The sequence below is a fragment of the Typopeltis vanoorti genome, chromosome 8 (genome assembly GCF_054136105.1).
Source record: "Typopeltis vanoorti isolate ZY-2024b chromosome 8, IOZ_Tvanoo_1.0, whole genome shotgun sequence".
Classification (NCBI taxonomy): Eukaryota; Metazoa; Arthropoda; class Arachnida; order Uropygi; family Thelyphonidae; genus Typopeltis; species Typopeltis vanoorti.
The window spans coordinates 68,864,430-69,815,000 of record NC_143556.1 but is presented as its reverse complement, the minus strand read 5'-3'; the positions used below and the strand labels follow the sequence as shown (position 1 = coordinate 69,815,000).

Below are 950,571 nucleotides of genomic sequence, written 5' to 3'. Positions count from 1 at the left end.
AGAAACTGCGATGAAAGAAAAAAAATGTGTGTGCATGTGTTTGATGGGGGGAGCGAGGGGATACCACTGATATCCAGTAATTAATTATTTTAGAAAATGTGAACATGAAAGGACAAAAACGTGTGCGTGTTTGATGGGGGATGAGGGGATTACCAGTGATAACCAGTAATTAATTATTTTAGAAAATGTGAACATGAAAGAAAAAAAAGTAACCAAGCTAAAGACCCCAACACTTGAAAAAATATCCTCCCAGAATTACAATCTGTTATCATTACCCATAATGCCTCACACGAACAAAAAGGTCATCTCACAACACTGACAAATACACCCACATCCCAGAATTCCACACTCTGACCATTACCAAGAAACGTGAATGTAAAGGGGAAAAAAGCATTGCTGTCGCCATCTCTTGACTCTAAACTAAAAATTCTGATAGTCAATAACAGAAATAAAATACCTCACACTTATACTGGAAAATTCATGCTGCCACCTATAGACAAATATTTTCCCACACTTCTACAATCGAACCAAAGACCCCCAACACCTGACCAAATATCCTCCCAGAATTCCAATCTCTAATCATTTCCCATAAGGCCATACACTAACAAAAAGCTCATCTCATATCAATGACAAACACACCCACATCCCAGAATTCCACCCTCAGACCATTACACAAAGTCCACACCCGAACCAAATACACAACATGATGTCACTTATCTAATTCTTATCTTATCTACATCTCAATCTTGTTAGAATTCCATACTCTAACCATCACCCAGAATTCCATACTCGAACCTTCACCCACAATTCCACACTCGAACCTATCACACAATGTGATGTCAGCAACAGATGTGTTACCCTGGGAAATTCCAAGGATTCCATACTCTATCTTATCTCTAACCATCACCCACAATTTCATACTTGAACAATTACCCAGAATTCCATACGTGAACCAAAACGCACGTGATGTCACTGACAAATGTGTCCCCCAGCAAAATTCCAAACATTCCATACTCATGATGTCACTGATCTTATCAAACAATGACGTCACGAAGCCTTATGTTATCTTGATCTTGGTGAAAGTGCCCACCCTACTACTATGTGTCACCCTCGGAAATTCAGTATTCTATACTCTATCTTATCTCTAACCATACCCACAATTCCATATGTGAACAATTACCCAGAATGCCATATGTAAACCAAAAGACACAACGTGATGTCACTGAATTCCATACTCATGACCTCACTTATCTAATCACACAATAACATCACTTATCAGTACCCAGAATTCCATACGCGAAAAATTTCCCACAATTCTATACGCGGACCAAAAGACACAACGTGACGTCACAGACAGCTGTTCCCCAAGGGAAATTCCAAATATTCCATACTCATGACATCACAAATCCCTATCTTATCTTGATCAACGTGCCCACCCTACTACTCACAACCATCAGAACTAAATATCCAGCCGTCAGAATTAAAAGTCCAGAAGTCATAAAAATGCAATAATAGCATCACCAAAGTTGACAAGGAGAATACCATTGTAGACTTAGATGCAAAATAATAAGGTCGAGAAATAAAATTACTTCTTCGTGATCGCCATACATACTCCCAGCTTAATACGGATCCTTAGAAGTTAACTCAAAAAAACTAGTTATTGGATAAAACAACATCTGTAAATCAAGAAACCATCAACAGACTCAGAACATACCATGCAACATCCCCTAGAATATATGGTCACTGAAATTACATAAAAGCAAATGGCAACTTAAACCTATTGTGGATTCTATAGGTAGTCCCACATATAAAATCTTAAGATTTTTGTGTAACCTTCTCAGCCTCCTCTTTGACCACTCGGCTTCTTCGATAAAAAAATTTCCACAGAATTTCTTATAGAATAAAAGACATAATATCTGTGTCTAGCAGACACAGATATGTTGGTAAGTTTTGACATTGTCTCTCTCTCTCTCTCTTCACAAATATCTCTCACAAAGAAACAATATAATTTCTACTCAAAAATTTCCTTCGGGCATAATGGACCTATTCAAATGATGATGATGATGATAATAATAATAATAATAATAATAATAATAATGCTCAAAAATGCTGCCTGATTGCTAAAAAGCATTCGAATGAGATTCGAGACGAAGTCTTCGCTACCAAATGTCGTCGCTACAAACGCATTATTGAGTAATGTAATGCATCCTGGTGATGTATAGTCCCTATATATGCGGTACACGAATATATAGGCGCTCTCCTCTATATATGCATGTACTAATTATAAGAACGTCCTGACACCCATCATTTAGTTAATGCAACAACGGAATTCGAACACGGTTGTGACAGTTTGGAATTACGGTCAAAGCAGCTGAAGCTATTAGTCCAGTATCTAATATCTGTAAACTGCGAGTGTCCTTATAGTCAGTTTGCCTCTTCCGAAGATAAAACTAAGTTTCCAGGAGTAAAAATCTTTCTACCTTCATATGTGACCGACTAACCCACCCTAAGTCGAAAAACTTATAGGGTTTCTTTGCATGCTAGATCGGATTCGAAACGAGGTCTTTCCAGTCAAAGAGTATCGTCGATACCGACTGAGCTACGGAGGCTCCTAAGCAATGGTAAAACAGATTCATTTAATGAAGTTAATTTAACGATAAACGTTTCAGGAAAAATGCAGTTATCCCCTGCATTAAATGATGGGTACCAGTATATTCTTTTAATAGTACATGCATATTACTGTCACTACGACTGCATTACATCACTCCGTAATAGAGTTGTAGTGACAACATCCTGTGGTAAGCAAAGACTTCGGGTCGAATCTTATCTAGGAAGCAAGAAAAATTTATAAAGGCTTTTCAGCTGAAGGTGAGTTGCCAGTCTCACACGAAAGGGATAAGTTTATCCCTCACAAACCAGACAAACCAACGGAGATTTTGCCTGAGCTATAGCAGACGGCGAGGATAAGATTAACTGCTACGTCTTTATAAATATGAGGTCAAAAGAACAAGCCGTTGGACCTAATAAGAATAGAAAGAAAGTGGGATGTACAGAATTACTGTATCAGCATTTCAAGATCTTCTGCCCGAAGAATAAGATATTGTTTCCTTCGAAATCCTACTTGTCAGGAATAAGATCCTGAAGAAATAATATTCCTGAAGAAAATCTCTTTCTGTCTCAAATCATATTGAGGTAGCCTCTTCCCTCTACATTAAAATCGGCTAACTCGCCATTTAAAAATAAAAACAAAAAACTTACAAATAATGTTTCTTTTTATTTCGAAAGGACGTTAAAAGTCAGGTCTTAGTAAATGAGTGATATCGTTGCTATCGCACCTTTTGATGGAACAGAAATCACAACCAGCGCAAAGCACATTCATACGCTATAAAATCTTACTCTCAAGTAACACAAACTAAAAATTTTAATAAACGACGAAATAAACTCTGCATTAATTGCAATAGTGTTGTCTAATGATTGGGCCAGAAACTTTTTTGATTACACCTCACTCTTCTTCAAATTAAAAGAAAACTTTTTGTCTTTCAACGCGATCTATGACTATTTTGCCTTATAAAGAAACTTTATTTTCAAATTAGGTTCGTAACACGTCCCATTTATCATATGCTATACTGCAGCGTAGTAATTTAAGTAAATATCGTACGCCACAAATGCTGGATGGCTACCTGTTATCAAGCGTAGATAATTCTATTATTCATGTCTTGAGGTTTATACTTCGGGCGAGGAAAGGTGTTTATAGAATTTAAAACAGTTTTAAAGCGAAATGGATTGTTTTTTTGCTTAGTTTTTGTGAATTATCTGATTTTTAGCCTAAAAGTCCGTACTCTTTTGTTTGAATAGAAAGCCCATTCGGATTTGACAAATTTCCTAAATTAAATCATCTAGCGTATTTTTTTTGTTTAAATTTCGCATTTAGGCTATCCATTTCTTTTTGTATTTTTTATTTATTTGTTTTCAAGGTCTCTTTTCACCATTTCTAAATAATATGAGAATGTTCAATGCATTATCATGGCATGCAAGGAAGTGGCAAAGTTCCTAATGCTACACTAGCGTTTATTGTATGTACTCGGTAGTTTACTTCCGGGAAGTTTAAAAAAAAAAAAAAAAGAAAGAAAGAAAGAAAAAAAACACTTGCCTGTGTCAAACATGGACTAATTTTGTAACTAATCGGATGAAAAATAAATAAAAAAAACCTAGAAAAAGTTCTTTAGTCGGTAATTAAAATCGAACCTATACGGTCTTTCTTGTGCCAAGTAAGATACGATATCATTAAAAAAAAAAAAAAAAAAAGTAACGTTTTGAGTCAAAACTATCGAAAAAAAGAAGGAATAGAAAAATTGTGGTAGTTTCTTTTCATTTTATAAGTTAAGTATGGTATAAGTCTATACAGACGCTTGGCAGCCAAAAATCAATATCCTATCCCACAAATGTGCAAACAAGAAGCTCTGCTGCAGCGCTTCCCAAACTGTGGGCCGCGGCCCCCTTGGGGGCAGTAGGTATTGTTGAGGGGGGGGCCGTGAAATAATGAAAACAAATTTTAAATGTTTTAAGACTAAGTAGATTTTTTTATTTTAAAAGAAACGTATTTAACTTTTATTATTTATTATTTCTTTTTTGTTATTTTTTATATTTTAATGCAAAAATTCCACACCTTGGTGTTGGTTCACAAACTTTGCTTCCTGCGTATTTCGGCGCTTAATGAATATTAGTAAATATTGTTTATTCATATGTTTCATTTCAAAGCAGTGGTTAATTGTATTTACTTCGAATGCTCTCAGGGAAGCTCCAAATCTTCCTGTCCCTTTCATCACGCGTTCGTAATCAGGGACTGTTGATATTGACTTTATATACATATCAAAACTCGTTTTATATTATCACTGTCATCCGAGCTAGTTTTCTGTTACCAATAAAAGTTACGCATATACTTCACACATGAAAAAAAAGCTTAAACAAGTTCATGTGGGGAGTTAGTAACTCGCTTGCAGTGGTAAACAACACCCCTCCCTAACAACCACTATACTGCAGAGGCAATAAAAACAAGTACTTTTATTATGCCAGTGAATAAGGTATGAGGAGTCTGTGTAATATATTTCTCAACAAATAGTGCAATTAGAGACAACTGGGATAAAAACGCACTAATTAATGAATCACATGTCCCCTCATACAGAAACTATGCTGTATAGACTGAAACAAAACCATATGTTGCATGGCAAACACAGTATCTAACTAAAAACTATCGTTATTAATTAGATGTGTGTGAGTTCGATTTCCCAAGGCAGCAATAAAATTCAACCGAACGTGTTAAAATTCGTAAAAGTGTTAAAACTAAGTAATATATATATATAATGAATGTTATGGCAGTTTCACATATGGAATTCGGTTGAAGAGAGTTAGCATTTCAACTCAATTGTCAGCTATGCTTTTATCTTTCGGTTGCGCGATCTTTTGTTAATACCTAACCAATCATATGCACGTTTTAATAACCTGCCTTTGCTGTCTGTTTCGCGTTAGGATTAATTACCTTAAAGGGAGAAAAGTCACAAAAGAGAAAAATGTTCCTGGTCCGGGGATTCCCTTATTCAATTAATATTCACTAATTTCATGTTATCAGTCTGTGGTGTGCCAGTATCGGTAAGTGGTAATATTATTTGATCTATTCTACGTTAAAAAATTTAACCCTGACATGGATAAGTGGCTGATAAAAAATAAAAAAAAAATCCCGCGAACAATCAGAAGCAGCAGATACAGATTCAAAAAAAAAAAAAAAAGGACAGTATTTCATATTTTACCAGAACAGCCCGCATCGTCTTCAGAACCAAACGTTAAGAGGCAAAAAATGTAATACATGCATTTGATTTTTGCAATATTCGCTGTGTATGTTTTGCATTGAATATAAATACAATAAATATTATAATAATATATCTCTCTATTACGATTTTTTTTTGCAAAGGGGGCCCTGACATCCAGAAGTTTGGGAAGCACTGCTCTGCTGCACTTCACCACATGATGAGATATGCTTTTTTCCATTTATTGTTATATATAATTTATTTCGTCACTTTAATATCGTAAATCATAAAGTTCCGAGTAGTCGTTATCATAACGTGCTCGCTAATAAATAAGAAGCGCTCACTATTTAGATGCAATAAAAAAAATTACTGTTATATAATTAGACAAAAGAATAAGTTCTTTTTCGTTGTTCCGTAAACTGTCCTTGAGGCAGACGTAATTAACTGTGCTAATTACGGAACACCATGCGAAGGAACCCATTTTATTTTTGCTACATAATAAGTAGCTTTGTTAGCTACGTTTCCGAAACATCAGGAAAGCAACGGTCTATTTCGAAAATTTCAAAGGAAAAAAAAAAAAAAAAATTTTGCTCACCATCCGAAAACAAGGTTATTCGGTTCGGTTCAGTTGAGGAATAGGTCTGCAAATTATACTGTACTTTTAAGCTAATTTTTTCATTTATTTCTTCACTAATGCACAACCATAGTGAAATTAGGGCAGCAACTTTCTCTAACCATCGTTTCAACGGAAAAATTGCACTTCTGTCAAAATCACATCCACTAAAGAAAACCTATCTTTTTTAAATATTATGCTTCCATTCTTAAGTCGAAGAATATATACAGAGACGTTAATAATATCATCGAAGTTCAGTTGCAATAAGTAGCGTTATCAACAGCTCATTTTATATTGCATAGGAGATCTCCTAACATCACGTTAAAAGTGTAAAATTTTCTGACTTCCAGTTGAAATTATGATACGAAACTAAAAGACTGTCATCACTTAGTCCAGAAAAACATTAAATTCTCCAAACAAAAAATACCATGGAGGTGCCGTAACAATGAGAACGCTGATTACAATGTAAAATAAAGGTACATCGTCGTGCATCTATAAGAAATGTAGTTATATGCTCAAAGTAACGTGTTATAGTAACGGATTTTTGATTTTTTTAAAGTAACTCCCACCCGCAAAAGGGTATACATAGTGACTAGTGCATTAGTAGTACCCTATGCGGGATAAAATTATTATCATTTATTTATTTTATCTTCAACATAAGGAAATCTTGCTTTAGACCAAAAATAAAAGGTTTTTCAAGGCGATTCAAGACCTCAATAAGTGGAACGGTGATCTGACCGTTCGAAGCAGAACGGCGTATTTGGAGGAATATATATATATATATATATATATATATATATATATATATATATATATATATATATATATATATATATATATATATATATTCCTCCAAGTATAAATTGGAGGAATATGATGCTCCCATGTCAGAGCAATGTGTCTGAATGAAATGGCTGCGAGAAAGGAACTGATGGAGTTTAAACGAAGCATTGTCATAGGATGCTATATTGCAAGCTTATCTGTTCGGCAAATTGTTGACGAATTGGGCCATCCCAAATCAACAATCAGTGATACCATACTGAGATGGAAGTGCAGGAAGTCAACTGCAAGTACTATCCGCAGTGGATGACCGGCCAAACGTGACCGTAGGGTGCTACGAAGGATAATATGTAAAAACCGCCATTTTTCGACCGACACGTTGAATGCGAGTTCCGGGCATCGACTGGAACACTAATCTGCACAAAAGCATTCAGAACCGAGGCTCACAACATGGGTTTCCATGATAGGACCGCAATATGGAAGCCCAACATTACGGTGGGGCTTGCATGTTGCGGTCCCTACACCCTCTACCAAGCATATGGACAGGTGTAGGTGTGGTGGATGCCTGGTGAACGTCTCTTACCAGAGTGCGCAACCCCAACTGTGAAATTCGGAGGTAGCGATATGATGATATGGTCATGTTTTTCCTGGTTTGGCCTCGGACCTCTGTTTGTGGTGCCAAGCACATTGAACTCATCTGAACATTCTGGGCAATTCTATGCTTCCTACTTAGTGGCGTTTCTACGGAACAGACTATTGTCTTTCAGCAAGACGATGTACCGTGTCATAAGACTGCTGCTGTAACTGGCCTCCACAGAGCCCTAATCTCAACTTTATCGTAAATATATGTGGGATGAACTGGAGCATCGGATGAGGTCAAGAGACGTCTACCCCACATCCGTTCGTCTAGGACCTCATTACATGCCTACAGGAAGAATGGTCCAAAATTCTCATTGATTGCTATCGTACGCTTGTGGAAAGAAGTCCCCGTAGGACTTCTGCAATCATCGCAACGAAAGGAGGTTCTACATCTTAATAAGGCGGACCATGGATGTTTGTTCCTCATACTATGGCGTCCGTTAACTTTTTTCCAAGCAGTGTGTATATATAGCTGCCAAACGTTAATAACAATAAAACAATACTTTTAACTATTGTCGGATAATAAAAATAATGCATTATTTATCTGTTTATTTCAAGGGGGGAAAAATGTCCACTTATTTCGTTCACCTTCCAGTGCATTATTGTTAAATGGCCATGCCTTATCAATGTTGTCAAATCATATTAAATACTTATTAAAGTTCTTTTTCATGTTCTTATTATTAATTATATTAGGCATGTTTTGTAATGAACGTTAAATAATAATCAGTAATACAGAGTAATTAGAGTAAATCATATTAACTCTAATAATAGCGTTACTTGTCTTGGACGTCTTCTTTACTATAGATATCAGTCATTCATTATTAATTCGTTTATGGCCTACATTGCTGCTACACGCTCTGACGTTTGGTCCCAATAAACACAGATTTCACAATGTAACCAAGAAGTGGAAAAATTCCATAATGTTTTTTTTTTCTTTCGTTTTGATAATATACCTACATCCGCTTTCTCTACTACTTCTCATAATAAAAATATACTACTTACTTCTCTATTATCTAGACGAGTTTGATAAACAGCAGTTCCCACAATTCTACTGCGGCCTATGACGGTTGACCATGTGATACTCCATTAGGGAAATTATTTAGTTTGCTTTCAAATACTTCACAAAATGTGAAGGCATTAACTGTAATTGAGAATAGAGGGTATTATCGGCTGATGTAGATTACCGTACCTCTCTTGGATTCACCATTACAACTAATACTTACACATAGTAACACTCGTGCGCCCGAACATACACATGCACATAGTAACGCACACGCGCGCGCGCGCGCACACACACGATTGCAAGTATAGCGAACTCCTCAAGCCGATCATTTTTTTTTTTTAAATCTTTTCTCGGTAATTACTAACAACACAATCTGATTACACTAGCACGCTCACAGTTTTAATCCCTGGTCAATTAAAATTTGCTTCTAAACCTGGATCAACAGAATATGTTCAAAAGCTCGATCAATCATATTTTATTATGACAACACGCACATTTAAATGTATACCTGATCGTTTTATACAATATACATAACTCATATTCAATATACACCAACAATAAAGAGAGAGAGAGAGAGAGAGAGAGAAAGAATGAACTAGGATATCACTTACGTCTGGGCAGTTACTTCTACTATATTTACTTAAAACATACCTTGTCTTCTAATTCCTCTGTGCTTGCACTTGCACAACAAGAGATGTTATGACAAAACATAATATCCAAATTTATAAGAGATGCAGTATTATTCTCTTTCTAGCAGACATCACCGTATCTCTACCATTTACCGCACTGTACTTTATTGAGCTATTCGAGCGCATGCTCAGAGTTACTCTCGCTGTCTAAGAATATACAGAGCCTAAAGCGCTATTACTTCTGATTCCACATTGTATATTTTACGCAAAAGCTTTAATAATGTTTTTTAGATAATATAAAAAAAAAGGAAAAAAACAAAAAAATGCTTACATAAAATAAACAGTACGTAACACATGCAAATTTTGCCTCTTTGTTTATTTAATTTATTATTCTTACTACCTGACAACATGAATCGATTTTATTTCTCGATTAACTCTTTCATTTGAGCCAGTCTGTATTATTATTATTATTATTATTATTATTATTATTATTATTATTATTAGACCTCTGTGGAGTCAAAAGATTCATCACAGATTCCCACTATCAAACCCATTAGTAGCTTCTCCATTCTTAAATTTAATTTATATAGCATTTAATTTAATCACAGGCTACTGTTGCGTGCTCGGCCATTTGGCCAATTGTGGTCTGTTTTAATTTAGACTGTATAATTCAGCAACTATACGTTGGCCTTTCACATCAACAAGCTGTCTCCAGCTGCCGTTGCTTGAATGTTTTCTACAGTACTTATCATTTTCGGGCAGCCTTATGTGCCAGTAGGTACGGAAAGATTTGATGATATCATTTTCGGCAGTACCGAAAGAAAGAAAGAGAAGGGGGGAATGTCATTACAACAGCAAAGTAAGGATGTAGTTGTTTATGTTAAAATACACGTGTGTGTCGGGGGGGGATGTTGTTATTCTACATATTATTTTTTTTGGGGGGGGGGAAGGGAAAAAAAGAAGGAAAGAAAGAAACTATAAATGAACATTAGGACGTATTATTCGATCCCACATAGTACCGTCAATAGCGACGATACTTTTTAGTTAAGATGGATGGGGAGGACCTAATGTACAGCTCACAGATCGGGCCAAATTCCAGGTTCACTTATCAGAATCTTCCGATATAGGAATCCGACATGTTATACCTTAAATCAGATATTTTCAACTTTCAACTCTCCTTCATACCATAAAGGGCCATTTTGGTTAATAGTACTCTATACTTCAGCTACTTATAGTGAATTGTATACTCGGATGTTAGTGGCTGAAGATGTTGAAAGTTTTTTTTATTTTTTTAAAGTTGGTTATACTATAAATTAAAGATGCCAAGAAATTATATTCTTGGTTTAATCCTTTATGCAAGCGTAAGCAAACAAAAAATTGCATTTGAAGTAACTTCACGACTGGGCAACTTGTATGTAGAGACTAATAACTTTACATCAATTGCCTTAGTATCCCATAATGCAATGCACATATCCTTACTGACGTGTATAATGCTATGCATTATAGGAAGAGCCACTAACCAGACCGGTTTCGACCTTTATTGAGGTCTCATCAGTGGGAGCCAGACCCAGAAGTGACACCAAGGTTGAAGTAATGAAAACTCATATTTGCATATACAAGTACCCAAAAGGTGTCACACCTTATTACTAAAATACTCCGGATTAGAGATAGATGTTGAAAGTTTATATATATATATATATATATATATATATATATATATATACCCAATAAAGGTCGAAACTGGTCTGGGTAGTGGTTGGTCCTTCCCATAATGCATAGCATTATATATGTCCGTAAGAATATGTGCGTTGCGTTATGGAATACTAGGGCAACTGATGTGAAGTCATTAGTCTCTATATACAAGTAACCCAGTCGTGAAGTTACTTCACACGCAATTTTTTGCTTGATTTACACTTGAATAAAAGATTAAATCAAGAATATAATTTCTTCCCATCTTTATTTTGTTAGTGCCTAAATTTCGTTGCATGTTCTCAGGACACAAAAAAAACTACTGTATCAGTTTATAAATAAATAAATAAATAAATAAATAAAATAATAATAAATAAATAAATAAATCAGCTAACGCCTTTTATTCCCTTATAGGGAAGTAGGCGAGGCCTATTAACCCTATCTAGCTTTTGGAGACTGAGTGGGCAGTTCAATCTCCACTGGTAGCCAATCAGAGATAGCTTGCCCATGTCTATCACTAATTATAGCAGCCACCGATGAAGAGGCTGGCAAACAAGTGCTGCCATCTCTTGGTACCTAACCCTAACAAGATATGTTACTGTCTGACATAATGTGGGTACTATGGTCGATTTTCTTGAGTTTACGGGAGGAAAAACTCGCTTGCCCGTGCCAGAGATCGACTAACTCGGGAATCGGTCAAAGAAAGGCTTAGAAAAGGTTCCTCCAGTCGGAGACTAGACTTGAACTCAAGTCTGACTTCAAGCGACCAAGCGCAGAGGATGCAAGCGCCACTTCCACTGAGCTACACAGGCCTTAATAATAATAATAATAATAATAATAATAATAATAATAATAATAATAATAATAATAATAATAATAATAATAATAATAAACTAGGTTAGCGGGTGTCGCAGGAATGTTTCTGTTTTTATTATTATTATTATTATTATTATTATTATTATTATTATTATTATTATTATTATTATTATTATTATTATTATTATTAATAAAAACAGAAACGTTCCTGCAACACCCGCTAACCTAGTTTCAAATTTGAAGTTTTGAAATTGAATTTCAAAGAAAGAGTCCTCACGTCTACGACGAAAACTGAACCTATGTCTTTTCCAACCAATGAGTGCATGTCAAGTCATGAGCTGTTTCTCCGTCGCTCTTTCAACTGAGATATGAAAATACTTGTCCCCTTAGATAGAAAGGCATGAGTGAGAAAAGCTTTTCTAGGTTCAGTTGTCATAACAATGGATGTTGTCACTATACAAGAATGAGATTCAGGGTGACCACTCAGCAAAAATATTTCGTACCAACTTATGCCAGAAAAAAGGTACTAAATCTGAAAAAAAAAAGTACTAGATTTTTTATTTGTTTTTCGTTTCACTCTGTTTTTGGTATTTTAAGATATCACCACCTTATTATCATAGATGAACTCAATGTAAAACCTCTAAATTAACACATGTACGACAAAAATGAAAAGAAAAAAAAGTCAAAACTCATCTCATTGTAGTCATCTATGAGTCCAAGAACTGCAGTTGTCATTCATCATAAAAGTCCCAGTACTAACCCTAGCACTTAATATGTGTATTAATTTAATATATAAATTTTAGCATTTAAAATAATGTAACATTATATTTTCAGTTATTTAATATGCTATTTACATATATACATATACAGGGGTGCCGGTTCACAAGAAAAACTGGAAGTATTTATTCATTATTTTTAGTATATTTTCCTAAATTAATTAACTCTTCAGAAATAGTAAAATCTGTAGCTGATGAAAGTTTCAATATTTCTTTTGTCAAAAGGAGTCCATTCATCAAGGGAGTTTGTAGTTGATTTCTTATTTTATTCTTATTTATTTTTATTGCTGAAAATAGTTTTTCAGTTGCTGCTGATGAATGAGGGAGGCACAATACAGCTATAATTAATGTTGCTAAATTAGGAAACATTTGTTCTCCTACAGCATTTTTCATTTCAAAACCTTTATTCTAAAAAAAAAGATATTTTTCATTTCAAAAATTTTATTCCAAAACAAACTTTTTTCAAATGCTTCTACAGTCTTCAATAGTTGCCATTCTCTATCAAGCTCTTCGTAACGTCCCTAGATATACATTTCTATGTCCAAAAACTGACCATTGTTGGCGGGATTTATCTTTTCAATGGGTCCAATTTACGCTGTGCATAAATAAAAGGTGGTTACTCATATTATACATACATACATCTTCAAGGCCCACCTTTCCTGAGTTGTGGGGGCAACAGCTGCAAGAGGAACTTCCAATGGTCACGATCCTCTGCCACCAAGCTCAGGTGTTCTGGTGGGATTCCCAAACGTGTCCACCCAAGTTTTGGATGTAATCTATCCAGCGAGTCCTTGGCCTTCCACGTGGTCTCCCGCCCTCTGGCTTGGCAAAGAGGGCCTGCTGAGGGAGCCTCTCTTGTGGCATTCTGACCTGGTGCCCGTACAACGTAACCGTGATCTCTCAACCCGGAGAAGCAGCGGTTGAGTATTGAGGGTTTCCCTAATTGCAGAGCTTCTGACCGTGTCGAGTCTTGTTAGCCCCGCAATCCCTCGAAGGATCCTCATTTCAGCCGGACACGAATCGCTTGGATTTGTGTCCGCATTCTTTCAGTCCTTACCCAACTCTCATGACCATAGGTGAGGATGGGGACATAGACTGTAATGAAGACAGTCAGCTTTGCCTTCTGGCTTAAATCCCGCTTCAATACTACCGAACGGCCAAGCTCCCGCAATATTGAGCTTGCTAAGCCAATTCGAGTATATAGCTCTACGCCCCATTTTCCATCATTCGTGAATATGAACCCACGGTATTTAAACTTCTCCACCTGCCTCATTGGGACTCCACTTACATGTAAAGTGCACTGGGATAGTTGTCTTGAGACCACAAATGTTTCAGTTTTGGCCACACTGATCTTCATTCCGGCGTCTGCACAAACAGCTACAAACCTATCTAGGGTCCGCTGGAGGTCATCTGTGGAAGAGCTAAGAAGAACTAGGTCATCTGCAAAAAGCAGACGTCCAATGCTACATCTTCCAATTCTGACACACTCACTGCCTCAGCTGTGCCTATCAATCCAGTCCATAAATATTATGAAAAGGAGGGGTGACAGAACAGACCCTTGGCGGAGGCCAATGGAAACTGTGAAAGGTTCAGACTTTGTGCTGTTTACCCTGACACAAAACTCTGGGTATTCATACAGGGACTTGATGGCAGCTAATAGTTGGCTATCCACACCATACTTCTGTACTCCTTGCCAAAGCTTATCCCGATGAACCCGGTCATATGCCTTCTCCAAGTCCACAAAACATTTGTAGACATTCTTAGCATATTCCCAAGATTTCTCAAAAACTTGCCTTAAAGTGAAGATTTGGTCAGTTGTGCTTCTACCAGGACGAAAGCGAAATTGTTCTTCCTGGAACTTTGACTCTACTATGCTCCCGCACCGTCTCTCCAAGCACCTAGCATACACTTTCCCAGTCAGGCTGAGCAGAGAGATGCCACGATAGTTACTGCAATCCTTCTAGTCTCCCTTCTTAAAGACTGGTATTATTATGCCTGTCTGCCATTGTTTTGGTGCTCTCCCAGATATCCAAGCAGCCTGACACACTCGAGTCAGACAGAGCACACCGTCTCTTAAGGCTTTTAGCATTTCGGGCCAAATTTCATTATCGCCAACAGCCTTGCCCGATTTTAGCGATTTTATAGCTAAATGGACCTCTTCTGCTGTGAGACTAGCCATTGCCCTGATCTGCACCTCTTAGATGTCCACAACTGCTGGGCCACACGGATTAAGAAGGCTCTCAAAGTATTCCCTCCATCTGTGGAGGATATCCTTCTCGGTTGTTAAATGTGCACCGTCAGAGGCCTTAATTGCCCTTGCTGTGCACGATTTCCTCTCTCGAAGGCGGCGGGTGGTCTGCCAGAATACTTTGTTTGGGATGCATACCTCAGCATACCGCAAACGCATCTCAGGTGACTTTACCCTAAGCCATGTTAGGTAGGACTCCTTTTTTGCCCGGACAGTTTTTTGGACTTCTTCGTTCCACCAAGGTGCCCTTTTCTCACTGCCCATTGCCACGCCAAGCCGCTTTCTGCCACGGCATGATAGTGCAGAGGCAGTGACAGCTGTTCTGAACAGTTTCCACTCCTCCTCAACATCTGCAGTATGCTTGGGAATCTCTTTGAACCTGGAGGAAATGTCATCTGCAAAATTCTTCCTCACAGCCTCATTTACGAATGCTTCCCATTCCACACGGTATAGCTGCTTAGGCCTACCAGCATTGATGGTAGCATCTGGTTTCTGAAACTGTAGAGTGCACACAACAAGGTGGTGGTCAGTTGACAGTTCTGCCCCTCTTCTTACACGAACGTCCAATACTGGGGGAAAATAGGTCTTCTGAGACTATAAAAAAGTCAATCAGAGACCTTTGTTCTAGTATATCCCTGTACCAGGTATACTTTTGTAGTTCTCGGTGCTGGAAGAAGGTATTCATTATGGAAAAACTGTTAGTACAGCAGAAGTTCAATAATTTCAACCCATTCGCGTTAAGGTCAGGGGCGCAGTTCCTCCCAACTACACCCCTCCATGTCTGGTCATGTGTTCCAACATGTGCATTGAAGTCATGCATTAGCAGGACTGATTCCATGTCTGCCATCCTGTCAAAAGCAGCATCCACTCCTCTAGGAAGGCAGAGTATTCTGACTCCCGATTAGGTGCGTAGGCTTGCACCACAGCCAAATCATGGTTTTTCATCTGAAGCCTTAACACCCCCCCCCCAATGGGATCCACTCAGCAACAGAGTCTGACAGATGGGGGCTTGTAAGCATCCCCACACCCGCCTGAGCAGATATTGTCGGGCTCACATCAGAGTAGTAGGGCTTCCACCCCTTATCCAGGTCGACAATTCCAGAGCCTCTCCTCTTGGTCGAAGAAAGCCCGACTAAGTTCTAGCCAGTGTTACGCATATTAAATATTTAATTTTTCCAGTTGTTTTCTTCATTGCTGTAGTGATCCTATAACGCGCGAGGGTGTTTGAATAGTAAAGAATATATTTTCATTAGCTAATACCAGTAGGAATGCGTGAGTATGAGTTCGGGAGGTGGGGGGAGAAGGTTAGCGAACAGTAATAAGAGGGGAAAAAGATATCATGCTGCGTCACCGAATGTGATATATGGGGAGGTGGGAGAAAAGAAATATATTAAACTCATATGGCTAACTCTCATATTGTTGTTATTATTATTATTCGGAAGGAAGAAAGTACTAGATCTGTTGGTGAACCTACTAGAACACTAAAAATTTATAAAAAGTACTAGATGTGGTCACCCTGGTGAGATTATGAAATGTACTTTTTTTTATAAATACCTCTGGTCATTTTTTTTAATAGCAAATTTTATTAACTTCTTTCCAGCCAGAGATGAGTTATTGCGTCGGAATTTCGATTAATTCGTCCAGATGGAGTCCAAGGATACCATTCACATGGACGGACGGACAGACAAAATGAATCTGTTTGTTGTTTACGTATTTTGCGAAACACACCTGTTTTCTTTTTTAATAGCTCAAATATTTGCATATATACGAATGAACTTGCATTCCAATATATTCATTCACAAAATTCTGCAATGAAGTGTGTACATATACTCTCTGGTTTCTACAATTACTGTAATTTTTCGTCTAATAATTAATTTGCTTTATTATTTATTTTTATTTATTTATTGAAATTAGTAATTAAGAAAACTTGATTAAGATACCTTAATCAAGGTATCTTAAAATAGTCATATAAAGAAGACTAATATAAAATATCATATAAAGAAGGGTAATTAAACAATGAAAACTGAACGTGGATAATTTCGCCCCCCCCCCCCCCCAGTTGCCGAGTGGTTAGCGTATCGGCTCTAAAACCAACAGGTCACTGCTTTGAATGAGCATGGATGGCTGTGATCGTAATTAAGTGGGAGATGAAGTTCATCACTCTTTCACTTACAGCATTACTTGGAACAGACCTTCTTTGGTCTGTATCACCAGCATGCCCCCCCCCCACCCCACATCCTGAAGCGGGACACCAGGTTAGGATTTTTGGTGGGCCTCCTACCTGTCGCTCAGGTTAAGGATATCGCATTGCTATACCGTCTACAGGGTTTAGGATCAATTAGTTTAAATGATAACACAAAAGTAATATTTATTTAAAAACTTACCAACATCTACATAATACAAACTAATAATAATATTCAAAATTACTTCAAAGTATATTTTCTAGCTTTTGTCGACGCAAATTTATTAATAATGTCAGTAAAATCAACTCGCTTAGTCAAATCATTTTCGATGCACAAAATTGCTAGGTGATTAAGTCCTTCTTGGCTACTTGTGCTTCTTTGCCACGTTTTCAATTAATTGGCCGGTGTGCTGAATGATCTCTCAGCTGAAGAAACAGTAACCGGTATTGTGCAAAATAGTTTAATGGTGAGACAGATGACAGATATTGGCAAATATACCTTGCAGGTTTTTGTCATAAATGCTTTCAGAAATCTCACCGGACTTGTTTCTGTGTCAAAAACTATCTTACGAATACTTTTAAGGTGAAGAATTTCATTCAGTAACTCTTCTGACAGACCTTTTTCATACATATTCACAAGTTTTGCTGCTTTTGCGATCAGTTGACCATCGTCCAAGTTGTAGAAATTTAAAATAGATGAGAATAATTCACATATATTATCTGCTGCTTCAAACCTTGTTTTTAAATAATTCATAATGAAATCCAATACCGGATAAATTATGAAAATTTTGAAATCTTGTTCAGGTTCTACGGTAGTTTCCCGATTTTCGCAAAATTGACGTTGCACACCGATTGCTTCAGCAACTACTTTTGCTTCTTGGACAACACCTTCCCACGAGTCATGTAAGTGTTGTATATCTTGCATTAATTCTCTTATAAGTGCCGTAATCGACCGCAAGAGATATTCCTTTACTTTGTATAATAATGTTCTTATTGTCAATATTTGCTAATATTTTTGTACCAAAACATTGTCATTAGCATACCTTTATAAGATCTGAAATATTTTTTCAAGCCTTTAATAGTGTTCCGTGTTGGAGAAGTTAATTCTGTGTCCATCTCTCCGAGAATGACATCTAGCACTGCAAGTACACCGGGATAATGTTTAATAATTGGGCGCACAGCTTGAATTCTTTCACTCCACCTTGTTTCTGAAAGACTTTGAAGAGATAGTGGTATGTGTTTTTTCAGTACTTCCCAGCGTGCAAGACTATGAGCAAAGAAAGAGTAGAAGCTCTCTATATTCCCAAAAAAACGTTATAACTCTGGATTGATTTTGGCAGCATTGACTCCTACGCGATTAAGTGAATGTGCTCCGCAGGGAGAGAATACGGCACATTTGTTCTTTTGTAAAATTAGAGTTTTTACGCCGCTTATTTTTCCACGCATATTTGCGCCATTGTCGTAACCTTGTGAATGGCAATCTTCGTGAGGTATACGGTTTTTTTTTTCAGAGTTGCAAGTATTTCTTCAGTTATTTTTTCTCCAGTTTTACCAGTAAAGTTCATGAATTCAATGAAACGTTCACTGATTTCAAATTCGCTTGAGTCTTGGTTTTGTGATATGCATCTGAGAATTAGGACGTTTTGTTCATTGTAGGAGATATCTGATGTTGTGTCTACTATTATTCCATAGAAAATTGCGTCTCTTCTTTGGTCTAGAATAGTTGGGAGAATTTTTCCGCGCAAAGGCAAATAAACTCATTTTACGAATTCCACGAGAAGTAATGTGCATATCCTTTCATACTTTTATCTCATCTGATTTTGTTGAACTTTGCCGAGATGTCGTGTCACTTCATCGTACTTTCCAATTAATTCTAATATACCTAAGAAATTCCCATTATGAACATCTACAATCTTCGTAATCTCTGCTTGAAATGCTGAAAAAAAAAATGCATTATTTTTATCTGAATGATAAAACTAACGTTACGTCTACAATACGTTGCAGAAGTGTTCTCCACTTATTTGTTTCATATTGAATTTGTAGTTGTAAGTCTTTATCGATTCCATGTCCTTTCAATGGATTTCCTACAAAAGGGATTTCCAAGCCAGATATTGTTCACTGTGTTCAGTACTATTTTCGTGAAGAGGCAACATATCATACAACTTTTTCCAAGGCTTATTTCTAGACGAACATCCTTATTGGGCTAAACTGCTTACGTTTTTGTTATTAGAGTCTCAAAAAATACGACATGGTAGACAATAAAGAGTTTCTTTCGATACACCCCATGTTAACCATTCTCTTGGAAAATGTTCTCTTGTTCTTTCATCTTTCGTTTTCATATAGAGCAAAGAATCTTGAAATATCTTACCATTAAGATCTCTTGGCAATTCCTTATAAATCTTTTGGAATTCTTGAAAGCTGATAGTTCGTACTATCTCTTGCCGCGTGTTGTTTGAGATTACTCTGATCATCATATTTTATATCAGAGTTTTTAAACAGGGCCTGCAACTAAAGCATCAATTGTATCATATTCTTCCATAGTCACTCCTTAAAGTTTTTCACTTGCGGCCTTTTCTTCAGTTGCAAGAGGTTCACATGTAACAGTCGCTTGACTTTCGACTGCCTTATGAGTTTCGATTTAACACTGACATTCTGTTTGGATTTCAATGTCGCAAACATTATCACCACCTTCACTATGATCAGTACTGGGAACTATATCCTTTTCGTTTTCAGATTTGAAAAATTTTGTTACCAGCTTGTCATGTGGCAATTTATCAAACGCCTTTGCAAAATCTAAATATATACCACTGTATATGCAACACCCTTATCCAACGCATTTGTCACTTCATTATAAAAATTAACCAGATTGCTAAAGCACGATCTTTCTTTAGTAAATCCGTGCTGGCCGCCAAAGAGTATTTTTCTGTTGTCCACCCAATTCTGAATCTTAGTCCTAACTAACTTCTCTAATACCTTAACCACAACTCCAGGCACACAGATTGGACTATAATCCAAAGCCTTACTCTTATGATTTGACGATCTCGCGATGCTTTCGATTCTCTCTCGGATTTAAGTTTCCTCTTCTAGGCAAAATAGGTTAAGAACATGAGGAATCGCAGGTAAAATTAATAGTCAACATTGGTTTAAAAAAATAAATGTAAGTATTAATTTACTCCAGCAATAATTTCCCACAGGAATGAAGAGTTCCAACCTAAACACACGATTTCTCACCTATATACAACAAAATTGGTGACCGGATAAGAGAGATATCTTTAAGAAAAGACTTAATGAGAAATCTACAGTGTTGGAAAATAAATTCACATACATTTTATTTATTAATTAATTTTGCTCAGTTATTCTGTTAGAATATGTAGTTAAACTGAATTTTAAAAGTAAAATACAGAAAATAACCAATTCATTAAAAAAAAAAAAAGAAAAAAAAATCATTTCACTGGTCAGAATTCCATACTCTAACAGCATTCGGAATTCGAAAAACCGGAAATAACATTTACACTAAACAAAACGGTGCATAGACTTTCCCACCAAGCTTGGAAAACATAGCATGAGCAACTCTGGGAAAGAATTAATACAGAAAACCAATCGGATAGTAATCTAAATTAAGTAGTCAACTAGCTTTTCTGGTTATTTACCAAAATATCTTTCAACTCCTATGTTTGTGTGTTTTTGTGGTGTAAATATATGTTAGCCCCAGTAACCTATAATGAAAACGTCAACTGCATTTTTAGACTTGTGTTTGTGTTCTGTGCTGTGAATATATTTTAAAAATCTACAATTTGGAATATTCAGAAAACCTAGATAGTACCAAGATGTTTCCATTCTGGAAAGAAATGTAAGTTATTTTTTTTTAATTTAAACATAACAATTGATAATTATAATTTCAATAATCACTGCTCGTATGTTTTTGGTATGCATAATTCTAATACTCAATAGGTTTTTTTTTTTTTCATAAGAATAATCATAGGGTATATATTAGAGTATCAACATGGATACATTAGCGACTTTTCATGTCTAATGCGTGTGTGTGTGTGTGTGTGTGTGTGTGTGTGTGTGTGTGTGTGTGTTTGGGGGGGGGGGGGGGGGAGGGACTCCAGCATATTAAATTATTCGGAAAAGCCTAATCACTGCTGCCATCACGACTCTAAGAATTCCCACCCTTTATCAGGAAAGAAATACCTCAAAATGTATTGGAAATTAGTACAGCCATCTATAGACAACCAAAGACAAAAACTTGATGACAATGAGGGATGTTTGTCACCCTGGGAAAATTCCAAGATATCTTATCTCAAAAACATCGCCCACAATTCCTTAGGCAAACCAAAACACCATGTGATATCACAGAGAGATATATGTTCTCCAGAAATTTCCAAACACAAAAACGTCACGATTCCCTACTCTCAACATCACACACAATGCTATAAGTGAAGCAAACACACCACGTGATGTCCCTGACAGATGAGGATCCCCAGCGAAATTCCAAACATTTCCAAACTTCATCTTATAACTATCCATCACCCATAATACCATACGCAAACCATTTACTTATCTACAATTAATAACAACACACACATCCAGGACACTGACATCGCTTCCCCTTTCACCCTACCCCTATTTGGTTCATAATATCCCACCAATGATGACACGAATGCTTATCCACTAATATATATGTCCCTTTTTTCCAAAATTCCAAAACAATAATTGTCACTTATTTACAACTAATAATTACGTCACTTATTTACAACTAACAAATTATGTCACTTATCTACATCTCATAACAACACACACCCACGTCACGATTCCTTATCTTATCATGATCTTGATCTTCTCAGAAGTGTCCCACCAATCACGACACCATTCCATATCCACTAATATATCTTCCTTTCCATTCAAAACAATAATGTCACTTATTTACAACTAACAAATGACGTCATTTATTTATAACTAACAAATTACATCACTTATCTACATCTCATAACAATACCCACCCACGTCACGATTCCTTCTCTTATCTTGATCTTGTTAGACGTGCACCACCAATCACAACACGAATCTTATCAGTAATCATCCATAATTCCATATGCAAACAAAACAAACAATGTGACATCACACACACAGATGCTCCCAGAAAAATTCCTAACATTCCAAACTCAGGACGTTACACACACAATGATGTCATCATCTCAACAATCAATCACATCACGATCCCTTTTCTTATCTTGATCTTGATCTTGTCAGAAGTGACCAGTATACTACTCACTCATTCACCACTCTCTCTCCAAGTAAAAACCCTAGCTCTAACACCCTTGCTAACCACACTCTTTCCCAGTTTCCATATATGGCCCCTAGTCCTCCCACCACTAGTCCTATTCTCAAAAATATCTTCTGAAATAATCTCATAGAAACCCTTCAGTAATTTGAATGTCTCAATCATATCCCCCCCTCTTCTGCCTATCAACCAATTTCTGCAACCTACAAATCTTCAACCTGTTCTCATAAGGTTGATTCCGTAGACCTGCTATCATCTTGGTCACTTGTCTCTGGATCCTCTTCACCTTTTCTCCATCAAGAAGAAACCCTGGCGTCCATATCTGGGCACAATAGTCTAGATGGGGTCTTATGAAGGCTCGATACAGAGCATTTGATGAGCAGAGACAAACAAGTTATTGTTTGTCTCTGCTCGTCAAAGTATTCTTCAATAACTACGAGAATTAATGGGCTGATTTAGCCACTTTTGCAATGTCCCCCCTAAACTTCAACTCCCTATCCACCAGCATTCTGAAATCCCCGGCCTCATCAATCTCCTGGAGTACAGTTCCACCAATGTGGTATACTGCTGCTAATCTTTTCACCCCAAAATGCATTACCTTACATTTTGCCACATTAAATTGACATCCATTCTCCATCCTCCAAACTATCCAAATCATCCTGCAAAATGTTCCTCCAATCGGCGACTAAACTTCAACTTAAATATATATTCGAGCGACAAGCGAAGTGGACGCAAGTGCCACTTCCACTTTTTTTGCATACATGGCAAATCAATTATTTTTGCCACTTGATCATAACGGTATTTATAATCAGTTTTGGACTATCTTGCTACAGGCACTGATCAGCTGTTCTACAGTTTCTTCTTTCTGATCGCATAATCTGCTTTGACTGTTATTATTGATGTTCGTAATTTTTAATTTGATTGCATTAGTTTGTAATGCCTGCTCTTGAGTGGCTAGAATAAATCCTTCTATATTTTTTTCTTTTTAATATATCCGTATTATAGCCATTGCCACGCTTTGGTCAAGTCAATTTTTCCCCAGTGTTTCAAAGATATTGGCATTGCAAAAGTTTATTTTTCCAGCGCACATATCGGTTATTTTGCTGTTCCTTCTTGTAATGAGATTTATTTCCTATTCATTTTACAAAGCCTTCTTGTAAAATGGCCTGAATGTTTTATACTGGTATCTTCTTCAACAGTCTGTCTCACTTGCAGAAAACCCCATCCACCTATTCTTCTCGGTAGACACAGAGTCAACTCACAGCTTTCTAAACCGCTGCAGACGAACTTTTCGGAATGAATTTCTGCAGAAATCAGTGGTTTCTGTATAGGGTGTGACTTCTAATGCCAGTCATCTTCAACTTCTTGTAAAGGTCGACGACATATGAGATATAGGTCGGAAACAGCTTTCAATAAATGCTTCAGTCAACTGTTGCACACATCAAGGAAGTGCTGTTTGTCCGTACATGCCTTCTCAGACGACGGTGATCTAGTTCCTTACACTGTCTTAGGACCACAGTTATGCCTCTTTTAGATATGCAATGTAGGTGTTATTTTCAGCTGATTAAAAACCGGGATATCTCACCTTTTGAGAAACCAGTCAGCTCTGCTGTTTTCAAAATCGTGCATCCAGCCAGATGGGCATCCACAATAAGCCCTTTATCGAACTTTGGATAATTCTTTGTATTTTCCCATTGTGATCAATACTATTGACGATTACTGAACAGCATCATTCTTAAATAGTTGCTTAGAACACGTGGTGCGCACGTGACCAAGTATTTTACATATATGCTGCGTGAGTGACGTTTCCGTATTTCTGCATAAAGGTTTTTTATTCAGCGGCCATATGTGTACTTAATTCTCCAAATAACATAGCAACACTAATATTATCAACGCCATCTACCGTCCACCATCATCAACAACAACAACAATTTGTAAATTGCGTGTGAAAAAAAACCCTTCTACTTCGGTACGAGATCGGCTAACTCACCTTCAATTAAGAAAGCCAAAGGTTGGTCGATTGGTAGAGCCTCTGCTACTAATGGCTCACGCAAAAAGTTAAGCAAGTTTGAGCTCGGTTAGTAGTTGGAAGGGATGTCAATCGTTTGATGCTGTCGGCACACTCTTCCTCGATGAGTCTTTGGACTCCCTGGAGGGGTCACATAATAATAATAATAATAAAGATTCCTCTCGTTACGACTAGAATAGAACTCAGGTCTTTTCTAATCGAAGGGCACAACAGCATTAGCGATAGTTTTGGATATCGATGATTTCATAGTTTTGATTTAGTTTCCGCGTCATGTGGAGTATTTATTTAACTGTATTTGCATTTCTGATCGATCATACAGAAAGCAAGTACAAGGCAAATTCAAAGTCGAATCACACACACACACACACACACACATACACACATACATACAGCATTCGCTTATATTAACTTTTTTTTGCTCTGTGATTGAGCAATATAAGATGAAAACTGGATCTAATAATAATAATAATAATAATAATAATAATAATAATAATAATAATAATAATAATAATAATAACAGCGGTAGCCCGAATCAACGATAGTGGACAGCCCATTTACGAGGGCTGTCCACTATAGTTGTACCAGTTTAGCACGATTTATACTTTTTTTAAAACTAGGTGAATAAAAACGTAAATCGCTGAGGACAAAAAAAAAATAATAAATAAAAACTCCATGGTACCGTTAACAACTACAGAAACATCAGATAATCGGTGTGCGTGTGGGAGGGAAGAAGGTGAAATGAGTGCACAGATAATTTTAAATATAATACGATAACGTACTTTCTAAAACAGCCTGTTTGGAGATTGATCTTGACTAGCGATCAATAATTAGAAATTAGGGAAAGTGAACTGAGATTATTCTTACAAGAAATAAGAGAGGACTGTGTTTTGACAGCACTGCGGTTAACACTAAACTGTTCCCGCCACATTGGAAAATGACAAGAAAATCAGTGCATAAGACATTGAAGATGTATCTTGGTACACGGTTTGTCAAATAAGAAGGAGAATGGAGAGTACTGTCATGAGCAAACCCATAAAAGCATTTGATATTAGCACGCAAAAATCAATTAAAAGAATGTTGGGAAAAGTACAGAATCATGAAATACTCCTGCATTATTAGAGAAATCTGAACTCATAATGTAGCGAATCGTAACGTCAAGTACCGAAACGGTACGTAGAGAACGACAGCCAGTCCTGTCAAAAGGGTGGAAGGCAGAGATCATCCAATGGACTCTCTCTCTCTCTCTCTCTCTCTCTCTCTCTCTGCTTTCCACCCTTGCTTTGGTAAGAAGGCCATTATGTCAGAGCCAGCGAAATACTTTGAAATTGTTAATAGGAAGATTGATGTTGTTTGTACCAGGAAAGGCTGAAGGTATAAATTAGCCCCAAAAAAGAGAAATCAGATTTTACTTGAAGATCTGAGTAAGTGAAGTGAAAGCTTTCTTACTTGCAAACTGTTACTTAAAATCAAAATGCAAGAAGATAGTGAGAAATTATGTCCAATAGGTGCCGCTGCTGTGTAATCACTAGCACAGCAATGTTATTGGAATCAATGACGCGATGAAAAATGTATTTTGGTGTTCATGTAAATTGGTAGTTAATAATGTTCAATTTTAACAAAAATTAAAAATTATAACTAAGATGAAAAGCCAAACGGCTATTTCTTAGATCGTAGTTTTCGATCTTAGAGTTTCGCATACTGGCTGTAAAATAAAATAATAAGGGATTTTTGATCCCCTTAATTTTAAAAATTAAAAATGTTCGACATTTCCCACCTCAAAGTTTTATTGAGTTTCTTTAAAATCGGATTATCCATTTTTAAGTTGCTTCGTACAGGAAAATGCAGAGAAGCTAATATGTGTTACTACTCTTGCAATGGAATCTAAATTGTTTACCAAATGTACTTGTATCTTGTTCAGATAAAGAGCTCATGGTAGCACCTTATTTAGTTTAAAGTTTGCGCTCATAGGTGGTGGTGTGGGGTGGGGGGGGGGGGAAGGTAGATCATTACCGTTCTCTTTATTTCAGTTATATTTTGTATGTAAATTTTATTTTTGTATTTTAGAAAATCCTTTGAAAATAATTCACACTTCCCGAAGTGATGCAAGCGAAAACCGCATGCTTTTCATAAGCTCGTTTTTCTTTTTTGAAATTGAACTTCTTAAGAGAAGCTCAGAAGCCAGCTGAACACTATGAATGGAAACATGTCTAAAATAAGTAGCTAGCATGTTCATTATCAGGTGGCTGTCAAAAACATTATTTTGAAGAAAAAGTCTGAAATAGCTTCTTTGGTACTAAATGAGAACGGAAAAAAAAAATGCATATTTCTTACATAAGAAACTTCAGATTGGTTTTAATTCGGAAACGGGCGTTTCTATAGTATATTTAGTGGAAATGGAAGCACCATTTCAAGGGTTATTTCAGTATCCAATCATTATGTTTTTGTATGAGTGTTTCGATATTTGATAGTTCATATTTTTACATAATATTCTTGGCATCTCAGAAACCATTTATTTTTCATAATACATACTATTGTTTAAATTAACTGACTAATATATATAAAAAAATAAAAAATAAATAAAATAAATCAACTAACGCCTTAATGTATTTATATTTATAAATATTCTTGGCTAATAAATATAAACTTCTTTATTTGTTGTTAGAATAAAGTATTAACGATCATTAATGTTGCATGTGAAAAAAAAAAAACTGACGTAATATTAACCATGGCATGTGACTCAGTCTGTATACAGTAATATACTTAATGAGAGAAGAAAAACATTGAATAGGAGAGTTACATAAAAAAGTTGTGTATGTAGAAAATTGCGTTGTCGCATATGACCCCCCCCCCCCAAAAAAAAAAAAAAACTGACGTAATATTAGTAACTCAGTCCGTGTACAGTAATATATTGTTGCTTAATGAGAGGAGAAGAACACTGATTAGAAGAGTTACATGAAAAAAGTGATATATACCGTATGTGTATGTAGAAAATTGCTCTGCTAAATGTACGAAGAGTATAATAGTTCAACGCTCTGAAGATTTGGCGCCGTGATTCTTCGCTAGCGAAAGGCTCAGGCTATTCCTCTCACACGATCGATACGTCTCTTGCTGGCTGGTGTGATAGGACTATCATGCATGTAATCAAATGTTTCTTCAACTGAAAAAAAAGAAAAAGAAATATCATTCTATATTCTTGCGAGTACGGAAATATTTTTACTATTATTACGGACAATACAACTTCCATTTGTGAGCAACATTTTCACGATATTATTGTTTACAATAAAACTCAGTGCCACATTATTGAAGGAAAAATATAACATATATTTGGGTCCTAATTATTCGGCAAATGGAAGCAATGTTTTAACGAGGGTTGCAACCTCGAGGTCGGGTGAAATTTTGGGGGTTCACACACGCACACAAGCACGCATACACACACACACATTGACCTCGATTTCTCCTGAGGTTAGTCGGTAACCATAATGCTTTTGGTTGGATAAAGGCTCAGTTCGAATTCTCTAGGACGCTAAGAATCTTTATAATACTTTTCAACTAAAGATCAGTTATCCACTGTTACATGTTTGTGAATGCATTTAGGCAGTAGGATTTTCATTGCCGATTGCGTGAGACCATCACCTTGATTATTGGAGGACTGTATTGGTATTAAAAAGTCCAATATTTGGCCCAAGTTTTCCGGACTATGTAACTCTTAGTCCACTCAAAGTAATAGGGACGGATTAACAAAATGAATCTATAGGTACACTACTTGTTTACTATAAGGAAAGTAGATTTACTTAATAAGTTTTGGTAACCCGAAGGCCGTTATACTATCAGCTTGTCCGTTGCAAGTCACGAATATCAAGACAGGGAAGATTTAATTAGGACTTATCACTTAAACCGATGACCGATCCATTTTAAAACCATTAACTATGATGTTGTCTACATTTCACAACGAGTTTGTTCTTTTTGGGGGAAGGATTTGAGTAAATAAACGTTAGACGTATCAAGCCTGCTAAGTACAATAATTTAAGTACAATTAACAATAATTTAAGTACAGTTAAAAATCAGTTACTTGTGTTTCTGGCTTCCTAGAAGAGATTCAAATAAGTCTTTCCAACTAACATATCATTCTGTGGAGGCGTCTGTTGCAAAGAGATCTTACCGCTATCGTGGAAATCAAAGTACCGGTAACTTAAACGGTAACTCTTAAACGAAATGCTATAGCAAATCATTAATTACTCTTATTAATTATTAAGATCCAAACTCAACCTGTTGTAATTCGGTTTTAAGTTAAATATTATCAGTACACTAGTTTTATTCTATAACAGTAATCAGCAAGACACAATCTCTGAATAAATTTTAAACCCAGTTATTGAAGGAATTAAAACAGTTTGAAAGTTTTTTCGTTGCCTTTATGCCTTCTAGACATATAATTTTATTTTGCTAAAATTTTCCACAAATAGTCTGATCAAAACCTTTTTTTTTTTTTTTTTTTTAATGAATGGACGAATTGTAATAGAGATTAAATTCCTTCCTTCCGTTATCGAATTCTTAATATTATTTTGCCAATAAATTATTCCAGTTGAAAGCGAAATTCATTTACGTGAACATATTTTGTATATCATAATCCCTAAAATCCTGTTTTATTTATTAATATTATTACTTAATATCAGAGCCCGAGCGTAGTTATCACGATATATAATTTGTTTTCCTGTAGTTGGACTTATTCAAATAAAAATTGGAATCGTCTGGTCCAATATATATCTGTTAAGCCTTGCGAGATCAGTTGCACGTAGGCGGATGCATTAACGAAATCCAACAGATACTCATACACTTCGCAAAATGTGAGCAGAGTAGCGAGAAGAAAAGAGTTCTCTTCTCATATACACAAATAACATTCCATTTGGATCAATATAATTGATGGGTTGATGGTATCAACTCACTAGTTAATTTCTTTTCTGACTATCTCGTTGGCCTGAAGTCACATTAGGAACTGTGACTCTTATATCTAACATTCGGTCCATTTCATTCAGAAACTCGAATGTTGATATATCACCAGTGGACATCGGTTACTAGACTGGACATAGTTTGTCTTTTTACTAACATTTCCAGGGCCGTACACTTTACACTTTCCCCGAGGCGCTAGAATGCTCCGGGGCCTCATCTCATTCTTTGGGGTACTTAAATTGGACCTAATCCCCCCCCCCCCCCAGCTAGGGCCTTGTACGCCTGTGCATAAGCACAGCCCTGAACATTTCAGTTGATGAATTTTTAGAGCTAACTAAAGATCTATTCTCACCAGAAGTCAGTAGACTATTCGAACATTGCCTTTAGTCTACTTCTTTCCCCCAAAACAATGTTCTTTACAGACCACACTCTAGATTGGTTATGGGTTGTCCAATATCTCTCCCTTCTGCTGATCTATTCATGGAAAACTTAAACCATAAAGCCTATCATTTAGTGGAAGTAATGTAGCCATTCCTTTTCTGCCTTGCAGCAATTTCTTCTTTCTCTTAATTTGTCTGCCCTAATAAAAATTTTCCATCAAAGGAACCACATCATGGTGTTTTCCGAAAGCCTACTTAGGGTATTCTGCCTTCATCTCTTTACCATCTTTGTCAAAATGATGATTAAGATATAAAGGGATATTTCGATAATCTGCACCCTATGACAAGGAAATCTCTGTTCTGAATAATGAAGAAAAACTTAAGATGAAATTTCAAACCTTTATTTTGTTTCATGGTTCTTAATAGATATGCCCAAAACACATTATTTGGATATGTTCTTCTCTAAAAGCAGAAGTAGTAGTCCGGTCACACTGAACAAGATCAAGATCAAGATAAGATAAGGAATCGTGTCGTGGATGTGTGTTGTTATCAGATGAAGATAAGTGATGTAATTTGTTAGTTGTAAATAAGTGATGTTATTGATTTGAATGGAAAAGGAAGATATATTAGTGGATAAGGATTCGTGTTGTGATTGGTGAGACTGAACAAAATAGGGGTAGGGTGAATGGGGGAAGCGACGTCACTGTCGTGGATGTGTGTTGTTATCAGATGTAGATAAGTGACATAATTTGTTAGTTGTAAATAAGTGACGTTATTGTTTTGAATTGAAAAGGAAGATATATTAGTGGTTAAGGATTCGTGCCTTGATTGATGGGACATTCTGAATAAAACAGGGGTAGGGTGAATGGGGGAGGCAATGCCAGTGTCGTGGACGTGTGTGTGTGTGTGTGTGTGTGTGTGTGTGTGTGTGTGTGTGTGTGTGTGTGTGTGTGTGTGTGTGTGTGTGTGTGTGTGTGTGTGTGTGTGTGTGTGTGTGTGTGTTATGAGATGTAAATAACTAAATAGTTTGTGTATGGATTATGGGTGATAAATAGGAATAAGATCGTGTTGGGAATGTTTGGAATTTCGCTGGGGGTCCCCTTTCTGTCAGGGACATCACGTGGTGTGTTTCGAGAACATATGTCTCTGTGATATCACATGGTATTTTAGTTTGCCTATGGAATTGTGGGCGCTGTTTTTGAGATAAGATATCTTGGAATTTTCCCAGGTTGACACACATCCGTCATTGTCGTGAAGTTTTGTCTTTGGATGTCTAGAGATGGCAGTACTAATTTTCCAATACAGTTTGGGGTATTTCTTTCCTGTTAAAAGACTATGGGAATTCTTAGAGTATAGTAGAGTCTGGTGGCAGCAACGTTTAGACTTTTCTGAATAATTTAATTATATGCTGGTGTCCCTCAAACACACACTTTTTTTTCCATAGCTCATCCATACTTTATTCTATATTCATATTAAAATTCATATTTTATTCATAATTCATCCGAATATTTTTATTTGTCTAAAATTAAGATCTTAAAGATCAATAAATAAATAAATAATTGAGTATGGGAATTTTAGTTTAGATCAGTGGGCGATATAGACCCCCAGGGGTCGATATAACATTGTTAGGGGTAGATTCGGGCTCAGGGGTCGATAGAAAATATAAGACATCATTATATGGGTAATATTTAATTCGGCTAACTTGGACTACCTCCACCCTGAATGACAACGCAATTAAGAGTGAATTGTGGGAACACGGACATGAATAGGACCTGTAAGATGGAGCGAGGTGATAAAAATAGTTATGGAGGCCAATCAAGTGGGCTAGAATGACGTATTTACCAATAAACGGATGTTTTGGTGCCCGCCTGGCCGGCGCGGCGGGAGCGAGATTGAATACGTGTAAGTATAAGTAAATAAGAACCACGCACGTGTTGATCATAGTCTCATTTTTGCGCATCGACATACAAGTGAGCATTAATGTTCTAAAATTCATCAACATACATATTATAATCCAATCGTTTTCCATTCACGAACTAAACTTCTCTATGCTGAAGAGTTCAGCAGGGCTGGTAGTAATACCAATGATATTAATACCAGTAGTTTATTAATATCACTAGTAATACCAGTGATGTTACTAGTGATAGTAATAGTAGTAGTAAAAGTAATATAATAATATATACTATATTACACATACAAGAAACACTGTAACAATAAAATAAACAATCTAAAAACTCACATAAACGTCTTTTTTGCTTGTCCTATTATAATTACGTAATAGTAAAATAGAGGGGGTTCGATAAAAAGTTAAGAGACTCTTGAAGGGATCGACGATCAAAGAAGTTTGGTGACCCCTGGTTTAGAGTGAAGAAGTGGCGGCAGCGTTTAGGTTTTTCTGAATAATTTAATTACAAATATAGCAGGTGTGGCCCTCCAACACACACACACACACACACACACACACACACACACACACACACACACACACACACACACACACACACACACACACACACACACACACACACACACACACACACACACACACACACACACACACACACACACACACACACACACACACACACACACAATTTTTCTTCTCAATAGATGAGTATGGGAATTCTTAGTTTAGAGTCAAGAATGGCGGCAGCCTTTAGAAATAAAATGAGTTCTTTTTTGAATGAAAACCAAAAGGCATTTTTTTAAAAAGAAATAAAAAATAAACGGAGGATTACAAGAACTTTTGTATGTAGTCTAGAAAAATTCTAATGATAATTTTTATTAACTTACATTCTTTCCAGAAAGGGTCTTCTGAATGCTGATAGGTTTTGCAAATAGTTGAATTATAACCTTATATCCACAGCACAACACAAACAAAAAAAAAGCGCAAAGAACGAAATTTCTGTAAATACTGTAACCTGAAATCTAGTTGAATACTTCTTCCTTTAGATTTTAGCCCTTGGGATCATGTTATGTTTTTTCCTGCAGTAGTCACCGTCGTGTGTTTTTATGAGTAATATCCGTGAGCGCAGCGAGTGATAACTTGAAATAGCAGTGTTCTTCAAAGGTGTCTTTTCTTGAAGATGACTGAGTCATATGCGCTAATTCGATCCTCTTTCAGACTACATGAACATTAGTTAAACAGTTTGTAAACAATTAATCACATCCATTTCATAAATATATCGCAACGGTTTCTGATGTGACTATATGTTTTTAGCATTCACATGATTCATTCATTGTGACAGAAATATCCTAATCTTCATTCCTAAACAATTCGTGCATCACGTCTTGTTTTCGAGGTGATGCACGATTTGTTTACACTAGTGTGGGTACCAAAGGTTTGGAATTTGACCTCGTGTGATCGATGAGAACTAAGTTTTTCCATGTCATGTGTTCTCGTTATTGGTTTTCCATTGGTTCTGATTTTTTATAAATAGACAGTAACAGGGTCGGACATTCCCATTGTTTTTCAAGTATTTGGAATATCTACTTGCAGTGGAGAATATGTAAGTTAATTTTTTTTATGTCTAAGTTTTAATATAAGGTTATAAGGTGTCTTTGCAGTGGAATTAAAAATATGTTCATGAAAATACTGTAATCCAAACTGTTTTTGTGTTAAGTAAACTACCATTATATATATATAAGTCATTATTTATATATATATATAAATATATTATATAAATATAATATATTGTATATATATATATATATATATATATATATAATATTGTATATATATATATATAATATTAATATAATATTGTAAGGTGGTTTTGCAATGGAATTAAAAACATATTCACGAAAATACTTCAAACTGTTTTTGTGTTAAGTGAAAAACCTATAAGGCATTATATATATATATATATATATATATATATATATATATATATATTTATTTTTTTTTTTTTTTTTTTTTTTGCTTGTTAGTGATTGGGAAAAGATATTGAAGGTGGTTATTTAGTAAAATTGTGTTAATGAAAGCATTGCATAGTATTGCAATTTCAAAATCACTTTATGATGATTAACATTTATTTATTTATTTCTAAAAGAGATTTCTGAATCTAGAAAGTAATTTTTTTAATAGCCATCATCTGTCATTCAGTTTGTTAGTGGCAGCATTGTGCATAATCATGCACCAGTTATTGTCGAAGTTGATTTGACAGATTCATCTGTAGGTGAAAATGAACAACAACACACAGGTCATGGCATTAATCCACGTGTTTCTCTTGCTGGTTTGGCAGGAATTAGCCATGACCCCCACAATTTTTACATTCTGAATATGAAACTAAAAGCTCTTCTATCACTACTGACCCCTCACTCTACAGGGATTTTTATTCTGTTTCGGTGGACCGATCACGTTTTTCTCTCAAATATCAAACACGTCAAATGGAGTATCACATTAGATTTCGTGACCTTGAACTCCTCTCACCAGAGTAGTTTTTCGGAATGTTTCAAGATATGCTTAATGAGATCATTCAGCGTTTATTGCGTTTAGGAACTTTTTCTCACGTTCAGTTGGGTATTAGTGCATCCAGTTTGGAAAGCAATATTAACCTACCATTCATGTTGCTTTCTGAATTAACTATCCAAAGGATAGTTGATGCATTTTATGCTGTCGCCCAATCAAAATGTGAGTTTCTTTTGGCAAATGATCTTTCTATAGATGTCATACTTATCAATATAAGTAATAATGGTCGTGGCAGAACCAATGTAAAAAGAAGAATGCTCGTTAGCCTGGATGACTTTGTGAAAAAAAAAACTTTTGTTGAAATTTATAACAAAGACAATTTTTGCATGGCAGGGGAACTTGTTCTGGGTGTTTCATGACACGATGATGGCAAAACATACAGACAAGTGCGATTAAATTGTAAAAATTTACAAAGGAAGAGAGCTTTAACTCTCCATAAAAATTGCAGGAGTTCTTCTCATTTCTTGTGATATTCAAGAGGCAGGTCGTTTTCAAAAGCATTTGACTCCAGAATACCAAATAGTAGTTTTTTTCGGCAGATGTTAATTTTTTCTGTGTTGTTTCAGGGACCAAATTCAAATAAACAGATCTGTCTCTTATTTTGCTCTTCTCATGCTTTTGTGTGTGTAGTGTGCCAGCTCTGTTTGGGGGTATCTATTATTGCCCCAGTTGTTTTTGAACATTCAAAAATCATCAAATTGCAAATGCATAAATCCTTAAATGTATGCATCTGCTGTTGCACAAACGCCAGTCATAGTATGCAGGATCTTCTTCTGTGTGAGCCATGCAGTAGATTTTTCTATGGCAATGAATGTCTGAATTTGCACATACAAAATAATATTTGTCCAAAAATCCATCGTTGCCAACAGCGTTTGGCTACTTTCTCTACAGATAAAAGCCACATCTGTCCACCTGTAAATTACTGCCGCCACTGCAAGTTAGTACACCCAAAACAGATGTGTTTTGTGCAAAAATCGGAGCTCTCAAATAAGCAAGTTTCTATGATCTTTTTTTGACACAATAACTATTGCTAAAAATCATCGTCATGTTCCAGTATTATGCATAGCTGATTTTGGTAGTCACGAACATAAGTTCTCGGGTGAAAACTGTGTGGGTCAGTTTCTAGACGAGTTGTTTACTGTCAAGAATCATGAAAAGGGGTCAAGATGGTAGGATCCTTCGGACTCTCAATCCAAAATACAAATATGTTCGTGTCTCTTCGTGGTTTTGATGGGTACTTTATTTTGGAATATCTTTTTGCTAAAAAATTCCAACCCCATTTTATGGATCAAAGATACTTGCTATCTATTATGACCCATTAAACATCATATTTCTTGACAGTTTTTTCTACATTAGTGTCCCTCTAAGGAAACTACCAGCTATGTTCGATCTCCCAGAAGTTCGTAACGGTTTCTTTCCTCATAAGTTTCACACATCTGATTCTCTGGATTATCGCAGAGTCATCCACGAAAAATCATATTTCCAACTGGTATTTATGAACAAGGAAACTCGTACAGAGTTCGAGACTTGGCACGAAAATCGGCTAGACAGTGAATACTGTTTGTAAGCAGAACTTTTAGCTTATATGAAAGATGACGTGCATGTTTTGCATGACATTTGCAATACTTTCACACTCTCTCCATACAGCTTGCTGAGATTGATCCCTTTCTCCATGACATTTCAATTGCAGGGGTATATTTGAGAGTATTTCTCCAAAACGTTTTGAAACCTAACATTTTGGCTATACTTCCTGCTCAGAATTACATAGGGGCAAATGTGCAGTGTCAAAAGGCTTTGGCTTGGCTTAAATGGCAAGAACAACATAACCATACAACATGCATGTTCTGTGGGGGGAAGTCTGCATTGGACCTTATTTATTTATTTTTTTCATCAGACCTAAATCAAGGATTTAGGCCTAGCATGGCCTGTTCCGGCCTTAGAAGTCATCATCGAATCGTTTAAGAGGATGTCGTGACTTCTTCCATCATGGTTGCCAAAAATGTTACAGACCAGGTACATTCCAACCATACAGAAAATCAGACATGATTTCCTTTTTTGAGCAAACAAAGGATTGCAAAAAATTTTTTCGTAGCAAAGGATTCGATGTGATCTCAATTTGGGAATGCCAATTTAATATAGAAATTTCGGAAAACACAGCGATTAAAAACTTTATTGCTGCTCTTAACATTCCAGATCCCATTTTACCTTGTATTGCTCTCCATGGTGGCAGAACCGTTTGTAGTGACTGCTACAAAATGTATCACACAATTCAGTAAGAAGGGGGAAGTTATTCACTATTTGGACTTCAATAGCCTTTATCCATGTGTAATGAAATACCAGGTATTTCCTATGGGACATCACGAAGTTATTCTCAATAATTTCGACTATTATCATGGGGTATACTTTGGTATTTGCCATGCAAAAGTGGAAGCACCTGCCGAACTCTTTTTGCCAGTTTTACCCATCACAGTGAACTAAAAATTAATCTCTCCCCCCTGTGTGGAATGTGTGCTTCTGAAATGGTCCCATTGTGCTCTCATACGGATCAATCTTTTACAGGTTTTTGCTGCACTCCAGAATTAGATTTAGCACGTGCTTGCGTTTATAAAGTTATTGAGTTTTACGAGGTGTGGCATTTTTCTCAAAAATTTGAAGGTGAAGAAACCTTCTTTGCTCACTACATTGATATCTTTCTGAAGCTGAAACATGAAGCATCTGGATGGCCTGAAGATAAAAACCGCAGTCTTATCTGGATGAGTTTTTGTTAAGGGAAGGTGTTATGTTAAATAGTGAACACATTAGTACATATTCTGGTAAACGTTCATTTGCCAAGTTTGTTTGAATTCCCTATGGGGAAGGCTTAGTATGAGAATGTTGAGAACTCAGACTCAGGTGATTTCCTCTTATGAAGACCTCGTAGACTATTTTTAGATAACAGTCAAATTATCCAAGATGCCAGGCTAGTTTCAGAAGAGCAGATGACGGTTGCCTACTCTCCTATTGAAGACACCCAGCCTGAAAATAGGAATGGGAATGCTGTCATCTTTTCATTTGTAGCTGCCTACGGTAGGATAAAGATATAGGAGGTCATGTCACCTAGCTCCCCAAGGTTTGTCACCTAGCTCCCCACCTTGGGGAGCTAGGTGACAAACACAACTCTAACTTTATAGTTGAATTTGTTACCACAGGCCCCAAATCATATTCCTACAGAACGCGGGGGATAAGATTGTGACCAAATGCAAAGGCATTACTTAAATAATAAAATTATTCAGAAAAGCCTAAACGGTGCCGCCATCTAGACGCTGCTCTACTCTATGAATTTTCAGTCTTTTCACAGGAAAGACACCCCAAACTGTATTGGAAAATTAGTACTGCCATCTACACACATCCAAAGACAAAACTTGATGACAATGATGGATGTGTGTCACCCTGGGAAAATTACAAGATATCTTATCTCAAAAACATCGCCCACAATTCCATAGGCAAACCAAAATACCACATGATGTCACAGAGACATATGTTCCTCAAACACACCATGTGATGTCCCTGACAAAAAGTGGCCCGCAGCAAAATTCCAAACATTCTCAACTCGATCTTATCACTATTCATCACCCATAATCCATATGCAAACCATTTAGCTATTTACATCTAATAAGACACACCCACACCCACACACATATCCACAACACTGACATCGCTTCCCTCATTCACCATACCCTGTTTTATTCAGAGTGTCCCACCAATCAAGGCACGAATCCTTATCCACTAATATATCTTCCTTTTCTATTCAAAACAATAACGTCACTTATTTACAACTAACAAATTACGTCACTTATCTACATCTGATAACAACACACATCCACGACACGATTCCTTATCTCTAACCATCACCCATAATTCTAAGCCACTTATCTTCATCTGATAACAACACACATCCACGACACAATACCTTATCTTATCTTGATCTTGTTCAGAGTGTCCCACCAACCCTGACACGATTCCTTATCTCTAATCATCACCGATAATTCCATACGCGAACAAAACAAACAACGTGACGTCACACACGCAGATGGTCCCCAGAACAATTCCAAAATTCCAAACTCATGACGTTACTCACAAAATGACGTCATCGTCTGAACAACCAATCACACCACGATTCCTTATCTTATCTTGATCTTGATCTTGTTCAGAGTGACCAGACTACTAGCAGAATATCTAGTACAGGGATTCAAGTTCCATCCCATAAATAATCTCTCCGTCACGATTGGTGCCCTACTCAAAAATTGTAACATTCGCATAGCTCAAACAAATTCCATTCATAACCTCTTCAGTTCTCTGAAGGACGGTATTCCTTCCTACAGTCACCCATGTTTATAGGATACCATGTTTCTGTGGCTTTGCTTATGCATGTCATATAACCCAATGTTTTGAGGTAAGAAAGAAAGAGAAAGTTAGTGATGTTGATCACAAAAGAGAAAGAAAGTGGGTTAGCTCACTATACTTTGACTCTTGACTAAGATAAATTCACCATGCTCTGTTTAGAAGAAACTTCTTTACTATGCAGATCAAGGAATCTATGGCAAGAATTCATTCAGATGGTTCCCTCAACAGAAACAGAAGGTTTATTCAAAATGATGTCTAGAAATCATTAATCAGATATCTTAACATATCAGACTTGAACTCTTCCAACAATTACCCACAAGCTTTACAGGGAGACAGCTGCCACATACTACACAAGTGGCATGTGGCAGCTGTCAAAAATCTCTGGATGAGAGAAAGATGTAGAAGGTTTTTTACCTTGGTTTTATTATACATTAAAGATACTAAGAAAATTTATACTTGGTTTTAATCATTTTCCCAAGTAAGCAAAAACAATGTTTCCTGCGTAAATTACAGTCGTCTCAGCTACTTGTATATAGAGGATAATGATTTCATTTCACTTGCATTAATATGTATCTCATAATGCAAAGCACCCCCCCCCCCCGTTTGGATGTGTATGATGCAATGCATAATGGCGATGGCAACTACCCAGACCGGTAATGCAGAAGTCATATATAACTGATATACAAGTAGCCAAAAGGTGCAGGATCTTATGAAGTCATTAGCCTCTATGTACAAGTATCTCAGACGTGAATATATTTCATGCGCAAAACATTTTTTTTGCTTCCTTGGGAAAAGGATTAAAACCAAGTATAAAATTTCTTCGTATCTTCATTCTATAATAAACCCAAGTTAAAAACTTTCTACATCTTTCTCTCATCCAGAGATTTTTATTAATGAGGTCATGCACCTTTTGGCTACTTGTATTTGAGTTATATATGGCTTATACATTGCTTACTTTACCCTTGATATCTCTCCCGGGGTCTGGCTCCCACTGATGAGACTTGATTAAAGGTCGAAACCGGTCTAGGTAGTGGCCCTTCCCATTATACATCGCATCATACACATCCGCAAAGGGGTGTGCTTTGCATTATCGGATACATACTATGGCAACTGAAATTAAGTCATTAGCTTCTACATACAAGTGGCTCAGACGTGAATATATTTCATATGCAAAACATTGTTTTTGCTTACTTGGGAAAAGGATTAAAACCAAGTATAGAATTTCTTGGTATCTTTAACATATAACAAACCCGAGGTAAAAAACATTCTACATATATTTATATGCACACACACACACACACACACACACACACACACACACACACACACACACACACACACACACACACACACACACACACACACACACACACACACACACACCCCACACCCCCCCCCCCACACACACACACGCACACAGCTTGAATCCAACCACCTATTTCCCAAACCTCCAAACATCTCTCCAGGAAATTATTCTCTCACTTTCAAAGGCCTTGATAAGACAATTATGGACTAATGTATTCAGATTTGGTCACTTTGGATTCCTAGCAGATGATGAAACGGAAAAGATCCAGCAACTGCCTAATCAAAGTCATATCTGCTTTGATGAAATTTTTATATAAAAATGGAACGGATGAGTTACCTGAAATTTGAGAAACAGAAGTTACAGGAGATGTGATAGAAATATGCACACCAGTGAAGAGTGCTTACAGAATAGATGAAATAGAAATTTAATTGCTCATGGCAAGTGAGTGGAGAACTCGGGTAATCCCTGATAACTAAGTAAGGGTGTGATCCAAAAGAATGTGCAATCTACGTCCTTTCATGTTATACAGTTGGTGAATGGAATAAGCTCCTATTTGGACATTCTGAGTACATCTTTGATCATGGAATTGTTTCCATGGAGGTACCTATATTATAATAATAATTATTATTATAAATTTATGGGGCAGTCTGACAAGCTATGTGTGTGTGTGTGTGTGTGTGTGTGTGTGTTCATATAGGGATAAATATTTATATTTGAATATCTTTAAAATTTCATCAGAAACACAAAAAGGAACACCTGCTTTATTAATCACCCCAAGGACAAAAATTGTGAATTAATAAATCATATCCTAAATAAATAAATAAATAAACAAAATCCACTAACCCCTTTTATTCCCAAAGGGAGTAGGCAAGGCCATAGAACCCTAACCAACTTTTTGGAAATGGGCAGCTAGGCTTCCCTTAGCCAATGAGAATTGCTCTCCCAAAACTGTTGGTGATATTTAATTGGCAGCAGGAGAGAAGAGTACAGCAGACAACTACCGCCATTTTGGTGTTCCTAACCATAACCCTATTTATCCACTAATGTCTTTTATCCCCCATAGAGAGTAGGTGAAGCCATTTTAGTCATATCTATTTTTTCATGAGGAGGAAGTCAACCTCCACTGTAGACAAACAAGGATACTTTTTTTGCCAAGACTATTACCAATTTAAATGGCATCCAGTAAAGAGAATGAGAAAAATACTGCCACCAATCCTAACGCAGTACATTATTGTCTGAAATAATCTGGGTTATTCGATCGATTTTTTGAGTTTACAGGAAGAACATTAATTTCCAGGAGAAAAAGTTCACTTGTCCGTGCAAGACATTGACTGATTTGAGAACCTGGCAAAAAAAGACTGAAAAAAAGTTTCACTAGTTGATGATGAGAATCAGCATATACAGAGCCATACTTATGCACATAGGCTCTAGCTGGGAACTCTGAAAAATTAGGGCCAATTTAAGGGCCACAAACAAAGAGGGAGGGGAGCCCAGAGAACTCTATTGCCTCAACCCATTCCTAGCTTGGGATAAGTGTATGGCACTAAATGTATAATGGTCATATTTGGGCAGCTTATCACTATGTATGCAAATACAATTTCTACAGGACAACACACACACACACACACACACACACACACACACACACACACACACACACACACACACACACACACACACACACACACACACACACACACACACACACACACACACACACACACACACACACACACACAATTTTTCTTCTCAATAGATGAGTATGGGAATTCTTAGTTTAGAGTCAAGAATGGCGGCAGCCTTTAGAAATAAAATGAGTTCTTTTTTGAATGAAAACCAAAAGGCATTTTTTTAAAAAGAAATAAAAAATAAACGGAGGATTACAAGAACTTTTGTATGTAGTCTAGAAAAATTCTAATGATAATTTTTATTAACTTACATTCTTTCCAGAAAGGGTCTTCTGAATGCTGATAGGTTTTGCAAATAGTTGAATTATAACCTTATATCCACAGTACAATTTTATGGGCATTCTTCTCCTTCTTTTCCGACAAATAAGAAATGGGCTGCCGAGGTTAATAAACGCTGCCGTACCAGTCTTGAAGGTGATTCATGTGAAGGACATCCAAAAAGTGTAACAACACCAGAAATCATTGATCAAGTGCACGATATGGTATTGGATGACCGGCGAGTCAAAGTGCGTAAAATTGCTGAGACTATAAGGATTTCAAAAGAGCGTGTATGATATATTTTGCATGAAGAATTGCAAATGAAAAAGCTTTGTGCAAGATAGGTGCCGAGCTTGCTCACAGCAGATCAAAAACTCACTCACATGAAAATCTCTGAACAGTGCTTGGAGCGTTTTAACAAGAATAAAACTGTCGATTTATTACTATGGATGAGACTTGGATTCATCATTCCACACCAGAATCCAAACAGCAGTCAAAACAGTGGACAGAAGCTGGTTGTTCGGAGCCAAAAAAGATAGTCAGTTCCATCAGCAGGAAAGTTCATGGCATCTGTGTTTTAGGATGCTAAAGGCATTTTGTTTATTAATTATCTTGAAAAGGGTAAAACAATAACCGGGGAATATTATTCCGACCTTTTAACAAGACTAGACAAAAAAATTCGTTTGAAAAGACCCGGTTTGCAGAAGAAAAAATTATCTTTCATCAGGACAATGCCCCTTCTCACAAAGGTGTTTCGGAAATGGAAAGTTAAGGGATCTGCAATATGAATTGTTGGAACATCCATCCTATTCCCCAGATTTGGCTCTCTCTAACTTCTATCTCTTCCCGAAACTAAAACTCTTTCTCGCTGGTCGAGGTGATTGCAGCTGTAAAGGGGTATTTGAAGATCTTGCTGAGAACCACTGCAGGGACGGGATAATGGCGATGAAGCATCGCTGGAATAAATTTATTAGTCTTAATGGAGATTATGTTGAAAAATGAAAAGAATTTTGAAATTATAAATTTGTTTTTTCATTGTTAGGCCGAAATCGTTTCAGACCTCGCACATGTACGTTATTCGTTTTTAATTCTTTTCATAAAAATATTATGTCCACTTTTTTTACTTTTTAAAATATAATGCTTCCATTATGTCTTTAAAAGGAAATATTGTACCTCCAAGCAAAAAAAATTATTCAAATGCCTTCCCCCTGATGATAATTTATTGCTACTGGTTTAATTAAACTTCTCTCATTTCTTGTACAAAAGGGAAGGAAAAGCCTAATGGATACTCTTTACCTCCAGTAGCTAGTCAAAAAAAAAAAAAAATAATATAAAATAAAATTATCAAAGTGAAATATAAATGTATTCTATATAGTTTAAAAAAAAACAAATAATAAATTGATTTCCATAAGGGGTTCATTTTAAATAACAAAATGAAACCATTTTGCAGAAAAGTAAAGAACCCGAACTTTTCATTTGTGTAAATGGGTCCTTTTAATTCTTAATTTTATGTATCATTTTTCATATTTGGATATTATTTTACTAATTAATTGAATAATACCTAATTCAAGAGTAGATGATTTTAGACTGACTGCCTGGAAGGATAAACGCCAAAGAATATAGGCTTCTGCATTCGTTAGCCATAGGGAGAAGGCCTCTCCCTATGGCTGACGAATCTCTCTCTCTCTCTCTCTCTCTCTCTCTCTCTGGCTAACTGTATGGCTACACTAACGTTATCGTTCCCTATGGCTTTCACGCCATGACAGTTTTACTGAGCATACCTATATCTTTTTAACCACAACAGTGTGTTCTCTCTTGTTTTAGATGGTACTGTGGTGTCGTTTGAGAAAAATAACACTGTTAACTTGATTGGTCTGCATATTGTTATAATTTCAAGCAAAAATAACACTTAAAAAAAAAAAACTGGAACATTAGGCCCGACCAGATTAGGGTCAATGGAGAACCTACAACACATTTCAGGTGTTTGAAATTTTAATTTCTTGGTGTGTGTGTGTGTGTGTGTGTGTGTGTGTGTGTGTGTGTGTGTGTGTTGTGTGTGTGTGTGTGTGTGTGTGTGTGTGTGTGTGTGTGTGTGTGTGTGTGTGTGTGTGTTGAATACGTATACTTTCTGTCTTAAAAGTATTAAAATACCGTCAATCTTTCGAGGCTTGAGTCCTTCTGCCACACACACGAAAGGCAGACGGGCCTATAGCAAAAGGTTATAAACCTATTGTAAACTTATGATGAGCTAAGTTAGATAATCTGGTTTCCCCAGTCTGGAGAACAAGCAAGGCAGTTTTTCAAACCATTTCGGGTGTCTAATAAGCAGTATATATTAACATTCAATAAGTAGAAATGTTACACTGGACAATGAACATCGTCTTCTACCTAAAGGCATTCAGCAACGATATCCACTCCACTAGGTTGGTAAATTGCAATTATCCTTGCGAAAGAAAGTTTAAAGAAATATGACAGATTGGTAACAATTGTACCAAAATTTGAAACGATGTGTCAGTTTTATCTTGCTCAGAAATATAAAGGCATCAACTGACTTATGAATCTCTATTCATTGAGACTTTTGTCGTTTAAAAATGCACGAAAACTTTATAATTTGTAGGTGATGAGCAAAAATGAGGGAGGAAAAGGAGTATTGCTGTGAAGATGAAATTTCATTCTAACTCTACTCTTCTATTTTTGTTATAAACGATGACAATTTTCAATATGAGCAATTTTTTATATCACAATCAGAAGGTTCTAAGATAGATGAGGGATATAGTAGGAACTATTTTTTAAAACAAACGCTAAATTCTTTGATTCCCTTACAGACAGTAGGGAATAGACTCTAACTCCAGACAGTTAGAGTCTAACTGTTTGGAGACTGGGGGGGAGGGACAGTTCAAACTCCAAGGGAGGCCAATTAGAGGTAAATGGCCCAAGGCTGTCACTAATTAAGCAGTACGCAGTGAGGAGCCGGCTAAAATGTGCCGCCATCTTGTGATCCGTTACCAATATTACCAATATACAAAAGCACAATATACTTTTGATGTCTAAAAATAGTGGGTTTAACAGTCGAATTCTTGAGTTTACAGGACGAAAAAAACCGAATGACTGGAAGCAGAAATCCGCTTGCCCACTCCATAGATCGACAAATTCGGGGACCGTCGAAAAAAGGCTTTGAAAAAGTTCCTCTAGTGGCCGAATAGATTTGCGCCTAAGTCTTTCTGCGTGCGGTCAAGCGTCTTAGAGTGCACATGCCACTTCTACTGAAATGCACAGGCTCATTAACTTTTTTTTTTGTTTTTAATGTGATTTACTCTTTAGTAATTTGGCCACTTGTTTTTAAAAACAAACAAACGCTTTTCTTTTCCTATTTTTTGTTCTTTTTTCTTTCATTTTTGTGGACATTCCTTTTATGATGTTCTTCTGAGAATAGTGTTTTGTTGACTGCATATTCAAGCAAACAGCTTAATCACATCTATTACAAAAAAAAAACTAGTTCTAATTCGAAATATTTTTCTTTACTTCCAAGAAGTTGCATTTATTTATGAACGTTAATCACACACCTGCTGTATTTCTTAGACCTTAGTCTTATCCCTCTCATTTCACAGTAATGAATTTAGATTACCATCATTGTTCTATCTTAACAATGATATCGTTTCACTGCAAATATTATAAAGTCCAATGGAAGCCCAGTTGCCAGCTTGATTGGCTGAGTGGTTAGTATATCCACTCTCCAACCAACAGGCTGTGGGTTCTAATCCTGATGTGGATATTGATGTGACTAATTGTCTTAAGTTGGAAGATGAATTTAATCATCTCCCCGCATACTTACTCTGAAGACCAAACATGAAACTTGAAAAAGTTTCATGTTTGGTCTTCAGAGCAATGTTTCCAGACTATGTAAAAAATAAATGAAAAAAATACAAAGAAGAAATAATAAATGATAAAAATTAAAAAATCCTTCGTCCATCTAGTACGAATGTATTATTTATACAAGCTTTTCATCGGTGGGAACCACATAACGAAAGTACTCTTGTATGGTGGTTGGAAGAAACGACACAACATATGATCTTCCCTGCTACAAGGAATCTTTATACGAATGTTTTCAATTTTCAAGTGAATTAGTCGATCACATTGGTTATAAGGTTTCTTCCTCCAAGAATTTGGGTTTTTTTCTACTTTTCAAAAATCAGGCAAACGAAATGCAATTAAGTAACAAAAATATATTTCTGATAGATTGTGTTAGTATGGCCACACAAGCTAGTTAGTGGAGTGGTTTCCTATACTTAATCATGGGACTTCACGGCAGTACAATATAATAATAAGAAGAAGAAGAAGAAGAGAAATAAATAAACAAATAAATTCGTTAACCAATTTTATTCCACAAAGAGAGTAAGTGAGGCAATTCAGGTGTAGCTAACTTTCTGAAGACAGCCAACTCCACCCTTAGCCATCACTGAGAGTTGACTCACGGACTTCAATGACTATCAAAGGCACCAAGAGAGAGGGGAGTGCAGCAACTGCTGTCACATGAGTCTAACCATAAGACTATATATTATTCTCTAAAATATTGTGAGTTCTATAGTCAATTTTCTTGAAATAAAGGGCTAAAAAATCCTAATTTCCTGGAAAAAATATTACTTTCTGACTTCTACGTGTGATTTATACTGCGTGATTTCTAAAAAATCACGCAGTATACGACATGTTAATGAAACATTAAAATGATATGTTTTATAAAATTCTTTGGAATAAGAGTTATTTGAATTACTATTATCGATAAGCAACCATAGCGTCATTTGTAATAACAATATCTTTTATTCGGAAACATATATTTGGAAAACACTGGGTTAGGATCTCTTCTATCGACCTAACCTATTTTCTCTTCTCAGTGGTGTCCAAATAATGAAGAAGGTAATCAGCAAACAACTTCTTATATCTGAAAAAAATTCACATTTGACGTCTGTAGACGCCATATTGTCCCTCCCACACCTCACATAGTTTTAGGTGTAAGGCCTTCTGCTAGAAGAAGTTGTAGGGTCGGATGCCCTTTCCACACAGACTTAGTAGGACAATCACAAACATCTATGCCATGGCAGCATTCAGATTTTCATGTTAATGGAGATGTGTTGCTCAGAATTCTGTTATTTTGACAGCCGTCTTCCCTTTATATACAAATGATCTGCTTTCAGTGATTCCCATGACTATTCGCAGGTTTTCCAATGAGAGCACTCTGCAATCATCATCATACTCTTACAGTAAACTTTGTACTTCTCTTGAATCTTGAGAACTACTCTAAATAACTCCTGCACTTGGACAAAAACAACCTAGTCATATTGAACACTTCCCAAATAGAGTTTAGTCAATTTCCTCACAAAGCCAAACCTAGTTCTTTTCCACTTATTTTTGATAATATCCAATTTAACAGTCAGTGTGAGACCACTCTTAGTGGGTTGATTCCCTTTTCTGCATAATCGTATCACTCAAAGTATCTCAAACAAAGTATCACTCAAACTGCAGCTTCCAGAAAATGTAATATATTTTTTCAAGATGTTAGTTCTCTTCTGCCCAGTTACTTACTCTATATAAATCTGCACAATCATGGACTACTGCTCTCACATTTGGGGTTGGTGCATGTAAAGCCTTTAAAATTTCTTGATTGCACCACAAAGGAAAGCGATTGGATTGATTGATGATCCCTTTCTCTCTCAGAAACTCTCTTCAGCCTGTTTCATAAACGGTCCGTTGTATTATCTCTTCTACAGATATTTCCATAGTCACTATTCAGCAGAACTAGTACCTATTATTATGCCCTCTCCTTTTTTTACAAAACCTACAGGAAAACGAGTAGAAACTTCCCAACATCCTTGCATAGTTGAATTGCAGACTCAGCAAACCTGTTTTTCTTAGTCCTTTTTATTCCACTCATTTCCGTTTTGTTAAAAAAATTGTCCTCATTAAGGATTTTCCAAGGGGTTATAACCTTCAGCTTTTCTAGAAGAATAAACAGGTGTTATTTTGCTAATCCCCAGCCTATACATACTATTTTTTTTCTATAGACTTTTAGGAGTATCATATATCAGACAAGAAAGAGTTCCATACAGACAATGGCTATGAAATATAGCCGAAATTCTACAAGCAAAATCGCAAGTTGGCATCCGTATTTAATTATTGTTATTCTCTCCTCTACTTCTGCAACATTGTGCACTGGACAAAGAAGAAGAAAGTGAAGGAGGCATCGGGCACCAAAGGGCAGTGAGCCCATCGCTCGTGATGATGATGATGATGATGATGATCTGTGTAGTCCTGAAAACAGGAGTACGCAGATTTGAAAACATAGCACTAGAAAGCCGTTCTAAGTTCGATTCTGTTTTCTGGTTACAGGAATTTTTCCCAAGCCTTTCTTCGACTTGTTCCTGGTTAGTAAATATTTGGAATGGACAAGTGTTTTTTTCTTCTGGAAACTCTGATTTTTCATCCTTTAAACTGAAGGAAATCGACCATAGAACTCATACTATTTCAGACAATAATATATAGGTTGTGACAATGAGATGATGGCAGTTGTTTGTGGCACTCGCCTTCCCCAGTATCAATAAAACCATTGATATTCTTGTGCTAACTATTCTGTGATTAGCTAAGGGGTGGAGCCTAGCTACCCACTAATTTTCAAAAGTTAGTTAAGGATGTATGGCCCATCCTATTCTTTGGGAAATAAAGGGCATTAGCAGATTTATTTATTTTATAATACCAGTCAAAATGATTATATAAGTAGAATTACAGTAGGTGGATTGCATATATTTTAGAGTGGAATACACAAAAATATGAATTTTTTTAAAGATTTTTAATTGCAAGTATGCCAAATCATGAGGTTATTAATGTATTCTAAAACGATTAGATATATACATGTAATAATAATAATAATAATAATAATAATAATAATAATAATAATAATAATAATAATAATAATAATAATAATAATAATAATAATAATAATAATAATAATAATAATAATAATAATAATAATAATAATAATAATAATAATAATAATAATAATAATAATAATAATAATAATAATAATAATAATAATAATAATAATAATAATAATAATAATAATAATAATAATAATTTAATGAATGATGCACAATGAATATAAAAGCCAAAATTCATCAATATGCGTTTTTTTTCTCTCTCACTTTATTTACAATAAGCGATATACGTATTTTACACATTACAATTATGTTACAATTATTTTTACCTGATCTTCAACCAACGGGCTACTGGTTTGCCGCCGTGGGCATTGAAGTTAGTAAATGTCTTTACCTGAGAGATTAATTTCATCCTAGATTTCAGATCTTTATTCCAGAGAATGTTCGTCGGTTTTGGTCTCTAGGTGCTCTAGTTATCATTGTCTAGTGTTTTATAACTGTCTATTTATTGTTTTTTTTTTCAGAAATTCCTCAAAAATATCTTTGAACGATTTACAGGCTTCTAATTCAATTTCAGAGAGACGCTTTTCGAATTTAATATTTTTAGTACTTATCTAATTCGAAATCCAACATGCATTAATTTCCTTAAATTTGGTATCTGATATTTCTAGAAATCTTGGAGTTAGATCGGTGTTTAGAGTGAAGCAGTCCATTTCTCTCCAATAGCTTTAACAAAGTTTTTCATGAAACTTATTTTAATATGTAAGTCTGTAGTGGCAGAATTTTTATTTCTTTAATTTTCTTTAATTTTATTAATTTATTTATTTTGGATCGACAAAGGGAAGCTTATGTTTTCTTGATATAATGTTCCCTCGGTGTCTTTCTGTCTCATAATTTCGGATTGAAAATCTTTTGTGCTTCGTTCCTTTTTTTTCCTGTCTTATGTGGCATTAACTGATATGAGAACTGAAGTTAATGAATCAGAGACCCTTAGTATATTGCAGAATTTAAATGCAAATGATGCTGTAGGTTTTGATGCGATATCAGCACGGGTATTACTTGAATGTGCAAAGGAATTGTCTCTTACTTCGCTATTTAACTTAAGTTTGAGCTCAGGTAAGGTCCCTAGGTAGTGGAAGGAAGGTAAAATAGTTCATTTGAATAAAGGAGGCTCCACAACTGCAGTAGAAAATTACAGACCAATCACCATCTCTGGTGTGTTGATAAAAGTATTGGAAAAGTTAGTTAAAGACAGAATTCAGGAACGGGTGGATAAGACTATGATATTCTATGGGGGCCAACATGGGTTTGTTAAGGGTTGGTCTTGCTTTAGTAATTTATTGACTTTTTATAATAGAGTGACATCTGAGTTGGACAAGGGCAATAGCTACACAGGTACTGTGTAACAATTCTGCTGGATGGCTGGATTTTGATAAGGCTTTTGACAGGATACCCTATGGAATACTCTTACGCAAATTAGAACAAATGGGGCAGATGGATATTAACTGGTGATATGGATAAGATAATAGCACATGAAGAGATAGTAGCAACAAGTAGTGTATGGAGGAACAGAGTCCAGGATGAGGCAGGTGACCAGTGATGTGCTGCAAGGCTCTGTGCTTGGACCGTTACTGTTTATTTTGTACATACATGATATAGGAAATGACTCGAAGGAGTTTTTCAGCAATGCATTCTGGGATTGAAATATTACAGCTATGTACCAAATTGATTGAACAGTACACCAAGAGATTGATAGTACTCCAAGAGTCCAAGATAGCCATAGGATTATTTGGCTATTGAAGAACACACTAACATGCAGAGATGTAGAAGTTATTATTCCTCTTTATAAGGCATTGATATCCACATCTGGATTACTGTGCTTAGGTCTGGTCGCTTGGATTCCTTAGAGATGAGGAAATTGTAGAAAAGATTCAGAGGCGAGTGATCAAGTTGGTGAGTGGTGTAAAGAATGCTCCCTACATTCATAGATTGAGTGTTTGTGGATTACAGAGGTTAGTTGATAAGTGGAGAAGAGGGGATATGATAGAAACATTTATTCTATCATATTCAAGTTCCTAAAAGGTTTTATAAGATTGATGCAGGGGAAATATTTCAGCAGTGAGACAGTGATGGAAGAACAAAAGGTCATCCCTGGAATGTGTTACCTGACTTAGTTGTAAGTGCTTTGTCTGTCAATGAGTTCAAGGAGCATTATGATAGATATTGTCTGTGTAGTTTGTCTGTATAGATGAGTCTACTGACTCCTTGGAGATGCCCATATAATAATAATAATATTATTATTATTAATAATATTTTCCTTACTCAGCAATAATGCAATTAATTTAAATTTGCCACAATTAATCCTGTGGTAGTAGTTCTTGCATCTTATTCTTTCCATTAGTTTGGATATATTTTTCAAAAGTCTCCGTCCGCATATTTAGTGTCTACTGACTCCTTGGAGATGGGTATGGGTATGCTTATATATATGGGTATGCTTAATTACTATTATACATTAAAACTGCTTTCAAAGTTGAGTTTGGAACATCCACAGACTTTCTCTAAAACAAGCATTCTGCATTGCAACAATATCAAATTATTTGTTTTATCTCAAATAAATTTTCTTTCAATGTCAGAAATTTTCTTTTCTGGTTAATATATATTCCATTTTTCGAAAACAAGAACTGAACGTTCAGACTGCTGCTTAAATACATTGAAATCTCAAAGCAGATAATTTAAATAGTTTAATTTCCTGTTAAATTAAATTTAATAATTTAATTTAAATAGGGACCACGAGATGGCGGCACTTGTTGAGCCGTCTCTCTTCACTGAATGCCTCTTAATCAGTGATAGCCATGGGACAGATATCTCTGATTGGGTACCAGTGGAGATTGTATTGCCCACTCAGTTTCCAAAAGTTAGACAGGGCTAAAACGGCCTGGCCTACTCCCTACACGGAAATGAAAAAGTATTAGCTGGGTTTTTTTCTTTGTTTTTTAATTTCCTGTTGAAAACTATAAACACTTTCATTTGATGACGATGACCTTCTATCCATCCCAGATGCAGAAAGTCAATCATCATAAGTTTATAATATCATGCAATGATGATGGATAAGATCTTGGAAGATCTAATGTATCAGGACTGGAGCAGAATCTGATATCAATTGCTTGTTTGTCTGATATCAATTGAGTATACGATATCAATTGCTTGTTTTTCATAGAAAATCGAGGAATTTTAGCTAAACAGAAGTAACAATCTATTACATGATCTTTCATTGTCTCCAGATCAATGGCACCCTGTGATTCACACTGCTCATTCCCAGAATCCATTGAAACTTCATTTTACAAGACGTGTTGCAATAATAACGAAGAGCCTACTTTTTATCCTTGTCCTCTATTTTTCACATTCAAAACAATGATAATATGCAGTCCTTAGCGCACAAGTGATATGTTGCTACACACTTGTAAACGAATCCGCACATAACAAACAAACATTGATAGATAAAGCGAACTATGCTTCTTTTATGGGTTCAATTTTTAAATGTGATGTAATAATGTATTTTAAAAGGAGAAATTCAAAGACATCAGAGTATAAATTCGAATTCCAGAGACTGAGTTAATAATACAGTAGTTCTTAATATATAACAGGTCTGATCGTGCTGAAACATATTAACTTATGCTTCTATTAATTTTCAGGATAAAGTGGCCAAATATATTTTAAATTTTACTATTATTAATAACTAACTCATGATGAAGTTTTACAAAAATCTATGCTAAGTGTCCATGTCTATAAAAATAAATAAATTAATTAAAACCTGTGTAGATCCGTGGACGTGACGTTTGCACACAACTGCACTTGACTGCACGAAGGAAGACTTCGTGTCAAATCATCTAGTCAGTGACTAGAGGAAATTCGTGTAAGCCTTTTTTCGACCAGTTCCCGAGTTAGTCGAAACTCGGGTTTTTCTTGAGCTTACGGGACGAAACTCGGGTTTTTCGTCCCGTAAGCTCAAGAAAATCGACCGTAGAACCCACATTATTTCACACATTAAATATATTGGTTAGGGTGAGGGACGCTTAATTAGTGGGCCAGCTATCTGTGATTGGGTACCAGTGGGTGGAGACTGAACTGCCCACTCAGTCTCCAAAAAGTTAGATAGGGCTAAAACGGCCTCGCCTACTCCCCATACAGGAATAAAAGGCGTTGGCTGAATTTTTTTTTTTTTGATTAATAAAAGTATTTGTTAATAGTAAATAATAAAAAACTTCAATTGAATTCAGATGGAATTTTCATTTGGAATTGAATTGAAGTATTGGATTCACCATCTGGAAATTAATACAAAAATATTTATCTAAAGAAGGGAGATTTGTCTGAAACATAGGTTTAATTATTTTATTACATGCGTTTTACGTAATTGTGTGATAAAATGTGTAAGCATCTATTAAATTTGTTCCTTTGGGACTCGGACAAATTAGATATTACTGAAGTTTCTTATTCGGAATCCTTACAAAAATTTGTTGCAACATCATTTTTTTTATTGTTTGTTTCAATACATTAAGAAGTGTATAAATACACAAAATGCATAGAAAGTGGTTACGATAACTTCGTTCTGGTTGGGTGGAACTTAATAAAAGTAGAACTTCCGGTAAAGTTAATTACTTGCGATTCAGTTTGCATTTCGATAATATCATTTTGATTGATAAAATGTTCCACACTACTTAGAGGATCCGCAAACACATTTTATTTCCCAAAAGAAGAAGGCAAACCAGTTTAGCCTTAACCTATGATGGCTGGATGGAGGAGCAACGAACTCCAACCTTATCCATCACAGATACCTGACATTATCTATCACTTTAATAGGTATCTGGAGAGGAGAGTATGGATGACAACTGCCACCATATCTCATGGTCCCTATTCCTGATATTATATATATATATATATATATATATATATATATATATATTATCGCCATTATTCCATCCCTGTAGTGGTTCTCAGTAAGATCTGCAAAATACCCCTCAACAGCTGCAATCACCTCTTGATTCGAAGAAAAACGCTGACCATCGAGGAAAGGTTTTAGTTTTGGGAAGAAATATAAGTCAGAAGGTGCAAAATCCGGGGAATAGGTTGAATGTGCCAACAGTTCATACTGCAGATCCCTTAATTTTCTCATTGTCAAAACACTTTTGTGGGCGGGTGCATATTGTCCTGATGAAAGATGATTTTTTCTTCTGCAAGCCGGGTCTTTTCTCACGAATGTTTTTCGTCTAGTCTGATTAAAAGTCGGAATAATATTCCCCGGTTATTGTTTTACCCTTTTCAAGATAATTAATAAACAAAATGCCTTTAACATTCCTGTTGATGGAACTGACTGTGTTTTTTGATGCTGAACAACCGGCTTCTGTCCACTGTTTTGACTGCTGTTTGGATTCCGGTGTGTAATGGTGAATCCGAGTCTCATCCATAGTAATAAATCGATAGTTTTGTTTTTGTTAAAACGCTCCAAGGACTGTTCAGAGATTTTCATGTGAGTGCGTTTTTGATTTGCTGTGAGCAAGCGCGCACCAATCTTGTGCAAAGCTTTTTCATTTTCAATTCTTCACGCAAAATATATTCTACACGTTCTTCTGAAATGCCTATGGTCTCAGCAATATTAGGCACTTTGACGCGCCAGTCATCCAATACCATATCATGCACATGATCAATGATTTCTGGCGTTATTACACTTTTTGAAGATCAGTGCAATAACTGACGTTATTACAATAAAGTCAATCAGTGTATCAATGTATAATTAAGAAAATTAATGTATAATTGAGAATATCAGTTTAATAACTGACGTTATTACACTGATATTCTTGTGCAAACTATTCTGTGATTAGCTAAGGGGTGGAGCCAAGCTACCAACTAATTTTCAAAAGTCAGTTAAGGATGTATGGCCCATCCTATTCTTTGGGAAATAAAGGGCATTAGCAGGTTTATTTATTTTATAATACCAGTCAAAAGGATTATATAAGTAGAATTAAAGTAGGTGGATTGCATATATTTTAGAGTGGAATACACAAAAACATGAAAATTTTTAAAGATTTTTAAAATTTTAAAAGTTTAAAAATTTTGAAAACATTTTTTTAAATTTAAAAAATCTATTGTGGCCATACAAGCTTTAAGGCTTGTACGGCCACGTTTAAGCTAGGCAGCCCATTTCTTAATTGTCGAAAACGAAGAAGACGGGTGCCCATAAACGTTTATGAACTTTGAATGAATTTCTTTTGGCGTTAAACCTTCTTTTACAAAGAATTTTATAACCGCACGATACTCAGTTTTATTCATTTCAAGGGATACAAGCAACACCTTTGCTTCAGACAGTTTCTTATAAAACAAGGTACTAGATGGAATGACTTGCAATTTCACATGGATGCGAATGACAGATGTACCAACATAGAAAAAAAATCTTGCCGATAGTGTTGCCACCTATGGTCTAGGCTTAGAACTTTTCAAACTAACCTCGTATATATACATATTCATATATATTATTGTCTGATATAGAGTGAATTCTACAGTCGATTGAATGAATATCGATGGTTATGATATCCATTAAAATCAGTCGAATTGTGTGATATGGATCTTTGTTGTGGTAAAAGGGTAAACAAAATTACATGTCTGGAGTACATAAGCCAAAAACTGGTCAAATTTTAATCAACATGCTATAACGTTTGACTCACTTAGATTTTACACAGGTATGATCGGTGGATTGATAATACTGTATTTCTAGAAGAAAACAAGGTGAATAATGACAATCGAAAATTTAAGTGAGAAAATATAACCAGTTAAGATTATAATGAGTGTTTAGGCACATTGGTTATGCTATTGTTTATTAAATTTCGCTTTCGAATCAGCCCCTCTATTGGTTAAAGAAACTGCCATTTCTTATGCTTTCTATTATTATTAGCAAAAACTGTTTTAAACCACCACCACCACAATAACAACAACAATAATAATGGAATACAATTTTACTAACGCGTTCAATTTTTTTTTTTTTTTTTTGGCACTGAACAGAAAAGAGCATGCATGTTCTGTTATTATTATTATTATTATTATTATTATTATTATTATTATTATTATTATTATTATTATTATTACGTGACACCTACCAGGAGTCCAAGGACTCGCTCATCAACTTTACAGTTCGGAATTTTTTTACCACTTTTTTTGATATAATTGAGCTGTTTTCATTTTTATTGGCAAAAAGGGTTCAAATTGATGAGATAAAGAATCTCTTCCTGGTTTGATGAAATTTGGTATTTAGAACAACTATGAAATTAATCATTTCAACTGGATCATTTTAACAATGAGATTAGAGGCGCCAATATTGTATCTACCGTGCGTATGATTTTCCGGCTTGGTTAACGTATCCAACTTAGTTCAAATGCCACTAAACGAATAGTTTGTGATTTAGGTAATATATGAATTTCATTTCCCGGTGTGATAAACCAGCGTCCCAACTTATTGGAGGCCTGAAGTGACTTGAAAAAGTTCAATCTTTTCTATAGCAGTGCTTTTGAATTTTGTAATTAATTTCATACAAAAATATATACAAAATCAAGAAGAAAACTAAAAAAAAATCCTCAGTCTACAAAACGATGCTAATGTAATATCGGTTCCTCGGTGGGAGTCACGTAAGAAACTCAAATAGTTGAGAACTTTAGAAGTAAAGCAACAAATCTACACATACTTAAGTCTTAACTGCAGATATCAAACTGCGAATCATAAAAAAAGTGCTTAATTATTTACTAAAAGGCCAAAGAATTTTTTAGAAGTATAAATTTTTAGAAATCTCACATTTCCCTTGTGATGAATAATAAAAAAAAAAAAATCCATTTTCCAAGAAGAAATTTCCTATCATCTTTATGAGTTTGGCTAACTTACCTTTAGTTGAAAAGGCCGTTATAAAAGTTCCTCGATTCCTAAACTACTTTAAAACGGTATCAAAAACTGAATTAGAAAAATTTCGAACTGTAAAGTTGATGAGTGAGTCCTTGGACTCCTTGTAGGTGTCATGTAATAATAATAATAATAATAATAATAATAATAATAATAATAATAATAATAATAATAATAATAAAATCAGCTAACGCCTTTTTATTCCCGTATACGGGGAGTAGGCGAGGCCATTTAGTCCTAACTTATAATAATAATAATAATAATAATAATAATAATAATAATAATAATAATAATAATAATAATAATAATTGTAACAGTAACTGAAAAGCGACTGCAAGGAACCAAACGTAAAAAATGGACTGTAGAAGAAAACAGAGAAATTATGAAATGTTTTTACAGATCACCAGAAAAACGAGGTTTCAGAAAGCGTATGCATTTAATTTGGAAACAAAAATTCCCAGAATCTGCAATAACAAAGCAAAGACTTATGGACCAAAAGAATTTCATTTTCCATAACAAAATATTTACTGAACTTGAGCTGCAAGAGTTACGTAATAAACCAACAACTCCAGTAACAGAAAATCATCAGGAGGTAGCTATATCAAACTTTGGAATTCAACTTAGTAAACATCAAGCTGACAACATAATCTCAGAATAGAATAGAATAGAGAGAGAGAGAGAGAGAGAGAGAGAGAGAGAGAGAGAGAGAGAGAGAGAGAGAGAGAGAGAGAGAGAGAGAGAGAGAGTAGGAGGGTGGGGAACAGTTTGCATGTTTCTATTTGCTTGATGCTTGTTCTGTCTGGATCTCAAATGTCTTCTTGCAATAGCTGTGATCACATCACAACTATTGCAAGAAAGTTCTGGTCATTAAGAATTTGCTCTCTCAAATCGTGGCAAAAATTCACTTTTTTTTTTTTTTTGATCCTCGCTGGCACGAACTCCATGATAAATTCGTCAATTCAGAAACTTACTCAATGGTCCTTCGACGATCTTCATCGATTGCCTGGCAAGCCTTTTCGATGTTTTCATCATTCCTGCTTGTTGAAGGTGTGCCATTGTTGTTGTCTTCAACTGAAATGTCCCATTTTTGAAATGGGAAAATCGCTCGTAGACCTGCTTTTTACCTAAAGCGTCATGCATAAAGGCTTGCCTATATATATATATATGAAAAATAAATTGGTTTGAATGACTATAATACCGAGAATAAAAAAGAATAAAGCTATTACTCCTGGATACTGTAAATGGAGATGTTTTACTTTAGGTCTACTTAGTATGGAGCGAAGTTTTGGAAATGTAGTGAAACAAGTTCTAATGTTGAATTTCTTAAGAATTTTTGCCAGTTTTGGGGGGAGAGAGAGAGCTGATGTATGGCAAAGATATAAATGCTCTTGGGGAAGAAGAATCTTCAATAGTGGGCGAACGACGGTGAGATATAAATTTATCAATCTCCTTAAGAGAGAAACCATTCTTGACAAAAGTCCTTTTTAGTAAATTAAGTTCATTTTTAATCTCTGTTTCGTCTGTTAATAAAGATCTGGTTCGATGTGCCAGGGTTGAAATAATACCAAATTTTTGCGGAGGGTAGTGATGGGAAGAAGCATGAAGGTATCTCTCTGTGTGTGTCGGTTTTCTAAAAATATCTAGGAATCTATAAGATCATGTGCGAATGTGGCGAACTATATTATGGTCAGACTCTAAATCTATCCTTTTACGTACTGAGGAACACAGAAGAGACATATCCTACAATAGGACCAGAGCCAGCGCTCTCTCAAGCTACGTTCTCTTCACTCGGATGAAGGCCACCAACACCTCGCAGACTAGTTCTAATTTACATAGGTGTTATGACGAGCTTGAAAGAAAGATAATTGAAGCTAAAGAAATATCCCTTGATTCATCCCATATAAACAACAGCCTTAGCTACAATCTGTCTGACGCACACATTGCCACTGTGCAGTATTGGCGCTCTCGTGATAACTAACGCGCGTAGTCAACTTCATTTGGAACTCCATACACTCCACACAAAGACCGTAATACATTGAGCTGTATTACGGTCTTTTATATTAGATCTGTTGATGTAATTTTATAATGTCTCTGTTATTTTTTATATTATTCTTTGTCTTTGATACCTGAAGAAGTTGATTTTTTTTTCAACGAAACTAGTAGTATCTCAGCATTAAACTTTCTTTTTTATTTTCGGTATTATAGTCATTCAAACTAATTAATTTTTCATATATATATATATATATATATATATATATATATACTTATTAAATAAAAATCTCAGGAGGAGATCTGAGATTTTTATTTAATAAGGTTAGAACACCTTATGGTAACTTGTTTTGGTAAAATACTTACAAGCTCTGTATTACTAAATCTTGGTATTTCTAGCCTAGCTCCCACTGATGAGACCTCAATAAAGGTCGAAACCGGTCTGGGTAGTGGCCCCTTGCCTTTAATACAAAACATCATACATCCTCTTATTGGAGATGTGTTTTGGCATTAAGGGTAAATATTAAGATTAGTGATCGGAGCTTGTTCCACGTCTACCACGAGTTTCCCTGGTCTTGCACTACCTGTAGGATCAGTTTGTCTTGCATCACTTGCAGGCGCAAACTTGACATTTTTGTCTGTTTGCTTACTTGGGAAAAATGGAGTAAAACCAAGTTTAAAATTGCTTGGTATCTTTAACATATAATAAACAGACCAAAGTCATTTCAATTGTTATCGTGCTTGGTACAAATTCAAAGAAGCTGTCCAACTATTTACAAGAATTAAACATCAGCGAGTTAACCACGTATCACTGCAAAAATGGCATTACTTGGAACAGCTCATATTTTACAGTGTTATCTGAGAGAGTATGCTTAGACTCTTGGGTAGAATCTGAATTGCGCTGTATTTATTATTATTATTAGACACCTCCAGGGAGTCCAAAGACTCATCGAGGACTGTATAATCAGTCAAATTGTTGTTTGAATAATATCTTGTTTTGTTTGTGTTTCAGTTGTGTGAATAAAGTAGTAGTAGTAGTAGTAGTAGTAGAAATAATAATAATAATAATAATAATAATAATAATAATAATAATAATAATAATAATAATAATAATAATAATAAATGTCCACCTATATCAGTATGCAGATGAATGGTCAAGGTCCGTACCAATCTTCAAAGAAAAGTAGAACAAGTATGAGAAGATATAAATCAACTCTCAAAGTGGTTCCACAATAATTCCATTCACCTTACCAGAGAAAGCGATTTGATTCAAATTGAAAGTCCCTCACTTTCATTACCATCTGATCGATTGAAAAGTCAAGAATACGTCACAGAACAGATTGCAGTAATTCGATAACGCCGTTTATTCTCCAAAAGGCTGATTTTCCCCAAATTAACTAATCTAAAGACTGAATGGCAGCCAAACTCCACCCTTAGTTTGGAGATTTCCGAAGACCTCAATGATGTTCATAGACATCCGGGATATACCGCCATGTCGTGGACCTAATCCTACTATATGTTATTATCTGAAATAGTGTTTGATGATATTTCTTGATTTGCAAGGTTAAAATCCAGAATTTCTGGGAGGAAAAACCCTACTTGGATAAGCCAACGATTAACTAACTCGGGAACAGGCTTGAAAAAGAAATTCCACTAGTTAGCGATTGTAATTCAATTTATAACATCTTTCTTTGGTGTACACTGGTTTTTATGTTATTAACAAACCTGGAATGTTCCATAACTTCAAATAACAGAGATATCTGGATAATTATTGGTAGAGAGTGTATATATAAACCTAACCTTGTTTAATTATATATTATTATTATTATTATTATTATTATTATTATTATTATTATTATTATTATTATTATTATTATTCCTGACACCTCCAAGGAGTTCGAAGACTCATCGCGGGAGGACACCTACAACTGTCTCAACCACTACACCGAACTTCCACTACGAATCATCTCCATCAACGCCATCTATCGCCCACCTCCACCACAACTGGTATTCTATGTCTGTAAATTGCATGTGTTCTGAAGGGCCGATTTGTCTGTATGCGGGATGAAAAACCCGAGTTTCCGGGAGAAAAAACTCTGCAACTTCTGTATGAGATCGGCTAACTTACCTTCCATTGAAAATCGTCCAGATAAAGATATGTAAAAAAATTCTAATGAAAAGCGTACGAAACTAGTAGAAAATTGTAACAAATTTTTACTTAAAAAATAAAGTAAAAGTGTTTTTACTTTATTTTTTAAGTTTTAGGTATTGCTGATCTTATATTTGGTGTTCTAAGGGGTTATTAACTGTTAATTGAGATCGTGATTTCCTCTGGGCCTTTTTCCTTGCCAGACATTAAACATCGCTTCTATTAACTTTTCCTTGTCCATTCTGCTTCAGTTACCATAACACTTTAGAGTAGTTCTGCTCGCACATTCTTGCGAAAAAGCGATGTCACTTTACTTTCTAATATGATTTTGCCACAATCACATTAGAATCACATTAGAAAGGACCACACCAGTGGTCCTTTGTGGTCATCCTTTGTGTAGAAAGGATCACAAAGACCTTGATCAGTTATTTCTATCCCAAATCTTAGATCCATATTGGTTTGAAAGCTATCTTATATACTGCTAGTTATATCTTTTCTGTTTTCTTCTTACATGTTATGGGGGGTTCTAGTTTAGGGTTATCCAGCATAAGGTTTTTGAACACTGAGCATAAGGTTTACAGAATTGCCAAGGCCACTTCATGTTTTCCTATATATTTCCACTCTTCCTTCTCTCTCTCTCTCTCTTACTATTGCTCTTTCCAGGAATCTCTGAATAGATTTTGTATGGTTCACAAGAACAAAGTAGTTCTTGTGAACCATTAAAGAAGCGTGATATAAGATCAATTTTTAAATTCTTTCTTTAACAAATTTCAATTGAAGTTGAAGTTGATATATATTTTTGGTTCTTCTCAATGTTTATATATTTTATGTTTTAAAGTAAGAATATTTTTTTCATTATATTTATAGAGGTGTCAGCGTTTATTTATTTACTACTTTATTTTTATGTAAATGAAAATAAAACTCGGATATAACAACATTAATGTTACCAAAATGATATACCAACGAAGCATTAATGTTAAAAATATTAACATTAATATTTTTTCATTATATTTATAGAAGTGTCAGCTTCTATTTATTTACTTATTTTTATTTTTATCTAAATGAAAATAAAACTCGGAATTACCAACATTAATAGGTGAAAACGTTTTGTTGATATATCAAAGGAAATTTAAAATCGACATCTGTTTTACTCCCACTATTTGAGTTATCCAGATACGGAAAACGAAAAACGCTTCCCCTAGTGACTTTTAACCGGTGCGGTAAACAAACTTTGTTTTTTTTTTATTCGTGGTGAGTCACGCTGTACGGTAATCTACGGTAATTGTTGTCAAGGACGCTTCTCTACAAAGCAGTAACTTCATTTGTAGCTTTAGTTATATCGTGTATGGTAGCTGCAAAGGAAAGTTTAATAATCAGATGCTAACTTATCATTTTGGATAATTGAACTTCAAAATGTTCACCTATTATGCTCTCTCTAGACAACTGTTCCAATCTTCTGCAATGATGTGTTTGTTTTGTGTTATTGGAATATTTCCAAATTGGTCATATTCATTTTCTAAAGATGCCTCATTAAACTCGGATATAAAAATATCAGGTAATAATTTTTTTCTGTATGAAATTTTTATAATTTGTATATAAATTACACTCTCAGGCAGCAGTGGAACGCTTTGTCTTTAAAAGATGGTGATCAGGCCAGTAATTTTTGACTCCAGCAGATATTACTCTTAAGTTATATCTGATATATATGTTATGTTTTTATCCACAAAAGAATTCTGCCAGTTAGTTATAGTTCCTTACATAATGCTTTATCAGAAGATTATACTAAATCAGTACTTGATTGTATATTAAATCAGTACTTGATTGTGTACTAAATCAATACTTGATTTTGTACTTTATTTATTTTTTTTTTTTAAGCAGGCAAATTGTTATTTTTATTACTCAGAAACTTCAGTTGATCCTTAGGCTTTATGTTGGGAGGCTAATCTAAATTGCACTACACTTATAATCACCTATTGTCTTTTCTTATATCATATGTATATATATCAAAAGTCTTTTCTCTAACACTAAAAAAAAAATGCAAAGTATTCCTCAACTGTAATTCACATCAAGTTTTATTATATTATTATTATTATCATTTAATTTTTTTTTTTTTTGATAATCTCACTCATAAAAATTATAAATCTTGAAAGTATTGTATCATGGAAGGATTGATTGGGAGCAGGACCAGACAAAATAAAAGTGCACTCCATTTGTAAACCAGTTTCAGTTAGAGTATATTTTCATTGTTTTATCTTTTATCCAACTCTTTTTCTGGGATGAAGAGAAATTTATTAACATTGCACTTAAACACATCTAGATCACAGTTTTCATTAGGCACATATAAACAAGAATGATTCTTACAAAGAATCAGAAGGTGAACCTTCAAAGCATATTGAAAGCATGTTGGCTGGTTGACACATCAGATTAAGAAATAATTTTCAAGCCATGCAGAATGGTTTGAACAGGCTAAAATATTATCAATATTAGTTAAGTAAAGCTATGCACCTTGGTCTGCTGAGGTATCCAATGACATATTATATTGGTGGGATTATGCTAGAAGAAACTGATCAGGCTAGGGATCTTGGGGTTTTGGTAGATAGGAAGTTGAAGTTAATGGGTTGTATAGCAAAGATTGCAAATACAACTCAGAAAATAATTTCAATGCTGAATTGAACATTGACATACAATGATAAGGAAGTTGTTTTGCCTTTTTTAAAGAAGGCAATTTTTTACAGAAGGAAGTTTTTTTCACCTTTTTCTGATAATCTCAGAGATTATGAGAATAGATTGAGAATACGTGGACTGCAGACACTGGTAAACAGAAGAAAGGGGTGATATGATAGAGACCTACAGACTACAGTTTTTGAGCTGAAGATGAATTAGTCATTCTCACAGGGAAGTGTAATTGTTTTTCCTATCAGAAACTCAAGTTTTTCATCCTGCAAAACAGGCAGATGGATTGGAAAATACATGCAGTTACTTGACATAATACACTAGCTTCATAGCATTGATTACTGTTTCATAGCACTAGTTACTTCATCCATAATTCCAACCATCCTAACTTAGTTTGTGTGAGAAAGCGATTTGAGGAATATGAAGAAGATCATCAGTTAATTGAATTGCCCTCTTTTGGAGAGTGTAAAGAAGCCTGAGGTAGAGTGTTTGTGTACTCCAATTGATCAAAGTATTCTACAGAGAAGCCAATTTGGAATCTGTAAATGATTAGGATACCAAGTTTTCTGGAGGCTGAGAAAGCTATACATGTGTTTGTGTTAGGAGAGGTTTGAAGTGTAAGCAAGTCCAGATAAGATCAGAGAAAATTGGGTATGTTCAGTATTAAAGGTAGGTGTAGTAAGATCTATCTTATATGAAATAAGACATTACTGTTTTATTACTCATGAAGTTCACAAGATTGATATTGTTAATCCTGTTAGCTCCTTGTGCAGTTGTGAGGATGGCATAATATTTGTTGGAAAAACCTGGAATTTTAATTCCATCTAGAGCTTGAGGAACTTTTATAAAGGGAGTCTTCCCCATTGGTTGTATAAGGGAATGAAAGTTAGACAGTCTCATGTGGAGGTGACATATTTTTTCCTCCCTGGTTCTTTTATTTCAAAGAACAGGAAAACCAGTTTGAAAAACATGCAATTAACAGATGTAATATACTGCAATATCCCTCCTCTTGTGGAGAGCAGTAAAGAGATCAAAACTGATTAAAAAAAATAAAAAGGTTAATGAGATAAATGAAATTGTTTCTGTTGGGAAGAAGTTACTTTGGAGAAATCCAGTTCTATATTTATTTTTAGCCGTAGATGGGGGCTCCATGTCAAAAAGAAAACTTGTGACATCGACATGATTAAACATATGGATGCTCGTATGGATGGTGAAACAGTCACTGAGAAAAGTTACAATTTTAGACTCAAATGATTTCTGAAATTTAGCAGAGAGTTCCGACTGTGTGATTTGTGCTATTTGCATTTAAACTTTCAAGTGCCTTCATAGCACAATTGGAAGAACAGTGAAATATTATGTCCTTCAGATGAAGGTGATTTAGTTGATCTTATATGTAGGTAGCTGGAATTTTTCTCCAAGAAACTCGGCATTTTTCATCTTGCATACGGTCAAATCAGCCGTGAAAACAAGCAATTTACAGACAAAACATACCTTTGTTGTTGTTGTTGTTGTTGTTGATGATGGTAGTTGTGCCAATCATGTAGTTGGAGAATTAAGTAGTAGTAGGGAAGACACTGAGATGTGTGTGTGTAGCAGAGTAGAGTGTCCTCTAATGATGAGTCCCTGGAATCTTTGGAGGGGTCACATAATAATAATAATAATAATAATAATGCAAACAGTTCGAGCTATGCTGTTGGAATGCAATTATGCTTTCCAACAGCACATCGACTGACATTGCCCTGATAATGGTCAGTCGATATGTGCCAAGATGCACATTTTGTTTAAAACGTTGTTTTGATTTGTTAATTATTGAAAAAGTAATTATAAAATAGACATGCTCTTATCTGTGACAGTACAGCGACAAAAATATAAAAGTAAAAACATACAAAATAAAAAAGATAATTAAAAAAGTTTCTCATACCCCTCTAAAGACTATTTATGCATCCCTGGAGCAATGCATACCACACTTTAGGAAACACTGCTCTAGAGCAAGGAAGGGATGTCACCCACATGCAACGTGCAGTGTAGATGACACCCCTAAAGGACAATGCAAACACTTGGATCTAGAACCTCCTCCTGTTCAAGGGTATAGCAGCATAGTGGTTCTGCAGTGATCACTAAATGATATTCCTGGCAAAACTGATAATAATGCATTAGGAGACTTCCAAATTCAGTCAGAAATAAAAAACTTGATCAAAGACTAGAGGCCACAGATATGTGAGTACTGAGAAAAATTAGGCTAGTGGACAGATGTCATCAGTGGCAGAATAATATTAAAAATGAAGACAATAGGAAGGGACCTTGGCATTGTTAGCATTCAAGAATGCGTGAGCAGGACTCTTGATGTCAGAAAAAAGACAGAGTAAGACCACGAAATTAATGGATTCATTCAGTCTGACGTGCCTTAGAAGACCGAAACGTTAGATATGACAGTATTGGAGTGAGGACAAGTAATAGGCTTGTTTGGAAGAAACTGCTGATAGAAGATTAATAATGTAAACTTAATCATGTAGTGCTGTTATAGTGGCTTGTACATTCTATTGAGGGTACATATCAGGAAATTGATGATGATGATGACACTGTGTTTAACTTTGTTTTGTATTTTTTGTTTTCTATTTTCTTATAATAGATTTTTTTATATCATATTTAAAATTTACCGCAAGATTTTCATTTATCCTGGAACACTTTAGATCCCAGTATCCAGTCCCTTATTGACATTACAGTTGTCAATCTAAAAACTCCTTTATGTTCACATTCAAAGACTTTGTTTATAAATGCAGAGGTAAAAAAGTTGCTAAAAATTTCAGTGTGCTTTATAATTTGTTGTTAAGTTGTGAAATTCTGCTGATTTCAAATGTTAAAAACACATATTGTTTATTTTCAGAATTGCTTCCTCCCCAAGAAGTAAAGGTTGATGATGAAACAGAGCACTCAGTTAGTCTTTCATGGAATCCACCATTACACTTGGATACTCAAATACCAAAGCTTGTTGCATATTCATTAGTGTTTATTCCCCTTGTGAATGGTGCAGGTATGATTAATTGACTTTTCTCTTCTTTTTAATTTTCAAAAAAATATTACATTAAACTTGTTTTTAGCAATACATCCCAAGCTTATTATCAAAACTTCCTTTTGGTCAGTTAACAGGAAATGCAAAAAAAAATGCTTAATGTAGCTCCCCAAGTTTTTAATTGTAGTGGGCTAAGCAACGCAAGGTGTAAGGGAGATTATGGGACGAAGGGATATTACAATTTATGCATACTAATGCCAGAAATATTCAGAATAAGAGTGAGGAGTTTTTTTGACATTGCTTAGCTGAACTTGGCCAAAACTTATAGGCATTAGTGAGACTTAGTTGACTGAGGATGATATAGGAACAGAATGCAAAAGATATAGTATCTTCAGAGAGGACAGAAGGAACAGGATGGGGTGCAGGGTTTTGCTAAATAACAGAAAAATTGAAACCAAAAAGAGTAGAAGCACATCAGTAGGACAGAGATGCAGAGTGCTGTTCATTTGAGGCTATCTGGTCTGGGATAGAGACCAACAGGAAAAATATATAATTAATTGCTGCTATAATTCAGGGCGGGAGGTATAAGGATGAATGTAGATGTCATGCATTCACAAGTTAGTATGGTAAGTGTGAGTTGAACAATTACTATGGGTAATTTCAACTATGGAAACATAGATTGGAGGAAGAATGGTTATGGGGGGGGAGAAAATGAAATTTATGCAGCTGCTAAGAGATAATTATCTGAGACAGCATGTAATGGAGGAGACATAAGGTTCAGAAGTGCTGGATCTGATCATAGCATCAGAAAACTTAACAGTAACCAATCTTGCTATGCTGCTCTGTGTGGGGGAAAGTGACCAATTAGTCTTGACCTGGGAGATTGTCAGACATGCAGAATTTTCTGTTAAGAAGGAATGTATGTGTAATTACAAAGCAGGTGATTATGACAAGCTGAGGAGTCAGCTTTCACCAGTGCCATGGCATAAGAAAGCAGCATCAGATTATATACCCAGAATGAGAAGGACAAATCAGATAGGAATTAGATGAATGAAAGTATCATTAAGCAGGAGTTGCACACAAAGAAAAAGTTGTGAAGAGAATATAAAAAAAAAAGTGATCAGCATGCCCATGAGCACAGGCAAGAAGGGCAACTTGTATTGTAAGGAAGAATTATGAAAGAAAGCTAGCTGATGAGGCCAAAAGAAATCGTAAAGAGTCCTGCTACTCATGCTACTCACTGATGAAGCCTCAAAAAAGGCTGAAACCGGTCTGGGTAGTGACCTCCCTCCATAATGTAATAACAGCATACATTTCCTAGGAAATGTGTTTTTACATTATGGAAAATACCTAAGAATAGCGATCTGAACTTCCCCCCACCTTTGCAACGAGTTGCGCGATATTGTACTACGTACTAGGATCACTTGCATTTGCTAACGCTAGTGCCGATACTTTATAGTTTACTATATTCAGCAAGAAACTCTCTGATTCCAATCTTTGAGTTTCTTATTCGGTTTTAAAACTATGTGGGATTTAATATCCGCTTAATTTAAGTAAAGAGTCCTTTTGCTATTGTGTCAAGTAAAAGGAGGAATGACTATGGAAGGACGACTTTAAAAAGTGCTAGTGGTGGTGAGGAGGTAACAGAAGCAAAGCAAATAGTTGAATTACTGAGTGATCATTTTTTAAGGCTGCACCATCTAAGTGATGAATATTGCAATGCTTGATTGACAGTGATTGATGGGAGAACATAGGTTGAAGAATTGGAGATACTTAGGATACTGCAGAACCTCAGGGTGAATATGGCCATGGGATAATATGGCATATCGGCCTGTGTGTTATGAGAGTGTGTGCAAAGGAATTATCAGCTCCTCTGACCAAGCTGCTTAATTTAAGCTTCAGTACTAGGAGGGTAACAATGGAGTGGAAAGAGGGCAACATAAAGGATACTCCAAGACAGAAATAGCAAATTATAGGCCAATCATTATCTCAGGAGTGGTGGGTAAAGTATTGAAGAAGTTGGTAAAAGACAGAATTCAGGACTGGATGAATAGGATTATGATACTTTGTACAAAGTTTTTCACTTGGTTATAAATTTAAATTAAGCTTACCACGAAATTCTTGTTTGATCCTTTATCCAAGTTTAAGCAAAAACTTTGTGTGTGGAGTATCTTCACAACTAGACTACTGGTATAATAGAAGCTAACGACTTAACTTTGATTGCCTTAGTATTCCATAATACTTTGCATTATGGGAAGGGCCACTACCTACACCAGTTTCAACCTTTATTGAGGTCTCATCACTACTAGTATATGAAATATATACTAGTAGTGATAATATATATAGAAATAGGAAATATATGACTGCTGCATTATGTCAGCTGATGAAACCCTACCAGATCGACATAATAGGGGTGACTGAAACAAAAAAGACAAAAACTGGAGAGATCTTTCTGAGCAATAAATACAATATGCTGTATTCAGGCAATGACAATCAAGGAAAAGAAGGAGTAGCCATAGTATTCAACACAAAATACGAGGCTAATCTCTTGAATGGCAGGCAGTCTCAAGTAGAGTGATGTGGGCAAATATCAGAATGGGGAATTGGACAATGAGACTTATTTGTGCCTATGGTCCCACAGAAGGTTCTACTAAGGTAGAAGTGGAGGAATTTTTTGAGGCTTTAGAGAAAGCAACTGACAGAATGAAAAAGAAAAAGTTGGTCCTTGTGGATCTAAATAGCAGAGTAGGAAATGATTGTCAGACATACAAAAATATTTTGGCAAAATTTGGAGAAAAGAGCAAAGCTAGTAATAATGGCAAATACCTGTTGGATTTCTGCTCAGGAAATGGACTGGTTATTACTAACACCATGTTCCAACATAAAAATGTGCACAAATTGACATGGAGAGAAGATGCTAGGAATAAGAAAGGTCTCATTGATTATGTTATTGTTGATAATGATGTTTTCTTCCTGGTGCAGGCACCAGAGTGTACAGAGGATTTGAAATTGGAAGTGATCACTATTTAGTCTTGAGCAGGATAAAATTGAATTTCATATTGAAAAGAATAACGTAAGAAAATTTTAAAGCGAATAAAAGTTGAGCAGCTCTCAGATGTGAACTGTAGACTAAAATACACAAAGATTATTGAAAAAAAAATGAAAGGGTTTGAGAACAGGAACCAAACCTTGGAGATTCAGTGGCAAGCCTTGTAGAAAACACTGATTGATTCAGCCAGAGAGGCATGCGGTGAGGTTGTCTGCAAGGATAGAAAAATCAGAACTCCATGGTGGACACAGGAAGTTAAAGAGGCAGTGAAGGAAAAGAAGAAAGCACATCAAAAGTTCCTAGCAAATAAGTCAACTTGTGCTCTTAGAGAATACAGAGACAAATGTAAGAAAGCTAAACAAAAGTCATGGGAGGACTTTGGCAATAACATAGAAAATAAATATCAAGAAGGTGGTAAGATATTCTGGAGGATGTTGAAGAAGCTTAATAATGGAGGAAAGAGTGCTGTAAAAGAAGTTAGAGATGATAAAGTGACATGAAAACGGAAGAAAAAGATATTCTTGAAGTATGGAGTAATTACTTCGAAAAATTGCTAAATTAAAAGAAACACGTATTAACCACAGTGAAAATTATTTAATTGTAAATATTTCATCCTAAGTATCTTAGGACATCATCAGTATAGCAGTTTAAACAATAATAGGAATAACATACAGTTAGGGTGCATGATTACAATAGAATCTCATTAAACGTGCATAAGGTGTTACAGAAGTTAAAAAAAATAAAAAATAATTATTTTACACAATTTCCCATACTTTAGGAATAGTAAGAATGTTGCTGCGGTTTAAATTTGGTCTGTGTAGTAGGGCTTCAGAACTTTCTTTATATAAACATTCATGTTTATATAAAGATCTATGTAAAAGTTTAGACTTTTCCCAATGGATCCTATGGCTTGGATTTTCAATTCTGTGTTGAGAGAGGCCAGATTTCTGCGGTTTAAAAAGACGAATGTGGTCTTGATGTTCCGAAATTTCAGACATACCTGAACAGGTAGGCCTGAACAGACCTACCTATCTGTTCTGTCCAAAGTAAGACAATTTTCATGAGTATGGAATCTCATAAATGCCAGGCAACATCAAAAGTGAGAGTTTGTCCTTAGGAGAATGTAACAAGTTGTAAATTTGGTTGATAGGTTTGTAAGTAGTGGCAAAATGTATTTCTTCATAATTTTAGAAAGACATTCGGAGATGCCTTTGACATAAGGTATGGGAATCCTATGGACTTCTTTTTGTCTGGTTTGATGTGTGGGAAAGTGACTGATGGGTTTTTGAGTTGTTTTAGGATTATATCCATTTAGGATGGCTGTATTTTTGATTACTTCTAATTCTTGGTTTAGAGATTCTTCAGAGGAGCAGAATTTGTGTGCTCTGGAAACTAGTGATTTAATAATGCCAGATTTCTGAGATCGATGATGAGGGGAAGAATTGTGAATGTAGCGACCTGAGAAGGTAGGCTTGCGAAAGACAGACATGGCGATGGAACCGTCTTCTTTTCTTTGAATGTGTAAATCCAAAAAGGAGATACCCTGTGGAGATTCTTTTTCTAACGTAAAGTTGATGCGATGATGAAGAAGGTTAATTTTATCTAGAAACAGTTGTAATTCATGTTCGGGATGATCCCAGACTGCAAATACGTCACCAACATATCTTAACCAAATTTTTTGGTTTGGGTTCAGAAGTGAATATTTTTTCCACAAGGTGCTCTAGAAACAAGTTTGCTAGGTTTGGTGATAAAGGAGATCCCATTGCTTTTCCTTCTTCTTGCTTGTAAATTTTACCTTTCCAGGTGAAGTAACCTGATGCAATAACAAACTTTAACAATTCAGCTATATCAGACGGAAATTTTTGAGTTAGTAATTCTATTGTTTCTTTATGAGGAATGTTCGTGAAGAGGGAGACAATGTCGAAGCTGATTAACAAGTCAGTTTTTGACAATTGAATGTCTTTCATTTTTGTGTGAAACTCTGTAGAATTTTTGATTGAAAAGACTGAGTGGCCTGTGTGAGGACGGAGAAGGTCAGATAAGAATCTTAATAACTTGTAAGTTGGACTGCTGATACAGTCTACGATGGGTCTGAGTGGAACATTAGTTTTGTAGCTTAGGTAAGCCGTAAATTCTAGGAGGTCTGGCATAGTATGTCTTTAGTTTTTTGATTGTTTCTTCATCTAAGGAGGAAGTTTCATTAAGTAGCTTATTTATTTATTTTTTGTTGATGTTTTGTAGGATCATAATCCAATTTGGCGTAAGTATTACGATCTCGACGAAGTAAATTCATTTTTCGGTCATATGAATTGGTATCAAGCTATTAAGGATATAATAGCTTTCAATTCTGATGGTGAGATATTTAATTCCGAAGGTTTGGCATTGTAGATCACTTTAGCTACCTCAAAAAATCACCAGTCACTTTCCCACACATCAAACCAGACAAGAAGTCCATAGGATTCCCATACCTTACGTCAAAGGCATCTCTGAACGTCTTTCTAAAATTATGAAGAAATACAATTTTGCCACTACTTACACACCTATCAACCAAATTTACAACTTGTTACCTTCTCCTAAGGACAAACTCTCACCTTTGATGTTGCCTGGTGTTTATGAGATTCCATGCTCATGCAAATTGTCTTACTTTGGACAGACAGGTAGGTCTGTTCAGAAACACATCTCGAAACATCAAGACCACATTCATCTTTTTAAACCGCAGAAATCTGGCCTCTCTCAACACGGAATTGAAAATCCAAGCCATAGGATCCATTGGGAAAAGTCTAAACTTTTACATAGATCTTTATATAAACATGAATGTTTATATAAAGAAAGTTCTGAAGCCCTACTACACAGATAAAATTTAAATCGCAACGACATTCTTACTATTCCTAAAGTATGGGAAATTGTCATAGAGAATTGTGTAAAATTATTATTATTAGTTTTTTTATTTTTTTTTTATTTTTTTATTTTTTACTTCTGTAACACCTTACGCACGTTTAATGAGATTCTATTGTAATCATGCGCCCTAACTGTATGTTATTCCTATTATTGTTTAAACTACTTAAGATACTTAGGATGAAATATTTACAATTAAATAATTTTCACTGTGGTTAGTACGTGTGTTTCTTTTAATTATGATCTCACCACAGGTTTCATTATTTAAAAAAAAATACTAAATGATAACACAGTGGTAAAAAAACACAACAGGCATACAGTGAGGAATACATATCCATTCTTGAAGTAGAAAAAGCCATCAAAGGCTTGAAATGTGGAAAGGCAGCAGGAGCAGATGATATTCGACCAGAAATGTTGAAGTATGGTGGTATAAAAGTCTTACATCAGAAGGCCTGGATAGAGGGGATGAATTGGAGTAGAGCTCTAATAGTACCCATATATAAAAAGGGAAATAAAACTGAATGTGAGAATTACAGAGGTATTTCCCTACTGAGTGTTCCTGACAAGACCTATGCAAGTATGCTTGAGAAACGGTTGAGAAGAATTGTGGAAGAAAAGCTTGGTGAAGAACAAGCTGGATTTAGGCCAAATAGAGGATGTCAGGATCAGATCTTCACTTTACGACAAATAGTTGAGAAAGCATGGGAATATAACAAAGATCTGTATTTAAGTTTTGTCGATTTGGAAAAGGCATATGACAAGGTGCCAAGAGAGAAGCTATTCAATATGCTACAGTTATATGGTGTCAATGGGGCATTATATTAAGCAATAGTTAGTCTTTATTTGAGTTGCAAGTCAGCAGTTAGAATTGAAGGAAGCACAGGAAGATAGTTTAATATTAAATCTGGTGTGAGACAAGGATGTACATTATCCCCACTGTTATTCATTATCGATATGGATCACATTATGAAGGAAAGTGGTATTAAACATGATATCAGAATTGGAGATGTTAATGTCAGCTCTTTGCTTTATGCGGACGATGTTATACTTCTAAAAAATCCGCTACAAGTTTGCAAGATTCCATGACTAAATTGAATAACTGTTGTAATAGATATGGAATGAAGGTCAGCAATAAAAAGACAAAGACAATGAAAATAGGTAGAATCGTTGAAAATGTCAACTGTGTTGTGAATGGAGAACCTGTGGAACAAGTAAAACATTTCACTACTTAGGCATGATTTTTAGTGAAGATGGTAAATTAAATATAGAAATAGACAACAGAATCAACAAAGCTGATATGGTAGGAAGTCAACTGAATAAATTCATATGGAATAAGAGAGAAATTAGTCGGAACACTAAATTAGCTGTATACAAGACACTGTTCAAACCAGTTTTAACTTATGGATGAGAGAGCTGGGTCAGAAGTAAAACACTTGACCAAAGACTAGAGACCACAGATATGAGAGTCCTGAGAAAGATTAGCAGCATGAACAGATGGCAACAATGGCAATATCATATTAAAAACAAGGATATTAGGAAAGAACTGGACATTATCAGCATCCAGGAATACGTTAGCAGAGCTAATCTCAGGTGGTATGGTCACTTAAACAGAATGGGTGAGGAAAGATTAGCAAAGCAAGTGTTCTCTGCCAGGTTGGCAGGAAAACGACCCAGAGGAAGACCAAGATATAGGTGGATTGATACGGTACAAAGTGCCTTAGACGATAGAAATATAAAATCTGATAATGTTGGAGTCTTGACAAGTAACAGACTGATTTGGAGTAAAATTGTAGATAGGAAGTTAGTAATGATGTAAATTTTTCATGTAGTACTATCATATCCTACACCCCTTGAGGGTACATGTCAGGAATTTGATGATGATGAAACCCTAGTAAAGGTCAAAACCGGTTTTGGGTAGTGGTTCCTACCATAATGCATAGCTTTATAGATGTCTGAAAGGATATGTGTGTGTGTGTTTTGTATTATGTGATACTAAGCCAATTAATGGTAAGTCACCTCTATATACAAGTAATCTGGTCATGAAGATACTTCATGTGCGAACTTTTGCTTGCATTGAGATAAAGGATTAAACAAGAATGTAATTTGTTTCAAGTTTCATTTAATTTATAATCAAGCGAAAAAATTTTCTATAGCTGTCTCTAATCCAGTTTTTTAATTATGAGGTGTTACACCTTTTCACTATTTGTATGTGGAAATATACGAGTTCTGCATTACTTCAATCTTGGTATCTTTTCTGGGTCTGACTCCCACTGATGGAAGCTTGCTTCCTGGCGAGTAGAGTCACTGCCGAGTTTCCTATCCTAGAGCAATGCAGATTAGGAGTGATGAGTTTAGTGATCCTTGATGGTTACACTGAAATTTAATGAGATCTTGTACATCACTCAGTTTTTGGAGAGGTAGACCCTGCTCTTTAACATTACCTCAATGAAGGTTAAAATCAGCCTTTGTTAAGACAGATAAAATGAAGTTATAAGTAACTTATGATTTAAAACCAGTTACTGAGATCTAGCACAATAGATCGGTGTGTATTTGTGTGTGCTTTCTCGACTGGTCTGAGTAGTAACCCTTTTCATAATGCATAGCATTATGCATGTCTGAGAGATGCATGCTTTGCATTATATAATACTAAGGCAATTGATGGTAAATCATTAACCTCTATATACAAGTAGCCTAGTCATGGAGATACTTCACCTCAAACTCTGTTTGCTTACACTTGCATAAAGGATTAAATAAGAATAATTTCTTAGCAAGCTTAATTTAATATGATAAAGGGCAACATGATTTTGTGAAGGGTAGGCCTTGTGTTAGTAATTTGTCCACTTTTTATAATAAAGTGACAATGGAGTTAGATAAGGGCAATGGGTACTCAGTGATACTGCTGGACTTTGCTAAGGCATTTGAAGTGATTCTACAGAACTCTATCAAAAAGTGGTTTATGGAGGAGTTGAGTCCAGGAAAAAGCATGTGACTAGTGGTATACCACAGGATTTAGTACTTGGTCCTCTGTTTATTTTGTACATCAGTGATATAAGAAATGGTTTGATGGGAAATATTCAGTCATTTGCTAATGATAAAACTTGAAAGAGCAACAGTAAATGAAGGTGATATAGAGATCCTGCAAGATGACATAAATAGACTAGCAGTATCTGCAAAGGTAAGTGACTGCCAGTTTAATGTGGCCAAGTGTAAGGTGATTCACTTTGAGAAGAGATCACAAGCAGTGTACTATATTGATGGAACTGAACTGCTGGAAACTAATAAGGCCAGGGACTAAGGGGTAGATTTTTATATAGGGAGTTGTAAGTTTATATTGCGAAGCTAGCCAAAACATCATCAGATTATGTAGTGTTGAAGGACTCAAATAATATGCAGAGATAGGGAAGTGAATAGTAAAACATGAGAAAAACCTTGATTCCATTCTCAATGGAATGAAAGAACAAGTAAAATATTTTAGCTACAATTTTTCACCACCCTCCAAGCAGAAAATATTTAGTTGATTTTAAGATTCTTTTGATGGTAATAGATCATAGGGAGTATGTAGTGCAGTTTCTGGTATGGTATGGTAGGAGATTTGATAATTGATAATTTATGCAGGAGCTGGGGAAGAAGAAGAATGATACACATATTATGGTTTAATGGAATGAAGGCAAAAAAATCTAGTCCTAATACCCTTGTACCAAAAAAAAAAAGTCTTCAGTGTCAATCCTATAAAGTCCACATTAGCCTTGTGGCTTTGCACTTCGCAACCATATGCCTGGGGAAGGAGTGTCCTAGGTTTGATTTCCGTCAACGACGTGAGGAGCTCAAGGATCTTCCTCAGCCATAGCCAAGTTAGCCGGTCTTGGGCACTGGCAGTAGGGTTTTTTTCTGCCAGTTTATCTGGCGTTTTTCATCCCACAAACAGGCAAACTGGCCTCGTGAACAAACGCCTGTACAGCCAAAAATATATCCCCCCAGCGGCAGAGTAGGTGACAGGTCGGTTGGGAGTGGTACTAACAAGTAGTCGCATCTAAGTAAGTAAGTAACACGTGGACCCTGTATAGGAAGCGGGAATAATGCACAGTGAAAGAAAGTGTCAATCCTATAAAATCTCTATAATAATTTATATGCTTCTATCATGTCTCCTGTTTTTTTGACTAGCAGCTAGTTTTTGAAGCCCAAGACTTTCAGTCTATTCCCACAGGAAACATTCCATGGGACTACCACAATCTTTTTCACTCGCCTCCAGATCCTCTCTACTACTTCATCCCTATGGATCTGGAGGCGAGTGAAAAAAGATTGTGGTAGGCTTTAATAGAGATTCACGGCCATGGCCATGAATCTCCACTGAACTTCCTAGAACATCTAAATAATCAACATCTGGACATAAAATTTATGGCTGAGTTTGAAGCTAATGGTGCTTTTCCTTTTTTGGACATCAGACTGACCTGTTCCTCAGAGAAATTAAAAATCTCGATTTACATAAAAGCTACTCACACCAACAGATATCTACACGGTCAATCCCATCATTATCCTCCTCAAAAGTTTGGAATCATTTCTACACTAGGACATCGTGCTCGCTCTCTTCTTGATGAGATAGAACTTAATAAAGAACTCAATTTTCTCAGGTCTACTTTTCAGTTAAATGGTTATTCACAAAAAACAATTGAAAAATTCCTATTAAATCCTCCCGCTCGTCATAACGAAGAGACCAATAGTGTGAAAGGTAATATTTCTATACCATACATAAGCTCTGTCTCACCCAAATTGGCCAAGGTTCTTAGGAAATACAACATAAGAACTTTATTTATTCCTCTTCCAAAAAATCCTTAGTGAGCCGTCCGAAACCTAGACATCACAACTTTAAATATCCCGGTGTTTACCAGATTTGGTGCTACTGTGATATACCTTACTTAGACCAAACCGAGAAATCGATCGAGTTACACATTGATGAACATAAGAGAGACGTCAGTTACAGGAGAACGCGGGCCAGTGCTTTGTCTAGTCATGTTCTGTTCTCGGCCAATTCTAATGAAGAAAACTTTAGCCGTACAGTCCTATGGGACAAGTCTAATATTTTCCATTGCCATGATGAATTAGAAAGGAAGATAATAGAATCAAAAGAAATCATTCTCAACCCCCCTACATCTCAACAACAACAACCTGAGTTACAACCTTTCAGACTGTCATTGTGCTACGATCAAATGCGGCATTTGCGAGATGCTATACGTATGCATATGCTCAACAATGAAGCCAACAAGAGAACAGTTTTGAATGCTCAGACTTCAACGTTGAAATATATACACTAACTTTCTGTGATGTTTACAGTTATTTCCTCTATGTTTTACTGGTTATTTATTTTTTAATGTGCACCTGAAGAAGGCTGATACAAGCTGAAACTAGTTGTACTAATAAACTTTGTTTTCATTTTTCTCGGTTTCTAGTCATTTAATTTTTTTAAAAAAATATATATATGTGTTAAAATTTGTTAAAAAAATTATCATTAGGACTGGAAAAGTACTTGAGACTGTGCCTCTCTCTGTCATTTATGCATAGCTGACACATTGTCATACATGGTTGTCTTTGTTTTGTTACTTATGCTTGTGTAATTTAAATTGTCAACACAATGTCCTTAAACTTGGGTGAAAATTATATAAAATAAAACACATCGCATATAAGTCTTCCATGGTTTATTATTGTGTTAATTATGGCTATTTGCATTCTGTTCTTCATGATATGTTATTGATGTGATGGATTTATGCCAGGAGAAGCTGGGGGGGGGTAAATGTCAGTCCAAGGTGGGAGGTCTGATCTAGTCTGGTGATAAGTGAGAGTAAAGATTGGTGAACTGAGATTGCTTTTGTGAGAGAAAAGGCATGGCTGATTTTGGTGGCATCAAAGATGACAGGTTATCCTTGTCTCATTGAAGGATGGTATGGAGAATCAGTGTTTAAGGCACTTGTTGCAGTTCATGGAAATTTTTTCACTTGGCTATGCTACCAATTATATATTTGGTTTAATCCTTAATCCAAGTGTAAGCAAACAAAGTTTGCACTGAAGTATTTTCAAGATTGGGGTAACTTGTGGCAAAGGTGGTATAAGTTCTCATCACTTGAATTAGTATCCCATAATGCAAAGCACATCTCCTTGCAGACATGTATAATGCTATGCATTAACCTCCCAACCAGCCGGTGTGGATGAAATATTCAACACTCCCTAGCTTTTTTCATGGATCAAAACTTCGTCGGCATTCTACCTTTTATCATGCCATTACCTTCCTCTGCCGTTAATCTCATTACGGCTATTCTATAGCCATTAGTGGATTAACTGTTGCTGAGTGACCTTTGTGTCCCCTCCCCCTGTCTTTACGTCTATTGTGTTGCTTAGAATTTCATTTACTCTCCTAAGTTATTTGACCTTTCTTGCCTCTAAAATGATTTATTGTCTCCTCCCAAAAATTGAAACGAATTTCACATATGCAAAAAAAATCAATCCTGAAATGACCACTGATCAGCTTTTGCAATGAATCCATTTAGTGATCTAGTAAATTTGGTGTATTTTATTCTACAAATCAGTGCACCGGAAGAGTTGCACTGATTGTTCTTTCACTTTACGTATAATAATTGAATAATTTTTTTCGAATTTTAGAATTTTCAAATGTTTGCTTTGAAAATATTATGTCAAATATTTATATTTTTAAATAATATTTTTTGAAATAAATATGTCCTTTTTCTTTCGTTTCTAGCGAAATAGCATTATATGGATCATCACATTTCAGATTTAGAAACGATTTTTTGTTATTCATAAAGACAAAATAAAAAAAAAATGTTAAAATGCTAAATTGCATTACTCGGTTTCCGATCGTGTCTTTTTGGTATCAAAAATTTATATCCAATGATATTTTAGCAGTGATTCTTCGCCTTCGTCATTTATTTATTTATTTGTATTATGCATATTACGATAATATCTAGTGCATAACCTCGTAGATATGTTGAAAATATAATGTGAAAAATATCATATATGGAATGATTTAACATTTTTGCTCATTTTGAAGATTTTCTAATGCTTCCCCCCCCCCTCCTTATTCTCTCCTGGAACTGAATTGCATAACTACTCTAAATTTCTATACAGGTTTGAAAGCTTTTCTAGACAGCATTCAAAATCAATTACTTCATTTTACCATTTTGACAAAAGATATACGGCAATCAGATTGTACCGTGAAGCTTCTAATTCTGTTCTATTTATTTGCAATCTAAAACCAGCTGTTCTACTGTCCGCTGAAATTATGTGAAATTTTAGAAATAATATGCTATATTTTCACCATGCAAAATTGTTTATAATGCATACCACACAAAAGAAAGTTCAGTAGTATTATTTTTGTTTGTTTTTCTTTAAATAAATCTAAATATTACTTCTGCTGCTGGAAGCTATTTCTGAAATAATCTGCGTCTTATAAATACTTGGTAATATCCTCTTAGCTGGAGGAAAAGTTGAAGGCTTATTACTCTCAGTGCTATTGAGAAGAAAGGGGAGAACACTAAAGTGCCTCAGGCTGTAGTGCAGAATATGTCAAGAATGTCTTGTTTCCTTTTCGATTGTTGATTACCTATATCCTAACAGAAATACTGATATTTCGTTTACATCCTTATACATTATTTATGTCAAAATAATTGCTTAATTTATAATAATCAGTTTCACTTTTATTATCAAAAATTAGAAATAAAATCATACAATTATCTTGAAAAAGAGGATTTGAATTATTTTCAAAAAAAAGGTGCATATGCGTTTCATAATCTTCTTTTTTTTGGGGGGGGGTATAGACGTAATCAATCTGCGGATATTTCAGATAATTTATTTCAAAAATCGTTCGCAAGACAGCTGTTACAAACGTAAATCACTTGGGGAACATACTCATTCATTTTAGTGTAAAATAGTAGCAAAGGTTCAGTTACTTTAGATATCTAATCTAGAAGAAAATGTTATGTCTGCTGAGATTAGAATCTTACGTGAATAATTTTTCTGACATGATTTCTCTATTCGTTATAATGTAACCAATTTCCAGATTTTTTTCCCTCCTGCAGACTTCATGATATATGCAGTGATTTTTTTTTTGTACTACAAGAAAAAAAAATCAGATAACAGGAGAAAAATATGTAGTATTTTCTTTTCCACTGGCTGAATTTACAATGTTCTTTCTTTGTGTTTTGAAGAGAAAGTGCAAATGACTTTTTTCTTACTATTTTTGCCATTATAACATCTCATATAATTATAAGAGTGACATTTTACCGTTTTTCTCCCACACGAGAAACAGAAATAAGGTAGTAATAATATTGTTGATTCTGCCAAACTTCATTGTAGCTGAAATTTTTATTACAAAACTTTGTAATATATATATATATATATATATATCTCCGAAACAAGAAATTTGGAACTCATATCACATCAATGTTGAGTGTTGGCAAGGTGAAATGTTCCCATTATTATTTAATGGGAACATGAAAAAAAATGTTCCCATTATTATTTATATATTTCATTTATTAACTATGGGGGCTATGCCCAACCCCCCGTGTTCTGGTATGGTAGACCAGTTCTCCTTCAATTGTGATAACTCGAAAGGGGGTTCCGCCCCTGAATTCTGATGACTCGAATTTTGAAGACTCGACACTCAGGGTAGCCCCTGAGTTTCAAAACGTTTCGATAAACATGACATCAAAAGGCTTATCATTTTATATATATATAGGGTAGGTTTTATTTCATTATTTTTTATTGTTTTGATGAAATACTTTACCTGGAATACTTTTTCCAGTTTCTCTGTGTCATAAAAAGAACTTAAAAATTAGCCTTCAAGATGAAAAAGAAACAGTGCATTCGGGTATCCCTCTATCAATATATGTAGTCCTGAAAAGGACTGTTTTGATGGTCTTGAAAACAAACATTTTTTATTTCATACTGTTCAGAATTTAAAATTCTTGAACAGCATGGAACACCTTGAAGCAAGGGTAAACACACAAAGCAGTTTTACACTCAGGGCACCAGATTTTTGTTTCCTTTCTGATATTTTTTTTATTACATACATAATATTTGCGTGCAGGTTTTTTTTTTTATTAGCTGTTGGTGGTAGATTTTCGGGATAATGGTTGGAGTTAGCAGTGTTCAACCTCAGATGTCTGGCAGGATTTCCTGTTTTTCTGCTTGCCGAAGAAGGTGCATGTGCATGCAGCAATGCTTTCGCAATTTCTATTCTGTATTCTAGATATGTTATGGTAGACAGACATTTTTTCTTGTACAGGAGGAAACTGTTCCAAATAACAAAATCCAAACACTTCAAAATTCAAATAACATGTCCAAACACTTTTTTGTAATATTTTTTATGCTGTTTCCTCATTACAGAGTAGAATGATAGCTGCTGATCGCACCTGTCGACTCAACCCATAGTGTCGTTGTATGCACACACAGCAATGGATTTTTCTTTCTTCAAACCATGCTTCTCCACGGATTCCGTTGATGGATTGTGCAGGGAAGATAGCAGAAAAACATCTTTTTTTGTCTTTCCAACGTAGTGCAAAGACTTTCCCTCGCTGATAAGTTCGGATTTCCCCCTTCGATAGCTTTCCTGAAGCCAGATCTGGAGGCATATCTCGCCTTTTTGCATTTACAGTACCATAACTATCTGTAAGATGCTGTAAAAGCAAATGCGAGTTCAGGACACATATATAGTAATTATCCATTATAATGCAGTAACCTTTCCCCAGTAAAGGGTCTAGTAACTGCATTACTGCACGCATCGATAAGGGGATATCCGAATATTTATCGTGCTCGATTACAGTTTGCTTTCCCGTATAAGGTTTTAAATCCCAAAGATATCCTCTCCGATTCGCAAAGCATAAAAAATTTTACTCCATACTTCGCTTTCTTTTTGGGAATATACTGCTTACATTTCAGTCCGTCTTTGAATGGCATAAGTCTTTCATCAAGTCTCTCTCAGGAATGTAGAGTGATCTACATTTCTGAAGGATTTTCATCAGAAAATCATAAATTTTGTCGAGGACTGGGCAAGGATGTGTTGCCTGATCGTATTCCTCATTATTCTTAAAATGCAAATACTTCATGATGAGACTGAATTGTTTTTCAGTCATAACATCACGAAACATTGGCGTGTTCAGAATCCAGTCTGTAGACCAATACATTTCGAGAGCGGGCTTTCGAAATGTATTTCGAAACTTCGGGTGTTTTTCACTTTCTTTATTCTGATATTGTATTTGAAGGATGACAGTGATTTTAAATATTAATTTCACCTATATCTGAATATCACATAATTTCCTGATTTATAATAATCAGGAAATAAGTCTGTAATATAAAAAAATATGTATATTGTCTGATTTATAATTTGCTAATTTATAATAATCACCACATAGTTTCAGTAAAAAATTGAAGTTATGTGGAACAATTACTAGAGAAAAATAAGGAATTAAATAAAAACTGTACCTATGTTTCATAACAGTTTTCGGGTGTGTGATAGTAATGCAACGGGGGGTTAACTATCAGAGGCGAAATAAAGTTCAATTCTATTGTAAAAATATGGAAATGAAATTTCACATTTGATATACATATTTTGAATGATAAAAATAAGCAAATGTATCGCTTACTTTAAAAATTGGAGAATAAAATATCTGAATTATGCAGAAAATATAAATTTAAATCATAACTGTTAATTTCATTTTGTAATGACCAATTATACAAGGAAACCAAGAAAGTGAAAGTACAGATTACTATACAACATGAAGAAAAAATTTAGTAATATGATTAAAGAATTTCATGTTATTCTCTATAAAGCAAAGTTGCTCAAGCGTGTCCTAAAGGAAATCTGTTAAGTATTATTCGATTTCGATGGTTTTGTACAAAAATAAAATTAATATAATCTGGAACGTCGGCAGCCGGTTTTCTTTTCTTTTTTTAAAAGAATATTTCAAATAATTATCATGAATTAATTTCTTCGAGAACAAAGAAAAATCTTTTGTCTAGTAAGCGATTAGAAAAAAATTAGCGCAAAAAAAAAAAAATTAAATTGGTTCTCCAAGGTAAGGCAATATTTAAGTGAAGAAATTATGCAAAACCTTTATTTTGTCCAGAAATTAAAATTGTATTGTACAATAAAAAGAGAAAACAAAAATATAAATAATTTCTCAATTTTTAGTCTATCATATATAACTAAAATCCAGTTCACCAGCATGAAACAAGAAAGTCCATTTCTTGTTATAGGCAACTGAGAGGCAGCTACGAATGGGAGATAATCCAATTAAACGTTCTCTTCAGCGTGGGGGTTTATCACACCTTCTAATGGCCATGACAGTCAAATTGCACTTCTTATCCAGGTTCTTTAAACAGGTGGGCTGAATCTTATCCAGATTTAGTTGGACGTCTATAGACGTCCTAGCTGGTAGGGAGGTTAAGGGAAGGGTTTAAGTTACACAAGCATAAGTAACAAAGGTCACTACTCAGACTGGTTTCAACCTTTATTGAGGTCTCATCAGTAGAAGCCAGACCCAGAAGTGGTAATACTAAGGTGGAAGTAATGAAGAAATCATATTTCCATATGCCAGTTGCCAAAAGGTGTCACACGAGTTGCCCCAATTCTGAAAATACTTAAGGTGCAAACTTTGTTTGCTTACACTTGGATAAAGGATTAAACCAAATACAGGTCTCCCTCGATTAACGCGGTTAATTAATCCCTCGATGTTACCGCGTATATCAAAATCGCGTTAATCAAATTTAATAATCAATGGTAAAAATTACAATTCGTCCATGATTGATTACTATATTAATAATTCGTTTTATATACTCTTTTAGAAAAGATAAAAAATTAATGCAAAGTAAATGTTTAATAAATACTTGTAACTACATTATTTACTGCAATTTTTTTTTTTTTATCAAAAGAAGTTGTCAAGAGTCGTTTGAACAGTTTTTTCTTGAACAGATGTGCTTTTTTCTTATCGGCATAAATTCTACGATAAAAAGCAAAATGACTCCCCAGACCTCGGCAAACAAGCAATGAAACATAAAGAAAAAAACACTGCAAATATAATACATAATGGTACAATTAAGTTAATATTGAATCCAACATTATTTCATAGCCGAATATAGAAACTACAAGAGTTTGATGCCGGATATATAGAAACTAAAAGTTTTGGCAGTTGGTAATGTGTTAAAGCAAACTGACAGCAAAAAACAGTGCGGAATATCATTCGTAACATATGAATGCACAGCTACTCATGACCTCCAAGCTATACACTGAATTATGTGAGAATATTTATATTAAACATTTTGCATGTATCTGTCAGATCAGCTGCAAGCTCCGCAGGGTTAAAGGCGCGTTAAGCAAAACCACTTTAAGCAAGAGATAACTGTATATAATTGGGAGCATAGCCAAGTGAAAAAATTTCCATCAACTGATCTCTAATCCAGAATATTTTAATAATAAGGTGTGACACCTTTTGGCAACTGGCATATGGAAATATGACTTCTCCATTACTTCCACCTTAGTATCACCACCTCTGGGTCTGGCTCCCACTGATGAGACCTCAATAAAGGTCGAAACCGGTCTGGGTAGTGACCCTTCTCTTGGTGCATAGCTTATGCATGTCTGCAAGGAGATGTGCTTTGCATTATGAGATACTAAGGCAAGTGATGAGAATTTGGCTCCTATGCCACGAGTTGCCCAGTCCTGAAAATACTTCAGGCACAAACTTTGTTTGCTTACACTTGGATAAAGGATTAAACCAAATATATAATTGCCACTGATTGGAGATCTTAATGCTTATGATGTTTGAGCCTACATGGTTTGTTGAATAAATAGGATGAATGGAGTGTACTATTATCAGAGTAGATAGGATTAGTTGTGATTGAGAGTAGGCCATTTATGTATAGGAGAAAGAGAATAGGTGATAAAACAGAGCCTGAGGCACTCCTGCATTGGTGGCAAAGCTTGAAGAGGGGAAGCCATCTACCATGGCGTGATGATTATAGAGAAAGCTTGCGACCCAATTACAGAGAATAGCAGGGAGACCAATGGGTGGTAATTTACTGGGCAGGCCTCCGTACCATTTCTCCAAATCTTTCCATAACACATGTCCAGTGGTGAGTGATATAGGCTAAGAGGTGCTGTTGATTGACCATGGAAAGATGAGTAGTTCTGAAGTTTATCCAAATTGGTACTATTTGTAGTTCTGAAAGACACAAAGTTGGGAGTGGCTGGATGGAAGACATTCTGTGAGAGAATAAATTTGTACAAGATTGTGATCTGAGTTACTGAGAGGGGATTTCAGCTCATCATGATATTGGATGGGTAGATCCATCTGTTCACTGGGCATCCACAGATGCCGTATAGTCATTCTGATGCTTGGTGATGTGCCACACTAGGCCTTGCCATGTAGTACTGTTGTATGCTTTTCTGGAGGTTTCACCTCTGAAGATCATTCTCTCCATACACACCATTCATCTCATTGGTCTACCCCCTTCCTCTTTTTCCAGAAACTTTACCTTCTAATAGTGTTCTGAGAAGTCCTCCTTCCATTCTTTCAATGTGTCCAAAATATTTTAACTTTCTTCTGTCAATTGTCAATATCCTTAAGGAGCCTTAAAGTTCTATTGGTCTTTTCTAACATCCATTCATTTGGTGATGTGCCACACCTTTCAGTATATGATATCCTCAACAGCCTTCTGTAACACCACATCTCAAAAGCAGCTATCGTTTTCTTATCTGACTTCTTTAGGTTCCAAGTCTCACATCCATAAGTTGCTGTTGGAAAAACACCTGCATTCAAAATCCTCATCTTTGCTACCATGGAGATAGATCCATCCTTCCAGATTTTAGACAAGTCTCTGACAGTTGTTTTAGCCATTCCTAATCTTCTTCTGACATCTGAACAGCAATCATTATGGGATCCATCATTAGTGTGAAGAATCCCAGGTACTCAAACTTGTTGACTTCCTCAATTCTTTCTCCATGAAGGTACACTTGTTTCTCAAGAGCTTCCCTATTTGTATTTCCTTTGAGAACCATAATCTTTGTCTTGCTAGGATTGAGTTGAAGTCCTCTGTTATTACTGATCTTGTTAACTTTATCAAGAATTTGTCCTAATTCTTACTTCCCATCCTTTCCAAAGTGAGGAGAAAGTAAGCATCCTTGCCTCACTTCTTTTCCAACCTGAAGCCAATCAGTTAATCCAACACCTGTTCTTAATGTGGCTTCTTATACAAGTTGTGGCTTACTATACAAGTTGGCTATCAACCTGATAGTGTGCTGAGGAAAACCAATTCTTTTCATTACTTCCCACAGTTTCACATGCTGAATACAGTCAGAAGCTTTAGAGTAGTCTAAGAAACACGTTACTAGAGGGAGTCTAAATTCTTTTAATTTTTCTGTGATCTGTTCTAAGGCAAAGGATCTGATCTCTGGTTCCCTTACCTTTTCTAAAACCTGCTTGTTCCTCAGGCATCTCTGCTTCAACTTTGGTATCAATCTTATTTAGCATGATATTCAATAAATTTTGCTTGCATAAGATATTAAACTAATAGTTCTATAATTCTTGCAAGCCTTCATATCTCGCTTCTTATGTAGTGGTATGAAAACCGACTTCTTCCAGTCTGTAGGGCATGATCCTGTCTCTCATATCCTTGTAATCAATCTATGAAACACTCTTATCCCCCCCATCCCCTGTGGCCTTAATTAAGACTGCTGGAATTCTATCTGCACCTTGGGGCCTTATTGCTGTTTAGCTGCTTAATTGCTCTTTCAACTTCATGTTTAATTGAAGGAGGTTCCAAAGCAGAATTTTCCTGGTGACAGGGCTCCTCCAAATTTTCTTTATCCACTTTGTTATACAGTTGCTCACAGTATTCTTTCCATCTGTTTTTGATTTCCAATTCTTCTGTTAGTAATGCTCCATTCCTGTCTTTGATGACATTCAATTTGAGCTTAAACTTGTGCTTTAGGTCACGAACTAAATAAAAGATCCTTTTATAATTGTGCCACCTCATCCGGAACTCTATCTCTTCACATTTATTATTATAAAACTTTTCCATGTCTTGTTTGATGGCTCTTCTGATTTCTCTATGTAATCTCTTATATTCTTCAGTTCCTGTGTCTCTTTGTTTTTCCAACCGCCTTCTTTTGATTAGTTTCCATGTTACCATGTTATCTTTGAATCTGATATCCATGGGTCTCTTTGTCTTCTTATTGGTTTGAGATTCTTCTTGGCTGTATCCTGTATTATCACCTTTATTCCTTTTCAAAACATTTCTGGTGAGTTCTGCTCATTAGTCTCCATAAATCCATCCAAGTTGATGTTTCTTCTGTGAATCCACTAGGAATTACTCTAACATTTAGTGAGATGTGCCTGACTTGGAAGTTTTCAGAGTCTTAGTCATTGTAGTCAAAAGCTAGGACACCACAATCTGCTCTAGGACAAGTATGCACATCAGAGATGGCTGTCTTCTACTGCTGGAGATAGACAGGATGTAATCAATCTGGTGCCTTGACCTATCAATGTTAGATATCCAAGTATAGGTCCATCATGGGTGTTTCTGGAAGCAGGTATTGGTAATAACTAATCTGTTAGCATGGACAAATTTCAACAGGCTTTAACCATGGGTGTTATGTTGCTCCGTGATGGGTGGGGAGCTCTGGCGCCGAATTAAAAATTCCTTCAATATGAATTCTTCATCCTCACATGTTTCAGGGACCCTAACAAAGTCCCAACCAAGTACTAATAATATAGAGACAGCATATGGAAACAGAAGTAAGAAACAAAAGATATCGGATACTAACATAAATGTACCAACCTTTTTAATCATTCATGCAACAGGTGAAAAACCAATTGGGAAAATGTAACCCTTCTTTATCCAAAAAAAGGTTTAGAAGGACTGGCAGGACCTCCCAAAACTGTTAAGAAATTGCTTTCTGGTGATATCCTTGTGGAAACAATGTGCAAACAACATTCTGAGAAACTACTGAGAGCAACGACAATGGGTGGAATACAAATTGCAGTAACACTTCACAGAACACTCAATTCCAGTAGAGGAGTGATATGATATCAGAATGGGATCTCCTTGAGGTTCCTGAGGAGATATGTTCAGAGCTTAAAGATCAGGGAGTGATGGGTGTGAGGCGCATCCTGATACACAGGGATGGTCGCCTGGTCTCAACCAAGAACATCATTCTTACTTTTGATACACTTAGGCCTCCGACATCTTTAAAAGCAGGGTATCTCAGCTGTCCTGTTAGAATGTACATCCCTAACCTGCTGAGATGCTTTAAATGTCAAAGATATGGACATGCCCAAACTGCCTGTCGTGGTTCTACTACCTGTGCCCAATGTGGTAGTAAAGAACATGAAAATAAATCTTGCTGTGAAAAAAAAGCTAAATGTGTCAACTGTCAGGGAGATCATCCAGCATACTCTTGTGCATGTCAGAAATGGAAAGATGAAAAAGAGATACAAAAAATTAAAACAGAACAAAACATAACATATCAGGTGCAAAAAGAATGCTAGCCACCATTACACCTGTTCTACGATCCTCTTATGCTGAAAAAGTAACAATTAAAAAAGTGCCAACAGCAACTCAAACATGTATGTCTATTCCACCATTTGATAATTTCACCATATCTGAACTTGACAATCGCAAGTGCTTCTCTGTTGAGCGCATTAATCACAGACCAATGGCCTTACTCCAGAGACAACTTCAAAAATGGTCCCATTCAATGAAAACTCATCTGTCAAAAAATTATGGTGGAGACTTCACTCAAAGATAAACCACCAGACACTCGCACAGAAAAAATGGATACCTCGATACCCACTGAAAGCAAACTAAGCATACCAACTGACCCTAACACATTTGATGTTTTGAACACTCTACCAGAGGATGAGATGCACACTGGCCATCCATACTTCCCTAAAACAGTGGATAAATATAAATCTGACAAAGGTAAGCCCTCAACCTCTCGAAAACCAGACGTCAATAAAATCAAAACAATAGGAAAATTTTTACAATGGAACTGTCGTGGGATCTGCCAGAATATTGACGATATCAAGATGTTGTTGCAGAAACACAAACCTTTCTGTTTCTGTCTACAGGAAACTTACTTAAGACCCAATGAGGACAGTACCTTTAGGAATTTCACTTGTACGTAAGGATAGAACTGAGATAGTCCTGCTCATGGAGGAGTAACTATCTTAGTGGGCAGTCATACTCCTTTCCATCAGGTCCAACTTAATACTTCTCTGGAAGCGGTAGCAATTCGCTTCTCTGTGGGATTCCTTATTACAGCATGTTCAATTTATTTACCACCAAATGCTGATTTAAATGAAATTGATCTTGATAACCTTATCTCGCAACTGCCTGAACCCATACTTTTGATGGGTGACTTTAATGGTCACAATACTCTATGGGGTAGTGCCAACACTAATAGACGAGGTCAAATCATTGAAAAAATTCTTGATAATAATAACCTTTCCCTTCTAAATAATAAACTCAATACTTTCTTCCATATGCCTACCCGCTCATATTCTGCAATTGATCTTACAATCTGTTCCCCTTCCATTCTTCCACTGCTCATGTGGGACGCTGAAGAGAACATATATGGAAGTGATCACTTTCCTGTTCTTTGTACAATGTCTTCACAGGAACCATGTTCACCCACACGGATACCTATATAGAAAATGGACCAGGCTGACTGGAACACTTTCCTCTCATCTTGCAAAATTTAATGCTGATGCCATCAGTCAAACACCTATCAATGAAGCTGTAAAATATATAACAGAATGCATTGTCCAGGCAGCAACAACCTCCATCTCCAAAACATCATCTCGATTTCCAGTCTATCTAAAGCCTTGGTGGAACCCAGAATGTCAGGCAGCCAAAAAAGATCAACACAGAGCATGGAGCATACTTCGTAGATACCCCACCACATCAAATTTAATAACTTTCAAGCGTGCTCGAGCCAAAGCACGCTTTGTAAGACTTCAGAGTCAAAAACAATCATGGATCCAATTTACTGCATCGATTAATCAAATGACCAGTTCAAAAATTGTATGGGATAAAATCTGGAAAATGAAAGGCAGATATAGTACACATTGTTTATCCACCTTAGACTATAATGGAAGTGTTCTTGCTGATCCCCAAAACTATTGCAGATAATTTGGGAGAAACTTTTGCTAAAATCTTAGCAACAGCTTCATATTCTCCAGAATTTTTAATACTGAAAGAGCAGAAGAGAAATAAAGGCTTAATTTTTCTACCAACATTCTTCAGCCATTTGTCAAGGAGCTCTCCTACAATCTCACCCTTGTGCAGTAGACCTGATGACATCCATTATGAAATGATAAAACATCTACCATCATCCTCTATGGATCTTCTTCTCTTATTATACAATAGAATACTTGCAGAGGAAGAGTTTCCAAATTCTTGGCATAAGTCGATTGTCATTGCTATCCCAAAACCAGGAAAAGATATAACACAAGCAAATAATTATCGACCCATTGCTCTGACCAGCTGTTTTTGTAAGATACTAGAGAAAATGGTTAATGCCAGACTTCTCTGGTATTTAGAAAGCAACAGTCTTCTTTCCAATACACAATGTGGTTTCCGTAGACATTGATCAACTTTAGACCATTTAGTTCGGTTAAAAACTTGTATAAGAGATGCATTTCTGAAGTGAGAACATCTTGTCTCTATTTTTTTTTTGACATGGAAAAAGTTTATGACACAACCTGAAGATATGGCATATTAAAAGACCTCTATAACCTAGGTCTCAAAGAACACCTCTCTATATTTATTAAAAACTTTCTGTCCAGGCAAACTTTCCAAGTCAGAGTGGGAAGTACGCTATCTCGACCATATCATCAAGTTCCCCAAGGCTCTGTCTTAAGTGTAACCCCCTTTTTGCTATTAAAATCAACTCAATCATTGAACAGCTTCCTCCAACTGTAAACAATGCTCTATATGTTGATGACTTCACAATTTACCATCACTCACGTAACATGAGGGTAATTGAAAGACAACTTCAGCAAGCAATTGATCATGTCTCTCTGTGGGCTCTTAATAATGGGTTTAGGTTTTCAACAGAAAAAAGTGTCTGTGTACACTTCTGTCGAAAACACACTCATCACCCAGATCCTGAAATAAGAATAGGACCTGATGTTATTTCAGTAACTACAGAAACCAAGTTCTTGGAACTCATTTTTGACAGAAAACTCACATTTCTAGCACACATTCGTCAACTAAGAGAAAAGTGTAAAAGAACTTTGAACCTCCATTGCACTCTATCTTCTACTGGGTGGGGTGCCGATCGAGCTTCATTGCTCCATCTTTATCGTGCACTTATACGTGCAAAGCTGGATTATAGGTCCCAAGTCTATGGTTCGGCAAGACAGAGTAACCTACAATGGTTGGATTCCATCCATCATCAGGGTATTATACAGATAGCTACTGGTGCCTTTCCCACCTCACCCACTCCAAGTCTTTTTATGTAGAAGCAAATGAACCGGCTCTATCACTTCGATGGAAACAGTTGTCTCTTAATTATGCCCTAAAAATAAAATCTCTCCCAGATCACCCTACATGGAATAGTATCTTCTCTCTGCATTGGGAAGCTCAATATCACACACATCAAACTGCTATACATCCTTTTGGTATGCGTATTAAAGAAACTGTGCAAGTTGTTAGTATAAATGTGCTGACAACATTAGCTACACTAAACATAACAGCATTCCTCCATGGCAGGTTTGCACACCATCCTGTAACCTCTCACTTTGTCAGCTACAGAAATTTTATACCCCCATCATCCATTTACCTGCAATTGTTTAATGCACACAGAGCAGCACACTGATTTCTTACCCATCTATACTGATGGTTCAAGAACTAACACCTCTGTTGGCTGTGCTGCTGTGTTTCCTGACATTATTATCTCAAATCAGATCCCACCAGACTGCAGTAATTATACAGCAGAGTTACATGTCATTCAGCTTGCACTTGTGCATATAAAAGAAAACTGCTACCAAAAGTGTATAATTTATACAGACTCGTTGAGCTCTTTACAGGCTATCTCCTCTCCTACGTATAATCCTCATCCAGTACTTTATGAAGTGCTACACCTGCTTCACAAAATGAAAATCCTTAATTTCAATGTTCAGTTCTGCTGGATTCCCACCCACATCGGAATCAAAGGAAATGATTCCGATGTGGGTGGCTGCTAAATCAGCCCATACCTTCTCATACTATTTGACAGTTCCATATATATACAGACTACAGACAACTTATAAGATCAAAGCTAATTGCTCAGTGGGAGTTGACATGGCAAGAAACATCAACATACAAATTATATAACATTAAACCTGAAATTAAACACTGGCATTCTAGTCAATGTACAAAGAGAAGGGAGGAGGTTGTCCTTGCTAGGCTCCGCATAGGTCACAGTCACCTTACACATTCTCATTTACTGAGAGCTGTATGTGAAAAATGCAACATACATCTCACTATTCATCATATTCTGGTAGATTGTCAAAAATTTACACGAGAGAGGAATGAAATTTTCACCTATCTAACCAAACCATATACACTCAGGGAAATGCTAGCAGACTCAGGCAAATTGCATGATGTTTTTAATTTTTTAGAAAGAATTAATTTGTACAAACACATTTGACCATAAATTTGTTTATATGTAAATACTTTTTTTTTTTGCTTAACTTAACTTTTATACATATATATTATTCATTAGGTTAAATCTGACCAATTATGTATTACCATGGGCCTTGATCTTGTATATTTGTATCAGCCTGCTGTAATTTTGTTAATATGTAAATACCATAATGCTAAACTTAAATTTTATGCATCAATGCTGTATAATAATTCCTTTCTGACTCTTTAAGTATTAGTATAATAATGTTTGTTGTAATCTTACTAGATGTAGACACTGCTTTCCTTGACTTGTTTTGTATATACATATGTTAACCTATAGTTATCTATTTATGTACTGCTGAAACCTCTGCAGTAAATTTGTTTATATGATATGTAGATACTGCATCACTTAACATGTATTTTGTGTATGCATCTTATTTACTACTTTATTTTTCGAATAATCATGTAGTGCTGTAGGACATCTTACCTATTTGTGTACTTTCTAGTAATTTTGTTTATATGTATTCTAAATTCTGTTTCTACTGCATTGCTAAATTTAATTTTCATCATGCATATTGTATAATATTTCCTTTTTGCCTATTTTTGTACTGTTATAAAGGCATCTATTATAATTTTACATATATGTACATACTGCATTCCTTGGCTTAGTGTTTTATATTATGTATTAACTTATATTGTTAACTATTTTTGCACTACTGTAATAACTTCTGACCTTGTGTGTTGCTGTGTCCTCTGCAGCAGTTCTGTTTACCTAGAGATGCTGCTTTGTGAAACTAGATTCTTGTACAGACATATTGTTTACAATTTTCTGTAAATGCTAATGTTGTAACCTTTAGTATGGCACAGTATGACCTTTGTAGTTTTTGTGCCAAATAAACTATAAACCAACCGAATCCTATACCTTCTGTGTTCCTCATTCGTCCGTGCGGTTAGCCTAGTGGCTATGCGCTTCACAACCATATGCCTTTGGAGAGTGTCCTAGGTTCGATTCCTATTGACGATGTAGGATCTCAATGATCTTCCTCAGCCATAGCCAAGTTAGCCCGTCTTGGGCATGGACAGCAGGGTTTTTCTCCCCAGTTTATCTGGGATTTTTCATCCTGCAAGCAGGCAAACCAGTCCTTTGAACACACACACACGGATTACAGTCATGAATATTGCCCTTAGGGGATGCAGCAGAGGAGTGTCGAACTAGCTGCATTAATACGCCAGTAACCCCTCATTAGGAGGGGGACTCAACCCGTCCTAGGATGGACGAGAGGGGATAGGTAGGTTCCTTATTCACAATATCACTGATTTTTGTTGGAGATTGTAATATACTTCTCAAACAGGACCCTCTGTCTAAGTCCTGAACGTGGCTCTGATTAATCTACGCAACAACTGATGCCGCATGAGATGTATTATAAGGCACAAATATATTAGCATTTTGGAATGAAATCACTGCAAGAAAAAAAGTGGTAGGTTTCAGAGGCACTTTCCACGTATCTGGGAAGTTTTGTCCCCCCCAATTCATCCCACATTGACCAGTTGGGTTGGGACTTCTGCCTACTAGATGAGGCAGACGTCCACTGCACAAGATGAAATGAAATAGCAAAATAGGATAGTTCACCCCTAGTCAGCATTGGGGGGGGGGAACAAGAAGAAAAGAAAGAAGGAAAGAGAAAAGGGGAGGGACCAGTCTACAGATAATATAACAGATGTATATTACATGAAGTAAGGCATGGTCCAGCATCTGGTACTTCAGGTTTGCCATGCCAATACTGACTAAAGTATGCCCTTGAGGGTATATATTTTGATTATATAACAGATGTATATTACATGAAGTAAGGCATGGTCCAGCATCTGGTACTTCAGGTTTGCCATGCCCATACTAACTAAAGTATGCCCTTGAGGGTATATATTTTGGATGGAGAACTGGTTAAAAAAGTTGAAAGATTTTTCACTTGGTGTTATACTATAAATTAAAGATGCCAAGAAATTATACTCTTGCTTTTATCCTTTAACCAAATGTAAGGCAACGAAGTTTGCATGAAGTAAACTTCATGTGCAAACTTTGTTTGTTTGCACTTGGATAAAGGATGAAACTAAGAATATAATTTTTGGCATCTTTAATTTATGGTTAAAAAAAGATCAAGGGTATTGAGAAATTGGAGAGGATTATCAGGAATTTGGAGGAAAATGGAAAGATCATTACTCGGTATTATTATTATTCTGGATAGAAAGTGCAACACTTGGGTTGGAGCTCAGACTAGAGCAAGAGACATTATAACAGCTGTTAAAAGATCCAAATGACAATGAGCATGTCATATTGCAAGAAGTAACACCCAAAAATGGACAAAGTTGATATCAGAACAGTATTCCATAGATGGAAAGAGAGCTACAGGATGACCAAAAGAGATGGAGGATGACATTAAAAAGACGGCTGGAAGTCAATGGCATAGCAAAGCTCAAGATAGCACTGAATGGAGGATATTGGGGGAGGCCTTCATCCAGAAGTAGACAGAAAATGGCTGATGAAGTAAGATGCATGATTTGTGTTAGGCCATTACTTACAGCAAAAACTTCATCTAGCTTGGTTGTGGTGTTTGGAAAAGGGAAACCAATTGGAGTTATGAACATTGAAGTCACTAGAAAGATTACTTCACTATTTGGATGGCTGGATTGTAGGAAGTCAAGCTTCAGGGATAGGAAGGTGAAAAGATAAGAATAGTTTTTGGAATTTGGAGAGAGTGGTAAATACAGCAGATGAATGTTACTAAATAGGCAGAGAAACCAGAAGATACTAAATTTGACATTCTCTGATCTCTAATCTTACAAAGTCAAAAAGAATCATGTAGCACTTAATTTGGAAAGTGAAAGCTGACTGTAGTTGATGTAGCTACGGTTTGCATTTCTGTTAAGAGGAGGTCTGTCTGGTCTAGATATTTGTAAGTGATGGGTACATCACGTATGTTAGTGAAGTGGATGTGAAACAGATTTTTTTTTTTAAGCTTCTTTTGTATATTTGGTTTGATTTGTCTTTTTCATTTAAATTGGTTTTTGAAGGAAGTTTATTTTAATTTCAGTGATACTATCACTGTTTGTTGTGTGTTTCATTACTGATTACGAATTTGATGAAAGGATAGAGTAAGTACATGAGTGAGAGGAGATAGATTCTTTGACATTCATGCAGAGTGACCAATTCCTTTCCTGTTGTGGCCTTGACAGTATCCCCCACATATCTCAGATTCTCTTCTAGGCACAACCTGGTATAGTATGTTGTGGAGGGATTATACACCAGCTGAATCGGAAGCCTCCTGATGTGTTACTGACAGGTTCAGGCCTGTGTGCTGTCTGGCAGCTGGTCTACAGTACCACAATTTATACTGCTGTACCTTCAAAATGAAGAAGGTTCTGAGTATGTTTGGCATGCCTTTGAACGGTATCACTCACACTGCATGGAGAAGGAAATGAGGGGGGGAGGGGAGAGACCAGAAACCCCTCTATTCTGGAGGCCAAACATATCATTCATCACTTCAGGTCTCCAATAAGTAAGGTGGTTACACTAAGTGATGAAGGTCATCTACCACCACTTAATGGTAGATGACCTTCATTGTAATATTTATCATGTTCTTCTGATGTGAGTTAATACTGTTAAATAGTTGAAATGAAAAAGTATTAGTTAAAAGGCACTAACTTGACCAAAGTTAGTGCCTTTTAACTAATGCAATGCTATAGCAGCTCATTACAAGGGTTTGTATTTTTTGTAGGTGCTCAATCACTTTCAAAACCCTTTACAGAGCTAGTTGTTGATTTTCCAGACTGTTTATTTAGTTCTCTTATTCACAAGGTACTTTTCTAAGTCACCTAGTGCTGTACTAATTTTAGATAAAAAGTATACTTTATGATATTCTATATTATTTACATATGTCCAAACACGAAAGATAGATTCATTACTTTTTTTTTTTTTATTTAGGCAAAGAAAAAGAATGGTCCTTTGCTTCCAGTGTCACATCCAAAACTGTTTCTAATCTTGAGAAACAAACAACATATGTGGTAATCCTTTCAGCTATTTATGAAGGATTCAGGAAGGCATCAGCTCCAAAATTCACTGTTTCAACATTAACATCAGTAATGAATGATGCACCAGTAGAAGATGGTGGATATCCTAAACATGAATTGTGTAAGGCTGTCAGTATATTTCAAGATTGTCTTAGAGCCAATTTAGATTTAGAAATGATCCATATAATTAATTTTTTTAAAAAAAATAAAATATATGCTTGCATAAATATGCAGTGTAGTAGAAAACATTAACCAGATATTAATTTACATAATTGCTTTTATGACATTATACAACATGTGATACTACACATTATGTGTTTCTGGGTTCTTGTAAAAGTGCATTTCATTAATCTGTATAATTGATGATGGGTGAAATCACTAATCATATATTGACATTCTCATGCATTTATGTAAGATTGAATTTTTTGAATTTGCAATGAAAAAATTCAATTCAGCTTACAGCTCTAATTTAGGATATTTGCCAACATGCAAGGTAATTAGCCAACAGTATACAAGACTGTTTTAGTGATCTCAACTCTTCAGTGAGTTTTTATGGACATGAGGTAATTGTTCAATATTATATGTCACTGTTCATCCTTCTTGACTTTTCAACAAAGGGAAGTTCTAGACTTTATTGTCATACAAAATGATGTATCTTATCATGTATGAGAATACATGGCTACCAAGGTCTCATGATCTCACTGCATGGATGTTTGGTTTCAATGCTACAAGAACATAACTTTAAACTTGTGTAATACGTGTAATGCATGCTTTGTAGAATGTTTCAAAGACATTAGCATAATAATCATCATCATCATCAAATTCCTGACATTCCAAGTTCTAATCGTTTTTTCTGTAGACGGAGATCCAAAATGTCTTTCAGCTTCCCTATTCCCGTGTTCTTCCGCATATTTTACAACCTGCAATTTGTAACTTGAAGTATATGAATGTCGCCTGTTTTTTTCCGTCACTAAAATCTACAGGGAAATATCAAACTGAACACAAAATATCTCAATACTGATAAACATCGGTAACTGATTACTCAGATAAGATATTATGAAACTTGAATAGGGACTCCCCGTTCTTAGCCAATGACGCACTAGAAGTCACGTGAAGGTCACGCATCAATTTGATTGCATCATTAACCGCCTACAAAGATCTTGGAACATAAAAGGGAGTGCGTATTACTTTGAAAAGAGGAAACAATCTTTACCTTCATTATATAAGACGCACCCCATTTTTAAGATAAAAAAGTGCGTCTTATACACCAGAAAATACGGTATATCACCACTAACTTCTTATGTACAATTTTCCTCCAAATCAATCTGTTACCTGTCAAAACTCCAACGTTATCAGATGTTATATTTCTGTCTTCTGAGGCATTTTTTACTGTATCAATCCACCTATATCTTCCTCTGGGTTTTTTTCCTGTTAACCTGACGAAGAACACTTATTTTGCTAATCTAACCTTTCCTTTTGCATTCCTGGATGCTGAAAATGTCAAGTTCTTTCCCATATCCTCATTTTTAATATGATATTGCCAGTGATATCATCTGCTCATGCCCTAATCTTTCTCAGGACTCTCATATCTGTGGTCTCTAGTCTTTAGTCAAGTGTTTTATTTCTAACCCAGCTCTCAGATCCATAAGTTAAAATTGGTTTGAACACTGTCTTGTATACAGCTACTTTAGTGTTTTTACTAATTTATCTCTTAGTCCATATAAATTTATTCAGTTAACTTCTTAACCATACCAGCTTTGTTGATTCTGGTGTTTATTTTCATATTTCATTTGGCATCTTCACTAAAAATTGTGCCCAAGTAGCTGAAATGTTTTACTTGTTCGATAGGTTCCCATATTTGGGATGAAAAACCGAAGCTCTCTCTCTCTAAGAATTCTTGATGATATTGAGAAGAGGGCAATCTGCTTAATACACAAGATCCTTCCCTCACAGACTTCCTTCAGTCAATTTATCTTAGGTGCTATATTTCAGTGGCGGTGCCTTTCTATGGGTACTTTACTTTCATGGGAATTGCTACCTCTGAATTGGTTGCTACAATTCCACTCTAACCATAGAACTAGAGCAACCACTAGCCAACACCCATACACTGTCCAGCTTCGAACACACTGAACTAACTTCTCATCAGCTTCCTTGATTCCATCCACCTCCATTCTTTGGAACAATCTCTCCCATACTGTTTTTCCCACTGAGTACAACCTCCCACTCTTTAAGAAATATACCAACAGGCTATATTTTCCTCCTTAATCACTTGCCCACGCAATGGCACTATAGTGGTTTAGGTTTTGTGACTTTCATGTGTGGGGTCAACATAAAAATAAAATAATTAAAAAAAAATTTGTTCTCCACGGTAATGTTCTTCAAACTACATGTGTGGTCTGCTTCATATTTGTAGAATATGCCCTGTGAATGTTGTGCTGCTTTGCATTCTCTTTCTGCTTGACTATGAAGACAACAATGGACCAAGAAAATTAGCAGCTTCAATTTAGGCAAACATTAAAGGAAGCATGAGAATTTGTTACAATGGAAAGTACACCCCTCTAATCAGCATATATTTTCCCCTCAGTTATAGTATATTTAAGAAGATTGCCATTCAGATTGGTTTTTGTCTTTATTGCAACTTTTTATCATTAGGTGGCCAGACCCTTTAAGATACCTTCAGTCAGTCTTTCTTGACAGATAAAACTGCCTTAGCAGTACTCACAAAGTAAAATAGCACAATCCTATATTTTAAAGAATTTCTGGATGAATTGTAGAAGATGCGTGTATGATTAGTATATATTCTTGGTTTCATCTCTGTCATACCATTGTATGTACACCAATCTTTGTGCATGAATAGGGATCCCAGATACATTGGAAAAAAATACGGGACACTTATGATTGAGGGACCCTCAGTCATAAGTGTCGCTAAGTCAATGATAAGTTCTAACGAACTTATCATTGTTGCAGTATTGCCATCACTCACCTTGAGAAAATAACAACACTTCTACACTTCCCTATAATGACGGAGAGCGGTGTTTGTAATAGAATAGAAATTGTAACTCATCGATTTTGTTATTCAGTCTTGAACTCTAAAATACAGGACAAAAAGCTGTCCCGAAGAGTTTTCTCGGGACAACGGGATGCATTAGCCAAAAACTGGATGATCCTGTATTTTACGGGACATCTGGGATCCCTATGCATGAATATCTACTTTTTTGTATACTGAGAGTAGTTAATTTCTCTACAAGTTGCCATCATCATCATCATCATCAAATACCTGACATGTACCTTCACGGGTGGTTGGTTGGTTGGTTTTTAGTTTATTGGTGCAAAAACAGCAAAGGTCATACTGCACCATAGTGAAGGTTACAGCAATACATAAACAGTCAAAGAAAAATTGTAAACGACATGCATACATGCATGTACGAAAACTAAGCTAACTTAAGACATAAGACATATGACTAAAATTACAACAAAGGTTACAGAAGTACATATATAATTAAACAGAAATCAGTAAACAACATGCATGCACAAAAATTAAATTTCACAATGAAATAATAAAATTACTGCAAAAGTTACAGCAGTACATAAATATTCAACAGTACAAACTAGTAAGCAAAATGCATGTACAAAATCCAAGCCAAGAAATTCAGTATCTACATAGAAATAAAATTACAGCAAATGTTATTACAGCAGTACATAAATAGTCAAAAAGAAATTATTATACAACATGCATAAAATTTAAGTTTAGCAATGCAGTATCTATATATAAATAAAATTACAACAAGGTTACACAAATACATAAGGTCAACGGCTACAGCAATACATAAATAGTCAAAAATAAACTAGTAAATAACATGTATGTACAAAAGTTAAGTTATGCAATATAGTATCTACATATAAACAAAATTACAGTCAAATGTGTTTGTACAAATTAATGTTTTGTAGAAAGTTAAAAATATCATTCAATCTGCCTGAGTCTCATAACATCTGCCTGAGTGTATATGGCCTGGCTAGATAAGTAAAAATTTCATTTCTCTCTCTCGTGTAAAGTGCTGACACTTTACACGAGACAATATGTCTCGCTATGACAAATAGTGAGATATGTATTGCATTTTTCACACATGGGAGAGTTCAGCCCTCAGTAAAAAAGACTGTAAGATGACTGGCCTATGCAGAGCCTAGCAAGAACAACTTCCTCTTTTCTCTTTATATGTTGACTAGAATGCCAATGCTTAATTTCAAGCTTAATGTCATATCATTTGTTTGTCAGTGCTTCCTGTCATGATGACTGCCATTGAGCAATTAGCTTTGATTTTATAAACTGTCTGTAGTCAGTATATGGTACTGTCAAGCAGTACGTGGAGAAAGTATGAGCTGATCTAAAGTATGTGTAACACCTCATACAGCACTGGATTTGGATTCTGTAAAGAGCTCAATGAGTCTGTATAAATTATACAATTTTGATAGCAGTTTTCTTTTATATGCACAAGTGCAAGCTAAATGGCATGCAACTCTGCTGTATAATTACTGTAATCAGGTGGGTTCTGGTTGGAGATAATAATATCAGGAAACACAGCAGCAGAGCCAACATAGGTATCAGTTCTTGAACCATCAATATAGATGGGCAAGAAATCAGAATGGACAGCTCTGTGTGCATTAAACAATTGCAGGTAGACCAATGATGGAGTATGAGACTTCTGTAGCTGACAGAGTGAGAGGTTGCAGAATGGAGTGCAAACCTGCCATGGAGGAATGCTGTTATGTTTGATGTAGGCAATGTTGTCAACATTCATACCAACAGCTTGCATTGTCTCTTTAACATGCATACCAAAAGGATGTATGGCAATATTGAGCTTTCCAATGCAGAGAAAAGAGACTAGTCCATGTAGGATAATCTGTGAGAGACTTTATCTTTAGGGCATAGTTAAGAGACAACTGTTTCCATCTAAAGACTGAGTGAGTGATATGTAAAAGGCAGTAGTAGCTCTCTGTATACCCTGATGATGGATGAGATCCAACCATCATAAGTTATTCTGTCTTGCAGAACTGGGCTTGAGACCCATAATCCAGCTTTTAACATATAAGTACATGATAAAGATGAAGCAATGAAGATCGATCAGTGCCTCACTCAGTAGAGGATAGAGTGCTAAGGAGGTTCATTGTTCTCTTGCACTTTGCTCTTAGTTGACGAATGTGTGCAAGAAATGCATGTTTTCTGTCAAAGATCAGTCCCAAGAACTTGGCTTCTGTAGCTACTGGAATAACAGTTCATTCCATTCTTAATTCAGGATCTGGGTGAAGAGTGCGTTTTCAATGCACTCTTCACCCAGATCTTCAACAGAAGTGTACAGACACTTTTTTCTCTTAAAAACCTGAAGCCATTACTAAGAGCCAACAGTGAGACTTGATCAATTGCTTGCTGAAGTTGTCTTTCACTTACCATCATGTTACAAGAGTGACAGTAAATTGTGAAGTCATCAACATATAGAACATTGTCTACAGTGGGAAGAAGCCATTCAGTGATTAAGTTAACTTTGATAGCAAAAAGTGTCACACTTAAGACAGAGCCTTGGGGAATTCCCTGTTCTTGATAATATGGCTGACTTTCCACTCTGACTTGGAAAGTTCGTCTGGACAGAAAGTTTTAAATAAATACAGGAAGGTGTCCTCTGAGACCCAAGTTATAGAGGTCCTTTAATATGCCATATCTCCAGGCTGTATTGTAAGCTTTTTCCATGTCAAAGAAAACTGAAACCAGATGTTCTTACTTCAGAAATGCATCTCTTTATACAAGTTTCTAAATGAACCAAATGGTCTGTTATGAACCATTGTGCAGTGGAGAGAAGATCTTTGCTTTCTAAATACTAGAGAAGTCTGGTATTAACCATTTTCTCTAGTATCTTACAAAGACAGCTGGTCAGAGCAATAGGTCGATAATTATTTGCTTATGTTGGATCCTTTCCTGGTTTTGGGATAGCTGTGACAACTGACTTATGCCAAAAATCCATAAACTCTTCCTCTGCAAGTATTCTATTGTATATTAAGAGAAGGAGATCGACAGAAGATGATGGTAGATGTTTTATCATTTCATAATGGATGTCATCAGGCCTACTGCACTAGTGTGAGACAGTAGAAGAGCTCTTTTTAGTTCCTCCTTAACAAATGGCTGATTGTTATGGCTCAAGATCATTGAAAGAAAAATTTAGCCTTTGTTTTTCTTGCTGCTCTTTCAGTATTAAAAATTCAGGCAGATATGAAGCTGTTCCTGAGATTCTGGCAAAATTTTCACCAAAAGTGTCTGCAATAGCTTTGGGATCAGCCATAACGCTTCTATTATGATTTAAGGTAGACTAATGGTATGTTCTATATCTATCTTTCATTTTCCTGATTTTTATCCCATACAGTTTTTGCACTGGTTAATTGATGAGGTAAATTGGATCCATGAATTGTTTGGACTGTGACATCTCACATAACTATTAAGTTTGATGTGGTGGGGTATCTACGAAATATACCCTGTTCCTTGTGTTGATCGTTTTTGGCTGTCTGGCCTTCTGGGTTCCACCAAGACTTGGGATAAAGTGGAAGAGTGGAAATTGAGATGATATTCTTGGGATGGAGGACCGTTGCTGCCTGGACCATGCACTCTGTTATATACTTTACTGCTTCATTGATAGGTGTTTGAATGATGGTATCAGCGTTAAATTTTGCAAGATGAGAAAAAGTATTCCAGTCAGCCTGGTCCATTTTCCATATGGGCATCCATGTAGGTGAACTTGGTTCCTGTGAAGACATTGTGCAAAGAACAGGAAAGTGATCACTTCCATATATATGTTCTCTTCAGCATCACACGTGAGCAGTGGAAGAATGGAAGGGGAGCAGATTGTAAGATCAATTGCAGAATATGAGTGGGTAGGCATATGGAAGAAAGTATTGAGTCTATTATTCAAAAGGGAGAGGTCATTATTGTCAAGGATTCTTTCAATGATTCGACCTCGTCTATTTGTGTTGGTGCTACCCCACATGTGTATTGTCAGCCATCAAAAGTATGGGTTCAGGCATTTGCAAGATAAGGTTATCTTGCAACGATTTAATTTAACTCAGCACTCGGTGGTGAATAAATTGAACATACTGTAATAAGAAATCCCGTGGAGAGGTGAATCTTTACTGCTTCCAGAGCAGTATTAAGTTGGACATGATGGAAAGGAGTAATGACCTACCCACTAGGATAGTTACTCCTCCATGAACAGGACCACCTCCAGTTCTGTCCTTGCATACAACGGTGAAATTCCTTAAGATAGGGTCCTTGTTGGTTCTTAAGTATGTTTCCTGTAGACAGAAACAGAAAGGTTTGTGTTTCTGCAAGAAAATTTTGATATCATCAATATTCTGGCAAAACCCACAACAGTTCCATTGTAAAACGTTTCCTATTGTTTTGGCTTTATAGACTTGTCTAGTTTTTGAGAGGTTGAGGACTTACTTACCTTTGTCAGGTTTATATTTATCAGTTATTTTTGGGAAGCATGGACAACCAGTGTCCATCTCTTCCTCTGGTAAAATATTCATTACATATGATGTGATAGGGTTAGTTGGCAAGTTTAATTTACTTTCCTTAGATACCGAAGTATCAATTTTTTCTGTGGTGTTGTCTGGCGGTTTATCTTTAAGTGATATCTTTGCCATAATTTTTTTGACAAGTGGGTTCTCATCAAATGGAACCATTTTTGGAGATGTCTCTGGAGTAAGGCCATAGATCATACGATTGATGAGCTCAACAGAGAAGCACTCACAATCATAAATTTCAGGTATGGTGGAATAGATATGAGTTTGAGTTGCTGTTAACATTTTCTTAATTGTTACCTTCGTAACATATGAGGATTTCAGAGTGGGTGCAGCTGTGGCTTTCTTTCTTTTTGCATCCTGATATGAAGTTTTGTTTTAATTTTTCGTATTTCTTTTTCATCTTTTCACTTTTGACATGCATGAGAGTAAGCAGGATGATCTCCCTGACACATTTAGCTTTTTATGCAGAGCAAGATATCATGCCCTTACTTCCACATCGAGCACAGGTGGTTAAACCATAATAGGTAAGTTTGGGCATGCCCATATTTCTAACATTTAAAGCATCATCTTGGATTAGGGATGTGCACTCTAATAGGACAGCTAAAATAATCTGCTTTAGCTTATCGTAGCTGTCCTGAGTGAAATCAGAATGGAGATCCCATTCTAATTTCACTCATCTACAGGAATTGAGTGTTTTATGACGTGTTAGTGTGATTGGTATTCCACCCATTGATGTTACTCCAAATGTTGCTGACACAATATTTCCACAAGGATATCACCAGAACATAATTTTTTAAGTTTTGGGAAGTCCTTCCGATCCTTCTAAATCCTTTTGAATAAAGAAGGATGACATTTCCCCTATTTGCTTTTCACCTGTTGCATGGATGATCAAAAACATTGGTACATTTATACTAGTGTCATATATCTTTGGTTACCAAATGCTGTATCTATGATATCACTACTTGGTTAAGACTTTGTTAGGACCCCTAAAATGTTCGAGGGTAAAGAATTCATGCTCAAGGAGTTTTTGGTTTAGCACCAGAGCTCCCCACCCACCACTGGTATAGCATACTGCTATGCTATACCAGTACTACAGCAAGCCTTGGATGATTCCGACCCCAGATTATGGGGTGAGAGAGAGACTTACTGCAACAACATTGACCCTTACCTGCAAGGGTCAACAACATTAACCCTTGCAGGTAAGCCCCACTACCTGATTGATCCTGGCTGGGCCATTCAGGACTACCTGTCTTTCCAAAGCAGAGGCCAAAGTAGTGCAAGCAAAGACTGCATCGAGAGTGGAATGCTAGAGCTATGCTGGATACTATACAAGTACTACAGCAAGCCTTGGATTTCGACCCGGATTTATGGGGTGAGCGAGATTTACGGCAACAACATTGACCCTTGCAGGTAAGACTACTGGCTGATTGATCCTGGATGGGCCATTCAGGACTGCACATCTTACTGAAGCAGATGCCAAAGTAGTGCAAGACTACCAGGATTCCTCCCCCCCCCCCCCTTCTGGATTTCCACAGGTTGCACCACACAACAAACACAGTGGCAGGGCGTTGGATCTCAGTGAAGGTGGTCTGTAAAAAAGACTCGGGAGAAGTTTAGGGATGGTACTGTATTGGTCTTTATGATAGCTACATGAAGGATTTCATCATTATTAATTTATGATTATCAATTTTCCTCCAAATTAATCTGTTATCCATCAAGACTCCAATTTTATCAGATCTTATATTTCTGTCTTCTAAGGCACTTTTTTATTCTATCAGTCTACATAGATTTTGGCCTTCTTCTGAGTCTTTTTCCTGCCAACTTGGCAAAGAATACTTGCTAATTCCTCTGCCATTCTGTTTAGGCGACCATAACACCTGAGGTTAGCTCTGCTAACACATTCCTGAATACTAATAATGGCAAGTACTTTCCTAATATCTTCATTTCTAATATGACACTGCCATTTGTTCATTGCCCTAATCATTCTGAGAACTCTCATGTTTGTAGTCTTCAATCTTTGATTAAGTGTTTTATTTCTAACTCGGCTCTTAGATCCATAAGTTAAAACGAGCTGATTTAGTGTTTTGGATAATTTCTTTCTTATTCCATATAAATTTATTCAGTTGAATTCCTACCATACTAGTTCTGTTTATTTTATTATTATTATTACATAACACCTCCAAGGAGTCCAAAGACTCATCGAGAGAGGGTACTTACTCTACAACTCTCCATCTCCACCAACCGCAACTACCTTCATCATCTACACCAATGCCATCTACTGCCTGACCACCACCACTAGTATTTTCACAGACAAACATCCATGCCCACAATGGGATTCGAACCCACAGCCTTTTGGCTGGAGAGCGGCTATGCTAACCACTCGGCCAACCAGGCTGGGTGGTTAGCATATTTCCATTTCCATATTTAATTTGCCATCTTCACTAAAATTGTGCCTAAAAGCCAAAATGCTTTAATTGTTCTGGTTCTTCCTTCTGGATGCAGTTGATGTTTTCATTGCTTTGTCTTTTTAATGTTGATTTTTATACCAAATTTATCAGCACATTTAGTCAGGGAATCTTTCAGACTTCATCTCATCTTTCTTTTACCTTGTGGTGTCAAGAGTTTATTAATCATCAGACCTCAAACCGTTCAGAGGATAAGGTGGTCAGCCCTATGCCTCGGTGTATCCTATGTCCTGTAGTGTTGAGTTCTAAAGGCCGGTTTGCCTGCTTTGCGGGATGAAAAACTCTACTATTCACGCCCAAAACCAGCTAACTTGGCTATGGCTGAGGAAGATTCTTTAGCTCCTCATGTTACCAACGGGAATCGAACCTAGGACACTCCTTCCCCAGGCATATGATTCACCCTCCCAAATACTAACTGGGCTAAGGTTTGCTTAACTTCAGTGATCAGCTGAGAACTGGTGCTTTCAAACTGATCCAGCCACTGACTTTCAGACTTGTACAATTTACCCTAATTGAATAATATGGTCATATGTGGATGAAATCCAGAATATACTTTTCTCTTTTACTGTTACAGATTAGCATTCATTTTGATAAATTATGGAGGCTACTACTATGTTAAGAATAACTTAGTGGTATCCTCCATAATTTTTTTCAATGTTTCAACTTTCATATTAATGTCATCATAGTTGTTCCACACTCAGTGAAGCACTGAATGACTTACATACAATTATCTTGCTGTCTCTTATGATGTCTCGCCACCTGAATTCATTGGTTAAATGATGTCTTGCAGTCATATCCAAGAATTTTGATATCACAAAATGTCTTGTTCTCACTCCAGACATGAAATGGAAAACCACTCTGAAACGTCCACATTTATGCTATGGTGCATTTGCATATACCACTGATGGTGCCACTTATTTGAATACTATAACCAGACTCTGCTTCACTTTATTACATGATCTACCTGTCTTTCATATGTTTTTTTTTCCTTTCTTTTTTTGCATTTGAGTTATTGGGATTTTTATCTTTATTCTTCAATGTTTGGAAACTTATATTTCTCCATTAAGTGAAAACACTATTCAGACACAATGTTTATAATAATCATTCCCTTGTCTTCCAGTGAGAATCACTATGAGATTTCATATTATTGACTTCATATCAAATATCTTAAGTTTCTTTTTATTGCCATATGTGCGATTAGTCTATGTTCAATTCAAAGGCTATGCACAGAACCTGTTTAACAGTGGATCTCTGTTTTTCTATTAATTTCAAATCTATATAGCACAGTGACCATGCACACACAAATGTGTACTCATCACATATGTATATTATGTATAATATATTATGTGTGTGAGAGAGTTAATGAGTGATAAAATGCTGATCATAATTTCAACAGGATCACCAATAATCTGGATATTTTTTGAAATTTGATATGTTCTTCAAGGAAAACACAAATGTTTCACATCCATCAGATAGATTTTGTCATCATTCTGCATATTGAATTAAAATTTGTTCAAATTTAAAATCAAAAAAGGCAAAATTGATATGTTCAAATAAGAGCCTCAGTAGCTTCTCATATTTGAGTTTAATGGAATATTTACAGCACTAGGAAAGGATTAAAACACATTTTAATGCTTCCTATATTTCTTCTCAGTCACAGACGTCTTCAGGGATTACAAATAACTTTTGTAACACACACACACACAAAGACAACACAATACTAAATGGGTGACTCTAAAGTCCTATTTAGTGGTGCACCCTCTATGGGCTTTTTTTAGATGGCCTTAGATGTAAAGTGGGACCTCTGATAACTATTATTTCTCAAATTTTGGGAAGTTTTATGCATCCATATTTATTTCAGTTTGGTTGATTTCTTAGTGCTGCAGCAGATTCTAAAACAGTTTTTCTTTTTTAAATTTACTATGGTGGAGCATGGTAGTTTTCTTCCAGAAATACATGGTCTACAAGCCAGATTAACCATAGTCATGATTGCAGATGTACAATTTGTGTTCTTCTAAATGGATGGTTGCTGATCTACCTGTCTATCTGAAGTAAGCCATCTTGCAGGAACTGGGTTCTTTATATACTCCAGGCACTGAGAGAGAGAGAGAGAGGAGGGAGCTGATTTTTGGTAGAACAGACAAGGGTAGCAAGTTTCCAGTGGGGCTTAAAAGATGTGTAGAGGTTGTACTTTTTTTAAAGACCTGGCTATTTTTTCTGATGTGCCATGGATTTAGGGAATGGTGATGGCATTTCTGAAATCCTTCTGAAACGATAGCTGATGGTGGAGGGACTGATTATTATTCTTTTATTTTATTTATTTATTTATTTTTAAATTCTGTAATCAAATAATCAAAAAATAATCAGTCCCTCCCCATTCCTCAGCCATTTAATATTCAATTAAACCTTCAGCATGATGTTCTGCCAGCATTTAAACCTTAATACACGACCTGTGTAGCTCAGTTGGTTTAGATGAGCCCTTTACTCGGAAAGACCTGGGCTGAAATCTCATCTATGATGTGAGAACCTTTATCAGGTGTTTTCAATCAAATGATGAGTTAGCCATTCTCATATGGCAGTGGAGCATTTTTTTCTCCTGGAAACTCAGATTTTTCATCTCTTAAAACAGGCAAACCATCCATAAAACATGCAATTTACAGACAAAAATACATTACAGCCATTAGCTAAATACCGGCTTTATGAGATGGTGTGCCATACCTCCCCATGAAGGGCCTCATGGCCATTGTATCATCATATGCCAATTAATTAAGTTGTTCAAATGAATTTTTAAAAATATCCATTTGAACACTTAATTCTGTAGAATGGATTTTGTGATTAATTTGAATATTTTTTCATGATTACTTATTTCGATAGTGATTTGTTTTTGTTTTGATATTGACTGGTGTTCTCATTAGATTGCATTAATTGTTTTACATTAATCTATACAAGTTGAATAAAGTGAAATAAATAATACAGGATATCAGTATGTGCTTATCATGGTTTATTAAAATATACATTTTGAATTTTATTTTATTTTGATTTCAACTTAAATATCATATTTTCTATTTTTAATCACAGCTTGTAACTGTAGTGAAACTGGCTTGATTGCATGTACAAGGACTCCTGGAAGTGTGGAATGTAAATGTTCCAATGAATATGCTGGTAAATGGTGTGAATTATGTGCCCCAGGCTATTTTCGTGTTGGAAAATTATGTGTGTCATGTCCTTGTAATAATTATACATCATCAGGAGAATGCATTATTGGTAGGTTTCTTTACTCTTGTCATTTCAGATTATATTTTCATTATATGGTATAACTTTTATATAATATGATCAACTCTAGCAAAGACTATTATAGCAACCTACTAAAAAGTTCTTGCCAGATCTGTAGTGAAGCTTCATAACCAGACATTCATGAAATTGTCTATGATGAAAAAATCAAGATATAAATTAAAGATATTACATTAATAACTGGTACAAGTTGAAAAATAGCTGAGTGATTTTTTTAAAATAAATACAAAATGTTCTGTCATGTTTCATGACCATTTTTGTAGATTTATGGTTAAAAGAAAACAGAATAACAGTTCAAAAACAAAAAAGTGTCTTACAATTATGAAATAAGCATGATGAGAACTGTCTATAATGCCAGTAGAGTCTGAAGTAAAAAAAAGTAATTATAATGCCAGTAGAGTCTGAAGTAAAAAAAAGTAATTAATCTGTTAAAAAAAAAAGAAACAAAAAAGAGAGTGTACTGAGATGTGTTTAATGACTACTTCCTAAAACTGAATGGGAAAGTTTGAGGCTGACATGCTTAACTAAATTTGACTGATGAATAAGAGTTTCTCAGCTCCTATTTATATAGCCTCTACTAAAAAGATGGCTTTTATGTAGTACTTTACTCTTTTCCAGTTGACCATATGTCTGATAGATATAGCATGATTTGCAAGACCTGATTTGTTAGACACAGGGAAAGGAATGCAATCTTTATGCTCTTCGAAGCCCACTGCTCAGTCTGTCAATCTGCTGGTAATGCAAAAGATCACACCAGCAAAGAATGTAATACAGTTTGCTCTCACTATTGTAGACACCATTATAACAAATTTACTCACTATAAAAAAAATTACTAAAAATTCCTAGACAAAGTTTGGCATAATGCTATGGTAAAAAAAAAAAAAAAATCACTACAATCAAGCTATTCGTTATAATAAACTGTTTGGTCTCTATGAATCTGTTATAGTGAGAATCTGTGGTATATATCCAAATGATATATAAAAAAAAGTTGATCTTTCAGAGAGAGCAGAAACATCACCGGTTTGTGAACAGGACAGAAAAAGACCTGGAGGTTTACAGTATGAAAAAAAAAAAAAAAGTAAGGCCTTCTGTAAGCCTTTACTAATTTTGAATAGATTAATTACTCTTTTTGCTGTGGACTTTTAATAGCATTACAAATTTACAAATTGAGCTCTCCTTATGCTTGTAAATCTCATATTATTATTATTATTCTGGGCAACTCCAAGGAGTCGACAGACTCATCGATAACATCATGTCAAGAACAACTATTCGACATTCACACAGTATCTATCATACCTCGCCTTGAACTCATTCACGGTCGTAGCACCCACAACAGACTCTGGCAGCTTATTCCACTCATTCACCACTCTCCAAGTAAAAAATCTTGCTCTAACACCCCTGCTAACCACATTCTTGCCCAGCTTCCATGTTTGGCCCATAGTCCTCCTGCCACCAGCCCTAGTCTCAAAAATATCTTCTGGATTAATCTTATAGAAACCCTTCAGTAATTTGAATGTCTCAATCATATCACTCCTTTTCTGCCTATCGACCAATTTTTGCAACCTACAAATCTTCAACCTGTTCTCATAAGGTTCATTCCGTAGACCTGCTGTCATCTTGGTCACTCGTCTCTGGATCCTCTCCACCTCCTCCCCATCAAGAAGACACCCTGGCACCCATATCTGGGCACAGTACTCTAGATGGGGTCTTATCAAGGCTCGATACAGAGGAACAATAACTTGTCTCTGCTTGTTAAAGTATTTTTCAGAAGCCAAGTGATTTGATGAGCTGATTTAGCCACTTTTGCAATGTGCCCCCTAAACTTCAATTCCCTATCCACCAACACTCCCAAATCCCTAACCTCATCAATCTCCTGGAGTATGGTTTCACCAATGTGATATACTGCTGGTATTCTTTTCACCCCAAAATGCATAACCTTACACTTTGCCACATTAAATTGATATCCATTTTCCCTAGCTCAGTCCTCCAAACTATCCAAATCATCCTATAAAATTTTGACATCCTGTGCACTCACAATTGCTCTACCCAACTTTGCATCATCAGCAAACAAGTGAACACCTCCTCTCAGATCCTTTCCTATATCATTGATGAACAAATTGAAAAGTAGTGGTACAAGAACAGAGCCCTGCAGCACACCATTAGTCACAAGCTCAATTCAGGAGTTGAGTCTTTTGGATTCAACTCCTGAATAAACTACTCTCTGGTATCTCTCCATCAACCACCCTCGTATCCATCTCACTAACCCTATATCCATCCCCATCTGCTCCAGTTTACTGATTAGAGTTCCATGTGATATCCTGTCAGAGGCCTTTGCAAGGTCCAGTAGAATCACTGTAAACCCATTACCGTTATCCAGTTCAGCTGTCACTGTGTTATAAAATGAATGAGCAAGTTATTGAGGCATGATCTACCCTTCACAAAACCATGTTGTCCCCTATACAATATCCCATTTTCATCTATGTAATCCTCTATTCTTTTCTTGACTAATTTCTCCAAGACCTTGACAACGATTCCTGATATGCTAATTGGTCGGTAATTTACAACAGCAGTCTTGGAACCTCCTTTATGCAGTGGAACTATTATTTCTCCCCCCCCCCCACCCCGGACTAACCCAGATCCGAGACACAAATTAAACAAAATGGTCAAGGGTACTGACAATTCTTTAGCTGCTTCACGTATGACATGAGCTGGTATACCATCCAATCCCACAGATGTATTGACATTGAGGTTATGTAATAGACTACTCACCTCCACTTCATTCACCACAATTCCCATATAATCTATTGGTTAATTCATTTCTGCAGTGTCACCACCTGGATGATATATTCTTGCAAAGTGCTCACTCAGTAACTCAACTATATCAACTGATTCAGTTACCTCCCTACCATTGGCATTCTTTAAGATCATTCTGCCATATACATTTTTTCTTTTACTTGCAGCATATCGAAAAAACTGTTTAGGATTCTCTTTAGCATGCATGGCCAGTGTTCTTTCGTTATCCTTTTTTGCTTTTCTTACCACACTTCTTATCTTACACACACTTTTCTTACCCCTTCTGGACTGCGCTTTATACCGTTCATGTGCCTGCCAGTCACCTTTCTCCTTAAATTCCCTCCATACTTGTTTCTTTTTTTGCAGCTCAAGCTTAATGGTGTTATTCATCCATTTAACCCCTACTTGATTTATTATTCGGACTCTAGGTATATCAGCCATTGCTTCATGCAAACACTTCTTAACTGCCTCCCATGCACTATCAACTTCTAGCCCTTGCAGTTGTACATGTCATGGCACTGAACCAATCAAACTCCTAAGCTTGTCATACTTACCAGCCCGATAATTCCACATGTATCCTGTCTTAATTGTAAATTCCACACCTTTAGCCACCTCTCAAGTCAAGACCCTATGATCACTCTCACCAATTGGTGGCAATGCGGTCATATTTGTTACAGCCAAGTCCTCAGATGCAATTACTAGGTCAAGCACTCTCTGACCCCTAGTATTTTCCATTACATGCTGTCGCAGATAGTTATCCCTTAATAACCGCATAAAATCCAATTCCTTCCTCCCTTGTGTCCTCTCCTCACTCCGATCAGTGCGACCATAGTTGAAATCTCCCATAATAATTACCCTCCTTCCACTCATTTCTTCTATTTGCTTGTGCATACTATCTCCACCATCTTTTCCATCACCTGGCTTATAGCAGCACCCAATTGTATATTTTGTTCTGCTAGTCACAATCTCACTCCAAATGGCCTCAAATGTGCTCTTTTCTCTATCCTGCAATTCAACTTCTATTCTCCTTGGCTGCAGCTCATCAGCTATCATCAACAATACTCCTCGCACTGTTTTATTCTCCCTGTCATTCCTGAACACACTATACCCATCACATTCAATCCCACTAGCTATATCATCTACAGTCAGCCATGTTTCACTAATGCCAATAACCTGTGGTCTGGAAGTGCCAATCATTGCCACCAATTCTTCCTTCTTGTTCCTAATACTCCTAGTATTAGTGTACATGAATTTCAGACCCCCCCATTAGCCCCATCTCTACCTTGATGCCTTATACTAACTATCCCATTCTGGTTTGTTTTCCTTATTTGCTCGGGCATATTATACTCATTCATACACTCAACTGCCTTCCTAAGGTCTGCATATCTACTCTCCCCCCCCCCCCTAATAAATCTAGTTTCCCTGATTCTGCACATCCACTTCATTCAACAACACTTTTTCAAGTCTCCTTACACCGAATCCATTCAAATGCAAGCCATCCATCTTATATAGATCCTTTCGCCAATCGAACTCACTCCACACGTCCACAAATTCCACACCACTTGTCATACATAACCCATGCATAAAGTCATTTGCAATTATGGCCCTCCTTTTAAACACTTCACTGTCATACCATGGCAAAAGACTAATCATCCTAACTCTCTCACTCTTTTCTTTTGCTACCTCAAACAATTCATTCAGGTCCTCTCTAATAGACTCATTTATGTCCTTGATGGTCGCACCAGGTTGGTACGATTTTTTCAAATCCTCTATTAACACACCTCGTACTAACGAATCGCCATACAGCACTCACTCCTTCATTTTGTTTACATTCACACTCATACTCTTATTTTTCCTATCATACTTTTTATAATTGGCTGGTACACTCAGTAGACTTTTGTTCATACGCTCTAGCTGCCGCTTTGCTCTTTGTATCGCTCCGCTCAACAACACGATCTCACTCATTGCATCTATCTCATCTTTTTTATTTTCTGTTATACCATTAATTTGTTCTATATTAATACCATCATTCACACTTTCTACATTCACGCCCTCACAGTTCTCTGGTACAACCTCGCCATTTCTTGTTATATCACTATTTTCTTCATTCTGAAGTTTGACAAAAATATCACACTCACAACCTGAAATACACTTTAATTCCTCATTTTCCTTACATTTTCTACACACATTCACTCCTGTATTCTCATTTAACCATATTCCAGCTGCACTCCGCCAAACGTACATTTTACAGATAGTACACTGAATAATCTCCTTTATATTACAGTTATTGAATAAAGATGCCAAACCATTATTACTACCCACCATTTTCCTTCTTACGGGAGCCATATTCACTTCTATCGTATTTTATCAAATTAATAATTGAAACACCAAAAACACACAAACAGACACACTAAGATATGCAAAGCAAACAAAACTATGTAATATTCAAGTAAATTTGTCAATGATAACTTAAAATAACACTTATCTTATCAGGAGCTCTCAACAAACACTACAGACTATGAATCCCTCTAATGGCAACTCCCGAAATGCAACTATTTTTATTGTTGTGTTTATAAATTGATATGGTGCCTATAGTTCATTTAAGATGAAACCTTGGTTTTCATTACATTGAGTAGGTCATATAATTTCACTCACTTCTTTAAATCAACATACATAGCTGTTGAATTCTATATATGGCAGTTAAGTGAGTTTGCTAGTTTTCTTAGTCGATACAAAATTAATAATGGAAAAAACTCATGTACAAAGATTATTTAATAGTATAATTTTTGCCTGTGTGTCACAGGCATCTTCAGTACATTTTAAGCTCAAATTAAACAATAACTGACAATTCCAAAACGTGCCACCTAAGTAGCTGGTGTAAGATAACTAAGAAGGTCAATAACTTTCCTAAAAAAAAAAAAAAAAATCATTACAATAAAAAGTTAGGAAAGATTAGCTGATTTGTAAAGTACTATCTCCCATAAAGGGGATAGACGTAAGCCGTCGGATCTGTTTAAGTTAGGAGAATGCAGTAGAGTTTCACATGTTTCTTTATAAAGGCATTCCATGAGAAACTGACTTAGGTGGCGCTTTTTGGAATTGTCAGTTATTGTTTAATTTGAGCTTAAAATGTACTGAAGATGCCTGTAACACACAGGCGAAAATTATACTATTAAATAATCTTTGTATGTGAGTTTTTTCCGTTATTAATTTTGTATCGATATGTCTACTCACGGTATACCTCTTTTAAAACTTAGTTTACTTAGTGTTTTCCTTTAGTGATGTGAAATGCTAGTCCTGATTTATGTGCCCATTTTTTTCTCCTGATTGATCCATCTAACTAACATAACAAATGTCACAGGTACAGAAGATTTTGTACACTCCTAGTTGTTAAAGATAACCAAAACAGCTTGCTACCGCTTAAACAACCAGGAGTGTACAAAATCTTATGTACTTGTGACATTTGTTATGTTGGACAGACGAGTAAGTCTAGAGAAATCCATTAATAAAAAAAAATAATAAAATAAGCTAAAATAAAAAAAACATGTCAAGGATGTGGAGGAAGAAAGCAGCACATAAATCAGGAATGGCAACACACTAAAATGATATACATAGAATTCAACTGTTATATATATAGATTTAAAGAAGTGAGCAAAATGATATGATGTCTTACTCATTGTAATAAAACCAAGGTGTCATTTTCAATCAACTATGGCCAGCATGTATAAATGACTAAATGACCTGCAATAATGAGTCACGTATCTGACATTTTATTATGATATCAATGTCTTTTTCAAGTTTAATTTGAATAATGACAGTTGTTAATTTAGAAATCTCTCTGTGAATACCTTTTTTTTTATTGTTTTTTTTAATCTGAAGAAGTATACAAAAATGTTGTACAAAACTAGTAATTTCTTAACAAAAGGATGCTTAAGGGTCAAACCTGTATAACTTAGAGGAGACCTCCACATAGCCTTTCAAGGAATCTTCACCTTCTCATGGTGCACCCTGTTGGGTATCTACCTGGATACTGAACGAACGAGGATGGATTGGCAATTTGGGATTAGCCGACCAAATTGTATTCTTATTGGCTTAAACCAATATACAAAATGATGGTACAACATGACAAAATTTCATGCCGGCTGGGGCTTCGCCCGGTTAAACAAGGTCCCCGTTGTTTTTGCCAGGGAAGAACCAGGGCGAACAGTGAAAAGTCAGCTACTGGAACAAATCTGAAAGCACTCCCCAACTCAACATCACCAGAGTTAAAGATCAGTACTATCAATGTAAGAAGCCTGAATGGCAAAGAAATGGAGCTAGCTGAGGAATTAGATAAGTACCAGATCGACATAATAGGGATGACGGGAACAAAAAAGACCAAAACTGGTGAGATCTTTCTGAGCAATAAATACAAAATGTTATATTCAGGCAATGACAATCAAGGAAAAGAAGGGGTAGCCATAGTATTCAACGCTAAATACGAGGCTAATTTTCTTGAATGTCAGGCAGTCTCAAGTAGAGTGATGTGGGCAAATATCAGAATGGGGAACTGGACAGTGAGACTTATTTGTGCCTATGGTCCCATAGAAGGCTCTACTAAGTTAGAAGTGGAGGAATTTTTTGAGGCTCTTGTTATATCTTGAATGAGGAATTTTCATTAAAATTATTTTATTCAAGATTTAACAAGAATAAAATAACAACTAAGAGATACTTGTACTATAGTAAGGAAACAAATTGTAAAAAGGGAACATAAATGAATAACTTTAATGTGAAGTAAAAAGGAAAAATGAATTTTGTTTGTCTAAATAGAAATTCTGTTTTGTAAGTTGTAGCGATTAAAATGTATTCTATATGAAATGTATATCAAGTGTAAACAAAAGTCCAAGGATCGCATGCTAGCCACCCAGTTTAGCGTAATGCCTGAGGTGAAGGCTTACGTGGAAGGCGAATTGAGCTCGCGTTCCCCAAAAAAAGAACGCTCCTCGAGGAGAAGAGTTATGATGAAACAGCTTAAGGGCACAAGGTAAAGTGCCGTGTGAAGATTTCTGCAGTGAAAAAGAGGGTGCAACAGAGATAGAATAAGTAAGGATTCACGCAAGCTTCAAGCTCTCTCGAGTTTTGTTCCTGTTCTCGCTTGGACCTGTGGTTGCTGACCAATAGAAGAAAGTGCTACGATGTCGGATGGCGCTCTCCCCCCATGAATGCTTGATGGGTACCGGACGGGCAGTACGCAAGATGTCGACGTCCACTGTTTTGGGCCATCAATAGAAGTCCTACGAGAATGAGGCAGCGGAAAGTTATTTCCCAAAGGCGGGAGCGCTAACCATAGTAACCCGCCAAAGATCGAGATGAATGCTAGCATCGCTAAGTGCAGAGAAAAGCCTTATCGGATGAACAACATGACCTCCACGTGGTCATGTTGGAAGTGCAGAGTCTTATCCAACAAAAGAAGACGGATCAGGCAGAGATGGTAATCAGACAAAGCGATGGTAACGTACAGAACTTTCTTACTTATTTTCTAATGGTATTAGAAGGAATGGCGAATCAGTTTCTAGCGGAAGGGAAATTATGTACAAATACTTAGGGAACTTTGAATAACTAATGTGCTTAGCAATTTGTTGGTGTTTTCATTAGACTGGTTGTCTGAAAACTTATACTCGTGTGTGTGACCAAACTAATGCGAGAAACTAGAATTGTAGATAGAATCTGATTTCAAATTTTGTATTGTGAATGCTATGTGTATCATTGATTAACTTAGAGGCTAGAGTTGTTGATTATTTATTAGAATGTTCACTTGTATTCGCCAGTTTGATTTAGTGTTTAATTAATTAATTTCTTGAATGTATTTGAATCTAATTGTAAGTACTCTAAGATCCTAATAAACATGTTTTGTTATGTAATCCCGAGTATTATCTGAGCATGAGCCCAACTTACCACTCATAAAATCTGAACCTATGCGAAAGGGAATAAGAAAGGGGAATTTAGAACGTTAGAGTCACGACTGCAAGCTAAGAATTCTACAAACGCTGTAGAACTTTAGTAAGATAAAATAGGCGTTAAGATTCTGGGAAGGTCTCTCTGAGCAAGGATTCTTCTGTCCTAGGACTCTGACTGGTGCAGCTTTAAAAACAAATTTGTCAGTATCTGAAAAGGAGATGGCCCCAGAAAGAAGGTCTAGTGAATTCACTCTTAGTTGGTGGCTAATTTTTACTTTCAGAGGGAAATTACAAAAGGGTGATTCGGAGTTTAAGGTTAGAAATTTCTGGAACGGATAGATCACAGTATAGGGAAGGAAATTACGTTAAGGAAAGCATTAATATTTTTGGAGAAAGCAACGTTGTAACACTCTAGAGAAAGCTACTGACACAATGAAAAAGGAAAAAAAAAGTTGGTCATTGTTGAGGATCGAAGTGGCAGATGGGATCTAAATAGTAGAAAGTGATTGTCAGACATACAAACATGTTTTAGGAAAATTTGGAGAAAAGAGCAAAGCTAATAATAATGGCAAATACCTGTTGGATTTCTGCTCAGGACATGGACTGGTTATTACTAACACCATGTTCCAACATAAAAATGTGCACCAATTCACATGGAGAGAAGAGGCAAGGAATAGAAAAAGTCTCATTGACTATGTTATTGTTGATAGTCAATGAGACTTTTTCTATTTCATATTGAAAAGAATAACATGTAAGAAAGTTTTAAAGCGAATAAAAGTTGTGCAGCTCTCAGATGTGAACTGTAGACTAAAATAGATTATTGAAAAAAAAATGAAAGAGTTTGAGAACAAGAACCAAACCTTGGAGATTCAGTGGCAAACCTTGAAGAAAACCCTGATTGATTCAGCCAGAGAGGCATGTGGTGAGGTTGTCTGCAAGGAAAGAAAAATCAGAACTGCATGGTGGACACAGGAAGTTAAAGAGGCATCATCAAATTCCTGACATGTACCCTCAGGGGATGTATGTACAGGATATGATAGTACTACATAAAAAAATTTACATCATTACTAACTTCCTATCTACAATTTTTCTCCAAATCAGTCTGTTATTTGTCAAGACTCCAACATCATCAGATCTGATATTTCTATCGTCTAAGGAACTTTGCACTGTATCAATCCACCTATATCTTGGTCTTCCTCTGGGTCGTATTCCTGCCAACCTGGCAAAGAACACTTGTTTTGCTAATCTTTCCTCACCCATTCTGTTCAAGTGACAATACCACCTGAAATTAGCTCTGCTAACGCATTTCTGGTACTGACAATGTCAAGCTCTTTCCTAATATTCTATTTTTTAATATAATATTGCCATTGATGCCATCTGTTCACGCCTCTAATCTTTCTCAGGACTCTCATATCTACGGTCTCTAGTCTTTGATCAAGTGTTTTACTTCTTACCCAGCTCTCAGATCCATAAGTTAAAACTGGTTTGAACACTGTCTTGTATACAGCTAATTTAGTGGTCCGACTAATTTCTTTCTTATTCCATATGAATTTATTCATTTGACTTCCTACCATACCAGCTTTGTTGATTCTGTTGTCTATTTCCATATTTAATTTACCATCTTCACTAAAAATCGTGCCTAAGTAGCTGAAATGTTTTACTTGTTCCACAGGTTCCCCGTTCACAACACAGTTGATATTTTCAACGATTCTACTTATTTTCATTGTCTTTGTCTTTTTATTGCTGACCTTCATACCATATGTATTACAACAGTTATTCAATTTAGTCAGATAACCTTGCAAACTTGTAGCGGATTTATTTAGAAGTATAACATCATCTGCATAAAGCAAACAGCTGACATTAACCTCGCCAATTCTAATATTTTGTTGATATTTTCAACGTTTCTACCTATTTTCATTATCTTTGTCTTTTTAATGCTGACCTTCATACCATATGTATTACAACAGTTATTCAATTTACTCAGGGAATCTTGCAAACTTGTAGCAGATTTATTTAGAAGTATAACACCGTCCGCATAAAGTAAACACCTGACATTAACCTCGCCAATTCTGATATCATGTTTAATACCACTTTCCTTCATAATGTGATCCATATAGATAATGAATAACAGAGGGGATAATGTACATCCTTGCTCACACCAGATTTAACATTACACCATCTTTCTGTACTTCCTTAAATTCTAACTGCTGACTTACAACTCAAATAAAGACTAAATATTGCTTCACATAATGCCCCATTGACACCATATAACTGTAGCTTATTGAATAGCTTCTCTCTCTCTCTCGGTATCTTTTCATATGCCTTTTCCAGATCGACAAAACTTAAATACAGATCTTTGTTATATTCCCATGCTTTCTCAACTATTTGTCGTAAAGTGAAGATCTGATCCTGACAGCTTCTATTTGGCCCGAATCCAGCTTGTTCTTCGCCAAGCTTTTCTTCCACAATTCTTCTCAACCGTTTCTCAAGTACACTTGCATAGATTTTGCCAGGAACACTCAGTAGGGAAATACCTCTGTAATTCTCGCATTCAGTTTTATTTCCCTTTTTATATATGGGTACTATTAGAGCTCTACTCCAATCATCGGGAATTCGTCCCTCTGTCCAGGCTTTCTGAAGTATGCAGTGCAGCCATTGTAAGACTCTTATTCCACCATACTTCAGCATTTCTGGTCGAATATCATCTACTCCTGCTGCCTTTCCAAATTTCAAGCCTTTGATGGCTTTTTCTACTTCAAGTATGGATATGTATTCCTGACTGCATGCATGGTTAGTATGTTTTACCACTGTGCTGTCATCACTGCTTGTTTCATTTAGCAGTTTTTCAAAGTAATTACTCCATACTTCAAAGATATCTTTTTCTACCGTTTTCATGTCACCTTTATCATCTCTAACTCCTTTTACAGCACTCTTTCCTTCATTCCTAAGCTTCGTCAACAACCTCCAGAATATTTTGCCACCTTTTTGATATTTATTTTCTATGTTCTTGCCAAAATCCTCCCATGACTTTTGTTTAGCTAGTTTTACACAGTGTTCAGCTTTCCTATATTTGTCTCTGTATTCTCTAAGAGCACAAGCTGACTTATTTGCCAGGAACTTTTGATATGCTTTCTTCTTTTCCTTCACTGCCTCTTTAACTTCCTGTGTCCACTAGGGAGTTCTGATTGTTTTATCCTTGCAGACAACCTCACCACATGCCTCTCTGAAAGAATCAATCAATGTTTTCTTCAGAGTTTGCCACTGAATCTCCAAGGTTTGATTTCTGTTCTCAAACTCTTTCATTTTTTTTTCAATAATCTTTGTGTATTTTAGTCTACAGTTCACATCTGAGAGCTGCTCAACTTTTATTCGCTTTAAAACTTTCTTACATGTTATTCTTTTCAATATGAAATTCAATTTTATCCTGCTCAAGACTAAATAGTGATCACTTCCAATTTCAAATCCTCTGTACACTCTGGTGCCTGCACCAGGAAGAAAACATCACTATCAACAATAACATAATCAATGAGACCTTTCTTATTCCTAGCATCTTCTCTTCATGTCAATTTGTGCACATTTTTATGTTGGAACACGGTGTTAGTAATAACCAGTCCATGTCCTGAGCAGAAATCCAACAGATATTTGCCATTGTTATTAGCTTTGCTCTTTTCTCCAAATTTTGCCAAAATATTTTTGTATGCCAGAAAATCATTTCCTACTCTGCTATTTAGATCCCCAACAAGGACCAACTTTTCCTTTTTCATTGTGTCAGTTGCTTTTTCTAAAGCTTCAAAAAATTCCTCCACTTCTACCTTAGTAGAACCTTCTGTGGGACCATAGACACAAATGAGTCTCATTGTTCAGTTTCCCATTCTCATATTTGCCCACATTACTCTACTTGAGACTGACTGCCATTCAAGAAGATTAGCCTCGTATTTTGTGTTGAATACTATGGCTACTCCTTCTTTTCCTTGATTGTCATTGCCTGAATATAACATTTTATATTTATTGCTCAGAAAGATCTCACCAGTTTTTGTATTTTTTGTTTCAGTCACCCCTATTATGTCGATCTGGTACTTATCTAATTCTTCAGCTAGCTCCATTTCTTTGCCGTTCAGGCTTCTTACGTTGATAGTACCGATCTTTAACTATGGTGATGTTGAGTTGGGGTTTGTTTTCAGATTTGTTCCAGTAGCTGACTTTTCGCTGTTCGCACTGGTTCCCTGGTGAAAACAACGGGGGCCTTGTTTATCCTGGCGACGCCCCAGCTGGCATGAAATTTTGTCATGTTGTACCATCATTTTTTATTTTGGTTTAACCAATAAGAATACAATTTGGTCGGCTAAATCCCAAATTGCCAGCCCATCCTCGTTCATTCAGTATCCAAGTAGATACCCAACAGGGTGCACTACGAGAAGGTGAGGATTGCACATTAGGTCAGAAACCCTGGTCGGTTCTCCGCATTCCTTTAAAGGCTATGTGGAGGTCTCCTCTCAGTTATACAGCTTTGACCCTTAAGCACCCCATCAGCAACCATTCTTGTCAAAATGGTATATCCATCTTACTATAATGTAAATGAGCAGCAGTACTTGCAGTATCCTTATTGGCAGAAATTTAGCAATGCCATTAAGTTTAATGACATCTTGTTAAAAAAAAAGTCATCAGTGGAAAACAGTTCAATATGGAGATTTAAGAAAAAGCAGTAAAGTCTACCTCATCACATTATTAGAACTCAAAAACACTTCTGGTTCTGCAGTGATATTAAAATGAAGTTAAGGAATGTTTGATGTAGTAAGTTTATATATATATATATATATATATATATATAAAAAGTTTTTTACCTTGGCTATACTATACATTAAAGATACCAAGAAATTTTAAAACTTGGTTTTAATAATATTTTCCCAAGTAAGCTAAGTTTGCGCCTGAAGTATTTTCAGATCTTAGGAAACTTGTGGTAAAGGTGGACTAAGCTGTGATCACTTGCTTTAGTAGATCCCATAATGCAATAGTGCTACTATAAATTAAGGGAAGGGCCACTACCCAGACCGGTTTCGATTTTTATTGAGATCTATTCAGTGGAAGCCAGACCCTGAGATGGATACCAAGGTTGAAGTAATGCAGAACTTATATTTACCTATACGAGTTGCCACAAGGTGCTTTGTTCTTATAAAATAAAAATCTCAGGATCAGAGAAAGATGTAGAAACTTGGGAAAATAGGATTAAAACCAAGTTTATAAAATTTCTTGGTATCTTTAATGTCTGGTATATAAAGGTAAAAAATTTTCAACATCTTTTTCTCTTCCTGAGATTTTTATTTAATAAGGTCAAAGCACCTTGTGGCAACTCGTATAGGTAAATATAAGTTCTGCATTACTTCAACCTTGGTATCCATCTCAGGGTCTGGCTCCCACTGAAGAGACCTCAATAAAGGTCGAAACCGGTCTGGGTAGCGGCCCTTCCCTTAATGCATAGCATCATACATGTCTGCAAGGAGATGTGCTTTGCATTATGGGAGATACTGAAGCAAGTGATCAGAGCTTAGTCCACCTTTATCACGAGTTGCCTCAGACCTGAAAATACATCAGGCGCAAACTTACCTTACTTGCTTGTTTGTTTACTTGGGAAAATAGGATTAAAACCAAGTTTATAAAATTTCTTGGTATCTTTAATATATATATTTTAAAAATAATAATATACTGACTAAATATATATATATATATAGCTTAATAAAATATAAAGCTATATATTTTTTATAATGAAATGGGGAAAAATATCTTGGTCTGATTTGACTTAGATACTTGAAAATTTGATTATGGCCTTCTTAATCATAAGAAACATCAAATATTAAAAGCTTATGAAAAAGGGAAAATACATACATATATTTGAGGAAAACTGGTGTTAAAAGTCATCATCATCAAATTCCTGACATGTACAGGATATGTTTGTAATACATGAAAAACTCACATAACCACTAACTTCCTATCCCTATACTTGAGCCTTTCTGGTCGAATATCATCTACTCCAACTGCCTTCTGCCTTTCGAGATTTCAGGCTTTTGATGGCTTTTTCTACTTCAAGTATGGATATGTATTCCTATTTGTATGCCTGTTAAGCATTTTTACCACTGTGCTGATTGTCTCTGTATTCTCTAAGAGCACAAACTGACTTATTTGCCAGGAACTTTTGATATACTTTCTTCTTTTCCTTCACTGCCTTTTTAACTTCCTGTGTCCACCATGGAGTTCTGATTTTTCTATCCTTGCAGGCAACCTCACTACATGCTCCTCTGGTTGAATCAATGTTTTTTTCAGGATTTGCCACTGTTAAACGTGAATGAAATTGTTTTGTATGCTTTTATTCTTCATTCACATTTAACATAATCTGCCATATACTAAGCAAGACTTGTTTAAATATTATTTGTTAGTCCCTTGCTTAAGATTTATTATTCATGTATTATCCTTGAATTTTATCAGCTATTATTTAATTATATAATTTTAATGTATATTATACTATTGAAAAGACTGTAGTAAATAACATTTATCTTATTACTTTATTCCTTCAATAATATTATGAGAAATTCTATGTATGTAACTTTTATGTGCCTTATATAAACTGTAACATATATTTTATTATTATTATTTGTAAATGAAATGAAAGAGAAAATTAAGTAACTATAATAATTTTATTATTATTTTTTATTACTCAGTGTAAAGGTATAACCTTATGTAACACTAGTGCTTATGTTTACGTTCTGTTTTGATCGTTGCCATGGAGATAGAAATAAAATAGAATGCACGAGCGTAGGGCGTGAACTTCGATAATTGGGAGAAGAGAAATTAATGAGTTGGACGGAGTGAACAAGTTTTAAGCGGGAAGAAGGAAGGCATATAAGCGAGAGGTAAAAGTAAACAAGAACACTGAAGGGCAGGAAATTCAAGGGAGTAGCATTCAGAAGTGTACGGAGACGAGGAGAAAACTTACAGACAGCTGAGAGTAAAGTCAACGGTGGCAGTAATAGGAATTTAGCCGTAATGAGATAACTAAAAGACCGGAAGATTAATAGAAGATTCAGAACAAATCCACTAAGTTTTAGAATTACTACGTATTCCGATATCGCTTTAGAGAAAGATTCTACAAGGATCATTTAGTTATACAGTAGTAAACATAGAATAATTATTCTGCCCTATAGTAAGCCCGTCAAGAATTGTGTAACGCGATAAATAATAATTCAGTTATCTCCTTGAAGAATTCTTTTGAATAGTGTTCCATCGGAGTAATAAGTGAATATAAGTTTGAAATGTGCTCACATTGAATCTGATGTGCTAAGGATTAATTCCGGTAAGAACAGTCCTATTTTATTTACTTCAATGTGAAGGTTTAAGTGATAGTTCCGTCTCGAATATCCTAACATTTACTGTGGCGTTTCACTGAATTTAGCCGAAGTTAGAAGTTGAAAATGATTCCCCTTGAAGCAATAACTGCCACGATTAATAATGTTATAAGTGCTTACCAAATGTTAAATATAGAGTGTAACTGAGTGATACCAGCAAATTTATTTAGCAAGAAATTCTGTAGTATTGATCAGCCTGAACAATCTTTGTTATTGAGAGAACTGTGAATTTTGTATCTGAAGATTTGAAATCTAATTTAATATGAATGTTTTGACCTGAAGAACTAAGTTAATTGTATTATCTTATTTTCAGAGTTAAATTTATGTATTTGTCATATAACCTTGTATTAAATGTTTTGTTTTGTTGATTTCAATATTGTGTGTGCCTGATTCTTTTTCATTGCACCGTTCATAAAAAGTTTGAACCTTGTGGGAGCCCTAAGTGAAAAATATTAAATTCGGCCTATATGAATAAGGAGACTGCTAAGTTAATTGAAAATTGATTCTACTATTTTACATAGACTAATCTAAATATAGGGTGGCGCAGTATAAATATAAATTTCCCTACATTTTGATTAGTAATCAATCAACAATTAATTGATTTATTTAAGAACAACATTATAACAAGATGGCGAACCATAGAGCCAAGAAGGACGTTCCAATACCACTGAATCTTCAAGGTTTGGTTCCTGTTCTCAAACTCATTTTCATTTTTTTTCAATAATGTTTGTGTATTTTAGTCTACAGTTCACATCAGAAAGCTGCTCAACTTTAATTCGCTTTAAAATTTTCTTACATGTTCCTCTTTTCAATATAAAATTCAATTTTATCCTGCTCAAGACTAAATAGTAATCACTTCCAATTTCAAATCCTCTGTACACTGTAGTGTCCTGCACCAGACAGAAAACATCACTATCAACAATAACATAGTCAATGAGACATTTCTTATTCTTTGCCTTTTCTCTCCATGTGAATTTGTGCACATTTTTATGTTGGAATATGGTGTTAGTAATAACCAGTCCATGTCCTGATCAGAAATCCAACAGGTATTTGCCATTATTATTAGCTTTGCTCTTTTCTTCAAATTTTCCCAAAATATTTTTGTATGTCTGACAATCAATTCCTACTCTGCTATTTAGATTTCCAACAAAGGCCAACTTTTCCCTTTTCTTTAGGTCAGTTGCTTTCTCTCAAGTCTCATAAAATTCCTCCACTTCTACATTAGTAGAACCTTCTGTGGGACCATAGGCACAAGTAAGTCGCATTGTCCATTTCATATTCTGATATTTGTCCACATCACTCTACTTGATATTGCCTGCCATTCTAGAAGATTAGCCTCGTATTTAATGTTGAATAATATAGCTACTCCTTCTTTTTCCTGATTGTTATTGCCTTCATATAACATTTTGTATTTATTGCTTAGAAAGATCTCACCAGTTTTTGTCTTTTTTGTTTCAGTCACTCCTCTCATGTAGATCTGGTACTTATCCAATTCCTCAGCTAGCTCTATTTCTTTGCCATTCAGGCTTCTTATGTTGATAGTACCAATCTTGAACTCTGGTGATGTCGAGTTGGGGATGTGTTTCAGGATTTGTTCCAGTAGCTGAATTTTTGCTGTTCGCCCTGGTGAAAACAACAGTGGCCTTGTTTAACCATGCGATACCCCAGCCAGTGTGAAATTTTGTCATGTTGTTCCATTATTTTATATTGTGGTTTAAGCCAATAAGAATACAATTTGGTCGGCTAAATCCCAGATTGCCAGCCCATCCTCATTTGTTCAGCATCCAGGTAGATACCTAACAGTGTGCACCACGAGAAGGCGAGGATTGGACATTAGGTCAGAAGCCCTGGTCGGTTCTATGCATTTCTTTAAAGGCTATGTGGAGGTCTCCTCTCAGTTATACATCTTTGGCTGCTTTCCAAATGCTCTATGAAGTAATTACCCAAAGCATGTGTGGTTTCTCTATTTTAGAAACATACCTCTCCAAGAAAGTCTTCAATTTTTACAAGACGATTTCTCTGAGGATGTTAAAATGTTTAAATTTACCAAATGCAGGATAATTCACTTGGCAGGATAAATTGTACAGGAAAACCTCGCTTAACGCGAATTCAAACTGCGTGATTATCAGTTAGCGCAATTGAGTGAAATGAAACTATTTCATGCTTTGAGTGAGTTATTAATCAGTTAACGTGATTTTTTACATTATGCGAAATTTTAAGTTATGCAAACTTTTTTGTCATCAATTTGCAGCGAGCGGCGGCACTTGTCAACGTAGCAGCCAGTCAACACTGGCAGTGCTACGGGTGGTGGCCGGCGACACTCGGCAGTTGACCCAAAGCTCTTATCGCAAGCGCATATGCGAACACTGTTCTCTTGCTCGATCACTTTTCTTTCATTTTGTTTTAATTTAGAAGAGGATGATTATGATGATCATCAAATATTCACTGTTGACGAAACTGGTGTCTTTTGGAAGTGTATGCCAACAAAAACTTTCCTAGCTAAAACTGAAGCATCTCAAACAGGACACAAAGTATCTAAAGATTGTCTTACGCTTTTATTAGAAGGCAATGCATAGGCTTTAAACTCAAGCCTATGCTAGGTTATCATGCTCAAAATCCAAGAGCTCACATTATTGAAGAAATTAGCACAATTGGAAAAGAACTTGTATTTAATGAACAGGATAATGAAGATGTGAGAAACTTACTTGATTCCCATTCATAATGGTTAAGCGAGAACGATCTCCTTAGAAGAACAGCATGCATATGAAGAAGAAGAAGATAAGGATTGCAAACAAGAAGAGAATATTACGAATGAGAAGCTAACTGCTAAAGAACTTGAGCTAGTTTTCAGTTACATTGAGCATGCTAAGGAAATTTTGTTTGATGCTTATCCTGATATGGAACGAAGATTCGAAGTCCCTAAATTTTGATAAAGCTATCGCAAATTGCACAACAAGATGAAAAAGCACTATTCAGATATTTTTGCTTATTTTTTTTGTAAAAAAGTAGCCCAATCAAATGTTTAGACATTAAGTAAAAATTTAAGCAATTGATTTTTATTAAAATAGTTAGGAAATTTTTATTAACTTTGATGATTTTATCCTCTAATATAGCTTGTACTGTTTTTTTTTTTTCACTAATTAATGGATAAATTATAATTATTCCTATTGTTTATTGTATTTGCTTATTTTTATTTTGGTTAATTGTGCATTAATTGATAGATAAATTAATCGTGTTAAGCAAGGTTTTCCCGTATAAGCAAATACCACTAGAGTCCTTTCTCACCAACTTTGGTTACTTTACAGAGCATTTATAAAGCCAACTTTTTAACACCATTTTTTCTCAGCCTCATATATTGCTACATTTTGTTGATGACATCTTTGCAGTTTGGTCCCACTCTGCAACAGAATTACTTAAATGTTTGGACAGAATTAACTTCTTATACACCTGCATCATCACCATTGAACATGAATCTAATAACAGTCTTCCCTGGCTGGGTACTTTAATAATCATAACTACAGTTCTACAGGCAATATTGAATTTTTCATCTACACGGAACTCTCCTTTACTGGCAGGTATATGCACCTAGCTTCACATAATCATTCTTCACAAAAGATGGATATTATCAAAAATCTTATACACCAAGCATGCACAATTTGTTTTTTGGATTCCCTTCCATTAGAAGAATTAAATAAAATAAGAATCATGTTGTCATCCAATGGATATAAAGAAACTACCATCCAGAAAATAATTTATAATTTTCATCCTTCAGCCAGACTACAGTCCATATCCTACCTTTAAGGGACTTCTGAACAAAAAGCGAGAATTCTCCAAAAATGCAATCTCTGCACTACTTTCAAACCACCATGGAAGTTATTGTTTCTTTCCTGCCATCTCCTAAAGATAAATTTCTTCCACCATCCTTACCTAGTATTTATCAAGTATCCTGTTCATGTTAAGCTTGTTATTTTGGGCAGACTGGCCATTCTGCTAAGATCAGAATCTAAGAACTTGAGCAGAGAAGAACAGAATCTAAGAACTAAGATTACGATTTCTAGAATCAGAGCGTTCAGGCCTTGCTTCTCATTCCATTGACACTAGACATAGATCAGACAAAGATGCTTCACCTTACAGTAAATGTAAATTTAATTGTCTTTACCTTGAAAAGTGAAACACCGTGTCATAGCTCAATTCTTAATCAAACAGACTGCATTCTTATCTCCAAGTTTTGGGAAATAATCACCATAAATTGTTAATATTGTTTTTTTTTTTTATTTATTTGAATTTTTCTTATTTTTTAAATTAACATGTATTATTACTGACTAGAACTAGTCCTTGTTCTGAATAGAAATCCAGCAGGTACTTACTGTTATTGTTAGCTATAGTCTTTCTCCAAATTTTCCTAGCATCATCATCATCATCATCAAATTCCTGCCATGTACCCTCAAGGGGTGTACAGGATATGATAGTACTACATGAAAAAAAAATTACATCATTATTAATTTCCTATCTACAATTTTCCTCCAAATCAGTCTGTTACTTGTCAAGACTCCAACATTATCAGATCTTATATTTCTATCATCTAAAGCACTTTGTACCGTATCAATCAACCTATATCTTGGTCTTCCTCTGGGTCGTTTTGCTGCCAACCTGGCAGAGAACACTTGTTTTGCTAATCTTTCCTCGCACATTCTGTTTAAGTGACCATACCACCTGAGATTAGCTCTGCTAACACATTCCTGGATGCTGACAATGTCAAGTTCTTTCCTAATATCCTCGTTTTTAATATGATATTGCCATTGATGCCATCTCTTCACGCCTATAATCTTTCTCAGGACTCTCATATCTGTGGTCTCTAGTCTTTGGTCAAGTGTTTTACTTCTGACCCAGCTCTCAGATCCATAAGTTAAAACTGGTTTGAACACTGTCTTGTATACAGCTAATTTAGTGTTCCGACTAATTTCTCTCTTATTCCATATGAATTTATTCAGTTGACTTCCCACCATACCAGCTTTGCTGATTCTGTTGTCTATTTCTATATTTAATTTACCATCTTCAGTAAAAATCGTGCCTAAATAGCTGAAATGTTTTACTTGTTCCACAGGTTCTCCATTCACAACACAGTTGACATTTTCAATGATTCTGCCTGTTTTCATTGTCTTTGTCTTTTTATTGCTGACCTTCATACCATATCTATTACAACAGCTATTCAATTTAGTCAGAGAATCTTGCAGACTTGTAGCAGATTTATTTAGAAGTATAACATCGTCTGCAATAAAACAAAGAGCTGACATTAACATCTCCAATTTTGATATCATGTTTAATACCACTTTCCTTCATAATGTGATCCATATAGATAATGAATAACAGAGGGGATAATGTACATCCTTGTCTCACACCAGATTTAACATTAAACCATCTTCCTGTACTTCCTTCAATTCTAACTGCTGACTTACAACTCAAATAAAGACTAAGTATTGCTTGATATAATGCCCCATTGACACCATATAACTGCAGCGTATTGAATAGCTTCTCTCTTGGCACCTTGTCATATGCCTTTTCCAAATCGACAAAACTTAAATACAAATCTTTGTTATATTCCCATGCTTTCTCGACTATTTGTCGTAAAGTGAAGATCTGATCCTGACAGCCTCTATTTGGCCTGAATCCAGCTTGTTCTTCACCAAGCTTTTCTTCCACAATTCTTCTCAACCGTTTCTCAAGTATACTGGCATAGATCTTGTCAGGAACACTCAGTAGGGAAATACCTCTCTAATTCTCACATGCAGTTTTATTTCCCTTTTTATATTTGGGTACTATTAGAGCTCTACTTTAATCATCGGGAATTCGTCCCTCTGTCCAGGCTTTCTGAAGTATGCAGTGCAGCCATTGTAAGACTCTTATTCCACCATACTTCAGCATTTCTGGTTGAATGTCATCTACTCCTGCTGCCTTTCCAAATTTCAAGCCTTTGATGGCTTTTTCTACTTCAAGTATGGATATGTATTCCTGACTGCATGCATGGTTAGTGTGTTTTACCACTGTGCTGTCATCACTGCTTGTTTCATTTAGCAGTTTTTCAAAGTAATTACTCCATACTTCAAGGATATCTTTTTCTCCCGTTTTCATGTCACCTTTATCATCTCTAATTCCTTTTACAGCACTCTTTCCTCCATTCTTAAGCTTCTTCAACAACCTCCAGAATATTTTGCCACCTTCTTGATATTTATTTTCTATATTCTTGCCAAAGTCCTCCCATGACTTTTCTTTAGCTAGTTTTACACAGTGTTTAGCATTCTTGCATTTGTCTCTATATTCTCTAAGAGCACAAGCTGACTTATTTGCCAGGAACTTTTGATATGCTTTCTTCTTTTCCTTCACTGCCTCTTTAACTTCCTGTGTCCACCAGGGAGTTCTGATTTTTTTATCCTTACAGACAACCTCACCACATGCCTCTCTGGCAGAATCAATCAATGTTTTATTCAGAGTTTGCCACTGAATCTCCAAGGTTTGATTCCTGTTCTCAAACTCTTTCATTTTTTCTTCAATAATCTTTGTGTATTTTAGTCTACAGTTCACATCTGAGAGCTGCTCAACTTTTATTCGCTTTAAAACTTTCTTACATGTTATTCTTTTCAATATTAAATTCAGTTTTATCCTGCTCAAGACTAAATAGTGATCACTTCCAATTTCAAATCCTCTGTACACTCTGGTGTCCTGCACCAGGGAGAAAACATCACTATCAACAATAACATAGTCAATGAGACTTTTCTTATTCCTATCCTCTTCTCTCCATGTGAATTTGTGCACATTTTTATGTTGGAACATGGTGTTAGTAATAACCAGTCCATGTCCTGAGCAGAAATCCAACAGATATTTGCCATTATTATTAGCTTTGCTCTTTTCTCCAAATTTTCCCAAAATATTTTTGTATGTCTCACAATCATTTCCTACTCTGCTATTTAGATCCCCAACAAGGACCAACTTTTCATTTTTCATTGTGTCAGTTGCTTTTTCTAAAGCCTCAAAAAAATTCCTCCACTTCTACCTTAGTAGAACCTTCTGTGGGACCATAGGCACAAATAAGTCTCATTGTCCAGTTCCCCATTCTCATATTTGCCCACATTACTCTATTTGAGACTGACTGCCATTCAAGAAGATTAGCGTCGTATTTTATGTTGAATACTATGGCTACTCCTTCTTTTCCTTGAATGTCATTGCCTGAATATAACATTTTGTATTTATTGCTCAGAAAGATCTCACCAGTTTTTGTATTTTTTGTTTCAGTCACCCCTATTATGTCGATCTGGTACTTATCTAATTCCTCAGCTAGCTCCATTTCTTTGCCATTCAGGCTTCTTACGTTGATAGTACTGATCTTTAACTCTGGTGATGTTGAGTTGGGGTTTGTTTTCAGATTTGTTCCAGTAGCTGACTTTTCGCTGTTCGCCCTGGTTCCCTGGCAAAAACAACGGGTGCCTTGTTTAACCGGGCGACGCCCCAGCCGGCATGAAATTCTGTCATGTTGTACAATCATTTTTTATTTTGGTTTAACCAATAAGAATACAATTTGGTCGGCTAAATCCCAAATTTTCTGCACATCTTTATAATCTTTATTATAAACCCACTCGCTCACTATAACTCGAAAGTTACCACAAAAGAATGTTTTGCTACAGGTCTATTTGGAAAAGAACTGCAGTGTAGAAACTAACCACTATAACAAACTATGCAATCCCTATAAGTTTGCTATAGTGGGAGTCAGTTGTATACTCAAGCATTATATATATATATATATATATATGCAAAAAATTATCATATAAACAAAGGTACCTTTTGAATTGTTTTCTTTGGAATTTTTTTTTTTTTAAATTGCTTTTATGTGTTTTTAGGTAATAACAATAAGCCATCATGTGCATCATGTCTTCCTGGTCATTGGGGTAATTTTTGTACCCAGTGTACTGCTGGCTATCATTGGAATGAAGATCATTGTGTTCCTGTAATTTGCTTGAGTTATAACCTTTGTAGAGAACAGAGAAATAGTCCAGGTTGTCAAGACTGTGTATTTTTGGAGACACATCTTCCTGCTAATGCTCATAAAGGCACTACTGGTATGTATGCTTAAATCTATTTTAAATTATTTAAACAAGTAACATATATGTATAAATTATTCTTAGGTTTCTCATATTCAGTGTGTTCCAGTTATGAAGCTAAATGTCATCATCATCAAATTCCTTCCATATACCCTCAAGGGGGGGGGGGGGTGCAGGATATGACAGTACTACATGAAAAATTTACATCATTACTAACTTCCTATCTACAATTTTCCTCCAAAACAGCCTGTTACTTGTCAAGACTCCAGCATTATCAGATCTTATATTTTTATCGGTACTGTGCACGTTGCACAGTATCAATCCACCTATATCTTGGTCTTCATCTGGGTCGTTTTCCTGCCAACTTGGCAGAAAACACTTGTTTTGCTAATCTTTCCTCGCCTATTCTGTTTAAGTGACCATACCACCTGAGATTAGCTCTGCTAACACATTCCTGGATGCTAGCAATGTCAAGTTCTTTCCTAATATCCTCATTTTTAATATGATATTGCCATTCACGGCATCTGTTCATGCCCCTAATCTTTCTAAGGACTCTCATATCTGCAGTCTCTGGTCTTTAGTCAAGAGTTTTACTTCTAACCCAGCTCTCCGATGCATAAGTTAAAACTGGTTTGAATGCTGTCTTGTATACAGCTAATTCAGTGTTTTGACTAATTTCTCTCTTATTCCATATAAATTTATTCAATTGACTTCCTACCATACAGGCTTTATTGATTCTGTTGTCTATTTCCATATTTAATTTACCATCTTCACTAAAAATTGTGCCTAAGTAGCTGAAATGTTTGACTTGTTCCACAGGTTCTCCGTTCACAATGCAGTTGACATTTTCAACGATTCTGCCTATTTTCATTGTCTTGATCTTTTTATTGCTGACCTTCATACCATATCTATTACAACAGTTATTCAATTTAGTCAGGGAATCTTGCAGACTCGTAGTGGATTTATTTAGAAGTATAACGTCGTCTGCATAAAGCAAAGAGCTGACATTAACATCTCCAATTTTGATATCATGTTTAATACCACTTTCCTTCATAATGTGATCCATATAGATAATGAATAACAGAGGGGATAATGTACATCCTTGTCTCACACCAGATTTAACATTAAACCATCTTCCTGTACTTCCTTCAATTCTAACTGTTGACTTACAACTCAAATACAGACTAAGTATTGCTTGATATAATGCCCCATTGACCCCATATAACTGCAGCGTATTGAATAGCTTCTCTCTTGGCACCTTGTCATATGCCTTTTCCAGATCGACAAAACTTAAATACAGATCTTTGTTATATTCCCATGATTTCTCAACTATTTATCATAAAGTGAAGATCTGATCCTGACAGCCTCTATTTGGCCTGAATCCAGCTTGTTCTTCTACAATTCTTCTCAACCGTTTCTCAAGTATACTGGCATAAATCTTACCAGGAACACTCAGTAGGGAAATACCTCTGTAATTCTCACATTCAGTTTTATTTTCCTTTTTATATATGGGTACAATGAGAGCTCCTACTCCAATCATCGGGAATTTGTCCTTCTGTCCAGGCCTTCTGAACGATGCAGTGCAACCACTGTAAGACTTTTATTCCACCATACTTCAGCATTTCTGGTCAAATATCATCTACTCCTGCTGCCTTTCCACATTTCAAGCCTTTGATGGCTTTTTCTACTTCTAGTATGGATATGTATTCCTGACTGTATGCCTGTTGAGTGTTTTTTACCACTATACTATCACTGCTTGTTTCATTTAGCAATTTTTCGAAGTAATTACTCCATACTTCAAGAATATATTTTTCTTTTGTTTTCATGTCACCTTTATCATATCTAACTCCTTTTACAGCAGTACTCACTTCCTATCTGCAATCTTTCCTCCATTTCTAAGCTTCTTCAACAACTTTCAGAATATTTTGCCACCTTCTTGATATTTATTTTCTATGTTTGCTAAAGTCCTCCCATGACTTTTGTTTAGCTAGTTTTACAAAGTGTTTAGCTTTCTTACATTTGTCTCTGTATTCTCTAAGAGCAAAGCTGATTTATTTGCCAGGAACTTTTGATATGCTTTCTTATTTTCCTTCACCGCCTCTTTAACTTCCTGTGTGCACCATGGAGTTCTGATTTTTCTATCCTTGCAGACTACTTCACCACATGCCTCTCTGGCTGAATCAATCAGGGTTTTCTTCATGGCTTGCCACTGAATCTCCAAGGTTTGGTTCCTGTTCTCAAACTCTTTCATTTTTTCTTCAATAATCTTTGTGTATTTTAGTCTACAGTTCACAGCTGAGAGCTGCTCAACTTTTATTCACTTTAAAACTTTCTTACATGTCCTTTCTTTTAGGCTTGCACGGTGATCCGAATGCATTTTTGAAAATTATGGAGACAACTACCGTGTTTGAATAAAAACTTTAGTTTAATATAACTAAAATCTACAATTCAACGTTTCGACCTTTATGTCAAGGTCATCTTGTGGAGCTTACAAATATACACAAGAAACAAGCTATACTACAACAAACTGGTTCGTTAAAGACACTGACCAACCGCTACCACAATTGCTGGCCTGACCTCAGGTGGGAAAAAAAAAAATATATAAATTAAAAATAAAAAATTATACATCAACGCTAGAGTCCTATTATTTGTGTTGTCTACTATATACATATATTAACATTATTCCAGACATTTGGAGTGGAATGGTTTCTAATACTAGCGGATTGGCTAGAGTCCTGACTTATGTTGAATCTTTCATATTAGGTTGGCTGAATGTGTGCCATCAAGATCCTTGGAATTTTCATACCATCTTTGTTATTGATATTTGGGTGGTTTATCAGGATTTCGCAGGATTCCTTAAATTTTCTTTCGTACCAGGTTTCTGTGCGGTGTAAGGAGCAGGTGCTTTTCCAGTTGATTTGGTGTAAGGTGTTAAGTGCATGGTCTGAGAGGCCTGCTTCACCATAATGGTTATATTTAATGTGTCTAATGTGTTCTTTCTTGTGTATAGGGATTGTCCATCCTGTTTCACCAATGTACGGTAAGTTACAGGTGCAGCAATTTTTTATTTTTATTTTTTTATTTTATTTTTTTATTTTTTTTCCCACCAGAGGTCAGGCCAACAATTGTGGTAGCGGTTGGTTAGTGTCTTTAACGAACCAGTTTGATTGTAGTATAGCTTGTTTCTTGTGTATATTTGTACGCTCCAGAAGATGACCTTGACATAAAGGTTGAAACGTCGAATTGTAGATTTTAGTTATATTAAACTAAAGTTTTTATTCAAACACGGTAGTTGTCTCCATAATTTTCAAAAATGCATTTCTTACATGTCATCCTTTTCAATATGAAATTCAATTTTATCATTCTCAAGACTAAATAGTTATCACTTCCAATTTCAAATCCTCTGTACACTCTGGTATCCTGCACCAGGGAGAAAACATCACTATCAACAATAACATAATTAATGAGACTTTTCTTATTCCTTGCCTCTTCTCTCCATGTGAGTTTGTGCACATTTTTATGTTGGAACATGGTGTTAGTAATAACCAATCCATATCCTGAGCAGAAACCCAACAGGTATTTACCATTATTATTAGCTTTGCTCTTTTCTCCAAATTTTGCCAAAATATTTTTGTATGTCTGACAATCATTTCCTACTCTGCTATTTAGATCCCCAACAAGGACCAACTTTTCCTTTTTCATTGTGTCAGTTGCTTTCTCTTCTTCTTCTTCTTCTGCAGCTTCTCCCACTTAATCTGTCAATGTTGATAATGAGTCTCCTCCACATCCTCCTGTCTTGGGCTGTCACCACATCCAAGTTCTTCATCCTCAAGTCCTCTTCTACCAGCTCCCTCCATCTCTTCTTTGGCTGCCCAAGCTTCCTCCTTCCTTGCACATCCATCTGCATCGCCCTTCTTCTCACATATTCGTCCTCCCTCCTCATCACATGATCAAACCATCTAACCTTGCCTCCTGTATCTTTGCTCCTAAGTTCGTAACTTTCACTGTTCCCCTCACAAGTCATTTCTCAAATGATCCTTTCTGGTCACACCGCACATCCACTTAAGCATTCTCATCTCTGCTACTTCCATCCTGCTGATGTTACTTTTTCCTCAGGGCCACAGTTTCTCTAGCATACGTAATAGCTGGCCTCACTACTGTCCTATAGATTTTGCCTTACAGATTGATCGGCACCCTCTTATCGCATAACACTCCAGCCATCTCCCTCCAGTTCCTCCAACCCACTTGTATCCTGCACCCCACTTCCTTCTCAGCTCCTCCATCTTCTTCCAATGTTGAACCTAAGTATCTAAAGTCCCTCATCTTCCTGATGACGTTTCCTTCCAGCTAAAGATCTGTCTCCTGGCTGCCACTCACTGTGCAACACATATACTCTGTCTTACTTCTGCTCAGTCTCATACCTCTCTCTTCCAGTACTCATACCTCCATCTTTCCAGTTTAGTTCCTGCTTCTTCTCTTGAATCTGCACACAGAAAGATGTCATCTGCATACAACATTGTCCAAGGCGCATCTTCTCTCACCTCCTCCTCCGTCACCACCTCCATCACAATGTTAAACAGAAAAGGACTTAATACTGACCCTTGATGCAAGCCAACTGTTACTTGAAAACTTTCTGTCTGTCCCAGACAGGTCCAAACACTTGTCTTCACATTTCTATACATCTCCCACACCAACCTGACATATTTCTCCGGACCTTTCTTCTCCCTCAGACACCTCCAGACTTCTTGTCTTGGCACTCTATCGTATGCTTTCATCAGATCAATAAATGCGAGATGTAGCTCCCGTTGTTTCTCTCAAAACTTTTCCATCATCTGCTGTAACCCAAAGATAGCATCTGTTGTTGATCTACCAGGCATGAAGCCAAATTGTTCCTTTGCAATCTCCTCCTTCCTCAATCTTCCATCGAGCCCTTTCTAGGATTTTCATTGTGTGGGACATCAACTTTATTCCTCTGTAATTTTTACAGTCTTGTGTATCCCCTTTACCCTTGTAGATGGGGACAAGAGTACTCTCCCTCCATTCCTCGGGAAATTTTGCATAAAAGTATTGCCCCAAGACCATAAGAACAGTTGCTTTCTCTAAAGACTCAAAAAATTCCTCCACTTCTACCTTCTCTGGGACCATAGGCATAAATATGTCTCGTTGTCCAGTTCCCAATTCTGATATTTGCCCACATCACTCTACTTGAGACTGCCTGCCATTCAAGAAGATTAGGCTCGTATTTAGTGTTGAATACTATGACTACTGCTTCTTTTCCTTGATTGTCATTGTCTGAATATAACATTTTGTATTTATTGCTCAGAAAGATCTCACCAGTTTTTGTCTTTTTTGTTTCAGTCACCCCTATTATGTCGATCTGGTACTTATCTAATTCCTCTGCTAGCTCCAATTCTTTGCCATTCAGGCTTCTTATGTTGATAGTACTGATCTTTAACTCTGGTTATGTTGAGTTGGGGGTGTGTTTTTAGATTTGTTCCAGTAGCTGACTTTTTGCTGTTCGCCTGGTTCCCTGGCAAAAACAATGGGGGCCTTGTTTAACTGGGTGACGCCCCAGCCGGCATGAATTTTGTCATGTCGTACCATCATTTTGTATTTTGGTTTAAGCCAATAAGAATACAATTTGGTTGGCTAAATCCCAAATTGCCAGCCCATCCTCGTTTGTTCAGTATCCAGTAGATACCCAACAGGGTGCACCACGAGAAGGTGGACATTATGTTAGAAGCCCTGGTCGGTTCTTCGCATTCCTTTAAAGGCTATATGGAGGTCTCCTCTCAGGTATACAGCTTCGACCCTTAAGCACCCCGAAGCTAAATGCCTACTAATAATTATTATAATTTTAAAAACAAAAATATCAGATTAAAGAAATTCTGATTGTTTTAATCTGATATTTTTCTGATATAGACTAGGAAAATATCAGGATCTCTGTTTTTATGGTCTTGGGGCAATACTTTCATGCAAAATTTCATCCTTCGGGCCTTTAGTTATGTGTATTATATATACACTGCTCAAAACAATTAGAGGATATTTTAGATTCTATCTGATAATTATAAATTTCAATAATTATAACTATTGGATACATTATACATGAATAAATTTCTTACTTATGGATAGGGTGTAATTGATGAGATATTGTTTAATTAATTGATATTTATTACAAATTTAACAAATTATACATTTTAGCATGAAATCATTTTAACAAGAATAACCAAAAACACTTTTGTTAATTTTTAATAGGGCATATGGCCTCCATTGCTAGCCAGAACAGCGGTACATCTTAATTGCATTGACTTGGATAAGATGATCAAACAGTTCTTGTGGGATATTTCTCCACTCTTCTGTGAGAGCAATTTCGAGCTCTTGAAGCAATCGTGGTGGCACCAGTCGAGCAGAAATGCACCATCCCCCAGCATGTTCGATGGAATACAATCCGGTGAACAAACATGCCAGTCCATTCGTTCAATACCTTCTTCCTCAAACCACTCGTACCAAATTGCACAGTGTGGATGAGCATTGTCATCCATAAAAATGAATTCTTGGCCAATTGCAGTAGCATATGGACGAATTATAGGTTCCAAAATCTCATTGCAATACCTTTTTGCTGTTAAGGAACTGTTTCTGATAAAATAGAGATCAGTATGGCCACCTATACTCAGGGCTGGTTTTATCATTAGGCGGACCTAGGCAATCGCCTAGGGGCTCCAAGACTTCGGGGCACCAGATTTTGCTACATAGTTCGGGGAAAAATTACAACCTTTTTGAAAAAAATTAGTAAAACCTTGATTAATAATAAAAAAACTGAAATAAGTCAACCCGTCCTGGTGCTCGCGCTGATGATCCTAAATTTTTTTTGCCTTTCTCTATTTCTTCCACTCCCCTGCTCTTTGTATACTTAACCTCAAGTGCAGAGATTTTTCCTCCTTCTGGCATCTATCCCAAGATGAGTGGGGAGTTCCGGGGTATCCATCAAACTAACAATCAGTGGTCGCAACTAACCGACTGTTCTCACTTCTTATCTTCATTCCCTATAGACTTAATTCTGTTGATTTTTAGATTATTTTAGATCGGAATAAATTTATGTAGCGAATTCCAGAAAATACTTCCTCATTAGATGTCCTGTCAAACATATGCAAAAATAATTTAGAAAATAGTGTTCCAAATGTGTTTATTGCTCTGAGAATTTTTTCAACATTGCTAGTATCGGTAGCAAGTTCAGAAAGGAGTTTCTCGAAATTAAAACTTACACTTGCTCTACGATGGCTCAGGAACGACTCACTGGTCTAGCAATAATATCTGTAGAGCATGAAATTGCATCTACAATCAATATAGATGAATTAATTCTAAACTTTGCCAAAGCAAAAGCCCGAAAGATTCATTTTTCACAATGTTTGTATTTAAGATGTAATACTTTTCTTGCTATACAGATATTAGGAATAATCATATATGTGTACAAATGTATTGGTTTTGATTAATAAATTTTTTTAATGTTCATAATGATATTATTTTTATAAATATCCCCATGTGTAGATATATGTGTGCTTGTGTGAGTATGACAAAATATATATAGGAGAGACAATGTATAAGGGCACCTAGGGGCATCAGATACTCTCGGACTGGCCCTTCATATACTTATTCCAGCCTATACCATCAAACTTCCACCTTGATGTTAGGATCTTTCACAAACAAACTGTGGATTATTTCTTGTTCCACTTTAACGCCATATCAAGATACGTTGGTTATCTGGTTGTAGAGTGAACCTGGACACACCACTAAAAAGTACACGAGCCCAATCCTGATTTTTCCAATTGCGGTGTTCCTGTGCCCATATTCTTCGTGCTCTTTTGTGATACTCAGTAAGTGGAATGCAAACCATTGGTCTTTGAGCATATAAACCTATGGCATGAAGATGATTTCGAACATTTCTCATCTCCAGAAAGCGATTCCACCACTTGCTGTATTTGTCCAGCTTCTAATCGACCAATGGCTCTCCAAGCCATGGATTCCGGAATATCATGTTACTCTGCCATTTTTAACAAAATGGCAGAGCAAAATTATGGGTGGTAATTGACACAAGTTTGCAATTGAAGTGATAATTATGCCCTGTGAAAGTGAGCGCAACAAGCCACGCTTTTATATCCCCCACATGCTAATATGGCTAAGACATGTTTCGACAAGTCTTAACATGATTTTGTACGAAGTTGCATGTTCTACACTGTTGTATATATATTAAGAATATTTTAAAATAAATGTGTTGCATTTGTAAATTACTTTTATGACTTTATAATTTACAAGAAAACCAAAATATCCCCTAATTGTTTTGAGCAGTATATGTGACATTTTAGTTTATCATATCCTGGTTACTGAAGTTGCAACATGTGCAAAGTTAAGAGCTTTTGTAATCTATAATTATAGTGTTATGGTAGGGTTCAACAACTATTCTTACCCACTCACCTGTGGTAAGTAAATTTTGTCAGCTGGCAAGTAGCTGCAGAACTGGGCAAAATAGAATATTTTTATTTAATAAAAAACTTTCTATTTTTTTTTAACTACTATCTTCTTCTGTCTTGCGCATGTTCTATATTCTGCGGTCTTCTAAGAAGAACACAGAAGATAGAACATGCATAATATAAAGGGCCAGTTCTGGTAACAAAGAAATTATATTTTCCAAGAATTCAATGTTGTTTTCACTGTTCTTCATATTATTTATTGACTTCTTAGAACGGATCTTAAACACTGGAAATGCTTTCCAAACAATGATGCATCTCCACTAATCACTTTGGAGCTCCTATTGACTTTTGGGACATATAATTAAAAAATGGGGATTAGGTCCTGGGTGAGTGCATTTTTTTTTCATTGCAAATGGGATTATGTATAATTTGTCGAGCCCTAGTTATAAATATTAAACTTATAACTTTGGACATATCTACAGGATGGATAACAATAGAAAGATCAAAACCTTGATGTTTGGTACAGTGGACAGTATAAACAGAAGAGCATGGCCAAGATGATGTGGAGAGGTGTGAAAAGGATTTGAGGCACCTAGTAATAGACAGAGGGAGAATGGCAAAGAATGGGGAAACTGCATCAGACACCAATGGCCATTAGAGTGCATGGACACTGACTGATGATGATACTGCCTTCAAAAAAAATGTTAATTTGAAGAAAAACTAGAGTAGATTTAATGCAGTAATGTATAAGCAAGTAGAGTGAGTGTATGGTATGACTGTGGCAAAAAATAGAAGAGCAAAAGAATAAAAATTGTAAGTCTTGCCACAGTATGAAGGTTGTGTAGGACAAATAGTATGCAGTATGGTAAGGTTTTGGAATGACTTATGGTTGACAGGATTTGTGCTGGGAAAGTGGAATGCAATTTTTTTTTTTTTTGAGTCAGATGCTTGGATAAATTGTTTAGTTACAGAAACTACCCAGACATATCCAGTTACCCTGGATATGTCTGGGTAGCTGTAAAAAAAAAAAAATTAGTCATACATAAAATGAAGTAGCAGAAATTATGAGCTTAAGTAATGACAAACAGAAAAAGAGAATTATAGTTCATTAGGGATGACCCCAGAAAATGCAGAGCTAGTTTTTCAAGAAATAAAAGGATATGCAATGAAAATATGAACAAATTGATAGAGGAATCATCTCTAATCACCTGTTTGAATTGAACATGTTTCAAGAGTTATCTGAACACTGATCAGTCTAGCAATTAACTCACATGCATATACCCTGATACATTTACCATTGGTAGATGTGACGTAGTGTGACTGAAATTATTAAAAAAATATTGGCATTGGTGAGACCTTTCACTAATTCAGGAGGGAGGACAGACAAGATAGGAAGGTTGGGAAGTTTTGCTAATAATTGCTGAAGACTTAAAATCAACAGAGCAGAAATCTCCAATAGCGGTATGAATAATATATGCACTGGGCTTGAGGCTATTTGGTATGAGCTGGAAATTAACAAGAAAGAATACACAATTGGGGTGCTGCTACAGACTGGAATCATCATAATCACTGTGAACTGTATAGACTTATGGATGCAAAGAGAACTATCATTATGGGTGATTTCAGCTATGGGGATATATACTGGAGTGATTAAAAAGCATCCAAGTTGATGGAAGAATAATTCTTATGTAACTATTTTATGCATGTGATCATGGTGCACAAACATTGGATCTGGTAATAGTATCTATAAATGAGTTGACCATTATGCTTCCAGTTAGTGAGAAAGTGATTATGCAATTCTTACTGGGAGATAATAATGTATATGTCAGCTGTGACCAAGAAGGGGGCTTAAGTGGAACTATAAGACAGGTGGTTACGATAAACTGAGCTGATCCCTGTACTGTGGTAGAATAATCAGTAAGGCATGTGAAGTAGTTGGGGGATATTTGAAGGAAGCAATATTTCACTGTATCCTCAAAGTTAGGAGAATATATTGCTTGGGAATTAAACTAATATAAATGAGACTTTAAAGCAAAGCTGCATTAAAAAAAAATATAATAAAATAAAAATATATGGAAGATGAGATGAGATGATAATAAATGTTGTGGATCTCATATCCTGAAAAGAGTGATGAATAGAGGCTTGGAGAAGTACAGTGAGCAGGCCAGAAGAGTGACATCCATGATGAAGAAGGCCAAATCAGGTATATCAAAGGAAATCTAAGAAAATTTTATTACTATGAAGCAAGTAAAAATAAGAATGATCAAGGAATATCCTTGGTGAATGCAGATAGTGGAAAAGAAGTGAGAGATCCACTAAAAATAACTGAACTGTTATGTGGTTATTTCAGTACGATCTACATTCCAGGCAGACCCATTGCTCTACAGATGTTGAAGGGAAAGCAGATTAAAAAATTGAGGTAGAAGAGGTATTAAACTATTTATAAGAATTTAGTTTGAATATTGTACTCAGATTGAATAGGATATCAGCATGGGTGCTGAATAAATATGCAAAAGAGAGAGAGAGAGAGAGAACAATGGACATTGCTCTCTTTCTCTCTCTTAATAAATACTATGATATGATTAAAAGAAAGATATTAGAATCCATGGAAATAATACTTAATTCTGGCCATCTTGAATACAAATCTTAACTACAACTTGTCTGATGGTTATTCAACTGCATTTCATCTATGGTGAACATGAGAACACATTGCATACATGTTCATCAGTTCTAATAGGTTAAGAATATTTTCAGATGACAGTAATTCATTTCTAATATAATGGTAATTTAATTTTAATGTTTATTGTGTATCTGTATCTTTTTTACTTGTGTGCATGCCCATGCACCAGATGAAGTCCTAAGCCCCCATAAATAGGATAAAACTAATCATGTTTTTTAAATAATAAATATAATACTTTACTGTATTTTTTGTTTCCTTCAGCTTAATTTGGTCATAAAAAATTATCTCATACATGCGTGCTATTAAGTGACCAATTTGATTCTTGATGCTATTGTTTAATTCCAGTTTGTAACAAAAATCACCCATAGTAATCACTCTTCTCATTTGCTACATCAGTTTGCCTATATATACGTTTCCAGTCCTAAAGCAGCATACCACTAAATATCTCATCCTGTCTGTCTCCATCCCACACCATACTGCCACAAAACTGCTATCACTATTTTCTCCCTGCATCTCCAGGAGAAAATTCTTTCACAGAAAACAGCACATATCTTCATCTCTGTTCCAATCCCACATCATCATGCTGCTTTGTTTCATTTATACCAGTGATTTTCAAAAAAATCCAAAATTCTTTGCACTTATTTCTATCACTCCTGGCATTCATAAATACATTTTAAATTCTGTAACTAATCCAATCTGTATGCATATCACCTGTGACCCTTTTCTACCAGACCTTGACTGCAAACTTAAATCAACCTATCTTATTATCCCATGACCCAGCTGATTCACATTCATGCCAAACTATTCCTTATTCATATCTACTACTGTCACAGAAATTTTACTATCATTTTCAGTGTTATTCCCTGTGCCATTTTTCTATTCATCTTGCATTTATGTTTTTTAATTATTCACATTGGTCTCACACTGCTTTCTTTTCCCTATCCATTCACAACTTTTTCAACCTCACCTCTCCTGCTCTTCTTCTCTTTCTTGTTTCCTCTTACTTTCTCAGATATTTAACAAGCCTCTCCAGGCAACTTACACTAACCACATTCAAGTACACTCCACTACTGTTATGCAGTTTCATCTGTGTTTCTCAAATTCATTCTATGTATTCATAAATTATATTTCCTTCTCCTTGCAGAGTTTGCACCTGAAGTATTTTCACGATTTAAGCAACTCGTATATAGAAGCTAGTGATTTCACATCACTTGCCTTAGTATCCCATAATACACTTGGTATTCCACAATAACACTTGGATAACGGATTAAACCAAGTATATAATTTCTTGAGGTATCACCTGTGGGTCTGACTCCCACTGATGAGATCTCAATAAAGGTTGAAACTAGTCTGAGTAGTGACCCTTCCCATAATGCTTAGCATTATACATGCCTGCAAGGATATGTGCTTTGCATTATGGGCAAGTGATATGAAATCATTAGCTTCTATATACGAGTAGCTCCAGTCCTGAAAATACTTCAGGCTCAAACTTTGTTTGCTTACACTTGGATAAAGGATTAAACCAAGTATATAATTTCTTGGTATCTTTAATTTATAGTATAACCAAGTGGAAAAACTTCCAACAACTATCAGTGTATGATAGGTTACCTGTATCACCCACGCAATAAATCAGTGCCACGTGTAGGTGTTTTATTGTTTACATTTATTCAGTGAGTTTTGTTAATTGATTTATAACATAAACTAAACGGCATTGAATTCATTAGTATGCTAAAATGTCTTGTAAAATAACTATTATTATCAGCCACTGCAAAATAAAGTAGATTTTGTTAAAATTACTTTGTTAGCATTTTCTGTGCATGCACACAGAAATTATTGCCACAAAATCAAAGAAAAACACATTAAAACAAATTCTTACATTTAACTTTTGAAATTACTTTTAGTAAAAGATGAATTTTGTTTCTATTTTTTAGATCGTACAATTGCAGATGGCACGGTACCTTTGATTGGAGTGGTTGTGTCTCTTGCTGTTCTTCTCTTGGTTGCAGGATTTGCAACTTGTTATCGCTATTGGACACACAGACGACATCAGCCACGCTTACCTTTTTGGAGTATTGAATTACAAGATGAAAGAGCAAATCTTCATTCTCAGTGTCAGTATCAGTATTTAGATACTACAACTAACAGAATTGCACATAATTCTATTGAAAAAGGGGAAATAGGTTGCTTGCGACCCCAGTCTTCTCCCCGGACCTATAATACTATAAATGTTTAAGAGCTGTTCGTAAATAAGATTTATATCTAGTCAGCAAGAGAATGATAAAACTGTCTTAACTCCATCTGAGGTTTGTTGAAAAATATTTTAATTTAAGAACCTTGTTGAGAATTTAGGCATACTTTGATGTGTATGTGTGATTATACAAGTTATGCAAAGAATTGAAGAGAGAGAAGACATGATCTTACATGATGGTTTGTCCAGAAGTATTTTGGTGCCTGATTGCCATTAGAAGTGCAAAAATGTCTTATTATTAATGCAGATTTTAATTTTTAGATCAAACAGGAAGAATCTTACTCTTTTTTTTCTTTTTGCATGTGATGATACCATAGATAAATTTAAATGCATATTCAGTTCCACTTAAATGAAAGTAGAATTTAAATTGGCATTAAAATTATATATGAAAATTTTAGAGGTATTTCCCAGATAGATTTGTATCTGGGAAATACCTCATATTCAATCAATGCATTCCAAAGTTTTTATTTTTTTTATAAAATACTGGAGATTCAGGCAGAAAATTCTTTTAAATGTGTGAGAAATTACTTAGTAATTTTACAATTACTGTATGATTTTACAGTTACTTAACAATTGTAAAATTATTCCTGTTATACAGGCAGTTCCCACTATATTTCAGAAGGTCCTGCCCAAAACACTGTAGCATTAGTACTAAAGAAAATTCATTATATCAAACTGTATAACAAACTATTTCCTTGGTTGTTAAAGTTCACCATAGTGAGAGTTAACGTATAAGGTTATATAGCTTGCCATGAAAATCGTCTAACAAAACTTTCTCACTTAAGCATGAAAAATAATTTCTGCAAGTAAGAACTCATACCTTTGAAGCTATGTGAGAGTACTTCATTGATGACTAGTTAGCTACATCAGTAAATTTCACCAAGCTAAAGTCAAACTACTGACAGCAGATGTAGAAATAATAAGAAAATTACCTCTTACTTTTTAACTGCTTGTGGATTCAGATAAGTTTGAATGCTTATTATAGCTGTAAAAAGTAGATATTATTTCTGGGCAAATTCCCATGTTACTCCTCTTAAAAACTATTCTTTTCATGGCTATTTTTGCCTGTTTTCGTTTAGGAGTGTCCCTTATTTTAAAAACATTGGCTTTTTACTCAAGAATTCTTAGGGCATTATAGGTGTATTTTAAAGATAAATACGATTGAAACGGCTTGCACCCCGTTAACGCTCTCCCTCACCCGTTTCCCATAAAACCCTTCCCCTTCCCCAAAGAAGTGCCCTTAAATATAATATATATATATATGTATGTTATTTAAAAAAAAAACCCGTGTTTTTAAATTAATTTCCCACCTTGCCTCCCCCCCCCTTTAACAGCCTAACAGCAGAAATATGCAGAACGAAGACAACCTAACATCCATACAAGGTATGTGCAAAATTTCTTCCTCTACTAGTCTGCATATATTTATCTTTAAAATACACCTATAATGCCCTAAGAATTCTTGAAAAAGCCAATGTAAAAAGCAAAGTAAAAAGCCAGTGTTTTTAAAATAAGGGATACTCCTAAACAAAAACAGGCAAAATTAGCCGTAAAAATAATAGCTTTTAAAAAGTGTTTATTTCAGATCTAACTTATACTGGTTGGCCATTCACTTCTCATTTTGAGTTTGCAATCAATGTTTGTTGCAGTGCATAAATTTTATGGACTAGTGAACTTCATTGACCAGTGTTTTCTGTTTCATGTAACATTCCATATAGAGTTTGTTGCTGTTTTCTGCAAGTAAGAAATAATATCTGATTACTTATTGCAGTGTTTAATAGGAAGAAATAACAGGCTTTTGATACAAGAAAAAAAGGCAAGATTAGGAATCTTTGGCTGTAGGCTGCCAAAGTAACTAGAATAATATGAAGTAAGAAAATATGTATTAGCTGAGCTGATGGTAATAATCTCAATTTGGTAGTCATTGCTGTTCTGTGATTAAAAAGGTAAAATAAAGTAGGTGTAAGCCACACAGATAATTACCATAATATGAGGTAAGAATGAATATTATATTTTTAGCTGATAATGCCAAACTTTTGTCATTAATAATAATTGACGCTATTTTCTTTGACCTACTTTGTGTATACATTTGTTCAAGTAAGAAAAGACAAATGCAGTATGAGATAATTTTGTTATAGTCATGTATTTTCACATAGAAAGTAAAACGTTTTATTGGTTATAGAGGTGTTTGCTTAGTAAAGCAGAACTATTTTTTTGATTGTTAGAGAATATAATAATTAAATCTTCACAGAATGGATATAAAATAAGAAAGTACTGTTCACTAAACTCATTGAAGTTCAATGGTCAGTGAACTTTCAGTGATATATCATAAACAGCAGTTGTATGAGAAATGAGTAGACAGCTATTGGCATCCTCTGTTTCTAAGACCACACAGCATTCATTGACTTGATTCAGTAGACATTAATATGAATTAACCTACTATCTTTATACAGGTATCCCTTGATTAATGCGGTTAATTAATTCCTCAATGTTACCGCGTTAATCAAATCTAATAATCAATGGTAAAAATTACAATTCGTCCATGATCGATTACTGTATTAATAATTTTTTTATATGGTATACTCTTTTAGGAAAGATAAAAAATGAATGCAAAGTAAATGTTTAATAGATGCTTGTGCCTACATTATTTACTGCAATTTTTTTTTTTATCAAAAGAAGAAGTCAAGAGTTGTTGGAACAGTTTTAGTTTTTTTCTTATCAGCATGAATTCTACGATAACAAGCAAAATGACTCTCCAGACCTCGGCAAACAAGCAATAAAACACAAAGAAAAAACACTGCAAATATAATACATGATGGTTCAAATTAAGTGGATATTGAATCCAACATTATTTCGTAGTCGAATATAGAAACTACAAGAGTTTCATGCCGAATATATAGAAACTAAAAGTTTCGGCAGATGCAAACATAAGCAACCTTATGGGCAACTTGTAGTAAACGTGGAGTAAGTTCCAGACCATTTTCCTTAGTATTTTCCATAATGTAAAGCACATCTCCTAAAGGACATGTATGATAAATAAGCCTTTGGCTCTCTATTTCAGTAATACATGAAGGTTTATTTATTTTCATTTACAATCTAGAAATTATTGAACAAAGAATATATATGTCGCAGGGAAATGATGAAAATAGGATTTGATCAAATCCCTAAGGGATATGATCAATTCACGGAAGATGTTAAAATAACAACTCTGTGGGGTGATTTCCCTGAAGAAAGTAAGTGATTTGATCAAATCCCTTAACTGTTTTAGTGAAAAGATGAAATAATATTGTTTAGATATTAAAAGTATTTATTTAGTAAACCATGCATTATTAAATGTAGAATAGTTAATACAACAATAGTCATTTAAGCTGATATTTTTAAAAATAAAAAGGATATTTTTAGTGAAATTTTAAAATCCCTAAGGGATATGATCAATTCACGGAAGATGTTAAAATAACAACTCTGTGGGGTGATTTCCCTGAAGAAAGTAAGTGATTTGATCAAATCCCTTAACTGTTTTAGTGAAAAGATGAAATAATATTGTTTAGATATTAAAAGTATTTATTTAGTAAACCATGCATTATTAAATGTAGAATAGTTAATACAACAATAGTCATTTAAGCTGATATTTTTAAAAATAAAAAGGATATTTTTAGTGAAATTTTAAACATTTTTCGTGGATACAAGCTCCCCTCTGGCGTCCATGCCGGCCAAACATTACGCGAGGAAGGTTGCGCACATTTCACATTTTTATTATTGTTTTCTATATTTCGAGTTTTATCAAGTACCTACCATAGAAAAATGAGTTCAGATATAGAAAAAAATCAAACTCTGACCGAATTTGTATCTGAAGAACAGTCAGGAACGTTTTTGAACAAGCGGCATGAAAAAGAAAAACCTTTGTGGACTTGCGAAAGGATAGAAGAAGCTGTCACAATCATTGAACAATTTAAATTGGCACCACTACTTAAACTGCAGCGGACACATAAACAGTACTATTATGGAAAAAAATACGATGTTATGGAAGTAGGTACTAAAGAATCTTTGATTTTGAAGAGAAAGTCTGAATTCAATCCAATTGTGAAAATAGTACCAACGGAAAATTTTTACCACATACTTCGGGAAACCCATCAGTCAACTGGCCACGGAGGAAGAGATAAAATGCTGTATAGTTTGAAATCGAAATACCTAATACCTACTTCAGTTGTACTGGAGTTTTTAAAGCTGTGCACGGTATGTCAGTCTAAAAAAAAAATTTCCAAACAAAGGAATCGTTGTTTGCCCAATTGTATCTAGCGACTTCAATCATCGTGGTCAAGTCGATTTAGTTGACTTACAGTCGACACCAGATAGAAATTACAAATGGCTATTAAACTACCAGGACCACGCGATGAAATTTAGCTTTCTTCGACCGTTGACTACAAAAAGAGCTGCTGAAGTAGCAATGGAGCTATTAAAAATATTTTTGGAAGTAGGTTGTCCTCATATACTACAAAGCGACAACGGCCGTGAGTTTACGGCTGCTGTCATACAAGAATTAACAAGCCTGTGGCCAACGTGCAAAATTGTAAATGGTAGGCCTAGACATCCAGCTAGTCAAGGATCTGTTGAGCGATCAAATCAAGATGTTGGAGCTATGTTACGTGCTTGGCTAATTGACAATGACACAAAAAATTGGGCTATAGGTTGTTACTTTGTTCAATTCCAAAAGAATTCCTCTTTTCATCGAACCATTAAACGATCACCTTACAAAGCTTTATTTGGAACAGAACCAAAAACAGGACTCCAATCTAGTCATATTTCTAAAGAGTTGCTTGAAAAACTTGTTACTGAAGAGGACTTGGATCTACTTCTTAATCAGCAGGATGACATTATTTTAACACCAGAAGACTTACCAGCATCTAATGGGCCTCTATCTACCTAAGGTAGATAGAGGCCCATTAGATGGAAATAACATCGTGGGGATCAAAATATTTATACCAAATTGGTACCTCAGTTGGAATTATAAAAGATTGGCTACCTAGAAACGCTCTTCAAATAGCCTACAACATTTACCGAAACAGTTCCACAGATTAACCTAAGTCTGCGCAGGAAAATTATCTGTATTTGGAGGTCAAGGATTTAAGAAGTGTTCCTGTGAGCAATCCAAATTACAATGTAAAACAAAAAGATGTGCCTGTAAAAAAAGTAACGTACTTTGTAACTTGAGATGCCACAAATCAACAACGTGTTTTAATAAAAATGAATAAACATTATTTATTAATTACATTCACGAAAAATGTTTAAAATTTCACTAAAAATATCCTTTTTGTTTTTAAAAATATCAGCTTAAGTACCTATTTCTTTTGTTAATTAGTTTCGAATAAATAATTTGTGTTTCAATGACTATTGTTGTATTAACTATTCTACATTTAATAATTATTTCATCTTTTCACTAAAACAGTTAAGGGATTTGATCAAATCACTTACTTTCTTCAGGGAAATCACCCCACAGAGTTGTTATTTTAACATCTTCCGTGAATTGATCATATCCCTTATTTTCATCATTTCCCTGCGATATATATATAAAAACTAAACCATACTGTACTGACATCGGAGGTCACAGTATCTCTCAGATACAATTTACTGTCAAATATCACAAACTTTACATAACGTGTTAAACCAAACTGACAGCAAAAAACAGTGCGGAATATCACTCGTAACATATGAATGCACAGCTACTCATGACCTCCAAGCTATACACTGAATTGTGTAAGAATATTTATATTAAACATTTTACATGTATCTGTCAGATCAGCTGCGAGCTCTGCAGGGTTAAAGGCGCGTAATCAAAATTCTTGCCACGTATATCGAGTGGTTGCCGCAATTAATTTCGGCGCGTTAATCAAATCCCGCGTTAAGCAAGAGATACCTGTATTTGCATTCATATTATCTATTTATTGTACAGATGAATTTGCTTTTGCAAGAAGAAAATTATGTGTTGTGTGTTCTACTAAGTATAGAAATAGAGAAATTCATTCTATGTTTCAAGTTGTGACATTTCATTCTATGTCGAGTGGTGGGTGCAGGGTACCAAATATGGTATTCTTATTATAGGTATATTTTATTGTATTGTCATTATGATTACCCTAACCTTTAATGATGAAACAGACTTGGGTTCCTTTTCTTATTTTATTTCTCATTTATGCCACATGAAACTTGAATCAGAAAAGGAAATCGCAGCATAAAAAAAATAGTTTAAAATAAATCATCAAATAATTGGTCATTTGATGAGTATAACTGGTATTTTGAGGAAACAAGAAGCTATGTTTTTGCTTTACTTTATTGATTAGCTTTTTTTTCTGTTTCCAAGCATAAGATATGTTAACCTTACAGCCTTTTGTCTATTTTATTTCATGCAATATTATGTTTGGAACATCGAAAATTCTTGAAATTTTGTTTCATTGCCATGATAGCAGACTCTTCTTTGAACACTTGTAATACATGATCACAAGTTGCTGATAGTGCTATAAAACTTCTAGGCTTAAATTAAAGATGCCAAGAAATTATATTCTTGGTTTAATATAGGCTTGCCAAAAAAAGAACATCTACAGAGGTTCAGGAGTTCCACAAATATCAGCATGTCTCATTTTGTAATACCTGAAAAGTTTCACTCTTCAAGAGTGTGGGATTATTGCTTACAGCAAGATATATATATATATATATACACAGGCAGTCCCTGGGTTACGAACAAGATTATGTTCCTGAGAACCGTCTTTAAGTCGGGTCTGTATGTAACTTGGATCCCTGATGAACAGTGCATATGGTAATAATACCCTGTACTGTAATAATAAGTTAGAGAAACTATTGTGTTCTTTCTTTTAATTCAAACAAACTCGTACAAAAAGTTTAGATAGGAGAAATTTCAAAAAAGAATGTTAAAGGTTCCATCAATGTCTTGCTTACCGGAATGGACATTTCTGAGGCAAGAAGGGAGGCTAACGTTAATTGGAAAATGATGATGGAGATAGAGAGGATGAACCTGGTGCTGGAGAATCAGGATTTGATTCTGTTTCTGGTGGAGGGGAGCTTTCCTGAAGTCTTCTTGAAAAAGGCATCTAGGGTTGTTTGTACAGCCTTTTTCCTTGTTTTTTTCATCATAAATGGCCTTGTAGCAGCTGATGTTCTCACTAACTGCACGGTAAATCACTCAATGTTAGGATCTTACCTCAAGCTTAGCAAATCCTGCTTCAATGAGACGAAAGGCTTCAGCTAATTCTTTTGTCGTTAACTTTCTTGGCTCTGGATCTTCTGATTCTTTGTGTTCTTGTGTTTCTATCAGCTGCTTCTCTATCCCCATAAGGTCTTCATTGGTTAATTCTTGTGAATGGGACTCTAAGTCAATGGCATCATTTTCATTGATGTCCAATTGCAGTGCATTGCCACTTCCACCACAGCTTTTCTGGCTTCGGCGATGTCTTCTGTGAAGCCACGAAAATCATCACAGAATTAAGGATACAGTTTATTACACACCTGTTTAATTGTTGATTGCTTCACTTCCTCCCAAGAATCAACAATATTTTTCAAGAATTATAACATCCATGATGCCAATGGTATCATGGATGTTATAATTCTTTCAGAACTCTCTCAAAGTCATCACATCATCTTCTGTAGCCCTGAATGCTTGCAGGAATGTATGTTGTAAGTAATAAGTCTTAAATGCAGAAATGACTTGCTGGTCCATTGGCTGTAGTAATGATGTAGTGTTTGGTGGTAAAAATATAACCTTTACATTAGGGTGAAGGCCACCTAAAGATGTTGGATGTCCAGGAGCATTGTCCAGCACAAGCTGAATTTTAAAGGGAATTTTCTTTTATGAACAATAACGTTCCACAGCAGGAATAAAACATTTCAAGAACCAATCTTCAAGCATAGCAAGTGTGACCAAGCCCTTAAATTTGACTTCCAAATAACAGGAAGAGCTGCTTTAATAATGCAGTGAAGTGCTGGTTTGTTTACATGTGTGAAAGAAATTAGTTCCCGAATTATTAATTATTCTTATGGGGGAGCCTGTTTGTAAGTACGGAATGGCATAAGTCGGGTCGTCTGTAACCTGGGGACCACCTGTGTGTGTGTGTGTGTGTGTGTTATAACTTCTATTCACTCGGCTTGTAGACATTTTAAAAAATAATTATACTGACTAGGAACACCGAGAAGGTATGATAAAAACTTTAATAAAACACGACTAATTTCGTCGGAATGCCAACTTCTTCAGGTGTGTAAATAATTACAAAAAACTGGAAAAAATAACAAGTTAAAAAAACAAACATAGACTTCTCATATAAAACAAATTGGAAATAGCAACCGTCAAATTGGAACTGGTGTCCTCGTGGCAGGTCTAGCATGAGGCATAAGTGAGTGGCCACTGACTCGAGAGCACCAGAACTGAATCGCTCTGCTGTGAGAGTCAGGTAAGCTATAGCTTAAATTATTGTTCATGTGTGATGGGTTCAGAACTATTTCTTTTGATTCTAAGATATGTCTCTCTAGTTCATCACCGCATTTATGGATAGTGGTCGTAAGATTCCAGTCTATCTGGTGTTGGCGCTCTTCTAAATTGGAGTTAGCAGAGAAAAGAAGTTATAATATCTATCTACCTTCTGATGAGGTTACTCTATTTACGCATTAAGGAATATCAAAAGATTGGACTTGTCATAAACAGGTTAGTCTTTTTGAAAAGATGCAAGTCCCACTCTATCATCCCAAAGTTCTTAAATTTTAAGGAATCTATTCGCACAAAATGTGCACATAATATTTATCTTAAAGCAAAACTGGATCTGTTAAATGAAAGGATCGCAGACATGCATTAGAAAATAGCCTGAGTTCTTCTTTAGACAATAGTTTTTGGAATGAGGTTAAAAACATCAGCTCTCACCGTGCTTCTAGATCCAAGACACCAATAAATTAACTCTCATTAGGAAATTTAATTGCCTCAAACAGGAACAAACTCATCAATCTCCTATTGGTTTACAAGACCTAAAAAATGTTGTCATAAACAAATCCTCACATACCCTTTCTTCAGCAGAAATTAGTGTACTGTCTAAAGTTTGTCCTGTCCCCCCACCGCCATTCCTAAGGAACTCTTTATAACCAAAGCAAAAAGGGTGCCTCACATCTACCAAAACAAACAGCAAACCTACTCAGAATGGAAGCTATTTTTACAATAAACAACAGTCATCGACCTGCAGATAATTTATTCTGTGCTGAAAGAAAAGCTATCCATCATCTTCGTAATAACAACGAAATCATTATTCTACCAGTGGATAAAGGTAATGCAACTGTAGTCCTAGACAGATCTGATTACCATACCAAGATCAACGATTTATTAATATCTGATACTTACTCTCTCTTACAACGTGACCCTACGAGAGAATTTCATAACCGAACCAACAACCTTCTCAAATCTACTTCAGAACTTCCTAGACACACCAGGCTATCTCTCCGCTCTCTTCATCCCCTAATTCCACGTTTGTACAGCCTCCCGAAGATTCACAAGGCAGACACTCCTTTAAGACCGATTGTTGAAGGCATTGACTCACCCACTTACAACCTGTCCAAATACCTTGCCTCTTCCTTAAAACATCTCATTGGTAATTCCTCCTCATATATCAAAAACTCTGAAGATTTCACATCTAAGATAAAAAATTTAAACCTCAAGGATTCTGATGGTTAGTTTTGATATTATCTCTCTCTTTACAAATGTGCCCACAGAAGAAGTTCTCAATCTACTGAAAAACAGTTTTCAAAAAAAACTTTTTGCCCTATTAATGCATTGCATAAACTCCGGCTATTTCTCATTTGTAAGAAAAATATATAAACAAACCAGCGGCCTAGCTATGGGCAGCCCATTGTCTCTGGTGTCAGCCAATATATTTCTAGAAGACTTTAAAGAAAGAGCTATTTCAAGCACAACATTAAAACCCAAACTGTGGCTACGATACATGGATGATATCTTCCTCATCTGGGAATATGGTCTAGAGGCATTACAAACCTTCCTAGATCATTTGAATAATCGCCACCAGAACATCAAATTCACCTTTTTGGATTTAAAGATCACTAGGTTGCCTGATTATCTCAAATTTTCAATTTTTTGTAAAACTACTCACACAGACAGATACTTACACCTCCTCTTATCATTTCCCTCTGCAGAAACTTGGTATTATTTCCACTCTGGCCCATCGGGCAAGATCTCTTATTTCAGAAGAAGATCTTCAAATAGAACTTAACCACCTCAAAAGCACATTCTTAAACAATGGCTATTCATCTTGAAGCATAACTAAACGTCTATATCCACGTCTTCAACCTCAGCAAGAAGATAACTCCAATCCTATTACACATTCAATTGCCGTTTGTAAGCTCTCTATCACCAAAACTGGCAAAAATTATGAAGAAATTTAACATTAAAACTTACTTCACCACCCTGCCAAAACTTCGTTCTTTCCTGAGTCAACCCAGACAAAAACACAACCAACTTCAGTTTCCAGGAGTTTACAAAATCATCTACAGCTGCAGTAAACCTTATTATGGACAAACCGATAAGTCTGTCTCATGTCCTGAGGAGCATCAACGTGACATCTCTTACAAGAGACCCCATGCAAGCGCCCTCTCCAGTCATGTTCTTTTCTCCGCTAACTCCAATCTAGAAGAGCACCAACACCAGATAGACTGGAATCTTACGACCACTATCCATAATTGCGGTGATGAACTAGAGAGACGTATCTTAGAATCAAAAGAAATAGTTCTGGACCCATCACACATGAACAATAATTTAAGCTACAGCTTACCTGACTCTCACAGCGCAGCGAATCAGTTCTGGCACTCTCGAGTCAGTGGCCACTCACTTATGCCTCATGCTAGATCTGCCACGAGGACACCAGTTCAAATTTGACTGTTGCTATTCCCAATTTGTTTCATAAGAGAAGTCCATGTTTTTTTAACTTATTTTTTCCAGTTTTTTTTAATTATTTACACACCTGAAGAAGTTGGCATTCCGACGAAATTAGTCGTGTTTTATTAAAGTTTTTATCATACCTTCTCAGTGTTCCTAGTCAGTATAATTATTTAAAAAATATATATATATATATTTATTTATTTTTTTTTTTTTTTTTCCACTTGTCATTTTATTTCTTCAATAGTCTCCATAAGAAAGTGGTATACATGAGTTTGGAACAAAAAATATCCAAAACTTACCATTATTATTTTCATATATAATTTTATATGCAGTACAACTGGATAATCCTTAATCTAGCTTCATTATTACATTAGGATACCTAATGTAATACCTTTTAGGCACTCTTTATTAAGGATAATATTTATTATTTAATAGAGATCATGTTTAGATATCAGCACTATGCAAATAAATTGTTCAAGATTATTTTCATGTAATTTTGAACAAAATTTCCTTCTTCAAGAATAACAAATAAGTGACTGACACACAAGACTTAATTTTATTCTTAACTCAGTTATATTTTTGTTTAGAAAAAATATATTTATGTATATTTTAATCGTGTATATTATCTTACTATTTTGTATCACCCTACAAGAGATATTTTCTAGAAATTAAAGCAATTGAACATAATATCTTCTGTTTAAAGAAAAAGAGAGAGAGAGAGAATATTTATGTGATGAAGTACTAATTGAGTTCATAGTTTAGTAATTTTTTAAATATTTTCAGTTTTATGCCTTATTATCTTAGAAATTTTATAATTAACTGAATCTCAGAAGAAATTTAACACTACTGAAATAGGTGCATGAGAGTAATGCATAATTCATCTTCTGATTACCAACCAAATGTTGCTCTTGTCTCAATACATAATTAGCTACTTTTTATGGATAATGTCTGCTTTTTTTTTTTTTAATTCTTCTTCTAATTATTATTATCAACACCTGACCTCCATGGAGTCAGAGACTCATCGTGAGAGGTACTCACTATTGCATACAATGCTCATCCAACTGCATCTTAAACTGATTCAATGTGTCCACATCCACAACACACTCGGGCAATGCATTCCACTCATCAACCACCCTCCATACAAAGAACCTGCTTCTCACTCCTTTGCTCACACCCTCCTTATACAGTTTCCAGCAATGGCCTCTTGTTCTACTTCCCTCTCCAATTCTATGAAAACTCTCTTCCATGTCTACCTGATAACAACTCCTGATCAGTTTATATGTCTCAATCATATCCCCCCCCCCTTCCTCCTATTCACAAGGCTCTGCAACTTACATTCCCTCAATCTGTCCGCTTACTCCACATTCCAAAGACCTGACTACCTTTATGAATCTTCTCTATACCCTTTCCAACATATCCTCGTCACCATGAAAACCCAGCAACCAAATCTGTGCACAATAATCTATGAGGCCTGATCAAGGCCTTATACAATGGAATCATAACCTTTCTATTTCTGCATGTCAGGGTTCTCTGCATCATTGCCATTATTCGATGTGATATCTTCACAACTTGTGCAATGTGGCCCCTGAATTTCAGGTCCTTGTCCACCATCACACCTAGATCTCTCATCTCCTCTACTTCTGATAAAGTTTCCCCACCAAGTGTATACTTGGCATCCCATCGTTGCTTACCAAATTTCAAAACCTTACACTTGGCAACATTGAACTGACAGTTCCACTTACCTGCCCATTCATGCAATCTATTCAAGTCCTTTTGTAAGGCATTAACATCAGCTTGACTGTGCATTGCTCTCCCTAGTTTTGCATTATCTGCAAACAGCTGGATATCACTAGTTAATTCCAACCCAATATCATTAACATACAAATTGAACAACAATGACCCCTGTAGCACACCACTGGTGACCTTTCTCTTTCGAGATACTGCATCCCCGTATACAACTTTCTGATACCTATCTGATAGCCAGTCACTGATCGAACACAGGTCTGTTATCCCATCTCTTTCAATCTAATTAAGAACTTGTCATGTGGCAGTCTATCAAAAGCCTTTACAAAATCCAAGTACACCACTGTATATGCATCTCCTCTATCCAAGGTATTTGTCACCTTGTTATAGTACATAAGTAAGTTAGTGAAACATATCCCTTAACAGATCCATGCTGATAACCACAGAGAATACTGCTGTTATCAACCCATTTCTGTATCCTACTTTTCACCATCCAGGACCTTCATCACAACTCCAGATATACAGACCAGCCTATAATTTGAAGTTACAGCCTTATCACTGCCTTTATAGTGGAACAATTTTACCCTCCTTCCACTCCCTTGGAACCTGTGCCGTTGCTCATTAAACAGGCATGCAAATGCTACTGCCAGTTCCCTGGAACATTCCTTTAAGATGCGTTGTGATATGTCATGAAATCCTATCGCCTTATTAACATCAAGGTTATTTATTTCCTCAAATACCTCCTGCTCACTCACAATTAAGCTATCCTCTCCTCTGTCATCTACACTTAAGTTCCTCATGATTCCACCCTGATCAGGATGAAACACACTTATAAATTGATCACTGAAACCTCAGCAAATTCTGAAAATTATTGAAAAAGCTTAGCAATGCAGAATGGAATACCGTAAAAGGGGATCACTGATGATAAAGGAAACATGAAAAATGAGGATAAAGATATTTTATATGTCTGGAGTAATTACTTTGCAACAGTGCTTAATGAAACAAGCAGTGACAGCACAGTGGTACTGCTAAAAGGTTATATTCTCAGCCAACCAAGCCAACAGGTGCTTATTTCTTGTTTATTTACCAGTTAGAGGGAGAGAAATAAAAGATATTTATACTCCCCCAAATGATATTTTTAAACGTATAATCAGGAATATATTTCTTGTTTATTTACCAGTTAGAGGGAGAGAAATAAAAGATACTTATACTCCCCCAAATGATATTTTTAAACGTATAATCAGGAATATTTATATTCCTGATTTGGTCTTTCTAGGTTTGTAAAATGTTCCCGGCCATCTTCCTTTGGAAAATCTGAAGTGTATTCTCTTATTTTTCTTTGGTGATAGTGTTTGCTATGAGATTAGGATGGGTAGCTATAATTTCTCTTTTTATTTTCATTGGGTAACTACAGTTAACTCTCTATAACAAAAAGTATTACATCATTACCTCATGATATTCATACTTGTCATAATTCCAATCGAAACTATTCGTTTGGTTGCTGTGGATTAATTGTTGTGAGAATTTGATCTATTCCTAGTTCGAAATGGTTTCAGGGATATTCTTTTAATAATTTTTTTCTTTAAGCCAGTGATATGATTCAGAGAAATCATCATTATATAGTAGTAAATGGGAAAACTTGCTGTGAGCTTGTCACGCAGTTAACAGAATAAAGGTGTTAAGTGGAACTGGGTCAGTTTGAGAGTAACAGAAAGTAATTTAAAATTGATTAAACACAGGTGTTTTACATCAGAGATGCTTGTTTTGGGGGGTTTTAAGAAACTATATACAAAATTAATGCAATGTAAAATTCTGAAAGGGACTAAAATTATACATGTGACTTTGATAACAGAAAATATTAAAACTAACATTCTCATTAAAAAAAAAAAAATTGAATTAAATTAAGATAGTGTTGGGTCTTAAGGGAACGCAATCTGCAAAACCGGATAGGAGGCGGAAGAAATAATAAGATTCATATATAAGTTGGTGAGAGATTTGTTCCAGATTAATGCAGAAAGGATTATTTTTTTTCTAAGAGCAGAGAAAGAGAGATAGAAATAGATAAGGGCAGAACAAAAGGCCATGCTTCCTAGAAGTTGTTGTGTAAAGAAGAATGTGAGCAAGGAATAAGGAGTTGATTTTGATGGAAATTTTGTGTGGAATGTTAGAAGATTTTTCTAACATTCCTGGAAAATGTAAGAGCAAAATTCAAATATTAAATTGCTTGCTTAAGGGTATTTTAGTTTGCATTGCAGTCACAGTGCATGGGATTCTCATTTTCATTGCTTATACAGCATGTTGATTGTTTTTATTTATTTATTTATTTTATCTTATTTTTTTTATTTATTTATTATTTTTTGCATGTTGTTGAACCAAAAGTTTAAATAAGATTAAATTTAAGCGTATTCAACAACTTTACTATTGAAAATAGTTTGGCGCTGTGAAGACTATTATTAAATGTTCCAGTTATCAGTGAAAGAAGCAAGCAAATTCAACCCAGCCAGCTAAAACAAATGTCCAGTGTTGTAAAGATTATCAGAAGAAAAGAAGGCTTTATTGGTACCATTGGATAGGAATAATAATAATATTGATTGTGAAGATAATATTTATGAGAATCCAATGGTGTCTTTATCTAATTTAAATGATACTTCTAAAAATCCATCTACATCATCAGCTTTGAATAATTCAACTGTCAAAAATCATCAGAATTAGTTGATAAATGTCCACATATTCAGCTACCCATTGCATTGATTATGACAAAAGATATTGTGCTAAAGTTATGAAGAGTTCATCAATAGTTTTCATCTCAATGAGTTTGGAGCTGTATGTTATTGTGAAATTGTGCTAATGTTCACCTTTTTTTTTTATTGTCTTTCCTGTTTATTTATGGATAATTTATGATATAAATAATTCACTCTTAATTATGGCAATAAATGAAAGGAAATGCAAACTACACTTTTTAGTTTTGTGAAATGTGCAAAACTGAAGGTGAAAGTAAGTCCAGAAAGCATTAAAAACACTGGAGAAAAGAGTTCTGTTGGTGACATCGACTAAAAACAGTCAAGACGTGTGCTTTCCAAGACAAATAGCTCAAGGAATTCAAGTGATTGTGCTGTGAAGATAATGTGTAATATAAAAAATATCCTAGGCAAGGCCTAGTTTACTACAAGATTTTTTGAGGCTCTTTCAAAGTGAAACATTCAAGGTTCATGAGGCATTCAGTTCTCTCTCTCTTACACACACACATATATACAATGGTTTGACATAGATTTTGTCAGAGGTCACTCAGGAAATAATTTCTAGCTGAAGAAAGATGGATTCTAAATTTTTGAACACCTAAAGTGCCTTTTTAATACAACCTATTAAAAGCTAAATTTAATAAACTGATTTACTGACTTCAAAGGCCAGTAATCAAATTATTGACCTAATTTAAATTTGGATGGTTTAAACAATACCAAAATGACATGAAATATAAAAAATTTGTCAATGATATTCTAGTTTCTGCTTCCAGAAGCTTATACAGATGCAAGAAACTCACCCATTTATATGAAATGCATACATAAAAATCAGAAGAGGCAAGTTGTTTACACACACACACCTTTTACCAGAATTCATACTATGTATGAGTAGATTTAAGTGGTATTTCTGGAGCCCTTTATGTGTGTATATATATATATTATTTTATTTATTTATTATTATTTTTTGGAAACAAATTGTTTAGTTTACGTTTACCCTTAAGTGAATTCTTAGCTAAATAAGTATACCATTATGCTATCGATCTGGTCTTAATTAAGCTATATGCTGGTGCACCATTGCAGAGTCTTATGTCCATATATAATGTCTAGTTTAAGTATAATCACTCTGCTCATCATCTAATTATACTAAATTTATATGGTGTATACTAATACACCATATTAGGTTTACCCTTAAGTGAATTCTTAGCTAAATAAGTATACCATTATGATATCGTTCTGGTCTTAATTAAGCTATATGCTGGTGCACCATTGCAGTGTCTTATGTCCATATATAATGTCTAGTTTAAGTATAATCACTCTGCTCATCATCTAAATATACTAAATTTATATGGTGTATACTAATACACCATATTAGGTTAGAGAGTAACTAAGTATATTTCAGCAGAGTAGGATTAAAATGTTATTTTCACGTTAAAGGTGTGAAAAATGCTTGGTGCGAAAAATTAGGATTTCCATCATATTTTGTTAATAGATTAACTTAGAGAAGTTATGTGATTTTAGAAAGCCTTTGAGCTAAGTTGGTTATTACAATGCTCTTTAGTTGGAAAGATCAATGTTCAGATTCCATTCGAGATGCAAAGAACTTTTTAAGGTGATGGTAACTGGTATCATACAAAGGTAACAGAGTTTTCATCGTGTAAAACATACAGATCAGTCTGAGAATGCACATAAATGACAAATCTGTTTATATTGTTAGTTAGATTTTTCTGAGAATGCACACAAATGACAAACCTAATTACAGATAGATGTTCCTATTAAGGCATTAATTTGGTTTATGTAATATCAAGTTACTTGGCCATGACAGACTATTCAGCCTAACATATTAAGAGGAAGGTAATTTTATGATATTAGCTTCTCCTTCTAAAAAGAATCTCTATACACTGACATGGTTAATATATTTGGAACTTTGTATACCATATATCCACCCATCTTTCCTTTTGTGTTAGCCTCAATGACCTGTCATGGCCAAATAACTTGGCTTCTTACCAAACTGTTTACTGTTATGATAGGGCAGTTAATCTTATCTGCACTCTATGTCCGTAAATTGCATGTTCTCCAGGTTAGTTTATAGGGTGAAAACCTGCATTTTTGGAAAACCTTCCACCTTTGTATGAGACAAGTTAACTCACTTTCAGTTGAGAAAGCCCTATCAAGGTTCTTCACATCCTAGACAGGATTCAAACCCAGGTCTTTCCAACTGAAGGGTATCATTGATACCAACTGAGCTATGGAAGCTCTATGTATTGTATAGAGAATTTATACTTAATTTTAATAATAGCTGCCTTATATGGTTTCAAAATAATAATAATTTTTTTTCTGATATCTTAATCCAATTTTGATGTACTCTGGTCAGCTGTGCCCAGATGCTACTTTTCAGACTCTTGCCAATTTTAAAGCTATTTTCATGGTTTGCTCATTTAATAAAGCTTTAAGAAATGGGATATAATACTATAGACAACTCCATTCCGGCTGAGGATCAATGTTTTGAGTTCCTCTGTTTCTGTTATATTGGTTTATGAACAGGTATTTTAATTTTCACAAAATCTTAAGTGAAAGAGGCACATAATTCTTTTTTTGTTTCAATTTTTCTGCTATCATCAACAATATTCCCCCCCACTGTGTTTGTCTGTCCTAGCTGAAAGGTCTCACTAATGCCAATTAATTTTGGCCAAGTAGAACTAATGAATGGGAAAAAAAAAAAAAAAAACCTAACCCATTCCTTGTAATTTAAAAAATCAAATCAAAATTAACTAACACCTTTTTATTCCCTTTCCTTGCAATTCATGCACGTGAATTGCAATATCCTGTTTGCATCTAGTAATGACTGTCTCATTCAAATTCAAAACCTGAGAAAGTACATTTAGCATTCTTTGATCATTCTTATTCTCACACATACTTTCCTGAAGGATGCTGGATGCACTCTCTCTTGCATCTCCTCTTTAATAGATCTAGTTCTACTTCATTCTTTAATGGAACAGTTTCTCTAGCTGGTATCAGTAGTATTCCATGATACTTGTACATTTATATAGATAGTATTATGGAATTTTTATTATATGAAATAGCTATCATGACACGTATTCACAATTACTTGCTTTTTTTATTCTGATTGTTATTTAAAATATTCTCTGAATTATTGTATTTCATGATAGATTTAAAATTACAGAAGATTCAAAATGCATTACTGATGTTTTTAAAGACTTTTTTTTTTTTAGCATTCCCGCAAAAAATCACTTTCTGGAATATTGATGAAATAAAATGCAATTTAACACTCACTGTAATAAACTTGCAAGAAAATAATTTTTGCAATATTTTGCAATAATGGTTTTTGCTATAGAATTGATTGTAATCAGGTTAAGTACATGCATGCATGTTTATTGCACTTAGCTATACACTGTAGTCAGTGGACAACAAACTATAAAATTTGTATGGTTTCCTGCCTGTACAGGAAACCATACATAAAATAGATGGACCAATCTGTCCTATATATGGAATTTGATCACTCAATGTGAGACCACTATTATCCTTATTAGAGACCTGAAGTGGCTTGGAAAAGTTCTGTGGTACCACGTGCAACAGGTTTATAGTCTTTTTGTATTTTTGAAAAAATCTCCAGAAATTAAGGATGAATAGGAAATGATATAGATATAATATAATAGATCAAAGAAAATTGGAAGATATGCCCTGTTAGCACACATCTCCATATTTGGTACAAGTAATGAGCTAATAATCACTATTGTCATGTCGATAATTACAAGAAAGAATTTTCAAATAGTGGGAGCAGTGATGAAAAAAGCATGGATCTTAACAAGAACCATCGCATGAAATTACATGATGAAAAAAACATGTTTGAAAGTTATTAATTTTAATTATTTAATGGTATTAACTCGCAGCATCACAAAAACAAAATAAATATGATACCAAGCTCTTAAGATGTTAAACTGCTGATATTTTACTGAGTTTTAAAACAGCATTCAGAGCACAAATAAACAAACAAAAAAAAAAAAAAGCCATCATACAAGGCATTAACAATCAAGTGATCGTAGAAACAATTCAAAATCATAAAAGACCAGTGAACTAATATCCTGTTATGGATGGATTTAAAGTAATTGTTAAAGTGAAGATGGTCTTAAAATGATCGTATTTTTTGTAAATTAATATAGTTATACTTTTTGAGAGGCTTAGGGAGCACTTCAATGCTCATATTGATGATAAAAGTCTCATGCTGTAACAGTCTCTGTATGGTATTGAGTTTTTTTTTTAAATGTTCAGTACTTGCTTGTGGGGAGGGGAGGGACAACAAATTATTATTATTATTGATGTTTTAAGGATACTTGTGACATAAAAACAAGAAAGATATTTAATTAACCAAATATTTCGGTCTGGAAATAGCAGACCATTTTCAGTGGCACTGCAAGAACAGTTTTAAAAAAAAATACAAGGTGGAATACTAACAATAGATCATTTAAAAATAGAACAATTTAAAAATCTGGATTGGCTCAGCATGGGATTGAAACTAACCACAGCATCCTTTGGTCAAAAACTCGCCTCTTACATAGATCCCGTTATAAATTTGAACGTTTATTCAAAGAAAGCGTAGAGGCCTTACTCCATCTGCCTAACCTGAATCGGAATGACTGTATATCTATATCAAAAATCTGGGAAAGTCTAATCAGGATAACTCATTAATTCATATTAATTGAATGTTATTTAATATTATTAATTAATATCTTTATTTCAATCATGTCTCTGCTTAAAAATATTCCCTTTAATACTTAGTGATATAACATCACGCGGCTTGTTCTATTTTTAAACGATCTATTGTTAGTATTCCACCTTGTATTTTTTTTTTTTAAACTGTTCTTGTAGTGCCACTGAAGATGGTCTGCTATTTCCAGACCGAAATATTTGGTTAATTAAATCTTTCTTGTGTTTACGTGCTTATATTATTCTATTATTATTATTATTATGGGCAACTCCAAGGAGTCCTAAAACTCATCGAGGGAGGCCCTAAACATCATGTCAAGAACTATTCAGCATTTGCACAGTATCTATCATACTTTGCTTTGAACTCATTCACAGTCACGGCATCCACAACAGACTAGCAGCTTATTCCATTCATTCACCACTCTCCAAGTAAAAAACCTAGTTCTAACACCCTTGTAACTACACTCTTGCTCAGTTTCCATGGATGTCCCCTAGTCTCCCACCACCAGACCTGCTCTGAAAAATTTCCTCTGAATTAATCTTATAAAAATCCCTCAGTAATTTGAATGCCTGAATCATATCACCCCTTTTCTGCCATTCAACCAATTTCTGTAACCCACAAATCTTCAACCTGTTCTTGTAAGGTTCATTCCATAGACCGGCTACCATCTTGGTCACTTGCCTTCTGGATCCTCTCTACCTCCTCCCCATCAAGAAGAAACCCTGCTGCCCAGATCTGGGTACAGTAGTCAAGATGGGGTCTTATCAAGGCTCGATAAAGAGGAACAGTAACCTGCTTGTCAATCAGGTGATCTGATTTAGCCACTTTTGCTATGTGCTCTCTAAACTTCAACTCCCTATCCACCAACACTCCCAAATCTTTGGCTTCATAAATTTCCTGGAGTACAGTTCCACCAATGTGGTATACTGCTGATAATCTTTTCACCCCAAAATGCATAACCTTAAACTGACACCCATTCTCCTTAGCCCAGTCTGCCATTCTATCGAAATCATCCTGCAAAATTTTGACATGTGTATTCACCATTGTTATATGCAACTTGGCATCATTGGCAAACAACCGAACAGTTCCTATCAGATACTTTTCTACCTCATTAATCTACAAATTAAATATTAGTAGCCCAAGAACAGAGCCCTGTGGCATTCCACTAGTTATACAGATCTTTTTCTGGACTCTATTCCTGAGTAAACTACTCTCTGATATCTCTCCATCAACCATCCTCCTATCCATGTCACCAACCTTATATCTATCCCCATGTGCTTCAGTTTACTGATTAGAATTCCATGTGGTATCCTGTCAAAGGCCTTTGCAAAGTCCAGTAGAATCACTGTAAACCCATTACCTTTATCCAATTCAGCCGTCACTGTATTATAAAACATGAGCAAGTTACTGAGGCATGATCTACCCTTCACAAAACCATGCTGTCCCCCATACAGTATCCCATTTCCATCTATCCATTCCTGTATTTTGCTCTTGACCAACTTCTCCAATACCTTCACGATGACTCCTGATATGCTGATCGGTCGGTAATTTGCAATAGCAGTCTTAGAGCCTCCTTTATGCAATGGAACTATTTCCCTCTCTTTCCACCCTCTCGGGATTAACCCAGAGCTGAGACTTAAATTAAACAATATGGTCCAGGGCACTGACAATTCCATTGCAGCTTCATGTGAGACTCGAGCTGGTATACTATCCAATCTCACAAATCATCTTGTACTTTGCCATCTGTCAGACATGTCATGAATCATTACATGCCTTTCTAGAGAAACCAAGATTATGTTAGAAAGGAGATGACTTTTTTGCTTTCTAGTTTTATTCTATAATGTTTTTTTATAAAATATTATATTTTTAAATTTCTAAAAGGGTAGCGTATATTGGTATATGAAGACTGAATTGTCTTCATACATGCATGACTATAAATAGTCATGCATGTATGAAGATACATGCATGACCAACATACTGAGATCATTCGTTTTATCTACTATCTATCTTTAAATATATATATATTTAATATATTTAAAAAAGATATTTAATGACTAACAAACTGAGAATAAGTTAGAAAACTTTAATGATACAACTAGTTTCGGCTTATTATGGCCTTCATCAGGTATCTTTGTAGGTAGAAGAAACAATAATAAAAGACTGGAGATATTAAGAAAACTGAGAAGCACAGGTTAATTGTATTAGATAATTAAAAATATATATTTAATATATATATATACACACACACACACACACACACACCTTATAAATGACTTTCTCAGTGCAGATGAATTGATTCTTTTGTAATCAACAAGTTACCTGTTTTTGTTGTTTTGTTTTTTCTGGGATGATGGAGAGATTTATCACGGCGATAGTGACTAAAAATGAATGTTTTCATATACTTGTAGAAGTCTAAAAAAAGATAATTAGGGTTGTTTTCAATATTGGTAGTAAATTTGATGAGGTGCACCAATCCACAATAATCCTAGGTGATACGAGTTCTTTACTTATTGTCAAAACAATTAGTCATGCCTCAAAAATTATGTTGGACATATTGATTCCTACATAAAAAATATGTAACATCAGGCTCAAAAGTTTTCAGTGTTAGAAATTTTACCTTTTAAATCTAGAAGATTTAAAAGGTAAAATTTGTTAAGCTGGATGCTGAACTATAGATATTGTCTTTAAATAAAGACAATACCTATATTAATAAAGATGAATGTCTTTCTTAAAATAGAAAGGTCAGATGTATAACCAATAGAAATACTGGTCTAACATTAATTATTTCTCTTGTGCAAATCTGTCTGGGGACAAATTTGAACAATCATCCCTGTCTCAGGCAGTCTTAAACCTTTTATTTGGTGGAGATACATTGATGATATTTCATCATTTGAGCACAAGGTTAATAAGAATACATAATTTCTCCCTCTTCCATGGCACTAGCCATCAAAAGATCACATATATATTTAACAGAGCAGCAATAAATTATCTTTTATTTAAATGCTATGATTAACAAAAAAAATCAGGCAGTGATCAATTATCAGTTTGCAGAGCATTATACATTTCTAGAGATGATAAAATGAGAGAACTTGACTTTTTATATAATCAATTTGTAATGGTTATCTTAAGAAAAACCATGTATAAGTTTTCCTATGCAGAAAAGCTAACACATTTAAATATTAACACTAGATATGAAGATTTTATTTCAGTACAATACCTTAGTGCTATTTCTAATTACACTGCTTTTCTACTGAAAGAAGTAAATGTGAAAATTTACTTCTTTCAGGAACATACAACCAGCCCAAAAATTGCATACCCTTCTAGGATACCCAGAAGATCCTAATCTTTTCCAAAACATCTAGGTTGACTTGATATTGGCAATCCACAAAGAAAATCATCCCAGTGATGTAACTCAAAAGAGAAGTCTAACTGTTTGACATCAACCAACCATTCCATGGACTAGTCTCCACAGTTATAATACCTTATTTAGAAAAAAACTGCTTGGTATACATCACTTCAGTGAATCAAAGCTTCACTGAAAATCAATGATATGTAGAAATTCATAATCATATTAGATCTGCTGTCCCTCTGATCTCAACTATATCAATAGTTGATATAGCTGATATCAACAAGCAGTACGAGAATATAAAAGAGAGCTGTTAGATATGATGTGGACGGAAGTCATTTATTGCTCCATTATCAATGGTTTATGTGTGTTGCATTTCTATATATATTAATTTTTTCCTTGAATTCATGTCTTAACTTTAAGCTATTAGGTATATGTAGTAAAACATGTCGGAATACAATCTGTATTAATGACAGTAAATTCCACTTATTCTAATTTTAGCTTATTTGTCTTGAAACTATTTACAAAATGGATTTGATAGTTCATCTTGTGAATTAATACAAGAAATCAAAGATCTGAGAATTCTGTTCTTATTGGTATATGCATTGGCCACTTTATTATGACTGTGAAGTAAGTAATCATGCTGGACTGCTTGCTGTGAATTACTGTGCTGAGAACATATCAAATGGAGTGTAATCTAAATGAGACCTTTATGCGATGCCTAACTACCAGATTTTAATCCAATTTCATTTTATATGTATAAAACAATGAACTCACATTTATAGTAAGGTAACAAAAGAAGAAATCCTAGCAGGATTTCAATCCAGTGCTTCTGTCATATCCTAGTTGGTGCTATCATTTACTATCAAAAAAAGTATGACCTGATGGATATCAACTTTCACTTACATTTGTTTTCAGTTCTCATGATTAATTCTTTGGTGTCAGGGGGCTGTAGTATTTCTAAACTGAATGCCACAGGTAAAAATGATTTGTTGCAAAATTCTCTCTGATCACTCTGTAATTCTCTCTCTTCCCCCCCATTAACTTGAAATTCAATAAGTTTTGCTTTAACTTAATACAGAACAAATAATTTCTTGGGCTGTTGTTAATTGCTTGTTAAAATACAATTAACATTCATTGTTTTATGATTATATACAGATTCATGTGTGATTAGAATATTACAGAATTTTCTTCTTGATATAGCCCACCCACTTATTATATTTTAAAAATTTGCAATTGACTGTCTCTTCAACCGAATTCTACTTAAATAAACATGAGGTGGTCTTATAAATTTATATGCTAAAAGTACAAAATTTGTAAATACTTTTTTGCAAATTATAACTATTCCAGTGGTACATAGTATGCCTTAGCTGCTTTGTTAATTGGCACTTAATTTTTTTTTTTTTTTTGATCAGTCTACTTTTCTTTAGTTATAGCTAAAGTTAATTCAAAATCTGTTCATATTCTTTTGACATTTTAAGTTTTCATTACAAGTTGAATTGATTTACAACACTAGAATAATAACAGCCAATTCTGTGGATACATAGCCTTAGTTTCTGTATATTTTTATCATAAATATGGTAATTTATTTTTAAAGTATTATTGTCTGCATTGTTCTCTGATTTCAGTTTAATATTTTAATTAGAATAAGCATAAGCCATGATAGTTAAAATGTTAAATGCTGCTGATTGTAAATACTTTTATTACTTTTCAGTAACATTTAAGGATTTGCTCTGCAGAAATTTAGTGTTTTCTTTGACTCTCCTGTAGTCCTTATATATATAACACTAAGAGATAGATAATGAAAACACTTAATGTGTACATTATTAAAATATGACGGGACCACCAATCATTCATCAAAATTCTTCTAGTTGCAAAATAATATATATATAGATATATATAGTGAATTGTATTTTGTATAGTGAAATGCTATTTTTATTTTTTTTTTTTGCCTGTTTTTATATACACACAAATATTTATATGTATAAATAAATGTATACACATATACAAAATCTGTATTTTTTTTTTTTTAATATGCTCTTTACAAGCACTGTGATGTAAATACTGTTTCACAAGGGTATTAGCAAGTGCCTATAAAATCCTTGTAAGGAATTCTTATTGCTGTATATTGTGAATCACTGTTTTTTGTTTGTTTTTTTGTGTACAATAAATTATGTTTAATTTATTGATAATTGTTGAGTATCAATGTGTAGTTGACATTCATAAGTGAAAAAAAAAATATTTTAAGTCTAAAACATATTTCTCAGTTTACACATTATCAAGTGAAAGAACACCGAAATTGTTTCTTACATAAAGAAAATCCATTGTCACTAATTTTCTGAATATTACAGGCCATCATAGTTGACATTCATAAGTGAAAAAAAAATTCTTTTAAGTCTAAAATATATTTCTCAGTTATATACACATTACCAACCTGTGTGTAGAGGCTTAATGGATTGTATACAGCACTCAGAAAGGATTAAAAACAGAATTTAATTCTTCCTATATTTCGTCTGTCAATGAGACATCTTCAGAGATTACAAAAAAACGAATGTAACATAAAAACAAATAACAAACAATACTAAGCCCAACCACGTGGGTGACACTAAATTTTTAAACCACCCTTAGAGGGCAGTTGTAGGTGGCCTGGAATGTAAAGTGGGACCTCTGGTGATAAGCGTTTCCCAAATCTTAGTGCAACCATATTTGTTAAGATTTGGTTAATTCCTGAGAGCTGCTGCTGATTCTAAGAATAGTTTTTCTCTTTTGAATTTGGTGTGGTGGAGCATGGTGTTTTTTTTCCATGAGATCCTGTGGGTTGTATCCAAGACATGGTCAGCCAGGCCTGACTGACCATAGTCATGGTTGCAGATGTATGATATGTTCCTCCAGGTGGATAGTAGCTGATCTGCCTTCTGTCCAAAATACACCAGTTTATAGGAACAGCATACTTTATAGACTCCAGGCACTGAGAGAGGAGGGAGCTGATCTTTTGTAGAGCAGATAAGGGTAACAAGTTTGCGGTGGGGCTTAAATGCTGTGTGTAGGTTGTACTTTTTTAAAATCTTGGCTATTTTTTCAGATGTGCCATGGATGTAGGGTATGGTGACGGCATTTCTAAACACTTTTTGAAGAGAAGACCGGGAAATGGGGGAGGACCCGATTATTTTTTTTAATGCTGATCGCTGTAGCCATTGGAGAGGAAAGTGTGTTGTGTATGTGGTCAAGCTCAGTTGTAAGGGAGGTTCCACTGGAACAAAGATTGTGGACTCTCTTGGTAAGAGTTTTAATAATGCCATATTGGTGAGCAGGGTGGTGGTGGGAGCGTTTGTGGATGTATCTGCCTGTGTGCGTGGGTTTTCTATATACCGTGAAGGAAAGTGTACTGTTGGGAAGATGTGTAACTAAGGAAGGGTAAGCAATTGTTCTTTTCCTTTTCCATCGTGAGCTGGATTCTTGGATGTAGGCTGTTGAGGTGACTGAGGAAGGCGTCTAATGTGTCTGGGCCATGAGGCCAAATAGAGAACACATCATCTACATATCTTAGCCTGATGGAAGGTTTGAGAGGGGCTGAGTCTATGGTTCGTTTTTCCAAATCTTCCATTTACAAATTGGCAAGGGGGGGGGGACCCATGGCGGTTCTTTCTATCTGCTTATAGATTTTGTTCTTCTAAGAAAAATAACCAGAATAGATGGCAAAGGAAAAGAGATCTAAGATGTCAGAAGGAAAAAGGTTTTTTAAGAGTGTTAAGGTATCATTCTTACTAAATAGCTCAAGGAAATTACAACGCACAATAGAATATACATTAAAATAAATTTTAATACACTTCCAATATTTCGGCAACATCACGTTGCCATTATCACAGGAACTTAAATGCAAGATACGTGCACGCAAGCATAACACACAGTAAATGAGGAATGAAGCAGGAAGCTATTTCTCCTAAAAGTCCTGATGGTGTCCCCTAGCAGGCAATGTTGGTATTCTTGGCCGATTGGGCTGAAGGTCTTCTGATGTAGGTTTCCCAAATTTGGGGCAGTCTCATGCAACCAAATTTGTTTAGGTTTGGATTGAGTCTTAGGGCTGAGGCTGATTCCATGAATAGCCTTTTGTATTTGAATTTACTACGGTGTATTATTGTGGCTTTCTTTTACCGTATTCTATGGCGGGAATCCAGCGCATGGTCTGCAAGACCAGAGTGGCTGTATTGGTGAAACTGGATGTAGTCCTTGTGTTCTGAAATTCTGATATTAGCTATCCTGTCTGTTTGGCCAAAGTAGGACAGCTTACAGCTGCAAGGGACTTGGTATACACCAGGAAAATATTTTGTAGGACAGCCAGCTGGAGTCTAACCAGCGTCTTTGGATATGCACGCAACTGCAAATCTTTCGAGTTATCACATTCCTGTGATAACTCGAACACTGACAACTTTAAAAAATTAATAGCTCAGTGCATCAGTGGATTCTGACTAAACATTGTAATAGAATTAATAACTATAAATCAATAATAGAGCCCACTATATAAACATAAAAAAATTAAGTTGTTTTTGGCCCCACCTGTTTCTATTGTCACCAGCCACCGCTGACTAACACCATGTTCCAACATAAAAATGTGCACAAATTCACATGGAGAGAAGATGCAAGGAATAAGAAAAGTCTCATTGACTATGTTATTGTTGATAATGATGTTTTCTGTCTGGTGTAGGATACTACAGTGTACAGAGGATTTGAAATTTGAAGCGATCACCATTTCTTCTTGAGCAGGATAAAATTGAATTTCATATTGAAAAGAAGAACATGTAAGAAAGTTTTAAAACGAATAAAAGTTGAGCAGCTCTCAGATGTGAAGATACAAACATTATTCAAGAAAAAAAAAACGAAAGAGTTTGAGAACAGGAATCAAACCTTGGAGATTCAGTGGCAAGCTCTGGAGAAAACATTGATTGATTCAGCCAGCAAGGGATGTGGTGAGGTTGTCTGCAAGGATAGAAAAATCAGAACTCTATGGTGGACACAGGAAGTTAAGGAGGCAGTGAAGGAAAAGCAGAAAGCATATCAAAAGTTCCTGGCAAATAAATCAGCTTGTGCTCTTAGAGAAAACTAGCTAAACAAAAGTCAAGGGAAGACTTTGGTAAGAACATAGAAAATAAATATCAAGAAGGTGGTAAGATATTCTGGAGGTTGTTGAAGAAGCTCAGAAATGGGAGGTGCTGTAAAAGGAATTAGAGATGATGAAGGTGATATGAAAACTGGAGAAAAAGATATCCTTGAAGTATGGAGTAATTACTTTGAAAAATTGCTAAATGAAACTAGCAGTGATGACAACACAGTGATAAAAACACTGGCAAGGCATGCAATCAGGAATACACATCCATACTTGAAGTAGAAAAAGCCATGAAAAGTCTGAAATGTGGAAAGGCAGCTGGAGTAGATGATATTCAACCAGAAATGCTCAAGTATGGTGGTATAAAAGTCTTACAGTGGCTGCACTGCATAGTTCAGAGGGACGAATTCCAGATGATCGGAGTAGAGCTCATAGTACCCATATATAAAAAGGGAAATAAAACTGAACGTGAGAATTATAGAGGTATTTCTCTGAGTGTTTCTGGTAAGATTTATGCCAGTATACTTGAGAAATGGTTGAGAAGGATTGTGGAAGAGAAGCTTGGTGAAGAACAAGTGGATTCAGGCCAAATAGAGGCTGTCAGGATCAGATTTTCACTTTGCAACAAACAGTTGAGAAATCATGGGAATATAACAAAGCTCTGTATTTAATTTTTGTAGATCTAGAAAAAACATATGACAAGGTGCCAAGAGAGAAGCTATTCAAAACGCTACAGTTATATGGTGTCAATGGGGCATTATATCAAGCAATACTTGGTCTTTATTTGAGTTGTAAGTCAGCAGTTAGAATTGCAAGATGGTTTAATGCTAAAGCTTGTGTCAGACAAGGATGTACATTATCCCCTCTGTTATCTATATGGATCACATGAAGGAAAGTGGTATTAAATCTGATATCAAAATTGGCGAGGTTTGCTTTATGCGAATGATGTTATACTTCTAAATAAATCCACTACATGTCTGCAAGATTCCTTGACTGAATTGAATAACTGTTATAATAGATATGGTATGAAGGTCAGCAATAACAAGACAAAGACAATAGGCAGAAGCATTGAAAATATCAACTGCATTGTGAATGGAGAACCTATAGAAGAAATAAAACATTTCAGCTACTCAGGCATGATTTTTAGTGAAGATGGTAAATTAAATATAGAAATAGACAACAGAATCAGCAGAGCTGGTATGGCGGGAAGTCAATTGAATAAATTCATATGGAATAAGAGAGAAATTAGTTGGAACACTAAATTAGCTGTATAAAAGACAGTGTTCAAACCACTTTTAACTTATGGATCTGAGAGCTGGGTCAGAAGTAAAACACTTGACCAAAGACTAGAGACCGCAGATATGAGAGTCCTGAGAAAGATTAGAGGCGTGAACAGATGGCATCAATGGCAATATCATATTAAAAATGAGAATATTAGGAAAGAACTTGACATTGTCAGCATCTAGGAATGCGTTAGCAGAGCTAATCTCAGGTAGTATGGCCACTTAAACAGAATGGGAGAGGAAAGATTAGGAAAACAAGCGTTCTCTGCCAAGTTGGGGAAAAAGACCCAGAGGAAGACCACGATACGGTGGATTAATACAATAAAAAGTGCCTTAGAAGATAGAAATATAAGATCTGACATTGTTGGAGCCTTGACAGGTAATAGATGATTTGGAGGAAAATTGTAGATAGGAAGTTAGTGATAATGTAAATTTTTCATGTAGTACTCTCATATCCTGTATACACCCCTTGTGGGTAAATGTCAGGAATTTGATGGAAGTTGTGTAAGAGTGTAGTTAGTAAGGGAGTAAATTTTTGCTTGGAGAGTGGTGAATGACTAGAATGAATTGCTGGAGATGTTAATTAAATTAGTTCTTGTTGAACTGCAGTATGCATTAATTTTGATTTATAAAAATGTACAGTTTCCTCTTTTACATATCAAACTATCTCTTCGTCTAAGTATAATCACTAGCTCTCTTAGTATAGAAGCACTTTTTTTTAATATATATATCTGGTCCACACATGAAAGGCCACATGACTTATAGTGCCATGGGTGGGCAAGAGAAATAGAAGAAAGGTGTCCTCACATTTTGCTTGAACGACCAGTGAGAAAGTTGGCGACCCAGTTGCAGGGAAGGCAGACAATAGGATGGCAATTTGGTGAGTAGGTCCCAGTGCCGAACCTGATCAAATGCCTTTGAAATGTTGAGGACAACCACATGGATTTATCCAAATTTCTCCATGGCTGGAGTCCATAGGTGGGTTGTGAAAGCAAGATCAGCTGTAGATCGTGAGTGACAGAATCCATACCTCTGGTCACTGATTAGTTGGTATGTCTCTAGATGGTTCAAGAATTGGTTGTTGATGACCTTCTCCATAATTTTTGAGAGAACAGAAGTTAGAGAAATTGGATAGTAGCTCGTTGGTTGACTTTAATCACCTTTCTTTGGGATGGGCTGGATGTGGACCTGTTTTCATGTTGTCAGGTAAATGGCAGTTGAATAGGATAGATTGAAGAGAGCTGTACACGATAGGTGTTAGTTCTGGGCCACAATTTTTTAACACAATAGGTGGGATACCATCAGGACCAGATGCCTTGTTCAGGTTTTAAAGGATTCTTCGGATTTCTTTTTGTTGGAAGATATGGGAGTCATTCGTGGAATGGAGGGAACTTTGCCCAGGTCATTAATGCAGGAATGGGAAGAGAAGAGCGATGCAAGTAAGTTGACTATGTCTTTTGGTGAGGAGACTAGTATCATCTGGATGTGCGAGTGGTGGAAACCTGGATAGGCAGAAGATGCACCCAATGGCCTTGGCAAGGGACTAGAAGGAGCGACTGACATTTGAGCAGGACGCAAGTTTGCAGCATTTGGCCCTTTCAAAGTCTAACTTGATTCTTTTACAACTGTAGTGGGCTGCAGTATAGGCAGTTGGAGTTTTGATCTTGAGCCAATTGTGGTATGCAAAGGTTTTTTTTCTTTTACAGCATTGGCACAGGTTTTTGAGAACCAAGCCTTGGATGGTGGCTGAGAATTTGGAGTGGAATAGGGGAGGAAAGCCTTCATTCCTGTGAGGATGATTTCTATCATTTAGTCTGAGCAGGTGTTTGGATCAGAAGAACTGAACCAGCAGTCGGACCATGGGAAGGAAGAATAGAAGTCACGGAGGTCCTCCCAATTGGTACCCTTTGTAGTGTCAAAGGACATGAGACTGTGAACTGGTGGGTGTAGGTTGTTCTGCAGCAAAAGAAACTTGGAAACTTGGACCACAACCATGAGGTTGTGGTCCAAGTTTCCAAGAGGAGAACTGACAACCACAGTATACCTGGAAGGGGAGCTTGTTAGGAAGAAGTGAAGTGTGCTGGAAAATTGGTGAGAGTTGTTTGGTAATCTGGTGGGAAGATTGATGATCTGCGATAGGTCATTGCTGATGGCAAACACCTCAGCATCCCTGCCTGCTTGATCAGTGAAACTGGAGAAGAGGAGTCAATATGAGGTGTGAACATTGAAGTCCTCAAGAAGGATGACCTTACTATTGGGGTACTTAGACTGCAGAAAATCAAGATTTAGAGATAGTTGAAGAGGTCAGAGTGATTGATGGAGTTTGGACAGATAGAGGGAGCATATGAAAAGCACAGGTTGATTTGGTAGAAAAATTTTGAGCCGAAGAAGAAGATCAAATAGTGGAGATTCCAGGATTTGCAGTCTCTGGCATGGTATGTCAGTTCTCACGAATGCACAAGTGCCACCCTTGTGCTGAAAGAGCTGTGTAATTTGGGTAGTTGGGGTTCTGAAAGGAATAGTAGTTTTGCTTTGTATGATGGTGGTGCACATAATTTATATTGTATGAATGTTGGTGAAGTGGATGTGGAATTTATTTATTTTTTTTGGTAAGAATTAGTGTTGGTGGGTTCACTACCATAAATATAATTATTTTCACAGACTCAAGTCCAAAGCAATTTGCTTATAACTGGTTTATACTAGGAAGTTGATTTGTCATCAAAGTTATGGTAAAAAAAAAGGCATCCTTCATTCAACAAATATAAATATACAGTATTCCCTGAATTATCCAACCAGATAACTGAACTGTTGGATAACTGAAAGTACAATTACATGGTGCCATAGCAGAAGGCCTCTTCATTTAAAGTTTGGATAATTGAGAGATCACTGTATATATTCTACCTCAGGGTACCCTCTCTCTGAAAAGTTGTGGATTTGAATCCCACTGTAGTTTGGTTATTTAGGTGGCAGATGAATCAGTACCCAGAAGAGATCATCATATTGCTTACTAGAGGCCTGAAGTGGGCAGAAAAAAGTTCATCGCTTGGTCTTTAGAGTAGGGTTACCTAATTATCTAAAACTCTGGCTTACCCATGGCATTAATGCACCAGTGGTTATCTTACAGGATTCACATAAAAAGTAAATAATTTGTGTTAAAACAAACAGGGTGTTATTATTCTGAAAATCAGTCCATACAGTATTTTATGGCAGCCATTTATTAATTTTTTCTTGATGTTATTAACAATCACTAACGATGTGATTATTAACTGTACACTTCTTTCATCTGTGGCAAATTTTTCCATTAATATTTATAAACAGTGAATTCTTTCACTTATGCTTCTTGAATATTTACAGATTAGGAATAAATAATAAAAACATTTCTATGTACATAATGAACATTTTTGTCACACTCCATTAATTCAGAATCCTTCTAGTCTAATAAGTAAACAATGTAATACTGTAGCTCCTTGTTCTTTGGTATGCCATTTCAAATCATTATTACTGAAGTGGTAATCAAAAGGTTCTCCATCGACTGGACAGTGGGGCTCAACTGTATAAGAACCTGGTCGGACAAACACTTGAAATGCCACCTGGGCCTGAAGCAGCTTCTTTGTTTCTGGATCAGAAAATCTGTAAAAAAATTGTACCATTAAAAAAAAATCTAAAGATAATCAATATAAAATCATTAAAACATTCACTACCAGTATTATCATTTGTCACTATAGGATATCTGTAGTTAAAATTCCACCTGATGTCATCAATCCATGCTCTTCTAGTGGATCAATATATCATCTGCTGACATATAGAAAGAGAAAGATATACTGTTATCAGAAAGGCTTCAAAATAGTAACTAGCAATGAAAGCATTAACAACTATTTCATTAATATAATTTGACGGAAATCATTACAATATTTCTATCTCATCGAAAATACTACTTTAAAAATCTGTCAGCAAGAAGAATTAAAAAAGAATGTGAGCAATCTAAAATTATGCAGATTGCCACAATTACAGTATCATAAAACTCTTAGGGTGCTTGAGTGTCAAATATGGAGAAATGTGAGGAGACCTTCACATAGCATTTCAAGGAATGTGGAGAACTCACCAGAGCTTCTAACATAATGTTCATTCCTTACCTTCTTGTTTTGCACCTCCTTAGTAGGTCTACTTCGATACTGAACAAATTTGGACTGGCAATTAGGATTTAGCCAGACAAACTATATTCTTACTGGCTTAACCAATATAACATGATGGTACAGCATTACAAAATTTTATGCCATCTGAGGGCATCATCTGATTAAACAAGGTCCCCCTCACACACACACACACACACACACACAGCAAAAAGTCAGCTACTGGAACCGATCCCAACTCAACATCAGTAGAGTCAGAGTCAGGATTGGCACCATCAACATAAGAAGCATCGACAGAAAATAAATGTAACTAGCACAAAAAATGTACCATATTAACTTAATATATGTTACAGAAACAAAAAAGACAAAAACAGGTGAGATTTTTCTAAACATCAAATACCAGATGTTATATTCAGGCAATAACAATCAGAGAAAAGAAGGAATAGTTATAGTATTCTACACTAAATATGAGGATAATTTCTTTGGATGACAAGCATTATGAAATAGAATGGTTTGGGCAAATATTAGAATTAGGAACTGGATGGGGAGACTTATTTGTGCCTATGGTCCCACAGAAGGTTTGCCTAAGGAAGAAGTGGAGGAATTTTTTGCAGCATTAGAGAAGGCATCTGATATAAAAAAAAAAAGAAGGAAAAGTTGGTCCTTGTTGGAGATCTAAACAGCAGAGTAGGAAATGATTACTGGACATACACAAATGTTTTGGTAAAATTTGGAGAAAAGAGAAAGCTAATAATAATGGTAAGTAACTGCTGGACTTCTGTTCAAAACATTGACCATATTTAGACATAAAAATGTACATAAACTAACATGGAGAGAAGATGCAAGAAATAAGAAAGGCTCACTGACTATGCTATTGGTGATGACAATGTTTTCCTACTTGATCAGGACATGATTTTACTACACAGAGAATCTGAAATTGGAAGTAATCACCATTTAGTTTTGAACAGGATAAAATTGAATTTCTTATTGAAAAGAAGTGTAAAAAAAGTTTTAAAACAAATCAAAGTTGAGCAGCTTTTAGAAGTTAACCTAGACTCAAATACACAATTATTCAAGAAAAAATGAAAAAGTTTGAAAACAAGCACTAAACCTTGAAGATTCAATGGCAGACCCTGAAGTAAACATCGAGATGTGTGATATCCCATTTAAATCGAATATGCTTCTTTGGTAAAGTTGTTAAAGATTTTAATAGTTCTGAACAATTTCAAATAAATTTTCTATACAAATTTAACAAATCAATACATCTAAAATTAACTGTTTTAAAGAGGTTTTCAAAATTAATATAGGTTCTACATCTAATAGAACGAGTAAGCATAATTCCTGATTTTGCAGTCTAATCAACTTCTTTCATAAAACTTTAAAGATTAACTTACTTCATCTGCTTTCTTTAAAACATTCTATCAGCTCTTATAATGGCTATCTAAGTCTTTACAATAAATTAGGAAATCATGTTGAAAACAGATTTCTCAGGTCTAGAATTAATTCCGTCATTCATTTGGTTTTTGTCTGCCTTGTATTTCTGCAATAAATTCTGAAAATGCTCTCTTGTACTTCAGAAGAATTCAATATTACTTCACATAAATAAAAGTCTGAGTAGTAGTGATTTGTACTGAATAAATACTGTATTAGCATGCAGCAGTGAAAGAATGTCCTCAGTGAAAAACCCAAGTAAAAAAGCAAAATTAAATGTCCATGTTACTCCTCTAAAATTTATATTAATATTTATGGCTATTTTGCCTATTTTCTTAAAGCGTACCCGTTGGAGGAGTATCCCAGATAACTACCTGATTTTATAAATTCAGTAAAACTAGCAGCTATTATAAATTTGTAATAATCCAAATTCTCCACTAAGTTCTCCTTTGTCTTTTCAGGGTTTTCTATGTTTGCCGTGTTATCATGTCCACTAATGCCAAGAGAATTGGGAATATGGGTGAGTTTTTGATAGATATTCGCTACTGGCATTAGTCGATCTTGACTGATAGAGGATGATGAAGTTATTGAAAAATAACTTCATCATCCTCTTTTTCTATACTGCTGAAGATAGAAAAAGAAACTGACTATAATAAGTTCAGCAGAAAGGTTTAAACAACATGGGAAACAGTGTACTGAAGCTATGAGATAGTAGCTAACTGGGTAAATTATAGCTGATTACATATAATTATATGCAATCAGCTACATAATAAGTCAGAGAGTGCAAGGAAGATGTAGACCTGAATTAGCAAATTAGCCTGATGAGTGCAGATAATTATTATGTAGAACTTTAATTGTGGAGACATAGACTCGAAGAACAAAAGGGCACATAGAGAAAAGGAAATTTAATTTATGCAGATGAAACGATGGAGGGGAATAGGATTTAAAAAGTGTTGGATCAAATCCCTTGATAACATGTGGATTTGGTCATAACCAAGGTAGTCTATTGGGGACAAGGGAACAACCGCCTTGCTTCTGACTAGGTGGATGTGATCCCATATTTTTGATTAGGGAGAAGTCTAAATGTGTGGAATTTTCAGTTAAAAGGGAGAGTATATGTGGAATTACAGAAGTAGTGATAACAATAAACATATAAGAGAATGGAGAAGTATCACAGCACAAGAAACTATAAGGAAAGGATATCAACAGTACATAAGAAATGGTCAAGGGAATGTTTGAAAAGAATAGTATCACATTGCATAGGTCAGGAAAATAAATCAGGTGGGAAAAAAAAAAGAAAATATTGTGGAGAGAATATAAAGAGAAAGGTGGTTAGTAAGCTCATGAGTACTGTACACCCACAGATGCAAGACCTTTGACACTTCTGCACATGCCAGAAGAAGGAGAATCCATTCTGATATTAGGGTAATCAATGCGTTTTGTGGGATGAGTGTTTATTATTATACGTCAGAAAATTAGCCTTTCTTTTATGAAAATTCTAGTTCTTAAAGTGGTAACTATTTTGCTTGTACAACAGTTTGAAAATTTACGTATAAAGCACATGATTTCGAGTGTTGGTGACCAATTCATACATCCTTTATTTCTTTCTCCCCTTCAGCACGAATTGACTATTCTTGGCACATTGCCAAGGTCGGTTCTATGAAGTTTTACATGTACAATAGTACATGTAACAGTATAAGCAAGAATGCTGAAGTTGTTTCAGCATGATAAGAATGGCAATCATAATCAATTATAAGCAAAACTAGCCAAAAGGAAATCTCTTTCACTACTGGCATGCAAAAGAAATTATTATGGCTGATAACTTTCAAGGATGCCGATGATGGGGAGGTTGCAGAAGGAATAGTGGGATTACTGAGTGAAACACCTTGCAGGGATATATCAACCAGGCAGAGACTGATGTGAGAACAAAGATGAATGTGATACTAAGTGGGTATTACAAGAAGGTGCAGAAGAAATGGCAACATCTCTGAGCAGACTATATAACTTAAGTCTCAGCTCTGGTGTAGTCCCAAAGGAGGTGCAAGACAATAAAATACTTCCATTACATAAAGGAGGATCTACAAGTGAGGTAAAAAAATTATCCCTTAACTAATTTTTCCAGTATGATAACATACTGGAAAAATTAGTTAAGGGTAGAATCTGAGGAGGTGGTTGAAGGAGTTGCTTAAGGATAAAAATTAGACTAATAGAAAGAGACCTCTGCATATCCTTTTAAGAAATGTAGAGAATCAAGTTGGGCTTCTGACCTAATGTCCAATCCTCACTTCATGGTGTACCTGTTAATAGCTTGGATACTGAACAAATGAGGATGGGCTAGCAATCTGGGTCTTAGCCTACCAAACTGTATTCTGTATAGACTTAATCCAAAAACAAAATGATGGCAAATGTGAAATGCTATGCTGGCTGAGGAGTGCCTAGTTAAACAAAGTATGCTGCTATTTTTGTCACAGAACAAGGGTAAACAACAAAAAGTCAACTAGTGAGACAAACTGAAGTTCAACATCAGAAGAATTAAAGAACAGGTACCATCAATATAAGTGTCAATGGAAAAAGAAGTGGAAGTAGAAGAATTAGAGAAATACCACATCAACATAACTGGTGTTGAAAGTTTATTTTTCCCAAGTGGAGATACCAGGCAGAAGCATTAGCAAGGTCATCTCTACCCATAGGAGTTGCCAAATGGTGTGCCACCTTTTTATTAAATTACTCTGGATTTAGAGAAAGATGTTGAAAGTTTATTTTTCACTTGGTTGGACTATAATAAATTTAGTTTAATCCTTTATCCAAGTGTGAGCAAACAAAGTTTGTGCCTGAAAGTATCTTCAGGACTGGGGTAAGGTGATACTATGGATAGAGATGACCTTGCTAATGGTTCTGCCTGGTATCTCCACTTGGGCCTGGCTCCCACTGAAGAGACCTCAATAAAAGTCGAAACTAGTCTAGGTAGTGGCCCTTCCATTAATGCATAACATTATACGTATCCGCAAGGAGATGTGTTTTGCATTATGGAAGATACTGAGATAGGAGTGATGTTAGCTTGCTCCACCTTTGCAACGAGTTGCCCGGTGTTGTACCACCTTACCCCAGTCCTGAAGATACTTTCAGGCACAAACTTTGTTTGCTCACACTTGGATAAAGGATTAAACTAAATTTATTATAAACATAACTTGTATTGCCAAAAGAAAAGCAGAAGATGAAATCAGGTGAGAGATTCTTATAAATAAAACTACAAAATGTTATATAAAGGCAACAGTGAAAGGAAGGATGGATTAGATATAATATTCAACATTAAACGTGAAGATAAACTTTTGAATGGTAGGTAATTTCAAGTATATGGGCAAATTAAAATGAGAAACTGGACAATGATGCATATGGTCACAGAAAATTTTACTAAGAAGTGAAGGAATTTTTTCAAGTCATTAGAGAAAGCATCTGACATTAAGAAAAAAAGAATAGTTGGTCCATGTTGCAGATCCAACTGCAGAGTAAGAAACAAATATCAAACATATAAAAATGTTATGGGAAAATTCAGATAAAAGAGCAAAATCTAATAATAACGGCACATACCTATTGGACTTCTGTTAGTGACTAGAACAGAAAGCCAGTACCATGTCCCAGCATAAAGATGTGCAAAAATTGACATAAAAGGAAGATACAATAAATAAGAAAGTCCCATTGACTACGTTACTATTTATACCAATATATTCATGCTGGTTCAGGACTCAAGAGTACATAGAGGACCTGAAATAAGTAGATCGCCATTTAGTTTCAAGCAAAATAAAAAGCAGAATATCATACTGCAAAGAAAAATATGTACAACAGTTTTAAAAGGATGAAAATTGAGCAGCTTTCAGGATTCAAGATGTTTCAAAACTGGAGATTTTGAAGAAAACATTGATTCAGCAAGAGAAGCATGTGGTAAAGGTGTTTGCAAAGGTAGAAAAATTAGAACTCTACAGTGGAATTCAGAAGTTAAAGTGATAGTCCTGAAAAAAAAAAGAGGAAGTGTACTGAAAGTTTCTAGCAAGTAAGTTATTATATGCTCTGAGAAAATTCAGTGATGTAAGAATGTGAAGCAATGTGTAAAAGTATATCTAGAAAAAGATCATGGAAGATTTTGGTAAGAATACAGAATATGAATATCAAGCAAAGTGGTAATATTCAAGTAACTCAGATTTAGAGACAGAAGTACTGTAAAAGGAATCCTAGATGATAGATGACATAAAAAGTGAACAAAAACCATTCTAGAAGTCAAATAATTACATTGAAAGACAGTCAAATGAGATGCAATAAGAGAACAAAGGTAAACATTTTTACCAAAATGCAGTCAGAAGTGCACAATGATATTTCAGGTAAAAAGTAAAAAAATACCAGAAATTTGAGCATTTCAACAAGAAATGCTCAAAGCACTACATAATTCAGAAGGCTTGCTTAGAAGGTTGAATATTAGATGATTGGAGTAGAGTTCTCATAATATCCATCTATCAAAAAAAGGGGAATAAAACAATGTGACAGTTACAGTGGGATTTCCCTCCTGAGTGTTTGTTCCAGGTGAGATTTATGCAAACATACTTGAAAGGAGGGTAAGAAAAAGTACACTGGAGAAGAACAGGCTGAGTTTTTGCAAATGTGTTGTCATGATCAGATTTTCACTTTCAGACAAATATTGAGAAGTCTTGAGAATATAACAAGGATCTATACGAGGTATGACAATTAAATTCCTGGAATGGCCTTGTACTATTGTGCATATGGTGAGTAGATACAACCATGTGACTGTACATGTTTGGACATGCCTGTGCTATTGCCTTAAGTTATATCACAATCAAGCCAGTAATTGACAAGCTGTGGTAGAGTGTCCACATGCATGTTTGTTGCTTTTGGTGAACAAAAATGAGTGAACGAAAAATTTAAAACAGCACATTAGCATCATTTTGTGCAAAATTAGCCAAAAGTGCAAGTGAAACTCTAGACTTGTTAAGAATGGTTTATGGTAATAATGCAAAGAAAAATTCCAGTGTGTTTGAGGTGACATAGGAGGTTTAACGAGGGATGAGAAGATATAAGAGATGACAAAAAAATTGGACAACCACATAATCATCACACATGTGAAAATGTGGAAAGAGTGCACAATTAGTTTGGTCTGACTATTAAGTATGGTTAGTAGCAGAAAAAGTAAATTTAGACAGAGAAAGAAAGGAAGATTATGATGGATGATTTGGGAACAAGAAAAATTTTTGCAAAGATGGTCTTACAAATTTTGAATGATTGTTAAAACAGTGGTGGCCTGATGTTTATTCTGATCTTTCTTTACATTTGGCTGTTTTTGAAGAGTTATTACTAGTGATGAAACTTGAGGCTTTCAGTATGATCCTGAAAAAAAAAAAACATCAAAGCTTATAATGAAAAACATCATCTATACAGAAAAAAAAAAAAAGTGTCATGATTGCAGATCACAACAATGCTTGTTTGTTTTTATTGGTTGTAAGGGCATAATTCATTCTAAACTCATTAAATAAGGACAAACAGTGAACCAACAATGTTATTTAGAAGTGCTGAATATTAAAATTAGTCATGACATAAGTGATAGCAGAGCCATCTAACTAGAAAAGAAGAAGATAATAAAATGACAAGATGGGACTCTGAATCAAAAACAAGGGGAAAGAAGCCTAGAAAGGTAACGTGAGGAGAGTGCTAGAGAAAGGTGGAAACAAGAAAGCACAATGGAGAGAAGTTGGTGGGAGAGACAGAGGTATGACAGAAGGAGAAGTCAGTCTTGGAAGCAACTGCTGACTGACAGACAGGTAATGAAATGTTCATATGTATGGCAATGGATTCTTTCAATGAGTATTATTATTTATTTCTTTTTTTATCTTTATTTTTTCATTTTTTTCTTCATTAAATTATTTTCTTTTTAGTATTTAGAAGTAAGATGAAAAGCCAAACAGCTATTTTTTCTGGCGAGGTTGATAAGTAAAGGGGATAAAAATCTCTTATTGTTTTTCAGCCAGTATGCGAAACTCTAAGATCAAAAACTACGATCTAAACGTTTCATGCCGACAAACTGTCGGCGGATCCAAGCTAAGTGACCACTTGGTAGTGCCACACCAAGGCAACTCGATGCAAAGGTGGAGCAAGCTCCCTCACTATTCTTGATATTTTCTCATAATGTAAAAACACACAGTTCCTAGGAGATGTAGTACTGCTTTACATTATGAGGAGAGGTCACTACCCAGACCGGTTTCAACCTTTTTTGAGGTCTCATCAGTGAGTAGCTAGACCTAGATAATATCAAAGTTTAAGTGAAAAGAACTTGCATACCTTCACTATACGAATGCCAGAAAGGTGTGCCACTATATTATATTATAACATATTATAACTAAGATGAAAAGCCAAACGGCTATTTTTTCTGGCGAGGTTGATAAGTAAAGGGGATAAAAATCCCTTATTGTTTTTCAGCCAGTATGTGAAACTCTAAGATCGAAAACTACAATCTAAACGTTTCATGCCGACGAACTGTTGGCGAATCCAAGCGTAAGTGACCACTTGGTAGTGCCACACCAAGACAACTCGATGCAAAGGTGGAGCAAGCTCCCTCACTAAAATGACTTTTGGCTGTTTCCAAAACTGAAGAATGCCTTGAACAAAGATTTTCTGACATCCAACATCATGTGGTGACAGTAATAAAAAGCATTCCAGAAGACAGTTCCAGAAATGTTTTGAATACCAGCAGTACTGTCTAACAAAGTGCCTCACAAGAGATTACTTCAAAGATGATGGTAGCTACTAATCAACAGGTAGGTAAATATACTTTCTAATTGGACATTCTGGTAATTTAATTGTCACACCTCATATTTAAGTTTTGTACATCTGGAAAAGGTATATGGTTAAATGCCAAGAGAAAAGGTGTTCAGCATGTTTCAATTATATGATGTAAATAGGACAGTATACAGCAATGGTTAATGTATATTTAAGTTGTAAATCAGGTAGTTTGAATTGAAGGGGATACAGGAAAATGGTCTGATGTAAATTTATTATTATTATTATAGGGGTATCTCAATGGAATCAGAAGATTCATCATGTGAGATCCACATCAACCTTCATTTCCAAAATAACTCATATCTCTCCTTAAACTCATTCAGTCAGAGCACTCACATTACTTCTGGCAATCCATTCCAGTCGTTTACCACTCCACTCTCCAAGCAAAAATCCAGTCCCCACTACCTTACTAACCAAATTCTTACACAACTTCCATGTGTGACTACCTAGTTCTTTCTTTCTACTCATCACATATTAAAAAATTTCTTTTGTGTCAATCATATAGAATCCCTTTAGTGGCTTATAAGCTTCTATAGTGTTCCTCCTATGCTAAACTTTGTAATCCACACGCACACATACACACACCTTCAATCTATCCTCAAATCTCTGCAGAGTAGTCAAGATGTAGTTTTATCATAGCCTTATAAAGAGAGATACTAACCATTCTTTCTCTATATGTTCTTCAATATCCAACTAATCCTTTGAGCTATTCTGCCAAATTTTGAATTTGCCTACTGAATTTCAATTGGGGAAGGGGTGACTGAAGGATTTGGGGATGATGGACTCTGTCCACTACTAAACTCAAAGCTCTAGCCTCATCAATTTCCTGCAATCCAGTACAATTAACATAATACATAGTAAGTAATCTTTTCATCCTGTAGTGCATAATCTTATATTTTGCAAATTAAATTCACAACGATTATTCTTTGCCCACATTGTCAGTTTGTTTAAATCATACTGCAGGATGCCTTAACCAGCTTTTATCAACTACTGTCCTCTTCTTTTGCATCATCAGCAAATAATATCCCCACTTAGATCATTCCCTCTATCATTATTACTGCACAAATTAAACGGCAATGGCCCAAGTACAAAACCTTGAGGTGCTTCACTAGTCACTCTCATTCTCCTAGATTCTACTCTGCTATATACTACTCTCTGTTGTCTCCTGTCAGCTGCCTCCCTATCTATACTACCAGATTCATATCCATTCCAATTTGATCCAACTTACGTAATAGTTTTCCATGTGGTATTCTGTCAAATGCCTTGGCAAAGTCCAGCAGTATCATGGTGCAGTAATTTTTCTTATCCAATTCTGCTGTCACTCTATTATACAACGTGATTAAATTACTAATGCACGACCATGCTGCCCACCATATCATCTTACTAGCCGCCCATTTCCAAATTCTACCTTTAACCAACTTTTCCAATACCTTAACTACTGATCCTGAGATATTAATTGGGCTGTAATTTGCTGCTGTCTTGGAGCCACCTTTATGTAACGGAACTATTTAGAACCTTGCCAGAGCTGAACTTAGATTAAACAGTTTAGTCAGGGGCACATTGTCCTAATGCACAAGCTGATATATCATCTAATCTCAACCTACTGCTGTATTCAAAATGATATTTCTCAGTATGCTCAGCATCTCCAGTTCCTCTATTTCAATTTTCACATCAGTCTCTGTTATATCAACAAATGCAAAATGTCCACATGGGATGATACAATTTTGCAAAAGTGATCACTTAGTAATTCAGCTATTTTTTCTACTTCTGCCAGTTTCCTACCATTGGTACTGATTAAAGTTATCCTTGCATAACCGTTCTTCCCTCTTAGTACGCACTGTTGTTATTCTTCAGGAATGCCTATTTAATTTTCTCTCATAATCTGCTTTCTTACATACTAGTTACCCTTCTTGGATTTGCTTTTTATTGCTTACAAAGTCAGAAAAAATTTTTCTTTATATACCATTCATAATATTTAATTTTATTTTTTGCAGCTCCTGCTTTTTATTGCTACTCATACATTTAATCCCCCTTGGTTTATCCTTTTAATCATGCATATGCAGTAACACACTCTTCCCATGCACTATTTATTCTTTGCTTGTAGCTTCTTATGCCATGGCAATGCTCCTAACTGTTTCCTAAAATTAACACTATTTCCACTGTTATTTGTCATCTATATGAATCACATTATGAAGAAAAGTGGCATTAAGCCTGATATCAAAATTGGAGATGATAATACAATCTTAGCTATTTACTTTATGCAGATGATGTTTTACTCTTAAATAAATTCACTACAAACCTGCAGGATTCTCTAATTAAACTGGATAACTGCTGCAGGAAAATAGCCAGGAGGCAGAACACTGAAAATATTAACTGAATACTCTAAATCGCAAAGTGGGTCCACAAATGTTTGAATGTTGACCATAAAAGAGAGAATGTGTGCTGTCCGCTCAAGGGATTTTGGGTCATTTTGAGAAATCAGGTGCAAATTTTTTGGCTCATATTGTGACTTTGATGACACATGGCTTCATTACTATGACCCAGAGACCGAACAATAGCCAATGAAGTGGACACACAAGGGTTCACCATAGCCAAAGAAGTTTCAAACCCAAAAGTTAGCAGGGAAGGTTCTTGTCATTGTCTTTTGGGATATGGATGTACAATCCTTACCAAGTACTTCAAAAAATGTGAAACTATTACAGCAGTTTATTTAACAGCTCTGAAGGAATTGAAGGAAAAACACCACAGGAAACTGAGCAGAGGCATGATGCTTTTGCAGGACAATGCAACTGCTCACACTGCTCTTGAAATTCAACAAACAATACACAACTTGGGCTTTCAATGTCTGCCTCACCCACCCTATTCACCAGACCTGGTCCCATCTGACTATTTCCAATTCCTAAATTCAAAGACAAAATGTATGCACATCCTCGTATGACCATACATTTTCTCGTTTGTATCACAAACTAAGGTTAGGAGTTGCTAAGATGGCAACGAGATGTCATCAAGTCACCAGATGGTAGAAATGACTGGCTTGTAGTTCATCATCATCATGCGTATCAAGGATTTAGGCCTGTTCCGGCCTTAGAAGTCATCGTTGAATCGTTTAAGAGGACATCCTGGTTTTCTTTTTCCTAATGGCTTGTACTTTAAAGGCTTGTTTTGGTAATCTTTCTGTTTTCATTCTTTGAACGTGTTCCATCCATTTATGTTTATATTTTTTAATTTTTTCTATTACTGGTTCTTGGTTTACTTCCTTCATAATTTCTTCGTTTCTTTTGTGATCAAATAGGGTATACTTTGCAGTTTTTCTCATAAACTTCATTTCTGATGTTATTAATCTTTGTTTGTCTTTTTGTTTTATTGTCCAGATTTCGCTTCCATACATTAAGACTGGTAGGGCTTTGTATTGTATACTTTTAGTCTGTATTGTATACTTTTTTTGTATAAAAATTTGTATACTGTATTGTATACAAATGTATTGTATACTTTTAGTCTGGTTTGTTTTTGAACTAGGTTTGGTTTAAATATAGAGTTAATTACACCTGTTATTTTTAAATATTTTGCAATTTTTACGTTTATATCTTTTTCATTTTCATATGTGATCATACATCCTAGGTAGTTAAATGAATTCATCTGTTCTAAGATCTTGTTATCTATTACTATTTTAGTTCTTGCTGGATCTTGTCCTTTAAAGGCCATAGTTTTTGATTTTTCTGTTGATATTATCATACCATAATCTTTGGCTATCTCATTTAGATCTAAAATAGTCATCAAGTCATCAGATGGTAGAAATGACTGGCTTGTAGTATGAATCAAAAAATATTTCCCTGTATATCATATCACATCAGTTAGTGCATTTGCCATTCAGAGTAGAGTAACCCTGGTCACATGACTTAGGCCATCTACTGATGTAATAAAAACACATCAACTTAATTCAAAACACTTAATCCTTTCCCCACATTCTTTGATCTTTTTCTGACTTTGCCATATTGTGTTGTATTCTGTTGATATGGTCATCTTTTGAGTGCTAGTTGTTTTCCACATGTTCTTTGCATTTCTTATGTAAAAACATGTATGTAGTAACAGAAGATGATTTTTATACAGAGTATCTTCAAAATGAGATAGTTTGATTTTGTGAATAGTGCTGAAAAACATTAGAAGTTGTCAGCCGCCTTTTAGCACTATATAATAAATTCTCTAAAGAAAAGAAAATCTGACAATATGGGTCATCCACATTTTCAGATTGCAGGACAACTACTTGGTAAACAAGATGATTGATCTGTAGGTATTAGGAAAATAGATATACCTTGAAATGTGATGGACTTAAAAGATGACCATAGCAACAGAATACAACACAATATGAAGTGGCTTACAGTAGTGATTATTTTATTGTCGTTGTCTGCTGTGCCATTGTAATATTTTTCTTACTTATATTATTGACTTGTGTCCTAAATTCAACTACGCCTTGATTAACCTTATATGTATTGCATTCCCAGTACCTTATGTTTTTGCTAACTCTATGCTACTTTACTCTTAATTTCACTTTACCTGCTTCAGATATATCTCACTGTTAATCCTACTTAATCTTATTCCCTGTTCCCACTGCTAGACTTTAAGTTATCAGTCTATCTACAATACACAGGTTACCAATTCTCGCACTAATCAATTAGAAAAATTTATGTAGTTTGAGAATTAAGGTAAGGAACACAGCCAAGATCATAGTTAATACACATAAATTCCTATAGCAAGTCATGGCAATTCTCAATATAAAGTGCATGCAAGGTTGCTAGTTTTTTAGAGATAGTGCATTGGCAATTGATCAGGCAAGGTAATTAAACAAAACATTTTATTTTAAGCTAGTAAGAAAGTACAATACACACATATATCTAAGGGGAGAAGAAGAACTCTCTCAGCCTATTCAAGTACTTATTAGGTACAACACACAATCGAGTAACTATACACATAACAATTACAGGCGAAAATTATACTATTAAAAAATCTTTTTATGTGAGATTTTCCGTCATTAATTTTGTATTTATATGTCTACTCATGGTATTCCCTTACTAAGAGTTAACAATTACATAGTCCCATCACAATGCTAACCTATCTATAATAAGCATGTAGCTATTCCCTAAGCTACATCTTAAATTAATTCCTCCCATTATATGTACAAATTTACAATTCATTTACCCATTTGTAACCATAACTCATTATTCAACATTTCCTGTAATTTCAACATTTCCATTTGCCTGTAAGCACTCTCATTACACATACTAATTGCAATTGTACCTTTCCAAAACATTAACAAAATGTGCTTATTTACAGTAGCCTTTTATATACCGTTCAGTCAATTGCACAAAACCTCAGTTATGTCTTCATTCTTCATCATAGGTTACGATCGCTGCTTGGACGTTGTGGTGGTTCATGCTCTGGAAATTGCTTTTTTTTTCACTATATAATTTAAGGAAATTACAACGTACTAGGATATACATTAAAATAAATTTTAATATACTTCAATATTTCGGCAACGTCACATTGCCATTTTCAAGAACTTAAGTACAAGACACGTGCACGCAGGCACAACAAAACAGTAAGTGAGGAAGAAGTAGGAAGATATTATTTCTCCTAAAGACCTGATGGTGCCCTCTAGCAGGCAATGTTAGTATTCTTGGGCAATTGGGCTGAAGGTCTTCTGATGTAGGTTTCCCAAATTTGAGGAAGTCTCATGCAGCCAAATTTGTTGAGGTTTGGATCGTTTCTTAGGGCTGAAGCTGATTCCATGAAAAGCCTTTCGTATTTGTATTTGCTATGGTGTATTATCCTGGCTTTCTTCCACCATATTCTATGCCAGGTATCCAGTGCATGGTCAGCAAGATCAGAGTGGCTGTATTGGTGAAAAGGGATGTAGTCCTTGTGTTCTGAAATTCTGATATTTGCTGTCCTGCCTGTTTGGCCAAAATAGGACAGCCTACAGCTGCAAGGGACCTGGTATACACCAGGTAGGTCTAGGTGGTGGTGGTGGTGGGGGGGGTTGGTCTTTAGTAGAGCGGATAAGGGATGCCAATTTTTTATATGGTCTGTAACAAGAAGTTATGCTTTTTTAGGATTTTTGTGATTTTTTCCAAGGTGCCTCGAATATAGGGTATGGTGATGGATTTAGAATAATCCTTATTGTGAGGGGGTTGTAGTTTACTGGTTTCAATATTTTTTGGATTTTTTTGGGAGGTAGCCATTGGCTGAGAAAGTGTTGAGAATGCGGTTTAATTCTGTGGTTAGGGCATTGTCATTCGAGCAGATAAGTTTAGTCCTGTTGTGCAGTGTCTTAATGACTCCATATTGTTGTGAGGATTGAGGTGGTGGGATTGTTGGTGAATTTATCTGCTTGTATGGGTAGGTTTTCTATAGACTGAGAAAACCAAGGTTACATCAGGCTGGCGGGTGACTAGTGTGTCTAAGAAAGGAAAGCAGTTGTTTTTTTCCTCTTCCAGGGTGAATTTTATTCTGGGGTGTTGATTGTTTAAGTGTATTAAGAAGGAGTGCATCAGAGCCATGTGGCCAAATAGCGAACGCATCATCAACATAGCAAAGCCAAACGGTTGGTTTTTGTGGGGCAGAGTTTAAGGCTTTCTCTTCAAATGTCTCTATATAAAAGTTGGCCAAGGGTGGGGAGAGTGGAGAACCCATGGCTGTCCCCTCTATTTGTTTGTAGAATTTTCCTTGCCAAAGACAATAGCCTGAGTTAATTGTGAACTGAAATAGGACTGTGATATCGGGAGGAAATTTAGCTTGGATTAGCTCTAAGGATTCTTTGAGTAGAACATTTGTGAATAAGGAATAGACATCAAAACTGACCATTATGTCAGTGTGTTTGAATGTAAGGTTTTCTATGCTGGCTTTGAAATGGGCTGAGTTTTTTATTTGTGAAGGTGTGTTGCCAGTATAGTGTGAGAAAGCTTTGGCCAAATGTTTAGCTAGTTTGTATGTGGGGGAATTAATGCCATCCACTATGGGACATAATGGCACATTTTCCTTGTGAATTTTTGGGAGTCCATACGGGGGGGGGGGGGGATATGGAGTTATATGGTTTTAATTTGTTAGTGATTTCCACAGGCCAAGAAGTGACCCTCTTAAGGAGACTGTGGAGTTTTCTCATTTGTGAGTTGGTGGGATTGTACATGATAGGGAGGTAAGTAGCACGATCTAACAATAGAGATTTCAGCTTACCTGTGTAATCTTTTTGGTTAAGCAATACTGTGGCATTCCCTTTATCAGCTTTGGTGATTATTATTTTCTTGTTTTTCTTTAATTTTAATAGAGATTTAATTTCTTTACTGGGCATGTTGGTTTTAGGTGGTTTAGCTTTGGTCAGAACACAAGCTACAGTCAGTCTAATATCGTTGGCGACGTGGTTTGGAAGGTGTCGAATCCCGCATTCAATTCGTATCATAATATCCTCAGCAGGTATTCTTCTGGGTGCAATGGCGAAGTTGTGGCCACGTGCGAGGGCATCTAGTGCTTCAGGTTTCACACTAAGTGACGAAAGGTTAACTACTGTTTCGGAAGGAAGTTGCGGTTTCAAGATCGAGTCCTTTTTTAAATTTTCAAATTCTTTGATGTGTCAATCTTATACTTTTTTAAATTCTTTCTCTGCTGCAGTGCACGAGATGTCGTATAAGATAGACCAAATTTCGTGGCTTAAGGTGCTTGAAAGGTCATCTTCGAGTGCTTGGATAGCTAAGTTAGCATCATTCAGAAAACGGTGAGTAGTAGCAATTTGTTCCCTGAGTAAAGCTTGGCTGGCACGGTTATAAATAAGGAGTGCCTCTTGCAAAGAGAAACGGTGCTTAAATTTGACACAGTTAGGGATTACCTGGTTATCCTGGCAGCGCTTCAGGAAGGTGAGACGGTTCAGTTGTCTTGATAGGTTTAACTTCATCTTACCGTAATGGCATGCTTTACGTTCGATATCATCTCCGTGGATTATGGTAATTCTCATGGAATTTAAAAAAGTACGAGATCGACACATCAAAAAATTTGAAAATTTAAAAAAGGACTCGATCTTGAAACCACAACTTCCTACCGAAACAGTAGTTAACCTTTCATCACTTAGTGTGAAACCTGAAGCACTAGACACCCTCGCACGTGGCCACAACTTCGCCATTGAGCCCAGAAGAATACCTGCTGAGGATATTACGATACGAATTGAACGCGGGATTCGACACCTTCCAAACCACGTCGCCAACGATATTAGACTGGATGTAGCTTGTGTTCTGACCAAAGCTAAACCACCTAAAACCAACATGCCTAGTAAAGAAATTAAATCTCTATTAGAATTAAAGAAAAACAAGAAAATAATAATCACCAAAGCTGATAAAGGGAATGCCACAGTATTGTTTAACCAAAAAGATTACACAGGTAAGCTGAAATCTCTATTGTTAGATCGTGCTACTTACCTCCCTATCATGTACAATCCCACCAACTCACAAATGAGAAAACTCCACAGGCTCCTTAAGAGGGTCACTTCTTGGCCTGTGGAAATCACTAACAAATTAAAACCATATAACTCCATATCCCCCCCGTATGGACTCCCAAAAATTCACAAGGAAAATGTGCCATTACGTCCCATAGTGGATGGCATTAATTCCCCCACATACAAACTAACTAAACATTTGACCAAAGCTCTCTCACACTATACTGGCAACACACCTTCACAAATAAAAAACTCAGCCCATTTCAAAGCCAGCATAGAAAACCTTACATTCAAACACACTGACATAATGGTCAGTTTTGATGTCTTCTCCTTATTCACAAATGTCCCACTCAAAGAATCCTTAGAGCTAATCCAAGCTAAATTTCCTCCCAATATCACAGCCCTATTTCAGTTCACAATGAACTTAGGCTATTTTCTTTGGCAAAGGAAAATTCTACAAACAAATAGAGGGGACAGCCATGGGTTCTCCACTCTCCCCACCCTTGGCCAACTTTTATATGGAGACATTTGAAGAGAAAGCCTTAAACTCTGCCCCACAAAAACCAACTGCTTGGCTTCGCTATGTTGATGATGCGTTCGCTATTTGGCCACATGGCTCCGATGCACTCCTCCCCTTCTTAACACACTTAAACAATCAACACCCCAGAATCAAATTCACCCTGGAAGAGGGAAAAAACAACTGCCTTCCTTTCTTAGACACACTAGTCACCTGCCAGCCTGATGGAACCTCGGTTTTCTCAGTCTATAGAAAACTCACCCATACAGGCAGATACATTCACCAACAATCCCACCACCCCTCCTCACAACAATATGGAGTCATTAAGACACTACACAACAGGACTAAACTTATCTGCTCAAATGACAATGCTCTAACCACAGAACTAAACCACATTCTCAACACTTTCTCAGCCAATGGCTACCCCCCAAAAAATCCGAAAAATATTGAAACCAGTAACCCCCCCCCCTCCCTCACAATAAGGATTATTCTAAATCCATCACCATATCCTATATTCGAGGCACCTTGGAAAAAATCACAAAAATCCTAAAAAAACATAACTTCTTGTTACAGATCATATAAAAAATTGGCATCCCTTATCCGCTCTACTAAAGACCAACCCCCCCCCCCCCCACACACACACCTAGACCTACCTGGTGTATACCAGGTCCCTTGCAGCTGTAGGCTGTCCTATTTTGGCCAAACAGGCAGGACAGCAAATATCAGAATTTCAGAACACAAGGACTACATCCGTTTTCACCAATACAGCCACTCTGGTCTTGCTGACCATGTGCTGGATACCTGTCATAGAATACGGTGGAAGAAAGCCAGGATAATACACTGTAGCAAATACAAATACGAAAGGCTTTTCATGGAATCAGCTTCAGCCCTAAGAAATGATCCAAACCTCAACAAATTTGGCTGCAAGAGACTTCCTCAAATTTGGGAAACCTACATCAGAAGACCTTCAGCCCAATCGCCCAAGAATACAAACAAAATCCCTGCTAGAGGGCACCATCAGGACTTTAGGAGAAATAATAGCTTCCTACTTCTTCTCACTTACTGTTTTGTTGTGTCTGCCTGCATGTGTTTTGTTCTTAACATTCTTGAAAATGGCAATGTGACGTTGCCGAAATATTGAAGTATATTAAAATTTATTTTAATGTATATCCTAGTTGATGTTGTAATTTCCTTAAATTATATAGTGAAAAAGCATAACCAACGTCTAAGCCTTTCCACGATAATCTGGGAATTGCTGGACAAGGTTGGAGTGATTCTTCTGTTGGTATTGCCGCTTCGATTTCCCATCAGTAACAAGGAACTGTCAAAGTCTCTGTTATGACCGTGGGTATTAGCACTCTCCTAGCACGTCCATGCGTTCAAGCAGTAGTTCCGCTGATCAAGGCCTCACCTTCACACACATGGACCTCCATCCTCCGAGAAAGGAAACGGCACCACAAGCAAAAAGTCCCCAAAAGACCTCGCTGGTCCATCTTAGTCCTTTTATATATCTTCTATAATCCTTTGTTACTACGTTATAGTTTCCAGGATTACCTGCCAGCATGATGATGTCACTTCAGCTCCCTCCGTTCGAGTGCCTCTATCGTGGGTGCATATTTTTATGTTCGTAAGACTTTGTGTACATTTGTTTTTGCTTAGTCATCATTCTAATCTGTTAATGCCCTCTTTTTTGTTTTACATACAATTTAATGGAATTTATTTTATGCATTTCACAGAAAGATTATTGCATTTACTCAATTACTACATAAATTCTATTTTATACATGTTTGCAAACCTCTGTAAAATCGAACTCGATGAGTTAATTAATTTAACAAATCGCGAGAGATTTTACAGTAGCATGATGCAACAGTTCTAAAGAGATGAATTTGGCATAAGAAACTGTTTGATCTTGTCATATCACTGTAACCACCGAATATATATGTGAATTATCTGGCATTCAAAGCTTTCATATAAATTGAGTGCAGATTGAAAATTTGATTCACTCAAGAAATTTTAATTAAAAATATGATTGATCTTAGTTAAAACATACATAAAGATAGATAAATAGACCAATTTTACTGCATGCAGAGACAGCATTTGTTGGATAACAGCTAAGAAATATGAAAAAATTAAAGGAAAAATTACATACTCATAACGTGGAGAAAATATGTTAGTTCCAGCATATCGAAGGGTGGGAGAGAGATAAACTTGGCAACTTTCAAAGTCCTTTGAATTCCCTTTTCTAACAGCTTTCTTTACAGATTGTCCATTAAGTCCAACTCTGTCTATAATAAAAATCATAACATTTTAATTTTAAAAATATATAGTAACTGTGTTAAGTCTGGCAGGGAAATGCATTATAGTGATTATTTGCTACATACATACATAGCTCATTTCTTATAAGCAAAGGTAACTAATTCCCATTTAAAGTAGTATGCGGTATCTTAGTTATAGGTTTATGACTGCATTAAAAATATTTCAGGTAAAATATTCTTACTTGTACTCAGTAATCTCCATGGAGTCTAGGAATCATTGCAGAAGATCCATTCTAACCACTGTTCACACTATTATCTCTTCTTGAACTCAACCATCGAAAAAGCACTCACAACCACCTATAGCAAACCATTCCACCTATTCACCACTCTCCATGCAAAAAATCTAATCCACAATATTTGTACATAATTTTCAGGGATAATTCCTTTTTTCTTTCCTTTCCAGACTATTTTGAAAAGTCTTTTGGTGTCAGTCCTATAAGACTCCTTAAGGGTGGGGAGGGGGGTATTATAGAATTGATACCAAATGACAATTTATATGATTCTATTATGTATCCTCTTTTATACCTATTGACTAATCTTTGAAGCCCAGAAATCTTCAGTCTATTTCACAGACCAGCCACAAATTATGTTACTCATCTGTGGATCTTCTCCACCATTTCTTTCCTCCATGGAATCCAGGCAACACCATCTGCACATGGTGTAATATTATTAAAATCTTATAAAGAAAATAATAACCTCCCTATGGCTACTTGTTGTGTTCTTTGTTCATGGTAAATCAAGTATCCCCCCCTCAAATCCCTGGCCTCATTAATTTCTTGCAAATCATTCCACTAATGTAGTATACAACTTGTGATCTTTTCATTCCAAAGAGCACAACCTTACACTGGCAGCCATTTACCTTTGCTATCTTTAAATAATTTCCTATATCCCTGATTTCTTGCGATTCAGTTGCACTAATGTGGTATAAAGCTTGACATCTTTTCATCCCCACCTACACTTGGCTGATGTTACACTGGCAGCCATTTATCTTTGCTTATACTGCCAGTCTATTTAAGTCATTCAGTATGTATCACAAGATCATATTCATTTGCTATCTCTCTTCTTGCATTGCATTATTGACTAACATTAAATCATGGAATGCAGAGAAACAACCACGGCTTCTGACCTAATGTCCAATCCTCACCTTCTCGTGGTGCACCCTGTTGGGTATCTACTTGGATACTGAACGAACGAGGATAGGCTGGCAATTTGGGATTTAGTCGACCAAATTGAATTCTTATTGGTTAAACCAAAATAAAAAATGATGGTACAACATGACAAAATTTCATGCCGGCTGGGGCGTCGCCCGGTTAAACAAGGCCCCCGTTGTTTTTGCCAGGGAACCAGGGCGAACAGCAAAAAGTCAGCTACTGGAATAAATCTGAAAACAAACCCCAACTCAACATCACCAGAGTTAAAGATCGGTACTATCAACGTAAGAAGCCTGAATGGCAAAGAAATGGAGCTAGCTGAGGAATTAGATAAGTACCAGATCGACATAATAGGGGTGACTGAAACAAAAAAGACAAAAACTGGTGAGATCTTTCTGAGCAATAAATACAAAATGTTATATTCAGGCAATGACAATCAAGGAAAAGGAGGAGTAGCCATAGTATTCAACACAAAATACGAGGCTAATCTTCTTGAATGGCAGTTATTCTCAAGTAGAGTAATGTGAGCAAATATGAAAATGGGAAACTGGACAATGAGACTTATTTGTGCCTATGGTCCCATCCCAGAGAAGGTTCTACTAAGGCAGAAGTGGAGGAATTTTTTGAGGCTTTAGAAAAAGCAACTGACACAATGAAAAAGGAAAAGTTGGTCTTGTTGGGGATCTAAATAGCAGAGTAGGAAATGATTATGAGACATACAAAAATATTTTGGAAAAATTTGGAGAAAAGAGCAAAGCTAATAATAATGGCAAATATCTGTTGGATTTCTGCTCAGGACATGGACTGGTTATTACTAACACCATGTTCCAACATAAAAATGTGCATAAATTCACATGGAGAGAAGACGCTAGGAATAAGAAAAGTCTCACTGACTATGTTATTGTTGATGGTGATGTTTTCTCCCCGGTGCAGGACACCAGAGTGTACAGAGGATTTGAAATTGGAAGTGATCACTATTTAGTCTTGAGCAGGATAAAATTGAATTTCATATTCAAAAGAGTAACATCTAAGAAAGTTTTAAAGCGAATAAAAGTTGAGCAGCTCTCAGATGTGAACTATAGACTTAAATACACAAAGGTTATTGAAAAAAAAATGAAAGAGTTTGAGAACAGGAATCAAATCTTGGAGATTCAGTGGCAAAACTCTGAAGAAAACATTGATTGATTCTGCCATAGAGGCATGTGGTGAGGTTGTCTGCAAGGATAGAAAAATCAGAACTCCATGGTGGACACAGGAAGTCAAAAAGGCAGTGAAGGAAAAGAAGAAAGCATATCAAAAGTTCCTGTCAAATAAGTCAGTTTGTGCTCTTAGAGAATATAGAGACAAATGCAAGAATGCTAAACACTGTGTAAAACTAGCTAAACAAAAGTCATGGGAGGACTTTGGCAAGAATATAGAAAATAAATATCAAGAAGGTAAATATTCTGGAGGTTGTTGAAGAAGCTTAGGAATGGAGGAAAGAGTGCTGTAAAAGGAGTTAGAGATGATAAAGGTGACATGAAAATGGGAGAAAAAGATATCCTTGAGGTATGGAGTAATTACTTTGAAAAACTGCTAAATGAAACAAGCAGTGATGACAGCACAGTGGTAAAAAACACTGACCAGGCATGTAGTCAGGAATACATATCCATACTTGAAGTAGAAAGAGCCATCAAAGGCTTGAAATATGGAAAGGCAGCAGGAGTAGATATTATTCAACCAGAAATGCTCAAGTATGGTGGTATAAAAGTCTTACAGTGGCTGCACTGCATAGTTCAGAGGGACAAATTCCAGATGATTGGAGTAGAGCTCTCATAGTACCCATATATAAAAAGGGAAATAAAACTGAATGTGAGAATTACAGAGGTATTTCCCTACTGAGTGTTCCTGGCAAGATCTATGCAAGTATACTTGAGAAACGGTTGAGAAGAATTGTGGAAGAAAAGCTTGGTGAATAACAAGCTGGGTTCAGGCCAAATAGAGGCTGTCAGGATCAGATCTTCACTTTACGACAAATAGTTGAGAAAGCATGGGAATATAACAAAGATCTGTATTTAAGTTTTGTCGATTTGGAAAAGGCATATGACAAGGTGCCAAGGGAGAAGCTATTCAATACGCTGCAGTTATATGGTGTCAATGGGGCATTATATCAAGCAATACTTAGTCTTTATTTGAGTTGTAAGTCAGCAGTTAGAATTGAAGGAAGTACAGGAGATCGTTTAATGTTAAATCTGGTGTGAGACAAGGATGTACACTATCCCCTCTGTTATTCATTATCTATATGGATCACATTATGAAGGAAAGTGGTATTAAACATGATATCAAAATTGGAGATGTTAATGTCAGCTCTTTGCTTTATGCGGATGATGTTATACTTCTAAATATATCTGCTACAAGTCTGCAAGATTCTCTGACTAAATTGAATAGCTGTTGTAATAGATATGGTATGAAGGTCAGCAATAAAAAGACAAAGACAATGAAAACAGGCAGAATCATTGAAAATGTCAACTGTGTTGTGAATGGAGAACCTGTGGAACAAGTAAAACATTTCAACTACTTAGGCACGATTTTTACTGAAGATGGTAAATTAAATATAGAAATAGACAACAGAATCAGCAAAGCTGGTAGGGTGGGAAATCAATTGAATAAATTCATATGGAATAAGAGAGAAATTAGTTGGAACACTAAATTAGCTGTATACAAGACAGTGTTCAAACCAGTTTTAACTTACGGATCTGAGAAGTGGGTCAGAAGTAAAACACTTGACCATAGACTAGAGACCGCAGATATGAGAGTCATGAGAAAGATTATAGGCATGAACAGATGGCATCAATGGTAATATCATATTAAAAACGAGGATATTAGGAAAGAACTTGACATTGTCAGCATCCAGGAATGCATTAGCAGAGCTAATCTCAGGTGGTATGGTCACTTAAACAGAATGGGCGAGGAAAGATTAGCAAAGCAAGTGTTCTCTGCCAGGTTGGCAGCAAAACGACCCAGAGGAAGACCAAGATATAGGTGGATTGATACAGTACAAAGTGCCTTAGATGATAGAAATATAAGATCTGATAATGTTGAAGTCTTGACAAGTAACAGACTGATTTGGAAGAAAATTGTAGATAGGAAGTTAATAATGATGTAATTTTTTTCATGTAGTTACACACCCCTTGAGGGTACATGGCAGGAATTTGATGATGATGATGAGTTCTATGTGATAGTATGTCAAATGCCTTTACAAAGTCCAGCAGTATCATTCTGTAGCCATTTCCTTTATTCAACTAAATTGTCATTTTATTATAAAATATAAGCAGATTACTAAGGCAAGACCTACCCTTCACTAAACCATGCTACTCCCCCCCTGCCCCCCTTCCGATAAATAATCATATTTCCAGTTCATCCAGTTTTGAATTTTGTCGTTTACTAACTTCTCTAATACCTTAACCATCATCACTCCTCAGATACCAATTGGCCCATAATTTGATAACTTGGCTATTTGGATTTATGGTTAAAGAAACTAAATCTATAAGGCCAGTGTATTATGTTTGTTAATTGCATGTGTTCTTCTGGCCAGTTTGTTTTTTGCTGGATAAAAACATTCAGAATTTGGAAGGAAAATCCTGCCAGCTTCATATAAGACAACAAAGTCACTTGCAACTGAAAAGTGATTATAAAGGTTCTTCACATTATAGATGGGATTCAAACCAAGGTCTTTCCAAACAAAGTGCATCACTGATACCAACTAAGTTATGGAAGCTCTTCTCTATCTTGGTGCCTCCACAATGCAGTGGAGTTATTTTGCTCCCTGTCCACTCCAAGGCACCTTCCCGAACCGAGACTTCAATTAAACAGCTTAGTAAGAATAGTTACCAATTCCCTTGCACATTTGTGTTATACAAGGACTGATATCCCATCTAATCTAATGGCCATATTTATATTAAGGTTCAAAGTCACTGCAATATCTCCAAATGAATGGTTTAGCCTTGCAAAATGATCACTCAGTAACTCAACTGTTTTATTTGCTTCTGGTTACTTCCCTACCATCAGCACTTGTTAAAGTCATCCTTCCATAGTCATTCTTCCTTTTACTCACCACATAACAAAATAATTCTTTGAGATTTCTTTTGGCTTTATTAGCTGGCTTTCTTTCATAATCAGCTTTGGACTTTCTTACAATATGGGTCACCCTTCTTGTCTGTGCCTTGACTTGGTCATGCTGATCACTTTCTCTTTAATATATCCTCAACAACTTTCTGCTTAATGATGCTGCTCATCTAATTCTTGCCTGATTTATCTTCTTAATTCTGAGTTTACAGTTTGATAATACTTTCTTCAAACACTCCTTAACCTCTCCCATGCACTGCTAAATCTTTTTCCTCGAAATTCTTGTCATGGCACTGCTTTAAGCTGACTCCTAAGTTTATCATAATCACCTGCTTTAATTCCACACCATTTTTCACAGAAAATTGCACATATTTAGCAATCTCCCAGTTTAAGATAACATGATCACATTTCTGAAGTGGCTACCTTGGTTGCTGCTAAGTTCTGTAACGTTGTCACAAGATCCAGCACTCTTAAACCTCGAGTACCCTCCCTCACATGCCATCTCAGGTAATTATTTCTTAGCACCTGTATAAATTCTATTTCCTCTCTCACAATGACTGTTCCTCCTTCCAGTCCATATCCCCCATAGTTGAAGTTCCCCATAATAATTACTCATCATACACTCATTATGCTAATTTGCCAATGAACACTACATTCTCCCTTGTATCACCATCCCACACCAGATAGCATCAAATGAACTACCCCTCTGCATCTCTGTCCTCCTGATGTACTTACTTCTACTCCTTTTGGCTTCAGTTCTTCTACTAAAGGAGAGAAGTTTTAATAACTCCTCCCCATCATTCTGATCCCCTCTGTCTCAATAATGCCTATAATTTTTTGGCCAAGCTGAACTAGCTAATGCCAAAAACTCCTCCCTTATTCTGAATACTTCTGGCTTTAGTATACATAAATTGCAATACCTCTTTATTTTGCAACCTTCCTCACACTTTAAAGCTTATGAACCTAGGGTGCTATATTCAATATCATGTGATCACCCCCCCCCCCCCACACACACACACCACTCTTCACCCATGATGAGTGGATTTTGCCAGCTGGTGAGCAGCTGTAGACTGGATGAAATATTTTATTAAATAAAAAATATGTTCCTGAACAAAATATATATTTTTTCAACTTTAAGAAAACACATAAGAATATATCGTACACTCATCATGTACGACATTGTGTAATATAAATGGCCATTCTAGCAACAAAAATTAATGTAAGAATTATATTTTCCAAAAAAAATCAATTGTTTTTATTGTTATTCTTGTTCTTATTATTTACTAACCTCTCCTTCTTGGAATGGTTCTCACACAAAGGAATTCATCAAACAACAACACAACACTACTAATCATTTTATAGAACTCCTATTGACTTATTGAGACATATCATTAAAAAAAAATGTGGGGGAGGGGTAGCAGTCTTGGGCGAGTAAATTTTTTTCATGGTGAGTAGGATCTTGCATAATCATAACATGGTAGCAGACTCACAATCTTTCACTCACTCTCTCTCTTCTTATTCATTTGTACCAGAAATATACCTTGCATCACTTGCCAGCTCATTTGAACCCACCAAAATAGTAATTTCGTTCACTTTTCCTCTCTGCATCCCTACAGAATTCTAATAGCCTTAATGTTTGTCACAAGAAAACACGATTCCATATTACACTCGCTTCAATCAGGTAATTCTCTTACCGTGGAGTCTCCATACAACACTATCCTTATCCTTGCTCGTTCATATATTACTTTTTTCTTCCTTTGCATCTCTTCAGTCTTTTGATTCTCTACCATACCACTCCTCAGATTTCTTCAACCATTCTATCTTCCATTCTGTTCTGTGAAGAACTCTATGTAGGCACATAGAGTTTGCTGTTATCTGATCATTCTCTTCATTTTCTACCATTTCATTCTTGCTATCAACTGTAAGAATGATATAATATGCTTGAAGAAAGCATGATAATGAAAGCAATCAGTTTTCTTGAGACAAAGATTAAGGATATTACGATACTTGCTTCCAGCACTTTACTTACAACAACAACAATCTCACTGAATATACACTCGCTTTTTTTTTTTTTTGTCTTCAACTCTCTGATTCTTCTTACTCTCCCCACACTTGCTGGCACTCACTCTCAAAACACTTCTGACACATGTGATCATCACTTTCACTCTCCTTCCACAAATCTTTTACCCTACAAAGTGAATACATTTATGGAGAAAATGTATAGGCACCATGTATATACAGGTCTACTGTATCGACAGTACATATACATAGTACATTTGATTTATTAACGATACTTGTGACATAATGATTAGAAAATTTGGGAAAGTTTAATCAGGATAACACATTAATTTTTTTTTGTTGTAAATTTCCTATATTAGTCTAATGTTATTTAAGATTATTATATGAATTTCTGAATTAATATCTTTAATTATGACTTTAAAATGTTTACTCTTCTAATACTTAACGATATGACATCACGCGGCTGGTTCTATGTGTGAATGATCAATTGTTCATATTCCACTTTGTTTTTTAAAACTATTCCTATGTAGCCACTGAAGATGGTCTGTAATATTCAGACCGAAATATTTGGCAAATTAAACATTATTCTTGTGCAAACGTGTATATATATTTCTACATAGTACATGTATATATATAGAGTGTCTATAAAGTCCTTGTGCAATTTTAATTTTTTTTTATAACTTCACTTCTAGAATATATAAACAATCTGTAAAATGCAACAGAGAAGGAATTTATTCAAGATTGATATAAAATTGTTAATTATTCATTTGTTCAAATTTCTTCATTTTCCATGCACTTTACACTATAATAAATGGCTTCAAATGAAGAAAAGATAAATTGCATTTGAAGGAGAACTTTCAACCAATAAATGGTTAATGGCAAGAGATCTCTGAAAATGGTTTCACATTAGATGCTTACTGCAAAGCCCACTCATACCAGATGTACTTCCATTCATTATCTCTTCACCATTCTCCCAAAAAATAGGAATCATTCATACTCTGAAAAAAACATGCTATCTTCATTTATATTGAAAGATGAAAACAAGAAAAATGACGAATTATGACTTCTACTCAACCAGTTTATTCTCAATGGCTAAGGAAATTGGTTCAAAATATACTTTTCTCCAGTCCAAGCCAAATCTTGACATGCACTAGGGTAACTCAATTTCCATCACTTATATCTGCAGTCTTTCAACCAAAATTGCTAATCTTCTCAAATCTCATAAGCAAAGTGACATTCAAACCTATTCTCACCATACATAGAAGCTAAGTATGGTGAGAATCTTCACTCTCCCAAAGACAGCAACCACTTCTATAAACATCCTGGGGTTTAAAGAATTCCATGTTCCTGTAGCCTTTCATATATTGGTCAGACTTCTAGAAATTTTGAGATAAGAAAAAAGGAACATCTCAGCAATGTGGCTCATAAGAACGGAAGAAAGATTGGGTTTAGCTTATCACACATTTGAACATACACATGCCATTGATTGGAACTAGACCTCCAAAACTAACTAGAAGAAAACTTATGTTCTCGTTACATAAAAGAATCCACCACATTCATTTTTTCTCATGGCATACTCAACAAGAATCAAGGAACTGATTCTAAGTGACATTTGGAAATCCTTCATTAGATCTCTCCATATGCTGCATTTCAACTTTTTAGCTAATCATCTCCATACAATACTGGAAAGCAGATAACTTGTGCCACCTTTCACTGTTGCCATGTTGTCTCTATTATTTATACTAGAACAGTTCTTGTCGGCTTAGCTTGTTAATTTATATTTTGTATTTGCCAAGCATACATTTATATATTTTACCCTGAAGAAGCCACAAGTAATCTGTGGTAAAACTAGTTGGTTTCTTTTAATCTTAACCAAATAAATATCCAGTTCCTTGTTAAAAATCAACCCTGTGTTCCTTGCTAGCTGAGCTGAAGTCTGTATCAGCCATCAGAAGAAAGTTTAAAACTCATTACAACAAGGAAGCACTCACAGAAATTCAATTAGAAACTGGATGAAAAAAATTTTAAAGAGACCCATTCCATTAATGAATAATTTTACCAATAAATTATTTTTCTTTTAATTTATTTTGAACTTTGGTTGATTTCTGTAATTTTTTTCCCTGCAAAGCTTTAAAGAATAATGTCTATTCCAAATGGTACCGGTTTCTTTACCATGTTCATTTATAATTAACAGTATCTGCATTTTTAAATATAAAGATCTGAAAATACAATTTTAGTTACATATGGCACAAAAAACAGTACTGAATAACTACAATGATATGTATAGTATAGGCTAAAGTTTAGTACTCTCTTCTTTTTTTTTTTGCACTACCATACCTTTTTTTTTGGGAGGGGGGGGGGGGATTATCAGATTATCACTATCAGGGATGATTACAGGAAAACTTTGAAATAATACATATTAAACTTTTTACCTGATGGGAGTAGTTCTCCACTATCAAGGATTCTTCGTACTGCACCTACTTGTGTGCCATGAAATGCCACATGCCATTTATCATGTATACTAGCATTTTCAATTTTGCGAGGTTGCCTTAAAAAAAAAAACGTGTGTTTGTATGTATATATATATATATATATATATATATATATTCAATAATTTTAATGACTTAAACATGTTCATAAACCGAGTCAATCTGCATACAAATATATATATGCTCACCCATGCACACATACATGTACGTATGCACACATGCCAGTAACATAAGACAAACAACAACAAAAAAAATCATGAAAGTTTAATGAATTAGATGCCAGATACCTAAGAAGAAATGATAAATTGTTTAATTTACTTTGTATGATACATCATACACACTAAGTCACTGTTTTGATTTGAAACAATAAACTGCAAAACCTGATGTCTTACAAGCATTCCTCTGGAAGTATATTTCAATAGCATCAGAGTCATGAATAGATTAATAATCATTATTAATCTATTCATTATTATTATACCAGGTCTCCATAGCAGTCCCAGGACTCATCGCGAAAGATCGCTACGTACTAAATGGTTTTGTGTATTTATAGTCATCACAATGTCAATCCCCCCCACACACACACCTTCCATTTGAGACATTTGTATTATTTAAGTTCAACATTTTTTTATTTTTTATTTTTAGGGTAACAGCTAATTAAATTCCTGAAGGAATTTTTTCCCCTCAAACAAATAAAATTTGTTTTCAATGCATATAAATGCAAATATTTTAATTTTTATATTGATGTCAAGTTATGTACAACACTGTGCATAATATACAAGCATTTATTATTATTATTATGTGACACATCTAGGGAGTCCAAGGGGACTCATTGTAGGAGGGCACTCTACTTTACTAAACACATCTTACCCTCTCCACTACTACTACTTAATTCTCAAACTATGACACTACTACCACAATGCCATCTATTTCCCACCATCATCATCAACAACAGTATTTTTTTGTCTGTAAATTGCATGTCTTCTGAAGGCCAATTTGTCTGTATGCAGGATGAAAGACCCTGCTACCCCTGTATGAGGTCGGTTAACTCACCTTTAATTGAAAAAGTCCATATAAGGATTCCCCTTATTGACAAGAATCGAACCTGGGTCTTTTCCAATCGAAGGGCACAATGTTCTGCTGTTTTTCCAACTGCGTTATAGCAGCACATTTCCAGACTTACAGTGATCTGGGATTATAGACAGGAAAGCTTCCAATTAAACTTCATGCCATTCAGGAGTAACTGACAATCGAAGTGAAACAGTAAGTGAAATTGTGTGTTTCGGAGATAGCTTGTTGGAAGCATATTGTCCAACTAACTCATTCATTTGATGCAGTCACCATGAACATGAGTGAATAGCTAAGGTATTCCTGTATCTTTTTTATAGTTAAATAAAAATATGGCTGTAATTTAAGGGTTAAATGATGAAGTAAAAGATAAATGATGTGAACAGTGCACTCACTCATAAATGTAATAAGACTGATCAGATAAAATTGAATATCATTAAGAATTATTAAGGTGATCAAGGCAATGCAAGCCTATCCATGTGACTTTAAACTGGATACATATGCTGTGAATATACAACCATTAAGGATGAGTGTGCATTAAAGAACATTTTAAATTATCTGAATCATTGAAATCTACTATTATAAATGTTTTAAATTAATTTAAAATTATCTTCTTAAATTTATGATTTTCTTAATTCATTATGCAATTTACTACAAACAATTTATTTTAAATTTTCCTTTTTTAGCACTTTACATTACCTTATAAGCATTTCTACCTTACATAGCAAACTTCTATCAGATATCAGTTTTGGAGGCTGATCCCACAGAATGCAACAAATCTATAAGTAAGGACTGACTGTATTTAATACTGCAAATATTAGTCAGCATGAAAACAATTTGCTATCAAACAATTAATGAGGATTATTTTTACTTGCTAAATTAAGAAATTTTCTAACAGAAATCCAATCACTCATATTTTTAAAGAGACTGTAAATTCACTGGATCAATAAACGGAAATGAAATTTAATCACAGTAATTAATTATCATCTGCTCCAACATATAAATCTACATTTAAAACTAAATAACTACTTGTATATTGAGGTAGATAACTTCATCTGCCTTTATATATCAGTAGCCTAGTTGTGAAGATACTTCAGATGCAAACTTTTGATTTCTCGTGATTGACTAAATGATTACCCCCCCCCCCCCCAACCAGCCATGATGTCTATAGACATCCAGCTAAATCTGGATACAATTCTGTAACACCCGTTGAATAACATGGATAAGAAGTGCAATCTGGTCTCACTATTTCATCCACCTCGGCCAATAGGGAGGTTAAAACAAGAATATAAATTATACGACAGAAATTGTAAACTTACAATCCCTTTTATGATTATGTGAATTATTTTCCTATCTTTATTTTAACAGGAAATCCAGCTCTAAAAGCAATTCTAGAGCTGTTGAAGAAAACTGTTGCCCTAACAAATAGTTTTCTCAACTTAAGACAAGTATAGATGTTTTGGAATCAGGTTATTCTATAAGCAGTTGGTGTGCTTATCAACAGTTTATTAATTCAATGAATGTGATTTCATTCATTTCAATCCCTAGCAAGAGTATGTTTGTATTCTCTCTTATGCAGCAGTACTATTTTCCCTTCTTTCCACTCTTCTGGGACTATTCCTGTTGCCAGACTCCTGTTGAACAACCAAGTCAAGGACACTGCCAATTCTTTTGCACATTCCCATAATACATGTCATGATAACCTATCCAGTTCCACAACCATATTAACATCAAGGTTACTTAAAATTCTAACCATTTCTCATTCTTGAATTGCCAGTCTTCTGTCCTCCTTCCCATTGTTATTCAACGCTACTCCTAACATCCTACATTTTTGTAGATAAGCTTATACGTTGGTTAGACATACTTCTAATTTTTTAGGAAATGACAACATAAATGTCAGTTTCAATGTCTCCTCGTTATTCACCAATGATCCATTCAAAGATACCTTAGACCTCATCCAAGCCAAATTTCTTCCTGATATCTCAGCCCTATTTCAGTTCACCATGAACTCAGGCTATTTTGTTTGGCAATGAAAATTCTACAAACAGACAGAAGGGACAGCCATGGGTTCTCCACCCCTGGCCAACTTCTTTATGGAGACAAAACCCTGCCCCACATAAGCCACTGTTTGGCTACGCTATATGGATGATGTGTTCGCCATTTGGCTGCATGGCCTTGATATGCTCCACAATTTCTCAACACACTTAAACAATCAATACCCCAGGATTCAGTTTACCTTGGAAAGGAAAACAGCAATAGTTCCTAGACACTGTGATTACATGGCAGCATGATGGATCCCTGGCTTTCTCTGTTTACAGTAAACCTACACATACAGGTAGATACATTCACCAGCAATCACATCACACCACCTTCCCTCACAACAATATGGGATTATAAAAACCCTATATAGCAGGGCAAAATTAATCAGTTCAGATAACAATGCCCTAACTACTGAACTTAACCATATCAACACCTTCTTAGGCAATGGCTACAACCCCCAAAAAATCCAGAAAATATTAAAACCAGACCACACCCTACCCCTTTCATAACAGAGATTATACTAAATCTATCACCATTCCTTATATCCAGGGCATGTCTGAAAAGCTAACAAAAATCCTAAAAAAATATGACCTGACTACCTGTTACAAACCATATAAGAAATTGGCATCCCTTATCCATGCCACTAAAGACCATCCACTTCCCCTAGACCTACCTGGAGTATGCCAGGTCCCTTGCAATCGTAAACTGTCCAACTATGCCCAAACAGGCAGGACAGCTAATATCAAGATATCCGAACACAAAGACTACATTTGGTTTCACCAATACAGCCACTCAGGACTTGCTGACTATGCACTAGATACCACCACAGAATACACCGGAAGAAAGCACTTTACTATACCGCAGCAAATGTAAATATGAAACCTGGAATCAACCTCAGCTCTAAAAAATATCCTAAACCTCAACAAATTTGGGTGCATGAGACTGCCCCAAATTTGGGAAGCTTGAATCCTAAGAACATCAGCCCAACAGCCAAGACAACCCAATTTAGCCTGCTAGGAGCACCCTTAGGACTCTAGGACCAACTTCAGTTGCCTTCTTCAGCCTCATTTGCATGTTATTAGTGCTTGTGTGCACATATCATAGTTTTATGTTTCCAGAAGATGGTAATATAACATTGCCAAACTATAGGAAGGTATTGATTAAAGTTTTTTAATTAATATTTTAGTATATGTTGTCATTTCCTGAAAAATTCAAAGTCATGTGTAACCAACATATAAGTTTATCTACAAGAATAACTATGAACATGGAAACCTCAACTCAAAACTGATACTTTTTGTGTGATGGTCTGTAACTTCAGTCCAACAAATGCATCATTGATCATTCAAGTTCCTCAAATGCATCTTTTACTTTCAGCAATGAAGTATCCTCTTTCTTATTCTAGAAGATGAAAATCTAATTTGTCCTCTTTAATATACAGAATAATAAACTTGTGTCACTAGTGTTGTCCCCTGAAGCAGCAGAATTGCATGAGCTATTCAGATGTCTTTAATTTTAGTAAATATTTGCAATATCGCTAATCATTATTTTCCTCATTTTAGACTGTGCAATTGAGTGTGTTTGTCTGTGAATCTCATTAGGCAATATTGTTTAAAAAAGAGTTCTACAAATAGCACCAATACATACAAGAAAAATGGCAGCTGACATTTCTCTGTTCAATGTACTCATTGCCAAATGCAAATGGTGTATGGTATGAAAGAGGAGCATGGTTTGTTGAGTGAATCCAAGAAATGTGAGGAGTGTCAAAAGCAGGAGAATGAAGTAATTAATATTCACAGTGTCAGGCAAGATTGAAGGTGTTGTAGGGAATGTATTTGAAGGGAGTGAGCAATAGTAGACAAAATATGAAAGAGAGCATGAAAGATCTGCCTGAAGGAAATGTGGATGATGAGATGGCAATGAAGAGAGAAATAGCACGCTTACGCAAAATACTCCCCAGGATAATATGTGCACTTGAATGGCATAGAAAAGGAAAGAATGAAACCAAAAGTGAATGAGACTAGTGTGAAAGAGCAAGAAAACGAAAAGCAGCAGACTTAATGACAATGTGGCAATAGCATTTATCCAAGCACAAAGATCAAGGATGTTAGTGAAGCTGTTAGTTTGCAGAAAGAAGAGGTTGAAAGAGCTGATAGTTTTGGAAGGTACAACTGATTTGAAAAGGTGAGATATATGCAATGAAAGAAGTAATAAAAGATATGCTGAAAGAAGTGAAAATGAAGAGAGAGAGAGTAAAAATTGTCTGCTGCAATTTTCTTGGCATGAAAAGACTGAATTGAAAAGAATGGCCATGATTGTTAATGAGTCAATGAGAAGATTGTGCAGAGGAATGGTGTGCAGTTTATAGATGTATGGAGTAAATCTGATGGACAAAAGGACTTGTATGGTATGGTGCAAAAAATAAGTGCTGAACTTCAACCCCCCCTTCAGTACACGTACTATGAGCTATGCAGTTCAACTGCATGCATATTAGTAGAAGAACATGTGTAGAGTCTATGCCATTACATTTAGCTGTAGCAATGGTGTTGACGTTGGAAGAAAAGACATTTATTGTTCAGCATTATTTTCACTTATACACAGTTGGTAGAGCAAATGATCCAAGCCTATGACATGGTTGCGAACAGTTTGTTTGTCGTTTCTGTAAGCATGCCCCAAGCAATAGTGTCATCATTGCCAATGTCCATGAAGATCTGTCCTTATTCCATAATTCTGGTTCTCAGATGAAGCACATTTCCATCTAAGTGGTCATGTAAACAGATGAACCTACAGGTTTCTTGGTTTCTCAAGACCTGAATTTGTCTAAGAGAAACCTCTTCACAGCGAGAAGATCACCGTATATGGTGTGTGTTTTCAGGCTATGGCATAATTGCCAGAAAACTTCATCAAAGAGGGTAGTGTAACTGTGAACAGTGCACAAAATCGTGCAAAAACATTCCATTTCATGCACAGGTATTTCAACTGGATGGAGCAACCTGTCACACATCATGTGGTTCTAGAGGATATTTATCAGAACACTTCCCCAGGAGGCTCATTTTGAGGTTCACAGAATTTCCGTATTCTCCTGATCTCACATCACTTGAAATTTTTGTTTGAGGAGTGTTGAAGGAATGAATATTCCACCATGAAATGCTTTCAAACTTTGATGAGCTATGGGATAAAATTACACAATATGTCCAGCAGATGTCCCAACCCTAGTTCTCCAAGATGACTGAGAACCTTCTCATGCACTACAAAAGCTGTCTTGAAAGACAAGGCGCCCATTTCGAGCATGTAACCTACCATTGTTAATGTTTTATTCGATCAACATTCCACTGATAGTTATGGATGTGCATATCATCATGTGCAAACATATATTTTTTTGTTAACAAACCCGTTTACTCCATAAAATGTATTGTTGTAGTTATTCAGTACTGTTTTTTTTTTGTGTCACTCTGTATATGCCTGATGTTGCATTTGAATAGTTTTGGACTTAAATAGTTGCAAAAAGTGTTGTTCAATGTGACGCTGGAGTGTAAATTCAGGAAAACTAGAGGTATTATGGAAGATGCAGTCAAACATGTGTGCCTAGCAATACCTGGGAAAAACAAGTGTTAGTGAAAAAAAAAAAAAAAAAAAAAAAAGAATGGTTCAATACAGTTTGCTAGATTTTAATCTGGGAAACTGTATTGAGTTGAATTGTACTGATTCGAATCTGAATTGGTTTGTAAAGATATTATGCAAGGATAACTGAGAGGAGACTTCCACACAGCCTTTAAAGGAATGCAGAGAACCCGACCAGGGCTTCTGATCTAATTCTCACCTTCTCGTGGTGCACCCTGTTAGGTATCTACCTGGATACTAAATGAATGAGGACAGGCTGGCAAATTGGGATTTAGCTGACCAAACTGTATTCTTATTGGCTTAAACCACAATATTAAATGATGATACAACATGACAGAATTTCATGCCGCCTGGGGCATCGCCTGGTTAAATAAGGTTCCCATTGTTTTCGCCAGGGAACCAAGGCAAACAGAGAAAAGTCAGCTACTGGAACAAATCTGAAAGCACACCCCAACTCAACATAACCAGACTTCAAGATCGGTACTATCAAAATAAGAAGCCTGAATGGCAAAGAAATAGAGCTAGCTGAAGAATTGGATAAGCACCAGATCAACATAATAGGGGTGACTGAAACAAAAAAGGCAAAAACTGGTGAGATCTTTCTGAGCAATAAATACCAAAGATTATATTCAGGCAATGACAATCAAGGAAAAGAAGGAGTAGCCACAGTATTCAACACTAAAACGTGGTTAAACATCTTGAATGGCAGGCAATTTCAAGTAGAGTGATGTGAGCAAATATCAGAATGGAGAACTGGACAATAAGAATTATTTGTGCCTATGGTCTCACAGAACTTTGCTAAGTAGAAGTGGAGGAATTTTTTGAGGCTTTAGAGAAAGCAACTGATACAATGAAAAATGAAAAGCTGGTCCTTGTTGGGGATCTAAATAGTTGAGTAGGAAATAATTGTACTTTTTTGAGGCTTTAGAGAAAGCAACTGATACAATGAAAAATGAAAAGTTGGTCCTTGTTGGGGATCTAAATGATTGTCAGATATACAAAACTATTTTGGCAAAATTTGGAGAAAAGAGCAAAGCTAATAATAATGGCCAATACTTGTTGGATTTCTGCTCAGGACATGGACTGGTTATTACTAACACAATGCTCCAACATAAAAATGTGCACAAATTCACATGGAGAGAAGACACAAGGAATCAGAAGAGTCAAACTGACTATTTTTTTGTTGATAGTGATGTTTTTCTCTTGTGCAAGACACTAGAGTGTATCAGAGGATTTGAAATTGGAAGTGATCACCATTTAGTCTTGAGGAGGATAAAATTGAATTTCATATTGAAAAGAAGAACATGCATGAAAGTTTTAAAGCAATAAAAGTTGAGCAGCTCTCAGATGTGACTGTAGACTAAAATATACAAACATTATTCAAGAAAAGATGAAACAGTTTGAGAACAGGAATCAAACCTTAGAGATTCAATGGCAAGCTCTGAAGAAACAAAACATTGATTGATTCAGTCAGAGAGGCATGTGGTGAGATTGTTTACAAGGATAGAAAAATCAGAGCTCCATGGTGGACACAGGAAGTTAAAGAGGCAGTGAAAGAAAAGAAGAAAGCATATCAAAAGTTCCTGGCAAATAAGTCAGCTTGTGCTCTTAAAGAATACAGAGAATAATGTAAGACAGCAAACACTGTAAAACTAGCTAAATAAAAGTCATGGGAAGACTTTGGTAAGACCATAGAAAATAAATATCAAGAAGGTGACAAGATATTACGGAGGTTATTGAAGAAGCCCAAAAATGAAGGAAAGAGTGCTGTAAAAGGAATTAGAGATGATAAAGGTAACATGAAAACAGGAGAAAAATACACTCTTGAAGAATGAAGTAATTATTTCAAAAAATTGCTAAATGAAACTAGCAGTGATGACAGTACAGGGATAAAAAACACTGACCAGGCACGCAATCAGGAATACATATTCATACTTGAAGTAGAAAAAGCGATCAAAGGTATAAAATGTGGAAAGGCAGCAGGAGTAGATGATATTCGACCAGAAATGCTCAAGTATGGAGGTATAAAAGTCTTACAGTGGCTGCACTGTATAGTTCAGAAAGCCTGGACAGAGGGACGAATTCCCGATGATTGGAGTAGAGCTCTCATAGTACCCATATATAAAAAGGGAAATAAAACTGAATGTGAGAATTACAGAGGTATTTCTCTACTGAGTTTTCCTTGGTAAGATTTATGCCAGTATACCTGAGAAACGGTTGAGAAGGATTGTGGAAGAGAAGCTTGGTGAAGAACAAGTGGATTCAGGCCAAATAGAGGCTGTAAGGATCAGATTTTCACTTTACGACAAATAGTTAAGAAGTTATGGGAATATAACAAAGATCTGTATTTAAGTTTTGTAGATCTGGAAAAAGCATGTAAGAAGAAGCCAAGAGAGAAGATATCAAAAAGCTACAATTGTATGGTGTCAGTGGGGCATTATATCAAGCAGTACTTATTCTTTATTTCAGTTGTAAATCAGCAGTTAGAATTGAAGGAAGTACATTATCTCCTCTGTTATTCATTATCTACACGGATCGCATTATGAAGGAAAGTGGTATTAAACCTGATATCAAAATTGGAGATGTTAATGTCAGCTCTTTGCTTTATGCAAATGAAGTTATACTTCTAAATAAATCTGCTACAAGTCTGCAAGATTCCCTGACTAAATTGAATAACTGTTGTAATAGATATGGTAAGGTGGTCAGCAATATCAAGACAAAGATAATGAAAATAGGCAGAAGCATTGAAATATCAACTGTATTTTGAATGAAGAACCTATAGAACAAGTAAGACATTTCAGCTACTTAGGTACGATTTTTAGTGAAGATGGTAAATTATATATGGAAATAGACAACAGAATTAACAAAGCTGGTATGGTAGGAAGTCAACTGAATAAATTTACATGGAATAAGAGAGAAATTAGCCAAAACACTAAATTAGCTGTATACAAGACGCTGTTCAAACCAATTTTATGGATCTGAGAGCTGGGTCAGAAGTAAAACACTTGACAAAAGACTAGAGACTGCAGATATGAGAATCCTGAGAAAGATTAGGGGCATGAACAGATGGCATCAATGACAATATCATATTAAAAATGAGGATATTAGGAGAGAACTTGTTAGCATCCAGGAATGTGTTAGCAGAGCTAATCTCAAGTGGTATGGTCACTTAAACTGAATGGGGAGAGCAAAGATTAGCAAAACAAGTGTTCTCTGCCAGGTTGGCAGGAAAAAGACCCAGAGGAAGACCAAGATATAGGTGGACTGATACGGTAAAAATGTGCCTTAGCACAGCGTTTCCCAAACTGTGTGCTGCGGCCCCCTTGGGGGGGGGGGGCTGTAGGTTTTGTTGAGGGGGGGCCGTGAAATAATGAAAACAAATTTAAAATCTTTTAAGACTAAGTAGATTTTTTTATCTTAAAAGAAACGTATTTAATTTTTATTATTTCTTTTTTATATTTTAATGGAAAAAAATCACACATTGGTGCTGGTTCACAAATTTTGTTTCCTGCATATTTTGGCGATTAATGAATATTAGTAAATATATGCTTATTCATATAAGTTTCCTTTCAAAGCAGAAATCTAAGAATTACAGTTTCAAATAAACAATTTCAAATTACAGTTTCACCTGATATTGGTGTAGCAGTATCAAAACACATCATCACATTAAATTGTGATTAAACTTCTTTTATGTTTTTAATTTTTTCTTTATTAATAATCGTTTTACGTTTCATGTGCTTGTACTGCAAGCACATTAAACGTAAGATGCTAAAAATATAATATTTGCATTTGATTTTTGCAATATTCGCTGTGCATGTTTTGTATTGAATATAAATACAATAAATATTATAATAATATGTCTATATTACGATTTTTTTTCGAGGGGGGCCGTGAAATATTTTAATTTTTCCAAAGGGGGCCCTGACATCCAGAAGTTTGGGAAGCACTGCCTTAGAAGATAGAAATATAAGATCTGACAGTGTTGGAGCCTTGACAGGTAACAGATTGATTTGGAGGAAAATTGCAGATAGGAAGTTAGTAATGATGTAAATTTTTTATGTAGTACTATCATATCCTGTACACCCCCTTAAGGGTAAATGTCAGGAATTTGATGATGACGAACTGTGGGCCAAAGGAAAGGTTGAAATGCATATACACTGCTTTGAAAGAAGTTAATGGACCCCCCCCCCCCCCCATGGGCAAGGCATATCATGCCATGTAATGAGTCAAGTGTCTGTAGTAGCCAGTATAAATTGAAGAATATGATGCTCACAAGTCAGTGAAACTGTATCTGGGTTAAATGGCTGTGAGAAGGGAACTGATGAAGTTTGAAAGAAGTGTCGTGATAGGATGCCATGTTGCAAGCCTATCTGTTCAGCAAATTGTTGACAAATTGGGCCATCCCAGGACAACAATCAGCAATACCATACTGAGATGGAAGGAATCAACTGCAAGTGCTACCTGCAGTGGATGACTCACCACACTCACCAAACATGGCCGTAGGGTGCTATGAAGGATAATATTTAAAAACCACCATTCGTTGACCAACATATTAAATGTGGGGTTCTGGACATTGGCTGGACATGAATCTGCACAAAAAAAAAAAAAAAAAAAAAAAAAAATTCAGATCCAAGGCTCATGACATAGATTTCCATGCTGGGCCTGCAATATGCAAGCCCCACATTACACAAACCAACATGCAGTGTCATCTTCAGTGGTGCAAAGAGCATGTGCAGTAGATTGTGGAAGCTTGGAAAGTGTTATGTAATGACAAATTATGCTACACTCTCTAATTGATCTAAGCATATTGACTGGTGTGGGTGTAGCAGATGCCTGCTGAACGTCTCTTACTAGAGTCATCATCATCATCATTGTCATGAACCATGGGCTCACTGCCCATTGGTGTCTTACTAGAGTGCGTAACCTCAAATATGATATTCAGAGTAAGTGGTGTGATGGTATCATCCTAATATAAAAATCTCCAATTTTGATATTAGGAATTGGCATTGTTTTTCCTGGTTTGGCCTCAGACTTCTCTTTATGATGCTATGAACACTAAATTCTCTGAGATATCTGAACATTCTGGACAATGCAATGCTTCCTACTTTGTAGCATTTCTATGGAACTGACCATTGTCTCTTTCAACAAGACAATGTACCATGTCATAAGGGTGCTGCTGTAACTGCATAGTTTATGGACATGAATGTCACGACACTTGACTGGCCTCCACAGAGTCCTGATCTCAATACTACTGAACATTTGTGGGATGAAATGGAGCATCAGGTGAGAACAGGGGATGTCCACTTCACAACAGTCCTGAATCTCATTACATGCTTACAGGAAGAATAGTCCAAAATTCCTATTGATGTTATTGTACACTTAAGGAAAGTATGCTCCAAGGATTGCTAGGATTACAAAAAGAGGTCCTACATCTCATTAAGGTGGTGCCTTGGCTGTTGTAGATGATCAGGTAATAATATCAGATAAGAAAGACAATTTACAAAGAGCAATATATAATTTAAATGTTATAGTAGAACAGTTCAGAATGAAAATATCCATAGATAAAACTAAAACAATGGCATTTTGTGGACAAACTCCAGTTAGAAGTAAAATAGTTATTAATAATAAAATAATAGAACATTTAAATACTTTTAGTTATCTTGGATGTGAAATATCATATGAAGAGAAAAAAAACACAAAATTAAAAACTTCAACATTTTTACAGATTATAGGCCTGATAAATAGAACACTCAATCCAAATATAGTACAAAAAGAAACACATTTGAAAATATACACTACTTTAGCAGTGCCCACATTATTAAATGGCAGTTCAATTTGGGCAATAACAAATGAGATAAACAAAGAATAAAAACAAGTGAAATGAGATTTATGAGAAGAACTGCAAAATACACATTATTAGACCAAAAAAGGAACAAAGATATTTTAAAATAACTAAAAACAAAATTAATAGAAGAAAAACAAAACAATTATAAACAAAAATGGATAGAACATGTAAACTGAATGGCAACACACAATATCCTAAACAAATAATAAAATATAAACCAATTGGAAAGAGAAGGCCAGGTAGATCTCAAAAAAGGATATTAGATGGATAATGAGATCGGAACAGACCAATATGGTCTATATCCATAATTAGCGTTATGATGATGATACAGCAAATGAACGTAAGAGGTTATTACTAACGATAGTGGAAGAACTTCAACCAACAAAAATAGAAGTTAAGGAGAGTTTTAGATCTGAGGGAGATGGTTCATTTAAGGCTATCTGGTGTCAGATAGAGGCCAAAGGAAGAAATACATCCATGGTTGCTGCTAGAGACCAAGGGGAAAGGGGGAGATCCAGAGGAAGATGTGAGTGCCAGCAAATTAGCATGAGTGTAGATTGAGTAATTATTATTGGCAGGATGGAAATAGAATTTATTCTTTACTTGATTACTAAGTGGTAATTACCTGAAACAGCATGTCACAGAAGTAGCCAGGGGTTCGAGAGTGTTGGATGTGGTAACAGTGTCAGCAGATCTATCCATAACCACTGTAGCAACTCAGCCTCCAATTGGGATAAGTAACAATGCAGTCTTGTTCTGGAAGGCAGGTTGCTCAACATGTGGAATTTAGTCAAGAAACGATTTATGTGGAACTACAAAACTGGTGATTATCACAAAACTTAGATGACAGCCTGGAGCAGTGCCATGGCTTGAAAAGCTACAAGGGAAGAATGCCAACAGTGCATGGGAAGTGATTAGGGATTGTTTAAGAGAAGCAGTATTGGACCGCATACTTAGGGTCAGAAGGATAAACTGAGTAGAGGTTAAATAGATGAGTAATGATATAAGGCAGGAATTGCAAAAAAAAATAATAATAAAATAAATAAATAACATTTTGGAGGGAACATAAAGAAAAGGTGATCAGCAAAGCAAACTCATGAGCAGTACAAAGTGCAAGCAAAAAGAGTGACTAGTATGGTAAGAAAAGCCAAATCAGATTATGAGAGAAAATTATCTAAGTAGGCCAAAGTAAAGCCAAAAGTGTTTAAGAGAAAGCATGATTACAGAAGAATAACTTCAATCAATATGGCAAGAATATTTATCTCAAAGATACTTTAACTCTATTCAATATATATATATATATATATATATATATATTGGTCAAATTCTTCAAATATGGAAAACAACAATAAAACAAGGTATCCAGTTAACCAGAACTGTTATCAATATAATGCTATAAGCATATGACCAGATCATATTACAAAACAATTGAGATGATGTTCAAAAATCAATTTATGAATTAACACGTTGACCGCCGTATGAATCAAATACGATTCACACTACATTTGTTCAATGCGTTGCGTGAATCATATTTGATTCGCATAAAGATTTTTCTTTCAGGCCGTGTAGTTCACCCGTGATTCGTATCTAAATGAAATGCTTATGGGTAATGGAAATGTGGGGCCTGGTAAACAGGTTTATATGGTTAGCACAGTAGAATTTCAACTACACGACCTATTATAGGGGTTTTATTTTTACCTGATTTAGGCCAATTTCTAATGTTGAATAAAACAATAACAATGGTGCTAAATATTTATTTATAATATATGTCATTAGAAATGTTACAAATCATAAATTTTTCTTCTAAACAATTGAAAAACTAATAAACAAAAAAATGTCAAATAATAGACAAATTGATATGAAAAAAATAATTAGGTGAAATTATTACAATTACAAACTACAGTTATGCACAATAGTAAAACAACGAACACAGTAAAATTTTTTGCACTGAACACATTTCCACCGTGTTTGTGTCGCCTTAGATGTTGCATATTTTCTATTATGTTCTTCGGTTAACTTTTTGTAGCAAGATGTACATCTTCTCCTATTACTGGTACCAACCTCTTCTAAAATATGTTTTTCCTTGTCTGAAGTCGAAGCGACATTATTTTCCTTTGGTGTAATTCCTAATAACTCTTTTGCGATTTTTTCTCTAAATTCTGTGATGCTAATGTTTTTATTAGTAACTCGCTTATATACTATAAAAGCGTTCACCACAGCAGAACCTAAAAGAATTTCAACTGCGAGTTTTCGATACCATTTCACACTTCTTCGAAGACAAGAAGCATAGGCTTTTATCTGATCAGATAGATCAATAAAACTTTTGCTTTTGTTATAGTCCATAATAGCTTCCGGCTTTTGCACTACCATTTCTTGCTGTAAGGGATTTCATTTTGTTTGTGTGTTTTGTTGATAACATAAGCACTTCACGTTTATCGCACCATTTTATTACCACCACCCCTGTGTCACTTTCTTTACCAATTATTTCACCCTTTTTCAATTTCTTCTGGGTAACATCCTGTGGAATTCCCTTTCGATTTTTTCTCAAAGTGCCTACAAGGTGTGTTTGTCTATTCAAAAGTTTGTGCGCTAATTCAATACTGGTATAATAATTATCTACAAATATTGTGCGTCCATGGTCAAGAAGATTCTCACAAAGTCCCATAACAATTGAAGTTGGAACACTATTAGTAGCATTGGTCTTTTCTGCGCCGCAGTATATCTTGAAATCATATGTATATCCATCTTCAATACACAATTTGAATAGTTTTATGCCAAATTTGTGTCGTTTATTCTTGATGTACTGTCGAAAGGCAATACGACCTCGGAAAGGAACTAAAGTTTCATCAACGCAAATATTACTCGAAGGCGTCATTATTTTCTGGAAATTTTTTCTTATATGATTTATGAGAGGTGTAATTTTATAAAGTCTTTCAGAAGTATTTCCACCCTCGTTGTCTGTGAAGTGCCAGTTACCGAGAAGAAGATCGAACCGATTCCTTGACATAACTTGTTTGATTTCTGTAGAATAGAGGATGTTATTCGACCAATAACACTCTAATTTTGGCATCTGCACTAAACCGAACCAAATTTGCAGACCCAAAAATATCTTCATTTCGGTATTACCAGTTGTAGATACTTTTATTCTCTTCCTAGCAATGAGAGAATCAGAATCTGAAGACACAGAACTAAGATCACTTCCGTAGTAACTTTCCGTAGAATATTCATATGGTTCGTCATCAGATAGAACTTCATTTATCAAGGCTTCTAAATGACGTTGCTCTTTTTCGTAGTCTCCCATATTAGGGCAATTTATAACAATATTTATCACTATAACAAATTTATTCCACCGGACAAAACACTCAACACATATAACTGTTCGTAAGCGTCATATATATCCAAGTTTGACCTTGTGTGAAGTGCGAATCACGTGTGCACCGCTCGGCCCAGCAGTAAAAAAATTCTTCTCAGGCCGCGCGGTGCACACGTGATTCGCACTTAAAAAATCTATTTAGCTGCATGAAATAAATAAAAAATCATAAAATATGATTATTTTATGTTACTTTAAGCAAATTGTAAAACAAAAAGAAGTTGGCCTGGGGATCAAAAAATTTTTTAACATTACGGCAGTCAACGTGTTAAACAAAATAAGGCAACTATACCATGTAAAAATTTCACAAAATTAAAAAAATAAAATACAAAAAATTCATGGCATTTAAGGGTCAAGATCATATATACAACATATATATGATAAAATAATACAACAGGTGACACACTTTAGTTATTAAGGTTGCATAATAACTTATCTAAAAGACAAAGATTTGGTTAAAAAAATAAAGAAATTTCAGAAAATCTGTGGAAAAATTAAATGGACAGTGAATAAAAAAACACGATGAGAAACCCAACTTAAATTTTACAAAGTGATGTCTGCTCCTACTCTGTTATATAGTTCAGAAACATGAACTGTTACAAAGAAAGATGAAAGTAAAATACAGGTTAGCAGAAATGAGATTTTTAAGAACAATTAAAGGATGCATGAAATTAGACCACATAAAAAATGAAGACATATAAAAGAGCTAGATATTTACAAGGTAAATGAAACACAGAGAAAAATGGAAAGGAAAGATACTGACCACCAAAAGAAGTGGAAAAATGTAGACTAAAGGGGGAAGAGTGCTGGAAACATGCATCTTTAGTGGTGTACTGTATGGATCTAAAACGTGGGTAATAAATAAGAAATCAAGAAAAAAAATTTTGGCATTTGAAAGAACTTGTTACAGAAAGATTCTAAGAATAGGATGGGTATACAGAAAATTACAAATGAAGAGCTCTATTGGAAGATACAACCAAAGGAGAATATAATGCATAAGATTTTAAAATGGAAGCTGCAATTATTTGGACACATCTGCAGAATGAGTGAGGACTGGAAGATAAAGACATTCATGTTTGGTATTATGGATGGTGTAAACAGGAGATGTAGGCCATACAGAGAATGGATAGATGACATAAAGGACTAGTGTGGAATGGATGTACAGAAACTGTGACACTGTGCATGGACAAAGAAAGGTGGAAGAAGATAGTGAAGGAGGCATAGAACACCAATGGGCAGTGAGCCCATACTTCGTGATGATGAAGATGAAAGGGGAGAGAGAGACCAGCTGCAAGATGGAATGACCAGTGAAGCTGAAACAGACAAATGCTTACTCTTTGATAAGAAGATGAACTTTAATTACTGTTGATAGTAGGAAAGTGACAGAAGCAGAAGAAATACTTGAACTACTAAATGATCACTTTGTAAGTGTATATCATCTTGTAAAGACTGGAGTTTCTGATGTGACAGAGACTGATGTGAGAATTGAGGGAAATGAGCTGAAAGTGCTAAGCATATTGAAAAATATCAATATAAATACAGCCATGGGATTGGATGGCAATGTCAGTCCATGTGCTATGAGAATGTGCAAGAGAACTGGCATTGCCTCTGATGAAGTTCTTTAATCTAAGACTTAGCTCTGGCAAGGTTCCAAGAGAGTGGACACAGAATAGGATAGTTCTATTACATAAAGGTGTCTCCAAGACAGAAGTAGCAAATTATAGACCAATTAGTATCTATCTTAGGAGTGGTGGTTAAAGGTAAAATTCAGAAATGAGTGGATAGTAATATGATAATCTATGGTAGGGAGCATGGGTCTATTAAAGGTAGGTCCTACCTTAGTAATTTGTTCACATTTTATAATAAAGTGACAGCAGAAGTGGATAAAGGAGATAACATGATACTACTGAACTTTGCAAAGTCATTTAGCAGAATATTATATGGAAAACTATTACACAAGTTGGAACAAATGGGAATAGATCTGAAGATGGTGGCATGGATGGGAAAGGAAGTTGACTGCAGAGAGTGAATATGGTGGAGTGGAATCAAGGCAAATGAGTGTAGTAGTAGTAGTAGTATGGCCACTACTCTTATAAAATTAGTATAAGAGTATCCTCTAAGTTATATATTAATGATATGGGAATGATTTAAGCAGGAAGGGGTGGGGGGTATTCAGTTGTTTGCTGATGATACGAAAGTGGGGAAGACGATAGAGATGATGTAGACAATAAAGATGATGTACATATCCTGTGGGATGATTCAAATAAATTGGCAGTATGGGCAAAGGATAATGGTTGTCAATTTAGTGTTGCAAAATGTAAGGGCATGCACTTTGAAATGAAATGATTACACACTTGTTATCATGGTACAATGGTATTTATCATAACATAATTTCTCTCTCTCTCTCTTTTTTTAAACCACAAAGTTCTTTCTTTCTGAGAGTGGATTGATAGACTAATCTTTAAAAGTACCTGTGGCATGACAATAAATAATAAATCACACGATAACCACAGTAATTAACTTTAATAAAATGAAAGTACAGATTTTTGTACTGAAAATAACAGTACATCATCAGTGTGTAGAAACAAGCAAATCAAAGGAACATGAATACAAAGTACATACCACAGTCGGTAGTTTACCAATTAATGAAAGTACAGATTTTTGTACTGAAAATAACAGTACATCATCAGTGTGTAGAAACAAGCAAATCAAAGGAACATGAATACAAAATACATACCACAGTCGGTAGTTTACCAATTAAAAACTGTTGCTGCGTGCTAGAAATTAATATTAAGTAAGGCTTACCAAGGCAACTCCAACGGCGAAGGTTATATTATCATAAGCTCTCCGGTAAAATTTCAAAACTTTTAATTTCATTATCTGGTTATAACATGAATGAGTACATATATTCTTTATAAGTTATACATCAAACTTTTTTTGTACGAATTCCATGCAAAGAAATTTTATGATGCAAAACATGAATTCTATGCATGGATTTTTATAATTTCTCCACTCATATGACAAACCATTCACTATACAAATGAACCAACCTTTCAGAATATCAACTTCTACAACTTTAGTTGCCTTATAACCTTGTTAATTCCCATGCTAATAAAACTCAATTCTGTCTTATTTCTTACCAAAATTCTGTCTTACTTTTTACTTCTTTTTGTTTATAATTTTTGATAATACTCACATTTCTTTAAAACAAGATGAAATTTCTTTTCTTAACATAAGTAACCTGCAATGCTTCTTGGCAAAAATATTACAAATATTGCCTCCATAGCATTTAAAAAATTAGGTTTCATCTCTTGCTTTACCACTGAACAGCTATTAACACTACAGATGGCATGCCTATTCAACCACTGAATACTGTTTTCTTATTCTGGACTCTGTTCAGAATGTTCAGAGTTCTTTACCTAATTTTTGAGTAGGTACAGAAGAGAGCAATCAGGCTTACCCCCCCCCCATCTCTTAGCAATTCACTTCACTCTCTCTCTCTCTCTCTTTCATACAAATGTTCACTTTCTGCTACTTACAATTTTGACAAATGCATATCAAAAGGCTTGGGTGTTGTTGATTATTCATAATAGTGCTTCACAGTATAAACAACACTAAAAGAGGAAAAAATAAATTTATTTATTTAACTGACTAATATTTTGCTGGTTTTCTATCCAGCAACTCAGAGCATAAATTATAATTGTGACACATTTTGACAAATACTTCTAAGGCTATTGTTTATTAGAATTCCCAATTTCCCTTCCATGCTGGCTTAATGCTCTGTCATAGCAAAGTAACTTAACATCTTTGAAACCTGATTAAATGCTCTGACAGGGAGATAATCCTGTTTGCATCATATATTATGGCTATCAAATCACGTGTTCTAAACAGTCTGCCTGTTTTACATGAGTAAAAACTGAGTTTCCAGGAAGAGAAACCCTGCCACTTTCATACGAGACTGGCTAACTCACTTTCAATGGAAAAGCCATCATAAAGGTTCTTTGCATCCTTCAAAGGATTCAAACTCAGGTTTTGAATCTTTCCAACCAAAGGGTACTGTCAAAACCAGCTGGGCTAGGGAGGCTAGCATTTATCAGAACTAGCATCAATAATTACACTCTCTCTCTCTCTCTCTTCTAGATTGTTAAAAGATGTGCAGCAACCTTTCAACATTTATTCACATTTCAACTCCAAGCTCAAAGAAGAAAATTTTCTTCTTCATTCATCCCTTTTTATTTATTATTATTTAGTGTATGATATATTACACATCACAAAGCATAAAATTTATGACAATCGATAAAAAATTACCAGTTAACATCTAGATTACAAATAAAATCAATTGATTCTTTGGTTGCAAACAGGAATTCACTAAAATTTCCTTTAGGCTCTTAAGGGACAGTCTTGTATAAGCTGTCGCACTGATTGTTTTGCAGCACCACAATCACAGTTTGGGGGAACTGCATTGTCCCATTTGTGAAAAGCATCAGCACATCTACCATGTTCTGTTCTGTTCTGATTCTATTGAGATGACCAAATTCTATGCAGTAATTCAAAACCAGGGAGTTTCCACGTGATACATGGCAAAGTGTGGCACTCTGTTTGTGATTCATCAAACCACCTTGATGATCAGGCATTGTTCATGCAGAAGTTGTTTGAGAAAAGCACCTCTGCAGTACTTAGTGGATGTTTTCTAGAACGAAGTCTGTTGTTATTAAAGTCTTCAAGGTCAGAGTGGATAGGGAGCTGTTGAATGAACATGATCTTCTTGTATTCTTGAAGTACATTTGATCTGCGTAGGTTTGACGGTGAGATATGGCTCAGAATTGGGAGCCAATAAGTAGGAGTTGATTTAATCGTACCTGAGATTAGGCACATGGTGTTATTCAGTTGTGCAGCTACAAGTTTCACATAGGCACTATTCATCCAAACTGGAGTGCAGTATTCTGTGGCAGAGTAGACAAGACCAAGGGATGAGCACCTCAATGTGTAAGCTGTAGCACCCGAATAGGTGCTGCAGCTCACACATTGAGGTGCTCAGCTACAGAGTTTTATATTATATTACAGCTACAGAGTTTTTATATTATATTATTTCTCATTTTCAGTTTTTAGCTGTTTTAGACAGGTGAGATAGACTTCCAAAGGTCTATTCGTCAATTTGTTTTTAAGGTGAAAGCATAAGGTTTCTGTTTTGTTTACATTAGACTTGAATCTCCATTTGCAAAAATATTTTCCAAGGGAGTTCACATTGGTAGTTAGGATTTCTTCATTCGTTTCGACAGATTTTATGTCTAACTGCTATAGCCCAGTTGTCAGCATAACCCGAACCATTTGGAGTATGTATTGGGTATATCAGCCACATATAAGGAGAATAATAGCAGAACTAGCACCAAGTCTTGTGACAGGTCATTGTTTAGCTTCCTTTGTTTGCTGGTAGAATTTCCCATAATAACTTGGAGTGTTCTGTTGGTAAGCATGTTTACCATTGGGTGAGTAGTGATCTGGCAGGGAATTTCATGAAGAAGTTTACAGATTAGGGTTACAGATTATTCATTCCTTCTATTGTTGTCTTTTAGAACAGTCTCGCTTCTCATGTATTTTTTAGAGTATGCAATCTACAGGTTTTCAAATCCAATGTCAACAAATTTTTTCTTTGTTCACAACGTGTCCATCCATGTACTAATGACTTGTCCATCCATGTACTAATGACTTGTCCATCCATGTACTAAAATACATTATAGGTAAAACAATCTCTCATGAGGGAGGGAGGGAGGGAGGGAAGAGCAAGCTTCTTTACTAACCAACAACATTCTACATATATGTATATATATATATATATATTTTTTTTCACACTCCACATTGGAGTTCTTATTTTTCCATCATTGCAGCAAACTTTGCTACATAATTACTCTGTTTCTAGGGGCAGTGTTTCCCAAACTTTTTTAGTTATTGAGCACTTTTCATCTCGCACCATTTTCCTTACCACTAGTACTGCGTAAACATGCAAGAGAATGTCAGTGGAAAGCTAGTTTGTTTCATCTACTCAAATGGTGCATGATATCGGTTCACTCCCCCCCCCCTCCTCAACTTCAGTAGTCCAGGCTAAATCACATATGAATGGCATGTTAGATCAGCACATTGCTACTTTTTTGCAGTATGTCATTACCTCTACATGCACTTCCCCATGCAAAGACCACCAAAATAGTGTTCCACAGTCTATTTCATTATTGTTTTTTTATTTTTTGATTATTAATTACAATTTTTCACAGAAGGCTACTGATATGTGGCATATTAGACCAGTACATTGCTACTTTTTTAGCAGTATGCCATTACCTCTACACACTTCTCTAAGCAAAGCCCACCAAAAGAGTGTTCCACATTCTATTTCATTATTAGTCTATGCGAGTATATAGTATAACAAAACAAAAAAAAAAAAAGTTAAAGATTATAATGATATACTGGAAAAATAAAGATCTGCTCAGAAGTTCTGTGGGTATCAAGACAAAGAAAAGAATAATAAGAACATTAGAGCAGTTTTCACATATGAAAATGAGACCTGGATATTCAAGAAGAAAGTAAGACAACAGATAATGGCCTTTGAAATGTGGTACTATAGGAGTGCTCTGAAAATCTCATGGACAGAACATGTGACAAACACAAATGTCCTACAGAGAATGAGAATACAGAGATCTTTATTAAAGGAAATGATCCAGAGAAAGATGAGACTGGCAGGACATATACTCAGAGGTTCAGCAGGACAGAGGATACTAACAGTTTTAGAAGGAAAAATTATGGGGAAAAGGATCAAGAGGAAAAAACGAAGGATATGGCTTGAAGATATAAGATCATGGACAGGATCACATATAATTATTTTGGGAAACGCTGTTCTAGAGTTTGATTCTTATTTTCAAACTCTTTAATCCTCCCCCCCCCCCCCACACACACTAATATTTGAATTCACGCTTATCATCAGTTGCATCAGTCTTGGGACTGGTAGCTCAGCAGCAATTTCCTCCATTCTGCTCTGTCATTGGCTTTCTTCTTAACCTCCTGGTAACTCCTCAAACCTGTGCTGTCTTTGACTTGGTCAAGAAAGCTTTTCCTTAGTCTGCCTCTTCTTCTTTTCCCCTCTATTTTGCCTTCAGTTATTGTTTTCACAAGTCCATCATGTCGAAGTATATGTCCAAACCACCTATCCCTTCTAATTTTGATCGATTTAATTAGAGTTCTTGTTTCGTTTATCTCTCTCAGGACTTGTTCGTTTGATTTTTTTTCTGTCCATTTTATTTTGTTCATGCAGCGACAGCACCACATTTCAAAAGCCTCCAATCTTCTTACATCTTCTCTGCCTAGAATCCGGGCTTCACGCTTAACATACAGAATTGCTTACCTTTGATTCTTTGTAAAACTTTAAAACACAGTTTTATTCACAATGGTTGTTCGTTTGATTTTTTTTCTGTCCATTTTATTTTGTTCATGCAGCGACAGCACCACATTTCAAAAGCCTCCAATCTTCTTACATCTTCTCTGCCTAGAATCCGGGCTTCACGCTTAACATACAGAATTGCTTACCTTTGATTCTTTGTAAAACTTTAAAACACAGTTTTATTCACAATGGTATGTGTGTTTTTATTCTGTTCAAAAATAGGTGGGCGTCACTTTCGATTTTAAATCCTCTGTATAACTTCTCTGCCAGTCTGGTTGGTCGAATGGTTAGCGTATCCGCTCTCCAGCCAAAAGGCTGTGGGTTCTAATCCCACTGTGGGCATGGATGTTTGTAACTCTGTCTGTGAAAATACTAGTGGTGGTGGTGGGAAGTAGATGACGTTAGTGTTGTTGCAGCTCGTTGTAGCTGGTGAATTGAGTGGTGGAGTTGTAGAGTAGATGCCCTCCCTCGATGAGGCTTTGCTCCCTGGAGGTGTCATGTAATAATAATAATAATAATCTTGGATACTCTGAAGATATCACTCTCAACAACAGGCTCTCCCCTAACATTTGCAACCCACATGCCACATATCTAAATATTTAAATTTAAAAGTTATAAATCAAGATAACAAATTGTTAAAGAAAATAAGTCCTAGCATCCAACCTAGACATATGTACCTTCATAATGAACAAAAATTGAAAAAGATGTATAACTCTATGGTTTTTATATGACTGAAATTTGGCAAAATATCAAAGATTACAAAATTTGAGCAAACAAAGTTTGCGCCTGAAAGTATCTTCAGGACTGGGGTAAGGTGGTACAACACTGGCAACTCATTGCAAAGGGAGCAAGCTAACATCACTCCTATCTCAGCATCTCCCATAATGCAAAACACATCTCCTTGCGGATATGTATAATGTTATTCATTAAGGGAAGGGCCACTACCCAGACTAGTTTTGACCTTTATTGAGGTCTCTTCAGTGGGAGCCAGGCCCAAGTGGAGATACCAGGCAGAAGCATTAGCAAGGTCATCTCTACCTATAGGAGTTGCCAAACGGTGTGCCACCTTTTTATTAAATTACTCTGGATTTAGAGAAAGATGTTGAAAGTTTATTTTTCACTTGGTTAGACTATAATAAATTTAGTTTAATCCTTTATCCAAGTGTGAGCAAACAAAGTTTGTACCTGAAAGTATCTTCAGGACTGTGATAAGGTGGTACAACACCAGGGCACTCCTTGCAAAGGTGGAGCAAGCTACCAACACTCCTATCTCAGTATCTTCCATAATGCAAAACACATCTCCTTGTGGATATGTATAATGTTGTGCATTAAGGGAAGGGCCACTACTCAGACTAGTTTTGACCTTTATTGAGGTCTCTTCAGTGGGAGCCAGGCCCAAGTGGAGATACCAGGCAGAAGCATTAGCAAGGTCATCTCTACCTATAGGAGTTGCCAAATGGTGTGCCACCTTTTTATTACTTTCAGGTGCAAACTTTGTTTGCTCACACTTGGATAAAGGATTAAACTAAATTTATTATAGTCTAACCAAGTGAAAAATAAACTTTCAACATCTTTCTCTAAATCACGAGTAATTTAATAAAAAATTTAATAACAAATGGTGTTTTTATTAAAGTAATTTAATAAAAACACCATTTGGCAACTCCTATAGGTAGAGATGACCTTGCTAATGCTTCTACCTGGTATCTCCACTTGGCCCTGGCTCCCACTGAAGAAACCTCAATGAAGGTCGAAACTAGTCTGGGTAGTGGCCCTTCCCTTAATGCATAACATTATATATATCTGCAAAGAGATGTGTTTTGCATTATGGGAGATACTGAGATAGGAGTGATGTTAGCTTGCTCCACCTTTGCAATGAGTTGCCTGGTGTTGTACCACCTTACCCCAGTCCTGAAGATACTTTCAGGTGCAAACTTTGTTTGCTCACACTTGGATAAAGGATTAAACTAAATTTATTATAGTCTAACCAAGAAAAATAAACTTTCAACAAAGATTACTGAATTTAATTATTATTGTGCATGTGTGGGCTTTCTGATATTGGGTCAGCAATGTTTGCATGTGTAATAAAATAGAGATAATACATAACTCTTAAATTATTATATATTTATTCCATAAAATTTATTTTTCCATAACAATGATTCTTAATCTTTCCTTTTTTACCTTTTAACAAATGAATTTTTCTGTGTTTCTGATATGCAGGGCCCATACCAGTGCCCTTCCTGCCTAGGTCTAAGAGTGGCACTGCAAAACAATAATGTAACTGATAATTTTTTTTCTTGTTTTGTGTGTTCTCATCACATGCATAAATTCATGTGGTGAGAACACATGGTGTTATAGTATGCCTATGCTTTAGAGATCTTCACTTGGAGACTTGCCAAGAATAGCCGATTCAAGCTGAAGGGGAGAAAGAAATGAAGATCGTATGAATTGATCGCCAACACGCGAAATCACGTGCATTATAGGTAAAATTTTCCAACTGTTATACAAGCAACATAGTTAACTACAATGATCATAAAAGATAAGTTAATTTTCCGATGTGTAATAATAAACAACTCATCCCACAATACGGATTGATTACCCTATTATCGGAACGGATTCTCCTTCTGTTGACATGCGCACAAGTGTCGAAGGGTCTCTAATCTGTGCGCATACTATAGTAATGATTACCTGTTTCCAGAGCAGATAACTAATCAGTATCTATTATTCTTAGTCCTACCCTTTTATCCAAATTTTCTCAATGCATTTCTGTAAGTCGGATTCATTTTCTATTCTATTATTACAGTCTCCAATGAGAAACACTGCTTTTGCTTTATTTTTAAACTAACTGCCTCTCTAATGTACATTAACTGCCTCTCTCAAACATTTCTCTACTTCCTTAATTGTGCAAACCATAAGCAGAAAATAATTCTCTTTGTCCAATTTCCAATTTTGAAATTTGCTCATATCACTCTACTTGAACCTGACTCTCATTCAAGAAATTTATCATCATATTTAATTTTGAATAATATTATAGCTATTTCCTTCTTTCCGTGATCAATAGCACTTTAATAAATCACCATATTGTTCTTTTGAAGGATCTAAACTATTATTATTATTATTTGTATGGGTACTCCATGGAGTCAAACAACTCATCACAGGAGACCAACTTCATCCATTAGCACAATACCTATCATACATCTCCTTAAACTTATTCACCATCGTGGCACTCACAACCACCTCTGGCAATTCATTCCACTCATTTACCACTCTCCATATGAAGAACCTAGTCCACACAAACTTACTAACCATGCTCTTAGTCCCAAGTGTGACCCCTTGTGTTCTGCCTACTCCCCATGTATTGAAAAATTTCTTCTGTGTCAATCTTATAGAATCCCTTTAGTAATTATAAGTTTCTATTATATCCCCCCCCCTCTTCCTGCCAACTAAACTCTGCAACCCACACACCCTCAATCTATCCTCATAGGGAACATTCCACAGAACTGTCACCAGTTTGGTCACTCGTCTCTGAATCCTCTCCACCACCTCCCAATCCCTAACAAATGCAGGTGACCAAATATGTGCACAGTAGTCAAAATGTGGCCGAATTATAGCCTTATAAAGAGGGATAATAACTTCTCTGTCTTTACTTGTCATGTGTTTTTCAGCATCCATGTAATCCTCTTAGCTATTTTGTCAACTATTTGCAATATGTCCTCTGAATTTCAATTCTCTATCCACCATCACCCCCAGATCACTAGGCTCGTCAATTTCTTGTAAACTAGTAACATCAATATGATACAAAGTGTGTAATCTTTTCATCCTGAAGTGCACTACCTTACATTTCACAACACTGATTTGATAACCATTGTCCTTTGCCCCATGCTACTAATTTATTTAAATCATCCTGTAAGATATTTACATCACCTTTATCAACTACTGCCCTCACTAGTGCATCATCAGCAAACAACTCAATATCCCAGTTCAAATCTTCTGCTATACACCCTCTGTCCAAAAAGAAACTGAACTTTTCAAAAATAGAAGAAACTAGTGGCGCCACCTGTTGTATCTTTTTGTTGTCAAAAGCGGCAAACTTCATTAGTGTTGTGTCAACTGTTTATGACATTTGTTTCATTAGAAGCCAAGTTATAGTGCCAAGAGTGACAGTGTGTTTTGACGAACGGTCAGTCATCACGATATTCATGCCATAAGTGAGGAATTCTCGCTATCAATTGCTTCAAAACTTCGAGACAGAACTCGCCATTGACCGTTTGGCCAGGCAGAATTCTTTGTGGATAATGCCCTTGGAATCATAGAAACAAATCAGCACTGTCTTTACTTTTGACTTCTCCAAGCGACCTTTTTTTTAATGCCCCTCTTCTGGTGGTCTCTACTCAACACTCTGGTGCTTTGTTTCAGGCTCATACTCAAAACACCACGTTTTGTCACCAGTAATGATCATTTCAAGGAAGTTTGAGTCCTTACCAGCAATTTTAATGTGATCCTTGCAGTGTTCAATTTGACACATTTTTTGGTCGTCAGTCAACTTCTGGGGAACAAATTGCGAATTCAATTTACGAACTCTCGGTCAAACTGTTGTGCACAGTTGATTTTGGAATCCCCAATTCATCTTCAATCAATCTCACAGACGATTTCAGTTTTTTTTGATGAAATCACGCACATTTTGGATGTTAACTTCAATCAGTCCAGTTTTTGGATGGCCCGGCTTTTCGTCGTCCTCAAGCATCTCATGACCACTTTGAAATCACTTAAACCACTCGTAAACTTGAGTACGGGATAAGCATTCATCACCGTATGCTTTTTGAAGCATTTGATGCATTTCTGTAACACTTTTACAAAGTTTAACACAAAAGTCAATTGCAGCTCTCTATTTGAAACTATTTTCCAAAACTTCTTCGTCCAAACACACACTGTCACTCTTGGCTTCTAATGAAACAAATATCATAAACAGTTGACACAACACTAATGAAGGCTGCCGCTTTCAACAAGAAAAAGATACAACAGGTGATGCCACTAGTTTCTTCTATTTTCGAAAAGTTCAGTTCTTTTTGGAAAGAGGGTGTATCATTAATGTACAAATTAAAGAGTAGTGGTCCTAGTACACAGCCCTGGGGCACTCCACTAGTCAGTCGCCTTGATTCCACCCCACCATATACCATCTTCTGATGCCTGTTTATCAGCCAATCTCCTATTATTATTATTAAGAGAGATCTGCAGGGAGTCAGAGACTCATCGAGGCAGGCCGCATACTACACACACAACAGCTATCATACTTATTCTTGAATTCATTCACACTGCTTGCACTCACAACATCCAATGGCAATCCATTCCAATCACGCACCACCCTCTGAGAGAAAAATCTAGCCCTCACACTCTTCTTGGTGGCCTTCATTCTCAGCTTCCAAGGATGCCCTCTTGTCCTTTCCCCACCCTCCATAAATTGAAAAATTCCATCAATTGAAATCCTGTATGACCCTATCCATGCCACCAACCTCATATCCATTTCCATTTGCTCCAACTTCTGTTTTCCATATAGTATTCTGTCAAATGACTTTGCAAAGTCCAGCAGTATCATGGTATCTCCTTTATCCACTTCTGCTGTCACTTTATTATAAAATGTGAACAAATTACTAAGGTAGGACCTATCTTTTATAGACCCATGCTGCCTACCATAGATTATCATATTACTATCCACTCATTCCTGAATTTTATCTTTAACCAACTTTTCTCCAATACTTTAACTACTACTCCCGAGATACTAATTGGTCTATAATTTAATTTGCTACTTCTGTCTTGGAGACACTTGTAATGGAACTATCTTATTCTGTATCCACTCTCTTGGAACCTTGCCAGAGCTAAGTCTTAGATTAAAGAACTTCATCAGAGGCAATGCCAGTTCTCTTGCTCATTCTCATAGCACATGGGCTGACATTGCCATCCAATCCCACCACTGTATTCACATTGATATTTTTCAATATGCTTTAATGCTTGATTGCTCCCATCTGTTTTCCTGGTTTTGCACTTCCAAACTCTCACTGAATAACACTTTCTCCAGGTCTAACTCCAAAACCATTTAAGTGCAGTCCGTCAGGCATATATATATATATATACAGGTCCTTACATCTGTCAAATTCACTCCACACAGCTATAAACTGCACACTATTCCTCCTGCACAATCTATTCATTCACTCATTGCAATCATGGCCCTTCTCATGCCCTATCATACCGAGGCAGTAGACTCCCAATCTTTTGCTTTCTTACTCTTCGTTTTTGCTTCTTCTAACAAGCTCTTTCATATCTTCTCTCATTGCATATTTCTCACCTTTCAAATAATTTTTGCCTGCCAAAACAATTAACCCATTCACTTCTTTCTTCTGCAAATTTAAAGCTTCACTAACATCCTTTATTTTCACACATGGAAAACATGCCTTTCAACACTTTCTCATTAAGTATACTTCTTATCATCAAATCCTCATACAATACTATCTCTTTTAACCCTGTTTCTTGCACTTTTAAGCTTTTTCCATTCACTCTCCATCCTTCTATACCACATGCCAATTGTTTTTCCAGTTACTTGAGCTCACATTTTGTCATCACATGAAGGAGTCTGCATAAGAATGCAATTTCTTTCCACGCTGGCATCTCATCATCCAACATTATTACTTTCAACCATTTCCTTCAAACTCTCATTTGTATTTTGTGCACTATCATTCACTGCTTCTGCTACATTTTCCACAACACTTTCACAATCCTGCCTTGTATCCATAATATCAATTACTTCATTCTTTCACTCTTGACACTTCTCGCATTTCTTACACTTATTTACGAAACATTTCCGACAAATAATCTCTCCATTTTTGCTCTCACACTGCAAACCATTCACTCTTAGCAACAAATACATTAAACACATACTGCATTTTGTTAAATCCTGCACACTGATATCAGATAACAGCAATGTCTTGGTCGCCATTTTTCTTGTATGCATTGATGACATAACAAAGAACATTTTTGAAAGAATATTGTGTAATAATAGTCAAGACTAAACAACATCATTTTGTGTCATCAGCAAACAACTGAATATCCCAGTTCAAACCTTCTGCTATATCATTAATGTACAAATTAAAGAGCAGTGGTCCTAGCATAGAGCTGTGGGGCACTCTACAAGTCACCTTCATTCACCTTGATTCCACTCCACCATACACCAATCTCTGATACCTGTCTCTCAGCCAATCCCCTATTCATGCGCGCCAACCTCATATCCATTTTCATTTGCTCCAACTTCTGTTTTTCATATAGTATTCTGTCATATGACTTTGCAAAGTCCTGAACACCACTGAACAACACAGTCAAAAATAAACAAAATTCCACCAATTATGTTTAACAATATCACCAATATCTACTAAAAAATAATTACTTATCTGAGCAAATATGTGTATGTCAGCCATGCCAAAAATTAATGATAATTATGATCATAATTAATCAAAAATTAATCATAATCATAACTACCATAATGACATGGTATTTTTGTAATCCATTTCTTTTCCATTAACTGACACGCTGCCCATCATCAGTTCTTATAGTTTATTTTAGCAGGTGTCTTTCCCCAAGTTTCCTGACAAAAATAGCAATGAACCTTTTATAACCCAGCAGTGCTGAAGATGATATAATATTTGATTATGCTGTAACATCTTAATGTACATGAAGTTTCAGCTGATATGAAATACTATATGGCTAGCTAAGTCCCAAACTGCCCATATTTGTTCATTTAGTATCCAAATGGAACATCATAGAAGGTAAGAATTGGATAGTGTGTCAAAAGCCCAGTGTGTCCACACATTCCTTATAAGCTACATGTTGGTCTTCTCTTCCTACCTACCTTAACACACACATACACACAAAAAAAAAAGTATATGATGTATTTAATGTCATCAGTTGCTTTATTTTTAAAAATAATAAGTGATTATGAAAGTGTTCAGATCTATTCTATGTTTTCTACTGATTTTCCTGACTATGCTATCAATAAATTAATAGTGAAACATGTCAAAGTTTGTCAAATTAAAAAAAAAAAAAAATATATATATATATATATATATATATATATATATATATATATATATAAATCTGCAAGCCTTACCATTATTTACTTTAACTTTAGACCCCATAGTTAGTGCATAAAAAGTGGTTACATATATGACAAAGGTTTGATTTTAAACATACATCACACTTAATACTTTAACGATTCTAAATGTTTAATAAATTTATCAAATTGTTGCTAATGTTGTTAAAATATTAGTTCGTTTTAAGTTGGAAGTTTTTTTCTTCAATTGGTTAGACTATAAATTATATATTTAATCCTTTATCCAAGTGTAAGCAAACAAAGGTTGCACCTGAAGTAACTTCAGGACTGGGGCAACTCGTGGTAAAAGTGGATCAAGCTTCACATCACTTGCCTTAGTATGCCATAATGCAAAGCAAATCTCCTTGCAGACATGTATAATGCTATGCATTATAGGATGGGTCACTACCCAGACTGGTTTCGACCTTTATTGAGGTCTCTTCGGTGGGAGCCAGACCCAGAGGTGATACCATGGTTGAAGTAATGCAGAAGTCATATTTACCTATGTGAGTTGCCAAAAGGTGTCACACCTTATTAATAAATTACTCTGGATTAGAGAATGATGTTGGATTTTTTTTTTCACTTGGTTAGACTATAAAATTATATATTTAGTTTAATCCTTTATCTAAGTGTAAGCAAACAAAGTTTGCACCTGAAGTATCTTCAGGACTAAAATGTAAATGATGTAATTTACATTTTACGTTATAGTAATGTTTAAATTTGTTTAAAAGTCTTCTTTCTTAAGGAATCTCTAATTCAAACTGTTCATATTTATAAAAAAGTTTGATTTTACACAAGTTCTATTAGACAATTAAACTTTTTAAATCTAAGTTCTGACTTGTTGAGTTCTCTGTAGATGTGAATATTTTACTACATCACTTGTGGATAAACCTGAGTGATTTATTTCATTTAAAAAAAATTAATATTTAGGGTTTTAAGTATAAATGATAAATTTATACTTAAATTTATGAATAAAGTTTATATTACTATTCTGTGGAAATAAGAAATTTCACTTTTAATTATCTTTTTCTTTTATTTCTTTAAAGTAATTCACTATTTAATGCAAAGTTTATGTGAGACAGCAAAATTGCATTACACAATAATTTCTATACATTGTAGGTAGTATAGATTGCCGTGATTGTCAGAGCATGATACTGCTGTATTACTGGGAATTGTTAAGTAGTTTTTCCCCTATAATAACATGTTGGCTGTCACCTTTAGTCTCTAGGTCAATATTTGTATACATTTTGGTTTTATACACTACAAAGTTTAAACAAAGGAATAAATGTCATGAAATGGGATGAAAGTAGTAAAAATATGCTACTTGATTATCTTTCCTTTTATATGGTATAATAGAGTGCATCTATCCTAAAACACTTTCTTTATCATTATGTACAATAATGAAATATTTGCAATATAAAAAAAAGTTTAAAAATTGGAATTAGATACCTTAAGGCAAAACGACACCAGCCAAATGGAAGTGCAAAATCCTTCGGTGGTTCTCCTTTTATATAATATGGTTCATCTCCTCGCAATTTATAACAAGTTTCACAATAACAGATATTAAGATCAGTTGCAAAAAATCCTTCTGTAAAAACAAAACATAAGACTAAAGTTTAATTTGCAAATATAAATATAAATGAAAGATATATAAATAAATTATATGCAACTTTTAAGCCTATCTTCTCCGCTTGCATTCATAGATACTATTTCCCAGTAACAATCTAACAATAGGTGAGAATTCAGTAAGCAGAACACAATAATTACATGAAAATAAACTATTATTTAGATATTAGTCAAGTGTAGGTGAATAACTATTTTAACACTTTCATTGCCAAGCTGAAAATTGGAATTTCGTGTGGTGGCCAAATTTTTTTTATTTTTATTTTATTTAGTTAGCGACGTCCACGCGATAACGCGTGATCGGCCGTTTGGCGAGAACTCGCATCGCGCGATATCATTCATTGCCAAGCTGAAAATTGGAATTTCGTGTGGTGGCCAAATTTTTAACATTTTTTTATTTAGTTAGCGACGTCCACGCGATAAGACGTGATCGGCTATTTGGTGAGATATCGCGTGATTGGCAATGAACGTGTTAATTACCGACTAGTTTCGCCGGCTTCATCAGGTAAAATCAGGAAAACAAAAATTACAAGCTAAACGTTAACTGGATTCTATTTCAATTACAAAATAGTGCGCATGAAACAATAAGATGAACATAAACAATAAGCGTGTTGCAGATATATAATTTACATCACATGGCGTATTCTGGTAATTGGATTCTATTTTTTTATATAATAAGCTATATAAAACACAATGAATTGATAAAAGACCCGACAAGTTTCATAAATCGTTTGACTTACACCTTCTGGGGAAAGAGGTAACTTAAAGTTAAAACACAAAGAAAAGAGAAATTATTAGTAATAGTTCATCCTAAACAGTTGTGGCCATCTGATTATTCATAAAATTAAAAATCAGAGTGAAGATTCAAAGTAATGATGAGTTACTTGTTGAGATGCATTTTGTAGTTTACACTGAAGTTCATTTCTTGTGTGTTTATTGGTCTAATTAAAGTCTTCCAAATGTCTGGTAGGATTAATCCTTGGTTCCTGTTGAGGTTATTTGTGGAACGGGCAACTGTACCAGCTTCTTTGAAGATCCTGGAATGGTAGTTTTCTTCTATATATGGCATAAGACTTATTCCATTCAATAATGTGGTTGGTTGTAGAGAAGTGGGAAGAAAGGCCAGAAATATCTTTTCTGTTGTTTCTAACATAGCTGATGTGTTCCTTTTGTCTCACTTCGAAGCTTCTAGACGTCTGACCAAGACTTAGACCACAGGAACAAGGGATGTTATAAACTCCTGCATGTTTGTAGAAAGGATTGGAATCTTTTGGTGATCTTAGAAATTTCTGGATAGTTTCAACTGAAACTATCTAGTGATTTGAAGGTCACTCTAATATTGTGTGGTTTTATAAGGCGAGCTATTTTTTTGGAGATGGTAACAACATATGGAATACTTATAGTAGATATATATTGGGTGTCATCATGTTGTCTTTGTGGTATATCGGAAAAGAGAATCTTGTTAACAAGTCTTCTAGGGTTAGTCATTTAGGAGTAGATCGTTCGATATTTTATTTAATTCTTGTAAATCATTATGGTCTGTGGTGAATTGTATAGCTCTTTTCGTTAGCATGTGAATGATGCTGAGTTTTTGGGAGATGTGGTGTGATGAGCTAAAGTTTGGATACGTCCAGTATTTGTTGGTTTTCTATAAACTGATAAGTTGACACTGTTATTTTCTTTTTTCTTAATTATGATGTCTAGGAATGGTAGTTGTTTCTCCTTTTCAAGATCTAGTGTGAATTTGACAGTATGGTGGAACATACTGATTTTGTTTAGGTAATCTAATAGCTCTTCCTTTTTGTGGTTCCAAATGATAAAGATGTCGTCAACAAATCTGAACCATGGCTTCGGTTTTGGAGTAATTTGAGATAAGATTTTACTTTCAAGATCTTCCATAAATAAGTCAGCACAAGAGGGTGAGAGGGGGCTGCCCATTGCCAATCCGGTTAATTGTTAGTAAAATGTTTTCTTCCATATGAAATAGTTAGAAGATAGACAGTGGCTAAACAAGGAAGAGACGTCTTGTGGGAATAAATTGTCTAAGATGTTGATAACTTCAACCACTAGAATATTGGTAAACAGGGAAGTGGCATCAAGGCTGGCAAGTATATCATTTTCAGAGATACAGATGTTTTTTAATTTTTCTATAAAACGTGTAGAGTTTTTGATATAAGTATCTGAATTATGGATGTGTTGTTGTAGAATTTTAGCTAGATATTTTGAGTAAATACGTTGGAGAGTTGATTCCATGCACTATTGGGCACAGTGGGGAGCCATACTTATGCACTTTTGGAACGCCGTATAGTCTAGGAGTTAGAAGATGCATAGATTTTAACTTTTTAATTAGATCTGCAGGCCAGTTTGTCATCTGACATATTAATTCATTGGTATCGTTATGGTTTTTTAACGTAGGATCTGTGTTCAGTACATTATAGACAGATGTATCCGATAAAAGATTGTTGAGTTTGTCTTCATAATCTTTTGTGTTTAAGATGACAGTGCTGTTCCTTTTGTCCGACTTAAGTATGATGATGTCTTTGTTGTTCTTTAAGTTGAGTAGCGTTCTTTTTTCATAGGGGTGACATTGGTGTGAGGAGATGAGAGGATTATGCTGCTTTGCAATCTAAAGTCATTAGCTGTAAGTTGTGGTAGTAGTGATATTGCCTTCTCTACATTGCAGATGAAATCTATTTTAAGTATTACAGTGGGTGTTAAGGCGAAATTGAAGCCTTTTTTGAGAATAGTGGTCTCGGATTTAGTTAGTATGTGCTTAGATTGGTTAACGATCACTTTGTTGTCTGGTATAAAAGGTTTTGACTCAATAAGATTATTATACAAATGATTAAATTTCTCGATTTGTGTTCGATTGCTATTTCTGAAGGTTTTATCATAACTTGTGTAAATCATATTATCTAGGACTTGCCAAATATCTTCATTCACGGTATTAGAGATGTCTGTGAAGTTCTCATAGCATTTTGAGTCTATTTGGCTTAAAGTAAGTCTTGTATGACGTATTCTTTCATGTAAAAGAGAGAGAGAGAGAGAGAGAGAGGTTTTTTGATAAATGCGTTTAGCTTGTCTAAGAATTAAAAAGCTGTCTGAGACATAGGAACTTTGTGATGACAGTGTTGTCTCGACATCTCTTTAAAAAGGTTAGGTGATTTAAGAACTGTGTTTTTTTACACTTTAAAAGTTCAAGATGGCGTACCTTCCGTTTAGTGATCTTGTCGATCCTGTTCACATTCAAAATTGATGATTCTTGACCACAAGGATTAATGAGAATAAACTATTATTTAGATATTGGACAAGTGTAGGTGAATAACTAGTTTAATTACCAACTAGTTTTGCCAGCTTATGCTGTCGGCTTCATCAGGGTACAATCAGGAAAGCAAAGGAAATGAAAATTACAAGCTAAACGTTAACTGGCAATTCTATTTCAATAACAAAATAGCGCGTATGAAACAATACGCGTATCGCGGATATATGATTTACTTCACATGGTGTATTCCGTTAATTGGATTGTATTTTTTTATATAATAAGCTATATAAAACACAATGAATTGAATTGCCAGTTAACGTTTAATGAATTAACGTTCAATTGCTAATGAATTGCCAGTTAACATTTAGCATGTAATTTTCATTTCCATTGCTTTCCTGATTGTACCCTGATGAAGCTGACAGCAAAAGACAGCAAAACTAGTTGGTAATTAAAATAGTTATTCACCTACGCTTGACCAATATCTAAATAATAGTGTATTCTCATTAATCCTTGTGGTCAAGTATCAACAATTTTGAATATAAACAGGATCGACGAGATCACTAAACGGAAGGTATGCCATCTTGAACTTTTAAAGTGTAAAAAAGCAAAGTTCTTAAATCACCTAACCTTTTTAAAGAGATGTCGAGACAAACGTCATCACAAAGTTCCTGTGTCTCAGACAGCTTTTTAATTCTAGACAAGCTAAACACATTTATCAAAACATATCTCCCTCTATTTTACGTGAAAGAATACATCATACAAGACTTACTTTAAGCCAAATAGACTCAAAATGCTATGAGTACTTCACAGACATCTCTAATACCGTGAATGAAGATATTTGGCAAGTCCTAGATAATATGATTTACACAAGTTATGATAAAACCTTCAGAAATCGCAAACGAACACAAATCGAGAAATTTAATCATTTACCTATACCGGACAACAAAGTGATCGTTAACCAATCTAAGCACACACTAACTAAATCCGAGATCGCTATTCTCAAAAAAAGGCTTCAATTTCGCTTTAACACCCACTGTAATACCAAAAATAGATTTCATCTGCAATATAGAGAAGGCAATATCACTACTACCACAACTTACAGCTAATGACCTGAGATTGCAAAGCAGCATAATCCTCTGATCTCCTTCAAGATCTCCTCACACCAATGTCACCCCTATGAAAAAAGAACGCTACTCAACTTAAAGAACAACAAAGACATCATCATACTTAAGGCAGACAAAGGGAACAGCACTGTCATCTTAAACACAAAAGATTATGAAGACAAACTCAACAATCTTTTATCGGATACATCTGTCTATAATGTACTGAACACAGATCCTACGTTAAAAAACCATAACGATACCAATGAATTAATATGTCAGATGACAAACTGGCCTGCAGATCTAATTAAAAAGTTAAAATCTATGCATCTTCTAACTCCTAGACTATACGGCGTTCCAAAAGTGCATAAGTATGGCTCCCCACTGTGCCCAATAGTGCATGGAATCAACTCTCCAACGTATTTACTGTCAAAATATCTAGCTAAAATTCTACAACAACACATCCATTATTCAGATACTTATATCAAAAACTCTACACATTTTATAAAAAAATTAAAAAACATCTGTATCTCTGAAAACGATATACTTGCCAGCCTTGATGTCACTTCCCTGTTTACCAATATTCTAGTGGTTGAAGTTATCAACATCTTAGACAATTTATTCCCACAAGACGTCTCTTCCTTGTTTAGCCACTGTCTATCCTCTAACTATTTCATATGGAAGAAAACATTTTACAAACAATTAACCGGATTGGCAGTGGGCAGCCCTCTCTCACCCTCTTGTGCTGACTTATTTATGGAAGATCTTGAAAGTAAAATCTTATCTCAGATTACTCCAAAACCTAAGGCATGGTTCAGATTTGTTGATGACATCTTTATCATTTGGAACCACAAAAAGGAAGAGCTATTAGATTACCTAAACAAAATCAATATGTTCCACCATACTATCAAATTCACACTAGATCTTGAAAAGGACAAACAACTATCATTCCTAGACATCATAATTAAGAAAAAAGAAAATAACAGTGTCAACTTATCAGTTTATAGAAAACCAACAAATACTGGACATTATCTAAACTTTAGCTCATCACACCACATCTCCCAAAAACTCAGCATCATTCACATGCTAAAGAAAAGAGCTATACAATTCACCACAGACCATAATGATTTACAAGAATTAAATAAAATATCGAACGATCTACTCCTAAATGGCTACCCTAGAAGACTTGTTAACAAGATTCTCTTCTCTGATATACCACAAAGACAACATGATGACACCCAATATATATCTACTATAAGTATTCCATATGTTGGTACCACATCTCCAAAAAAATAGCTCACCTCATAAAACCACACAATATTAGAGTGACCTTCAAACACCAGTTGAAACTATCCAGAAATTTCTAAGATCACCAAAAGATTCCAATCCTTTCTACAAACATGCAGGAGTTTATAACATCCCTTGTTCCTGTGGTCTAAGTCTTGGTCAGACGTCTAGAAGCTTCGAAGTGAGACAAAAGGAACACATCAGCTATGTTAGAAACAACAGAAAAGATATTTCTGGCCTTTCTTCCCACTTCTCTACAACCAACCACATTATTGAATGGAATAAGTCTTATGCCATATATAGAAGAAAACTACCATTCCAGGATCTTCAAAGAAGCTGGTACAGTTGCCCGTTCCACAAATAACCTCAATAGGAACCAAGGATTAATCCTACCAGACATTTGGAAGACTTTAATTAGAACAATAAACACACAAGAAAAGAACTTCAGTGCAAACTACAAAATGCATCTCAACAAGTAACTCATCATTACTTTGAATCTGCACTCTGAATTTTAATTTTATGAATAGTCAGATGTCCACAACTGTTTAGTATTTACTATTACTAATAATTTCTCTTTTCTTTATGTTTTAACTTTAAATTACCTCTTTCCCCGGAAGATGTAAGTCAAACGATTTACAAAACTTGTCGGGTCTTTTATCAATTCATTGTGTTTTATATAGCTTATTATATAAAAAAATAGAATCCAATTACCAGAATACACCATGTGAAGTAAATCATATATCCGCGACACGCTTATTGTTTCACGCGCACTATTTTGTTATTGAAATAAAATTGCCAGTTAACGTTTAACTTGTAATTTTCATTTTCTTTGCTTTCCTGATTGTACCCTAATGAAGCCGACAGCGTACGTCAGCGAAACTAGTTGGTAATTAAACTAGTTATTCACCTACACTTCACGAATATCTAAATATTAGTTTATTCTCATTAATCCTTGTGGTCAAGAATCAACAATTTTGAACAATAATTACATTTTCTTAGATTTTTTCCAGTAACAAACTCAACATTAAGTGAAAATTCAATAAATGTTTATTTTATTATATCTTCACCCCTACCCCAGAAAAAAAAATTCCAGAATTTTTATTCCATATGTTAAGGGACTTTCAGAAAAAACAGAAGATTACTTTGACAGATTAACGCACAAGTCACTTTCCATCCAGTTCGCAAACTCAATACATTCCCCCTCTATTTTATCCTGGAATTTATAGAATCCCCTGCTCTTGTGATTTATGTTATTATGGACAAACTAGTCGACTTGCACAAATTCATCTTGAAGGACATAATGAAATGAAATTATTTTTATTATTATGTGACACCTCCAAGGAGTCCATGACTCATCGAGGGAGGACATTTGCTCTACATCTCTCTGTCTCCACCATATACAACGAACTCAGCTACACCGAAACTCCACCTACTCCACCACCACCACTAGTATTTTCACAGACAATCACAAACATCCATGCCCATCGTGGGATTCGAACCCACAGCCTTTTGGCTGGAGAGCAGATATGCTAACCACTCAGCCAACCAGGCCGGCAACATCAAGAATACATTTCTCTTAAAGAACCCAACAAATCTGGTTTAGCAAGCTATGCTTTATCTACAAAACAAAAGATTCAGTGGAACAAAACCAAAATATTACACAAAAGTTATTTTCTTTTGGAAAGACTCTACAAAGAAAGCTGTGAAACACAGATTCATAATCTGAACCTGAACAAAAGTGATTGCCTAAAACTTTGTAAATTTTGGGAAGTTATATTATCTAATACTCACCATTCATGTGTTCCTTAATTAAAATTCAATTTTGCTTATATTTAAAAATAATTAACTAAATTAATTTATTTTGAATATTTATTAATGCTGATGGAGCTATTCTTCTGTGGCCTATAGCGCACATAATATCACGTGCTTTCAATTAAATTATTGTTCTTTTTAGAGTTTTCCTATAACCATATTGACAATGGTTATGAAACTTATGCAAAAATTTTACAAATAAAAATATTAAACATAAGGGTTTCTGGTATTAATATTTTTTTATGATGAATTCTTCCAATTACATCTCGATTTTTAGATGAATGAAATGCATTTAAATGTTTATAAATGTCTTTAGCTAAGTCTCCCTAGCTCAATCAATAATGACAATACCAAAGGGATAGAAAGATCTGAGTTTAAATCCCATCTAGGATGCAAAGAACTACAATATTATAAGATGTTTATTACTATTATTAAGAGAGACCTCCAGGGAGTCAGGATCTGACTGAGGGAGGCCACATACTACATGCACCAGCCATCATACTTATTCTTGAATTCTTTCACACTGCTTGCACACACAACATCCAATGGCAATCCATTCCAATCACGCACCACCCTATGAGAGAAAACCATAGCTCTCATCCCTTTCTTAGCAGCATTCATTCTCAACGTCCAAGGATGCCCTCTTGTCCTTTTCCCCATCCTCCATAAAATAAAAAATTCCATCAACTGAAATCCTGTATGACCTTACAGAAAGTTTGTAATTCTCCATCATATCACCTCTCTTTCTCCTGTTTGCTAGTGTCTGCAGTCTACAAATTCTTAATCTGTCTACATAATCAGTATTCCACAATCCTGATATCATTTTTAACACTCTTCTTTGCACACTCTCTCTCTCTCTCTCTTTTTCTCTCCACTGTATCAGAATCACAATGGAAACCAGGAGACCAGACCTGCGCACAATAGTCCAAGTGAGGTCTTATCAAGGCCTTGTAAAGAGGCAAACTGACACCCTTATCTTTAAATGTGAAAATTTGTTTCAGCATTGCAATTATCTTTTGAATTGTATTTGCAATCTTTGCTATAGGGCCCTTGAACTTCAACTTCCTATCTGCTAACACTCCAAGATCCCTAGCCTGATCAGTTTCTTCTAGCATAGTCCCATCAATATAATATGACATTGGATATGTAATCATGCTAAAGTGCAAGACTACATTTAGTGACATTGAACTGACATCCATTTTCCCATTCCACAATTCCAGCCTATTCAAATCATTCTGCAAGTACTGCATATCAGCTACATTTCTGATTACCCTGCCTATCTTTACATCATCATCAGCAAAGAGTGTATGTTGCCTGTCAAATCCTTCCAAATATCATTAATGTACAGATTCAAAAACAGTGGATAAAGAGCTATTGTATTTAAGGTAACTAGTGGTGTGGTACACCATTAGTTACCTTAAATCTTGCAGACTCACATCCCCCGTATACCACTTTTTGACATCTGTCAGTCAACCATCCTCTTATCCATGCTAATATTTTATAATCCAAACCCATATCGTCCAATTTTTGCAACATTCTTCCATGCTGTAGTCTGTCAAAAGCCTTAGCAAAATCCAAAAGTATCATGATGTATCCTTTCCCCTTGTCTAGATCATGTAACATTATTATAGAATGTGAGTAAGTTGCTAAAATATGACCTTCCCTTAGTAAACCCATGCTGTTCATTGCAAAGTAGAGATTCTCCGTCAACCCATTTCTGAATGTGAGGCTTAACCAACTTTTCTAAAATCTTCACCACTTCTGAGATACTGATTGGTTGATAGCTGGATACATTGGTATTTGCACCACCCTTGTGCAATGGGGAGTACCATACATTTCTTTCCACTATTCCTAATTAATGGAACAGCCAGTTCAACTGAACATTCTTTTAGCACCCATGCTGATATCCCATCAGTCCCTATTGCTGAATTGTTATTCAGTTTGTGCAACAGCTCTAAAGCCTCCTTTTCATACACATATACATTAACCACTGCAATCAACACAGAGATTACACTGGTGAAGAATTACAATGGTGAAGAATTATTGTAGTGAATGCCTGGAGCTATTTCTCTAAGTAGAGCCCTTTGATTATGGCTGGAATTCTAAACAGCAATGTATATGCAATACTTCTTGATAATGCAATGATTCCTAAATACTGGAAGTTTCACAGAATAGATACATTTCTTTCTATACAATAACTTAGTAGATTCTATTACTACTACTACTGCAACCTGGTTTGAGGAAAATGATGTGAGGAAAACGAATATTCTGAACAGAGTCCCAATCTGAACAGGTACTCAACAGAGTACCTACTGTGACTAGCACATTCAATGGTTGTTCAAAGATTAGTCATCATGTACTAGGAATAATGTTCTAAAATACTTGATTCTTATTACACACTGGTAGATGGTATGCCTAGAAAGATGAAAAGTGTGATTAGGACTAAAGAAGCATCTACACTAATCAGGTGTGTGTGTGCCTTTCAGGATTATCATCAGAAATCTTGTGCTGACCCAATATTTATTTCAACATAATGCATATTACTTTCTATTATTACAGCATATATTTAAGAGAGTTATCATCGAAACTGGTTTATCTGTTCTCATAAAAATCATCATCAGCGGGCAGCAAAACATTCAACAATATTCTGGCTAATCAAAGGTATCCTTGAGAGTTTTCCATTGCTTGGTGCAAGGTTATAATATAATAATGTGATGTGAAATAATGTAATGGTTTAATAATGGTATCAATGCACTTAGCTGAAGACCTGAAGTAGCATGATAAGAGTTAATCTAATTTGGTCTACCTAGTGTACTAAATTGCTACAGTTTTTCACAAAAGGAGAACGCCTATTGTATATAATACAGTACAGCATAATGTATATTAGCATAGCCAAATTATGTACAAATTCCAGTTTTTTAAAACAAAAAAGTAAAAACAAAATATGCTTTAACAAATCAATATATTCTATTTTTTTTTTTTTTTTTTTTTTTTTTTTACAAGTACAGGCATATCCTGGTCATATGATATGTTAGGTTCCAGACCACCAACCACCATCATATAGTGAATCACTGTCTCCCCCCCCCCACTTGTAGATGAACATAATGATTTAATAATGTTTAAAAGCTGTCATATATGCATGTAAATGACATAGATAAAGCATTAATTTACAGCAGCTTTGCAAACAAAAATTTCAGAATAATTTTTGCAAATATAAAAGTTTTTCTGAATAGCTTGATTTAAGAGAACATACCAACCAGTTTAGTCATCAGTCTACACCAGTGGTTCTTAACCTTTTCGAAGTCATGGAACACTTTTGATTATAAGAAAAATTTGGGGAACACCAAAAGCATTAGGGTCATAAAATTACCAATAAAAATATGCATGGACTTGCCTTTTATAAAAATGGAACTTATTTTAATATGATACTTGAACTTTTCTAGAGCTTGAGCTAGAGCTTGAATTCGGCTTGGACAAAAATCCAAAATTCCTCAATAACATGTGATATAGCTACTCTCATTTCTTTATTTATATTAGTAAGTCTTTCACGCTTTTTACTTTTTATATTGGTTAATATTGAGAAACCAAGCTCACACAAATATGATGTTGAAAACTGTAACAAAAGTTTCAGTGCCCTTGTGAAAAGAGCTGGGTATTTGGCTTGGACAAAAATCTAAAATTCCTCAAATTATTTCAGAGAATTTCATTTGTAGAGTATGATCCTTTGACAAGGTAACTAATTTTTCTTCTTCTTGTAATGAAAATTCACAACTTGATGTGCTAATTGTGCCAAATGGATTTCATATCCAATCATAATTGTGTGTATTTAGGGAAGGAAAGTAACTTGAAATGTTTTCTTCCAATATTGTTAAATGTTCTGTTATAATGGAAATAATTCCCTCGACATTTTTATTATGGAGTGAAGGAAACTTATCTACTGTATTTTTTTCTGATATGCGGTTTTTCCAAAGAGATACTTTTTTCTAAAAAGCTGACAATTTGACAGTGGATGTCAAAATATTTTCATTTTTGCCTTGGATATTTGTATTAACGCTATTTAAGTAATTAAAAATATCGGCTAAATATGCCATTTTACCACACCAAATATCATTTTGAAGACATTTTACAAAAGCATCTGTACCTTCATTTTGAAAAAAGGCCAATAATACATTCTTAAGTGCAAAAATTTGGAATAGCACTTTACTCCTAGATAACCATCTTATTTCAGTGTGCAAAAGCAAAGATTTGTACTTGGCTTCCATAGATATGCAAAGTCTTTAAAAAAGGTGTGCTTTTAAAGTTGACTTGATGTAATTTACCATATTTACAACTTGGTCTAGCACAGGTTTTAATATTGTCAGTAATGTTTTTGAAACTAGAGATTCTCTGTGCAAAAATCAGTGCATAGATATAATATTTGGGTTTATTTTCTTTGCAAGAGTATCAAATCCTTTAATAGAGCCTACCATTGATGGAGCACCATCCATACAAATTCCTACACATTGTTCCCGTGAAATTAAAAATTTTTTTAAATATGACGTAATAGAGTCTAAAATGTCCCTCCTGAAAACAGATGACCTATGAACGATATTCTATTGATTTAGAAGTCAACGTGCATAGCGGTCTTCAGTTGTTAGGATCAGAGTAGCCAATTACACTCAGAAATGTGTCATGTGACATCTTTCACCGGCGAAACCCTTGTAACCAGCTAGCAGAACACCAGTTAAAAACCACTGCTCTACACCATTAAAATTTTGACAATATGATTGTCACGTTTATGGAAAACTGTGGTATTAACCAGTAGCACTTTTCACTTTATCTTTGTTTTAACAACTGTGAAGTAAGATTTTAGCCACTGGCCTATCTCAGTGTTCAATACATCATCTTCACTATATTGTAATAATTTTAATCTTTCATCATCATCATCATCAAATTCCTGATATCTATCCTCAAGGGGTGTACAAGACATGATAATACTACATGAAAAATTTGAATCATTAATAACTTCCTATCTATAATTTTCCTCCAAATTAGTCTGTTACCTGTCAAGACTCCAACATTATCAGATCTTATATTTCTATCTTCTAAGGCACTTTTTACTTTATAAATCCACCCATATCTCGGTCTTCCTCTGGATCTTTTTCCTGCCAACCTGGCAGAGAACACATGTTTTGCTAATCTTTCCTTTCCCATTCTGTTTAAGTGACTATACCACCTGAGATTAGTTCTGGTAACAAATTCCTTGATGCTGACAATATCAAGTTCTTTCCTAATATCCTCAATTTTAATATGATATTGCCATTGATGCCATCTGTTCATGCCCCTAATCTTTCTCAGGACTCTCATATCTGTGGTCTCTAGTCTTTGGTCAAGTGTTTTACTTCTGACCTAGCTCTCAGATCCATAAGTTAAAATTGGTTTGAACACTGTCTTGTATACAGCTAATTTACTGTTTTGATTAATTTCTCTTTTATTCCATATACATTTGTTCATTTGACTTCCTACCATTCCAGTTTTGTTGATTCTGTTGTCTATTTCCATATTTAATTTACCATCTTCACTAAAAATCATGCCTAAGTAGCTGAAATGTTTTACTTGTTCTATAGGATCTCCATTCACAATGCAGTTGATATTTTCAATGCTTCTGCCTATTTTCATTGTCTTTGTCTTGTTATTGCTAACCTTCATACCATATCTATTAAAACAATTATTCAATTTAAGTCAGGGAATCTTGCAGACTTATAGCAGATTTATTTAGAAGTATAACATCATCTGCATAAAGCAAATATCTGAAATGAACATCTAGAATTTTGATATCAGGTTTAATACCACTTTCATAATGTGATCCATATAGATAATGTACATCCTTGTCTGACACCAGATTTAACATTAAACCATCTTCCTGTACTTCCTTCAATTCTAACTGTTGACTTACAACTCAAATAAAGACTAAGTATTGCTTGATATAATGCCCCATTGACACCATATAACTGTAGCAATTTCAACAGCTTCTCTCATAGCACCTTGTCATATGCCTTTTTCAGATCTACAAAACTTAAATACAGATCTTTGTTATATTCCCGTGATTTCTCAACTATTTGTTGTAAAGTGAAAATCTGATCCTGATAGCCTCCATTTGGCCTGAATCCAGCTTGTTCTTCACAAGCTTCTCTTCCACAATCCTTCTCAACCATTTCTCAAGTATACTTGCATATATCTTAACAGGAATACTCAGTAGAGAAATACTTCTGTAATTCTCTCATTCAGTTTTATTTCCCTTTTTATATATGGGTACTATGAGAGCTCTGCTCAAATCATCCAGAATTCATCCCTCTATCCAAGACTTCTGAACTATGCAGAGTGCAGCCACTGTAAGACTTTTATACCTCCGTACTTGAGCATTTCTGGTCGAATATCATCTACTCCTGCTGTACTCTGCATAGTTCAGAAGTCTTGGATAGAGGGATGAATTCTGGATGATTTGAGCAGAGCTCTCATAGTACTACATTTCAGGCTTTTGATTGCTTTTTCTACTTCAAGTATAGATATTCTGATTACAAGTCTGTTGAGTGTTTTTTTAATTGCTATGCTCTCATCACTACTTGTTTCATTTAGAATTAATTCAAGGATATCTATTTCTCTAGTTTTCATGTCACCTTTATCATGTCTAATTCCTTTTACAACACTCTTTCCTCCATTTCTGAGCTTCTTCAACAACGTCCAGAATATTTTGCCACCTTCTTGATATTTATTTTCTATGGTCTTACCAAAGTCTTCCCATGACTTTTATTTAGCTAGTTTTACAGTGTTTGCTGTCTTACATTATTCTCTGTATTCTTTAAGAGCACAAGCTGACTTATTTGCCAGGAACTTTTGATATGCTTTCTTCTTTTCTTTCACTGCCTCATTAACTTCCTGTGTCTACCATGGAGTTCTGATTTTTCTATCCTTGCAGACAACCTTACCATATGCCTCTGTGGCTGAATCAATCAGCGTTTTCTTCAGAGCTTGCCACTAAATCTCCAAGGTTTGGTTCCTGTTCTCAAACTCTTTCATTTTTTCTTGAATGATGTTTGTGTATTTTAGTCTACAGTTCACATCAGAGCACTGCTCAACTTTTATTTTCTTTAAAACTTTCTTACGTGTTCTTCTTTTCAATATGAAATTCAATTTTATCCTGCTCAAGACTAAATGGTGATCACTTCCAATTTCTAATCCTCTGTACATTCTTGGTGTCCTGCACCAGTGAGAAAACATCACTATCAACAATAATATAGTCAATGAGACATTTCTTATTCCTTGCCTCTTCTCTCCATGTGAATTTGTGCATTTTTATGTTGGAACATTGCATTAGTAATAACCAGTCCATGTCCTGAGCAGAAATCCATCAGGTATTTGCCATTATTATTAGCTTTGCTCTTCTTCAAATTTTACCAAAATATTTTTATATGTCTGAAAATCATTTCCTACTCTGCTATTTAGATCCCCAACAAGGACAAACTTTTCCTTTTTTCATTGTATCATGCTTTCTCTAAAGCCTCAAAAAATTCCTTACCTTAGTAGAACCTTCTGTGGGACCATAGACACAAATAAGTCTCATTGTCCAGTTCCCCATTCTGACATTTGCCCACATCACTCCACATGAGACTGCCTGCCATTCAAGAATAGTAGCGTCGTATTTAGTGTTGAATACTATGGTTACTCCTTCTTTTCCTTGATTGTCATTGCCTGAATGTAACCTTTTGTATTTATTGTTCAGAAAAATCTCACCAGTTTTTGCCTTTTTTGTTTCAGTGACCCCTATTATGTCGATCTGGTACTTATCCAATTCCACAGCTAGTTCCATTTCTTTGCCATTCAGGCCTCTTATGTTGATAGTACCAATCTTGAACTCTGGTGATGTTGAGTTGGTGGTGCATTTTAGGATTTGTTCCAGTAGCTGACTTTTTGCTGTTTGCCCTGGTTCCCTGGCGAAAACAAAGTGGGCCTTGTTTAACCAGGTGACGACCCAGCCAGCATGAAATTCTTCATGCTGTACCCTCATTCTATATTTTGGTTTAACCCTCATGCATAAGGGCTTCATATTATAATATGAAGCCCTTATGCACGAGGGCTTCATATTATCATATGAAGCCCATAAAAATGATGTCCTCATATGAGCACATAAAAATTATGTCCTCAGATGAGGACATCATTTTTAACATATACAGGACACAAATTTAGCAAAATTAATGAATTCATGGTAATACTGTAAGATTAAATGGTACTGTATCATCATAATTTTTTATAAATGAATATAAAAATTCATGCATGAAGGTTAAGCCAATAAGAATACAATTTTGTTGGCTAAATCCCAAATTGCCAGCCCTTCTTCATCAATTCAGTATCTAGGTAGATACCCAACAGGGTGCTCCATGAGAAGGTGAGGATTGGACACTAGGTTAGAAGCCCTGATCGGTTCTCTGCATTTCTTTAAAGGCTATGTGGAGGTTTCTCAGTCATACAGCTTTGACCCTTAAGCACTCCTCCCCCATTTTAATCTTTGTATCTAGTAATAGGTTTATGCATCTTCTTCTTTTTAGTGGAAGCAACAGCACCTTACTTTTAATTTTATCTACCATTATTAACAACAATAAAATAAAATAATAGTTATAAATAGCTTATAATTCACACTGAAACACTAAAACACAGAGTGCAGTAAGCAACGACATCGTAAACAAATACTTCACAAAAACTGTTCATCAGTTGATTCATGGGAGTGTCACGTTGCTAAACCTGTCATATGAACAAATATAGCATCATAAAAATGGACACTGGTCATAATTGAAAAAACATCATAGGAATGAATATAGCATTGTATAAATGAGTACTGGTCATAATCGAAAAGCATCGTATGAGGAGATCATCATAAAGTGAAGTGCCATAAGGTGAAGTATTATTGTTTATAATATAGATCTGGAAATGATTTTAAAAGAGTTTAATACATGTGAAATTGGAAACAATTTTAATGACTTAAAATACTAATATGAGCCTACATAGCTCAACTAGTATCAACAATGCCATTGGGCTGGAGAGCCTTTACCAAGGCTTTTCAAGTGAAGTTGAGTTAGTTGGTCTCATACAGAGGTGGCAGGGTTTTTTCTCCCATAAATTGGGTTTTATAAAGCAGGCACACTCATTAGCCAGAAGAAGATATACACAATATATTGACGTTGCAGACAGAATTGACCATCCTATCAGTTGGTTTCTAGGAAACCAAGTTACCTGGCCATGATAGGCTATCAAGCTTAATATGAAAAGGGAAGTTGGGATGAAAAATACTAATATCTGAATTCAGTTAACATACTGTTAAGCATCTTTAAAGTAGAAAGAGATGGTAATTATATATTTCAACCAAACAAGATTAACATTAATGTATATGTTTAGAAATCAATTATTTCAGTTGATATGCTGTATATGCAAGAGAATAGAGCACACTATAAAAGTCCATATGATACATAACAGTACAGCTTTCATGTATATTGCTTCTTAAAAATATAATTTGAATTGAAGTTTCTATGGTGTAAAATGCCCATTGTTATTTATTTGAACAAGAACATTTTCATTGTTCTTAGTTTTTTTGAACAAGCACATTCATATCTGAGATTATACTTCAAATACGAAAGCATTTCATCACAGTGGTGAGAAGGATGCTCTTCTTCACAATAATCTATCTATTATTTAAAATACTTTTAAACAGAATATGAATTACTCATATAAGACATTCAGAAAAAGAACAGTTTAATGACTAGTTTTGTATATTCTGTTGCATATATCCTCAGATTAAATTAAAAAATTAAGGGAAAAAAAAAAGAGTATTAATGCAGAAATTTCTAAACTAACAACTATTTATACATCGATTGAACTTAAACTAGATGATGAATAGCATCGAGATGTCAGATGGATGGCTCACTGTTGTGATGTGCTGTGTAACATCTGTCATAGCTAAGCTGGTCTTTGAAATATTGTGACTAAAGGTGGTTCAAGATGAGACCTTGGTTTTTGTTACATTGGGTTGAACAACCTAACATTTTGGCAACTTCTTTAAATCTGTGAATGTAGTTGTTGAATTCCAACAACTTGACATTCCTATGAACTTTCAATATACTTGATGTTTTTCTCTAGTGGTATGAAACACCAATCCTGATATATGCTCACATTTTCCTCTACATCTCTGATATGTACTTTGACGCAGATTTCTCCAATGACCTGACTGTCCAACATAACGGATGCCACATGCTACAAAAAAAGTTTGTACATTGCTCGAGAAAAGCATGAGGCCGTTTTAGTGATCTTACTATCATGGATACTTTTCATCGTGGTGTGAAGACAACTTTTAAGTTGTACTGCATGAGTATTTGGCTATTTTATCTGTAACATTTCAAACGATTAAATTAAACTGATAAAGCAAATATAATAATTTGCTTTATCAGTTTAAACCTTCTTGCATTTTTGGAACAGTCCTGCATTCACTTGTATTAAGAGTGTAAGTTATGGAGAGCTTCACAGTTTCTTTGGACAAGCATATTCATATCTGAGATTGTACTTCAAATACAAAAGCATTTCATCAAAGTGGTGAGAAGGATGCTCTTCTTCACAATAATTTATCTATCATGTTAAAAAAAAAAAAAAAAAAAACAGTATGAATTACTCATATTTGGCGGTATTCCTATTGGAATACTTCCAGATAGGTGTATTCCTATTGGAATACACCTATCTAGAAGTTTGACATTACAAACTTTTGAATTTATGTAGTGGCACAAACTGACATAGCTATTTTGATTATTACTGCCATATTTTATTTTATTTTCAGTTTCTATGTTGAGCCCATACATGAGAGATGGGATGATCGACTGACAGTACATTAGTTCATGTATGTATATGGGTAATAAGAAGTTAGGAATTTCTTCTCTTTCCCCATCATAGTTAATAAAAAAAAAAAAAAAAACTGTCACACATCAATTCCCATACCCCAAAATGTAACTGTACATAGTATTTATCACTGATAAAAAAAAACATAAACTACACAAACCTGGCAGTCCAAGCATATCTTTAAAGCGGCAACATATATTCTGATATTCACAGTTTCTTGTAGGATAAATTTCTGTTTTATGCATCTTCTCTTTTTTCCCTACAATTAAAGAAAAGAAATTACATGTAACAGTTTAAAATTATGAGTGATTATTATTTGAGTAATTTTTATTTTTTGAGTATAATAATTTGAGTAATTTTAAATATATATATAGGGTAAAGACAGTATTTTTTTCACCTTGTATTTCTCAATACAAGAAGTACAACCTCAAACTATTAAATATATATATATATATATAGGTTCCTTTTCTTTTAAATTGGATAAAAGGGTGACTGATGGAAAGATACCAAACAGTACTATATGGAGAAGAAGAATACAGGAGAAATTAATGTGTCACAAGACTGTGCTTGGATCACTGCTATTTAATTTGTACATAAATGATACAGGAAATATTTGAAGGGAAATATTGAGTTGTTTGCTGATATTGCAAAATTGGGTAGGGTAATAATATCAAGGTGATGTACAGAGCTTGCAAGATGATTTAAATAGGCTGACAGGGATGAGCAGAATAGATTGCCAGAGTCAAATGTGAGTTCAAAGAGATACAATAGATACTGGGTGGATTGTTTGGGACTCCCACAATGATTCTTCTTACTCCATGGAGATTGGATCTTGGGAAGTGAAGAATACATTCCCCAAGATCCAAAATATCTCAATTATCTTCACCAGTCTGGCTGGCCAAGTAGTTAGCATATCCGCTCTCCAGGCAAAAGGCTGCGGGTTCGAATCCCTGTGGGCATGGATGTTTGTGATTGTCTGTAAAAAAAACTAGTGGTGGTGGTCGGCAGTAGATGGCATGTGTAGTTGTGGTTAGTTGCAGTTGGTGGATTGAGTGGTGGAGAGAGCTGTAGAGCAGGTGCCCTCCCCTCGACGAGTCTATGGACTCCCTGGAGGTGTCGAATAATAATAATAATAATAAAACATAATGGATAGGCATCAGTTTAATGCGGAAAAGTGTAAAATTATGCATTTTGGGATAAAAAGATTATAAGCTGTGTACCATTATTGAGAGAACTGTACTTCAGGAAATTGATGAAGCCAGGGAGTTGGGAGAGGGAACAGTAGATAGAGAGTTGAAGTTTAAAGGGCATATTGCAAAGGTTGCCAAGGTAGCTCACAGGATTACTTGTTATTGAAGAATATACTAACATGTAGAGATAAGGAAGTTATCCTTCTTCTTTATAAGACCTTGATATGTCCACATCTAGATTATGGTGTTCAGATCTGGTCATCTGGGTTTCTTTCAGATTAGAAAGTTGTGAAGAGAATTTAGTGCCAAGTGACTAAGATGGTGAATGATCTGTGGAATGTTTCCTATGATGATAGATTGCAGATGGATTGCAAATGTAAGTTAATAGATGAAAAGGAGGAGAATATGATAGAAACATTTAAGTCACTAAAAGTGTTTTACAGAACTGAGGTAGAGGAAATATTTCAATATACTTGGCTAAAAGGAGAAGAACAAGAGGTTATCTCTAGAAACTGAGTAAGAGCATGTTAGCAGAGGTGTAAGGACTAGGTTTTTCACTTTGAGACTGATGGATGAGCAGAATAGATTGCCACAGTCAAATGTGAGTTCAAAGAGAGGTACAATAGATACTGGGTTGATTGTTTGGGACTCCCACAATGAGTCTTCTTACTCCATAGAGATGCCCATGCAATGATAATAATATATTAAATTATAGAAGATGGGCTAGATGTGAGGATCCTCGAGAAATTATTCTTCAGTGAAAGAATAACTATAAATAGGGAAACCAGGTATGTTGGGATGGTTGCATGAGAGCTTGCATGCACATTTCAAGGTGAGTGATCAACATTATGATTATGAAGACAAGGAGAGTGAAAAAGAGATCAGCAGTAAGGAAGGGCCCCATAGAATAGGACTAGTTTTGTCAGATAAGGGTAGAAGAAATAGTGATTACAGCAGTGGGGAAAGGAACTTGGTTCAGGAATCATCTCAAGCTACTTATTTAAATCAGTCATGTTTTAAGAATTACTTGAATATGTATTAGCCTGGCAGTCATTATCATGAATGTTCACTTAATGTCAGAAATAAAGAGGATGTATTTTTAGTATTAGTAAATGAAAAGGGACAAAAAAATTCTGACATTAGTGAGACATGCTTGACCTTCTATTCTGTATGCCAGGAGGATAGAGAGGATGGCAAAGGCGGAGACCCCTGATAATGACTGCAGAGGAATTAAATCCAACAAGAGCAAAGATTCCAAAAAGTAGTGGCAGTAGGAGTAATATAATCAATGGATCAGAAGAAGTTTAGTCTGAAATAGAGGTTAGCAGAACAAAATACACAGTTATATGCCTACATGGCAGGGTCATCATAAGAGGACTAGGAACCATATAAGCAGATTAACCTTATAGACATAAGGTTAATCTCTATATATAAGGATCCAGTTATCTATAATGATATCACTTCTTATAGATATAAGAAGTGATATCATTATAGGTAACTTCAACTTTGAATATAGACGAGAGGTGGAGAAAGCATGCTAAAAGATAAAAGAAAGTTGTCAAATGCCAGTATTCTTGCTATAACTGCTATCCCACCAACTAGTAATGTAATCACACAGTTTTAACTTGGGCAGGATCAATTATGTAGGAGTTTTGTTTAAAACAGGGCATATGTGAAACTGTTAGTTGAATGATTACAATAAATGGAGAAGGTGGCTTGAAGCTGTTCTTTGGTATGATATCTGCATGTTAGAGAAAGAATCAGTGCACTGGCTGGAAGTGATCAAGACATGGCTCAAAGAAGTTCTTACTGACTGCAATCCCAGATTTAGAAGAATAAATCAAGGGGGAGTTAATGGATTAATAAAATTTTAAACCAAGAGTTGCATAAAAAAAGAAAAGCTTATGGAACCATTGTCAGGCATTAATCACTTTATTAAGGCATGCATTCAGACAGAAAAACCTATTAACTGGAAGCCAAGGTGGAAGAAAATATATTAATCAACTATAACTAATGCCTTTTATTCCCTTATAGGGAGTAGGCGAGGCCTTTATATCCTATCTAGCTTTTGTGATAGAGTGGGCAGTTCAATCTCCACCAGTAGCCAATCAGAGATAGCTGGCCCATGTCTATCACTAATTATAGCAGCCACCGATGAAGAGGCTGGCAAACAAGTGCTGCCATCTCTTGGTACCTAACCCTAACAAGATATGTTACTGTTTGAAATAATGGTTGGATTGAAATAAAGATTGGATGGGATATCGGCACAAGTGCTAAAGGAATGTTCAAGAGAATAAGCAAGGCCCCTTAACTTGATTGTCAGTGTTGTCTGAGTCCTAATGAGTGGAAGGGAAACAAGATAATTTCATTATACAAGGGTGGATGCAGGACTGATGCAGCCAGTTATAGACCAATCTTTATTTTTGTAGTAGTTATTAAATAGAGATGCTATTATATCTGAATGCGAGTTAGGAGACTCGCGTCTGGAGATGGGTAGATACACTTGCTCCCTTCTCACAATGGAGTAATAGCATAGCCAAAGGAGAATGGATATAAAATGACAGGTATCAGAGAGTAAGGCACAGAGGTGATGAGTCTAAGAAATGGAAGTAGACCAGCAGAATACCACAGAGATCTGTGCTAGTTATCTGTGCAGATAACTCAATCTGTTAAGCTGTATATTAACAACATTTGGGATGGTATGGAAGGGAATATCCAATTATATGCTGATAATGCAAAGTTGGGATGGATGACAAGGGATATCTCAACAACTTCCTCACTCCTACAAGTAACTTTGATAAGACAACATCTGGACTACTGTGCTCAGATGTGGTTGCTTGCATTCAATGGAGATGAGAAAGTTGAAAAGATCCAGCGGAAGGTAACTAAGATGATATCTTGCCTGTGGAATTTTTTGTATGAAGACAGACTGAAGAAGTTTAGTCTTAAAGGTTTGAAAAAGAGGAGAAGGGAATATGACAAAAACATACAAGTTGGTATGGAGATCTTTATAAGAATGGATATAGAGGAAAATTTTGCAAGGTAGGTGGTGGAGATGTCTGCAAGGATAGACACAAGATGTTAAAGAAGCAGTTAAGGAAAAGAAGAAAGCATATTAAAAGTCATGGGAAGACATCAGTAAGAATACAGAAGGCGAATATCAGGAAAGTGGCAAAAAGTTCTAGAGGCTATCGAAAAAGCTTAGAAATGAAGAAAAGAATAGTGTAAAAGGAATCAAAGAGGATAAAAGTGACATGAAAGCAAAGGATAACGATATCCTAAATGACTGGAATCATCATCATCATCAACAACCATGGGTCCAATGCCCATAGGTGTCTGTGCTGCCATCTTGATATGATTCTTCCATTGCATTCTATTTTGTGCAAGATGACTCAGTTTGTGTATAGAGTTTCCGCACCATTTGAAGATGTCATCGCCCCATTCTCTGTTTGGTCTTCCTCTTTTGTTCTTTCCTTCAATTATTCCAAACAGCAACGTTTTTAGTTTTCTCTCATCATTCATTCTACATATATGGCCAAATAGATGTAGTTTCCTTTTGATTATTTTCTGGATCAGGTTTTCTTTTGGTTGTATTCATCTGTAGATTTCCTCATTGTTCACTTTCTGTATCCAGCTTATTCTCAAGATCTTTCTATAGCACTTCCTCTCAAATGCCAATATCCTCCTTTCAGATTCTCTCAGGAGTACCCAGGCCTCTCATCCATACAGCATGCTGCTGAAGATACAGGTTTCTACAATGCGCAGTTTAGTTTGCATCTTTATAGCTCGGCTCTTCCATATTTTGTCCATGCTTTTAAAATAGTTGTTGCTCTGGCTATTCTAATTTTTATCTCTTTTTTGGTGTCCAAGTCATGTGTCATGTGGCATCCAAGATATGTGAAGTGTTCCACATTTTCCAGTTGAAATCTGTCTATCGTAACTCTATTCAGTAACTCCTGTTGTCCGAATATCATTGTTTTAGTTTTTTCAAAGTTGACATTTAGTCCATATCTTTTTCCTTCTGTGTATAGTGTTTGCAATGTCTGTTCCAGCCTTGCTGCGTCTTCTTCAATCAGGACGATGTCATCTGCAAAGCAGAGGTAGTTTATTCTCATGCCATTTATTGAAATGCCTCCGCCTTCTTCTTTAATCTTATCTAGTGTTCTTCCCAGATGTGTGATGAAGATGATTGGTGATATTGGGTCCCCCTTGTCTTGTGCCTTGACTAGTGGTAAACCAATCTCCAGTCTTACCTGCTATTCTGATTTTTGCTTGTGCTTGGCTGTTTATATCTTTCAGCAGGCGGATCAATTTATTGTCCACACCATAGGATTCCAAGACAGCCCATGTTATATTTTGGTCAATATTATCAAATGCTTTTTGGAAGTCCACGAAACAGCAATATATCATTTTGTTCTTTCTTCGAGCTTTCTCTGCTATTAGTCTCAGTGCGAGTATTTGTTGCACTGTGCTTCGATCTTGTCGAAATCTGGCTTGCTCGTCCAGAAGATGTGCCTCCATATGCCCCTTCAGGCGTTCCATTAGTATTTTCATCAGAACTTTGCCAAGATGACTCGTTAATGTAATAATTCTGTAATTGGTGCATTCTAAAGCACTGCCTTTCTTATGAAGAACAACCAAGACTGATTTTTTCCACTCTTCGGGGGCATATCCTGATCTCCATATTTCATTACATAGCTGATATATTTCTTGTACAACTGATTCTCCCCCATATTTTAGCATCTTGCCTATTATGTTGTCATTTCCAGGACTCTTGTTGTTCTTGAGATGTTTTATAGCCTTATTCACCTCTTCCAAGATGTCATTTTCAAAGATCTCTGCTGGTGGAGAGATTGCTTTTAGTTCTTTGATTACTTCTGTTGCAGTATCATTTAGTTGATTTTTATATAGTTCGCTGCAATATCTTGTCCATCAATACTTGACCATTTTCATCTTTGACTGCTACTGATCTTGTTTGCCACTTCCTATTGACATTTCTTATAAGTTTGTAGACCTCTCTAGTTTTGTGTTCTCCACAGTACTGTTCAATATCTTTGCACTGGTCCTCCAACCATTTAGCTTTATCAGATCTTGCTGCTTTCTGTACTTCATTGCATTTTTGACGGTATAACTCATCTGCTGCCTCCGAATTATCTCTTTTAAGTTTCAGTTCTCTTTTCTCTTGTACCAATTTTAGGGTTTCCTGAGTTATCCATTTCTTGTTGATCTTTTCTCTTTCAGAAATTACTTCCTCTACTGCTTTTTCAGCACTGTAATCAGTCGTTCTGCTCTTGTATTTATATTTTGTTTTTCACTTGCGGTCTTAAGCTTAGTTTCCAATATGTTCTGATATGCTGTTCTTAGCCTGTTTTCATTTAGTTTTGAGATGTCTCTAGCTTTTTGGAACTTTCCTCTGTACTTCTGTTTCAGTTTTAGTCTTATATTCGCAATCACCAAACTGTGGTCCGAATCAATATCAGCTCCTTGGAATGATCTGCACTGTTGAACTGAGGTTCTCCATTTCTGGTCTATTAATATCAGGTTGATCATATTCCTGTGTTTGCCATCGAAGGAGCGCCACGTCCATTTACGACAATCTTTTTGTTGGAATTTGGTATTGCAAATCGTCAGATTGTTATCTGTGGCAAATTCCAGAAACATCTCTCCACGTTTATGACTGAAATAATTACTTTGAAAGACTTGGAGGAAAATTGTAGATAGAAAGTTAGTAACGATGTAAATTTTCATGTTATTTTTATTTAGCGTATGATGTACAGGTGTCAGGATAATACATACAAATTACATAAAACAGCATAAAAACAATTGTAAAAATCATATTAAAAGGGTTACACTAGTTGAAATAATTAAACATCAAAATTAAGAATCAGGAGTCAGAGCTTAATCCTTAAATCCCAGGTCCACTCCAGGGATTCTGGGGGTCAGTTTAAAAAAGTCCTCTTTAGAACCTGAAATTGAGTAGATAGGGCACTCAAGCACAATGTGATTGATAGTCTGGATCCCTCTTTCACATTCACAGTTTGGAGTATGGGACCAGCTCCATTTATGCAAGAGATGCTTACATCTCCTATTTCCTGTTCTGATTTGATTTAAAGTGGTCCAGACATGTCTAGGGAGATTGAAGCCCTCCAGACAAGATGTGGAATTTGAAATGGGAATTTGAAGATTGGAGGTACATTGAAACCAATACTCTCCCCATGACTCGCATAGGTCGAAGTTCTGGTCGTTTATTTGTATTGCACTCCTCCAGGCAGAGTGCCTGGATTTCAGTCTTTGTGAAGTATGGAAGGAAATGTCTTGGTGGATAGGCAAGGAACTGTTTCCAATTATTTTTGTCCATAATTTGCTGAAGGCTTGGGTCCTGCAGAGTGAGGGAGGCGCTATATTACTGAGAGTTGGGAGCCAGTAGCAGATCTTAAAGCTCCAGAGATTATCCTCATAGTTTGAGTCAGCTGGACATCGACTAAAGAAGCATGTGTGCTGTTCAGCCATACAGGAGCACAATACTCTGCTGTAGAATAAACCAAAGACAGTGCGGTAGTATGCAGTGCATTGGCATCAGCACCCCAAGAAGTACCAGCGAGTTTATGCATTATATTATTATGAGTTTTTAATTTTACAGCAATATTTTCTAGATGATATTTAAATGTCAAACTTCTGTCTAGGGCAGGCCTGCACAACTTGATTGTCTTTGAGGGCCAAACCCAACTTGGACCACCTGACCAAGGGCCAATCACTTCGAACCTAGAATGGTAGACTAGTCCACTGCAGCTGCCACTGCATAAGTAAATTTGTTAGTAGGTCTACAGTAAATACTAATTAATATACATATTTAAATTTTTAGACAGTTACAATTAAAATTATAATCAAAATTATTTACAAACAGATATAGCTGCAAAATATCTCAATAAAAACCACTTAAACATAAACATGGTTTACTAATAATTTCACTGAGAATATCACACTTATTCTCAGTGAAATGTCAGAATGTGACACATTTCATTTCTTTGTTGCCACTATTTTATCAAGGTTTGGTGTCATGTTTGAAGTGGCCGTTCTTAATATGGCCTCTAAATTGATATCACTTAAAGATGAACGCTGTTTGGTTTTGTTCAAGTTCATGACCAAAAATGTTTGTTCACAAGTTGTTGATATTTTCAAAATTATTTTTCTTATCAGGACACAATTCAGAAATGGCAATCATCAGACACTTTTTTATCAACTCTTCCTCAGTAAATGATTTGCCAGCACAAACTATTTCTTGTGATATTTTTAAGCTTATCTTTGTGGCAACTTCATTCGCAGATGTCACTTTTTTAAAGGCTTGTTGCTCACCACTAAGGACTTTCAATAACTTTGCTGCTTTTATTTGCTTTTCACTTGCATCCAACTTGTCAAGGTTGGAATGTTTAGATTCAAAATGACGTCTCAGATTGTACTCTTTCGGCACAGTGATAGATTCCTGGCAAATAATGCACACACTATTTTGTCCTTAAACAACGTAAAAAAATATTTGTTTGTCCACTCAGGGTTAAAAGCTCGATGTTCCGAATCAATTTTATGCTTTTTACTTAAGCTCATTGTGTCGAAATTGATAATATTAATTACAAAAAACTAATGATGAAAAACTCACAATAATGTATGATAACAGTTATGTAATGTATTGCTTCAGCTACAACCAACCACTACACTGCCAAAGCCAGTAAAGGCACGACCAACTTTGTGTAATACGATTCATTCTCGTTTGTAGACATCAAGTCGTTATCACGGAGATGTAACTTTGAATTTCCCTGCAGCAACACTAGCGCTAACAAAACCTTGAAGCGATTGTAATAATTTGTTATTAAATATGACAGTGGGAATAACTCCGAATGCAATTTATTGTCGAGCTGAAAGAAACACGATTGTGACATTAATCGCATGAACGTAAACAAGCAGAGTCTTCGTAAAAATTTAATTCAATGCTAGGAAAAAATCATTTAATTTCATATTCCCCCATATGATTAAATAATTCAATCAGGCAGATAGGCCAAAATAAATAGCATTGTGGACCGTATGTTGTGAAGGCCTGGTCTAGGGTAACTCCTAGGTATTTTGGATGATTGTTAAATTTCACCTGTTTATTTCTGAAGTAAACTTTTGGGATATAGTTGGCCTGGATATTACTTAAATGAAAGGATGCTACTTCAGTTTTGTTCAGGTTAGGTTGTAATCGCCATCGTCTAAAGTATTTATCAAGTACAGCCAGATCTTCAGTTAAGGTGTTCTCAGTTTTTTGGAATGTTGAATTGCAATGGCAGTATCGTCAGCATACATAAATCTCCGTGATGCTGTCTGTGGGATATCATTAATATATGTTAAAGAGCAATGGGGCAAGAACTGATCCCTGAGGTAGGCCTTTTTTAATCTTAAAGAATTTACTTTTGGATTCATTGATAGATACTTGTATCCATCTGTCTGCTAGTATTTGATTAATTAGGTTGGCTAGTTTTGGTGATGGGATAGTTTCTAAGAATTTTAAGATAAGACCCTCTCTCCACACTATGTCATAGGCAGCAGAGAGGTCTACAAATGTCGCTATTGTTTTCAATTGTTTTTTCATAACCGTTCTCTATAAAGGTTGTCAAGACCAACTTCTGTCAGGTTTCAAGTTTCAGGCATGTGAAACTTCTCAAAAACAAGGCAATAGGAAAGTAGTTGGAAGCAATTGTAGGGTCTTTGCCAGGTTTTAAGACAGCAATGATTTTAGATCTTTTAAAAATTGATGGAAGTATGCCAGAGTCCAGGATATTATTGTACATAGCAGTAAGCCATTTAATAGTTTTTGGTCCACAGTTCTTAATGAATTCGGAGTAGGTGTTATCGAGTCCAGCTGCCTTCTCAGTCCTCAACGAGTTAACTGCCTGGGTAAGTTTCTGGGAAGTGAAAGCCTGAGATAGTGATGATCGTGGAAGATCTGTTTTAAGATTTTTTAGTTTTTGTTTCAACTCTCTCGTAGCTACTCTATCTTGAGGATATTTAGTCATCGAGACTATATGCTTTGCAATGTGTTTTGGATCTATGGCGGGCAGTTTACCAGAAGTCCTTGTATTAGGGTCAAGCTTCCTAATCAGGGACCAAGCTTTTCAACTGGAATGAGTAAAATTAAAACTGTTCATTGTTTTAATCCATTTGTCTTTTCTAGCCCTGCCAAGAGACTTCAGTAGCTACTGTAGGATTATTATTAGTAGAGAATTCTTTATACAGTTTTTCACTGTCACTATTCCAGCCTGGGATATAATCTCTCCTAAAACCACTTGGAATGGTTCATTTGGCATTAGCATTATTATTGGTGCTGTAATTGTAATTGTTTACAGTGGGCTTTATAAATCTTATTGCAGTGTCAACCTAACCTGTTTCTTAAAAGAATCCCAGTCAGCTTTGAGAAAGTTCCACCTAGGCTTTAATACTGTTTTTATGATTGAAATATTTAGGCCTACGTTACAGATTATAGGTCAATGTTGGCTGTTTGGAAAACTGTCTAATACTTTCCTAGAGATGAGAATTTGACTGCCATTATTGTCTGCAGTACAGAAGCACAAATTTTTCATGTAGCACTTTGATATTCTGTACACCCCTTGAGGGTATATCAGGAATATGATGATGATGATGAAAGACTGTTAAACAAAACAAGCAACGACAGAACAGTAATAGAAAATTTTCAAGAGGAATGCAAACAGGAGAACATATCAATACTTCATGTAGAAACTTGAAATGTGGAAAGGCAGCTGGAATAGATGATATTCAACCATAAATGATCAAATATGGAGGTATAAAAGTTTTGCAGTGGCTAGACTGTATACTTCAGAGGGCCTGGTCAGAAGGCTGAATTCCAGATGATCAGAGTTCTCATAGTTTCCCTCTATAAAATAAATCAGGAGGGGGGGGGGGATAAAGATGAAAGTGAGAATTATAGTGGAATTCCAGGTAAGATTTATGCAAGCATTCATGAAAAGAGGCTAAGAAAAATTGTGAAAGAGAAATTTGGAGTAGAATAACCTGGTTTCAGGCCAAATAAAGGTTATCAAGATCAAATTTTTACTGCATGACATACAGTTGAGAAATCATGAAAATATAACAAGGATTTGTACTTAGGTTTTGCAGATCTGAAGAAAGGCATATGACAACGCGCCTACAGAAAAGCTTTTCAAAACACTACAGTTATATGGAATAAATGGAACCTTATACAAAGCAGTACACAGTCTATATTTAAGTTGTAACAGTTAGAATTGAAAGAAATATAGGAAGATGGTTTAATGTAAAATCAGGGGTAAGACAAAGATGCATTATCTCCACTCTTAATTATCTTGTTGTCAAGTATAATGTACTTTAATAACCAAGTTAAAAAAAAAAAACTTCCTACATTAATACAGTTATATCAATTATTTTATAAATATTTATAATGAATAATATTAGACTATTAGAATAACATTTTTATGATATAAGTGGTTACTCAGATGACACATTACATTTTTCTTCTGGTGTCAATAATGAGACAATTATGAGCAATTAAAAAAGTTTGCTATTTCAACTGCAGTTTCACATTATGCTAGTTCATATGCACACGATTTCAGGGTGCATTTGAAACCACTAGTTGAATGCATATGAACCTTACTGGCTGAGTGGATAGCATACTTATTCTTCAACATGCAGCCTATGGTTTCGAATCCCAGTATGGAATGAATGTTTTGGAATGTCTTTGGGTGTCAGTGATGTTCATCTCCAGGTGTAAGATTACCATTCCTTGTGTAAGATTACCATTGAAAAACCACCATGTTTAGTCTCTAGAGCAGGACTTCTGGAATATCTAACTTAGTCACCTATACTAAATGAGTAACAGGTTAACAGTCATTTATGGGTGGAACTGATATAAAATAAAATGTAGTAGGGAATTATTACCATTGTCAACCTCAGCTTTTTCTCTATAATCTCTCTCTTTTTCTGAATTATTTTCCTGAAGGTTATCCTCTTGCATAATAGACACCTAAAAATAAGGAAATATTAATGCCTTTAAATGAGATATAAATAAATTTATTCAGAGCAGTCTGAAATATTGAAACAATTTTACACAGACTAGTAAACGATTTTTGATTGTTTACTAGATAACACTGAACCTGATAAAAGTAACCCTCGTATAATGCGGTACTTATACAATGCGGTTTCAATATAACGCAGACTACAAATTGTACTAGCCCTTGTTCAATGCAATACTTATACAACACGGTTTCAAAAAAAACATGGTCCGCAAATTGTAGTAACCCTTTATCTTTTCATATATTTTTCACTGCACGACTTAAAAATCAAATTTTATCTCTGTTAAATTTGCGTTCTGCCCATATCACACATGTAGTTATAAGCAGTGAATTTATATTAGGGGAAATACTCTTTAGCATATATACGTCAATTTTTTTACCGTATGAAGTGTTTATTGTTGAAAATTGTCTTCGTTTTCTGCCAGGAAAGCACATTAAAAATCACAAGTGTGTTAAGCTCAAACTGAGCACTTTATTTTCTGGTGAGTTACATACAATATGTAATGCTTTTTTAAGTAAGCATTTTATTTTTATAGTAATGGCCACTTAGAGGGATTTTGCAATATGGTGGAAAACAAAATTAGTGAATTAATTGATGGGGAAATAGATTTAAATAAGGAGGAACTGGTACAATTAATAGATGACATTGAACCAAATGGTGGGGAAAGTTCTGCCAAAGATTCTGATTGTGATGAATCCATTAAAGAATACAGTTTAAAGAGATTAACAGAAGGATTGGACTTGGCAAGAAAGTTAGGAGGTTATTTTACGGATAATGATCCCTCAATGGAGCGCTCCGGAAAATTCACGAGACAATTGGATATTTGTTTAGCTCCAATTTATGAACTCGATAAAAAATTGCAGCATAGTGGTAAGCAAGGTCTTATTACTGACTTCTTGATAACTAAACCCGCCGATGCATGCAATGAGAATTATATAAATAATGTCCAAAAGATTTCAAGTGATGATGACGTCCGGCTACTTGTAAATAAAGAACATTACAAAATGTTCGTTCTGAAGACAGTCATCATCATCATCACGAATCATGGGCTCACTGCCCGTTGATGTTTGAGGCCTGTTTCACTATCTTCTTCCACCTTTCTTTGTCCAGTGCACAGTGTCGCAGTTTTTGTACACCAATTCCACACCAGTCTTTTATATCATCTATCCATTCTCTGTATGGTCTACCTCTTCTATTTAAACCATCCAAAATATCAAACATAAATGTCTTTATCTTCCGGTCCTCACTCATTCTACAGATGTGTTGAAAGTTTATTTTTCACTTGGTTAGAATATAATAAATTTAGTTTAATCCTTTATCCAAGTGTGAGCAAACAAAGTTTGCGCCTGAAAGTATCTTCAGGACTGGGGGTAAGGTGGTGCAACACCAGGACGACTCCTTGCAAAGGTGGAGCAAGCTACTAACACTCCTATCTCAGTATCTCTTATTGAGGTCTCTTCAGTGGGAGCCAGGCCCAAGTGGGAGTGGGAGCTAGGTCCAATAAAGGTCGAAACTAGTCTGGGTAGTGGCCTTTCCCTTAATGCATAACATTAGACATATCTGCAAGGAGATGTGTTTTGCATTATGGGAGACACTGAGATAGGAGTGTTAGTAGCTTGCTCCACCTTTGCAAGGAGTCCGCCTGGTGTTGCACCACCTTACCCCAGTCCTGAAGATACTTTCAGGCACAAACTTTGTTTGCTCACACTTGGATAAAGGATTAAACTAAATTTATTATATTCTAACCAAGTGAAAAATAAACTTTCAACATCTTTCTCTAAATCCAGAGTAATTTATTAAAAAGGTGGCACACCGTTTGGCAACTCCTATAGGTAGAGATGACCTTGCTAATGCTTCTGGCTGGTATCTCCACTTGGGCCTGGCTTCCACTGAAGAGACCTCAATAAAGGTCCAAACTAGTCTGGGTAGTGGCCCTTCCCTTAATGCATAACATTAGACATATCCACAAGGAGATGTGTTTTGCATTATGGGAGATACTGAGATAGTAGTGTTAGTAGCTTGCTCCACCTTTGCAAGGAGTCGGCCTGGTGTTGCACCACCTTACCCCAGTCCTGAAGATGCTTTCAGGTGCAAACTGTTTGCTCACACTTGGATAAAGGATTAAACTAAATTTATTATATTATATTCTACAGATGTGTCCAAATAATTGCAGCTTCTGTTTTATAATCTTCTGCATTAGATTCTGTTTTGGTTGTATCTTCTGATAGAGCTCTTCACTGGTGATTTTCTGTACCCATCCTATTCTTAGAATCTTCCTGTAATAAGTTCTTTCAAATGACAAAATTCTTTTTCTTGATTCCTTATTTATTACCCACGTTTCAGATCCGTACAGTACACCGCTGAAGATCCATGTTTCCAATACTCTTAGTTTTGTTTGCAGACTGATCACTTTACTTTTCCAGATGTTATCCATGGCCTTCAGATTTGTTCTTCCCTTTGTAATCCTGATCTTTATTTCTATTTTACAGTCCAAGGCATATGTCAGTTTACTTCCCAAATATGTGAATTGTTCTACATTTTCTATATCAATTCCATCCACTTGTATCTTTTGTTTCATGTTCTTCTCACCAAATACCATTATCTTTGTTTTTTCAAAGTTCATAACAAGTCCAAATCTCTTCCCTTCCTCATTTAACAGTTTCAGTGTTTTTTGTAGTTCTCTTTCGTCTTCTTCAATAATAACAATGTCATCTGCAAATCTCAGATTGTTAATTCTCATTCCGTGTACAGATATTCTTTTGGCATCTTCTTTCATTTTATCCATTGCTGTTTCTAAATGTGCGATGAAAATGCTTGGTGATATTGGGTCTTCCTGTCTAGTACCTCTGCTTGTTTTAAACCATTTCCCCAAATCATCACCTATTCTAACTGCTGCAACTGCATTCTAGTAAACATCTTTTAATATAGCTATTAGTTTTTTATCAATTCCATAGGATTCCAGAACTGCTAATGTCACTTTCTGGTCAATACTGTCAAATGCTTTCTGAAAGTCAACAAAGCAAGTATATATGTTTTTGTTTTTCCTCCTAGCTTTCTCTGCTATTAACCTCATTGTCAAAATCTGTTGAATTGTAGTTCTATCCTTCCTAAATCCTGCTTGCTCGTCTGCAAGGTATGCTTCCAATTGTGTTCTCAATATTTCTGTCAATATGATCATCATCACTTTACCAAGGTGACTTATCAAGGCAATTGTTCTATAATTTTTACATTCTAGCTTATTTCCTTTCTTGTATAATGTTACTAATATTGATTTCACCGACTCCTCTGGCATTTTCCCTTCTTTCCATACCATATTGCATAGTTGGTGCATTTCTGTAACCATACTTTCACCACTATATTTAATCATTTCTCCAGTAATGTTATCGTTACCAGGACTCTTGTTGTGTTTTAGCCATCCTATTGCTTTTTCTACCTCTCCTCTTAAAATGTCCATATCATGCTCATTACCTGGTGGTGATATCTGCTTCAATTCTTCAGTGAGTTCCCCAATGCTCAGAATCTAGTTTTTCTTCATATAACTCACTACAGTATCTTGTCCACTGCTGTACAATTTTTTCTTTATTCATCAATACTTTGCCCTTTTCATCTTTAATTGTGGTCTGTTTTGGTTGCCACTTTCTATTAATGGTTCTGATCATTTTGTATACCTCCCTTGTTGTATGCTCTCCATAGTACTGTTCTATATTGTTGCATTGGGCTTCTAACCATTTCATTTTATCCATTCTGACTGCTTTTTTCACCTCATTACACTTTCTTCTATATTGCTCTTCTATTTGTTCTGATGTATCCCTTCTTATCTTCAACATTCTTTTCTTCTGTACTAACTTCAGTGTTTCTTGTGTAATCCATTTCTTCTTGATCTTCTCTTCTTCTGGTAGTGTTTCTTCAACTGCATTTTCTATTGCTTTCATTACTCTTTTCACTCTTAAATTCGAGTTTTTTTCTTTCTCCACACTTTTAAGTTTCTCTGCTAACACTGTTCTGTACCTTCTTCCTATTTCTGCTTCACTTATTCGTGCTGTATCTCTTCTATTCTGATGTTGGGGTTTACATTTCTTTTTCAATTTCATCTTGATGTTTGCAATCACTAAACTATGGTCCGAGTCTATATCCGCTTCTTGAAAAGTTCGACATTGCTGTACTGATGTTATCCATCTTCTTTTAATCATAATCATATCAATCATGTTTTTGGTTTTCCCATCATTTGATCGCCACGTCCATTTTCTACACTCCTTTTGTTGGAATCTTGTGTTACAGATCATCATCTCGTGGTCCACAGCAAATTCTAACAATTTTTCACCCTCGTTCATTTCTTTCTCCGAAACCATATTTTCCCAACCATCATCTGAAGACAGTGATGATGATTAAATATGCATTTTATTTTATTTTGCCTAAAACATTTATGCATTACGGGCAATGAAGTTTACATACAATTTGCATTTTTATAAGTTTATACTATGTATTTTGTTTCATAGTTTATGTTTTCTTAGCTTACGTGAATTACCTGAATTAAATAAAAATATTTTTTGTTGGATATGTCATTGTTGTTTATATAATTAAAAAAAAAAATTTCAGAACATAACCCTATTTTTTCTGTGATCTGAGTCTCGCATAGCGTGATTTATATAATGCGGCATTTCTGTGGAACCTAACATCCGCATTATGCGAGGATTACCTGTATTCATTTGGACTAACAAGAAAAATAAAACATAGCATATATGGACTTAAAAAAAAAAAATTCATAATTCCTGGTTGATGTTAGTATTTTTTTTTCTCTTTACAGCACTCACCAGTGGTCAACGTTGCTTTGTGAAATTTTATGATGACATTTGAGTGGCCAAAAGAGAATAACTGCAGGAGAGTGTTGTAGAACAGCTTAAGTAAAAATGTATCATTTTAAATAATAATTGGTGATATTGTTTGCATTTCAGTACAATTTTGTTTCTTTTTGATAGTTTAGTCTGAATGCATAGTGTTTGTGAAGCTCAGTGGGTTGTTTACATTTTTTGTATAATTTGTAGCTTGCAATGAATGAGAACAAAAGAATTTATGTCATACAGTGCAAAAATCAAATGTGATTAACAGCACAGATTTTTCAAGAAGTTTATTGTCATAAATGTGGTGTGTGTGTGTGTGTGTGTGTGTATGTGTGTGTGTGTGTTTAGAGAAATGTGGAGAGACTGGACAAGAGAAGTGAGAAGGTATAGTTCTGCAGAAAGTGCAATATGTTGAACTGTGAGATATAAATAAGAGTAGGGAATGAAGAGTTAGAGAAAGGATAAGGATGGAAAACAGTGAATAGCATAAGGCTGCTGGTAGTATTAAGTAATAAGGATGAGTGAGAAAATAAGTGTTGAGAATGCAATTATGACAGCAAAAGCATGAATGATTCCAAGATGAAAGAGAATACAAATGATGGATCAAAAGCAATTATGACTGTGGAGATGAAAGGGAGTGTAACTGCTGGAATGCAAGAGAGTAAATGAATGCAGAGTGAAAGGAATGCCAGATTTGAATAATGAGTTGATAAGGATGAGAAATGAGATGAATTATATATCCACAGTGAGATTGTTTGGTGGATATGAATGAAAAGGCGAAAAAGAATAGAATGAAAGAAAGTAGAAGAAAACAAGAGACCAATGACTCAAGAGTGGCAATGTATGGAGATTCCATTATTAAAGGGGGGGGATGCAATGGCATACAAGGTCTGTTTTTCCAGGAGAGAGGATGAACAGAATGACTGATACTTTGGGTAGAAAAAGTAAACAAGCAAAAGAGAGCGAGTGGTGATTGTGGGTACAAATGATTTGTTTGATAAAAAGAGAATGAGAGGATGAATATCAAGGATTATTGAAAAGGATGAAAGATAGGAGCATGGTTGGAAAGGTTTTAGTGTATGACAATGATGAGCAAAAATCACGAATGGATTGGCAGAGTTGTGTAAGGAGAAAGGGGGGAAAGTAGAGTTTGTTAATGTGTGGAATGCATTCGAGAGAAGGATGGAATTGTACGAGTGTGATTCTGTTTACATGGATTCAGTGTAAGTCAACTGGCGAGGGCTGCTGCTTGAAGGAAGGATGTGAAACACGGGGGGGGGGGGGGGGTTGGAATGAGGCTGAAATTGCTTGCAAATGGTAAGAATACTAGCATGAGAGATGAAGGTCAGAGAAGAGAATGCAAGATGGATAAGGTGAAACCTTGCTATATCACCCAAATTTATGGGAAATGGTTCTTCAAACAACCTTCCGCTTACATTTTTTTAAAAATATATATAACATACATGTAAAAATGTTATTAGTACTTCCGATGAGTCTGGACCATAATAATCTATTTTATTCACATGTGATTGACAGGTTCTCATTATTGAGTCTTTGTTATGCTACTTATATAGGCTGAAATTTGAAATTCTGTCAGGAAAATCAGGTGAAAGTTTGCAGACTGGGATGAAAGTGGACACTGTTGAAGTTGGAACTGAGATCAAGTAGATTTGTGAAATGGATTTGGAAAGCTCTGAGGAATTTTGTTGGCTGCATCAGTCACAAGCTTTCACTATGCACTACTTATACTCTGGTTTACCAAGATGGTTGCATTTGATTTCTGCGCTGGTACTCCTCTTTTCTAATTGATGATCCATTCTTTTTCACCACTTAGTTTTTTTTTTTTTTTTTTTTTTTTTTTTTTTGAGTTGTTGATGAAGTTGATAGCTTTGTTCCCACTGACTGAAGGTTAGGTCACATCAGGCCAGACAAAGAAGTGCCTTGGAGGTTGTTCTCAGCCACTATTAATTCTGATGTGCTTGATGAGGTGTTACAGGTCACTTATCAGCCTTGGCCAGTTTGTTCGATCTTTTTTGTTGTTTGTGGAACTGACAGTGCCTGATAATTTTTATTTGGCATGATGGCACTGTACTTTTTATTTTCAGCCTTGATCGAGTTATGTACTGTCAAAGCAGTGAGGTTAGAGTTTTGTGATTTAATTTAATTAGCTTGCTCCACCTTTGCTACGAGTTGCCTGGTGTTGTACTACTTACCCAGGTAAGATAGTACAACACCATATTCAGTCCTGAAGATATTTTCAGGACTGAATATGGTCTCACTTGGATAAAGGATTAAACTAAATTTATTATAGTCTAACCAAGTGAAAAATAAACTTTCAACATCTTTCTCTAAATCCAGAGTAATTTAATAAAAAGAAAAGGTGGCAAACCTTTTGGCAACTCCTATAGGTAAAGATGACCTTGCTATTGCTTCTGCCTGGTATCTCCAACTCTGGGCCTGGCTCCCACTGAAGAAACCTCAATAAAGGTCAAAACTAGTCTGGGTAGTTGCCAATCCCTTAATGCATAACATTATACATATCCACAAGGAGATGTGTTTTGGATTATGGGAGATACTGGGATAGGAGTGTTGGTAGCTTGCTCCACCTTTGCTACGAGTTGCCTGGTGTTGTACTACTTACCAAGGTAAGATAGTACAACACCATATTCAGTCCTGAAGATATTTTCAGGTGTGCAAACTTTGTTTGCTCTCACTTGGATAAAGGATTAAACTAAATTTATTATAGTCTAACCAAGTGAAAAATAGACTTTCAACATGATATCAATTGTCGGATGGGAAGAATATCAACAGTGCATGGGAAGCATTTAAAAAATACTTAAATGATGCAATATCAGAATGATTCCAAGAATAAATAGGGCAGGAGTCAAATTGATGTGTAATGTTATTGGGCAAGAGATTTGTAAGAAAAGGATGATGTGGAAGAAATACCATGTAGATAAGGATGATGTCCATTATGAAAATTATAAGCAGCAGGCTAGAAGAGTCACAACTGTTGTACAGAAATCTAAGTCTGAGTACAAAACGAAACTGGCTTGCAAATTAAAAACAACCCACAAGAATTCTAGGATGGCAACAGATGAAGTGGTTGTTCAACAAATGAGTGCCCATTTAGCTAAAAGCTATCAGCCTGGTATATGCAATACTGAGTTCACTGCTACATCTTCACTGGATTTAGAAACTTTGGTATACGAGGAAGAGATATTAAAGCTGTTGAACAAGTTGAATAAAAATTCAGCAATAGAGACTGATGGGATATCAGTAAGGGTGCTAAATGAGTGTTCAGCTGAACTGGCTATTCCTTTAACTAGGATATATAATTTGAGTCTCAGAACAGAGAAGATTCCACAGGAGTGGAAAGAAATGTATGGTACTTCCACTGCACAAGGTGGTGCAAATACCAATGTATCCAGCTATCAACCAATCAGTAATCTCAGAAGTGGTGAAGATTTTAGAAAAGTTGTTTAAGCCTCACATTCAGAAATGGGTTGACAGAGAATCTCTACTTTGAAATGAACAGCATGGGTTTATTATGCACTAAACATAGGAAGGTCATGTTTTAGCAACTGCTCACATTCTGTAATAATGTTACTACTAAATTAGACAAGGGGAATGGACCATGATACTTTTAGATTTTGCTATGGCTTTTGACAGACTACAGCATGGAAGAATGTTGAATAAATTGAAGATTATGGATTTGGATTATAAAATATTAGCATGGACAAGAGGATGGCTGACTGACTGACAGATATCAAAAAAGTGGTATATGGGAGATGTGAATCTGCAAGATTTAAGCAGATTTAAGGGAATCCGAAGTGTTGTTGTCTTGGCTTGCACATCCCCTGAGACACTTCACAAGTGCAGCAGTAGGCAGTCTCCTAGGAGCGATTTCTGGACACCTTCAGGTGACTGACTGGCCTGCTACGCTATTCCTCCCTTCCAGGGTTAGCAGCCCTTGTAGGGTTAAGTTTCCTCACTTTCAATAACTCATCAGATGAAGGCTCCGACTCTTATATGCCGGAGCCAGGAAACTCGTCAAGTGTGAATCCAGATGTCTGTTTCTTGTTTGGTGGTGATCTTGCCACCCATCCCAGCGGCGTCCTCAGGAAGAAAGTTAAAAGAAAGCTCTGCAAAGACTGTCATCAACTCATTTATTCAAGTTCTCATCATGCTTGTTCTGACGATCAAGGAGTTCCCAATCTCAGACACTTCATATGTCAGGTGTGTGCTCGTGCATTCTCTACCGCAATTGGCCTTGGCATGCATCGCACCTCGAAACATCCAGCCGAAGCCAATGCTGCAATAAGAACAGAGTGCGTCAAAGCACATTGGACTGCCGAAGAAGAAGAAAAGATCCCCGCCACTCATGAGATCGAGTTGATGGCTCGAGGGATAAAGAAAATCGATGAGGCTTTATTTAAGGCGTTCCCATTAAGATCCTTGGATGCCATCAAGTGTGATAGACGGAAAGCCAGTTACAAAGCCTTACTTCAAGAATTGGCAGCCCATCCGCCACAGGTAGGGACAGATAATATCTCTGTATCTCCTGTCTCTGCCTCTCCATCTTCCAGCCACTATCCTGCTGTTGAAGAAGAGGTTTTGATTCTCAGGCTGACATCATCTCTAGATGATCCTCCTCTTCCAGAATATAACCATCAAATTCTTAAATATCTCATCCAGACTCACCTTTTGGGAATGGATAATACAGATCAGTTGAATGACTACCTCCATGCTGAATTCTCTGAACACTTCATGCCTCGTCAACATCAGCCTACGTCTCATTCTACAATGACTTTGTCAAATAGGAAGCAGAGGTAGAGGAGCTGCATAGGCCATCTTCCTCTGCTTGTGCCATTTGGGCAATGTGCCAAAACCATCCTTGATGGTGCTTCTCCCTCCACCTCTAGCAGACTTACATGATGATTTTGTCAAATTCTGGAGTACAGTCTTTTCTGCTCCACCTTCACACTTCCCTGATTATGATGACCAACCTACGATATTGAAGTCCATTCCTGCCCTTCAAATATACCAGCCTGTCTCCATCCAGGAGATTAAAGCAGCTCTTCCATCCAATTTCTCTGCCTCTGGACCTGATGGCTTTCCTGCGTCTAGACTTCGGAAGGTGCCGTTGAAGATTCTTCAAGACTTAGTGGACATTCTCCTTTCCAGTAAAGTAATACCACCATACTTACTATCTTCATTCAGAAGAAAGAAAGTTCAAGCTGTGCATCAGACTTTAGACCTATTACCATCTCTCCCTGTGTTACTTAGACTCTAGCATAAAATATTAGTTAAACGACTTCAGCAACATATACAGCATGATTATAGACAGAGAGCTTTTCTCTCTTCGGACAGCTGTGCCGAGAATATATATCTTCTTTCTTCTCTTCTCTCTGATTCCCGGTGCCACCTTAAGCCTCTATATATGGCGTCACTGGACCTCCAAAAGGCTTTTGATAGCGTCTCCCTTCCTAACCTCCTTAGAGCGCTGTCTATTGCTGAATGTCCAGGACCCTTTCTTTCCTATGTTATGGAGCTATACTTGGGTAGCTCAATCACTATCACTACAGGGTCCCGGTGCAACTTCTATTCCCACAGTGCAGGGCGTTTGCCAGGGTGATCCTCTATCTCCCCTTTTGTTTACCTGTGTCATAGATGAGGTTCTTCATTCTCTTCCTAGCCATATCGGCTACTTTCTAGGCGCTTCTTCCTTTAATGCTATGGCCTTTGCGGACGATATTATTCTCGTAGCCTCTACTAAGATAGGCTTGCAGGAACTCCTTGACTAGGAAGTTGACTTCTCTATTCGAGGTCTTTCTATTATAGAGGAATCCTGCTCTTTGGCTCTTGACCCCTCTGGTCATGACAAGAAGCTTAAGGTCGAGACTATAGAGTTTTACCTGCACGGGAAGCAGTTGCATGCTTTGACCATCTTGGAAGAGTGGAAATACCTTGGTATCATGTTCACCCCCAAAGGGAAGGTCTTCTGTCCCTTCTATCCTAGAAGCTGGGATTGCATCTTTGAGGAAAGCTCCTCTCAAGCCCCAGCAAAGCATGTTTCTCCTCTCCCACTATCTCCTACCTCACTTTTACCACGTTGGTGCTTGGTAGGACATATATCTCGGTACTGTCCCGAATGGACAGGGCTATCTGCTCAGCCATGAGATTATGGCTCCGACTGCATATTTCCATGCGAGGGTGAAGGATGGTGGGCTTGGGGTTCCATCACTTAGATGGCTGATCCCATGCCTGTGCTGTCAAGAATTGCGCAGTTAGAACTATCTTCTTCCCCCATCTGCAGAGAGGCTTTCTATAGCCTATTAATACAAGAAGACTTTAGGTGGGCTAAAGGCTGATCCCATTATCAAGGTACTTTAATCGAGTCAGCACCAGCAGAACACAAGAGGTGGGCATCTCTGTTGCACTGTTCTGTAGATGGTGCTCCTTTAAAAGAGCCATATCTGGTGCCTCCCCAGCATGATTGGGTAAGGGATGGCACCAGACTCCTCCCTGGGTTCGAGTATATTGACCTTATCAGGATGAGGATCAATGCCCTGCCTACTCGAGTCCGCAGCGCTCGATAGGGTAGTGATGACTCCAACTGTAGGGCTGGCTGCCACTACAGTAAGACATTGTCTCATATAGCCCAGTGTTGCTTCTGCACCCATGGGGGTCCGCGTGAGGAGGCATGATGCCGTGGTCTCCATTCTGAACAACCGCTTTAAGAACAAAGGTTGGGAGACTGTGGTGGAACCACATTATAGGACCTCCGTGGGTTTGCATAAGCCAGGCTTAGTGATTAAAAGAGATTGTGACGTTTGAGTAGTTGATGCCCAGGCGGTGGGAACAGGGCACCCACTAGCCTATAGCCATAATAATAAAGTAAATTATTATAAATGTAACTAAGATCTAGTTAGTAAGATAAGGGAGGAGCATGGGGCAACTCCGAGGTTTACCAGCACCACCATCTCTTTACATGGAGTATGGAGTGCAAATAGTTATAAGGACTTAAAACAGCTTGGGCTTACGCCGAAGGATATAAAAATTCTTTCCTTAAGGGCCCTACAGGGCACACTGGTAGCATGGCATTGCCACCAGAGAATGACTACAATGATAACTAAAACAGGCATAGGGTAAAACACTTGTAAAGTCATATCTCCTAAGGACAAGCTTCCTCCTCTTGGTTTCCTTGTAGCTTATTTTATTGTGAATAATCTGGAAGATTTGCTTTTGTTCATCATCAAGTGTTATATCAAATACCATAAGCTTAAACATCCCAGACTTGCTAAACATGCTATCTCCTACAAGCAGATAGTTTTCTGGAATAAGACAGGAATCATTCATAAAAGCCAATTCCTTATGGAATGTAATAAAATTAGTTTAATCCTTTATCCAAGTGTGAGCAAACAAAGTTTGCGCCTGAAGTATCTTCAGGACTAGGGTAAAGTGATACAACACCAGGGCAACTCGTTGCAAAGGTGGAGAAAGCTACCAACACTCCTAACTCCGTATCTCCTATAATGCAAAACACATCTCCTTGCAGATATGTCTAATGTTATGCATTAAAGGAAGGGCCACTACCCAGACTAGTTTTGACCTTTATTGAGGTCTCTTCAGTGGGAGCCAGGCCCTAGTGGAAATACCAGGCAGAAGCATTAGCAGGTCATCTCTACCTATAGGAGTTGCCAAATGGTGTGCCACCCTTTTTTAATAAATTACTCTGGATTTAGAGAAAGATGTTGAAAGTTTATTTTTTCACTTGGTTAGAGTATAATAAAATTAGTTTAATCCTTTATCCAAGTGTGAGCAAACAAAGTTTGCGCCTGAAGTATCTTCAGGACTAGGGTAAAGTGATACAACACCAGGGCAACTCGTTGCAAAGGTGGAGAAAGCTACCAACACTCCTAACTCCATATCTCCTATAATGCAAAACCTGCTAATGCTTCTGCCTGGTATTTCCACTAGGGCCTGGCTCCCACTGAAGAGACCTCAATAAAGGTCGAAACTAGTCTGGGTAGTGGCCCTTCCTTTAATGCATAACATTAGACATATCCGCAAGGAGATGTGTTTTGCATTATAGGAGATACGGAGTTAGGAGTGTTGGTAGCTTTCTCCACCTTTGCAACGAGTTGCCCTGGTGTTGTATCACTTTACCCTAGTCCTGAAGATACTTCAGGCGCAAACTTTGTTTGCTCACACTTGGATAAAGGATTAAACTAATTTTATTATACTCTAACCAAGTGAAAAAATAGGAATGTCTTTATAAAGAAACTTGTGAAATTGTCTCCACTGTCCTAATTTAAACAGATCTGATGATTTACATTTATCTCCTTTATGGAACACAGTAATTTTTCAATCCATTAATCTTTCCTAACTTTACTTATATAATTAGATTTTTTTTTTTTTTTTTTTTTTTTGCAGTTAGGAAAATATTGACCATTTTTTTTTGTTATTGTACATTATCTGCCAGGGTAGCAATTTTTGGAATTTTCTATTATTGTTGTTCCATTTATGTACTGAAGATGCCTATGAAACATAGGTGAAAATTTTACAAATAAACATCAAGATTTTCCACATGAGTTTTCCAGTCTTGCATTTTATTCAAATTAAAGATTAATGGCTTGCTGAATTTTTCCACACTTGGATGTACCAAGGAAACTTATGCAGATTTTGACTTTAAAAAAAAAAATGTGAATACTGAATTTAATCTATTGCATCCTCATCACAATTTAAAATACTTCTAGTCTCCAATTACAGTTACTGATGTCAAGCAAAAGTGGTGCAGACTTTATCACTCATAAGAGCCTCCGTAGCACAATTGGAAGAACGACAGTAAGTTGTACCCTTTGATTAGAAAAGGCCTAAGTTCGATTCCCGTCGTGATGGGAGGAATCTTTACATGGACTTTTTCAATCGAAGGTGAGTTAACTGATCTCATAACACTTCGTAGTGCAATGCTAGGGTGACTCGTAGTAAAGGTGGAGCAAACTCCGATCACTGTTCTTAGTATTTTCCCATAATGTGAAACACAGCTCCTAGGAGATGTAGTACTGTTCTACATTATGAGAGAAGGTCACCACCCAGACCGGTTTCCCTTTGTTTAAGCGCTCATAATGTAGAACAGTAATACATCTCCTAGGAGCTGTGTTTTACATTATGGGAAAATACTAAGAACAGTGATCAGACCTTGTGCCACCTTTACTGTAAGTCGCCCTAGCATTGCACTACCAAATGTTGACTTACGCTTGGACTCGCCAAACTTTATATAGTTTTCTGCATTCGGCATGAAACTCTTGGATTAGATTTCCTATCTTTGAGTTTCTTATTCGGCTAAGAAATAATGTGGTATTCAATATCCACTTAATTTTGAATAACATTATTGTTATTATTATTATAATCCCAAGACCCCATGAAATCAAAGACTCATCTAGGAGGTCCTTTTATCATACACACAGCTCATTATACCCTTTCACAAATCCATGTTGACTCTCACAGATAACATTACCCTCATCTGCCCAATGCTGCATATGGTCCATCACTACTTTCTCCGAGATCTTAACAACTACTGATGACACACAAACCTGGCCTATAATTAGACACTTCCAGTCTATTACCACCCTTATGCAATGGCATTATCTTACCTTCCTTCCATTCCCTGGGCACCTTTCCCCCAGCCAGACTTTCATGAAAAGCCGGGTTAAAGGCACTGTCAGTTCCCTAGCACATTCTCTCAAAACTCGTGGTGAAATACCATCCAGTCCCAAAGTTTTACTGACATCCAGAGTACTCAGTATCTGAAACATACTCTCCTCCTGTACCTCTAAACCTGCCCTATCCCTCAAACATTAAAACTGACTCCTCTAGAATGAAATACTCCAATAAAGTGTTCATTGAACAATTCCACTATGTCCTCTGCATCAGTCACTCTATTCCCATTTTTATCCCACAATATCATTCTTCCACAGTCATTTCTCCTCTTACTGGCCACATAGCTAAAAAATTCCCTAGGATTTTCTTTGGATCTTAGGGCCAATCTCCTCTCATATTCCAGTTTCGCTTTCTTTACTACACTAGTCACTCTTCTGGCCTGTGTCTTATATTCTTCATGCATCTTCTCTTCACCTGTCTCCTTACATCTCTTTCATAGCCTCTTTTTCACATGCAATTCCTCTTTAATATTGTTTGTCATCCACTTTACTCCAAATTGTGTCCTCTTCTTCACTCGTGCTATACAACTTACCATTGCTGCTAACAAATATTCTTTCACAATTTCCCATGCACTAATGATATCCCAGCCTTCCAATTCCTCCCTCCATGAAACTTCCCAAAGTTGACGTCTAAGACTATTATAATCACCTGCTTTATAATTCCACATAAGTTCCTGTCTCTTTGATACTCCTGCATGTCTATTCATTTTCCAAGTCAAAACCATATGGTCACTCTCTCTCCAACTGGTGGAAGAGATGTCATCTCAGTTATTATCAACTCTTCTGATGCTATAACCAAATCCAAAACTCTTGAACCTCTTGTTCCCTCTGTTACATGTTGCGTAAGACGTTTGTCCTTCAAGAATTCTAGAAATTCCATTCCCCTATTGCTGCATGCATCTTCCTCTCTCCAATTTATACTACTATAGTTAAAATCTCCCATAACAATCATTCTTCTTGCACTTGCCAAACTTAACTGTCTAAACATCTCCTGGTCCCCATCCTCTGTGCTCCTACGTCTGTAGCAGCACCCCACTAAATATCTTGTCTTGCCCACCTCTACCTCACACCATATGCTCTCAAAATCATTTGTCTCACTGCCTTCCAAAGCCTCCACTCTTAGAGGACATAGGTCGTCACTTATCATAAGCAGTACCCCACCACCACGCTTTCCCCTCCTATCCTGACGAAAAATGCTGTACCCAGCGACTTCTATTCCTGTTATTATATCCTCTTCTGTCAACCACGTCTCAGGGATCCCAATAATTTTTGGCCAGGCTGATGCTATCTGCACCACCAATTCCTCTCCCTCATTCCGGATACTCCTGGCATTAGTATAAAGCATATAAATGCCACTGTTTCTATACCCAGCATTATCCCTTCTAGACTCCACTGCTCAGTGTTACCTGATGTCGTCTCCCTTCTCCCAAGTATCCATTCCCACAAGAGGCCATCCCTGCTATCATCCTCCCTGGGACACACTGACTCGTTCAGAACAGCAATCTCTGCAGATGGTTACGTCCTTCCTCATTCAAAATGTGAGCGGTCTCTCGCATACAATTCCTCTCTTTCCTCAAATGCACTCCAAGCATCCACATATACCAGTCCTCTCTGGTCACACATTCTAGCTATTATGTCATTCAATATTACTGCTCTTCTACTCAACTCGTCAATATCATACCTAGGCAACATGTACACTATTTTTCCTCTCTCCGTCTTCTTCCATACAGCCTCAAGCAAAAATCTCATATCTCTAACTGCCCGACTTACATTACCACTCAAGTCATTTGTTCCTACCATCACAATCATCTCATCCACCCTTTCACCTCTCTTAATTGCCATAGCCACCCTTTCTATGTTCCTCCTGGCAAACACTCCTCACGCATCCTATTTTGAACACCACGGATCATCGAGTTGCCATACATTATACCTCTTACCATTCCCTCTCTCCTATTGTTTCCATTCTCTCCTCTTCTTTCATTCCCATAGGTCTCTCTCATTCCCTCTCCTTTACTGCTATTCTCTCTTCTAGCATTCTCATACCTCTCTCTCCTACTACTGTTTCCATTCTCTTCTCTTCTAGCACTCCCATACATCTCTCTCATTCCCTCTCTCTTACTGTTTCCATTTTCTCCACTTCTAGCACTTCCATATCCCTCTCTCATTCGGTCTCTTCTACTGTTTCCATCCTCTCGTTTTCTAGCATTCCCATACCTCTCTCTCTCTCTCATTCCATCTCTCCTACCGTTTCCATTCTCTCCTCTTCTAGCACTTCCATATTTCTCTCTCATTCCATCTCTCCTACTGTTTCCATCCTCTCATCTGCTAGCATTCCCATACCTCTCACTCATTCCCTCTCTTCTACTGTTTCCATTCTCTCCTCTTCTAGCACCCCCATACCTCTCACTCATTCCCTCTCTTCTACTGTTTCCTTTCTCTCCTCTTCTAACACTCCCAAAATTCTCTCTCTCTCCTACTCTGATTCGCCTTGCATTTATCTCTTCCATTTTCCTAATCTTATCTTTCATACTTCTGCTCTCATTCACAAGACATTCCATCTCCTCTTTCAGCTCATCTATCTCCCTCTGCAGGTCAGTCACTCTTAATCTAAATTCACTCTCCCAAACAAAACCATCTCCTAAACTTTCACAGTCACTCACACCTTCCACACTATCAACTATTATTTTCTCATTCATATATATATATATTTTTCATTCTCTCCTATCACACTACCTGTCTTCCTACATTCATTCCCCGTTCCTGGAGCAACAAGGTCGGATATTGATATTTCTAATGCACTTATTTCCTCCAACTGCCTGCATTTTGTGCACATACGCTCTCCACTCTCTTTCACAAGCCACATATCCAATTCCCTAGACGCAGACATGCCGCAAGTACTGCATGCCACAAAGTCCCTTATGATATTGCTTATAACAGAGTTCTTAAATGGCGGAGGACTCGGCGATATGCCACTTGCGACTGTTGAATCCGCCATCATTCCTTACTCAACTAGGCAGAGTCTAAAGGAATACGTCTGATCACAACTACAGCATAAACACTCAATCTCTTCCTTAAATAATAAAAAAATATGTCAAAGCAGATGTCAACTCCCTGGAACATTCCTTTAGAATACGTGGTGGTGATATATTATAAAGTCGCAGAGCCTTGTTAACATTGCATTTGCTCAATTCCCCACACACCTCTTGCTCACTTACAGTCAGTTTCTCCTCTCCCCCATCATCAACTGCTCTCAAATTCTCTATGATGTCACATTCACAAGTATGAAAGACCTTTATGAACTACTCATTAAGTATTTCCACTATATCTTCTGCAGTAGTTGTCCTTATACCTTTTTCTCCAATCAGTGTCATCCTTCCATAATCATTCTTTTTTTTTTAAATATAAAATTTTATAAAATTCTTTCTAAAAGAAGGTTTAACGCCAAAAGAAATTCATTCGAAGTTCATAAAAGTTTATGGGCACTCTTCTCCTTCATTTTTGACAATTAAGAAATGGGCTGCTGAGTTTAAATGTGGCCATACCAGCCTTGAAGATGATCCACGTGAAGGACGTCCAAAAAGTGTAACAACACCAGAAATCGTCGATCAAGTGCACGATATGGTATTGGATAACCGGCGAGTCAAAGTGCATGAAATTGCTGAGACTATAGGCACTGCAAAAGAACAGGTAGGATATATTTTGCATGAAGATTTGCAAACGAAAAAGCTTTGTGCAAGATGGGTGCTGCACTTGTTCACAGCAGATCAAACATGCACTCACATGAAAATCTCCAAACAGTGCTTGGAGCGTTTTAACAAGAATAAAACTGATTTTGTGCATCGATTTATTACTACGGATGAGACTTGGATTCACCATTATACACCAGAATCCAAACATCAGTCAAAACAATGGACAGAAGCCAGTTGTTCAGTGCCAAAGAAGACCAAGTCTGTTCCATCAGCAGGAAAGGTCATGGCATCGGTGTTTTGGGATGCTAAAGGCATTTTGTTTATTATCTTGAAAAGGGTGAAACAATAACTTGGGAATATTATTCCGATCTTTTAACCAGACTAGACAAAAAAATTCGTGAGAAAAGATCCGGTTTGTAGAAGAAAAAAATCATCTTTCATCAGGACAATGCACCTGCCCACAAAGATATTTTGGCAATGGGAAAATTAAGGGATCTGCACTATGAATTGTTGGAACAGCCACCCTATTCCTCAGATTTCGCTCCCTCTGACTTCTATCTCTTCCCAAAATTAAAACTCTTCCTCGCTGGTTAGAGTTTTTCTTCAAATCAAGAGGTGATTGCAGCTGTAGAGGAGTATTTTGCAGATCTTACTGAGAACCACTACAGGGATGGATAATGGCACTAGAGCATCGCTGGAATAAATGTATTAGTCTTAAGGGATATTATGTTGAAAAATAAAAATAATTTTGAAATTATATATTCGTTTTTTCATTGTTAGGCCGAGAACTTTTCAGACCACCCTCGTAGTTAGGATTAGACCAGTAGTGCTAACGTTAACAGTTGAGCAAATTCTTGTGACTTTAATGTTTCTTTGTATATAGCTCTAGATGACTTTAAAGGGTGAAATGTCAGATGATTATTTTATATTTATTTAAATATAAATAAATATATTATATTAAATTGAAGTTAGTACTTGGTAGTTATCTCCATAATTTATTAAAATGAATGCTGGTCACTGTGTAACTATAAAAGAAAGGGTAACTCACCTTTTATTGAAATGCTTATATAAAGATTCTTCATATCCTTGATGAGATTCAAACTAAGGTCTTTCTAACAAAGGCCTGCTGATGATTGAGCTATTACAACATAATCAGACTATACACATTTATCTGGGAAAAACATAAAGTATATTAATAGAAACATTTATTGTGCTTACCTGTTCACACTGTCCATAAATATCTACAAGACCAAAACATGGTACTGCTATATCTTCAGCAGCTACTCCTTGATCAACACCATTGACATACAAATGTAGCTTACTGTCTGCATCTATTTTAATTCCTATTAGGTGTCCTACCTGCAGTTTCGAGAGATTTGGACCATATCGTCCTCGAATCTTTTTTTATTTTATTTAAAAATAAGAAATTTATTATAACATGCATGAAAATATAATTCTCATTTTAAGTACAGAATATAACCAAAATATTTTATAATGCAGAAATAAGATGTAACAAAATTATTAAATTTTGTTACATCTTTTATATTAAATATAAAATTATTAAATGAAACTATCTTAATTATAGAAATCAATAATCAAATAAGATATGTTCAAATTCACAGTAGTGACACTACATCTTGATATATTTTATAAGCTGTTGGTTGCATTTGGTAGTGCTACCATGTTATGCTTTTATAATCTAGAATTCATTATTCTAACTGTTTTTTAAATTTGGAATAATAAGCACAACATAATAACATCATTGGAAACACATAGGGACATAGGATTAATGATAATAATATATGAATGTGGATATTTCAGCCCGAATCTAACAGGCTATTATAAGTGCAGAAGTATATTCAAAGGTGGTATGCAAAACAATGGATTATTATTCCCTTTCACAGATATGAGCCATGTGCTGGAGTGACATCATACAACAAATGGTAAATGAATAAAAATAAACTAAAATAATAAAATAAAAAAATAAAATAAATAAAAATAAAATAAATCACAATAAAATAACAGGGGAGGGGAAGGGGGATATTACTACTTGCCATTTATCAGGATATTTTTGTTATAGACAGACAGACAGTCATTCTGATTCTGCCCCCTCTCTGAGCATGCAGAAGTACTTTTAAGCTGCCCAAACTTAAATCAAAATGACTGTCTACCCATATCACAAATTTGGGAGAGTTGCATTCTGATAAATAGTAAACATTATCTATCATTCCCTTTCCTTTTTTTTTTTTTTTGTATTTTATTTTATTTATTTATTTATCATCTGTTGTACGGCATCACCCCCGCACAAGGGAATAACAATCCATTGTTCACATTCCACCTTGTGAATTTGCTTGTGTACCGATGATGGCCTGGTTCAGGCCAAAATATCTGCATTAATAAATTAGTATTATTATTAATTCTTTTGCCTATATGCTTATAATTATCTTTTGTTTCATCAAAAGTGCCATTAAGAGCATGTATAACCTAATAACATAGCAACAATATATATTTAAAACTTATAATTAAAAAATATTAATATTTTTCATGTTTACTTTATGAGAATGGATTTTTGTTCTTCCAGGTACATGTCAATGGCATAAGACATTAATTTATACAGTACAAGAGTTAAAAAGTCAAAGTGATCTGAATTCCTACCATATGAAGGTGGTCTGAAAAGTTCTCAGCCTAACAATGAAAAAACGAATTTATAATTTCAAAATTATTTTTATTTTTCAACATAATTTCCCTTAAGGCTAATACATTTATTCCAGTGATGCTACAGCCCCATTATCCCATCCCTGTAGTGGTTCTCAGTAAGATCTGCAAAACACCCCTCTACAGCTGCAATCACCTCTTGATTCGAAGAAAAACGCTGACCAGCGAGGAAGAGTTTTAGTTTTGGGAAGAGATAGAAGAGAAGTCAGAGGGAGTAAAATCTGAGGAATAGGGTGGATGTTCCAACAATTCGTAGTGCATTGTCCTGATGAAATATGATTTTTTTTCTTATGCAAACCAGGTCTTTGGTCAGGAATTTTTTTATCTAGTCTGGTTAAAAGATCAGAATAATATTCCCAAGTTATTGTTTCACCCTTTTCAAGATAATTAATAAACAAAATGCCTTTAGCATCCCAAAACACCGATGCCATGCCCTTTCCTGCTGATTGAACAGACTTGGTCTTCTTTGGTGCTGAACAACTGGCTTCTGTCCACTGTTTTGACTGCTGTTTGGATTCTGGTGTGTAATGGTGAATCCAAGTCTCATCCGTAGTAATAAATTGATGCACAAAATCAGTTTTATTCTTGTTAAAATGCTCCAAGCACTGTTCAGAGATTTTCATGCGAGTGCATGTTTGATCTGCTGTGAACAAGCGCAGCACCCATCTTGCACAAAGCTTTTTCGTTTGCAAATCTTCATGCAAAATATATCCTACCTGTTCTTTTGCAATGCCTATAGTCTCAGCAATTTCAAGCACTTTGACTCGCCAGTTATCCAATACCATATCGTGCACTTGATCGATGATTTCTGGTGTTGTTACACTTTTTGGACGTCCTTCATGTGGATCATCTTCAAGGCTGATATGGCCACATTTAAACTCGGCATTTCTTAATTGTCGAAAATGAAGTTGAAGAGTCCCCATAAACTTTTATGAACTTCGAATGAATTTCTTTTGGCGTTAAACCTTCTTTTACAAGAAATTTTATAGCCACACGATACTCAATTTTATCCATTTCAAGGGATACAGACAACACTTTTGCTTCAGATAGCTGTATAAAACAAACTACTCGATAGAATGACTTGCAATTTCACATGGATGCTTATGACAGATGTACCAACTTAGAAAAAAAAAAATCTTGCCAATGATGTTGCCATCTACATTAAAGGCTGAGAATGTTTCAGACCACCCTCGTATTTCTAAGAAAGGTATTGATAATATATACAAGTATATACACCTTTCAATGAAAGATGAATACAAAAAATAATATGTTCTCTATATTAAACAGAAATAACAAAAGTTATTTTTGGTAATGGAGCAGTCCCCTTAATCCAACTATGCTAAAAAGGTATTAATTAATTAACTGGGATAGATAATTAAAGAAGGATCATTATTTTACATACCTGTGTGCATTTTTTGAAGATAAGGACAACACATACTTTTTTTTTTTTATCAGATGGCCCAAAAAACATGTATAATCCAATAAAAAAATAAATCAAACAAACCATGAATTTAAGAGAACTGAAAATAAAGAACAAAGAGAAGAGAAAACTTGTTATACACATAGCAAGGCAGCAACATGATGGTGGTGTGCTCGCTGTTTCATTTAAAACATCATCAGATGTGCAAGAGAGATAATTAACCGTGAACTTTCTACATGATTTAATAAGAATGTATTAAGAGGAGTTAGGCTGGTTCAAGAGTACCGGGGGTTTAACTAGTTAGAGAGTTGTGGAGAGTAATTTATATGATTTAGTTGTCACAAGGCCAGAGTAAATAGGATCTTTTTATGTTTACAACATATTGGGTGGTTCTTAGCAGTAGAGATACAGAGTAAAGTAATTTGGTTTAATTTTCTTGGAAATTGATAATGGTGACCTTCTCGATCTTAGGTGTGTTTGGATCGTAGAGCATGTAAAGATATCTCAGTAGTGGGATTTTTGTTGTTTCTGTTATGTAGATAGAATTATGTTTGTGTTTTTTCTTTTTCTTACTTTCTTGGTAAGTAAGTCTGGCATGGGAATATCACAATCTTGATAATGTTCAATCAGGTGTGACTTAATGGAACAAATGGTACATCCAATGTAACAGGTACTGCATCATGACTGGCAATTAAACTTATAAACAAGATCATGCCATAATAATACATTGGTTTAAGCCAGGGTTTCTCAAACTTTTTCTACGACGGAACACTTCACAAATCCTGAAATTTTCACGGAACACCCTGGTTATTTTGTAATGTATTAATTAATAATTAATTGGTAATTTAGCTGATTTTTATTATTAATTAATATTTGATAATTAATAATCAATTAATAAATTAAACATCAATTAAAGTTTAATTTGATTGGTGTTTTAGTTGATTTAATTAAAGCGTTAATAAACCATCATTAAATTAATTTGTGCTGATTTTCATTGACATTCTATTCTGATCACCAAACATATTTATAATATTATTATAAGTACTTATGAGTGAATGCAGACTTTTTCTTCTGTGTGCTGGAAGTTTTCCCCTCCTTTTGTACATACTGGAGATCGCTTTGTAGGCTGGAGGTGGATGAATCACTATCTGTTCCGTCAAAACACCTTCAATAAGAGATTTCTTAATACCAAAATTAAACAAAGTGCCTTGTCTCTTATTCATATTAGATTTTAACTCTGTATTCCTATTACTTTTAAAAAAATCACGGCACTCCGGTTTCAGAACAAGCACTTACACACTGCAATACGAAATTGGGAAGAAAGTATTCAGTAGTAATAGATTTGAGAACCGGATACAAACTACCTTGATCTTCAATTTCAGTGGAAAAATTTTCTTTATACTTCCTTGCTGATTGGTCACTGACATTTGCAACACAGATGTTATTTTGTTCAATTTTGAGAACACGTCGCCCATTGTTGTAATTGGCTTGCAGGCAATTTTTATGATCGGTCATAAACAGCAGTATTCTCTTTCCCGATTGTTGAAAGATTTTGATGTGTGAAAATTAATGATACACAGATGTTATTAGGTGTTCTGGGTCTAAGCTTTTCGACATATTCACGAATATTATTCTCCTCGGAATATTTCTACTATAAAATATTTATAGTAGATTTTTTTTTCACCCTAAAGCATGAAAAATGCTTAGAAAACTAAAATGACAAATTCCAGAACTTCTCACGGAACACCTATTCACTTTCCTCGGAACACAGTTTGAGAAACCCTGGTCTAAGCTATTGTGGTTCTTTGTTTTAGTAAATTTTGATGATGGTGAAGACAATTTTATAATTTGAATATGAACAAGATACTTCATCTTCAGCACCTAATTACATCCCATCTCATCTCAGATCAAGTCTCATTCCAAGTACTATGTTACCCTTATTTTCAAAAAATACATTCAGGTACATCAAATTAATAATCCTTCTTTAATATAATTCCAATTAATTAAGAAATATCTCTTTAACCTAGTTGGATAAAAAAACTGATGCTCCATTACCAAAAATAGCTTTGGTTTTTTTCTGTTTGATATGAAATTTTGAAGCATAATGATCTAATCAGATTATTTTTGAGTATTAGTTTCTCAATGATATTTTGACAAATTTAGTTATTGAACTGATGGCAGTTAATAGCATATTGATAAAATAGAAATGATAATAATAGAAAAAATGTTTAAAATATCTGATCCCATCTTCCCTACAGATTTCACCTTAGGAAAATTTTTCTAGCTCAGTTTTGGTTTCACACAATGTGTAATCACTTTATGGAGTCGTTTTTTTTTTTTCTTTGGTCAAACTATGTATATAGGATCAAAAATTAAGTAAAACACAATTATGAGTATAGAGTACATAAGTCAAAAATTGACTGACTTATTTATAAATGTGCTATCCTGTTAACACATATCATTGCCAATCTGAACTCTACCCATGTAAATTTATCACATATATAATAATAGTTCTCATAATAAACAGAAATACTGACAACTGAAAATGTAACTATAGCTGTACTGCACAGAAACAATTAAAAGAGCCTACTGGCATGAAGCACATGTTGTCACATGAGAAATGTTACACTGCTATCTATGTGATGTTGTTGTTAATGTCATTTTTGTTGATGACAACCAACCATTACAAGGTTCACTTCACCAAACATCCATTCCCTTCACCCGCTGTAATTCTATTTTGGCAAAACAATTTGAAATGATAGGGAGAGGATAAGAGAGCATCCATGAAAGTTAAGAATGAATGAAGACAAGAAAGGGAGCTAGATTTTTCTCTCACGGCATGACATGTGACTTGACTTTAGAGGTGGTCAATGCAGATAGTATGAATGAATTCAAGAAAACATATGGAGATGTGTCCCTTTCTTAATAATAACAATATATATATTTGTAGGCATAGGTTTCTGTAGTTTTAGCAGTTCATAAGAAAGATTCCGGTAATTGGCAATAAAAAACAAACCCGCCAAGTTTCATAAGTGTTTAAACTTTTAGTTACCTTTGACCCCTGAAGATGTAAATCAAACGACTTACGAAACTTGTTGGGTTTGTTTTTTTATTATTATTTATCTTAATAAACATGTGGTCCAATTACCGGAATCTTTCTTATGAATATATATATTTATTTTTCTCCTTGTGATGACTGGATCAATTTCATTGGAAAAAGTGATAATTTTTCTCTGGTATAATATAATTTGATGACATTCAGTATTAAGGATCACTATTTTCTGAGTCATTTACAAACCTAACGTTTCACAGTGTATACACAAATTTATAAGAAAAGCAAGTTTAGGTCTGATTGCTGTGATAATGAATGGTGCTGTAATATAGGAAGGCTGTTTCTGAAATGCGTCTTTCTCAAATAATATAGATAAATTGATAGACCTCCACATAACAATTAAGAAATGCAGAGAACTGACTAAATGGCCAATCCTCACCTTCATATGGCATGCTCCATTAGTATGTACCTCCTTTATTGAATGAAAAAGGATGAGCTGGAAATTTGGGACATAACTGATCAAACTATATTCTGTCTTGGCTTAAACCAGAAAAAAATATGATAGTACAACATGCCAGATGGGACATCACCTGGTTAAACAATGAAACTCAGTTATGGAATAAACTGAACATTAGAAGAATTGAAGAGAGCCAGAAACATAAGAACTATCAACAAAAATAAATCAAACTAAAAAAGTACTACATGGACATAATTAGTGTTAATAAGACAAAGAAGACTAGAACAGGTACAGGTAAGATCCTCCTAAATAATATATACAAGATGTTATATTTGGGCAACAGTAATCAAGGACAGGAAGGAATAGTGACATCATTCAATACCAAACATGAAGATAAACGTTTTGATTGGCTGGCAATTTCAAACAGAGTTATGTGGGAAAATTTCAAAATAAGAAACTGAACAGCAAAACTTATTTGTGCCTACAGTCCCACAGAAGGTTTTCCTAAGGAAGAAGTGGAAGAATTTTTTGCATCATTACAGAAGACAGTTGACTTAAAGAAAATAGAAAACTAGTCCTTGGGGAAATAAACAATAGGACTGAAAATGAATCTCAGGAATGTAGAAATGCTTTGGGAAAATTTTGAAAGCTAATATTAATGGTAAGTACTTGCTGAATTTCTGTTCAGGATATAGATTCGCCATCACTGATACTATGTTCCAAGAAAAAAAAAAAAGTGTACAAATTTACATTGAGAGAAGAGAAGAAAAATAAAGTCTTATTGACTATATTATGGTTGGTAGTTATACCTTCACATTGTTTCAGAATACAAGTTATATAAGGGAATAGAAACTGGAAGTGATCATCATTTAGTTTTAAGCAGAATAAAAATGAATGCCACACTGAAAAGTAAAATATGTAAGAAACTCAACTCAACTATACTATTCAAGAAAAAATGAAAGAATTCAAAAACAAGAACCAAATCTTGCAGTCTCAGGTGGCAAACTCTGAACAAGATACTGAGTGATTTTTACTAGGGAGGCATGTAGTGAAGCAGTCTGTTTGGATAGAAAAATCAGAACTCTATGGTGGATGCAAGAAATTAAAGAGACAGTCCTGGAAAAGAAGAAAACACATTGAAAGCTCCTAGTGATACAGAGAAAAAACATATAAGAGAGCTCAACTGTGTGTAAAAGTAGCTAAACAAAAGTCATGAGAAGACCTGAGTTAGAATATACAATATAAACAACAGGAAAAATTGTGGGAAGATGGCAAAATGTTCTGAAGAGCATTTTCCCACCTTCCAAGATATTTTCACTTTAGTTTAGAAATTAACCTCCATTTTTCAATAAGTCTGGAGGCTATTGAAAATTAAATGAAAACAAGAGTTTAGAAATGGATGAAAGAATACTGTAAAAGGAATCAGAGATGATAAGGGTAACATGAAAATTGAAATTAAAGATGTGGATATCTAGAATAATTACTTTGAAAGACTGTTAAATGAAAGAAATAGTGACAGATCACTGCTGGAACATATTCAAGAAGAATTCAGTCAGCAGTGCATAATAATACTTGAGGTAGAAAAATGTCATCTAGAGCCTAAAGCCTGAAATGTGGAAAGTCAGCTGGAGTAGATGATATATGACAGGAAGTAAGTGGCCATACTACATAATTCAGAAGGTTGCTAGAAGGCTGAATTCTAGATGATTGGAATAGCGCTTTCATAGTTTCTATCTATAAAATGGAAAATAAAACTGAATGTAAGAATTAGGAATTTCTCTAAGTGTTCCACGCAAGCATATTTGAGAAGAGGTTAAGAAAAATTGTTGAAGAAACACTTCGAGAAGTGTTTCTTAGAGAAGAAACTGTATAAAGTAAAAATCTGAATTCATGGCAAATTTAGGTTGTCAGGATCAGATTTTCATTTTAACAAGGATCTACATTTAATAAAATAAAGAGCCAAAAGGCTTCACTTGGGCGATGCAAAATTATATAAATTAAGTGGATACGAAATCCAACATCATTTCAAAGCCAAATACAGAAACTATAAAAGTTTTGTGCGAAAATTGACCAGAGGGCTAGCAGGAATATGCACCGACCGAGAGTTCGCTTATGAAAATACAACTCTCCGACGCTTCGAGTCGCTCTCTTAGGTTTCTGCCTGATCTCTGATGAAAACCAATATTTTTTCCTCTTCCTGTACAAACGATTCCAAAGGAAAAATGATCGAACACTTAAAAATTGATTCGCAGAAAAAGTAATTAAATCATTACTGCACTAATGGAACTATTAATATTCGATAAACATTTCTCTTCCCATATCAGAAACTTAATTTATCAAATTCCAAAGTTTTTATAACTTTCTTCCACAATTTTTATTCCAGTTACTCTTGTAACATAACAGCTTAATAACTTTCAAAAATATCTATCGTTCTGAAAGATGGCTACTAACGGAACTTTTTCTTACTAATTCAAAAACTTCCTCTCTCACACAGCTCTATCTAGCTGTTTATTAGTTACTGTGTCCCCTTCACTTGCTCCAGTGTGCATGATACTTCTGATTCTGTCTCAGTCATGAAGTAAGGAAAACTGCAGCCATTACGTGTTATCTTCATGGCGTTTTGTTTGAAAACTCATAGTGTCAGTCAAGTCTTTTTAAATTATGTATTTTAAACATATTCAAAATTAAAGTATAATTTTGTCTGATTTTATAAAATATTAATGCTACATGTAAACAACTATATACTGTATATTATATTATTATTAAGAAACCTACTTCCAGAAAGTCAGGAATTCATCGAAGGAGGCCATGTTATTGGCACCAGCTGTCATACCTGTTCTTGAATTCATTCATGCTACTTGCACACAGAAAATAAATGGCAATCCATTCCAATTACGCACTACTCTATGAGAGAAAAATCTAGCTCTAATCCCCTTCTTGACAACATTCATTCTCAACTTCCAAGGATGCCCTCCCGTTCTTTCCCCACCCTCCATAAAATGAAAAATTCCATCTACTGAAATTCTGTATAATCCTTTCAGAAGTTTGCAAGTCTCAATCATATTACCCCTCTTTCGCCTGTTTGCTAGTGTCTGCAGTCTACAAATTGTCAATCAGTCTTCATAATCTGTATACCATAATCCTGATATGATTTTTGACACTCTCCTTTGCACTCTCTCCACTGTATCAGAATCAACAATGGAAACCAGGAGACCAGACCTGCACGCAATAGTCCAAGTGAGGTCTTATTAAGGCCTTGTAAAGAGGCAAAATGATTTAATTATCTTTACATGTAAAGGATTGTTTCAGCATTGCCATTATTCTCTGAGTTGTATTTACAATTTTTGCTATATGACTCTTGAACTTACACTTCCTGTCTACTAAAACTCCAAGATCGTTAGCCTGATCAGATTCTTCAAGCATTATCCCATCAATATAATACAACACTGGATATCTAATTACACCAAAAGTGCATGACTTTACATTCATTAACATTGAAATCACAGCCTTTGTCACACACCCTAAATTCCAGCCTATTTAAATCATTCTGCAAGTATTGCATATCAGCAGCACTCCTGATTACCATACCTATCTTTGCATCAGCAAGATGTCACATGTCAAATTCTTCCTAATATCATTAATGTACAGACTGAATAACAATCAGACTAAGGACTGATTCTTGAGGCACGCCACTGGTTACCTTGAATCTTGCAAATTCACACCCACCGCATAGTACTTTTTCATATCTGACAGTCAGCCATCCTCTTATCCATGCCAATTATATTTTCACTATATTATTTAAGGAAATTACAACGTACTAGGATATACATTAAAATAAATTTTAATATATTTCTATATTTCGGCAACGTCACGTTGCCATTTTCAAGAACTTAAGTACAAGACACGTGCATGTAGGCACAACAAAACAATAAATGAGGAAGAAGTATGAAGCTGTTATTTCTCCTAAAGTCCTGATGGTGCCCTCTAGCAGGCAATGTTGGTATTCTTGGGCGATTGGGCTGATGGTCTTCTGATGTAGGTTTCCCAAATTTGAGGAAGTCTCATGCAGCCAAATTTGTTGAGGTTTGGATCGTTTCTTAGGGCTGAAGCTGATTCTATGAAAAGCCTTTCATATTTGTATTTGCTACAGTGTATTATCCTGGCTTTCTTCCACCGTATTCTATGGCATATATCCAGCACATGGTCAGCAAGACCAGAGTGGCTGTATTGGTGAAACCGGATGTAGTCCTTGTGTTCTGAAATTCTGATATTTGCTGTCCTGCTTGTTTGGCCAAAGTAGGACAGCTTACAGCTGCAAGGGACCTGGTATACACCAGGTAGGTCTGGGGGAGGGTCTTTAGTTGAGCGGATAAGGGATGCCAATTTTTTATATGGTTTGTAACAAGAAGTTAAGTTATGTTTTTTTAGGATTTTTGTGATTTTTTCTGAGGTGCCTCGGATATAGGGTATGGTGATGGATTTAGAGTAACCCTTGTTGTGAGGGGGGGGGGGGTTGTGGTTTACTGGTTTCAATATTTTTTGGGTTTTTTTTTTTTTTTTTTTTTTTTGGGGGGGGGGTAGCCATTGGCTGAGAAAGTGTTGAGAATGTGGTTTAGTTCTGTGATTAGGGCATTGTCATTAGAGCAGATAAGTTTAGCCCTGTTGTGTAGTGTCTTCTACAAACAAATAGAGGGGACAGCCATGGGTTCTCCACTCTCCCCACCCTTGGCCAACTTTTATATGGAGACTTTTGAAGAGAAAGCCTTAACCTTTGCCCCACAAAAACCAACCATTTGGCTTCGCTATGTAGATGATGTATTCACTATTTGGCCACATGGCTCCAATGCACTCCTCTCCTTCTTAACACACTCAAACAACCAACACCCCAGAATCAAATTCACCCTGGAAGAAGGAAAAAAACAACTGCATTCCTTTCTTAGACACACTAGTCACCCGCCAGCCTGATGGAAGTGAAGAGGTAGCAGTGAGTTGAATGTTGCATATACCAGATTGATAGCTTTTATCAAAATGGTTGCTCATTAGCTGAACTTCTGCATCAGTTGCCCATGTACCATCCGAATTCAGTAGAGTTATTCTTTCAAATTCATTCTTTTTTTTACTTGCAGCATAACGATAAAATTCTTTTAGGTTGTCTTTAACTTGCAGAGCCAGTTTCTTTTCATTCCCGGAATTAGCTTTCCGTACAACACTTGTGACTCTTCTGGCCTGCTGCTTATAATTGTAGTAACCGACACCATCTTTATGCAAACAATATTCCTTCCACATCATCTTTTTCTTATGAATCTCTTGCTTAATTAGATTACACATTCCATTTTACTCCTACTGTATTTATTCTTTGAACTTAGAGGACACATTCTGATATCGTATCATTTAAGTATTTTTAAACACTTTCCATGCACTGTCAATATCCTTCCAATCCAATAACTGATACCATGGCACAGAACCCAGCATACTCCTCAGGTGGAGTATGCTGGGTTCATAATTTCCTGCTTTGTAGTTCAGCACGTAACCTTTTTTTTGAATGGAACATTCATAAACTTAGCCACTTCCCAAGTGAGTACTGCATGATCGATGTTACCAACCGGAGTCAGAATAATTACATCTTTAACTGAAACCACCCCCCTCCCCTGACACTCTTTGATCTCAAGTTCCTTCTGTCCCATGCTGCTTGAGGAAGTTGTCTCGCAATGGCTCAATAAATTCAGTTTCATTCTTCTCATTTGATTTAATAGCTACCCAATCAATGTTCGGATTGTTACAGTTCCCCCCCGTTATGATTACTTTTTTTCGCACCCTTCATATTTATATGTTGATGCATTTCTTCGTCACTAGCAACCAATTCACCAGGTCTGTAACAACCCCACAATGTATTTAATCTTGTTAGACTCACCTCACACCAGATGGCTACAAATTGACTGCTACATGAAAAATTGCTACTAGTATTGCAGTCATAGGTCTCAACTCTAATTGGATTCAAGACATTTGATATCATTATCAGCAGGCCCCTTCTCTCCTATCCTGTCTATCCTTCTTAAAAATACTGTACTCTTTGCACTAGATACCAGTTAGTACATCTGTTTCTGATAGCCAAGTCTCACTAATGCGTATTAGGTTCCAATATATTAACCAAATCAACAAACTCTACTCCTTTGTTTCTGATACTACTAGCATTTGTGTACAGCCATAATAAATTACCTGCATGCTCTTTTGCATATATTTGTTTTTGGTCTGCATGACACAGTTCGACAACTTGCAGATGTCCGTTCTTATCTAGTTCCTTTACTTATGCAGACATTGTTATGTCTGCTTGATAGTTCTGAAATGGATGAACACAGAATCGTTCTCTCTTCATAACCATTTCTATAATAATAATAACCATTCCCATCATTAATACAGTTACTTAATATTGTCACTCTTACACACTGATTCTCATGATTCCTCCATCAGAATTCAGTTTTGCTGACTCTCTGTGTTAGGTCTTGTATCAATTAATAATTTTCCAAGACTACTGCTGCCAAACACATTCAAGTGTAGGCTGTCCCTCTTATACAAATCCAATCTTCCCTCAAACTCACTCAAAAACATCCAAAAACTCGCATCCATTCCTTCTACACAGCCTGTCAAATCATCTGCCATCATAGATAGCCCATCTTCAAAATTCATTTTTATCATATTGAGGTAATATACGTACTATTTTCACTTTCTCACTCTTTGCACATTTTCACTTTCCCACCTCTTCCAACAACCCATGTCCTCTCTCATACTGAACTTATTGCTAGTTAAGTCGTTAGTACCTACTACAATTACAATCTTGTTTATTTTTCTTCTCTGTTTTTGAATTACTTGTGTTATATTTTTAATTTTTGCAACAGGAAAACATGATGTTATAACTCGCTCATCAATGGCATGTTTTATGATAGTCACCATAACAAATAATATCCTTCTTTTTATAATCAACTTTACTCAACAGATTTTTGAATAATATAAATACATAAACACAAGAATGATATTTAATTAGCCAAATATTTTGGTCTGAAAATTGCAGACCATCTTCAGTGGCACTACAAGAACAGTTTTAAAAAATACAAGGTGGAATACTAACAATAGATCATTTAAAAATAGAACAAGCTGCATGATATTATATCACTAAGTATTAAAGGGAATATTATTAAGCAGAGACATGATTGAAATAAAGATATTAATTAATAATATTAAATAACATAAAATTAATATGAATTAATGAGTTATCCTCATTAGACTTTCCAAGATTTTTGATACAGATATACAGTCATTCCGATTCAGGTTAGGACGATGGAGTAATGCCTCTACACTTTCTTTGAATAAACAAAATTTCTTTCAAATTTATAGCGGGATCTATGTAAGAGGCGAGTTTTTGACCAAAGGATGTTGTGGTTAGTTTCAATCCCATGCTGAGCCAATCCAGATTTTTCAGGTTTGTTGTGATGAATGGAGGATTGATGTTCTTGGATTCTTTTTTCAAGAGAGCGTCCAGTTTGTCCAAAATAGGAGAGATCACAGTTGCAGGGAATTTGATAAACTCCAGGAAGAGACATAGTTGAGCGTTTGTCTTTAGGAGAAGGAAAATGGGAAGATAATTTGTTAATAGGTGAATACGTAGCTGTTAACTCATATTTCTTCAGAATTCTTGAGATAGGTTCTGAAATCCCAGAGATGTATGGAATTGGAACTTGACATATTGAATCTTTGTTGTTTAGTGGTTGATTATATGAATTGGGAAGATGTTTTGTACTCTTTTCGGAAAAGCCATTAAGTTTCATTGTTGTTGGATAGTAGAAAGTTCTTTCTGCAGAAAATTAGAAGTAGAACAATTAGTTTTGGTTCTTCTGATTAGACATCTTATGATTCCTGTTTTTTGACAAGGATCATGGGCTGATTCTTTAAGAATATACCAACCTGTGAACGTTGGTTTCCTGTAAACTGTAGTTGTAAGAGTATTTGAAGGTGACCGGATGAGGAGAATGTCTAAAAATAATAACTGTTTTTTTTTTTTCCCATTTTTTTTATTTTGGACAAACTGGATGCTCTCTTGAAAAAAGAATCCAAGAATATCAATCCTCCATTCATCAAAACAAACCTGAAAAATCTGGATTGGCTCAGCACGGGACTGAAACTAACCACAACATCCTTTGGTCAAAAACTCGCCTCTTACACAGATCCCGCTATAAATTTGAACATTTATTCAAAGAAAGTGTAGAGGCATTACTCCATTGTAACCTATTCCTAACCTGAATAGGAATGACTGTATATCTGTATCAAAAATCTGGGAAAGTCTAATCAGGATAACTCATTAATTCATATTAATTTTATGTTATTTAATATTATTAATTAATATCTTTATTTCAATCATGTCTCTGCTTAATAATATTCCCTTTAATACTTAGTGATATAATATCACGCAGCTTGTTCTATTTTTAAATGATCTATTGTTAGTATTCCACCTTGTATTTTTTAAAACTGTTCTTGTAGTGCCACTGAAGATGGTCTGCAATTTTCAGACCGAAATATTTGGCTAATTAAATATCTTTCTTGTGTTTACGTGCTTATATTATTCAATCTTTATGTTACAAATATCTTTAAAATATCAAATTTTAATCCTTCAAGGGGGGGGGAAATGCCACCAAAATAACCGGTAAGTTAGGAAAACTTTCAGTTATACAAGGTAGGTTACGAGCTAAAATCAATTTTTTAAAAAAATGCTGCGACAACAAGATTATTCCCAATTTCGCTAAGATTAAAGAAACTATAAAATCTCCTGGAAGTCATAATATTTACCGGAACACCAGCTTATCTTAATCCACAACCAACTTAAAGCTGCTAAACGTGATCTTGCTAATAACAGTCATCATATTTCTGATCTTCGCACCTATATTTCCACAAACTTCGATCCACATCTTTCACACATAGTTCTAAATGTGGCTAAACGTTCTACTCAACGAGCATATAATAAACTAAGTCAACATCTAAACCGCAAATATGAAGCTCTTTCTTCTAAACAATTCAAGCCCTTCAAAACTCCAGATAATTGGATTATCAATATATCCGGACGTCCTCTAACTGATAGAGAAACCCTCATCCTGTCAAAAGGACATAATTTTTCTATTGTTCCTAATAAGATACCATATCTAGATTTCCTAGTTAACACTGAACGGAATCTCAATCATCTAACTAGTGATAAAGCTAATGCTCTTCACCTAGAAGTCGCTTCTTCTCTACTTATTTCACCTTGTATTTTTTAAAACTGTTCTTGTAGTGCCACTGAAGATGGTCTGCAATTTTCAGACCAAAATATTTGGCTAATTAAATATCTTTCTTGTGTTTACGTATTTATATTATTCAATCTTTATGTCACAAGTATCCTAAAAATATCAAATTTTAACAGATTTTTGTTATTATGCACTAACCTACCTGATTCCGTGCTTTGTTTTCAATTTTGCTGCTGAACTTTTTTTATTTTCCCTGTGTTCCTCTAAATGCCGGTCAACTTTCTGTAGTTCCCTCATTGTCTGTCTAATAATCTGTTTTAGCCTAGCAATATCAGAGGTTAAATTGTTTTCAATATAATCTTTAATATCATCTTTAGTGGAGAAAACCTTGTAGTTCACTACTTCACTCTTTTTGTTAGTGTTTCATTTCTTATCCATTTTTATTGCCATTTTACACCTTTATTTAATATTAAAATATTACAATAAAAATGTTATAAAAACGCTAAATACTCCAAAAACACGAAAATCTACTCTAATATACTATGAAACTCTAATTTTCTAAGGTAAAAACATAATAATACAGATAAAAATCAACAATTTTACACAAATACTAAATTACACTGACCACTCACAACATAAACTCAAATCAAAATCCAATATATATGGTTGTGCATATATATAAAAGCAACTAATCATGCGGTTCTCACAATATAAATGCACTAACAACTGAAAATGGTAATTTGGAAAAGAATATTTAAGTTTATACAAACAAAATTTTGTATGTATGGATATACTTGGGTGGTCTGAAAAGTTCTCAGCCTCGACCATAAATGGCAATACAAAGTGCCTTGAAGATGATCCACATGAAGGACGTCCATAAAGTGTAACAACATCAGAAATCATTGATCAGTACACGATATGGTACTGTATTTCACGCACTTTGGGAATCAAAGTGTGTGAAATTGCTGAGACTATAGGCATTTCAAAAGAACATGTAGGATATATTTTGCATGAAGAATTGCAAATGAAAAAGCTTTGCGAAAGATGAGTGCCGCAGTGATCAAAAATGCACTCACATGAAAATCCCTGAACAGTTCTTGGAGTTAACAAGAATAAAACTGATTTTGTGCATCAATTTATTACTATGGATGAGACTTCGATTCACCAACACATCAGAATCCAAACAGCAGTCAAAACAGTGAACAGAAGCTGGTTGTTCAGTGCCAAAGAAGTCAAGGTCATGGCATCGGTGTTTTAGGATTAATTATCTTGAAAAGATTAAAACAATAACCGGGGAATATTACTCTGATCTTTTAGCTAGACTAGATGAAAAAATTAGTGAGAAAAGACCCGGTTTGCAGAAGAAAAAAAATCATCCTTTCATCAGGACAATGCACCTGCCCACAAAGATATTTTGGCAATGGGAAAATTAAGGGATCTGCACTATGAATTGTTGGAGCATCCACCCTATTCCTCAGATTTCGCTCCCTCTGACTTCTATCTCTTCCCTAAGCTAAAACTCTTCCTTGTTGGTCAGCGTTTTTCTTCAAATCAAGAGGTAATTGCAGCTGTAGAGGAGTATTTTGCAGATCTTACTGAGAACCACTACAGGGACAGGATAATGGCACTGGAGCATCGCTGGAATAAATGTATTAGTCTAAAGGGAGATTATGCTGAAAAATAAAAATAATTTTGAAATTATAAATTTGTTTTTTCATTGTTAGGCCAAAAACTTTTCAGAGCACCCACGTACTGATGGTCCATAATGGCTCACCCTAAGAACAAAATAACATAAAATTATTTATTAGTTACAAAAGATACAAGTTTTGTCATGATTGGAACGTATTCTCAAAGAATAACTACTCATTGTGGATCTACACTGATGTTCAGTGTAAGCGCTTTCGTTATCACATTTTGAAGATTACAGTCATCTTCACTTAAAATCTGATCTAAGTCTATCCAAGAATTTGATAATGATATGTCTAAAACAGAGACACATCAACATCATTTCCAAAATTTTGATCGGGGATATCCACAACAGTGTGTGAGCTCAAGTTATCTTCAGTAATCTAAGATGCTATTTGATAAAATGATTTTTTAGTTATTCTCCAATGTCAAATTCAGAATCCTCTAATAATTTTCATTACATTCTTTATTAAAATGAGAAAATTTCTCTCTCTCTCTTTTCAGAAGGAGCAGATCTTTTATTTATTCTTTCGTCAGAGATAAGTTTCCCCTGGTACTATAATAGTATTTTTATCAAAACAGTATTTCTTTAATCTATCACTATGTGCTATAAAAAATCTAGTAGGGGTGTTTAATGTCTACTATTTTATATGTCACAAGAGAAAGTTTCTTCAATATTCTATATGGACCTCATGCTCCCACACCCAGCTTACCCTTTTTCCTTAAATTACTTTTGTCTTTTGAGTAAAACAAGGTCACCAACTTGTAACTCTTTACTTCTTCCAAATTTATTTATGCTGACTATTCTTTTCTGGAAAATTAACTAACACACTTAACTGAAGACAATGTAGTGTCAAATGTTTGCCATATACAAGACAAATATTCATCTATATCAGCAAAACCAGAATTTACAGACACTAAATGTAGATCACTACAAAAGATTGGATCAAATCCAAAGTGTGCAAAAAGTGGCTTTTCTTTAATACTAGAATGCAGAACAGAATGAATGGCAAATAAAAGCCTGAGGCAGAAAAGATCCCAGTCATTAATTCTGTCATAAGTCAATGCTGAGTACTAGTTTTAATGTCTTATTTATTCTTTCACAAAGACCATTACACTGAAGTCTATAAGCTGTTGTAAACAATTTCTTTATATGCAACATCTCACAAATTTGAAGTAACAATTCTGAGGTAAAGTTTGGTCCTCTGTCTGGCAACAGTGTTTCTGGATAACCATGATGAGTCTCTTGACTCCATGGAGGTCTGTTGATAATCATATACCTACATATATTCCATCAGTCAGGCATTTTGTTGAAGTTCCTTATTTCTTTTCTTCTTGCTCCTTTCCCCCAGTGCTATTATAGTATTCGAGGTCTAGGGGTGAATCTTTCCTATTTTGCTATTTCATTTCTGCTTCATCTCGTAAGCAGAAGTTCAAACCCACCTGGTCAACGTGGGATGAATTGGGGAACGAAACTTCCCAGATATGTGGAAAGGGCCTCTGCAACCCTACCACTTTTTTCTTGCAGTGACTTCACTTCAAAATGGTAATATGGTTGTGGCTTATGGTGCATCTCATGGTGCATTGGTTGTTGCACAGAATAATCAGAGCCCTGTTCAGGGCTTAAGCAGCAGGTCCTGTTCGAGAAATATGTTACAGTCCCCCAACAAAAGTTGGGAATATTGTGAATGAGGAACATAGAAGGTATAGGATTAATCTTAGAAGGGAATTTTACATAGGCACATGGAATGTTTGAGATCTGCAGATGGGTATGCTTGAGATTGTCTGCAAAGAGATGGAGAGGTATAAAATTGACATACTAGGATTTACAGAGACCAGGTGGAATGGAGAAGGTCACATCAAAAGACAGGATGGTAAGCTAGTTTTTACTCAGGAAGTAACATGGGGAAAGCATCATGGGGTAGCTGTGATACTGAAGACAGTTCAGCAAGAACCCTTCTTCGTTATAACCCTGTTAAGACAGGATATTTTGTATTAGACTAAAGGCTCATCCTACCAATGCATCAATCATGGTAGTTTATGCACCCCATATGGATAGGCCTGATGAAGAGAGAGAGAGAGGAATTCTATGAAAACTTAGATTATTTTGGACTGCCTACCAAGGAGAGACGTACTTTACATCTTAGGGGACTTAAATGCAAAAGTGGGAAAGAGTCTGAGAGTTAGACTTCGGTACGGCATGTTTGGTCTGGGTGAACATAACACCAGTGGTGAAAGACTGTTGGAATTTGTCCATGCTAACAGATTAGTTATTACCAATTACCAATACTTGCTTCTAGAAACACCCACGATGAACCTATACTTGGACATCTAACACTGACAGGTCAAAGCACCAGATTGATTACATATTGGAGCAGACTGTGGTACAGACCATCAGCTAGTAAGAGATAAAGTAAGACTAAGACTCTGAAAACTTCCAAGTCAGGCACATCCCACTAGACTGGATGTTAAAGTAATTCCTAGTGAGTTCACAGAAGAAACATCAACTCAGCGGGATGATTTTTTTGGAGACCAATGAAGAGAACTCACCAGAAATACTTCGGGAAGAAGATAATAGAGGATACAGCCAAGAAGTATTTCGGTCCAATAAGAAGACCAAGAGACCCATGGATATCAGGTTCAACACGGGAACTAATTGAAAGAAGGCGGTCAGAAAAACAAAGAGACACAGAGACTGAAGAATATAAGAGATTATATAGAGAAATTAGAAGAGCCATCAAGCAGGCCAAAGAAAATTTTATACTAATAAATGTGAAGAGATTGAGTTCCAGATGAGGAGGCATAATTATAAAAGGATGGTTCATTTAGTTCATGACCTAAAGCAGACGTTTAACACTTCAAACTGTCCGAACACTCCAAACCGAATGTCATCGAAGATAGGAATGGAGCATTACTAACAGAAGAATTGGAAATCAAAAGCAGATGGAAGGAATACTGTGAGGAACCATACAACAGAGTGGATAAAGAAAATTTGGAAGAGCCCTCTCACCAGGAAAATTCCGATTTCGAACCTTCTTCACTTAGACACGAAGCTGAAAGAGCAGTTAAGCAGCTTAACAGCAATAAGGCCCCCAGGTGCAGATGGAATTCCAGCAGTGTTAATTAAGGCCACAGGGGATGAAGGGATAAGAGTGTTTCATAGATTGATTACAAGGATATGAGAGACAGGATCATGGCCTAGAGACCGGAAGAAGTTGGTTTTCATACCACTACATAAGTAGTAAGATATGAAGGCTTGCAAGAACTATAGAACTATTAGTTTAATCTCTCATGCAAGCAAGATTTTATTGAAGATCATATTGAATAGGATTGAGGCCAAATTTGAGACAGAGATGCCTGAGAAACAAGCAGATTTTAGAAAAGGTAGCGGTACCAGAGATTAGATCCTTTACCTTAAACAGATCATAGAAAAGTATAAGGAATTCAGACTCCCTATGGTAATGTGTTTCTTAGACTAATCTAAAGATTTTGACTGTGTTCAGTATGTGAAACTGTGAGAAGTAATGAAAAGAATGGATTTTTTCAACAGACTATCAGGTTAATAGCTAACTTGTACAGGGAGCAAGATGCCATGGTACGAACAGGTGTTTGATTAACTGATTGGTTTCAGATTTGAAAGGAAGTTGGGCAAGGATGTTTACTTTCTCCTCACCTATTTAGTATCTATGCTGAGGACATCATGTGTGAAGCATTGGATGAGCTTAAGACAGGAATTAGGATAGGTGGTAGATTGATCAGTAATCTGAGGTATCCTCATGATACAGTACTCCTGTGTAATGACAAGGAAGAACTAGGACAAATTCTTGATACAGTTAATGAGATCAATAATAACAGAGGACTTCAGTTCAATCCTAGCAAGAAAAAGATTATGGTTCTCAAAGGAAATACAGACAATGCAGCTCTTGAGAAACAAGTGTACCTTAATGGAGAAAGAATTGAGGAAGTCAGCAAGTTTGAGTACCGGGGATCCATTATTAATGTGAAGAATTGCTGTTCAGAAGAAGATTAGGAATGGCTAAAACAACAGTCAGAGACTTGTCTAAAATCTGGAAGGGTGGATCTATCTCCATGAGAGCAAAGTTGAGGATTTTGAATGCAGTTGTTTTTCCAACAGCGACTTATGGATGTGAGACTTGGAACCTAAAGAAGTCAGATAAAAAAAAAGGATAGCTGCTTTTGAAATGTGGTGTTACAGAAGGCTGTTGAGGATATCATATACTGAAAGGTGTACAAATGAATGGGTGTTAGAAAAGATCAGTAGAACTTTAAGACTCCTTAAGGATATTGACAGAAGAAAGTTAAAATATTTTGGACACATTAAAAGGATGGAAGGAGGACTTCTCAGAACAGTAATAGAAGGTAAAGTTCCTGGAAAAAGAGGAAGGGGTAGACCGTCAATGAGATGCATGGATGGTCTGTGTGGAGTGACTGATCTTCAGAGAGTTGAATGCTTCAGAAAAGTATACAACAGGATTACATGGTGAGGACTGGTGTGGCACATCACTGAGCATTTAAATGACTATACAGCATCTGTGGATGTCCAATGAACAGAAGATGAAGATGAAAGAATGGCATCCATGAAGTTCTAGCCAAAAATAATAATCTTTAATATCTTGAAAGGTTTTGATAAAACCTACATGCCCTGCTAAACTAGACAAATGATACTGACTCATTATCCATAGAATCATTTTAGGAGCAGCTAAAATGGCTGGATTAAAATGTACAAAATCATTGGATATCAATCCTTCCTGGTCGTGCTATATATATATAGGTCTCTAAAATGGGTCTTCCTGCTGAGCAATCTTTATGGAATTAGTATCCCAAATTTTATCTATGAACTTCCTTGCCATTGCTAATGATTTTTTGGTTCTTATCTTTGATGTTATTTAAAAAAGACAAAGGCTTATGATCTGATTTCAACTCTATATCTTGTCCATAGCATCTAAGGTTTGTAAGTGGAAAAATAAGAGCTAATGCCTCCTTTTCAATTGTTGAATAATTTCTCTCGGCTATACTAAGCTTTCTACTAAGGAATGCTACTGGCTTCAATTTATCTTCATCATATTGCTCTACAATTGCAGCTATGCAATTTTGGGAAGCATCTGTTGAAACAAAAAATGTTTTACCCAAGTTTGGATGAATCAGAACAGGTGTATTTGTCAATGCAGACTTTAGACCACCAAAACCCTATTGTCTAAACTTCCCCATGTGAATTTTTTCCTTCCTTTGTAAGATCAGTAAGAAGGATTGAGATACTTAAAACAATTTGGTATGAATCTTCTATAACAGTTATACCAACTAGTTTTCTAATGTGGCTCACATTTCTGGAGCATCTAGATAAAGTATAGCTTGGATTGGCCTAATTCCATATTCATCAATGATATGTCCCAGATAATTAACTCTTATTAGAAATAATTCACACTTAGAAATCTTTAATTTTAAATTAGCTTCATGCAACTTCTGAATAACTACCAGTGAAGCATAATTTTGTATCAAACCTGAAACACAAGTACTCCATTATCTAAGAAGTTAGAAAGAACCATGTTCATTAATGCTTGAAATAATTGTGCAGAATTCTTTGTGCTTAGGGCACATGAATTAATTCATATTTAGACTAAGGAGTGGAGAATGCAATTTTTTTTTTTCTAAATGGTATTTTATATAGATATAGAGTTGAAATAACAATTATTGAGATTTAATTTAGAAAAAAATCTTAGCACCATTAAGGGTAGCTAACAGCACTTCAAATATTATGCAGCAGATAGTTTGATTCAGTCACTTTGTTTATAGCATGCAAATCAAGAACAAACCTTAGATCTCCATTTGAATTTTCTAATAGCAGGAAAGGGGAATTCCACTATGACTAGGAATACTGAATTATCCCTGCCTCTAAATACTGTTGAAGTAAAGTTTTAAGTCTCTCAGTGTACTTGAGAGGTATCTGATATTGTCTCATGAAAACAGGTTTATATGACTTAATTACAACAAAATACTCCACTGCATTTGTACCAGTCAGATCCAATACAGGGTGTTCGGGATAAATTTGACAGTTTCGTAAGGAAAAAGAAAATCTTCTTTGTATCTATTAAATTTAATGAATTGACAAAAAAACATTACAGGCAGAGTTAATTACAATACTATCAACAAGATTTACTCAAAATAACCACCATTAGCATCGATCACAGCTTCAATTCTGCTTCGGAACCTCGAACAAGCTGATGCTACAGTCTCCCTGGGAAGGGCCGCAAAAACTGTTTTAATTTTATCCATTAACTGGGCTTTTGTATTACTGGAAGTGCGATTGGTGTCTTTTTCAACTGCGCCCCATACAAAATAATCCATGGGGTTAAGGTCTGGGGAGTTTGGAGGCCAAACATTTGGACTGGTGAAGTCGTAGAAATTTTCAGACAACCATTTTTGACTTTTCCCAGAGGTGTGGCAAGGGGCCGAATCCTGCTGCCATACATACGGCCTACCATTGGCTACCCTTGTTATCCAGGGCTTGACTACAGTTAGCAACTCCACGAACAAAGCCCGAATTCCAATGCCAGGGTTCTTCAACACCTGTTCCTGCAGATTTGCGAGGAATTCTGCTGTACGAACGCAATCAGATCGTCTGCTAGGGATCTTTCTTCTTGCTACATCCTCGTAGTCACCATTGCAAGTCTCTAGTTCATGCCTGATTGTTTTTACTGTATTCAGGGAGCATTGGGCAGCAGTCGTAATATCCTTATTTTGATGGCGGGCACGAATCATCATGATACAAGTTATTCTCTTCCATGATTCAGGTGGGTTCCAGCTATCCATCCTTTCTGACATCTTGTATATGAATGAAGAAGGGTCCAAACTTTTAAATGAAGAGAAGTGTGTGTTAATACATGTAACTTACGGAAAAATATAATTAATTATAAATATGTCAAATTTATCCCGAACACCCTGTATGCTTTCAGAGAAGGAATTTTGAAATTGTTTAAATTCTCTTAAACTTTCAGAAATTATTCTCTTATCTTCAAATGAATAATCTCTATTGAAAGTTCTATTAATACAGGAGTCAAAAGTCATAGGCTCTTGTTCTGTATGCAACCCTTTATCATTAGGTGACAAACACCAGTTTCATTGCAGCAGGAAGACAGTATGCTGATGTTTCAGTAGAAAACTTAGAGGACTCCTTACAAAATTCAATTCCATGTAATGAAATTATTCCAGAAGAATAATTACAGAATATAATTCATAAAAACTAATAATTCATGTGTCACAGTGAGAGAAAAATCAGGAAAGAATATAACTACAGAGATACTCTGAGTAATAGGCTACTCCTGATTAAAAATACTCCTTAAATTGACCTGTGTATCTAACTGCTGTAAGTCTTCTTGTAACTTATTCTTCAAAAGCAAAAAGAATTCCCATGTGATTGCTAAAAAATGAGCATTAGTGTTTAACAATACTTGCAGAGAATTCCTGCAATCTTTGCTTTAATTAAATTTAATGATTCTCTATCAATTGCATCTGATGTACTCATGGATCCTTATTTTTTTATAAAAATGGGCTTTCTTATCAAATGATTTATGTGATTCTAGATAAATTTCTAGGACAATTTTTAGCAATATTATTATTATTTTCCTGATCTCCATGGAGTCATAAGACTCATCGTGGGAGTTTAACACAAGTGAACACAAAGTTAATCATACACTTAAAATCATCCGCAGTCTGCCTGTTCCCCATCCTCTCAGGCAATGCATTCCATGCTCACTCTCCATGCAAAAAACTTACTTCTTGCCCTTTTACTCATCATCGCCTACTGCAACTTTCAGGGATGGCCTCTTGTCCTTGTTCCTTTCCTTCGTTCTACCATATGAAAAAATCTCCTTAATGTTAATATAATAATCCTTCAACAGCTTAAATATCTCAATTACATCCCCCTCCCCCATGCCTTCTATCCACCAAACTCTGCAGTTTCAATGCCCTCAGTCTGTTCTCATAATCAACGTTCTACAGTGCTGACATCATTTTTGTTATCCATCTTTACACCCTCTCTAAGGTTACTTCATCCCCTTCAAATCCTGGTGACCAGTTCTGAGCACAGAAATCCAGATGTGACCTGATCAAAGCTTTATACAATGGGGAAATCATACTTTTATCTCTCATGGTCAATGTTCTCCTTAATGTTTCTACAATTCTCTGAGATGTCTTCATAACTTTTGTAATATGTCCTCGGAACTTTAAATCTCTATCCACAATCACCCCATGATCCTTGGCTTCCTCTACTTCTTCCAGTTAACTTCACCAAGTGAGTATAAACCATCTGTGGATCCCAAATTTTAAGTTGCAGTTAGTTGCATTAAACTGATATCCCCATTCGTTTTCCTGCTCTTCCAGCTAATTCAAATTCTCTTGAAGAGCCAAAACATCAACAGAGAATTACTAATAACCCTCTAAGCTTCACATCATGTGCAAACAACTAAACATCTTCCTGTAGTCCTGTGACAATATCATTAATATAAAGATTGAACAGTAACGGTCCCAGGACTGAACAGTGTGGAACTCCACTCTCAACTTGTCACATGGCATTCTGTCAAATGCCTTGGAAAAATAAAAAAAAATAAAAAAACGACAGAGTATGCCTTATCTTCATCCACTGCTCTTGTTACTCTATTGAAAAAAAGGTAACCAGATTACTAAAACAAAAGCACCCTTTAACAAATCCACGATGCCCTGCATAAATAATGTTACCCTCATCTGCCCAATTCTGTATACGAGTTCTTACCAATTTCTCCAAACTCATAACAACTAACAAGAAATACAAACAGGCCTATATTTTGAAACCTCCACTCTACCACTACCCTTATTAAACAGCCAAGTTAATGGCAGTCAGTTCCATAGCACATTCCCTTAAAACATGTGGTAAAATTCCATCTAGTCGCACCTACCTTATTTGGAATACATCCTCTTTATTCACTTCAAACACTTCACCACTCATCATCCTTCTAGAAATAAAATCTGCAATATACCAGGATCGAACACTCTAATAAAGTGATCATTAAACAGCTCAACTATGTCACTCAATTCCCATCTCCAACCAGCAAGATCTCCTACTTGCTACATAGTGAAAAAAACTCCTTAGATTCTCCTTGGATTGCAGTGCTAGTCGCCTCTCATATTCTAATTTTTCTCTCTTTACAATACTAGTCACTTTCCTAGTCTTATATTCCTCATGCAACTGCTCTCCACCTCTCTCTTTATATGCCTTCCATAATCTCTTTTTCTTCTGCAATTCCCCTTTTATTCCTTATGTCATCCAAATTAACAAAGCAATTTGACTCCAAATTTCTTTGTCTTCTTCACTTGAAGTATACAATCTGTCATTGCTATCAACATTTTTTTCTTAAGTATCTCCCATGCACTAACATTCTCTCTTACTTTAAATTCTTTCATCTATTGTATTGCTTCAAGCTAGTTTCTAGGTCTATGATAGTCACCTGTCTTATAATTCCACATAACTTCCTTCTGTTTTGATACCACCCCCCAAATGCCTATTTATCCTCAAAGTCAGGACTACATGGTCACTCTCACCAACAGAGGAGAAAGTATATTTCAGTCAAAATCAGACTTCTGATGATATGACCAAACCAGAACTCTCAATGCTCGTGTTCCCTCCACCACATGCTGCCTAAGACAGTTGTCCCTCAAGAAACCCAAAAATTCAGTTTCCTTATTACTGCATCCTGCCTCTTCTGCCCAGTTTATATCAGTATAGTGTAGTCCCCCATAACAGGGAACTTCAACTATATTGATATAAATTGGGCAGAATTGATATAATCTTTGGCAGGTGATCATTTTGCACTTGCCAAATTAATTTGCCTAAACATTTCTAGCTCATCACCATCTATATTCCCTGGTCTCTAGCAACATCCCACTAAATATCTTGTTCTATAAACATCCATCTCACACCATATACTCTCAAAGCCATTAGTGTTATTTCTACTGAGGTTCTCCACCTTGAGAACGCACAATTCATCTCTTATCATGAGTAACATTCCAACACCATGTTTACCTTCTCTATCCTGCCAAAATACCCTTCGATATCTATCCCTATTAGAACATCCTCCTCAGTTAACCAAGTTTCATTGTTGGTATCAGTGAAACTTGGTTAACTGAGATAGTGAGTGAATCAATGCCACAAACTCATTCCCTTTATTCCTAATGCTCTTAGCATTTAACATATTCTGACATATTCCAGAAATGAGATTGAAGGAGAATCTTCAGTGACATTCTGTTTCATGGAACTTTTATAATTTAATCAAAAAACTATATCATCATCTCATCTTCCTTTTACCCTCTTTTACCTTGCAGTGTCGAGGGTTTATTAATCTTTGGACCTCAAACCGTTCACAGGATAAGGTAGTCAGCCCTACGCCCCGGTATATCTTATGTCCTGTAGCGTTGAGTTCTCAAGGCCAGTGTGCCTGCTTTGCGAGATAAAAAACCCCAGGATAAACTGGGGGAAAAACCCTACTGTCCATGCCCAAGACTGGCTAACTTGGCTATGGCCGAGGAAGATCCTTCAGCTCCTCACATCACCGACAGGAATTGAACCTAGGACACTCCTTCCCCAAGCATATGGTTGCGAAGCGCACAGCCACTAGGCTAACAGCGCGGACCAAAAACTATAATCTTAAAAAAAATATTGGGTTGGCAAATAAGTTCGTTCGGTTTTTCAGAGGGGAATGAAGCACATTTTATTTAATATATATAATACATACTAGTCAGTTATATATCGACCCTCTTTATCAATGATCTCTTACCATCTGTCCACCAACTTCATTATGCCGCATTCATAAAACTCCTGAGGTTTACAGGCAAAAAACTGATCCAAGTGTCTTTTGACAGCCTCCTCATTAGTGAAGGTTTTCCTGTTCAGAGAATTCTGCAATGATCGGAATAAGTGGTAATCGGAAGGTATACCAGGTCCGGTGAATACGGAGGATGCGGCAAAACATCCCAGCCAAGACGTAACAATTTACTCCAGATTGTTAATGATGTGTGGGGTCTGGCATTGTCATGGTGAAAGACAACTCCTTTCCAATTTGCCAGTTCAGGACGTTTTGTGCTAATTGCACGGGCCAGTCACGTTAACTGTGAGCAACAGACAGTTGAATCAATCGTTCTGCCTGATGGTAACACCTCATAGTGGACAACACCTTTATAATCCTACCACACAGAGAGCATGTTCTTCTTTGAGTGCAATCCTGCTTTCGAGGATGTTTGCAGCGGTTTGCTCATTATTGTACACAACCCATTTTCATCTCCTGTAATCATTCCACTTCAAAAATGGGTCATTTTCTTGACAATGTCGCAGCAAATCACAGATGGATATGCAAGCAGTCATATTGGCCTCAGTCAATTCATGCGGCACCCAAACATTGAGTTTTGAAACATATCCCAGTTTGTGCAAATGGTTTTCAATGCTTGTATGAGATATGTTCAGTATCACAGCAATCTCCTGCACTGTTTGTCACAGATTTTTGTCGACGATATTCTTCACAACACTCGAATCAACCTCGGATGGTTAATCGGTGCGATGCGCATCACTGACGTCGAAATCTCCAGAATTGAATTTGGCAAACCACTTTTGGCATACGCACTCTGTTAAGGCACATCCCCATATACGCTGCATATTTTTTTATGGGCCTCCGCAGCTCGTTTGCCTTTTTTTTGAAATAATAAAGCAAAATATGCCGTTAACGTATGTTATTTCCTTCCATTTCTAAAAATATGTTATACACACGCAACTGAAGTCGGCAGAACGAAAATTCACTGAAAGGTTATGTGAAATGTCACCTTTGAACTGTGCAATAGCTTTGCATGGTAGCACAACAATAGCGACAGGTGAAGCGGCGTAAACTTGTACTAACGCATAAACCGAACAAACTTATTTGCCAAACCCAATAATAATAATAATAATAATAACTCTTTTATTGTAATTTCCTAACAGCAATTTCAAGTTTTTACCAGCATAAACAATAACAAAAACTGTTTTTCTTTGTTGTTTATGCTGGTAAAAGCATATAAAAATAAAAAGGAAATTTTCTGTTTAAACACACACAGCTTGGAAAGATTCAACAGATACTTCCATCGGCAAGGTGCATCATGCCATGTAACAAGGCACGTGTTTGAAATTGGAGGAATATGATGCTCCCAAGTCAGTGCAACTATGTCTGAGTGAAATTGCAGGGAGAAGGGAACTGAGAGAGTTTGAAAGAGGCATTGTGATGGGATGCCATGTTGCAGGCCTGTCTGTTCGGCAAATTGTTACAAATTGGACCATCCCAATTCAACAATCAATACCATACTGAGATGGAAGTACAGGGAGTGTCACCTGCAAGTGCAACCCACAGTAGATGACACACCACACCCACTGAACGACCATAGAGTGCTACATATATAAATATGTAGCACTCTATGTAAAAACCACCATTTGACGGCTGACACGTTGAAAGCAGAGTTCTGGGCATTGGCTGGAACATGAATTTGCACAAAAACATTCAGACAGAGGCTCACAACATGGGTTTCCATAGTAGAATGGCAATATGCAAGTCCCACATTACCCGAAACAACATGCAGCATCATCTTCAGTGGTGCAAAGAGTGTGTATTATGGGATGTGAAGCTTGGAAAACTGTGTTATGGAACGAAGAATCATGCTGCACTCTCTACCAAGCAGATGGATGGATGTGGCAGATGCCCAGTGAATGTGTCTCACCAGAGTGCATAACCTCCCTCTATGAAATTAACATGTGACGATGTGATGGTATGATCTTATTTTTCCTGGTTTGGCCTCAGACCTCTGTTTGTGGTGCCATGAACACTGAACTCCAAGTGGTATCTGAATGTTCTAGACAGTGCAATGCTTCCTACTTTGTCGAATTTCTATGGAAATGACCATTGTCTCTTTTGGCAAGACAATGTACCATGTCATAAAGCTGCAGCTGTAACTGCATAGTTTGTGGACATGAATGTCACCACACTTCACTGGCCTCCACAGAGCCCTCAACCCTACTGAACAACTGTGGAATGTACTACAGTGTCAGATGAGGTCAAGTGACATCCATCCCACAACAGACCAGGACCTCATTACGTGACAACGGGAAGAATGGTCTAAAATTCCCACTGATCGTTATCATATGCTTGTGGAAAGTAGGTCTCATCGGATTGCTGCAGTCATCACAGTGAGAGGAAATCCTACACCTTATTAAGGTAGGTGCCATGGTTGTTTGTTCCTCACACTGTGATGTCCATTGACTTCTTTCCAAGCAGTGTATAATGTTTCAAATTTTCAACCTCCTTCTCATTCATTATTATTATAATACAGGATGTCTCTATGGAGTCAAAAGACTCATAGCAGGAGACCCACACTAACGATCGTTCACATAATACCTGTCATATTTTGCCTTAAATTCATTCACCATCAGGCACATACAACTACTTCTGCCAATTAATCCCACTCATTCATCACTCTCAAAGAAAAAAATATAGTCTACATACCGTTACTAACGTTACTTGTTTTATTCCTACTTGTCATGTACTGAAATATTGAAAAATTTCTTTTGTGTCAAGCTTATAGAATCTCTTTAGTAACTTATAAGTTTCTGTCATGTCCCCTCTCCTTTGCAACCTACACACTTTCAATCTATTTTCATAGGGAACATTCCACAGACCTTTCACCACCTTGGTTACTCAGCTCTCAATATTCTCCACAATGTACAGAACCCCAAGAAATGCAGGTGACCAAATCTGAGCAGAGTAGTCAAGATGTGGATTAATAAAAACCTTCTAAAGAGGGATAAATAATGAAGTTTCTGAACTTCAAATCTCTGTCCACCAGAGAATTTTTAGAGTTCCTGTGTGCCCCACTCCCAATTATGTATGCAGTAATCTAAAGATGAGTGGATTTGAGATTTGTATAGCATAAATAGCTGGGTGAGTGTGGGTGATAAATATTACCATGAGGAGAAGAGTATGCATATATGCTTAGTTTTTAGAGGCTGAGGAAGAGAGAGAGAGAGAGAGAGGGTGGGGAGAGTAAATGTCAGTGCGTGCACACACACACACACACACAGAGAGAAATCTAATCCTTTCTGTTGATGTGTATTACTGAGGGAAAGGATAAATGAGTTGAGATTGGTTTTATGAGAGAAAAGGCAAGACTGCTTTTGGTGACATTGAAGGATAGCATGGAGATCAGTGTTATCTGAGCATTGATGGAGTGTATTATTATCAGCATAGCTGTGAATAAGATTAATGGTGATTCAGAGTAGATTGTTATGTATAGGAGAAAGACGGTAGGCGATAGAACAAAGCACTGAGACACTTCTGCATTTGTAGCAAAGCTAGAAGAGATGGAGTAATCCACATGACAAACAGTGAATGAACAGAGAGAAATCTGGCCCTAATTACAATGGGTGGCAGAGAGACTGAAGGATGGCAAATTACTTAGTAGGCTTTGATGCCAGACATGATTTGAAGCTCTGAAAATATAAGCGCGAAAGCACATGTTTCTCTGAACCATTCCATGACAAATGTCTAGTGGTGGGTGATGTAGGCTAAGAGGCCAGCCATGGATCTTGATTGGTGGAATTCATAGTGGTGTTGACTGTTGATGACTTTCTCCATTAGTTTGGAGAAGATTGGAGTGATGGCAATTGGTCAGTAGTTTGATGGTAGAATATTATCTTTCTTTTTTGGAACAGGCTGGATATATGCTTGTTTCTGTGTTGGGATAAATGTCAGCTAAGTACAGAAGACTGTAGATAAGACAGAGGAATGAATTAGCTCAGGAGCACAATGTTTGAGTACAACTAAAGAGATGCCATCTGGACCAGAAGACTTTTTAGTGTCTAAGTTGTTTAGTATTTTTCTTCTATAAGTATTCTGATCTTTTAGTTAACTAACATTTAAGTGACTTATCACTCAGCTTAAAGAGAAATACCATAAAATAAAAATAGGCTTTAATTTTATATCTTAATTTTTGAATAAAATAATAAATTTTTATAATCAATCCATACTATATTATGTAATAAATATGGTTACTCACCTTAATACCATTATGAAAAATAGAATCTCCACAGATTATCCACGATGATTTTTTTATTGATAAAGCTGATACGGGAAGATGTAATTTTTCTGGAGACTGGTATATAACACCTATTTGTAGAGAAGAACTCCATTTTGGATGTAGGCTATCTATTCTCACCTTGAAAAAAAAAATTGCTACTATTGTCTTATTAAGTTTTCATTATTATGTGTAAAAGATTATTTTTATATTTATTACAATACTCCTGTTATCATATGTTGCTGTTCTTATTATAAGCAACTAACACCATGGCTGTGTTACGTCGTTACTTTCTCTATATTTTACCTTGTTCTACCTCTAAATAGCCAGCTTTCTAATCTACTGTTGTGCCCTTAAAATAATAATTCAGTACTATTTCCTTTTCGGATATTGGCAAAATTTATTTTTATGCTGCGAGAGCCAATATCCTATAACAAAAGAGACTCTTGTTCAGGGAAATAATTCTAAATTCTAAAGGGATACACACACAGTTATTAATCTTACGCTAGCGCTGTGCAGATTCAGTTGGCAGTCGTGACCTGAATCTCACTTAAGCAATAATATCTAATTCCTTCCTGCCAAAAGGTTCTATTTCATAAGTGGTGGTTTGAATTCGTAATCAGGCATAAACTCAGGCATAAGGTACAAAATATGTTTATTGGAAAAGCACAAACCATTTACAGTTAAGAAAATTCAAATAGAACAAAACTCACTCTAAGTTAAGGTTCATACTAAATCACAACAATATGAATTTGAGTAAGCTAAATCCTTCAATTACAAAAGGATAAGATTAAGTGTAAGCATAACACTACTAGGATATAATTCCTTTCACAAGTTATTCACAGAACACGCATTCAACATTTTCATTAATACTCTATCAATAACCATCTTAATTCTAAATTTCATTAGGCAAACCTAGCCATTCTCAATCAAAGTACTGCCTATCAACAATTCTTCTTTGTTCCATGGGGTCTTAACTAATTAAATCAAATTCTCACTTAAAAGTCCTCTATTAGTGTCCTTAGTTTACAGTATACACAAATTTCTTATTCTTTTAAGCGATTTTTTACACAGAATGAAATTCTTCACATTACCGGATCCTTTCTGATTTCATGCTGCCATCTCATGTAGATCTGGATTACCTTACTGTATAGTTATTGGCTGTCTTTGTGCTTGGCGATGCACTACGCTTTTCTTTGGCTCATTTCCTGACTGTGGTGTGCTGTCTACCGCTCTATAAAGGAAATTTTCTCTGTTCTCCTCGATGGGACTTTATTTGAAGGCTCGATTCTGCACAGGCCACATAACATGATCAGCTTCGCTTGGAAATCCTCAAGCGTTCTCCTCAAGAATAGGCCTCATCATCCGACATCACAGTAGTCAACCCACCACTCTCTCTCTCTCTCACGAATCCTCTGACAAACTTCCTGAAACTGGAATCCAGGAACCAAAGAAGAAAAAGCCCCTTAATATGGCGCGCATCGTCTTTTATTCACCCTTTCAGGGCCCTCTGTTCGATGTGTTTTTTACCCACAAACCCCATCGTTCATGCCCCTTGGGTGATCCTACACTCTCCCTAATCTGTTAGGTTACCCTATTCCAGGTAGTCATTCTGACATCACTTTCCACGTAGGTACAGCCTCCATCGCTACGCTCGACTTGTACAGATTATACACGATTATTCCGGATTACTACATATTATCTTTCTGGAAATTTCATAATGTACTAGACAGCTTAATGGGAGATTTACAAATAACTTAACAATTCTCTTACATAATTCTTACTATTCTGACACAAAATTCTCTGCTTCTCATTTCAGTTATACAGAAATAAAGTTCAATACATGGCACATATGGACTACACATTATCACATACCATAAAGAAATTTCTCATAATTATTAGCTGATGTGCAGGCATCTCCTTAATTAGTAATATTTATCATGTTAAATCCTGAATAAAGAATTTACTTGTAAAGTTCTCCATTCAGGATCTAACAGCTGGACCCCCCCCCCTTTGTTTTTTTTTTGTTTTTTTTTGTTCAATATCAATCCCACACACAAGAAGCTGCAGACTTGTGTAGGCCAGACATAAAAAAGAAAGAACCTATTGATATTTTTCTTGAAAACTTGGAAGTTTTCAGTTGGGGAAATTTTCCAAGGAAGGCTATTCTAGAGAACAGGGGCAGATGATATGAAAAAGGAAGAAGAGAAACAGGTTTGGTGGGTATGCAAATTGTTATTGATATGTAGTTGAAGTGCAAAAAGATGCTGGGCAACTGTTGCTCATGTTATAACTGGTTTAGTGGAAAACATGAATAATTGATGCTAGTTCAGCATAGCGGTATCCATGGAAGTAACTGTAAAGGAGATATCACATTGAAACTGTGAGAAAGTGGTTGAAGCAAGTCAGTGTGTGTGTGTGCGAGAGAGAGGTATCATTAATTAATCAGACTGTCCTTTTCTACACAGCATCAAAAATTTTAGAGAAGTGTTGGTGTATTGCCCCATATATTAAAATAGTATTCTAAGAATAAACATTATTTCTGGAAATTTTCCATGCTCCTCTAAAATTGATATTAATATATAACCCCACACCTGATAAAACTACCATTCTAAATAAAGATCCCTCCCCGCCAATTTAGCTGACAAAATACGGATGGAAACTGCCTGTTTACTAAATTCAACCAAAAAATTAAGCAGCAACCTAAACAAAGCTGAAAAACTGGCCCTCAAATCCCTAAAAAATAACCGTGACATTATTATCACAAAAGCAGATAAAGGGAATGCCACTGTTGTTTTAAATCGGACAACATACATAGAAAAAATGAACCATTTGGTATTGTACCACAACACCTACCAAATGGTAAATTACAACCACATGCAACGCAACAAAAAGAAAACCACTGAACTACTTAAATCAGTCTTGGCCGGAAGAAACAATTAAAAAATTAATACTGCAGTATGCCTGCGTGCCCAGAATTTATGGCCTGCCAAAAGTACACAAAACCGACACATCTTTACGTCCAATTGTGGAAGGAATCAACAGCCCAAATTACCACTTAGCCAAAAAATTAGCGGCCACACTCAAGGAATTGGTTGGTCATTCCCCTTCCTACATAAAAAATACGCAACATTTCATAAACAAAATTAAAAACATTACACTCAATGAACAAGATCTATTAGTCAGCTTTGACATAACTTTCCTTTTCACCAATGTCCCAATCAATGATACTATCTTGCTCTTACAGAACATATTTCCACACGACATCACAGCTCTCTTTGCCCACATACTCCGCTCTGGATATTTCGTGTGGCAAAATAATTTTTACCTTCAAAAAGAGGGTACAGCCATGGGCTCACCACTTTTCCCCCCCAATAGCGAACTTTTATATGGAAGACTTTGAGCAATGAGCTCTAGAGTCGGCTTGCCTAAAACCCAAAATTTGGCTCAGATACGTCGAAGATATTTTCGCCATTTGGCCCCACGGCCGCAAAGCACTAAATACATTCCTTAGCCACCTGAACAAACAACACAAACGCATCCAATTCACCACTGAAATAGAAAAAAATAACTCTCTTCCGTTCCTAGACATACTTGTCACACGTCTTCCTTCAGGCTGTCTCTCCTTCTCAGTTTACCGCAAACCTACACACACAGGCCAGTACATACACAAAACTTCTTATCACTACCCAACACAAAAACTAGGAGTCATAAGCACCCTTAAACACAGCACTCAAACTATTTGTTCAAATGAACAAGCTCTTAACCATGAATATGAGACCATCAAACATACCTTTATAAAAAATGGATACAGTATAAAAACCATTCACAAGATCCTCCACAAAGATACCACTAATAACAAAAAAGATTTCAAGAATGCTATTGCTATACCATATGTTAGAGGCATTTCCGAGAAAATAGACAGAACATTACACAAATACAACATCAAAACCACCTTTAAACCCCCGACAAAATTAAGACACCTACACAGTTCTTCCAAGGATCCTCTGCCACACCTAGCCCACCCAGGGGTTTACAAAATACAATGCATATGTAACATACCATACATAGGGGGAAACAGGGCGAACCATCCCAATCAGGAAGGATGAACACAAACAACACATAAAATACCTCCATTTTTAAAAAACCAGCCTTTCTGACCACACACTCCAAACATACTACAGAATTAATTGGAAAGGTACCAAATCCCTACACCGCACCAAAACCTGGTTCGAGTGGAAATTCAAGGAAGCATGTGAAATGCTCAAACATGATCCGAATCTGAATAAAAGTGATGGTCTAACCATTACCATTCCAAGAATCTGGAGGACCCATCTGCAACCTTCATAGCAACCACAAAGAAAAATCTCAATACAAGAAGTCTTGAAGTTTTTTTTTTCTCCCCCCCCGAACATTCAATAGCATCCTTACTGTACAAATCCAGAAGATAATCGTAACATAACAATATGAACTCTATAATTCCAGAAGAATCCTAGTACGTGAGGACTTTAGCAGAGTTTAATGTATTATTATTTTTATTTTTTTTTATCACTAGAGGGCAGGCTAAGAAAAAAATATTAGTTAACAACGTAGATGTAATTTACCTGTATAGAGGGCAACAGCATGTAGCTTGGTTCTTATACACACATATCCTTCTGATGATGACCTCAATACAGGGGTCGAAACGTAAAGTTATTATTTTATTATTAATCAGTAAAATAATCTTTTCAACACATGTGTTTTGTGTCCTTAAATTCATAAAGATGAATGCTGATCGCTGTGTAACCTTAAAAGAAAGATTCTAAATAAAGGTGTCTAAACTTTGAAATATCCCCAATATACATGCCAAATGAAGACATTATTATTGAAATCCAGGTTAAACTAGAAACAGACCTCAACAAAGAAATAATATTTCATAAAATAAATAACATCATAAATAGCAAAATAAAAATACAATCCAACATTGCTTCTTTCTTCACGTGCGATGAAAGTTCTCTTAGGCATCTTTTTTCAGAACAAGCCGGTCTCGTCTACATTAAATATGGTTTGACTGCTATAGCTACCTTCCTCGATGATAGCCTTAAGTGTCGCAGGAAAAGCAGACGAAGCCTCTTTATCAGCGCTTGCCACCTCTCCACTCTCCGCGATGCTGTGCCAGTTACAGCGATTTTTAAATTGGTTGAACCAACCATTACTGGCCACGAAATTTTCTTCTTTGGCAGCTTCTCCAGCTTCTACTTTTAGCCTCTCAAAAATCAGCTTGGCTTGGCTACATATCATCGTTTGATCAACTGGGCAATTTTTTACTCTCACTTGATTATCACACCATAATTTAAGCATCGTTTCCATCTCACCAATAATCCCATGACGTTTACGAATTATGCTTGAATTCAATGATTGGGCATTTTTCACAGCAGCGAGAATTCTTTCTTTATCTTTCATGATTGTTCTTACTGTGGATTCCTGTAGATCGAACTTCTTTGATAGCTCACAAATTTTCATTCTGCCTTCAAAATCCTTAATAATGTTGAGTTTTATTTCCAAAGTCAATGTTTTTCTTTTCTTGCTAGCTGTAGAAGAATCAGACTTGCTTCTTTTGGACGACATTATTATTTTTTATGTGATTTTGTAGACTATAAAAATCGTGTATGAATGGAGACCGCGCGAAACAAGTCAGTGCTTGTTCACAGCATGTGCGACACTGGTGAATGCGGCCGGCGGTGGTGAGGCATGAAGGGAATACGTACATATAAGAAACCGCATAACTCCGGATTCACGTAAGTCGGGGTATTACTGTATACTACACGAATTAAAAAATCAAAATAAGATAGATAAAATAACAATGAAAAATACAATACCCCACACCACATGTACTCCATACATATTTGGACAAATTAAAATCCATAAAGAAGGCTAACCATACACCCAATAATCTCATATAAAAGCACTACCACATCACCTTTATCAAAATTCTTAGTAAAACTACTCAACCCATTACTAGACAACCCATTACCAGGTCTAAATTAAAAACACAGATGACCTATTTCAAAAAATATCAACCCTAACTCTTTCCCACGAAGAAGTCCTCACTTCATTGGCTGCAACAGCTACATCAACAGAACGCTAGACAACATTCATACATTACTCCTAGAAGACCACACCTTAGGATCACAAACAAAATTAACAACATTAATAATTTCAGCAATTTTTTTTAACAATGACATCTATATCCAAATGTTCAGACTCCCAATGGGCCAAAATATTAGTAAACAATTAGCCGAACTGTTTCTATCACATTTAACCCCCCCCCCCCCCCCCACCACCACCATTACTTTTTATGGCTGATATGTGGAGGACAATGGTCTATACATTGGAGAACCAATGCATTATCTCTTTACAAGCATCCCTTAATGACTTCAGCGATAGACTAAAGACTAAACAGAACATGAAAAATCCACAAATTTCCTAAATTTAATATTAATTAGAACCTACAACAAAACAGCCACAAAAATATTCCACAAACCTACACATATCGGTAATTAACCTCCACTTTAACTCATATCATCCTTATTCTGTTAAAAAATCGGTCATTCTAGTACAATTTATAAATGCATACACATTTTTGACTACATATAATTATCTTAACACAGAAATTAAGAAATTAACACAGACATTTAGAAACTGAAATTATCCAAAACAACTAATAAATTATGCTAACCAAACAGAAAACCATCAAAATAGTCAAATAATCAAAGCAACCTTCCCAACACAAAAAATCATTAGACTGCCATATATCCAAAACACATACAAAGCCTATAAATATATTTTTAAGCACACTGACTATAAATTGGAGTTTACAATGAATCAAAAATTGACAAAACTCTTAAAACCTACCAAATTTCACACATACAATAAAACATCAGAATGCCACAACAAAGTACACAAATTTCCTTGCCAGTACAACTGCAATATCACCACAAGTTCCATGATTAGATCATTATGGGCAAGACTACAGGAACACTTCTGTGAATGCAATATACCAATCCCAGAATATTTAAGTAATAAGAAGTGTAAAAACAAAATAAAACCAAAAAACAAAACTCTTGAACAAACACATAAAGCAAATTGAAAAAGCCATAATATTAGACATACAGAAAAGCAAATTGAAAGTTTATTTTTCACTTGGTTAGAGTATAATAAATTTAGTTTAATCCTTTATCCAAGTGTGAGCAAACAAAGTTTGCGCCTGAAAGTATCTTCAGGACGTGGATAAGGTAGTACAACACTAGGGCAACTCCTTGCAAAGGTGGAGCAAGCTACCAATACTCTTATCTCAGTATCTCCCATAATGCAAAACACATCTCCTTGCGGATATGTCTAATGTTATGCATTAAGGGAAGGGCCACTACCCAGACTACTTTCGACCTTTATTGAGGTAGAATGGGAGTTCATGTCTCTCATCATTGGCCTTTGGAGAATAAAGCATGCTGAGGATCAGCAGACAGTAAAAGAGGAGTATGATATAAGATAGAGTAGGATAGTAGGAGGTAAAAAGAGGCCTCAGTCAACCTGTTTAGCCTTATTGGCTAATTGGTCTGTAACATATAATCTCAATTTATCTGTTCAGAAAAAAGGTTAAACATAGACTTTTGTCTATAGTTCACATATTATTTTATCTAAAGTAATGATTTACTCCAATGTTAATGGAGGTTCTTTTTATGTTACTAGATATAATATCCTTATTTTTATTCCAGGTAAATAATTTTTTTTTTTTTTTAAAGACAAGATGTAAATAATAGGACTTATTTAAATATTTATTTTAAATCTAAAATAACAGGACTTAAGGTCCGGTAAGTAGGAATGAATAGGAACTTACTGAGGAACTTGTATACCTGGTACCACTGGGACTTAGAATGGGGAAGAGACTGGCCTGGGAGATGCCGCTCACGAGGAGCGGCACCGCCTCGCAGTAAGCCTTCGCTGCCCGGGTTCTCAGCTCTCCCCCCCTTGTTTGGAGTAAAGAAACCGTGCCAGCTAAAGCTTTGTGGCTAGGGGAGACAGAGTGGTTATTCGTTTTCCTGGGGTGGGGGGGGGATAGTGGGTTTTTTGGGTTCTAAAGAGATATACAGGGCTTGATGCGTCCCTGTATAAGAAAGCATATTGTCGGTGGTTTGCAGTATTGATTCACAAATTTAAAGTCTCCTAGTAAGTGCCTTTCTTGTGCAAGAAATTTGGGTAAGTAGAAAAAGAAACCTTTTCTTATTCTTGCATATATTAAATTTGCGTCTCGTACCTGGGATTTTTTCTGTACTTTCCAGATGTGATATTTTAGTACATTGATTAGGAAGATAGCGAACTTTTGGGTTTTTTGGACTGGTGGCGGGAATTGTAGTCGTACGACCTCTTCTACTGTCAGCATGGGGATTCCCAATGCTGTGCTGAGTCTCAGCCAGATGCGTTGGGCTGGTGGGCAAAAATAAAAGAAGTGGTCCACCGTTTCCACGTCCCTGCAGACATCGCAGAATGGGTCGCACGGGTTAGGTACATACTGGGATTTCACCTGTTTCACCGGGAGCCACCCGTAGGCTATTCTCCAGGCTAGATCCCGATGAAAAGGCTGTCCCCAGCTATTTTTGATGTTTCTGAAGAGAATTTCATTATTTGTACTAAGATTAGGTGTATCACACCTGGAAAGCTGGAAGAAATCCCAGTATACTGCTTTGGGTTTGTGTGTGAGGATTGCTATTCCTCTGTCTCTGAGTGTTGTGATCGATTTCACTACTGTACGGTACCACTTGGGCACCCCCCTTGCGCGGGGTCCAGCATAGTCCGTGATCCCAAAGAGGGGGAGGAAAAGTCCTATAAAATATCTAATTAGTAGGCCAGAAATGTGGTTGGAGTTTAAGGCCTTCCGTACGGTTTTGAACGTGTTTGCTTGTAGCAAGCTTTTGTGATCGGGCAGAGCATAACCCCCTTCTTCCTGTTTGAGTTGTCGGTATTCTTTCTTTACTTCGCGTTTTCTCCCATTCCAGAAGAAATCCAGGAGTTCTTTTGATAACTTATTTTCTTGTGCCAGTGTGATGCCTGTGATATTGACAGTGTGCATCAGCATTGGGGTGACGATTGTTTTTATTACTGTCGCTCTGCCATAAAAGGAGAAGAAGGTTGGTTTGAACATCCTTATCCTTTCCCTGCTTGTCTCCTGCAATTTTTGGATTGGTAGTGCTAGGGTGTCTGAAAAGGGCATGCCTAGTATAGTTAGGGGCTGTGTCTGTAGCGTTAAACCGTAGGGAAGTCCAGTGCTATGGAAATTTCCGAAACTTTTGATTTTGGTTTTTTGTGCATTAACGCGAAGACCACTGACTATGCTGAATTTTTTCAGCGTGTGCAGATAGATATAGATGGACTCAGAGTCTCTGAGTGTAGCCACTACATCGTCCACATATGCCACTATTTTGCATTGTCTGGAGCTTTGGAGCAGTGGAATACCGTTAATTGCGGGGGTGTTATCAATTCTTTTGATTAGGGGTTCTAATACTAGGGAGAAGAGGAGGGGGCTTAGCGGGCAGCCTTGCCTAACCCCTCTCTTTATGCGGATTGGTTCTGTTAGAAAACGATTAATAGATAGTTGGGTCGTGGCTTCCGCATACATGTTTTTAATTGTACGCCGAAGTCTCAGGCCCACGCCTGTTTTTTGTAGGATGTTCTGCAAGTACCCGTGGTTGACGCTGTCAAACGCTTTCTCCAGGTCGGTGGAGAGAAGTGCCAGGGGGTATTTTTTCTCTTTGGCCAGTTTGATCAAGTCTCTTAACAAAAAGAGATTGAATTCCATAGATCTACCAGGGATCCCGTAGACCTGTGAGCTTGTTATTATTTTTTCGATACCGCCCTTAAGGCGCGTGCAGATAATTTTTGCAAAAATCTTGTAGTCTACGTTGGTTAGGAAGATTGGACGCCAGTTATTCAACAAAGTCCGATCTCGGTTTTTCTTGGGGATAAAGATGGTGTGGCTCTTAACGAATTCCTCGGGGATGTTTCCCGAAGTGAGGAATTCGTTAAAGATGTTTATTAACGCTGCCAATGCAAATTCCCAGATAGATCTATAGAATTCTATCCCCAGTCCGTCTGACCCTGGGGTCTTCTTTGTTTTCATCATTCTGCACGTGGCCTTTAATTCAGCTGCAGTTATCGGCCTGTCCTGCAGGGCACTAAGATGATCGAGAAAACGTGTTGCGTCCCACTCATTGAAGTCATCCGTGCCCTGCCGGTCAGAGAAGATACCGATATACTGCTGATGAAAGTGACGGAGTATTTCGTGGGTTGAGCGTAAAATCTGGCCCTTCTCCTCGATCTGGTGAATCATTTTCTAATCATTAGCCACCACCCGTTGTTGGTTGTAGAATGCGGCGGAAGGTGTTTCCAAATGTCTGAGATAGAGTCTCGTTCGAAAGTCGAGGTCCTCGACTCTACTCTGCCGCTCTTGCTGCAGTTCTATTTCTACTTGTCTGATGAGATCTCCGCAGGAAACTCCGCTCCGTTCGTTTGTCCGGTACCAGCCGAGTTCCCTGTAGAGATCCCTCAGCCTTTTGCGTTGTTGGTAGGCCCTTTCACATCTGCATTTTTGGAACAGTTCCCTAGCCTGCCTCTTGAAGGTCAGCCAGTTTTCCCAGTCCCAGTTGGTGTTTGTCCATCTGTCACAGAGGTTCTGTAGCTGGTTGCTGAAAAGACTGGGGAAGGTGGGAGGGAGCCTCCAAGGACCTCTGGCTGTTTCCATCACCTCTGGGAGCGTGATTTTTAGTATGACCATCTTGTGGTCGGTTGTCAAGTAATGCACTGCGGTGTGACGTATCCTCTGAACATATTGTTCCAAGTTTTGGGACACGTACACCCTGTCTAGTCTTGTCGATATCTGGCCGCGGCCCCACGTAGTTTCTACTTTGGCGGGGTTATTCCGCCTCCAGATATCGACGAGGTCAAAATTTATTGAGGTCTCTTCAGTGGGAGCCAGGCCCAAGTGGAGATACCAGGCAGAAGCATTAGCATGTCATCTCTACCTATAGGAGTTGCCAAATGGTGTGCCACCGTTTTTTTAATAAATTACTCTGGATTTAGAGAAAGATGTTTAAAGTTTATTTTTCACTTGGTTAGAGTATAATAAATTTAGTTTAATCCTTTATCCAAGTGTGAGCAAACAAAGTTTGCACCTGAAAGTATCTTCAGGACTGGGGTAAGGTGGTACAACACCACAGCAACTCCTTGCAAAGGCGGAGCAAGCTACCAACACTCCTATCTCAGTATCTCCTATAATGCAAAACACATCTCCTTGCAGATATGTCTAATGTTATGCATTAAGGGAAGGGCCACTATCCAGACTAGTTTTGACCTTTATTGAGGTCTCTTCAGTGGGAGCCAGGCCCAAGTGGATAGCTTGCTCCACCTTTGCAAGGAGTTGCCCTGGTGTTGTACCACCTTACCCCAGTCCTGAAGATACTTTCAGGCGCAAACTTTGTTTGCTCACACTTGGATAAAGGATTAAACTAAATTTATTATACAGAAAAGCAAAATAATGCTAAGGATGCAACCACAGCCATTTAAATGTGACAAAAAATCCATAAACATCCACCACCCCCTATGTAATCTTAGAGAGTTGGAAGCTCCACAAAATGAAAATTAGGTCAAGATCCCTACCAATGGAAAGCAACACAGATAAACCTGAGGCAAAAGCACTAAACCAACAGGATATAGCCTCCACTTTGTCCATGAGCTCCAAAGATGACACTCAGTCGAAATGGCTAACTCCCACCTCTAATCTTCATTTATGATATTTTATCTTTCTCCTTTCTAAAAAAAAAAAAAAAAAATCATAGTCCATCTTTGATAATTTGGCTTTTAATTCACATATCTTTGTTTTTCCACATTTTTAGTTCCCACATATACGCTAACCAACCACTTGGCCAACCAGGCTGAGCGGTTAGCGTATCCGTATCCGTTCTCTAGCCAAAAGGCTGCGGGTTTGAATCCTGCCATAGGCATGAATGTTTGTGATTGTCTGTGAAAATACTAGTGGTGGTGGGCAGTAGATGCGTTGGTATAGTTGCAGTTTGTTGTAGTTGGTGGAATGAGTGATTGATGGAGACGCAGTTGTAAAGTAGGTTAACCTCCCTCGATCAGTCTTTGGACTTCCTGGAGGCGTCATGTAATAATAATAATAATATTTCCATCTCCACATTTCCCCCATCCCCTTCTTCCTTTGTTATATTTCAGTTCAGTTATATAATTTTTATCATTATACTCCTGATGCTGCTCCAAAAGAAGACAACCATGAGCATTCTACAAAAGGTATGCCAAAAATTTCCTTCCATATTTTTCATTCATCTTTTTATTTATATTTTTTGTTTATGTCTTCAAAATATCATTAATGTCTTAATGGGATACTAAAGCAATTGATGTGAAGTCATCAACCTCTATATACAAGTGGTCTAATCATGAGGATAAGTCGCATGATAATGTCTTAATGGGATACTAAAGCAATTGATGTGAGGTCATCAACCTCTATATAAAAGAAGTCTAATCATGAGAATAATTCCCATGCAAACTTTGTTTGCTTACATTTGGAAAAAAAATTAAACAAGAATATAATTTCTTTACAAGTTTAATTTAGTTATTACTTAGGTGGATGAAAAGAAGTGTATTGAGCAGAAAATGATGCTGTAGTTTGTAGACACTGAAAAAACGATAGATATAATGTGTTTGGGACAGGAAAGATTAGATGCAAATGTCAGTCTGAGAGAGAGAGAGATCTGATCCTGTCTGGTGATTTTTATATTATCACAGATAATGGAAGTTGAACTGAGATTTTTTTCACAATTAAAGTAAAATGGCAGTACTTTGTTTTGGGAGAAATTAAGATAGCTAGGTTATCCTCACCCCCATCATGGCATGAAGGTCTGTTGTAGAAGAATTTTGATGCTGTGGATGTCTGGCCTTGGAACTGTCAAATGAGTAGGAAGACCAGAGTGTATTATCATCAGGAAAAACTAAGATGGGGTTACTATACAGTGAGAGAAGATCACTCAGTTATAAAAGAGGGTAGGCAACAGAACAATGTCTTAAAGCACCCCTATCTTGTAAAAGATATTGGACAATGAGAGAATATCATTTATATACAAACAAAATATAGTCCTGGGACACTCCTGCAATGATCAGAAAGTCCAAAAAGAGGAGGCATTCAATATAATATATAGCGATCAATCAGAGAGCTGGCTATCCAATCACAGAGTATGGGAGGCAGCGTCAATGCCAAATCTATTGAAATATTCGGCGAATGTCATTCAGGTTTTTCCCAACCTTCCATGCCCAGAGGTTAGGAGGTCTATAGTAGATCTGGAGTGGTAGAATCCATATTGGTGGTAACTGATTAACTGTGGTTCCTTCAAGCAGTGAAAAGTTGATTGTTGATGACTTGTTTCAGAGGACAGGTGAGAGCAATAGGTCGGTAGCTGATGGCAAACTTTTCTCTACCTTTCTTGGAAGGAACTAAATATAGGCTTGGTTCAGGTAGTGGGGTAGATGGAAGCACAGTATTAAGGAGCATAAGGTTGATATAACACAAGTGTTAGTTCTGGAGCAAGCTTTTGAGTACAATTGGAATACCAATGGATCCAAAAAAAAAGTTTTTGGAATTTAGTTAATTTTAAGATTATTTAAAATTCTTCTTCCAAACAATATGGTATCATAAAAACTCTTGTTAACAGAACCATCAATCCCTGTTCCGACCAGGCTTCCTGCACAGCTGAACTCTCCTTTATTCATCACAATGATGACAATGCTGAAAAAAATTAATAGAATACTTCTCTCTCCTTATGTCTAATCCTTCTCGAATGCTGATTACAGTAATGTGATTATTATTCCCTATATCCAGGTTCCTCAGAAAAAATAGCTAGAACTTTAAAGGAATATAGTCTCTGTACCACTTTCAAACTTCTTTGAAGCTAGATGCTCTCATTTGCTCTTTCTCTCTTTCAGTTACAAGGAACAAGTTTTGCTTGTAACTTGTATTATGGTCAGAGTGGAAAATCTGCCAAAATTCATCTTTAAGAACACAAAAAATATCTTCTGCTGCAGTTATGGTCAGTCAGGTGTATCTGAACCATAACCTTGGATACTTTGCACAGAATCAAATGAAAAAAAATTCTATGCTTCACTGCAGCAAATACAAACATCATGACAGACTTTTTTTTAAGTTAGCAGCAGATTTAAAAAACTTTAAAAAAATTTAAGACCTTTAAACCATTTAAAAAATTTAAATATTAATAAATATGGTTTTGTGAAACTTTCCAAGATTTAGGAAACAGTAATTCTTAGGCCTTCCTTGCCAACAACTAAGGCTGCTTACCAAGCATCCACAGTGGACACTCCTCTTAGTACTTTAGGCTTCATCTAACATCTTCCACTTATTTTTCATGTAATTTGTGTGTTATTGCAATATACTTATTTTATATCCCAGATTATGTCTCTGTGGCAGAGACGTAACATTGGAATCAGTAAACCTTTGTTTAATATATTCTTTGTGCTGTCTTCATTCCATTAAATCATAATATGCACATCATTCTTCTTCCCCAACTCCTACATAAAAGACCAAGGCACATTACCATACCATACCAGGTACTGTACTACATACTTCTTGTGATCTATTACCATCAATAATCTATTGCCATTAATAATTTACTAAATTATCATCACCCAACTTGAGAATGACTAGAAGACTGATGTTTAAGTCACTGGCTATAGAAGATCTTGAAGCTTTGGAGCATGACAAGGTTATAATTGACAATGAAAAATTGAACACATCATCATCAGCAAAGCTATGAATAGGATTGGAAATTAGTGAGATCACTGATATACAGGCAGAGGAGTGCAAGAAAAAGCACAGAGCCCTGGGATATTCCAGAATTGATGGAGAAATCAAATGAGAACAAACCAGCCACCATGATATGCAATAAACAAACAGAGAGGAACCAGACAATGCATTCTCAAAGGACTGGAGGGAGACCATAAACTGGCAACTTGGTAAGAAGGCTGTGATACCAGACTCAATCAAATACCTTAAAAATATTAAGAGCATCCACATGCATTTCTCCAGATCCTTCATAGCCTGTGTCCAATGGGCACTGGGTAAAGTTATTGAGGTCTGCTGTAGAACAAGAATGGTGAAATTATATTTGCCTCAAGTTTTTTTTCAAAACCCAGACCTGTTTTGAAATCTGCACTGATTTGATTCAATCCTGGTATCTTTCTCTGGATCTGGTTCCTGCTGATGAGACCTCAATAAAGGTTGAAATCAGTCTGGGTAGTGACCATTTCCCAAAATGCATAGCAATATACATGACTAAAAGGAAGTGTGTTTTGCACTGTAGGCTACTGGGGAAATTGATGTGAAGTCCACAGCCTCTACATACAAGCAGATTAGTCATGAAGATATTTCACACATAAATACATTTGGAAAAAGGATTAAACAAGAATATCATTTCTTGGCAAGCATAATTTACATTGTAACCAAGTGAAAAAACTTTCTAAAAATAAAATAATGGTGAAATCCATATTGGTGACCACTAATTAACTGATGCATCTCTAAGGTAGTGAAAAAGCTTTTAGTTGATGACCTCCTCCACCACTTTTTTTGAGAATATTGAGGTAAGGGTAATGGAAAGATAGCTTTTATTTCCCTTTTTAGAAACAGACTAAATAAAAGCAAGCTTTTATTTAGTCTGAGTTCCATGCTGTTTGATAGATGCCAGAGTATAACAGCTGGTAAAGGTAATAAAGGATGGGTGTTAATTCTCCAGCACAAGCTTTTACAACTGGAAGGATACTTTGGAGCAAGAGATTTATTTAGTATCAAGGATGGTGAGTATTTTTCTGATGTTCTTCTGGTGAAAGATCAGAGGAAGGATACTGCTGGTAGTTTGTAGTATAGGGAAAGAAGATTTTCTGTGGCTGTCTAAACAAGATTTGAGGAAAGACTGATGCAAAGAGGTTTGCCTTATTTTTAGGAGATGTTATCATTGTACCATCAGGATGAGAGAGAGAGAGAGAGAGAGGTTGGAAACATGGAAGGGCAGAAGTTGTCCCCAACAGTCTTGCCAAGGAACCCAAAAGTTCAACTGCCATTTGAGCAGGAGGTATATTTAGTGCACTTGGCCCATAAAAAAGTATACTTTGTATTTGTTGATTGTTATATGTGATTTTTTTTTTTATTCGTTGAATGCTAGTGTACTTATCTTGAGCCACACAGTTGTATGTTACATTTTTAGTTTGGAATGTCTTGACACATTTGTTGGAGAAGAATGCTTGGATATTTTGAGTGGAGTGAGTAATAAAGACACTTATTTCAGCAAAGAATAATTTCAGTTCTCTGATCAGAACAGGTGATTAGATCATAAGAGAAGAAACAACAACCAAACCATGGAAAAGAGGCATAGAAATCCTGAAGGTCATCCCAGTTAGCATTTGGAGTGGCATAGGACACGAAGTTGAGATTAGTTGGGAGAAGGTGGTGATACTTACCTTGTCAGAGAGGCTATATATTGCTATATATTATAGGGGGTGGCTATATGTTACATGTCGCCAGCCCATTAATGGTCCTAGTGATACAGCAATTATATCTATGTTTATGCTATGAATGGTGGTGAAGTGGATGTAGCACTGACTATTTTCAGCAGAATGTTTGTGGCTTTTTTTTTTTCTTTAATAATTTTTGTATTATATTATGCTGTTTGTTTGGAAAAGATCTGAGTTCAATTTTTATTGCTGAATCAAGGAATATATATATATATATATTTTTCCCCCCTTTTAAATAAAGGTGAGTTAGCTGGTCTCATACAAAGTGGAAGGGTTTCCTCTCCAGGATAACTTTTTTTTTTATCCTTGCAGAATGAACAACAGAAACGTTTAGTCAAGAATGCAGAAAGTTTAAAATTGTCCTGATGCTTGAGTACAGGGTGTCTATAGGATTGAATACCCAGATCTGGGTGGGGAGCAAATTTTGATGAAAAATTCAAGTTCTCAAAATTATTGAGAACTTGGATTTTTTTGGTGCACTAAAATATGTCTCTTAAACAAGAAGGTATCCAGAAAGTGAACTTGGAACTGGGGAACAACTTGAGAGATATGCATTATGACCAGTAATCTACATTGTAAACCAACCAACTATATACACATTTAGCATAATGTGACACAATGGATTCACAATTAACTAAATGAGAACAGTTAATTTTATATGTTCTGCCAGCTTATCTCTTTTGTATGATTAAAAACTTTTGTTTCTTGGAGAAAATTATCTCAGTATAAGGGCAGCTAACTTTATTAGGTGAAAGATCCTTAAAAAGGTTCTTCATGTGTCCTAGCTGAGATTTGAAACTACCGTATTTTTTCCATGTATAAGATGATACTTTTTTCTAAAATTTTAGACAAAAATTTGGGGGTCGTCTTATACATGGGGGATAACCAGTTGAGAGATCCCATAGTTGCCATGGCAAAACTGCTGGTACCTTGTCTCCGTGAACAGGCTTCTGCCAATCACCAGCCTTTGTTAACTCTGTCGGTTGACATCATTAACAGCTGATTCTGAATAAACCAATCAGAACTCTGAAAGCATTCATAAGTCTGCAACTCATTGGCGGGGTAAATTAATGCATTAACAATATTTTGAGCACTAGCCTATAAAAATGTCCAAAAATAAAAAACAATTGTCATATTCTTCAAAATTCAAGTTAAAAGTCATCAATTACGCATAAGAACATAGAAAAAAAGCTTCAGAGAGACAATTTGGACCTCCTCCTCCCACTGAGTGTATGATTAAACAGTGGAGATGTTGATTTCTTAATTTTGGGTTCAAAAAACTAGGGTTTGTCTTATACATGGGGGGCATCTTATACACGGAAAAATACGGTAAGTCCTTCCAACAAAAGAAGTTAACTACTCATAGATACAGTCATGTTTTTTTAACAGCACTATGGACACATACATATACACACACACACACACACACATACAGAGAGAGAGAGAGAGAGAAAAACAGCAGAAATATTTATTATTATTACATGACACCTCCAAGGAGTCCAAAGATTCATCGAAGGAGGGCACCTACTCTACAGCTCTCCATCTCCACCACTCAATCCACCAACTACAGCGAACCACAACTACCATCATCATCTAAACCAGGGTTTCTCAAACTGTTCCGTGAGAAGTTCTGGAATTTGTCATTTTAGTTTTCTAAGCATTTTTCATGAATAAATATTTTAATAGTAAAAATATTCTGAGGAGAATAATATTCGTGAATATGTTGAAAAGCTCAGATCCAGAACACCTAATAGCATCTGTGTATCATTAATTTTCACACATCGAAACCTTTCAACATTTGGGAAAGGGAATGCCGCTGTTTATGATGGGTCATAAAAATTGCCTGCAAGCCCATTACAACAATTGGTGTCGTATCCTCTGTTCTCAAAACTGAAGGAAATGACATCTGTGTAGCAAATGTCAGTGACCAAGCAGCATATTTTTAAACATGGAAATATCCATGAATTATTGTTAATTTTCACACATTGAAATCTTTCAACAATCGGGAAAGAGAATACCGCCATTTATGACCAATAATAAAAATTGCCTGCAAGCCAATTACAACAATGGTCGGCGTGTTCTCAAAACTGAACGAAATAACATCTGCGTTGCAAATGTCAGTGACCGATCAGCAAGGAAGTATAAAGAAAATTTTTCCACTGAAATTGAAGATCAAGGTAGTCTGTATCCGGTTCTCAAATCTATTACTACTGAATACTTTTTTCGCAAGTTCGTATTGCAGTGTGTAAGTGCTTGTTCTGAAACCGGAGTGCCGTGATTTTTTTAAAAGTAAAAGAATACAGAGCTAAAATCTAATATGAATAAGAGTAAGGCACTTTGTTTAATTTTGGTATTAAGAAATCTCTTATTGAAGGTATTTGTGATGGAACAGATAGTGAGTCATCTGCCTCAAGCCTACAAAGATCTCCAGGATGTACAAAAGGAGGGGAAAACTACTAGCACACAGGAGAAAAAGTCTGCATTCACTTGTAATTGTAAGTACTTATTATAATATTATAAATATATTTGGTGATCAGAATGGGTTATGTCAATGAAAATCAGCACAAATTAATTTAATGATGCCTGAAGAAACTACGACATACTACAAGATTTCATTAGTCCAGTGATTGATAACTAATTTAAATGTAATTTATATTTGTCAACATGCCACACTGTATACATAAGTGTACTAATACTCTTTATGATTATGCCATAATTAATAATTAATACTTATGTTAATGTATGAACTTTAAAAAATTTTGGAAAGGTATTTACGAGTAAATTTGTTGGGACCAGGCCCTCAGAAAAAAAAAATCAGCTAACGCCTTTTTATTCCCATATGTAGGTAGTAGGCAAGGTGGCTTTTTAAAAAATAATTCTTCTTACTCTTTTAACTAATTTTATAATTAATATCTGATTTATTTCGAACTGTTTAATTTTTGTTACTGAACATTTTATCAAATCATTCTTATTACAATTGCTTTTACATTATTTGATATGGTTTAGTACTTTTCTTACAAGTATTGTTACAATTCATATTTACTTTCGTGTGTTGCAGTCTTTTTTTACTATTTTGCATTATTCGTTTACTTTTATATTATTCGACATTTCTTATTTATAATCTTATTGTTTTTCATACTAAAGTTACCTTTACAGCACAATTCTATTTGTTTTTATTATAGCTCTGACAAATATTGGAATTTGAATATTATTGAAAAAATACCCATGGATTCTTGTTTAAAGATGGAACTTTAACACAAGGAGGAGCAAGTACTTCTGCTGACACATCTACTCGTATGATTGGAGAAGATATGGAATTGCAAACTGCGGTTTCTTCAAAAGCTAATATTAAAGAACAAGAGTCATCTAAGAACAGACCAAAACGGAAGTACCATGAAAGTTATTTAAATTATGGATTTACGTGTATTGGCAATACACATACTCCTGATGCAATGTGTGTTTTACGTAATAAAATACTAGTAACCAGTTCTTTGGCTCCAGCTAAATTTCGTAGTCACTTTGAAACGAAACACACTGATTACTAAGGAAAAGATATACATTTTTTTAAGAGACGACGTGACCCGCTAGAAAAATCTAAACTTCAAATGGCTACAATTGCTACAACTGAAAATGCAACAGAGGCGTCTTTTCGCGTGCGTTACCACATTGCACTTCATTGTGAAGCTCATACAATAGTGAGATGCTCATTAAGCCTTGTGTGAAAGACACTGTATCATGCATGTTAAACGAGCAGGTTGCTAAAAAATAGATGCAGTACAATTATCAAATGATACTGTTTCACGCCGCATCAAAGATCTTTCTGCTGACATAGAAAAAGAGCTAATTCATCGACTTAGACTTTGCAGTGAATATTCATTGCAAATATTATTATTATTATTATTATTGTTATTGTTCCGGGAAACTCCAAGGAGTCAACAGACTCTTCGAGGGAGGCCCTAACATCATGTCTGGAACAACTATTCAACATTCACACAGTATCTATCATATCTTGCCTTGAACTCATTCACGGTTGTAGCACCCACGACAGGCTCTGGAAGCTTATTCCACTCATTCACCACTCTCCAAGTAAAAAACCTAGCTCTAACACCCTTGTCAACCACGCTCTTGCCCAGCTTCCATGCATGGCCCCTAGTCCTCCCACCACCAGTCATATTTTCAAAAATATCTTCTGGATCAATCTTATAAAAGCCCTTCAGTAATTTGAATGTCTCAATCATATCACCCCTCCTTCGCCTATTGTCCAATTTCTGCAACCCACAAATCCTCAACCTATTCTCATAAGGTTCATTCCACAGACCTGCTATCATCTTGGTCACTCGTCTCTGGACCCTCTCCACTTCCTCCCCATCACGAAGAAACCCTGGTGCCCATAACTGGTCACAGAAGTCCAGATGGGGTCTTATCAAAGCTCGATACAGGGGAACAACAACTTGTTTGTCTCTGCATGTTAAAGTATTTTTCATAAGCCAAGTGATTTGGTGAGCTGTTTTAGTCACTTTTGCAATGTGCCCCCTAAACTTCCACTCCCTATCCACCAGCACTCCCAAATCCCTGGCCTCATCAATCTCCTGGAGTACGGTTCCACCAATGAAATATACTGCTGCTATTCTTTTCACCACGAAGTGCATAACCTTACACTTTGCCACATTAAACTGACATCCATTTTTCCTAGCCCAGTCCTCCAAACTATCCAAATCATCCTGTAAAATTTTGACATCCTGTGCACTCACAATTGCTCTACCCAACTTTGCATCATCAGCAAACAAGTGAACACTTCCTCTCAAATCCTTTCCAATATCATTGATGAACAAATTGAAAAGCAGTGGTCCAAGAACAGAGACCTGCGGCACTCCACTAGTCACAAGACGTCTTTTTGACTCCACTCCTGAATAAACCACTCTCTGGTATCTCTCCTTCAACCACCCTCCTATCCATCTTACCAACCCTATATCTATCCCCATCTGCTACAGTTTACTGATTAGGGTTCCATGTGGTATCCTGTCAAAGGCTTTGGCAAGGTCCAGTAGTATCACTGTAAACCCATTACCCCTATCCAGTTCAGCCGTCACTGTGTTATAAAACGTGAGCAAGTTACTGAGGCATGATCTACCCTTCACAAAACCATGTTGTCCCCCATACAATATCCCATTTTCATCTATCCAATCCTGTATTCTTTTCTTGACTAATTTCTCTAAGACCTTGACAATGATTCCTGATATGCTAATCGGTCGGTAATTTACAACAGCAGTCTTCGAACCACCTTTATGCAGTGGGACTATTTTCCTCTCCTTCCACCCGCTCGGGACTAACCCAGACCCGAGACTCAAATTAAACAAAATGGTCAAGGGTACTGACAAATTCTTTAGCTGCTTCTCATACTACATGAGCTTGTATACCATCCAATCCCACAGATGTATTGACATTGAGGTTATGCAATAGACTACTCACCTCCTCTTCATTCACCACAATTCCCGTATAATCTACTGGTTTATTCGTTTCTTCAATGTCACCACCTGAATGATATATTCTTGCAAAGTGCTCACTCAGTAACTCAACTATCTCAACTGATTCAGTTACCTCCCTACCATCGGCATTCTTTAAAATCAATCTGCCATGTACATTTTTCCTTTCACTTGCTACATATCTAAAAAACTGTTTAGGATTCTCTTTAGCCTGCATGGCCAATGTTCTTTCATAATCCTTTTTTGCTTTTCTTACCACACTCGTCACCCTTCTGGCCTGCGCTTTATACCGTTCATGTGCCTGCCGGTCACCTTTCTCCTTAAATTCCCTCCATAGTTGTTTCTTTTTTTGCAGCTCAAGCTTAATGGTGTTATTCATCCATTTAACCCCTACTTGATTTATTATTCGGACTCTAGGTATACAGTCAGCCATTGCTTCATGCAAGCACTTCTTAACTACCTCCCATGCATTATCAACTTCTAGTCCTTGCAGTTGTACATGCCATGGCACTGAGCCAATCAAACGCCTAAGCTTGTCATACTTTCCAGCCCGATAATTCCAAATGTAACCTGTCTTAATTGAAAATTCTACACCTTTAGCCACCTCCCAAGTCAAGACCCTATGATCATTCTCAGCGATTGGTGGCAATGTGGTCATATTTGTTACAGCCAAATCCTCAGATGTAATTACTAGGTCAAGCACTCTCTGACCGCTAGTATTTTCCATTACATGCTGTCGCAGATAGTTATCCCTTAATAACCGCATAAAATCCAATTCCTTCCTCCCATGTGTCCTCTCCTCACTCCAATCAATGCGACCATAGTTGAAATCTCCCATAATAATCACCCTCCTTCCACCCATTTCTTCTATTTGCTTGTGCATACTGTCACCACCATCTTTTCCATCACCTGGTCTATAGCAGCACCCAATTGTATATTTAGTTCTGCTCGCCACAATCTCACACCAAATGGCCTCAAATGTGCTCTTTTCTCTATCTTGCAATTCAACTTCTATTCTCCTTGGCTGTAGCTCATCAGCTATCATCAACAATACTCCTCCCCCCATTTTATTCTCCCTGTCATTCCTGAACACACTATACCCATCACATTCAATCCCACTAGCTATATCATCTACAGTCAGCCATGTTTCACTAATACCAATAACCTGTGGTCTGGAAGTGCCAACCATGGCCAAAAACTCTTCCTTCTTGTTCCTAATACTCCTAGTATTAGTGTACATGAATTTAAGATCCCCATTAGCCCCAACCCTACCTTGATGCCTTATATTAACTATCCCACTCTGGTTTGTTGTCCTTATTTGCTCTAGCATATTATATTCATTCTTACATTCAACTGCCTCCCTAAGGACTGTATATCTACTTCCCCTCCCTTAACAAATCTAGTTTCCCTGAATTTGCACATCCACTACATTCAGCAACACTTTCTCAAGTCTTCTTACACCATAACCATTCAAATGTAAGCCATCCATCTTATATAGATCCTTTCGCCCATCAAACTCACTCCACACGTCCACAAATTCCACACCACTCATCATACATAACCCACGCATAAAGTCATTCGCAATTATAGCCCTCCTTTTAAACATTTCACTGTCATACCGTGGCAAAAGACTAATCATTCTAACTCTCTCACTCTTTTCTTTTGCTACCTCAAACAATTCATTCAGGTCTTCTATCATTTCCATTTTATCTCCTTTCAAATCATTCGTACCTGCCACAACAATCATTTCTTTCACCCTTTCCTTTTGCTCTCTAATAGACTCAGTTACATCCTTTATGGTCGCACCAGGTTGGTACGATTTTGTCAAATCCTCTACTAACACACCTCGTACTAATGAGTCTCCATACAGCACTCTATCCTTCATTTTGTTCATGTTCACATTCATACGCCTATTTTTCCTGTCATACCTTTTATTATTGGTTGGTTCATTCAGTCGACTTTTGTTCATGCACTCTAGCTGCTGTTTTGCCCTTTCTATCGCACCATTCAACCGCGATCTCACTCAATGCATCTATCTCATCTTTTTTATTCACTGAGAAACCATTAATACTATCATTCACACTTTCTACATTCACACTCTCATAATTCTCATGTACAACCTTGCCGTTTCTTGTCATATCGCTATTTTCTTCATTCTGAAGTTTGACAAAAATATCACACTCACAATCCGAAATACACTTTGATTCCTCATTCTCCCTACATTTTCTACACACATGCAATCCTTTATTATCATCTATCCACACTCCGACTGCACTCTGCAAAGCTTACATTTCACAGCTAGTACACTGACTCATTTCTTTTATACTGCCATTTTTTGATAAAGATGGCGAACCATCATTACTGGCCGCCATTTTCCTTTGTACAGGTGCCATAATTATTGCAACGTGTTTTATCAAATAATAAGTTATAACACACCAAAAACACACAAACAGACGCACTAAAATACTTAAGGCAAACAAAACTACGTAATATTAAGTAATTTTATCAACGATAACTGAAAATAATACTTATCTTATCAGGAGCTTGCACGAACACTCAATGATATATGAATGAATGAACAAAATAAATTAATCTACAGATGTCGCAGGACTCGCTGTATTACCAGTGTTTGTTCGTTGCATATTTGATAAAAGTATTGAAGAAGATTTACTCATGTATGAATATCTACAAGAAAAAACTACCGGAGAAGATATATTCAACTGTATTAATAATTATATTACAAAACAGGAAATCGGTTGGGAGAAGTGTATTGATATTTGTACAGATGGTGCTTAAGCAATGGTAGGAAAGATGAAGGGAGTTGTAACACGTAGCAAGTAGCTACAAGAGCCACCAAAAGTCATTGTGTTTTGCATAGACAAGCACTAGTAACAAAAAGAATTCCTACATATTTAAAAACTATTTTGGATAAAGCCATAAAAATGATCAACTATGTAAAATCTCGACCACTTCAATCCAGATTATTTAAAATTTTGTGCGATGAAATGGGTAGTGCACATAACGCACTTTTATTACATACTGAAGTGAGATGGCTATCCAGAGGAAAAGCATTACTGAGGCTTTTTGAACTTCGTAGTGAGTTAATGGTCTTCTTGATGTCACATAATTTAGGACAAAATTTTATAGAATTATTAAGAAATTTTAGATGGTTGATAAGTCTTGCATATCTGGCAGATATATTTACAAAGTGCAATGAAATTAACTTATCATTACAAGGAAAGAATATTATAATTTTTAATACAAGAGATAAAATTGCATCTTTTGATAGGAAGTTGCAATTCTGGATTTCTACAGTTGAACAGAATAATTTTGATTGTTTTTCCCACCTTGCATGAATTTTTGACTGAAATAAATTCTAAAGTAAATGAAGAAGTATCTAACGTAATTTTAGAACACTTGCATGACTTGCAATCAACCCTTTTGCAATATTTTCCAAAATCCAGTGAGGACAATTCCTGGGTTCTGAATTCATTTACAGTGACAGCTAAGCCAGCAGGCTTCAGCGCAAGTGACTATGAAAATCTAATTGACTTAATTAGTGACTCTGATTTAAAACAAAAATACAAGGAACTGCCAATAAATGATTTCTGGACAAATTTAACAGAAGAGTACCCCAGCATGTCAAAACTAGCTATTCTTGTTTTACTTACTTTTACAACGACATATTTATGCGAGGCAGGATTTTCATATTATGCTGCAACCAAATAAGTCCAGGAACAGACTCGACGCTACACCAAATATGAGAATTCAACTTTCTAATATTTTGCCTGATATCAAAAGAATTTGTAATTCAAAGACCCAAAAACATCGGAGTCGTTTAAGAACTTAATTTGCAATATACGTGTTTTACTATTTTTATGTGTTTTGTTTTTACTAATTAACGTTTGACAATAAATGAATGTTTTTTCTTAACGCTTAGATTTACTCATTTGTTTTATTTATATTTACCTACCCTACAAAATCAGAAGACAGGAGAAAAGTCTGCATGCACTTGTAAGTACTTATAATAATATTATAAATTTTTGGTGATCAGAATGGGATATGTCAATGAAAACCAGCACATATTAATTAATGATGGTTTAATTAATTATTAATTAATAATTATTTATCAATTATTAATTACCAATATAATAAGTTAAATTACCGATTACTTATTAATTAATACATTAGAAAATAACCAAGGTGTTTCGTGAAAATTTCAGGATTTGTGAAGTGTTCCGTCATAGAAAAAGTTTGAGAAACTCTGATCTACACCAATATCATCTGGTGCTTTGCATTATGGGATATATACTAAAACAAGTGATATGAAGTCATTAGCCTCTATATACAAGTAGCTCAGACGTCAATATATTTCATGCGCAAAACATTGTTTTGCTTTCTTGGGAAAAAGGATTAAAACCAAGTACACTTTCTTGGTATCTTTAACAAATATTAGAATGTTAACAGATAACAGGCTTATCTGGAGGAAAATTGCTTATAGGAAGTTAGTAATGATGTAACTTTTTATGTATTACTATCACTCCCCCTGAGAGTATATGTCAGTAATTTAATGATGATGATGATGTGTGTGTGTGTGTGTGTGGTTCCTGCATAACAGGTTTTTTGTAAATCTAGAGTGGGCTATGGATTATTTATTTTTTTTTTATTAATTTAATATTTGTTTTTGTACTTTTAAATTATTTTTACCTAGTCCATAAATCTTGTTGGAAGTTTTTTTCCCACTTGGCTAGACTATAATAAATTTAGTTTAAATCTTTATCCAAGTGTAAGCAAACAAAGTTTGTGCCTGAAGTATCTTCAGGACTGAGGCAACTATTGGTAAAGGTGGACCAATCTCTCATCACTACTTGTCTTAGTATCTCCCATAATGCAAAACACATCTCCTTGCGTACATGTATAATACTATGCATTAAGGGAATGGCCACTACCCAGACTGGTTTTGGCCTTTATTGAAGTCTCGTTAGTGGGAGCCAGAGTATAGGTAAATATGACTTCCTCATTACTTCCACCTTAGTATCACCACCTCTGGGTCTGGCTCACACTGACGAGACCTCAATAAAGATCAAAACCAGTCTGGGTAGTGGCCCTTCCCTTAATGCATAGCATTATACATGTCTGCAAGGAGATGTGCTTCGCATTATGGGAGATACTAAGACAAGTAGTGATGACAGCTTGGTCCACCTTTACGAGTTGCCTCAGTCCTGAAGATACTTCAGGTGCAAACTTTGTTTGCTACACTTGGATAAAGGATTAAACTAAATTTATTATGTGTGTGGACAGACATGTGTTCGTCGTACTACATGTTGTTTATTTTTTAACAGTATATATTAGAACACAGAATAATAAGTAAATAATTATTTATTAACTTATTGATGATATTTTGCTGGTGTTATAATCAGCATCTTCAGAGCACAACAACACAGTTTGTCACTAACTGCGTTGTTGTGCTCTGAAGATGTTGGTTATAACACCAGCGAAATATCAGCAATAAGTTAATAAATAATTATTTACTTATTATTCTGTGTTCTAATATATACCGTTAAAAAATAAACAACAAATAAATTTATTATAGTAAATCCTGCTCTACAGACCAAACACAGAACTTTTTAAAGTCATTTCAGGCCTTCAATAAACAGACAGTGGGTTCACACCAGGTATTGAAATTTATCTACCACCTAAAAATAATCACAAACATCCTGATGGTTGCATTTGGATCCATAGCTTATTGACTGGAGAGTGGGTGGCTAACCACTCGGCCAACAAGGTTGGTGATAATCTATTCTTCTAAGAGTAATTACTGGAATCGATATAAACAAATTGAAACATCAAACAAAAACAAATAAATAGAACTATCTTGAAATGAAAATATTTTCAGTTAACTGAAGCACAATGGATCCCATTTGTATACATGTAAGAGAAATACAATAAAGGTTTTTTTTTTATATATATATAATTAATTTTAATTCTAAATTACCTGAAAAAGTTGCTGTTTCCATAATGGTTTACTGGTAAGTACAACTCCTTGATTGTAACTTGCTATTCGCCTTGCAGTTAAACTACCATTTAACAGCTGAATATTTCTTCCATGGTTTTCATGGAACATGTACGTGGAATTCTCTTTGGAATGCTTTTCACTTGGCTGCAAAACCAAAATATGAATTTTTAAAAAATTAAAAAAAAAAAAGAGATTGGTGCTAATCAGAATTAAATGCAACTATATCAAAAGTAATCAACTAGAAAAAGTGGATGTAAGAAGCCTAATATTCCCAATATACTTTGTTAAGCTTTTAATAATTTTTTAAAATTTTTTTGAGAAATTAAAGAATATTTTCCTGGAGCAAGATTTGATGTGTACCTGAAGGAATATGCAATGCAAGTGTAAAAAAGTGAATACATTTTTTAATTAAACTAATATATATGTGTAATTTTTTTTTATTTGCAATAAACTCTTTCACACTAAAAATACATAAAAATATATGTAATAAATACTTCATTATACAGCCTATACTAAACAAATTTGTAGCTATAGAAAGCAATTAGAAGTGCATGTTGAGAACTGAACATGCACTGAAATGCAGCTATTAAAAAATTTGATTACTGTTGGAACCTTATTTCGAAGGATACCAAATACAGTAATCTGTCAATTATCCAACCACAGCAGGAGATCAATATGCCAGATAACTAAAAGGTTGAAAAGCTAAGATAAAATTACTCCATGCTGTAGAAGTCAGCTGACACACACAAACCCATTTAAGGTTGGTTAACTGAGGGTCAAATAACTGCAAAATCACTGTAATTTGACTTTACTAAGTCTTCATTTACTTGCTATACAGCAACTACTTAATATATGATTTTAGCATGTTGGGTACTAGGATGTCAGGCAATTTACAGCTTTAAAAAGTTTGAAGGTGATTAAAACGGTTATCATAAAATGAATAGAACTAAGATCTAGTCTGGTTAAACAAGAATCTGCTATTTATGGCAGATAAAGTTGGGTGGAAAGGGGGAGGAATCATACTTGATGGACATTCTTGAAGATTTACTTCCTTCTTTCTGATCTACAAACTTGATGTGAGAAGAGTAGACTTTCGCCAGAACATCATAGTAATGAAGCAACAATACAAAGGAAAATGAAACAGTACTGCAATGGGAATCTACTATACTTGAATTTTGGCTGTTTATATTCATTTCACAAAATGCAATTTAAAAAAAAAAATGATAAATATTTTTTTTTGCAGCTGACAACTATGCTCCCCCAATCACTAAACAACACTTACCAAGATTATTTTTGCAAAGTTACAACAAAGACTCCTAATATGCTGTAGAAAAAATATGTTACATTTTTAAATGCTTGTTCCAGAATACATAGAATCTAAATGTTCCAATCCTAGTCACAAAAACCTTGATGACAAATATAATTAGTATCATGCCTCCATGTAGATACCCCCCCCGCCCCAGGAAACATGGTGTCATAATGAGCCATGGCAAAGTTGATACTGAGCAAAGAGCTGGCAGAAAACTATAAAATGCATATCCCAAGACATTATGTGGCCAGCGTGGGAGATTAGGCCATAACCCCTCCACTATAATGCCAAGAAGAAGAAAGAAAGGCCGTAAAGTCCATGGCCAGAATGGGCAAAACACTGGATGTGACTAAATTTCCCCAACTATATGACTACTCTGATCGAAACCATTTATGGAGACCAGAGCATGATGCAGTGGGGAAGCTTTCCCAAATAATAAGTAATACTGGAATAGCCCAAAGAATTCATAAACATAACAGTAACCAATACAATCCACTTTTCCTCTATATAGGAACATTTAATTGTTGAACACTTAAAGAAGAGGAAGACCTTACCATCTTACAGCAAGAACTAAAACATATTAAATGGGACATCATAGGTTTAAGTGAAGTTTGCAGGCAAGATGAACATTTAATAAAACTAAAAAATGGAGACTACTTATACTATTATGGGAAAACTAAAGGACAATACGGAGTTGGATTTCTAATTAAGAAAACAATTGCACACCTTATAGAAGAATTTAATTATACAGATGAAAGAATAATAGAAATCACACTTAAAATAAACTCCAAACTTAAAAGCAGGATCATCCAAATATATGCTCCCACCTCATCCCCCATTGATGAAGCGATATAAGCATTTTATGACTCACTGCAGCACACTGTAGACAAAAAAAGAAATAGCAATCAAAACTTTACTATAGTAATGGGTGATTTTAACACCAAAGTATGTCATCCCATTCACCAAATAGACACAATAGGACCATACGTATATGGTACAAGCAGCAACTCAGGAATGGCTCTTACAGAATTCTCTATCAGTAACAAGCTTTATATTATGAATACATTTTTTAAGAAAGCCCTCAAAAGAAAATGAACATGGAGAAGTCCAAATGGAGAAATAAAAATGAAATAATTATATACCGTGTAACAATAAAGAAATAGTTCAAGATACGTCAGTACTAAATCAAGTAAAAACAGGAAGTGACCACCGACTGGTGAGAGCCAAAATTAAAATAAACCCCAAATTGGAAAGAATAAAATGACTAAACAACAAAAAATCAAGAAGTTTTGACTTAAAACCTATTGAAAACAAGGATTATGAAGAAAAACTCAATCAAAAACTAGACTTGAAAAATATATTTGAAGAAGACAAAAATAAAATAAGCAGTAACCTAACGGAAGTAATAATCTCAGCAGCCAATGAATTCAAAACCAACAAACAACAAAAAGATCATAAACTTTCAGAGGAAACCTTACAACTACTAAAAAAAAAAAAGAGACGAAATATTAAACAAGACAAAAACTTAATTTCTAAAATAGAATATGCAGAACTATGCAAAGGGAAAAGATAAGAAATGAAATAAGATCTTATAACACTAAAAAAATAAAAGAAACAATTGAAAACAATAAAAATATGAAAACAATAAGAAAACATTTATCAGTTGGCAAAAGTCAAATAACTGCAATAAAAGACAATAATGGAGCTATAATAAGGAACCAAGAACAAATCCTAAGCAGGCTAGAAGACTTCTAAAAATAAACTCTATAGTGATCCTTCAATAGATAAATCAAATATAAATAACTCTTCTCCATCGCATATAGAATTCATCCCCCCCATTCACTTCAGATGAAATAAAACAAGCATTGAAACAAATGAAAAATGGAAAATGTCCCAGTGAAGGCCTAATTCACACAGAATTAATTAAATGGGAAGGAAATAATATCATTCACCATGTCACAAACTTACTAAATCTATGCCTAGAAGAGGGGAAAATACCAGAAAACTGGAAAAATGCTACTCTGATACTGTTATTTAAAAAAGGAGGACAAAGAAGAAGTAAAGAACTATAGACCAATTAGTATTCTCTCCAATCTATATAAAATTCTCACAAAAGTATTAACAAACAGGTTAACCCCTCTTCTAGACTCAAATCAACCAGTAGAACAAGCAGGATATTGTAAAGGCTTTAACACAATTGATCATATTCATGCAGTAAAATAAATAATAGAAAAAGCAGAAGAAAACCAATTGCCTCTTTGTTTAGCCTTTATTGATCATGATAAAGCATTCGATTCCATCAAAACTAAAGCAATAATCAAAGCACTCCAGAATCAGGGAGTACCTGGAGAATATATGGACCTCCTCCAGGAAATATACCACACTGCAACAGCAACTTCACACAAGTAGCAATAAAATATTAATTGAAAAAGGTGTCTGACAAGGAGACTCTCTATCACCCAAAATCTTTACAGCAGTCCTTCAAGAAATATTTATTAATATAAACTGGACAAACCTTGGCATAAAAATTAATAACAGAAACTTAACACATCTAAGATATGCAGATGATATCATAATTTTTCCAAACACTTCAGAAAACCTTAATATAATGATAGAAGACCTATATCATGAAAGCAGAAAAGTCGGTCTAAAAATAAACAGAAAAAAAACTAAAATCATGTTTAATCATTTTGTAACACCAAAAAACATAATAATAGAAAACAATTTCTTGGAAAGAGTCTCTTTGTATACATACTTACGTGTCGTTTTTAATAATTATACTTAGGTCATCTCATTGATCTAAACTGTGGACTCCAAAAGGAAATAAATAGGAGAGTTCAACTTGCCTAGGGTGCATTCAGAAAATTGAAAAGCATTTTTCAAAACAATATGTCCGACTCTGTGTAAAAAGGAAGGCATTTAACCAGTGTATACTTCCAGTCATCACATACGGTTGTGAAACTTGGTCGCTAACAAAAGCACTGGCAAATAAACTAACAACAACTCAAAGAAAAATGGAGAGGTTCATAGTAGGCATCACATTAAAAGATAAGAAGCAAAACACCTGGATAAGAAGCCAGACTCACATCACTGACATCATTCTTCACCACAAGCGACTAAAATGGAAATGGGCCAGACATCTATCCAGGAGAGAAGATGAGTGATGGACCACTATACTAATGAACTGGATTCCAAAAGAAGGGAAATGTGGCAAGGATGTCCTAAAAGAAGATGGAGTGATGAACTGTCAAAATTTGTTGGGAAAAATTGGTCAACCATTGCCAAGAACAAAGAAAGGTGGAAAGAACTGGAGGAAGCCTTCGTCCAGCAGTGGACAGAAAATGGCTGAAAAGAAGTAGTAGTAGTCACAAAAACCTTGATGACAAGTACAAGTAGTTTGATGATTGCTTCTAATCACCTCATCACTTCTCGCATTGAGTATTGGTTTTCTATTTCATTGAGTACTGTTTCTCTTTCTATCATTCCTATGTAGGAGTTGGAGGGAATAGAAAACTGCTCGGCAAATATTAGGAAAGGAGACAAAACATATGAAAAAGTAAATGAATTTTAAAGAAATCAGAAATGAACAAAAAAGGATATGGTGATTCCAGAATTAGTGCAATATTTGATGACTAAGAAATGAAAGCATGTTTTCCTGGAGCAAGATCTGCCACGTCCCCAAAAGGTATATACAAGCAGGTGCAAAGAGTGGATAATATAACTGTGTTGATCAGAATGAATGATAAGAAAACAGGTAAGTATGGTATGGTATGATATGGTATGGTATGAGAGAGGATATGAAGTTGAGCAGGAAGGGGGGGGGGGGAAGCAACAGTCAAAATGTATGAAAGGAGTGAGATGCAAATGATCCTGTAAGTTCAGTATGTGGGAAAAATGGAGTATGCTATGTTGATGAACGAGATGACTGATTGAAAAAAAGGATTTGTACTTGAAAGATGTGTCACATTTGAATGCTCCTGGGTTCAGGAACATTCAAAGTGCTTGTAGAAATTACTGTTCAGTACAAGAGTGAATATGAATAGTCATGGAAACAAAATATATCTGAAAGCAGGGATGAGTGCATTAAATTACATGGTAGAAATTGTAAGTATAATGACAAAGAGTGAATGACAAAAGAATGAGGTGCAGGACTAGGTTCGTCAATAAAAAAAAAGTGTAAACTGTGAAAATATGGTGTGGGATTTGGTTTGTGTTTTTCAGAGTTCCATGAACAATCTTCAGCCTAGCAGTCGGTTATCATGAATATACCCTAATGCCAGAAGCAATGGGAATAAAAGTCAGATGTTCTCAGAAATGACAGATAGAGCAAGACAAAACATTATAGGCATTAGTGAAACCTGGCTGACTGAAGTAGAATTTTTTACAAGAAAAAATATGTGACGAGTTCAGTTTATTCAGGGAGGAAAGACAAGATAAGAAGGGCAGGAGAATACCACCAATGATTGCCGAGAAATTAAATCCAACCATCATATAAATCTCCAGCTGTGGTGATAGGAGTAGTATCCTACCACCACCAGTATGTAGGAGAAATGGAGTGCAATATGTTGATTTATGAGATGACTATGATTAAAAAAAAAGGATTTGTATGTACTTGAAAGGTCACATTTGAATGTTTCTGGGATAAGTGCTTGGAGAAATTACTGTTCAGTACTCAAACTAGTTTGGGGCTGATTGGTGTGAAACAGAAATTAACAGGATAAGATATACAAGTGCATACTGCTACAAGCTAGGTTCATCTGAAGATGACTATGAACTGCATAAACAGATAAATCTTATGAATACAAGGAGGATTATCATTATGAGGGATTTCAACGAGAAGATAAATTTCAGTAAGGAGAAAGTATACACAACAAGAGAAAGTGAATGTCTAGAATTACTTAGGAATAAGTGCCTTAAACAGAACACGGTGGAAGGGACTCACAGCAAGAGCAGTGGATATAGCAGCAGTATCTGAGTTTTTGAATCTGAGGATGTATCCATAAATGAGTTGACATATGCCAGCAGCTGGTGAGAACCACCATGCAATTTTGACTTGGGAGGTGATGATGCATATAAGAGCTTTGATTAAGAAGGGACATATGTAAAACTAATATGCAGGTGATTATAACAAATGGAGAAAACAGCATGAGGCAGTGCCTTGGCATGATCCTTCTCCATGGCAGAAGAATCAGCAGTACATAAGAATTAGTCAAAAGGCAACTGAAAGAAGCCATATTTGACTGCATCCCCTGAATTAGAAGAATTAATTGCATGAGAATTAAATGGATGAATAACACTTGAAAGCAAGAACTGCATATCAAGAGGATTTTGTGGACCTGAACAGGCTAAAGGAAATCCAAGAGAATTTTACTGTTATGAAGACAGTAAAAGGAAGAATGATCTGAGCTTAAATACGTTGAGCTGTTCACGTTTCCACTTTAGTAAGTAATGTATTCCAGGAAAATGCATTACTCACTCTGAACCAGGTAGCTGATGGATGAAAGAACAGAGATAGATGAGATAACAGCACTTGGACTCGTATATAGCTTGGATACCAACAGAATGTGCAAAAGAGGTATCTGACAATGTATCTGACCTGCTTGTTTTGCTTAAATTTCAGCAGATGCAAGATTAATAATGGTTAGGAGGAGTTAATTCTATTATACAAAAGTGGAATGTTAGGACTGATGCAATAAATTACACCTTGTCACCAATATCAGTATTTCTGGTGTGGTGGTCATCAGTGTATTGGAAAGACCAGCTAGGAGAAGAATAATGTTCCCCATTGAAAGGTGGATAGACAACATCAGCAACATCTATAGAGGAGAGATGATCTGTTAAAGATAGGTATTACTTTAGCAATCTGTTCTATAACAGAGTGACAGCAGAAGTGGATAAGGAAAATGGATATACTATACCTCGATGCTTATGGATTTTGTCAGGGCATTTGATAGGATTCGACTTGTTATACAAGCTCCAAGGGAGGAGGTGTGGAAAAAAACATGACATAGATTGAAGAGCAGCTGACATGTTGGGTAAGCCACTAGTATCAAAAACTGATACAAGTTGGTTATATACACTATGTGGAAAAAAGTGTCCAGACACCCCATTCTGCAACAAAAATGGCTGCAATAGATCACATATGCCATCTGAGGTATGACATCCAAGGAGCTCACCTTTAAAACTGCAGGTGAGCTCCTTGGATGTCATACAGTATTGTATATCGTCTACTTGTGAGACATGGCCATGTGTGTTGAGCTTACTGACTTCCAATGAGGTGTTATTATAGGGTGCCATATCAGCAACCTGTCCGTGAGTGCCACAGCAGAAAAACTGCAACACCAAAAGTCAACTGTTCAAGACGTTATTTAGTAAATGAAAACATGAGGGACTTACAAATACCAAGAAACGTTCAGGAAGGCCACGTAAATTGACAGAAAGGGGACAAGAGAGCTATGAAACATGTCGTCCATGAGTGCTGTCATTCCTCTGCACAAATAATCACCAAGGAATTGCAAGAGTCAACGGGGGGAGTGTGTGCATGAAGACCATTCATAAGGAACTGCACAAGTTAAATTTCCATGGCTGAGCTGCTGCATACAAGCTGTTAATAATTTGTACAAATGTGAGTGACTTGCTTGGTTCAAAGAACATTGTCAATAGACCCTAGACCAGTGGAAATTAGTGGTATGGAGTGACGGATCACGCTAGACTGTTTTTAAATCCGATGATCGTTAGTGGGTGTGGCGTATGCCAAATGAACGGTATCAGCCAGCATGTGTCATGCCAACTGTTAAATTTGGTGGTGGTGGCGTCATGGTCTGGGGATGTTTCTCATGGTATGGACTCAGACTGTTGGTGATTGTGGATGAAAACATGAATGCCATGAACAACTGGGATATTCTAGAAAACATCACACTGCCTACACATTACTAGTTTTACAGAGATGGACCATTCTTGTTTCAGCATGACAATGCACTATGCCATAAAGCACATTCCATTTCAACATGGTTTGAAGATATGGGTGTACAGAATTTGGAGTGGCCAGCTCAAAGCTTCAACCTCAATCCTATAGAGCCCTCTGGGATGAACTTGAAGAACATCGGATTTGGATTAGAATGACACATCCAACTTCTGTGTCTGAACTGACCACTGCTTTGCAGGAGGAATGAAAAAATATACCTGCAACTAGTTACCAGCATCTAATTGAAAGTGCCAAGGAGAGTGCACAATGTAATTGTAGCAAAAGGTCAGCCAACTCCTTATTGATTTTGCAATAAATGCAGTATTGTTTAAACAGCACCGGTGTCTGGACACTTTTTTCCACATAGGATAATGTCTCAATATATAATGTCCCCCATTTATACCACATCGAGAGCATTTCTCTTGCCACCTTGTTTTATGCCCACACCAGAAATACTTAATTACACATTCCTTTTAGAGTACAAACAGCTGGAATAGATGATATTCGACTAGAAGTGCTCAAATACAGATATAGAAAAATTTTACAGTAGCTGAATTTCATAATTCAGAATGCCTGGTCAGAATATCAAATTTCCAATGACTGGAATAAAGCTGTCATAGTATAGGAAAAAAAATAGGAAACAAAACAGAATTACCAAGTAACTGCAAAAGAATATCCCTACTAAGCATTCCAGATAAGATTTATGCTAGCATATACATGAGAAAAGTATGCTTGTTTTGTTAAAAATATTGCAGATAAGGAACCTGGAGAAAAATAATCAAGGTTTAGGCCAAACATAGGCTGTTTTCACTGTAAGACAAAGAGGTGAGAAATCATCGGAATAATAAAAAAGATCTTGTATAAAAGATCTGTTTTGCAGATCTGGTAAAGGCAAATGAAAAGGTTCCAGGAGAAAAGATGTTCAAAGTACTACAATTATAATTATGTAGTAGAAAAGAACAAATAGCAAGTTGGAATATATTAAGTCTATATTTAAGTCGTAAGTCAGCAATTAGAATTGAAGGAAACATATGAAGATGTAAAATAAAGTGAGAGACAAGAGTGTGTAGCATCTCCTGTTATTCATTAGCTATATGGATCACCTTATGAATGAAAGTGGCATTAATCTTGATATTCAAATTGGAAATATTAACTCGGCTCTTTCCTTTATGCAGGTGATGTTATACTCTTAAATAAATATAGTACACACTTGCAGGATTCTTAATTAAATTGAAACTTTGCTGCAACAGATTTTTTATTATTATTATTACTACTATTATTAACACCAAACTTCCATGGAGTCAAAAGACTCATTGCAGGAGGCAATCACTGTTACACACAAAGCCCATCAAACTGTGCTTTAAGCTCATTCAACTTATCTGCATTTGCCACAATGTCAAGCAACACATTCCATTCTCCAATCACTCTCTATGCAAAGAACCTGCTACTTATTCTCTTGCTCACATCCTCCTTATACAGCTTCCAATTATGTCCCCTTATTCTAACTCCTTTTCCCATTCTACAAAAAAATTTCTTCCACATCAACCTGGTAGGAACCCTGTACCAACTTAAACGTCTCAATCATATTCTTTCTCTTCCTCCTATTCACAAGGCTTTGCAAACTGCATTCCCTCAATCTGTCCTCATATACCACATCCCAATCTGTAGGATAATTAGCAATAAGAAGACTATGAAAATGAGCAGGAACATTGAAACATCAGTTGCATTCAGTAATAAGAACCTACAGAACAAATAAAACATTTCAGCTAGATATTTAGGAACTTTTTTGTGAAGATACAGCAATTATATATGGAAATAGACAACAGAACAGGCAATGTTGGTATGGCTGGGAGTGTCAACTCAATAAAATTGTTATTATTCTGCTAAAATAAAGAGCCAAAAGGCTTCAATTTGGCAATGCAATTATAATATTGCATCACCAAATTGAAGCCTTTTGGCTCTTTATTTTAGTAAATACTTTACACACTGACCAAAAAATACACCTCTCCGATGCTCCGAGTTCCTTAGTACTGAGAGTTTTTGTTCTCTTAGGTTTCTGCCTGATCTCTGATGAAAACCAAAGAGTTTAAAAACAGCTGTCAGATCAGTGAAACCTTATTAAAATGGACCAATAGTAGGCGAATATATGGGTGCTTCGGTGTGCGTACTTGCTATTAGCTTCGGCTAGGGCAATTCCTACTATGGCAGCAAGTGTATTCCTGCAAGCTCTCTGGTCAACTTTCAAATACGAAACTTTTATAGTTTCTGCATTCAGCTCTGAAATTATGTTGGATTTAATATCCACTTAATTTATATAATGTTATTATTCTTATTATTAAGAGAGATCTTAAGTGAATCTGGGACCTACTGAGGAAGGCTACATATCACCCACATTAGTTGTCCTTGAATTCATTCACACTACTTGAATACTTACACCTCCAAAGGCAATCCATTCCAATCATGCACCACTATATGAGAGAAAAACCTAGCTCTCACTCCTTGACTGCATTAATTCTCAACTTCTAAGGATGCTCTTTTCCTCCCCATCCTCCACAAAATGAAAAATTCCATCTACTCGTATCCTATATGACTCATTCAGAAGTTTGTAAGTCTCAATCATACCACCCTCCTTTTTTTCACCTGTTTGCAAGTTTCTTCAGTAAACAAATTCTCAATCTGTCTGCATAATTTGTATTCAACAATCCTGATACCATTTTTAACATTGTACTCTTTCCACTGTATCAGCATCACCAGGAAAACTGGGAGGCCGAACCTATGTGAATTAGTTTAAGTGAGGTCATATCAAGACCTTGTAAAGAGGCAAAAATGATGTCCTTATCCTTACACTTCAGGGTTCATTTCAGTATTGCAATCATCCTCTGAGTTGTATTTGCAATCTTTGCTATACAGCCCTTGAACTTCAACTTCCTATCTACTAATATTGCTGACCAGTTTCTTCTAGCATAATCCTACTAATATAATATGACACTGGATATCTCATTACATCAAAGTGAATAATTTTAAATTTACTAATACTGAACTGATAGCCATTTTCACCAGTCCACAATTCCAGTCTATTCAAATCATTCTGTAAATACTGCATGTCTCCTGTGAAATCCTTCCTAATGTCATTAATGTGAAGTCTAAATGAAAATGAACCAAGAATTGATCCTTGTATGAACAACTAATCACCTTAAATCTTGCAGACTCATGCCTCCATGCATATACCCCCCCCCCTGATATCTATCAGTTAGCATCCTGTAATCCATGCTAATATTTTATAATCCAATCCCATATTCTCAATTTATGCAAGTCTTCCATGTTGTATCATGTCAAAAGCCTTAGTAAAATCCAAAAGTATCATGTGTATCCATTCCTCTTATCTAACTCAGTGGTAACATTATTGCAAAATGTGAGCAAGTTGCTAAAACATGACCCTTCCTTAGTAAAATCATTCTGTTTAATAGCCAAGTATAGATGCTCTGTCAACCCATTTCTGTACATGAGCTCTTACCACATTTTCCAAAACATCACTGCTTCATTTTGATGCAGATTAAATAATAATAAAAATAAATTGCTAATATAATTTAACTATTCTTTGACATGTATGTTCAAAGTGAAATTCATTTAAGTGAAGTGGTCTCATAATTTGCATCTCTATTTCAGTTAATCCACTAATAGTTTTGCCATTACAAGATTAAAAGCAGGGTATAATGTAAATCGTTTTGTATAAGTGATCACTTTGGTTAATATGGATGACAAAACAATGCTGCCTGTTAGTGGATCCTAAAAATGAAGACCAATAAAATGCAAATAATGAGAACTTCAGTGGTCATATGTTCCATTAGTTCAGCATTATGACTGCCCCAGCCAAGAGTCATAAGCATCTGCAACCACAAGATTTCACAGCTAATATCACAATCCTGTTTTATGCTTTGGCATTTAAAGTAAAAATGCTGGATATTTCATAAATGATTTTAAGATATATGGAATACAGTCATCCCTCAACTTACATCCGGGTTCCGTTCCATCCGGCAGGACATAAGTCAATACATTAAATCAACAGAGTATAGGGGTAAGGGACTTAACAGTAATAAGTATACTGTCATTTTAATTTTTAAACCTTATTATAAAACTGTACTGTGTGTTAATGCCATTATAAAACAGGAGAATAATCACCCAAAATCTTCCTCCACAATCGACTTTCTCTGTGTGAAAGATCAGTCTGTGGCTCTTCTGGTGTAACCTTTGTTTTTTTGATGAAAATGTCTAATGTGCTTTTGCTTATAAATTTGTTCACGGCAAGCAAATGCATCATGTACTTTCGTTTCTATTATTAAGTAGCGTTCAACATTGGGGTCCATGTCTTCAGCTATTTTGAGAACATCGCTAACTGCAAAGAACATTTCTTTAAGACCCTTCACTGTAAATTGTTTAACTACCTCTTCCTGTTTCTCTTTTTCCTCTTCCTTTTCTCGTTTTTCCTCTTCTGCAACAGGTATAGAGCTTTGAAACTAGGTATAAACAGTTGTTCCTCAAGTTTGACCAATTCTTCGTTGGTCAACTTTTCAGGGGAACTTTCTATGAGGTGAATTATGTCATCATCATCATCATCATCATTCACTTTGAGATTTAGATTGTTTGCTAGGCCCATTATTACAAACTTCCAAAATCATGCACAAACCTTTTTAATGCTTTTTTCCATATGCCACTCATATACTCAGAGGTCACTTTGTTCTAAGCCACAGCAATATTTTTAATAGCATGATAAATATTGAATGTTTTCCAGAATTGCATGAGTGTCTGGTCATTTCCTTCAGTAGCAGAAATGGCTTGTGAAAAAGTTCTCCGTAGATAATAAGCCTTAAACACTGCAAAAACTCCCTGATCCATCGGTTGGATCAATGAATTAGTGTTTGGAGGGAGAAACATGATCTTGAACTTGGTGAAGATCACCCCTATAAGACATATAACCTGGAGCATTATCTAGAATTAATAAAATTTTAAATTCTACATTTTCTTTTACACAATAGCTTTTTATTTCACTCGCATAACAGTTGATTAAGGCCTCCTCAAGCAATTTTTGAGTCAAACACGACTTCTTATTGCTCCAATAATGAACTGGGAGTATGCTTCCTAATGTTTTTGAAGATTCGTGGATTCTCACTGTGCCATATCACATATGGTTTCAGTTTATATCCAGCTACATTACCAGTAACAGTACCAAATGCAGTACCAGCTACATTACCAAAAAGCTAAAAGCATAGATTTTAGCTTTTTGTTGATGAACGTCCGCTCAGGCATTTTTTTTCCGAAACAAGGACGTCTCATCCATATTAAATATTTGCTGTGGCAAATAATTTTCCTCCGTAATAATTTTATCCAATTTTTCCACAAACTCCTTGGCAGCCTTCTCAGCACTTGCAAATTCCCATACATTTTCACATTATGCAGCGCAAAACGTTGCTTGAATCTCATGAACCAACTGGAAGAAGCATTTAATTCGTAATCTTAATTCAACTGAAGAGACTTAGCAGTTATGGTCACAGTGCTAAGGGGCATGCGCTTTTGGTTCAGGTCCTCTATCCATGATGCAAATAGCTTTTCCATATCACTGATAGGACCTTGTCGTTGCTTCGTCACTACATCGATTTAACGGAAGCATATCCTTTCACAACCTCTACGATTTTATTCTTATTTTTCAAAATGGTCATCACTGTAGAATGAGACCATCTGAAGTCATGTGCGATCATAGTGACGGACTTACCAGCTTCATGTTGCTTTATAACTTGCAACTTCGTTTCAAGATCAATTGCTCGCCCCTTTTTCTGTGATTCTTCACTAGGCTTTTTGATTGATTTTGTGTGTGTGTGTGTGTGTGTGTGTGTGTGTGTAGGGGCCATGTTGCATAAAACATTGTGAAATATTTAATGATAAATACGCAAATAACCCATTTCTCAATCACAAAATTAACAGAGGAACTGTTGAAGACATGTGCCAACTGCTGAGGGAGGTTGCCACTGTGCATGCTTTACCTTATGCTAGCTTGCATCTTGTTTGAAAGTATAGCCGAAAATGTTATTTATTCCCTTATGGAATCACAGATGTATCTTCGAGAGGACGTAACTCGAGGGATGATACTTAAACATCAGTTTAAGTATATTCCATATACTTAACTACTTTTAATTATATATAACAAGAATTTTTAAATTAGCAGCAGTACAAAAAAAGTCTATAAATAATTCATTCTGTTTAAACAGAATCTGATCTAATGATGTAGGATAACACAACACTTACTTCAGAGTTTTCATCCTTTTCTAAATTTTTTGAATGAAACTGAGGAACAGTGGTTGAATATGGTGATGAATGTAAAAGCTTTATGACACTTACAGATCCTTGTAAATCAATAACTGCATATAGTTTCTAGAAAAGTTAAATCAAATCTTGCATAAATAGTCAATCAAACTAAGAAAGATAAAAAGTTATTTAAATGAAATTTATTCTTCATGCTCTCAGGTGGTGCAATGTTGTAATGACATGAATTTGTACTCCTTTTTTAAGTATTTGTTTGTTTTTTCTTGGGGATAAATATGTACTTAACTTAAAAGACACTCTCAGTTGGTTAGCATAGTTTTCCAATTCAGAATTTCGTTTCATGCATCATTGCAGATATTGCGATTTTGATTTTTTACATTAATGAATATCAAACTATCTGCCAATCTGTCTGTCACTGATTCATTAACATGAAATGTACAGGTGACTACAAGGGCTGTTTAATGAATCATGACTGACACAAGACATTTCCTTAAACTCTAAGTTGATTTGGTCCTGTGAAAATGAACTTCATTCACTAAGGACATAGAGTATATAGCTACTCTTTGTCTACTTCACAGATGCAAGATTCCTCACTACAATAACATATTACCTCTAAAATCAGAACTCTGGAAGGTGAAAAATGCCATAAAACTAAGGTGGCCCATCATTCAATGCACAAGAAAAATTCAAGCTTACAATATCCTATGTGACCTCAGAAATGATACTTCTATTGAACAGTTAATTATTCTATACTAGTAAACTGAACCAGCTAGAAATTAAAAGTTATTCATTCTAAGGAATTTCTCTTAAGAAAGGAAAGTTTAAACTAGATAAAGATAATTCCATGCAGCGTTAGTTTTTTTTTTTTAATCGGTAATGATCCTACCTTAGCTTAGTGGAACTTCTATAAGCTGCTTAAAAAGGAGCTTGAGCAAAGGAAATAAGTGGACATGTCATTATAATAATGAAGTACAGGTAACCCTCGTATAATGCGGTACTTATACAACGCAGTTTCGATATAATGCAGTCTACAAATTATAGCAACCCTTGTTGAACGCGGTTTCGATATATGTTGCACCAAAACACAGTATCTTACTGTTGAAACACAGTAAAAACTACTGTCCAATTTTTCAATTATGAAATAAGTGTCTTTTTTTTTGCATTTGAAATTCTCGATATCATTATGACAGATCACAAAGGCTAACTTAAAATAAAAGACTACCAAGAATTGAAACATGCCATATAATGAATGTGTGATTTGCCTGCCACCTCAAACGCAAACAAGAAGCCATAAAATTCGACCAAGGGTTGAAACGTTTGTGCGAGTTGTGCCAGTCAGTAATGAGAAGTTACATCGGAATGATAAATGACATCCTGTTGTAAATGTGTTAAAACTAATAGTGAATGTTGTTATGACAGTTTCGGATGTTATGGAATTCGATTGAAGAGAATTAGCATTCAACTCAACACTTGTCGGTTGCTTTTGTCTTTGAGTCACGCGATCTTTTGTTAATACCGCACCAATTATATGAATGTCTTTATAGCTGCTGTCTTGTGAAAAACAAAATTCAGCTTGTACGTATTGTAACAATTAAAAAAAAACTTGAATAATTTATAAACGTATAAAAGGATATCACCTGTAAATCGGTGACGTGACAGCAAAATTCTCAGATGTGCCACCTCTGGCACGAGTGCCATAGGTTCGCCATCTAGGGTTTACTGAATAAAGTGTTCATTGTTGAAAATTGTCTTCGTTTCTGCCAGGAAAACACATTTAAAATCATAAGTCTGTGTTATTCTCAAGCAGAGCAGTTTATTTTCTGGTGAGTTATTTTTTTAATGTAAAAGTTTATATTTATTGTAATGGCCACTAAAACTGCAACGAAAGGGAAAAAACCAACATTGAAGAGGAAATTCATTTCTCTCAAAGAAAAAATTTAAATCTTGGATCAGGTGAAAATTGGAGAAAAACCAGGAGTTGTTGCAAGGACTCTGAATTTTAATGAATCAACAATTCGAACAATCAAACAAAATGAACATAAAATCCGAGAAAGTGTTATTGCTGGGTCAATGGTAAGTACAAAGCGTGTTGCTCGTGTTCGTGATATTCTAATAGAAAAAATGGAGAAATCTCTAATGATTTGGATAGAAGATTGCACTCAAAAGAAAATTCCTTTAGATGGACACCTTATTAAGCAAAAAGCTCTCAAAGTTTATAACATTTAAAAGAACTTGATCAAGATTCTTCAGAAGACATCTCTCAGCATGGATTTTCTGCCAGTAAGGGTTGGTTTCAAAAACTTAATAAAAAGCGGTTTTCTTTGTATAATCTTAAAATCCAGGGAGAATCAGCATCAGCAGATGTTGAAGCTGCCCGGAAATACCCAGCAGAACTTTTAAAAATCATTATAGAATTACTCTACTGTTTTGTAGTAATGCATCGGGTGATTACATGACAAAACCAATGTTTATTAACTGTTCTGCAAATTCTCGTGTGATGAAAGGGCTTGACAAGTCCATCCTACCTGTTTATTGGCAGGCCAACAAAAAGGCATGGGTTACAGTTAGCATGTTTGAAAATTAGTTTTTCAAGTGTTTTTTACCCGATGTAGAGAGTTACACAAAAAAAAAGAATATGAACTTCAAAATTCTTCTAATTTCAGATAATGCACCAGGCCGCCCAACAAATTTAAGCCATCCGAATATTAAAATAACCTTTTTGCCACCTAATACTACTTAATTTATTCAACCACTCGACCAAGAAATAATATCAATATTTAAGTCATATTATATTCGGTGAACATTTCAATTAATTTTGGAAAAAATGGAATCTAATCCAAACACGCCATTGCCTCAAGCATGGAAAAAGTTTTCAATATTGAATTGTGTAAAAATTATTTCTCTGTCTATTAAGGAATTACAACCCTCTACGCTGAATGCTTGCTGGAAAAAAACATGGCCTGAAGCCATAATGGAACAAAATTTCGTACCTCCAGTGGATGCCGAGCTATGTCGTATAATAAACATCGCACACATTTTTGGTGGAGAGGGCTTTTGCGATATGGTCGAAAACGAAATATTGAAGTAATTGATGGAGAAACATATTTAAATGAGGAGGAACTGGTACAATTAATAGATGGCATCGAACCAAATGGCGGGGAAAGTTCTGCTGAAGATTCTGATTGTGATGAATCTGTTAAAGAATTCAGTTTAAAAGAAATTAGCAGAAAGATTGGACTTGGCAAGAAAGTTAGGGAGTTATTTTACGGATAATTATTCTTTAATGGAGCACTCGGGAAAATTCACGAGACAATCAGATATTTGTTTAGCGCCATATTATGAACTTAATAAAAAATTGCAACATAGCGGAAAGCAAAGTCTTATTACTGACTTCTTGATGACTAAACCAGCAGAAGTATGCAATGAGAATTATACAAATGACGTCCAAGAGATTTCAAGTGGTGACGACCTCCGGCCACTTAAAGAACATCTACAAAATGTTATTTCTGAAGACAGTGATGACGATTAAAATATGCGCTTTATTTTATTGTGTCTAAAACATTTATGCATCATGTGCAATGAAATTTATGTACAATTTGTAATTTTTATAATTTTATACTATGCATTTGTCATAGTTTATGTTTTCTTAACTTACATCAATTACCTGAATTAAATAAAAATATTGTTTTTGTTGGATATGTCATTGTTGTTTATATAATTAAATAAAAAACGAGTTTGGAACCTAACCCTACTTTTTCTATGTGATCTATGTCTCGTATAATGTTATTTATATAACACAGCATTTCTATGGAACCTAACATCCACGTTATACGAGGGTTACCTGTACTGTATTTAGTTTCTCGCTTGCCATTTTGAAGGAGTGTGCATGATCGCCGAGAAGTTTGATGTGTGATTGACAGCTGACAAGGAAAGCGTTCGGTATCTGAGTAACAGAAATAAACAAGATCGCGTTCGGAAGGAATTTAGAACACAGGCCGGCAGATATTTAAATTCAGAGGAACTTGAGTTTTTTTTATGCGACAGTCGGAGGAAAATTAATAGCATATTCCAAAAAAGGAATCGTGGAACTATTAAGTTTCAAAGTGGAATAAGTATTGATAAATAATAGGGAAATATTGCTATAGGCGTTTTAAAAGGAATATTGGAGGAAACGCTAATTGGAAGATTTATAGGAGATTCTGAAAAGGAAATCGTAGAACTGTAAGTTTTTTTTTAATTGGAAGAGTTAAGACTGTCGATAAGCATTTAGTGAATAAAAGAAGAATTTGCTATTCGCATTCTAAAGGAATGTTCGAGAAAACTCTGATTAGGAAGTTTCATCTGTATTACGGACGCCGGATCTATTATTTCTACTGGAAAAGAGACAGAATTAAGTCAGGAAGAATTAATGCGTGTTACATAAGTGATGGTAAAGGATCCTGTGAAAATGAAAAATAAAGTCATATATCTTCGGAAAAGGGCCTTGACGGAGAGAGAAACTGGCTATGAACATTTTGTCATTGTACAAACAAAGTGTTTAGTCTAGTCTTAAGTTTATTTTTAAAAGGCCTTGGATCCAATTAATTTAGTTAGTTATGTGATATTTGTTTGAAGTGTATATATATATATTGTTTTTGTTATATTAAATGTGTTTATTTTGTATTTTGGTCTTGAGTCAGTAATTTATTTGGATTCTGAAAGAAATAGTAAAAAAGAGGTCATTGCACTAATCAGAGTGAACCCTTGTGCATATATAGGTACACTCGGAAATAAATTAAAAATAATTGTTGAACAGAGATAATTTCTATATAAACATCCTTTTTTTAACAAGCACATTAAAAATCATAAGGATGTTAATCTCAATCTGAGCACTTTATTTTCTGGTGAGTTATATACAATATGTAATGCTTTTTTTATGTAAAAAAAAATATTTTTATAGTAATGGCCACTTAGAGCGCTTTTGCAATATGGTTGAAAACAAAATTAGTGAATTAATTGATGGGGAAGTAATTTAAATGAGGAGGAACTGGTACAATTAATAGATGACGTCGAACCAAATGGCAGGGAAAATTCTGCAGAAGATTCTGATTGCGATGAATCCGTTAAATAATTCAGTTTAAAGAAATTAGCAGAAGGATTGGACTTTGCAAGAATGTTATTTTATGGATAATGATCTCTCAATGGAGCGCTCCGGAAAATTCACGAGACAATTGGATATTTGTTTAGCTCCGTATTATGAACTTAATAAAAAATTGCAGTATAGTGGTAAGCAAGGTCTTATTACTGACTTGTTGATAACTAAACCAGCCAAAGTATACAAAGAGATTTATACTAATGATGTCCAAGAGATTTCAAGTGAGGCCGACGTCCATCCACTCATAAATAAAGAACATCTATGAAATGTTAGTTTTGAAGAGAGTGATGACGATTAAAATATACACTTTATTTTATTTTGCCTAAAAATTTATGTATTATGTGCAAAGAAGTTTACGTACAATTTATAATTTTTTATAATTTTATACTATGCATTTGTTTCATAGTTTATATGTTTATTAACTTACATGAATTACATGAAAAAAAAAAAAGAACGAATTCAGAACCTAACCCTATTTTTTCTATGTGATCTGAGTCTCGCATAAGGAGATTTATATAATGCGGCATTTCTATGGAACCTAACATCCGCGTTATATGAGAGTTACCTGTACTTTAATGGCTGTCCATAGATTGTGCATCTTTTGTGAAAAAATGGATTAATTTTCAGGTTACTGATTTATTACCAGAATGTAATCTGCAAATCATGCTCCGTGATCTCCAACTGGCTTTATCCAGTATTAATGATGATCATGAACTTAACAGAAACTTGGGTTAATATTGTTATCTTGTTTAGTGAATTTGGCTTTCATGGTTATAAAGTGAAAAAATGTAACAGAGGTTACATTTTTTCACTTTATAACCATGAAAGCCATGAACCCTAGCTAGTTCACTTTAGGGTTGGAAGAGCATTCATTCCGGTTGAAATAACTTCACAAGTTATGAAGCAGATGTAATATTTATGAGGGTGGCCTGAAAAGTTCTTGGCCTCCTCGACCATAGATGGCAACACCATTGGCAAGATTTTTTTTTTTATAAATTGATACATCTGTCATAAGCATCCATGTGAAATTGCAAGTCATTCTATCAAGTAGTTTGTTTTATACAGCTGAAGTTTTATTCACTGAAGCAAAAGTGTTGTCTGAATCTCTTGAAATTGATAAAATTCAGTATCATGTGGTTATAAAATTCTTTGTAATAGAAGGTTTAATGCCAAAAGAAGTTCATTCGAAGTTCATAAAAGTTTATGGGCACTGTTCTCCTTCGTTTTCAACAATTAAGAAATAGGCTGCCGAGTTTAAACGTGCCCGTATCAGCCTTGAAGATAATCCACATGAAGGACGTCCAAAAAGTGTAACACAAGAAATCATTGATCAAGTGCACAACATGGTATTAGATAACTGGCGAGTCAAAATGCGTGAAATTACTGAGACTATAGGCATTTCAAAAGAACGTGTAGGATATATTTTCCATGAAGATTTGCAAACGAAAAAACTTTGCACAAGATGGGTGGCGTGCTTGCTCACATCAGGTCAAAAATGCACTCGCATGAAAATTTCTGAACAGTGCTTGGAGCGTTTTAACAAGAATAAAAGTGATTTTGTGTGTCGATTTATTACTATGGATGAGACTTGGATTCACCATTACGCACTAGAATCCAAACAGCAGTCAAAACAGTGGACAGAAACCAGTTGTTCAGCACCACTAAAAAAACACACACAAAAAAAAAAAGTTAAATGTTATCTACACCATCCATTCTGAAATGCTATTGAAAATGCCAGAGTCACATTTGTAACCTAATTTTAATATTTCAATCAAGTTGGAGAGCACTTAGGAATCTATTTTGGCAATCTTCTTTTGCCTCAGGATTTCTTCCTGCTACTGCTGTCATTATTACTCAGCTGGCTGTAAACTATGCCATTTTTTTTTGTTCTATCCATCATTTATATATAATAATTCATCACTGTATTAAATGTTCCCAAGTTTTAGTTCCAATCTCTTCTCACTTCACTTAAGTTGATTTTATTTTTGCCATTCTTTTCAGAAGCATCACTACCACAATCAGTCAAATCTTGATATAAGAAGAATTTTAAAGATGAAATAAGTTTTCAAATATAACTGATATTTTTTATAATAAGCTACACTCTTTCAGAACACTGCTTAAAAGATTTCTCTGTGATCCATTGCTGTAATACAATTCTGAATATTATACCTTACTATGGCTATTGGTTGGGTGTTTAGATTATTCAAAAGCAACTAAAGCAACTAAAGCAATGAGCAAGTGCATTAAGCCTGTACATTTTGCATAGTATGTGGGATGGAAAACCTGAGAATCCAGGAGGAAAACAAATACTACCACTGTACGAGACTGATCCACCCATTCAGTTGAAAAGGTCTCAAATGTTCCTCTAAGGACAGGAAATGAAACCAGCATTTTCAACCAAAATCTTAAGTTCAACTTCTTGATAGATCTGTGATGAGTAGCCATAGTGGCACTAGGACCATTCCTGCCAGTGTCACTACAGTTACTTATATATAATATAAGAAAACTAATTATGAATTGTTAACTGTACAAAATATTTATTGTCCCTGTAGTAGTTTTCAGTAAGATAAATACCCTTCTACAGCTGCAATCACCTCTTGAATCGAAGAAAAAGGCTGACAAGCAAGGAAGAGATAGAAGTCAGAGGGAGCCAATCTGGGGAATAGGGTGGATGTTCCAACAATTCATAGTGCAGATCCCTTAATTTTTCCATTGACAAAACACCTTTTGTGGGCAGGTACAATTGTCCTGATGAAAGATGATTTTTTTTCTTCTGCAGACCAGGTCTTTTCTCACTAATTTGTTCATCTAGTCTGGTTAAAAGATCGGAATAATATTCCCCAGTCATTGTTTTACCCTTTTCAAGATAATTAATAAACAAAATGCCTTTAGCATCCCAAAACACCAATGCCATGACTATTGGCGAACCCAGGGAGGGGGCTGGGGAATTTTTATGAATTTTTAAATGAATTTTTTATGAATTTTAAAATGAATTTTTAAAATGAATTTTAAAATTCTTTTTTTTTTTTTTAAATTTATGTTGTGCCGTGTCTTTTATTTCTATGCTACTTATGAATTAGCAGTCACATAATGTGGGAATACCCTATAGCGGTCAGGAATCCTGACCGCTGTGAATGCAAGGCAAATGAAGTAGTGCTCAGGCGCTACTTTGTTTGCCCTAGCCAGGCCACAGGAGATTACAGGTATCATGTATTGGCGATCACTGCAGATGCTCAGTGATAGCTCGTATGCAATGCGTAGTGTGTATTCTCAAATCATCTATTCAATTCGCTCCCCCCCTCCTCTCCAAGATTAAATGTTGAATGCTCGGCCCCCTCCAAGATTAAATCCTGAGTGCGCCACTGGCCATGACCTTTCCTGATGATGGAACGTACTTTGTCTTCTTTGGTGCTGAACAATCAGCTTGTGAATCCAAGTCTCATCCATAGTAATAAATCAATGCACAAAATCAGTTTTATCCATGAAAGTTTATTTTTCACTTGGTTAGACTATAATAAATTTAGCTTAGTCCTTTATCCAAGTGTGAGCAAACAAGGTTTGCACCTGAAAGTATCTTCAGGACTGGAGATACTACCTGAAGTACCTGTGTTGTACTACCTGACCTGAGTCCTGAAGATACTTTCAGGTGCAAACCTTGTTTGCTCACATTTGGATAAAGGATTAAACTAAATTTATTATAGTTTTATTCTTGTTAAAACACTCCAAGCACTGTTCAGAGATGTTCATGCTAGTGCGTTTTTGATCTGCTATGAGCAAGAGTGGCACTCATCTTGTGTGAAGCTTTTTCATTTGCAATTCTTCATGCAAAATATATCTCACCTGTTCTTTTGAAATGCTTATAGTCTCATCAATTTCATGCACTTTGACTCGCCAGTCATCCAATATCATATCGTGTTCTTGATGAGTGATTTCTGGTGGTGTTACACTTTTTGGACGTCCTTCATGTGGATCATCTTCAAGGCTGGTACGGGCACGTTTAAACTTGGCAACCCATTTCTTAATTGGTGAAAATGAAGGAGAAGAGTGCCCGTAAACTTTTTATGAACTTCAAATGAATTTCTTTTGGAATTAAACCTTCTTTTACAAAGAATTTTATAGCTGCATGATACTCAATTTTATCCTTCAAGGGATACAGACACACTTTTGCTTTAGACAGCTGTATAAAACAAACTACTTGATAGAATGACTTGCAATTTCACATGGATGCTTATGACAGATGTACCAACTTATAAAAAAATCATGACGATAATGTTGCCATCTATTGTCGAGACCAAAAACTTTTCAGATATATATATAAAATTAATAAAATTCAAAAAAAAAAAATCCTTAGCCCACCCATGGTATAAATGTACTATAGGTTTATTAATAACCTTTTGTGGGTGTGAAACACATAAAAAAAAAAAAAAACTTTTGTCCTACAATTTTGTAAAAAAAACAAAATATAATAATAATAAACCAGTTGTGTTTTTAAAGAAAGATATTAGCTTGAACTCAGTTTAAGGTAAAAAAAATGATAAGTTTCAGATATAGTCTGTCGCGTCCTGGAATATATTAACGTGTCTTTAGGAATAAATATGCAAAAATGGATAAAACAAAACACCTATAAAAAATGCTTTTTCAGGTAATCTTGGAAGTAGCAGAATAAACTACATTTCTAGCTTTTCTTACCATTCGTACTATAGGCTCACTTTCACTGTTGCCATAGTAACAGCGAACTAATATCCCGCTACCTTTGGAGCGGTACGGTCTGTAGTATATTTCTTTACTTCTGAGATAACCTGAAAAAGAATATAGTAAGCATGATGTTCTTCTTTAAATCAAGCCAGGCCATTGTGCTGAGAGTGTTATAATTCTGAAAAGTTTAATATCGTCATATCTGATTTGTATCTGCTTCTATTATTATTATGGATGCAACTTAAAGGAGTCCAAGGACTCATTAAGGGAAGTCTCATTTAGAAAGTCGTATTTAAATACTTATTATATCCACTTCAACACATTTACTGGAGATATCTAATAACAGCTCAATCTCTGAACTCACTATACACAATGAGAAAAACCTGGAGCTTCTATGTAGCTTAAGTAGTTTTATTCCACTCATTTTGCTCTTTGTGATATGTCCCGTGTATGGATTGTAAGGCCAAACTTAAAACAGTAATTATAGCTGACATATTTTTTTGTTTGTCCAATTGAATGCTCACTGTGTTCTTCGTTAAAGAAATATTATTATTATTATAATACGAGTATCTCCATGGAGTCAGAAGACTCATCGTGGAAGCCACGCTAATCTTTATACACACAACACCTATCATAACTCTCCTTGAACTAATTCACTGTGAGGGTGCATAACTAATTCTGGTAATCCATTCCACTCATTCACCACTCTCCAAGAAAAAAAATGCAGTCCACACATATTTACTAACCACATCTTTACACAACTTCCATGACCTCTAGTTCTCCCTCTATTTGTCATGTATTGAATTTTTTTTTTTTTTGTCACTGTTATAAAACCCCTTTAATAATTTATAAGTTTCTATCATATCCCCTCTTTTCTGCATATCACACACTTTCAACCTGTCCTCATAGACAGCATTCTGCAGACCTGTCTCCAGCTTGGTCACTTATCTGGGGAACCCTCTCCACTACCTTCTGATCCCCAAGAAATATAGAAAAACACTTTTTATTTATGTTAATCCTAAGCACAAAATCTGGTTCGTCATCCAAGAACCAGACATTATAGAGGAAGGATGAATTTCATACACATTGGTTAGCATGCATGCATAGCATTCCCGCCATTCAGCTTAATCCATTGCTGTTAAACACTGACCCACCTGAATGACGTATATGAAAAGGCATCCAGCACCTTAAGGATTCACTGCCTTAGTATCCCAAGTTTTATTAGTTTGCTGCATTTCGGGTACTGTAATACCTTGCTTCAGCACATGCCTGTGATTCATTTATGTTAACAGTTCATGGTCTCCCCAAATGCCCTTTGCATGCCAACAGAACATTCCATGTATATTGGAATCTCTCAATTAAGGCAATGATGACTATTGCTTGGGGCATGCTTACAGAAATGACAACTGCTCAAAAGCATGTTGTAGGCTTTGACCATTTGCCCTATCAACTCCATATGAATGAAAATAATGCTTAGCAATTTTTTCTTCAAAACATCTTTTCTTCCAATGTCAACACCATTGCTACAACTAAATATAAACACAGACTCTACATGTGCTCTTCTATTAACGTGAGTGCAGTCGAATGACATACCTCATAGTGCACGTACTGAAAGGAGTGTCGAAGTTCAGTACTGTTTTTCTGCGCCATACCATACTTTTTTTTCCCAAGCCACTTTTGATCTCCAGTAAGTAGGGAAGTGGTCTTGCACTGGGAGAAGGTTTATCTACCACCAAGACATTGGCAGACATCCATGCACATGGTGCAATTATAACTCACAGCCAGTTCAATAGGCCAACCAACTGGCAAACACTTGAAAGCATGACAGTTTCATACAGAACTGATATGACTGAAACTTATAAATGGATGACAGCAGATGGATTAGTTGGAATTGGACAGAAGTTACTAAGGCTATGAGGTAAGTATATCACATCCATTAATTGTGTTCTCTTGTTGGTTTGTAAAATGAAAAACTTTCCAGGAGATGTAAAATGAAAAACAAAAAAAAAACAGGGAGTTCTTTTCATAAACAGATAACAGAAAAAAGAATGCTTATGGAAGGATGATAGTGGTTGGTGAAATTAGCAGAATGATAACTGCTGAAGTGGATATAGTTGCAAAATTAAATGAGCAATTATTCATAAATTTATTTCATTCTTGTGAATGTGACATTGTATAGAGCTTAAGTTATGACAGTAAGATGAGTTATATGGGTAATAGAGCATTATCCAATGATGAATCTTTTGACTCCGTGGAGAGCTGATGTTTGTCATAATAATGAAAATAATAATCTTCAGATGGGAGGTATATAGAAACTAAATAACACAGTTGGAGCCCCCCCCCACCCCCCAACACACACACACACACACACACTTTTGATGAATCCTTACACTCCATGGAGGAGCCTGAATAACAATAATAATGCCTGCTGGAAATGATTGGTCTAATATTTGAGATTCCTGTAGCTATATATTTGGATACTTTCCAGGACTCACTGTTTAGTGGTAGGAAGCTTACACTTCCTACCACTTTAGCTTTCGTTTTAGCTTTCACATTCATGCTTAGCCAACATGCCTTATACTGAAAAAAAATCTGTCCTGCATCTATTGTATAAATCCCTTACTTAGCTGTTTCTCTTGTACCTTCTCTTTTCCATCTATTTATAAACTCTGTAATACATATTCTCATAATCTGGCACTGTCAAGGATATGCTGTGTCGAGGCTATGTTATTAACAGTCTCCTTGCCATAATGTATCCTATTATCCTGGCTACTAGAGGGGATAAGGTCACCTCCTCAACACCCTAATTATTCTTTATGTTGTCTTTGCCATGGTTGCAATTAGGGTTTCCGTTCTCGGGAATTTTTTTCATTTTCCCGTTCCTAAATCTTGAGAAAATTTGGCCAGGAAATCGGGAAAATTTTTAATAAATTATTTTTTATTAAATCATAAATCATATTTTAATATTTTTTTATAGATTGCCATCACAATGAGTAAATAGTATAAAGAATGTTGGGAATATTTTAGAAAAGATAAAGATAACGAATCAGCTCATTGCCAGATATGCTCCAAAACTTTGCAATGCAAAGCATCATCAACCAGCGGTCTACATAGACACCTAGTATACATTCATGGAATGAAACGGAAAAAAACAGTCTGAATTGAATAATGATGAGCCAATGCCTTCATCTTCTAAGAGACAAACGACAATTTTACATTATGTCAAGGGACTGGATTTAGAAGAAACCTAAGCAAATTAGCAGCCTTGGATGGGATATCAGTCAACACCATCACAAAAAGTGAGTTTATTGTGGAAAGTTTCACAAGCAAAGGAATGCAGTTGCCAAGAAGTCCATCTTCAGTTATGACACTAATACATAATTATTATAGTAAAGTAAAACAACGTACATCCAGAAATTGGAAGTATTCAAATGTGATAATAAAAAACTGAGTATTTCAATAGACGAGTGGACCAGTTGCAAGAATTGCAGATACATGAATGTTCACATATACTGCAATGAGACCTCTATGAACCTTGGTTTAATAAGAATACATGGGAACTGTCCTGTGGAAAAAGTGTTATCCTTGCTTCAGGAAAGATTAGAAAACTTTCAGTTAAAACTTGAAAGTGATGCAGTTGCAATTACAAGTGATGGTGCAGCTGTTATGGAAAAATTTGGAAAATTATCACCGACTAATCAACAGTACTGCTACAACCATGCGCTACATCTAGCTGTAACAAAAGTATTTTATGTTAAAAAGATGAAGCATCAGTGACTTGTAGCAGTGATAGTGAATTCAATACAGATTCTGAATATGATAAAGATGATAACAGTGATTCTGAGTTAGATGGTGTGGCCCGAGCTGATCAGTATGATTTGTGAGATGATCTATCTTCGGCAATTAGCAGCGTACGAAGAATTATGAAAATATTTAAATATTCTCCAGTAAAAAATTCTCTTTTGCAGCAAGAAATAACCAAGTGTGAAAAGAGGGAACTAAAAGTCATTTTGGACTGTAAAACATGCTGGAACACACTGGAGAGAATGATAGAGAGATTTTTAAAGATTGTAAATCCAATTAAGACTGTTTTACGAGAGCTGAAACTCGATCGCTTATGGAAAGAAGAGTATTATGAAATATTGAGAGGTATGTTGAATTGCTTACAACCTGTAAGATTAGCAGTTGAAGCCTTAAGCAATAGAGAAGCTAATATTCTCACAAGTGAAGGAATTTTTTTAAGTTCCTGTTCAGTAATTTAGAAAAAACAGAATTCTTCAATGAGCCAAATGCTTTTAAAGGAAATAAAATTTGAATTGGTTAAACATAGAAATAGAGATCTTGTGTCTCTCACAGAGTACTTGAGCAACATTAGTTGTTTATGTGAGATGGAAGAGGATGAATTTTTTGCCTTGTCAAGTAAGAATGAAATTGCACGATTGGCGAAGTCATTAATGGAAAGACTTTTTAAAGGAACATATACAGCAGAAGAAGTACCAATAAAAGAAATAAAGGATGTCCTTACAGAGAGTTCTGACATTAAATCAGAATCTGATCTGAAGAGTGAATTGACTAAAGCAATATCAATTTCGACATCAAAGCCTAGCCCTATGCATGCAGACAAAATATTTGCTTCTTTAAGGAAGGAAATGAGCTTATATGAAGCAATGCATTCTCTCACTCCCAACTTGAAGATGCTTTTAGATGCACTCTTAACAATTCGACTGTCTACAGAAAATGAAAGAAATTTTTCCACATCAAGTATATTTGTTACAAAGCGTAGATCATGATTGGCTGATCGGGCAATTAATGCTCTATGTTTCTTAAAGTTTCATTTGAACTATTTTTTAATTTTCAAATGAATATTATTTGCATTTGTTTTCTATTAATGTTTAATTTAATAAATAAAATATTTAAATGAGATCAGGAATGTTAATACATTGTGTGATATATGTAAAAACTCACTGTATACTATAAGGTTTGGTTAAATAAAGTTTGCATTAATTACATTGTTTATATTTTGAGAAAACCTGAAATATAACAGAAATTTAGCTAAAATGATACTGTAGTGATCCCTGTTTAGCACTCAGGGCAAGAGAGATGCACTAGTCACAAATTTCCAGTTGACCTCCATTTAGGAAATTTCATTTACTCATTTTTTGCTTCGACCTTTTACATACAGGAGTGTCTCGAAACCTCTGAAAGACTGCACCGGGGCCACGAACCCCGGTTGCCCCACCTTCTCTATGGCTTTTCTGTTTATTAACATTTACTGTTATAGCTATTATTACAGATGATCAACGAAAATTAAATAAAAAAGATTATTTTGGGAATTCTCGAGAAATACAATTTCCTGTTCTCGATTCCCAAAGGTTCCAAAATGTCGGGAATTTGGAAACACTAGTTGCAACATGTTCTCTGAATTTCAATTCCTTGTGGTCATACTTAAATCCTTTGTTTTTTCAATTGCTAGAATAGAAATAATTTAAGAATGCAGCATGGTTTGTTAAGGGTTCTTGATTTAGTAATTTGGTTGCAATTTCATAATAGCATGAAAAGTGTATTCAGACAGATGAGATGCTTATATAGTGATTTTTGTGGATTTTATTAAAGCATATAAAGTACCATGATAAACTGCTGTTGAAACTGAAAAGGATAGGAACTAAGTAACTTGATTACAGAGATGGTTGGCTGATAGGGCCAGTGAATTGTGTATGGAGATGTACTGCCCCCCCCCCCCCAAAAAAAAGAAAGGTGACAAGTGGGGGTGCCACAAGATTCTGTTCTAGGACCACTATGGTTTAATTCAATGTTGTTCGAGGTTTGAGAGGAGATATTCACGTGTTTTGCTGATAATGCTAAATTAGGAAGAGTGAGGAATGTGAGAAGCTCTGACGTAGTGTTGTTGATTTGATGTTGACAAGACAATTTGAATACTTTAGGCTAAGGAATCAGAATGTCACTTCAATGTAGTTAAGTGATAGATGATCTTTATCACTTGGTGAATGCCATGTTTGGTCTCCAGAGTAAGGGGTTCTGGTTTCTGTTTCCCCAGGTTTGGATTGCATTCTCCATGTAGCATGAGTGATACCCTTCAAGGGGCATCACCCATGCTACATAGAGAATGCAATTCAAACTTGTCAGTAACAAGTCAGGAGGCTAAGCCTCCTAGTCAAGTGGCACATAATCCTGCTGCTACATAATCTGCCAGGTCCTATTACATACCTCCACCCTATCCTTCCATTTAACCATAAATAAACCTATAATTAATCATATAAATATTGACAGCGATACTGTAACACAAATAAATCTCCTTCAGAAACCAATCTCAAAAAAAAAAAAAAAAAGACAGACCAAGCACAACACACAAATCATGCCAAAGTGGAGGTGAAAGCCGTCATTCTATCCAAAATTCTCATCCACTTTCCAGATCATGGTTCAACAGAAAGTGTATCAGAGCAGTTGAAGGGAAAAAACTCAGCTTAGCACAGGTGGCTTGCATCAAGAACCCTAGCTTCATAATCTATGCTAAAACATAAAATAAATACAAAGTATTCATCAGCAGATCTAACTCTCACTTCAACTGCAGAAAAAACTGCACTTCAACTGCCTCATGTCCAAACAAAGCCATAACCTTCTGGTTTCTTGAAAAGGACAGTGAACACAACTTCTGCTTACCAGGAGTTTTCACACCTCTCTCATCCAGATGGAACCATTGTTTTAGCACCCAAAAATATAGCTGACCTCTTTTCCTAACTCCTGAACTAATGACCAAGGAAAACTGTCTCAACCATGCAAGAATCTGAGCACTGAATGCCTCCTGTGGTTTAGAGTAGGAATCCCGGCCCAAGGGATTCCCACTCTCATATCATATCTCCATGGAGATCATCAGACCTCCATGGCGATATGACATGTTGTAGAAATTAAGTAGGAAGCTCTCTCTAAGAGCATTTATACGGAGTTTTCTGGAAGAAAAATAATGTGGAAAATGGAATGAAATAAATATTTGAATAAAGCTAAATATTTAGACAACAATATTTTGCTTTCTCAACCTAACATGATCTAGAACTTGAAAGACATCCACACTCAACAAAAGACAGCACGAAAGAATCTAAAGAACAAGAAAACTCATGTCTGATTGCTAGATATGCAAAAAGTTGTAAGTGGTAAGAATCATCTGAGTTTTTAGTAACTATGGTACTGTCTAGCCCCAGTAGCTCAGTCAGTATAGACAGAGCCCTTTGGTTGGAAAGACCTGGGTTCGACTCCTGTCAGTGACTTGAGTAACCTTTATCTGGTCTCTTTTGACTAAAAGTTAAGTTACCCAGTCTCATACGGAGGTAGAGGGATTTTTTCCTTCCTGGAAACTCGGGATTTTTTGTCCCTCAAAACAGACAAACTGGCCAGTAGAACACAAGCAATTTACAGACAAGAATACTTAGAGGCACAGGGGTTATCCTTGTATTATGGTTGGGAAGTCCAAGAATACTTGGAAGACCATGGATGCTTAAGTGCTTGTCAAAAGTCACTAATGGATGGTACTGTCTAAACCAGCTGAATAATCATGACTGGCTAAAAAGAGCATTTTCTATTAATACATCATTAAGTAATGTCAGTTTACTAAGCATGTCCAAGATATTATCTGATAAATAAAATTTTAAAAAAAAATTATCTGCACATTTGGTGAGGATTATAGCCTGCTTAAAGAATTGTAGCATACTACAACTATCATATGCAGGTTCAAGATCAAGAAGAAAGATGAAAATTTTAACATTTGATATGAACATCTGTAGCATATAAAGTAGGAAATTATAAACGACAGTGAGAATAAAAGAAGAGACAAAAAAGTTGCAATTTGCATTTAAAATTTTGAATAGTGGAAATATTTAACTAATCATATTAAATGATTGGTGATTATTATGTGTATGATTACTGTATTATATCTGTTAATTGCATGTGCTCTCTGGCTAGTTTACCAGTTTTTGTAGGTAGGATGAAAAACTCAATTTCTGAAAGGAAACATCCTGCTGTCTATGCTGACTAATCATCTTTTGATGAAAAGTCCTCATGAAGGTTCTTTGCATTCTAGATATGATCTAAATCCAGATCTTCCAAACTAATAGATGCATGTTAAAATGTCTTTGAAAATGTGCTATGGAAGTGGTCCCATGAAAGAATCAGCAAAACAAGCATGCAGCATAAGTTGTAAGAGATGATAAGATATTATTATTATTATTATTATTCGTGACACCTCCAAGGAGTCCGAAGACTCATCACAGGAGGACACCTACAACTGTCTCAACCACTACACCGAACCTCTACTACGAATCATCACCATCTACCGCCCACCACCACCACTACCACAACTAGTATTCTTTGTCTGTAAATTGCGTGTGTTCTGAAGGGCCGATTTGTCTGTATATAGGATATAGAGGAAACCATATCAGGCAGAGAGAGAGAGAGAGAGAGTAGAGTGAATCAATTAACCTAAACTGCTTTCAGTTAGAGTAAATACTTTTTAAGATTATAAAGGGAAGTCTTCCAAATGTGAGAACACTAATCCATAAAATGACAGATCTAAGATTTCTCATGAGCAAAATAATTGTTTAGGAGAGGAAAGGGAAGGAGATTTAATATGTGACATAAAAAATGCTTAGGTTTTTGGATGCAAATTTATGCCAAATCATAATGGTTAATTAAAAAGATGGAGTAAATAAACAAAAAACTTTTTATCAATGCAATGAAAAAATCATGAAATTAACTTCATTTTCCCCCCCCAGAATCTATAATATACCTTTGGCAAGTTAACAGCAGCAATACCAAGATCCATTCCATTATGAAGACAATGTAAGTTTCCATCAGCACTCCGTTTCACTCCGATTCTGTCTCCAACCTTCAAAAATAAAAAATATGTTGCATGATGTAGCATTAAACTTTTGCGTGTTGAGAAAAAGAAAGGTGTTAGTTATTTAACATTACAAATTTAAATGACCACACATCAGATTACAACATATAGTAAGTAACAGCAAACTCTGTGGATGCTAAGTTGTAACAACTTTGAGTAGATTCTTAGACTGAGAATCTACTCAAGGTTCCTTTGATATAATGAATGAGAGATTTTGATTCCACTCTTAAGGTCAGTAGATCCAGTAAGAGTACTACAAGGATATCTATGGTCAAAGGTTTTGGTATTTGTCTTTTATTATGCCATAATGAATATCAAAGAGAAGGGGGGGGGGGGGGTCTGGAAAGTTGTGATAAACACCTAGAACAAAAATGATTAAAGCAACTGATATAACCAAAAGAAGGAAAAAGAACAAATTATTACAATTTGATGATACATAGCAGTTAGAGTTTTAAGATATGCTCTTTCTTGTGGTTATATCATTTTTGTTCTAGGTGTTTATCAGAACTTTCCAGCCACCCTCGTATTCTACATAATCAATTAAAGAACACATTCTTGTGAGTATAATGTTATTTGAATAAGATTATTTCATTTTATTTATTTATTTATTTATTTATTTAATTGTTGACAATGAGCAGCTAAAATCATGTAATTCAAGAACTCATATTTTATGAATTCACTCTTGGACAAACCAAAGTCAAAGCAGTCTGAAGCATTTCCAAAGGAAAAGGCCAGAATTCTGGGAGAGTACTGCATATAACTCTTGAAGACCATCATTTCAGACAGACAGACACTCTCACCTAATACCACAAGACAATGTGTCAGGTTATTAAAGTAAAGTAGATTGTCAGCCATATTCAAAACCTCAATGTGTGCTGTGTCATCCTCATTAACAGAAACTGCCAAAATATCACATTAACTGAACAACTTCAGTATCAACAGAACACTGATGTCTGTAGCTTATCAAATCCCCAGGAGAACATTTCATTAAACAAATTGTAATTGTGATAAAAAGTGGGTCAAATTCAGCAAGCCATAAACACAAGATTAATGGATCAATCTAGGTAAAGCAGCACTTCTATTAATAACATTTGTTATAAATTTAACAAACTTATCAAAAGATATGGGGTGCTTAAGGGTCAAAGCTGTATAACTGAGAGGAGACCTCCACACAGCCTTTAAAGGAATGCGGAGAACCGGCCAGGGCTTCTGACCTAATGTCCAATCCTCACCTTCTCGTGGTGCACCCTGTTGGGTATCTACTTTGATACTGAACAAAACGAGGATGGGCTGGCAATTTGGGATTTAGCCGACCAAATTGTATTCTTATTGGTTAAACCAAAATAAAAAATGACGGTACAACATGACAAAATTTCATGCCGGCTGGGGTGTCACCCGGTTAAACAAGGCCCCCATTGTTTTCGCCAGGGAACCAGGGCGAACAGCGAAAAGTCAGCTACTGGAACAAATCTGAAAACAAACCCCAACTCAACATCACCAGAGTTAAAGATCGATACTAACAACGTAAGAAGCCTGAATGGCAAAGAAATGGAGCTAGCTGAGGAATTAGATAAGTACCAGATCGACATAATAGGGGTGACTGAAACAAAAAAGACCAAAACTGGTGAGATCTTTCTGAGCAATAAATACAAAATGTTATATTCAGGCAATGACAATCAAGGAAAAGAAGGAGTAGCCATAGTATTCAACACAAAACACGAGGCTAATCTTCTTGAATGGCAGTCAGTCTCAAGTAGAGTGATTTGGGCAAATATCAGAATGGGGAACTGGACAATGAGACTTATTTGTGCCTATGGTCCCACAGAAGGTTCTACTAAGGTAGAAGTGGAGGAATTTTTTGAGGCTTTAGAAAAAGCAACTGACACAATTAAAAAGGAAAAGTTGGTCCTTGTTATGGATCTAAATAGCAGAGTAGGAAATGATTGTGAGACATACAAAAATATTTGGGGTAAATTGGGAGAAAAGAGCAAAGCTAATAATAATGGCAAATATCTGTTGGATTTCTGCTCAGGACATGGACTGGTTATTACTAACACCATGTTCCAACATAAAAATGTGCACAAATTCACATGGAGAGAAGAGACTAGGAATAAGAAAAGTCTCATTGACTATGTTATTGTTGATAGTGATGTTTTCTCCCTGGTGCAGGACACCAGAGTGTACAGAGGATTTGAAATTGGAAGTGATCACTATTTAGTCTTGAGCAGGATAAAATTGAATTTCATATTGAAAATAATAACATGTAAGAAAGTTTTAAAGCAAATAAAAGTTGAGCAGCTCTCAGATGTGAACTGTAGACTAAAATACAGAAAGATTATTGAAAAGAAAATGAAAGAGAGTGAGAACAGGAATCAAACCTTGGAGATTCAGTGGCAAACTCTGAAGAAAACATTGATTGATTCTGCCAGAGAGGCATGTGGTGAGGTTGTGTGTGTGTGCAAGGATAAAAAAATCAGAACTCCCTGGTGGACACAGGAAGTTAAAGAGGCAGTGAAGGAAAAGAAAAAAGCATATCAAAAGTTCCAGGCAAATAAGTCAGCTTTTACTCTTAAAGAATACAGAGATAAATGTAAGAAAGCTAAACAGTGTGTAAAACTAGCTAAACAAAAGTCATGGGAGGACTTTGGCAAGAATATAGAAAATAAATATCAAGAAGGTGGCAAAATATTCTGGAGGTTGTTGAAGAAGCTTAGGAATGGAGGAAAGAGTGCTGTAAAAGGAGTTAGAGATGATAAAGGTGACATGAAAACAGGAGAAAAAGATATCCTTGAAGTATGGAGTAATTACTTTGAAAAACTGCTAAATAAAACAAGCAGTGATGACAGCACAGTGATAAAAAACACTGACCAGGCATGCAGTCAGGAATACATATCCATACTTGAAGTAGAAAAAGCCATCAAAGGCTTGAAACGTGGAAAGGCAGCAGGAGTAGATGATATTCGACCAGAAATGCTGAAGTATGGTGGTATAAAAGTCTTACAGTGGCTGCACTGCATAGTTCAGAAAGCCTGGAGAGATGACAGATGATTGGAGTGGAGTTATCATAGTACCATATATAAAAAGTTAAATAAAACTGAATGTGAGAATTACAGAGGTATTTCTCTACTGAGTGTTACTGGCAAGATCTATGCAAGTATACTTGAGAAATGGTTTAGAAGAATTGTGGAAGAAAAGCTTGGTGAAGAACAAGCTGGATTCAGGCCAAATAGAGGCTGTCAGGATCAGATCTTCACTTTACGACAAATAGTCGAGAAAGCATGGGAATATAACAAAGATCTGTATTTAAGTTTTGTCGATTTGGAAAAGGCATATAACAAGGTGCCAAGAGAGAAGCTATTCAATACGCTGCAGTTATATTTCGTCAATGGGGCATTATATCAAGCAATACTTAGTCTTTATTTGATTTGTAAGTCAGCAGTTAGAATTGAAGGAAGTACAGGAAGATGGTTTAATGTTAAATCTGGTGTGAGACAAGGATGTACATTATCCCCTCTGTTATTCATTATCTATATGGATCACATTATGAAGGAAAGTGCTATTAAACCTGATATCAAAATTGGAGATGTTAATGTCAGCTCTTTGCTTTATGCGGATGATGTTATACTTCTAAATAAATCTGCTAGAAGTCTGCAAGATTCTCTGACTAAATTGGATAACTGTTGTATTAGATATGGTATGAAGGTCAGCAATAAAAAGACAAAGACAATGAAAATAGGCAGAATCATTGAAAATGTCAACTGTGTTGTGAATGGAGAACCTGTGGAACAAGTAAAACATTTCAACTACTTAGGCACTGAAGATGGTAAATTAAATATAGAAATAGACAACAGAATTAGCAAATCTGGTATGGTGGGACGTCAATTGAATAAATTCATATGCAATAAGAGAGAAATTAGTCTGAACACTAAATTAACTGTATACAAGACAGTGTTCAAACCAGTTTTAACTTATGGATCTGAGAGCTGGGTCAGAAGTAAAACACTTGACCAAAGACTAGAGACCGCAGATATGAGAGTCCTGAGAAAGATTATAGGCGTGAACAGATGGCATCAATGGCAATATCATATTAAAAATGAGAATATTAGGAAAGAACTTGACATTGTCAGCATCCAGGAATGCGTTAGCAGAGCTAATCTCAGGTGGTATGGTCACTTAAATAAAATGGGAGAGGAAAGATTAGCAAAACAAGTGTTCTCTGCCAGGTTGGCAGGAAAACGATCCAGAGGAAGACCAAGATATAGGTGGATTGATACGGTACAAAGTGCCTTAAACGATAGAAATATAAGATCTGATAATGTTGGAGTCTTGACAAGTAACAGACTGATTTGGAGGAAAATTGTAGATAGGAAGTTAGTAATGATGTAATTTTTTCATGTAGTACTGTCATATCCTGTACACCCCTTTAGGGTACATGGGAGGAATTTGATGATGATCAAAAGATATCTCCTTACTTAGAAATTATGGCAGGTGTGAAAAAAAGGTAACAGACAAAACAAACAACTTCAAGTTTGAAGCTGCCCAGATTGTACACAAAGCAGAACCATCCTTCTCCTTTGAATATATCTTTGTCAGAAGTACAAGCTCTGCATTCCTTACGCCATAATGCTAATACTGTCTCACTAGAGCTGATAAAGGTTATGCTACTGCTGACGGATACTGCATGGTAACTGTAAACTTAATATTTTACTCACGGACAGATCGACCCATAGTAATTAGCACAGACTTCATACAGAGCCCAATAAACAAATTAAATAAATTAATAGACGAGGTACATTCATGAAATGTTACTACTATTGAAAAACTGTGGATTCATCATGCTTCTATGTATCTATGGTCCTCCCAAGGTTCATAAAATGGTTATCCATTATTATAGTTTACTGTATTGGTTCTCCCACAATCTTGCTAAATATGTTTCTACTCTTCTTCAAAACTCATTGGTCACATTAGTTCTTATATTAAAAAGAGCATTCATTTCATGGAAAAAATTACAGGTCTGTGTTTGCTGGATGATGAAATAATAGTTTCCTTTGATGTAGTTTCCCTATTCACCAACATATCACTTAATGAAATTGTTTCCCAGAGGACACTGTTAACTCGTTTAAATTCACCATCAATGTAAGCCATTTTATGTGGCAGAATAAATTGTACAAGCAGATTGCCATGAGCAGTCCTATCTCACCAGCTTTAGCTGACTATTTTATGGAACATATGAAAAGTTAACTTTCTGGTACTATTTTTTTTTATCAACCTCATGCCTGGCTTCGATTTGTAGATGTTATATTCGCAGCTTGGTCCCATTCAGAAACAGATTTACATTTACCACAATTTCTGGATTTAAAAATAAATAAATAATTAAATCTACTTTTTTTTTTTTTTTTTTTTTTTTATCAAGTTCATTACTTGAATGTGAATTAAACAAAAGAGTTTCCTTTCTGGATACTTCAATAATCCATACTTCTACAAGCAGTATTAGCTTTTCTGTGTATAGAAAACCTTCCTTCACTGGCAGATACATTCATCTGTCTTTGCACCATCACAGAAGACAGATATTATTAAAACTCTTATATACAGAGCTCAAGCAATCTTTATTCTGATTCCCTTCTGCTGGAAGAACTAAATAAAATTAAAATCACATTAATTATTAAAAAAAAAAAAGCCATACAGCTTCATTTCGACAATGTAAAATTACACAGGCGAAGTGGATATTAGATCCAATATTATTTCAAAGACAAATGTTTGTAGAAGAGGCAGATTCTATGAATAATGTCACTCTGGTCTTGCAAACCATGCTCTGGATACCCGCCACAGAATACGCTGGAAGAAGCCAAAGTAATATACCGCAGCAAGTTTAAGTAAGAAAGATTATTCATAGAATCTGCCTCGGCTCAAAACTTCCATCAGTTCTTCTCGCGCCCATTTCACCTGGACACAGTGTTGTCCTGATCATATTCATCCAATTTATATCAGCTGCAAACATTACATGGCACAATGTACCTTGCTGATAGAAGTGTCCATTGACTTCTTTCCAAGCAGTGTGTGTACACACACACACACACGGTTTTTTTTTTTTTTTTTTTTTTTTTTTTGAAGCATGTTTGATATATTTACTATTTTTGGTCATTTTTGTGGCAGTTATTTTTTAACCATAGTGACTGGAATTAACTGATAACTGTTCTTGCATCACTAGTTGATTGGACCTGTGGTCTCTTATCTCTTTACATGATTTGCAGAAAATGTTAGATTAAGGATGACTATTGGACATGGCTCATGCACTATGGGATAATGGCAGTAAAAGTAGGGTTGCTGGATGTTTGCCATGAGATATTTGTTTGTTATAGTCTACTGCCAGGTTCCAAGACACAATCACTGGAGATATTATGAGCTTACCCAAGTTGGTCTTCTAGCAGTGAGTTTTAAAAAAAACATATGTTCAGCATGGTTTTGCAATGTCTGTGTTTTGCAGGATCATACTCGCTGCTGTCTACCACTTGGCAGATTAATGTTTTAGGGTGGCATCAGCATTTGCAAAGAATTTTTCTGCCTTTTCATGTAGGAAAGTTTTAATTACAGGAATACATGTTTCTCAAGAAATTGTAAGTTTCTTATGAACCATGGTGAGTTGAACGCTATTCATACGAATCTGTTTTGGATTATCAGTAGTTTGTATGGTTGCAAGTAAAATAATTGGAAATTTAAAGAGCAAGGGCATGAAGCACACGTTAAGGATTTGCAGGAGGAAGGGAGGGGACAGGTGGTCATAACTCCTATAGGAAACATCCAAATTCCAATCCAAGTGTGGCCATGGATTGGAATCTGGGTGCTTCAGTTCCTCATGCAAGCTGTTGTACTTGAACTTCCTCATTCACAACCCAGCAAAGTAAGCAGCAGCAGCATTATTCATCAATTGATCAGGAAGCCGTCTGAAGAGTTACCAACAGGTTTGGACACCTTGCATTATTTAGCAGACTGCAGAAACACTTTAATGCTGCACTCTTGAATGGAGGAGGTACTGGCTCCCTAGTTAAAAAATTAAGATGTGGAGAGTATGACCACAGAGGCCTTCACCTGCACTGCACGCAAGAAGAAATGATGAGAGAGGAAACCCTACTCTAGAGATGAAACATGGCAAGGGCAACTTCCTACCTTTGATAAGCAGGGTGGTGGTGGTGTTTCACTGGGCAAGGAAAAACATTTACCACCTAGAGGTCTAGTTGACACACGCATGTGCCAGTCCCTCAATTAACTGATCACACAGGGAAATCAAATGCTATTTACATGAGGGTACAGTTACACAATGGTGTTTCAGAAGTCAGGTAAGATGCTAACCAATTCAAGTATTTGTTAACTGAGGGTTTTTGAAGTTTAGATATTGAGAGATCACTGCTATATATAGTTTACTTTTCTTTGGAATTACATTGAGCGTCATCATTTTCTAATATGCCTAATGGCACACAGAGGATACTATGACAAGTCTCCAATGTCGTCATTTGTTATATTTCAGCCTTCTAAGTCTCTACTCCTACATCAATCCATTTATCTTCCTCTAGGTCTTTTTTGTTTCCTATGATCCTGGCAATGAACACTTGTTATTGTTAACATTTCCTATCCCATTTTGTTTACATGACCATTGGACCACAAATTGGCTCCACTCACAAAGTATTGAATGGTGATGATGTCAAAGTTCCTTTCAAATATCTTCATTTTTTTCGTATGATTCTGCAACAGATGCCAATTATGAGTTGAACTAACCTTACTCTAAAAGCAAAAAAGATCAAATTCATATGAATACAATTTTTTTTGTGCAATTTTGATATTTCGCATAATTTTTCTCTTAATCTACATAAAATTTGGTACTCCCAACACTCCATATTTGTTTACTTTATTATATCAATATTTAATTTGTCATTTGTGAATTGCTTTTTTCTTGGTTACAAAGCAAATTATATTTACCTTATTAGTTACTACTTATAAAATTTATTAGTTATTATATTAGTTATTATTAACCATATTAGTTATAAAATTTATAACTTTATAAATTATATAACTTAAAAGATATAGGCACTACCCAGGCATCTATATATTCGCCATTGATTAAGGTTTCACATATAGATGCCTGGGCAGCGCCTATGTCTTTTAAGTAGTCCATACTAAAGCAACTCGAGGATGCCAAAGAATGTATTCCATTTGGTTTTGAAATAATGCCGGATCTAATATCCACTTTGCTTATGTAACTTTACATTACCAAACTGAAGCCTTTTGGCTTTTTATTTTAATAATTACTTTTAGACTAACTGAGAGTTTGCTTACAAAAAACACATTTCTCTGACATTTCAAGTTCCTTAGTGCTGAACAAGAGTTTTGCTCTCTTAAGGTTTCTGCCTGGTCTCTGAAGAGAACCAACCAGTTCAAAACAGCTGTCAGGCCAGTGAAACCATATCAAAAATGGACTAATAAAAGGCAAATACATATAGACACCTGAGCAACATCTATGTCTTTTAAGTAGTCCACACTAAGACAACTCTGGGATGCTGAGGAATGTATTCCTGCAAGCTCTCTGGTTAACTTACGAAACTATCATAGTTTCTACATTCAGCTTTGAAACAGTGCTGGATCTAATATCCACTTTGCTTATGTAATTTTACATCGATGAACTGAAGCCTTTTGGCTCATTATTTTAATAACTAATTTTGTTTTAACCTCCCTACCGGCCAAGGTGGATGAAATAGAGAGAGATCAAATTGCACTTCTTATCCATGTTATTCAATGGGTGTTACAGAATCGTATCCAGATTTAGCTGGACATCTATAGACATCATGGCCAGTTGGGAGGGGGGGGGGTTAATTTTGTTAAGTGGTGGTCCTTACATAAAACTCACAAGAAGTTCATTATTATTATTTCTTTCATTGGTCCCTTAGAGTATTAAAAATAAAAATAAAATATCTAATTGGCATATCAATAAATAAATAACAAACCAATTTAAAAATTCAGAATTACCATGATTCTTAAGAAGGATGGTCCATAATTATCTTTCAACATGTGTCCATTTTTTCTAACATGGTTTCCAGTAATTAGCCATGTGTCACTACCTCCAAATTCTGAAGCATTTGCAGGTAATGCCATTTGATTTATGGGAATGAATGTTGTTAATCCAATTTGTACAGAACCAGCCCATGGAAGACCAAGATCTGTTATTTTAATCTGAAAATATTTTTAAAGAATGTCATTTATGAAGTTGATTTAGTTAACATGTTCTGAAGATAAAGAATTTGCAATTAAAAAAAAATTACAATCTAAAGGTTGTAAAATTTTAATTGGATGCAGTGAGATATAATTAAAGTAATCCCATTGTATTGCTAATTGGGGAAATTTTTCCAACTGTGCTTTATATCAATAAGTTATTCAGAGGAAAAAAAAAAAAGCAATTAAAAAACCATAGTTATTTTGAAAATATACTAGGTACTAAATGATCTTTAAAGGTGCAAATGTAAGTTTCTGTGGTTTAACAGTTCTGTGGTTTATGATATTGAGACCACATTATGATGTAAATAAAAGAGTTTAATAAAAATAAGCAATTAAAACCCAACCAGTTTCATAAGTCATAAGACTTACATCATCACTGGTATGGTACAGAAAAGTTTTACACAACAAAAGCTTATTAACAATTAATTACACATATTAGATGTTTTGACAACTTAACAACTGTTACATATAATTGATAAACCAGAATACAAATGGTAAATTCCTTACTGTATGTGTGTTGGAACATTACTAGTTGTTGCTATCATGTTCTGTGGAATCACACGTTATATCCTGGGTCAGTGACAGTCAAATTTTTGAAGAAAGGAAAGCAGACCATATGTGATGTAAAATTAAGCCTTGGTTTTTATTGCATTGTGTAAATATTTGTGTAGGTTTTTTTTTTTTTTGCTTGTTTACCTCCCTGTATGTGTGGGTTTTCTATAAACCCACTTTCACTATGGCAAGTCAGGTCTGGCAGACGATGGTTTGGATACCCCCTACACAAAGGATCATTTGGAAGAAAACATAAGTACTGCACAGAAGCTTTTACAAGTCAGAGAGGTTGTTCCTGGAATCAACAGAAGCCCTGAAACATACTCCAAACCTCAACAAGTATGCGTGTATAAATCTATCAAAGATTTGGGAGACAGTCATCCTAAGACCAAATTAATCTTTTTTTTTTTTTTTTTAAACTTAGATGGTGCCTAATTAGGACAACACAAAGACTAACAAAAATAGTCTTTGTGCTGCATGCTACAATTATTCATACTAGTCCCACTGTTACTCTGGATTGTGGTTGTCTTGCGACTGTAGCAAACTTTGTTTGTATGCTCTGAAGATGCTGGATATAATACCAGCAAAATATTAGCATTTAAGTTAATATATAGTTATTTTCTTATCAATCTGTATTCTCATCTATACCGTGAAAATCCAATCAACATGTATGATGAACACATAAGCCTTTCCACACAATTAAGATGTTTCTCTTGTTTTTCTTTGCCTTGATGAAGCAAGTTAAATCTGAACAACTTACATCCCAATATAAAATTCACTCTTGAACTAGAACAACACAAAAAATTACTGTTCCTTGATATCCTTGTCAAAGTAAATGAAGAGGAAAAAACAGTTACCCTTTACCATATACAGAAAATCTATCACAACGGGAAGATTTGTGGCCAGATCCACATGTGTGAGCCATAAAAGATGTCAAAAAAAAAAGAGAAGAGAACATAAATCAGGCCTAGCATTCTACACACTACTACAAGCCATCAAAGTACTTTGGTAACAAACAAAAATGTCATATATTGATCGTAACTGTTTTACAAGAAAACTTAGAGCAGCCTCACAAATGATTAGGATTCCTACACAATGCAATAAAAATCAAGGCTTAATTTTACATCAAGTATATATGGTCTGCTTTCAAGTAAGGGCTGGATTAACCATTAAGCAAAATAAGCACGTGCTTAGGGCATCATGGAAAGGGGGGCACCACAGAATTTCTGCTTTAGTTAGATGACGAATTTAATTTAAATTAACTTTTATTAGTTTTTCATTGTTTTATCTTTTCTTACTGTTACCTACTTTGTTTCAATAAATAATGACGTGTAGAAGACCTAATAAAACTCTAACCACGTGCATGACGGTTCGTTTACACCGTATTATCGCTCATGACGCTTTCTGGCACTACCATTGCGTCAAATGAGGTAATTTTTTATAATTAACGTAACCATTTTATTTTTTATTTTCCTGTCTGTTTTAGGTCTTGTTTTAATAAATTGTGTCTTATAAAAGGCTCCAGAAGCAAATATAAAACAAATCACGTAGTTGTCTCAGACACACGCCTCCGGTAAAAGGCCTAGCTGTCGCAGAAGGGCGACATTTTATTATACTCGTGCGACTTGTATTTTACCAGAGGGTAAAATACGAGTTAATTAAAGCACGAAAGCACAAGATTCAGCTCTAAGCCAAAAATTAAATTGTTCGTATGATTTTGCCTGCGATATGTGTAACTGTGTTGATTCCCACCTAATATTCAACAAAATAATCTTTTTATTTCTGTATTTAACAGATCCCAAGAACCAAGATGAAACGTGTTCAGTTAAGTGGTGCACAAAAGCGAAAACTATCAAAAAAGAAACAAGAGGAGACTTTGAAATTAGATTCCAAGACTGCAAAGCTGACTGATTTCTTCACACAAGTTCCACAACCTTATATACCAATTCCTGATTAGAGCCAATCTCCGTCATCAGAAGTGGACACAAATACCACTTTGATCACTTCAAAATCAAAATATGATGTTGAAATCATCAAGGTGTCACAAGCAGGTTCATCTAGCACATGTCTCACTACTGACCTCACTTTGTCTGTAAATTCTCTTGATATCTCTACTGCAAATGTTGATGCAAGTTGCTTTACAAAACATTGAGGTTGAAATAATTGCTGAAAATGAAAGTTTAGTGGGCCATGGTGATGGTGCTGAAATGATTCAGTCTGCAAAAGATGAAGTAAATATAGCAAAAGATCCAGGGTTGTGGCTTGATTTCTCTGCTGATGACGTGGCTTATTGGACTGCTTGTGGACCCAGTGACTGTCAACACCACAATGGGCCGTTTGACAAGTCTTACTGAACATTTCAGTAGTGGCAAACTAGTACTGTTCACAGAAACTTTTTGTTGGGACAAAAGCCAATGGTGAGGAATACAAGAGAGAGTGGTTATTGTATTCACCATCAACGGGATCAGTTTATTGTTTTGTTTGTAAACTGTTTGCTCCTAAAAATTTCTCACATTTTGTTACAAGAGAAAGGTTCAGTGACTGGTGAAATACTATTGTAATTGATCAACATGAAAAAAAGCACTACTCACCGAGACTCTATGCTAACATACTTAAGTCGCAGACAAGGTGTAGGGTTGGGACAACAGTTGGAAAAACAAATTCAGGAAGAGTGTGATTACTGGGAACATGTCCTGAACATGGCTTGGCTTTTCGAGGAACAGAAGAAAGATTTGGAGCATTGCAAAATGGGAACTTTTTAGGGCTGCTTGAGCTCATAAGTCAGTTTGATCCATTTTTTGCAGGTCACATTGCAAAATATCGAAATTGTGACAAAGGAAATCCTTCTTATCTGTCCAAAGCCACCTGTGAGGAACTCATTCAACTGATGGCTCAAAAGGTCCACATGCTTATTATTGATGAAATAAAATCTTCTGGTTATTTTAGTTTGTCAGTTGATTCAACACCAGATCTGTCGCATATCGACCAGTTAAGTGTTGTACTTAGGTACTTAAAAGATGGACAGCCTATTGAACGCTTTTTAACCTTTCTGGAAATGAAAAGCCATGCCGGTGAGGAAATGGCAAATCAGGTGTTGCAGTACTTACGTAAAGTTTGTCAGCTAAACTTTTCAAAATGTAACGGTCAGTCTTATGACAACGCCACTAACATGTCTGGGCGTTATAAGGGTATGCAGCAAAAATTTTTGAAACAAACAAGTTTGCTATATATATGCCCTGTGCAGCTCATTCACTAAATTCGGTAGGCCGAAGTGCTGTTAACTGCTATCGAGAGGCAGTTAATTTTTTCTCTACAGTGTGGTTACTCTATACCTTTTTTTTCAGCCTCAACCAGCCTGTAGACAATTCTTAAAGGTTGTGTTGGAAATGAAAATGTCTTAAAATCCCTCTCTGATACCAGATGGGAGGCACATGCTATGGCAACAGCAGCAATTTTGAAATCTTTTCTTCAAATTTTAGAAGCATTAGACTGTATAGCCGAAGACCAGTCACAAAAGGGAGCCACTAGAAGAGAAGCAGATAATATTGCAAATAAGATAGAATTCGTTTTTATGTTGAATTTTTGGGATGAGATTTTGCAAATTTTCATAGAGTAAGCCAAGTTCTACAGAATGAGGATGTCAACTTAAAAACATGTGCAGATCTGTATGGATCATTAGCTGGCTGACCAATCGTGCACTTCACGAAATGAATTTGAAAGATTTGAAGCAGCTACAAAGGAAGTGCTACCAGATGTTGATTACAAGGTAGCTCAAACTCGCAAAAGTATCAGAAAGAAGGTACCCAATGACGGAGATGCTCTAGAAGTATATCTCAATGCCAGAGATAAATTTCGTATCACCACCTATTACACAATTGTTGGCAAACTTGAAACTGAGATGAGAAGAAGAGGAGAGATATACAAAGAAATATCAGAGAGAGATTTTCTTTTCTAAGTGATGTGCCACATAATACTACTTCAGTGACTTCATCATCTACTGAAATTGAAAGGTATTCTCAGTGTTGTCAAAAGCTGATTGATGCTTACCCAGAGGACTTGAACACTCATTTCTCAGCTGAGCTTCAGCAGTTTCACTCATATGTGTGCCATAAGTTCAGTGCAACAAAAAATGTAAAAACAAGATTCAGTCATGCTGAACTTTATAAAATAATTGTAGAAGACAATATTGAGTGTGCCTTTCCAAATGTAGACATTGCCTTTCGTATATTTTTAACATTAATGGTCACAAATTGCTCAGCTGAGCGTTCATTTTCTCAGTTGAAGTATATTAAAAATCCCATCAGAACAACTATGCAACAAGGCAGGTTGAATGCCTTATCTCTACTAAGTATAGAAGCAGATGTGTTAGGCAAGATTAATTTTGAGGATCTGATCAAAGACTTTGAATTAAAAAAAGTTGGAGAAAACTTTTCAAATCTAAATAAAGTTGAAGTATACAAAATTAAACATTATTTTCCATCTTACTATAAGTTTTGTTTCATTTTGAAAAATAAAAATTTATTTTATGGTTTATTATTGTTTATATTTTGGATTACATATATATGGGGCACCAAAATCTTTTAAGTGCTTAGGGCCTCTATGAGTCTTAATTAAGTCCTGCGTGTGATACCACAGAACGTGATAGCAACAACTATCAATGATCCGACACATATACAGTAAGGAATTTACCATTTGTATTCTGGTTTATCAATTATATGTAACAGCTGTGAAGTTATCAAAACATCTAATATGTGTAATTAATTGTTAATAGGCTTTTGTTGTGTAAAACTCTTCTGTACCAGTATCGCTGATGATGCAAGTCTTACAACTTACGAAACTTGTCGGGTTTTAATTGCTTATTTTTATTAAACTCTTTATTTACATCATAATGTGGTCTCAATGTCAAAAACCATCCACAATCTTTAAAGGTATCTGTGGCATAAGTACAAACCACAAAAATTACATGATAACCACAGTAATATTGATAGTGAGCACAGTATCCTGTGGGATGAAGATAATCTTCTTCACAGAAGAATTTATAATTCCAAAATTATTTTTATTTTTCAACATAATCTCCTTTAAGACTAATACATTTATTCCAGTGATGCCCCAGTGTCATTATCCCATCCCTGTAGTGGTTCTCAGTAAGATCTGCAAAATATCCCTCTACAGCTGCAATCACCTCTTGATTCGAAGAAAAATGCTGACCAGCAAGGAAGAGTTTTAGTTTTTGGAAGAGATAGAAGTCAGAAAGAGCCAAATCTGGGGAATAGGGTGTTTGTTGCAACAATTCATAATGCAGATCCCTTAATTTTACCATTGCCAAAACACCTTTGTAGGCAGGTGCATTGTCCTGATGAAAGATGATTTTTTTCTTCTGCAAACTGGGTTTTTTCTCACAAATTTTTTCATCTAGTCTGGTTAAAAGATCGGAATAATATTCTTTGGTTATTTGTTTTACTCTTTGCAAGATAATTAATAAACGAAATGTCTTTAGCATCCCAAAACACTGATGCCATGACCTTTCTTGTTGATGGAACTGACTCTGTCTTCTTTGGCACTGAACAACCAGCTTCTGATCCACTGTTCTGACTGCTGTTTGGATTCTGGTGTGTAATGGTGAATCCAAGTCTCATTCATAGTAATAAATCGATGTACAAAATCAGTTTTATTCTTGTTAAAACACTCCAAGCACTGTTCAGAGATTTTCATGTGAGTGTGTGTTTGATCTGCTGTGCACAAGCGTGGCACCTATCTTGTGAAAAGCTTTTTCATTTGCAATTCTTCATGCAAAATATATCCTACACGTTCTTTTGAAATGCCTATATTCTCAGCAATTTCATGCACTTTGACTCACCGGTTATCCAATACCATATCGTGCACTTGATCAATGATTTCTGGTGTTGTTACACTTTTTGGACATCCTTCACGTGGATCATCTGCAAGGCTGGTACGGCCAAGTTTAAACTCGGCAATCCATTTCTTAATTGTTGAAAATGAAAGAGAAGCATGCCCATAAACTTTTATGAATTTCAAATGAATTTCTTTTGGTGTTAACCCTTCTTTTATAAAGAATTTTATAACTGCACGATACTCAATTTTATCCGTTTCAAGGGATACAGAAAACACTTTTGCTTCAAACAGCTGTATAATACAAACTACTTGACAGAATGACTTGCAATTTCGCATGGATGTTTATGACAGATGTACCAACTTAGAAAAATAAAAAATCTTGCTGATAGTGTTGCCATCTATGTTCGAAGCCAAGAACCTTTCAGACCACCCGTTTACATTAGCATAACTTGAATCAGAATGATTCTTTCTTTCTCTCTCTCAAAAGTCAGAGAGATCCTTATCTTATGTAAATAACAAAAATAGTTTTTAATATTATTTTTTTTAATATTAATTTCTAGCACATGACAACCATTTTTAATTGGTCAACTGATTGTTGTATGTCCTTGTATTCCTTTGATATGCTTGTTATTTCCATACTCTGAATGATGTACTGTTATTTTCAGTAAAAAATATTTGTACTTTTCATTAAAGTTTATTTCATTAACCATAATAATTATTACTATGGTTAGCATGTAATTTTTGCTGTTTTTTAAGTTTCAGACAGATATTAATAATTTCTATTAATAACTGTTTTAGACAGTTATTAATAGAAATTAATATTTAACCACATAAGTAGATGTGGTTAAATTAACAAATAATAAAAATTAATATTTTAAATTAATAAATTAATATTAAAATTAATGCAGGTAAATCAGAGTGAATAAAGTCCTTGAACTCCTTGGAGGTGTCAAATAATATTAGTAATAAATTAATTATTTATTGGCATAAAATTTTGGCTATATTTCATAGCATCCTCTATATAAAAATATAGAATGGTATGACATACATATATTACAAAAACATTAATGAGACACTAACTCTTTAGTATGAAAACAATTATCAATGATTTCTAGAGCCAAAATTAAAAAAATAGGAAAGATGAACAAAAGTTTCCTTTTCCATAAGAAATCTAACCTTGTGTAAGACTTAAGTTTTCTTCAAAAAGGACTCTGTGTTTAGAGGAGGTAAAATGTTGCACAAGGTAGACTGATAATGATCAGTTTGGATATAGTTTTCCTATTTACCAATATACCTTGAACAAATACTATAGATTTACTTAAACAAAACTTTTCTGATGAAATCATCTAACTGATTGTCATACATTCAGGATATTTTAACTGTTTGGGGTAAGTTATATCAGCAAATAGAGGGAAATGCCTTAAGATGTCCTCTCTCCATCAAACTTGCAAATTATTTTATGGTACATTATGAACAACATCTCTGTGCTCTTCCCAAACTTACTGTCTGGTTTAGACATACTAATAATATCTTTACTATTTGGACTATTCTTTATGAGAGATAAAAATATTCATTACAAAGATCGGTTTTTACACATTAGAAATGGAGGAAAATGGTCAATCACTGTTTTAACTATGTTGATTCTTTGTAGAGCTGATGAAAGTCAAATTTTTTGTCTTCTTCATCTCTCCTTTTTTTTTTTTTTTTTTGGACGGAGGAGGAAGAATGATACATCCAAGATCAATTCATCACCTTTGTCAAAAAAAAAAAAAAAAAAAAAAAAAAAAAAAAAAAAAAAAAACTACTTCATCATACTCATGCTCTGTGCACCATTGGGGTCATATTACCTCAATTACATCACATTATTATTACTTTTATTATTATCATAGGACATTCAACCAGTCGATCGCGGAGCGATTTTTGGTCAATCTCTTGTGTATTCCTCCTTACTTACAAATTTAATTAAAACTGAAAACATAATATTTTATTTATCATTATTTTGTATTATTTTTAATTCGCTTTAAGTGTATTGCTATTGTTTATTTATTTTTCGTTAAAATTGTCAAATCAGTAATTTTCTTATAAGTCCAGGTAAATAAATTAATTTGGATCAGTGGAAGTCAAACAGCGAGCCAAGTGAATACGATTATAAGCAAAGTGCAAAAACTCGATTGTAGCTTAAATATTAAATATGCATGAGACTGCCTCAAATTTGGGAAACCTACATCAGAAGACCTTCAGCCCAATCGCCCAAGAATACCAACATTGCCAGCTAGGGTCACCATCAGGACTTTAAGAGAAATAATAGCTTCCTGCTTCTTCCTCACTTACTGTTTGTTGTGTGCCTGCGTGCATGTGTCTTGTTCTTTGCACGTGTCTTGTTCTTAAGTTTCTTGAAAATGGCAATGTGACATTGCCGAAATATTGAAGTATATTAAAATTTATTTTAATGTATATCCTAGTTGACGTAATTTCCTTAAATTAGTTAGTAAAAAAATGCATAACCAACGTCTAAGCTTTTCCATGAGGATTATATGGAAAAGAAATAAAACCTTTCATATCATTATTATCTTGAGATGTTGTGCAGGTGGATTAAACAGGAGTTTAGAAATAGTCTGTTTACAATAACCATTCTTTTGAAAAATTGATAAAAGCAACTTTAATGGTGATGATCTTCTGGTGATCACCAAACATCATAGACATTTGGTGATCTCTTCTTTATCACTAATGAGGGTACCCGAAGTATAAATGATACCAAGCTTTTGGGATGGGTAATGTTGAGATTGAGCATGAAAACATCTGGTAGTATGTATAAGTTTTCTGTAAATAGAGATCTTCAGTTTTTCTGAAAAACAAGTTAGTTTACATCCAGAAAAGGAAGAAAACCATTAACTTCTAGCTCCACGGTAAATTTTATTTTTAGGTGTTGGTTATTTCTCTTCCATAGTCTTGGTTTTAATGAAAAGTATTTATGGCTTTTGCTTCAAAGGCTTCTAAGCACATATTTGCAGTACAGACAACAGAAGATTATCCATGACGAAGCCAAAGTTCTGTTTGTAGATAGCGTTTCTAAATAGGGAGTAACCTGAATTTATACAATGAATTAGAAGAATGGTTATCATAAAGACACTATTTCTGAACTCCTTTGTAATGCACTTGCATACTATGTTTAATGATGAAAGGTTTTATTTGTCTCATATATCAGCTCCATTTCAACTAACTTGGCAAAAATTCTCAAGAAATATAAGATCTATACCTTCACTGCCCTAACCCAACTTTGAACACAGCATCACCTGGAAAAGCAACAACTTAAAATATCAGTATATATCATCCTTGAATAGAGAAATCAAGTGACTTCATACAGAAGGGAATGTTAGAGATATCACCTATGGTAGAACCATGCCTTGGCTCTATTCAGTTATGTTAATTCTGCTTATCCCAATGATGACTAATACACTAGAAACATTTAAGATGAAATAACCAGTTGTTTGCCAATGACAAAACTGGGAAGAGCAAAAGTCAATGAAGATTATACAGAGATACTGCGGGATGAAATGAATGAAGAATAACGGATGCTAGTTTAATGTAGCCAAGTGTAAGGTCATGCACTTTAGCAAGAAGAGATCATAAGCTGCTTACTAGATTGATGGTAATAGACTACCGGAAAATGACGAGGTAAGAGATTTGGGAATAATTGCAGAACGGGAATTGAAGTTTGGAAAGCATATTACAAAAGTGGACAAAACAAGCTCATCAGATTACGTCGATATTCAACTGACAAACATGGATAGGAAATGGAAATGTTTTCCATTTGGTTATACTATAAATTAAAGATGCCAAGAAATTATATTTTTGGTTTAGTCCTTTATCCAAGTAAGCAAACAAAGCTTGCATGTGAAGTAGCTTCACAACTGGGCAACTTGTATATAGAGGCTAATGACTTCACATCAGTTGCCTTAGTATCCCATAATGCAAAGCACATGTCCATACAGACATGTATAATGCTATGCATTATTGGAACGGGCACTATTGCTTACTATTAGATCGATGCAGACCAGTTTCGACCTTTATTAAGGTTCTCATTAGTGGGAGCCAGACCCAGACGTGATACTAAGGTTATCAAGAATATAATTTCTTGACATCTTGAATTTATAGTATAACCAAGTGGAGAAGCTTTCAACATCTATCTCTAATCCAGAGTATTTCAGTATTAAGGTGCGATACTTTTTGCTACTTGTATATAGAAATATGACTTATGCATTACTTCAACCTTAGTATGACTTCTGGGTTTGGTCCCATTGATGAGATCTTGGTTTTCGGCAAGATGAGTACTTTGGTTTTCTTTCATTTATTTTTCACTTTGATTTTATTTTACTGATTTTACTGGTGCTAGTGGTGGTTTTTCCCTCAATAAAACGTTTTTTTTTTCCATATATTTTTATTTGCCAAATATTTTTATTCTGAAAACCATTGTTTTTTTTTTAATTTTTTAAAGCAAATATTAAGATTGCTGGTAGTGCAGTTAATATCTGCATTACAGGATTACTTTTGGTAGTATCACGGCCAGCATATGCCTGAAAATATCTCTAGAGCATTTGCTGGTGGTGTAGAATTATTTCTATATCATGGGATTATTTAATTCTCAATCTTATGGCTGAAAGTTTTTTTTTTTTCCTCTCTCTTACAATCAAATGCAGAGGTTTTAGTCTTTTCCCCGACTTGAGATAATGGAACCAATTCCTCCAAGGATGCGAACTCTAGGGATTGAAATTCCAGGATGTGAAGAAGTAAAAAGGGTGACTAAGGTTTTAAAAGAGATAGTTGGTACAAATAAGATTTATTCTTTCACCCTGTACAGCAAAGAGAAATATTTAATTGTAGTTAAAGATGTGGAAACAAGGGCCGAACTATTACAGGATTTTACTTTCGAAGGCAGCACCTGACCATTACAGTTATTCCTGTAATAGTCAGGAGCCAGGTAAAAAACAGTAAAAATTGAAAGGAGTATATTTCCAATGGAATATAAAGAGAACAATAATGAAATTCTTATACAGACATTCTCAAAATGGGGTAAGATTAATAACATACAAAAGAGTTTATCAGGTGAAGATTAAGCAAGACTGGTTTTCTGGTGATGGCATCTTTACAATGGACCAAAATTTGTCAACATTGGTACAACCCGAGTTATGGTAAACTATCCTGGAATACAAATCAGTGCCTGCAATGTGGTTCATATGATCACTTGGGTGGTAACTGCCCCAAAACTAAATGTTTCAACTGCATGGAGATCGGACATATCACTAATTGGTGACTCAAACCCTGTCAAAAATGCGAAAGTTCTGAAAACCGTGTTAACACTTGTCCTTTTAGAACTTTTGCTGAAAGAGTGGAAGCACTCTTTCAGCGGTAGAGCCAATTAGAACACTGTATATATCAGAGAGTCATAATGAAGAGTTCCCGGATTTTCCAATTCAATACACTTGGATACATAGTGGCCAGTCGGCGAATTTAATGCTCCTGTATAAAGTTGGTGATTTCTGTCTGTTTTTATTGTGTTTTCCCTTAGAAAATTAGTGTTTTGTAGTATACTAGTGTAGATTTTCGTGTTTTATGGTGTATTTTATCATATATTTTTATTAAGATATTTCAATATTTAGTATACATTTAAAATGGCACCAAAAAAGGGCAAGAAATGTAATGCTAAAAAAAGCACTGCAGGAGAGAACAAGAAGGTTAGCTCTACTAACGAGGTTATTGTGCACATGGAGGAGGTTAACTAAAATGAATTAACTGCCAAAATAACAAAGTTGAAGCAGATCATAAGAGAGACAGCATGGGAATTGCAAAAAGTTGAGAAACATTTAAATGAGCATAGGGAGAAAAAGAAAAATGAACAGGAAAATAAGAAACAACAAAGCACGGAAACAGGTAAGTGACATTTTCAGTAAAAAGAAAGAAGTTATTTGGTATGGTGACTATAATAAAACATGCTATAGATGAGCAAGTTATAACATCGAGTTTTCCTGGAGTAAAAATTAAAAATATAAAGAAAGCAATTCATAAACAGAAAAAGAAAAGTAAAAGAATTTAGTTTAATCCTTTATCCAAGTGTAAGCAAACAATGTTTGCACCTGAAAATATCTTCAGGACTGAGGTAAGGTGGTACATCCCTTGGCAACTTGTAGCAAAGGTGGACCACGCTCTCATCACTCCTTGTCTCAGTATCTCCCATAATGCAAAGCACCTCTCCTTGCAGACATGTATACTGCTATTCATTCAAGGGAAGGGGGCCACTATCCAGACCGGTTTCAACCTTCATTGAGGTCTCGTCAGTGGGAGGCAGACCCAGAGTGGTGATACTAGGGCAGAAGCAATGGAGAGATCATATTTACCTATACAAGTTGCTTTGCCACCTTTGCTACGAGTTGCCATGGATGTACCACCTTACCTCAGTCCTGAAGATATTTTCAGGCATAAATATTGTTTGCTTACACTTGGATAAAGGATTAAACTAAATTTATTATAGTCTAACCAAGTAAAAAATAAACTTCCAACATCTTTCTCTAAATCCAGAGTAATTTAATAATAAGGTGGTACACTGGTTGGCAACTCGTATAGGTAAACATGACTTCTCCATTGCTTCTGTCCTAGTATCATCACTCTGGGTCTGCCTCCCACTGACGAGACCTCAATAAAGGTCGAAACCGGTCTGGGTAGTGGCCCTTCCCTTAATGAATAGCAGTATACATGTCGGCAAGGAGATGTGATTTTGCATTATGGGAGATACTGAGACAAGGAGTGATGAGAGCTTGGTCCACCTTTGCTATGAGTTGCCAAGGGATGTACCACCTTACTTCAGTCCTGAAGATATTTTCAGGCAAACATTGTTTGCTTATACTTGGATAAAGGATTAAACTAAATTTATTATAAAAGTAAATGAAATAGTAGTTGTAGCAGGTACTAACGACTTAACTGGCAATAAGTTCAGTATGAGAGAAAACATGAAAGGGTTATTGGAAGAGGCAAGAGTGAAGAGTAAGAAAGTAAAAATCATTAGTATTTTACCTCACTATGATAAAAATGAATTAAAAAGAAGGGCTATGATGGCAAATGATTCGATGAGTAGGCTATGTAGAAGGAATGGATGTGAGTTTTTGGATGTGTGGAGTGAGTTTTGAGGAAAGGTTGAATTTGTATAAAAGGGATGGCCTACATCTGAATGCGTTTGGTATCAAGAGTCTTGAAAAATTAATAACTGATATGAGACCTAACACAGAGAGTCAGGGAAACTAAATAATAAAGGGAGGAATGGTGTGAATGTGAGTGTAAGAGTGACAATGTTATATAACTGTGTTAATGATGGGAATGGGCTTTGTCATGGAAATGTTGACGAGGCGAGAATGATTTTGGGTTTGTGTTCATCAGGTTCGGACCCATCATATGTATGCAAAGATGTCGACATGTGTAAGGCATTAGAGAATAAGAGAGATCTGCAAGTTGTCCAACTGTGTCAGGCAGACTGTAGACAATACAAAAGAACAAACAGGTAGATAATTATGTCTGTACACGAATGCTAGGATTATCAGAAACAAAGGGATTAAGTTTGTTGCTTTAGTCAATATGTTGACACATGAGATTGTAGGTATTAGTGAGACCTGACTATCAGAATCAGACCTACTAGCTGGTATTGACTAAAGTCCTACTAACCGGCATTGAGTGTCAAGGGCACAGTATTTTTAGGAAGGATAGAGAGGATAGGAGAGGAGGGGCAGTGCTGCTAATGATATCGAATAACTTAAAAATCCAGTTAGAGTTAAGACCTATGATTGTAGTAATACTACTAACAATATTTCATGTGGCAGTGAGTTTGAAGCCATCTGGTGTGAGGTGGAATCTAACAAGACTAATTACATAGTGGGGTGTTGTTACAGACCTGGTGGATCGTATCCTCACGCAGCATGTGACAGAAAGAACTCGAGATCAAAGAGTGTTAGATTTGATTATAGTTTCAGAGGGCGTTTCAGTTAAAGATGTCACTATTCTGCCTACAGTTGGTGACATTGATTATGTGGTACTCACTTGGGAAGTGACTAAGTTTATGAATGTTCCATGCTTAACTACAAAGCAGAAAATTATTACTAACTGAGGAGTATACTGAGTTCCGTGTAATGTGATCGGTTGCTGGATGGAAAGAATATCGACAGTGCATGGGAAGCATTTAAAGAATACTTAAATGATGTGATATCAGAATGTGTCCAGAGAGTTCGAAGAATAAATAGAGTAGGAGTGAAATGGATGTGTAATCTTATTAAGCAAGAGATTCGTAAGAAAAGGATGATGTGGAAGGAACACCGTTTACATACGTATGATGTCCGTTATGAACTTTATAAACAACAGGATAGAATAATCACAACTGTTGTATGGAAAGCAAAGTCTGAGTATGAAAAGAAACTGGCTCTCTGTGCTAAAAACAACCCACAAGAATTCTATCGATATGCTGCAAGTAAAAGAAAGAATGAATATGAAAGAATAACTCTTCTAAATCCAGATCGCATGAGGGTTACAGATGCAGAAGAGGTTGTTCGGTTAATGAGTGCCCATTTCCTTAAAAGCTATCAACCTGGTGAACGCAACATTGAGCTCACTGTTACCTCTTCACTAGATGAAGAAAAGCAGGTGTGTGAGGCCAAGGTTGCACAAATTGAATAAGAATTCAGCAATAGGGACTGATGGAATATCAGCACATGTGCTAAAAGAGTGATCAACTGAACTGGCCATTACTTTGACCAGGATGTTTAATATGAGTCTCAGAATAGGGAAGATTCTGCAGGAATGGAAGGAACATATGGTAATTCCATTGCACAAAAGTGGCGCAAAGACAAATGTACCCAACTATCGACCAATTAGTATCTCAGGAGTGGTGGTGAAGATTTTGGAAAAATTGATTAGGACCCTGCATTCAGAAATGGGTTGACAGTGAATCTCTACTTTGCAGTGAACAACATGGGTTTACTAAGGGAAGGTCATGTTTTAGCAAGATGCTCACATTCGATAACAATGTTACCATTGAACTAGACAAGGGGAATGGATACACCATGCAACTTTTAGATTTTGCTAAGGCTTTTGACAGAATACAGCATGGTAGACTGTTGCATAAATTGGATAAAATGGCTTTGGGTTATGCAATATTAGCATGGATAAGAGGATGGCTGAGTGACAGATAAGCAAAAGGTGGTATACGGGAGGTCTCAGTCTGTTTAAGGTAACCAGTGGTGTACCACAAGGGTCAGTGCTTGGCCCACTGTTATTCAATCTGTACATTAATGATATTGGGAAGGATTTGACAAGCGACATACAGCTATTTGCTGATGATGTAAAAATAGGTAGGGTGTTCAGGAATGCTGCTGATATGCAGTACTTGCAAAATGATTTGAATAGGCTGGAATTGTGGGCACGGGAAAATGGGTATCAGTTCAATGTCAGTAAATGTTAAGTCATTCGCTTCGGCATGATTGGATATCCAATGTCATATTATATTGGTGGGATTAGGCTAGAAGAAACTGATGATGCTAGGGATCTTGGAGTGTTAATAGATAGGAAGTTGAAGTTCAGGGACCATGTGGCAAAGATTGCAAATTCAACTCAAAAGATAATTGCAATGCCGAAATGAACGTTCACATGTAAAGATAAGGACGTTATTTTGCCTCTTTACAAGGCCTTGATAAGACCTCACTTGGACTATTGTGCATAGGTCTGGTCAGTTCAATCAGTTCAATGTCAGTAAATGTTAAGTCATTCGCTTCGGCATGATTGGATATCCAATGTCATATTATATTGGTGGGATTAGGCTAGAAGAAACTGATGATGCTAGGGATCTTGGAGTGTTAATAGATAGGAAGTTGAAGTTCAGGGACCATGTGGCAAAGATTGCAAATTCAACTCAAAAGATAATTGCAATGCCGAAATGAACGTTCACATGTAAAGATAAGGACGTTATTTTGCCTCTTTACAAGGCCTTGATAAGACCTCACTTGGACTATTGTGCATAGGTCTGGTCTGGTCTCCTGGTTTCCATTGTGATTCTGATATATTGGAGAGAGAGAGTACAAAGGAGAGTGTCAAAAATGATATCAGGGTTGTGGAATACTGATTATGAAGACAGATTGAGAATTTGTAGAATGCAGACACTAGCAAACAGGAAAAAGAGGGGTGATATGATTGAGACTTACAAACTTCTGAAAGGGTCATACAGGATTTCAATTGATGGAACTTCTCAGTTTATGGAGGGTGGGGAATGGACAAGAGGGCATCTTTAGAAGCTGAGAATGAAGGCTGCCAAGAAGGGCAGCCTTCATTCTCAGCTGGACTGCCTTTTGAATGTTGTGAGTGCAAGCAACGTGAATGAATTCAAGAATAAATATGATAGCTGGTGTATGAGTATGTGGCCTCCTTCGATGAGTCTCTGATTCCCTGGAGGTCTCTCTTAATAATAATAATAAAAATCAGAAAAAAATGCCCGAACAAATTGGCTAGAAATTAGCCCCAAAATTCGACATCTGCAGGAACCACTTTCCCAGTCAAATATACATGGAACAACATCAGTTGAAATTACCAATAATGAACCTAGTATAACAACTGAACAGATACAGATGAAATGCAAAAACATGAAACTGTTCTACAAGGAGAAACTGGAGAAGAAACAGAAAAGCAAGTAAGACCACTGAAAGAACTTAATATGTAGACAAGATCATCAAAAATGAAAAATGAATTAATGAAAAATTTGAGGATAAATATAAAAAATTAAAAACGGAACTACACCTAAAAGAAAAAGAAGTAATAAAAAATTTAAAGATGGAGAAGGTTGTGGATCATCAAATGAAAACTCTTCAGGCTCAGCAAAGTTTATGGACTATGAAGAACCATCTCATGCTAATAAAGAGAAAGCGAGAGATACACGTGGATAGGCTTATGTGTTTGTCAGACATGTTGTAATAGATTTAACGGTATTGATATGAACACAGATGGATAAGAAAATAACTATTTATTAACTTAAAATTAATATATATTAACTATTTATTTATTACTGGCTACACTATGTTGATGATGTATTTGCTATTTGGCCACATGGCCCAGACACACTGAATACATTTTTAGTGCATCTAAATAGCCAGCATCCTAAAATCCACTTTACAATGGAACTAGAAGCCAATGACTGCCTGCCCATTCTGGACAGTGATCACATGTTTTCCAGAAGGTTCCTTATCATTTTCGGTTTATAGAAAACCCACACATACAGGGAGATACTTACACAAACAATCACACTATCACCCTTCTCAACAATATGGTATCTTAAAAACACTAACCCATAGAGCTAGAGCAATCTGTTCCAATGACATTGCTCTCACTGCTGAACTTTCTCACCTACGTCACACCTTCCTAACCAATGGTTATAATCCCCATAAGATAACATACTAAATGCTACCCAGAAATCCCCTCTATCTACCACAGAAGACTACAACAAAACTATCACCGTCCCATACATTAAAGGCACATCTGAAAAGATATCTAGGGTGCTTAACAAACACCAACTATGCACAGTATTTAAACCTTATGTAAAATTAGCAACTCTCATCCATTCACCTAAGGACACATGCACACCTTTATCACATCCAGGAGTCTATGAAGTGCCCTGTTCTTGCCATCAAGTCTACTACGGACAGACAGGAAGAACTGTGGACATCCGCCTCAGTGAACACAAAAAATATATCCGACACTTTTGCTATGGCAAGTCGGGTCTGGCAGACCATGCTTTGGATATCCCTGCCGGCAGGATCAATTGGAAAGAAACAAAAGTAATGCACAGACGCTTCTATATGTCAGAGAGGTTTTTCCTGGAATCAACAGAGGCCTTAAAACATACTCCAAATCTTAACAAGTATGGTTGTATAAATCTACCAAAGATTTGGGGTGGTTAAGGGTCAAAGCTGTATAACTGAGTGGAGACCTCCACATAGCCTTTAAAGTAATGCGGGGAACCGACCAGGGCTTCTGACCTAATGTCCAGTCCACACCTTCTCGTGGTGCACCCTGTTGGGTATCTACCTGGATAATGAACAAACGAGGATGGGGTGGCAATTTGGGATTTAGCCGACCAAATTGTATCCCTATTGGATAAACCAAAATATAAAATGATGGTACAACATAACAAAATTTCATGCCAGCTAGGGCGTCGTCACCCGGTTAAACAAGGCCCCGTTGCTTTCGCCAGGGAACCAGAGTGAACAGCGAAAAGTCAGCTAATGGGACAAATCTGAAAACACCCCAACTCAACATCACCAGAGTAAAAGATCAGTACTATCAACATAAGAAGCCTGAATTGCAAAGAAATGGAGCTAGCTGAGGAATTAGATAAGTACCAGATCGACATATTAGGGGTGACTGAAACAAAAAAGACCAAAACTGGTGAGATCTTTCTGAGCAATAAATACAAAATGTTATATTCAGGCAATGACAATCAAGGAAAAGAAGGAGTAGTCATAGTATTCAACACAAATTACGAGGCTCATCTTCTTGAATGGTAGGCAGTGTCAAGTAGAGTGATTTGGGCAAATATCGGAATGGGGAACTGGACAATGAGACTTATTTGTGCCTATGGTCCCACAGAAGGTTCTACTAAGGTAGAAGTGGAGGAATTTTTTGAAGCTCTAGAGAAAGCTACTGACACAATAAAAAAGGAACAGTTGGTCCTTGTTGGGGATCTAAATAGCAGAGTAGGAAGTGATTGTCAGACATACAAAAATGTTTTGGGAAAATTTGGAGAAAAGAGCAAAGCTAAAAATAATGGCAAATACCTGTTAGATTTCTGCTCAGGACATGGACTGGTTATTACTAACACCATGTTCCAACATACAAATGTGCACAAATTCACATGGAGAGAAGAGACTAGGAATAAGAAAAGTCTCATTGACTATGTTATTGTTGATAGTGATGTTTTCTCCCTGGTGCAGGACACCAGAGTGTACAGAGGATTTGAAATTGGAAGTGATCACTATTTAGTCTTGAGCAGGATAAAATTGAATTTCATATTGAAAAGAATGACATGTAAGAAAGTTTTAAAGCAAATAAAAGTTGAGCTACTCTCAGATGTGAACTGTAGACTAAAATACAGAAAGATTATTGAAGGAAAAATGAAAGAGTTTGAGAACAGGAACCAAACCTTGGAGATCCAGTGGTGGCAAGCCTTGAAGAAAACCCTGACTGATTCAGCTAGAGAGGCATGTGGTAAAGTTGTCTGCAAGGATAGAAAAATTAGAACTCCATGCTGAACACAGGAAGTTAAAGAGGCAGTGAAGGAAAAGAAGAAAGCATATCAAAAGTTCCTGGCAAATAAGTCAGCTTTTACTCTTACAGAATACAGAGACAAATGTAAGAAAGCTAAACAGTGTGTAAAACTAGGTAAACAAAAGTCATGGGAGAACTTTGGCAATAACATAGAAAATAAATATCAAGAAGGTGGCAAAATATTCTGGAGGTTGTTGAAGAAGCTTAGGAATGGAGACTGTAAAAGGAGTTAAAGATGATAAAGGTGACATGAAAACGGGAGAAAAAGATATTCGTGAAGTATGGAGTAATTACTTTGAAAAACTGCTAAATGAAACAAGCAGCGATGACAGCACAGTGGTAAAAAACACTGACCAGGCATGCAGTCAGGAATACATATCCATACTTGAAGTAGAAAAAGCCATCAAAGGCTTGAAATGTGGAAAGGCAGCAGGAGTAGATGATATTCGACCATAAATGCTGAAGTATAGTGGTATAACAGTCTTACAGTGGCTGCACTGCATAGTTCAGAAAGCCTGGACAAGGGGACGAATTCCCGATGATTGGAGTAGAGCTCTCATAGTACCCATATATAAAAAGGGAAATAAAACTGAATGTGAGAATTACAGAGGTATATCCCTACTGAGTGTTCATGGTAAGATATATGCAAGTATACTTGAGAAACGGTTGAGAAGAATTGTGGAAGAAAAGCTTGGTGAAGAACAAGCTGGATTCAGGTCAAATAGAAGCTGTCAGGATCAGACCTTCACTTTACGAGAAATAGTGGAGAAATCATGGGAATATAACAAAGATCTGTATTTAAGTTTTGTCGATTTGGAAAAAGGCATATGACAAGGTGCCAAGAGAGAAGCTATTCAATACGCTACAGTTATATGGTGTCAATGGGGCATTATATCAAGCAATACTTAGTCTTTATTTGAGTAGTAAGTCAGCAGTTAGAATTGAAGGAAGTACAGGAAGATGGTTTAATGTTAAATCTGGTGTGAGACAAGGATGTACATTATCCCCTCTGTTATTCATTATCTATATGGATCACATCATGAAGGAAAGTGGTATTAAAAATATCAGAATTGGAGATGTTAATGTCAGCTCTTTGCTTTATGTGGACGATGTTATTCTTCTAAATAAATCCGCTACAAGTTTGCAAGATTCCCTGACTAAATTGAATAACTGTTGTAATAGATATGGTATGAAGGTCAGAAATAAAAAGACAAAGACAATGAAAATAGGCAGAATCATTGAAAATGTCAACTGTGTTGAGAATGGAGAACCTGTGGAACAAGTAAAACATTTCAGCTACTTAGGCACGATTTTTACTGAAGATGGTAAATTAAATATGGAAATCGACAACAGAATCAACAAAGCTGGTATGGTAGGAAGTCAACTGAATAAATTCATATGGAATAAGAGAGAAATTAGTCGAAACATTAAATTAGCTGTATACAAGACACTGTTCAAACTGATTTTAACTTATGGATCTGAGAGCTGGGTCAGAAGTAATAACACTTGACCAAAGACTAGAGACCGCAGATATGAGAGTCCTGAGAAAGATTATAGGCATGAACAGATGGCATCAATGGCAATATCATATTAAAATGAGAATATTAGGAGAGAACTTGACAATGTCGGCATCCAGGAATGCATTAGCAGAGCTAATCTCAGATGGTATGGTCACTTAAACAGAATGGGCGAGGAAAGATTAGCAAAACAAGGTGTTCTCTGTCGGGTTGACAGGAAAATGACCCAGATGAAGACCAAGATATGGGTGGATTGATACGGTACAAAGTGATTTAGACCAGCGCTTCCGAAACTGGGGGCCGTAGGTTTTGTTGAGGGGGGGCTGTGAAATAATGAAAACAAATTTAAAATGTTTTAATACTAAGTAGATTTTTTTTATTTTAAAAGAAACGTATTTAACTTTTATTATTTATTATTTTTTATATTTTAATGGAAAAATTCACACACTGGTGTTGGTTCACAAACTTTGCTTCCCGCTTATTTCGGCACTTAATGAATATTAGTAAATATTGCTTATTCATATGTTTCATTTCAAAGCAGTGTTTAATTGTATTTACTTCGAATGCTCCCCAGGGAAGCTCCAAATCTTCCTGTCCCTTTCATCACGCGTTCGTAATCAGGAACTGTTGATACTGACTTTATACATATATCAAAACTCGTTTTATATTATCACTGTCATCCGAGCTAGTTTTCTGTTACCAATAAAAGTTTCGCATATACTTCACACATGAAAAAAAGCTTAAACAAGTTCATGTGGGAAGATAATAACTCGCTTGCAGTGGTAAACAACACGCCCGCCCTAAAAGCCACTATACTCCACAGGCAATAAAAACAAGTACTTTTATTATGCCAGTGAATAAGGTATGAGGAGTCTGTGTAATATATTTCTCAACAAATAGTGCAATTAGAGACAACTGGGATAAAAAGACACTAATTATTGAATCACATGTCCCCTCATACAGAAACTATGCTGTATAGACCGAAACAGAACTATATGTTGCATAGGCAAACACAGTATCTAACTAAAAACTATTGTTATTAATTAGATGTGTGTGAGTTCGATTTCCCAAGGCAGCAATAAAATTCAACCGAACATGTTAAAATTCGTAAAAGTGTTAAAACTAAGTAATATATATATATAATGAATGTTACATATGGAATTCGGTTGAAGAGAGTTAGCATTTCAACTGAATTGTCAGCTATGCTTTTATCTTTCGGTTGCACGATCTTTTGTTAATACCGCACCAATCATATGCACATTTTAATAACCTGCTTTTGCTGTCTGTTTCGTGTTAGGCTTAATTACCGTAAAGGGAGAAAAAAAGTCACAAAAGATAAAAATGTTCCTAGTCCGGGGATTCCCTTATTCAGGTAATATTCACTAATTTCATGTTATCAGTCTGTGGTGTGCCAGTATAGGTAAGTGGTGATATTATTTGATCTATTCTACGTTAAAAAATTTAACCCTGAGATGGATAAGTGGCTGATAAAAAATAAATAAAAAAATTCCGCAAACAATCAGGAGAAGCAGAAACAGACTCAAAAAAAAGGACAGTATTTCATATTTTACCAGAACAGCCCACATCGTCTTCAGAACCAAACGGTAAGAGGCAAAAAATGTAATATATGCATTTGATTTTTGCAATATTCCCTGTGTATGTTATGAATTGAATATAAATACAGTCTGGGTAGTGGCCCTTCCCTTAATGCATAACATTAGACATATCCGCAAGGAGATGTGTTTTGCATTATAGGAGATACTGAGACAGGAGTGTTGGTAGCTTGCTCCACCTTTGCAACGAGTTGCCCTCTGTTGTACCACCTTACCCCAGTCCTGAAGATACTTTCAGGCGCAAACTTTGTTTGCTCACACTTGGATAAAGGATTAAACTAAATTTATTATACTCTAACCAAGTGAAAAATAAACTTTCAACTTTCAATACATCTCTCTATCACGATTTTTTTTCAAGGGGGGGGGGGGGGGGGGGGCGTGAAATATTTTAATTTTTGCAAAGGGGGCCCTGACATCCAGAAGTTTGGGAAGCACTGCCTTAGACGATAGAAATATAAGATCTGGTAATGTTGGAGTCTTGACAAGTAACAGACTGATTTGGAGAAAAATTGTATATAGCAAGTTAGTAATGATGTAAATTTTTCATGTAGTACTGTCATATCCTGTACACGGCAGGAATTTGATGATGATGAGATTTTGGAGACAGTCATCTTAAGACCAAATTAATATTTATTACTTTTATTTTATTTTTTTCAAACTTTCTAAGACTATTATTTGGACTACTATTTCAAAACTTTGAACTTTTTTTTTTATAACCTAGATGGCGCCCTATAAGGACTTTAGTCTTGTGTTGCACGCTGCAATTACTTATACAAGCCCCACTGTTACACCGGATTGTGGTTGTCTTGCATTTGTAACAAACTTTGTGTTGTGTGCTCTGAAGATGCCAGATATAATACCAGCGAAATATCAGCTTTTAAGTCAATAAATAGTTATTTTCTTATCTATCTGTGTTCATTTCAATATCGTTAAATCTATTACAACATGCGAGAGACACAATTAAAGAAAATAAAGTTTATTGATTCAAAGTTTTCACAGTAGAATTATCATCTGAATTAAAAGAAAATAACTAGCTTCCAAATCAAGAATGATAGGCATGAAATTGAAATAATGGAAAGCAACAGTAAAAACTGGAATAACAGTTCGCAAGAAGCATGCTACACAATTGCTCCTTCACAGATTGAAGAACTTATCAGGTTCATCCAAAATTTAGAAGTTAAAGACTTACCAGTGACACTTCATTAATCATAGCATCTCCTTTCTGCATTGCTTCATTAGATGTATGAGGATTCCACAGGCAAATTAAATAAGAAACTATATGGAAACTTATGCTACACCATAACATCAGGTTTTTGTTTCTCCAAGAAACATATTTTTGCACATATAAAGATTGGAATAATGTTACCTGGAATTGGGATATGTGGTTAAAATTCAAACAAGCAGTAAAACAGAATATGATGGAATATGGAAAGGAACAGGCTTTCCTCAAAAGAAAAAAAGTTGAAAGACCTGTATAAAGACAGAAGCTGGTTTGTAACAAACCAATGCAATAGTATAGAATGTAGCAACATCATTAGAAACATTAACATAGAGATAGAACTGGAAAGGCAAAAACAAGTAGAAAAAATAAATTTTGAGATAAGAATATAGCAGTGCTTAGCAGATTGCCCTTCAGCAGTATTCTTGCTCAATTCCGCAAAGAAATGACTATCACTCAAATCTGCATTGATGGTGAAGACATGTCCACCACTCAAGACATCCTTGACTCCTTTCAAAAACACTACAAAAATCTGTTTGAAGACAATAGTACTGTTGGAAATTATAACTCTTGGAACATTAATGGGTTTCTGTTTATATCCAAGATGGGATTGAATTTCATGTTACATGACCTATTACAGCATCTGAAGTTACCACAGCCTATAAAGAATGGCAGACAGAAAATCCCGAGGACATGATGGTCTAAGGATAGGACTTTACTGCGAGGCCTGGGATTTTATTCTTCCCAAGAAAGTTATACTATTTAATTATTTTTTCCATCAGGACACAAATTACATACCAAGTGAATTTGTAGAAAGCCATACCATCCTCATTCCAAAACCTAATAGAGATCACATCTTAATCAGCAGCTGAAGACCTATTTCTGTATCTAATACTGATTACAAGATATTTTTCTGCATTATCAATAACAGGCTGAAAGTGCGAATGAGATACATAATTAAAAGCACATAGGTGTACGGATTTCCAGGCTGAGCAGTAGAATTTAATCTATTTCTGGTATGTGATCTAATCCGCTTAGTTAATATGAAAAAGCAGTCGATGGCAGTGAAACATTAGAAACATTTTAATTAAAGAAAATAATTAAATTTAATTTAAAAAAAAAGAGATAGAAGTGGAAAGGCAGAAACAAGTAGAAAAAATAAATTTTAAGATAAAAATATAGCCGCACTTAGCAGATCGCCCTTCAGCAGCATTCTTCAATAGACAATTTGCTAAATTCCGCAAAGAAATGAGTATCACTCAAATCTGCACTGATGGTGAGCATAGCTCTATCAGTAGAGCTATACTCAATCATTTGATAATCTGGCATTCCTTTCTGTTCCACATTCTTCAACAAATTGGTCTAGGTAAAAAGCTGCTATATGTTATCAAAGGAGCCTATGCAAATTCAACTACCTGCCTCCTAGTTAATGGGTTCCTGTCAGACCTGGTCAAAATTCAAAAAGGAGAAAGAAAAGTTGCCCACTTAGTCCACTGCTCTTTGCATTGGTTCTTTAACCTTTCTTGGAGGAAGTTGACAATACACATGTGTGAGGAATAACAGTTCCTTCAACTATGAAGGAAAATAAGATATTAAAATATGCCAATGATGTAGTGGGCAGGCACGTTGAAGGATAATGATTCCACATATATATATTTTGGTATTTTGGAAAAATTCAGCAAAATCAGTGGATTAACTACTAATGCAGACAAGACAAAATTAAAAGTTTTTGGAAAGTGGGATCCTGGAGGCATTCCTTTGGAATAACCCCTAAGAGAGAACTCCTGTCCCTCATTACCCCTTGGAATTCCCTTCTCCACTTTCCCAATATTACCAGTTCAAGAACTTATACACAAGAACTTTGAAACTTTAGAATACTGGAAAATAGGGCCAATTTCCTTTTCTTCTAAAGCTACAGTACTCAAAACCATAATCACAAGCTGAAGAAAAGCAATTATATAGTAAGCCTGTGCAATTTTTTTGGTCCAGTCGATACCAAAGAATTTCTTCAACTATCAAAGAAGCATGGAGGATTTGGGCTTCCAGTCTTAAAATTCTGCTATTTAAGCAATACAGCTTCAAAAATCGATAAAATATTGCAGACCAATCACATGTGCAGACCTTCTCCTATACTATCTGGGTTTTCATCTTCCCCTGTTTGGGGTAAATGATTATAAAGGTCCAAAAACTGAGATTGTTCCTGAATACTACAACACAATGGCATTGACTGACATTTTTTCCATTAAAAAAAAGTAAAATTTGGTATAAAGAAATCTTTAATCTCTTTTGCCACAAACTTTCAAACTAAACTTGGGTAGTGACAACAAAGTATTGCTGTCACTACCCAACTTTAGCTGGGTACTGACAATAATACTTTGTTTCATAACTTATTGAAGTTCCAAGGATACCATAAAAGGAGGGATCTTGCTTGGAGAATTGCATATGGCCGCTTTCCAGTCAATACCATCAAATGAAGGTACTTAAACATTGAAGATCCAATCTATGACATCTCTTACCTTGCACACAGCCATGTCATCATTCCAAATAGGAAGAAGTGTCTAAGATCACAGACCTATGCAGAGCTGAGCAAGTACAACATCCTCTGTTCAAACACTGCAGACTAGATTGCCATAATTTAATAATGGGCTTAATTTGGTAGAGAGCTTATTATTAGTCTCTCTATTCCAAGATGACTGCCACTAGGATAGAAGTTTGCATCTGATAATCTGCCAGTAATCACTGTTATGGTACAAAGAGATGGTGGATATTTGAGAAACAAGTTGACCAGCTGCGGTATCTGCAGCCTTGTTTCCCTTGATCCCAATGTGGCTTGGAATCCAACAAGAGCATACATCTAAGTGTAGCTTCCATAGTTCAAAGAGGTGGTTCTGGATTCAAGAGAGAACTGGATGTTTTTGTAGCTCTCTTTTTATTTTTATTTCCTGAAGAGAAATTTGTGAGTCTGAATATATTATGCACTTTTGGTAGTGATACAATCTGATATAATTCAGTGCAAGCTCTATTGCATACAGATCAGCTGCAATGTTATGACACTCTAGTGGGATTTTGGCAGATATAATGCCATCTGGAAAAATGGCAGAGGATTCTACTAGGTTTTCCAATTTCCCACTGTCTGTATAAAGAGTATTTAATTCTATAAGCTACAAAAAAGCTGCTGGTAGATAACTGGAGGGATGGAAAATTTCAGTAACCTGCTAAAGCTACATGTGGAAGCATGTTTAGTGGAGTCTGATTGTTGTCTACCACAATCCCACAGCTTGTAAAAGAGCTTTTATCTCAAACCAAAAGGTCTTATGGCAGCCTGTTGACTATTGTACAGGTTCTTCCATCATGGATGACAAATAATTGGCCATGTAGGGTGGTCTGGCAAGGATTTCATTTCAATTGCAATATAACAGAGACAGCTACTGACATCAATGCGAAAAAGATGGTTCACTTGCTTTGACATCCAGACTACAAATAGTTAACATTTAAAATGTTGCAATTCTGATGGCTTGATAGGGTCTAACCATTGCAGGGTACTCTCCCTAGTAGATGCATAGACTTGGGACTCATAATCAAGTTTTGATCTTATAAGTGTGCAATATTAATAGAGCAAAAAACGTTTGCCAGAACTGCAAGAGGTGGAAGATAGGTACAAAAGATGTTTTGGTTTAGTGTAATTGTCTTGTAACTGATGTATGTGATGAAGGAAACAAAATTTGTTGTCAAATATGAGTCCCAAGAACTTGGTTCCTGGTGGAACTGGGATTAATATATGACCTAGTTCGAATTTTCCAGCAAAAGTGCATACAAACCGTCTTCTGTTGTGAAAATCTGAACCCATTTGCAAGTGCCCATTTTGAGAGATGGTCAATGAGTTGCTGCAGCTGCCTTTTCATGATCTTCATATTACATGAATGAGTACAGGGGACATTGCTTACTGTTAGAGAAAGTTGTTCTATTATCAAGCAACCTTGAGTGCAAAAAGTGTGAGACTTAAGACTGAGCCTTGTGAGACTCCTCTTGGGTATACAGTTGTGAGAGAGCAGTTCCACTCAGACTCAGAAGATTTGGTTAGATAAGAAATTCTCAATAAAAAGAGGGAGATTCCCTCTAAGACCAAAATTGTTTAAGTCTTTCGGTTCCAGATCTCCAAGCAGTGTCATATGCTTTTTCCATATCAAAGAAAATTGATGATAGATGTTCATGTTTTAGGAAGATATCTCTAATGGATACCTCCAGCCAGACATGATGATCAGTAGTAGAATGATATTTTAGGAAGCAAGATTGTGTTCTGGAAAAAAAAAAGATTGTTTCTCTCCAGAAATCATAAAATATGAGCGTTAACCATTTTTTCCAGTATCTTGAACACACAGCTGGTCAGAGTTAGTTACGTAGGGATTTTGTATCCTTCCCTAGCTTAGGAAAGGCAATAATAATTACCTTTTGCCAGCTATCTCTGGAAATATGTTATTGCAGAACATTCTATTGTAAAGTTGCAGCAGTTGGTCCATGGACAATGGTGACAGATATTTTGCCATCATATAATGGATATTATCTGGCCCAACAGCAGTGGCGGCTTTTAAGTCAAGCAACTTTCACTTGTTCTTTAGTGAACATCCTGTTATATTCTTTCATGCTTTCAAATAAAACTGGATTTGTTGTTTATCTGTTCTACTTTTTTTTTATTTTTTTGATATAAGAAGATGTTGCTAATGTTTTAGCAAAAATCTCCCCGAATGTGTTGGCAATTACTGTTTAATCAGCAACTGTGCAACCATTTTGTTGAAGGACAGAACTGGTAGGTAGTAATCTGCCCTTCATTTTCTGGATTTTGTTCAGGCTTGTTGATTGTTCTTGTTATGAAGCATGTACAATGGATGCAGGATGCCATCTGACTCTGATGTCGAGATGTGTCTTTGCCTGATTATCTTTGAAAGCAATTAAATCTGTGGTTGTGGAGTATTTTTCAAAAATACCCCAAGCTTTCCTTCTGAGTTTCTTTAGCTACCGTGCAACAATCATTACACTATGGCTTAGGGACACTGACTAAATGTTTTAGGATTTGCAGTTGTGGCAGCTTGTGTAATGCACTCTGTCACATGATTCACTGCATGACTGGTGGAAGAAAAGCTGACTGTTGCAGAATCCAATTCTGCTACAAGTCAGCTTGCTCAATCTTCCATCATGATATCCATGATGGTGTGCACGGTTACCTAAGGAAAATGATTATTCCCAAATATATTCTCATCAATTTCCCACTTAAAGAGTGCAAAAAGAATGTCCAAGTAATCACATGGAAGATGATAACCCAAACTTCTTAAACACAGTATTGCTTCCTGTTTTCAGGAGGGAGAGATTATTGTTGTTAAGCCTATCAAATTCTTCCTCTGATGTTTGTTAGAGCACCATCCCACAGGGAGTTATATCCATTTAGAACCCTGTTAAAAGTAAAGGGGTGGTAACTGCAGTAGGAGGAATGCAGATGTAGTGTACTGTTAATAGAGTTCAGACCAAGAGTCAGATAGCAAATGCTTCTACATTTGTAATGAGTGAGATTTGCTGGAAAGGGAGTATGATTGTCCCAATGATGACCCTCCACGAGCAGGTCCATCTCCTGTCCTATCCTGTCATTACAAATGATGGTAGTATTTTGTAATATTGGATCGTTTCTTGGCTTTAGGTATTTTTCCTGCAGACAGATATATTTTATACTTGTGCAAAAGGGTCTTGATATTATTAATGTTTTGACAGACCCTCATGACAATTCCATCATAAGCATGGATTCATTATTTCTTCTGGTGATATCATCTGGCATCCTGAGTTGAGTAGTTTTGTTTTCATTAGCCTTGGATTTTATTTATTTTCAGAGAATTGAAGTTGTCAGTATCAATAATTTCTTCTTCATTGCAAAATGGTATGAATGAAGATGGTACATCTATAAGAGGGTCTCAAGGCATGTTTTTGATCCTCTGCATTCTGCTATCTTTTTTATTAGTGAATTTTTGTTGGGTGGGACCATCTTTGGTATGTCCTCAGGAATGAGTACCTACCAACTCTCCTTCATTCGCTCAAAGAGATGGCAAGCAAATCATATATCATTCAGGGATGTAATAATTGTGAGAGGGCAGGATTGACATAAGGGTCAGTTCCTGCTGACCTGTATGTCAATCCTACAGACACTTTTTTTACAGTTGTCTTCTCAGCATAAGCAGGCTTTGCCACATGAAGACAATGTACCACAAAAGTGGTACACTGCCTCTTTGCCTCCTAATAAGTGGTGCATTGCTTTGTTTTTATTTTTTGGATTTGCTCCTCATCCTTTCACTTTTGGCATTCTCAGGAGTAAGCTGGATGGTCTTCCTCACAATTAGGGCATTTTAGTGTTTTGCTCTTGCAATCTTTGTTTTCATGGTCTTCATTGCTCTATCAGGCACAGATGACAGAGTCACAACAGGCAGTTTGAGAATGACATACTTCTGACTTTAAAAACTTAGAGTCTTACTGGACAGTTGAGATAGTAAATTTTGATAGATGTTGGAGGTTTGGGTGTGTTGAATGTAAGGGTGATGTTCTGGTGGGTATAGTTCGCCCACCGTTTGTAGATCTCTCCTTGGCATTTTGCCAAGAATAGTTTCCCCGACTATTCTTGGCAAAAAACTTCATGCTGAAGGGGAGAAAGAAATAAAGGATGTACGAATTGGTCGCCAACATGCGAAATCATGTGCTTTCTTGTCTGTCGCTGTACTAGTACTAGCTTGATTTTTGTTGTCGCTTTTTTGCATTATTTTTTATTATTAATTTGTATGATGGATCCAGTATAGTCAACAAGTTCTGTTGTTAAATGTTTCAGTAGCTCTTGCAAAAGAATATTGAATAATGTGCTGACATTCTGTGAAAAAGAATCGCCTCCTTGTTCCCCTTTCTCAAGTCATAAAACATGCAAGTGCAATTGCGGGCGGCGTATCAGGGTCGACTGTTAAAAGAATTCGTAGGGAATCAAAAGGTGAAAGTAAGCCGAAATTTAAATCTCCTAAAAACAGCGCCAGAGTAAAGAAAACCATCGAAACCGTAGCTTTGAACGATTTTGATGTAGACGTTATAAGAAGAACTATTCACGAACTTTACGTGGTCGAGAAAAGAGTGCCAACTGTTCCGAAATTGATTCCTGTGCTTAAAGAAAAAATTAATTTTCCTTGGAAAAGAGAAACTTTAAGGAAAATACTTAATGAAATCGGAATTTGTTTTAAAAAGTCCCAGAATAAAAGGAAACTTATCATGGAGCGAATTGACATTGTTTTATCTAGAACGCAGTATTTGAGAGCAATAAGACGTTTCAGGGAGGAGAAAAGACCGACTGTGTATCTAGATGAAACTTGGATCGATAGTAATTTAACTTATGGAAAATGTTGGCAGTCTAAAGAAGAATGTGGAGTGCTACAAACCAGAAATGCCTCGCGGCGCATAATAATTTTGTGTGCGGGTGGAGAAATGGGTTTTTTACCGAATTCTTACTATACAAAGCCAATTACCATAAGCAAATGAATTCTAGGATCTTCGAAAAGTGGGCAGAAGAAAAACTGATTCCAAACCTTCCTAAAAATGTTGTTGTTATAATTGATAATGCTTCATATCACTCTATTCGATCAAACAAAGTTCCAAATTGGTCTAATAAGAAGCAAATTCTTATGGATTATCTCTCTGCAAATAACATTTCTCATTCCCCAGATATGCGAAAAATTGAATTGCTTAATTTGGTCAAAAGAAACTCACCCACAACTAAACTATTTAAATTCGACACGATGCTAAAAGAGCATGGATTTCTAGCTTTGAGGTTACCACCATATCACTGCGATATTAATGCTATTGAGTATGTTTGGGCAGAAGTGAAAAGTTTCATTCGCCATCGCAACGTAACTGGAGATATTGACATGTCTAAACTTTTTAAGCTTTCAGAACAGGCGATTGAAAGTATTACAGTTCAAAACTGGGGAAAATATTGCTTTCATGTCATCCCATTGGAAAATATGTATTGGGACAGAGACGGAATCATCGAAGAATTATGCGAACCTTTGGTGATCAGTTTAAGTGAAAGTGATGGTGATTCGAACACCGATTCAGATGACTATGAAGATTAAAAGGATTTGACAATGGTATTTTTTTCCAACCGTTTTTCGCATGGGTTTGTTAAAAGAGTCACAACAAGTCATAAATAATTAATCGGTTTAGGACATTAAAGTGTCTCAGTTCTCAAAACTTTCTTAAAAATAAACTTAGTTAAATTTTTGTTTTATGCTATACCTTTTTTAATTTTGTTAATACTCTACGTACATTTTTCCAACTGTTATACAAGCAAAATAGTTACACTTTAAAAACTACAATGTTCGTAAAAGAAAAGCTAAATTTTCCGACTTGTAATAATAAACAAACACATCCCAGAAGACAGATTAATTACCCTATTATCAGAATGGATTCTCCTTTTTCTGACATGCGCAGAAGTGTTGAAGGACCTCTAATCGGTGGGCGAACTATACCATGTGACCATCCATACATATGAGTATTCACTGCATGGCTCTTACTCACTGATCTTTCATTTTAAAGCACATCTCATTGCTAAGTCAAGGAGTTCTCACTCTGATGTTATGCTTCTGGAAAAGTTTAAAATTTTGTGTGTGTATGTAAGTAACTGTAATTGGTATTCCCCTGATAGATGTTGCATGAAGTAACTTTTCATTGTGCCTTAGTTATTATTATTATGCGACACTTCCAGGAAGGCCAAAGACTCATCGAGGGAGGGCACCTACTCTATAATTCTCCATCGCCACAAACTACAACGAACTGCAACTACCATCATCTATACCAACACCATCTACTGACCATTCACAGACAATCACAAACATCCATGTCCACGGTGGGATTCAAATCCACATTCTTTTAGCTGGAGAGCAGATTTTAGCTAACCACTTGGCTAACCAGGCATTTGTTAATGGTTCAATAAGTATACCTCCTGAACAGAGCATCTTTGTGGACTTTGGAGATCCTGCAAGTCTTTCCAAACCCTTCTGGATGAAGAAAGGTGACATTTTTCCAAGAGGACATTCCCCTATTCAATGTATTATCAAGAAATGCAGTGTACTGATTGCAACTTCTGATGTTTTCTGCTTCTTATTCTAATTTTCTGTAGGTATTTCTATGGTTTCATGGTTGAGACTTGTCAAGGATCTCAGATACAAAAAAGAAACCACATTCTCAGAAGGAGTTTAGTTCATTGCCATAGCTTTCTACCCACCATGGAGTCCACTCTGCAATGGCTGTGCTCAGCAGTGAAACACCAGGGCTACCCTGGATGCTATAAGAGCACCACAGCAAGCCTTGGGTCCTGTTCTCGGACCATGGGGAAGGAGACTTACTGCAACGCCCATGACCCTTGCAGGTGATCCCACCAGCCAACTGATCCTGATTGGGTGATCCAGGCCCACCCATCTTGCCAAAACAGAAGCTAAATTAATGCAAGACTATCAGGATCCTCTCCTTTCTGGATGTCCATGGGTTTTATCCCATAGCAAACATAGCAACCAGGCATTGGATCCCAGTGATGGTGATCTGGAAGACAGTACAGTAAAAAAAGACTCAGGAGAAGTAGAGCGAATAATATGGAAAGAAATGCATAGAAATAAAACAAGAACAAAAAAAGGGTGATCCAGGACCGCTTGGATACTTTAGCCTCTGCTTCTCCTTTTCCAGATGTCCATGGATACCTCATGGCAAATACAGCAGCAAAGTAGTGGATCTAGTGATGGTGATCTGGAAGACAGGATAGTGAAAAACACTCAGGAGAGGTACAGCAAATAATATGGGAAGAAAAGCCCAGAAACAGAATAAGAACAAAAAGAGCCAGCACCATCAGGGAGGTCCCCTCCACCATGAACTTCTTCTTAAAGTGTCATCCCCTAGAAGGAGGTTGGCAACCATGTCCTGGAACTTTTCTTACTTTCTTTTGCTGCTCTGGAACATTTATGGTAATTCAAGCCAGTCCAATTCACAATGTCTTCAAACCACATTCTCCTGGGTCTACCTTCCACTCATTTTCCATCAAGTTTCCCTACTAATATTAATTTCTGAATGCCTTCTTGTCTAGTTAGATGTCCAAAATATTTAAGTTTTTGTTCTTTAATTATTTTCATGAATGTTCTTTTCATTTTTACTTCCTTTAAAACATCTTCATTTTTCATTTTCTCTCTCCATGATGCTTTCAACATTCTTCTGATAGTCCACATTTCGAAAGCTTCTAATTTTTGATCTTTATTTAGAGTCCAAGTTTCACTGTTGTCGAGAAGGCTTGACCAGATATAGCATTCTATTAATCTTTTTCTTGTGTCTATGTTAATGTCTCTGGATGTCAGAACAGTTTTCATATCAATAAAGGCTTTTCTTGCTATCTCTATTCTTCTTATTTCTTTAAGGGAATTTCCTCCATCTGTAAACATTTGTCCCAAATAAATAAAAGACTGAACCTGTCCAATTTTCTTTGTTAATCCCATGTCTAAGCTTCTATTGTAAATTTCTGTGACTAAGTTTTGAAGATCATCTTCGGATTCAGTTATAAGGACTGTGTCATCTGCATACCTGAAGTTGTTGAAGTTCCTACCCCCAATTTTACACCAGTGTTTCCCAATGTGACACCCCACAGGGGGGGAGCAATTTAAATATTTTAGGGGGCAATTAGAAAATGATGTTGCATTCGTCACCTCATCACTGATGTACTCAAAAAAATCACCATTCTCGGCGATAAATTATCGATGTTGCAATCTTGACTTTCCGAGAAAAAAAGCTGGCAACACTAATATAGCAATCAACATAAATACTTGGTAGCGTAAGTGTGTTGTTAGATCATAGCATCTGTCACTTCTGATAATAAACGGTACCAATTTAACTTGAAGAAATGCAAAATGATGAGTCTATTAGAACTTTATTCAACATAAAAGGAACAATGGCACATGGCATTTTGACGAGACAGAAATGAAATACCTAAATTCAACTAGTTTTGCAAGACAATTACTGTTGCCCTTCCCGTTGTCATATTTAGTTGAATGTGGCTTTAGCACTGTAAATGACATGTTACTAAAAAAGAAATCATCTGGATATCACAAACCATGTGCAGATGTTTTATAATATACAAAGTGTAATATAAAATTTATATTCATTGAAGAAAGTCGAATTAAAAACAGTTCACCTATGTTCCTTTTTTATTTAAAGTACTTATTTATATTATATATACCTTTTTTTCACAATTTGGTTGACAGGGTGGCATCAATCTGAGGTGGGGCATGATCCAAAAAAAGTTGAGAAACACTGTTTTACACCCTTCAATTCTGAAATATTTTTAAAAACTTGCTCACTATATATATATATATTATGCAGTAACGATGATAAGACACATCCTTGTCTTACCCCTTTTTTTGATTTCAAAGTTATCAGAATATGCATTTTTATATCTTATTGAGGCCACCATTTGATTCCAGTATATATTTGTAATTATACGTAGATCTTTTCCTTTTAACCCATTAATACATTATAGGATATGTATTAATTTCTTGTGATCTATTGAATCATATGCTTTGATGTAATCAATAAAACAAAGATATATGCTTTTCTGGTTATCGAAGTCTTTCACATAATGTTTACAAATTGAAAATTCCTTTTCCTGAACCTTTGTCTTTTTGAAAACCTGATTGAGTGTCTTCTATTTCCATTGACAAAGTGCCTTTTATTCTTTCTAGGATTATTCTCAGTAGTAATTTTGTAACATGACTTGTTAAACTTATTAGTCTATATTCTGATGAACATTCAAAAGTTCTTGGAATTTTGGAAATAGTGACAAAGATGGATTTCCTTAGATCATCAGGGATGTATCCTGTATCATAGATGTTATTAAAAATAACCTTTAAGTCATTAATTGTGCTTTCATTTAATTTCTTTAATAATTCGATAGGGATCTGATCAGGGCCTGGTGTTTTATGCCTGGTTTCATTTGACTTAGAGCATATTCTATTTCTTCATATGTAATTGGTTCACCATCCACATTTTGTATATCTGGTACGTCTGTGCAATCAGAGTCAAACAGTTTTTTTTCCATATTCTTTCCATCTTTTTAAGATATCTTGTGTCTCCAGTAGCATTTTTCCATTTTGATCTTTTATACAAAGATTATGGTTGAAAATTTTCTTTTTATTTATCAGAGCTTGGATTAACTTATGCATTTCTTTACTAGTGTGTTTGTTGTCCAATTCCTCTATTTCTTTACATTTTTCATTTAGCCACTTGTCTTTAGCCTTCCTGCATTTATAATTTTACTGAGTATTCTACACTGTTGTGTGCTTTTCTTTTTTTCGTCTTTCATTCATAAGTTCTAATATTGATTCTGTCATCCAGGGTTTTTTCTTATTGTATTTAATTTTTGGAATCTTGTTAGCTGTCTCATATATTGCACTTCTAAAATTTGACCATCTGTTTTCAATTTCCTCTGTGTTGCAAAGTATATTGTCTTCTGTTTTATATCCTACATGATCTAATTTCTTCCTAATTTCTGAGTTATACACCATTATGTTGTCAGGTATATTCAGAGATGTTAAGTCTTTCAGTATAATTGTTTTTAGAAGTGTTTTTTGGTTTAATTTTTGAAGTAGATACAACAGGGTTATAGTCTGAACCTATATCAGCACCTGGGTATGTTTTAATGTTGGTTATATTATTTTTGTATCTATCATTTATCATTATGAAATCTATTTGGTTTCTTATAGAGTTATCTGGGTTTGTCCAAGTATATAGTCTGCGCTTTGGATATTGAAAGAAAGTATTCATTATACGTAGGTTGTTTTGAATGCAGAATTGTATCAATCTCTTGCCTCTTTCGTTTCTTTTGCCTAATCCAAATTTTCCAACAAATGGATTTTCTTCCCCTTCTCCAACCTTTGCATTCAGGTCACCCATCACTATGAGTATCTCATTTGATTTTACATATTCTATAGATTTTTGTAAGTTATTATAAAAATCTTCTATTTCTTCATCATTGTGAGTCATTGTAGGGGCATAAACCTGGATAATTATTATGTTAAAAGGCTTTGCGGCTAATTTAATAAGCATTATTCTTTCATTTATGGGCCACAGCACCCCCCCCATCACAGATTTAAAGATGTCTTTCTTAATCATGAAAAAATACTCCATATTCATGCTTCTCTCCACCAGAATATACAAATGTAAAGTAATCTTTTTCTAGTTTTCGTGTGTTAGGCCATCTTGTTTCACTAATTCCCATGACATCAACTTTAAGTTATTTTCATTTCCTGTATAAGGGTGTCAAAATTCCCTAGTTTATATAATGTTCTCACATTCCAAGTTCCAATTTTCAAGACACAGTTTCTTGTTTTCAAATGAGGAATATCAGATGCCAACCTTCCTTTTGGATTTAAGTTCACATCATTATGGAGTGCATTTGCAGCACTCGTTTTGCTCACAGTTTCAGTGTCTTCTTCTTCCCCGTAACTATTTACAGCTTGGGACATTAAAGAGGTTCCAACTTCCAAAGCATAGCTTGTAAGATATTTCAGTTTCTCCATGGTTGACAATAGGATAGTAATGTGGTGAGGTCCCTGATCTCTTCCACGTCTGCAAGAGCCGGCTAACTTGGCTCACATTGCCAGCCATTGATCAGTATTTCATATTGCCATTCTTATCTGAATTCTTCCGCAAATGATGAAACAGCAGATGTCATTGCAGTCCTAACATCTTTGCCAGAGCTCCTTCAGTCAGCCATTTTTCAAGATTCTCTGTAAGCCTTCACTGCTACCGTATTGGCCCGATGCACATGAAGTCCCCTACAAAGCAATCCTCTACTTTATGCTGCTTCCACCCTCCATGACGTGGAGTTGGATTTTGGAGGGTCCACCACGAACAGGTGCATTAAATGGAGTGGAAATATTGAAGGTCTGTGGATTACAAAAGCTGGTTGATAGGTGGAAAAGGGAGAGATATGACAGAAGCATATAGATTCTATAAGATTGACATGAACAGTTTTTCGATGACAGGAAGTGAGAGAACGAGGAGAGAATTCCTGGAAATTATGTGAGAATGTAGTTAGCAAGTGCATGAATAACAGATTTTTCTTTCTTTTTTTTTTTTTGGAGGGTAGTGAATGGGTTGCCAGATACAGTATGAATGCATCATCAGTGAATAAATTCAAGGAGAGATATGACTGGTATTATGCAAATGATGATTAGTACAGGCCTCCCATGATGAGTGTTTGCCTTCATGGCGATGCACAGGAAAATAACAATACCAGTCCACTGCATGTCTTCTTTGTTCTTTAGTGGAAAGGGCATCAGAAGAATCCTGAAAAGTTTGGATACCAACATTCCTTTGGACTCTCTATGTATGCATTCTCGCCTCCCCCGTCTCTCTCTCTCTAGTGATGCTTAAAACGTGTGTTAAATTAAATAATGTAAAATTTGTGTTAAAATGAATTAACACAAATTATACATTATAACAATCCTTTATACTCATCTAGGTACATATTAAACAGCATGGGAAAAAAAAGCATAACTAGCCTATTCCAAAAGAAGATAAAAAAACACTCATCAAGCTATTGTCCAATTGCCCTCACCTGAGTTCATTCAGAAAAAATAGAGAATCCTATCACTGGCTAACTTCTTCACTACACGAAAGCCAACCAATATAATTAGTAATCATCAATATGAATTTTCTACTCTCATTACACGCACACACACACACAATCACCTTGCTTTTGCCACTCACCTTGACACGTCATGCAAAGATTCGGAGAAATTCAGTGTTCCTTACGTTTCCAGGACAATTGATTGGGTCTTGTATAAAAACCTATTTATTTAGCTACCATCTTATGGTTTATCTTCTGCTGTTTGTAATTCATTTTTATTTTTAAAAATGATTTGCAGACAGCAATTCATTTTCAGAGATGTCCACAGACATCCGTTTAAAGACTTCCACAAATCTTCATGTCACGATGGAATTAGAATCCATCACCTGTTTATTGCTGAGTGAATGTGTTTCCACTCTCCAACTAGGCATACTATGTAAGTACCAGCTTTCTTTCTGAGCATTGGTGGATGGTTATCTCTCTTTACTTTCTCAGGATTTTGAACTTTCACTCCACACTCTTCCTCCTTTACATTATTGATGCTCACACTAACCTCAAATCCTTTCTAAAGTTTTGTGATGAGGTACAGTCCATTCTCTTCTTCTTCATTTGACACTCCATGTAGTACTAAAATGATCCAAACTTCAAAATCCTCCATAAGCAATATTTTAAATACTAGATATTCTTGCCATTCTTCAGTATGGTGACGACAACAACAACATAGTGAATTTCAACGTTGAAAGTTTTTTACCTTGACTCTACTATACATTAAAGATACCAAGAAATTATATACTTGGTTTTAATCCTTTACCCAAGGAAGCATAACAATGTTTTGTGTGTTAAATATATTCACGTCTGAGCTACTTGTATATAGAGACTAATGACTTCACATCACTTGCCTTAGTATGAATCCCATAATGCAAAGCATACACCCTTTCAGATGTGTAAAATGCTATGCATAATAAGAAGGTTCACTACCCAGGCTGGTTTCAACCTCTATTGAGGTGGGAGCCAGATCTGAGAGAGAGATACCAAGGTTGAAATAATGAATTATATATATATATATATATATATATATATATATATATATATATCATATACAAGTAGCCAAAAGGTGCTAGACCCTATTAATAAACATTTCTGGATGAGAGAAATTTTTTATTTTTATTAATAAGGTCTAGCACCTTTTGGCTACTTGTATATGAGATATATATAACTTCTTCATTACTTCAACCTTGGTATCTGTTCCCGGGTCTGGCTCCCACATGAGACCTCAATAAAGGTCGAAACCATCCGGGTAGTGGTCCTTCCCATTATGCATAGTATTTTACATGTCCGAAATGGTGTGTGTGTGTGCTTTGCATTATGGGATTCATACTAAGTGAAGTGATGTGAAGTCATTAGCCTCAAAATAAGTAACTCAGACATGAATACATTTTACATGCAAAACATTGTTTTGCTTGCTTGGGTAAAGGATTAAAAACAAGTATATAATTTCTTGTATCTTTTAGTGAATTTCAATGCTATGAAAACAAAGTCCTGGCTTATTTCCTGCAAAAAAATAAGACAGGAGTTTTGATATGAAAGAATATTTTTAATTTTCAGATACTTAGTCAGGATCAGACTTCTGACTTGCATTTCTTGCAGAAACACACCATATCCATAACCTCTTTGGCCTCCCAAAAGTTACTTTTTTTCTCACCTGTACAAATCAAAAATTATTATCTACTTATCTTATGATTCTGCTCTCCAATCTCTCGCTGCCTCACCCCAGCTACTTTCTATTAGATGTTTCATTCCTCTTGATCCTGCATTATGCCATTTCTGCAGGTATTATCGTGGTTGCTGAATTGGTCACCAATGTTTCTGCAGCATTTTTCAAGATTATAAATGAGTAGGCTGCTAGCCAACATCAACACAGAGCTCAACATCCAAACCTACCACATCATCTTCTCATTCTCTTCTTTCATTCCATTTACCTCTTGTTGTTTGGGAGAGTGTTCCTCATACTGTTTTCCTCAAGAACAACAATCTCCAGCTATTTGAGGAACACACTGGCATGTTTGTTTTTTTTCTTAACCACTTGCCTATACATGGTACCACTGTAATATTGGTTTTGTGATTTTTTTTTTTTTAATGTAATCCCATCTACATGAGGTTGTTCAATGTATAGTACATTAGCTGTCGGTAAGAGGAAAGATGAGGAGAAAGAAGAAATTTGTTAACACTGTATTTGAAGACCTGTTGATTGCACTTGTTAGGAAATACCTAAGCTTGTGTGCTAAAAGACTGCCAACCTTTGGAACAATCATAAGTTCCAAAAGTTTAAAGATGATGAAAAAAATTTTCTAGAAGTTTGGAGTTGAACTGTGAAAGGATGTTAAATAGCTGCTGCATGCATTTTAACAATTTTACAAGAGAGTGACAGAATTATTATTGCCAATTCTAATAAACATGGGTCCATAGAAATATTTCTAGAAAATGCAAATACCAGAAACTGAATATCTGTGTAAAAGAGTGTAAACAAATTAGCAAGAGATGGGTTGCTAGTCAACCTAATCACTCTTTTCTATCTGTTCTGAGTGTGTAGGGAAACAAATGATATATTTAAAAAATTACTTGATCTCATCAAATACCAGATTTGATGAAATCCTAACTTAAACTTAACTTTATAAACATTAGAGATAAGATTTTACTAAAATAAAGAGCCAAAAGGCTTCAGTTCAGCGATGCAAAATTATATAAGTAAAGTGGGTATTAGATCCAGCATTATTTCAAAGCCGAATGGAATGTAGAAATTATGAAAGTTTCATAAAAATAAGTTGACCAGAGAGCTTACGGGAATACATTCACCGGCATTCACGAGTTGACTTAGTGCAGACTACTTAGAAAAAATAAATGCTGCCCAAGCATCTATATATTCGCTTTCTATTAATCCATTTTGATAAGGTTTCACTGGCCTGACAGCTGTTTCGAACTAGTTGGTTCTCCTCAGAGACCAGGCAGAAACCTTAAGAGAGCAAAAACTCTCGTTCAATACTAAGGAACTTGAAATGTTGGAGAGGTGTATTTTTTGTAAGCAAAATCTCGGTCTGTACATAAAGTATTTACTAAAATAAAGAGCCAAAAAGCTTCAGTTTAGTGATGTAAAATTAAATAATTGGATATTAGATCCAGTATTATTTCAAAGCCGAATGTAGAAGCTATGAAAGTTTTGTAAAAATAAGTTGACCAGAGAGCTTATGGGAATATGCTCACTGGCATTCACAAGTTGCCTTAGCACAGACTGCTTAGAAAACATAAACACTGCTCAAGTGTTTATATACAAAACTTTCATAGTTCACATTTCACTTTTTACAAAACTTTCATAGTTTCTACATTCGGCTTTGAAATAATGCTGGATCTAATATCCACTTTACTTATATAATTAGAGATAAGATTTTTGTTTTTGAAGAGCCCAAGAAAGAAACCTTTCTTGGGTGGGAGCACTATAAACCTATAAACTTTCAGTTCAATAATTACAGTGGGTGGGCTAAGGATTTTTTTTTGTTCAATTTTTATTAATATTATATTTTTTTGTGTTTTTTCATATTTCTCTAGAGACCAAACATGGAACTCTTTCAAGCCACTTCAGCCCTTCAATATGTGGAGTAATGGTCACACTGGCAGATTCATTTCCCACTTAAAGACAATCATGAACATCTGTAAAATTTCGTGTGGTAAATTAAAATAATCAATTTATCAAACTCAATTTTACAGGGAGTTTCAGACCAAAATAACATAGGAAAAATAATGTAAGATTCCCTTGTCTGAATATAAATTAACTATATTGAAATTTGTGTTAAATATTTGTCTGTTTAAATATTGTACAAAAAATTAGAGAAAATGGATTAAGTGATATTAACATTGTAAGTAAGCAATAAGAATAGTGTCTCAGAAAAGTTTGCAACAACTTGTGAACAAATTGATCGCCTAAGGCACAGACCTTCAACGAGAAGACCAGAGTGATGTCATCGTGCTGATGGCTAATTACGAACATTCAAAGGTTGGGAACAAAAAGCATTCACAAGTTGTTTAAGGGGCACGTATTTAAGGGGACGATTACTACAGGCTACTGGAGGAGCACTTGAACTTGGACCTTTTACTACTACTACTGCTGGTGTTTTGGTCCCCTGATCAACCAAGTAGAAGAAGGGAGAAGAGGAAATGGCACGGAGTATGAACCAGGAGGTTTGGTGCCTATCGTCGGCAATTCCTCTAGAATATTCTGGGAGGCTTCCAAGGAGTGACTGACAACATACGTCCCATCAAACAGCTGGCTGCGATTTCCCACAAACGGCTTGACATCAGGTCAATGAATTAGCCAACAGTGGAACAAGAGAGATAGAGTACAGAAATGCCAGAGTCAATAATGTGTCCTGTGTAATGGAAAGGATTCAAGATATCCTGACTGAGGTACAGTTCATGAAAGAGGACTGTGAGCTTACTGAAAGAACTGTGAGTAAACAAGTGATACTGTTATTGTTTTCCTTGTAACTTAGATAAATGAGAATTGTATGTAGGTGTTACAAAAGGTCATTGGTATAGTGTTGTAAGGTATTGTATATGTATTGCTGGTGCAAGGAATATCTTCCTTCAAGTCTTCCTTCAATATCTTTCTTCAAGTCCAAGTCTTCCTTCGTGCGCTTGGCCACACGAAGGAAGACTTGGTTTCGAGTCTAGTCGGCGACTAGAGGAAATTTTTCTAAGCCTTTTTTCGACCGGTTCCCGAGTTAGTCGATCTCTGGCATGGACAAGCAGGTTTTTCCTCCCGGAAACTCGGGTTTTTCGTCCTGTAAACTCAAGAAAATCGACCGTAGAACCCACATTATTTCAGACATTAAATATATTGTGTTAGGGTTAGGGACCACGAGATGGCGGCAATTTGAGCCGTCTCTCTTCACTGCATACCGCTTAATTAGTGATAGCCTTGGGCCATCTGTCTCTGATTGGGTACCAGTGGAGATTGAACTGCCCACTCAGTCTCCAAAAGTTAGATAGGGCTAAATGGCCTCGCCTACTCCCGTATACGGGAATAAAACGGCGTTAGCTGATTTTTTTTTTTTTTTTTGAAGTAGTCATGTTAGAGGGAACAGTTATTTATACCTATTGTAAAGAATGTGTGTTTCATAGTGCCAAGTTGAGAATAAGTGTAAAGTGAACGTAAAATGTATATATTTCAATGGTATAATTATTTTGCTGAAGTTAGAAATGTTAAGAGAGTTAGTCATTCCCACTGTGTTGTAATTTCAACTGTTAAGTTGGAATAAAATGTTTTGTTTAAGCAACAATTGATCTGACCATTTGCCAATGCACTATCTCAAATAAAATTCATACTTGTGTGCATGAGTAGTTAAGAGAGTCAATAAAATCCTCCTAACAATACTTGATGTATAGTTAGAAGGATTTTAGCTGAGACCTTACCATTGTTCATACTCCTACTATTCTTGGACCATATTAATTTTTCTCGACTGGTGAAGTTGTAAATAAAAATAAATTTGTCTGGAAGAAGGGCCTGAGAAAATAAGTGTACTGCAATCACTTAGCCAGTGATAGTTGAACAAACAGGCAGCTTAGCGAGCAGTAGGAGCAAAGGGTAGAGGAAAGAAAGAAAAGGGGGAATAAAACTTTAAGACATAAGGGCTTAGCAACAGAGAAAGTAACGAAGGTTAGGGATTAACGAGTATAGGAGAAACTTTGTGAGTAGTATAAATTTTGCATAAGGCCACAGCCCGACAGGAATGAAAATAAAATATGTAATAATAGAAAACAGCATATTTTTACAATGGCACAGTCAACATATTTTTACACATCCATGCCACAGTGGGATCTGAAACCGCAACCTGTTGGTTGGAGAATGGACTCATTAACCACTCAGCCAACCAGGCTGGCAATAGATGGAAACAGTAATTCACTGCAGCATTATACCATAAGTCCTGAGACAATATTGCAACCGAATAAATAATGATTATCAGCTGCATATCTGCTGAACATACAGATATATGTCAGTGGATTATTTGTCAAGCTATAAACAGTGTGTTGCTGTTTTTTTTTTAAGTCATTAATTTGTGTACTGAATTTACAACACTTATGCTCATGTAATTACAAAATTACTTAAACCGTAGATAATTCTGGGAAAATTCTTTTCTGATAATAATATGAAAGAAAGGGAAAGAGAAAACTATTACCATTCTAGAAATGAAGCACATAAATATATCAGAAACTGATATGGTTCATATTAATATTAAAACAATAGTCATTACTTTGTAATCAAGTATAGTTACCTCAAATAATTCTTCATTTTCCAATGGTCGGGTGCTAAAAACAAGGCCATGGTTGAAGCTTCTAATTCTACATGCTGTTGTCATATTATTTTTCAAAACAATATTTCTTCCACAAACTGCATTAAAAAGCTGACCTAATTTTTAAGAAATGGAAATTTTAATTAATTTCACATTAAAGAAAATGACAATCAATTATATCACGACTCTAAACAGCAATGTATAAAACTTAAACAAGATGACTAGCATAAATATTTATGCTAACCATGTCATTTATAGTTTTAACAAGAGATTCTTAATGTTTATTAATTTGTGTAATATCTTTACAATACAATTTGAAATATTTTATCTTATAATTATGTACCCAATACTCTGGACTTATGAGTCCAGAGTATTGGGTACATAATTATACATTCTTAGGACTTATATAAGTCCTAAGAACTTGCTTCTACTGCTATGGAGATTCATCCTTAATTCTGGCACTAGGTGAAAATTGCAACTGCAGCAAAATATATACATACACTTTTTTTTCTGAATATGAAACTGAATATAAACACACAAAAGCAATAGCAAAAAGAGAAACATGCAAAAGATATAAGAGTTCAATGGAACAAATTCTTTACCAATATAGAAAACAATATTGATAAACCTCAAACACAAACATATAAATTTATAAGACACATGAATAATAACCTTAAAGAATCGATCAAGATCAATACCATACCTTTGGAGGACTGGCTTAAATACTCTAAAGAATTATGAACAATTGATGCCAACCCACTCTCAGAACCATTATCTGCAAATAATTCAAGAGACTCCTTTATCCTTGAAGAACAACACTTAAACAATGCAAGAACCATAGAAGTCCAGGAGAAGATAGTATCAATATGGAACTTCTGGAGACAGCTTCAGATACAGACTATTAGAATTCATGAATAAGATCCTAAATGGCCAATTACCCAGAAAACAGCAAAATGCTATGGTCATCCCATCTTCAAAATCGGCAATATTAATGAATGTCAAACTATAGAGGCATTAGCCTTTTAAACACTGGATATAAAATATATTCAAGTCTCTTAAAGACTAAATTAACCAAATATTATCAAAATATTTTTGGAGAGGGACAAAATGGTTTCCGTAAAGGCAGATCCTGCACTGATGCCTTTTTCACTCTCAAGCTCCTGATAGAAAAAAAAAAAGAGAATTCAATTTAGAGACCCATATATTATTCATAGATTATAAAATGGCTTTTGATAAAGTCAATCATAATAAGCTATTGGAAATTTTAAGAGATGACAACATCCCTAGCCAGTTAATTAAAGCAATTTTCAATATATATATATATATATATATAACCAAATTACAAGAAAGATAGCTGCACAAAAATCTGAATTACAGAACCTAAATGCAGGTGTCCGACAAAGATGTAGTCTATCGCCACTTCTCTTTAATATCAATATGAACAATATTATAAGAGAGTGGAAGGAAAAACCAGTTTCATTCATAAATGATTACACCAACATCGATACAATTTTATCTGCCGATGATCAGGTTCTAATGGAAGATAACAAAGATTCACTACAGCAACCAGCCTTTTCATTAAATGAAATAGCAAAAACATACAATATGGAAATCTCCACTTCCAAAACCAAAGTCATAGCATTTAATGGTCAAGACCCAATTTGCATCAACAATGATATTAGAGAACAGGTTAATAAATTCAAATATCTAAGCTACCACTTATCTTATGAAAGAGAGAAAGGCACGGAACATAAAATAACTAATTATATTCGAATAACAAGAACTATCAATCAGATATTCAATCCAAATTTAATAAGCAAGAAAACAAGAATAAGAATCCATAATTCAATAGCAAGACCTATCCTAACATATGGTTCAGAAGCCTGGACCATAACTCAAGCAGATAGAAAAAGACTGACAAGCTCTGAAATAAGGTTCATGCACAAAACTGCTGGATATAATAGCCTAGACTTCAAGAGAAATAGCGATATCTTAAAGGAACTTGAGGTGATATCTGTTTTAGACTACATTGATCTTTATAGAGTGAGATGGAGACAACATACAAAAAAGAATGACTGAAGGAAGACTCCCCAGAGAGATACAGAGATATCAACCTCAAGGGAGAAGAAATAGAGGATGGCCTTTGTAAAGATGGGAAGAGACCGTAACAGACCTCTAAGCCTATTATTGGAAAGGAAGAAGAGAAGAAGACTTTTTTCTGCTGAAAACCTCAACCTATTATTAAGAGTCCATGATCAATTGCTCGTTCAAGTTGCCTTTCAAGAATCTGATGTTACAAGAAGGATAGAAAATTGGAAAGTCATTGAAAGTCACTGAACAACTGTCGGAAGGTGTTCAAACTAGAGAGAGAGAGAAAATGTTTTTAATAAAAACAGGAACCCTGAAGCCGAGATTATTATTATCGTACCCTCCTGGAGTCAGCAGACACATTGTGGGAGGTTCATTCAACTGACTATATGTTTATCATACTAAACTTTAAAGTCCTTAGCACTTCCTGCATTCACAATGTATTCTGGTAATGTGTTCAAGTCACTCATAATTCTCAATGTAAAAAACTACTCTTCACATACTCCACTCCTCCTTTGCCACACTCTTACATAGCTTCCAGGATGATGTCTGGTTCTTCCCTGTTACTTTCCACTCTTTTTTATAATACCCTCTGTATTGATCCAATAAAATCCTCTCACTAACTTAAATGTTCCTAACACATCACCTGTTTTTCTTCCTATCCACTAAACTCTGCATCTTTTGACAGATGTTTCTAAAAGATCACGTGATCAAATGTTGATCACTGTCTATGAAAACTGTGTAGTGTTTCAGAATAGAGATCACTGCTTTCTACATACCTCACAAATTGTGCATTATCCATTTTCTCCAAAATTTTACAAAGATAGCTGGTCAAAGTGATGGGGCAGTGATTATTTTGCCAGCTTCAGATCTTTTTCTGGATTTTGGAATGCCATCGCAACTGACATATGATATAAATCTGGAAACTGTTACTTAGTAATAATTCTGATGTATAATAAAAGTATGAGATCCATGGAGGATGGTAGGAGATTTTATCATCTCATAATGGATGTCATCAGGTCAATAGCACTGATACGAGAGTCAACGTGCTTATTATTTTAGTACCACCTTAAGGAAAATGACATTGTATGACTCTAGCTGATTTGAGAGTTAAGTGGTTTCTCAAATTGTTCTTTCAACATCAAAAATTTGGGAGGATATGAATCTCAGCAGTTCAAATCCAAAGCAATTGAAGCACAATGGCTTTGGATTTTAGCAACTAATTCACTATATTCCACAGCAGATTAATGGTGTATTTTATATCTACCCTTCATTTTTTAGATTTTATCCTAAACATAACTTTTAGACTAGTTTGGGATAATTCTATGTATTATTCACAGATGATGTAAACTGGATCCAAGCCTTTGACTAAGATGTGTAATGTAATATGTTTTGACATGAGCATGTTATGTTAGACATCCTGACTGATCATAACCTATTTTCATGCCTACCAAAATATGGATGTTAAGTATATGATAGATGAAGTAATATGAGTATATGCACATCAATTATCTCCATTAAGAGGTGTGATAAACCTTCACAGTTAAGAAATACTTAATGGGATTAACTTATACTTATAGCAGTGTATCAGACCCAGCACTACTGAAAGCATAAAATGCATGGTTGCTCACAGTACGCAGAGCAGCTCTAATAGATGTTATTAAATAGCATGCAACCTATTTTTATATTTCTAGTGCTTTTATCATATAATTAGTTTGCTTTAATGGCAGAGCAAAATAAGCGAAACTACCAACCATGTAATATAATTTTTTTTTTTTTATCATTGAAAGAAAAAAAAAAAGGTCATTAATGGGTATGAGGAGTTGTAATCATTTACTGCACATAAATAATCTATATGGTAGAAAAAGCAATGTTGGAATCAAATTACCTTTCATTAATTTTCCTTCATTATGCTTAACTGATAGTGAATTTTTTGTTCTCGAAAAATCACATATGTTTAAATATTAAAAAATTTGTGGGTTTGTTCTAATTTTTTTTTAGTTTTATCAGGCAGAATTAATTCTGACAAAAATATATCAGCTTATAAAAGAAATATCAACATATTTTTTTATAATGAATGAAACAAATAGAAATGTAGCAAATATTTCTGATATATACTGGACTGTTACTTGGAGCTCTTTAGTGTACCTTCTGGGGAGTGTTTTTTTTTTTGTTTTGTTTCTCAACAATGATGAGTAATCTGAGTTTTCAGCATAGAAGCTGCTAGGACAGAAAGGATAATTAGCTGGTATATCTAAAATATAGCTGATTTCAGAAATGGCCACTAGCAGTTGTAGTTACATTCAGGAATTCTTTTCGAGGGGGGGAGTAGCGTTAAACCAACTATTCATAGCACAAATGTATATGCTTTCTTTTATATAGGGAAATATATATATATATATATATATATGGCATCTCCAGGGAGTCCAAAGACTCATTAAGAGAGGGCACCTGCTCTACAACTCTGTCTCCACCACTCAATCCACCAATTGATTGCAACTACACCAACGCCATCTACTGCCAACCACCACCACTAGTATTTCCACATACAATCACAAACATCCATGCCCGCGACTAAATTTGAACCTGCAGCCTTTTGGCTGGAGAGCAGATACGCTAACCACTCGGCCAGCAGGCTGGCATATATATATATATATATATATAAAAAATTAGAATAATTCGAGCAGTTTGCTCTCTCTTAAAACAACTGATGCCAGACCGAGAGGGAGTAGCTAGAATAATCAAATTGAAAAGAAATAGCCCAATTCCAGAAGTGCCTCCTGCAACAGACATCACATTATTATTATTTTATTTCTTTTCTCAAAAGAGCAAAATTAAACAGTAAGCAAGTGGTTTAATTTACTGAAAATAAACAAATTTTATGTTAATCTGCATATGACATCTTCAGATGCTTTCAAACAAATATATTTATAGCACTTAAGATTGGACACTATTCTAAAATAACACATATGTAACATTTTTTAAAAGGTTCAGGTCCTGAAATATTACTGTATATAAATATTTGGGATATTTAAAAAAAAAATAAAGAGTCTTATAATTGGAAAGCAAGTACTACAATTTAACATAATTTGTTGTTTTTAAAAGAGGAACAACAATATATCTTAAATATGACAACCACACTCCCAAATTTAGAATTTTGCAAGGAAATTGAAAAAAGATTGTTCAAATCACAATTACTCCAATAATGTTATTTGAAAACATTATTTTAACAAATACTTAAGAAAATTACTAAAGTATAGAGCTGGTGTATACAACATTACCTCTTCAATGAATGAAGAAACACAGGTGTATGAAGAAGAAGTACTAGAGCTGTTGCACAAAGTGAATAACAATTCAGCAAATAGGGACTAATGGGATATCAGAAAGAGTGCTAAAAATGTATTCAGCTGAAATGGCTATTCCTTTGACTAGGCTATGTAATTTGAGTCTCAGACCAGAGAAGATTCTGCAGGAATGGAAAAAATGTATGATAGTCCCATTGCACAAGGGTGGTGCAAAGACCAATGTATCCAACTATTAACTAATCAGTATCTCAGGAGCGGTGGTGAAAATTTTGGAAAAATTGGTTAGGTCTCACATTCAGAAATGGGTGGACAGTGAATCTCTACTTTGCAATGAACAGCATGGGTTTACTATGGGAAGGTCATGCATTAGCAACTTGCTCACATTTTATAATGTTACCACTGAGCTAGACTAGTGGAATGGATACACCATGATACTTTTGGATTTTGCTATGGCTTTTCACAGAATGCAGCATGGAAGACTATTGCATAAATTGGAAAATATGGGTTTGGATTAAAAAATATTAGCATGGATAAGAGTATGACTGACTGACAGATATCAAAAAGTGGTATACGGGGGATGTGAGTCTGCAAGATTTAAGGTAACCAGTGCTGTACCCCCAAGGATCAGTCCTTGGTCCACTGTTATTCAATCTGCAATTAGTAATTACATTACTAATACTGGGAAGGTTTCAACATGTGACATACAGCTATTTGCCGATAATGTAAAGATAGGTAGGGTAATCAGGAATGCTGCTGATATGCAGTACTTGCTGAATGATTTGAATAGGCTGGAATTGTGGGCATGGGAAAATGGATGTCAGTTCAACACCAGTAAATGCAAAGTCACGCACTTTAGGTGATGAGACATCCAATGCTGTATTATATTGGTGGGATTATGCTAGAAAAAACTGATCAGCTAGGGATCTTGGAGTGTTAGTAGATTAGCAAGTTGAAGTTCAGGGGCCATGTAGCAAAGATTGCAAATACAACTCAAAAGATAATTGCAATGTTGAAAGAAATTTTCATATAGGGGTGACAGAAACAAAAAAGACCAAAACCGGTGAGATCTTTCTGAGCAATAAATACAAAATGTTATATTCAGGCAATGACAATCAAGGAAAAGAAGAAGCAGCCATAGTATTCAACACAAAATACGAGGCTCATCTTCTTGAATGGCAGTCAGTCTCAAGTAGAGTAATGTGGGCAAATATGAGAATGGGGAACTGGACAATGAGACTTATTTGTGCCTATGGTCCCACAGAAGGTTCTACTAAAGTAGAAGTGGAGGAATTTTTTGACGCTTTAGAAAAAGCATCTGACACAATGAAAAAGAAAAGTTGGTCCTTGTTGGGGATCTAAATAGCAGAGTAGGAAATGATTACGAGACATACAAAAATATTTTGGGAAAATTTGGAGAAAAGAGCAAAGCTAATAATAATGGCAAATATCTGTTGGATTTCTGCTCAGGACATGGACTGGTTATTACTAGCACCATGTTCCAACATAAAAATGTGCACAAATTCACATGGAGAGAAGAGGCTAGGAATAAGAAAAGTCTCATTGACTATGTTATTGTTGATCGTGATGTTTCTCCCTCGTGCAGGACACCAGAGTGTACAGAGGATTTGAAATTGGAAGTGATCACTATTTAGTCTTGAGCAGGATAAAATTGAATTTCATTTTGAAAAGAATAACATGTAAGAAAATTTTAAAGCGAATAAAAGTTGAGCAGCTCTCAGATGTGAACTGTAGACTAAAATACACAAATATTATTGAAGAAAAAATGAAAGAGTTTGAGAACAGGAACCAAACCTTGGAGATTCAGTGGCAAGCCTTGAAGAAAACTTTGATTGATTCAGCCAGGGAGGCATATGGTGAGGTTGTCTGCAAGGATAAAAAAAATCAGAACTCCCTGGTGGACACAGGAAGTTAAAGAGTCAGTGAGGGAAAAGAAGAAAGCATATCAAAAGTTCCTGTCAAATAAGTCAGTTTGTGCTCTTAGAGAATACAGAGACAAATGCAGAATGCTAAACACTGCGTAAAATTAGCTAAACAAAAGTCATGGGAGGACTTTGGCAAGAATATAGAAAATAAATATCAAGAAGGTGGCAAAATATTCTGGAGGTGTTGAAGAAGCTTAGGAATGGAGGAAAGAGTGCTGTAAAAGGAGGAAAGAGTGCTGTAAAAGGAGTTAGAGATGATAAAGGTAACATGAAAACTGGAGAAAAAGATATCCTTCAAGTATGGAGTAATTACTTTGAAAAACTGCTAAATGAAACAAGCAGTGATGACAGCACAGTGGTAAAAAACACTGACCAGGCATGCAGTCAGGAATACATATCCATACTTGAAGTAGAAAAAGCCATCAAAGGCTAGAAATGTGGAAAGGCAGCAGGAGAAGATGATATTCGACCAGAAATGCTGAAGTATGGTGGTATAAGAGTCTTACAGTGGCTGCACTGCATAGTTCAGAAAGCCTGGCAGGGGGGCGAATTCCTGATGATTGGAGTAGAGCTCTCATAGTACCCATATATAAAAAGGGAAATAAAACTGAATGTGAGAATTACAGAGGTATTTACCTACTGAGTGCTGAGTGTTCCTGGCAAGATCTATGCAAGCATACTTGAGAAACAGTTAAGAATTGTGGAAGAAAAGCTTGGTGAAGAACAAGCTGGATTCAGGCCAAATAGAGGCTGTCAGGATCAGATCTTCACTTTACGACAAATAGTCGAGAAAGCATGGGAATATAACAAAGATCTGTATTTAAGTTTTGTCAATTTGGAGAAGGCTTATGACAAGGTGCCAAGAGAGAAGCTACTCAATACGCTGCAGTTATATGGTGTCAATGGGGCATTATATCAAGCAATACTTAGTCTTTATTTGATTTGTAGGTCAGCAGTTAGAATTGAAGGTAGTACAGGAAGATGGTTTAATGTTAAATCTGGTGTGAGACAAGGATGTACATTATCTCCTCTGTTATTCATTATCTATATGGATCACATTATGAAGGAAAGTGTATTAAAAATGATATCAAAATTGGAGATGTTAATGTCAGCTCTTTGCTTTATGAAGACGATGTTATACTTCTAAATAAATCCGCTACAAGTCTGCAAGATTCTCTGAATAAATTGAATAGCTGTTGTAATAGATATGGTATGAAGGTGAGCAATAAAAAGACAAAGGCAATGAAAATAGGCAGAATCATTGAAAATGTCAACTGTGTTGTGAATGGAGAACCTGTGGAACAAATAAAACATTTCAGCTACTTAGGCACGATTTTTACTGAAGATGGTAAATTAAATATAGAAATAGACAACAGAATCAGCAAAGCTGGTATGGTGGGAAGTCAATTGAATAAATTCATATGGAATAAGAGAGAAATTAGTCGGAACACTAAATTAGCTGTATACAAGACAGTGTTCAAACCAGTTTTAACTTATGGCTCTGAGAGATATGGGTCAGAAGTAAAACACTTGACCAAAGACTAGAGACTGCAGATATGAGAGTCCTGAGAAAGATTATAGGCATGAACAGATGGCATCGATGGCAATATCATATTAAAAATGAGGATATTAGGAAAGAACTTGACATTGTCAGCATCCAGGAATGCATTAGCAGAGCTAATCTCAGGTAGTATGGTCACTTAAACAGAATCGGCGAGGAAAGACTAGGAAAACAGGTGTTCTCTGCCAGGTTGGCAGCAAAACAACCCAGAGGAAGACCAAGATATGGGTGGATTGATATGGTACAAAGTGCCTTAGACGATAGAAATATAAGATCTGATAATGTTGGAGTCTTGACAAGTAACAGACTGATTTGGAGGAAAATTGTAGATAGGAAGTTAGTAATGATGTAATTTTTTTCATGTAGTACTATCATATCCTGTACACCCCTTGAGGGTACATGGCAGGAATATGATGATGATGATGATAAGACCTTACTTGGACTATTGTGCACAAATCTGGTCTCTGTTATGATTCTGATACAGTGGAGAGAGTGCAAAGGAGAGTGTTAAAAATATCAGAATTGTGGAATACCGATTATGAAGACAGATTGAGAATTTGTAGACACGTATACAGGAGAAAGAGAGGCAATATGATTGAGATGTACAAATTTCTGAAAGGATCATACAAGATTTCAGTTGATGGAATTTTTCATTTTATGGAGGGGTGAGGAAAGGACAAGAGGGCATCCTTGGAAGTTGAGAATGAATGCCACTAAGAAGGGGTGAGGCCAGGTTTTTCTCTTAAGGTGGTGTATGATTGGAATGGGTTGCCATTGGATGTTGTGTGTGTGTGTGTGTGCAACCAGTGTGAATGAATTCAAGAAGAATAAGTATGATAGCTGATGTATGCAGTATCCCTCCCTCCCTATGTGGTTTCTAACTCCCTGGAGGTCTCTCATAATAATAATAGGGCCAAAAGACTGCAATTTGGCATAACTAAGATATTAAAATGGGGGATATTATGAATCCAGGAATATTTTATAGTCAAATATAGAAAGAAAAGTTTCAAAAATTTACCTGAGAGCTTATAAAGCAAAATGCTTTACATTTTTATTTTGGAGGTGCAACCTGCTCTCAAAGGTTGTACCTCCAATCTGTTAATGATTCTAATCTCACAATAAGAGATTAATGGTGAAGTAGGATAAATACAAGATGAAAAACAGTAAATTGCTCATGTTTTCATCAGTGAAAATCTGTGAGGTAATTCAGGTATCTGAAATGCTTCAGCCAGTAGATTAGCTATGAGATTTAATGTATCTTCTTCTTCTTTTCAGCCATTTTCTGTCCACTGCTGGACGAAGTCCTCCAGTATTTTCCACCTTTCTCTGTTCATGGCAATAGTTGACCAATTTTTCGGAACAAAATTTGACACTTTATTACTCCACCTTCTTTTAGGATGTCCTCAGCCTCATTTCTCTTCTTTTGGAATCCAGTTCGTTAGTATAGTGGTCCATCGCTCATCTTCTCTCCTGGATAGATGTTCGGCCCATTTCCATTTTAGTCGCTTATGGAGAAGAATGATGTCAGTGATGCGAGTCTGGCTTCTTATCCAGGTGTTTTGCTTCTTATCTTTTAATGTGATGCCTAGCATTAACCTCTCCATTTTTCTTTGAGTTGTTGTTGTTAGTTTATTTGCAAGTGCTTTTGTTAGCGACCAAGTTTCACAACCATATGTGATGACTGGAAGTATACACCAGTTAAATGTCTTCCTTTAAAAACAGAGTGGGACATCATTGTTTTGAAAAATGCTTTTCAATTTTCTGAAAGCAAGTTGAACTCTCCTATTTATTTCCTTTTGGAGTCTACAGTTTAGATCAATGAGATGACTTCGATAAAGAGCCAAGAGGCTATTGTTTTCCGGCGGCGTAAATTAAGTTAAGGGGATAATAAATCCCTCATTATTTTAAAGCCGGATAGGAAACTCGGAGATCGAAATCTAAGAGTTTCATGCTGAAGAACTATCGGCGAGTCCAAGCATAAGTCAACACCTGGGTAGTACAACACTAGGGCAACTCGGAGCAAAGGTGAAGCAAGCTCCATCACTATCCTTAATAATTTCTCATAATGTAAAACGCAACTCCTAGGAGATGTATTACTGTTTTACATTATGAGGAGAGGTCACTACCCAGACCGGTTTCGACCTTTATTGAGGTCTCATCAGTGCATAGGTAGACCTGGATAATACCAAGGTTAAGTGAACCGAACTTACATATACCCTTACTATACGAATTGCCAGACCAGTGTACCCATATATTATTATTATTACGATAAAGAGCCAAGAAGCTATTTTTTTCCGGCAGCATAAAATAAGTTAAGGTGATAATAAATCGCTAGTGATGGATCTTGCTCCACCTTTGCTCCGAGTTACCCTAGTGTTGTACTACCCAGGTGTTGACTTACGCTTGGACTCGCCAATAGTTCTTCGGCATGAAACTTTTAGATTTCGATCTCCGAGTTTCCTATCCGGCTTAAAAAATAATGAGGGATTTATTATCCCCTTAACTCAATGAGATGACATTGTATAGTATTGTATGGTTGCTTGGCACTCAGGATTCCAAGCAAGGTTTTAGATAGAGTTAAAACTGAGATTATGCCTTAGAACTGTAGTTGTTGGTACCTGGATAATACAGATTGTATTATTCAGGTACTTAAGAAAATTAAATACATGAATGCCTTCATCAACAGGTGTTTGCCCAACTGTCTTGCCATTAAATTTTGCATGACAGAAAAAAGTATTCCAGTAAGCTTGGTTATTTTTTCACATGGATGCCTGTCCATGAAGGAGAACATGATTCCCATTAGTATAGTGCAAAGCACAAGAAATTATCACTTCTGTATATGTTCTGTTCAACATCCCACATAAGAGGGAGAATTGTAACTGTGTGGCCTTTTATATATACGTGTATATATATATATACACACATGCGCACACACACACACACCAGAATTGCCAGCATATAAGATGCACTTTTTTCTTTGAAAAAAGGTCTGAAAAACAGGATGTGTCTTATATGCCAATACACAGTTTTTTATTACTTTCATTTCTGGAAATTTTCTCTGTTCCGAGTTATGTGATTTCTATCTTGCTTCTTTGCAGTGTGCAAGAGCATTCTAGTTACATAGGGTTCAGTGGATGCGCATGTGCAGTCATCGATGATCACAGCTGTCATCCTGTTCATTTAAACTTTCCAATTGTTGTCGTGGTTGTTGTGAACGGTGATAAATTTCTGCCGTTAAATTTTCTTTAAATTTCTTGGCAAATTATGGCTGAAAAACATCGGCATTGCTACAATATTGCATACAAGCCACGTGTGATTGCATATGCTAAAGAACATGGAAAGAGGGCTGCAGAGAGGCATTTCGGGCCACCCTTAACGGAGAAAATGATAAGAACTTGGATAAATTTTTTTTCCTAAAAAATGTGTACAAAAACGGGGGTGCATCTTATATGCTGGCAAATACGGTATATATAAATTAACAGCATATTTTTCACCCTTCACCCTGCAGTGGAAAGTGAAGAGGCCTTCACCCTCCACTGCAGGGTGAAGGCCTCTCCCTTTGCAGGAGGTTTTGGGTCTACTATTCCCATGGTGACCCAGTCCATATTGGGAGAGGGCAATCACAAACATCCATACCTACGTGGGATTCGAACCCGCAGCCTCTTGGCTGGAGAGCAAATACGCTAACCACTCGGCCAACTATATACATACATATATATATGAGGAGAAGGGAGTTTCATCTGTTTGCAGTTGCACAGTAAAGGGATGCTGGGCAGCTACTGCTCTTGTATTAACAGGTGCAACAGAAAGTGGAGGAATGATGGTTGCCAATTCACTGGAGCATTAACAATGGAAGTACCTGTAGAACAGACACAGTTCTGAAACATTGCATCTGTGAGATAGAAGTTAAAGTGAAGTAAGTAAGTAAGTGAACTAAAGCAAGGGGGGGGGGGTCATCAATGAGCTTAATTGCTTGCCTCTGGACAGCATCAAGGATTTTAAGGAAAGTTTTAGGTGCACCATTCCAAACATGTGAGAAATATTCCAAGTATGTGTGGATTTGGGATTTTATACAGTTAAGAGGGTGGCTAGGTGTAAAATAGCCTCTTGAACAAAAGAAAGTGCCTAATTTTTTGGATGTAAGGAGGCTATTGACATAGCCTCCTTGCATCCTGAAATAAACACATCACTGACATGATGTGTTTATGTCAGGAGACAATGGAGGTAAACTTAGTCCAAGCAGAAAGATCTGATCTTGTCTGGTGATTTGTGTATTACTGAGGGTAAGGGTAGGTGAGCTTTCTTTTGTGAAAGAAAAGGCAAGATTGTATTTTGGTGGCATTGAACATGACAAGGCTGTCTTCGCTCCACTGAAGAATAGTTGAAGATCAATGTTTAAGACACTGGCTATAGATGATCTTGTAGCCTGTGATGTCACAGTACTGCATGGTTTGTCAAATAAGTAGGATCGGTGGAGAACACTAGTACAAAAGTATGGATAGGATTAGTAGTGATTGTGAGTAGGTCATTTATGAGCAGGAGAAAGAGTGTAGGTGATAGGACAGAGCCTAGAGGAACTCAAGCATTAATAGTGAAGTTTAAAGAGAGAGCAATCTACCATGACTCACAGAGAACAACCAGTGAGAAAGTTGGCAGGGAGACCAAACAATGGCAACTTGTTTAGCAGGTCTCTCATACAGTCAAAAGCTTTGAAAACGTCAACACTGAGAGCACACGTTTCTCCAAACATTTCCATGGCACGTGTCCAGTGGTGGGTGATGTAAGCTATGAGGTCAGCTGTTGATCTTGAATGGAAGAATCCATAGTGGTGGTCACTGATTAATTGCCGGGGCTTTAAGTAGTTGAGAAGTTGGCTATTGATGACTTTCTCTATCATTTTTGAGAGAAATGAGGAGGTGGTGGAAATTGACCGGAAGTTTGACAGTAGACTTCTATCACCCGTTTTTAGAATAGGATCGATATGAGACTGCTTTAGTGCATTGGGATAAGTTCCAAATATGTATATAGATTGCAGAGACGATATAGGATGGGTGTTAACTCTGGAGCATAATGTTTGAGAATTGGAGAGGTGCCATCAGGACCAGAAGACTTTTTTTCATGTTTGGAAACAGACAGTAGTCCGAGGGAGCCAAATCTGGAGCGTAGGGAATGCGAAAGGACTTCGTAGCATAGATCAAACAATTTTGCAGTCACAATTGCAGAAGAGTGAGCGGGTGAGTTGTTGTAGTGAAAAAGAACCTTCTTTTTCACCAAGTGTGGTCGTTTTTCCTTTATTTCATTATTTAAAAACAGAGTGGGACATCATTGTTTTGAAAAATGCTTTTCAATTTTCTGAAAGCAACCCAGCAAGTTGAACTCTCCTATTTATTTCCTTTTGGAGTCTACAGTTTAGATCAATGAGATGACTTTGATAAAGAGCCAAGAGGCTATTTTTTTCCAGCGGTGTAAATTAAGTTAAGGGGATAATAAATCCCTCATTATTTTAAAGCCGGAGATAGGAAACTCGGAAATCGAAATCTAAGAGTTTCATGCTGAAGAACTATCGGCGAGTCCAAGCGTAAGTCAACACCTGGGTAGTACAACACTACCCAGGTGTTGACTTACGCCAGGTGTGTGATCCAGCAAAGACGCATAATACACTCCGGTAATTGTTTTGCCCTTTTCCAAGAAGTCTATGAAGATTATGCTACGAGCATCCCAGAAGATGGTGGCCATAACCTTTCCTGCTGAAGGAAGTTTTTGCTTTGTATGGTGCAGATTGCCTGCTTGCAACCCATTCTTTTGATTGTTCCTTGATCTCAAGCTGGTAGCAATGAATCCATGTTTCATCCAGTGTTACGAAACGACAAAAATTCCTCTGGATTCCATTGAAATAGCTTCAAGCTGTCCTTGCAACAGTTTACATGTTGACACTTTTGATCCAGTGTGAGCAACGCGGCACCCATCTTGCGGATAGTTTTCTCATATGTAAATGTTCATGTAAAATATTATGTATGTGGTCATTTGAGATGCCCACAGCCTTAGTAATTTCACTCTGATATCATCCATCACATTTTTTTATGGATTTTTTTCAATAATTTCTGGAGTAGCAACCTCAACATGGTATCCAGAACATTCAGCGTCACTTGTGCTAATATGGCCACTTCGAAAGTTACTAAATCACTTATAAACCGTTCTAATCGAAGGTGCAGACTCACCATAATGTTTATCAAGCTTAGCTTTGGTTTCCTGAGCCGTTTTGCTTTTCAAAAAGTAATGTTTAATCACTACACAAAATTCTTTCTCATCCATTTTTCACAAATCATGGTACTTGATCGATTCAAATGAATGCCAAACACAGAGTAATAGATTTATCTGAATGAAACTTAGTGTGTGATCCTCCAACAGTTTGCCAGCAACTAAAAATAACCTCGATATGTACTGGTGATGCTATCTCTTAGAATTTGCAGGACTTATCGAACAGCCCTTGTACATAACTGAGATATTTCTTTTTTCTTATTTCAAAGCATCTGCTTGTCTAACTTGCATAAGGCAGGCCACAAGAATAAAGAATTCTATAACCTAGATGTTTGCAGCAGGGGGGGGGCTGAAGTCTTTTCGAGATCTAAGGGAACTAAGCACAGCTTGAATAGACTTGTAAGGGATTCTGATATTATGATTCTTGAATAGAGCAGTGATGTTGATAGGGAGATTTCAAATGTAAGGATGGATAGAAACTGAGACTCTGTACTAGATGTTAAGATTTTGGTGGAGGGCTTCTTCTTCTCCTCCTCCTCCTCTCAACCTTATGTTGGTGGGATATGCTACTTTACAAGGGAATAATGATTATTACTATTACTTGACACCTCCACGGAGTCCAAAGACTCACCGAGGGAGGGCACATGCTCTACAACTCTCTGTCTCCATCACTCAATCCACCAACTACAACGAACTACATCTACCATCATCTACTGCCCACCAACATTAGTATTTTTCACAGACAATCACAAACATCCATGCCCACAGCAGGATTCGAACTCACAGCCTTTTGGCTGGAGAGCGGATATGCTAACCACTCAGCCCTGCCAAGTGGTTAGCGTATCCGGGCCGGCACCTGGAACAAGGTGGTAGAGTTTTAGAAAACAGTATCTTCTGGATGGTGTTCCTAGAATATTTTTTAAAGATGAACTGGTAGAGAAGAGGCTACAGTTTCTCTTTTAGCTTGTCTTCATCTTTTAAAATAGTAATTCTTGTAGAAAGACTTATACGCTGGTAACATGATAACTAAATACTTAAGGAATTGACATCGTACACTAGAAATATAAATTAAATCAACTTTAATATATACTTTCCAATATTGTTAGAGACCATATAGAAAACTGGCATCCCTTATCCGCTCCACTAAAGACCAACCACTTCCCCTAGACCTACCTGGCATATACCAGGTCCCTTGCAGCTGTAAATTGTCCTACTATGGCCAAACAGGCAGGACAGCAAATATCAGAATCTCAGAACACAAGGACTACATCCGATTTCACCAGTACAGCCACTCTGGGCTTGTAAACCATGCTCTGGATACTCGCCACAGTAATACACCACAGCAAATTCAAATATGAAAGACTATTCATGGAATCAGCCTCAGCCCTTAGGAACATGCCAAACCTTAACAAATTTCGATACATGAGACTGCCCCAAATTTGGGAAACATATATCAGAGGAACTTCAGCCCAAAGACCAAGAATACCTAATATAGCCCGGCAGGGGGGCACCATCAGGACTTTAGGAAACCGATAGCTTCATCGCTTTGTTTCTCGTTTGCTGTTATGTAATACTTGCGTGCACATGTCTTTATCTTAAGTTCCCATGAAGATGGCAACTTTAGGTGATGCCGAAATATCGGAAAGCATATATTAAAGTTGATTTAATTTATATTTCTAGTGTACGCTGTCAATTCCTTAAGTATTTAGTTTTAAAATAGTGATTGCTTATTCTTTTTTTAGAGTTTGAATTATGTCTGATTTTTGAGAGGGATCATGAAGAGATGAAACATGAACCATTCAGTTATGGGTAGGCTTATAGAAGATGTCCAAAAACATTCATATATTTTATTTCATTAGGATAGCCCATCAGAAAACATCATATACAAGAGCAATTGAAAGTTAGATGGTGTTCTAAGGTTTCACACAGTCATGCTATTTTTTTCACTTCTAATAACGCTTTCATATCCTCTCTCATTCCATACTTGCCACCCTTCATATCATTTGTACACACCAAAACAATTACCTCTTTCACTTCATTGCATTCTAACAGCTTCAATGACATCCCTCATCTGTGCACAAGGAAAATTATTCTCATTGACACCTTTTACCATGGAATCACCCAACAACATTCTCTCCTTATTCTCCTTCTCACACTTTGTCATACTTTCCTTTTTTTTTATCTCTTTGCTACCATTCACACATTTCCTGAAGCAGTAAAGCTAAGGTGAAATATTCTGAAAGTCTTGTAAGAGATTCTGCACAAGCCCACTATCTCTCTCTCTCTCTCATTACAACCATCTTGTCATTCTTCAGATCTTCTATGCAATCATTCTTATTTTGGTCACTTTTGTCCGATCTCTCTTATTCTTATCCATACATTCTCCATTCTCATATGTTTGTGTTTATTGTCTGTCACATGTACCATTTCATTCTCTCTCACACTTTTGACACAATCTGCACTTCTGGGACCCGTTTTCAAAACATTTCCTATACAAAACTTTCAAATAACAAACTATTCACCCTTGGTAAAATCAGCTGGATGATGCATTCTACAAAGGTATCTGAGGGAGAAGTCAGCCTCCACTTCTGCCATGTTAGTCTGATTATACTGAATTTGCTAGGGAACATGTTAGTCCACTGAAAAAAAATTCATATATTGCTGAAGCAATAAGAAACAGCTATATTCCAAATCTGAATCCAAAGTTGTGACATCAGCTGAATAATATGAGCTATAGATGTTCAAGGAGGAAAAGAAGAAAAACACTTCTTTAGAAGGCAGAGTAGGAGAAAAAGAAAACAGTTTTTTAGAAGAGGAAGAGGATTTCAAAACATTTCAAAAACTTTTTGAAATGTTTAGAAATGGATTTAAAACATTAAATCCATTTTGTATTTTAAAAAAATGGATTTAATGTTTTAATGTCATGTAGAATACAAGAGGCAGAACTTAGAACTCATGTTACATCAGGTTGAATTTTGGTCCTAATGATATTGTAATAAGACATATAGTATTTTTTTTTTAATTTGAATTGCATCTCCCACACACAAAGATCATTAACTTAGAACATCAGTATTAGCACTTGGTAGAATAAGGGTTAAATAATCTAGAAAACCTGCTTCAGGGATCCAACATACAATATTTTTCAAGCCACTTCAGTTCTATAATAAACAGGGTAGTGATATTGCAAAAGGCTAAAATTCACCTACCACCTAAGGACATTCACAAACGTCCATATGTGAAATGGCATTCAAACCCATAGGCTATTGTGTTGGTTGCAGAGTAGATACCCTATTCACTCGGTCAACCAGACATATGAGGGTGGTCTGAAAAGTTCTCGGCCTCAACCACAGATGACAACACTATCGGCAAGATTTTTTTTTCTAAGTTGGTACATCTGTCATAAGCATCCAAGTGAAATTGCAAGTCATTCTATCAAGTAGTTTGTTTTATACAGCTGTCCGAAGCAAAAATGTTGTCTGTATCCCTTTTGAAATGGATAAAATTGAGTATTGTGCGGTCATAAAATTCTTTGTAAAAGAAGGTTTAACACCAAAAGAAAGCCAATCGAAGTTCATACAGGTTTATGGGCACTCTTCTCCTTCATTTTTGACAATTAAAAAATCGGCAGCTGAGTTTCAATGTGGCCGTATCAGCCTTGAAGATGATCCATATGAAGGAAGTCCAAAAAGTGTAACAACATCAGAAATCACTGATCAATACACGACATGGTATTGGATGACCGGCGAGTCAAAAAGCTTTGTGAAAGATGGATGCCGTGCTTGCTCACAGCAGATCAAACACACACTCGCATGAAAATCTCTGAACAGTGCTTGAAGTAACAAGAATAAAACTGTTTTTGTGCATCAATTTATTACTATGGATGAGACTTGAATTCACCATTACACACCAGAATCCAAACAGCAGTCAAAACAGTGAACAGAAGCCAAAGAAGACCAAATCGGTTCTATCAGCAGGAAAGGTCATGGCATCGGTGTTTTGGGATGCTAAAGGCATTTTGTTTATTCTTGAAAAGGGTAAAACAATAACTGGGGAATATTATTCTGATATTTTAACTAGAATAAATAAAAAAATTTGTGAGAAAAGAACCGGTTTGCAGAAAAAAAAAATCCTCTTCAGGACAATGCACCTGCCCACTTTTGGCAATGGGAAAATTAAGGGATCTGCACAATGAATTGTTGGAACAGTCACCCTATTCCCCAGATTTGGCTCCCTCTGACTTCTATCTCTTCCCAAAACTAAAACTCTTCTCGCTGGTCAGAGTTTTTCTTCGAATCAAAAGGTGATTACAGCTGTAAAGGAATATTTTGCAGATATTACTGAGAACCACTACAGGGACAGGATAAATAAATGGTGCTGGAGATTCGCTGGAATAAACGTATTAGTCTTAAGGGCAATTATGTTGATAAATAAAAATAATTTTGAAATTTTAATTTGGTTTTTCATTGTTAGGCCGAGAACCTTTCAGACCACAATAATAAATTTAGTTTAATCCTTTATCCAAGCAAACAAAGTTTGTGCCTGAAAATATCTTCAGGACTGAGGTAAGGTAGTGCAACATCAGGCAACTCCGAGCAAAGGTGGACCAAGCTCTCATCACTCCTTGTCTCATATCTCCCATAATGCAAAGCACATCTCCTTGTGGTGATGTATACTGCTATGCATTAAGGGAAGGGCCACTACCCAAACTGGTTTCAACCTTTATTCAGGTCTCGTCAGTAGGAGGCAGACCCAAACGTGGAGACACTAAGGCAGAAGCAATAGGAGAGGTCATATTTACTTATAGGAGTTGCCAACAGGTGTACCAGCTTATTATTGAATTACTCTGGATTTAGAGAAAGATGTTGGAAGTTTATTTTGCACTTGGTTAGACTATAATAAATTTAGTTTAATCCTTTATCCAAGTATAAGCAAACGAAGTTTGCAAACAAAGATACTGAGACAAGGAGTGATGAGAGCTGGTCCACCTTTGCTCGGAGTTGCCTGGTGTTGCACTACCTTACCTCAGTCCTGAAGATATTTTCAAGCGCAAACAAAGTTTGCCCTTGAACATATCCACTACCAAAGCACTCCTGCATTGGTAGTGGAGCTCACAGAGCAGGAGCCATCCACCATGACATGCAGTGAACAATTAAAAAGTCAGCTAGCTACCCAATTGCAAAGGGTGGCAAGTAGACCAAAGGATAGCAATTTAATGAGCAGGCTTTGAAGGCAGACATGATCAAAAGGTGTTGGAAGTTTTTTTACACTTGGTTAGACTATAAATTATATATTTAGTTTAATCTTTTATCCAAGTGTAAGCAAACAAAGTTTTGCACCTGAATTATCTTCAGGACTAGGGCAACTCTTGCAAAGGTGGACTAAGTTCTCATCTCTTTCATTAGTATCCCATAATGCAAAACACATCTCCTTGCGGACATGTATAATGCTATGCATTATGGGAAGGGTCACTATCCAATACATAGCATTATACATGTCTGCAAGGAGATGTGCTTTGCATTATGGGATACTAAGGAAAGTGATGAGAACTTAGTCCACCTTTGCCACGAGTTCCCCAATCCTGAAGATACTTCAGGCGCAAACTTTGTTTGCTTACACTTGGATAAAGGATTAAACTAAATATATAATTTATGATCAAAAGGTGTAGAAATGTTAAGAGCAACAGCACGTTTCCCTAAATCATTCCATGGTATGTATGCAGTGATGTGTCATATAGTTTTGCTTAGTAATTTCTTGTATTTTTACCCATATGCTACATAGAACAGATATCCTATTTCTGTATGTGAGTTCTTACCAAGTTTTATAAAATCTTCACCACCACTCTAGAGATAGTGATAGGTCAGTAGTTAGACACACCAGTTTTTATACTCCTTGTACAATCAGTCATACATTCTTTCCATTCCTAGGGAATCTATCTTGAGCTGAGACTCAAGTTATACAAACATGTCATGGGCCTAGCCACTTTGGCTAAATGTTCCTTAAGCACACATGCTGATATCGCATCAGTCCATATTGTAGAATTCTTATCTAGGTTAAGCAACAGTTCTAGAATCTCCTCATGCACCTCTATCTCTTCATCTGATGTAGTGATAGCATTGTGTGACATGTCGCACATGCCAGGTTAACAGGTCTTAATGAAGTGATGACGTGAGCAATCATTATTTGAACAATTGCATCTATATTCAGCAAAGTTATTTACCACATTTACGCTTTCTTTTACTTGCAGCATAACAATAAAATTCTTTTGGGTTAGCTTTAGCTTGTACAGACAATTTCTTTGCTTACTTTGACATCTTTCCATAAAATACTTGTAAATTTTCTGTATGCAGTTTACATATTTCATAACTCCTCTCATCCTTATTCTCATGATGTTCCTTCCACATTGCCTTACACTTATGATCTCTTACATTCGGATACTCTATCTTTGTAGGCTTCCCGTGCACTACTGATATCCCTTCCATTCATCATGCCAGCAAAGGTTAGTCGATTGGTAGAGCCTCTGCTACTAATGGCTCAGTTAAGTACGTTTGAGTGTGGTTAGTACTTGGAAGGGGACCAATCGTTCGATGCTGTTGGCACACTCTCCCTCGATGAGTCTTTGGACTCCCTGGAGGTGTCAAATAATAATAATAATAATTCAGTAACTGACACCATCAGTGTCAGTTTAATTTCTTTCCAGCTTTGTAGTTCAGCATGTAACCTATTTTAGCTGGAACATTCATAAACTTAGCTACTATCCATGTCATTACAGCCAGCACATGATCACTACCACGAACTATTGGCAAAACAGTTACACCCTTATCTGAAGCCCCTTCTGATGATGTGATCAAATCTTTGACCTTGAATTTCTTCTTTCACATGCTGGTTACGAAAGTTGTCTCGTCACTGTTCAATAAATTCTTTTTCATTTTTATCATATTTCTGCCTACATAATCAATATTCAGATAACTTAAGTCACCCATAATGATTACTTATTTAGTAGCCACCAGGATAATTTAGTGACACATTTCATTTTCAGCAACTTAGCTGCCAAATCTGCAGCAACATCCAAATCATCCATTTCATCCTATTAAGTTTATAAAAAGTGGTTTAATTCACAAGACACTAATAAGAAAATAAATAATATATTTGTGTACTTAGTTGCTGACAGTTTGCTTCCTCTTTTACTCCAATTGCATTTGTCCTTGAAGAATCCTCTACCTCTCTTGTATGTGAATGATATAAAATTTTTAAAAATATATAAAAAAGAATATTCCTCAACATAAAGATTCTGATAATTCTGATAATGATAGCTGATGAACTGCAGCCAAGGAGAATAGAAGTTGTATCGCAGGATAGTGAAAAGAGCTCATTTGAGGCTATTTGGTGTGAGATTGAGACTAGCAGAACAAAATATACAGTTGGGTGCTGCTATAGACCAGGTGATGGAATAGCTGGTGGAGATAGTATGCATAAACAAATTAATGAAATGAGTGGAAGGAGGGTAATTTTTATGGGGGATTTCAACTATGGTAACATTAACTGGAAGGAGAAGAGAACACATGTGAGGAAGGAACTGGATTTTATTCAGTTACTAAGGGATAACTATCTGAGACAGCATGTAATATAAAATACTAGAGGTTTGAGAGTGCTTGACCTGGTAATAGCATCTGAGAATTTGACTGTAATGAATATGACCATGTTGCCACCTATTGGTGAGAGTGATCACCTGGGAGGTGGCTAAAGGTGTGGAATTTTCGATTAAGACAGGGTAAATGTGGAATTACCGTGCTCTGGCAAGTATGACAAGCTTAGGAGATTGCTTGGTTCAGTGCCATGGCATGTAAAACTGCAAGGGCTGGATGTCGATAGAGCATGGGAAGTGGTCAAGGAGCATTTGCAGGAGGTTATGGTGATTGTATACCTATGGTCCGAACAGTAAAACAAGTAGGGGTTAAATGGATGAATAACACCATTAAGTTTGAGCTGCAAAAAAAGAAACAACTGCAGAGGGAATTTAAAGAGAAAGGTGACCTGCAGGCACACGAACGGTATAAAGCACAGGCCAGAAGGGTAACGGGTGTGGTAAGAAAAGCAAAAGCGGATTATGAAAGGAAACTAGCTATGCAAACTAAAGAGAATCCCAAATAGTTCTTTCAATATGCTGCAAGTAAAAGAAAAACTGTACACGGCAGAATGATTTTAAGGAATGCCGATGGCAAGGAGGTCACTGAATCAGTTGATATAGTGGAATTATATCAACTAGTGAGTGAGCACTTTGCAAGAGTATATCATTCAGGTGGTGATATTGAAAGAATAAAGGAACCATTAGTTTATACGGGAATTGTAGTGAATGAAGTGGAGGTGAATAATCTATTACAGAACCTTAATGTGAATACATCTGTGCGATTGGATGGTATACCGGCACGGGTCTTACGTGAAGTGGCTAAAGAATTATCAGTGTCCTTGACCATGTTGTTTAATCTGAGTCTCAGGTCTGGTTTAGTCCTGAAGGTGTGGAAAGAGGGAAAAATAGTTCCACTGCATAAAGGAGGTTCAAAGACTACTGTTGCAAATTACCGACCGATCAGCATATCAGGAGTTGTTGTCAAGGTCTTGGAGAAAGTAGTCAAGGGAAAAATACAGGAATGGATTGATGAAAATGAGATAGTGTATGGGGGACAGCATGGCTTTGTGATCATGCCTGAGTAACTTGCTCAAGTTTTATAACACAGTGATGTCTGAACTGGATAAGGGTAATGGGTTTATGGTGATACCGCTAGACCTGGCTAAGGCCTTTGACAGGATACCACATGGAATTTTAATCCGTAAACTGCAACATATGGGAATGGATAAAGGGTTGGTGAGATGGATGGGTGGGTGGTTGATGGAGAGATATCAGGGAGTAGTTTATTCAGGAGTAGAGTCCAAAAAGATGGCCTGTAACTAGTGGTGTGCTGCAGGGTTCTGCTCTTGGACCAATGCTGTTTAATTTGTTCATTAACGATATAGGGAAGGATCTAAGAGGAACGGTTCATTTGTTTGCTGATGAAGCAAAGTTGGGTAGGGCAATAGTGAATGCAGATGATGTCAAAATCTTGCAGGATGATTTGGATAGATTGGAGGTCTGGGCTAAGGAGAATGGATGTCAATTTAATGTGACAAAATGTAAGATTATGCATTTTGGGGTGAAAAGATTAGCAGCAGTATACCACATTGGTGGAACTGTACTCTAGGAGATTGATGAGGCCAGGGACTTGGGAGTGTTGATGGATAGGGAGATGAAGTTTAGGGGGCACACTGCAACAGTGGCTAAATCAGCTCATCAAATCACTTGGTTGCTGAAGAATACTTTGACGAGCCGAGATAAGCAAGTTATTGTTCCTCTGTACAGAGCCTTGATAAGACCTTATCTTGACTACTATGCCCAGATTTGGTCACCTAGGTTTCTTCTTGATGGGGAGGAGGATGAAAGGATCTAGAGGTGAGTGGCCAAGATGATAGCAGGTCTATAGAATGAACCTTATGAGAACAGGTTGAAGATTTGTGGGTTGCAGAAATTGGTTGATAGGTGGAAAAGAGGAGATATGATTGAGACATTCAAATTGCTGAAGGGTTTCTAAAGGATTAATTCAGAGGATATTTTTGAGATCAGGACTGGTGGTGGAAGGACTAGGGGACATCTATGGAAGCTGGGCAAGAGTGTGGTTAGTAAGGGTGTTAGAGCTGGGTTCTTTACTTTTAGAGTGGTAAATGAGTGGAATAAGCTGCCAGAGTCTGTTGTGGGTGCTATGACAGTGAATGAGTTCAAGGCAAGGTATGATAAATACTGTGAGAATGTCAAATAGTTGTGTGGACATGATATTTAGGACTTCCCTCGATGAGTCTAAGGACTCCTTGGAGTCGCCCGTAGTAGTAGTAGTAGTAATAATAATAATAATAACCTTAGCACACTGTTCTCATCTTCATAGTACAAACAATTTGTCAAGCTTTCAAAACAGCACAATTAGTGAATGGTGGAAACAGTTTAAAGTTCTTATAGACAACACAAAGGACTATAGTTCTAATTGGAGAAATCTATTGCTGGATAAGGAGAGAGAGATTGACAAATATTAATTCGATCTTAAAATGACTGTCTTCCAGATTTTTGGTAATTGTTGAGGTTTTGATGTAGTAAAACTGCTGCTGCTGGGAAGGGCCACTACCAGTTTAGACTTTTATTTAGATGTCATCAGCAGGCACTAGATCCAGAACAGATACCAAGGTTGAAGTAATGCAGATAGAATATATTTTCCATGTGCAAACTTTGTTTGCTTACACTTGGATAAAGGATTAAACAAGAATATAATTTCTTGGCATCTTTAATTTAATTTATAACCAAGTGAAAAAACCTTTTAACAACTAACTATAACCCAAGTATTTTAATAATAGGTGTTACACATTTTCACTACTTGTACATGGGAAATATATGACTTCTGCATTACTTAAACCTCAGTATCTCTTCTAGGTCTGGCTCTGCTTGCTGATATGTTTTTGTCTGCCACTGAGTAGAGCCTCTGATGCTATTTTGATGAGTTTAAGAGTGATCCTTTTGTGTCACTCAGTGAGACGTAAAGTTTTTGGAGAGAGAACCCCCCCGCCTCAAAAAAAAAAAAAAACTGTTACAGTGCTGGACCTTAACAGTACTTGAATAAAGGTCAAAACCAGTCTGGGAATGGCCCTTCCCATAATATAGCATTATACACCTTTATGTAGATGTAGGATATGTGCACTGCTTTGCATTATGGGATACTAAGGCAATTAATGCGAAGTCATTAACTTATATATATATATACAAGTGGCCTAGTTGTGAAGATACTTCATGTGCAAACTTTGTTCACTTGCACCTGATAAAGGATTAAACAAGAATATAATTTCTTGGCATTTTTAATGTGAATTAAACTGTTATTTGCACAATATTAAAAAACTCAACATGAACTGCCAACACATAAGCTTCTCCACTTGTTTCATCCTGTAATCTCCACTTTACACAAGATAGCTTCAAACTTACTGCTCCACAGAACATTATTGCTTTTGTGAGTTTCTCCTAATTGGCCTCAAATCATCGTATATCATTAGTAGTACCTCCCTTCTTTACTATCTTTTCTGTCCTTCCTAAAAATAATGCTTGATCCCAGTTACTATATCTGACTCTGAGTATCAGGTTTCACTAATGCTAACTATCTTAGGCCATAATGTATTCTCCAAGGCAAACAAACTCGACCCCTTAGTTCCTGTGGCATTTGTGTATAGACGTAATATTACCTCTAAATTTTTCATGTATTTATATCCATAGTCTACTTTGCACAATTGAGCAACTTTTTCTTGTCAGCATACACTCAGAAAGTCCAAATCCAAAGAGCACAGGTCCATCCCTTTACCAGTTTCATAAACCATGCTTACTGATGTTTATATCGTTATCACATTTGCACATTCTCACTGTTCCTCATACGATGATCTAACTTTTCTGACTCTCCGAATTACCATACTTATTTGAATCTAACTCATCCTCGCTTGCACCCTTAATTTTACTTTACGAAAAAAGAAATTAAAAAGTTTCGCATATACCTCGCACACGAAAAATGTTTAAAACTTTAAGATAGTGAATATTATTATGAAAGTTTCAGATATTTTGGAATTTGGCTGAAGAGAATCAGCATTTCAACTCAACAACTGTCGGCTTGACTTTGTTGTTGAGTCGTGTGATCTTTTGCTAATACCGCACCAATCTTATGTGAGACCGGAAGTAGTGATAGTGAATAGCAGATTCTTGTTAAGTCATACCCATTTTCGGTTTTTCTTAAATCATGGTGATCTTATGATTCCTAAATGATAAAAGGACAAGCAGTAACGAAACTGTTTGTTTTAATTTAATTATAGACGCATAGTCGCTAAAGATTCAAATACGTCGCATGATGAAGGTGAGCGGTTAATCACCATAAATAACATTGATAATTAAAATTTAAATACATTCATTTTATAAATAATGTGAACAGTTATAAATTTTAATGAATACCGAGGGTTTAATTATAAACATCAATTTAGTTTTTTCCTGAAAAATCTTAAGTTTCCAAAAAGCCCTGCATATATCTCACACCATGATTTTTTAACTTTTATTTTTGGGAAAAAAGTGTGTTATATTCAAGTAAATATGGTAGGTCTCAACTTTCCCTAGTAAATAATTTTTCTGGCTCCCGATGCTAAATCCATTAAAGTGCACATCCAAAAAAATATCATACCCATTTCTTCTACATCACTAATGTGCAATCAAACCTGTTAGCATTTAGAACTATAAAATGGCTGCACTTGTCTAGTGTAATCTCTCTCTCTCTCTCTGAAAGCAGTGAATCATTGCTAGCTTCGAGATCGCTAGTGGTGATGGCTGAAATTGGAGATAGGCTAGCCACCAATCTTCAAAAAATTAGTTAGGGGTGAAGGAGCTCACCTGCTCCTCTCTTTGGGAATAAAAGGCACTATCAGATTTTTTTTCTTTGGTTGTACAGAGCTACTGAATTTATGTCTTTAGGTTTTCTTTAAGCTAACTGTTCTGCTACAATTTGGGTTCATAGATAGTGGTCTATAATTTCTTCATCTACAGTTGAAGATAAACTAATTAGGCTTTGCAGATACAGCAGTTAAGTGACTTTTGTTTATCTTGAGATATTTTTCTTCCCAATCAAGAAGTTTAAATATTTCTTCAAAACACGCTGTGAATAGGTTTAAAGAGACTTTGTCACTCTGTCCCACACCCCTCTCTCTGTATACCCACAGTGAAGATGTTTCCATTAAAATGAACTGTTACTGTTGCATTATTGTATGTTGATTTGATGATCCTTACATGACTTCTGCATTATGATTTTGCAAAAGTTGTTTCTCACAATCATACATTCAAGACAGGAGTTGGTATTATCTGGATCATCAATAATCTGTTATATAATCTGAATATGGTCCTATGAGATTAAGCCACTTTTGAAATCTGCTAGTGCTTTTGGCTACACAAGGTCTAGAGATGCATAAGCCTATGCACTGATTTTTTGATAGTTTTATAATGCTAGCATTTTTTCACGCTCTTGCTAAATCACTCTTCTCTCAGCCATAGGGTAAAATGTTTTGGACAAGATTTTGTAGATCACTCTTTGCTTGCTGATAGAAGTTCAGCTTTTGATTCCATTCTCTTCTGCAATAAAAATTGCAGAAGAAGATGGAATCACTTTCTCTTGTAATAAAAGTTATAGGAAATGTTTTTTATTCCCTTATTCCCATTTTGTATGCTTTGGATTCTTTACATAACTTCTTCTGGTAGGCTTACTGGCACTTCAGTTGTCTTTTCCAATTGTTTTGTCCTTATATAATACTGAGTAAATATCCTTCAATTCTTTTTGATATACAACACTTGTAGCAAACGTCTGAGCATAGTTTTAGTTGCAACTATTTATTTTTTGCCATTCATCAACTATTGTTTGGCTTTTACTATTATCTTCAGTCAATGAGAGTATGAATTTACAATTGCATTTCCATATTTCTTCTTTGATGCATTTTTTGATCATTTTGCAGAGCATATTATTAATTTCATTCAGTATACTTCCAGTTTTTGATTTCACTTTGTTTCCTGATAAATTTTGTCTTGTTTTGTGTTTTGATCAGCTATTTCAGTGAGCATTGTAAAACTGGGTAAGACTGTAATGACATTATTGTCTGAAATCAGCTGTAATCTATATTAAGATTCATAAATCTGCTGTTGAATTCTAATTTGAAGTGTTTAATTCAAGTTGATATTTTTTTTTTTTTAATTCATCATCATCAAATTCCTGCCATGTACCCTCAAGGGGTGTACAGGATATGATAGTACTACATGAAAAAAATTACATCATTACTAACTTCCTATCTACAATTTTCCTCCAAATCAGTCTGTTACTTGTCAAGACTCCAACATTATCAGATCTTATATTTCTATCGTCTAAGACACTTTGTACCGTATCAATCCACCTATATCTTGGTCTTCCTCTGGGTCATTTTGCTGCCAACCTTGCAGAGAACACTTGTTTTGCTAATCTTTCCTTTCCCATTCTATTTTAAGTGACCATACCACCTGAGATTAGCTCTGCTAACACATTCCAGGATGCTAGCAATGTCAAGTTCTTTCCTAATATCCTCATTTTTAATATGATATTGCAATTCACGGCATCTGTTCATGCCCCTAATCTTTCTAAGGACTCTCATATCTGCAGTCTCTAGTCTTTAGTCAAGAGTTTTACTTCTAACCCAGCTCTCAGATGCATAAGTTAAAACTGGTTTGAATGCTGTCTTGTATGCAGCTAATTCAGTGTTTTGACTAATTTCTCTCTTATTCCATATGAATTTATTCAATTAACTTCCCACCATACCAGCTTTGCTGATTCTGTTGTCTATTTCTATATTTAATTTACCATCTTCAGTAAAAATCGTGCCTAAGTAGCTGAAATGTTTTACTTGTTCCACAGGTTCTCCATTCACAACATAGTTGACATTTTCAATGATTCCGCCTATTTTCATTGTCTTTGTCATTTTATTGCACACCTTCATACCACATCTATTACAACAGCTATTCAATTTATTCAGAGAATCTTGCAGACTTGTAGCGTATTTATTTAGAAGTATAACATCAGCCTCATAAAGCAAAGAGCTGACATTAACATCTCCAATTTTGATATAATTTTTAATACCACTTTCCTTCATAATGTGATCCATATAGATAATGAATAACAGAGCAGATAATGTACATCCTTGTCTCACACCAGATTTAACATTAAACCATCTTCCTGTACTTCCTTCAATTCTAACTGCTGACTTACAAAGACTAAGTATTGCTTGATATAACGCCCCATTGACACCATATAACTGCAGCGTATTGAATAGCTTCTCTCTTGGCACCTTGTCATATGCCTTCTCCAAATCGACAAAACTTAAATACAGATCTCTGTTATATTCCCATGCTTTCTCAACTATTTGTGGAAAAGTGAAGATCTGATCCTGACAGCCTCTATTTGGCCTGAATCCAACTTGTTCTTCACCAAGCTTTTCTTCCACAATTCTTCTCAACCGTTTCTCAAGTATACTTGAATAGATTTTGCCAGGAACACTCAGCACTCAGTAGGTAAATACCTCTGTAATTCTCACATGCAGTTTTATTTCCCTTTTTATATATGGGTACTATGAGAGCTCTACTCCTATCTTCGGGAATTCGTCCCTCTGTCCAGGTTTTCTGAACTATGCAGTGCAGCCACTGTAAGACTCTTATACCACCATACTTCAGCATTTCTGGTCGAACATCATCTACTCCAGCTGCCATTTCAAGCTATTGATGGCTTTTTCTACTTCAAGTATGGATATGTATTCCTGACTGCATGCCTGGACAGTGTTTTTTACCACTGTGCTGTCATCACTGCTTGTTTCATTTAGCAGTTTTTCAAAGTAATTACTCCATACTTCAAGGATATCTTTTTCTCCTGTTTTCATGTCACCTTTATCATCTCTAACTCCTTTTACAACACTCTTTCCTCCATTCCTAAGCTTCTTCAACAACCTCCAGAATATTTTGCCACCTCCTTGATATTTATTTTCTATATTCTTGCCAAAGTCCTCCCATGACTTTTGTTTAGCTAGTTTTACACAGTGTTTAGCATTCTTGCATTTGTCTCTATATTCTCTAAGAGCACAAGCTGACTTATTTGACAGGAACTTTTGATATGCTTTCTTCTTTTCCCTCACTGCCTCTTTAACTTCCTGTGTCCACCAGGGAGTTCTGATTTTGTTTATCCTTGCACACAACCTCACCACATGCCTCTCTGGCAAAATCAATAAATGTTTTCTTCAGAGTTTGCCACTGAATCTCCAAGGTTTGATTCCTGTTCTCAAACTCTTTCATTTTTTCTTCAATAATATTTGTGTATTTTAGTCTACAGTTCACATCTGAGAGCTGCTCAACTTTTATTCGCTTTAAAACTTTCTTACATGTTATTCTTTTCAATATGAAATTCAATTTTATCCTGCTCAAGACTAAATAGTGATCGCTTCCAATTTCAAATACTCTGGTGTCCTGCACCAGGGAGAAAACATCACTATCAACAATAACATAGTCAATGAGACTTTTCTTATTCCTAGTCTCTTCTCTCCATGTGAATTTGTGCACATTTTTATGTTGGAACATGGTGTTAGTAATAACCAGTCCATGTCCTGAGCAGAAATCCAACAGATATTTGCCATTATTATTAGCTTTGCTCTTTTCTCCCAATTTACCCCAAATATTTTTGTATGTCTCACAATCATTTCCTACTCTGCTATTTAGATCCATAACAAGGACCAACTTTTCCTTTTTAATTGTGTCAGTTGCTTTTTCTAAAGCCTCAAAAAATTCCTCGACTTCTACCTTAGTAGAACCTTCTGTGGGACCATAGGCACAAATAAGTCTCATTGTCCAGTTCCCCATTCTCATATTTGCCCACATTACTCTACTTGCGACTGGGCGCCATTCAAGAAGATTAGCCTCGTATTTTGTGTTGAATACTATGGCTGCTCCTCCTTTTTCTTGATTGTCATTGCCTGAAATATAACAATTTGTATTTATTACTCAGAAAGATCTAACCAGTTTTTGTCTTTTTTGTTTCAGTCACCCCTATTATGTCAATCTGGTACTTATCTAATTCCTCAGCTAGCTCCATTTCTTTGCCATTCAGGCTTCTTACGTTGATAGTACCGATCTTGAACTCTGGTGATGTTGAGTTGGGGTTTGTTTTCAGATTTGTTCCAGTAGCTGACTTTTCGCTGTTCACCCTGGTTCCCTGGCGAAAACAACGGGGTCCTTGTCATGTTGTACCATCATTTTTTATTTTGGTTTAACCAATAAGAATACAATTTGGTCGGCTAAATCCCAAATTGCCAGCCCATCCTCGTTCATTCAGTATCCAAGTAGATACCCAACAGGGTTCACTACGAGAAGGTGAGGCATGGACATTAGGTCAGAAGCCCTGGTCGGTTCTCCGCATTCCTTTAAAGGCTATGTGGAGGTCTCCTCTCGGTTATATAGCTTTGACCCTTAAGCTCCCTTACCCTTTTTTTTAATTATTAATGTTATTTAATTATATATAATTATTAATGTTTTTAATTATATTAAGTTTATAGATATAAGTTTTGTTTTGGTCTTCAAATAATTTTTCTTCTTTTTTTTTTTTTTGAAAGTTTATTTGAATCTTACTGTGTGCCATATCATAGACACTTGCAATGCTGATAATAGAATAGGCAAGAAATACGTTTTTCTGTTACTAGGAACAAAGTCAATTTCACTAGTTCTCTTATTTGGACTTTTCCACGTCCAAATTCTATGTAGTTTTTCCTAAAAAAACTACATAAAAACTACAACAAAAAAAATCATTATACATTTTTTTTTTTTTCAGTGAATTCTGTTAGTCTTGCTGTTCTATCATCTCTTGTGCCATATCTAAAATTTCCCATAAGCTTTCACTTTCATCTGATTCTTGTGTATCAAGTTTGGCATTAAAGTTCCCAATAATGATTTTGAAATGGTAATTTCTTTTATTTGTAGAGTTGTGATACATTATTATTGAAGCATTCAATTTCTTTATCAGTTATGACTTGCTGTTGGTGCACACACATGGATGATCTTGAGATCAGGATAACAACCCTTGCTATTTGATCAGATATATATCAAATTCCATAATACTATGCTTCAATTTTTTGTTGATCAAGAACCAAACTCTTCTGCTGTTCTTTTCTAATCTTTGTCTCTATAGTTAGTATGTTTCCATTCTTTAATTGAAGAATTTCTTTTCCATTATGTCTATCTTCACACTATCGAAGAATGTTCTATTTTAGTTCTTCTGTTGGTTCAGTTAACTGTATTACATTGCTGAGTGCCTTACAGTTTAATGTTCCAGGATCTAGTTTCCAGTGGCAGCATGGCATAGTTACACAGGGATTCTTAGCACCTTCTGCCATCATGTTCAACTGTCTGCTACAGTAGTAACAATCGCCTTTGGGAGAATGAGGGCCATTTTATTCTTGTCTGATTCATCTTGGAAGTTTGGGCCATAATTCATAACGCTGGCCTAATGAAGATTGGTGAATGGCAACAGTTTATATGGAGTTGCTAGTCCCACAACCACTAGTTCATGGCCCTTTATTTATTGTACTTAGAGCTGCCTTGATATCCAATGGATAGTAGTCTGGATTTTTTTCCTATCCATCACCTGGTTACATACTCAGCAGACAGGAGATACTCTCACTTCAATATTTGGTTTAATACCACTTTCTTTAATTAAGTGGTCTATATATATATATATATGGGGTGCTTAAGGGTCAAAGCTGTATAACTGAGAGGAGACCTCCACATAGCCTTTAAAGGAATGCAGAGAACCGACCAGGGCTTCTGACCTAATGTCCAATCCTCACCTTCTCGTGGTACACCCTGTTGGGTATCTACTTTGATACTGAACGAACAAGGATGGGCTGGCAATTTGGGATTTAGCCGACCAAATTGTATTCTTATTGGTTAAACCAAAATAAAAAAAATGATGGTACAACATGACAAAATTTCATGCCGGCTGGGGCGTCGCCCGGTTAAACAAGGCCCCCGTTGTTTTCGCCAGGGAACCAGGGCGAACAGCGAAAAGTCAGCTACTGGAACAAATCTGAAAACAAACCCCAACTCAACATCACCAGAGTTAAAGATTGGTATTATCAACATAAGAAGCCTGAATGGCAAAGAAATGGAGCTAGCTGAGGAATTAGATAAGTACCAGATCGGCATTATTGGAGTGACTGAAACAAAAAAGACCAAAACTGGTGACGTCTTTCTGAGCAATAAATACAAAATGTTATATTCAGGCAATGACAATCAAGGAAAAGAAGGAGTAGTCATAATATTCAACACAAAATACGATGCTAATCTTCTTGAATGGCAGTCAGTCTCAAGTAGAGTGATTTGGGCAAATATCAGAATGGGGAACTGGACAATGAGACTTATTTGTGCCTATGGTCCCACAGAAGGTTCTACTAAGGTAGAAGTGGAGGAATTTTTTGACGCTTTAGAAAAAGCAGCTGACACAATGAAAAAGGAAAAGTTGGTCCTTGTTGGGGATCTAAATAGCAGAGTAGGAAATGATTGTGAGACATACAAAAATATTTGGGGAAAATTTGGAGAAAAGAGCAAAGCTAATAATAATGGCAAATATCTGTTGGATTTCTGCTCAGGACATGGACTGGTTATTACTAACACCATGTTCCAACATAAAAATGTGCACAAATTCACATGGAGAGAAGAGACTAGGAATAAGAAAAGTCTCATTGACTATGTTATTGTTGATAGTGATGTTTTCTCCCTGGTGCAGGACACCAGAGTGTACAGAGATTTGAAATTGGAAGTGATCACTATTTAGTCTTGAGCAGGATAAAATTGAATTTCATATTGAAAAGAATAACATGTAAGAAAGTTTTAAAGCGAATAAAAGTTGAGCAGCTCTCAGATGTGAACTGTAGACTAAAATACAGAAAGATTATTGAAAAGAAAATGAAAGAGTTTGAGAACAGGAATCAAACCTTGGAGATTCAGTGGCAAACTCTGAAGAAAACATTGATTGATTCTGCCAGAGAGGCTGTGGTGAGGTTGTGTGCAAGGATAAAAAAATCAGAACTCCCTGGTGGACACAGGAAGTTAAAGAGGCAGTGAAGGAAAAGAAGAAAGCATATCAAAAGTTCCTGGCAAATAAGTCAGCTTTTACTCTTACAGAATACAGAGACAAATGTAAAAAAGCTAAACACTGTGTAAAACTAGATAAACAAAAGTCATGGGAGGACTTTGGCAAGAATATAGAAAATAAATATCAAGAAGGTGGCAAAATATTCTGGAGGTTGTTGAAGAAACTTAGGAATGGAGGAAAGAGTGCTGTAAAAGGAGTTAGAGATGATAAAGGTGACATGAAAACAGGAGAAAAAGATATCCTTGAAGTATGGAGTAATTACTTTGAAAAAGTGCTAAATGAAACAAGCAGTGATGACAGCACAGTGATAAAAAACACTGACCAGGCATGCAGTCAGGAATAAATATCCATACTTGAAGTAGAAAAAGCCATCAAAGGCTTGAAATGTGGAAAGGCAGCAGAAGTAGATGATATTCGACCAGAAATGCTGAAGTATGGTGGTATAAGAGTCTTACAGTGGCTGCACTGCATAGTTCAGAAAGCCTGGACAGGGACGAATTCCCGATGATTGGAGTAGAGCTCTCATAGTACCCATATATAAAAAGGGAAATAAAACTGCATGTGAGAATTACAGAGGTATTTCCCTACTGAGTGTTCCTGGCAAGATCTATGCAAGTATACTTGAGAAACGGTTGAGAAGAATTGTGGAAGAAAAGCTTGGTGAAGAACAAGCTGGATTCAGGCCAAATAGAGGCTGTCAGGATCAGATCTTCACTTTACGACAAATAGTCGAGAAAGCATGGGAATAGAACAAAGATCTGTATTTAAGTTTTGTCGATTTGGAAAAGGCATATGACAAGGTACCAAGAGAGCAGCTATTCAATACGCTGCAGTTATATGGTGTCAATGGGGCATTATATCAAGCAATACTTAGTCTTTGTTTGAGTTGTAAGTCTGCAGTTAGAATTGAAGGAAGTACAGGAAGATGGTTTAATGTTAAATCTGGTGTGAGACAAGGATGTACATTATCCCCTCTGTTATTTATTATCTATATGGATCAAATTATGAAGGAAAGTGGTATTAAACCTGATATCAAAATTGGAGATGTTAATGTCAGCTCTTTGCTTTATGAGGATGATGTTATACTTCTAAATAAATCTGCTACAAGTCTGCAAGATTCTCTGACTAAATTGAATAGCTGTTGTAATAGATATGGTATGAAGGTCAGCAATAAAAAGACAAAGACAATGAAAATAGGCAGAATCATTGAAAATGTCAACTGTGTTGAGAATGGAGAACCTGTGGAACAAGTAAAACATTTCAGCTACTTAGGCACGATTTTTACTGAAGATGGTAAATTAAATATAGAAATAGACAACAGAATCAGCAAAGCTGGTATGGTGGGAAGTCAATTGAATAAATTCATATGCAATAAGAGAGAAATTAGTCGGAACACTAAATTAGCTGTATACAAGACAGTGTTCAAACCAGTTTTAACTTATGGATCTGAGAGCTGGGTCAGAAGTAAAACACTTGACCAAAGACTAGAGACCGCAGATATGAGAGTCCTGAGAAAGATTAGAGGCATGAACAGATGGCATCAATGGCAATATCACATTAAAAATGAGGATATTAGGAAAGAACTTGGCATTGTCAGCATCCAGGAATGCATTAGCAGAGCTAATCTCAGGTGGTATGGTCACTTAAAATAGAATGGGAGAGGAAAGATTAGCAAAACAAGTGTTCTCTGCCAGGTTGGCAGCAAAACGACCCAGAGGAAGACCAAGATATAGGTGGATTGATACAGTACAAAATGCCTTAGACGATAGAAATATAAGATCTGATAATGTTGGAGTCTTGACAAGTAACAGACTGATTTGGAGGAAAATTGTAGATAGGAAGTTAGTAATGATGTAAATTTTTCATGTAGTACTGTCATATCCTGTACACCCCTTGAGGGTACATGGCAGGATTTTGATGATGATTATATATATATATATATTAGAAATAACAGGAGGATAGCACACAACCCTACCTTAACCTGATTTAACATGAAACTACCTTTCAATTCAAATTAGAAACAATAACCTATAAATAAGCTATATATTCACTTAGTAAATAGAAGTAAACTTCTACAGAGACTATAAAAATGCAGAAAAATTGTGGGGACTTCACTAACATCTCATCCTCCCCTTTTTATGGTGTACCTTGTTGCTAAGTGTTCATTTAGATGTTTAGAAATGGTGTGAGCTGGTTAATTCAACTTAATCAATCAAAGTGCATTCTACATTGGCTGAAACTATGTATACATTATGATGGAACAACATTAGCAGATGGTATGTTATAATATACATATCACTGAAAAACATTATATATTGAAAAATGATCATAGGTATAAGCAGCATTATTCACAAGTCATTCAAATCGGTGCTAATGATAGATGAACTTGAATTTTTCATCATAATAACAATGAATTTTAATAATACAGCTAAACACGGACATATAATTAGTTAATAACCAAAAAAAAAAATAATAATAATAATAAAGCATGGCTATAGGAATAAATATAAAATGTAGCCAGAAGCAAAAATATTCAAGTTTGAATATAATGAGATCCTCTGAAGAAAAACAAAATGAAATAAGCACAATAAAAATAATAAATAAAAACATATAAAAATTAATAAATAAAATAAAAAGAATGAATAAATAAAAACATAAAAATAAATAAACTCATAAATGAAAAAAAAAAAAATAAATAAAAATGAGTTAGGCAAAAAATTTAATATAATATATAGTATCATTATAAAGTCCTTATAGAGTTTTACATTTTCTTAACTTTCATTCTACACGATAAAATCAACCTGAAAAATGGGTAAGTGAAAGAATTTATTATGGTTTTACATACATTTATTCTTGGGATTGTTAAGTTGCAACATGTCCGCTGTTATTATGTATACAAACTGAGATACGATTCTGAAGTTCTACAAATATGTTCTGCAGTTGATTTTCAGTAATACCCTGAATCACGTTAGTTATCTTAATCTACAAATCATCTAAAGAGACAGGTTTTGTTGATTAAATGAGTCTTAACATGTACCCATAGAAAAAAAATCCAGTGCACTCAAAACTTGTGAATGCGGTGGCCAAGTGATCGGTCCACCTCTTCCAGTCCATCCATTAAGAAAATTTTCATTCCAAGATTGCTAAACACTGAGAGCCAAGTAACAAGGTGCACCATCTTGCTGAAACACTGTATCACCTATAATTCCAAAACTTGTTAGTTCAGAAATAAAGTACTTCTGCAGCATGTCCAAACAACCCTCACTATTAACAACCCATCCTTCAAAAAAGAATGGCATGACCCAATTATGCAGTCCTTTCCTAATGCACACCAGACATTGACCTTAGGAGAATCTCTTTCATGTTCCTAAACTTCTTGTAGCTTTTCTCATATATGGCAGTTATGTCTGTTGACCTTACCACTAATTTGAAATGTTGCTTCATCAGAAAACGCTAAATGGTCTATAAATGAAGCATTACTGTCAAGTTTTTCATTAAATTGGTGACAGAAAATCAATCTTATGTTGCAATCCTCTTCTAGCCACATTTGGTAGACTTAAATATTGTAGGCTTTCATGTGAAAATTAAAGATGCCAAGAAATTCTTGGTTTAATCCTTTATTCAAGTGTAAGCAAACAAAGTTTGCGTCTGAAGTAATTTCAGGACTGCGAAACTCGTATATAGAAGCTAATGACTTCACATCACTTGCCTTGGTATCCCGTAATGCAAAGCACATATCCTTATGGACATGTATAATGCTACACATTATGGGAAGGGTCACTACCCAGACCAGATCTAATCTGATCTGATTTTCCCTTTCAGTCATTTCTGACGTAACCCCCCCCCCCCCCGGTATGAGCCCGGCTAACTCACCTTTAGTCAAAAGAGACCAGATAAAGGTTCCTACGTCACTGACAGGAATTGAACCCAGGTCTTTCCAATCAAAGGGCTTCGTCTATGCTGACTGAGCTACAAAGGCTCACCCAGACAAGTTGACCTTTATTGAGGTCTCATCAGTGGGAGCCAGATCCAGAAGTGATACCAAAGTTGAAGTAATATTTCCATATACGAGTAGCCAAAAGGTGTCACTCCTTATTATTAGAATGCTCTGGATCAGAGATAGATTTCGGAAGTGAGTTGCCCAATGATGAAATTACTTCAGGCACAAACTTTGTTTGCTTACACTTGGATAAAAGATTAAACCAAGAATATAATTTCTTGGCGTCTTTAATTCGTAGTACACCCTCTGTCCAAAAAAGAAACCGAACTTTTCGAAAATAGAAGAAACTAGTGGCACCACCTGTTGTATCTTTTTGTAGTCGAAAGCGGCAACCTTCATTAGTGTTGTGTCAACTGTTTATAACATTTGTTTCATTAAAAGCCGAGTTATAGTGCCAAGGATGAAGTGTGTTTTGATAAACGGTCAGAAAATGAGTTTCAAACAGAGAGCCGCAATTGATTTTTGTGTTAAACTTGGTAAAAGTTTTACCGAAATGCATCAAATGCTTCAAAAAAGCATACAGTGATGAATGCTTATCCTGTACTCAAGTTTACGAGTGGTTTAAGCGATTTCAAAGTGGTCGTGAGACGCTTGAGGACGCTCGATCCAAAAACTGGATTGAGCAAAGTTAACATTCAAAAAGTGAGTGATTTCATCAAAGAAAACCCGAAATCGTTCATGAGACTGATTGAAGATGAACTGGGGATTCCAAAATCAACTGTGCACAACATTTTGACCGAGAGTTTGAGCCTTCATAAATTGAATTCGCGATCTGTTCCCCACAAGTTGACCGACGATGAAAAAATGTATCGAATTGAACACTGCAATGACCTCATTAAAACCACTCATAAGGACTCAAACTTCCTTGAAACAATCGTTACTGGTGACGAAACGTGATGTTTTGAGTATGTGCCCAAAACAAAGTGCCAGAGTACTGAGTGGAGACCACCAGAAGAGGGGCATCCAAAAAAAAAGTTGTTTGGAGAGGTCAAATATTATGTCGGAGGTTTAATGGATTTTTTACAACACTCAAAAAGAATTAAAATAGAATTTAATACTTCCTATATTTCATCGTAGATGGCCTGGAATGTAATTTCATTCCAGGCCACCTACGACCGCCCTTAGAGGGCGCTCCACCTAGATAGGACTTTAGTGTCACCCACGTGGTTGGGCTTATTATTGTAAGTTTTTGTGTGCATGTTACAGTAATTGTTTTTGTAATCCCCGTAGATGTCCTAGTGACTAGGACGAAATATAGGAAGTATTAAATTCTATTTTAATTCTTTTTGAGTGTTGTAAAAAATCCATTAAACCTCCAACATAATGTCCTCACAGCACTTAAGCCTCTACACAAGGAGAGGTCAAAAGTAAAGACAATGCCAATTTGTTTCTACGATTCCAAGGGCATTATCCACAAAGAATTCATTCCGCCTGGCCAAACGGTCAATGGTGAGTTTTATCTCGAAGTTTTGAAGCGATCGATAGTGAGAATTCGTTGCATATGGCATGAATATTGTGATGCAAGCAGCTGGTCACTTTTGCACGATAATGCACCATCTCATCGTTCAAACATTGTGAACGATGTTTTTTCAAAGACAGTTTTTGAGCAAAAACCAAGTTTGTGTGTTGGATCACTCACCGTATTCACCTGATTTAGCACCCTGTGACTTCTTTCTCTCCCCCCCCCCCCCGACTTCATTTGCCGATAAAAGGAAAGCGATATGACACTATTGAAAACGTTCAGGCGGCAGTAACTACGATCCTCAACAGTATCCCAAGAACGGATATAAAAAACTCATTTAACGAATTAATCGATTGTGCCAAAAGCTGTATCGAAGCTGAGGGAGAGTATATTGATTGAAAGAAATGACTTGAATAATCATAATTGGCCTGTTTTATTTTCTACCAAAAGTTCAGTTTCTTTTTGGACAGAGGGTGTATAACCAAGTGGAAAAATGACCAACAGCTTTCTTGTGAAGTTTCATTCTGAGAATTTTATGCTGCTGAGTCAAGAATATCCAGTTCCAAAGATTCCCATTGTATTGATTTCCATTGATTTGTAATAAAGGATTGTTCTATAGATGCCACATACATTTTCCTCACACTTGTCCTTCCTAATTGTAATTTATTATTGAATAAACCTGTTTCTTTAAACTTATTCATCCAGTTATAGTCACAGAATTATCTGTGTAGTGCATATTTGTTGTAATGAATTATAAATTTTCTTTCTACTGTGACTATAGACCTGAATTTGGCCAATCACTGCACATAATTTACTTTCTCTTCTAATTGAAGCCATTTCATCAAACTTAATTCTGCAAAAAAAAAAAAGTTTCGCTCTGACAGCTAAAAAAAAAAGGATGCAAGATATGAAAGCTGAGTTGGTGAAGATTAGGCAAGAGATGAGGCAGATGTGGAGTAAAATGAAGAGAATTGTAGATATGTATGAAAGAATAAAGAAGACTAAAAAATGATGCCAGTATGAAAATGGTAAGGAAAAACCCGCAACTGGAATTGTATGGTGATTTGATTACTAGAGTTATGGTAAATGAGAAGATACACAGGGTTTGTTTTCCTGGAGGTAAAATGAATACAGTGATTGAGGTGCTGGATACGAGGACTAAGCAAGCAAAGGAGTTGGTAGTAGTAGTAGGGACAAATGACTTAGTTGGGAACAAGGAAAATGAAGGATTGGATATTAGGAGGTTGTGTTGAGAAGGATAAAAGATAACAGTGTGATAGGAAAGGTAGTTTGTGTGTTGCCCAAGTATGACAGTGATGAGATGAGGTGGAGAGTAAGAATTATGAATGATATGTTAGCAGAAATGGGCGAAGAGAAAGGAGTGTAGTTTGTTAATGTGTGGAATGAGTTTGAAGGGAGAAATGAAATGCATAAGAGTGATGGACTGCATTTGAACGGTTTTGTTGTGGGTCATTTGGAGAGACTGCTGCTGGAAGGGGGAGTAACGAATGCAGAAAATGAATCTGAGTAAGTAAGTAGTGATGTGAAGAGCGAGAAAGTAAGGAAGGAGAGAATGAAGTAGTGCTTATGAATGAAAAGTGGGTAGCATCAGTGTAGAGAATGAAAAAACAGGTGTGCAAGATGCATTTGTATACAAATGCTAGAAATGTAAGAAACAAGGCAGATGAAATGGTTGCATTAATTGAGTCTTCACCCAAAAATTGTTGGAATAAGTGAGACATGGTTAGATGAGGACGACATCCTGACAGGAATAGAGATGGAAGGGTATGATGTGTTTCATGTGGATAGAAAGGGTAGAGGGTGCTATTGATGATAGAGAAAGAGTTATGTCCATAAGTAGAGATGCAAGAGGGAAATAGTGCCAGTGGTTTTGAGGCAGGTTGGTGTGAGATAGAGTTGAATAAAATGAAATACTTGTTTGGATGTTGTTATAGACCTGGTAATGTGGATAATAGTGACTATGAAATGTATAATCAAATTAGCCAAACAAATAAGAACAAGGTGATCATTATGGGTGAATTTAATTATGGCAATATATACTGGAATGATGAGATAGGAACTGGAAGTAAAGAAAATGAGTTTCTTGAGTTTTTGCCCTCAAAAAAGGGACAACTACCTCAGACAGTATGTAACAGAGTGTACATAAGGATTGAGGGTCTTGGATTTGATCATCTCATCAGAGGATGTAATTATAAATGAGATGTCCAAACACCCAACAACTGGTGAGAGTGACCATGAAGTGATTACCTGGGTGGTTGACAGCAGCGTGGGGACCTCTGTGAGAAAAGGGTACATAAGTGGAACTAAAAAAAAAAAAGGGGGGGGGGATGATTATGAAAGAGCTCAGGAGACAGCTTGCAAGTGTAGCATGGAAGGAGGAGTTAGCTGGAAAAGAGATCAATGCAGCTTGGGGGATATTGAAGAGCTCTAGTAGAATCAATGTCTAAATGTATTCCAAGAATCAGAAGGTTAAATAAGGTAGGCGTGAAATGGATGAATAAAGAGATTAAGCATGCGATACAGAGAAAAAGAGCATTATGGAGACAGCATAAGAGAAGTGGTAATAACCAATTCCATGAGGATTACAAAGATCAGGCCAGGTAGGTGACTTGGTTGGTAAGGGTAGCAAAAGTAGTATGAGTAACAGTTAGCTAATGAAACCAGAAAGAATCCTACGGTGTTCTTTCGATATGTAGCAAGCAAAAAAAAAAATTATTATGGAAGGATGACACTGATGGGAGAAAATGGTATAAGGACAGCTGTTGCAGAAGATATAGTGGAGATACTTAGTGAACATTTCATAAAGGTCTTTCATTCTTGTGAATGTGACTTCATGGAGAGAGTGAGAGCAGTTGATGATTGGGGAGAGACTGACTGTAAGTGAGCAAGAGGTGTATGGAGAGTTGAGCAAACTTGATGTTAATAAGTCTGTGAGACTTGATAATATATCACAAAGAATACTGAAGGAATGTGCCCGGGAGTTGACATCTGCCTTGACATATTTTTTTAATATGAGTCTTGCACTGGTTCAAGTTCCCAAGGAGTAGAAGGAGGGCAACATTGTACTGTTTCATAAGGGAGGTGATAGAACTCAAGCATCAAATTATAGGCCTATCTGTGTGTCAGATTTTGTGGTTAAGTTGTTGGAGAAGCTGGTGAGAACTAGGATCCAGAATTGGGATGACAGCAATGGTATCATCTTTGATAGACAGCATGGATTTGCAAAAGGGAGGTCATGTTTTAGTAATCTACTTACTTATTACAATAAGGTGACAGCTTCCTTGGACAAAGGAGAGGGATACACAGTAGTATACTTAGATTTTGCAAAGGCTTTTGATAGATTACCGCACGATAAGTTGATAGTCAATCTAGAGAGAATGAGATTGGATGTTAGAATGTGCATTGGATTGGAGAACTGGCTATCTGATAGGTATCAGCAAGTTGTGTATGGGGAGCAATATCCAGGAAAAGGAAAGTCACTAGTGATGTGCCTCGGGGGCCTGTTTTAGGGCCGTTACTGTTTAACATGTATATTAATGATACTGGCAAAGATTTGGATGGAGATATTCAGTTGTTTGCAGATGATGCAAGTTGGGATGAACCATGAAGAGTAAGGAAGATGTTGTGGCCTTACAAGAAAACTTGAATAAATTGAATGACTGGGCACGGAATGGGGATGCGAGTTCAATGTTGCAAAATGTAAAGTTTAAAATTTGAGAAACAAAGATGGGATGCAGAATTTATGCTTGGTGAGGATATATTGTTGGAGGTGAAGGAAATAAGAGATGTTGGTGATAGTGGATAATTTTCTGAAATTTAGGGGACATATAGCCAAAATTTATTAGACAACACAAAGACTTCTGGGAATGATGTGGAGGACACTGATTTGTAGAAGCAGGGAGATTCTTGTTCCATTGTATAAGCCTTTGATTAGCCCCCCCCCCCCCACCAACACTACCACCACGCACAGACTACTGTTGCCAGATTTGGTCACCTAGTTTTCAAAAGGATGAAGAGATGTTGGAGAGGGTCCAGAGGCAACTGACTAAGGTTGCCTCTGGAATATCAGATTATGATGAAAGATGAGAAGATGCAATTTACAGTCTGGTGGATAGAAGATCGAGGAGAGATATGATAGAGACCTACAAGTTAGTAAGGGGTTGTTATAGGATCAATGTTGGAGAGGTTCTACAGAAAACAGTGAGAGATCAGGGGAGAACTAGGGGTCATCCCTGGAAACTATATAAAGATGTGAGAAGGACTTTTGTGTGCAGAGTTGTGAATGATTGGAATGCCTTACCCAAGAGTATGGTGTATGCAGAGAATATGAATGTATTTTTGGAAATTATGGAGACAACTACCGTGTTTGAATAAAAACTTTAGTTTAATATTACTAAAATTTTTTAAATTCGACGTTTCGACTTTTATGTCAAGGTCATCTTCTGGAGCGTACAAATATACACAAGAAAAAAGCTATACTACAATCATACTGGTTCGTTAAAGACACTGACTAACCGCTACCACAATTGTTGGCCTGACCTCTGGTGGGGGGGGAAAAAAAATTATACATCAACGCTAGAGTCCTATTATTTGTGTTGTCTACTATATACATATATTAACATCATTCCAGCCAGTTGGAGTGGAATGGTTTCTAATACTAGCAGATTGGCTAGAGTCCTGACTTATGTTGAATCTTTCATATTAGGTTGGCTGAATGTGTGCCATCCAGATCCTTGGAATTTTCATACCATCTTTATTGTTGATATTTGGGTGGTTTATCAGGATTTTGCAGGATGCTTTAAATTTTCTTTCGTATCATGTTTTTGTGCGGTGTAAAGAAAAGGTGCTTTTCCAGTTGATTTGGTGTAAGGTGTTAAGTGCATGGCCTGAGAGGCCTGCTTCACCATAATGGTTATATTTAATGTGTCTAATGTGTTCTTTCTTGCGTATAGGGATTGTCCGTCCTGTTTCACCAATGTATGGTTAGTTACAGGTGCAGCGGATGCAATAGACTCCAGGATGTGCTAATGGGAGGAGAGGAGCTGAATATGGTTTTAAGTTTAGTGGGTGGTTTAAAGGTGGCATTGAGGTTATAATGTTGTAGGATTCTGTTGATTTTTTTCTGATAACCCTTTAATGTATGGGATGGCTATGGTTTTACTGTAATCTAGATTCGTTTTTGTTGTGGTTTTATAGAGTATTTTATTGACAGTATTTTTGTTATAGCCATTGTTTATGAATGTGTCACTAATGATTTTTAGTTCTTGTTTCAGGGCTTGCTGGTTAGAGCAAATAGTTGTGGCTCTGTTTTTAAGGGTGTTTATGACTCCATATTTTTGTGCTGGGCAGTGGTATGAATTCGCATGTATTGGCCCGTGTGTGTCAGTTTTCGGTAGACTGTGAAGGATAGACTGCCTGAAGGAAGACATGTAACTAGTGTGTCTAGGAACGGGAGCGAATTTTGGTTTTCGATTTCGATGGTAAATTGTATGCGTTTGTGTTGTTTGTTTAGGTGGCTGAGGAATGTGTTTAGCGTTTGTCGCCCGTGCGGCCAGATCGCGAACACGTCGTCAACGTATCTGAGCCAGATTGTCGGTCGAAGCGTGGCGGAATGAAGAGCCCTTTGCTCAAAGGTTTCCATGTAGAAGTTCGCGATTGGGGGGGGATAATGGTGAGCCCATGGCTGTACCTTCCTTTTGTAGGTAGAATTTGATTTGCCACACGAAGTAACCGGACTTTAGTACGTGGGCAAAGAGGGCCGTAATGTCTGGCGGAAATTTGTTCTGTAGTAGGAGAATTGTCATTGATGGGGACATTAGTGAAAAGGGCAGAAACGTCAAAACTGACTAATAAGTCGTCTTTGTCGAGTGTTATGTTTTTGAGTTTGTTTATAAAGTGTTGTGTGTTTTTTATGTAGGAGGGGGAATGACCTACCAACTCCTTGAGTGTTGCCGCTAATTTCTTGGCTAGGTGGTAATTGGGACTGTCTATTCCTTCTACTATTGGTCGAAGGGGCACATTTTGTTTGTGTATTTTCGGAACCCCATATATTCTGGAGGGTGGCGTAGTGGGGTTTGAGTTTTTTAACTGTGTCTGGTGGCCAAGAAGTGACGGACTTTAGTAGTTTTTCTGTTTTGTCCTTTATCCTTTTTGTTGGGTTATAATTTACCATTTTATATGTGTTGTTATCGGCTACTAGTTGGTTCATTTGCAGTATGTATGTTGACCTGTCAAGGACAACAGTGGCACTGCCTTTATCAGCTTTCGTTATTATTATGTTTTGTTTGGCTTTTAATGATTTAATTGCTGCTAATTCTGTTTTAGTCAGGTTGTTCTGTATGGTTTTCTTGGTATTTAGGACATTACTGGTTTCTAGTCGTATTTTGTCTGCTATGTTGTTAGGTAGGGATCTGATGCCTCTTTCAATGTGGTAGATAAAATCCAATTTGTTTACCTTTTTAGGTGCTATTGCATAGTTCAGTTCCTTTATTCAGCAGCGTGAGTTCGCCGTTGTTCAGGGTGTGGCTTGATATGTTAATCACATGGTTATTGCTTGTCGGTGGTTGGTCGCTACTTGTCTCCCTTGTTTGTTGTTCATTGTTGTTTCTCGGGGAGGAAGTCCTCTGATTGGCCGCCATATTTTGCCGTTGTTTCAACCTGTGGAATTTTTTCTTGAGTTTTTCTTTATTCTTTTCCAGGGTATGCTTGGCCGAATTGTCAGTAATTCTTTCAAGTGTTTGTAGAATGTCTGGATTAACATAGTTCGACACAAACGAAATGTGCCCCTTCGACCAATAGTAGAAGGAATAGACAGTCCCAATTACCACCTAGCCAAGAAATTAGCAGCAACACTCAAGGAGTTGGTAGGTCATTCCCCCTCCTACATAAAAAACACACAATACTTTATAAACAAAATCAAAAACATAACACTCGACAAAGACGACTTATTAGTCAGTTTTGACGTTTCTGCCCTTTTCACTAATGTCCCCATCAATGACACAATTCTCTTACTACAGAACAAATTTCCGCCCGACATTACGGCCCTCTTTGCCCACGTACTAAAGTCCGGTTACTTCGTGTGGCAAAACAAATTCTATCTACAAAAGGAAGGTACAGCCATGGGCTCACCATTATCCCCCCCAATCGCGAACTTCTACATGGAAACCTTTGAGCAAAGGGCTCTTGATTCCGCCACGCTTCGACCGACAATCTGGCTCAGATACGTTGACGACGTGTTCGCGATCTGGCCGCACGGGCGACAAACGCTAAACACATTCCTCAGCCACCTAAACAAACAACACGAACGCATACAATTTACCATCGAAATCGAAAACCAAAATTCGCTCCTGTTCCTAGACACACTAGTTACACGTCTTCCTTCAGGCAGTCTATCCTTCACGGTCTACCGAAAACCGACACACACGGGCCAATACATACATGCGAATTCATACCACCACCCAGCACAAAAATATGGAGTCATAAACACCCTTAAAAACAGAGCCACAACTATTTGCTCTAACCAGCAAGCCCTGAAACAAGAACTAAAAATCATTAGTGACACATTCATAAACAATGGCTATAACAAAAATACTGTCAATAAAATACTCTATAAAACCACAACAAAAACGAATCTAGATTACAGTAAAACCATAGCCATCCCATACATTAAAGGGTTATCAGAAAAAATCAACAGAATCCTACAACATTATAACCTCAATGCCACCTTTAAACCACCCACTAAACTTAAAACCATATTCAGCTCCTCTCCTCCCATTAGCACATCCTGGAGTCTATTGCATCCGTTGCACCTGTAACTTACCATACATTGGTGAAACAGGACGGACAATCCCTATACGCAAGAAAGAACACATTAGACACATTAAATATAACCATTATGGTGAAGCAGGCCTCTCAGGCCATGCACTTAACACCTTACACCAAATCAACTGGAAAAGCACCTGCTCTTTACACCGCACAAAAACATGATACGAAAGAAAATGTAAAGCATCCTGCAAAATCCTGATAAACCACCCAAATATCAACAATAAAGATGGTATGAAAATTCCAAGGATCTGGATGGCACACATTCAGCCAACCTAATATGAAAGATTCAACATAAGTCAGGACTCTAGCCAATCTGCTAGTGTTAGAAACCATTCCACTCCAACTGGCTGGAATGATGTTAATATATGTATATAGTAGACAACACAAATAATAGGACTCTAGCGTTGATGTATAATTTTTTTTTTTCCCCACCAGAGGTCAGGCCAACAATTGTGGTAGCGGTTAGTCAGTGTCTTTAACGAACCAGTATGATTGTAGTATAGCTTGTTTCTTGTGTATATTTGTACGCTCCAGAAGATGACCTTGACATAAAAGTCAAAACGTCGAATTGTAAAAAATTTTAGTAATATTAAACTAAAGTTTTTATTCAAACACGGTAGTTGTCTCCATAATTTCCAAAAATGCTTTCGGATCACCATGCAAGCCTAAAAGAAAGGAAAAAAGAATATGAATGTATTTAAAGCATGATATGATGAGCTGTGTGTGTGTGTGTGTGTGTGTGTGTATGATAAAAGGACCTCCTAGATGAGTCTTTGACTCGAATGGGTCTTGGGTAATAATAATAATAATTTGCTTATACATTTCCTGGTCACTGCCCTTCACATTACTAGGTCCATAGCAACTTCCAGCAAAGTATTTCATTCTATTCACCTCTCTCTCACACCATGCTACCTCAAAACCATTACCACTATTTCCCCCTTGCACCTTGTATGGACATTCTATTATCAATAGCACTCTACCTCCCTTTTTACCCTTTCTATCTTCATGAAATACATCATACCATTCAATCTCTATTCCTGTCAGGATGTCATCCTCATCCAAAAATGTCTCACTTATTCAAATAATTTTTGGGCAAACAAACTCAATCAATGCAGCCATTTAATTTCCCTTGTTTCTTACACTTCTAGCATTTGTATACAAACACAACTGCTCATTCCTGGATCTACAACTAGTTCCACTGATACCACCCATTCGATGTGAATTCTCTATGCTCAACTGAAGCCATTTCCCTTTCTGCTTATTCATTTTAGAACTCTCTTCAAGTCCAACTGTTTCCTCTTGATTCCAGGTCATCCAATTCCTTTCCTGTCTACACATGCATTCACAGCATGAGAAAGGTGTAGATGCTCCAAGAGGATGTGAAAGTGTGAGAAAGGTGGATACGCAGCATCCATCTTTCTCACACTGTGTTTTCCCTGTCCACCCAGAGCCTCCCCATTTCCCTGTTTGTCTTGCACACTTTGTTTTTTCATTCTCTAGATTCATGCTACCCACTTTTCATTCATAAGCACTACTTCATTCTCTCCTTCCTTACTTTCTTGAGCTTTCACATCACCACCTACTTGCTCAGATTCATTCTCTGCATTCATTACTCTCCCTTCCAGCAACAGTCTCTCCAAATGACTCACAACAAAACCGTTCAAATGCAGTCCATCACTCTTGCCATTCATTTCTTCCTTCAAATTCATTCCACACATTAACAAACTACACTCCTTTCTCTTTGCACATTTCTGCTAACATATCATTCATAATTCTTACTCTCTACCTCATCTCATCACTCTCAATACCTGGGTAACATGCTTACTACCCTTCCTATCACACTGTTCTCTTTTATCCATCTACGCAACCTCCTGATATCCAACTGATGTGCTCTTTGTTCTTAGTGAAGTTATTCGTATCTATTAAAACTACCATTAGCCAAGCAATATAGACTGAGATGACAAGATAGCAACTGGAAGTAAAGAAAATGAGTTTCTGAGGGACAACTATCTCAGGCAGTATGTAACAGAGGGCACACGGGGATTGAGGGTTTTGGATTTGATCATTTCCTCAGAGGATGTTATTATAAATGAGGTGTCAAATCTCCCTCCTTTTGGTGAGTGACCATGAAGTGATCACCTGGGTGGTTGCCAGCTATGTGAAGACTTCTGTGAGGAAAGGATATGTAGAACTACAAAGCTGGTGATTATCAGAAGCCCAAGAGACAGCTTAGAGCTGTAGAATGGAATGAGAAGTTGGGTGGAAAGGAGATCAATGCTTTTGAACTTGGGTGATATTCAAGAACTATCTAGTAGAAGAAATGTCTAAATATATTCCAAATGTCAGAAGGTTAAATAAGGTAGGTGTGAAATGGATGAATGAAGAGATTAAGATGCAATACAGAGAAAAAAAGACACATTATGGAAGCAACATAAGAGAAGTGGTAATAATCAATTCCACGAGGAATACAAAGAACAGGCAAGGAGGGTAACTTGGTGGGTAAGATAAAAGCTCAGTATGAGCAGCAATTAGCTAATGAAGCCAAAAATATCCTAGAGAGTTGTTTCGCTATTTAGCCAGTAAAAATATGGTAAGATGGCACTGATCGGAGGGAAATGGTATAAGGTCAACTGCTGTGGAGGATATACACACTGTGTGCCCATTAAGTAATGAGATTGATTTTTTGCAGGACAGCCCTTTGAATAAAAGTAACCAATGTGTTTACCGTTTTGACCACTAGTGTGGTCAAATCTGTAAACAGGTGAAACTTTTGAGTCAGGTGATGCAGCAGTTTTTCTGCATCACCTGACTCAAAACACATACACACACTATTACTTCAGTGGCAACCACTGAAGTAAGAGTGTGAGTATGTGGGGCATATCAGAAGTTGTGTCATGGAGCAAGAGCTGTGATAAAAGTTTACTGTAAATTAGGAAAAACTGCTACAGAAGTGTACCAAGAACTAAAAATAGTTTATAGCAATGACTGTCTATGCCATGCACAGGTGTTCTGCTGGTTTTCAACATTTAAAGAGGGGAGTCCCTGAAAGATAAACCATGCTGTGGATGGCCAGTTTCTGCACAGATGAATAAAAATGTGGTAAAAGCTAGGAAAATTATTGTCTGTGACAGGTGAATAACCACCAGGCTTCTCGCTGTACAGCTTGATGTTGGTAAGGAAATGGCCAGATTAATCTTAGAAAGAGATTTACACAAGAGGAAGATTTGTGCCGCACATGACCAAAGGGTTACAAGATGTCAAAATTTCATCCATGCAGTTGATCAAGATCATCATGTATTGCAAAGAATTGTCAAAACTGAAAAAATTTTAGTTTGATCTGGAAATAAAATGCCTGATCACACAGAATGGTGCGGAACATCTCCCTGGCAGAAGAAAGTCAGGTTGCAAAAATTACGTGTTAAGACAATGGTTATTGTTTTTTTCAGAGCGGGTGGAATTATCCACTCTGAAAAATCTTACCTCCCAGATGAGTCTTTGACTCCATGAGGTCTTGGGGTGGTGGTAATAATAATAATAATAATAATAATAAAAATTGTTCCTGAGGGAACCACAATGAACGGTCAATATTATTTAGGAGTAATGCAATGTCTGTGTGCCTACATGCAACATGTCAGGAAAGAACTGTTCCACAACAACAACAATTGCTTTCTGTTGCACAACAACATGCCTGCAAACTAGCACTGCCTATGAAGTAGTTTCTGTCTTCAAAGTCGTTCTGTGTGATCGAACATTTCCCTCCCCCATTCACCAGATATGGCTCCAGCAGACATTTTCCTCTTCCCAAAGATGAAGTGTGCCTTGAAAGGAGAGCGACAATGAGGACATCCAACATGGTGTGACCCAGAGACTGAAGGAAGTTCCGGTTCAGGACTTCCACCATGCCATTGAACACCTGTGTAGGGGAGATTATTTTTAATCTGCATAATTGACAATTCCAAATCTAGTTCTTTGTTTTGATATAATAATTGTTGTTTCATTACTTAATGGGCACGCTGTGTAGTTGAGATATTTAGTGAGCAGTTCATAAAAGTCTTTCACCCTTGTGAATGTGACATCATGGAGAGTTGAGAGTAGTGGACGAGGAGGAGGACAGACTGACTGTGGTTGAGGAAGAGGTATACGAGGAATTAAGCAAACTTGATATTAATAAGGCTGTGGGACTTCATGATATATCACTGTGTATTTTGAAGGAATGTGCCAGGGAGTTGACATCAGCCTTGACATATTTGTTTAATATGAGTCTTGCATTGGTCAATTTCCAAAGGAGTGGAAGGAAGGCAAGATTGTACTACTTCATAAAGGAGGTGACAGAATTCAAGCATCAAATTATAGGCCAATCTGCAGGTCAGGTGTTGTAGTTAAAATGTTGGGAAGACTGGTGACAATAAGGATCCAGATTTAGGTTGACCACAATGGTATTATCTTTGATGGACAGCATGGATTTGATAAAGGGAGTTCATGTTTAAGTAATCTACTTACTTATTATAATAAGGCGACAGCAGCATTGGATGTGGGAGATGGATACACAGATGTAGTCACTAAATTCCTGATAAGGAGATTTTATCAGTTCCTTTTCATGCCACAAATCAGTGACAAGATAGCTATATGTCTGTTGAATTGCTGGATAAGTTGCTTTAGCAAAATTTCCAAGATTTCAAGTGGAACCACTTACAGATGTGTAGCAGTCTTCAATTCCAGCCATAGTTAACAACTTTTTAGGGGCTGGAGCAGAAACAATACTTGCACCTCTAGATATAAGTCTCGTCAAAACACTTCCCAGTTATCTTACAGGGTAAGCGGTTTCCCAATACTGTTTCCCCAGTATTCTCTGTGCACAGGTATTACTGATAGTTTAGTCAAAATCATTGCTCATCGAATAGCTGCAGCTATTCGATGAGTTAACTTTAAGACCTAAATGGCCATTTGACTCTTCTATTGCTACAAAAGACGAGTTTGTTTCTGAACAGGCATAATCTTGAGAACTTCATCTTTTAATGAGGAACCCAAGAAAAAATCTATATCTTCAATTGTCTTTATTTTTCCATCCTTAACAAATCTTCCTAGCTTTGTCACTTCTTTATCCTTCTCACTTTCCTTTCCTTGTCCATGATCCCCCCCCCCCTCAAATTCACCACTGTGTCTGCCATTGAGTGTACTTTTAGCTTATTAAAAGTACTACAGAAGTTATTATTATTATGTGACACCTCCAGGGAGTCCAAGGACTGATCGCAGGAGGGCATTCTACTCTACTCTACTAAATACATCTCACCTTCTCCACTACTAGTTAATTCTCCTACTATAACACTACTACCATCAAAGGCATCTACCACCCATCATCAACAATAGCAGCATTTTCTGTCTGTAAATGAAGGCCGATTTGTCTGTATGCAGGATGAAAAACTCAAGTTTCTGGGAAAAACCCTGCTACCTCCGTATGAGATCAGCTATCTCACCTTCAATTAAAAAATCCAGGCACAACACCAGGCAACTCGTAGCAAAGGTGGAGCAATTATAGTCTAACCGAGTGAAAAATAAACTTTCAACATCTTTCTCTAAATCCAGAGTGATTTAATAAAAAGGTGACACACTGTTTGGCAACTCCTATAGGATGACCTCGCCATTGCTTCTGACTGGTATCTTCACTTCTGGGCCTGGCTCCCACTGAAGAGACCTCAATAAAGGTCGAAACTAGTCTGGGTAGTGGCCCTTCCCTTAATGCATAACATTATACATATCCGCAAGGAGATGTGTTTTGCATTATGGGAGATACTGAGATAAGAGTGATGTTAGCTTGGTCCACCTTTGCTACGAGTTGTATCACCTTACCCTAGTCCTGAAGATATTTTCAGGCGCAAACTTTGTTTGCTTACACTTGGATAAAGGATTAAACTAAATTTATTATAATGAAGAATAGAACTGGATATGTTAAACTGAATTTTACCAATAAGAATATTATTCACTAATATCAGAACTTTTCATGTAAAGAAAGACATGTAACACTAAAATATACATGAATGGGTTGTGATAATTTTTGTTTTCTCAGCATCATCATCATTAGATCTACTATACAAAAACAAAATTATCAGAAAATAAATCATGTATTGCTTAATATATATTGCACATATAAAGCAAGTGAATTACATAGATATAGTTCTTCTTCGAGACTTTTTCCAAAACTGTTGTGCAATTTATATTTTCTTGGACTAAGTTGCTTAGTCAATGAAAAATCACATTTTATTTCCTTGATCTGATTTTTTCCTATCATATACCCTCAAGGGATGTTAGGTTACTAAGAAAGCATGATATGATTAAGTTTACATCATTATTAATCTCCTATCAACAGTTTTCCTCAAATTAGTCTATTATTTGTCAGAACTCCAATACTGTCGTATCTAACATTTTGTTCTTCTAAAGCATTTCTGACTGAGTCAATCTACCGAGACCTTGGATCTTCCTCTAGGTCTTTTTCATGCCATCTTGGCATCACACATTTGTTCCTGCTAACCTTTTTTTCTCCCATTCTATTTAAGTGACCATACCACCTTAGATTAGAGGAAGACAAGGACTGGAGTGGATGAAAATATTTCATCCACTCCAGGAGAGTCTTCTCCCTTCAGGAGATTGAATACCATGTGTCTCCACCATGTCTTATTCTGCACTTCTCGACTACATTCCTCATATGAGAGATAGGTCAGTAGAGAAGCGCAGAATAGGACATGGTGGAGACACATGGTAGTCAATCTCCTGGAGGGAGAAGACACCTGAGAGGATAGGACCACCTTAGATTAGTTCTGCTCACACATTCTTGAATGCAAACAATGTCAAGTTCTCCCTAATGTCTTCATTTTTAATATGATTCTGCCACTGATGCCATCTGTTCAGGTCCGTAATTTTTCTTAGAACTCTCATATCTGTGTCTCTAACCTCTGATCAAGTGCTTCATTTTTAACTCAGCTATTAGATCCATAGGTTTGAACTGTCTTGTATACTGCTGGTTCCACTAATTTCTCTCTTATTCAATATAAATTGATTTAACTGGTTTCCCACCATACTAGCTTTTCTTATTCTGTTGTCTATACCATCTTCACTAAAAACTATGTATAAAGAGTTGAAAACATTTCACTTGTTCTATAGGTTCAACACTGAAAATGCACTGAAGTTTTCTGTTTCTGCCTATTTTCATAGTTTTGGCCCTTTTTGTTACTGATTTTCATGCCAAATTTGTTACAGTTGTAATTCAATTTAGTTAAGAGAATCTGGGAACCTGCAATAGACGTGTCTAGAAGTACATCATCATCATCATCTACGAAGCAAAGAGTTAATTATGACATCTTCTATTCTAAGTTTAATGCCACTTTCTTTTATTACGCAATTTATATAGATGATGAATGAGGATGGAGATAATGTTCATCCTTGTCTCATCCATCAAAAAATCTTCCACTAAATACAGACTAAGTATTGCATGATATAAAGTCACATTTACACCATATAACTGTAGTGTTTTTCTCAGCTTTTCTCTTGGCATCTTGTCAAGTTAAATACAGATCCTTGTTATATTCACATGATTTCTCAACTATTTGTCTTAAAGTAAAAATCTGATCCTCACTATCTCTATTTGGCCTGAATCTAGTTTGTTCTTCTCCAAGTTTCTCTTTCACAATTTTTCTCGGCCTCTTTTCAAGCATGCTTGCATAAATCTTATGCAGTTAGTAGGAAATTCTTCTGTAATTCTTACATTCAGTTTTATTCCCCTGTTTATAGATGAGACATATAAGTGTTCTACTCCAATCAGGTGCAATTTGAATTTATGGAAAGGTCCTCTGAATTACAGTGTAGTCACTGCAAAAATTATACCTCTATATTTGAGCATTTCTGGTCTAATATCATCTACTCCAAGCTTTTTTCTACCTCAAGTATTGATATGTACTCCTCTTTGTGTATCTCTTGAACATTTTCTACTACTCTGTTATTACTCTTGTTTCATTTTAACAGTTTTTCAAAGTAATTACTCCAGAATATCTAGGATATCCTTATCTTCAGTTTTCATGTCACCTTTATTATCTTTCATCCAGTTTACAGTATTCTCGCACCTATTTCTAAGTGTTTTTTTAATAGCTTCTAGAACATCTTGCTACCTCTATATTCTTGCCAAAGTCATCCCATTACTTGTATTTAGCTATTTTTATGCATAACTTAGCTTGCTTACATTTTTATCTGTATTCTTTTAGGACAAATACCAGCTTATTTGCTAAGAACTTTTGGTATGCTTTTTTCTTTTCCACAACTGTTTCTTTAGCTTCTTGTGTCCACCATATTCTGAATTTTCTTTTTAAAATCTTCATTACCATGTGATGATATCATATCTCAAGTCTAAGTCAGTTGTAATTTTTGATAACAATTCTTGTATTTTTATATTCTTGTCTTTGGTGTTATCAATGACCATGCAATTCTATATATTATTCTTTAGAACATACAAGATATCCTTGGTTTTTAAGGGTTTTGAGGGTCATCCTCTTCATATTTTTGAGATTTTTCTTGGACGGTTTTGCTTTTTGCGATTCACAAAATTATTTAAAAAAAAAAACCTAACAAACAGTGATTTCGTTGCACTTTCATGTTGACTTGAATATGAAAAAATTTCAGAACAAAATTATCTTTGTACTTTGTAATAAAATAGCAAGCTATTTAATATTACTCTTGTTACTTGTAATATCTGTATATCCTTTGCTTTTAGAGCTTTTAATCACGCTTTGAACAAATATATATATATATATATATGAACAATTATGGACTGACAATCAGTCCCATTCCTTCTGCCATGCAAACCTATACATGCAGTGATTTGAAAAGCCAGATTTGGATGACCTCATGCCCCACTGTATATGATGCCATCCTTACAGTTTGGCTACATATCATAGAAAAATCCAGAAAAGCTTCTTTCATATTTTAATCAATGAAACAAAAATAAAGTTTCCTCAAGCGTGCAGAAAGGCTTATATGTTCGTCATACATGTTGATTAATTTTGACAGTATATACTAGAACACAGACCAATAAGTAAATTAATTTATTGACTTATTGTGGATGAAATACCCCACTGCCCACCACGGAGAACTACAGTAAAACACCATCCCATACATTAAAGGCACATCGGAAAAGATATCTAGAGTGGTCAATAAACATCAACTACACACTGTATTTAGACTATATGTCAAATTGGCTACTCTCATTCGTTCACATAAGGACAGCATCTCTCTCTTATCACATCCAGGAGTCTAAGAGATACCCTGTTCATGTGGTCTATGGTCTAAAAGGAAGAACTGTGGACATCTGTCTAAGTGAACATAGACAATACATCCGGCACTATCGCTATGGCAAGTCGGATCTAGCAGACCATGCTTTGGATACCCCTGCACACAGGATCAACTGGAAGAAAACTAAAGTACTGCACAGAAGCTTTTACCATCAGAGAGATTGTTCTTAGAATCAACAGAAGCCTTGAAACATACTCTGAACTTCAACAAGTATGGCTGTATAAATTTGCCTAAGATTTGGGAGACAGTCATCTTAAGACATAACTAATACCTGTTATCTTTGCATTTTTTTTAAACATAGAGGGCGCCTAATTAGGACTTTGTGTTGTAGCTACAATTGTTCTAACTAGTCCCATTGTTACACCAGGTTGTTGTTGTCTCATGCACTGTGACAAACTTTTTTTTTGTCTCTGAAGATGCTGGTTAGAATACCAGGGAAATATCAGCAATAAGTCAATAAATTAATTATTTACTTATCAGTCTGTGTTCTAATATATACCATCAAAATTAATCAACAAAAATAAAGTTTCCCAGTTAACTTGAAAAAGAAGGCATCTCATTTTATCTATATGTCTTATATAAAAAAAAGGACAAAGCTCACATTTTTTTAGAAAGGTAAAGAAAGCCACCATATACTGAATGACACATACCTATATGCAACTTTCCACGTCAACCTATGAAAAAGATGTTCATTCAAAACAATGCATCATTGTGCTTTAACCTTCTTGTAAGATGAAGAAAAGTGAAAATGTTGAATTGAACTAATTCTCTTTATACGGCAATTACAACAAAATGACATTAAAAAAAATATTATGACCTGATTTAAATAAGGGATCTACAGAAACCCAATACAGTGGTGCTATCTAACACCACATTACAAAAATATTCAAGAATATGCAATAAAAGTCATCTTAAGCTTATCCCAAAAAATGCAGTCATTGCTATGATCTCAAAACGATGAATATATAAATTAAAACCAATTTGGAGTATGTAAAATAAGCTGTAATGAATGCATGATATGCACATAAAAATGGCTGAACTGTAGAAATACTTATAAAGAAGTGTGTGTGTGTGTGTCAATGATGTCATTCAGCATTAACAGGGGAGACCTCGCAGATCATCTATAGAAGACCATGAAATGAACTGCAAAAATATCATCATCATGCCTTCAGAGAAGAGATTACTATTAGTAGAGAGTATTTAATACTGTTTTTAATTTAATAAAGAATCCACCAGTTCAACCTCAGATCACCTGTAAGTGATACCTAACTAATCACACAATGCAAAAATATAATTTTTCTATTATGTTAATAGTTATTTAATTAAACTTAATAAAAAGTTAATCTAATCTTTAAAGGTACCTGTGGCATAACTATAAACAGCAAATTACACAATAACCACAGTAATTAACTTTAATTAAATGAACATGCATGTCTATATAATTCAGTTGTTCTTTAATGTTCTTTGGACTTTTTTAAGTGAAGGTGAGTTAGCCAATCTCATACAGAGGTAGCGGGGATTTTCCTCCCTGAAACTTGGGATTTTCATCCCATGTACAGACAAACTGGCATTCGGCACACACAATACAGACAAAAAAATACTGTTGTTGGTGATGATGGGCAATAGATAGTGTTAATGGTACTAGTGTTGTAGTAGGAGAATTAAGTAGTAGTGGAGAAGGTGAGATGTATTTAACGAAGTAAAGTGCCCTTCCACGATGAGTCCTTCGACTTCATAATAATAATAATGTATGTTTCCTGATATTTTTTTTTAAATAGCAGTACTGAACAAGAAATTAGTATTATTTTCATGCCTCCATGGAGTCAGAAGACTTATTGCAGGATGCCAACTATACACCAAAATATACCTTGAAAATATTTGGTATTGAAGCATTCACCACCTGCTCCAGCAATTTAATTACCACAGACCTATCTCACAGGTACCTTTAAAGATTAGATTACATGACTCTCCAAGCAAAAAATCATCTCCTTTTCTTACAACATATTATTATTATGATTATTATTATACAGACATCCAATGGTTAGCATATCCACTCTCCAACCAACAAGATGTGAATTTGAAAACTCACTGCTTGTAAGCATTTCAAAAACATCTTTAGGTTGTAGATGAATTACATCATCTAGTATGAAACTATTATCCTGCTTCTTGGAAATCTAAAGTGGCTTGAAGAAATTCAATGTTTGGTCTCTAGAAGCAGGATTTCCAGATGAGCTAACTTTTAGCCCATCCACAGTGCTAATGCACTACATGCTATAAGCCTTTAGTTGGTGAAATTAACATAAAAAAAAAAAAAAACCAGACTGAAGACTCATCACAGGAAGTGAGGCCCATTACTAACTAATCATTATTAAAAATATCTAACACAACTCTCCTTAAACTCATTCATTTTAAAAGCACTCATAACTGCCTCTGGCAATCTATTTGGTTCATTCACTACTCTCTCAAAGCTAATGCTCACATCCTTCATAACTATTCTTAGTCACCATCCACAGGTGACTCCCTGCTCCCTCCCAATCTCCATGCAAAATGAATTTTTCGCTACATGATAATACAAATACTGATGCATTGTCATGTATTTGAAAAAAATTTCTTCTGCATTAATTTCTATAAAATCCCTTTAGTAAACAATTTTGTGACCCCATAAACAATTTTGTGACCAAAAATCAATCTATCTTAACAGGAAGAATTTCACAGACCTATCTCATTATCTTAGTCACTCACCTCAGGATACTCTTCATCACTTCCTCATCCCCCAAGAAACCTAGGTGACCAAACCTATGCACAGCAGACTTTAATGTGGAGGATATCAAAAATTTATAGAGATTATGATCCATTTTTTAACATTCAAGTAATCCTTTAAGCTTTTTAACCACTTTTGAAAATATACCATCTAAACTTCAGCTCCCTGTCTACATTACAAGTCCTATCACAATTTCCCAATCAGTTCCATCACTGTAATATTAATTTTACACGTTGTGATATTAAAATTAAAACCAATATCTTTTGCCCAAACCACTGGCTATTTAAATCTTCCTGTGGGCCTTATACATTAAAGTTATATATCAGAGAATGTACCACATTCTCTGATTTTGCATCATCAGCAAAGAACTAAATATTTCTATTCAAATCATTCCCAATAATATACAAATCAAATAACAGTAGCTCCAGTACAGACTACAGCAAGTTATGTGCTCCTGGATGCCACTTATATGTAATGCATGTAAGCATTGATGTCTGCCTGTCACCATCTTCTTATCCATACCATACCCATTTGTTCCAATTTACATAACACAGTTCTGTGTGGTATTCTATCAAATGCTTCTGCAAAGTAAAGCAGTATCATGGTGTGGTCATTTCCTTTATCCGTCTCAAACATTACTTTATTAATAATGCTGCTCCTCATAAGATATGGAAAGCAGCACATAGCCGTGCTGCTCCCCCATATCATATTTTTATCTCCCCATTCCTGAATTCTGTCTTTAACGAACTTTTCTGTCTCCGCATTCCTGAATTCTGTCTTTAACAAACTTTTCTGACACCATCCACCATGCCTGAGATAATGATCAATCTATAATTTGCTACACCTCTGTCTTGAAGTCTCCTTTATATAACATAACTATTTTGTCCTCTTTGAATTAAGCAATTTGGTCAGAGGTAATATCAATTCTTTTGTATATTCTCATAAAATATGAGAATATACTGATATAGTATATTCTCATATTTAGGAGTTCTTGCTCATCTACCTCTCCATTTCTCACATCAAACCTCTTGAAATCTGTCATTACATGAAACATCTTCATAAAGTAATCAGTAATTAATTCAACTATTTCTTCAGCAACTGTCAACTCCCTGCCATCTGCATTCATTAAATTTACCTTACCATAATCACTCTTCCTTTAACTCCCCACATTGCAAAAGAACTATTTGGTTTTATCTTTGCCCTACTTGACTAATTTTTTCTCACAATCTGATTCTGTCTTCCTACTATACTGGTCACTCTTCTTGTATGAGCTTTGTATTGCTCATCACATTTTTTCTTTATATCATTTTATTGTCATTTGTATTTATTTATTTATTTTTTTCACAGCTTCTGCTTAATGATGTGATGGAACTGCTGCATGCCCATGCTGCCTCCTAAAATTGTCTGTCTTCCTTCTGAAACGAAAATTCCACGTGTTTAGCAACCTCCCATGTCAAGAATACCTTGGTTGTGGATAAACTCTGATATTATCATCAGATCCAGTACTTTAAAATTCTAGGGCTCCATCATATGTAGCTTTAGTAATTAACTCCTATTAGCAGCATAAATTCCACTTTCATTCTCTTACAGTATGCAATGAAATAAGTCTACTGATAGGCTCATTCAATTGCATAAGATAAAGAATCCATTTCATTCCTAATATTAGCTGAAGCTAATTTTAAGAATGAGACGATATAATAACTAAAATAACTTAATTATTTCCTGTATTTCACTAAAGTCAAATTGGCATCATCAGGGAACAAATACACAAGTAAAGTATGTGTATACCAGCATTAAATGAGTATGAAAATTAGCATAAAGAAACAAGTCCATATGGTGAAATATACAGGAAATAATAATTAAATTAATTTAGTTATTATATCACTTATGTTTGCATCTCATTTCTAAAATTACTATCAGGAGTTGCAATCTAGTTAACAATGAAGTCTGAATACCAGAAAATAATTCATGTGAAGCAGCTTTATGATTAGGCTACTTGTATATGGAAGCAGATTATTTCATAGCAAACTTCTGTTGTATCCCATACTGCACAACAAACATCCTTTCAGAGGTATGAAATTTACCATGATGGAAGGATCATGGTTACTACTCAGACCAATTTCAATTTTTTTTTTAGGTCTCATCAGTGGGAGCTAGACAGATGGGATTTACTAAAAACTAAATCAGTGACAGAAGTCATATTTCCATATATAAATAAGAAAATGGCATGAAAAAAAAAAAAAAAAAAAAACCAAAGCTGGTCTCTTTCAATAATTCATGCCAACATACAGTCCAAAATGAAGTGCACTGTGAATTATAATATACAGTCATTTGATTCCATATACAAACATTATATTTGTTTGTATTTGCATACGAAGCTACTTAATATGTAAATTTTGTTTACTCATGCTTAGATAAAGGATAAAAAGAAGAATATGATTTCTTGTCAATTAAAATTTACTTTGTAACCAAGCAAAAAAATAACTTGCTACATCTTATCGGTAAGGTGCCATTGACATTATGCTTAATATGGATAACTTTTATAATGTGTCCCCTGAAACTGAGCTCTCAATCAACCAATACACCATATTCTCTACCTCCTTAACTTCTTGGGGCAAAGTTCCACCATGCATCTCAATCCATTTCATCTGGAAAAAGTGCATCCTGGATAACTTTTATAATGTGTCCCCTGAGACTGAGCTCTCAATCAACCAATACATCATATTCTCTACCTCCTTAACTTCTTGGAGCAAAGTTCCACCCCGCATCTCAATCCATCTCGTCTGAAAAAAGTGCATGACTTTTCCACTTGGTAACACTGAATATAGCCATTCATTTGTCCAAACCATCAACTGCTCTTGTACCAACAACACGTCAGTGTTGGCTGACGTTATTCTCCCCAGTAGTATTATTAGCATACAACTGAACACCACCATGATATATAAATTAAATAACAGCAGTCCCAGAACTGAACCTGGTATCAACTTGTTACCTGTCTCTTTTAAGACATCAAATCCCTTTACACAAGTTTGTATTCTATCTCAAACCAGTCTGTTTAACATCATCATCATCACCACAAATGAACATAAAGTTATAGCAAAACATGCAGACTTATATTTAGGGTTACGTGTCCTTCTTTATATGAGCCAAAGCTCAGCTACATATTTAAATTAATGATGCATGATAGCTATTCAACCTTAAAAAGAATCATCGTCATCTCCAGCAGTAGGGCTAGTAGCCTGCTATGGTCTCAAGCATCTCTGGGTTGACTGCTGGATATATTGTATCATATTCTTATTTCACCATATTCATTCATTATAATCTTTATTTTTCATCTGTTCCAGAACATATATATCCTGCTGCTCTTCTCATAAATTTCATTGCAATTGTTCATTCTTGTTTTCTGATGGTCCGCACTTCACTTCTCTAGAATTTAAGCATATAAGATGTTGGTCTTGCCAATATCCTGTATGCCTGAATTCTGTCATGCTTCTGTAGTTCTAAAAATCTGATTGATTGTTCTCAGCACTCTTTCTTCTGTACCTTTTAATTTTATTATTATCATTTTTTTCTTTGCAAGTCAAACTATAACCAAGACAGTCAAAGCAGTTTATCTGCTCAAGAATTGTATTTCCAATGATATTTTTGAAAAAAAAAAAAAAAAATTATATATACATATATATATTAAAAAAAGGGAATATTTATGCAAATAGGATGGATTGATGTGTGTGAGAGGGATGTGTGGTCTCCCATGTTTCCAAACATTTAAGAGAAGTTTAGAAGATGTGAAACTCAAGCTTTGTCTATGTGCTTACATGTTAACAAGGTTTTTATGATCACAAAAAAAGTGCTCTACTACTCTGCTATACAAAAATGTTAGTTTTTTTTTACAGACCATTCAATTTTTTTTTTTTTTTCAAGAAAGTTAGCCCAGATGAAAATGAATGCTGTCTTCTAATAATGTTTCCTCTACCTCAATAATTATAAGCTTTTAAAATTTGCTTCTATACTGATTGTCTATCTTTTAACATGATATATTATTCAGGAGCTTTTTTTACTACAAATTTTTTTAATAATTACAAAAATCAGAGCTGGAAGACTTCAGAGTTTAGTAAATTATATAGTCTATTTAAAGGTAAAGAGTCAATTTAAAAAATGTAAAATATTAAATAGTTTAACACGACAAATGAAAATACTTCATGTTTTACTTTTTCACAACATAAGAATGCTTCCCCCCAATGGTGGAATTAACAGAAAAAAAAAAAAAAAAAGATAAGGAGAAAGAAAGGAAAGAAGATGCACTCATTATTGAATTTCAAGCCCTAAGAAATTTTTAATAGCATGAAAATCTCATATACTGAAATTTGACTAATTTAAAATTTTAAATCAAATTCAATAGGAAAGTGGACAGAAATAAAATACCTGTTTTAGGAAATGAAATGAAGAATATGAGTAATCATTGCTCAAGATAATAATCTTTCACGTATATTATTCTAAAATCAACAATACTGGAATAATGATTTTCATAGCACTTCTCATATATGTTAATCCTATTTCAAGGACTATTTTAATGGAATATAATCTGAATATGCATATGTGAGGAGGGGGAAGAAACATTGATAGAAAAAAAGAGAGAGAGAGACAATCAAACAAACAGATAAATACTGGTAGAAAGAATCAACCATTATTGCTTGCAGAAGCTGGAGCAACAACTTGTGAGCTTGGATGCAAGTAGGATTCAGGTGATATGGTGGAGGTGGTGATGGTGGCATGATTTGAAGGACGAACAATGGAAACTTGTGAGCATCTTCCATAAAGGTCAATTACAGCATATACACCTGAAAATTAGCCAAAAATAACAATAATGCAACAAAATATGCTAATAAAAGGCACTGACTACTTATACTGTGCAGTGTACTATTAATGCCTATGCAAAACCTATATAACTCATAAAAAGTGCAATGCGTATTTTGAAATAAAGGTATTAAAACGAAACAAAAAAATCTCTTTTGCATTATTTGTGGATATGTTCAGATCAATAAAAACAATTTCATGGCAAATAAAACTTTCAGCATTATTATTGTTATATAAAAAAAAAAAAAAATTTATATCTTTCTTCTCTTTACATCGTTTAAATCTTTCTTCAAATCTCTCAAAAATACTGTTACTCTTACTTCCTATATTTCTAATTAAGCTAATAAAGATCATTTTGAGTTAAATATATGTTCAAAATCATTCATCTGACTGAATTCATAGCTAAACTATATGCTACATATTATTATAACATCACCTGTATTTAAGGTCAAAATAATGCTGAAATATTTATAAGAGGGACAAGTGACACCTTGTTGCTACAACAAACAAAATGGAAGGAAAAAAATTAGCTTAGCATACCTCTCTCTTTCTTAGTATTATATTACAGAATTTATTCATTAATAAAAATATAAAATCCATTTGCTTATACTACAAAATATTAAACTACTGCTAGATATACTCAAAAGCACTCTTATGGAATATTAACTTAGATAATTTGCAATGTCACTCATAGATATTTCAGCAGAAGAGCAATTATGATAATGGATACTTGTAAGAAGAATATATATCATTGAGCTTCAAGGATAACCTCAAACTATTTTTAATTTATGAAATCATATTCAATAAACATTAAATGATTTAATGTTAAATGAATTAATCATTAATAATCATCAGTTGTTCAAGTCGGGAATCTTTTAATGCTTTTGCCAACTAAAAAATAGGAAATACTCATTAACCAATAAAACTATCCTAATCAATAAAACATCTGATTTCTGCAGCCAGTATGAGTTTCTATGCACACTATATCTAACCCCAAGTGTTTGTGCACTTTCATATTTCATAAACAAGTAAAATTCCATGAATTACATCCCAAATAAAATTATTTATTAGAAATAAAAATTAATTATATTTATTTTTAAAATGTTGGTGAGAACATAAAATTTAATAGGGGATTGTTACATTTAAACCATAATCATGGTACTACACACATATACACAAGTTAGAGAGATGATGGCTTTGTGTAATGGCTAATATGATGAGATCACAAAACATTTCTAATTTTAAAATGGATCAAGGAGGTCTACTGCTCAAATGGTCCATCTCATCATCCAAGTCTTAGTAATAATCAAAAAACTTAACAAACAAAAAATGACAAGATAAAAACACTTCAAAATTACTACTATAAATTTAAGCAAATAAACACCTGTACTACTCAAGCACAGATGTTTCAGTTACTACCATGGTAGCAATACTTTTTAGATAACCAAAGTACATTGGAAACAATGATTGCAGCCAAATTCTATAACTTAAAAATCTGTATGCTCATGAAACTCTGCAGAGTTAAATGTTATTAAAATTTCATATTAATAACATTTAACTTGGGTTCAATTTTTATTATTATTTCGTGACACCTCCAAGGAGTCCAAAGACTCATCGAGGGAGGACACCTATTCTACAGCTCCATCTCCACCACCACTACCCTGAACCACTACTACCATCATGATCTACATCAACGCCATCTACTGCCCACCACCACCACCACCACCACCACTAATATTTTTTTGTCTGTAAATTGCATGTGTTCTGAAGGGCCAATTTGTCTGTATGTGGGATGAAAAACCCGAGTTTCCAGGAGAAAAAACCCTCCTACCTCCATATGAGATCAGCTAACTCACCTTCAGTTGAAACAATCCATATAAAGATTTATTATTATTATTATTAAGTGACACCTCCAAGGAATCCAAAGACTCATCGAGGAAGGACACCTACTCTACAACTCTATGTCTCCACCACTCAATCCACCAACTACAGCGAATTGCATCATCTACACCAATGCCATCTACTGCCCACCACCACCAATAACACTAGCATTTTCACAAACAATCACAAACATCCATGCCCACAGCAGGATTCGAACCTGCAACCTTTTGGCTGGAGAGCAGATACACTAACCACTCGGCCAACCAGGCCAGCATGACAGGCTGCCGTTCCTCCTGTCACCACAGAATCAAACTTAGGCATTTTCCAATCAAAGGGTACAATGTACTGTTGTTCTTCCAATTGTGCTATGGAGGTGCTTGTGTAATGGCTAATATGGCTAATTTTTAAGTAAAGTTTTTCCCCCACTCAGGAGGAGTTGGATTTGCTTATAGGATAAGCAATTTCAATGATTCTTTGTTTCTGTTTATTTCTGTTTATACTGTTTCTGCTTTTTGATACATGATTTACTAAACTTAATAGATAGTAGTATGTATAATATGCAGTTTCCCCCCCCCCCCCCCCTTCAACCAAAATATAAACAATTCAGTATGACATTGTGCCCAGCAACTCAAAAATGTAGGTCAAGCTTTGATCAGAAGAAAAGAATGCACTTTTTGGTGTCACTTGGGTGAATATTTTTAAAAATTTTCTTCAACTCAAAAAATTCCCCAAGATATGTGACTAAGTAACAAGCAGCTCACTGGATTTAAAAAAAAAAAAATTCTTTGGGTATTTTGAAGTAAACCAAATGAAAAGTAGAGGAACAATGTCTTAAAATGCCTATTAGATTTGCATTAATACAATATTTATACTATATATCTTGGAAGAAAATTTGGCAAAAATGCAGTTTATATCCAGAGATTTTGGAACTGAAAAATTTCACTTGTATACTTCATGTTCAATTGGAGATATAAGGATAGAAAACAGAACACTTGCATATAATTCTATTAATTTTTGTTCTGTCTAATTTGCAACATTTCCAATTTAAAAATGAATGATTACTAAAATACAGTTTATTTTAATTGTAGCTAAAATGAAATTTAGAAATTCTGACTTCAATTAGTTCTAATTTCTGAGGAATCTTAGAAAGTAATCAATCAGCATTAGTCTATCAACAAATGCAAGGAAGAACCAATTTACTATTGTAAATTAACTGAATTCACATTCAAGTCATTCTCAGTGTGGAGTAAAACCAAAACTATCTTATAATAACATGTGATATGATGAACGTCTCAAACAGGTGAACATGTTCTTTGTGAAATAAGTAAGGAAAGGACTACAGACAATCATAAAGAAGATGCATTTCATAATGGCATTCTTCATAGTGACACCATTATTATCCCAACAACTGAACCTAGAGCCTTTTAAAGCACAAGCACTGCAGACAACTTTATTCTTTTGCTTAATGTTGCATGAAAATAATCCAATGGAAATGACTCGGCAAATTTTAATAGTCATCCTAAATACCAAAGTTTATTAAATTGCGTTAATTCAGAGAAGAATTATAACTACTATTAATATTATTGTTTCAAATTTTCTGACCTCGATGGCCAACTGGTTACCACAGCTACCCTCCAACCAACAGACTGCAGGTTCATATTTCATGATGTTTATGGCTGCTGTTATTATTATTATTATCTCAAGACCCCATGGAGTCAAAGACTCATCTAGGAAGTCCTTTTGTCATACACACAGCTCATCATACTGCACCTTAAACACACTCAAATTCTCTGCAGACACCACATTTTCAGGCATGGCATTCCAATTATTCACAACTCTGCATGCAAAAACCAGTTTCTTACTTCCCTGCTCACACCCTCCCCCATATACAGCTTCCAGGGATGACCTCTGGTTCTCCCCTGATCTCCCACTGTTTTCTGTAAACCACATCAACACTGATCCTATAACAACCCCCCCTTACTAAATTGCAGGTCTCTATCATATTACCACCCCCTTCCTCCTATCCATTCGACTCTGTAAATTGCATCTTCTCAACCTTTCCTCATATTCGACATTCCAGAGATCAGAAAATACATTAGTCAGTCGCCTCTGGAGCCTTTCCAACATCTCTCCATCCTTTTGAAAGCCAGGTGACCAAATCTGTGCACAGTAGCCCATGTATGGCCCAATCAAAGCCCTATACAATGGAACAAGAATTTCCTTACTTCTACAAGTCAGTGTCCTCCACATCATTCCCAGAATCCTTTGTGTTATCCTCACAATTTTGGCAATGTGTCCCCTAAATTTTAGATCCTTATCCACTATCACCCCAAGATATCTTATTACCTCTGCCTCCAACAATATATCCCCACCAAGCATAAATTCTACATCTTATCTTTGTTTCCCAAATTTTAAAATCTTACATTTTGCAACAATGAACTTGCATCCCCATTCCCATACCCATTCACTCAATTTATTCAAGTCTTCTTGTAAGGCCTCAACATCTTCTCTACTCTTCATAGTTCGTACCAACATTGAATCATCTGCAAACAACTGAATATCCCCATCCAAATCCTCGTCAATATCATTAACATGCAGGTTAAACAGTAGTGGCCCTAAAACAGACCTCTCAGGCATATCTAGTGATATGCCTCTCAGTAACCATCAGATAGCCAGTCTCTGATCCAATGCACTAATCTAATATCCAACCCCCATCCACTCTAGTTTGACTATCTACTTATCATGCGATAATCTATCAAAAGCCTTTGCAAAATCTAAGTATACTACTCTGACCCTCTCCTTTGCCCAAGGAAGCTGTCAACTTATTGTAATAAGTAAGTAGATTACTAAAACATGCCCTCCCTTTAGCAAATCCATGCTGTCCATCAAAGATAATACCATTGTTGTCAACCCAATTTTGGATTGTACTGCTTCTCCAACAACTTAACCACAACACCTGACACACAGATAGGCCTATAATTTGATGCTTGACTTCTATCATCTCCCTTATGAAGCAGTACAATCTTTCCCCTCCTTCCACTCCTTTGGAACATGACCCATTGCAAGACACCAAAAAAATATGTCAAAGCAGATGTCAACTCCCGGGCAAATTCCTTCAGTATTCTTTGTGATATATTATCAAGTCCCACAGCCTTATTAACATAAAGTTTGCTCAATTCTCCATACACCTCTTGCTCACTTACAGTCTCTCTCTCTCTCTCTTCTCCCCTCCCCCATCATTAACTGCTCTCAATCTCTCCATGATGTCACATTTATAAGAATGAAAGACCTTTATGAACTGCTAATTAGTATCTCCACTATATCATCCACAGCAGTTATAGGGAGATGAAATTCATAGCCCAGTGTAAGACCACTGCTTTCAATGACACACGTTCAATGGAGCATTCATGACCCTTTTGGACTATTCCATTTATTCATCACTCCAAGCAAAAAATCTAGGCCTCATGCCCTTTCTAATTAGACTTTTACATAATTACCAGCAAATGACCCACTGTTCTATGCCCTCTTCTCATATATTGAAAAATTTATTCTGCATCTATCCTATAAAACTGCTTTATTAATTCAATGGTTTCATTCAATCTAGCATTTGTAACCCACAAAATCTACAAACCTGAAGTCTATTCTCATAGGGAGCATTCTACAAACTTGTCACCATCTTGGTCACTCAAATTCCATATCTTCTCAACTTTCCTCATTCCTAGAATAGGAATGTGGCCATATCAAGGCTTATAAAGAGGGATAATAACCTCTTATCTCTGTTTGTTACTTGTTCTTTAACAACAAAGTGTCTTTTGGTACACTTTTGCAACATATCATCAGAACTTAAATTTGCTGTCCACCATCACTCTTAAATCTCTAGCCTTATCTATTTTGGGCAGTCCAGTTCTGTCAATGCGGTATACAGTCTGTAATCTTTTCAACCTGAAGTATAACCTCACACTTTAATACATCATCTTTATTAAATATCACCCTGCCCAGTTGCATCAACAAAAAACAACTGAAGATTTCCCCTCACATTATTTCAATATCATCAATGTGCAAATTAAACAGAACCAGCCCAGGTACAGAATCCTACAGCATTTCACTGGTCACTCTCCTGTTCCTGCAAATTCTACTCTTCCTATTACACTACTCATTGATGTCTAGCTGCCAGCCACCCTTTTAATTATCCATGTCACTAGATTCATATACATGTACCTTTTCTCCAATTTATGTAATGGAGTTCCACACATTATCATATGGCTTTTCAACCATCATTCCTTTATCTAAATCATCACTTTATTATGGAAAGCATGTAGATTACTGTGACAAGACCCACCTTTTACAAAGCTGTTACTGCTTTGTAACACCCCCATAGAGTATCATATTCACTGATTTCTGAATTCTACTGTTGAGCAATTTCTCTAATATCTTAATGACCACTTCTGAGATATTGATTTATCTATAATTTCTACTTGTTTTGGAACCTCTTTTATGCATTGAAATTATATTGCCCTTTGTCCACTACTTTTATACTTACCACAGCTGAAACTTACAGCCTGGTAAGAGGCAATTCCCTTGCACATTCTAATAATAAAGAGCCATTTTCCCCATTGAATCCTATGACTGTATTTGCAGTAAGCATTAGAGGTGCTTAGGATATCTGCAATATTAGAGAAGGCAGCTGATATAGAGAAAAAAAAGGAAAAGGGAGTATTTATCAGTGATCTGGGCAAGATGTACTAGAGAATCAAATATACAAATATTATTCAAGAAAGAGTGAAAGTTTGAAAATTAAAACCAAACCTTGGAGATTCAGTAGCAGAGCCTAAAGTAAACATGTATTATGGAAAGCATGTAGATTACTGTGACAAGACCCACCTTTTACAAAGCTGTTACTGCTTTGTAACACCCCCATAGAGTATCATATTCACTGATTTCTGAATTCTACTGTTGAGCAATTTCTCTAATATCTTAATGACCACTTCTGAGATATTGATTTGTCTATAATTTCTACTTGTTTTGGAACCTCTTTTATGCATTGAAATTATATTGCCCTTTGTCCACTACTTTTATACTTACCACAGCTGAAACTTACAGCCTGGTAAGAGGCAATTCCCTTGCACATTCTAATAATAAAGAGCCATTTTCCCCATTGAATCCTATGACTGTATTTGCAGTAAGCATTAGAGGTGCTTAGGATATCTGCAATATTAGAGAAGGCAGCTGATATAGAGAAAAAAAAGGAAAAGGGAGTATTTATCAGTGATCTGGGCAAGATGTACTAGAGAATCAAATATACAAATATTATTCAAGAAAGAGTGAAAGTTTGAAAATTAAAACCAAACCTTGGAGATTCAGTAGCAGAGCCTAAAGTAAACATTGATTCATTCAAGAAGAGAAGCAGGTAGTGAAATTGTCTGAAAGAAGAGAAAAATCAGAACTCTCTGGAGGATGATGACTCAGGAAGTTAAATAGGCAATCATGGAAAAAAGTTCCTAGCAACTAAATCAGCACAGATGACAATAGAAGAAAGTGAAGCAATGTGCAAACTAACAAAACAAATGCCTTGGGAAGATTTTAGTAAGAATATAGAAGATAAATATCAGGAAGGTGGCAAAATATTCTGGAAGCTATGGAAATAGCTTAGAAATGGAGGAAAGAGTAAGGTAAAAGGAATCAAAAATGACAAAAAGACACGGAAAGTGAAGATAAAGATATCCTAGATTGTCTGAAGTAATTATTTTGAAAGAGTGCTACATGAAAGAGTCAGTGATAGAAGTCATTGAAAATTAAATTAAAAGATGCCAATAAATTATATTCTTGTTTAATTCTTTATTGAAGCGTAAGCATGTGAAATTTCTTCATGAGTAGGACATTTATATAAAGATGTTAATTACTTCACATTAATTGCCTTAGTATCCTATAATGCAAAGCACACATCATTTCAGGTGTGAATAATGCTATACTTAATTGAAAGGGAAACTACCCAAACAGTCTCGAACTTTAGTAAAGGATCACCTCCATAAACTAGGTAATTCCTTGGATCACTAACCTTAATGAGTGACATAAAGGTCATTTTAACTCATTAACACTTGATCACTCAAAGATACTCAACAGTGGTTCCACTCAGTGACAGGCAAACCCAATCACTGAGCAGAACCACTCATCTCCCAGGGAAAAGCATCCACCAAAGGTTACCAATAAAGGCCACATCAGTAGGAGCAAAGGTTACCAATAAAGGCCACATCAGTAGGAGCTATACCATAGGCAGACATCTAATGGAATGCAGTGAGCAAGACCACATGAGTAAATTTCTCCACATCCATGGATAAACCACATCAATTGAAGCCAGACCCAGAAGCATTGGTCGAAGTAATGCAGACCCTTCTGCATTACTGCAACCTTTATATACCAGAAGGTATATAAAAGTTGAAGTAATGCAGAAGTCATATATTTCCCATATACAAGTTGTGAAAAGGTGTCAAGAAATTTTATTATGTTTAATCTTTTATCTAAGTATAAGTGAACAAAGCTCATGCACAAAGTATCTTCATGATTAGGCTGCTTGTATAAAGAGGCTAATGACTTCACATTAACCAAGTGAAAAAAAAAGGTCATAGAAAATATTCAAGAGAAATGCAGTCAGGAGTATTTATTAATACATGAAATGAAACATCAAAAACCTGAAACATTGAAAGGCAGATGAAATATATGATACTTGATGAGAAATGCTCAAATTTGGAAATATAAAAGCTTTCAATGGCTGCAATGCATAATTCAGAAAGCGTAGTCAAAAATTCAAATTCCAGATGCCCAAAGTAGTAATGTCATATAAATCTATAAAAAAAGGAAATAAATTGAATGAGAGAATTACAGTGGAATTTCTCTACTGAGTGTTTCTGGTAAGATTTAAGTAAGCATACATGAAAAGAGGTTGTGGAACAGAAACTTGGAGAAAAAACAAGCTGGGTTCAGGCCAAATAGAGGTTGTCAGGATCTGATTTTCACTTTAGGACAAATAGTAAAAAAATCATACTACAATTCTATGGTGTAAGTGAATATCTGATTGCATTGAGCAATACATGGTCTATATTTGAGTTGTGAGTAGTTAGAACTGAAGGAAGTAGGTACAGGTAGATGGTTTGATGCTAAATTAGGTGTAAGACAAAGGTGCATATTATCTCCACTCTTATTCATCATCTATATGGATCCCATTATGAAGGAGAGAGACATTAAACCTCAGATCAAAATTGAAGATGTTAATCTCAGCTCTATACTTTATGCAGATGATATCAGTGGCATTATATAAATCCAATACAAATTTGAAAGATTCCCTAAAAATTTTATTTAATTCCCTAAATTAAATAAAACTGCTTTAATAAATTTGTTATGAAAATCAACAATTAAAAGACAAAGTCTAAGCAGGAACATTGAAAACATCAACTGCACCTGAATGGACAATCTAGAAAATAAGTGAAACATTTCAGCTATCTAGGTATAATATTTAGTGAAGATGACAAATTAAATAAGGAACTAGACAACAGATTTATTTCTCGTAGACATTCTACGAGAAATAAATAAGGAACTGGACAACAGAATTAGCAAAGCTGGTATAGTAGGACACATCAGTTGAATAGAATAAGAGAGAAATTAGTCAAAACACTAAACTAGCTATATAGAAGACAGTTTTGTATACTGGACAGTGTTGACACCAATTCTGACTTATGATCATAGAAGTTTTTAGGAATAAAACAGTTAATCAAAGACTAGAGGCTATAGATATGTGGATTCTCAGAAAGGGAGCGGAGAGATTGTAATAATGGCAGAATCACATAAAAAATGAAGACATTAGAAAAATAACTTGATATTATTAGCATTCGGACATGTGGAGAGAGCTGATCAAACATGGTGTAGTTTTGCAAACAGAACAATAGACAAATGATCAAGATTTAGTGAACTGATGCAGTTAAAAGTGTATTAGAAGAATAAAATAAAAAATACAACAATACTAGAGTCCTAAAAAATAACAAACTAATTTTAAGGAAAATGAGAATAGAAATTTAATAATAATGTAAATTTATATAGTACTATCTCATTATCCTGTATGTCCCCTTAAGAGTACATAATCAGCAGATGATAAATTCCATCCTAAATTATGAAAATGTTGTCTACATGCTGGAGACAAATTGTTGGTATTTTGTGGTAATCTTCTAAAGCCTATCTATCAAAGGATTCCATAAATAAGTTTGCCAGTTGTGGGGAAAATGAAAGCCCATTACTAACTCGTTCTTCTATTCATAATATTTATTGTGAAATTGAAAAAAAATAAAATAAAGTAAAATATGCTTTTAGGCAGTTTCAAGTGATGGTATAAGGTTAGAGAAGATTCTTTTAATAAAAGTTATATGGTCATCTCTGCAAACAATTGTGAATAAACTAATAATATCAAGGCTAGAAAAAAAAATTCAGCTTGGTACAGTATCAAATCCTTTGTCTTCTCAATGAAATGTAAGGAATTTGTAACACATGGCTCCATTCTTGTCAGTATGTCAGAGTTCATAATATGGATATATATACAGACAGATTAGAAGTGGGCAAGTATCATCCAGAATGGGATATAATGTAATCAGCCTTTGTGAACTTTGGATGTAAGCCAATCTGACAACTTCCTTGAGCCAGATGCAGAGACTTTTCACAAGATCATTGGTTTTGTTGTGGGTAGGCCACATAGGGTTGTTATTCAACAATCAATACAAGTCATAGTCACTAAGCAGAGCTTTGATTTTTTTTTTTTTTTCTAAATGCATGTCAGAAAGAATATTTTGTTCAAATTGTGTAAGAGGAGGTTAAAGTGTAAAGATAAGTAAATGACCCATGTGAGGAGAAGTTAATGACTATCTTACCTTGGGATAAGCATCTATTATGGTAGCTTTCTTTCCCAAACAACCTGTCAAAATCTGCTTCTTCAGGACTGTCATATTAGTTTCCAAGAGAGAGAGAGAGAGAGCATGTTTTACTAGTAAATGTATCTCACAATGTCTTATAGATTTTAATCCTTTACCCAAACATAAGCAAACAAAGCTTGCATGCAAGGTATCTTCACCACTTGTCTATTTGTATGTCTCAGTATCCAATAATGCAAAGGCATTATGAGAAGGGCAACTATCATTAGCAGAGACCCAATTTAAATCAATGTATAAATCATATATTTTCTATATACAAGTAGTAAAGTGGTGTATCACAATAGTATTAATTATTCTGGATAAGAGATACTTGTAAGAAAGTTTTACAATTGTGTTACAAAGTATATTATACTTGATAAGAAATTGTATTCTCATTTTAATCCTTTACCTAAGTGTAGCTAAGAGATCTGCTGTAGAATGAGAGTGGTGGAATCCATACTGGCTCTCCTAATTAATTAATTAGATTGGTAATTAAATAGTGAAACTTCAGGTAGTAAAAGAGTTAACTGTTGATTAACCATTAGAGAAATATTTAAAAGTTGAGCATAAGGGAATAAATAGTTCCATGGCTGATTGTCACCCTCCTTTTTTTAGGGATGGGTCAAATGTAGGCTTGTTTCCATGCTGTTGAATTGATGCTAGATGAGTATGATGGCTTGTATAGGCAATATAAAGGATGGCTGTTACTTATAGTGTGGCAAATTTGTTCTCTACTCATGAAATAAACATATTATTTCTACTTCATTCAATTTTAAAAATAAAATTTATTATCTAGTATACAAAGCATTACTTCCTTAAATAAAATGACTAGCTGAATACCTGATGGTATTCCTGAACATGCAGCACCTTGATCTTCTCCATTTACATAATAATGAAGTGTTCCATCAGGATGTCTCATCATTCCAATTCTAGTACCAACAGGTAAGTGATCAAGATCACATTTATATCCATTAAAAATTGTTGTCCCATCCTGCATTACAGATGAACCACTAAAAGAGAAGTTTGTAATTTTTTAAAAATCAAAAGCAGTAAATTAAACCATATTCTATCAGACTTAACTCAAGCTTTTATTATTATTTATTTAAAATAATTATTCTGTAAATGTATAAATATATTAACATCAAACTTTTTTTAATTAAATGATTATCCAGTTAAGCTAATTTAAGAAAAATTTGTTGTAAGACAGAACTTCTCCCAAATAATAGCAGATTGTAAAAAAATTTTGTAACGAATTAGAAAGGTTCTAGTTAGTCTTTTAAAAAAAAACTGTAGAAATTGCATAAAATTTTTAAAACAAATCAGGTAAGTTCTATGTTTTTTAACTGTAATTTTTTTTTAATAAATTGGAGATGTTCTAAGTTTTCTAAAAAAAACAAAATTCACAGCATTCATTTCAAACAGTGGGTTTCATATACTGTGGAGAATAACAGGAGTCAATAGTGAATGTAATAAAGTAGTATTAGTGCAGGTATTAAAAAAAAAAAAAAAACATGAAATGCAAGGAAAAAGGCTGAGAGACAGGATGGGAAATATGGGGTTGAGGGAAGTAATCATGAAAGTGGGAGTGAAGACTTTCCTACAGTGAAAGAGGATCATTATTTATTTTGTTTTTGTTTGTTTTCATAGTATTTTTTTTTCATGATAAAAAATGAGAAAAGTGAAAACATTTGCCAATGTAGCTTGCTACCACTCATTTTTTTGTGTCCTAATTGGCATCTTCTATGAGCATGGTGAGGAGATCCTGAGTGCTCCACTGTTAGTCTCATGTTGATAGTCTCCCAGATTTTTTGTAGAGGCAGTTGATTTATTCAAGTTAGGAGAATGTTGTTGAGTTGTGGCAAATTCTAAAAACAGTCTCTTATAAATATTATTTCTGGAAAATTTTCCATGTTGATATTAATATTTATGGCTATTTTGCGTATTTTCTTAAGGAGTACCCCTTGTATAATGTCATTGGCTTTTTTTTACTCAATTTATTTAAGGCATTAATAAATTTTAAAGACATAGGTAAACGAAAAATATTGAAGGCATAATTTTAGACATACCTTTGTAGCATGCTCAAGGTTATCTTCTTTTGGAGCAACATCACATGTATAATGATAAAGAATTTATAATTGAACTACAAAAATATGACTGAAAGGAACGAAGGGGGTGGGGGGAAGAAAATGTGAAAAAAAAAAAGATGTGAATTAAAAGCCGAATTTCCAAGAATGCACTATAAATTTTTTGGGGAAAAGGAGAAAGAATATAATGAATAAAGATTAGGAGTGGAAGTTATGGGGGTGGGAGCCGTTTCGATTGAATGCCGTCTTCAGAGTTTGTGAGCAAAGTGGAGGCTACAAGGTAGGTTCCAAAAGTTTCCAGCCTGACATACAAAATTCGCCCCAATTTTGAAATGCCATGCGTGACAGATAGCACCATCTACGGAGAGGTTAGTGTACCAGTTTCAACTCTCTAACTACATCATTCAGTTGGAAGCATTTGTTTGATTAACATGGCATGCTAAGTGGCTATACTGTTAAAAATTGAGTACAGTGCTGTGAAGAATTGAGTACTGTGCTATAGGGAAGCGTCTCCTTCATATTCCACCATGAAAGAATGGGTTAAACATTTCACCTAGGAAGAGGGGAGAGCACCAAATATGATACTTGTGATGATCGACCTGTGGACATCATAACTGAGAAAAATGTCTCTCTTGTTGAGGAGGAACGGCTCAATGACAGACGGCTGAAGCTCAAAGAAATCTAAAGCAGGGCTGGTGCTTTCTATAACAACAGTCTTTCACATCATTTATGAGAAACTTCACATGGCGAAGGCCAGTGCAAGGTGGGTGCCCCGACTTCTCTCTTCAATTCAGAAGGAGCATCATGTGACCTGTTACCCGCAAGTTTTTAGGGCTTTGCCAAGGGAATCAGAGAGAAGTGCCGGAATCCATTATCACTGGGATGAAACGCCATCATCATCATCAAATTCCTGACATTTACTCTCAAGGGGTGTACAGGATATGATAGTACTACATGAAAAATTTACATCATTACTAACTTCCTATCTACAATTTTCCTCCAAATCAATCTGTTACCTGTCAAGCTTCAACATTGTCAGATCTTATATTTCTATATTCTAAGGCACTTTTTACCATATCAATCCACCCATATCTTGGTCTTCCTCTGGGTCTTTTTCCTGCCAACCTGGCAGAGAACACTACTTTTGCTAATCTTCCCTCTCCCATTCTGTTTAAGTGGCCATACCACCTGAGATTAGCTCTACTAACATAATGACAAGTTCTTTCCTAATATCCTCGTTTTTAATATGATATTGCCATTAATGCCATCTATTCACGCCCCTAATCTTTCTCAGGACTCTCATATCTGCGTTCTCTGGTATTTGGTCAAGTGTTTTACTTCTAACCCAGCTCTCAGATCCATAAGTTAAAACAGGTTTGAACACTGTCTTGTACACAGCTAATTTAGTGTTCTGACTAATTTCTCTCTTATTCCATATAAATTTATTCAGTTGACTTCCTACCATAACAGCTTTGTTGATCCTGTTGTCTATTTAATTTACCATCTTCACTAAAAATCGTGCCTAAGTGTCTGAAAAGTTTTACTTGTTCTATAGGTTCTCCATTCACAATGCAGTTGATATTTTCAATGCTTCTGCCTATTTTCATTGTCTTTGTCTTGTTATTGCTGACCTTCATACCATATCTATTACAACAGTTATTCAATTTAGTCGGGTAATCTTGCAGACTTGTAGCAGATTTATTGAAAAGTATAACATCATCCCATAAAGCAATGAGTTGACATTAGCATCTCCAATTTTAATATCAGATTTAATACCACTTTCCTTCATAATGTGATCCAAATAGATAATAAATAACAGAGGGGATAATGTACATCCTTGTCTGTCACCAGATTTAACATTAAACCATCTTCCTGTACTTCCTTCAATTCTAACTGCTGACTTACAACTTAAATAAAGACCAAGTACTGCTTGATATAATGCCCCACTGACACCATACAACTGCAGCATTTTGACTAGCTTCTCTCTTGGCACCTTGTCATATGCTTTTACCAGATCTACAAAACTTAAATACATATCTTTATTATATTCCAATGATTTCTCAATTATTTGTCATAAAGTGAAAATCTGATCCTGACAGCCTCTATTTGGCCTGAATCCAACTTGTTCTTCACCAAGCTTCTCTTCCACAATCCTTCTCAACCATTTCTCAAGTATACTGGCATAAATCTTACCAGGAACAATCAGTAGAGAAAAATAGCTCTGTAATTCTCACATTCAGTTTTATTTCCCTTTTTATATATGGGTACTATGAGAGCTCTACTCCAATCATCTGAAATTCGTCCCTCTGAACTATGAAGTGCAGTCAGCCACTGTAAGACTTTTATATCCCCATACTTGAGCATTTCTGGTCGAATATCATCTACTCCAGCTACCTTTCCACATTTCATACTTTTGATGGCTTTTTCTACTTCAAGTATGGATATGTATTCTTGATTGCATGCTAGGTCAGTGTTTTTTTTATCAGAGTGCGGTCATTACTGCTAGTTTCATTTAAAAGATTTTCAAAGTAATTACTCCATACATCAAGGATATCTTTTTCTCCAGTTTTCATATTACCTTTATCATCTCTAATTCATTTTACAGCACTCTTTCCTCCATTTCTGAGCTTCTTCAACAACCTCCAGAATATCTTGCCACCTTCTTGATATTTATTTTCTATATTCTTGCCAAAGTCTTTCCATGGCTTTTGTTTTACACAGTGTTTAGCTTTCTTACATTTGTCTCTGTATTCTTTAAGAGCACAAGCTCAGATAGAAAAAGATAGAAAAATCAGAAGGAGTTCTGATTTTTCTATCCTTGCAGACAACCTCACCACATGCCTCTCTAGCTGAATCAATCAATGTTTCCTTCAGAGCTTGCCACTGACTACCCAAGGTTTGATTCTTGTTCTCAAACTCTTTCATTTTTTCTTCAATAATGTTTGTATATTTCAGTCTACAGTTCACATCTGAGAGTTGCTCAACTTTTATTTGCTTTAAAACTTTCTTACATTTTCTTCTTTTCAATCTGAAATTCAGTTTTATCCTGCCCAAGACTAAATGGTGATCACTTCCAATTTCAAATCCTCTGTACATGCTAGTGTCCTGCACCAGAGAGAAAACATCACTATCAACAATAACATAGTCAATGAGACTTTTCTTATTCCTTGCATCTTCTCTCCATGTGAATTTGTGCACATTTTTGTTGGAACATGGTGTTAGTATAATAACTAGTCCATGTTCTGAGCAGAAATCCAACAAGTATTTGCTATTATTATTAGCTTTGCTCTTTTCTTCAAATTTTCCCAAAATATTTTTGTATGTCTGACAATCAATTCCTACTCTGCTATTTAGATCCCCAACAAGGAACATCTTTTCATTGTGTCAGTTGCTTTCTCTAAAGAATCAAAAATTTCCTCCAATTCTACCTTAGCAGAACCTTCTGTGGGACCATAGGCACAAATAAGTCTCATTGTCCAGTTCCCCATTCTGATATTTGCCCACATCACTCTACTTGAAATTGCCTGCCATTCAAAAAGATTAGCCTCATATTTAGTGTTGAATACTATCGCTACTCCTTCTTTTCCATGTTTGTCATTGCCTGAATATAACATTTTGTATTTATTGCTCAGAAATATCTCATCAGTTTTTGCCGTTTTTGTTTCAGTCACTCCCTATTATGTCGATGTCGTACTTATCCAATTCCTCAGCTAGCTCCATTTCTTTGCCATTCATGCTTCTTATGTTGATAGTACCGATCTTGAACTCTGGTGATGTTAAGTTGGGGCGTGTTTTAGGGTTTGTTCCAGTAGCTGACTTTTCACTGTTTGCCCTGGTTCCATGGCAAAAACAACGGGGACCTTGTTTAACTGGGTGATGCCCCAGCCGGCATGAAATTCTGTCATGTTGTACCATCATTTAATATTTTGGTTTAACCAATAAGGATAGAATTTGATCAGCTGCCAGACCATCCTCATGCATTCAGTATGCAGGTAGATACCTAACAGGGTGCACCACGAGAAGGTGAGGATTGGACATTAGGTCAGAAACCCTGGTCGGTTCTCCGCATTCCTTTAAAGGCTATGTGGAGGTCTCCTCTCAATTATACAGCTCTGGCCCTTAAGCACCCCATGGATGAAACCATGGTCCTTTATTATGATCCTCTTTTCAAAAGGGAATCCATGGCATGGCACAAACCAGACGAAACACTGCTGAGAAAAGCCAAGGTCACTCAGTCCACCAAGAAGATCATAGCAACAATCTTTTGGGATTGTAGGGGAATTCACTTGATTGACTTCAAGGAAAGGAATACCATCATGAGTGCAGAATATTATGCTTCACTCCTGCACAAACTGCATGGTGCCATAAAAGAGAAAAGATGAGGAATGCTGAGTCATGGCATTCGACTGCTTCATGACAATGCTCCAGTCCATACGGCTGTGAAGACTGCAATGGACTGTGACTTCTAAGAGATTGAACACCCACACTACAGCCCAGATCTAGCATCCAGTGACTATTACCTCTTCTCAAAGCTGAAGAAAGGTCTTCAAGGAAGAAAAATTTACAAAAGTACAGCCTATTTTTCCAAGGGCATAGAAATGTTAATTCAAATATGTCAAAAGTGTGTTGAAGTAAAGGGAGATAATGTTGAAAAGTGATACAATTGTTTTCTTTCTATCACCTCTAAAAGTTAGTTAGGCCAGAAACTTATGGAATGTCGGTTTAGTGTTTTTTTTCCCACCAATGGAAAGCAACACAGATCAACTTAAGACAAAAAAATGCTAAGCCAGCATGACACAGCCTTTACTTTGCCCACAAGCTCCGAAGATGACACTCAGTTGAAATGGCTCACACCCTGTAACTCCCACCCCTTCATTCATTATATCTTACTCCTTTTCCCAAAAAAATTTTACAGTCCATCTTAGGAAATTTGGCTTTCAATTCACATATCTATGTTTTTCCTCATTTTTAGCTCCCACATATTTCTATCTCTACATTTTCCACCCTACCCCCCATTCCTTTCAGTCATATTTTGCAGTTCAGTTATATAAATTTTTTATCGTTATACACCTGATGCTGCTACAAAAGAAGATAACCTTGAGCATCCTACAAAGGTATGTAAAAAATTATCCTTCCATATTTTTCGTTTATCTATGTCATTAATGTCTTAAATAAATTGAGTAAAAAAAGCCAATGATGTTATACAAGGGGTACTCCTTAAGAAAATAAGCAAAATAGTCATAAATATTAATAACAGTCTCCTATTTTTATATTTACATCTCTATAATAGAGTAGTTTTCCCGCTGGATCTGATGGGCTGTGTCATTATAGTATGGTCTGCAACTCCAGAGTGGCTGTAGTGTAGACAGTGGATCTAGTGGAATATAGGCAGTTCTAGTTAAACTAAAATATTTCAATCTAAAGAGCAAAGAGAGATTGCAGTGGTGAAGAGGATCTTCTGGAGAATGGATAAGGATAGCTAATAACTGATAAGGCTATTTGAATATTATATCTTTTGAGAAAACATGAAATACTTTCTGAGATGCCCAGGATGTAAAGGATGACAATGAAAAACTACAGCTATCTCGATCTACTAAAAATGTGGGAGACAGTAGAATGATCAAGATTCCCTCACCATACCTATTAGAGGGCATTATTTAGGATTATAGAGTTTACACCATTTTGCACTCGGTGTGTTTATCTTCCAACAGATGCATATCTCATATCTTATGCTTATAAAAATGCTTTGGTAGCTAAGGTTTAATTAGCTAATATTAACTTAATAAAAAAAGTTGGTCATTATCCCTAGATATCTATTTCTTCCATTAAGGATAAACATGAGTCCCAGTCAATGTGTAACTATCCATACCAAGTTTGTAGTCTGCTATGTTTAAAGATTGATGTCTATACACATGCGGCAAGAAGAAGAAAATAAAGAACGTGGAAGAAGGGTGAAACACTGACAACTTGAGCCTGTGTTTTACAGAAGCTATACAGTGAAGAAATCCCTGAGAGATGGACTATACTATCAGAGTCATCCTACACTGATTTTTTTTGTTACTGCTAAAGCCAAATTTAAGGTGCCTATTTCTAAAATGCAATATTTCTTTATGCACTGCTATATGCTTTGTGATATGTGCAGATGAGTTTATATTCTTTGATTGTATGGACTTTGATGAGTTTATATTCTTTGACTCTAAACAGAATGCTTTCTTGAAGTAAGATGCATTTCATTTAAAGTCAAAGACACTGTTCTGTGTCGATCAGATAGATATACAATGTCTTCAAGTAAAGAGCCACTATAACTGGAGATGAAGCCATTCTGAGATTTTTAGCAAGGTTAGTTGTTGCTACACAGCAGCAGCAGCACATATTGAAGTGTTACTTCTTTGGATGGAAAATATCACTATGGTAGCCTTTTTAAACAGAACTTCGCACATTTCACTGCATAATGTTATATACTAAAACAAATAGTTATTGGTCTGCAATTCTGGCAGTAACTTATTTACTATGTTTCATGGAGGGAAGGGGTGGGTTATTACATTAAAATGAAGAACTACACACATATAAAAAAAAATACTAGGTTGATGTTATACAAATATGCAAGCAATACTAAAATTCTAAGATTCAACAAATTGGCTAAGCACAGCATGTTTTGCTAGCATTCCTATATATTGTATTCTTCATTCCTCCTAAATCCAAGGTTGAGAACCGAATAAAACTAAAACTTAAGATGCTGCAGTTAAGAAACTGTGGCATTCATTTTATTTGCTATGGTGTTTTTTATATATTTCAAATGACCAACTAGTCTGAACAAAGTAAGATGCTGCAAAAACATCTAATGTCACATATTCCGGTGTGTTTTAAAACTTAGAGTTCTCAATGAACAGAGCTACACTCAAGAGACTGAAGAGTCTGTATGCAAAAGAATTTAGATGATAGATGATTTACAACTTGTGTAAGACTACTGCTCTACTTACTGGAAGTCTAAATGGTTTGAAAATGTTATGATTTGTCTCTCTCTATATATATATATAGAGAGAGAGTATTTTGTCTCTATAATATGTATATATATATATATATATATACATATATATACATATATATATATATACAGAGAGAGCGAGAGCGAGATGAAACATAACATTTTCAAACCATTTAGATTTCCAGTAAGTAGAGAAGTAGTCTCACACAAGTTGTAAATCATCTATCATCTAAATTCTTTTGCATACAGACTCTTCAATGTCATGAGTTTAGCTCTGTTCATTGAGAACTCCAAGTTTTAGTACACACACTGGAATATATGACACTAGATGTTTTTGCAGCATCTTGTACTTTGTTCAGACTAGTTCGTCATTTGAAATATATAAAAAAGCACCACAGCAAATAAAATGAATGCCACAGTTTCTTAACTGCAGCATCTTAAGTTCTATTCAGTTCTCAACCTTGGATTTAGGAGGAATGAAGAATACAATATAGGAATGCTAGCAAAACATGCTGTGCTTAGCCAGTTTGTTGGATCTTAGAATTTTAGTATTGCTTGCATGTTTGTATAACATCAACCTAGTATTTTTTTTTATATGTGTGTAGTTCTCTTCATTTTAATGTAATAACCAACCCCTTCCCTCCATGAAACATAGTAAATAAGTTACTGCCAGAATTGCAGACCAATAACTATTTGTTTTAGTATATAACATTATGCAGTGAAATGTGTGAAGTTCTGTTTAAAAAGGCTACCATAGTGATATTTTCCATCCAAAGAACTAACACTTCATTATGTGCTGCTTAAGATGCTGCAGTTAAGAAACTGTGGCATTCATTTTATTTGCTATGGTGCTTTTTTATATATTTCAAATGACCAACTAGTCTGAACAAAGTACAAGATGCTGCAAAAACATCTAATGTCACATATTCCAGTGTGTGTGTACTAAAACTTAGAGTTCTCAATGAACAGAGCTACACTCTGAGATTGAAGAGTCTGTATGCAAAAGAATATATATATATAGACTGAAACGATCTCGGCCTAACAATTAAAATATTCATAATTTCAAAATTATTTATATTTTTTAACATAATTTCCCTAAAGATTAATAAATTCATTCCAGTGATGCTCCAGTGCCATTATCCCATCCCTGTAGAGGTTCTCAGTAAGATCTGCTAAAAACAGGTCTACAGCTGCAATCATCTCTTGATTCGAAGAAAAACGCTGACCAGCAAGTAAGAGTTGTAGTTTTGGGAAGAGATAGAAGTCAGAGAGAGCCAAATTTGGGGAATAGGGTGGATGCAATTCATAGTGCAGATCTCTTAATTTTCCTGCTGCCAAAACACCTTTGTGGGCAGGTGCATTGTCCTGATGAAAGATGATTTTTTTCTTCTGCAAACCGGGTCTTTTCTCAAGAATTGTTTCATCTAGTCTGGTTAAAATATCGGAATATTCTTCAGTTATTGTTTTACCCTATTCAAGATAATTAATAAACAAAATGCATTTAGCATCCCAAAACACTGATGCCAAGACCTTTCCTGCTGATGGAACTGACTTTGACTTCTTTGGTGCTGAATAACCAGCTTCTGTCCACTGTTTTGACTGCTGTTTGGATTCTGGTGTGTAATGGTGAATCCAAGTCTCATCCATAGTTATAAATCGATGCACAAAATCAGTTTTATTCTTGTTAAAATGCTCCAAGCACTGTTCAGATATTTTCATGCAAGTGCATTTTTTGATCTGCTGTGAGCAAGCGCAGCAACCATCTTGTCCAAAACTTTTTCATTTGCAATTCTTCATGCAAAATATTTCCTACACATTCTTTTGAAATGCCTATAGTCTCAGCAATTTCATGTACTTTCACTCGCTAGTCATCCAATGCCATATCGTGCACTTGATCGATGATTTCTGGTGTTGTTACACTTTTTGGACATCCTTCACGTGGATCATCTTCAAGGCTGGTATGGCCAAGTTTAAACTCGGCAGTCCATTTCTTAATTGTCAAAAATGAAGAAGAAGAGTGCCCATAAACTTTTATGAACTTCGAGTGAATTTCTTTTGGTGTTAACACTTCTTTTACAAAGAATTTTATAACGGCACGATACTCAATTTTAAGCACGATTTAAGCAACTATTTAAGAATGCTGCTGGTCAGTAATCATCAGTAGCATTAATCAGAATGGAAAAAACAAAGGATTTTCCGGAGTTTGATAAAGGGCTTATTGTGGATGCCCGTCTCGCTGGAGCATGATTTTAAAAACAGCAGAACTAACTGGTTTCTCAAAAGCTGAGATATCCTGGGTGTTTATTATAGATGACATTTTATCAATATGGCTTTGTTCCTTAAAGAAAAACCAAATCCACTTTCAAGTGCAAACTGTATTCTAGGGTGAATGGCATTAATATTGTGTACAAATTCTTGGATTTTTCCTTTAAGGAACAAAGCCATACATAAAATGAAATCTATAATCTGTAAAAGTTTTGAGCAACATCTCTGCAACCATCCTAAGCCTTTGGTGTAGTACAGATTATAGATGACATTTTATCAGTATGGATTTGTTCCTTAAAGGAAAACTCCAAGAATTTGTAAACAATATTAATGCCATTCACCCTAGAATACAGTTTGCACTTAAAACTGAAGGTGGATTCAGTTGACTTGAAACTGAGAAAACAATCATTCTGTCCTGTTGAGAATGCTTTCTTCACTTTTAGGTTCTACAAGGCTTCCTTTGCTGGCATTTCTGGATGTTCACCAGATTCCTTTTACCTTGGTTTATCACATTTTGATCATTTTGGAGAATCAGTAGCTCTTCATCAGGAGGATAATAAGAAATATATCATGTACCAAGAACCAAAACAATCTGAGTTTGCATATTATGCTATCAACTTAACACACACACACACACACACACACACACACACACACACACACACACACACACACACACACACACACACACACACACACTGAATGCAGAGAAAACACTGAAGTCCTACAGAAGAGCAAGTTCTTTACTTCTAGATAATATAAGAAACTTGTGAAGCATTACGACATCATTTGAAAAGGTCCAATGGATTATGTTTATCATTGTTGCAGAATGCATCATTACCTAACACTGCTCTTTGGTGTTTTTTTTTTTTTCAGTATACCTCTAATGAATCTTGCTACTGTTGTTCTGCCACTACTCATTAATTTATATCTGCATTTTTAATCCTTTTGTTATGAAGTTTGTAATACTGTTACATCTTTCAACTCATACTAGAGGCATGTTGAACAAAAATTCTGTGAATAAAAGTATTTTTTTAACTTATATTAACCCTCCCTTTTTTTTAAATTTACACTTGGGTTTATTAAAAAAACACAAATCTGAGGGGGGGGGGGAGTGTTACATATCTTTTGATAACACATTGTATATATGAGGGTGGTCTGAAAAGTTCTCGGCCTAACAATGAAAAAACGAATTTATATTTTTATTTTTCAACATAATCTCCCTTATACTCCAGTGCCATTATCCCATCCCTGTAGTGGTTCTCAGTAAGATCTGCTAAATATACAGGTCTACGGCTGCAATCACCTCTTGATTCGAAGAAAAACGCAGACCAGCGAGTAAGAGTTGTAGTTTTGGGAAGAGACAGAAGTCAGAGAGAGAACCAAATTTGGGGAATAGGGTGGATGTTCCAACAATTCATAGTGCAGATCCCTTGATTTTCCCATTGCCAAAACACCTTTGAGGGCAGGTGCATTGTCCTGATGAAAGATGATTTTTTTCTTCTGCAAACCATGTCTTTTCTCATGAATTGTTTCATTTAGTCTGGTTAAAATATCAGAATAATATTCTTCAGTTATTGTTTTACCCTTTTCAAGATAATTAATAAACAAAATGTCTTTAGCATCCCAAAACACCGATGTCATGACCTTTCCTGTTGTGGAACTGGCACTGTCTTTTTTTGGCGCTGAACAACCGGCTTCTGTCCACTGTTTTGACTGCTGTTTGGATTCTGATTTGTAATGGTGAATCCAAGTCTAATCCATAGTAATAAATCGATGCACAAAATCAGTTTTATTCTTGTTAAAATGCTCCAAGCACTGTTCAGAGATTTTTATGCAACTGCTTTTTTGATCTGCTGTGAGCAAGCATGGCACCCATTTGCACTTCATGCAAAATATATCCTACACGTTCTTTTGAAATGCCTATAGTCTCAGCAATTTCATGCACTTTCACTTGTCAGTCATCCAATACCATATTGTGCGCTTGATCAATGATTTCTGGTGTGGTTACACTTTTTGAACATCCTTCATGTGGATCATCTTCAAGGATGGTACCGCTACATTTAAACTCGGCAGCCCATTTCTTAATTGTCGAAAACAAAGGAGAAGAGTGCCCATAAACTTTTATGAACTTCGAATGAATTTCTTTTGCCGTTAACCCTTTTTTTTACAAAGAATTTTATAACCGCATGTACTCAATTTTATCCATTTCAAGGGATACAGACAACACTTTTGCTTCAGACAGCTGTATAAAACTAACTACTTGATACAATGACTTGCAATTTCACATGGTAGCCTATGACAAATATACCAACTAAGAAAAAAAAAAAAATCGTGCCGATAGTGTTATCATCTATGGTCGAGGCCGAGAACTTTTCAGACCACACTCGTAACTTGCTTGACTATATAAGCTAACCTCAATATCCAGGTATCATGATCAATATCTGTCATTGTTCCAGGAAAATTAAGCTCATCTGGAGGTATTGCTGTTATACCTAAAACATCAAAACAGCTGAATTATTATATAAAAATATTAAAATAAATAAATAAAAGGTAAAAAAAAGTAACACATCCACCCTTCTCATAAATCCTTTTTTATGTAATTATGAGTCAATGTTAATGCAAACAATGAATAGAAGCTGCTGAAATAAACCTATATTTATGAAGCAATTCTGGAAAAAAAGGCAACTGTTTTATAAATTTAGCAGAACCATTCTGCCAAGGCAATTATTTGCTACTAATTTCTTCTTTAACAATAAATTACATCTGTATAATACAAATAATTATATTACTAAAATTACAACTTATGTTTATAAAAATTAACAGAATCAGTCTAGCAAGGCAATTAATTGACATTACATATTATTATTAACATCAAGCCATCCTGGAGGCAAAAGAATCATTGCAGAAAATCCACATACTCATACAAAAAAGATCCGAACTGTGCACTCACAAAGGATTGCATTCCACTCACCAACTACTGTCCATGCAAAGAATATTCTCTTCACCCCTCCTTGCTGACAACCTCCTTATAAAAATTCCTGTGATGGTCTCTTATTCTGTCACTGTCTCCCTCTACTGTACGAAAAACTTCCTCCACATTAATCAGGTAATAACCCCCTCACTAACTTACGTCTCAATCATATCCCCACTCCTCCTCCTGTTAACAAGGAATGTGGGATATGACTGCACTCCATTAGTCTGTCTTCATATTCCACATTCCAGAGAGACTGGACAATACCTTGGTAAATCTTTTGTGAACCTTCCCTAAGATATTCTCATTCTATAAGGTCTACTATAAGGAAACCATAACCTCTTTGCTTCCACATGTTAAGGAATTTTAACAGGGTGACCTCCTAACCTTCTAGCTTGTGTCCACCACTACCTCCAGATCTCTTGTATGTCTCCTTTACAGATATATCTTCTCCCAGTATCACTGACATATAAGTTAAACAATAATGGTCTCAAAACAGACCCCCCCCCCTACACAGACATACAGCTCTGCAGAAATTTACATTCTGTTACATTCTAGTAGAATTGTAGCAGATATCATGCTGTCTGGAAATACAGCAGAAGATCCCACTGGGCTTCCGAATTTGAACAGTCAGTGGAGGAAATGCTGCATGGTAGTATATATATATATATATATATATATATGTGAATGACATGGTGATAGTATATTTGATCGTATCTATGCAATGTTGTTTACTCTAATATTCAGAGCATCTAAGAGTGCTTTTGTTCACAAACCAGAGGGCTGTAATGGCAGTCTGATGAGTGCTGTACAGATTCTGCCACTGTAGACAAAATATAATTGGCCATATGGAATGGTCTGGCAGGGATTTAATTTTAGAAGCACATAGCAGAGACAGCTGGTGACATTAAAGCAACAAGGGTGATTTGTTTGCTTCAACATACAGACGAGGGATCAGTCAGGTTCGAAACACTCTAGCTGTGATTCTTATTGCTTGATGGTAGATAAGGTCCAGTCATCACCAATTTCTCTCTCTCTCTGGCAGAAGCATAAACTTGGGAAACCCATAATGAAGTTCTGATTTTATCAGTGCATGATACAGATGGAGCAAAGAATATCTGTCTGCACACCAAGAAGTGAAAAATAGGGTGCAAAGGATGTTCATAACTTTGCAGCTTATCTCACAACTGTCATATGTAAAGGGAAAAAAAAACGAAGTTTTTTTTGTCAAATATAAACCATAAGAACTTGGCTTCTGGTACAATTGGGATTAAGATTTGTCCTAGTCTGAGTTCTGGTTTGGAGTGAAGACCACATCCAAAGCAAAATTGCAAACAAACTGTCTTTTGCTGGGAAAATCTGAGCCCATTTGCAAGCACCCATTATGAAAGTTGCTTAACGGCTTGCTGCAGCTGTCTTTCTATGACCCTCGTGTTACACGAATGGCAAAAAATGGTAAAGTCATCCACAAAGAGAGCATTACTTATTAAAAGTTGTTCAGTTATTGAGTTGACCTTGATTGCAAAAAATGTGACACTTAGAACTGAACCTTGTAGGATTCCTTCCTTTTGTGCATGCAGTTGGGAGAGTGTAGTTAACACTCAGACTTGGAAATTTTGGTTGGATAAAAAGTTCTTTATAAAAAGAACAAAAATCAGGTTCCATCTGAGACCAAAGTTGTGTAGGATTTGGAATAGTGAAAATATTTCAAATTTCAAGCAGTTTCATATGCTTTTCCATATTAAAGAAGACTGATACTAAGTGCTCACGTGTTAGGAAGTCAATTCTAATGGATACTTCAAGACTAGATGATCTCTTGTAGAATGATATATTATGGAAGTCAGATTGTGTTCTTGAAAACATGTTCTCTCTCTCCAAAAACCATAAAAGATGAGAGTTAACCATTGGAATTTTTTTATCCTTTCCTGGCTTAGGAAAGCCAATAATAATAGCATTTCGCTAAGTATCTGGAAACCCATTCTCACAAAAAATTCTAGTGATAAAGTGCGGCAGCAGTTGATCCATGGCTGATAGTAACAGGTGTGTGACCATCTCATAACAAATGTTATTTAGTGCAACAGCAGCTCTGTGATATTTAAGCAGAATTTGATGATGACAAAGCAGCTTTTGTCATCATCAAATTCCTGACATACCCCGAGGGAGTGTACAGGATATTATGACAGTACTACGTGAAAACTTACATCATTACTAACTTCCTATCAACAATTTGCCTCCAAATTAGCCTGTTATCTGTCAACATTCCAATATTATCATGTCTTATATGAGAGTGGTCTGAAAAGTTCTCGGCCTAACAATGAAAAAAACGAATTTATAATTTCAAAATTATTTTTATTTTTCAACATAATCTCCCGTAAGACTAATACATTTATTCCAGCAATGCTCCAGCACCATTATCTCGTCCCTGTAGTGGTTCTCAGTAAGATCTACAAAATACCCCTCTACAGCTGCAATCACATCTTGATTAGAAGAAAAACACTGACAAGTGAGGAAGAGTTTTAGTTTTGGGTAGAGATAGAAGTCAGAGAGAGCCAAATCTGGAGAATAGGATGGATGTTCCAACAATTCATAGTGCAGATCCCTTAATTTAACCATTGCCAAAACACCTTTGTGTGCAGGTGCATTGTCCTAATGAAAAATGATTTTTTTCTTCTGCAAACCGGGTCTTTTCTCATGAATTTTTTCATCTAGTTTGGTTAAAAGATCGGAATAATATTCCTCAATTATTGTTTTACCCTTTTCAAGATAATTAATAAACAAAATGCCTTTAGCATCCTAAAACACCGATGCCATGACCCTTCCTGCTGATGGAACTGACTTTGTCTTCTTTGGCGCTGAACAACCAGCTTCTGTCCACTGTTTTGACTGCTGTTTGGATTCTGGTGTGTAATGGTGAATCCAAGTTCTCATCCATAGTAATAAATTGATGCACAAAATCAGTTTTATTCTTGTTACTCCAAGCACTGTTCAGAAAATTTCATGCAGTGCATTTTTGATCTGCTGTGAGCAAGCGCAGCACCCATCTTGTGCAAAACTTTCTCAATTGTAATTCCTCATGCAAAATATATCCTACATGTTCTTTTGAAATGCCTATAGTCTCAGCAATTTCACACACTTTGACTCACTGGTCATCCAATACCACATCGTGCTTGATCGATGATTTCTGGAGTTGTTACACTTTGGATGTCCTTCATGTGGATCATCTTCAAGGCTGGTGCGGCCACGTTTAAACTTGGCAGCTAATTTCTTAATTGTCGAAAATGAAGGAGAAGAGTGCCTATAAACTTTTATGAACTTTGAATGAATTTCTTTTGGCATTAAACCTTCTTTTACAAAGAATTTTATATCCAGACGATACTCAATTTTATCTATTTCAAGGGATACAGACAACACTTTTGCTTCAGACAGCTGTATAAAACAATCTACTTGATAGAATGACTTGCAATTTCACATGGATGCTTATGGCAGATGTACTAACTTAGAAAAAAAAAATTGTTCTGATAGTGTTGCTATCTATGGTCGAGGTCAAAAACTTTTCAGACCACCCTCATATTTCTGTCTTCTAAGGCACTTTCTTTACTGTATCATCCACCTACATCTTGGTGTTCCTCTGGATCTCTTTTCTGCTATGTTAGCGAAGAACACTTGTTTTGCTAATCTTTCCTCTCTCATTCTATTTAAGTGGCCATGCCACCTGAGATTACCTCTGCTAACACATTCCTGAATGTTAACAATATCAAGTTCCTTCCTAATAGCCTCATTATTAATATGATACTGCCATTGATGACATCTGTTTACTCCTCTAATCTTTCTCAGGACTATCATATCTGCAGTCTTTAATCAAGAGTTTTATTTTGATCCATGTTCTCAGATCCATAACTTAAAATTTGTTTGAACACTGTCTTGTATACAGCTAGTGTTTTGACTAATCTCTCTCTTATTCAATATAAATGTATTCAGTTAACTTCCTACCAGATCAGCTTTGCTAATTCTGCTGTTTATTTTCAAATTTTATTTGCTATCTTCACTAAAATTTGTGCCTAAATAGCCGAAATATTTTACTTGTTCTATTGGTTCACCATTCAGTTTGCAGTCGATGTTTCTGCCTATTTTCATTGTGTTTGTCTTTTAAAATGCTGATTTCCATGCCAAATTTATTACAGAAATTATTCATTTTGGTCAGGGAATCATACAGACCTTGTTCTGGATTAATTTAGGAATATAATGCATGTAATAGAAAACACTAGGGGTCAGAGAGTGCTTGACCTAGTAATTACATCTGAGGATTTGGCTGTAACAAATATGACCACATTGCCACCAATTGGTAAGAGTGATCATAGGGCCTTGACTTGATAGGTGGCTAAAGGTGTGGAATTTTCAATTAAGACAGGGTACATGTGGAATTATCGGGCTGGAAAGTATGACAAGCTTAGGAGTTTGATTGGTTCAGTGCCATGGCATGTACAACTGCAAGGACTAGAAGTTGATAGTGCATGGGAGGCAGTTAAGAAGTGTTTGCATGAAGCAATGGCTGACTGTATACCTAGAGTCCGAATAATAAATCAAGTAGGGGTTAAATGGATGAATAACACCATTAAGCTTGAGCTGCAAAAAAAGAAACAACTATGGAGGGAATTTAAGGAGAAAGGTGACCAGCAGGCACATGAACAGTATAAAGCGCAGGCCAGAAGGGTCACGAGTGTAGTAAGAAAAGCAAAAAAGGATTATGAAAGAACATTGGCCATGCAGGCTAAAGAGAATCCTAAACAGTTTTTTAGATATATAGCAAGTAAAAGGAAAAATGTACATGGCAGAATGATTTTAAAGAATGCCGATGGTAGGGAGATAACTGAATCAGTTGATATAGTTGAGTTACTGAGTGAGCACTTTGCAAGTATATATCATCCAGGTAGTGACATTGCAGAAAAGAATAAACCAGTAGATTATACAGGAATTGTGAATGAAGTGGAGGTGAGTAGTCTATTGCATAACCTCAATGTCAATACATCCATGGGATTGGATGGTATACCAGCTCGTATCGTACGAGAAGCAGCTAAAGAATTGTCAGTACCCTTGACCATTTTGTTTAATTTGAGTCTCGGGTCTGGGTTAGTCCCGAAGGGGTGGAAAGAGGGGAAAATAGTTCCACTGCATAAAGGTGGTTCCAAGATTGCTGTTGTAAATTACCGACCGATTAGCATATCAGGAATCATTGTCAAGGTCTTAGAGAAATTAGTCAAGAAAAGAATACAGGATTGGATAGATGAAAATGGGATATTGTATGGGGGACAACATGGTTTTGTGAAGGGTAGATCATGCCTCTGTAACTTGCTCATGTTTTATAACACAGTGACGGCTGAACTAGATAGGGGTAATGGGTTTACAGTGATACTACTGGACCTTGCCAAGGCCTTTGACAGGATACCACATGGAACCCTAATCAGTAAACTGGAGCAGATGCGGATAGATATAGGGTTGGTAAGATGGATAGGAGGGTGGTTGAAGGAGAGATACCAGAGAGTGGTTTATGCAGGAGTAGAGTCTAAAAGACGGCTTTTGACTAGTGGTGTGCCGCAGGACTCTGTTCTTGGACCACTGCTTTTCAATTTGTTCATCAATGATATAGGAAAGGATTTGAGAGGAAGTGTTCACTTGTTTGCTGATGATGCAAAGTTGGGTAGAGCAATTGTGAGTGCACAGGATGTCAAAATTTTACAGAATGATTTGGATAGTTTGGAGGACTGGACTAGGAAAAATGGATGTCAATTTAATGTGACAAAGTGTAAGGTTATGCACTTTGGGGTGAAAAGAATAGCAGCAGTATATCGCATTGGTGGAACCGTACTCCAGGAGATTGATGAGGCCAGTGATTTGGGAGTGTTGGTGGATAGGGAATTGAAGTTTAGGGGGCACATTGCAAAAGTGACTAAATCAGTTCATCAGATCACTTGGCTTCTGAAAAATACTTTAACATGCAGAGACAAACAAGTTGTTGTTCCTCTGTATCGAGCCTTGATAAGACCCCATCTGGATTACTGTGCCCAGTTATGGGCACCAGGGTTTCTTCGTGATGGGGAGGAAGTGGAGAGGATCCAGAGACGAGTGACCAAGATGATAGAAGGTCTGTGGAATGAACCTTATGAGAATAGGTTGAAGATTTGTGGGTTGCAGAGATTGGACGATAGGCGAAGGAGGGGTGATATGATTGAGACATTCAAATTACCGAAGGGTTTCTATAAGATTGATCCAGAAGATATTTTTGAAAATATGACTGGTGGTGGGAGGACTAGGGGGGCCATGCATGGAAGCTGGGCAAGAGCGTGGTTGACAAGGGAGTTAGAGCTAGGTTTTTTACTTGGAGAGTGGTGAATGAGTGGAATAAGCTTCCAGAGTCTGTTGTGGGTGCTACGACCATGAATGAGTTCAAGGCAATGTATGATAGATACTGTGTCAATATCGAATAGTTGTTCTTGACATGATGTTAGGGCCTCCCTCGATGAGTCTGTCGACTCCTTGGAGTTGCCCTTAACAATAATAATAATAATAATAACATCATCTGCATAAAGTAAAGAGCAGAGACCAACATCTCCAATCTTCATATCAAGTTTTAATATCACTTTATATCTATAGATGACGATTAACAGTGAATAACAAGTATACGCTTGTTGCACACGGCTGACTCAACATCAAACCATTTTTCTGTACCTCCTTCAATTGTAACTGCTGATTTACAACTCAAACAGAGACTGTGTATTGCTTGATATAATGTCCCATTTACACCATATAACTGGAACAATTTGAACAGCTTTCCTTTTGACACCTTGTTCATATGCCTTTTCCAAACTCAAATACAGATCCCTGACATTCCACTGATTTCTCAACTATTTGTCTTAAGGTGAAAATCTGATACTAAATTCACAATTTCTCCACAATTTTTCTTATCCATTTCTCAAGAATACTTACATAAATCGTACCAGGAACACTCAGTAGAAAAACTCCTCTGTAAATCTCACATTCAGCTTTATTCTCTATTTTATATATGGGTACTATGAGCACTTTACTCCAATCATCTGGAATTCACCCCTCTGACCAGATCTTCTGTTTAATGCAGTTCAGGCACTGTAAAATGTTTATACCTCCATATCTACTCCAGCTGCCTTTCCACAATTCAGGTTTATGACAGCTTTTTCTACTTCAAGTACAGATAAATATTCCAGATGGCATTCCTGTTGAATGTTTTCTACCACCATGCTGTCACTGCTTGTTTCGTTTAGCAATCTTTCAAAGTACATCAAGAATATCTTTATTCTCAGTTTTCATGTCCCCATTATCATCCCTGATTCCTTTTATAGTACTCTTCCCTCCATTTCTGAGCTTTTCCAATAGCTTTCAGGATATCTTGTCACCTTCCTGATATTCATTTTCAATGTTCTTACCAAAGTCTTCCCATGAGTTTTGTTTAGCTAATTTTACACAATGCTTTACATTCTTACATTTTATTCTGTATTCCCTAAGAGCACAAGGTGACTTACTTGCCAATAACTTTTGATATGCTTTCTTGTTTTCTTTGACTGCCTCTTTAACTTCCTGAGTCCACCACAGAGTTCTAATTTTGCTATTCTTGCAGATTATCTCACCACATGCCTCTCTGGGTTAAATTAGTCAAAGTTTTCTTCAAGGGTTTACCACTGAATCTCCACGGTCTGGTTCTTGTTTTCAAACTCCTTCTGATAGCTGTTCAACTTTGATTCATTTCAAAACTTTCTTGCACACCCTTCTTTTTAATGTGAACTTCACATTAAAAAGAAGTGATCACACTAAAGGGTGATCACTTCCTATTTCAAATTGTCTGTATACTCTTGTGCCTTGAACCAGTGGGAAAACATCACTATCGATGATAACATAGTCAATGAGACTTTTCTTATTCCTAGCCTCTTCTCTCCATGTGAATTTGTGCACATTTTTATGTTGGAACATGGCGTTAGTAATAACCAGTCCATGTCCTGAGCAGAAATCCAACAGATATTTGCCATTATTATTAGCTTTGCTCTTTTCTCCAAATTTTCACAAAATATTTTTGTATGTCTGACAATCATTTCCTACTCTGCTATTTAGATCCCTAACAAGGACCAACTTTTCCTTTTTCATTGAGCCAGCTTCTTTCTCTAATGATTCAAAAAATTCATCCATTTCTTCCTTGGTAAAACCTTCTGTGGGACCATAAGCACAAATAAGTCTCATTGTCCAGTTCCCCATTCCAATACTTGCCCACATCACTGTACTTGATATTGCCTGCCATTCAAGAAAATTATTCTCCTATTTACTGTTGAATAATATAACTACTCCCTCTTTTCTCTGATTATTATTGCTTGAATATAACATCTTGTATTTGTTGCTTAGATAGATCTCACCTGTTTTTGTCTTCGTTTCGGTAACACTTATTATGTCAACCTGATACTTATCTAATTATTTTGCTAGTTCCATTTCTTTTCCACTGATGCTTCTTACGTTGATAGTACCAATATTTAGCTCTACTGATGTTGAGTTGGGAGTTTGTTCCAGTAGCTGACTTTTTGCTGTTCATCCTGGTTCCCTGAGAAAAATAACAGGGACCTTAAGTATAGTTTCTGGGAAAATTCCCATGTTACTCCTCTTAAACACTATTAATATAATTACGGCTATTATAGCCTGTTTTTGTTTAGGAGTGTCCCTTATTTTAATACATTGGCTAACATTACTAAAAAAAAGGGGGGGGTGTATATATATATATATATATATATATTTTTTTTTTAGGGCATTATGGGTGAGTATAGAAGGCAATATGGCAGAATAAAGAGGTGGAAAAAATTTTGTACATACCTTGTTTTTGGTTCTATGATGCCTTCCAATTCCAAGATCTTGCTGAAGGTTGTTTATAAACAGGGAGGAAGAGAGAGGGAGGGGGGAAAAACATTGGGGTGCATTTTGATGTGGGAAATAAGATTGGAAACCTGGGTTACTATTAATAATATATATATAAATATATATATATATTATTTTGTTTATGGCCGCATTTTTTTGTGGGAGGGGGAACGAAGGGGAAGAATATCCTTATGTGGAATAGGGACCTTGTTTAACTGAATGACATCCCAGTTGGCATGAAATTCCATCATTTTGTACCATGATTTTGAGCTGTGGTTAAATCAGGGTTTTGTTTAACCAGGTTACCCCCCCCCCCTCATTCCCAACCGGTATGAAATTCTGTCATGTTGTACTATAATTTTACATTGTGGTTTAAGCCAATAAGAATACAATTTGGTCAGCTAAATTCCAAATTGCAAGTAGATACCCAACAGGGTGCACTACAAGAAGGTAAGGATTGGACATCAGGTCAGAAGCCCTGGTCAGTTCTCGTATTCCCCAGAAGGCCATGTGGAGGTCTCCTCCCAGTTATCCAACCTTGACCCTTAAGCACCCCCCCCCCCAGCAGCTTTTGTTTCTTTGATAAATAAATGTCTTGTTGTAATCTTACATGCTGCTCAAAGAGAACATAATTTGTTGATTTTGCTTTGCATTTTTGTGCAAGGAATTCTGGGAGATAAGATGTTGGTGATGTTTTAGCAAAAATCTCTCCAAGAGTTTTGGCTATTGTGCATCCATTATGTTCAAGGATGGTGAATGTGTGTGTCTGCCTTTCATTTTTCTGGATTTTATCCCATACTTTATTTGCCCGTGGTTGCTCTTGTTATAGAAGATATATGCTTGATCCAGGATTCCTTCTGGCTCTGATGATGGATGTGTTTTGCTTGGGATCAAACACACTTGAAGGCAATGAGGTTTGTTGTTGCTGTGGGATATCTGCAGAACATAATACTCCATACTCTGAGTTTCCCTGGCTGTTGTGCAATCATCATTCCACCATGGCTTAGGGAAATATGAAACTGATTAATGTTTTAGGAATTGCAGAAGTTACAGCATGTATAATGCACTCTTGTCACATGATTCACTGCATCACTAACAGGAGATGAGCTGATTATTGTAGAATCGAATTTTGCTGAAGTACAGAAGGTATGTCAATCAGCCTACTCAGTTTTCCATCGTCTTATATGTCATGTGGTATATGGCTGCCCATGTAAAAATGTGGATATAATGGTGAAATGATTACTCCCAAAATAAGCTGTTTTTGGTTTCTCAATTGAGCAGTGAGAAGAAAGAGAAGGGTAAGCAAACAGTTAAGTCAATGGGGCAGTTAAGTCAGTAGGCATGTGGAAGAAGATGTTGCTTCCAGTTTTCAAGAGGGAGAGACTCTTGTTGTTGAGCATATGCTTAACAACTCTTCCTCTGAAGTTTGTTTGAGCACCACCCCACATAATGTTATCTAAACATGGTTGGGGCTTGTTGGGGACCTCTGATAAACAAGAGGATGAAAAATTATTTATTTTCAGGAGAAAGTTGGTTCAGCACCAGAGCTCTCCCACCCACCATGGATATCCACTCTCAGACAAGCAATGAATGTGCCCAGGAGTGGAAAATCCATGCTATCCTGGACATTATACCAGCACCAAAGCAAGCCTTGGCCCAAAGCTTGCTGGCAACCCTCTAGCCAAATGATTCTAACTAGCATATCCAGGACCGCCCATCTTACTGAAGCAGAGGTCAAAGTAGTGTGGGACTTCAAGGATCCTCCCCCTGCTTTCCAGATGTTGGATTCCACTGATGTTGGTCTAGAAGAAAAAGACAGGAGAAGTAGAGTGAAGAATGCACAAGAAAAGCATAGAAAAGAATAAGAATGAAAAAATCCAGAACCACCACTGATAGGTGCCCTCCGCCATGACAAGTGCATCACATGTCGTCATGAAAGAGGAATCTTTGTTCTGACTTTGTCAAATGAAAGTGGATTAGTTAATCTCATACAGAGATAGCAGGGTTTTTTCTCCTTGAAACTCAGGTTTTCCATCTCACATACAGACAAATCCGCCAGAGAACATACACAATTTATAGATACAATAAACATCACAACATCAAGCAGCTTTATATTGGCTTGATAAGATGTGTGACATATCATAACATGCTAAATAAATGAATAAGTACATAAACAGACTGTGAATATGTGACCAACCCCTTTTTACAAACTAATACTGACCATCCTAATTTTGAATTCTAGCCCCCCCCCCCAACATCTTAACCACAATTTCATACACACAAATTTGCCTATAATTTGTAGCCTTGGTATTATCACCCCTTCCCTTCCACCTTTGTGACTCAGAACATTTTTCCCCTCTTTCTGCTCCTACTGCCTTATTATTATTAAGAGAGACCATACTATTCACACTAGCTGTCATAGCCTATTCTTGAATCCATTCACACTACTTGCACAAGCACATCATCCAATGCCAATCCATTCCAATCATACACCACTCTATGAGAGAAAAATCTAGCCCTCACCCCTTTTTGACAGCATTCATTCTCAACTTCCAAGAATGACCTCGAGTCCTTTCCCTATCCTCTATAAAATTAAAAATTCCATCTACTGAAATTCTGTATAATCCTTTCAGAAGTTTGTAAGTCTCATTCATATCACCCCTATTTCTCCCTGTTTGCTAGTGTCTACAGCCTACAAATTATCAATTTATCTTCATCATCATCGTGCATATCAAGGCCTAGCATGGCCCATTCCGGCCTTAGAAGTCATCGCTGAATCTTTTAAGAGGACGTCCTGGTTTTCTTTTTCTTAATGGCTTGTACTTTAAGGCTTGTTTCGGTAATCTTTCTATTTTCATTCTTTGAACATGTTCCATCCATTTATGTTTAGATTTTTTAATTTTTTCTATTACTGATTCTTGGTTTAATTCTTTCATAATTTCTTCATTTCTTTTGTGATCGAATAGAGTATACTTTGCAGTTTTTCTCATAAACTTCATTTCTGCTGTTATTAATCTCTATTTGTCTTTTTATTTTATTGTCCAGATTTCACTTCCATACATTAAGACTGGTAGGGCTAATGTATTGTATACTTTTAGTCTGGTTTGTTTTTGAACTAGGTTTGGTTTAAATATAGGGTTAATTACACCTGTTATTTTTAAATATTTTGCAATTTTTAGTTTATAACTTTTTCATTTTCATATGTGATCATACATCCTAGGTAGTTAAATGAATTCACCTGTTCTAAGATCTTGTTATCTACTGGATCTTGTCCTTTAAAGGCCATAGTTTTTGATTTTTCTGTTGATATTATCATACCATAATCTTTGGCTATCTCGTTTAGATCTAAAATAGCTTTCTGTAAGTTATTTTCAGAATTAGTAATTATTATTTGGTCATCGGCAAAAAGGAGAGTGTTTGAGTTCACAGTAGGAGAAAGTTTAATACCTTGATGGAAATTTTTATTCCATTTTATAATTATTTCATTTAGGTAAATATTAAAGAGAGTTGCTGAAAGGGACTCCTTGGTTTATCTCTCTTGTATATGATAGCTCATGATTTTTAAGCTGACAGAAATCAATTTATCTTCATAATCAGTATTCCACAATTCTGATATCATTTTTGATACTCTCACTCTCATTTGCACTTTCTCCACTGTATCAGAATTACCACGGAAACCAGAAGACCAGACCTGCGTGCAATAGTCCAGGTGAGGGCTTATCAAGGACTTGTAAAGAGGCAAAATGACTTCCTTATCTTTACATGTCAAGGTTGTTTCAGAATTGCAAATATTCTCAGAGTTGTAATTACAATTTTTGCTATATGACCCTTAAACTTCAACTTCCTGTCTACTAAAACTCCAAGATCCCTAGCCTGATCAGTTTCTTCCAGCATAATCCCACCAATATAATAAAACAAATGTAAATGTAAAGTCATGCCAAAGTGCATGACTTTACATTTATTAACATTGAACTGACAGCCATTATTATTATAAAAACTTTACTTAATTCCTTATATATCTCCTGCTCACTCACCTGAAGCAGAGCAGGATGTCTAGGAAAGCTAGTTTGTATATCTTTTCTATTTATACAGTGAAGTTTATCAGGAAATGTAGACTGTTTATTTTTGCCAGAAAGCTCGATGAGTCTTTGGACACCCTGGAGGTGTCTAATAATAATAATAAAACATCTAATATCTTCTTTGTGGGGCCAGATGGTAAAGATATCATCAATGTAATGTACCCAAAAGGAAGGCTGAGGTTTCATGAATGAGAAAAAGACTTCTTTTAGGTGCTCTAGATAAAAGTTTGATAGAGCTGGAGAGAGTGGGTTTTCCATAGAAGTCCCTTCACAACTTGTCTGTAAAATCTGTTTTGAAAAATAAAATAACCTAAGTGGATGATAAAGTCAAACAGTTTCACTACATCTGGAGGAAAGGTTTATGAGATCAGATAAAGGCAATCTTCCAGAGGCATGTTGATGAATAAGGATTCAGGAAAACTGAAGAATTTTTTTATGAAAGAATGGGAGTTATCAATTTTGAAATTTCATAAATGGGATAAAACTTAGCTATGCAATAAGTAGGAGAATCTATGCAATCCACGATGTGTTCTTTTTTGTGGGTCTTAGGCATACCCGCGAAATGGAGGAAGTCTTGGCAAAATAGGTTTTAAGTTTGTCTATGGTATCTTCATCAAGACTAGTGACCTCATCTAGTAGTGAGTAGCTTTCTGAGTTGGCAGTTAGTAGAATTGTGGCCAAATTCCTAGTAAGTGGATCTGTCACATAGTAAGAAAGATATTTTTCTTTTGTATTCTGAAGAATCCACAACAACAGTAGCTTCCCTGTCTTGGCCTCTGTAATAATGAGATGGCTACTACATTTCAGAGTCTAATTTTGGCTGGACATATGTTTGAAGAAGGAAGTTTGTCTTTCAATAGTATGGAGGAGACATTCAGATGAAGTTTTTTTAACTATAGTAAACTCATGTCCTCTAGAAAAAACAAGAATTTCATTTTCAGTTAAAGGATGTCCTGAGATGTTGACTACTTAATTATCTGGTACAGTATAAGGTGGAATCTACTTAGTGACCATCATCCATCTTCACTGGGCATCCACAGATGCTATATACTCCGATGCTCAGTGATGTGCCACACCAAGCCTCACCATTAATTCCAAAATAATGCTTTACAGCTTGAAGTTAATTACAGACGAGAGATCTAATGCTTCTTCTGTCAACTATTTACATTGTTTTATTTATACCATTATGTGGCTTCTATTATTTTAAATAATCTATTGTTCATGTTCTACTTTGTACTCCACTAGCCTTATGCCACTGATGATGACCTGTAATTTTCAGGCTAAAATATCTGCTATTAAATTTTAATACTTTTTAATAGTGGTGTTGTACGGAGATTCCATAATTAAAGATAAACAACAAATTACATGATAACCCCCATTATCTTTACAGTAATTAACTTTTAATTAGTTAGTAAATTAGTTATTAATATTAATAAATAATATTATTAAAAACTATTTTTGATGGTTACATAAAATAAGAATACATGAATAAATAAGAGACAATCATTCCAATTCAGATTTGGTTGATGTAAAAGGGCTTCGCAACTTTCTTTGAAAAGGCGTTCATATTTAAACCTACTTCCATGGAGAATACGAGCTTCTTCCCACCAGATACTGTGTTTAGTGTCAATACTATGTTGTGCCAGACCAGATTGTTTCATGTATTCAATATAATAATGACGTTCATTAATTCTAATTGTTTCTATGTACTGATGATGTACAGTTATTTTCGGTGTGAAATATCTGTACTTTCATTTCATTAAAACTATTTTTGATGGTTACATAAAATAAGAATACATGAATAAATAAGAGACAATCATTCCAATTCAGATTTGGTTGATGTAAAAGGGCTTCGCAACTTTCTTTGAAAAGGCGTTCATATTTAAACCTACTTCCATGGAGAATACGAGCTTCTTCCCACCAGATACTGTGTTTAGTGTCAATACTATGTTGTGCCAGACCAGATTGTTTCATGTATTCAATATAATAATGACGTTCATTAATTCTAATTGTTTCTATGTACTGATGATGTACAGTTATTTTCGGTGCGAAATATCTGTACTTTCATTTCATTAAAGTTAATTACTGTGGTTATTGTGTAATTTGTTATTTATAGTCATGCCACAGATACCTTTAAAGATAATTAAAGATGTGATGTATGAGACAGATTATACAAGGTTTGTTTTCAAGGAGGAAAACTGAATGGGGTGACTTTTCATATCCATTATTTTGGATATGAAAAGAAATGTGCAAGGAAGATTATGTGAACAAATGTAAGACAAAATAACACTTGAACACAAGGATAAGGATGAATAAAGTATTAACATTTACCATCTGGCTATTAAATTTAATGCTTTAATATTTTAATACTTGCTTGTGTGGATAGAGAAATGGAGATCCAATACTTTCCATTTCTCTTGTTCAATCTCTCCATTTCTCAGCATTTCCTTACGCATACATACTACACTCACCACATTTGATTCTGCACTGTGCTGTGCTATGTATGACATGGGACTTGTTCTCACCACCATTTTGCCTTTGTTTATATGAACTGCAATTACACAAAAATTGAGACCAAACCTACCAACAATCATAATGCCTTTATACTCAACTATTGGGAATAAATAAAATTTTGCTGAAATGGATAGAATTTTGTCAAATATTACTGAAAATAAAATTTATCTCACCTTGAGCAGTTATACTGACAGTATTCCTCCAATCACCCCTTGATGTCAAATATATATATATATATATATATATATATGATTTGCTTCTTGTTATATATATATAGGATTTGCTTCTTGTTATATATATATAGGATTTGCTTCTTGTTATATATATATAGGATTTGCTTCTTGTTATATATATATAGGATTTGCTTCTTATTCTCTATAGCCTTTTTCTCACTAGAAAAAGGCTACAGAGAATTATATTAGAAACAGAAAATTATATTAGAGAACTAGTCTGTTTAGGTACGTATCTTTTATAGAAGTTATTTATACAGAAAACTCTATTGAAATCAAAATTAATATTCAGTAAAATATATGTCCACATAAACGATAATAGTTTAAATCTAAGTTTAATCAGTCCTACAATGCACATTTGTAGAAAGTTCTTCTGCTTGGATTAAAAGTAAATTATACTAGACAAGAAATTATATTCTTGTTTTAATCTTTACCCAAAGTGTAAACATAAACAAATGCATGTGAAGTATCTTCACGACTAGGCTACTTGTATATAGAAGACTGTTGACTGCTCATCAATTGCCTCAGTATTCTATAGTACTCTGCACATTTCCTTTCAGACATGTATACTACTATGTATTAGAGGAAGAGTCACTAACAGAACCAGTTTCAAATTTCATTGAAGTTGTCTCATTAGTGGGAGCTACATCCATGAAGACAATGAAATCATATATTTTCCACATGTGAACAGTAAAAAGGTGTATCAAAATATAATTACTCTGGATCTGAGATAGTTGTAAAATATTTTTCCACTTGGTTAGAAAGCAAATTATGTTAGAATTTTACTAAATTATACTAGTTGTTACTAGTATAATTTAGTAAAACTACTAGTTGTGTACTCCTTGCACATGTGAAGTGAAGTACAGTCACAACTTTTAGGCTTGAGTAAAGAATTAAAACAAGAATATAATTTCTTACCAAGTGTAATTTACTTTCTAGCTCAGTGGAAAAAACTTCCTACAACTATCTTTGATCCAGAATACTTTAATAATATTGTGATACATTATTTTACTACTTACATATTGATAATATATGACTTCTTCATTGAAAGCAGTTTGTGTAGTGTTATCTTCCCTTAATGAATAACAACATACACATCCAAAGTGTGCTGTGCATTATGGATACTAAGGCAACTGATGGGTCCACATCAATCACCCCCTATATACAAGTAGCTTATTCATGAAGATATTTCATCTGTAAATCTTTCCTTGCTTATTATTATTATTATTATTATTTGACACCTCCAGGGAGTCCAAAGACTCATCGAGGGAGAGTGTGCCAACAGCATCGAACGATTGATCCCCTTCCAACTACTAACCGCGCTCAAACTTACTTAACTGAGCCATTAGTAGCGGAGGCTCTACCAATCGACCAACCTTTGCCAGCAATGCTTGGTAAAGAATTAAACAACATTATAATATCTTGTCTGGTATAATTTACTTTAATGCACATATCTAAAATAATGCCTGCATATTTAAATTTATGTGTACAGGATAGAACAAACATTTATTGTAATAAAAACCTGGTTTTAATATCAAATGATAAGAAAGTAGTTCTTTGAGCTTTGTGTGTGTGCATGCATTCGCGCACATGTGCTTACATACATACATCAACCCCATACATGAGAGGTCTCAAGACCAATAACAGGACAGCACCATGCTTGGACAAGTGATTAGAAAAAAGAAAAGATTCTGATCATGTTTTTCTTCAAGAGTTAGAAGTTGTATGCATTGGCAAAAATTATCTGGGGAAGGACTGTTCCAAAGAACACAGGTATACAGAATGAAGGAAAAGTTGGGAAGTTGTTTGATAAGCATGGAGCTGAATGGTATATGGATGTTCTCCAGCAGTTACTATGTTCATACATGGTTAGAAACTAGTGGAGGAAGAGCAGAGTCAAGGAGCAGCAACCATTGAAATGCTACAGAAAAGACAATGCAGAAACATGGCATCTAGAAGAAAGCAACTGGAAGGAGTAAGTGAAAGAAGATTATCAATTAAGCTAATAGCTCTCTTCTGGATACAATCAAGTATTATGTGAGAGGTCTTTGGAGCACCATCCCAAATGTGAGGATGATATTCTAAGATTGGGCAGATTTGGGATTTATAAAGCATTAGTGAATGATAAATGCACGTAAACACAAGAAAGATATTTAATTAACCAAATATTTCAGTCTGGAAATAGCAGACCATCTTCAGTGGTATTACAAGAACAGTTTTAAAAAATACAAGCTAGAATACTAACAATAGATCGTTAAAAATAGAACACGCCACGTGATGTTATATCACTAAGTATTAAGTATAAAACAGAACATTTTGAAGTAGAGACATGATTGATTTATACTTAATTTATAATATTTATACTTAATACTTAGTGATATAACATCATGCGGCTTGTTCTATTTTTAACGATCTATTGTTAGTATTCTAGCTTGTATTTTTTAAAACTGTTCTTGTAATACCACTGAAGATGGTCTGCTATTTCCAGACCGAAATATTTGGTTAATTAAATATCTTTCTTGTGTTTACGTGCATTTATCATTCAGTCTTATGTCACAAGTATCCTTAAAACAGCAAAATAAAGCATTAGTGTTTAGAGGGGAAAAAAAAACAAGCAAGATTTTTGTAGGCTGAAGAGGCTATGACATGATGTGCTAGATGTGAAAGCCAGCCCAAGAAGGGAAAACCGATCTTGGTTAGTAAGTAGTGTGTTATCAAAAAGGAAAGGAGAGTGAAACATGGTCTTTCTTCTGGGAAATAAGGAACATTGTATTCTGGTGGCGTTAAAATTTGCTACATTATCGGTACACAATAAATAACGGAAAAAACTCACGTAGAAAGATTATTTATTAGTATAATTTTCGCCTGTGTGTCACAGGTATCTTCAGTAAATAAATAAATAATCTTTCTACGTGAGTTTTTTCCGTTATTTATTGTGTACCGATATGTCTACTCACGGTTTACCTCTTTTAAAACTTATTGCTATATTATCTTCACTCAACTTCAGAATGACTAAGATCAGTGTTTAAGGTACTGATCATAGGAGATGTTGAAGCTTGAATCATCTAAGTACTATAAGGTTTTGTGAATAACTAAGAGAAATTAAATGGTGTGTGCTGTCCTCAGGAAAACTATGAATAAGAGAGGACATTAGTGAGATCATTCATGTACAGGAAAAAGAGTAAGGAAAAGCATATAGCCTTAGGATACTCCAGCATTAAAGTAAAAATCTTGAGAGGGAACTAACCATGCAGTGGCACACAATGAATGACTGGACAGGAAGTTGGCAATCCAGTCACAAAGAAGAGAAGGGGGGTACATAAGATAACTTGAAAAGAGGGTCATGATGCCAGACTTGATCAAAATGCCTTCAAATTATCTTGAAGGCATTTGATTCAATCACTCTTGAAATTACACATAATGATAATCTCCCTATTATCCATAAGATTTATCCATTTATGCAGCTAACAGTTCTCTTCATGTGATTATGATCAATAGTAGCAGCATCAAATTGTGTATTTTTTTCTGTTAACCTCCATCTCACACCAAAGAGCCTCAAACCCATTTCTTGTGCTACTCATGATAACACCAGCATTGAAAATTTTTACTCCTGTTGGATAAATCCTGAATAAATTCATCACGTTCTAGTCCTGTAATGATCTCCTCCTTTGTCATCCAAGTTTCACTAATGTCAATTTTTGGCACACCACTACATCTTTATTTTATTTATTTATTTATTTTATTTCCTTTCTTAAATATCAATCCCACACATGAGAGGTCTCGACATATAACATGATAGTGCCATATCTGGGCAATGAATTGGAGAGAATAAAGGAATCGGTTAATGTGTTTCTATAAGAATTGGGGATTGCACTTGTATTCACTGCAAAAAAAAATGGTATAGAGAAGACACAGATATAAACAGGATATAGAAATAAGACTATTACACTTTTTTTATAATCTTTGTCAAGTAGCTTTATTTTATCCTCCTACATGTTTCGCCAATCTTTTTCTATTGGCATCCTCAGGGAATACAAACTAGTAAGCTAAAATGAAGGTTACAGACTAGGTTATAACTGATAGTTCTAATTCATACAAAAAATTGGTATTGTGCGTGACAATGTGCGTGTCTCGTTAACGTGATTTATTCATTATCGCTCATTACGTAATTGTTATGAAAGTTCATTTCTTTGATGTTTGATGATCTGATAAGTTTTCCAAATTTCTGGTAAAATTAGACCTTGATTCTTGTTTAGGTTTTCAGTTTTACGGGCAACTGTAGCTGCTTCTTTAAAGGTTCTTGAATGGTAGTTATCTTCTATGTATGGCATAAGGCTCTTATCCCACTCAATGTGATGGTTAGTAGAGGCAAAGTGGCATGAAAGGCCTGAAATGTCTGATTTGAGGATAAAATAAAGCTACTTGACAAAGATTATAAAAAAAGTGTAATAGTCTTATGAATAATTGTCAAGAAAAAAATTCAACATAATGAACAGGATCAACGAGTTCACCAAACAAAAGGTACACAATCTCGAAGGTTTAAAATGCAAAAAAGCTAGGTATTTAAACCATCTGACTTTTTTAAAAAGATGTAGAGACAATAGCGTGATCCCAAAATTTCTTCGTTTGAAACAATATTATAAAACTAGACAAGCCAACTTGATTTACCAACGAACTTCGTATGCTCTTCTTAGAGAAAGAAGAGCATATGTCTGCAAGAGATGTACTTTACATTATGGGAGATACTAAGACAAGGAGAGATGAGAGCTTGGTCCACCTTTACCACGAGTTGCCTCAGTCCTAAAGATACTTCAGGTGCAAACTTTGCTTGCTTACACTTTGATAAAGGATTAAACTAAATTTATTATAGTCTAACCAAATGGAAAAAACTTCCAACATCTTTCTCTAAATCCAGAGTAATTTAATAATAAGGTGAGACACCTTTTGGCAACTTGTATAGGTAAAGATGACTTCTCCTTTGCTTCCACCTTGGTATCACCACCTCTGGGTCTGGCTCCCACTGACAAGACCTCAATAAAGGTTGAAACTGGTCTGGGTAGTGGCCCTTCCCTTAATGCATAGCATTATACATGTCTGCAAGGAGATATGCTTTGCATTATGGGAGATACTAAAACAAGGAGTGATGAGAGCTTGGTTCACCTTTACCACGAGTTGCCTCAGTCCTGAAGATACTTCAGGCGCAAACTTTGTTTGCTTACACTTGGAAAAAGGATTAAACTAAATTTATTATTAGGAATCTAATTTCTCAGGCAGTGTTAACAAATGGGGTCGTCAATTCAGAATGTAAAGGTGGTTGGAGGCCTAAGGGGATGCTACAGTTTCTATATACTAATGATAGAAAACATCAGGAATAAGAGGAAGGAATTCTTGGCATTGGTTAGTGCAACCTTACCAAAAGTTATATGCATTAGAGAATATGATGTTAGTTACAATATAGAATATGATGGATTTAGCATTTTCAGGGAGGATAGAGTAGAGAGCACTCTAGGGGTACTGCTAACGATAGCATATGAATTGCAGCCAACAAGAGTAGGAGTCAGTAGGGCAGATAGCAGTTCTTTGGAGTCAATTTGGTGTAAGATTGAAGCCAATAGGACAAAATATAAAATCAGTTGCTGCTACACGCCAAGGGGGGGGGGGTGCTAGGGATGATGTGGAAGATATGCTGAATGCAAGTTGGGTAATTATTGGGACTTGAAGCAGAATGTGATGGAGGGGACTCAGGGTATGAGAGTGCCGGATCTGGTTACAGGATCAGTAGACTTCTATTGATCCTATAACCTATAATTTTAGGTTACATTGCCTCCAATTGGGGAAAGTGATCATGTTGAGAGGTAGCAAAACGTGAAAATGCCAGTCAAGAAGAGATATATGTGGATATACAAGGCAGATGATTATAATATGCTTAGGAAACAGCTTGATGCAGTACCATGACATAAAGATGTTCAGGATGTTCAAAGTGGAGGATAGTTAAGAAGTACATGGAGGAAGCAATATCATACTATATACCCAAGGTCAGGAGAATAAATTGAGTAGGAGTTAGATGGATGAGTAGTATCATTAAGCATGAACTACAATAAAAGAATAAAAGAAAAAACTGATAAGGAACAGGCAAAAAGGTGATCAGTATGGTAAGAAAGGCAAAATCAGATTGTAAGAAGAAATTAGCTGAGCAGGCAAAAGGAAATCCCAAAGAGTTTTTTTTGTTATGTGGCAGTAGGAGAAAGAATGACTATGGAAGAATAATTTTAATGAGTGCAGATGACAGAGAGGTGACAGATGCATAAAAAATTGTTGAGTTACTCAGTGACCACTTTGCATCATCCAAGTGAAGATACTGTTATGATAGATCTGACAGGGACAGGGTTCATGAATTGGAGGTACTTAGGATATTACAGAATCTGAATGCTAATCTAGCAATGGTAATGGATGGAATATTGTCTTGTGTTTTACGAGAATGTAGAGGGGAAAGTGGTGATGCCTTTGATTAAGCTGTTTAATTTAAGTCTCAGTTCTGATATAGTACCGAGAGAGTGGAAGGAAGGCAAAATTGTTCCTTTGCATAAAGGAGGATCTAAGTCTGTGGTAGGAATCTTATCAAATGCTGTCTTGGCAAACTCCAGCAGTACCACTGAATAACGACATCGATTATCCAACTTAATTGTCACTTTCTTATATAAAAAACAAAAAGTAACCAAATTACTAAGGCAAGACCTACCCTTGAGACCACCCAGTCTCTAATCCTGTCTTGTACTAACTTCTCCAATACCCTACCATCATTCCTGAGATACTGATTAGCAAAGAATTTGTGCTGGAACCTCTTTTATGTCATTGGCATCTTCCCAGAATTGAGACTTAAATTAAACAATTTGATCAGAGGAGGTGCTAATTCCCTTCCACATTCTCATAACACACAGGCTGATACACTGCCTAAACTATGGCTGTGATCACATTAATGTTCTGCAGTATCCTAAACATCTCTAATTCATTTTACATATTGTTTTATATCCTAATCAAAGAGATAAATAATTAGAGATCAATAACTAGTACTAAGAACTGCTTGCTCTTATTCCTGTAAATCTACTGACTGAAACTGATAATTTTGGTCAGTAGGTATGTAGGTAGTGTGTGTATGTTGCAATTTTTTAAGAATTTTGCTTTACTTTTTTTCCTACTGTGCCTCTAGAATCATAAGTGGCCTCTTATAATGATTGCTATATCTTTTTTTTTTATTAGATTTGAGTTTTACAATTAATTTAATCTGTTTGATCTGTAAAAAAACAAATGTAGTGACTGATGAGAAAGTTAATTATTTTTGACCAAAAAATTAATGTAACAAAAAATAACTAACACTGGGTTTACAGGTTGTAATAATTATTTAACAAACCTACTAGTTTTGCCATTTAAGCTAGTGGCTTTGTCTGGGTTAGGATAAAAACACAAATAAATATAAAACAAGAGTTAAATATGAACCATTACATAACTAAAAACACTGAATGTGTAGGTCCCATTACACAAAAATACACAAGTAAAACAGAAACACGTGGAGCATGGAAGCTGGCACATGATCAGTGATTGTTCAGCAGGTACGCCCAGAAAAATTAAAGTCCGATGTGTTTAAAGATCTAATGAGTGACTCCCAAATGTCACAAAAAATCATCCCTTGGTTTCTGTTGAGTGGATTACCATTGTAGCCTCTTTGATGTTGCAGATGTTGAAGTTGTCTTCTATGTATGGCATGGAGTTCTTGTCCCAATCAATGTTGTGGTGAGTGTGGGAGAAATGAAATAATCTGTTGTTATTGACATTTTCAATATGCTCCTTTTATCTTATTTCGAAACTTCTTGATGTTTGCCCTATGTGATTGAGGCTACAAGAACATGGAACATTGTAAACTCGAGGATGTTTGTTGAAAGGGTTGTGGTCCTTGGGCGAGCGAAACAGATTTCATACTATCAAAAAGGTTTGAAGGCAACTCTAATGTCATGAGATTTCAAGAGATTTGTGATTTTTAGCAAAAGTTCAGCAATAAAAGGGATGGAAACCAAGGTTCTGTAATGAATGTCATTAATCTGTTGTGAAGAGAAATTAGAGAATAGTATTCTTTGTGCTATTTTTTTAGAATATCCATTGCTGATCAATAGTTAGAGAATAGAATATAATTCTTCTGTTAGTGTTCCTTCATCTCTTATAATAGAGATCGCTCTCTTTTTCAGGGTACGTACAATGTCTAATTTTTGTGAAATATGGTGCAACAAGGAGAAATGTAGATAACACCTGTATGGGTCAGCTTACAAGATACACCAAGAGAAAAGTCTCTGTCTACTTTTATCGAAATTCATGGGAAAACTTTGAAAAAGATGTCTTGTTATTTAAAAATCCTAAACCGTCACTTTGGTGGAGATATATAGATGACATATTCATAATATGGAAACACAGTGTAATTGAACTACATGATTTTCTGACATCTATTAACTTCTTTCACCATAAAATCAAATTCACTTTAGAACTTGAAAATGAAGGAAAATTACCTTTTGTAGGTCTAATTAGAGTTGGAAGTTTATTTTTCACTTGGTTAGACTATAACAAATTTAGTTTAATCCTTTATCCAAGTGTAAGCAAACAAAGTTGCACTTGAAAATATCTTCAGGACTGAGGTAAGGTAGTGCAACACCAGACAACTCCAAGAAAAGGTGGACCAAGCTCTCATCACTCCTTGTCTCAGTGCAAATGCAAAGCACATCTCCTTGTGGACATGTATACTGCTATGCATTAAGGGAAGGGCCACTACCCAGACCGGTTTCAACCTTTATTGAAGTCTTGTCAGTGGGAGGCAGACCCAAAAGTGGAGATACCAAGGCAAAAGCAATAGGAGAGGTCATATTTACCTATCCTATTGGTAAATAGGACTTCTCCTATTACTTCTAAATCCAGAGTAATTCAATAATAAGGTGGTACACCTGTTGTACAACAGGTGTACCACCTTATTATTGAATTACTCTGGATTTAGAGAAAGATTATAGTCTAATTAGAGTGGCCTTCAAACCCATTATGACGGTATGAAATCTGTTATACTCACCCAAGGACCACAACCCTTTCAACAAATATCCTGGAGTTTACAATATTCCATGTTCTTGTGGCCTTAATTACACAGGGCAAACATCGAATACTTTAGAAATAAGACAAAAAGAGCATATTGGAGACATCAATAACAACAGAGAAGGCAGCTCAGATCTGGCATTCCCTTTCTCCCACACTCACCACAACAGTGAATGGAACAAGAGCTCCATGCTGTACACAGAAAAAACTTCAGCGACCACAACATCAAAGAGGCTACAATCGTAATCCACTCACAAGGCACTCTCAACAGAAACCAAGGGATGATTTGGTATGACATTAGATCTTTAAACACATTCGACTTTAATTTTTCTGCAAACTATCTGGTGCACCTGCTGAACAATGATTGACAATATGCCAGTTTCCATGCTCCATGTGTTTCTGTTTTTGTGTAACGGTTCCCACACATTCAGTGTTTTTAGTTATGTAATGATTCATATTTAACAGTTGTTGTATATTTATTTGTGTTTATCCTAATCCAGACGAAGCCACTAGCAGCTTAAGTGATGAAACTAGTAGGTTTATTAAATAATTATTACAACCAATAAACCCAGTGTTAACTATTTTTTATTAAATTATTATCATTATTATTATTTAGGCCTCCAAGGACTCAAAAGACTCATCGTGGGAGGTCCCGCCTTGGAAACACAAAGTCTATCATACCACTCCTTAAACTCATTGACCATTCTCGCTCTCTCTCCACTCTATCAGGCAATGCATTCCACGGTTCAACACCCTTCATGCAAAGAAACCACTCCTCACCCTCTTGCTCACAGTTTCCTTTCATAACTTCCAGGGATGACTCCCTGTCATCAATCCTTCCTGCTGTTCAACCAAGCAAGAGAACGTCCCAGTGTCAACCCTGTAACCACCTCTCAACAGTTAAAAAATCTCAATCATATCACCTCTTCTATCCACCAAACTCTGCAGCCCACATTCCCTCAGCCGATCCTCATAACTAACATTGTACAGTCCTGAAACCATCTTTGTTATCTGCCTTTGTACCCTTTCCACAGTTAAGTTATCTCCTTCAAATCCTGGGGACAAAATCTGAGAACAATAGTCTAAGAGTGGTCTGATCAGGGTCTTATACAACGGAATAACTCTTTTATCTGTGCAGGTCAGCGTCCTTCTCATTATTGCAGCAATCATCTGCGTTATCTTCACCACCTTTGCAATATGTCCCCTGAATTTCAGGTTTCTATCAATCATCAACCTCAGATCTCGTCTCCCCTATTTCCTCCAGTATAACTCCTCCAATAGAGTATGCAGCATCCGATCGATGTCCCAAACCTCAAGACATTATATTTCATCATCACCATCATCAAATTCCTGCCATGTACCCTCAAGGGGTGTACAGGATATGACAGTACTACATGAAAAAATTACATCATTACTAACTTCCTATCTACAATTTTCCTCCAAATCAGTCTGTTACTTGTCAAGACTCCAACATTATCAGATCTTATATTTCTATCGTTTAAGGCACTTTGTACCGTATCAATCCACCTACATCTTGGTCTTGCTCTGGGTTTTTTGCTGCCAACCTGGCAGAGAACACTTGTTTTGCTAATCTTTCTTCGCCCATTCTGTTTAAGTGACCATACCACCTGAGATTAGATCTGCTAATGCATTTCTGGATGCTGACAACGTCAAGTTATTTCCTAATATCCTCGTTTTTAATATGATATTGCCATTGATGCCATCTGTTCATGCCTATAATCTTTTTCAGGACTCTCATATCTGCGGTCTCTAGTCTTTGGTGAAGTGTTTTACTTCTGACCCAGCTCTCAGATCCATAAGTTAAAACTGGTTTGAACACTGTCTTGTATACAGCTAATTTATTGTTCCAACTAATTTCTCTCTTATTCCATATGAATTTATTCAATTGACTTCCTACCATACCAGCTTTGCTGATTCTGCTGTTTATTTCTATATTTAATTTACCATCTTCAGTAAAAATCGTGCCTAAGTAGCTGAAATGTTTCACTTGTTCCACAGGTTCTCCATTCACAACACAGTTGACATTTTCAATGATTCTGCCTATTTTCATTGTCTTTGTCTTTTTATTGCTGACCTTCATACAATATCTATTACAACAGTTATTCAATTTAGTCAGAGAATCTTGCAAACTTGTAGCGGATTTATTTAGAAGTATAACATCATCCGCATTAAGCAAAGACCTGACATTAACATCTCCAATTTTGATATCATGTTTAATACCACTTTCCTTCATAATGTGATCCATATAGATAATGAATAACAGAGGGGATAATGTACATCCTTGTCTCACACCAGATTTAACATTAAACCATCTTCCTGTACTTCCTTCAATTCTAACTGCTGACTTACAACTCAAATAAAGACTAAGTATTGATATAATGCCCCATTGGCACCATATAACTGCAGCGTATTGAATAGCTTCTCTCTCGGCACCTTGTCATATGCCTTTTCCAAATCGACAAAACTTAAATACAGATCTCTATTATATTCCCATGCTTTCTCGACTATTTGTCGTAAAGTGAAGAGCTGATCCTGACAGCCTCTGTTTGGCCTGAATCCAGCTTGTTCTTCACCAAGCTTTTCTTCCACAATTCTTCTCAACCGTTTCTCAAGTATACTTGCATAGATTTTGCCAGGAACACTCAGTAGGTAAATACCTCTGTAATTCTCAGATTCAGTTTTATTTTCCTTTTTATATATGGGTACTATGAGAGCTCTACTCCAATCATCGGGAATTCGTCCCTCTGTCCAGGCTTTCTGAACTATGCAGTGCAGTCACTGTAAGACTCGATTACCACCATACTCCAGCATTTCTGGTCAAATATCATCTACCCCTGCTGCCTTTCCACATTTCAATCCTTTGATGGCTTTTTCTACTTTAAGTATGGATATGTATTCCTGACTGCATGCCTGGTCAATGTTTTTTACCACTGTGCTGTCATCACTGCTTGTTTCATTTAGCAGTTTTTCAGAGTAATTACTCCATACTTCAAGGATATCTTTTTCTCTCATATTCATGTCACCTTTATCATCTATAACTCCTTTTACAGCACTCTTTCCTCCATTCCTAAGCTTCTTCAACAACCTCCATAATATTTTGCCACCTCCTTGATATTTATTTTCTATATTCTTGCCAAAGTCCTCCCATGACTTTTGTTTAGCTAGTTTTACACAGTGTTTAGCATTCTGCATTTGTCTCTGTATTCTCTAAGAGCACAAGCTGACTTATTTGCCAGGAACTTTTGATATGCTTTCTTCTTTTCCTTCACTGCCTCTTTAACTTCCTGTGTCCACCAGGGAGTTCTGATTTATTTTTATCCTTGTAGATAACCTCACCACATGCCTCTGTGGCAGAATCAATCAATGCTTTCTTCAGAGTTTGCCACTGAATCTCCAAGGTTTGATTCCTGTTCTCAAACTCTTTCATTTTTTCTTCAATAATCTTTGTGTATTTCAGTCTACAGTTCACATCTGAGAGCTGCTCAACTTTTATTCGCTTTAAAACTTTCTTACATGTTATTCTTTTCAATATGAAATTCAATTTTATCCTGCTCAAGACTAAATAGTGATCACTTCCAATTTCACATCCTCTGTACACTCTGGTGTCCTGCACCAGGGAGAAAACATCACTATCAACAATAACATAGTCAATGAGACTTTTCTTATTCCTAGCCTCTTCTCTCCATGTGAATTTATGCACATTTTTATGTTGGAACATGGTGTTAGTAATAACCAGTCCATGTCCTGAGCAGAAATCCAACAGATATTTGCCATTATTATTAGCTTTGCTCTTTTCTCAAAATTTTCCCAAAATATTTTTGTATGTCTCACAATCATTTCCTACTCTGCTATTTAGATCCCCAACAAGGACCAACTTTTCCTTTTTCATTGTGTCAGTTGCTTTTTCTAAAGCCTCAAAAAATTCCTCCAATTCTACCTTAGCAGAACCTTCTGTGGGACCATAGGCACAAATAAGTCTCATTGTCCAGTTCCCCATTCTCATATTTGCCCACATTACTCTACTTGAGACTGGCTGCCATTCAAGAAGATTAGCCTCATATTTTGTGTTGAATACTATGGCTACTCCTTCTTTTCCTTGATTGTCATTGCCTGAATATAACATTTTGTATTTATTGCTCAGAAAGATCTCACCAGTTTTTGTCTTTTTTGTTTCAGTCACCCCTATTATGTCGATCTAGTACTTATCTAATTCCTCAGCTAGCTCCATTTCTTTGCCATTCAGGCTTCTTATGTTGATAGTACCAATCTTTAACTCTGGTGATGTTGAGCTGGGGTTTGTTTTCAGATTTGTTCCAGTAGCTGACTTTTCGCTGTTTGCCCTGGTTCCCTGGCGAAAACAACAGGGGCCTTGTTTAACCGGGCGATGCCCCAGCCGGCATGAAATTTTTTGCTGCCTTAAATCGACACCCCCATTCATTTGCCTATCTGTCTAGCTTATTCAAATCCTCCTGCAGGACTACCACATCTGCAATATTACTAATAACCCTTCCCAGCTTCACATCATCTGCAAACAACTGAATATCACCCTGCAATCCACACAATGTCATTGATATAGAGATTAAATAATATGGGTCCCAGTAGTGAGCCATGTGGGATCCCACTTGTAACCCTCTGCCTCCTTGAAACTGTCTCACCATACACAACTCTCTGATACTTATCGGACAGCCAATCCTGAACCCAGATGACCAACCTGAAATCGAAACCCACGTGCTGTAACTTAAATATCAGCTTATCATGTGGCACCCTGTCAAATGCCTTCGCTAAATCCAAGAAAATGGTATATGCCTTTCCCTCATCTACTGCTCTTGCAACTTTATTATAAAAGGCTAGCATATTACTAAAACAAGAGCATCCCTTCACAAATCCATGTTGACTCTCAAAGATAACATTATCCTCATCTGCCCAATGTTGTATACGGTCGCTAACTACTTTCTCCAAGATCTTAACAAACTGGCCTATAATTAGACACTTCCAGTCTGTTACCGCTCTTATGCAATGGCACTATCTTACTTTCCTTCAATTCCCTGGGCACCTTTCCCACAGCCAGAATTTCATTGAAAAGCCAGGTCAAGGGAGCTGTCAGTTCTTTAACACATCCTCTCAAAACTCGTGGTGAAATACTTCCTATTTGAAACTCGAAACCTTGAAATACCTTGAAACTCACACAGCTTTACTGACATCCAGAGTACACAGTATTTGGAACACGCTCTCCTCCTGCACCTCTAAACCTCGAACCTGCCCTATCTCTCTAGTATTAAAATTTACTCTTCCAGTAAATTTTAATACTAGAGGGATAATAAAAACATAAGGTGTTCATTGAACAATTCCACTATGTCCTCTGCATCAATCACTCTATTCCCATTTTTATCCCACAATGTCATTCTTCCACAATCATTTCTCCTCCTACTGGCAACATAGCTAAAAAATTCCCTAGGATTTTCTTTGGATCTTAGGGCCAATCTCTTCTCATATTCCAGTTTCACTTTCCTTACCATACTAGTCACTCAACTGGTGTGGGTGTTATATTCTTCATGCATCTGCTCTTCACCTGTCTCCTTATATCTCTTCCATAGCCTCTTTTTCACATGCAATTCCTGTTTAATATTGTTTGTCATCCACTTTACACCAAATCGCATCCTCTTCTTCACTTGTGGAATATAGCTTACTATTGCTGCTAACAAATATTCCTTCACAATTTCCCAAGCATTAATGATATCCTGGCCTTCCAATTCCTCCCTCCATGAAACTTCCCCAAGTTGATGTCTAAGACTATTATAATCACCTACCTTATAATTCCACATACGTTCCCATCTCTTTGATACTCTTGCATGTCTATTCATCTTCCAAGTCAAAACCACATGGTCACTCTCTCCAATTGGTGGGAAGAGATGTCATTTCAATTATTATCAACTCTTCTGATGCTATGACCAAATCCAAAACTATTGAACCTCTTGTTCCCTCTATTACATGTTGCCTAAGACAAGAATTCTAGACATTCCATTCCCTTATTGCTACGTGCATCTTCCTCTCCCCAATTTATACTGCTGTAGTTAAAATCTCCCATAACAATCATTCTTCTTCACTTGCCAAGCTCAACTGGCTAAACATCTCCTAGTCCCCACCGTCTGTGCTCCTTGGTTTGTAGCAACACCCTACTAAATATCCTTCTTTCCCTTCCTATCCTTCCAAAAAATGCTGTACCCTGCTACTTCTATCCTGTTATTATATCCTCTTCTGTCAACCACATCTCAGTGATCCCAATAATCTTTGGCCAGGCTGATGCTATCAGCACCACCAATTCCTCTCCTTTATTCTGGATACTCCTGACATTAGTATAAAGCATCAAAATGGCACTGTTTCTATACCCAGCATTATCCCCTCTAGACTCCACTGGGCTCAGTGTTACTTGATGTCATCCCTTTCTCCTAAGTATCCATTTCCACAAGAGGCCACCCCCTCCTACCATCCACCTTGGGCATTCTAGTTTCCCTGCATTGACACACTCACTTGTTCAGAACAGTAATCTCTCTAGATGCCTACGTCCTTCCTCATTCAAATGCAAGCAGTCTCTCGCATACAATTCCTCTCTGTCCTCAAATGCCCTCCAAGCATCCACATATTCCAATCCTCTCTTCTGACACATTCCAGCTATTATGTTATTCAATATTACTGCTCTTCTACTCAGCTCGTCACTATCATACCTAGGCAACACGCACACTATCTTTCCTCTCTCTGTCTTCTTTTGTACTACCTCAAGCAAGAATCTCATATCTCTCGCTGCCCAATTTACGTTACCTCTCAAGTCATGCAGTGACTGTTTTTGAAGGTCAATTCGAGTGACTAAAATTTCGCAATGCAGGACCTTCTCAGTAAACTGACTTAACTTTATACTCTAATGTCTAGTTTTTTCCGGTGGTAGTGGTTGGAGTGAATTAGCAATTATGTGTAAGTCATGCGGTTGAGCTTTCTGTAAAAACTGGAAATGTTAAATGGTTTGAAGTCAGTCTTGTTATTAGGATGATCCAAGAATGAATGTTAATGTGCTGTTTTGTTCCAACTTGAAAATAAGATTATGCATATAAATGACTTTTTAATGGCAAAGAGAAGATTACAAAAACATGCACAAGAGCAAACTAGCCTGATAATCACCAAGAAATCTCATCCAGACTTCTGGTTTTAAAGTGAAGCCCTTTAAAGCTTTCTACTCAAAACATTTCATTTGGTACTTAGCTGTGGGAGGAATTAAGTGAAAATGAGCACGGCTGGCCGAGGTTAGCATATCTACTCTCTTTGAATCCCACCTACAGCAGGAATTGAACCAACAGGCTAAGTGTTTGAATTTATTTTGCTGTGGGCATGGGTGTTTGTGACTATCTTATGGAGGGAGATGAATTACATTGCCTGGTGTGAGTTCACCCACTTAATGGAGGCATGAAGTGGCTTGAAAAATTCCATTTGGTCTCTAGAGTAGGGTTTCTGGATTATTTAAAGAATGAAGCATATCAAAAGTTCCTGGCAAATAAGTCAGCTTTTACTTTTACAGAATACAGAGACAAATGTAAGAAAGCTAAACAGTGTGTAAAACTAGCTAAACAAAAGTCATGGGAGGACTTTGGCAAGAATATAGAAAATAAATATCAAGAAGGTGGCAGAATATTCTGGAGGTTGTTGAAGAAGCTTAGGAATGGAGGAAAGAGTGCTGTAAAAGGAATTAGAGATGATAAAGGTGAAATGAAAACAGGAGAAAAAGATATCCTTGAAGTATGGAGTAATTACTTTGAAAAACTGCTAAATAAAACAAGCAGTGATGACAGCACAGTGATAAAAAACACTGACCAGGCATGCAGTCAGGAATACATATCCATACTTGAAGTAGAAAAAGCCATCAAAGGCTTGAAATGTGGAAAGGCAACAAGAGTAGATGATATTCGACCAGAAATGCTGAAGTATGGTGGTATAAGAGTCTTACAGTGGCTGCACTGCATAGTTCAGAAAGCCTGGACAGAGGGACGAATTCCCGATGATTGGAGTAGAGCTCTCATAGTACCCATATATAAAAAGGGAAATAAAACTGAATGTGAGAATTACAGAGGTATTTCCCTACTGAGTGTTCCTGGCAAGATCTATGCAAGTATACTTGAGAAACGGTTGAGAAGAATTGTGGAAGAAAAGCTTGGTGAAAAACAAGCTGGATTCAGGCCAAATAGAGGCTGTCAGGATCAGATCTTCACTTTACGACAAATAGTCGAGAAAGCATGGGAATATAACAAAGATCTGTATTTAAGTTTTGTCGATTTGGAAAAGGCATATGACAAGGTGGCAAGAGAGAAGCTATTCAATACGCTGCAGTTATATGGTGTCAATGGGGCATCATATCAAGCAATACTTAGTCTTTATTTGAGTTGTGAGTCAGCAGTTAGAATTGAAGGAAGTACAGGAAGATGGTTTAATGTTAAATCTGGTGTGAGACAAGGATGTACATTATCCCCTCTGTTATTCATTATCTATATGGATCACATTATGAAGGAATGTGGTATTAAACCTGATATCAAAATTGGAGATGTTAATGTCAGCTCTTTGCTTTATGCGGATGATGTTATACTTCTAAATAAATCCGCTACAAGTCTGCAAGATTCTCTGACTAAATTGAATAGCTGTTGTAATAGATATGGTATGAAGGTCAGCAATAAAAAGACAAAGACAATGAAAATAGGCAGAATCATTGAAAATGTCAACTGTGTTGTGAATGGAGAACCTGTGGAACAAGTAAAACATTTCAGCTACTTAGGCACAATTTTTACTGAAGATGGTAAACTAAATATAGAAATAGACAACAGAATCAGCAAAGCTGGTATCGTGGGAAGTCAATTGAATAAATTCATATGGAATAAGAAAGAAATTAGTCGGAACACTAAATTAGCTGTATACAAGACTGTGTTCAAACCAATTTTAACTTATGGATCTGAGAGCTGGGTCAGAAGTAAAACACTTGACCAAAGACTAGAGACCGCAGATATGAGAGTCCTGAGAAAGATTAGAGGCATGAACAGATGGCATCAATGGCAATATCATATTAAAAATGAGGATATTAGGAAAGAACTTGACATTGTCAGCATCCAGGAATGTGTTAGCAGAGCTAATCTCAGATGATATGGTCATTTAAACAGAATGGGCGAGGAAAGATTAGCAAAACAAGTGTTCTCTGCCAGGTTGGCAGGAAAACGACCCAGAGGAAGACCAAGATATAGGTGGATTGATACGGTACAAAGTGCCTTAGACGATAGAAATATAAGATCTGATAATGTTGGAGTCTTGACAAGTAACAGACTGATTTGGAGGAAAATTGTAGATAGGAAGTTAGTAATGATGTAATTTTTTCATGTAGTACTGTCATATCCTGTACACCCCTTGAGGGTACATGGCAGGAATTTGATGATGATGATGATGATTAAAGAATGAATTAAAAACTACAATAAATAAATAAATAAAAAATACTTAGCCTACCCATTACTTAGGTATCATAGGTATACACCCTGATGTGAGAGAGAGTCACATAAAAAAAAAGTAAATATATGGTTGTAGCCTCAATTTTATAGCAAGAATTCACCTTGCCTTCAAAATATGTAGACTGCAAGACAGAAATGGTACTAAAATATTGAGCAGAAATGGATTTTGTATTGTTGATGAGAAAGAGGGAGTCTTTGACTGGGATGTTCATGAAAAAGAAAAATTGACAAACATGTTGAACATTCTGGAGCCAGTTGGGTAGTGGCCCCTCCCTTAATGCATAACATTATACATATCTGCAAGGAGATGTGTTTTGCATTATGGGAGATACTGAGATAGGAGTATTGGTAGCTTGCTCCACCTTTGCAAGGGGTTGCCTGGTGTTGTACCACTTTACCCCAGTCCTGAAGATATTTTCAGGTGCAAACTTTGTTTGCACACACTTGGATAAAGGATTAAACTAAATTTATTATGGACTATTAGGCGCTAAGAGTTGTCCGTAAAATCAAAAGTCCGTTAAATCGCGAATCTTAGGAATAGTATTGAAAATAAAGCACTTTCAGTGATACGGTATTAATATATTTTAATGAGAACATGACAAGCTATATTACATTTCAAACAGTATGCCAAAAAGACAATAATTTCATCAATGGTTATTCTACTGGCTTGACCTCTAGTGAAAAAAAAAAAATAATAATAGTAAAAATAATAGTAAAATAAAAAAAGCAAACTAACTACATCAAAGCAATATTCTATTTATAACATCAGAGAATGATTTCATATATAGTTTTATTACAGCAAAAGTGGTGTCCTAATTTAACAGGAGAGTTGTTATATTACAGTTAAGATCCTGGATTACGTCCTATACAGGAATATATACTATACTATATACAGTCCTATTTATCACTAAAAATACATGTAATAACCACAGTAATGACTATTTAATTTGTAAATATTTCAAAAAAAAAAAAGTCCTATTTATAATTAACTCTTAGACAGAAAGGACATCCAGTAAGTCTTCTTTCTGATTATTATTTTTTCCTTTATGTGGGTAGATTACGTGCCTTCCATATTCTTGGGATTTTCTATATAGGTGAAGCATGACACGCAATTTCTATCCAAAAAAAAAAAAGGAACATAAATGGCACATTAAATTTAATAACTATGGTAAATTCGGCCTTTCTGATCATGCCCTGAATACTCTACACAGAATTGACTGGAAAGGCACCTTTGTTTACATCACACCAAAACATGGTATGAACATGAATTTAAGGAGACCTCTGAAATTCTTATCAACCACCCTAATCTTAACAATAATGGTCTAAAAAAATCCCAAGAATATGGAAGGCACATATTCTACCCATATAACCTTTTCATCTAAGAGTTAATTATAAATAGGACTGTACATAATCTGGGATCTTAACTTTAATATAATAACTCTCATGTTAAATTAGGACATCACTTTTGCTGTATGAAATTGTTCTCCGATTTAGAAACAAAATATAGTTTTGATGTAGTTATTTTACTTTATTTATTTTTTCACTAGAGGTCAGGCCAGTACAATAACTGTTGATCAAATCATTGTCTCTTTGGCATACTGTTTGAAATGTAATACAGCTTGTCTCTGTGTGTGTACATATATATGTGTGTGTGTGTGTGTGCGCGCGCGCTCCAGATGATGACTTTAATATGAAGGTCGAAACGTCGGGAAATTAAAGTGATTATTTCTAACAGTTGTAGGCTCCACAATTCCTGAAATGAATGCTGATTACCATGTAACACTAAAGGAAAAAATAATAAACAAAAAGACAGTACTGGATGTTCAAATTTTATAAATAGTGGAGAACTTGAATTACCTAAGATCAATAAATAAACAGGAAGGAGTAGAGGAAGATATAAAATCTAAGATAGAGAACACAGATAATTTTTAACATGTTAGGGAAAATATGGAGATCAAAGCGAATAGGCTTAAAAAATAAAATCATGTTATTTAACACAAATATCAAATCAGTTCTACTCTATGCATCAGAAACATGGACAACAATAAAAGCAATTAGGAAAAAACTGCAAAGCTTTGTAAATAAATGTTTAAGAAGAATTTTACAAAAAGATTTATGACAAAAAATTAAACAAAAACCGATAATGCATGACATCAATCAGAGAAAATGGAGATGGATAGGGCATGTACTAAATAAACCTCAAAAAAGACAAAGTCAAACACGCATTAGAGTGGAATCTGCAAGGAAAAAGGAAGAGAGGAAAAGTAGACCAAAGATGAGCTGGTGGAGAGGAGCAGAAGATGACCTCAGAAAGACTGGAAAGATCTGGACACAAACGGAGAAACACAAAACAGAGTCGGATGGAGATGCATAAGTGAAGAGGAATAAGTAAGTAAGTAATCAATAATTTAACATAAGTGTTTGTTATATTAAAGCTAAGATCCTAAATTACTACAGTGCTAATTATAATTAACTCTTAGAATGAAAGGTTAAGTGGGCAGAATATGTGTCATCCATATTCTTGGGATTTTTAGACCACCATTATTGTTAAGATTAGGGTGGTTAATAGATGATTGTTAAGATTAGGGTGGTTAATAGATGATTGTTAAGATTAGGGTGGTTTCACAGGTCTTTTTTAATTGAGCTCATACCATGTTTTTGGTATGAGCTCAAATTTAAAGAGAGCTCATACCAGCTTTTGAGCTCATGTTTTTGGTGTGATGTAAAGAACAGGTGCTTTCCAGTCAATTCTACATAGAGTATTCAGGGCATAACCGGAAAGGGCAGATTTACCATGGTTATTCAATTTTATGTGCCATTTATGTTCCTTTTTCCAGATAGAAATTGTGCATCCTATTTTATCTATGTAAGGCAAATTATATGTGAATATGGTATGCAATGAATACAGGGTGGGCCAATGGAGAAAGTGGATCCTTAGAGGAGTTGAATAAGTTCTTCAATTTTACAGGAGGTTTTAAAGGTGGCATTAAGGGTGTATTTCTGTAGTATTCCATTTATTTTATTTGATATTCCTTTAATGTATGGAATGGTTACAATTTTATTGTAATCCAGTTTATTTTTAAGTAGAGTTTTGTGAAGAATTTTGTAGATAGTATGAGGGTAGTAAATTAAGTAGTGGCAATATGTGCACAAAATATAAAACAGTTTATTCATCAAGTCTATACAATAACATCCCTTCAATGTAATCTCCTGCCATGTTCTGCAACTGTTTCCAAATTTGTGGGAGTCACTGAATACCATCAGCACAGTATTACCAAGTGCCATTTTATAATTTTCAACTAGAATATGCATTAAAGACCAAAGGTCCTTGTTGAGGGTCATTAGGCTATTTTCCTATGATTGATTTTTCTTGACTGGCTTTTTTAAAGAAGAAATCAAGGATCATTTGCTTCTTTCCATGGAGCTTTTCACATATTATCTGATAAGGTGAAAAGTAAATCCAATCGTATTCCATGCTGAAATTTTAATGCTCTATCATAAAAAAGATCATTAATCTTCAAAATAATCAACAGCCAGCTTTTAAAACTTCTCATAAGTCATTCAATGTTAATTGGCTCCCTGTACGATACCAGCAGGTTGTGTATGATGAAACATCGTACTCAAAAAAGAAGGGTAACCAGTGGCGTGCCCCAGGGTTCTGTTCTTGAGCCCCTGCCATTTAGCTTGTTTGTAAACGATATATCCTGTGGACTGACTGGGGATCTTCAGTTATTTGCTGATGATGCAAAGTTGGGAAGAATTATAAGTAGCACTGCTGATGTTGAATCCCTTCAGGAAGATTTTAATAGACTTTTTACTTGGACAAAAGAATGAGGGTTGTAGTTTTAATATCAATAAGTGCAAGGTGTTGCATTTTAGAGGTGCAGAAATATAAGGCTGTGTACTATATCGATTATGTACTGCAGATTAGAGATTTGGAAGTGATGGTTGACAGTAGACTGAAGTTTAGAGGGCATATTGCTAGTGCTGCAATATGATATAAGATAAGAAGTACTCTAACATGCAAGGATAAGGAAGTAGTTGTGCAACTGTATAAGGCACTGGTCAGACAACACTTGGTCTATTGTGTTCAGATCTGGTCACCTGGTTTTCAATGTGATGTGGAGACATTGGAGAGATGAGTAACTAAAACAATATCAGGAGTTTCGAATGCTGGCTATGGAGAGAGATTGAAGAAATGTGGATTGCAGTTTGGTGGATAGGAGGAAAAGAGGCGATATGATAGAGACATTTAAGTTATTGAGAGCATTTTATCAGATTAATCCAGAGGTGATTATAAAAAGAGTAGAAGGTGAGAGGGGGAAGAACCAGAGGTCATTCCTAGAAGTTATGTAAAAGTGATGAAGAAGGGTGTTAGGAGTAGATTTTTTACATGGAGAACTGTCAGTGAATGGAATGCATTACCAGAATGTGTTGTTAATGCAAGGAGTGTTATGGCTTTTAAGATTTGGTTCGATAAATATGTTGTCAGTTGAATGAACCTCCCATGATCAGTTTGTTGACTCCATGGAGGGTTAGTAATAAGAATAATAATCATTATTATTATTGGGTTTATGCTAAGTCCTCATTATTAATTGCTGGGGGTGAGAATCCATTAAATCTATAACATCATTCACCTCATTAAAACTAACAGTTTAACAAGATCTGCCAATTCTTTAAGCCCTGCATTTTATAAACTCTTCAAATGCATGTTGTATGGAATATGGGCATAAATTCTTCCAGTTCATGTTGAAATACTGTTCCAAGAATTAGCCTGACCAATCATGCAGTGCAAAATACTTCCCAAAATTTCTGTATGTCATTTTAAGTTTCTATGTTATTAACTGCAATCAATTTAGTTTGTTGGTTACAAAACTGAAGAAATACTACATGAAAGTTGCCTGGCACAAGGAAACAAAATGAAAATCATGGGGTGAGAGTCTAAAGTGAAAAGCACTTTAAAAACAAGATTTTCATTACAGTACTTTTTTATTTCTGGAACAAAATAGGACAAGCTAAAGGGCCAGATAGAAATGAAGTGAATTCAGAAAGGACAAGCTAAAGAAATCATGTGCAAATTAATGTCACATACCTATTGAGATTAGGAGTTTAGAATCAATTTAAGATTTCTTAGCCTACTTGAACAGACCAGTAGAACTATTAACATCTGCATGAGGAATGTAAAAACATAACCTATTACAGAGCATTAAGTCAAAGCCATCTGTATTACATTGAAGTCACTGTAGGTTTGTTTTATAGAATTTTTAGAAGACCATTTTGAGAATAATCAGCATCAGCTATGAAACACTTCCCTAACCTCAATAAGTATGACTGCATTAATTTGCCTAAGATTTGGAAGAAATAGTTATTCTGAGACAACATTTAGCTTAACTTCTCTGAATTAACTTTTTTATCTGACCCCTAGTTCTTTTTTCAGTTACATATTTTGAAAGGTTTCAGCAACAATCCAATTAAATTGTGGTGTGTTTTATTCCAATTGTAATTTGTGCAATGAAAATGCTGTTCTGAAATCCAGTAAAATATTGGTAACTCAATAAATTATTTATTATTTTGTAATGGTGTTGTTTTTACCATGAAGCACTATTATGAATAACTACCAATACCTAATCTATCATTACATTTACTTTGAAACATTTTTAATGCATTTTCACTTTGGTACACACAAGTTGCTCATAACTTCTTGCCACCATTCTCCCCACCACACACACACACACACACACACACACCAATAAACAATTCTAATGTTGCTCCTAGCATAAAAGATTGTAAACTATACTATTTAAGTATTGTGGGTGTATTAAGGAATATTTTAACAAACAAAAAAAAAAAAAGTGTTTTTTTTTTATTTCATTCACATATCATAACCCTTATTTTTACAACAATTTACCTGGTCGTAAAAATGAATTACTGAGATTAAATTAATTGAAATGTCTCAAAACTCACCTGCTTCTATGGAACCAGACCATCGATCAACCATCTGTTCTATCACAACTTCAAACATTTCTCCATCTTTTAGTTGCCTATTGCTAATAACGATAGCATCATTAAATTCTCCATCAGCATTTGGACGAAGGGCAGTATATCCATTAGTAAGAACACGGGCATTCCGTCCATGCAAACTATGAAATTGCAAACTATTTGTGGATGTCTGATTTATAGTCTGCTGACATGGCTCATTAACATTACTAAGTATTCCATTTTCTGCAAATTAAAAGATGTGTATTTTATAAATCTACTAGAATCGGTCTAATCCAAGGCCTGAAACTAATTTTATTCTTACCCTAAAAGACTAATAGAACTATAAGTAATATGCTTTCCTTGTGTGTGTGCTTGAACTGCATAAAAAGACTACAGTAAAATACAAAGTATTTATTTTAACAGTTTAAAGAATGTATGATCTCAGAATTTAGAATTACATCACTTGATTAGAGAAATTACCCAACTGCTATACTACTGTAAATAGCTTAGAGCAGGGGTTCTCAACCTTTTCCAGTGGTGTACCACTATATTTAATTCAAGATATTAGATGTATCAGTAAGGCAGTGGCTCACGTACCACAGGTTGAGAATCCCTGGCTTAGAGTATAATAGTTGAATAGTTTAAATGAACAGTTCCATGAAGAGTTTATAGTGGGTGTATGATCTCAAAATTTAGGATTACATCACTTGATTAAAGAGATCATCTGCTATAATACTGTGAACTAAACATGGTGCATAGTTTTAAGCCTAAGGAGTGAATCCTGCAAGGAAGCTGATTTTTTTATTCACAAAGAATTTTCTGAATATCATTGATTTTAGCCTTCAGCCAGATACAAACTTATAACTGTTTCTATAATCAAAATTTTCATCCATGGAAATTCATTATCAAGAATTCATGAAGTCTATCTTCATAAATTCTGGAAAAAGCATTATGCCACAGTCTATCCCAAGAATATGTAAAATACATTTAACTTAAGCATGGTATTTAATTTTTTGCTATGAAGTACAATCGATGAATAAGAGAAAGATGATGTACAGTTATAAATGGAATCAAGAGGCAAATTTTTTACAGTGGAAAGTTTGCTATAATGGATTTCCTTCAGAATGCAATTGAAGCTATGTTACTTTTCAGTTGTTTATTATGATAAATGGCTCAATATAACAATTTCTTATAGTAAGAAGAGGTGACTATTTTCAGTATCCAACTATTTGGTGAAATGTGTAAGTTCTAAATGTAGCTGATTTTGGATTTGATTTTGGTTTCAGCTGGAATAATGGCTAAAGCAACTTTCTTTTATTTATGTTGCAGTGTTTGATAACAAATTTAGAGGATTACAAGGAAATTACCAATGCAAATCTGATGTACAACAATCATAGAAACAGAGAAAATACAAATAGCAAATGTAGATGTTTGGAATTATAGAGGGAAAAAATGAGGTTTTATATATATATATATTGACCTTATATATATATATATATAAGGTCAATAGCCTGTTTTGCAGGATGAAAAATCTACCATCTCGGTATGACACTAGCTACTCACCTTCAGTTACAAAAACCCTTATAAAGGTTCTCACATCCTAGATAGGATTTTAATCTGGTTCTTTGCACCTAAGGGGCATCATTGATACAGATAAGATATAGAGGCTTTGCAAGCTTCAAAAACCAGAATATTGGAGTGAATCTTATTGACAATATCCAAATTGTGAACATTCAAAGGTTGGAAGGATTTGTGATCTGCATAGTTGATAGCTATTATTATTAAGAGAGACCTCCAGGGAGTCAGAGACTTATCGAGGGAGGCCACATACTACACACACACACACACACACACACACACACACACACACACACACACACACACACACACACACACACACACACACAGCTTTCATACTTATTCTTGAATTCATTCACACTGCTTGCACTCACAACATCTAACGGCAATCCACTCCAATCACGCACCACCCTCTGAGAGAAAAATCTATCCCTCAAACCCTTCATTCTCAGCTTCCAAGGATGCCCTCTCGTCCTTTCCCCCACCATCCATAAATTGAAAATTTCCATCAACTGAAATCTTGTAAGACCCTTTCAGAAGTTTGTAAGTCTCAATCATATCACCCCCCTCTTTCTCCTGTTTGCTAGTGTCCGCAGTCTACAAATTCTCAATCTGTCTTCATAATCAGTATTCCACAATCATCCTGATATCATTTCTAACACTCTCCTTTGTACTCGCTCCAATATATCAGAATCACAACAGAAACCAGAAGACCAGACCTGTACAGTCCAAGTGAAGTCTTATTAAGGCCTTGTAAAGAGGCAAAATAACATCCTTATCTTTACATGTGAACGTTCATTTCAGCATTGCAATCATATTTTGAGTTGTATTTGCAATCTTTGCCACATGGTCCCAGAACTTCAACTCTCTATCTATTAACACTTCAAGATTCCTAGCCTCATCAGTTTCTTCTAGCCTAATCCCACCAATATAATACAACATTGGATATCTAATCATGCCGAAGTGAATGCCTTTACATTTACTGACATTGAACTGACACCCATTTTCCCATGTCCACAATTCCAGCCTATTCAAATCATTCTGCAAGTACTGCATATCAGCAGCATTCCTGATTACCCTACCTATCTATGCATTATCAGCAAATAGCTGTATCGCTTGTCAAATCCTTCCCAATATCATTAATGTACAGATTGAATAACAGTGGACCAAGCACTGATCCTTGTGGTACACCACTTGTTACCTTCAACCTTGCAGACTCAGATCCCTCATATACCACTTTTTGATATGTCAGTCTGCCATCCTCTTATCCCTGCTAATATTGTATAACCCAAATTCATTTTCTCCAATTTATGCAACAGTCTACCATGCTGTATTCTGTCAAAACCTTAGCAAAAATCCAAAAGTATCATGGTGTATCCATTCCCCTTGTATAGTTCAATGGTAACATTGTTATTAAATGTGAGCAAGTTGCTAAAACATGACCTTCCCTTAGTAAACCCATGTTGTTCATTGCAAAGTAGTGATTCACTGTTAACCCATTTCTGAATGTGGGCCCTAACCAATTTTTCCAAAATCTTCATCACCACCACTCCTGAGATACTAATTGGTCGATAGTTGGATACATCGATCTTTGCACCACCCTTGTGCAATGGAATTACCATACATTCCTGCAAAATCTTCCCTGTTCTGACTCATATTAAACATCCAGGTCAAAGGAATGGTCAGTTCAGCTGAACACTCTTTTAGCACACATGCTGATATTCCATCAGTGCCTACTGATGCTATACCCTTGCTGAATACTTATTCAATTTGTGCAACAGCTCTAATACCTCGGCCTCACACACCTGTGTTTCTTCATCTAGTGAAGAGGTAACAGTAAGCTCAATGTTGCATTCACCAGGTTGATAGCTTTTAACAAAATGGGCACTCATTAACTGAACAACCTTTTCTGCATCTGTAACCCTCAGGCCATCTGGATTTAGAATAGTTATTCTTTAATATTCATTCTTTCTTTTACTTGCAGCATATTGATAGAATTCTTGTGGGTTATCTTTATCACAGAGAGCCAATTTCTTTTCATACTCAGACTTTGCTTTCCATTCAATAGTTATGACTATTCTAGCCTGCTACTTATAAAGTTCATAAAGGATGTCATCCTTATGCAAACGGTATTTCTTCCACATTGTCCTTTTCTTATGAATCTCTTGCTTAATAAGATTACACATCCATTTGGCTCCTACTCTATTTATTCTTCAAAATCTTGGGACACATTCTGATATAGCATCATTTAAGTATTGTTTAAATTCTTCCCATGCACTGTCAATATTCTTTCCATCCAGTAACCGATCCCATTCCACTGACCTCAGTATACTCCTCAGTTGGTCATAATTTCCTGCTTTGTAGTTCAGCATGTAATCTTTTCTGAACGGAACATTCATAAACTTAGTCACTTCCCAAGTGAGTACCGCATGATCACTGTCACCAACTGGAGGCAGAATAGTTATGTCTTTAATTGAAACTCCCACTGACACTATAATCAAATCTATCATTCTTTGCTCTTGAGTTCCTTCTGTCACATGCTGCTTGAGGAAGTTGTCCTGCAACAGCTCAATAAATGCATTTTCATTCTTCTCATGAGATTCTACTGCTACCCAATCATTGGATAATTAAAGTCTCCCATTATGATTTTTTTTTTTCATGCTTATCTTTTCTATTTGGTGATGCATTTCTTCTTCACTAGCAATCGATCCACCAGGTCTGTAACAACATCCCAATATGTAACTGATCTTGTTAGATTCCAACTCACACCAGATGGCTTCAAACTCATTGCCATACGAAATACTGTTAGCAGTAGTACTACAATAATAGATCTCAACTCTAACTGGATTCAAGTCATCTGATATCATTAGCAGCACCCCCCCCCTCCTCTCCTCTCTATCCTTCCTAAAAATACTGTACCCATGACACTCGATACCAGTTAGTAGGTCTGATTCTAGCCAGATCTCACTAATACCTACAATCTGAGGTAGGTCGCAACATACTGACCAAGGTAACAAACTCTACCGCTTTGTTTCTGATACTCCTAGCATTCATGTACAGACATAATAATCTACCTGTTTGTTCTTTTGTATTGTCTCCTCTGCAGTCTGCCTGACACAACTGGACAACTTGCAGATTTCTATTCTCTAATAGAGATAAGAAATTTCTATTCTCTAATATTAAAAGAGGTCTGAAATCCCTTCCAGCAAATATAGCCAAAGAAAATAAATAAATAAAAAATTGGAAATGTGCAGTATCCTAAACAATAATAAATTACTGACAGAAATCATTAAAAAGTTACATCATGAGTCTGTCTGTCCTTCACTGTTTATCATAAACCTACTCAAAGACTCTTACCACTGTTATGAACCTATCCTTTATATGGTTTGCACATTCTTTAACTATATTACCTTTATATCTTTAACTTATCTTGTTAGTTATGTATACCCTACTCACTCATACAAATTTTCCTTTTTCTTTAAACAAGCTAAATTTAGGCCGCTCTTAAGTTTAGTCACATGTAATTTATTTAATGATTAGGGCTTTATCCAAGTATGGGATGCTGCCATTAATCATATCCTCTGAGACAGTTCACCCGGTAATATTGACAAATTTATATTTTAACTGCGCCAGCCAATACTGAGGATAGACGAGACTCTTATCCAAGGTGACTCTTTCAGGGTGATACACAGTACTAAACTTCCAACAATAAATAAACTAATTCCTATTCTCTTTATCTTTGCATGCTGTCGTGGTTCGAAATATTAACTTATACTCGTGGGTCCCTCCCGCTAAGTTTGATGGTAATTTTATGAGTGGCTATTTGAATTCATATAACAAGCTGGACTCGGGCAAGTGCTATGAAACAGATTTATTAAATCAAGAAATTATACATGAGAAAATATAAATGCTTGGTTAACTATATCGCGTTGCTAGCAAGATCTCAATTTCAATATTAACATTACAATACAAGAACAAATTACTTGGACCACTTCTATATATAATTTAACAAACTTCAAGCTTATGTAGCCTATCTTTTATCACTCACGTGGTCACTAGTTATATCTCACAACATATCACAATCATCTCTTATACAAATCCCTTCTAGGGAGACATTTCTCAAACAGGGACAAGTCAATACCAAAATAGGGATAGTTCCTAAAGTTCTTTACAATATGTCCATTACACAAAATATCCTATAGAATTCACACACAAATCTTCAACTGGAAATCAGAATATGACAATCTACATTACCGTTCCTGGAATGACTTTCAGTTCTTTCTTCAGCCTTGTCTGGACATCAAGGCTCCTTTAAGGTCTACAATTCTCCAGGTCACATACAATAGCTGCACGGCCAGGTTCTCACGAATTGGAAAGGCAATGTGCCACTCAGGACTTTCACCAGTATCGCAGGCACACATCTGGATTACCGTTGCACGATATAGCATAGCTATCCTGATCTGAGGAAATAGCTAGCCCTAACTCGCACGCTACGGCAGACGACTCATAACTTCTACGGCCAGCCTAGAATCTTCTCCGCTGGCGGAGACCGAGAGCCAACGTCCACGAGGTCAGGAAACAGGAAAAAAAAGCCCTGTGTGCGTGTGTGTGGGGGGGGGGGGGATTGGCGTTTATATTGCCTGCTTCAATCTCGGAGATTCATGCACTTCGCCACATTGTTTATCGCGTTCCGCGAACTCCTCCACGTGTGTGTGGCATGTTTTCCTAGAAAGCATTCTAGCTTCCTTTTCGTATAACTTCACTTTCCCTCCGGCCATACGTTATTCTGGACGGCTAAAGTGTGACCCTTGGACCTTAACTTATACACTTTGCTTTCTTATAATACATGAAATGGGATACTTTAAATAAATTAATACCTTAAATAAATTTCTCTATTAGACTTCCTACAAAACAGGTTAAGTCTCACATATTTTTCATAATAATTATTTCTTCACTTCTATCTTAGTGTTATTATTTATATATATATATATATATATACACACACACACACACAGCGTTCATTGTCAAAACACAACATTCTCTACCTACAATCAAGGTTAGTTGTTCCTGAATAAATTAATGTTTTGTCCCACTTATAATATGATTATTCAGGACACAACACCACCTTGCACAAAACCTAGGTGTAATTAACACCTGCAACAAAGCCCTAACAATTTACTCTGATGAGCAGGCTCTGACAAATGAATTTAAAATAATAAACATAACATTTATAAAAAAAATTTCAAAAAATGTCCACAACAAGAAAACAATCCATAGAAATTTTCACGAAAATGCATCAAAAAAAAAATTACAATAAGGTCACAGACATCCCTTATATATGAGAAATATCTGAAAGAATAGACAATATACTGCAATTCTACAATGTTAAGGCCACTTTTAAACCACCAATGAAAATAAAAAGTATACTCAGCTTTTCTAAAGATTCCCTCCTTCCTTTCTTCCCTTGCCCACAGGTGTATATCAGATTTGTTACTCTAACCTACCCTACACAGAAAAAATAGGACATACAATCCCAAAACAAAAAACACAAATAATACATCAGGCTCCTTCATTGTGAAAATATAAGCCTTTCTAACCACACACCTACACACTTCAAATTTGCTATGGGATTGATTGGAAAGGAACCTAGTCCTTACATCTGACCAAAACATGGTATGAATGGAAATTTAAGGAAGCCTGTGAAAAGCTTATTCACCAAACAAATCTCAACAAAAATGATGGCCTAAAAGTCTCAAGGTTTTGTATGGTTCATCTAAAACTACACAGTATCTAGAAAAAGAACTCCAACAATTGTTAAAGCAGGAATAATTCATATATTGGATAATGGAAATTTAATTTGATATGAATCCAGTGACTCTCGGACAACAAGAAGAACTTTAAAACAAGAGGACCACAGAAAACTAGTAACTGCTGATGCAGTTTTACTAATGTATATGTGTTATTTATATTTTTTTATTAATTTTTTTTCCCACCAGGGGTCAGGCTATGGTCAATGGCTGACCAAAGCAGCTGGTGATCCAGTGTGTGTGTGTATACATACATACCTGAGAATGTTATACATAAAAGTAGAAATCGAATTTGGTTTTTCTCTACTTAAAGAATTTCTATATCATGGTAGAGTGTTTTCTATAATTATTTATATAATGACTATTGATCACTGTGTAACACTGAAAGAAAGAATTATAACACCCAAGAATTGTTACTCACCAGAATGTTGTAACACAGATGCCTGTGCAGCTTGGCCATAAAGATCAATTACACCATATATTTTATCAGGGACATTAGTAGCAGCAACTCCTTGATCAATGCCATTTATATAGAAGTGTAAGTTGCCATTTGGCTTTCTCATAACCCCAACATGCTCACCAACCTAAAATAAATATGGGGAGAAATTATGTACAATTCTACATGTATAGTTCTATATATAGAAAACTTATTTTAAAGAAATTATACTTAAATAACTTAAATGCTCTAGCCCTGTAGTAACAATTTATCCATATCTGTTTACATATGTTCTAAAGTAATTTCTTTTGTCTCACAGGAAATCTGCTGAAAAGAAGATGAAGTCAGCAATGCAGAATAAGTACAGCATATGTACTAGTGAACTTTCCTTTGTTGTTTTAAGAGAGAGAGCCTTTTGATCAAAGCAAAAGCTTGAGACATGGTCTTCGGTCTTTTGCTTTGATATGAGATCTGTTAGACTCAACTTACTTAGGGGTCAACTGCAAATGTTTTGCTGCTGATATTGACCTAAGCCAAAAAAAAAAAAAAAATGTAACCCCCCCATCTGATTCTGTGCAGTTTTTTCAAGGCATGGTCTGCTAGACCTGACTGACCATAATTGTAGCACCAGATATATTTCTCACATTCTTCCAGACAGATGGTTCAGTAGATAGTAGATAAGGAACACCAGATTTACTGGGGTTTGAAAGTAGTACAGAGATTATATATTTTTTACCTCAGAAAAAATTCTACCTATTTTTTCTGAGGTAAACCAGATATAGGGAACAATAAGATCATTGTTATAATCTATATGTGGAGGAGACTGTGGGAAGGATAGAGGAACAAGTAGTTGTTCTGTATTCATTAAATAAGGTGTGACAAATTAAGATAAGTTCAGCTGTGAGGGAAGATTGGTGGTATAGGGATTGATGCTCTGTTAAGAAATATACCTCTCACCACAATTATGGTCAGTCAGATCTAGCAGACCATACCTTGGACACCTTGCAAAGAATTAAATGAGGGGGGGGGAGGGGTTCTACTATGTTTCAGTTTGTTTGTTTTTTTCTTGAATCAGCAGTGGATCTGAAAATTAACTGAACAGCAATAAATATCATTGTGTAAAAATTCCCAAGACATGGGAAACAATAACCCTTGAATGTTCTACCCAAAAGTAGCCTGCATCTACAAAGGGTTTTTGGGACTTCACGTTTTCAGTATACTATTCTTTTACTGCATGTTGCAATTCTCATACTGTATCTTTGATAATCTCTGTGATAGAGATGAAATATTGGAATCATTACGCCTTTAATTCATTGCTGCTTGCTGTCATCATTCCATTAAACAATCTTATGAACTTCAACCAGCACTCAAACCTAAATACATAAGGTGGGGGGGGGGGAATTATTGCTGTACTCTTCCTGCAAATTTAACAACCATCCCATATTTTCTATCAGTTCTCCAACCTGTTGGGTCCTGTTCACAGCTTTCTTCATGCTCTTAAAATTGTTTCTATGGTGTTGCCTATAATATAAGGAGAAGAGTGTATGTCCAGAAAGAAGGGGAAAAAAATTAGGTGGGGATGTAAATGTAAATCATCAGTTTAGGAGTGAACTGAATGACAAGGGTAAGGGAAAGGGAATCACGGACAGCCTCAATGGGAGCAGTAAATTCAATCACTTGTGAAATGATAAGGTGAGGAATTGTGAGAAGTAAGGAAAAAGGGAAGGAAAACTAGGAACAAGATGCCCTATTTATATACAATGTGAAGAACAAAGTTTGCAGCATATATTAATTAGTCCCAAAACCACTAAGGGTCAGTTGAGATGTGACTGACCTAAGATGGTATAATGGGGTAATACTAGTGATCCTCCAAAGGACTCTATATTTAGAGTGGCTAATTCTGCAAGGGCAAAACATGCTATCCTTTAAACACAGTGTTTTAAGTTTGTCAGAAAGTCAGAATTGTCAGAAAGTTCTGAGTGGCAGTATTGATAGAACCAGATGTAGTCTTTGTGTTTGGATATCCTGATATTGGCTGTCCTGCCTGTTTGGCTTTAGTAGGACAGCTTGCAACTGCAAGGGACCTAGTGTACTCCAGGTAGGTCTAGTGGTTAGTCTTTAGTGGAGTGGATAAGAGATACCAATTTTCTTATGTGTTTGTATCTAGTTGTGAGGTCATATTTTTTTAGGATTTTTGTTAGTTATTTTTTTTAGTTTGTTATTTGGACATACTCTGGATATATGGGATGGTGATAGATTAGAGTAATCTCTGCTATGAATGGGGAAGGGGGGGAGGCAGGGTATGGTTAATTGGTTTTAATATTTTTCAGGGGATTGTAGCCATTGGCTAAGAAGTAGTTAGGGCACTGTTAGTTGAACTCATTAATTTTTGCCCTGTTATATAGAGAAGGAGTTGCATTATTAATCGAGAAGAAACTTACACACTCAGTAATTGAAATAAAACCAGTGTCTCCTAGAATAATCACAGCCGAATTTCAAGCAAAAGAAAAAGGTCAAATAATTAAAATAATCCAAATATATGCATCAGACAGTAACCATTCAGAGGAACAAATAGAAAATTTCTATGAAGAACTACAACAGGAAATAGATAATTCCAAAAATAGAGAACTCATGATAGTGATGGGAGATTTTAACGCTAAAATAGGACAGTTCACAGCAGACAAAAAAGATGTGATGGGGAAATTTAGATACGGAGAGCTTAATGACAGAGGAGAACAATTACTCCACTTCTGTAAAGTAAATGATCTAACGCCCTAATAATAAATATATATGGATATCCCCAGATGGTAATATAAAGAACTGCATAGACTATATCACCATAAACAAACAATGGAAAAGATCAGTAAATAATGTACGAACATTAAGAAGCTTCGATTTTGATACTGACCACGAAATATTAACTGCCAAAGTGAAGAACAAGAAAAACAATATCAGAAAAGAAGAAAACATCAACCTATCAAAACTAAAAGATAACTCAAGCAGAAATCAATTTTTAGAACAGATGTGCTTGAAATTAAAACTTTCCATCTTCCAAGAACAGTGGAAAATACTGGGAAGAAGGAAAAGAAACAGTGTTATCAATTGCAAAAGACACTCTAGATACCAAACCCAAAAGAAACAAACAGTGGATAACCCAAGAAATCCTAGCTACAATAGATGAAAAAAGAGAGGCCAAGCTACTTGTAAACCAACAAAACAATGAAGAGAATACAGAAAAATACAGAGCACTAAAATATAAAGTTGATAACCTCTGCAAAAACGCCAAACAAAAATGATTAGAAAACAAAACTACAATGCCAACAATAGAAGAAAATAACAACCACCCAAAAATTTTACAAGAAGAAGAAGTTAGATACACAATAAAACAGATGAAAAACAATAAGGCACCAAGCATTGATACTATCCCCACTGAACTGTGGTCATATGGAGACAGCACATCAATAGAATATTTAACAATCCTATTCAATAAAATACTACAAACAGGAGAGATCCCAGATGACTGGAGAACTGGAAAGATCATCCCAACATACAAGAAAGGAGACAAAAGAGACTGCAGAAATTACAGACTAATCAATTTACTCTCCCACACCATAAAATATTCCTAAGAATTATACAAAACAGATTCAAAAACACCTATGAAGAACTGATAGGAATAGAACAAGCTGGTTTCTGATGAAACTATTCAACAATAGACCAGATTTTCACATTGCACCAACTAGCAGAGCTCAGCTGGGAAGACCATAAAGAACTATATTGTTGTTTTGTAGACTTTAAACAAGCTTTCAATAGTATCAATAGAGAAATCCTTCTTTGAGTTCTACTAGAAAAAGCAATAGATAAATATATAATACAGTTTCTGATAAAATATTACTCTAAGACAAATGCAATAATTAAAAAGGACACACTCACAACAGAACCCACAGAGATCCAAAAAGGAGTAATGCAAGGATGCCCATTATCCCCATGCCTATTCAACATATATCTAGACAAAGTTGTAAAGAAGGCAATAGACAATGAGCCTGGAATCAATGTCAATGATTTAAACATAAATAATATCAAATATGCAGATGATCCAGTCCTTATTGCAAGAACCCCAAACGAACTATATAGGTTGGTAAACAAGCTAAACGAAAGCTGTAATACATATGACATGACAATAAATATACAAAAGACAAAAGTGATGAAAATAGGGAGGAACAGAACTACCATCTCAGCCACCCTAAATGGAGAACAAATACAACAAGTAGGCAACTTCATATATCTTGGATTAAAACTAACAGAAACAATAGATGAACTCGAAACAATCAAACACAGAATAGCGATAGGATGGACCAACATGGGAAAATTACAGAAAATATGGAAAACAAACAAGATATCTAAGCAAGCCAAAATCAAATTATATGAATCAATAATTATACCAACAGTCATCTATGGAGCAGAAGCGTGGGTAGTTAAGAAAAGAAAGGAGAAAAAAACTGCTGGCATTTGAAATGAAATGCTTAAGAAAAATAAATAGAACAAGTTGGATAGAAAAGAAAACAAACAGCACAGTCAGACAAGAATTATTGTATAAAAAGACAATAATAGAAAAAATTAGAAAACAACAACTGAGATGGTTTGGCCACACTGTACATGTGGACGCAGACAGACTTCCTAACATCCTAATCAATACTTTTCCAACTGAAAAAAGAAGACGAAGAATTACCTGGCTGAAATTAATAAAGAACATTTCGGGATGCAGAACATATAAGAAACTTTTTCGAACAGCAAGGAATAGAGAAGACTGGAAAATCCTGCTCAAGAGAAGACTCAACCTGTCTTAGACAGAAGAGAAGATATAGGATTTTTATAATCCCATGCTGTCGGGTTGGGGGGGGGGGGGTGACTGCTGGTGAATGTATCTACCTGTATGTGTAGGTTTTCTGTAAACAGAAAAAGCCAGGGATTCATCAGGCTGGCATGTAATCAGAATGTCTAGGAAAGGGAGACTGTTGTTGTTTTTCTTTTCAAAGGTAATCTGGATCCTGGGCTGTTGATTGTTTAAGTGTGTTGAGAAATTGTGGAGCGTATCTGCCCATGTGGCCAAATGGCGAACACATCATCCACATAGCATAGCAAAAAACAGTGGATTTATGTGGGGCAGAGTTTAAGGCTGTCTCTTCAAAGGTCTCCATAAAGAAGTTGGCTAGGGTGGACTTAAACACACACGTAAGCAATCAACATCCTGGGATCCAGTTTACCTTGGAAAAGGAAAACAACAACATGATTACATGCCAGCCTGATGAATGGTGGAGTGAAGATTGGTTACAAATCTGAATTTAGACAAACAAATTATATTCTTTGACAAACAGGATATTCTTTTGAAAAACAACCACAAGAACACTGGCCTTGTATCAACAACAATAAACCTGGAAAATATGGCCTTGCACAGCACGGAGTGGATACTAAGCACCATATGCTCTGGTCCGATACTCGCCTTTTACATCGGTGCTGGTTTAGGTTTCAGAGGGGGTGCTGAAACACATCCACACAACCCGAACTTAAATCAGAATGATTGTCAACCATTACCAAGACTTGGGGAGTCTCGTCCTTGTCAATGGCAAGCAATAGTTTGCTTCCCTTCCTTCTCTCCTCCTGGTTACCATCCATGAAAGAAAAACAGTCCCTTCTGTACCTCTCTGGTGTTTACCTGGTTCAATGTGATTACCTCCACGTGTATACTTTGGACAAACAGGATACTCTGTTGAAAAACAATTACAAGAACACCAACCTTATATCAACAGGTTGATAATAGTTGCAATAATAAAATTACTATTCTTTATTCTTGTGAATATGTATTGACTAATATTGTTAGATCTCCACATTATCTTTTAAAGAATGCAGAGAACTGACCAGGGCTTCTGACCTAATATCCAATTCTCACCTTCTCATGATGCACCATTAGTAGGTAACATTTAATAACAACAGAAAAGACAGCTCAGGCCTGGTTTTCCACTTCTTTTGCACTCACCATAATACTGAATGGATTAAGCGCTCCATGCCTTACATAGAAGACAACTTGAGTGATAGTAACATCAGTCTATGATAGTTATCTACTCATAAGGCACACTCAACAGAAACCAGGGAATGACTTTATGTGATACTGAAGAATGACTGACCCGTGCCAGCTTCCATGCTCCGTGTGTTTCACGTTTGTGTAATGGTTCCTAGATGTTCGATTTTAGTTATGTTACAGTTCATGTTTACCCCTTATTGTATTTTTTTGTTCTTCCTAACCCAGAAGAAGCCTCTAGCATATGTGGTGAAACTAGTTGGTTTAATTATCTATATTATCATGACGTATTAAACCTCGTAACACTTATCTTTTGTAACATTCATTTTTTGGTCAAAAAATCTACATGTTCATCAAATTGTATTCTTACTGGCTTATACCAAAATCATGGTACAACATGACAGAATTTCATGCTGGCTGGGGCATCACCTGGTTAAACAATTTGAAGCTTGCTACTAATCTTTTCTTAGCTAAATTTTGAAACAACAAAAAGTGGTCATATTGCAATTTTTGAAGAAAAAAAAAAAAAAAATTCACAGCTTCATGATTGTAAAAAAAAAAAAATAATAATGAAATAATATGGTTCAATATTTTTCAATTTTATTTACTAAGGCAGTACAAAAACTGCAACATGTAATAACAAAACAAAGTAGACAGATTTCTCAAAATATTAAAAAAAGTATTATATAAATGTAAAATATTATGAATCTCAGATATTCTAAAATTAGCTACACATTAATAGAATAATGCAAAATGTCTGTGCGGTTAGCCTAGCGGCTTTGCGCTTCGCAACTATATGACTGGGGAAGGAGTGTCCCAGGTTCGATTCCCGTCGAAGACGTGAGGAATTTGAGGATCTTCCTCAGCCACAGCCAAGTTAGCCAGTCTTGGGCGCAGGCAGTAGGGTTTTTTCCGCCAGTTTATCTGGCATTTTTCATCCCACAAGCAGGCAAACTGGCCCCGTGAACACACGCTGCTACAGTCAAGAATATATCCCACCCCCCAGCGGCAGGCTAGGCGACAGGTCGGTTAGGAGTGGTACTAAAAAGAAGTCACATCTAAGTAACACGCGGATCCTGCACAGGAAGCGGGAATAATGCGTAGTGAAAGAAGAAGAATAGAATAATGCAAAATAAAAACCTTATTTTATTGGTAATTTATTTTATTAATCATAGAAATATGGAAACATTTTTATGATTTGATCAACACACATATTGAACAGAGTTGGAGAAAAAGTACGTCCCTGTCTTGCACTTTATTATTACATGACACCTTCAAGGAGTACAAGGACACATCACACACACACACCTCATAGGATGGCACTCTGTCCATTACGTAATTCTCCATCTACACACAACAGCAATATCCATCATTATGAAACACACAATGCCATTTACCCTCCCACCATCAGTCTGTAAATTGTCTCTCTGTTTTCTCCGCCAAACTGCACGTATACAAGGTGAAAAAAAACACCAGTTTCCAGAAGGGAATGCTGTGACTTCTGTATGAGATGGGCTAATCCACTTTCAATTGAAAAAAGCTTGAATTCAACTGAAACCTGGAAAAATAAAAAAGTTTGAGGAGAGCATGATGAAATTGTATTTCCTAAAATCAAAGATCAAGGATTTTAGTGATGCTGCCATGCACAGAAGGAAAGTGAAATACGAATTTTTTTGACAAGTACAAATAATCTGGAATGTGACAAGTGCAGTATGCAAGAAGATATGAAAGAGCTGCTAGACAAGTGAATAAGAAGAGTGAAAGAGTAAAGGTTGAGAAGAAGGGCAATGTTTGCAAATATATATATATATATATATATATATATATATATATATATATATATATATTGTTGAAATTAGGATTGATTCGCGATGTATACATTTATAAGATTAAAATTTAAAATTTAACTGACTAGAACCTGAGAAAGTATAACAAAAACCTTTAATAAATCACGACTAGTTTCATCGGTATTCTGACTTCTTCGGGTGAGTAAGAAATAACATAAGACTTATAAAAATAACAAGGTAAAAAACATGGACTTTCTAGCTTAATAAAAAGAAACAGAATAGTAACAGTCATATTTGAATAGGTGACCGCGTGTTACTGTTGGCATGAGTAGAATGTGTGTGATGCTAATTTTACAGTGCCGGTATTGGATTACTGCACTATGTGAATCAGGCAAATTGTAGCTTAGATTGTTGTTCAAGTGTGAAGGGTTCAGAACTATTTCTTTTGATTCTATAATACATCTTTCAAATTCATCCTTACATATATATATAAATTAGTTGTGCGGTCCCAATAAACTTGGTGTTGCCGTTCTTCGAGGTTAGATTTTGCGGGGAAGAGCACATGACTAGAAAGGGTGCTCACTCGTGTTCTACTGTAGGAGATGTCACGTCTATGTTCCTCAAGACGAAGTGAAACAGATTTATCTCTGGCCAAAATAAGGTCGACCACAGTCGCACAAAACTTTATAAACACCAGGAAAATGCAGTTGGTTGTGTTTTGTTTTGGTCGACTCAGAAAAGAACGAAGTTTTGGCAGAGTAGTATAGTCGGTCTTTATGTTGAATTTCTTCAATATCTTAGCTAGTTTTGGGGTAAGAGAGCTGATAAATGGTAACTGTATATGAGTGATAGGGGTTGGATTCATCTTCTTGTCGAGGTTGTTGGCGTGGTCTCAAACGTTTAGTGATGTTACGAGATGAATATCCATTATTTAAAAAGGTGTTTTCAGGAAGTTAAGCTCTGTTTGTAGGTTTTCTTCTGTGAAAGTGAGACATCGTGTTCGATGGGCAAGGGTGGAGATGATGCCCAGTTTCTGAGGAGGGAAGTGATGAGAAGAGCCATGCATATATCTATCATGCAAATATCTATCAGCGTGGGTGGTTTTCCGAAAAATTGAAAATTTAAGACAGTCAGGTGATCTACTGATCTTTAGATCTAAGTAGGGGAGAACGCCATTAATCTCTAGTTCTGAAGTGAATTTAATGTTCTGATGTTGATTATTTAAATAGTTTAGGAATCAAAACCATGTTCCCAGATAAGGAACATGGTTTGGAGGACGGGGGGGAGGGGGGTGAAAGGAGAAAACAGTGGTATTTTAGGCTATCTGGTGTAAGATAGCCTAAAATACCACAGAGGCCAACAGCATAAAACATACAGTTGCAGATATAATATACAGTTGACTGTTTCTTACACCAGGAGGCTGTGGTTTATGTGCATTACCAAAGTAATGGATGTAAGAGTGACCTTTGACCTGGGAAATTGCAGAGAAGGAATTTTAAGATAAAAAGAGGTATGTGTGGACTTTAAGGGAGTGGAAAGAAAGACTTTAAGGGAGTAGAAAGGGGACAAAATAGTGGAACTATTTTGCCCTCTCTCTATTTCAGGAGAAGAAAGAATTAAGGTATTGGAGAAGTTGATAAAAGGTAAAATTCAAGAATAGATGGTTCAAGAATATGATACTCTATACGGTCAGTAGGGTTTTGTGAAACGGGAGGTTTGGCTTTAATAATTTTCTCACCTTCTATTCATGGGCAAAATGAATCCAGGAGAAGGCAGGTACTTGGTCCACTAATTTAATTTGTACATCAATGATACAAGAAATGATTTAACTGGAAATATCTAGTTGTTTGCTGATGATGCAAAACTGGAAAGAGCAACAATCATGTAGATGATATAGCAATCCTCTGCAGGATGACTGTCACTATGAACAAGGATACATCTACCAGTTTAATGTGGCTATGTGTAAGATCATAAACTTTGGGGAAAAAGAGGTCACAAACTGTGTACAACACTGATGGAACTGAACGGCAAGAAAATGATAAGGTTAGGAATTTAGGGGTGCCTGTGGAGTTGAAGTTTAGAGAACATATTTCAAAGGTGGCCAAAGTAGCTATCTCATTACTTGAATGTTGAAGAACACATGACAAGCAGAGACAGATAGGTTATTATTCCTCTTTATAAGGCTTTAATATGACCAGATTAAATTTTTATAATGGTGACCCAAGTTCAGATAAACAGTATTTATGTAATTCCAAAATATTTCATCATATATTACAAGAATAAAATATAGTTGAATTAAATAACTTCTATTTTTCTGAATGTGGCAGCTGTTATAAAAATTTGTCTACTATACATGTTCCTTTAAAACATCAATTAAATAAAACCACACACATCTGGACTGCTGTGTACAGATCTGGTTACCTGAATTCCTTGGTGATAAGGAGAGGAACCACAAGTTAGTTGCAAGGATTGTGAGAGGTTTATGGAATGATCCCTATGAGAAAACATTGAAGGTTTGTAGTTTACAAACAATAGTCACAATATGCAGAAATTGGGGATGTGATAAAAACACACAAGTTATTAAAGGTGTGCTATAAGATTGATAGAGAAGACTTCTTTTTTTTTTTCCCAATACACAGCAGAAGTGAGAGGGAAAAGGTAGTCACCACTGGAAATTCAGTAGAGGTAGCAAGGAGGTGTAAAGACTAGATTTTTTTTCCTTGAATAGTGGTGAAGGAATGGAATGAATTGCCAGAGGTAGATGGAAATGTTTCTTCAGTGCATAAGTTCAAGAAGTATGATAGGTATTGTGTGAATAATGGTTAGCATGTGTCTTTCATGAGCCTCTGTAGCTCAGTCAGTATAGACGAAGCCCTTTGGTCAAGAGTTCGATTCCCATCCAAGACATAAGGAACCTTTATCTAGTCTCTTTCGACTAGATAGTCAATACCCTCTACACACACACACACACACACACACACTTCTTCAGTCATAAAAACTGTTTACCTCCCTCCCAACACCAGACTCTACGACGATCTGGTTGGGGTTTCCCACAGTCACATAATCATAGTGGACCCTGCACCAAGCGGGATAAAAGCACTATAAAGAGGAAGAAAATGTGTCTTTCATGACAAGTCTTTGACTGCAGGTATATGCCCAAGAAAATAATACTTATAACAATAAGGTTAGTCTTTTCTGTTAGTTTATTATTTAATTGTAACTTTATTTTGTATCATTGTATAAACCGCATACAGCTTGAACTAAATGTAATGGATACTTTTTTTTTTGTCTCTCATCACACTCAAAATATTTCTCTCTATATTTTTGTCTAAAAGTTTCCCATAATCTGTAAAGAATAAATGATCTCCAAATTATTATTTATTATTATTTACTATTATTATCATTTGACCTCCACGGAGTCAAAGGACTCATTGCAGGAGGTTTATACACTCTTCTGTCAAAAGATCAAGCCCTGAATCAAGAACTAAATGTAATGGATATTCTTTTTTTCTCTCTCATCACACTCAAAATTTTTCTCTCTATATTTTTGTCTAAAAGTTTCTCATAATCTGTAAAGAATAAATGATCTCCAAATTATTATTTAATATTATTTACTATTATTATCATTTAACCTCCATGCAGTCAAAGGACTCATTTCAGGAGGTCTATACTCTCTTCTGTCAAAAGATCAAGACCTGCCTTAGCCATTTACAGTTTCCAAACTCACTACACTTCCAGGCAATGCAATTCACTTGCCAATTACTCTCCATGCGAAGAATCTGCTTCTCACTCCCCTGCTCACATACTCCTTATAGGATGGTTTCTAGTTCTACTCTTGCCTCCCTCTGCTCTATGAAATATTTTCTCCACATTAATCTGGCAACAACCCTTCACCAACTTATGTCTCAATCATATTCCCTCTTCTTCTATTCACAAGACTTTGTATGTTGCAGTCCCTCAATCTCTCCTCATATCTAGCATTTGATAGACTTGACACTAACTTAGTAAACCTTCTCCAATGCATCCTCATCCCCCCTTAAAACCATGTGACCAAATCTGTGCACAATAGTCCATATGTGGCCTGATCAAAGCCTTATACAGGAAAACCATAAGGTCTTTGCTTCTGCATGTCAATGTCCAGCTCATTATTGCCATAATCCATTGGGATGTTCTTATAATTTTAGCAATGTGACCCCAAAACTTCAAGTCTCTATCCATCATCACTCCCAGATATCCTCCACGTCCTTTAAAATTTCTCCATTAATTGTATTCTGCATCCCAATCTTGCCTACCAAATTTCAAGACCTTGCACTATGCAACATTAAACTGATAGCTCCAATCATTTGCCCACTCACATAGTCTATTCAGATAATCCTGTAAGGCCACAACATCAGATCTACTTCTCATAGCCCTTCCCAACTTGGCATCATCGACAAACAGTTGCACATTTCTAGTTAAGCTGGTTCCAATGTCATTAACGTACAAGTTAAACAACAATGATCCTAAAACAGATCCCCGTGGCATTCAACTAGTGACCTTTATCTTCTGGGATACCACTCATCTATATACAACCTACTGATACCTGTCTGACAGCCAATCAGTATTCCAACTTACTAGTCAGTTATCTAATCCCATTTATTTCAGTTTAGTTACTAGCTTGTCATGTGGCAGTCTACAAAGGCCTTTGAGAAATCTAAGTACACTACCGTGCTTTCTCTTTTATCAAGTGAGTTTGTCACCTTGTTGGAATACATAAGCAGACTGCTGAAACATGATCCCCCCCCCAATAAACCCATGCTGATCATCATAAAGAATGCTGCTATTATCAACTCATTTCTGAATCCTAGTCCTCACCAATCTCTCCAGCACCTTAGCAACAACCTCAGACACACTGATTGGCCTATAATTTGTAACCTTGGTCTTATTCCCCCCCCCTCCTTTGTGAAGTGGAACAATTTTTCCCATCTTCCACTTCCTCGGGACTTGCCCTGTTGCAGGACTCATGTTAAATAGTTACACCAAAGGTGCCGTTAATTCCATAGGGCATTTCCTCAAGACAGGTTGGTGATATACTGTCAGATCCCACTGCCTTATTACATCAAGTTTGCTCAACTCTTCATACGCTTTCTGCGCATCCACCATCAGTCCCTACTCTGCCACATTCTACACTCCAGCTTCTCCTGATGTTGCCTTCATGACGATGAAATACAAACCGATCATTAAATAATTCAACTATATCCTCTGCACTGGTTACCAATCTGCATGTCATCAACTAGCATCCTCCTCCTATTGTTATTTTCCCTTCTACTTGGGACATTGAAGAAACTCCCTAGGATTTTTCTTAGCTTGATTCGCTAACTTCTGATACTGCATTTTAGCTGCCTTTACTAACTGTGTTACCTTCCTGGCTTGCTCTTTGTACTCTTCATGCAAATGATAATTATCAACATTCATCTAGTTACCTCTACAGTGCTTTCTTCTTCCAGATTTCACACTTAACCTCCCTACCAGCTCAAATGTGTATATATATATATATATATATATATATATATATATATATATATACATCCAGCAAAACCTGGATGTGATTCATACCACCTAGAAAGAACATGGATAAGAAGGACAATTTGGCTATCATGTCTATTAGAATGTGTGATAATCCTTCATGCTGAGAACACTTAACCAGATTACCTCATGTACACAGCTACGTTCAGTTACCTATAGCAAGAAATGTAGTTGCTTGGTAACTGGAATCTTAATTATATTGACTAAATACCTACCTTTTATCATATAATTATAGTTTTTAATGCCAGTGCAAAATAAGAGATCCTTTCATATTTTCTTCATCTAAATATTATATCACCTTGGAAGACCAATGTCATTATCAATTTTTTTGCTACTTATCTTAGTCGCCAATACATTTTATTCTCCCAGAATTTGATTCAAGATTTCTGTCATTCAAGATTTTTGTCAAACAGTTATTTTATAAATTACTGAAAATCCGAATCTTAAAACAAAATACAGCCTCCATCTGTTCCAAATTAAGTTTTCTTTATTTTATATTCATAATCTTAGTTCGAAGATTAGTTCACAGATTGCATGAAGGTTTTGCACTTTTACAATTTTGCTTTAGAGAGAACTACACATAAATCTTGAATCATATCGTGTAATGTATAATCTTTATAACATAATCAGTGGTTCTTTGCACTTCAACTTTCCAAATCGCTCATTACAAGCTGAAATAAATGGCTGTTATGAAGTAAACTGTTATGTATATTTCTGCTAGTTTAGATATGCAGCAGATTTGAAGTAGCAATACTTTCTCAATAGTTTATCATTCAAAGCATGTATAGGTGCCCGCATCAAAAGTGCAATTTTCATTTCCAAATTTTCCAAAATATAATTAAAATTGTATTTCTCCTTTGATAGCTAAACCCTCCATCCCAAACTATCACACACACACAGGTGTACTTTCTTTTTGTTTGAATTCGTTATTTTTCCAAAGTAACTGTACCAGATAACTTTTTAATTTTCTGATACCGATATTAAATTGTGATTATTATAAATTAGCAAATGTTGTATATTTTCTCATTTATATTATTTCTTGGTTATTATAAATCAGGAAATTAAGTGATATTGGGTAATTGGGAAACTAACGTTTAAAAAACAGTATCATCCCACAAAAGCAATATCAGAATAAAATGTTTCGAATATTTGCTAATCAATCAGAAAGTTGAAAAACAAAACAACAAATTTCTGTGTGTATTCAGCTATTGCTTAGTGTGTCAACTGGGATGTGTTCTTTCCTCTCTTTCTCAGCATTCTTCATTAGTATACAGCCTGTTACTCAAGCAGAAGGAATATCAATAAGTATATCTAAGACACAATTCATTTCTGAGATGGCTTTTCAAGTAGCTCTTACTCTACTGATGATGAGGAGGAGGAGGAGGAAAATTTTGCCTGTAGTTTAGACATGTCTTCATGCAGAAGACGGGTGATTGTCACTAAATACACACCAGCTTACCACAAGTAAGCTGGTGTGTATTTAGTGTATTTACCTATGTATTTACTATACATAGGTAAGCCAGGAATTACTGAAGACTTTGACACAGCAACATTTTAGGCTTCTTCCATCTATTTCTAGGTGATGGTATGCTTTCCTTCATAGTGGAACAGACTTACCTTTATGCTTGCCAACAGCATCAACACGTTAAGTACACTCCACATTCTCACAGTTAATTAACTCTGGAGCTGAACAGATATCAACATGCTACTTACATTTATACTGCTCTTGATTGTGGAAAATATCGTGAAAAAGTGCATGCTTGAAATATTTTTGGTCTACAGAATGGATTCTAAAGATGTGAATGTTTCATGATGTTATGACTGAAAAACAATTCAGTCTCATCATGAAGTATTTATATTTTCAGAATAATGAGGAATATTATCAGGCAACACATCCTTGCCAAGTCCTCAACAAAATTTATGATTTTCAGATGAAAATTCAGACATTTAGATTTCTGCACCTTTCTGAGAGAGAGACTTAGTATCAATGCCATTCAAAAGCAGACTGAAGTGTAAGCAGTATATTCCCCAAAAGAAAGCAAAGTATGGGATAAATTTATGCTTTGTGAAGGGAAAAGTGGATATCTTCGTGATTTCAAACCTTATATCGAGCATGATAAATATTCAGATCGCCTCTTACTGATGTGAGTAATAATGCAGTTATTAGATCCCTTAATGGGGAAAAGTTACTGAGTTACAATGGATAACTACTATATGTGCCCTGTACTTGCTGATTACAGAGCAGAAATTGCAAAAGCATTGCCTCAAGTTTATGCTTCTTCTTCTTCTTCAGCAAGCAGGAACACAGGCAATTATTCCAGATTATTGAGATTGAGTGCTGCTAACTCTATTTCCCGGAAACTTTACCACTCACAGCTTAAAAAAAAAAAAAAAGGTAATCTAGTATCCCTAATGTAAAACTGCTTTGTGCACTCACCCTTGTTTTAGGGTGTTCCATACTGTTCAATATATATAAATTTCGAACAGTATGAAAACAAAAATGTTCCCTTTCAATGCCATCAAACACAGTGCTTTTTCAGATTACAAATATTGACAGAGAAATGTCTGACCGTACTGATTTCAGTTTTCCTTGAAGAGGAATTTGTTTAAGTTGTTTTTATAACACACAGAATAATATATTGTTCCTCTCAAAGTGTTTAATGGTGCTTTTTTTGAGGGAATAAAATAAAAATAGGGAGGACAATCAGGACACATGACTTCTAGGTGTAAATACTTTTTTTTTAATGTCCAAAACCACAAAAGTTTGGAAATCTATAATACATTAATGCTGCATGTGGGATAATTAATATCAGTGATAAGACTACACATTAATTATCAAAAAAAGAGCATACGGCTTCATTTCGGCAATGTAAAATTACATAGGCAAAGTGGATATTAGATACAAGATTATTTCAAAGCTGAATATTTGTAGAAACTATAAAAGTTTTGTAAAATTCACCAGAGCTTATGAGAATACAATCCTCGGCATCACAGTTGCCTTAGCTTGCATTACTTAAAAGACATGAGCACTGCCCAAGAGTCCATATATTTGCCTTTTATTATTGCATTTTTTAAGATTTCACTGGCCTGACAGCTGTTTTGAACTGGTTAGTTCTCTTCAGAGATCAGGCAGAAACCTTAAGAGATCAAAAACTCTCATTCGGTACTAAGGAAATAATATGTCAGAGAAATGTATTTTTTGTAAGTGAACTCTCAGTCAGTGAGAAAAAGAGCTATACAGCTTCATTGCAGCAATGTAAAATTACATAGGCAAAGGGGATATTTAGATCCAACATCATTTCAAAGCCAAATGTTTGTGGAAACTATAAAATTTTCATAAAATTGACCGTGTTTTTTTTCAAGCCTCCAAAAAATTGGGTGTCATGGCCTTGCACTATGCTATTTACAGAACCAACTTTATCTATCACCTAAATATTTTCTTAAGCATTCATGTTTGGGGGGGGGGGGGGATTGGAATACTTCAAAACGAACATAAAATTTAAATCATTTTTGTACAGAACATTTCACAGTTAATTTCATCCTATATTTAACAACGGTTAAGAAATAGAATTATTATTATTGAAATGCACACTCTATAAATAATAATAATAATCTGCTTCATTTTCCGTTTTCAATGTTTTTCAAGTAAAGAGGTCATAAAGATTGCAACTCCACTACAGTTAAGTTTGACAGATTCAACAATATTATTGCCTTATTTCTTTTTCTCGTGTTGCAGAAAAATGATAAAATGTCACTCTTATAATTATATCAGATGTTCTGTTTGCAAAAATAACAAGAAAATAATCGTGCACTTTCTTTTCAAAAAACAAAGAACGAACACTGTAAATTTACCCAATGAAAAAGAAAATACTAAATATTTTTCTTCTTACTATTATTATTATTATTACCCCAAGACCCCAATGAAGACTCATCTCGGAGGTCCTTTTATCATACACACAGCTCATCGTACTGTGCCATAAACACACTCAAATTCTCTGCAGACACCACACCCTCACAGGCAAGGCATTCCAGTCATCCACAGCTCTGCATGCAAAAAACACCTGCTTCTCACTCCCCTGCTCACATCCTCTTTATATAGTTTCCAGTGATGACCCCTCCTGATCTCCCACTGTTTTCTGCAGAGCCTCTCTAACATTGATCCTATAACAACCCCTTACTAACTTGTAGATCTCTATCATATCTCCTCTCTTCCACCTATCCACTTCCTCATAATTGACATTCCAGAGGTCAGAAACTACCTCAGTTATTTGCCTCTGGACCCTCTCCAACATCTCTTTGTCCTTTTGAAAACCAGGTAACCAAATCTGGGCACAGTAGTCCATGTATGGCCTAATCAAAGCCTTATACAATGGAACAAGAATCTCCCTACTTCTACAAGTCAGTATCCTCCTTATCATTCCCAGAAGTCTTCGTGTTGTCTTCACAATTTCGGTAATGTTTCCCCTAAATTTCAGAAAATTATCCACTATCATCCCAAGATCTCTTATTTCCTCCACCTCCAACAACATATCCCCACCAAGCATAAATTCCACATCCCAAATTTTAAAACCTTACATTTTGCAACATTGAACCCATTTTTGTGCCCAATCACTCAATTTATTCAAGTCTTCTTGTAAGGCCACAACATTTTCTCTACTCTTCATAGTTCGTCTCAACTTTGCATCATCTGCAAACAACTGAATATCTCCATCAAAATCTTCACCAATATCATTAACATACAAGTTAAATAGTAAGCCCTAAAACAGACCCCTGAGGTACACCATTAGTATAAGTTTAATCCTTTATCCAAGTGTGAGCAATGAAAATATCTTCAGGACTGAATATGGTGTTGTACTACCTTAATGGGGTAGGTAGTACAATACTAGGCAACTCGTAGCAAAGGTGGAGCAACCTACCAACACTCCTATCCCAGTATCTCCCATAATGCAAAACATATCTCCTTGCGGATATATATATAATGTTATGCATTAAGGGATTGGCCACTATCCAGACTAGTTTTGACCTTTATTGAGGTCTCTTCAGCGGGAGCCAGAACCAGAGTTGGAGATACCAGGCAGAAGCAATAGCGGGGTCATCTCTACCTATAGGATAAGGCGCAAACTTTGTTTGCTCACACTTGGATAAAGGATTAAACTAAATTTATTATAGTCTAACCAAGTGAAAAATAAACTTTCAACATCTTTCTCTAAATCCAGAGTAATTTAATAAAAAAAGGTGGCACACCTTTTGGCAATTCCTATAGGTAAAGATGACCCCACTATTGCTTCTGCCTGGTATCTCCAAATTTGGGACTGGCTCCCACTGAAGAGACCTCAATAAAGGTCGAAACTAGTCTGGGTAGTGGCCAATCCCTTAATGCATAACATTATATATATATCCGCAAGGAGATGTGTTTTGCATTATGGGAGATACTGGGATAGGAGTGTTGGTAGCTTCTCCACTTTTGCTACGAGTTGCCCGGTGTTGTACTACCTACCCCGGTAAGGTAGTAACAACACCATATTCAGTCCTGAAGATATTTTCAGGTGCAAACTTTGTTTGCTCACACTTGGATAAAGGATTAAACTAAATTTATTATAGTCTAACCAAGTGAAAAATAAACTTTCTACACCATTAGTGACTTTCCTTTTCCAGGAAATCTCTCCCATACACAACTTGCTGATACTTATCAGATAGCCAGTCTCTGATCCAATGCACTAATCTAATATCTAGCCCCATCTGCTCTAGTTTGACTATCAACTTATCACGTGGTAATCTATCAAAAGCCTTTGCAAAATCTAAGTATATATTACAGTATATCCCTCTCCTCAGTCCAAGGAAGCAGTCACCTTATTGTAATAAATAAGTAAGTAGATTATCTGTTATTTATTATTATTATTTATCTGTTTATTATATGACACTGTCTGTATAAAGCTGAGATGAACATCACTAATTTTTATATCAGATTTAATACCACTTTCCTTCGTAATGTGATCAATGTAGATGACGAATAATAGCTGGGATTGTGTGCATTCTTCTCTTTAGCTTATGGTTTAACCATTCTACTGTACTGCCTTCATTTCTGACTAATGACTTACAACTCAAATATACAGGCTATATATTGTTCAATATAGTGTAAATCTTATTCACACCATCTAATTGAAGTGCTTTGAACAGTTGTTTTCCTGGTGCTTTGTTATGTGCCTTTTCCAATTTTACAAAACTGAAAAACAGAACCTTGTTGTATTCCAATAATTCTGTCACTATCTGTCTTAAACTGAAAATATGATTCTTACAATCTCTACTTGGCCTGAACCCAGCATGTTCTTTTCCAAGTTTCCCTTACACAATTCTGTTTAACGATTTCTCAAGTATGCTTGTATAAACTTTATCTGGAACACTCAGAAAAGAAATTGCTCTCTTAGTTCACATTAATGTGAACTAAGAGAATTCTACTCCAATCATCTGGAATTTGACCTCCTCACCAGGACTTCTTAATAATGCAGACAGTCAAAATTTCATACCTCTCGATTTCTGTAATTTTGGTAGAACATCATCTATTTCAGCTGCTTTTCCACATGTTAGGTTTGATGTCTTTTTCTACTTCTTATTGCATCTCTTAATATTTTCTATCACTGTTCTGTCAATGCTTCTTTCATTGAGCAATCTTTCAAAGAAAGATTGCTCAATGAAAGAAGAATTGCTCCAGACATCTAGAACAGTTTCATCTTTAAATTTCATATCCTTTATCATGGATGATTTCTTTTAGAATACTCTTTCCACCATTTCCATGGTGGAAACTCATGAAAATATTAAAATAAGCCATTTTCATTTGTAAATTGCTTAACATTTGCAAATTTGTTTTGCATATCTTTCAGGAAAACAATGCACAATAAACAGTCTCCACTTTATATTTCTTAAACAATATAAAGTGATCTTAAATAAAAGTACTTAAACAAAATAAGTACTTTTATTTAAAAGATATTCTGCCTAATACATTGCTATCACATGATACAAAAATTGCACCAATGAATATCTTTTCATACACATACAATAAAGATTTTTAAAGTTTCAGTTTTATATGCAGATATTTGTTTCATGCAGTTTTGAATAACTTTCACACTAATATGATTTATCAGAGAAAAACTTTCTCCAATTACATGTAACTGGAGAAAGTTTTATTATGCTTCTTTTTTTTTTTGTTTTTTTATTGGAAATAATGGAAAGCTTTGTTATTCTTATAATTTGTATATAAAAATAATGCTGGAATTAAAATCAAAAACATTTGTAGAATAATAATTCAAAAATACCTTCAGTTTATCCAGATTTGGCCTATATTCATCACTAATTGTTATACCATTGTACATTATGCCACTGCTTGTCATCATCCATGTTCCAGAACGTAGATTAGTCATTGTAGATGGAAACTCAAGATCCAGAGGAGAATGTGTAGTAACACCAATTTCTATGGAACCAGCCCATTTGGTAACAACATGTTCTAAGGCCACTTCAAATAATTCTCCACAACGTAGAGTACGTGATGTAAGCACAACTGCATTATTACATAAGTCAAAGGCACTAAAATATATAAAATTTTAAACATTATAACTGCCATTCCATATTTTCAACTAGTTACTTTATAGAAAAATACAAGGCTTTATATTTCCAAAGAAATCAATTTGTTTAACCAATTTGTGGAGGAAAACCATAAATCATATGGTGAAGGAAACAGTAAACTATGGTAAACCATTGTTTAATATTATATTTCGCCATTTCACTTGCAGTTACCCTCGAAATGCCTGATAGATCTATGAATAACTTTTTGCTATATATAATATATATATGTCCGTGCAGTTAGCCTAGTAGTTATGCGCTTCACAACCGTATGCCTGGGAAAGAAGTGGCCTGGGTTTGATTCACATCGCCGACATGAGGAGCTTTAGGATCTTTCTCAGACATAGCCAAGTTAGCCAGTCTTGGGGCATGGACAGCAGGGTTTTTCTCCCCAGTTTATCTGGGGGTTTTTCCTCCTGCAAGCAGGTAAACCAGCCCATAAACACACATGGATTATAGTCATGAATACTGCACTTAGAGGATACAGCAGAGTTGAGCCCCCCCCCACCTAATTTCACTGTAAATTATGGGGAGGGGGGGGACTCAACCCGTCCTAGGACAGATGAGAAAAGGATAGGATAGGAATATATATATTTAAACATATATATACATATATGTATATGATTATCCATTGTATTTATTCAGTATGAAGATATGTTCATATTTTTTACTGACTGAATTCCGAGAATTAGACAATTAATTTTATTTAACACACATCATGTTTCGTCGGAAAGCCGACTTCTTCAGGCATGAGAACATTAAAAGCAAACATAAAAAACACCATAAAGAAACATTGTACCATTATAAAACCGACTATGAACTACAGTTAAGTTTGAACTGAAGCTACAGTCCGGGGCTAAAGTTCTAGTGTTAGGCATCTGTGAGCGTGTGACTTCATGAGTGCACCAGTATCTGATAGCAGAGCTAAATTATAACTATGGTTACTGTTTATGTGATATGAAGGTTTGATGTTATGGTCCAGTTTATCTCATGTTGGCGGCCTTTACTATTTGTGTTCACTGAGAACAGGACATGGCTTGAGAGGCATGTTCCTCGAGACGTAGGAGGATGGACTTTTCAGTTTAGCCATAATATGGCTTCCCACAGTCACATGTGATTTTATACACCCCTGGAAACTGAAGATGGTTGTGAACCTGTTTTGGTTTACTTAGAATTGATCTGAGTTTCGGAAGAATGGAAAAGCACATTTTTATGTTAATTTTTTTCAAAATTCTTCTTAGTTTCTAGGAGAGCAAGCTGATTAGCATTTAGCTCTGCTATCAGATACTGGCGCACTCGTGAAGTCACACACTCGCAGATGTCTAACAATAGAACTTTAGCCCGGACTGTAGCTTCAGTTCAAACTTAATTGTAGTTCATAGTCGGTTTTATAGTGGTACAATGTTTCTTTATGGTGTTTTTTATGTTTGCTTTTAATGTTTTCACACCTGAAGAAGTCGGCTTTCCGATGAAACATGTTGTGTGTTAAATAAAATTAATTGTTTGTCTAATTCTTGGAATTCAGTCAGTAAAAAATATGAACATATATGTGTGTGTGTGTGTGTGTGTGTGTGTGTGTGTGTGTGTGTGTGTGTGTGTGTGTGTGTGTGTGTGTGTGTATGCTTAAAAGTGTAACACCAATTCTCCTGCTGATGCAATATTATTATTAGTCCTGAGCTGAAGTTATTTAAATATAAGTGGATTCAAATGGGCAGGAGTGAGTTTAAACATATTTATGTGCATTACGAATTATATAAATTAATTAGTATTAATTAAAGTCTTCAATATTAATTTACAAGAGTGCTAGTGATAGAAGCCACTGGTCATATATTTTCATTACAATAAATGAAATGAATCTGTAATATCAAACACCGGATTAAATACCAAATATCACACACTGGAGAAACAAGAAACAAATAATAATACAATGTTATAAAGCATTGGTATGTCATGTTGTCTCTTCCTCAACAGCTTAATGAAAAGTTCAGGTCTAATGCTGCCATCGCCAGGTTTCTCCATCTGTCTTTGTCAGAGGCTGCATTTCGATTAAATGTCCATCCAGCTATCTTAGGTCTTTCTTTACCACATGGACCCATTTATCACGCTCGAAGTTATCTGTTCTCCAAACACAATCATACCACTCAATTCTCTTACTTCTTATGAATGATGAAACACTTGAAAAATATTTCATAGTTCATTATTATGTCTTTATTCATACTCCAGTATTTTGATTGTAAGATTATTCAAAAATTTTACTCAGTACTTTTCTTTCAAACGTGATAAGTTTTCTATTGTCTTCCTTTGATGCTGACCATGTTTCACAACCATAGGTTAATATCGGTCATAAATAGGTTATATAGTTTTTCCTTTGGATTTTCTTGATAACATTCTAGATTTTAGGAGCTGTAAGACTGCAAAATATCAACAAATTGGCCATCTCAATTCTTCCCTCCATCTCTTGATGCATATCATAATTATGCTGTTACTGTTGACTGCAATACAGTTAAAATTATCTACTTGCTCAAAGATAATGTAAAACTACAAGGGCCAGATGTTGATAGTGCATGGGAAGTGGTTGTGAAAAGGAGTGTTTCACAAGATGACAAAAATGACAAGATGGCTGAATTGTGTCTCTGACAAAGCATATTCAATTTGTGAACATATGGAATGAATTTGAAGGGAAGTCAGAATGGTTCAAAGTTGATGGAATGCATTTGAATGAGTTTGGTGTTGTCATTTGGAGCAATTATTGTTCAGTGAGAGTACATAGGGTTCATAGGAAATTAGTATCACTAAAGGGCAGAGAGAGAGAGAGAGAGTTTGAGAAGCAGGCTGTGGAAGAACAGGCAGAAGAGGGATACAAACGTGAAGAAGTGATCATGGCAGGGCAGAGTGTTGCAGTGCAAAACGGTGAGGATGATAAGGATACGAATGAAAACCAGAATCATTGGATCAGGACACGGTGATGGTCAGAATAAAGAGGGAGGTGTATTATAGCAGAGAGCGTACAGAGTGATGGTGTTGGTGGAATAGATCAAAGAGTGCAGAATTGTTATGCTTGTATATTAATGTAAGGAGTATCAGAAATAAAGCAACTGAGTTTGTAGCAATGATTGAATAAGTATGCCCAAAGATGATTAGTATAAGTAAAACTAGGTTGACTGAGAATGATATACTGTCAGGACTAAAAATGGTAGGAATTTTCCAAAAGGATAGGAAGATGAAGAGGGGATGGGGAGTATGTAATGACAGCAGAGGAACTGTATCCTTCAAGAGTAGAGGTGGAAAATAGTAGTATGAGTGAAGATTTTGAAGCTATTTGGTGAGAAGTTGAGATTAACAGGATAGCATATCTAACAGGAAGTTGTTATTGGCCAGGGAATGTGGAGAGCACTGATTGTTGAACAAGTAAAAGGAAGATGATCCTAATGGGAGATTTTAATTATAGGAATGTGGAGTGGAAAGAAGAGATAATGTATGGTAATGAGGAAAGTGAATCTTGAGTTTCTGTGGGATAACTATCTAAAGGAGCATGTGATGGAAGCAACAAGAGGTTTATCAGTGTTGGATTTGGTGATATCCTACAGGATGTGGTTGTGAATGAGGTATTAATATGAGACCTGTTGGTGAGATTGATCATGAGGTATTGGTTTGGAAGGTAGTCATGTAGGAAAACTTATCAAGAAGGTCTATATATGAAACAATAAGATGAGTGATTATCAGAAGCTCCATAGTCAACTAGTATTAATAAATTGAGTTGATGAATTGTGTAGAAAAGATGTTGACAGTACATCATCATCATCATCATCATCAAATTCCTGCCATGTACCCTCAAGGGGTGTACAGGATATGACAGTACTACATGAAAATATTACATCATTACTAACTTCCTATCTACAATTTTCCTCCAAATCAGTCTGTTACTTGTCAAGACTCCAACATTATCAGATCTTATATTTCTATCGTCTAAGGCACTTTGTACCGTATCAATCCACCTATATCTTGGTCTTCCTCTGGGTCGTTTTCCTGCCAACCTGGCAGAGAACACTTGTTTTGCTAATCTTTCCTCTCCCATTCTATTTAAGTGACCATACCATCTGAGATTAGCTCTGCTAACGCATTCCTGGATGCTGACAATGTCAAGTTCTTTCCTAATATCCTCATTTTTAATATGATATTGCCATGGGAAATGATAATACAGTATCTAACATAAGCAATGCATAACTGTATACCAAGATTTAAGCGAATAAATAGAGTAGGAGTGACATGGATAAATGATGAAATCAAACAAGCAGTGTTACAAAAGAAGTTATGGAAGAAGTGAACAGATGCATGAAGAATATAAAGTGCAGCCCAGAAAAGTGACAAGCATGGTTCAAAAAGAAAGTACATTATGAGAGGAGATTGGCCAGTCAGGTCAATGCTAATCCAAGGGAATTTTTCTGTTATGTGGTAAGTTACCAGAGTAGTTTAGTAATGTTGGCAAATGATATAGTGGATTATTTAACGAACACTTCAGTGTATATCATAGAGGTATGAATGATGGTGTGCAATATGTACAAGGGAGGCAAGAATTAGAAGAATTAAAGATAAAACAATCCAAGGTGTATCAAGTTTTGCTTAAATTAGATGTTAATAAGGCTATGGGAATTGACAACATATCACCACATATTTTCAAATGTGCAAAAGAGTTAGCCATGCCCTTGACCTGGTTATTTAATGAAAGTCTTGCAGTGGAGAAGGTTCCTAAGGAGTGGAAAGAAAGCAAAATAATACCTCTACACCAGCATGGTTCTAAGACAGAAGTTTCCAATTATAGACCGGTCTGTCCATCTGCAATTGTGGTCAAAGTGTTAGAAAAACTGAAATGGAATAGAATGCAGAATTGGGTTGAAGGACATAAGATTCATATACAGGAAGTGTTTGAAAAGGCATTTGATAGATTACCAGATGACAGAAAAGGAAGATGACCAGTGGTGTACCTCAGGGTTCTGTTCTTTGACCCTTACTGTTTAACTTATTTGCTAATGATATTTCATGTGGATTGACTGGGGATCTTCAATTGTTTGCAGATGATGATGATGCAAAGTTAGGTAGAATTATCAAGAGTAGTGCAATGTTAACTCTCTACAGGAAGATTTAAGTAGACTTTTAGTTTGCACAGATGAGTGGGGGTTGCAGTTTTAATATTAATAAATGCAAGGTGTTACACTTGGGATACAGAGATATAAGGCTATGTACTGTATTGGTGGACTGTACTTCCAAGAAATGGATGAGATTTCCTTATGGGTATGTATAATGCTATGCATTATGGGAAGGGTCACTTCCCAGACTGATTTTGGCCTTTATTGAGGTCTCATCAGTGAGAGTCAGACCCAGAGGTGATACCAAGGTTGAAGTAATGCAGAAGTCATATTTTCATATACGATTTGCCAAAAGGTGTCACACTTATTATTAAAATACTCTGGATTAGAGATAGTTGGTTATACTATAAATTAAAGACTCCAGATGCAAGCTTGTTTGCTTACACTTGGATAAAGGATTAAACCAAGTATATAATTTCTTGGAATCTTTAATTTATAGAATAAACAGGTGGAAAAACTTCCAACAACTATCTCTAATCCAGAGTATTTTAATAATAAGGTGTAACACCTTTTGGCAACTTGTATATGAAAATATGACTTCTGCATTACTTCAACCTTGGTATTACCTCTGGGTCTGGCTCCCACTGATGAGACCTCAGGACCAAAAGGCCAAAACCAGTCTGGGTGGTGACCCTTCCCATAATGCATAGCATTATACATATCAATAACGATATGTGCTTTGCATATATCGTTATTGATATGTTATTGAGCGAGTTGCTCCAGTCCTGAAAATAGTTCAGATTACACTTGGATAAAGGATTAAACCAAGTATATAATTTCTTGGTATCTTTAATTTATAGGAGAAAAGACTATTAAAATTTCATGGAACAAGTAATTCATGGTTAATTAAATAATAATAAACTATGAACAATTTATGGTGATTATGTCACAAAATTCTGAGATAAGCATGCACAGTCTGATTGGTTAGGATTAGGACAACGATGCAGAGTTTCAAAGAACAGACAATCGAATTTAAATCTACTATTGTGCAAATTCATTCCTGATTTGATTCAAGTGAACTTTATGTCCAGTATCCATGGCACAAGAAGCAAGGCCAGAAACGCTCTGATTCTAAAAATCTTATGTAGTCTTAGTGTTCTTGGATTCTTAACTCAGCCAAAAAAAAAAAACCAGTTTGTGTTGAAAGTAGCAAAATCAACAGGTACAAGGCACTTGAATCCAATATGCTATTTACAGTTGTATCCCTACCATGATGTATTGTACAGTTCCTTGAATCTGATGCACTGTGCTATGACTGCAACAGAATCTGAACTGTTCATTAGGTATGATGTTTTGATGTGTTATTTCCTGGAGACTTGCTATTAGAACTTCTTTTTTTTTAGTTATTTTCTGTAGGAAGAGAGGAGAATAATTAGGTGGTAATTTTGAGGAAATTGTGGTGCTTTCTTCCCAGGTTTGGGATAACTGTTTCCAAGGCTAACTGTATTTGCTTTTCTAGCTTCTCTATTGTGGTATTAAACTCTTCTGTGAAACTTATGATAGAATTGTGCGAATGGTATGGTAGAAAGCAGTGGAAATTTCTGTCCAGTTGATATTTCTCTAAAGTGATTTTTTTTTTGAGAGAGATATTTCATGGAGTGAAGCTCATAATCTGAGCCCAGTTGCAATAAGACCAAATTATTATCTGAGCTGAGGTCTATCATTTATAGTTGCTATTGGTACCTCATGTTTGCTGAATGGCAGCAGTGCCTGAGACATCTAGTCAGTCCATAGTGAGTGAGCTCAGGTACCAGAATTCACATTTCTCATAGTGGTATAATCACTGAGTGATCTGCCATTGCCCTCTGCAGTTTTCTTGTACTGGGCAAGTGTTTGGTAAGTTGCCAGCCACTAGTATGCATCTTTGTCAAGAATTAGGGCAAAACCTGATTTCTGTAGATGTTTGCTGAAGGAGTTATAGGTGGAGTAGTTAGTTTATCCACACTGGTAGTTTAGATCTTGATCCCAGTAATCTCATGTTCTTGGTTATGAGATTTGCAATTTCATTATGTTTTATTTGGATAACAATGCTTTTGCCTCTAATGACAGTCTGCATTCCAGTAACCAATCTATGCGCAGTTGGACCAGTAACCAATCTACGCACATTTAATTTTGCAGGAGGTTTAAAGGTTGTATTTTTGTAGTATTCTGTTTATTTTATCTGATGTCCCTTTAATGTAAGGAAGAATGGTAATAGTTTTATTGTAGTCTGGTTTGTCTTTGTTTTTTTACTGAGGTCTTGTAGAGAATTTTGTTAATAGTGTTTTGGCTGTACCCATTTTTTTGAAAAGTATTGCTGATAACTTTAAATTTGTCTTTCAGTGCCTGTTCCCTGGAGCATATCTTCAGAGCACTGTTTTTTTTAGAGTGTTAATGATATCTAATTTTTGTGTTGGGTGGAGGCAGGAGTTTATATGTATATATATTGGCCAGTATGTGTTGGTTTCCGGTAAACAGTGAAGGAAAGATTGCCAGAAGTAAGACATGTGACAAGTGTATCTAGAAACGGAAGTGTGTTCTGTTTTTCGATCTCAATTGTGAACTGTAGGCGTTTGTGTTGTTTGTTTAGGTGGCTGAGGAATGTGTCTAGTGTCTGGCGGCCAAGGGACCAGATCGCAAAAACATCGTCAACGTATCTAAGCCAGACTTTGGGTTTTAAAGGGGAGGAACCTAAAGCAAGTTGCTCAAATGTTCCATATAAAAGTTAGCAATGGGGGGGAGGGGGGGATAATGGCGAGTCCATAGCTGTGCCTTCTTTTTGTAGGTCGAAAGCATTTTGCCATACAAAATAACCAGAATGCAACACATGTGCAAAGAGCACCATGATATCTGGAGAGAATTTATTCTGTAAAAGAAGGATTGTGTCATTGATGGGGACATTCGTAAAGAGGGCAGAGACGTCAAAACTGACTGATAAATCATCTTTTTCTAATGTAATGTCTTTGATGATGTTTATGAAGTGTTGTGTGTTTTTGATATAGCAGGGGGGAATGATCAACAATTTTTTTTTTCACTAGAGGTCATGCAAGTAGAATAACTTGTGATCAATTCATTGTTTCTCTAGCTTACTGTATGTAATGTAACTTAGCTTGTCCTGTATATGCTCCATATAATGATCTTAATATGAAAATCGAAACGTCGGGATATTAAAAGAGTTATTTATAACATGGTTGCAAAGTCCATAATTTCTAAAATGAATGCTGATCACGTAGCACTAAAAGAAAGGAAAGCAAAAAACTAATCCTTAACACTTTTGCTAACCACATACAATTTTCAGGAATGACTTCTTGTTCTCTCCTTTTCCATCATGTACTGGAAAAAAGTCTTTCATGTCAATCCTATAAAACCTCTTTAATAACTTATATGCTTCTATCATGTCCCATTTTATACACCTATCATTTAGTTTTTTTAAGCCCATACACCTTCAATCTACTTACATAAAGAGAACTCCACAGACCTACCACAATCTTGGCCACTTGCTTCTGGATTCTCTCCAGAGCTGCTTCATTTCCATAGAATCCAGGGGACCAGAACTGTGGGCAGATGAGGTCTTATTAATGCCTTATAAAGGAGTATAATAACCTAGTGTTTATGCTTGGGTGCTGGTTTAAACTCATGTTACACTTAATGGAATAGTTATAGCATAAAGAGAAACAGTTTCAATATTTCTTCTCAGTCACAGACATCTTCAGGAAAACAATCTTAAAATTGTAATAACACACACACAAAAACACACAAGAAACAATAAGTGGAAGAAATGAAATTAGAAAAATGAAGACTAAAGTCCTATGAGGGGCACTCTATATGGGTGCTGTCAGCTAGCCTTAGATGTTAGCAGGAGGCCTAAGAATTAAAGTTTCTCAAATCTTGAGAAACTTAAATTCTAAAAAGTCTTTCAAGTTTGTATTTACTGCTATGAAGCATGACAGTTTTCTGCAATCTGATTCTGTGCAAGGTATCCAAGGTATGGTCTGATAGATATGACTAACCATAGCTGTGGTGGTGGCAGATGTAGGATGTCATCAGATCTCCCAGTCGGACCATAATATAATAAGATGCAAGAATAAGGAACCTTGTAAACCCTGGAATAGAGAGGAAAGGAAGTGGATCCATAGGAGAGCAGAGAAGGGAAACCAGCTTCAAATGAGATTTGAAGGCAGTGCAAAGATTATTTCTTTAAAGTTCTGGCTATTTTTTTCTGAAGTGCTCCAGATATAGGAAATGGTAATGGCATTACTGTAGTCTATATTGAAAGGGATGCGAGGAAGTAGAAGAGATAGATAATTTGTAGACATTTTGGCATTGTAACTATTGGACAAGAAGATTTGGTGAATAAAGGCAAGTTCTGCTGTAAGGGAAGCTTGGGTGGAACAGAAGTTGGGAGCTCTGCTGACAAGGGTTTTGATGACCCCATATTGTTGACAAGGGGCATGGTGGGAAAGTTTATGTATTATGTATGCATCTACCAGTGTGGAAGGGTTTTCTGAAAACCAGGAAAGAAAGGATACCATTGGGCAGACATGTGATTAGAGTACCTAAAAAAGGCAAGCTGTTGTTGTTTTCTTTTTCAATAATGAACTGGATTCTGGGGTGCTGACTGTTGAGCAGAAGCAAAAGGAGTTTAATGTGTCTGAGCCATGTTGCAAATAGAAAACACATTATCAGTATATCTTAATCAAACAGAAGGTTTGAGACTGGCAGTATCAAGAGCATGTTTTTAAAAAATCCTCCATATAAAAACTGGCCAGAGAGGGGAGCCCACTGAAGTACTTTCTGTTTATATAAGGTATCCTTCTAATAGAAGTAATCAGTATGGATAGCAAAATTAAAAAGATCGATACTGTTGGGTTGGGGGGGGGGGGGGCATTTTTCAGTAAATTTAGAGTGTCAGAAAGGGGAATATTTCTGAATAAGGTGGTGATATCAATAATGATATCACTACCATGATATCATTATTGTTTAAAACTAAATTCTGGATTAAGGATTTGAAATACATTGAATTTTTTTATATAAGAAGTGTGGCCAGTAAGTGGATTTAAAGATTTTGCTAACTGTTTTGCTAATTTAAAGGAGGAAGAGTCAATAGCATCTACTATGGGACAGAGAGGTTTATATGAATATTTGGCAATCCATAATATCTGGGGGGAAAGAGTAACTAAAAGGTTTGAGTTTTATAACAATTTCAGAAGACCAAAATGTCAAATTTTTTAGAAGTCCTTTTAATGTTTTTTTTTTTTTTTTTTCCCCTGAGACTTAATAGGATCATAATCTACCAGTTTATAAGTTGTGGGTCTTTGAGCAGAACATTCATTTTCCAATTATAATAATTGGAAATAAGGGCAACAGTAGCATCATCTTCGTCAGCTCTAGTCACAATTATGTTATTGTCTTTGCAGAGTTTACGTAATATGTGGGGTTAGCTATTGGAGAGATTTCTTTTTTGGTGATGACGTTTGTGATAAGATGTTAGCTACATCGAGACTGATGTTGCTGCCAACATTAGGAGGTAAATTGCACATGCCACATGATTTCTAAACTAGGAACATGCTGAGGTGCTACTGCAAATCTTATCCTTGTAACCAAGGATAAGCATATTGGCAGCTGTTTCATTGAGTCTTTTTGATGACAGTTAACAACTTGTAGCAGCTGAGAAGAACTACAAAGGTTAAATTTTTTAATATGTTTATCTTTTATCTTCTGAAATTCTTTACAGGCAGATTTTTCAGAAATATCAAACAGAATACTCCATAGCTCAGGGTTGAGAACAGAGGAGAGTTCAATCAAAGAGAGCTAATAGCTCTATTAATAGAAGATAATTTAGCACGAGTAACAGTGATTTGTTTATGAAGCAAAGCAAAGCTGATGCATCTGTAGATGAGATGGGAAATTTACTTTAAACTTAACACAGCTAGGTATAATTCCATTGTTCCTACAGTTGTCTGTTTAGCTTTGTTTGCTACATCATCTCCATGCTGAATTAGTAAACAAGTATTTAGGCTTAGGTGCTGGTTTATACTCATGCTGCACTTTAATGGAATAATTACAGTACAAAGAGAAATAATTAAAAATGCTTCTCCCTCAATATTATTGATCTTTTTAATTTTGATATCAATACTGGTTACTTCTCTTGGAAGGGCACTTATATAAACAGAGAAGGTCTCCCCTCTCCCCCAACTGGTCAATTTCTATATGGAGTAATGCAGAAGACCAAGAATATCATTTTTGGGCATCTTTAACTTATTGTATAACCAAGTGCAAAAATTTCAACAACTAACTCTAATCCAGAGCATTTTAGTAATAAGATGTGTCTGGCTCCCACTGATGACATCTTGGATTTCAGCAAGATAAGTACTTTGGTTTTCTTTCCTTTGTTTTTCACTTTGATTTTATTTTACTGGTGCTAGTGGTTGTTTTGCCTAGCCCCACTAGCATTTTTTAAGTAAATATTAAAATTGCTGGTAGTGCAATTAATATCTGCATTATGGGATTACTTTTGGCTGCATTACAGCCACCTTTTTATAGTAGTTCAAATATAGTATTTGTTGGTGGTGTAGAATTGTCTCTATATCATGGGATTATTTAATTTTCATTCTTATGACTGAAAGGTTTTTCTCTTACAATCAAATGCAGAGGTTTTAGTCCCCCCTGCCGAAATGATGGTACCAATTCCTCCCAGGGTGCAAACTCTAGGAATTGAAATTCCAGGATGTGAAGAAGCAAGACAGGTGAGTAAGGTTTTAAAAGAGATAGCTGGAGTAAATAAGATTTATTCTTTCACACCATAAGGCAGAGAGAAATATATAATTGTAGTTAAAGATGTGGAAACAAGTGATAAACTATTACAGTTTTACATTTGAAGGTAGCACGGTAATTCCTGTAATGGTGGGATGCCAGGTTATAACACTAAAAATCAAGAGATTTCCAATGAAATATATAGAGAAAGTAATGAAATTCTTATCCAGACACTCTTGAAATGGGGTAAAATCAGTAGCATACAAAAGGGTATCAGGTAAAGATCCAAACTGGTTTTCTGGTTTTCCTGCACAACTGATATGAAGATGTCCGTACCAAATTTTGTCAACATTGGTACAAGTCGAGTTATGGTGAAATATCCTGGACCAATTAGCACACCGTATATATCAGAGAGGCATAAAGAAGAGTTCAGGATCTTCCAATTCAGTCTAGTAAACATGGCACTTTCAAACAAACTATACTTGGCAAAATCACAAAAAAGCGTACAACCAAATCAGCCAGCAATTAGCCCCAAAATACCAGAACTGCAGGAGCCAGTTTCCTGGTGAAATATGAATGGAACATTAGTGAAATTAACAACAATGAATCTAGTATAACAACTGAACAGATACAAGACAAAATGCAAACAAATAAAACTATCATACAAAGAGAAACCAGAGAAAAAACAGAAAGGCAAGTAAGACAACTGAAAGAACTTAATAGACAGATAAGATCATCAGAAAGGAAAGATGAATTAATAAAAAAAAATTGAGGATAAACAAACAAAAAAAAATTAAAAGGTGCATTAACAAAAGAAACTAAATCTAAAAGAAGAAGAAATAACAAAAAAATGGAAAATGTTGTGGATTGTCAAATGAAGACTCCTCAGACTCAGAAGAGTTTATGGACTATAAGGAACAACCATCTCATGCTAATAAAGGGAAAGCAAGAGATACAATTAAAGAAAAAATAATAAAGTTTACTGATTCAAAGTTTTCTCAGTACAATTATTATCTACATGAAAAGAAAATAACTAGCTTCCAAATCAAGAATGATAGGCATGAAATTGAAATATCTGTTCTGTTGTAAGTAATGGAATGCCCAACACATTACATAATCTGTTATGCAGAGCAAGACGAGCAGCTATAGAATTAATGTTGTACTGTTTCCAATTGGTATAGATGTCACAGATTGGATCTCTGGTGTTAAAGTACCTCCATTTGATGCTATTGACTGGAAGGTGACCATATACAATTCTCCAGTCAATACCATCAAATGGAGGTACTTTAACACCAGAGATCTCTGTGACATCTATACCAATTGGAAACAGTACAACATACATTCTATAGCTGCTGCTGTTAGGGTTTATTGAATATGTTTCATGATTTATTGAAGTTCCAAGGTTCTTTGTTCTTGCAGTATCCACTACATGCCAGCAATGGAAAGAGAATTTTGATTCTCATAATTAATGAATTAAATTACCATTTATGGAAGGTTAGAAAGAAACATGGATTGGAAAACCAACAATATGACATCCAAATGCTTTATAATATTGTATTGTGGAAATTTTATTGTTTTCATTCAGACGTCAGTCAGACGATTTTTGTAGTTACAAAGAAGCATTCTAGGAGATATCAAAAATTTGGACTATGTGGTGCAGACCACCTACATTATGAAATATTCACCAGGGGGAGATAAAATTCTGTCTATTCTAGCTATGAGAGGTTTTTTAAATAGTTCCAACCTCTTAATTCAATGTGGTCTTATAGTCATTGCTGGGATGACTGAAGAACAATCCAAGGCAGAGAAGGCCAACTCAATAACCAGGTGGTTAGTCAGATAAGACAAACCAGCTGGGTAGCAGTCATCTTTGTGCTTTAGTTTCAATTGGTTTGTTGGTTGTTTATCTGCATGAGACTAGTGGGGGAAAAAAATGATGGCCTTTGGATATATGATGGTATAAAAGAGTATATAAAATGATGAACACCTCTTTACATTTTCACCTCAATAAAGGTTGAAATCAGTCAGAGTAGTGGCCCTTCCCATAATGCATAGCATTATACATGTCTATAAAGATGTGCCTTGCATTATGGGAAACTAAAGCAACTAATGTGAAGTCATTAACCTCTATATACAAGTAGCTCGGTCATGAAGTTACTTCGTGTACAAACTGTGTTTGCTTACAGTTGGATAAAGAATGAAAGAAACCAAGAATATAATTTCTTGGAATCTTTAACTTATAGTATAACAAAGTGAAAAAACTTTTAACAACTAGCTCTAATCCAGAGTATTTTAGTAATAAGATGTCACACCTTTTGACTACTTGTATATGCAAAATATATGACTTCTGCATTATTCAATCTTTGCTGGGTCTGGCTTCTATACTGATGCTATTTATTAATGCTTGTCATTGGTTATGACATGATGAGATTTCCAACAGCATAATATGCCATGAGAAACTATTTTAGTTTCTCATGCCTATGCCATGAGAAACTAATGAGGACAGGGATCTTGGAGTTTTGTTGGATAGGAATTTGAAGTTCAAAAGTTATACTGCAAAAACAGCAAATACAACTAAGAGGATAATTACAATATTGAAAAGAACACTGACATGTAAGGATAAGGAAATCATTTTGCCTCTTTGATATGACTGAAACTGGATGTGAGAAGATTCGGTCTCCTAGGTTCAGAGGAGATAAAGAAACTATGGAAAATGTGCAAAGAGTCATTACAAAGATTATATCTGGTTTATGGAATTCAGATTATGAGGATAGACTGAGAGTATGTGGACTGCAGACACTGGTAAACAGGAGAAAGAGGGATGATATGATAATGGTTCGTGACATTTTTCATATACAAAAGAGGGGGGACAAGGGGGGATGGCATCTGTGAAAGTTAAGTTTGTGCGCAGTTAAGAAAAGGATGGGAGTGAGATATTTCTCTCACAGAACAGTAATTATGTAGAACAGTTTGCCTGTTGAAGTAGTGAGTGCACACACTGTGAATTAAGTTTAAGAGAAAGTATGACAGCTGGTGTGGGTAAGCTTCCCTTGATGGATCCTTGTCTCCCTGGAGGTCTGATAATAATAGTATGTAGTACCATAAGGCAGGTGATTATTAATTGAGAAGGCAGCTTGAAGCAGTGCTATAACATGAGAATCAATAGTGCATGGGAAATGGTCAAAGGATGCTACATCTGACTACATTCCCAGATCAACAGAATTAAATGCATGAAAGTTAGATGAATGAATAACATATTAATGCAAGAACTATGTATAAAGAATTTGCTCTGGATTTGATATCATCAGAAAAGTGACAAAGAGAATGATAAATGAAAAATGACAAAGAGCCATATAATAAAGTAGTATAAAGAGCAGGTTAACAGAGACATTGGCATGGTAGAGAATACAAAATCAAATTATGAAAACAAGTTAGCTGAAAAGGAAATTCAAGAAAGAAAGAATTTCATTGCTGTGTAGCAAGTAAAAGGAATAATAATCATGAAAGAGCAACCTTAGTGAATACAGGTAATAGAAACATCAGATACACAAGAAATAGCTCCTTTAAGCAAGGTATATATATTCTGGACAGACTGGTTACCTTGAGACCAAAGAGGAACTGGACCAAAGAGTAGAGGTAATGCTGTTAAACGAGTTCTACTCTCTCTCTCTCTCTCTCGCTCACACAGTAGTTGAACTGGATGGGCTATCAGCATGAGTGCTGAAGGAATGTACAAAAGAGTTAGCAATGCTCTCAAGCTGGTTGTTCAACTTGACTTTGCAGCACATGCAAGATTCTTAATGAGTGAAAGCAGAGCAAGATAATTCCATTATATAAGGGCAGAGCTAAGACTGATGCAGAAAATTATAGACCAATTGTTACACCTGATATCTTGAGAATATAGTATTCTCAGTTATCGTGGTGTAACATGAAAAATAAATAACACAAATAAAACCCCCTGCATAATAAGGATAATTTAATTAATAAAATATTCTTGCATCCAGTATAAATTGAGTGAAATGTAAAGGTCTATTGTTTAGTTAAGATAACAAAAGAAAGGAATGTATTAAGATGTATTATAACTAAACAAGGAATTTGTATTAAATAAGTAGCTAACTAAGAATTAATATAGTAATGCGATTAAGAATGAAAGAGTTAAGTGTATAAGTATAAAAGAATGAGTCCTAAAATGCGCTATGTAAGAGGCTACAGATTAAGCATTAAGTAGAATTCTGAGAAAAGGTTTGAAAAGGGGTTAAGATAGAGGCTAACAAGGGAAATAACGGAATAACGCTTAGGGCCTATACCCGGATAGAAACTTCGTTACGAGTTGCCGATCAAAATGACGTATGGCGGCAAAATGCTATCCAATTGGTAGACAGACGGAAAACAAGTAGGAGGTGGGAGAAAGAAGTAAGAAAGGGCACCGTTAGGGGAGCAGCTATAAAAAGGTTGGTAAACCCCCCCCCCTCGGGGGGGAATTTTGTTTCGAAGAGTAGGCTCTCTTGGTTTTGGGGGAGGACGTTTAGATGGCCAAGGAGGCTTGAGGCATTTTTGCCTTTTTTGCCAGAGGAGAAGAAACGTTTGGATAGTCGCGGTGGTTTTCGTTTGTTTTTCTAGTGGATTTCACGGTGTTCCTGAGTGGAGAGATATGGCTTATATCCTCATGCCACAACAAGGAATCGAAGGTGAGCGGGAAAGCTATTCCCGTATTCCTATGTAGAAAGCGAAATATACCATAAAGTCATAGGAAACTATGAAGATATCGATGTCCTCGTTTCGGATAGTACAGCCGACGGCGCAAATTGTTCATAAAGCCCTGAATTGCAAGAAGTAAGCAAGCAAGTTTGTTCAGTAGGAGGTAAAGGCCCGTAAGTGAAGTTAAAGAAAGGTAATGTGAATTTTGTCTTATGTTAACCAGAAGTTGTTTGTGATAGGTGCCATTGTCATAATACGGAACTGTTAAAGTGATTAGGGAGAAAATATAATAGGACTTTAGAATTTGATAAAGAGTGTTATAAATAAGCTAGCTAGTGTTGATAACTTGTGAATAATTAATTATCCTAAGAATCATGAGTGCCTACTATATTGTAAAGGGAAAGTTAATGACATAGTTGTGTGTTAATGAAGTAAATGGTTTTGTTAATATTGAGTTTGATTAGTGTAAATTGAGTAATCAAGTAGACTGAGGAATTTGAATGCCTAGTGTGATGTGTAGAGAATCGGAATTGTCATAAGTATGTGCTAGAGTAGTTAATGACTTTGTTAGTGCACTTGAAGTTGAATAATCTATTAATGTGTGGTGATCTAATCTTTCCATGTTAAGTGAGTTCATGTTTTGTATGAAATTTTGTGGCGGCATGATCGTAGTAACTTTTGTCGAATCATAGCCCAACAATTTGTATTGAAAGATAATTTTAGTGTATAAGTAATATAGTTGAGTAATTTGATATGTACCATGCTTAGAGAAATAATAAACCTTTTGTTTAATGGAAAAGAAAGTTGTCTGATATTGCTAATCCAATGCACCGCTTAGAAACATTCGAGCCTAACCACGCGGGGAACTAATGTTAAGAAACGGGAAGTTTAAGGAGTTAATGTTGAGTAACAAGAAATAGTGTCACGACTGCAATAGTTACACTTTCAGATATTTGAGTTCCTTTCTCTGTTTATGTATAAAATATCTTAAACTAAATATCCCAAAGGGTGCAGTTAAAATACAAATACTAGGGATATTACGGGGAACAATAACTCAGATATTAATAGAATCCTAGGTAGTGTCTTGAAAGTAGAAGTTAGGAGAATATAGACGAAGACAGTTTGTAAGTCAAACAAAATCATGAGATAGGGACATAACACAATTAGTAACTCTGGTGTGGACTTCAAAGCACTGGAAAGGATGGTTAAGAACAAAGATGGGAAAGCAACACTGAAATCTTCTATATAGAAGAGAATCATTTTGTTAAGGTAGGCCTTGTTGGAACAATCTGTTATATAATAGAGTGAGAGCAGAAATGGAAAGGGGGAATGGATATTCGAATGCTTTTGGATTTTGCTAAGGCATTTGATATGGTTCTGCTAAGGGAGAGTGATAAGAAACACACAGCTGATACAAAAACTCTGCAGACCAATTTGAATATGTTTGAAGATTTGTTATGTAGGCAAAAAAAAGTGAAAGGTTATGCATTTTGGATAGAGGACAATAGTAGGCTGAGTTTTATATTAATGGGAATTTGCTGGAAATTGTCAATGAAGTTAGAAATTTGGGGGTTATTGTGGATTGTGAGTTAAAGTTGATCAGCTAAATTCTAAGGTGGGTAAGTCATAGCATCAGATAACAGCACTGTTAAAGAGAATATTAACTTGTAGGAATAGGAAAGTCATTTTATTGCTTTACAAGGTTTTAAGACCATATTTAGACTACTGTGCTCAGAAAAGGTCACTTGAATTCAGATGAGATGAGGAGACAACTGAAAAGATCCAGCAGAGAATAATCAAGATGATAACTGTCTATGGAGTCATGCTTATAAGGAGACAAACTGAAGAAATGCAATCTTTAGTTTGGGGAATAGATGGAGGAGAAAAAAAAAAATATAAACATACAAATTAGTAAGATCTTTTAGTATAGATATAAGTGAGGTTTTATAGCTTATGGATGGTGTAAGTAGAACTCAGGGTTATCCCTGGAAACTGGCTAGGGGCATAGTTAGGAAGAGAGCATGCGAGTACAAGGTTACTATTAGATGTTATAAAGCCTCCATAGCTCAGTTGGTATAGATGAAGTCCTTTTGGTCAGAAAGACCTGGGTTCAATTCCTGTCCATGATATGAGGAACCTTCATCTGGTCTCTTTTGACTAAAGGTGAGTTAGCCAGTCTCATACGGAGGTAGAGGATTTGTCACCTGGAAACTAGGGTTTTATGTCCCTCAGAACAGGCAAACCAGCCCATATAAACACACGGATCTAGAATCAAAAATACATACTTAATCCCTCATTAGGAGGACTCAACTAGTCCTAAGGGACAGTAGAGGAATGGGGGAACCCCATATGAATAAATAAATTAGATGCTATGAGTGCATCTCCAGTAAGTGTGATTAAAGAGAGATATGTTAGGTATTTAATTATGAATGTCTACATCAGTCCTCCCTAAAATGAGTCCTTAAGACTTCCTGGAGTAGCAATCATAATATTAATAACAAACAGATTAAAAAGTAATGAAAGAATCAATCAATCTTGATCTGTATGCAATGGCTTTTTATCATCACATCACAAAAATTGAAGTGATGTGATGATAAAGTGATAAAACTTTATCATCATAAATGATAAATTTAATGATAAAACTTGCTACAGTGAGAGTTTCCAACTCTCACTATAGCAAGCTTGGGAACATTATTATTATTATTATTATTATACAGTATCTTCATGAAGTCTGGAGACTCATCGTGGGAGACCCAAACTTTTATACACAAAATCTATCATATCTCTCCTTAAACTCATTCGCTGTCAGGGAACTCATAACTAATTCTGGCAATCCATTCCACTCATTCACCACTCTCCATTCAAAAAATGTAGTCCACATACTCCTACTAACTTACATAGATGGCCCGTAGTTCTCTGACTGCTTGTAATATATTGAAAAATTTGCATCTTTGTAACCTGTGACCCACAAACCTTTAACCCATCCTCATAGGGAGCATTCTACAGACCTGTCACCAGCTTAGTCACTCGTCTCTGAATCTTCTCTACCAGCTCCTGGTTCCTAAGAAACCCAGGTAACCAAATCTGTGCACAGTAGTCAAGATGTGGCCGAATTATAGCCTTATAAAGAGGGATAATAACTTCCCATTCTTTACTTGTTAGTGTGTTTTTCAACATCCGAGTAATCCTTTGAGCCATTTTTAACAACTTTTACAATACATCCTTTGAACTTTGAGTCTCTGTCCGTGATTATTCCTAAGTCCCTAGCCTCATCAATTTCCTGCATTCCAATATGATACACCGTATGCAACCTTTTCGACCTGAAATGCATAACCTTACATTTTGCAATATTAAAGTGACAATTATTAACCTTTGCCCACAATGTCAAATTATTTAAATCATCTTGCAGAGTATCTACATCACCTCTATCAACTAGTGCTCTCCCTGGTTTTGCATCATCAGCAAACAATGAATATTCCCTCTTAAATCTTTCCCTATATATCACTGATATACAAACTAAGTAGTACAGTGAGCTACTGTACTATGAAGTACTTAGATTCCACTCTACCATATACTACTCTCCCGTGTGTGTGTCAGTCATTCCCCACCCACCCACTCACACACATATCCATGCTACTTCATATTCATTCCCATTTGCTTCAACTTTTGTAATAGTTTTCTATCAAATGCCTTTGAAAAATCCAGCATGTAGCCATTTCCTTTATCCAATTCTGCTGTCACTGTATTATAAAATGTGAATAAATTATTATTATTACCTGACACCTCCAGGGAGTCCAACGACTCATTGAGGGAGGGTATCTACTCTAGAACTCTCCATCTCCACCACTCAATCCACCAACTACAGTGAACCACATCATCTACATCAATGCCATCTACTGCCCCCACCACCACTAGTATTTTCAGAGACAATCACAAACATCCTTGCCCACAGCAGGATTCAAACCTGCAGCCTTTGGCTAGAGAGCAGATATGCTAACCACTCAGCCAACCAAGCTGGCTGCCCATTATAGAATATCACATTCCTATCTGCTCACTGTTGGATTTCACCTTTATCCAAATTTTCCAATACTTGAAAAATCACTACTGATATATTATTAACTGGTCTGTAGTTTGCTACCAATGTCTCAAAGCCACCTTTATACAATGGTGCTATCTTTTCCACTTCTTCGCATTTTCCACTCCCCTGGAACCCTGCCAGAGCTGAAACTTAGATTGATCAACTCTTCGTCAGAGGCGATGCCAATTCTCTTGCACATTCACGCAGTACAAGAGCTTACATGCCATTCAGACCAACTGCTGTGTTCACATTCATATTTTTCAATATGTTGAACACCACTACCTCTTCATTTACCTCAATTTTGATATGCGTCTGTCACATCAACAACTGCAAAATCTCTACCTGGATGATACACCTTTGCAAAATGATCACTCAACAACTCAACTATTTCTTTTGCCTCTATCTCCATCTTACCATAGTCATTTTTACTCTTACTTGCCACATAACAAAAAAATGCTTTTGGGTTTACTTTGGCCTACTTAGCTAATTTTCTCCATTAATCTGATTTGGCCTTTGATTGTGTGTGTGTGTGTGTGTGTGTGTGTGTGTGTGTGTGTGTGTGTGTGTGTGTGTGTGTGTGTGTGTATATATATATATTCCCTCCATAGTGTTTTCTTTTTTTGCAGCTCTTGCTTTATATCTCTACTCATCCACTTAATTCCCACTTGGTTTATCCTCCTGACCTTGGGTATGCAGTCTGATACTGCTTCTCTCAATCTCTGACTGCATTCCCATGCACTATTGATATTCTTTCCTTGTAGCCTCTCAAGCCATGGCACTGCTCCAAGATGACTCCTAAATCTATCACAATTATCAGCTTTGTTCAGAATAAACCCTTTCTTGACAGAGAATTCCAGTTTGGCAACTTCCTGATCATGTATGCTATTATGTTTATGAGAACTGGAGATCTGTTTTCCAACATTCCTATGTCGATCGGATGTCCACACTAAGCACGGTGTCAATATGGTGACTCCGAGGGAGCTTAGAGCTACCAGGTTGCATAACGAGAAGCGAATTGGCCCAGGGCGAAAACGCAGCAGGCAAAAGCTTTCTTTTAAGTCGGCCTGGTTGGCCGAGTGGTTAGCATATCTGCTCTCCAGCCAAAAGGCAGCGGGTTTGAATCCAGCCATGGGCATATTATTATTTGACACCTCCCTGGAGGTGTCAAATAATAATAATAATAATGTTGTGATAACAGACTATATTATCATATATTCTATTCTATTGTGTTGGATCTGATGCTATTATCAGACCAACACTCTCAAAACCCTTGTTGCCTCTGTAACATGTTATTTCATGTAATTATACCTTAGCAACTGTACAAATTCCACTTCCATCTTGCCATATCCCCTTTCCTCCCTCCAATCTATGCCTCCTTAATTAAAGTCTCCCATCTGCATCTTCCTGCGATCCTCCCCCCCTGTGGACCAGCCAGTCTCAAATGAATCATCTCCCCATAAAATCCTCTTTAACTTCTAATTTTGTTTGTTGTAATTTTTCAGCTATCATTAGCAATACCCCAACTCCTGTCCTATTCCCTCTATCCTCCTTGAAAATACAATACCCTTTTCTACTGCTGTAACTATATCCTTTTTTGTCAACCAGGTCTCACTGGTGCCTATAATTTTTGGCCAAGTTGAGCTAACCAATCCCAAAAATCCTCTCTCTTATTTCTAATACTTCTTGCATTTGTATACATGCATTTCAACATTGCCTTGTACCCAAAATTACCTGTGTGTAATGTCATTACCAACCCATTCAAATCGGAACCCTGTGAAACTGCACTTCCGCATTGCATAATCGTTTCTGTATACACACTCATTTATCACAGAGGTGGCCAGACACATGCTTGATTGCATCCTCTATGAATAGTTTTTTTATAGTGGAGAATTTTCTATAATTTTCTTTGGAAATAGCATTGTGTTTGTAATAATGGTATTTGCTATAGTGGGAGTTGAGAGTATATGGAATAATATTATTTCTAACAAAAATATCAACTTAAACAGAATAAAATTACCAGGGTCTATGAGCTGTTCGACCACCATTAATTACACATACATTGCTTCCACAACGTTGGTGAAACAGAAGTTTATCTTCACTCATATGAGAACCTGGAATAAAAACAAATACTGAGTTCACTTCAAAGAGAGAGAGAGAGAGAGAGAGAGGGGTGGGGATTTGACAAATATGCTCACCCACTCACCTGTGACAAGAAGATTTTGCCAGCTGGCAAGTAGGTGCAGACTAGACAAAATAGAATTTTTTTTAAATTTAATAAAAATTAAATTTATAAACAAAATCTTTTTAACTTAAAAAATACATGCAGTATTCTTACTGACTTATAAAACATATTATTAAAAAAAAATTAAAAAAAAAAAATGGGAATCTTAGGTGAGTACATCTTTTGTGCAGAAAGTAGGATTTTACATAATTTGTCAAAGATATTTTAATGCAACCAATGTAATCATAAAATTTAAATACAGCTAATTCTCTTTCTACATGGCCTTTTTTTACATGATTTCAAAATAACACAGTTTAGAAAACAAAAGCAATTCTATTGTTACAAGATATACAGATATCCCTTAATGTGGTTTTGCTTAACGTGGCGAAATTAATTGCGGCAATCCCATTATATATGCGGCAAGAGTTTTGATTAATGCGCCTTTAACCCTGCAGAGCTCGCAGCTGATCTGACAGATACATGCAAAATGTTTAATATAAATATTCTTACACAATTCAGTGTATAGCTAGCTTGGAGGTCATAAGTAGCTGTGGATTCATACGAGTGATATTCCGCACTGTTTTTTGCTGTCAGTTTGGTTTAACACGTTACATAAAAGTTTGTGATATTTGACAGTAAATTGTATCTGAGAGATACCGCGATCTCCAATGTCAGTATAGTATGGTTTAGTTTTTTTTTTTAATTCTTTGTTCAATAATTTCTAGATTGTAACTGAAAATAAACAAACCATAATGTATTACTGAAATAGAGAGCCAAAGGCTTATTTATCATACATGTCCTCTAGGAGATGTGCTTTACGTTATGGAAAATACTAAGGATAGTGATCTGGAGCTTACTCCACCTTTACTACGAGTTGCCCAAAAGGTTGCTTATGCTTGCATCCACCGAAACTTTTAGTTTCTATATATTCGGCACGGAACTCTTGTAGTTTCTATATTCGGCTATGAAATAATGTTGGATTTAATTTGTACCATCATGTATTATATTCGCAGTGTTTTTTCTTTATGTTTTATTGTTTGTTCGCTGAGGTCTGGAGAGTCATTTTGCTTGTTATCATAGAATTTATACCAATAAGAAAAAAACCGAAACTGTTCAAATGACTCTTGATAACTTCTTTTGATAAAAAATTTGCAGTAAATAATGTAGGTACAAGTATTTATTAAACATTTACTTTGCATTCATTTTTTATCTTTCCTAAAAGAGTACCATATAAAACGAATTATTAATACAGTAATCGATCATGGATGAATTGTAATTTTTACCATTGATTATTAGATTTGATTAACCCGATTTTGATATACGCGGTAACATTGAGGGATTAATTAACTGCGTTAATCGAGGGATACCTGTATTTTGATTTAACATGGTTCAAATGGTGCTTATTTTTAAAATTTCTGTTTGAATTCATTCTGTTATAAAGGGTATTTCCACTATAATTATCATTTCCTAGAACAGTACACATGTACTTAAACTCGAATTTTGGGGAACCCCCATCGATTTTTTAAATATCAGGGATTACTCTATGCTACAGAATGTAGACAATTGTGACGACAACTAAAAAATCAGTTTTTGTAATTACAATTCCCAAAGTTAAGCCGACAAGATGATCCATTATATTCACTTGCTGTTGGTTCCTGGAAGCAGAAGGGTGCTATGCTGATTCCTAGAAGTTAAGTTGGTCCGTTACGGGAGGCCTGCCTATATAAAGCTGCTTGGAAGGAGTTAAGCTGTTTGTTAAACAATCATTTCTTGTTTACAATTCACAATATTTACACATTTTGTGTTTTGTTCATGAAAGTTTTGTTTGTGCAATAAAGTTATACAGGCATGTATTAAATTTTGAAGTTTTGTATGCATGATATCAAATTAGTAAAATTAATTATTGATTATTTTCAGATATTTTCATATCATTATAACATTAATCACAATGTCAGATAATTAAGTTAGACAGAAGAAGAAAAGAAAATTATTTCTTTAGAAACTAAGATCCAAATTTTAGATCATTTAGCAGCTGGAGAAGGTTCAACATCCTTTGGGAAATATTTTGGATTGAACGAAGCTACCTTGAGAATAATTAAGAAAAATGAAGAGGTCATTAGAAAATCTGTTCCTTATGGAACAAATTTAGGTGCCAAGTCTTCATCGTATATGAGAGACAATACATAAGTGAAGATGGAAAAGGCCCTAGTGATGTAGATAGAAGGTTGCTCACAAAAAGGAATACCTTTAGAAATGTGAAATGTCATCAAACAGAAAGCATTATGGTTGTACAAACAGATTCAAGAAAAGGAGTCAACAAAATCAAACAACAATTGTGATTTTTCTGCAAGCACAGGTTGGCTTACAAAATTTCTCAAAAGATGTGTGCTTCATAATGTAAAAATAAAAGGAGAAGCCGCATCTGAGATGAGCTTGTAGCTAGGGAATTTCTTTCAAAACTGTCCAAAATTATTGAAAATGGTGGCTATACTCCTAATCAAGTTTGGAATGCAGATGAGACCGGCCTTTTTTGGAAAAAAAATGCCAAGTAGAACTTATACAGCAAAATCGCAAAAAAGTATTGGTGGCTTTAAAGCAGCTAAGGATCGTGTGACTCTATTATTTTACAGCAATGCTTCAGGAAATCATATATTAAAACCATTACTCATTAATCGATCCCTAAGACTGTGGGCAATGAAAGGTGTGGATTTTAACACGTTACAAGTGCATTGAAAGGCAAATAAAAAAGATTGGTTACAAAAGAAATTTTAATAAATGGTTCCATCTACTTAAATTAAGGGGATATTAAATCCCGCATAGTTTGAAATGAAGCTTATTAGCTCTTTATACTTAAGTGGTTCCATCTATTTTTTTTCCAGAAGTTAAATGTTATTTGATGAAAAAAAATCTGGACTTTAAAAGTTTTATTGATTATAGACAATGTGCCTGTCAATCCTGTTTTAGAACACCTGAATGTGGAATTTTGTTTTCTGCCACCTAATACAACATCCTTAATACAACCACTAGACCAAGGTGTGATCGCTACCTTCAAAACTGACTACATAAGAAGACCATTCCAATACATTTTGGATAAACTAGATAAGGATAATTTTCTGACAGTTACTGATGTGAGGAAGAAATTTTCTATCTTGGATTGCATCAAACTTGCTAAGTTGGCATTATCAGAATTGAAACAATCAACTTCAAATACATGCTGAAAAGCTACTGGGCCAGAATGTGTAAAAAGTGAAAAAGAATCCTTCTCCACCAACTGCATGTGTTAATCATCAGATTAACACATGCAGTTGGTGGAGAAGGATTTGATGATTTTTCGTCTGCAGATATTAAAGAATTGATGGATGACAAGGCTGTTAGTGATGACAAAATAATAGAAGCTTTGCCTTGAGAATCTCGATAAAAAAGAAAAAAGTGATCATGATGAAGGGATTCTACTCACTGCAGGATTAATTATAGAAGGGCTTCAAAAGGCTAGTAAATTGCTAAGTCATTTTCTTATAGATGATCCAAATACTGAATGAGCTGAACAGTTTAAATGTGAACTGAACTCATGTATGGTGCAATATAAAGAATTATGCAAAGATCTGGTCAAAACAGGATCTCAACGATTAATTACAGAGTCCACGGTAAAAAAAAATCAACCTTCAGAATTATTGGAAATTTGTGCTAATTTAGTTCCTTTTACTGAAGAAAACGTTTCACCATTGCAGTATGAACAGGACAGCCAAAGTGTTTCAAGTGATGGAACTGATTTAATTCCAGTCTCACACAAAAGAATATGGCTACTACAATAAAGAGCCAAGAGGCAATTTTTATTTATTTATATTTTAATTTTTTTTTTCTGGCAGCGTAAATTAAGTTAAGGGGATAACAAATCCCTCATTATTTTAAAGATGGATACGAAACTCGGAGATCGAAATCTAAGAGTTTCATGATGAAGAACTATCGGCGAGTCCAAGCGTAAGTCATCACCTGGGTAGTACAACACTAGGGCAACTCATTGCAAAGGTGGAGCAAGCTCTAATGAATCTGGGTAGTGACCTCTCCTCGTAATGTAAAACAGTAACATCTCCTAGGAGCTGCGTTTTACATTATGAGAAAATATTAAGGATAGTGATGGAACTTGCTCCACCTTTGCAACGAGTTGCCCTAGTGTTGTACTACCCAGGTGATGACTTACACTTGGACTCGCCGATAGTTCTTTGGCATGAAACTCTTAGATTTCGATAGATTTTGATCTCCAAGTTTCATATCCGACTTTAAAATAATGAGGGATTTATTATCCCCTTAACTTAATTTACGCCAGCGAAAAAAAAAATAATAAAATAAAATAAAAAATAGCCTCTTGGGCTCTTTATCGTAGTAATAATAATATATGGGTACACCAGTCAGGCAATTCATTAGTAGGGGTATATGTAAGTTCGGTTCACTTAAACCTTGGTATTCCAGGTCTACCTACTCACTGATGAGACCTCAACAAAGGTCGAAACCGGTCTGGGTAGTGACCTCTCCTCATAATGTAAAACAGTAATACATCTCTTAGGAGCTGCATTTCACATTATGAGAAAATATTAAGGATAGTGATAGATCTTGCTCCACCTTTGCAACAAGTTGCCCTAGTGTTGTACTACCCAGGTGATGACTTACACTTGGACTCGGTGATAGTTCTTCGGCATGAAACTCTTAGATTTCGATCTCTGAGTTTCGTATCCGGCTTTAAAATAATGAGAGATTTATTATCCCCTTTAAGAAAGATATATATGTATATACTTTAAATAAGTATTTAAAATAAAAAAATATTCCATTGAAATTAAATAGAGTTTTATTCAATGATTTTCATATGTTTTGTTTGAAAATAACTTATTTTTTGTATCAGGTTTTCACATCTGGAACCATTCTTCTATTTTTTCATATGCACTGCATTCTTTTCACATGGTTTTCATTTACCCGTTTTTTTCTGGAACTGATTTACCATGTAAATGGAGAATTAGGTGTATATTATTATCATTAGACCTCCAGGATGTCAAGGACTCATTGAGGGAGGGCAAAAGTCACATACATCAGCTGTCTTAATTTCTCTTAAACTCATTCACACTAGATGCATTCACTACTTCAACAGGCAAACTATTCCACTTGCTCACAGTTCTATGAGATTTCTCTCATACCCCTTTCTTACATCCAGCTCTTACTCCTTTCTTAACTGCACACAAACTTAACTTCCATGGATGTCTTCCCCTTGTCCACTTTCCACCTTCCATATAATGAAAAATTTTATCAACCGTTCTTTTATAATATCCTCTCAAAAGTTTATCCAGCTCTATCATATCAGCTCGCTTTCTCCTACATCTGAAGCCCAAATACTCTCAATCTATCCTTGTACAAGGGTGGTCTGAAAAGTTCTCGGTCTCGACCATAGATGGCAACGCTATCGGCAAGATTTTTTTCCCTAAGTTGGTATGTCTGTCATAAGCATTTATGTAAAATTGCAAGTCATTCTATCAAGTAGTTTGTTTTATACAGCTGTCTGAAACAAAAGTTTGTCTATATTACTTGAAATGGATAAAATTGATATCATGTGTTATAAAATTCTTTGTAAAAGAAGGTTAAATACCAAAAGAAATTCATTCGAAGTTCAAAAAAGCTTATGGGCACTCTTCTCCTTCGTTATCGATAATTAAGAAATGGGCTGCCGAGTTTAAACGTGGCCGTACTAGCCTTGAAGAAGATTCACTTGAAGGACATCCAAAAAGTGTAACAACACAGGAAATCATTAATCAAGAGCATGATATGGTATTGGATGACTGGCGAGTCAAAGTGCGTGAAATTGCTGAGACTATAGGAATTTCAAAAGAACGTGTAGGATATATTTTGCATGAAGAATTGCAAATGAAAAAGCTTTGAACAAGATGGGTGGTGCGCTTGCTCACAGCAGATCAAAAATGTACTCGGATGAAAATCTCTGAACAGTGCTTAGAGCAGTTTAACAAGAATAAAACTGATTTTGTGCATTAATTTATTACTATGGATGAGACTTGGATTCACCATTACGCACCAGAATCCAAACAGCAGTCAAAAAAGTGGACAGAAGCCAGTTGTTTAGTGCCAAAAAAGACAAAGTTGGTTCCATCAGCAGGAAAGGTCATGAAATCGGTGTTTTGGGATGCTAGAAGGCATTTTGTTTAATAATTATCTTGAAAAGGGTAAAACAATAACTGGGCAATATTATTCCAAAAATTTAAACAGACTAGATGAAAAAATTCATGAGAAAAGACCCGGTTTGCAGAAGAAAAAAATCATCTTTCATCAGGACAATGCACCTGCCCACAAAGGTGTTTTGGCAATGAGAAAATTAAGGGATCTGCACTATGAATTGTTGGAACATCCACCCTATTTCCCATTTATGACTGGAATATTTGTCATGGGGAATAGGAACTCCCTCTGACTTCTATCCCTTTCCAAAACTAAAAATCTTCCTTGCTGGTCAGTGCTTTTCTTCAAATCAAGAGGTGATTGATTGCAGCTGTAGAGGGATATTTTACAGATCTTACTGAGAACCACCACAGGGATGGGATAATGGTGCTGGAACATCGCTTGAATAAATGTATTAGTCTTAAGGGAGATTATGTTGAAAAATAAAAATAATTTTGAAATTATAAATTTGTTTTATCACTATTAGGCTGAGAACTTTTCAGACCACCCTCGTAATCTGCATTCTATAATCTTTGCACCATTTCCACAACTTCTTTATCCCCTCCCAACCCAGGAGATCAAATGTGTGCGCAGTAGTCCAAGTTTGGTCATATCAAGACCTTGTGAAGAGGCAAAATGACTTCTATATTTTTACCTGTCAATGGTCATTTCAACATCACAAATATCCTCCAATTGAATTTGCAATTTTTGCTATGCGACCTCTGAAATTCAAATGTCTGTCCACCATAACTCCAAGATCTCTAGCCTTATCAGTTATTCCAAGCATAATTCTGCCAATATAATATACCTTTGAATATCTCATCATGCCCAAGTGCATACTGAATTGATTGATTGAATTCAAAATTTTCAAAACAAATTTTAAATATATTTTTACAGATAAAATCAATATTGAGTATTGAGAAGAAAAAAAAAATAATAAAACATAAAGCATGATGCAACGTAATGTAACAAAGAACACAAAAATTAAGCAAATATGAAAAAAAAAATACGAGCTCAAGTTGTCCATTAGCGTTTTCATTATCTAAATATTATAATAAAAATGCTATAGACTGGTCGCAAACTTCTAATATCCATGTGTGTTATGAACTCGAAAAAAAAGATTATCGAATCTAGAGAAATATCCCTCGATTTATCCCATATTAACAACAGCCTTAGCTGCAATCTTTCTGACGCACACATTGCCACTGTCCAGTATTGGTGCACTCGTGACAGCTCATGCACGTAGTCAACTTCAATTGGAACTTCAGCACGCATTCCTGTTTTAAAATGTACTATTGTCTTTTATACTAGATCTGTTGATGTAATTTTATCACATCTCTGTTATTTTATATAATTCTTTGCCTGTGATACCTGAAGAAGGTGATTTATTCAATGAAACTAGTAATATCTTAACATTAAACCTTATTCTTTTTCATTCTCGGTATATAGCAACAAAAATTATTTTAATAAACCTTATAGATGCTGAGATATGTGTATTTTTAGATACCTCGAGCCTGGACACTGTGTGTGCATGCACGTGCGTGCAGTTGACCCTTGTTGGGGTTAAGGGAACAGACCCCTCAGGTTGTTCAAAAATCCATGTATAATTTTTCACTTCCCAAAATCTTAAGTACTAATAGCCTACTGTTGACTGGAAGCCTTACTGATAACATAAACATGTATTTTGTATGGTACTATATTCTTACAACAAAATAATCTAGAGAAAGGAAAATGCTATTAAATTAAATCATAAGTGAAAATACATTTACAGTGCTGTACTGCATTTGTCAATACCGTGAGTTTATGATGTCTGTTTACAAGATGAATTATGCTGCCCTGGTTGGCCGAGTAAATTTGGCTGCGGATTTGAACCCGCATCCAAAAAGGCTGCAGGTTCAAATCCCACCATGGGCATGGATGTTTGTGATTGTCTGTGGAAATACCAGTGGTGATCGGCGGTAGATGGCATTGGTGTAGTTGCGGTCAGTTGGTGATTGAATGGTGGAGACGGAGTTGTAGAGCAAGTGCCTTCCCTCGATGAGTTCTTTGACACCCTGGAGGTGTCAAATAATAATAACGTATGTCTGTCAGTACCTACATCAATATTGTCTTATATAATACAAAACGCTGTAGATGTTATATATGTATTGCTAATACTAGACATCAAAAATGAAAAGATAATGTGAAAAAGAAATTCATATTTATTTACAGGTATAACAATTCATGCACTGATAACGAAGAAGTAGCAATACGATTGCTTTATGGTAGCCTAGTGTAATCGATACGATTGTTTCACAGTAGCCTAGGTTATACACTAATGAATCAATTGTTATAAAAATTTTATTTTATTCTAATTAATTAAATAAATTTAGCTAATTAATTAATAACAGTTAATTTTATGCAGTGATGATTTAAAACGGCATCTTTATATTTGATTACATTTCTCTCAACTGCGAATAATGATATGTACAGTCTGTAAGTGTTTGTGTGCGTAAGTTTTGATAAATCTTAATTTTTTATAATAGATCTGTGTATATTGTAAGGTAGTAAATCATAAAATAGACTAGTATCTATATATATTTTATGAATTCATGACATACTTAGCTCTTTCTTAAATTTTTTGATATTTCTAGGCTACGCAGTTCATCTGCGAGTTTTTTAAATTGTCTCAAATCTCAAAAAATATTCCAGTATATTTATTGAAAAAAATCTGCATATAAGTAGACTCATGCAGTCCAAACCCGTGTTGTTCATTGTTCAACTTTATATATATATATATATATATATATATAAAGCAAAATCCGTTTTCTATGTTCACTTATAAATCAAGAATGAATTGACCGATTTTGATGACATCTTCACCAGTAGATGGAGGATGTTCCAAAGATGGTTTATGTGCATTTTCATTGAAGTACACCTCCCGATTATGGGGCAGTGATTAATTTTTACCCCTCCCCCCCATCCACAGCCTGTACTGCAGTTTAACAATATATTGTTAAACTCCAGATATTGTTAAATTCTATTGAGATATTGTGATATTAAGTTCTGTCATTGTTACCATTATTATGTTTCTTAGTAGTTTTTATAATTATTAGTTCCTTCATATGGTGGCTGAATTGCTAGTATACATAATAGCAAAGAAACTTTTGAAATTGATAACTGCCATATGGTGCCTTATAATCCAGTTTTGTTGCAAACCTTTAATGCATACATAAATGTTGAAATTTGCAGTTCTATGAAATCCATCAAATATGTAAGCAAGTACATCAACAGGGCTCAGAGCTATGTTTTGTTTGCAAAATGATCATAGCGAAGAAGATCTATACCAAACTGCATGATACATCAGTACCTCTGAAGCTGTTTAGTGGATTTTATCTTTTGAAATTGATGGGCACCATCCAACCATAGTTCATCTTGAAAATGGTCAAACAATATATACCTCACAGAAAGTAACGCACTTAACATGGTAGAGTCATCAAGGAACACAACATTAACAGCACTTTTTAAGATGTGCATCGAAGACAATTTTGCTCAAACACTGACCTATAAAGAAGTACCTACATACTACACCTGGAATCAAAACAAATTTCAGTGAAGACGGTGCCAACTTGGATGATTATCCTGGTGTGAAAAATAGCGATGCTCTAGGTTGTGTTTATAGTACATCCTAATAATGCTGAATGCTTTTATTTATGAATGTTCTTGATGAGTGTGAAAAGACCAAAATCATTCAGTGACCTCAGAACAGTAAATGGTGTAATACATCCAACATACCGGGATGCATATAAGGCTTTGAATTTGATAAAAGACAATTCTCACTGGTCCCATTCTTTCAGCCATGAAATAATTTCAAACTCACATCATCTTTGCATCTTTCATTCACTGTAATGTTGCTTCACTGCAATGTGACTGACCCTGTATCGCTATGGTCAACTTACAAAAATCAATTTTTGTAAGTTGCATCATCTGCAAACAGCTGCATATCACTAGTTAAACCCATCCCAATATCATTAATATACAAATTGAACAACAACGGTCCCAAAACTGATCCCTGCAGCACACCACTAGTGACAATCCTCTTTCGGGATACTGCACTGCCATATACAACTTTCAGATACCTATCTGACAGCCAGTTACCGATCCAACTCAGAAGTCTGTTATCCAGTCCCATCTGCTTCAATTTATTTAACAGCTTGTCATGTGGCAGTCAATCAAAAGCTTCTGCAAAATCTAAGTATACCACTGTATATACATCTCCATTGTCCAAGACATTTGTCATCTTGTTATAGTACATAAGTTAGTAAAAACTTGATCTCCCTTTAACAAACTCATGCTAGACAACCACAGAGAATACTGCTGTTATAAATCCATTTCTGTATCCTAGTTATCAATCTCTCTCTCTCTCTCTCTCGTACCTTCACCACAACTTCAGATATACAGATTGGCCTATAATTTGTAGCCACAGCCTTATCACCACCTTTATGAAGTGGAACAATTTTACCTTCTTTCCACTCTCTTGGAACCTGTGCTGCTGTAATACTCTTATTAAACAGGCATGCCAATGCTGCCACCAATTCCCTGGAATATTTCCAGGGAAATGGCTTATGAAAACGGTAGAATGGTAACTGCTGCAAAAGACATTGTTGAGGTATTCAATCATCAATTTATAAGGATGTTTCATCCTAATCAGGGTGAAACCATGAGAAACTCAAGTGTAGAGGCCATAGGAGAGGATGGCTTAATTGTGAGTGAGCAGGAGGTATATAAGAAAATAAATAATCTTGATGTCAATAAGGCAATAGGATTTGATGACATATAACCACATTGACATCAAGATTATTTATTTCCTTATATACCTCCTGCTCACTCACAATTAAGCCATCCTCTCCTATGGCCTCTACACTTGAGTTTCTCATGATTTCACCCTGATGAGGATGAAACATCCTTATAAATTGATCACTGAATTCCTCAACAATGTCTTCTGTAGCAGTTACCATTTTACCGTTTTCATCCATTAACATCATCTGACCATAATTATTCTTCTTTCTATTTGCCACATATCTAAAAAACTCTTTAGGGTTTTTCTTTGCCTGATTTGCTCATTTCTGCTCATACTTAACTTTTGTTGTCCTTATTAAATGAGTCACCCTCCTGGCTTGCTCTTTATAATCTTCATGTAACTGATTATCACCAATATTCATCTTGTATTGCCTCCAAAGTGCCTTCTTCCTCCAAATTTCATGCTTAATCTCCCCCTCATTCATCTACTGTATACCTACCTTATTCAGCCTTTTGACCTTCAGAATACATTCCCATATTGATGCTGTTATGTATTTCTTTGTTGGTTCCCAATGGCATTTATTTCCGTACTGCTCAACTCCTCGTTCCATGCTGTAACTTCAAGTTGCCTTTTAAGCTTGTCATAATCACCAGCCTTATACTTCCATATATATATATATACTTTTCTCACAGAAATGTGCATATGGCTAGCCACAACCCAGATGATCATTTCATAATCACCAACTGGAGGAAAGTGTGAAAACCCATTCACAATTATATCCTCGGATGAAATGATTGGATCAAAAACTCAATCATCATGCACCCACTTTTTATATGCTGCCTGAGATAGCTGTCTCTCAAGAACTCAAGAAATTCATTTTCCTTATTCCCAAATGCTATCTCTTCATTCCAATGTATACTGCCAATTAAAATCATCCAGAATAACCATCCTTCCTTTTTTTGTAATCCAGTGATTAAATTCTAAACGAATAAGTTCTGGGGCCCTATATAAAATAACCAATTATACAGGGTGTTCGGGATAAATTTGACAGTTTCGTAAGGAAAAAGAAAATCTTCTTTGTATCTATTAAATTTAATGAATTGACAAAAAAACATTACAGGCAGAGTTAATTACAATACTATCAACAAGATTTACTCAAAATAACCACCATTAGCATCGATCACAGCTTCAATTCTGCTTCGGAACCTCGAACAAGCTGATGCTACAGTCTCCCTGGGAAGGGCCGCAAAAACTGTTTTAATTTTATCCATTAACTGGGCTTTTGTATTACTGGAAGTGCGATTGGTGTCTTTTTCAACTGCGCCCCATACAAAATAATCCATGGGGTTAGGGTCTGGGGAGTTTGGAGGCCAAACATTTGGACTGGTGAAGTCGTAGAAATTTTCAGACAACCATTTTTGACTTTTCCCAGAGGTGTGGCAAGGGGCCGAATCCTGCTGCCATACATACGGCCTACCATTGGCTACCCTTGTTATCCAGGGCTTGACTACAGTTAGCAACTCCACGAACAAAGCCCGAATTCCAATGCCAGGGTTCTTCAACACCTGTTCCTGCAGATTTGCGAGGAATTCTGCTGTACGAACGCAATCAGATCGTCTGCTAGGGATCTTTCTTCTTGCTACATCCTCGTAGTCACCATTGCAAGTCTCTAGTTCATGCCTGATTGTTTTTACTGTATTCAGGGAGCATTGGGCAGCAGTCGTAATATCCTTATTTTGATGGCGGGCACGAATCATCATGATACAAGTTATTCTCTTCCATGATTCAGGTGGGTTCCAGCTATCCATCCTTTCTGACATCTTGTATATGAATGAAGAAGGGTCCAAACTTTTAAATGAAGAGAAGTGTGTGTTAATACATGTAACTTACGGAAAAATATAATTAATTATAAATATGTCAAATTTATCCCGAACACCCTGTATTTACCTATGCTATCCAGGGAAGCTCCAAATCTCCACGTCCCTTTCATCACACGTTCGTAATCAGGCGACTGTTGATACTGACTTTATATACACATTTAATGTAAACAATTGTTGAATAATAACACAATAATGTAGACATAATTACCGTAAAGGGAGAAAAGTCACAAAACAAGAAAATGTTCCTACAAAACAACCAATTGTATTTACCTTTGAATGCGATCCACTGGTCGAGTGTCCAGGAAGTCAGCAAATCTTTCCTTTCGTTCAGCGTATTAATATTATCGCATTACAACTAATGGGAATTTTGTGTTTCTGTGGATTCGTTACCTCTTTCTCTTCAGAAACTACACACAAACTGTCATTACAAACTTGTTTTGTATTATCACTGTCATCCAAGCTATTTTTCCATTTAAAGAAGGTACCAATGTACTTATCCATAGTTGAAATACCGTACTTACTTGAATATAACTCGCAACCCTGATTTTACTTTTAGAAAAAATAAATTCAAAAGTTTCAGATATACCTCACACGTGAAAAAATGCTTAAACATGTTCACATGGGGGCAATAGTAACTTGCTCCCACAATAAACAACATGCCCTACCCAATAGCCACTATACTGCAGAGGCAAGAAAAACAAGTACTTTTATTATGTCAGTGAATATGGTACAAGCACTCTGTGTAATATATTTCTCAACAAATAGTGTAAAAACAACACTAATTAATGAATCACATGTCCAATCATACAGAAACTATGCTGTATAGACTCAAGCAAAACCATGTGTTGCACGAGCAAACACAGTATCTAACTAAAAACTATTGTTATTAATTAGATGTTTGTGAGTTCACTCGCCACAAAGCAGCAATAAGATTCAACCGAACGTGTTAAAATTCGTAAATGCATTAAAACTAATATATATATATATATATATATATATGATTAGTACTATTAACTCGGGTTTGGGATATGTTCATTTTTCTAAATTAACTGACTTAAAACCCGAGAATTATAACACAATGACATTTATTTGAAAAAAACGCAACATGTTTCGTCAAGAATGACTTCATCAGGCAATAAGAACATAGAAAGATATTAAAAGACACGAAATTAACATTGACACACTCTAAAGCTATACAATTATAAAGCCATAATATTCGACTGTAAATTACAGTTATTATGAGCTTGAACTACAGTCCGAGTTAAAGTTCTATTGTTGTACACCTGTGCGTGTGTGGAATCACGCGATCTTCCCATAGCTAATCCTTTGACCTGAATTCGAAGGTAAACTATACAAACAGGTCAAAGGATTAGCTATGGGAAGCCCCCTCTCTCCTGTGTTAGCCAACATTTTTTTCGAGGAATTTGAACAAAAAGCAATCTCCTCTTTTACTTTAAAACCGAAAATATGGCTTAGATACGTGGATGATATATTCCTCATAGGGGAGCATGGTACTGAAAATCTTCACAAGTTTCTCGACCACTTAAACAACCGCCATCAAGATGTAAAATTGACTATGGAGATTGAAGAAAATAGTTCCATCTGTTTCCTAGATGTTAAACTCACTAAGACGCCTGAATCAATTAAAGTCTCTATATTTAGAAAGCCAACTCATACAGACAGATATTTGCATGCGTCATCCCATCACCATCCAGCGCAAAAGTTGGGTATTATATCAACTCTAGCGAATCGTGCAAGATCTGTACTCTCAGATGAAGAAGAACTGAAAAAGGAACTACAACATCTTAAATGGACCTTTAAAAACAATGGCTACTCTCTAAAAAATATTAACAACCAATTATCCCACCGTCAACGTAGCAACGTAGAGACACAGGACGACTCCAAAGGTCATATCGTCTTGCCATATATCAGCACACTATCCAAAAAGCTGAGTAGAATTCTAAAGAAGTTTAACATAAAAACGTGCTTCTCAACTATGCCAAAAATAAGATCATGCTTCGACAACTATAAACAACCTCACAACCTTCTACAATTCCCAGGTGTATACAAGGTCACTTGTGAATGCGGAAAGTCTTACTATGGGCAGACGAGAAATCTATCTTACTACGTCTCGAAGAGTACCAGCATGACATTGCTTATAAGAGAACCAGAGCAACTGCTCTGTCAAGCCATGTCCTGTTTTCAATAAACACGAACAACGAAAGCCACCAACATGAAATAAACTGGCCATCAACTTCAAACCTACACATCTCCCATGATGAAGTAGAGCGCCGCATTGTCGAGTCAAAAGAAATCACCTTGGACCCTTTTCACATGAATAACAATCTTAGCTATAATTTGGCTGACTCTTTCAACTCTACTATTAGATACTGGAGATCGCGTGATTCCACACACGCACAGGTGTACAACAATAGAACTTTAACTCGGACTGTAGTTCAAGTTCATAATAACTGTAATTTACAGTCGAATATTATGGCTTTATAATTGTATAGCTTTAGAGTGTGTCAATGTTAATTTCGTGTCTTTTAATATCTTTCTATGTTCTTATTGCCTGATGAAGTCATTCTTGACGAAACATGTTGCGTTTTTTTCAAATAAATGTCATTGTGTTATAATTCTCGGGTTTTAAGTCAGTTAATTTAGAAAAATGAATATATATATATATATATATATATATATATATATATATATATATATTAGTTTTATATATATTAGTTTTAAATTTTTTTATTTTTATATTATTTACTATATATATATATTCATAAAAATAAATTTAACTGACTAGAACCCTAGAAAGTATAATAAAAACCCTTAATACATCACGACTAGTTTCATCAGTGCTCCGACTTCTTCAGGTGAGAAATAAAAAACATAAGACATAAAAATAACAAGGTAAAAAACATGGACTTTCCAGCTTAATAAAAAGTAGAATAGTAACAGTCATATTTGAATAGGTGACCGTGTGCTACCATTGGCATGAGTTGAATGTGTGCGATAGCTAATTTTAGAGTGCCAGTACTGGATGACTGTGCTATGGGAATCAGGCAATTGTAGCTTAGATTGTTGTTCTAATGTGAAGGGCCGAGAACTATTTCTTTTGATTCGATAATTCTTCTTTCGAATTCATCCTTGCATATATATAAATTAGTAGTGCGTTCCCAGTCAACTTGAAGTGGCTGTTCTTCAAGGTTAGAGTTTGCCAAGAAGAGGACATGACTGGAAAGGGTGCTCGTTCATGTTCTACTGTAAGAGATGTCACGTCTATGTTCCTCAAGACGAAGTGAAACAGATTTATCCGTCTGGCCAAAATAAGGTCGACCACAGTCGCACAAAACTTTATAAACACCAGGAAAATGCAGTTGGTTGTGTTTTGGTTTTGGTCGACTCAGAAAAGAACAAAGTTTTGGCAGAGTAGTATAGTCGGTCTTTATGTTGAATTTCTTCAATATCTTAGCTAGATTTGGGGTAAGAGAGCTGATAAATGGTAACTGTATATGAGTGATAGGGTTGGAATCATCTTCTTGTCAAGGATGTTGGTGTGGTCTCAAACGTTTAGTAATGTTACGAGACGAATATCCATTATTTAAGAAGGCGTTTTTCAGGAAGTTAAGCTCTGTTTGAAGGTCTTCTTCTGTGGAAGTGAGACATCTTGCTCGATGGGCAAGGGTGGAGATGATGCCCAGTTTCTGAGGAGAGGAGAGAAGTGATGAGAAGAACCATGTAAATATCTATCAGTGTGGGTGGTTTTTCGAAAAATTGAAAATTGAAAATTCACTATATATATATATATATATATATATATATAGTGAATTCAACTCATTTTATAATATATATATATAGTGAATGTTATTATGGCAGTTTCACATATTATTGGAATTCGGTTGAGAGTTAGCATTTCAATTCAATTGTCAGCTTGCTTTTATCTTTCAGTCGCGCGATCTTTTGTTAATACGCATCAATCATATGCATGTCTTAATAACCTGCCATTGCTGTCTGTTTCACGTTAGGCTTAATTACCGTAAAGGGAGAAAAGTCACAAAACAGAAAAATGTTCCGGATTCAGTCCAAGTGCATAAAAAAGTTCCGGGGCTGGGCCCCAGATGAATTTAACTACTGTTGTAATCCAAACTGTTTATACATTTCTTCATCACCACCCTCCATATTTCCTGGCCTATAGCAACATCCAACTAAATATGTCTTCCTGCCAACCTCCATCTCACACCACACTGCCTCATAACCATTGCCATCTTTCATATCTACCTTATGTGGACATAATTTCCTTGCTATCATCATCAGCAGCAGCACTCACCCGTGCTTCTTGTCCTATCCTTGTGAAAAACAGTGTACCCTTCCATTTTTATTCATGTTAGGATAGCATTTTCATTCAACCAGTTTCGCTAATTCCAATGATTTTTGGGGAAAATAAACTCAATCAGTGAACCCATTCTATCTCCCTTATTTCTGATACTCCTGTCATTTGTAAATAAACACAGCAGTTTACTTTTATGTCTATAACCAGTCCTACCCACCATGTAGTGGGTGGGTCTGATTTCCCAACCACACATGTCCATGTCCAATAACCTTTATAACCACTTACCACATATATCTGCTCAGTCTCCACTTACCCAGTCAACATCCTGATCTATTCCATTTCTATGCTAATCATCCCCATACATACACACACTCTTCCTATGCCATGTCTCCCTGTCCACCCTGGCTCACCATTCCCATTCTCTCTCTCTCTCTCTTCATCTATCACACTACTACTGTTTCCATTGCCAAGCACTTCTGTCTCTTCAATACCACTCTTTCCTGATCTTTCACCTCATCTTTTACTTCTAATCTCTTGCTTGCATCATACACTGCACTTCCATTTAGCAACAATTTCTTCAGTTTTCTCACTCCAAAGCCATTCAAATTATTATCATTATTATTTTGGTAACCTCCATGGAGTCAACAGACTCATTGTGGGAAGCCCATTCAACCAGCAAACATGTCTATCAAATGAACTTTGAAGTTATTTACACTCCCTGCATTCACAATACACTCCGACAAGGTATTCCATTCCCCAACAACTCTCCACATAAAAAAAAATCTACTCCTCATACCCTTCTTCACCACATCTTTATACAACTTCCAGGGATGGCCTCTTGTTCTTCCCATCTTAACATCCACTCTTTTTTATAATTCCTTCTGAATGAATTGGTTGAATCCTTAACTAACTTGAAGGTCTCTATCATACCTCCTCTTTTCATCCTATCTACCAAACTCTGTAATCCACATTCCCTCAACTGCTCTGCATAACTGACACTCCAGAGTCCCGATATCACTTTGGTTATACATCATTGAATCCTCTTTAGTGTTTCCACATCACAATGAAAATTAGGTGACCAAATATTAGCACAATAGTCCATGTGTGGTCTGACCAGAAGAGATAGTGCCTTATATAGAGGCACTATCTCTTCATGGAATGAAGAAATGGTGCCTCAACCTTGAACAACCACCTCCTTATTCCTACATGTAAATGTACTTTTGATCATAGTAGCAATACGATGTTGCAGTCTTTGCAGCATTGCAATGGAGCAGTCTCTCAGAAAAGGAAGGTGACAGTAGCATGCCTCTGTACTAATGATACAAAAATGCTTAAAGTAAACAACTTAAAAAAAAGTAAAATAAATACGGTGATCATACTCTGTTCAAGAATATTCAAATACATTTTTTCAGTAAGTATTCTTTTTAATAAGAAAATTTAAAGTTAAACATTTAATTTGTACCCTTATGGGTAGATCACAGGAATCATCTCCTTGTCCATGAAACATATGCTTTTTTTCTTATAGAAAAAAATATTTTTTGAAATAAACAACTATTTAATTATAAAATGAGTTAGGAAATGCAAAATTCAATTCATTGTGGGTATAAGAAAAAACATTATAAGAATAAACATTATGCAATTAACCAGACAAATATGAAACAGAAACATAAGAAATAGTTTGTAATTTTTACTTTTAATGCAAATAAGTGTTATCTTTAAAGGTTCCTGTGGCATGACAATAAACTACACGATAATCACAGTGATTAACTTTAATGAAATGAAAGTACAGATATTTCATATTGAAAATAACAGTACATCATCGGTGCATAGAAAGAAACAGGAATACAAGGTACATACAACAGTCATTGTTGCTGTATGTACCTTGTTGCTGCATGCTAGAAACTTTTAAAAACTGTTGCTGCATGCTAGAAATGAATATTAATAAATATTATAAAAATATTACTAAAAACTATTTTTGATAGTTACATAAAATAAGAATCTCCCAAAAGTTTGGGAGAGAAAAACAATCGTTCCGATTCAGATTTGGCCAATATAAAAGGGCTTTGCAACATTCTTTGAAAAGGTGTTCATATTTAAACCTGCTTCTATGGAGAAGACGAGCGTCATCCCACTGGACACTGTGCTTAGTGTCAATACTATGTTGTGCCAGACCAGACTTTTGAGGTTTCATGTATTTGATATAATACTGATGTTCATTAATTATATTTTCTACAGAACAGCCTGTCTGTCCAAAGTATGTTAGATTACATTCACAAGGTATCTGGTAATTGCCAGCTAATGTTACAGGTGAGTTTGTCTTTTGTAGATGGCAACAGATGAGAAATTTTGTTGATAGAAAAATATGTGGGAACGAGATGATACTTCTTCAAAATTCTACCAATCAGTTCAGAGATGCCAGAAATAAAAGGGATTGGAACCCTGACGTCTGTTGAAGAATCCTGAGGTGTTAGAACATAGGAGTCAATTATTTGCTGGATTTGATTAGGGCTGTAACCATTTCTAGCAACAGTCTTTAATTGGTAAACCACAAAATGCTGTACGTACCTTGTATTCCCATTTCTTTGACTTGCTTGTTTCTACGCATTGTTGATGTACCGTTATTTTCAGTACGAAATATCTGTACTTTCATTTCATTAAAGTTAATTACTGTGGTTATCATGTAATGTATTGTTGGCAAATAAGTGTTATGTGAAAAAACATTATGCAATTAAATGTTATAGTCTTATATACAGACTATAACATTATGCAATTAAATGTTATAGTCTGTATATAAGAGTTTATAAATTATATAATTTTTTTATAAGTGCTAACCGTTACTTAATTTGTAACAATGTTCGCTACATATATCTTAAAACATAGTTAGAATGAACTCACTCCATATAAAAAATTAATGAATGATTCAAATAAAACCACATGCATCAATGCGGAAACGAAAATGAAATTCACTATAATTTTTTTTTAACAACATTACCATAGCAAACTATTAATTTGGCAATCAGTTTGCTATAGTGAGAGTAGAATATAATTATACAAGGTGTCCCAAAATTCACGCAAGATTTAAATTTAGCACCATTTGTGCGGTAAAGTGTTGCCAACGAGAAAAAAAGACAGCGTGACAGCTGACAGTTCAGGGTTATTAAAAATGACCACACACAGTGAAGAGAGTTCGTTGAATGGATTATGGAACAACAACAAGTGGATGCTTATTTTTCGAACAAAATCATCTTCAGCGATGAGGCTCATTTTCATCTTGATGGCTTCGTTAATCGACAAAATTGTCGCATTTGGAGTTCAGAAAATCCACGAGTGATTGTTGAGAAACAAATGCATCCACAAAGTGTCACTGTTTGGTGCGGATTTTGGGCTGGAGGCATCATCGGTCCATTCTTCTTCGAAAATGTGGCTGGTAAGGCAATAGCAGTTAATGGTGCTTGCTATTGCGACATGATAATCCAGTTTTTTGTGCCTAAATTGCAAGATATGGATGTGGACGACATGTGGTTTCAACAAGACGGTGCCACATGCCATACAGCCCGAGAAACAATTCAATTACTGCATGAGTCATTTCCTGGTCGTGTAATTTCCCGTTTTGGTGATCAGAATTGGCTGCCCAGATCATGTGACTTAACGGCGTTGGACTTTTTTCTTTGGGGTTTTTTGAAGTCTAAGGTTTATACCAACAAGCCCACGACCACCCACGCTTTGAAGGAGGAAACTAAGCGCTGTATCACCGAAATTCAGCCACATTTATGCAAAACGGTCATGGAAAATTTTGACAAAAGAGTGCGTATGCGCCAGCAAAGCCGTGGAGGACATTTACCCGATATGCTATTCCATGCAGAACCCTATACTGTATAACTTTATGAATCAATAAGAAATTACAATTTTTAATTAAAAACCTGTGTTTTCTATCAAAATTACTTCTTGCATGAATTTTGAGACACCCTATAAATGCATACACACAGGCAACAGAAATTTATTTTTTTACCAGATTCATTGTTATTAATATTCTCCAGAGGGTCATCCTGTAAGATATGTGCTTCAGATAGTTTAGACAACAAACCATCCATAATAGTAACTTTCACAGTCATTCCATAAAGATCTACAACTCCATATACTGTAGATGGAACACTATTGGCTGCTATTCCTTGATCTAACCCATTAATATAATAATGTAGATTGCCATTAGATTTCCTTATAAGTCCAATTCTGTCACCTTCCTGCAAACAATATATATAAAAATACATTAGTTTAACAAGTTGCCACACTGAAATCAAATTTTCTGATTTCACTTATTCATCTAATAAGTATAATAATATACAGTGAGAAATTTTTAAGAGAATATTTACAAAGTTACTTGTTTTTCCTAATCAATATTTGTAACTAAGTACAATATGACTTATTTTAAAAACTGGACTCTAACAAGACTATCATATGGAAAATTAAAATTTGCTTTTAAGAAAAATCTTGTAGCAAATTTAATTTTACTACAAGATATTTCTATAGGAGATTGCATAAGGATCGAAACTAGATAACTTGGGGCAGACTTCCACATGGGCTTTTTACAGAATGCAGAGAACCTACTAGGTCTTCTGACTTAATGTTTTAATCCTCACAGTAGTGGTTCTCAGTAAGATCTGCAAAATACCCCTCTACAGCTGCAATCACCTCTTGATTTGAAGAAAAATGCTGACAAGCGAGGAAGATTTTTAGTTTTGAAAAGAGAAAGAAGTCAGAGGGAGCTGAATCTGGGGAATAGGGTGGATGTTCCAACAATTCATAGTGCAGATCCCTTAATTTTCCCATTGCCAAAACACCTTTATGGGCAGGTGCATTGTCCTGATGAAAGATGATTTTTTTCTTCTGCAAACCAGATCTTTTCTCACAAATTTTTTTGTCTAGTCTGGTTAAAAAATCGGAATAATATTCCCCAATTATTGTTTTATCCTTTTCAAGATAATTAATAAACAAAATGCCTTTAGCATCCCAAAACACTGATGCCATGACCTAGTCTTCTTTGGAGCTGAACAACTGGCTTCTGTCCACTGTTTTGACTGCTGTTTGCATTCTGGTGTGTACTTAAATCCAAGTCTCATCCATAGTAATAAATTGATGCACAAAATCAGTTTTATTTTTGTTAAAACACTCCAAGCACTGTTCAGAGATTTTCATGAGACTGTGTTTTTAATCTGCGTGGCACCCATCTTGCACAAAGCTTTTTCATTTGCAATTCTTCCTGCAAAATGTATCCTACACATTCTTTTGAAATGCCTATAGTCTCAGCAATTTCATGACCTTTGACTCGCCAGTCATCCAATACCATATCATGCACTGATCAATGTTTTCTGGTGTTGTTACACTTTTTGGACGTCCTTCATGTGAATCATCTTCAAGACTGGTACGGCTGCATTTAAACTCAACAGCCCATTTCTTAATTGTCAAAAACAAAGAAGAAGAAGAGTGCCAATAAACTTTTATGAACTTTGGATGAATTTCTTTTGCCATTAAACCTTCTTTCACAAAGAATTTTATAACCACATGATACTCAATTTTATCCATTTCAAGGAATACAGACAACACTTTGGCTTCCAGCAGCTGTATAAAAAAAAAAAAAACTACTTGATAGAATGCTTGTAATTTCACACTGATGTTTATGACAGATGTACCAACTTAGCAAAAAAAAAAAAAATCTTGCCGATAGCATTGCCATTTATGGTTGAGGCCGAGAACTTTTCAGACCACCAACTTACATACCTATGATAAAGTTTAATTTATAAATTAGGCCCAGAAGAGATTAACAATAATTAATAATAAAACAGAACAATTATAAAAATATACTGTAATAAAAGTTATGTGAATGGAATATTAGTGACCTCAGCATATGTTCTCCCCCCCCACCTTATGAAGTTGAGAACTTTCACCTATCACAACTTGCATATCCAAATTGCCAGCATCACCGCTCGTGCTTTGTTCCATTATTACATTACTTGAACACAAGCACTGCAATACTGCAACAGTTGATCTAATAACCAAGATGGTTACTAAGTGACTACAGGTCGGTTATGCATACAGTACATCATGGATACGCTGGGCAAAGGGATGATTCCTTCTCAAGCAGTATGCTGTGAGATTTCATCACGCTACTTAGAATGACGCGCGATTTAAAATTTATGAATTGTTTATTTCTCAAATTTTCCATTTAATATTTTGGACAGGGGATGACCACAGGTAACTGCAACTGCAGAAAGTGGACACAGGAATAATGGAAGACAACTGTACTTTGCAACATTGAACTGACAACCATTATCCACTGCCCACATAGTCAATTTAAACCATCCTGAACAATATTATTATTATTATATGGGCAGCTCATTGGAGTCCAAAGACTCGTCGGATGAGACTCAATCTACCACGCAATCTATTATATCTCTCCTTGAAACCATTAACAGAAAAAGCACTCATATCTGACTCTGGTAACCCATTGTTCATTTGCCATTCCAACATCATTCACTACTCTCCAAGCAAAAAATCTAGTCCTCACTCTCCTACTGACCACACTTTTATTCAACTACCAGGGATGACCCTTGTTCTGGTTCTTCAAGCCAAATGCTGAAACATTTCCCCCTGCATCTATCATATAAAATCCTTTAAGCAACTTCAATGTTTCTATCATATCTTTTTCTCCTATTAACCAACTAATGCAATCCACACACCTTCAGTCTATCCTCACAGAGAACATTCCATAGGCCACTCGCCATCTTAGTCACTTGTCTCTGAATCATTTCCACCACTTCCTCATCCCCAAGAAACCCAGGGTACCAGACTAGAGCACAGTAATTCAGATGTGGGCATATCAAGGCCATATAAAGAGGAATTATAACTGCCTTATCTCTACTTGTTAATGTGTTCTTCACTAGCCTAGTAATCTTATGGGCAACCTTTGCAATATGTCCTCTAAACTTTAATTCTCTGTCTACCACTACCACTAAATCTCTAGCTTCATCTATTTCCGGCAGTACTGTGCCATCAATGTGATACACAGCTTGTAATCTATTTATCCCAAAATGCACAAGTTTACATTTCTTGACATTAAACTGATACTCATTAACTTTTCCCCATACTGACAGCTTATTTAAATCGTCCTGCAAAACTCTCCATATCATCACTCACCTTATTTTCCACAGAACTCTCGTATCTGTGATCCTTCTCTAGTTTTTCGCAAACTTTTTGTTCTAATTCCTCTATCAGATTCATAAGTTAAAATTGTTTTTGATACTGTCTTGTATACAGCTAGTTTATGTTTTAATTAATTTTTCTCTTATTCGATATAAAGAAGTAATTCGTTTGACTTCATATCATACCATCTTAGCTTATTTGGTCCATTTCCATGTTTATTTTGCCATCTTCAGTAAAAATTGTAACTAAACAACTGAATATTTCCTTTCAGGTTATTTCTTACATTATTTAGGTGAATATTATGAATGAAGTAAATGAGAGAGTGGAGATACAACACGAACAGGGAAACAGGGAATGGGGGGGAGGAACTTTATGAAACATGCAGGTGCTGAATTCAGAGGTGAATGTGTAAGCGGACAAACACAGATTGAGATGGCCTGGGATGGGTGGGAAGAGTTTAGGTGTGAGGAAAGTTGTAGAATTGGGGAGGGTATTGAAGAGTCACATCGTAAGAGTGACATTCGTAGGACTTGTAGAAGCAGTAATGATTTCTTATGTTTATTCACTAATGCTAGAAGTATTCGAAATAAGGGGAATGAAATTGTTGCTTTGCTCGAGTCTATTCACCCCAAAATTGTTGGTATAAGTGAGACGTGGTGAGATGACGATGACATCCTGACAGGAATAGAAATGAACGGATATGATATTTTTTGTGAAGATAGACAGGGAAGAAAAGGAGGAGGAGTACTGTTAATGGTAGCAGATGAGTTGTGCCCATCTAAGGTGGAATTGCAAGGTGCAAATAGCAGTCACAGTTTTGAGGCAGTGTGAGGTAGAAATAAACAGGATGAAATATTTAGTTGGGTGTTGCTATAGACCTGGTAATATGGAGGGTAATGAGAAGGAGATGTATAGGCAAATTGGCCTAGCTAGCAAGAAACGAGTTATCATTATGGCTGACTTTAATTATGGTAATATAGACTGAAAGCAAGAGACTGCATCTGGGGGTAAAGAAAATGAATTTTTGGAGTTTTTGAAAGATAATTACCTTAGTCAGCACATAATGGAGGATACACGAGGATCAAGAGTATTGGATTTGATCATCTCATCAGATGATGTTATTATAAATGAGGTGTCAAATCTTCCACCAGTTGGTGAGAGTGACCACGAGGCGATCACGTGCAGGGTGACCAGTCATTCGAGGACGTCTGTTAGAAAGGGATATATGTGGAATTATAAGACTGATAATTACGAAAAGCTCCAGAAACAGCTTGCGATAATAAATTGGAAAGAGGAACTGGATGGAAAGGATATCAATGCTGCTTGGGCCATACTCAAGAACTATTTGGTGGAGGCAATACAAGAGTGTATTCCAAGAGTCAAGAGGGTAAATAGAGTGGGTGTAAAATGGATGAATCAAGAGATAAAGTATGCAATCTGGAAGAAGAAGGTATTATGGAAGAAACACAAAATGAATATTTATAACCAGTTGCATGAGAAGTACAAAGAGCAAAACTGCAGTATGAGCAGCAGTTAGCTAAAGCAGCCAAAAAAAATCCTAAGAAGTTTTTTTAATATGTCGCCAGTAGAAGAAAGAATGATTATGGTAGAATGGGATTGATTGGTGAAAACGGAGGAATGATAACTACTGCGGAGGATATACAGGGTGTTTGGGATAAATTTGACAGTTTCGTAAGGAAAAAGAAAATCTTCTTTGTATCTATTAAATTTAATGAATTGACAAAAAAACATTACAGGCAGAGTTAATTACAATACTATCAACAAGATTTACTCAAAATAACCACCATTAGCATCGATCACAGCTTCAATTCTCCTTCGGAACCTCGAACAAGCTGATGCTACAGTCTCCCTGGGAAGGGCCGCAAAAACTGTTTTAATTTTATCCATTAACTGGGCTTTTGTATTACTGGAAGTGCGATTGGTGTCTTTTTCAACTGCGCCCCATACAAAATAATCCATGGGGTTAAGGTCTGGGGAGTTTGGAGGCCAAACATTTGGACTGGTGAAGTCGTAGAAATTTTCAGACAACCATTTTTGACTTTTCCCAGAGGTGTGGCAAGGGGCCGAATCCTGCTGCCATACATACGGCCTACCATTGGCTACCCTTGTTATCCAGGGCTTGACTACAGTTAGCAACTCCACGAACAAAGCCCGAATTCCAATGCCAGGGTTCTTCAACACCTGTTCCTGCAGATTTGCGAGGAATTCTGCTGTACGAACGCAATCAGATCGTCTGCTAGGGATCTTTCTTCTTGCTACATCCTCGTGGTCACCATTGCAAGTCTCTAGTTCATGCCTGATTGTTTTTACTGTATTCAGGGAGCATTGGGCAGCAGTCGTAATATCCTTATTTTGATGGCGGGCACGAATCATCATGATACAAGTTATTCTCTTCCATGATTCAGGTGGGTTCCAGCTATCCATCCTTTCTGACATCTTGTATATGAATGAAGAAGAGTCCAAACTTTTAAATGAAGAGAAGTGTGTGTTAATACATGTAACTTACGGAAAAATATAATTAATTATAAATATGTCAAATTTATCCCGAACACCCTGTAGTTGAGATATTTAGTGAGCAATTTCTAAAGGTATTTCATTCTTGTGAATGTGGCATCATGCAGAACTTGAAAGCAATGGGAAAGGACGAGGAGGAACTGTTAGTAAGTGAACAGGAGGTATATGAGGAATTGAAGAGACTTGATGTAAATAAGGCTGTGGGACTTGATGCTATTTCACCACGTGTCTAGAGGGAATGTTCCAGAGAGTTAACAACAGCTTTTGTATATCTTTTCAACGTGAGTCTGTCACTGAGTCAAGTTCCAAAAGAGTGGAAAGAGGGTAAAATTGTTCCAATTCATAAGGGAGGTGATAAGAGTAAGGCTTTGAATTATAGACCAGTCTGTGTGTCTGGAGTTGTGGTTAAGGTATTAGAGAAGTTAGTTAGGAATAAGATTCAGAATTGGGTTGACAACGGAAAAATACTCTTTGGCAGCCAGCATGGATTTACGAAAGGAAGATCATGCTTTAGCAACCTGCTTACTTTTTATAATAAAGTGACAAATGCGTTGGATAAGGGTGTTGCATATACAGTGGTATATTTAGATTTTGCAAAGGCATTTGATAAATTGCCACATGACAAGCTGGTGATTAAATTGGAACAGATGGGGCTGAACAGTAGATTGGTTCACAGGATTGGAGATAGGCTGTCTGATAGGTATCAGCGAGTTGTCTATGGAGGAGCGATATCCCAGGGTCGGTTTTGGGTCCATTGCTGTTTAATTCGTATGTAAATGATATCTGGAGAGGTCTGAATGGTGATGTGCAGTTGTTTGCAGATGATGCAAAGTTGGAGAGAGCTATCAGGAGTAGTGTGGATGCTGTAGCTTTGCAAGAGGACTTGAATACACTGGCTGAATGGGTAAATAAGTGGGGATGTCAATTCAATGTTTCAAAGTGTAAGGTTTTGAAATTTGGGAAGCAGAGATGGGATGTAAAGTACACAATCAGTGCAAATATCTTGGAAAAGGTAGAGGAAATGAGAGCTCTGGGAGTGATTGTAGACAAGGACCTAAAATTTCGGGGACATGTTACTAAAATAGTGAAGACAACACAGCGGATAATGGGAATGATGCGGAGGATGCTGACTTGTAGAAGGATGTTATGGTTCCTTTGTATAAGGCTTTGATCAGGCCACATATGGATTACTGTACACAGATCTGGTCACCTGGTTTTTTTCAAAAAGATGAAATCGCGTTGGAAAAAGTTCAGAGACGATTGACTGAGGTGGTTTCTGGTCTCTGGAATGTAGAGTATGAAGACAGATTGACAAAATGCAATTTGCAGAAATTGGCAAACAGAAGGGGGGGGGGGATATGACTGAGACATATAAGCTGTTAAGAGGTTATTACCTGATTAATGTCGGGGAAGTTTTGCACAGAATGGGTGAGGATAGCAGGAGAACAAGAGGTCATTCCTGGAAGCTGTATAAGAAGGGTGTGAGCAAGGTAGTGAGGAGCAGGTTTTTTGCATGGAGAGTGGTGAGTGATTGGAATGCTTTGCACAAGAGCGTGGTGTGTGCAGAGACAGTGAATATATTTAAGGCACAGTATGATAAACTGTGTGTATAACAGTGGACCTCCAACGATGAGTCTTTGACTCCATGGAGTTTTTTATATAATTATTACTATTATTATATAGGCCTCCATGAAGTCAAAAGACTCATTGTGGGAGGTCCTTCCTAAGAACATAAAGTCTGCCAAGATTCATCGAGGGGGAGGTCCTGCTTAAGAAACACAGTCTATCATACCACTCCTTAAACTCATTGACCGTTCTCACTCTCACCACTCCATCAGGCAATGCATTCCATGGTTCAACCACCCTCCACGCAAAGAAACCACTCCTCACCCTCTTGCTCCCAGTTTCCTTTCGTAACTTTCAGGGATGGCCTCTTGTCATCACTCCTTTCCACTGTTCAACCAAGCGAAACAACTCCCCAGTGTCAACCCTGTAACCACCTCTCAACAGTTTAAAAGTCTCAATCATATCACCTCTCCTTCTATCCACCAAACTCTACAGTCCACATTCCCTCAGCCGATCCTCATTACTATCCTTGTACAGTCCTGAAACTATCTTTGTCATCCGTCTTTGTATTCTTTCCACAGTTAATATATCCCCTTCAAATCCTGGGGACCAAATCTGAGAACAATAGTCTAAGTGTGGTCTGATCAGAGACTTATACAACAGAATGATAACCCTTTTATCTCTGCAGGTCAGTGTCCTTCTTATAATTGCAGTAATCCTCTGTGTTACCTTCACCACCTTTGCAATATGTCCCCTGAATTTCAGGTTTCTATCAATCATCAACCCCAGATCTCTTGTCTCCCCTACTTCCTCCAGTATAACTCCTCCCATAAAGAATGCAGCATCCCATCGATGTTTCCCAAACCTCAAGACCTTACATTTTGCCATTAAACTGATACCCCCATTCATTTGCCCATCTATCTAGCTTATTCAAATCCTCTTGCAGGGCTACCACATCTGCACTATTACTAATAACCTTTCCTAGCTTCACATCATCTGCAAACTGAATATCCTTCTGCAATCCACTGGCAATATCATTGATATAAAGATTAAATAATATAGGTCCCAATAGTGAGCCATGTGGGATCCCACTTGTAACCCTCTGCCTCACCATACACAACTCTCTGATACTCATCGGACAGCCAATCCTGAACCCAGATGACCAATCTGACATCCAAACCCATGTGCTGTAACTTAAATATCAGCTTATCATGTGGCACCCTGTCAAATGCCTTCGCTAAATCCAAGAAAATGGCAGTATATGCCTTTCCCTCATCTACTGCTCTTGTAACTTTATTATAAAACGCTAGCATGTTACTAAAATAAGAGTGCCCCTTCACAAATCCATGATGACTCTCACAGATAACATTACCCTCATCTGCCCAATGCTGTATACTTTCGCTCACTACTTTCTCCAAGATCTTAACAACTACTGATGACACACAGACTGGCCTATAATTAGACACTTTCAGTCTGTTACCACCCTTATGCAATGGCACTATCTTACCTTCCTTCCATTCCCTGGGCACCTGGCACCTTTCCCACAGCCAGACTTTCATTGAAAAGCCTGGTTAAAGGCACTAATAATAATAATAATAATAATAATAATAATAATTTATGTACAAATTAAACAGAAATGGTCCCAGCACTGAAACATGATGTGTGTCAGCTGTTTTATGTCGATTCTGATCCCTCGATATACCACTTTTTTGATATCTGTCCAGCAACCACCCTCTTATCCAGCTAACCAGTGTCATATCCATCCCCATTTGTTCTAATTTGTGTAACAGTGTTTCATGTGGTATTTTGTCAAATGTCTTTGCAAAATACAGCAAAATCATCATGTAGCTTTTCCTTTATCCAACTCAGCTGTTACTCTATTATTATTATTAGGAATTATTATTATTATTATTAGACACCTCCAGGGAGTCCAAAGACTCATCGAGGGAGAGTGTGCCAACAGCACTGAACGACTGTATTATAAAAAGTTAGAAAATTACAAAGCATGATCGACCCTTCACAATGCTATGTCGACCCTCATACAGCATCATATTTTTATCTACCCATTCTCGAATTCTCTCTCTCTTTTTCTAGTACTTCTACCACCACACCTGAGATAGTGATAAGTCTATAATTTGCTACTGTAGTCTTAGAACGTCCTTTATGCAAAGGAATAATTTTGCCCTCTTTCCACTCCCTTGGAACTCTACCATAGCTGAGACAAACAGCTTAGCCAAAGGCATTGCTAGTTCCCTTGCATTCTCGCAAAACCCTAGCTGATATCATATCTAATCCCATATTTACACTGAGATTTTGCAATATCCTAAGAGCCTCCAATTCATCCACCTCTCTCTTCCCACATTACTGTCTGTCACATAGGTTAAAGCAGTTACCTCACTAGTAAGATATATGCATGCAAAGTAGTCACTCAGTAACTCAACTATTTTATCTGCTTCTGTCTCCTCGTGACCATCATCACACATTAAGGTTAATCTTCCATATTCATTCTTCCTCTTACTTGCCACCTAATGAAAGAACTCTCTGAGATTCACTTTGGCCTGCTCGGCTAATTCTTCTCATAATCTGATTTTGCCTTCCTTGCCATGCGGATCACCTTTCTTGCCTTGTACCGTTCATAAGTTTGCTGGTCACCTTTCTCTTTATATACCCTCCGCAGCATTTTCTTCTTCTGTAGCTCGTGTTTATTGATATTACTCATCCATCTAACTCCTACCCAATTAACCCTCCTTACCCTAGGTATACAATTTAAAACTACTTCCTCTAGATGACCCTTAATTATATTCCATGCACTACTAACATCCTTTATATTTATATTTATATAAATATATTATATTATTAGTACAATGTATGTCAAAAGTAAGGAGGCACTATCATCAGCAAAACTGTGTATTTTAGTCTACTTGAGAGGTCACTGATATATAGAATGAATAGAGCAGGACACACTATACATGTGTCCAGAGATAAAGTCATCATTCCAGTTACACAGGTCAGAAGACAGACTACAACATGATGGAAACTTACTTAATAGGCATTTTTTTGCCCACTATAAAATGCCTTAGAGATACCAAAAGTAATCAGCAATATTCCGTATAATTTTTGCCCAGCCCATGGACACATGAAAAACATTTTGTGCACAAGTTTCCAGTTTTAGACTCGATGTGTGCAATAGCCTGTGCTCACAATAGTATAAGCCACAAACTCTTAATTTGATGGCAACATTGGCATTTCAACACATTTGTGAATTCTTTTTCACTTTAACTTCAACAGTGACACTTTGAGAATTTAATGCACTAAACCTCTAATGTAATACTTCTCATATTAATGTTACCCTTTTTTCATATAGGTATAACCTGTAAAATTGCAAGCATTAAATTGATTTGCTTAAATCCATATAGCTAAAAAAATCCATCATTGTTTGCATGAGTTTAAGTGACTACTGTCTAGACAGTAGATGTTCTAAACAAACACACCTCTGCAACTTGCTGGCATCAATGCCAGTTTCCCCCACATGGCACAGGAAGAATGGGTTAGAGCAAAATCTATAGCCTTATCAGTTTCTTCCAGTTCAGTACGGTACCGTCAGTTTAATATATGGCTGTTCTTTTCAGCCTAGTGTATAACATTATACATTAGTCCTCCCCACCCACCCCTCATCAGCAGGGGATACATTCCAAAATCCCCCAGTGGATACCTGACAAGCATGATTTATCATATTATTACTATTTTGATATCCTCCATTGAATGAACAGACTCATTGTGGGAGGCCCACTCAACCAGCAATGTCTATCATAATGAACTTTGATGTTATTTACACTCCTACATTCACAATACACTCTGAAAATTCATTCCTCACCAACAACTCTTCACATTAAAAAAAAGGAAAAAAAAAAAAAATCTACTCCTCATACCTTTCTTCACCACATCTTTATACAACTTCCAGGGATGGCCTCTTATTATTCTTTCCATCTTAACATACACTCTTCTTATAATTCCTTCTGTATTAATCTGGTTCAATGCTTTAACTAACTTGAAGACCTCTATCATATCTCCTCTTTTCATCCTATCCACCAGACTCTGTAATCCACATTCCCTCAACTGCTCTGCCCAACACTCCAGAGTCTCAATATCACTTTGGTCATTCATCCTTGGATCCTCTTTAATGTTTCCACATCACAATGTAAACTGGGTGACCAAATATGAACACAATAATCCATGTGTGGTCTGACCAATGCCTTATGTAGATACAACACTACCACTTTCTTATCCCTACATATCAATGTACTTTTTTATCACAGCAGCAATGGGATGTGCAGTCTTTGCAACATTTGTGATATGTCCTCGGAACTGCAGTCCACTGTGTACCATTACTCCAAGATCCCGAATCTCATCCACTTCCTGAAGTATAGCTACACTAATACAGTATGGAATAGTCTTATATCTCTGTATCCCAAAGTGTAACACCTTGCATTTATTAATATTAAAACTGCAGCCTCCACTCATCTGTGCAAGCTAAACATCTATTCAAATCTTCCTGTAGAGAATTAACATTGCACTACTCTTGAAAATTCTACCTAACTTTGCATCATCAGCAAACATCTGAAGATTCCAGTCAATCTGCATGAAATTTCATAAACAAATATGTTAAACAGTAGGGATCAAAGAACAGAAGCCTGAGGCACATCACTGGTCACTTTCCTTTTCTGAGACATTGCTCCATCATACACAATTTGCTGGTATCTTTCAGAAAGCCAATCTTCATCTAACCAATCTATAATACTATCTTCTGCAGCTTATACAGAAATCTGTCATGTGGTAATCTATCAAATGGTTTTGAAAAGTCTAAGAAAATCACTGTATATAAATCTCCCTTCTTCAACACATTCATCACCTTAATATAAAATGTAAGGAGATTGTTACACCTGATATCTTGAGAATATAGTATTCTCAGTTATCATGGTGTAACATGAAAAATAAATAACATAAATTAAAACCCCTGCATAAAAGTATGAATTAATAAAAGAAAAATCCTTGCATCCAGTATAAAATGAATAAAATGTAAGGTTTATTGTTTAGTTAAAATAGCAAAAGAAAAGAATGTATTAACATGTATTATGACTAAACAAGGAATTTATATTAAATAAGTAGCTAACTAAGAATTAATATAGTAATGTGATTAAGAATGAAAGAGTTAAGTGCATAAGAATAAAAGAATGAGTCATAAAATGTGCTATGTAAGAGGCTACAGATTAAGCATTAAGTAGAATTCTGAGAAAAGGTTTGAAAAGGGGTTAAGATAGAGGCTAACAAGGGAAATAACGGAATAACGCTTAGGGCCTATACCCGGATAGAAACTTCGTTACGAGTTGCCGATCAAAATGATGTATGGCGGCAAAATGCTATCCAATTGGTAGACAGACGGAAAACAAGTAGGAGGTGGGAGAAAGAAGTAAGAAAGGGCGCCGTTAGGAGAGCAGCTATAAAAAGGTTGGTAAACCCCCCCCCCTCGGGGGGGAATTTTGTTTCGAAGAGTAGGCTCTCTTGGTTTTGGGGGAGGACGTTTAGATGGCCAAGGAGGCTTGAGGCATTTTTGCCTTTTTTGCCAGAGGAGAAGAAACGTTTGGATAGTCGCGGTGGTTTTCGTTTGTTTTTCTAGTGGATTTCACGGTGTTCCTGAGTGGAGAGATATGGCTTATATCCTCATGCCACAACAAGGAATCGAAGGTGAGCGGGAAAGCTATTCCCGTATTCCTATGTAGAAAGCGAAATATACCATAAAGTCATAGGAAACTATGAAGATATCGATGTCCTCGTTTCGGATAGTACAGCCGACGGCGCAAATTGTTCATAAAGCCCTGAATTGCAAGAAGTAAGCAAGCAAGTTTGTTCAGTAGGAGGTAAAGGCCCGTAAGTGAAGTTAAAGAAAGGTAATGTGAATTTTGTCTTATGTTAACCAGAAGTTGTTTGTGATAGGTGCCATTGTCATAATACGGAACTGTTAAAGTGATTAGGGAGAAAATATAATAGGACTTTAGAATTTGATAAAGAGTGTTATAAATAAGCTAGCTAGTGTTGATAACTTGTGAATAATTAATTATCCTAAGAATCATGAGTGCCTACTATATTGTAAAGGGAAAGTTAATGACATAGTTGTGTGTTAACGAAGTAAATGGTTTTGTTAATATTGAGTTTGATTAGTGTAAATTGAGTAATCAAGTAGACTGAGGAATTTGAATGCCTAGTGTGATGTGTAGAGAATCGGAATTGTCATAAGTATGTGCTAGAGTAGTTAATGACTTTGTTAGTGCACTTGAAGTTGAATAATCTATTAATGTGTGGTGATCTAATCTTTCCATGTTAAGTGAGTTCATGTTTTGTATGAAATTTTGTGGCGGCATGATCGTAGTAACTTTTGTCGAATCATAGCCCAACAATTTGTATTGAAAGATAATTTTAGTGTATAAGTAATATAGTTGAGTAATTTGATATGTACCATGCTTAGAGAAATAATAAACCTTTTGTTTAATGGAAAAGAAAGTTGTCTGATATTGCTAATCCAATGCACCGCTTAGAAACATTCGAGCCTAACCACGCGGGGAACTAATGTTAAGAAACGGGAAGTTTAAGGAGTTAATGTTGAGTAACAAGAAATAGTGTCACGACTGCAATAGTTACACTTTCAGATATTTGAGTTCCTTTCTCTGTTTATGTATAAAATATCTTAAACTAAATATCCCAAAGGGCGCAGTTAAAATACAAATACTAGGGATATTACGGGGAACAATAACTCAGATTTTAATAGAAACCTAGGTAGTGTCTTGAAAGTAGAAGTTAGGAGAATATAGGCGAAGACAGTTTGTAAGTCAAACAAAAAATCGTAAGATAGGGACATAACAAGATTGCTAAAACAAGACCTGCTGTTCAACCCCATACTGACAATCATAGAAAATCGTATGTCCATCAACCCAATCCTGTATTAGATATCAAACCAATTTTTCCAACACTTTGATCACAACTGCAGATATACTGACCGGTCTATAATTGGGAATTTCTGTTCTAGAACCATGCTTGTGGAGAGGTATTATTTTGTCTTTTTCCACTCCTTATGAACCTTCCCTATTGCAATTTGTTATTATAACAAGTTCAAAATTATTGACTGTAAATTAGAAATTTTGAAAACAAAAATTTTGTGTGCACAGTTGCTAGGCATTAGTCAACAAGTGGATGGTATCATATGCAAAAAAAGATCCCCTGTTGAACAGAAGTGGAGAAATCCATACTGGCAATTATTTATTAGATGAGAGATTATTAAGTAGCATAGATGATTATTCTGATGGTTCTCTATTACCTCAGGAAGAAGTGGACAATAATCTGATGATAAAGATTTTGTTGCCCTTCTTAGAAATAGGTTGAATATGGGCTAATTTCCAGGTTGCAGGATAGCTTTAAGTAGAACAGAAGTTAATAAAAAGGTGATGTAGATGACAGGGAGAGATCAACTCTAGGGCACAAACCTTCAGAACAATCAATGAAAGAATATTATCAAAAGACTTTTTTGGTATCCAGTTAATAAAAGTTCTTTAGATTTCTTTCCAGCATAAAAAAAATCAATAGTACATTTAATGTTGTGTAGGAGAAAATATGTTAAGATTCAATGGAAGAAAAGTAAGAAGCAGAAAATTGGTTTTTCTGTGGGTAAAGATGCAACAGAATGCAAAAAAGAAGGAAGAAGAGTTGAACAAAAATTATAGTCAACAACACTGGCAAGAGAGAGACCATCATGACATGAGGTAAGTTTCCTGCTTTTAGCCATTTCAAAATCAGTTTTGGATATCATGATAATTTTTACTGCTATTTCAGTCTTATAAACAGAAAAGACAGAGATTTCAATGTAAGACAAGTGCGATATGCCCAGTGCTTCTCATGTACAGCCACAGCACACTTCTTGGAGAACCATGACTTAGATAATGGAAGACAATTTAAAAAAATGAACTGGGAAATGTTTCCACACTAATAAGAATTGTTTTGATGATACATTCAAGTGCAAATATTGGATCAGGGCCTGAAAACAAGAAACTAATCAAGGAAATGAGGTACAGAGATTATGAAGGTAGCTCCTACTAATGATAGCTCGAAAGGTAAAAAATGCTGTATGAAAGAAGATATGAAAGAGTGGAAGAAGCAAAGAAGAAGAGTGAGAGAGAGAGTAAAGCTTTTAAGATGGACTTACAATCTTTACTCTCTCTCTCACTCTATTTAAATGCTGGGTCAGAGGAAAGTTAAGGAGGCGAGCAATGATTGTACATGAATCAATTTGTAAGCTGTGCAGAAGGAATGTTTGCAGACCTATGAACCAAATTTGATGGACAGAAAAATATAAAGCCAATGTGCTGCACTTAAATGGATTTGGAGTTAAGTGTCTAAAGAAAGCTTTGTTCACTGAAAGTGTGGAAGTGCAAAGTTAAAAAAAACAAACCATCAGGGTGGATGCAGGCACCCACATGACCAAAAAAATGCAGAATCTAGCTTCTCAAGCAGCAAAATTGACTGAGGTAGTTGTTACAAGGTATGAAGTGCTCAGGGGCCTAAGGGAATTCTACAGTTTATATACACTAATGCTAGACGTATCAGAAATAAGGTGGAGGAACTGGCATTGGATGGTGCAACCTTGTCAAAAGGTATATGTCAAAAGCCAATTCTCCCAAAAGGCATTTGGGAGAATTGGCTGACAGTAGATGTTGCTGCTACAGGGATAAAACAAACAGGATGGGTACCAAAGCCAACAAGTTAAAATATACAGCTGGCTTCTATCATAGTACAGAGATGCTAGGGATGATGTGGAAGATATGCATCAGTAAATTAGCACAATGAATGCAGATCAAGTAATTATTATAGGATACTTCAACTATGGAGACACAGATTGGAAGGAGTAAAGATCACATGGCAGGAAGGAAATGGAATTTATACATCTATTAAGAGAAAATTACTTGAAACAGTGTGTGTGTGATGCAGAGGATTCAGGATATGAGAGAGTGTTGGATCTGGTAATAGGATCAGAATCAGATCTGGCCATAACCATGGTTGCCACACTGCCTCCACTTAAAAAGAGTAATCATACGGCCTTGACTTGGAAGACTGCAAAGCATGAAATTTTTAATTAATAAAGGTTATATGTAGAACTACAAGGAATGTGATTATGACAAGCTTAAAATGCAGTCTGAAGCAGTGCCTCATAAGCTGGGAGATAGTCATGGAGTATCTGAAGAAAACAATAAAATCAAGTTGGAGTTAGTGGAAAATATTATCATTAAGCAGGAGTTGCAAAAAAAAAAAAAAAAAATGTTGTGGAAGGTATGCAAGTAGAAAAGTGATTAGCAAGCTTATGAGTAGTACAAGGTTCAAGCAAGAAAGGTAACCAGCATGGTTTGAAAGGCAAAATCAAACTATTATTACTGGCAACTCCAAGGAGTCCTTACACTCATCGAGGGAAGCCCTAACATCATGTCAAGAACAACTATTCAACATTCACACAGTATCTATCATACTTCACCTTGAACTCATTCACAGTCATGGTACCCACTTATTCCACTCATTCACCCCTCTCCAAGTAAAAAACCTAGCTCTAACATCCTTGCTAACCACACTCTTGCCCAGTTTCAATGCATGGCCCCTAGTCCTCCCACCACTAGTCCTGTTCTCAAAAATATCTTCTGAATTAATCTTATAGAAACCCTTCAGTAATTTGAATGTCTCAATCATATCACCCCTCTTCCGCCTATCAACCAATTTCTGCAGCCCACAAATCTTCAACCTGCTTAAAGGTTCTCATAAGGTTCATTCCACAGACCTACTATCATCTTGGTCACTCGTCTCTGGATCCTCTCCACCTCCTCCCCATCAAGAAGAAACCTTGGCAACCAAATCTGGGCACAATAGTCTAGATGGGGTCTTATCAAGGCTCGATACAGAGAAACAATAACGTGCTTGTCTCTGCTCGTGAAAGTATTCTTCAGTAACCAAGTGATTTGATGAGCTGATTTAGCCACTTTTGCAATGTGCCCCGTAAACTTCAATTCCCTATCCACCAACACTCCCAAATCCCTGGCCTCGTCAATCTCCTAGAGTACAGTTCCACCAACGTGGTATACTGCTGCTAATCTTTTCACCCCGAAATGCATAACCTTACATTTTGCCACATTAAATTGACATCCATTCTCCTTAGCCCAATCCTCCAAACTATCCAAAATCATCCTGCAAAATTTTGCAGAGCAAAACTTTTTGACATCCTGTCAAAAAGAGCAATAGTGAATGCTCTACCTAACTTTGCATCATCAGCAAACAAATGAACAGTTCCTCTCAGATCCTTTCCTATATCGTTAATGAACAAATTAAACAGTAGTGGTTCAAGAACAGAACCCTGCAGCACACCACTAGTCACAGGCCATCTTTTGGACTCTACTCCTGAATAAACTACTCTCTGATATCTCTCCATCAACCACCCTCCTATCCATTCCCATATGCTGCAGTTTACTGATTAGAATTCCATGTGGTATCCTGTCAAAAGCCTTAGCAAGTTCCAGCAAAATTACTGTAAACCCATTACTCTTATCCAGTTTAGCCGTAACTGTGTTATAAAACGTGAGCAAGTAACTGAGGCATGATCTACCCTTCACAAAACCATGCTGTCTCCCATGCAGTATCCCATTTTCATCTATCCAATCCTGTATTTTCCTCTTGACTATTTTCTCTAAGACCTTGACAACGATTCCTGATATGCTGATCAGTCAGTAATTTACAACAGCAGTCTTGGAATCTCCTTTATGTAGTGGAATTATTTTCCCCCTCTTTCCACCCCCTCGGGACTAACCCAGACCCGAGACTCAAATTAAACAAAATGGTCAAGAGCACTGACAATTCTTTAGCCGCTTCACGTATGACATGTAAACTATGAAAAAAAGTTAGTCAAGTAGGCCAATGGAAATACCATCAAATCCCACTATGATGCAAGTAAATAGAAGAATGATAACTTTAACAATTGCTGATGGTAGCAAGGTGACAGAAGCAGGCAAAATAGATGAGTAAACAAGTGACCACTTTGCAAGGATCTATCATCGAAGTGAGGATATTGGTGTGACAGAAACTGATGTAGAAACAGAAGTTAATTGGAGATATTTAGGATACTGCAGAATATCAATGTAAATGCAGCCATTTGATTAGACAGGGTATCACCTCATCTACATGAGGTGATACCCAGGAGTAGTGGTAAAAATACTGGAAAAGTTGGTCAAAAACAGAATTCAGAAATGGATGGATAAGAATAATATATTCTATTGGGTATAATATGGTTATGTGAAGGGTGGGTGATGCCTAAGTAATTTACTAACTTCTTTGTAATATAGTGACATCTGAGTTGGATAAAGGTAACAGCTATATGATGACAGCCACTACCTTTATTGTCAGCTGAATTTTGCTGGCAGGATACTACATGGAACTCTGTTTACATAATCTGGGGTGGAGATGGACATGAAACTGGTTATGTCGATACAAGGGTGGCTAACGGGCATATACCAAAGAGCTGTATATAGAAGAATAGCATCCAAGAAAAAGCAGGTGACTAGCACTGTGCTTGGACAAATACTGTTTAATTTGTACATAAAAGATATAGGAAGAGATCTGAAGAGAAAAATCCTATGTTTGCTGATGCAAAATTAGATGGATAACAGTTAATCAAGGCAATGTACAGAACTTGCAGTATGATTTAAATAGACAGAGTATAAGCAAAAAATAATGGATACCAAAATGAATTTAATGTGGAAAAGTGTCAAGTTATGCATTTTGCAATAAAAAGTGTACAAGCCGAGTGCCACACTGATGAAAGCGTACTCCAGAAAATTGATGAAGCTAGGGATTTGGGGGTGATGGTAGATAGAGAATTGAAGTTCAGAGAACATATTGCTAAGGTGACCAGGATAGCTCAAAGGATTGCTTAGTTACTGAAAACACTAACAGAGATAATAATACAAGCAGAAATAATAATGAATGTATTTTTTATGTTCTCCAAGGCTGATGTTAATTAATAGATCTTCCTGTGTGTCCATAGCAGGCTAAGTCACAGTTAAAGAGAACTTCGTTCACTACAGGATATGCTAAAGGAGGAGTCCTAAATAGGTTGCTAATTTGATATGCAGTTTGACCGCAGTGTGAAGGTTATATTAGTACTTTGGCTATCTTTTCATTATCGCTCTATGAATCCTCGATTCATGATAACTGTAGTGTTACTCTTATCAGCTTTAGTAATCCCAGTATTTTTATTCTTACAAAACTTTTTCTTGAATCAAGAGGATTGCATCAAAAAAAATGCAGGATCTCCTAGGAGACAATTCTACTTACCTAATCATCAATCGAGACCTTACTGTGTCTCAAAAGAAAAGCTTTTCATAAATTATTGAAAAAATTGACTTATTGGCCCAAAGAAATCATCGACAAAATAAAATCTGTTCATGTTAAACCACCCCGTATTTATGAGGTACCTAAAATCCACAAATTTAATATTCCCCTATGTCCAATACTTGATGGCACAGACAGTCCACTTATAAACTGGTTCAACAGTTAGCTATGTCACTTGTCCCCTTTACTGGTAACTCCTCTACTTTTATAAAAAAAATAAAAAAATAAAAAAAATCTATCCATTTCAAATCACTAGTTAAAAATCACATTCTTAAAAATTCAGACATAAGACCAATATCTCCTTTGAGACCTAGAGTTCATGGAATAAACTCTTGCTGACATGGTTGGCCAAGTGGTGATCATATCCACTCTCCAACCTGTGGGTTTGAATCCCACCATAGGGATGGATATTTGTGATTGTCTTTAGGTGAGAGATGAATTTCAATGCCCAGTGTGAGACCATCGTCCCACTCATTGGAGGCCTGAAGCAGACTGAAAAAGGTTCCATGTTTGGTCTCTAGAGTACAGTTTCTAGACCAATGAAAAAAAAAATCTTTACCCCACCCATAGATTCCTTCATCAAAAATTCAATGGATTTTGTAAGGAAATAGCTAATATTTCTATCTTGTCACTAGACATCACTGCAAGGTTTGATATAGTCTCACTCTACACAAATATTTTAGTGGATGAAATTTTGAGCTTCACTGAAAATCTCTTCTTACCAGATGTTACAAGACTTTTTAAGCACTGCCTTCAGTTAATTACTTTGAATGGCATGATTATTTCTATAAAGAACTTTCTGGTTCCACTATGGAAAGTTTCTCATCTCCCCCTCACTGATACACACACACAAATTGCTCTGTAGATCTTTTTTTATGGAGAATTTTGAAAAAAAAAAGTTTCTTTTATCAGCCAACTCTAAGCCTGTCATTGGTAAAAATATGTGGACAGCATTTTTATTGCCTGAAAGCATGAAATTGCTGACTTAAATTACTTTTAATTTTGCAACTTCCACCCAAAAATCAAATTTGCCCTATAATTGGAAAATGAAGGCAAGTTACCTTTTTCCAGGGATTGAATGTAAAGGGTTTAGTATTTTCAGGGAAGATAGAGAAGATAGGATATGGGGAGGAGTACTGCTGATGATAGCAGATGAATTGCAACCCAAAAGAATAGGACACGGGCGGGAGGTTGGCTGTTCATTTGAAGCAATCTGATGCGAGATTAAGACCAATAAGACAAAATATACAGTTGGTTGTTGCTGAAGGCCAGAGAGTTGCATAGATGATCTGGAAGACATGCATCACCAAATTAATTAGTACAATGAGTACAGGTCGAGTGATTATTATGGGAGATTTCAACTACAGAGATACAGACTGGAAGGAAGAAAGGTCACATTGCAGGAAGGAAATAAAATTTATACACCTGCTGAGAAATAATTACTTAAGGCAGCATGTGATGGAGAGGGGACATGGTGGGAGAGTATTGGACATGGTCATAGGTGGGAGAGTATTGGACATGGTCATAGGATCAGAACAGCTATCCATAACCAAGGTGACAACATTGCCTCCAATTGTTGAAAGTGACCATGTAGTCTTGACTTGGGAGATTGTATAACATGAGGAATATTCTATCAAGAAGGGGTATTTGTGCTACAAGGCAGGTGATTATGACATGCTTAGGAAAAAGCTTAAATCTGTACCATGGCATGAAACACTGCAGGGTAAGAATGTTAGCAGTGCATGGGATATAGTTAAGGGTCATCTAGAACAGTGCTTCCCAAACTGTGGGCCAGGGCCCCTTGGGGGCCATTAGTTTTGTTGAGGGGGGGGGGGGAATAATGAAAACAAATTTAAAATGTTTTAAGACTAGGTGTGCCATGTCAAATGTGTATGTAAGATGCTAAAAATGTAATATTTGCATTTATTTTTTGCAATATTTGCTGTGTATGTTTTGCATTGAATATAAATACAATAAATATTATAATAATATATTGCTGTATTATGATTTTTTTTTTCAATGGGAGCCATGAAATATTTTAATTTTTCCAAGGGGGCCTTTACATTCATAAATTTGGGAAGCACTGATCTAGAGGATGCAGTATTAAATTGTATGCTTGGGTGAAGAGGGCTAATCAGGTAGGAGTTAGATGGATGAGTAATATCATTAAGCATGAGCTGCAGAAGAAGAAAATGCTGTGGAGGGTATATAAAGAGAAAGGTGACCAGCATGGTAAGGAAGGCAAAGGAGATAAAAGCGGATAAAATAGTTGAGTTGCTCAGTGACCACTTTGCATGCATATATCTTACTAGTGAAGTTACTGCTTTAACCTATGTGACAGACAGTAATGTGGAAACAGAGGTGATTGAATTGGAGTTTCTTAGGATATTGCAGAATCTCGATGTAAATACAAATGTGGGATTAGATGGGATATCAGCTAGGGTTTTGTGAGAACAGCTTAGCCAAAGGCAATGCCTTTTAGCTAAGCTGTTTGTCTCAGCTATGGTAGAGTTTCAAGGGAGTGGAGAGCGGGCAAAATTATTCCTTTGCATAAAGGAGGTTCTAAAACTACAGTAGCAAATTATAGACTAATCAGTATCTCAGGTGTGTGGACAGTTGAAGGCTGGACAATTGAAATAATTACTCGAAAAGTTGGTAAAAAAGAGAATTCAAGAATGGATAGATAAAAATATGATGCTGTATGAGGGTCAACATGGCTTTGTGAAGGGTTGTTCATGCCTTAGTAATTTACTAACTTTTTGTAATAAGAGTAACAGCTGAGTTGAATAAAGGAAATAGCTACATGATGATTTCGCTGGATTTTGGCAATATACCACATGGAACACTGTTACACAAATTAGAACAAATGGGTATGGATATGACAATGGCTAACTGGATAAGAGGGTGGCTGCTGAAAGATATCAAAAAGTAGTATATCGAGGGGCAGAATTGACATAAACAGGTGACTAGTGATGTGCCAAAAGGGTTAGTACTGGGACCACTGATGTTTAATTTGTATATAAATTATGTAGAAAATAACTTGAAAGGAAATATTCAGTTGCTCATCATCATCAGCAAATAATTTTGTTGATGATGCAAAATTAGGTAGAGTAATAGTTATAGAGTAATATACGATAGTAAAGAATACCAAGGCAATGTAGAGAGCTTGCAGGAGAATTTAAATTGGCTGTAAGTATGGGCAAAAGTTAATGGGTGTCAGTTAATGTCGAGAAATGTAAACATGCACATTTTGGGATAAATAGATTACAAGCTGTGAATCAATTGATGGCACTGTACTGCAAGAAATAAATGAAGCTATAGATTTAGGGGTGGGGATGGTAGATAGACGGAGAGTTAAAGTTTAGAGGACATATTGCTAAGGTCGCCCATAATATTACTTGGCTAGTGAAGAATACATTAACAAGTAGAGATAAGGGAGTTGTAATTCCTCATTATAAGGTCGTGATATGCCCACATCTGGATTACTGTGCTCAATCTGGTCCCCTGAGTTTCTTCGGGAGAAGGAAGTTGTGGAAAGGATTCAAAGGCAAGTGACCAAGATGGTGAGTGGCCTGTGGAATGTTCCCTATGAGAATAGATTGAAGGTGTGTAGATTGCAGAAGTTGGCTGATAGGAGAAAAAGAGTGGATATGATAGAAACATTTAAGTTGCTTAAGGATTTTATATGATAGATGCAGGGGAAATGTTTCAGCACTTGGCTAGAGGAACCAGAACAAGGAGTCATCCCTGGAAGTTGAATAAAGGTGTAGTCAGTAGAGGTGTGAGGACTAGATTTTTGCTTGGAGAGTGGTGAATGAGTGGAATGGGTTGCCAGAGTCAGTTGTGAGTGCTTTTTCTGTTATTGGGTTCAAGGACAGGTATGATAGATTGTGTGGATAGATTGGGTCTCTTGCGATAAGTCTTCAGACTCCATGGAGGTGCTCATATAATAATAATAACAACAATAAATATCTATCATAATTTGCTTTGAACTCATTCATAGTCATGGCATGGCACCTGCAACAGACTCTAGCAACCTATTCCACTAATTCACTACTCTCCAAGCAAAAAAACCTAATTCTAACAGCCTTGCTAGTTAGAATTAGGTTACTCAGTTTCCTTGGATGGCCCCCTAGTTCTCCCACCAACACACCTCTTCTGAAAAATTTCCTCTGAATTAATCTTGTAAAAATCCCTCAGTAATTTGTATGTCTCAATCATTCAATACTTTCTGCCTATCAACCAGTTTCTGTAATAACCACACAAATCTTCAACCTGCTCTCATAAGATTTATTTCATAGACCTGCTACCATCTTGGTCACTCACTTCTGGATCCTCTCCACCTCTTCCTCATCAATAAGAAACCCTGGTGCTTAGCTCTGCATGCAGTAGTCAAGATGGGATCTTATCAAGGCTCAATAAAGAAGAACAATAATCTGCTTGTTTCTGCTTGTCAAAATATTCTTCCATAACCAAGAGATCTGATGAGTTGCTTTAGCTACTTTTTGATATGTGCCCCTACACTTTAACTCCCTATGTACTAACACACCCAAGTAAATTTCCACCAATGTGGTATACAACTGGTAATATTTTAACCCTAAAATGATATCCATTCTCCTTTGCCCAGTTTGCCAATGTATCCAAATCATCCTGCAAAATTTTGACATCATCTGTATTAACCATTGCTCTACCCAATTCTGCATCATCAGCAAATAACTGAACGGTTCCTCTCAGATCTATTCCTATATCATTAATGAACAAATTAAACAGTAGCAGTCTAAGAACAGAACCCTGCATCACAATAGTCGTTGCAGGCCTTCTTTTGGACTGTACCCTTAATAAACTAGTCTCTCTCTCTGATATTTCTCCATCAACAATCCTCCTTCCATCTCACTAACCCTATATCCTCATGTGCTGCAGTTTACTGATTAGAATTCTATGTGGCATCCCGTTAAAGGCCTATGCAAAGTCCAGCAATATCACTGTAAACTCATTACCTTTATACAACTCAGTTGTCACTGCATTATAAAATGTGAGCAAGATACTGAGGCATGACCTACCCTTTACAAAACCATGCTGCCCACCATATAGTATCCAATTTCTATCTACCCATTCCTTTATTTTGCTCTTGACTAACTCCAATACATTGACAACAACTCCTGATATGTTGATCGGTTGGTAATTTGCTACATCAGTCTTGTACCCTCCTGTATTCAATGGAACTATTTTCCTCTCTTTCCACTCAGAGCTGAGACTTAGATTAAACAATATGGCCAAAGGCACTTACAATTCCATCATTGCTTTACATAAAACTCAAACTAGTATACCATCCAATCCCACAGCCGTATTCACATTACGGTTTTGTGATATGCTATGCACCCATTTCATTTACCTCACTTCTCGTATAAGCCACTGGCTCTCTCATTCCTGCAATATCATCACATGGATGATATACCCTTGCAAAGTGTTCACACTTAGTAATTCTACTATTTTGGCTGACTAAGTTACTCCACTACCATCGGCATTCCTTAAAATCATTTTGCCATATACATTCTTTCTTTTACTTGCAGCATATCGAAAGAACTGTTTGGATTCTCTAGCCTGCATTGCTAATTTCCTTTCATGAACTGGTTTTGCATTTCTTACCACACTAGTTATCCTTTTTGCCTGTGCCTTGTACTGTTCATGTACCTGCAGGTCACCTTTCTCCTTAAATTCCCTCCACAACTGTTTCTTTTTTGTAGCCGCAGGTTGATGACGATATTCATCCATTTAACTCCCATTTGATTTACTCTCCTGACTCTAGGTATGCAGTCTGCCATTACCTCCCTCAAACACTCCTTTACTACTTCCCGTGCACTATCAACATTGCAGTTTTACATGCCATGGCACTGATCCAAGCAATCTCCTAAGCTTGTCATACTAAACAGCCCTGTAATTCCACATATACCCCACATTAGCTGAAAATTACACAAATTTAGCCACCTCCCAGGTCAAGACAATATGATCCCTTTAACCAATTGGTGGCAACATGGTCATATTCGTTACAGACAAATTCTCAGATACAATTACTAGATCGAGCATCTCAAACTCCTAGTATATTCCATCACATGCTGTCTCAGGTAATTATCCCTTAGTAACTGCATAAATTCCATTTCCTTCCCCCCCCCAATGTGTCCTCTCCTTCTTCCAATCTATGTTCCTAGTTGAAATCCCCCAAAATAATTACCTGTCCTTCACCCATTGAGTCTATTTGCTGATGCATACTACTTCCATTGTCTTTTCCATCCCCACTTGTCTACAGCAGCATCCAACTGTATATTCTTTTCTGCTGGCCTCAATCTCACACCAAAGAGTCTCAAATGTGCTATTTTCACTGGCCACAGTTGAACTTCTACTCTCTTTGGTTGCAGTTCATTGGCTATCATCAATAACACTTCTCTCCCCATTCTTTTCTCTCTATCCCACCTGAACACACTGTACCCTTCACATTCTATCCCACTAACTATATCATCTTCTGTTAGCCATGTCTGACTAATACCAATAACCTTTGGCCAGGATGAGCCAACCACTGCCGAAAATTCCTTCTGCTTGTTCTGAATGCTCCCGACATTAGCATACATAAAGAACAAAAGCCTTTTAGACCCACTACTATCATGGCGCTTTATAATAACTATCCCATTCTGGTTTGTTACCAGTGGTACTAACTTAGACATATTATAGACATTCTTACACTCAAATGCCTCATTGATGTCTGCATATCCACTCAACAGCTTACCTTCCCTCCTAAAAGCTCGATTCCTTGCTTCTGGAACTCCACTTTCACTTCATTCAGCAACACTTTTTCCAGTCTCCAAACACCAAATCCATTCAAATGCAAGCCATCCTTCTTGTATAACTTCTTTTACCCATCAAAACTTACTCCATAAACTCCACACCACTCCTCCTACATAATCTACACATCAAGTCATTCGCTATTTTAGCCCTCCTTCTCAGCTGTACTCTGTCATACCATGGCAACAGACCCACTATCTTAACTCTCTCTCGCTGTTTTCTTTTGCTATTTCCAGTAATTGTTTCATATCCTCTCTACATAGCTTATCATATGGCTCACTCAACTAAAAACCAACGACTCATCCTAAGTGATATTTGGAAATTTGATTACACTGCTGCACATAACTGACTTCAATTTTTCAGCTAATAATCTCCAAACATAATAGAAAATGGATGACTTGTGTAACTCTTCACTGTCTCCTCCTGTATCTTGTTGAGAGGCTTAAATGTTGGATGTTATTTATATTTTATTTTAATGGTATGACAATGCCAAATTCAAATATAAATTATAAATTTGTTTTATCTTGGTGTTGCAGTATGATTAAAACAAGTTATGAATGTCCCTGGTGTAGTGATTGTTCGTGCTAGAACAGTTTCTTTCAGCTTTTTACATTAATTTGTTTTTTTCACTTGTCATTTTTGTGTGTAAGACTATAGGCAAATTTGCTATATTGTATTGATTTGTATTTTAGAGAAGCAACATGAAAAATTTTCAGAAAGATAGCATCTATTTTTGTGAGTATTTCACCTGAAGAAGCCACAAGTTTCCTGTGGTGAAACTAGTTAATACTACTTCTATAAAGAAGTACTAACTTTGTATGTTTATTGTTTTAATCACCAAATAAACCAGGTTTTTTATAACTATTTGTGAGTAAAGTCTACTTTATTATCACAGATATGTATAGTGAATCAGAAGGACAAGAAGCTTGTGACATTGATAAGAGAACAACTGACTGACAGATATCAAAGATTATTATATGGTAGAATAGAATTGAGGAGGAGGGAGGTGACCAACTGTATGCTGGTCTTGGGCAGGGCTCTGTATTTGAACCACTGATATTTAACTTGTGCATTAATGACAAAGGGAATGATTTGAAAGGAATATGGGAACATCTGGTTGTTTGCTGATGCTGAACTCGAGGAAGGCAATAGTTAGTACAAGTGATGCAGAATCCTTTGGGATGATTTGTGTAAGGTTAAGCATTATGGAATGAAAAGATTACCTGCTTTCTAGGACATTTACAGAATTGGATAGCAGAATTTTTCTTTTTAATCCAACACATGAAAGGTTGGTAACTTACAGTACAACTTTCTATAATAAAGTGACAGTTGAGTTGGATCAAAGAAATAGCAACTACAACATGATACTGTTAACTTTTCAAAGATATATGACATAATAATGCAAGAACTATAAGATGTAAAGTGGAAGAAATGGGGAAGGAGATGAAACTGATAATTATGAAAACAAGGATAGGAGACCAGTATGCTGGTCTTGGGCAGGGTTCTGTATTTGGACCACAGCTATTTAATTTGTATATTAATGATACAGTGAATTATTTGAATGGAAATAATTAGTTATCTGCTTATGAAATTGAAGAGGGAAATAGCTGGTAAAGGTGATGTAGAATCCTGCAAGATGATCTGTGTAAGGTTATGCACTATAAGGGATGAAAAGATTAAATGCTGTGTATGACACTGACAGAAACAAATTTTTTCTATGTGAATCACATACATCAAAGGTTGTTAGCCTATCATATGTTAGTACTAGGTAGGCAAAGAGTCAGACAATCTGAAAATCCTGATCTTGAGGAAAAACATGGTACTTTTATAAGCAACTTCAGGCCACCAGTAAGCGAAATAGTGGTTTTTTAACTGAATGATGAAATTCATCTATCAGCTATAAATATACCTACAAACATATATATATATATATATATATATATATATAAACATATCTACAACTAGTGCCTTAAGCGCTGATCTACATATTATCCTTTAATGGAGTGAGGACAACCTTGTCATATTCAATGCCACCAAAAGTCTCTTGCATAACACAAATCACTTGACAATCTCTGCTTGGACTAATATTCACAGCTAGTCTTTCCTGACACAAACACAGTATATCAACAGCTTCCTCAGCATCCAAAAAAACTAAGCATTCTTTTTCATTCAAGATGCTATTGGGTGTAAACCCAAGCAACTCTTAACTATATACAAATCTCAAATCCATCCATGCTTAGAATACTGCTCATGTTTGTGGTGGAGCACCTAAAATTTTCTAAAAATTCTTAATGCTGGCCAGAGGAGAGCAATTTGGCTCAGATACAATCCCTCTCTTATAGATTCACTTCAGTCTCTATCCTACAGATGTATTGTTTCAGCTCTGTCCATCCTAAAAGTACTTCAATGATCATTCCTGTACTTTCTGTTGCACCTGTTAATACAAGTGCAGCACCTGCCCAGTACTCCTTTACTATGCAACTGCAAACACACTGAACTTGCCTTTCTTCTTCCTCTCGTAATCCATCTACTTATGTTCTCTGGAACAACCTATTATTGCAGTGTGTTTGCAGTTGCATAGTATATTCCAAACATATACAACCTGCAACTCCATAGTGCACCCATACATGGCACTGATGTGTTTATAAGTCCTTCAACTTTTCATGGATGGAATCAACACACACATGCACAAACGCACACCCACACACCACCCATGCCCACCATGTGATTTTAACTGACAGCATGTTGGTTGGAAAACAAGTGCACTATACATCAAAAAACTTGGGTAGCAAAATGATGAGGCTAAAAATTTGAAGGTGATGAGATACAGAACATTAAAATTAGAGGCATATTGCAAAAAGGGAGCAAAATAGCTCAAATGCTCACTTGGATGTTTAAGAGCACACTAACAAGTAGAGAGAGAGAGAGAGAAAGAGATTATTATAATTCTTTATATGGCCTTGATATCTGGACTACTGTGCACAGATTTGTTTTTCCTAGATTTCTGGGAAATTAAAAAAGTGGTGGTAAGGCTCCAGAGATGAGTGACAAAGATGACAACAGGTCTGTAAATGCTGAAGCCTCCAGTAACTCTTTGCCCAACCATAGTGCTAATCACAGTACTCTCTGTGATTACTGTTTATGGATTATAAAATTTGGTTGACAAGTGAAAAAGAGAATAAAATAAAAACATTAGTTACTAAAGGAGAGTGATGAAGAAATATTTAAATATATGACAAAAGAAGAAAAAACAAGGGTCTTTTTTAGCTTGGGGAATAGTCGATGAGTGGAATCAGTTGCTGGAGACAGTTACGAATAAGTCTTGAATAAGTCAGTTCAAGGAGAGGTGTGATAGGTATTGTGCGAGTCTACATCACATATGGGCAACCCCCGGCCCTAATCTATTTCAGCAAAGTTGTCTGATTCATGGTGGGAGAAAACATGATGTGTTCTACTAATTCACATTAAGCTGACGTCATATGACTTGTGCAAAACATACTATGTTTTCTCCAACCAATGTCTCTTTCTCACTTTGACTAGCGGCATGTGTGAACGTGTTACAGCATGTCAGTTTGGTACTTGCGTTGGTGTTGTGCTTTGTTCAGTGCCTGCATTGATATTATGTTCTGTTCAGTGCCTGCACTGATGTTGTGTTCTGTTCAGTGCCTGCAGTGTAGAAGACAGTTTTGTTTGACAGGTCTGAATATCGCTTAAAAATTTGGGACAATGTCAGGGGTTATTGCAACAAAAAGAAAAGTAGATGCAGAGAATCGTCAATTTCAAGACAACTGGATGGAGGATTATTATTTTATTCTGAATAAAGGTTTGCCTGTATGTCTGCTGTGCAACGAATCCGTCAACAAAAAAATACAACTTGAAGAGACACTTTACTTCGAGACATGCGGATCACCCAAAAATTGATGAACAACTACGAAAAGATGAAATACAGAAGTTGAAGAAGAACTTGGATACCCAGCAGCAAATGTTCAACAAGCAAAGAATGCATCACCACAGCATTGTCAAACCCAGCTTTGTGGTAAGTGAAAAAATCGCTAAGCATTCTATGTCATTTGGTGAAGGAGAATTTATCCAAGAATGTCTGCTGGATGTTGCAAGTATAATATGTCCTGAAAAGAAAAAAGACTTTGAGAATATTCGTTTGTCAAGACGTACTGTTGTCCGACGGATAGAAATTATGGCTGATGATATCAAAAAAAGTTTAAAAGAGAAGATTGCTAGATTGGAAGCATTTTCAATTGCTTTGGATGACAGCACCAATGCCTCCGATACAGCACAACTAGCAATATCTATTCGAGGAGTTGATGGGGATTTCAACATCACAGAAGAATTATTGGTGTTTCAGCCGTTAAAAGGAACAACTACCGGTGAAGATATATTTGAAACAGTCAATACGGTCTTTGAGAGATTTGGGCTTAAATGGAGTTCACTATCTGACATATGCACTGATGGAGCCCCCTGCAATGGTTTGGTGCACAGAAGGGATTTATTGGAATAGTTCATGAAAGAGCAATAGAACTACAGATCCATCCGGAAAATTTAACAAATTTTCACTGCATTATCCACCAACAAAATCTGTGTGCAAAATCGATTAAATTCACAAATGTTATGGAAGTTGTAGTAGCCAGTATTAACTTTATTACGTCACGTGCACTTAATCACCGCCAATTTAAGGAGTATTTGGCAGACCTATTTTCGGTTTATGAAGATGTGTCTTATTATTGTGAAGTGAGGTGGTTGAGTAAAGGTAAAATGTTAAAACGATTTTATGATCTGAGACAAGACATTGCAGATTTTATGGACATATAAGGACACAATTAACCAAGTAAAAGATGATGAGTGGGTGTGTGATTTAGCATTCCTTGTAGATGTCACTGGATACCTAAGCAAACTGAATCTTAAATTTCAAAAACAAGACAATTGGTTCATGAACTGCATGGCCATGTCAAAGCTTTTTGTAATAAACTAAGATTGTTGGAAAGTCAGATAAGAGCTAAAAATTGTTATAATTTTCCTACTCTAGCAACTCATAAAAATATCCCTTATAATTGTCATGGAGATGAACTGAAGGCACTAATAGAGCAATTTGATACAAGGTTTGCCAACTTCAAAAACAAAGACTCCACATTCACTATATTTGCTCATCCGATGGATGCTGATGTAAATAATGTGCCAGAAAACTTACAGATGGAACTTATTGAGCTTCAGGCGGATTTAGTGCTAAAATCACAATTTAACAACATTGCTTTGATGGATTTTTATAAATTTCATTTGGTGGAAGAAAAATATATAAATTTACGTGCCTTTTCAAGAAAAATCATTTGTCTTTTCGGCAGCACATATATGTGTGAACAGTTTTTTCAAGGATGAAATACAATAAATCAAAAATTCGGACAAGAATAACAGACGAAAACCTCGAAAATTCTATGCGATTATCCTTAAGTAATATTAACGTCAATATTGATAGAATCGTAGTTGAAATACAAGGCCAATCTTCACATTAAATTGTTATGTCGTTCATTATATTATAAAATTTATGTAGAGCTTTATACCAAAGCATTATATTATAAATAAATGAAATATGAAGTAGCAACTTGTTTTAATTTATTTAATATTAATTTATTTTATTTAATAATTTGGTCCGGCCCTTGACTCGGAGACAGAATGATAATTTGGCCCCCGAACTAGGAAAGGTTGCCCATGCCTGGTCTACATGATCAAAACATTTTAGCCAGTTTTGATATACTCAACATATTTACTAATGTTCTGAATGAAGAACTTTTCATACTACTACAAGATAAATTTTCCAAGAAAATCAAGGCACTCTTTAATTTTTTGAAAATTTGAAATTCCTAAATTTTTTTAAAAGGTATGCCAATGAAATCTTCTTAATATGAAACCATGGAAAACCTTCACTTTTTGAATTTTTTTGGGTACCACAATAGCCAACATCCTAAGATAAAATTTACCTATGAATTGGAATCTAATAATTCACTTCCTTTTTCTGGATCTACAACTAACCAAATAATCTGATAAACTAAAATTCTTCATCTTTGGAAAACTAATGCATATTGACAGATATCTACATGCCTCTTCCTACCATTACAGATCTCAAAAATTGGCCACTTCATTAGCAACAAGTATAAACTAGCTAAAGAACTCCAGTTTACAAAAAACACCTTTCTACAAAATGGCTACAATGAACACATTGTCTCGAGTTTTCTCAGCCAGCATGCCATTCAAACCAATGATGAGAAAACAAAGGTTTTATTTCTCTATCCTATATTAGTTGCATTTCTGTAAAACTTGAATCTCTAAAGAACATAAAATCAAAAAAGCATTCATTCCCTTTATTAAGATGAGATCATTACTCCAATCCATAAAATCTTGACATGGGTCTCTAAAATATCCAGGTGCATATCAACTATGGTGTGAATGCATGAAACCATACTATGGACAAACAGAGAAATCTACTGAACAACACACTGAAGAATACATCGAAATACTGAATACTAAAGAAATGAGACCCTCAGCTCTGTCTTAACATGTGCTCTTTTCAGCTTACCCAGAAGACGGCTCAACAGAGACAGAGCCTAATGGAATAAGTATGAACTGCTATATCATTGTTATAAAATAACTGAGGGAAGAATTTGGAAATCTTCAGAATAACATTAGATCTCATACACATAAATATAAACCCTAGTATCAACTTAATGAAGTGTATCTGACTATAGCTAGACAAACATGCAAATATGAAAGTGAACATACAACACATCAGACTATTATCAACACATCAGCAAATTATCAGATTCCTGTATATACTCTATAATGATTGCCATCTTGTTAATCTTTTACTTTCTTTTTAATGTTTTTCTTTTATTTTTAAAACACCTGAAGTCTTATGTAAGTGAGTCACTTTTACCCTACTCAAGACTAAACGGTGATCAGTTCTGATTTCAAATCCCCTGCATACTCTTGAATCCTGAACAAGTCTGAAGATACAGAAGTGGTACAAGATGAGGAGTAATAATTAGTTGCATGAGAAGAAGAAAGAGCACGCACGAAAAGTGACTTGCTTGGTAAGGGTAGCAAAAGTTCTTCCGAATGAGCAACAGTTAGCTAATGAGGCCAAATCCCAGGGAGTTCTGGAACAAAGTGTCTGTAATAACTAGTTCATATTGTGAACATAAATCCAGCTGATACTTAACATTATTATTACGTTGCTCTCTTCTACAATTTTTCCCAAACCATTTCAATTTGGTTGGGATTCATTTTCTACTCCTCTGTTTAGGTCTCCAACAAGAATGAGCTTTTCCTGGTGTCGAATGCTGAAAAGAGATGCTGTTTTGATATGGCCAATCTCTTTTGGTATTTGAGTTTGGAGTGGAAGGAATGCGAAAGCAGACGACTCTTTATAAGGGTCGCTCAGAGAGTTGTGCTGATTCTGAAGTGGATATTTTTCTGACATCTACTTGCAGCTGACTCTCTATAAGCATCTCTCATACAGTTTTGCTGAATGAAAGTGTAGGTGTTTATGACGCTTACTTGCAGACGACTGACTATACATACAGTTTCGCTGGAACTGAAGTAAGTGTTATTTCTAACTTGCTTTCTTTAAAACATCATACCATCTTTATTTCTACCCAAACTGCACCCACTACAAGTTTGCAAACGAATGGTTTCTTATTTTCAATATTTTAATGAAAGGTGGGATTGTTATTATGGGGCCGCCATGATTACTTTCTCGTTAGTGCAAGACGGTTATGGTTCCATTGGCCAGTTGGTCACCCGGTGGCCAACCTGTCCTCACTGTTGCAGTAGAAGTTAGAGTGACAGGACGGTTGGCAGTTGGTTTGCTCAGTGGAGAAGGGAGAATTAGGTTGTCGAGGTCTAATAAGAAGGTGCAGTTGAAGTCAGTGTAGTGCCGGGCTATCTTTGCACTTCACTTTGGCCTTTTTCAGTCTATTTCAGAAGAGTCGACGCTTTGATGCAGAATGATAATCTCGTATGCCCATAAAAATAATAGCATTTATTATTAATTGCTGAAGCAAACAGAACAACACCAGCTGTTCATTCAGAGGAGGAATATGGCAATATGAGCTTTTCCTTAGCACACACAAATATGATGGTACACTATTATCTAAGACAATACAGTCATTAAACAGAATGAGAAATGAATGCTACAAAAAAGAAATGTCTGAAACAAAATGCCATGGAAAAAAGCACACCCACAAGTAACTAGGATCAAAATATGTGGATTCTATGTATTTCAGGATGTAAAATTAAAAAATAAATATTGTTTTTTGTTTTGTTTTTTTCTAGAACATTAGGGCTAGTTGTTACAAGTATGCAAATATATAAGCATGGTTAAGTATTGTTCAGTGATAAAAATTAAAACAGAAAAGTAATCACATTTGTCAATTAAACAAAAAAAAAAAAGAGAAGCAGCAGCTCTATTCTACAAAATGAATATAGACATAAAAATTAAAGTACTTGCATAATTTAATATATTTACAATAAGAAAGAAACAAACTAGAAATACCTAGAAATTTAAAAGTGCTTATAAGTACATTAGCAAGGTGCTTCTCACATAAGCACCTTCATATGTCTCTCTTTGAAGAATAGGCTATTTGTATACAGAACAGCTGACTTCACATCAAGTTGTCCTCTGTATCCCATATTGTATAGATGAATGTATTGTTTATGGTGATGAAGGGAAAATATCTATATTACACAGAAGTCATAAGTCTAAGAGACTATTTTTAGAATCAGCATCAGATATGAAGTACTCTCCCAACCTCAACAAGTATGGCTGTATTAATTTATCAAAGATCTGGGAGACTTGATAATATCACCTGACTTCTCTAAATTAACTTTATGGTTATTTGACCTAATGAGGACATCATGTAAGGACATTAGTTCTGTTGTCAGTTACAATTTAAACTGTTTTCCACAATTACTTAGTTTAGTGCTGTGTGCCTATCAGTTATAAATGAGCAGAATATTAGTGAGTTTAATAAATGCATTTTTTTCTCTCTTGGTGTTGTTTATACCATAAAGCATTATTATCCTATCAGTGGCTTTAACAGGCACTTAAGTGCCCACAATCTTCCAAGTATCCTTGGATTTCATTTCCTAACTGCAATACGAGGATAAGGCAGTTACCCCTATGCCTCTAAGTATTCTTGTCTGTAAATTGCATATGTTCTACTGGCCAGTTTGCCTGTTTTGAGGGATGAAAAACCCGAGTTCCTGGGAGGAAAAAACCGTCTACCTCCATATGAGACCAGCTAACTCACTTTTAGTCAAAAGAGATAAAGCATTATTGTAAAGTAGTAAAACTTTAAGGTGATGATACCAGGGTAGGGTATCATCACCCCAATGTAATGGAGAATCTAGAAAATGAGACTGGCATTATGGAAGTTTGAGTTTCAATTAAATATCAAAGAGTTTTTTTGGGTGTTTTTTTTTTTTTTCCCAGATAAAATTCAGATGTATCTGTTAAACAGTATCATTTCCTAATCTGTGGATTTGAATCTTACAGTGGCAATGATGATCACTAAGAATGTCTCAAGGTGTAGATGAATTTCATCCCCTAGTGTCAGGCTACCATCCTGGTTATTAGAGACCTAAAGTGGCTTTGTGATTTACATGATTTGTCTCTATAGCAGGGTTATCAGATGATCTAACCCTTAGTCCACCCAGTACTAATACTAATGTACCATAGGTTCGTGGCATTTTGTGGATATAATTCTCAAACAGACACATATAAAAAGAAGTAATAATCTGTTGCATGAGCTTTTGGTTCTCACCAAATGTGGAGAGAACCAAATTCCCAAATATTTATAAACTAACCTTTTCCTCACAAGTGGGCGAGTTAAATTAACTTTACAAAATGTGCAGCAATAATGAGGAAAACCATTAATGCTGCACATTTTTACCCTGGATATGAAATTGGTCCCATATTTCATACTTAAGGTAATAATACAAGGGTGGTCTCTGAAAAGTTCTCGACTTCAACCATAGATGGCAACACTATCAGCACGATTTTTTTTTCTAAGTTGATACATCTGTCATAAGCATCCATGTGAAAATGCAAGTCATTCCAGCAAGTAGTTTGGTTTTATACAGCTATCTGAAGCAAAAGTGTTGTCTGTATCCCTTGAAATGGATAAAATTGAGTATCGTGCGGTTATAAAATTCTTTTGTAAAAGAAGGTTCAACACCAAAAGAAATTCATTCGAAGTTCATAAAAGCTTATGGGCACTCTTCTCCTTTGTTATCGACAATTAAGAAATGGGCTGCCGAGTTTAAACATGGCCATACCAGCCTTGAAGATGATCCACGTGAAGGACATCCAAAAAGTGTAACAACACAAGAAATCATTGATCAAGTGCATGATATGATATTGGATGACCGGCGAGTCAAAGTGCGTGAAATTGCTGAGACTATAGGCATTTCAAAAGAATGTGTAGGATATATTTTGCATGGAGAACTGCAAATGAAAAAGCTTTGTGCAAGATGGGTGCCATGCTTACTCACAGCAGATCCAAAACGCACTCACATGAAAATCTCTGAACGGTGATTGGAACATTTTAACAAGAATAAAACTGATTTTGTGCATCAATTTATTACTATGGATGAGACTTGGATTCATCATTACAAATCAGAATCCAAACAGCAGTCAAAACAGTGGACAGAAGCCAGTTGTTCAGCGCAAAGAAGACAAAGTCGGTTCCATCAGCAGAAAAGGTTATGGCATCGGTGTTTTGGGGATGCTAAAGGCATTTTGTTTATTAATTATCTTGAAAAGGGTAAAACAATAACTGGGGAATGTTATTCTGATCTTTTAACCAGAGACTAGGCTAAAAAATTCGTGAGAAAAGACCTGGTTTCCAAAAGAAAAAATCATTCTTCATCAGGGCAATGCAACTGCCCACAAAGGGTTTTGGCAATGGGAAAATTAAGGGATCTACACTATAAATTGTTGAAACATCCACCCTATTCCCCAGATTTGGCTCCCCCTGACTTCCATCTCTTCCCAAAACTAAAACTCTTCCTCGCTGGTCAGCGCTTTTCTTAGAATCAAGAGGTGATTGCAGCTGTAGAGGGGTATTTTGCAGATCTTACTGAGAACCACTATAGGGCTGGGATAATGGCACTGGAGCAGTGCTGGAATAAATGTATTAGTGTTACAGGAGATTATGTTGAAAAATGAAACTAATTTTGAAATTATAAATTGGTTTTTTTCATTGGTAGACCGAGAACTTTTCACACCACCCTCGTAAAACAAATGCATTCTTTACTGCACAAATGCTGTTACAAGTATTCAGTAGCTAAATATAACTACAAAAAACTTGTAACTGAACCATATAACAGAAGCTGTTCATCTTTTTTTTTTTATCTTTTGAATGTGACAAAAAAATTTGTTGACTAGTGCAACAGCCCAATTTGAAAGAAAGACAAGACCGCCATAATATCTGGTTACATTCCGTAAAGCTATATACCAAAAAATCATGATGATAGCACTTGAGTTAAAAAACATAGATGTCAAGAGATGAAAATTATGCTTATAATATACTTCCTGCTATAGAAAATTATCCTTGGCTGACAATGTAGTGTTGTTATGGTGGGTGGGTGTTATATAATTCATACAATTTCTATTTCAATTTAATATGTAAATTCGATAATTCAGTATCAAACTGAATTGTAGCTGTAATAGTAGATAAAGAAATCAATAAATCAGTAATAAATTGGATTCCATTTTCTGAAAGGATAATGCTGTTACAACTTAAGGGAAACCCCTTTAACATAAATATCATCCAAGCTTATACACCCACAGCTGACAAAAGTGAAGAAGATGTTGAAGAGTTTAATGAACACCTAAAAGAGATTAAAAACCTAACAAAGAAACATGATATAAACATAGTGATGGGTGACTTCAATGCAAAAGTGGGAAGAGGGGGGGGGCGTGATGGCGAACATGGCTTGTTGGCGAACATGGCTTAGGCACCAGAAACGACAGAGGCGATCGCCTAGTATGAAAGTGATGAATTTCCATCAGATTGGCTCAAATCTACATTTATCACTGTCCCAAAGAAACCCAAAGCGAATTCCTGTGGTGACTTCCGACTTATTAGTCTAATGAGCCAAACATTAAAAATATTTTTGAAAGTAATTCAGAATCGTATTTATAGAAAAAGTGAAGAAACTCTAAGTGAAACACAATTCGGCTTTCGGAATGGTTTTGGTACTAGAGAGGCCCTTTTCTGTACCCAAATATTGATGCAAAAATGCATAGAAAAACAGAAATCTGTCTTTGTGTGTTTCATAGATTTTGAAAAAGCATTCGACAAAGTCAGACACACTAACTTAATAGAAGTCCTTCAACAAATAAGGCTAGACGAACAAGACATAAGACTAATAACAAATTCAATTAGACAACATTACCACCAGTGATATTAACATCAAAAGAGGAGTGAGACAAGGATGTGTGCTCTCACCACTCCTGTTCAACATATATGCAGAGGCAATCTTTAAAAAAGCATTGGAAGAATGTTCAGAGAGAATCACAATAAATGGAAAGATTGTTAACAACCTTCAATATGCAGATGACACCGTGCTAATTGCAGATAATATTATGGATCTCCAAAAACTCATTGACAGAGTATACATAGAAAGCCAAAGAATGGGAATAAATATAAACATCAACAAGACAAAATACATGATCATCAGCAAACATCCAGCCTCATCAATGAAACTGACACTCAATGGGAAAAATATTGATCAAGTGTCAAGATATAAATATCTTGGTTGCTGGCTTAATGAACGGTGGGATCCAGAAATAGATATAAAGACAAGGATTGAAGTTGCACGGCAGTCCTTCATGAAAATGAGAACACTATTCTGCAATAAAGACCTAAACATGGAAGTCAGATGCCGAATGCTGAAATGCTACGTGTGGTCTATTCTGCTCTATGGAGTTGAAACATGGACATTGAAGGTGACAACCATCAAGAAAATCGAAGCCTTTGAGATGTGGCTATACAGAAGAATGCTGAAGATATCATGGACAGAAAAAATTAACAATGAATATGTCTTAAAATCCATTGGCAAAGCTAAACATCTTGTACAAATAATCAAGAAACGAAAAACATCATATCTTGGCCACATCATGAGAAACAGCAAATACCAACTTCTACAAACTATTTTGATAGGAAGAATTAGTGGCAAAGGAACTAGAGGAAGAAAAAGAATATCATGGTTTGACAACATCAAGACGTGGACAGGAAAGAGCAGTGCACAACTGCTCAAATTAGCACAAGAGCGCAGTTTGTTCGCCAAGACGGTCGCTGACCTTCGATAGAAGATAGCACAATAAGAAGAAGAAGTATCAAACTGAATTTAATTAGCATATAACTCTGTTTTTACCAAAGAATTTATTCAAAAATATGTTATTATCATTATTATTATCATTAATGGGGGTGCTTGAGGGTCAAAGCTGTATAACTGGGAGTAGACCTCCACATAGCCTTTTAAGGAATGGGGAGAACCAACTGGGGCTTCTGACCAAATGTCCAATCCTCACCTTCTCGTGGTGCACACTGTTAGATATCTACCTGAATATCTAATAAATGAGGATGGGCTGGAAATTTTGGATTTAACTGACAAATTGTATTCTTATTGGCTTAAACCACAAAGTAAAATTATGGTACAACATGACAGAATTTCATCGCGGTTGGGAGTGGGGATAATCTGGTTAAACAAGGACCTGCTGATTTCATCAGGGAACTCAACATCAACAGAGAGTTCAAGATAGGTACTATCACAATAAGAGGCATCAATGAAAAAGAAATGAAACTAGCAGAAGAATTGAATAAGTACCAAATAGACATAATAGGTAATTCTAGTGGAAAGGCTTACACACTGGTTATGCATTATTGCTAAATAGTTTAAGGCAATAACAACGTAGACTAGGATATACATTAAAATAACTTTTTAATACAAATCCAATATTTCGGCAACGTCACGTTGCCATTTTCAACAGGAACTTGTGAGCAAGACATGTGCATGCAGGCACAGCAAACAGTAAATGAGGACGAAGCAGGAAGCTATTCTTTCTCCTAAAGTCCTATTGGTGCCCCCTAGTGGGCAATGTTGGTAATAAGACATAATAGGCGTGACTGAAACAAAGAAGACAAAAACAGGAGAGATCTTTCTAAGCGACAAATATAAAATGTTATATTCAGACAATAACAATCAGGGAAGAAAGGGAGTAGCTATAGTATTCAACACTAAATATGAGGATAATCTTCTTGAATGGCAGGCAATATCAGAATGGGGAACTGGAGACTTATTTGTGCTTATGGTCCCACAGAAGGCTCTACCAAGGAAGAAATAGAGGAATTTTTTGAGGCATAAGAGAAGGCAGCTGGCTCAATGAAAAATGAAACGTTGCTCCTTGTTGGAGATCTAACAGCTGATAATAACGACAAATACCTGTTGGATTTCTGCTTAGGACATGGCTGGTTATTACTAGCACAATGTTCCAACATAAAAATGTGCACAAATTCACACGAAGAGAACAGCAAGGAATAAGAAAAGTTTCATTGACTTATATTATTGTTGATGGTGATGTTTTTTCATTGGTGCAGGACACTAGAGTGTAGAGGATTTGAAACTGGAAGTGATCACCATTTAGTGTTGAGCAGGATAAAATTGAATTTCATATTGAAAAGAAGAACATGTAAGAAAGTTTAAAGTGAATAAAAGTTGAGAGGCTCTCAGATATGAACTGTAGACTAAAATACACAAACATTATTCAAGAAAAAATGAAAGAGTTTGAAAACAATAACAAAACCTTGGAGATTCAGTGGAAAGCCCTGAAGAAAAAACACTGATTCAGCAAGAGAGGCATGCGGTGAGGTTGTCTGCAAGGATAGAAAAATCAGAACTCCATGGTGGACACAGGAAGTTAAAAAGGCAGTGAAGGAAAAGAAAAAAGTATATCAAAAGTTCCTGCCAAGTAAGTCTGCCTGTGCTCTTAGAGAATACAGAGAAAAATGTAAGAAAGAAAACTGTGTAAAACTAGCTAAACAAAAGTCATGGAAAGACTTTATTAAGGACATGAAAATAAATATTAGAAAGTTTTTTTAACTTGGGTATATTATGTATTCAAGATACCAAGTAAATTTATATAAACTTGGTTTTTAATCCTATTTCCCAAGTGAGCAAACAGACAAGTAAGTCAAGTTTGCACCTGCATGTAGTGCAAATCTAGGCAACTCATGGTAGTGCATAGCATCATATATCTCTGCAAGGGGATGTGCTTTACATTAAAGGAAAAATACTAAGGAAAGTGATCAGAGCTTAATCCACTTTTACCACGAGTTGCACTACCATGAGTTGCCTAGACTTGCTCACTTGGGAAATAGGATTAAAAACCAAGTTTATATAAAATTATTTGGTATCTTGAATACAAAATAAATATTTGGAAGGTGACAAAATATTCTGGAGACTATTGAAAAAGCTTAGAAATGGAGGAAAAAGTACTGTAAAAGGAAACAGATGATAAAGGTGGCATGAAAACTATAGATAGATAAAGATGACATGAAAACTGTAGATGGATAAAGATATTCCAGATGTATGGAGCAGTGGCTAAATTCTAAACAAATAAGTTCTGGGGCCCTATACAAAATAACCAATTGTATTTACCTTTGAATGCTATCTGGGGAAGCTCCAAATCTCCCCATCCCTTATATCATGTGTTTATAATCAGGCGACTGTTGATATTAATTTTATATACACATTCAAAACTGTAAACAATTGTGGAATAATAACACAATAATGTAGGCATAATTACCGTAAAGGAAGAAAAGTCACAAAACAGAAAAATGTTCCTACAAAATAACCAATTGCATTTACCTTTCAATGCAATCCACTGGTCGAGTGTCCAGCAAGTCAACAAATTTTTCCTTTCGTTCAGCATATTAATATTATCGTATTGCAACTGATAGGAATTCTGATACAGACCTCTTTCTCTTCAGAAACTGCACACAAACTATCAATTACAAACTTGTTTTGTATTATCACTTTCATCCGAGCTATTTTTCCATTTAAAGAAGGTACCAATGTACTTATCCATAGTTGAAATACATACATACTCGAATATAACTCCCCTTCACATATAACTCGCACCCGTGTTAAACCTTGATAAATGGGAATCCTAAAGAATTCCACATCTATCATCGTTTAACAGATAGAAAAATAAGCTACAAATTTTTATGTAGGAAAATGCTTGCTTCTAAGTATGTGCTATATACATGTGATATAATATAAAATTATGTTAGCATAAAGAAAAGAGATTGTAAGTTGTTAGAGGAAATAATTTTTCGATTGTGCAAGGCCGTTAATACTGTATAAATTGAACAAAGATTTACTAAAATTTGTAATACTTGTCTGAGGAATGATTTGCATAAAATATTGTGAACAAAGGTTCAAAGACACGCCAACAGAAGGAGAAGTGGTCTCAGGCAGTCGCGTGCTCACAGCACGTGGCGGAGCGTGGTCAGAAGAAAATCGGAAACAAACAGTATGAAGCGAGACCCATGTGGGTGAAGTGCTATGCACTGGGTGAGTTACAAAGGTTAGAGTGATTACTGGTAGGGGAGATAGAAATAAAAGGGTTAGGAACCCCCCTCCCCTCTCTCTCTCTCTCGTAAATTTTTTCTTCCCTTGGCTGGTGGTCGGAGGTCGTCTGGCAGATAGAAAGTTGCATGGAGGAGCGGCTCTGTCCCGAAGTGCTTGGACTAGGAACAGCTGTAAGCTATGTTCAGAGTATGGTGAGCGATAGCAGAAAATGCCGTCAAGTGCTGGCAATGTTATAATCTCCTGATCGTATGATGAAGGAGTACATCTCCGCTCGTGTATCCGCAGTCCTTGGAAACACTCAGCATCTAGGTAGCAGACATCGTGAAGGAGAAATCGCCCAATCCCACAGTTATGCCTGGAACAAGTCAGTCATGCCAGAATCGTGTGAAATCACAGAATGATCAGAGAAAAAATTTCCTTTGTCTATGCTATGTGTGTAATTTACTTTAGTTAAGTGAAACTAAGAGATATTAAGGTTCGAGGACTTTGATTTATTTAGAGCAAGACTGTAGCATGTTAACATTAGAAAGTACAGTGAGTTAGCTCATATACAGGTTAATTTAATGTGTATGCTTTAGAGAAAGCTGAGAAGAATTAGCCTGAGTAGCGAGATATATAATGAATGTTTAATGAAAAAATATTACTCTAGAATAACCATCTTTGTGTATGATTTATTAGGAATGCTGTTTTTGATACTCTTGTTTCATTAAGGATACATGCAATCTTATCTGATTAGTATTGGAATTTAGTATGAATGTTAATTGTATTGTAAATGTGTTAATATGCTTAATAAACCTTTGCTATTTTTAAACCTAAGTGTCTGAATTCTAGAATTCCATGCACCACTTGTAAAGGGTTCGAAAATGAGCAAGGAAGAATAGGTTACATTGTGGTCATGACTGCAAATCAATAGTCACTTGTTGTGTATGTCTTGAAATCACTTCTTGGTTAAGATAGCTTTACTTAATCTAACTGTTTTAGGTGGCACAGCAAAAAATAAATATTCCTAGAGCTCTATGAGAAGATTAGATTTCAAGAACTTTGCTACTTAGGTTTTGGCTCGCTCCTGAGGCAATCCCTTTGTGTCTTGGAGGTACCACGTGACTCTGTAGGGAAGATCGGAAGTATAAAACACAAAATTAACAGTCTAAGAGATTGGGACACAACACCCGATTTTACTTTTAGAAAAAATAAATTAAAAATTTCGCATATGCCTTGCACATGGAAAAAAAGCTTAAGTACATTCATGTCGGGCGATAGTAACTCGTTTGCAGCGGTAAACAACACGCCCTCCCCAAAAGCCACTATACTGCAGAGGCAAGAAAAACAAGTACTTTTATTATGTCAGTAAATAAGGTAAGCGTAGTCTGTGTAATAATATATTTCTTAACAAATAGTGCAATTAGAGACAACTGGGATAAAAACGATACTAATTAATGAATCACGTCCCCTGATACAGAAACTATGCTGTATAGACTCAATACTGCACCAATCATATGCACGTCTCAATAACATGCCGTTGCTGTCTGTTTCGCATTAGGCTTAATTACCGTAAAAGGAGAAAGGTCACAAAACAGAAAAATATTCCGGGTCCGGTGCATAAAAAAGTTCCGGGGCTAGGCCCCGGGAGAGCCCCGACTGAATTTAACCACTGGTATGGGTAATTACTTTGAAAGATTGCTAAATGAAACATGAAGCATCAGCATAACGGTAGAAAAATCCCAACAGGAATGCATATCTATAATTGATATAGAAAAAGTTATCAAAAACTTGAAATGTGGAAAGGTAGCTGGAGTAGATGAAATTTCGCTAGAAATGCTCAAATATGGAGGTATAATAGTTTTAAAGTGGCTGCATTGCAATTCAGAAGGCCTAGTCAGAGGGTCAAATTCCAGATGATTGGAGCAGAGCTCTCATAGTACCCATCTATAAAAAAAGGAAACAAAACTGAACATGCAAATTACAAAGATATCTCCCTATTGAGTGTTCCTGGTAAGATTTACTTGCAAGTATACTTGAAAAATGGCTAAGAAAAATTGTGGGAGGGAAGTCTGGTGAAGGACAAGCTGGATTCAGGCCAAATACAGATTGTCAGGATCAGATTTATCTTGGGAATATAACAAGGATATGTATTTTAAGTTTTTTCGTTGATCTGGGAAAGGCACATGACAAGGTGCTGAGAGGATAGCTTCTCAAAAACGCTCCTGTTATGTGGTGTAAATATGACATTATATCACACAATACATAGTTTCCATCATAGTCAGAACTGAAGGAGGTACAGGAAAATGGTTTCAGGTAAAGTCAGTTGTCTGACAAGGGTGCTTATCTCCACTGTTATTCATTATCTATATGGATCACATTATGAAAGAAAGTGGTATTAAATCTGATATCAAAATTGGTGATGTTAATCTTACCTCTTTACTTTTATGCAGATGATGTTATACTTCTGAATAAATCCAGCACAAGTCTGCAAGATTCCATGACTAAACTGAATAACTGTTGTAATAAATTTGGCATGAAAATCAGCAGTAAAAAGACAAAGACAATGAAAATAGAAAGAAACATTGAAAACATCAACTGTATCCTGAATGGTGAACCTATAGAACAAGTAAAACATTTCAGCTATTTAGGTACAACGTTTAGTGAAGGTGGTAAATTAAATATGGAAATAGACAATAAATTAGTAAAGTTTATGGTAAGAAGTCATCTGAATAAATTTATATGGAATAAGAAACAAATTAGTCAAAACAATAAATTAGATGTATACAAGATAGTATTCAAACTCATTTTAACTTATGGATCTGAGAGCTGGATTAGAAATAAAAGACTCAATCAAAGACTGGAGACTTCTGATAAAGATTAGTGAACATGGCATCAATGGAGGTATCACATTAAAAATGAGGATATTCAGAAAGAATTTGCCATTGTTAGAATTCAGAAATGTGTTAGTAGAGCTAACCTTAGGTGGTATAGTCACTTATGGGTGACTATAAGTGACTATAGTGAATGGGTGAGGAAAGATTAGCAAAACAAGTGTTCTTTGCCAGGTTGGCAAGCAAAAGACTCGGATTAAGACCAAGTTGTATATGGATTGATACAGTAAAAAGTGCCTTAAAAGACAGAAATATATAAGCTGATAATATTGGAGTTCTGACAGATAACAGATTAATTTGAAAGAAAATTGTTGATTGGAAGTTAGTAATGGTATAACTTTTTCATGTAGTACTATCATAATTATCCTCTACACCTCCTGAGAGTACATATCAGGAATTTGATGATTATAATCCTTAGCAAAGGACCTCCACTGAGTTGAGAGAGGGGTGAGAGACATAACAAGAGGTCCAACTTTAGGTGCCATAAAAGTCTATCACATACCACTCTTCACTCATTCAATGTCTGCACTTTTGCTATCTTTTCACCTATCATCTTCTGTATGCACTTCTCACTTATTTGTGTTATTCTAATCACATCCCATTACTCTGTTATCTGTGTCCCTTCCCCTTATTCTACTAAAAAAATTTTAAAAAATCTCCACTGTTCATCTGATAAATACCTCTCAACCATGAAAAAAAACACTAGCAAGACTGATTGACTGCAGAGATAGTGTAACCACTCTCAAACCTACCGAGTCTGAGTTCAGATCCCATCATAAGCATGAATATTTTAAATGTCTGAAGACGGTAGATGAATTTCATCACCCAATGGATGATCGCCCAAGAATACCAACATTGCCCGCTAGGCAGCACCATCAGGACTTCAGGAGAAATAATAGCTTCCTGCTTCTTCCTCATTTACTGTTTGTTGTGCCTGCATGCACGTGTCTTGTTCTTAAATTTCTTGAAAGTGGCAATGTGACGTTGCCGAAATATTGAAGTATATTAAAATTTATTTTAATGTATATCCTAGTTGACATTGTAATTTCCTTAAATTATTTAGTAAAAAATGCATAACCAACGTCTAAGCCTTTCCACGAGAATTACAATAATCCACAGAGATGATATCACACGTAAAGCACACCATTACGGTAAAATGAAGTTAAAGCTATCAAGACAACTGAATCGTCTCGCCTTACTAAAACGCTGCAGGATAACCAGGTAATTCCTAACTGTGTGAAATTCAAGCACCGTTTCTCTTTGCAAAAGGCTCTTCATATTTATAACCGTGTCAGCCAAGCCTTACTCAGGGAACAAATCGCCACAACTTGCCGTTTCCTGAATGATGCTAACTTAGCTATCCAGGCACTCAAAGATGACCTTTCAAACACCTTAAGCCATGAAATTTGGTCTATTTTATACGACATCTCGTGCACTGCAGCAGAGAAAGAATTTAAAAAAGTACGAGATCGACACATCAAAAAATTTGAAAATTTAAAAAAGAACTCGATCTCGAAATCACAACTTCCTACCAAAACAGTAGTCAACCTTTCGTCATTTAGTGTGAAACCTGAAGCACTTGACACCCTTGCACGTGGCCACAACTTCACCATTGCACCCAGAAGAAGAATACCTGCTGAAGATATTATGATACAAATTGAACGCGGGATACGACACCTTCCAAACCACGTCGCCAACGATATTAGACTGGATGTGGCTTATGTTCTGACCAAAGCTAAACCACCAAAAGCCAACATGCCCAGTAAGGAAATTAAATCTCTACTAGAATTAAAGAAAAACAAGAAAATAATAATCACCAAAGCTGATAAAGGGAATGCCACAGTATTGCTTAACCAAAAGGATTACACAGGAAAGCTGAAAGCTCTATTGTTAGATCGGGCTACTTACCTTCCTATCGGGTACAATCCCTCACAGATTAGAAAACTCCACAGGTTCCTTAAGAAGGTCACTTCTTGGCCTGTGGAAATCACTAACAAATTAAAACCATTTAACTCCATACACCTCCCTCCCCCCCCCGTATTTATGGACTCCCAAAAATACATAAGGAAAATGTGCTATTACGTCCCATAGTGGATGGCATTGATTCCCCCACGTACAAACTAGCTAAGCATTTGGTCAAAGCTCTCTCACACTATACTGGCAACACACCTTCATACATAAAAAACTCAGCCCACTTCAACACCAGCATAGCAAAACTTACACTCAAACACACTGACATAATGGTCAGTTTTGATGTCTCCTCCTTATTCACAAATGTCCCACTCAAAGAATCTTTAGAGCTAATCCAAGCTAAATTTCTTCCCGATATCACAGCCCTATTTCAGTTCACAATGAACTCAGGCTATTTTCTTTGGCAAAAGAAAATTCTACAAACAAATAGAGGGGACAGCCATGGGTTCTCCACTGTCCCCACCCTTGGCCAACTTTTATATGGAGACTTTTGAAGAGAAAGCCTTAAACTCTGCCCGACAAAAACCAACCATTTGGCTTCGCTATGTTGATGATGTGTTCGCTATTTGGCCACATGGCTCCGATGCACTCCTCTCCTTCCTAACACACTTAAACAACCAACACCCAGAATCAAATTCACTCTGGAAGAAGAAAAAAACAACCGCCTTCCTTTCTTGGACACACTAGTCACCCATCAGCCTGATGGAACCTTGGTTTTCTCAGTCTATAGAAAACCCACCCATACAGGCAGATACATTTCCAACAATCCCACCACCCCTCCTCGCAACAATATGGAGTCATTAAGACACTACACAACAGGGCTAAACTTATCTGTTCAAATGACAATGCCTTAACCACAGAACTAAACCACATTCTCAACACTTTCTCAGCAAATGGCTACCCCCCCCCCCTAAAAAAAATCCAAAAAATATTGAAACTAGTAAACCACAACGTCCCCTCACAACAAGGATTACTCTAAATCCATCACCATACTCCATATCCAAGGCACCTTGGAAAAAATTACAAAAATCCTAAAAAAACATGACTTAACTTCTTGTTACAGACCATATAAAAAATTGGCATCCTTTATCTGCTCTACTAAAGACCAACCTTCCCCCCACCCCCTAGACCTACCTGGTGTATACCAGGTCCCTTGCAGCTGTAAGCTGTCCTACTTTGGCCAAACAGGCAGGACAGCAAATATTTAAATTTCAGAACACAAGGACTACATCCGGTTTCACCAATACAGCCACTCTGGTCTTGCTGACCATGCGCTGGATACCTGCCATAGAATACGGTGGAAGAAAGCCACGATAATACACCGTAGTAAATACAAATATGAAAGGCTTTTCATGGAATCAGCTTCAGCCCTAAGAAACAATCCAAACCTCAACAAATTTAGCTGCATGAGACCTCCTCAAATTTGTGAAACCTACATCAGAAGACCTTCAGCCCAATCACCCAAGAATACCAACATTGCCCACTAGGGGACACCATCAGGACTTTAGGAGAAATAATAGCTTCCTGCTTCTTCCTCATTTACTGTTTGTTGTGCCTGCATGCACGTATCTTGTTCTTAAGTTTCTTGAAAATGGCAATGTGACGTTGCCGAAATATTGAAGTATATTAAAATTTATTTTAATGTATATCCTAGTTGATGTTGTAATTTCCTTAAATTATTTAGTAAAAAAACCAATGGATGACCATTACTTAGTTACTCGACACCTGAAATGGTTTGAAAAGGTTACACGTTTAGTCTTTTGAGCACGGTTTTAGTTAGTGACAGAGTACCATGTACTATGTGTTTACATTATTACTTATAATGTAATAAGATGGGATGCAGACATATATCAAAGTCCGCACACTCATCGTGGGAGACCCAAAGTAACTATTATACACACAAAACTCTATGGTACCTCTCCCTAAATTCATTCAATATGAGGGAATTTTCAACTAATTCTAGCAATCCATTCCACTCAATCACCATTCTGCAAACAAAAAAATTTGGTCTGCACACCCCTACTAACCACACTCTTACACATCTTCTATGGATGAAACCCTAGTTCTCTGACTATTTGTCGTATATTGAAAATTTTCCTTTGCATCAATTTTATAAAACTCCGGGGTCAAATCCTAGCTCGCCTCCTCGTGGTGCACCCTGCATAACGCTAAAGAGCTAGAGCGATTTGGCAACCAGACTATCTTCTCGATCTCGTGGTTACAGCACACATGAACTCAAACACACGAATTAACTCTCTTAAGATGACTAGAAATATTGGACCTGTTGTCCAAATTTGCCAAATTAACATTGAGGGTATATGTAGAGCAAAATGTGAATACCTCTCAAAAATTTTATATGACAACAATGTCGACATTGTTCTTATTCAAGAGACGCACTGTAAGGATGAGGATCAGCTCCACCACAGGGGCCGAATTCCTGGTTACAGTACCATTGGAGCCACTTACCATCATGCACATGGCCTTGCCACCTATGTACGTAGTACCTTAGAAGATTTCCACCTCGTTACAACCAGCATTGTTGGCAGCATGCATCTGATAACAACCATGATAGGGAACATAACCATTACCACTGTGTATAAACCCCCTGCCCTCCTGTGGCCTCCACAAGTTCTACCAGTGCACAACCACCCCGTGATGCATATAAGTGACTTTAACAGCCACCACACACTATGGAAATAAGCTTCCAACGAATGCAGAGAGAGAGACTTTGACTGAATGGGCAGAAATTCACAACATGCACCTAATTTTCGATGCAAAAGATAGATCCTCCTTCAGGTCAGCAGCTTGGAACAGGGAGTACAACCCTGACCTCTGCTTCGTCACTAAGACAACAATGGACGACCATTACCTATGTCGAGAAGAGTTCTCTCCAACTTTCCTTGAAGCCACCATAGACCAATTATATTACACGTAGGTATGCAGGTACCCCATGTCAGATCAATCCAACATCCCTGCTGAAACTACCAGAAAGCCGAATGGGATACATTTGCCGCCTGTCTTGACAAATATGTCCGTTGGATCCCTCCAACAAGCATAATTACAAGAGATTCGTGGGAGCTGTCTTAGCTGTAGGTAAGAAGACCATACCAAGAGGCTTCCAGAAGGAGTATATCCCTGGATGGGACGATGATAGTAATAAACTGTATCAAGAATATCTAGAGTGTGACGATCCTGACATTGCAGATGAACTCATTCACCTTGACACCAGCCGACAGAAGAAATGGACTGAAACAGTAGAAAGACTCGATTTTTGGCACTCCAGTAAAAAAGCATGGAGCCTTCTAAGAAAAACCAGGAACAATCAGCTATTTCTCCTAACCAATATGCATCACATATTGTCAACACGTCAAGATATATCACCAAGGACAAACAACACACTCTTCAAATAAAAAGAGAACTTACATATTTGAAAAATAACAGACCATCAGACCTCTATATTCACGACCCTTCACTCTTGAAGATATTAAACCTGCTCTAATGGATATGAAACTAGGCAAGGCTCCAGGTTTCGATGGAATTCATCCTGATTTCCTGTTGAAGACAGGCCAAAAAGCTCGACAGTGGTTGGCTTGCTTTTTCTCTGATATCCTCCAGACTGGTAGACTTCCAAAAGAGTTTAAGAGGACAAAAATTATCCCCATCTTAAGACCAGGAAAAACCAACAACAAACCAGAAAACTACCGAACCCATCGCCCTGCTTACTACTTATTATAAGCTCCTAGAAAGGCTCATCCTGAATAGAATTGCCCCCTAAGATAATAGAACAAGTTCCAGTGGAACAGACCGGATTCAGACATAAACGAAGCTGCCGTGATCAGGTTATGTCACTCACCACACATATAGAGGCAGGCTACCAACAATGCCGGAAAACAGCTGTAGCTTTTGTAGATCTTACCGCAGCTTATGATATAGTCTGGAAGCATGGCGCGGTCTGCAAGTTGCTCTGTGCAGTCCCATGGAACAATAGCAAAACTAATCAATAAAATGCTAAGCAACCACCTGTTCCAGTGTGTATGGACAAGAACAAAAGTAAACAAAGAACACTGGATAATGGACTACCACAAGGGTCAGTTCTGGCTCCCCTCCTTTTTAACTAATACATCGCAGATTTGCCTAATATAGCCTTCATGAAGTTTTGCTACGCTGATGACATTGCTCTAGCCACCAGACACACCAATTTTACTACAATGGAAGATACACTAACAAACGACCTTGTAGTCCTAGATGAATACTTCAACAAATAGAGATTATGTCCAAATCCTAGCAAAACAGAAGTTTCATGCTTCCACCTAACAAAGAACTCGTGGTCTACTTCAATCACAAAACTGCTAACTACAACAGATTCCCGAAATATCTGGGCATCACTCTGGATAAAACACTATCTTTTAAACCACATCTCATTAACACAGCATCCAAGCTAAAAACAAAAAACAGTATACTGCAAAAACTATGTGGAACAACTTGGGATGCCTCAGCAACAACAATTCGCTGCACTGCTCTTGGCCTCATTTATTCTACAGGTGAATAACTGCTCACCCGCATGGCTGAACAGCACCCATGTGTATTTGGTTGATGCCCAGCTTAACATCACTATGCACCTTATTTCTGGAACTGTAAAATCAACCCCAGCCTATTGGCTCCCAGTGGTAAGTAACATCCTGTCTCCACACATCCAACTTTGTTCTACATGAATACAGCAAAATCATGGAAATCCAAAATCTTGCAATTCATGAAGACATTCCACCTCTAGAAATAAAAACAGGCTAAAGTCAAGGCACCCTCCAATCTTAACAGCAAAAAATCTTGCAGAGACAAGTTTCAACATGAAGGAGAAGTGAAAAGAGTCCTGGTGTAGCACTTCAAGAGGGATCTTCCATGAATTAGTGGATCCAACACAGTTCGGGTTTTGACCTACCTCGGAAAACTTGGTCTGCCCTTAACCAAATCCGCACCAACCATGACAGATGTGCAGACCACCTTTACAAATGGGCATGATTGCCTCACCTAGGTGCGACTGTAGATCACCCTGTCAGACAATTAATTATATTACAGCAGAATGTGTCCAACGTGCATACAGCGGAAACTGTTAGACTTCATCCATGTGCAGTTGACTGGATAATCAACCTAGACATTCAGTTGTAGCCTATTCTTGAGTGTCTCTTTTATGACTGTATTATGTCTTATTATTGTACATATGTCTATTATGTCCATATATATTACTATGTCCATATATATTAAGGATTAATGTAATGTAATTTTTCATGTGTGAGCCATACGCTAAATAAATAAATATAAAACTCCTTTAATATCTTAAGAGTTTCTATCATGTCCTTTCTTTTCTGCCTATCAACTACGCTTTGTAACCCACAAACCTTCAATCTATCCTCATATGGAGCATTCCACAGACTTGTCACCAGCTTAGTCACTGAATTCTCTACCAATTCTATGCACAGAAGCAAGTGCGAGATAAGAAAAATGAGAACATGATCAGGAGTGAAAGAAAAATTAAGGAGCAAGTGTTATATGGCAATTCAGTAGTAAAAGGTATAATAGATAAGAGTTTGACAAAATGGTGCTTTCCTGGTGCGAAAATTAATAATGTAAGTGAGGCTCTTAGAGCACAGAAGCATAGGGTGAAAGAAATTATTGTAGTGGCTCGAACGAATAATTTAAAAGGTTTAAATCATTCATTTCAGTTAGTTAAATGATTTAACTAACAAAAGAAAATAGTGAGAGAGTTAAGATAGTGAGTCTCTTGCTGCAGTATGACAGAGTAGAGTTGAAAGGGAGGGGCCCTAATTGTGAATGATTCTATGCGTAGGTTATGTAGGAGGAGTGGTGTGGAGTTTGTGGATGTGTGGAGTGAGTTTGATGGGGAAAAAAGGACTTATACAAGAATGATGTTTGCATCTGAATGGATTTATTGTTTGGAGACTGGAAAAATTGTTGCTGAATGAAGTGAAAGTAGATTTCAGAATCAGGGAAACTACAGCTTTTGGGTGGGGGGAGCTGTTGAGTGGATATGCAGATATCAGTGAGGCAGTTCAGTTTAAAAATGTGTATAATATGCCTGAGTTCGTACGAAGAATAACAAACCATAATGGGATAGTTAGTATAAGGTATGCTAATGCAGGGAGCATTCAGAACAAGCAGGAGGAATTTTTGGCCTTGGCTGTTCCTGACACAGGTTATTGGCATTAGTGAGACATGGCTAACAGAAGATATATATATAGATAGTGAGATAGAATGTGAAGGGTATAGTGTGTTCAGGAAACACAGAGAGAAAATGATGGGGGGGGGAGTGTTATTGATGATAGCTGATGAACTGCAGCCAAAGAGAATACACGTTTCAACTGCAGGATATTGAAAATAGCACATTTGAGGCTATCTGGTGTGAGATTGAGGCCAGCAGAACAAAATATACAGTTGGGTGTTGCTATAGACCAGGCAATGGAATAGATGATGGAGATAGTATGCATAGGCAAATAGACTCAACAAGTGGAGGACAGGTAATTATTATGAGAGATTTCAACTATGTAACATTGGAAAGAGGAGAGGACACATGAGAGGAAGGAAATGAATTTTATGCAGTTATTAAGGGATAACTACCTGAGTGGCAAGTAATGGAATATACTAGGGGTTCGAGAGCGCTCGATCTAGTAATTGCATCTGAGAATTTGACTATAACGAATATGACCACGTTACCACCAATTGGCAAGGGTGATCATAAGGTTTTGACCTGGGAGGTGACAAAATGTGTGAAATTTTCAAATAAAAGACAGGGTACATGTGGAATTACCAGGCTGGTTAGTATAACAGGCTTAGGAGATTGCTTGGACAGTGCAATGACATGTAAAACTGCAAGGGCTGGATGCTGGTAGTTCATGGGAAGTGGTAAAGGAGTATTTGAGGGATATAATGGCTGACTGCATACCTAGAGTCCGGATAGTAAATCAAGTAGAAGTTAAATGGATGAATAACACCATTAAGCTTGAGCTGCAAAAAAAAGAAACAATTGTGGAGGGAATTTAAGGAGGAAAGGTGACCTGTAGGCACATAAACAGTACAAACCACAAACCAGAAGGATAACTAGTGTGGTAAGAAAAGCAAAAGCAGATTATGAAAGGAAATTAGCAATGCAAGATAAAGAGAATCCCAAACAGTTTTTCCAATATGCTGCAAGTAAAAGAAAAAATGTATATGGCAGAATGATTTTAAGGAATGCCGATGGCAGAATGATTTTAAGGAATGCCGATGGCAGAGGTAACTGAAACAGTCGAAATAGTAGAATTACTAAGCAAACATTTTGCAAGAGTATACCATCCAGGCAGTGATATTGCAGGATATCACTGCCTGGATGGTGACACCATATGCAATCTTTTCACCCCAAAGTGCATAACCTTAAATTTTGCAACATTAAATTGACAATCATTATCCTTTGCCAAATCCTTATCCTTAAACTCATCAATTGTCTGCAGTCCAGTTCCAACAACATATGATCTTGCTTATGATCTCTTCATCCCAAAATACTCGACCTTGCAGTTGAAAATATTAAACTGGCAGCAGTTTACCTTTTCCCATATTATCAGACTATTTACATCATTCTGCAGGATCTCTAAATCATTATATTTCCCGGCTTTGCATAATCAGCAAACAAACAAATGAATATTTCCCCTTAAATCATTTCATTTCCTATATCATTGGCAACTTCTCTCGTCGTGTCTCATTTATACAGTTTAACTATTTTGCTCTTGCCACTCCCTTTGCACCTTTCCTGAACCAAGGCTTAAATTAAACAGATTGGTCAGAGGATGCACCAATTTCTTTGCACCTTCTTATTTGTTTGTTATTCTTATTCATTTGTACCAGCATCTTTTTGATATCTTCATGCATACCATACTTGTCATCCACTAGATCATTGGCTAGATAGGCTAAGACAATCATCTCCTTCATTTTCCCTCTCTGCATCTCTAATCTTGGACCAAGTGAAATACAATTTTAATATAATCTCCTCAAGTATTCCTCTATTATCCATATTGTCCTTCTTTTGTTCTTTTATATTCTGCTTTCTGTCCCCTCGCATCTCTCCCTGTTCTTTTGCTTCTATGCCATTCCACCCACCAGGCATTTCTCCAATCATTCAATTTCACATTTTGCTCTGTGGAGAACTCCACATTATCTTCAAGACAGAGAAATAATTTGTTAAATATCTCTCTCTCTCTGTCATTATCATCTGGTCATTCTCTTCATCTCCTACCATTTCGTTTTTGCTATCACTCGTATATCACATGCACCTTTGCTCACAATAACCTTGCCAAAATTCGCACTCGCATTAGTTAGCATTCATACAAGTAGTCAAGAAGTCATACAAGAAGTCAAGCTGTCAGATTATTCCACATGCAAATTTGTTTGCTCAGACCTGAGTAAAGGATAAAAACAAGAATATAATTCGGCAAGCAAAATTTACTTCAGAATTAAGCCAAAAATCTGCTATAACTCTGTCATGTAGAATATTTTAATAATATGCCATTTTCCTACTTGTATATGGAATATGATATCTGCCAATGATTTAGCTGTTAGAATCTCTGTAGATTTTTTTTAAATTTTTTAAATTTTTATTTATTTATTTATTTATTTTTATTTTTTGTACACAGAATTTGTACTCATGAAATCCTAATCAACCACCATAATCTCAATGATACTGATAACTGTAGTACTTCAGGATCTTAATCATAATTTGTTAATAACAAACCTTGGTCCTCATTTTAAATATCAATTAGGCTACTGCTATTGCTGTATCATTAAAGGTTAATAAGAATTTAATATGTGGCCATGTGAAACAGACTGTACTTTTTTTTAACCAAAGGTTAGACCAGTATAGTTAGTCGACTGAATTAGTAATGCTTTAGCCTATAAAAATGGCACATAAGAAAATTCCCAAGACCAGACATTTAAGAACAGAATTTTACTGTGAGTCCTGAGGTTTTCCATTCTCTCTCTCTCCAAGCAAATCTGCAGCCAGTCATGCCATTTTCATTTTCCAAAATACAATAAAAATGATATTTTAATTGGCAAATGGAGGACTATTTCTTTATCGAAGACTGACTTACAAGAGCCTTTTTTTATACGACTCCCACCCAAGGAAGGCTGTTGCATATTAGTACATTATTACCAACAGTACATTGATAGAGTCAGTACACTAAGAATTTTTTCATATTTTTTATTATTATTTATTTATTTACTGGCAGAAATCCTGCTATAAAGACCAAATATGGAACTGTAAAAACTATAAGCCTCCAATTTTTCACACCATCTTCAAAAGCTCAAAACAAGAACAAGATATAACACAATCAAAAATGTGCAAGTGTATTGAGTTCCAAGCTGATCAATTTTAAATCTGTTTTGACTAAATAATCTACTCTACTAGTATACACAAAAACCATCCAATGGCACTACTACTTTAGCTTTGACAATATTTGGCATCCCTTTCTATTTGACATTTCCAGACAGACTGGAACAGGAAAAAGGTTGTAACCCAACATCAAAGGAGTATATAGTCAACAGGTTTCTATTAAATCTGGTCAAAAAAGTCAAACAAGGTCTTGTGCTTGTTCATTATGCTGCTTTCAGAACCTTTTTTTTACAGGAAGTTGACAATTCTTAAGAGGATTACAATTTCCTTAGCCATGAAGGGCAATAAAGCGCTAGTGCTTTATTTTCCTTCATGGCTAAGGAGGGAAAATAAAGCACTAGTGTATACCGACACTATGATGACATAATTAGTATACAGACAAATGACATAATGCACACCTTGAGGCATAATGGCATACATCTTTTTGGCATTCTGGAAAAATTCAGCAGTCACTAAACTAACTACCAATGCTGACAGATGAAACTAAAAATTTACAGGATCCTGAAAGCATACCCTTTGGAATAATCCACAGGAAGAACCTTTTACAATACATGGAATTTTGGTTTCTATCCAACCAATACTACTAATTTAAGAACTTACAAACAAAAGCATCAAAATTCTAGAAGAATGGAAAATATCATCTTTTTCTTCCAAAATTAACCATAATCTTCCCTGCTCAACTAAATATAATTGACATTACAGATATCACTCAAGACAAAGAAAACCAAGTATATAGTAAACCCTACAATCTGCCTAGTCAATACAAAGCAGTTCCAACTATCAGATTCTGGTATTAAATTCTGCTGCTTAAACAACACAGCCTCAAAAATCTCTAAAATATTACAAACTAATCACATATGAAGATCTTCTCCAATACTATCTAGGGATTCATCTTCCATTACTTGGAATAGATATCTAGAATGGTCCAAGAGCTGAGTTTTTTCCTGAATGCTACAATATTCTACTATATAATGTAATCTTGAAATTTCTCCATCATTCTGATTATACAATATCTGTCGATAACAAAACTTGAAATAGGAAAACATCCAACCTTTTCCTTGATTAACTTCAAAAGTTGGGCTCAAACAATGACACCATTCAACAAAATAGTTCCAAGGATATCGGGGCAGGAGGAATCTGTGTATAGAAATGTGTATAATCACTTCTAGTAAATACTATCAAGTGTATTTAAAACATGGCTATCCCCTCATTTTAGCTGCCTAGATGCAATCTTTGACTTCTGTTACAGACCGGAAGCAGTAGCATCAAAATCCTAGAAGAATCAAAGTGCCCTCGCCTATGTATTTGGAACAGACTATGTAATGTGCTGAGCATTCCATTTATCCAAGGCATTAACTCATGGTAGAACGTTATTTTTTCTCTTCCCAGTATCCTTCACTAATGTTAGCAGCGTAAAAAGAATTTTGATATTTACAACTATTGAATAAAAATATAATTTTATTTTGTGTATACTCAGTATCTTACAACAACTGCACCATTTATATACACCTAAACCTCTTTTCACGTGATAGATATGTTCCTAAAAATTACGCGTAAATAGAATTCGCATAAAAAGAACTACTGACTCCATAGAAAAAGTGAAGATTGGTTCCAAACCTGAAATATAAGCAAAATAATGAAAAAAAAAACATTAAATTCATTAGGATCATAAGATTTTTATTTACATTTCATGGAGAACACACATACATATAATGAATTTTAATAACTTAAAAAAAAAACATATTCATTTCAGTTGTTTGCTAAGGATTCTATAAAAAAATTATGTTATTCGCTATCAGTTTCTGACAATAAACGCGAAAGCTTTCATTTTTGTGAGACTGTAATATCACTAGAACTACTAGATATGGTATTATCGTCATCGACTTCTGCCTCAACTTGTGGAATTCTTGTCATGCCTTGAATAAAAGTACCACTGGTTGTTTCAGTAGTTTTAGGCATGAACTCAGTTATTAATCGCTGTGTTGATGCTTTAGATAAGTCGCGATATAATTCTCTGTATGAAGACATTAACAACTTAAGCTCACGGGAAAACTTCCCAGCACGTTCTTCATTTGGATCATGTCAGGCAAAATAATTGCCTAAATTACTGGCCAGTTTAAGACCTTCTTTAATTATATCAGTAGTAAAAGTAGGATTATCTTGATCATTATCATTAACTTCTTCACTTTCAGGTGTCTCAGAAACAATCTCCATTATTTCGTCTTCGCTAAGAAGTTTATCAATTAACAATTCTTCGATATCTGCCGACGTACGATCATCGAATCCTTCTCCACCAATTTCACATGCCAAACTTATTATATTGGGGAATTCTGCAGTATGATTGAAGTGAACAGGAGCATTCTCTTTAACACATGCGAGACAAATAGCTTTCCAGCATGCATTCATAGTTTCTGGTCTCAATTCAGATAACGATAATCAAACCTGATCAATACAATTGAAAATTTTTACCATACATCCATAACTGACAGTGTTTCATCATCATTTAGCTTGTTCAAATGTACTGAAATGTTCGTCTGACATAATATGTTTTAAAAGTCGCAATTATACCCTGATCTAGAGGTTGTAGCAATGATGTGGTATTGGGCGGCAGGAAAAAAAATTGCACATTTGGGTGTTCTATGGCAGGATGACCATGTGCATTATCAAGAATCAAAAGCACTTTAAATTCGAGACCCTTGTCATTCAAATAGCGTCTAACTTCTGGCACAAAATGTTTGTGGAACCACTCAGTGAAAATATCAATGGTCACCCAAACTTTTTTTGTTGGCCAGCCAATGAACTGGCAATTTTTGAAAATCTATGCCTTTCGTTGGCCGTGGTCTTAATGATCAATTTATGAGCAGTGGTTTTAACATCCGATCTCCTAAAGCGTTTGAACGAAACAGGAGTGTTATGCGATCCTTTGCTGCTTTGAACCCACCAACAGTTTTTTGCATTTTTGATACGTAAGTTCTGTTTGGCATTTTTTTCCAGAAAAGGCCGGTTTCATCCATATTCCAAACTTGTTCATGAGCGTAACCTCAATCTTCAATTATTTTAGTGAGTTTTTGTGGAAATGCTTTAGCAGCTGTTTCATCAGCAGAAGCCGTTTCATCTTTAATTTTTATATTATTATGAAGATCATGTCTTTTAATAAACTTAGCCAACCAACCATTGCTTGCATGAAATTCATATTTTTTCCTCGATTAAGATGAAGTATCTGGCTGCAGATTTTTAATCTGTTCATAAAATCTCAATGCTGACTGCTTGATGGAATTTCCGTCAACTGGCATTCTTTTTTGTACATTATCTTCTATCCACATCACTAAAGCTTTTTTGGCCTTTTCTAGAACAACATCTCTTGTGTTCTAGAAATTTGTGGAAAAAAAAGGAGATCAATTGGTGGGCTGATGCTATCAGCGCCACCAATTGATCTCCTTTATTTCGGATACTCCTGGTATTAATATAAAGCATAAAAATGTCACTGCTTCTATACTGAAGACCCCACTGAACTCAGTGTTACCTGATGTAGTCCCCCCTTCTCTCAAGCATCCATTCTCACCAGAGGCCACCTCTGCTACCATCCACCCTGGGAATTCTAATTTCCCTGCACTGACACACATAAAAAAAAAAAATTATTTCCGTATGAGACTTATCGCCTTTCATCGAAGATGAAAGGCGATAAGTCTCATATGGAAGATGAAAAATGGATCCGAAGAAGTCTCATACGGAAGATGAAAAGATGAAAAAGGCGAAAGAGACCAGATAAAGGTTCCTCGTGTCTTGGATGGGAATCAAACCCAGGTCTTTCTGACCAAAGGGTTTTGTCTATAACGAGCGAGTTATGGAGGCTCTAAAATGAATTACGATGTAACATTGCCGAAACCTGGTAACTGAACCAGGGACCTTTAGATCTTCAGTCTAACACTCTCTCTCTCAGATGGGAGAGTGTTAGACTGAAGATCTAACACTCTCCCAACTGAGCTATTTCGGCTTAAATTTTGGCTATATATATTTAGGTTAGGAGAATTCTTCAAAGCCATGGCAGACTCAAAAAATAATCTTTCAGATCTATAATGGCTTCTAAATAGCACATTCATTTTTTTCCATCTAATCCTGTGTGAAGGGATATCCAACACATCGTCTGCTAGTCCTGACTTGCCATAGTAATAGTAGCGAATGTATTTTTTATGCTCTTCTAGGCAGATGTTAACTGATCTTCCTGTTTGCCCATAGTAGGCCAAGTCACAGTCACATGGAACTTCATACACTCCAGGGTGTGCTAAAGAGTGAAGTTTATCCTTAGGTGAGCAGATCAGAGTTGCTAGTTTAACATGAGGTTTGAATGTGGTGCAAAGGCCATGTTTCATCAGTACTTTGGCTATCTTTTCTGATATACCTCTGACATAGGGAATACAAATGTCAGAGGTATATCAGAAAAGATAGCCATAGGGAATACAACTGTTAGGGAAAGGGGGGGGGGGGGGGGGGGGGTAATGGGGCTATGGAGTATTTTATCTATTTTGTAGGGACTGTAGCTGTTGGCCAAGAACGTATGGTGCAGATATCTGAGTTCTGTGGACAGAGATGTATTATTATTATTATTATTAGACACCTCCAGGGAGTCCAAAGACTCATCGAGGGAGAGTGTGCCAACAGCATAGAACAATTGTCCCCTTCCAACTACTAACCGCGCTTAAACTTGCTTAAGTTTTTTTGTGAGCCATTAGTAGCAGAGCTCTACCAATTGACCAGTATCGCTAGAACAAATGGCTCTGGCTCTGTGTGTAAGTGTTTTTAAAATGCAATACTGTTGAACTGGATGATGATGTGATTGTTTATGTAGGCATCTTCCTGTATTTCATATAACTGTTTACCATTTCTTAACACATTAGTCATCTGTATTTCAGATGGATTTTCCATTTACAGAAAGCTAACACATGCAGAAAGATGCCTACATAAACAATCACCTCCCATCCAGTTCAATAATATGGCATTTTAAAAATACTTACAGAGCCAGAGCCATTTGTTCTAACGATACAGCTGTCTACAGAACTCAAATTTTATTCACCAATGTACCACTGATAGACACCCTTGATTTGATCAAGTCTAAATTTCCCTCTGATATCTCTGAATTGTTCAAATTTACTATGCATGCAGGCTACTTTACATGGGGAGAAAAAATCTACAAATAGATTAATGCTACTGCTATGGGTTCTCCCCCCCCCCTTTTACCAAACTTTTACATGGAACACTTTAAAAATGAAGTACTTACCAGAGCTACATACAAGCCACTAGTGTGGATACGCTATGTAGATGATGTGTTTGCCATTTGGCCCCCATGAACAAACACTTTGGATGCGTTTGTCACCTACCTACCTAAACAGCCAACACCCCAAAATCCACTTCACAATAGGAAAAAGAATCAAATAACTGTTTACCATTTCTTGACACATTAGTCACCCACCTTTCAGATGGATCACTATCTTTTTTCATTTACAGAAAGCCAACACATACAGGAAGATACCTACATAAACAATCACATCATCATCCAGTTCAACAGCATGGCATTTTAAAAACACACATAGAGCCAGAGCCATTTGTTCTAACAATACAACTCTGTCCACAGAACTCAAATATCTGTGCCATACGTTCTTGGCCAACGGCTACAATCCGTAGAAAATAGATAAAATACTCCTTAGCCCCATTACCCCTCCCTCCCCTAATACACAGGAACACAACATTACCATTTGTATTCCTTATTCCAAGGAAACATGGCCTTTGCACCACATTCAAACCTCATGTTAAACTAGCAACTCTGATCTGCTCACCTAAGGATCAACTTCACCCTCTAGCACACCCTGAAGTGTATGAAGTTCCCTGTGACTTGGCATACTATGGGCAAACAGGAAGATCAGTTAGCATCTGCCTGGAAGAACATAAAAAATACATTTGCTACTATTACTATGGCAAGTCAGGACTAGCAGACCATACATTGGACACCCTTCAACACAGGATTAGATGGAAAAAAAAAACGAATGTGCTATTTAGAAGCTGTTATAGATCTGAAAGATTATTTTTTGAGTCAGCCATGGCTTTGACGAATTCTCCTAACCTAAACAAATATGGTTTATTATTATTATTTGACACCACAAGGGAGTCCAAAGACTCATTGAGGTAGAACTTACTCTACAACTCTCTGTCTCCACCACTCAATCCACCAACTACAACTAACCACAATGCCATCTACTGCTCACCACCACCATTAGTATTTCCACAAAAATTCAAACATCCATGCCCACAGCAGGATTCGAACCTGCAGCCTTTTTGCTGGAGAGCAGATACGCTGACCACTCGGGCCAACGGCCAGCGATGATTGCATTAATTTGCCAAAAATTTGGGAAACTTATTGTAAGAGCAATGCCACATAGCTGTAATGTTTTTTTCTGTTTTTTTTTTTTTTACAACATTAGAGGGCACCAAAATAAGACTTCATATCTTTTGTCCATTACAATTGTATTGTTAATTCACTTACTCACTGCCGCATATACTAGCTGTGTTGTGCTCTGATGATACCGATTTGAAATTCAGCAAAATATAAGCAGTTAATAAAACACCTTTTGATAAAATTGTTTGGTGTTGTTAATACCGTTAAAAATAAGTCATGAATTACTACTTGTAAAAAATAATATTGTATTATTCATTTCTTAACTTTAAATTCAATTCTTTTTTAATGATGTTAATTTGTAAGATATCGAATTTTAATGAAGATCCTACAATATCACTCTGTCTCTCTCTCTCTCTCTCTCTTTGTGTGTGTGTGTGTGTGTGATTTTCATGTTTTTTAGCAGAGTGTAGGCTGTGTAGTAATAACAATCATTTTCAGAACATATTTTTGAGATACTGCAATATTACATCCTTTCTTTCAGGCTTACATGGTGATCCGAATACATTTTGGAAAATTATGGAGACAACTACCGTGTTTGAGTAAAACTTTAGTTTAATAAAAACCAAAATCCACACTCGATGTTTCGACCTTTATATCAAGGTCATCTTCTGGAGCATATATAAGCTGCACTACAATCTACATGGTTTGCTAAAGTTACTGACCAACCGTTACAACAATTATTGGCCTGACCTCTGCTGAAAAAAAAAAAACTACATCAACGCTAGAGTCCTATTATCAATATTATCTATTGGTTGTAAATTTACATTGGGAGCAACAACAAATCTATATATATATTAACACCATGATTATACATATAAATTCCAACCAGTTGGTATGGAATGGTTCCCAATGCTAGCTGCAGGTTGCTAGAGTCCTGAAGTATGCTGGATACTAAATATTAGGTGGGCCATCCAGATTCTTGGAATTTTCATGCCACCATTATTGTTGATATTTGGGTGGTTTATCAGGATTTCGCAGGCTTTCTTAAATTTTCTTTCATACCAGGTTTTTGTATGGCGTAAAGAGCAGGTACTTTTCCAGTCGATTTGGTTTAAGGTGTTGAGAGCGTGATCTGAGAGGCCTGCTTCACCAAAATGGTTATATTTAATGTGTCTTATGTGTTCTTTCTTACATATAGGGATCGTATGTCCTGTTTCACCAATGCACGGTAAGTTACAGGTGCAGTGGATGCAATAACTTCCAGGATGTGCAAATGGGAGGAGAGGATCCTTAGAGGAGTTGAATATGTTAAGTTTTGCAGGTGGTTTAAAGGTGGCATTGGATTATAATGGTGTAGGATTCTGTTGATTTTTTCCGATAATCCTTTAATGTATCGGACGGCTATGGTTTTACTGTAATCTATATTCTTTTTTGATGATGTTTTATGAAGTACTTTATTGATAGTATTTTTGTTATAGCCATTATTTATATATGTGTCACTGATGATTTTCAGTTCCTGTTTCAGAGCTTGCTGGTTAGAGCAAATTGTTATAGCACTGTTTTTAAAGGTGTTAATGACTCCATATTTTTGTGCTGGGTGGTGGTGGTGGTGGTATGAATTAGCATGTCTGTATTGGCCAGTGTGTGTCGGTTTGTGGCAGACCGTGAAGGAAGACGTGTGACCAGTGTATCCAGGAATGGGAGCGAGTTCTGATTTTCAATTTCGATAGTAAATTGTATGCATTCATGTTGTTTGTTCAGGTGGCTAAGGAATGTGTTTAGCGTTTGTCGCCCATGTGGTCAGATAACGAACACATCGTCGATGTATCTAAGCCACACTGTAGGTTTTAGAGTGGAGGAATCAAGGGCATTTGGCCCAAAAGTTTCCATATAGAAGTTAGCAATTGGGGGGGGGGGGGGGTGAATAGTGGTGAGCCCATGGCAGTACCTTCTTTTTGTGGGTAAAATTTGGTAAAATTTATTTTGCCACACGAAATAACCAGAACATAGTATGTGGACAAAAAGGGCCATAATGTAGGGCAGAAATTTGTTTCGTAGGAGAAGAATTGTGTCATTGATTGGGACATTTGTGAAAAGGGCAGAGACGTCAAAATTGACTAATTAGTCATCTTTGTCGAGTGTTATGTTTTTAATTTTGTTTATAAAGCGTTGTGTGTTCTTTATGTAGGAGGGGGGGGAATGACCTACCAACTCCTTGAGTGTTGACGCTAATTTCTTCCTTCTACATTTGGCATTTCGAAGCGGCACATTTTGTTTGTGTACTTTTGGGACACCATATATTCTGGGAGAGCGGGCGTAATGGGGGATAAGTTTTTTAACTGTGTCTGATGGCCATGAAGTGATGGACTTAAGTAATTTCTGTTTTATTCTTTATCCTGTTTGTTGGGTTATAGTCGGAGACTAGTTGATTCATCTGATGGATGGATGTTGCCCTGTCAAGGACGACAGTGGCATTGCCTTTATCCAATTTCGTTATAATTATGTCTTGATTAGCTTTCAATGACTTAATTGCTACTGTTTTTGTAAGATTGTTATGCATATGGTTTTCTTATTATTCAGAGCACTGCTGGTTTCTAATCATATTTTATCAGCTATTTTATTGGGTAGGGACCTAATACCTCTTTTTATGTGGTAAATAAAATCCGATTTATTGACCGTTTTAGGAGCTATTGCATAGTTAAGGCTTTTATCAAGTAGCGCAAGTTGGCCACCATTTAAGGTGTGGCTTGATAAGTTGATCACATCGTTCTTGCTTGCCGGTGGTTGGTCACTCCTTATCTCCCTTGTTTGTTGTTCACTGTTGGAGCTGTTTACTAGGGAGGAGATCTCAATGCCACCTTTAAACTCCTCGAGGATCCTCCTCTCCTCCCATTGGCACATCCTGGAGTTTATAGCATCCACTGCACCTGTAACTTACCGTACATCGGTGAAACAGGGCGTACAATCCCTGCTTCACCATTTTGGTGAAGCAGGCCTCTCAGATCATGCTCTCAACACCTTACACCAAATCGACTGGAAAAGTACCTGCTCTTTACACCATACAAAAACCTGGTATGAAAGAAAATTTAAGAAAGCCTGCGAAATCCTGATAAACCACCCAAATATCAACAATAATGGTGGCATGAAAATTCCAAGAATCTGGATGGCACATATTCAGCCCACCTAATATTTAGTATCCAGCATACTTCAGGACTCTAGCAACCTGCAGCTAGCATTGGGAACCCTTCCATACCAACTGGTTGGAATTTATATGTATAATCATGGTGTTAATATATATATAGATTTGTTGTTGCTCCCAATGTAAATTTACAACCAATAGATAATATTAATAATAGGACTCTAGCGTTGATGTAGTTTTTTTTTTTTTTTCAGCAGAGGTCAGGCCAATAATTGTTGTAACCATTGGTCAGTAACTTTAGCAAACCATGTAGATTGTAGTGCAGCTTGTTTCTCTGTATGTGCTCCAGATGATGATCTTGATATGAAGGTCAAAACGTCGAGTGTTCATTTTGGTTTATATTAAACTAAAGTTTTGCTCTAACACGGTAGTTGTCTCCATAATTTTCCAAAATGCAATATTACATAGTGGTGTAAAATGCACTGAAAATGCACAAGAATGGAATAACAAATTTGAGAATGAGGAGACTTGCCCTGCTGAAGACAAGCATGATATTAAAAATGAATTAACAAACAAAATTGCAAAATTAAAACAAATTGTTAGACAGTGATGTGAGAATTACAAAAAGGTGAAAGGCATTTAAAAAAATATAGGAAGGACAAAAAAGTTGAGCAACAAAATGAGAAAACAAAAAGAATGGAATCAGGTAAGATATTGTGTAACGAAAATCAGGCAAAGTTGATCATAAAAAGAAGGATATTATTTGGTATGGCAATTCCTTCATAAAACATGCCAGTGATGAAAATGTTATTACTTCAAGTTTTCCTAGTAAAGATGAAAAATATAACAAATGCAATCGTAAAACAGAAAAGTGATCATAGTTCTTGTGGGGACAAATGATTAACTAGCAATAAATTTAATATATGAGAGAGGATATTAAAGAATTGTTGAAAGAAGTGAGAATGAGAATGAGAATGAAAAGTGAGAAAGTGAAAATAGTTAGTATATTACAAAGATATGATAGAAACAAATTAAGAGGGGCTATGGTGGCAACAATTTGATGTGTAGGCTGTGTAGTAATAATGGATGTAATTGTTTGGATGAGCGGAGTTAGTTTGAGGGAAGAATTGATTTATATAAGAGGAATAGCATGCAACTGAATGTGTTTGGTATCAGGAGTCTGGAGAAATTATTTACTTATAGAAAATCTAACATGGAGAGTCAGGGGAAACTACATTATGATGGGAGGAATAGTGAGAATCTATGCATAAGAATGACCAAATTATGAATCTGTGTTAATGATATAAATGTGCACTGTAACAAAGGTGACTATGAGGAGAGGAGTATAATAAATCTAAAATATTCATCCAGTTTAGATTTATTAAATACATGAAGTGTGTGTCATAAGTAAGGCATTAGATATGAACAGAAATGTGCAAGTTGTTCAACTGAGCTATGTGCACACTACAGAGGTGAGTAAATAAAAAAGCCTGGAGACAACTTATTATGTATGCACACAAATGGCAAGAGTATCAGGAACAAAGGGGTGTTGCAATGGTGTAGTGGGACCTCAAATTGCATGCAGACATTAGTGAGACCTAACTCTCAAAGACAGATATAATAACCTGGTACTGAGTGTGAAGAATATTATATTTTTAGGAAGAATAGGCAAGATAGGAGAGGAGGAGGAGGAGGAGAGGGGGGGGAAGGTGCTAATGATATCGAATTAATAGAGTCCAGTTGGGGTAGAAAGCCATGAATTCAATATTAGTAACAATTTTCCATGTAGCAGCGAGTTTGAAGCTAGATAGTGTGAGGTAGAGTCTCAAATTATTAAATACACTGTGGGGTGCTGTTACAAACCAAATGGATCGGCTGCTGGTGACGACAAAATGCATTACCAAATAAACTGTTTGGGAGGTAAACAAGTAATCATCAATGTGACTTTAATTATTCAAATATCGATTGGGTAGAAGTGAAATCTCATGAAGAGAATGAAACTGAATTTACTGAGCTGTTGGGAGATAAATTCCTCAATCAGAATGCAACAGAAAGAACTCGAGATCAAAGTGAGTTAGACCAGATTATAGTGTTGGGGGGGGGGGGTTCAGTTAAAGAGAAGGCTGTTCTGTCCCTGGTTGGTGATAGAGATCAGTGCCAGCCTGTGAAGTTTTAAGTGGGGGTGCTGCCTATATAAAATTTTTAAAAAATCATTATTTTTTTCCTAATTAGTAACCAATTTATTAATAAATAAATCTGTAATTTATTTATTAATAAATTGGTTACTGATTACAAAAAAAAATAATTCTTTTTATATTATTTTGTATAGGCAGCACCCCCAATTAAAACTTCATGGGCCACCACTGGTTCTGACATAGGAATTTGGTAAGTATATTGATGTTCCACTCAGAAATAGTTATATACTGAACTATATGCATAAAATTATGACCAGCTAAGAAATACACTAGGTTCTGTTCCATGGTATCAGTTGCTAGATGGGGAGGATATCAGCAATGCAAAGCATTTAAAAATACAGGAATACCTTGATCATCGCGATTATTGTTACCACGAAAAATACCGCAATAATCGGGATAAATAATGCGTGTAAAATGGGTGATCACTGCCAAGGATTTTTCAAATCTATTAATTAAATTTTATATATGAAGTAAAAAAGGAAATGTGTTAAACGTGTTAAGTAAAACATGAAAGTTCATTTAGAAAAACAAGATTATTCTTTAATCTTTATTTATATATATAAGGAATACATACAGTACATACAATTATTCTTTCTTGGATAAAAATTGGTGTAGAGTTGTCTGGTGGAATTTTTTCTTTCTTTTTTCTTCGTATAAAAGTCGGTAGCAACGGATGGAATTTTCAATTTCCTGATGAACTTTCATTGATCGCTCGAGTTAGGATTGGCATTCAAGATTTTTTCTTTAAAATTTTCTTTGAGGGTAAATTCCTTTGGTGCCACATCAATTTATTCTTCATTATCATCGATTTGAGCATCGTAAGCACGCTCTCTCTCGGGGTTAATTAGGTCTTCATCATCCAGCTCCTTATCATGTGACCGAAGCAGGTCCTGAAACATCATCTTTTTCAATTTCTTTTAGTCCTAGATCGAAGCCAAGCTTAGTTATGTCATTGATAACAAGGGTTACTTCATTTTCAAATCCTTTAAAATTATTTGCACAATGAGGAATAATCTTTTGCCATGCCGCTCTCAGGTTGCTAGACGTTACTTCACTCCATGCTTCCTTGACATTCTCAATGCAATTTTTGATATTAAATGCCTTCCAGAATTCTGTCAAAGTCATAGCTTCATCTCCTGTAGTCTTTTCTATTGCTTGTGAAAAAGTTCTTCGTAGGTAATATGCCTTAAAGGATGCGATTATACCTTGATCCATTGGCTGGATGATGTAAGTGGTATTAGGTGGTAAATAAATAACTTTTAGATTTTTGCACAAATCATTCAGTGCTGTTGGATAACTAGGTACATGACAAAATAGTTTTTGTCATCCAAGCTTTTCTATTGAATCTCCAATGAACAGGGAGAAAATTTTTATCTAAACTTCTAAGCGGGCAAGGATTTTTGAATGATAAATAAAGAGAGGCTTCATCTTGTAATCACCAGAAGCATTGTCACATAGTAAAAGTGTTACACACTCCTTTGAAACCTTGTAGCCAGGCTGTGATTTTTCATTTTTTGATAAAAATGTTTTAGCAGGCATTTTTTTCCATAATAAGCCTGTTTCATCAGCATTAAATATCTGATCATCAGTATAATATCCTTCTTCAAAGATCTGTTGCAATTCACCAGGAAAACTAGCTGCTGCTTTTTCATCAGCACTTGCAATTTCACTTTGTACACGAACACTATGAATGCTCGATCGCTTTTTGAACCGATCAAACCACCCTGAACTTGCAGAGAAAGTTTCTTCCACTACTGATGCCGAATCATTTTCGCTTTCTAATTGTTTTCTTTTTAAAGTTTCAAACAAATTCAATGCTTTTGTTTTTATAGTCATTTGGCTAAGAGGAATTCTCTTTTGGTTACAATCTTCTATCCATACTGACAATAGCATTTCCATTTCAATCATATGTTTATAGTAATTTGGGACCCAGACGAGGTCGATGCACTTTGTCCTAGTTGCTTATAGTTTGCAGTGATGTCATAGCTAAAATGGTCTAAAATATGGCAAACAGTTGATTCATTTAGACCGTACCCTCTTGCAATTTTGGCTTTGGTTATGCCTGCTTCATACTTATTTATCATATGCAACTTATCTTCTAAGCTGATCACTCTACGTTTCTTCTTGATAGCTGTAGACTTGATATCATCCTTGTTTCTTTTAGCATTCATTGTAGGGGTAAATAAGAAGAGAAATAAATATCCACATGTACTTCAGGCAAAGGCGGACAGTTGCTGGTGAGTGGCAAGTAGGTGCTGTCGGATAAAAACGAAGCGCTACAAGAGAGCGATACCTGGAGAGTGGCGACTCAAACTGGTTGCATTATGTAGTGGGCTACATCTCACGGCTATGATAATTTGAATTTGGAGCATAATAATTGGAATTTTTGTATCAAATTATAAACCACGATAAATCGAGAATCGTGATAATCGAAACTGCGATAATCGAGGTATTCCTGTAGTTAAATCATGCAATACTGGAATGAGTCTCTACAGTTTGAAGAATAAATATGGTATGAGTGAAATGGATGGGAAATTTTATTAAGCAAGAGATTCTTAAGAAAAAGATGTGGAAAAAATGTGCATAAGAACAATAACAGTTATGAAAATTATAAGGCACAGGCCAGAAGAGTTATAAGAATTGAATGGAAAGCTAAGTCTGAATATTAAAGAAATTGGCTCTGCAAGTTAAAAACAACCCAGAAGAATTCTATCGTATAACTCTGCCGAATGCAGATAGTATGCGAGTGACAGATGTAGAAGAAACTGTTTAATCAATAAGTACCCATTCTGCTAAAAGCTATCAACAAGGAGTGTACACAACACTGAGCTCAATGCCACCTGTTCAATGGATGAAGAAATCTCAGATGTATAAGGAAATTCCAGAGCTGTTACACAATTCAGGTGTATGAGGAGGAGGAGGACATATGAGATATCTAACAAACTGAATAAGAATTCAGCAATGATAGTTGATGGAATATCAGCACAGATACTTAAAGTGGATACATCTGAACTCGCTGTGCCTTTGACCAGACTGAATAATTAGTATTCAAACAGGAAAGATTCTACAGGACTGGAAAGAATGTATGATAATTCCACAGCAAAGATAATGCAAAGACTATGTCCAACTATCAATATATTGGTATCTCTGGAGTAGTTGTGAAGATTTTGGAAAAGTTGGTAACAGTTTGCATATAGAAATGGGTTGACGGTGAATCTATACCTTGCAAAAAAGAGCACAGGTATACTAAGGGAAAGTCGTGTTTGAGCAATTGCTCACATTTCGTAATAATGTTATGTTTAAGTTAGATAAGGAGAATTGACCGAAGGGGCTGATGGTTGAGTTGGAGGATATTGGATTGGATCATAAACTATAAACTTGAATAAAAGATAGCTGACTGACCATTATCAAAAATGTAGTGTGTGTATGTGTGTGGGGGGGGAGCAACATTTAAGATGAGTAGTAAGGTTCTACATGATCAATTCTTGGTCCTTTGTTATTCAATCTTTATATTAATAATACTAAGAAAGGCTATTTGATATGCGACATTATAGTTGTCTGCTGAAGATTATGATGCAAAAATAGGCAGGATAATGCAAAATGTGATAGACATGCAACACTTTTATTTTTTTTAATATGGCTCCCACCCACGATTTATTTGTAAACCTATAGTTTGTACTGTGCGTGGACTAAGGATTTGTTTTCTATTTTTATTGATTGTATATTTTTTGTATATATTTTTATTTTTAGTTATAAATTAGATATATAAAATATAAAAATTTTTATACATAACACATGCATACAAAAAATACATACATACTTGTGGAATAGTAAGCATGTGAAAATAGCTATCAGTTCAACATTAATAAATGCAAAGTTATGCACTCTAGTGTAATGAGATATCCTATGCTGTATTATATTGGTAGATGCTAGAACAAACTGATCAAGCCAGGATTATTGGCGCTTTAGTATAAACATTTTCATTGTGAAGAATGTATGGAGACAATATGCAAAATATTTCAAAACCTGGTTTGAAAGAAAGTTCAAGAAAGCTTGTGAGATGCTGAAACATCATCTAAATCTCAATACAGTATATAGCATCTAGAACATGATGGCAGGACCCCAACATAAGAAAATCAATATAAGAAGACTGTAGAGATGTGTTTAATGTAGTTCCACTATAAAACTTTTTTATTTTTATTTTTTTATCATTGGTATATTATTATATGTATAAAAATTATTTTATTTTCTTAATTAATTTATATTTATGTATAATTTTTTTATTTATTATTATTGTGTTTTTTCTTTTCACCAGAGGTCAGGGTAAAATAATTAATAAAGCATGTAGATTTATCTCACTTTTGTGTAGTGTCATGTAGCTTGTGCCCTGTGCATATGTATGTTTTTCTGATGATGACCTCAATACAGAGGTCGAAACGTCGAGTGCTATTTTCATAATTATAAGTAAAATAATTACTCTAACATGTGTGGTGTCTCCAAAAATTCTTCACAATGAATGCTGACACCATGTAACCTTGAAAGAAAGGATTAGTAGATACAAAGTTAAAGTTAAAGAACCATATAGCAAAAATTGCAAACACAACTAAGAAGATAACTACAATGTTGAAGTGAACATAGCATAATGATAAGGAAGTAATTTTTGCTTCTTTACAAGGCTTTCATATGACCTCATCTGGACTACTCGTGGGTTTGGTCTCCTAGTTTCCAACATGATGTAGTGGAAAGAGAGAATGTGTGTGTGTGTGTGTGTGTGTGTGTGTGTGTGTGTGTGTGTGTGTGTGCGCGCGCGCAAAGAAGGGTGTTTAAGATGATATTGTGACTGCAGAATGTAGATTATGAGGACAGAGTGAGAATTTGCGGAACTGCAAATACTAGTGAATAGAAGAAAGATGGAGTAATATGAAAGTTATCTACAAAATTCTGTAAGGATTAAAAATCTCCATAAAATTAAAATCCCCAAGTAGATGGAATTTTTAATTTTATGGAGGGTGAGAGGAGAACATCCATGGTAATTGAGAATTAATGCAGTCAAGAAAGAGATGAGAACTAAATTTTTTTTCTTTCATAAAATGGTGTGTGATTGGAATGAATTACCTTTGAAGGTGGCAAGTGCAAGTAGTGTAAAATAATTTAAGAAGATGTATGACAAGCTGGAGGTATTAATACGTGCCTCCCTTGATGAATCACTGATCTCCTGGAAATCTCTATTAACAATAATAATAATATTATTATTATTATTACTCTAGGCCTATGACGAACATCATTTCTTTACTTTTCAACTTAAAGATTGAAAATGGATTGGGCTAAGACTCTTTTCATAATGTAAGATATCCAAAGTAAAATGTGCTGTGCTATGCATTATGGGATACTGAAGCAATTTCATGTGAAATCTACATACTAGGATCCTATTGTTTACTCATAGTTGGGTAAAGGATTAAAACAAGAATACAATTTGTCCATTATAATTTACTTTCTAACCAAGTGAAAAAAACTTGTTGTAACATGATAACCAGTACTGAAGACTGCAGGACTGATCACTGTCTTAAACGTTCCACCAGGGGGGCCATCAAGATTGCAGAAGGGATTGAGATGCCAACCCTGAAGACAGAGACTTAATGTTGATGCACATAAAATATCTCCAATTTCAACAATATCTCAACAAAAAACTGTCCATTAACCATCCAAAGAATGGTGAATAGTATTAGTTGGCTTATATGGAATGCAGACTTATTGCAAAATAAGTCTGCATTCCAGTTACCTGTGAAAGAATTATTGGCTGCCAATCTAAAAAATACCAAGACTGGTGTTAATTAAAAGAGTGCTTAAGGTTCAAAGCTGTATAACTGAGAGGAGACCTCCACATAGCCTTTAAAGGAATGCAGAGAACCGACCAGGGCTTCTGACCTAACGTCCAATCCTCACCTTCTCGTGGTGCACCCTGTTGGGTATCTACTTTGATACTGAACGAACGAGGATGGGCTGGCAATTTAGGATTTAGCCGACCAAATTGTATTCTTATTGGTTAAACCAAAATAAAAAATGATGGTGCAACATGACAAAATTTCATGCCAGCTGGGGCGTCGCCCGGTTAAACAAGGCCCCTGTTGTTTTCGCAACGGAACCAGGGCGAACAGCGAAAAGTCAGCTACTGGAACAAATCTGAAAACAAACCCCAACTCAACATCACCAGAGTTAAAGATCGGTACTATCAACATAAGAAGCCTGAATGGCAAAGAAATGGAGCTAGCTGAGGAATTAGACAAGTACCAGATCGACATAATAGGGGTGACTGAAACAAAAAAGACAAAAACTGGTGAGATCTTTCTGAGCAATAAATACAAAATGTTATATTCAGGCCCACATTACTCTACTTGAGACTGCCTGCCATTCAAGAAGGAGTAGCCATATTATTCAACACAAAATACGAGGCTAATCTTCTTGAATGGCAGGCAGTCTCAAGTAGAGTAATGTGGGCAAATATGAGAATGGGGAACTGGACAATGAGACTTATTTGTGCCTATGGTCGTACAGAAGGTTCTACTAAGGTAGAACCTTCTGTACGAGGAGGAAGTGGAGGAATTTTTTGAGGCTTTAGAAAAAGCAACTAACACAATGAAAAAGGAAAAGTTGGTCCTTGTTGGGGATCTAAATAGCAGAGTAGGAAATGATTGTGAGACATACAAAAATATTTTGGGAAAATTTGGAGAAAAGAGCAAAGCTAATAATAATGGCAAATATCTGTTGGATTTCTGCTCAGGACATGGACTGGTTATTACTAGCACCATGTTCCAACATAAAAATGTGCACAAATTCACATGGAGAGAAGAGGCTAGGAATAAGAAAAGTCTCATTGACTATGTTATTGTTGATAGTGATGTTTTCTCCCTGGTGCAGGACACCAGAGTGTACAGAGGATTTGAAATTGGAAGTGATCACTATTTAGTCTTGAGCAGGATAAAATTGAATTTCATATTGAAAAGAATAACATGTAAGAAAGTTTTAAAGCGAATAAAAGTTGAGCAGCTCTCAGATGTGAACTGTAGACTAAAATACAAAAAGATTATTGAAAAGAAAATGAAAGAGTTTGAGAACAGGAATCAAACCTTGGAGATTCAGTGGCAAACTCTGAAGAAAACATTGATTGATTCTGCCAGAGAGGCATGTGGTGAGGTTGTGTGCAAGGATAAAAAAATCAGAACTCCATGGTGGACACCGGAAGTTAAAGAGGCAGTGAAGGAAAAGAAGAAAGCATATCAAAAGTTCCTGGCAAATAAGTCAGCTTTTACTCTTACAGAATACAGAGACAAATGTAAGAAAGCTAAACAGTGTGTAAAACTAGCTAAACAAAAGTCATGGGAAGACTTTGGCAAGAATATAGAAAATAAATATCAAGAAGGTGGCAAAATATTCTGGAGGTTGTTGAAGAAGCTTAGGAATGGAGGAAAGAGTGCTGTAAAAGGAATTAGAGATGATAAAGGTGACATGAAAACTGGAGAAAAAGATATCCTTGAAGTACGGAGTAATTACTTTGAAAAACTGCTAAATGAAAGAAGCAGTGATGACAGCACAGTGATAAAAAACACTGACTAGGCATGCAGTCAGGAATACATATCCATACTTGAAGTAGAAAAAGCCATCAAAGGCTTGAAATGTGGAAAGGCAGCAGGAGTAGATGATATTCGACCAGAAATGCTGAAGTATGGTGGTATAAGAGTCTTACAGTGGCTGCACTGCATAGTTCAGAAAGCCTGGACAGGGACGAATTCCCGATGATTGGAGTAGAGCTCTCATAGTACCCATATATAAAAAGGGAAATAAAACTGAATGTGAGAATTACAGAGGTATTTCCCTACTGAGTGTTCCTGGCAAGATCTATGCAAGTATACTTGAGAAACGGTTGAGAAGAATTGTGGAAGAAAAGCTTGGTGAAGAACAAGCTGGATTCAGGCCAAATAGAGGCTGTCAGGATCAGATCTTCACTTTACGACAAATAGTCGAGAAAGCATGGAAATATAACAAAGATCTGTATTTAAGTTTTGTCGATTTGGAAAAGGCATATGACAAGGTGCCAAGAGAGAAGCTATTCAATACGCTGCAGTTATATGGTGTCAATGGGGCATTATATCATACTTAGTTTTTATTTGAGTTGTAAATCAGCAGTTAGAATTGAAGGAAGTACAGGAAGATGGTTTAATGTTAAATCTAGTGTGAGACAAGGATGTACATTATCCTCTCTGTTATTCGTTATCTATATGGATCACATTATGAAGGAATGTGGTATTAAACCTGATATCAAAATTGGAGATGTTAATGTCAGCTCTTTGCTTTATGTGGATGATGTTATACTTCTAAATAAATCCGCTACAAGTCTGCAAGATTCTCTGACTATATTGAATAGCTGTTGTAATAGATATGGTATGAAGGTCAGCAATAAAAAGACAAAGACAATGAAAATAGGCAGAATCATTGAAAATGTAAACTGTGTTGTGAATGGAGAACCTGTGAAACAAGTAAAACATTTCAGCTACTTAGGCACGATTTTTACTGAAGATGGTAAATTAAATATAGAAATTCTCGTAGACAGGCTTATACGTTGGTTATGCATTATTAAAACACTTAAGGAATTGAACAACGTAGTTAAGGATATAAATTAAATTATACTTTAATAAATATTTTCCGATATTTCGGCAATGTCACGTTGCCATCTTCTAAAGGAACTTACAAAAAAAGCACGTGCACGTAGGCACCACAAACATAGTAACTGGGAATGAAGAGATGAAGCTATTGTTCTCCTAAAAGTCCTGATGGTGCCCTCTAGCAGGCTAAGTAGGTGTTCTTGGCTGTTGAGCTGAAGGTGTGCTGATGTAAGCCTCCCAAATTTGGGGCAGTCGCATACAACCAAATTTGTTGAGGTTTGGATAATTTCTTAGGGCTGAGGCTGATTCCATAAATTTATGGATTTATGGACATATTTATGGAATCAACCTCAGCCCTAAGAAATTCTCCAAACCTCAACAAATTTGGTTGTATGTGATTGCCCCAAATTTGGGAGGCTTACATCAGCAGACCTTCAGCCCAATGGCCAAGAACACCTACTTAGCCCGCTAGAGGGCACCATCAGGACTTTTAGCAGAACAATAGCTTCATCTCTTCATTCCCAGTTACTGTGTTTGTGGTGCCTACGTGCACGTGCTTTTTTTGTAAGTTCCTTTAGAAGATGGCAATGTGACATTGCCGAAATATCGGAAAATATTTATTAAAGTATAATTTAATTTATATCCTTAACTACGTTGTTCAATTCCTTAAGTGTTTTAATAATAAATATAGAAATAGACAACAGAATCAGCAAAGCTGGTATGGTGGGAAGTCAATTGAATAAATTCATATGGAATAAGAAAGAAATTAGTCGGAACACTAAATTAGCTGTATACAAGACAGTGTTCAAACCAGTTTTAACTTATGGATCTGAGAGCTAGGTCAGAAGTAAAACACTTGACCAAAGACTAGAGACCGCAGATATGAGAGTCCTGAGAAAAATTAGAGGCGTGAACAGTTGGCATCAATGGCAATATCATATTAAAAATGAGGATATTAGGAAAGAACTTGACATTGTCAGCATCCAGGAATGCGTTAGCAGAGCTAATCTCAGGTGGTATGGTCACTTAAATAGAATGGGAGAGGAAAGATTAGCAAAACAAGTGTTCTCTGCCAGGTTGGCAGGAAAACGACCCAGAGGAAGACCAAGATATAGGTGGATTGATACGGTACAAAGTGCCTTAGACGATAGAAATATAAGATCTGATAATGTTGGAGTCTTGACAAGTAACAGACTGATTTGGAGGAAAATTGTAGATAGGAAATTAGTAATGATGTAATTTTTTCATGTAGTACTGTCATATCCTGTACACCCCTTGAGGGTACATGGCAGGAATTTGATGATGATGATCTTTTTATTCATGTAATTTTATTCATGTAAAACTGCTCTAAGTCAAAGTTCATAAAGGTTTATGGAAGGCTTACTGGAGGCTAAAACAGCACCTGTACATATTATAATTTAGCTCTTGTTGGTAGCTAAAGTTGTATTGTATGGTACACTTACATGAAGTTCATCTAAGTTGAATTCTCCATATTCTCTTCTACTTCCTTTACCATTTGTTAATATACCACATCCACTCATCATGACAGTTCCTGAAACAAAAAGAGAATAAAATGTCTTCATAGCTATAAAAGAATTAAAAATAATAAGTATTTATTTAACCCTTAATTGAAATGCACATCTGACTGTTACTTTAATTAAAATTATTATTAAACTAGGTCAATTCCAGTTTTACAACATTTTGGCATAGCAGCTGTATCCCACTTGTAGATGTGCTATTGTTAGAAATAATAAACTAGCTTTCTCCCAGTGTATGTTTCTAGTTTATTCACTAATCATTTTTTAATTCTAATTAAAAAATGTAAATAAAATTCTAATTTATTTACAATTCTTCTCGGTGACAGGGTAAGCCTGTTACTGAGGGGAACAATGCTGAGTTTTTGGAGTTTGACCTGTACTTGAACATTCAATAAAGGTCAAACCGGTCTTGGTAGTGGCCCTTCTTTTAATGCATAGCATTATACATGTCCGCAAGGAGATGTGCTTTGCATTATGGGAGATACTAAGACAAGCAGTGATGAGAGAGCTTGGTCCACCTTTACCACAAGTTGCCTCAAAGTGCAAACTTTATTTGCTTACACTTGGATAAAAGATTAAACTAAATTTATTACACTATAACCAAGTGGGAAAAAACTTCCAAGATATGACCGCTGCTTTTGACTGTGTTTGGATCAAAAATTAATACAAATAGCACATAAGATCGGAATGAGAGGAAATGCCTTAATCTGGATCACTGACTTCGTGAGAGGAAGAAAGATCAAGGTTAGAATCAATGCAGTAATATCCAAAGAGCGGAGAACCTGGGCTGGTGTTCCCCAGGGCTCAGTACTCAGTCTCTTACTATTCCTTTACTATAATGCTCATCCATACCTCACAGAAGACACAAATATAGTTTGTTATGCAGATGATATAGCCGTCTGGCACACTAGTGACAAAATTAAAGAATCGGAAGACATTCTAAACAAATCCATGAGAGGATTAGAAAAATGGTCAGATGAACTTAAACTCAAAATCAACCCAGATAAAACAAAACTAATTAACTTTTGTACAGAAAGGAAAAAAAGACATTCGTACAATCTCAACATTATGATCAACAACAGGCTAATTGAAATAGTCAAAAATCCAAAATACCTTGGTATTACACTTGATGAAGAATTACATTTTGCTCGACACATTTCTGACACTTCCAACAGGGCTCTCAAAAAAACTAAATATAAAAGGCTTTGCAGAACAAACTGGGGCACAAAACCAAAAATTCTCAAAACTACTTACACTACATTACACTAATAAGGCCAATAATGGAATATGCATACCTATCTGGTCACTTTCTGCTTCATCAGTAAAGGAAAAATTAGATGAAGTAGAAGCAAAAGCACCCAAGATTATCATTGGTGCAGTCTCATCCACTAACAACATCAGAGCCCAACAGGAACATGGGCTTAACCAGCTGGAGGGCAGATGGAAATTTTCCACCATAAAATTCATTAATAATATCAGAAGCTACCAAAGCGAGCATATCTTCCTAAAAACTTATAAACATTGGAATCAAATATGCAGACTTAACAGATCATCAACTTTACAATATGATGACACTATCAGGAAAGAAATAGGTCTTGATTATCTAAATGCCCACATAAGCAGAGAATCTCTATTTTCCAAACCTTTACTTTCAAATACCTCCATAAATCTAAACCTTACCAAACCCTGTACAAAAAACAAATCAAAAGAAACACCTCAAGAAAAAAGCCTAAATACTATCAACCTTCTTTCATCCTCCAAACAAGTTACTTCTTATACCAGTGGATCGTCAGACACCAATATGATTAATGGGGGCACTGGTGCTCTCCTTCTACTCCTGAAAATCAAAAAAACTTTCAATAAAAGTTGGATCTGGGAGAATTGCTTCCAATTTTACCAGTGAACTCTATTCAGTAAATAAAGCACTCAAAGCATACTTAAAATTATCATCATCTCAACAATCAGAGGGAATTACAGTTTACAGTGACTCAAGATCAGCTATGGAGGTAATCAAAAATGGCAATACCTAGCTCACCCAAGATATTCATAACCTCTTAAACCAACTAAAGTGTTTGGGAAAAAGTTGCATTTTACAATGGATTTCTGCTCATATAGACATTGATTATAATGAAGCAGTTGATAAATAGCAAAAGAGGTCAGAGAATTCAACCAAGAAACTGATATTATAACTCTTGCTGATGCAAATGCACTAGCAAAATCTAAACTAATTCCACACTAAAATCAGGGCTACAACACCAAATTCCCAAAATCAATGTTGACAGAAAGACCTCCACCACGATAGCAAGACTCTGAAAAGAACATCTTACAGGAACAAAGATCAATATGGATGGCATGAAAACATATAGAAACTACAATAACTACTCTAATATCGAACTGACACCCACTCACATTTTTACCTGTCTAGCAATCACAGCAGCCTTGCAAGCAATAGACCCTAATCCTGAACAACTCTATATGAACAAAATCATCAACATAGCCAAAGCATTAAAGAGCACATGGAATTATTATTATTACGGGCAACTCCAAGCAGTCCATAGACTCATCGAGGGACGCCCTAAACATTATGTCCAAAACAGGATCCAGAACAAGATTAAGCATCCACACGGTATCTATCATACTTTGCCTTGAACTCACTCACAGTCATCGCACCCACAACAGACATGGCAGCCACTCATTCACCACTCTCCAAGCAAAAAACCTAGTTCTAACACTTTCTAACCACACTCTTCCCCAGTTTCCATGGATGGCCACTAGTTCTCCCACCACCAAACCTGTTCTGAAAAATTTCCTCTGAATTAATCTTGTAAAAATCCTTCAGTAATTTGAATGTCTCAATCATATCACCTATGATTGAGACATTTCTGCAACTTAGATAATTTCTGCAACCCATAGATCTTCAACCTGTTCTCATAAGGTTCATTCCATAGACCAGCTATCATCTTGGTCACTCGCCTCTGGATTAGCTCTACCTCCTCCCCATCAAGAAGAAACCATGGCGCCCAGATCTGGGCACAGTAGTCAAGATGGGGTCTTATCAAGGCTTGATAAAGAGGAACAATAACTTGCTTGTCTCTGCTCGTCAAAGTATTCTTCAGTAAGCAAGTGATCTGATGAGCTGATTTAGCCACTTTTGCAATGTGCCCCGTAAACTTCAACTCCCTGTCCACCAAAACTCCCAAATCCCTGGTCTCGTCAATCTCCTGGAGTACAGTCCCACCAATGTGGTATACTGCTGCTATTCTTTTCACTGCAAAATGCATAACCTTATACTTTGCCACATTAAACTGGCATCCATTTTCCTTAGCCCAGTCTTCCAATCTATCCAAATCATCCTGCAAAATTTCGACATCTTGTGGATTCACTATTGCTCTACCCAACTTTGCATCATCAGCAAACAAATGAACAGTTCCTCTCAGATCCTTTCCTATATCGTTAATGAACAAATTAAACAGCAGTGGTCCAAGAACAGAACCCTGCGGCACACCACTAGTCACAGGCCTTCTTTTGGACCTACTCCTGATATCTCTTCATCAACCACCTTCCTATCCATCTCACCAACCCTATATCTATCCCCATCTGCCACAGTTTACTGATTAGAATTCTATGTGGTATCCTGTCAAAGGCCTTAGCAAGGTCCAGCAGTATCACTGTAAACCCATTATCCTTATCCAGTTCAGCCGTCACTGTGTTATAAAACGTGAGCAAGTTACTGAGGTATGATCTACCCTTCACAAAACCATGCTGTCCCCCCCCATACAGTATCCCATTATCATCTATCCATTCCTGTATTTTTCTCTTGACTACTTTCTCCAAAACCTTGACAACAACTCCAGATATGCTGATCGGTAATTAATTTGCAACAGAAGTCTTGGAGCCTCCTTTATGCAATGGAACTATTTTTCCCTCTTCCCCCACCCCAGGACTAACCTAGACCTGAGACTCAAATTAAACAAAATGGTCAAGGGCACTGACAATTCTTTTGCCGCTTCACGTAAGACTAGGAGTGCCACCTTTTGTAAGTCCAAAGAGGGACACACTTATCGAATATGAAAGTCTTCCTCTCCTCTAAATGTATAAAATGAAAAAGCCAAAGTTGAATATGTAATTCTAACCTTATAAAAAATTAAAAGATTGAATACATTGGTATCAGTATTAGTGATTTAATAATATTTCTATTTTAAATATATAAGTTGTTCCGCTTAGGTGTAATTCGGGATGCTGAAAATTTTCTTAAAATTCGGGATGTCCCGCTTAATTCGGGACAGGTGGGAACCCTATGTAAGACCCGAGCTGGTATACCATCCAATCCCACAGATGTATTCACATTAAGGTTTTGTAATATACTATTCACTCCATTTCATTCACCTCAATTCCTGTATAAGCTATTGGTTCCTTAATTCCTGCAATATCACCACCTGGATGATAGACTCTTGCAAAGTGCTCGCTCAGTAATTCCACTATTTCAATTGATTCAGTTACCTCCCTATCATCGCCATTCCTTAAAATCACTCTGCCATATACATTTTTTCTTTTACTTGCAGCATATCGAAAAAACTGTTTGGGATTCTCTTTAGCTTGCGTTGATAATTTCTTTCATAATCTGCTTTTGCTTTTCTTACCACTAGTTAACCTTCTGGCCTGTGCTTTATATTTGTGTGCCTGCAGGTCACCCTTCTCCTTTAAATTCCCTCCACAGTTGTTTCTTTCTTTGCAGCTCAAGTTTAATGGTGTTATTCACCCATTTAACCCCCACTTGATTTACTATCCGAACTCTAGGTATGCAGTCAGCCATTGCCTCCTGTAAATGCTCCTTAAACATTTCCCATGCACTATCAACATCCAGCCCTTGCAGTTTTACATGCCATGGCACTGAACCAAGCAATCTCCTAAACTTGTCATACTTACCAGTCTGCTAATTCCACATGTACCCTGTCTTAATTGAAAATTCCACACATTTAGCCACCTCCCAGGTCAAGACCTTATGATCACTCTCACCAATTGGTGGCAACATGGTCATATTCATTCAGTCAAATTCTCAGATGCAATTACTAGGTTAAACGTTCTTGGACCCCTAGTATATTCAATTACATGCTGTCTCAGGTAGTTATCCCTTAGTAACTGCATAAAATCCATTTCCTTCCTCCCATGTGTCCTCTCTTCTTTCCAATCAATGTTACCATAGTTGAAATCCTCCATAATAATTACCTGTCCTCCACTCGTTGAGTCTATTTGCCTATGCATACTATCTCCATCATCTATTCCATCACCTGGTCTATAGCAGCACCCAACTGTATATTTTGTTCTGCTGGCCTCAATCTCACACCAAATAGCCTCAAATGTGCTCTTTCCACTAACCTGCGGTTCAACTTCTATTCTCCTAAGCGGCAGTTCATCAGCTATCATCAATAACACTCCTCACTCCATTCTTTTCTCTCTGTCCCTCCTGAACACACTATACCCTTTACATTCTATCCCACTAGCTATATCATCTTCTGTCAGCCATGTCTCACTAATGCCAATAACCTGTGGCCAGGAAGAGTCTACCAAGGCCAAAAATTCCTCCTTCTTGTTCCTAATACTCCTGACATTAGTGATACATAAAGTGCAGAAGCCCGTTAGTCCCACCCTTATCTTGATGTATTCTACTAACTATCCCATTCTGGTTTGTTGTCCTACATACTAGCTCAGGCATATTATATACATTCTTACACTCAACTGCCTCACTGATGTCTGCATATGGAAATATCTAAGACTCCTCAAAGTACAAGACAATAACAACAGCAGGTAAATCTGAGTAAAATGTACAAATTTATGATAGTTTTTATTAACTATATTGTGCTTATTCTGAATAAAATTTCTTGATATGAGATAAATTTCATTTTCTAAAATATTTTGCTTTTATTATATATACAGTCAACTCTTCCTATAGCAAAAACTATTATGGTGAACTCACTCATCATAACAAACCACCAAAGTATCTCTCTCTCATCCATACGTTCACTGCAGCAAACAGAATTTCTGATACATTTTCTTCTACTATAACAAATCACTGTTCCAAAGAGAATGCCATAGCAAAAGTCAACTGTACAACAACCATGAAGAACTAGTTGTAAAACTAGTTCTTCATGGTTGGGTTTGGTGTGGTTTATAGTTTATTTGGAACATGGGTTGCTTTATTTATTTAAACTGGTTCCATTGCATTTAACATATCTAGCATATCTGCTCTATCTACATATCTTATTTATTTATTTATAAACAATTGTGTGGCAGTCTAAGAGAACTTATGTTTCTAGTTATGGCTGAAAGTTCAAAGTTTCAGTTTAAGGATTAATTACTGTTCTCTTCAAGTGCAGGTTTTTTCCTTTATCTTTGTTAAAGAAAATACTAACATGATAATTAACACTGCATGTTAATTAACATTGTACATTAATTTTCAAAATATACAGGGGAATATTTGACTGGACAGGCATAGGACTGGACAGCGAGTCCAGTCCTATGCCTATAATCTTATGTATATCAATTGCATAAGTGGTCAAGACCAACCTGTACTGTTGGCATAAATAATGCCATGAAGAATCATTAATATTATGTAGGTCGACAGCATGTGTTCTTAAGCCAATTTACCTATTTTGAAGGAGGAGAAAAACTGTTACCATGCCTTAAACTAACTGATTCAACCACATTCTTCTCATCCTCAACAGAGTTTAAACTACTCCCTCTGCATGAGAAGAGTTTAAAAAGTTGCATTTCTAAAAAAAAAAAAAAAAAGAATAGCTTTCAGAAATGAGCACATTATTTAAAATAATTATTGACAACCTGGTTATATTTCACAATGTAGGAAAGAAAAGGGTTTTTCCAGGGTATGGCTTAATAATGAAGTAAACTTCTGAAAGGCTATATATTGAAGAGCTTGCTTAATGCGGGATTTGATTAATGCAGCGAAATTAATTGTGACAATCCCTTTATACATGCGGCAAGTTTTAATTAACTTTATATTTATCATGCAAAAACATGCAAGCCTCGAGGAGTGTTTCCTGGCCGAGAGAAAAAAAAAGTCGTGAGCATGACGACGTCATTTCTCCCATTAAGCATTAAGATTGGATGTATTACAAGCTCCAATTGTTCTGCTGTATCTACAAATTATGTTCTTCATAAATATTTTCATTCAAAAAAGAATTTCATCCAAATTCTCCTAATGATCTGTGGAAGAATGTGAAAGTTTCATTTTTTTCTACCAAATATGACATCATTACTACAACCCATGGACATGGGCGTCATTGTAAGTTTCAAAACCTATTTTCTTAAAAAGACATTCTCAAAGGGTAGAAACAACAACAGGAGAAAATGTGATTACCCTCCAAGAATTTTGGAAAAATTTTAACATTAAACACGGAATTGAAAACATTCATGACTCATGGGAGCAAGTGTCTTCTAGCTGCATGAGAGCTGTTTGGAAAAACCTTTTGCCAGAATGCGCTAATGATTTTCAAAATCCTGTGAACAACGTGGTTTGAAGAAATCGTTGCAATTGGTGAAGACCTTGGTTTTGATGGTGTTGATGCAGAAAATCTTAAAGAATTATTGGATTCAAACTGAAAAGATTTCAGCGACAACTATCTTCTTAAAATTGAACAACAACGTGCATATGAAGATAACGAACAAATGGAATGTAAAGATGAGGTTCCAAAGGAGATAACAATCAAAGAACTGGATGGAATATTTCGCAGTTTAGAATCACTTAAGCAGCAAGTAATGGATATGAATTCAGATGTTAATCGAAGAATGCTCGTTTCTTTCGAGATCTAGAGAGTCATTTTGTTTGTTATTGTAGAATTTATGCTGATAGGAAAAAAACTAAAATGTTCAAATGACTCTTAACAACTTTTTTTGATAAAAAAATTGGAATAACTAACATAGGTACAAGCATTTATTTAACATTTATTTGGCATTCATTTTTTATCTTTCCTAAAAGAGTACCATATAAAACTAATCATTAATACAGTAATTAATCATGGATGAATTGTAATTTTTACCACTGATTATTATATTTGATTAACGCGATTTTGACATACGCGGTAACATTGAGGGATTAATTAATCGCGTTAATCAAGGGATACCTGTATGTATTTTAAAACAAATTTGGATTAAGTCTCTAAAGTGTGTATTTAATATCTATCTAACTATATAAAAGTCAATGTTTTGGTATGCATACTGCAATATTTCCACCAAATTTTGAATGGCCTTTCTACTTGACTAACTGAAAATTAAAGGCCTTGTTTGGATCCAATATTTTTAACCATTAGTGTAAGACTTGTCCCACACTTGATAACAAATAGCAAACTCCTGATTTAACTCCTCCCCTTTCTTTTATGACTGGTAAAAGTTTGCTGTTAAGAATATATGAAATGTCAAACAGAGTCAAAATCAGGATGTGTATTCTTATACCCAAGGTTGCTGACTGACTGAGCAAAACTTTATCCAAACAAAACATCTTAATTAGTATGTATAATTTCTAATAACTGAATCAACATGTTTTATCTCGATTCTAGTAGCAAGGCTTATACGTTGGTCAGACATAACTGGTAATTAGTTTACGGAATTAACAACGCATATAAAGTATATTAATTAAAGGTAACTTTAATGAATAACTTCTATATTTCGGCAACGTCACATTGCCATCTTCAGGAACATAAAGATATGGTATGTGCACGCAGGCACTAACACAAAGCAAATGAGGAAGAAAGCAAGAAACTAATATTGTTCCTAAAGTCCTAATGGTGCCCTCTTGTGGGCTAATTTGGTAGTCTTGGCAGTAGGGCTGAAGTTCTCATAATGTAAGTCTCCCAAATTCGGGGTAGTTTCATGCACCCAAATTTGTTGAGGTTAGGAACGATTTTTAGAGCTGCTGAAGATTCTTTGAATAATCTTTCGTATTTAAACTTGCTGCGATGAATTATTTTTGTTTTCTTCCAACGAATTTTATGGTGGGTATCTAAGGCATGGTCTGCCAGCCCAGAGCAGCAGTACTGGTGAAACCGGATGTAGTCTTGGTGTTCTGAAATCCTGATATTTGTTGTTCTGCCTGTTTGGCCAAAGTAGGACAATTTGCAGCTGCAAGGGACCTGGTACACACCAAGTAGGTCTAGGGGAAGTGGTTGGTCTTTGGTAGAGCGGATAAGGGATGCCAACTTTTTATATGGTCTGTAACAGGAAGGTCATATTTTTTGAGGATATTGGTTATTTTCTCAGAGGTGCCCTGGATGTAGGGGATGGTGATAGACTTGGTGTAATCTTTATTGTGGAGGGGGGTTGTGGTTTACTGGTTTTAGTATTTTTTGAATTTTTTTGGGGTTATAGCCATTGGCTAAGAAAGTGTTGAGGATGTGGTTTAGTTCAGTAGTTAGGGCCTTGTCATCTGCAGCAGTCTCCAGCAGTCCCACCCCCCCTCCTCACAACAATATGGGGTTATAAAAACACTATATAATAGGGCAAAATTAATCTGCTCAGATGACAAGGCCCTAACTACTGTCCTACTTTGGCCAAACAGGCAGAACAACAAACATCAGGATTTCAGAACACCAAGACTACATCCGGTTTCACCAGTACTGCCGCTCTGGGCTGGCAGACCATGCCTTAGATATCCACCATAAAATTCGTTGGAAGAAAACAAAAATAATTCATCGCAGCAAGTTTAAATACGAAAGATTATTCAAAGAATCTTCAGCAGCTCTAAAAAACGTTCCTAACCTCAACAAATTTGGGTGCATGAAACTACCCCAAATTTGGGAGACTTACATTATGAGAACTTCAGCCCAACAGCCAAGACTACCAAATTAGCCCGCAAGAGGGCACCATTAGGACTTTAGGAACAATATTAGTTTCTTGCTTTCTTCCTCATTTGCTTTGTGTTAGTGCCTGCGTGCACATACCATATCTTTATGTTCCTGAAGATGGCAATGTGACGTTGCCGAAATATAGAAGTTATTCATTAAAGTTACCTTTAATTAATATACTTTATATGCGTTGTTAATTCCGTAAACTAATTACCAGTTATGGTTTATCTCTTATCCAATGGATGAACATTATGTTCATTATGTCACAAAATCCTTTCTTTAATACTTTATTATAATAAATTTTAGAGCCAAGTATAGCATTAGAGTAATAATTTCAATTTAATACAAACGAAAAAGGCAAAATGGCAGTAAAAATTATGACAACCAAATGCGCAAACAAAATCAAGTTGAGCAGCGTGGATTTTACTTGGATGGTTCACTGTCGGGAGTGTAATATGTATGCATGGGCAAATGTGGTATATTTGTTTGTGTTGAGAGATTAAAAAAGAGAAGTGAAAGAATAATGGGCTTGGAGACAGAAGGTGAAGAATATCAGACAAAAGGCTATGATGGGTGTGATCAAGAATGATAGCCAGAATGGAGAATGTAATTATGAATACAGAAATAACTGAAAAAGGAAAAGCGAGTGTAAATGCAGAAAACAGATGCAAGCCTGACTGATGGAGCAAATCTGATGTAATAGAGAATGGAATAAAGCCTGCCAGGCAGAGCAATATTGGGAATGATTGCTGGAATGCAAGAATTGAAGAATACAATAATTAAAATAAGAAATGAGAATAAGCATTATATAAAATAAATTAGATGTATGGTGGATATGAATGGAAGAGTATGAAAGAATAAAAAAAGATAGTGGAGAAAAAGAAAAATAGACTCAAGAGTAGCACTATATGGAAATTCTATTATTAAAGGTGTGGCAGTACATGAGATATGTTTTCCAGACAGGAGAGAAGATGAATAAGGTGATTGAGGCACTAGATATGAGAAGTAGGCATGCAATAGAGTTAGTGGTTGTAATTGGGAGGAATGATTTGATTGGACATAGGAAGAATGTGAGATTGGATATTAGCAAAATATATCATCAGAGGAGTGTAAAAGACAACAGTGTAGTAATAAGAGTAGTTTGTGTATGTTACCTGGGTATGTCAATGATGAGTTGCAGTGTAGAATAAAGATCTTGAATGAAATGTTAGTTTGTAAATGTGTGGGATGAGTTTGAGGACAAATGGAACTATATAAGAGCAATGGACTGCATCTGAATGGTTTTGAGTGAGTTATTTAGAAATGTTGCTGCTGCTGAAGAAAGCAGAATAAGTGATGTGAACAAGGTATCAGTGGAAGTCAGAGATGATGTAAATGTAAATGAGCAAGAGAGTGGACCAGGTGAGACCGATGTGATTGTGAATGAAGATGGGAAAGTGAGAAAACGAATGCAAGTTAGACAGGAAAAAGAGGGAGTGAGGGAGACAGTGTAATTAGAGTACACTGAAAGCAGTAATGAATGCAGTACTGTATGGGAATGGTCAGGAATAGAAAGGCTGGAATACATGAGAAGTAGTTGGATCTGACGGGGGGGGGGGGATATATGAGACAAAGAGTAAGTGTAAACAGATACAAGCAAGTGTGGAGAAGTCACAGGTGGGGTGGCATGGGCAGAACTGAAATAAGTTATGCTTATTTATGAAAGCCAGGAATATCAGAAATAAGAAAGATGAAATTGTTGCACTGATTAAGTTTATTTCCCAGAAAATAGTTGGAATAAGTGAAACATGGTTGGATGAGAATGATATCTTAATGGTAATAGAAATGGAAGTATATGATGTTTTTTGTAAGGATAGGAGGGTCAAGAAGGGAGGTGAGTATACTGCTGATGAGGGCAGGGAGAACTTATCAAAGCATAAGTTTGTGGTTTAGCAGTTCTGTAGATAGCTTTTGGTATTGAGACCACATATTTTAAGTTAAATAAGGAGTTGAATAAAACATAATCCTACAAGTTTTGACAAAAGGGGTATTAGGGGTAATTAGCAAAAGAAACGAGACAAGAAACAACTAATTATACATATTAAATGTTATCAGAACTTCACAATTCGTACATATAAATAAATAACTGAAATAAAATTGCTAAATTAATTACTGTATATGTATTGGAACACTGTTAATTGCTGCTGTCACGTTCTGTGACAATGCATGCATCATATCCTAGGTCTGTGGCAGTTAGATTTTAATGAAAGAATGGCCAAACTTGGTTTAGGATTAAGCCTTGATTTTTGTTACATTGTGTGGGAATCAAAAGCATTTCAGAGTCTTTCTTGTTAAACAATCATGATCACCATAATGCATTTTTGTTTGCTGCCAAACTGTTTGACTCTGCAATAGTTGTATGGGATGTCAAACCTGATTTATGCTGTCTTCTTTTTTCGACATCTCATCAGTGTAGGCTATTGATTTTGGTAAAAAAAAAAAAAAAAGGTAAGTAAAGATTCTTCTGAGTCCAGCCAGATGGAAAAACACATCATCAGAAGAATCTCTGCTTATCATTTTAACCAAAATCAACAGTTTGCACCCATGCATCTACTTTACTATGGAAAAAGAAAAGGATGGACAATTGGCCTTCCTGGACCCCTTTCCTGCACCCTTCTGAAATACTTGCTACTTCTATTCACTGTAAACTTACCTTCACAGGTTACTACATACAGCAAAGATTCAGCACATTACCCATCTCAAAAAACAAGCATCTTCAAATCTTTGCTTAACAGAGCATGTGTGTTATCTGTTCCAATTCCCAAGCTCTCCAACAAGAACTCAACACCATCCACTGAATTTTCCTACAGAATGGTTTCACCTCAAGGAAGCTTAAATGCATCAGCAAAAACTCTGAACCTGTATGGTGAGTTCCTATCACATATATTGCAGGCAGCTCAGAAATGATTGCTTTCTTTCTTTTTTAATCCTCCTCTTTTACCATTTATGGTGTCGAGGTAAGTTCTTGTAACCGCAACCACACTTGAGGATAAGGTGGTTAGTAGATGCATGTGTTCATGGAGCTGGTTTGTCTGTTCTGGCAGACAAAAAAAAAACAAGTTCCCAGGTGGAAAAAACCCCAAACCTATGTATGAGACCAGCTAACTCACCATTCATCAAAAGAGACCAGATAAAGGTTCCTGATTTCACTGACAAGGAATAAAAGTCAGGTCTTTCTGACTAAACGGCTTGTCTATACCAACTGAGCTACAGAGACTCTGAAATGATTGCTAAGATTCTAAAAGATATAATTTAGTTCCTACTAAGAGGATATAATTTTTTTCCCCATCAACAAACTCCTGTTGGCTACCACCCACAAAAGATTTTTTGTTCATCTGGCTCGGACTCATCAAACGTGTGCAAATATGTCTACATGTATAAGGCACTAGAGAAGAATAGAGATCTGCAAGTTGTCCAACTCTGTCATGCAGACTGCAGACAAGAGTATACAAAAGAACATGAAGATAGATTATTATGTCTATACACGAATGCTAGGAATATCAGAAACAAAGGGATAGTTTGCTGCCTTGGTCATTATGTTGGGGCCTCAGATTGTAGGCATTAGTAAGACTGGCTATCAGACTTAGACATACTAATTGGTACTGAGTGTAAAGGGTACAGTACTTTTAGGAGGAATAGAAAGGATATAAGAGGATGGGAGTGTGCTGCTAACGATATCAGATGACTTGAATCCAGTTAGTGTTGAGACCTATAATTGTGGTACTAGTAACAGTATTTCATGTGGCAGTGAATTGCAAGCCATCTGGTGTCAGGTAGAATTTACAAGATCAATTGCATTGTAGGGTGTTGTTACAGACCTGGTGGATGGACTGCTAGTGATGAAGAAATGCATCAACGAATAGAGATTATGGGCATGAAGAGAGTAATCATAATGGGAGACTTTATCCAAATATTGATTGGGTAGCAGTAAAATCTCATGAGAAGAATGAAACTAAATTTATTGAGTTGTTGCAAGACAACGTCCTCAAGCAGCATGTGACAGATGGAACTTGAAATCAAAGAGTGTTAAATTTGATTATAGTGTCAGCGGGTGTTTCAGTTAAAGACATAACTATTCTGCATCTGGTTTGTGACTTAGTCACTTGGGAAGTGACTAAGTTTATGAATGTTCCATTCAGAAAAGGTTACATGCTGAACTACAAAGCAGGGAAGTATGATTCACTGAGGAGTATACTGAGTTCAACAGAATGTATCAGTTGCTGGATGGGAAGAATATCGACAGTGCATGGGAAGCATTTAAAAAATACTTAAATGATGTAATATCAGAATGTGTCCCAAGAGTTCAAAAAATAAATACGGAGTCAAATGGATGTGTAATCTTATTAAGCAAGATTCGTAAGAAACAGATCATGTGGAAGTAATACTGTGTGCATAAGGATGATGTTTGTCATGAAAATTATAAGCAGCAGGTTAGAAGAAGAGCCACAACTGTTGTACACAAACCTAAGTCTGAATATATAAAGAAACTGGCTCTGCGTGCTAAAGACAACCCAAGAATTCTATCAATATTCTGCAAGTAAAAGAAAGAATGAATATGAAAGAATAATTCTTCTAAATGCAGATGGATGCAGAGAATAACAGATGCAGAAGAGGTTGTTCAACTAATGAGTGCCCATTTTGCTAAAAGTATCAACCTGGTGCATGCAACATTGAGTTCACTACTGCTTCACTGAATGAAGAAACTCAGTTGTATAAAGAGGAGGTAGTAGAGCTGTTGCACAAACTGAATAAGAATTTGGCAATAGGAACTGATGGGATATCAGCACAGGAGCTAAATGAGTGTTCAGCTGAACTGGCTATTCCTTTGACCAGGCTATATAATTTGAGTCTCAGAACATAGAAGATTCTGCAGGAATGGAAACAATGTATGATAATCCCTTAGCACAAGGATGGTGCAAAGACCTATCAATCAGTATCTCAGGAGTGGTGGTAAAGATTTTGGAAAAATTGTTAGGGCTCGCCTTTGGAAATGAGTTGACAGTGAATCTCTATGCTGCAATGAACAGCATGGATTTACTAAGGAAAGGCAACTTAATAACTTGCTCACATTCTATAATAATGTTACTGTAATATCTTCCATATTTTGTTCTAAGTATTCCAAATTAATGCATATACACTTGGTCGTCGACTTACGACCAACTTCCGTTCTGGCTGACAGGTCGTAAGTCGATCTGGTTGTATGTCGGCCATATATTTATTAACAATATTCTTTAACCTTTCTAATCTTTTTATCATCTTTATAATTTATTTTCATAATGTTTTAAATTTATAATTATGTATATTGTACATAATGTGAAAAATAATGCTGTTTTCAGTATTGTTTTCAGTTGACTTCATAGGTATGGAACCTTTCACAGCTTCCCGAATTCTTTCTTTGTCCTTAAGTATCGTCGATACCATGGAAGGTGATAACTTCAAGTCACGTGCTATCGTATTCATTTTCTTTCTGTCTTCATACTTCTGGATAACGTTCAATTTACACTCTAAATTAATAGTTTTCCTTGACTTCTTAACTGGCGTATCTGCAGATGAAGGCATTTTCCTTTTACTAGACATTTTATGGGTAGTATTTCAGTAGAATTTTAATTAATACACCACATGCAACAGATGCTTGAAAGCGACTGAGTGTATGTGAGAGATAGTTATTGTACGCGGGTTATCGTACGATAACTATCGTATCCCATAGTTATCGTATGCGCAGCTGCCTGATTTACTATTAATTTATTCTTTTTTTTTTTTTTTTGTGGTCGTAAGTGCAGACGGTCGTAAGTCGACGACCAAGTGTATTTTAGCATCTGCACCTACCAAGAATTCACTTAGAAATTTAATATTTTGATATAGGATTGATATGGTATAATTAACAGAGGGTTATTGTCCTTTTACAGTTTCCGTATTGTCTCTCTGATGAGAAAGAAGAGCTCATAACACCTATCAGGCCAGTGATACCTAATCAATGCACTAATAAAAGGCAAATATACAGGATGCTATGAAGAGTTCATGTCCCTAAAATATTACAAGCTAAGGCAACTCCAACGCCAAATGTTACGCTCTTATAAATTCTCTGCTAGTGTTTTAAAACTTTAAGCTTCTTTCTAGAAGTAGCTGTAACACATGGATGGATCCATTACATTCTCCAGTTCAAACATAATACAACTGTCATTAAATTTCATAGGGAGTATTTATTATAAAAAAATATAAAAAAGCCTAAAAATCAGAACATATATTGCACTTATTTCCTCAAATGACAAAATAAAAATATTAACAGAACTTTATTTTAAATTGTGAAATATGGACAATAATTATGTATTTATTAATCAAAATGAATTGGCAATAAATTATGATGTAGGAAAAAAATTTTTTGGCATTTTTTGGGAGAAGCCTTGTCTAATTTTTTCAGAAATAATTCCTCTTCTAAAAAAACTCTTTCAATGAAAATGCTAGTAAGTTATACTGAAAGAAATTTTTTCTGAGAAATTGTACCGCAGAATAAGTTGACTCATTATCCTTGGAATTTTTTTTTCTAAAAAATTCATTATGGTCTGTTAATCGCAATGCAATCATCATTTCAGCTATATAGTACAAAGATTTTGTCTGTTTGTCATCTGCATCCTATTTTTTTAGATTATTTGTTATCACATAAAATTTTTTTGTTTTGGTGAATTTATTTTAGATTATGACTACTTGTTTGTTATTGCACTGTGGTTTGATATTTCAGTTTCATTCTATTTTACAAATTCATGAATATAGTTGTGTTTCCAAGATCAATTACAGATGTGTACTTCCTTTTTCCTGTGCCACCCAGATATTCTGTTGTTTGCATATTTGACATTTTGTAAATTTTGAATCTTCACATAAATCGCAAAACTTCCAAATTGTTTTTTTTTTTATTATTATTATGTAGTGCCAAAATTGTACTCTTTCAGTACTTTAAGACAAATTTTAATACTTCTAATATAAACAACTTTTAAGACAGCATAATATAAACTAAAATAAAAACATGTTGGAAGTTTATTTTCACTTGGTTAGACTATAATAAATTTAGTTTAATCCTTTATCCAAGTGTAAGCAAACAAAGTTTGCACCTTAAGTATCTTCAGGACTGAAGCAACTCGTAGTAAAGGTGGACCAAGCTCTCATCACTCCTTGTCTCACTATCTCCCATAATGCAAAGCACATCTCCTTGCAGACATGTATAATGCTATGCATTAAGGGAAGGGCCACTACCCAAACCGGTTTAGACCTTTATTGAGGTTTCGTCAGTGTGAGCCAGACCCAGAGGTGGTGATACCAAGGTGGGAGCAATGGAGAAGTCATCTTGGAGAAGTAATGGAGAAGGATCAAACTAAATTTATTATAGTCTAACCAAGTGGAAAATAAACTTCCGACATCTTTCTCTAAATTCAGAGTAATTTAATAATAAGGTGGTACACTTTTTGGCAACTCGTATAGGTAAATATGACCTCTCCATTGCTTCTGCCATAGTATTACCACTTCTGGGTCTGGCTCCCACTGACGAGACCTTAATAAAGGTCGAAACCAGTCTGGGTAGTGGCCCTTCCCTTAATGCATAGCATTATACATGTCCGCAAGGAGATGTGCTTTGCATTATGGGAGATATTGAGAGTGATGAGAGCTTGGTCAACCTTTACTATGAGTTGCCTCAGTCCTGAAGATACTATAGGCGCAAACTTTGTTTGCTTACACTTGGATAAAGGATTAAATAAAATTTATTATAAAATAAAAACACCACAGAAAGTGCCTAAAGCAAACCCAACAGGCCTTTGTATGAAGTGGCAAAAAAAGATAAGACGAGGATTTTCCTGATTCATTTCATTTGTTATGATACACATAACAGGAATTCTTCTACTTCAGCTGGCCAAAGACTGAATCTTTCTACTGATTAGACTGAAGCCAAATATCTGACTTACAACTCGGATACAGATTACATATTATTATTATTATTATTACTGTGACACCTCCAGGGAGTCCAAAGACTCATCGAGGGAGGGCGTGCCAACAGCATCAAACGATGCTGTTGGCACACCCTTCCAACTACTAACCACACTCAAACTTGCTTAACTTTTTGTGTGAGCCATTAGTAGCAGAAGCTCTACCAATCGACTGACCTCTGCTGTATACTAATATTATACTGCTCAATATAATATTAGTATACCATTTACACCATATAACTGTAGCATTTTGAAAAGTTTTTCTGAAACTTCATCATATGGCTCTTCCACAACTACAAAACTTAAACACAGATCCTTGTTATATTTTCATGATTTCTCCACTATTTGTCTTAAAGTGAAAATCTGATCCTGACAATCTCGATTTGGCCTGAACCCAGCTTGTTATTCTTATTGTTTTTATTCATCTTCTAAATTGTTACTAAAATCATTCTATGACATTTATTTAGCTACTGATGAACATTTTACATTTTTCTGCTAAAAATTACACCTGCTAACGAAGTGCTAGGTCAAAATCACATACCTATTAAAAGATTAAGGTAATCATTCGACTGGCCAAATCCCAGGCAGCCTTGACTTGGAGCTGGAAGGGATCAGACTCCATTGTACATAACATGGCCAATTATTCGAAGGCCATACTCATTCTGTTAGATGTAAGGCCTTCATCATGCTTCGCGTGCATTAGGGACTGAACAGCTTTAGGCCCTTGATGTGGGATGATGACTGAATGCCTTTAAGTCAGAATCCTGTCTAGTCACTACATCGATAGTGTTCATGCCTTGCATGTATACTGAAAGGAATGCTAGCAGAAATTGTTTTTGTACTATTACAGTGTGATGGCTCTGCCAATACCACTAGAACGGGGGTGCTTAAGGATCAAAGCTGTATAACTGAGACTTATTCGTGCCTATGGTCCCACAGAAGGTGCTACTAAGGTAGAAGTGGAGAAATTTTTTGAGGCTTTAGAAAAAGCAACTGACACAATGAAAAACGAAAAGTTGGTCCTTGTTGGGGATCTAAATAGCAGAATAGGAAATGATTGTGAGACATACAAAAATATTTTGGGAAAATTTGGAGAAAAGAGCAAAGCTAATAATAATGGCAAATATCTGTTGGATTTCTGCTCAGGACATGGACTGGTTATTACTAACACCATGTTCCAACATAAAAATGTGCACAAATTCATATGGAGAGAAGAGGCAAGGAATAAGAAAAGTCTCATTGACTATGTTATTGTTGATAGTGATATTTTCTCCCTGATGCAGGACACCAGAGTGTACAGAGGATTTGAAATTGGAAGTGATCACTATTTAGTCTTGAGCAGGATAAAATTGAATTTAATATCGAAAAGAATAACATGTAAGAAAGTTTTAAAGCGAATAAAAGTTGAGCAGCTCTCAGATGTGAACTGTAGACTAAAATACAGAAATATTATTGAAAAGAAAATGAAAGAGTTTGAGAACAGGAATCAAACCTTGGAGATTCAGTGGCAAACTCTGAAGGAAACATTGATTGATTCTGCCAGAGAGCCATGTGGTGAGGTTGTGTGCAAGGATAAAAAAATCAGAACTTCCTGGTGGACACAGGAAGTTAAAGAGGCAGTGAAGGAAAAGAAGAAAGCATATCAAAAGTTCCTGTCAAATAAGTCAGCTTGTGCTCTTAGAGAATATAGAGACAAATGCAAGAATGCTAAACACTGTGTAAAACTAGCTAAACAAAAGTCATGGGAAGACTTTGGCAAGAATATAGAAAATAAATATCAAGAAGGTGGCAAAATATTCTGGAGGTTGTTGAAGAAGCTTAGGAATGGAGGAAAGAGTGCTGTAAAAGGAGTTAGAGATGATAAAGGTGACATGAAAACTGGAGAAAAAGATATCCTTGAAGTATGGAGTAATTACTTTGAAAAACTGCTAAATGAAACAAGCAGTGATGACAGCACAGTGGTAAAAAACACTGACCAGGCATGCAGGCAGGAATACATATCCATACTTGAAGTAGAAAAAGCCAGCAAAAGCTTAAAATGTGGAAAGGCAGCAGGAGTAGATGATATTCGACCAGAAATGCTGAAGTATGGTGGTATAAAAGTCTTGCTGTGGCTGCACTGCATAGTTCAGAAGGCCTGGACAGAGGTAAGAATTCTTGATGATTGGAGTAGAGCTCTCATAGTACCCATATATAAAAAGGGAAATAAAACTGAATGTGCGAATTACAGAGGTATTTCCCTACTGAGTGTTCCTGGCAAAATCTATGCAAGTATACTTGAGAAACGGTTGAGAAGAATTGTGGAAGAAAAGCTTGGTGAAGAACAAGCTGGATTCAGGCCAAACAGAGGCTGTCAGGATCAGCTCTTCACTTTACGACAAATAGTCGAGAAAGCATGGGAATATAACATAGATCTGTATTTAAGTTTTGTCAATTTGGAAAAGGCACATGATAAGGTGCCAAGAGAGAAGCTATTCAATACGCTGCAGTTATATGGTGCCAATGGGGCATTATATCAATACTTAGTCTTTATTTGAGTTGTAAGTCAGCAGTTAGAATTGAAGGAAGTACAGGAAGATGGTTTAATGTTAAATCTTGTGTGAGACAAGGATGTACATTATCCCCTCTGTTATTCATTATCTATATGAATCACATTATGAAGTAAAGTGGTATTAAACATGATATCAAAATTGGAGATGTTAATGTCAGATCTTTGCTTTATGCGGATGATGTTACACTTCTAAATAAATCCGCTACAAGTCTGCAAGATTCTCTGACTAAATTGAATAGCTGTTGTAATAGATATGGTATGAAGGTCAGCAATAAAAAGACAAAGACAATGAAAATAGGCAGAATCACTGAAAATGTCAACTGTGTTGTGAATGGAGAACCTGTGGAACAAGTAAAACATTTCAGCTACTTAGGCACAATTTTTACTGAAGATGGTAAATTAAATATAGAAATAGACAACAGAATCAGCAAAGCTGGTATGGTGGGAAGTCAATTGAATAAATTCATATGGAATAAGAGAGAAATTAGCCAGAACACTAAATTAGCTGTATACAAGACAGTGTTCAAACCAGTGTTAACTTATGGATCTGAGAGCTGGGTCAGAAGTAAAACACTTGACCAAAGACTAGAGACCGCAGATATGAGAGTCCTGAGAAAGATTATAGGCATGAACAGATGGCATCAATTGCAATATCATATTAAAAACGAGGATATTAGGAAAGAACTTGACATTGTCTGCATCCAGGAATGCGTTAGCAGAGCTAATCTCAGATGGTATGGTCACCTAAACAGAATGGGCGAGGAAAGATTAGCAAAACAAGTGTTCTCTGCCAGGTTGGCAGCAAAACGACCCAGAGGAAGACCAAGATATAGGTGGATTGATATGGCACAAAGTGCCTTAGACGATAGACATATAAGATCTGATAATGTTGGAGTCTTGACAAGTATCAGACTGATTTGGAGGAAAATTGTAGATAGGAAGTTAGTAATGATATAATTTTTTCATATAGTAATTTTTCATATTCCTGCCATGTACCCACACCCCTTGTGGGTGCATGGCAGGAATTTGATGATACCACTAGAACTGAAGCATTAAGGCTGCCATCGAGACTAAGCATCTGCTGTTTCATACACAGCACCATTCAAGTGTGCAGGCACTAAATCATCCACAGATGACCTAGGTACTGAATGTCATACTTAAAAGAGCTGCCACCATATTGTGACTACCTCTGGATTTTTTTCTATCTCTGGCTGATTTTTTTCAGATATATCTGATCTACTTATTAGGAATGTTTGATATAATTTCTTCTTTTCCAGCACTACTACTTTGGAGTTTTTTTCTATCCCTGATTGAATACCGAGTGTTCAACATTTGAATCTTGTTTTGATTTTTTTTTTCAAATAATATTTGCATATTTGATTCTACAGTTTAACCATGAAGGATGCTCAACTTTGATTTTTTTAAAATTACTTATTTTTATTATCTTTTCAATAGAAAAGTTTAAATAAGAATAATAATTAAAATTTTATAATTTAATAAAAGTTTTAAATAAGTTTAAAAAAGCAATCAAAAAAGTAATCTTGCATAGCAATCTATGTAAGCTAATCTGAGAAACCATTACAACAGCTTTTATATGTTACACAACTGATGCACTACGTAACTCTGATGGCTGGCATCCATAGTACCCATCCATAAAATATAAGAATTATAAAAAAAAAAAATTCCCTGTGTGCTTCAGGTATGGTTTGAATAAGCATGTTCAAGAAGATATCAAAAAATAAAAAATAATTAAATAAATAAATAAAAATTTAGAAGAGAAACTTGGGAAAGAATAAACTGGATTCAGGCCAAATAAGGATTGTTAAAGATAGGATTTTTATTTTTAAAAATCATGGGAATATAAGCAGGTAGTATCTATATTTAAACATTGTACACATGGAAAAAGGCATGTGATAATGTGCCAAGAGGAAAGTTGTTCAGAGCAATATATAGCTTATGCTCAAGTTATCAGTCAGCCATTAGAAATGAAGGAGGTACTCAAGATGATGGTTTGATAAAAAAAAATCAGGTGTAAGACAAATCAATGTTGTCTCCACTGTTATTCATAACCTCTGGATATTACATTATGAAGGAAAGCAGAATTAAAATTCAGCTCATTTTATACAGACTTTGTAATATTCCTAAAAAAAATCCTCTATAAGCCTTTAAGATTCTTTGACTTAACTAAATAACTGCTATAAAAATTTGTCGTGAAGGTCAGTAATAAAAACTGGAGATTGGCTTGCTGGCAGGTTGTATATGGGAGGAAGCAATATCCCAGAAGAGGAAAGTCACTATTGGTGTGCCACAGAATCTGTTTTGGGGCAATTGTTGTTTAATTTATATATAAATGACATTGGAAACGGCTTAAATAGTTGATATATGGTTGTTTGTAGATGATGCAAAGTTGCAGAGAGCTATGAGGCGTAGAATGAATGTTGTAGCCTTGCAAGAGGACTTGAACAGACTTGGTGAGTGTGTGTGTGGGGGGGGGGAATGCCAGTTCAATGTAGTCAAGTATAAGGTTTTAAAATTTAGGAAGCAAAGATGGGATGCAGAGATTATGTTTATGCTTATTTTTTATGCTTAGAGATTATACTTATATTCTCTGCATCCTGCAGAGAATTATAAGATTGGAGGGGATATCTTAGAGGAAGTGAATGAAATGAAAGATCTCTTGAAAACCAGGATGGAGTCAGAGATGCATCATCCCGGTTTTCAAAAGGATGATGAGTTGTTGGAGAGGGTTCGGAGATGACTGACTAAATTTCAGGTCTCTGGAATGAGGACAGATTGAGAGAATGTAAACTGCAGAGCCTAGATTTGCCATTATAACAAGACATCTATTGTAACAAATTATTCCTCTGGTTCCTACAAGTTTGTTATAATGAGAATGGGCTGTAAATAAAAGTAAAATAACAGTAAAAGCTGAAGAAAAATAAAACAAGTTAGTTTTATTTTTCTTCACATTTTTTAAATTTATGTTTAAGTGTGCATAGGCCCGCTGGATAAGAATCAATTGGAATATAAAAGAGAAAGTTATAAATTAACAAATTTCTTCTTCATTACTTGTTGCAAAGGAAAATAACATCTACTTGATTGGAGGTACTTACTCTTAAGCTTGGTTTGTAACTGTATATTAACTGACCAAAATAAATAAATGAATTCCTTGCATCCCAGATAAGATATGAGAGGTGATAAGAGGTGATTAAGAGAGTGATAAGGGGTTCCCCTCGCAAATTTTAAGTTTTTTAAGCCTCCCTCCATCCATGCATGTACATACACAAATGAATGAATACAGAAACATATAACAAAGAAATAGATGAAAATATAAACACAACTACAGCTATTTTTAAAAAAATTCTGTAAGTTCTTGGCTTTCATTTCTAATTGGCACACAGAACCAATGTATTATAGCTCTAAAATCTCCTGTGTGAAAATGACAAAAAACAAAAAAAAAGCAAAATAATATATACATTTTGAATCAGAGTTTAATGCAACTAAGCAAAATGCAAGTTCAGAATTACAGTTTAATGCAACTAAGCAAAATGTAAGTTCAGAATTACAGTTTAATGCAAGTAAGTAAAATGTTACCTGATCTCATATTTGTCATTGTGGCTGGAAAGTTCAGTGCTGCAGGATTGTGTGTTGTCACTCCCATTTCAATTGAGCCTGACCATTTATTCACCAATTCATCTATGCGTATCTGTCAAACAAAGATAGATAAAAAAAAATTCAGCTGCTGAAACAGTGTAACATACCTTTAACATAAATAAAATAATTAAATATGCTAACAAATTAAAGATGACCAAAAGGTTGAACACTGTTTCTCTGAATTAATTTTTCATGCACTGAATATCACAATTCATGTTATTAGTCTTCCTCTATCATATACATTTCAAACTTTGTTTATTATTCTTATTCATTATTATTAGATTTCACTAGTGTTAATAGTGAATGAGGTGTCCAATTGGGCTGTCCATAATAAGTGATTTAATATTATTTTGTGAAGTTGTTTTATATTATAAGGATAAAGGATTTTTTTTATTATTAACATAAAACGAAAATTCTTTTAGCATTTTCTGCTAATCTTTTGCTAGATTAAGATTTTTTTATATAGTATACTATTAGTGGTTAAAAGTTGCTCAAAATAGTACTTATAAGTAGCATCAGGAAAGTTTCAGCTTGAGGATTATGTTGTTCCATGTAGGATTCCTCCCAATGGATAAACTATGAAAATTGTTTTATGCATAAATCAATGAACATCTGCCTGTTGGTTAGTCAAGTATATATATATTATGTGAATTCCATATACAAAAGGCTGTAAACTTATAGTCACTAGTATAGTGAGTAAACTAAGGATTAGATAATCAGAGACCTAATAAAGCAGCGTGATGGCCTCACAATGGGTGATGCAAGCTGTTTACCACCTAGTGTTACACCCTGATAACCAAAAATGTAAAAATTTCAGTTATCATGGTGTAACATGAAAATAAAAATATAAAATCCTATGTAAGTAGCTAATACAAGATATTTAAAGACAGAAAATATGCTTGCATCCAAGAAAATTAATTATAACAGAAACTGTTTAACTAAATAATAAAAAAGGGATTCTTATTACAAAAAAAAAAAAGGGATATGGAAAAAATAGGTTAAGTAAGACAAAGAAGATTAGAGATAAGAATTTGTATGTGAGAGGCTAGTTTAACACTCAAAAAGAGGAGATTAAAATATTCAAGTAAATTCTAAAAAGGGGATTAATTTAGTATAGAGGCTAGCTTAAAACAAATGACGATCACTCACGGTCAATTCCCAAAGTGAGACGTTGTCCCATGAGAGTCGCGTGCAAGGAACTGTTGCATGTTTTGGGCAGAAAAAACACGACTTTAATTGGTGAATGAGATCGACTCCAGTAGGGAGAAGAAAAGAAATTGAAGAAGGTGCCGATAGGGCCATGCAGATAAAAGGGTTAGGACCCCCCCCCACACACACACACAGGGCTTTTTTCCTCAGAGTTTCTTCTCGAATTTCTCGTATAGGTAACATGGGTTTTCCTGAGTGATGGCGTAGGAGTTATCTCCATCCGACACAACAAGGAAACAAAGTGTGCGGGAATTCGATCCCATATTCCTACTGCAAGAGACGAGGAATGCCATATAGTTATAAGAAGGAAAGAATTGTCTATGTATCTCATCATCCAGTGCTCATATCGAGGGAAAGAAAATCCATACAGAAGTCCGTGCCCACGTGATGAGTTCCATAACGATAGAATAGAAGATCCTGTGTGTCCTTTATTCAAGCACGAAAGGTATAGATCGTGAAAACCAGGGTTCGTCCTATCAATTGAAATCGCATATAGCTGCAATCATTGTTAATTACCGGACAGTCGAAGATATACTAGGACTTTAGTACAAATCAGCGTAGAATGAGAGTAAACTAGTTTATATTATTTGATAAGCATTCATGTGCTAGAGATTTATGTATGCACATGGTATTTCATATGAGAGTGTCTTAAGGGTCAAATGTATGTATGGGCATAGCAATAGGATAGTTTAACCTATATTGCTTGTTTTGTAAGTTGGATAAGGTAGACTGAATATAACCATTAATGTCCATAGTATTATGGCAATATAGAACATTCTGACTAGTATAAGGTTAAGTAAAGTGTTATCTTGTTCCAGGATTATATGTGTATATTTATATGTATAAGGTCTGTTATGACGGCATGATCGCAAATTCCCATATAGGATTTTGCCCTAATACTTGTATTTTGCTTGTGTAATTTGTAATTTTATTCTTAGTATTGAATTGTGTTTTATATAATAGAAATTGAATTGTACCATGTTTATGATTTAAATAAACATTTGTTCATTAATAATACAGTTGTCTGAAATTGCTGCCTAATAAACCACTTGAAAAAACATAAGAACCTAATCACACGGGAAATTAATGTGTTAAGTTACGAGATAAAGGGTCACGACTGCTTAATAGTTTCACACTCAGACATATTTTTGTATTTGCTCCTTGTTTTCGAATTATATATCCTAAACTAAATGTCCTGAAAGGTGCAGTATAATATAAATATTAGGGACACTAAGGGGAGAAAAGGCTTAAATATTTGAATTTTGTAAATATCTCGTGCATAGTTAAGTTTTGATTAAAGAAAATATAGATTCACTTGAAAGGAGAAAAAGAAAGTTTAATAATCGTAAATAGGGACACAACACTAGAGACTTCACAAACACCCAACCAACAGGCTGTAGGTTCAAATATATGATGTGAACCTATAGCCTGTAGGTTTGAAAATATGAATGCTGTGTACTTGGCCAATAAGGCTAGAAAATAATGAGTCAATGAAATAACAGCTGTTGAGAATGAAGAACACTGCATGTTGGAAGAAATGAATGACTAATCCACACAAATAAGAGAAAGCTGTAAAGATGAAGTATCAAAGGATGCTTGAGTAGCATTGGAAGGTGAGCAAAAGAATGCTGAAAGGGATCTGAAGAATTTGTGCAGCAAATGAAGAATAATAACACAGATGGTAAGTAGTTAATATGTTGTCCAACAATGACAATAGTGAACTGAGTGAGGGAGTGAAGGAGTAAAGAACAGAAAAAATGCGAATGATCAGAATGGAGAGAGAAATGTGGCATAGAATACATAGCAACTAGTGATGAAAATGATATTTGTGGCATGGTGACCTCAGCCACATCTGAGGAAATTTGAACATATATATATTAAAAAAATAAAATAATAATAAAAAAGCTATATCAGTCTCACACCCAAGTACCAAGGTCAATGAGTGTCATGTGTGGATAAGTGGTTAGAAAATAAGAAAGGAATCTGTGTGTTTTGAAGACTTAAATGTTGCAATCATAGGGATAAACAGTATGGAAAAGATTTCCAAAGAGCAGAGGATAGGAAATGCAGGCAGAGGATGAGAAATTGGTTCAAGTTTGAAGTTGAACTTCTTCTTCTTCTTCTTTTCAGCCATTTTCTGTCCACTGCTGGACGAAGGCCTCCTCCAGTTCTTTCCACCTTTCTCTGTTCTTGGCAATGGTTGATCAACTTTCCCCAATAAACTCTGACAGTTCTTCACTCCACCTTTTTTTAGGACGTCCTTGGCTTCGTTTCCCTTCTTTAGGAATCCAGTTCGTAAGTATGGTGGTCCATCGCTCATCTTCTCTTCTGGATAAATGTCCAGCCCATTTCCATTTTAGTCACTTGTGGTGAAGAATGATGTCAGTGATGCGAGTCTGGCTTCTTATCCAGGTGTTTCGCTTCTTATCTTTTAATATGATGCCTAGCATCAACCTCTCCATTTTTCTTTGAGTTATTGTTAATTTATTTGCCAGTGCTCTTGTTGGCGACGAAGTTTTGCAACCATATGAGATGACTGGAAGTATACACTGGTTAAATGTCTTCCTTTTTAAACAGAGTGGGACATCATTGTTTTGAAAAATGTTTTTCAATTTTCTGAATGCACTCCAGGCAAGTTGAACTCTCCTATTTATTTCCTTTTGGAGTCCACAGTTTAGGTCAATGAGATGACCTCAGTATGTATATGAAGAAACTCTTTCCAAAAAACTGTTTTCTATTATTATGTAGTTGAACTATATGTGAATATTGACCAGCTGCTACTTGTGTTCATACATGAGTTGAGGAGAGTGGAAGGAAGGGCACCTATGGAAAGTGACTTGAGAGGAGTCATTAATTAAGCAAACTGTTCACTTCTGTATACAATCAAGCATTCTGATGTAAGTCTTAGGCGCACCATCCCAAATGTGGGAAAATATTCTAAGTGTGGGTGGATTTGAGCTTTATAAATTTATAAAGGACAGAAGTACTGTTTGGAACAAAAAGCAATACCAAGTTTTTGGGGTATGAAGAGGCAGTGGACCTGATGTGCTTAGGCCAGGATAGATTAGATCTGAGAGATAACTCAAGAGAAAACTTGTCAAATGTGAGGGGAGGGGGGAAGAGGCATAGTCTTTCTTCCAAGAAATGAGACAGGATTGCATTCTGGAAGCATTAAAATTAACCAGGTTGTCTTCACTACACTTGAGAATGGCAAGGAGAATCAATGTTTAAGGCATTGGCTAAAGAAGTTCTTGAGATGTGAGTTATCTGAATACTACAGGATTTTGAAAATGAAAACGAGGAGTGGAGAGTACTGTCATCAGCAAAGCTATGAATAGGATCAGGTATTAGGGAGAGAAAATCATTGATGCATAAAATGAAGAGTGTAGCTGACATTATTGAGCCCTGGGATACACCAGAACTGAACGAAAAATCTGATGAAAGGAAATCATCCATGAGGATCTACAGTGAACAACCAGAGCAGAAGCTGGCAATCCATTCAGAAAGTGGAGGAGGAATGCAGAAAGATAGCAGATTAGTAAGAAGGCCATGATGAATCAGAATTGAATGCCTCGGAAATATTACAAGAAACCACTTGAGTATCTCCAAACTTTTCCATGCATGGCCAGTATCCAAAGGTGGGTGAAGTTGGTAAGCAGATCTGCTGTGGAAGGAACAAGAATGGCAGAATCCATATTGATGATCACAAGTGATTGGAGAGACTAAACAGAGAAGCAGTCTGTGATGACATTTTTGTATTCTTTTTGAGAGAGAAATAGGGTGATAGTTTGATGGTTGACTTTTATTTTCCTTTTTGGGAACAGGCTGAATAAAAGCTTACTTCCAAGCAGTTGAGTAGATGCCAGACAAGGATAACAGCTTCAAGAAAGGACAAGGAATAGGTATGAATTTTGGAGTAGAAGCTTGTAGTACAACTGGAAGAATGCCAACTGGGCCAAGAGACTTATTGGTATCAAGGCTGAGTATTTTTCTAATATCCTTCTGGCAAAATTTCAGAAGAGGTATAATGTGTCTGTCGAATAAGCTCTGCCTTTGTCATCTATATGATAGTTGGAGAGGTGAAAAACATAAAAGGACAGAAGTTCAGTCCCATAGCTTTGGTGAGGGACCAGAAGTCTCAGGAGACAAGCTTAATGCATTTCATTCTTACAAAGTCTGTAAATTGTTATAAGCTATTAACATAAGCTGAGTGTGAAGCTGGAGTTTCTGACTAGAACCATTCAACATATGGAAAATAAAAACACTCATCCTAGCAAGAATAATTTCTGTTATAGATAGAGCAATACACGAGACAAGATGGATGGGGGAAAGTAATTTGAAGGAGGACAACCATTTCTTACTTTATGGTGAAAACAACTCAGATAAGCATGAATTTTGAACAGGCTTCATTATTGGAGAAAATTATGGTCATCTGCTTTTAATGAAGAATAAACAAGTTAAAATTACAAGAAAAATGGTTCAAGATAACTTTTATTAACATATATGCACCCACAAAGCTACAGTAAAAGAAATAAATGATGAATTCTATGAAAAACTGGAATTAATCCTCGAAAGAAAATCCAATAATTATCCTATTAGGAGATTTCAGCAGAAAAAAATTGAAAAAGAAGAAATGTATAAAAAATTTGGAAGTCAGAACCTTCATGAAGAAACAAATATTAATGGAGAAAGACTGATTAATTTGGCTACATCTAGATTAATCTGGCCAAATCTAAAAATTTAATAATACGCAACACTATGTTTATGAGAAAGCATGTATATATATGAGGTTTGGCTATTAAATAACGAGACAAGGTGCGCTGTGAATCATGTACTCACAGAAGTGGGATGCGCTTGTGCCATGAATGACCGTGAAGGTTCTAGAAGCAGTTGAGATAAGCATTGTTCGCTGTCGCTCATAGTTGGTCTGCAGGCGGCTATAAAAGAAACACGTGTGAAGTCACTTTGCCAGAATAATGTCTAATGTCACTGACATCATGGAACGGCTGACAACATAGCCAGACTTGCAGGAGAAGATCATCACATGTCATGAGACGTGGATTTTCAAGTATGATCCAGAAACAAAGAGATATTCTCTGTGATGTAGAAAACTCCCACATCACCGAGATGAAAAAAGCAAGAATGAGCAAGTCAAAACTGAAGGCAATGCTGATCGGTTTTTTTTTTATTATATCAATTGCATGGTAATGGTTGAATGGGTACCAGAGGGTCAGACAGTTAACCAACATTATGACCTTGAGGTTCTGGTCAAGCTGAGAAAATGAGTGAGGAAGAAGAGACCAGATCTGTTGAAGAGTAATGCTTGGATTCTCCATCAGGACAATGCTTCAGCCCACAGTGCACCACTGTCTCTAAAGCAGTTTCTGGCTAAGACGATTCCAGTGTTGGACCATCCACGTTACTCTCCGGACTTAGCACCATACGACTTTTACCTTTTCCCAAAATTGAAATCCGCATTGAAGGGCACCCATTTTCAGTCAGTGGATGAGGTAAAGGAGAAAACGGCAGCAATACTAAAGCAGATAACACCTGATGACTTGCAGTACGTCTTGCAGTCATATGCAACGGGGTATAGATAGTTATCCCCTTCAACATACTCCCCTCCAAGTATGTTGAAGGGGATAACAATTAAGTTGTACAATTGTAATAATAAACCACATTTTTGCAACCAGTCTTGTCATTTAATAGCCACACCTAGTGTATATATGTATATATATATATTATTGGTAAGCAAATTGACTCGATTTCTAGACGTTAAATATTATTTAATGACTGAATTCCGAGATAATAGAGATACAAGTAAATTTAATATAATCACACAACCAGTTTCGTCGGAATGCCGACTTCATCAGGTATGATAACATAAAAAGCAAATAAAAGACCGTAAAAAACATTGCATTACAACAACAGAGCATTAAAAACTGTAGTCATGTTTGAATTGGAGTCCGAACTACAGTTCTGTTGTTAAGTACATGCGAGCGTATAACTTCACGAGTTTGCCAGTACCAAATAGCAGAGCAATGCGAGTCTGGCAGACTATAACTGAGATTGCTGTTCATGTGGGAAGAGTTGAGGATTATTTCTTTTGATACTAGTATACGACGTTCTAATTCATCGTAACATTTATGAATGTTGAATTCCAATCAATTTGATGTTGGCAGCCTTCATCATTGGAGTTAACTAGAACAGGAAGTGGCTGGAGAGGGCGCTGGCTCTATTGTATAAGATATCTCTCTGGTGTTCTTCAAGACGTAGATAGATAGACTTTTCAGTTTGGCAGTAATATGGTTTCCTCACAGTTGCATATGATTCTGTAGACACCTGGAAACTGAAGATGGTGATGATTTTATTTGGGGTAGCTTAGAACTGACTGGAGTTTAGGTAGAGTGGAGAAACACATTTTGATATTGAACTTCTTCAAAATTCTTGCCAGTTTAGGGGCAAGAGAACTGATGTAAGGTAAGGAGATGTAAGCTCTGGGGTTGGTAGTAGCCTCAACAGTGTTTTGATGATGGTGGTATAGTAGTTTATTAATACTTTTGGAAGAATAACCATTATTTGTGAAGGATATAAGATGTTTCAGTTCATTTTTGTGCTCTTCTTCGTCAGACAATACGGACCTGACACGATGAGCGAGAGTGGATATGATGCCTAATTTTTGTGCTGGATAGTAGTGAGAGGACGCATGCAGGTATCTATCTGTTTGTATAGGTTTTTCTGAAGAAGATTGAGATTTTTAAAGAATTGGACAACCTGGTAAGTTTAATGTCTAGAAAGGGTAGAGAACCATTTACTTCAAGTTCGGCAGTAAACTTGATACTTCCTTGAAAGTTTTGGCAGGGAAATCTTCTTACATCAAAAATTCAGCTGACTTTGTTTCCAAAATAAAAAAATCTCAAACTCGAGAATTCAGATATCATGGCAAGTTTTGATGTAGTAGCACTTTTTACTAATGTTTCCACCCAAGATGTTCTCACTCTTCTAAGAAACAAGATTTCAAAAATCTCAAATCTCAAAAAATTTAAAATTTTAGAAATCTTGTTTCTTAGAAGAGTGAGAACATCTTGGGTGGACATATTAGTAAAAAGTGCTACTACGGCGAAACTTGCCATGATATCTGAATTCTCGAGTTTGAGATTTTTTTATTTTGAAAACAAAGTCAGCTGAACTTTTGATGTAAGAAGAAGATTTCCCTGCCAAAACTTTCAAGGAGGTATCAAGTTTACTGCCGAACTTGAAGTAAATGGTTCTCTACCCTTTCTAGACATTAAACTTACCAGGTTATCCAATTCTTTAAAAATCTCAATCTTCAGAAAAACCTATACAGACAGATAGATACCTGCATGCGTCCTCTCACTACTATCCAGCATCATATCCACTCTCACTCATCATGGCAGGTCCGTATTGTCAGACGAAGAAGAGCACAAAAATGAACTGAAACATCTTAAAAGGACCTTCACAAATAATGGTTACTCTTCCAAAAGTATTAATAAACTACTATACCACCATCATCAAAACACTGTTGAGGCTACTACCAACCCCAGAGCTTACATCTCCTTACCTTACATCAATTTTCTCACCCCTAAACTGGCAAGAATTTTGAAGAAATTCAATATCAAAATGTGTTTCTCCACTCTACCTAAACTCTGGTCAATTCTAAGCCACTCCAAATAAAATCATCACCATCTTCAGTTTCCAGGTGTCTACAGAATCATATGCAACTGTGAGAAACCATATTACAGCCAAACTGAAAAGTCTGTCTATCTATGTCTCGAAGAACAACAGAGAGATATCTTATACAATAGAGCCAGCGCCCTCTCCAGCCACGTCCTGTTCTAATTAACTCCAATGATGAAGGCCGCCAACATCAAATAGATTGGAATCCAACATCCAACATTCATAAATGTTACGATGAATTAGAACGTCATATACTAGAATCAAAAGAAATAATCCTCAACTCTTCCCACATGAACAGCAATCTCAGTTATAGTCTGCCAGACTCACACAGCTCTGCTATTTGGCTCACACAGCTCTGCTATTTGGTACTGGCGAACTCGTGAAGTTATACGCTTGCATGTACTTAACAACAGAACTGTAGCTCAGACTTCAATTAAACATAACTACAGTTTTTAATGCTCTGTTGTTGTAATGGTGCAATGTTTTTTACGGTCTTTTATATGCTTTTTATGCTATCACACCTGACGAAGTTGGCATTCCGACGAAACTAGTTGTGTGGTTATATTAAATTTACTTGTATCTGTATTATCTTGGAATTCTGTCATTAAATAATATTTAATGTGTGTGTGTGTGTGTGTGTGTGTGTGTGTGTGTGTGTATAAAAATGGAAATCTCCTGATAGATGTACAGTTAATCAAATAGCCCACATCATAATCAGTCAGGGACAGAAGAATTGCATCCAGAATATTTCCTAGTGAATAACCTAGGGAATTTTTTAGCTATGTAGCCAGTAGGAGGAGAAATGATTGTGGGATAAAAATGGGAATAGAGTGACTGATGCAGAGGACATAGTGGAGTTGTTCAATGAACACTTTATTGGAGTATTTCATCCTGGAGAAGTAGGTTTTAATACTAGAGGTATAGGGTAGGTTCGAGGTTTAGGGGGTGCAAGAGGAGAGTGTGTTCCAAATACTGAGTACACTGGATAATCAGTAAAGCCAGGTCAACGGAGCTGTCAGTTCTTTAGAATATTCTCTCAAACCCGAGGTAAAATACCATTCAGTCTGGCTACGGGAAAGGTATCCAAGGAATAGAAGGAAGGTAAGATAGTGTCATTGCATAAGGGTAGCAGACTGGAAATGTCTACTTATAGGCCAGTTTGTGTTTCATCAGTAGTTGTTAAGATCTTGGAGAAATTAGTGAGGGACCATATACAGCATTGGGCAGATGAGGGTAATGTTATATGTGAGAGTCAACATGGATTTGTTAAGGGGGACACTCTTGGTTTAGTAATATGATTGCCTTTTATAATAAAGTGACAAGAGTAGTTGATGAGGGAAAGGCATATACTGCTTTTTTTTTTTTTATTTTGCAAAGGCATTTGACAGGGTGACACATGATAAGCTGGTATTTAAGTTGCAGCACATGGGTTCAGATGTTCGACAAGTCAACTGGATTCAGGATTGGCTGTCTGATAGGTATCAGAGGGTTGTGTATGGTGGAGAAATATTAAGGAGACAGAAGGTTACAAGTGGGGGGTTCCACAGGGCTCAGTACTGGGACCTGTATTGTTTGTTTAACCTTATATCAATGACATTGTCAATGGATTGTAGGGGGGGGGGATATTCAGTTGTTTGCAGATGATGTGAAGCTGGGAAGTGTTATTAGTAATAGTGCAGTGGCAGCCCTGCAAGAGGATTTGAATAAATTAGACAGATGGGCAAATGAATGGGGGATATTGGTTTAATTCAGCTAAATGTAAAGTCTTGAAGTTTGGGATACATTAATGGAAGGCTGCATACTCTGTCGGAGGAGCTATACTGGAGGAAGTAGGGAAGGCAAGAGATTTGAGGGTGATAATTGATAGAAAACTGAAATGTAGAGAGCATATTGCAAAGGTGGTGAAGGTAACCCAGAGGATTACTGCAATACTGAGGACGCTGACCTGCAGAGATAAAAGATAGTTATCGTTAGACTATTGTTCTCAAATTTGGTCCTGGGGACCAAATTTGAGAAAGGGGATAAATTAACTGTGGAAAGGGTACAGAGGTGGATAACAAAGATGGTTTCAGGACTGTTAGTTATGAGGATCGGCTGAGGGAATGTGGACTGCAGAGTTCGGTAGATATTAGTAGATGTGACATGATTGAGACTTTTAAACTGTTGAGAGGAAGTTACAGGGTTGACTCTGGGGAGTTCTTTCACTTGGTAGAACAGCAGGAAGGAGCGATGACTAGGGGTCATTCCTGGAAGTTATGAAAGGAAGCTGTGAGCAAGAGGGTGAGGAGTGGTTTCTTTGCATGGAGGGTGGTTGAACCATGGAATGCATTGTCTGAGAGAGTGGTGAGAGCAAGAATGGTTAATGAGTGGTATGAAAGACTTTACGTTTCCTAAGAAGGACCTCCCACGATGAGTCTCTTGACTCCATGGAAGCCTGAATAATAATAATAATATTTGCAGTTATAGAGGAGCTGAGTGTGATACTGACCGTTTTGTATTTGGTGCTATTATTAAGGTCAAAATAAACAGTGAATATTTTTCAATGCATGTGAATCATTGGAGATACCATATTAATAAACTAGATAACACAAAAATAAAAATAAATTTAAATACGAATGATACATTAAATTATTATTTAACGTAAGCATCATCTGTTTTTAAATTTATTCTTATATCTACTTATGTCTTGATTTTTAAATCTAGATAAAATAAAGAAAAGAAGAAAATGTGAGATTGAATTAAAACAAAAATGGCAAAATACGTAGGTTAAAGAGAATGAAAATTGAAAATATTGATTATTGCTGGATCCATAGCAAGGATAGCATAAAAGTAGATGTAGAAAACTTCTATGTTTTCTATGTCTGGTTCAATTTAAAATTGCAGTGGAAAAAAAATTAAAAATTAATGAAGAGCGTGAACTGGCAGTAAAGAAAAAGACTGAAGTAACTGGTTTAATAACTCCTGTGATAATTATGGACTCAGGGATACAAAGGGTGCAGCAAGACAGCCAATAAAATAATCAGGGCACAGAAAATGTTTAAATGAACAGATCAAAGAAATCCAGAAACAATTTACATTAAATAACCAAAGATATTTCATCATCATCATGCTTGTCAAGGATTTAGGCCTAGAGAGTGGCCTGTTCTGGCCTTAGAAGTCATCATTGAATCTCTTTAGAGGTCATCTTGGTTTTCATTTTCCTAATGGTTTGTAATTTAAAACTTATTTTTCTAATCTTTCTGTTTTCATTCTTTCAATGTCTTCCATCCATTTATGTTTAAAAATTTAAATTAAAAAAAAAGATATTTTTTTAATTTTTTTCTATTTACTGATTCCTGGTTTAATTCTTTTTTCCTGGTTGTTTTCGCCAGGGAACCAGGGCGAACAGCGAAAAGTCAGCTACTGGAACAAATCTGAAAACAAACCCCAACTCAACATCACCAGAGTTAAAGATCGGTACTATCAACGTAAGAAGCCTGAATGGCAAAGAAATGGAGCTAGCTGAGGAATTAGATAAGTACAAGATCGACATAATAGGGGTGACTGAAACAAAAAAGACCAAAACTGGTGAGATCTTTCTGAGCAATAAATACAAAATGTTATATTCAGGCAATGACAATCAAGGAAAAGAAGGAGTAGCCATAGTATTCAACACAAAATACGAGGCTAATCTTCTTGAATGGCAGTCAGTCTCAAGTAGAGTAATGTGGGCAAATATGAGAATGGGGAACTGGACAATGAGACTTATTTGTGCCTATGGTCCCACAGAAGGTTCTACTAAGGTAGAAGTGGAGGAATTTTTTGAGACTTTAGAAAAAGCAACTGACACAATGAAAAAGGAAAAGTTGGTCCTTGTTGGGGATCTAAATAGTAGAGTAGGAAATGATTGTGAGACATACAAAAATATTTTGGGAAAATTTGGAGAAGAGAGCAAAGCTAATAATAATGGCAAATATCTGTTGGATTTCTGCTCAGGACATGGACTGGTTATTACTAACACCATGTTCCAACATAAAAATGTGCACAAATTCACATGGAGAGAAGAGGCTAGGAATAAGAAAAGTCTCATTGACTATGTTATTGTTGATAGTGATGTTTTCTCCCTGGTGCAGGACACCAGAGTGTACAGAGGATTTGAAATTGGAAGTGATCACTATTTAGTCTTGAGCAGGATAAAATTAAATTTCATATTGAAAAGAATAACATGTAAGAAAGTTTTAAAGCGAATAAAAGTTGAGCAGCTCTCAGATATGAACTGTAGACTAAAATACAGAAATATTATTGAAAAGAAAATGAAAGAGTTTGAGAACAGGAATCAAACCTTGGAGATTCAGTGGCAAACTCTGAAGGAAACATTGATTGATTCTGCCAGAGAGGCATGTGGTGAGGTTGTGTGCAAGGATAAAAAAATCAGAACTCCCTGGTGGACACAGGAAGTTAAAGAGGCAGTGAAGGAAAAGAAGAAAGCATATCAAAAGTTCCTGGCAAATAAGTCAGCTTTTACTCTTACAGAATACAGAGACAAATGTAAGAAAGCTAAACAGTGTGTAAAACTAGCTAAACAAAAGTCATGGGAGGACTTTGGCAAGAATATAGAAAATAAATATCAAGAAGGTGGCAAAATATTCTGGAGGTTGTTGAAGAAGCTTAGGAATGGAGGAAAGAGTGCTGTAAAAGGAATTAGAGATGATAAAGGTGAAATGAAAACAGGAGAAAAAGATATCCTTGAAGTATGGAGTAATTACTTTGAAAAACTGCTAAATGAAACAAGCAGTGATGACAGCACAGTGATAAAAAACACTGACCAGGCATGCAGTCATGAATACATATCCATACCTGAAGTAGAAAAAGCCATCAAAGGCTTCAAATGTGGAAAGGCAGCAGGAGTAGATGATATTCGACCAGAAATGCTGAAGTATGGTGGTATAAGAGTCTTACAGTGGCTGCACTGCATAGTTCAGAAAGCCTGGACTGATGGACGAATTCCCGATGATTGGAGTAAAGCTCTCATAGTACCCATATATAAAAAGGGAAATAAAACTGAATGTGAGAATTACAGAGGTATTTCCCTACTGAGTGTTCCTGGCAAGATCTATGCGAGTATACTTGAGAAACGGTTGAGAAGAATTGTGGAAGAAAAGCTTGGTGAAGAACAAGCTGGATTCAGGCCAAATAGAGGCTGTCAGGATCAGATCTTCACTTTACGACAAATAGTCGAGAAAGCATGGGAATATAACAAAGATCTGTATTTAAGTTTTGTTGATTTGGAAAAGGCATATGACAAAGTGCCAAGAGAGAAGCTATTCAATACGCTGCAGTTATATGGTGTCAATGGAGCACTATATCAAGCAATACTTAGTCTTTATTTGAGTTGTGAGTCAGCAGCTAGAATTGAAGGAAGTACAGGAAGATGGTTTAATGTTAAATCTGGTGTGAGACAAGGATGTACATTATCCCCTCTGTTATTCATTATCTATATGGATCACATTATGAAGGAATGTGGTATTAAACCTGATATCAAAATTGGAGATGTTAATGTCAGCTCTTTGCTTTATGCGGATGATGTTATACTTCTAAATAAATCCGCTACAAGTCTCCAAGATTCTCTGACTAAATTGAATAACTGTTGTAATAGATATGGTATGAAGGTCAGCAATAAAAAGACAAAGACAATGAAAATAGGCAGAATCATTGAAAATGTCAACTGTGTTGTGAATGGAGAACCTGTGGAACAAGTAAAACATTTCAGCTACTTAGGCACAATTTTTACTGAAGATGGTAAACTAAATATAGAAATAGACAACAGAATCAGCAAAGCTGGTATCGTGGGAAGTCAATTGAATAAATTCATATGGAATAAGAAACAAATTAGTCGGAACACTAAATTAGCTGTATACAAGACTGTGTTCAAACCAATTTTAACTTATGGATCTGAGAGCTGGGTCAGAAGTAAAACACTTGACCAAAGACTAGAGACCGCAGATATGAGAGTCCTGAGAAAGATTAGAGGCGTGAACAGATGGCATCAATGGCAATATCATATTAAAAATGAGGATATTAGGAAAGAACTTGACATTGTCAGCATCCAGGAATGTGTTAGCAGAGCTAATCTCAGATGGTATGGTCACTTAAATAGAATGGGAGAGGAAAGATTAGCAAAACAAGTGTTCTCTGCCAGGTTGGCAGGAAAACGACCCAGAGGAAGACCAAGATATAGGTGGATTGATACGGTACAAAGTGCCTTAGACAATAGAAATATAAGATCTGATAATGTTGGAGTCTTGACAAGTAACAGACTGATTTGGAGGAAAATTGTAGATAGGAAGTTAGTAATGATGTAATTTTTTCATGTAGTACTGTCATATCCTGTACACCCCTTGAGGGTACATGGCAGGAATTTGATGATGATGATGATGATGATGGTTTAATTCTTTTATAATTTCTTCATTTCTTTTTTGATTATTTCATTACTTCATTTCAGCTGTTATTAATCTTTGTTTGTCTTTTTGTTTTTTTCTCCAGATTTCACTTCCATACAATAGTAGAACTAATGCATTGTATACTTTTTAGTCTAATTTGTTTTTGAACTAGGTTAGGTTTAAATACAGAGTTAATTACACCTGCTATTTTTAAATAATTCACAATTTTTAGGTTTATATTGTTTTCATTTTCATATGTAATCATACATCCTAGGAAGTTAAATGAATTCACTTGTTCTAAAATCTTATCTATTACTATTTTAGTTCTTATTGGATCTTATCCTTTAAAGGCTATCATTTTTGATTTTTCTGTTGATATCATCATTCCATAATCTTTGGCTATTTCATTTAAATTTAAAATATCTTTCTGTAAGTTGTTATTATTATTATTATTTTACGGCATCGCCATGGAGTCTGAAGACTCATTGGAGACCCAAATTAATCATTATGCACACAAATTCTATCATACCTCTCCTAGAATCCATTGACCATCAGCGAACTTGCAATCAATTCAGCCAATCCATTCCACTCACTCACCACTCTCCAAGTAAAAAAAATTGGTCCGCGTGCGCTAACCACACTCTTACAATTTCCATGGATGGCCCCTAGTTCTCTATTTGTCATATATTGAAAATTTTCACTTGCATCAATTTTATAAAACCCCTTTAATATCTATTTTGAAAAGCTTCTATCATAACCCTCTTTTCTGCCTATCAACTAAACTTTGTAACCTACAAACCTTAAACCTATCCTTATAGAGAGTATTCCACAGTTCTGTGACCAAATCTGTTCATAGTAGCCAAGATGTGGTAGAATCACAGCCTTATAAAGAAGGATAATAGCTTCCTTATCCTTACTTGTTAGCATTTTCTGCATTCCAATACCATCAATATGATACACCATATGCAACCTTTTCAACCTGAAATGCATGTTTTGCAACATTAAATTGACAATCATTATCCTTTGCCCACAATGTTAATTTATTTGTATCATCCTGCAAGATATCTACATCACCTTTATTAACTATTAGTTATCTTTAGAATTTGTAATTATTTGATCATCAGCAAAAAAGGAGAGTGTTTAAGTTCATAGTAGGAGAAAGTCTAATACCTTGATGGAAATTGTTATTCTATTTTACTATTATTTCATTTAAATAAATATTAAAAAGAGTTGCTGAAAAAGGATATCCCTGTCAGACTCCTTGTTTTATCTATCTTGGACATGATAGTTCATAATTCAATCTTATTTGTATTTGATTATTTTCATATGATAGCTTTTACAATATTATTTGGTATTTGTCTTTCTTTTAATATGTTAAATAAAACACTTCTTTTAACTTTATCAAATGCTTTTCCAAAGTCAATAAATGTAATATGTGTTTCTACATTGTATTCTCTTCTTTTCTCTATTATTAATTTTAGGCAAAAGGTTGGGTCAATACATGATCGTCCTTTTCTAAATCCATTTTGTACTTCTAAAATAAAGCCTTCAGAATATTTTATTAGTTTATTTAAAATTCTGCTATATATTTTATAACAGGAATTTAGAATACTTATCATTTTTAATTTTTAGGGTCATCTCTACTACCTTTTTTGAAGATAGGGATCACTACTGCTTTTTTCCATTCTATTTGTGGGTGGGTTACTTGTTGAATAATTTTATTTAAAAATAATAGGAGTCTTTCTTTACTATTACCTTATTCCTGTATATTTATATACAGGAATGTATTGATTTTCCATTTCTTGTTTCTTTCAAGCTGATTTCTAATTCTTCTTTAGTTATTTCCTTTTAATTTTCATTAAACGTTTGCCAGTTATTATTATTATTATTACATGACACCTCCAGGGAATCCAAAGACTCATTGAGGGAGGGCACCTACTCTACAACTCTGTCTCCATTGCTCAATTCACCAACTACAATGAACTGCAACTACAGTCATCATCTACACCAACACCCACAACCACTAGTATTTTCACAGAAATCACAAACATCCATGTCCACAGCAGGATTCGAAGCCACAGCCTTTTAGCTGGAGAGAGGATATGCTAACTACTCAGCCAAGATTTATCTTTTCAAAATATTCATGTCCACAATTCTGTATAGAAATTTAGCAATTCCTCTATTTTCAATTTGGTGTTAAATTTTATGCTTTCTTTAGTATCTGTACTTAAATCTGTCAAATTTTATTAGGGTTTGTCAGATGTTAAAAACGGGGTTTAAAAACCGATTTTTTTGGATAAATTTGTAAAATTCGAAAAACAGTTTTTAAATTTAAAAAAAAAAAATTGTTTTAGATACTAGAATTAATATGTAAAAATTAAATATTTAATTAAAAACGTTAACATTTTGACTTGAAACCGATGTATATATTAAAGTGAGGAATCCGAAGATGACTATGGCAAGGAATTTTTTAAATTCTCTTGATCTAGATAACAACTGTGGATTCCCTATGTTGTCTGACAATTACAATCAATTTTTCTAAATTGATCATAATTAGAAAAATTACAATTTTTCAAATTAGATTCAAATTAGAAAATTTTGCAAATTTTTTAGAAAATCTCCCATAAGAGACAGCATCCTTCAGAATTATATAAAACAAGAAAAAGGAAAGCAATCAAGACTGATTCTTGACTACCAAACGAGATGGATTAGTTTAGAGGCCATGATTGAAAGATTTATAACATTAAAAGAATGTGTTGTTTTAGCTTTGAATGATATTTGTGCTTCTCATATGTGGAATGAAGCTCAATATCCTAAAATCATGGAGCTTCTTAAAGTGTTGGGACCAGTACATCTAGCAGCTGAGTCCTCAGGGCGGCGAGAAGCCAATTTATTAACAAGTGAAGGCATATTTGAATTTCTGTTAAATGAACTAAAAAATTTAAAGACTGAAATTAGTTCCAAATTATTTCCAAATAAATACTCTAGAAGTATGAATTCAAGAAAGAAGACAAGTTCAATTGGTAACCCTTTTGCTATATTTGCAAAATCCACAAAGCATTTCAACAAAGAAATCTAGTTTATTTCCACTAGCTTCAAAACTCGTTATTATTAAGTTATCTGAAAAATATTGTCTAGAATATATCCAAATTCTTGTATGGAAACAGATTCCAATGATGAATATATCAGAGACACAGAAACTATTAATCAGTGCAATGCTCTAAAAGAAGCCATAGAAAAATCAACTCATAGGTTTCTTGAGGAACCTGAAGAAATAATATCAAATCCGAAGACAATGAATGCTGTTTCAGTATTAGAGGCAACTAATAAAAGAACAAAGAACAAAGAATTTGGATTTATAATTTGATGCCCTGAAAATGATAAAACCAAGTTCAGTAGCCAGTGAGAGAGAGTATTTTCTATATCAAGCAATTTTGTATCTAGAATAAGAACAAGATTACGTAATCGTTCAGTGCACGTTTTATATTTTTTGAAATCATATTTCCTGAAGAAAAATACTAAATGAAATAAAAATTTATAATTCATATTTTGTACAGATTTTAGTTATTTTAGTTTTTTTTTTTTTTTATTTGGTTTTGTATGGAGTATATTTTATTTTGTTATATTTTTGTATTTCCATAAATATTAAATAAACTGAAAAATTGTACAGATTTGTACGGGTTTTTTTTTTAATTATTTATTTGGTTTTGTATAGAGTAAATTTTATTTTGTTTTATTTTTGTTGTCCCATAAATATTAAATAAACTGAAAAATGTTTAAATAAATAAAAAATTTATTTTACTATTTTAATTATTATCATTATTATTATTTGTAAAAATTCAAAAACTGGTTTTTTGGAAATACTGGAATTCGAAAACTGGTTTTTCTCAAAAGTCAGTTTTTGTATAAACCTGACATTTTATAGAAATCATGTTCTAAATTAGAAATAAATTTGTTCCATGATTCCTCTATGCCTTTTTCTGACTTCTCTTTAAGCCATGGCTCTTACTCTCATCATCATCATCAAATTCCTGCTATGACATGAAAAATTTACATCATTACTAACTTCCTATATACAATTTTCCTCCAGATCAGTCTGTTACTTGTCAAGACTCAAATATTATCAGATCTTATATGTCTATCGTCTAAGGCACTTTGTACCATATCAATCCACCTATATCTTGGTCTTCCTCTGGGTCGTTTTCCTGCCAACATGGCAGAGAACACTTGTTTTGCCAATCTTTCCTCGCCCATTCGGTATAAATGACCATACCACTTGAGATTAGCTCTGCTAATGCATTCCTGGATGCTGACAATGTCAAGTTCTTTCCTAATATCCTCGTTTTTAATATGATATTGCCATTGATGCCATCTGTTCACGACTCTAATCATTCTCAGGATTCTCATATCTGTGGTCTCTAGTCTTTGGTCAAGTGTTTTTTTACTTCTGACCCCGCTCTCAGATCAATAAGTTAAAACTGGTTTGAACACTGTCTTGTATACAGCTAATTTAGTGTTCCGACTAATTTCTCTCTTATTCCACATGAAGTTACTCAATTGATTTCCTACTATACCAGCTTGATTGATTCTGTTGTCTATTTCCATATTTAATTTACCATCTTCACAAAAATTGTGCCTAAGTAGGTGAAATGTTTTACTTGTTCCACAGGTTCTCCGTTCACAATGCAGTTGACATTTTCACCGATTCTACCTATTTTCATTGTCTTTGTCTTTCTATTGCTGACCATCATACCATATCTATTACAACAGTTATTCAATTTAGTCAAGGAATCTTGCAGACTCATAGCGGATTTATTTAGAAGTATAACATCGTCCACATAAAGCAAAGAGCTGACATTAACACCTCCAATTTTGATATCATGTTTAATACCACTTTCTTTCATAATGTGATCCATATAGATAATGAATAACAGAGGAGATAATGTACATCCTTGTCTCACAACAGATTTAACATTAAACCATCTTCCTGTACTTTCTATAATTCTAACTGCTGACTTACAACTCAAATAAAGGCTAAGTATTGCTTGATATAGCTGTTTTAAGGATACTTGTGACATAAGACTGAATGATATATGCACGTAAACACAAGAAAGATATTTAATTAACCAAATATTTCAGTCTGGAAATAACAGACCATCCTGAGTGGTATTACAAGAACAGTTTTAAAAAATACAAGCTAGAATACTAACAATAGATCATTAAAAATAGAACATGCTGTGTGATGTTATGTCACTAAAAGTATGAAACGGAATATTTTGATGTAGAGACATGATTGAAAAAAAAATAAATAAATAAAAAATAATAACGAGTAATCTTGATTAGACTTTCCCAGATTTTTGATATAGATATACAGTCATTACGATTTAGGTTGGGACGATGGAGCAAGGCCTCCGCGCTTTCCTTGAACAAACATTCAAACCTATAACATGATCTATGCAAGAGGCGAGTCCTGGACCAAAAGATGCTGTTGTCAGTTTCAATCCCATTTTGAGCCAATCCAGACTTTTCAGGGTTGTTGTGAAGAATGGAGGATTGATATTCTTGGATTCTTTTTTCAAGAGAATGCCGAGTCTGTCCAAAATAGGAGAGATCACAGTTGCAAGGAATTTGATAAACTCCAGGAAGAGATAAAGTTGAGCGTTTGTCTTTAGGAAAAGGAAAATGAGAAGACAATTTGTTAATAGGTGAATAAGTAGGTGTTAAATCATATTTCTTTAAAATTCTTGTGATAGGTTCTGAAATATCGGAGATATAAGGAATAGGCACTCAACGCATTGAAACTTTGTTGTTTTGTGGAGGATTATAAGAATTGAGATGTTGAGTACTTTTTTCAGAAAAGCCATCGAGTTTCATGTGTTGTTGGATAGTAGAAAGTTCTTTCTGTAGATAATCAAAAGTAGAACAATTAGTTTTGGCTCTTCTGATGAGGCATTTTATAATTCCTGTTTTTTGACATGGATGATGTTCTGATTTTTTAAGAATATATAACGATCTGTGAGCGTTGGTTTCCTGTATACTGTAGTTGTAAGAATATTTGAAGGTGATCGGATGAGGAGAACGTCTAAAAAAGATAACTGGTTGTTTTCTTCTATTTCCATAGTAAACTTAATACGATGATGCAAGGAATTGATACTGTTTAAAAAAGAAGGTAAAGAGTTTTTGCTGTGTGGTCAAATAGTAAAGATGTCATCTATATATCTTACCTAAAAGGATGGTTGAGGGAAAATAGATGAGAAGAGGACTTTTTCTAAATGTTCTAAATAAAAGTTGGCTAAAGCAGGAGAAAGAGGACTTCCCATGGCCGTTCCTTTTATTTGGCTGTAAAATTTATTTTGACATACGAAATATCCAGAAAGTATTACGAAATCGAATAGTTTTATAATGTCTTCAGGAAAGATGTCAGCAAATAATTTTAAAGTTTCCTTGAGAGGTACATTGGTATATAAAGATTCTATATCAAAGCTAACCATAAGATCTGTAGGTTGTAATGAGACATTTTTTAATTTTTCTAAACTATTTCTAAAAGTCATCTAAACTGATGACTAATCCAACCAACAGACAACTAAAGAAATTAAATTCTCTCTTAGATGAAGTCATCAGTTTAGATAAAGACACAATTGAAAGACTTAAAACTCATTTTGCAAGACCTCCTAGATTTTATGGTCTTTTAAAAATCCATGATTGACTATCCTCTTCGTCCAATAGTAGATTGTATTGATTCTCCTACTTACAGTATAGCCAAATATCTAGCTAAATTATTGAAATCTTACATTGGCAACTCTAATTCTTTTTTTAAAAAACTCCTTAGATTTCTTAGAAAAATTAAAAAATGTCTCATTACAACCTACAGATCTTATGGCTAGCTTTGATATAGAATCTTTATATACCAATGTACTTCTCAAGGAAATTTTAAAATTACTTGCTGACATCTTTCCTGAAGACATTATAAAACTATTTGATTTCGTAATACATTCTGGATATTTTGTATATCAAAATAAATTTTACAGCCAAGTAGAAGGAACGGCCATGGGAAGTCCTCTTTCTCCTGCTTTAGCCAACTTTTATTTAGAACATTTAGAAAAAGTCCTCTTCTCATCTATTTTCCCTCAACCATCCTTTTAGGTAAGATATATAGATGACATCTTTACTATTTGGCCACACAGCAAAAGCTCTTTACCTTCTTTTTTAAACAGTATCAATTCCTTGCATCATCATTTAAGTTTACTATGGAAATAGAAGAAAACAACCAGTTATCTTTTTTAGACGTTCTCCTCATACGGTCACCTTCAAATATTCTTACAACTACAGTATACAGGAAACAAATGCTCACAGGTCAATATATTCTTAAAGAATCAGAACATCATCCATGTCAAAAAACAGGAATTATAAAATGCCTCATCAGAAGAGCCAAAACTAATTGTTCTACTTTTGATTATCTACAGAAAGAACTTTCTACTATCCAACAACACATGAAACTCACTGGCTTTTCTGAAAAAAGCACTCAACATCTTCTCAATTCTTATAATCCTCCACAAAACAACAAAGTTTCAATACGTCGAGTGTCTATTCCTTATATCTCGTATTTCAGAACCTATCGCAAGAATTTTAAAGAAATATGATTTAACACCTACATATTCACCTATTAACAAATTGTGTTCTCATTTTCCTTCTCCTTATCAACTTCAACTTTATCTCTTCCTGGAGTTTATCAAATTCCTTGCAACTGTGATCTCTCCTATTTTGGACAGACTGGACATTCTCTTGAAAAAAGAATCCAAGAATATCAATCCTCCATTCTTCACAACAAACCTGAAAAGTCTGGATTGGATCAACAAGGGATTGAAACTGACCACAGTATCTTTTGGTCCAGGACTCGCCTCTTGCATTGATCCCATTATAGGTTTGAACATTTGTTCAAGGAAAGCGTGGAGGCCTTGTTCCATCATCCCAACCTGAATCGTAATGACTGTATATCTATATCAAAAATCTGGGTAAGTCTAATCAAGATTACTCATTATTATTTTTTTTTATTTATTTATTTTTTTTTTTCAATCATGTCTCTACATCAAAATATTCCGTTTCATACTTAGTGACATAACATCACACAGCATGTTCTATTTTTAACGATCTATTGTTAGTATTCTAGCTTGTATTTTTTAAAACTGTTCTTGTAATACCACTCAGGATGGTCTGCTATTTCCAGATTGAAATATTTGGTTAATTAAATATCTTTCTTGTGACGTGCATATATCCTTCATTGCTTGATATAATGCCCCATTGACATCATATAACTGTAGCGTATTGAATAGCTTCTCTCTTGGCACCTTATCAAATGCGTTTTCCAGATCTATAAAACTCAAATAGAGATCTTTGTTATATTCCCATGATTTCTCCACTATTTGTTGTAAAGTGAAGATCTGATCCTGACAGCCTCTATTTCGCCTGATTCCAGCTTGTTTTTCACTAAGCTTTTCTTCTACAATTCTTCTCAACCGTTTCTCAAGTATACTTGCATATATCTTACCAGGAACACTCAGTAGAGAAATACCTCTAATTCTCACATTCAGTTTTATTTCCCTTTTTATATATGGGTACTATGAGAGCTCTACTCCAATCATCAAGAATTCGTACCTCTGTGCAGGCCTTCTGAACTATGCAGTGCAGCCACAGCAAGACTTTTATACCACCATACTTCAGCATTTCTGGTCGAATATCATCTACTCCTGCTGCCTTTCCACATTTTAAGCTTTTGCTGGCTTTTTCTACTTCAAGTATGAATATGTATTCCTGACTGTATGCCTGTTGAGTGTTTTTTACCACTGTGCTATCACTGCTTGTTTCATTTAGCAATTTCTCGAAGTAATTACTCCATACTTCAAGGATATCTTTTTCTCCTGTTTTCATGTCACCTTTATCATCTCTAACTCCTTTTACAGTACTCTTTCTTCCATTTCTAAGCTTCTTCAACAACCTCCAAAATATTTTGCCACCTTCTTGATATTTATTTTCTATGTTCTTGCCAAAGTCATCCCATGACTTTTGTTTAGCTTTCTTACATTTGTCTCTGTATTCTCTAAGAGTACAAGCTGACTTATTTGCCAGGAACTTTTGATATGCTTTCTTCTTTTGTTCACTGCCTCTTTAACTTCCTGTGTCCACCATGGAGTTCTAATTTTTCTATCCTTGCAGACAACTTCACCACATGCCTCTCTAGCTGATTCAATCAGGGTTTTCTTCAAGGCTTGCCACTGAATCTCCAAGGTTTGGTTCCTGTTCTCAAACTCTTTCATTTTTCCTTCAATAATCTTTGTGTAATTTAGTCTACAGTTCACATCTGAGAGCTGCTCAACTTTTATTCGCTTTAAAACTTTCTTACATGTTATTCTTTTCAATACGAAATTCAATTTTATCCTGCTCAAGAATAAATAGTGATGGTTTCCAATTTCAAATCCTCTGTACATTCTGGTGTCCTGCACCAGGGAGAAAACATCACTATCAACAATAACATAGTCAATGAGACTTTCTTATTCCTTGCCTCTTCTCTCCATGTGAATTTGTGCACATTTTTATGTTGGAACATGGTGTTAGTAATGACCAGTTCATGTCCTGAGCAGAAATCCAACAAATATTTGCCATTATCATTAGCTTTGCTCCAAATTTTCCTAATATATTTTTGTATGTCTGACAATCATTTCCTACTCTGCTATTTAGATCCCCAACAAGGACCAACTTTTCCTTTTTCATTGTGTCAGATGCTTTCTCTAAATCCTCAAAAAAATTCCTCCACTTCTACTTTAGTAGAACCTTCTGTGGGACCATAGGCACAAATAAGTCTCATTGTCCAGTTCCCCATTCTGATATTTGCCCACATCACTCTACTTGAGACTGCCTGCCATTCAAGAAGATTAGCCTCATATTTAGTGTCGAATACAATGGCTACTCCTTCTTTTCCTTGATTGTCATGGCCTGAATATAACATTTTGTATTTATTGCTCAGAAAGATCTCACCAGTTTTTGTCTTTTTTTGTTTCAGCCCCTATTATGTTGATCTGGTACTTATCTAATTCCTCAGCTAGCTCTATTTCTTTGCCATTCAGGCTTCTTAGGTTGATAATACCAATCTTTAACTCTGGTGATGTTGAGTTGGGGTGTTTTTTCTATTTCATCATCTAACCAAAGATATTTTTCCTATGAAAAAAAAAAAAAAAAAAAAAAAACAGATCCACATTTTGAAAATGATAATTAACCATAATAATGGATAAACTCCTAAACAGAAACAGGTAGAGATGGTACTTTAATGAACTCCTAACAAAAAAAAAAAAAAAAAAGATGAACATGTTGAGATTTTCAAACAGATGGCTTATCATACCTGACGCCCAAAAATATTTAAATCTTCACTAGCTTTAAATATTACTGTTAAGGTGCAGGGGTCCCTCTCCAAAAAATATTACTCTAAATCTCACTGAGTAATCTTAAAAAGGATGCAGAAGTAATACACCACTAAACTCATTACCTGAATCACTCTAGGAGAGGAAACTCAACGATGGCTCCAATCAATGACAGGCAAAAACCTGCCACTGAACAGAACAGCTCTACTCCCCGGAATCAAGCCCAAAGATGACATTATTAAAAGTCATTGGTGAAGTCAGATCCAGAAGAAATACTAGGATTAAAGTAATGCAGAAGTCGCATACATTCCATATAAAAGTACTGAAAAAATGTAACATAATTAACCATAATAATGGATAAACTCCTAAACAGAAACAGGTAGAGATGGTACTTTAATGAACTCCTAACAAAAAAAAAAAAAAAAAAAAGATGAACATGTTGAGATTTTCAAACAGATGGCTTATCATACCTGTCGCCCAAAAATATTTAAATCTTCACTAGCTGAAGGAAAAGAAAGTATAAAGCAACTCAAAGACAATAAAGCACCAGTGCTGATGGAATAGTAACCAAACTCATCAAATATGGTGGCAATGAATTAACTAAAATTAAATTTGCCAAGAAATCATATTCTCGTTTAATCCTTTATTCAAGTGTAAGCAAACAAAGTTTGCACATAAGGAATCTTCATGAGTAGGCTACTTGTATATAGAACCTAATGACTTCATATTAATTGCTTCATTATCGCATAATGCAAAGCACATTCTTTTGGGTGTGTATAATACTATGCATTATGGGATGAGTTACCACCTAGATCGGTTTCACCCTTTATTGAGGTACTGTTAAGGTGCAGGGGTCCCTCTCCAAAAAATATTACTCTAAATCTCACTGAGTAATCTTAAAAAGGATGCAGAAGTAATACACCACTAAACTCATTACCTGAATCACTCTAGGAGAGGAAACTCAACGATGGCTCCAATCAATGACAGGCAAAAACCTGCCACTGAACAAAACAGCTCTACTCCCCGGAATCAAGCCCAAAGATGACATTATTAAAAGTCATTGGTGAAGTCAGATCCAGAAGAAATACTAGGATTAAAGTAATGCAGAAGTCGCATACATTCCATATAAAAGTACTGAAAAAATGTAACATGTTATTATTAAAATACTCAGGATTAGAGCTAGTTGTAATTCTTGTAGATAAACTTAACTTATACGTCGATAACACATAATCGTCAGATTTTAGGAAGAGCCAACGTATACTAGAATATTAATTAAAAACTTTAATACTTCCTATATTTCGGTAATGTTCCATTACCATCTTCAGGGATCACAAAATAATGATATGTACACATAGGCACTAACACTAAGCAAATATGGCTGAATAAAACAACTGAGGTCGGTGCTAGAGTCCTAAAGGTGTCCCCCTAGGGGGCTAAACTGGGTTGTCTTGGTTGTTGGGCTCATGTTCTTAGAATGCAAGCTTCCCATATTTGGGAAGCTACTATGGGTTAGAGTTAGTTGTAGAAAGTTTTTTCACTTGGTTATAAATTAACCAAGGATTAAACAAGATTAACAAAGGATTAAACAAGTAATCAGCAAGTCCACATTGTATTTATAGATTTTAGAAATGCATATGATAGCATTCATAGAGAAGGCCTGTGGAATATTAAAATGAACTTGAAATAATGGCTGGCATGTTTGCATATATGGAGGGCTTTTTTTATACAAACATGCTAGCCTTGCACATTATTATGAGAACAGATGCTGTTCTCATAATAATGTGATGGTGGCGTTTGTTGCAGAGAGGCTGGTGCACATCTGCAATGTGCACCAGCCTCTCTGCAACAAATGACACCATCGGCTCATTACAATCTGAGCTCTCAGCAATCCTCAACCCTGAACTTTGGTCCATTCTCTCGGACATGTCAGAAGCTTCTGCACAGAAAGAATTCCTAAAAATAAAAAAAAGCACATCAAAAGTATAACATCTTGTGTAACTCTAAATCACAACCGCAAATTCAACCACTCCATACAGTAGTGAATCTATCTTTGAAAAGTCTCAACGAAGATGCTACAGCAGCCTAAGCCTTGGCCACAATTTTGCCTCACACAGAAAGAAGTGCCATTGCTAGACATAATGCACCACACAGAATGCACAATCTGTCACTTAGCTCCAAAAATAGCCAACAACATCAGACTTGACATCACCAATATCCTCTCCCAGTCGTAGCCTCCTCTTATCTTCTGGTTAACTCACTGCTCTCAGAAAGTTACAGAAAGAAAAAAGTATTGTTATCACCAGTCATCCTTAATGCCATGAAATAAAATCGAAAAATGAATATTATTTTCCGAGATCTCACTACCTACATTCCCACTAGATCACAATTCCACAAAAAGGCAAGTTAAAAAATTAAAATCTTACTTGAAAAGTATCTTCCTGGCTGCTGAACATTACAAAAAAAAAACTCAAACCCTCGGTTCTCATACCCCCCCCTTCCCCTCTGGATACATGATTTACCTAAATTCTACAAACCTAATTCCCTCCCTAAGACCTATAGTAGATGCCACTGATGCACTATGCTACAAAGTGTCCAATTAGCTGGCAAACTCTCTCTTACCCCCACCCCCTCTCACTGGACTTACCACATTTTATATAAAAAGCTCTACAGATATATTGGCAATCTTTGACATCACCTCACTGTTTACCAATATTTCCTTAAATGACACCTTAACACTTCAAAAACGTTTTTCCATCTGATATGCCAGCCTGGTTTGCATAGTGATCAGCGTAATCCACTCTCTCCAGCTAAAAGGCTGTGGGTTCGAATTCTGCCGTGGGCATGGATGTTTGTGATTGTCTGTGGAAATGGTGGTGGGTGGTATTGATGTAGTTGGTAGAGACAGAGAGTTGTAGAATAGGTGATTCCCCCCCCCCCCGCCAATGAGTCTTTGGCCTCCCTGGATGTGTCATGTAATAATATCTTAGATTTCTTTTCCTTTGCCATTCAATTCTGGTTATATTTCTTGGAAGAACAAAATTTACAAACAGATAGAGGAATCTGCTATGGGTTCCCCCTCTCACCCCTCTTGCCAATTTTTACATGGAAAATTTTGAAAAACAAGCAATACACTCAGCCCCTCTCAAACCTTCTATCTGGCTAAGATATGTAGATGACATGTTCTCTATTTGGCCTCATGGCCCAGATACATTAGACTCCTTAATCAGTCACTCAATAGTCTACATCCAAGAATCCAAATTACAATGGAAAATTAAAATAACAATAGTTTACCCTTCCTAGACACCTTAATAACATGCCTTCCTAATGGTAACCTTTCCTTCACTGTATATAGAAAATCCACTCACGCAGACAGATACATTCACAAACTTTCCTACCACCACCCCAATCAACAATAGGGCATTATTAAAACTGTAACCAATAGAGCCTATAATCTTTGTTCCAGTGGAACCTCCCTTTCAACTCAACTCAACCACATACACAACACCTTCCTTTCCAATGGCTACAGTGATTACAGAATTAAAAAATAATAACGTTCCACCCCATTCCTTGATCATTGTTTCAGAAGGATTTTAGAAATATCATCACCATCCTCTAAATTTACAGCACATCAGAAAAAATAGCCAGGTCTTTAAAAAAGTACAACCTCTACAGAGCTTTTAAGTTCCACCTGAAACTTGCTGCCCTTATCCATTCTATCAAAGATCAGCTTCCTCCTCTCTGTGCCTTGTTCTTGCAAGTGCCAGGGTACTTGCAAGAACAAGTTCCCTGTTCTTGCAAGTTGGCTTACTTTGAACAGACAGGTAGATCAGCAACTATCTGTGTAGAAGAACACAAATTGTATCTGCAATCATGACTATGGTCAATCTTGTCTTGCAGACCGTCTATTAGATACAACCCACAGGATCTCCTGGAAGAAAACCACCATGCTCCACCATACTAAATTTAAAAAGAAAAGACTGTTTTTAGAATCTGTAGTGGCACTCAGAAATCAACCTAACTTAAATAAATATGAATGCATGAAACTTCCCACAATTTGGGAAACAACAGTTGTCAGAGGTCCCACTTTACATCCTAGGCCATCTACAAATGCCCATAGAGGGCGCACCACCTAGATAGGACTTTAGAGTCACTCATGAGTTTCATTTAGTATTGTGTGTGTGTGTGTGTTATTTACGCTAACCACTCGGCCAGCCAGGCTGGCCGAGTGGTTAGCGTATCTTCTCTCCAGCCAAAAGGCTGCAGATTCGAATCTCGTCATGGGCATGGATGTTTGTGATTGTCCTTGGAAATACTAGTGATGGCGGGCGGCGGTAGATGGTGTTGGTGTAGTTGCGGTCAGTTGGTGAATTGAATGGCGGAGATAGAGTTGTAGAGCAGGTGCCCTCCTACTCAATGAGTCTTTGGACTCCCTGGAGGTGTCTAATAATAATAATAAAATTTATTGAATAGACAAATTTGTAAACCCTGAAGATGTCTCAGTGACTGCGATGATTTATTGGAAGCATTAAAATTAGTATTTAATCCTTTCTTAGTGCTGTAAATATTCCATTAAACCTCCAACATGAGAGCATTGCAGAAAGTGTGGAAGACATCAGAAATAATATTCAGAAATCTTAAAACTTCTGCTGAAAAACTAGAACTGCAAATCAACTAGAATAAAGCTGGATATTTAGGAGTATGTAGAAGCAACGGTCAAGAAGAAAATGACCAGTTTGTCATCGATAACCAAAAATTTTAAAATTAACTAAATATCTATCTTGAGAAATATAAATATTCTATCTTGAGAAATATAAATATTCTATCTTGAGAGTAATCAATATTCAGAACATTGATTACTCTCAAGATAATAAAATTAGCAGAAATTCAAGCTAGAATATATTCCTCCAACAGATATCATTCAATATGTCATTTATTATCTTCCAAAATTCTATCGAGCAGAGTTAAAATAGAAATATATAAAACAATCATGAGACCTTCTGTTTTATAGAAAGAAGAAACCAGAAGCGTTATATAATAGACCAAGATGCAAAAGCTTTGCAAACCTATGAAAATAAAATCCTTGGAAAAATCTTTGGACTTGTAAGAGATAACATAATATGTTAAAAAAGAAGACAATCAAGAACTACAAAACTCCTTTTTAACTGATGAAATCAGAACTTGTATACTGAGATGGCTTGGACAGGCGAAAAGAATGGGTGAGGAGAGAATGGCTAAACATGCATTCAAGATAAGGCCTGATGAAAAGCAACCTAGAGGAAGACCAAGGCAAGAACTCAAGAAAGAAAAGAATGGAAGAAATTGATAGCAAAGAGTTCAACAAACTAAAGAAGATCAGAGCATATGCTGGAATCAGACCATGGAAACAAGGGATAGAAATCCTGATAGTTATCTATATTAGCACCATTGTAATGTTGCAAAATATGAGGTTGAGAATGACTGGGAGAAGAAACAATCTGTCAAAAATGAGACATGGACAAGGTTACAGTCAGACTTATGAAGAGGGAGATGGTCAAGAAAAGGCTCAAGGTGTTGGGAGAATGAAGAGGATATCTATAATTCTGCTGGGCTAATGTACAATTTGAGTTCAAAGATTACTGAGTGGCAAACAGTTCAGCTTCTTTACCAGTATCACCTGTAAAGCTGGTGAAATGAAGCCAGTCTGAATTATAATTCCGAAATCACAAAAGAAGATTATCTCACTGCTAGGGTAATTAGACTATGTGACTGACTTTCAGAGATAGGTAGTCAAAAAAAAAAGAAAAAAAAGTCATTGGACTTTGGGGGATGAAAATGCAGTAAAGTGAAATAAGGAAATCTTAAGCTAAAGCAAATCATGTAAAGGGGATTCCAGGTCCAATAATTTTTGGCATAGGATATCAAACCCAACAAAAGCATCAAGTACTGCCTTTCTTAAGAAAGGCATCATGGGAGATGAAGAGGCATAGCTGGGGGAGGGGGCATCTGCCCCAGGCTGCACTTTGAACCTTTTTGAATTTTTGCAGTTAATACTCAGTTCCAAATATTGTAATACTACTGCAAATTTTCCTCACAATTGCTGTAAGTGTTGCTAGTTGTGAAAGGAGTTTTTCTAAATAAAATTGATTAAGAATTACATACGTTACTATGAAATAGACTTCGCCAATGTCATCGATGATTTTACTAACAGAAAAGCAAGAAAAATAACATTTTAGAATGTTGAAATTAAAATTTTACTTCAAAAATAAACATAGTGTTTTAATTTATTTCCCTACTCGTCGTTTTGACTTTTTGTAGTATTTTTGGTGTGTATTGAGAGGGGCGGCGAATTCAGGGACCACCCCGGGCAGCAAAAGCTCTAGCTACACCATTGGGAAGATGTAATGAAAGTTGAGGTGAGATGTTCTTGTAGAAGATACAAGTTGTAAGTTGAAGATACCATATGCAGCACACATAACAACTGATGAGGTTAGAAGGAAAATCCACTCCATTGCCAGAACACAAAAAAAAATATATCATTGAAATATGTTGAAAACAGTTCTGGTAGCTGGGCCACATGGCTAGATCAGAGAGTTTACCTAAAATACCATTAAAATGCTTGACTTCTGTATAAAAAAGAAGAAGAAAAACACTAGGAGCAACATAGAATCATATGGATAGATAATAGGAAATCGATAATTTTCTAATATCTCCATCTTGTTAAGCAGATCCAAAGACAAAAACACCTGGAGACTATGTCAAGATCACCTTTAAAGTGCCCCCAATGGTCTGTATATCTGTATAGACTATGGATGAAAAAGACACCAAAGAATATCATCCTCCAATCAGCAGAGATCTGCCTTTTTTTAAAGACTGGTTTAATTAAGCTTTGTCATGTATTCAGTTATTACTTCTTTACACCCAAATTACAGCATTTCATTATACATCCCAGGAGATTTCCTATTTTACAATTTTGAGATGACTCATTATTCATTATTAATTTTAATTTTGTATTTCCTATCTTCTATTTCTAACATTTCTCTAGCATTTTTTCTAACATTTCTACTTCACCTTCATAATGTAAAAGTAGCTTAGTTATGAAGATGTTTCACATGTCAACTTTTTTCTGCTTATATTTGGAGAAAATATGTAGTGAAACAAGAATATAATTTCTTGCTAAGTATAATATAATGATTCAGAAAACTGGCTCTACTTCTATAGAATCTTCTGTGAGACCAGATGCACAAATAAGTCTAACTGCCCAACTCCCTATTTTGAATAAATTAAAGATGCCAAAGATTATATTCTTGGTTTAATCCTTTATCCAAGTGTAAGCAAAGAAAGTTTGCATGTGAAGTAACTTCACGACTGGGCAACTCGTATATGGAAGCTAATGACTTCACATCATTTGCATTAGTATCCCACAATGCAAAATTGTATAATGCAACGAAATGCATTATGGGAAGGGTAACTATCCAGACTAGTTTCAACCTTTATTGAGGACTCATCAGTGGGAGCCAGACCCAGAAGTGATACCGAGGTCGAAGTAATGCAGAAGTCATATTTCCACATACAAGTAACCAAAAAATGTCACACCTTATTACTAAAATACTCTCGATTATAGATAGATGATGAGACCTCAATAAAAGTCGAAATTGGTCTGGGTAGTGACTCTTCCCATAGTGCATTGCATTATACATATCTGAAAGGATATGTGCTTTGCATTGTGGGATACTAAGGCAAATGATGTGAAATCATCATCATCAAATTCCTGACATGTACCCTCAGGGGTATACAGGATATGATAGTACTACATAAAAAATTGACATCATTACTAACTTCCTATCTACAATTTTCCTCCAAATCAGTCTGTCACTTGTCAAGACTTAAATATTATCATTATCAGATCTTATATTTCTATCGTCTAAGGCACACTGTACTGTATCAATCCACCTATATCTTGGTCATCCTCTGAGTCGTTTTCCAGCCGACCTGGCAAAAAACACTTGTTTTGCTAATCTTTCCTCACCCATTCTGTTTAAGTGACCATACCACCTGAGATTAGCTCTGCTAATGCATTCCTGGATGCCAACAATGTCAAGTTCTTTCCTAATATCCTCGTTTTTAATATCATATTGCCATTTATGCCATCTGTTCACACCTCTAATCTTTCTCAGGACCCTCATATCTGCGTCTCTAGTCTTTGGTCAAGTGTTTTACTTCTGACCCAGCTCTCAGATCCATAAGTTAAAACTGGTTTGAATACTGTCTTGTATACTAATTTAGTGATCCCACTAATTTCTCTCTTATTGCATATGAATTTATTCAATTGACTTCCTACCATACCAGCTTTGTTGATTCTGTTGTCTATTTCCATATTTAATTTACCATCTTCACTAAAAATTGTGCCTAAGTAGCTGAAATGTTTTACTTGTTCCACAGGTTCCCAGTTCACAACACAGTTGACATTTTCAACAATTCTACCTATTTTCATTGTCTTTGTCTTTTTAATGCTCATCTTCATACCATATCTATTACAACAGTTATTCAATTTAGTCAGGGGATCTTGCAAACGTGTAGCGGATTTATTTAGAAGTATAACATCGTCCGCATAAAGCAAAGAGCTGAGATTAAGATCTCCAATTCTGATATCATGTTTAATACCACTTTCCTTCATAATGTGATCCATATAGATAATGAATAACAGAGGGGATAATGTACGTCCTTGTCTCACACAAGATTTAACATTAAACCATCTTCCTGTACTTCCTTCAATTCTAACTTACAACCGACTTACAACTCAAATACAGACTAAGTATTGCTTGATATAATGCCCCATTGACACCATATAACTGTAGCGTATTGAATAGCTTCTCTCTTGGCACCTCGTCATATGCCTTTTCCAGATCGACAAAACTTAAATACAGATCTTTGTTATATTCCCATGCTTTCTCAACTATTTGTCGTAAAGTAAAGATCTGATCCTGACAGCCTCTATTTGGTCTGAATCCAGCTTGTTCTTCACCAAGCTTTTCTTCCACAATTCTACTCAACCGTTTCTCAAGTATGCTTGCATAGATCTTGCCAGGAACACTCAGTAGGGAAATACCTCTGTAATTCTCACATGCAGTTTTATTTCCCTTTTTATATATGGGTACTATGAGAGCTCTACTCCTATCATCGGGAATTCGTCTCGCTGTACATGCCTTCTGAACTATACAGTGCAGCCACTGTAAGACTTTTATACCACCATACTTCGGCATCTCTGGTCGAATATCATGTACTCCTGCTGCCTTTCTACGTTTCAAGCCTTTGATGGCTTTTTCTACTTCAAGTATGGATATGGATTTCTGACTGTAATGCCTGTTGTGTGTTTTTTTACCACTGTACTATCAATGCTTGTTTCATTTAGCAATTTCTCGAAGTAATTACTCCATACTTCTTATCTTTTTCAACCGTTTTCATGTCACCGTTATCATCTCTAACTCCTTTTACAGTACTCTTTCTTCCATTTCTAAGCTTCTTCAACAACCTCCAAAATATTTTGCCACCTTCTTGATATTTATTTTCTCCAAATTCCTCCCATGACTTTTGTTTAGCTAGTTTTACAGTGTTTAGCTTTCTTACATTTGTCTCTGTATTCTCTAAGAGTACAAGCTGACTTATTTGCCAGGAACTTTTGATATGCTTTCTTCTTTTCCTTCATTGCCTCTTTAACTTCCTTTGTCCACCATGGAGTTCTGATTTTTCTATCCTTGCAGACAACCTCACCACATGCCTCTCTGGCTGAATCAATCAGGGTTTTCTTCAAGGCTTGCCACTGAATCTACAAGGTTTGGTTCCTGTTCTCAAACTCTTTCATTTTTCCTTCAATAATCTTTGTGTATTTTAGTCTAGTTCACATCTGAGAGCTGCTCAACTTTTATTCGCTTTAAAACTTTCTTACATGTTATTCTTTTCAATACGAAATTCAATTTTATCCTGCTCAAGAATAAATAGTGATGGCTTCCAATTTCAAATCCTCTGTACATTCTGGTGTCCTGCACCAGGGAGAAAACATCACTATCAACAATAACATAGTCAATGAGACTTTCTTATTCCTTGCCTCTTCTCTCCATGTGAATTTGTGCACATTTTTATGTTGGAACATGGTGTTAATAATAACCAGTCCATGACCTGAGCAGAAATCCACAAATATTTGCCATTATTATTGGCTTTGCTCTTTTCTCCAAATTTTCCCAAAATATTTTTGTATGTCTGACAATCATTTCCTACTCTGCTATTTAGATCCCTAACAAGGACCAACTTTTCCTTTTTCATTGTGTCAGTTGTTTTTTCTAAAGCATCAAAAAATTCCTCCACTTCTACCTTAGTAGAACGTTCTGTGGGACCATAGGCACAAATAAGTCTCATTGTCCAATTCCCCATTCTGATATTTGTCCACATCACTCTACTTGAGACTGCCTGCCATTCAAGAAGATTAGCCTCATATTTAGTGTCGAATACAATGGCTACTCCTTCTTTTCCTTGATTGTCATTGCCTGAATATAACATTTTGTATTTATTGTTCAGAAAGATCTCACCAGTTTTTGTCTTTTTTGTTTCAGTCACCCCCTATTATGTCGATCTGGTACTTATCTAATTCCTCAGCTAGCTCCATTTCTTTGCCATTCAGGCTTCTTATGTTGATAGTACCGATCTTTAACTCTGGTGATGTTGAGTTTAGGTGTGCTTTCAGATTTGTTCCAGTAGTTGACTTTTCGCTGTTCGCCCTAGTTCCCTGGCGAAAACAACAGGGGGCTTGTTTAACCAGGCGATGCCCCAGCCAGCATGAAATTTTGTCATGTTGTACCATCATTTTCTATATTGGTTTAAGCAAATAAGAATACAATTTGGTTGGCTAAATTCCCAAATTGCCAGCCAATCCTCGTTCGTTCAGTATCCAGGTAGATACCCAACAGGGTGCACCAAGAGAAGGTGAGGATTGGACATTAGGTCAAAAGCCCTGTCGGTTCTCCGCATTCCTTTAAAGGATATGTGGAGGTCTCCTTTCAGTTATACAGCTTTGATCCTTAAGCACCCCTGATCCTCTGTATACGAGTTGCCCAGTCGTGAAATTACTTCACATGCAAACTTTGTTTGCCTATGCTTGCATAAAAGATTAACCCAAGAATATAATTTCTTGTCATTTTTAATTTATAGTATAGCCAAGTGAAAAATCTTTCAAAATCTGTCCCTATTTTGAAATTTGCCTACATTATTCTACTTGAAATTCCCAATCAAGAAGTGCATGTTTATGCACAGTCAAATACTGCTCTGCTTTCCAGGTCTCAAGTGTATGAAGAAACGGTCTTAAGGTTATCATTTAGAAGTATTTCACCTGATTTTGTCATATTCATTTAAGTGACATCAATTTCAAAATGGTATTTCTCTAATACCTATTTTCTGCTGATATTATGTAAACTGACACACTTTAATTCACTTGAGATTGTTGAAGTAGCTAACTTATAAATATTTTCACCTAGTTCCAGAAAAACCATGGGAGGCTTGTTTAACAAAGCAACACCAAAGCTACTATGACACCTGATTGTGCTGGTCTATCAAAATGTGTATGTTATTTAAGCCAATAAAAATGCAATTTGTTTGTCTAAATCTCAAACTGATTGTCCATTCTCATTCTGCTTGATTATGGATTTAATTAATACAATAAACTGTTTAAGCAATGCACTGTTCATGACTTTTTTTTTTTTTGCTATCAAATAACAATGCAGGTCAGTGCAACTCAGGTGAGATGTCATTTACTATATGAATAGTGCACTATGTAACTGAAAATCGTGTTTTGCATTTTCAGCCAGACAGTCTCTGACTTATATAAGAGTTATGTTCTGCAAACTTTACATAACTCAAATTTTATATAAGTTAGATTAATTACTTCACCTATTAATCACACCCTACTTCTTACATATCTATAATACATATATGCAATAGTACATTAACATGTTTTAAGTTATTTCTATTAGTTTAATTCACAGGATGCACACACAAATTAGATTTCAGTATGTAACTATTGATGCAAAACAATATAATAAAGTATAAATAGTATGAGAAAACATGAAAAAAAAAGTTTAATTTTGCCATTCAATGTTTCATTTGAAATTATTAACAGATGACTGAAAAGTGGCTTCTTTCTTCTCTTCACAAAGCTCTCGATAATCAGCTAACATCTATTTCTCTTTGGATTTTTAAGACCATGAGGCAGCATTAGGATCCATCCTCCAATTGCTTCATCTACTTTCATATTGACATTAAAAACATCTTTACCAGCATTATCTAGAAATGTTCTCCATGAAAGCATTATGTTACATTATTGTTATGGATGTATCACTTTCAAGAGTGTTGCATGCAGATATAGCAAGGAGAACTTGTGGTAAAAATGTTTTTAATATATACTGAGGCACAAAAAACAACTTTTCTAAATATGCAGCATTATGCATTCTGTACCTGGTACACATTTTTTAAAAAGATAATAACCAGATAAGTATGACATACTTTTTTTTCTTTATAATTTTTCATCTCTAGATCAATTTTGGTGCATTTATTCATGGTTTCACTTTTACCACCAACACTGTTCCTTTTTTCCAGTCATGATGGTATCCTACTCAAGTAACAAACACACATACTAAAAATTATGAAAATGTATGAATACAAATACAGAGTACATACATGCTCAATAGTAAGGAAGGTACACAAATGCATAGCATAGGCTGTTTGCCTTGCAGATGACTGCTATCACGTGGTATGTGAATAACGTATGCAGAGTAAGCACAATTTTTATAACTCAAACATTTTTCGTGGCTGTTTCAGGATAATTTGCATAAGTCCAAATTTACATAAGTCAGGGATTGCTTGAAATAATCATACTGATTTTGCTAAGTTCTTTAATTTGCTCAACAATTACACAAGTTGTAATGAATAACAACTAATAAGTAATTATTATTTTTCACCAGTGTTTAAATTCTTTTTCCATTCACAAACTACAAAAGAGTTAATAGGGTGGACTTCAAGAAAACAATTTTCAGAAATCTTCCTGATATTTCTGAACCTACAGTTTCATTCCTACTCTGACTCTGCAAAAGGAATGGTTGTCCTCATTAATTGTTCTGTTTATTCCAGGTCTTTTCCCCTTTTTCTTTATTTGCTAGGAAGTCTCTCCAAGGATTGAACTGCAAGGCTATAAATAACCCACCAATTATTAAATTAAGCAGGCAATAACTAACTAAATAAATAAATGAAAGCAAAGTGTTCTGAACATGTTGTTCAAAAAAAAAAAAAAAATTAGTCATAATTTTTCACAAGATAAGCATGCTAAAAACACTTTGAGTTATATAAAGGAAAAGTAAATTTAATATACTTCATAGAACCATGAGCACAATATAAAATGAAACTATTAACAGATGTTAACTTTATACTTTTTTATTTTACTTTTATAAGGATGATATCTTAAATACCTCAAACAACTCATTATCTCTTAGTGGACGATAAGTCATAACTACACCATTATTAAATTCATCAACAGGTCTTTTTCGTTCTGCAGTACGCCCACCATTTGATAATTTCACCATAGACCCACATCGTTCATGGAATTTCAAAATATCTGTAGTTGCATTATTATAATTGCAGGCTCCTAAAGTATCACTACTGGCAATTTTATTAGACGAAATGCCTATAATAAAGTAGATAGATTACTATTTTCATGTCAGAAATATTAGAAGTTATACTAAAAGTCAATAATACATATATAAACACACAGTAGATTCCAATTAATTGGTCCACCATTTAATCAGGGGTGCCATTTTATTGGGGCAAATCTTTAAGAACCAAAACAAAATGAGAATATAAGTTATCCTTTCTTTTAGGCTTACACGGTGATCCAAATGCATTTTTGAAAATTATGGAGACAACTACCGTGTTTGAATAAAAACTTTAGTTTAATATAACTAAAATCTACATTCGACATTTTGACCTTTATGTCAAGGTCATCTTCTGGAGCATACTACAATCAAACTGGTTTGCTAAAGACACTGACAAACCGCTACAACAATTGTTGGCCTGACCTCTGGTGAGAAAAAAATAAAATAAATAAATAAATAAAAAATAAAATAAAATAAAAATAAATAAAAAAAATGAAAAAAAATTATACATCAACACTAGAGTCCTATTATTAGTGTTGTCTACTATATACATATATTAACATCATTCCAGCGTTGGTATGGAATGGTTTCTAATACTAGCTAAGGATTGGCTAGAGTCCTGACTTATGCTGGATCTTTCATATTAGGTAGGCTGAATGTGTGCCATCCAGATCCTTGGAATTTTCATGCCATCTTTGTTGTTGATATTTGGGTGATTTATCAGTGATTTATTTGAGTGCATGGTCTGAGAGGCCTGCTTCACCATAATGGTTATATTTAATGTGTTCTTTCTTGCATATAGGGATTGTCCATCCTGTTTCACCAATGTACGGTAAGTTACAGGTGCAGCGGATGCAATAGACTCCAGGATGTGCTAATGGGAGGAGAGGATCCTTAGAGGAGTTGAATATGGTTTTAAGTTTAGTGGGTGGTTTAAAGTTGGCATTGAGGTTATAATGTTGTAGGATTCTGTTGATTTTTTCTGATAACCCTTTAATGTATGGGATGGCTATGGTTTTACTGTAATCTAGATTCGTTTTTGTTGTAGTTTTATAGAGTATTTTATTAACAGTATTTTTGTTATAGCCATTATTTATGAATGTGTCACTAATGATTTTTAGTTCTTGTTTCAGGACTTGCTGGTTAGAGCAAATAGTTGTGGCTCTGTTTTTAAGGGTGTTAATGACTCCATATTTTTGTGATGGGTGGTGATATGAATTAGCATGCATGTATTGGCCAGTGTGTGTCGGTTTTTGGTAGACCGTGAAGGATAGACTGCCTGAAGGAAGACGTGTGACTAGTGTGTCTAGGAACGGGAGCGAATTTTGGTTTTCGATTTCGATGGTAAATTGTATGCGTTCGTGTTGTTTGTTCAGGTGGCTGAGGAATGTGTTTAGCATTTGTCACCCGTGCGGCCAGATCATGAACACGTCATCAACGTATCTAAGCCAGACTGTCGGTCTTATCGTGTCGGAATCAAGAGCCCTTTGATCAAAGGTTTCCATGTAGAAGTTAGCGATTGGGGGGGGGATGGTGGTGAGCCCATGGCTGTACCTTCTTTTTGTAGGTAGAATTTGTTTTGCCGCACGAAGTAACCGAACTTTAGTACGTGGGCAAAGAGGGCCGTAATGTCGGGCGGAAATTTGTTCTATAGTAGGAGAATTGTGTCATTGATGGGGACATTAGTGAAAAGGGCAGAAACATCAAAACTGACTAATAAGTCATCTTTGTCGAGTGTTATGTTTTGGGGTAGATTTTTTTTTTTTTTTTGCAATAGTTTCGCAGGACTTGTTAACTGGTTTTCAAATAGATGCTAATTCGTGTATGGTACTGCATATAGTACGGGGGGGGGGGGGGTGATACTAGTCTCTCTTTAAAAAGCATTCAGTGAATAGTCTGTCATGTTTCATTCCCACCTCTGTGTAAAAAAAAAATCATTCATAACCAGTTTAACAATGCTTACAAATATGTAAAGAGGACATATTTGTAAGCAATGTGATAATGGAGTGTTCTATCAGTCTTTTTGTTAATGAGTATCATAGAGTTGTTTATTTTAGATCACCTCAATTAACAGATGACAGTGAATTAAGTGACAACAGTTAAACATTAGTAACACATCAATCATGTGTAAGTAGAATTATAAACAACTATAAATGTCACTAGAAGTATATGAAAATTTTTTTTCATTTGTATAGCTAATTGTTGTAATCCATTTGCTGTATACAAAAAATTCAAAATCATTCAGAGAAATTACTCTTGAGCTGAATGAGAAAATGAACTGTTAGAACTTGTACAAGTTAAAGCTGTATATACTTGACATCTTGAAAACTTAAATATACCTGTAAATTAGAAGATGAAGGAGAAACATATTATGACAAAGACTTTGAGCCAGAATGCATTCTTCTAGAATCAGTTCACCTGACACATGCCCTGGATGACCATTCCTTTTGATTACAGAAGCTACCTTTTTTGAAAGGCAAAACCTTAAGAACAAAAAGTTGAAAAAATATCAAACAAGATCAGAAGGAAATTACTTTTTTTTGTATTCTAATGAACAAAATTGGTTAAAATAAAACAATTTTATAACCATTTCAAACTGCAATGCACCTGTTCTTTGCAAATCCTGGCAATATGAAATTATATTGCCCACATCATAGGTTACCAGTATAAAAGTAAAAAATTGTGTTATTTTTAATGTTTTATTCTATAAAATAAAGAAATAAATCATTGAATGCCTTTTATTTCCTATACGGAGTAGGTAGGCAATGCTATTTTAGCCATATCTAACTTTTTGGGGACTGAAAGGATAGTTCAATCACCAATGGTAGCCAATCAGAGATAACTGGCCCTGGAGTATTATTAATTATAAACAGCAACCAGTGAAGAGAGGCTACTTTTACATTAATGCTGGTGATATCTAAAAACCGTCAACATGTAATTTGCTTACTTCACACCACTCAGGACATCCTAAAAAATGTCTCAATCAGGGTTTTCTTCAAGGCTTGCCACTGAATCTCCAAGGTTTGGTTCCTGTTCTCAAACTCTTTCATTGTTTCTTCAATAATCTTTGTGTATTTCAGTCTACAGTTCACATCTGAGAGCTGTTTTATTCGCTTTAAAACTTTCTTACATGTTATTCTTTTCAATATGAAATTCAATTTCATCCTGCTCAAGACTAAATAGTGATCGCTTCCAATTTCAAATCCTCTGTACACTCTGGTGTCCTGCACCAGGGAGAAAACATCACTATCAACAATAACATAGTCAATGAGACTTTCTTATTCCTTGCCTCTTCTCTCCATGTGAATTTGTGCACATTTTTATGTTGGAACATGGTGTTAGTAATAACCAGTCCATGTCCTGAGCAGAAATCCAACAAATATTTGCCATTATTATTAGCTTTGCTCTTTTCTCCAAATTTTCCCAAAATATTTTTGTATGTCTCACGATAATTTCCTACTCTGCTATTTAGATCCCTAACAAGGACCAACTTTTCCTTTTTCATTGTGTCAGTTGCTTTTTCTAAAGCATCAAAAAATTCCTCCACTTCTACCTTAGTAGAACCTTCTATGGGACCATAGGCACAAATAAGTCTCATTGTCCAGTTCCCCATTCTGATATTTGCCCACATCACTCTACTTGAGACTGCCTGCCATTCAAGAAGATTAGCCTCGTATTTTGTGTTGAATACTATGGCTACCCCTTCTTTTCCTTGATTGTCATTTCCTGAATATAACATTTTGTATTTATTGCTCAGAAAGATCTCACCAGTTTTTGTCTCTTTTGTTTCAGTCACCCCTATTATGTCGATCTGGTACTTATCTAATTCCTCAGCTAGCTCCATTTCTTTGTCATTCAGGCTTCTTATGTTGACAGTACCGATCTTTAAATCTGGTAACGTTGAGTTGGGGTGTGCTTTCAAATTTGTTCCAGTAGCTGACTTTTCGCTGTTCGCCCTAGTTCTCTGGCAAAAACAATGGGGCCTTGTTTAACTGGGCGACGCCCCTTCCAGCATGAAATTTTGTCATGTTGTACCATCATTTTGTATATTGGTTTAAGCCAATAAGAATACAATTTGGTCGGCTAAATCCCAAATTGCCAGCTCATCCTCGTTTGTTCAGTATCCAGGTAGATACCCACCACGAGAAGGTGAGGATTGGACATTAGGTCAAAAGCCCTGGTCAGTTCTCCGCATTCCTTTAAAGGCTATGTGGAGGTCTCCTCTTAGTTATACAGCTTTGACCCTTAAGCACCCCCAATTTTTGATAAGCCATTAAAAATTTCAATGGCTTATTCACAACACACAAGTAAAAAAATTGAATATGAATATTTTAATCCATATTTCACCCAACATTAACTAAAAGCATTGTCAAGGACAGAGATAATACAGTAAAGCAGTCAATTACACTATCTCATCAAAAACATCTATTCATAGTAGAAGATTATGCTATAGAAAATTAATAGCATTAATTATAATTTTGCAAATATCGAGTATAGTTTTCCTAAGGTTTATTTTTAACACTTTCAACAGCACCTACTTAATATCCATGCCTATGGAGAGGAAAGAGATGAACATATTAAATAGTACTGTCATCCTAGTCAGGTAATGAGTTTTTTTACATGGGGAGGATGCTATGAGTTGGACAATCCCTTAATATCTGGAACTGCTGTGTTTAATCTTAAATGCTTTTTGATATTTTAGTCAATCTTTAGAAAATGAAACTTTGCTTATACAGATTGTATTCACTTTTAGCTATCAGATTATATTTTTAATGGTTTTTTTTTTTTGAGGGGGGGGGGTGTATTAACATTTTACATTATAGTTTCAATCCTTACTCTAATTCTAGTTATGCATTTTTCTTGGTTTTCTACTTCCTTTTAATTTTTTATACAGTACCACCTGCAGTCATCACCAAAACAGATGACAAGTATTGGTAAACTCAAATTAAGTTTATAAGAAAACTAAAACAGATGAGTACCTTTTGTATACCATTTTCAAGTGATCTCATGAAGCAACTGCATCAAGTAGCTTGGTAGGGTAATGACTATAAGTTGCACATATTCTTCTTCTTCTGGCTAGTTTGGGGGATAAAAAAAACTCATTGCCACTTCCATATGAGACAAGTTAACTTACCTTCAGCTGAAAAAACACTCTAATAAAGGTCTTTGAAACCCAGACAAGATTCAAACAAGGATCTTCTTGATCAAGGAACTATATTGTCACTGAATGAGCCATAGAGAATCTTGATGTAAAATAACCATCACTTGGAAGTTTTGAAATTAGTGCAAATTCAAACTTCACTAATGTCTAAGCATTACTTCCGCCTCTGAACCATTCCCTCACAATTAACACTTCATATGACTATAGATCAAACTGCTAACTCCATCAGAACAATACCCACCTCTATATGATGGCTTCTTTCTCATAATGGTTTACTACATTTTTGAAATCATAGTCTCCAGCAATCAAGGCATGATGCAATCTTTCTGTACTGACTCCTGTTATGCACAACCACCAAAAGTTTTACTTCAGGTCTCTCACTCACACACACACACACACGGGGGGGGGGGGCAAATCTTCTTAATAAATCAAGCACATTAAAGCAAATTATACTTTGTAACTTTTGCAAGCAATCAATAATTTTCAAACTTATAAAGTTTTAGTTTTCCTAGTAGGTATAAAATAATAAGTACAGAACCCCAACTTATGAACATAATGCATTCTTTGAAATATGTTCGTATTGAATTTGTTTTTTTCGTAAGATATATTGTTGAACTTATCAACGTATTGGTGAACTTCAAGTAGCATGATATGTTCAGAAGAGTGAGGTTCTGTGTTCGTTAAATGAACTGTGGGTCACAATTTATTAGTACAAATTGTTAGTATCTTGAAAGTTCATAAGTAGAGGATCACCTATATTTATTATATTTTAATAAATTAAAAAAAAAAGGTCTGACATGTAAGAAACACCCATGATATACTTGAAATAAACAGAATAATACCTATTATAAAAATTGCTAATTAACAAGTGAAGAAAAGAGTGTAAAAGGCTTCATCTTGATATTGAATATCATTTTAAAAAAAAAATGTTCATTATTATTTTATATCAACTGACATTTTATGTTTTATAATTTTAAAAGTTTCCCAAGTGATTAAGAATGTATTAAGTTACAAATACAAACCTTCACCATTGAGAGGTACACATTATCACACAAAAGCTCATCCAGCCATGCCTTAAACTGATTCAGCGTGTTTACATTCACAACATGCACTTAAGTATGTTGACTAATTTTGACAGTAATATATCAGAACACAGAAAGATAAGTAAATAATTATTTATTAACTTATTGCTGATATTTCGCTGGTGTTATAACCAGCATCTTCAGAGCACAAAACACAGTTTGTCACAGTACGTGAGACCAACAACATGGTGTAATAATGGGACTAGTTTGAAAAATTGTAGCAACAACACAAAGACTAAAGTCCTAATTAGGCACCCTCTATGTTAAAAAAAAAAAAAAAGAGAGAGAAAGCAGGTACTAGTTATGTTTGGACCATGTGGCTAAATAGCAAGCACATCGTCAACATAGCACAGCCAAAGTGCTGGTTTGAGAGTGAGTGGCTGCAATGATAGCTAGTTTTTCCATGTGTTCTAAGTAGAAGTTGGCTGGGGGGGGGGGGGGCATAGCTGACCCATCTAATTGTTTATCTATTTTCCCTTTCCATGTGAAATATCCTGCATGTATTGTGAATTTAAATAGTTCAAATATATCAGGGGGAAAGTGTGACTTTAGTAGATCAAGGGTTTCAATTAATGGTACATTTGTGAATAGTGAGATGATATTATGTCTCCTCACCATTATGTCTGAACTTTTTAAGGTATGGTGTTCTAAAATACTTTTTAGGTGGGAAGAATTTTTGACAAAGGAGGGAGAATTGTTCGTGAGAGTGGCTAGTAGATCAGCTAAATGTCTAGCCAGTTTGTATGTGAGACTATTTATACTATCCAAAACACTTGATCTGCTAAAGTCACACTTTGTCCCTGATATATTTGAGCTATTTAAATTCACAATACATGCAGGATATTTCACATGGAAAGGGAAAATATACAAACCATTAGATGGGACAGCCATGGGCTCCCCCCACCCTTTCTCCCTCTTTAGCCAACTTCTACATAGAACACCTGGAAAAACTAGCTATCAATACAACCACTCTCAAACCAACACTTTGGCTACGCTATGTTGATGATGTGCTTGCTATTTGGCCACATGGCCCAGGCACATTGGATACATTCTTAGCACATCTAAATAGCCAACATCCAAAAATCCACTTTACAAGAACGAGAAGCTAATAACTGTCTGCCCTTCCTGGATACACTAATCACATGTCTTCCAGATGGTTCCTTAAAAACGCTAACCCACAGAGCAAGAGCAATCTGTTCCAATGACAATGCTCATGCTGCTGAACTGACTCACTTATGCCACACCTTCTTGGCCAATGGCTATAAATCTTCATAAGATAAACAAAATACTAAATGCTCCTAAGAAACCCCCTCCCACTATCCACCACAGAGAACTACAACAAAACAGTCATGATCCCATACATTAAAGGCACACGGTAAAAGATATACGATTTACAAAACTTGTCGGGAACTATTATTTCAGTATTTTGTATAACTGAATAATAAAAAATGGGGTGTAATCACTGAAATATATCTTTTGAATCTACCTAATGGTATTTTCCAAGGAAAGAAAACAAAAGTTCATATTCATTTTAATAAATGTGACTTTAAAAAAATATAAATCTTTAACATAATGATTTTCAAAGCAAGCATTTGAAAATTACACAAAAATAATGATCATCAATTCCTGACATGTACCCTCAAGGGATGTACAGGATATGATAGCATGATGTAAGCTTTTCATATAGTACTATCTACAATTTCCCTCCAAATCTGTTATCTGTAACATTATCAGATCTTATATTTCTGTCTTCTAAGGCACTTTTTACTGTATCAATCCACCTATAACTTGGTCTTCCTCTTGGTCTTTTTCCTGTCAACCTGGCAGAGAACACTTATTTTGCTAATCTTTCCTCTCCCATTCTATTTAAGTGACTATACTATGTGAGATTAGCTCTTCTAACACATTCCTGAATGCTAACAATGTCAAGTTCTTTCCTAATGTCCTCATTTTTGATATGATACAATATGATATTGCAACTGATGACATCTGTTCATGCCCCTCTTTCTCAGGACTCTTATATCTGTAGTCTCTAGTCTTTGGTCAAATGTTTTATTTCTAACCCAGCTCCCAGTTAAAATGAGTTTGAACACTGTCTTGTATACAGCTAATTTAGTGTTTTAACTAATTTCTCTCTTATTCCATATAAATTTATTCAGCTGAATTCCTACCATACCAGCTTTGTTGATTCTGTTGTCTATTTCCATATTTAATTTACCATCTTCACTAAAAATTGTGCCTAAATAGCTGAAATGTTTTACTTGTTCTATAGGCTCTCCATTCACAATGGTTGATATTTTCATTGTCTCTATCTGTTATTGCTGACCTTCATACCATACCTATTACAACAGTTATTAAATTTAGTCAGGAAATTTTACAGACTTGTACTGGATTTATTTAAAAATATAATATCATCCACATAAAGTAAAGAGCTGAGATTAACATCTCCAATTTTGATATCAGGTTTAATACCACTTTCCATCATAATATGATCCATATAGATAATGAATAACAGAGGGGATAATGTACATCCTTGTCTGACACCATATTTAAAACTAAACCATCTTTCTGTACTTCCTTCAATTCTAACTGCTGAATTACAACTCAAATAAAGACTAAATATTGCTTGATATAATGCCCCATTGACACCATATAACTGTAGCATTTTAAATAGCTTTGCTCTTGGTACCTTGTCATATGCCTTTTCCAGATCTACAAAACTTAAATATAGGAGTTATAAAATAATGGGAGTGGGGAGTATGGAAAGGTTGAAGGTTTGTGAAGTTTGCGGAGATGGTCTCAATTGGGAGGATGAATGGCAAATAAGAATGGCTGACTTGCAGAGAGAGATAGATGAGCTGAAAGAGCAGGTGGAATGTCTAGGGAATGAGATGAGAAGTGTGAAAGCTGAGATTAGGTGAATGGAAAAGACGAATGAAAGGCAAAGTAGGAGTGAGAGAGAGTTATGGGAATGGTAGAAGAGGAGACAATAGGAAGAGTAGAACAGAGGGAATGAGAGAGAGATGGGAATGATAGAAGAGGAGAGAATGGAAACAGTAGGAGAGAGGGAATGAAAAGAATGCAAGGGAACACTGGAACCAGGGATAGAGTGATGTCAGGAAGGCAGGTAAGTAGGGGAACACAGAGAGAAAGTGTTAGAGGAGAGAGCGTGAGGGGATGCATGGGAGCAATCGAGGAACAGGGTATTAACAGGTGTAATGTATGGGAACTCAATGATCCGTGGTGTTCAAGAAAGGATGCATGAGGAGAGTTTGCCTGGAGGAACGATAAAAAGTGTGGCTATGGCAATTAAGAGAGGCAAAAGGGTGGATGAGATGACTGTGATAGGAACAAATGACTTGAGAGGTAATGTAAATTGGGCAGCGAGAGATATGAAATTCTTGCTTGAGGTTGTACGAAAGAAGACGCAGAGAGCAAAGATAGTGTGCATGTTGCCTAGGTATGATAGTGACGAGCTGAGGAAGAGCAATAATATTGAATAACATAATAGCTAGAATGTGTCAGAAGAGAGGATTGGATGCTTGGAGGGCATTCGAGGACAGAAAGGAATTGTATGCGAGAGGTTGCTTGCATTTGAATGAGGAAGGACGTAAGCATCTGGAAAAATTGCTGTTCTGAATGAGTCGGTGTGTCAATGCAGGGAAACTAAAATGCTCAGGGTGGATAGTAGCAGGGGTGGCCTCTTGTGGGAATGCGTACTTGGGAGAAGGGGGATGACATCAGGTAACGCCGAGCCCAGTGGAGTCTAGAGGGGATGATGCTGGGTATAGAAAGAGTGGCATTTTTATGCTTTATACTAATGCCAGGAGTATCCGGAATAAAGGAGAGGAATTGGTGGTGCTGATAGCATCAGCCTGGCCAAAGATTATTGGGATCACTGAGACATGGTTGACAGAAGAGGTTATAATAACAGGAATAGAAGTAGCAGGGTATAGGATTTTTCGGCAGGATAGGAAGGGAAAGCATGGTGGTGGTGGAGTACTGCTTATGATAAGTGACAACTTATTTCCTCTAAGAGTGGAGGCTCTGGAAGGCAGTGACACTAATGATTTTGAAAGCATATGGTGTGAGGTAGAGATGGGCCAAGACAGGATATTTAGTAGGGTGTTGCTACAAACAAAGAAGCACAGAGGGTGGGGACTAGGAGATGTTTAGACAGTTGAGCTTCACAAGTGCAAGAAAAATGATTGTTATGGGAGATTTTAACTACAGCAGCATAAATTGGGAAGAGGAAGATGCATGTAGCAATAAGGGAATGGAATTTCTAGAATTCTTGAGGAACAAATTTCTTAGGCAACATGTAATAGAGGGAACAAGAGGTTCAAGAGTTTGGATTTGGTCATAGCATCAGAAGAGTTGATAATAACTGAGATGACATCTCTCCCACCAGTTGGAGAGAGTGACCATGTGGTTTTGACTTGGAAGATGAATAGACATGCAGGAGTATCAAAGAGAAGGGAATGTGTGTGGAATTATTGGGTTGGCAAATAAGTTCGTTCGGTTTTTCAGAGTGGAATGAAACACATTTTATTTAATATATATAATACTACTAGTCAGTTATATATTGACCCACTTTATCAATGACCTCTTGCCATCTGTCCACCAACTTCATTTTGCAGCATTCATAAAACTCCTGAGGTTTACTGGCGAAACTGATCCAGGTGTCTTTTGACAGCCTCCTCATTAGCGAAGGTTTTCTCGTTCAGAGAATGCTGCAACGATCGGAATTCCGTATTCACCAGACCTGACATCTTCCCATAAGTGGTAATGGGAAGATGTCAGGTCCGGTGAATACGGAAGATGCAGCAAAACATTCCAGCCAAGATGTAACGATTTACTCCGGGTTGTTAACGATGTGTGGGGTCTGGTGTTGTAGTGGTGAAAGACAACACCTTTCTAATTTACCAATGCAGGATGTTTTGTGCTAATTGCAGGAGCCAGTCATGTTAACTGTGAGCAATAGACAGTTGAATCAATCATTCTGCCTGACGGTAACAATTTGTAGTGGACAACACCTTTATAATCTCACCACACAGAGAGCATGATCTTCTTTGGGTGCAATCTCGCTTTCGAGGTTGTTTGCAGCGGTTCGCTCTTGTGCCCTCATGATCTTTTACATACCACATTATCATACACAACCCATTTTACATCTCCCGTAATCATCGGCTTCAAAAATGAGTCATTTTCTTGGCGACGTTGCAACAAATCACAGATATGTGAGCAGTCATATTGGCCTCAGTCAATTCATGCAGCACACCCAAACACTGAGTTTTGAAACATATCCCAGCTTGTGTAAATGGTTTTCAACGCTTGTATGGGATATGTTCAGTAGTACTGCAGCAATCTCCCATACTGTTTGTGACGGATTTTTGTCGACGATATCCTTCATAACACACAAATCAACTTTGGTCGGGCGACTGGCACGAGGTGCATCACTGATGTCGAAATCTCCAGAGCGTAATTTGGCAAACGCATTCTGTTAAGGCACCATCCCCATATACACTGCATATTTTTTTTATGGGCCTCAGCAGCTCGTTTGCCTTTTCTGAAATAAAAAAGCAAAATATGCCAGTAATGTACATTACTTCCTTCCATTTCTAAAAATATGTCACACACATATGCAACTGAAGTAGGCCGAATGAAAATTCACTGAAAGCTTATGTGAAATGTCGCCTTTCAACTGCACAATAGCATTGTGCGGTAGCACAACAATAGCGACAGGTGAAGCAGCATAAACTTGTACTAATGCATAAACTGAACAAACTTACTTGCCAACCCAATATAAGGCAGGTGATTATAATAGTCTTAGACTTCAACTTGGGGAAGTTTCATGGAGGGAGGAATTGGAAAGTCAGGATATCATTAGTGCTTGGGAAATTGTGAAGGAATATTTGTTAGCAGCAATAGTAAGCTGTATTCCACAAGTGAAGAAGAGGACGCAATTTGGAGTAAAGTGGATAACAAACAATATTAAACAGGAACTGCGCGCGAAAAAGAGACTATGGAAGAGATATAAGGAGACAGGTGAAGAGCAGATGCATGAAGAATATAAGACACAGGCCAGGAGAATGACTAGTATGGTAAGGAAAGCGAAACTGGAATATGAGAAGAGATTGGCCCTAAGATCCAAAGAAAATCCTAGGGAATTTTTTAGCTATGTGGCCAGTAGGAGGAGTAATGATTGTGGAAGAATGACATTGTGGGATAAAAATGGGAATAGAGTGACTGATGCAGAGGACATAGTGAAATTGTTCAATGAACACTTTATTGGAGTATTTCATCCTGGAGGAGTCAGTTTTAATACTAGCGGGATAGGGCAGGTTCGAGGTTTAGAGGTGCAGGAGGAGAGTGTGTTCCAAATACTGAGTACTCTGGATGTCAGTAAAGCTGTGTGAGTTTCAAGAGGTATTTCACCACGAGTTTTGAGAGAATGTGCTAAAGAACTGACAGCTCCTTTGATCTGGCTTTTCAATGAAAGTCTGGCTATGGGAAAGGTGCCCAGGGAATGGAAAGAAGGTAAGATAGCCATTGCATAAAGGCGAAAGCAGACTGGAAGTGTCTAATTATAGGCCAGTTTGTGTGTCATCAGTAGTTGTTAAGATCTTGGAGAAATTAGTTACGGACCATATACCGCATTGGGCAGATGAAGGTAATGTTATCTGTGAGAGTCATCATGGATTTGTGAAGGGGCACTCTTATTTTAGTAATATGCTAGCCTTTTATAATAAAGTTACAAGAAAATTAGATGAGGAAAAGGCATATACTGCCATTTTCTTGGAATTAGCGAAGGCATTTGACAGGGTGCCACATGATAAGCTGATATTTAGGTTGTGGCAAATGAGTTTGGATGTCAGGTTGGTCAACTGGATTCAGGATTGGCTGTCTGATAGGTATCAGATAGTTGTGTATGGTGGGATACTTTCAAGGAGGCAGAGGGTTACAAGTTGGGTCCCACAGGGCTCAGAACTGGGACCTATTGTTACACCTGATATCTTAGGAATATAGTATTCTCAGCTATCATGGTGTAACATGAAGAATAAATATCATAAATTAAAACCCCTGCATAAAAAAAATGAATTATTCAATGGAAAATTTCTTGCATCCAGTAATATGTATAAAACATAAGGATTGTTGTTAAAGTAGCTGATAAAGGAAGGAATGTATTAATATTGTAATATGACTTAAAATAAGGAATTCCAACTAAATAAGTAGCTAACAAAGGAAAGTATGGATTAATATTGTGATACGATTAAAAATGAGAGAGTTAAGTAAATAAGTAGAAATGGGTGAGTCATAAAATACGTTATATGAGAGATTAAGTTATTAAGTAGAATTCATAGAAAAAGTTTGAAAGGGGATTAAGTCAGGCTAGCACAAGAAAAGCAAAGCTATCGCTTAGGGCCAATCCTCAGATTGAAACATTGAGAATGGGCTTGCCGATTAAATGACGTTTGGCGAGAAAACGCCACCCTAATTGGTCGATGATCAAAAAACAAGTAGAAGGAGGAGAAAGGAAGTAAGGAAAGGTGCCGTTATGGAGCGGCTATAAAAGAGTTGGTAACCCCCTGGGGAAGACTCTTTTTGGATAGTCGCTTTTGGCCTTGGAGTTTGGTTTTGGTTCCGGTGGAGTTCACGGGGTTTTCCTGAGTGGCGACAGGGGTGATATCTCCTCGTCACAACACGGAAACGAAAGTGAGCGGGATTTCGATTCCCGTTTTCCCGAGTACGAAGCAAAGGAAAAATTGCCATAGAGTCCTAGAAAAGGAGGGATCTTCTTCGTTTCGACGCTAGTGATAGCTACTCAAAGCAGAAAGCTGTAAAGAGATCGATGTCCTCATTGCTGATAGTAGAGCAAATATATGTGTGTTAAAGTATTCCAGAGTTACGAGAAGTTATACCAGAGGTTCGTTTGGAAAAGAATAAAGGCCCATACGAAGAGCTCAAGAAAGGTACTGTAAATCATAACCTATGTTAGCTAGAAATTTGTCTGTGAAAAGTATCGTGATTCCAATACAGAACTGTTGAAGTTATACTAGGACTTTAGTATATGGTAGAATGTGTTATGTGTAGATTGACTAGTGTTAAAGATTTGTGAATGATTAAGAGTCCTAAGGTATTTTTGCATGTCTATTATATTGCACAAGATATTTAAATGACATAATTGTGTGTTAGTGCAAATAACAGTATAACGGAATAGTGTGAATTAAGTAATTACGTATCCTAAGAATTGAATGCCTAATGTAACGTATAAAATAATTGAAATGTCACAAGTATGTGTTAGCAGTGAATAATTTGTTAATCTACTTCAGTATGAAAAATCAGATAGTGTGAATTGATCTAATTTGTTCACGTCAGGTGAATTTATGAATTAATGTGTATGGCGGCATAATAGCAATATTGCTTGTAATGATTTAATGTTAGTCTATAAGTATTTTAGTTTAGTATTTGAATTGTACCATGTTTAGAAACTTAATAAACCTTTTGTTCAATGATAAAAGAGTTGTCTGATGTTGCTAATCCAATGCACTGCTTAAAATCATCGTACCTAGTCACGCGGGAAATTTAATGTTGAGGAAAGAGATTAAGAGTCACGACTGCAATAATATTTAAATACTAAGAGATATATTCGAGATTGACTTTCTCCCTATTTATGACAACATAAATGGTGCAGTTGATAACCACTTGAAAATACTGTACTTAGTCATGCGGAAAATTTAAGTTGAGAATCGAGTTAAGTGTCACGACTGCAATAGTTACACTTTCAGATATATTTGAGTTCTTTCTCCTTGTTTATGTATGTAATATCCTAAACTAAATATCCCAAAAGGCACAGTATAAATAAAAATATTAGGGGTACTACTGGGAGCAATAACTTAGATATTTTTATAAGTTTTGGTAAAATCTCGGGCATAGAAGTTAGAAGAATATAGATAAAAGGAATTTGTAAGATTAGAGTAGAAATCGTAAACTGGGACACAACACTATATTGTTTAACCTTTATATCAATGACATTGTCAGTGGATTGTAGGAGGATATTCAGTTGTTTGCGGATGATGTGAAGTTGGGAAGGGTTATTAGTAATAGTGCAGATGTGGTAGCCCTGCAAGAGGATTTGAATAAGTTAGACAGATGGGCAAATGAATGGGGGAGTGTCAGTTTAATGCAGCAAAAATGTAAGGTCTTGAGGTTTGGGAACACATCGATGGAATGCTGCATACTCTATTGGAGGAGCTATAGTGGAGGAAGTAGGGGAGACAAGAGTTCTGTGGGTGATGATTGACAGAAACCTGAAATTCAAGGGGATATATTGCAAAGGTGGTGAAGGTAACACAGAGGATTGCTGCAATAATGAGAAGGATGCTGACCTGCAGAGATAAAGGAATTATCATTCCATTGTAAAAGACCCTGATCAGACCACACTTGACTATTGTTCTCAGATTTGGTCCCCAGGATTTAAAAAAAAAAAAAAAATCAGCTAACGCCTTTTATTCCCTGATAATAGGGAGTAGGCGAGGCCTTTATACCCTATCTAGCATTTGGAGACTGAGTGGACAGTTCAATCTCCATCGGTAGCCAATGCGAGATAGCCTGGCCCATGTCTATCACTAATGATAGGCAGCCACCGATGAAGAGGCTGGCAAACAAGTGCTGCCATCTCTTGGTACCTAACCCTAACAGGATATGTTACTGTCTGAAATAATGTGAGTACTACGGTCAATTTTCTTGAGTTTACAGGACGAAAAACCCAAGTTTCCAGGAAGAAAAACCTGCTTGCCCGTGCCAGAGATCGACTTACTTGGGAATCGGTCGAAAACAGGCCTTAGAAAAGTTCCTCCAGTCTCGGCTAGTCGACGACTGGACTTGAACTTAGGTCTAATTTCGAGCGATCAAGCGCAGAGGACGCAAGCGCCACTTCCACTGAGCTACACAGGCCTCTCCCCAGGATTTGAAGGAGATAAATTAACTGTGGAAAAGGTACAAAGGCAGATAACAAAGATGGTTTCAGGACTGTACAATGTTAGTTATGAGGATCGGCTGAGGGAATGTGGACCAGAGTTTGGTGGATAGAAAAAGCAGAGGTGATATGATTGAGACTTTGTAACTATTGAGAGGTGGTTACAGGGTTCTTTTGCTTGGTTGAACAACAGGAAGGAGTGATGACAAGGGGCCATCCCTGGAAGTTACGAAAGGAAACTGTGAGCAAGCAGGTGAGGAGTGGTTTCTTTGCATGGAGGGTGGTTGAACCATGAGCAAGAACGGTCAATGATTTTAAGGAGTGGTATGATAGACTGTGTTTCCTAGGAGGGACCTCCCATGATGAGTCTTGATAGACTGTGTTTCTTAGGAAGGACCTCCTGCGATGAGTCCTTTGACTCCAAGGAGGCCTGAATAATAATAATAAATCTTTGTTATATTCCCATGATTTCTCAACTATTTGTCGTAAAGTGAAAATCTGATCCTGACAGCCTTTGTTTGGCCTGAATTCAGCTTGTTCTTCACCAAGCTTCCTTTCCACAATCCTCAACTATTTCTCAATAAAATACTTGCATAATCTTACCAGGCACATTCAGTAGGGAAATGCCTCTATAATTTGCACATTCAGTTTTATTTCCCTTTTGGTATATAGGTAGTAAGAAAACTCTATTCCAATCATTTGGAATTCATCCCTCTGTCCAGCCCTTCTGAACTACGCAGTGCAGCCATAAGACTGTCATACCTCCATACTTGAGCATTCTGATTCCACATTTCAGGCTTTTGATGGCTTTTTCTACTTCAAGTATGGATATGTATTCCTGATTGCATGCTTGTTGAGTATTTTTTACCACTGTGTTGTCAACTGATTGTTTCATTTAGCAATTTTTCAAAGTAATTACTCCATACATCACCACTAAATAAAAGAATATAAATGTCTTGTTCCATTGCACTGATTTGATGAAGAAAAGACAGCAAATTTACTACTACCACTAAACAATTTCATTGCAAAGACAAATCTGTTGTCATTTCAGGATAGATTGTTTATTTTCACACATGTCAAATTCGTTTTTTGTCTCTGGGAAGAAACAATAAATAAATTGTGCAGCAAAAATTTGAAATATAAAATCGAAAAACAAAGAATGTTCCAAGTAATACAGTACATGTTACTCAAGTGACACAAGGTCACTCAAAGACAGTTAATCCAGTAATGGCTCTACAATTACCATTAAGGGATTAATGGCATAAATTACATGATGAAAGGCAGAATGCTGATGTTTTGATCCATGAAAAATCCTAAGATGCTGGGTATTTCATCCACATCAGCCAGATGATGATTATCGAGAGATGCAAGCAGATCAGTAAGTTCTATTGTGATGTCTGTGGTGTGTTCTATGAAGTGAAGTGTCACATGTTCTTAACTAAAGAGGCTGTTTTTGATTTTTTGCTGATGTGGAGCTTAGCAGGTTTGCTAGATTTTTGGATAGCAATGAAGTTGGAGAACACCCATAAACAATGGGTCTCAGTGGCAAGCCCTACTTGTGTACTTTGGGGACTCCAATTCTTAAAGTGGATGTATTGACATGGGATGTTTTTGGTGTCTTCCAACAAGTTCAGTATGTGTTGTTTTTTTAAATCAAATTATTGGTTTTATCACGGAAATAACTTGCTGAGCCATGATCCAGTATCATTCAGTAGAGACTGCATTTTTTTTCTATGTATTCTACAGTACTCATCAAAACTGTTGTGTTGCCTCTGTCATCTTTCAGGATTATGAATCTGTTATCCTGATTAATATTTTTAGATTCAATTAATTATGTAATGTTATTACTAGGTGGTTTTGCTTGTAGAAGTACAGAGGCTGTTTAGATGCAAAGAAAATATTCAACATTTACAGGAACTCTTTGAAGGCTTTTTTCCTATATTTGCAACAATATCTACTTTTGGAATCCTATTCTGTGATTTATTATTATTATGGGCAACTCCAAGGAGTCCTTAGACTAATCAAGAAAGGCCCTAAACATCAGGTCAAGAACTATCCGGCATTCACACAGTATCTGCCATACTTTGCTTTGAACTCATTCACAGGCATGGCACCCACAACAGCTGGCAGCTTATTCCACTCATTCACCGCTCTCCAAGTAAAAAAACCTAGTTCTAATACCCTTGCTAACTACACTCTTGCTCAGTTTCCATGATGGCCGCTAGTTCTCCCACCACCAGACCAATTTCTGTAACCCACAGATCTTCAACCTGTTCTCATAAGGTTCATTCCACAGACCAGCTACCATCTTGGTCACTTGCCTCTGGATCCTCTCTACCTCCTCCCCATCAATAAGAAATCCTGGTGCCCAGATCTGGGCACAGTAGTCAAAATGGGGTCTTATGAATGCTCGATAAAGAGGAACAATAACCTGCTTGTCTCTGCTCATCAAAGTATTCTTCAGTAAGCAAGTGATCTGATGAGCTGATTTACCATGTTTGCTATGTGCCTTCTAAACTTCAACTCCCCATCCACCAACACTCTCAAATCTCTGGATTTGTCAATTTCCTGTAATACAGTTCTGCCAATGTGGTGTACTGCTGCTAATCTTTTCACTCCAAAATGCATAACCTTACACTTTGTCACATTAAACTGACATTCATTCTCCTTAGCCCAGTCTGCCAATCTATACAAATCATCGTGCAAAATTTTGACATCATGTGTATTCACTATTGCTCTACCCAACTTTGCATCATCGGCAAATAAGTGAACAGTTCCTCTCAGATGCTTGCCTATATCATTAATGAACAAATTAAATAGCAGTGGTCCAAGAACAGACCCCTGTGGCACACCACTAGTCACAGCCTTCTTTTCTATTCTACTCCTGAATAAACTACTTTCTGATATCTCTTCATCAACCTGATTACTGTTTACTGATTAGAATTCCATGTGGTATCCTGTCAAAAGCGTTAGCAAAGTCCAGCAGTTGTAAACTCATTATCCTTATCCAATTCGGCCATCACTGTATTATAAAATGTGAGCAAGTTATTGAGGCATGATCTACCCTTCACAAAAACATGATGCCCCCCCCATACAGTATCCTATTTCCATCTATCCATTCTTATATTTTGCTCTTGACTAATTTCTCCAATACCTTGACAACGACTCCTGATATGCTGATCGGTCGGTAATTTGCAGCAGTCTTGGAGCCTCTTTTATGCAATGGAACTATTTCCCCCCCTCTTTCAACCACCTCAGACTAACCCAGAGCTGAGACTTAAATTAAACAACATGGTCAAGGGCACTGACAATTCCTTTGCTACTTCACTTAAGACTCGAGCTGGTATACCATCCAATCCCACAGTTTATTCCCATTAAGGTTCTGTAATATACTATTCGCCTCCATTCCTGTATAAGCCATTGGTTCCCTCATTCCTGCAATATCATTGCCTGGATGATATACTCTTGCAAAGTATTCGCTTAGTAATTCTACTATTTCCACTGATTTAGTTACCTCCCTACCATCGGAATTCCTTAAAATCATTCTGCCGTATACATTTTTTCCTTTACTTGCAGCATATCGAAAGAAATGTTTGGGATTCTCTTTAGCTGGCATTGATAATTTCCTTTCATAATCTGCTTTTGCTTTTCTTACCAGACTAGTCACCCTTCTGGCCTGTGCTTTGTACTGTTTGTGTGCCTGCAGGTCACCTTTCTCCTTAAATTCCCTCCACAATTGTTTCTTTTTTTGCACCTCAAGCTTAATGGTGTTATTCATCCATTTAACTCCCACTTGATTTACTAACCAGACTCTAGGTATGCAGTCAGCCATTATATCCCTCAAATACTCCTTTACCACTTCCCATGAACTATCAATATCCAGCCCTTGCAGTTTTAGATGCCATGGTGCTGATCCAAGCAATCTCCTAAGCTTGTCATACTTACCAACCTGGAAATTCCATATATACCCTATCTTAATTGAAAATTCCACACATTTAGTCACCTCCCAGATCAAGATCTTATGATCACTCTCACCAATTAGTGGCAACGTGGTCATATTCATTATAGTCAAATTCTCAGATGCAATTACTAGATCGAGCACTCTCGAACCCCTAGTATATTCCATTACATGCTGTCTCAGGTAGTTATCCCTTAGTAACTGCATAAAATCCATTTCCTTCCTCCCATGTGTCTTCTCCTCCTTCCAATCAATGTTACCATAGTAGAAATCCTGCATAATAATTACCTGTTCTCCACTCACCGAGTCTATTTGAAAATGCATAATTAATCGTAAAGTTGAAACCTCGTGAAAGGAAGCTGAAATTCACAATCAGATAATGTACATGAGGACTTATTGAGAACTATTTTATAACAGGTAATAGGTCACTGACACTTTTTTTTTTTTTAATGATCAGGTTTTGTGGGGTTTTTTTCTTCATTCTTTCTTTGCTGACTCTGATTTTTCATAGGTGAGTCTATTTAAACTGTTCTGAATGTTCATATGAAGGGAGGAAGATAACTCTGTATGAAGAGTGTAAGACTGGTTATCAATTTGAGAAAGCTCCTACTTTGTGATTTATGTTTTCTTTTAGTAAGGCAACTTCAATATAACAGAAAATTTTCAAGGCACACTTAGTGATGAACTTTTGGTGTAACCTTAAAAATCAAGAATATCTGAGCAGAACACTCAATTTCTCCATGTATTGGAAGCCAACAAACACCGGATGATATTTGCATGCCATCTCATCACCACCCTGTGCATAAAATAGGCATTATTTGTTCTCTATGTGATAGAGCTTATAGAATTTCCAATAATATAGATAAAAGAAACCAAGAGCTCAACTACCTTAGCACCATCCTACCAAAGAATAGTTACAATAGATCAGGGATGGCCAACTACACGTCCTTTTGGAGGCAAAATAATTCCGGTAAGACTTAGAAGAGCCACAACCTTTGACCAATGCAATGATACGGAATGAGTGAGTGTGCGCATGGCATGGTTGTAACGAGCTTGTAAGAACTGCTTTGACTAAATACACACCTAATTTTAAAGAACTTACTAAAAAACTGGATACAAGGAAGGTCTCTACTAGTAAATAACTAAAATTATCGTGTTTTGACTTTAAATTTCTAAATGTTCAACGTAGACTTCATTTAATGTGTTGCGAATTAAACTTTTTATTGCAGTAATTTTTTTTAACCCTGTTTTTCTCTCTCTTTTTTTTTTAAATTTTGTTCCTCTTGTTTGTTGTCTCCTCTTCTCTTTTTGTTTATTTTTCCTGGTAGATTGTGAAGAGCCATGTAACAAGTGGATGCAAGCCGCATGCGGCTCGCGAGCCATGTTGTGGTCACCCCTGCAATAGATACTTAGTCAACAAAATTCTAAATCAACCAAGACAGTCGAATGAACATGAAAAACAAGACCCCAAAGGAATAGTGATTTTTCTCTATATGCAGTCAGTCATAACAGATAAAATATCAAGGATACTACATCCCCAAAATACACTATCTCATCAAAAGTATCTGGACACTCCCCTGTAATTCATTAACTGATGTCTAGATGTCACTACGACCTCACCTACCGGTATAAAAGGAAGCATGGAGCTGCGTGTTATTCAGTGATAAGAAGTACGAGCAGAATGGGTAGGTCAAGGGAGCTCAGTGACTTCGAATGGGAACTAGTTACTGGTTGCCGTATCAGTAAGAAATCTGTCAGAGACATTTCAACCCTCCTCAAGTTTCCCAAGTCAACAGTTGATGTAATTGTGAAGTGGAAACGTGAAGGCACAACCACAACAAAGCCACGGTCAGGTAGGCTGCATTTAGTGACAGACAGGGACCATTGAGCATTGAAGAAAGTGGTTTGTGGAAATCACCAGACATCAAGTGAAATGATCATCTGGGATTTCTGCAGTGCTACTAACTGTCCAGCCAGCACCATGACTGTGTGTTGAGAGTTAAGAGGAATGGGGTTCCATGGTCGAGCAGCTGCCCATAAACCAAACATTTTTCCTGTGAATGCTAAGCACCGCCTGCAGTGGTGTAAAGAGCGATGCCACTGGATAACTGAAAACGTGTGATTTGGAGTGATAAATCACGCTTTACCATGTGGAAGTCGGATGGGAGGGTCTGGGTGTCGCAAATGACTGGAGAACAATTCCTTAAGTGTGTGTGTGTGTGTGTAGTGCCAACAGAGAAATTTCTAGGAGGTGGCATTACAGTGCAGGGGGGGTGTTTTTTCACGGAATAGACTTGAACACTACACAGAAATCTAAATGCGGAAGGGTACAAGGACATTCTGCCCAGTTGCATACTGTCTGCAGTAGAAGATTTAATGATGACTATTGTCTGTATCAGCATGACAATACTACCTGTCATAAAGCAAGGTCTGTGAGGGAATGGTTTTGTGGAAAATAACGTTCCAGAAATGGATTGGCCAGCCCAGAGCCCTGACCTGAATCTCATAGAACACCTTTGGAATGAATTAGAATGCCGACTTCACTCGAGACCCCCAACAACCCACATCGCGAACTGCTCTGGCTACAGATCTTCAGGAAGAATGGACTGCCATTCCTCCAGAGACGTTCCAACACCTGGTAGAAAGTCTCCCCGGCAGAGTCTGTCATAGAAGCAAAGGGTGGACCCACCCCGTATTAATGTCCACTACTGGAAAGTGTGTCACAGGGAAAGTCTGATTACAGTTTCAAGTAGGCGTCCAGATACTTTTGATCAGATAGTGTATAAAGGTTGCTTTCTACTAACTCAACAAGATATCTAAATCTGAAACTTCCAAAGCCTCTCCAGTCATCTCTCAAAACAACCTAGTATATACAAGATCAACTATATCTATGGTTTACACTAACAGGACAGATAGGCAGGTTGGGAGAAGTATGTCAATCTCAACACATTCAGGACAAAAGGAAACAAATTATGAAACACTAAAATGCTCCACATAGATTACAGTTTTTTCTCAAGAGCATTCAAGGAATTAGCTGAAATGATCAAACAGTATAACAAAAAAGCAAGAGATGATTTTACATCGTCTAGTCTTCTTTAATTCAAAGAAATGCATTGGCTACCAGTAGTTCACAGCAGACCACAAATCAGCAAACAACTTTATAGCAAACGCACGCTTTTGTGAAAATTCTTGTGTTTCACTCTATCAGGAGAAATACAGGAATAAAACTAAAAACTACATTACCAGTTGAAAGCCAAACGGCTATTATTCTGGCATCCTTAATAATAATAATACAAGGGATTTGTATCCCCTTAATTACATTACCAGTTTTCATTTTATTTATTTCTCCTGATAAAGTGAAACACAAGAATTTTCACAAAACTACTAGAGTAATTAATAAATTAATTCTATCCTATCTGTTTCTTTCATGTAGAAGAATACATTTCTAATGTGCTCTCAGAGTTTGATAGATAGAAAGAGGAGAGATGATGTGATTGAGACTTTTAAACTGAGTTACAGGGTTGATGCTGGGGAGTTCTTTTGCTTGGTGGAACAGGGAGAAGGAGCAAGAACAAGGGGTCATCCCTGGAAGTTATGAAAGGAAGCTGTGAGCAAGAGAGTGAGAAGTGGTTTCTTTGCATGGAGGGTGGTTGAACAGTGGAATGCATTGCCTGATAGAGTAGTGAGAGCACAAACGGTCAATGAGTTCAAGGAGTGGTATGATTGACTGTGTTTTCTATGAAAGATCTCCATGAGTCATGGAGGCCTGAATAATAACAACAATAATAATAAAAGACATTGTGTTTGTTCTGAAGTTTATAGTAGCACTTTTAACCTGAATTACTGCAGTTATTTTATCTCCCATAAATGTCTTTCTTTAATGAATTGACTACAAACTGCCAGTAAGAAAAATACATTAACTTAAAAAATATTATTGCAGCATACAAGGTAATATTAGCTTAGTACACACTTAGTGTTTAATTCTGGGAATACTTTTTACCATGCAAAATGTTTAATCAATTATAATGAGGATGCATATAATGACTTATTTTAACCATTGTGAACGTTCATTATAAAGGACTTCTACTATAGTTAAAATATCAATGTGTGTATAGATATTGATATATATATATATATATATACCATCATCTGAAGAATCCAATACAGAAACTTGGGCACACTTTCCATACATATCGATTACTGCATAGACTTGGGATGGAATGCCAGATGCTGCAATTCCTTGGTCCACACCATTAACAAAAATATGCAGTTCACTTGATGAAGTCTTCATAACCCCTACACAATCACCTTCATCAAGTTGATCCAAGTCTTCTCCATACTCTTCCATAATAGATCGACCATCCTGAAGAACTGAAGTCCCAGACATAATCCATGAACTTTTACGTAAACCACTTGCACTAGATGGAAATTTTAATGTTGAGGGATCTACAGATGTTATTCCAATTTCAATAGATCCACTCCATGTAGGCACCTAAACAAATAAAAAATAAATTATTAACAAAATTAATTATTATTACTTTTTTTACTGTATTTTTTACTATATAATTTAAAGAAATTACAACGTACTAGGATATACATTAAAATAAATTTTAATATATTTCAATATTTCGGCAACGTCACGTTGCCATTTTCAAGAACTTAAGAACAAGATACGTGTACTTAGGCACAATAAAACAGTAAATGAGGAAGAAGTCTGAAGCTATTATTTCTCCTAAAGTCCTGATAGTGCCCTCTAGCTGGTAATATTGGTATTCTTGGGCAATTGGGCTGAAGGTCTTCTGATATAGGTTTCCCAAATTTGAGGAAGTCTCATGCAGCCAAATTTGTTGAGGTTTGGATCGTTTCTTAGGGCTGAAGTTGATTCCATGAAAAGCCTTTCATATCTGTATTTGCTACGGTGTATTATCCTGGCTTTCTTCCACCATATTCAACGATATTAGACTGGATGTAGCTTGTGTTCTGACTAAAACCAACTTGCCCAGTAAAGAAATTAAATCTCTATTAGAATTAAAGAAAAACAAGAAAATAATAATCACCAAAGCTGAAAAAAGGGAATGGCACAGTATTGCTTAACCAAAAAGATTACACAGGTAAGCTGAAATCTCTATTGTTAGATCGGGCCACTTACCTCCCTATTGAGTACAATCCCACCAACTCTCAAATTAGAAAACTCCACAGGCTCCTTAAGAAGGTCACTTCTTGGCCTGTGGAAATCACTAACAAATTAAAACCATATAACTCCATACCCCCCCCCCATTATGGACTCCCAAAAATTCACAAGGAAAATGTGCCATTACGTCCCATAGTGGATGGCATTGATTCCCCCACATACAAACTAGCTAAACATTTGGCCAAAGCTCTCTCACACTATACTGTACATACATAAAAAACTCAGCCCACTTCAAAGCCAGCATAGAAAACTTTACACTCACACTGACATAATGGTCAGTTTGATGTCGCCTCCTTATTCACAAATGTCCCACTCAAAGAATTCTTAGAGCTAATATAAGCTAAATTTTCCCAATATCACAGCCCTATATCAGTTCACAATGAGCTCAGGCTATTTTGTTTGGCAAGGAAAATTCTACAAACAAACAGAGTGGACAGCCATGGGTTCTCCACTCTCCCCACCCTTGGCCAACTTTTATATGTAGACTTTTGAAGAGAAAGCCTTAAACTCTGCCCCACAAAAACCAACCATTTGGCTTCGCTATGTTGATGATGTGTTCGCTATTTGGCCACATGGCTCCGATGCACTCCTCTCCTTCCTAACACACTTAAACAACCAACACCCCAGAATCAAATTCACCCTGGAAGAGGAAAAAAAACAACTGCATTCCTTTCTTAGACACACTAGTCACCTGCCAGCCTGATGGAACCTTGGTTTTCTCAGTATATAGGAAACCCACCCATACAGGCAGATACATTCACCAACAATCCCCCCCCTCACAACAATATGGAGTCATTAAGACACTAAACAACAGGGTTAAATTTATCTGCTCGAATGACAATGCCCTAACCACAGAACTAAACCACAATCTCAACATTTTCTCAGCTAATGGCTATCCCCCCCAAAAAAAATCCAAAAAATATTGAAACCAGTAAGCCACAACCCTCCCCCTCCCTCACAACAAGGATTACTCTAAATCCATCACCATACCTTATATCCGAGGCACCTCGGAAAAAATCACAAAAATCCTAAAAAAACATAACTTGACTTCTTGTTACAAACCATATAAAAAATTGGCATCCCTGATCCACTTTATTAAAGACCAACCTCCCCCTAGACCTACCTGGTGTATACCAGGTCCCTTGCAGCTGTAAGCTGTCCTACTTTGGCCAAACAGGCAGGACAGCAAATATCAGAACACAAGGACTACATCCGGTTTCACCAATACAGCCACTCTGGTCTTGCTGACCATGCGCTGGATACCTGCTATAGAATATGGTGGAAGAAAGCCAGGATAATATACCGTAGCAAATACAGATACGAAAGGCTTTTCATGGAATCAACTTCAGCCCTAAGATACATCCAAACCTCAACAAATTTGGCAGCATGAGACTTCCTCAAATTTGGGAAACCTACATCAGAAGACCTTCAGCCCAATCGCCCAAGAATACTAACATTGCCCGCTAGAGGGCACTATCAGGACTTCAGAAGAAATAATAGCTTCAGACTTCTTCCTCATTTACTGTTTTATTGTGCCTACGTGCATGTGTCTTGTTCTTAAGTTCTGGAAAATGGCAACGTGACGTTGCCGAAATATTGAAATATATTAAAATTTATTTTAATGTATATCCTAGTACGTTGTAATTTCCTTAAATTATATAGTAAAAATGCATAACCAACGTCTAAGCCTTTCCACAAGAATTATAATTATTATTGCATTAAGATCAGTATAGTCTATAGACAGATTTAGAAATCAAACCTGGACTTTTTAATTAAAATAATGTTAATTATACATGAAGTAACTAACTCCTCCTGCTCAGACAATATACAAGGGTGGTCTGAAAAGTTCTTGGGCTCGACCATGGATGGCAACACTATCGGCAAGATTTTTTTTTCTAAGTTGGTACATCTGTCACAAGCATCCATGTGAAATTGCAAGTCATTTCTATCAAATAGTTTGTTTTATACAGTTGTCTATATCCCTTGTCTGTATCCTTTGAAATGGATAAAACTGAGTATCATGCAGTTATAAAATTCTTTGTAAAAGAAGGTTTAATGCCAAAAAGAAATTCATTCGAAGTTCATAAAAGTTTATGGGCACTCTTCTCCTTTGTTTTCGACAATTAAGAAATGGGCTGCCAAGTTTAAACATGGCCTTGAAGATGATCCACGTGAAGGACATCCAAAAAGTGTAACAACACCAGAAATCATTGATCGAGTGCATGATATGGTATTGGTTGACTGGTGAGTCAAAGTGAGCGAAATTGCTGGACTATAAGCATTTCAAAAGAAAGTGTAGGACAGTGGTGTTCAACCTTTTTTACTATGCGAGCTACTTTTCTATAAAAAGTTATTCGGTGATCTTCTCTTTTATATAGATCATGTTCCCCCAACTTGATATCTGATTATGCACAAATAAACAACTAAAAAAAAATACACAACTAAAAATTTTGCGTATTTAAAAATTTATTTATCACTTTTAATTATTTTAATACAACAAAAAATATATATATATTGGAATAAAATATTTCTCTATTTTGGAAAACCAAAGTTAGAAAATACAACAGATTGATTACAAACTCACAAGTTACAGAAAATGCTGGTTGATTTAAAAAAAAAAAAAAAGTTAATGTGAAATTTGGCACTGTTTGGACCTCGCAATATTTTCACAGTCAAGTTGATATGAAGAAGTGGCCAATCGCAGACAATCATCCAAATGATCATTTGCAATTTGGTTTCTTAATTGATTTGGTCATATTTGAAAAGCGGATTCTGACAAGTATGTCGATCCGAAACATGACGGAATTTTTCAGGCAATATCAGTTAATATTGGGAATTTTTCATGTGCATATTTCCATATGACATCTTTGTTTATTGATTTTAAATGTAAACTATTCTGAATGTTTATTATCTCAAGTTCTACTTCAGCTTGGTTTATATCAAACAGCCCACTAATTTTATTTGAAATTTTTGTGATGTTCAAGTTTTCTTCAAATGGATTATTGATAAAAGATACAATCATTTCAGTTTTATTAAAATCTTTAAATCTTGAATTTATTTTTTCCTCAACTAATTCTATTTCAAGAATAAATTCTTTTAAATCATAGCGAAGTATTTCTTGATTTTGTTCAAAAAATTTTAATAAATATGGGAGATGTCTAAATTCGCGGTCATTTATATTTTTCTTTAATAAAAGTAAGTATTGTTGGAAAGTTTTTATTGAACTTAACATGTCAATTAAATTTTTATCTCTACCTTGTAACTCTAAATTTAAATTGCTTAATTTCGTACAGAACGCTACTAAAAATGCTAAGTGTAACAACCATCTTTTATCACTCAATTGTGGATAAATATCTCCTTTTTCATCAAGAAAAATTTTTATATCGTTAATTAATACAAGAAATCTTTCTAAAAATTGACTTCTGATGAGCCAGCGAACATTACTGCAGATGATGATAGGGAACTTCTGTTCCCTATCATCATCTGCCTGTAATTTAAATAACCGCCATTGCAGGGCTTTTCCTCGAACAGAATTTACAATTTTAAATGTAATATCCAAAACATCTTTTGTGTTTAATCTTTTACTACACAGTACTTGTTGGTGAATAATACAGTGGTACATTAAAAAATCTGGATCTTATGTCATCGTTTATACATAATGAAATAAAGCCTGATTTATTACCTATCATTGCAGGAGCACCATCAGTAATAACAGACACAAGTTTAAAAAGCAGACGTTTGTGTTGTTTTTTACAAATTCATCAAATGCCAAAAAAAGTCTTCTTCCCAATAATGGTATAATTTTCAAAAGTTCTTTACTAGAATAATCTTGAAATACCATGTGATAAATACCATTAACTGAGCAATATCAGTGAAGTTGTTTGATTCATCAAACTGTAATGAAAACACAACACACTGGTAAATGTCTGACATTAACCTGGCCTGGAAACTTTTCTCCGGTAATTGGAACTGTTCCTTTCAGCAATTTGAAACCTTATCTGCAGCCTAGAAGTAGTCTCTCTCTCTAGCAATGTCTCGAACCGAGAAGCTCCTTTCTGGAAGCGGGAAATTCCTCTCTTAAGCAAAGTGATCCGGGCAGTCTCTCTGACGGTGACTCTGGACAGGGCGGCCTCCTCTCTGACAGCAATTCTAGATCTGGGACCCCCTCCCTCTGCTTGCTTCAGTCCCTTTTTATTAGGCCTCCTCTGAGACCTCGCATGAAGTTCGGCAACCCCCCCCCCCCAAGAATCAGTATGAGTCTTTCATCTTAAGTTTCAAGTTCAGCACGCCTTTTGTTCTCCTCCGCTTTCTTTTGATTGTAAGTTGCCGGCCATCGGAAAGTTGTTTGAACTCTTTCTGACTGACTTCGGAGATGTTTACACTTAGAGCCTGCAAGCCTTTCTCATACATACAAGTTTCAATAACAATCTTTCTAATGCTGCCATGTACAGCTTCGGCAACAAAAATGTTGCCTTTGTTTTTAACACTCTAACATATTCTTATTAAAGCAGTATATACAGTTAGCTTCAAAAAAATTATTTACATCTAATACAAACTATACCGAGACAAACAAAGTTTATTTTTTTACGATATTCACATGGGACTTAACCTAAGTAAAAAATCAATGTAATGTGCTTTGGAATATTTAATATTAAGCTACAATCAAGTTTTTACACTTTGCTTATAATCGTATTCACTCGGCTCGCTGTTTGACTTCCACTGATCCAAATTAATTCATTTACCCGGACTTATAAGAAAATTATTGATTTGACAATTTTAACGAAAAATAAATAAACAATAGCAATACACTTAAAGCGAATTAAAAATAATACAAAATAATGATAAATAAAATATTATATTTTCAGTTTTAATTAAATTTGTAAGGAAGGAGGAATACACAAGAGATCAACCAAAAATCGCTCCACGATCGACGGGTTGAACACCCCTCGTGTAGGATATATTTTGCATGAAGAATTGCACAAGATGGGTGCCGTGCTTGCTCACAGCAGATCAAAAATGCACTCGCATGAAAATCTCTGAACAGTAGTTGGGGCATTTTAACAAGAATAAAACTGATTTTCTGCATAGATTTATTACTATGGATGAGACTTGGATTCACCATTACACACCAGAATCCAAACAGCAGTCAAAACAGTGAACAGAATAATAATAATAATAATTATTATTATTATTATTTTTATTTTTCAACATAATCTCCCTGCAAAATACCTTTCTACAGCTGAAATCACCTCTTGATTCAAAGAAAAATGCTGACCAGCAAGGAAGAGTTTTAGTTTTGGGAAGAGATAGAAGTCAGAGGGAGCCAAATCTAGGGAATAGGATGGGTGTTCCAACAATTCACAGTGCAGATCCCTTAATTTTCTAATTGCCAAAACACCTTTGTTGGCAGGTGCATTGTCTTGATGAAAGATGATTTTTCTTCTGGAAACCGAGTCTTTTCTCACAATTTTTTCATCTAGTCTCGTTAAAAGATCAGAATAATATTCCCCAGTTATTGTTTTACCCTTTTCAAGATAATTAATAAACAAAATGCCTTTAGCATCCCAAAACACCGATGCTATGACCTTTCCTGTTGTGGAACCGACACTGTCTTTTTTTGGCGATGGTTGTTCAGCGCCAAATTTTCAGCATGATTTGATGAGCTGATTTAGTCACTTTTGCAATGTGCCCCCTAAACTTCAATTCCCTATCCACCAACACTCCCAAATCCATGGCCTCATCAATCTCCTGGAGTACGGCTCCACCAATGCGATATACTGCTGCTATTCTTTTCACCCCAAAGTGCATAACCTTACACTTTGCCACATTAAATTGACATCCATTTTTCCTAGTCCAGTCCTCCAAACTATCCAAATCATCCTGTAAAATTTTGACATCCTGTGCACTCACAATTGCTCTACCCAACTTTGCATCATCAGCAAACAAGTGAACACTTCCTCTCAAATCCTTTCCTATATCATTGATGAACTAATTGAAAAGCAGTGGTCCAAGAACAGAGCCCTGCAGCACACCACTAGTCACAAGCTGTCTTTTAGACTCCACTCCTGCATAAACCACTCTCTGGTATCTCTCCTTCAACCACCCTCCTATCCATCTCACCAACCCTATATCTATCCGCATCTGTTCCAGTTTACTGATTAGGATTCCATGTGGTATCCTGTCAAAGGCCTTGGCAAGGTCCAGTAGTATCACTGCAAACCCATTACCCCTATCCAGTTCAGCCGTCACTGTGTTATAAAACGTGAGCAAGTTACTGAGGCATGATCTACCCTTCACAAAACCATGTTGTCCCCCATACAATATCCCATTTTCATCTATCCAATCCTGTATTCTTTTCTTGACTAATTTCTCAAAGACCTTGACAATGATTCCTGATATGCTAATTAGTCAGTAATTTACAACAGCAGTCTTGGAACCACCTCATGCAGTGGAACTTTTTTGACGTGATGTCTAATTCTCACCTTCCCTTATTATGCTCCATTACTAGTTACCAACTTGGATACTGAATAAAGATGGGCTGGCAATGTCAGACTTACATGATTAAACTGCAAAATTAAACTTTTAATTATATGTTTACATGTCAATAAAAACATGGAAGTGCCCACTGAAATTAAAATAACATCGATACAAAGCATAAAATATTTTTATACATTTCATCCATATGGCCATTTGGGGTTAATCCATGCACATACAAACATGATCACATGTCCTAGATATTGGTAAATGCCAGTTAAACAAGCCTTCTTCCACCCTCCCTCATTTTCATCAAAGAATTTAGGTAAATACCAAAAAGTTGGTTAAAACTGGAAAAACTTCAAACCCAACAGAAATGAAGATGGGCATCAGCATAGAAAGAATTACAGGAGAGCGAAAGAGAGAGATGAAACTGGCAGAGGAATTACAAAAACACATCAACAAAAATGGTACTTGTGAGACAAAAACTTTTACTCACTGTGCTCCCATTTCTCTCTCAAAAAGGCAGCACCAGTACTACATGGCTGTACTTATACACAGGTGCATGAGGCTCTAGCTGAGGCCCATGAAAAAATTAGGCAATTTTTTAGGCACCAAACAATGAGGGAGGGGCCCAGGAGCACTCTAGATGCCTCAAGCCCCGCCTTGGGAAAAGTGTAAGTACGGCACTGGCTAAACCTAAAGATAAAGCTTCCTAGCATCACTCTTTTTCTCCAACTCTTGCATAGATGGATGACCAAGGCAAATTTCTTGCTACCATACCAGCAACTGAGCACAATATGCCTCTTCTTGTTTTTTGAAGAAAATAAAAACAAAAGACACCAGAAGAATACTAAACATCTTGGATACTGAGAAGTCATCTGGTCTCAATAGCATACCTGTAATTGTACCCAAACATTATATTCTGGCATTAATAGTTATCCTTTATCATCTGTAGAATATCTTTTCAGCTGGCACTTATCTCAATGCATGTATGCAGGCATATATTCAACCTATACCAGAAAAGGGGATATTAATCTCCAACTACCAATTGCAATCACTTCAATCCTCTCAAAAATAATGGAGAAAGTAATCCACAGTTAAATTTTCTATGGTCTAGAATCTCGCCAGTTAATCAATGGGGTAAGGATAACCTGGTTGCTTTAAATGGCACCAAAACACAGTCTTGCCTTTTCTTTTGCAAAAGGGATCCCAGCTTACATTCCCTTACCTTCAGTAATATCATCAGAAAGGATCAGATCTCTCTCTCTCTCTCTCTCTCTCTCTCTCTCTCTCTCTTTCTTTCCCCCCCCCTCCCCCTTGGACTAACATCCACCTCCAACTCCCCTGGCATAAATATATCATATCAATAACTTCCTTCATCTGTAAAAAAAACTACACATTCTCTTCTGCTCAAGGTGATATTTTTCACCTACTCACATTATACAAATCCAAGATATATCCATCCTTAGAATAATATCCCCATTTTTGATGGTGTATCCAAAACCTCAATAAAAATTCTCAACGCTCTCCAAAAGAAATTAATTTGGCCCATCCCTCTTTCAGAAACCTGCTTCAACTTCTTCTCGTATATGCACTGTTTCAGTTCTGTGTCTCTTCTACAGGAACTTCCATGGTCAGTGCTCTAAGGAAATGGCAGTCATTACTCCTGTTGGCCTATTAAAACAAAAGTAGCAGCTGCCCGACATTCCTTTTCAGTACAACTGCAAACACATCAAACCTACTTCCTCTCTTTCTCATTTATTCCATCTGCCTCTGTCCTCTGATAATAGCCCTCCTTCATGAGGTGTTTCCCAACAACTACAGCCTCCAACTTTTCAAAAAAAGTCAATATATTCCTTTTTTCTCAATCCTCATTTCTACTACAAACACACAGTACTGATGTGCTGTGCTGTGTGTGTGTGTGGGCATGGATGTTTGCGATTGTCTGTGAAAATACTAGTGGTGATGATCAGCGGTAGATGGTGTTGGTGTAGATGATGAAGGTAGTTGAGGTTGGTGGATACGGAGAGTTGTAGAGTAGGTGCCCTCCCTCAACGAGTCTTTGGACTCCCTGAAGGTGTTATATAATAATAATAATAATGTGCTATAGGTTATTCCACTTCTCATGTATGGGATAATTAAAAAATCAGGTAAGAAATTTGAAATAATGATCATAAAATGTCATATTCATGCAGTAATGAAAGAAAGGAGTAGCTATAGCAATACTTATCAAGCACATATTTATGCTTAAAATTTCACTGAAACTCATATTTTATTGTTATTGGAATAAAGCCAGGAATGATTTAAATGACAGTTTAATTGATCATATTTTATCTCTGTCCATCGATGTGCCACACAGAAACTGCAGATAACACAGAACAAAGAGAAACGATTAGACCAAAGCCTAATGAATATAAACTTCAATGGCAGACAATTCCAAGCAGAGTGATGATGACACATTTCAAAATGGGAACTTAGATTATGAGACTTGTTTGTGCCTACAGTCTCACTATACATACATACAGCCATTAAGAGGCAAAGGAATTTATCACATCATTAAAAAGATTTTGTTGGAAATGTGAATAGAAGAGCAGGAAATGAATCCCAGAACATAGAAGAAATGTTTTAGAAAAATGTAGAGAACTCTGAAATTTAGACTCAGAATGTTGACTTTGGACTTTGCAAAGGCACCTGACAGGATACCACATAGAACCCTATTATGTAAATAGGAACAAAAAAAGGCTGAACATGAAGCTTGTCATACAGATAAGTGGGTACCTGATGGACATACATGAGATATCATTGTTATGATTATTATTATTACAGGACACCTCCAAGGACTCATCGAGTGAGGGCACCATCTCCACTACTGAATCCACCAGTTACACAGGTCATTCCTCCACACACAACACCCCCACTAGTATTTTTGTCTGGAAACTGCATGTAATATCCTAGCTGATTTACCTGTATGTGGGATGAAACACCCGAGTATCTGGGAGATCAGCTGACTCACCTTCAATTGAAAAAAAAAGCCTACATAAAGATTCTTCTCATAACAATGAGAACTGAACTCAGATTTTTTCCAATTGAAGGGCACAATGTACCATCGTTCTTTCAACTGCACTGCAGAGGTGGAGTCAAATCTAGGATAAGGCAGGTGACCAAAGGCGTACCATCACTCTATACTTGAGATGCTGCTGTTTGATTTGAATGTTAATGATACTGGGAATAATTTTAGAAGCATATTCAGTTGTCTTCTAATTATATAAAACTATATTCTTTTTCAGGTTATCTTGGAAGTAAAGAAATATGCTACTGGCCATACCACTTCCGAAGGTAGCGGATATTAGTTCACTGTTATTATGGCAACGGGTCATCAGGAACCTTGTGATAGATAATTGCATTTTCCAAAAATAAGTTCCCTGTAACAATTTAATGGTATGAAATACCATTAAATTGTTCTCACATCGGCAAGTAAGGAAGTAATAAAATAATTATATTCAAAGTACCACACGATGTGATAACATACAAAATTTAAGAGACTATTTTATGCAGCATAAGCCTATAGTACGGATGGTAAGAAAAGCCTGAAATGTAACTTATTCCGCTACTTCCAAGATAACCTGAAAAAGAATATAGATAGCACGATAGTTAATACAAAGTGATGTAGAAATCCTACAAGATGATTCAATTCAACCATTTACAGTTTAGTAAAGGATAACAGTTGTTAGCTTAGTGTGGCAAGGTTTAAGGTTACATACTTTGGGATGAACTACATGCTGGGTGTTACATATATGAAAGTGGAGTGCAAGAAAATTATGAGGATAGAGATTTGGGAATGATGGTTGAAGAAAAAGAAGTCATAGAGGATCGAAACACAAGTGACCATGATAGCGATAGGTCTGTGAATGAACCTTTACTGACATGCAATCATTACATGACAGCATTTCTAAAAGGAAGAAAAACTTGGGGAAGAACAAGTTGGGTTCAAGGTAAATAGGAGTTGTCAGAATCTGATTTTCACATTATTAGGGGAAAATGGAATGGAAAAGACTCTTCCAAAGAACAAAGGTATATGGAATGAAGAGAATGAGAAGTTGGTTCAGTGAGTTTGAAGCTAAACAGTATATCAATATAACCAGCTGCTGCTCAAAATCATATCTGAATAGAGAAAAGTGGAAGAATGACAATAGCCACTTAAGCAAACAAGCATCCATGAATACTTATAGAAAATATATAATGCTGAAATACAGCATCTAATGCAAAGCAGAATGGAGGCAGTGATTTGGGGTAGGGGGGGAGAGGGAGAGAGAGAGAGAGAGAGAGAAGGAAGAAGGATCATCTATTAAGAAAACAGCTCTCTTCTGGATACAAGTAAGCATTCTAATGAATATTTCTGGTACACCACCCCAAATATAAGAACAATATTCTAAGGCAGAGTGGATTTGGGATTTATAAAATATTATGAATTGAAAAAAAAATGAGTGATATTGCTGAGAATGAAAAAGAATACCCAGACTTATGGAGACTGAAGAGGGGACTATAGACAATGATTTTATGCCAAGTAGGTGAGCAGAATGTTATCAAAAGTGATGAAGAGTGACACATGGACTTTCTCCTGGGAAATAACACAGGGCTATGTTTTGGTAGCATTAAAATTCAAGATCTCTCTCTGGTCAGTGTTTAATATACTGGCCATACAGATCTTGAAGCTTAAGTCAACTGAGAACTACAGAGTTTTGGAAATAACAAAGAGGAATGGAATGTACTGTAATCAGCAAAGCTATTAATACAACCTGGATGTTAGTGAAAGAAGATCACTGATATATACATATACAGAAGGAAGAGCATAGATCAGTGTTCCCAAAATGTCGTATTGTATACATACTCCCAAGACTAAGCACGAGATCTTTAGATGCTTATGAGGTCCTTTATTTTATTATTATTATTATTTAATATTTTTGTTGCAGATAAGTGCAAGTCTATTCTTATAATTTAAAAATTTATAATCTTAAAATCGAAAAAAAAAATCGAAAAAAAAAATCTCTATTCAGTAGAGCTGAGAAGAGAAAGAAATGATAAACACAAGGTAGCAATTACAACATAACAATTTCATTCCCTTATTTCAGATAATAGTGGCATTTGTAAACAAACATAATAGTTCATTTCTGGTTCAATAATAAGTCCCATCAACATCACTTCTTAGATGCGACGTTTCCCCTTGACTATTTCTATCATTGGTGATGACACACACACAGAGGGAGAGAGAGAATTTGGCATTCATCTGGCGAAACTGACCATGAAATAATGACTTGGGTCATTACCCACCATGAAATATGATGGGTAGCTAACCATATGGAGGCTTCTGTCAGGAAAAGATTATGTGTAACTAAAAGGCAGGTGATTATGGAAAATTAAGAAACACAGCTCTTGAACAATCCCATGGTTAAGAAAAAAGAAAAAAATAATAAATAAAGTTTAATGCTGCTTGGACACCAACCCAGGAATATTTAAAGGCAGTGCTGTCCCCATTTTTCACTGAATGTTACACTCAATGTCTTATCCATGCCAAGTAACTTGGCTTCTTTGAAATCTGATTAATGCTCTGATAAGATGGTAAATCCTGTATTCATAACATATTATGGCTGTCAATCATGTGTGAATTTTTTTGCTGGTTTGCAGGATGATAATCCTAAATTTCCACGAGTGGAACCTTCCATCTCATATGAAGGTCGCAGGGTTTGCAACCAAAGGGCAAAGTCAAAATGAAATGGGCTACAGAAGCTTACATATTAACTATTAGTGGTTTATATTGAGAGTTGACTTGACTAACATTATGAAAACCAACATTTTTCTTTAACCAATTTTCTACCTATGTTAACTAGATTTCCTATCAAATGCTTTTATATATATATAATTCATCCAAAACCTGCTTACCTTTTTTTCTATGCGAACTTGAAATAGCCTGTCATTTTCGAGTGGAGCACTGCTCATAATTAACCCATTATTAAATTCCTTGTATGGATTATTTCGATGGGCTGTTCTGCTTTCACTACTTAACGTTACCATGCTACCTGTTTTGTGATGAAATTTTAGAACGGTAGCCATCATAAATCACATATTTATATTCCAAAATAACTATGGAGTTAGACATTCGGATTTATATGGATCTACATTTTCCTTCATTCAGCATTTCTCCGATTACAGGATACCCAGGTTATCTGTCAAGGAAAACAAGGAAACTCAGCTGTCTTTTTTTTTTTTTAAGGATTAGTGAAAAAACACAAAACGGAGAGCCTCCGAATGGTAAAAAATAAATACTATATAATGTACCATAGCCATACAGGTGATCTCTATAAAACTATACATAGAGAGAGAGAGAGAGGGTGGGGGGGGGGGACTATTGTTTATTTCCAAAAATGCCCGCTTCGTGTTTATTTTCAATTAACTGAAGGGAGTCGTTTGAAGGGTACACCTTCCTTTATTATACATGAAATTCAAATAAACCATACACAAATTTTGCGAGAAAATCATTTGAACACATCATTAACATACACGCTTTAGTTGTTAAGGGCCGAAGAGTAGTAAAGCAACTTGCAAAATTCGCAACCTAGCGGTAAAATGTTCAAACTTTCAAATGTAGGGAGATGATCAGGATATTATAAAAATGCTAACAGCAAAATTCATCGATGAGGGAAGAAGGAGGAGAACGATTCCATTGGAGTCTCGCATCTGCTGTTTTAACAAGAATAAAACTGATTTTGTGCGTCGATTTATTAATATGGATGAGACCTGGATTCACCATTACAAATCAGAATCCAAACAGCAGTCAAAACAGCTCACAGAAGCCGGTTGTTCAGCGCCAAAAAAAAGACAGTGTCGGTTCCACAACATGAAAGTTCATAGCATCGGTGTTTTGGGATGCTAAAGGCATTTTGTTTATTAATTATCTTGAAAAGGGTAAAACAATAACGGGGTAATATTATTCCGATCTTTTAACCAGACTTGACGAAAAATTTTGTGAGAAAAGACCCGGTTTCCAAAAGAAAAAATCATTCTTCATCAGGGCAATGCACCTGCCCACAAAGGTGTTTTGGCAATCGGAAAATTAAGGGATCTGCACTATAAATTGTTAGAACATCCACCATATTGCCCAGATTTGGCTTCCTCTGACTTCTATCCCATCCCAAAAACTATAAACCTGCCTGGCTGGTCAGCGGTTTCTTCAAATCAAGAGGTGATTGCAGCTGTAGAGGGGTATTTTGCGGATCTTATTGAGAACCCACTACAGGGATGGGATAATGGCGCTGGAGCATCGCTGAAATAAATGTATTAGTCTTAAGGGAGATTTTGTTGAAAAATAAAAATAATTTTGAAATTATAAATTGGTTTTTTCATTGTTAAGCCGAGAACTTTTCAGACCACCCTCGTATGTAAAAGCTTTTTACTACAAGCTGTTCAAAAAGTTTATATATAAGCATTTGAAAAGTGGGCCATTTCAATATAGGCCTATATATTACAAAAGATGCTCTCTCTCTCTCTCTCTCTCTCTCTCTCTCTCTCTCTCTCTCTCTCTCTCTCTCTCTCTCTCACTCCCCTCTCCATTTTTTATTTATTTATTCAGAATTGAAGAATCTTCTAGTCCAGCGTTTTTCAACCTTTCTAAGCCTATGGACCAGTAAAATTCCTGAAACAATTCTACAGACCACTAAGTTATGTCATTTTTTAAAAAAAAAACCTATTTGGGGATTACCAGCAATTGGAAAAAATGTGCCATTTAAAAAAAAAAAAAATCAGCTAACGCCTTTTTATTCCCGTATATACGGGAGTAGGCGAGGCCATTTAGCCCTATCTAACTTTTGGAGACTGAGTGGGCAGTTCAATCTCCACTGGTACCCAATCAGAGACAGATGGCCCAAGGCTATCACTAATTAAGCGGTACGCAGTGAAGAGAGACGGCTCAAATGTGCCGCCATCTCGTGGTCTCTAACCCTAACACAATATATTTAATGTCTGAAATAATGTGGGTTCTACGGTCGATTTTCTTGAGTTTACAGGACGAAAAACCCGAGTTTCCGGGAGGAAAAACCTGCTTGCCCGTGCAAGAGATCGACTAACTCGGGAACCGGTCGAAAAAAGGCTTAGAAAAATTTCCTCTAGTCGCCGACTAGACTCGAAACCAAGACTTCCTTCGTGCGGCCTAGCGCGGTGGTGTGCAAACGCCACATCCACTGAGCTACACAGGCTCGTTCATGTTTTGATTACATGTGGAAACATAATTAATTAAATTGGAAGTAAACGATTAAAAGTGTATCATCATTGCACAAAGTTTTAATTTTTATTAAACAAATAAATAATATGATATAAATATGTTACTACTTAGTTTTAATGATATGATTGATCTCGCCCCTTGCAGAGTTGCTGGATATCAAGCTCAATATTGGTCAAATTCCGTCGAAGATCGGCACACACACACGCACACACACACACACACACACACACACTAAGATGATTTCTGCATTTTATTTTTATTTGAAAGTGCGATGTAATTCCTTTTTCACAGAGATAGATTGTGGAAAACTGCATGTCGATTTTCAATGCTTCTTCAGATAATTCGGGAAATTCATTTCTCACTGATGGCGAGATACGGAATCGAGCCAAACCAAGATCGCCGAATTGCATTTTAAGTCCACTGTCAACTGAAAGCTCAATTAACTGTTCCTTTTTCGATTACGAAGGGTCATTCTTGTGACTGTAAGCCTGAAATCGATCGCAAACCCACAGAAATTTCTTATAAAAGTTATTCGGAAAACATGTTTCAGAGTTTTGAGGTGCTCACAAAATTGATTCTAAGTTTCCCTTTCCGGAAACTCAGAATCAACAAAAATATAATTTTCCACTAAAAAAGGATTCCAATGTTGTAAAAAGTGTAAATTGTCTGTATTTTACATAGGTAATCGATAGCACCAGTTTTTTTTTTTCGAATGCCTTTATTTTGTCGTAGGCATAAAGAACAATTGAAAAATTTCCCTCAAGGGAGAGATTTAGTTCATTTAATTTTGAAAAAAATGTCTGAAAGATAAAATAGTGTTGATAACCATCCTTCGTCAACAAGATGTGATGCAAAATCACAGGAGTGTTATCGGGCTAGGGCGACGCCCTGGTACTTTTATAAAATTACCAAAATTTTTAAATTCATTATAATAAATTATAAGAATTATAATAATGAGACATATAATGCATTTCCAGCTTTCGGTCAAAAAATAGCAGTTTGCCGCTCTTGTCATTTTTTTCCCAGAAAACAAGGCAAACTCTCTACCATATGGCCATCGCAATAATAATAATAATAATAATAATAATAATAATAATAATAATAATAATAATAATAATAATAATAATAATAATAATGGCGCACTTCGTGCTCTGGATTTTGTTTCCACGGTAGCACTATTAGTAGCACTGGCACTATTTCTTTTAGGACTACGCCCCTGCAAAATCAGAATTACGTTTATTTACAAAAATAAATCTTTGTGCCTTAGTTTGCCCCTGGACAGCCAGTGAATTTCAGAATAAAGCAAAAGTTGTATATATTCACTGCCCATTTTATTGCAGAGTACTGAACATAATCTGTTATTTAACTGTAGAGCCTTAATAAAATTAACTAGCTTTACAGCGTTCTATAGCACAGTTTTAAATTCTGGTGACATTCCTCTGGAGGCTAACGCTTCCCCATTTTTGAAACAATGTATCCAATTCGTATCCAGAGTTACTTCCTTGACCTTAGAAACAACCCCACTATGCCTGTCTGTAGGGGCGCGAGTTCCATCCGAACAGAAGCCCATACATTTTTCCCACTGGATCCTTTTGTGTATTATGTAATTATTGAGAGTGTGAAATATCTCTTCTCCACTTCTTCGGGATTACAAAGTTCTACAAAACAGAATATCATCATGAATGTTGTTGTCATGCGCATATCTTACGTAGCATATTAAATGCGCATCATTTGTAACATCAGCCGTCTCGTCTATTTGTGACGCATAATAAGGCTCTGCTTAACTCATTCGATTAACTGAGATTCTACGCCACCTGCCATATCATTAATTCTGCGACCGACGGTATCATTTGAAAGAGAAATCAAAATAACATCTTTTAGTAACTTTTTGCCAAACATAGTTTTTATCACATCTTTAATAGCTGGAATTAATAAAGTTTCCCCGATACAATCAGGTTTCCCTGTTTTCGCTATGCGGAAACTTAAAAGATAGGATAATTCCAGTGCCTTGCTCTTTCCCATAATTTAATGTCTCTAAGCGTCACTGAAAAAATTCAATTGGCTTGTTTTTCACATCACAATGTTTAGTTTCAAAATGTCGTCGGACTTGCAGGTTTCATGCACTCGTTCGAAAACACTTCATAACACAAAACCAATTGAGATTTCTGTTCACTTTCATCTCGATACCAAGTAAACCTGAATTCCAAATATGAACTGTTATGTTATCTACTGTATTTTTTCTTTGAACTGCTTGTTTCTCTTACTTTAATAGTATACGATTTACTCGCAGTTACAACACGTGTATCACAATTAGGGTTAGCATTACCTGTTTCATTTGCTTTGTTTTTAAAAGTCCTAGGTCTAAGCTATTTTTCCATTATTAAAAAATGTTTCCGAAAAATATACAAATACTGGAGTTAACTCAACACACACTTTGTCCAAGTTTCCCTTAGCACTTCTGAAGACATACTGAGCTTGGTTGAAAGAGAAAACCTTCAATAATAAAAATCAATAAACAACAAGCAATTGATTGAAATGTGGATAAAACATATTTACTTCAAATCTGACAAAACAGCAAGGGAAGGCAGAAGCAATAAAAATATATTATTTCACTTCATCCCTCTTTTATTACTCGTCATTCTGCGCTACATATAATTTAGCAGCAGAATATTCATGGAATGAACGTTGTATGAACAGAGTTTGTCTAACACAGACCCCAATTGCACATATAATAATATGTGCAATAGGGGTCTCTGATAGACAAACACTTTTTTTTTTTGCTACCCGAATATTTACTGATAGCCATTAAATCAGTTTTCAGCAATAGCCGATTGTGGAGTTCGACTTCCATCTGATTTCTAAAAGTTAATTAGAACTAAAAGATTTTTGTCTGTTCTCTTTGCAGAATACAATGAAGTTAAATTATTTATTTATATTTATATAATATATATAAAAGTTTTTCCACCACATTTTGCAATCCAAAAAAACTAAAATTATCCTCACAGGTAGCATTCCAAAAGCTTGTCACCATCGTGGTTAATTCTGGATTTTCTTTTCCTTTATTACGTGATTCGTTTATCCAAGCGACTGGTGTGCGTTAGTCCATATAACTATTGCATAATGTTGTGCAATTTTTCCAACTTTTGCAATATGTTCTCTGAACTTTCACTTTCTGTCTACATCATCCCTCAACATCCCATCCCTTGTTGAGGGATGATGTAGACAGTTGTGCATAATAACTTACATTTTTTCAAATTAAGTCTGCTTCCATTATCCGTTGCTTACAATGCGAAAATATCTGAATCTCTCTGCAAGATATTTAAGATAATTGCATCATTAACTATTACTCCATCCAGTTTTGCATTGGCAGTAAACAACCAGTCCTACTGAAATCATTTGATTTGAATTTAGCAGCAGAATATTCATGGAATGAACGTTGTATGAACAGAGTTTGTCTAACACAGACCCCAATTGCACATATAATAATATGTGCAATTGGGGTCTCTGATAGACAAACACTTTTTTTTTTTTTCTACCCGAATATTTACTGATAGCCATTAAATCAGTTTTCAGCAATAGCCGATTGTGGAGTTCGACTTCCATCTGATTTCTAAAAGTTAATTAGAACTAAAAGATTTTTGTCTGTTCTCTTTGCAGAATACAATGAAGTTAAATTATTTATTTATATTTATATAATATATATAAAAGTTTTTCCACCACATTTTGCAATCCAAAAAAACTAAAATTATCCTCACAGGTAGCATTCCAAAAGCCTGTCACCATCGTGGTTAATTCTGGATTTTCTTTTCCTTTATTACGTGATTCGTTTATCCAAGCGACTGGTGTGCGTTAGTCCATATAACTATTGCATAATGTTGTGCAATTTTTCCAACTTTTGCAATATGTTCTCTGAACTTTCACTTTCTGTCTACATCATCCCTTAACATCCCATCCCTTGTTGAGGGATGATGTAGACAGTTGTGCATAATAACTTATATTTTTCCAAATTAAGTCTGCTTCCATTATTCGTTGCTTACAATGCGAAAATATCTGAATCTCTCTGCAAGATATTTAAGATAATTGCATCATTAACTATTACTCCATCCAGTTTTGCATTGGCAGTAAACAACCAGTCCTACTGAATTCATTTAATGTGTAATCGTCCTCTGCGCTTGGCCGCTCGAAGTTAGACTTACGTTCAAAGCTAGTCGCCGAGTGGAGGAACTTTTTTCTAAGCCTATCTTCGACCGGTCTCCGAGTTAGTTGATCTCTAGCACAGGCAAACGGGTTTTTCCTCCCGGAAACTCAGGTATTTCGTCCCGTAAACTCACGAAAATCGACCGTAGAACCCACATTATTTCAGAAAATAACATACCTGTTACGGTTAGGCACCAAGAGATGGCAGCACATGTTTGCTGGTCTCTTCATCAGTAGCCGCCTCTAATTAGTGATAGACATGGACCAGCTATCTCTGATTGACTACAGGTGGAGATTGAACTTCCCGCTCAGTCTCCAAAAGATAGATAGGGTATAAAGGCCTCGCCTACTGCCTATTAAGGAATAAAAGGTGTTAGCTGATTTATTTATTTATACAAATAGCAGTGGCCCAAATACCAGGCATAGATATTAAGATAATTGCGTCATTAACTAGTGATAGTTAATGATGTTTGCGGTTTGCATTTGCAGCAACAACTGGTGCTATTGAAATCATTTAATGTATAATCAAATAGCAGAGAGCTCAAATACCATGCTTTATTACACATCTGTGGTTCCCTGAATCTACTATATGCCAAAAGCTACTCTTCAAAGTCTATTTAGCATCTAACTCTTATCATGTCACTAACTTCATACCCCATTTACTTCATTTTACTCCTTCAAAAAGTTCATTTTCTTATTCAGTGATGGACATTTTAGTTTTCAGTGATAGGTTTTCATGATGTAGCCATTTTCTATATTTATCTGATAATTCTCTTTATTACCGAAAGTGAATGAATTACTAAGACTAAGACTACACGAACACCTCATGAAGCAATCAAACTGTGACATACCACCGATAACAATCCACCCATTCTTGAATTATTCCGTCTTAAACAAATTTTCCAATCCGTTAATTACCACTTCTAAGATAGTGGTTATTCTATATAATTTCCAACCTTTGGCTTAGAGCCTTTCAGAACTGAAATTAAATTAAACCGTTCGGTCAGAGGCACATTCCATTCTATTGTACATTCTCGTAACACAAAGGCCGTTGTATCACCTGATTTTATCTTTGTATTTATACTGCTATTAGTAATATTTTACATTATTTTAATCACCTTCAGTTCATCTACTTCAATTGTCTGGTTGGTAACTGCCACATCTGGAGCTGTAATACTTCCTGTACGATATGCCATCACTGAAAAGTAATCGATCAGTAATTTAAATTTTTCTTATATTCTACATTCATTAAAATTATTCTTTCATAAGCGGCGTTTTTTAAACTTGCTATATAGAGAAAAATTAAGTGGGAAGTTTAGGTTTTACATTACAGCTGATTTCCTATGATAATTTGATTATTCCTTCTGTAAATATCCTGCCAGTCATCCTTCTTACCGCCACTCGCTATCTGCAGCTAATCTTCTTGTTTTAATCCCAACCTCTGGACTCAAGTCATGAAGATCTATCGCAAGAATGAGCTCACATTCTTCCCCTTACTTTCAGTAATACTGAGATATCCAAACATGATCAGATTTCTTTACTCGGACAGACCTGCACTTCCAATCTTTCATGGCACAACCGCATTTCAACTATAGCTACCGCAGCCGCTTGGAGTACAATTTCGCATAAGACATTACTTCATACCTTCACAGCTGCTAACTTTATACAAAACCCAAATCCAGCAATGGATGGATTTGGGCTTTGTATCTGCCTAGTGTCTCTTCTACAGATAGTTTCATGGGGAGTGCTCTGTTGAATTCACCATTATTATTCCTCTGATCCCTTCCAAAATCATTAAAACAAGAGCCACTGCTAACCAGCATCCTTTTACAGTAAATCTTGAAAGTCATCGAACCATCTTCACTGTCTCCTCCGCCTTTCTTCATTCCATCTATTTTTGTCGTTTGGCACAGTTCCCACACTCTTCCTTCCTCCAAAGATTACAACTCTCAGCTGTTCAAACAAACACATTATGAACAGATTTCTCCTTTCTTCTATTCCTGCTGATCACACACGACACTGATGTGCAATAGATATCGGGCCGTTTATGTGTGTGGATCATATATATATATATGTATATATATATATATGTATATATATATTGTGTGTGTGTGTGTGTGTGTGTGTGTGTGTGTGTGTGTGTGTGTGTGTGTGTGTGTGTGTGTGTGTGTGTGTGTGTGTGTGTGTGTGTGTGTGTGTGTGTGTGTGTGTGTTGGCTTCCTAAAGATAGAAATCTTGAGACCATCAGTTGTTCTAGTAAGTTTTATATCTAGAAAAGTCAAATACCATTAACTTTTGGTTCATATCTGAAGCTTATATTTTGATGAAAATTTTAAATGATCTAGAAAGGTTTATAAGTTTCCATGTCATGCTCCTAAATTAGGAAAATGTCGTCCATGTAACGCAGCGAGATTTTGGGTTTCAGTGTCGCTGAGGAAGTGGCTTATTCCTCAACATCTTCAAGAAAACGGAGACAACGGACTACCCATTGCCAAACCGCTGTTCTGTAGATCTGTAGAAACTTTGTAGATCTTGTCTTCAAATAAGAACTAGCCTAAATCCACACAATGAACAAGTAAGGCGAAAATCTTCTTAGACAACTTGTTTTTTAAAAGGCTAAGGACATCCTGAGTTGGAACGTTGGTGAACAGTGAGACTATATCTAAGCTGACCATTCCGTCTGCTTCGGTAAGTAGGATGTTCTTGATCTTCGAGACAAAATTAGCCGAGTTCTTGAATGAAAAGGATTTTTCTGTGGTATGTTTCAAGGAGGAAGCGAGATATTTCAAGAGATTGTATGTAGTGGAGTCAATGGCTTCGAATATTGACTGAAAGAAGTATTTTCTTTAAGGATTTTCAGAAGGCCATGTGACTAAGTGGATGAAGAGAGCGGAGTGACATTTCAACGTGACATTTCTTACAACAGAGCCCATGCTAATGTCCTATCCCACCATGTTTTATTCTCTGCTAATACCAATGTTGAAGGACGACAACATCAAATAGACTGGAACTTACCTTCAAACATCCATAAATGCTCATAAGTTAGAGAGACATATCTTGGAATCCAAAGAAATAGCTCTCGATCCAGCCCATCTAAACAGCAATCTCAGTTACAGCCTACCCGATTCACATAGCGATGTAATCCAGTTTTGGCGTACTCGTGATATCATTCACACTCAAAGTGCTTCACGCCAGAACTAACGCTCGGACTCCATTTTAAATACAACTACTACTTGTTCTAAAATCTGTGTTTGTTAAGGTACATTATATTTTAAAGATGTGTTTACTTCCTGGTACTGTATTCACCTGATGAAGTCGGCATTTCCGATGAAACTAGTAGTGAAACTTTATTAAATCTCTTATATTTTTCTCGGTGGTTAAGTCAGTTAATAAATATAAATATCTTATTACACTGAGTCAATCACTCTGTAAATAATCATATTCCTTCTGACGAGGATATCCAACATCTCATAAAAGAATACCAGACGACCCTTAAAAATATTGGACCTTTCATCAACAGACTAGTGTTCTTAAAAAGATGTAAGTTCCATCCATTCATTCCTAAGTTCTTATAATTTAAAGAGTTCATCCATACAAAACGAGCTCATATTATTTACCGCAAGGCCAAACTAGAACTTTTAGCAGAAAGGATTGTGGATACCAAACATAGTTTATCTTCTTTGTTCTCATAAAAAGTTATGTTAGAAACAGCCTAGAGTCTTTGTTAGACAATATATCTTCGAATGATTCTAAATCTATTAGTGCACTTTTTGCTGCTAGATTTCAAAACATCAATTAATATAAACTGATTATGAAATTTGATTTCCTCAAACGTACGCAAGACCGTTTATCCTCTAATATTGCTTCAGACACTCTTAACAATGCTGTCTTCAATAAATCTTCACACATTCTTATAAGGCAGAAATAAATATACATTCGAAGTGGCATAATTTCGTCCCATCACCTAGATCTATTCCTAAAGAACTTTTTCTTACGAAAATAGAAAATTCTGCCTCTAATCTACCAACACAGGACGCAAACCTACTTAAGATAAAAGCTACATTTGCAATCAAAAACAGTAGACCTCCCACTGACATTGTGTCAAGTTCCGAGTGAAAAGCTATTCATCACCTGCTGAATGATAATAAAGATATTATTATTTTGCCAGCTGAATAAGTGAATGGCACTGTCATCCTGAATCGAACCGATAATCGCATTAAGATCTGCGAATTATTAGATTGTAATACTTACTCTGAACTTCAAAGAGATCCAACGAGAGAACTACATTATCAGACAAATAATCTCCTCAAAATCTACTTCGGAATTATCTAGAAACATCCGCCTATCGCTCCGATCTCTTCCTCCACTTATTCCCCGTTTATATGGCCTTCTGATGATCCATAACGAAAACATTCCTTTCAGACCAATAGTTGAAGGCACTGATCACAGATGAAGGCTTGATCTCCTAGATCAAGCACATCCAACTTACTGAAGCAGACAGAATGGTCAGCTTCGACATAGTCTCATTGTTCATCAACGGTTAAGGACTTCCCGACCCAGGAAGTCCTTAACCTTTAAAAAAAACAAATTATCAAAGAAGATTTTCGCTTTACTTATTAATTATGTGGATTCAGGCTACTTCTTATTTGAAGAAAAGATCTATAAACAGAATAGCGGTTTGGCCATAGGTAGGTCATTGTCTCTGGTGCTAGCCAACTTTTTCGTGAAGATTTTGAGGAAAAAGCCATTTCCTCAGCGACACTGAAACCCAAAATTTCGCTGCGTTAAATGTACATTTTCCTAATTTAGGAGCACGGCCCGGAAAACTTATAAACATTTCTGGATCATTTAAACAATTTTCATCAAAATATAAACTTCATATCCGAATCAGAGGTTAATGGTGTTCTGACTTTTCTAGATATAAAACTTACTAGAACAACTGATGGTCTCAAGATTTCTATCTTTAGGAAGCCAGCACACACACACCGATAGATATCTACATGCTTCGTCTCACCACTACCCTCCCCCCTCAAAAATTAGGAATTATTTCCACACTAGCTCATCGGGTGAGATCCTTGTTGCCAGAAGAAGAGGAACTTCAATATGATCTTAATTACCTCAGAAGGACTTTTTTAAATAACGGTTACTCTCGTTAAAGTATCTATAATCGTCTTAGTGTACGTAATCAACAAAATAATGAAAATCAATCAAACCCCACAACCTACATCTGCTTACCGTATATAAGTTCCCTTTCTCCTAAACTGGCGAAAATCTTGAAGAAATTTAATGTTGAAACATATTTCTCCACCTTACCAAAACTCTGATCTTACCTCAGTCAACCTAAAGTAAAACACAACCTTCTTCAGTTCCCAGGAGTCTAGAAAATCATTTGCAGTTGTAACAAACCATATTATGGCCAGACAGAAATTTCAATTTCTCTCTGCCTAGAAGAACATCAACATGACATTTCTTACAGCAGAACCCGTTCTAGTGCCCTATCCCGCCATGTTTTATTCTCTGCTAATACCAATGTTGAAGGATGACAACATCAAATAGACTGGAACTTACCTTCAAACATCCATAAATGCTCCGATAAGTTAGAGAGAAGTATCTTGGAATCCAAAGAAATAGCTCCCCACTCAGCCCATCTAAAAAGCAACTCAGTTACAAGCTACCCGATTCACATAGCGATGTAATCCACTTTTGGCGTATTCGTGATATTATTCACACGCAAAAGTGCTTCACGCCAGAACTAACACTCGGACTCCATATCAAACACAACTACTACTTGTTCTAAACTCTGTGTTTGTTAAAGTACAATATATTTTTAAGATGTGTTTACTCCCTGGACTATATTCACCTGATGAAGTCGGTATATCCGATGAAACTAGTAGTTCCGGTGAAACTGAGAAAAAATATAAATCTCTTATATTTTTTCTCAGTGTTTAAGTATTCGTGTTTAAAATATAAGAGATTTATATTTTTTCTCAGTGTTTAAGTAAGCTGACGATACGTACCGTTTTTTTTTCACATTTCCCGGGCGTCCCGTCGTTTTAATGAAAATGTCATTTTTTTCACGTTTTTAATAAAAAAAAATCAACTAACGCCTTTTACCTTAATAGGAGTAGGCGAGGCCTTTATACCCTATCTAGCTTTTGAAGACTGAGTGGGCAGTTCAATCTCCACCGGTAGCCAATCAGAGATAGCTGACCCATGTCTATCACTAATTATAGCAGCCACCGATGAAGAGGCTGGCAAACAAGTGCTGCCATCTCTTGGTACCTAACCCTAACAAGATATGTCACTGTCTGAAATAATGTGGGTACTACAGTCGATTTTCTTGAGTTTACAGGACGAAAAACCCGAGTTTCCGGGAGGAAAAACCCGCTTGCCTGTGCCAGAGATCGACTTACTCGGGAACCAGTCGAAGATAGGCTTAGATAAAGTTCCTCCAGTCAGCGACTAGACTAGAACCTAGGTCTAACTTCAAGCGGCCAAGCGCAGAGGACGCAGGTGCCACTTCCACTGAGCTACACAGGCCTATCCCGTTTTCAATAATAACTATAAATATAGTTTAATATTGGTCAGTCGTATATTATTATTCATAACCTATAATCGTTTATAAACTTTTATAGTTTCTGTATTTTATAGTTTCTGAAATGATGTTGGATTTAATATCCACTTATTTAAAACTATTTTTTAAATATCCACATATTTAAAAAAAAAATGAAATTTAAACTACCTGCATTGAATAACAAAGCCACCGGTTAGCGTACTATTATATTATATTCATAACCTATAATATTATAGGTTATGAATATTATTATTCATAACCTATAATCGTTTATAAACTTTTATAGTTTCTGTATTTTATAGTTTCTGAAATGATGTTGGATTTAATATCACCTTAATTTATATTTAAAAAAAAAATGAAATTTAAACTACCTGCATTGAATAACAAAGCCACCGGTTAGCATACAGGCAAAACAAAAATTGAGTACAGAACAGACGCTGCGTCTGAGGTGTTGCCAACATGTGTTTTTTTAATTTTTTTTTATTTTCTCTGAATAGATAACGGCAGATATTTATTTTGTATCGAACAATGCGACTCCATGGTTATACAAATTACTGGCATCCATGATATTGATATACGATTATAAATTATGAATAATAATATACGACTGACCAATATTAAACTATATTTGTGGTTTTTATTAAAAACGGGACAACAATGATAACAATTTCATTAAAACGACGGGACGGCCGGGAAATATGAAGAAAAAAAAAAAAGTACTGTCTCGTTCGAAACGGTACATATGGTCAGCCTAGGCATTCTGGACTTATGTAGAGTGACTTCTAAAAACTGGTAGAAAACATCTCTATCATGCGCTTGATGACATTTCTGTAAAAATAAACCTTGGTTCATTCATTGCAGAGCTTTACTCACTTCAGCCAAGAGGCTGGAATAAATCAAAGGTCTTTGAAAGTTGGATTAAAGTGAACCATTACATACCTCCTTCGTCATGTCACCTAAATCCTATCGATTTGTATTTGTGAGACAGTTTGAAATTAATATCATGCTGTTTACAAGTAGTGAATATGTGAAGTCCAGGAACGTGCATGCATTGCCATCAGATATGATGGCAATGCATGCACGTTGTCATCAATGAGATAATTTATGGAGAAAATGGAGAAAGCGCCTCCGTAGCGCAATTGGAAGAACGACGGTACATTGCGCCCTTCGATTGGAATAGGCCTAAGTTCGATTCTCGTCGCGACGGGAGGAATCTTTATCTGGTCGATTTCAATCGATGGTGAGTTAGCCGATCTCATACGGAGGTAGCAGGGTTTTTTCTCCCGGAAACTCGGGTTTTTCATCCCGCATACATACAAATCGGCCCTTCAGAACACACGCAATTTACAGACAAAAATTACTAGTTGTGGTAGTGTTGGAGGTGGGCGGTAGATGGCGTTGATTCGTAGTAGAGGTAAGATGTAGAGACAGTTGAAGATGTCCTCCCGCGATGAGTCTTCGGACTCCTTGGAGGTATCAGGAATAATAATAATATCACCCAGAAACTTCGGAGTGCATGACGTTGCCAATGATAAGATGCTACACTGTACCATTGCAGGTAATAAAGGTCATTTGAACATGCTGTGCATGCAAATGTATGTACAGTGTGTCTTGGACAAGTTTATCAATAGATTTATATTATTTATTGATGTTTTGCATTTACCTGCGTTGCAGATGGTGACAATTCGTGCTGCTAATACACAATAATTTATGGAGAAAATGAGGGGTTTAGGAAACTACTGATTAAAGCTTTTGGTAGTTTAAGTGCAGAACAAGGATTTAAAGTACATAACAAAGACACGGAATCACCTAGCCGATCTTTGGCAAGGTCAAGTGAATTTTTCTCCTTAAATACAAGAAAATTGACCGTAGAACACACACTATTTCAGAAAATAATATACACTCTCTGGACAAAAGTAATCCGATATCAATTTTGGTGGTTGCAAAAGACTTAGCAAAAATAATAAAACAAAACTTGAAACTGAACTGAAGATGCAAATTATCAGTATTGGTTGTGGGGCACACATTATACAAAATTGTCTCCAGTGTGTTGCCGACTGTTTACCAATTGATATTGAATGTTTTGCAGTGAACGCATACAAATACTTCAATATATATACACATTTACAGTTGAATAACTGAAAAACTTTTTGTGACTTTGCAGAACACAATCACGTTCATTTGTTGGAGCATGTAAGTACAATATATTGTACTTGTGTCCATCAATTGACAGAATTTTAAGCATGTTTGATGGGCGTCGTTCTTATTTTCTTTCTCAAGAAAAATGCCCTGTTATGTTGCAAAAATGGTTTGAAGATCCCTGTGAAATTTTGGTTGTCATTTGCAAGAGCTCAAGTGTCTACATTCCTATCATACATTAGTTTAATTGAAAAATATACTATTTCAACTATAGAAGTACCCATGAACATTGAAAATCTTGTAAACAATTTAGACTCGAAAAAAAGTAAAGTGTTTGTAACTACTGATGTCAAAAAACAACTGAAAATATTAGTAAATTCAGAAGAAATTAACGAGTTAAGGTTTTTGAGGCTAAGTTTTTGAGGTATTTCAGAATTTCTATTAAACCAGCTAAGAATATGTCAACAAGTGGAAGTGCAGTTTAGGAAACACTGAGAAGTTCAAGTAGGTGCTAATAAGAAAGACAGCTGAATGGAAAGATATACGGGACAGCCTGAACGAGGAACTCATCACACGCACAGAAACAGAAGAAACTCGTGTATTCCCTGATAAAATCTATAATTGTGAGGCAGTTGGATACATGGAATAAAGAAAACATTCCTGTATCTGATAGATGGGTACAGATATTTTTTTCTGAAATGAGCGAAAAATGCCTAGACTTTCAAGACTTTTGTAATATTACAAAGTTAATTCTTTTTCCTTTCAGGAAGTACAGCACTTGTTGAGAAAACATTTTCTGTTATGAACAGTATGTTGTCAAAGAGAAATCTAGAATACGTATTGAGACAATGAGAGCTATGTCAGTTGTAAGACAAAAATGTGTCAAGGAGTGTGAGAAATCCCCTTCTACGTCTATCTAAATTTTTGTACGGTTCTGTCACTGAAGAATAATAGTAAGCTCAATATGTTTATATATTTATGTTTATGTATCACCATCAGTGATAATAAAAAAAATAAATCTTTTTTTTATCTTACTTTTTCAAATACAGAATATTACATAATCCCCGCCCCGTTTTTGTCTCAAGGAAATATGGTCAGCCTACATTAACACGCATACCGAAAGGACTTATCGCAGTCTGAAGTGTGTGATATTGAGCTTCCCAATGCAGAAAGAAGAGACTAGTCCATTTAGGATGATATGGGAGAGAGTCTATCTTTAGGACATAATTAAGAGACAACTGTTTCCGTCGAAGTGATAGAGTCGGTACATTTGCTCCAACAAAAAGACTTTGAATGGGTGATGTTTGAAAGACACCAGTAGCTGTCCGTATACCCTGATGATGGATGGGATCCAACCATCCCAGGTTATTCTGTCTTGCCGAACCATAGTCTTGAGACTCATAGTCCAGCTTTTAATGTATAAGTACACGATGAAGACGAACCATTGAAGATCGATCGGCACCCCACTCGGTAGAGGATGGAGTGGAAGGAGGTTCAACGCTCTTCAGAATGGGAAAAACGAAAGATCTTTCAGAGATCGATGAAGGGATTATTGTGTATGCCCGACTGGCTGGAGTCACCATTTTGAAAACAAAATGTGGGTTCCGAAATGGTGAGATATCAAGGGTGTTTAATCAGTGAAAAAAATAACCTACATTGCTGGTCTAAGAGGCGTGACACTGTGATCCTAAGACAATCTGTGAGGAATGAGATCGCCGTGGTCTCCGATGGCTTCTTAGGTACAAACAGAACTTTCTTGCTCAATAAACTGACTGCAACATTTATGAAGCTGTTTTCGACCAATATCTTAACGAACTATGCGCAGGGAATTGAAGGGGATCGGTATTGGCAGTCGAATATACGGAACTCTGTATTTAATAAAATACTGACATGTAGGAGTAAGGACGTTTTGATTCCATCGTACAAGACTTTGATCAGTGGGCATATGGATTACTGTGCACAGATTTGGTTGCCACAATCTGTAAGATAAAGGCTTTGTGGTGGAAGCACAAATGAATGGAGATAATTAGTTACATGAGCAAGCAAGGAAGTGACTCATTTAGTAAGGGTAGCAAAATGTGCAGTATGAGGAGCAGTTAGCAAATGACGGTAAAAGAAATTCTTCGGAGTTTTTTAGATATGTGACCAATAGAAGGAAGAACAATTACGGAGGATGATGTTGGTCAGTGATAATGGGAGAATGATAAACACTGAGGAGGATATAGTAGAGGTGTTTAATGAGCAGTTCATTAAAGTATTCCATCATGGTGGTTATTATAATGTAGAACTTGAGAGCAGTGGGAACAGGGGAGGAACAATTGTTGGTGAGTGAGAAGGAGGTATATGAGGAATTGAGTAAACCTGATGTCAACAAGGCCATGGAACATGATGGTATATCATCGCCTGTCTTGAGGGAATCTTCCAAGGAGCTAACAATAGCTTTAACATACATTTTTCACATGAGTCTTAGATTGGTCCTGGTTCCAAAGGAGTTGAAAGATGGCAAAATTGTTCCATTTCGAGAGGATGATTACACTAAGGCTTCGAATTATTGGTCAATCTGCTTGTCCGGAGTTGTAGTCAATGTGTTTGTGAAGCTAATAAGGACAAGGATTAAGAACCAGGTTGAGAGAAATAGAATTGTTTTTAATGGACAGCATGGGTTTGCTAAAGGAATATGGTGTATTAGCAATATGCTTACTTATTATAACAAGGTGATGAATATATTGGACAAGGGGGAGGGATGCATATACAATAGTATATTTGGATTTTCAAAGGCTTTCGACAGATTTCATATGACAAACTAATAGTTAAATTTCAAGAGATGGGGGTTGGATACCTGATTAGTGAGTTGGATTGGAGATTGGGTGTCTGATAGATATCTGCAGGTTTTGCGCCTGGAGGAGTGATATCTCAGATGAGAAAGTGACTAGTGGTGTGCACAGGGATCTGTTTTGTGACCATTGTTGTTTATTTGTATGTATATTATTATTATTATTATTATTATTATTATTTGACACCTCCAGGGAGTCCAAAGACTCATCAAGGGAGAGTGTGTCAACAGCATCGAACGATTGGTTCCCTTCCAACTACTAACCGCGCTCAAACTTACTTAACTGAGCCATTAGTAGCAGAGGCTCTACCAATTGATCAACCTTTGCCGGCGAATGACATTGAAAAGGGATTAAATTGTGATATACAGTTGTTTTGCAGATGATGCATACTGGGAAAGAGTTATAAGTAGTAGAGCAGGTGTCGTAGATTTGCAAGAGGACCAAAATATACTGTCTGAATGGACAAATATGTGGGGTTGTGTTTAATGTTACAAAGCGTAAAGTTCTAAAATTTGGGATGCAAAGATGGGATGCAGAGAATAGGATTGATGAGGATGTTTTGGAGGAGGTGAAGGATTTGGAAGTTGTGGTAGATAGAGACTTGAAATTTCATGGATATTTTGCTAAAATTGTGAGGACGGTGCAGCGGATTATGGGAATGATGTGGAGAACACCGACGCGTTGAAATAAGGATGTTTTGATTCATATTACAAGACTTTGATCAGGTCGCATGTGGATTACTGTGCACAGATTTTCGCTAGGTTTTCAAAAGGATGATGAGATGTTCATCATCCTTTCGATGATGAACATCCCATTCTTTCGAGAGGGTTCAGAGACTATTGTCTAAATTGGTTTCTGGTCTCTGGAAGAAGAAAGATTGAGAGAATGCAAATTATAGAGCCTAGTGGACAGAGGAAGAGGGGGGAGACATGATCGAGAGGTATAAGTTGGTAAGGGATAATTACCAGATTAACGTGGATGAGATTTTTCATAGAATATCTGGAGACAGGGGAAGATCGAGAGGCCCTCCCTGGGAGCTGTATTACATGGGTTTGAGCAAGGGGATAAAGAGTAGATTTTTTTCATGGAGAGTGGTAGGTGATTGGAACGCATTGTCTGAGAGTGTGGTGAGTGAAGGGACAGTGAATGCATTTAAGTCGATGTTGAGCTATGCATGTGAGAGTAGGAACTCCCACGATGAGTCTCTTGACTCCGTGGAGATGATGATAATGATGATAGTTTCTAATTCAATGGCCGGTATGTGTGGTGTTGAACTGTTTCATCTTAACTATGTTTCAGATGCATAAGTTAAAAACTAGACTTATTATACTTTTATATAAATTTGTCTTAGTTGTAATAATAAGATTTTTATTTTTTCCATATGTTTTGTTTAAATGTCCAACAATCTTATTTGCATTAAGTGTTCTGTTTCTCTTTTGTTCTGTTTTCCGTTATTCCTTCTGAGTTACTGAGTTAATGAACTCCTAAATATTTTAAATTCATCACTTGCTCGTTTTTTTTTATTATTATTATTCTTTCTAGCTTATACCTGATTTACCTACTAATCATAAGTGTTTCCCCCCCCCCTTTTTTTGTTGATGTTTCCATATTTATATTTTTTTCAGATCTGTCGGAAATTATATACTTCTCTTTATAATTCATCTTCTGATTAGATTTACTATATTATTATCAATTTTTATTCCATTTAACTTTAGTTCGGTTATGGAGTAGAGTAGCATAGAGTGCCTTCACATGATGAGTCCTTGGAGTTGACATGTAATAATAATATTGTTGATCTTCCAGACCTGAAATCTTTTTAATCATTTAATATTACAAATTCATTTATAATTTCTGGATAAGTTTTATACAGATTTTCCATGTGGTTTGCAACAGACTGGACCCTCTAAATTATTTGGAGCTATTCCACATACAAAAAATGCCCTCATTTTTCCTCCATTCATCTGTTTTTTTTTTTTCAGAAAACGCTTTTTTTAAATAATTTATTTAAAACAGAAAGATGAAGTGTTTCATCTTAACTGTTTTTCAGATGTATTAGTTAAAACTAGACTTATTACTTAAGTATAAAGAGCTAATAAGCTTCATTTGCAACGAGTTGCCCGAGATTGTACTACGTACTAGGATCACTTGCATTTGCTAACGCTAGTGTTCGCCGATACTTTATAGTTTACTATATTCGGCAAGAAACTCTCTGATCTCTGATTCCTATCTTTGAGTTTCTTATTCGGTTTTAAAACTATGTGGGATTTAATATCCCCTTAATTTTAGTAACTAGACTTATTATATTATACTTTTATATAAATTTGTCTTAGTTGTAATATTTTTTCATATTTTATTCTTTCCATACAGAAAAGTTTTATTTTCTCCATATTTCAAAAAGTCATTCTGGATTTTTTTTTTTTTTTTTTTCTTAAAATATTTTACATTTGTTGGAGGCTGACCATATTTCCTTGAGTCATACGCGGGACATTGGGATGGCAAAAACGGGACGGAAGTTAAGTAATATTCTGTATTCAAAAAAAAAAAAAAAAAAAAGACAATAAAAAAGTTTCATTACATAAACACATTGAGCTTACCATTATTCTTCAGTGACACAATCCATACAAAAATTTAGGTAGACGTAGAGGAAGACTGTATTTCACCACGATCATACCATGAATATTTCTCCGATGAAATGATCTTACGCAGCAAATTAAGGTCTTTCAACACCTTATCAAACTTCTCACACTCAATGACACAATTTTATCTTACAACTAACATAGTCCTCATTATCTCAGCACTTAATGTAGATTGGTCCAATGACCACATACTGTTCATAACAGAAAATATTCTCTCAACAGGTGCTGTACTTCCTGAAAGAATTAACGAATTAACTCTACAATATTACAAAAGTCTTTAAAGTCTAGGAGTTTTTCGCTGATTTCAGAAAAAAATCTGTACCCATCTATCAGATACAGGAATGTTTTCTTTATTCCATATATCTAACTGCTTCACAATTATAGATTTTATGAGGGTCCACTGATCGAATACACGAGTTTCTTCTGTTTCTGTGCATGTGATGAGTTCCTCGTTCAGGCTGTCCCGTATTTCTCTCTATTCAGCTGTCTTTCTTAGTAGCACCCACTTGAAGTTCTCAGTGTTTCCTAAACTGCACTTCCACTAGTTGACATATTCTAAGCTGGTTTCATAGAAATTCTTAACTACCTCAAAAAAACTTAGCTTCATTAATTTCTCCTAAATCTACTAATATTTTCATTTGTTTTTTGACATCAGTAGTCACAAACACTTCACTTTTTCTGGACTCTAAATTGTTTACAAGATTTTCAATGTTCATGGTTACTTCTGTAGCTTCAAACTATTTTCGCAACATAACAATGCATTTTTTCTTGGGGAAGAAAATAAGAACGAAGCCCATCAAACATTCTTAAAATTCCGTCAATTGATGGACCCAATGAAAAAATATTGTAATTCCATGTTAGCGTAATTGTTTCCTGCAGAGTCACAAAAGTTTTTCAGTTCTTCAACTATGACTGCATATTATTATTATTATTTCGGGCTACTCAAAAAAAAAAAAAAAAAAAAAAAAAAACGATAAAAAAGTTTCATTGCATAAATACATTGAGCTTACCATTATTCTTCAGTGACACAATCCATACAAAAATTTAAGTATATTTGTAAACAGTCGACAGCACACTGGAAACAATTGTGTGTGATGTGTGCTCCACAACCAAACCGATAACCTGCCTCTTCAGTTCAGTTATAAGTTTTCGCCACACATTATTTTTTGCCAAGTCTTTTGCAACCACCAAAATTGGTGTCCGTGTTATCTGCACACAAAGCAACAATTTTGTTTTGTAAGGCAAATTTGTCATTTCCTTCAACATAGCCACTGTAGGTCGAATGCTTCACCAGGTAAGGAAATAAAGTCTATAATTTTGTCTTGAACGCCACAATTTGGCAAAAACGTATTGACAATGATTGGAAAAAGCTCGATGTCTTCTTTGTTTGATGCATCTAAATTGACTGTAATGCTTTTTGTTTTATTTAAATCCTCTATTTCTTCGCCCAATGTGTATGGGAATAAAACGTTAGTAATTATTGCTTCTGATTTGGTACGTGCTGAAGAATATTTTGGTTCATAAATTTTATTTATCAATGTCGACAAGTAGGCATTTGCGCGAAAACTTTGGCCTTGACGCACAGTATGATAAACAATAAGAGCTTCACTTGCTGCAATTTTATCCTTTTCACTATTACCATCACATCTCACTATAAACGAGCTGATGTTTTTAACTAAAGCCAGAGTCTTTTCAGCATTCTTATGTTTCTGGCTACGTAGATGTTGATTGATGTCGCTTCTGCCTCCATAAGAAACGGAATAATGGACATTACAATGTTATCATACCACTTTTGTGCCATCACTATACAGCTTGTCCAGTTTAATAAATATGAATTCTTTCTGGAGATCGTCATTAAAAGTGCACTTTCGCCTCTTTGACATTGCAAGGATACAGTGACGCACCCAGAGGGGGGGAGGCCTTGGCCCACCCCAAAGAAAAAGGGAAAAGAACACTAGAAACATTTCCAAAAATCTTTTCCTAATTAAAATTTATTTATTTTTTATATTGTGTCGTGTCTTCTATTTTTATAGTACTTATGAATTAGCGATCACTGCATATGCTCAGTCATAGGGCGCATGCGATGCGTAGTTTGTATTCTCAAATCGTCTACTCAACTCCCCCCCCCCGCAAGATGAAATCCTCAGTGTGCTACTGTAGGGATAGACTTAGAGCTTTTAAAAAAAATAAGACTTAAAACTTTAAAAAATATGAAATTTAAACCACCGGCATGGAATAAAGCCACTGGTTTGCATACACGCAAAACAAAAACTAACGCTACACTAGAACAGACGCCGCTTCTGACACGCGCAAGTGTTGCCAATGCAACTCCATGGTTATACAAATTATTGGTATCTATGATATTGATATACGATTACAGGTTATGAATAATAAATTATGATTGACCAATATTAAAGTATATTTATACTGTAGTTTTTATTAAAAATGGGACAAAATTGACATTTTTATTAAAACAATGGGAAATATGAATGTCAAAAAAACGGTACTATCTGTCCCATTCAAAATGGTACGTATGATCAGCCCAATTTATTGTGATGTTATCTCTAAATCTTCATTATGTTCCAGTTAACGTTATTTCTTCTTCATCTTTACACAGCTTAGTAAAGTGTTCTTCATAACATATTTGTTCAATAAGATGTATGTTTATATACATCTTATATATTTACATAACTGAGTTCTTTGGTTTCTAATTAAACTTCATATTCCTTCTGTGTGCCATAGTTTCAAGCAGCTACAAATTCATTCTGTTTTATTTTGATACAAGTTTCATTTCTTGAGTGTGTGTGAGTGTCTGTTATACAGGGTGTCCACATTGGATTCCCTAGTTTCAACGTGTTACTGCTACTTAAGTGTATGGACCATGGTATCGAAATTGTATAAATGAAAAGGAACACTCACCAAGTTTTTGTAAAAAAAAAAAAAAAAAAATGAGGACATTTCCATGTGTGACCTTTAGTAGCACGCACAATGTCAAGTCGATAATCTATCTCCAACAAGGTTCTCTGAAGCATGTCTGGGAAGATGGAGGACACAGCAGCAGCAGCAGAAATGCGATGTTTCAGATTCTCTAAGACGTCCTTTTTAGTTGCATAGACTGTCCTTCACATGCCTCCAGAAGAAAATATCAAGTGGGGGTAACATCCGGCGATCGTGGTAACCAGGGAAACGGTCCTCCACGTCCGATCCACTGTTGAGGGAAGACCCTGTGAAGAGTTGCACGGACATCCAAATGTATATATTCTTATTCTTCCAGATGACTTAAGATATTCATATATATATATATATATATATATATATATACTATTAACCGTTGACAATTTCAAATAATACCACAGTCATTTAGGCCTATTCTTAAATATTTTAATCACTTATTCATTTCCCCGTTGATTTATATTGTAGGTTTTATCCGTCCAGCAATAATTATGATGCTAACTGGACTGTATTTACTAACTTCATCACACGCTTCTTTTTGAGGTCTTGACACATTCATTATAGACAGTTATTAATTTGGGAAAGTGAATAAATGTTCTTAAGGGTATCTCTCTAGATACTTCATAGTCACCAGGAGTTTTCTTGGATCCACTGAATTTAGTATTGATAGCAGTGGCGACTCGTCCATAAGCCCTTATGAACGAGCGGCCACTGATTGATAGCATTTCATTCGGATTAATTTCATCATTAGAATTGTGTATATCTGTTAGCATTCTTAATCCATATTTTGTGAATTTCGTCATCTATTAATTTGTGGACATCAGAAATAAATTTGTTTTTCGCAATAATTGCAGTTCCTGCTGAGTTTTCAGTAAAAGTACTTTACTGAAATTTATAGGTTCGATTTAGTGATTTTTCGGAACCTTTTTTTTCAGCTAGTAAATCAACTATTTAGCATATGCGAATAGTTTCCACATCCTTTGGAAATTCAGAAAATTTAATCCTGCAATCCTGGGAGAACAACGATCGCAAAAGGCCACTATTTTCCACATCTTGGCAGCTACATTACCACAAGCTGCTCTTTGATTCTGATTAAACTTAACTGCAGATTATTGTATAATTTCCAACTTGTGCCTTTGTTTTTGTAATCATTACTAAGTTAATATATTTATCTGAGAGTTGATTTATTATTTCTGCTTTCTTAGTTGTTAGTCCACTTGTATTCCAAAAAGCCGTGCGGCGTTTAAATGAACAAAGGGAGGAAAAGAAAAATAAGCAAAAAAAAAAAAAAAAAAACACGGAAACAGATAAGTCAGGAAGTAACGGAAATCAGGTAAGTGATATTCTTTGTAAAAAGAAGGATGTTTTTTTGGTATGGTCGCTCATCAATTGCATGGCAAAACATGCAATTGATGAGCGACGTCTAACCGGGTTTTCCCGTAGACTATAAAGGAAGCAATTCAAAATACAGAAAAGAAAAATAAACGAGATCATAATTGTAGTAGGTACTACTGACTTAACTAAGGATAAGTTCAGTATGAGAAAGCACATGAAAGGGTTGTTGGAAGAGGCGAGGGTGAAGAGTAAGAAAGTGAAAATCGTCAGTCTATTACCACGATATAATAAAAGTGAATTAAGAAGGGCTATAATGGCAAACGATTCGATGCATAGGCTGTGTAGAAGGAATGGATGCGAATTTTGGATGTGTGGAGTGAGTTTGAGGAAAGATGGATATGTATAAGTGGGACAGCCTACAACTGAATGTGCTTGGTCTCAGGAGTCTTGAAAAACTAATAACTAATATAAGACCTAACACAGTCAGGAAAACTAAATTATAAAGGGAGGAATGGTGAAAATGTGTGTAAGTGCGATAAAGTTATACAACTGCGTTAATGGGCATTATTATGGAAATGATTACAAGGAGAGAACGATTTCGACTTTGTGTTCATCCGGTTCGGATCCATCAAACGTGTGCAAAGATGTCTACATGTATAAGGCATTAGAGATCTGCAATTTGTTCAACTGTGTCATGCAGACAAGAGTATACAAAAGAACATGCAGGTAGATTATGTCTGTACATGAATGCTAGAAGTATCAAAAACAAAGGGGTAGAGTTTGTTGCCTTAATCAACATGATGAAACCTCAGATTGTAGGAATTAGTGAGACCTGGCTATCAGAATCAGACATATTAACTGGCATTGAGTGTAAAGGGTACAGTATTTTTAGGAAAGATAACTGGCATTGAGTGTAAAGGGTACAGTATTTTTAGGAAAGATAGACATGATACAGGAGGAGGAGGGATGCTGCTAATATCAGATGACTTGAATCCAGTTAGAGTTCAGACCTATGATTGTAGTACTACTAACAGTATTTCATGTGGAAAAGTGTGTGTAGAAAAAGTGAGAGGTAGTATCTAACAAGATCAATTACATAGTGTGGTGTTGTTACAGACTTGGTGGATCAGTTGCTAGTGATGAAGAAATGCATCACCAAATAGAAAAGATGAGTGAGAAGACTAATCATAAGGGGTTGTTGGATTAATTAACTTTAATTATCCAAATATTGATTGGGTAGCAGTAGAATCGCATGAAAAGAATGAAAATGAATTTATTGAGGGACAGCTTCCTCAAGCAGCATGTGACAGAAGGAACTCGAGGTAAAAGAGTGTTAGATTGATTATAGTGTCAGAGGGTATTTCAGTTAAAGTGTAACATTTCTGCATCCAGTTGGTGACAGAAATCATGCAGTACTCATTGGGAAGTAATAATAATATAATATAATAAGCTAATGCCTTTTATTCCCTTATAAGGAGTAAGCAAGGCCTTTAAACACTATCTAGCTTTTGGAGACTGAGTGGGCAGTTCAATTTCCGCTGGTAGCCAATCAGAGATAGCTGGCCTATGTCTATCACTAATTATAGGTGCACTGATGAAGAGACGAGCGAACAAGTGCTGCCATCTCTGCCATACCTAACCCTAACAGGATGTTACTGCCTGAAATGCAGATTCTACAGTAGATTTTCTTGAATTTACAGGATGAAACCCCAGTTTCTGGGAGAAAAAACCAGCTTGCCGGTGCGAGAGATCAACTAATTTGTTAACCGATCAAAGAAAGGCATTTAAAAAGTTCCTGCAGTCAACAACTAGACTAACTTATAAGTCTATCTTCGCACGGCCAAGTGCAAAGGATGCAAGCACCACTTCCATTGAGCTACACATGCCTTCCACTTGGGAAGTGACTAAGTTTATGAATGTTCTATGAGAAAAGGTTATGTGCTGAACTACAAATCAGGAAAGTATGACCAACTGAGGAGTACACCGAGTTCAGCAGAATGTCGCGGTTGCTTGATGGGAAGAATATCGACAGTGCATGAGAAGCATTTCAAAAATACTTAAATGCTGCAATATCAGAATGTGTCCCAAGAGTTCAAAAAATAAATAGGGTAGAAGGTCAAATGGACGTGTAATCTTATTAAACAAGAGATTCATAAGAAACAGATGATGTGGAATACCGTGCATAAGGATGATGCAAGAAAATTATAAGCAGCAGGCTAGAAGACGAGCCATGACTATTGTACGGAAAGCAAAGTCTGAGTATGAAAAGAAACTGGCTCTGCATGCTAAAGATAATCCACAAGAGTTCTGTTGATATGCTGCAAGTAAAAGAAAGAATGAATATGAAAGAACAATTCTAAATGCAGATGGCATGAGGGTAACAAATGTAGAAGAGATTCAACTAATGAGTGGCCATTTTGTTAAAAGCTATCAACTGGTGTATGCAACATTGAGCTCACTGCTACCTCTTCACTGGATGAAGAAACTCTGGTGTACGAGGACAAGGTATTTGAGCTGCACAAACTGAATAAGAATTCAGTAATAGGGGCTGTTGATATATCAGCATGCATGCATGCATGCATGCATGCTAGGTGTTCAGCAAACTGGCTATTTCCTTTGACCAGGCTGTTTAATATTAGTGATCATGTTTCAAGAACAGGGAAGATTCTACAGGAATGGAAAGAGGACAATGATCATGCAGTACTAACTTGGGAAGTAATAATATAAGCTGCCTTTTATTCCCTTATAAAGAGTAGGCAAGTACTTTAAACCCTATCTATCTATGGTAATTCCATTGCACAAGGATGGTGAAAAGACTGCTGTATCCAACTATTGACCAATCAATAACTCTCAGGAGTGATTTTAGGAAAATTGGTTAGTGCTCACATTCAGAAATGGGTTGACAGTGAATCTGCACTTTGCAATGAGAAACATGGGTTTACTAAGAGAAGGTCATGTTTTAATGTTACCATTGAACTAGACGAGGGAATGGATACACCGTTGGTCGATTGGGAGAGCCTCTGCTATTAATGTCTCGCAAAAAAGTTAAGCAAGTTTGAGCACGGTTAGTTGTTGGAAGGGATCAATCGTTTGATGCTGTTGGCACACTCTCCCTCAATGAGTCTTTGGACTCCTTGGAAGTGTCACATAATAATAATGATGATACTTTTGGATTTTGCTAAGGCTTTTGACAGAATACAGCATGATACTCTTGCATAAACTGGAGAATATGGGTTTGGATTATAGAACATTAGCATGGATAAGAGAATGGCTGACCAGCAGATATCAAAAAGTGGTATATAATGAGGATGTGTCTGCAAGATTTAAGGTAACCAGTACTATACCACAAGAATCAGTGCTTGGTCCACTGTTATTTAATCTATACATTAATGATATTGGAATTTGACAAGCGACATACAGCTATTTGCTGATGATGCAAAGATAGGATAATCAGGAATGCTGCTGATATGCAGTACTTGCAGAATAATTCGAACAGGCTGGAATTAGGAGCATGGGAAAACGGATGTCAGTTTAATGTCAGCAAATGCAAAGTTATGCACTTGGGCGTGATTAAATATCCAATGTCACATTATGTTGGTGGGATTATGCTAGAAGAAAACTGATCGGGCTGCGGATCTTGGAGATAGGAAGTTAAAGTTCAGGGCCACATAGCAAAGATTGCAAATACAACTCAAAAGATAATTGCAATGCTGAAAACAAATGTTCACACGTATAGACAAGCATGTCATTTTGCCTCTTTACAAGGCCTTGATAAGACCTCACTTGGACTATTGTGCGCAGGTCTGGTCTCCTGGTTTCCGTTGCAATTCTGATATAGCGGTGAGAGTGCAAAGAAGTGTTAAAAATGATATTAGGGTTGTGGAATACCGATTATAAGGACAGATCAAGAATTTGTAGACTGCAGGTGCTTGCAAACAGGAGCAAGAGGGGTGATATGATTGAGACTTAACTTCTGTAATAGTCATACAGGATTTCAGTTGATGGAATTTTTCAATTTATGGAGGGTGGTGAAAGGACAAGAGACTGGAGTTCTCTCTTAATAATTACACAAATCATCCTTGGAAGCTGAGAATGAATGCCACTAAGAAGGGGGTGAGGGCTGGATAGATTTTTTTTTCTCTTGTAGGGTGGTGCATGTGATTGGAATGGACTGCCATTGGATGTCGTGAGTGCAAGTAGTGTAAACGAATTCAAGAATAAGTATGATAGCTGGTTCATGTAGCCTTCCTCAACGAGTCCCTGTCTCCTTGGAATTCTCTCTCGATATTATCTCTTAGTAATTATTCCATGAAGTTAAAGTTACATAAATCTGCAAATACCAAAGCACTCACTCTTTCTATTTCATTTATTGCAATTCACTGCCCAGCTAATAAGAAATAGAGCTGCCATTAACAGTTCTTCCAAATAAAGTGATTAAGGTATCAACCGAAGCCTAAACTCACCACCTGGGAAGACCAATAGTGTCTTTTCTTGTGGTACTCTCCCTCCAACCAGTTCATGTTGGGAGGTCTCTTTGGTAGTTATGTAACTGCTGGTATAGCTCAAAAGTTTACTGGTGTCTTTCAACAGCATCAAAGAAGTTACATTTTATTTTATTCACTTTATAGGTTTTAGGCTGTGAGTGTGTTAACATTGGCGATTATAATGAAAGCTATAATGCTCTTTCTTCAGATGGCCTCGTGCTTTAGAAGCAAATGCCATGTCCACAAGGCTACACAGAAACTAACAGAGATTGTTTTTATATCACATATTAGATTAAATATTACTGAATTTAATGCAGTTATAATTACAGGTTCTAAATCAGTATATTTAATCTGTTACAATCAACTAAAAAACTTTCCAATCTACTGTATCTCAAATCAAGAGTTTTTGCCCAAATACAATGCTATATCTCTAGGTACAAAACTACCACTGCTCACTGGATGCCACCCTTGATAAGGGTTTTATGTTTGGTTTCTATAGCAGTTTCCAAATTATACAACCCTTAGCCTAAAAACAATACTAATCTACTATAGGTTTAGAACTTTCTGTAGGCAGAATGCCCATTTTAAAAAAAAAAAGGGCCATTCTGTAGAGATCCAATCTCCATAATAGTCAAAACACATGTAATAACTCTCTCTCTTTCTAAGTGTGCTAAAGAAGATAATATATACTTGCTATATGGGCAGGCTTAAGCATAGTGAGTACTTAGTGCAACCTGTAATGGATTAAACTTAGGTGGAAAAGGACAAGTGTGAATATGATTTCATGCAGGCTCAGTTACAATAAGGATAAAAGCAGTAATAATATATTCTTCGTAATATATTTTTATTGCTTTTATCATTCTTAATGTATTTCATTCTAAAACCACTCAGACCTGATATTTTACAATTACCTCAATAGCGATAGCATTTTCTCTCTCTCTCTCTCTCTCTCTCTCTAATGTTTAGCCAGCCAATGTACACATAAAAAACATTTCATGCGCAAGTTTCTAGCCTCAGACTCAATGGATGCAGCACACATCTTTGTTAAAAAGAAAGAGCCTGTATATTATTATAATTCAGGCCTCCATGGAGTCAAAAGAGGCCCATAATAGAAAATCTAGTCATTCATGCCACTCCTTGAACTCACTGACCATTTGTACTCTCTCACCACTCTATCAGGCAATGCATTCCGCGGTTCAACCACACTCCATGCAAAGAAACCAAGAAACCTCTGTTCTACAAAGTGAAAGAACCTCCAGTGTCAACCCTGTGACCACCTCTCAACAGTTTAAAAGTCTCAATCATATCACCGCTTCTTCTATCCATCAAACTCTAGTCCTCGTTCCCTCAGCCTGTCTTGAAACCTAACATTGTACAGTCCTGATACATCTTTGTTATCCAAATCTGCACCCTTCCTGCAGATAACTTATCCTCTTCAAATCCTGGGGACCAAATTTGAAAACAATAGTCTAAATGTGTGGTCTGATCAGGGCTTTATACAATGAAACAACTCTTTTATCTCTGCAGGTCAGTGTCAGTATTGCAACTATCCTCTGGGTTACCTTCACCACCTTTGCAATATGTTCCCTGAATTTCAGGTTTCCATCGATCATCACTCCCAGATCCCTTGCCTCCCCAACATCCTCCAGTACATTTCCTCTGACAGAGTATGCAGCCTCCCATCAATGTATCCCAAACTTCAAGACTTGACATTTAGCTGAATTAAACCAATATCCCCCATTCATTTGCCCATCTGTCCAGTTTATTCAAATCCTCTTGTACACCACATGTGCACTATTACTATTAACCCTTCCCAGTTTCATAACATCTGCAAACTGAACTTCCCCTTGCAATCCACTGACAATATCATTGATATAAAGATCAAACAATATAGGTCCCAGTGGTATCTATATTGTTTAATATAGGTCCCACTGACCTATATTAATACTGACCCCCTGTGGGACCCCACTTGTAACTTTCTGCTTCCTTGATATTGCTCCCCCCCCCCCATACAGAACTCTCTGATACCTATCTGATAGTCAATCCTGAAACCAGTTCACTAATCTGACTTCTAAACCCATGTGCTGCAATTTAAATATCAGCTTATCATGTGGCACCCTGTCAAATGCCTTTGAAAAATCCAAAAAAAAAAAGGAGAATATGCCTTTCCCTCATCAACTGCTCATCACATTATTATAAAAGGCAATCATATTACTAAAGCAAGAACATCCCTTAACAAATCCATGTTGACTCTCACAGATAACATTGCCCTCATCTTCCCAATGCTGCATGTGATTCCCTCACTAATTTCTCTAAGATCTTAACAGCTACTGATGAATCACAAACTGGTCTATAATTTGACACTTCCAGTCTACTACCACCATTATGCAATGGCACTATCTTACCCTCCTTCCATTCCTTGGGTACCTTTTTCTTTGCCAGACTTTCATTGAAAAGCCAGGTCAACAGAGCTGTCGGTTCTTCAGAACATTCTCTCAAAACCCGTGGCAAAATTGCATCCAGTCCCACTGCTTTATTGACAACTAGAGTACTCAGTATTTGAAACACATTCTCCTCTTGCACTTCTCAACTCCAAACTGGCCCTATTCCTCTAGTACTAAAACCTACTTCTCCAGGATGAAATACCCCAATAAAGTGTTCATTAAACAACTCCACTATTTCCTTTGAGCCTCCATAGCTCAGTTGGTATAGACAAAGCCCTCTGGTCAGAAAGACTTGGATATTGCCGGCAAAGGTTGGTCGATTGGTAGAACCTCTGCTACTAATGGTTCAGTTAAGTAAGTTTGAGTGTGGTTAGTAGTTGGAAGGGAACAAATCGTTCGATGCTGTTGGCACACTCTCCCTCGATGAGTCTTTGGACACCCTTGAGGTGTCAAATAATAATAATGATGATTCCTGTCCATTACACGAGGAACCTTTATCTGGTCTCTTTCAACTAAAGGCAAGTTCAGTGGCAGATTACCCAATAGGTGCTAAGCACGTGCTTAGGGACTTGTCATCTTGAGTGACCTCAAAAATTACATAGCAAAAAGATAATATGCCTCTAGAAATTTTTACTATTTATTTATTTTCTAATGTATTTTTAGATAGCTAATATTTATTTTTGATTTTATTTTTTAATAAAATATTTTTAATTTTTCTTTTTTTCTTTATTTAATTATAAATAAAGAAAAAACTTATTATTTAAAGATTTTATTGTCTTTTTAATATAAAAAACACTTACATAAAGGGCCTTATAACAAAATTGTGCCTAAGGCCTCAAAAGAACATAACCCGCTACTACTGGGTGAGTTCAGTCTTATATGAAGATAGTTTTTTTCACCCAGAAACTCGGGTTTTTCATCCCTCAGAAGATGCAAACCAGCCTTGTGAACACATGGGTCTACAGTCATAAAATACATATTTAATCCCTCATTAGGAGGGGCTCAACCCATCCTAAGGGACAGGGGAGGAAAGGGGAGACCTCCTCCCCCATAAAAAATAAATAAACTATGTTCTTTGCATTAGTCACTCTATTCACATTTTTATCCAACAGTGTCATTCTTCCACAATAATTTCTCCTCTTACTGGCCACACAGCGAAAAAAATCCTTAGGATTTTCTTTGAATCTCAATGCCAATCTCTTCTCATATTTCAGTTTTGCCTTCCTTACCACACTAATCACTCTCTTGGCCTGAGTCTCATATTCTTCATGCATCTGCTCTCTATCTCCTTATCTCTTCTATAATGTTTTTTTAATCTGCAGTTCCTGTTTGATACTGTTTGTCATCCACTTTATACCAAATTGTGTCCTCTTCTTCACATAATATTTAGCCCTTCCAATTCCTCCCTCCATGGAGCTGCCAAAAGTTGCTATCTAAGACTATTATAATCACCTGCCTTATAATTCCACACACATTTCTCTCTTTGATACTCCTGCATGTCTATTCATCTTCAAAGTCAAAATCACATGGTCACTCTCTCTCCAAGTGGGGGCGAGATGCCATCTCAGTTATTATCAGCTCTTCTGATGATATGACCAAATCCAAACCACTTGAACCTCTTGTTCCTTCTAGTATATGTTGCCTAAGACAGTGTTTCTCAACCTGTGGTACCAGGGCAGACTTAAATTAATTAAATATATATTTTTTAATTATCCAATCAAATTAAAATTGAATAAATAAGCAAAATTTATTGAAATCAAATGGAGACTTAAAAAAACAACAACAAATATCGTCAGAATGTTCAAAGGCGGAAGCAATAAAACTATATTGTTGTTCACTTCACCGTTTTTATTATTCGTCATTCTGCCGCTAAATTTGTAGCGGCAGAATGACAAGAATAAAAGAGGGGTGAACAATAATATAGTTTTATTGCTTCCGCCTTCCCTTGTTGTTTTGTCAGATTTGTAGTGAACATCTGTTATCCACATTTCAACCAATTGCTTGTTCTTTATTGATTTTTATTATTGAAGGTTTCCCTCCTTCAACCAAGGCTCAGTATATCTTCAGAAGTGCTAAGTGATACCTGGACAAAGTGTGTCCTGAGTTAAGCATGATATTATATATTTATATATTTTTCGGAAACGTTTTTTAATAATGGAAAAGTGGCTTAGAACTAGGACTTTGAAAAGAAGGGCAAATGAAACAGGTGATGCTAACCCTAATTGTGATACAAGTGTTATAACAGCGAGTAAATCTGATACTATTAGAGAAGAAGAAACAAGCAGTTCAAATAAGAAATATAGTAGAAAATATAACAGTTCATATTTGGAATTCAGGTTTACTTGGTGTGGAGATGAAAGTTAACAGAAATCTCAATGGGTTTCGTGTTATGAAGTGTTGTCGAACGAGTGCATGAAACCTGCGAAACTCCGACGACATTTAGAAGCTAAACATTGTGATGTGAAAAATAAGCCATTGAATTTTTTCAGTGATGCTTAGAGACATTAAATCATGGGAAAGGTACAGTTTCAGCCATGGGTTCCATTAATAGCAAGGCACTGGAAGCATCCTATCTCTTAAGTTTGTGCATAGCGAAAACAGGGAAACCTTATTCTATTGGGGAAAATTTGCTACTTCCAGCTATAAAAGATGTGGTAACAAATGATGTTTGGCAACAAGTTACTAAAAGATGTTGATTTGATTCCTCTTTCAAATGACACTGTTGGTCGCAGAATTAATGATATGGCAGGTGACGTAGAATCTCAGTTAATCGAAAGAGTTAAGAAGAGCCCTAATTATACATTACAAATAGATGAGACTACTGATGTTACACGTGATGAGCAGTAAATATGCTACGTAAGATTGAGCATGATAACAACATTCTGTTTTGTAGCACTTTGCCATCCCGAACAACTGGAGAAGAAATATTTCACAATCTCAATAGTTACATAATACACAAAGGGATCCAGTGGAAAAAATGTATGGGCTTCTGTTCATATGGAGCTCGCACCCTTACAGGCAGGCATAGTGGGAGTTGTTTCTATGGTCAAGGAAGTAGCTGCAGATATGAATTGGGTACATTGTTTCACACATAGGGAAGCGTTGGCCTCCAAAGGAATGCCACCAGAATTTAAAACTGTATATAACGCTGTAAAGCTAGTTAATTTTATTAAAGCTCGACCGTTTAATAACAGGTTATTTTGAGTACTCTGTGATGAAATGGGAAGTGAATATATACTACTTTTGCTTCATTCCAAAATTCACTGGCTTTCCAGAGGCAAAGTACTAACAGGGTTATTTCAATTAAGGCACGAAGTGTTATTATTTGTAAATGAACGTAATTCTGATTTTGCATCACTCCTTGTTGATGAAGCATGGTTATTAATGCTATCCTGTCTTTCAGACATTTTTTCAAAATTAAATGAACTAAATCTCTCTCTTCAGGGAAATTCTTTAACTGTTCTTGATGCCTACGATAAAATAAAGGCATTCGAGAAAAAACTAGTTTTATGGATTAATTATGTAAAAGACAGACAATTTGCACCTTTTCCAACATTGGAATCCTTTTTAGTGGAAAATTATATTTTTGTTGATTCCGAGTTTCTGGAAAGGGTTTGTGACCACCTCAAAAATCTTAAAACGGAATTTTGAAACATATTTTCCGAATAACTTTTATAAGAAATTTCTGTGGGTTCGTGATCCATTTCAGGCTTGCAGTCATGAGAATGACCTTTCGTTATCGAAAAAAGAAGTTAATTGAGCTTTCAAGTGACAGTGGACTTAAAATGCAATTCCGTGATCTTGGTTTGGCTCGATTTTGGATCTCGCCTTCAGTGAGAAGTGAATTTCCCAAATTATCTGAAGCAGCATTGAAAATCGTCATGAAGTTTTCTAAAACCCATCTTTGTGAGAAAGGATTTTCATCATTCTTTCAAATAAAAACAAAATACACAAATCATCTTAATGTGTGTGCCGATCTTCGACTGAATTTGACCAATATTGAGCCAGATATCCAACAACTCTGCAAGGGCTGAGAAGCTTAACCATCTCATTAAAAGTAAGTAGTAACATAATTATATCATATTATTTATTTGTTTAATAAAAATTAAAACTTTGTTCAATGATGATACACTTTTAATTGTTTACTTCCAATTTAATTAATTATGTTTCCATATGTATTCAAAACATGCTTTTAGATTTATTATGTTATAAATGGCACAGTTTTTCTGAAATGTTGGTAATTCCTACTTTGGTTTTTAAAAAAATTACGAAAAGTCAAAATGATGTATAGGGAAATAAATTAAAAACACTATGTTTATTTTTGTAGTAAAACTTTAATTCCAACATTCTAAAATGTTATTTTTCTTGCTTTTCTGTTTGCAAAATCATCAGTGACATGGTCGAAATCTATTTCATCACTCAGTTGCTGTTTAATAGACAGTAAGGCAAGATTTCTTAAATGCCAAAAAAGTGCCGCCCAGGGTAGATACCCCACCTCCCTCCCCAGCTACGCCTCTGTAACTTAGTGGTCCTTAGAAAGGTTGAGATACGCTGGCCTTGGAAGTTTATTTTTTATTTGGTTAGATTATAATAAATTTAGTTTAATCCTTTATCCAAGTATAAGCAAACAAAGTTTGCGCCTGAAAACATCTTCAGGACTGAGGCAAGGTAGTGCAACACCAGGCAACTCCGAGCAAAGGTGGACCAAACTCTCATCACTCCTTGTCTGAGTATCTCCCATAATTCAAAGCACATCTCCTTGCAGACATGTATACTGCTATGCATTAAGGAAAGGGCCACTGGGTAGTGGCGCTTTCTTTAATGCATAGCAGTATACATGTCCATAAGGAGATGTACTTTGCATTATGGGAAATACTCAGTGGCCCTTTTCTTAATGCATAGTAGTATACATATCCGCAAGGAGATGTGCTTTGCATTATGGGATATACTGAGACAAGGAGTGATGAGAGCTTGGTCCATCTTTGCTCGGAGTTGCCTAGTGTTGTACTACCTTACCTCAGTCATGAAGATATTTTCAGGCGCAAACTTTGTTTGCTTACACTTGGATAAGGGATTAAACTAAATTTATTACAAACGCTGGCCTAAAACATTTATCCCTCAAGAATTCTAGGAATTCTATTCCCTTATTACTACATGCCATTTCCTTTTCCCAATTTATACTGCTGTAGTTAAAATCTCCTATATCAATCATTCTTCTTGCACTTGCCAATCTCAGCTGCCTAAACATCTCCTGCTCCTCTCTCTCTCTATGCTTGTAACAGCACCCTACTAAATATCCTGCCTTGCCCACCTCTACCTCACACCATATGCTCTCAAAACCATTAGAGCCATTGTCCTCCAAATCCTCTACTATGACAGTATATAAGACATCACTTATCATAAGCAGTAACCCACCAGTGCATTTTTCATTCCTAACGTGTCAAAAAATGTGATGGGATTGATGGTAGTTGTGTGCATTGGGGGAATTAAGTAGTAGGGAAGACGTGTAGCAGAGTGCTCTCCCGACATGAGTCCTTGGACTCGTTACATAATAATATTTTAGTCCCAATTACAGTGAAGCATACTGCAAACTTTCAGAAAATTTTTTCATAAGTAATTTAATAGCATGGCATGTCAGACAGACTCAAAGAAGATTTTTATTTTAAAACCATGGAATAAATATAGACATGTTTTGGTGTATATACTTATAAGAAATCTTAAATGATGGTAAGAGAATAATAATGAAAGTGATAAAAAGGTTTAATGGCAGGAAAATAAATTTCTTTACACAATCTACATATGAAAACAGTCGTGATATTCTGACACAAGGTGAATGAAAACCCTCCCACCTAATCTTTTCTAAGAGAACTAATACCATTAGTTCTCTCAAAGATGAAAAATGATGTGACCAAAAATACTGAACTAGAAAAACATTACTGCATTGTTTATAATTGTTCTATATGTTATTTAAATGTCATTTTATAGTAATGCCTATTAACAGTCATTTACTGAATATAAATAATAAAAAGCAGCTGCCATTTAGATTTCCAGAGAATAAAATTTAATCAATTTATAAAATTTCACTTTAAATTCATATCTAAGAAATGCATTTTAATATAAATAAGGTGGGGGGGGGATAAAGAGAAACAGTTTTAAAAAAATACTAACTAGTTTTTTTTTTTAATGTATGTTTGTGTTACCACGCATTCTTTTTATTAACACTCCTAATACTATTAATTTTGCTGTCCCTCCTAGATGCAATCTGTGGGAGAGTTGTTTTTGGAGGTAGGAAGCCCTTCCATATTTTATGTACTTCCTCAGGAAGATGATGTTGCCAGCTTTTTAAATAGTAACGAGTGTATTTTCTAAGCTGCCTGAATTTACAAAATGTGGCCTCTCCATCAGACACTTGTTTAGTTTTAACTAGAAAACCATTCTGTCGGAAAGCATCCTCAAGCTTCTGACGAATCATAGTTCTCTGACTACACTTCCTCTGAGATTTAGGTAGATGGCAATCTGTTAATAATGATCCAGTTCTGTTTTGTGTACTTGATGTTGGTAGAGGTGGTTCTTTTATGGAGACTAAAGGAGAAGGGAGTATTTGCGATGCTCCAGTAACTGATGAAGAATCATTCACTTCTTGTGAAGGCACCACAAACACAGGCTGTGCATCATTCTGTAATATAAGTTGTGAAAGAGTTCTGGATACCAAATTTAAAGATGACTGAGTCTCTCTCAAATTTATTACTTTACTTTGTTCAGGACTATCTATATAATTCTGCTTATTTGCAGTTTGCTTGATATCAACAAATCCAGATGGCTGTCCCACAAGTACTCCAACAGGACAAACATATGCAATAGATGCATTTCCAGATTGTTTTTTGACTGCCATGTTTGATATTTCAGATGCTCTTTCAGCTATAGGCAAACAATTTTGTGTGAGAGGATCAGCAGTTAAACCCATCCACTTTGGTAAAGCTGAAATTCCAGGATTTTCTTGAGGAAAAGTGTTATTACATATTCCAACAGTTTCCCATTTGCAACTGGAATATTTACTTTTTTCAGATGAATCATTATTGTGAAAAAATTTAGAAATGTTACTGTCAGTAGAATCTTTAGAAATATTTTCATTTTCCTCCATAGCAGCTATTTTAGCATTACTGTTACATAATCCTGATGATTCTGAATGACAAGACAAATCAAGTGGCAATTCTTCATTTTCTTCTAAAAGTGAGAGATATTTTGTATAAGGAACTACTCTTCTAGTTTGGAGTGGTTTGCGTCTATGTCTTCTGGATGCACATGGTATTGAGGACAATTTATTTTTAAAAAACATATTACTATTATCAGATTCTATAAGAATATTGTCATCAGATATGCGAGTCAATAAGCCACTTTCCTTAGTCTTATGATCTTTTACATATTTTTTGATTGGAAGAGTGTTAGCAATATCAGAAATATGACTTATTGAATTTCCAAGTATGTCAAAAGAAGCAATATCTGATTGCACAGAAGACATTTCTACCATGAAATCATTCTTTGGTAATGTATTAGTAGGTGAAAGTGAGGTGCCACAAACAGAACTAGAAAATGAATTAGAATCATCACTGTGAATGACTTCTTCTTCAGAAGCTTTAGTTTCTTCACATCCCTCCAGTTTCCCTGCACAGTGTTCTGATTTGACAGCAGTTGACTTTAGACCTGCAAATCCACTTTCATTAAAAAAAGATTCATTCTTTTCTTTAATTAGTGAAGATGGAGCAGAAAATGATGAACACTTGGAAAGCATAATTTGCTTGGTTCCGTGTTCTTCTCTTAATCTGCATCTTTTTCTTAGCACATCCTCTGCACTTCTGGTTTTTGTTTCTAGCATTATGCTTTGAGAAGGAAGAAAGTTATGGAATTTCAGTCCTTTGCGTACATTATTACGTCCACGATGACAGCATTCTTCCACAGTGTATCTTTGTTTTTTCAGAAATGAAGGTTTTACACCATAACTGCGTCCTTGAAGTGGAGAAAAAATGCTATATAAATTTCCATCAGCAATATGAAAAAATTTCTGGGAATAGCTGAAGTTTCTTCTATTACTACTGAAGTCACTGAAACAAATAATGAAAAAAATTTCAAATAATTACATAATAATAAAAAAAAACACTAAAATTCAAACAAGTTCATTAAAATAATTTAGGTATTTCAGATGACACAAAGTAATGAAAATATAGAGATGGAGTATGTCCATAAAAAATGTTAATGCCTTGAAAATTTACAATAGTGTAATGAAAAGTAATGCTCTCTCTCTCTCTCTCACACACACACACACACACACACCAAAGAGCCAAAACATTACAACCACCTACCTGATATGATGTTGATCCCCCACATGCTGCCAAAACAGCTCTTCTCCAGCAAAGCGTTGGCACTACAAGATTTCTAAAGGTTTCTTGTGGTGTTTGGTACCAACACGTAACCAGCAAATCCTTTAACTCTTGTAAAGTTACATGGTTGAGCTGCAACAAAGTGTTTCAACACAAACCACAGATGCTCAATTAGATTGATGTCTGAAAAATATACCTGGAAGTCTCCCTCAGGTGAACCATTCTTGCATAATCTGGGGAGTGTTGCATGGCACATTATCCTGCTGAAAAAAGGCACACCCAGAAAGGAATACAGTTGCTATGAATGGATGTACCTGGTCTGCAATAATGTTTAGGTAGGTGGTAGACGCCATAGTTTCTTGAACATGAATGACTGGACCCAGGATTTCTCAAAGCCTCCACTGGCTTGTTTTCGTCCCACGTTGTATCCTGGTGCCAACACTTTCCCAGGTAAATAACACACACATATCCAGCCATCCACATGGTGCAACAGGAAATGAGATTCATCGGATCAGACGACCTTCTTCCACTCAGGCAACGTCTAGTTTAGCTCTAGCGCATCCATTTAAGGCACTTTCGATGGTGAATTGAGGTTAGCATGGGTACTCGGAGCAGCTGGTTGCAGTCCCATTTTCAGTAGGTTTCGATGTACTGTGTATTGTGACACATTACACCCATCACTAGCATTCAAATTACTGGCAAGTTGCTCCACAGTAACCCTTCTGTTGGTTTGTACCATCTGGGATAGCCTTCGCTCACCCCGAGCATCGATGAGCTGTGGTAAGCTGACACCTTGCCAGAAGTTTGTGGTTTTCCCCTCCTCAGACCACTTTTTGAAGGTACTCACCATGGCTGACCATGAGCACCCCACAAGCCTTGCCAGAAATGCTCTGACAAATTGTCTGGCCATCATAATTTGGCCTTCATCAAACTTGTTTAAGTCTGTTGCCTTTCCCATCTGAAGAACAAGAAAAACACTGATTAACAAAAGGTATCACTTATTATTTATACCGTTTCATGACCTGGACACACAGCATCGTTTCCCTGCAGTTGCTTCGATTTGCATGAAGATGTGTGGGTCATAATGTTTTGGCTCTTCAGCTTATATAATAATGATTATCATCATCATCACTACCATAAAATATCCAGGGAGTCAAAGACCAAGGAAATATTACACAACTATTTCTCAACATACATATGTATATCTATATGTTGAGAAACAACTGTGTAAAATTGCAAACTGCAGAGTTTCATAATCATCACTGTAGTTTGCAATTATGAAACAATCTGAATATTGCTAGAAATCTTGAGGAAATTATGATCCAACTGAAAATCATGTTGATGGAGCCATATCTTCACTGCTGTTTTTGACTTCATCATCCATGAAGTGACTGCCTCCCAAATATTCCTTCGATTTCAGGAAAAGATGGCTCAGATGGAAACAGGTCTGAATGTGTTCCAAAAGAGAAAGGAATCTGTGCAATCATTTATGTCACTGCATGATGTCACCATATACTGTCATACTGAAGGCAAATAACTGCTGCACATCAGGATAAATGCTTCAAATGTGTTCTCTATTTTTGTTGTTCCAACACAGTATGCCGATGTAGCCAGGAGGCACAAATTCCAAATAAATTATAACAATGTTATCCCAGAATTATCCGTGTTAAATGTCAAACAGTACTGACATTTATAAGGACAAGCATTCACATGCTTGTCCCTATAAATAACTTTTAATTCATTGCTAAAGGTCAATCACTGGCACATTTTCTGCAAATGTCTCAGCAACTCAATCACTACACATGCTGTTCATCTGCACTGACATCACCTCTTGACACCATGTCATTTTCAGTGTTTCATAAAAAAAGCATTACTTTTCAATACACCCTTATACGTGGCAATCAACTGTTCATCTATTTTGTTTCATTATCTTCCATAGAATAGTTGAGAAAAAACATTATGTAATTGTACTCAAAAAGGTTCTCATCAATCTTATATTTTTTATGCTTATACCAGAAATGTAAAAAAAAACTTATGCTAATACCAAAAATATAAAAAATATGATGCCTTCTATTCTTAATAAAAAGAAAATGTACCAGAAATTGTTAATCAATAGAAAATAGGGTACATGCAAAACAAACATATGTAACACACTTGTGACAATAGCTATCAGTGAGTTTGGTGGGTATTAACCTCCCTACCAGCTGAGGTGGATGAAATAGTGAGACAAAATTGCACTTCTTATCCATGTTATTCAACCAGTGTCAGAGAATCGTATCCAGATTTAATTGGACATCTATGGACGTCATGGCTGGTTGGAGGGGGAGGGAGTTAAGAGGGATAAGATGTGGTAAGGCCACATTAATTTTTTTATTTATTCATGTCGGGTTCCCCTATTCCTAAACTGCCCCTTAGGACTGGTTGAGCCCTCCTAATGTGGAATTTAAGTATGTATTTTTGACTGTAGCCTGTGTGTTCATTCATTAAATTTGTATAAAAAACATACTTTATTAAGGAAAATAATCATTCTATTTATACAATGGTTCAATCCTTCAATTCTGAGATGTAAACTTTTTTTTATCACGCCAGCATAAAAGTAATTAAACAATTTTTTGTCATGTTTTTTATCTTCATGAAGACTATATAAATTTGGAAGAGGTAGATGAGGTTTGCAATCTTTAACAATATTTAACTTGAACTTGTGTTGAAATAAAGGTATTCACAAAATATTTTAAACGTTCAAGAAGGATAACATAAATCAGTTATTTAAAGAAAAAAACACAGTTATCTAACAGGAAACGACAAGGAATGATGGCATTCCACTTTGCTGCTGGTAATCTACTGCACAGAATTAAACTGGTTGCACCGTTGAAAGCTGATATGCTTTAATTTCTATGCAAATTTCAGTCAGTTCATATGCATATAGTCTGTGTGCTTGATCCCAGATAACCTTGACCTGTTAAAAATGCATGTCCATTCCTCACTGCAAATCCTCATAGGAACCACATTTTTTTTTTTTTTTTTTGCTTCATATATAGCAATGCTCACCTTATCTGATTTACAGTCACACTGGGAAGGTTTTGACATTTGTAAAAGTGCATAACTATTTATTGACTATACATGACTCTTTAAAATTAATAACTGCTAAAAAAATAGCAGTTATTAATTTCTTCATGAATTTCTCAGGTGTGTGACCACACCTAGAATACCCTGAACACACATCCCTGGTAACTACAAAAAATGAAAGAAATATTTCAAATCAGACCCCTAAAAGACAGCAATTTTTAAATATACTCTACAGCTGAATGATATAACTTATCTATAGGCTCATATTGCATAACATAAATGTGAAATTTTTGTTTTTCTTTTCTCTCTTTAAAATAAAAGTTCCTACTTATTATTCACGAAAAGTATATATATATATTAGACTAGTGGGGATGAACACTCAAGTGAGTTTCACTGAAATGTAAAACAAATATTAATTACTATTCAATCTGATACAGAGAAGCCAAACTTATATAGCATTAATGTCAGCACACAGAATCCTAAAGAGCAAAATTTTCTTTGGTTTCCTGGTATCCCTTGGGTATTAATTATGGTGCCCAAGGGATACAGATATTCTAAACTAATATTTCATGCTTGTTCAGGACCTCCTTCAATTTTTTTTTTTTTTAATATTTATTCCCATAGTACTTTACATAAGTTTTATTCAAAACATTTTACTACTGTATCACTAAAATCATACTCTAGAACAGTATAAGCTGTACTGAGCCTTGAATTGTTTAAAACTGTGTTTCCCAAGATGCTGAAACCAATTTTTGCAATTCTAAAAAAATTTTTCAACTGATTTACCAGTTTCCTCTCTATATGTAATATATCTGAGTGGATAGTTTCCTCTCTCTCTCTCTCTTCCCCTTTTCAGATCATTCACCAATACTGGAGTACAATGGCTATTTACTCATATTCATGCTCTTTCTTCTGTATATTAACGTTTTTGGACACAAGCCTCAAAAAGGTTTGGAAACACTTGTGTGGTCACATGTGACATATCCAGGTCATTTAACTGGGTCTGGCATAGGGTCCTGCTTATAAAGTTACCATTTTAATCTACCTTCTGTATCGTTGGTGAAACTAGTGATTCAGTGAAATGAATCACTAGCAACTGAACTGCTTTTTCATTTGCAATTCTTCATGCAAAATATATCCTACATATTCTTTTGAAATGCCTATAATCTCAGCAATTTCACACGCTTTGACTCGCCAGTCATCCAATACCATATTGTGCACTTGATCAATGATTTCTGGTGTTGGTACACTTTTTGGACATCCTTCATGTGAATCATCTTCAAGGCTGGTACGGCCACATTTAAAGTTAGCAGCCCATTTCTTAATTGTCAAAAACGAAGGAGAAGAGTGCCCAAAAATTTTATGAGCTTCAAATGAATTTCTTTTGGTGTTAAACCTTCTTTTACAAAGAATTTTATAACTGCACAATACTCAATTTTATCCATTTCAAAGGATACAGACAACACTTTTGCTTCAGACAGCTGTATAAAACAAACCACTTGATAGAATGACTTGCAATTTCACATGGATGCTTATGACAGATGTACCAACTTAGAAAAAAAAAATCTTGCCGAGAGTTTTGGCCAAGAACTTTTCAGACCACCCTCCTATAATAGCACTTTCCTTGCATTTCCATTTCCAATGCTTTTCCTTCTAGACATTAATGACCTGCTCTCACTAAAAAAATATATCCCATTCATAGTTTTACAGATGATAGTACAATCCACCTCCTAGTCTTCATTTTATAGTACACAAATAATTTTCAAGAACTGTCATAATAAATATTTTAAACATTCATTTCCTTGCTGTTCTCTAATGGTATGAATAAATTCCTAGGAATTTCAGTGCAACCCAAGCCCATTCAAAACAAACATATGTAACACTTGTAAAGTAAGAATGAGGCACTAAAACTATAGCTATCAATGAGCTGGGTGGGTATTAAAAGGGATGATCAGTGGTAAGGCCACAATTAATAAAAATCATTCATTAAATTTGTATAAAAAACATACTTTATTAAGGAAAATAATCATCCTATTTATACATTGGTTCAATCCTTCATTTCTGAGATGCAAACTTTTCCATCACGTCAGCATAAAAGAAATTAAAAGATTTTTCTTTGTCATGTTTTTATCTTCATGAAATCTAAGTGTCAAAGGCAATGAATACTGAAGTTCAGATCTGACTTCAGTAGTCATTATCTTTATACTCAAATCCCCATCAAGATCAGATTTCCAATACTACAACACTACATAAATCCCAAATTAACCGAATCTTAGAATACTATTCTGACATTTAGAGTACTGCATCAAAAAATTCTTGATGTTATCCACAAGAGGGAAGTTTGCTTCATTGATGATTCCTCTTTTAGACTCACTCCATTTGCTTAGTCACATCCATTCTCATTTTGTTTCAATGACCCTGCTACTAACATTCCTTCACTTTTCTCTCAGCATGTCAAAAACATAAGTGCTTGGTGAAGTTGAACTCTAAACAGTTCAACTTCAGACTTATCAATCAACTTTTCATTCTATTCTTCCTACTTCTTTGGAACAGCTGATCCCAAGAATTTTGCCATTTTCCTTAAGGATTACACACAGCTCCACATTCCTGCTTAAGAACTGCCAGCACTCTGGAATTATAGGTAAGGCCAATCATTACTATCTGCTATTTGACCATTATCCCTCTTTTAACTCTCTTACCTATAATTGCATCCAGTTCCTTTATAATGATATCATAATAAGTTTATAACTTTATAAGGGAAGCATCGCTTTGTAAAAGGTAGGTCCTGCCTCAGTAATTTATTCACATTTTATAATAAGATGGCAGCAGAATTGGATAAAGGAAATGGCTACACCATGATACTGCTGGACTTTTGCAAAGGCATTTGACAGAATACTGCATGGAAAACTATTACATAAGTTGGAGCAAATGGGAATGGATAGGAGGCTGGTAGCATGGATAGGGAGTGGTAGATAGACACCAGAGGGTGGTGTAATGGAACTATCTTACCTTCTTTCCACTACCTTTGAACCTTGCCAGAGCCGAGACTTAGATTAAACAACTTCATCAGAGGCACTGCCAGTTCACTTGCACATTCTTGTAGCACACGAGCAGACATACCATCCAGGCTGTATTCTGTATCCATACTGTATTCACGATATTTTTCAATACACTGAGCATCTCTAGTTCGTCTACTTCAATGCTCACATCAGTCTCTGTCACCTCAGTAACTGCAAAGTCACCACTTGGATGATATACCCTTGCAAAGTGATCACTTAGTAACTGAACTATTTATTTTGCTTCTGTCACTTTCCTACCATCAGCACTAAGCAAAATTACCTTTCCATAATCATTCTTTCTCTTACTTGCTACATAGTGAAAAAAACTCTTTGGGATTTACTTTGGCCTGCTTAACTAATTTTCTCTCAATATCTGATTCAGCCTTCCTTACCATACTAGTTACCCTTCTTGCTTATGCTTTATACTGCTCATGGGCAAACTGATCACCTTGTTGTTTATATTCCTTCTGTAATGCTTTCTTTTCTTTTTTTGCAGCTCCTGTTTTATATTGCTAGTCATCCACTTAATCCCTATTTGGTTTATCTCCTGACCCTTGGTATGCACTCTGATACAGCCTTGCTCAAACAATCCTTGACCACTTCCCATGCTAATGAAATTCATTCTCTGTAGTTTCTTATGCCATGGCAGTGCTCAAAGTTGCCTCCTAAGTTTGTCATAATCGCCAGCTTTGTAGTTCTGCATAAACCCTTTCTCGACTGAAATTTCCACATGTTGAGCAACCTTCCAGAACAAGACTGCATAATCACTTTCCCCAATGGGAGAAATTACTAAGTTGCTACAGTATTACTACAGTTGCTACTGCAGTAATAGATAGATCTTCTGATGCTATTACCAGATCCAACACTCTCAAAATCCCTTAGTAACTATATAAATTCCATTTCTGTTTTGCCATATGCCCTTTCCATTCTATATCACCACAGTTGAAGTCTCCCATAATAATTGCTCAGCATACACTCATTGTACTAATCTGCTGATGCATGTCGTCCACATTTTCTTCTGGATCCCCCCCCCCCTGGTCTATAGCAGCAAGTAAGCAATAGATTTTGTCCTATTGGTCTCTATATCACACCTGAAATGAACCATATCCATCAGATGTTACAATTTTTCCTTAACTTCTATTTTTGTTGCCATATTTCCTCTATCTTCTCTGAAAATGCAATATCCTTTCCATTCTATCTCTGTAACTACATCATTCTCTGACAACCAGGTCTCACTGATGAAAATAATACTTGGCCAAGTCGAGCTGATCATTGCTGAAAACTCCTCTTTTATTTCTGATACTTCGGGCGCATTTCAACACCCCCTTCGCCCTGTAAAAATAATCATAATTTAAAATTCTGAATATTTTTACGAATTGTTTGTTAGTATGTTTATTAGTTTTAGTTTCATAACACGCATTGTCGGCACTTGCGATGTGCCCGTTATTGAAATTGTTTTAACAAAATGAAATGTGAAGCATTTAAAAAATAATTCATGTACTTACTGGATTTGAATAGTTGTGTTACTTTAAACAATTTTATTGTAGTTTAAAAATATTAAGTTGGATTTTATGAAGACATTCTCTTATCGCTAACGGAGACAACGTGTCGGCCATTATATTTAGTTTCTCGCTTGCTACTATCAAGGAGTGCGCATGCTCGCCGAGAAGTTTGATGTGTGATTGACAGCTGACAAGGAGAGCATTTGGTATCGAAGTAACGGGAGTAAACAAGAGAGCATTCGGGAAGAAATTAGAACACAGGTCGGCAGATGTTTAGATTGGGAGGAACTTAATTTTTTTTTTATGTGACAGTCGGAAGAAAATTAATAGTATATTCCGAAAAAGGAATCATGGAACTATGAAGTTTAAAGTGGAATAAGTATTGGTAAATAAAAGGGAAATATTGCTATAGATGTTTTAAAAGGAATATTGGAGGAATTGCTAATTGGAAGATCAATAGTAGATTCTGAAAAGGTCATAGAACTGTAAAATTTTAAAGTGGAAGAGTTAAGACTGTCAATAAGCTTTAGTGAATAAAAGAAGAAATTGCTATTTTATGTTCTAAATGAAGTTTCGAGGAAACGCTGATTAGGAAGTTTCATCTATCTTAAGGATGCTGGATCTAACTATTAATTCTGTTGAAAAGGAGACAGAATTGAGTCAGTAAGAATTAATGTGTGCTACATGAGTGATGAGAAAGGATAATATGAAAATGAATAATAAAGTCATATATCTTTGGAAAAGGGCGTTGACAGAGAAAGAAACTTGCTATGAACATTTTGTCATTGTGAAAACAAAGTATTTAGTCGAGTCTTAAGTGTAAGTTTATTTTTAAAAGGCCTTGGATCCAATTAATTCTGTAGTTATAGTTATGTAAAGTTGTCTGAAGTGTATATATATTGTTTTTATTTTATTAAATGTGTTTATATTGTATTTTGGTTTTGAGTCAGTGATTTTTGGATTCTGAAAGAAATAGTTAAAAAAAGGTCATTGCACCAATCGGAGTAAACCCTTGTGCAATAAATAGATATAATAAAAGCACTCGAAAATAAAAAATAATTGTTAAAAATAAAGAGATCAAATAATAAGAAAAACCTTTCTTTTTACAATGCCACAGTCGACAGAATTTATATACTGAATAAAATAATCTCTCTTTCTATTAACAATGGTGCAGTCGACAGGATAATATTAAATAAAATAATCTCCTATTTCTCCTATCTCCTATTTCTAATAAATAAAAAAAAAATCCCTATCATTTTACAGGCCCACAGTTACCCTTACATAATGTCATTACCTGCCATTTCGATTCAAAAACTGGGAAACTGCACCCAACTCTTCATAATCATTTCTGCACTCATACTTATCTATTCCAAGGGTGACTAGACACATGCTTGATTGCTTCCTCCCTAATATTTCTAGTTCCCCTGGTTTTGCACTTCCAAACTCTCAGTGAACAGCACTTTCTCCAAGCCCTTAACTCCAAAACCATTTAAGTGCAGTCCATCAAGTCCTTATGTCCATCAAATTCACTACAAACATCTATAATCTTCATTAATAAAGTTAATAGCCTGAATATTTCTCTCACTTTATATATGCTACATGAGTGATGAAGCATAAAGGGATTTCATCTACCTACAAAGCATTATCAAGTTTCATACCCTCATTTTCACCATCACTTTCTTTTCTGTTATTAAAATATCAAGTTTGTTACCTCTACATAACAGGTACTAACAGAAATGTAAGATACTGGCAAAACTGAGTTCTATTAAAGTTAAATCAAAACCACCATCAGATGTCAATATTAATGATAATGGCTAATGATATCAGAAAAACTGAAGCCAAAAAGAGTAGAAGTGCATCAGGAGGACAGATATGCAAAGAAATGAAGTTCATGGAATATATCTGCTAATTGATAATTTATACATCTTATAAGAGATAACCCAAGACAACATGAATTGGAGGGGACATGAGGTTCAAGAGTATTGGATCTGGTCACAGCATCAGAGAACTTGGCAATAACCAATCTAGCCACACTTGGGAATCATGTAGTCTTGACCTGGGTGATTGCCAGACATGCAGAATTTTCTACTAAGAAGGGATATATGTGGAATTATAAAGCAGGTGATTATGAGAAGCTGAGGAGTCAGCTTTCAGCAGTAGCATGGCATAAGAATTTGGAGGGGGAGAGATGGTGGTAGTGCATGGGAGGTGGTCATGGTGTGTTTGAAGAGAGCAGTATCAGACTGTATGCTCAGAGTCAGGAGAATAAATCAGGTAGGAGTTAGATGGATGAATAGCATCAATAAGCAGGAGTTGCAGAAAAAGAAACAGCTGTGAAGGGAGTATAAAGAAAAAGGTGATCAGTATGCCCATCCGCGCGGTTAGCCTAGTGGCTTTGCACTTCGCAACCATATGCCTGGGGAAGGAGTGTCCTAGGTTCGATTCCCGTCAGAGACATGAGGAGCTGAAGGATCTTCCTCAGCCATAGCCAAGTTAGCCGGTCTTGGGCGCGGGCAGTAGGGTTTTTTCCGCCAGTTTATCTGGTGTGTTTCATCCCGCAAGCAGGCAAACCGGCCCCGTGAACATACAAGGATACAGCCAAGAATACCTGGAGGCATAGGAGTGACCATTCTATCCTCGTATTTCGGTTATGAAATCTAAGCATGCTTGGAAGGTTGTGGGCCTTAAAGGCCTGTTAAAGCCTTTGGGATAGATAATATGCCCCCCCCTAGCAGTACAAAGCAAAGGCAAAAAAGGTTAACTTGTATGGTAAGGAAGGTCAAAGCTGATTATAAGAGGAAATTAGCTAATGAGGCTAAAGAATTCCTGAAGAGTTATTTTGCTATGTGACAAGTAAAAGAAGGAATGACTAAGAAATGCTGATGGTAGGGAGATGACAGAAGTAAACCAAATAGTTCAGTTGCTAAGTGATAATTTTACAAGAGTATACCACCTAGGAGGTGATATTCCAATGAGGAACATGACATTGATGGATGGGAAAATAGAGATCAAAGAATTGAAGGTGTTTAGCATATTGCAAAACCTTAATGAGACACAGCCATGGGATTAGATAGCATATTGGCCCATGTAATATGAAAATATGCAAGGGAATTAGCATCTAATCTAACCAAGCTGTTTAATTTAAGTAGCTGGGAAGATGGCAATGGAGTGGAGTGGAAATAGTGCAAAATAGTCCCACTGCATAAAGGAGGCCCAAGACAAAAGTAGCAAATTACATGCCAATCAATATCTAAAGAATGGTAGCTAAGGTATTAGAGAAGTAGGTAAAAGACCAAATTTAGGACTGGGTGGATATGATACTTTATAAGAGATAACATGGTTTTGTGAATGGTAGGACCTGCCTTACTTTACTTATTTTTTATAAGAAAGTGACAATGGAGAGATAAAGGAAATAGCTACTTGGTGAAAATGGTAGCAAGACTTTAAGTATGCATTTTTGGAAATTATGGAGGCAACTACCGTGTTTGAATAAGAACTTTAGTTTACTATTACTAAAATTTTACAATTCGACGTTTAGACCTTTATGTCAAGGTCATCTTCTGGAGCGTACAAATATACACAGGAAACAAGCTATACTACAATCATACTGGTTCGTTAAAGACACTGACTAACCGCTACCATGATTGTTGGCCTGACCTCTGGTGGGGAAAAAAAAAAAAAAAAAAAAAAAAAAATTTATACATCAACCCTAAAGTCCTATTATTTGTGTTGTCTACTATATACATATATTAACATTATATTAACATCATTCCAGCCAGTTGGAGTGGAATGGTTTCTAATAATAGCAGATTGGCTAGAGTCCTGACTTGTGTTGAATCTTTCAAATTAGGTTGGCTGAATGTGTGCCATCCAGATCCTTGGAATTTTCATACCATCTTTATTGTTGATATTTGGGTGGTTTATCAGGATTTCGCAGGATTCTTTAAATTTTCTTTCGTACCATGTTTTTGTGCGGTGTAAGGAGCAGGTGCTTTTCCAGTTGATTTGGTGTAAGGTGTTCAGTGCGTGGCCTGAGAGGCCTGCTTCACCATAATGGTTATATTTAATGTGTCTAATGTGTTCTTTTTTGCGTATAGGGATAAAAGGGACAAAAAACAAAAAACAAAAAAGAACACATTAGACACATTAAATATAACCATTATGGTGAAGCAGGCCTCTCAGACCACGCACTCAACACCTTACACCAAATCAACTGGAAAAGCACCTGCTCCTTACACCGCACAAAAACATGGTACGAAAGAAAATTTAAAGAATCCTGCGAAATCCTGATAAACCACCCAAATATCAACAATAAAGATGGTATGAAAATTCCAAGGATCTGGATGGCACACATTCAGCCAACCTAATTTGAAAGATTCAACACAAGTCAGGACTCTAGCCAATCTGCTATTATTAGAAACCATTCCACTCCAACTGGCTGGAATGATGTTAATATAATGTTAATATATGTATATAGTAGACAACACAAATAATAGGACTTTAGCGTTGATGTATAAAATTTTTTTTTTTTATTTTTTTTTTTTTCCCCACCAGAGGTCAGGCCAACAATTGTGGTAGCGGTTAGTCAGTGTCTTTAACGAACCAGTATGATTGTAGTATAGCTTGTTTCCTGTGTATATTTGTACGCTCCAGAAGATGACCTTGACATAAAGGTCGAAACGTCGAATTGTAAAATTTTAGTAATAGTAAACTAAAGTTCTTATTCAAACACGGTAGTTGCCTCCATAATTTCCAAAAATGCATTCGGATCACCATGCAAGCCTAAAAGAAAAGACTTTAAGTAATTTGACACACGAATCTATTACATAAATTTGAGAAAAATAAAATAAAAATAAAAATAAATTGGGAAAAATAAATGGGATGGATAAGAGAAGGCAGGTAACTAGTGGAGTGCTACAGGGCTCAGTACTACCCTATGTTATTTAATTTCTACACATACAGGGTGTTCGGGATAAATTTGACAGTTTCGTAAGGAAAAAGAAAATCTTCTTTGTATCTATTAAATTTAATGAATTGACAAAAAAACATTACAGGCAGAGTTAATTACAATACTATCAACAAGATTTACTCAAAATAACCAACATTAGCATTGATCACAGCTTCAATTCTGCTTTGGAACCTCGAACAAGCTGATGCTACAGTCTCCCTGGGAAGGGCCGCAAAAACTGTTTTAATTTTATCCATTAACTGGGCTTTTGCATTACTGGAAGTGCGATTGGTGTCTTTTTCAACTGCGCCCCATACAAAATAATCCATGGGGTTAAGGTCTGGGGAGTTTGGAGGCCAAACATTTGGACTGGTGAAGTCGTAGAAATTTTCAGACAACCATTTTTGACTTTTCCCAGAGGTGTGGCAAGGGGCCGAACCCTGCTCCCATACATACGGCCTACCATTGGCTACCCTTGTTATCCAGGGCTTGACTACAGTTAGCAACTCCACGAACAAAGCCCGAATTCCAATGCCAGGGTTCTTCAACACCTGTTCCTGCAGATTTGCGAGGAATTCTGCTGTACGAACGCAATCAGATCGTCTGCTAGGGATCTTTCTTCTTGCTACATCCTCGTAGTCACCATTGCAAGTCTCTAGTTCATGCCTGATTGTTTTTACTGTATTCAGGGAGCATTGGGCAGCAGTCGTAATATCCTTATTTTGATGGCGGGCACGAATCATCATGATACAAGTTATTCTCTTCCATGATTCAGGTGGGTTCCAGCTATCCATCCTTTCTGACATCTTGTATATGAATGAAGAAGGGTCCAAACTTTTAAATGAAGAGAAGTGTGTGTTAATACATGTAACTTACGGAAAAATATAATTAATTATAAATATGTCAAATTTATCCCGAACACCCTGTATATAGGGGTGTTTAAGGGTCAAAGCTGTATAACTAAGAGGAGACCTCCACATAGCCTTTAAAGGAATGCAGAGAACCGGCCAGAGCTTCTGACCTAATGTCCAATCCTCACCTTCTCATGATGCACCCTTTTAGGTATCTACCTGGATAGTGAATGAACGAGGATGGACTGGCAATTTGGGATTTAGCTAACCAAATTGTATTGGCTTAAACCAAAATACAAAATGATGGTACAACATGACAGAATTTCATGCCAGCTGGGGTGTCGTCTGGTTAAACAAGGTCCCCGTTGTTTTCACCAGGGAATCAGGGTAAACAGCAAAAAAGTCAGTTACTGTAACAAATCCCCAAATCCACCTCAACTCAATATCACCAGAGGTCAAAATCGGTACTATCAACATAAGAAGCCTGGATGGCAAAGAAATGGAGCTAGCTGAAGAATTAGATAAGTACCAGATCGACATAATAGGGGTGACTGAAACAAAAAAGACAAAAACTGGTGAGATCTTTCTGAGAAATAAATACAAAATGTTATATTCAGGCAATGACAATCAAAGAAAAGAAGGAGTAACCAGAGTATTCAACACTAAATATGAGGCTAATCTTCTTGAATGGCAGACAGTCTCAAGTAGAGTGATGTAGACACCTCCATGGAGTCCTAGACCCATCGAGGGAGGGTACAGACTCTACAACTCTCCGTCTCCACCACTCAATCCAACTACAGTAGACCACGCGAATTAAAGATGAGAGGCTCTCAGATATGAACTGTAGACTAAAATACACAAACATTATTCAAGAAAAAAATGAAAGATTTTGAGAACAGGAACCAAACCTTGGAGATTCAGTGGCAAGCCCTGAAGAAAATGTTGATTGATTCAGCCAGAGGCATGTGGTGAGGTTGTCTGCAAGGATAGAAAAATCAGAACTCCATGGTGGACACAGGAAGTTAAAGATGCAGTGAAGGAAAAGAAGAAAGCATATCAAAAGTTCCTGGCAAATAAGTCAGCTTGTGCCCTTAGAGAATACAGAGACAAATGTAAGAAAGCTAAACACTGTGTAAAACTAGCTAAACAAAAGTCACAGGAAGACTTTGGTAAGAACATAGAAAATAAATATCAAGAAGGTGGCAAAATATTCTGGAGGCTGTTGAAGCTGAGAAATGGAGGAAAGAGTGCTGTAAAAGGAATTAGAGATGATAAAGGTGACATGAAAATGAGAAAAAGATATTCTTGAAGTATGAAATAATTACTTCAAAAAATTGCTAAATGAAACGAGCATTGATAGCACAGTGGTAAAAAAACACACAACAGGCATTACAGCCAGGAATACATATCCATACTTGAAGTAGAAAAAGCCATCAAAGGCTTGAAACGTAGAAAGGCAGCAGGAGTACATGATATTCGACCAGAGATGCTGAAGTATGGTGGTATAAAAGTCTTAAAGTGGCTGCACTGTATAGTTCAGAAGGCATGGACAGTGAGACGAATTCTCGATGATAGGAGTAGAGCTCTCATAGTACCCATATATAAAAAGGGAAATAAAACTGAATGTGAGAATTACAGAGGTATTTCCCTATTGAGTGTTCCTGGCAAGATCTATGCAAGCATACTTGAGAAACGGTTGAGAAGAATTGTGGAAGAAAAGCTTGGTGAAGAACAAGCTGGATTCAGACCAAATAGAGGCTGTCAGGATCAGATCTTCACTTTACGACAAATAGTTGAGAAAGCATGGGAATATAACAAAGATCTGTATTTAAGTTTTGTCGATCTGGAAAAGGCATATGACAAGGTGCTAAGAGAGAAGCTATTCAATTCACTACAGTTATATGGTGTGAATGGAGCATTATATCAAGCAATACTTAGTCTTTATTTGAGTTGTAATCAGCAGTTAGAATTGAAGGAAGTACAGGAAGTGGTTTAATGTTAAATCTGGTGTCAGACAAGGATGCACATTATCCCTCTGTTATTCATTATTTACAGGGTGTTCGGGATAAATTTGACAGTTTCGTAAGGAAAAAGAAAATCTTCTTTGTATCTATTAAATTTAATGAATTGACAAAAAAACATTACAGGCAGAGTTAATTACAATACTATCAACAAGATTTACTCAAAATAACCACCATTAGCATCGATCACAGCTTCAATTCTCCTTCGGAACCTCGAACAAGCTGATGCTACAGTCTCCCTGGGAAGGGCCGCAAAAACTGTTTTAATTTTATCCATTAACTGGGCTTTTGTATTACTGGAAGTGCGATTGGTGTCTTTTTCAACTGCGCCCCATACAAAATAATCCATGGGGTTAAGGTCTGGGGAGTTTGGAGGCCAAACATTTGGACTGGTGAAGTCGTAGAAATTTTCAGACAACCATTTTTGACTTTTCCCAGAGGTGTGGCAAGGGGCCGAATCCTGTTGCCATACATACAGCCTACCATTGGCTACCCTTGTTATCCAGGGCTTGACTACAGTTAGCAACTCCACGAACAAAGCCCGAATTCCAATGCCAGGGTTCTTCAACACCTGTTCCTGCAGATTTGCGAGGAATTCTGCTGTACGAACGCAATCAGATCGTCTTCTAGGGATCTTTCTTCTTGCTACATCCTCGTAGTCACCATTGCAAGTCTCTAGTTCATGCCTGATTGTTTTTACTGTATTCAGGGAGCATTGGGCAGCAGTCGTAATATCCTTATTTTGATGGCGGGCACGAATCATCATGATACAAGTTATTCTCTTCCATGATTCAGGTGGGTTCCAGCTATCCATCCTTTCTGACATCTTGTATATGAATGAAGAAGGGTCCAAACTTTTAAATGAAGAGAAGTGTGTGTTAATACATGTAACTTACGGAAAAATATAATTAATTATAAATATGTCAAATTTATCCCGAACACCCTGTATATGGTTCACATTATGAAGGAAAGTGGTATTAAATCTGATATAAAAATTGGAGATGTTAATGTCAGCTCTTTGCTTTATGCAGATGATGTTATACTTCTAAATAAATCTGCTAGAAGTTTGCAAGATTCCCTGACTAAATTGAATAACTGTTGTAATAGATATGGTATGAAGGTCAGCAATACAATAACAAGACAAAGACAATGAAAATGGGCTGAAACACTGAAAATATCAACTGCATTGTGAATGGAGAACCTATAGAACAAGTGAAACATTTCAGCTAATTAGGCACGATTTTTAGTGAAGATAGTAAACTAAATATGGAAATAGACAACAGAATCAACAAATCTGGTATGGTAGAAAGCCAACTGAATAAATTTATATAGAATAAGAGAGAAATTAGTCAAAACACTAAATTAGTGTATATATACAAGACAGTGTTCAAACCAATTTTAACTTATGAATCTGAGCGCTTGGTCAGAAGTAAAACACTTGACCAAAGACTAGAGACTGCAAATATAAGAGTCCTGAGAAAGATTAGAGGCATGAACAGATGGCATCAATGGCAATATCATATTAAAAATGAGGATATTAGGAAAGATCTTGATATTGTCAGCTTCCAGAAATGCATTAGCAGAGCAAATCTCAGGTGGTCACTTAAACAGAATGGGTGAGGAAAGATTAGCAAAACAAGTGTTCTCTGCCAGGAAACAGACCCAGGAGAAGACCAAAATATAGGTGGATTGATATGGTAGAAAGTGCCTTAGAAGATAGAAATATAAGATCTAATAATGTTGGAGTCTTGACAGGTAACAGACTGATTTGGAGAAAAATTGTAGATAGGAAGTTAATAATGATGTAAATTTTTCATGTAGTACTATCATATCCTATACCCCCCCCCCCTTGAGGGTACATGGCAGAAATTTGATGATGATGATATAGGAAATGATTTAACAGGAGATATTCAATTGTTTGCTGATGATGCAAAACTGAGAAAAGCAACAATCAATAAGGTAATGTAAAGATTCTGCAGGATAACTTAAATAGGCTGGCAATATGGGCAAAGGTAAATGATTACCAGTTTAATGTGGTCAAGTGTAAGGTAGATGCACTTCAGAAAGAAGAGATCACAAGCTGTGTATCATATTGATGAAGCCGAATTGCAAGAAATTGATGAGGCTAGGGATTTGAGGATGATTGCTGAGTGGGAGATGAAGTTCAGAGGATATACTGTAAAGGTGATCAAATCCAGTGCATCAGATTACATGGCTGCTGAAGAACACACTGATAAGCTGGGAAGGGAGATTTTGTTCCCCTTTATTAGGCTGTAAACTACTGCACACATTAGTAAACCACTGAATCCAGGTGAGCTTGTCACCTGGATTCTGTGAGATGAAGAAATGATGTAAAGGATCCAGAGGTGAGTAACAAAGACTGAAGGTCTGTGGACCTTTAAAAACTAGCTGATGAGGGAAAACCAACGAACGAACAAACAAAAAAAAAACATAGAAGCATAAAATTATTAAAGGGGTTTTATAGGACTGACACTGAAGACTTTTTTCCCAATATATAATATATAGCAAGAAAAGAGAGAGAATAAGAGAACCTCTGAAAATTGTGTAAAAGTGTGATTAGCAAGGGTGTTAGACTAGATTTTTTGCTTGGTGGGTGGTGAATGGGTGGAACAGGTTGCCAAAGGTGGTTGTGAGTGTGTCAATGAATCAGTTTAAGGAGAGGTATGAGAGGTGTTGTGTGAATAAAGAGAGACTTCGGATGTCTTTAGAAAGTAGAAAAGGTGGATATGTGAGGTGAGAGTTATTCTCATGGCATGTGGTGATTTTGTGGAATGATGTGAGTGTACTCTTAGTGATGTTTTTAAAGAGATGTTACTATTTGTTATATGACACCTCTCTCATCACAGGGAGGGGGTGCCTTGAATAGTAATTCAGGCTCTATGCAACTCAGAAGAGATTCTTTCTATTGATGAATCACTGTGTCACTGTATGAGATTGCACAATAGTAATATTTCATTTGGAATGACCAGATATTCAGCTGATTATGCACAGTTGGAATAGTTCAGTATAAGGTTTAATGGAATAAAAATAGCACAAATAAATAATTAAACACAAGTTTAATCAATCCTATATTTCATCTCAGTCATTGAGATATTGTCAAGGAAACAATATTAAAATTGTAAAGACACACATACACAAAATTGCACAAAACAATAAGTGGATAAGGTCCCATATGCACATGAAAAACACTGTGCTCACAGTAGTGAAAGTCACATGCTACAAACCTTAAATTAATTTGCTTAAATATGTGTAGCTACAAAAATCCAGCAATATTTTATTATTATTATTCCTGATACCTCCAAGGAGTCCGAAGACTCATCGCGGGAGGATACCTACAACTGTCTCAACCATTACACCGAATCTCTACTACGAATCATCTCCATCAATGCCATCTACTGCCCAACTCCACCACCACAACTAGTATTTTTTGTCTGCAAGATGAAAACCCTGAGTTTCTGGGAGAAAAAACCCTGCTACCCCGTAAGCTGAATTAGCTGAAGGTGAGTCAGCTGATCTCATAACCCCGTATGAGATCAGCTAACTCGCCTTCGATTGACATCATCTAGATAAAGATTCCTCCTGTCACGACGAGAATTGAACTTAGGCCAATTCCAATCGAGGGGGGTGCAATGTACCATCGTTCTTCCAATTGCACTACAGTTGCATAAGTTCGTGTGACTGTACTGTCTAGACATCAGACATTCTAAACAAACATGCCTCTTCAACTTGCTGACATCAGTGTCGATTTGCCCACAATGCAAAGGCTAGAAGTAATTAATTAGTGTGTATTAAGTTGGAATGGGTTAGAGTAATATTGGAGTGGAGACACTGTAGAAATTACTAAATAAAATAAATGATAGGTATGACATCATATAATTCATTTTTATACTATGTCTAAAAATTGACTATAAATTAGAAATTCTGAGAGCAAAAATTTTGTGAGCATAGTTACTAGGCATGTGCACTTTTTGACCAGTATGTACAGCTCAGCTTAGAGAAAACATTGCCTACTATGAAAAGGAAGCCATTGTCATCATGTGGAGATAAGGTGGCGGTACTATGTGCACGTAGTCACTTGGTTTCCAGTGTGATGAATAAATTCTGGAGAGAGAGAGAGAGTGCTCAGAAACAAGTTGACGATGACAATATAAGAGTTCTGGAATGTTGGTTATGGGAAGATGTCATGGAAATGTAATTTGGCAGAGTTTAGTGGACAGGCAAAAAAAGAGGCAGATGTTTGAATTTGGGAGAGAATTTTCAGGATCAATATGGAAGGAATTATATATAGACTAGAGAGTGACAATGAGAAGATGCATCAGGATATAATGATGAACAAGAGAGTGAGAAGTAAATTTCTTACAGAGAGTGGTGCATGAGTTTAAAATTCACTATGACAGGCATGTTGTTGATTGACTGAAAACTCCTGTGATGAGTCCGTTGATGTTGTGGTGGTCTGTTACCAGTAAAATAACAAAATTACCCCTCCCACACACACACACACACACTGCATGGAAAGAAGTCAATGGACACTATAGTGTGAGGAACAAACAACCATGGCACCCAATTTAATAAGATGTAGGATCTTTCACTGCAATGACTAGAGCAATCCTAAGAGGCATACTTTCCACAAGTGCAATAGCAATCATTGGTAATTTTGACCATTCTTCCTGTAGGCATGTAATGAGACATCTTGAGGCATCCTTTGAGTAATTCCCATGCACCATTTTACTCTTGTATATTATGCCAAAGTAGTGTCTCAAGATGCCTTCTAAGTTTATTGTAAATGGCCTTAACTCATACGTTGTCACCTCCCAAGCCAAATGTATGATATGCTGCAAGGAGAGATACATTGTGAGATGATGCTGTCATCTCCCAAGAGTCAGAAATGATGACTCTCACCAATTAAAGGAATAACAGTCAGGTCATTTACAAACAGATTCTCATATGCTATTACTAGATCCAGTGTTCTTGTACAGCTAGTCACATCATGTGCTCCTTAAGGTAGTTATTCCTGAGTAATTTTATAAATTCCTTTTTCACTCATCTTGCATCTTTCTCATCACTCAAATCTACACTGCTTGGAAAGAAGTCAATGGACATCATAATGTTAGGAACTCTGGCACCCACCTTAATAAGATGTAGGACCTCCTTTCACCGTGATGACTGCAACAATCTTACAGAGCATACTTTCCACAAGCATATGATAGTGATCAATGGGAATTTTGGCCCATTCATTCTGTAGGCATGTAATGAAGTCCTGGACTGATGTTCCTTGACCTCATCCAATGCTCCAGTTCATCTCACAGATGTTCAATAGAGTGAAGATCAGGGCTCTGTGGAGGCTAGTCAAGTCCTTATGACATGGTGCATTGTCTTGCTGAAAGAGACAATGGTCAGTTCCGTAAAAACGCTACAAAGTAGAAAGCATTATTAAGATAACTCTCAGAGTTCAATGTTTGTGGCACCACAAACAGAGATCTGAGGCCAATCAGGAAAAACAGGACAATACCATCACACTTCCACCTACAAATTTCATAGTTGGCGCCATGCAATCTGGTAGGAGACAATCACCAGGTATCCGGAACATTCACACCTTTTCAGAGGGCATAGCATGATTCGTTGCTCCGTTACACAGCTTTCCAAGCTTCCATGTCCCACTGTACATGCTCTTTGCATGCAGTATTGCCTTCAAAGGCGATACTGCATGTTCGTTTGGGTAATGCAGGGCTTTCATATTGAAGTCTAACCATGGAAACCCATGTTGTGAACCTTGGTTTTGAATGGTTTTGTGCAGATTTGCATTCCAGTTGGTGCATGGAACTCCACATTCAACATGTCAGCTGATGAATGGCAGTTTTTACATATTATCCTTCATAGCACCTTATGGTCATGTTCATTGAGTGTGGTGGATGCTCTCTGGTCCACAGTAGATAGAACTTGCAACTAACCCACTGTACTTCCATCTCAGTATGGTATCACTAACTATTGGCCTGGGATGGCCCAATTTGTCAACAATTTGCTGAACAGAAATGCTTGCAACATAGCATCTATCACAACATCTCTTTCAAACCCCATCAGTTCTCTTCTCGCAGCCATTTCTCCTAGACACAGTTGCACTGACTTGGGAGCATCATATTCCGCCAATTTATGCCAGTTACAAACACAGGTATCCATTGGCAGCCCATGAAGCTTTAAGTGGGGGTGCTGCCTATACAAAATAATTTTTAAAAAATTCATTTTTTCCTAATTAGTAACCAATTTATTAATAAATAAATCTGTAGATTTATTTATTAATTATTTTTTTAAAATTATTTTGTATAGGCAGCACCCCCACTTAAAGCTTCACAGGCCGCCACTGCATGTATCGTTACATGGCACAATGCACCTTCCCCATGGTAGTGTCCTTTGATTTCTTTCCAAGCAGAGTGTGCATTAAAATATGACATTTTTATGTACAAATACTCTATATGCTTTATATATATATATGTTCATATTATTTACTGACTGAATTCCGAGAATCAGAAAAACAAATTAATTTAATCTAACACATAACATGTTTCATTGGAATGCCGACTTCTTCAGATGTGAGAACATTAAAAGCAAACACAAAAAACACCGTAAATAAACATTGTAAACTACAATAACAGATTATGAACTGAAGCTACAGTCTGGGCTAAAGTTCTATTGTTAGGCATATGTGAGTCTGGCAAACTATAACTAAGGTTACTGTTTATGTGAGAAGAGTCTAGGATAATTTCTTTGGATTCAACTATGTGGCATTCTACTTCATCGTGGCACATATGAATGTTTGGTGTTGTATTCTAGTCTATTTCGTGTTGGCGGCCTTCATTATTTGTGTTCACTGAGAACAGGTCATGGTTTGAGAGGACACTTACTCTGGTTCTACTATAAGCGATGTCTCTCTGGTGTTCGCTTATAGTAGAACCAGAGCAAGCACTCTCAAGCCATGTCTTCTCAGTGAACACAAATAACGAAGGCCACCAACAAGAAATAGACTGGAATACAACATCAAACATTCACATATGCCACGATGAAGTAGAATTCCGTATAGTTGAATCCAAAGAAATTATTCTAGACTCTTCTCACATAAACAGTAACCTTAGTTATACTTTGCCAGACTCGCATAGCTCTGCCATCAGATACTGGCGCACTCGTGAAGTCACACGCTCCCATATGCCTAACAACAGAACTTTAGCCTGGACTGTAGCATCAGTTCAAACTTAATTTCAGTTAAGTTTGAACCGAAATTAAGTTTAAACTTAACTTAAAAAAGAATAATATTATATTCATAGTCTGATATTGTAGTGTACAATGTTTCTTTACGGTGTTTTTTTGTGTTTGCTTTTAATTTTCTCATGCTTGAAGGTCAGCATTCCGACAAAACATGTGTGTTAGATTAAATTAATTTGTTTTTCTAATTCTCGGAATTCAGCCAGTAAATAATATGAACATATCTACATACCGAGTCAATATAGCTGATAATTATATATATATATATAATAAAAAATTAATAATAGTAATAATGAATTAATTCATATATGCTGAGTTATATGATATCTGACCTTCAGCTTCAATGTTACTTCCATCTTTGATTTGTAGTTGGCATTAGGAGCTAACATTTTGCATTAGCTATTATTTGTCATCCTCTATAACTGAAGAAAATATGTAATGAAGTTTCCACATGATAATACTGATGATTCCTTGTAAGTGCTAAACAACCCTATAAGCTGTTAAACTAGAATTTTTCTAAATTAAGCCAAATTTTACAGCATAGCACATGACAGTATTATGTATGCTTTAGGTATAGAAAATATTCAGGGTTGATTCGTGGATTGATAGAAATAGTTTAGTGGTACACTGCAAAAAGTACACATCATGCTGTATGTTAAAGATCACATGAGTACATACAGATAAGGTGGTGGTTGTACCATCATACAAGGCATCATACCCAGTTTCTATTATGATAATGGAAATTTGGAGAGGGTTCAGAGATGAGCGACTAAGACAATAACCGAATTCTGGAATATTAGTTATAGGGTGAGAAAGAAATGTAAATTGCAGAGTTTAGGTAACAAGTAGAAAAGATATATCATAGAGATGAAGTTAATGAGGAGATTTTACAGGATTAACATGGAATGGGTAAAACTTTTCTGGAAAGTGTACAAACAATGTGATGAAGAAGGGAGTGAAGAGCATTTTTTTTTTTTTTTACATAAAAAGTGGTTGACGAGTTGAATGAATTGCCAGAACAGAACATGTTGTGAACACTAAATTGGCGTGAATTTAAGGTTCAATACAATATGTTGCTATTCGAGTGAGACCTCCCAGAATTAGCCTCGACTCAAAGTAAGTTTGATATTAATAATACTTATAGATTTTAAATAGGAGTAAATGTTATATGATAAATTATAAACTAGCATTTACATATCACTCTTTATTATAGCACTATAATTAATTATCAATATTGCAAATAAAACTTACTCAGTTTGTGACACTGGTACTATATTACAATAAGATAATGGTAGAGTATCAAGATCAGAATAGTCTGATTCAGCTTTCTCCTCTGTAGCAGCACAATTTCTAATTAAAACAACATTATCTTTCTCCTCTTGAGCGTCATAAGTATATTTAGTATAATGACACAGTTGCTTCTCCTCATGGCTTTGCATGTCACATTTTTCAAATAAATAACTATGTTCTGTTGTTTCATTTTCTCCAGTTACAATATTGCTGGATGAATTCATTATTGATTTCTAAATCTGATGTTATCATCTTCAACATATTTCGTCCAACACCTATGTTGGGTGCTGAAAACAAAATAACAATAATAATAACCAAGTTGCTGGCAATACAAATTTAAAAAGATTTTTTTTTTTTTTTTTTTTTTTTTTTACAGGCAGAAGACAGTTGTATTAAGCAGCAAAAGTATTAAGATATTAGAACAGAAAATATTCAAAAACTGCAACTGTGAAATTACTGGTATTGCAACTATTTAAATAATTACTTTTAATTACTTCACTTACTATGACATTTCACTTCTCATATTGATAGCCATTTAATAAAATGCAGTATATATGTTTGCAATATTTGTAAATACACAGAAATTTGCACCTATACAAGAACTTCTTGCTTGCTGTGGTAGAAGCAGTCCAGAAAAGTATCAGGTAAAGTGAAAATGCATTGAGAAAATTAATTTTCTCATTAAGAAATACAGTAGTTCTCACTATAATAAACTCACTCTATAACAAGCTACCATCAATACTATTTTACTATAACTAGCTACTGATTTGGTTCCTATGAGTGCTATGATGAGAGGCGACCATAATGTAAAATAAGAATGTTGTATATTAAAACAGCATTTTGTAATGACACATTTTTAAGTATGTTAAGTTAAATGTCCCAAGCATAGCACATTTAAAATGTGCTATGCTTGGGACATTCCTTTAATGTTGTCCATTTTAACTATAGCAAATTTCACTATAACAATAATCTTCAATTACATCAAGAAATCAGTCTGCTAGTCACATAAAATGACATAGTAATAAACTCATTAAAGAGTTGGTTAACTGAAGATTTGTTATTCAAAAGTCGAATAATTGAGAAAACACCGTAGTAATTTCCAGGTATTTTTGATAGTTTATTAAAAATGAAAGAGTTGACTATGGCGGTGCTTGCTATTCTGTTATTAACAAAAGTAGACACATTTAAAAAATAATAAACAGATAACTTACATAAATAGGAAAGATTGTTTACTATAATATTTTCACCCAGTAATATTAGGTGAGCAGAACTTGCATCCAACTAGCAGTGCCTTTTGGTCCCTTTAGCAAGGGACCAAAAGGCACTGCTTCCATTTCCTGTTAGCCTTTAGGAAGTCAGATTTAGATTTGACAATTACTGTTTTGGGGGTGCTTAAGGGTCAAAGCTGTATAACTGAGAGGAGACTTCCACATAGCCTTTAAAGGAATGCAGAGAACCAACCAGGGCTTCTGACCTAATGTCCAATCCTCACCTTCTCGTGGTGCACCCAGTGGGGTATCTACTTGGATACTGAACAAATGAGGATGGGCTGGCAATTTGGGATTTAGCCAAACAAATTGTATTCTTATTGGTTAAACCAAATTAAAAAATGATGGTACGACATGACAAAATTTCATGTCAACCGGGGCATCACCCGGTTAAACAAGGCCCCTGTTGTTTTCGCCAGAGAACCAGGTAGAAAGCGAAAAGTCAGCTACTGGAACAAATCTGAAAATAAACCCCAACTCAACATCACCAGAGTTCAAGATCGGTATTATCAACATAAGAAGCCTGGATGGCAAAGAAATGGAGCTAGCTGAGGAATTAGATAAGTACCAGATCGACATAATAGGGGTGACTGAAACAAAAAAGACAAAAACTGGTGATATCTTTCTGAGAAATAAATACAAAATGTTATATTCAGGCAATGACAATCAAGGAAAAGAAGGGGTAGCCATAGTATTCAACACAAAATACAATGCTAATCTTCTTGAATTGCAGGCAGTCTCAAGTAGAGTAATGTGGGCAAATATGAGAATGGGGAACTGGACAATGAGACTTATTTGTGCCTATGGTCCCACAGAAGGTTCTACTAAGGTAGAAGTGGAGGAATTTTTTGACGCTTTAGAAAAAGCATCTGACACAATGAAGAAGGAAAAGTTGGTCCTTGTTGGGGATCTAAATAGCAGAGTAGGAAATGATTGTGAGACATACAAAAATATTTTGGGAAAATTTGGAGAAAAGAGCAAAGCTAATAATAATGGCAAATATCTGTTGGGTTTCTGCTCAGGACATGGACTGGTTATTACTAACACCATGTTTCAACATAAAAATGTGCACAAATTCACATGGAAAGAAGAGGCAAGGAATAAGAAAGTCTCATTGACTATGTTATTGTTGATAGTGATGTTTTCTCCCTGGTGCAGGACACTAGAGTGTACAGAGGATTTGAAATTGGAAGTGATCACTATTTAGTCTTGAGCAGGATAAAATTGAATTTCATATTGAAAAGAATAACATGTCAGAAAGTTTTAAAGCGAATAAAAGTTGAGCAGCTCTCAGATGTGAACTGTAGACTAAAAATACACAAAGATTATTGAAGAAAAAATGAAAGAGTTTGAGAATAGGAATCAAACCTTGGAGATTCGGTGGCAAACTCTGAAGAAAACATTGATTGATTCTGCCAGAGAGGCATGTGGTGAGGTTGTCCGCAAGGATGAAAAAATCAGAACTCCCTGGTTGACACAGGAAGTTAAAGATGCAGTGAAGGAAAAGAAGAAAGCATATCAAAAGTTCGTGGCAAATAATCAGCTTGTGCTCTTAGAGAATACAGAGACAAATGCAAGAATGCTAAACACTGTGTAAAAATAGCTAAACAGTCATGGGAGGACTTTGGCAAGAATATAGAAAATAAATATCAAGAAGGTGGCAAAATATTCTGGAGGTTGTTGAAGAAGCTTAGGAATGGAGGAAAGAGTGCTGTAAAAGGAATTAGAGATGATAAAGGTGACATGAAAACGGGAGAAAAAAGATATCCTTCAAGTATGGAGTAATTACTTTGAAAAACTGCTAAATGAAACAACCAGTTTTATTTAGCAGTTTTTCGGCACAGAGGTACAATAACTTGCTTGTCTCTGCTCGTCAAGGTATTTTTCAACAACCAAGTGAGTTGATGAGCTGATTTAGCTACTTTTGCAATGTGCCCTCTAAACTTCATCTCCCTATCCACCAACACTCCCAAGTCCCTGGCCTCATCAATCTCTTGGAGTACAGTTCCACCAATGTGGTATACTGCTGCTAATCTTTTCACCCCAAAATGCATAACCTTACATTTTGTCACATTAAATTGACATCCATTCTCCTTAGCCCAGAACTCCAATCTATCTAAGTCATCCTGCAAGACTTTGACATCTTCTACATTCACTATTGCCCTACACAACTTTGCATCATCAGCAAACAAATGAATTGTTCCACTTAGATCCTTCCCTATATCGTTAACGAACAGATTAAACAGCAGTGGTCCAAGAACAGAACCCTGCGGCACACCACTAGTCACAGGCCGCCTTTTGGACTCTACTCCTGAATAAACTACTTTTTGATATCTCTCCCTCAACCAACCACCTATCCATCTCACCAACCCTATATCCATTCCCATATGTTGTAGTTTACGGATTAGTATTCCATGTGGTATCCTGTCAAACGCTTTTGCCAGGCCCAGCAGTATCACTGTAAACCCATTCCCCTTATCCAGTTCAGCCGTCACCTTGTTATAAAACTTGAGCAAGTTACTGAAGCATGATCTACCCTTCACAAAGCCATGCTGTCCCATGTACAGTATCTCATTTTCATCAATCCATTCCTGTAGTTTTCTCTTCACTACTTTCTCCAAGACCTTGACAACGACTCCTGATATGCTGATCGGTCGGTAGTTTGCAACCGTAGTCTTGGATCCTCCTTTATGCAGTGAAACTATTTTCCCCTCTTTCCACACCTTCGGGACTAAACCAGACCTGAGACTCAGATTAAACAACATGGTCAAGAGCACTGATAATTCCTTAGCCGCTTCACGCAAGACCCGTGCCGGTATACCATCCAATCTCACAGATGTGTTCACATTAAGGTTCTGTAATAGACTAGTCACCTCCACTTAATTCATCACTATTCCCGTATAAACTAATGGTTCCTTCATTTTTTCAATGTCACCACCTGGATGATATGCTTTTGCAAAGTGCGCGCTCAGTAACTCCACTATATCGACTGATTCAGTGACCTCCTTGCCATCGTCATTCCTTAAAATCATTCTGCCATGTACAGTTTTTTTCTTGCTTGCAGCATACTGAAAGAATTGTTTGGGAATCTCTTTTGCTTGCATAGCTAGTTTCCTTTCATAATCCGCTTTTGCTTTTTTTACCACACTCATTACGTTTCTGGCCTGCACTTTATACCGTTCGTGTGCCTGCAGGTCACCCCTTTCTTTAAATTCCCTCCACAGTTGTTTCTTTTTTTGCAGCTGAAGCTTAATGGTGTTATTCATCCATTTAACTCCTACTTGTTTTACTATTCGGACCCTAGGTATACAATCAGCCATAACCTCCTGTAAATGCTCCTTGACCACTTCCCATGCTCTATTGACGTCCAGTTCTTGCAGTTGTACATGCCATGGCACTGATCCAAGCAATCTCCTAAGCTTGTCATACTTGCCAGCACGGTAATTGCACATATACCCTGTCTTAATCGAAAATTGCACACCTTTAGCCACCTCCCAGATCAAGACCTTATGATCACTCTCACCAATAGGTGGCAACATGGTCATATTCATTACAGTCAAATTCTCAGATGCTATTACCAGGTCAAGCACACTCGCACCCATAGTATTTTCAATTACGTGCTGTCTCAGATAGTTATCCCTTAATAATTGAATAAAATCCTTTTCCTTCCTCACGTGTCCTCTCCTCCTTCCAATCAATGTTACCATAGTTGAAATCCCCCATAATAATTACCCTCCTTCCACTCATTTCATCAATTTCCCTATGCATACTATCTCCACCATCTATTCCATCACCTGGTCTATAGCAGCATCCAACTGTATATTTTATTCTGCCAGTCTCAATCTCACACCAAATAGCCTCAAATGAGCTCCTTTCACTATCCTGCAATACAACTTCAATTCTCCCTGGCTGCAGTTCATCAGCTATCATCAATAATACCCCTCCCCCCATTTTATTCTCTCTGTCCCTCCTAAACACACTATAACCTACACATTCTATCCCACTAACTATATCATCTTCCGTCAGCCATGTTTCACTAATGCCAATAACCTGTGGCCAGGAAGAGCCAATCAAGGCCAAAAATTCTTCCTTCTTGTTCCTAATACTCCTGGTATTAGTATACATGAAATGCAATGATCCCTTAGTCCCACCCCTATATTGATGCGTTATTCTAAATGACCCATTCCCATTTTTTGTCCTGTTTAGTGCTGGCTCGGGTACATTATATACATTCTTACACTCATCTGTCTCACTGATGTCTGCATATTCATTCCCCCCCCTCCTTGGTAGTTCTAGTTTCCCTGGTTTTGCACATCCATTTTCACTTCATTCAGCAACACTCTTTCCAGTCTCCGCACACCAAGTCCATTCAAATGCAGGCCATCCATCTTGTATAAGTCCTTTCGCCCTTCAAACTCATTCCACACGTCCACGAATTCCACACCACACCGTCTGCATAACCTACGCATAATGTCATTTGCGATTATGGCCCTCCTCCTAAACTCCTCTCTGTCATACCGCGGCAACAGACTAACCATTCTAACTCTGTCACTCTTTTCTTTCGCTACCTTTAACAATACTTTCAAGTCCTCTCTCATAAAAAATTTATCACCTTTCAACTCATTCGTACCCGCCACAATTATTAATTCTTTCACCCTCTGTTTTTGCACTCTAATACTCTCACTTACATCCTTAAATTTCGCACCCGGTAAGTATACGATTTAGTTACACTGCCATCTATCACCCCTCTTTATAACGAGTCACCATACAACACTCTTTACTTCATTTCAGAAACTCTCTCATTTTTACGCTGTTTATTTACGTTAGCCGAATTACTCTGGAAAGAGTTTTGCAGGTGCTCTAATTGCCGCTGTGCATTTTGTATCACTACGCGCAACCTAGCGATCTCACTTCCTACAAATAATTCCTCAATATTTTTATCATTTAAACCATTTTCTCTCTCTGTATGGTTGCTTTCACTCTTTCTTAGATCACCGCTCTCATTGCCATCTTGTACATCGCAATTCCCTATCAAGCCACTATTTTCACTCACATTCTGGCAATTCTGGCTTTCTTCAACCATAACTATCTCACAACCTGACACATACTTCAACTCCTCACTTTGCTTACACTTTCTCCACATTCTCCCACCAGTATCACTTTCAATCCAAATTCCAGCTTCATTCAGGAATGCATACATCCCACACACATCACATTGGACAAACTCTCTCACATTATAGTTTTTGAACAACGCCGTTGTATTTTTGGACGCCATTACTTTATGTCGCATTGCCGCCATATTCAAATCTATGAAACGTAACATTATATACTAAATTAAATAACGGAATTCACACCAAAATCCCACAGACACAACAAGCTACCAAAATTAGGCAATATTACTTTATTATTTTAACCCATATTCTAATTTTTACTCAAAATTGTACTTAGCTTTCGGGAGCACTCTGAAAACACAACCATCCGTCTGCAGAGAAATGCTGAAGTATGGTGGTATAAGAGTCTTACAGTGGCTGCATTGCATAGAGACAAATTCCCGATGATTGGAGTAGAGCTCTAATGTCAATGGGGCATAGTACCCATATATAAAAAGGGAAATAAAACTGAATGTGAGAATTACAGAGGTATTTCCCTACTGAGTGTTCCTGGCAAGATCTATGCAAGTATACTTGAGAAACGGTTGAGAAGAATTGTGGAAGAAAAGCTTGGTGAAGAAAACAAGCTGGATTCAGGCCAAATAGAGGCTGTCAGGATCAGATCTTCTCTTTACGACAAATAGTCGAGAAAGCATGGGAATATAACAGAGATCTGTATTTAAGTTTTGTCGATTTGGAAAAGGCATATGACAAGGTGCCAAGAGAGAAGCTATTCAATATGCTACAGTTATATGGTGTCAATGGGGCATTATATCAAGAAAACTCTTGACCAAAGACTAGAGACCGCAGATATGAAAGTCCTGAGAAAGAGTATAGGTGTGAACAAATGGCATCAATGGCAATATCATATTAAAAACAAGGATAATAATAAAGAACTTGACATTGTCAACATCCAGGAATGCGTTAGCAGAGCTAATCATAGGTGGTATGGTCACTTAAACAGAATGGGCGAAGAAAGATCAGCAAAACAAGTGTTCTCTGCCAGGTTGGCAGCAAAATGACCCAGAGGAAGACCAAGATATAGGTGGATTGATACAGTACAAAGTGCCTTAGACAATAGAAATATAAGATCTGATAATGTTGGAGTCTTGACAAGTAACAGACTGATTTGGAGGAAAATTGTAGATAGGAAGTTAGTAATGAGGTAATTTTTTTCATGTAGTACTATCATATCATGTACACCCCTTGAGGGTACGTGGCAGGAATTTGATGATGATGATGAATTACTGTTTGGCAGTAATTGTCAAATCACTACATATTGTGCTTCACTACAGATTGAGTAACAAGCTGGAGTTCTTGATGAAAGCCACCTGCATAAGCTGGATTCTTTTTCTTTAACTGCACTGGTACATTCTGTTGAACCAGGACTTGGAGAAAGTGTTTGAGAATTTTGGATAGAATTCATCAGATAGAAGCATTCATGCCGGTGAGGATAATTTCCGTGACTTGCTTGAAGTATGAGCAATGGTAAGGCCATAGAAAGGAAGAGTAGAAATTCCAGAAGTCTTCTAACTTGGCACCTTTGCAGTGTCAAAGGACACAAAGTTGGAGTATTGGGAGAATGAAGGGGAGTGTTTAAGAATTCAGGTAGGATTTATGGTAGGTCATTGCTTAGAGCTAAGACTTCAGCATTTAGTCCAACTTGGTCAGTGGTGATGAAAAAGGGAACCAGTTGGAATTGTGGATGATAAAGTCACCTAGGATGATGACCTCACTATTTGGATAACTGGACTGCAGAAGACTGAGTTTCATGAAGAAAGTAAAAAAGGTTGGAGTAGTTTTCAGAGTTCGGAGACCAGTAAATGCAGCAGATGAATGTTATTAAATGGGAAAAGGAAACCTTGAGCCAAAGGAGAGTAAAAGAGATACTAAATTAGCCATTCTCTGGCAAGTAATGTCAGATCTTACAAAGGTACAGGTGCTATTCTTGTGGTGAAAAGAATTGTAAAGTGTGTAATTAGGTTGCTGAAGGTGGACGATAGTGAATGTAGCTGCAATTTGGGTTTCTGTCAAGAGTAAGAGATCTAGTTTGATCTCAATGACTGTAAGTGAAGGTGAACATAATTTATGTTGGTGTATATGCCATGGATGTAAAAATATGTTTTTATTGTACTGCTTTAGCCTGATTTGGATATAGTGTCAGGTCTGTATTTTTTTGTTGGGATCAGAGCATCATTATCAATGTTTATATTATTCATTTATGTTTATATGGAAGGACAGAGTGAAGACACAGTGTGAGGAGAGAGACTCTTGGATATGCCATTCATAAAGAGAACAATGAATCTCCTTGCATTAAAAGCAAAGTATTACTTATAACTAGCCTTGAAGATTGATAAGATACCTGATCCACTCTCCAGTCAACAGAATGAGTTTTCTTGATTGATAATAACCAGATTTTTAACTCATATGGAATTATGTTTCGCTGCCTATGCAACTAATAGCATCATCAGGAGGTTACTTAACAAATAAAAAATGGCAACAAATTAAATGTTTTCCAGCAGCAGTTAATATTAACTGCTGTTGGAAAATACTTAATTTTTTGCCATTTTTTTATTTATATTAAGTAACCTCCGAATGATGCTTTTAGTTACATAGACAGCATATATCTAGTATAAATAAACAATTGCAAACTGTGAGTTTGAATCCCATGGTAGGGATGGATATCTTAAGTGCCTCTGTAGCACAATTGGAAGAACGATGGTGTAATAATAGATATCCAGGATACTTTTTCAAAGGGTTAAGGAGGCAAGGGGATAGATACAAGAGGTCATTCTTGGAAGTTGTATAAAGGTGTGGTGCATAAGAGTGCAGCATGACTTTTTTTGCATTGATAATTGTGGGTGAATGGAATTCATTGTCAAATGAGGTGGTGAGTGCATAAACATTATCTCTGTTAGAATGCCTCTTATTATTGTCTCCCTTGATGAGTCTCGACTCCAGGTGTTTATATAATAATAATAATAATATTGCTTCATCTTCACTTATTTCTTTATTATTTCATAAAATGTTGACTGCCTTAATTGTCAGATGCCACCATTTTGCTACATTATGATTCATCTTATTTTTGCTCACACTCTATAATCTAACAAATTTATTTGTTTTTCGACTGCACCAGTTAGACTATGTATTGAATGTGAGGCTATAAGATTTTGCCACCATTTTGCTACATTATGCTTTATCTTATTTTTGCTCACACTCTATAGTCTAACAAATTTATTTGTTTTTCGACTGCACCAGTTAGACTATGTATTGAATGCGAGGCTGTAAGATTCTAAACTGAAGACAAAGCTGATATTATTATTATTCCTGACACCCCCAAGGAGTCCCAAGACTCATCACAGGAGGACACCTACAACTGTCTCAACCACTACACCGAACCTCTACTATGAATCATCTCCATCAACGCCATCTACTGCCCAACTCCACCACCACCACCACTAGTATTTTTTGTCTGTAAATTGCGTGTGTTCTGAAAGGCCGATTTGTCTGTTTTGCGGGATGAAAAACCTGAGTTTCCGGGAGAAAAAATCCTGCTACCTCCGTATGATATCGACTAATTCACCTTCGATTGAAATCGTCCAGATAAAGATTCCTCCCGTCGCGACGAGAATCGAACTTAGGCCTATTCCAATCGAAGGGCGCAATGTACCATCGTTCTTCCAATTGCGCTTAATTTATTTATTATTATTCCCCGCTAACATTAATCTTTACTTTAATTCAGTCGTGGCTTGATCTTAATCATATAATCTAAAATTGATATTTTTCATTTTAGATTTTTCATTTCAGATCAAGTAATGAAAAATCAAATTTTCATTACTTGATCTTATGCAAGTTTAATATTTTAGGGATAGTGCACTGACAAAATCAGTCCAATGTGTTGGACTGATTTATTAATTAAAACAAAGCTTCTTTTCCTTCATGTTTACATGGTGATCAGAAAATATCATGAAAATTATAGAAATAACTACCACATCAGAGTAAAACTTTAGTTTAATATAAACCAAAATAAAAACTCGATGTTTTGACCTTCACATTAAGGTCATCATCTGGAGTATACACACACAAAGAAACAAGCTGCTGCACTACAATCTATATGGTATGCTAAAGTTACTGATCAACCATTAAAATTATTGGCCTGACCTCTGGTGAGAAAAAAACCTTACTACATCAAAGCTAGAAACCTGTTGTTATTATTATTATCTATTAGGTTACAAAATTAAATTAAGCTGGAGAGCAACATGTCCACACAAAAAAAAATTACTTATATAAGTATACATATAAATTACAACAGACCAGTATGAACGATAGCCAATAAAAGCTGAAAAATTGCTTCAAGTCAGGATTTGCTGGAAAACTAAGTGGGCTGAACGTGTGCCATCCAAATTCTTGGGATTTTTATGCCACCATTATTATTAAGATTAGGGTGGTTAATCAAAATTTCACAGGCTTCTTTAAATTTCCGTTCATATTAGGTTTTTGTATGATGTAAAGAACAAGTACTTTTCCAATCAATTTGGCATGGGGTGTTAAGAGCGTGATCTGAGAGGCCTGCTTCACCAAAAAACTGCTATATTTAATGTGTCATTTGTATTCTCTTTTACAGAGAGAGATTGTGTCCAGTTTCCCCCAATATTAGGTAAGTTATATGTGCAATAAGCTTCAGGCGTGCCAATGGGGTGAGAGGATCCTTAGAGGAATTAAATATTTTTTTAATTTTAAACCCAACTCCTCTACAAAAAACATATTCAACAATAATGGTGGCATAAAAATCCCAAGAATTTGGATGGCACACTTAGTTTTCTAGCAGATCCTGACTTTAGGACTCTAAGCAATTTTTCAGCTTTTATTGGCCACCATCCATACTGGTTTGTTGTAATTTATATGTATACTTATACAAGTAATTTTTTTGTGTGAACATGTTTTCCTCCAGCTTAATTTAATTTTGTAACCTAATAGATAATAACAGAACACTAGCTTTGATGTAGTAAGTTGTTGTTTTTTTCGCACCAGAGATCAGGACAATAGTTTCAACAGTTGATCAGTAACTTTAGTATACCATGTAGACTGTAGTGCAGCTTGTTTCTTTGTATATATCTGTATACTCCAGATAATGACCTTAATACGAAAGTCGAAACATCAAATGTTTATTTTGGTTTATATTAAACTAAAGGTTTACTCTAATGCAGTAGTTTCCATAATTTTCATGATGTAAAACAAGAATTCTTAATACACAGTTTGATCCATATTAGCATATTTGTACAATTGAATTGCATTTCATAGTTACAAATGCCTCTAAATTAGTTTTAGTTCTCCTACACTTCTACACTTAAAGCCTAAATACAATCTTGGGGAGATTTTCAAAAACTGTTTAGTAGATACAATGTCTAAATGTATTCCAAGGATGAGGTTAAATAAGGTGGGTGTGAGATGGATGAATAAAGAGATAAAGTATGCGATACAGAGAAAAAGGGCATTGTGGAGGCAGCATAAGAGAAGTGGAAATAACCAATTTCATGAGGTCTACAAAGACCAAGCAAGGAGGATGACTTGGTTGATGAGGGTAGCTAAAGAGAGGTATGAGCAGCAGTTGGCTAATGAAGCCAAAAAGAATCCTAAGGAATTCTTTCGATATGTAGCCAGCAAAAGAAAGAATAATTATGGAAGGATGACTGACATTGATTGGAGAAAATGGTATAAAGACAGCTGATGCAGAATGTGTGATGGAGATACTTAATGAACAGTTCATAAAGATCTTTCAATCTTGTGAATGTGACTTCATGGAAGGATTGAGCAGTTGATGACGGGGAGGAGAGACTGCCTGTAGGTGAGCAAGAGGTGTATGGGGAATTGAGTAAACTAGATGTTAATAAGGCTGTGGGACTTGATAATATATCACCACGTATTCTGAAAGAATGTGCTAGGGAGTTGACACCTGCCTTGACATATTTTTTTATTTAAAAAATATGTCAATGCACTCGGTCAAGTTCCTAAGGAGTGGAAGGAGGGCAAGATTGTGCCACTTCATAAAGGTGATCGAACTCAAGCATCAAACTATAGGCCTATCTGTGTGTCAGGTGTTGTGGTTAAGTTGTTGGAGAAGCTTGTGAGAACTAGAATCCAGAGTTGGGTTGATAACAATGGTATTATCTTTGATGGACAGCATGGATTTGCTAAAGGGAGGTCATGTTTTAGTAATCTACTTACTTATTACAATAAAGTGACTGCTTCCTTGGACAGAGGAAAAGGATACACAGTAATATACTTGGATTTTGCAAAGGCTTTTGATAGAGTACCTCATGATAGGTTGACAGTCAAACTAGAGCAGATGGGGTTGGATATCAGATTGATGCATTGGATTGGAGACTGGCTATCTGATAGGTATCAACAAGTTGTGTATGGGGGAGTGATATCCAGGAAAAGGAAAGTCACTAGTGGAGTGCCTCAGGGGTCTGTTTTAGGTCCATCACTGTTTAACTTGTATATTAATGATATAGGTGAAGATTTGGATGGAGATATTCAGTTGTTTGCAGATGATGCGAAGTTGGGATGAACCATGAAGTGTAGTGAAGATGTTGTGGCCTTACAGGAAGACTTGAATAGATTGAGTGATTGGGCACGGAAATGGGGATGTGAATTCAATGTTGCAAAATGCAAGGTTTTAAAATTTGGAAAACAAAGATGGGATGCAGAATTTATGCTTGGTGAGAATATATTGTTGGAAGTAGAGGAAATAAGAAATCTGGGGGTGATAGTGGATAAGGATCTAAAATTTAGGGGACACATCACCAAAATTGTGATGTGTCCCCTAACAACACAAAGGCATCTGAGAATGATGTGGAGGACACTGACGTGTAGAAGTAGGGAGATTCTTGTTCCGTTGTATAAGGCTTTGATTAGGCCACACATGGACTATTGTGCCCAGATTTGGTCACTGCGTTTTCAGAAGGATGAAGAGATGTTGGAAAGGGTCCAAAGGAGACTGACTAAGGTAGTTTCTGACCTCTGGAATCTAGAGTATGGGGAAAGATTGAGAAGATGTAATTTGCAGAGTCTGGTGGACAGGAGGAAAAGGGGAGATATGATAGAGACCTACAAGTTGGTAAGGGGTTGTTATAGGATCAATGCTGGAGAAGTTTTACAGAGAACAGTGGGAGATCAGAGGAGAAACAGAGGTCATCCCTGGAAACTGTATAAAGAGGGTGTGAGTAGGGGAGTGAGAGGCAGGTTTTTTTCGTGCAGAGTTGCGAATGATTGGAATGCCTTGCCTGAGAATGTGGTGTCTGCAAAGGGTTTGAATGTGTTTGAGAAAATTACCTCCCAGATGAGTCTTTGACTCTACGAGGTCTTGGGGTGGTAATAATAATAATCTGGTAGATCGTACTGATCAAACTTATACAATTTGAATGTAAAGCACACCTTGAGTGAGCTTAATTCAATATTAACTGATGCTATCTCATACAGTAATCTTCTTACTCTTATAATATTGTTAGATTGTAGCTTCTGCGCAATCATGTTTTATCATCTTACGATTCTCTCTCTTTAGTATTTAACTAGTTGTAGACTGATATATCAATCAAATATGAAGAAAATTTATATTATACTGCGCCACTCCATATTTAGAAATTGCAAGAGCAACTTAGATAAATCAACCTTCAACTGTATCAGGTTATCATAAGTTGATTTTAGGCCGAGGTTTTTATTTTTATTACATAGGGTTCCCTCTGAGATTCGAATTATTTTAATGAGCGGTGCAATGAAACAATCAGGAAAATACAAGATTCAATTCAAATAAAATTATTTAATGCAGTGACACATAAATTACATCATAACACAATATTCCAACAGGGACATTATGACTGAACGAATATAAAGCTCTCATTAAGATTCTAATATACTACTCACTGAGCTTAAACTTTATAATTAAAGATTATCTTTAACAGATCTTATCCTTCTTATTGCTCTGATTAAGGTTACATTTCAAAACATTTTTAAATATCAAATCAGTTCAAGATATTCAGAAGAATACAACTCATGAACATTCAGACATTCATTTGTAATTCTCTAGGCTCAGTTAATCAATTTTAGTTCATGTAAGTTCGAGATTCCTAAATTACAACAAATAGGCTTCACAGTATTCTCATTCAGTTAATGAACGCTTACTTCAATAACATAACATTTATCATTTGAAGAGGGATAAGTCTTAGCACATCACATATTAAATCTTGACTCGCTGAATACTGCAACTAGGAAAAGTTTACTTTTGGAGGAATTAATTTTCAGTCCTTCTCGCTAAGTATAGTAAAGGTAATCTTACAAGGATATAGCTTCAACACATAAGTAGATTGAACAACAATTTTTAAGTCCTTGCTGACTTTTACTTTGTAATAGCACAGACTTAAAAGAATCTTCCACTTCCACGACTGATTTATAGACTCAGGAGAATATAACCTTTATGCACTTGGTTTAAATTATCTACCTATTTCTTCTTTTTCTTATACATATTATCCTATTTTCTGCACTATTCCACTGTTAGGCGTTAGGAAGTTTTGGTATAAATCTAACTCAGAAAAAGATAAGTTAAAATACCAAGTGATTCCTGGTCCTTTAATTCCATTTTCGGCATGTCAAAATTCCCTTCCAGTCTCCAGCTACCATTCTCTATACTTTTCTATTCGATTCTCTCTTTACTTTTGTTTTTGTATCCACTCCTTCCTTTTTCCTGCCAATAACTGGTTCACACCAGTTAGGCTCACATCAAACTTGTTTTTCCCTTCGTATATAGTAGTTTACGCTCCAACATGCGCTAGGAGAAATTTGCATGTTTTCTCACAACAACCAATCAAATGATATCACAAAGAATCTTCTGGATATATTAAAATTACATACATTACAGTTTCTAATATTATTATTAAAAGAATAAAGCAAATAAAATAAATGACACTTTAATATAGAGGCTTTTCATGTCTATAATATATTTAAAAATTACATAAATAAAATTAACTAACAAAACTAAAAAGGAATTCATGAATAACATTTTATAAGCAAGAGACTAACAAAATAAATTTAAATAAATCCTGCCTATGATATGGTAGGTCTTGTTAATTATGAATGAAGTATTATTAATTATAAATATCTTCATTCACAATTTAACAATATCAACTTACACAATCTTATCGTAATTATTTATGTCATCATACTAGACTACAACAGAGACACACTTAAGGTGAATTGTTCGGAATTATTACATATATAAGTACTTATAATATGAGTTGCAATTCCTGCAGTGTTCTCATTCAGCACTGTCTATTACACGAATCTTTAGTCCACATGAAAGTGCTCCCTTTTTTTTTCCCTTTCTGCTGGCTCGCTCTTGATCTCCTGCCAAACATCTCCTTTGTCCAAGTAAATAATTCTATACTCTCTTGAACACTTAATTCAGCAACGACCACACAATGAGTGGTTCCTATACTGGCAAAGATTCCTTTTCTGTGGAGGAATGGGTAGCTCTCTTCTAACGAGGCGTTCCAATGATAGACAGCAAACCTCTCATGGCGGTGGACTCGTAGAATGAACTGGACTCGAAGAGCTTCAGGATGTAAGATGCTCCTCTTTTGATGACCTACAGTGGACCTCGTGTGGTAGCAGACCCAGGTAAGAAAAGGCTGAGAAACCCAAGATGAAGTCTCTCTCAACACTAAAGGCCTAGACTTCATGTTGTATGCATGCATGTCTCTCGAAACTTCCATGTATGTCACATTTCACACGTCTTTCGAAATTGCCATATATGGACATGCATTTACATCGTTACATAAGTTACATCATATTTCATGCATCACATTAGTTTAACAAAGTTTTGTAATTAAATTATTATATACAAAAAAGATTTATAGTAATAATACAAACAATGACAATTCGTTATGTGTAATTTCCTTGGAAAAATTTGTAAAAACGAACATGATAAAGTATTTATCATTTGAGATTTTACAATGGGACATTACATCCTTCAACTGGAAAAGACCTAAGTTTGATTCTTGTCAGGATGAGAGGAATCTTCATATGGACTTTCTCAGCTGAAGGTCAGTTGGCCAAAATTATATGGAAATAGCAGGGATTTATCCTCCCAGAAACCCAGATTTTTTTCCGACCTGAATACAGAAGAACACACAATTTACAAACAAAAATATTGTTCAGTGTGTAGATGGTAGTTATACTGAGTAGGAAAACCCACCCACCCTTGGAAGCATCATGTAACAAATTAATAGTAAGTTTCATCATCAGTGAGAGAGCACCTCACTGGAAGTTTGAAAATAAGCATTCCATGTTCAATTTCTAAAATAGGGTTTCCAGATTATGTAACCATTAGCCTACCCACAGTATACTAGACATTTTGTAAGTGGGACTCACACACATATTCATAGTAGAGGTTCAGCGTAGTGGTTGAGACAGTTGTAGGTATCCTCCTGCGATAAGTCTTCAGACTCCTTGGAGGTATCAGGAATAATAATAATAATAATAATATACAATAATTTTTATATGGCTATTTTCCCAGAAAGAAACATAAAAAATAAAGTGAAGTGTTTTTATTTACTTTAAAAAGAACAATTACTTTTATCCCATTCACAAGGACTTAATTATTATTATTATTATTATTATTAAGAGAGAGACCTCCAGAGGGTCAGGGACTCATCAAGGGAGGCCACATATTACACATACCAGCTTTCATACTTGTTCTCCTCACCCTCCTTCTTTTCTTACCCATAATGCATTTCCTCAGTCTTTTTTCATACTTAACAATCCATAGACAAGAAACCAAATTAGTATCTTGACCCTTTCTATCTCTTTGTACTCCTGAAATCTAGGTGACCAAATCAATGCAAAGTAATCCATATGCAACCTAATCAAGTCCTTATACAATAGGACCATAAGTTACTTATTTCTACTTATCGGTGTCTTCTTCCCTCAAGGGCTCATTTTAGTCAGTAAGAGAGTGGCGAATCTGAGATACCCAATGCTGGACCATGCCTTATTTCATGTAATATCTGTTATATTATCTGTAGACCGGTCCCTACTCTTCTTTCTTTCTTTCCTTCTCCCCCCCCCCAATCTTTCCTATTTACTTTTCTTCATCTTTTGTAGTTTGTTTAGCCTTACCTAGTAGGATAAACAAACACAGAAGAAGGAAATGGCAAACCACTTCTGTATATGTTTTGCAAAGAAAATCTTATGAACAGAGGCTTAAGTTATTGTGATACAGTGATGGAAGATGGGACACCAAGGTGGGAAGGCACTGAAATGGTTACTGGGGAAAAGCAGAGATGAATTTCCAATGAAGTTAACAAGAATGATGAAGCTGGATCAAAGCCTTCTGGAAGTTAAACTTCTGATAGAGTTAATCTCAGAAAAAGTCGCCTCCATTTTAATGAATTATATAAAATAGGAACATGGAATGTAAGAAGTTATGTATCAAGGAAAACTGGAATTGGTGAAGAAAGAAATGAGAAGAACTCGAGTTAAGATGTTAGGAATCAGTGAACTGAGATGGACAGGAATGGATCACTTTGATAATGATGATTTCATGATGTATTATACTCTGGATGTGAAAATCTTCAAAGAAATGAAGAGACAAAATGTTTCTTTGAAGAAAATCTTCAAAGAAACATTTTGGGTTACAACTCGGTGTCTGATAGAATAATTCTAATCAGAATAAAGGTATATCCACTGAATGTTACAATCATACAGGTGTATGCACCCACTACAGATTCAAGTGAAGGTGAGGTAGAAGAATTTTACAGCAGTTTGCAACAAGTAACATACAGTATTGATAAACACATTTTCTTCTGATATTAGGTGATTGGAATACAAAATGAGTGAAAAAGAAAAATGAGGCATCACTGGAAAATTCGATTTAGGACTGGGGAATGAAGCAGGAGAAATGATGTTGGAGATTTGTGTTGAGAACAGTCACTTTATTACACACTTGTTTCCAACAATGTAAAAAAAGATTGTACACAAGGACTTCACCTAATGGAGAACAAAGAAATCGGATAGATTATATTGTCAACAGAAGGTCGAGGAGTGCTATCCAAGCAGCAAAAATGTTACCTGGTGCAGACTGATGAACAGATCATGAATTATTGATAGCCGAAGGTAAATTGAAATTAAGGGCTAAGAAGAAACAAAAGAACAGTATCAGATTTGATTTAGATCCTATAAATGAAGCATTTAAAGTAGAAGTCAGAAAGAAATTAAAAGGTTTGGAGAAGACAGGCAGAGAATTAGAACTGTGGAAAGAAACAAAATGTGCAGTCATAGAAGTCGCAAAGAAGACTCTTAATAAAGCAACAAGAAAGAAAGATTGTAAATGGTTGTCAGAAGAAGCTATTCAAATAGCAGAGGAAAGAAGAAAAATGAAACTTCAAAGAAACAAAGAAAGGGTTAGACAACTGAGTACAGATTTCCAAAGATAGGCTACCAATTATATATTTGGTTTAATCCTTTATCCAAGTATTAGCAAGCATAGTTTGCACCTGAAGTATTTTCAGGACTGGGGCAACTCATGGTAGCAGCTCTTCCCTTAATGCATAGCATTAGACATGTCTGCAAGGAGATGTGCTTTGCATTATGGGAGATACTAAGGCAAGTGATGAGAACTTATACCACCTTTACCACGAGTTGCCCCAGTCCTGAAAATACTTCAGGTGCAAACTTTGTTTGCTAATACTTGGATAAAGGATTAAACCAAATATATAATTCGTAGCATAGCCAAGTGAAAAAACTTCCATCAAAGATAGGCTAAGGAAAGATAAGGAAAATCTAAACAAAAGGTCCAAAGAAATTGAAAAAAAATAATAATAATATGGGTAGAACAAGAAATCTGTTTAGAAAAATAAATGATGTTGCAGGGAAGTTTATCCCTAGATTAGGAGTTGTAAAAAGTAATTCAAGTAAATGTCTGATGGAAGAAGAAGCAGTGAAAAAAAAGATGGAAAGAATATTTAGAGGATTTGTAAAAGAAAGATAATAATACTGAAGGAGAATTTGAAAGGAGAGAATTTGTTGAGGAACCTCATGGTAATAAAAAACAAAGTGTTATCAGCAATGGAACAGCAGGCAAAAGGAAAAGCTCCTAGAGCTGATGGTGTGTCAGTGGAATTATTGAGGGGATGAAGTAGTGAATATATTGACTGAAATTTGTCCACAGATGCAGAAGATATTTCATTAATACTGGCCTAGAGATTGGAAAACATTAGTATTCATCCCAATTCCAAAAAAATCAAATGCCAGAGATTGTGAGAATTATAGAACCATTGCTTTAATTCACATGCAAGTAAAGTTATGCTAAAAGTGATCCAAAAAAAGTTGGAGGTGAACAGAGAAATGCCACAAGAACAGGCAGGCTTTAGGAGAGGTAGAGGAACCAGAGACCAAATAGCAAACATGAGATGAATTATGGAAAGAACAAGAGAATTTCAGAAGGAAGTATTCCTCTATTTTATTGATTATAAGAAAACTTTTGATTGCGTGAATCACAACAGACTGTGGATTGTAATAAGATCAATGGGAATACCTGAACATCTAATTCTCTTGATAAGAGAGCTGTATGACAAACCAAGAAGCTTCAGTAAAAAGTCTTTGGAGGAACAGACATTCAGTGGGAATACCTGAACATCTAATTTTCTCGATAAGAGAGCTGCATGACAAACCAAGAAGCTTCAGTAAAAACAGTCTTTGGAGGAACAGACAGTGTTCGAGTGGAAAAAGGGGTGTGGCAGGATTGTATACTGTTGCCCTACCTTTTTAATATTTATAGTGAATATATTATGAGAATAGCTAACTTAGACTAATTTGTTATGCATACAAAACTGGCAGATTTATTCCATTTTCATTAATTATTTCTTCATTAAATCTTTGATATTACCTGGAATAACCCAGCTGCTAATTCTTCAATCGCCAATTATTATTACATATGCTTTATTTATTTACTCATTTTTCTATTACATCTGTAGATCTTCATAAAATTCTTCTAGTTCTACTTCTGGTTTCTCCCCTTCTACACTATGTATACACTAACATTTACCATTTTAATATTTAATTATTTTTAAAAAAATAATTTAAAATCATTTTTGTAAGCTATCTCTTTCAGAAATATGAATTTTGAAAGTAGATAGCTGTCAAGTCACATAAAATCAGAATGCAATTGTTAACTATGAGCTTTCAGAAGGTATATGTTCAAAAATATGTATATATTTTTTAATGTGTCCAACTTTTGTCAGGAAATAATAATTTTTCATTGATATATACTGTTTACATTGTCTGAAAAATACTATATGATTCAGTGGTACCAAATTTCATCTTTCCCCATTACAAACTTTCAATCTCCTATGAAAGCTTCAGATCCTCCACTTTTCAAAACATTTTAATGGGCATGCTCTCCCAAGTTCACCACATGACATGGTAGTAATGTTAATAACTAAATCTCACATTGAAATACAGATACACAGATAAAAGGATTCTGTGAACATCATTTTCAGTGTTCACTTTACAGATTTGCTTTCTTTATCACATGAACAATATAATTAGGAATTAACTTTCAATCTAGAATTTCTCTTCACAAGAATTAATAGTAAAAATGAGAAATATTATTGATTATTCATTTCGGGTGTGTTTGCTTGTACAGGAATGTGTGCATGTTTGACTCTTAGGATATATATATATATATATACACATTTCTTGTTCAACATTTGCAGATTGATGCAATTTTGTGTATTTAAACTCAATGTATTTATCTGCATCATATCAATATTCAAATTTATAAACTCAATCAACATGTCCCTATCACAAATGCCAGATATAAAGGAAACTTATTTATTTACTCTTTCTTTCTCTGTTTTAAAATTTATCAATTTATTTGATTTTATTAAAAACTAATAAGTTCAGAAAAGCAACTCACCGTTGTACTGAAGCTGAAACTTGGGCAACATGAAACTGCACTATTAAACCGAGTTTTTAATCAGTGTTATGCAAAGATAATTAACAGTCAATGATCACTTTTTCCCCCCTCTCGCTGTATTTCCAGTGTTACTGGTTCAGTTCTTTTCTAGCATTTGCAGAGATCAAAAAAATACGTTTCATCATACCATAATTTTTTTAATAACTGATGATTGACTAGATATGACAAATTGGAAATTATATGCAAAGTTTCCTCGATAAATACGATTCTTATTTCGTGATTCATACCTTAACAACATTTTCTGTTATCCAGAGACGAGCAACTTTTGCCAATGAAAGTTGCTTCAGCAGTTAGTAACGTAGTGTTAATGTCCTATTATGTTTCAGAGTACAAGTTAGGTGATGAAGCTAAGCCAAAGACTCATGTTTCTTCCCAAATTTGGAAATACTGCGACCGCAGCACTCCAGGAATACGGGACCATTTGCAGTGCGGATCTAAAGCCAATGGCACGGCTATTTATGGTTTACTAATTCTGGATTCTCGAAAGACAAGAACACACGACCTAGAAAAGCATCTTCCCGAACAGGCTAAATGATATTCCTAGACTCACGCACGTTGCACTTAGCGTAAAACTGCTTTTCGATCTTATTTACGTACCTAACGACTTCTTTAATTCTGTCGTGTGTGTGTGAGAGAGAGAGCGACAGAAAGAGAGAAATAGTTTAGATAATTTCTCATTAACACAAAAAAGTCTGTTTGAGTACCAATAGATATGATTAGTTTGCAACTGCTTTAAAGTTATGAAAGGTATTCATCCCAGTTAAATAATTACACAGTAATTCTCTCATGATTTCCTAGCTTCCATTGAGTCACTAGACTCATTGCAGGATATAAAATGCTCATCACAAATCATCATATTGCAAATTAAATATTCGAAAAATTTCCTAATTAACCGTGATACAAAAACAAGTGCATATCTGTAATCTTTTTTTTTCGTAACGAATAAAATAAACACTTCATTTAATATAGTAATATTTGTGTAAATATTAAATATTATGTAAATACTGTGTATATAGTTAAATATTTGTGTAAATACAATATATAGTAATATTTGTGTAAATACAATATATACAGTATTTAATTTGTTTAACAGCCATATGCATCATACATTTCCGAGATATTCCACTGTCTGAATGAACATCTGAATGAAAATGGAAAAACGTTATTATACACTCTTTGATTTATCAGTGCCCTCATTGAAATGCATACAATTCAGGGCAACGTGTGTGACCATCACCATCATATAAGTATTATTGCAGATCTCAAATCGAAGCTGTCAACAAATTTTTTCAGGATCGGGGGGAGGGGGGGGAGAAAAACCGACATTATCTATGGATGATTGCCAAATTCAACCCCCCCCCCACACACACACAATTGCAACCTAGAGTTTCAAGCAGATATGCACCTGAAATTGTAGCTTTTATTTGACGTTTCTTCTATTTTTAACATTTATCAACTCGTTTTAGTTTAGCACAACTAAGGGCTCAGAATATCCTTGAAACTTCAGTAAAAGATTTAGGCAGATGGGAAATGCACCGAAAAATATGTACACACCTATTGTGTCCAAAATATGTAAGCACTCAGTAGAAGTGGAAGGCCTACTCAATCAGCAACATGTCATTTAGATCTTGTACGCGTTATTCATAACTCTAACCGGATATATTTTATTAAAATGTATCTAGTTGTCGATTTTGGTTGCAGTTGGATTATTTTTTAGCTGCAAATGATTCGAAATGGGTCGAAATAATAAATCCGCTCGAGAGGATGAAATTTAATGGAATATGGTATAGAGGATCCCTGCTAAAATTTGGTGAATCGTTTAAACGCTTTTTCACTTATAGTGAAAAAGCGTTTCTAATCAAAACAAAAATGTATATTACAACATATGACTACAAATTAGGGAGATTTGGTCCTGAATTTTCCTGAGGGAAAAACTTGTGTATGAGATGGACTAACACCTTTGTAAAGATTCTTCGTGTCCTACAGAGGATTCGAAACCGAAGTCTTTCCAATCAAATAGGTTGCCGTTACCGAATAGGCCACAGAGGCTCGTCGAAATGCAAGAACATTTCTGTTCAACAGACTGCGGTCTAGAAATTTTAATGTTTAGTAGAATCAGAAGAAAGTGGTCTAAAGTAGTCCGTTCTCATAATAAGAGGGACATTTTTAATGGTATTCAGGGATATCAAAAATAGCAATGGCCTTTCCTTTATGATATACTGGAAATGGTATTATTAAATACCTATACCTAGCAAATCACAAGTCAAGAAAATAAGCGAAATTTTAGATAACTTATTTCGATCAAGAGCTGTAACCAAACTCCCTTCCTTTTATGGGAGACACTTAAAAATTTATGGATTGTTTAAAGTTCACAGAGGATTCGATTCCTTTATATCTTATTGTTGTTTATTAGATATAATATCAGCTACTCCCTAAGGACATCTCAGCTGACATTCTTAAATTATTTGATTTTGCACTCTGGATGCTTTTTCCTGACAAGGGTATCTATACAAGCAGGTGAAAGGTTGTGCCATAGGTTCCTTCCTTATAATCACTTCTATCAAACTGCTTCATAGAACACTAGGAAGAATGTCTCTTCACAAATAACCCCCTTGTCTCTCCATTCGTTTCGATATTGATGTTGTATTAGCTATTTGACCATACACAAATAGATAATTAGATGGTTTCCTAGATAAAATTACCAACCTTTTCCTAGAATAAAATTTATGTTAAAAAAGGAAAATAATGGAGTCCTTCCATTCTTGACAGACTGTTAAAAAAGAAAATTGATGGTCGCCTTAGCATTTCAGTTTATAAAAGCCTAGGTTCACCTTAAGATACATTCTTCAAAACTCTGTGCACCGTCCTAAGCATTAACTCGGCACTCTCATCTGTTCCTCTGAGAATACACTCAGACAAGTTTTAATTTTAATCTTTTTTTTTTTAATTCAATTTTTCTAATATGAGAGAAGATATGAAAGGTCTGTTGGAAGAAGTGAGAAATAAATGTGAGAAAGTAAAAATTGTAGGATTGCTATCCAGATATGACAATATTGAGTTAAGGAAGAGGATGATGATAGCAAATGATTTCACACGAAGGCTGTGTAGAAGAAATGGATGCGAGTTTTTGGATGTGTGGAATGTGTTTGATGGCAGAAAAGACTTGTATAAGAAGAATGGCCCGCACTTGAATTCATCTGGTATTACTTCTTTGTATGAGACCTAATGCAGAGAGTCAGGAAAACTAGATCATCAAGAGAAGAATAGGAAAAACAGTGTGTGAAAGTTCAGTTATGGTATGCAAACGTGATAAAGATATGAATGTCTTCAAACATGGTTATGTATGTGGCGAAAGGGCGGAAAATTATGCTTTCGGTTTGGACCTTTTAAGTATGTCTGGGGAGGGAAAAGAGAAAATGCTAGACCAAGACCAAATTCGTTGCTTTATTGAATAAGATGTGGCCTGAGATTGTTAGCATTAGTAAAACCTGGCTATCAGAATCAAATATGGTAAGTGGGATCGAGTGTAACGGGTACACTATTTTTAGGAATGACAGAAGAGATAGGAGAGGAGCAGGAGGTGTACTACTAATGACATCAGAAGACTTACATCCAGTTAGGTTAGAAACACTAGAAAACAATGGTAATAATGCCCCATGTAGCAGTGACTTTGACTCTATCTGGTGTGAAGTGGAGTTAAATAGAATGAAATATATAGTGGGGTGTTGCTATAAACCTGGCGGCTCAGTTGTAGGGGACGAAGAAATGCATTGCCAATTTCGCCTTATGGGTACCAAGCGAATGATCATTTTGGGTGAGTTTAACTTTACAAATATTGATTGGGTAGAAGAGAAATCTCATGAGAAGAAAGAACAGGAATTTACTGAATTGTTGCGAGACAACTTTCTCAAGCAGCATGCGAAAGAAGGAACTCGGGGTCAAAGAGTCTTGGATTGGCTCATAGCTCCCTGGAGTCTGTTAACACTTTCATTGCCAAGCTGAAAATTGGAATTTCGTGTGGTGGCCGAATATTTTTTATTTTTTTTATTTAGTTAACGACGTCAACGCGATAACGCGTGATCGGCCGTTTGGTGAGAACTCGCATCGCGTGATATCGTTCATTGCCAAGCTGAAAATTGGAATTTCGTGTGGTGGCCGAATTTTTTTTATTTTTTATTTAGTTAACGACGTCAACGCGATAACGCGTGATCGGCCGTTTGGTGAGAACTCGCATCGCGTGATCGCGTGATATCGTTTATTGCCAAGCTGAAAATTGGAATTTCGTGTGGTGGCCAAATTTTTTTTAATTTTTTTATTTAGTTAGCGACGTCAACGCGATAACGCGTGATCGGCCGTTTGGAGAGAACTCGCATCGCGCGATATCGCGTGATTGGCAATGAACGTGTTAAGAATACGGCTATTTTACCACCAACTGGCGACAACGATCATGATGTGCTTTCTTTGGAAGTATCTAATTGCATTGAATACTCCAAATAAAACAGGTTACATGTTGAACTACAAAGCTAGAAATTATGATCATCTTAGGAGAATACTATCTTTGGTCCCATGGTATCAATTACTGAATGGGAAAAATGTCATCAATGCATGAGAATCTTTGAAAAAGTGAAACTGAATGTATCCATAGTGTTCGAAGAATAAATAGGTTGGGAGTGAAATGGATGTGCAACCACATTAAGCATGAGATCTACAAGAAGATGATGTGGAAAGAATATTGTGAGAATAAGAATGAGAGAAGTTATGAAATATATAAAGCTCAGGCCAGAAAAGTAACGAGTATTGTGACGAAAGCTAAATCGGAGTAAGAAAAGAAATTTGCTATGCAGGATAAAAGCAATCCAAAATAATTTTATCATTATACCGCAAGCAAAAGAAAGAATGAATGTGGAAGAATAACTTTATTGAATGCAGATGGTGTTCTAGTGTCAGCAGCCACTAAGATTGTTCAATTAATAAGTACTCACTTTGCTAAGATATATCAACTAGGTGTATGTAACATGGTGCACAAAGCTACTGCTGCATTGGATTTAGCGATGCATGAAAATGAGGTTGAAGAGCTGTTGCATAACCTGGATAAGAATTTGTCTATAGGGACAAATGGAATATCAGCCCGTCTGCTAAAAGAATGTTCAGACTAATTGGCTAAGCCTTTCACATGTTTGCATAACTTGAGTCTCATCACAGGAATGGAAGGAATGTATGATAGTTCCATTGTACATTGTGGTAGTGAAGATTTTAGAGAAGTTGGTAAGAATTCGCATAGAGAAATGGGTAAAGAAACAAGCTATACTCTGCAAGGAGCAGCATGGGTTTACTAAAGGAAGATCATGATTTAGCAATTTGCTTATATTTTATAAAAATGTTACAGACGAGTTTGATAAAGAGAATGGATACACTATGATAACTTTGGCTTTTTCTAAGGCATTTGATAGGATACCACACGAAAGGCTGTTGCATAAACTGGAGAATATGGGATTGGAATATAAACTCTTGACATGTATCAAGGGATATTTGACAGATAAATATCAAAAAGTGGTATACAATAGGTGTGAATCTGCGAAATTTAAGGTGACCAGTGGTGTACCTCAGGGTTGTCTTTGGGCTCTTATTGTTCAATCTATACATTAATGACATTAGGCAGTATCTAAGATCAGATATGCAATTGTTTGCGATTATGCGAAGATAGGCAGGGCAATCAGGGATGCCACTGATATTCAGCAGTTACAAAATGATTTGAATAGACTGGAAATTTAGTCAAACGAAAATGGCTATCAGTTTAACGTTAGGAAGAGTAAAATTATTAACTCTGGCACGATTAGAATTCCAGCAGCATATTATATCAGAAGGTTATACTACAAGAAACTGGAGATGCAAGGGATCTTGACGTATTGGTGGTAGGAATTTTAAGTTCAAAGGTAACGTAGCAAAAGTTGCAAATACTACTCAGAGGATAATTGCCATGTTGAAGCGAACCTTGACATGTAAGTATAAGGAAGGCATTTTCCCTCTTTATTAGGTTTTGATATGACCACATCTGGATTATTGTGTGCAGATTTGGTCTCCTTGGTTCCAAGGAGATAAAGCTGTGGAAAGACTGCAAAGAAGAGTTACAAATATTATATCCGGATTATGGGATTTAGATGATGAGCGCAGAGTGCGAGTATGTGGATTGCAGACTCTGGTTAACAGGAGAAAGATGCCTGATATGATAGAGGTCGATAAACTATTGAATGGGTGTTATAGGATATCATCTGATGAAATTTTTCGTTATATGGCAGGTGGGAAGAAAACACGGGGGCATGCATAGAAGTTACATTTATTTGCAGTCAAGAAAGGGATACGAAGTAGGTTTTTTCTTCCAGAGTAGTGAATGAATTGCATAGTTTGCCTTTAGAGGTAGTGAGTGCATCTAGTTTGAATGAATTAATGGAAATTTATGACAGCTGGTTTGGGTGATTTATAGCCTCCCTTGATGAGTCCTTGACTCCCTGGAGGTCTCAAATAATAATAATAATATCCATCATTAAATTGGAAGCTGCTGTTATCAATGTCTCCCAAATTTGAATTCGTGATTTTGTGCATTGTGGTGACTTTTTATTTCGTGAAAGAGAGTGAAAATATGTGACCCCAAATAATGATGCAATTTTTAACGCTTCTCTTCTTTAAAATCAGGCCTGTGTAGCTCAGTGGAAGTGGTGCTTGCATCCTCTGCGCTTGGCCGCACGAAGATAGATTTAAGTTCGTGTCTATTCGCCGACTGGAGGAACTTTTTCTAAGCATTTCTTCTACCGGTTCACGAGTTAGTCGATCTCTGGCATGGGCAAGTGGGTTGTTTCTCCCGAAACTCAAGAAAATCGACCCTAGAACCCACATTATTTCAGACAGTAACATATAGCTAGGGTTACGTATGAAGAGATGGCAGTTTTTTTTATCTCTTCATCGGTGCGCCTATAAAAAGCTAGATAGGGTTTTAAGTCCTCACCTACCACCTATAAGGGAATAAAAGGCATTAGCTTATTTTTTTTTTTTTAATTTTTATTTAACATTTGTATTTTTCGGGATGGATCAAGGAGTTTATAAAAATCGAGATAAGAAGATTGCTTGTTTTTCAATCGTATTAAATTCTGTTTCTATTATTTCAAGGTGCAAGTTCGGTTCATAATTTTCCAGTTTCTGAAAGGGATCTATAAAGATGCTTAATACGTTAGTTTCCATTCCTGAGTTACAAAATCAAACGGAATTCTGAGTACATTTTTCTACACAAGACAAAAAAGTGTCATAATCGTAGTTTTCTTTTCTAATTCCTTATTTGGACACAACACTCACATATGGTGGAAAATTTGCTAATTCGTTTTTTTTAAATTGACATAATAATGAATTGCAGTTTGTATTTTGAAGCACATAATTGCTGAAACCTTTCAGTGACCCATTGATTTTTTTTTTTTTTTTTTTGCAATTGTTTGTTGAGGTCGTTAACATGAAATGTTTTGTCATTCAAGAATCCAAAGTCACATAACCATTTTCCATTCTCCAATCCAGCTATAATTTGTCTTTTAGACATTGTATTATTTCAGATGGCAAAGCATTTCCACGGATTATTCAATGTATTTCTGTGTAATATAACAAATCACCATACTCCAGATCCATTACATCACAGGATAGATATGATACTGGTTAAATGGATAAGAGGGTGGCTGCTGGAGAGAAATCAAAAAGGACTAGTGGTGTGTGCCAGAAGGTTCAGTGCTGGAACCATTGCTGTTTAATTTGTAAATAAATGATATAGAAAATAACCTGAAAGGAAATATACCCTCTGCCCAAAAAGAAACCGAACTTTTGATAAAAAATAAAACACAGGCCAATTATAATTATATAAATCATTTATTTCAATCAATATATACTCTTTCTCAGCTTCGATACAGCATTTGGCACGGTCAATTATTTCGTTAAATGAGTTTTTTATATCGTTTTTGGATACTGTTGAGGGTCGTGGTTACTGCCGCTTGAACGCTTTCAGTGGTGTCGTATCACTTTCCTTCCATCAGCAAATGAAGTCGGGGGAAAAAGAAAGAAGTCACAGGGTGCTAAATCAGGCGAATACGGCGAGTTTGAGTCCTTAGGAGCGGTTTATGAGGTCTTGCAGTGTTCAATTCGATACATTTTTTGGTCGTCGGTCAACTTGTGGGGAACAAATTGCGAATTCAATTTACGAAGGACCAAACTCTCAGTCAAAATGTTGTGCACAGTTGATTTTGGAATCCCTAATTCATCTTCAAGCAATCTCACGTACGATTTCGGGTTTTCTTTAATGAAATCACGCACGTTTTGGATGTTAACATCGCTCAGTACAATTTTCGAAGGGTCCGGCTTTCGTCGTCCTAAAGCGTCTCACGACCACTTTGAAATCGCTTAAACCACTCGTAAACTTGAGTACGGGATAAGCATTCATCACCGTATGCTTTTTGAAGCATTTGATGAGTTATGGTAAAAGTTTAACTTTTCTGTTAAACTTTTACTGTAAAAGTTTAACATAAAAATCAATCGTAGCTCTCTGTTTGAAACTCATTTTCCGACCGTTCGTCAAAACACTTTTGGCACCATAACTCGGCTTCTAATGAAACAAATGTCATAACCAGTTGACACAACACTAATGAAGGTTGCCGCTTTCGACAACAAAAAGATACAACAGGTGGCGCCACTAGTTTCTTCTATTTTCGAAAAGTTCAGTTTCTTTTTTGGACAGAAGGTGTATTCAGTTGTTTACTGATGATGCAAAATTAGGTAGAGTAACAGTTAATGGGCAGAAAGATGATGGTATCAGTTTAATGTGGAGAAATGTAAAATTATGCATTTTGGGATAAATAGATTACAAGCAGTGTATTACTCCTGGGTTTCTTGGGAATGAGGAAGTGGGGGGGGTGAGGATTCAGAGGCGAGTGACCAAGATGGTGAGTGGTCTGTGGAATGTTTCCTATGAAGATAGATTGAGGATGTGTGGATTGCAGAAGTTGGTTGATAGGAGAAAAAGAGGGGAACATGCTTCAAGGATTTTATAGGATTGATGCAGGGGAAATAATTCAGCACTTAGCTGGAGGGGGGAGAACAACGGGTTATCCCTGGAATTTGGATAAAGGTGTGGTTATCAGGGATGCGAGGACCAGATTTTTTTTTCTTTTAGAGTGGTTAACGAGTGGAATGGGTTGCCAGAGTCAGTGCTTTAACTGTTAATGGGTTCAAGAAGTATGATAGATTGTGTGGATAGTTTGGGTCTTCTGCAATGAGTCTTCAGACTCCATGGAAGTGTCCATACAATAATCATTTCTTAATACCCTCATGCTAATCATAAAATGCAGGATTAGCTTTAATGCAGGTTTCACTGGAGCGAAACTGACCAATCAAATTTTAGTATTTGTTTAGCACATACGATATAGTTTACATTAGGGAATCTCTCCCCTCTTTTTATATATTTGCCACTATAATGAAGTACCACATGATAACGTCACATGTGGCTACTATAAATAGGCACAAATATCCTCTGTACATGATTGGTAAATGTATGCCAGTAATGGGAGAAACATAGCTGCATAAGCCAATTTGACAATGGGCAGATAGTTGAGACCTGGAGGGTAGGTGCCAGTATTTCGTTAACAGCTGCACTTGTTGATCATTCCTGTAATACTGTACCAAGACTCGATTAACCATGAACAGACATCCAGAAGATGGGCTTATGTTGGTCAGCCATGCATGGTTGAGCCTAGAGGTGAGTGTCAGGTGTCATGATGACTGGTTTCTCAGTAATGACATGGATCAGTCAGTCACACAGCTCACCCACCATCGAGACTGTACTTGTTTGCACCTGAAGTATAATCCTGAAAATACTTCACGTGCAAACTTTGTTTGCTTATGTTACCTCCTGAATGAAGAACCTTTAAAAGGAAACAATTCATTCAGGATTTAACAAGTCAGAACAATCAGCTGAGAGAAAAAACTTGTACTCGAGCAGAAGAAATAAAGTACTAACTGCAAATAGAAATAGAATTACCTCATTTTAGTAGAATTGTAATACCATGTAAAGAACTTTGTGTATAAATTGGTATTATATGAATGGATCATGTATACAATGAATGGGTAATTTAGATGTAAACAATAGTCCAAAGCTCACGGGCGAGCCTGAGGCATAGGCAATCTCGGAAAGCGACGCACATTCGTTTCCCGGAAGGCACTGCCAGAGAACTCTCGATGTGCCGAAATTCCCGTGGACGAAGGGTGTAGCGGGAGGGATAAAGATCACAAAAAGGAAGAGGGCACTATCGCAGCTAATAACAAGGTGCTAAAAAGTGGGAAGTGAAGGGAGAATAAAAAGGGTTTGCACCCCTTTCTCAAGGCTTTTTTCGACTATTTTGCTGGATGATGATTCGACTTCTCCCGTGGACCGGAAGTTCTTGATAGTGTTTCTTGATAGTACGATATTCGGATGATGCGCCTTTCCCTTCGATGTCTGAATTTCTGCTGGCATATGCTGTCTTCGCTGAAAGTTCCGACGGAATAATATCGCGTACGTATGCCAGAACCGGCAGTAGAAATGACGATGGTCCGAAACAGATCGAGAATAGACGAGGGAAAAACGTCAGGTGAGAGCATAGCTTAATCTGATGACCACAGTGACCCACCACGTGGACGCAGGCTTATGGAGGTATCGAGAGGTAATTCAAACAAAGGATATTTCAGATTGACCTGGAGATCCTGCCCAAAGAATTGGTCAAGTACAGATTTTGTAGTATAATTACCCTGTCAGTAAAACGGAAATATCATTGTAGTGTAATAATCGAGAATGGACAGTATATAAGAACTTTAAGTGATTATTTAGCAGTGGCTAATGTCCATAAGACAAATTGTCTGGAATGATTATAGATTATTGAACTAGTTTAATGTGCAAGACTAACATAGTATGTAGAATATTGATTAGAAGTGCATAATGTGTATATTATGCGAAAATTATGTAAATTATACAAAAGGATCTATATAAGATGGATGGCTTGCATTTGAATGGTTATGGTGTAAGAAGACTTGAGAAAGTGTTGCTGAATGTGGTGGATGGGCAAATTCAGGGAAACTAGATTTATTAAGGGGGGGGGGAGTAGATATACAGTCCTTAGGGAGGCAGTTGAATGTAAGAATGAATATAATATGCCCGAGCAAATAAGGACAACAAATCAGAGTGGGATAGTTAATATAAGGCATCAAGGTAGGGTTGGGGCTAATGGGGGTCTTAAATTCATGTACACTAATGCTAGGAGTATTAGGAACAAGAAGGAAGACTTTTTGGCCTTGGTTGGCACTTCCAGACCACAGGTTATTGGTATTAGTGAAACATGGCTGAATGTAGATGATATAGCTAGTGGGATTCAATGTGATGGGTATAGTGTGTTCAGGAATGACAGGGAGAATAAAATGGGGGAGGAGTATTGTTGATGATAGCTGATGAGCTGCAGCCAAGGAGAATAGAAGAATTGCAGGATAAAGAAAAGATCACATTTGAAGCCATTTAGTGAGATTGTGGCTAGCAGAACTAAACATACAATTGGGTGCTGCTATAGACCAGGTGATGGAAAAGATGGTGGTGACAGTATGCACAAGCAAATAAAAGAAATGAGTGGAAGAAGGGTGATTATTATGGGAGATTTCAACTATGGTCGCATTGATTGGAGTGAGGAGAGGACACATGGGAGGAAAGAATTGGTTTTTATGCTGTTATTAAGGGATAACTATCTGCGACAGCATGTAATGGAAAATACTAGGGGTCAGAGAGTGCTTGACCTAGTAATTACATCTGAGGATTTGGCTGTAATAACAAATATGACCACATTGCCACCAATCGGTTAGAGTGATCATAGGGTCTTGACTTGGGAGGTGGCTAAAGGTGTAGAATTTTCAATTAAGACAGGGTGCATGTGGAATTATCAGGCTGGAAAGTATGACAAGCTTAGGAGTTTGATTGGTTCAGTGCCATGGCATGTACAACTGCAAGGACTAGAAGTCGATAGTGCATGGGAGTAGTTAAGAAGTGTTTGCATGAAGCAATGGCTAACTGTATACCTAGAGTCCAAATAATAAATCAACAAGGGGTTAAATGGATGAATAACACCATTAAGCTTGAGCTGCAAAAAAAGAAACAACTATGGAGGGAATTTAAGGAGAAAGGTGACCGGCAGGCACACGAACGGTATAAAGCGCAGGCCAGAAGGGTAACGAGTGTGGTAAGAAAAGCAAAAAAGGATTACGAAAGAACATTGGCCATGCAGGCTAAAGAGAATCCTAAACAGTTTTTTAGATATGTAGCAAGTAAAAGGGTAAATTTACATGGCAGAATGATTTTAAAGAATGCTGATGGTAGGGAGATAACAGAATCAGTTGATATAGTTGAGTTACTGAGTGAGCACTTTGCAAAAATATATCATCCAGGTGGTGACATTGCAGAAACGAATGTACTAGTAGATTATACGGGAATTGTTGTGAATGGAGGTGAATAGTCTATTGCATAACCTCGATGTCAATACATCTGTGGGATTGGATGGTATACCAGCTCGTGTTGTTCGAGCAGCTAAAGAATTGTCAGTACCCTTGACCATTTTGTTTAATTTGAGTCTTGGGTCTGGGTTAGTCCCGAGGGGGTGGAAAGAGGGGAAAATAGTTCCACTGCATAAAGGAGGTTCCAAGACTGCTGTTGTAAATTACCGACCGATTAGCATATCAGGAATCATTGTCAAGGTCTTAGAGAAATTAGTCAAGAAAAGAATACAGGATTGGATATATGAAAATGGAATATTGTATGGGGGACAACATGGTTTTGTGAAGGGTAGATCATGCCTCAGTAACTTGCTCACGTTTTATAACACAGTGACGGCTGAACTGGATAGGGGTAATGGGTTTGCAGTGATACTACTGGACCTTGCCAAGGCCTTTGACAGGATACCACATGGAATCCTAATCAGTAAACTGGAACAGATGCGGATAGATATAGGGTTGGTGAGATGGATAGGAGGGTGGTTGAAGGAGAGATACCAGAGAGTGGTTTATGCAGGAGTGGAGTCTAAAAGACAGCTTGTGACTAGTGGTGTGCTGCAGGGCCCTGTTCTTGGACCACTGCTTTTCAATTTCTTCATCAATGATACAGGAAAGGATTTGAGAGGAAGTGTTCACTTGTTTGCTGATGATGCAAAGTTGGGTAGAGCAATTATGAGTGCACAGGATGTCAAACTTTTGCAGGATGATTTGGATAGTTTGGAGGACTGGACTAGGAAAAATGGATGTCAATTTAATGTGGCAAAGTGTAAGGTTATGCACTTTGGGGTGAAAAGAATAGCAGCAGTATATCGCATTGGTGGAACCGTACTCCAGGAGATTGATGAGGCCAGGGATTTTGGGAGTGTTGGTGGATAGGGAATTGAAGTTTAGGGGGCACATTGCAAAAGTGACTAAAACAGCTCACCAAATCACTTGGCTTCTGAAAAATACTTTAACATGCAGAGACAAACAAGTTGTTGTTCCTCTGTATCCAGCCTTGATAAGACCCCATCTGGACTGTGCCCAGTTATGGGCACCAGGGTTTCTTCGTGATGGGGATGAAGTGGAGAGGATCCAGAGACGAGTGACCAAGATGATAGGTCTGTGGAATGAACCTTATGAGAATAGGTTGAAGATTTGTGGGTTGCAGAAATTGGTCGATATGCAAAGTAGGGGTGATATGATTGAGACATTCAAATTACTGAAGGGTTTCTATAAGATTGATCCAGAAGATATTTTTGAAAATATGACTGGTGGTGGGAGGACTAGGGGCCATGAATGGAAGCTGGGCAAGAGCATGGTTGACAAGGGTGTTAGAGCTAGGTTTTTTACTTGGAGAGTAGTGAATGAGTGGAATAAGCTTCCAGAGTCTGTTGTGGGTGCTATGACCGTGAATGAGTTCAAGGCAAGGTATGATAGATACTGTGTGAATGTCGAATAGTTGTTCTTGACATGATGTTAGGGCCTCCCTCAATGAGTCTGTCGACTCCTTGGAGTTGCCCGGAACAATAATAATAATAATAATAATAATAATGTGTGTTTAATCTCTAACTTGAAGGATTTACTGTTCATGCATTAGAGTATTAATCAGTTTGATTTAGCATGTCATTGAATTGAAAGTGAGATTGGTCTAAGTGTGTCTTTACATTCCAATAAATATGTTTTCTCTTCTATACCTGAGTTTTGCTTGTGATATGAATCAAAACTACCACTCATTAATCTGAACCATAGCGGGGGATAATTGAAAAAAGGTATAACTTGTTGTTATAGAGGTTACGACTGCACACCAGAATTTACTTAGCAACAGTAAAGCGTTTAATTTATGAGTTTAAGCACTAAATTTATTCACCTATGTGCACCAAAAGTGTGAAAAAGTCTCCTTAAATAACAGTCCTCTCTATTACTACTATAACAAGCCAAAAGGCTATTTTAACCGCGACATAAGTTAAGTTTAAGGGAGATGGTAAATCCCGTATTATTCTACAGCCAGGTACAAAACTCGGATCAAAATCTTAGAGTTTCATGCCGAAAAAACTATCAGCGAGCCCAAGTGTAAGTGATCACTTGGGTAGTACAACACCAGGGCAACTCGGAGCAAAGGTGGAGCAAGTTCTGTCACTTTCCTTAATATTCTCTCATAATGTAAAACGCAGCTCCTAGGAGATGTATTACTGTTTAACATTATGAGAAGAGATCGCTATGCAGACCGGTTTCAACCCTTTCTGAGGCCTCATCAGTGAGTAGGTAACTTGAATTATTTAATTATATATTGTTATTACTCAAGTAGTAATAACAATATATAAGTACACCAGTTTAGCAATTCGTTAGGAGAGGTATATGTAATTTCGGTTCACTTAAAACCTTGATATTCCAGGTATACCTACTCACTGATGAGATTAAAAGAGCTGACATTAACATCTCCAATTTTGATTTCATGTTTAATACCACTTTCCTTCATAATGTGATCCATATAGATAATGAATAACAAAGGGGATAATGTACATCCCTGTCTCACACCGGATTTAACATTAAACCATCTTCCTGTACTTCCTTCAATTTTAACTGCTGACTTACAACTCAAATAAAGACTAAGTGTTGCTTGATATAATGCCTCATTAACAACCATATAACTGTAGCGTATTGAATAGCTTCTCTCTTGGCACCTTGTCATATGCCTTTTCCAAATTGACAAAACTTAAATACAGATCTCTGTTATTTTCCCATGCATTCTCGACTATTTGTCATAAAGTGAAGATCTGATCCTGACAGCCTCTATTTGGCCTGAATCCAGCTTGTTCTTCACCAAGCTTTTCTTCCACAATTCTTCTCAACCGTTTCTCAAGTATACTTGCACAGATCTTACCAGGAACACTCAGTAGGGAAATACCTCTGTAATTCTCACATTCAGTTTTATTTCCCTTTTTATATATGGGTACTATGCCCCATTGACATTAGAGCTCTAATCCAATCATCGGGAATTCGTCCCTCTGCAATGCAGCCACTGTAAGACTCTTATACCACCATACTTCAGCATTTCTGGTCGAATATCATCTACTCCTGCTGCCTTTCCACATTTCAAGCCTTTGATGGCTTTTTCTACTTCAAGTATTGATATATATTCCTGACTGCATGCCTGGTAAGTGTTTTTTACCACTGTGCTGTCATCACTGGTTGTTTCATTTAGCAGTTTTTCAAAGTAATTACTCCATACTTCAAGGATATCTTTTTCTCCTGTTTTCATGTCACCTTTATCATCTCTAACTCCTTTTACAGCACTCTTTCCTCCATTCCTAAGCTTCTTCAACAACCTCCACAATATTTTGCCACTTCTTGATATTTATTTTCTATATTCTTGCCAAAGTCCTCACATGACTTTTGTTTAGCTAGTTTTACACAGTGTTTAGCATTCTTGCATTTGACTCTGTATTCTCTAAGAGCACAAGCTGACTTATTTGCCAGGAACTTTTGATATGCTTTCTTCTTTTCCTTCACTGCCTCTTTAACTTCCTGTCAACCATGGAGTTCTAATTTTTCTATCCATGCAGACAACTTCACCACATGCCTCTCTAGCTGAATCAATCAGGGCTTTTTTCAAGGCTTGCAACTGAATCTCCAAGGTTTGATTCCTGTTCCCAAACTCTCATTTTTTCTTCAATAATCTTTGTGTATTTTTAGTCTACAGTTCACATCTGAGAGCTGCTCAACTTTTATTCGCTTTAAAACTTTCTGACATGTTATTCTTTTCAATATCAAATTAAATTTTATCCTGCTCAAGACTAAACAGTGATCGCTTCCAATTTCAAATCCTCTGTACACTCTGGTGTCCTGCACTAGGGAGAAAACATCACTATCAACAATAACATAGTCAATGAGACTTTTCTTATTCCTTGCCTCTTCTCTCCATGTGAATTTGTGCACATTTTTATGTTGGAACATGGTGTTAGTAATAACCATTCCATGTCCTGAGCAGAAATCCAACAGATATTTGCCATTATTATTAGCTTTGCTCTTTTCTCCAAATTTTCCCAAAATATTTTTGTATGTCTCACAATCATTTCCTACTCTGCTATTTAGATCCCCAACAAGGACCAACTTTTCCTTTTTCATTGTGTCAGTTGCTTTTTCTAAAGCCTCAAAAAATTCCTCCGCTTCTACCTTAGTAGAACCTTCTGTGGGACCATAGGCACAAATAAGTCTCATTGTCCAGTTCCCCATTCTCATATTTGCCCACGTTCCTCTACTTGAGACTGGCTGCCATTCAAGATTAGCCTTGTATGTTGTGTTGAATACTATGGCTACCCCTTCTTTTATTTGATTGTCATTGCCTGAATATAACATTTTGTATTTATTGCTCAGAAAGATTTCACCAGTTTTTATCTTTTTTGTTTCATCATCATATCATCATCATCAAATTCCTGCCATGTACCCTCAAGGGGTGTACAGGATATGATAGTACTACATGAAAAAAATTACCTCATTACTAACTTCCTATCTACAATTTTCCTCCAAATCAGTCTGTTACTTGTCAAGACTCCAACATTATCAGATCTTATATTTCTATCGTCTAAAGCACTTTGTACCGTATCAATCCACCTATATCTTGATCTTCCTCTGGGTCGTTTTGCTGCCAACCTGGCAGAGAACACTTGTTTTGCTAATCTTTCCTCGCCCATTCTGTTTAAGTGACCATACCACCTGAGATTAGCTCTGCTAACCCATTCCTGGATGCTGACAATGCCAAGTTCTTTCCTAATATCCTCGTTTTTAATATGATACTGCCATTGTTGCCATCTGTTCACGCCTATAATCTTTCTCAGGACTCTCATATCTGTGGTCTCTAGTCTTTGGTCAAGTGTTTTACTTCTGACCCACTTCAGATCCATAAGTTAAAACTGGTTTGAACACCGTCTTGTATACAGCTAATTTAGTGTTCCGACTAATTTCTCTCTTATTCCATATGAATTTATTCAATCGACTTCCCACCATACCAGCTTTGCTGATTCTGTTGTCTATTTCTATATTTAATTTACCATCTTCACTAAAAATCGTGCCTAAATAGCTGAAATGTTTTACTTGTTCCACAGGTTCTCCATTCACAACACAGTCGACATTTTCAATGATTCTGCCTATTTTCATTGTCTTTGTCTTTTTATTGCTGACCTTCATACCATATCTATTACAACAGCTATTCAATTTAGTTAGAGAATCTTGCACTTGTAGCGGATTTATTTAGAAGTATAACATTATCTGCATAAAGCAAAGAGCTGACATTAACATCTCCAATTTTGATATCATGTTTAACACCATTTTCCTTCATAATGTGATCCATATAGATAATGAATAACAGAGTGGATAATGTACATCCTTGTCTCACACCAGATTTAACATCAAACCATCTTCCTGTACTTCCTTCAATTCTAACTGCTGACTTACAACTCAAATAAAGACTAAGTATTGATTGATATAATGCGCCATTGACACCATATAACTGCAGTGTATTGAATAGCTTCTTTCTTGGCACCTTGTCATATGCCTTTTCCAGATCGTCAAAACTTAAATACAAATCTTTGTTATATTCCCATGCTTTCTCGACTATTTGTCGTAAAATGAAGATCTGATCCTGACAGCCTCTATTTGGCCTGAATCCAGCTTGTTCTTCACCAAGCTTTTCTTCCACAATTCTTCTCAACCGTTTCTCAAGTATACTTGCATAGATCTTGCCAGGAACACTCAGTAGGGAAATACCTCTGTAATTCTCACATTCAGTTTTATTTCCGTGTTTATATATGGGTACTATGAGAGCTCTACTCCAATCATCGGGAATTCGTCCCTCTGTCCAGGCTTTCTGAACTATGCAGTGCATCCACTGTAAGACTCTTCTACCACCATACTTCAGCATTTCTGGTCGAATATCATCTACTCCTGCTGCCTTTCCACATTTCAAGCCTTTGGTGGCTTTTTCTACTTCAACGTATCGATATGTATTCCTGACTGCATGCCTGGTCAATTGTTTTTTACCACTGTGCTGTCATCACTGCTTGTTTCATTTAGCAATTTTCCAAAGTAATTACTCCATACTTCAAGGATATCTTTTTCTCCCGTTTTCATGTCACCTTTATCATCTCTAATTCCTTTTATAGCACTCTTTCCTCAATTTTCTTAAGCTTCTTCAACAACCTCCAGAATATTTTGCCACCTTCTTGATATTTATTTTCTATATTCTTGCCAAAGTCCTCCCATGACTTTTGTTTAGCTAGTTTTACACAGTGTTTAGCATTCTTGCATTTGTCTCTATATTCTCTAAGAGCACAAGCTGACTTATTTGACAGGAACTTTTGATATGCTTTCTTCTTTTCCTTCACTGCCTCTTTAACTTCCTATGTCCACCAGGGAGTTCTGATTTTTTTATCCTTACAGACAACCTCACCACATGCCTCTCTGGCAGAATCAATCAATGTTTTCTTCAGAGTTTGCCACTGAATCTCCAAGGTTTGATTCCTGTTCTCAAACTCTTTCATTTTTTCTTCAATAATCTTTGTGTATTTTAGTCTACAGCTCACATCTGAGAGCTGCTCAACTTTTATTCGCTTTAAAACTTTCTTACATGTTATTCTTTTCAGTATGAAATTCAATTTTATCCTGCTCAAGACTAAATAGTGATCGCTTCCAATTTCAAATCCTCTGTACACTCTGATGTCCTGCACCAGGGAGAAAACATCACTATCAACAATAACATAGTCAATGAGACTTTTCTTATTCCTAGCCTCTTCTCTCCATGTGAATTTGTGCACATTTTTATGTTGGAACATGGTGTTAGTAATAACCAGTCCATGTCCTGAGCAGAAATCCAACAGATATTTGCCATTATTATTAGTTTTGCTCTTTTCTCCAAATTTTCCCAAAATATTTTTGTATGTCTCACAATCATTTCCTACTCTGCTATTTAGATCCCCAACAAGGACCAACTTTTCATTTTTCATTGTGTCAGTTGCTTTTTCTAAAGCCTCAAAAAAATTCCTCCACTTCTACCTTAGTAGAACCTTCTGTGGGACCATAGGCACAAATAAGTCTCATTGTCCAGTTCCCCATTCTCATATTTGCCCACATTACTCTACTTGAGACTGACTGCCATTCAAGAAGATTAGCCTCGTATTTTGTGTTGAATACTATGGCTACTCCTTCTTTTCCTTGATTGTCATTGCCTGAATATAACATTTTGTATTTATTGCTCAGAAAGATCTCACCAGTTTTGGTCTTTTTTGTTTCAGTCACCCCTATTATGTCGATCTGGTACTTATCTAATTCCTCAGCTAGCTCCATTTCTTTGCCATTCAGGCTTCTTACATTGATAGTACCGATCTTTAACTCTGGTGATGTTGAGTTGGGGTTTATTTTCAGATATGTTCCATTAGCTGACTTTTTGCTGTTCGCCCTGGTTCCCTGGGCGAACAGCGAAAAGTGAGGAGGTGAGGATTGGACATTAGATCAGAAGCCTTGGTCGGTTCTCCGCATTCCTTTAAAGGCTATGTGGAGGTCTCCTCTCAGTTATACAGCTTTGACCCTTAAGCACCCCTATTATGTCGATCTGGTACTTATCTAATTCCTCAGCTAGCTCCATTTCTTTGCCATTCAGGCTTCTTATGGTGAGGAAAGGTGAGGATTGGACATTAGATCAGAAGCCCTGGTCAGTTCTCCGCATTCCTTTAAAGGCTATGTGGAGGTCTCCTCTCAGTTATACAGCTTTGACCCTTAAGCACCCCTATTATGTCGATCTGGTACTTATCTAATTCCTCAGCTAGCTCCATTTCTTTGCCATTCAGGCTTCTTATGTTGATAGTACCGATCTTTAACTGTGGTGATGTTGAGTTGGGATGTGTTTTCAGATTTGTTCCAGTAGCTGACTTTTCGCTGTTCACCCTGGTTCCCTGGCGAAAACAACGAGGGCCTTGTTTAACTGGGCGACGCCCCAGCCGGCATGAAATTTTGTCATGTTGTACCATCATTTTTTATTTTGGTTTAACCAATAAGAATATAATTTGTTCGGCTAAATCCCAAATTGTCAGCCCATCCTCGTTTGTTCAGTATCCAAGTAGATACCCAACAGGGTGCACCACGAGAAGGTGAGGATTGGACATTAGGTCAGAAACCCTGGTCGGTTCTCTGCATTCCTTTAAAGGCTATGTGCAGGTCTCCTCTCAGTTATACAGCTTTGACCCTTAAGCAACAAATCTTTCTAATTGCATAATCTGTGATAACAGTAAACACAGATTATGCAATTAGAAAGATTTAACTGTAGAACTTTTCCTGATCAGTACTTCTAGCACTGATAGCTCAGATGGATTACAAATGCTGCCATGATCAAGTGGCCAAGATAATTCATTGGAATTTATGTAAAAATTATTGCTTTCCTATCTTAATAATTGCTGGCAGCATGAAACTGAAAACAGTATTGGTAAACAAAACTGATCAGCCTTTAGACTGCCGTAGACTTAGTATTACAATCCGTAGACTTAGTATTACAATTATTGAATACTGACAATTTTTTTTTATTATTGGCATCTCGGTACCCAGTGATAAAAACATCAATAACAAAGAACTTTGGACCATCAAATTCCTAGTATGTGCAATATACAGCCACTCCCAGTCAAGTCAACCCCACCTTCCCACAGTGTGGCCTGTTTCCACAAAAAGGATACCAGCAAGTCTTCCTGCTACAAAGGGATACCTTCCTAGTAGGAAAAAATGGCAACTAGACACAAGGTATTTCATCACCCAATGAAATACCACTGCCTGGTGTATTGGAGGTCTGAAGAAGTAAATGCCATGTTTAGTCTCTAGACCAATGATTCTGACTTCTTTTTCCCCCCCTTCTCCATGAATGATATCCTTCAAGGCCATGACAAACATGCTGAGAGACCCATAGCTTCCTCCAATTCTGAAGGTATATCAGCTAAAATGATAGTGCTGCAGGCTGCCAGTTATTGCATGGGCCTGAACCCATTTCCAATGAACCTGCCAATAAAGAATCAGGAGGGTTCCTAGTCAAATGGCACATAATCCCTCTGCCACATATGCTGCTATTTCATACCTGGAGAGGGAGTCCAAATATTGGTATGTGAGGAGGGGGAGGCCACTGCTGAGGCTGTGTCATGGCATAGAAAACTGGTTTCTCTCTGTATGGTGTCATGTTCAAGAATCTATCTTCTCTCACTGCATGTCCCCACTAATCATGATTAAACTTATGAAGACTCCTAATAATAAACAATGACACTAAGACAAAAATAAATCTCCCTCAAAAACTAATCCAATCAAAAAACGTCAAATCACAACAAACCGAGCCAGAATCTCTTCACTAAATTCACATCCACTTTACTAATATCAGTGGCATTAACTCAAACATAACTGATGGTCACCACTGCTTGCAGTCTTCCAGACTAGACATCTCATACCTGACAGAAACCCAGATTGCAGCTATATCTACTACTGTCCATCTCGAATGTCTAAAATACACACTCTCCAATTCTTTTTTCTACACAGGTAGCACCTGTGGCTTTGTGAAATCTGATAATAGCCTGCCAGAGAATGGGAAATTTAGAATCTGCTGCTTTTGACCTTCTCTAGCTCAAGGTTTCCTTGCTTCATTTAGTTATCTTCATTTGTTGCATTTATAGTCTAAAAACACTGTTAACCACTCAGACCTCTTAACATTCCTTTCCATGAAATTCAACAATCTGCAATCCACTCATCCAAATAGTGAGGTCATCTTTCTAGGTGACAACACCATTGACTAAGCTGGACGAGAGTCAGAAATCTTTGTTATAAGCAATGACCTAATGCAAATTGTACCTCTACCAACATGAATTCATGATAACCTCTTCACTCTCCCAATGCTCTGGATCTCTTTTTAACCAGTTTCCTTTCTGGATAGAACACACAGAATTTACAGACAAAAAATACTACTTGTAGTGGGTAGATGGCATTGATGTAGATGATTGGTAGTAGAGGTGGGAATGGAGAGCTGTACAGTGGGTGTCCTCCCGCAATGAGTCTTCGGACTCCTTGGAGGTGTCACAAATAATAATATGCTGCAGAGGTCACCTCTCCTCAATTCAGACCATAATCTTGTACAAGTTTCCTCTCTCACAGAATGCTCCGTCTCTAACCATCCCTGACCTCACATCCTCTGGCAGTACAAAGAAGCCAATTGAGATGACCTCCAAAATTTCTACTGCTACTTTCCTTGGTCTGACTATTATTTCCACTCATCTGACCCTAACATCTATTGGAAATGACTCACAGAAATTATTCTCACCAGCATGAAGGCTTTCATTTCCCATAATCCTCATCTGTTCTCCAAGCCATTGTTCAACCGAAAGTGTATCTAAGCAGTTGAAGAAAAGATTTAGCTTACTGCATGTGGTTCACATCAGTAACTTCAGAGACTGTTATTCTGCCTATACCAAAGCATGCAGAGCCTCAGTAGCTCAGTCGGTATAGATGAAGCCCTTTGGTTGAAAAGACCTGGGTTCAATTCCTGTCCATGACACAAGGAACCTTTATCTGGTCTCTTTCGACAAAAGGTGAGTTAGCCAGTCTCATATGGATGTAGAGGGTTTTTTCACTGAGAAACTCGGGTTTTTCATCTCAGAACAGGAAAATTGGTCCATGAACACACACAGATCTACAATCAAAAATACATACTTAAAATCCCTCATTGGAGGGTTCAGCTGGTCCTAAGGGATGAGGAAAACTGGGGGAATCCCACACGACAACAACAACGAACATGCAACATATGCAAATCATTCGTCAGCAGATCCAAATCTGATTTCATAAAGGCCAACAAAATAAAAATTGCCTCCTGTCCAAATTAAAGCTGTGCCATCTGGTCCCTTGCTAAGACCATTGGATATATCTTCTGCTCTCCTGCACTTTCACCTCTTTCATCCTGATGGCATTACTGTTACTTCACCCAAAGATAAAGCTATTGACCTCCTGCATAGCAGACCAAGGGGAAATCACTTCCTATCATACCAGAATCCAAGTATCATATGCCTTCTATTGTTTTGTGACAAAAAGGCATCAGAAAATTACTAAATAACTCGGATACTAAAAATTCTTATTCTTTAGAATTTTTAATTTTAGAAATTCTGGTCCTGATGACATCTCTCCAATTGTTTGCAAACATTGTCTCCAAAGTAACACCAATCCTGCATCATCTCTACAATCTATTATCCATATCTGGTACTTATCCCAATGCATGGAAGCAATCTCATATCCATCCTATTCCAAAAAAGGGGTGACAGAAGTCTACCATCAAACTACAGACCCAATTGCCGTCACCTCTGTCCTCTCCAAAATAACGGAGAGTCATCAATAGACAACTTCTCCTCTACATAGAGGCCTACCAATATGAATTCTGCCATTGGAGATCAACAGCTGACCTTGTGGCTTGCATCACCCATAACTGGACACATGCCGTGAAAAGACTTGGAAAAACTTGTGTGTTGCCCTTGCTATTTTCAAAGTTTAACTGTGTGTGTGGCATAAGGGTTGTTAAGTAAATTGCCATCCTCTGGTCTCTGCCACCCTCTACTTGGGTAGCCAACTTTCTCCCTGGCTGTTCTCTGCGAATCATGGTAGATGGCTCACTCTCTTTGAGCTTCCCCATCAATGCCAGAGTACCTGAGGTCTCTGTCCTATCACCTACTCTTTTTCTCCTGTTCATAAATGACTTACTCACAATCACCACTAATCCTATCCACATTGCAGATAATAGCATTCTCTACTCATCTTACTCATTTAACAAACCATGCAGTACTCTGATATGCCAGGCTACAAGATCACCTACAACCAATGCTTAAGACATTATCTACAGATATGAAATATAGATCATCTCATGAATTATCTACAGATCATTCAATGAGGTGAAGACAATCTTGTCATGTTTAATGCCATCAAAACACAGTCTTGCCTTTTCTCTTGCAAAAGAGATCTTAGCTCACCTACACTTACCCTCAGTAATACACAAATCACCAGACAAGATAAGATCTATCTGCTTGGACTAATGTTTACCTTCAGTCTCTCCTGGCATAAACACATCACATCAATAACCTCCTGAGCATCCAAAAAACTAGGCATTCTCTTTCATTCATGAGGCTATTTCACACCCAACAAACTCTTAACTATATACAAATCCTAAATATGTTCATGCTTAGAATACTGCTCGCATGTTTGGGGTAGTGCACCTAAAACGTCTCTTAAAATCCTTGAAACTGTTCAGAGACAAACAATTAGACTTATAGATGATCCCTCTCTTACAGATTCACTTCAACCACTATCTCACAGATGCAGTGTTTCAGCACTGCATTTATTCTACAGGTACTTACATGGTCACTGCTCCAGTAAACTGGCAGCCATCATTTCTCCACTTTCTGTTGCATCTGTTAATTCAAGAGAAGCATCCCTTTACTGTACAACTGCAAACACACCAAACCTGCTTCTCCTCTTCTTTTATTCTGTCCACCTCTGTTCTTTCTCTGGAATAACCTTCCTCATGAAGTATTTCCAAATAACTACAAATTTTCCAAAAAACACCTATCAATAAACTTTTATCTCAGTCTTCATCTTGACCCCACACGTGGCACTGATTTGCTTATAGGTCTCTTGACTTCTCATGTATGGGATCAATATATATATATATATATATATAAATAATAATAAAATTTAAAAAAATTAAACAAATTACAAAATATTGAGATTTGATTTACAGCATATATAATTTGCATAGGCATGGAAAGCCTTGTGTTCACAGTGCATGTTATTTTCATGGTAAGAATGATAAGAAAATAATATTTATTAACTTATTTGCTGATATTTCGTTGGTATTATATCCAGCATCTTCAGAGCACAAAAACAGTTTGTCACAGTATGCAAAACAACAACAATTTGGTATAACAGTAAGGACAAGTTTAAAAAAATTGTAACGGGCAATACAAGGAACTAAAGTCCTAATTAGGCACCATCTACACCAGAAAAAGAGAGAAAACAAATATTAATTGGATCTTGAAATGACTGTCTCCCAGATTTTTGGTAAATTTATACAGCCACACTTGTTGAGGTTTCAAGTATGTTTTAAACTATCTGTTGATTCCAAAAATAATCTCTCTCTGACTTATGACTTTTGGTAGCATTTCTTGCCATAACGATAATGCCAAATTATTATTATTATTATTGTTCAGGCCTCCATGGAGTCAAAAGACTCATCGTGGGAGGACCTTCCTAAGAACATAAAGTCTGTCAAGATTCATCGAGGGGAGGTCCCCTTAAGAAACACAAAGTCTATCATACCACTCCTTAAACTCATTCACCATTCTCGCTCTCACCACTCCATCAGGCAATGCAGTCCACGGTTCAACCACCCTCCAAGCAAAGAAACCACTCCTCACCCTCTTGCTCACAGTTTCCTTTCGTAACTTCCAGGAATGGCCTCTTGTCATCACTCCTTCCCGCTGTTCAACCAAGCGAAAGAAATCCCCAGTGTCAACCCTGTAACCACCTCTCAACAGTTTAAAAGTCTCAATCATATCACCTCTCCTTCTTCTATCCACCAAACTCTGCAGCCCACATTCCCTCAGCCGATCCTCATAACCAAAATTGTACAGTCTTGAAACCATCTTTGTATCCTTTCCACAGTTAATTTATTCCCCTTCAAATCCTGGGGACCAAATCTGAGAACAATAGTCTAAGTATAGTCTGATCAGAGACTTATACAACTATAACTTATAAAATAGAGACTTATAAAATGTATTTTTTATGTTCACCAAGAACTGTTCTGGATGTCAATAGTTCTTCCTGTCTGTCCATAGTAAGCCTGGTCACAAGAACAGGGCACTTAATAAATTTCCTGAATGTGATAAAGAAGAAAGTTTGTCCTTAGGTGAACAGATGTGAGTTGCCAATTTGATATAAAGTTTAAATACAGTGCATAGCTGATATTTATTAAGCACTCTAGGTATCTTTACAGATGTGCCTTGAATGTATGGGATGGTAACAGTTTTGCTGCAGTCTTGTGTGGTAGGCAATGGAGGGGATTTCTAGGGAGCATTTAGTATTTTTTCTATCCTATGGGGATTATAGCCATTGGCTAAGAAGGTGTGATGTAAGTGAGTTCGCAGTAAGAGCGTTGTCACTGGAACAAACAGCTCTAGCTCTGTTAGCGTTTCTAGGATGCTGTACTGTTGAGCTGGATGATGATGATGTGACTCTGTGCAAATGTCTCCTTGTATGTATAGTTTTCTATAAACAGAAAAAGATAAGGAACCATCCGGAAGCCGTATGATTAGTGTATCCAGGAAGGGCAGACAGTTTTTAGTCTCCTGTTCCATTGTGAAGTGTATTTTAGGGTATTGGCTATTTAAATGCATTAAAAATGTATCCAATGTGTCTGGACCATGTGGCCAAATAGTAAACACATCATCAACATATGGTTTGGCTACAATGCAATTTTTTTTTAAATGAGTTCCACTGTTATATACCAAATTTTAGCATACTGTGACAAACTGTTTTTGTGTTCTGAAGATGCTGGATATAATACCAGCAACATATCAGCAAATAAGTTAATAAATATTTTCTTATCAATCTGTGTTGTCATCAATACTGTGAAAATAAATAACATGATTTTTCAAAGAATGGCATTACTTGGAACAGTTCATAATAAAAATCTTCTTCATAAAAATCATCCTATGCTATATGATAGATAGGACTACTGATGGTTCAAATGGATCGATGCATGATATCAGATGTTTGAAATTCAAATTGGCCTGTTGTACTCCAATTTTTGCACTTTGCAGGTGTCTGCTACATGACTACTATTTCTGAGTTAGAGATAAGTATAAATTATTATCCATACAAAATCATTATTAGAAAAAAAAATAAACACAGAATTTTAAATAAATTTTTACGAAATGTATGAATACATCTCATCAGCTACCTGATCTGTTAGACTTAATGGCCTGTCACAGCCAGGTAACTTGGCTTTATAATAATTAATGATTCACTGTCACCTATGTCTGTATTCTTTGTATTCTATGACCAGTTTGAATATTTTGCAGTATTAAAAAAAAGTTTCTGGAAGGTAAAACCATGCCCCTTCATACAATATCAGCTAATTCGTCTTCAGCTGAAAAGTCTTACATATGATGGCTGTGCATATTACAGACAAGATCTGAAAACCCAGGTCTTCCAAACAAAAGGCATTGTCATTAATGATTGAATTATGAAAGCACTTTCATTTAGAGTAAAATATTATGATCATCAGCATAATCAGACCACCATTTCCATTCCCTTTTTCTCTGTATTCTATGTTCCATATTTGATAAAAGAAAGTTTTATTTTTGAAAAAGAAAGTTTATTGCTCTTAGAAACGAATTAGAAGAACTTGAGCAGGAATGTCTTCATGATACCGCGTGTAAAAATTTAGACTGTGAAATTCTAAGCATGTGGAATAGCCTTCCCGAAAACTTTCATGCTTTCAAAATCTTTGCTAAAGCACTTCTAACAATTTTCTCTTCTACATACTCTTGTGAAACTTTGTTTTCTGCCTTAAATAATATCAAATCGAAAGGATGAAATAGATTGAGCAATGATATGAGCGCTGCCTGTGTAGCATTAAAATGTGCACACTATAGCCTTTCTATAAAGCAACTTTCTACCAGTACTCAGCAACAGAAAGGTCATTAAATGTAATGTAAGTTTGTAATTTCACTTTATTAAATTGATGTATAAAATGAATTCATAGATTTTATATTATTATTATTATTACTACGGGCGACTCCAAGGAGTCCTTAGACTCATCGAGGGAGACCCTAAACATCATGTCCACACAACTATTCGACATTTTCACAGTATCTATCATACCTTGCCTTGAACTCATTCACTGTCATAGCACCCACAACAGACTCCGGCAGCTTATTCCACTCATTTACCACTCCAAAAGTAAAAAACCCAGCTCTAACACCCTTACTAACCACACTCTTCCCCAGCTTCCATGGATGTTCCCTAGTCCTCCCACCACCAGTCCTGATCTCAAAAATATCCTCTGAATTAATCCTATAGAAATCCTTCAGCAATTTGAATGTCTCAATCATATCTCCTCTTTTCCGCCTATCAACCAATTTCTGCAACCCACAAATCTTCAATCTGTTCTCATAAGGTTCATTCCATAGACCTGCTATCATCTTGGTCACTCGCCTCTAGATCCTCTCAACCTCCTCCCCATCAAGAAGAAACCTAGGTGACCAAATCTGGGCACGGTAGGTGAGATGAGGTCTTATCAAGGCTCGGTACAGAGGAACAATAACTTGCTTATCTTTGCTCGTCAAAGTATTCTTCAGCAAACAAGTGATTTGATGAGCTGATTTAGCCACTTTTGCAATATGTCCCCCTAAACTTCATCTCCCTATCCACCAACACTCCCAAGCCTCATCAATCTCCTGGAGTACAGTTCCACCAATGTGGTATACTGCTGCTAATCTTTTCACCCCAAAATGCATATATCATATATCAATGTCCTATTAAATAAATAGCCTAATATGATATGTACAAGTCACCATCTATGATTATGTAGTTAAATTTATAATGCACGTATGCAAGTGGCACATCAACAACGTCAATATTTAAAAAAAAAAAGATGTTTGACACGCCTGGGTAAAAAGGTTCGCCATCACTGCTTTAGGTCCTTATCATTCATCGTTCTCTGGATCCCTTGTCACCTCTGCCTGTTCTAAGATATCCCACCCAGTGTATATTGATGTCCAAAAGCAAAGGATGAACTACATTTTTATCTGTATATAAAAATATTTTTCATGACTACAGCCAAATGTGGACATAAATTTATTGCCAGCATACTAATAGATTTTATTACACAAAAAATGTGTTATAATTTTCATACAAGTTAAATTTCAATAAATTTTTGGCAAAAGTTCTTAACTGGCCAAACTTCCTAAGGACGTAGTAAAGCAATTAATATACAGTGCTTACAGAAAACTATGTGGAGAGATATTTCAGTATTGAATATATTTCCACCCTGAACTGTGATGCAGCTCTCACAATGTCATACCATGCTTAGCACCAAGTGATTCAGGAGTTCTCGAGGCAAACTGGCTCACTCCTCCTTCAGAGCAAGGATAAGGCCTTGTTTGTTTCTGGAGGAGAATTTTCTACAGCAATGCATCTCCCTATTGTGTCCCAAACATGTTCTATGGGGGACTGAGATCTGGGGAGCATGCAGGCCACTTAATTTGATTAATATCCTCAGTCTCCAGAAGTATCTCCACTGCTTGTATATGATGTGGTGTTCCTTTGTCATCCATAAAAATGAATTCTTTGCCTACAGCACCACGAAACAACTGAACATGACATTGAAGAACTTTGTTGCAATATCATTCACCAATAATAGTCCCTTTTTCAAGTACCTGTAGCTCAGTGTGTCCATTAAGCATAATGCCTCCCCACACCATGACCCTAAGACAGCCATATTTATCCCTTTCAAGAACATTCTCACGATGGTAAGCAGTACCACTTTCATGCCAGATCAAGTGTCACCTAGAATTGGAGGAAAGACTAAAATGACTCTCATGTAAAGAGTACATTAGCCCATTGGTATCTTGTCCAATTTTTATGGATACAACACCACTGAAAACGTGCTCTATGATGAGCTGTGGTTAAAGGAACAGGCCTTTAGTCGTATAGGCCTAGTTGTCACAGAAGTCTTGCATTTTGTCGAGATATCTACATACCTGTGCTTGAACAGAGCTGATTTGCAAGCTGACCTGCTGTTGTGTGTCGATTACATTTTGCTGCTGTTATAACCAAAAATCCATTTCGTATAACCGAAAAATGAATCTATTACTCCGAGACCGAAATACTTATGCAAAACTTGACTATGATCCCACAAAAAGACAACAAAAAAAATGAAACAAAAAGCTGAAGAAACTGAACAAGTTACTTGATGAAACAAAGTCTTTAATGAAGAAACTTCAAAAAAACTCAAGACATATCATGCTAGACCTCCGAGAATATACGGTTTACCCAAGCTTCACAAGAACAACGTCCCACTCAGACCTATCGTTGATTCAATTAGCAGCCCGACTTACAAGTTATAAAAATTCCTATCCAACCTTCTCTGTCCCCACATAGGCCATTCGACCTCTTCAATAAAAAATTCCACAGAATTTCATGCCAAAATAAAAGACTTTCAACTGCTGAAAACTGACATGCTAATTAGCTTCGACATCGTCTCTCTCTCTCTTCACCAATATCCCCCATAAAGAAACTGTAGACCTGTTAAATCAAATATTTCCGTCGGATATTGCTGAACTTTTCAAATTTGTTATCATTTCCGGTTACTTCACATGGAAAGGAAAAATCTACAAGCAAGAGGAGGGAACAGCAATGGGGTCACCCTTGTCACCCAACTTGGTAGACCTGTTTATAGAACATCTTGAAGAAAAAAATTCTTGCGTTTAAACCCAAACCAAAACTCTGGCTTCGATATGTCGATGATATCTTCACAGTCTGGAGTCATTGCGAACAAGAGCTACTTCAGTTTTTAGAAAAAATCAACCTTCTTCATCCATGCACAAATTTACATTAGAAAAAGAATCCCCACTGGGCAACCCTTTCTTGATTTACACATCCAAAGAAAAGAAGACGGTTCCATCTCCACTTCTGTCTATCGCAAGCCGGCATTTTCAGTTCGTTACATTCACCATATTTCTGCTCACCATCCCTCTCAAAAATTTGGCATCATTAAATCATTGGTAACCAGAGCACACAGTTTTTGCTTCTCCAAGGATTCTCTAAAACAAGAATTGGAAATAATCAAAAACACAGCCACTCAAAATGGATACAATCTCAAAACAACTCAAAAAATCATCAGCAACTTCTCTACACATCAACCTAGACAAGAACAAGTCCATAGGATTCCCATACCTTATATCAAAAGGCATCTCTGAACGGCTCTCGAAAATTATGAAGAAATACAATCTTACTGCCACCTACAAACCCATCAACCAGATCCACAACCTGTTACCTTCTCCCAAAGACAAACTTTCACCTATGCTACTATCTGGTGTATACGAGGTTCCATGCTCCTGTAAACTCTCTTATTATGGACAGACAGGCAGATCAGTTTTTAAACACATTTCGGAAAATCAAGACCATATCCGCCTCATCAAACCGCAAAAATCAGGCCTCGCTCAACATGGAGTTGAAAACCCAAACTGCAAGATCCACTGGGAAAAGACAAAACTCCTACACAGATCTTCATATAAATATGAACGCTTATATAAAGAAAGTGCTGAAGCCCTACTTCACAGACCAAATCTAAACCGCAATGATGTTCTTGCCATCCCTAAAGTATGGGAAATTGTCATACAAAATTGTGTAAAAATAACTTAACTGTAATTTAATTTTAATTTAATTTTATCTAATTTAAGTTCAAGCCGCAACGTGGCACTGCATGCAATTTGGATTCCATTGTACATACGCACCTTATCCTTTGTGTCATTCCTAGTATTGTTCTACTGTACTGATGATGTCCTAAGATACCTAGAACGAAATATTTACATAATAAAAAACCTACTAATGTGGTTCACGTGTGTTAATTTTAGTCATGAATTCTCCACAGGTTCTCTATATAATCATAACCAAAAATGTATTCGTGCTCCATGGTAGAGTGAGGGCAACCTCTTAGCAAATGTCTGGAATGCATTCCATTGATTTGAAATACCGTCCACTGCCTGGAAAAGACGTTATGTAAAATTCCAAACTCTATGGCAATATCAGTAATTCTGCAGCCTTCTTCAAGCTATGTAATAATTCTTCCCTGCATGAAATCATCTAGTGATGCCTTTGAGACATTACAAGACATCCAAGTTTGCAACTTTATTCCTTCACGAAAAGAGCTTCCTTCAAACACAATTCATTTAGCGAGCCTTTTGTCTTTTATCTGATTGAGTGCCACCACGTGACCCTTTTGCATGCAATTCAAAAATCTGAATGTGTATCTACTTTCTACTCAAAATTATCTTTTATACAAATTGCCATAAGCCGATTCATCTGAATTTACAGCTGTGATCTTCGGAAATAGTGTTCTTCCCAGTACCATCGACAGAGTGTAGGCATAGAGGCAGCCTGTCTCATGGCACGGCTTAATAAGGGCGCTCGTTCAGCCATATTGCGCTTTCTGCACTTGCTAGGCTAACAATTCCTGTTAGCGTACCAAGTGTGGAAAGAAGTTTTTTCAAGCTTAAACTGATTAAAAATTATTTGCAAACAGCAATGACCCAAGAAATATTGGTTGGTCTAGCAACTGTATCGATAGAGACGGACATAGCTTATAATTTAAATTTAGAAGATCTTATAAACAGTTTTATTGTGCGATATTCCCATAGAGCAAACATTTAATTAATATTATTATTATTTAATCATTTTGCATTAATGTTTCTCTTGTAATAAAAACAAAATAGCAATTGGAGATTTTCTTATATTTTTGTCTTATAATCCATCAGGGGCGATATTTAATTGTTTACTTCAGGGCGTGATCTAATCTGGCGACGGCCCTGGTTCTTCCTTAGGTTTTGGACACAGTGTATATTCTACATCCAATCTCTGCTATCCAAATTTTAAAACCTAACACTTTGCAACATTAAACTGGCAAACTCATATACTTGCGCATTCACCAGGTCTGTTCAAGACTTTTACAAAGCCAAAATGTGTTTTAGCTTTATATCATCTGCAAACAGCTGCATATCACCATCCAACTTTTCCCAATATCAGTAACATATAAGTTGTTATTATTATTATGTGACATCTCCAAGTTAAACAACAATATCCTCAGAACAGGTCACTGGAACACATTAATAATGACTTTTCTTTTTAGGGCTATTGTTCCTCCATACCCAATTACTGATACTAATTTGACAGCCATTGTCCAATCCAACACACTAATCTACTGTCCATCCCCATTGGTTCCAATTTAATTGGCAACATCTTATGTGGCAATCTATTAAAGGCCCTTGCAAAATCTAAATAGGCACCTCGTTTATCCAATGAATTTACCACCTTGTCATAATAAGTAAGTAGACTGTTAAAACATGATCATGAACATATACTCAGACATTACTGCTGTTAAATAGCTCTCGATCAATGCTCACGCAGCATCTATATCCTTCCTACCCAACTCCTCTTTGTCTGGTATAGCTCGCAGTTGTCTCCTAAGCTTGCATTAATCACCAGCCTTGAAGTTCTCATGTGAACTGGATGCAACGCAGGTGAATATAGTACACAGCCTTATATTTCTGTACTCCAAACTGCAATACCTTGGACTTATTAATATTAAAATTACAACTCCACTCAATTAATTTTAGAATAATATTAACTGTTTGTTTGTTTTTTTTACCAGTAAATTTAATAATAAATTATGCCAATAAGTTTCACCAACTGGGCTGTTTGGCTTCTTCAGGACATACAGGGTGTTCGGGATAAATTTGACAGTTTCGTAAGGAAAAAGAAAATCTTCTTTGTATCTATTAAATTTAATGAATTGACAAAAAAACATTACAGGCAGAGTTAATTACAATACTATCAACAAGATTTACTCAAAATAACCACCATTAGCATCGATCACAGCTTCAATTCTGCTTCGGAACCTCGAACAAGCTGATGCTACAGTCTCCCTGGGAAGGGCCGCAAAAACTGTTTTAATTTTATCCATTAACTGGGCTTTTGTATTACTGGAAGTGCGATTGGTGTCTTTTTCAACTGCACCCCATACAAAATAATCCATGGGGTTAAGGTCTGGGGAGTTTGGAGGCCAAACATTTGGACTGGTGAAGTCGTAGAAATTTTCAGACAACCATTTTTGACTTTTCCCAGAGGTGTGGCAAGGGGCCGAATCCTGCTGCCATACATACGGCCTACCATTGGCTACCCTTGTTATCCAGGGCTTGACTACAGTTAGCAACTCCACGAACAAAGCCCGAATTCCAATGCCAGGGTTCTTCAACACCTGTTCCTGCAGATTTGCGAGGAATTCTGCTGTACGAACGCAATCAGATCGTCTGCTAGGGATCTTTCTTCTTGCTACATCCTCGTAGTCACCATTGCAAGTCTCTAGTTCATGCCTGATTGTTTTTACTGTATTCAGGGAGCATTGGGCAGCAGTCGTAATATCCTTATTTTGATGGCGGGCACGAATCATCATGATACAAGTTATTCTCTTCCATGATTCAGGTGGGTTCCAGCTATCCATCCTTTCTGACATCTTGTATATGAATGAAGAAGGGTCCAAACTTTTAAATGAAGAGAAGTGTGTGTTAATACATGTAACTTACGGAAAAATATAATTAATTATAAATATGTCAAATTTATCCCGAACACCCTGTACAAACAGTAAAGACAACTCAAAGTCGTTAGTACACAGAACAAAAGTGTCCTGAAGAAACCAAACAGCCCAGTTGGTGAAACTTATTGGCATAATTTATTATTAAATTTACTGGTAAAAAAAACAAACAAACAGTTAATATTATTCTAAAATTAATTGAGTGGAGTTGTAATTTTAAACTTGTTGGCATAATTTATCATTAAATTTACTGGTCAAAAAAAAAACCCAGTGTAATCTTATTCTAAAATTAATTAAGTTAGTGGCCAAAAAAAATATACTCACAATACAACTCCACTCTTTTGTCCAAGTCAAAAGTCTCTTCAAATCTTCCTGAATGGAGTTAACATCAGCAGTGCTACTTATAATTCTTCCCAACTTTGAATCATCAGCAAACAACCGAAGATCCCTAGTCAGTCCACATGATATATCATTTACAAACAAGTTAAACAGCAAGGGCCCAAGAACAGGACCCTGGAGAATGTCACTGGTGACCTCCTTTTTTGAGATACTGCTCCACCATATACAATTTGCTAGTACTGTTCAGAGAGCTAATCTTCAATCCATCTAACCAATATACTGCCTATTCCTGTCCTCTGCAGCCTGTACACTAACTTATCGTGTGGTAATCTATCAAATGCTTTTGCAAAGTAAAAGAATATCACTGTATATGATTTTCCTTTATCTTACACACTCGTTACCTTATCATAAAATGCAAGTAAATTGCTAATACAAGACCTACCCTTTGCAAATCCATGCTGACCATCATAAAGAATGATATGTCCATTAACCCAATCCTGTATTCTATTAATCTCTCCAACACCTTGACTACAACTGCAGTTATACAGACTGATCTATAATTGAAAACTTCTATCCTAGAACCATGCTTGTGGCAGTACTATTTTGCCTTCTTTCCACTGGTAAGGAACCCTACCCACTGCAAGATTTTCATTAAATAACCAGGGCAAGGGCATAACTAACTGTTATGCACATTCCTTAAGAATACATGGTGATATGTCATCCATTCCCACAGCCTTTATTAACATCTAACCCAATCAACACCTGATACACCTCTGATTCTTTCACTTCTCCTAATATCTGCTTCACTTCTATATATTGCACCGCATCATTTACACCAGTATGATATACACTGATAAAGTGATTGTTCAATAATTCCACTATATCCTGCCATGACTATCCACCAGTGTCAACCTGCCATAATTATTCTTTTTTTTTGCTTGCCATATAGTGGAAAAATTCCCTTGAGTTAATCTTGGCCTGACCAGCCAATCTCCTCTCATACTGCATCTTTCTTTCTTTACCATGCTCGTCATCTTTTTCTGTTTTTTTAACATCAATTGCTTTCTTTATTTCTTCCTAAAAGACCTGATGAAGCTGTCAGATTATAAGTGTTTGCAAAACTAGTTGCTTTTGATTAATCACTAATGTACTTTGCCAGCCTGGTTGGCCGAGTGGTTAGTGTATCTGCTCTCCACCCAAAAGGCTGCAGGTTCGAATCCAGCCATGGGCATGGATGTTTGTGATTGTCTGTGAAAATACTAGCGGTGGTGATCGGCGGTAGATGGCATTGGTGTAGATGATGAAAGTATTTGTAGCTGGTGGAGACAGAGTTGTGGAGTAGGTGCTCTCCCTTGATGAGTCTTTGGACTCCCTGGAGGTGTCATATAATAATAATAATCACTAGCAAACTATGCAATGATTAATAAAAGTTTCTAATACAGGTAACCCTCATATAACGTGGTACTTATACAATGCAGTTTCGATATAATGAAACCTTTTATCTTTTCATATATTTTTCAATGCACGACTTAAAAATCAAATTTTATCTTCATTAAATTTGCGCCTGCCCATATCACGCATGTAGTTATAAGTAGAATTTGTATGGGGAAATACCCTTTAGCATGTATGTCAATTGTTTACTATATAGTGTTTATTGTTGAAAATTGTCTTCGTTTTTTTCTGCCAGGAAAGCACATTAAAAATCATAAGTGTGTTAATCTCAAGCTGAGTACTTTATTTTTTGATGAGTTACACACATAATTAATATATAATGCTTTTTTTAATGTAAAAAAAAAAGTTATTTTTATAGCAATTGCCACTTAGAGCACTTTTGCGATATATGCATTTGTTAACAGGGATAAACCCATCCCACTGTAAACTGCCAAGGTAACAATTGAACAAGAATGAAGATATATTCGGTTTTGATCAGTACATGAGACTCAACCTTCGTGAACTCCTTCATAAGTGCTCCAATCTCTTCAATAGTGAATTAATTGATATGGAAACAGATTTAAATGAGGAGGAACTGGTACAA

The 950,571-nt window shown here is 36.0% G+C and overlaps 3 protein-coding genes, 1 long non-coding RNA gene and 3 pseudogenes across 6 annotated transcripts; 4 read left to right on the top strand and 3 right to left on the bottom strand.

Moving 5' to 3' along the window:
• The first annotated feature begins 62,370 nt into the window (after positions 1-62,370).
• LOC150104081 (uncharacterized) lies at positions 62,371-66,633 on the top strand. Its single transcript, XR_016548659.1, has 2 exons — positions 62,371-62,470; positions 66,473-66,633. It is a non-coding gene; the product is annotated as an uncharacterized LOC150104081 (long non-coding RNA).
• A 29,109-nt stretch (positions 66,634-95,742) lies between these two features.
• LOC150104080 (uncharacterized) lies at positions 95,743-148,187 on the top strand. Its single transcript, XM_090396393.1, has 5 exons — positions 95,743-95,899; positions 97,192-97,398; positions 110,384-110,569; positions 134,609-134,827; positions 147,886-148,187. Exons 1-5 carry the CDS (start codon positions 95,743-95,745, stop codon positions 148,185-148,187), a joined length of 1,071 nt encoding a protein of 356 aa, XP_090252519.1.
• A 4,402-nt stretch (positions 148,188-152,589) lies between these two features.
• Positions 152,590-153,123, top strand: LOC150104079 (KRAB domain-containing protein 2 pseudogene; annotated as a pseudogene).
• Positions 153,124-181,259: 28,136 nt separating this feature from the next.
• On the bottom strand, positions 181,260-828,065 carry Neurl4 (neuralized E3 ubiquitin protein ligase 4). 3 transcript variants are annotated; one of them, XM_090397278.1, is made up of 26 exons: positions 827,451-828,065; positions 813,989-814,337; positions 789,486-789,700; positions 750,207-750,318; positions 726,124-726,212; positions 646,749-646,980; positions 625,336-625,429; positions 602,363-602,630; positions 581,613-581,775; positions 573,792-574,049; positions 532,860-532,938; positions 519,950-520,119; positions 508,112-508,267; positions 443,069-443,202; positions 397,731-397,934; positions 388,605-388,703; positions 369,964-370,089; positions 355,373-355,537; positions 327,257-327,415; positions 294,768-294,947; positions 275,163-275,247; positions 263,177-263,275; positions 244,471-244,609; positions 211,473-211,588; positions 201,601-201,736; positions 181,260-181,693 (listed from the first exon to the last, which is right to left on the bottom strand). In XM_090397278.1, exons 1-26 carry the CDS (start codon positions 827,622-827,624, stop codon positions 181,483-181,485), a joined length of 4,212 nt encoding a protein of 1,403 aa, XP_090253404.1. In that variant the 5' UTR covers positions 827,625-828,065; the 3' UTR covers positions 181,260-181,482. The 3 variants fall into 3 exon arrangements, with proteins under 3 accessions (XP_090253404.1, XP_090253406.1, XP_090253407.1); XM_090397280.1 differs by lacking the exon at positions 508,112-508,267; XM_090397281.1 differs by lacking the exons at positions 813,989-814,337; positions 827,451-828,065 and adding an exon at positions 792,008-792,125.
• On the bottom strand, positions 465,227-504,555 carry LOC150104078 (small ribosomal subunit protein uS5 pseudogene; annotated as a pseudogene).
• Positions 624,278-624,370, top strand: LOC150104077 (signal recognition particle RNA; annotated as a pseudogene).
• A 36,949-nt stretch (positions 828,066-865,014) lies between the features above and the next one.
• On the bottom strand, positions 865,015-914,026 carry LOC150104075 (uncharacterized). Its single transcript, XM_090396743.1, has 3 exons — positions 913,154-914,026; positions 891,726-892,051; positions 865,015-867,479 (listed from the first exon to the last, which is right to left on the bottom strand). The coding sequence occupies exons 2-3, from the start codon at positions 891,986-891,988 to the stop codon at positions 865,577-865,579; spliced, it is 2,166 nt and encodes a 721-aa protein (XP_090252869.1). The 5' UTR covers positions 891,989-892,051; positions 913,154-914,026; the 3' UTR covers positions 865,015-865,576.
• Positions 914,027-950,571: the final 36,545 nt, after the last annotated feature.

Coding starts and splice junctions, on each gene's coding strand:
- LOC150104075 (XM_090396743.1), bottom strand. CDS start 891,988: ATGAATTCATCCAGCAATATTGTAACTGGAGAAAATGAAACAACAGAA. Junction 867,480..891,725: donor GTACCAGTGTCACAAACTGA/GTAAGTTTTATT, acceptor TATTTGTTTCAG/TGACTTCAGTAGTAATAGAA.
- Neurl4 (XM_090397278.1), bottom strand. CDS start 827,624: ATGATGGCTACCGTTCTAAAATTTCATCACAAAACAGGTAGCATGGTA. Junction 370,090..388,604: donor CTGCTGTTAACTTGCCAAAG/GTATATTATAGA, acceptor TAACTTTTCTAG/AAACTATATGCAGTTATTGA. Junction 294,948..327,256: donor TTTTTCATAATGGTATTAAG/GTGAGTAACCAT, acceptor AAATAAAAAAAG/ATTCGAGGACGATATGGTCC.
- LOC150104080 (XM_090396393.1), top strand. CDS start 95,743: ATGGCTGATGAAGTAAGATGCATGATTTGTGTTAGGCCATTACTTACA. Junction 97,399..110,383: donor ATATCCTAAACATGAATTGT/GTAAGGCTGTCA, acceptor TTTTAATCACAG/CTTGTAACTGTAGTGAAACT. Junction 110,570..134,608: donor ATCAGGAGAATGCATTATTG/GTAGGTTTCTTT, acceptor ATGTGTTTTTAG/GTAATAACAATAAGCCATCA.